This window comes from Ambystoma mexicanum, chromosome 1q, assembly GCF_040938575.1.
Source record: "Ambystoma mexicanum isolate Mex_15411 chromosome 1q, UKY_AmexF1_1, whole genome shotgun sequence".
Classification (NCBI taxonomy): domain Eukaryota; kingdom Metazoa; phylum Chordata; class Amphibia; order Caudata; family Ambystomatidae; genus Ambystoma; species Ambystoma mexicanum.
Window position 1 is genome coordinate 1,440,688,240 of NC_090922.1, and position 1,153,433 is coordinate 1,441,841,672.

Sequence of the window (1,153,433 nt, forward strand, 5' to 3'; positions counted from 1 at the left end):
TCTGAAAAGTATATGTCAAACCCTGAAAGACCCTTTAGTGCTGAGAATGGAAACATGAATATTAGTATTATGGTATTTATTGAGCGCGGACCTAGCTTGGAGAAGCAACGGAGCGCTTTACAGAGGTATATAACAATACTGATAGCCATGCCAGTAGCCTCATCCATGAATGATGGAAGGGGGCCATATTAGGCAGCATGGCAGCAACGTACATGGTATTGATTTGCACTCAAAGATGTACATGCTCAATCCAACACAATGGGTTACTGACACTTGTATGATGGACGAAGGGATTAGCTGTATAAAAGAAATTCAGGCTGAAGCTACCCCAGAAGAAATCAAACAGTGGGCTGAAGGTCCAGCAGGTCTAGATGATGAGGGTTGCTGGGTGGATAATGAGAAGCAAAGATGGATGCTACCCAATGCCTATGTCACTGCTATGGTCACCATGGCTCATGGCCTAACACACATATGTGCCAAAAAGATTTGCCAACAGTTAGATCCCGTCTGGTATAACACTAATATCCAGAAAACTGCTAACCGTTTGGTCCAGAATTGCATGATATGCTTATAACATAACATTGGGAAGGGAACACTGACACCGAAGGGCAGTTATGGTCCCCCCTCCATGCCTTTTGAGGTGATCCATTTTGATTTCATTGAGCTGGAACATTGTCAAAACTATAAATATGTCCTAGTTGTGATCTGTGCCTTTAGCAAATGGGTTGAGGCTTTCCCACTGAAAGATGCCACAGCAATGTCAACGGCAAAGACCATGCTTAAGGAATATTTTCCTAGGTTTGGCTTGCCGAGAGTAATTTGGTCCGATAATGGTCCTCATTTATCGCTGCTGTCATCCTGCATGTATGTGCGGGATCACAGATTGATAAGCGGTTTCACTCGGCCAGACATGCTCAGAGTGCCGTCCTTGTGGAACGCAATAACGGAATTCTAAAGAAAACAATTGCCAAGGCGTGTGCGCACAGCAATCTGAAATGGCCTGACGCTTTGCCAGTAGCCTTATTATCAATGCAGACAACTGCACAATCAAAGACAGGGCTCTCCCCCTATGATACTGTCATGGGGAAACCAGCCAATGTATGGAATGCACCGAGGCCCAAACAGTTGAAAGAAATTGAGTACCCGCTTTTGTCTGACTATTGTGATCAGTTGACTCAAAACTTGCGTTTTATTCACCAACAGGTACGAGCATCCCTCCCTGTAAAATACAAAGGTGCAGGTCATCGACTCTAACCTGGTCAGTGGATCCTGGTGAAGAAGTTTGAGAGGGGCACCTTAATTACACCTTGTTGGAAAGGACCACAGCAGATCCTTTTGGCTACGCAAACGGCAGTACGAGTGATCAGAAAGAAACACTGGATCCACGCGACACATGTGAAGATGATTCCTTTTCCTCTGCCCTATGACGAATGGGAGGAGAAGGGAACTGATGATCCCAATGCTCACAATGAGCCTGCTTTGATCAACACTGAGGGTGTCACGAAAGTTCTTCCTGAGCCCGTGGGCCCTGGGGAGATTGCTACTTCTTCATTTTCTTCTTCACCGTCGATCAATCTTGTTTCTGCTTCTTCATCTTCTTCCGGAAACGACGACGCTTTGTTCACCGATCATGCAGTACCTGGAGTTGTAAGGTATGATCTGCGATCACGGAACAGGATTTAGATTTAGGGCCTGCTGACATTACATTACTGTAATAGAATAGGAAAGTACAGCTAGGATTCTCTGCCCACAAGAAACCACTGTTGAGGCAGTCCCTTGTCATTCCTCTGCTGCATACAATAAGAGGCAGGTACCAGCAAAGTTACCTTCAATCAAAATAGGCCACGTGTTGAAGTGCCACCCATGGATGAACTAAAAAAGCCTAGCAGTGAGGCTTCTTAACGGACACTGAGAAACAATGCCTATTTTAGAGGCCACTCGTACTAAAAAGGATCTTGATCATTTTACTGATGAGTCTGCCCATCGAGGGTCATGGTCCCCGAGGACCAAATGGATACTGATCACAATAACCACTTGTATTATAATTGCATTGACATTGAGGGTTTTGGTATCTGTAGAGTACACATCCGCTTGATGTTTTATTTCCAACTGCAAGTGTTTACACAATGTCTCCACCTTATGTGCATTTGCACACTCTTCATCCCCGAGACCTCCAACATAGAGGAGGTTATCATAACAGCACCCTCTTGATGATCATGAACGCAACCCATGCTATTCTGAATAAGACCAATTGTTGGATATGTTCACATCTGCCACAACATGGAGAAAAGGGATTGGGCTGGTGTATACATCCATTCCCTCTAACTACTGCATGTTATGCTTCGCTTAGGGCATTATTCTTTGGCCGATGGAACAATAGTGTCACTGGGAATTTTAATGGGACTAATCTCAATGAGTTTGCAAACAGGAGCAAGCTAAATGTTGCTTCTATTAGGCCTTCTGATAGATTTTCCCGACCTTTCCAATCAATGATTACCTTTAAAATGGCTCTGATAGGTAATTGGGATGCCATGCCTCCTTCCTATACTGTTAACCATAGTCCAAACTCTGTTCCATTTTGCATATGAAGAGAGGGTCCCCAACCAATGGGTACATTTGAGGGATGTATGAACGTTGTTGTGCTAAAGAGTGAAGATAGACCTCTATATGTAGGAGATCCTGATTACTTTGCGGTAATGAGGCATATCCTTGGTTTCCAAGAGATTCGGAGGGTACTTGTTGTTTAGGTATACTATTACCAGGCGTATATGTTGCCACCACTGCTGAAGATTCGAGAACTTGTCCCAGGCGGGATGGGGATGGTGACACTCCCTCACAGATTCTGGGTGATGTTCCTAAATCTTTGTGCCATTTTGGGGACAGATAATAAACTCCCAAGATATTAGAAAATTGGCAAGGGTTTTAGAAAAAACGATCAATGAAACCACTGACATCCTATACAACATGACACTAGAGGAAAAGGCTATTAGATTAGTGACTCTTCAAAATAGGATGGTGCTAGACATCATTCCAGCTGAGCGTGGTGTGCAAAATGGTGGGATCTGTGTGTTGTGTTTATGTACCCGATTCCTTCCCCACCATATTTGAGGCAATTAAGAAATTGCACACCTTAAGTACTGAAGCACACCTTCCAGAGGGAAACTGGGATACTGGCACATGGTTCTGGGACTTGTTACGATCTTGGGGCTGGAAAATCTTTGCAGTTCTAATGGTCATTCCTTGGCATTGTGCTATTTTGCTGCTGTTGCATACAGTGTCTTCCTGTCATTTGTTCTATGATAGGGGGAAGATGTGCACAAGCAGTTGGTAAACTAGAACCTAAGCCACATATGCCCGGAAAGATTACTAATGCCTTGGTAATGCAGGACATCGCTATAAAGGAGATAATGGCGATCAATGTTATTGAGGAAAGCGAATCAGGATGTTCTGACGATGAGACATGGTTTTCGGATGATGCGAATATTTGAGTAATGCTCTTGGCTTAGGCCAAAAGGAGGGTTTGTAAAAATATATTTTGCACGAATACCGTCTGATAGTAAAAACTGTCCTAAGCACATTCGCATTGCACTGTAAATCACATTTGAATGAACCTGAAATAGGCTGACTACGCCGCCATTTTAAGTTATCCGCCATTTTGATTAACTCCTGTTTTCTGTCCCATGTTAGAAATTGTGTTTTCAGCTCCAACATAGCAAAATTAACTTTGTACTGTGTCTGCGTAGATAAACATGCTGAAGCTGCTAAGGTGGATTGTTTGTCCTGCACTACGGAAACCTTGGAGCTAAACAAGAGCCATGTTAATCAGTAATTTAGATGCCATCTGTACCAACAGTGTCTTCCCCCTTCAAATAGCGAAACAGAATGATGAATAGCTGTACATGTGCTTTTGTAGAAATATTTGTTTTCGCTCCTTGAAACCAAGCTGACTTTAGACTTAAGAACAAATGGTAGACAAATGTAAGTAAATGAAATAAGAACTGTTACCTTTGTGTCCAATTTTTGAAAAACATATGAAGTGTTTGACAGAAAACAACAAACTATTATTTATATGGAAAGGCTATGTACCCTAGGTAAATGAGTTACACAAAGAGGGGCTGGACGATGTGTCCGGGATTGTGAGAGAACTGCATAAATACTCATGTTTTTGAAATGTCCAGCACTCCCTCATCTCACGGTGTCTGCTTGCACACTTTGTGGTGTGTTGAGAGCCAGACAGCTGTTCTGCTAAATAAAGTGTATTTGTACCTTAGTACTTGTGACTGGCGTATTTCTATTATGTGGTATTAAGCCTCGATATTCTTTTAATCTTTCAACTGTAACTATGTCACTTGCTTGCAACAGTGCCTCGATGCCTTTGGGCTGCAGCACGCTTTACAAATTCAAAAAATCAAACATAAAATAAATATAATGTGGGTCACGTGTTCCCAAAACCAATGCACAGTTTCTCTTTCGGTCTACACTGTCATGATGCTTCCTGTCATGACGCACCCTTGTGTCACATGACAACATCACATCCATCCCCAAAATGAATGAAATAACCCATGCTGCCGGAGTTCACCCGTCATTCACTGTTCCCAGAACGTCTGTAAATTCCATGCAGAAAAAACACTCAGAGCCTGGTGGAAAGATACAGCTTACTCGGGAGGGTGGAACAAGGCTGACCATCTCATCACAGCATCACTATTTTTTCGGGTGGTCCGCGATCGCTGTCTTGGTGTTTTCGTGGACGTGTCTCTGTTTCCCCAGAGGTTGTTGCGTTGCTAGTCTGCAATAGCTCGGTTCCTGCAGGGGGGGCTTCCGGTTTTGATGAAGGGGGAGTCCCACTTGTATGGGGATCCCGAACATCAGGGAGGCCGGGGTTACTTGGGTTGACGAGTGGGAGTTCTGCTGGTACAATCGTAGGAACCAGTACACTTAGGGTAACCATGGTCTTTGTTGATCCTTGCCTATCCTGACAACTATATTGATTGAAACACTTGTGTATAGGCGCGTTACAAATGCCATATCATATCATAAATCATTCAGTTTCTCCATTGGACTGAAGCAAGTACAGGGTTTACTCCATGATGACTGATGTTCAAGTCGTCGACGAACCCTTGCAATTCCCGTCCTTTGAAAGGGGGCCATTTGTCACTCTTGATCTTGCTTGGTATCCCATGCACTGCAAACATGGTCTCTAGTGCTGTGATTTCAGACATGGCATCCGTAGATCACACTGGCTCCACCTCTGAGTACCTGGTGAACTCATCCACAGCCACCAGCAGATATGCCTCATTGGCTATCGTACAGAAGTCAATGCTAACAGGATCCCAACGTTACTGACTTTGGGGTGGGCTTGCAAGGGGTCTGGGCAGATGCAGGTGCTGCGACAACTAGCATGCAATGCATGCCCCAATAAGGGCTAGCACTTTCCTCTGGATTTGGGGCATCCAGACATGGGATTTTAGGAATGCCTGCATTTTGACATACCCTTGATATCCTTCATGTGATAGTTGTAGCGCTCTCTCCTCTAGGCTTGTTAGGATTACAATTCTGTGTCCTTTCAGCACTAAGCCTTCCGGTGAGAGCGAGAGCTCATGGCAGATGTCGAACAAAATCTGCAGCATTTCCTGCGGTGGCATTGTGTGATGCAATAGCAAGGTCAGGAAATTTCTCCATACGCCAGTTAGGATGTCTTCCTTGGCAATCTTCAGGCTTGTGTCCTTCTCTGTCTCTTCTATGATGTCTTGCAGTTTCATTGTCTTCGGCCAAGCACATTCAACAATGTGGCAAACATGTTTGTTAGTATTCTGTGCCTGTTCGCGCTATTTGGTGTTGCCGGTCAGGGGTGCCGGGACAGGAAGTCGGTTGGGTTATCGGTCCCAGGTCTGTAGGTAACTTTTCCATTGAACGGTTGCAGTTGCAGGATCCACAGTTCAATCCGCGATGGGGATGTGACACGACCCTTTAAAAATTGCTTTGAGTGGCTTGTGGTTGGTGAATATTTTGATAGGGTGTCCTATGATGTATACATGGTAGTGGCAACACCCCCACAGGATGGCTAGTGCCTCTTTCTCAATGTGGGCATAGTTCTGTTCTGTTGGCGTTAGCACCCTGCTGGCTAATGCAATCAGATAAACTGTTCCATCTGGATTGGTCTGGTTTAGGACTAAGCCTAGTCCCTCAGACTAGCACCCATGAGTAGTTCTATGTTCCTGAAGGTGTCGAAAAACAACATAGTAGTACCCCCTAGTAGGGAGTCTTTTATTTGCTAGAAAGCTGCTTCTTGTGAGCTCCCTATTCCTAGGTAGTGTTTTTCTTCATTAGTTTCCTTAGTTGGGCTGCCACCAAGGCTAGGTCTGGAATGAACCTTCCACAATATGTGGCCATCCCTAGAAAGCTTTGTACTACTGTCGCGGTGGCAGGAGATTTAGCGTTCTTAACATCTGCGACTGTAGGGTCCAAGAACATCCCTTTCTTGTTAAACATGTAATTTAAAAAAGCTAGTTCCTTTTTGCCAAACTAAACTTCCCAGCGAGAGACCCGAATGTTATGTTATGTTCTGTTATTTGGCATTTATATAGTACTCACTTTATATCATTGGTATGACCTCAAAGCGCTGGTAGGTTGCACGCCTCCTGGGACAGTAGTCCAGGTCAGTAGAGAGAGTAGGGTGCTGTAGAGTGCTTGGGTGCACCGGTTATGTGTGCAGCTGATGTAATTCCCTGATGTAAGCTGCATCCTATCACTAGGTGTGGTGGATTGATATTGGTTGAATGTGTGCAGTCAGGCGGATGAACACCGTGACTGGGTTCTGGCTGCATTTTGCCTGTCAGACACTGCAGCTGGGCCGGTTTGTCATGGGGTATAGCTGCGTTTTATTAGAGTGGTGAGGTCTTCATGGGGTAATGTTCGTATGTGAGCAGCTAGGCCGAATTGATCAAGGGGTGTAGCTGTACTCTATGTGAGTGGTGGTGTAATGAATAGAGTATGCATAGTTATATGGGAGGAGAGTGTTTGTGGGAGTTATGATCTAATGATATCAATATTCTAAATTTCAGGCATGCGGTTGCTTCTTAGTGAATTGATAAGCGTATTCAAGGGTGACATTGTTCGGGATCTCATTGAAAATTAGTCATCGGGTTGCTTTGGTTCAATTGCTTCAGAAGGACGTGGTTGGTATTACGGAAAGATCTGTGTTTTTAGAGCTTTGCGGAAAGTCATATCGTCTTGGGTGTGTCGAATATAAGGGGGTAGCGAGTTCCACAGAGTTGGGGCCAAGGATGAAAATGTGGATCCTGTGATCCTGACAGAGTTAGAGGTTGGAATCACTAGAAGGAGGGCAGTGCTCGATCTTAGGGTGCGGGAAGGGAGGTATGGTTAAATCTTATCCTGTAGGTATATTGGGCCAGTCTGGTGCACTGCACGCTGAGTGATGCATAGGGTCTTGAAGGTGGCCCTTCGTCCGACTGGGAGCCAGTTGAGGGTTCGGAGAGAGGGTGAAATGAGGTCTCTTGGGCCTAGGGCGAGGAGCAGTTTTGTAGCAGCGTTTTGGGCTCTTTGAAGTTTGTTGAAATGGTATGCCGGTGCTCCTAGGTATAGGGAGTTGGCATAGTCCAATCTTGACATCACAATAGACATAACTGTGGCAAGTCTGTTAGGGTAGGAGAGGTATGGAAAAATGCATCGGAGAAGTTTGAGGTTATAGTGACAGGATTTTGACACATTGTTGATCTGACGGGAGAGGCTCAGGGCTGAGTCCATATTGCAGCCATAGTGATTCTTCAAGGCGCTGCAGTGTTGCGGTCAACCGGGTGTTGTGTTCATCCTCTCTTTTTTCATAGACGATAATACCATCACTGACATTAGTTATGCCAGGTAGATGCTGGAGCACCTTCCTGATTTCATTTTGGAACACATCGGCAGCAGATGATATTCCGAATGTTGAGCCACAGATACCTCAGCAGGTCTAGGTGCGAGGAAAACGTTGTGATGTATCTTGAGTATTTTGCAAGCTTCATCTGGTGGTAACTAGATCGTTGATCCAGTTTGCTAAAGATCTTGGCCATCGTTAGGTTGCCAATGAGTTTGTCAATTGTGAGGGTGTTGTGTCGGTCCCTGCAAATTGCAACATTGGGCAGGTCCATTCCGATGCATATGCAAACTGCGTGTGGTTGCTTGGGTTTGGCTGTCACAATCATAGGTGATACCCATGGGGTGGGACCAGTCATTTCTTCGATAATGTGAAGGTCGTCCAGTTTCTACAGTTCTTTCTCTACCACTGCTCTCATGTAAAACTGGGCTCTCCTGTGCCTCACCACTCTGGGTTCCACTGTAGGGTTGATGTGTACTTTGATGGTGTGATTCTTTAGTCATCCTATAACTTGGAAAAGTTTAGAGTGATTTTCCATCAGATGTTCTATTTCATTGGGATGGATGCTAAATGCTAAGTGGATCCGCTTTAGACGCTCAGCTGTTTTGCAGCTGAGGAGCGTTTTAATGCCTGAATCTACAATGTAGATTCAGGTGTTGCACTTCTCCCCATTGTACATCAGCTGTGATATGAACAAGCTCTTCCCAGCTAGTGGCTTCTTGTATTTGTGTGCATATAGTTGGACCATCTTCTGCTGCAGCTGTAGGCGAGGGGACAGTCTCTCGAAGCGAGTTGCCGGCATCACATTCGCAGTGGCACTGGTATCAATCATCAATTTTGTTGGGGCTCCATCTGCTAAAATCATGCACATTGACTGCAAATGTTTCCCAGACTTTTTCAACCCATGTGAGGGTTTATTGGTTGAAATTAGATGGGCTCCCTCACTTCTTCTTTTTCAATGACTTAATGGCTGTTCTGTGGAGGAGTCGTCATCGCTGTCTCTCACCTCAGGTTTGCCCCCTGTAGCTACCGCTTGTGCTCCCTCTCTGTTGCCCACTTTTGGCATGATTTTGTGGGGTTCTTGCCTAGATACATGCTACTGTCTTTGTTGTCTCAGTAGTTTTCTGCTTTCTTGTTGTCCCAGATATCAGTTCTCTGGGTACCTTTGTGGTGCTGAGCTAAGGCAGACTGATGCATAGTGGTTCAGTTTGCCACACGTCTGGCAGACGACCCCTAATGTTGGGCATGGCTCATGCTTGTGCCAGTCGCCTCTGCCCCACTTACACAACTCTAGCCATTTTGGTTTACGGAATGCCCTTTCACAACCTTTGTTCTGGGTGCTCACTGCATCTATTGTGCTTTCCATCTGTTCTGAGTCCAAAATTAGCTTGCTCATGGCCGTCTCAATAGCCGCAATATGTCCATCCGTCATTTTCCTTAGGTGTCGCGTGGTCAATATGTGCTCTAGCACCAGATTTCTCTTTGATAATATGGCCCTGTGTAACTTCTCCGGCCAGAGTCCCTGCATCACTTGTTGGCGGACCGCAAATTCCTCATTGGAAAAGTCACATCCTGTTGCCATCACTGTTAGTCGGGTGTGAAAATCACCAATTGTCTCATTGGGCCACTGGCGTGCCTCACTCACCTGGAAACGTTCGAAGTCAGGATTTAGTTGTGGTTTGAATGTGTTGGTCAGGACAGTTTTTGCTGTATAATAGTAATCTTCTGTCCCCCTGTTAGAAAGTGCGTTGAACAATCTGAGCTCTAGTGTCCCCACGTGTAGCTCGAATTGTTGCATTCATAGTTCACACCTGAGTGCTGCACCTGGGCCATAATGATCAAATGGTTCCATGAAGGTCCCCTGTGATGTGTTTAGCCATTGGCACCTTCAAGGGATGGTTCCTGGGCACCCGCCATTGCTGGTGATGCTAGAGGGTCATCTGCCATGTTGACGCTGCTGTGTCCCGCCAGACAGGATCTATACAATGTAGTGTTACCTGCGGGACTATTCGCGCCAAAAAATGGGAGGCTCAGGCTACTCACATCCGATTTTGCTGATGGGCCTCCCCCTGGCTGGCTGCTACAGATGTTGGAGGAGGTACTTTGGAGCGACCTCGTTCCAATGCACGCTGTTCCCTCTCACACAAGGACACGAATTCCTGCATGAAACCTGCGCTGTCTGCTGACTAGTGGGCCATACTGCTTAGCGGCCTACTCCTCCTTTATCAAGCAATGCTTGCTTTATTCTGCAGGATCTCCTTTGTCTCAACTATGATGACTGATTGTTGGTGGGGGCGTGGTGTTCAGCAGCTTGCTTCTGCTCGCCCTCGCAGTTCGGGCCCTGGGAGATGTTCATCTGCAAGTTCCGGACAAGCATCCCAACACTGCAGCATGTGCCATGGTGGGAATTGCAGCGTCGTTGTTGGCATGGTGGACCTCACCATCATGGGGGTTGCAATGTCAGCGTACTACAGGTAGTGCTTCACTCCCATGCCATTCACTGCGGTGTGTACTGTGTTTGAAGCCGAGGCACTGTCACGCTCCACCTTCCAACGGTTGGATTGCTGGGGTGCTTGATCGCACTGCCCCTGGACGCACTCCAGAGCAGACCACAATCGCATGGTGGCAGACCTGTATCCCTGCTACCACCTAGTTGCCAGTGGGATTTGCGTGCAACGTGCCTCGCTGAGCGCAGTGACTAAATAACGGAGGCACACACGTGGTTGGTTCACTGGAAGTCACTTTCACTGGAAGTCACCCTGTGAGCTTGCTGGGCTTTTGCCCAAAAATGTTGCTAGGGGGGCTTGAGGGGGCTGTAGCCCCGGGTCTTTTGGTTGTAGACCTGGATAGAAGCTCAGGGGTTACAGCCAAAAAGGCTAGCTAGCCCCCAGTCCCGACAGTTCCAAAATGAGCATAGCCCCAGATCTCTTCCAGACCTAGCAACACCCCGGCTTTTGTCCTTATTTATTCCCTTTTCGGTCTACACAGTCATGACACTTCCCGTCATGACACTCCCATGTGTCGCATGCAACACCGCATCATCTTGGGATTTCCATGTGCTCTCAGCCTCTCACCCACCAAAAACAAAATCCTACTTCTCCTTCTACAACCTACCTCCACCATCTGATGATAATCCCACCTACTCCTCTCTGATCCACTTTCCCCCTGTACCCTAGTACTCTCCCCTCTCCACACACCGACTAAACTCCCCCCTCCACAGCCCTACCACTTTCGCTTCTCCACGCCACTACTACTCTTTCCTCTCCATGTCAACACTACTTTCCCTTCTCCATGCCACTACTGTCCGTTCACCCCATGAATAGTACTCTCCCATCTCCGCACCACTACTCCACCCCACCTTTTTCTCAGTCGCCATCTTTCACGCTCTCAATCACTTTCCATTCACTCTCTACACTTTCTCTACTATTATTACTTACCCACATTGCATGCACGCTCACCACACAGTACCAGCTGCTGTCAACAACCAATACCTCTTCTACAAATCGCCTCCACCTCCAGTCCACCGGCCTTCCTCCTGCTGGGCCTTTGCTCTGTCACCTCCCCCTTCTCTGACCTCACCCAAATATGTCACTCTTTCCTGTTTCCTGCGCCCCTTCCTGGTGTCCCCTCCTCCACCCACTGGCCTTCTTCCCCTAACCAATATTGGCCTAATGTCCCCACCTGGCAGGAGTTACAAAAATCGAAATGCATATCAAGAGTGTGAAGCACTGCCCCGTTTTGCCATGTGGGTCTGCTATGTCAGAAAGATAGGGCCCGCTTTGAGGAACGTCACTCTACTTCTTCCCCCTTCACCACCTAGTAGGTGGTGGATACTTTGACCCTTCGACCTTTGCTCCTTCTATCTATTATTCCCCACCCTGTGATCTGCTCATCAAGAGCTGTGTATCTCTCCTTGGACTGAGCACTGGGACTTGTTTACCTGGAACATTCTTGGGATTCTTATCTGATTAGCTGGATATTTTTATCTCCCAATGCCATCAGGTCGCCCACGTTTCGTTGGGCTTGGATGGACTGCCGGCTCTGGACTTCGGACCTGAAAAGACAACAAAATCGGTACATAACATTACACTCATACACATATATATATAGAGTATTAAGTTACTGTCAGTCAAGTCTTAGACGGAGTGAACAGCCCCAGAAGCCACGGAAGATAGAGACACTCCTACCCTCAAGGGAAGGCGCACCGTTCACTTAGTGGCTGATACAATCGGGGAGCCCTTCCAAGGAGACAGGAGTGCTACTCGACACACCCCTTCCTCAGAACAATTAAATAAGGGTACAGGAGCTGCAAAAGGTAGATCTCCAAAGGCAATAATAATAGGAAGTACAAGAGAGCTTTACCTGGGTTACTCTGTACAGAGGCTTACCCACAGATAGACTGCACCCAGCCTTGGACCTAGACCGATGAGTAGAACTCGTGGCCTTGATAGGCAGAGGTAAAGGAAAAATAGAAACACTAAATATCTAAGGCTAACTACCTAGAGAAACATAATTACAAAGAAGGTTTAGAAACCGGGATTCATTTAACAGAGCTTAAGTATGTAGGACTGTTGAGAGAACAGTGCCTATATGCAATGTCTTCCTCTTTACACTGAGGAACTGCACAGCAGTGATGGTGGGGGATTTGCTGAATGCACACCACCCACTTTAGAGTAAAGGACCTCACTGTGTTGGCATGCGTTGCTGCGAATCAAGGGAGATCCCGTCCCTCTCTGGAAGAGAGAGCCCTACATGCCAGGAGTACTATGTCACTGGGCCCCCAATCTCCAGGGCAACAGGTGAGTACAGTGGGCGGCGAGTGGGAATCCCACTTGCCGCTGCCAAATACTAACAGCATTCTCCCTCAAGAACCCACCCACAAGGGGGGTACCTGTAGGACCCAGCTTGGAGGGATATCTGCCATGAAATAGTTTGACTAGGCAAGGGGACATAATGCCCTGTGTTGAGCCCCACGACCGCTCCTCCACGCTATACCCTTTCCAATTAACCCAATACTGGAGGGAGCCATGATACTAACGTGAATCAATGAGATGTTGCACTTCGTATTCATCTGGTGACCTACTGCTGGGGGACCAAGTGATCTAGTCTTGGGATAGACGCGAGAATTCACAACGAATTTTAGCAAGGATACGTGGAATACGGGGTGAATTCTATAGGATTTGGGCAGTTTAAGCTCCATAGCAGAGGGGTTGATTATCCTGGATATTTCAAAAGGACCTATAAACCCAGACTTGAATTTCTTGATGCATGCAGGTAACTTGATATGCGTCATGGACAACCAGAGTTGATTGATTATTCTACATAATGGAGCGGGTCACATCTTTTTATCCACTTGTATAGATTCGGTTTGGGCCTTTTGGAGATGTTGTTTGGCAGTATTATAACCTTGCATAACAATCTCATTAGAGCAGTGGCGGCAGGTATAGGACCTGTACTAGGAATGTGTAAGGGAAGGGAAGGGAAGTGGGATGGAAGTCAGTGGATAGATGGAATGGGGTATCTTGGATAAAGCAATGAAAGGAATTGTTATATGCAAATTCTGCTACAGGGAAGAGATTAACCCAATCTTGGTCATGTTCAGTGATGAAACATCTCAAGTACTGTCCAATGGTCTGATTTGCCCTTTCTATTTGTCCATTGCTTTGAGGATGGTAAGCTGTGGAAAAACTATTCTTTATGTTAAATCCTTTGCCTATTGCTCTCCAGTAGGAAGAAATGATTTGGGTACCACAATCAGTGACAATAGCAAGGGGTAAATCATGTAAACGAAAACATTTCTGAATAAAACATGTAGCCAATTGTGGAGCACAGGGGACATCCTCAAGGGCAATGAAATGCACCAGTTTAATAAAGGAATCGATGACAGCGAGTATGACAGGGTTACCTTGTTCCAATGGGAGATCTGTGATGAAATCCATGGAGCAAACCTGCCAAACCTGCCATGGTCTGGCAGGAATAGGTAGAGGTCTAAGGAATCCCATGGGATGTTTGTCTGTGGGTCTTGGAACAGGCACACACATCACATCCTCAGACATAGGGACCCATTACACGGACGGTGGTAACCATGGCGCCATTAGCGCCATGGTTGCTGCCGGTATTTTACCGAGGCCGCCATGGTGAATGGTTGGAATTGCCGCCCTATTCCAAGTTGTGTGGGGGCGGTAATTCCCCATTCACCATGGCCCTTCCCCATTCCCATTTTTGCCCCCATAGGGCTCAATGGGAATGGGGAAGGCAGTAATTATGGTACCGCAAATTGCAGTACCGTAATTACCTCTGAGGTCCCTTTGCGGGTCCAGTCCTTACTGGCTAAAACCAGCCGTTAAGGTAGGGTCCCACAAAGGGACCTCGTAGTAAGGCAGTAAGGGTTTACCGGCACTAATACCCTTACTGGTACCGGTTAACCATTACCACCGTCCATGTAATGAGGCCCATAGTCGTCTAGGTCTTTTCTCATTCCTTCGCACCAGGCATATCGTTGGACTTTTTCTAAGGTTTTACGGATACCTGCTCCTTGTAAAACATGACACCAATTCAATAAGGTGAGTTGACTTTTATGAGTGGGTTACCATAACCTTTTGTATTGGAATAATAACCTGTGCTCCTCAGAATGTAGGAGAGATTGTTGCAGGAATTCCTTCTTGAGCAAAGGGGAGTACGTTTCTTTTACAGCTTTCTTGTATGCAAATAAAGTCGAATGAGCTGTGGATATGATGTGTTCAGCGGGAAGAAAAAGGACACCTTTGATTTCTTCTGTTGTGGTATCTTAGGCCAGAGACAAGGCATCTGCTTTTGTGTTCTGATTTCCCGGTTTGTAGGTGACTATGAATTCAAATCATTAAAAACAATGGATCACATTTGTGTTGTCTTTAATTCATGGCATGAGCAGTCTTGAGGAACCCTAGATTTCGATGATCAGTAAAAACAGTTATGGAGTGTTTCGCACCTTCCAAAAGATGTCGCCAATTTGGAAAAGTATCCTTTATGGCTAATAGTTCTTTTTCGAATATAGTGTAGTTTTTCTCATCTGCGTTAAAGGTGCGCAAATAATACGCCAGAGGACGAGTAAGTTGGGTAGCAGAATCCTTTTGTAACAAAACTGCACCAAGAGAATAATTCGATGCATCTGTCTCTACCAAGTAAGGTAGACCAGGATTATGTATAATAGGTGCAGATGTAAACTTCTCTTTTAGCAATACAAATGCTTGGTCGGTCTCTTGATTCCACCGGATGAAGGCGCCTTTTTTCAATAGCCGAGTCAAAGGAATAAGGATCTGAGAATAGTTGGGGATAAACCGTCTGTAAACTTTTACAAAACATTTGAACCTCTGAATTTGTTTAACAGAATTAGGCCACTCGAGAATGGTGGATATCTTATGAGAGTCAATTTCTGTGCCTTCAGGGGTAATGATGTAACCCAAGTAAGAGATGCGTTGTTGGTGATACTCACATTTAGAAATGTTTGCAAATAAATAATAGGTACGTAGTCGTCCTAAGACTTCTTTGACATGGTGAACGTGTTCTCTGTAAGATTTAGAGAAGATAAGGATATAATTCAGGTATATTACATCAAATATGTCAAGAACGTCTCTAAAAACATTGTTTAAGAAGTACCGAAAACTGCAAGGGCATTACAAAGTCCAAAAGGCATTACAAGGTACTCAAAATGACCATACCTGGTTTTCGAAATGCGGTTTTCCATTTTTCACCATCGGCCATTCAAACCGGATTGTAGGCCCAATTTAGGTCTAGTTTTGTATGGAATGCACTGTTACAGGCTTGATCTAGGAGCACCTGAATAAGGAGCAACGGATAACGATTTTCTTTTTATCATAATGGCATTTAGTTGGTGGTAGTCTATACGAGTACAGAGTTCTGTATCATCTTTCTTAGGGATGAAAAAGATAGGGGTCACAGCTGGGAAAGTAAAATGGCAGATAAAGCCCTTATGCAGGTAATCTGTTATGAACTCGTTTAGTATCCCATTCTCCTTAACAGGTAAAGCATATGTATGTCTGAAAGGTATTTTGGTCATTGGTAGAAGGTCAATACGACAATCATATTCTCGGTGTGGGGGCAATTTATCCACTTCTTTTGGGTCGAATACATCAGAGTATTCGGAATATTCAGCAGGAAGGTTTGTATGGATGACTGAAATACTGGATATGATCGGACCAGGTATAGGTTTGGAAAGGTGTGTACGTGGGGGGGCAGGAATGAACAGTCAGAAGGCCATGTGGTTTCCTGGAAAGTAAGTGTTTGGCTTTTCTAATCAATAAAGGGGTTCTGGTGTCACAACCAATGAGTACCCAATATAACCTGGAAATGAAGGGCTGCAATCGCATCAAACCATAAAACCTCATGGTGATACTGGGCAAAACCATTGACAGGACTTGAGTTTGTAGGGAAATAGGGCCAGATATGAGGGGTGATCCATCCACGGACATTATGGGTTGGGACTTAGGTTTTAATTTCACTTGGATATCGTGTTTATGAGCGAATGCTAAATCAATGCAATTCCCTGTAGCCCCACTGTATATAAGTGCTAGCACATTTTCTCATAGTTGGTCTTTCAAGGAGAGACCCACAAAAATGAAAAAATTAGGAACAACGACATCATGGAGGAACCAAGGAAGGATATACTCGCTGATTGGTTCCCTATTGAGGGCGAGTTCTGGTGTTTCCCAGAAGAGTAAGGGGTTTCTTTGAACATACTCTCACTGAATGACTGGGGTCACCACAATAGAAACAAAAGTGCATTTGTTTCAAGATCATTGGACGAAGGAGCTTCCTTACCCTGTGAACTGTGAATCACCCCAGAAATTGGACACATGAAAATCCTGCAAAGTTTGTATTAAAGGGGATCTGAGCACAGCTGAGGGGGGTCCGAGGTGAATAGTAAATTACCTGAGAAATTGAGTATGTGTGAAATTCTGAGAGGAAAATAACGTATTGTTTGTTTGTCCCATCAGGCCCTCTGCAAGTAGAGACTTTGAAAAGCAACATAAGGTCCTGATGCCAATGTTTGAACTGCATCCTCGTGCTAGAGAAGCCGGAGATTGTGCTAAGCTCGAGTGTAACACCTTGTCCCGTGCTGAAAACGTGGGCAAGGGAGGCCAGCGGCCTGAACATCCTGACATATCATTGTTTAACACTTCTTTCTTTTACATAACCTTGTTTCCCACACCATTTGTATTTAGAGGTAAGAATTTGCAATAGCTTTATTAGTATAGGCCCTTTTATTTTGACAAGACACCACTAGGACTGCGTTATTAATATTTCATGATCGTAGCTTGCTCCCATCTTCAGATTTAGGCTTAGATAGGTGTTTTTCAATCCCTTTTTGAAGTTCAATAAACAGCCTTGAACTGTGGTTACTGTTAACAAAAGATGTGCCAAGTCAATGTCGCTGTTTGTTGAACGCGCACTTGTCCTTGTGCAGCGTCAGATTTGCTCCTTCCAATACCATGAAAATCCATCTGTGTGTCTTTTGGACACCAAAGAAGTCCAAATGAGTGGTGCCAAACACCAAAATGTTGTCATTATAATTGATGGAGTGAGGTAAGTGTCCTATGATTTTGTGGATTTCCTCTTGAAAATTCAGAGCTGCCAAAACTTGCTTTTATCTGAGCATCCCCAGGTGGGTGGCAAACATGGCTATTTAATTTCACGACGGGTGTAATTCCGGTAGATGGTACGATTCCTTCAGATCAAGCTTCAAGACTTTTCTCACTTTATTACGAAGGTGCATTGTGAATGTTGTTCTAGGGGCTTGATGTTGTTCCCTCTGTATTGCTTTATTCGTCATTCACATTTATTTATTTTATTTATTTATTTTGTACATTTATAATGAGCGTACAAAGCTCACAACGATCTAGGCTCTGGCTATGCAGGTTGAAAGGAGGGGTGGTGAAACCCAGACAGGAGAACGTTAGTTGAAGAGGTGGGTTTTGAGGTGTATCCTAAAGTTATTGTATGATGGTGCATCTCATAGGTGGGGGGGGAGCTCATTCCGGAGTGCAGACGCCTGGGCAAGGAAGCTAGCACCACCGGCTCTTTTCCTCTTGAATCTTGGGGTGATGAGGTGGTGTTTGTAGGCTGTTCTCACCGGTCTGGTTGAGGAGTGTTTTGTGATTTCCTCAGCCAAGTATTGGTGTGCATCGTTGGAGATGCAACGGAAGGTGATGTAGAGTGTCTTGAACTTAATTCTGTCCTTTACTGGAAGCCAGTGAGCAGCCGTTCTGGCCTCTAAGATGTGATCTTGTCTGTCTATGTCCAATGCCACCCAGAGGGCATTATTTTGAATTGTCTGAAGTTTGGGAAGGTTTTTCATCTGATGTGCCACAAAGTAGGGAGTTGCAATAGTGTAGCTTGGATCCTATTAAGGCGCAGGCTATTTCAAGCCGGTTTTGGGTGGTGAGGAAGGGTTTGCTGGCATTAATTAGTTTGGTAGCGTAGCATTAGGTAGAAGCAAATATGGTGGACCTGTCGGGTCATGGAGATGGGGGAGTCCAACTATACGCCTAGGGTCTTGACGGAGGAGGCTACCGGTATCAGGTTGCCATCGATGGTGAAGGTTTTGTAGTTTGGCTAGGCGGGCTCAGGGGCCAATGACGAGAAGTTCTGTTTTATCGTCATTAAGGCAGAGGCTGTTGGCGGCCATGTCTATACAGATACGTATTTGCCCCCCAGATATGTTTTTGGGGGCTGATGCAATAGGAGAAACCCACAGTGTAAGCCCTTTTGCAGGATCTTGATGTCTGGATCTAACATAGTATGCAATTCAACCTCAACCTGTTGCTTATGGCTGAGAGGGATGCTACGATAATATTGCCCGGCTCGGCTTACTCATCTCATTTTTATGTGCAGTTTTATTTGACAATTCCTCTGTTTTCCCAGACCCTGAAACAGCACTGGAAATAGTTGCTCTATCAGGTTGTCTTTCCAGTCAGTTGGCATTTCATCAGCCAACATAATATGTGTATGGCTTCCATTTGCATTGCAGTATTGAAGCTGAGAATGCAGCCACTCTTAATATCCTTCCGGAACATATAGATGTCGATCTTGGCAACATAGTCTTCGTATGTCTTTCTAAGCCTGGGTAACACCCCTTCTTAAAAACCAACATTAGACTCCACCATCCACACCAATTACCGCCCAATCACCACAGTTCATTTTCTCCTCAAAGTCATTGATAAAATAGCGTGATTCAAGTGCAATCCCATCCTGAAAATAACCATCTGTTAGGAAACAATCAGGTTTCTGCCCTAGGACATGGTACTGAGACAGCCCTATTGGATTTAAAAGACCAGATGGACGCCATCAGAGACACAGGAAAAATATGCATCCTGCTACTACTTGACCTCGCTGCAGCATTTGACTTAATGGACCATAGCAAACTATGCCTACCCATAGCCAATAATTTCCACTTTTTCAAGGAAGCAACCTCCTGGATTAACTCCTTCTTGTCGGGCCGCACATCCAGGGTAGCCATCGGAAATGAAGCAGCTGACCCTATAACAGTACCACTGGGCGCCGCGCATGGATCTTGTCTTTCCCCCACACTCTATAACGCTAACACTAAGCTACTGTTCGCTGCCCTTGATGCCATGGGAGTTATCTACACCAACTTCATGGACGACACACAGATACTCATCCCCATGACAGGCAACATAGAACAAGACACCATCTGTAGCAACAGAATCTACTCTCTGATCCAGAATTGGATGGCGACTAACAGCCTATGCCTAAATGTCGAAAAAACAGAGTTTCTCATAGTAGGTACTCTTGCCCTTCTCAGTAAACTACCACCGCAGTACACAGCCATAGTTATAGATGGTACCCCTATTACCATCTCACACCAAGTCAAAACCCTAGGGGTATACCTCGACTCCAGCCTCACCATGAGCAAACACATTAATGCACTCGCCTCATACACTGCATATACGGCCAAACTCATTGCATTAAGTTGACAGACCATCATACCCCAAAACTGCATCACACTCACAAGGGCCCTCATTCTGGCCAAGATTGATTACTGTAACATACTCTTACTGGGGACCTCAAAGAAAAACCTAAATAAAATTGAATTACTACAGAATAGGTCCTAGTGACCACATATCACAGCATAGAAGAGAGGCCCACTGGCTACCCATACAAGCGAGAATACTACATAAAACACTCACCATCACACATAAATGTCTCACCTCACAGGCCCCTCCACAGCTCCACCATTGCCTTACACACAAAACAACCACCAGAACACTCAGATCCAATGTCAACACACATCTGCTCATCCACGGTTCAATAACACCAGAACAGGCAACTGCAGTTTCCCCGTAGCAGCCCCTAGAATATGGAACTCCCTCCCACCCAACATCATCAACGAACCCTCCTTCCCACAGTTTAAGAACTGTTAAAGACTTGGCTTTTCAACAAATACTAATCATCACCAAATGTAAATACTCTTAACGCTTGCATGCTATTTATTTGTTGTCTAATGTACAAACTGTAACTAGGCGTTTAATCATTCTGCAACTACCTAATGGTTTAGTTTATTCTTGTAACCAAGAAACTATTAAGCTATCATTTAACCAAGTAACCTTTTGCCTCTCATTATGTAAGTATTCGTGTAACATTCTTGTAACTCGTGAGTATGTAAGTACTCTTGTAAACTACGCCGTGATACCCCAGGGTATGGGCGTATAACCAAATACAATAAATAAAATAAGTATCTACAGGGAGCTGAGAACATGCCAAAACATGGAAAGGCTGAGTTGGAGCCATGTACATAAATGGCAATGGAGGATGAGTAAAGTATAGGCACTCATTTCCAGTATGAATAATCATTGACAGTGCCCCAGTGTCTTCCAGGATTTCCAGTGATTGACCATCAATTTGCAGCAATAATGATGGACTGTTCTACTGCCATTGTATAATTACCTACGGCAATAACGCATATTTTCAAAAGCTGATCCCTGGATGAAGAGGTAATTTTGCTATCATGTGAAGGCTTGCAGTTCAGATAGCGGGCGTGGTGTATGTGCGGTCCTGCGGTCAGCCACATATTGCAAGCAGGCTGTGGTAAGGCAACCGTGCGCTGGTGAGTGCCGGCAATACCTCCTGGGCAATTGTACTGTGACGCACAGAAGGCATGTACCCTACGGGTGTAGGGCTCACCTTTGAAGCCTTACATGCAGATCAAAAGTGGTTTTCTCTGATTCAGGCACCGTGTCATTGTCCATTTGTTAGACAATGTCCATTATGTGGAAAATCATAACCACATTGAACATCTGTTTTTCATTTTGCGGGTCTCTGCGTGTTGTGCACTTGACAAACAGGCGGGGTTGCAGGCTGGGTCCCTTTGAGCTTTTCAATATCCTCTTGTTGTATGTCAGTCACCATGGTGGTCCTGACCATAGCGAATATTTCATCTAAAGTGCCCGATTTCTGGAGTAGCTTTCTGCGAATACGGGTAATTCGCTTCCTGCAATGACTTGTGTGATTTAAGCGCCCCTTGGTTGGAGTTTCTGTCAAAGTCCAAATGTTGGATGCAAGCTCTGAGGCTCTGAGGCTTTGTCATAATCAACGTTTTTATGAGGACCCAAACACTCCTTAAGACTTGTTTTTTAACTATCAGAAGTAGCAGTGATACCTTCCTGTACAGTGGCCTGGGACGGCACACGCTACCACTGGAAACTGATTGGCTGCTCCAGGTGCCAGCCCATGATACTAAGCTATGATCATTATCTGGTGGTACTTTAATTTGAACTGTATGTGCGCTCGTACTTCATGCCACCCCTGCATAGGTCAGTGCCCCACTTGGGCCACCCCAGTCAAAAGAGGATGGACACGCCAGTGACTCACAGATGATGTCACGGACCTCTAACTCTACATGAGTTGGCCTCTCGTGGGTTAGTTGTCCTGTAGACCCATTGCTGCTAAGAATACAACAAAGTTTCTCGTCCATCAAACCCAGCTGGGTCTTAAATTGCTGGAGTTGGAGATGTCAAAATGGAGGTTCATTTGTAGATTTTGCCCATCAATGGCAATGGATGACTTGGTCGAGGAGGAGAAGTCACTAGAGGATATGTTGAAAAAGATGACCACATCTGAACATGGGACTCCAGTGAGGGAGATGATGCACGTGGGTCACCAGTCCATGGTATGGGTCCAGTGGTGGAGGCCTGGAGGAATTAGCAAGCACTTTCACACTGATACCCATAAATGCAGCTGGTGAGACTTGGTAGTTGAATAACGACTTGAATGCACTTCCCTTTCCCACAAACAGTTGATAAACTCTTTGGTAGTGCAGGTTGTGATTGGTAGTGCACACTCCCCCATGCACTGACAGAGTGGGGTGTGGAGGGGCTTCACATATAGTGGATTGGGCGTGTTTTTAGTACTCAAAGAAAACATGGGAACTGCGATACCAGCTGAGCATGTACACTGCTAGATGCAATGAGGAGAGTGCAGGGCAGTCGCGTTTGAGTCCAGCCGCATACACAGACTCCTGGATCTCATAAGGTCTGCAGGCAGGCGGGTGACGATGGTCATTTCAGCCAAGAGTGGGCAGGTGCGGGCAGAGATGTTCCCACTCATCGGCAGTATTGCGTAGGTCTTTGCAACAACAGAGACACGGATATGGGGGAATGCTTGACTTTCTTTACACTGTAAGGAAGGTATGTTATCAATAGTAAAGACAGGCACAAGTGACCACAGTTCAAGGAGTGTTTATTGAACTTCAAAAAGGGTTTGGAAAATGCCTATCCAATCCTAAATCTAAAGATGGGAGCAAGCTACGACCATCAAACAATAATAGCGCAGTCCTCATGGTGTCTTGCCAAAATAAAAGGGCTGATAGTTATAAACCTATTGCTAATCCTTACCTCTAAATACAAATGGTGTGGAAAACAATGTTATGCAAAAGAAAGGTTTTCAAGATATGTCAGGATATTCAAGCCGTTGGCCTCCCTTCCCCACGGTTTCAGCATGGGACAAGACGGCACACTCGAGCTTAGCACACTCTCCGACTTCTCTAGCACGAGGATGCAGTTCAAACATTAGAATCAGGTTCCTCTGTGCCCAAGTCTCTTTGCCTTTCAAAGTCTCTTCTTGCAGAGGGCCTGATGCGACAAACAAACAATATGTTATTTTCCTCTCAGCATTTCACATAAACTCAATTTCTTGGGTAATTCACTATTCATCTCGGACCCCCCTCAGCTGGGCTCAGATCCCCTTTAATACAACCTTCGTAGGATTTTCATGTGTCCAATTTCTCAGGTGATTCACGGTTCACCCTAGACCCCCCTCAACTGGGCTCAGAACCCTTGGAACGCAGTATTCAATCAGTCTCCCTTAACAGGATTCTGACCAACTTTCTTTTCCTTTAACACAAACCTGTTTCTCAGTATCAACATCAAAGACTTTTTGATTGTGAACAGGATTTTGCTTGACCCATCACAGGACCACTTCGATGCACAGTTGTTGTGCCACTCCTTCCTCTTTCTTAACTCTCAGTTGGATACCTTACAAAGACCTACGAATGAGCATGCATGAAGTGGACTGTTAGGGAGAATTCTCATAAATAGCTAATTTCCCTTACCTACTGAGTCCCTCAGCAGCTTTGCTGGATTTCTAGGATTTATTTTTTTCACTTGGTAAGAGTGTGAGGCTTTTATCCCACTCTTACATGTGTTTTGCTGTGTGTGTTTTACCTTTTTGTGTGATCCTGGGCTATGGAGCCTCACCTAGTCCATAGGCATCATCTTTTTAATGTGTGTTACACAGCACCTTCAGTGCAGTGACACAGGGTTGTCTTTCAGACTTCCCACCGACACCATTTTTCTGGGACTGACTACTGTCTCCCAGAAACATGTAAAGTTACCATTAACTTTATGTAGTCTCTTTAAACCATTGACCCAGTACACCCCATCTTCCATGGAGTATTGGAAAGGGTTAATCCTTATCCCTTTTTGTCTGGTGCTCTTGGAGCACTGTTTTGCTCCCTTTCCATTAAGACTTGGCTGGTGGCAGTGGTAACTATCCTATATGTCCTACCGCGGTTATCTTAACTAACATGGTATTGTTTTAGGCTATCTTGGTAGCCTTGAACTTAAACTCGCTTGACCATATTGATTTTAATATTGCTCCGGCTGGGTTTAGTCGCCATTTCTTTTTGGAAAAATCTTTCTTGTGTCCGTCTCTACTGCATAAAAAGCAGGTCTCTGGGTCTGGAAGAGCAGAGTCGCCACTGAAACGAAAGAACCGATGAGGAGCTGACAGAAGAGGACCCCTACAACGACTGAACCACCCGGTGAAGCCCTACTGCAGGTCCGAATCTTCAGACTCCAACGACAGAGGATCTTCCAAGAATCTTCTTCCCTTGAGCTGGTGGTACCAACCAGTTCACCCAAACTCCAAGCCAGGACCCCCTCTTCTGGTCGAATTCGCTGTACAGAGCTACAATGAGTCGGATAGCCAGGAAGGTCAGACCCTGCTTGGGTTTTAAGGATCGCACCTTTTATTTGTTGCTGTGCTCCGATGCTGGTTTCTTCCCTGGGTAGTGTAGGACCCTCCAGTCTTCCTACTTCATGTCAGTCCGACAGTCGCTTCAGGAAACATGAGCCTGCTGGAACTACCAGGAATGTCCGCCGCAGCTACAGCTTCTTCTCCATTTAAGGTACTGTTCAACCTCGGGTTGTTTGTTTCGTTCAGCTGCGGGGAACGTATGTGAAATCTTTCTCCAACCCGAGGGCTTGTCCTCTACTCTTTGAACTAACTTTTCTGCCGACCAACTTCGTCTGGAACTCTTGGCAAAGACTTAACCGCGAACTCCCCTGAACCGTGTGATCTTGAGCAAAAGACTTTTGTCCTATTGACTTTGGGCCTAAGCCTATTTGATTTGATCCTATCACTGGAATTACTCTTTCTAGATTGCCCTGCTTACTTAAATATTGGTACTGCTCCATTTCTTTCTAACTTTGTCTTTCCCTCCCTTTTTAAGTAACAGAGTGCCATTTTGCTCCCACTTCATTTTGTGAGCTTAACTTGTCTGTCAACTATTGGGAGTGGTCTGGTTTATTAAAAGTGTGATATTTGAACTGCTTCACTTTAGTGAAATGTTTTATAACAAAAAAGTAAATAAATGGATATTCTTTTACTTGGAAACCTTGAGTCAGTGTTTGCCTGAATCATAGTAGCTGCTGTCCTTTGTGTAACTATTTGATACTGCTCACTTGCTCTTGAGATAAGTCTGGCTGCTCAGCCATTTCTACCACTTTACTGTGTAGTACAGGCTTGTACCAAAGGTGAATTTGTGCTGCCACTTGTAGTCCTAATTGTGTATAGTGTTCCCAAAGGGTACTGCATATAATTCTGCCTAACATGGACCACTCTGTCAAAGGTATTATATGTTGGTTTCAAAGATCAATCACTCATCTGTTGTTCACATTTACTCTCATTGGTTATCAGAGGCATTTTAACACACTGTTCACTTCAGTGCTCACTATAAAATGTTGCCGCTTGCAACCCTGGCTTCAACACAGACCGGTTGGGTATCTGTCTCCCCAACTCACCCACTGTGTTATTTTCACTGGCGCTGCGTTGTTGTAGGAGCCAAGGACAGTACCATGGCAGCAGGCGATTCTCCCCACTTTGATTATCGCCGTAGGAGGGCCGTGGGTACTCCTAACACAAAATACAGGATTCTTCAATCTGGTTTTCTGGTCTTACGCTTTCTATTCTTGAGGGCTTGTGAAAGTAACGGTCCCTCGTCGAATAGGTCAAGGGCACATCCGTCCTTGTGATCCCCTTCTGTTTTGCCATCTTTCTCCTCATTTTAAACTGGCATCTTGGAACTTCTGCTTCCTCGTGTGTTTTGCATTGCTCAGAGTGTGCTGTCATGCTCCGCCTTTTATCCATGTGGGGAGGTGTAATGGAAGTGAGGTGTGTGTGATGGTCAGTAATTGCCTGACCATTGTATTGGGACATGTCAGGTATACGGCTCAGGTGTTAGTCTGTTTTCTCTCATAATGAGCTATCTGTGTGAAAGTGTTTGTGTTATAAAGTGGGTGGGAGGGCTGAGTTCCTAAATATCCTACCTGGTAGTATGGGGTAAAGGTGTTACAGGGAAGAGGATACCGTGTCTCGCCATCTGGTATCCCACTCCCGTTCCCTGAAGACCCCTCACCCAGGTGATCCTCCCGCACTGGTCCACCCCCAGTAACTGAATCAAAAAGCGATGGTCGTGTCCTGGCCACCTGGATGACATATCCCTGGGGACTAGTGGGTGAGACACCTTCAGATTTCTCACAACACCCTTAAATTATTTAATCTACCCCCATCTTCTGGTGACACATTTTACCCATTTGGCCTCACCCTGAACCCACCCATACAACAACATGGGCCACTCAGGACATTAGACCGTCCTGTCACTTATGAGGTTTTGACTCAATGAGTATGAGTATGTAGAGCAGATGAGTATGTAGAGCGGGTGAGTATGTAGAGGAGATGAGTATGTAGAGCAGATGAGTATGTAGAGCAGATGAGTATGTAGAGCAGATGAGTATGTAGAGCGGGTGAGCATGTAGAGCAGATGAGTATGTAGAGCAGATGAGTATGTAGAGCGGGTGAGTATGTAGAGCGGATGAGCATGTAGAGCGGGTGAGCATGTAGAGCAGATGAGTATGTAGAGCAGATGAGCATGTAGAGCAGATGAGCATGTAGAGCAGATGAGTATGTAGAGGAGATGAGTATGTAGAGCAGATGAGTATGTAGAGCGGGTGAGTATGTAGAGCAGATGAGTATGTAGAGCAGATGAGTATGTAGAGCAGATGAGTATGTAGAGTGGATTAATTTGTTGAGCGGATGAGTATGTTGAGCGAATGAGCATGTAGAGCGGGTGAGCATGTAGAGCGGGTGAGCATGTAGAGCGGATGAGTATGTTGAGCGAATGAGCATGTAGAGCGGGTGAGCATGTAGAGCGGGTGATCATGTAGAGCGGATGAGTATGTAGAGCGGATAAGTGTTTTGAGAGGATGAGTGTGTAGAGCGGATGAGTGTGTAGAGCGGATGAACATATAGAGCAGATGAGTATGTAGAGCAAATGAGAGCATAGAGCAGATGAGTATGTAAAGTGAATGAGTGGGGATAGCAGGTGAGTACGAAAGTGAGGAGAGTGTGTAGATCGCTGAAGCAGATGAATGTGCAAACCGAGTGAATGTATAGAGCGGACGAGTGTATAAAGCGGATGAGTGTATAGAATGGATCAGCAGATAGAGTGGATGAGTGTGGATAGCAGATGAGTACGGAAATCAAGAGAGTGTGTAGATCGCTGGAGCAGATGAATGTGCAGACCTAGCGAATGTATAGAACGGATGAGTCAATAAAGCGGACGAATATATAGAATGGATGAACGTATAGAGTGGATGAGTGTTTAGAGCGGATGAATGCATAGAGCGGATGAGTGCACAGAGCGGAGGAGGGCACAGAGCGGATGAGAGCATTGAGGGGATGAGAGCATTGAGCGGATGAGTGCATAGAGCGGACGAGGGCACAGAGCGGATGAGGGCACAGTGCGGACGAGGGCATAGAGCGGACGAGAGTGTAGAGTGGACGAGCGCATAGAGCTGGGGAGTCCATAGAGCCTACGAGAACATAGAGCGGATGAGTGCATAGAGCAGATGAGTGCATAGAGCGGACGAGTGCGCAGAGCGGACGAGTACACAGAGCGGACAAGTGCATAGAGCAGGCAAGTGCATAGAGCGGACGAGTGCATAGAACGGACGAGTGCAGGAGCTGATGAATGAGGGAGCAGATGAGTACGGGGAGCAGATGAGTGAGGCGAGCGGACGACTGCGAGAAGCGGATGAGTTGAAAGCATAGAGCAGATGAATGAGGGAACAGATGAGTACGGGGAGCGGACGAGTGAAGCGAGCGGATGAGTGAGGCGAGCGGACGTCTGCCAGGAGCTGAGGAGTTGAAAGCATGGAAAAGCATGAGTGCATAGAGCAGATGAGTACATGGAGCGGAGGAGTGCATAGAGCGGAGGAGTGCATAGAGCGGAGGAGTGCATAGAGTGGAGGAGTGCATATAGCAGAGGAGTGCATAGAGGGGAGGAGTGCATAGAGCGGATGAGTGCATAGAGCTGATGAGTGCGGGGAGCGGATTGAGTGCGGGAAGCGGATGAGTATGGGGAGCGTAGAGGGGATGAGTGCGTAGAGGGGATGAGTGCGTAGAGGGGATGAGTGCATAGAGAGGGTGAGTGCGTAGAGAGGGTGAGTGCATAGAGGGGGAACGAATAAGAGTGCATGGAACAGACTGGATCGCATTGAATTGCGTGACATACATAGCATGGTTTGGAATCCTGGGAACGTTTGAAAGAGCATATAACCCATCATATCACACCACCACGCTTACTCTCTTCTTTACACCACCACTCAACTAGAACACAGAGATGCTATGACACCATTCGGTATAACTGTTCTCATACCTACACCTGCGCTCACTCCCCATCATTCTAAGTAAGCACTGCTGGTTACTCACCCCCCAGCCAGGTGTTATCCTCAGGCCTAACGCAGCCACATTCGGTCTGGATAAATCCTGCCAGAACAAACACATACTACAGATCTCTCAACCACCACACCTACAGCTAAAAAGCAGCTATTACATGAATTCCGCATCAGCTGCACACATACCCGGTGCTCACACGCACCTTTGACTCTCTCTACTTTCTCTACTGACCTGAACTTCAGTTCCCAAGGGCGTTCAACTTACCAGCGCCTTCAGACCATACCAATGGTATATAAGGCGCTATATAAATGCAAAATAACATAACATAACATAATATGTGGCCAGGGGAAAGCAGCTGCTACATGATCCTGACTCTGGGGTTGGTATTCTGAGGGGGGATCACATGGGAGGAGATGGCTGTCAGGGCGAGGTGATGGCTCTGACAGAGGAGACACCGTATTCTTCCCTTGACTCTAAAGAAGAAACCCTAAACCCAAAGTTTCTAATGTCCTGCTGTCATTATTCAGAACTCTTTAATTGTGAGGTCTTAAAACCTACTTCTGTTAAACATCTTAAGCAGAACTTTATTCATCCATAACATGTACATAACTCCTCTAAAACGTCTATGACATCTAATATTGATGATGATTGTTATGTAGATAAAAGTGTGCTTAAAATACTATGGTAATCCTTTGGTCTTCAATTCCCAGAAAGCTTTAGGTACTGGTATGAAGAAGAGGAGTAAAGAGTCAATGAGGATCAACAATACTGTCAATAGTAATGTACAGTCTAGTTGCTGCCCATTCAATCAAATACGCTGGACATTTAAACCAGAGAAACACCTGCAGACGGGAGAAAGAGAAGGAGAAGCTAGATCAGGCTGCAGAATATGCATAGCAGGAAGCGTAGCCAAGAGAAAGGCAGATGTGCGGGAGTGGATCAGGCTGAAGGAGTGGCGTGCTCCTGACCTGCCACTTGGCAATCTGACATACCGGAGTGGCAGGGGACTCAGCATATCTGACGGGCTGCGGAGAAGTGCAGCAAGGGAATGACAATTGCAGCAGGGTTGTCCACAACGCTGTCTAAGAAGCTGCACCTGTTTCGGCGAGGAACCACGAAGCCGGCAGAAGACCTGAAAAGGATTTGACAAGCTGTAAAAGTCATACCAGAAGCAAAACTCTGCTGCTAAAACGAACCACAGGTCGGAGACACCAAGAGATACTGGTGAGATGGCCCTTTGATAGTGGTAACACTGGGACATTCCGGCAGGTACATGGACAATGAAATGAACGTTTTGAATATCAAACAAATAGAATTACAGAGAGAACAAGAGGGCAAACATGGAGCAATTCTCTTGATAAGAGATGTCAGTTGGGGGAACCTGGAACCAGCATGGCCATAAGCCAAAAGACATTATAAGAGAAACAAAGAGGCAGAAGTTGTGCAATTCTCTTGACAATAGATGCCAGTTGGGGTTCACCTGGAACAAGCATTGCCAGAGTCAAGAGACATTATAAGAAAAGGTTGCCAGAAGGAGTTTGAGCAACCCCTCCTATAAGGGATACCAGCATGGGGGAAATTGGTGCAAGTGCTAACTGAAGTCAAAGTTGTGCCACTGAGGAGGTGCAATTGTGAGAACATTTAAGAGAAATGTAAATGTGGCGCAGAGGCCTAATAGGAGCATCAAGTAGTGAAACCTTTGCGAAAGAGATACCTGGCAAGGGATCTATATGAGCAAAAAAAGGGGGAGGGGGAATTCCTGGCAGAGTATACCAGGAAAAGTAGTGTTGTGTAGCAAAGGAGTATTTTTGTCCTATTAAACCTTTGTTGACATTTTTGATGTTTCGGTGGAGGAGTTCCTGGCAGGGGAGTACACCAGGAAATCCAATGTTTTGTTCAAAAAGAACTTTGCTATATCAAGTCTTTGTTAAAACTAAATATGTTTGCTTTGGCCATCCTAAAGACTATAAAAGACTGTCGTTCAATACATTTCAACCCATATCGTAAAAAAGAACAGTCGCCTTGTTATCTTAAGGAGAATACCCAGGAAAGAGACGTTTTTATTACCCTTAATGGAACTTTGGTGAAACAAAATCATTTTCATTACCCCTATTGGAAAATTGGTAAAAGAGAGTATTTCAAATGCCTTTTCCTGAAACAGGGGAAAGGAAACTAAACCCAGGAGACAAGGGTTGTTTTGTTGAAACTATATATATATATATATGATATTTTGCAGAACTTTTGATTTTGTAATTCAGTATGAGTGTCAGATGCAATTTGGACTTAGGGTCGACTTATTTTGGTTTTATTTTCATAGGTAGGGACTTAGGGCAAGAAAGGGCTTTTTTTCAACCCCATTTTCTTTCAATAAAAATGGCGAATATTGGGAACAGTACAACTTTGTGGCCGCCTCTCATTGGTGACCCCTCACAGAGGCCAACCCACCCACTCCCTCATGCTTCACTCATATATGTTTCCCTGTAGTGACTCAAAGGAACTGCCCTTGATATAGGATTAACCCTATAACATTGGGTAGTATAACATAGCATGTGCACTTATAGAGCACACATTCAACCCAGTGGGGCATCTTGGTGCTACTAACAGACGCTCATTGTTACCCACCTCAGTGGTACTAAATGTATCAACTTCAGAAGGATGAAAGGCTGAGTGGACCTTCTGGGATTGGAACCTGCGACCATGAGGCCAAACACAGATCCTTTTGGAGGATGCATTAGTCCACTGAGCAGGAGACCCAACTAGTATGTGCTCTAGATAAGAGCTGTGATATTTGGAGGCAACAAGAACCGCTGATAAAAAAGTATACCTAAAAACGTTAGTGATATACAGTGTTGTGGGATTTAATCAGTGATGCCATCAATGGTGTCAGTTATGATATCCCGTGTGATGTCATGAGCAATGGGGAATTTTGAGGAACCTTAATTTTCTTCAATCTAAATGTTGCCTGGAATTACTCAAATATTGTTATTAACATTGGGAGGCCCTGCCACTCAACAGGGAACATTAACATCACACAACTAAATAATTTGAGTTTCATATTTTTTTATCTCATCTTTGAGCTTCTTCTCCCTCAAATAATCTGAGCCTCAACATCAGCCACACTGCACAGCAAACCTTGCCACATCCCCCTCTCCATCGGCCACACTGCACAGCAAACCTTGCCACATCCCCCTCTCCATCGGCAAACCTTGCCACATCCCCCTCTCCATCTGCCACACTGCACAGCAAACCTTGCCACATCCCCCTCTCCATCGGCCACACTGCACAGCAAACCTTCCCACATCCCCCTCTCCATCGGCCACACTGCACAGCAAACCTTGCCACATCCCCCTCTCCATCAGCCACACTGCACAGCAAACCTTGCCACATCCCCCTCTCCATCAGCCACACTGCACAGCAAACCTTCCCACATCCCCCTCTCCATCAGCCACACTGCACAGCAAACCTTCCCACATCCCCTTCTCCATCAGCCACACTGCACAGCAAACCTTCCCACATCCCCCATGCAACCACCTCATATGTCTGAGCGACCAAATCCGTGGAACTTGAATTGTATTAACACTGGGGACAGAGTCAGTGTGGCTCACCTCTGCATAACAGGGTTGATTATCAAAATAGCAGTGCAGCTGGTTCAATGGAAACACAGACAAGTGGCAGGGATGTATAGTCTACGAAATAAGGGCACCCCTAAATCCATCATCTCCCACACTCAACAACAGCTCGGGTTCAGGTTTGGATAATACATATGTATGTGTATGTTCTCTCTCTCTCTCTCTCTCTCTCTCTCTCTCTCTATATATATATATATATATATATATATATATATATATATATATATATATATATATATAAAACTATATCCCTCCTCTCTATCCCCCTCTATTTCTCTCTCGCTCTTTCTCTCTCTCTCTCTCCTTTCTTTCTCTTTCTATCTCTCTCTATATATATAACTATATCCCTCCTCTCTTTCCCCCTCTGTTTCTCTCTCGCTCTTTCTCTCTCTCTCTCTCTCCTTTCTTTCTCTTTCTATCTCTCTCTATATATATAACTATATCCCTCCTCTCTTCCCCCTCTCTTTCTCTCTCGCTCTCTCTCTCTCTCGCTCCTTTCTTTCTCTTTCTATCTCTCTCTATATATATAACTATATCCCTCCTCTCTTTCTCTCTCGCTCTTTCTCTCTCTCTCTCTCCTTTCTTTCTCTTTCTATCCCTCTCTCTAGATATATAACTATATCCCTCCTCTTTCCCCCTCTCTTTATCTCTCTCTCTCTCTCTTTCTACCTCTCTTTCTCGCTCTCCTCTCGTTCGCCCTCTCTTTCACTCTCTCCTCTCTTTCTACCTCTCTTTCTTTCTCTCGCTCTCTCTATATCTCTCTCCCTCCTCTATTTCTCCCTCTCTTTCTCTCTCTACTCGTCTCTAATCTTCCCCTCCTCCACCTCCATCCTTTCAGTGCTGCTCTCTTTCTCCCCCTCCTTCCCAGTTGTCTTCAAACAACTCCTCTCTGTCAACCTTTCTCCAAACTTCTTCTGGGCTTGCAAGGTCCTTTTTTTAGATCCACATTCGGGCTGGCTTGGGACAAGAAAGGTCTTATCAGCGACACCTGACCCTCCACCCATGTGCCCTTAATGGAGTTTGGATTGCTTGCCGTAGGCCTGTAGCTCCACAGGCCGCAACTTGAAATTGAGGACCCGCCATCTTGAAATCATGCAGCCCTGTCATGGTGGCCTCCTGTCTCTACCACGGGTTCCCTGGACGCAGGTGTCGATTTGATTCCTTGAATAACTGTCTCTGATCCGCTCATCTTTCCCTGGCACCCCTTTCTTCCATGTTTGCAAGGTGTTCTCAGTATGTACTATCTGCCCACTCCCAACCCACCTCACGACATGACCTGGAAGTCCAAGGTAATCTTGTCCTTCCTGCCCCCACACCTCCCCGCCGCTGCACAGTTCTCTGGCACGATCCAGCTGCAGCGCAGGAAAGACCCTCGTTGTACTTGCAGCGCAGCGAAGACACGTCACCCCGGAAGTAATCTTCACTACCGCTGGTGATAATCCTGAAAATCTACCCAATTATGCATTTATCACTGCTGCACGGGCGACATTAGTGGCTTTGTTTGAATACCATCAGAGGCATTCCAGAAATAGCCCTCCCCATTTTTATTTCTATCCATTACCAGCCCCATTTTGAGGATGGAATGGATAATATATAGCAGTGGTTCTGACCACTCCTGGCATTTCTGACCGTTTTATGCATCGCATGGGAAACGTGCCTTTACAGAGAGTGGGCATCCCGGGAGCCTACTTCGTCATCCCCTCCCCTTCCAATGTCTGTACCCTAAACGGTATTTCCCTAGGCGCTTGGATTTACCGCCCTGCACTAATTAAAAACATGTATGCGGTTGTTTTACAATTGTGTCCTTAACCTCAGACATGGATGTTAAATGTGGAGGACTTTGAAGGCGCTATTGGAATGCAGTGGTATTTATTTGCCACTGGTGGTATTTACTTGCAAAGCCACGAGCGGTAAATACATCTGCACCTGTAATAAGATGGTCGCTAAAACTGGCAGGATTGAGAAAATACCATTTAGTTTTGCGTCGCCTCCAAACTCGCAAAGTCTTTCATCTGAATTGGCAATTGTCGTTTTGTAAGAATCAGGTTCTTTTAGGTGTTCTGAACCCCCTTTGAGCTGGCCTGCCTGTCTGCAGCAACTCGACTTCTTGGATTCTGTGGGAGATGGTGTACCTATCGCGTGTTATAGTGGCTCAAGTCGTTCTGAAGCGGTGGGAATATGGCCAATTGTCTCAGCTCAAAAAACAGAAAATAAACAAATGCATCCATTCCTATACCCCCTGTTCAGGCACTCCCAATCGGTACTCTCATTCGTGCACCCCTCCCCCCACCCGCGCTCTATCTCTCTCTTTCTCGCCATATTTCAATCGTTTTCCCTATGACCCTTACCGCCCCGACTTTGTTTGGTCGAAGTCTTAATGGTGGCGAGAAGGTGAAATGTTGCTATGACCCATTCATGCATTATGATAAATTAACGGACCCGATTTACAGAAAGAGCGGTGGGGACAAATTACCAACACACTTCAAATAGCCTGAGGCAGACACGGGGGAGTTATCACAATACAAGAGAAAAGACAGAGCTGGGGCTTTTTGGGTTACATCTTATTGATGCGGGTTAAGAATGGACACAAGGCATCTTATTTTCTCAGCCATCAGTAGTTATGAAAAATGGGTTGCAACGTCCTCAAGAAGACACTAGATGGCAGGCCCGACCGTTTAATCATGAGCTGTAGTGTTTCGCTATGAGAATATGTTACATATTGACAGGTACGGTGTTCAATCAGCAAGTGCAAAATCCATTTATTTCACAAAATCAACTCCACATTAGCATTTCAATTTATATCCAGAAAAATGCTCCCTTCATAGATTCCTGCCAGTGGAATACCTATTGCTAAGGAAACTTAATTTGCAAGAAAATAACATGTTTGCTCCTTAAGCCCACTCGAAAAAATGTCTGGGCTAAACGTGGTGCTCGCCCCCTTACGGTACGCACAAATCCTCTCGCAGTCCCTGTTACCTGTGCCCAGCGAACTCACAAGCAGAGTCTGCTTTACAGGTGCCCCCTGTGAACCCATCACCTGCCAGATACAGATAACTATCCTCCTCCTACTAGTTCTTCTGGGACTAAGCCAGTTCCGGCACAACGGTACTTTTATCTCTTTCAGTTCCAATTCGCCCCTACACCTGATGGCTTCATTTGACTATGACAAAGAAAGCTTAATAGCTTTCCTTAAATAGTCATTTGTGGGTTCAGCTACCTGGTGCCTGCCTTTCTTTGTTCTGCTGTGCAGAGGCGTATATACATGCCCTTTGGTAATCAGCAGCCACTCACCCCATCACTCTATTGTTTTATCTACTGATTACGAGTTCGGCAATAAAGACAAAACATTAATTATTTCTCAGTACTGATTGTTTTACCAGTCTGCCAAATGATTGGATTCCTTTTAGGAAATGCTTCTATGCCTCCTGCTTTGGTATAGAGGTGATTACCTCCACCAAAAGCATCAGCAGGTGCAATATTACCGCATGAAGTCATTATGCATGTGGTAATGTGCATTTGCTGACCAAAGACAGCCCTCTCCAAAGAAAAAGTGGATAATCACAGACATGCTTTGCCCTGCTTTAACCCCTTAAGTGCCAGGGACGAGTATGCCCGCACTTTTTGCATAGACTTGCATTATACCCTGGCACTAGCGCCTTAGTGTGGGACAATGAATAAGCTTGGTGATAAACAGTCTAGGAAGCTGTGCACCTTCCATGATAAATGATCGAAACCACACACTGGAATGTGCATTCAGAAACACATTCTCCAATATCAACAATGCACCACACAGCTGCCTCCCCCAATAATTGGTTGTAATAACATCCAATCAGCCATGCTCAACAAACTAAACACCTTGCAAACCAAAATCCAAGCCCACCAAAAGGCCCTCACGCTCCTAATTGCCTCGCAGAATAGCAACCAGGATAAGGACACTAAAATCAACTCCTCCCCGCTATTCAACTTTAAGGACATGACCGAACCCGAAGTCATCGCCCTCCTAAAATCTATCAAACTCTCCAACTGCAAGGGCGACGTCTGCCCTGCTCAGCTCATCAAATATTGTGGCTCGACCTTTGCCCCCTTTCTTACAGCATTCATTAATGCTTCTTTCTAGGCTGGTCATGTCCCAACCGAACTCAAGGAGGCTTTGGTACGACCTCTCCTCAAAAAGCCTTCCCTTGACCCATCGGCACCAGGGAACTACAGACCTATCACCACTGTTCCCTTTCTGCTCAAAAGTCTGGACAAAGCAGCCTACCTGCAAGTCCAAGAATTCCTTGAGGACCACCGCCTACTGGGCCTTCAGAAGTCTGGCTTCAGACCACGACATGGGACCAAAACTGCCCTCCTTGACTTAAAAACCAAATGGATGACATCAGAGACGCTGGCAAAGCTGTGCTCCTTCTGCTCCTTGATTTATCGGCCGCGTTTGACCTCGTGGACCACAAAACCCTCTGCCATCACCTCTTCGTTGCAGCCAACTTCTCTCCCAAAGCCTGTGAGTGGATTGCCTCATTTCTACAGGAAAGGGCCATGAAAGTTTTCTCAGATTCAGCGTGTGCCTCTCAAAGCCACATTACATGTGGAGTGCCGCAGGGCTCCTGCATTGTGCCTACCCTCTACAACCTATTCACTACACCCCTCTTCAACCTTCTTGACTCCCTATGTTGATGACACCCAGGTGCTCATTCCCCTCACAGGTGACAATGAGATAAACAAGACCACCCTTAATACTATCTATAGCACCATCCAAGCATGGATGGCAGAAAACTGGCTGTGCCTCAGCAGTGACAAAACTGAGCTTCTGCTTATCGGATCACCATCCATCTTGGGTAACCTTGACAAGAACTACTGCTCCTTCACCATCGACAATATACCCGTAGCTGTGTCCCATACAGTCAAAACCCTGGGAGTATACCTAGACTCCAATCTCACCATGAATAGGCAGGTCAACGCCATTGCCTCCTCATCGGCCTATTATGCTAAACTGCTCAATGCAGTAAGACCCTTCCTAACTACACAGAACTGCCTCATCATTGCTAGGGCCACCATCGGCTCGAGACTGGACTATTGCAATGCTCTCCTCGGACGGACATCCTGCAAGAACATTGCCAAACTCCAACTTGTCCAGAACAACGCCCTCAGGGCTGCCACAGGATTCGCTAGAAAGGACCACATATGGTCCATTGGCTACCCGTTAAACAGAGAATCATTTTCAAAATCCTTTCCCTCACCCACAAATGCCTCCATGATCTGGCACCCCCCTACCTGGCTCAGCGCACAGCCATTCCCACTTCTACCAACATGATCACTAAGCCCATAACACAGAGAGTGCGTGCAGGGGGCTGTAGCTTCCCTGCCATTGCAGCTACCCATTGGAACGCCCTACCCTCGCACATCAGGAGAATTGACTCACACCTAGCATTCCGCAAAGCTATCAAAACAAGCCTATTTGCCTAAATGCTTCTGTCAACTCCTTAGCTTTCATTCTGTACACTACTGTAACCAAATAACTGTACTTTGTAAACCTTGTACATATGCTGTAACCAAGTAACCACCGTCTGAATTTAATCTTGTCTGCTTACACTTTCTTGTAAAAAGTGCCTCAATGCCTATGGGCTGCAGTGCGCTCTACAAATGTAAAAATAAATTAAATAAATAAATAAAAGGCATGTACCATGGGGTGCACTGAATTCACTCTCTGCACTCTTTATAATATATTGATTGTGTGAAAAATGCACCAACTGAAACTTGCCCGTGCCCCATAAACGAATTTTTCATTTCCCCCTGCTATTTTGCATTTGTAAACCTTAAAGTACACCACAGCAATGCATTTCTGTTGTTAACATATACAAACAGATTTTAACACATGGAGGTAGGTTTTCCCAGTAGGTAGAGGGTCCATGATCATCATCTTGAGAGTCCCCACCCATTTCCTCCCACAGTCCCCCCTGCATCGTCTGCTGGCCCCAGGAAACATCGACCTTCCTCACTCACAAGCTAAATTAGGCGATTAAACAAACCCAGGTTTTAAGTTTATCCTTCATGACGAGTCTATAACTTTTCCCCTCGTTTTAAATTGCCATGTAATGCTCTTCTACAATTCTTGACGACGCGCGCCCCCTGCTGTCTAACTAAATGTAATGTACAGTATGCTCGTCTTGCTACTAAAATTCTGCAGCTGTTCGTGCTGTCTGCCCCCTCCTGCCCAAATAAACCACATGTATAATTGTTTCTTCGGTTACGGTTTGAGCGTATTTTGTATGAATCGTAAAATAATGCTGTATATAGGAGACGTCTTAACATAACCAGCGGTCCATAACAACCCACACCTCCTTTCACTGCTTCTTTCTAACCACCTCTTACAGTGCTGGAAATTGAAACTATTTATTGGGAGAACTGTCACCTCTTTGGCTGGGCGGGGCTGTGGGAAGAAGGGGGTGGGGCCAAAGGGCCACGTGGCCCCCGGCAGATTGTACAACACATTATCTGTTCATAGACCCAATCCTGGTGATTTCTATAAAAGCAAAGAGCATTATGGGAAGAGCATAATGTCCACAATTTTAAATGTTAAACAAGTGTTACAGTGATTCAGTAAGAAACCCTCTTTAAGCAAATAATTGATTCTTCTATTTGATTGTTCACAAGATCCACCCTAATAAAGAGATGTCTGTAAATTGCAAGACAGGTTTATCAGTTTAGACAGCTACAAGTGAAGTGGGTTATGGATGAGTGGCAGGAGAGGTGGGAAAGTGGGGTGAAGGGCAGGTGGATGTTTGGTGTTTGTGAGAAAGTGTCTGTGAAGGTGGATGCAGGGAAACTGGAATGGAGGAGGAGGGAGGAGGTGATGCTGAACCGGTTGAAGATAGGGCATGTGGGGCTGAATGACAGTCTGCCTCGAAGGGGGAAGCGTGAGTCGAGGGACTGTGCGGTGTGTGGGATGCCTGTGACTGTGGGACATTTTTTGCTTGAGTGTGAGAGGCATGTTGAAGAGAGAGAGTTGATGAGGGTTCGGTTGTCTGCGATGGGAGTAGCTGAACTGAGTGGGAAGGCTTTGCTGGGAGGAGTCGAGATGAGAGGCAGGGAGAGGAGCAGTGTGCTGCTAGATTTTGTGGAGCAGACGGGGTGGTGGGAGGAGTTATGAGAATGTGAGGGCTGTTTGTAAGATTGGTGGGGTAGGTGCACATCATCCTTTTGGATGGGGAAGCGCCTGCGTGGGCCCGCTAATGCATTCGATAATTTGAAAGAAAGAAAGACAGCTACAACATTGTATGTGAGTCTTCTGAAAGTTCGTGGAGCCGCGCAAGGTTACTCATTTGTGCAAGAAGTTTTAGTTTAGTTTTGCCTATTTGTATAGTTCGGCCAAACCTTATGTATAAATATTGATACTCTTTGTTTGCGGCCTTGCTCTCGCCTCTAACAGCCCCTGTACATATCTGTATATTTCACTCCTGTATAGATATTGATATTTTTTATGTATGAAGACTTGTATATTTCTCATTCCTGTAATCCTTGAATATCTTTAATTTTACTTCAACTGTATATTTCTGTAACATTGTAAGCCTCGAATTATCTTTTTGCCTGTGCCCTGTTGCCCCTGGGTAAGGTGCCCCATACAAATAAATAAACAAACAAACAAACAAACAAACAAACAAACAATTGGGCGCTTTAAGCTTGAGGAGCAACATGGGTTACAGGGAGTTGCACATACAAGAGACAGCAGAAGATGATACAGTACAATAAATGGCATGAAGGACCACATTACAGAGTGGTCCGTGATAAGACGGTGAAAGTGTCATTGTAGTGAAACAAGCTTACAGGATGGTCCGTCGCAGTGACAGTACAGGTTAGATGCAGGAGTACAGGAATGCGAGATTTAGCTAAGTACGGTTATTAGGCTAATGCTGGGTTGTGAGCAATTCCTTTACCTTAGCTCTGAATGACCAGAATGATGACTCGGCTCTAATTATCATAGGTGGTTCATTCCAGCATTTCGCTGCTAGTACAGGGAAACTTGCTCCCCCTACTGTTTTCAGGTTGAACTTCAGGATGTTAAGATGCTGTAAGTGTGGGGATCTGGTTGGTCTGGTAGTGATATGTCTAGTAAATTTGTCTAATAAGTAACGCAGGGCTGTCATATAGAGGCATTTGTGTGTGATGGCAAGTGCTCATAATTTAATTCTCTCACGGATAGGAAGCCATTGAGACACCTTTCTGAAGGTGGAGATATGGGCTTTGCGGGAGAGATTAAGGGCACATCTGAGGGCATTGTTTTGGAGTATCTTAAGTCTGTTCAAGTTGTGGTTAGTGGATCTGAGGAAAAGTGTGTTGCAATAGTCCAATTTGGACAATGTGAGGGCCCTGGCCAGTGTGAGACAACTGCTGGTGGATAGGAATGATTTACAGGCATTAATCAGTTTATTAGAATAGGCCGTGGATGAGATGGTGGCATTAATTTGTTTTTTGATTCAGAGGGTGGAGTCAAGATACACACGCAGGGTTTTAACTTCTTTTGATACTTTTATGATATTGCCATCAATGATGAAGGATTGGTATCTAGTGTCGAGTTTATTGAGACGAGCCTAGGAGCCGATGATAAGTATTTCCATCTTATCATCATTTAAGCAGAGGCTGTAGGTGGCCATCCATGCTTGGATTTCAAGATAGATTTCGTTTAGTTTTGGAACATCGCCCTCATAGCTCCCCGTGAGTGCAATGAGGACCTGGGTGTCGTCAGCATAATTTGTATATGTGACGCCCAGATCATCAAGGCGGTCGAAGAGAAGATTAGTGAAGATATTGTAAAGCGTAGGGGAGATACACGATCCTTTGGGGACTCCACATTGGATTGGGACAGGGTCCACCGCAGTGCCGCCTGAAAGGGCGAAGTCCCTGGTTGTTCTGTCCGAAAGGAAGGACAAAATCCAATTGGTGGCATTCTGGGAGAATGCAGCAGCAGAGGAAAGGTGTTTGGTAAGTATTTGGTGGTCGACTAGGTCGAAGGCTGCAGACAGATCCAACAAGAGCAGGATGGCCAGATTGCCCTTGTATTTGGCTTCATCCATTTGGATATTTAGGTCCAGGAGGGCCGTTTCAGTCCCATGCCTGGGTCTAAAGCCAGGTTGTCGCAGGCCTAGAAGGTTGTTGTCTTCCAAATATTGTATTTGGAGGTAAGCTACTCTGTCTAGTATTTTTAGGAGAAAGGGGATGGTCGTGTTGGGCCTACCTATAAAGTGTTGGGAGATTTCTGTCTGAGCCATCCTGCCTTTAACGAGGAGCGTCGTGATAAGAAGATAAAAGTTTATTCCTGAGGACATTGCCATGGTGGGTCGGTGGCGACGTACACTGCTATGTTATTGTGATTTATACCACGCACCGCTATCATTTTCGAGGCCGGCACTGAGGCAGATCCGAAATGCATGGAGGGTTAGGAGAGGATTAGTTAGTGGGACTGAGAGCACAAGAGAGCTTTTGCTGTGCAGTTGCCAGCTTCAGTTCAGAAAAAAAACAGTCATTGTGTGTTGGGTCTGCTTCTAAATAGCACGGGTTTGGTTTTGTTTTGGTGTGTTGGTGTGTGAGTCTGCATGGGATTGTTTTGTGTGTCTGTGGTGTAGGGTTGGACAAATGATATTTGAAATGATATTTTATTTATATTGCGCTCGTACACAAGTGTTTCACACTTATGCTGTGATTGAGTGGGATGTTGGAGGGGGTATCCAGTTTGCTGTGCAATTTGAAGTTGTTGCTTTGGTAGGGGTAAATTTGTGTTGAACATGGTGGCTGAGTAGTGTGTTTGTAGGAAAATTGACATTTTTAGTAGGGTTAGTATTGAGAAAGGTCTGTTTGTGTTCTTGTCGGCTACATTTATTCATTTAGTCTTACCTCTGTTATATGGTGGTTGGCAATATTATGCTTTGTTTTTGTTTGGCTTGCCCAGTTTGGTTTAGACGGTTTTCTTGGTACCATGGTTTGTGGTGCCTCTTCTTGTATCAAGGTTGGGTGTTTATCATTTGATAGTATTTCCTGCTTAGGTGGGTAAGTGAAAGAGCCAGGTTTTTAGTAATGTGAATTTTAGGTGTTCTCTGTTGTCCCTGGTTCCTTAGGGAGAGGGTTCCAGAGATTAGCTAAGATGTGAGAGAAGGCTCACCCATCGTATTTCAGTTTTGATTATTGCTTTGGTTTGAGGCAAATGTCATTGCTGGATCTCAGGGTTCATTTCAGTCTGGAGATGGAGATGGAGATTTTGCCTTGCTTGTATTCAGCTCCTTGTCCATGGATTGCTCTGTGGGAAATGCAGAGGGTTTGGAAGTAAATCCTTTTTGGACAGGTAGCCAATGTGCTGGTGTGATGTTTGTTTGTTTGTTTTGATGTGTTATATTTAAGTGAGTCTGATGAACAACATTGTTCTGCGTTCCGTATTTGCTGTAGTTTTTTGGTGAAGTGTTTTCCGGCAGTCCAAGGTACATGCTGTTGGTGTAGTTCATTCTTGACATGACGAGGGAGATGCAGGCGAGTGTTGTGTGGGGGGGTGCAGAAGGGTACTATCAGTTTGATTGTGCGTAGATGGAAGATGCATTTCTTTACTACTGCTTTGACTTGTGGTTCCAGTGTTAGGTCATTGCCCATTAATATTCTGAGATGTGTAACTACCTATGTAGATTCTGGTCGGTTTCCCATTTCGCTAGGCAGTGGGATGGGATGTTGGTTCGATGGGTTGTTGGGCATGATCAGTATTTCTGTTTTGTACAAGTTGAGTTTGAGGCTGTTGGTGCTCATTCACTTGTTTATTTGTGTGAGGCATTTGTAAGAGTACAGGCTAGTTCTCCAGTGGTTTTGATTTTATAGATGATTTGTGTGTCGGAGATGTAATGGCGGGGACTGAGTTGGCAGCGAGGACAAGTTTATGAGAAAGAAACAAACAGTAAGGATGAGCGATCTTCCTAGTGTGAGCTTGCAAGATCCAGCGCCAGAACCACTTAGTGCAGGAGGGTGAAGAAGAACAGAACAACAACAAGCTCGGGTGGTGGGACCACCAGGTAGAAGACACCAAAAGAGCAGATAGACAGTGGACGTGGAAAACGCCAGACCAGGTGGGAGAAAGAGGATGTGCTACTAAGCACCAGAGCATGCCCCCGTCTGGACAAGAAGCCGCGAGGAGAGAAAGGCGCGAAATGCCAAGTTAGCTTAACAACCCTTAAGGTAGAAGAGGGTTGCAAAGAAAGACTCTGAGAAGAGTGGCTAGTGAGAAACACAAGTAAACTGAACAACCCTGGATAAGGAGGTTCAGGAGAAAGAGTACTGTTGCTAGAATACATGCAGTGTTACAGCTGTTTAGTCTTGAAGAAGAAGGGGTTTACAAGATGAATTGTTTTTTGAGAATCAGGAGATCACAACCCTTAAAGGATGGAAGGGTAAAGGAGAGAGAGAGAGAGAGTTAGAGAGAGAGATGTAGAAAGGGGGGTCCTTGAATACCAATTAAAGTCCCCTAATAAAACCTGATGAAAGAGTATCAACTAACAAGAAGTCACGAATCAGAGTATTGAATGCACAAGACACATGCCTGAATACATTTAATCACATATTTGTAATTTCTTCATTATTCCTTGTTAACTCTTTCAAGTATTCCAAATGTTTTTCGGGTTCAAATCCCGCCTCAAAAGTATAGAATTCGTCCCCTTCAAGAAGCCAATGCGACAAGATGAATTCTATACTTTTGAGGTGGGATTTGGACCCGAAAAACGTTTGGAACACTTGAAAGAGTTAACAAGGAAGAATTAAGAAATGACACATATGTGAATATGTGTGAACATGAATATTTGCCCTGATTTGAGAAAGGCACCTGAAGTGCAGAAACACGTGTAATCAAAATGGCTTTTTTCTCCTGTGGGAGATATAACCAATGTTCAAGAACTTATAAAGACTTTGCAACAAAGTAATAAGTGTGGCACAGTTATTCTGTGAATGAAACACTTTTTTTGTAATTGAAAGCGAGGTGGGGATTTTGTTCCTCTGAATCCTTTCACAAACACGTAACACAGATGCACTACAAGCTAAATTAGGCGCAAGGCCGAAGAAGTAGACACTAACAAAACCCCAGAAAACCTTTAGTCTGAATACATTTAAGCTAAGTGTCTGATATCAACTAGAAAAAGTAACAGTGTGTGATGAAGTGAGAAAATGGCATTGTTGGAGTAGTAGTCCAGTGAAAGCCATGAGAGATTCTTAACTAGTGTAAATTGGAACTGATGGCCTGTCTAACTAGGAAAAGACTGGGTAGAAAGCGAGTGCATGTTGGGAATAGTACTTTTGAATAGAGGCGCAACTGACTCTGAAGAGAACAAATTAATCTTTGGTCTTGTGATCCCAATCAAGGGACTCGACATTATAAAAGAACCAGTGATGGAAATACAGAGGATAGTCACAAGTACCCCAAGAAAGCAAAAGACTGGCAACCAAGAATGTAACAACTTAATAGTAGTAGTGGATCTTATCAAGAGAACCTTTGAAAAACAGTTGGAGAGAATAAAGAAAACCCTGAGAATCAGGAGACATATCCATTGAAACCATAGTGAAGACTAACTGCAGAGACTTAATGAGACATATTCCACCCAGAGACATAGCTGACAACTTGATGACCTTTAAGAAAGCGTTAGGTTATCACTTCCGTGTTCAACACCAAACATATCCAACATTCCTTTGACAAATCACATCACCACATGGTCACAGCCACAAACGCACACAGAAACCCCCCACAAACTAAGATCCAAAGTTTGATTCACGTTACTCTATTATGAAGTCATTGATATGTTTATCGGGATCACCTTTTAACTGATTATGTGTTTCTCTTTTGTGCGCACTCACCAGATTCTGCTGTTCACCACCATCTTCTCTGGCCCTGAGCCTGACGGCGGCTCTCATTTTGTATTTGGATTTATTTGGTATTTATTGAGTGCTTTACTCCAAACCGCTGAACATAAAAATGGTTACAGTTTTGGGGTGTAAATCCAGCCCCAGAATGGCATGAACTGAGAGGCCAAGCAAGGCCTCAACTGCGAGATTTAGGCTGTCTCATAAAAAAGACACTTTGGAACCCAATAGCCAGCTATAACCTTGATACAGCACTGAGGCCTAGTGAATGCGAAGAATGGGCCTCACTGAACATTGCCACTGATTTAATGTAAAAGGGAATAACGGCACAATCTGACTGAGGAACAAACAGCAGCATTTTACATTGATTGAATATTATGCAATATAAGGCTATACATATGGAGAATAAAGGATAAACTGTGCCTTATATGAAAAGGCAAAGACAAGCGACAAATTTCATTTGAAATAAATAAACACTCACTTTCCAACATACGAAGTGACATTATGTAAAATGAAAGCACCTACCTTTTCCATGTGGAAACTTATAATGTTAAATGGAACTGCCTGTTGTGAATCACTCTGAATGAACAGCTCTGTCTTTCATGATGGTAGTGGAATAATAAATAATTGGTCTAAGGAATAGAATTACACATGGACAAAAGGATAAGAGGCAATGTGGTGAAATAAATAAAATACTTTACATGAGGAATCCATGTTACCAATTTAAACGATTGTTTCTTTCAGAATGTACATGTAGCTTGCTTTGCAGCATCCCCATTGGACTGCTGAACTGTGTTATCTATCCCTGAACCCAGAGACCATTGGTCGATGCATACAAGTAATACAGCCTGTCTGGAGGGTTACAAAGCTGGCCTACGACTGCAAAATCTAAGACAAATATAGTTTTTAGATCGAATTTGTGGTCAGTGCAGATAGCAGAGGCAGGCCTTATGTTTGAAGACTGTGGCTGATGCATACTAGGTATTTACAACCCCAAAACTAAGCCTTAGCTCCAAACAGAGAGCTCCTAATGGACTTAAATTACTGTTGCATAAACATCAATGCCAGCTTGAGAAGTAGATGTCCCATACATATGTCTTCCAAGAAATGGAATCTAAAGGGTTCATATATTAATGCATTGCTATTGAGTAAAATTGGACAATTCATTATTGTTGAGAAAAAGACAACCGATCATCACAATGAGCTCATCTATGGGTCATTTTGAAGATCACAACAAGCCTGTCAGTTCTATGTAAATATCAACTCCATGTATGGTGTGGAATGTGGGTTATACATACAAATAAGTTTCTTTTTTCCTATAAATTAAATAAATCTGAAAGTTGGAGCATTGATAGAACGTGAAATTAATGTTTGGATTATGAAGCTTCTAAGTTTCAACTATGTAAGTTTTGGTATAAAGGACAAAAAATGATCACGCGATCCAGGAAGTTTGTGTTGAGCCCAAAATAGTTTCTCTGGTTCTGTCATGAATAGCTGAATCAGAAAATATACATATTATTGTGTTAAGTTGTAAATTACAAAACGTTGCCATGTTGTGACTTTTTGAGTTGCATCTTTGCAAGTTTAAAATAGTCTTAATATAGATCTCATAATTCCCTTGTCCTATCGATTGGCAGAGGTTGGCTTTCTGGGATCTGGGATTCATTCATTTCATTTGAATGTGGTGTGTCCAAATGAATTGTCCCATTGATTCCATTCCCATACCCTTGCCTTTCATTTGAATGTGCCCTTGTCCCCAAAATGAAAATCCCCATCCATTCCATGGTCCTGAACATTGCCTTTCAAAATTAAAAGTTGTTTTTATCCCAAACGAAATTCCCAATATATTCCTGCTCCCTAAACTTTGCCTTTAAACCAAATGGGGATCACCTATAACTGGCGCCTGGGTTGGGCGCTTTTGAGAAAAGAGTTTTTTGTGAAGTAAATTAAACAAAGTGTGATTCTCCAGTTAAAGGATATACACTCTCTCCTGAGAGAGATCAATTGACACTTATTGAAGAAAGGTTTGAGACTACTTTGGGGTAAAGAAGGAACCTGGGTGCTGCATACAGGGGGCATTGCAACCAGCCATGTGTGTTAATGTGCAGAGAAACCCCATGTGAAAAGGACTGGAAATGTAATGTGTGAGTGGATTTAAAAGCAAACCTGTGTTTATTGCAAGTGAAATTTTATTTAGGAATATATTGGGAATTTCTTTGGGATAAAAAACAACTTTTAATTTTGAAAGGCAGGGTTCAGGACCATGGAATGGATTCAGAAATACCTGTTAGTTCATCATCCCAAGGCGATTACCCCAGTGCTGAAGTTATTGTGTTGTGGTGGCTTGTGGCATTTTCAGTGTAATTTCTATTAATCCCATAATTTAAATACATCTATATACATTATTCCATACACTAGCCTAGTTCCTGGCTCATTGGTGGCACAGGGGGAGTGAGTTGGGTGGCATAATACAGGACGGAAATCGACCCAAATAGGAATCCATTTGTCTACTTGTTGAGTGACACCTTGATTGGGGAGGGAACAAACTCCCCGTGTTGAGGGTGGTCGTATAATAAATTGTCACAAATTAGGAACTCCTGCCAGGATTTGGTTTGCAATGTTCGACTTGTGACATTTGCATTGGCAGCAGACTATTCATTCTGGTGTAATTGCATCAACATGGATGGAAAGTTGTTTTTGCATTGTTAAGGTGCCGCTCAGACTTGAACTCTAAGTTCCAGGGAGGTGTATAGGGAAAATTTAAGATTGAATAGTACTGATTTTGATTTGGTATTGTGTGTGGAAATTAAGCAGGAATAGGGTGAGATTTTGCCCCTGTATAGAGAAAGTTTACACGGTTGTAGAACACATTCTAAAATGAGCATCATTGAAGTTAGAGATGTACGGGAAGCACCTCCAATCCAAATGATTCCTTAGAGGGGAATGGAAGGAGGAAGAACATGACATTTGGCAAACAAGAATGATGCAGGAGGTTACTTCTGTAAGCACTGACATTTGACAGGATAATGGTCTGCTGAATCAAGTTCTAACAGACTTTTACATGACACAAATGACTCGTGATAAGCAGATAAAAATGGCTCAGTTCACAGCGTATGTGTACTATCATTTACAGTTAGTGGAAGAACGATTCCAAAAGAGAGAAGCCTGTGTGCGGAATAAGACTGGTTTTGAAAGAGACTCAGCAAGAACTCAAACAGAAGATAAAGCACAACAGAGCAACATCTTAGAATTGAAACAAAAATCAAAAATGAGCTCAAAACACGACAAAAAGAAAGAGCAGAGCATGAAATGCATTTTTCTGCACTGCAAGATGCACAGAAAGAGTGTGTGGAAAATTCTAGCACACTGCAACATAAGGTAAACGGTCAAACTATTTATAATAGAGGGCTGTTAGATGACATTATGGCCTTCACATAACAAATCAGGCAATTAGAGAAAGAAAGAAAATAGTCAGTTTATCATCAAACAGATGGACTCTCAACAGGACTTTTATGAAATACATCCGAATGTAAATATTCTGTAGCAACAGAATTTGCAGCTGGTAAAAGACCAAGTTGCACAAAAGCAATCGTCATACTCTCAGAAGCTGACCGAAATTAGAGAGGAAAACAGGGAACCAAGTAGAGGCTGACCTGTCACAAGCAGCTTATTGTAGGGGCGCGTTGGAGAAAGAGATCAGTCGCTTGAAATACAAGCACTCGGAATATGCACGCATCATACAGGATTCTTAGAAAGAAAATGAAGCATTTCAGGAGGAATTACAGTAAAGGAAAGATCGAGTCATGGTTCAGATCAGGGTGCTCAAGACTACACTGGCCTGGGCCTCAGAGATAAAGAGCCATATCTCTTTATACCATCAGGAAATCAAAACAGAGAGAAGCAGATGTGAGAGTTTGATAAAAATGAAATGGAAAAATACAAACAGGTATTGAGGCACCCTGATAAAGGGGTGATGCCCTCTCTACAAGGGACATCAGTTAGCCACAACGTCATATGTCTCGACGACAACTGACCTCTTACACACACCTTACCAAGAACAGGGCAACATGAGGCAGCTGGACTCACCCAGGCCTACCCCAACTGAGCCAGAAGGCCAGTCCTTATTAGATATTGATGAATATTCATCTTTACCATGCAGAAGGGAAGGTGGCTGGACCAGTGCATACTGGGAAATCCAAAATACCATTGGGAGTACTTCTCACCATGAAGACTCCTATGATGTGAAAATCAAGGAGTTGGACTGGCAGAAAATGAATTGACAGAGGGCCTACTTAGTTTGCTTTGTAGAAAGAGAAGATTTAAATCTTTGACCTAGAGAGAGCATTCTTAAAATCTCTGCACATTCAAGGGGATGGGGGATTTCCCCAGCCTATCTGGAAGGAAGGATGAAGCGAATGGGTGCACTCCTGAGCAAAAGGAAGACTACAGGGAATATTGCCCTCAGAGGTCACTGCACCATAGGAGAGAGGAGTGCAGACCCTTTGACTCCGGGAGGCATTTCCAATCTCACTGAGATCGGGTGCGCATAGAGGACAGGGATTGGAGTACAAACAGTAGCAGCTCTGAGTGAGAAGGTGAGTGGACTCAGGTGCAGAGGGAAAGGGAGGTGGCCAAACAGAAGAAGGATCTTGTTAAGGACCCAATCGACAAAAAAATGTCATAAAGAGCTTCATGACTCCCCACCACAAGAATGCAAAATATTCAGTATGGGACCACTAAGAGCTTTATGAGCAAATGATGACATAATTTGGAATAAAAAATTATGTTAATTGTCTGTAGTTTGTCAAGTGGACATCCTCCCCCGAATACTCCAGCTTCTTTGCAGGGCTGGAGGATCAAGATCACTACAAATGGTCCACTTATAGGGCCACCATATTGAAAAAGAATTCCCTCCACCGGAACCCACAAGAGGCCTGTAAGGCAGCGTTTAACTTCAAATGTGGGGAAGACTAGGTGCCTAGGGAGTTTGTGCAGGATTTAAAACAAGAATATGCACAGACTAACCGATGCGTGTACACCAATAGTAGGGAGTTTGTGACCACCTACTTCCATGCACTCCCCAAATGCATCATGCCTCAGCTAGTGCAGAATTTTCATGAGGACCCTGGATTGGTTGATTGAACAGGCCATCAGGATCTACGAGGTCCAGAAGCCCACTGAGAGTAAAAACAACCACAAAACCCATAGGCCCTCGACTACAGCTGCCGCTGCAAAGGTGGTGGAGGTGAAAACTACCCCTCCATTGGATCTGGAGACAGGAGGGCTAAAAATACTCCTTCTGCCAACAGGCAGAATGAAAGGCAGAGGAGACCCTCTGGCCCAGCCCATTCGAATGTTAGTCAGGAGGGGTACCAAAATGTTGACCCATCTGACCCTGCCACCTATGTAAGCCAGAGATACAAGGGTAATAGGGCAATCCTGGGGTATGTATACACTCCGCCGGCACAGAGGGGGGAAACTAGGTAAGTACTGCCCCAGGAAACTTCCCTCCAAACATTCCACAGGAAAGATGCATTACTCTTCTTACCAATCTGAACTTTTTCCCGAGGTACCCCCAAATCATAACTTTGAGAATAATTCCATCTCTCTCCAGACTTCCAGGACAATAGATCCCTGAACATGGGAGAAGGGAGACCCAGGATGGAAAATTACGGGGAAATCTTCCGATACCCAAGCTACTCCGGGAGATGGGACAGTTACCCTTTCGGGGAGCAGCAGAGGTATGATCAGAGACCTCCTTACAACTAAGAAAATATTTCCCAACTGGAGCGACAGGCCCAGCAACTGACCAACGATCTAGGACACATGCTGAGGGCCCAGTCGAAACCTCAACTGGAACCTGCTGCCCAGAACACTGTGAGAAACCTGATGGTGTCTCAGTATCCCTTTCCCTGTAACACCTTTTCCCCATCCTACCCTGTAGTATATTTAGAAGCAACACCATCCCCCTTTCCCGCATGAACACTTTATTACACAGTAACAGACAACGGACTGATACCAGAGCCATTTACCTAACATGTCCCAACACACGGGCCTGGCAGAGTCAGGCACTTAACAATGATCACGCACACCTGACGCCCTTAACCTTCCCCACAGGAATAAAAGGCAGAACACGAAAGCACACTTTGAGCAAGGCACAACGCACGTGGAGACAGCTACACAAAACTGGCAATTCAAACAGAGTAAAAAGGTGGTGAGACCTGGAAGGATGACGAAGGGGGAGTTGCCCTCCCCCTTTTCACGTTGACTCACAAAGCATCTGAAAGGGAAATCATTCAGAAGACTCTGACCGGGACATGTTTAAGAAATTACAAGAACCAAGGCCCTAGGAAAGGGTGGCATGAGGCGCCAGAGTTGTCCTATAAGGGTTACATCAAATCCTTTACACAATCGAAAGTCTCTGACCCGTTGCCAGAGGAAAGCTAGGGCAAGGGAACCCCACTTTCTGGTAAGATTGTGAACTGTGGTATAAGACAAGTGTGAACCCGACAGAAGGAGGCCGAAAGAAAGCTAGGAGAAGGAAATCCCTTCTTTCTGATGAAAATGAATAACTCATGAACTGTGTTAAAAAGGTACATGAACTGTGTTAAAGAAAGGCCATAGTGAAATGCGGAGGGAGGCCCAAGTTGCAAGGAGGATCCAAGCCCGGGGAGTAGATCCTAGGAGTGAAGAGCAATCGCTAGGGGGCAAAACCACAGAAGGAACCTTTGTTTGTTTGTTTGTCATTGTGAATCAGCAGGCCTTCTAAGGAAAGAGACTTTTGCAAGAAGGAGACTTAACCTCTGAAGGTTTGATGTTGTTGAATTGAACTGTGAACCTCATGCTGACAAGGCCAAGGAGTGTGCTGTGCTCGAGAGTACCGCTTTGTCTTGTGCTTAAAACGTGGTGAAGGGAGACCTAGCCATACCTGCCTGAATTTTCATTTTTGAACACTTCTTTCTTATCTGGTGAACATTATCCCACACTCTTTTAGTAATTTAGCAGCAAGGATTGGTAATAGTTTTATTTGTATAGGCCCTCTGTTTTTTTGACAAGATGCCTTTGTAGATTTAGGTTTAGATTAGGCGTTTATCTCATCCATTATAAAGTTCAATAATCACCCTTGAGCTATGATCACTTGTGTCTGTCTTTACTGTTGCCACCATGAGTTCCTTACATATGGTTTCAGGGGTGGGATGTGACTCAATTGAAACAAATTGGGGAACCCTACAATTTCAAAAATGAAGTTCTCAAGCTTCTAGCCCCTCTGTTGCCACATAAGAAACGATAGGTTTCAATATTTGTAGCAGTAGGGAAGCTATCATTCCCCTGGGAAAAGAGGAATGATTCTTACTGATTTGATTCTGATACCCCCTCCAGGGCGTTGCATCAGGTTAGCCCCAAAATCTGGCCTATCATGGAAGTTCAGCATAGATGTTTTAGTAGGCGTCATGGACCCTGACTTCCGAGGAGACGTAAAGGTTCTCTTACAGAATCATGGCGAAGTTCCATTTGTGGTACATCGTGTGGATCAAATTGCTCAAGGAATTTTGGAAAAGGCACTATTGCCTCACTTTCAAGAAAGAAAACCAGATAAAATGGAAAGAGGTGCATTAGGCTTTGGAGAAACTGATGAACCTTCTAACATTGAAGGCAGGAAGGGAGAGGAACCCACCATCTACCCCGATCTAGTCTTCCCCCAGCGAAACGATCCAGCCTTTGATGAGACCTTCTTACAGGCTATTCCAGAAGGAGAAGGTACAGGAAGAGGGAGCCCCTTTTTCTTCTTAAAGCAGGGACTGCTGCATAGAACGGAAACATTGACTGAAGGGTTGATAAAGACACAGTTGGTGATCCCTAGGACCCACCAAAAGGTTGTACTGAAAATCACACACTCACATCTTACCGTAGGTCACTTAGGACAAACGAAAACCTAAGCCCACATCAGTGGGAAGTTTTACTGGCCAGGTATCCAAGCTGATATAAAGTTCTTTATCCAGATATGTGAAATATGTCAAAAAACTTGCACACAAGTCCCCTTGCCTGCCCCTTTGAATCCCTCACCAATCATAGAAATCCCCTTTTTAAGAATCGGAATGGACATTATTGGGCCTCTACAAACATCCAGATTAGGCAACAAGTATGTTCTAGTAATTGTTGATTATGCCACTAGATACCCGAAGCATTCCCAATGTGAAATAATACCACACAGCAAATCCTTAAACACCTCCTACCATATTTTTCCAGGGTTGGCTTTCCCAAGGAAATATTGACCAATCAAGGTTCAAATTTTATTAGCAAGCTCATGGCAGAGGTCAAAGAGCTGCTCCATATTACCACCCTACAAACATCTGTGCACCACCCTCAAACCGATGGTTTGGTAGAAAGATTCAATAAAACCTTGAAATTCATCCTGCAGAAACTAGTAGATAGAGACGGGAAGGACTGGGACCGAATGATCCCGTGGGCACTCTTTGCAGTGAGGAAAATCCCACAAGCCTCTACAGGATTTTCCCCTTTTGAATTATTTAATGGCAGAGAGCCCATAGATGTCCTGGACATGCTCCGGGAAACCCAGGAAGAATGAGAAGATGCACCCATTCCCATCTCGCAAACTACTACCCGAATACGAGAACATATGAGACTTGTCTGAGATCTAGTCAGCACTCATATGGAAAAGGCCCAACGTCAACAGAAATCCAACTACGATAAGAAAGTAAGTCTAAAATCATTTTCTATAGGACAAAAAGTATTGTTCCTATTACCCACCTCAGAAAACAAACCTGTTTCTAAGTGTCATGGGCCCTATGAAATAAGAGAACAAACAGGAACCTGTACTTATAAAGTAGCACACCGGACCGAGAAATAGAAGGTCAATTTATATCACGTGAATCTCCTAAAGGAGTTTACCAAGAACTACTTGACACAAGAGCCCTCAAACGTGCAGTGTTCGCTAAATGGCAAGCTTGCCCATCAGACGCCACACAAGAATAGTATAAATCTATTGCCAAACAATACAGAAAAGCCATTGCATTAGCTAAAGCCTCCTCATACAACCTTAGGATTGACAATGCTAAATCACAGTCTAAAGAACTCTTTGCCATTTTTAAAGAACTCGTCATACCTCCAACCTCTACACAACAAATTGTGAAAGACAAGGAGTGGTGTAACAACATTCAACATGCCATGTTAGACAAAATAAGTACACTTAAAAATGAAGGGCCACCTAAACGCTCTGCTTAAGATCACCAAACCCCACACCATGCCTACAGGCATGGATCAAACACCTAAAGACACTCTGCTGAATAATAACCTCAAGCCCTTTGCCTTCAAAGATGTGACCGAATTAGAAGTCCTACACATCATGAGACACATTAAGTCCTCCCTTTGCAAGGGTGACATTTGCCCAGCCAGCTTGATCAAAGACTGTGCAGAGCCTCTAGTGCCATTTCTCACTGTCTACATCAACGCCTCATTTGACTCGGGCATCGTCCCTCGTTGCCTAAAGGAATCATGGGTCAGACCGTTTTTTTAAAAAACAACCTTAGATCCAGACTCCCCTAACAACTATAGGCCAATCACCACCGTGCCTTCTTGTTAAAAATCTTAGATAAAGCAGCATATCTGCAAATTCAGTCCTATCTGGAATCACACAACATTCTGGGGAAAAGGCAATCTGTCTTGCGTTGATGTCATGTTACAGATTGAGCCTGGCTAGACCTAAAGAATCAGCTACTGGAAACAATGGATAGATGCAAGCCGGCCCTACTCCTTCTCCTGGATCTGTCAGCCACTTTTGACCTGGTCGACCACAAGATCCTAGGGAGACACCTTATAGAGACAGCTAATTTCTCCCAGGAAGCTACAACCTGGATCACCTCCGTCCTGGAAGGTCGAGCCATGGGGGTCTTTTCTGATCAGGCCACGGCCACTCCCTCCCCCATTGACTGTGGTGTCCCCCAAGGCTCATGCACCTCCCCTACCCTTTAAAATCTCTTTACACTACCTCTCTTCAATGACTTAGACGAAAACGGCATTGCCTTTACAAACTATGCCATTGATACGCAAATCGTCCTCCCTCTCTCCGGCTCTTATGTGCAAGACCTCAACAGTCTTAGGGAGATGTATGCACTCATCCAGGCTTGGATGGAGACCAACAGTTTATGTCTCAAAGGGGACAAAACAGAAATGCTATTTGTAGGCCCCAAGGAAATTCTGAATAAACTTCACAGCCAATACAGCACCTTCAGCGTTGAGAATACTATAATCATGGTCTCTGCTGCAGTTAAAACCTTGGGTGTCTACCTTGACTCCACCCTATCAATGAAACGTCAAGTCAGTGCCATCTAATCATCAACAGCTCTCACTATCAAAATCATCAATGCAATATAGCGAGAGCCACCATAGGTGCAAGGCTTCATTATTGCAATGTCCTGCTCCTAGTCACTTCATCCAAAAACCTAAACAAACTGCAGACAACACAAAACGGTATGCAGTAATAAAATCGCGACAGAAATGTTGCATTTACAAAGAAATTCTTCTTGTTTGACCTGGTAACGGTGTACCCCATTATACCATTTAAGGGGAGCGGCGGTTGCGGGGGTGTCCCCGGCTCCCCTTAAATAATATAATGGTCAGGGGTTTGCAGGGGTGTCCCCTGCATCCTTTACATGGATGGCAGTGGCAAAACCATGGCCTTTTTGCCACGATTTTTGAGTAAACACCCATTTTTGCCGCAATTTTAACACATGGAACCCACAAAACAACGTACTCAGAGCGGCCCTCAGCATTTCTAAGAGGGAGCACATCTCTCAGGCCAGACGGACACCCACTGGCTCCCAGTCAAAGAGCGCATACTGTTTAAGACGCTCATCATCACCCAGAGATGCCTCTCTCAAACCGCCACCCTCATGCCCCCGTATCTATCAGACCAAATCCACCTGGTGCCCGGAAACAGACCTAAACAGTCACAATACTCACACCATCTATCAGTACCGACCTCCAAAATAGCCAAAGCTGGTGGAGTCAGCTTCTCAGTGCTTACCCCCAAGAAACTGGAATGCTCTACCTCTCAACCATGGACAAGAAACTTCCTTTTCCATGTTCAGAAAAGCATTTAAAACTAAGCTGTTCAACTAGACTATACATTCTGCAGTTCCTCTGTAACCATGACACATACTCACATGTATTTCTGCATTGAACCTTTGTACTCTGTAGTTCCTCTGTAACCACAGAACATACTCGCCTGTTTTTACTGCGCTGAACCTTTGTATTTATTTGTAATGTATATTCAAGCAAATCTTCTGTAACAGCGCCACAATGCCTAAGGGCCGCTCTGCACTTTATACATTCAAATAAATAAAAATAAGGAGAACCCGTGAACCACCCATGCCAAAATACTTTCTTGTTTGGTTCCAGAAGATATAGACAACTTTGAACTAAGACCTCCTGAGTTGTCTACCCAAAAACAAGAAGATCTGAAAGATGTAATCACATCCTTCCCAGATGCATTCTCAGACAAACCATGTAGAATTAAATGTATTTACCACTATATTGGAACACATAAGAGAAAACTGGCTCATTTAAAACCCTATAGACTCCCGGAGGCCCGTAAACAGATAGTGGTCGAGGAAGTAAACAAAATACTACTAGCTAATATCATCGAGCCCTCATCGAGCATAGGCTCCTCCCCTGTCGTGTTGGTCAATAAACCTGACAATTCCTGGAGGTTCTGTATAGATTTCCGTCAAGTCAATATAATATCCGATTTTGATGCCTATTATTTGCCACGCATCGATGACCTAATAGATAAACTCGGAGCATCCACCTTTCTATCGACCCTAGACTTAACAAAAGGGTACTGGCAAGTACCAGTATATGGGCGAGATAAAGAAAATAAAGTGTTTAAAACACCCTTAGAACTGTTTCAATTCAGAGTTCCCCCTTTTGGCTTACACAGTGAACCAGCCACTTTCATACGCCCCTACTCCGACTTCTGTGGAGCTTACATTGACAATATCGTAATTTATAGTAAAACCTGGGAAGACCACCTGTTCCACCTTTATTCTATTATGCGAGTCCTCAGACAAGCCAGCCTAACTGCTAATCCATCTAAATGCAGATCAGATTGGCACAATCAGCTGTAAAATATCTGGGTATTTTTGTAGGGAACAGGAATGTACAGCCCCAACATGAGAAAGTGAGAGACGTCCTAGATAAACCTACCCCCAAAACTAAAAGGGATTTGAGAGCCTTTCTAGGGTTAATAGGATATTACCGTAGGTTTATCCCTAATTTTTGGGACAAAACAGCAAGCCTGACCGATAAACTTAAGAACGCCAAACCCCAGAAACTTCATTGGTCTGAAGAGGATGATACATGTTATAACACCTTAAAGCAAACTCTGCCAAAACCCAACCCTGAAGGTAGTAAACGTCTCTAAAGACTTTATATTGCAGATGGAAGCCTCCCTTACGGGTTAAGAGCAGTCCTATCTCAAGTATGCAACAGATTAGAACATCCCATTCTCTTTACTAGCTGCAAACTCTTACCACACAAAAGAAATGACTCTGTGCTGGGATTAGTGGCTCTGGCCATCAAGTGGGCCATTATCCACCTGTAATACTACCTCCTAGGAAGACAGTTTACATTAGTCACTGATCATTCTCCCCTAGTTTGGGACGCAAACGCAAAGACTCAAACCCACGTGTCATGCAACGGTTTCTAGACCTGGAGCTCTACTGCTTCACGGTGGAACACCAGAAAGGAAAAGACCAGGGGAATGTTGATTTCCTGTCCCGGGTCCCCTGTGAAGCAGTTGTGGCTACATTGCATGGTGAAAGGGTATGCAAGAAACCTGAACATTTATTACAAATTGTGTTTGCAGTAAATGAAAAATACGTTTTTAACATCCCCATACTCACCAGCAAGGTCGAGTATCATGCAAATGGTACTCGCCCTGCATAAAAACTATTCACCAATGATAGTGGGCTAGTAGATTTTGCGAGCCCTGTTGTGTCTGTACAAACAATACATATTAAAAGCCACAATGCATACAAATCAGAGGTACGTACAGGAAAACTAAAGTAAGGAAGAAAGAAACAACATCACCATAAAATGTCAATAACATCAAAGTTCATCTTCATGTATACAAATTAATTGTGTGTTTGAGGTCTGCTTATTGCCCCGTTTATGTGCTCCATTAGCTGGGACCAAACCCTAAGGAAAGTACTTTATAACCATACAACAAGCTTAACGTCTAGATATATAGCACCTTTTGAATTTTCATATTTGGACTGTCAGTGAACAAAAACACCTGGCCTAGATATGTCAGTGAACAAAACCAAGTGGCCTAGATGTGTGATGTCAGAAGTGATGTTATCAATGGCATTTGTGATGTAGTCTTTGATGTCTTGCGTTTTAGTCTTAGCAGTGCACAGTGGTGGTCCAGGTTATGGTTGCTTAGCTGCTTAGCTTACCATAACTGGCGAATTTCTGTGGTTTTGGGGTTTTATTTGTAACCATAATGTCCCTTTAACAACGTTCTTTCACTGGATTTCATAGGTTTTTATTAGTGCAATTTACCCATAACATCCCTTTAACAATGTTTTATATATATATATATATATATATATATATATATATATATGTATATATATATATATATATATATACATATAGAGACAGAGAGACAGAGAGAGGTTGCCAGAGGGAGCTCCTCCGTTGAGAGGAAAGGTGACATCACAGCAGTATAATGTGAGAAAAAGAGAAGAGAGAGGAAGCTGGATCTCTCCCATTTTGGAGGAAAGGCAGAGCTGCAAGTAAAGTGGAGGTCCGGTATATTAAGGACTTGGGATCCCTCCACTCGGCAAAAGGGTGTGTGAGGAGGGGAAATTCCCTCGTCCTGAAGCAAAGGGACAGAAGAAGAGTCCAAACCATTGTGTAAATAAGTGTGATTTTGTTGTGTAGGTCCATTATATGGCGGGCCTGGGATCCCTTCGTCCGGCATAAGGGGCCATACAGAGATAAATTCCCTCGCCTCAAAGAGGAGGCTAAGGAAGGGTCAAAACCAGTGTATACATAATTGTGTTTTATTGATTTGTGAATTACAGTGTTTATGGAATTGGTATAGTGTGAACTGGTGGGTGTTGAGTTGTTTGGAGAGAGGTGTGGTGTAATAAGTGTGTCAGGCGGTGAGAAGAATGGAGAGAGGGAACGGGGAGTGAGGGCAGTGTTGGGAGGGCGGGGTAGATCGGCTCCACTGGATCGGTGTCTAGAAAATATAAAATGATTACAAGAGGAGAATAAGAAGTAACTATGAGTACCCTTAGCCCACTTCCACAGTACCAGGAAACGATAATGAAGTCCCATCGGGAGTGGGTCACTGACATGAGAAGAAGAATGTATAAAGAAATTACAAGGATTTGTTGGGCCATATGTATACCTATTTACCAGCGAAATATAAATGGAGAAAATTGAAGACTGGCCAGGGCATTCTTGAGCTTTGGAGAATGGTTGCGGATTTGGACTATGTCACCCAAGGACATAGCAGGCATGCAGCCCCACAACAGAGAGCCCCTGCCTCCTATGAAAAAGGCCAGAAGTCCTCAGCAGCGAATGCCAGGCACAACGCATTAATGATGTAGACTGAGAACAGGGCAAAGAGAGACTTAGAAACAGCACTTCGTAGGGCAGAGGCAGAGCTTGCGCGAGTAACGCTACAATGAGGAGAAGGACGAAAAGCGCCAATTAGTACTGATGAATGGAGTGCGGATGATATCTTATTTTGAATTGACAGTACTGCAATTGGGGACACAAATGTTGGGCCGAAGGATGATGGCTGCAACAGTGAGAGGTATTGATAGGCATTACAAAGTGCAGATAGCATATATTACGAGTCAATTAGATCAGATATATACCGAGCAATAGTACAGGAGGAGGAATAGTGAACAGATGCCACCCAGGTAGAGAGTTTGTCAGTCCAAGACTCAGCAACCAAGCCGCATGGCGGTGGTGAAGGGGAAGGGAAAGGGAAAGTGAAAGTCACTAGCTAGACAGGTGGGAACACAGCTTCCATTGTTACTTAAAGGTCCAGCAAGGGATCAGCAAGTACCCTGGTCAAACATGGATAGAAACAATTTCATGAAGGCACTGCCATTATTTACTCCAAAACACAAAAAGAGACTGGAGGGAAATATGGCGCCCAGTTAGACAACCCCTCTGCAGGTTATTAACCATCATTCACAACAGGAGCAGACAAGTGGACATATGCACTTGAAAAACAGACCACATGCATTATACTAGCAGTAGGGGATATGAACAGCTTGTTGCTGCACTATTAGGAGACCAAGCTGATGAGATTTAGAATGAAGCAAGTTGCCTAGGGAGACACTGATAATCATGATGGAGCACATTTTAATTCTTGTCAGGTAAAGCTTTGGGCTGCCTTAAGGGAAGACGAAGACCCAGCACAATATATAATTCAAATTCAGGAGATGTGGAGGGTGGAGACAGAGGAACCATGGAACAAGAATGCAGCACTATAGTAGTGGGGTTTGAAGCTAAGGGATGGGCAAAGATTCAGGCAATTATGGTAGATCATTGTAGGCAACCGCAGGAAAAAGAAAAGGAAGTGTTGGATAATGCGCAGAAGTCTGAAGCAAAGTTAGTGCAGAGGAAAGTAGCAAAGCTGAGTATAGAAGGAGTAGTGATTACAGTCTTGCGTGTAGGGCACCTAGAAATGAAGATGGTGCCGGTAGAAAAAGGAGAATGACACCTTTGATGAATCAGTAGTGATTGCCCTCAAAACCTCGACCTGGGACCTTACACATGTAGCTAGGGAAAGGCAGATGCTTCTTGACCCCGGCCCTGGGGGTGATGTTCTGTGGTATATGATATGATATGATATGACATTTATAACATGCCTATACACAAGTGTTTCAAGGCGCAACAAGGCAAGAGAGGGGGAACAGAGGGAAGACAGAGACAACGATCTTACTAGGCCAGGTGACATTGAGATCACGCAAGTGCAGGGGCAGGGGAAAGGGGAAAAGTGCTGGGGGCAAGGAGGAGGGGTCAGTGCAATACATGAGATCAACAGTAGAAATATGGAATAAATAGAAAGCCATAGGTGAAGGGTGCGGCCAGCTGGTGGCAAGTATGTTTGTTTGTTTGTTTGTTTGTTTATTTATTTGGTGCAAGGGTAAGTGCAGACATCAGGTGTCAAGTGTAGGTAGTAGACTGAAGGGATACATAAACAGCCCACAAGTACGGGGGTTGCCAGGGAGGCAGTGCAGGTGTGCAACTGGCGGGGAGGGGACCTGGGCTCGAAATCCGAGGGCAGCCAGGCAATGAGTGCAGATTCAGTTTCATTCAGGGGTTCAGCAGGGGAGAGGAGGAGAGAAAGCAGGAGCAAACAGGAAGGTTTTAGAGGTGTTTATGGAACTGGAGATGGTTCTCCTCAAGTTCCAGGGGGGCAGGGAGGCTGTTCCAAAGGGAGGCCCCGGCCGAAGACAGAGATCTACCACCAACTCGTTGCTTGGAGAAGCAACTAACCATGAGGAAGTTGGAGACGGAAGAACGAAGAGCTCCAGATGGAAGATATTTAGGAAGAGAGAGTTGAAGGTATTGAGGCCCCAGGCCCCAGTAGGCCTTGTGAACAATGCACAGGGTCTTGAACTTAATCCTTGCACCCACTGAGAACCCACAAAGGATCACATAGGGGAGGAAACAGGTCAGTAGGAAGGGGAAATTCCCATGTTTATCCTCCCCCAACACCCTAGTCTTTTGATGGCTTATTCGAAGGTAGAAAGAGTTAGAAAGACTAATTTTGTTATACAGACTTCAAGTCCCATCATTCCCTCAGTACTGAGGCGAGGAAGAGGGATGCAGAGGAACAAAACTGTAGTGGTCAGCCAATTAACCTAAACGACACTCACCTAAGGGAGACTGAGAATTTTAAATGAACCCATCAGGTGCAAGCTGTAAGCCAGAAAAGCTGAAGCAGCAGTGTGCGCTGTGCGAACCGTTGTGGTTTGAAGCAGGACTGGAGAAGCAAGAAGACACCAGGACCACTATAGTTCCTGAGAGGGTATGTGCCTCTCTGTATCCCCCTTGCAGAGGTTGCAAAGTGGAAAGAGTGACGGAATAAAGCTTCACCCCAGAAAATACGTTGTGCAGAGCTTGTGCAATGGAAGGCAGTAGTGGTGAGAGCAGTCGAGACGTTCCCACTAGGTGGATTGCACCAGGGACACTCAGAGGCAAAGGCAGCTCTAACCTGGTGTGGCGGAAGCGAAGGTGAACTAAGAAAGGTCTGATGTTGAATTGGGAGCAGCCATGACTGTCGAGGTCCTGCAAACTCCACGCACAGCACGGAGAAGCGACTGAATCTGGGACGCTGCGGTGCTGTCTGCGTATGCCGCGCATAACGTTTCACTTGCATATGAGTGAGAGACATGCAGACAAGCTGTATGAATGCCAAACTTTCAAAAACTGGCATGCTATAAACTTAAAAGGCTGCAATCCTGAGCCTGCAAGGTCCTGGAAACTTTAACTACCCATTTCCAGAAGCCTTTTAGAACTCTGAAAGGCACAACCAATACCCAAGCCAAAAGAGTTGCAACAGGCAATATCAATCTATCAACTATTGTTGAAGCCGGCATTGTTTACTGGCATAGCTCTCAACTCACCCGCTTTTGGCGGGTGTCACCCGCCTTGAAAGCTGATGAATCACCCGCCAAGCCCCTCCTACGCCCATTCACTTCTATGGGCCTCTAACCGGCCAAAAAGAAAATCGGGTGTTTTCACCCGCCTTGGTGACAGAAAAGGTTGGGAGCTATGTTACTGAGGAAGGCCTCCGGGAAAGGCTGGAACCTGTCTGTGCCCTGACGTTTGGCCTAACATACTGCCTCTCTGCCAATCCGACCAGCAAGGAGTGGAGGGGTTTGAATCTGCATCACGATAACTCTGCCATCATCCTCAACTGGAAGCCGAGGCCTCCTCTTAAAATGGCCGCCAACAAACCCTGTGTTCAGCACTGTCTTGTGTGCTATGGAGGTGTGCCTCCGACCGACATGCCTGATTGGTCAGTGCTCAGTCTATTTCCCAGGCCTCTCTGAAGCCCGTGAAGCTGACAATGTCCACTGGGAAAGGCTGGAGCCTATCTGTGTCTGTCCGTGCACAGACATGCAGGCATGTACCCCTTGTGAGCCGAGTCTGCAATCCACAGTTACACGTGATCTGGACCACTCCGTTCCTGCCATTGGTAACCTACAGCTTCATCAACAAGATAAGAAGAGTATCATCTCTTCTCTTTCAACCTTTTCTGTTTTTAACCAGTCCCCACTACCACCCCCAACCCACTTCCTACCCCCGTCAGTGGCCACTCCCCCAGGGATCACTATGGTAAGACCATCGAACATTCTCACCTTGACAGCTATGCCTGCTCTCCTGCCTGCCCCAAGCTCACACAGCAAAACATTCTAACGTCCACTCCTGCCCCTGCCTCCAAGCACAACGCACAACCAACCTCTGTCACTAACCAGCACCCCCTTTGAGGATCTTACTCTGTGCACACCATACAACCCCACCCACTCCCCTCCCCAACCCCTTCCTGACACTCTTATCCTGCCTTGCTCAGAGCCTTCCGCCGACCAGCACCTCTACCACTCTGAAGAGCCACCATAAGATTACAGTTACCAAAGTCCCTAGACATTCTCCACTTACTCCCACTAGTCCTTTTCTACCCAGTCTTCATGCCCCCACCGCCACCACCACCAAAGGACTAGAATGCTTGCTCCTCTACAACGGAAGTAACCTGCCCAAGGGCCGTCAAGCACCCCCACGCCCTTCCTCCCCCCTCTGATCATGACTTGTCCCGCATGCAAGCAGTACCCACCCACTCTGACATGCCACCTAGAGCTACCAGCCAATTCTCCACTGCAACAAGCTTCCATGAATAGCGCTTACCTTGGCGCCCCAAGGTGAATACATCAGCCTCCCAATATGCATGCCAGCACCTACCTGCCACTAACCCAATCAAGAAGCAGCTATTTTCTTCCAACCATGCTTCCAGCCCTGTTTTAGCACCCAGAAAACCGCCAGGCACAGCCTCAAACCACCAGATTCAGCCAGGCCCAGCCCCAAACCACCAGGCAGAGCCATGCCCAGACCCAAAACACCAGGCTTACCAGTCCCAACCCCAAAACACCAAGCAAAGCTAGGCCCAGCCCCAAAACACGAGGCAGAGCCATGCCCAGCCCCAAAATACCAGGCGTAGCCAGGCCAAGTCCTAGACCACCAGGCTCAACCAGGCCAGAACACCAGGCTCAACCAGGCCCAGTCTCATAATACCAGGCACAGCCAGGACCAGCCTCAAAACACCATGCACAGCGATGCACAGCCCCAAAACAACAGGTGCAGCAAGGCCCAGCCCCAAAACACTAGGCTCAGTCAGACCCAGCCTCAAAACTCTCTCAGGTCACACCCAAACGCCCTCCCTCTCCCGACAAGCAGGACTCTCAGAATCACCCATAGCAGGACTCCCAGAGCCACCCACAGCAGGTCTCTCAGAGTCACCCACTGCCTCAGCCCAAACTCCATCAGAAGAAACACCCATTGGAAAGCAATCTAGCTCTCAATGGAACCCTGATTAATTGCCAGCTCCCTTTGCTCTCATGCCACTAACATCCACAACCTCCTCGACGATCACTACCTCGAATTTCTGGCAGTAACTGAAACCTGGCTTCACAGCGCAGCAGGACACGCCCTCTCACTTGCCTTACTGCCAAACTTTTCCATCCTCAGAGCAGACAGAACCGACAAATTGGGAGCAAAACGACACTAGCATTTAGGGAGATACCCTTACCCCATCAACCAGGCTACATCCTTGCCAAGCTCCTAATCAACCCTCATACTACTATCAACTTCCTCATTGTCTACCGCCAACCCAATCTCATAAACTGCCCAAAATGTGACATTCCCCTCCTCCTTTCACCTCTCATCAAACCAGCCACCATATTCCTAGTGCTTGGGGATTTTAATCTTGGTTACAACGACACAACAGACTCTAAAGCCAATGACCTAAAGAAAGCTCTCACCGAGTTAAACTTCACCCAACTTGGCCACTCGCCTACCCACTCTAACGGATGCACCCTGGCCTGGGTCCTTACTCTGCACACCACTGTCTCCATCACTGCCTGTGCCTTAGTCTGACCACTCGGTCATCACTTTTGCCTCTGCCACTCCCAAACCACAAACAAACCAGATTTTAGACTCCCGCTTCACCCTCTCTCGCAACTCGCATACACTCACAGAAGCCTGCCTGGCCCCCACACTACCGAAACACCTCTCTATGACCCTCGCACACATCATTGACCAACATGCCGTGTTCAATCAAACCTAGAATACACATACCAGTCAGAAAGGCCAATACTTGGTTTGCAGAAAGTCTCACTGCCCTACACCGGCTTATGCGTGCCCAAGAGCACACTTGGAGAAAAATCGCCACTCCACAACAATAAGCTTAGAAACACACTCATCTCGACAAAAGCCAACTCCTTCAACACAAGGATTACCAATGCCAGCTCCAGCTCTCATGAGCTATTTGCCATACTCAAAGAACTTCAATACCCAGCCCCCAGCCCTTCTCTTGTCCACATAGGCAAAGCTTGGTGCTCCAACATTCAATCAGCCCTTGCAAACAAAATTGATAAACTACTCAACAAAATCAGTTCCAAACAACAACTTCTCCTCTCCAAACCCAATCCCGCCACACGGCCACCTCAGCCCCCCATCCTTCCACAACCACCCCCTCCCTAATTCCAGTTCATAGCCATCTCCATAGAGGATATCACCACCACAGTCCAACACCTCAAACCCTCAAACTGCAGGGGTGATGCCTGCCCTGGCCACATTATCAAATTTTGTACAGCCTTAATCACACCAGCGCTAGCTGATTTTGTCAATGTCTCATTCTCCCCAAACCTTGCACTGACCTGCATGAAAACAGCATGGGTCTCCCACTCATCAAAAAACCTTCCCTCGACCCTACCCTCTCCTCCATTTACTGACCCATCACCACTGTCCCCTTCCTCCTCAGAATACTGGACCATGTAGCGTATTCCAAAACTACCTTGAACAACACCAGCTGTTAGGCGCCAGACAATCTAGATTCATACCCAAACATAGCACTGAAATGGCCAACCTGCATCTTAAAATCCAACTTGACCATACCCGAGATTCAGGCAACTTTGCCATTCTACTCCTCCTAGACCTGTCAGCAGGATTTGACCTCGTAGACCACAAGGTTCTCTGCCATCACCTCCTCACAAACATTCCCTTTCCCCAGCAGGCGGTTCTCTGGATTAAATCTTTCCTCAGTGAGTGCACCTCCACAGTGTTCATAGCAGACTACTCTGCTGACCCCATCCCGTCCCATGCACATTCCCCTAAGGCTCGTGTATCTCCACAGCACTGTATAACACCTACACCAAACCCCTCTTTGATCACCTTGACACCCTGGGGATCCCATACACAAACTTTGCAGATGACACACAAGTACTGCCGATCGCAGTGAACTACGGCCAGGATGTCGAAGTGATCAACCAGACATACAGTGCCATACAGAAATGAATGGCAACCCACAACCTCTGTCACAGTGAAGAGAAGACTAAGATACTCATTGTGGGATCCCCTCTCCGGCCATGTACCCTTGACCCATCTCACTCATCCTTCAAAATTGATGGGACAACCATCCAGGTCTCTAAGCACGTCAAGACACTGGGTGTATACCTTGACACAGAACTTAACATGTCCCACCATATCAATGCAGTGGCCTCTACCACTGCTTACATGACTAAGCTCATCTCCTGGAACAGGAAATTCATCTCGCCCTACAACTGCCTCACTCTTGCATGTGCTATCATTGCCAGCAAGTTTGACTACTGCAACGTGCTGTTTTCTGGCACAGCCTCCAAGAATTTGGCAAAGCTTCAACTCTTACATAATAAGGCTCTAAGAGCAGCATGTGGCCTTAATCTCTCCAACCACATCACAGAAAAAAGAAGGAAAGTTCATTGGCTGCTCATAAAAAAAGAATTGACATCAAAACGATTGTCCTTGCACACTGATGTCTCCACCAGACACCCCTTCCTACCTCATCCACACATTGTGACAAAACCACCCGATGCCTCCGATCTTCAGACAGCCGCTCACTACTCTCTACCAGATTCAACCGCAAGCATGCAGGGGGCGTTAGCTTTTGTGTGTCTGCCCCTACCCTCTGGAACACTCTCCCGACCACATCGGAAACAAACATTCACTATTGGCTTTCAAAAAACGACTAAAAACCTGGCTTTTTGACAGATATGAATCACTAAACTGAACTGAACTATGTACCCTTTATGTACTCCACTGTTATTTCACTGTTTTTGACAGCCTGCCCTCACAATTCCTGTACAATCGCTGTGATAACTCTGGATCTGGTCGCTATACAAATGAAAAAATAAATAGAAATATATTATCAGAGGATACCAGCACGAGGTCCAAAGGTTCTAAACTTGGCTACTTATGCTTTGGGAGATTTATAGATGTGGTTGATACAAACACAAATTGCCAATACAGAGGCATGTAAAACCTTATACATGTCACTGTTTGGGTGTTGATGTAGAAGGGGAAAGAAGGTTTCAAACAGGCAGCCCTCCTGGAAGAATTATCATGAGGGAGATGAGCATGGTTTGAAGAAAAGTCCTGAAATGTGAATATCCTATTCCCTGGAAGCTACTTACATTTTGATACCGGAGAAGACTATTGAAATGGTTGTTATTCTAATTTGAAAGCTACCATTGAAGCACTTTTCTGTTCTGGTCTTAAAGAAGTTAACGGGCATGCGAATATAAAAGTGGAGCAAGAAATGATTGCCCAGAAGAAACCTGGTGAAAGAATAAGCCAGGCAGTGGAAGATGCAAGTGGTAAAGAGTGGTGCTAATAGAAAGCAACATGTTGAGTTGTGATATTTGGGGAAGAATTGTGAAAGCTGGTTGAAGAAAAGTTACAATTCGTTCTGCAGTTAAAAATGTGGAGAACCATCCTGAACAAACTATTTGTTGTTGCTACAAATGTGAGACCATTCTTATTCCAGGACATGTGAGCACCTATGACTTCCTTTTCAAGGTAATGAATTGAAGCAATAGCACTTTGTGAATTTGAGTACAAGAACTTAAAAACTGTTTTGAACTTTGTGTTGAATCGTATTTCCTTATTTTTCCTTTTTCTTGGAGAAAACCCTTTTTTGGATTTGAAGAAGGGAAGTTCATTCTGACCATGACAAGTGCAAGGAACTCATGCTAGCAACATTAAAGACAAACACAAGTGATTGCAGTTCAAGGGTGTTTAAATCTAAGATGGGAGCAAGCTTCGACCATCAAAAAATAATAAGGCATTCCTAGTGGTGTCTTGTCAAATAAATGGCCCTATACTAAAAAACCTATTGCCAATCCTTAAACTAAATACAGAAAGAAGTGTGGGATAATGTTCATAAGAAAGAAGGAAGTGGTGGCGTGGCGACATGGCTGCCGGGTAGGATGCGTTCTCTGTAGGCTCCTGCAGATCCTTTATCGATCCAAGAAAAATCATACGTTAATCCTGTCACGCACGACTGAAAACATGCTCAGGGATGCGTGAACCCCATGCGCACAACACGAGCTATGAGAAGCTGCACTTGGCAAACTACTGAACCCACATTGAGCAGCCGCTCTTCTAAGGTACCGGACCCCAGCAGAAAGGCAAAATGGTGGATATCAGAACAAAGGTAGAGGCCTGGTAACGTTGCCGAGTAACGTGAGGCGCAGCGCAAGTGGAACGAGAATGGTGCGCTGGAAGAGTATGCGTGATCCACAGGAATCACGCCGCACAGCTGATACGGAACACTGAGGGAGAAAGGAAGAGACCTACGGATCTGAGCGCATTGCGGTGAGGACCTGCGTGACCCGCAGCGCCAGTGCACGGGATAAAGGACACAGCGTAGAGGGCTGCACAGGGGTCAGAGGAAGCGCTGAGGGTAACAGTGGGGTGAGGGTGTCATCCAGTCCCTGCAGCAGCATCCGCACAAAGGAGAGTGGGGATCTTGAGTTGCTTAGCACACCGAGCCCCACGGGCACCGTGGAGAACAGACAGGGCAGAGGCACACAGGCGCTGCCCCATGGTGGTGTCCGCATCGGATGGCCATCCTGATTACAGGATTCGAAGTGAGCGTCAGCGGGGCCCGCCGGCCCATGCACCAACAGACAGTGGGAAGGCCACTGTAGGCATATAAGGTGGGGAGGGCGCACTTGGTGGGACGACCTGCATACCCCACCCTTCATCATATCTGAAGCCGAGGATCGGTCCCCACCCCATCCCAAATTTACGGCGGCACCAGAGCCTGCAATGGACTGGGTGGATCAGATAGAGCGTGGCCGCGAAGAGGGCAGAGAGCGAAGAGCCCAGGCTGCGAGGCACGGCAGTGAGCTGACTGCAGCACACAGCAGGATGATGAACAGATGGCCGACAAACAGGAGGTAAGGAGCTGGTGGTGGACAGTGTGGGGACCCATCCTAGACCTGCTACAAGTTATTAATAAAGTTGGCTCCCTCCCTCTACCACTGCTTGGTGCCGTGAAGGCCCCTTTGGGCCTCGGCTGGTGCTATACGGAGAGAGGCCCTATGCAGACCTGTGACCTGGCGTAAGGGGACCCACCTGGCTATGTAGAGGAGGCAGCAGAGTGTGGCTGGGAGGCACCCAAAATTGGCACTGAGTGTGCGCTGCACCAAGCACAGTGGGCGAGAGACCGTGCTCACTACCTAGCATAAGAGCTAAGAGGTCTCCTGGACAGTGGCCTTTTGGGGGCCCACGTGTGCGACACAACACAGTGCAACCAGGGGGCCAGGAACACTGGAGCAAAGCGAAGGGCTGCCATAGGGAGAGGTCTCTGGACAGACAAATACCACAGGCGCACTCCCCCCTGACGGTTCTGTACAGCTTCTAATGAGCCTGACGCCTGCAGGGCGGCAACAGAGAGGGAGCAACAGTAAATAAGGGTACACAATATTAAGGACTGCGTGGCGCTGGTGTCGGAGTAGGACCCTGTGGCACTGTAGGAGGGATGTCATCAAAAGGTGCTAAAACGAAGAACTGACGATGCTGCAAACATTTGCGGCGAGTCAGACACCCCGGACACAGGGTGGAGCTGACAGGGCTACATAGCAGTCCCAACCCCAGGTTAGCTCAGATCCTAGTAATCAGCAAATACTGGACGCGATTGGGGTGCTCCAAACCAAACTGGAGGGAAAGATTGATGCAGTGGCAATTGACCTGGCTCTGCTGCGCCAGGATGTTTGCACAATCGCTGAACGTACGAGTCAGTTAGAGGAACAGGTGATGGAAACACAGAAGTACGGGCACAGACGACGAGAGATGTGGACGTTCTGCTGCAGAGAGTCAAGCTGCTGGACGACAGAGCAGAGGAGGCGGAAGGGAGGGCCCGCAGAAATAACATAAGGATTGTGGGGCTGCCAGAAGGCGCAGAGGGAGCGGACCCTACCAATTATGTGGAAAATGTATTGTTGCAGGAGGTTAGTGCGGGAGCTCTTTCTCAGGTGTTTACAATTGAAAGAGCCCACCGCTCTTTTGTCAGGAGACCGCCCCCGGGTGCGCCACCCAGGCCGGTGATAGCCAAGGTGCTTAACTACAGGGACTGGGAAAATATACTAGCCTTCTCCAGAGTAGGAGGGAGGATCCAAAAAGACTCAGCAAAGGTCGCTGCGTACCCTGACTACACATTTCAAGTCCATAAGATGAGGGCTTCATCACTACGAAGGCCAGGTTGCGGAAAGCAGGTCTCAAGTATATGTTGTTATACCCTTCAAGATTGAAAGTACTTTACAATAGCAGATCTCTGTTCTTAGAAATGCCTGGGGAAGTGCACGGATGGATGGACAGGACGCAGTTACCAGAGGAACCAGACACCGGTCAAGGATCAGGAACCAGAGACGCAGAAATATGAGCCGTAGCGGCGAATGTGATGCCCCTGGGCCCGAGCAGTGAGATGGAACGTTTTTATTGTGACAAGATGTGCAAATGGGACGCTATAACTACACGTAATGATTCAATGGTGCAGGACGGTTATGGGTATCGCAGAGGTCGGGTTGTGGGAACACCAACGTAATTCTACGTCCTCCCCTTTAGAGTAGTTGAGGACCAGTTATTACGGTCCACCCAGAGGGCACCAGGATTCTTGTCTCAAGACAAGGGGAATGGAGCGGGAACGGGATTATCCCAGCATGCTTGGCATAGCAGGTTTAGATATGTTGGTAACAGTTGTGGGGGTTATAGTTGGGTTTGGAACTGGGGGGAGGGAGAGGGAGGTAGGGTAAAGTGGGGCCTCACACGAATAATAGCATGTTGCATTGAACTCACCCCCAGGTCAGCTATAAACTGGAGGCCCCGTAAACTTTCCTGCAAAGTAAATAATAATAATAATAATTTAGCATTTATATAGCGCTACAAACCCTCAGGTATCTGAGCGCTGCTTATTATTACCCATGGTGTGTTATCGACCTCGGAAGGATGAAAGCCTGAGTACGGCCCTGCCGGGATTCGAACCTGCGTCAGCAGCCTCTGCACAGATGTCCAAGCGAGCGCTCTACTCGCTGTGCTACCAGACCGGCTGACGCTGAAATGATGGCTAACACAATCAGAATCATGACTTGGAATGTAAGAGGGTTGAATAACTATGTGAAGCGCAAAGGAGTGAGCATGTATATCCGGTGCCACAAGGTGGGCATAGCGTTACTGCAGGAGACACACCTGGACAGACAGAAGCAACAAAATCTGGGAAAGGTGTGGGGAGTGCACGGATGGATGGACAGGACGCAGTTACCAGAGGAACCAGACACCAGTCAAGGATCAGGAACCAGAGACGCAGAAATATGAGCCGTAGCGGCGAATGTGATGCCCCTGGGCCCGAGCAGCAAGTGGAACTTTTTTATTGTGACAAGATGTGCAAATGGGACGCTATAACTGCACGTAATGATTCAATGGTGCAGGACGGTTATGGGTATCGCAGAGGTCGGGTTGTGGGAACGCCAACGTAATTCCACGTCCTCCCCTTTAGACATATGCGAGAAAGGTCCTTATTTGGATAGCTCCGGATATTCCATTCAAAGTGCTGGAGGTGAAATCTGATAACGAGGGGAGAATGGTGATGGTGAATGGGGTGCTAGAAAATTAGGGGGTTTGAGTGGTGAGCTCCTATGCCCACAACCACAATGCCACAGTCTTCTTTAGATCGCTTCATGTGACACTGGGGCTGTACAGGAGTGGCTCTTTGATATGGGAAGGGGACTTCAATTGTACACTGCAGACATCCTTAGATAGGTCGGACTCCAGGCACAAGAGGCCGCCCCCCCGGCAAAGGTACTGAAATCACTAGTAGAGCACTTCAATTTGCGTGACTTGTGGCGGGTAGAGCATGGTGAAATGAGAGAGTTTTCCCATTACTCTGCGCCACACAAGGTGTATACCAGGATAGATTACATGTTCACAGGGAGGGAGAATGGCCTGTCATTTTCAGGAACAGAATATCTGGGTAGAATATTATCGGACCATTCACCACTTGTAGCGAGTTGGCGAGTATCAGCCCCGAGACCACTGATCCCCATGTGGAGACTGTGGTGTGAAACTCTGCAGGACTCAGCATTTGCTGAACACGTCTGGAAAAAAAACACTGAATACCTAGAAGTGAATGAAGGGAGTGTAGACAAGGTGAGCACAGTATGGGAGGCATACTGTTACGCTCACCTGGTCTCTGCGGAGGCCAAGGCATTGGGGTACGGTTGCAGCCCTCCCTTAACTTGAATCACCCCCTTCAGGCCTCTCCCTCAGTAGAAAAGCTGTGAGCGGTGGTACGTGGTGATAATGCTCCTGTGAATTATGGAAGATAAGCTCTCCGTCCTGCTACTTCTGGCAGGGGTGCGTCGAATTGGATCTAGTTCCTTCACTGATCCCTGATAAGGATTAGTCCAGTCCAGCTGTGATTATGCTTCTCCTTATGATTGGTAAGTCTTTCTTGAGCTCTTGTGATGCTGTTCGTTCTGTTTAATGACTTTATATGTTGCTCCTATTTTTGCCAGCAATAATATCTCTCTTCCGGTTTCTTCCCTTAGATGGAAATGCAGCCTCAATGCAGCTGTTAGACGCGAGACGCGGCTGGAGGGAAGATGGATGCTACCGCAATGTTCGACAGCAGGTAAGTGATGGTTTAAGGAAAGCGCGAATCGCAACCTTAAACTGACTGTTTTTTCGATGTCTAACCTTGTCTTGTGTTTTTCCATGCAGGCACTGATGTCGACGATGGAGCGTGTTGTGCTGCGGTTCCAAGATGAAGATTTCGACGTTCCGGAAAGTGTAAAGATGAATACTTGGTTTGCCAAAGAGATGTACAGGTAAGAACAGCTTCCTCCAGTTGGTAGGTATGCTGGCAGGAAGCAGGATGTGCAGGAAGCAGGATCTTCAAAGGAAAGTCGGACCTCAGGCGACGGTGAGGTTATCTGCTTACAAGTGCAGAATAACGCGAAGCGTCTGTCTTGAGGATCGGGGAAGTTTAAATAGGTGAGATCGTGGGCACGCCCATTAGGGCCGATTTACCAGCCACACCCTGCCACTCCTAGAGAGTCAGCACGTGTGAAGGCAATCCATTAGCAGCCACACCCAAGAATAAACCTGGGGCTGCTTAATGGATGGAATGTTCAAGGTTAATGCATTCTGCTTAATGGATGGAATGTTCAAGGTTAATGCATCCGAAGTGCTATGTCCATAATAAAAGCTTTTGGTGTTAAATGGATGTTCTTGTTTACTTTTGTTCATGAGACTGGTGCCAAAGGCACCAGCACAGTGTCCACCCAGTTCTCCTGTGCATGCGACCCCTGCATGCCTGTGCCCCTGACTTCATGACCATGACACATACAAGGTAGTGATCGGAGGAGTAATGATAGCAGAATCAGGTGGTGTGCAGAATGTACTGGTGAAAGAACTGGAAGCGACAGAGAGGAAACTGAAGGAGATAGAGGGGGATGCCTTGGTGGGACAACAGCAACTGTAAGAGATGATAGCGCTGAGACAATCTGGCCTTTCACAATAGGAACGTCTGTGGAAGTTTAATTACGCCAAATATGTTTAGAGTAGACATGCGCCGGGGGATAAGCCGGGACAGTTGCTAGCATGGTTGTGCAAATGAGACAGTGCCATGTTGCCTATTTGCTCAGTCAAAGATGCGAAGGGCAAAGAAATAGGGACACAGGATGGTATGAATGAGGTATTCGCTGACTACTATAAAGCACTATATGCAGTGCCCTGTAGTGGATCGGTCGAAGACATTCAGGATGTACTAGACCAGATTGACCTACCTAGGCTAGAGGATTCCCAAGCAGTGTCATTGGAGGCCCCAGTTATGCCAGAAGAGGTAGCGGCCATAATCAGGTCCCTCCTGGGGGGCAAGGCTCCAGGAACGGATGGGCTCCCAGGAGAGTTCTACAAGGCATATGTGGACATACTGGCGCTGCTCTTAGCAAGGGTGTATCATTAATCGTTTGAGGACAAGATGCTGCCAGCAAGTATGAGAGAGGCCCTGATAGTGCCCCTTCTCAAACCCGGTAAAGATGGTATGGACTGCAGATCCTACAGGCCACTGTCCCTATTGAATCAGGACAGCAAAATCCTGACGGCAGTCCTGGCAGGCAGACTCCATAAAGTGATACATGTACTGGTCCATCCGGACCAGACGGGGTATGTGCCAGGTAGGAGCATCTCGGAGAACCTGAGATGGCTCCAACACGTCATTTATAGCACGGCAGATAGACCCATTCAGGGCGCGGTTGCCTCATAAGACGCTACAATGGCATTCGATTCAGTTGCCTGAGACTGGTTGTATGCTGCGATGGAATAAGCGGGAATCGGCCCACAGTACATGAGTTGGGTGCGCCTTATATACACAGCGCCGATGGCCAGGGTCAAGACGGGCAGGAATTACTCAGTTGCATGGCAGCTATACAGAGGCACCAGACAGGGGTGTCCACTGTCCCCGATGTTATATATACTGGCGGTGGAACCCATAGCGGCATATTTGAGGAAGGAGTATGCTGATGTGGGCATAGATACAGACGGGTGCAAACACGTGGTGTCGATGTATGCAGATGATGTGCTGCTATAGGTGCGAGACCCTGAGGTGAATCTGCCGTATATGTTGGAAGTGTTGGATAACTCTGGCAAGCTCAAAGGGATAAAAGTGAACAAGAATAAATCGTGTCTGTTCCCGGTTGCAGCAACCACTCTCCTGGAGGACGGAGAACTGCCAATCTTTTCCCTAACCTGGTGCAGAACTACATTTAGATACCTGGGTCTAAACATCCACCAAAACCCTGCCCAGGAGCATGAACTTAACATGTTGCGGGCCAGGGCAAATCTAGATACTTCTATGGGATTCTGGAGCAAGCTGCCCTTATCGGTGATGGGGAGGGTGGCACTGCTCAAAATGGTTGCATTACGGCGTCTTATGCACTGCTTAGGGAACGTCCCATACAACATACCGGGACGATTCTTCAGGGAGTTGGAGAAGCTGTGTAGAGGGTTCCTGTGGCAGGAAGGTAGGCTTAGGGTAGGCCTGAGCACGTTGAATAGGCCATATGACCAGGGAGGGCTGCGGGTGCCGAATTTCAAGCTTTACTTCTTGGCGTGCCAGTCGCTGCATGTGGTGAAATGGATGGCGTATCAACTTATAATGGAGATGACACTATTTCAGCCAACACTAACTGAAGGTCACCTGAGAGATCTTATATGGGCCCGCCCCCGCAGGGGGGAAGGAAGAAGGGCTGTTACCTGGTGGAACTGGGGAAGCGTACATGGAGTAGGGTTTGGAGGGCAATGGGTGTGTCGGACCCGCTCTCGCCGCAGATACCGATAGGGGTGGTAGTAAGGAACAGAGCAATCGACCGGCTGGAGGCAAAATGGGAGACACAGGGTGTGGCAACAGTCGGTCACCTGACGGGAGAGGGGAGGTGGAAGACCTTCGGGGAACTTCAAGAGGACTCCGGGATGCAGGCGTGGCAGTTCTTACTATATATCACGGTAACGGGGCTGCTGCGCAGTAGATGGCATAGCACTGCAGAAGGGGATATTATAAATGAGGATGTTGAGACACTGCTCACGGCTGCAGAAGGGGGACACGAGGTGTCCAGATTTACGAGGTTTTGCTGGGCTGTTCCACACGGGCTGCACTTGAACTGTAAAAGCAAGTGGGAGAAGGAATTGGGGCGGGTGTTGGAGGAGAGGGAGTGGGGGGGATTATGAGATACCACAAAAAGGTGTCCAGGAATGCCAGCATACAATTGATACAGCGATACATTGTGCAGAGGGCATACCTCACCTCGGCTGTAGTCTCCACATTCAGAGGGGCGGGGACGCAAGTGTGCCCAAAATGTAAAGAGAAAGAGGCAGGGCTCATACATATGTTTTGGGGATGCCAGGTCATATTAGAATTTTGGGGGAGGTATCATCCAGGGCAGCTAAGGGTGGCATTGAATTAGATACTGGTACTCCAGAAGGTTACATGCTGGGGAGATATAAAAGGAACGCGAAAGATAAGCCACTGAATAAGTTGAGGGATTTGATATACATCACAGCCAAGCGGGCCATAACAATGGGATTTAAGGATGTGAGAGCCCCGAACATAGGCAGATGGTGGAGAGACCTGGAGAAGTGGTGTACTGCAGAAACAGGTGTATGGCAGAAGGCACTCAGAGCCCAAGCAGAGGAGTCGGGGGTTGACTTGCAAAGATGAATAGCGCTGACAGTAACACTGTTTGCAAGTATGGATACTAATGAAAACGGGATACCGGGAAGTGAGGGCATGGCAATCATAGAGATTGACTAAAAATACCTATGTACAGGCTCGGGGGATGGTGGGGCAGGGAAGGGTGGGGTATAGGAAGGGAGGGGAGTGCAATTAGCGTTTGAGCTTGTTGCTCTGTGTGATGTATGTGTTGTGTTTTTTTGCAAAACCCAATACAATACTTTTTTAAAAAAAGAAAGAAGGAAGTGTTCACAAATAATAAGTCGGGGTCTCCCTTCCCCACGTTTTAAGCACGGGACAAGGTAGGATTCTGGAGCATATCACATGATTCAGCTTTCCCAGCACGAGCCAACAGCTCCGCTCTCAGCAATCAGGACGTACAAAAAGTCTTTTGCCTCTGAGGACCTGATGTGTTTCAAAATAATAAACAAAAGTTCCTTTCTGCTTATACGTTGGGTGATGCCTACGGCTTTCAACAAAATTTCATCTGTGACATTCACGGATCTTAATGTCTTTTTAAACAGTTCACTGAGGACATCCCTCTGCTGGGTTCACTCTTGTCAACACACTGTATATCAGGACTTTAGACTTTGCCCCCTGTTTATCAGCATCCCTCCTTCGGGTTCACTCTGGCCAACTTTTTCAATCGCACATTTTCTCAATCAGCTCTTGCGATGCAGGATTCACTTCCCTTTGCTTCACAATCATCTGTCGGTCAAAGACTTTCGACTGTACAGAGGATTTTACCGGACTCCTGTATGACCACTTTGGCCCCTTTCTTACCTCCCCCAAGGCCTTCTGGTAAAGTTATTTCAACAATCGGGGAATCACCCAGAGTTTCCTGAGTGAGCACCCATGTGGGATGCCCGACTCACCTGTTGCTGGTTTCCCCTCTCGCATTAACAGTTCTTTGTATTTCTTCAATTAGCCGATTGCTACTTTTGTTCAACACAGTTTGGTTTCTTATCAGCTCACCCCTCGACTCACCAGCTGTGATGAACCGCTTGGCCTTTCTTGTTTCTGGAGTCAAGGCTGGTACGACGGTGGCAAGCATCTCTCCCCGGCCTGGCTATCAGTGGAGGAGGGCCCCGTATAACGTTGACATCTGCTGCAACACATGCTGGCTATTGTTCGCAGTCTTACGATTCCTTCCACTGAGGTTTCACAGATCAGGGTCGAAAGTGGCAAGGTTGCTTTTCTACTTGTCACCCCCTCCGTTCTCGCCGTCTTTCTCCTTCTCCTGAACTGCCATGCTGGGTTAGCTTTTTCGTTGTGCGGTCTGCCTTGCTCGTATTGTGCTCTCATGCCCCACCTTTTATCCCTGTGGGGAAGGGAAAGGGCCGTCAGGTGTGTGTGGTTCTGGTCAATATCCTGACTCTTGTGTTGGGACATGTCCGGTAAATGGCTCGAGGGTTAGTCCGTTGTGTTCGTGTAGGAAAAGTGGGGGCTAGAGTGTTTGAGTATCCTATGTGGTAGGTTGGGGAAAAGGTGTTATAAGAAGGGGGATACCGCGTCTCACCCGTCGGTGTCCCACTACCACTCCCCGATGACCCTCCATCCAGGTGGTCCTCTCTCACTGGTCCACCCCCAGGAAATGGATCCAATAGCGATGGCTGTGTCCTGACCACCTGGATGACAGACCTCCGGGGACTAGTCAGGGAGACACCTTCAGGCTTCTCACACAAGAGACATTGATAATACTGTTAATAAAGTAATTTGTTATATATTGTTGTTGATTTGAATTGCCATATATTTCCTTTTTGCTTTGATTGTTGTATAAGTGTGAGGGTTAGATATCCCTTGGGTAGAGTGCTCCCTTTAGTTTATTTCAGGCAGGGAAATCCTCATCAGTGTAGGGACAGTGAGGTGTCTATTCAACCGGTTCATTTAATGAAATGGCGAAAGTTGAAAACTCTCTACAAAGTTGTCCACCTCACATTTCTGACCCCTCACACACCGCAGTGGACAGAAGGGTACCAATGCTATCCTGATAACAGAGGTTATCAGGGAGGTTATCAATGAGGGAGAGGGGGATTTCTGGGAGGACGAGAGGGTAGAGGAGGACGATTTGGTGTGATTTGACTGAGAGTTGGGGGACTGGGACCGTGTTTGTCCTGTGGGAGAGTGGGCATTTCACACAAGAATGTAGGAGCAGGCAAGCGTATTCGTATGATCCTCATGCTTATCCCAGCCAACCGGCGACCCCAATTACATATTGACAACATTATGGAATGAATCGACCCATATGACCCAGCAGGGTCAACAGCCCCAGTATCAATATCAAGCACCAGTACCACAACAGATGCAAACCCCAGTGCCCAAGAGCGCTCCAGTGTATGCAGAGTAAAAGACACAACAGCCAGAACCACAATTATGGGACAAAAATGCTTTGCCACCAGGCACAGTGGTGCAGTACACAGGGGCGAGTGTGGTGGGTGGTACCTCCTTCCTATTCCCAAGGTTGAACACCTATCCAAATTAGGATAGCCCACAGAGAGCCCTGACATGCCCAGTCCTGTCAATCACTGTCAGCCTGGAAGAGGAACCCCTGGTAGGTGTGGAGATAGACAACAAATCCTTTGTTTTTATGGTTGACACAGTTCAACCAAATTTGCAAAAAGGAAGGATGCTTCCCCTGATCAGGAAAGGTAATGATGGGCAGGTTAAACATGACAATCTCATTCACAGAATGAGGGTTAGTGTGTTATACACCAGGAATTTGTTATACTAGGGTTCTGGCTATAACACACGTATGCAGCAACCGTGTTGTTGAGAAGGGTGCTGTGCATCAGGAAGAAACCATGGAGAGAAGTTGTCTGAATGTTTTGGTTAGATCAGCAGTTCCCAAAGATCATGCTTGGTTACCATTATCACACTAGACTTGGAGGGGGTGCTGATTGCTGACAACAAGGTAGTGCTAATAGGGATTGACGAAGAGGGAGATGAGTGGTGTACAGTTTTGTGTATTGACCCGACACAACCACTGAGTGGGGTGTCAGAAGGACAGCTGTTTGAAGATGTTGAATATGATGGTGAGATGATACTGGCGGTTTGTATTCGGTGTCAAATAATGATCCAGCATAGGAATATTACTTTCCCTATACTTATTGCCAAATTTATACCTGCATACCCACCAGAAGACTTAATAAGGGTCCCCAGCACTTTATGGTCTGACAACCCTCATAAGGTAGGGCTGTTGAACAGCATATGAGCAGCATGTGTCAAGTTGAAGCAGGGAGCAGTGTACAACACTGTCCATTGCTGAGAGGAACAGATGAGGGAATACATGAGACAGTTCTGGCATTATGGTAGCAGGTCATCATAGTAACTTCAGATTCCCTGTGTAACACAGGTAAATATCCTGTCAAAAAAGTGAAAGGGTCAGGTTGGAGAATGATACCAGACTTACGCCCATTGAATAATATTATAGAATATTATAGAAGCTCAGGTCCAATAGTGCCACAATCCTTTGCAATATACTGCGATGAATCCTGTGGATCCCTCATTAAAACCGTGCCTAAAGTCTCCTCCCGGGTGATTAGGGGAAGGCAGAAGCTCCTTCATCCCAACCCGGGGGATGGTATACTGCGGGAGAATCGAGGGTGGCGATGAGATTCCGTGGGATGAAACACAGCATTTTTTATCTGACAAGAAGATTCTCACCACTGTACCTAAAAAGGCTATGGCTTGTCATTATAATATCTTTCAACCTCATATGCGATCTAACGTTGTGAACCCTAAGGTTGTTAAATTAGAACAAAATACACAGAAAGAAAGATGCTTTTTGGTATCCTAGACGAAACACCTTTCTAAAACCCAAGAGTACAATATAAAGGATTATGGAGATGTCTTCACTAAATAATCTTCCTCTATGATAGCTAATTCTCAAAGCCCCTCTGTTAAAAGCCTTAAGGGAATGAAATCTACTCTTATAAATAATTTAGAAGTTGAAAAACCCAACTTTGTTGGAACAAACTACAAGTCCCGGAATCCTAGATGGACTGAGACAAGGAAGAGGGCTGAAGAGGTGTGCAGATGTAGCAGTCAGGCAATTAAGCCTAGTAGCCATTGCAGTAGTCAGGCAATTAAGGCTAGTAGCCCAAACCTGAAGCCTATTGTCAAACCTGTGAGGCATAAAAGGCCCCAATAGGAAAGGGGTAGTAGAAGGAGCTGGAACAAGGACTGGACGGCTGGCTGTAGTAGCAGTAGTAGAAGAGAAGCGCAAGGCTGCCAAATCACAACAAAGTGACAGAATAGAAGGGACACAAGAGCATGGAGACAGCAGATTTCACTTGCATGCTCTGAGAGAGTCCTTTTCTGTCAAACTCTCAATTGCATAGGCTGCACAGCGTAAGACGTGCAGGAGGCTGAGTTTTCCCCATGTGAGCCGTGTTTCAGTTATTGCAGCGCCGTGGAAGTGAAGGAGACTGAGGCCAGAAGGAGACGGCCAGCCAAGGGTCTTCGGAGAAAAGGAAACTCCCACATTAAGTGGCCGGACCGGAGACACCTGTGCTGGAGAAGGTTGTGGGTCCCAGATAGCCAGAAGTAGTAGTAGAAGCAGATGAAGTTGAGAAAGCAGAGCAACTTGCAAGACCAGTGTCATTGAAGCCGGTGAGTGAAGCACAGTGTTCAAACACACTGCACAAGCCTCGCCGGTAACAGTAGCCATCTCTAATTGACTTACATATAAGTAAATGCGAGTAAAAGCTGTTTGTTATATCAGATGTCTCTAACAATGGAATTGCAGCACTCGCGTATAATATTGAAGATCATTATTCGTGTGAAAATCTAAAGTACTTTAAAACCATAGTCTAAGCCTTGAAAATTGTTGCTGTATCATGGAGTGGTTACATGTCTCTAATTAAAAGAGGAAACACTTCCTAAAACTTTACAGACTACCGAACATTGGTCCTCATTCCGAGTACGGCGCTAACCAATGGCGCTATTAACGCCTTGGTTGACGCCGTACCCAGACCGGCAGCGCCTTGGTGGATGGCGGAATCACCGCCCCATTCCAAGGTTGGCGGGGCGGTAATTCCCCATTCACCAAGGCTCTTCCCCATTCCCAAATGAGCCCCCATAGGGCTCAATGGGAATGGGGAAGATGCAAATAACGGTGACCGTTCATTATGGTCACCGTTATTGGCTTGGAGGCCCCTTTGCGCCCTCGACTTTAACACCTGCTCAAAGCAGGCGTTAAGGGCGAGGGCGCAGAGGGAACTCGGAGTATGGCGGTAATGACATGTCATCTATCCTATTCCAAAGAAGTAAAGAGTCTAAAATATTGGAGAGAAGAACACGCATTACTGAAGCCAATAGGCATCCATTGTCCTAGTGAAATCAATAGCTAGGAGTTAAAGAGCCATCTAAATCCACTCTAAAGTTGTTAATAATCAAGTGGTATAAGAAGCAAGTACCCCATTGTTACCTGAAGCTGAGAGAGTGGCCCACAAGCCTCTGGTTACTTACTTGGGCTGATACCTGTTGAAAAGGTGGAAGCAAGAATGGGGAAGGGGAAACAAATGCGTGTGAAGAATACTCTGAAATAGAATACAACCTGTGGTAGTTAGACAGACGTAGAAGCAAACAGAGGCTGCCTCTTTTAAGAATGTCATTAATAGGAAGAGTACCTTGCCTACCTGAAGAGGTTGAGTGGCCGGTTAAAATGTACCTAATAATTCACAAGTACCAAAGCAGTAGTAGTCACACTTGAACTGTGAGGGTATATAAAGTTGTCAGCAGATGTTACATTGAAGTGGTTGAAGTAGTAACGTACTGTGGGACAAAGGTGACTGTTCTCATAACACCAACAGTAGAAGTGTGGTTGTTGGAAACAGAAGCAGCAGCACAGAGAGAACATGCTGACAAATGTAAAGTTGTAACAGAGGAAGTCATAAAGAAGTGTGTACTATTGAGATTTGAGGAAATTAAACTTTCTTTTGAACTGTGGCAATTTATCTAGAAGACAACAACATCACTCATCATAACAAGGATTACCATTGTTGCCATTTTCTTTCTGGAAATTGAAAGGGGGTCTTTTCATCCAGGAACTAAGAATTGTTACCAGTGGATTTTTGTTTTGACTTAGAACTTCCAAGAGCTGGTTCAAAATCTTTCTTTCCTTTTGTTGATCATTTTGATGTGACTTTAAAGCCTGGTGAAGGGACCTTACCCAGGACAGGAGAAGGCTATTCAGATACTGTGTTCATATTATTTATTATATTGTGTTGCAATATAGTTTTCTTTGTATATGTATTGTTTTGTGTGAGTTCCAGTTTACCCCTGCTATAGAATTTTCCCTTAACCTTTAGAGTAGGTAGGGATTTCCTCTGTAGAGTAGGGCAAGCAAGGTATTTTCTCATTATATTTTCTTGAGTAAAATTGCATATTTTGAGAAATCTACAAGCAGTTGTCCGCCTAGCATCACTGACCCCTCACAATACCTACTGAGGCCACACATTTCATTTGCATTTAATTGATTTACAAAATGTGTTCTTCTCAATTCCATTGTACCCTGGTTCTCAATACCCCACTGGGTTTACCCATCACGGGCAAAGGTTCCAACACTCCATTTATAACAAAGTACGCCACATGTATGTGGGTAACATACATGTACAGAGTACTGTTATTCAGTATGTAGATGACCTCCTAGTGTGCAACACAACAGAAGACCCATGTAGAGCAGATTCAGTAACACTGCTAACACTGCTTGCAAAGGATACAAAGTGGATATGGAAAAAATGCAATACTGACAGATGGAGGTGGTTTTTTGGGACAGATAATATAATCTGCAGGAAAAAGATTAACGCCGGAAAGAGCAGCTGCAGTACAGAACACACCACAGTCAACCACAGTCAACTACAGTTAGGGAAATGCAACAGATTAGGGTTTTGTGTAACTTTTGTAGGCCATGGCTCTTCAGCTATTCTAGTTACACAAGGCCTCTGCTGCAGGTACTTAAGGAGGCACATAAAAGAAAAGGAACTCTGACATGGACAGGATAAATTATTATGTTTCCAGGAACTTAAAAGGGCCATAAGTAATGCACCAGTACGAGCAATCTCGGATCACACTAAAGAATTGTATTTGTTTTCACATTCTAATGGTAAGGTCATGACCACAGTGTTGGATTAGAATAGATCCATGCGACACAAACCCCTAGCATATTATACAGGGTAATTCATAGAATTTCGCACAAAACTGGCGCATGCGGCTGGCGCACAGTGTGCGTGTGCGAATGTCTGCGCCAGCCGCGTGCGCTAAAATCGATTTCCGCTCACAGCGTATTCATGGATTTTAGCCTCCAAAACCAGCCGTGGCGCAGAGTGGTGCAGCGACCCTGCAGCAGCACTAGTTACGCCCCCAAGTACGCCCTCGCGCAAGGAAAAGCCATCAAAATCCCCAATTCAGCGCAAAGGGCCGCGCTAACCCTGGACCAGTTTACAGGGCTGCCAAACAGCAAAGCCAAGTGGGGTGCGTGTATTGCTGGGGTGCGCGTGAAGTTTCACACGCGAAAGGGCCTGTGCGAGTGGGGTACGTGTATTCCTGGGGTTCGCGTGAAGTTTGACATGCGAAAGGGCTCTGTGCGAGCGGAGTACGTGTGTTATGGGGTTCGCGGGAAGTCTCACACGCCATTTCAGCAGGGTACGTGTATAACTGGGTTCGCAGGAAGTTTGACACACGAAAGGGCCCTGTGCGAGCGGGGTACGTGTATTATGGGGTTCGCGGGAAGTCTCACAAGCCATTTCAGCAGGGTACGTGTATAACTGGGGTTTGCAGGAAGTTTTACACGCGAAAGGGCCATGTGCGAGTGGGGTACGTGTATTCCTGGGGTTCGCGTGAAGTTTGGCACGTGAAAGGGCCCTGTGCGAGTGGGGTACGTGTATTATGGGGTTCGCGGGAAGTCTCACATGCCATTTCAGCAGGGTATGTGTATTATGGGGTTCGCGGGAAGTCTCACACGCGAAAGGGCCCTGTGCGAGCGGGGTACGTGTATTACGGGGTTCGCGGGAAGTCTCACACGTGATTTCAGCAGGTACGTGTATTATGGGGTTCGCGGGAAGTCTCACACGCCATTTCAGCAGGGTACGTGTATAACTGGGGTTCGCGTGAAGTTTGACACGCGAAAGGGCCCTGTGCGAGCGGGGTACGTGTATTATGGGGTTCACGGGAAGTCTCACACGCCATTTCAGCAGGGTATGTGTTTAACTGGGGTTCGCGTGAAGTTTGACACGCGAAAGGTCCCTGTGCAAGTGGGGTACGTGTATTCCTGGGGTTCGCGTGAAGTTTGACACGCGAAAGGGCAAAGCCCGTGCGCGACACATCACAGACGCGCTTACGCGCAAAGGGCCTTTGGTCCAATGAAATCGCGTACATGTGCTGATCCGCTTACGCGCCTTTCCTCGAATTACACGCTGACGTGCACATTTTTCACGTGCCAAATCACTCTGTATCAAGCTGGCCACGCATACACACACGGAAGACCATGCTCCTGCCCTGAAGGCCATTTTCCTGCCCCCCAGAGCCCCGAGCACGCTCCCACCTGCCATCGGCTGCTGCCTGACTGTCTGCTGCCCACATGCCCTGCTATTTGGTGCCTGCACATCAGCCATCTGCAGGGGTCCAGTTGCTGTGTCCACCCATGCTGGAACAGAAGTCTCCCGACTGGGATACCATCGCTCCACAGCCCAGCCCCAGGACCCAGTTGCCCACCCACTCCTGCCTCTGGGGTTGCCATGTCGGGCACATCTCCATCTGGCACCACTGGCAACCCCCAGCCAGAGAGGCAGAGGGCCACCAGCTTCACTGCCACCGAAGTTGGTGTCCTGGTGGAGCATGTCCTGGGGCATTATGATGCCCTCTTTGGAACATCACGCGCCAACAAGGAAGGATGGGAGAGGATCTGGGACGACGTAGTGGTTGCCATCAACGCGGAGGGGGTGCAACCCCGCAACATCAAGCATGTCAAGAAGCGCTGGGATGACTTCAGGTCCAGGACCCTCCACAAGGCCCGGTGCCTCGCGGAGGGCGGCCGGGCACGCATGAGTAACATCCAGATGAGGGTATTGGAACGCGTAGGCCCAGCGCTCCACGCCCAGATCCTTCGGAGGCAGACCCATCTGGAGTTGAGCGGTAAGTGGCCAAGCATTGCTGTGTGAGACAGGGCATGTTGCAGTGTGCTGCTAGTCTGATGCTTGCCTGTATGTGTGACATAGGCCATGTATGCATGTGTGTGTGTGCAGGGACATCATGGTCATGCATGTGAGACCAGTTCTGTGTGAACCACATGGTTGGTGCATGTGTTTAAATGCAACATGGGGAGCTCTATGCGGAATGCACACATGAAAGCATGGCTGTCTCTGTTCCTGGACATGAAGGGGGGGGGGGGTGAGGAATGGGTGCTGATGTCATGTACTTTTATGGTGCACGTGTGTGTGTGTGCCAGAGAAGTGTGTGTGTGTGACTTTGAAACGCCATGGCTGCATGTGACTTTGAAGTCAACATCTTGGTTTACAGGGGCCCTTCTACATGGATGTTGATGTTGATTGCAGGCGCCGGGACTGTTTCTGCATGTGTGTTGTGTGCATTGACCCATGGGTTGTGGAATGACAGGATGGAAATGACATTTGACAGTGCCACTCATGTGTTATTGCTTCCTGTCTAGGGTATTTTGTACTGTACCCTGATGCTTGTGTTCTATGTCTCCCTCTATGCAGCGTCAAGTGAAGAAGAGGGCGGAGACGGCGCTGTGGAGCCAAGCGGCGGGGATGCCTCCACTGGGCGGCGATGCAAGGCCCAGCCACCCTCCCAGGAATTACCATCATCCGGGACCGAGAGGGCTGGTGCTGCGTCTGCCACAACGGCTCCCAACGGCTTCCAATGGCGGAAGACGGTGTGGAGACATCCAGGTTAGGTCTCCACAGAGGAGGAGGAGCCCGCTACTGAGCCGCACATGGGGCCTGGTGGGGGTAGTACCACTGGTGGATGTGGTGCAGTCCAGGGCCATGGGCAGGAGGCAGCGCAGGTCATCGCGGAGGGGCCTGTGCATGTCGCTGTCCCTGACCCTGTGACTGCACCACCATGCACCAGCAGGGAGGCCATGTCCCAGGCCCGTCCGCAGGTAGGGGAGAGTGCCATGTCATCTGCCTCTCCACTACCTGCGGACGAGGGGTCCCACGAACGTATGGGCTCCGACCTGGTTGATGGGTCCCTACATGTGTTGCGCACTCTGGCGGACCTCTCCTCCTCTGTGGCGACTATGCGCCAGTCGTTCTCCACACCGTCTTCCAGCCCAGATTCCACCAGGGCCCCCTGTGGACCTGGCCCGACCAACACAGCCAGCTTGGTGGAGCTCACATCCCTGCCACAGTCGGGAGTCGTTGGCCCAGCAGGGGTGGACACCACAACTGGAGACCAGCTGATGGAGGATGTGCAGGCACCATCAGACATGGCACATGGACAGCAGCAGCAGGAGCAGCCTCTAGGTCGGAGCAATGATGGCTCGGGGCCTTCAACATCGGAGGGGCAGGCATCGGCCAGAGGGCAGGAGGACCCAAGACTGGAAGTGTCTTCCGTGTGGCAGCAGTTAGGCCATGCTATAGATGCGGAGCGGCAGCGGGCAGAAGAGGCACGGCTCACGATGGTCAGGGCGGAGAACTCCATGCGGGGGGCCTGAGGCGGGCCGAGTGCCTCGAGGCAATTCGCAGGGAGTTGGAGGAGAACATGTTGTCGTCCCTGCGAACCCTCGGGGCCATGGAAGAGGACCGCCTCCAGGACATTGAGCAGGAGTTCGATGATGCCCTGGCCCGGGACATCCAAAATTGAGCCGTTGGACTACCCCGCTGCCCTTGTAGATAGTTTTTAGAGTTAGGTTTCCTTTATGTTTTCCTTTTATTTGTGGTCAATGGACAATGCCACCCAAATTTGTATATAGTCATATTTTTAGGTAGGTAGGTATGTAGGCTTCATTAGTTGGTTGGGATCATGGACCCATTACATCCTTGTACAATGGATTGTATATATTTTCATCATGTATCCTTTTTTTTTTTTTTGCATTATGGACATGGAGCAATGGAATTTTTTTTCACGGACAATGGATTGTAAATAATTTGACTATGGATTGATTTTTATCTTTTTTTTGGTTACGAACATGAAGCAATGGATTTCTTTTTTTTTACATTTCCTTTGGATTTGCGTTGTTGGAGGCTGACCTTGGACAGTTTTTCGTTCAATTCATATGGATTAGTTATCATTTTCATTCAATCATCATTTTCATATGCTTTTCTTTTCATGTTTCATATTTTGGTATGCTTTCATTTCATTTTTGATTTCATGTACATAATACATTTTCATTTTTTAGTTCCATGTGTGGGATTCGCTCATTGGCTTGATGCATGTGAAAATGTGGGTTTACACAAGCAATGCCAACCAGTGTATGTATGTGACGGACATGTGTTGATGTACATAGTTTTGACTTTTGGTTTGTGTCATGAGATCAGCATTTCACTGCTGGAGGGTGGGGGTGCAGGGCGACATGAGTGGGGGCCTGCTGGCAGCTGCCCTGCACTGCTGGGGGGTGGGGGTGCAGGGGGACATGAGTGGGACATGAGTGGGGGCCTGCTAGCAGGTGCCCTGCACTGCTGGGGGTTGGGGGTGCAGGGGGACATGAGTGGGGGCCTGCTGGCAGGTGCCTGTCAATGAAGGGGGGCTGGGGGAGCTGGGGGACATGAGTGGGGGCCTGCTGGCAGGTGCCCCTGACTGCTGGGGGGTGGGGGTGCTGGGGGACATGTGTCGGGCCTGCTGGCAGGTGCCTGTCAATGATGGGTGGGTGGGGGGGCTGGGGGACATGAGTGGGGGCCTGCTGGCAGGTTCCCCTGACTGCTGGGGGTGGGGGTGCTAGGGGACATGAGTGGGGGCCTGCTGGCAGGTGCCCCTGACTGCTGGGGGGTGGGGGTGCTGGGGGACATGTGTCAGGGCCTGCTGGCAGGTGCCTGTCAATGATGAGGTGATGGGGGGGCTGGGGGAAATGAGTGGGGGCCTGCTGGCAGGTGCCCCTGACTGCTGGGGGGTGGGGGTGCTGGGGGACATGAGTGGGGGCCTGCTGGCAGGTGCCCCTCACTGCTGGGGGGTGGGGGTGCTGGGAGACATGAGTTGGTGATCATATTGCAACGTGACATGCGGCTTGGCTGGGGGGCATGCCCATGGTGGATGGGCTGCCTGCGGGACATGACCAGGGGTGCAGGGTAGTCCCCTGTGGTGTGGGCTTCCTGCAGGGGCCATGGAGGGGGTAGAGGGGACACCTGGGAGGACCCACACTGCCAATTCACGTGTAGGACTCCCCGCGCACCCCCGAAATATGCGTCCCCCACTCTGACAGCAAAATCACGTGTGAAACTTCATGCAACTCATGTCCCCCAGCACCCCCACCCCCCCATCATTGACAGGCACCTGCCAGCAGGCCCCGACACATGCCCCCCAGCATCCCCACCCCCCAGCATTGACAGGCACCTGCCAGCAGGCCCCGACACATGTCCCTCAGCCAACACGTCATCACAATCCAGATCCCTGGCTCTTATGGCCACCCAAATCCCACCCCAAGCCACCCCAGTCCAAACACCCAACCAAGCTTTACATCCACTCCAAATTGAAATCCCCATTACATGATAGATCACAAATAAGCAGTATGCGCATGAGTACAAGTCTGTCAGACCCACACAATGGCAACACATGACTGAGAAAACCCACATTGAAGTAAGAAACAAAAATGTTTTCAAGTCAAAATGAAGGGAATGAAATCAAAACACACAATAATGCCAATAATAATCAAAATGCAGCATGTCCCAAAAAATGATAAATAAATAAAATGAGAATCCAAATTAATCCAAATGAAAATGTGTCCAAAGTCACCGTCCAACAAAGCAAATCCAAAGGGAAAGAAAAGCGTAATATCCATTGCTCCATGGTGAAAAAAAAAAAAGATGAAGGAGAAATATCCACCATAAAACTATGTACAAATAGCAAATCCAGGGTCCATGAGCCCAACGACATAAATGAAACCTACAATGAAACCTACCTAATTACTAACTATATACAAAAATGTGGGGCATAGTCCATGCGCCCCAAATGAAAGAAAAAAGAAATGAAACTTAACACTAATGAACTATATAAAATGGCGGCGTGCAAGTCCAACGGCTCACTTGTTGATGTCATGGGCCAGGGCATCATCGAACTCCTGTTCAATGTCTTGGTAGAGGGCCTGTTCTCTGGCCCCGAGGTCTTGCAGGGAAAACGCCATGTCCACCTCCAACTCCCTGCGAATTCCCTCGAGGCACTCAGCCCGCCTCAGCGCCCTGCGCATGGAGTTCTCCACCCTGACCATTGTAAACCGTGCCTCCTCCGCCCGCCGCCGCTCCGCACCTATCCGCTGGCCCAACAGCTGACACACGGAAGACACTCCCATTCCAGGGTCCTCCTGCCCTCCGCGACAACAATCAGGACCTTCTCCATACGGCCAGGGGTCCCCTCGTCCACAGGTAGAGCAGTGTCAGATGACATGGACATCCCCCCCTACCTGCGGACGGTCCTGGGATGGGGCATCCCTGCTGGTGCATGGTGGTGCAGTCACAGTGTAGGGACAGTGACATGCACAGGCCCCTCCACGGCGACCTGTGCTGCCTCCTGCCTCTGCCCCTGGACTGCACCACTTGCACCAGTGATACCACCCCCACCAGGCCCCATGTGCGGCACAGTAGCGGCCTCCACCTCCTCTGTGGAAACCACCAACCTGGATGGCTCCACACCGTCTTCCGCCGTTGCAAGCCCCTGTGGGGGCTCACCCACCCCTTCCGCTGCAGCCGCAGTGGCAGACGCAGCACCAGTCCCCTCATTCCCGGACAATGGTAATTTCTGGGAGGGTGACTGGGCCTTGCGTCGCCGGCCGGTGGGGGCATCCCCGCCGCTTTGCTCCACAGTGCCATCCCCTCCCTCTTCATCACTTGCCGCTGTGTAGAGGAAGACATAGAACACAAGCATCAGGGTACTGTACAATGGTCCCCTAGACAGGAAGCAATAGCAGATGAGTGGCACTGTAAAACATCACTTCCATCATGTCCCTCCACAACACATGGGTCAATGCAGGCAAAACACATGCAGTAACAGGCATGGCGCATGCTATGAACATTAGCATACATGTCCAAGGGACTCTTGAAACATACAATGCTGGTTTGAAACTCACATGCATCATGGGTCATGCCTATCACATGCAGACACATCACCGTAGTTTCATCCATCTGGCCTCGGACACCCCAGACACAGTGGATACAAGGATGAGTAGGCTGCATCAGTGAATCTGAACATTGTCACAGACATGTGTCATGCATCCATGGCATTTACAAGTCACAGACACGCAAGTCAGACACACAGACATGGACACCATACATGTCCATGACAGCAGCACCCATCTCTCACACCCCATCCATGTCCAATAACAGAGACAGGCATGCATTAATGTGTGCATTCCGCATGCTGCTCCGCATGTTGCATTGTAACACATGCACCAACCATGTGGTTCACACATTACTGGTCTCACATGCATGACCATGATGTCCCTGCACACACACATACGTACATGGCCTATGTCACACATACAGGCAAGTATCAGACAACCAGCACCCTGCAACATGCCCTGTCTCACACAGCAATCCTTGGCCACTTACCGCTCAACTCCAGACGGGCCTGCCTCCGAAGGATCTGGGCGTGGAGCGCTGGGCCTACACGTTCCAGGACCCTCATCTGGATGGTACTCATGCTGCCCCGGCCTCCCTCCACGAGGTGCCGGGCCTTTATGAGAGTCCTGGACCTCAAGTCGTCCCAGCGCTTCTTGACTTGCTTGATGTTGCGGGTTGCCACCCCCTCTGCGTTGATGGCAGCCACAAAGTGGTCCCAGATCCTATCCCGTCCTTCCTTGTTGGCGCGTGATGTTCCGAAGAGGGCATCATAATGCCCCAGGAAATGCTCCACCAGACACACCAACTTCCTTCTGACTGAAGCTGGTGGCCCTCTGCCCCTTTGGCTTGGGGTCGCCAGTGGTCTCAGATGGTGTTTGCCCTGACATGGCGACCCCCGAGGCAGGTGTGGGTGGGCAACTGTGTCCTGGGGCTGGGCTGTGGAGCGATGGTATCCCAGTCGGGAGCCTTCTGTTCCAGCAGGGGTGGACACAGCAACTGGACCCCTGTAGATGGCTGATGTGCAGGCACCAAATAGCAGGCCACCTGGGCAGCAGGCAGTCAGGCAGCAGCAGATGGCAGGTGGGAGCAAGCTCGGGGCTCTGGGGGGCAGGGAAATGGCCTTCGGGGCAGGAGCGTGGTCTTCCGTGTGTTTTCGCGTGGCCAGCTTGATACGGAGTGATTTGGCGCGTGAAAAACGTGCACTTCAGCATGTAATTTGAGGAAAGGCCCTTAGCGCGTAAGCACGTCAGCACACGCACGCGATTCCATTGGACCAAAGGCCCTTAGCGCATAAGCGCGTAAGTTACATTACGCGCGCGGGCGTTTCCCTCATAGCACATGATGACACACGTGGAAAAACTGCACGTCCGAGTGTCATTGCGTGTAATTGGATGAAAGCGCCTGCGTACACGCGTCTCTGACGTGTACGTGTGGGCCGGTTTAAAAGCTGCGTGTAGGACGCCATTTCCTTGTGCATGCTTTTCGTGGAGAGCGAGTGGGTGAAATCTGTACTTCTTGTCGGTTCACACGCGATTACTTCACAGCGTTTCTAGTTCGTACTCCCTGTTACCTCTGACAGATCTTTTCAGATTTTTTGTTGGGCCTGTTTCCTCAAACAGAGTTCACTTCTCCTTTTGTCCTGTCTCCTCAGACAGCATACAATTCTTCTTTTGGCGGGGGTGTTGCCAACGCCCACACGCGCGTATTTTTCACGTTCTTTTTCCAGGCAGACGGTGAGTTCCGCACGTACTTAGCAACTGTGCTTGCCCTGTATGTCGCGTTCCCCTTCAGAGGTCATCGTAGGCTGCATGTATTACGAGTACGCTTTATTTTGTGTTTCTGGGTGCCACAGCGTAGTGCAGGTTCATTTTTTCACGCGCGTGGTCTACGAGGGGTTGCGTGCACGTTTATTTTTGATTTTGGGCTGCCTGTGCGTTGCGTGACACGTCATCTTCCCCCAGGGGTCACAGACAGCCTTGTTAGAGCACTAGGGTACGAATTCTATCTGGTATCCTACCCCTTTGACCCCCAATTGCCCGGGACAATAGTTTACTGCATCTCCAATATGCACAACAACATCGGTGCCATGGTTGGGAGGCGACCAAGCGGTAAGGGAGGCAAAGGTGGCCGACCCTCAAGAGGTGGCCGTGGTGGGTGCGGTAGGGGACGTGGCCAGGATTTGCAGGGTGCCCCTATGCCCCCATGTGTGGAGGAACAATCAGGGACACCCATGCCCCCCCCATGGTTGAGGGAAACCTGGCTGACACCATCCAAGCTCATCCCCTGTTGGACCAGCCCATTGTGGCACCTGACCTGGCACAGGATGACTCCCTGGCTGACTTCCAGGTCAGCAAGTCTAGGCCACGTGTGGCGGTGCAAGTTGTTGTCACCAATCCACATGGATCTGGGGTAGCTATGTCATCTGCTGCCCCAAGTATGCAGGGTGGGGAGGCTGCAGGGGCAGCTGCAGCTCCATCCGCCCCAGATCTGACTCTCCCAGCCAGGACAGTGTCAGTCCCAGTCCATCAAACTGACGTTCCCCCTGCCAACATTACCCTGCAACCAATGCCTGCATCAAGACCTATGGTCATTGTGCATTCCCACACTCCTACTACCCAGTCCACCGGTGATTCTGCCCCTACTGACCAGAGCGGCGTAAGCCACTCTGGCTCTGCTCCACCTTTAAAGAGGAGGAAGAAGGGTGCTCTGGCACAACAGGCTGAGACCCCAGACACGGCTTCACACTCTGGTACCTCAAGGAAGCCTTGCTTCAATGATCCGCAACTTGATGCACTTGTGGGCTATGTGTCGGCACATAGCCACGAAATGCTGGTGACTGCAGGGTGCAAGACCACACCTGGTCAACGTAAGGCACACTGGCAGACCATCGCCGACCGCATAAGTGCCCTTGGATTTGTGAGGCGCTCAGCTGATTATTGCTACAAGCGGTGGAATGACCTGAAACGCAGAGCAAAGAACAAGCTGGCCTCAAATCATGCCGCTACTCTGGTGACTGGCGATGGGTCTCCACAAGAGGACAACAAACTCACTGAACATGAGTCTGTTGCTGGGGCCTTCGTCACAGAGGAACAGATCCAAGGTGTGGGAGGACTACCTGATTATGATGCATTGTCCGGTGAGTGCCCATGCATGTGTGTGTAATGCATGTGTATGTTGTTTGGTTGAAGTGTTCTGATTGAGTGCCAGGTGAGGGTGTGTGTGCCTGAGTGATATTGGTCACCCATGTGCTTCATCCAAAACATTCAGCGGCCTTGGATTTGGGTGTGACAGTATCCCTTCTGCCCACATTAGTAATTTGGCTCAACATTAGGGCAGTTGCCCTTGAAGTGGCATCTTGCAACAACATTGTTTCAGTGTTCGTTCAGGCTGATTGTTTCAATTGTCCCACTTTTGCTATGCATTCCTCAGCCCTATTGTCACATTTGTGACATGCTTCTGTCATTGATGAACCCCACATTGGACCACATGTGTTACCTTGTTAGATGAATGATTTGACCATTCAGGCTAATTGAGTATTGTCCTGATCACAGGAATTTTTGGGGCCTGTTTGAATGTGGAACATGATAGTTGTTTCCTGTCATGTTGAAGTGACAAACCATTGATGTGTACATCGGCCTGCAGTCACTGTATTTTTGTACACTGGATGTGTTGCAGTGTGTGGCACATGCCTATTTTGTCACACTATGTAGCATTTTTCATCTCATCATGTCCATCTCACATGGATGGCTGACAGTATTCATTCACTGACATATGTATGTACTTGTGGAATGTACCATGGCTATGGTACATGCCATCTGTGTGATGGCATGTGTCATGTATATGTATTGGACATGCCACTCACAGGCCAATGTGTGATGGCAGTGCTACCCAGCATGCTGCAAATGTGTTGCTCTTCCATGTTGGTGTCATCAGTGTCTGCATTTTGCCTCTCCTTCAAACTGAGTGACAGTGCATGCATGGGATGGTTATAGTCATGTGGGACATATGTAAATCATGTACTGGTTCTGTAGCTTGTCAGGCCTATTTGTGTGTTATGGTGCTAATGCCTGTTTCCTTTTTTTGTCTTTCATGTTTTTGCAGGGGATGACGCACTTGATGCTGTTGAGGTTGAGGAGATGGTGCAGACCCAGGAGGAATCTCAGGCACGACCAGGCACCAGTGGGGGACGTGGTGTGGTGGTGGGTGAGAACCCAATCTTGCTGCAGAGCATTCTGTCGACGGGTGCCTCTGGGTGCACCTCCCCAGACCTCTATTCAGGTGCTGATTCAGATGATGAAAGCTATGTGGCGTCGCAGGTAAGTGTTCATGGCAGGGATTCTGTTCTGTCCAACACACCTGTACCAGGGGTAGAACCCTCTATGGGGATGTCAGTGTTGGTAAGTCCGCCTTTGGCGGTTACAGATGCAGGGTCACACTCCACAACATCTGATCCTGTGCCTGGGCCAGCAGATCAGAGGGGGAATGCAGTCCTGCAGCCTCAGGCAGTGCCGGCACAACAAGGCGCAGATCGCCTTGCCCCAAACAGGTGTGGTGCCCGCCGATGCGGTAGCCGTACGCCACCAGGCAATACTGCATGGGAACAATCCATTTACGGTATTGCAACCCAACAGGCAGCATCAGTTGAGATGATGGCTCAAGCAATGGAGAGGGTGGCCACTTCCATTGTCCCCCCTGAAAGGCAGATGGAGCTACTACAGCAGGCAACAGACTCCATTTGCCAATCACACAGGGAGGACATGTTGGCGTCCAACAAGGACAGACGGGCGGCACTGGAAACTCTATGCCAATCGATATCAACAGAGTCCCAGGGCCACAGGGAAGCCCTGAGGGTAGAACTCCATCACCTCAGGGAGACTCTTGTTGACCTTGAGGCTTCCACTAACTTGAGGACAGAACAGCAGCTGGAGCGGCTCACGCGTTCGCTCTCAGCTGAGATGCAGGCAACTCGGGAGGAGATCCGGGCATCACGTCAAGTGCTGCATGGGGATCTCCGCACTATAATCCTCCAGAACGAGACCTTCCACACCCGCATGCTTGCTGCCATGGAGGACCATATCAGGGCTTTGCGTGGGCTACCTCCCATAGCACCACCACCTCCTGTGGCAGCACCACCTCCTGTGGCAGCAGCAGAGGGTGATGAGAGCGACAGCAGCAGTTCTCCCACATTGGCATAGCCGTGCAGGCCATGAGCCCATGGAGGTGTTTTTTTCCCCAACATCCACACAGGTGGGTGTTGGTGCGCACCCTGTCCTCGGACGTCCTGGGTGGCATTTCTGATTTTTGATTTTATTTTTTTTTTGCAGTGTGTTGCCTTGTGTGGCTCCCGTGGGCATCCACTGTATTCCAGCTGGGCACATGCAGGCTTGTCCTGAGTTTGGGTTAGATGCTTGGGTTCGTGAGACACACACCCCTCCTGCTTCCCATTTCCATGGGCTTGCAAAGGGTGTGCCCAAGTGACATTGACTTACACAGTGACGTAGGACTCCCATGAGCTGTGTGGGCAGTCTGTAGTCAATACTATGTATACATTCCCAGTGGATATTGTTGTTGAATTGTACACTGCATGGTGTATTGCTATGTGCTTGTGCATCCATGTCTTTCGCCTAATTTGCAGGTTAATTCCTCATGTCTTCACAAGGCCGTCTACTTTGGAGATGGAGTTCATGTTGTAAGCAGTGCACTTGGACATTTGCGTGGCAGCATCACTGTACAGTTGGAAGTGGCCTATGTGCTGGCATGATCAGGTTGTAAGACTACCACTACTTTAACTTAGTACTGTCATGTTTATGCTATGTTGAGGTTGTGTAGCTGCATTGTATTGTTGGTAAGTATTTGCTCATGTGTGTTGTTAGTTCTACATTACTGGGAGCATATTGTGTGTGGGCAGTTTCCATTAAGGACACTGTACTTTGACTCTTGTGTCATGTTTTGGGGATTGCTTTGTTTGCTCTCACATAGCAAGACATGCCATGGTGTGTTGGGTGGCAGTGCTGGGGAGGGGTTGGGTGACATGGCACTGTTGTCATGTTGTATTTTGCAAGGGGGTAATGATTTTTGCAGCATAGAAGTGTGTCTTTTGATGACACAGCATTGGTTGTCTTTAGGTAGGTAGGGATGCACACAATGTAACACTTCCAGGTGACCAATCTCAGGCTGGTATGGTTGTGACAGTTGACTGTCCCTTATGTCATCATCATTGATTGTCAGCTGGTATGTGCCAGGGCTGTGTAAGCTCCACAGGGGTGTGATTTTAGGTGAAGTAATTAGCCACCAGCTGCGTATGGGCTGCCTCACCCCGTGCCCTTTCCCCTCCCATGCGCAGCGGGCGTACATGTGGTTGGGGATGTCGGGGCACCACCATGTCCACGGGCAGGCCCCGGTGTGTTGCAACGTTGTGCAGGACACATGCTGCCACTATGATCCTGCACACTACTGGGGAGCGTATAGCAGCTGCCCGCCAGAACGGTCAAGGGAGCAAAAGCGTGACTTGAGCACTCCGAATGTGCGCTCCACTATGCCCCGGGTTGCAATGTGGGCTGTGTTGTATTTTACCTCGGGTGGCGTGGTCGGGTTCCGAATTGGCGGCATCATGTGGGTGCTCAGAGGGTAGGCACTGTCCCCTGGGGAGGTGGTGATGGGTATCATTAGTGGAGTTGTGACATTGCTCAGTATCTGACATGCATGCATGTGCTGTGGCATTTATACTCACCGAGCAGCCATGTATCGCCATGCCACCCAGCTTCTAGGTCCCGGTTTAGGGTTGATATTCTGTAAATAAAACTGTTGTGGGTGGACCCTAGATAGTTGGCATATACTGAGGTGATGATTCCCTTGGCATCACATACTACCTGGACGTTGATGGAATGCCAGTGCTTGCGGTTTCTATAGATGTGCTCTAATGCCCTGGGGGGACGTAGAGCCACATGGGTGCAGTCAATGGCACCTAGCACTTAGGGGAAGTGTGCCACCCCGTAAAAATCCTGGACGACAGCCTGCCTTTCTGCAGGTGTTCTGGGCAGGTATACGTGCCTGCGGACTGATGGGCGTGCAGTCATGATGGCCAAGACCTGGTGTAGGCAGCGTGACTGCGTGGCCTGTGACACCCCCCGCCCCCACTATAGCAGTTGTCCTTTGAAATGATCCAGTGGCCAAGAAGTGCAGTACATTGAGGACCTCATGCAGGGGGCTGAGTGCTTGGGAGCATAGGGTGGGTGATGTGTGGTCATCCTCCCACTCACTGACCAGGTCGAGTATTATGTGAGGTGGAAACATGTACCTCCCATACACCTGGTCATCAGGCATCCCAAAAAGGCTGGTTCTGGGTGTAAAAGTAAAAATTCTGGGCCTGACTATCCTCCTCCTCCTCCTCCTCCTGCGGTATCCCACGACCACTGCTGCTAGGAACGGTATATTCATGCTGGCTCTGTGCTTGTTTGTTGTTTGTGCGCACTTTTATGCTGCGCGGGTCCACGTACGCCTGCTTCCTGCTGGCGTACGTGTTTCCTGATTAGCGCGTCTTTTTTGGCGCACGCCTTAGCCCCGTTCGATTCCATGAATACGTGTTTTGAACGTGCGTGTGGGCGTTCGCGCACTTGCCTCCTGTACTTTCCCCGTGACACCCACATTTTCACGAGTTGTTCCCCATTCTGTGTGTCACGCCCCCTGTTCCTCCTACTTTTGTTGTGTGCGCCGCGCTATGTGCCATTTCGCTATGCGCTTAGCGCACGCTGTTTGCATACGTGTGCACCAGCGTGCGCCATGCAGAATTTTGGTGCACATCCTGGAATTTCCTCGTGCACGGACTTCCATGAATCGCTGTGCGCGGATGTCGCTGCGATTTTCGCCCTGGCACTGCGATTCGCACGCTTTCGCACACTTGCGCTGAAAATTTCAGCGCACATTAATTCCATGAATCGGCCTCTTTGTGGCATATTAGATTCAGTGATTCAGGGAAAATATCCTTGTGAACAGGCACCCTTTGCCATTTACAAATCCTGAAGATTCCCTATTGGTTGTTCAGGGACGCTATTTGTAGAGCACCCATTCTTTGCAATTCTTGAGGGATCCAAATCCACTCCAACCACACAAAGGTCCTCTGCATTTGAAGTTATTTTGTCAAGCCCGTCCATTCACATTGAGCGGTGTCGCAAAGTGAACCCTGACATATTTATCGCAATACCTGTCCAGCAAGGTGAGAAAGTGCATGATTATGTTACATACAATAGTCCTGAAGATGATTTAATATGAGCAAGGGAGGGTGCACTTGAAGAAGGGGATGTCTTTTTCATTGGTGGTTCATCGATGATTGATTAGGAGACTGACCAGAGACATACAGGTATAGCAGTGGTGCACCTTGTGGACAGGGAATATGAGGTCGTAGTGCAAAAGAGGTTGCTAACACTATTCGGCATAGGCAGCGGAAGTGATTGCATTAATTGAAGCATTCGAGGCATCCCAAGGATGCTTAGTGACCATATACGCTGACTCTGCATATGTGACTACCACTGTACATTCCAGATTGTCCAGATGGAAAAGGAGAGTATTTAGGAGGTTAGATGGCACGCCTGTGCAGCATACGGCCTTGTTGGAAAGATGCATGTATGCCTTTCACTGCATATCCTGAGGTGGCTAATCAACAGTTGCAGCTAGCAATTCCATACACTGCAGTACCGCTCTCACAAATAATTGAGCTACAAGGTCAGGTGCCCCAGGAAGAGAAAGAGCTGTGGGTTAAAAGGGGGTGCTCAGTGTCACTGACTCATTTCATATGGAGACAAAATGTAAGGTAAAGAAAGTAATTGCACAAAGTTGCTCATGGTTGCTCTTGAGCAACTGCATTACCCAGCTGATATTTTGAAACAACACCTTGCAGCTGACATTCAGGAGGACTGGCTTGTCTCCAACCTGCAAGAATTTTAATTTGTGGCAAATCGTACTACTTGTCATCTTTACAGTACAGGACAAACTCTCAGGATGTTGCACAGCCCGTTCGCCCGTCTAACTGGAACTTTCCGGGAACTCCACTTTGATTACTCGGACATATTAAACAGGTGTAGTAATTACTGTTATATTATTGCTGCGGTTTGCCAATTTTCCCCATTGGATTGATGATGGCCCTTGTGCACAATCAGATGCTGAATCAGGGGCTAAATTTCTAAAATGCAAGGTTTTTCCTCGCTGGAGGGATATGTGAGTTCCTAAAGTCTGATATTGGAACTGACTTTTTTAATGAGTTTTTTAATGAGTTGTTCAAAGACATTGCATCCTTAGTAGGGATACGCCATAAACTGCGCTCGATTTACCACTCTCAGGCCAACAGGATTGATGTAAACATGACGGTTGAAGAGTATATTGTTCAAAATGTGTACTGCGTTAGGGAGGAATTGGATGCATTTTATCCCCCTGGCTTTGTTCAGCCTGAGAACGCAGCCAAACAAAAATCACCACTTGTCCCTGAACAAGATAGTGATGGAGAGAAGAATGCATACACATCTCACACCTACACACACAGCATCAGATGCTCACAGGGCAGCAGGAATGTTGGGGGGAGGAGTTTCAGGGGTATTTGAGGGAGCTAACCAAAAGTATTAAGATCTTGTCTCGACAAATTGCTCCTAGAATAGTTCCACTGAACTCGCCAGCGCTGCAACTGTCTCCCAAGGACCAGATTTTCATACGGAACTTAGTCCGGGGCTGGAACGATCAGTGTTTTTAGGGCCCAAATACGGTGGTCTTTGTCACCCCATTCATGGTTTGTGAAAAGGAGTTGCGGTTCTGGGTCCACTTATCTGATGTTTGGAAAGCACCCGGTACCGCTCCACTTTCTCGCGAGAATGAAGAAGGTAATGAATAATATAAAGGATACGTTGCAGCACGTTTTCTTATGATATTGCACCTGATCAATGCCTATACTGTGATGTAAAGTTTGGATTTTACTGCATGTTTTTCTGCCCCTCTGCGGGGTCAACTCTACAAGCATTGTGCAATCTATATGTTATGTTGCATATGTTGTTTTCTTTTTGTAGTTTCTCTATTGTTTCCTGGTGTTTTTTTTTATATGGTGGGGGCATATAAAGGGTGTGTATGGGAGTTACATAGATTAACAGTTGGGGATGGAACAAATAAGGAGGGAAACTGAGACAGAGACAGAATATAATCAATACAAGGGCATTATACTGGATACCATGGAGCATGTACACCATCCCGAGACCGACATGTGGTATAATCACATGCGCAAGGTGGGAAGGGCGAGGTCAAATTAGAGCTGCTATGTATACTCTCTAATACGTCTGGTGACATGCGCACCCCAGTTGTTTATACCTCAAGAAATGCCATCTCTTATAGCCCAATGTTTAGTTCACCTGGCCCTCCACAGAGTACAAAGACAGAGATGATGAAGAGTGTGTCAAGAAGAAAGAACAAGCCTGTGGCAAAATAAGACAATTACTCAAAATGGAAGGAGCACTGTTTTCCAATTACAGGTGGGTGGCAGGAGTAGTGAGATGTGCAGCGGGGGCTCACTAAGGTTTTCAGAGGACGTAGGGACACGTGTCAATCAGAACTGTTACAGGAAATGGAGAAAAGATGCCAAAATGAACGCAGATCGTGTTAAGTGAGAAGCCAGCAAAAATGCCAGTGGATTATTCCCTTTGCTTCTGAGGAAATGGTGCTATAGATGTAGGAGGCACATTTGTTGAAACAAGACCCTTTTCATCCCTGGCCTGACCAAAAGCACAGCAGTGTTAATGTAAGTCTACTGGATGTGTGGACAATACACATCTACACCTCCCATCATCATGGAGGGGCATATGTTCACTAACCACCTTGAACTCAGAAGTCTGATAGTTCCTGACACCCAGCTGATGGTCATAAATGTGCTGCCCCCAGAAACAACTAAATCCCCACCTAACAACCGTGCCCGCCACTCACAAGGGCTTCATCGCCAGAAAAGATCCAAATACTTGTCCAAGGGCTCATCTGATAAATTGAAGGTAATCCCAAACCAGTTCAAATTGTTTACCAAAAGTGAAACATTTGTAACCTCCCTCCTGGTGCCAAGTATCCAGACTCCAGCAAATGCCAAGTGGATGCAGATCTCCAGGTGGGAGATGCGTCAGTTGGTGAACCAAATGGAGCAGGGCCTTAATTCCATAAAGACTAAATTACAGAAAATCAGGCTCATGACCCTCTAGAACAGATATGTTCTGGGTGTGCTCAAGGTTATGGAAGCAGGTGTGTGCAAAAAATGTGGTTTGTCTTGTAGCACATACACCACCCCAAATGACGCAGACAATGAGTCTTTCACCGATCCGATAGGGGCCCTTCATACTTTCAGGATTGCCATGGAGAAAGAAGCAGGAGTAAATGCTACTGACTGGTTCGATTCAATGTTCTCATGGGCCCGTCCTGGTAGGAAATAATAGTAAAGTTATTGGTTCCTATCAGGGCTTTTATGCTTGTGCTTTTTTGTTCATGTCAGATGATCCTGAGATGTTGAACGAAGACCCCGCTGAAGAGTGTGACTATGATGGTGTCAACAATGTGTAGAGCTCCTCTTCTCACAAAACACAAGTGCACCCAGACTGATAGATGGGATGGGGTTGGAAGACCAAGGATGTTGAGATTAGAACAGGATTTCTGAACCTAGGGTAGCTTGACCACACCCTCACCCAACCCACAGAACTATGTAGAGCACTGGGTTGAGTTAGCAGGAGATGGATGGGGTGTTGCTTTAGGACGTGCACTCCCGAATGAGTATGCCTGATGGGGGTTTACATCATGGGTATAAGTTATGGGTACCCAAAGATAATTACTATAGAAGGAAGAAGGCAGCAGGGTTAGTTAATGGAGTATTAACTAAAGGGGAAATATTGTGATGCACATACAGCATCCCAGCCAGGTAAAATGGTCCAGGCTGAGAAAAACCTATTAGCACGTACCACATGTGAGCAGGGTGAGTTGTATGCAGCAAAAAGAACACATATCACTAGTAGTTAGTTTTGACACATATTAGATGGACACATATAGCAGCATAAAAAGATCAACACATATATTAATGATGAGGTTGCAGAGGTTATACATAGGGCAGTGTTATAGGCCTTGCATTTAGGAGTTGTATACAAAGTTATGTTTTTCAGTGATGTGTGAGGAAATAGCTGAAGCAGGTGGAAGATGGAGTCAGAAAGGTACTGTGGCAGAAGCGAGGTCAGCGTGTTTACATGGCAGGAGTGCCACCATATTGGGTTTTAAGCCATGTACACAATGAACAGAATAGAATGCAGGGTTTGATGTGGAGCTGTGGCTCTGTTTAGCTTAGTCCCAAGACAAATCCCTTTTCCAACCCCCAGGAGAGAAGCCGAGGTTAGAGGCACCCGCGGTGCACTGATAAACACTAATTGTATCCATCTGCAGGACCTGAATGTGGCGGGAGTGTAATGTTAGCTGTGGGAAGGAAAGGAAGGAATGTACGCTTAAAAAGGACAAATTCATGAGAATAGGGTATGAGGTTTTGTGATGCCAATAGGTCGGGTAAAGATTTACAGCACTACTGCCCTCGCCCAAGGATCAGTCATACCATTTGAATTACAAGTAGATGCATAACAAAAAGCAAACAATTCCTCAAATTCATACTCAAGAGTGGTGCCCTGGTCACGTGATTATTGGGCACCATGGGTCTGAAGGAGATAAGGGGCGACCAGTGTCTGGAATGTTCTGTGATTTGGGATAGGATGAGCAGAGGAGACACCAATACATTCAGTACAAGGTCAGGGGTGCAGCTTGTGTGTGCCAAAGCATTTGGTATAATGAGAGGGCCCATTGTCTTATCATGGCAGAGTTGGCCTCGCCAGTTTTACTTTGAACATGTCTGGATCGGAGGAGTGTGCATCAAGTTACGGTCACAATTTATTATTCATAAGACAATCCCGTACCTGGATTTAATGGTGACAAGGCAGCGCAGGGCTCGAAATTAAGATTGGATAAGCAGGAGCTTAAAACAGCTCCTGGATATCCAGCATTAGCCAGTGACCAGGTGCTACCACTGTGGAACGAGGAGCTACTGTTCCCCTTACCTTGCCTTGTCGCACTCTGAAACACTTGTGTATGAGCGCGATAGAAATAAAATATCAATTCAATTCAATACTACATAGCGTTCTGCAAGTCTAATTTCTACATAGGGTGCAAACCTATCATTTTTGTCTATTATTTGTGACCCATTATGATTTCCATGTAGTATAGATGTGGCTTAATGTTTATGTATAGATTGTCCCAAACACACAGAGGTAAATTCCCAAAGGTGTGTTTATTTGGCTCCAGTTGGCCTTGGGAGCCAAAGGTAGCTCCAGGTGGCTGTTGGTTTCAAGTTAACCAGGCTCTTCTAGGCTACAAGCAGGAGCTAAATAGCTCCCTTAATTTCAAACCCTATAGTGGGCCACGTGATTAGGGGAATGGGTTTAGTTACGGTGTGGCCCATCAATCCAGGGAATATAGGGGGGTATTAGCATTCTTCAGTGTTCCCATTTCCGTGGACTCCAAGGGAATGAGAACGTACTGTTCCTCTGCCACCCGTAATATCCTGGTGTTACCGGGATATCGGGTGGCATAAATGGTAATGTGAGACTGCCGGTGACTGTTTACCAGCAGACTTGCAATGAGGGCCATTGTATCTTATGTATACCTATGTATACTGATTTGCGGTTTTCCGCTATATAACCTGTCATTTCTTGGGGCGTGACAAGCTCTGTACCAGTTCGGCTGCATGGGACCTCCTGAGACCTTTTTGCATGTAATAAAACTTGTTTTCCTTCGGAAAACGGTGCAGTGATGATTTGGTCTCTTGGATTCTTTTTACTGCGCAGGTTTTGGGTTACTATTCTCTTTACACATGATTAACAAATGTAAATAGAAATGAATGTTGGGCAACTGGTCACTATTTTATGATGTGGGTTTTTACCTTGTGATTCAAGGAATTCATATTGATTAGCTAATGAATGTGCTTTGTGTATATTCTACTTTCACCTTTTCATTGTCTTTTTTGTGTGTCTTTTTGTGTATTTAAATAATATGTGTGACTTTGTGAAAGGTTTTATATTGAACCACAACACAAGAAAAACATTTTTATAAAAAGAAATGGTATATGTGTGTTCTGATTTTGGTTTAAAGATTTCCCAAACAAAGGGTTACATTGACATATATTTTGTAGCCTACAAGTAGATGGTAAATAGCTCCCATTTCTCTTCAATTTTGAACCCTGGTATGGAATCTGTACAAATAGGTTTATAGTCATTGCATCGAACGCCAAAGCATCGAATGCCTTACCATGGAATAAAAAGCATAGAAAAAAAGCATCAAAGGCATTTTTTCCATTTTTTTAATGGAGGGCAAGCCCCCTTTTATAACCTCAAAACCCCATTATAATTAAAATAAACCCTTTACCATTGAAAAACATGCATTAGATTATTTTATTTGAGGCATTTTGTTCGGTGTGCAGTCATAATGTCGACAGTCAAAATGTCGACAGTCAAAATTTCGAAAAATAAATGTCGAAAAAAATAATGTCGACAAACAATAATGTCGACATTTTCGATATTTTTTCGAAATTTTGAATTTATTGTATAAATATATATATATATATATATATATATATATATAAGATGTGTTGAGTATGAGGGGTGGTTGGGGGGGTGGCAGGGGGGTGTTGGGTGAGGGGGGGTTGGGGGGGACCCCCCCATAGTAAATGATGCTATTTTTATTTATTTAATTATTGACTAAATAAATAATTAAATAAATATATAATTGGTATGTGTTGAGTATGAGGGGTGAAAGGGTGGTTGGGGGGTGTGGGGGGGTGGCAGGGGGGTGTTGGGTGAGGGGGGTTGGGGGGGACCCCCCCATAGTAAATAATCCTTTTTTTGGTTATTTGGTTATTTATTTAATGAATAAATAAATAAATAAATAAATAAATATATAATTGGTATGTGTTGAGTATGAGGGGTGAAAGGGTGGTTGGGGAGTTGTGGGGGGGTGGCAGGGGGGTGTTGGGTGAGGGGGGGTTGGGGGGGACCCCCTCCATAGTAAATGATCCTTTTTTTGGTTATTTATTTATTGAATAAATAAATAAATATATAAATAGAATGTGTTGCATATGAGGGGTGGGAGGGTGGTGGTGGGGGGTGTGGGGGGGTTGCAGGAGGGTGTTGGGTGAGGTGTTGATAGTTTTAAGGGTTTATAGTCATAATGTCTAAAAAAAAAAAGTCGACATTTTTTTTTCGAAAAAATGACTTTTTGCATTATAAGTATAGGATGTCGACATTATTATTTTCGACATTTTTTTTTCGACATCTTTGTCTGTCGACATTTTTTTTCGACATTATGACTATAAACCTTTTGTTCTATGGTAAGGCATTCAATGCTTTGACATTCGATGCAAAGACTAGATACCGTATAAATATATTAATTATCAAGTGCCAATGACAGCAATGTGGAGTTCAACTGCTTGATATCATATGTTACTGATAAGCCAACACACCCGATTGGCAGGTCAAACACGCGACTCTGAGAAAAGCACACGAGGGGCGAAGCCTGAAGTCATTACATTGCCCATAACACTTAACAGTAAGGTACCATGTTCATCTACACAGACTGCTGATTAAGCAGGGAGCCTTAGTTCAAAATGCTGTGTACTGCCCGTCACTGTCTAATGCTACCCCCCCCACCCCCATTTGTTCTGAATTAATCAAAATGTACCTCCAGCTAGAAGCCTCTGCTCTTACATATCTGGCTGTTCCCAGATTTAACTACAGCCATACAGGTTGGTGTTCTTTTTCTGGTTCTTGTCCCATCACTTTGGAACACACACCCCAACGAACTATATATTTGCATGTCCTACTTTTTTGGACACAAACTTAAAACATGGATTTTTACACAAGCATTTGGATGTTAACTATCACCCTCTCTCGGAACCCAGCACCAATGAATCGCAGTGTGAGGTATGATTGCTTTCAAAGAGGCAAAAGGGTCAAATAAAAACATAGAATAGAATCTAATGACTGCCTGCCGTTGGTCGTAGAAAGCAGACTGGTGGGCATTAAGAGCTGGCACTGTATGCAGGTGCCTGGGCAGCTGCAGGGCACCTGTCTCCTCTCAGCACTAAGCAGTTTAAATAGTCGGTACAGTTCAAGCTGACTTCATCCCCAATCACCAGAAAGCCAGCTTTGAAGGGCTGCTGGGTCACAAGATCAACCCTCTCATTGGCATAAACATTGTCCTTCTAACTTCTAACCCTGTAACTTCAGCACACGCCTGCACTGCTTATGGCCCACGGATCTTGGGGACCCCAAGTGCCATTGAAGTCAGGAGGAGCATGTGTGGAGGATCAGAAGAAGGAGGCAGATGCAGTAAAGTTATTTTCACCGTATATTTTATTTCAAGAAACATAAGGCCTGTCTTTCCCTATGTCTGTGGGGTGTTCCCTACCTATTTAACTAAGGTGCTTGTCTGTTAGTTTGAATGTCCAAAACTCATCCATCCACTGCCCAAATCTAACCTATCTGGCCCTACCACGAATATAACTAAGGCTAGGAGAATGGCTCCCTTCTCCGGGTTGCTGTGTTTTGTCACAGGGGATACTTGAGTCTACGGTCTCAATCAGTAAACCATTCATAAATAATCTATGGTTATCCTCTGGATTAAGTTCTGCAATTCTTTTCGGGGACAGGTATGTTCCCCTCCCTCTTTCTGAGAGATTGTCTTAGTTCTATTCAGGTTCCTTCTTTCTCTCTTGTAGGGTTCAAGACACTCTGGAATACTGCTCTCCTCTCGAATATTTTGGTTGTTCAACTTCCCATTATAATCCACCTCTTTCCAGGGCGCTGTTTCTTGTATGAGGCTTATCTTCCTGAGCTCATTAACAAAGTTCTAGTTTATTAGGTTATTTCCATTTCTTTTCGCATTAGTAGAGGGATGAGTTTCATTTCATTTATAATGTGTTCCTCTTGACCTTCCGGTATTCCGATTCACCGTATCACCTTCTGTTTTCAGCGTCGGTACATGTAGGACATTGGACTCTTTCTTGTTTTCTTTGTAGCCCTATGGTTTACTTTCTGTGGCGTCTCTCATCAGGGTCTCGCTTTTGCCTTCTGGATAGCATTGATGCCGTAACAATGATCGGGAATTCCTTCCTCGCGCTGGTGGTATCAGCGTTGTTGTACAAGCGGTTGGCTCACTATGTCTGTTTTGTGGTCATGCCACCACCAAACTCTCTGTTCCGCCATGGTTGGATTTCCTCCAATTTCACACGCTGGTTCCCCTGCCTTTCTCGCTCGGCATCAGAGATGCTCTGATTTACGCGGGCACAGCGTTCCATGACATCCCGCCTCCTTCCACTCTGTTACATACAGGGGGCTTCCCCTACTTCTCTCGGCATCTCGCTCTCTCTGGTCCTTTGGCATATCATCACTTTTCAGTATCCTCGGCACAGTCCACTTGAGACTTTGAGTGGCGGGGGCATTACCGACTCAGGTAATGCCCTGGGGCCCATAGTTATATGGGCCCCAGGCATATACGAAGGCCCCGGGGCAATACCTGAGCCGGTAATGCACCCGCTGCGAGGGGCATATAGCTATTAGTACCCCGGCTCGCAAAATCTGTGTGACCGGGGCACTAAAAGCATTTTTTTTGTCCCGAAACACTGCAGTGTTTCGGGGCAGAAAAAAGAAGATAAAAAAATGACCAAGAAAATGGCCGCCGGGAAAGGGAAAATAGAGCCCGTTTTCCCTTTCCCTTTCCATGGTGGCCATTGGAAACAGACACACCGGGAACAGAAGCGTTCCCAGCGCATCTGCTCCCGAAAAAAAAAGAAGGTAAGTGGGGTTGGGAGGGCGTGAGGGAGGGGGAAAAAAAACACCGTACTGAAGTCAGTTACTAGTGAGCGGGACTTGCAGACTTTGTTTCCAACAAGTCGTTCGGCGCCAGAGAGCAATATCTAACATGGCGCCGAGGCATGTCCGGGTTAGTCAAGATTACGCTCCCCTCCAGCCCTCCTTAGACGGGCAGCCCCATCCAATATGGCACTTAGGCACACCCGGTATTGTCATAGCAACGCTTGCCTCTGATTGATTTCTACACGGGCCACCTGAATCCATAGTGACGGTAGACATGGGAGCCGCTTCAGAAGCAGCCTAACTCGGAGTAGTAAGAGCCTGCAGGTAAGCGATACTTCTGCGTTACATGTACGCTCAAAATTGCTTGACTATGGATTGCTTTTCAAGGTGGGCACTTATGATTAATTTCTCCAACTTTCTCGCAGCGCTGAAGATTCTTGCACGCAGTCGGTAATTAGAATGAGTCCACTGTAGACAGCACGCTGCAGGAGTGACAAGAGAAAAACACACCTCCATGACCCTCGCATTGAACATCTAGGTAAGCACCAATGCGGTGAATTACCCCGTGTTTCAATATAAACATACTCCATCTATTCAGTTAAGCACCCGGTTTTCCATTGTAGACCGGAACGCGGTATGTTGTGTCTAGATGCCATGATGACTGGAAAACTGCCAGCCAACATAAATGCACGGACCAACCCTTGACCGTGGAAGTCTATCTCAATGCGGTTGACGGGTATGGATACGAGCATGCAATATAGTACTGCTTTTTCACTTTGACAGAGACAGCATGGAGTGCACTGCATGCAGAGTGTTATATAAACAGTGCAGTATCACATGGGGAAGTCTATGCGTTATGCCACAGCATGGATGACACAACTCCCTTGCATGCCTTTTTCGATCTTAGGCACATGGGCACACTATTGATATATACCCAAACCCATCACTACCACGTTACGATTGCATGAATATGGGGCCAATATTTGGCATCCACATATTCTGTAGCATTCTGCTATCTCAATTCAGAGAAGCTATAAGTTAACCACACACCATTAACCGGGAGCAAGAATGCATACAGGCTTTCACAGGGGAAATACTCATCGCCTGTCTCTCTGCCTTATGCTTCCTCCCAGGAAGCGGAAGTGCCCTATAGATTACCACACCGATCTTTAGAAGGAAGCATTCCTCATTAAATCAAAGGTCCTGAAGATGATCACAACTACCCAGATCATCGAAACCGGTCGGCCATCAACGGCATGAGTGACCTCATGCAGAAGACGATGTTCAACAGAACAATATTTGGACGCGTCCAGAAAAACGATGTTGTTTTTACACTGGATAGCCATAGTAACCTCTAGCCTTCATTGCTCTCCATTGAAAGTATGTTTTTTATGCCTCTAACAACATATAGGTCTATAGTGGGGGTGACTGCCTCCAGTAAAATGGTGATTAAAACATATATAGAAATCCAGATAAGGGGACAGCCCATCGCCACTAAGATTGAGACAGAAGCATTGTATACTCTGTCATTTTACAATAACTTTCACAACCTATAATTGATTGTTTTTTACTGTATTAATGTCTGTATGAAAGAAGGATGGATAGGGAGAGATACTTTTCTATCCCAGTTAGATAGGCGGTACACCATTTGCAGCCTAGGTAAAGATCCTTTTTGTAGACAGGGACAGGTTGTTCTTCCAATTAGGGACAGCCTGTACGTGTGTGTGTGTTGTAGTTCTTCTAGAAACAGGAGGATTGTGAGACCTTGTTAAGATATATTGCCTATCACTGTTTGATAGTGTTATCAGATATGTTTGTAACGGTTGGAAAGCCTTTTGGACCGCGTGTCCCCCTATGAATTAACCCTAGCTATTTCTGTTAGAAATCATCACTTCACACGCAGATGCTCTTTGTGACATTAATGTACCTTTGGGTTTCTCTAAAATGGTGAATAAGACGTGCTACGCATATAGAGTCATGGAAAAGCTCATGGTAATACTTGTGGACTTCCCAATTGCAAATGGAGCAGCAGCCGCCAAAGATTGTTCACATGGAAAATGTCCTCTCATAACTGGAAAATGTCCTCACATAACTGGATCTAGAATCCTGCTGTAATACGCCAGAGGTTTAAAACCTAGTGCTGTTCTTTGTGCAAGTACTGCTGTCATGACTGACCCATTGGTGTGTGAAAACAAATAGAATTCTTCACTATAGTTGGGAATTCCTAAAACTGGAGGTGTATAAATTGCTCTTTTTAATTCCTCAAATCCTTCCTCCATTTCTTCAGTCCATTATATCTTTTCCTTACCAACTTGTGCTTTCTTAAGTGCTTGCAAAAGTGGTTTTGTATATGTGCCCTAGTCGAACACCCAGGCCCTGTAATAATTACATAAGCCCAGAAATTGCTGAATTTGACTTTGGTGTTTTCATGATAGCCTCAGCTCTTTCAGGTGTCACATTCTTTCATTCATGTGAAATTAATTGACCTATGTACAACACCTCTTCCTGACAATACTGTAATTTTTCACTTATATGCCTTGTATCCTTTGTCTGCCAATATAGTCATTAACTGGATAGCGTCTTGTCTACATTCATCTTCTGTTTCACTGCAGATTAATATGTCAACTATGTACTGAAAAAGCACATTCTGAGTTCAATGTTGCCTAAATCCATCTGTAGGACCTTGTTAAAGATCAACGGGAACTCCCAGTACCCTTGAGACAATTGAGTATGTTTTAGTCTCTTTTGTCTGAACGTAAAAGAAGTAAGGTCTTGTGAGTTTTTGTGCAACGGGGTTGCAATCATCGCGAAATATTTTGCTTCAACTTGGATGCTACACAATATTGTCACAGGATTCAGAACTAATGGAAATTCTGCTTCTACAATCTGATTAAGAGGGCGCAAGTCCTGGATAAATCTTCAGAACCCTCCTTTAGATTTTTTTTATCTTATACACCACAGTATTGCACAGGGACTCCGATGGCACTAGGATTCCCTGATTCATCAACGATGAGATAGTATTAAATATGCCTTCATCAGCTTCTCGAGACATGGGGTACTGTTTTTCTCAGGGTAAAATTGCCCAGGCTTGAGTTTTATTTTAACCTCTCCTATTCCCTTCAATAGGCCTACATCATATGGGCCGTTGTCCAAAGGACACATTGGCACCTTTTTTAGGTCTTCCTGAAAGAACACTGGTCATTGCTGCATATGTCATGAATTACAGAACACGCCCCTTTTGGACTTCGTGGTCCTTGTCTCAACGGGGCTTACACTCCCTTGTACTTCCAACATGGCTGTCCACTGTGAAACACCTTCCTCGCTCTACACCTTGGATGTAGCGTGTTCTATTTATAAACCACGCCTCCTGCGGCTCTGCGCGTCTCAATGCTATTGCGAAGTAGAGACCAGACGTGTGCTCCGTAGTTCGCGGTATTGTTTCCCTTGCTTCTTCCAGCCTAACCCATTCCTAGTCCCTTTCCTTCTTTTCTTGATTCCTGGACTCGTTTGCTAGTAGCGCACTCTGTTAATTTCCCGGATTCCTGGATCCTTGCATCCCGGAACTTTGAACGCACGCTGGAGTCGGAAGAGACTTGTGCAGCCTTGTTCAAGACTTGATCAGTCCACAAGAAGGCATCGATCAAGAAATCCAGCAAAGATCGAGCTCAGGTGAGAAGGGGGGAACTCCTTGACAGTTTGAGACGCCAACCGACCGAACTCGATATGGACATGGAAGGGCAGTCCAGGATCTGATGCGTGGCATGCAAGAGCTATCAACCGAGGTGCAGAATCTAAAGGCGGAAAACGCTGCTCTCAAACAATTAGTTCTATCCCGTGATTCTGCCACAAAAGAAAGTGTGTTGCTGGGCGGCATAGTGGACAAATACGATGGGTCGGCAAAAACCCTTCGCGGATTTGTGGATTCATGTTTGGTCCACTTTACTTTTAAGCCCTACTACTTTTCAACTCCCAGGGCTAAGGTGGGGTTCATAATTTCCCACCTTTCAGGAAACACCTTAACCTGGGCTACGCCACTCATTCATTCCGGTGATGCTCTCCTAGATGACTATGATGGCTTCATACAAGCCCTTAAGACCATGTTTGACCGTCCAGGGCAGGTCTATAGTGCCCAGGAACGCCTGTTAGACTTTCAGCAAGGATCCCAGGATATGCTCACCTATGTTACCCGATTCAAGCAATTAGTCAAGGAAGCTGATTGGTCCCCTGAGGCGAGTTTTACCCTTTTCAGGAGAGGACTGAATGAGGAGATTAAGGATGAGTTGGCCAGAGTGGCTCACCCAAACTCATTCCAGGCCCTAATGGACCTTGCCATGCAAATAGATTTCCGTATCCAAGAAAGGAAGGCAGAGAAGAAGAAATCCAGAGGTAATCCTCCGAAGCTGCCCTTTGAGTACCATCAAGACGGACACAAACCCAGGCTCAGTCTCTGAACCAGAACCCATGCAGATAGGAGCCTTCCGTGGACCTACATCCCCGCAAGAAAGAATGAGAAGGATTCATACAGGGTTGTGCATGTATTGTGCCTCAGACAAACACTTGGTTAGGGAGTTCCTCTAGCCCCTCCTCGACGTTCGGGAAACGCCAGCTCCCGATCCTAGATGGAGCAGAGCTTCGGGAGAGAGATGTTTGCTCCACATCAATTCCATCCTTGAACTCTCCTGGACAAAACAATTTGGTGATACTACAGGCCTTCCTGTCGCCCTCCAAGAATAAGACCTATCCCATTCTGGCCTTGGTAGACTGCGGAGCTATGGGGATTTTCATTGATCAAGACTGGGTTGTTAGTCATCATATTCCGTACGAGACACGAAGCACCATGCAGCCGGTGGAAGCAATCGACGGAAGACACCTCACTTCAGGACCCATAAGCCTGCAGACAAAAGAGATCCAGCTTTCCATAAACCATCACCAAGAGTGGATTACATTCGACATCATTAAGTCAGCTCATTACCCCATGGTATTGGGTATGCCCTGGTTACAGAAGCACAATCCGTATATCAATTGGACAGCAGGATCACTATTCCTAGGCTCTGAGTTTTGTATGTCCCAAAGTCTATTCCTGGATCCCTCCTCGACACCCCCTAAAGAACCACTAAGAGACCAGCAAATACCACTCATGGTTTCCAATATCATACAAGTCCCAGAGACCTATCAGGGATATGCTGATGTATTTTCAACTGCTATAGTCCAGGCCTTACCCCCTCAAAGACCTGAAGACTGTGCCATAGATACAGATCACTCAGCAGTGATTCTCTTCGGCAGAATGTTCATCCTTTCCGAACCAGAGAAAAAGGCCCTCTAAGAATACCTGGATACCAATCTTGAAAACGGCACCATAAGACCCTCAAAAGCTCCAGCGGGTGCTTCGTTGTTCTTTGTTCCCAAGAAGGACATCAAGGAACTCAGACCTTGCCTCAACTATCATGGCTTAAATCAATGCACCCTCAAAGATCGGTACCCACTGCCCCTGATCTTGGATATCCTGGAAGCTGTGAGAGGCGCCGTAATAAGCACAAAGTTGGATCTCCAGGGTGCCTATCATTTGATCCGTGTCCGGGAAGGAGACGAATGGAAAACAGCCTTTAGAACACCCTTTGGTCACTATGAATATCTAGTCATGCCCTTTGGACTAGCTAATGCCCCCGCAGTTTTTCAACGTTTTATGGATAGGGTGTTTTCTGACATGTTATTCCTCTTCGTCATTGTCTATCTGGATGACATATTGATCTTTTCCAAGGATCCTCTAAAGCATGAAGAACATGTAAGGGCAGTATTACAACGACTCTGTGAACACAAACTTTTAGCCAAACCCGAAAAATGCTTGTTTCACGTTACTTCTGTTCACTACCTAGGATTCATCCTTAGCCCAGAAGGGATTGGTATGGACCCTTCAAAGGTAAAGGCTATACTGGCATGGCCCGCTCCCACGTCCGTGAAACGAGTTCAATCCTTCCTGAGGCTTGCCAACTTCTACCGGAAGTTCATTTCTACCTTTTCCGAGATCGTTCAGCCGATCGTTGCCCACTTGAATCGATCAGTCCGCAAGAAGGCATCAATCAAGAAATCCAGCAAAGATCGAACTCAGGTGAGAAGGGGGGAACTCCTTGACAGCATTAGTGCCATTCGCTGTGGGACATCCCTTTTCTCAATTCTTAATGCTTATAAAAAAACACTACCTCATCATCTATACATTCATCTCTGAACATAACGCCATCTGTTATGTCAGTCAATCTGTAACCCTCCTCAAGAGCTATCACTGTCCTCCATGCTCTGCCTTCGTCATCTGCTCCTTCAAGAAGTGTTATATCCTCCCGCACAATAGCTGCTTCCAATTCTATAGGAATAGCCTGCTCTTCTTCCTCATCCATAGGTACTTGTGGTCCAAATAAAAAATCATCAGGTATCCTTACAATTTTCCATACTAATCCAGGTAGCCATGTTAATAAAATGCTCACTCCATACATGAAGACTTCTGGATCTATTGGGACTCCTCGTGGAGACACTTTCCCTTTAAAGGCCATTTTAAACTCTCCTACATTTAAATAGTGTATTCCTGGAGTGGAGCACACTATTCCTTGATAAGTGAATGAGATCATCATTTTACGTTTCATCATCAAATCTCTACACAAAATGTTAATGTTTGTTGCGAATATAACAAGTGGACAGACATGTCACATTCCCTTATGGAAACAGGCAGTTTATCAGTAAAAGGAACTAAATTCGTAGCTCCAGAGGAACCTTGAGCATTCATGGCAATACCTGACATTGGATATTTTCCCTCCCTTCTACAAGAGCGAGTCGCCAAAAGTGTCTACAAGAAAAGAAAAAGATTTGCCTCCTATCATCACATCGACCCTTGGTTCCTCTTGGACGTTTGGTGTTACTGATAGTACTGAACACATCAAGTGACCCTGTGAGCTGTCCTATTGAGTGCAAATTCATCACTGTCTCCGTAAAAGGGTTCCCTCGTACCACAGTGACACCCCATATCCTAGGAGTTCATATTTGCCCTGTGTTCGCATTCTGTTGTGTCTGCATAGGTGCTTGTGTGATTGCCCTTCCGGTAGATGCATTTGCACTGACCTCTGCTGCTGTGCCTGTGGCACCTGTGTCTGATAGGATGTGTGATAATGGGCAAAGACCTCTCATGTTTGTGCACTGTATGGTGGTGAATAAGCTGTCCCTCCTCTTGAAGATTGTCCATTTTGTTGCGTGTTTCCTCAGCTTCTACATACGCAATATGCTCTGTTATCCCACAATTCCAACACACTGGGGGTGGCCCTCTGGCAAAACCGCCATTATATCCTCCCTGAGTATTCTGATTCGCACCAAGGGCATTTTGAAATCCACCTTTGGTGTTCAGAAATCCACCTTGGGGGTTCTGAAATCCACATCCTCTTCCTCTAAATCCTCCACCTCTAATTCATGGCCAAAACCCATACCTGCTTTGATCCACTAGGTGTACATTATTCACATGCGATGTGCCCGTTATTTCCTGCATTCCTACTCCTCCACCTGTCCATACTGCCCCTTCTATAACAAATGTTGACCATTTTTTCTGAACTAACTTAGCTTCCTCGATTTTTCTGTTCTCATCTTTATTTCTGTTCTTCTCTTGTAATAACCAACAACAATGCACGATAGTTAACTGTATCTCAGCCCACGGCTTTGCTTCCATTCGTACTTTTTTTCCATTTGTCTTAGTATCTGTTCTGGCAATCCCTAGCACAAAATATGATAGAATAGCGCCACAGTTTTTTCCCCACGGTTCACAAGACTCAAGCTGCCATCTCTCTTGAATATCCTGAATATAAGATGGGCGCAGGGGCTGTTCTGGTCAGCAATGGAGAAAACAAGGTGGAGGCCTTTTGTGTCTGGAAAGTGTCAACGCCAGAAGGGTAAGTGAAGCCATAAGCATGAATGAATCAGCCAACTTCTTGTGGGCCCTGGTGCCTGGTACAGGGAATGTGTTCTCCATTGCTGACCAGAACAGCCCCTGCTCCTGAGCCCATCCAGTAGCCCACTACAGTTAAAGCGCAGCACCCTAGGATAGGCACCCCTGCCCGGTGCACCGGAGTACAAAAGATTCAAGAGCCTCTGCTTCCCTTTTTCCAGGAAGACGCACTTTAGAGCGAATTAGATCAGAGAGACCTGGTCTTGGCCCAAGATGAAGGCTTACAGACCAACTTGCCGAAACGTCACGGGACGGAACACATTAGGTGTTTCAACAGTCCCCGATTAGAACTACCTATAGTTGATTCACATCGAGACGTAGACCGTTGACTAGGTTACCCCTCAGCCTGGCTTCATCGACCATTTAGTGGCACAAAGAAAAAGATACATATTAATACACGCTTCCAAAACACTTGCTTGTCATTGTATTAACTCTTGTCACATTGAACATAAGAATGTATATGCAGCTCTGGATACAAGCATATAATGTGTATTGAAAGTGACAATACTTCTCTATATGTGTTTTTTGTATTTTTTTTGTTCTCACACTAGTTGTGCACACTGTGTTATGCACTGAAGATGTTTTTGTTCATGAAAAAGAGTATAAGAAAAATACAATATATATTGAGAAAAAAAGACGCAAAAGTATACATGCTTTGAATGAACATTGCATTATTTCAATTTATGAATAGTTGAAATAGAGCAGTGCCCGTAAAAACAATAAACATGACAAAATAAGTATTATTTACAATAAAATGTTTGTAAATACCCAATTGTGTGTGGCAGGACGCCTCCCTCTGTTTCAAATGTAACTAGCTCATAGGTCCTTCCACAAACTTGAGCTGTCCCTAAGGTTACTCAATACATCAACACAGGGACTACCTTGCCCCTATATAATTTAATAAGAGGAACAAGCTAAATCTGCAGTATGAATGTAGTATCTTTTTCATTTGGCTTATTAATTAGGTTACTTTTCCCTCTTCGTCCATTTCTGATTTTTTTAAAGAAGGACTAGACCTTACGATGAAACCTAGGTGTTCTAGGTGTTTAATTTAATTCACTATTTGGAGGGTCTGTGAGTGTAAAACCCACCCAAATCTAGAGGTCTTTTTCCTTTTTGAGTGGTTACATACCATAATAAAGGGTTTCTTTAGGTTATTAACCAAATCATTTGCCAGAACATATTTCCAAATGCTGTGATCACACGTTGTAGGCCCACTGGTGTATGGTTTACCAATACTACATCCACGTAGGCCGGACCATTCATCTTTGTTGTACCTAATGAAGGGGCTATCAACGCATGGGGTATTAGTGATTCCCAGAGGTCTGTCAGAAATAAATTGAAAAGGCAGGGGGCTACTATGCAACCCTGAGTACTTTTTCTGTTATCGGCCGGGACAAATGTCCCACCAAGTCCAATCTCACTTGAATAGATGTTCTCTTAGGAAGATAAATTAGGATCAATAGTAACCCCCACCGGAATTCCCCCATTTTTTAGTTTCCACCATAATTTGCCCCTATTTATCCTGTCTAAAGCTCTAGACAGATCAATCCACACTCCATAAACCGGGAAGCCAGACTTCCGACTCAGATTCCGTGAATTCAGTACCAGGCCACTCAGCGTGGTTGAGAGGCCTTTACGGAAGCCAGTTTGAAATTTGGAGATGATATTGGCCCAGTCTGCCCAGTCTTCCAGTTCTTTCAGAACCAGTCTTGCAAAGATTGTACTCTCAACGTCCATCAGGGCGATCAGACGATAGTTCGAGGGGTCCAACCTGTCCCCCTTTTTATGGATTGGGATAACAATGACCTGATTCAAAGTTATTGGACATTTCTTCATCACCATGATGTTTTTAAAGAGATTAAAGAGGACAGAGTGTAATACTTCGATATCATATATTTATCTTTAATATGGAATGCAACCAAGATACATGCCATCCACTAACCTGTACCAGGTGGAGCTGTCAGCTGAAATGAGAATCCACGTAGTCACCTCTCCAAGCTCCTTTCAATGTAGGAGACGTTTCCAGGGAAACCCTCGCAGGGTAAAAAACCCTGTGTTGCTTGGGTACGGAGGTTTTAGGCGTCAGGTTGTAGACCGGTGTCCAGGGGATTTTCTCCTCTGTCTTCTGGGTGTAACTATAAAGCAAGTCACAAGGTAAGTGTGGGCTAGTGACTATTGTTTCTCATGTGGTACCATTGAGGGGATTACCATTAAGCGTGCATCTTTTCCCCAGACAATCAGAAAAGAAGGATTGAAGTTGTATTACCAATCACAGGTGTCAGAGGGTCGGTAGATCTAAGAGTACAGAGAAGGGTAAGTACATACAAGAGGAGAAAGAGAGAGCCGAAAGAATGTGAGGGAAACCTACCGGATGTGCCGGACTGCACAAGTACAAAGAAGATAACTGTCTCGTACGTAACAAGTGAGAACAGTGCTCTCTGGGGAATGTAATCCTGAAACACTGAATGAGTACTCCACGTTCTTGCGATACAAGCAGGAAGTGCGAGTATGCATAGAATACTGAGAGTGTGGGAAGAGTGTGTCTTGAAGCCCTGATAACCTGCCCGGAACTGCGGGGACGTGACAGCGTGTAAGAAGGACCAGGAATCATGAGTCAGTGATCTGCACTGCAGAGGCTAAGCCGTACCTAATAACTAAAAGGGAAAAGGAGTAAGAATGAAAGATATGTGGAAATAAGTTTCAAAGGTAAATAGTTTCTCTACTGAAGATGAATTCATGAAGCGTGGCAACTTTGAGAGTAGCAACGCAATGCTGCTCTGGTCGGGGACACTGAAGTACTGCCTTCTGTGCCGGGGGCAGGGTCCAAACAGCTGATACCTGTAGAATGAATGCAACATCGCTTCGGGAATGCGCCGAAATATTGGTAGACCCATGGTGTAAGCCTGACGCATGCCACCAACGATGCCACAAGGACCATCGACGATGGCACGCATCACAGTATGCCCCCTGCGATTGGGAGAGAACCCCGGCTTTCCCAGGTGACAGAGATGAAAGGAACGCACAAAACGCGGGGCATGCATCGCATAAGCCGGTTCCCAGGTTCGATCAGCAGGGGAATAGCCCTTCCAGTCCACCATGTATTGAAGTGTACTCCTGTAATATCGAGAATCACAAATCCCTGCCACCTCGAACTCAGGGCCAGAATAAGTCAATACCAGAGGAGGTTTAGCTGCCACAGTCTTATGAAAATGGCTGAGAAGGTCCAGCTTCAACTGGGAGACATGGAACACAGGATGGATACGAACCCCAGACACTGGTAACCAGAGTTTGAATGCGGCAGAGCTGATCTGTTCCAGGACCCGAAATACCTCAGTGATAAGTTGGAAGGGATCAATCGCCGAGGGAGAAACCGTGAAGCCTACCAAACACAATTCCCCACTGCGATAAGCGGAGCCGGGGTCCGGCGATGATCTGCGAAACTCTTAACCCTCTCCTGCGCTTCTTGCAAGCTGACAGATGACCCTGTTTGATGTTGCCAATTAACATATCGATATCAGGAAAGGAAGTGGCCGGAGGAACGAGGGTTGGAAAAACAGCAGGGTGGAAACCAAACGTACAATGGAATGGACTGGTCTTGACAGATGAATGAGTTGCGTTATTATATGCACATTCAGCTAAGGGTAGGAGATCCCTCCAATTGTCCTGTGCTGCAGAAACCTAAAAATGAAGATAACCTTCCAATGTCTGGTTCAAGCGTTCTGTCTGGCCATTCGTTTGTGGATGGTATCCTTAACTAAGCACACGTGGAATGACAAGGATGGTGCATACCTGCTTCCAGTACCGAGAGGTATACTGGGATCTGCGGTCTGAGATGATGGTTTCAGGTAGACCATGAATGGGGAAGATGCGATCTATGAATATCCATGCCATGCGAGCTGCAGATGGAAAGCCAGTCAGTGGGATAAAAATGAGCTAGTTTGGTAAGCGAGTCCACAGTGACCATGATAGCCGTGCAATTACCAGAAGAAGGTAGGTCAACTATAAAATCGGGCGATATGATTTTCCATGGTTTGGTGGGTATTGGCATCTTAACCAGTTCACCGAGAGGAGGAATCCGAGGGGTCTTGGTCTGGAGACATACTGCACACAAGGAAATGTATTCCTGAAGATACTTCCGCAATGTGGGCCAACAGAAGTGTTGTTGAATCAATTCCAAAGTCGTGGTAAACCCTTGATGTCCCGCAACCTGTGGGTCGTGACATAAAAGTAACACTTCTGCCTGTAGAGATTCTGTTGGAATGTACAACTTCTGGTCCCTGAAATAACATCCTCCACGCTTTGTAAGTTGGTGTTTGAGGAAGAATTGGGGGTGATCAGTCTCCAGTAGTTTCGACCGCTCCTCGATATATGGGAGGAAATTGTTCACGACATGGATGAATATGGCTTCTGGGAAGAGGGGTTCTGACTTGAATTTAGTGTACGATACCGGATCCTTACTAGACAAAGCGTTGGCCCGGAAATTTACTCTACCCGGGATAAAGGTGAAAATAATCCCATATGGAGAAAAGAAATGCGCCCAGCGGGCTTGCCTACTATTGCGAGTTTGCGCATACTGTAGAGCACTGAGGTTATGGTGATCTGTTCGCACTTCTTTCGGGTGTTTGGCTCCCAGTAAAAGATGTCGCCATTCTTCAAATGCCTTTTTGATGGCTAAAAGTTCTTTTTCTAGAACTGTATAGTTCATTTCCGCCGGGAATAAGGTATTTGATAAGTAAGCCACTAGGCATTCCCTTCTCCGTGTATCAATTTTAAGAAGAACTGCTACTAGGGCGTGTTGAGAGGCATCTGATTCCACAATACATTTTTGATTCTGATCTGGTGTGACAAGAATGGGAGCTGTAGTGAATAATTCCTTTAACCTTGTGAAAGCCTACTGAGCTTCTTGGGACCATTAGAAAGGAACTCCTTTCTTTAACAGTGTAGTCATAGGTCGGGAGAGAGTAGAAACATTTGGGATAAAACGCCTGTAAAAATTGGCAAACCCAAGAAAGCGCTGAATGTCTTTGATCGAAGCATGGGTTGACTCTGAGATCAGACCGTTCTTAAGATGGGTATGTAGGTACCCCTTAAGAACCTCCTTTTCTTTGGCTGAAAGAATGTACCTCTGTCCAAAAGGCAAAAAGCTGTCTGGGATCAGTTCAATGGAGCAATCATCCCTCCGGTGAGGTGGCAACTCGGAGTACTCTATGAGTGAAAAGACCTCATGATATTGTTGGTAGACTCCAGGAAGACCTGCTATCTGATTGAGCATGGTACTTCCCTTGGGAACTAAGTTCGAAAGGGAGGAAAGGTCTGATTCTTTTGAACAAATAGTCAAACAATGTTGGATACAGTGTTCTGATCCTAAGAAGAGGGTTTCCGCTGACCAATTGATGTGTGGATTGTATTCCCTCAACCAAGGCAGTCCCAATATTACGGGATAATGCGCAGCCTTAATGATGTCTAGTATTATAATCTCTCTGTGTGAAACTACCTTCATTCCCAACGGACAAGTCTGATCCTTAATAGGGCCAGAGACCAAAGGACTCCTGTCTACGCTATCGACTGGGATGGATTTAGTCTTGGCCGAACAAGGGATACCATGGACTGATACCCAATTGTCATTGATGAAATTCCCGGCTGCTCCACTATCTATAAGGGCAGGAATGTTGTGGACTTCTGTATTACCCCAAGGAAAGGATATGCAAAGTACTATCATAGAACTTGAGGCAGGTTTGCTGCCTTTGAATGATTTTGCTAGTGTTGGGGAACCCTTGGAATGTTGATGATCGCGAACCGTGGCTCCCCCTATGGTCGGGAGCTGGTGTTTCCTCTGATGAAGGCATTCGCCCTAGCGAATGTGGCACTTCAGGAGGAAGTCCAGGGTTTCTCCCCTTCCTCCTTTCATGATGTCTTTCTTGTAATGGACAGTCCAATTGTATAACTAATGCAATATATTCAGTTAAATTGTGGGGACGTGGGACTCGTGATACCTCATCTTTTAATTCCTCTGATAATACTCTGTAGAATATAGTAATCAGAGCGTCATCGGGCCTGGCCATCTGCTTAAACTTGGTAATGTAGGTTAATATATCTTGATTTCCTTGCTTAAAGTCAAGTAAATGTTCCAGTGAAGCTATGGTTATTTCCTGCTTCCCAAACATACTCTTTATGCTGTTACAGAAAGCGGGATATGAGCCTAGAATGGGGTTGTTGCTGGAGACTAAAGGCGTGGCCCACGCCAGTGCTGCCCCTGTCATCTTTGCAATCAAATGCCTCACTCTGTCCATGCCCGTATGGAAATATGCCGCCTTGAATGCGAACTGCAATGTGCATGATTCCAGGAATTCTTTCACTTTATGCGGATTACCATCTAAACGGCCGGTGGGTTAGGAGGCCCAGAGGTACTTCGGAACACTGGGGCGAATGTCCCATCTGTTGACGTAAATTAGCATTCTCTTGTTTGAGGTGCTGTACCTCTGCGGTTAGTGACTTTACCCCGGCTACCAGTTGTTACACCTGATGGTCCATGTCAGCGGTTAACAAGTATCTTTGCTGCAAAAACTATTCAGGGCGTTGCTAGATGTAATACTCGATATCATATATTTATCTTTAAGAATATGGAATGCAACCAAGATACATGCATCCACTAACCTGTACCAGTTGGAGCTATCAGCTGAAATGAGAATCCACCTAGTCACCTCTCCAAGCCCCTTTCAATGTACGTGGTAATTGAGGTTTCTACGGAAACCCTCGTAGGGTAGAAAACCCCTGTGTTGCTTGGGTACAGCGGTTTTAGGCGTCAGGGTTACATCTCACTACTGCTGTTGGTCATTATGGCGCCGCAGAGGTTTTCGCTTCACTGCGGTGGCTGGGACTTCCAACATGGCCGCCGGCTCATGACATTTCTTTCCTTGCTGTCTGCTCCCTCCAGCCTTGGTGGGCGTCTCGCTTGCCTTGAGTCAGCTGACCATTTATAACACTGGCTGTTCCAGAATGCACACACGTTGCTTCTCCCCTAGAAGACACTCCGTAAGTTTGGCTAACCCCGATTTGCCCCCCTTCTCCTTGCCCACAGGCAAGTATGATGGAAGTCCTCATAACCTGAAAGAGTTTCTGGACAGCTGTACCATCCAATTCACATTTAAAACCAAATATTTTCCCTCTGATAAGGATAAGGTGGGAATCCTGGTGTCGCATCTCTCTGGGGGCTTTGGCATGGGCCACCCCGTTGGTAACCTCCAGGAACGCCATTCTAGATTCCTACCCAGTGTATGTGAACAGTTTGAAACAGATGCTCAACAGGCAGGAGTTAACGATCTCATCCCAAAAGAAACTGTCGGATCTTAGACCGGGCAATCAAGACTTGCTCACTTACATTACTCGGTTCAAACAACTTGCCTCAGAGACCACATGGCCGGATGACGCCTTGCTGACCCTGTTCCGCCAAGGCCTTACTCAGCAACTGAAGGACGAGGTATCCAGAGTGCCCAGACTCGCTAATCTAGTTGACATGATCACTACCACAATGCAGATGGACTATCGCTTACAGGGTGTGGATGGGAATCCCCTTGTATCCGGTCCTATTAAGGAACAGACAGGCTTATTGAAATGCCAGATAGCCTCCCATTCAGAAGAAATAAGCTTCAATCCTATCAAGGCAGCACATTTTCCCGTAATCTTGGATCTTCCTTGGCTCCGCCTCCATAACCCCTTCATCAACTGGACGGATGGTACCCTGTTTCTGGGCTCTGAATATTGTATCAACAAATGCCTTTCACACCAATCAGTAGGGTTCTACACTTCCCCTTCGGATAACCCCACGGGTACAGTCTCCACAGTCGGCCACCTAAGTAACATCCCCGACTGTTATGACCAGTTCTCTCGGGTATTTGCTAAACCCAAAGTCTCCTCCATTCCTCCTCATCGCCGGGACGGCTGTCACATAGAGCTCCTGCCCGATCAACCCATCCCTTTTGGTCGGATGTACATGTTATCTCAAAAAGAGAATACTGTGCTCAAAGAATACCTCAAAACCAATCTCCAGAATGGGCTCTTTACGAAGTCAAGCTCTCCTGCGGGGGCTTCTCTTTTCTTTGTCCCTAAAAAGATACCGAGGAACACCGTCCCTGCATCGACTACCGGGGTTTGAACAAGATCACAGTAGCCGACAAATACCCCATGCCACTGATACCCGATATATTGGAAGCAGTAGCAGGAGCCACAATTTACACTAAACTGGTTCTGCGGGGGGGCCTACCATCTGATAAAGATTGCCCCCGGAGACAAATGGAAAACGGCTTTTCAGACCCCTTTTAGGCATTGCGAATATCATGTAATGCCTTTTGGTCTTTCCAATGCACCAGCCGTTTTTCAATGCTTTATGGCCCATGTGTTTGCAGATGTACTACTACATTACGTAGTCGTCTACCTGGACGATATTCTTGTCTTTTCATCCAGCCTGCATGATCACGTGCGTCATGTGAACCTGGTTTTACAGCGGCTTCAAGCCAACCAGCTGTACTGTAAGGCGGATAAGTTCGAATTCCACAGCCCTCAAGTCACCTATCTAGGGTTTGTTCTGTCTTCCCAAGGGGTGTTGATGGACCCAAGAAAGGTTTTGGCAGCTGTGGATTGGCCTCCTCCTACCAACGTAAGGGAGATTGCAAGATTTGTGGGTTTTGCTAATTTCTATCAGAAATGTATACCTAAATTCTCTGAACTCACGCTTCCTATCACACGTCTCCTCAAGAAAGGAGCCCCTTTTGTCTGGGATGCCTTGGTCCAGAGCTCCTTCGACCGCCTTAAATAGTTATTCAGCACAGCCCCCATTCTAAGAAACCCAGACCAACAACGCAAATTTATACTAGAGACCGTCGCATCCCACTACGCCTTAGGGCAGCAGTATTCAAACTGTGGGTCGCGACCCCCCAGGGGTCCGTGGGTGCATCCCTGGGGGGCCCTGAGAGCTCAGCAAGAAATATTTTTTATAAAAAAACTTTTTTTTTTTTTTTTTTTAGATTGGAAGAAATGGGCTGGGGTGGCTCACATGGTCGGGTTGAAACATGAAACTGTCTCAGGCAACAATGAAAAAGCGGCCCGCAGTTGTAAATGGATATTCATTCCTTTAGTCACAGACTGGGCATCATTACAACTATGGCGGTACGGTAACAATGGTGCTGTTAAGCTACCGGCACCATGGCTACCGTACCGCCATAGTACGAGTTGTGCTCGCTGGTGTCTGACAGCCCGCCAGGTCTGACCTGGCAGGCCGTGCGGTACCCGTGAGCACAGCTCGTCGGATGCACCGGCACCATTATTAACGGTGCCGGTGCATCCGAGCTCCCCATTCCCATTGAGCCCTATGGGGCTCTGATGGGAATGGGGTTCTACCGGTACCGGCACCCGCGAAAGGGAAATTATCAGGTCTGCCCAACTCGGCATGACCCGGTAATTGCCCATTCGCGGGTGGTGGACCCGGATACAACTCCAGCGGCAGCCGTGCCCGTTTTACCGGCACAGCTACCGCCAGGGTTGTAACGAGGCCCACTGTTTCAATAGTACCCAAGGGGGTGCTTTGTGTTAAAATGTAAGTACATTGTGATATATTCAGCAACAATGGTCAAAATTACTAACTGCATAGTTAAGTAACTCATAAACCTGGTCCACATTGGCCAAAATGGTGGCCCATTTTGACTGGCCCACACTAGCATTTTACATTTCTGGTACAGGCATTGCCCTATAGGCCAGTACGAGCCTGGCGGCTCATCCATAATGGCGAGGGGACGCCCACCCAGTGGCCCCTCACCCATTATGGAGGAGCTAAGGAGCCAGCCCAGTGAAACAGTGAGCACTCCCTCGCTGCTTTTTCCAGCTGATGGAGTGCTCCTGGGCTGGCTGAACTGTCAAAGGGAAACACTGTTTCCCTTTGACAGTTCAGTTTAGTTCCCCAGCCGCACATGCTCACTGAGCCATGCAAGTGCTGGGGTGTTTTGCTTCGCCAGCATTGCATAGCTCATTGGAAATGCTGGCTGGGGCACTGCATGTCTGTATGTCCGAGGGGGAGCTTGTGCGCCTTCTCGCACATACGGACAGTGCAGCCTGGAGCAGGGCGTTTCAGCACCCACACGCAGGCCAATGCAGAAGGTATGTTTATGTTCATTGTTTTTATTTAAACATGTGTATGGATGCGTGTATGCTTATGTTATGAGTGAGTGTATGGTGATGGATGCTCGTGTGAATGATAGAGTGATTGCTGTATGAATGTGCAGCGTCTTGCATACACACATAATCATGTTGATTGTGTTAGGCCCAGTGGGGCCCAGGAGACAGGGATGGTAACTTTTTACTGGACATCTATCATAGATGTCCAGTAAAAAATGTCATGCCTGCCCTCTGGGCCCCCCAGCACCATTTGCAAACTGATTGGTTATTTACCCATGTTTTTGTTAAAAGTATGCTCTACAATGCAACATTTCAACCCATTATTTAACAAAAATTCACAGGGGGAACCCCCCCCGAACCTCCCTTTATTGGTTCGGGCTCCCTCACTATGCTCGGTCGCTATGGCATTTTTGGGGGAAATAGTTGTGCCCCTCCACTTAAAAAAATCACCAGCCGCCACTGGCACTCAGACTGTGTTGGGAACGGGATGGGGGGAACCCAGGGACTATGGTGGGAGCACAATGGGCGGGAACCATGGGATAGTGGTGGGAGCAGAGTGGGGAGAGCCCAGGATGTGTGATGGGGTGGGGAGAGACCAGGGACTGGGTAGGAGTGGGATGAGAGAGCCCAGCAACTGTGATGGGAGCAGGTGACGGCGCGCAATACATACTGTCCATTTGGCATTTCTGGGGGGTCCCGACCTGCCCAAATTTTGCTCAGGGGGGCCCCGGCCAAAAAAGTTTGAAGACCACTGCCTTAGGGGCTGTACTTCTACAAGAAAATATCGAAGGAACTGAGTGTCCGGTGGCTTACCTGTCCAAGACTTTCAGTCCTGCTGAAACTAATTACTCAGTACTAGAAAACAAATTGCTGGCGATCAAACAGGCGTTTGAAGAATGGAGACATCTCCTTGTGGGCTCGTCATTTCCGATTGAGGTCCGTACCGACCATCAGAACCTCAAGGTTCTCCAGTACGCCCAAACAGCCAACAGCCGCCAAGCCCGCTGGGCACATTTATTTTCACCCTATCACATTGTTTTCACCTTCCTTCCTGGCTCTCAGAACCTCAGAGCAGATGCTCTTTCCCAGAAAGACCACCCAAAATCCAGGTTCCATACCGAAGCCATCTTTCCCAAGGCTGTATTCGTACACGTTGTGTCCTACTTTCTCAGTCGTATGGAACAAGACACACTAGATCAACGTGGCTGTTGTCAGGATCTGGCACTTTCCAACGCCCTAACCTATAAGGATGGATTCTACTTCCAAAAGCAGAAGGTGGTGATTTTGTCTGAGAAACTACAGAAGGAGGTCCTGCATATGTGCCACGATTATTGTGCTGCTGGCCATCGTGGAATTAACACAACTCTGGACTTAGTGCAGAGGCACTTTTGGTGGCCTACAGTCGCAACTGATGTACACGACTACGTGTGCTCCTGTGTAACTTGTCTGCAGTTCACATCTTCCTGTCAATTCCCTCTTGGCTTACTGTCTCGGATGCCAATCCCTAAAAGACCTTGGCAAATCATCTCCACCAACTTCATCGTGGACTTGCCCCCTTCTCACGGCCTCACAGCTGTGATGGTCACTATAGACTATTTCACCAAACTTGCTCACTTTACTTCTCTCCCAGGTATCCCTACAGCTACTCGGATGTCACAGGTCTTCCTTTTCGAGATCTTTTCCAGGCATGGTCTACCAGACACCATAGTTTCTGACAGGGTTCCACAGTACACCTCACGCTTCTGGAAGCGGCCGTGTGCTATGCTATATATACAATGGGCCCTGAGCTCTGGGTTCCATCCCCAGACCAACGGCCAGACGGAACGATTGAACCAAACTCTGGAAGGCTATCTGAGATGTTTTGTTTCCGCCGCCCAGGACGATTGGGATGTTCTACTGCCGTTTGCTGAATTTGCCTACAACAATTCTACACACTCGGCCTTGAAATCTAGCCCCTTCTACTGCACCTACTGATACCACCCATCCTTCCTTCCCACAGTGTTTCCCCCGTCTACACGTTTTCCTGGGGTCGATGCTCTGGTGGCGGATGTACAACAGGCGCATCGGCAGGCACAACAGGCACTTACGTGACGCCCAGGAATGGGCAAAGGTATACTTTGACAGGCGGAGGTGACCCGTACCCCTCCTGGCTGTGGGTGATTCTGTCTGGTTTTCCTCCAGATACCTACCTCGTCATCTGGTTCCTTCGAAGTTGTCTCCCAAGTTCTTTGGCCCTTTCTCCATTCGGCAGCTGGTAGGTGAGGCTGCGGTTCACCTCCAGCTTCATCCTTCCTGGTCTCGGATTCACCCGATCTTTCACCTTTCACATTCAAGTTGGCAATTCCTGATCGCTTTTCCAGGGGTACTGCTGGGCGTCTGCCTCCTGTTGGCACCCCCGATGGGGCCGAGTTTGAGGTGGCGGGCATTTGTGATTCACGGTATCATCGGGTCGCCTTCATTTTCTGGTTGACTGGAAGGGCTACTCCCCAGCAGACCGTTCCTGGGAACCTGCTTCAGGGGTTCATGCCCCTCGCCTGGTTTGGGTTTCTTCCGGCTTCACCCGGGTAAGCCGGCTGTCCGCCTCAGCGGGGGAGCATAATGTTACATCTCACTTTGGCCGTTAGTCATTATGGTGCCGCAGCCGTGTTCGCTTCACTGCGGTGGCTGGGACTTCCACCATAGCCGGTGGCTCACACCGTTTCTTTTCTTGCTGTCCGCCTCCTCCAGCCTCGGTGGGTGTCTCGCTTGCCTTGTGTCAGCTGACCAGTTATATGCCGGCTGTTCCGGACTGCACACACGTCGCTTCTCCCCTAGAAGACGCTCCGTACGTTCGTGGTCCAGGGATTCTGGTTACTCACTTACTCTATGTTTCTTACAAACTAATTACCTTTCGTGTTTCCAGATCTGTCTCTGTTGCGGTCACGACCGCCTTTGCTGCACGAAGCAATCGCCACACCTACGTTTCTTTCCTTCTTCCAGCTCTGAAAACGAAGTGCAGCATCAGCCTACTCTCTCCTATTCCGCATACGGAAAAAAGATTAGGATCAGGGTTTCAATCCAGGGGAAACACCTTTGTGGTCTCGATTCCTTTCCTAACTCTCTCCCTCTGCCAGGTCTCTATCTCCGGGAACAACTCTACTCTTGCCGACCTCCACGCCCCCGGCACGGAAGCCTTTGAATCAGGTGGCGGCTTTGCCTCCGTAAGTCAAAGATCTCAAGGACAGGTCTTATTTACAGAATAGGAACTCTTCTCATCCTGTTCTTTGGGTTCCAGGTATCGCCCCTTTTCCTTCAGAACAGCGCCATGTTGTTGTTGATTCCGCTGTCTCTCATTCGGGGAAGAGTTTAAACAGGCTACAGGTGCCGATCCCCTTCTTTCCTTTTTCTCTTTCAATCTGTTTCCGAGTCTTTCACTTACTTACCTTCTGTGCCTTCTTTCTCATAGTCGAAGACTCCCCTCCAACCATCGGAGAACCATCACTCCAACACCCCTCAGCTCGGGAGTCTAGAAGAAGAAGCGCTGTATCCCCAACTCTCTCTACTCCAGTTAAGGGCTTTATTCCCCAGAGGGTTTCCCTGGGGAGGTTGCTCACCTCTGTCCTGTCCCACTACAGGCAGAGGGGAGTAAGGTCCTCAGGGGGATTTTTCCTATCGTCAAGGACTGCATACCTGCAAGGTCAGTGGTTACTTCTGGGTGCTTTGTTACAAGTCATATAGTGAAGCAGATTGTTACAGTCAGGTTGTAGCCTGGCGTCAGGGGATTTTCTCCTGTCTTCTCGGTTTAACTATAAAGCAAGGCGCAAGGTAAGTGTGGGCTAGTGACTATTGTTTCTCATGTGGTACCATTGAGGGGATCACCATTAAGCGTGTATCTTTTCCCCACACAATCGGAAAGGAAGGACTGAAGTCGTACTACCAATTACAGGTGTCAGAGGGTCAGTAGATCTAAGAGTACAGAGAAGGGTAAGTACATACAAGAGGAAAAAGAGAGAACCGAAAGAATGTGAGAGAACCGTACAGCATGTGCCGGACTTCATAAGTACAATGTAGATAAAGGTCTCGTACGTAACGAGCGAGAACAATGCTCTCTGGGGAATGTAGTCCTGAAACACTGAATGATACTCAGCGTTCTGGGAATACAAACAGGAAGTGTGAGTATGCGTAGAATATTGAGAGTGTGGGAAGAGTGTGCCTTGAAGCCCTGATAACCTACCCGGAACTGCAGAGATGTGACAGTGTGTAAGAGGGACCGGGAATCGCGAGTCAGTGATCCGGACTGAGGAGGATAAGCTGTACCTAATAACCAAAAGGGAAAAGGAAGTAAGAATGAAAGATACGTGGAAATAAGTTTCAAAGGTAAATAGTTTCTCTACTGAAGACGAAGTCACGAAGTGCGCCAACTTTGAGAGTAGAAACGCAATGCTGCTCTGGTGGGGGACGCTGAAGTACTGCCTTCTGTGCAGGAAGAGGAGTCCAAACAGCTGGTACCTGTAGAATGCATGCAAAGTCGCTTCGGGAATGCGCCACCACCTTGGTAGACCCATGGTGTAAGTCTAACACATGCCGCCAACGATGCCACAAGGACCATCAACGATGGCACAGCATCACACAAAGGTCCATTCTCTCACCAAAGTTTTCATAAAATCATTAGTGAGGCCATTTGGGCCTGCAGCTCTTGATCTGGATGAGGTACATATGAGACCCTCTATCCTCTCTTCAACAAAGAGAATGTCCCATTTGGCATTTGGCCTTAGCTCACAATCCATGTGGTTCCTTTACTCATAGATCATACTCATAACAATCATAGATATCCCCAAACTATTTTCTCCACTCTTGTTCGGAGGTGTCATTAGACTGAAATGAGACTTGGGCACGACTTGAGGATGAACTAGGCTCCAAAAGTTCTTTGAGTTGCATTCTGAAGCAGCTTTCAGCATGATCAACCCATCCTGATGATTTCTCTCATACGTTTTTTTTTTGTTTGGACCAGTTTCGATAGCTATTAGATAGATTTTTCTTCATCTGCGTAAAAACCTCTATGTTGAGATCTTCGCCTGCCAAGAGACACGTTTTTCTTCTTAATTCTCTCTTACGGTCACAAGTCTTCTGATCAAAATCATGTTGATGGTTCTTAGGCAATTGGCACTTCTTGACACTTGGGTTATCCAATTCCCAGATGAAATCTAAGAAGCCTGTTGGTTTCACTAGGGACCTACCCATTATACGCCTCCAATAAATTGGCCAGTTTGCGATTCAAAACTCCACCACCTTTCTCGAATCTGATCAAATGATTCCATGCATTATTACAATACAAGGCCTGCCTGTACAGCCTTTCATCCTTCGTTCCCGTGCTCAGCACGTAAGCAGCCTGAATAGGAATGTGATCATTCTTCCCCTTGGCTTTAATAAGCATCATATTACATATACTGAGAAGACCAGACCAAATAGTCGATTATGGAGCAGGAGGCGCCACTCCTCCATGTTCTGGCCGCCGAGATAACTCCAGCAACAGTGCCATTTGCAATACATAAATTCCAATCTTTGGAGAATTTCCATCTATTTTCGTGCATGAGGGCCCTTTTGTTGTCTGTAAACCTCTGAGCTAGTTTCAACCAATAGTTCATATCACCAGCATCAAAATATGATCCCCAGGAAAGTAAATCTTAACATTGGTAAGAACATTTGCCAAAACTGCGAGGAATATTTCCAAATTGGAACGCACTGAGCTCCAGCATTCATTAATTACTACACATGAACCTTCACTGGCAAAATCCCTTCCCTCTTCGAAACTAATTGAACGCAGGATTTGATACCGACTTTATTTGCCTGCATTCTATTCACTACTTATAGCTAGCCTATACAATGAGTTGATCTATCTTGCGTTTCACCGCCTGTACATTCATTAAACTTCTTTAAGGTTCACTTGATTCTTCACTTCGTCATTTCTTCTCTAGGATCCATATCATCTTCCCTCAGCATCTCAGGACGTCGTGCACACTTTCTTAAGACGTCATTGTGTAATTTTCTAAGCTTTCTCATATTCCTTCAGGGAGTTCCTCCTGTAGACTGTCATCAACTCGAGGGTACATTCAATATGGTTGTCTTAATAGATACAGTGTTCCATATGCTTGCTGTATTATTGGTACAGTAGCTGAGGTTAGAGAGGGCATGGTCTCAAGGCTCCAATACAGAGGAGGTAGGGGGGTAGGATCTCCTGCGGATATGTACATCTGCTCCTCTATGTCTGTTAAAAAAAAGAGCAGCCATTTTTACGAGTAGCATTCTACTTCCCTCACTATAACCTAGAAACCATGCAAGCAGGTGAGTTGATGCTGTATATGCTATGATGCTGGTGCTAGAACTCCTGCAGCATGGTTATTTGACTGCACTTTTTCAAGTAGCTTACTCATTGAGTTCTTTCACTTGTGTAACTATAATCACAAGAAGTATTTTTATAGGAGGCTTTTTACATAGTTCAAGGATAATAGGTAGTGGTAAATGTACCACGTGAAGAGGGTAAGCTGGAAGAGTCTGTGAAGGGCTGAATAGACTAGGGCAGCGGGCTAGGTGTAAGTGGCGAGGAGTGAGTGGTAAGGTGTAAAGTGGTGAAGGGTAGTAGGTGAGGAGCTTGAATTGAAGGATTGCGGCTGAAGGATTAGGCGCATCAGATTATGGGACTACAGGTTAGAAAAAACATTTGACTCTTGATGGGTAGTGGTCCCAAGGTGAAATAATTTTCAGGAAAATTCTTTAATAAAAGGAAATCTATAGCAACTTGGGGAAATGCGCTCAATGAAAAGGTTACTTGAAATATCACACAAGGAAGTAACAGATCTGTAGCTTGAGGTGGAGGATAACCAGTTAGGATTCTCCTCTCCTCACCCCTCAAACTATTCTGCTTGCCCACTATTCATTGCCCCGAAGGCTGTGGTCGTCCCAGATTCAAACAATTAAAATATGGTAACCTTACTTACCACCAGAGTTCAGCTATATGTCTGTATAATGTACTCCACAACTCTCAGTGTTAATGCAATTATTTGCACTATTAAGGTAAAGACAGATTGTGTTTGTGGTTCTTTGTCCCGGGATCTGGGTTATAGCCATTGCCGCCACGCTTCTTGCTGTGCGCTCTACTCCCGTTGAGTGTTGGGGATGGGCCCCGACGCTTGATCTGCTCCCGACACGTTGGCCCCAAGGATAGGTAGCGTCACATTTGTGGCTTTCTTGCAAAAGCCACTACAGTGTTGGGTCTTGCCAAGCTGCTCTTCTCCTCCAAGACCTCTCCCCCAGGCAAGAGTTGCTTTAGGCAGTGCACCTCTCTCCCCAACGGGAGTGCCTTGTTTGAGGCAGTGTACCTCTCCCTATGGCAGGAGTGCTAATTGTGAATGTGACAGCAGGTGCCACTTCTCCCCACAGGCAAGAGCATGTCTCTTTTTGCTGGGGCAGCATGGGCTGCTTTACTCCCCCAGGCAGGGGTTTCCCAAGGATAGAGCACCGTCATCTGCCCTTCTCCCCCAGTCAGGAGTTCCTCCTTCTGCTGGAGCAGCACTGGCTGCTCTCCTCGCCCAGGAAGGTCTGGCACCTAGCACGCTGCATTCTCTCCTCCCAACGTGTGGGAGAAACATTCCTCATTTTATTTTCCCACAGCACGGTGAGCGGGCCGTCCCGCTCACCACCCCTTTGCCGAGGGTATAATGTTGCTGGCGGCGACCTTTGCTGTCTCATCCTGGCGGGAGTACTCTTTATTGGTTAGCTGCGTGGGAGATTCAAATCATTATAATTTTTTTGGGCGCCATGTGCGCTGCACCCTCCCTGAGGCAGGAGGTCACTACAGCAGACCGCAGTGTCAGTGGGGCCAGTCAGGCTCTAACTCCCATAAGTGAGAGATTCAACATTTCATGGCGGCGGCTCGCTGCTGGTGCTGCTCATGCACCTTTACTCTCCCCACTCCTACCTGCAGGGTGATGGCTTCACTGCGGCTCCAGACTATTCATTCCCTCAGTCAGAGCTTTCCTTTTCCATATCCCGGATGGGGCCTCGGCAGGCGGCGCCGACAGGGCTCTCTAGCCCTCAGTATCCTGCCGGGATCCCCGTGCGGGTGCAGTGTGAGGGACAGGCTGGGTTCTTCCTGGTATCGGCATACAGCCGATCCCATGCTCCTCACCAGATGTTACAGGGGGGCGTTGTCTGCAGCCCCCGCCATGGTGGTGGAGCCCCTCAGTGTGGGGCGACAAGGTGGACCCAATGACGCGTGGGACGCGCCGCCGAAAGAAGCATACATACACAGCTTCAGTGTCTCTCTGTAACTGCATAGCGGGAGAGTGCGGGCCACGTGTCTGCACACTGTGATGTCCACGTAATAAGCATCACCTGGACAAAGGAATAAAGGTGTGGGAAAAGCCTGCAAAGGGCAATTCCGGCTCGGACCACAGAGCTATCATGTTCGGCCTCTTATTGTGCATCTGCCCATGCTGCACTCTACAAGGCCTGCAGGCATGTCCCATCAGCCCAGGGCCAGGTATCACACACACATGGCCCCAACATGTGACTATGCAGGAGCCACGACGCCCGTGCACATGTTAAAACAGCCTTAATTTCCAACTGGGTGGGTTCATTGCTGCTCAAAGAGTGCAAGTCTTGTTGCACGGATAAGGGCGTATATACACTGTACAGTTTTATAGAAAGAACGTGAATACAGCAAAAATCAACTACCATTTGGAGGTGAAAAACATACAAGTACGCTAAAGAAAACAATAAATAAGATTTGCTGGCAGTTTAATTTGAAATTCCTTCGCCGTGCACGTCAGGGCCACAGTTAACTTCTGCTTATGGGCGGGGGCGTGTCGGGATAATACCAACCAAGACACAGAAAGACCCGTTGTTGCTGCAACCACAATGAAAGTAGGAAAGACAAATCCACCAGCACCTAAATAACCCTGGCGCTTCGAAACACTTCATAAATACACAATAAAATAGAAACACGTGCACGATCCTCGTTCCTCCAGGATTCTCTTCCTAAACGCGTAGACGTCCTCGGTGTGAACGTCACGACGCCTTAACGGCATTGCATGGAAAAAACGTCATGTCGCCGTAAAGGCATTTCAGAAAGTGTCGGCATACATTTAAACAAACACTATGCTATCGGGTCTTGTATGGCCTTTAATTGTGTTTCAATTGATAGTGAAAGCACAACAAGCCCTCTCTTTACCAAACGCTGGGCTCGTTTTCATTTTCCAGTCAGCACCAGGTGAGCGTGTGCGGTCCGGATCTTAGTCTTGTAGTGAATTGTACATAATTACACCCGGCAGCCATTGGTTGTCGGTATCGTCGACACAGTAGCTCACTCGAAACTCACGGTACAGTTCAGGTTCTAGAATGCTTGCAGGCGCAGTACCTGCTGTGCAGCTACTACACAGACCGTGCTCTGGCCTAAGTTACTCTATACAGGGCTCGAAATGGAACAAAATATATTGGGGGAACTGTCACCTCTTTGGAGGGGCCAGTGGGTAGGGTCTCCTGACAGGTTGTGCAACACAGTATCCCTTCATAAAACTTAATCCTAGCGATTGCATAAAAGCGAAGCGCATTATAGGAACATCATAATGTCCACAATTTTAGAAGCCCTTTTTATTTTTTTATTTGTGTTAATTAGATTTTTACAAAAGGAAGTAGTACGATGACGTATGTGCCAAAAGAAAGAAGTGAAGAAAATTACAGGGTCACTATAGTTCGGGATACACCGGAGACCGCTAAACATGTCCTTACCGAATGTTATGAATTGAGAGGTGATATAAAATACTACCTTGGAATATATGTACATAACAGGCACATGATAGAGGAGAGGTCGTTTTGGAACCATTGTGTCAACACTGAAAGCATGCGCTTGTTAACTGTGCTTTATAATATTTGGTTGAAGGTGGAAACCAAATTGGGCATTTCATTATGTGGGCATGTATGATATATTTAGGTTAAGCCAGCATAAATTGTCTTATTTTGCTATGAGTGGAAGGTATGAGAATGAAGAATGAGGTTAAATGTGTAATATAGCATATTAAGATTATTAGGTTAAGGTTATTGTTATATGATGATTAATGTTTGGATTTTGATATAATTGTATTTTTATTAATGTATGAATATTGTTTGTTTTTATGCTTTTATATGTTGATGAATATGTGTAAAGTTAATTAACTAAACTAAATTACATTAAAGATATTATTATATTATAGTTCATTTCAACGAAACTCCATGACCAGGAAGTCCGTTGTTGTTGGTTCGTCGTGTAGTCTGAAGATGAAGTACTCACTACTATGGTTTTGGTGTTGGTAGCTTAGTTATGAGGAGCGAAGTATTTGCGTATTGGAGGATTTTGAAAGTTGCCAATAGCCATGAAGTTCTGTCGCCCGCAATCTTTTTGTTCCAACAAGCGTCTTGATCACTTAATGAGTAATCTGAAAAAGTTTGTGTCATGTAGGTGGTTCTAATACCTCTTGTACTTGAACAAGAGAAAAGCAAATGGCGAATGGACTCTTTCACTGTTGGCTGGTTGCAGAAGCGGCACTCGTTTGTTTTTGACAAGCCTCTAATCACCAGAATTTCGTTTCTTTGGAATAGATAAAGTCTTGCTCTCAATAATGTGTCACAAACTTATCTGGATGGGAACTTATTAATGTAAGGCTGCAATTCATTTAATTTTCTGATGTTGTAGGGAAGGTGGCATATAAGTTTGTTGTTTGCCGCTACTTCTTTAGTCCGTATCCAGTCGAGCTCTTTTAGTTTTTTCTAGATCTTCACAGGGTTCGTATGCAGGGTCTCTTCGTCGCTTTCAATTGAAAGTAACCTGTCTAAGTTTGATTTAGTCCAGGAGTTAAGCATCTTGTTGTTTGCCCCGATGCTTTCCTTGAGTATCAGATTGTAAATAGACAGGTCTTTCGACATTCTACACTTGCGAAAGAGAGTGAGGGTGTTTATTTTAACTGTTCCTCCCAAGGACAGCAGGCTGAGTTCCTGTCTTATTGCCACTACCAAGGTAGAATTTGGCAAGCCCAGTACAGATCTCCAAAACAGCACCTTAATTTTCGGCCAAAGTGACACGGGAAGGTTGGGCATGGCATCCGTGTCGTAGGTCAATGTAGGCACCGCCTTTTTTTTGTAGAAATCCAAGACCGGTATCAAAGAGAAGCGGCCAAATTTCCTGTCAATTGCCTTGCGCCACCAGCTTTTTTGTAGTTGTTTTTAAATGTTCTTGCATTGCCATTTCGTGCCTGGAGCTGTCCAAATTCACCCCGAGGTATCTGAACTCATTAACTTTTCCTACGGAGTGACCGGCCAGCTGGAGAGCAACTTTATCCCTTTTCTTTGTAGACGCTGCGATGATCATAGATTTTGTCTTATTTTCATTTATCTCTAAGTTGTTGTTGGATATGTACTCCTGAAGATTAGTCAGTTGGCGTTTTAAGCCTATAGGAGTGTGGTCAAGAAGGATTAGATCATCTGCATATAGAAGTCGATTTATGTGCGCTTTTCCCATTTTTGGAGGGAAACATCGGACAGTTAGACCCGCTTTTTGGAGGTCTCCGATGAAGGCCAAGAACAGCGCTGGGGCCAAGGGGCACCCCTGCTTGACTCCTCTTGCCGTGGGTATTTCAGATGAAAGCAACCCTTGCTGGTTTAACCGCACTCTCATACTGGTACCAGTATAGAGAGCTTTGATTGGGTCAAAAAGAGGTTGCGGCCAATTCCAGGCCTCAAGTTTCGCCCACAGTAGAGATCGATCTACTCGGTCGAAGGCCTGGGTTAGGTCAACAAAGGTGATGAAGAGCCTTGGACCCCCCTCCAGAACCCTGCTCTTTAGGGCACTTATCATCAAGATGTTAGCCGTTGTTCCCAGGTCTTTTTTGAAGCCGGTTTGTAAGTGGTCTTTACATGGAGTGGTTTTGGCCCAGTCATTAAATTCTCGGAGCAGTAAAGACCCGAGTACCTTCCCAATACAGTCAAGCAAGGCAATAGGTCGGTAGTTCTTCGGGTCGGCCTTATTTCCATTCTTGTAAACTGGCATAACTGTGGCAGATTTCCATGAAGGTGGAATTGACTTCAAGTTTGCGCACCTGTGGAAGATTTTGCTGAGGAACATCGCCCACTCTAACGGGAAGGCCTTCAGGTCTACATTTGTTATTCCGTCCGGGCCCGGCGCTCTGGAATTCTTCAATTTCTTAATCTGGACCGTTATGTCTTCAATGTCATCAAGACATGCCCATTTTGAGGATTCGAGACCTGTACTCTCTCGGCACGGACTAGATGTCTTCTAGAATAAAGTCTGGAAGAAATTGACCCATGTTATTTCTCCAATGTTTGAGATAATAGAGGGTTCTGTCGTTAAGGAAGATGATTTTAATAGTGACCAGAACTCTCGACTATTGTGGGAACTTATCGCCTCTAATATTCTCTCGGCGTCCTGTTGGTATAAGGTCAAGCGATGATTTTTAAGCCAGGATTTATATAGGCGAGATGCTTCAATTGCCGCTGAGACTGCACCTGGTGTCCCCACCGCTTTGGCTAATCGTTTTAGTTTTCTCATTTTTTTCTTTTACGACCAGAGTTTAGTCATACGTGTTTTTTTTTTTATTTTATTTTTTTTTTTAGCTCTGGCTACCCTTTTTGTGAGGTTGGTGTTTTTAGGTCATCAGAAGAGGCGGATAGTCTCCCACAGTAACCTCAAGTCCAGCCCCAACCTCAGGCTCAACCTGTTGTGCAGCTAGTGCCCCAACTCATGGCACAGATGCGGGCCCCTGCGGCGCTCCAGCCAATCCCAGAATTTGCTGTCTCGGGCACCCCATACAGCATGGGGCCCAGGTGGAAACGGTGGGTGGACCGTTTGAACATGTATTTCAGGGCCACCATGGAGACGAATGATGACAGTAAGCTGGCGATGCTGCTGGGCCTGCAGTGCAGGAGATCTTTGTCACTTCAGACCACTGATGCCTCGTATGGGGCCGCCAAAATGGCCCCCCGCAATCATTTCATACCACTCACCAACGCAGTTTTGTCATGCTGTCGGCCCGACAGAAGGAAGACGAGACGCTGGACACTTTTTATGGTCGTCTCAAACGCCTCTCCCTGGCGTGTGCGTGAGGTGACCCGGATGACATGATTAGAACACTCCTGATACAGGCCTGTTCGTCAGGAAAACTAAGGCGACAAGTACTGAGGGAACCGGGCACCACCCTTGCTCGCATCCTTGAACTGGGACGCTGCCATGAAGTTTCAGAGGCGAGGGCGTCCAAGATGGAGGCTGTAACACGTACAGTGAAGACGGAAGAAGTGTGTGCGGTGGGGCGTGGTGGCAGAGGTGCCAGGAGACCGGGTACCAGTATCCGTGACAGGGGCGGGAGAGCTGGTGAAGTTTGGCTATGACCTGCCACACCCCGCCGAGTGCCCAGCGGCGGGAAGGACCTGTGGACGGTGTGGCCTTGCTGACCACTATGCCCGTGTGTGCAAGGCGTCCCTGCCTGTAATGGTGCCCAGGGGCCCAGTTCGATCGGGGTTCCTGCATCAAGCCCGCCCACCTAACGTGGCACAGGTAGACTAAGGAGAGGAAGGTGCCCAAGCAGAGGAGGAAGAGGAAGAAGAGGGGGAGAATATCTTCTTCGTGTCAAGTGTGGGGGCTCTAAAGTCGAAAAACAAAGGACAACCGAGGTGCGTGGTGGCTGTGAACAAGTCGTCCATCCCGGTGCTTGTAGACACGGGGGCGTCGGTCAGCCCGAGAGCCCGCATCTTCGCCTTCGGAGGGGCAGAAACGATCCTATTGGATGGCGCATTTGTGGCAAAAGTGGAACATGATGGGTCAAAGATCACAGCAAGATTCTATGTGACAACGGGGAGCACGAATACACTACTGAGCTGTGCTGCGGTAGAGGCCCTAGGCATTGTAAGCTTTGCTTACTCGGTCTATCTGGAGGACATACATGACCTATTGGACAAGTACTGTTCCAAGGAATCGGTCAAATGGCCGGTGATCCAATGAGGCTGCACATAGATGAGTCAATGCAGCCCATAGCTTTGAAACATCGGAGGGTGCCCTTCCCTCTCAGGGTACAAGTAGACAAAGAGCTGGACAATCTAGTGAATTTAGACATTATTGAGAAGGTTGAGGGTCCCACACCAATGGGTATCACCGAAAGTGGTGGCGAGGAAACCGAAACAACCTGACTCAGTAAGGATATGCGTCGACATGAGGCTATCCAACCAGGCCATCAAGAGAGAAAGAAATTTGACGCCAACTATCGATGACATCCTCGCGGAATTGCAGGTGGCCCGCTTCTTCTCAAAGCTAGACCTCTGGGCCGGTTAACACCAAGTCGTCCTGCATCCGGAGTCCAGGTATATAACGACCTTCACAAAACACAGAAGCCTCTACAGGTATAAGAGACTCAGTTTCGGTGTGTCATCAGCAGCTGAGGTGTTTCAAAATATCATCAGGGGTACCCTAGCTGACCTGGATGGAGTCCTAAACATCAGTGACGGCATCCTGGTGTTCGCCAAGACTGAGGTCGACCACTTACGCAAGCTGGCCAGGACTTTCGAGAGGCTGCAGTCGTTGGGCCTGACGCTCCACAGGGAAAAGTGCAAGTTTCTGCGTCTGACGATCAAATTCTTTGTATTCATGTTCAAAGAAGGGGGTGTGTCACCAGATCCAAGAAAAGTAAAAGACATCAAAGAGGCCCGACCACCCGAGAATGTATCGGAGGTGAGGAGTTTTCTTGGGATGGTGACATACTGTGGTCGGTTCATCCAGAATTTAGCATCCAGGTCAGAGCCCTTGAGGGCCCTCACAAAAAAAGAAACAGCATGGCACTGGGGCCCTCTCGAGCAGGCGGCGTTTGAGGATATCAAAAGCGCCCTCACGGCCGAAGACATTATGGCCTTCTTCGACCCAACAAGACGCAAGCCCATTTGGACTGGGGGCCGTATTGACGCAAATTGGCCGGGATGAGAGCGTTTGCCCAGTAGCGTATGCCAGCAAGGCGCTGTCTGACACCGAGCAGCGCTACTCCCAGATCGAGCGGGAGGCTCTCGCTGTATTGTGGGGGTGCAGGCATTTCAGACTGTACATCCTGGGCCGGCCAGTAACGGTCGTGACGGACCACAAGCCCCTGCTATCCATCCTAGCGGGGTCCTCACCCAAGCCCCTGGCGAGAATTGAACAGTGGATGCTCGCACTCTGGAGTACGGTGTCTCCTTAGTGTACAGACCTGGCGCCAACAATGGGGTGGACTACCTGTCCCGTCACCCCGGGGATGGCAGCAATGAATCACCGGACGCTTGTGCTGAGAGCCGGCTATTGAAACTATGCCTAGAGGGACGTGACGGTGGTGCATGCGGACTTCGGGTCCACCACACTAGGCACACACTTCCTGGTGGTGGTGGTGGACGAGTACTCCCGCTACCCGGATGTGGAGTTTGTGGACTCGGTGGCCTTTGAGCATGTGGTTGTGGCCCTCAAAAGTATTCTCCTTTCATGGTTTTCCTCATACACTGTGCTCGGACAATGGGGTGCTTTTTCAGAGTGTTTCTCAGAACTGATGGACGGTATGGGGTTCAACCCCGGAAGATCACCGCGCTCTGGCCAAGAGCCAACGGTGAGGCGGAAAGGCTTATGAGAACTCTGAATAAGACATTCCGGATAGCGCAAGGCCAAGGATGCTGTCTGCAAAGAGCACTATATCAGTTCCTGAGAGTCTACCGCACCACTCCCCACGCATCGACGGGGGTGGCCCCGGCCGAAGCCCTCTTCAAACGGTGCCCTCGAGGGCTGCTGTCCGAAGTTGGCGAGAAGGAGCCTGGAGTGATCGACGACCAGCAGGTGGATCTCGATCGAAGGCTGCGGACGGAGCAGGAGAATGCGAGGAGAGGGCTCCGCCCGCAACGCCTAGAACCGGGGGATGAGGTGCTCATAAGAAATAGGCACCCCCCATGGGAAGCTATCCCTCCCGTATGAACCGGAACCGATGGACGTGGTGGCCGTCAAGGGATCCATGGTGACGGCCTCGGACGGGAGATAGGCAGTCACCAGGAGCGTGAGCTTCTTTAAGAGACTAGGGGACACAAGAACTGACCCACCTCAGGAACAAGAAAGTATGGAAGTACCCGACAAGGGTGGAGGGGCTGCCCCCCTTCCCTCATCCCCAGCCCGGGGATCGCCGCCCAAAGGATCGCCCGTGCCGGAGGCCGGCGGGAGGTACCACCAGAGGACTGGGCGAGGGGAAACCTGCTCGCCTCACCGACTACATGCTGGGACAACTCTCCTGAACTGCCCGTGTCGTGTGTAGTTGTCACGGGGATCCAGGGTGGCTGTGAATAAAGGGGTGCTGTGGGATGTTTTGGTTATTTGCATTGTTTGATGTGTTGTTGTTGTTTGGAACTGTTGATGCACATTTGTTTGTCCTCATGAAAAAGGTGGAGTGTGGTGCTGCCCCCTTAAGAGAAGCTCACACGGCGGCATGATGTTGCACGCCCCCGCGTGCATTATAAATAAATGGGGCGTTCCCGGCCGCGATAGTGCAACCGGGGAGCCTGAAATTAAAAGACGTGTGCAGCTCAGTCTGTGGGGTTGGGGGCTCATGGGGATCGCTACCTAGGTCACAGAGACCCCCCAACAGAGCGGAGCTCGAGCAAGACCTTTTTCTTTATTTGAGCGGCGTTCCAGCTCATTCCCTGCAAAATATATATACCTGCGCTGGCTAATGATCGCAGACGTATAATGCTTCCCCAGGGCTAATGGCTGCATATCCAGTACTTTCTGTAGGTCTAATGACTCTTCTGTGGATAACAACTGCAGGCACAGCGTCTGTTCTAGGTCTAATGGCTGTAGACACAGAAACAACACCCCAACGAATATCACCATACACTACCTGCTCTAGTGCTAAAGTTAAAGGCCCATCCCATCCTCTGGCTGGAGCGAATGAGTGCAAACACAATACCTGCTCTGCAGCTAATGACTTCCGATACAATATGTACCTGCTCATCAGCTACATCTGACAATACCTGCCCTGGGGCAAATAATTACAGGCACAGTACCGGATCTGTGATACCGATTCCAGACACAGTACCTGCCCTGGATCTACTGACGTTTCATACTGTACCTGCTAATCCGTTACATCTGACGGAATACCTGAATGATGGTATGCACAGTACGTATTCTGGGAAGATTCCAGTCACAGTATCTGCTCTGGAGCTAATGGTATTTAACGCAAGACCTGCTCATGAGCAAATCTGGGATTAATGACTGCAGAAACAGTAAAAAACCCATGCACCCTTTCCTTCTTGTGTGTCCTTTCCCATTCCTAATTTCCCTCTGACACCTCAAACCACACTCTCTGAAATGAACATACAGCGTAAAGAAATGATGAGGAGGGATAAACCATCATGCCACGATTTTCAAAACGTGTTTGGTGCAACTGATGGGATGCTTATTCACTTCACTTGCACCAAAAAGGTGATGAACCGTGCACAAAGAACATTTAAATGTGGACCTCATAGTTGTTCACATTGAGGTGCTCTTTTCCCACCAAATGCACAACTGCGCAAGGCAGAGGGTGGAAGGGGATTCTGGGCATTTTCAATTCGACCCCGAAAAGAGGTGCACTTTTCAAAGCACAGGGGAAAAAAAAAACATTTCCCTGTGCCTATTTGGAATAGGCTCAGGGGGATATAAAATGTATAGAAATGCCACTTCTTATCCTCTCATGCAATGAGTAAGTGAATGCTGTGTGTGAATAAGCAAGTGAATGTTAAGTCAAAGAATGTGTGTGCTATGCCAGGGAGCTGATTTTGGTTGGTGAGGGCAGCACAGTAACAATGCACTTAAAATAAAAATAGTATTTTATTGGCATTTTCAACAGTAAGGACACATATAACGCCCATCCCTTTTCGTCCCGCACCTTCTCTCCACCCCCCTCGATCCCAACACTTGTAACCAACAACGCACCCAGCCCTGTCCCCCATCTTGTAGATGGCTCCCAGTCCCACGTTTCCGTGAGTGGCCAGCTCTCTCACCAGCCGGTGTACAGGCCCTTGCACTGTTTGAGAAACCCCACCCCCCCTTTGATAGTCCTTGCCTCCCCTAGAAACTTTGACATATCTTCTCCCAGCTTCCTGTGAAGGCACCCTCATCAAGTGGAGCGAGTACTCACACCAGCCCCAGCAATCTCATTTTCCTCGGGTAACATGCGGCCCGCGAGTCCCGCTGCAGGTGATGCAGGACAATGTCCCAGTCCGAGAGAAACCATTGGTGATCCCCTTGAATCGAATAGGTCACCCACTCCAGTGCCCCAAAGTTCCAGGTTTTACTCACCCATTCGTGTTCTGTGGGGACAGCTTTTTGTTTCCATTTGTGTGCCACCACAAGGGTTGCTGCCACTATCAGGATGACGTGTTTCTTTCTATGAGCTTTCGAGGGTAGATTTTCCCAAACCCTGCCCATTCCCAGGATGGCCATCCCTATGTTGTCTGGCATCTGATCCCCAAAAGTACTATTAATTGCTGCACAAATCATGTCTCAGTAAGGCAGTATGACTGGGCATTCCCACCAGATATGCTTCAACAATCTCAGTTCCTCACATCCCCCCTAGGGGTGTGCTGAAGCAGTTGGGTAGAATTTACGTAGTTTTTCGGGGGTGAGATGCCATTGGACCTTTATCTTGACCAACATCGCTTGAAGCTGGATGGCCTGCGTGTTCATGGGGATATCTGCCCATAATTGAGTCCAAAGTTTCCCCTCTAGAGACTGCTCCACTGCAGTTTCCCACTGCTCCATATAGTGCTATGCCTGGCTCCTTGCCCCTTCTGCTATAATCCCATATACTGCTCCTACCAAATGCCTGCCCCGGTGTCCATCATTATGAATCGTTCAAAGGGCGTGAGATCCCTGGTGGCTGCTGACCTGACCATTGGGTTCGTAAGCCAGTGCCTCAGTTGAGAGTAGCGATACCTCTCCCCCTCATATAGCCTGAAGTCATGCTTGCACTGTGGAAAGGATTTAATGTCCTGACCCGAGAACATGTCACGTAGTTTGTCGCACCTTACCGCCTTCCACCCATTGAAGGTCACCCAATTTCCATAACTGGTGTGAACTGGTGATTCCTGAACAGTGACGTCAGCGGGGAGGGGGAAGGAGGTCAAGTTCACCCTCCGCACCAGCTCATCCCATGAGTCCCCCCACTAGGGTCCTTATCCTGCTGCGGGACATGTTTGCAGGGCTATCCTCCTTGGGTTGCCACAACAACTCATCCAGCAGCAAGCCCACCAGTGCTTTGTCCATTCGACACCAGACCTTCCTGCATTTGCCTTTGAACCAATCCTGGATCACTCTGATTTGAGCCTTGCTTCTGGGAGACATTAGCATCTGCCTAGCTACCCTGGGTCTTTTGCGGTTCCAAATAAATGACCCCACATGTTTTTGAAGGGTTTTGAAGAAACCTTGGGTAATCCCCACTGGCAGGGCCATGAAATAGTACAGGATTCTTGGCAAAACCACCATTTTAAGGACATTTATCCACCCCATCCAGGATATTGATAAATCCACCAGCAGCCGGTGCAGCTTTTGCAGTAAACGCGGGTAGTTAGTTTCCGCCCATCTATAGGGTACTATACCTCGCAATTCCTGACCCTTTTCTGAGAGGGGGTGGTCAAGTTTACTAACTCTGACTTGTGAATATTTATTTTTAACCCGGCAACCCCCCGCCCCAAAGAGAAGAAGTTCCTGCAAGAGCCCTTGGAATGAGATTTCTGGTTCTGTGATCAAGAGGAGCATGCCATCAGCAAACGCCACAACTCTATTACTCCTCACCCCCAAAGGGTATCCCCTAATGTCCGGGGAGGGCCTAATGCTGGGCAAGAGCGGCTCCAGGTGGATGGCGTAAAAGAGCGGGCAAAAGAAACGGTACAACGAAAACCTCGTTGTACAAACTGAGGCACAGCATAAGGCAAAACAAATTTTGCTCCGGGTTCTTTTACAATTACCAAAAACTTAATAGTACATCATTCAATTGGTGCATGTTCATTCAAATTAATCCTTTTTATAGTCATAAAAGACATTTATTTTCATATAATCATTACTGTTTCAAGTTAAACATCACAAAGAAAAATGTTATTCACTCATATATATACATTTCTTCTGACAATACATATTTCTTTCACACATTTTTCACATATTTTTTCATGTGTTACAAACTGTTAATAGTTCACGTGATCCAATAATCTTGATAGGTTTCCAAATCTAGTTGCCTATCTTCTAAACTACGCGTTTCGGGCAATTAATGCCCTTCTTCAGGTTTTAAAGAGTATTGGATTCTTTTCTGTAAGACACAAATTGAAATATATTCAAATTATTTTAATATTATGTTTTCTCTGAAAACTAAGAATGACACTTTTTCTAGCTCAAAACTAATGAACTAACCTTTCGAGTTTGTATCAAGAGAAAAGCTTACTGCCCAGAAAGGGTAAATTTCCAAAGCTGTAATGATAAAAAATTGAAATGTGTGTCACCATAAAGTGATCGTCAGTAAATGGGGCGGTGGTGTGCAGAGGAAACAGTCGCTGTGGTAAGCGCTGGGTTCCTCGGCTCATCACCTAATTTATGCGAGTCTCAAGGGCGATACATGTTTTAAAGAATTGCATTTTTCACTCACCACTCTTAAAGCAGTTGAGTCTGTGGGTCACTGCCACTGTCTCATATGTTGTTTACATATCGGGAAACCCTGAAAAAAACATCAGGGGTAGATCTTAGGAAACGTACTGGATGCGGTTATCAAAGATTCTAATGACTATTCACCTTTCCACATATTTCCTACCTTGATCGTATGTAGGCAGTTGCTTGCTTGCTTCAAGATAACCGAAGTTGGCAAATGACCAGCTTTTTCGAACGGCTTTTGCTGGGTCCTTCCCAATTTCTACTTCTCTCGTAAATCTATAATAATGGATTTTGGGTTAGTACTAAACTAAAAATACTACGTTGGGCATCTACGTTCAATGTTGTGGGCGCGATCATATGCGAGGGACTATTCTTACCTGCTCAGAGCCGGTGTACGTGCTGCTGAACTTTGCTCCCTGTGACTTCCTCGTTCGACGCGCTGCAAAGCTAGTCGCCTAGCAACCGCGGCTGCTTGTCGTAGAGTAAGTTAAATCCGTTCCGACTCGGGCCAATTTTGGTGCCATGTTGGAAGAACTGTGGTGTTGTTTACTTTGTTAATACCTGTCTGTCAATAGGTATAACGCCTAGCATGTACGCTAGAAACTTTTCAGTAGATTAAAACAGTCCAGATGTGACTCATCAACGATGGTCTGTGACTCTCGGCAAAATAATGCTGTCAAGTGTGGAGGCGCTATTGGATTCTCAATTTAGATTTCAAATTATCAGAAAAGGTAATGTATAACCGACCTACCTGTTTTGTTGTTAGTTCGTTCACCCATTATTAATCATATTTTTGGTTATGTTGCTTGATGCAGGTGTATGAACTAATTTAGGATACTTCACGTGACTCTCTAATCTTTAAGATACATAAACCGCTTTTACCGCATTCCCAATACTAATTAATGGCAAGTGAATCACTATGCATTCAAAATACTCATAGCGCTATTTTTTGAGCACTTATGTAGTCTCTAGTTCATGGCTCACAAGATATCTGCGCATAAAAATTTCATCACATTTCATTTAACAATCAATCACTGTCCATTTCACAATTTCAGAAAATGACTATATATAGCAATTCAAATCCCAATCTAAATTCATCCCTCTGGGGTTCATTGTATCAAGTCTCTCGATCCAGAATATTTCCCTCTGTTGTAACAACTTCGTGATGTTACCTCCTCTTTTGGGTAATTTTACATGTTCGAGAATGACAAACTGTATTTGTGCAATAGAGTGCTTGGCAGCATCGAAGTGTTGTGCTACTGGAGATTTCAATGAATGATTCCGAATATTGGATTTGTGTTCACCCCACCGGGTTTTCGCTTTTCTGGTTGTTAATCCAATATAATATAGTCCGCATGGGCATTTTATGCTATATATGACATTCTTAGTGTCACAAGTTGAGGTGTGTTTCAGTAAAATGCTCTGACCGGTGTGAGGATGATTAATCGACTTGCCTTTCATCACATTGTTGCAGGAACTACAATTGTTGCACGGTATAGTCCCTCTGTATATTTCTTTTGTTGCACTGTATCTCTGGCTGAAGTCAGATTTGATCAAATGATCTTTCAACAATCTACTTTTGTTGTAGGCGAATAGTGGAGGAGATGGAAATAGCCAATGTGGCATCCTGGGATAATGTTTCCCAATTCCTCTTGATTATTTTCTTTATCGTACTACTTTGCTGAGAGTACGTGGTCACATATATCAAATCTGTCTTTGTGTTCTTTTGTTTCATGGTAAGTGATTCTTGCCTCGTGATATTCTTAACTGTTGCATGTTTATTCAGTGTTTCCTCATTATATCCTCTCTTGATGAATTTTTGTCTTAGTTCACTTGATTTTAATTCGTACTTATCTTCCTCCGAGATGATACGTCTGTACCTCAAAAACTGACTTAATGGGATACTAGACACTGTATTCCTGGGGTGAAAGCTTGTGGCCAGAAGAAGACTGTTCCTGTCTGTTTCTTTTGTGAAAATTGTTGTTTCCAGTTAGTTGTTTTTCAAGTATATTTGGACATCTAAAAACTCCATAGTGGTCCGGCTATATTTGTGTGTGAATTTAATGCGTGGGGCTAAGTTGTTCATGAAATCAAAGAACTCTAAAAGCTCTGCTTCCTCTCCACTCCAAACTCCAAATAGGTCATCAATGAATCTCGCAAGAAATTTAAGTTTGTCTTTCCATCTCGGGTTGTTGATTACTCGTGTTTCTTCCAAGTAGAACATGTAGATATTTGCATAACTTGGGGCCATCGTGGCCCCCATTGACGTGCCTGATATTTGAACAAAATATCTATCTTCGAAAGAGAAGAAATTGTTGTTGAGTACAATCCTCAGAAGTTTCAAAATAAAAAGATGGTCACTTTTTACTGGTTCTGTTGTATTGAGTAACATCCATTCCACAGCTTCCAGCCCGGCTTGGTGCGTGATGTTGGTATATAAACTCGTTACGTCCATAGAAAATAGAATCTCAGAGTCAGTATTGAAGGTTACTTCTCCCAATTTCTTCAGGAATTGATTGGTATCTTTTATGTATGTTGTACATTTTTGCGCCAGTGGTTGCGCCAGTGGTTGAATAATCTTGTCAATATATTGAGCAATCCGTTCCAATAAACTGTTATTGGCTGCAATTATTGGTCGTCCTGGGGGTTCCATCAAATTTTTGTGAATTTTGGGTAAAATATAAATAACAGGTAGCAATGGGTGTGTATTCGTGAGGAAATTTTTGGTTTTATGAGTAATTAATTCTTCAATTTCAGCTTCTTCTTAATGATTTCGCGTACTTGTTCCGTGTGGTCTTGAAACATTTCTAAGTATGTATCTTGATCATTGAGTTGTTTACCTCAGTTTTGTATTTACTAGTGTCCATTATGACTAGGGCCCCCCCTTTTGTCAGCTGGTTTGAAGATAATCTCTGTGTTCTCCCATAAGCGATCCAATGCCTGATTTTCTCTTGAGGTGAGATTACCTCTTGCTCTGTTTGTAAATCTGATCTTCTTCATATCCTTTAACACTGACTTCTGGAAAGTCTCCAGCGCTGTATTCTGTAGAAGAGCGGGCAACCCTGCTTAGTGCCTCGTGAGACTGTGATCCTCTGGGAAAGTTGCCTGTTGATTGCCAGATGCAAGGAGTTAGCTCTTACTATTGAAAGGAATTTAGAACCAAATCCCAATCCCTCTATGGCATGGAAGAGGAATGGTCATTCGACCCAGTTAAATGCCTTCTCGGCATCCAACGCTAGTTTAAGTGCAGGGGTTCTAGATTTATTTACTTTTTCAATCAGATGACAGACCCGCCAAATGGTCTGCCTATGCCTAATAAATCCTGACTGGCTGGGATCAATTAGTTTGGGGAGGAGCTTATCCGGGCGTGACTCCAGAACCTTGGTGTATATCTCTGTGTCTACATTAATAAGGGCGATCGGCCAGTACGAACTGGATAGTGACATCCTTACCCGGCTCTGGGAGCAGCACAACAGTGGCTTGTTCCATTGTCTGGGTGATATACACCCCCCACTACCCTCAAAATAGTTGATGAGCTTGATTAAGCACAGTGTCAGTGCCTCTCTAAAGGTTTTGTAGAAAAACGCTGGCAAGCCGTCCGGGCTCAGGCCTTTCCTTATAGCAAGGCAGCTATAGCCGCCCTTACTTCTTAGTAATATCTCCCTCAAGTTCTTCTCGTTCTTGAGGAGTGATCTTAGGAAGAGGGTGTACCGGGAAAGGTGTCCCTTTTGGGCTCTCTCCTCAGGGTACTCTGATGTGTACAGGGATGAATAATATTCTGTGAAGACCGAAATTATGTCAGGTAGTGCAGTGCTTTCTTGTCCCCCTGCCTTTATTTTAAGGACTGTTATTGACGCTTCTTTTTTTCCTAATTAACCTCGCTCACAGGTGATCCGCCTTATTGGCTTTGACATAATACAGCTTTTGGAGGTAGAGCAATGAACGCTCTGCAGCTCTAGTCTGCAAAAACATCTAATTGGCCCCTAATCAGCCGATCTTCCCATTGCAGTGTACTCCCCATGTTATTTGCCATTTTAGCCATTATTTGTTTAAGTTTAGCTTCCAATTCCTCCTGTAAGAGTTGTTTGTCCCTCTGGCACTTCATCGCGATGAGCTCCCCCCTGAAAGTAGCTTAAACACGTCCCACGCCAACTGGTCATGTACACCCTCTGTTGCGTAAGTGCAAAGTAATTCAAGATTTGATTCTGTATGTTCTCACATAGGACTCCATCCTTAAGAATGTGGCTAGGAAACTTCCACCGCCATTGGCCTGGTTCGTTCGGCCCCATATGTAAGGTCATTGTTATGGGCGCATGGTGTGACAGGGCGATCACTCCTAGCTCTATCCCCGCGACCCTACTCAATAGGGACCTCAAAATCCAGGAGCAATCTATCCTTGAGAAGGGTCTATGAACATGGGAATAAAATGTGTACCCTGCGCCCCTGAGTTCCCTCCAGCCAACTACCAACGTCAATTGGGCAATGTGTTAGTTCACAGGCAGATGGTGCTACCTGGTTGTGGAACACACTTGCGTTTTTGTCTTCCCTTGGGTCCCACACCAGATTAAAGTTGCCTACCAATATTATCTGCCTTTTGGCAAAAGTCTCCAATTTGGTTGATGTCACCCGCAAGAACCCATCTTGCCCTGTGTTGCGGCATAGAATGCTGCCACAGTAAATGTCCCCCTCTCCCATTGGAACGAGGCCTCCAGATACCTGCTCTGTGTCCCTCTCTGTAGCTATGACCTGGAAGCCTGGGATGTTGCGAATAGCGATTAACAACCCCCGCCCCCTCCGGTCTTCTCTGGGATGTTGAATTGGAACTGATGGCAGTACCCCTTGATTTTTCAGCTTATGCCTTTCTCGCCTCAGAACGTGCATCACTTGGAGGGCTACAATTCCCGACTTCCCCTGCCCCAAGAATTGTTCCACCTACCTTACCTACCTTCTCTTAACGGGGGAATTAAGCCCCCTGACATTTAGGGAGGTCATCCGAGGAACATCCCTCTTTCCCATAGTTGTCTTACTGTGCGGCTCGCACTAATGATGAGTGGCTGCCGTTGAGATCTCCCCCCCCCCCAACCCCCAAAATCCCCTCTCCCTTTACCCTCACCCCTCCTTGCTCTACAGGACAGAATCACATTCAAACCCTAATGATCACCCACAAATGTCTGTCTTACTCTGCCCCTAAGTACCTGGTTGACAAATTCTCTAGAAGACTGTGTCCCAAATTACTTTTGCTGTCCTGGCTCCGTGAAGACTCTCCTAGCCCATTGACTTTGATACTGTTTGTCCCTCATAGGTGGTAGCTTGTTTTATACTGTTACTGCTGGGAAAGGCTTATCTAGATTTCATTGGAAGATTTAGTTGTACTCACATATGCTGTGAACCTGTCTAAAATGTTTCCTTCCTTAACTTTTCTTTTCTACAAACCTCTGAATCTGCAAAGTTTACTAGTGATATATATATATATATATATATATATGCCATTACTGTCCTTGTGATTGAAGTCCCCTCAGGGTGTAGGAATTGTGTAAGGAGCATATCCAAAGATTATCCACAAACTTATTTTGATTTTGAAAAGTAATTTGTAAGTATATTTACATTCTTACAACGAATTGCCTTTTTAAAGAATGCTTATTTAAAAATTGGTGTTAATTAATTGAATAAATAACTTATTATTATTAGAAAATGTATTGAGTGCAAAACTAAGGCCTAAGGGCATCTAGGCGCTTAACACTCATAACCTGCAGAAAGCCAATTTAAAACAAGTGAGTTTTCAAAGCTATCCGAAAAGGGAGATAATCATAAATGGCTCTTAAGGACAACAGAAGTGCATTCCAAAGACTTTGGGCCAGGACTAAGATGGAACGTCCACCCAGTCGCTTCCGCTGATATTTAGGTATCTTGAGGAGTAGGCGAGACGCAGAGCGTAGTTGTCTGGCTGGACAGTACCGCTCTATCTTATTTTTTGGCCAGCGTTATGCACATCCCGGTGAACTACGCAACATGTCTTAAAATCAATGCATGTCGCCACTGGCATCCAGTGCAGACGATGCAGAAGAGCTACGGAAGGGGCCAGCGGTGGCGCCATGAGTACCAATCTTGTTGCTGAGTTTTAGTGTATCTGCATGCGCTGGATCTGGTACTTGGGTTATCCCAGATATATTCCATTGCAATAATCCAGGTACTCCATTATAGTTGCTGTGACCAATGTTGATTGATTGGCTGGGGGAAGCAGAGGAAGAATCTTCCTCAAGATTGTTTTCCAAAACCAGCACTGCATATGGCAGCAATCTGCGCCTCACGCGAGCCAGTGGGCAGAAGTTTATCCCCAAGGCTTTTTACTGAAGCACAGGGACCCAACCAGTCGGCCCAATACTGCGAATTACTAAGGTGATCCGCCTTTTGTGGCCTGAACACCAGCACCTCTGTTTTGCTTCCATTAAGTTTTAACCAGTTTGTGACATCCAGCTGCCAGTTTTCTTCAGACTGTACCAACGTTTTTCCGGTGGGTCTGTATGCAGGGATCCAGCCGAAACACCAACTGGGTGTCATCGGCATAAGTATAAAAAAGGACTCCAGATTCAGCAATCAGGTTGGCCAGTTAATGCACATACATATTAAAGAGAAGAGGGGGCTAAGATGATCCCTGATGAGCTCCACAGGACAATTCCACTGAAGAGGAAAGACGGGTTTGGAAAGAGAAAATCTGAGAACGCCCTTCAAGAAAGGACGCAAACCATGCCCAACGAGGTCCAGTAACCCCTGCTTGCTCCAGCCGAGTCAGTAGGATGTCATGATCCACCGTATCAAACGCTTGAGAAAGGTCAAGGAGGATTAATACTCTGGCCTCTCCATGGTCCTGGAGCAAAGCTAGATTGTCTAGCAAAGAGATCAGAACTGACTCTGTGCCCATTGTAGGTCGGAAACCTGATTGAGAAGGATGTAGACAGTGATTTTCTTCCAAGAATTTGGAAAACTGTGGAGTGATCGCAGCTTCCATCAACTTTATCATGGCTGGGAGAAGAGAGAAAGCAGCAGGGACTTTCCCCCAGGTAAACGAGTGCTGTAAAGCGTATGTGAACATACCAATGGCCCTCTGAGGTAGAGGTTTCAAGATACAGAGAGGAACCGCATCCAAGGGAGATGCTGATTTCAAGCTCTGGAGCGCCTTCAATGTAACGGCATCATTTATAGGCTCCAGACTAAAAGTATGTGCCAGAATAGGTAAAGGAAGTTCCCTTACAGATACATCCGGGGGTTTTTCCACATCCCCCTCCTTTTGGCGGCCTCCGATGCCTGTACGAATCTCTTGGATGTTATCACAGAAATAAGTACTAATTGCGTTACATCGCAATTGTGCAGCTGGCATTTTGGTTTGACTTCCCATGGGGCAAACTGACAGTTCTTTTTCTACTAAGAACAGTTCCTTAGAAGAGCAGGGTGCTTCTGTTACCCGGCTTGCATAGTACTTTGATTTCTCAGCCCAGATCATCTTATGGTAACGGAGCACTGCCTGTTTATTTGCATTGCGTAATGCAGCCATTTCCTTTCGAGGCGGTGACCCAGCTGCTTTTGAGATCTAATCTCTGGGTAAAACCAGGCCTCAGTGGGTTTTATTCTCCCTAAGAGAGGCTTGATAGGTGCCAATACATCGGCCACTTTAACCAGTGATCTGAGGAGCAAGGGTTATCTCCCTAAATCTATTGTTGGCCTCAAGTAATTGGTCGGTCATCACAGACATGACCGCTTTGTGCCATAATCTACAGGTCTGCATGCCATGAGAAACCTTCGGAAGGTAAATTAATCATGAAAGTTACCAGAAAGTGATCGGACCAGATCAGAACAGGGGTAAAACTTGTGACCAATACTGCTTCAGAGAAAATTAGATCCAGCAAATTACCACTTTTATGAGTGGGAAGATGATTACAAAGACCTAAAGGGAGGTCTAGTAGGAGGGTCACTAGGTTACTGGCACAACTATCAGTCCAATAATTTGGGAGGAGATTAAAATATCCTAGCCCAACCAGACTGGGGTGTACCAGGCCCAGATTAGAAGCTAGCTGGGCGAAATGTATGGCAAAGTCTGTCTGGCCCGATGATGGAGCCCTGTTTACCAATAAAAGATGATCTGTCGGGTTGACATTAACCTGTACTCTGACCAGAAACAGTTCACAAAGCAACGAGTGATCCACTGGGATGTGCTGACATTGATAAGACGCACAGTGAATTATTGCCTATCCACTACCTCTACCTGGCGGGGGCCTATCTAGGCGCAGTGCCAAGTAGGATGCTGGGCGCAACTGACTTGGGTCAGGATCAGAGTTAGCCGAACCAAGTCTCTGTAATACACAAAAAGTCAGGAGCTGTGTCCATCAGTGTGGTGTGCAAATTGTAGCAGTGAGCTGACACTGAACTAGCATTAATCAGCAGGCACTTAAGAGTGTCCTTAGGATCACAAGGCTGCCATCCCATCCATAACATTCCCCTATGGGGTATGCAGCCCAGATACATTCACTTCATGGCCAGAGCCTTGAGCCCACTCATAGAATAGCCTCTCCTCTGGTGCCAGTTAGACTAACTCATTTCGTGAGCGCACATAGCCCTTTAAGAGGACCCTCCTGCCTCTGACATTGTGATTGGGTCCAGAGCCCATCCAACGCCCGGACGTGCCCAGACGCGCTTGTCTTTCGCACGCCTTCGACGTGCTCTCGGCGCACTCGCTCCATGTTCGCTCCAGGCTGCCAGTTAAATACTGCCTACGAAGCGGGAAACGCAAGCGGGATAGAGATAGAAAGCGGACTCCCGATTTTTGTCTCCAGCAAGGATCAGTGGAGGAACGAGGAGGCTGCAATCACTCGTAAAAACACAGTGAAATAGGGTTGTAAACCCGTTTTACTAATACTGGTAAAAATTGATTATCTAAAACATTTACAATCCTTAATTAGTGAACACTTAAGTGTAAGTGTTACTTGGCTACTTGTATTTACGGATTCCATTTGTTATGTTATGATGTTTTGCATTTATATAGCGCCTTATATACCATTGGTATGGTCTGAAGGCGCTGGTAGGTTGAACGCCCTTGGGAACCGAAGTTCAGTTCAGTAGAGAGAGTAGAGGGAGTCAAAGGTGCATGTGAGCACCGGGTATGTGTGCAGCTGGTGCGGTATTCGTGTAATAGCTGCTTCTTAGCGGTAGGTGTGGTGGTTGAGAGATCAGGAGTATGTGTTAGTTCTGGCAGGATTTATCCAGACCGAATGTGGCTGCGTTAGGCCTGAGCAGAACGCCTGGCTGGGGGTGTGTGTAACCAGCAGTGCTTACTTAGAGTGATGGGGAGTGAGCGGCGGATGTTGGTATGAGAACAGTTATTCCGAATGGTGTCATAGTATCACTGTGTTCTAGTTGAGTGGTGGTGTAAAGAGGAGAGTAAGCGTGGTGGTGTGATATGATGGGTTATATTCTCTTTCAAACGTTCCCTGCATTCCAAACCATATTATGTACGTCACGCAATTCTATGCGCTCTAGTCCATTCCATGCACCCCAGTCTGCTCCACACACTCTGGTCTGCTCGACACACTCGTGCACTCCAGTCCGCCCGCGCGCTCCATTCCACCCCACATAATCTAGTCTGCCCCATGCATGCACTCTTGTCTGCCCCGCGTATGCATTCCTGTCTGCCCCACGCATGCACTTCTGTCCGCTTCATGCATGCACTTCTGTCTGCTTCGTGCATGCTTTCCTGTCGGCCTCGTGCATGCACTCTTGTCCGCCACTCGCACTCTTTTCCGCCATTCGCACTCAAAACTGCTCTATTTATTCCAATCCGTTTTGTGGACTCTAAGTTGTTTTATGTACTCCATCCACATATTTCGTCTGTACCATTCTGTGTATGCTAAGTTGTTTTATACGGCACCCGTTCTATCCACATATGTCAGCCGTTCGATCAACGTACGTCACCCGTTCGATCAACGTCTGGCACCCGTTCCATCCATATATGTGATTAATTCTATTCACGTTTATCATTTGTTCACGTTTATCATTTGTTCTATCGATATAGAATCCATCTACACACGTCACTCGTTCCGTCCGCTCTACGCATTCAGAAGCTCTACGTACTTATCCAGACTACGTACTCATCCATACTGCATGTACTCTGCACTCATTCGTTCTACATACTCAATTGCTCTACGCAACTCGTCTGCTTTACACAGCACGTCCGTTCCCTCTAAGCACTCGTTCACTCCGCTCTAGGCACTCCTTCGCTCTAGGCACTCATTAGTTTTATGTCCTCACACGCACTATGCATTCACCTGTTCTACGCACACGTCCCCTTCTACGCACACGTCCCCTTCTACGCACTCATCCGCTCCCCGCACTCATCCGCTCCTATCACTCATCTGTTCTATGTACTCATCCGCTCTATGCACTCGTGCTTTCCACGCATTCAACTCATCTAGTCCCCGCACGCATCCGCTCTAGGCACTCGTCTGCTCTAGGCACTCGTCTGCTCTAGGCACTCGTCTGCTCTAGGCACTCGGCTGCTCTAGGCACTCGGCTGCTCTAGGCACTCGGCTGCTCTAGGCACTCGTCCGCTCTAGGCACTCGCCCGCTCTACATACTCGCCCGCTCTACATACTCGCCCGCTCTACATACTCGCCCGCTCTACATACTCGCCCGCTCTACATACTCATCAGGTTTACGCTCATCTGTTCTGTGCATTCATCTGTTCTACGTACTCATGCGTTCTACTCGCTTCTCTGTATTTACGCATTCATCCCCTCTACACGCTCCTCTGTTCTACACACGCAACCGCTCTGCACACTCATCCGCTTAACATGTTCATCCATTCTATGCACTCATCCGATCTACATACTCATTCGATTTACATACTCATTCGATCTATATAGTCATCTGTTCTTCCACTCATGCATTCTTCCACTCTGCGAATTCATCTGTTCCACACGCTTCATCCATTCTAACTATTTCATCCACGCCATTCACTTCGTTCGCTCCTCATGCATTATATCCAGTTTGGCAGTTTATATCTCTTTACCGTTTCCCTATGATATATTCTTTACTCGTTTAATTCTGTTTGTCCTTCTAGTTTATATTCGGGTTATTAGCTGTCAATTTCTTGCATCAGGTAGTTTGTTGGATTGATGTCAAACCAATGCTGTTAGTCTGTTTGGGTTAGTTTTGGTACCGGTTGGTTTTAGGGGAAGAGCCAGGTTTTCAGCAGTTTGCGGAAAGACGTTAAATCCTCAGTTAGGCGGATGTGGGGTGGGAGCGAGTTCCACAGGGTGGGGGCCAAGGCTGAGAATGATGATCTGCCCAACCTGACTGAGTTTGTCTTAGGTATGACTAGGAGGCCGGCTGAGCTTGATCTTAGGGTGCGTGGAGGGTGATAGGGTTTTAGCTTGTCTTGAAGATATTGAGGTCCGTTTTATGCAGTGCTCGATGGGCAATGCATAAGGTTTTGAAAGTCACCCTTCGGGCTACTGGAAGCCAATGAAGCGTCTTAAGGGCTGGGGAGATGTGGTCTCTTGGGCCGAGCGCAAGTAGCATTTTGACTGCTGCGTTTTGTGCCCTTTGAAATTTATTCAGTTGGTACGCGTGGAATCCGAGGTAGAGGGGGTTTGCATAGTCCAGTCTTGATATGATTGATTGGACCGCAGAGAGTCTGTTGGGAAAGTATAGATAAGGAAAGATGCGCCTAAGGGTTTTAAGGTGGTAGTGGCAGGACTTTGAGACGTTGTTGACTTGGAGCGAGAGTGTTAGGTCAGAGTCAAGGGTGCATCCAAGATTTTTTACTGATTTGCAGGGGGTCGGTGAGTTGCCCATGGCGGGTGGCCAGGGTAGTGGGTGCGGAAGAAGATCGGAGTTGCCACATACCATGATTTCCGTTTTGGAGGGGTTTAACAGGAGGTGGCTTTGGGTCATCTAGAGTTCTATGTCGAGGAGGCAGGAGGCCAGCTCAGGTTGGGAGTTGGTTTTGAGTTCATTAGTTTTAGAATTAGTTGAGTGTCGTCAGCGTAGTTGTAACATAGGATGTTGTGTAAACGAATTATTGGTGGGAGGGTGATCAGGTAGAGATTGAATAGGAGGGCGGATAGGCATGCTCCTCGTGGGACTCCCGTGTCGACTGGTCGGGCTTGGGAGGTATAGGTGAAGAGTATCGTTATTTGGTACCTATCTTTGAGCAATGAGGATATCCATTTAAGAGCGGTTCCACGAATTCCTAGGGAGTGGAGGTGGTCTAGGAGGATTGAGTGATTGATTGTGTCAAAGGCGGCAGATAGGTCAAGAAGGATTAGTGCGGCGCATCCCGCGGAGTCTGCCGTCATTTTAAGGTCATCCCAGATTGAGGTTAGGGTGGTTTCAGTTCCGTGACGGGCTCTGAAACCTGATTTGTGCGGGGTCTAGGAGATTGTTGGCTTCGACAAAGGCATTTAGCTGGGAGTAGGCGGTTCGGTCAATGAGTTTGGCAAGGAATCTGGTGTTTGAGATCGGGCTGTAGTTTTTGGGCTCAAGTGGGTCAAGGGAAGGTTTTTTAATTTTAATTTAGCGGTTTGACATAAACCGTTTTGAATGCGTCGGGAAAGATACCAGAGGAAAGGGAGGCATTTATGATGGATCTTGCGTGTTCTCCTGCACAGGTGGAAGCGAAAATCTCTTTGAGGGTTGTGGCTGGGCAAGGGTGCAGCGGAGTGCCAGATGGTTTGCGGGTAGATAGGAGTTTGAGAAATTGCTCTGGTGATATTGGGCTAAAGGATTCGAACGTTGGTTGCGTAGTGGTCGCAGCTGGTGTTCATGCTAGTCTTCATTCAGTCATGCCTGAGGCTTCCAGTTGACAACCACAGAAACAGCCTCAACAGCACAAAACCACTGACTAGCCAGACCCAATCCAGATGCCAAGAGTAACCACTGCACCTACAACCCCTGTAGCCCCCACCCCACTGTCTCACACAACAAACACTCACATTATGTGCAGCCAGTGGATTCAGAAACTACAGGGTTGGTATTGAAGGGCCAAGCTGGCATACGAATTTCTACCCTTCCATATGGTTGTACAGGAATAACGTCCTCACACAAACTCTCCCTTTCCTGACTGCTATTCTTGGAGTTCAGACCAAGGAACTGCGTAGCTTTCCGTGGGGGGGATTGGAAGAACACACCTTAACAACTTGCCTCTTTTCTTGCATTCCTTTAATGATTACACTAACCTGTACGACGACTCCTTACTCTATACAAAGGGTGAACACTGGAACTTGTGGCTTTTAAGGTACAAGGCCCCATTTTCTTACATAGGTAAGAATTCGAAGTGCGATGGGTCTTACTTTAGAAGACAGTATTAATGTTTCTGCTGTTTCTCTTAATACTTGCCGTTGCTTTTACATTTGTACATTTGTACAGCTCTACAGTTCACATTTACCCCTTTTGAGATAGGCCAGGCTGCTCAGTCGCACTATCAACTTGTGTAGTACAGACCTATACCAAAAGGTGGTTTACCTAATACCCAGCAGATAAGTGTTGTGTAGTCTCTCACAGTGTGACTGCACCAATTCTTACCTAACATACTGAGATTGTATGACAAAGCAAACACAATGAGTGGTGTGTCTAGACTGGCATTTAGGGCAGCCAGTCGAGCATTTCTTACTGTGGCGTGGCTTTTTTCACGGTGCTTCAAGGGTAAAGCCAACATGATTAGCGTTATTACGCCTCTAGACTTGCCTGCATTGTGCAGCCAGTTTGGACTTTTCTTGTTGTGACAAGACATTTTCAAACGCAAAGCCAACAGGGGTGTTTTGCAGAGCCATGATGGCCATGTTTTCTTATAGTATCAGTAATGGCATTATGTTATGTTAATTTGATTTGTGCCTCACACCGCTACCACCCTGGGGCAGTCTCCAAGCGCACGCGTGGCTCTCCAAAAAAGGGGAGCGAGGAGGTTTGTGGGGAAAAGGGTGAGAGGATAGGTTCAGAACCACGAGGAACTGCAGTCTGTTAGTGTTTCATGTGGTCATTTGTAAGCAGCCTTACGCATAACAGTATGGGTAAGATTTCATGCCTCGGGTGTGTGGTAGTGTTTTGTGTTGGTGTTAGTGTTGTGTGGTTACGATGGGTTGGCCATGTGCACTGGTTAGATAGTGTCTTTAAGAGATCCAGAGTAACAGGTGGTCGTAGCTGTAAGGAGGTCCAGGATCTTGGTGTGTTGTTGCTTTTTACATGGCATTGGGCTATGTGGGTGATTCACTCTGGATGTCGGCATAGTAATGGTTCCTGTATGTTTACAAGTGTGGCTAGTCCACGATCTGGTGTAGAGGCATTGGCTATATAGGAGTAGGAAGGGAAGAGGGTTAGTAAAGTCTGTCAGTTCGTTGTGCCTCTCTCAGGGCGGCCCTTTGGATGCTGCTTGATGGTATCTAGCCAGGTTCTTGTTTGTGGTTCTTTGGCTTCTCTGGTCTCCTCTCTGGTTGTTTGTTTGCGGTGTTGTAGTTGCCGGTGTCCTTTCTAGGTTGTCATTGTCTGCTGAATAGCCAGGTTTTGAGCCGTTACCTGAAGGTGATGTGGTCTTCTGTGGTTCGAATTACTTTGGGCATGTTGTTCCAGGTCTTGGCAATTAGACGTGAGAACGCTCTTCCACTGAATTTCTTCTTTTCGTAGTGTTTTGCCTCCATTTGTAGGTCGTTGCTGGATCTTAGTTATCTTCCTGGGCGATAGGAATTCCGCTCCTTGTCTTTGCAAGGCTTTGTGGGCAATGCAGAGTGCTTTGAATTTGATGAGACCAATGTTGACTTTTCAGTGCTGGAGTGATATGGTCTCTTCGGATCCTGGCTGCTGTATTTTGCACCCTTTGGAGTTTATTGGTGAGTCTTTCTGTCATTCCTAGGAAGAGGCTATTCTTGTGGGTATCCGGGATATTATGGTGAGGTTTCTGTAGGGGAAAAAGAGGTAGTGAGTAATCCTCTAAGTAGTCGTAGGAGGAAGAAGCATTTTTTGGCGATTCGTTGACTTGCTGTTCCATTGATAGTCCGTTGTCTGAGTATTCCGAGGTTGTTTGTTACATTCCCATGCCGATTGGCCAGCCCAGTTGTGTGTTCTTTCCGTCAAATCCTGCGGGTGAGAGCATTATTTCTGTTTCTTTCTGGGTTTCGTTTGGGGTTGTTTGTTGTCTTCCAGTTATATATGTCTGTAAGGCAGTTGTTGAGGTTATTTTGTTCCTGTGTTTCACAATCAGTTGTGTGTCATCTGCGTAGTGGTAGGCGGTAAGTCCATGGGATCGAATGATTTTCATCAGTGGACACATGTAGATGTTGAAAAGTAGAGGGGAGAGGCTGGCATCCTGTGGGACACCAGCAGGATATATTTTTGGTGTTTGAGGTGAACGTTGTTAGGTAGGTCCTTTCGGTTCAGTTTGTTAGGAATGGGGTAAGCCACTTTAGTGCAGGTTTCTCCATGCCCCATTCTATCATTTTTATCAGTATTGTGTGGCTCAAAAGCCGCTGATCTGTCCAGTAGAATGAGGGCCGATTGGGTGTCGTCGTCTGCGTTTATTTTCAAGTCGTCCCATATCAATAGATGTGCTCATTCTGTTCCTCTCAGCGGTCTGAAGCCAACTTGTGATTGGTCGATGTATTCAGTTTTTTCTGACCTGTTAAATAAGGATTTTCTAGACATGGTTCTTCTGGATCTTAGCTGGGCAGGGCAGGTTGGTTATTAGTCTGTAGTTGCTTGGGTTTTCTGTGCTTTCTGACCTTTTTTATCAGTTGTTTGATGTATGCTGATTTGAAGGAGGATGGTACTATCTTCTTTTGAGTGATACATTCATTAGGTACCGGAAGCGTGTCGCTGGGGTACTGTAGTTGAGGATTCCTTTTGAAGATGTCTGGGGTGTGGGGGTCCCGTGGAGATCCTTCAAGGTTAGTGTCCTTGATCAGTGTGGCAAAATATTCCTCTGTGATTAGTTATAGTCAGATGAGTTTTGTGTAATCTGTGGTCTGGTGGTTGTGGTTGTGTTTGCCTCTGTTCGGTTTATGTTCTCCTGTATTGTCTATTTTTGTTCTCAGATGGTTGGTGATGTCATAAAGTGTTTGTGTAGGGGTGATGGAATTTGTGTAGGAAGAGTTTTATTTTTTTTATCTCTTTGATTTTGAAGAATTATTTCAGTGGATTGTTTGCCGATTCTATTCTTGTGGCATAGTAGAGGTTTTGTTGCTTTTAGGACTGTTGCTTTGTACAGTTTGAGTTGTCTTTGGTATTTTATTTGTCTTGTCTGGTGTATTGTTCTCTCTATTTTGTTTCCATTTTGTGATATATTTATTTATTGGTTTTTTTCAGTTCTTCTGTGAACCTGTTTGGTGTTCCTTTTAAATATTTTAGCTGGTGCTAATTGGTCCAGGGACTTGGTGATTCAATTCTTGTGTATCTTCTGTTGTATCTATGTTTTGTATCTGTAGGATCCCTTTCGCTTGGGACGGTTGCATCTAGAAGGTTTGTCAGGGCCTCTAGGTCCAAGTTCTTGCAGTTTCTTTTCTTGCTGGTGTGGAGTAATCCTTCCCTGCCGGTAGACAGGTTTGCGGTGTGTTGCAGAATGTTATCAAGTAGTTGTCACTCCACGCCATTGGTGTAGGTGGTGCGGATGCGCATAGACCTTACCTGCAGAAAATTTCATCCAGCAACATGGATGGATCAGTTTACTGTTTGCTTGAACTGCAAGGTTTCCAGGAGTGCACAGACTGAGTTTGCTGTGTACTCATTTTCTTTTTTGAACCATATGTTGAAATCTCCCAGTATGACTAGGTTGTCATGGTGGGTTCATAGCATTGCGGCCTCGTCCGCAGTTTTGTTGCAAGGTGGTCTGTAGATCAGGAGGAATGGTATCTTGGATTGGTCGTTGAGTTCTATCTTGATGAGGAGGGGTACATATTGTTCTGCGTTGGTTGTGATGATTGGAGATGCTCGTTCGTGTTCTTTGTGTATAATTGCGATTCCACATCCTCTTCGATTTTCTCTGTTGGCATGTATTAATTTATAATTGTCGGGTATTGCTTTGTTCACGGTGGCTTTATAGTTGTCTGATAGCCAGGTTTCTGTAAGGAAGAGCATGTCTGTGCCTCCTTCGTTTAGGAGGTCATGGATTTCTACTGAGTGTTTTGCCATGGATCTAACGTTGAGGAGGCTGCAGCGTAGTTTACTTGATTTCCCTTTCGGGTGGTTGTTAGCATTGTGTTTTCAGTTGGGTTTCTGTTCCAGGTGAACTTTCCCCAGTTGAGTCTGTTGGGTGGGGTGGTTCTTTGTTGGTCAGTCTCTTCCTCATGTAGATCGATAGGTTTATGGCGGGGCTGGTTGGTTGCTTCCGGTTTGTTCCGGGTGCTAAATAGGGTAGCCGCCCCTCTGTTGTCCCAGTCTTGGTGATGTAGAGGGTGTAGAATGTGATGGATTCCAACTTGTTTGGTTGGGATATTGTCCATGGTGGAGACCGTGTTGGAATGGTTTTAGTTGTCTTGTTCTGTTTGGTGTCCTGGTTGGGTCTGTATTAGTGACACTGGCTGTCGGTTCATTGTTACTGTGCTGTTTATGTTTACCAAGTTGTCGTATGTGGACAAGTAGCGTGCAATGTAGTCTGTCTTTGCTCTGTTATTTGTATGTCTCCTTGTGTCATCTGTGATGTTTATCGGGTTTGTTGAGGTTGTGGGATCATGCTGGTCGGTGCCTTCCCGATTGGTTTGTGTTTTCTTATTATTTCTGTTGTCTGTTCTGGCTTCTTTGTCTTTCTTGTGGCGAGGCATGATGAGTGGGTTGTGTTCCTTTGAATGGGCATGCTCTTTTGATTAGTGTTTTTCCTGGTCTTTTGGGTTTAATCTTTGCTGTTTGTGGTTTGTTGTTGCTTGTATTTGGTCGGTTGTAGGTATTTGAGACCTCAGTTGATGGGATTTTGTGGTTCCGTTTGTTTATTGCTTCTTTTTTTTTGTTTTTCGTTTTTTATTATTTTTTTTATTACGTTTTTTTAATACTGGATTATGCGCAAAGCAAACATGAATACTGTGTGAATAAATATGTGAGTACTGGCATATATTGGTGCAGTCAGCATGGAAATGTGTTGATTGGGAGGGTCCAGGGTTCCTGCTTTCGACTGGGATGGCAAAGGATTCTCACCCAGCGGGTTGCATGCTATGTTTAGTCCTCTGGCTTCCACTTTGGCCCCACATAGTCTCAAGCTTTACCCTTGCCACGTTGGGGATTGTGAGGGTGCAGGGTGCCTGCTTTTGACTGCGATGGCAAAGGATTCTCACTCAGGGGTGCATGCTATGCTTAGGCTTCTGGTTTCCGCTTTGGCCCAATATAGTCTCAAGCTTTACCCTGGCCACATTGGGGGTCATTCAGCACAAGCGCAAAGCAGAAAGCAGAAATGACAAACTTTTTTTATTTGGTTAATTCAAACCTGTACAAAACACATAGGATCAATAACATACAGAGAACCACATAAAAGTCAACAACTACTGTTTCATAACACAGATTAAAAAAATCAGCAACTACTGTTTCATAAAAAAGATAAAAAGAAAAAATGAAATAGGAAGTACCACCATAATAAAAGAAAAAAAGAATAAAAAGTTACACATTTTTCACACATTTCACATTTTAGCAATTATTTTGATCTGGCGGTACAACCAAACGAGATATTCCCTAAAATCAGAGCTCTGTAGTTCAGAGCTCCCAAACAGAGTCCTAGAGCAAACTGATACAGAAAAGGCTTAGTTTAGTGATAACAGAATATAGCATGACTCAACCATTCTGATCCATTCCTACCAACCTATAAATGCAGAGACCTAATGAACCCAACTAAGGCCAGCCCTTCACATATGTTGTAATTGCAAAAGCAATGTTTCCATATTAAGTCTACATCATAAAGATAGGGAGACCTATCCAGTTGCTTTAGGAAATTAGCTCTAAGGCCCTGTAAGCCCTGTAAGGAGGGGCATTCAAGAACCAGGTGCCTAAGAGTTTCCAATTTACCCTGGTAGAACCTACAAGATGCATTCTCCAGAGCGATAAGGGATCACCTGAGTTGGATTTCGCGAGTGGGGAGCAGGTTCCATCTTACCCTCAGGAGAATACCTCGATAGAGTCTGTTGGGGAATTGTATCAAAATCCTAGATAAGGTCCCTCGTCTTCGATGCTCATGTGCCAGATGACTCATTGATGGATAGGAGTGCAATTGGTCGGTGTTCACTGCCCAATCATGATCAAACAGGGCCTGCTTGGTCCTCCCCGGATTATTGATTAAGGTTTCTGCTGTCATCCCAATCTCAGCCAGGATTGAGTCTGCTCGTAATCTTAAAGCCTTTTGTACCTGAGAGTTATCAAGATTTCTCCACATTAGCTGGTAAAGAATGTCGGGTATGGGTGAGATAATTTTGGAATAAAGAACCAGCAAGGCCTATTTCACCCGAGCCCATAATGACACTAGGCCCAACTCAAAACAAATAGCTACGATTGGTACTGCATTCGGGACACCCAGGATGCGCCTCCAGATTTTCCCCTCAATTTTAATCATATTACTGCGGTTATCAGATCTTAACTCTAGTCCATAGATCATTTTAGAGACTATTTTTCCTTCGTAGAACATCCTCGAGGATTTTAAAGAAAATCTACCAAACTTACGATCAATTCGGAAAACCTGGGACTGCATGATTTTTGCCTTGTGTAACAAGATCTCATTCGCAGATTTAATGCATCTAGAGGCAAAAACCTGAAAGCCCAGGTACCGGATCGATTCAACCAGCCTTAGTGGCATAGCTCCCACTGAACACACATAACCTTTAGTTTGGCCTTTCTTTTTTTTTTTTTTTTTTTTTTTTTTAAAAATGCCAGAATCTGTTTTTGTCGGATTGATTACTAGCCCGTTTTCATTAGCAAAAGTTTCTAATTTCTTCAGTGATCTTTGTAGCCCTACCTTAGTGCAGTCAAAGATCAAAATAACGTCTGCATATATTAAGCAAAACATTTTCTCCTTGCCAATTTATGATGCAACTTAGGCCCTCATTAGCCAGGGATAAAGTTACTTCTGAAAAATACTGATTGAAGAGCCAAGGCGCTAAAGACAGCCTTGTCTCACCCCTTGGAAATGACAGTGTGTATTAGTCCACATATCATCCTACAAACTCTCTTCTGAAGTAATTGGTAAGTCCTCCCCAAATCATCAAGAACAAACATGTTTTATGGCGATGCTCCTGAAGTAATCATCGGGTCATCCCAGAATTATCCACAGGGATCGGGGGAGCCTGAGAAACTTGGAAAGAAAAAATGCTGCGTTTTCAAACACAATAACGTTGTATTTATGTGTGTGGTAGCTTCAAAAGCTACCGCAAACATAAATCCAACGTTTTGAAAGCTGCGGTTTTATTTCTAGGTTTTCCGGGCTCCTCCAGCCCGGAAAACTTAGAAAAAAAAACGCAGCTAGTGCTTAAATAAAAAAAAAAAAATAGCACTTACCGAGATGCAGCTGCAGCTTTTCTGCTTGTAGTCTCCGGTCTGCGTCCTCCGAGTCCCGGCACCAATGAAGGAAAAGCCACCCAGTGGTAGCTTTTGTTTACTACAGCTGGCTGGCTTTTCCTTCATTAGTGCTGCAAAAGCAAGCACAGGCGGCCATCCATTTGACAAAATGGATGCCCCCATGTGCTTCCTTTTTAAAATTTTGAGCTTCATTTTCTCACAATTTTCCATAGGGAATAAAAAAAAAGTGGCAATCGATTTTTTAAAAATTTATTTTATTATTGCCCATCATTTTTTGCAATAAACATTTTTGGGCAAACCATTCCTTTTAGGGTAGGAACTCTGAGACTACCTGGATAACATCTACATTAAACTCCATTACATCTAAACAACGCTTTATTTCTGGTTTGTACTAAACTGGCAGAGGATCAGTCGGAAATTAATTTTATTACTGCAATACTCCTCTCCAATATACAGGGATTTTGCAAGTTGGAGGGTGAGAAGTAGACTTGAGTGAAGCAATTGGTGATATGGTATTTAACAAGTTGTGTCCATGGAACCTTCCGAAAGTGTAGGACGGATGGGGCTGGTCTTATCTGCATTGATAACCAGTTCCAGTGGCAGCGTGTGCAGCAGGAAAAGGCCTGTTCTGTCTCTTGCCGTTCTGTGTTTCGCGTTCAGAAATGTTATGGCTTCTGTGCGCTAGCATCTGAAGATCGTATGTTTGACTGGGTTGTCTGTTCAACTCTTTGAGGATGGGGGGGTAGTCAAATTTTCTTCGTCCAGTGACGAGGCATGCTGTAGCATGCTAGACACGTTTCAGAGGCACCCAGGTGGCATTGGGACTCCTACTAGTAGGGCGTTGCTATGACCAGGTGGGGAGGAACCATTCTGAAATTTGGGGCTGGGATGAAGGACTTGTTTGCTGAGGAGCACAAGCTGGTACCATGCAGCTTTGATCTTCTTGGCTTTACCATTAACGGACATGACAAAATATTTTTAACTGGGTAAAATTTGAGGCATGTATCGGTCGAGCTTAATGTCAATCAACCAATTCTGGAATTTGGAATGCTCGGTGGGGTGACATGCATGTTTGAATCAGATACAGACAGTGCTTGAGTCGGTTTAACATTGATGCAATTGATCTTTAGGTAAAGCTGTATCTCATCTGCATAGTGGTGTAACTTGATATCAATGTTGGCGGCAGGTGCCCTTGAGGTTACTTGGTGAGGGCGACCAGATGCAACTTGGTGAGACTGCATGTTATTGGACAGCACTTGGGTCTGTTGGTGCCCGTTTGGATGATTTGATCTCTTTCAGAGAGGGAGGAGGCAAGCCACTGCAGGTGTGTTCCATCGAAACCCATTCCCGTGGGTAGGATTTTGAGAGCTTTGTGCTCCACGGGTAGAAGGCGGCAGAGAGATTGTATAGGACAAGCAAGCACTGTTCACATTTTTCCAGGCTGTCCTGTGTGTCACAATAACTTGGATTGTGTCATTGTCTGTGCTGCATCACAGTCGGAAACCAGACTGGTATGGGATCCTTTTGTGCAACTGGTTGGCAGCAGTCTTCTCACAGTTTGCTGAGGAATAGTAGGTGTGTGTAGTAGGTGTATGATGGGATGATAGTTGACCAGTTCATCCGGGTTCATCCAGGTCGAGTATTGGTTGCTACAGTAGGGAATGATCTGTCATGTTATCATTGTTTCTCGGATCGTGCCTTTGTTGGAGGTGTGAGGTGATGATCTTGTGCAAGTGTTTCACGTGTCATGATCTACACAATGCGGTGGGGCAATGTAGTATGTGTAGGTGGAAGGTTTGACCGCTGCAAGATTGTTGGTCAGTTTTTCTGGCATAAACAATCCTGTATGTCGTCCACCTTTTTATATGTTGAGGGCTGGTATGGGTAGGACATCCGTGGTGTGTTTGGAGCTGTCAATGTGTTGCCTTCTCTTGTCTCTGAAGAAGTTTTTGATGGTGTGTAATTTCTTAGTGGGTTTCTGTATTATAGTGTCTGGCAGGGGGGTTGACGCAGAGCTTGTCTGGGAAGTTTGCTTTGCTCTTGATGAATGTTTCTGTGATGTTTGTTGTGTAGTCGTTTACTTTGGCTGCAGTGCTGAGTGTTCATGCTGAATGGAGGGTTATGTGAGTGAGATTGTCTCTACAATTTTTCCTTTCCGTGAATGGCTCACTTGCTGTTGACAAGTTCCTGTGTGTACCAACGTGTGGAGTGCTTATTTTTTATGAGTTGAAGTTTCAGTGGTGCATGGCTTTGGTGCTCTCAGGATGTGCCTCAGTCTGCTGAGCTGGGCTTTTACGTTCTATGAGGTGTCGGACATGAAGATCCAGGTGATACATTTTCTTTCCAGCGCAGCCATGTGGATGTTTTTGAAGGAGTTGTGTGGTGTCTTGGTTGGTTTGGGTGAGCTCGGGTGGGGGAGAGGTGTGTGTGTGGTGAAGCAGGATGGGTATGGCTGTGTGGTCTGTCCAGACCAAAAGTAGATGGGGAGTACAAACGACGGCTGGTGTGATGATTACTACGTCAGTGTGTTACCTTTGTAGTGGGTTGGTTCTGTGAAAAGTAGCTTGATGTCCATGGTGTAGAGCAGTTCGAGATGAGTGTGTACTTGGTGACTTTGCTCCCGGACAGATTGAGGGTTCAGAGGAAAATGTCCTGTTGATGGATGCTGTTCTGATGAGGCCTGTGATTTCGTTTTGCACTGCCTTGTTTGGGTTGGCATGTGTGGGTAAGGGATGAGAGTGTGTGGTCTGATGCTCATGCTCCTGGTTAATCTGGGATGCATGGAGTAGGGGTTCCTGCCTTTTAAAGGACCAAACGGGAGTTGCCCTTTTCTTTGTCTGCTCTTCACTTTGCACACATGCGAGTGGTGCCCAGGCTTCTAAGAGTTAAGAAGGGAAAGAAAGGGGTAAGGCAGATAAAAGGCATGGGAAAAGTTTAGCAGATGGGTGTGGAAGAGGTCCATTATCTAGATCCAATAGCACAAGATGGCCAACAGTAAAATTAGGAGAAATACTGGGACTTAGGCACACAGTTCAGATTTAGAGGTCTGTTGGCCCTTAGGTATACACTCTTAGTCCTTTCTGTGTGAACACGGACCCAGTGCTACCCGGAATTAATTTCCCGACTCTCAAGGGCCACCAATTGCATGTTATGCAAAGGTTTTTTCACCGGTGGACGCTGGGTGCTGGGTGCTGGTGGTTGCTTCTTTTCAGTACGAATGGTTTTGTTGTGTTTCTTTTTTTTTTTTTTTATAGAACAAAAATATTCTCCTTTTGCCGTCCTCTAGGCATAACTTTGATACTGAAATTTGCATGAAGTTAGCCTGCACCTCGGTTCTCTGGGCATTGAGTAATTAACTCGAATTTCTTATTTATCGTTCATAATCATTTGGGCGTCTTATTCATCACAGAAACTCAGCCCTTGAAGCACTGCAGCATGTGTTTCCCCTTTTCCTGGTCCCTGATATGGCTTCATAGAATATGACGTCGTGGAGTAGTTCTATCCTTAATTATGGGGGATTTTAATATTTGGTTTGACTTGCATGATTATACTGGTACTACTTAACTGATTTCAGTAACCTAAATTCACAATCTATTTCTTATTGCTTCCTCGGGTTCACACTCGAACTCCCTTCCTTTTCATTGGAGCGAGCATTTTGTGATATTCTTAAAATTGAATTTTCCTCTTTGCCCTTTGAATAAAAGCATCATCATTTCCAAGGCTAAAAACATCTTTTGATGAATTCTATTAACCTTGGTTCTAACTACCCATTGTTAGTCTGTGTTATGTGGTGTTTGCGCTTCAAAGGCCCTTTTGTTGAATCGCTAGACCAAAGAAAGCCCCCCTCTGCTATTCACCAACCTTTACCAGAGGAAGGAAGGAAACTGGAAGAAACTACAAGACTCTGACTGTCTTTATAAATGTGAAGATGCTCAAAAAATCCACACAACTGGAATGTTCTATTCCAAGCACATTTGACAATCTTGTAACAGACACAAAGATTTTTTTCATATGGTTCAATCTTTCTCAATTCAGGCTGTGCCTCCAACTAAATCAGTCCATGTATAGAAATGGCTGGCAATATAAACTAGGTCTTCATTTCTAAAATCTCAGCTCTCTGGAAGGAACTACACTCTGGGTACTGCATGCAAGTCTCCTTTTCTATTGTGGGAAGTAGCTCCAGAGAGAGAGTGAGAGATCTCTTTCCCGTCGTCCTTGAAGCCCATTGGACATCAAAAGGATGAGGTACTGACCACTTTCCATGCAAAGGTTATGGTGGATACTACACACCCTCTCTAAAAGAAACCATTTATTACAACCTTTAAAAAAACAAAAAAAGAAATTATGCTTGATACATTTTGCTTGCTAAATTACTGCTATGTTTCGGGCCTGCCTAACCAGCCCAGATGCTACAGAAAGTCGGAACTGCCCAGCTGCAGAATCATGAGTAAAAATCTGCTTCTCCTAAATGGCATCTGCCCTAATCACTGGAATTGGACTGCCCATACAGGTGTATGGGACCATATTCTTGCAAATGCAGACAAACTGGTCCTTCCCCCTGATAGTTTTGTTGGACTTCTCGCTGACAATTGATACCTTTTGCGCACATAATTCTTCTAAGCGACCTCAGTATGTTGGTTGGGGCTTCCAATTCAGCTCTTACCGATTTCCGCACTTATGATTTCAAGACATTAAATTGGGTCCCTCGCTTACTAGGTTTGTTGGCGTTGATTGTGGAGTACCACAGGCTGCATCTCTTTCATCCCTGCTGTTTGGCATTCATATTCGTCAAGTAATCTCCTTTTGGCATACCTGGGCTCCATTACCATTCTCTTTTGGACAACACGCAGGTGTACCTCAAGATCTCAGGACTGGGTGATGACCTCTCTAGTTTTCAAACGGCTTGAGGTTTTCAAACTGTAAATGCACTGGAATTGTAAAATGGTAATATACTGGGCTGGGATAAAATGAGAAAATACTCTGATGGTCAAACTGGGGCTATACTAGGAGTGTTCAATCTGGCAATTTCAAACTAGAAGTATTCTGAGATTGTCCAACTATAAATGGACAGTGAAAACCGTATATAGTGAGCTTGTCAAAATGGAGTATGATGAGTCAAACTGGATGGCTACTGGGTTTGTCAACTTGGGCTAGAGTAGAACTGTGCAAACTGGCAAAATACTTTTCTTTTAGGCATACATTGCTGATTTTAGAACCAGTGCAATAACAAGATGTATGCCAGTCTTCGCACAGGTGCAACATTTATTTGTGCTAATGTTTATGCATTGGCCACATTCCGCAGGTTTGTTGCCACCACTAGAGCAAATGTTTACCAGTGCTAGGGCCAGCTTTATTTGGTTATTGTGCTATGGCGGCATCCAGGCTTCTTTACCATGTTAGGACTTTGCATGCTCTACCACGACTTCTAATGCTTTTTTATGCCTGGCCATGACCCTTATTGCGCTTTGCCAGGCATGTTATGCTTTGCTACATGTGGCTTGATTGTTTATACCCCTCACTAACCTACTCAAGAATCCACTTTCCAGCTCATACTTTACTGCTGCCAGATGCCCCACTCGGATTCTGCCTGCTGAGATTCACCCCATGTGTCCCACTGTAATTGTGCTCCTGTGTCCCACTGTACTTTCCCCCCCTCTGAGGGTATTCTCCGTGTTCCACTGTGATCTGGCTCCAGGGATCCCAATGCAATAAGTGCCCCACTGTGTTTCAGCCATCTGATGTCCAATGTTATTCACGTGACTACTGGATACTTCCTCTTAGCATGCTGAGTTGTTCCTAGGGACTCACAAACTATGCTCCCCCACCGTCTACTTGGTACCCAGTGCTGCATGCACCCTATGGCCTTCATTCCTTCCTGTGCACCCCCGCTCTCATCCAGGAACAGCCGAAGTCCTTTGCCAGAGATTCAAGCTCCCTCAAGTGTACCAGAAAGCCTGTCCTCAGTAGTGCCTTAACCCAAGCGCACACTGAGATGTCAGCCCTAGCGTGACGTCGCTGTAGCCACCCCAGATGAATGCTCCAAATTGGCCACTATACCAGCTTATCACCTTCTTACATGAACACGCTCAACACCTATGGTCAAACACATTATTTCCATACCAACAAAGCCACTCACGGATGATATAATAGAGTAATATTAGTTCATAAAAAATGGATAAGACATCCCCTGTAAATCCTGATCACTTGGAGGTGCTTGGATGCCTCCCTCCCCCTCACCCCCCAACTGACATGTAAGAATAGATGATACATCTCTACAGTCACCCTACAGATCACATTTCCAGTCAATGCCTCTTGATACCTATGGCATGGAAGGCTCCCCTCTGGACATAGATGCCTATGTTCTCTTCACATGTCGCTTATAAACAGACCTGCACGCAGAGCTCATGGTACCTCTGGTCTGCAGGCATCGACACAACAGCTAAACTACAGCAAGCATGTGAAATTACCAAGTTGACATTGTCTTGGCACTGGCACAAAGACCAAAATTGTATGGGTCATAATGAACATATATTTGCAGCTGTTTGCTGCCTCAATGTTGTCATGCTCGTGCTTCCATTTGAACGAAGCTTGACATTGTGCCGATGCAAGCAACCTGCAAATGTAATTGCATTTTCCTAGCCTAAATTGGGTCATCTACCCATTGCAACCGCAAGCAATGTACATGCATCAAAAAGCAGAGGGCCGTCTTGTCAGCAGCCCACATGTGCCTGTCTGCATATCTCTTGCTGGCTGATTGGGGTACAGTCCTCTCTAGACATTTTGTAAGCCTGCAGCTGGGCCAGACATTTCACTGTACTTTGATACGGGCTTCCTGTGCCCTAGAACATTATGGGGCACTTTGACCTCTCATCTTTACTGCATTGGCAGCAGAATATAAGACATTCTAGGGAAGGGCCATCAAGGACAGGCAATAATGTTCACTGATCATAATGGAAACCCCCCTTGATGTGCTACCAAGAAATAACTGAAACAGGCAAGTACGTTTGTTTGTTTATTTATAGCATGCACCAGACCCATCGGGGCGCGAGAACAAGGATATTTTCAGTTTACAAGGTTACAAAATGCAAAAATAAATACAGCGTAGATTACAGTTCGATAGTCAAGACAAGCAGTCAAGCAGAAAGGTAAACAGGACATATGATACAGGGTGTGGGTTTCCAAATACATGGTCAAAGTGACAATACAATTGAGATACAATTGTAGCTATAAACAGTGCATTTATAAAGGGGCAGGCTACATATGACAAAGGCAATGAGGATTGGAAGGGTCGTACTGAAGTTAAAGATTATTTTCTTTAAACCAATTGATAACGTTTAGTCTGAAATTTGAGTATTTTTGGTCCGCCCTTAGGAAGGGGGGGAGGGAGTTCCAAAGTTGGGCAGCTTGGGGACTGTCAGGCAGTTAGTGTAGGCCACTCTAGTGGGTCGGAGAGTAGGTTTTCTAGTGATTCTGTCTGTCAAGTAGCAAGGTGCCACGTTGGTGAGGCCCTTGAAAGTTAGTGACACAGTTTTTAGCCTAATTTGATCAGTAGTGGAGAGCCAGTTACTGTCTCCTTGCCGCCGAGATATGTTCTCTTTTGGTCATTCCTAGCGCTGCTCTCAAGGCATTGTTTTGAAGTGTTTGAATTTTCCTGGTGATGCATTTGTTGGAGCCAAGGTATAGGGCATTGCAGTAGTCCAGTTTGGACCGCACAAGTGCTCTTGCCAGTGTGGTACAGCTGCTTGTTGAGAGTAAGGGTTTGGCTGACCTGATCAATTTACATGTGTAGGCTGTGGAAGACACCATTGCATTCAATTGTTTTGGCAATGTGAGGTTGATCAGGTTGCCATCTATATCAAAGGAGGTATATTTGTGGCCAAGTTTGTTAATGTTAGACGTGGTCCCCAGAATGAGTTCTGTTTTGTCATCATTCAGGCATAGACCATGAAGTGCCATCCATGCCTGGATGATGAGGTATATTCTATTCACCAAGGCCAAATCCTTGTTGTAATCCTCTGTAAGTGGAATGAGAATCTGGGTGTCTTCTGCTTAGTTAGTGTAGGTGACACCGAGAAAATGCATATCATCAAAAAGGGGCTTGATAAATATTATACATGGTTGGGGACACGCAGGTCCCCTGAGGAACACTACATGGGATGGGGTCTGCTGCTGCTGTGCCAGAGAAGACTCATTGTCCTACTACTTAAGAAAGATTGGATCCAGGCTATTGCGTGTTGCAAGAAGTGCACTGCTGACTCTAGATGGTTACAGAGGACCTTGTGGTCCACCAGGTCAAACGCTGCTGAGAGGTTTAGAAGAAGCAGTAAGGCAGATTTGCCTTTGTCTCTCAATTCGACGACCTGGGCTTTAAGGGCAGTTTCGGTACCATGCTGTGGCCTGAATCCTGATTGTCGGGTGCCAAGAAGTTGGTTCTGCTCCAAAAATGTCTGAATTTGTAAGTAAGCCACCCTGTCTAGTATCTTTAGGAAGAATGACACTGTTGTGATAGGCCTATAATTCGTAGGTATGGATGGGTCAAGTGATTGTTTCTTGAGAAGTGGGAGGACCCAGGATTCCTTGAGGTTACTTGGGATAGTGCCAGAAGTAATGATGCGTTGATAAGCCTAGAGATGAAAGGTGCTAGATCTCTAGCTGCGTCTTTTAGGATTTGGTCAGGGTCTTTATCTCCACAACAATTGGAAGGTTTGAGCGAGAGTATGTTTATTTTCAAACTCTAGTATAGAGACTTTAGATAAGTTGAAGCGTTGTGCTGGTTTAGGTAGAGTAGGTGGCGTGCAAATTTGTGAGGTTGTGGTTGGTATATTTAGTTTTTCATTGGAGATTTTGACTTGGAGGGTAGCAATTATGTCCGTGAGGGTCTTCTGTATGTCAGAGCACCAAGTCTTATCTTTAACACAATTATCAGTTACAGTGATCAGATCAAGTTCTTTTAGTATTGCAATCAGTTCCTTGGTGCCTGAATTTGCTTGCAATATCCTGTTGTCGTAACTTTCCTTTTTGTATTGTCGTATTTCAGTTTTGTATTTAGTGGAGATATTGATAAAGTTTGCTTTATTTACCTCAGATGGCGCTAATCTCCACGTAGATTCGCTTTCCTTAGTGTTTTTAAGTATGGTGTAAATCTAGCATTTAGATGTGCTCTAGGTTTACTATTCCTCATTTTTAAGGGGGCAATGGAATGTAGGGCTTCTGTCATTACTTAGTTAAATTCGTTAACTAAGATCGATGGATCGAAGGTGTCTGGTAGTGAATTTATGGTTGGGAGTATCAGAGGTAGAAGTTTGTCGGTAGTTATATTCTTTTTGTTCCTTGTTAAGGTGGGAGGTGCTATGGGGTTATTTTGAGTTGTAGTTTTTTTTTGCATCTATTGTGAAAGCTTTAAGTGAATGGTCCGTCCATAGTTGTGGACTAATGGCGGTAATGGGAGTGTTGCAGTTGTAGTCGGGCACCGAGTCAAGCCTTCTACCCTTCTCATGGGTGGGCTGAGTCACTTTTTGTGTGAAGCCGAGCTCAGAAAGTACATTAGCTACGGATGTTGCTAGTAAGTCTTTAGGGTCGTTGAATCCCAAGTTCATGTCTCCCAGTAGGAGTGCCTGTGATGCATTTTTTAGGTTATCCGAGAGGATTGTAGATAGGTCGTCCTTGAATGATCCAATGGGGCCTGAGGGTCTATATATGAGATGGATGGTAGTGGTTTGGGAGTTTGATAAAGGTAGCTTGGCTGTGAGGGATTCGCAAGAGTTGACATGCAGAGGGGCCACTATTCTCAATGCTAGACTATATTTGGCTATGATAGCTATGTCTCCTCCACGGGTATCAGCTCTGTCTTCTCTAAGAATAATATAGTTAGCAGTGGGTCGTGGCCAACTGAGGACGCTGACGGATGCCTTCTCAGGGCCCAGGGCCGTAATCCCCCTCGGCCCTGTGCCCCAAAACCCCCTTCTAATGTAGAAAGAAATTTACCCCAGGGGCGGACTTCAGGGGCACAGGAACATCTGGTGCATCAGCTCTGGGAGTCCTAAACCCTAGGGTGCCCAATCGGCAGAGCCGAAGCGCACCCTGCGGCGCAGCCGTAATATAGTAAAGATGGCAGCTGGATTACCAAGTAATACAGGGGCAGAGCGTTGGAGGCAATAGGCAAGCTTGCCTACTCTGGAAGACCCTAACAGCCGCCTGACACGGACCGCGGGGGGTGCGACAGGAGGAGAGTGGAATCGGGCGACCCAGAACCAGCCGGGATGTAGGTGTATTTGGGTGCCCCTCCTCCCTCCAACGCGGCCGTGGAAAGGAGCAACGGTGGGAAGAAGGAGGCTGCAGCAACGGCGGCGGAGGGGCCGGGGAGGGTGATGCCCACATAAGTAAGGAGAAGCAGGGGGGTGCTGAGCCGGTGAGCGCTTGTGAGGAGGCGGGATCGGACGGAGGGCCAGCTCACTCCTGGGAACGGAGCTGGCCCAGACCGTTGCCCATGCGCTGCAGTGGCCCCCCAGCTGGGAGCGGACACACTTGTGGCCTCGCAAAGAGTAAGATCAGAATGCAGGCCAATCAAACAATAAAGGCTATGCCCCAAAGATGCAGCACAATCCACGGTCAGCAAAGGAGGGCTGCCTTCAAAAGGCTGAGCCCACAACATGCGCCCAGGCACTGAGGCAGGCTCCAGATTTATGGCCTAACACATTGGAACCCTTATAGAAGCTGAATAATGGAAACTTCAAGATCATGGCAGGATCATAGGGACAGCCCTCTTCATCAGTAGAGCAGGAGCTCTCACGTTTGCAAAGTGGGTAAGGATTGGATGCATGCAGCATGTATGAGCAGGATGTGTTACCCCTCCCCACAAACTGTGGCCCATAGACTTTGTCACCCGCCACCCGCTAGCCGTAAGCCCCTACAGCTACAGATAGTGGATGGTGGACGGCACGCCTCATGAGAAGTTACGGAATGCATCTGCAGGGCAGCAAGTGGCGGTCCCCGGTGGAAATAGAAGGGTCTCTCCTGCACCCCTACAAAGCTGAGAGTAGCGACAGCCAAATTGAAGGGGACACCAAGGCTAGGCAGACCCTACGAGTGGGGACCTGAATTAAGCAAAGACATTGCCACCCGGTATAAAGACCATCATGTCTAAGCAAGCAACGAAAACGAAAGGAGCTGGGTTAGGTGACCTCAAAGCCCTAATGCAGACGGCAGAGGCACAGAAGCGTAGCCAGTAGCAGGCAACGGCACAGATACACTCCCCACCTCCAGGGAGCTCTATTGAACCGGAAGACCATCCGATAAGGAAATCTGACTTGCTTGCAATGCTGCAAGAGCTTAAAAAAGACATTAAAGAAAGTGCCTCAGACCTAGCCAAATCCATCGCGGACCTCAACAGGGGGTTGATGGCAGTGGAAAAAAGAGTTGCTGAAATGGAAACTGCGGTAGCGGAAGAAGGTCAGGAGCATGATGAACTAACCAGAAGAGTGCTGGAACTATAACAGCAGATGGACCGTGTCCAAAATAAACAGGGAGATGCCAAAAACAAGTCCAGGCGCAATAAAATAAGAATTCGGGGGATCCCGAAGACGGTGGCGGACTCTGACTTGCAACAGTATGAAATAGACCTGTTCTGGCAGATCCTGGGGACGGCGGATGACAAAGAAATTGTACTAGATTGCACGTACAGGGTGTATTCCACATTCTAGCTCAGCAAGAACATGACTCCGGATGTGCTGATCCGAATACACCTCTTCCAACTAAAGGAGATCATTATGCGAGCAGCCTGGGAAAAAGAACCGATACATTTCCGATCCACATCCATCTAGCTTTATCAAGATCTGGCCCAGGCCACCCTAGCAAAGAGAAATCGGCTGAGGGTGATCACAGACTGGCTCAGGACCAGGAACGTGCGGTACAGGTGGGCTTTCCCGGCGGATCTCCGCTTTGAGTGGAAGGGGCAATGATACGCAATCACAAAAGAGGAAGAAATGGACAACCTCATAAGGGAGAGCGACGGAACCGAGAGCGGCGACAGAGGCAATTCCCCGCTTGCAAGCAAAGAAAGGGCGGATAGACCAGAAAGAGAGCAATGGCGGCCAGCACGCCCTCAGCCGAGGGGCCGGAACAAAGATACTTAATCTGCTGACACTGGATGGTCACTCGGCGAAGGAATGGCCGAAGGTTCTACCCCGAAGCTAGCAGAGATTAACTGGAAGCTAAGGGGGGCGGGGGGGAATGGGCACCAAGCCTGGAGGGGCATGATAGATCCGAGCTCTAAACACTGAATACTTGAATACTTTAGGGAAACCATAATGGCAGAAGGGAAGGTAACAGCTCTGGGAGGGAAGGGGAGGGGGTTTGGGGTAGGGAGGCAGGGTTCGGACCCCACATTTCCCAGTGGTACACAGAAACCCAGTGATCTACAGTGGCAATCATGGTGGAAGTTAATGTTGAAGTTTTGGAGTTTGGAGGTTAAGGGGGAAGAGGGGGAGAGTTGTGTCACTAAGGGGGAGGTTACACACGGCATACATGCAAAATCTGAAAGGGTGGAAGGGCTTAGGAAACTTAAGATAAGCACAGTATCAAAGCATAAGAATGGCTGGTTTAACATTCGTCACATTAAATGTCCAAGGGCTTAACTCCCCGATCAAACTAAAATCCATGAAGAATAGGCTTGGGGATATGCGGGCCTCTGTGGTATGGATGCAGGAAACGCATCTGCTCCCAGAGGAGGAACACAGGCTAAGGCACAGGGCATTTCCTATGGAATACTTCGCTTCTAGTGGGATGAAAAAACGGGGAGTGGGCATCCTGCTGGCTAAGGGAATCAATTTCGAGAAACAATTTGTAAAGAAAGATCCAGAAGGCCACTATTTGATAGTGGGAGGGAAACTGATAGGGCAACAGGTTACGTTGATATCGATCTACGCCCCAAACGAAGGGCAGGATAGCTTCTTGTTGAAATTGCTACCTATCATCGCACAATGGGGAGTGGGGCAGATCCTGATGGGGGTTGATTTCAATGGGATGATGGACGCCGGGATGGACAAAACTCTTCCAGCTACCTCCAATGACACGTTCAGACAGACCCTAGCAAAATTCATTAGAGATTTAAACTGAGTAGAGACGTGGTGTTTCTTTCGCCCAAAAGAAAAAGCATACACCCACTATACTGCAGTGCACAGGGCCCACTCCCGGACCGATATGGTGGTGATCTTGGACTTGCTAATCCCACATGTCAAGGGACTAGAGATTCGAGTGAGGTGCCTATCGGACCACACCCTGGTGTTCTTAACTTTGGAACCTTCGAGCCCACGGGAACAGCCCCATAAACCATGGCGTCTAAATGAGGTGATCCTGAAAGATGTAGCCCTCAGAGCGGACATAGAACAGGCCTTGAAGAACTACTTTCAGGAAAATGTTACACCCCGAGTAAACTGGGCCACTATTTGAGACGCTAGTAAAGCAGTTGTAAGGGGAGAATTCATCGCACACACAGCAAATTATATCAAGAGACGGGAAAGGGTGAAGCGGGACATGGAAGCCAAAGTGGAACAGAGGCTGAGATGGAGTATAAAAATAGGAGCTCGGAAAGAGCATGGCGGGAATTTTAACAAGTTAGGTCGGCCTTGGAAGCCCATCTGGCGGACGAAGCTGCGCACCTCCTCGTGCTAACTAAACAATTTTACTATATAAATGGGGATAAAGCCAAACGATTCCTCGCAGCCAAATTAAGACGGCAGAAAACCCAGAATCGCATAGGCCAACTTAAAAACCGGGAGGGAGATCTGGTGCGGGGGGAAGAGGAAATGGAGGAGGTGATACATTCATACTATGCCGAAAACCTGAAAGGGGAGTATCTGGAGAAGGAGGCGCAGATAGCATTTCTTAACCGGATAACCCTGTCGCAAATCAGTGATTCGGACAGGCAAATGCTAGAAGCACCCATAACGGAGGAAGAAGTGGGAGAGGTTATAGGGGCTCTGAAAGGGAATAAATCCCCAGGTCCAGATGGGCTAAGCAATGCGTATTACAAAACGTTTAGAACTACCCTAGTGGGCCCCCTAACGAAGTTGTTTAATTCCATCCGGGATTGCGGGAGGATCTCTGGAGATATGAGTCCGGCTACCACAGTATTACTATTAAAGCCGGATAGGGACCTGGTGAACTGTGCAAGTTATCGCCCCATATCGCTACTAAACAGAGATGCGAAAAATCTATTCCACTGTACTGGCCCGTAGACTAGCAGGTGTCCTACCCGGGATAATTCATCCAGATCAAGCTGGCTTTATACAAGGGCGACACACATACGACAGCATTCGTAGAGCTATAGACACAATCGATTGGGGCCGTAGAACGGGACAGCAGTTCTCGGTACTGGCGCTGGCCGCCTCCAGTGCCTTTGACAGCTGACACTGGGGGTTTTTACAGCTGACCCTTGAGAGGTTCGGGTGTGGTCCGATCTTTACCTGCATGGTAATGGCCAACTTTGTACTTCCATCTACACGACTAATGGTTAATGGGCGGCTCACAGATAGCATCCCCATTCGGAAGGGCTTGAGGCAGGGGTGTCCGCTATCACTGCTGATCTTTGTTATGGCCATGGAGCCGCTGGCACAGAGGGCCCGCGATGATCCAGGAATCCAGGGGGTGGAGGTAGGTGCGGGGGGAATCTCAAAAGGTGGCTCTCCACTCCGACAACATCCTCATGTTCCTGAAAAACACAACATACTCACTTCCAAGGGCCATAGATCTGCTAGACGGGTTTGCAAAGGTCTCAGGGTTCAATATCAATTACCCTAAATCTAAGGCACTTCACGTTACTGAGATGGCAGATCAGGTGTCAGAATGGGAGGATAGGTACCCGTTGAAATGTGAACAGAAAGCGGTACAATATCTGGGAATACAGCTGACCCCCAAGTACGAAAGACTATATGGGTCCAATATTCCAGACCTACTGAAAGCACTGGTAGGAGATCTGAAATGCTGGGATATGCAGGAACTGTCATGGCTGGAACGGATAACGGCTGTTAAAATGACTTTGCTCCCTAGGTTCTTATATGTGATAGGTGCTCTCCCAATACGCATCCCATGCCCAGCACAAAAAGGTATTATTTAGGCCGCAAGCTTTATGGGGCTTGGGGGCTCTGGAATTCCGCAGATACTTATGGGCAGCACAGGTAGCTCCCATGTTACAATGGTCACCTAGAGGAAATCGGAACCGTTGAGCAACCCTCGAAGGAGATGCAACTAAGGCTCCCTTGGGAAGCTCGCCTATCATGCAGAACGACAAAGAGGCAAAGAGGGCACATTATTAGAGTCAACCAAGGCCACCCTATGGTATTGCGACAAAGCACTGAGGGGCAGAAAGGTGAAAGCGGGGGGGTCCTCCCGTACTGGTCGCTCACAAACCAGATTTCACCCCTGCAGACTGACTTTTGGGCACATTGGCGGGGAAGGGAGCAAACCCTGACACTGGCAGACCTTTATGAGGAGGGTACACCCCTAACAATCGAGAGTTGCAAAGCCAAATTTGATATACCGGAAAGTGAGAGATTCCATTATATCCAACTCGGACACTGGATCTCCAACAGGAAGGGGTAGGGAAGGGGCAACTCGGGACCCAGTGAGGCTACAACTCAAGATAAACGAAGGCCAACCGCAAAAAGGGGTGTAGAAATTGTATCACTTGATGGGGACTGTGGATCCAGAAGAAACTCTCACGTATATGCAAAGATGGGAGGCCAATCTCTGGGGAGACCTGGAGCCATATATGGCAAAGAGCCGCCAAAAGCTCCAAATGCACTTCAATTAAAGAGGCAGCATACAAAATGTGTCTGAGGTGGTACATGACCCCAGCGCGCATGCACTCCATTAGCCCGGACTATCCCATTTTCTGCTGGAGAGGCTGCGGATAACCTGGGGTTCTAATTCACATGTGGTGGTCCTGCCCAGTGGCAGAGATATAGTGGAAGGAGATTTTGAGCCATATCCGGGAGATAACGGGGGCGCAGCTGCCTTTTGACCCAGTGGTGGTCCTTCCTGCGGGGAGGGGGCAGTTGAGGGGTGTTATGCGCACTCGGGGCCAAACCAAGCCTTATCACCCATATGCTGAGCGCTGTCATGATGTCCCGGGCATCCGGATCAAGCCCATCAGCCCCGGGAGCAGGCATCCAGATATTTAATAAAACCCCAGCAGCCCCGGCTGGGGGGCTGTCTGGGTTCAGTCCTGGCGCCTTAGGCGCCTGGCTCATAGTCTTTACTTGCCTCATGCAGACCATGCTGCAAATGAATCCAAGCCAACGTGAGGCCTGGATGGGACTATTTTACTACAGGGACTATTTTTTACTCGGGTGTGGTTCTAGGGACTTCTTACCTGGAACTACTTTGGAGGCTATTTAAACCACGCCCGAACAGCAGCACATGTTTCGCGTTATTCTGCATCCAGCAGCGTAACGCTCACCGTGCCTGCAGTCAGCATCCAGTCCACGCCCGTCTCGAATCCAGAGCTCCTTGCAATAGAAGAAAGAAGGAGGAAAGGTTAGAAAACAGATATTATTTCAATCCTTACCTGAATTCCGGATCATCATGTCTTCGAACTTGAAAAGGACATTATTCTACACGTGTCGCATTGCCAGTTGCAGCGCTGCGCCATACTCGCCAGTCCTTACAGCATTTTTCGATCCGGCGCAGCCTCCACATTTTCTCCGCCGAATTCCACCATCTAGGGGACAAAAGAAACATAAGGTGAGCCGAAAAAGCCAACAAATACAACCTCTCCACCATAGACTTACCTGATTAACAACCGGAGGCATTATTCTGTAACAAACCGCAACTTCTTACGCTGCACCTGTAAGGAGAGAGAAACCAGCAATTTAAACACACGCATCTTTTGCCGGACAGTGTTGGGTAGTACAGACTCTTACCTGAACACCATCAGCTGCCACAAGACAATCTTCCCTTGAACTCAGCTCCAACACAAGAAAGGAATGTACAAGAGTGAACATCGGACATATTGAACTCTTTGAACTTAATACTTACAGGTTCTCGGCTGGAACCTCGGAGTCAATATTCATCCGGAACTCTTCCAACGCCTTCAAACCAGTGAAGTAACTGGTATCTACGCGCCCCTGCACTCCGCGCAGGATGGAGAGCTCATCATTTACAAACATAAGAATACTTCTACTGGTCAAGCAGACGAGGTTAGGCGGTCCAGTCCAGTCTGTCATCTCTGCACTACGCTTCACGTTGGAGGAGGTCGCAGCTGTCCGGGTCCGATCGACGCCCCTGTGGAGCCAGGTGAGCGTAACAAGCGCTGCCAGAATCACCCTGGCACAAGCAATGAAGAACAAGCAAGGGCCGGTAGTGTCCATGTGGTGGGTGAGACTATTGGGGGTGATGGCCATGGAAAAAGTGACAGCATTAACTCAAGGTTCTTATTCAAAATATTTGAATAATTGGATGCCACTGCATGAATTCACAGACGATAAGGAGCAGATGTACTTCAAGCCTAAATTACTCTGCAAAATATCTGTTATTTGAAAGTGCAAATCTTGGGCCGAAAAGGTGATCCAGCCCAGAGGACACTCAGAAAGCTGAAATATGTAACACTCCACCCAAATGTTTGGAAGTTATGTTACGGGGATGGGGGTTTAACAGTTAAAATCCATGAACTAATGAAACCCAAAGATTGGAGCAAATGATGGGGAAAGGCTAACACTTGCTATTCTATAATGCATTCATGTATGTTTGTAATTAATGCTCTTGAAAACTTAAATAAAGTTTTTTTTAAAAAAAAAAAGAATAATCTAGTTAGCTGGCTTTGCAAGCATCAAGGCAGGGCCTGCTGCCTGATTTAGCCAGGATTCAGTAATGGCCAAGAAGTCCTAGTCTTCTGTTAGTATCAAGTCACCAATCTCTATGGCATGGGCTACTAAGGACCTTACATAAATGAGTGCTCCTTTGAGGAGGGGAACAGGAGTCACTGTCGATAGTGTGGAAGGGGCTTTGCTATTGAGATCAACAGTTGAGGCTGGAAGTTTATTCTGTTTAGGTATTCTAGAATTTGGTTTGGGAATGATGCTTTTGTTGGTGTGGTTCAACTTTTTGGATGTGATATCTTGTTTGTTAATGATGTATTTTCTTTGATGGACAGTAGTAGTTGGGAGGATGGCAGGCGGTTTGAATAACTTGGATAGTCTTAAGCGAAGTCTGTTTCTGTGCCTAAGGTTGCAAAGGATGTTGGTTTTTGTTGGATTCGGGGTGTGACTAAGGTTGATTGGCTCCACTGGGATACATTCCACACCTAGTGTGGTGAGCCTGATGTTGATGTCCATAGTATTTAAAGTAATGGGATATTCAAACGGATCAAGAATTGAGGTCATTGTGGTCCAGAGAACAATTAGCTGAAAAACATTGGCATTCATTCTGTGCAACAACAGTCGAGGTTCCTCTGGTGGCAATTGGTGAAACTAAGGCTGGGTTGCCTAATTGAGTGCAGTGGGTTAGTCTAGTACTACAGATGTAATCACAGTGGCAGAGGTAAAGGTATGGCTAGAGAGAAAGGTGCAAGTCAATGCACTCTGAGCCAAGGGGGAAGTGGTGAAAATTAGTTCAGCTGGCGCATTTACTATAGTGGGTGCAGGAGTGGCGTGCTAAAGCAGGTGAACACCTAAGCATAAGAGCGACCGAAGTTGTGCGTTTCCTAAAATATTGAAAGCATGCCTCAGGCTAAGTCGGGTGACTGTAAGGCGTAGCTAGCATAAGAAATGGCATGCTTCCATGACATAGCAATAAGGTACATGCAATGGGCACAGGTAACACCAGGAGTCACGTTTGGACAAGATAGCAGTAGGTACGTTTGGTGTAGTTGACTAGGTGCATAATTACGGGCAAAAATCAAGATGGTGCGTGATTATAGGCAGAGTCAATTAAATCAGTTGAATCACAATTGCGGGTTTACACGAAGTACCATCACGTGTATGAATGCGGCCGAGATCAAGATTATAGACAGAATCAATTAAAGGGCGATGGTGTATTTACACAAAGAACCCGTGGGTACTTGCGTACAGGCAAGTATAGCGCGAGCTAGGTAGGACGAAAAGTATATGGGTTGAGCTATCATTAGTTCATGTTTTAATATGGTATAGGCCGTGTGGCTTTTCCAACGACTCAAATCACAACAGTTCGGTTGTTGAAGGAACACCTTGTAAGCAGGTCAGGGCGAGTGGATCCTTGCGTACCGTGGCGTAGAGTGAACCGTGTGGATAGTTTGTATAAAGACGATTGTGATAGGCTTACCTATATATTAGTAGTCAACTAAGTTTTTCTGTGGTATAGCTCACACGGCGAACAGCGGCAAACAGTAGCCTTGTCCCTTAGTCTTCTCCCGCTGGCCGGCGCAGGGGATTGGCTAATAAGGGACTCAGTTATTAGGTGATGTGGAGGCAACAGACCCGCGCCAGGCCGGCCATTTTGGGATCAGGCGGCAGTGCATGCGGCCAGTAAGATTATCAAAATCAAGCAATTTCTCTCAATATAGATGAAAGATGAAAACAGCGAAACAGGTTGCAGTGGTCAAGGGAGTGGTGTCACCTCGGGGGGAGCTGGATGGGGCTCTGATGATGATGGGGTCCGCTGGAGCTGATGGTGGGGGGTGGTGGAAGGTTCAGCTTTGCTGCACTGCTCCTGCAGTGGTGGGGGCTCCATCCCTCTCCTCTGCTGGCGCGCAGGTTTTGCTAATAACAGGTGTGTACAAAGTGGGCATAATATAAATTGACAATGGAATTCTAAATGGGTATGATGGAAACACGCCATGTTATGCCAACTTGAACTAATGGATATGAGAAATGATTTGCTTAGTGGGCATTATGTAATTTGATAACTGCAAAACGTCAGTTGGCAATGATATGCTAGGCGGAAACCATCAGTGGAGTGCCTACTACCGTAATATAAACTAACAGTGATGTGCTAAAATACACAATAATGCAAAAGTGAAGATTATTTTGCATCATAATATTTTGTGCCTTTTGATGTGTTTTTTGCTTTAATATCCATAAAAAACAACGAATTTCAAACTGTTTGGTGTTACTATTTTCTTATTTTCTCAGGTTGAAAAAATGACGGCCGGGGCAGATGTTCGCGATATCCTGGACCTTGGGAGTGGGGAGTCTGAGAACACTGGAATCAACAAGAGGGATTTTTTGAACTCTGACAAGGTAAAGTTTCTTTGACCAAGCCAACAAACTAACCTGTTCCTTAAGTTTGCTTCGTGTGTATGTGTTATTTTAGAGATTAACTTGCTATTGAAGAAAATGGCATTCTGCCAAAAGCGGCAGTGAATTTTTCATGTCATTTAGCTTTCAAAGCTTGTATTATTTTGTATATAGTCTGCCCCATTGAACAAAACAAGTTTATGGTGTCTGGGTTGCTTTCGTGGCCGATTACCTTTTTGGTACAGTTGGCATGCCGTCCACAAGTGGCTTTATTTGCTGTCTAATTGTTCCATGCAGGATCGTCATTCCTACTAGTGCCAGTGTGAAAAGGCACTTGGGCGCCACTGTTTGAGCAGACTAGTTTGCCAGGAGCCTTTGGTCGTAGCCCAACACAAACTGTCCCTTCAGTACAGCATTTCTGGATTAGAACTGTTCAAACGTATCATTGAGCCACAACGGATGAACCTTTAGAGACCTCTGAAAGCTGACTTGTTCCAATCCACCAGTGGCCTGTAATCCACTTTTGGAAGTGTCATGAAGGTCCGATATCTGGGTTTTCCGGGGAGCGTTGGTGGGGAAAAAACTGATTTTGAGAAACTGGAAAACGTCTGCTCCTGTTACAATTGAGATGTGGGTGGCTGAAAGGCATGATCTGGCAGAAATAGAGAGAGTGTTGTATCATAGGGAGAAGAAAAGTGCTTTATTCAACAAGATTTGGAGTAAATTTCTTTTATTGTACTGAACTGGATCTTTTGGATATGTTGTGACTCCGGAGTAAGTCCCGGAGTAAGTCCCGCTTTGCCGCTACATGCTGTTGCTGCTCACTCGAACTCCTCGTGTTTGCCGCATCAACATCTGGACTCTTGGACATTTACACTACAGCCTCCAGAAGGTGATTCTGAACAGCAGTATACTAAGTTTGAAATTAGTATATTTGGACTCTATATTCACTGTGTTTTCCTTTTCTAGGCTTTGCTTGCACTTTTGTGGGCGGCGCTATAAAACTGCAACTGCGCGCGCACCGGGGTAAGTCCCGGTTCAAGTCCCGCTTTGCCGCGGCGTCGCGAGTAGGGAGTGGGAAAGGCTATTTTTGTGTTAAACTTTATGGTCTTAGAGTGCGAGTAAACTGAGACTAATAAACCCCAAAATTTTGTTGGGATTGCATGGTCAGCCTTATTATATGCGCTCATTATAAAGAATACACCATTGATTCATGCATTTTTGTCCGTATACTTTAAAGACAAACATGCCGGATACAGGTAACGGCTTAAGCGTTTCAGGTACCACTGATTTAACAACTCCAAAACAAAGGAAATTAGCCCGCATTTCCAAAAGGTCCATTATTCTGACTCCCATTCTTCGAACACCACTTGAGAATAGAGATATTCGCACTTTCTGTGCAAAACGTAAAGAATGTATGTCTGACGAAATTTCTAACGTGCCGCCCTTGCTCACATTGACAACGCCCAAGGCCAACGCCGTAAGCTTTGTATCAAGTGTGCCTGTAGGACATGAGCCTACCAATTGTTTGCCTATTGTTTCAGATAACACCATACTAGCAAACATGCAATCTGAGTCGATATGTCAAGAGGTAAGGAATGGTGTGTCCGTTAGCCACAGTTTTGGAGGTGTCTAGTCATGGGCCTGACCTACCTGATTTCTCTGATGTGTCTAATATATCCTTACAAGTTAGTGATGGAAAAATAAATAAATCTCATGAAGACCTGTCGTCTGGGGTAGCAAATCAAGGTATCATGGGCTCAACTATCAATTCTATACATGACTCTTTTTTATTACCTACGCCCACACGTTGTCTACCAATTAATACTTCTGCAAACCCAACAGAAAATTTGGCTCTAATTGAGATCACGTTAGCAGCCGTGAATACTACACTAGCCAGTTTGTATAAATTGTTTGAATGACTTGATTAAAAAACGTCATCTCAAGCTTCACAAATACAACAGCTGGCTGAAGGAATCGCGAGTTTGTCAGATACTATCCAATCGCTCCCAAAGTCTATTAGCAAGGTTGACATGGCTGTAGGTCCTGATCATCCTATGCTTATCACACAAGAACCTAAAGAGCCTGTCGCCCTTAATTCGGCGTTACCCTATTTTGAAAATATCATTCGACCTGTAATATCCCCTGCCCCTGACTGTTTGTCTATAAATGACTCTTGGATCAACCTTGACAGGAGTCCAAAGCAAACAGCGAAAAAAAATACGGGTATTACCAGACAGCCTTTTGTTTCACTTGCTGACTTGCAGAAAATAGCCAAAGTTCGCAGTGCTCGCTTAGCAAAGGCAAAATCCAAAATTAGACCCAAAAAGAAGGATGTGATAAATAGTCAACGTCAGGTGGTCTTGCAAACCTCATCACCAGGTTGCATGTTCGATGTCCCAAACAATATCCCAGTACCTCCCACCTCTAAATCTACTGTCTCCATTGGTGTGGGCTCAGTGCCCTTTGTGAATTCAATGACACCCCATGCACCAACTGAACATGCCCCTCTGTCAGAAATTATTGATTTAATTAATGATTCAGCCAATAGGAACTTTCCGTCTAACTCCGCCTCTTCTCATCTTTCACAAATTCCGATGAATATTGCCCTGAATACTAAACATGGTCAATCTATTGTAGGATGTCCAATGGGGAGGCAATCAATTAGCCAGTTTGATTTACAAGAACAGATGTCCTCTATAAAGGTGGCAGTAGAGGCATATTTGAATGAACGTGTAGCATTATGCCCCTCTGCCAATACTGCAAATGGGTCTAATTTGAATTTGCAAACACATACACACTTAATACATACTAATTCTAATCCCATGAGTACTGTGCAAAATCCATCAAATGAACACTCGGGTGGTTGGAAAAAAGTAAGTTTTGCAGCTGAGGTTGGCCCCACCAAAAGAAATGAGGAGATTGCTTCCTTCCCCACACCCAGAAAACAAGGTGTGAAAAAACGTAAGCAGACGAATGGCAATACATTTGCAAATTGTCATTCTTTAATCTTAAAATGTAGAGATGTGCCCCATGAACAATACGATCTATGCAGGGCCAGCGTCCTAAACATCTTTGGGGACGTAAGCAATCTCCAGGATATTGCGTCAAGTGATATTGATCAGGTCGAATTTGTTTGCGACCAAAATCTTGCAATTGTGCGACTCTGGATCAAATCTGGGCTAGTTCTAAATTCGATCTGGAAGGAAAAAATGGCACTCTTTAAAATGGGCTTTCTTATTGCCCAAGATCCGGAGCGTTTGATCGAAGAAGCGAAAGAGTCTGAACCATCTGTGCCCACTCCAATTGTGTTGCAAAACTCCTCTGAATGTCTCTGTTCCTATTGTGGTTCAGCACAAATTCCAAGCAAATTCACTTCCAGTAATTTCCAAACATAACCATTAACCGAGCAATCTCAGATAAAATATAGTTTACTTTCATGGAATACGAGAGGCCACTCCCATTTGCAATGGGCAAATTCATCCAACATTAATAAATATGATATTGTAGCCTTGCAGGAAACTTGGCTGGTGATTACTCCTACATGGGATGATCATGATGTTATTCTGCTCCCAGCTTCTACGGCCTCCAAAGGGAGAACTTCTGGCCTTTTGGTGGCGGTAAAAACGAGTAAAGGATTAAGGATCACTCAATGGGCCTCTCCCAACAACTTCATCCAACTAGTTAAAATCACAAGCTCTGTGCAATCTCTGGCCTAAATAAATCTATACCGTAATCCGTTGGGACTGACTGAGAACACCTTTTATAAGGATCTGACTGCAATGCTGGAACTAATAGCTTGTGACAATTTTGTGGGTGACATACTGATGGTTGGGGATCTAAATCTCAATTGTATTAGCCCGAAAACACCTAGTCAGAAGCGTGAGACTAGAAGATGGTTAAAGTTTGTGAAAGATCATAATTTATATTTGGACAATGGTGCTATCTCAGGCGATATTCCGGCCAGTGCGACATGGGAAAGAGGAAAGTCCCAGTCAATTATTGACTATGTGTTCGTATCTGATAGCCTTTTTCATAATGCTACTCAATTGAAAGTTATAACTCAGACCATCAGTGATCACCACATGATAACTTTTGAATGGGAGGGCATTCTTGATTCTACAACATCGTCTCAACAATGGTCAAAACATGTCTTAACTATTAATACTGCGAGAACTCGCTTTAAATGGACCCCTGCATCCCTCTATGATCTTGAGCTTGCTACTCAAGGATTGCTCATCACTAAAAAGGACTTCTATGCAGACATCCTTCCAAGCTTTGGTACAATGTTTGCTGACAAATCACATGATATTCGCGTACATAAACATCATTATGACCAAACTACGCAACAAGCAAAACGTGACTATAGAAAAGCCATAAGAGCTATACGAAAAATGCCTTTGGGTACTCGACAAGTGACTCAACAGAGAATTAAATGTCAGTACAGAAACTGGTGCGTTTTAGAAGGGCCACTTTATATCAGCAGGATGGTGAAGCCTTTCTGGCGGCTGCGAATAACAAAAATTCAGCTCAAATATGGTCCTTACTTAACAGTGCGGTGTCCCCAACTCAACTGAACCTACAATTATGTGGAGTCACTGAATCTCAGTGGCTTGAGCACTTCCTGAAATTGTACTCTGATCCGATGTATGCAGATTTTAAGTATATATCTACTACACCGAATCACTGGGATTTGGAGTGTTCACCCAGTATAGTTGAGGGTTTAATTATAAAGTCATCTTCTTCACGTGCTGCAGGGCCTGATGGGCTAAGCAATTTTATGTTTAAGCAGAACCCCTTGGAATGGGCATTGATTTTGAACAACTTATTCCATCAGATTATCTGTTGTAAAAAAATTCCAACATCATGGCAAAGTTCTATACTGGTTCCTATCTTCAAAAAGGGCGACAGGGAATCCCCGGGGAGCTATCGACCTATTGCCCTTCTCGATGCTCCCGGGAAGATCTTTGCTCGCCTTGTTTTACAGGATTTTTCGCGCTGGACTGAGACCTATCAGCAGCCAGATCCTTGCCAAACGGGGTTTGTAGCCTGTTTGGGTACGTCTGTCAATTTACTAACCCTCAATGCCCTGAAAGCCCAAGCACAGTCTTCAAAACAGTCAATGTATTTTGCATTTGTTGACCTCCACACAGCCTTTGACTCTGTATCTAGAACCAGACTAATGAATAAACTACATTTAGCTAATTGTCCTAAAACCTTATGTGACATTATACATGCCTTACACTCATCAACCTCTGTTATGATTCGTCTGACTGTTTCAGGCCTTCTGTCAAGCGCAATTCCAACCTTTCGGGGGTTGAAACAAGGCTGTGTGTTAGCCTCTGCTATTTTTAACTTCTTTATACAAGTCGTTAAATACATTTTTTCTGATGTGATCTCAGATTCGCCAAAAATGAATGGTACCCCTATTAAAGCCTTGTGGTACGCCGATGATTTAGTGTTGGTATCCAAGACGCCCATAGGCCTTCAAAAACTTCTGTCTGCTCTTCATGAATACCTAACATTGAATGAGTTGATAATCAATCTAAATAAGACGCAAGTGGTTGTTTATGCTCCAAGATCCACTAAAAGAAGACCTTTTGAGTGGAGAATTGATAACAGAATTGTCGAAGTTGTTCCAACATATTTATACCTGGGAATTTTATTTGATGGCTCTTCACCTGTGGATTCGCACTCAATCACGTTGGACCATAAGGTCAAGTCTGCTATTTCACAAACTAAAATTATTCTGCACAAATTTGGAAAATTTACGATTAGCCCGGCCATAACATATTGGAAACAGAAAGTAGTTCCAACTATATTATATGGCCTTGAAACCAAAAAAATCGTCTGTTCAGAAAGTTTGCATAGATTAGAGGCAAAATACTGGCGAGCTGTATTACAACTTCCCAAATCTGGTTAAGATTTGAATTGGGTTTGACATCCTTGAGTGCTGAATACCATTGGAGATTATGTGCCTTGTTTCGGAAATGTCTCATCTGTGATAATTCTAACACTATATTGGCATCTCTATCTCGTTATATGTTAACCTCGGATCATCACTTTGTAAAAACATGGATGGCTCAGATTTTCAACATCTTGGCAAGAATTGATTTGTCCTTAGAAATGCTTATTGGCCAACCAAATAAGGCAAAAGAAAAATTGTTCAGATTTGACTGGATTGAAACAAGAATGGGGTGTTTGTCATATAAAGATTTCAAAATGTTAGCCTATGAACATAAAACTCGAGGAACGCTGGCCCCATATTCAAAACAAGCTCCCTCCCTGCAGTTAAGGTCAACTATCTTACGGCTGCGATTCAATCTCTTTCCAACTAGAGATGTTTTGGTTAGAAGAAAGTTGTTACCGGCTAATAAAAACTGTTGTTCCTTTTGTGAGGTTGAGGGAGTTAAAGAAACACTCCGGCATGTTGTTTCTGCTTGTCCAGCATTAACTGAACTAAGAACGAAATTTTTTGAACCTCATCTGTCCTATCTTGGTGAACTAAGCCCTGAAACGTGTTGGTCGCTACTTTTGTCTACCAATTCAATGAGCCTTCGCATTGCTACCCATAATTTTTTGGAGGCTATTATGTCGAAACTCAAGGGTGTGTCGACCAAGATTTAGAGTTATAAATATGACAACTGCATGCAAGCTTTGGGCAAGTAAATCTGTGAAGGGCCTATTGGAAACTGATAAAAGAATTTTATGTTAAATGATGTTGGGACCTACATATATACAAATGTTAAAATGATTGTGTGAAATACTACAGTATGTTTGATGTCTCTAATCGAAGAATATATTGATTTGCTTAAGTGTTTTATTGGTTTAGGCCCTTTTTCAAAGATTCTCCTTTTTTGAATTGCTTTTTAAAGCTCTTTCCTCTTGAATTAATTTTATATTGTTTTAATTTTTAATATTATGTCCGAATTGTTTTAGATACTATGTTTTACTTATTCGGACTAATTACTGTATGTCATTTGTATCCAAATGTCCAAATGTTCTGTTCTGTTTCTCTTTTTAATGTTAATGTTGAATTTTGCATGTAATTGTAAATGAATTTGTTAAAAGATTGAAAAAGTTGTTCATTCAACTATATTCAATAAAAAAAAAAAATATGTTGTGACTCTGGGGGGGGGGTAAGGGGAGGTATCTTTCACTGTACATAGTTTGTTGTTCCTTACTGTGTGTGTTGGATATTGTTTTGCAATTGTCTGTATCCTGTTATTGTTTACATTTTTGAAAATAAAAATGTAAAAAAAAACACCTTTAACCTGTAGGCCGAATAGGTTTCTTAGGTTCTTTGACTTTGCGCAAAAGTAGAGTGTTGTAGGTCAATGAGCATGACCTACCATAGCGATACAAGATATACAGGGTGTGAGGCTAACGAGTGTATGACTACCTTACAAGTCTTTAGGTTAAGAGAGTTTCTTATTAGCAAATACCGTAGCATATTCAAAGTGAACATATGTGCATTATTTTTTTAGATTAAATTGCTAACTCAGGCATTAATGTTTATTAGTTTTCTCATGCAAGGGAAACAAATAAAAGGAAATTGTTAATGTACTGCTTCCTTCACAGCAACATCATAATGGAGGTATCTAATTTCAGGGATCTATTTTTTTTTTATGCATTCGTGCAAATGTTCGTTTTTTCCGGAATGTCCATAGTTGAAAGATGTCATGACTTAGCTTGCTTTAACGTTATGTTTAGTGTTATATTTTAGAATTTTGAAAACTCTTTTTACTGCTTGTGCTTCCAAGAGCACCTGCTTTACCTTTTCCTTTTCCATGTTGGCTGTTTTGGTGTCTTGTGAACAACAAGGGAGTGTATTTATGTGTGCAGGCATGTAGAGTGTTGACTGTAGGCTGCCTGTGTTTGTAATTTTTGATTGGGGGTGTAAGAAACGTGGTCATGTACCCTTTTGTGTGGTGCGTCTGAGATATTGCATTACCACCCCGGTTTTGTTGCATGATTGATCAGTATGTCATGTAGTGTATGCTTACATGAATGTACCACCTTGGTGTTCCGTGTGAGTGCTGGAGTGGCTGTTGTTTGGTGATGGGTGGCACGGGTGGAGAATGCTTGGACACGTTCTGCGCCCTGTGTTGCCATGCTTGGTTTGTGTGGCACCACCCCTGTTGGTGAGGCAGGGCGCATGTTTTGGTCGCTGTCTCCCGCTCCAATCCCTCGGTCCTCCCCTCCCAGTTCCATTGCATATGTGACCTTGTTCTCCTGTATGGGTGTTTAGTGGGGTATTCCAGTATGACATAGACCCAGTAAGGTCTTAGAGCAATAGACCGTTTATAAAAAAAAAAAAAAGATGATTTTGGAAGACCGCTCTGTGACTGCACAGAACGGTCTTTCTAAATCGAACTGTCATCCCCTGCGATGCACACGACTGTGCGCAGTTGCTGGCGGGCACGCCAGGACCCGGAAGCAGCCACCAGGAAGAACAGGTACGTTTAAGTGTGTGTTCTGTGTACATGTTTGTGTGCCTTTTGGTGGGGGGGTCTTGGGGAGGGAGGAGGGGAGGGCTGAGGGAGGGATTTTTGGGGGAGGGGGAGGGTGAAACCGCTTGATTCTGAGTAAAGCTGGCAAGAGAGGGTGGGGGCTGAAGAAATATCATTATTTCCATTTTTGATGGCTACCTAAATACTGCTGAAAAAAATCTGCCTATTGGTTAGGCGACATACAAAAACTGAAATAATGACATGGAACCGTTTAGTAGTGCCAGGGTGGGGCAGATCCTTTATCCGGGTGTGGCAGCCCCGGATTGAAGGTGATCAGTCTTGGTTGTTGCTAGGGTGTTTGAGGCATGATTGATCCCTTGATTGAGTGATGGTTGGTGTGTATTGTGAAAGGTGTATGTGGGAGATGTTGTAATATTTGTCTAGCTTAATTGTGATATGTCTATATTAATGTCTACTGGCCATTTTGCATCCCGGATGGAATGTTACATGTTTGAGATAGTGAGCGTTCCGTGAGTCAGTTGGGGAAGAGCCTGAGAAGTGTGAGGTTGGCCAGTGCGTGGTCGTAGCTGTGTCTCCTCTGTGAAACACCAGCCTAGACCCTGGGGATCCCTTACTCGGGTGGCCAGGGCACAGCCATTGTCTTTGGATCCAGACCCTGGTGGTGGGCAAGTGCGGGAGGATCACCTGGGTGACGGGTCCTCGGGGAGTGGGGAAGGAAGGCCTGATGGCAAGACATGTTATCCCCCCTTTCCAAATACTCGTTTCTCATCCTATTTTATAGGATATTCCAACTTCCCAGATTCCCCCCAGCCATCTTTCCTACACAAACACTGAGCCGAGGAAGAGGAGGTCTGAGACTAAAAAAGAGTACCACCCATACAATACATTGGACATGTTCCACTTATAAAATCAGGCAGGGTCAGGCACTTGATCTTAATTACATGCACCTGGTACCTATTGGCTCTCCCCACATGGTTAAAAGGTGGAACACTGAGGCACACTCTGAGCAAGGCAGTGCTCAAGAAGGAGCAGAGCGACGGACGAGGTGCGAAGAAACCTTGGACACCCCGGCAAGAGAGCGTAGCCTCCAAAGGGCCTTGAAGGTTGCGCAAGGAAGCTCCGCCAGAGAGAAGAGACAAACTTCTTTTGTGTTTTAAGGATACTAGCCACCCTCGCGGGTGAATGGCAGAGTTGGGGAGGTGCAGCAGCAGTTGTGGTATCCGCCTTGACTTCAGGATCAAAGCCGCGAAAGAGGAAATTGAATTAACACAACTGGTAAATTTATGTTGATGAAGATTGCGCGTGTGCCGATAAGATGCAAGACCAAGCAAAGCATTGTAAAGAACTGTAAATGAAAGCTACAAAGTAACAGAGTGGTCCAGCAAAAGAAGATTGCCCAATCGGGACTCTCTGTGAAATGTCTTATGCCGTAGAAGCGGCGGGAAGAGAGAAAAACTGAGATGTAAGATCTGAACAGATGTTAGGTTTCATCCCGGCAGAGGGAAACCTGGATATGAGAGCTATCTTTGAACTTTGAAATAAGTACTGTGCTTGAAACTACATTTATCAAGATGCCTTGGTGTAGGAGAGAAAAAGTGACGTTGGAGGAAAGAAGGTGGAAGTGGTCATGCCGAGGTAAGAGCAAAACCCTTGCGGTTTGAAAAGTCTTCAACAGCGGAAGGAAAGTGAAAGAAGGTGAGCCCGGCGGAGGGAAGCCTATGGAGGTGTGATTGAAGCTTGTGGAAGGGAACCCCCACACATTGTGATTGAAAGGTTTGAGCCCGGCGGAGGGAAACTTGTACTTAATTGTGGGTACCAGAAGGAAGCAAACATTTGTTGAACTGTATGACAAGATAAACGGTGACCTGGGCTGGAGTGAGAGAACGCCAAGAGGTCCAGAGGATAAACAAGTACATTTTCGTGGAAGGCCAAGTGGGTCCTGGTCCACGAAATAAATTGCATCCTTGTGTCCGAAACCAGAGTGTGTCACAAGGTCCAAGTGTGTCACCTTACCCCATGCTACAAAATGTGGGGAAGGGAGTTTACTCAGCCATACTGACCTTTCTTTTGAGCACTGATTTTCCTTTTTGCATTACAAATTCCCTTTTCACATTTATTGTATTGGAAAGAGGGCAGACATTAGGTTTATTAGTATAGGCCATTTTATTTTGACAATGGACTGACTAGGACTATTTTCTTTTTGTTTGATGGTCGAGAATACTCCAATCTTAGTTATAGGGCAAGATAGGAGTTTTCTAACCCCTTTTAAACCGTCAGTAAAGGTTTTGAAACGTACATCTCTTGTGTCAGTGTCTACTTGTGATACCACACCTCCTTCACACCTCCCAAGCCACAGTCCTGTCTCTTTGTGTATATAACTTTAATAACTGGAACTGCTGTATATAGTTGTAAATTCGGATCTGGGTTGTTTATTCAGAAACGATTTGTTCACGGATGAACTGCCCGCAGTGTAATTGCTCGGGTCCCCGTTTTGAACATTCATTGAACGGAGGCCCAGCAATTTTTGTCCACCACCTCCCCACCAATTGTAAGGATGTGGGGGACACCCCCGCACCCACGAAACCCCAAAATACTGAACCTGGGGAGCGGGGGAATCTCCTGTAGCTCCTGCTCCTCATGTTCGGTATTTTCTGCTGCGCACAAAACAGTAACGCCCAATGCGAACAAAACGTCCATACAGACAGTTTTATTCAATCAAATTGGGTGTTACCGTAAATACTATACCAATGAAGCTTATCCTGGAAACAACTCTGGACTCCATAGGTAGACTGCGTATGGGTCCAACTACAGGAACCCTAATCACGACACCTGCCTATTTTTCTTTTTGCTGTTCCCCAGGGCTAACTACTTATTCACTAAATCTAACACTAAGTAATACAGCCTGCTCAAGGGGGCTCTGTCGTAAGGTTGTTGATCGCTGCTCATGTTAGTGGACCTGAGCCGAAGGCAACCACCTCTAATGAGGGCACAACAATAGGATTTGAAGGTAAGGGATCTAACTTTATTGGAGCTTGTGCAGGGGGAAAAAGAGTAAGAATCCCCTGTGGGGGAGCTTGTCCAGGTCTTCTTATCCAGTGCCCGGTGTGTACACTGCACAAAGAGAAGCTTGGAATTCAGCTTGGAATTCAGCCTTAACAAGCAGTTGGAGCCTTTGTTAACCTGGGTGCAGGGTCCTTGGGGATTGGGTAGAGAGTACCTGAAGGCGAGACATGGTATCCACTCTTTCCTCACACTGACCTATCCTACCCTCCCGCAGTCTTCGTGGGATATTGTCAATCCTATCCCATCTATCCCTACAGTTTTCCACCAAGTACTGAGAAAAGGAAGAAACAGCTAAAAGTAGTGCACACTTCCTATTGCAAACACCACTCTAGTACTGGGTCGAAGAAGAGCGGTCTGAAGGCATCCAGTACTGAAGATCAGGCATGTCACACTAACCGGCATATACAGGGTCAGGCAATTAAGTCATACTCCCTGCACCTGCAGCCTGTTAATAATGAACCAGAGTATAAAAGGTGAAGCCCAAAACCATGCATGTGAGAAAAGGAGATAATCCGTAGTGTTGGGAAGAGACTATACCGGCAAGACGGCGGCAATAATCCCGTGAGACCTGCCATAGGGACTTTGGAGGACCGAGAGCCTTCATCCTGGAAAGTGGGCAGCAGGTGCTGCTGTACAGCAGAGGAACAAGAAAAGACGTCCAGCCCGGGTGCAGCGGTCTGTTTCCCTGCCATGAACCAGCCTAGCGGGAACAGCGGAAGCGAAAGGACCCGGTAAGTAGAGGACACTGGGGAAACCGGAGCGCACCAGTGGACCGCAAAGAAGTAAAGGTCTCCAAGCATAAGCAAGTACTAAGTATACTGAACTAAAAAAAAAGCTGCTATTTGAGTGAGAGCAAGTGAATGCTGAATATATTGAATACAGAACTGAAAGAAAACTGCTGTTTACGTAGATCAAGATATGCAGAATGGGGAACATTTAAATGTTTGTACCCTTTTTACTATGCCATTCAGCACGCTTTGCCTTCACATATCATTATGATGTTTTGTCCAATCAGATATTTTAATATTCAGTCCATATTTATGCATCATGTGCGCGAATTGTGGGCTTTTCCATTCCCTTTTTTCTCTTTTCCTTTTGTGTATACTTTATTGACATCAGGCAATTTTCTGCATCCAAAGACAATTGCAGCACCCTTTTACGCAATGGTGTCCTAACGCGCACATGTGCGATGATGCAGTCGCGTAGGTAAACCAAATGGCGGCCATTTTGATATGCCAATCCCTTCTGCGGGTCGCCATTGCTTGAGACCACGAGGACAACTGTATCCTTGTTTTTGCAGACACTCGGGTAATCAAAAAGGAAAATCCCAGTCTTGATTTATTGTTAACCAAAAATGCATCTCTAGTTTGCACAATACTATAATGTTGTGTTGATAAATAGACAGATCTGTGTTATTTATAGGAAACCCTATATCTAAAACGAAACATCTCTCCAGAGGACAATATAAACGTTAATCTGTTTCTGATGAACCACAACAGAGGGTGAGCAACTACCTGAAATTGTTAACTAACCATTGACTTTCAAGACACAATGTAAGCATACAGTTGTGATCTTAATGTATTTCTTTATTAAAATTCTTAAAATAGTGTTCATTTGCTTTTTGTTTTTTTCCTTTAGATACATGTAAATTAGTAGTTTGACAATACCGCCTGATGACCCACTAGAAGGATAGTGGAGAAGCGTGTGTTGAGGTTATGCAAATTTCTTTGAGGCTGAAAATAATTGTGCCTCACTTTTTCTTTTCTTGATGACACAATCGATTGATGATATACCCAAGAGGTTACAATTAAACTTTCTTTTCATCACCCAGCTGTTTCAAATGTGCATTTCTAAAAGGTTGATAGTTGGCGCAATCCTTTTATGCCCCACCCTTGCTTTACCGTATTTAAAGTTAAACCAACATATTGAAAGGCATACTGCCAGCAAATTGCAGAGTGAAGCTGAAAGACTACAAGTGTGGAAAGTAAAAGCCCAAGGCAGAAGAGACTATGAAGGGCCCAACAGCTTTGGGGAAGACCCGTGGTTGTGCGACCTGTGATGGGTGGACCGTGCGGTCTGACAACACCTATGCCAGGACGTTTCCTACTGAGAAGTCTACAGATATCAGAAAGAATGCCATGGAAAGGTATAGGGTAATGGGTTGCGTGACGTGTGATGGGTGGACCTTGTGGTCTGACAACTGCGCCTAGACCAAGAAACCCTAATTGGTGAATAAGTCGTAAAGAACTGTGAAACAATTGGTGAAGCAAACCAGAAAAGGAGGGGGGCGGGGGAGTCAAAGGGACCTGGTGTTTTCTTTTTGAACATTAAGCCGACAAAACCGACGTGAGTGCTTTGTTGCAGTCTTGGGGAAGGGAACCTTGAGACTCAGACAACAGAAGGACAACAGAAGGACATCGTCTTGGGGAAGGGAATCCCAGGACCTACTTGTTGTGTGCACGCTGCTACATTTTGAACTTGGCGAAAGGATTCCCCAGACTGTTGTGTGAACTGTGGTGCATTTGGACTTGGATAAGGTAATTGCCAAACTATGTATAACATTATTGAAATCAACCTTTATTGGAACTGTGTTGAACTTGTGACAGGGAATGCAAGGAGAACCGAAGTTGAAAACAGCTTCGCCTTTCTTTTGAGCACTTATACATTTGCTAAGAAGATTCCCATACCATGTTCAGTTATAGTTGTGAGGGCAAGCATAGACTTTGATACAGACAGACTTTTATTTTGGACTTGTAGACACAGACTTCCTTTAGTTTATTTAAGCTGGGGAAATCCCACCATTGTTTAGGGCAAGTTAGGCGTTACACCATCCTGATTATAACATTTTTATTAGAACTACACCCCTGTTTGTGTCATCACTCTTGATACCATGCCTGGCTCACACACTGTAGGAAGTTGCAAGTTAGGATGAGTGAAGTTGAGGCAGTGTAGCTGGGAGGGAGACGATCGACAGCAGTGGTGTGTTGAGCACTCCGCTCGCTTTGACTGCATGCTGAGATCATGAGATTTACCTTGCATTTGGAGTGAGCTGATTGGCTTGGAGACCTAACCACAGTGTTAATGTAATCACACATTTTCTCCACCTATACCTTGGTCAGCTTTTTTCTGCCATTCTTATCCTGATGATGTGCAGCTTTACTTGTCTCACACAGTGAATCTAACCCGGTTTAATCGGCACCCACGAGAGTTTCAAGCAATGATGCAACCTATCTGTGACAGTATCACAAACTGGATTTGTGATTTTGTGTCTTACATCTGTAGGTTATGGATCAGACAACCTTTATCACATACCCTTAACCACTGACAAACATCATTAACACAGTGGAAACAAACAGGCTGGGAGTCTGATTAGAGTCCAAAGTGACCGTATGCATCAAAGCTACTAGCAAAGGCCTTTTGCTGCTTCTGCCTGTCAGCTGTAGAATGGTGAATTCCAGACCAGCATATACACATGATTCATAGTTGGGGCTGCCACAGAACCTGATTTGCCACCACTCTTTGGCACAGAATTCAGTGTATTCTATGCATATTGGGCTGAAATGTGGGACTCTATCTCAAATATACTCGGATATTGACTTACTTCTCAAGAAATTACACTGGATTTAGGGCACTCAACATTATTTAAAGGTGCTTCCCTTGTCAAACGTTCAATAATGTGTTCCCTGCATTCTGCTTGAACCATTCTCTTTGATCCACAATGTACCACTTTCTGCAAGTTCCTTCGCACTTAGGCTATTTTAGGTGTCTACCCATTTCAGGCTAAGACATCTTCAAGGTACACTCTTGTGATGAATTTGTATTTTACAATCTGTACCCTTTCCTTTCTATACCTCTTTGTACTGTTGAAGTTGCTTGATCCTCTTGCCTACTTGCCTTCCTGATCAGATGTCTCCTGCAGACTGCATAGTGATGATTCTCTTTGCAGTTAGTGGTAATGATAGTTTACCCGCCCTTTCTTTTTGCAGAAAAGATCAAAGAAATCCTCTGAAACACTGACCTTCAAGAGACCTGAAGGGATGCACAGGGAGGTCTATGCACTACTGTACTCAGACAACAAGTAAGTGGAGCCTATTCAAGTTGTAACCATTTCTAAAGGGGTTCAGTGAACACGTCTTAAAAACTGCTGTGTGCATGTGTCTAAAGTCCCATATTATCCAGCTTTGAGTGGATATTGGGGCCCATGTATACATTTAACAGAGCCACATAAAAGAATGTCTTAATTTAAGCTGACTCCTTAAGATGCAGATTTGTTTTTCAGAGTGACTGCTTAGACAGCTGTTTCAGCTGACATGAAAACTTCTACATACAAGTACATTAGTGTTGAGAAAGTGACCTATTCGCACACACATGGACAAGGTCCCTGTGTGTTAAGACCACACTATGGTGTTGACTCAAGCAGTTCAGATAGCATAACATAACATACCGGGATGAAAAAATAGATCCTTAAAAAGCCTGATAAAAACACAGTTTCACAGAGTACCAAAAAGCAAAGGTTCATATAGATGAGTCGGACAGTATGGAAAGACCACTCGGGTGTCTGAATCTGCTAACACCTATTAACCAGTTAGACTGTCGATCCGAAGGGCACCACTTGAGAGGCGTATAGGTGTGATCAGACAATCTAGATCAAATTTGTGGACTGCATCAGTGAGTAAATAATCATTAGTAAGATTGTGAAATGTGGGCCCTAGGATGGAAATAACCTTGCTGAGCTCTAGTTTTGAAAGTCCATTCGGTTGTGGGTTATCTTGGTTGCAAGATCACAGGTTAGTGTTGAGGCATAGCCCATACCTCAATTTTTTGGTAGAAGAAAAGGGGGTTGGTTTAACCTGGATATCTTGCTTCAATTGTTTTCAAGAAAATGATTTTCCACACAGTCTGTTGCGTTTTGACGCTTGTTTGTGAAAAGGGGTTTGTTTATTGGTTTTAAGGTTTTTAAAGTACACCCTTATTTAAGATACAAATGGAGCTCTTATGTCCCGTGTGGTCAGCTGACACGTATTTCGACCCCTAGGTCCTTCTCAAGGCTAGGGATTGCGGTCTGGCGTCCCCTATGGGGTCCTGGTGGAGATTTAATTGGTTCTGTAGTATGAAAAGTTTGTGCGTCTAGTAAGTTCTGAGTCACAGGACTCAGAACTTACTAGACGTACGTACTTTGCATCCCAGGTCCCAACAGGAGCCACTGTACCTACAGAACCAATTCAATCTCCACCAGGACCCCATAGGGGGTGCCGGACCGCAATCCCTAGCCTTGAGAAGGACCTACGGGTCGAAATATGTGTCGGCTGACCACATGAGGAAATAAGAACCCCGTTTGTTTCTTAAATAAAGATGTACTTTAAAAACCTTAAAACCAATAAACAAACCCCTTTTTCACAAACAAACGCCAAAATGCAACAAACTGCGTGGAAAATCATTTTCTTGAAAACAATTTAAGCAAGATATCCAGGTTAAACCAACCCCCTTTTTTCTACCAATAATCATTGGTAGCCTTGGTACTATGGATCCGAAATGGCATCTGGACGTGGACAAGGAGACCTAGTGTTGCTTAAATGAAACGTTGGACTGCATTCAGAGCTCACGGAGGAAGAATTTTAGTGGCAGCACTTGATTCTTTCTCTAATGATCATTGGTCTTGCAAATGAATGAAGGCCTCCTGGGAATCCAAGAAAAGCGGTTGTTGGACCAATCAAATTTTAAAAGAAATGCAGCAAAGCTAAGAAAATTGGAGGCAGCAAAAGTGTCAGATCCGCCAACCCAGCTGGCATGGGGCAAGGACAGCTGGAGACCGCAATCAGCCGCTTCACATGACAATAGCAAACTGAAGTAACAAGAGCAGATCTTCTGGAAAAACCTTTCAGCAAGCAGATAGATACCAGAACTGTTCCTCACAGGTTCTGAGAAATGCAATGCGCTTGCCAAGGAATTGTACTGCACCAGCGAGCAATATAATCCTTTCTGCAATCATGCAGCTTTTTTATGTTATGGATTTATTTCTCGTTGTTTTTTCTGAATATCTTTGAGTGCCTGGTGCTTTCCCCTGGACCCTGGGGCTAATCCGATCCTAAAAATTACCATTGTCCCGTAAGCGTAGCGGGCACTCCGATATTGTGTGTAAACCACTATAGCATGGATACTGCTGTTTTATTTTCTTATTCTGTCTTTATATTGTCACAGTGCTGATGTAACAATTGCCATTCAATGTTGCATGTAAAATCTGATTGAAGTTGACACAAATCCATGTATCCAGAATGCTTGTGTATCCCGTTATGAATCTGTATAATTTTTACTATTTCTAATAATATCAAAAAACATTCTTGTATTTTTCTTATCCAATGCCACACATTCACACCTTCATGTGTTGTACTCATGAGGTCAAGCTCTATCTAAATAGCCTCTTTCCCACCCCATCCAATCTGTCTAGAGTGTTCCCATTGTTTTAAAACTTCTACTGAATTTTCAATCCTCTTTGCCCAGATCTTCATTCTGGGAATATGTACTGTATCTAATATGTCTTATGTCATTTTCGCCAGCTTGCTCTCTGTTGGTTCTCTGAAAGTCTTGCAACATCCCATTTCTTCTATTTTAGCACTGTCTTGTATTAGACTCCTCAATCTATTTACACATTTCTCATATTGCAACTTAGTCTGTTTCTTTGATTGGCACTTTTTCTCTCAGTGGTTATTAGACTGTCTGTAATACACACACTCTCATGATTCTTAGACCTTGACTTGCGTGACAAACCCTGTTTCAGAACATGCATTCAACTTTACTCTACCAATGGCTATACACCGTGCCTTGAAATGGTTCTGAATGAGTCTTAGACTTTGAATTGAATACTGAGCTTTCTTTCCTAACATGCATTAAAACTTGCAGTTTGAAGAATGGTGAGAATTGATGTCCTCTTTGTAATCTCTGTTACTTTCACACTGGTTATTTGTTTCCCAGCATGCATTTAATAATTCTCCAATGCCTATAATACTTCACCTATGTTTTTGGACTTTGTTTCTCATAACCTTTCTCATCCGCAGCCTTTAGTATGCTTGCGTGGAATTCTGGACTTCATTCCCGTATGGCATCAAATACTTTTGGCTTTCCGTGGGACTCCCTCAAACAGTCCCATGATCGCGCTCATCTCCTTCCAATCCTCAGTTTGTACTTGTTCTTTCCAGTTTCAGCAGCGTTCTCTCTTTGTTAAACACTGGCTTTGTGGCATCGCTCTAATCACCCTCAGACTTGTTGTGGGTATCCCAAGTTTCCTACAGATCCAACGACTCAACTGACTTCGCAACTCCTCTGCACTTCTTGTTTAGCAGTTTGCTATGGTGCTTGCAGGCTCCACCTCCTCTCAGTGTTTTCCATTTGGTGCCTGTAGTCCGCTCCTTAAACCGGCCACGTGGGTCTTGCAGCCCTGTTTCTGTTGGAAGTCTGAAAGCGCATTGTCAGCATGCCTCATCCGTCATCTAAAGGGCTAAAGGGGCTTGCTCTCTTTTCTCTCTCTCGCTCACTCTTTTCTGTCTCTCTCACACACACATTCCTTTTGAACGGCTTGAAGCTCCACCACGTGGTGACTAACAGACTGTATTGCTTCAATTTCTTCATTTTATTTAATTCACTGATTCTTCTTGTAATTGGTTCGAATCTAAAAAAACCCTATATATAATTTTGTTTTTTGTATTTTGGGTTAAATCTTGTTAAAGGCATCAAACAATACAAATGCAGCATAGTCCGGAGTAAAATAACAATGCTCAAACATTTGTATGATAACCAATTTTAGTAACATAGATTGCTGAAATAAAGTATGATGTATTGGTTTTGGACGCAGCATGAGTCAAAACAAAACGAAATGACTAGCCTTCATAAAGTTATGGGAGGACAACATATAACACATTACAAACAAGAAGGTGAGGTAGTGGGAGAGGGCAGGGGGAAACATATGATAAGAGTACTATTTTAGCCCACACTAGAGATCATATGAAATAATATAATCCTTTGACATTAGGAAATCAGAAAACATTCTCCACTTCAATTCTCATTTGTGATATAATAATGGGGTTGAAGCAATACATCCCTCAATTCTGTGTGTATTGCATATGGAATTCCACCATATTTTATGATCTGGTCAAACCTCTTCCAATTAGTCATAATAACTTGAACAGCAATCAAAATGAAAAGATCAAAAAGATGTGATGTGTATGTGCCTAAATGATGTTGAAAAAGAGTACTTCTCTGATATAAAATCTTAAAATGAAAAGGTTCATCTATTTTATAATGTGCCATACATTTTTCAAAGATCTTACAATATAACTGCAGTCCGAGAACTTATATTTGAAAGAACCTTCAGCATTATGACAGTTCCAGCATTTATTATCTAAGGATATCTTACCCTTAAAAAGCACAGCAGGGTTAATTCAAATTCTATGACGAAAAAAAGAAGAGTTCGGGTAATAGCCAACATCGTTTTGGTTGAGGTTGTTTTTCCAGCAAGATGGCCAACCGTAGTCTTCTAAAGTCAGAGAGCACTCTTGTTGCCATTCTTGCTGCGTTTGACAGTGGGTATTTTCCACCATGGCATTGGTAAGTTCTTTATAGAAGAGAGAGGCTGAAAACTGATAATTATACATATGATTCTGTCTGACCATGCATGTTAGTTTGAAGGATTACACCGGGGCTTCCAAATTCTCTATAATAGCATCCATTAATAGAGCGTATTGGTGATTAAAAAAAAACTTGGGAGTGAGGAATTTTTAATAGAATTCACTGAAAGTTAACGATGTCCCTTGATTAAAAAGTTGATTAATTCTTTTAGGCATCCAATTTTTCCAACAAAAACTTTGCCATTAATCTGTATGAGATTATTAAACCATATTAACTTGGTATGAAACACATAACAGATAGAGAAAAAGGTCAAACCATGTTACTTTCTGATCAAACCCGTGATGGGGAAGTAACATTTTCAGCTTCACGAAACCAGCATTGTGCCTGCTTTAATATAAAGGCAGAATGATATTTAGAAAATCTGGGAAGCACGCCCCCTCCCCCACGTGGTTTTCTCCGTCGACTAAGGGAGATCCTATGTTGTTTCTTACCCCACATAAATTTAGCAAGACTTGAATCAACATCTTTTTAAAAACCATATTGGAAATTGGAACAGGGAGCATGAATAAAATAAACAAGATGATTTGGGAAATCATCATTTTAATGGATTGAAGACGACACCACCAGGATAAATATAACGGGGCCCAGGAATCTATTTTTCATTTTGGAAATACATTATTAGAATTTTCTTTAATTATATCCTTGGCAGATACATATATTTGATATTCTTAGGACACCCATCTCATGCCAAATGGTTGAACAAGGTGTTTAGTACAGTGAATATTTAGAGGTAGAATTTCCGTTTTGTCCATATCTAATTTGCAACCTGAGGCTAAAGAGAAATGTTATGCAGTATCAAGTAAAATCCGTAGACTCGTTTTATGGTTCTTAAGGAATAGAAGGATATCGGCATTAACTGCCAGTTTGACATGGAAATCACCAAAAGATATTCCCTGGAAACAAGGAAGTAGTCTAATGGATTCTAAAAATGGTTCAAGGGCTAAAATAAATAACAAAGGAGAAAGAGGACATCCTTGCTGTGTACCTCTGACTAAAGGGAAGAAGGGAGACGTGACCATTCATAAAAATAGAGGTTTTATGGTTAGAGTATAGAACTTTATCGATATGAAAGTCTCGTGACAACCACGCCAGTGCAGCGCATCAAACTAGTCGTCCCACTCCACTCTATGAAACGCTTTTTCTGCATCTAAAGCTACATAGAGATCACATGAGGGGATTTAAACATAAGTCATTAAAAAAAAAGTCTAAACATCGGATGCTGAAAGTCTTCCTTTTACATACCCAACCTGGTGGTGTTTAATTAACTCGGGGGTGGGGGGGAAGAGAGGAGAGGAGGAGATAAGTCTATTTGCTAAGATTTTTGCAAAGATGTTGCAGTCAGTATTGATTAGGGGAATAGGTCTATAGCTTTGTGGCAACTCTGGATCCTTATCAGGTTTAGGAAATGGCAGACGCATAGCTTCAGTAAAAAACTTTCAGCTTTTGAGTTTGACACAAAGTGGGAGAAAGCTTCATATAGTTTTGGGGTAAGTAATGATTTGAAATAAGCATAGAAATCCTTTAAAAATCCATCTGGTCCTGGTGATTTACCTTTTTTAAGCTCTTGTATAGCTTTGATAATTTCATTTTGCTTAATGGGTGAATTAAGTGAGTCAATAGTCTAATCATTTGACTGTGTAATGTTTTATAGTAAGGCAGCAATGTTATTGGGTGTATATTCGGAAGAGAATAATTGATGATAGAATTTGCTGAATACATTTAACAATTTCTTTACCTACACGTTTTCTAGTGCCATTTGAATCCTTATTACCGTAATTTGACTTCTTTGATGTTTGATTTTTAGGCAAGAGGCTAGGGATTTGCTCTTTTTATTAGAGAATTGATAGATTTTAGATTTATATTTAAGCAGGTTAGCGCTCGACTTTTCAGAGTTGAGTTTATTATATTTTATTCTTAGCTGTAGTATATTAAGATGAATCGCTTGAGAAAGATTTGAAATATATTTTTTCTCAAGGATTTTTAATTTTCTTAAGATTTCATCAGATTAATGTTTCATATCAATTTTTTGGGCAACAAAAGAAATTATATCTCCTCTCAGTACTGCTTTATAGCAATCCCAATTATTAGGGACAAATGTATCTTCAGCTTTGATCATTTCATAATAATTATTGTGGACATTTCTTAGAAAAGAAGCACATTTTTCATCTTTTAATAGAGCCGAATTAAATCTCCCTCTGTTTGATTTGAAAGCAGCATTAATATAATTACGTTTAATGTGGCTAGGGGCATGATCTGACAAGGATATACAATCTATAGAAGAATCTATTAGGTTAGCATTAATGAGTTGGCCAGGAAGAGGTAATCAATTCTGGAAAAAATGATCGTAGGGAATGGAGTGAAAGGTGAATTCCTTATCTGACAGATGATGTAAGCGCCAAGCATCAGCAAGGTTTAATTCAGAGATTAACTTTAGAAATGTATTATGGGATTTTGAGTCTTTAAAAGGACATTTAGATTTTCTATCTAGGAATGGATCTACTATCTCTGCATACAATAAGGTTTTGTATATTGGAGCAGAGCAGACGTTCTTTAAGTTGTTTCCAGAAAATAGAATCAGATGCATTAGGACCATAAACATTTCAATTTGAATAATGAATAGAATTGGAGAGAAGGTTTAGAAGAATCCATCTACCTGTCTCATCAGTTTCTGAGCAAATGATTTTGCAATCAAAATATTTATTTACCGGGTTAATAACACCATTTTTCTCATCCTGTGACACACTAGCAAATACTTTACCCACCCAGAGCTTTTTAGGTTTAGCAGCTTCTGGGGCTGAGAGGTGAGTTACTTGAATACAAGCGATTGCAGGTTTGGTTCTGTTGAGATAAGAGAGTACTTTTTGTCTTTTGATGGGGTATGATGCAGACCTTTACTATTCCATGATGATGTATTTATAGACGTAGGGCTTCAAAGGCAAACACTATGAGCTTCAAACAAATATATTTTTGCTATAGTAATCACTTATTATGACTACTATCGTACCCTTACGGGAGAGACAGAAGGATAAGGAAAATCATAAGGCGTGAGGGGTGAAAAACAACATGAACACGAGTAAAAGATTATAACTCTTAATAAGACATAACTGTATGGCTAGAAGGAACGTCCAAAGCATTTGATGTTGAAGAGAAAAAACCAAAATGAGGGCGGGGCGCCCAGCGAGACAAGGTCTTCCAAGGAAGCATTCTCGCACAGTTACATTAGGAGAGTCATAGAAATATTCATTTTGAAGGTTTTAGGAAGCATAATTTGAAGAAGGGCAAGCACTATCCATTTCATCCAATCTTTGAGACTGAATAAATTGTCTTAGATCTCCAGGATTGTCAAATGAAGTTGTATGACCTTTAAAAGTTACTAAAGATTCAGGATGAGCCATGGCATATCTGGAGTCGAGTTGTCTCAATGCTGGTTTTAGCGCAATGAGTTCTTTTATACTCACAGCTGTGGTATTTGGAACATCTTGAGAAAAGAAAATGTTGTTTCCGTTCTAAGCGAGGTGTTTAATTGTCTTGACTTTTTTCATAACAAGTTGCACATGTTTGAAGTCTAAGAGAGCAAAGATAAGGGTTCTTGATATATTTCTTGTACTAACCAACGGGCGTATAGGACCAATTCTGTGAGCTTGTTGAATGTTAAGTTGCAGTGAAGGGGAGCGATCCAATAGCCTGGGTAACCTGTTAGTGAGAAATAGTATGGCATCATCTCCTTCAATACCTTCCGGAAGGCCCACGATGCGAAGATTGTTTCTTCTATTTCTGTTTTTCAAAGTTTTCTGAATGTTATTGAAGCATTGTGACTGAATTTTTGGAATTGGCTACTCTATTTGAAATATCTTCTGTATCACTAATTCTCTGCTCCACCTCGGAAATCCTGGATTTAAACGCTGACCATTTGTCATCTAGAAATTGCAGTTTATTGCTAGTTGCATAAAAGGTTTTGGGGCTCAAATTTCATTTTAAAATAGTAAGCATGGTGGGTCCATACCTTCTTCATTGGGTGTGGGCAATTTGCTTTTTTGCCTTTTTAATGTGGTGGCTGTTGTTGAGGTGTAATCCTTGCCCATGTTTTTCCTGGAAATAGCCATACTTATTTTGTTACAGGTGATAAGCTTTAGGGTTAGGCTTGGATGTCACCTTTTAATATTGTATAGCCTCGAATATTACTAGGATTCTGAAAGTATAGCATTGGTCAATTTGATGAGGAAAAGTGGATTTGCCTTTGGGAGTTGCCAAATTTAGCTTACTGCATTAACTTATGATAAAGGTATGTGCTATAATCTTTTACATACCTGTAGCACTCAGAAACGGAGATGAAATGTAATTTCTGTGCTTTGCCTTTAAAATGGTCTGTGTTGTGCTGGAAATGTGCTTCCACCCACAGGCGGAACGCACGCACTTTGTTAGCCGGAGCAGCTGACAGGAATCTTAGCAGCGTTATTACTTCATCCAGCTGCTTACGGCCTTGAAACACCTCCTCCCACAAACTCCTTAATACCAGCACTCCGCATCTTCAAAACATTGCGTCATGGCTTCCCTAGATTCTTAAATCACCTGAACATTAAACAGGTAAGAAAAGCTGACTTTCACTGCATTATTTATTGTTTGACAGTGTGCAGTGAGCAGAGCACAGGAATCAGCCGGCCATTCAGCTCAGTGCCAAGCCACTCCCCCCTCCCCATATATAATTTTCTAAGGATGTCTGTGCCTTGACCATACACACACACATCCTGAGATCCGGCTTCCCTTCTTAGCACCAACAGAGTAACAGACGTTGCATCCATTTCATCCTCCAATTGACGTCCTGAGGCTGCCTGTATGAATATGCATCTTTCATGATTACAAATACTTTGTTTTTGTGAGTCTGATTAAAAATGTAATTAACAGCATGCCAGTGTGCCTTATGTACTTAGTGATTCAGGCATACAACCCTTTTAACACACACATTTGTCAAATATAAAAATCTAGTATCAAGTGGCACAGTGAGTAGAGCGCTCGCTTTGACATCCGTGCAGAGCCTGCTAATGCAGGTTCGAATCCCGGCGGGGCCAAACTCAGCCTTTCATCCTTCCGAGGTCGATAAATGAGCACCACACACCGTGGGTAATAATAAGCAGCGCTCAGATACCTGAGGGTTTGTAGCGCTATACAAGTGCCAAATTATTATTATTATTCTTGTATTCCCAAATTATCTTTGTTTTTTATGCAGAGCAGACAGGAACCCTCATTGTTGCCATTTGCCCCATCCCCTTTTTCGTAGGGCTATTTCTAAAGAGTACAATAGGTGTGTATGGGACTTTCAATCTTCCAGCATACTATAATTTTTCTTTTTTAGCTATTGATAATGTGTTTTGCTCTGTAAGATAAATGTAGCATTCTTATGACTACATAATTATCTGGAAGTGGTGATTAGAAATGAACATTTTAAAATGTTAAAAAGAAACCGTTCATTACGTTTCCTTTTTATGTTGTAGCTTCTTTTGCTGAGAAACAATACAATTTTCTCTCTCAAAATGATCTTCCTTCTTGGAAAGGGTTGAGGGTGCCCAGATTGTAATCAATGCTGTGTTTTCTGTGAGCACCAAGGCAAAGTTTAATTGTGTTGGTTGGTTGGTAGTGCTGTGGAATCTGCACATTTATAACAGTGTGCAAATGATCAAACAAACTCACATGTAGACCTTGCATTCTAGTCCTCTGGTCATCCCCAAGCGAGTCTACCCACGGCCACCCAACATTTCCCCCCATACAAACATGCAACCTCCGTGTGATGGTGACATTCCTAAAGGACACATGGCGGCCATGTATGTCTCCAAATACCAGGCTGGTCACCATCTTGATGTTTCCTGTTTCACTTCTGCTGTCATTCTACTTTTAACCATAAAAACAAGCACACTCCTTCAAGACCTGTGGTTCTACCGCCGTCGGCAATGTTTGGGGTAGCCCGAGCAAACCTTCACCTGACCATGTGACTCTTGTTGGGGAGATGGAGATCGCAGGAGAGAGAGGGACAGATACAGAGGGACCGAGGGAGACAGAGTCAGAGTGTCCTCTGCAAATTCGTTACATTTTTTAAATAAGTCACTGAATTGGTTCGGTCTTTTAAAATATAATTGTCTGTTTCTTAAGGTGAACGTTTTTGCCAAAAAAAAGAGTAAAACATGCAGTTTGCCTGTATTGAATCACAATTCCATTTTGGGGTTTTAATAATAATTACTACACTTATTTAGCAGACCTTTTACACACTGAATTGTCAAAAAGCTTTCATAAAGGATTTTCTGTTAGCGCTCATGTTGAGCGCTGAGTGGACCCACAGAGTTTCGAATCGGTGATCTTCAGGTTGCACACAGTTCTCCAATTAACTATCTTTCCCTTTTTGTTAACTCTGTGAGCCCCCTAATCTTTTTCCTGGGTCTCTTTTCGATTTTAGACCTTATCTTGGAGTGACGTTGGTGGGTGCTTCTTTTTGATATGATGCCCTTAGTAGCCCATCATTTTTTCAGGACTGGTTGAGTTTTCTCTCCCAGGAAGTGTTGGGGAGTAGATCAATGGCAGCTATGTGTTGTTTTTCTTTTAACGCTACACCACCTTGTAGCCTTTTTGCCATGTTGGTGGCCAAATGCTCATATACAGCGGCCATCGGGTTACCCAGGCATATAAATAATACTGCAACCCAGCCGTTTTGGTGGCCTTTTCTTGTTTGAGTGGACAATGAGGAATGGCCAAATTGTCATTCTGCCTATTTAGGCTCTGGACAGAGACTTCCAAAGCACCCTTTGTGTCAATGGATTCTAGGTTAGACAGGATGAGGAGTCGCCCAGACTCTCAAGGCCACGTTTGTGTGGATGTGGCATTTATCTGGCCAGTCAAGATAGGATGGTCTCATAAATTGGAAAGGAACAGTGTATGTCTGTCTAGGAAACGCCCTGGGCTGTTTGAGACATTAGTTTGCCTGTAGGACTGCGGGAGAGATTCTGACTGTACTATGTTGGTTAGGCCCCTGTCCTTTTGTGGGTGCTGTTCTAAGCTTACTGAAAGATTCTTCTAGCATGGAAGAGGTAGCTTCCTTCCAGCTCCACTCCATGCCTGCAGCCTCCAATGCTTTTCTGAAAGCTTTCTTGTCCCCGTAGCATTTGCTGAACCTAATGTGTGTGCCGCTCTGTAGTCTTGCTGCTGCTCCGCCTAATATATTCTCGCTCGTTGGAGGTGGTTTTAGTTCGCATCCTATAGCTGCTCTTCACAGTTGGGACTATTCCTGCATCCTCTGATGTCCCCGTAGCATTTGCTGAACCTAAGGTGGAAGCCTATGTAGTGTTGCTGCTGCTGCTGCTGCACTCTATATCTGCTCAATCAATCAGCTATTTGTATAGCGCTCTTTCACCGAAGGCATCATGGCGCTTAGACAGACGTCAGCCGAGAAAGATGGAGAAGAATCACAAACTGGATAAGATGGGTTTACGTAAAAAAACGTTTTGAGATTTAGCTTAAAATATAGGAAGTCCTCGATGGTCCTCGGCTGAAAGGACAGAGTTCCAGATCTTGGGCCCCGAATCTCAGAAGGCACGGCCGCCCAAACACTTTCTCCTATATTTGGGTATATGCAACAGCGCTGCATTTATTGATCTCGGGGAGCGTGCCGGAATGTATCTATCCAGTTTTTCCTGGATGTCTAAGCATCCTTTGCCGTTTAAAGCACAGTGCATAATGCACACCGCTTTAAATTTTACACGTGCATCAATCGGCAACCAATGAAGAGATTTACGGGCTCTCATTACTCCTGCTCCTGCTGGAATGTGTGTAACCAAGCGCACTGCTGAGTTTTGTAGCACTTGCAGGCGCTGGATGCGAAAGGATGGCTGTGCCAAGTAGATGGAATTACAGTAGTCCCATTTACACATGCTGCCACTATCTGAGCATGGAACCCATCTGGGATAAAAGGAAGAACTTCCTTTAGCTGTTTGAGTTTGACAAACCCTGCTCCATATACTATGTTAACCTGGGCCTCCATAGACCGGGATTCAGATATCTTAATCCCGAGGTTGCAAACTGTTTTAGTAGGTTTTGGTAAAGGGCCCAGCGATGCCGGCCAGAAGTCATCGGTCCATCCCCGGCCGCCTCTGGCATACCCGAGATCAGGATCTCTGCCTTCCCGCCGTTAAGCTTGAACCTGGTCTACTTACAAGCAATTTTTTGACCTATCGCTTACACCAGCCTGCTTCGGGTCCAGTCTAAACAGAATCTAAATATCATCTGCGTATAAAAAGACCCTAAAGCCAAATAGATGGATAACGACCATCAGGGGGCCGATGTACAAGTTGAAAAATAAGACAGATAAGCTGAGCCCTGCGAGACTCCGCAAGCCACTGCAGCCGGGAGCGAATGATGGGGATGAAGGGAGACTATTTGGGAGAGTGAGATCAGAAAGGCACGGAACCAGTCCAGTACTGCTCCAGAGAACCCTGCCTCCTCTAGCCTTTCTATCAGGATCCCGTGATCGATAGTATCGAAAGCAGCGGACAGGACCGCAGCGGACAGGACCAGAAGAATGAAGCCTACCGTACCGCCCTCGTCCCTGATCCTGGTAAGATCGTCAAGCACCGATAGCAGGACCAATTCGGTTCCCATCAAGGGGCGAAAGCCCATTTGGCAACTGTCTAAAAATATTTTGACCTTCCAGGAACATTCTCAATTGAGGGGTCACCACTGCTTCTAAAACCTTCATAAGGAAGAGCAAGAGTGATATAGGCCGATAGTTTGCCAGGACCGAGGTGTCCAGGGTTGTTTTTTTAATAATGGTATAACCAACGCTTCTTTAAGATTAAGGGTATCTTGGCCCCAGATCAAAGATGAATTTACTGCTGTAGGCAGTGTCATAAAAATCAATTTGCGCCAATTTGAACAAGTACAGTGGGATGGGGTTCCTTGTTGGACATCTTAGAACGCCTCCTGTAGCTGCTTTCCATCTTGGGACCTTTCCTGCAGCCACTGATGCCCTCATAGCATTTGCTTAACCTAAGGTTGAAGCCTCCAAAGTGTTGCTGCTATTCTGCCTGATGTCTGCTCCCTTGTTGGAGGTCTTGGATCTCCTAGTGTATAGCTGCTCTTCACAGTGGTTCCTTGCCTTCTGCTGTGGCTGATCCTTTGTCGGTTGTTGGTTGTTTGAATAGACACCTACACCTTTGGGTTTATCATGTCCTGGCTCTGGAATCTTCTGTGACTCTTCTCACATCGACTAGAGACTCCAAAATCTGCATAGCCAGGGCCAATCCTGGCAACAAGATTGGACATGCTTCTTGGGCTGTTTCCTCCCCATTCGTTACCTTGAGTCACTGACCCAGATTCTTCTTTGTGGGCTCCAGTTGCAGAATGTCTCCTGTGCCCATACAAGCCCTGCTGCCTGCGCCTCACTCTGCAGCCATGGGTCTTCGGGAATATGGTGGCTGAACCTGGGACCTTGAGCGCTTCTAGTGAGCCTCCAATCTCCTCCGCTTGATGTGTCCTGCCTTTCCCATACCGATGACCAGTAAATAACACATACACTGGCCTTTCCCCCAGAACGATGAGAGAAATATTTGGTTTGCCCCATTAAACCCTGTGGACACACTTTCCAGTGTACCATGGCTCAGTTTTTGGCTTGTGGTATTGCTTGTTTTGTAAAACATTACGGAAAATGTGTGATTTCCTACCTGGAAGCGTCGGGGGGGGGGGGGAATGTAGCAGAGCATTGTTTTTCTCAATATTCACAGAAGCCATTGCCTTACCGGGACAACCATGTCCACCACATAACTTTTGTTCTGTAATTTTCCCGATCTTTTTTTTTCCCCCCCCAAACTATGGAATTTTTCCCTACATGCCTGACCTGCGCAAATCACCCCTTTCTAAACTTGGAATTTTGTCTACTTTTCAGAAATGTATGATTTATGATATGATATGGCATTTATTACGCGCCTATACACAAGGGTTTCAAGGCGCGACGAGGCAGGGGGGGGAACAAGGGAGGACAGACAACGGTCCTACTAGGCCAGGTGTCATTCAGATCACGCAAGTGCATGGGAAGGGGGGGACAGGAAAAGTGCATGGGGGAAGGGAGAGGAGAAAGTGCAGTACATGGGAAAGTGGAATAAATAAGATAAAAAAAGACAAACAGCCAGTTAGTGGCAAGTGCAAAGAAGTGCAGACATAAGTGCTGGTAGGGGGACTGAAGGGATACAGAAAAACGATCCCCAAGTGCAGGGGTTGCCAGGGAGGCAGTGCAGGTGGGCAAATGCCTTTCTGTCTTTCCATTCAGCTTTCCTACCCTTCTCTTCCATTCCGTCCACGCATGTCATATTGGAATAAAAAGGCCAAAATCGCCTACCTCGCCCAAAACGGCTGGTAACCATAACAAAATGTTTTTTTTTGGTTTCCACTCAACCTGTTCCTGAAAGCCTGGAAAATGGGGAATTCAGCACAGCAAACCATTTGTTCCGAGCACTTACAAGGAAAAAACCACAGACTTCTTTGTACATCATTTTATTGTCATTTTCTAAAATAAATCCAAATGTTATCCCTTTTTGTTTATATCTCACCCAGCCCCCCCCACCTCCCCTCCCACAAGCAAACTAATCTTCCTTGGAGGCGTTACGACGGCCTACATGTGGGGAAAAAAGGGGCCAAATTTGGCAGAGATATCTCGTGTAACAAAAAAGTTACAAGGGATTGAATGGCGACATACCGAAATCACCAAAAAAGGCCTTGGCAGTGGGGGCGAGGGGGAAGCCTTGGCAGTTAAGGGGTTAAAGGCCAAATCCTCTTTTAATCCTTCACTCCACTCTATTCCAACAGAATTTGTGGCTTTTTAAAATTTTGCAAGCAGCACAATACTGGAGAACATCAAAAAGAAAAACTGCTATCAAGACAACCTCTCCAGAGAATAGTGGCAAGCCGTACTTTCTTTAAACAATAACAAAATGATCACTATAAACCAGCTGATAACGGCAGGGGTATAGTGATCCAAAACACTAATGACTATGACAAAGAATGTATACGGTTTCTGTCTGACACTGAGGTCGACACAAACATGAACCACAACCCGATCGTACGGCTTGGATTTGTGATGATAGGATTTCTCTCAATAAAATACATCCCAGAATTCCAGCCTTCTACATTTTACCGAAGGTTCACAAACACCTGATCAACCCGCCTGGTTACCCGATTATCTCAGCCTGCGATTCACTTCTTGAACCATTGTCTCTATATACAGACGTTTTCCAAAAACCTTTTGTCACTAAAATGACATCATATATTAAGGACACTACCAAGACCTTAAACATCTTAGAGAATCTCACGCTAAGAGAAACTTGCATTCTAGCAACTCTCGATGTGAAGGCTCTGTATACATCTATTCCCTATATATAACACAAAGGACTGATTTGGGTATGCCAACTGTGGGTTGCCCAAAAAGCTAGTCGCACTAGAAACTTACAGTTTTTATTCAAATGAATAGGGATGGATACATCTCTCTTGCTGAGCTCATAATTGCAAGTAGATACTCTTCATCGTGTTTAAAAGACACAAAAAGCCGGCCCCGACTCTGTGTCTCTACCATTATTGGTAGAAATATCTCACATTTTTAATAAAAACTAAAGGCGTCCGCATGGGAGCCACGTTTGCCCCTGACGTAGCCAACCTCTACATGGCTCAATATGAGACAGACTATATCTGTGCGGAATCCAGCCCCTTCAAGATTCACATTTTGATGTGGCGTCGATATATTGATAAAGTGCTCCATATTTTGATAGGGTCTGCAAATGCACTCATGCTCTTCCATCTTTGGTTGAATGCCTGAAGTAGACCTATATCAAGTTCACAATTCACTGGAACCGACACTCCGTCTTACACATCTATAGGGCTGGCAAAGAACTCAAGACCGTACTGTTCCGCAAGAAAACAAATTGAAATAGCCTCCTTCATTTCACCCCTCTGGAGTAATGAACAATCTTCCCTATGGGCAGTTCCTGAGGATTCGAAGAAACTGCACGGACAATAATAAGTTCTCACAACATGCAGAAGGCCTCCAAGAGACTCATCCAAAGGAGCTACCCTAAAAAAGCGGTCAAACAATCTAAAAAGAGAGCAGCCAACACTTGCAGATAAACATGCCTGACTCCAAAAATCAAATAACCATTAGAAAGGTTGGTGTGTGTAACCACCTACAACCCGCTGAGCAAAATGATCAAGAGTACCATAAAATAAAATTGGCACCTGATCAAGAACAAAGGAACACTATCCAAGAAACCTCTTTTCGCATTGAAGAAAAACCTGAACCTCCCCAAACACCTAGTCCACACCTACGTGGAACTAGTCAAATCTTCGACCGCTGAAATACTATGGGGTTTGCCCCCAGTTAAAGGACACTATAAATGCGGCCACTGTGTGGCCTGCAAATTCACAGAAACCAAAAAAACCTTTGAGTATGGCAACATCCGTGGATCCTTCAAACACACACCAATTGCAATAGCAAAATCGTGATTAATATAGAGTGCCCATGTGGCCTACTGTATGTTGGCAAAACAGTCCGACAGTAAAACGGATCTCCGAGCACCAGTCTTGGATCAGAAACAAAGTTCCTCGGAAACCTCTGGTGGAACACTAAATTCAGAAGACACATTCACACAAAAGTGGTTTGTTCTTCAAATGCTGACCCCACAGATAAGAAGGGACGATGCAATAAACAACGAACACACCTTGAACAAAGGTGGATACACCATTTAGACACTGCCAAAAATGGCCTCAATATCATGGAATGGAACCAATTCATACTATCACGATGACTCTTTAACCATTAAGCAAAGCGTTTAATATCACTTGGTTTATAATGACTCTTAGTTATCTGTTTGTGGTATAGGAACATGTTTTCTTGAATATTGTTCTGCTCTTGGTAGACGGCTGTGTATTAACATGATCACACCATGACCATCTCTGATGCCTTAGCAAGCACACACGTTGTAAAATACACACAATTACATCTGGTGCTATTGCTATTTATAAACTGCCTATCCTGTTTTTGAAAACCTACCAAAATTATGCGAGCACCTCAAACTGTGTGGTTTCTGCAAGGTTGTGTTTTTCCTTGAAGACTGTGCCTGAATCCATTGTAGTGACACAACACGTTCAGAGCCCTATACTGTGTCAATATGCATATGATGTTCTTTCCCACACTTGGCTGGGACATAGTTGTGTTTCCTAACTCCATTAAACTCATGACACATGTACCAGAACTTTAATTTGTACAGCTCTATTTAATGATACAAGCTACTTTCTTGTATGCACTGACACATAGACTGCCCCACATCTCACAGGGTTTGGAGGTTTTCCTTCCGTGTGACTATAATATGGGTGGTTGTCCACAGTACATGACCACAAGGTACTCATTTACACCACCATAACATACGGTCTGGTCCTTTCCAAGACGGCTGACCATTTCCACACTCAGACGCACGCTGTCTCCTAGGTAACCGTACTGACATGAATATACACATGGACCAGTGTGACGCCCCAGTAAAGCACGGACACCTACGCTTAGTTCGAGCGTACATCGAGACTATGATTCATCACATCAAGCTCAGGTAAGAAGGGCTGCTGGAACAACAGGGGTCTGCCACAAAATGATGAGACTGGTTTATGCATGCAGACCGGCGATACTAATTTTTCTAGTTTCGGCCCCGGCGTCACTCTGCATGTCCCCCGTATTGAATACTTGCACCCGGCTCCCTTTATGTACCAATCAACATTTATGATGATTCAGCTTGTGTGTACTCATCACTAATATTACTCTTTAGGCAGCACACAAGCTCGATAGATCAAGGCACCCTTCCAGCGCCTCACAGCATCTGCGCTAACAATGGGTCATCGTGGCTCGCATGACCAAGTCACATCATCCTTTACTTATTAATGTTTTGGCTTAATGGTCTACAGGTCTATAAGAACTGCACAAATGTACTACCTTTAAACTTGAGAGCTAGATCTATTGATCTGGTTCCCCCGACTCTCTCCTTCCTTTTCTGGTAGATCACCAAGTATATGGTGTATTTTCTGAACATCGAAACCCACCTCACCAGGTCTCCTACAAACAAGCAGTAGCAGATTTTTCAACAACTATGTCCAGTCACACACGCATGGTAAGCCCTTACTGGATTTTATTTAGAATTATCAAAAGCAGTAAAAGCTTCTTTATCATGTTGTTTAATATACCCGAATACAGACTGCCCTTTGACTCTCACAGAACAATTTCTGATTATTTTACAGACACACACAGGAATTACCATTAATTGAGCATCTATCCATTTTTACCCATCCTGGTGAAGGCCGCCTACTAACAGCATCTTCCAACTGCTATATGTGGTCGGATACAGCCATGTCGACTGCCTTGCACAGTATTGAGTGTTCATACTGTTCATTTAGCTGTTTTGTTCAGCAAATAGAATGCTTTGTGGCTCCCAATAGATGCAATGGGACCCTCCCATTTGTGTAATAATTTATTCTAAAAGCGTTGTCTTTATGTGTTTATTTGCACTATGGTTAAAGTGTATTTTTGTTTTATTATTAATTTTCCCTGTCCTGTGACGGTAAAGGTTCATACCATTGTTAATAAATGTGTATCGCTATGATGACGTTTTGAAATGTGATATCCATTTTTTCACTGTATCTATTAGTAAAAAGTATTCAAATGTCTTTTTCTGGGGTCTTAATGTATTCGGGTACGCCGTGATCATTTTGTGCTTAGTATCCACAAATGGGTAAAGACAATTTAAAATGCAAATTACTGAGTTTAACTTCCGGTGCTGGGAAATTGATTCATGAAGTAGAGAGAATGACAATAGGAATGTTAGCCATAGGTCACCTAAAAGGCATGCTAGCAGACATTCAAGGGGTGGGGGCTGATGACATTTGGAAGCGAGCGGGATACGCAGCTGTGACTGCACAAAGCACGACACATGATGGAGTGCCATTTAATAATTGCAGAACAGAGGTATGGCGGGCGCTCACAGTACAAGATCCCGATACATCAGATATGGGTGTGATTATGACAAGGAAAATGAAAGAGGATGAAGATCCTGTTGCCTTTATTCAAGATATTCAAGAGAAATGGTGCCTTGAGATGAGAGAACCGTGGGATATAACAGTAGCATTATTTTGCCACATTTTGTGTGAGGGAATGCCTGAACCAGTGCAACTGCAAATGAAGAAACAGGTGGAAGTGGAAGCAAATCCATGGCCATAAATACAGTTGACGATCATGCATCAGTGTCGATTGTTCTGGGAGAAGAATGAGAAGAAAGCGGAGAGAAGAAAGCAGGAGGAGGCAAAGTTAGTTCAGAAGAAATGATCAAAATTGGCCATGGAGGGAGCGGTATTGACAAGTAATGAGGGTGTGGTGACTTAGGAGATGCGACCAGTGCAGCAGACTATTGCAGTGTACTCCACGGGTCAGGGTGGGTGCAATTCTTGGCCAAGAGTATGAGGGAATGGGCCTAGAGGAGTCTGTGAGCAGTGCGCCGCCTGTAAATCAGTCGGCAAATATAGATCACTTCTGCCTGCCTGCAATCCCTAAAACCACAACCCAACCCACCACTTACTGCAGCGCACCCGCTGACATCCTTGTACCCCTGTGGCGTCTGCTCCTCCCACTTACGTGGGACAGGGCTGACGGTGCAGGGTCCTTTTATTTATCTTATCCCCCGCAATCCGGGCCCTCGTAACTGAGTCCAAGGAGAGCGAGTGACACCCACGTAACCCCCGCTCTGCTTGGGCATAGTAATGGGGGTTGGGATTTTTGTACTGCGCTCCGGCGCCATTTTGGTACAATTCTGCCTAGAGGAGGAGGATGAGGTGGATTTCAGAACCATCAGGGAGTAGAAGGATATAATGGCGTACAACCGCAGCAAAGTTGGAATTGCAAGAGAATACGACACATAGCTAAAACATGTAGAAGCAGACGAGGCATGCAGATAAATTGGCAAACTCCAAGAGGGGTAATGGGCTATGTTTTATAATATAGAACCACAAGAGTATTATGTACAAGATCACACTCAGACTTAGACACATGCGCCACAATTACAGCAGCCAAAGCAAGTACCATTGTAAATGCAATCGCCACAAGTACATCTTCATCAAAAACCTATGGAAACACAACAAGTACAGACTCAGCAGGCGCAGACACAACAGGCCATGATACCACAATGGAATATGAATACTGGAGTCCATCAAGCACTCGCCCCCAAATTAGGGAGTGTGACCGTGGTAGGAGGAAATTCTTTCACAGGTACAGAAATTAATTTATATCCACAACAGGACAGCCACAGAGTAACCTGATGTGTTCAGTAGTATCTGTGACATCAGACCCCAAAGAGGAACCATGGGTAAAAGTGACGATAGGAGGCAAGGCATTTTCATTTCCTGTAGACACTGGAGCACTTGTTCCTGCATCTGTGAGGGAACATATGTAATGTTAAGTATTGCCATGAATGTGCAGGGATTCTTTGGGGCAACGAGCTTAGTTCTTTTCACAGATGAATTACCAATCTCTATAAGAGAACGCAATGTGTCAATGCCATTATTATAGTTTAGGCAGATGCCAGTTAACCTATTGGAGCGTGATTTAATGACAAAACAGGCTAGAAGACATTACGAGGAGTTCCTTTGGATTCAGAAGTGTTCTTTTATGGAGTGACTGTTTTATTATCATGGTTACCCATGTTTATAGGTAAACTATTAAGGATACCTGATGAGTTTGTTTAGATCCGAAATACCCATGGATGTTGAAGAAGGGCAGAATATCCCCTTAGAGTTAGAAGCTGCAATGGTCAGAGAGGAAAGAGTGGTTCTTCATGGGACAGATGAGGGAAGAGGATGGAGAACAGTGATGGCCATCGGGGAAGGATACAGGTTGACAGATTTGTCAGATGAGCTGTTTAAGGTTGAGTACAGATGTTGAGTTAGTATTTTTCATAATCCTAACTTATTGGATTAAGGTAGAGAATGGAGAAATACCAGAGACAATGGCACTGGTAAAAAAAGACAATGTCATTTCACCAGGAAGATTTAGAGAAAGTGCCAAATACTTTATGGGCCATGAGTCCATACGATGTGGGTTTGTTGAAAGGAGTAGTAGTTAAAATTAAGCTTAGATCAGGAGCCCTTTTGCCACGTGCAAAGCAATACCCCATGTCCAGAGAAGCAGATGAAGGTACATTTGAGACCATTTCCGCTTTAATGAAGCAAGGCATTGTGGTGCCATCAGATTCTTCATGTAACATAGTTATGCATCCAGTGATAAAATCAACGAGGGTAGGGTCGTGGAGATTCATACATGCCCCCTAAAGAATATAGTCGAAGCAGAGTTTCCTTTAGTTCCAAATCCTGTGACAATATTGTGTAACATCCCATCTAAGGCCAAGAATTTCAGAGTCATAGACTTAAAAAACGTGTTCTTTTCAATTCCCCTTCATGAAGACTCACCGTATTCGACTTCCTTTTCGTATATACATCATTTTTGCCTGAAATATACTTGTTTGCCCTACGGGTATTGTGAGTCCCTTCAATCTTTAACAGAGTCCATCAGATGGATCAAGGCAATGTTCAGCTTGAAAGTACAATAGTTCAATACGGGGGTGACATTTTGATGTGTAGTGAGACAAAAGAAAGATGCAAAAGAAGAGTCAGTTAAGTTCATGACCATACTCTCAGAAAGGGTAGAGCGACTACTGCCATTAATTCAACCTATCATCCAACAACTGCCCCCAGCCACAGACCCATCCTCTATGGTAGAGCTATACAACCAGGGCTTACTGAACGCTCTGGATCAATTAGCCCCGCTCAAACTTAGGAAAGCTAAACCAATAGCTCACCTCAATAAATGGTTTACCACTGAGCTAAAAGCATTACGCAAAGCGAAAAGAGAAGCGGAGTCTTCCTGGAAAAAAAAAAACCTTCGATCCAAAACAGATACATTCTCAAAAGCTTCCACTATCTACATATCAGCCTTCTTGGAGACAAAAAAGGAGAATTGCAACACCAGAGTATCTAACGCCAAATCCAGCACTAAGGAGCTCTTTTCCATCCTTAAAGAAATGGAATCTCCCATCTCACCCCCTGACTCCTGCAAGAAAGACACCTTATGGTGCACCAACATCCAAAAAGCCCTACTCAACAAAACTTCTCTACAACAATCCAAAATTGAAGCCAAGAGTCAGCCTATCATCCACCGCCAACCCTAACATCCACACTATGAAACAGACCAATCTGAACCCCCCCATCCACCATACCTACCACCCAAAACAAAGCTTTTGAATTCTCCCTGGTCACTCCAGCGGAGGTTGAAACTATAATTAAAAGCCTCAAAACCTCAAACCACCCAGATGTCAGGGAGACTCCTGACCAGCATCTATCATAAAAGGAGCCAACGAATGTGCCCCTTTTATTTCCTCCTTCATAAATGCCTCCCTGCCCTCATGCTCAGTACCAAAAAACTTAAAAGATGCCTGGGTTATGCCATTCATCAAGAAACCTAACCTGGACCCGAACATACCAACCAACTACAAGCCCATAACCACTGTGCCTTTCCTACTAAGAAATGTAGACAATGCTACATATATACAAATCCAGAATCACCTCGAGTCCAACAATCTCTTAGACCTAAGACAATCGGGATTCATACCTAGACACGGGACAGAAACCGCCGTCCTGGATCTGCAAATCCAAATGGATGAAGCAAGAGATTCTGGCAAGCCCGCTCTTCTCCTCTTATTGGATCTATCGGCCGCGTCCGATCTAGTTGACCACAGCTTCCTCACCAATCACCTCACCACTGCCGCTTCATTTTCCAGTAAGGTTGCCGCTTGGGTCAACTCCTTCCTAGCGACAGATCCATGAGGGTCTCCTCCACCTCTGCCTCAGCCGATCCCTCTTCCATCACATGCGGTGTCCCACAAGGATCTTGCATCTCCCCCACCCTTTACAAAATCTTTACTGAGATCTTGTTCGACTACCTAGATCTTCAAAGCGTCTCATACACAAATTATGCGGCTGATACGCAAATACTGATCTCTCTGTCGGGCAATTACCATGTTGACTCCTCACTCCTAAATAACATATATAGCAAAATACAAACCTGGATGGCCAACCATGGCCTTTGTCTCAACGATGACAAAACCGAGATCCTTCTCATTGGCTCCAAACTAAGACTCAACAAATTAGGCCCGAAATATTAATTTACTATTGATGGTAACCACATCAAAGGTGACAAAGAAGCAAAGTCTAGACTCGGCACTAACTATCCAAAAAGAAATCAATGCCACCTCCTCCTTTACGGCCTACACAACTAAACTAATAAATGCTTGTAGACCCTTCCTGAACACTGACAGCTGTCTTACTCTGGCAAGAACACTCATAAGGTCCAAGTTGGACTACTATAATACTCTCTACCTAGTTACCAGCCAGAGAAACTTGCATAAGTTACAAGTAATGCAAAATAATGCTATGCTAGCAGCCCTCAACATTCCTCGTTCCAATCACATTAGTCAAGCACGTCGTAACGCCAAATGGCTCCCCATCCAAGACAGAATCACATTCAGAACTCTCATGATCACACACAAGTGCCTCAATAACTCGGCTCCCAAGTACCTCATGAATAAATTCTCTAGAAAAGAATCCTCCAGACCCACCAGATCCAACGACTCTCACTGCCTAAACATTCAAAAATTCAAACTTATTAAAGCCGTGGGCACCAGCTTCCCAGTGCTTTGCAGCCAAGACGCCCGGTTTTCCTCTTTTCGGAACAAAACAAAAACTTGGCTCTTCTTACTTTCAAACTGATTATTCTACCTCTGCATACCTCTGATCCTCTATCCTGTGACCTCTGGACAGGATTACTGACTAACTACTCGGCTGAATGTCCTCAGCCTTAGTTTAATCTGCTCAGATACTAGATTATCTGCGCAGCTGTACATTCCTGTATATTACACTATAAATTCTGTTATTTTACTTCCTGCAATCTACTCTAAATTTATGTAATGTTCTCTGCATCTCCCTTCCTGTATATTAATGTTTCACATTCTGTATATTGTAACTATGTACTCAAGAAAAGCGCCCAGTTACCCTTGGGTTTGGCGCGCTATATAAGCAAATAAAACAAAGGTCTATACTAACAAAAACCTAATGCCTGCCCTCGCTCTAATACAAACTAATGTGACATATTGATATTGATATTTTATTTCTATCAAGCTCGTACACAAGTGTGGGATATGTAATCTGAAAAAGTAGGAAAAATCAGTGGTGAAACGAAATGTCAGAATGCAATATAAATCAGTATTAATTTTCGCCCACAGATTGTATAGCACTGGGTTAGATGGAACACTTGATGGATGAACACAGTTAGGCGGCTGGCTCTGCCCTCCAGAGCCTTCTTGGCCATTCAAGTCTGAGTCACAAGTTGACGGGTTTACTCTCTCGGGTTCGCCTCACACAAGTCCAGGTACCCTCAAGCTTCTACACAGTTTCAACAAAAGGTTTCTAAGTATAGTATTTGGTCGCAGTTCACTCTAGGTTCCCCTCAGTTGGGCTCAATCCTTTTCTCCTTGGTGGGGTTCCCTTCCCCAAGCTTTCTTCACATTCCACACTATAGGTTCCCTCAATCGGGCTCAAACCTCCTTTCTTATTTTGATTTCGCAGTCGAAGACTTTTCGAAACTGGGAGGATGTTTGCTCTCAACTCTACATGACCACTTCGACCCCCTCCCTCCCTCCTTTCTTTCTTTCTTTACTTCCACTTTACATATTATCTTTCAGTTCCAATGTCTCTTGGAAAATGTACCTGCTATGTATGCCTTGCTTTCATATCAATTGCTCCTAGATCAGGTCTTTCAAACTTTTCTTTCATGTGGTTTTGTGGTTACTCTTTCTCTGGCTTCCCGCTGCCTCTGCAGCTTTAAGATGTTTTCACAGAGACTTCCGATTGAGCAATCTCACTTCGCCGGACCACTCTGCTACCTTGTATTTCGTATTCACAGTTCTTAACAATGGATACACTTTCTCTTGCAGCATATCGGTGCTCGTGTAGCCTTCACCCCTTGGATATTGTCGCAAGCATTTCATTTAAACACAGACCGGGCTTTTTTTGCTTCCCTCAACTCACCGGTCGTGTTAAGATGCGTTCCGTATTTCACGCCTTTGATGTAGGAGTCAAGGTGAAGCTTCTGTGCCTCCCCAACTCTGCTGTTGACTCGGGAGGGTGGCTGGTAACCTTGTAGCACTTGGAAGACTCTTTCTCCCTTCCAGCTGGGCTGTCGTGCGCACTCCGCAGAGCCTTTCAGAAATAACAATCTCTCACTGGGGGGGTCTCTGGCTTCCTGCCCCTTCAGTTCAAACCCTCGGTTTGTCGCTCTCTTTCATCTGGTTCGCCATCGCCTTGGAGGAACTGCTCCTTCTCGTGCACCGGCTTGCTCAACGTGTGTTTCAGTGTTCTACCTTTTAACCATGTGGAGATAATTAAAAGGTATTCGGTGTGCGTGATCAAAGTCAAGTTGTGACCCTGCCTGATCTCGTTAGAGGGGCATGTTCAGTATATTGCATGGGTGGTAATCCTTTCAGCCTTAGACCTCCTCTTCCTCGGCTCAGTATTTTTGTAAGAAAGTGAAGGGGGGGTAATCTGGGAAGTTGGAATATCCTATAAAATAGGATTGGATAGGGGTATTGGGACAGGGGGGATGTCGTGTCGTGCCATCGGGTGTCTCTCCCCCACTTCCCGAGGACCGCTCACCAAGGTGTTCCTCCCACACTTGTCCACCCCCAAGTTCTGGATCCAAATGTGATGGCCGTGCCCTGGCCACCTGATTAAGGGATCCCGGGGTCTGGGCAGTGAAAAACTCTCTGCCTTTTCACAACTGTCAGGAAGAGGTCTTGTATATAGGACATTTGATTCTTCACGAAGGGCGAAAAGTAACACCTGAGAGAGCAGAAGCAATTATAAAGACTTCAGAACCTAAAACGAGTGCAATGTAACAATTCCTAGGCCTATGTAACTGTTGTAGGGGCTTAGTTTCGATTATAGAACATATATTTGACCACTTTTAAAAGGCCTTTAAAAGGCCAGAAGTGAGCAAGAATAAAATAACATGGACAGATGAGATGACTGAAGGATTTCAAGAATTAAAAAAGGCAATCAGTACAGCCCCAGTGTTTGGAATTCCAGATTATCATGAAAAAAAATGTTTTTCTCATTCAAATGGAGAAGTTATGACAGCAGTTCTTACACAGAAAAAGACATTAGGGCGTGGACATAAAACCATTGGCTTACCATAGTAGGATTTTACATCCAGTTAAGAAGGGGCATTATCCCTGTGAGCAATCTTTAGCTGCTGCTGCATTCACGATTGAAAAGCTTCATGTATAACAATGGGGTGTTCATTAACAATATTTGTATAACACATGCATTATTTGTTATTTTAGAGAAACCCAAATGTACATTAACTACACAGATTATCAGGAAACGAGCACATTTTTTTTTTTAATCCTGCAATTAAAATTGTTAGATGTATGACAATGAACCCTGCAACATTCGTAGCAGAACTGTAGGTGAGGGTGATTATGTACATGACTGAATACTATGTTGATATTCCCAAGCTAGAAAATATGCTTTTGGGAGGGGAGAAGTTCTCTTTATTGATGGTTCTTCAAACATTTACCAAACGATTGTCGAATTACATACTGGATCAGCGGTAGTGAAGCTGAACCAAGAGGGGGAATTTGAGGTAGTGTCAAGCACGAGATTGCCTTTGCATTACTCTGCACAGGCTGCAGAATTAGTGGCCTTTTCGTTGCACTTTAGAGATTTGAAGATGAGGAAGTGATGGTGTACTCTGACTCTGCCTATGTGACATCAACTGTACACACAGGTTTGTCACGATGAAAAGGAGGAACTCTGCACAGACTGCCATCCGGTGCAACATGCGGTCCTAATGGATAAAATTATTGAAGCATTATGACTCCCATTGACGCTCGCAGGTGTACAATGTGCAGCACATTTTAAAAGGGCAGACAAAATTTCCTGTGTAAACAAAGCCTCAGATTTAGAAGCCAAAAAGACAACCTATTTCCCAACCATTTCTAATTTTGAAATACAAAGTGTTAAACAAATGGCAGGACGATTCATGTTCGTAAAGGAGGGCTTTGACATGCTGTCTATTGTTCAGTTAATTCAGATACAAGGTCGATCCCCACAGGATTTATGAAGGAAACAGGGGTGTTCTTTATCCCCCAAAGAGGCTTTTTGGAGGCAGTATAGCACTGGAAAGCCAGCTATACCTCTAGCATTATTGAGGGTAGCGCTGGAGCAGCTTCACTACCTCACGCATGTGACTCGAGAGTCTTGCTGTTACAATTGCAGAAGATTGGTTTTCACCCAATATGTTGGAGAATGTGGCAAAGTTTATTTTAAACTTTGTGTGCCAGAAATGTACTGGAGGGCACACTCTCCTGAGTCTTACAGCCCCAGAAGCCCGACAGCTGAGCAGGAGCTCTGGCTGCACTAGCCGTGCTGCAGGAGCAGCAACAACCACCTCCCCACATCACCGAGATGTCTAGGTAAGTTTTGGGCTAATTACCAACTGCCCCATAGCACCTTTGACACGCGCTGCATTTTGCTGCGAAACCGCATTAATCCTCGTCATCATTTTCACAGAAGCACAAGCAGTGCATGTGCATCATCACCGCTGATGAATTTGTGCCATTACCCATCTGAACAGCATCCGCCATTGATGTCCACGAGGCCATTGCATTTTCAACATGGCCGACATATTCCTTCTTGCCACTAATGCCTGGTGAGCAGCTGAGTCCAGCACTGCTCCGATTGGCTGCTTCTGCTTTCTTCAGCCAATCGGATTTTGCCGGCAGGCGAGCTTGCCCTCGGAAGAAGGCATTCGGAAAAGGGCTCCTGTCCTGAGCCTGTCCAGAGAGTGACCAGAGGCTAAGGCCAGAACTCTTGCTCCTCGGTCCTCACCTCTGCCTATTGGTCCGTGTGTATTGCCTAGGAAGCTGTGAAATCACTCTGATGACCTGGTAAGCGCAACAAATACGCTCCTCAATGCCATTAATGTATACTCGCCCCATGCTCTTCACACTAATCTTTGGCCAACATAAAGACTAGAAAGTATCGCCTATTGCAATGGCTACTGGTGTCAACATCAGTAGCTACCCATGGCTACTTTATACCAAACTGTTCACAAGTAACCCTCCATTACAATCGTCTGTCTCCAGTGCCCCCGCCTCAGAGATATTATAATGAGAAAGAAAACTGTATGTGTTATCCAAACAACCTTTCATGCCTGCTTAGGAGCTTTCTGCACCAACAATTGTCTCGCTACTCAAAGTCAATGCCAGATTCTCGCTGCCCGCCTACCTTAACTGTTTGTGATAATGCCCTGCATTCCAGCCTGATAGAATGCCTAGTGTTGCCACTGCCCATTAGCTACCTGCTGTATTGTGCCAATTACTATCTTAGCCTATACTAAGGAAACGGAACCTAGGTTTAATATAAAGTGACCCACCCCACATTTTGATTTGTACTTATTACACTAGTTTAAATGGTGCTTGGAACTTACGCAAACTTGTTTGCACACTGCATTTTTAGCCTTTACTGTGAATCTTGAACTTAGGTGAACCCTCATTGCTCAACTGCGCCTACCTGTTTGCACATGGCATTTTTAGCCTTTACTGTGAATCTTGAATTCAGGTAAACCCCCTATTGCCACAATTGCACCTACCTGTTTGCACATTGTATTTTTTAGCCTGTACTGTGAGTCTTGAATCTAGGTGAACCCCCCTATTGCTACAATTGCACCTACCTGTTTGCACATTGTATTTTTAGCCTGTACTGTGAATCTTGAATTTAGGTGAACCCCTAGTGCTACAATTGCACCTACCTTCTTGCACATTGCATTTTTAGCCTGTACTGTGATTCTTGAATCTAGGTGAACCCCCTATTGTTACAATTGCACCTACCTGTTTGCACATTGTATTTTTAGCCTGTACTGTGAATTTTGAATTTAGGTGCGCCCCCGTATTGCTACAGTTGCACCTATCTGTTTGCACATTGCATTTTTAGCCTTACTGCGAATTTTGAATTCAGGTGAACCCCTATTACCATGAGTAAAAACATAAATACCCCGAGCTACATACTCACGATTGGACTCTTCACCATCATGGCCTTTGCTACCACCAACACAAGCCCACCTATAGACAGAAACATGAGACTTGGGGCAAGACTATCCCGCATTTATGAACCTAAAAGAAATAACATAAATAATACCACTGGACTCCTCTCTACCCGTGACTACCTAACTAAGCGTGCACAGGCAACCAAACGGACATCCCAAACCCAGTGCCTGCCCAACCTTACACAAAGAAGCACCCGAACCAAAGTAGACACCCAATCAAACCCCCACACAATCCTATCCCTAAGAGTACCCTGCCATTAACTGGGTCACTCATCAACGCCAGACCCATGGTAGCCCATGCCACCGATATCTCTTAAGCAACGGCAACTTGGACCTACTTGTCATAACAAAGACTTGGCTCCACGAGGCGGCAGGACCTACCTTGATGTTAGCTACCATATCCTCAGAGTAGATAGACCTAATGCTAAAGGCGGTGGCCTAGCCATCTCTAAAACTACGTTGCCTATTAGGCTTACCACTTCACCTGCTTGTTCATCCTGTTAAATACTCACAGCTAAATTGCTGTTATCCAATAACCGCACGTTGACCATCCATTTGATTTATAGGCCCCCAGGACCACTAGGAACCTTCGAAGATGACCCTACCAGCCTTATAGCAAATAATACGCAAAAGCACTCCCAAACCTTGCTGATGGGCGATTTCAACATCAGGCTCAATGACCCAGACAACAAGCATGCCCACTCTATAGCAGCCCTACTTGATGATCACGGGCTCACCCAAAAGGTCCTCTCACCTACCCACATCAAAGGCAGAACCCTCGACTGGGTATCCGAACTTGACTGTAACATTGCCATCACCGACATCGTCCCACAACCTTGGACGGACCACTACTTAATCAACTTCACCGCCACACTCGATCTCCTCACCCCCAAAACTATCGGTATGATACCCCCCTACCTACTAGAAGCAAAAAGGATATCGCTGCTGAAACACTTATCCCGCTCCTCCTCCCAGCTATCAATGGCCTGGAGAACAACACTGACCCAGACACCTTAGTGGACACCTTCAACAAAGCTATGACCAGGCACTAGACACCATTGCTCCAACTAAACTGCGCAAAGGCAAACAGGAAGCACACTTGAATGCCTGGTTCACACCCAACTTAATGCTCTAAGAAAGCAGAAAAGAAAGCTACAGGTTATCTGGCGCAGCTCGCCTACCGACAACAACAAAGCCAAATTAGCCCAACTATCCAAACGCTATAAGAAAGAAATTATCAACACAAAAGAAAACCTATTTGACGACAGAATCACAAAAGCCAAATCAAACACGAAGGAACTCTTTTCCATCCTCTGGAAAATGGAATCCCCCCTAAAACCAGTAGACACTGTCCCAAAGGACATGATATGGTGTACCAACATACAAAACCCCCCTATCAAATAAAATCTCCTCCCTCCAACGCAAAATAACCACAAAAAAAGACTATCTGCCTCTCTCTGATCAACAAATACCACCGCCCACTAAACACAATACTATTCCGCCTTTCAGTTTCAAAACTATCTCAATCATTGATACTGAAAAGGTCATTCTTTCCTTGAAACCCTCCAACTGCAAGAGTGACAGTTGCCCAGCGCAAATAATAAAGGATGCAGCCAGAGATTTAGCCCCTTTTATCTCGAAGCTCATAAACTCCTCGTTCAAATCAAACACAGTACCTATCAACCTGAAAGAATCCTGGGTCCCCCCTTACTCAAGAAACAAACACTCGATCCAGCCATCCCCACTAACTATAGACCCATCACTACCGTACCTTTTCTACTCGAAACTATAGACAGAGTAGCCTATTTACAAATTCAAAACTAATTGTAAGCTAATCATCTGCTAAGCTCTCGGCATTCGGGATTCCGCCCTCTCCATGGTACCGAAACAGCCTTGCTAGACCTTAAGACAAAAATTGAGAAGTTAAAGGATAGTGGCAAAACAGCTTCGCTACTGCTACTGGACTTGTCAGCAACCTTTGACTTGGTGGACCATGCAGTTTTATGCAGCCACCTCAGGCTCGCTGCTAACTTCACAGGAGATGCAATAGCCTGGGTCCAATCCTTTCTAGCCAACCGGACTATGAGAGTTTTCTCTACCTCCACTGATCCTATCCAAATAACATTTGGAGTCCCACAGGGATCCTGTGTCTCACCCACCATGTATAACATTTTCACCAAGCCACTATTTGACAAGTTGGACAGACTGGGTGTCACCTACACTAATTATGCAGATGGTCCCCTGATCCTCATACCCCTTTCGGGCAACTATGAAGCGGACCTGGCCTTGGTGAATAAGATATACATCCTCATTCAGGCATGGATGGCGACCCACGGCCTCTGCCTGAACTACGCATCCTTCAATATTGACAACAATGTCATTAAGGCTATGCTCGAGATAAAAACTCTAGGATTCTATCTGGACTCTTCTCTCACCCTGAAAAAACAAGTTAACTCTCTCTCCTCCACAACGGCTTACACTTGTAAACTAATCCGAGCTGCCAGACCATTCCCCTCCAGTGCTAGCTGTATCACCGTGGCTAATGCTCTTATCATGTTTAGACTAGACTACTGCAACCCCCTCTACTCAGGAGCCAACAAGTACGTCACTGACAAACTCGAAAGACTGCAAAACAACGCCCTAAGAGCATCGTTGAACATCCCATATAGAGAGCACATCTCTAAATTCCGGAAAGAGGCCCATTGGCTAAAAATAAAGGACAGAATCCTCCTCAAAACCATATCTATTACTTCCAAATGCCTAAACAATCTAGCACCTCCTTACTTATCGGAGAAAATGTCCAGGAAATCCACAATTCGACCTTTGAGATCTGCCAATACATTCTTGCTCGAAATCCCTAGATTTAAACTGACCACGGCTGGAGGAACTAGCTTCCCAGTCAAAGTCGCGCAAGTATGGAACACACTCCCAATAGACCTCAGACGTCCCCTACCCTATGCCAGACTTAGAATCAATGCTCTCAAATGGCTTCGCTCCAATAACCCATAACCACCGCTCCCCCCATTGCTACTACACCCTAACAACCATCGCACCTAACAGTACTACTGCGATTTACACACCAGACCTGCTTGTCCATAGCCGTAGCCGTAGGCACTCACTAAATTACGCAAGGTTAAGTCTGACCCTTGTTTCTGTATCTGATCAGCTATACCTTTCCATGCTCCACGAATAGCAAATATCTATACTGCCTCACTTACTGCACTCACATGGTATTCACATGTATACACGAATGACAAATATATGTACTGTTTCATTTACTGTACTACACACTGTATCCTCGTGTATGCACTAGCCTGTGTCAGGCACTGTAACTAAGCTTTGAGAATTCTTGTACTGTTGCACCCAGCTGCCTATGGGCTTGGTGCACATTATCAAATTAATAAACAAACAAACTCTGCGAACAGTGAGAGGAGCAATCCCCTTTCAGCACCTACATATAGATAATGTGGATATGCTGCAGACATGCAAGGGTTACAGATGCATGCTGGTCGTGGTATGTCCTTTTTCTAGATGGATCGAGACCGGTCCATGCATACACCCTGATGCCACATGCGCCGCCAAGTTCTTTGTGCATAAGGTGTTTCCAAGATGGGGTGGGTGCAAGGTCTTGCCGTCTGATAATGGACCGCATTTTGTAAATGAATTGTTTAAACAAATAGTTCTTCCATTGAGCATTAAGCGCTAGTTTCCCTGTGAATGGTGTCTGTGAGAGATTAAATGGTCTGTTAAATGAGAGAATTGCAAAAATAAAAATGACTCTAAAGAAGGGATCGCTGCATTGCCTACCCCTTGCCTTGTATGCTCTAAGAAATCAGCCTGGCTCAGATCATCATCTAACTCCTCATGAGATAGTGACTGGACGCCGCATGAGAACCCCTAAACCCCCTTTGCTCCGCCAACTAGGTTAAAAACTGATGCCCATAGTGTAGCGAAGACATTGGGTGACGAGATGCATGATTACCTAACAACAATGATGGCAAGTGTTTCTTTCATGTGTCAACAGGTCAAGAATCGAAGGGAGAGGTCAACGAGCAGTGACAAATACAGTCAACCCATTGATCCAGAGGATTTATTGAAGCAACCCAGTCTATATCCAGGGGACCAGGTGTTGTTACGAAGGTTTGTACGCACTTGGAGTACACCCCATTTTTAAGGACCATACGAGGTGGAAGAAGTTACCCCCACAGCTGCCAGGTTCAAAGGAAGAAGAGCTTGGATGCATTTGCACAACATCAAACCATATAAAGAAGAAACCCAGACCCCTCCTGCAACAACTGATGGTGAGGCAAGAGAAGAAGTTCCACGCATGCAGACTCATTGAATGGCCAAGAGCAAAGACGAGGAGAACAAAGAGCACTTTAAATTAGAGACCAATATATTTCAACATTTGATAAGTAATAAATAGGCTTGCAGTTATCCTGGGACTTTTTTGGATAGGCTCAAGAGACAATGTTTTAATGTACCAGAGCAGAAAGAAAAGAAGCACACTTCATCTCTTATGTTACCCATTGTAATAACAATAAAGCCATTCTTGTATGCTGTTTTCACATATATATTGGTCTTATCCAGCTTCAGTAAGAAGCCATGCGAGTATCATAACCTTTCTCAGTAACCTTAAGAGCAATTACATTATTTTCAGACTACTTATAGCAATTATCTCGGAGTTCTTGATCTAAAGGTGTGATCCATAAAGAATATTACAGTGTTGTATATATTTAGTCAAAACAAGATGAATAGGTTTCAGAATGTAAGAGGCTCATTGCCATCAAGAAAATAGATGACCTTTCATGGAATAATATTGTGATATCATTCTGTATTATAATTTGTGTTATTATGGCATTTAGACATGTTCTAAAAAACAAAACAGATATGGTGGGTGAGAATGAAACATTTCCTATCATCCCCAATAAAAGTACAGACAGCATTTTTATAATCTTTCACAATGCTCCTATTCAGATTTAAAAGGGATGTTGGGGAAGATAAGGAAGATATAAATATATATCTTGATAATTCAGCTCATTTAAAAAATAATGTATGGTATCAGCTCATGAAGGAGGTGGGTGAGAGAACATCAGTTGAAAGCTGCTATGTCTGTTCCTTAATACTGTATGCCATGAACGCAGCAAGGACATCTATTGCTGAAGAAATGCCAGCACATGATGCAAAATGTCTCGGTCATCTAACAGCGTGTACAACCAGAGGGCAATCAAAGGAAAACGGGCAACTTTACAATGGCGATCAAGAGGAACATTTCCATATGAAGATACTTATGTGAAAACGAGGATGGAAAGTGAGATGGGGAGGACAAGCAAAAAACCTATTTATACATCTCAAATTGGAGAACGAATAAAAATCGTTAAGATAAAAGTAATGGACTGATCAGATATGATTGAACGATCAGGAGAAACAGGATGCTGGGAGAGATCTCAGCTATTGGTGTATGGGCGTGTTGCCACCAGTAACAGATGGGAAGAAGGACTATTATCTTGCCCTGTACACTTATTGAAGAGGGAACTAGTAAGCGTAGTGCAAATGAATGATTAATGTCTGGAGTCATGGGTCACTAACATGGGTTGACAACAAAGCAGGACCAGTATCTATAATACCACTAAAGAATGCAACAACATGCTTCAAGAATGAAGGCTTGGTTTTGGTTGGAGAAAACAAAGGATGTGGACAGACAATTAAGGGCCCAGGAATGAATGGAGGAACTGCAATACTGATGGACTGTTAATGGGCCAGTGGATCCAGAGCTTCTATGCAGCTGCCTAGAAATTGGGGAGGTATATGTTCCATCATATTAATACATGTTCCAGCATTGGCGATTCCCCAAATTACCCTCAACGTTTATGGATTTCCAAAAACTAATGAATACCGGAGAAGGAAGCGGTCGCTCATTCTTCGCCGGCTGAAATGGGGGCACTATATCTCATCACAATCGATAAAGGCCTATAAAGCTATTCCAGATGAGCAAAGGCCTAGGAAGATATTCCATATGAGCATAAACTGTTCAGTAAGACAGCAATGATAATGACATCTATATTCATGCCAGGACTCTAGACTGCAGTGAACGCCAAGTGGCCGCAGATCACCAGATGGGAGCTGTTGCACACGATCAATGCCACGATAAAAGGATTCAATACAATCAGAGATGATTCCCCAGAACAGGTATGTCCTGGACCTTATTGCTGCAATGGAAGGAGGCGTGTGCGCCAAGGTCAGGCCTTCTTGCTGTACATTCACACCATCTCATGATGGAGAAAATGGAACCTTGATTGAAGCAATAACAAGATTAATGACCCTGATGGAAGATGAAGATAATGAGACTGCAGGAGATGACTGGTTTTCATTTCTATTATCATGTATTCTAACCTGGCAGGTGAATGCTTTCAAAATACTCAGAGCAATACTAATCTTGGTATTGCTAGGATTTTGTCTTATAAGGATCATCTTGAGACAGTGTCAGAAGACAGCCAAGAAAGCCTTTGGGATGAAGTTAGTGATTGATATAGATGCTGGAGCGGGTATTTCTGGAAAGACAGGATGTGAGGGAGAGGCCGAAACTCCCCTGTCCTTTTTGTCTTTAGGTGTGCCTGATCGAAACCAGTCATGATTGGCCAGCTGGTTGTCCTGAAAGGACAGACACCCTGCTGTGCAATTGACAGCCTAAGCTGTACATGAATGGGAAAATCTGCTTAAAAGGAGAGGGTTTTAGGACTACAGGCAGAGTCGACGGCTGGAAGAAACATCCGACGAAGAAACTGTGAAGAGAGGCCTGCTACAACCTCCTGGACCCTGAATTGCCTGGTGAAGCTGTGCTGCCCTCCTTTTACACCTCAGCAGAGAAGCTCCGGACGGAATGACACTCCCCTTAGGTTATTGGAACCAACTAACCCCGAGATGAACTCCGCTTTGGGGGCAGTCCCTGACTTGCTGTGCCTCTCTGTTGCTGCAGAAGCCCAATGCCAGGGGTCGAGTATCCATAACGGAGTGCAACGTCTGCCGCGGACTGAATCTGGCCAAAAGCTCCACGACACTCCAGAAGCGAGAAATCACGATCCAAAGACCCCTCACCAGAGTGCAGGTCTGAGGGAGCAAGATAACTCCAACCAGAGGTAACCGTTCTGCATCAGTGCTGTTTGCGAAGCACTGAAACCGCAAATTGCCGCCGAATTGAAGAGAGCCCGTAACTGCCAACGACCATCTTGAGTATTGCCGCAGGAGCCCTCCAGACATCCTGCCTCTTGTCCTTATGACTGAGGGTCAGGAACCAGGGTCTGCATAGCTGTAGCAAGGTGACATCCAGCTGGACCACTTCTTCTAACCAGAGATACTGTTTGGGCTTGGGGGTACTTAACCTCTTGCCTTACATCGTGCTGTCTCACTTGAGATTTGCACTTGCTTAACCTACTGAGTTTATTTCAACTCCCCTTTCCGCAGGCCTAACAGCTTGTGTGTCTTCAGTGATTTCCTTTTGAACAATCCGAATTTGTGAAAGACTTTTATCCAAGAAGTGCATCAGACTCTAGACTTTATCCAAATGACTTTGGATGTCCTAACTCTCTAAAGGCTTTCTTCTAAATCCATTGACTTTGCCATTGCTTGTCCCTCTTACGTTGTAGCTTGTTGAATACTGTTACTGCTGGGGAAGGCTTGCCGAGACTTTATTGGAGGATTCCGGTTTCCTCACCTTTTTAAGAAACTGTTCTAACCTTCTTATTTTCCTAAAGTCTTCCTTTCTGCAAATCAGAGTCAAGTATATTGATGTGATATATATAAATGCAAATACTATCCTTGTATTTGAGGTCACTTCAGAGTGTACGAGAAGTGTACTGTACGTATCCCAAGAGTAGTCACCAGCTTTATTGATTCTGAAACGTATTGCTAAAAGTTACTTCAATTGTACAAAGAATTGCCTTTTGAAAGAATGCTTATTTAAAACTGACGTTAAATAGTTATTTATAACTGAAACCTTGCTAGTGTAAATGTTACTTGGTGACTTGTATTGACTGATTTAATCTGTACAACTCACATTTACCTGTCTGGCTGCTCAGTCACACTACCAATTTGTGTAGTACAGACCTATACCAAAAGGTGGGTTACCTAATACCAAGCAGATAAGTCTTGTGTAGTCTCCGTGTGACTGCACCAATTCTTACCTAACAAAAGGGCAGGAGGAATGTTTCTGAATTGTGCGTAGCAGATAGGGCTGAACTAGATGTGAAATTAGTGGACCGCTTCCTCTGAAGTGGGAAGGGGATATTTGGGGCCGGGTCATCATGTGCGCGAAACAAGTGTCTAGGAATGTCCGATTTCAATGGATACAGTATAAGATTGCGAGGAGGGCATATGTCCACCCGGGGAGGGTGGTCAAAATGGTTCCTGGTGTGGGTCCGGCCTGTTAGAGGTGAAAGAGAGCTATAGGAACATATCTCTATATATGGTGGGGTTGTGACCGGGTGAAGGGGTTCTGTGAAGACTTGTTGGAGACGTTTGCGGTGAGGATTCAGCTTCCGATACAGCATTGTCTACTAGAGCTGAGACCCCCTCAGGAAAGGAAGGCGGTGTAGGGCTATCTCCAGAGAGCTAGTGTTGGGGCTTTTACTTGTAAAAAGGGTGATCGCCATGGCCTGGAAGGCGCAAGATGGGCCTACAATGGGTGATTGGCGTAGGGCAATGCGTAAGTGGGTACGGGCTGAAAGGGATGTGGCATCACTGTTGGTTCCACTAGGGGACGGAGTTTCCCGGTACACTGTGGCCAAGGTTTGGGATAAGCTTGGGCATGGTCGGAATTAAGACCGCTTTGGACTACCTTCCAGTCTAGACGGGGGGGTGTTATGGCCTGGAGGTGTGGTGCCGAGAAGCTGTGAGAGGGCTGGGAGGTTGTGGGCATAGGGTTTGGATACTTTTCCACTGACAAGTTGCAATGTTAAAGGATGAAGTTCAGTGATGGTAGTGTATTAATATTAAGATCTGCAATCGTAACCGGATATATGATGAAAATGACAGTGTTTAAAAACATGTAAAACCATACATTAAAAAAATGCAAAGTAGCAAGGTGAGAGAAGGGAATTTCAGGAAAAGAAGAAACCGGTGAAGCAATATTTGGGAGTGAAAGAGCGTAAAAGGCTCACCCAATCCAGGGCCCTTAATTAAACCGGGTATATGTGACAACCCGTGTGTGCACCGAAGGGTGGTATAATATTGACATTTATTTCTACATATCTATACGCCAACCCTTTCTATTAATGCCTCTATAGAGACTGAGTTCACTGATTAGCAATGAAATGCACGTCTCGTTAATAGCACGTGTGCAACTCTTTCTAACCCATGCCATGAGCCTTCAGCAAACCTCAGTCCCAGAGCTGTTTCTTCTTCCTCTGATCGGGAAGGTGCGTTGGAATATATTTGTGAACTTTGCTCGTTTCATTGCTTGATAGACTTTTAGAATTGCATGGTAATGCCACGATTCACCAAAAACTTCAAATCGACATCATGTATAGATTCCTGTATTGTGTTAATCTCCCATCTTGCGGTTCAAACCGGAATAGTTTTTCGTCCTTGCGATCCATTCACTTCAACCATGAGAATTCTGTGTTGCCAGGTCAGGGGCACAAGTCTTGTGACTTGTGCAATTGCAAGTTATTTGCTGTTTTTAATGCCATGGATTCGAAAACCTGTGTGCTAAAGCTTTTAAAAGAAAATAGCTGTTGTGGGTCCAACATTGCCCAGCCCTTTTGCCACTGATGCAAGTGCCTAGTTAGTTTCAGATCTCCTACTGTGGTCAGTACACAGGTGCACCTTGGTTAAACTTTCAGTGGAAAGGGGGGAGAGGGTGCGTAATACTCTTCAAATGTTGGGCGAGGCACTAACTTCAGAGACGGTGTGGGAGGGGAACATTTACGTGTGGAGGCATATAACTTATTTATGCATTTTTTTATATTTTTTTTATATTTAGTTTAAAGTGCAATTTAGTTAATTAAAACCTTATACACTACAAACAAATCACCAAAAACAATTACAATTCAATCCTTGAAACATTATTATAAAAAGGGGAATACAAACATAATATAATCAATTTCATCCAAGTTAAAATCAAGTCATGATAGGCAGAGTAAACACATTATAAACCAATTTCGAGTAGTTCACTAACAGATAGCTCTTTTCCAAATATAAAAGGCTGCCCCCATAAAAACCTTTATCTCACCCTCATAAATAACTGACCAAAAGTGATCTGATTCAATCATTTGGAAATCGCCAACTATATTTACATACCCTTTGTAGTACCATTCCTTTAATTTAGTACACATAGTTAAAATATGTCTTATAGTCTCCACCTCTATTTTACAGTGCCTACATACTCTTTCTGCTCGGGGAATGTTAGTCCAAGCACCAATTAATTCATTACAAGGAAGGGTATTCAACCGTAGTTGCAAGATAAATCTTCTCAATGCCCTATTTCCTGTATTTAGTAAATATTCTCTCGGGATAGCAGGTTTAAAACCTTGGAGAGCATAGGCAACGTATCGTGTCTTAGTATAAAGGTATGTTTGGTTTTCACACAAATCCCAAATATTCGCTTTTTCCTTTAGACTTTTCAGGATCCAGACAGCCTCTTCTTTCACCGTAGGAACCTTCAAACCTAAATCTAAATCTATAAATCTAAAAATAAATGTATTTTGTAAACTCAATATATGAGTATTCTTAAACCTGCCTTCACTTCTATGTTTACCTATTAGGTTAAGCAGATTTCCTTCCTCCCCCTCCCCCAGTATTATTCTAAAATACAGTTTACAACATCCTATTTTCCACAAAGTTAAGAGGGAGATAAGCCCTAGCTCACATCTAATAGCTTCTATAGGCACATCGTTAGGTAATCCTAAAACAGGTCTCCAAAGTTTCCCTTGAAGTTGACTTAATTTACTCAGACATTTACCCTCCACTGTTTCCAAGGCGTACAAAATACCATGTATAATACAACTGTTATATACCTCAAGGAAGCCTTCAATGAGTGGCCTCCTTTACTGGACATATATTTCCGTATAACATTCCACTTCTTTAGTATTTTTGTATCTACCGCCTCTTGGAAAAAATGTATACTGGGATTACTCAAAATGGGCATCCACAAATATGGGTACACATTAACCACCTCCAAGTTAATGAATTAATTTGCCATCTAGACGTCAATTTATTCTTCTTTCTTTGATACTCGAAATACCATTATCTTGGTCTTATTAATGTTGATATTTAGATTTTTGCCTCTGAGTAGGAATGTAGGCCATTCAGCAATCTTTGCAATCCTACCGGAGTTTTATCCATTAGGATGGTATCGTCTGCATACATAAGACCACATATTGCTTTTCCCCCCACCATGGGGTGGGGGTGGGGGGGGGGAGTTATTTATGGCAATAAAACTATCCCACATATCTGATACGTACAAATTGTACAGTATTGGCGATGTAACACAACCCTGCTTAAGGCCCGTGTTTGTGCTAATCTCAGGCGATAACATCCCTCCTTTACCCAGACAAATGAAAACCGTGGTATCCTTATACATTTCTTTAAAAAAATGAAGGATTCTTGGGCAGATCTTATTACCCCTCAATGTTTCCCACAGAGTCTCTATTTATGCATTCTAATGAGACATCTAGTGCAGAGTCAATGTTACAAGCCATTAACCCTCTTTCATGTCTGAAACCATACACCTTAGAACTGCTGCGAGAATGAGCTATCACCTGCCCACTCACCCCATCCACCATTCCAATCACTCCTCTGACATGCCAGTACTAAAGATTTCAATTGCCGAAAAATATATGCATACGAATGCAGTTGCTATCAACAAAACGTTTTACGCTAGGAAATGCTGGGCACTGTTTATTGTCTGCGTCATTGTTCTGTCCTATCACAGCTCTGTAGGGCAGCCAGGGCAAGTTGACATAGCCCAACATTTCGGGGAGGAGGGATAGACTGTTTGCAATTGTGTCCCGAGGAATCCATGGTTCACCGTTGTTACGTCTTCTTGTTAATGCTTCACTTACTTCCACTAGGCTTTCATTGAATGGCGTGCTATTGTACACATATTTTATGCCCAGCGTCATTAATATCCTGTTCCAATGTGTGCTTTTCAGGAAATGATGCTTGCGTAGAATCTGACTTTAATATAGTGGTGGTCCTTTTATTTTTAGGTTGTATAAAAAACACAGTATTGTGCAATCTGTTGAAATATACTCTTTCTCTGGGACATTATTGATCGTCCAGTTGAGTGACACTGACAATTCATCTGTGTCGTTGTCAAGCCGTGCCACATGCACATCTGTTTGGCGCAGCAGCCAGATTTGACCCCTCCTTGGAGGTGCCCTCCTCTGTGAAACAGCCAGATAAGATATTGTGATAGGATATATGATATGATATTTATAATGCGCCTATACACAAGTGTTTCAAGGCGTGGCAAGGGAGGGGGAACAGAGGGAAGACGGAGACAGCGATCCTACTAGGCCAGGTGACAGTGAGATCGCGCAAGTGCAGGGAATGTGGGAAGGGGAGAAGTGCGGAGGGGGAGAGGAAAGGAGAGGGGAGCGGGGGGGATGGTGCAGTACATAAGATAACTGTAAAAAATAAGGATAAATAAACACAAAGATAATAAATTAAAAGTGTGGCCAACTGGTGGCAAGTTCTAGGGTAAGGGCAGACGTCGGGTGTCAAATGCTGGGAGGGGGCTGTAGGGATACAGAAACAGTGACCAAGTGCAAGGGTTGCCAGGGAGGCAGTGCAGGCGTGCAACTGGCGGGGAGGGGACCTGAGCCTGAGATCAGAGGGTAGCAAGGTAACCAGTGCAGTTTCAGTTTCAAACAGGAGATCAGCAAGGGAAAGGAAGAGCGAAAGGCAGAAGTAAAGAGGAAGTTCTTGAGGAGCTTCCGGAACCAGAGATGGTTCTCCTCAAGTTTCAGACAGGCAAGGAGGCTGTTCCAGAGGAAGGCCTCAGCACATAACAGATAGAGGATCTGGTAGTGCGACCAAACTATTGTGCAGGGGAAATGTTGAGGGGTAGGTAATGTATTGCACCTGGCAATTTCACCGATTGCCTTACACTCATGTTCTAATGTCTGCTCTGAATCTAGATGTATTTGCACACAGTGTATGCTCTAAAATCCAGGTGTATTTATTCACAAAGTGAATGTTCCGAACTGTTAGGGAGGATTCTCAGAAATGTGCTAAATCCTCTCTACCTTAGAGACCCCCAGTAAATTTGCTGGATTTTAACACTTTTAATTATTTTATTTTTTAAACTTCTTTTTATTTATTTAGCGTGGCAGCAAAAAAAAAAAACAGGCGAACAACGCCAGGCAAGTACAATATGAATACAAAAATTCACAGTATAGGCAAACAAGGGTTACATCGCAAAGGAACACAGCCATTGGGCACTTTTATAACATGAGCAATATGTCAGAAAACTATGATGGGGCGAGCGCTCGGGTCGGTGGGGGGAGGCAGTTGGTGGAGATGTGGCCGGTGTCGAATTCAGGTCTGACATATAAGAACAGAATCTGAGCCAGATGTTCCTGGGCCTAGAGTGGGTGGGTTGTAGGTGAGACCAGGATTCCTCGGAGTCTGAGGCCCACGTGACCGCTCTTGTGGGCGTGCGTGGGAGGCGAGGGGCGAAGCCAGCACAATAGGATGGATCGTACAGCGAGGAGCATGCAGAGACTAGCTAGTTTTTTGGAGTCCCGGGGGAGGCCCGGAAGGTCATGGAAGAGACATACCACAGGGGAGGGACTGATGAGATGGTCGAGCATAGCAGACACCGTCGAGCAGACTGCCTCCCAAAACTGTGAGAGATGGGGACAGGACCAAATCATATGGATGCAATCGGCAGCATCTAGACCGCACCTAGGGCAACTAGAGGGGTAATCACTGGACATGCGGTGCAATCTGATCGGGGTGTAGTGGAATCTATGTAGGACCTTAAACTGAATCAGTTTGAAGCGGGAGTTGAAGGACACCCGGTGTGTGCGTTCACACAGATGTGCCCAGCGCTCATTGGACATTTCGACACCAAGGTCCACCTCCCACGCCCGCCTCAATTTAGTGAATTCCGGAATAGATCTGGACTGCAGCATAGTGCATAGTCTAGATATTTTACTTCTAGTGGGTGAGGGGGAGGTGAGTTCCTCGATGAGGGGGTCGTCCGGTGGCATGGCCGGGAAGGTCGAATAGTTACGCTTGAGGGTCCTGCGAAGGGATGAGTATTGGAGCCATATACACTGGCATCTCCTTAAGGGCAGTGGGAGGTCGGGCCATTCTACAAATATACCCCGATCAAACACATCGCGCAGCAACTCGTATCCCGCCTCGGCCCAGCGTCGGACCATGGCCGGTGGCACCCGAGGGACCCCCGGCAGGAAGTTCCAGAGAGGGAGGTTACCATGAAAGGTGTGAGCAGTACCGGACAATTTCCATGTTTTTGACAATGCCAGGGATGTGCAGGCGACCGGGCTCTGTGAGTCCAGTGCCAGGGGGGCGGGTTGTATCACCAATGAGCGAATGTCACGGTCGCTGACCGCAAGTTTCTCGAGTCTAACATGTGGGGGGGGTCCGTCGTGTTGAACCAGTGGGATGTATATTGGATTTGGGATACCAGCCAGTATTTAAGGAAATCCGGGGCACCAAAGCCCCCCTAAGCCATAGGGGTAGACAAGGTATCCAGTTTGAGGCGGACCGCACCCGAATGCCAGAGGAAGGAATAGGCCATGCGGGTCAGTTCCCGGAAGAAACCCACCCCTGGCCACAGGGGGATGTTGGTAAACTTGTAGAGTAACTGGGGCAACACTACCATTTTCAGTAGACCTATCCTGCCTGCGAGGGATATTGGGAGTTTGCCCCAGACTAGAACCCTAGAGGACAAATGTGTGAGATACTTTTGGTAGTTCTCATTGAAAGTCAGCCCTTGATGGCGCGTTATCTCAATCCCCAGGTAGGTGAAAGTAGACTGGGCCCATGTGAACCCCTGAGTGTCCGGAGGGGGGGAGGGGAGCGCCTTCTGTAAGAGGGAAGAGTATAGATTTCGAGCAATTCACCTTAAGGCCCGAGATTCGGCCAAAATGTATGACGTCTTCCAGCATTGGGGGTAAGTTGATGGAGGGAGAGCGTATAAACAGCAGAGCATCATTGGTATATAGGGAAACTACGTCTGCCTGGCCTGCCGTACGGAGTCCTCTATGAGCATGAAATTGGCGGAGCATATCAGCGAAGGGCTCTATTGCTATGGCGAAGATCAAGGGAGAGAAGGGGCATCCCTGTCTTGTCCCCCTGGCGATTCTAAAGAGGGGGGAGCAACGGTCGCCGGTGCAGACCCTAGCCACAGGATCAGAGTAGAGCAATTTAACCCGGGAGAGAAAAGAGGGACCGAATTTACAGCTCTCGAGGACCTGCCACAAATACCTCCACGAAACCGAATCAAACACTTTTTGCATGTCAAGTGTGGCCGCCACCGCATGTGTCTCGGGGTTTATTCTATTAATTATATTAGACGCCTGAGGTTCAGAGAGGTAGAGCGACCAGGGATGAAGCCCCCTTGATCCGGATGGATGATGGAAGGCAAGAAGGGAGCCAACCGGAGTGCTAGTGCCTTAGCATATATTTTGACATCGCAATTTATAAGTGAGAGCGGGCGGTACGAACCGCATTGTGAGGAGGGTTTGCCAGATTTAAGTAATACCGTAATTGTGGCTTCGCGGAGTGAAGGGGGAAATACACCGGCTTCAACCGATTCCTCCCAGAGACCCATCAGGTGAGGGAGCAATAGTCATTTATAGCGCTTATAAAATTCAGCTGGGATACCATCCGAGCCAGGGGCCCTCCCCGAGGATAAGGAGTCAATCGCATCAGAGAGCTCCTCAAGCGCAGGTGGGGAATCAAGGGAACCCGCAGCTTCCGGGGTGAGAGTCGACAAAGGAAGGGTATCGAGGAAGGAGTCAATCTCCACCGCCGGCACCTCATCAGAGTTGGAATATAGGGTTTCATAGAACGTGAAGAATTCTGTATTGATGTCCTGTGAGGTGACAGCCATAGAGCCGTCCGATCTCTCAATCCCAAGTATATGCGGGGACCCCATCTCGTGACGAATAAGTCTTGCCAGAAATCGGCCCGGGCGTTCACCCTCCCCGTATTTTCTCGCTATGCCAGGATTATCCAGGAATTTTCGTTCACGCTCGGCAAGGGATCGGAACGTATCCAACTCAACCCCGATGTCCGCCAGGGCTCCCGGAGTGGAGTGGAGTGAAGTGAACATTTAGCCTCAAGGATCAATAATTTAGATTCGCTCTCGGCGACGTCCCTGCGGATCGACCTAAGGACACCGTTCTCCTTCGACAGCGCTATCCCTCTGATGTAGACCTTGAAGGACTCCCACAGAATGGCCTGCGATGCCACCGAGCCTGTGTTTATATCGAAGAACTCCTCGATAGATAGCTCGAGTTCAGAACAAAACTCCGGGTTTAGAAGAGAGAGAGGCTTCAGCCTCCAACGTCGGGTGCGGCCGGGATCTGGTCCCCAGTCTATGGTGATAGTCACGGGAGAGTGGTCAGACAGGGTCCTGGGGAGAATCATTAACTGTATGACATTCTTAACTAGTGCGTTGGAGATCACCCAACTGTCAATACGGGAATAAGAATCGTGGACCAAGGAGTAGAAAGAGTAAATGCGGGAATCCGGGTAAAAGAACCTCCATGCATCAACTATGGCGAGCCAGGGCAGGGATGATAGTGCTGCGTAGGCTGCTCTAGAGAGTTGACGAGGTTTGGACCCCGATCTGTCGAGAGTCACATCGAAGATTGTGTTAAAATTCCCCCCCCCCCTAGAGGATGGGAACAAGGGGAAAGCCATTGAGAAGGGACGAGACCTGTACATAAAAATCCGGATCATCTATATTGGGACCGTAAATGTTCAGCAGGACGATCTCCTTATTTTGAAGCATAGCATGAAGCAGTACATATCTGCCTTGAGGGTCTATGTGTGAAGAGATGAGGGTGAACTTGAGACTCTTATGAATGATAGTCATGACCCCACGGCTTTGGGAGGAGAAATCGGTGAAGAATCTGTGGGGACCCCATGATTTAGCAAATCTTATACATTGTTCTGTGCGGGCATGTGTCTCCTGTAAAAAAAGAAACTTGGATTCATGACGCTCAGCCTGTAGCTGTAGCTGCCTCATCTTTTTATAATTACCCAGCCCCCGAACATTCCAGCTCATAAAAGTCAGGTCACTCCCAGACATCGATACGGGGGTGAGTATATCAGAAAGAATACCAGTAACCAATGGGCCAATAAGGAAGTCCTGCAGAAACAGTCATTGAGTAGCACCTCGCGGTCCGTAGTTGCTGCCAACGCCAAGCTTTTTGTAACATAACCCCCAACATGTCCCACCCCCTCCTATATCCCTCCCCCAAACAGAGGGATGACAATCCCAAAACCCCTCAACCAAAACCAAACCAAAGGCATCAGCGTCTGGGGGCCTGTGGGCCGGATTGGCCGTGTCTCTCCGGGCCGCGGTAGGTCCAAGTGACGTAAAAGGGTGCCAATAGTAAGAGCTTGCACGTAACTTGGGCGGATATGTTGCACATGTTGACGTGGCACCTATTCATAACAGTGAACAGGTTGCAGAGTAGAAATCCAATGTGACTCCAGCGCAGGAAGGTGGCCGGGCATGGGCCCTTCCCGAACGGGCTGAAGGGTAGCTGCAGGGCCTTGAACAAGGGGGGGGATCAGCCTGGGAAATGTTCGTCCAGGAACTTAGAGGCCTCTTCTGGAAGAGTGAAAAAGAACACCCGGTTGGCGTGTTCTATGCGGAGCTTGGCGGGGTAGAGCATGGCGTATTTAATTGAGTGATCACGCAGCCTACGCTTAACCGCCAGGAAGGTTCACGCTGGACGGCCACTGAGAAGTCCGGATAAAGATGGATCCTCGCGCCACCCAGTAAGAGCTCACCCTTGAGTCTCGGGGCTCTGAGGAGGGCATCACGGTCCCGAAAATTCAGCACCCGGGCTATGATGGGCCGAGGAGGAGCGCCAGGCTTGGGTTTAGCCGTTAGGGCTCGGTGTGCACGCTCTATGGAGAATTGCGGGGAGAGTTTGGGTGAATCGAGGAGCGTCAGTAGTGTGTGTTCGACGAAGTCCTCCATTGATTCATGAACCTCGTTCTCGGGGACGCCGATAATACGGAGGTTATTGCGCCTTGATCGGGATTCCAAATCCTCATTCTTCTTCTCCACGTCAAGGACTCGGTTGGAAAGAGCAGTGACTTCCGAGCGCAGGGCACCCAATGCATCCTCAGCGGAGCCCACCCTCGTCTCAACCTCCGCCACCCGGCTATCCGTCCTCTCAATATGGGCTTTGATAGAGGATATAGTGCCGTTCATGTCATCTAGTTTTGAGTGAAGTGCGGTGAAGCCCTCCCGAATAAAGTCCATCAAGTTTTGAGACTCCGGGGCTGTGGCGGATGATGACGCTGTGGGAGCCTGCTCGGTGGTTTCCTCTGGCGATCTCACCGGCGTCTTCGCAAACATATTAATGGAGCTCTGTTTCCTTGCGGCCTCCTTGGTCATCCTGATGATGTTGAAGTTCCAATGGAGTAAGGCGGGAATACCAGCGGCTCAAGAAAGAGAGGTGTGGGCCGTGAGACACACAGGGCAGGATGCAGGGATGATGTGGAGCAGGTAGTTCCCCGGGGGGGGGTCAGCGACTGTGGACCCGCATATGTGTGGCACGTTGCCGCTGACTGAGTCCGCGGAGGTGTAGCCAGCCCACGGCAGCGCGGGAGGCGCAGTCCGGAGAGTTCAGATGTAGCTCAGGGGCTAAAAGTTGTGTTGTGCGGTGTCTGCCGTGTGAACCGTGATCACGATGTATTGGACAGGCTGAGGCTCAAAAGCAGCAATGTGGGGTGACAGACCCCCCGAGACTTCACAGGCCAGGAGGCCCCTCAAGGTAGGTGAGATGTAGGTGGCTGGCGTGGCCCAGAGCACCCCAAGTCAATTCCAGAGCGGGGGGATACCCGGGTGATGTAGCTCCAGGGCAGAGCCGGCTGCGTCGGGGAAGAGTGCCGGCGGCCAAAGTGTGCCTCTGTTACGGAGGCGGGCACCGCCGGCATACGGGTCGCGGAGCCAGGCGGCACCCCCCCTCCATGCACCACGCACCTTATTGGGCCCGGGGTCCTGCGGTGTATGTCGGCGGGGGAGGGGTGTGGGGGAGCGCGGCACCAGGTGTGATGGGGTGCGCCGCAGCTCGACCCCTCCGCCAAGTATCCTTGAGGGGGGGACCCCTAGCAGCAGGCAAACAGGATCATGAACCAGGAAGGGCCGGGCCGCAGCAGCGCCGAGGATGCCTTCCGAGGCGGCGCTGAGTCGTGCCGCAGCAGTATATGCCGCCCCTCTGCGGCTGGAGAAGAACGCCGGATCAGGGCTCCGGGGGAGGCCTCCCCGAGCTGCGAGCCTCGGCAGGGGTGGGTGGGGGCGCGGGGGGAGCGCGGCACCAGGTGTGATGGGGTGCGCCGCAGCTCGACCCCTCCGCCCAGTGTCCGTGAGGGGGGGGACCCCCAGCAGCCGGCAAGCAGGATCCCAAATCAGGAAGAGTCGCGCCGCAGCCGTGTATGCCGCCCCTCCGCGGCTGGTGAACGCCGGATCAGGGCTCCGGGAGAGGCCTCCCCGAGGAATGAGCCCCGGCAGGGGTGGGTGGGGGCCCACGCCAGAGCGAGTAGTGGCACCGGCGAGCAGGGAGGTCCGGCGCGTCCCACAGCCGGAGCAGGGCACTGGCGCGAAGCCGCCTCGCTGGTGGGGGAGGGGCGGAGAGACGTCGGGATCTTAGGGTTCCCGGCCCCGTTTCGTGTCGGGATTCGGGCCGAGTGAAGCCCGGATCAGCAGCTGTAGAGTCGTGCCCTCTGAAGTCGGGTATCGATACAGAAAGGTGCCGCAGATTGGATTCTGTGACCTGCCAGCCGCGGAGAGTCACAATCAAGCGGCCATCTTGTTCGGCGCTCAACAGCGCCCCCCAAGACTTTTAATTTTTAACCTGAAGAGAGTGAGACCCTTTTCCCACTCTCTTGTGTATTTTTAATGTGCTTTGAACTCTGTGTTTCTTTGTTAAGTATGGTGTCTGACAAACTCCATAGGCATCCTCTTTACTTTGTGTCACACAGCACCTTCAGTGCAGTGACACAGGGAAGTCTTTCAGATTTCCCAAAGGTTTTAAATACATTCTCTTGGATAAACTACTGTTTCCAAGTGCAGTGAAGTGAAATTGACTTTGCTTACATTTGTAACTTTCTAGACCTAGCACACACTACGGTTACCTAGTATCCCCTTTTTCGAGGGGATTGGGTCCTCCAACGTATTCCATATCTATGACAGGTAATGTCCACAGCTGTGCTGCTTCGGAAAATCTTCGGCGTCTGCATCCTGCGTCGATGCGCCGTCCCCGAGGGCCTCCTCCGACGGCCGACGTCACCCGATGTGATAAGTAGGACGCACGACGCCCATAGCCTCAGTTCTGTTTTTTCCGCGAACGTGTTCGCTTCGTGAATCTCGGTATGCCTCGAATCTTTGGAGTTTGCTGTTTTCAATTCTCGGTTCGTTGAACCTGTTCGGTTTTTTGTGAAGACCTGTTCGTGGCGATGTCTACTTCGTCTTCAACCCCGCGTCCGGGCTTCAAGAAATGCGAGGACTGTGGGTCCAAGATGTCGGTCACGGACTCGCACGATGCCTGCCTCTGGTGCCTCGGGGAGGCCCACGATATGGACGACTGTGTCGACTGCCAGTCGCTCACGGCAAAGGCCTTGCGGGAATGCAAGAAGAAGCTGTCGGTAGGTCGGGGGTCTAAGCCCCGGAAGTCGAGGTCTGCGGGGCTTTCGACGGATGACTCGAGGGGTGACTCTCTGCGTCATCGTCGGAGGTCCAGTGGGTCTCCTTCCAGGAGTCGGTCTCGCCACTACTCCGCCTCTTCGAGGCATTCCCGGAAGCGCTAGCATCGGTCGCCTTCCCCGTCCTCTTCCGAGGACTTTGCCCGTCGGCGGGTCGCTTATCCCTCCATGCAAGCGACACCGGAGGAATGGGCTTCCTTCGGGAAGCAGATGCTAGCGATTCTTGAATCGCAGGGCACCGGTCCGTCCGCGCCTCCGAGTGGGGTCGGTCGGCACCGGTCGAGAGACACCGCTCGTACGCCTTCGGGCTCGGGTGGTCGGCATGGCTCGCGGGAGAGGTCCCGCTTGGACAAGGGTAGCCGTTCTCGCCATGCCCGTTCCAGGTCCCGGTCCTCGACGCGCTCGAGTCTGCGTGATCCTGTGCCATCTTCAAAGAAGACGTTGACGCCTGTGGCGCCGAGGTCGTCGACGATTTCTCTCGAGGCTCTGCCTCCGAGGGGGTCGTCGACGCTGTCGGCGCCTAGGTCGTCGAGAGACACGCTCAGACCTCCGGCTTCGAGGCCTGTGTCGACGCCGTCGATGCTCGACGTCGACGCCGTTTCTGTCGACGCCGGCGCTGACTCGTTCGGCGCCCTCGACGCCTTTCGAGGCGGTGGTGTCGGAGGGGCCCCGTGGCACGGGGTTAGCCCCTAGAAAGGCTCTGGCTAAGGTCAGGCACTGCTTTGGTCCCCAGAGGTCTTCCTCTCCCCGCCTGGAGTACATTTCAGAGGGTGATGAAGGCTCTGATGACGGCTTGGTTCCGGTTCCAGATGAGCTTATCTCGGGCCATAGCCAGTTTGATGACTTGAGGCAGTCACTGCATGATGCCAGTGGACTGGACACCTCTCCGGAGGTGGAGTTTTGTAGGCCGGAGCCTGGCACTCATGCTGATTCTTCATATCGGCGCCTTATGTCTCGGGTCACCGAGTACTTGGGTTGGTCAGCTCCCCCAGGGGAGTTTGTTCAGGATGATCTCACGGACATCCTTGATCTTGGTCCCCCCACTGACCCGGTTTTGCCGTTTCATATGGCTCTGCAGAGAAGGGTGGCGGCGGACTGCTCCGGAGAGTCTCCCGGCAGTGGGCAAGTCTTTGTCGCGAAAATACCGTCCAGCCAGTAGCGACCCCTGCTACTTGACAAGTCACCCCACTCCGGAGAGTTTGGTGGTGCAGGCGGCTACGGCAAAGCAGGCGTCCTATCCTACCATCCCTCCGGATAGGGACGACAAACGTTTTGACGGCTGGGCGAAGAAAGTGTTTTCTTCAGGGGGTATGGCGCTTCAGGCGGCCAACTCCATATGTGCCTTGTCTCGTTTCACACACACTCTGTGGAACTGTGTTGCTTTAGCGGCTGAACGTATTCCCAAAGGGGACGAACGGGATGGTTTCCTTGCTATGGTTCAGGATGGCAAGGATGCCATGTGTGAGGCCGTTCAGTCGGGTTTGGACATGGCAGATAGTGTCAGCCGGTCCATGGCGGCGAGCACCGCAATACGCAGGTTTGCGTGGTTGAGGAAGTCTGGGTTCGCTCCTGATGTGCAGTCCCGGCTCCTCAACATGCCCTTTGACGGTGAACACCTTTTTGGCAGCAAGACTGACGAGGGCCTTGAGAGGTTGCAGACCTCCAAAGCTGCAGCAAAGTCGTTGGGCGCTGCAGTGCAGCAACCTCTGCCTTTTCGTCCTAGGGGACAGCAATGGAGGGGAGGTTCCTTTCGCTATTACTCGTTCTTCAGTAAAGCGAGAGGAGCTAGCAGTCAAAGAGGCCACCGTAAGAGTGCCAGAGGTGGAAACAAGGGTACTCAAGGTGCCAAGGCCGCTCGAGCAGTTGCCTCTTTGCCTTCAGGCAACGCCACAGCCGCTACCACTCAGTCATGAGGCCAGGTCCCATGGTTCGCCGGTTTTGGGAAGGCTGGCGCAGCATCTTGTAGAGTGGCAAGCCATTACTTCAGATGTGTGTGTTCTGGAGATCATAACCCACGGCTACTGTCTTCCCTTTCGGCAGAGGCCTCACGACAATCCCCCTGGGAACCTCTCTTTGAAGAGTCCGGATCCGCTCCTTGCGCAGGAAATTCAAGCCCTGCTGGAGAAAGGCGCCATAGAACTGGTTCCTGTAGCGGAGAGGAACAAGGGATGGTATTCCCCTTATTTTTTGATTTCGAAGAAAGACGGGAGATTGAGACCCATCATGGACTTGCGCGGTTTGAACAAGTTCAAGATGGTTACTCTCTCAAGTCCTCCAGGCCCTTCAACTTCAGGACTGGTTGGTGTCTCTCGACCTCAAGGATGCTTACTTCCATGTGCCGATCCATCCCAAGCACAAGAAGTACCTGAGGTTCGCGGTTGGCGACACACACTTTCCGTTTCGGGTCCTGCCGTTCGGATTGACCTCCGCCCGAGGGTTTTCACCAAGCTCATGGTGGTGGTGGCAGCGCATCTCAGGAAAGGGGGGATTCACGTCTACCCCTACCTGGACGATTGGTTGATCAGGGGGAGCTCTCCTGAGCAAGTCCTGGATCATCTGTCCGTCACCTGCCACTCCATTCACAAGCTGGGCTTCTCCCTCAATTTAAAGAAGACCCATTTGACACCAACGCAGCGGCTCCAGTACATCAGGGCAGTGTTTTCCTCCCCAGGTGAGGGCTCTTCACATTCAGCAGATGGTGCACAAGTTTCAACTTGCCCAGAATCTCCCAGCGTCTGAGTTCTTGAGACTGCTCGGCCTCATGGCATCCTGCATTCTTCTGGTGCCAGAGGCTCGTCTGCGGATGAGATCTTTGCAGTGGGCACTCAAGCTCCAGTGGTCTCAGTCCTCCAGCAGGCTGTCGGACCTTGTTCAGGTCCCGCCCTCGGTCGCCCAGGACCTTCTGTGGTGGGCCGTCGAAGGCAATCTGATGAAGGGGGCCCCATTTTGCCGCCCTGGCTGGAGGTGAAGATCGTGACGGTCGCATCACTCGCGGGATGGAGAGCTCATGTCAACGAGTTGACAGTCGGCGGTCGTTGGTGTCCGTCAGAGTCCATACTCCATATCAATCTGTTGGAGCTGAGGGCCGTCAGGCTAGCCCTAAAGGCTTTTCTGCCGACTGTGCGAGGAAAGAGTGTCCTGATTCTTACGGACAACACGGTGGCCATGCACTACCTCAACAAAAAGGGGGGGCAGGGTCACTTCCTCTGGGCAGGGAGGCGATGCAGCTCGAGTTCTGGGCCATCCAGCAGGAAGTTTCGATCTCGGCTGTTCATCTGGCCAGAGACGACAACAAGACTGCGGACGCTCTGAGCAGGCAGAGCACGGTCTCTCACGAGTGGGAGCTGGCTCAGGAGATTCTCCTGGAGATCTTCGCCCTTTGGGGGACCCCTCAAGTAGATTGCTTCGCCTCCAGTGTCAACCGGAAGTGCGAAAGGTTTTGCTCATGGGAATTTCCTCCAAAAGGAACCTTAGGAGACGCGTTCGTGGTGGAGTGGTCATTCCCACTGCTGTACGCGTTTCCTCCAGTCCCCGTCATCCCGCAAGTACTGCGGAGGTTACAGAGGTTCGGTTCCCGGATGATCCTCATTGCTCCGGCGTGGACCCGGACCTTCTCGACTTGTCCATCTGCCCTCCACGTCGTCTTCCCTGCCGAGACTATCTGCTCTCGCGGGAGGGGAGGGTCAGGTTCTCCATCCAGAGGTCAGATCCCTCAACCTTCACGCTTGGCTTCTGAAAGGTTGAGGTATAAGGATTGGGACCTCCCTGAACACGTGATGGAGGTGTTGCTCTCGGCCAGGCGGACGGCAACAAAGTCTCTGTACTGTTGCCGTTGGAGAAAGTTCTGCGACTGGTGCAGAGTTAAGAATGTGGATCCTTTTGAATGTGACATTCCCATGGTTCTGTCTTTTTTGCTTTCTTTGGCCCACAGGGGCTTGCAAGTGGGGACCATTAAAGGTTACCTGGCGGCGCTGTCCATATTTAAGCGCTCGTCTGAAGAGTGTTCCTAATTTAAGATTCCTTTAATTTCGCAGTTTTTGAAAGGGCTCACTAATGCGTTCCCTCAGTCACCTTTTCTGGTGCCCGGTTGGGATTTGAACCTTGTTCTTAAGTTTCTTATGGGTGCTCCGTTTGAGCCTTTACATTCTTGCCCTTTGAGACTGCTAACTCTTAAAACTGTGTTTTTGGTTGTGGTTACTTCCGCTCGCAGAGTGAGTGAGTTACAGGCACTTTCAGTTAAGCCACCCTTCACTGTGTTTCATAAGGACAGGGTGCTCCTTGGAGTTCGTCCTTCTTTTCGTCTGAAGGTGGTTTCGGAATTTCATTTGAGCCAGAAGGTTGTTCTTCCGGCGTTCTATCCTCCTCCACATCCTGGTAAGGAAGAGGAGAGGCTCCATAGGCTTGATCCTAGGAGAGCGTGGAGATTTTATATTTCGCGCATGTCCCGGGTCAGAGTTGGACGGTCAACTTTTCATTGGTTATGCTGGAAAGCGTTTGGGACAAGCTGTGATGAAACAGACTTTGTCTCGTTGGATTATTTTAGCTATCTCCGAGTGTTACCGCTTGGCGGGTAAGGACCCTCCGGCTGGCTTGCGGGCCCATTCTACCAGGTGAGTGGCTGCGTCTACTGCCCTTCAGAGGGGTGTTCCTATTCGTCACATCTGTGATGCAGCCACCTGGGCTTCAGTACATACCTTTGTACGTCACTACTCCCTCGATTCCATCAGAGGGCAGGATCTAGCCTTTGGCAAGGCAGTCCTATATTCCGCAATTTGATTGGGCATGCTAAATTTGTGTTCTAAAATCTTTTTCCAACCTCCTTGCTTGGTACTGCTTTGGGAGTCTGTCATAGATATGGAATACGTCGGAGGACCCAATCCCCTCAAAGAACAAGTTACTTTCTTACCTGGTGACGTTCTTTCGATGGGATGGTCCGACGACGTATTCCATATCGCTCCCTCCCTACCTTCCCCACTGCAGAATTTCTTTTGCGATTGCAGCTTGCGTTCCGCAAGGCCTTGTGTGTCTGACTGGCAGAATACTGGTGGCACACGTTCTGGGAAAAAACTATAACTGAGGCTATGGGCGTCGTGCGTCCTACTTATCACATCGGGTGACGTCGGAAGAGGTCCTCGGGGACGACGTCATCGACGCAGGACGCAGACGCCGAAGATTTTCCGAAGCAGCACAGCTGTGGACATTACCTGTCATAGATATGGAATACGTCGTCGGATCATCCCATCGAAATAACATTACCAGGTAAGAAAGTAACTTGTTCGTCTAGCTTTTCATGTAACAATTTTATGTCACCCTTTCCTTGCTGAATGCCTGGTGGCAGTGGTTTACTTTTAACTACCGTGGTGTGCTTTTACCGCGGGCTAGCTTCGCAACCGCAGTAAAGCACCCAAGGGTGCCATTTTTGTCAAAATGGGCCCGGTCTTCTTTTTCCGCCATTTCTTTGTGGAAAGGTCCTTCTGAGATTTACTCTGTGCTCCCAACCAGGTTTGGTCCCTTTGTTCGTTTTGCCTTTGACGGGATTCACGAGTGATGCCCGCCTCTGGCTCCAGGGTGTCTGGCGGGGGCAGGAAGCGAGGGAGGTGCCCGACACTCCGTGTGCTTAGTCTCATAGGAGACAGAAATGCACTCTTAGGTGATTGGCCGGCTGGCTGTCCAGCAAGGAGAGCCACCCAGCTGGGTGACTGACAGCTAGGCTGGAATGAATGGGAGAAACCTGCATAAAAGGCGAGGATTTTTGGCTTGGAAGGCAGAGTCGCCCACTGGACGAAGGAATCCGAAGAAGAACTTGGAAGAGACGCCAGCTGCAACTCCTGGACCGCTGGTTTGACCGGTGAAACCCTGCTGCTGTGCTGAAGCTCCGAATTCATCTCGACTAGAGAAGCCCTGCAAGGACGACTTCTCCCCTTGAGTTGGTGGGACCAATCAACTCCACAGTAAGCCACCTGGACATCCTCTCGAAGCTGGTTGAATTTCCACTGCAGTCGCTGCTGGAACCGAAGATCCAGGGAGAGGAACACCAGATTGTGTGCGTTTTAAGTTGGCCAAGAGCTCCAGGAAGATCCTCCGGACTCCCAGGAAGCAGGAGTGACCAGGCCTGAGCCACCTTAACAGAGTGCTGGACCCCAGATGCTTGGAAAGCCCATCTCAACAGCCAAGACTGCAGTGGTGCTATTTGCTTAGACGCGAGGTGCTGAAAACGCGAAGTGCCACTGAATAGAAGTTGGTCCATTTCTTTCGCCTCCCTTTGCAGTGCAGGAGGAGTCCTTGACGTCCTCCCTCTTGTCCCCACGATTGAGCCCCACGACCACAGGATCTGCATAGCTGCACAGGAACAGAAGCCAGCTGGAACCTATTCTTCTAATAGAAGGTACTGTACAGTCTAAGAGAACATACCTCTTGTTGTGTAGCCTCACTTGTTCTCAGTGGGGACTTGTCTTGGTTGCTTTTGTAGAGTTGCTATCAGCTTCTTTACCTCACAAGCCTAATCAGCTTGTGGCCCTACTTTGATTTCTTCTTTTCTACAAAGACCTCTAAAACATTGTGCAAGACGTTTACCTACCTGCAAGAAGTGCTTCAGCTCACCTAGACTTTTGTCCAATTGACTTCGGCCTGTCCTGGCTCCCTGAATGACTCTTCTTACCTCTGACATTGTTTGGTCTTCCGTTCAGGAGGGAGTTAACTTACTTTGCATTGGAGGTTACCAAAAGTATTTACCTGCTTCAGAATATTTGTGAGAGATCTTGTTTTGTTCTAATGACATACTAAGTATTTCCCTAAATGCAACAGTGATATATTAATGTCCACAGTGCCCTAACTATTGTAGTCACCTGAGGGTGTAGGAAGTGTTTGTGTGCCGTCCCAAATGGGTACTTGCTGATTTAGAGAACCTCAGTGTGTATTTTGGAGTGTATTTGTGTTGTTATTATATTGCCCCCTTCTGAAGAAAGCTTACTCAAACTGACTGTTAAATGAATAATTGTTTAATTAAGAAACCTTGTGTGTAAGAGTTCATTTGAATACTTGTCATTGTGAATGTCTGTGTAACTCCCCTACAGCTCATATTGACCCCTCTTGAGATAAGCCTGGCTGCTCAATACGCTATTAACCTGTGTAGTGTAGTATAGACTTATACCAAGGGTTGGGTTCCTATTGCAAGGTGGTCAGGGTTGTTGTACTGCCAACAATCTTGACTAACACAAACCTGGGGGTACTTTCACACAGTGTATGCGCTAAATCTAGAAGTATTTTTTGACACAGCGAATACGTGTATTTTTCACAAAGCAAATGTTTTGAATCTAGGTGTATTTTCACACAGTGGAGGCTCTAAAATCTAGGTGCATCTCTTCACACAGTGAATGTTTTGAATCTAGGTGTATTTTTCACAGAGCAAAGATTTTGCACCTAGATGTATTTTCACACAGTGGATGCTCTAAACTCCAGCTGGATTTCTTCACACAGTTAATGTTTTGAACCTAGGGTGTTTTCACACAGCGTATGCACTAAATCGTGGCTCGGCGCCACGCGGAATCGCGGGCTACTTCCTCGACTCCGCTCTGCATGTTAAACAGTTATATATTAATGGCAGGTTAAGAGGTGACTTATCTTACCTTTTACTTGGGTGAGATCTTGTGGAATAGGGTGAGCACAAGCACGGTGACAATACAGGCCTAGGACGCTGCATTTCATGAAGAGAAATAACTGTGTGTGAGGCCGTTTGAAGCAGCGAACTGCCTTGAAAGTGAGACGGAGACTCCAGTCAGCTATTCCGGGTAACGTGTGGCGTGCGCACCGCCTGTTGGTGGAAATGTTTGTCTCACAACACAGACCAAATCTACTAAATGCATTGGAAACAACACTAAATTTACACATGTTAGTGTTTTCAGGTACTTTTTGACCCTAAAAAAACCCAAATGTGCTAAATAACTATCCTGCTTTCTTAATCGTTCAACTCACAGATTTATATTTAATATGGCATGAAACTGTCTTTTTCTGCATTTAATCAATTCAGAAAGCTCTAATCTTACGTGCTTACTATCAACAAAAGCTCTATAATATTAAGATGGAGACAGGAACGGTCTAGTCCATCATTTACAAAAGACCTCTTTAAATAAATATGGCAACATCTAAAAAACATGGTTAAAGACACTACCTCCACTACTGCCACTAAGCTAAAAAGGCAAAAACGTGATTCACCCACTCCCAACAAAGAAGGTATGCACCCTGCCATGTATGTTAGCATTTTGACCAAAATTAGAGCTTTAAATCCTTTTAGGGAGGCAACCAAAAATAAATTGGAATATAACTGGATGACAAATGGCCCACGTTTGACTCCAGGATATCTGAAGTAAAGCGCAGAGTACTGCGGTAGACATCTGGAATATAGTTGGCAACTTAGAAAACTCGGTTAAAGCACTTCAAGAGCACTCAGAAAAACTGGAAAACAAAAACGGGAGAAACAATCTTCGCATTGTGGGCCTTCTTGAAGGAATTGAAGGCGAGGATACTATTTGGTTCCTTACTAATATGCCATCTAGACTTTTTGATCTCCCCCTTCACTACAACCTAACATTCAAAGATGCTCACAGGATTGGTCCGATATGACCGCAGTCTAACCCCGCGAAGTCTTCTAAAATAAAACCCTTATTTTTGCTCTTCTGGATTTTAAACATGTGCAGCTTATAATGAAATCTCTTTTAATGGAAATAACATATTCTTCTCTCAAGATGTTGCAAATTCTTCTGCCACAAGAAGAAAAGAGCTTCTGGCATCGAGGCCAGCCCTGAAACAACTTAATGCCAGATATGGAATGGTTAATCTGGCATCCTTAAAAGTAACTTTTAAGGTTCAGACTACCTCTTTTGACCATCCTGGTGACTTAAATTTCCTAAAGAACACTACGTAGAGTTTCCTCAACATTTTTACTCTTCTAAGTGCAATTATGCAGGAGCGATGCCTTGGGTGGCCTGGTGTCTCTCGATGCACCATCCTCATTACTGTTCTCTGCCTTCGACATGAGATGTTTTGGCTGTTTCCAGTTAGCCATTTTATTTCATCATACCATTAACAATTATCTACTTTTACTCATCTTCATCTTTTTGCTTGGCATCCCTTTTCCTTTGTCTTCTTTCCCTGTTGATTTTCCTCCCAAGGGTATTGAACTATTTATAATTGATAGAAATGTCATTAAAACTGTTTGGAAATCCTTATATTCATATTATGCGGCCTCTCTATTAATTTCTATTCTAGGTTCATATTGTTTTACATCTGAATCTATGTCTATAAACATATCATCTTGGAATGTTAAAGGTCTTCACAATCCTATCAAAAGACAAAAAGTACCATCATATCTCAATAGAAATAAGCCTTCCATTGCTTGCATTCAAGAAACGCACCCCTCAACATTAGCAGCTGCGAAGCTTAAACTCTAGGTGGGTAAGGTTTTCGCAAGTGTGGAACAGGGTAAGAAAAATGTAATCATTACTCTTTGATTGCAAGATTATTAGCTCAGAATCCGATGATTCAGGCAGATGGGTTCTTTTGAATATTCACTTCCACTCTACTTATGACTTCATTCCAAATGTATATGGTCCCAATGCATCAGATCCTGATGTCTGGAAACCACTTAGAGAGTGTTTACTTCGCTCAAATGTACAAAATCGTATTGCATGTGGGGACTGTAATGAAATAGTGGATCCATTTCTAGACAAAGTCTAAATCTCCTTTTTGAAAATTCTAAACCCCACAAGCAATACCTAAAGTTTATCTCTGAATTAGGCCTTGCTGACGCCTGGCGCCTGCATTACCCGTCGGACATGGAGTATACTTTTCATTCTAGTCCTCATGACTCTTTTTCTAGAATTGAATACATGTTTCTGGTTAACTCCCTAGCTGCCAACCTAATCGATTCCACCATAGAATGTATATCCCTATCTGATCATGCCCCTGTATATATTAAACATAATGACACCCATCCTACTTCTAAATCAAATAGATGGAGATTTAATTCAGCCTTATTAAAAGGGGAAAAATGTGCTCCCTTCCTCACAAAAGCTCACAATAATTATTTTCAGATTAACAAAGCAACAGATACCTCTATACCTAATGGAACTGCTATAAAGCAGTTCTCTGAGGTAAAATAATCTAATAAAGAAAAATAAGGCTTTGAAACACGAATCCGAAGAGATCTTACGAAAGTTAAAAATCCTTCAGAAACAATGTATCTCTAAACCTTCTAAGGAAATTCATCTCAATATAGTACAGCTAAGAATTAACTATAACAAACTTACTGAATACTCATGTGCTAACCTGCTAAAATATACATACATTTTTTTACCAATTTTCCAATAAAAACAGCAAATCCCTAGCTTCCTACCTCAATGAAAGAAGTAGAATCGCAGTAAAAGAAGACCTTGATGGTACTTGAAAATTTGTAGATACATTATCAATGTATTCAGTACATTCTACCATCAATAATATGCCTCAGAGTCCACTTGCAATAACCCTAACATCTCTGCCTTCCTACAGAATATTACATGCTCAAATCATCCAACCTTTAATGTCGGTTCTCTTAATTCACCTATAACACATAATGAAATGATCATGGCTATAGATGGTCTTAAAAAAGGCAAGGCTCCAGGACCGGATGGATTTTCCATTGACCTTTATGCTCATTTCGATTCATTATCTCAAACTCAAAATCGGAAAGTTCCTTCACAGAAGACCTGCTCTTTGCATTCCCTAAACCTAATAAAGTCCCTGAATTGCCACAAAGCTACAGACCAATTTACCTAATTAATACTGACTGCAAAATCTTTGCAAACATTTTAGCAAATAGACTTCTCCCCTTTCTGCCTAAATTAATCAAACAAGATCAGGTAGGCTGTGTTAAAGGAAGACTCTCTGCATCCAACATCAGGATCTTTTTGGATGCTTCAAATGTCTCTGCACCTTCAAGTGAACCCTCTACAGCTGTTGCCTTAGATGCTGAAAAAGCGTTTGGTATAGTTGAATGGGATTACTTGTTTGATGCATTACGATGGCATGGTCTTCATGAAACCTTTATATCCATGATTCATGTTCTTTATTAAAATCCCAAAACCACTATATTTATAAATGGCCAAATGTCTCCCTTTTTCCTTTAGGTAGAGGCACAAGGCAAGGATGCCCCCTTTCTCCTCTATTATTCTCCTCTATTATTTATTTTAGCCCTTGAACCATTTTAAGAAACTATTAGACTTCACACAGTCATATGGTATGTGACGGTGTTCTAAGAAAATCAAATATCTAGGATTGCAAATGTTTCCATCAGTTAAAAATGTCATTGAAGAAAATACTAATATCATATTAACCAAAGTTAAAAGTCTCTTAGACTACTGGTCCCTGTTATGTGTGTCCTGTTGGGGCCACTTGCAATCCATTAAAATGATGATATCCCCGATTATTTTATACATGTTATTTATGCTCCTCTCCCAATTCCAAGTACATTTTTTAAAGACATTGAGTCATGCCTTGCAAAGTTTGTGTGGGTTAAGAAAAAAGAATTTGAGAAAAGTTAGATTTTGAAAGGAATCAAATTTGTGCATCAACTTTTTACTCGAGGCATACCACTAACTTTAAATGAATTTGGAGTGAAATTCGTCACCCCGAAGTCTTTCTATCACAAATATTCACTACTAATAAATGCTATCATAGATAACCTGCAGCTCCTAATCAACATTTTTAGACAAAATTATATGCACATCTACCAGTTTTCAGCCTCCCTCACTTAAAAAGACCTTACTAATGACTTAGCTGAACACCTCCATTGGAAAATTCAGCAGGAACAGCAACAAGACAATTCAGTAACTATTGAAATCTTTGCCTGGCCGACCTCTTGGAAAAAAATCAACCAGAACTGCTTCAGCCAATCTAACCCAAACACTTTTCTTCTTCCGTCATAGAATTTTGATTACCCCATATGTGCTTTTTAAATGTAAAATATCTTTGGATAATAAGTGTTGGAACTGTCGTGATGGTCTAGGATCGTTCAAACATATGTTTTTGAAATGTAAATATACTGCAATATTTTGGAACAATGTATGGCAAATCATTAAATGCATCTTTAAGCTAGAAGATCCCTTTCCATTTGAAGATCCTATATCTTGTTAGTTCTCTATTTCAACATCTTCTAGGTTCCCTTGCTTCCTATTTATTTATGTATTCTAATTGCAGTTCAAGTTATCACAACCAACTGAAATAAAACTGATCTGAATAAAATATGGTGGAATGCCATATGTAATATACATAGAATGGAGGGTTTCTGAGCTTCAACCCCAATCCTATATCACATACGAATTGAAATCGAGAATGTTTATTAACTTCCTTACTTCAAATGATTACTCGATTTCAATCTAATATAATTATTCTTGTTTCTACGAATATCCTTTTCCTATCCTTTACCTCTTTCCTCCTAATCCTCCCCACTCCCTTACTCTGTTTTATACTGTTCGTTTCATCTTCCCTTCCCCTTTAATCTTTAGAAAAACCGCTCTAGTTCTGACCTATACAAAATCTGAATTCAATGCCTCAAATCTTGATATAACATTTTAAGTTCTCCAAGTATTACCATGGTAAAAGCTGTCCTGCATTGTCATTCCTTAATGTACTATGTGTACACATTGCCCTTATGACTTCAAAAAAATGTTAACCCAAAAAATAAATATCTAGGTGTATTTTTTCACACAGTAAATTTGTCTAATCTAGGTTCATTTTCACACAGCAAATGCTTTTATTCTAGGTGTATTCTGCCACATAGTGAATGTATTGTCTCTGGGTGTATTTTCACACAGTGCATTTTTGAACCTAGATTTATTTTTCTCACAGCGTATGTGTGACTCTGGCTGTTTTTTCACACAGCGTAAATTTTGAATCTGCAAATTAGATCTCACAATGTTTTGTGCTGTGTTCTGATAAGCCACTGGATTATGCCTGCCTGCATGACAAACTCTTTGAGGGCAGCCAATGTGTTGCGTCCAGTGATTTGTTGTGGGTTGACATTCTATATAATACTGATGAAGAGTCTACAAATGTCCCTGAGCCCCCTAACAACCGTCAAATATTCTGCATACTCACCCTAAAACACAGAACAACATACTAAATACCTCTCCCACACAAAACAATAAGGCCTTTACAAACCCACAAAAACCTACACACCACACCGATCAGGAAACTGACCCAACCACGCATGCTGCTCACACATCCACACACCAAAACAAGGACATTACAACCCCAAAATACAAACCAGCACACAGTGATTGGTTTTTCCCAACTGGAGCTACCAACAGCACACTAGAGCTCTTGCGATTTTCCCTCTCAATCCCACTAACAAAGCTCCCCAAGCCCTTCTTCCTTTTCTGATCCTCCAGAGCGCCAAGAGACCACGTAAGTGGCAGCAGTGCGCGGTACAAGACCAAATAACATTATTTATATGAAAATGCAAACAACTGAGTCCTTCCCTTTTCTGTCAAAGCCCTCATTTTAGGAGGGTGAATCTTGTCCATAGAAAGTGGAGTCCATTCTAGTCCTTTTAAATTTGGAAAATGTTTACACCCACTGCTTAGCCCTTAGTATAGCTTGTCTGATCGTTGTGCTGAAGTGCCTGCCATGTGCAATGGCTGTATAACCTGTTTCTTTTCTCTAGTGACAGTCAAGCTGACTGTCTTCCATCCTCAGACCGGTTGCTTGGTCAAGAGATCAACACTCCGATATCTCACCAACCGGTCACTAAATTGGTAGGAATTGTGATGTCTTGTTGTTACCCAGGATCCGGTATGCAATTGGACTCTGGATTGTCCAGTGCTTGGCAGACACTCCTGGGCTCTTCTGCACATCTCCCAGCTGGCAATCCACCTATAGGGCTCAGTGCCTCACTAGCTCTTATATTGAGGAATAAATATGGGAGAGGACATGCTGTTAGGCAGAATTGCATGCAGTACCCTCTGGGAACACCACACACTACAGGTGTAAGCAAAAACCAAACTTTGGTATAAGTCTGTACCACATACTTTTTGGTAGCGAGCTGAGCAGTCGGGCTTATCTCAAGAGGGAATGTGAGCTTTAGATGAAGTTACACAGAAGTATCACAATCACAGTGGTTCAAGTAGACACTTCCTCTCAAGGTTTCTTGGTAAAAAATACTTATACGCTTATTTACATTTAATTCAGAAAACATTCACTAGTAGAAATCAACTTAGTATTAAACACCAATACACTACAGTAACAAACTCTAAGTTGTAGAGACAGTTTGCGCTCCCCTGAAAAAGGAGCCAAATGACACTTCAGTTACTTTCAATGGGAATAGAAAGACATAGGTTTGTACAATGGATTAGAAAACACTTCTGTTAGGCAATGCAAAGGTTCAGTGTACCAGGAAGGTCAGTTCAATTCAATAGGCCAGGCCAAAGTTGATACTGTAGTGTTCTTGGATAGGACAGGTAATTTCTGGTAACAAATGGAGAAGTCTTTGTAAAAGTTATCAGAAGTAGTTTAGACAAAAAAGAATGATATGCTGGGTCATAAGCTGATTAGGCCTGCAAGTTGGGAAAGTTTCACAAACTTTCACCGCGAGAGTTAGGATCTCTCAACCGGATGGCAAAGTACCTTAATGTGAAGCAAACAGATGCAGCTGAAGCAAACAGATGCAGCTGAAGCAAACAGATGTAGCTGAAGACGTTGGTTCCTGGCAGTTCCTGCAGATCTCACTGTTCCTGAGCCTTAGTCATGGGGACAAGAGGGAGGACATCGGCCGACTCCTGCGCTGCACGGGATCATCGTTGAAGCAAACAAAATGGAGTTGCTTCAGTTCGAGTAACTGTAGATTCAAGACACGAACTGGTTTCCCTCTCTCTAGTTAAACCATAACCAGCATTGAGAATGGTATCCAGGTGTCTTCTGAGCTGATTGGTCCCACCAACTCAAAGGAAGAAGCCGTCCTTTAAGGAGCTTCTCTGTCGAATGGAGTTATGGCAATTCGGATTTGCAGCAGGGCTTCACCGGGCAAACCAACGGTCCCTTGGTTGAAGCAGCTGTCCTCTTCCAGCTCGTCTTCGGTTCTTTCGTTCCAGTGGTTGACTCTGCCTTCCAGTCCTGGAGACTCACCTTTTTAAACCGTTTTCTCCCATTCATTCCAGCCTAGCTGTCACTCACTCAGCCGGGTGGCTGTCCTTGCCAGACAGTCAGCCAGCCAATCAGGTCAGAGTGTATTTGGGTCTCCTAGGAGACCAATCACAGGGAGTTTCAGGCACCTCCCTCACTTCCGGCCCACCCCAGACACTCAGACGCCAAGGGCGGACTTCAGTCCTGAAGCCCGCCAAAGGCTCATGAACAAAGGGACCAAACCTGGTTTGGCGCACAAGAGTTAAACACCAGAAGGACCTTTCCACAAAGAAACGGCGAAAAAAGACTACCAGAGTCTGTTTTTACAGAGGGGTCTTGGGTGCCATATTGAAAAACATGGCGGCTCCGATTTTTAGATACCAGTGTTCGCGGTCGGGAAAAATCATGGTAGTTCATTATAAAACCGGTGCCACCAGCCATTTCAATAGGAAAGGGTAGCTTTTGACAGCTACATGAATGTTTGGACACAGGGGATACTAAGTAAACCCTCCAGCACGCTATAGGAAGATAGTGTGTGCTGGGACTATGAATTTAAAAAGACTAGTAAAGTCAATTTACATTCTCTGGGGAACAGTAGTTCATCCCAGAGAAGGTATTACAACCTTGGGAAGTCCAAAGGACATCCCTCTGCCACTGCACTAAATGTGCTGTGTGACACAACAATGAAAAGATGATCCCTTTGGAGTTATCTAAAACGCCACAATCAAAGAACACATTAGTAAAACACACATCAAACTACATGAGAGATTGGGAAAAAAGGCTCAAACTCTCTCCAGGAAAAAGTCCTCAGAATCCAGCAAAGTTGCTGGGGTTCTCTAAGGTAAAGGGAATAAGCACATTTGAGAATTCTCCCTAACAAATGCCAGGAAAGAACAAAATCAGTACGAAGACCAGAGAATGGAGCGAAACCATACAATCTATAGTCTTGCTCTCTTCTCTGCCATGCGCAGTGTGACGCCATCCCAAGAATGGATCTAGAGAGAGGGATGACTACTTGAATGGAGAAACAATGCATTTGGAGACTTGAAGTTGAAGAAGTGGAGTTGAGAATTGCTGAATAGAAAATATGTGCCTTGAGAATTATTGACGGGATCAACATTGCGTGCTGGGAATGGAAGTCTGAATTCCTAGAAACTTCGGAGATGAAAAATGTTTTGTACTGGAAATGGAAGGTCCTGGGACCTCGAAGTGGACACTGTGGCACATTGGGAAGTGAAGCCCAAGATCCCAGATACTTCTACGGAAGACACTTGTCGGGAGAGTCATCGCCTGCACCGGATTGAAGTTCAAGTTCCCGTCCAAATTAAAAAAGATACGGTAAGAACGTTGACCTGTGACCATTTGCAGCTACTAGAAACAGACAAAAACGCTTGTTAAATGCAATATTAAATACAATATTTAAACTTTGGTCAAAAGACGTCTTTTCAAGAAACTGCCACAGATGTTTGACCTGGCAAAACCCCAAACATATCTCATACTCCACAAAACACTTGCTTACAATCTTAAATGCTATTGAACACTTGTCACCGGACACCGAAAAATGTCTTCAGTTAGTTTTTCTGTATTGAAAGTAAAATAAAGTATTGCACGATTCAAAGGCGCAGGAATATATCTTTGCAAGTGAAGCAGCCCTCCGCAAGCACATCAGGGGTGGTGTGCCATCTTAAGGGGCCCCATGGCTGAATATATTAGCATGCATCAGTTCTTGAGTCGGTGATCTGCACTTTAGAACATCCATGGACAGATGACCAGGCCCCTGAAACAATTGGTTACAGCCAGAAGGGAGGAGGAGAGGATGGACAGGGCAGGTTTGGGTTGAACCTGAAGATGGTCGCATTACCACCACCAAAAATGCATAGGCTAAAAGCACTAGAGGTAGACTGGTCTACAGTTCCACCTCCTTTCAAATAGGAATTTAAGAATTATAAAACTGGTTGGTATTGTGGAGATGGAGTGTATATAACTTGTATGGTACTTTTTTCACACACAAACCTAGGGGTTTGGTATATGGCCATAATCCACCCCAGTCCCTCCAGATTAGGCGGAAGGCGGGAATTAACATGTATTGGTTTCTAGATCCAAAAAGGAAGTGCACGAAAGAGCACTTTAGTTACTACAGAGCAGTATCCACCCACGAGCGCGACCTCCGAATTCGCAGCAGCAGAGCGATAGGGCAGGTGCTTTATACCTATACCCAGATGCATTGTATTTCTGCCTGCAGCGGCTTTCACTTTGAGTCTCCTGGGCTCCTTCGGGGTATTCAAAGTGAAAACCGCTGCATGCAGAAACACAACACGGTTGTGTTTCGAAATGCTGCTGTGTTTCACACTACGGCGGCTTTCGCTTGGAGTATCCAAGCGAAAGCTGCCGAAGTGAGAAATGCAACGTTGTTGTATTTGTAAATGCAGCAGTATTTACAAATACAACAACATTGTTATTTTGACTGGGGCGGCTTTCGCTTGGAGTCTCCGCGCGAAAGCCGCCACAGTCAGAAATACAGCGTTGTTGTATTTATGATTTCTGTGGTTTACCAACCACAGCAATCACAAATTCAACAGTGTTGTATTTGTAATTGCTGCACCTTTTGCTTTTTGCCTTCATTTGACGTTTTCTGTGCTTGCCTGGACTTGGGGAGCACCAAAAACGTAAAATGAAAGTGAAGGAAGCCTCCTCAGCTCTGGTTGAGCTCTGCTCTGGCTGCAGTAAGTAGTAGGGGGCTTTTGCTGCTTGTTTAGCGCCACCAGGGCAGAGCTTAACATGAGCTGAGCAGGCTGCCTGAAATGGCAAAATGGATGCTCCCATGTAAACGTTTTGAGCCTCGTTTGCTCAAATGTTTACATAGGAACTTTCATTAAAAATATGTTTGTTTGTTTGTTTTGGATTATTGCCCATCTTTTAAAGCAGTAATATTTTTGAGCGCACTATTCCTTTAAGGACAACCAACATTGGACCTTTCTAAGTGTAGCTAGGCTGTACAGCCAGCTGTGCTTGGTATGTAACCATTATGGGTGAAGTGCTAGAGGGACAAATGTTAGCTAGCAGGCAGATGAGAGGTAGATTAAGAGGGTAACACAGATGCAAGTAGGTAGGCATTTAGTTTGGTTTCGAACAAATCTGTGTGGACTGTTTCTCAGATGTTTGAGGGAAGAGAATTCCATGCTGGTGGACCAAGAAGAGAGAGCGGAAGCGAGAGGAAGCACATGGAGGGTGAGGAGGCAGAGCAGTATTTATGGGAAGGCTTGTACAGTTGGATAGAGAAGGATAGATACAGTGGTGAGTTACCGTGGCTGGATTTGTGAACTAGATCTCCTCTTCCTAGAATAGGAGTCCGACATCCAACATGGATGAAGGTGTTACGCGTGAGAAGAAAGGCAAGTTGTGTACATCTGGAAAATGCTCGAAAGTAGAAATGCAAGCTGAGAGATTGCTTTGCTCGAGTCAACTTTTTCAATACCAGGATCTGGTGCGTTTATGGTTATTCTGAGGTATTCAGTAAATAGTCCAGTGAGGCTGTGTCTCCCTAATTATCATGAGCCTGCCCCTTTTTGTAATGTTTTTAGATGTAGAAGGGATTGGCAATCTGTAGCTCTCCTGATGTTTTGCCCTGCTATTAAATGCCTATTGCCCCTCACCATTGGCTATCCTTGCTAGGGTTGATGGGTAGTAGTTGTAGGGCAACACTTGTCGAGAGCCACATGCCGTCTACCACCCAGGATGATCATAATTCATGATTGAGTGGAAGTTTGGGAGGCTACTGATTATTATGTGGTTCTCTATACAGGTACCTGGCAAGAGGAGAAGAAAGACGTTGTGTGAAGCCATTCTGGTATGATGAACACAAGATAGTGCTTTCCAAAGGCTTGGGTGTGGCTGAAGTTAATTACTGTAAATTCAAAGAAGAGGCTCCAGAGAGCTGGGGATTGGCAGCCACAAAAGTAGCAGGTTCACAAAGGTGCCATAACTGCAGGCACCAGATCTCCCGAGCGGAGAATAGCATGAAATCAGACTATCTGCAAAGAATTGCCCCCACCCCAAGAACAACCCCAGCACTTTTGTAAACCTCTCCTTTGAGATGGGTAAATGTTCAGTGTGCCCTAGCCCCTGTACATCTTAGGGTACATATTTTCTTGTGCCTTGTAAAGTCCTCTGCTGGCACTTGTGCCCAGGTAGCCCAAAGGAAAATATGAGACAGCACTAGAGTACCTGCAGGATTCCAGTGTTCACAGTAGCTTCGCAATGAGAAGATTATTCCAGGGATTTGGAAAGGATTTTTCAGATTGTTATAAGTGGTGAAGGTTAAGGGCGAGTGACGGTTATGGGCTTCCTGGAGTTGAGCAGATCCTTTTACTGTGTTTAGCACACTCCTCTTAAACACACTGAGAAGACTGTGGGGAATCTGACGCGAAGAATTGCCTACGGAACTGCCCAAGTACCTGAAGACATGCCCTTGGCCAATGGAACTCTCTGGAGGGCAATCAGCGAAATGTTTATTCAGTGCTTCCAGCTGTGGCCATGCAGGCAACCAGGAGAAATTAATGCAGCTCTGCAAAAGGTAGGTCTGAAGCAATAGTGAAAATGTAGACTGATTGGGCAAGGACATCGCAACTGAATCAGTCATTGGAGGCTGATTACAGTTTAAGTTGGTCTAAAGAAGAAAGCTAAGGTGTCTAAGTCCAATTTCAATAAAAGCGTTATTAATTTCAAATTAACAATGTAATTTAATATCTTTGAATGCTAGTTAGCATATAACTTTCAGCCACAAAAGCAACCTAAAGTAATATTAAGAGAATAGAGGTTGTCTTGGGATTTCCCCTTGTATACAAATTGTATAAAAGCAGTAGGTAATTTAGATAGTGGTGAATGATGTGTTTTGAAGTCCAGATGGATTTAGAATTTTAGGGAGCGAATAAAGGACGCATGGCAAAAAGAAGTAGGAATTTGAAATTATTGAAAAAGGTTGTTCAACGGTGTAGACGTTGGTGACCACACTGACCAGAAGTATTTGCATCAACAAAAACGAGGTTACTCTTCCACAGATAGAGAAACAATGTTAGCAGAGGTTTTTGGACCGAACACAAAAGTAGCTTGCAGATTTTATTTACCTTTCCAAAAAAATGTTTTGTGCTTTTTGATAATGTGCCTATTAGACGTTATTGTAGTCGAGTTTTATAAGTAACTGTTTATTGGTCTTTTATTGTTTCTTATTTCCTTAAAAAAAAAAATCAAGGGCTGCAGTCGATAAACTATAAATTGGGGACTTGGGAGAAAAATTCGGAAAATCTCCTTCGCTGAAAGTGCAAAAACCACTGAGCTGCCTTCCACCAGGAGTGGCAGAATGCTGTTAAGGGATCAGCGTGATACTGATGGTTCTAAGTGCCCAGGTAGCCGAAAGAGGGATGTACTTGATGGAGTATCCTCCGTCTAGATTTGGGGCCTTTGGAGACTGGTTCTTTCATCCCATAATCCTAATATGCCTGTATTGACACTGGCAAACAAGAACATTTCTTGGTCATGGCGCTACTTTAAGTCCACCCACCACCAGCTATTTGTACATGATTGCTGGAAAGCAGAGCATTTATCCATACCTACTTGGAGTAGCTAGTGTCTCAATTTTGATTTCTATGTGTTCGTTTTATAAATCAAACCACAAGTGATCATTTGCACATATTTCATGCATAGTGTTATTTGGGAGGAATCGGACGTTTTGGATGAATTATTGAAGCGATGGAACGCCACCCCTTTGTCCGAATGCTCTAAAACAATCAGTTCTAAATATTAATTGATGGTGCTTAGTGGTTAAAATACATGCCTGAAATATGTGAATTTTTCAGTTAGGTTTTTCTGCATACGTCTTCGTAGAATCCTTGAATCTCTTGCCTTGTGCTGGTTGCGATGTAGTGTACAGCGAGTGAATACCTTCGATCTTGTCTCTGCTTTTCATTCAGACATCTATGTGCATTTTAAAATACAAAATGGTAAAATGCTTACCTTTTCTAAATGATGTACCATTTTTACATTTTGCCTCTTCCTGAAATGATGGTTTTAAACTGTTAGGGAGAATTTTAATTTCTGTGCTAATTCCCTTCCACCTTCGAGATCCCAAGCTCTTTTGCTGGATTTAGGACCTTTTTAATGTTAACTCCTGAGTGAGTGGGACCTTTTTCTCACTCCCTGTGTTTTTCCCTGACTGGGATTTTGTTTTCACAGAGTCTGACAAACTCCATAGGCATCTGCTTTTTGTATAGTGACACACAACACCCTCTGTGTTGTGTCACTGAGCAATCCATTGGATTACTCTTAAGGTTTAAATATCTTTTCTTGGATAAACTACTGTTTCCAAGAATAGTAAGGGGAAATTGATCTTCCTTTTTTACTTTGTAGGTCCAGAACACACCATTTTATGTGGAGTGCTGGGGGTTACCTAGTAGCCCCTTATCCTACTTTCTCATGTAACCTTTTTTGTTACCCTCACTACTTTAAATGGCTGATGGCAGTGGTTTAATGTGTACTACCAGTGTGCATTTTTACTGCAGGCTGAACCCTCAGCTGCAGTACAGCACCCATGGGTTACCATTTTGTCAAAATGGCCCATGTCGTCTTTTTTTCACCATTTTCTGTTTGGTAGGTCTTTCTTGGCTTTTACTCTGTAAGTTGAGACAGGTTTGAGCCCTTTGTGAATTTTGTCTTTAGCGGGCTTCAGACCTGAAGCCCGCGCCCGGCTCCAGTGTGTCTGAAAAGGACAGGAAGTGAGGGAGGGCCCTGAAACCCCCCTGTTCTTTGTCTCTAGGTGTGCCTGAGTGAAACCTGTCCTGATTGGCCGGCTGGCTGTCCTCAAAGGACAGCCACCCTGCTGAGTGATTGACAGCCTAGGGCTGAGAATGAATGTGAACGAGCTTAAAAGGCGAGATACTTGGGACTACAGGCAGAGTCGACCACTGGAAGAAACATCAGAAGAAGAAACTGTGCAGAGAAGCCTGCTGCAACCACCTGGACCTCAAAGTGCCTGAGGAAGCCCTGCTGCTGTGCTGACCTCCTTTTTCAAATCGACAGAGAAGCTCCGGATGTAACGACTTCTCCCCTTGGGCTGGTGGGACCAACTAGCTCAGAGATGAACTCCGCTTTGGCTCAACCCCCGACTTGCTGTGCCTCTCCAATGCTGCAGCAGCCCAATACCAGGGGTTGAGTGTCCATTATCGAGTGCAATGTCTTCCGAGGAATGAATCTGGCCAATAGCTCCAGGAGCCTCCTAAGGACCTACCAGGAGCTGGAAATCATGCTCCAGAGTCCCTTCACCAGAGTCCAGGACTGAGGCAGCAACGAAAGTCCAACCAGGGATATTCGTTTTCCATCAGTGCTGTTTGAAAGGTGCTGAAACCAAGAAGAGCCGCTGAATCCAAGAAAATCCGTAGCTGACGAAGTCCTCTCCCGAGTGCCAAGTCCTCCCTCTTGTCCCCACAACTGAGGCCCAGGAACAAGGGTCTGCTTGGCTGTAGCAAGGAGGAATCCAGCTGGAACACTTTCTTCAAACCAGAGTTGCTGTGGGGGCTTGGGGTACTTACCTTATTGCCATAAATCGTGCTTTCTCACTCGAAGTGCAATGGCTTAACTTCTGGAGTTGATCTCTACTCGCTTGCACAGTCCTAACAGCTTGTGTTCCACCGGTGATTTTCTTGACCTATCTGACTTTGTGAAATACTTGATTCAAGAAGTGCATCAGAAATATTGACTTGGTCCATTTGACTTTGGCTGTCCTGGCTCCTTAAAAGCACTCTTCTGAATCTATTGGCTTTGGTAATGCTTGTCCCCTCATAGGTTGTAATTTGTTGAACACTTTTACTGCTGGGAAAGGCTTACCTAGAATGTATTAGAGGATTCAGACTGTCTTCACATTATAAGAACGTATGTTCTAACCTTCCTAATTCTCTAACCCTTGCTTCCTGAAACCAAGAGTCTCAAAAGTATATTGGTGTTTCGGATAAATGCAATACTATCCTTGTTAATGAAGTCATTTGAGGGTGTCGGAAAAATGTATTAACATGACCAAAAACTATTCACCAACTTTATTGAGTTTGTAAAGTGAGTCCAAAGTTTGCTTGACTGTTAGAAACAATTGCCTTTTTTATTAAGAATGCTTAACTAAAACTGATGTAAAAATAAATATTTTTAACTGAAGCCTTGAGAGTGCAAATGTTACTTGGTTACTTGTATTGACTGATTTCATCTGTACAGCTCTATAGCTCACATTTACCCCTCTTGAGATAGGCCTGGCTGCTCAGTCACACTACCAACTTGTGTAGTACAGACCTATACCAAAAGGTGGGCTATCTAATACCAAGCAGATATGTCTTGTGCAGTCTCACCCAGTGTGACTGCACCAATTCTTACCTAACATAAACCTGAATTGAATCCTCTTGTTTGCAAGATCTGTTATAGCCACTAGATGGTAACTCGAAGAATGGGGTCGTCCTCAGAGGATCTGGAAAGATTACCCTATGGTCCTTCCTCTTTCCCCCAACCAATGCCCAAATCCGTCATCATCAATGCTTATTGTCTCCTTGATAAACAGGAAATAATACTAGTGCGCTATTTTTAATGCTAGGTTATATAATTTAAAAGGCGTGTGACAGTCCTAATGCTAGTTGAAGAGCAAAGACATCGCTGGAGACTGACTGGGTCGGATTGTGTTAAAACGTGTAGTGTTATTGTTTGTTTGAAATGTGTTCCTGAAATGTACCTTTTAAAATTGAAGGGATGCGCCACCACTGCTGCCAAGTGACACCACACATGGATACCGCACTGTGAAAGCAAAGCTGGGCTGCAAAAAGGTGCGTCCATGGAAGTGGATGCCCTTTGCTAACCCTGCTAGGAAGGATGGGGCTCTGTTCTACCACTGGAGGCGAGCGGCTGAGGAAGGCAAGGACTATCCATTTGCCCGGTTTAATAAGGTAAGGGATGGTTGAGGACAGAGTTTGGATATAAAAGTGATGCATGGAATTGGTCCTCCTGGTTTTACCAACTGTTAAATGCTCTTGAGGTCGGTTAATGCTTTTTTGCTTGTGGTTGCTGCCAGGCATCTAACTCATGGTATTAATATTTCAATTTTTTTACGTATGTAAGATTTTTGACATTTTATGCTTCAGAGCTATGTTAGGGTGCAATGCGATTGGAATTTTGTGTTTTCCTCTTCTGCCAAACACGAAGTTAATTTCATGATGCTCAAACAAGAAAGCGGTAATTCACATTACTAGTATAGTTGAAGATGATTGCAGTGTCACACTGTTGACTATGTTATGGTAGTAGTAATATTTATTCATTCGGATTTCTCCACTAAACCACATACAATAGTGTATACAATATAATCAATGCCATGATTGATTTTTCATTTAGCAGCATACAACTCATTTAAAAGAAAATTCCAAACAATCTGTCCTCGTACAGAGTAAGATGCAACAAACAAGATATTCAAATACACAGAAATTTAATAAAATGGAGAGAACAAGCGGATAGAATTGCAGGGGCCAACTTCTAGCTAAAAAGTCCCAATGAAGAAGTGATTCCCTTACAGTTAGGCAACATTGTATGCAGTACCCTTTGGTAGCACTACAACAGCCCTGACCTCCTGGCAATAGGAACCCACCCTTTGGTATAGGTCTGTGCTACACAGGTTGGTAGCGTGTTGAGCAGCCAGGCTTATCCCAAGAGGGATCAATGTGAGCTGTTTGGGAGTTACACAGAGATTCACAGTGAAATATTCAAATAAACTCTTACACACAAGGTTTCTTGATTTAAACAATGATTACATTATTTAACAGTTTGACTAAGCCTTCTTCAGAAGGGGCAATATAATAGTAACGCACAAATACATTCCAAAATACACACTCTTAGTTTCTCTAAATCAGCAAGTACCCATTTGGAATGGCGCACAGACATTTCCCACACCCTCAGGGGACTTCAATAGCTAGGACACTGTGGACATTAATATATCACTTTTGCATTTTGTCAAAGAAAAAGGTAATTAGAACAAAACAAGAGATCTCATAAATATTCTGAAGCAGGGAAGTACTTTTGGTAACCCCCAGTGCAAAGTAAGTTAACCCCTTCCTGGAAGGAAGACAAAACACAATAACAGAGGGAAGAAGAGTCATTCAGGGAGCCAGGCCAGGCCAAAGTCAATTGGGCAAAGGTCTAGGTGAGCTGAAGCAATTCTTGCAGGTAGGTAAAAGTATTGCACATTGTTTTAGAAGTCTTTGTAGAAAAGAAGAAATCAAAGTAGGGCACCAGGCTGATTAGGCTTGTGGGGTAAAGAGGCTGATAGCAACTCTACAGAAGCAACCAAGGCAAGTCTCAGCTGAGAACAAGTGAGGTTACACAACAAGAGGTAAGTTCTCTTAGACTGTACAGTACCTTCGGTTAGAAGAATGGGTTCCAGCTGGCTTTTGTTCCTGTGAAGCTCTGCATTCCTGTGTTCCTGGGCCTCAGTCGTGGAGACAAGAGGGAGGACGTCTGGAGGACTCCTGCACTGCAACGGGACGGTCGACGACAGAAAAGGACCAACTTCTATTCAGTGGCACTTCGCGGTTTCAGCTCCTCCCATTTAAGCAAATAGCATACTGCAGACTTTTGGCTGTTAGTCTTTCCTTGCAGCACTCTGTTGAGGTGGCTCAGGCTCGGTCAGTCCTGCTTCCTGGGAGTCTGAAGAATTTCCTGGAGCTCTTGGCCAACTTGAAAGCAATGCACACGATCTGGTGATTTTCTCCCTGGCTCTAGGGTTCCAGCAGCAACTGCAGTGGAATTACAACCAGCTTTGAGATGATGTCCAGGCGGCTTACTTTGGAGTTGATTGGTCCCACCAACTCAAGCGAAGAAGTCGTCCTTGCAGGGCTTCTCTAGTCGAGGCGAATTCAGAGCTTCAGCACAGCAACAGGGCTTCACCGGGCAAACTAACGGTCCAGGAGTTGCAGCAGGCATCTCTTCCAAGTTCTTTATCGGATTCCTTCGTCCAGTGGTCGACTCTGCCTTCCAAGCCAAAAAGCCTCGCCGTTTATGCAAGTTTCTCCCATTCATTCGCAGCCTAGCTGTCAGTCACCCAGCAGGGTGGCTGTCCTTGCCGGACAGCCAGCCGGCCAATCACCTAAGAGTGCATTTCTGTCTCCTAGGAGACTAAGCACAGGGATTTTCAGGCACCTCCCTCGCTTCCTGCCCCCGGAGCCAGAGGCGGGCTTCACTCGTGAATCACGCCAAAGGCAAAACAAACAAGGGGAACAAACCTGGCGCGCAGAGTAAATCTCAAGAAGGACCTTTCCACAAAGAAATGGCGAAAAAAGAAGACTGTGGCTGTAAGTCTAGAAACAACCATAAGCAAGTATAGAAGGTATATTATGTTGGCCGAAAGCCAATCGCATCGTATGCCCTACATCGCCAACACAGAGTCGTCAGTATAACCATAGGGCGTCCATCTTGTGTAACATCCGCCATTTGCTTTCTCTTCCTTTCTGTTAAACGCTTTGCAAAATGTATTTTATTCTGAAAGCTCATACATGGTGCAAGGCCACAGTCTACATGTTGAGAGATCGGCCCAGACAGAAATGCCAAACAGTACAGAAATACATTGTTTTCCTCCCTCACAAGTCCTTGAAGGTGAGTAGAGGAGGCATTTAATCAGCGGCCTAGGTGCCGGCTTGTCTCGCTAGAACTGTAGAAACAGGCATTTAAACATGAATTATACTTTCCTAGCGGCCCCCCTTCAGGACTCTTCCTTAGATCAGGCTGACCCCCTGGTTCACGAATAGAAACCAGTAGATAACATGCTGTGGAATGTGTCTATCCCGCAAACTCAGTATCCTTGCCGAACAAGTGCTTTGTTCTTCATGACAAAGAACTATGTCTGCAGACTGCAACTGTTGCTAAAATGAGTATAATAGATTAGTAAGAAGCTTGTCATAATGTGTCTCATTTGTCATAATTGTCAATTACCGAACCCTAGCCCGAGAAGATACATTATGGGCGGTTTTGATGTGTCACAAAAAGATTGTATGATTACATGTTTGTATATATGATACTGTTGTATGATGTTCACTCACTTGCGTCTCAGGAGGTCTGGGTGACCTACGTTGCGAGACGTTAGACCCAGTCGGCCGACTGAGCATATGCTTTCTTTGCAATAAACCCTAGTACTTGGAAATCGAGCCTCGTGTCTGTCGTATCACTAGTATATGGTGATTATGTCTTGTTTCCATATGCGGAGGGTCTTCAGGGCCTAGCATAAAATGGCGCCCGAATAGGGACCCTCCCCCTTTTGCTTCATCGTATACGTTAAGTTTGACGAAGGCGAAAACGAATCGAGGACGAGGCCGTCGAGCCGGGATCGAAAGGTGTTCTGGGCCCCCATGTGAAAGTGATGAGACTCCTTTGCAGATCTGTACACAGCCGATCCCTGATCGACGAGCAACATCCAGAGAGCATGGAGGTGAGGGTCCCAAAACGAGGCAGATTGAGCCAGATCCGCTGTCACGACGATTCTTGGTTGCGTCTGTATACGTACGATTTGCGTCTTGAGTGACGAACTGATTGAGCAGGTGAGTCGTGCCCTGATTCTTAATTACCCTGATATTGATCGAGTGTTGTTCTTGCGAGATCAAACGCCCAGGGTAAGGTACAAGGTTAAGATCAATCATGCCTGGGAAATTGTCTTCCTGTCTAGTGGGAGTTTTCCGCTGTGGTAGACAATCTTTGGAAACTGGCCAAGGTGCGCCGCCCGTAGGGTCGTCAGCGTTTGAAATGTATGTGAAGTATGGAATATGGGCAATAATGTTTAAGGCAATTTGGCATAGGCAGAGCCGACATGTAGAAGACTTGCAGTGGCCTAACGATAGGACTTTTGAATTGGCACGCATAGACCACTTAGAATCAGTATTGCTACGCAAGAAAGCATTCCCAGCAGCATTCAATGTCGTGAGATTGGAGGAAGGAAGCTAATCTCTGTTTAAGAAGTAGGGAGAAACATGCACGAAGACATAAATCAAACACAGAGAAAGCGCTAGAATTAGATGAGCTTAAAGTAACAGAGGATATCAGATGACAGGACAGGAGCTTTCAATTAGGCATACAAAAAATATATCCACAACAGGATTTGCATACATCAGATGAATTGATAAACAAAATTCTGAATGAACGAAGAAATGAACGTCCTCAAGGTAGTACTACGGGCCCTATTGTACCCCTACCCATTGCCCCTTCACCTCCCTTGCCACTACACATTCCTGTTGTTCCATCTGCGCCAGCTCCCCTTGTACACGTAACACAGTTTCCTCCATTACCGACAGAGCGTGAGTTAGCAGCAGCTGCAGGAGGCAGTTCTACAGAGGTGGGGCCTGTGCTAAAAGGAAGCACAAGAGTAACACGTAGTACGGTTAGTAGGGAGAGGAAGGAACAGCTATGAGAGTGGGCAGAAATATATATTGAAGGCAACGATGAGGGATCTGTGCAGAGTTCCATGTTTGACTATAAGAAGCTTGGAGAACAACAGGTATTGTTTTCACAAAAGTGGCACCCTTGGGTGCTTTACTGCAACTGCGAACGCAGCCCGTGGTAAAAGCATACCATGGTAGTTAAAAGTAAGCCACCAGCCATACATCGAGGAATGGGTAACATAAAATTGTTACATGAGAAACTAGACAAAGGGGATACTAGGTAACCCCTCCAGCACCCTATTGTAAGATAGTGTGTGCTGGGTCTAAAAGGTTAAAAGTGTAAGTAAAGTCAATTTCACTTCACTGCTCTTGGAAACAATAGTTTATCCAAGAGAAGCTATGGGAAATTTGGGAAATTTGAAAGACTTCCATGTGTCACTGCACTGAAGGTGCTGTGTGACAAAATGTAAAGATGATGCCTATGGAGTTTATCAGAGTCCATACTTAACAAAGAGACACAGAGTTCAAATCACATAAAAAATACATGAGCCAGTGGGGAAAAAAAGGTCTCGCTCTCTCCAGGTTAGATATTGAGTCCTAAAATCCAGCAAAGTTGCTGGCAGTCTCTAGAGATGAATTAGCACATTTCTGAGAATTCTCCATAACACTTGCATACTAAAGCTAAAAATAAAACTCCTCACTATAATTATTAAAAGTAATGCTTCTTTGGAGATTCTAATTTTGACCATCATAAAGTGGGGTTTCAGCCACTCCCTCTGTAAATCACTAGAATTCTTGCAGATTAGCAGAAAATGCCCCAGATGTTCGTCTGCTCCCACTCCACAATTACATTTTCAGAGCTAAAGCCCCCATTTCCAATGCCCATGTGTATTTAGTTAGACTGTTGAGCCTAAACATCAACATGCTTCTCCTGTAGTCATGTGGTTTAATCTTACATATTTCTCCCCCTACATCAAGGGGCAACTGGGTAGCTTTGTACAAACTGAGTGAGAGTACCGTATCCATTTCCCTATCGTGACAGAGGGCTTTCTGTGCCAACTCCTTTCTAATCTTTCTAAAATCTTGTTGGAGCAATACCTTCACTTTGTGTTGACCCACCTGAATACAAGATTGCAACCTTCATTGAACCCAGTATATTTCCCTTTTAATTCCGAGCTTGCTATCTCAGGCAGAGCGGTTTGTATATTGTTTTTATTTTTCCTTATTCTAGACCATGCCTCTTCAAAAAGAAGTCACAAGTTTGCCAAGGTAGCTATATGTGACACCCCCAGTTCCAACCCAATAGCAGTATTAGGCGCACCAGGTTGCCATTGGCATACCCCCAAATCTCGCTCCCATACAATAGAATTGCCCCCACTTTAGCTCTGTATACTTCCAAGCACTTCCCTAAAATGTGAGTCCAAATTTGCAATACAACCTAAACAATCCTCCCATCCTGGCAGTTGCTCTAATGGCAATAGATTTAATGTGAGTTGAACAATTTTCAGTCCTATCAAACGTAATATCCAGGTCACAAGACAAGCTCACCACCTCTATTTTGTTACCCATCAGATTCCAAATGGAATCGTTTTTCCCTTTACCAAAAACCAGGATTTTTGTTTTTTACATATTCAGGTTTATACAATTTCTGTGAAAAGGACATTCTGCATACTCGAGGCTCATTTCACGCCCCTCCCACCCAGTGTTAGGTCTGTGTCCATAAGACACATTATGGGGGGCAAAAGGGAGTATTTTATGCCCACGCCATATAGGACTAAAATCTGCTATAAATAAATAAAGGGGGGCTAATGAGCATCCTTGTTTGACATCCTTCTTAGCTGCAGAATTTGGTGTAAAACCTCCCCCTAAAGGGTAGCAAAAAGTTACGGTGTGTTCAAGCCACAAGCAAGCGGCTCGCAACAATCCCAAATTGCCCACAGTATTTCTTCTGCCATGACCCAGAAGGGATGGTTCTGAAAAGGAATGGTCCGCTTTACTCTGCATTTATTTTTTCCATGCACAGGATGGGAGGCCTGGCGTGTGAGAGACCCTTTGCCACCAAAGGTGTAACATTCCCCAGTCTTGCAGATAGAATACCACTGTAAAGTTCCACTGGTTGATGAAATCTCCAACAGCCCGCTACTTTCCAGCCAAACATTGGAACGCGTTGCTTACCGCGTATACTATAAAAGGATTGAGCACCAAACGTGGCATATTTTCTGTCTGCACTTTTAGCATCTATGAGCCCCTAAACTGGGAAAGAAGATGAGGCCTCCACAGCGAAGGTAACTGGCTTTGTGAGGACAAAACCTGTGGGATTAGAACCCATTTTAACGCAACCAAGAAGGAAGAAAAGGCCCCACTACGGTGAAAGATGAATTCTTAGGAACACAGTAGAGAAAGCAATGCTAGGATATATCTAACTAATACATGTTACTCCAGAGGCTTCTCTTCACTGCAGCCCTTGCCCCACAGAAGCGGGAAAGAGTACAGAATCAGAAGAGCTTTGTTGAGTAGCGGCCTATGAGGAAGGGAAAACTGACTCCTTTTTCAGATGAAGGAAGCCACAAAATCACCAGCTATTATCTTGGGGTTCATGTACTGTACCTGCATACTTGTCAGCCCCCATCCAAAGGCTGTCATTATCAGATTCGCGTAGCCTCAGTATGGAGAGAGTTGGCCATCTTTGCTAAGTTTCTTGAAACTAGTAGTAGCGAGATGCTACAGGTGACGGAGGATCCAGGACCAACTAAACAGCCCAAGCAGGTGCAGCAGTGCATCGCAGCGCATAAGAGGCACTGTTTCACAGTGATCCCTTAGCACAGAGAAATGCACCAATAAGTCATGCAGGCTGTATGCATGACCAACTGCAAAGAAACTGTGGAATGACAGACATGATCACCTCCAAGCTGAGGCTGAGCAAAATGAAGCGAAGGTCAGCACTGGCCGTGCAGAGTGGGAACCAGAGATTTCTGTACTTTGTAAATTAATCTGAAATAAAAGCAGTGTAAATAGAAAACTGGCAGCACTCGCAGGCGGTCCATTTTGCTGCCACCAAGTGAGAGAAGGCAAGACACGTAAGGCTGTCGCAAGTTGAATTTGGCCCTTTGTTCCCTGATAAGCCATGAGAGTGGAAACTTGCCCATGATTTACTACATTGCCCCTCATTTCCGTTCTTTACGTTCTCCGGTGCTTGCCAACACTGCTATTCGACTACAGCTATGATGCCTATGATTTCAAAACTTTATTCACTGCAAGTTCTTTATATTTACTCCAGTTACGATTCCTCTGTGCCCTCCACTTCGAGATGGGTCCTCTAGGAGGGCAAAGAAGGGTATGAGGGAGGGCACAAGGCTTTTGGAGCTGCACGGTTATTTTGATTAATGTTTAATCGCCTTCATTTTATTTTTTGATTTCTACCTAAAGTGCTATAGAAAGACTGCTGCCTGTGTTTCTATTCTGAATATGTTTACTATTATCTCTTATTAGTTTATTTATATTCTAGTTATTTATTTTATTTATTTATTTGGATTTGTATAGCGCACATCTGCCTGGGGGCATCGTGGCGCTGATAAGGTAGGCTCACTTAGTACATGTCATTCAAGAGTGCATAATTTACAGCAGGTAGGTAGTTTGAGTGCGTTACATACAGTAATTACACGTAGTCGTTGCATATGATCGATACATACAGTTGTTAAATATAAACAATATATACATTTGTTGCATACAATCATTATGAGGAGTATGGAGAGGAGTTAGTTGAAGAGTGTTTTTTAGCAGTTTGCGGAAAGCATGGTATGATGATTTTTCGTTCCTTCATGCCATAGGAAGTGCTTTCCAGGTTTTTGGTGCTAGGTACTGGAAGCTGGACCCCCTGGCTTTGCTTCTTTTGGAGGTGGGTACATAGGTCTGGTTAGTCAGGTGGGATCTGATGGGTCTGAAGGACGCAATGAGGGTGATCCTTTTGGATAGATAGGGCGGGGTGTCAGAGGAGAGGCATCTGTGAGTAATGCCCATGGATTTGAAAAGGATTAGATTTTATTGGTAACCAGTGGGCCTCTTTTCTGGCATGGGAGATGTGTTCCCTTGTCGGAATACTCAGGGCTGCGCTCAGGGCATTGTTCTGGGTGACTTCCATTTTTTAAAAAGTTTTTTGGCAAGGGGCCCAGGAAGAGGGCATTGCAGTAATCCAACTTGGTGCCTACTGTGGCTCTGGCTATTGACAGGCAGTTTTTTGTGGAGAGGAATGGTTTCACAGCATTAATTACCTAAGTGGTAAGCGCAGCTGAGTAAGCTATGGCATTGACCTGCCGCGACATGGACAGTGTTGAGTCAAGGTATACTCCTAGGGTTTTTACAGCCGAGGCGACTGTAATAGTGGAGTTGTCGATGTTAAAGGTTTTGTATTGCGGTGGGAGTTTAAGGTTTCTTTGGTGCCAAAAATAAGGATCTCTGTTTTGTCTCAGTTTAGGCAGAGGCCATTGGCTGCCATCCAGGTTTGGATGGCTGTGTAGATCTTAGTTAGTGCCGCAGCGTCTTGTTCATAGATGCCTGTGACGGGGAATAGAACTTAGTATCGTCGGCATAGTTGGTGTAGGCCTTGTCTTGATGATCCAGGTCATTGAAGAGTGGGAGGGTGAAAATATTGTATAGTGTAGTGCAGGAGCCTTGTGGGACTCCACAGTGGATGGTGGTTGGAGTGGCGCATGCGGAGTCTGAAAAAACTGAGTCGACCCTCGAGGAAGGATGTGACCCAGGAGATGGCTTGCAGAGAGAAGTGGGCTTCGTTGTTTTTGGTTGCTTGCCTAGAATGTGATGGTGCATCAGATCAAAGTCAGCGGATAGGTCCTGCAGGAGTAGGAGTGGTGGTTTGCCTTTGTCCATGATATCGTTGAGTTGTATTTTGAGATCGGGTAGGGCTGACTCGGTCCCGTGTCCTGGGCGGAAACCCGATTCTTTTCCCTAAAATGTGGTTTTCTTCCATGTATTGCTGGATTTGCGTGTAGGCCACCTTGTCCAGGATCTTAAGCAAGAAGGGGACGGTGGTGCTGGGCCTATAGTTGTTGCCGTTTTCAGGATCTAGGGTTGGTTTTTTGAGAAGTGGGTGCACCCAGGCTTCTTTCAAGCTGTCTGGGACTGAGTTAGTGTTGAAGGAGGCATTTATGAATGATTTCAGAAACTGCAAGGGTTTCTACGCAGTCTTTGTCTAATCTGGCGGGGCAGGCGTCGCCTTTGCAGTTGCAGGGCTTGATTTTGTTCACAATTTCTATTATCTCTAAGTCAGAGACCTCTCTAAATTTGAATGGTGGTGTTTCGTTTCTTTTACTTCTTTTACCTCCGACACTATTTCAGCTTGGGAGGCTGATAGGATGTGCTGAGTGAGGTTTTTATGGTGGACTAGAATTTTTTTCTGAGGGAGCTCAATTTTGTTTAGGAGGGAAGACTGTATGGTGTTACACCATGCTTGATCTCTAACAATCTCTTGAGACTTGGTGGCTGGTGTAGATAGTTCCTTGAATATGGTGAGCGTGGGCTTGCTAACAAACTTTGGTAAAGACCGTGAGAAAATCTAGGAATGGCACCTCCTATATTGATGGAGTTAGTAATAGAGAAAGCCTGAATGGATTGCCAGGGGTAGATACAGTAAGTGTGCTGAAAGGCAGAGAGGTTTTGTGGAGTAGTTGAGGAGTGCAATTCGAGGGCAGAAGACGGCCAAGATTCTGAATGTAAGTACAGGTCTTTAATGAGAGAGACCAGGGCGAGTTTAATGGCAGAAGGTGGCCCAAAGGAGGAACACTAGGCAAAAACAAAGGAAGAGGCCTAGAACGTGAGAGGGGCTATTGGCAAATTCCTGGCGCCTTTAAAGACATGGCTAGTCCTGTGAACCAAAGACTAATTGTACTGTGGGAGGAGGAGAGCAATCACCCAAGAGCTACTGCATTGACGCTGATCAAGACAAGCGAAGAAGAGAAACTGCTCCTGCTGGGAGTTGTGGATCAAAGAGCTCAGGGCAAACTAGTGCACTAGTCCTAACAAAGAGGAGTGATCCAGAGAAATGTTGCCTACGGGGAGTGTTGTAATTATGCTAAGGAGTGTATTCAAAACACTCAGCTTTTTGGCGCTGGCAATTGGAGGCAGTTAGTCACTTTAGGCGTAGTCTTTTAGTTGAAGATGTCCATTTTATTGACCAAATGAGTGCAGTAGTATAAATCACCCCATACTTCCTCTTGGTCAGTCCTCACACTGCTCTCTTACTCCCTACTCCCCCCAATACTATACTCCAATTCCCTTACACTGCCATGCTCCTCATTAGCCTACTCTTTCTTCTGTTCTATCTGTGCCCCCAACTACTCAATGCTCCCCATTAATCCCCTCTTACTATCCCCATCCTCCACTCTTCCTCAAAACCGCACCATGACTGCGCCCTTTCACTACACATCACCCGCTCAAACTGCATTTACCCTGTTCGCCTTCCTTCTACTACTCTCCTCCTGCCCCATCACTGACCTTGTCACCTTGTCTTGAGCCTCTGAAATTCCTAGTTTCTCTGTAACAAAACAGCATTCTTTACTGGCCGCTCCTACTGCATCCCCGCCAAACTCAGTGATGGCAATCATTGAAGCCAGGGTCTTCCGCTTGCCACTAGTCCTCTCTTGCTGCTCTCCACAAGGCCACCTTTTCCCACTCTCCTTAACTAACTAAAAAAAGGGTTGTTTTGTTTGGCTAAGTAAAGAACACCATACCAGCCCCTTCCACCATCCTCAGATTTCACCCACTCTTGCTGTCAATACATCTTGATCCAACTTCTAGGCTCGCCCCAATTTTCATTCTCCTCACTGTCAATCTCTTGATCCTGACTACAATCTGCTCTTACAATTCTGGTCAAACTGCACAATGTTCGTAGTGACACCCATGGAAACTCCCTCGATCTCTACTAACCCCTCTGCCTGCCTATTCATTCACCTCACTGCCTCGGTTCCGACCACTTGTATCCACCTTCATTCATCTATCACAAAAAGCCATTTAAAACCTTACTCTATGGCCCTGCACATGGATCATGTCCAACTCACCCCATCAAGCCGCCCTCTCCTTGCACACCCCATTACATTTCACTTATTTATTAACATACTTGCTACCTTCTGTCCCTCTCCTCAATAACTGTTCCTTCAAGGTATGCCCCCCAAAAAAGTGCTGCCTATTGTTTACTCTCTCCGCCAATGCGGTTTGCTTCTTTTCAATAAATACATGACACATTGTCCACTCGGCCATCATTTCCACCTCTCCCTCTTTCCTCCTCCACCTCGTGTCACCCTACCATTTCCTCACTTTCCAATTTCATTCCTACCTGGCCTCTAAACAACCACCCACCCTCTTCTCATCCTCTACGCTAACCTAACCGTTCCTATGCTCCCACTGACCGCTTTGCACTGCAAACTATGGAAGAGCTCACACCTATTGCCTCCTCCTACCTCTCCTCACTCTTCAATCACTCCCTCTCCATTGGTTTCTTCCGTGCCTGCTACAAAAGTAGCCACTGCCATCCCCATAATTAAGAAACCCTTGGCTGATCCCAACAAACCCCCCTTACCCGGTCTCTCTCCTCCCAAACCACTCCAGACACTTGTGTTATTTTCCACTATGTTGTTGACTACCTTATGGTTAACTTACTCTGTGATCCCCTCTAGTCAGTTTCCTGGAGCCAATCGCTTCTACGACACTGAGCTAATCTACATATCCAACGCTCTAATCGCTCTCATTTCTCCTTCCTCACACTACTTGAACTTTGCACAGCCTTAGATTCAGTGGTCCATCCTTCCCTCCCTCCTTCAAACTCTCTCCTCCCTTCGCTTCAGCAGCACTGCTTTTCATAGAGTTGCTTCTCGCTCTATAACAATTACTTTCTTCATCTCCTGGGACCCTAAAACATGTCCCCTCCCCAAAACCGTTCCTTGTGTGGGTCACCAAATATCAGTCCTTCACCCACTTCTTTACCTCCTCCCATGGCAAAAATACATTGCATCCTTCCCTGATAACACCCATATAATCTGTTTGCCCCTTCACCCCTGCTGACTTGGAAAGCATCTTCACAACTGCCCGTCGCTGGATGGCCTTACACTGCCTAATGCCTATTTATTCCAAGGCGCAAGAGCTTTCCCCTGCTCCATTGCTAACCCCACTATCCCATCGTCTTCTCTCCTCATTCCATCACCTGTGGCTCGCCACATTGAGGTCCTCTTTGTCAGTTACCCCTGCTACCAGGATTACACATCAGGAAAATGCTCCCTCTCCCCCTCATGCAAGATTGGTTATTTGGCTAAAACCTTGCTCTGACCATGTCCTCTGAAACTGGACTACAGTTCGAGCCAAATCCTTGGTCTCCTCTATACAAAATTATAAACGTTAGTACCCACAGCCTCGACAAGCTACCGAGATCCCCACCACTGGTACACACTTATACCATGTTCGATGGCTAAAGTTCCTTCTTCTCGTCTCCAGTTCTATCCATGGTATTGGCCCTCTCTACCCCTAACTGCATCGTGCCCTAGCTGTAGTCTCCCTCCTGAACTCTGTGAACCTCCTTTCTCTACAACATTGTGTGACCTCCGTGCCTTCTCCTACTGTTCTCTGTGCCCTACTGTTCTCTGTGCCCTCGTCCTGACATTTAAGTTAGCCCATCAGTGGAATTATTGAACACCAGTGTTCTTCTCCTGCTCACCTCACTGCTGCCCACCAACGGACCCCTGCCCCACATCCCCCTGAGCATAGTGGCACCTTTGTTTGCATAATACTGCATGTATGTGTATCACTTGATTATTCGGTTCTATGTGAAAAGATCTCATTTTAAAGGTCTCAAGAGAGAAAGACCGATTTACGATGCCCGATTTTTATATTCATCAGAAAACGTGTATTGTAAAGGTCTTTTTCTCTTGAGACCGTTAAAATGCGTTTTCTTTTTTTAAAATATTCTGCGGGTTTCACCCCCCCTTGTAACCCATTGTTCCTCCCCAGCCCCCACCCTGTACCGCGGGATTCCCAATCTGAGCCCCAGCCCCCTCCCCCTGACCTACCACTCCCCAAACCAAAGCACATACATACAACGCACACACCAACACACAATGCACCCACACACTTACCTGTTCTCCTCGTCCTGCGCTTCCCGGTCCTGATGGGCCTGTCGGCGCCTGCGCGCACTCTTGTGCGAGAGAGACGGGACAGTTCCATTTAAAAAGTCTGCTACATGCGGTCACCGAGCGGTCTTTCTAAATCGGTTATTAGGTGAAAGATCTTAAGAAAAAGATCTTTTCACCTAGAACGGATTATTCAGGCTCTAGACCTAAACATATGTCTTATATTACCTCTTCATCACCTGGTCTTTCGCTCAGTTGGACATCCACCCTCCTATTGTAAATGCAAAGTGCAAAAGGACTGCCACTGGGACATTCCTAAAGTTCAACAAATATAATCAATTGAAACGGTGGTGCCCCATTACTAGGTATACACGACGACTGCTTCAGGATCAACTGTACTATAGGTTCTGACTAATGTCCTATGACAAGGACAGACAAAGCGCAGGGGTCGAACTAAGGATTTATTTCAGGAGCAGCTAAAAGTATCTTCTGGCTATCCGGCATCAACCAGTAAGCAGGGGCTACCTCTGGGGGATCCAGGAGATGGCACAGAGTGAGTCGCAAAGCTTACTTCCACACTATAATGGTTTGCCGGTTTTTGTATTTAAAAATCTGCTGTAAATGTCTCCTATATGCACATTCCCAAAGACACCGAGTTGATGTCGGGAATACAAGTGTGAAGGGAGTCAGCTAGCCTGGAGAGACAAAAGTAAATCCTGGTAGCTATTTGCTTGAAGCTAGCCAGGCTCTTCTAGGCAACAGTCAAGAACTAAATAGCTGCCAGCTCTTGGCAATTTCGAACCTTGAAATAGCGCATGCCGAGGACTGATGGCCTTTATCTGTGTGTTTTATAGGTAGTCTCTCTGTGCAGAGCACAGATTGGGTTGCGTCACTGAAGCCGGTACTTATAAGGGACGTTTCAGCTGGATTGCGATGTGCTTAGGAGCAAGGTTTGGCCCTTGAAGAATTGAGGTGCTTCGTCTGTATTGGTACACTGTTCAAGAAACCCCGGTGGTAAACACCCTTTATGTCAATCTTCTATTGTGATGGCAGTGGTGCTGTCTTCACACTAGAAGCTTCTAGGACCTGAGCCGAATCACATTCTGGTAGACACCCATATCTTGAGTTTGGTAGCCTGTGCTCTTGTGCTATGGCAATGCCGCCAAGTGTGTCAGACTGCGTTTTCATGGAAGGGGCCTTTCCATGCATATTTATTTTGGGAGAACAGTGAAATAAATGACAGTTGTGCCCTTGAGAACATCAACTCACTGCCAACAACTCAACCACAACATGAAAACGTGGAAGTGCATGTCCTTCTAGCAGGAGTTTCTAAGGCATAGACGTTAATGTTCCCCGTAGTTCAATCCTTAATTTGCTCTAGAAATGACCTCTCCAGTTTGGGTCTATGTGTAGACAGTTCACAGTGCATCTTTTCCGCTCAAGCTTTATGCTTTGCGATTCTGGTTAAACTGGAACCATGTTAGTCCTCACTACAGGAAACCTTCAAGTTTGAAGTGCAGTAATGGAGTTCCAAGGTGAAACATGTGTTGGGTGGTGGCGTCTACCATTGATGCATTGTAGCAGTATCCTGCTGCAAGCCTGTATTTTCTACACCAGGTGTGGCTAAGGTGTGCGCTGTCACTTTCCCACATAGAAACGTACTCAATGGCTCATCATTTTTTTCAGCACGTTAACCCTTTAGGTAGTCCTTATTATGCCCCCCAAACCCATCTCCCAAAAAAAAAACATTTGATCGTTTTAGCCCTCTAGGTAGACGCATTCATCCATATTTGATGTGTCAGGAAAGTCCGAGCCCGCCCGCAAAGCAGGAGCACATTACTTTTTAAAGATAGGCATTCTGGGCTCTGTGGGAGGCTAGGGATTTCAAATGGTTATTTTTACAAGTATGTTGCTTTTCTGTACTTAGCCTCTGGGAATTACTTCAATGTCGTTTTAAACAAATTATGGATGAGGGTATCCTTCTTAAATACTGAGTGAATAATTGACCAGTCCAGGACACTATGGCAGCCATTTATTTATGTATTTAAATTTATGTAGCGCACATGCAGCCCGGGGGCATCGAGGCGCTGTTACGACGGGGTAGCTTAGTTACATGATACAGCATTGCTTACTGGTTACATTAGGCGCAACAATGTTAAAGGATATTTGTACTGCGCGCTATCACCACCAGAGTGGTCCCCTGGCGTTCTGGTGGATCTGAAAAGGGAACAGGGGGTGAGTTAGTGGGAACGAGCGGGATAAGTGCAATAGAAAAGTGATGTACTGTTGGCAGCCTCAGCCCGATTAATGCTGTTCGCTGGGCTTGGGGTGCTTTCCGTTCGGTAGCCGTCGTGTGCTGTTGTGCGAGTCTGTGTGGTTTGTTTTGTTGTTGCGGTGTAGTGAAGTTTGTGCGGTTTGTTCTGCTATAGGGTTGTGGTTGTGTTTGTTTAGAGTTTGAGAGGTTTATGCAGAGGGTTGAATTTGTTAGTGGGTTGGTTATTAGCATTATTGCTTAGAAGTGATGTACTAGATTTCCACATTGCGGCACATGCTATCATTCCCAATTCCATCCAAGTGTGGGGCATGCTAACCTTCACATTTCTGTCTAGATGCTACGCAGGCTAATGTTTACGATTCCATCTGAGTATGGCACATGCTATCATTCCCAATTCCATCCAAGTGTGGGGCATGCTAACCTTCACATTTCTGTCTAGATGCTACGCAGGCTAATGTTTACGATTCCATCTGAGTATGGCACATGCTATCATTCCCAATTCCATCCAAGTGTGGGGCATGCTAACCTTCACATTTCTGTCTAGATGCTACGCAGGCTAATGTTTACGATTCCATCTGAGTATGGCACATGCTATCATTCCCAATTCCATCCAAGTGTGGGGCATGCTAACCTTCACATTTCTGTCTAGATGCTACGCAGGCTAATGTTTACGATTCCATCTGAGTATGGCACATGCCATCATTCCCAATTCCATCCAAGTGTGGGGCATGCTAACCTTCACATTTCTGTCTAGATGCTACGCAGGCTAATGTTTACGATTCCATCTGAGTATGGCACATGCCATCATTCCCAATTCCATCCAAGTGTGGGGCATGCTAACCTTCACATTTCTGTCTAGATGCTACGCAGGCTAATGTTTACGATTCCATCTGAGTATGGCACATGCCATCATTCCCAATTCCATCCAAGTGTGGGGCATGCTAACCTTCACATTTCTGTCTAGATGCTACGCAGGCTAATGTTTACGATTCCATCTGAGTATGGCACATGCCATCATTCCCAATTCCATCCAAGTGTGGGGCATGCTAACCTTCACATTTCTGTCTAGATGCTACGCAGGCTAATGTTTACGATTCCATCTGAGTATGGCACATGCTAGATTCAGAATTCCGTCTAATGTGAAACATTGCATCACTAGGTCTTCTCCGGGATGCTATTATGGTTACCCATTTATTATAATCAATTGCCATGATTATAGAAAGGTAACTATACAGAGTAGTGGGTGTTGAATGCTTTCATTCCTATTAAAGGTCCTGTGCCAAATGATGGGCCTTTTGGTTGTATGACCCATGTCTAGTTTACGCCTCATAGACCACAGCAAATGTAGCTCTAGCGTGATAATTTCCTTGCCACTGGTTCGCTATAGGCAATTCTACAGAATTGACTATTACCGCTACTATCAAAGGGAGCCCATGGTGGAGCGAACGGCAAAACGTACGTTACATTATTGTGTCGGTGGAATGAGCCCCTTGGCATGGATAAACGCTAGGGCATTGGCTTAATGTGGGCATGTGGGCGGTATTACCTCTCTTCTCTGGCCTGCATAGGGCGTGTTAACCATGTCCAGCGTCTGTGTACCACCAAATAATTCTATACTGAGTGCACAAAAATGCTCCGGGCAGTGTGCGCTACTCGTGCCCTCCTGGTCCTGTGCCGCCAGCAGAGGTTTGTGTGCACAGCCTTACTCATGCTATGCTGCTAGAGTGGTTGAACGCTGATCATTTACATGGCTTGGGATGCAGTCTATTGCAGTCGCTCCAATTTGACTCTCAGAAGGGCAATAATGGCGTCTATGCTCTTTTTCATTACATGCCTTTCAGGCAACACTGCTTTCGGCGAGTAAAGAAGGCCAGCAGTCTACCCATTGTTTTCAAGAGCTCGAATCACTTTTTTATTCCCCAACCCACTAGAATCTCCAGCTCGTCCAGGCCCAAGAGAGAACTCCCAGTTCTCCAAGATGGGACAAAATGAAACCACAGAACAGAGAGGTTTTTAGTTTGGGGGATTATGGCAGCAATTGGACACTGCCAGTGGATTCACCGCCTCTGAATATGGAAAGGTTCCGGTCTCGGGGGGGATTTTATACTAAAATCAGGACTGAGGTTTTTGCCCAGACGTTAACTATTTTCGTGCTCATGAAACTATTATTTCTAAATGGAAAATTGAACTGCTCTCACAGGCAGGGCAGTGAACCTCGTTTCAGGCTAACAAAGGGCAGTGAATAAAGCGGCAAAGGCCAAGCCATGGCATCCTAATAGCACTGTTTCACTTGGTGGTGCAGACGCAGCCTCCTTGCCCTACTTATTAATGAATGTATGGGTTCGCTGTAAAACCGAGCTGCTCACACCCGTGTGGCTTCCATTACACAGGGTTAACCAGAAGAAAGATAAAAGCACGAGTGTTAGATTTATATTCGGTTAATCGTTTCGAAAATGCAGTCACCAGTAGGGTAGCATTCCAAACAGTTTTGGCATTCGGATGCCCCGATACAGTTTGTGGTACTTTAAAAGGCAAGAGAAGATGATATCGGAGCAATAGTGATGAAAAGCTGTCGGCACTTGCCCCTTCCCCAATGGGTATGAATTGGGAATGGATTTATCTTGCTGAATCAGCTGAAATGTAAGGAAATGCTTTTGAGAAATATAAGCATGTTTCATTTTCAAGGTTAATTAATCCTTCACAGAAATAAGGAATTATAGAATTGTACATGATTTGTAAATCTGTACAGTGCATCAGTTACATAACATGGTATAATCTGACTTGAAATGCTCTTATTGTTTTGTTTAACAATTCTGGTTATGAGACACTAACAATGACTTAGTATCCTTAAATGATTTTTGTTATGACATAGTATGGAGTTTCAGGCGTCACACTGATGTTATTAGATGTAGGCTATAATTGCTGTTTTCCATGGTGGCAGCCATCTTTGCCTTGTTCTTACAGGGAATTGGGAGCACACAATACGCATCAAGTACATTTCCTAAAAGAAATACTTAGGAGGCAGCCCTGGGGTGCAAATAGTGATCACGCCTGCATTCAGAAGCATATAGGGCCTAGAACGTCCCTGAGCCATGGCTTTCTTGAGTCTACCTTACGCTGAGGCTGGTGGGCTGTTATTGGACCTGTATGACCCCGAGCGTGGGGATGATGGCTATATTAAGACCAGCAGGAAGAGTTATGGGGAACCTACATGGGAGATTTGAAAACAAACTCCTGCCACTGTTAAGTCATGGAGGAGGATTATTTATTTGTTGTACGGCAAAAGGGTTTCCAGGAAAGAGGTTCACCAGTTATTAGATGTGATGCCTCTGGAGCATAGATAGAAACCAATACCTTTCACCAATCGTTTGTGAGGATGACGGTATAAATGCAGAGCTTCAATCTCTCCCTGGCCTCCAGTTCTCCTCTGGAGTCCTCATGAGGCAGACCATTGTGGCTACGGATCCCTTTCATTAGAGTCCCAAACTGCAGGCTTCTCATGATTACAAGTGGTAGTAGCTATGGGTTATAGTGTATGGGGTTGGTGGTTTTGGCAAGGGATTGGTGTGTTTAAGGTGACAGGAAATGAAATGGAGCATCTAGCCCTTTTGAGAGCAGAGAAGAGACACTGGGCCTCATTACGAGTCCGGCGGTGCCGTGCTGGAAATTCCGGCAGGTTACCGCCGGACTCGTATTACCATTCCGCCTCCGTGATTGCTGGAATCACTGGGGCATTACAATCCCGGTGACCCGGTAATTCCGGAGGCGGAATTCGGTAAATCCCCATTCCCATGGATTCCCATAGGACTCCATGGGAATGGCGAAGTGGAAACACCGGCACCATCGTGTAATGGTGCCGATGTTTGCACGTCCGCCTGCAGGCGAGTGGTGTCAAACCTGCCAGGTCAGACTGGGCGGGAATGACACCTGCCGCCTGCAGAACTCGAGATCAGTCAGTCCGGAAAGAACGGTGGTGGCGGATTTACCACCACCATTCTTTCTGGATCGGCTGACTCGTAATGAGGCCCACTGTCTTCCAAATGCGTTACTTCCCTTGACAGCTTATGGATTTCTCTTTCAAAGGCATCGCATTGATGACAGAACTCTTTTGAAGGCAATAGCTCAGCCGAATCGACTTATGCCGAGATCAGTCAATCTATACTGCCCTTTGAGGCCGTATGAAAGAAGAAAAACCTGCAAATGACCAACTCCCATCTTCCCAGAAAAGGCATACCTCTTCTACCTGGAGATCAATTCATCACAGCTGTACATCCCCCCAGTCGTCTGCAAGGTTGACTTTGTTAATGCTACACTCTTTGGTCCTGCAGAATCTCCCTCTATTTCAGCACGCACCTTCTGTAATTCTCCCCTGACCTCTAAACCTAACCCTCCACCCTTGCTTTTTTTCAGGGTGCAAAGTACGTTTTCCATCCACTATTTACTAGGAGATCAACTCCCATCTCTGTGCATTCTAACATGATTTGGTTTTATTCCTCCTTTCCTGGTTCCCTCTGGGACGTTTTTTCATGTCTTAATCCAATATTTAAGTAGCTTAGTGTAAAGGAACAATGTTTACAGTATATCAAATCACAAAGTTCAATAAAACGGTCCTGTTAACCTTGCAAGGATGGACCCTTTAATTAGAAGAAAACATTTCAGGAGCCTTTTAAGTGGAAGACATGTGTACATGAATACACTTGAAACTCTAAGAAAGAACCCAAATTTATTTTGTAAATCAGTTGTGCACGTTTGTTGTTTTCAAAAACACAACCTTAGCGGGCCTGCAAATGTTTCACCTAAAAGCCTAACCAAACTGTTCACTTGCTAACGAGCGGAATAGTCGAGTTTTCACTAACGGGATTAAGGATTTACTGTGCAGTAGGATTACCCAGCACACGTTATTGTCAAACAGTAGATTTTCCACACAAAGATGTATACACATATTTGGCGAGATGTATGCATTAAGTCAAGAATGATAAAAGGTAGGTAAAACTATATACACACAGATATACAATCAGTTTGATGTCCAGAATAGGACATACGCAACACTGTTTAAATGGCTATATTCTAATAATAACCTAAAGTGGCGGAAACTGTTAAACAACATAACTGACTACTTACAATGCTAAAAGAAAATACCAACAATGAATGCGTCAATGCACTATTCAAGGAACAAAGTTCACCAAGTTTTGAATTAAATAGCCACATTTGTCAAACTTGTGGGAAGTTTGCAAGTTCTCCCATAGGAAGCAGTGGGACTCTCAGTTCTTGTAGTACTGTAGTCAGTACAACACATTTCTAATATTTTAAAGCGAGGTTTAATCCCAGGTATCCAGCGAGACTCCAGATAGTAGAACCTGAAACTGGGCATCTTAACAAAAGCCAGGCCCAGGTAGCTGCAGGTGCGGACTTGGTGCCCGTTAGAATGAACGGGAACAGGTGGCCATCAAAGATATGTATCTTCACCCCTTAAGCCTCGATAAGCCAAACCATGACCCAAGGTAAGCTTGGATCATTTGCGAAAACTGCTCTCATTGTTGGTTCCGGCTTTGGAGGTCCAGTGGTAGCAGGAGCAGAGAAGAATTCAGGTGACAACTATCAGCTGGGTCCAGTGATTCAGCGGTTATGGTCTCTGTCAGAAACATTTCAGAAATTGATCACAACATGGCTGCACATGGCTGAAACAGGAAGGCGTCTGCAACAATTCCTGCGACATTGGAGCACTGTCAGGACACCTGAGCCACAACGAGCAGTTGCAGTAACCCTATCCCGGGTCAGGAGGCAGAAGGACCAGGGAGCACAGGAAACAGGCTTCACCAGGACTTACTTTCTTGGTAGAGGGCAGCAGGGAAGCAAGGTTCCATGTTCAAAACAAGGACTCTGTGCGATTTGCAGCACCAGGCGGCACGTGATCGCAGCACAGATAAAGACCCCACTTGGGATTGTGTACTCCAGATATATGATCACAACTCACTCGTCGGAGCTCCAGGAGGACAACCTTAGTGATGCACGACTCGGAACCGGTTAGTCCTAGCAGTTCAAGGCAAGCATGGACCATGGAATGTCTCCCGTGTCGATTGCCTTGCGGGGGATGACTTGACTAGTGGTCATCCCAACCACAGTTCTCTGCCGTCGCTCTGCTGCCTCCTAGTCTTCAGATTCTTGGCAGCAGCTGAATAATTGCCCCATCTCCTCTCCTCTCCTCGCTTGCAACAACCTGAACGGGGGCGGGGGGGTCCTCAGAGTACCTGTAACATTCAAACTGTTGAGCAGCAGTCCAGATTGGGAAAGCCAGCTCAGGTACATACATGACTCCCTCATGGTTTAGCAAGTGTATTATTGGAGCACAAAGACAGGGCTTCAAACATGCCAGACATTTTGCACACTGTAGTACCCCATTTCTTTCATGTGTTAAAAAAGGCACAGTGCACTGGAGTTCACCCATGAAGATAGTAACAAATGAAGGTTTCACTGCTGGAGGTTTTGGTTAGATCGAGACAAACCAAAATCTGGGTGTCATCCGCATAGGAGTAAAAGCGGAACCCATGAGAGGCGATAAGGAGCAGAAGATATCGTATATCGGTATTAAATAAAATGGGGGACAGGGCCGGTCCCGGAGGGACGCCGCAGGATAAATGAACCAGGACCGAAGGGAAGGGAAGGGAAGGGAAGGGAAGGGAGGGACACAGATTGTGATCGGTCTGCCAGGAACCCAGTGAATCATATTAGCAGTAGGCCATCAATCCCTGCCTCCGAGAGCCGGGAGACGAGAAGGGCATGATCGACTGTGTCCAAGGCCGCCGACACATCCAATAACAGAACCGCCCCAACACCGCCCTGATCGGCCAGGCACTGCAGGTCGTCCATGACAGAATTAAGTACTGACTCAGTGCTCTGCCAGGTCGAAATCCGGATTGAAAAGTGTGTGATGCACAGTTGGAACCCTTAATTATATATTTTTGTCTAGAAGTTATTTTATTTCTGAATGATGTACCCTTATATCACGCCCCTCTCTTTGAATCCCCCCCGGTCTCACTGAAGCAAGAAGAAGGTTGTTTTGCAAAGTTAAAATATTTATTTTATGGATTGAACAATATATATATCACACTATTAATATTTATACAAGGATCAACATTGGGGTGATGTCACAGCAATCAACAATCTCCTTAATCAGAAGGAGTATGGATAAGAAAAATAATGTAGCATAGAGTAAAACTTTGTGTGGGTTCAGTCAAATGCAATGCTAGGAAATGAATGCAGCATAGAAACAATACTTTTGTGTGTTCAATCAAATGCAATGTAATCACTCTTTCCCCCTGTACACTACTCAATCCCCCCCAATATGCAATATAGAGATGGAAGGAGAGAAACAGGTTTCAAGAATATACAGTCTCAACCAATACAGTTTCAATCCCAATTACCCCCAGCAAGCATAGAGAGAAACAGGAATGATTTCAAAACTGGTCAAATGCTTTTGAATGTGGTTCTGAATGAATGGGAAAAACACTGAAAAATGACTTTAATTCTCTAAATTGGATTCAAAACTAGCGGGAGCCGCTTTGGATAGGTTCAGGTAAACACTAGCACTGATGATTGAATAACTAGCAGATTGGAAACTGAATTCTGAGGTCGGATGCAAAGAATAGCTATTTTACACGTGTTGAAATTGAGCCAAATGCAAATCCGCGGCAAAAGTTTTCAGTGCGCGAGAAACGCGATTGCGCAAAACTACAAGGAGTTGGAATGCGGTTTTGGGAAAGCTGAGGATGCTGGCTTCAATTTGACAATTACATTTCGTTTGTAGCATGGAGAGTTCAGAAGTTATGAAGGTTTTAGTAGAGGTCGATTTCCTCAGAAAGAGTCAAGATTTTCAAATGAAAGATGCGCTTTTGAAATTACAAACAAGGATTTCTTTACACTAAGGAGGCTATGAAGATGCAAGATACCCAGCGGTCAGCCACCAAAACAGCGGCGCTTCTGCTCTGACTTTTGCCCGCCAAGACATTTGTCTTTCTTCAGCAAATATATTAGCACAAAGATGAATTTATCACTACAATTAACAAAGGACTATATGGATGAGGGAAAGATTCAGAAAAATAAGAAAGGTTCTACAATGCAGTTCTGGATATGATAGAATGGTTTTGGATTGGATTACTTAAGGATAAGAGATTGGCTGGGGACAATTCTATGCTATAGATACTCAGAACTATGGTTTTGGAATAGGCCCGTCAGGATCTGGTCAAAGGGTTCTGGACTGGAATTCGGCTAGCCCACCGGACAGGATTCAAGCACCCAGTTCTGCACTCAGCAGGCTACTCTGGTCTCTGCACGGCCTCTGGACTGGATCGGACGGGTTGGTTCTGGGTTACAGCTATCTGGTTACAGCTCTGCTCTACTGGTTTGGATATCTGGGTTCCAGCCAGAGTTATTGGCAAGAAAGCAGAAACAGCACAGCCAGGCTGTTCAATTTTTGGTGTGCTCCTTGGAAGTCTGGGGTTAAAATCAGGTTGCAAGATTTTAAAGGCCAGCTGAGAAGGGTTTAGCTTTGGAATTGGGCCTTCTGCTTTCAGAGTTCTGGAGTCTTGGCATGGGTTCCTCCTGCAGAGCGCTTCGCCAGTAAGTCAGTTGATGGGTAAATCTGTGTGTTCCTCTAGGTCCTTAATTGTCCCTATTTATGTATTTCCCAGAGGGGTGGGTAGGCTGAATGATACTAAGCACACCCTCTCGGATTCCTATTGGTTAAAGTATTTCCCCTCTCTTGATGATTTGAGAAGGAAATCTAGTGTCGTAGTGATGCTGCATTTTACAATCCAGGGAGTACCTCCCCTTTGTTTCAGTACAGTATATCTATTTTTCACATAAATCATATTTACAATATCAGCAACTTGCTAATAATACATATTCACATTACAGATTTAGCAGAGCATGTATCCGTCCGAGTTCCATTTTAATGAGAGCTTCGGTTCAAATGTGACAGTTTTTCACGCTTTTGGTGGGGTACCCAGTGTCAGATCTATCCACATTTTCTCCATACATGCGCATGACATCTGGGCATAATCCTGTGAAGTTTCATATTTCTAGCATTATCACAATTGCTACAACATCCAAATTTCGGTAGCGCTGTCTCTGAACATCGCACAGAGCTCAGAGTAGTTTCAAACGGTGAGCAGCATTTTCATATTAACCTCTAATTTACAGATTTTTACAAATTGTTCAGAGTTTTCTATGAGTCTTTTTTCAAAAAGATATTTTCTTGTAATCTAAGATACACAAATCTGTCTGGCCCCGCCTCCATGGTTTGCTGGGCCCAGAGCACTCCCAGGCTCCCTTCCTGCTGGCAGTTGTTTTCTGTTGACAGTTGAATCTGCATATATTTTCAATCAAGGTAGTCTTTTTGTCTCTCCTCAGAGCAACAGGCCAAAATCTCCTCCCACCTCTATTAACAACTCAATGACAGTTCCTGAGCAGAGAGCAGGGGGAAGATGCCTTTGTTTGGGGCAAACTGTGGAATGTGCCTTTGAAGTACTGTGGCTAACATTAGTTCACTTTTAAAACCACTTGTTTAAAATTGTCTTTTCTAAATAAACTCACATTTTCAACAAATATACCCACAGATCTCATAATTCCAGTCTTTTTCAAACATAGAGATTGAATTGTAGCCACCTATATTGCTTTTGATGGCAAGTCTCTTTTCCACAAGTTGATTTTAAGATACAAGTTTTAAACTGCAAGTATAAGTAAATGACAGCTCTGACACAGGCGAGCGGCGGTACTGCGCCCATATCTTGACAGATTTTTCCAGGCAAGCACCTTTTTGAATGTGGATTTTCTTATGATGAAATGTGCTTCACCTGACATTGTGCTTAGGTGGATTCTTTAAATAAAGTGATGTTTAACACCCAACAAGGATGTGGGATCTTTTCTGATGTTTGGGAATCATGATTTTGCACATTCAACAGCCAAGGAAAAACGGATTTTAAAGCACTTCAGGGTTTTCCTTGGAATGCAACACTGTCTTTTCAAATAGTTCCATTTCACTCTGTGGGCAGCCCAATGACAGGTTTTGGTAGTGTGGTCTCCGGTTCCACCACTGACACAGGCAAAATGGATTGGTGGCCTATTTTTCAGGTTTCTCTGCGCACTTCTCAGAGATCTTTAGCGCATAAAGCTTTTTGGCGGCCATCCTGTTGTTTCTGATGAAAACAGTACACAGTGATGTTGCAGGGCAGAGCCTAGTGGGTCAGAACATCCCACAACACACACACCAGATAAAAATTCATATTGGGGCAATATATACCGATGTGGCGGGTGCATTACCGGCCAAGTTAAGGGCCTAAGCAAAGCCAGGATCCATTAATGCGGGTGGCAGTGCCGTTACCGACAGCGTCGGCCCGCTGATGAGGTTTATATCGTCATTAGCAAACATGTAGTTCCTTACGCGGGTGTTAATGGTGTTTAATTTAAACAAAAAGAAAACGTACCTTGTGGTGCAGCGACGCTACGTAGTTCCTGAGATCCATTGATTATATGTTGATGACCGCAATGTCATCAACAAGGAAACGGACTTCGGAGACGTGCAGAACAAGGTAAGTTTTGTTTATAAACAAAAATAAAAAATAAAAAAATACTCTAAGCACCTGCATTGGGACTGCAGGGGGGACGGTGGGGCGCTGGCTAGCCTCACCCAGGCTGTTGAGAACGCAGACTTTTTATCAGACAATACAGCCCGTGTTCCAAGCATCCTGATTTACCAACGCCCCCTTCCAGGGCACTAATGAAATCTATGTAGAGTTCAAGTCTCTTAGAAGCATGCTGAATAACGATCAATAAGTAAACATTATAAACGTAACCCAGAGTATGTGTGTGTTTTACTAGTTTGTTTATTTTTCATCTCGGAAGAACACTTGGTGAAAGTATTTCCAACCCATAGAAACCTTTAAAGGGAACTTTTTACTATGAGCCGGATGTATTAAAAAATATGTCATTACGAAGACTGACACATTTGGTAGATGTTTCCCAAAGAATACTGTACTATGCTGTTGGACCTGCACACTAAACTGATACATATTCATTCTTTTGCTCCTACTTTTTCCTCCTCCCTGTTCTTTCTCAAACACACACTCTTTCTCTCACACACTTTCTCTTAAAATCTCACTCTAACCATCTCTGTCTCTCTCCTTGTTTCTCTGCTGTGGCCTCGCAGACTGTGCAGATACCAGTATTTTCTGAGCAGGAGTATCAGATGTACCTTCATGATGATGGCTGGACCAAAGCTGAGACTGATCATCTCTTTGACCTCTGCAGAAGATTTGACCTCCGATTCGTTGTTGTTCATGACCGCTATGACCACCAGCAGTTTAAGGTAAGTGGCCATTGAAGTTCATGCAAGGTGAGACAGTTGGGAGTTTGATTCGTTTTGTTAGCCAGAAAGGCGGTCATTGCAAATAAAATAACATTGAATTAAGAAACTTGCAATATCTTGTTAACGCCTCTAATTTGCTGTAATGTGAGGTTTTTTAAAGTCTTTTTAAGGGCTAGATGAAGACCAACCTAAGTGGGGGTGTCAACCAAATATTCACAATGATAAATGTGGAAGAGCAGCATGGATCAATCCTTAGGAGAGGGCTGGAATAAAGTACAGAACACCCAAGCGCGCACACATGTAAATATATCATCTTTATTTAAATATTGTGCATTAAAGAATTATCTACTGGGCCTTGACAGGATGATGACCTATCAGTATGCGCCTCTGCTGAGCTCAGTCTCGGCCAGGCTAGCTCACAAACACCAGAATCCGAATAGCATAGTGAGAGCACAATGATATTCTGTTATCTAGTATCTGGCTCAGCAATTGTACTCAATAAAGAGGCACCAGGGATATTGTTAATGGAAATATGGTCAGTGCGTGAACTCAAAAGACACCATGCGATGTATTGTAACCCTCAGGCGAGTCAAGGTGCTCCTTGGTCAGGTGAAAGGAGGCCAGAAACATAGAATATCCAGCAGTTAAAATGCCAAGAGAGCTGTTGCTTGCAAGAGGGTGGCTAGGATGGGTAATCAGCTGAAGTTAAAAAGAAACCCAGAAATACAGAAGACTTGGAAAGCTGCTTGTTTGAGCATTGCTGCTAACAGAGAGTGAGTGGCTTGGCGGATGGGTGAGAACCCGCCATCCATTTTAAAACGTTTTGTGGTGACGGGGGGTTGCAGAGGGCTGGGAGGGCAAATGTGTGAGAGGGATAACTAAGATGGGTGAACAACTTCCTGTGCAATGTGTCGGCCAGGGAGGTGCCAGGGCCCTATGACAGAACTCAACATGGGACTCCTTGATAACTTACTGCAACATCTTGGATCTGGGGGTGGGTGAGTCTGATAATCTTGACAGAAGAACAAGAAGTCTGATCAGCTACTTAAGTGTTTACAATCCAATATTCTCCAGCATGTGGTCTGGCATGGATTCACATGCTCATGAATATTCCCTGTCGTCGCGCCGGGAATCCTGGGAATCCTCTGTAAAAGACAAATCAGGTTGTTTCATTTCTGAACTGTCTTTCTCCTAACAACCATTCACTGAGCTCTGGGTCTTACCGCCCCCAGCCAATAACTGCCCTCTACCTAAGCCCCTCCTCCGGCAGCCATCGTCAGATTTTTACCACACGTTCAAGTGTTGGGAGACCTCGTGCTTAGCTCTCGAGCTTTTACTGCAATTTTCCCTTTTGGAAGAGTTATACTATATTTTTCGGTCAATCAGGCCCGTGTCCTCCATCGATCATCCTTCCCTCCCATTAACAGAGAACCTTTTTGAGGATTCTTTAGCACTCCTCAAGGGTGGATTTCATTGAGTTTCTTCGTGGAAGATTCTTCAGGCCTACACCGCGTGTATCATGTCAGACGAGAAGGATTCCCCTTCCCTTTTCAAGCTTTTCTCTGACTGCAGTTTGTGGAATGTTTACATGGACAACAAACATTCCTAGTGCCTGTACTGCCTGTAGCCAACGCATAAGGAGGAGGATTGTGCGTTTTGCTGTGAACTCTCAAAACGCACGTTGAAGGATTGGCGTAAACGGCTGGAAGAGTGGCTGCAGGCCAAGTCCTCTGCACCGGGTGGTTCCCAGCGGCATGCCTTCCCCGGATGTGAGTAAGCTGAGCAGACTTCTAAGTCCTTTGAGGGAGCTCCTCCCACGGGGGTCCAACAAAAGGCCAAGCACCGCGAGTCTGCTACTGTCGAGAGCGCCGCTGTGGCAGGCTCCTCGACGGCCAGGGCGCCTTTGACATCCCCAGCAACATCGGTCTCCAGTCAACGCTCTGGATGTTCATCCAAGATGAAGTCGGATCTCCCGGGCAAGCTAAAGGTGGCCCCGGAGATGACCAAGGAGAAGACCAAACGGGGTACGTCGTCCAGCCTACGCTCCGCATTGAAGGCCTAAGGGGATCGAGGGTCCGACCCGACCCCTAAGGAGAAGGCCAAGTAGGACAAGGTGTCCACAGCGACCATGAAGGCCAAGCAGGCCAGGGCACCTGACCTGGCCATGAAGGCCCAGGTGCACCAGACGAAGTCCGCGCCCTCCATCGAGGTGGTGGTAGCGTCCCTTTCGAAGGCTGCAGGGGCGGACCCGCAGGGCACACTTCCGACTGCAAGGGTGTCCTTTCTTCCCAAGAGGGAGGCTTCGTTTAAGCCCATTGAGAGACCCCGGAGAAGAGAATATTGATCATCTCCCCGAGACCGTCCCCTCTGCATGCGAAGAAAGGGGAGGAGGCGTTGAGTGCCCCCATGGCACAGTTATCTCCTTTGCCTGGGAGGATGAACTTGTTTACCTCCAGACCATCCAGGAGGGCGATGGCGACGAGGGAGATGTCAGAGTTGCGCCATATGACGAGGGCAGCGATGAGGATACCGTTGAGGAAGGCGACGGAGGGCCTCAGGACAACGATGGGCATTGGCTCTACTCCTACACCCCAGCTGCCTATGTCTATGCCTCAGCTGCCACCTAGAGATCTTTCATTGGACATTCTCTCGACCCTTCATACGCAGGTATCCGAGATACAGAGGAGGATGCTGGCGACGCCGCCACCTATGGCGCTGGGGCCAGCCGCCCCACTGACAACGGAGGAACCGCCAGCCAAGAAGAGCAATAGGCACCCGCTGCCTCCTTGCCACCCTCCACCTTCTCTGCCACCCTGCGCAGGTGAGACGACACAGCGATGCGCACGGATGATGACAGCAAAATGGGGGACCTCCCGTTACCTCCGCCGGATGAGATAGGATCGTTCCATGCAATGATCTCCAGAGCATCAGAGCTTTTCCAGCTCAAGCTGGAGGAGAAGGATGGTTTCTTATTTGGCGGCCATGCGAGAGTGAGCAGACTCCGAGGAGCTCCCACCAGATCCGACCAGAGATCCTGAGAAAGGCGTATTTCAGTAAATAAAAAGACAACAAACGCGAGGAAAAGGCGTCGGAAGATCCAAGGCACACACGGGAGAAGACCCGAGGAAAAACGGAGACCAGAAGGGTGAGAACGAGAAGGGAGAGAAGCGCGCGGCACCACCAACAAAATGGCGGACGCGCAGCGTTGAAAAGAGAACCTCGTCCCGAAGCACGAAGAGGGCCGAAGAGCAAGAGCAGAACCGGACGAGACAACTGATCGAAGTCCAGCGCAGGCAAGACCGAAACACCACCGGAGTGGCAGAAACCCGAGACGCCGACTGCAGGGATTGCCGCGTAATACCGACCCGGAGAAGGTGAAGACGGCACGGCTCGAGAACGGGGAGAGGCCCGCGGACCGGAGCTGGAGAACAGCTTTTCCCAGCCGAAGCGGAGACGAGCAGCAGCGGCAGCGGCAGCAGGATCCCGGCGGTACTACGAAGAACCTGAGCGGAGAAGAAGCGAAGGCGAGGCGAGGGGCGACCCACAGATCGAACCCCAGAAGAGCGAAGGTGAGAGATAACGGCGGAGAGTCAACAGGGCGACGTGGGACCCCGAGAGACGAGGTGGTGAAGACCGGGAATCGACCCGAAGACCGGACCGAGAGAGCCCCCCCTTGATGCAGAAGCGGCGGAGGCCTAGCTGAACAATCGGAGAATCGGAAAGCGAGGCAGAACGGATGGAAAGCGGCCCACAGACCGAACCGAGGCAGATTCCCTCGCGTTGAAACGGAGGTGAGCGACAGCGACAGCGGGACAGCGGAGCAACGAGGGAACCCACAACGGCCAGACCATAGAAGAACTTCCCCCGACCGACGCGTAAGAGAGCAGCAACGACAGATTGGAGTGCCGAAGAGGAGCCCTTACCTGCCAGTCCGGAGCGGAACCGAGGGGGACAGCAGATCAACGCCCGGCATAAGCAGGATCGAGGCGTCACCCGACCGAGAGCGAGAGGAGGCACTGACGGCAGCAACGGGAGGGAAAGCCCGAGACAGCACCACGGAAACGGCGCGACATCGAACGAGGAAGGGGGAAGGCGTCGAGACCTACGGTCAGGAAGCAGCCCACAGATCGGACCGAAGAAGAGCCCTTCCCTGTCGCAGAGGTGACTAGCTGATCCTGAGAGGAGAGGCAGCGAAGAGACACAGGAACCAGGCCCAGGGAACAAGAAACATACCGCAGAGCGGGTCAGGGAAGCCGAGACCCAACTCTAAATACCCAAAGAGAGGGGGAAGAGAACACCGGAAAGAGACACGGCAAACGGACAGAAGGGGTAAAGTCACAGGGAGATATCGCTTAATAACAAGGTAACACACACAGGAAGAGCAGAAACGAGTGGGGGAACTGAAAAGGGACCCACTGCAGCGCAAACGGAGCCAAACTGAACAGGACCCAACTACAGGCCAAGAGCAGTGGGCATTAACATGCCAGACAAGCCTAAAAGCGGCAGAGGGAAACAAACAGTCATGGAGACATACACCCGGAAGAACGACGGCCAGCAGCCGGGGGCTGAGGAGAAAGACATGCCGGAGTCATATGCCACGCAAGGAGAGATCAGGCAAGTGGAAAGCAGTATACTGGAAGCCATAGGGGCGTTAAAGACGTCGATAGAAGGAAAGCTAGATGCAGTGATGGTAGATGTGGGACTTCTTAGACAAGACACGAGAAATCTGGCGGAAAGGATGACAACAGTAGAACAACAAGCACAGAGTAACTCAGTGGAAGTGTCCGCCTCGCGAACACAAATGTCGGAAGCACTGGAAAGAATTAATATACTAGAACGCAGAGTGGAAGACGCAGAAGGCAGGGCCCGACGCAACAACGTACGAATAGTGGGGCTGCCAGAGGGAGAGGAAGGAAGGGACCCCACGGACTACATAGAGAACCTCCTGATCCAAGAAGTAGGGGCAGGGACCCTGTCCCAGGGCTTCGTAGTAGAAAGGGCACACCGAGCGCTGACTAGAAGACCGCGCCCAGGAGCACCACCAAGACCAATGATAGCAAAAATTATGAACTTTAAAGATAGGGAGAAAATCCTGACTTTCTCGAGAGAAGGAGGGAACATCACAAGGAACGGGGCCAGGATAACAATATATCCAGACTATACGGTACTGGTGCAAAAGCAGAGGGCCCAGTTCTGGCAGACTAAAGAGCGCCTCCGGGCGGCAGGGGTGAAATTCATGCTGCTGTATCCAGCCAAACTAAAAATACTGCATGACGGGAAAACACAGATCTTCGAGACAGCGACCGATGCCCAGGAGTGGATGGATCAGTGTGGGATTCCACAGCCGGCAGAGAGGAACGAGCGAAACAGAAACCACCCCCAGCAAAACAGAGATTAGAATCGAGCACAACAAACATACCTAACGCTACGGGAGCAAGAACGAGACGGTAGAGATGCCCTACCGGGAAGTTATGAAAAAAGCAACCGACAGCCACCAAGTTGAAAAGCCCATAGCAAAGAGACTCACAACGGGAGCACGAGACTTGGAGAAGGGGAACCGCCAAGACCCACAGAGAGGCCCCAGCAGAAACAATGTTCATAGTGTCAGTTTCAAGACACTACGCCGCGACAGGCAAGGCCGAGGAGGAGAAAACGGCACCTGGAAAGCGACGGAGCCCGAGCAGAGGAGAGGAGGCTGGGCGTTTGTTGACGTTATTTAGGTTAACAGTTATAACAGTTGGGAAGTTAAGGCAAAGCCCACAAAGAGAGGAGGAGAGCAGAACAAGAAATAATAGTTGTCACACACAAAGAATCAGCAAGGAAAACAAATTCAGGGGACAGTACCCGCAAACAAAAAGATGGCGGGAGGCACGAGACAAAAAACTCAACTGCCAGAAGAAGGGACACAGATCCCCGGCAGGAACGCACCGTGAGAATGAGACACCGAGCGAGCCCATGGGAAAGAGCAGGCCGCAGGCGCCAGTCCCCACAAAGACCAAGATGTCTTAAGAATTGTCACGTGGAATGTCAGGGGGATGAACGCATACGTCAAGAGGCTAAGGATCTTTACCTGGCTAAACAAAACAAGGACTCACATTGCACTGCTGCAGGAGACGCACCTGACGGCGGAAAAACAGGCCAAAATAAAGAAAAAATGGGGAGGCCAGATGTATAGTGCAACGTATTCCAACTATGCCAGAGGAGTCATAACCTGGGTCGCCCCGGGCGTCCCATTCCAGCTCATCAACCAAGAGAAAGACACAGAAGGGAGAATCCTGGTAGTCCATGGGATGCTAGAAAACCGGGAGATATGCCTCGTAAATACCTATGCCCCTAATCACGACGCTACAGCCTTCTTCAGAACGCTCCCGCCCCGGCTGGCCCCGTACAGGAATGCAACGATGATTTGGGCAGGTGACCATAATTGCACACTGGATCCCCGGCTGGACAGGTCGGACGATAAGTACAAGAGAGCGGCACCGCCAGCGAGAGCACTACAACAGATACTAGACCAGCTCGGACTCGAGGACGTCTGGAGGAAGGTACATGGGGAAGAGAGGGGATACACACATTACAGTGCCCCACATAGAACATTCACACGGATTGACTACCTGTTCACGGGCAGGGAGACACTGGGAGAATTCACTGAGGCATACATACACGCGCGAACCCTATCTGACCACGCCCCCCAGACGATCACATGGGCGCACACACACAGGAGAGCCCCAATACCAACATGGAGATTGAGGGCAGAGGCTTTACTGGACACGGGCTTCCAGGAACACATCCAAAGCGTGATAGAAGACTATTTTGAACATAATGAGGGTAGTGTGGAGAGCACAGGAACGGTATGGGAAGCCTTCAAAGTGGTAGTCAGAGGAGAGGCGATGGGGAAAATGGGAGGTCTCCGACGAGAAACCCTAGCACAACTAGATGAGATAGAAAGGAAAATTGAGAAAGCGGAGAGACAAGCGGGGGAAAAGGGGGCGGAACAAGAGAACCTCACCACCCTGCGACAACAGTGCGTGGAGACCTGGGAAAGATTGGGACGCCTAGACTACGGGAAATATATACAAAAACTACATGCTGAGGGGGATAAGCCTAGCAGACTCCTAGCCTGGCTAACTAAGCAGGAGACTAAGCGGGAGCCAATTAACGAAATTCAGAACAGGGAAGGAGAGGTGATAAGGTCCCAAGAGGGAATAAACGAGGTGTTCTCGCAGTTCTACGAGGACTTATACTCCAGGGTCCAGGAGGCAGAGGAGGGGGACCTGAGGGAAGCCCTCGCGGAAATCAAACTCCCACAATTGACGGAGGAGCAGGCCCAAACATTAGATGCCCCTCTCACTGTGGAGGAACTAACGGAGGTTATCGCCCAGCTCCCGACAGGGAAATCTCCGGGGCCAGATGGGCTCCCGGGGGAATTTTACAAACAATACAAAAATGATATAGCCCCAAGACTACTAGAAACATTAGAAGAAGCATACGAGATGGGAAGACTCCCGAGCAGTATGTCAGAATCCATAATAGTCCCGATCCTTAAACCGGGCAAGCCCCCCCTCGAATGCGGTTCCTACAGACCGATTTCCCTAATAAACCAGGACTCCAAGATCCTGACGGCGGCACTAGCCAACCGCCTGAAAAGAGTGCTACCCACCCTGATCCACACGGACCAGACAGGGTACGTGCCAGAAAGAAACACGTCCTGGAACCTGCGTAGACTCCATTACGTTATAGAAAAGACAAACCAAGAAGGTGGGGAGTGTGCTGTAGCTTCACTGGATGCAATTAAAGCATTCGATTCGGTGGGATGGGACTGGCTCCTGGGGACGCTCACCCACTATGGGATTGGCCAAGGGTTCACAAGATGGATAGAACTACTTTACAGAGACCCGAGAGCGAGAGTCAAGACGGGTAGACAAATCTCTAGAGAATGGAGCATAGAGCGAGGCACAAAGCAGGGATGCCCCCTGTCCCCAATGTTATATATCCTAGCTCTGGAGCCATTCGCAGTATTCCTAAGAACGGATTATAAAGACACAGGCATAGAGATAGACGGGGAAACACACCAGATATCCATATACGCAGACGACATACTCCTTTACATACAGAACCCACGCACCCACCTGCAGGACCTGCTGGAGGCGCTGCGCGCATTCGGGAGGTTATCTGGAATAGTGGTCAACAGGGAAAAATCAGTGCTGTTTCCCCTGGCAGACCTACGCGCAGTGCCGACAGATCAATTACCACCTCTGGGCATCACGTGGGCCCCGAACACCTTCAAATACCTGGGAGTGGAGATCTATCATGACACCATGGAAACACACACAGGTAACACACAAAAAGCTTTAGACAAAATTGAAAAGGCTATGAAATTCTGGCAGACGCTGCCGTTAGGCATGATAGGCCGGGCGGCACTACTAAAAATGACAGTCCTACCCCGACTCCTATATTACTTCACGAACATCCCATACAACATACCAAAGCCCTTTTTCAAGCGCCTACACACCATAGCGAGAACCTTCCTATGGGGAGGGGGACGGAACAGGGTGGCACTAAGCACACTACAAAGAAGCTATGAGTGGGGGGGCATCAAACTCCCAGATTTCGAGTATTACTATTTGGCAGCACAACTCCAATTTGTGGTGCGATGGCTGGGCGAAGAGACCTCAATAGACGCAATAATTATGGGGCCAGCACTCCGGAAGTATCACCTGAGAGAGCTATTATGGGTCAACGCCGCCCAAGCCAAAGAACTGCCCAAAATAGCCCAACTAGGCCGAATACTATGGAAAAGAGCCTGGAAGACACAGGGCATACGAGACCCCTGCTCTAGACACATCCCACTGGCGGGGCTGGTGGACACCCGAGTGGCCAGCCTGACCACGTACAGGGCACAATGGGAAGACAAAGGCGTGGCCCAAATTGGGGACCTGTGGCGTGACGGACAGTGGGTGGACTTCCAGACCCTGATGGATGAACAAGATGTACACAGGGGCCAATTCATCCTACACAATAGCCTAGTCCAGACAATAAAAAAGAGGTGGAGCGCTATGCCAGAACCCGAGGACACCGAAGGAGAATTAGAGGCATGGTACGATATATCCGAAGGAGGTCACACGGTGTCCAGACTCTACGAGCAAATACTGGGACACACCAACAAAAAGACACTAACAGCACGGATGAGATGGGAAGAGGAACTGCAACAACCCTTCGAAGACGAGGAATGGAACAAAGTCCTCATGTACACAAAAAAGGTGTCCAGAAACGCCAGGTTCAGACAACTGCAGATATACATAGTACATAGAGCATATCTAACCCCCAAGAGAATGTCAAAGATAGGAGAAGGACAATCCCGGAGCTGTCCGCGGTGCGGAGACGAACAGGCCGACATGGTGCACATGTTCTGGTCGTGCCCGCAAATAGCAGACTTCTGGAACACGGTGAGAGAAAAAGCGTTGACAGCAGACATACAGATGCCAGCAAGAACGCCAGCAGCATACCTATTGGGCCTGTTCCCAAGAGGGCACCGGCAGATGACGCATGTGGCAAAAATGAAAGATTTAATGACGATACTAGCGAAACGCCGCATAGCGATGGCATGGAACAAGAGAGAAGGCCCTTCGAAGGAAGGATGGTGGGCCGACCTACAAAAATGGGCAATAGCGGAGACGGCAGTCTGGGCGAGAGCTACACAAAAGGGAGAGAGCAACAGCGGAGCCAGATTACAAGCATGGAACTCCCTGGTGCAAGACCTGCTTGGCAGTGGAGGCGATGACGATACGACTGACAGTAGCGATCCAGGGGACACAGAAAACGACGAAATTGAACCGCCCACGTCGGGAGGCACTACATAACTCACAATGGAGAGAACTAAGGGGAAGGAAAAGAAGAGGTTGTGACCTGTGCGGACTCTGAACAGTGCAACTCCAACTGGGAAAGACCAGCAAACACACGCAAAGACAAGGCCAAGGGAAATTTCCGAGGAAAGGAGTAAGGCCACTGGGAGACTGGCCCCTCAGCCACGAACTTGACAACGACCGGCGCCGGCCCCGAGGCGGCAAAGGACCAAGAACATAATGCGGCTGCCTTTAGGGAGAGGGAGGGGGGAGGGAGGGGGGAAAGACAATGGGAGAGGGACTTTCGTTTCTGTTTTTTGTTTGTTCTCTCCCATCCCTTTTATGTTGTAAAACCAATAAAAAGAAGTTAAAAAAAAAAAAAAGGATGGTTTCTTATATCAGCGCCGCGAGGCAAAGAGGAAGACCATCTTTTCAGTCCCGCTCCTGTATGACATTTGGGATGAAGGACTGACGCTCACGAAGAACCCTTCTACAGCCCCATCGAAGAGGGACCACCTAGAGAAGAAGTACAGGTTGGAAGACTCTGCACCTAAGTGCTTGCGGGCCCAACCATTATCAGACTCTGTGGTTTCTGTGGCGGTCAAGAAGAAATCATTGAGCTCGATGTCTTCTGCACCGTCCACCCCTCCTGATAACGAGGGGCAGAAGTTGGATGCGATGGGTAGGAGAGTTATCTATTCTGCAACAACGACCATCAAGGCTGCCAGCACCCTCGTGGCACGATACTACTGGGAGCTGTGGTTTCTACCAGATGGGGAATGGCATTTGCCTTAGCCGTCATGGCTGGCTGAAGGCCACCAACCTTCGACAGGAGGTCCACACACGGGTTTTAGATATGCCCTTTGACGGTGACAATCTTTTCGGGAAAGCGGTGGGTGAGTCCCTTCAGGCCATCAAGGCGTACACGGAGACGGCACGTGTCCTGGGCATGCTACAGCAGCGACGGCCGTCCTTTCGGTCCTCAGGAGGCAAGTCTACCCGATCTTCGAAGGAGTTTCAGCGGTGGCTCCTTTTTTTACCGTCAACGCTCCCGCTCCTCTGCCCAAGAAACCAACATGGGCTGCTGCAAAGCCTTTGGAGGAGGACGCTGTCGTCGTCGGGACCGCAAGGCGGCACATCGACCTCCAAGCAAGAATGAACGGGCTAGGACGTCGGGTGCCCACCAGTGCACCCTAGTGTGAGGCCGACTGACGAACTTTGTCTACGTATGGAAGACCATCTCCACGGTTTGTTGGGTGCTGGACACTCTAGAGTTCCAACTAAAGTGTCAAATACCACTGGCGGCCCGGCAGGAAAACAGTGTCCCTCAGCTGCTGCTGGAAGTTCAGGCCATGTTAAAGAAAGGGGCGATGGAGCTAGTTCCAAAGTTGCGCCGGGGCTCCGGAGTTTACTCAAGGTACTTCCTCATTCAAAAGAAGACTGCACGCTGGAGGCCCATTCTCGACCTGCGGAAACTGAACAAATACGTAAAGTCCTAGGAGTTCCGAATGGTCACTCTTCAACACGTGCTTGGACAACTGGAAGAGGGAGACTTTCTGTCCTTGTTGGATCTGGAGGATGCTTACTTCCATATCCCCATTCACAAAGGACACCGCAGGTTTCTGCGTTTGTCGTTCAGGGGAGGCATTACCAATTCAAAGCCCTTCCCTTCGGACTGAAGTTGGCCCCCAGAGTCTTCAGCAAATGCCTGGCACTGGTTGCGGCCCATATACGACTACAAGGGATCCACATCTACCCTTACTTGGACGACTGGCTCATCCGGGCCAGATCAAGAGACATCGCCGTCGACCACACGGCAAGGACAATCCGCCTACTGACGGATCAGGGGTTCTCAGTGAATTATGCGAAGTACTGCTTGACTCCATTGTAGGACGTGCTGTTCCTGGGATCCCGGCTCAACACAGTGTCTTGTCTGGCGTTACCGTTGGATGAGAGCGTAGTGGCCATCCTGGGCAAGGTGCAACGGCTGTTAGCTCTGAAGATTGCCATGGTGAGGGCATTCATTCTCTGCTTGGCATGATGTCATACATTTACCTCATCCGGCTCTGCCGGTTTCGGATGCGCCCACTGCAGGAGTTCCTCGACGTCTATTGGATCCAGGTGTCCGGAAGCTTCCAAGACCGGATTGTTCTTGACAAGGGGTTCCTTCGGTCGATAAGTTGGTGGGACGTGCACTCGCATCTGACCGGAGGCGCGGATTTCCAGGACCCACTGCAACAGGAAACGGCCAAGACGGACGCCTCCCTGGAAGGACGGGGAGCCCACACCAGAAGTCTTCATGCCAGAGGCATGTGGCTGCTGGAGGAGATGAAGTTGCACATCAACGTTCTAGAGCTATGGACAGTGTTTTGGGCCCTCAAATCGTTTCTGCCATCTACCACCACAATGTTTTACATCAGGAAACAGGGGGGCATCAGATCCCCAGCGGTCTCCAAAGAGGCGCAGGACTTAAGGCACTGGGTCGTTGCCCAGGGGATGTTTCTCATTCCGATTCATCTAGCAGGAGTAAAGAACACAGTCGCCGACTCTGAGCAGGGAGCTTCGCTCTTGCCATGAATGGGAACTTGGGCAGGGCCTACTGGAGAACCTTTTCCTCATATGGGGCAATCCCCAGATCGACTTGTTTGCGACGGCGACGAACATCAAGTGCCAGAGGTTTGCCAGCAGATTCCCCCAGCAGGGGAGTATGGGGGACGCATTCTCATTCCCTTAGGAAGGCCTCTTTCTGTATGCTTTCCCTCCGTTGCCGTTGTTACTTAGAATCATCAGTCAACTCAGACGGTACCGGTGCCGGATGATCCTCTTCGCACCGGCGTGTCCGAGGCAGATCTGGTACCCGGACTTTCTCAGCATGTCTGCGTCCCCACCAGTCAAGCTGCCGGTGGTCGTGGATCTTCTCGCCAGGGAAGGAGATGCCATTCTACACCGCAAACCAGGGTCTCTGAACCTGAAGGCCTGGCTCCTGCAGCGCTAGAATTCGGTGGCTATGATCTCCCGGCAGACTGCAAGGAAGTTTTCGCCAAGGCTAGAGCATCGTCTACTCTGAAATGCTACGGACACAAATGGAAGCGTTTTGCGATTTGCTGCCGGTCTCAGAAGATTAACCCCTTGCAGGTCACGGCTCCTCAAGTACTTCCATATTTGCTATCATTGGCCAAGTCGGGACTGGCTCATGCCTCCATTAAGGTGCATCTGGCGGCTATCTACTGCTACACCAGATCTCTGTGGCGGTCTTCCTTGTGGTCACACCGTCTGGTGATGGAGTTCATCAAAGGACTGTTCCGCTCGTTCCCGCCGGTGAAGGCTCCAGCCAAGGCGTGGGAACTCAATGTGGTGCTAACCAGACTCATAGGGGCCCCATTCGAACCTATGAATTCTGCTCCGCTTAAGTTTCTGTCTTGGAAGACCGCTTTTCTCATGGCCATCACCTCTGCAAGACAAGTAGGTGAGATCCAGGCCATGTCATGCAAGCAGCCTTACTTGACTTTTCACGACACAAGGGTGGTGCTGCGGATGCACCCATCCTTCATACCCAAGGTTCCATCGAAATTTCACCTTAACAAGCCCTTGGTGTTACCTGTATTTTACCGACGCCTTTGTCGCCCGGCTAAAAGGACTTTGCACTCGCTGGATGTGGCTAGAGGATGTGACTAGAGCGCTGAAGTTTTATGCGGCCCGCATGAAGATTTTCCGGAAAACCTCAACTTTTTGTGAACTTTGGTCCTGTGAACCATGGGAAGGCCCTGTCCAAGGCTTCCATTTCCAGGTGGCTCTCCGGCTGTATCACCTACTGGCAAACCAACTGCTGCCTCGCCGCCCCGAGAGCCCATTCTACCAGAGCGATCACTGCTACAATGACGTTCTTGTCTGGTGTGCCCCTGCTGGACACAAGGAAAATGAAACAAAAAGGGAAGCCGAAGGGATAGCCAACAATACTGAGCAGGAAGTGCTGTGCATGACTCGAAAAATAAAGTTTGGAGAGACACAGAAATAACTCCCATAGCCAGATGTGTTGTAATGGGTCGGACCCACAACTATGGCACACCACTACAGGTAAACATTCTAATAGTGCAGCAACAGTCACTTCGAGGAAGGGTCCAATTACTGTTGCTTTAAGAAATGTGGGAAGACCAGTCTCCAGAAGGGGGTTGGCAGCACAGATTGAGATCTGGGCAATAAGGGGAAATAATTAAGCTAGCTGATTCCCTCCAAACATCCACATGGATGATAGGCTGCACTAGGGGCACTCACAATGGGCTACTGTCCTCAATATTGGGACCCCAGTGCAATTGAAAAAACACATGCAGGATAAACCACCAGCCGCAGGTAGTACAGGAATGGAGCAAGCACTGGAAGCAGCAGGGCCTCTTCTGGGTAGCCATGTAACCTTCCCTGAAGATCTGACAACATGCCTAGATATATCCTAGAAGTTGAGGATCAAATTCATGATGTATAATGGGAGTGGGCTAACTTTGCAACACCAAGAGGTCTAGATTGATTAACTTGCCTGTAGGGGGTGGGGGGCGGGAGGTTGAGATTGTTTTTTATTAAGAAACCCCACTTTTTGAGGCGTGACCAATTCTGTCCACCCTCCCCCCTTAAAACCCTTGCTCTGATAATACAAGCATCAGCTTAGCTGCAACAAGGCAGGGGTAGCCATCTTGCTTATCGAAAATAAACAATTTAAACTGATTACCTTTGTACATGACAAAGAAGAATTATTCATCATTCCCGGGGGACGTTTAGCTGATGGATCAGTTTCACTATAGGCATACCTAATGAAGGTTACAACTCTTTCCTATTGGGATTTCTATGGAAGTTGAAGGCCCAGGGAATGGAGGTTCTGTAATAGGTGGAGACCTAAATTCTCTGTCTACTGGGTTAGATGGTTGGGAAGAAGGATATGCTGGAGGGATATACTGGATAATCCACAGAGATGCTATCACCCTGATGATGGGCATTTTTTTTTTTCACAAGTACAAAAAGATTATTCGAGGGGATTGGGTCCTCCGACGTATTCCATATCTTTGACAGTAATCACCACAGCTGTGCTGCTTCGGAAAATTTTCTGCGTCCTACGTCGATGCACCGTCCCCGAGGACCTCCTCCGACGGCCGACGTCACCCGATGTGATAAGTAGGGCGCACGACACCCGTAGCCTCAGTTGCGTTTTTTCATCGATCGTATTTGCTTTGTGAATCTCGGTACGCCTCGACTCTTTGGAGTTTCTGTTGTAATCTTCTCGGTTCTTTGAACCTGTTCGGTTTTGTGAAAAAGCCCGTTCGTGACAATGTCTACCTCGTCTTCAACCCCACGCCCTGGCTTAAAAAAATGCGGGGACTGTGGGTCCAAGATGTTGGTAACGGACTCGCACGACGCCTGCCTCTGGTGCCTCGGGGAGGCCCACGACACGGACGACTGTCGACTGCCAGTCACTCACGGCCAAGGCCTTGCGGGAGCGCAAGAAGAAGTTGTCGGTAGGTAGGGTGTCTAATCCCCGGAAGTCGTGGTCTACGGGGCTTTCCACGGATGAATCGAGAGGCGACTCTCCGCGTCCTCGTCAGAGGTCCAGTGGGTCTCCTTCCAGGCGTCTGTCTCGACATTCCTCTGCCTCTTCGAGGCATTCCCGGAAGCGCCGGCATCAGTCGCTTTCCCCGTCCTCTTCCGAGTATTCCGCCCGTCGGCGGGTCGCTTATCCCACCATGCAAGCGAGACCGGAGGAATGGGCTTCCTTCGGGAAGAAGATGTTAGCGATTCTCGAATTGCAGGGCACCGGTCCGTCCGCACCTGCGAGTGGGGTCGGTCGTGATCGGTCGAGAGACACCGCTCGCACGCCTTCGGGCTCGGGTGGTCGGCACGGTTCGTGGGAGAGGTCCCGCTCGGAGAAGGGTAACCGTTCTCGCCATGCCAATTCCAGGTCCCGGTCCTCGACACGCCCGAGACCGCGTGATCCTGTGCAGTCTTCGAGGAAGACGTCGACGCTTGTGGCGCCGAGGTCGTCGACGGCCTCTCTCGAGGCTCCGCCTCCGAGGGGGTCGTCGACGCTGTCAGCGCCTAGGTCGTCGAAGGACACGCTCGGAGCTCTGGCTTCGAGGCCTGTGTCGACGCCGTCGATGCTGGCGGCGCTGCGGCTGACGTCGACGCCGATTCACTCGACGCCAATTCTCTTGACGCCGATTCGTTCGGCGCCCTCGACGCCTTTCGAGGCAGTGGTGTTGGAGGGGCTCCGTGGCACGGGGGAAGCCCCTAGAAAAGCTCTGGCTAAGGTCAGGCATAGCTTTGGTCCCCAGGGGCCTTCCTCTCACCGCCTGGAGTACATTTCGGAGGTGGAGTTTTGTAGGCCTCAGCCTGGCACTCATGCCGATTCTTCGTACCAGCGCCTTATATCTTGGGTCACCGAGTACTTGAGATGGTCGGCTCCCCCAGGGGAGTTTGTTCAGGATGATCTTACGGACATCCTCGATCTTGGTCCCCCCACTGACCCGGTACTGCCGTTTCATATGGCTCTGCAGAGAAGGGTGGCGTCGGCTTGGACTGCTCCGGATAGTCTCCCGACAGTGGGCAAGTCTTTGTCGCGAAAATACCGTCCAGCCAGTAGGACCCCCTCTACTTGTCCAGGCAACTAACTCCGGAGAGTTTGGTGGTGCAGGCGGCTACGGACCCGGCAAAGCAGGCGTTGTATCCTACCATCCCTTCGGATAGGGACGACAAACGTTTTGATGGCTGGGCGAAGAAAGTGTTTTCTTCAGGGGGTGTGGCGCTTCAGGCGGCCAACTCTGTATGTGCCTTGTCTCGTTTCACACACACTCTGTGGAACTGTGTTGCATTAGCGGCTGAACATATTCCCGAAGGGGACGAACGGGATGGTTTCCTTGCTATGGTCCAGGATGGCAAGGATGCCATGTGTGAGGCCGTTCAGTCGGGTTTGGACATGGCAGATTGTGTCAGCCGGTCCGTGGCGGCGAGCACCGTAACACTCAGGTTTTCGTAGTTGCAGAAGTCGGGGTTCGCTCCTGATGTACAGTCCTGGCTCCTCAACATGCCCTTTGACGGTGAACATCTTTTCGGCAGCAAGGCTGACGAGAGCCTTGAGAGGTTGCAGACCTCCAAAGCTGCAGCGAAGTTGTTGGGTGCTGCAGTTCGACAACCTCTGCCTTTTCGTCCTACGGGACAACAATGGAGGGGAGGTTCCTTTCGTTATTACTCATCCTTCAGTAAAGCGAGAGGAGCTGTCAGTCAAAGAGGCCACCGTAGGAGTACCAGAGGTGGAAAACAGGGTACTCAAGGTGCCAAAGCCGCTCGGGGAGTTGCCTGTTTGCCCTCAAGCAACGCCGCAGCCGCTACCACTCAGTCATGAGGCCATGTCCCATGGTTCGCCGGTTGGGGAAGGCTGGCGCAGCATCTTGTAGAGTGGCGTGCCATTACTTCAGATGTGTGGGTTCTGGAAATCATACCCCACGGCTTCTTTCTTCCCTTTCGGCAGAGGCCTCACGACAATCCACCTGGGAACCTCTCTTTGAAGAGTCCGGATCCGCTCCTTGCGCAGGAAATTCAAGCCCTGCTGGAGAAAGGCACCATAGAACTGGTGCCTGTAGCGGAGAGGAACAAGGGATGGTATTCCCCTTATTTTTTGATTTCAAAGAAAGACGGGGGATTGAGACCCATCATGGACTTGCACGGTTTGAACAAACTCCTATGGAAGGACAGGTTCAAGATGGTCACTCTCTCTCAAGTCCTCCAGGCCCTTCAACTTCAGGAATGGTTGGTGTCTCTCGACCTCAAGGACGCTGATCCATCCCAAGCAGAAGAAGTACCTGAGGTTCGCGGTTGGCGACTCGCACTTTCAGTTTCAGGGTGGTGGTGGCAGCGCATCTTAGGAAAGGGGGGATTCACGTCTACCCCTACCTGGACGATTGGTTGATCAAGGGGAGCTCTCCCGAGCAAGTCCTGGATCATCTGTCCGTCACCTGCCACTCCCTTCACAAGCTGGCTTCTCCCTCAATTTAAAGAAGTCCCATTTGACGCCAACACAGCGGCTCCAGTACATCGGAGCAGTGCTCGACACATCCCTGGGGCTGTGTTTTCCTCCCCAGGTGAGGGCTCTTCACATTCAGCAGATGGTGCACAAGTTTCAACTTGCCAAGACGCTCCTGGCGTTCGAGTTCTTGAGGTTGCTCGGCCTCATGGCATCCTGCATTCTTCTGGTGCCAGAGGCTCGTCTATGGATGAGATCTTTGCAGTGGGCACTCAAGATGTAGTGGTTGCAATTTTCCGGCAGGATGTCGGACCCTGTTCAGGTGCCGCCCTTGGACGCCAAGGACCTTCTGTGGTGGGCCGTCGAAGGCAATCTGATGAAGGGGGCTCCGTTTTGGCTTCCCTGGCCGGAGGTGACGATTGTGACGGACGCACCCCTCACGGGATGGGGAGCTCATCCCAACGAGTTGACAGTCAGCGGTCGTTGGTCTCCGTCGGAGTCCAGACTCCATATCAATCTGTTGGAGCTGAGGGTCGTCAGGCTAACCCTGAAGGCTTTTCTGCCGACTGTGCGAGGAAAGAGTGTCCTGATCCTGACGGACAACACGGTGGCCATGCACTACCTCAGCAAAAAGGGGGGGGCGCAGAGTCACTTCCTCTGTGCAGGGAGGCGATGCAGCTCGAGTTCTGGGCCATCCAGCAGGAAGTTTCGATCTCGGCTGTTCATCTGGCCGGAGACGACAACGAGACAGCGGACGCTCTGAGCAGGCAGAGCACGATCTCTCGCGAGTGGGAGCTGGCTCAGGAGATTCTCCTGGAGATCTTCGCCCTTTGGGGGACCCCTCAAGTGGATCTCTTTGCCTCCATGTCAACCGGAAGTGCGAAAGGTTCTGCTCGCGGGAATTTCCTCTAAAAGGACCCTTAGCAGACGCGTTTGTGGTGGAGTGGTCATTCCCACTGCTGTACGTGTTTCCGTACGTCCCCCGTCATCCCGCAAGTACTGCAGAGGTTACGGAGGTTCTGTTTCCGGATGATCCTCATTGCTCCGGCGTGGGCCCCGATGACGTGGTACCCGGACCTTCTCGACTTGTCCATCTGCCCTCAACGTCGTCTTCCCTACCGAGACGATCTTCTCTCACGGGAGGGGGGTCAGGTTCTACATCCAGAGGTCAGATCCCTCAACCTTCACGCTTGGCTTCTGAAAGGTTGAGGTATAAGGATTGGGACCTCCCTGAAGACGTGTTGGAGGTGTTGCTCTCGGCCAGACGGCCGGCAACAAAGTCTCTGTACCGTTGCCGTTGGCGTAAATTCTGCGACTGGTGCAGAGTTAAGAATGTGGATCCTTTTGAATGTGACATTCCCATGGTTCTGTCTTTTTTGCTTTCTTTGGCCCACAGGGGCTTGCAAGTGGGTACCATTAAAGGTTACCTGGCGGCGCTGTCCATATTTAAGCGCTCGTCTGAAGAATGTTCCTATTTTAAGATTCCTTTAATTTCTCAGTTTTTGAAAGGGCTCACTAATGTGTTCCATCCGTCACCTTTTCTGGTGCCCGGTTGGGATTTGAACCTTGTTCTTAAGTTTTATATTTCACGCATGTCCCGGTTCAGAGTGGACGATCAACTCTTCATTGGTTACGCTGGAAAGCGTTTGGGACAAGCTGTGACGAAACAGACTTTGTCTTGTTGGATTATTTTGGCTATCTCCGAGTGTTACCGCTTGGCGCGTAAGGACCCACCGGCTGGCTTGCGGGCCCATTCTACCAGGGGTATGGCTGCATCTACTGCCCTACAGTGGGGTCTTCCTATTCGTAACATCAGTGATGCAGCCACCTGGGCTTCTGTACATACTTTTGTACGTCCCTACTCCCTCGATTCCATCCAAGGACAGGATCTGGCCTTTGGCAAGGCAGTCCTTTATTCCGCAATTTGATTGGGCATGCTAAATTTGTGTTCTAAATTCTATTCCCACCTCCTTGCTTTGGTACTGCTTTGGGAGTCTGTCAAAGATATGGAATACGTCGGAGGACCCAATCTCCTCGAAGAACAAGTTACTCTCTTACCGGGTAACATTTTTTCGATAGGATGGTCCGACGAAGTATTCCATATCGCTGCCTCACTACCTTCCCCGCTGCAGAATTTCTTATGCGATTGCAGCTTACGTTTCCGCAAGGCCTTGTGTGTCTGACTGGAAGAAGACTGGTGGCACACGTTCTGGGGGAAAAAACTACAACTGAGGCTACGGGCGTCCTACTTATCACATCGGGTGACGTCGGCCGTCGGAGGAGGTCCTCGGGGACGGCGCATCGACGTCATCGACGTAGGACGCAGGCGCCTTAAATTTTCCGAAGCAGCACAGCTGTGGTGATTACTGTCAAAGATATGGAATACGTCGTCGGACCATCCCATCGAAAGAACGTTACCAGTAAGAGTAACTTGTTCTACTTGAACAGATGATTTTTTTGACAAATGCATTCGTACCTCTATGCCCCGTCCCCTTTCCTCCATTATGTATGGGCATCCCTCGCTAGGGACGGGAAACGGAACATTTTTCACCAGAAAAAATTGTCTTCCTCTTTAAATTTAGTTGCACAAGGGGGCACAGCCCTGGGAGCATATGCTCCCTTGACCCTACTTACTGGCGCCACACCCGAGTCCTCTTTTCTGCGCCGACTGGAGCGGACCGACTTCACCAGCGGTCGTGGTTGAGTCCCTGCGACACACATTTCCACGCGCTTCTCAAGGCTTCTATTTTTTGTAACATTTTATATACTTACTCCACATTTTTACAGCACAGTGTCCACAGGTGCCCTGCCCGTCCCAGGCGCATGTTGGCCCAAGCAGGCTTCAGTAGGTGCCAGTCTTGCGACTTTTCATTTCCCACTTCGGACCTGCATGCCCCACGGCTCCGGTGCCTTGATGAGAACCACAGATGCGAAGGCTGCTCGGTGTGCGACGCGCCTACTCCCTGGTCCATGAAGAATCGGCTGGCGTTGTGGAGGGAGCTGTTTGCCAGGTCTCCACCAGACCACATAAAGGAGTACGTGAGAAGGAAAGCCAAGAAGCCAAGTATATTATTTTCTAAAGCACCCTGCAACAGCAACTCCTTCCCAGGGACGCCTGCCAGTGGGGGGGCCAATCATGCTCTGTTACCAGCGAGAAGGGTGCTGAGGCTGAGGTAGTGACCGGCCTAATGGCTGAGGGATCTAAAAATCCTCCTGGTCCCATCGCCAAGGAGCCAAGCGGCATAAACACCGGGACATATCCTGTGGGGCATTTCTCTGTTACCAGGCCTAGGCATGAAGGGGCGCTTATACACAGCACTTATACACAGCACAGACAGCACTACAGGCATCATGGTCGAAGGCCAACGGGCTATCGGGCCCGCGCCTGAGGTGCAGGGAGTGGCCGAGCCTATGCGTCAAAGCAAACGGACTGAACCCAGGCCCAGTACAACCATGGAAGCACATTGAGCATGGCCAGACAAAACGGCGGCCCACGCAGACAGAATGGCGACCAGACCAGAAGTGCGCCAACCCAGCGAATCCCAAAGGCGTGTAACCACGGCCAGGGCAGAATGGTCTCCGGTATCTACACCACAGATCACATGATGCACCACCTATCCGACCACAGCGGGCAAGTGCGCTACACAGATGCCTCAATCACATACAACAGACAAAGCGGGGGTAGACAACAAGTATATATGACTGCACTTATGCAGGTATGCGCTCAACTAGCCTGTGAGGAGCGATTCTTCAATAAGTTCCTGACGCTCATGCAGTAACCACAAATGGGAAGCATTCTTAAAGGTATCATCCAGGACATGATCCCTCCCATTCCTCCCAACCCCTGCAGCCAGCTCCAGTACAGCCACAGGCTCCAAGTGGAAGCGCATTGCTCCCTCAACCTACTCCGCCACCGACCACTCCTGTTGGCACAGCATTGCCTCTGTCTCCAGCAGCCACTCCTCTGTCCGGTAGCACACCGCCAATGGACCCCGCAGACCCTCCAGACACTGGGGATCAACAGGACACAGACCAACAAGAACAAGACATGCCTTCCTCAGTGAGAGCATTTCACGACCGGTTTGCCGGCTTGGCTGAGTACCTGGGTATTCCCCAGAAGGAGTAGCTGGACGCAGGGGTCTTGGCGGAGGTCCTCAACATCTGCGCATATGCCAGATCCAGTATACCACTGCAGAAAGACGTGGAGACCCTGGCTACAAAGGGATGGACTAAGCCACACTCCACACAACCAGTCAACAAAAAGCTTTAATGCTAAGTATAGGCAAGTGGAGGGTGACTCGCTACTCTTGCCCATGCACCCTCAGCCTCTATCATCGGTCATAGCAGCAGCGTCCATGTATGCCAAACCCAAGCCACCTCGGCCAACACATCGGCATCGGCGGTGTTGGTCTAGAAAGAGAAGGTCCTAGAGGCCTATGGCAAAAAGGTGTACTCTAACGTGGGACTTCAAGTCGGGCAGGCCAATGCTCATGACATTTTGGCTGTGGCAAATTAAAGGTTATGGCGGGAAATCGCTAACTTCCTCCTGGATCTGCCGGCCTACAAACAAGCTTCATTTGAGGCCAAGATAGTGGCACAAGACCTTAGGGCGACAGACATGAGACGGACGGCCTGGCTTAGAGCCATCAGATTCTATCTAGATGTGCAGGTAAGAATTCTTGATCTTCCATTTGAAGGGGTGACTTGTTTCACTCCACCGCAGACGAGTGGCTGGACAAAAAGAAAAGCTGCTCCCAGATGGCTAAATCACTGGCGATTTCTTACGAAGCCAGTAGCCAAAATCTTTAGGCAGAGGCAGGCTCAAGCAGATGGGGTCGAATGTTTGGCAGCCTCGGGGGTTTCCAGGACTGCAGAACCGGGAAGCCAGACCAATCCGTCAGCATCGGCAGAGCAACAGAAATGATCCCTTAAAGGGTTCTTCCAGTCCCCCTCCCAAACCCCAGCCTCAGAGGCAAAGAAACAATGATGGGTTGCTTCAGATACACAGCACCCCAGTGGGAGGCAGGTTCGCCCTCCGCAGTCAGTCCTGGCGGACACTGTTTGTGGACCCGTTGGTGGTATCGGTAGTCTCTCAAGGCTTCCTCCTCCCATTCCGCCCCCTCTACCCCTCATTCCCCAGATCGGGACACTATCACGCCTAGTGGAGCTATGCTCGGTTATCGCGAGCGAGGCGGTGGAGGTCCCAATCCTGCAAAAAGGTTTGGTATTTTACTCTTGCATCTTCGCTATTCAAAAGAAGAACCAGGCAGGCCTGTGAGTGGTCCTTGATCTATCCTTCTTAACCATGTACCTGCCCTTGCAGAAGTTCAAAATGGTTATACCAGCTCTGATAGCGGAGTCTCTGTGTGGGGGAGACTGGACGTGCTCCCTGGATCTGAAGGACGCATACTTACATGTCCCGATTTGGCAGCCTCATCGATCCTCAGATTTCGGGTCATGGGACTGCATTTTCAATACAAGGTACTACCGTTTAGCCTCAACTCGGCACAAAGGGTCTTCACAAGGCTCATGAACGCGGTGGCTACTCTGATCAGGTCAGGGCCACCATGCATATCTGTACCTCGACGACTGGCTAGTCAGAGGGGAGCCGCCGGAGCAGGTCAGGAGCACAACTTGCAAGCTCATGCGTACACTATACAACCTGGGGTTCTTGATTAACTTCCAGAAGTCACTTCTTCAGCCTACAGAAACCCTAGTGTTCTTAGGACTCTTGTGAGACACACCGAGGCAGAGGATATTCCCCACAAAGGAAAAAGTAGCGGCAATCAAGGCGGTGGCAGGGTACTTCCACAGCAGAGCGGTAATCACGGCCTGGTGGTATTGGCACCTGTTAGGGATAATGGCTGCATGTCCCCTGGCGGTTCCTCACACCAGGCTCAAAATGAGGAGGCTGCAGCTGCATTTTCCAGCCTCATGGAGCAAATAAACTAGTGCTCAGAAGGCAGCAGTTACCACACCGGCACACCTGCACCTGAATCTTCGATGGTGGAGGCAGGACACCAACCTCTTGGCAGGCAGACCGTTCAGACAGCCCAAGCAGGAATATTAAATTATACCCGATTCCTCCTCCAAGGGTGGGAAACCACTCTGGGCAGCCACGTGGTGCATGGTCTGTGGTCAAAAAGAAACAGCAGAATCGTATCAACTGGTTGGAGATGATGGCCATCTGGCGCTCAAGGCTTTCCTTCCAATGGTCAAAGGCAGTCCAGTCTGTATTCAGACCGACAACTCCACTTGCATGTACTACTTCAACAAACGGGGGGCACCAGGTATCTGCCTCTGTGCATGCTTGCCATTAACATATGGGAGTGGGCCATTGCACAAAACATATAGATCTCAGCAGTCTATCGCCCCTGAAAATCGAACCTAGAGGTGGACAGACTCGGTAGGCTGGGTTCTTACAATTAAGAGTATGAGTTGAGCAGGAAATTCCTTCTGGATATTTTCAACATTTGGAAGCACCCTCACATAGACCTGTTTGCAGCAGAGCACAACTGGACATGTGAACAGTTTGCGTCCTGTGGGGTGGGGAAGCCGGGGCCAAGCCTCAATGGGAGACACATTTCAGATGGAGTGGGACAGATGGGCTTATGCATTCCCTCCAACCCCCCTGCTTCCTCTTTCACAATTCGCAAAATCGGAGAAGTTCTCAACTGCGACTGATCCTAATAGCGCCGCAGTGGGCAGCCAGGCCTTGGTTCTCGGACCTCCTAAAAATGTCAGATCAGCCAGATGGACCCACTCCAGCAGTGGGGTACGGTGGCTCATCCCTCCCCACATCCCTCAGCCTGGTCCCTGAGCAGATCACGCTACAGCACCGCAATCTGTCCCAGGACAATCTAGAAATCATCCAATGTACCATTGTACCATAAGCAATGCTACGCGCAGGCAATACAAAAGCAAATGGATCAGATTCTGCTTTTGGGCCAGAGAGGCAGGAGTTAATCTCCTATCATGCACTCTGTTAGGCAAGATTGTGTGCAGTATCCTTTGGAAGACTACAGCTCTGCAGATCCTGTTGTTCCTGGGCCTCAGTCGTGGGGACAAGAGGGAGGACGTCTGGGGACTCCTGCACTGCAATGGGAAGGTCGGTGGCAGTAATGGGCAAACTTCAATTCAGCGGCACTTCGCAGTTTCAGCTCCTCGCGTCTATAGCAAATAGCAACACCGCGGTTCTCGGATACCACTTCAGACTTTCCTCGCATCTGGGGTCCAACACTCTGTTGAAGTGGCTCAGGCTTGGTCAGTCCTGCTTTAGGTAAGAAAGTGATGACTCGATCTGGTGTTCCTCTCCCTGGCACTTCGGTTGCAGCAGCAGCAGAAGTACAGCCAGCTCCTAGAGGATGTCCAGACAAGTTCAATTTGGGGTTGATTGGTCCCACCAACCCAAGGGGAGAAGTTGTCCTTGCAGGGCTTCTCTAGTCGAGGAGAATTCGGAGCTTCAGCACAGCAGCTGGGCTTCACTGGGTAAACCAACGGTCCAGGAGTTGCAACAAGCCTCTCTTCCAAGTTGTTCGGATTCCTTCGTCGAGTGGTCGACTCTGTCGTCCAAGCCAAAAAGCCTTGCCTTTTATGCAGGTTTCTCCCATTCATTCCAGCCTAGCTGTCATTCACACAGCAGTGTGGCTGTCCTCCAAGGACAGCCAGCGGCCAGTCACCTTTGGGTGCATTCCTGTAACCAAGGGGATTTAGCACAGGGAGTTGTGGGTACCTCCATCACTTCCTGCCCCTGCCAGACATGCTGGAGCCACTCGTGAATCCTGCCAAAGGCAAAATGAACAAAGGGACCAAACCTGGTTTGGCGCACAGAGTAAATCTCAAGAAGGACCTGGCAAGAAAACAGGACCAGGGCCATTTTGACAAAATGGGCACCCCTGGGTGCCTTACTACAGCTGTGAATGCAGCCCGCGGTAAAAACACACAATGGGGATTCCAAGATGGCGGCCGTCTAGGGTGGACGCACTCCTCCGAGCTCCGTCTGAGTGGGAGTTCCACCGAGACATCAGCACCCCCCACGATGTCCCCCAGCGAGTCCTAAATGAAGAGGAGCTGACCCGCTCGCGACCGTCATTGTGAGAGCCATACTGCGGGCGCTGGAGTGCGGCGGTATCCGGAGAGCGGAGGGGGCCCAGCATCGGAGGGACCATCCAGGCTGTTGCCCGCAAAACCGCTCCCCGACTGCTGCGGGTGGCCGTGCCGAGAGGGAGGAGAGGCATGCTGCCCTGGGAGCGAAGCGAGTGCTGTGGCTTCCTGCAGCCCCATCAGCGGTCCACACGCGGGCTGGACCATTTGGCGGCCGCCCGCCTCGGCATTGCTGCAGGCCTCGGCTCTTCTGGACAACCCCCCACCCCGGGGTAACGGACATGCTCCTGCAGCTGGTCAGCCCCTGGAGGGGCGGTCTCTGCTGTTCCCTGCCGCCGTGGTCTGTCCATTGCGGCCCCTTTGTCCCCCGCCCGCCGGGGGCCTCCACCGTGGGGTGCTGCCTGGGGCGGGGGACACGGTCGGAGGGGGCACGGACCTGCCCTGTGGAGCCGGATGGCTGTGGCTGCAGGAGCGCACATGGCCCTCTGGTGCTGAGGGGAGAGGAGCTTCGCGCTCGGGCCACGACCGGCCGACCAAGTAAGGAGAGGGGTGGGGAGGGACAAGGGGCCTCTATAAAGGGGCGCTGGGGCACATATTGGACCGCCCCGCCCCCACTGCACAAGATATCCTGTGCCCTGGTAGGGTCCCCTCTGATGCGGTTTAGCCCCCGTGGGGCGAACTATGGAAGCTATCATACTTTTGCCCCGGACTGGGCCCTCCTACCCCTCCGTCCATAGTGAATAGTGGGCGGGGGATTAGGGGCCTGATCTGGGGGCCCGCTCTCAGTGCTGTCCACAAAGGGGCTTTAAAAAACACGTGGCCAGTACGGTTTGGCACAACGAGGAACAGGGGTCGGACTGGACACATGTCATCCCTCGGACCCGGGTCGCCTCAGGTGGAGGGTACACTTCGCTACAAATAGGAGGGGAGAGCTAACCTCTTCGGGGGGTACCGCATCCCAGGGCAACTGGAAAGGACCATCAATTGTCTTCCGGGGATTGGTGCTTCCCAGGGCACAAAATAGGCGCAAGGAGCATGGGAGCAGCCAGAGAAGAGCCAGCCCAGGCAGGAGCCCAACACATCTTGCACCTGAGCGCCGTTCTGAGGCGGGGGGTGCGGGGCTGAGGCGAGCAACCTCAGAGGTCCATCAAATAGGTATTTGGACAATTGGGCAACCTCACGTGAGTAGACACCCGCGGTAGGGAGGTGGTAGGGGGGGGGCCTGAAGACCAAGACTGGTACAAATAAGCCAGCATCATCGGCAGGGCAGCGGGTGTGCACAGTGAAATCATCCAAATCTGACAGAACACAACTCAAACCTATAGGCAGTGGGGAGAAGACTCCGGAGCCGGACGCTATCGCCCCCCCCCCCCGGCTAAGGTACCCCATGGGGAGTAGGGGCACAAGGATCCTGGCCCGCGCTGGGAGACGGGGTAAACATATAGATGATACGCCCGCATCGAAACAATCACCTCGATTAATCCTGCAACCCCAATTGAACCGACAAGGCCCCCCCGCGGGGGTCAAACAGATGCCAAGAACCAAGTCCAAAGGCGCCTCACACAGAACCTACAACGTACAGCTGGAACACTGCTGGGGACATTACCGGGTCAAAGAACCCCCACAGCGAGTCAACAGAGGTGCACGACCTTCATCGGCCTGCAGACGCCCCTACGAAGATGGCCCTGAATAAAGAAGATCTCAAAGAACGTCTCCAGGGAATGGAGACTCGGATGATGGAGGCCCTCCAGGAGCATCTAGTCAATAAGGGAAGAGCTCCGATCCTCAATTCAGGAAGTAAAAAAGGACATTACAGACCTAGAAGAGAGGGTTGACGCGGCAGAAGCAGGACTCTCAGAAATGTCCAAAGACTCAAAAAAGTCCAGCGTGCTGCAGGAGCAGATCACCAGGGCCACGCACAATCTAGAACTTCAAGCAGAGGATCTTGAAAACAGATCCTGGAGAGCTAACCTACGAGTCAAGGGCCTACCCGAATCCATCGGCGACAAAGACCTGAAAGAGTCAATGCAGCTATGTTTCAGTAGCCTCCTAAAGGATGTCCAACCAGAGGACATACAGGTCGATAGAGTGCACAGTGTTGCCCCCCCCCCAGGAGGGAGCCGGGAGCCATGCCTAGAGATGTCTTGGTGGCAATGACTTCCTACACCGTGAAGAAGGCAGTCCTCCGAGCGGCTAGAAATCTACAGCCGGTCACAATCAATGGATCCCAGGTCCAGCTGTACCAAGACTTAGCCCTCTCAACCTTACACAAAAGAAGATTAATGGCCCCGGTCACAAAGGTGCTAAGGGGGTCATTTACAGATGGACGTACCCCTTTGGCCTGCAGTTCCCATGGGAGGGCAAACACCAAATCACCACCTGTGAGGAAGGAGTTGCACTCCTGTGCCTGGAGGAGGAGGAACAGCTCCCGGACTCGATAGCTTCCCGCAGCCTCAGAAGTGGAATTCCAAAGCAATGGAAAGCTGCAGAGTAACTCAAATCTAAGGACCGGCGTGGATCAGTACAGTCCAAGGGGAAGTGTTGATCGAGGGGGGACAACAAAATGGAGGGCAAAGGATCACCTGCGTAATTCAAATGGCTGAAATGGATGTGTCTCGCTAAATGTGCAAGGCCTTAATTCGCCAGTCAAACGCCGCTCAAACCTAACGAGACTCAGAGATATGCAGGTTTCAATAGCCTTCTTGCAGGAAACGCACCTCTTTCCAGAAGACGAGGGAAGACTGAAGCACAGAGGGGTCCCCCGGCAATACTTCGCTTCTGGGGGGGAAGGAAGACCAAAGGGGTTGCAATACTGCTCGGGGCCAACCTGATCTTTAAAAGAACGGGTGATGTTCGAGGACCCGGAAGGAAGATTCTTAGTTGTTAAAGGGATGATACAAGATCAATTATACACATTAATTGCAATCTACGCCCCGAACGAGCGACAAGATTTATTCCTGACAGAGGTCTTGAAAACGCTGGGGGGGTGGTGTGAGGGTCAGATAATAATAGGTGCCGACTTTAACTGTGTCATCGACCCCGCCTTGGACAAAACGCTTCCACCCACCCACAGCAGCAGATGCAAGAAACAGACAGGCGTTAGGCAAACTCTTCTGGCAAACTCTTCAGGGATCTGGGAGCATAGAAACATAGAGGTTCTTCCATGGCCAACAGAGAGAATTCACCCATTACTCTGCGGTCCATAAGGGGTACTCAAGAATTGATGCTGGTGTCCTCAACCCTAATCCCGCGCATTACCAAAGTGGAAATAGAAGCCCAATATGTGTCGGACCACGCCCCAGTCCTGGTACAAATGGAGATGGCGCAGTCCATCTATAAGAACCGAAGACCATGGAGACTGAACAAAATTATTTTGAAAGATCTGGCTCTTCGGGTGCACATGGAAGAGACGATACAGAACTACTTCCAGGAGAATGCTAATGGGGAGACAAACTGGGGTGCAGTCTGGGATGCCGGGAAGGCTGTAATACGGGGTGAACCTATCTGACGACCGTCAGCATACCTAAGAGAAAGGGAACTCATCAAAAGGAACCTAGAAGCCACACTAAAGGTAGCAGAAACTCAACACAAAACTAGGCAGTCCCAAAAAGAGTGGTTAGGAGGCCAAGAGCCCAAGTAGAGGCACACGTAGCGGAACGCACAGCGCAAACACTAATTAATACCAAGCAGACATACTATGTCCAAGGGAGGAAAGCAAATGGGTTTCTTGCAGCTAAACTTCGCAAACAAAACTCCCGCAATTACATAGTGCAATTAAAAAACCCAAAAGGGGAACTGTGCAGTTGGAGAGGGATAAACTCGAGATAGTGGAGAAATTCCATCAAGAGCTATTAGAAAGGCAGAAGCTAGACCTTCAGGCCCAAAGAGAGTATGTTTCGAAGATCTCTCTTCCTCAGATTACGCAGGAAGAAAACAACGCATTGCAGGCACCCATAACATCACAAGAAATTAGCGATGCCATTACTGCGTTGCCTCGCAATAAAGCCCTGGGTCCAGATAGTCTGGGAAGTGGATATTACAAAACATTCCGCGCCCAAATGCTAGGCCCCCTAACACTTTTGTTTAACCATATTAGAGAGTGTGGAACACTTACGCCTGATATGGGGGAGTCCACCACTATCCTAATACTTAAACCCGGAAAAGATCCCACATATTGCGGCAGTTATCGACCGATTTCTTTACTTAATACCGACGCTAAGCTTTATGCTAAGGTTCTTGCAACCAGACTTGCGGAGGTCCTGCCCAAAATAATTCACCCTGATCAGTCGGGGTTCATAAAAGGGAGACACACACAAGACAACATAAGGCGGGCAGTAGATATACTGGACCTGGGCGTAGGTCAAAGCAAAGGTTCTCCATCGCTGCTCTAGATGCCAGGAGAGCATTCGATAGCATAGATTTGATATACCTGGAACTGGTGCTGCAGAAGTTTGGATGTGACCCCAGATTTAGCAAAATGGTACCGGCAAATTTTCGACTCCCAAACACGACATTTATGGTTAATGGGAGCCCCACGGCCAAAATTAAAATAAACAGACGGACTAGGCAGGGCTGTCCACTCTTGCCCTTAATTTTCGCTATGGCGATGGAGCCCATAGCCAAAAGAATAAGACAAGACCCCGGCATACAGGGGGTCAAATGTGGGGGGAGCACACACAAAATAGCACTGTATGCGGACGATATAATTTTGTTCCTTGGGGACCCCGGGAATACATTCGCAAGAGCACTAAATGCCTTGCCGGAATTTGCCACGATTTCGGGCTTCAGTATTAACTTCACTAAATCTAAGGCTCTGAACATTACGGAGAGGGAGGAGGTGGCTAAAGATCTGGGGTCCAGATACCCTCTAACATGGGGAAAAGAGTCAATAAACTATCGGGGCATCCATTTGACGAAGAATCATAAAAATCTCTACGGGGCGAATATACCCCCATTGTTAAAACAATTGAGGGAGGACCTACACAGGTGGGACGCTCAGGAGTTACCCTGGTTAGCACGTATTACGGCTCTCAAAATGACCCTGTTACTACGCCTATTATACACTGTAAGCTCGCTCCCAATAGAGGTTCCCTCCAAAACATGCAAAGCACTGCAGTGCGATTTGACTTCCTTCATATGGCACAAGGGGAAAGCAAGAATACAGCGAAACGTTCTAACGAGACCACCACACCTGGGAGGCCTGGGGGCCCCGGATGTCGCGAGATATGCCCTAGCTGCACAAATAGCACCAATGTTGGCCTGGAGGAGAGAGGACACATCACAAGGATGGGTCGGTATTGAACAGGGGGTGACCACGATCCCGTTGGGAGTCCTGCACGGACTGCAGAGAGACGACAGGGAGGCGGAGGGGCGCCTATTAGAAGCAACCAAGATTTTGTTGAAAGGTTGGGACCGGGCATTGAAAAGATGGAACATTGCCCCAGGGTTGGGCTCCTACACCCCAATGACGCTTAATCAAAGCTTTACGCCAGGTAAATGGCCCAGGTTCTGGAAAAACTGGGGACAGGGACAAACACTGTATTTGAAGGACTTCTTCCGGGAAGGGAACCCGCTGCTCTTCGAAGAGTGCAAACAGAAATTTGGTGTAGGAGAAACAGACAGATATACTTACATCCAGATCCGTCACTGGATAACACATAGAGAAATCAAGAAAGCAGCCACAAGGGAACCGGTGGGTCTGGAGCTAACACTACACGAGGGGGGTGAAGCGGGGGCTGTCTCCAAGCTATACAAGCTACTGGATAAAGCTCAAATCAGTGACACCTTCCCGTATATGGACAGTTGGGCGAAAGACGTAGGCGAACCCATTACTGAGGAGGAATGGTCCCAAATATGGTCAAGGGAACGAAAAGTCTCCACATGCACAGCGGTTAGAGAAACCACACATAAGATTTTCTTTAGGTGGTATTTGACTCACCACAGACTGCATAAAATGAACCCCAAGTATCCTCCCACATATTGGAGAAACTGCGGAGGAAACAGAGATTTACATCACATGTGGTGGTCATGCCCGAAGGCGGCAATGTATTGGAAGGAAATCCTGGGCCACATAAAGGATATCACGGGAAGCAGCTGCCGGCAACACCCAAAGCGATACTCTTCGGCACAACGGTGGAAGGCACATATGCGGCATCAGGAAACAGCGCAGCGCTTATCACCCATTTGTTGATGGCAGCGAAGATGACTCTGGCACAGGCATGGAAAACCCCTGTAGGCCCAATAACAGCATGTCGGTGGGTAAAGATCTGGAACGTGATGGCCATGGAGAAGGTGGGGGCCCTGAGGGACGGCAAGTACTTGAAATTCCGAGCTATCTGGGACCCCTTCTTTGATCATGTCAGAGACAGAGAGGCATACTTCTTCAGGCCAAACCTGCTAAGAGCAATCCACAATTGAACATGGACAAATCAAGCACAAGAGCTAAGGCACTACGCAGAGGTCCCCTGCTCAGAACATAACAACCTTAACCGATAGCAGAAGAACTGATCCATGTCGATGGGGAGCTGGGAAGGGGGAGGGAACTAGGGGAGGGGTTGTTGAACGGTTGCAGCTATATCAATATGTAATGTTGAAGACTGTCAGTTGGATGTAATGATCGACTCGTACCAAGATTCATCACTAGAATAGATATCTATATATGAATTCCCCCCCTTTTATTATTTTTGTTCTTCTTTCTCTTTTGTTCTCTCTCCCGTTACCCCGTTCTCCACCATCCCTTCTCCCCCCCTTTTTTTTCTTTTTCTTTTCTTTTTCTTTTTCTCTTCTCTTTCTAATCTATCCCCACCCAGTCTAAAGAGCTATAAGAGCTTGAGCTTCTCCACTTCGGCCGCAGAGGGTGTTTAAAATAGTTAGAAACCTGATGAATTACAAATATTAAATGAAATGTTCATGCTGGATAAAAGATCAATTGCGGTATCATTTATAGGGACAAATGATGCACTGCCCCACTCATGTAAGTTATTTAACCCGCTATGGTTAATGGATTGTGGACAATACCAGGCTATGTTTTTGCTGCAAGAGGTCGAAATGAACAGTGTTGCCACCTATGAAGACAGCGGACGATCTCAGGGTTTAATAATATTGCAACAAATATCAGCGAGGAAAAGGAATGGGGAAAGCAATGAATTGCTAAAATTGCAAAGAGGAAATCTATGTTCGATCCCGTGGATAGGGGCAAAAGTAAAAAAAAAAAAACACACAATGGTAGTAAAAATGAGACCACTGCCATCAGCCATTAATTGTAGAAAGAGTAAAATAAAAATGTTACATGAGAAACTAGACAAAGGGGATACTAAGTAACCCTCCAGTACCCTGTGGTAAGATAGTGTGTGCTGGGTCTGGAAAGTTAGAAAATGTAAGTAAAGTCAATTTCACTTCACTGCTCATGGAAACAGTTGTTTCACCAATAGAAGGTATTTAAACCTTTGGGAAATCCCTTTGCCACTGCACCGAAGGTGCTGTGTGTCACAATGTAAAGATGATGCCTATGGAGTTTGTCAGACTCCAAAATCAAAAGAAACACAGAAAACACATAGAATTAAAAGTACAAAGTCCCAAATGTCAGCAAAAAGAGCTGGGGATCTCTAAGGTGGGAGGAATTTAGCACTAAACTGAACATTCTCCCTAGCACACTCCAGACCAGGTGTTCTCATTCTCAGTGCACCTAGATAGGTCAGGGGTCCAGATAGACACATGCCGGACCTACCTGGCAGCCATAGGTGCCTACAGAAACTTGGACAAGAATTCTTTCTCTACTTCCAACCCAGTGGTGAAAAGACATCTGGTGGATTAAGAAGAATGTTACCGCCTGTCAGGCGCCCACACCCAGTCTGGGACCTCAATGTAGTCTTCGGCGCCCTTGCGCATAAACCTTTCAAGCCCATGACGGCGATAGATATTAGTCACAATAAAGACAATGCTCCTGGTAGGCCTCACCTCAGCATGCATAATTTGCAAGATTCAGGCTCTAGTGGCTACAGAGACGTACATTACATTCCATCGAGACATGGTGGTGCTTTGCACCCATCCTTCCTGTCTCCCAAAGGTGGTCTCATTATTGCATGTCAACGAGGAAATCGTACTTCCCACTTTCTTTCCTAATCCCACAGATGAGGCGGAGAAAGTGCTTCACTGTCTTGACATCAGCAGAGCATTGAAAATCTACCTGGATAGGGCCAAGGATTTCTGCAGATTGGAGGCCCTGTGTGTGTCACCTTTGGTGGGTCGAAACCAGGCAGACAAGCCTCCAAGGCTTCAGTAGCCAGATGGATGGTCTTGGCCATTCATGAACCATATAAGGTGCAGTGTAAAGTGTTTTCATGGAACACACACGCTTGCGCTGTCCGGGCCAAGGTTACACCGGTCGCTTTCGAAGACATGTACCATGGAAAGCAATTAGCAGGGCAGATATATGGGCCACTCCATCAGGTTCTGTTGAAAAAGGTTCTGTTCCTGTCCCTAGTGAGGGATGCCCATACAGCATGCAAAGAAAGGGGACTATGGACTAGGAGTACGTTAATCACTCCAGTGAGTAACTTGTCATTTATAAACCATTACATCTTCAAATGTGCATTGTACAAGAAATGACTGCGCCTAATCCTGTGGTCTTCCCTTTAAATCATCATCTGTATACAACATAAGAAACAACAAATCTGGGGAAAAATACACAATGAAACTTGACAACCCATCTAACTGAGATGGGGTTTTTGAAGTTCTATATAGAGAAATGGGTGCTAGGCAGGCATATAGAAAAATGTAGGGGATTGGGATGCAATTGATTACTTTGCGGAACAACAATGTTGAGTGACAATTCAGAATATTAAAGCAAATCTACTATAACCAAGGAAACAAACCAGGTAGAATGCTAGGAAGTTTTCAAACCCAATGATCATTTCCGTCAACAGAGGGGAAATAGTAATTTAATTAATTGAGGAATAGAGATGTTGCTGCATCTTTTTGAGAATTCTATACAGCTGAACGCTACTTTCCCACATTGCAGGCAGCGTACCTCTATGTCCCCACGCCTACACCTGAATAACGAGAACAGTTTGAGTTCCTCATATCTAAAGAGGAGGTGATTAATACAATGTACTCCCTATGACTAATAAGGCACCTTGACTGAATGGTTTCACCAACCTGTTTTTCAGAACTTTCACAGGGTTATTTGTGCCCATCCGGTTGAGTTTTTAAATACAGTTATTAAAAAATAGGTTTAGTGGGTTTGACTTTCGAGAGGTCTTTGTTAGAAGGACATTTGTGTTACAACAGTACAACTCCTAAGGCCAGGGTGAATAAACTGTTTTCTAGAGTAATTCTATTGCATGAGGGTTAGACCGGAGTTCTGCCTGTTACCACTATTGATTCTGTCTTTATAAACCTTTGCACGCAGAGTAGGGGAGAACACTGACATGGCAGCGATGAAATTCGTCCAAAAGTAAATAAATTGGCACTGTTCGCCAACAATGTTTCAGCAACACTCTTAAACCTGTGGCCTCCCTCAAAAACCTTGCAGCAGAGCTGGAAGTGTTTACCAACATGCCAGGTTTTAAGATTAATGAGTCCAATTCTGAACTACTGGGTCTAAATCTCAGTGAGGCTTATCGTAAGGAAATTTCAGAAAAAGTCTTAGAATTCTGCATAAAGTAGGATAATTCTACAATTCTAATCATCCTGCTTTGTGAGCTAGTATGGAAACCTGAGATAAATTAGCCATATGCTTGTTCAGATGACTTCATGTATTGAATATGAACATTTTCCATAAGTTGTTATACATCTTCAAAGCTCTATCCACATACTTCCCTAAATGGAATTGGATGTGAATAGTCATTTGGAGAGGGAGATAATCCAGATTTCCGAGGAGTGTCATTTTGGCAGGCCCCCCGATAAAGCAGAATTACGATGTCCTGGTGTGTGTATTATACATCAAATTTGCAGGGAAAGGGCTGAACAAAGGCCAACTAAACCGTGGTGAACAATGGACTGCTCTGTTAGTGGGAAATTCTTGTGGGCCTTGATCTGGTTGCCCAAAGCCCATATGCCAAATTCATCCTTTTAGTCCAGTAACCAGATCTGTTTTTGATATATGGTATGTAGGTGCTGTTAAAAGTAACTTCACCAATTTTCCTCCCCCTTACTACACATTTTCCCAGATTTCTCACCGGGAAAGCAAATTGATCGTGGTCACAGATGGCTTTAAGAATCTCCCCAGTCTCATCGATGGTTCAAGGGTTTTTATTAACCACCCTTTAAAACGATTTTTCAATGTTCTCGAGGCTGCCGGTTGATTTGACTAAGGGTGTTTCTGGCTGGTCCTGCCACCTCCTGTTGTCTCCTTCCACCCTAATGCCGGCTTTGGCATCTCAGTGGATTTGGCATCTTGCAGCATTGTCCGTTTGATTTTTAATTAATTGAAATAACCATTGTTTTCTATAATGTATTCCCATGTAAATACTGCGATTTCTCCCCTCCTTTGAAACACATTGTTACAGACCAAGGAGGCTCCATTATCTCCAATAATTTGCAGATGCTTGTTTCTATGGTGAAACCTACCTCCCACCTGACATGCCCTACAGTGAAACTGAGCACGTTACAACAAGATATTGAAAACAGTGGTGCGCAACAAAGTTTTAAATGCAAATAAATACACTTGCAAACAATTGTTTTGTGCAAAAAACCATAAATGGCCATGGCCATAATGCAGATACATATTCAGAAAATTAAAAACAAGTGGAGGCACCCTTACAAATCTGGCTTTGCACACCATAATATGGTCATACAAACCACAACTTTCATGAACCTATAAAAACAAGTTTTATTTATATAATATAAACAATTGTCCATTTTTATAGAGCCCATTCAATTAACGGTGTTCACAAATATTTTCAATCGCTTAAGATGTTAATAATGCTCAACATGTTTCGGAGTAAAGAAAAAAAATGTCAAATGGGTAGATGATAAAACACATTTGTTTGAAAAACCTAGTTTTAGAGTTCAGAAAGTCCACTAGTGCCGAATGTTAGGGAGATGTATCAGTTTTATGCTTAATCCCCTCTCCTAGTGAGATCCCCGGACCTTTTTCAGGTTCTTCTGAATGAGGGGAGCCTTTTAACCCTCATTCATGCTATTATTCTGCTCTAATCATGGGAACTCTGTTCTATATGTTTGACCTTATTTTGTGGAGTCTTGCTTTCCTCCAGATCTTTTAAAGCCATCTGTGTTTCACTTTTGATGCACACAGCACCCGATGTGCAGTGTTGCTGAGGGCCCTTTGGGGTTTCCTCATGTATTATTCAATCTTCCTAGAAAACGACTGTTCTTAAGGATAGGGGATACTTTTTATCCTTCCTAATTTATACTTTTAAGAGATCAGCACACCCCACCTTATGTGGAATGCTGAGTGGATACCTAGTATTCTATGGTTACAGTAACAAGCCTATAATTATGGCTGGTGGCCTTGGATGTGTTCTACCGACTTTTGTGCAATTTTCCACCGCAAGCTGTATTTACAGCTTCGGTTATGCACAAGAGGGTCACCTATCTTCCAACATGGTGGCTCCTTCCTTTTTTTCGCCATTTCTTGTGTGGTTGTTCTTTCTTGGCCCTACTTTTGCCATCCAGTGAGGCGGAGGTCTTGATGTGAGATTTGCCTTTGGCGTGAACCCTTTGCGTAGCCCGCCGAGGCTCCAGTGAACCTGTAAGGACAGGAAGGAGGGTAGGAGTTAGAAACTCCCCTGTCCTTTGCTGATATGCCTGAATTGATGCAGTTCCCACGGTATCAGGTAATATTGTCCCCATAAATAATGTTGCCATACATATAGTCGCTGGGAAACGGCATAGGCAACATTATTTATGGGGACAATATATGGGGTAAATGGGAGCAGGGGTGTCCACTGCTTCATTTAAAAAAATGTGGGGTTTGCGGGCTGTTCCCGTAGGTTGCAAATGGTAATGTCACCTGTAAAAAACTGTGCCATTCTTGCATGGCGAAATTTTTATGGGGACATTATTGCATAGAACCGTTCCCACTTAGGGGGCAAAGTTGAGGTTCCTGAGGCAGAAGGCAAGTTGACCTCTGGAACAGATGATCCAAAGCAGAAGACAACCACAGACGTCGGCAGACCCTTCCAGTAACTGCGAAGAGACCACTTCTGTCCTTGCCCCGTTTTCTAATCCACAGAGGAGCCCGAAGAGGACGACTCCTTCCCTTTTGGCTGGTGAGATCAACTAGCCTTAAGACGACCTGCAGAAGAAACCATCCCCAGACGTGCTGTGACCTTCCAGGGCTGAAAACCGCCAATACCAGGGGACCTCTGACCCAATTGCAGTGCATCTTCTTTGCATGACCAAATCCTCCCCGAACTTCGGTGACCTCCAGAGACCCAGTCCCACTTTTCAAAGTCCCCTCACCAGATTGCAAGACTGAGGTGGTAACCGTTCACTGTTGGAGCTTGTAAAAACGCACCTAAACCGCAGACCAGCGTGGGGACCAAAGAATTCCTTGCTGAGGGTCTGTTCTCAGGATGGCTGCGACATCCCTTCCAGAGTCCCCCCTTTTGTCACCAGACCGAGGAAACGGGAGGCCGGGTCCATCGCCGCTGCACTGCTAAGAATCTAGCTTCATTTTCTTCATTACTCCTAAGGTACTGTGGGGGGTCAAGGTAATACTTACCTCAAGCCACTGTAGCACTCCTGTATCACTAGAGTGCTGTATCCAGAGTTTGAGTGTTGACCCATACCCATTGCCCAGACCTTACAGCTTGTGCACCTATAGGGAGTCCTTTCCAAGATCCCGAGTAACCTTTTTATTGCACTAAAGTATGGAACTTGGCCTTTTCTGCTGCTGCATAAGACTTTGACCCCTCCTCAATGGACATTGAAGAACTCTTAACTAGGTTGGGAATGCACTGCTAAAGTATTAAAATCATTTGGTGAAAGTGCATTTTGTAATTGCTATCAGCGGTGGAGGCGAGTGGCGAGTTCCCCTGCTTGTTCTATACAAGGACTTCATCTGTGCTGGTGGAGTTCGGGCGCAGAGTTCAGTCTGCAGCAGTCTTTTTGGAGAGAGGAGCTGCAGCTACTGGCTACTGGAACTCGAATTTGTTTTCTTGTGCTTTTTGGGTGAGTGAACCTTTAAGGAAAACAACTCCTACAGCCTTTTAAAACTCCTGGCGAGCGCGGAGTGCACGCGGAATTCAGGCGCAGAGTTCAGTCTGCAGCAGTTTGCAGCTGAAAGCAGAGATAAGCCCCAACATATAGCCGAAATTGGCCCACAGACACGCTCAAAGTTAAAGCAATCTTTGCAATTGGGAGAGTGTGCTTTGAATCAAAACATGCTGCGACAACATGGAGATGTGGTAGAACTAACAGGGGCGCTGGGGGGGTATGATTGGTTAAGGGGGGAGCCGGAAGAGTGTGAAAGCCCCCAAAGCACTGAACCCCGACCTTCACCCCAAACATACTCCAAAATATATACCCACCATCTCTTGTGCAAATTGCGACGGAGTGTCTGCATACCGCAAGACAGCAACCGAGGGCAACGAATGCGGCAATGGAAATCAGTGCGGCAGTAGCTTTCAATGTCGATCATGGCGTCGACGTAATCACTAATGCCGCTGCAAGTGCCCCGCGGGCTGAGGCGCAGATCTCGACCAGCGAGGTAGCTGAGGCTGGCGGTGAACTCAACATGAAGGTAGATGCTAATGTGAAGACGAATGCTGAAAAAAATACGGATGCAAGATCAAACGTGATTGAAGTCAACATTACTGCCTTTCAATCTCCATTCGATGTAACCGACACTGAGTTGCTGGAGATGGAAGTGCCTACAATTCACACGGATACAAAACTCCTAAAATTTACTTTTCCGGAGAAAACAAAGGTGAGCAGCATAAACTTTGCAAACAGCTTAAATAGCGCTGCCACTGAGTCATCTGTCACGGGGAGACAGTCTAAAATGGAGACGCAAAAAAATACTAACAAAGCAAACGCTGTGCTTCCTGAGAGAGGCACGAAAGTATTACCGGAGAAAATCGTTATCAATGCGCAGAGCAAGAACTACAAAATTACCCCACAGCCGCCCATAAAAACGGTATTAGTGCAGACAAGAGAACCAAGCACAAACCCTAATGGGCTTGATCTTGCTGGGCGGGAAGCTAGGCTCACAGAGCGTCTCAGAGCAGACTTTGAAACAACGAAGGAGCGACTGGCTGAGAGCTTTGCAAAATCCAGCAAAAAAACACTGGGTTTGGATCCTGAAAAGTCGCAGGTGGCAGAAGCAGGCAGTCTGCTGCATATTTCACACTCAATGTAGCACAAGCCCAACATGCAGATTTGACCCAATGCGAGGAACTGGTGTCCGTCCGATACCTCGCACAGGGTTCAAACAGTAAAGCAGTGCACAATCGAGACAACGGGCCCCTTCAAAACATTAAAGATAAAATCTTACCGGCAAGGCCTCTGTCTCACTGCTCTACCCCGAAGACGCGGTTTGATTTGAACGGTCCCGACCAGCGGTCGCAAGGAATTGTGGGACTCAGAGTTCAAGGCGACCATGAACCGATTAACATGAGCAACAAAAATGAATTGACGCATGTTCTTAAAGAGGTGTCATCTGCTGTGAAATCCAACCTGTCGGCAGCCGCTTCCATACAGATCCACAATAATGTACTAGCAGCGACATCGCTGGCGCTATTCCCTTTTACCAAGCTTTATGAAAATCTACATGAAGCTGTACAAAACAATGGGGCAATGCTGGGGCAATTAAATGAAAAGATAATAAAAATGGAAAGCTTGCACACAACGTTACAAGGCCGTTTAGATAATGAAGCCGCAACCTCAACACTGTGGCACAACAAACTGAATGATATAGCAGTGAAAGACATTCTGGAGAAAAAAAACGCTGATGGACGCTATGATCGAGTGTATGAAACAATTGACTAAAATTCCGAGACACAAATCAACCATGGTCTCAGAGATGAGCTGTAGCGTCTCAAACGCGACAACACAGGTAAACTTGCCTACTGAGGTTCACAATACAAAAATGCAGAATAATGTTGTCCTACCTGCTGGCACCTTACGAGGATTAAGGAACACAATCCCTGAGGAAATTGCCACAACAACAGTTAAGATTCCTAACTCAGCAGAGGCCAGCCACGTCCGCAACACTGAGCGTGTAACCATACCACCTGTGATCTCTGATAAGCCTGTAAAAAAGACAAAGAGTCTTCTGAAAAAGCTCCTATACAACAATCCCCTGTTACCGCACATTGTTCAACAACAACAAATGTCATTTGGAATATTTAGTGGGGCTGCAAAAACCTTGAAGACTGCAAATGTAAAGCAGAAATTACAAGAGGCTGGCTCCGGCCAAACCAAAAAAAAAAGGAGAAAAAGAAAAACTGTGTGCTGAACAAATCGACCAGCAATTCAAGAAAGTTTATAAGAAATCTAACCACACCGGCCAAACCAAGCCTATTTGTACGAGAAAAAAATGGGGAGACGGCCAAATCAAGACATTTGGACGAGATGAAAATCGTAACGACGAAATTGCTTACACCGAATCCAAAAAAAAATCTACAAAGATTGGACTCGGACATACAGTCAATCCACTCAGTGACATCATCTGAAGAGTTATGTAACCTCTCAACCTACTCCGAAGAATTTGAGGAGGAAAATAACCTCCATGGACACGAGGCAAGCTCATCTTGCCTCAATGATTTGGATAGGCAGGACAGAACAGCTGAGATGCTAATGCTAACTTCAAATCCATGGATTGCAAATACTCAAAATGGTTTAAAATCTGATGGTGAGGGTGCACGGAAAGATGGACAAAGACGAGTTGGAATCAGACAAGAAAAGGGTATACCTGCAGCCATCCAAAGAGGGAGCTGAAGAAAGCCAACGCTTGGTTGCTCAAGAAATGAAACCAAAACTGCCACTGAAATTGAATCCTAAATTAACGGCAGCTCAGAGACAGAAGGAGCAAAGTCAAGCTGAACAACAAATTAGGGCAGGCCTCAAGCCATTGACTTCGAAAATTCGTGTTGCGAATGTATTTGAGGACGACAATGATGTCAACCTGAACAGAGGAAACGTAATTCGACTTCTGCATTCAGTACCGGCTCTAAGAACTGTGTCCTCTCGTGACATTTCTATTGTCGAATACATTTCAGAAGACCAAGCTGACAGTCTATCTGCACATAAAATCTCAGGCCGTACGCAAGATCATATTGTCTGCAAAAGTAGAACTGCTGTTGCTGGGTTTTGAGGTGTCAGAAGTGATGCTTGAAACACAAATAAATCAACCCAAAAACAGTGATAATCGCCCGAATGGGATTACCAATGAGCAGCGCAGAGATGAATTAAGGCAACATCTGACCATAGCGCCAAACTCTCAACAATCATCTGGCAAAGGGAAGCCTGGCGGGAGAAATCATTAGCTAAACCAGAGCTTTGTAGAAACACCCTCGACACTGATATCCTGGAACACACGAGGATTCCGACAATTATACGACGACTTTCCTGTGGATCTGAGTAACAACTTTGCAGTATGTCTCCAGGAAACATGGTTGAGAAACTCTCCGGTGAAAGATGGCTTGTTAAATCCAGCAGGGAAAAACTCCCTAGGCCGTCCATTCTCAGGCCTAATAACGATGATAAAGATTGGGACAAATTGGGAAGTGATCGAATCCGAAAACCCAAATATTTTTGTGCAAAGTACGTTGATGCAACATTCCACCGCTAAAACTTCCAAACTGCAGCAGTTACTGCTAATTAATGTGTACTGGAACCCGGCTCAGATAACCTCAGAAAAATGTGTGTCATCCGTAATGGCGATTATAGACAAACGTCAACAAACTCATCGAGACCTTCTCATAATTGTATGCGGTGATATGAACATTACTTGGTTCAATATGGAGACCGTATCAAAGAGACCAGGAAGGAAGGGCAAATTCATCATTCAAGAAGGGCAAAATGGGAAACCGAAATGGAGGCACGCGACATGGCCAATGGACAGGTAGAGGGTGATATACCGCCCAATAACACCTGGCATAATATGGGCTATGAGAAGACCTTGGATTATATCTGGCTATCGAAAAACTTTTGGCACAAAATCGTGAGCCTCAGAACAATTCCGACAACAAACAGCGACCATGATGCACTGGTAATGGACATGACCTTACCTCAAAAAATAGAAATTTCGAGATTAGCCCAAAATTTGGAGGTAAATAATGGGCAAAATAGGCTCAGAATAACCAACAAACAAATAACCTTGCTGACCAATAATTTTCAAAAGTTGGACAAGTCTGACAGAGCTTTGGTAAACTATTTGGCACTTCTTCCTCGCCAAAAAGGGAGATCCTTATTGAAAAAACAAACAACTAAAATACATACTCATGAATGCAGCACGAAAGTAAAAGGGAAAAAAAGAAGGCTTACAAAGAAATACGCAAACTAAAAATGCAAAGGGGAGTGGGTGCCCTCGCTAGGATCAAACAACGGAAGCAAAAATATCGCAACTGGGTCAAAGCCTTTGCCTTTTTGCGCGATCAAGAACGAGGAGAGGTCCTGCTGGGACTAATAAAATCGAACAATTGCAGAGAGATTTAGCGTACCCTGAATAACTGCACCAGAAATCAAGCAGACAGGTTGGCTAGTGGGGTGGCTGAAAGTGATTGGAAAAAACATTACAATAAAGTGTTCTCAAAGGACAATGTAACAGCGTTTCCAGCACATGAGGAAGTGGTGGCTGGATGGGACTGCAATGAGACAGCCGAAGATATAAGGGCTGTAATTGCAAAATTGAAAAACTTGCGCGCAGCTGGGCTGGACGACATTACCAACGTTATGCTGAAATCAAACAAACATGAGTGGTCGAACTTCATTGCAAAATTATTCGCAAGAATTGCAGAGCATAGAAAAATACCGGCCTCATGGACAACGGCTATAATAGTCCCGATTTTCAAGAAGGGCAATCCGGCCGATCCAGCCAACTATCGCCCGATTGCCCTACTTGACACTATCGGCAAGATATTGGCCAATTTTTTGCAGCAGAAATTAGCAGCTTGGGCAATTTTGAAAGGAATTACCGATTGTCATACTGGATTCACAAAGGGCGTCGGGACTGAAATCAACCTGACACTGGTAAATATGCTAAAATTGGACACCCTAGAAAAAAGGTCAAAGCTTTTCCTAGCTTTTATCGATATGCACCAAGCATTTGATACAATCAACCGCGAAATGCTGTGGCAGAAATTAAAAAAACTGGGACTGCCCGGATAGTCTCTGACAACCAATAAAAGCCTTACATAAAATGACATCAATTCAAATAAGAATAAATAAAAAAGGACAACTATCAGAAGCTATGAAGATGCAAAAGGGAGTGAAACAGGGCTGTCCGATTGCTGCATGTTTGTTTAAACTGTTTATTGCCGATGTGCCTGTGGCCCTGAGTGATGTGAAATGTTTCCCTCCAACGATAAATGGTCACCACATCAATTGCATAACCTATGCCGACGATTTAGTTTTGGTTGACACGACCCAGATAGGGTTACAACAATTGCTGACAAAGCTCTATTACATGAACTATAATGATCTAAAAATAAATGTCACCAAAACACAAATCATGAAAATTGGTTCAGTAAAAGGAGCCAAAAACAAAAACTTCCATTGGAGGATCGAAAACACAGCTATCGAAGAAATTGTTGAAATTAGATACCTAGGGGTCCTGGTCAATAAATCAATACGGGAATGGAGCTGGGTGCAAGACATTGAGCGACGCATCAAAACTTTGGCCTTACAAGGTGCACGAATCCATAGCCTGTACGGAAAATTCACCTTAACACCAGTATGGACCTTTTACTTGCCATCACCTTTGGCTCCGAAGCAGGGTGGAACTTGGACCATAGAATTTGGGCAAAACTGGAAGGGCTATTTTGGAAGCGAGTATTAAAATTGCCAAAATACATATCGATTATCATCATCAGACACGAGTTGGCATTAGACGAACTGTACGTAAATGTGATCTGGAAGTCGATGGCACTCCTAAGAAAGATGATTATCCCAAATCCAGAACCGGCGTATGAAATACTCGCCCCTAACAGACGACCATATGCTGGAATACTCTTACAATGGGTCCAAGGACTAAAGGCGATTCTGAAAGCCGCTGACATAAACAGTGATATGTTGACGGCACAACCACAAATTGCAAAATAAAAATTGAAACAATGGGCATGGATACAAAACCTGGCCAAGTTTGAAGGATTAACAACAGCTCCAGAACTCGGGCCTACAATGAATAAATTGAACAAAATGCCGAGGTATCTGATACAATTTCCATCACGATATCATTGTGATGGATTTCTTCGTCTACGACTGAATGCCATCAAAACCAAAGAAATGCTGCTGATGAGACATGATCAGGCTACCAAGGACAATGTATGTAGATACTGTGAGATTAAAACAGAATCGATAAGACACTTAATAACAGAATGTCCTATGCTCAAAGACTTGAGAACTCTGCATCTTGGAAAGTCTGCTCCCCTGAACATGCCTATTAAGTGGTAGTTCTGTGCACTTAACATGTTCAGTCGTAAATTTTGTAAACACAATCATGTGTTAAATCAAAATGGAAAGTCCGATTTGTAAAAGAGTAGAAAACTATTAGTCGCGCAATGTGATATGTGGAATATAGAGTAATTGGAAAATGAAATGAGAGGATTTTTGTAATAAAAGTTTGTAATAAACTATATGTTACAATAAAAAATGTTTAAAAAATAAAGAAAAGAACTCTTAACTAGGTTGGGAATGCACCGCTAGAGTATTAAAATCATTAAAAAGTGTTACTAAGTATAGTATTGCAGTTGCTGAATAAGCCTTTTTCCATAAAACAGAATATTATCTGAGTGACTTTACAAAGTGAGTTGAACTGTCAAATACTGGGCCTCATTACGGGGTTGTCGGTACTGCCCATCAGTAGGCAGTGGGTTACCAGCAACCCGTAACACAGTTGCCGCCACCTGACTTCCCGTTGCTACTGGGATATTATGGCAGGCAGTGGAAACCGTAAATCCCCATTCCCATGGAGTCCCACGGGATTCCACAGGAATGGGGTCACTGATAACCGGCACCGCTGCCAACGGTGCTGGTGCTTCAGTGAAAACACAGCCGGTAGGGGCCTGAACTTCTGGCAGGTCAGGACTGCTGGGAGTTCCGTGCCCCTACCGGAAAATTCTTAGTTTGGCGGTCTGCAAATTGCGCCGGTATGTTGCTACCGGCACCCTTTTTTCCCCGACCACCAAACTCGTAATAAGGCCCACTGTGCTCATTGCTGGTGCAAGCCCTTAGTATTGAAGCATTTGAACTGTCATTGAACAGTGCTCATTGTTGGCGCAGGCCACTACTTTTGAAGTAGTCACCTGAAAAAGTGTTGCTTATGTTTTCCATTTGTGTTGGTTAGTCTAATATAGTATTTACTTACCTTGCCTTATATTCTACTATAACTTCAAGTTTGTAAGAGTTTCTTTGTGCTAATATATTTACTGGGTTCATTTTACTTACCTACAGCTCACATCCTCCTCCTAAAATAAACCTAGCTGCTCTGCCATTCTACCAAACCTTTGGGTTTTACAGACTTATAGTAAGAGTTGGTGCCTGTATACCAAGGGATCTTTGTATAGATTTGCAACTCCAGGTAGACTTTAGGAAAACTCCCCATAACAGCTACCACCAGCCATTCAGGTATCCATGTCACTGTAACAGAAATGTTACAGGAGCAGGGAAAAAGGGGACATTCAGTAACCCCTCGGCTCTCCACATATGGTGGTGTGTGCTGATTTCACAAGATAAAACGTAGAAAGGATCAAAAGTATCCCCCTAACCTTGTAAACTTGTGTTCACACAAGGAAATTACAAAGGGAAGCTCAAAGGGCTCCTAGCAACACTGCACAAAACTGTGTGTTGCAAAAGTAAATTACAGATGTCATAGACACTTGGTGGCAAACAGGACTCCAAGGAGAAAGTATAAAAAGAATTATTAAAAGTTCCCAAAGAAATAGTAAAATAATGAGTGAGTGGGGAAAAGGGTTCATACTCACTCGGGGACCGACCACAAAATCCAGAAGTACAGCAAAAAGTGCTGGTGGCCTCACGGTTGTAGAAGATTTGACATAGAAAGGAAAAATCTACCTAACAACGCCACCATCAGGACTGCATGAAATCACAACCTACTTTACATTAATGTAGGACACCTTTGTGTGCTAGCTGCAAAGTATAGCCTTCACGTCCTATTTTTTTGTGGGCTTATTTCCATCACAGGATTCCACAATGTGATTAACATTTAAACGCTGGACAGAGTGGCTTGGTTCTCACGTGTTGGATGCCATTTCTACATGTTCATGGGATGAGGTAACATTTGGGGTCTCTGTTGTCGAGAGACAGATGAATACTTAATTCATAGCGCCGGCCGCTCCCCCGCCTCTATGCCAAAGGGATGAGAGAAGCACATCACACATGGAGCCCATCTTCTCTCTTTCGCCATACCACAAGCACAAATGATGCTATTCACTGAGACCACCCTACCGGTCATACTTGGTAACCATTGAAGAAGAGATGAATTTGCAAGCTCGAGAAGAAATGAAAACAGTGTAACCTAAGCTGACGAAAACAAGTGACCTTGCTGCCAGACGGATACACGTAGACGCATGAGACATGAAGCAGAAATGCACTCACCATGAAGTTACACGGACACTAGGTCAATCTTGCCTTTAGAGATGATCTGTCTTGGGTTGGTACTTTTGCCTGACATTACACTGTGTTAAATAATTTGACACAGGAATAGTAGGACTGTTGCCTAAAGTTCCTTTTGTCACTTCTTGTAGGTTTGTTCTGACCCGCTTTAATGGATAATGTTGTGCAGACTCGTTGCTGCTTAGTCGTTGGAGGTCATTTATTACCTGCTATATCGGGAGCAGGAAGACATACCAGATAATGTAGAAATGCAGGCAGACAATCCATTTAAGAAGAATAGGGAGAGGGTAGACTATAAGCAGCCGGATGGGGTAAGGGAACCCTTACCTGGGAGAAATTCAGGTATTGAGAATACTTTGACAGGGTGAACATAAGGAATGCACACCGATCAGGTAGAAATATTTGTTGGAACCATAATTGTAGCCAACAAGTTGGGCAAAGGGAATAATCCAGACATAATAAGTGAAGAGGACGACGAGAAACTAGTCAATGATCAGGTAGAGAAATCTGTCGAAATTATAAAAGCAGTCAATAAGAGTGATAAAACGAGCACCCAGGATGAAATAACTTCAGATGACAAACTAGTGAATGCTCGACTCATAACGAGCGGGAAGCAAAGATCTTTAACTATACCAGAGATGGTAGATGTAAGAGCAGAGCCTGATAAACCAGTGGAAGTGAGAGTAACAGTTGGTGGGAAACAAAGAGTTATAAATGTATCTGATTCAGTGGTTCCTCGTGCTATTACGATATCAAACAGAGTCTTGGGATAATAACCCAACATTAGTTGATATTGAATTAGAAAGAACATGTTTATAAAGCCTACAGCATACTCTACCAAGTACGGATGTTCCACTTAGTAGGAGTATAGAGCCTCCGGGGGAACCAGCCATTCAGTCAACATTTTTTGGGGAAATGTATTTCCCTAAACCTGGGCAAAAGGTAGCTGTTGATAGAAATTATAACAACTCCTTTATGCCAAAAGAGCAAAGACTAATGGGCCCTTGAAGAATAGATACTGAGAGTATACTTAGGAGAGCTAAGAGATCTGAAGCACAGTCGGAATCCAGGCAAGACCGGAATGGAGTGTAGGAGGGATACCGAAGGATACATCTGAAAAAAATAGAAGAGATACCGGAAACCCCAAGGTTATGCAAATGAAAAGCCTCTGGGGGAAAAAAATTCCAATCTGTTTGAATCGGGGGAATGTCCTTTAAATATTTTCAAAAGTACCAAATCTGGTGCTTCTCTACATGTGATCTAGATAGGATCCAATTTCCTGGCAAAGAATGTTGGGAGATATGTAATGTATATCTAAGGTCACAGTTAGCAAAAAACCTAGTGATGAGTGAGGCTGATGCACTCCGAGAGTTGGGGTTCGAAATTAAACTGGTAGAGGAGGAGCATAGACAATGTGACGAATTTAGAGCCTCTAAAAAACAATTTAATTATGATAGAAACATGAAGATTATTTATCATCCGAAGAGACGCAGCCCGTGGCAAGGGAGGCAGTACTCCAGAGAAAATAATAAAGAAACCCATGATTGGGTCCAAATTACCTCGGCCTTGTGGAATTGACCTGTTAAATACAATACCATCAAGTTACATAACATCAGGGAATACTGATGAAGTTTTTTTGAAGCTTCTATCGTGGAACACAACGGGGCACCGACACTTGCTCACAAATCCTGTTGCTATCGATATGCTGAAAGAAAATAGTGTTTCCTCCAAGTAACATGGCAATTAGCCAATCTCTCTTTGGATGGCTATGAGGTTTATTCCAAATTAGTAAAACTGAAAAAGGGTGGTAGACCATCGGCAGGCCTAATGATTGCGATTAGGGGGACCCTCAGCCTTCGGGCTAAAGTGATTACAAATCTCCCTCTGGGAATCCTTGCGGTAAGGGCTTGTTCACTAGACGGTGTATTGGAAGCCCTCTTAATTAATGCCTATTGGCACATCAGAATGACAGAGTTAAACATTTTCCTTGAAACTATAACCTGTTTAGCACGAGAATGGCATATTAGCTCCCCTAAAGGAAGAATGATACTTGCAGGGGACCTTAATTCGGATTGCAGAATTGCGCATGACGACCCCTTCTACGACCTAGGAGAAGAAACACCTTGCGGTAGTAGACGAGGTGATAAAATAAAATGGGGCAAAAAGTGGAATTTAGCATTGTAGTCCATTGGACTCAAATGTTTAAATGGAGAACTCAATGAAGTAGAACCCTCTAAACCAACTTGGCAACGAGGTGTAAGCGCATCGACAATAATTACATCTATGTAGATGCTTGGCTATTTAAGCTTAATAGGGGGGTTAAGATAGTGCCTAACCCCTGAAGTGATCACAGTATCCTTACAGTCGAATTTCAGCTAATTATTAAGTCCACCAGGGGAGAGCTGACCAATTTAAGAACTTTTGGACAAGGAAAAGGGATAAGATGGTCCGTAAGAAATATAGAGGCCATAAATGGGGAGATTAATAAAACAATAAATTTAACTGATGCTGCATACCTTGGTGTATTGTCATTGAGCACTTTTCTATGTGTTTAAGGATTTGTACATTGAGTATTTTCTTGTGCAATTGATGACAATATTGGTCCTGAGGGGGGGGGGGGGCCTGGCTCGGCAGCCATGGAGTAGGCTGCATCTCTACTGAGCTCCGTGATCCGGCAATCAATCCTGAGAAGCGTGAGCTGCCTGACAGCAGATCACGACATTAAAATAGCACCATGGGTGCATGAAGGCGTCTGGAAGAATAAGTAAGTATCCGTGAGTAAATCGACCCAGGCGAGCGCAAGATTTTAAACTTTGTTGCACAGACCGAGAGCGGCAACAATAAATACAAGATGGCAGCGTACTCGAGACAAAGGGACCCGTAAGGATGTAAAGAGAGAAAGCAGAACAGACTACCAAATGAAGTACGATATACCAGCAAATGAAAGAAGACGTGCGCCGTGATAATATAAGCATATCCGCACTGGCCAGCAAACAAAAGAAGACGGAAGGTGCGGTGCTCAGTGGTGAGAGGAGACCGCTGAAGACTACGCGACACGGCCGTGCACGACGAGGTGCGCAAAGCTGGAACAAAGATTATAAGGAACCCCGCACATGGAGAGTAACAGGCGACAGCCAAACCTGAGTATAAAGAGCAAGGGGTGACGCTGCACAAGGATCGATGCGCGGGGCTGCCTGCACTCACACAGAGGCTCAGGGATAAGCCGACAAGTAAGGAACAGAGTGAGAATTGCTGGGGTCGGGTGCGGACGGTCGTGTGCCCCCTACCCCCAGAGATTGGCAAGGACGGAGAACTCCTAGGCAGTAGACAAAGCGCTGAGATACCGGCTTGGGACAACAATCACTGGGGAGCATTGGAACTCATATCATCAGATGGAAACATATGATAAGTTGTAGCAGTCAGCCCCGGCGAGGACGGCCCTAGGGCACGAACAGAGTGGAGCAATGTCTGTGAGGGGCGGAAAAGTCAAAAGCAAGCAGCCCACGATGGACATCTTTGCAAAGTCACAACAATCTCCCAACACCACAACGACAGATGTTGCCACTCCTCGGGAGGATAGCGCAATCCTAACGGCCATAACAGAACTGAGAACCTCATGGAGGGCAGCGATGGCAGACATGAGAACTGCACTGGAGAACAAAATAGATGCAGTGGGAATTGAGGTCAACCTGTTGAGACAAGACGTGAGGGCCCTGGCGGAGCGAACGAGTGGCCTAGAAAGTGAGGTGAAGATTAACACGGACACTTTCGCGAAGGACGGGCGAGGCGCAACGACGTACGGGTGGTCGGGCTCCCGGAGGGGGAGGAAGGGCAAGATCCCACAAACTATGTGGAAAACATGATATTGCAGGAGATGAGAGCTGGTGAGCTCTCCCAGAGGTTTGCAATCGAGCGCGCACACAGGGCGCTGATGAGGAGACTGCAACCTGGGGCCCCTCCCAGAGCAATTATAGCAAACATTTTGAACTACAGAGACCGAGAGAAGATATTGGAATTCTTCTGGAAAGGAGGGACGATAAAAAGAGGACCCGCGATCATCACTGCATATCCCGATTACACCATGCAAGTGCAGAGACGGCGGTATAGCTACGTAGCGATCAAGAAGAGACTACGCGCAGCTGGATACAAATACATGCTCCTGCACCCTGCAAAGCTCAAAATTTTCCACAAAGGCAAAGCGTTGTTTTTTGATACCCCGGAGGAGGTGGTAACATGGCTGGACGCAAACGGCTCTCCGGAACGAGACGCGGAGCAAGATGAGCAAAAACACAATAAGTGACTATAATGCCATGTAGGGTGGCTGGAGGGAGGAGGGAGCCAGTAAAGGGGTAACAAAATTGGGAAACAGAATAGTTCCGGGAGAGGTTAAACAAATGACAATTGGACATGTTGGACTAGAACATAACTCGTGAAATGCATGACAGGCAGCGAAGAAGGCGCTTAGACTGATATATTGAAATGGAGCTCTGAGCCGGAGAAGTCTTACCCCCAAGTAGTAGAATAGTTGGATCACCATTAGGGTGATATTTCCCTGCTGAGCCGTAAGGACGGCATTTGCTGGAAAAGGGCTAGATGCGGGGGTGCCTGAGATCCAGGGATGGAGCTGGGCAACAGTTGTGGGAGGGTGGGGATGGGGGATTGCAGTGGAAATTTGGAGTTGGGGATGTTGAGGTGTTTGAAGTTGGGGAGAGTTGGGGAGGGGGGGTTTGGGAAACAGTTTGGGTGTGAGTCTACACCCTGAAAAAACGATATAAGTCATGGGAGACCTTAGAATAGTTACTTGGAACGTTAGGGGGCTCAATAGCTATTTGAAAAGAAATAAGGTTATGATATACCTGCGCAGGCAGAAAATTGACATAGCCTTGCTACAAGAGACTCATTTAACGCAGGAGAAGCTGCAAGTGATATGGAAGAAGTGGAGGGCGACTGTTGTGGGGGCATCATATTCAGCCATATTCAGCCTATGCCAGAGGGGTAAATATTTCGGTGGCACCGCATGTCCATTTCCAGCTATTGCGATCTACGACGGAGCTAGACTGGAGGATGGTGGTAATGAAGGGGCTGGTGGAGAACAGAGAGATATGTATTATAAACACTTATGCCCCAAATCAGGACACAGCGGCATACTTTAGAACCCTATATGGCAAACTCAGTGGGAGCGTGGGGGGGCAGTGATCTGGGGGGAGGAGACTTCAATTGTGTACTGGAGTGAAAGTAGATAGATTGGACACCAAGATAGACAGACCCACTCCAACTGCGAGGATATTGCAAACGCTATTAGCAGATTTTGGGTTGGATGACGCATGGAGATTATGCCATCCGCAGGATAGACCGTATTCACACTATTCAGCCCCTCAGAATCTACATACTAGGCTAGACTATGTGTGTGTTACACATGAACTAATGATAGAAATAGCGCAAGCAGAGTAAAAGGCGAGGGTCCTTCCCGACCACTCGCTGCTTATGCTAGTATGGCAATACCGGCCCATAAGAGCAAGGATACCGACATGGCGCCTGCGAGCAGAGGCGTTGAAAGACAATGTATTTAGGGAGGACATGCGAGAGGAAATAAGTTATTTTGAGATAAACACTGGGAGTGTAGAGACAGCGGGCACACTCGGGAAGCCTTCAAGGTGGTGGTAAGGGGGATAGCCATAGCTAAATCCAAAGGATTACAAGAAGCGGAAACAAAGCTAGAAATAGCGTTGAAAAGGGGAGGTAATACCAATGAAGACACTGAAGTAGTACTTGAATTGCAACAGAAATGCGCAAGATACTGGGAAAGATTATGCAACCTCAACTACAAAAGTATATAGAGAGACAGCATGCAGGAGGGGATAAACCAGGGAGAGTTCTGGCATGGCTATATAAAAAGAGACCCCTACACCCACGATCAGAACGATAGCGAAGGATGATGGGAGCATAGTAGATACTCAAGAGGGGGTTAATCAGGAGTTTGTAGATTATTATAGGCTCCTGTACAGAGACGAGGAAGGAAGCAACAGCAAAGAAATAGGAGAAACGTTAGGAGATATTGGATTACCACAGATTAGTGCAGAAGAGGGAAAGGAGCTAGATGCACCAATTACCCTAGAGAAACTGGAGGAGGTAGTGAGGCAGCTACCCACCAGCAAGACCACAGGGACTGATGGACTCGCATATGAGGTAGGGAAACTACCAGAGTCCCTGCGAGAAGCGGTTATTATACCACTTCCCAAACCTAATAAGCCTGGCCGAGACTGTGGCTCTTACAGGCCCTTGTCAATGTTAAATCAGGACAGTAAAATATTAACGGCGGTCTTGGCAAACAGACTAAGGAGGGTCATTAACAAGCTAATACACCCCGATCAGACTGGCTATGTCCCCAATAGGAATATATCAACCAACCTCCGGCGTCTTCACTGAGTCATTGAATGTGCGAACGGAGATGCGGGTGATATGGCGATAGTATCGCTAGATGCGATAAAGGCGTTTGACTCGGTCAGATGGCCCTGGCTACTGGCGGCCCTGGCCAATTATGGCATAGGACCGGGATATCTCAAGTGGGCTAAGCTATTATACAGCGCACCACTAGCCAGAGTTAAGACAGGAGCTATAATATCAGAGAGATGGCAACTCAGTAGTGGTACTAGGCAGGGATGCCCATGGTCCCCCATGCTGTATATTCTGGCCCTAGAGCCCCAGGCAATATACCCGAGGCAGCAATATGACGTAATAGGCATCACCATAGAAGGGGAACCGCATCTAATTTCATTGTATGCTGATGATATGTTGTTGTACTTTCGCTATCCGGAAGGGAACCTCCAATACATATTAGAAGTGATGGAGCGATTTGCGAAGCTCTCTGGCATAGCTGTGAACCCCGGAAAATCCTGTGTATTTCCACTGGGCAGGTACAGAGGGATCCCGTTAGAGCAGTTGCAGACCCTGCAGATACCATGGGAGGTAAACACATTTAGATATCTTGGGATAGATGTATATCATACGGTAGAAGCAGAACATAAACACAATACGGAGGAAACAGTTAAGAGAATAGTATGAAGTTTTGGGCGGAGCTACCCTTGGCAATGATGGGACGGGGGGCAATGCTTAAAATGGTGGTATTGCCCAGACTGTTGCATTGCTTCGCGAACATCCCATACTTGATATCTAGAAAATATTTTGCCAGGTTAGACATTGTATGTAGAGAATTCCTGTGGCACGGGACAAGGAACATGGTGGCCCTATGGAAGCTACAAAATTCATGAGAAAGAGGGCATTAAACTACCAAACTATAGCAAGCCAACTACAATATGTAGCTAAATAGCTCAGAGGAGGCGACTTTAGAATCTAGATTGTTCCAAAAGGACTGCGCCCCATTCTTAAGAGAGGTGATATGGTTGCCCAAGTCGGAGATGGAAGGACGCCCGAGGATGATGATGCTCGGATGGGAGATATGGCGGAGAGCCTGTCAGTTAATGGAAAATCCGTCCCCATGCTCCTTGCAGATCCCACTGGTCGCTGTGGCAGGAAAAGAAAAGCAACTAAGACTAATGATTAGAAAGCACTGGGAACCGGTTGGGATAGCAACAATGGGGGATGTGTGGTAGGAGGGGAATATATGGGATTTTGAGGGGCTGGTGGAGGAAACGGGGTTGCAAGCGGAGCAATATATCGCGTATCATGGGGTGGTGCAGCGAATCAGAGACCTGGTCTGAAGTGGTAATAACAGAGAAACCGGACGCCACCATAGACACGAAATATGACATAGCAGAGGGAGGACATGAAGTATCCAGATTATATGAGATGATAATAACCAAGGTGAGGAAGGAGGTGGTGCAACTTAGACTGGCCTGGGAGAGAGAAGTAGGGGCCCCGATGAGTGATGGGATGTGGGAGCGAGCTCAAGGATATCACAAAAAAGTGTTGAGAAACACCAGGTTACAACAGATAGAATTATATATAACTCACAGGGCGTATATGACACCCCAAAGAATAGCCAAATTCAAAAACGCAGGACGTCAATTATACCCCAAATGTAATGAAGAAAATGCCTAAATGGTGCACATGTTTTGGTCATGTCTAATAATAGAAAGATTCTGGGGAGAAATGGCACAGAAGATGGATGAAAAAGGGATCAAAATTGGGGTGGATACAGCATGGGCTTGCCTGATAGGAGGGTTTCCCAGACCACGTAAACTTGAGCATGTGAGCAAATTGAAAGATCTAGCGTATATTCTAGCAAAGAGAAGAGTTGCTATGGGATGGAAGGCATGTTATAGACCAAGACTGGACACGTGGTGGAAAGATCTACAAAAATGGGCAGAGGCAGAAACTATGGTGTGGCAGGAAGCGTGTAAAGGTGGTGAGGAGGAAGAGGCTGGAACCTTACTAGGTTGGAGGCACCTGATAGCTGAACTATTTGGGCCCACGCATGAAGAGTCAAGCGACCGAGATTCACCAAATAACGGAAAGGAATCCCTACTGCAGGATGTAGTAACAGAAAATGTGAGGGAGTAGGCTCGGGGGGGGGGGGGGGGGGAAATGGGTGAAACAGTGGACTTTGACGCAGGAATGTATATTTGATTATTATTTTCACGGACCTATGCACAGCATGTGAATCTAAGCAGATACAACCATCAGAAATGCTTTTACGGTAAGTAATGCATTGTCATATATATATTGGTCCTGAGGAAGACAGAGGATTTATTTTATAATCTGTCGAAACTAGCTTTATGGAATGTTTATGTTGTTTTCCTAAGGGAATAAAATGTCATGTGACCTCAGCTAGTCGACCGTTTCCAATTGGGCACGGTTTTCCACAACCATAGACAGCTGTATGATGGTTGTTTATTTGTTCTTTTTTACTGTTGTGTAGCATCTGACATATTTAGTACCTCTTTTTTTCTGTGATGTGTTCAATGTTTCCTGGAAATAGGCAACATTGATTATTGAAAAATGTCTCCTTTGTCCGAATTTATTTTATTGTAGTATGGTACATATATTTGTTTTGTATGAAGCTAATACATCTCAATTTATGTAAACCATATGTGTTTTTGTCATACTAGTGGGCTTTCTGCACTCTAAAACTAAGGTTTTTCAAAAAGATTTTTTTTATACTTTACCCATTTGACATAATTTGTATGCGTTTTTGTTGCTGACACAGGTGTCAACGAGTTACATGGGCATTCCCACCTTACTATTAGTTAAACGTTGACAGTCATTTATCAAGAGCACATATTTGCAAAATGAAATATACAAAGCCTAATCACGTTCTCAATTCCCCATATCAAACAAACTCTAATATATATAAAAAATGTATTTACAAAATCAAATTCAAGTGATGTATGTAAAACAATTGTTACACATGCATTCAATCAATCCATAAAGACACTGAATCTCAATTAATGGTATGTAGATTGAAATTATAAAAAATAAAAAAAAATAATATGAAATCCCACAGAGTTATAAAACTCTCACCTTTCATCACAATATCCTTGCCTTCATCATCATAGTGGTTTCTTCAAGTTTGTTCTTCCCTCTTCCTCCCACCCTTCAAACAGTCACTACTTGGCACCATCTTCTGTGACAGCCTAAGGCTCGGAAGGCATGCAAATGCAATGATTAGTCTACTGGGATTAGAACTGGGAGGGATATGCATTTGAGATCCCAAACAAAGCTTTCATTATTTAGGGGAATGCTTGGTGATATTTCAAGCCCATCACAATTACTAGTACCAATACCCAGCACGCTGCTTTCTGCATTTGTTTTTTTGACGCCATATTTTTGCACTGATACATTGGCTCAACCCTCTACATCTCTCATTTTTCCTGTGTCACCACATTGAAGTCTACGTGCATCCATGGATAAACATATAGTACCATATTGCTGTGTGTTTGATCAGGCTTCACCAATAATGTATGTCTTCATCCACACCCACATTGCCCTCACCCTTTACCCTTATCTTCTCCTCTCACACCGGTCTAGATGCCGTAGGTGGAGGGTACGATCCAATCCACGGAGAAGCTTCAGCACTGGGCGATCACTGTGGTGGTATTCCTAATCCCAAATATGTCAGTCTGCCGTAAAGCTGTTAGGCTAGATTGTATGTAGTAACCCTGTGGGAGTCTAGACCTGCTTGGTCCTCTTGGCAATCGGTAACCCAACCTTTGGTATAGGCCTGTAGTACACAAGTTGGTAGAGTGACTGAACAGCCAGGCTTATCTCAAGAGGGGTCAATGTGAGCTGTAGAGGTGCAACATAGAGCTTCGCAGTGAGATGTATTCAAATAACACTTATACTCAAGATTTATTATTAAATAATTATTTATTAATTTAACAGTCCGTTTTAAAATAAGCTTTCTTTAGAAAGAGCAATATGCAACAATAAAATACACTAGTAGATCACACTTTGACACTCAATGCAATACTGAAGTTATGGAGAAAGGATAAGATTAGGGAAGGAAACAAGGGTTAACCAGTTTCTCTCAACAAGTAAATGCTTTACAGTCCCCCAATGAAGTATAGGTTAATCCTTTCCCAGCTATATTAGTAACTTATGTGTGACTTTTTGGAGGGACCGATAAACACAGTCAGAGGGTAAGAAGAGTCTTCAGGGAGCCAGGACAGCCAATGTCAATTGATCAAACTCTAGGGGAGCTGAGGCACTTCTTGAAGATAGCGCACAAGTGCGCACAAGTCTTGCACAATGTTAAAAGATAGTTTGTAGAAAAGAATCACTGTTGGGCCACAAGTTGTAAGGCTTGCGAAAAAGCAAAGATGCAAGCAGCTCTGCAAAGGGCAGCCAATGCAAGACTCGAGTGAGAACAAGCAAGCTACACACAACAAGATGCAAGTACCGCTAGTTAGTACATTGAGTCTGAAGAAAAGGGTCCAGCTGGCTTCTGTTCCTGTTGTAGTCCTGCAGATCCTGTGTTCCTGGGACTCAGTCGTGGGGACAAGAGGGAGGGCGTCTGGGGACTCCTGCACTACGGTTTGAAGGTTGGCGGCAGCAGTGGCCTTACTCCAGATCAGCTGCACTTTGCGGTTTCAGCTACTTGCAAATAGTACCACTGTGGTTCTTGGACACCTTGTGGGCACCCCTGGCTTCTGGGGTCCAGCACTCAGGCTTGGGTCATCCTGCTTCCAGGGAGTCCTTAGGATCTTCCTGGAGCTCGAGTCCGGTTTAAAGACGATGCACTTGTTTCTGGTGTTCCTTTCCCCTGGCACTCGGTTCCAGCAGTAGCAAAAGAGTACAGCCACCAGGGAGAGGGGTTCCAGGCAAGTTCGTCTTGGGGTCAGTTGGTCACACCAACCCAAGGGAAGAAGTCGTCAGTTCCGGGCTTCTCTAGTCGATTAGAAACTCGGAGCTTCAGCACTGCAGCAGGGCTTCACCGGACAAACCAACGGTTCAGGAGGGAGCAGCAAGCTTCTCTTCCAGTTTTCTTCGGTTCTTTCGTCCAGTGGTCGACTCTGACTTCCTTGAAAAAGACCACGCCTTTTATGCTGGTTTCTCCCATTCATTTGCAGCCTAGCTGTCACTCACACAGCATGGTGGCTGTCCTCTAAGGACAGCCAGCCAATCACCTTTGGGTGCATTCCTGTAACCAAGGAGACTAAGCACATGGGGTTTCGGGAACCTCCCTCACTTGCTGGCCTGCTAAACACGCTGGAGCCAGAGGCGGTCTTCACCAGTGAAGCCCGCCAAAGACAAAACTAACAAAGGGTCCAAACGGGAGGACCTCACAAGCAAGAAATGGCGAAAATAGAAGACCTGAGATGTTTTGACAAAATGGGCACCCATGAGTGCAATACTGCAGCTGAGGATTCAGCCTGCGGTAAAAACACACAATGGTAGGAAAAATAACCCCTGGCACCAGCCATTAATTGTAGTGAGGGTAACATAAAAATGTTACATTAAAAAGTAGACAAAGGGGGATACCAAGTATCCCCCCCAGCACTCCATAAAAGATGGTGTGTGCAGGGTCTACAAAGAGAAAAAGGTAAGTAAAGTCAATTTAACTTTACTGCTCTTGGAAACAGTATTTTATCCAAGAGAAGGTATTTAAACCTTAAGAGACATCCAAAGGACTTCTCTGTGACACTGCACTGCGGGTGCTGTGTGTCACAATACAAAAGGTAATGCCTATGGAGTTTGTCAGACTCCAAAACCAAAAGAAACCGAGTCCAAATCAGAGAAAAATACATGAGACAGTGAGAAAACGGTTTCACTCTCTCTAGGATTGAAAATCAAAAGTCCCAAATATGAGCAAAAGAGAGCTAGGGGTCTCTAAAGTAGAAGGGAATTAGCACAGAAATGAGAATTCTCCCTAACAAACAGCAATACATTTTTTCACATCTGGTCTCTTTTGCTACGATCAGGCTTTTCCACTGCAACATTCACGTGGCAAGGGTAAAGGTTGGGTATTAAAGCATCTGGTTATTCAGTTCAATTAAAGACTCTGTATTGATTGAGCAGGTAAGCACTTGCAATATGGTTCAGTTGATACAGTAGTTCACACACATTGACACGAGTGGTATGCCTTGCTACATCTAAGATTTTTAATGCATGCAATCCTTTCATCTCAAGAATTCCATAGGAAGCGAAGTATCGTCATTTGCTATCAAAAACACACACAAGGTTAAATAAATAGTAATAATGCCCTGCTCAGCAGTTAATTGGGCATTTCACTTGGTGTGCCAGCATTGTATAAAATACTTTATATTTACACAACCTAAATCGATAGCTAAAACTTACCAGATTCTTGGGAAGTCTACCGGCAAACATCTTGTTCGTGGTTAGAACTATAACCTGTTCACAATCTGCTAGTCTGATACTGATACAAATCATGCCTACAGTTTTATAGCACATTTATTTCATATTCAGCCACCACAAAGCACTGCTAACTGATGTTATTACCTAAATCAATGGTGCTCATTATATCAGACTTGGGATGAGAGGCTGAGTGGACCCATCTGGGTTTAAACATGTGGTGCTCAGGTCACACGCAGAGCTCTGCAGTGAATGCATTAATCCATTACCTACCTTGCTGCCATCTTGGCTCTGTTTGGAAGCTACAGCAGGCGAGCCGAGATTAAATCTAAACTTGGCCCACATGCTCTAGATTTTGCTCTACTTCTGACCACTGAAATCTAGGAATTCCCTTTGTTACATTGCCAAGTTATTCTCTCCTGTCCTTCCCCTACCATCCACATTGTCCGAGAGAGACTGCCCGATATGTATATTGTGAGTATAGTGAGTATTTCATTCATTACAAATTGTGTTCATTTTTTTCATTCTCAGAAAAGGTCTACAGAAGACCTGAAAGAGCGATACTATGCGATATGTGCTAAGCTGGGAAACATCCGGGCCACGCCAGGCTCTGACGTGAAGGTGCCAGTGTTTGATGCCGGACACGAGCGGAGGAGGAAGGAGCAATTGGAAAAATTGTACACTAGGACACCAGAGCAGGTAGGCATTCCTAGAGTCATGCAACTGCAGGTAGTGGGCTGGGACACTGTGGTTCCTCATATATGCATGATGCTTTTATAAGTAAGGTTTATTCCAAAACCCTCCGGTGAGAGGTGAAAATGCTGTTGGCTCTGCCAGCAGCTTTTTATGCCCTCGACCATACTGTCCTACTGACTAGTTTAAATGAGATAGATACTGCTTTCAAATGGCTCCACTCCTTTTTAACAGCTTGCATTGCTGGAGTAAAGTGACACCATTTTGAGTACAAAGAACATCATTTAGATTTGGGGGGGTTCATCAGGGGGCCTGCTTGTACCCTCTGTTGTTCAATGTTAATTTAAAACCCTTACATGACTAGCTCCAGGACCAGAACTGTGCTGATGACACCCAGCTATTTTTTTGAGTTATTCTCCTCGAACACTGCTCTAGAACAGTTTGAGATAGAAAGAATTGTTTGCAGTATTGAACGCTGGATGGACTCCTAACTGGTTTAGTCTTAATGCTCTGAAGACGGAATGTCTGATTGCTTCTTTGAATACCATATCATTCTGGTCACCAGTTCAGCTCTATTTAGAGAAAGTAAATATTACATTTCAATCAGTAGTGAAAAACCTTTGAATCTATTTTGACTTCCATCTATCCATTGCCCAGCATGTGAATAAATTGATCGTCTCAGACTATCACACAATGATTCTTGGGAAAATGTGCCCTTTTATTTCAGAACATGCGGCCTCTATCGCCCAAGCCGACATTTGCCCAGAGCTTAATTATGGCAACTCCTTAATGCTTGGTGCCACTAAATTTGTGCTGAAAGTAATCCAATATGATGCTGCACATGCAGTGGTTGGTATTGCAACAAAAGTTCACATTTTCCCAGTCCTAAAGAAGCTCCATTGGTTGCCAATTGCTGCAAGAATTAAATTTAAGTGCCTGGCTTTAAGGCTCTTCAGTAAACTGTCTCCCAATCTCTTCAGAGGAAATGTCCGCTCTACTCCTGATTGCATGCTCTGATTTAGACGATCCAGAGGAATGGAACGTCTTTTCAAGTATTAGCCATTAAACTCTGCAGCACACTTTCCCATGGTCTTTGGACACCTCTACGTGCACTCCCAACGCTCTGGGGCGACGTTCTGGAAGCAGGTAAGGAACACCTTTTTCCCCACAGTACCTTAGGTTTGAAGAAAACGTTTGTGTTGGCTGCTCCGCGATGTTGCAGCTCTGGACCCGACCTACCGATTCCTTGTTTCTGATGATGAAAGGCAGGACAATGGACTGGGTCTCCCAGCAGCAGTCTCGAGGGTGGATCTCGGGCACGCCTTTCAGCAACTTCACTGGTCATTCTGCAGTTTTGGCTTCTTTTCTGCAGAACCAACAAAGGATGCGGTCAATCATCTTTGCTTCCGACAATCCCACACTCTGATGAGGAGGTCTGGGCTAGTTGGATAGGAACTCTGGAGCGTCCTTGAGGGCACCAGCAGAGATTTAGATGGATTTGGCCTTTTCAGGATGTTGCACTCAAAATGGGCAGCAGGTCTCCTGTTGGGTACGCACCTCTAGAAATTCACAGGACCTTGGGAGATGGCTCAATTCAAAATTCGTCTTTGGACTGGTTGTTCCCACCAGTTAAAGGGATGGAGCTGTCCTCTTCAGAGTTCCCTGTCTCCTAGAACGGGGTCAGGACAGCAGTGGTCGCTTCATGGTGTTGCAAAGGGTCTGCAGGCGTCTCTGGTCGTCGTCTTCTTCGGTTACTTCAGCTTCAAGTGGTTGACTTGCTTTTCACTCTAGGAGCCTCACCTTTCCAGCAATCGCTCCTCTGCAATCTTCCCCAACAGTTTCCAGGAAGGGTGGTTTGACTGTCTAATCTGCACAGCCAGTCCCCCTGTGGGAGCTGGTCCCATTCAGGCACTCAGGCAGACAATGGACAGGGGGTTGGAAATCTCCTCCCTCCCTCACTTCCTGCCTGCCCAGACACTCTGGAGCCTAGACGGGGACACTCAAGGGTTCCCGCCAAAGGCAAAACACACGCGCAGGCCTCCCCGTCCCAGAATGTGAGAAGAACATCTAACAAAGAACAACCACGCTTGTAATGGAGAAAAAAGAAGGGAGGCCCCAAATTGGTGCTTGGGTGTTCCTCTTGTGCACTACCGAGGCTATAGACAAAAATCAAACAATCGTTGGTAGGACTACCACTGCCACAAGCCATAACTAGGAGATTGTCCATGTGTCTAAAAAGTAAATGTACAAAATGTACATGTACACATACATTACACAAAATACGTTTATGAAACACACACACACTCTTATGCCATAAACTGTTATTATACCGGACGACATTCATGCACAATATATCTACAAAAGACATTCGTACACCATGCGCATACTCGGTAAGAATTGTCTATTAAAAGGCCTTTTTTATTTTTAAGAGTTAAGGTCAATCTTACAAAAACAAAAGTCTACGAATAGTAACCAAGATAAGTTACAAACATTTGGTGCATATCTCTACAATTACTACATACCACTGCAATTGGTATCATAAAAGCATAGCTATAAACACGCCACACTAGTACACTGTTATGTAGTGACTGTCTGCGTGATGCTGTTTGTGGGTCTGGTAAAGGAAGGAGATGTGTTATGTAGTGACTATGTCAATGATGCTGGGAGTCTCTGATGTCACATGGAGTGTTACTGTGTGAATGATGGAATGCTGATCTGAGGGTTCCAGACTGTGGCAGTTTTGAGCTCCCCTGCCTGGGTGATGGGGCCAGCGCTGATTATACTCCATACTCTCTAGTATTTGTCTTAATGTAACTGTAACTTAAGTGCCTGTAAAAAACCTAAGAAGTTAACCAAAAAAGCCTGGAAGTCACTTTATAACAATGGTGATGAGTTGGTCTTAGAAAGGAGAACTTGCGTGAAGTAACTGTAGGCGCCTGTTGCGGGGGTGCAGGTAGAGGATGGACAAGGACAGCGCTACCCCCGAGACAAGTAAGACCCATCACCCAGGGCATCAAGGGCGAGGAGGAAGAAAGCTAGAAAGCCCCTGTTCAAGAGGGATCAGCTGTCCACAAGTTGGAGGGAGAGCTGGGTCAAGGGGGGCTGAAGAAAGAAGCAGGGCCATTGAGGGAATCTCAGGAAGGGAGCTAGGCCCTCAAGGTGAAGAAGTGTGCAAAATAAGGGGCCACCCTTGAAGTGAGAAGCCAGATGGAGAAGGGAGTGAGAAGTCTGTTGGAGAAGATGGGGACTGTCATTCCATACGCTGCTCCCTAGGTGAAGGAAAACCCCATGGGCAGAAAAGATTAAAGATTGATGTGTATTAAGGAAATGTTGCCCAAGAGGAGTGATGCACTCATACATTTCTGAAGGAATAGAGATGTCCCATGGCAGTGTCTTTCATAATGAAAAAGTAGCTGTCTTTCTAGAACTGCAGTAATTTTGTCTCGTAAAGTGAAGAACGGGACCAGAAATGCCATGGAAAAGCAGAGGCGTTCCCATGAAAATTCGAGAGATGAAAAGGAATTGGTTATGAGCTATGTTGAGAAGTTACTGTCACTCTCTCACCACGTATGTGTGGCGGTTGGGAACGTAGAGCTCCATGAGGTGCTGAGCTCTGTGCAGCAATGATGACGTCATTGGAGGCCCTAGTGTGTTGGCGATTCGGTTGAACACAAGTGTAGCGTTTGAATGGAGAACTGTGGCGAGTTGAACTGTGTGATTTGATGATGCGCGACACCGCGCATACAGTAGAGGTTCTGGGGAAAGCACCTGTAGTTACGTTGCAACGTAATGAGGAAGTGAATCCAAAGCTGTATCATACGTTTACTGCAGAATGCGACGGCGGCTGTCTGCGGTTACGGTGACGAACTTATAAGAGATGCAGGCAGTTGACAAGTTTTAGAACGGGAGGTGTCGTCTACTATCGGTTGCTCTGAGCGCGAGTTGTGGATGGACAAGTGGAGTGCAGGTGCCCTCCGCTGACTTTGGATGTGGATGTCTCGGAGTTCGTGTTCATGCAGAGGGTAAGAAACTACTTTAAAGTGAGGAGGCATGATGTAAAAGCATCGCAGTCAGCGTTAACGAAGAACAGAGACATGAAAGGGAAATTTGTCCAGGTCAGCAAGCAAATTTGTAAGGAGCATTGGGGAATGACTCGGATCTTTGGTGTTTCGTCAATCACAGTAAAGAAATTAAGTGGTACAGTTGAAGTTGCAGAACCCAAGTGAGGAGAAGATGCACTGTATCCTTTTCTATGAAGTGAAATTGTGTGTAAGATAATGTGAGTTATAACAAGTTGGAGGATTTGCATATTAAGGGTGCGGATCACCCAAGGACTTTTAGAAAAGTTAGTGTTATGTTAAGATGCAGATCAAACTAAGTTATGAAGAAGAATTCAAGTGTTTGAAATTAGCCTGTGTTGTATTGAATGGAGTTGCTTGTGGAAGAATGGGCTAGTATAATCTTTTTGAGGATTTTCAGAATTTTACTTGCTAATTGCAACATGGACTTGTAGGAACATGGTCGTTGTCTTAGGGTCAAAAGATGACCATGGACTTGTAGGAAAAACCTGTTTGTCAATTTAATTATACTACAGTTATAACATTGCATTTAAATGATACTACAATTATAACATTGCATTTAGAATCTGTGTAATGCATAATGTTTTGTGCCTGACTCAGTTAATGTTGGCTGTGAAATGTATGCACATAGATGGGCATGAAGATGGTACGAGTCAGGCTGTCACTGCAGAGGTAGCGCCTTTGGAGTGATTGACACTGTGGTAGTAGTGAGAGGTAGCGCCTCTGGTGTGTGTGTGTGTCACGATTGGTATTAGCAAGAGGTAGCACCTCTAATGTGAGTGACACGGTGGTAGTACTTGGGGGTAGCGCCTCTGGTGTGTGTCACGATTGAGAGAGGTAGCACCTCTGGTGAGGGTGACGCAAGGATATTTGAGGGAGGTAGCGCTTCCGGTTTGTGTGGCACAATTGGTGCTTGAGAGAGGTAGCGCCTTTGATGTGCATGTCATTTGGATATTTCAGGGAGGTAGCACCTCCGGTTTATGCGATTTTATTCGAAAAATTGTATTGGAGGGAGGTAGCGCCTCCGGTTTGTGGAATACTGTGACGTGCGAGAGGTAGCGCCTCTGCCAGTATGAAGTACGGCAGGTATCTGAATCTGTGAGTGCCACATCGGATTGACGCCACACTTTTTATAAGGAGGTAGCGCCTTCGTAAGTGAGATTTTCTTATGTTGTTGTGCTGAAGCATGTGCCGTCTCCAGAGTGTGGGGTTTGGCATGGCAGACTCTTGCAATACTGCCATTGGGTCGTCGGTGGTCAAATGCCGGGTACGCAGATGGATTTGGGGATGTCTGGCCAGTGTCTCTGAGTTCTCTGCAGTATTTGAATGTATTGGCTTAGTTGGTTGCACCCGATAGGCTGAGTCTATGTGGTGTTTGAGTGAGTGAGTAGTGTTGTCATTTTTTCTGGTATTGGGATGAAATGAGTGGTTTTGAGACGGGTTCGGAAAAGTGTCAGGTGTGATTGTCTCTGTGTGTGTGATTCTGGTAAAGGAAGGAGATGTGTTATGTAGCGACTGCGTGATGCTGTGTGCGCGGGTCTGGTAAAGGAAGGAGATGTGTTATGTAGTGACTATCTGTGTGATGCTGTGAGTCTGTGATGTCACATGGAGTGTTGCTGTGTGAATGATGGAATGCTGATCTGAGGGTTCGAGACTGAGGCAGTTTGAGCTCCCCTGCCTGGGTGATGGTGCCAGCGCTGATTATACTCCATACACTCATGTATTTATCCTTCTGTAACTGTGTCTTAAGTCCCTGTAATAAACCTAATAAGTAATTCAAGTAAGCCTGGAAGTCACTTCGTAATATACACCTTATCAAATACCACTACAAATCCATCCACAAAACTACAACTAGAAACACAAAGACCCTACCACTACATATATCCAATGTTAATACTCACTTTTGTGTATTAGGCAGCTTGCCACAGCACCATTAGACTGCACAGGATGTGGAATGTTTGCAGACTACCGGAGCCTTGAACAAACCTTCAACCACTTTGCACCCATCTAGCTCCAGCTTGTCAAGAAAGAGTCTTGACTGAGGAGTTGGTACCATACTTCAGGGTACAGGCAGTCTGGTCAAATACTCCTGCTCTTCTAAGATGGCCACTCGTCTTACGTAGAGGTCATGATCACATTCCAAGCGTCTTCCGCATCAGATCATTGTCAGGTTCACTTAGTCATTTTCCGCAGTGTTCTGGGCCATAGCCAGTTGCCTTCTGCTTTGAGGGCTAGGGTCCATTCCCCAAGAAAGGGTGGGGGAGATCAAGCCTGGCTTCTCAGTACAGAACTGCAGTCCTGCACTGCAGGGTTACCAAGAACACCACACCAGTCTCTGTTGCCAGTCTAATACCTAGAAAGATGCTTCAGTGCTGCAGCAGAGGTACACATATTTAGGAAAGTGTGGCATCCCAGCTGGCAGCCACATGACATCTCTCCACCAGCAAGGTCTGCCCCTACTGCCAAAGTTCATTCTCCACCTATTAAAGACCTAATTGACCTTATTGTCTCCATTCTAAGGCATAGGCACATGTGGGAGCAGCCACTAATTCCCAGTCAGCGTGAAATAACTGCCTTCAACTCCACATTGGATTACGCTGTGTCAAAGTCCTGATACCTTTCCAGCTCCAGGGGTGCCCCTGCAGTCGGCTCCAGGGGTGCCCCTGCAGTCGGTGGGTGGATCAGCCTTTCCAGCTCCGGGGGTCCCCCTGTAATCGGCTCCAGGGGACCCCCTGCAGTCGGTGGGTGGATCAGCCTTTCCAGCTCCAGGGGTCCCCCTGCAGTCGGTGGGTGGATGACATTCTTCAGCCTTTCCAGCTCCGGGGTCCCCCTGCAGTCGGCTCCAGGGGTCCCCCTGCAGTCGGCTCCAGGGGTCCCCCTGCAGTCGGTGGGTGGATGTCCAGCAACCCTTAGCTAGGCCTTTGGACCTCGTATGTCAGACTGGTTAAAAGTGGAATTAATATGCCCACTTTTTTACGTTAGCTGTGGGGATACATGACAATATTGGAAACAGCCTTTTCACAGTCCAAAATGGAGGACTGCTAACAAGTGCTGCTTTAATGAAGATGGGTTATTGTAATTATTGCTGCTCTGCAGTAGTACAGGGATGAGTAGTGACTAAACCTCCAGCTCATCCCCCCCACACTACTACTAAACCATTGATGATCCCAATCATAGGTGTGAAACAAACCACCTGAGTGGTAGAACTAATCCTAGGGCCAACAGTGCGGGCCAAGGGAAGGCTATATTCTTTATTGGGTATGTGCGCTTATTCAGAAACAGACCAAACAACAATAATCCTGTGGTACCAAAATAAAACCAAGGTCCCATTTTAAAAAATAGGATGTTTTCGTTGAACTAAAGGCAAGCAACTAATTAAACCATTAAAGACACATCTGTCTAAGGGAAACCCCAGAGAATGCAGACATGGGAATAAAGAAGCATTCTAGGATTGAAAACGGGGGTAAACGAGCAAGCCGTTTATGCAGCAAATGTTGCAGTGCAAGGTATGATTTTAAAAACGTAACAAGTGGGGTATTAAATGTTACTCCGGCCCTGTAAAGCAGACCAGGGGATCAAACCGCCATCAGTCCTGTTTCTCTTGCATTATGGACTTTTTGGCATCAAACCGTTCATCTGAGCACTTTCACCATTAAGTCGTGGAGCACTATTCATAGGATCCAACAACGCAGTGTGGTTCAGCAGCTGAAACTGCTTGATGGTCGAAGACACTGAAAGGGGAATATGTTGGGTCGGCGGTGCTGGAAGACTGCGTTCTGAGATCCTGAAAAGCAAAGACTTGTATTCTCCAGCACACTGGCTCAACATGGCATCATGGTATTGCAATGGCCTGGTGCCCGAAGAAGTTGGTAACCAGGGAGAGGTAGTGTTGTGGACGCTAGAAACCTCTGTGGGTTTCAGATGTGGAGACATCGGTCAAGCGTCAAAGTGCAAAAAGGCTCCGCCGGTTCTCTTGCAACAGCTCGGGAGGCATCAAAGGTGCACAAACCTGCATCAAAGAGGTTTTGAGTTTTAGTGAGAGAGACTCCACAGGCAAGGTATGGCTTATCTTTTAGACCTACCAGCCAGGAAGAATTTAGAAAGCACTTCCAGGGTTATGTCGCCTGCAGTGATCAGGTCCCTGGGTACTGCAGTAAGTCTTTTCCAGCCAGCAGAGCAACCCAAAATGTCCTATGGCATGGCTAGGGAAAAGAAATTGTCACTTACTCTTCTATGGCAAAGGACTTTGGATTGGCTGCCCTCTCAAAAGGAATCCTTCAAATGTCAAATGGCTGCCCTCTTCCAAAGGAATCCTTCAAATGTCCAAAGTGGGGAGAGGCACATGAAGTTCGAAAGGCCTAGGAAATCCCAAAATGGTGGAACACCTCTTGCTCTGCCTACTTTGTAGTAGTTTTGTTTCATTTTGCTTTATTTCAACCAAAAGTCATACAAGCCATACATCATTCAAAATCAAAAACAAGATTAATTACAATCCATCAATGTATTAAAAGAACATACACATAAAATGATTCAAGATAATACTTCCATGTTAATAAAATGAATTAATCCCACTTTTAAAATCTTAAGACTTCTGATCAGTCAATGGCTTCAAACATTAGATAAGAGGCAAAACTAACAGATCAGAGGAGAGCATTACTCGCAGCCTCTATTCCTATTATACATTTTAAATGGAGAGGCTCGGAAAAATCTATCTTCGCAGCCACGCGAGTCAGTACAATACATCATTTTAAAGATTCATTTTTAGGAGGGTTAATCCTAGGGCCAACACAAGGGCCTTTTTTTCTTTGCAGCCAAGCCCTATACAAATGACAACAGAAATGAGCAAGGATTGTCTGAGAAACCGCATTGCATCCCTTACACATTGAGACCGATTTTGCATATTGCAGGGATCCAAATATCTTTTTCTCCGATTTATTGTTCGAGGACAAATCCCCATAGTAGTATCGGGGCCGGGAGGATAGCTCAGGGGCAACAAACTTGTCTTGGAAGCAGGACAACACAGGGCAACACAGGTTCAAATCCTGGTTCCACGCATAGACTGGTCTCGGTGTTAAGCGTGTTATAAAAGATTAATTCATGAATTAATTACTTTAAAGTCTCCAATAATCAGCACCCTGGTGGAAGTTGTCCTTTTTATTGCCTGGGCTTCCTTTGGGGCATTTTTTCCCAGCACACTCCTGTCACGGTTAATTACACAGGCACTCCAAGTCAGAGAGCTCCTTCCCCACAATGACTGTGGCGCACAATGAAAATGCTTTTATTTATATAATTCAGGTCCTTTTTGATAAGGCCTCCACCCTTCTCGCACACAACTCCAACAAATACCCAGTGCCCCAATGGATGAGGAACCAGGCTGGTGTGTATTAAGAAGATATTCATTAAGTGCTATATTAAAGTCAAATTAGAACAAACAGATTACACCAGCCACCAATGTTGTGGCAACACAAAAACAAAATAACCTTTTGTAAAGTATCAACACAGAGATCACACTAGAATATGCAGTTACCAGAGTTTCCCTTTACATCCCCCGCCACCTCCCCAATAGAAGCAAAGAAGAGTTCAAGGTGCACAATGAAAATGAACAGAGTTATACTGTTCTCCCAACAACCCTCACCTTCCAAACATACACTAGGCTTGACTCTTTTGAATGTACGATTTTTTGGTAGTGCTCACAGAAACAATAGGGGAGACTGAAAGGTAATAGGAAAATTTGTTTTGCAGTGCACAATGGTAAAATCGTTTTTTAATTATTTAGCACCACTGTTATGGAAAAGAATAGATGGAAATAGGGAGTTCGTTCTTCTGACACTTAAAAGGACAGGCATGCTTTGGGAGATGTTGGTCATCACACAATGGGAAAATCGGATTTTGGAAGATTTGATCACCAAATCAATAGAGGAGACAGAGATGCATTGTGGAAAATTCATTTTGCTACACCCGACAACACACAGGACTTTAGGGTTGTTTTCAGAACAGAATGGGAAAATCGATTTTGGGATGTTTACCACGCTTGCAATGGGAGAAAGAAAATGCAAATGGGAGTTATGGACAATTTTGTTTTTTTACCTTGCACCTGAGATCAATTCTTTTGGCAAGTCTTTGACTATACTGTCTCACAACACACTGGAAAAAGATTGTTGGTTTTGAATGCCAACAATGGAGATCCCGTGAATTAAATGGGGGGAATGAATTGATTTACTTTGGTAAATATTCTAAGGATCTACACCGGCAAATGGGATTTTCAATGGGGAAATAATTAAAATACACAGGCAAACAGGATTTTTCATGGGGAAATAACTAAGATGATCCTGAAAGAATACAGGGCAAACACAATCTATTGCTTGGGTTATTTCTACTTACAGGAGAGGTCTGGCCTGGGCATCAAGGAGCGTCGGGGCACACCACTGGGATAGCATGGTGTCAGCCAAGGATTTCCGGAGCCCTCCAAGGGTCCCAATCAGTCTCTCTCCTGGGTCCACTGCAAGGTTAGGCCTCTCTCTGCTAGGATGTTCACGCCAGATTTCGGCAGCAGGGCACCTCTTCGATTTAGTGGGAAAAGTCCAGCTCTGAGACAAGTTGGTTTAGTTATAGGGTAGATGACATCACTAACTTGTCATAATTCCCACAGAAGGGATTGCTTAATGTTCACTAGCCCACTCCCACGTGCGTTCTGATAGGACAACGGACTAGAGGTTTGCTTTGGGACAACTAGGGCAGGAGAGAACTTCATCATCTCACTTCGACAGGTGGGCTCAGTCTGCTTCGGGGACATAGAAATCTCACTATATGGCAAGTGCCCTTAATCTCCACAATTTGATATGTAGGAATACATTTTTAGCACCACATTCCAAGGTGCATCAAATGAGACTAGTTTGAGGTCTGCACATCATTCCTGTGCAGAGATACCATTTTCTTCGGAACTATATCAGTGAAAAATAGGGCACTTTACGGGCATCATTCTACTCATATTTGGCATGCTTTAGCAACGTTTTGCATCTCTGAAAATCACGATGAGGGCCACATCACATTTTCCTGAATAAGTTTAGTGTGTTTATCCCCAAAAATTGTTTCAGCCAGGTTAGAAGGGGTTAACTCTCACCTTTCCTAAAAGCCTGGAATGACGGTTGTGTGATGTACATTGTCAATTTTACACAATAAAAAGCATTTCTCCCATTTTAAAAAGCAGTGGGCAACTTCACTTCTTTGTTCCTCTGACACCCACCTTTTCTTCTTTCATTTCTCTGTTCATGCCTGTGACGTCAAGAGAGGGGTCTGTGTTTACATTAGCCTGCCCCTCTAACGGCTAATGACTGAGCTAATGCACTTCTTATGGGGTTTGTGACCCGGAGGTCACAAGGGCTGCAGAACAGACCCAATCTTATCTGGTCCACCCTGTGTTTCCCATTTAAGATCATACTATTTCTTGTATTTTTAAGGAATAGCACTGACAAATTAAGGCAGTTGGGCCTCTATCTCTAAGGCAACAGGGGAGAGCCGGGTTTCACACTTGAAGAAATCAACATCCCAGTCCCTTGCAACAAACAGCCTGTACCTCGTACCTAAATGCATTTAAAATGCATCTTCCAAAATAAAGAGTTTCAAAACTATGCAAGTTGCTTTAACATTGTCCAATTTGTGAGCTGCTGAAAACACAATTCTGACATCCCATTGAGGGTTCTGTGGACTGCTGTTTCATGGAAAGATTAGTACAGCTCTTCATGGATTTGACAAAGGTTGATTTCCACATGTCTTTCACTTTCTTTGTGAAAGGCAGTTTGCATCTCTCCATATTTTTCAATTTAGCACATTTCCTTTCCTTTTGAGTTGAGTTCACAAGGCCTTATGTCGGACCTCATTTCTTTGCTTACTTGGTATTTTGGCAAGTCCTCATAACTGACTCTGGCCTCTTTATTTCTTGCGTCCAGGGGGATAATTCACCCTACACCCCACATGGGAGAGTACTTGTTCTGTGGAGAAAGGGACAGGCCTTCTCAAATTGATCAAAAGCAGTGTTTCCTGCTAGGTCTCTAAATGGTTGTAAGTCAGCCCAGACAACTGAATTAACAAAATGCACCTTTGAGTCACTGTCCACTTTGACAAATCTGAGGATGTCATCCCTTCTCCCCTAGGGTGCGACCTTTGACATGGGGCCAGGGTGGTGCATCCACAATACAGTAGTCCTCCTGGGGGTGATATTCAAGGGGAGACTCACATGGGAGTCTGTTGGGTAAATTGGTGCAGTCACACTGTGTGAGACTACACAAGAATTATCTGCTTGGTATTAGGTAACCCACCTTTTGGTATAGATCTGTACTACACAAGTTGGTAGTGTGAATGAGCAGCCAGGCCTATCTCAAGAGGGGTAAATGTGAGCTGTAGAGCTGTACCAATGAAATGTGTAAATACAAGTGACCAAGTAACACTTACACTCAAGGTTTCAATTATAGATAGTTATTTATTTAATTAACATCCATTTTTAAATAAGCGTTCTTTAAAAGGGCATTTCATATAGCGATGTAAATATACTTTAAAATTTACTTTTCAGAATCTGAGCAAGTTAGTGGATAATCTTTGGATATGATTCTTACACAGTTCCTACACCCGGAGGTGTCTTCAATCACAAAGACAGTAATGGTATTTATATATCACACTAGTTATACTTTGCAGATTCTGAGGTTGCAGAAAGGAAAGGTTTAAGGAAGGGAAAGCTTAAACAGGTTCTCAGTATATGTGAGGACACTTGACTGTTCCAGTGAAATCTAGATGAGCCTTTCCCAGCACTAACAGTCTAAAACAAGTTACCACCTATGTGGTACAAACAATATCAAGGTCAATGGGCTTGAGGAGTCCGCAGGGAGCCAGGACAGCCAAAGTCTATGGAGCTGAGTTACTTCTTAGAATCAAAGTCTTGCACAAAGTTAGAGAGTTGTTAGAAATTCACTTGCAGAGTTACAAGCTGTTAAGCCTGTGGTAACAGTTGGAATCAACTCTAAAAGTAAGCCACTGCAATTCCCAACTGAGAAAGGCAAACCTAAAAGAAAATGAGGTAAGTACCCCAAGTCTAAAACAGTACCTCTGGTTTGAAGAAGTGTTCCAGCTGGAGGATTCTGTCCTGCTACAGCGGTGCAGACCCAGTGTTCCCGAGCCTCAGTCGTGGGGACAAGAGGGAGGACATCTGGATGGCTCCTGTGGCCGTATTCGGGAGTGTGCCGACAGCTACGGGCTCATTTCGGTTCAACAGCACTTTGTGGTTTCAGCGCTTAGCAAACAGCACCGTCGCGAATCTCGGATACCGGTTGGGCTTCCTGCACTCTGGTGAGGGGACTCGAGCTCTGGTTGTCCTGCTTCTGGAGGGTCCTTAGGAGACACCTGGAGCTTCTAGTCGGATTTTAGAGATTTCATTAGACTACGGATTACTTGACCCCCTGGCACTCGGTCCTTACACCAGTGAAGAAGCACAGCCAGTCGGGAAAGATGGTCCAGTGGAGTTCGTCTCATGGTTAGTTGGTCCCACTAAACCAAGGGGAGAAGTCCTCCCTTCCGGAGCGTTTGTCGAATTGTGAAAGGAGTTTCAGCACAGCAGCAGGGCTTCACCGGGCAACTCCAAGGTGCAGGAGGATGCAGAAAGCTTTGTTTACGGTTTCTTCATCGGGTCTTTCTTCCAGTGGTCGACTCTGCCTCTAGTCCCAAAACCATCGCCTTTTAAGCAGGTTTCTCCCATTCATGCACAGCCTAGGCTCTCAATCACACAGCAGGGTGGCTGTGGACTGGTTGCATTCAGGCATTCCTAGAGACAAAGGACAGGGGAGTTTTGGGACCCTCCCTCACATCGTGTCCTTCCAGACACACTGGAGCCAGAGGCGGGCTTCAGGGCTGAAGCTCACCAAAGGCCAGACAAACAAAACAAACCGAGTAAAACCCAAGAAAGACCTCCCAAACAGAAAATGGCAAAGAAAGATGTTGGGGGAATTTTGACAAAATGGTCACCCATGGGTGCTGTACTGCAGCTGAGGGTTGAGCCTGCAATAGAAAAGCACAATGGTAGGAAATTAAACCACTGCCGCCAGCCATTTAAAGTAGGGAGGGTAATATAAAAATGTTACATGAGAATTTTAGGATAAGGGGCTACTAGGTAAGCCCCCAGCACTACACATAAAATGGTGTTCTAAACCTACAAAGAGAGATGGTAAGTAAAGTCAATTTCACTTGGGAACAGTAGTTCACAAAAGAAAAGGTATTTAAACCTTATGCGAAATCTAAATGATTTATCTGTGACACTGCACTAAAGGTGCTGTGTGTCACCATACAAAAAGTAGATGCCTATGGAGTTTGTCAGACTCCAAAAACAGTGGAAACACATCATCCAAATCGGGTCAAAACACATGAGCGCCTGAGAAAAGGTTCTCACTCCAGGATTAAAATTAAAAAGTCCTTAAATCCAGCAAAAGATCTGGGGGTCTCCAAGGTTGAAAGGAATTAGCACAGAAATGAGAATTCTCCCTTACAGTTCGTCATCAGTTAATAGTGTTAGGGTCAGAAGTAGGCTTTTGGGACACGACAGTGATGTACCATATTAGTCTAGGCGCTCTGACACTTTCCCTTAGTTTTCATTGAGGCAGGGAAACCCCTCTTACCTTTAGGGATATATGAGGCCTTTCTCCAACCGCTCCATTATTATGAATTAAAGTTTATAACTTAAACAATGCCACCCGTGTCCGAGCCTTACTCCTGCGCCCTCACACCGCCTCTTGTTGGCCTCTTTAATTGTATTGGCGCAGACGTCTCCATGTCAAACCAGACTTGGTTTATGGTTCTATTATTAATTTGCCCCAAAGCATGGGAGCACACGATCCTATATAGTGGGGGCCAGGGGTGCCCAGGGCTTAAGGCAGACCACTATTGGATGTAGCTAGGGTTCCAGTAGGCTGTTATCTAGGACTGCCCAGTTGCCAAACTACATGGCAGCTGCTGTGTTTGTCAGTAAACAGTTCAAACAGAGATGCACGTTTGCACTTGTCCTTTTCAGCACTATGTATAAGTTCAGGGCGCTGTCCGAATGGGAGACTGTTCAGCAGATCTGACTTTCATGGCAGAACTCGTTACTAAAGCTCCTAAAATGTAACCAAATCTGGAAGCTTACTCTTAAAAGATGGAAACTGTTACTTATCCTAAACGCAGGGAAAGGCCTGTCAAATAGCCTCTCGCCTCGGCACCCTGCTACTACCATTCCCAATACAGCTGAAAAGCGGGCCATGGCTTTCCATTCCTGCTACATCACCACATGGTGAACCCCCCCTGCAAACCCTTAAGCCGAACAAATGCAATCTTTGTAGTCCTCCCACGGAACGGGGCCTGCCCCAGTTCTTGCTGAGACTAGTGCAAAACAGAGCATTAAGACTAATCCATGGCCTCAACAAATACGGCCACCTCTTGCCAGCCCTAAAAATGCTGAACTGGCAACAGTCCAGAGGTGAATCCCTCTGAAAGCGTGATTTCTGACCCACACAAACCTCTGGAAAGTAGCACCCCTCTGTCTTTCCAAACATTTCAAACACTGCAAGCATCTAGAACTCCCGAGATATTGATGCGTCCAGCTGGACCCTCAATAACCCGCGGGCCAGTGCTTGCGAATGGCATTTCACCAGAACTAAGCCACGAAGCTTTCAAACAAGCTCTGAAAAGGACTCGCTCAAAGGCAGCCAGGGGTTCCATTTGAGAAAAAGCGTCATGTGTGCACTTTTGGTTACCTGTACCCCTAAAACCCTTCCCCCACGTATTCTAGAACGGGTAACATGTTCTATTGTAACTCCAGTCCCCAAATATTTGGGTAAAGTGCTTGGTTTTCATGGGAGTGCACATTTGCCGAAATGTCCCCCGCTGGCGACCTTATCGCAGGTGACCTTTTCACTGGGTGCCCACCCCAGTCATAGGTCCTGACAACCCTCTGTGTGTCTGCCCACAAGCAGATGTTCCGTTGCTCACCTGGCAGCCAGGAAAGGACCACCAGGTCCTGTGATGGCTTGCTGTTAGCCTGTATTCTTTTGTCTTTGTCAACCCAATTGCTCCTGTGTAATTGTTCCGTTTTGCTGATGTGGTTGGAAATGTATGTGTAACATGTAAGGGCACTGAAGCAACTCGTCTTGCAGTTACAGAGGCGCATGTATAAATCCGAATGAATGAATCGAGCAAACCATCTTTCGTATTCTCTCATCCAACAGAAAGCGACACACGTAGCTTTCTCCTGCCACCCAGTGGCCAATGTCCGCGCGGCAGATCACATTAAAAAAAAACATAAAAAAATATATTTCTAATGTGTAGTTTTTACCAAGCTTCCAACAGAAAACGACATACGTAGCTTATTTCCGCCACCCAGTGGTTAATGTCAGCACGACAGCTCACATTAAAAAAATCATTAAAATAAAAATACATTTCTAATGTGTAATTTTAAGCAAGGTTTCAGACCAAGGCCGTAAGAGCCTTCGCTGTGCTCTGATTCCACATTTCGGGGTTCATAAAAATCAAAACACACAGGACTGGCCATTAGGCCAAAATCTGACTAACCGTACATAGCCAATTCTCTGATTCCGGATTTGAAAGCCAACTAAGTGGCATCCACGGCTACTTTGCAAAGAGCCAGCTTCTTGTATTGGGCAGAAAGAAATGACATGTTGCTGGCACAGAAGTAATGTGGCATTAGTGTAGTCGCTGAATGTGCGAGGCAGTGCAGGAGTTTGCGTCATTTGCCCGGAGCGTTGGTGGGCTGTGTAGCCTTGCTCCGGAAAGCAGTACGGTACCAGGCAAGATTGGAGGTACTTTGATGTGGCACTCCGTGTTGGGCCACCAGATCAGACGGTCTTTCAACTCGGCTATGCTGGGCTTGGTGGCATCCAGCTGGTAAAATAGCTCCCTGCTGTGATCTGTGTCAGGTCTGCAGGTCGCAGGTTCGAATCGCAGCGAGGCCAACACAGCCTTTCGTCCTTCAGATGTTGATACACGAGTAGCATCTTCGATTGGGTGATACTTGGATGTAAATGCTCTAGAAAGCGCCATATAAATAATGCCGTATCCGCCTCATGCATGGGGTGGATCGTGGATGCGCTGCACCATTTACCCTTGCCACCTAGGGTGCCCATGTAGCGGTGCATTGTGGCTTTGCACTAGATTGTCTGCATTTCTCCGGATAGTGGCTAGTCCATGCCTCAATCTGAGCGATACCTCCTGGTGGAAGGCATAAACCTAGTGCCCGGCCTGCGGCAACTTCCGACCTATGAGGCTTGGGGTGCAATATCGAATCCGTAAAGATTCAAGGTTCTTAGCAATATTTGCACATGTCAAGCCAAAGTGTGACCACGAAGTATAGCCATCTAAACTTAATGCAGATTTGTAGAAAGGTGCAGGCCCCAGTTTACAGCTTAAATTAGGGGCCGATGTGTAGGACTCCCCTTGAATACGAAATGTGGTCCTAGCTGTGTTCCAGAGACTGCCGCCTAGAAGTCTGTTATGGCCCAAATGGAACTACATGAGCGCGTTTTAATGAAGCCAGAGCCTGAGCTCCAGCCATGGTGACTGTGGCCACTGCGCACCGCGAGGAAGCGGCAGAGTTCAAGGAGATGCAGGGGGTTCCAGGCAAGCGGCTTGCTTTTACAGGACACTTTGAGACTACATGCGTTAGTTTAGGAGGAGTGCACTGGGCAGCTACCACAGACCCGTTTATGTCAACCTAGGATTAGCTTTAGATCTCGGACAGCAGATCTATCGTGTTGTAAAAACTGAATGCAAAGAGAAATGTTTAGTCTCATTCATCATGGACATTAAGTAACCGCTTTCATTTGTAAAGACAAGAGCAACTGGCTTGTTTGCTACTGCTTGGTGTGGCCGGCTCTCGCACAGTGGACTGCCGGCATCCTGTCTAGGGATAGACTGGCGACTTCAAAAACGCCCCTCACCCCCACGGACAGCTGGGCACAAATACCAACCTAGTGATGACAATCATCCGGTTTTGGGAAAATATCATGGAGCCTACACAGAAGATCTGATTCCTAAATGCTACATAGACAAACCAAAAGTCTAATCTTAATATGAACGATGGAACGCTGCTATGACACGAAATGTAATGCCTGCAAAAGAAAAGTTTCTTAATAAAACTAAACCATTTGAAGGAAAGAAAAAAGAATGCCGGTATCCACTCATTTTATGGGTAACAAAACAGAGTGGTCAATTTCAGAGTGGACAGAAATCCGGAAGAACACTGAAAAGTTTAAGTAAATATGTAAAGGGATGGAGATAAGGGGTTAAAATGGGTCAAGATTTGTTGGGGTGGCTTTAAAAGGTTGGAAAAAAGGGGGATTAAATGAGGGGCAAATAAAAAGAAAACCCAAAATGTGTTTTTCGATGTTTTATCCACTCTGTTATGTTCCACTCTGTTTTTGTGGTCGGTAAGATCTCTGCTAACCTGGAATGCCCTTTGCTTAGCAGACCTGTATTTCTATTAATTGGCAACGAGCAAAGACTAGATTTAGACCTACTGCAAGGGGGAACAGGCACAACTTTAGACTTACTTCCGCCATCATCCAAAATCTTCCTGTATCGCCTGTGACAGAGGCTGATGCGGTGGACTAGCCATTCTCAGAGAAATAGCCGTGCTTCCTACTCCAAGGGCAGGAGCTGGCCTGCTCATCCGTCCTAGTTATTTGGCATTGTTGTTGTGTCGAGGTGTAGGGGCAGAGCTACAATGACCTGTGGTTGCAGATTTTAAGGGAGACCTTCCACGCTGCATTGCAATGCCTCCTCCCGACGACTGGGACTCCCTTGCAGATTGTGGGGACTTTGTGGCGACATCCGGGCCACGATACTGCACTGAGGAGGATGCAGTGTCTAATCAGCCGGTTCGAGCACTGGCTTGGGTGGAACACGTAGTCCTCACTGCTGCTGGCGCAGCTTTAGCAGCTAGGTAAAGAAGTCGCTCCACCGGTGCATGTCGTTGAGGCCCAGCATGCATGCACCCTCTTGCTGCTCGCACAGCATCATTGGAATGTTTGTTTTGCCGCCATGTTGCGAGGGGCGCTCTGGATTGAGCGGTAACTTCGATTGAGGCGCTAGCGTTCTATCGGCAAGCACCACCAGAATCAGATGGGAACATGTAGCTTACCTGCTGGATCCCTTACCAGCACGGACAAGTAGATCCAAGAAGTTGGCTCCCGACGCCCTAACGACGCCCTAAAGGTGGGACGTTGTTGGGCTCCCACCTTCCATTAGAAAATGGCTCCGTTCTTAGAAAGGAATAATCTGATGTAAGATTGTGAATTTACCTTTGTCTGCCCCGATTTGAAGCAATTCCACTCAAACTAGGTCTCCAATTTTGGTGGTTCCCATACAAGCAAAACAAACTGAGCCTCTGTTTTAAAATTTGTAAAGAAGGGGCCAAAAACCTAATTTCAAAATTAGGGGAGTCCCATGGAACAACGTCTGTTAAGGCCCTGTTCGTTTTTTTGTTGACCTGCAACCAATTTTTTTCCGAGATTTAGACTCCTTGAGTGGGATTCGTTCTCCGCAGAGAAAATATTACGCGATTTGGACGGAATTGAAACTTTGGCTCATCTTAGAAAGGTAATGTTGGATAGGGTCATTTCATTCACCACAACCTTATATAGTAAAGGCACCATCTTGTTGGTTGGGATCCAGGCTTTTAAGATTTAGGCTGAATTGTTATCAGACTCTAGAGATGATGGTCCCTCGAATTGGTTTGGGTTATAATAGGACCTGTAGCCTTTGCAAGTCCGAGGAGATGGAATCACTGCACCACTCGATTCTAAAATGTGATGTTCTGCGGATATTTTATTTGAGTCGTCTTACACATTCTATTGAAGCTGTTTTCTCCAAGAATGTGTGGTGCAGATTGATGAGTACTAACCATATATCATACTCTATTGCCCCATTAGCCTTTCTATCTGAGATCTTTGAACTCCTTGGTGATATCTCGGCTCTTGGAAAGGAATTTTTGAGGCTCAGTGATTGCTGAGGTTAGATCCGTTTTACTGTGTGTAGATCCATTTCATACACTTTTTAAAATTTGCAAATGTCTTGTCGCTCTAATTGTTATGTATGGTTGTTTATTGTTTTTAGTGAAAATCCTGTCTTTTTCTTTTAGCTTTATGATAACATGTGTGAACATTTTATATCTTGTCCTCCCCTGCCTGAGTGATGTGACGTCATTAGAGAATGTTTGTACTTGACTCATTGTGCCGCCCCTGTCATTTGGAACTGTGTAGCTGGGGTGGTGGCAGCCAATGGGCTCTTCTCGCTGTCCTAGCTCCTAATCCTAATGGACTTCTACCTGATGTCATCTGATTACTTCTGTCACTTCATTAAAGTAGCTTACAATCTTACCTGCTGCCTCCAGGAATCTGCTTTATTCCAGAAAACCATAATACAATAAAGTTGAAATTAAGTGAGTGATTGCATGTCCTGCCATGAGCATTCATTCTTGTCTTAATATGATCTGTCTTAATATGTGTATTTGAGGACATATTTCCCGAACTAAACAGTACAGTTCCAGTTGGATGCTCTTTTCTACCATTTAGTAAAATGTGTAACGGATTTACCCCTAATAAAGGGGCCCTTCACCTTGTGGTGAAACAGTTTCTGGTGTTTGTGCTGCTTCTGTTGTCACTGCTTTTACCATATTTGACAGTTACCATCGTGCTCTGGAGACCTCAGCGGTTTCCATGTTGGGCTGTTTCTCTTCCATTCTTGTTTATAGAGATTAGGAGGATTTTCATTTACACTTTGTGTAGAAGGAGGAAAGAACAACCCGCACTTGGGGTGCACGGCTTCTTCTCAGAAGGGACGCACGTAGCAGAGCAGTCCAGGCCTCTGATAGCCAAGAGAGCGATCAACAGACGACTCAAAACAACTGTGCAATCTATGAACATCACAGCAAGGCTTGGGGATTTCAGAGACAACCGTGATGTGGTTGGAATTGGTATAACACCCTAGTACCCAACTTCCCCTTAACTTTCTTATGTGCAGTGGCCTTTCCTTCCCTCTCTCCCAGAGTCTCAAGTCCGCAACCCAGGCGTCCAAACAGTCTCACCTGCTCCGCTTTTTATGGTGTTCTCTGAGCACTAGTCTCTCGCCCTCGCCCTCTCCTGCCTTCTCTTCTCTCTCTCTCACTTCTCCTCTCCCTTTCATCTCTCTCCTCTCCTCTCTACCCCTCTCCTTTCTCTCTCTCTCCCTATTTCTCTCTCCTATCTCTCTCCTCTCTCATCTCCCTCTCTCCTCTCTCTTGACTGGTACAGGCATCGCCAGGCTCTCGCATTGTTCCACCGATCCTCAGCTACCAGGCAAACCCACCCAGCGCCTTCATGCTCTCTGGCAAGGGTAAGGCGTCACACAGAGCACAGACTGATGGACGCCAGATGTGCCTTTCTTTTCTCGCCTGGATTGCTCTAAATTTTTCATGCTGCTCGGTTCTTATTCCAAGAACTGACTAACTTTCACCCATGGTCTGGCCACTCTCCACCAGCATAGGAACACCTTCTTGGCCCAGGTGTTTCCGGGCTTACTCACTCCTTAATTCTCCTCCTTAAGTTCTTTCCCGCTCTCTGTGAGGTGTTGGCCTTCTACCTCCTCCTTTCCCTCTGTCCTTTGGTATTCCTCCTTCCCTGTCTCCTCTCTCCCTTCTTGTTACACTTCTGTCCTAGTCTTCCTCCTCCACACGCTGTCCACTATCGTTCACTCTCGTTCTCGCTCACCCCTCTCATCCCTGGCCGTTTTCTCTGCCTCCCTTCTGATGGTCGTCCTTCTCCTTCCTCGTGCTTTCATCTATTTCCACCTCCTCTGCTCTCTTCCTTTGTTTAATACCCACTGCTTACTCCTCCTTCCTCCAGTGTAATATCTCCCTTTGTTTCTCTTCCTTTGCCCCTCTTTCTCTCTCCATTCCCCTTTTGCACCTCTCTCCATTCCCCTTTTGCACCTCTCTCCATTCCCCTTTGCCCTCTCTCTCCATTCCCCTTTACCCTCTCTCTCCATTCCCCTTTACCCTCTCTCTCCATTCCCCTTTACCCTCTCTCTCCATTCCCCTTTACCGCTCTCTCACCCCCTTGCCTGCTCTCTCACCCCCTTGCTCTCTCTCCCCTTGCCCCCTCTCTACCCCCCCTCTTCCCCCTTGCCCCCTCTCTCGCCCTTGCTCCCGCTCTCCCTCCTTGCCCCCTCTCTCTCTCCCCCGTGTCCCCTCTTTCTCTCCCCCTTGCCCCCTCTCTCTCCCCCCCTTCCCCCCTCTCTCCCCCTTGCCCTCTCTCCTCCATTGCCCTCGCTCTCTCCCCTTGCCCTCTCTCTCTCCCCCCTGCCCCCTCTCTCTCCCCTCTTGCCCCCTCTCTCCCCCTCTTGCCCCCTCTCTCCCCCTCTTGCCCCCTCTCTCTATCTCTCCCCTTTGCCCTGTGCTCTTTTTCCCTTTGCCCCGTGCTCTTTTTCCCTTTGCCCCTGGCTCGCTCTCTCCGGTTATAGGTGAAAGTTTCGAATGCATAGGATGGAATGCCAAAAGGTTTGAATAAAAAGGACCTAAAACCAAAGCGTTGAATTTTTTTATTTTAATTTTTATATATTTTTTTTGTTTTTTTTGGAGGGTTCCCCCCCCAAACTCCCTTAATTTTTGTAAAACCACTTTTTTTTCAAAAACAGAAACCAAAAAAAAAAAAAAATCGACCCTTTTGGTTTTAGGTCAAATTGAGTCGACCCTTTGGCATTCGATCCTTTTGTATTAGGTACTTTAACTGGACACCGCTCTCTCCCTTTGTCCCTGGCTCGCTCTCTCCATTTGCTCCCTGCTCCTTTTGTCCCTGGCTCCCGCTGTCCCTCGTGCTTCCCCCTTTTCCCCTGCTCCCTTTGCCCCCTTTTCTCTCTTTCTCTCCCCACTCCCCCCCCCTTCCCCTCTTTGCCACCTTCTCTCTCGCACCCTTTTCCCTCTTTGCTCTCTCTGGCACACTGTGGTGTGATTAGCCTGCCGGGATCTGAGGGCCCACTGGCCCTGTGTTGCAGGTGTTGTTTTCAAACCACCTCACTTGTATTTTGCAAGGGGTAACACTATACGAACCCTATGGATTATTTTCACATAGAAGGTTATCATTCTAAGGTGGACAGTGTACACTCCTGTCATACTCTCTCAAAATACACCTACGAGATAGAGGGATAAGGGACAAATAGCACCAATGAGTTTTCCTGTCTGCTTTGCATAAAATCACAGAGCATTTCGGGAATAGAACCATGATCAGAGATCGCTATATTTGATAAACAAGCGTGATGAAAGGGCTGCATGTGATCAAGTACAACCATAACAGACACACGTCATGGTGCTGATATCACTCTTCACAACACTCCCCCTAACATTAACTATGAAACCTAAATACTCATTTGGACATCTTACGTTTTTGGATGTGAGGATAACATGGCGTAACATCAGCCGCTCATATGGAGTATAAGCATGGGTGTAATTTTAGGGGGGGACAGGGGTGTTTGTCCCCCCCCCTTCCCCCCCAACTTTCATGGCACACCATTTTGTCCCCATTCATTTGCCTGGGGCACCTTTTCTTCAGATGTCATGTCCCTCTCCCCCAACATTTTCAGCAAAGTTACTCAACTGAGTATAAGGGCTCCTTTGCTTCTCTTTCTGGAGAATTGCAGTGCAGGAGGGGCTGGCTCTCAGTCTGAGCATTCCCAGTCACCAATACCGAAACATCTTTAGGGGATTTTAAAAGTTAATATTGAGGAGGGTTTAGTCGCGTGACACAGAGTTGCAGTTTGGAAGTGGGGGGAGGGGGCATTGTAGTGTTTTTCGCCACGGGCACCAAGTTGGCTAGAAACTGCCCTGGATATGGGAATCATGGCCACTGAATCTAGGAGTACGAATAAACTATCTCTGCTACAGTGCGGAAGACTGCCATATGCTAAAAGCCGAGCAACCTCTCAGGGATGCAGTGACTTCAGCACTCCTGAGTCTAAAAGCAGTGTTCGAGGTTGGATTTTCAAACTGTAGGACACCCAGTCCATAATGAGTGTTGTACACCCGCAAGGAAAACATGACAGTTCCAGGAGAGTGGTCGCCAACTGCTTGCGCTCCGTGTTGACCAATGGCCCAAAAAAATAGGAAGGCGCTGCTTTATAAAGAAAGGGAGATGGTATAGGTTCCAGTGTTAGTGCAAGTCCTGGTTTAAAGAGGGTGCATGTAAAGTAGCCCTCCGCCCACACACCGGGAGGGCAATCCAAGGACACTGGATGAGGTCTGCTAACCACTGATGCTGCGGGGGTGACGGCGCCAACTCGGCAGCTGAGGATGCCCGTACGCCTCTGCCGCCTCGGGCGCCTATAATCTATGAAGAGGGTCTCTCAGCCATGTTACGCCCAGTGGATTCAGTGGGATGCTAAATCGAAAGGGGCGGTGGGTCTCACAGTGGACGGGCGAGCTAGTGAAAGCAGGGGAGCTGGGGCGCACTGGCATTTTTACCTTTGATGCGCCCAGACCCTTGGCGCTGGGCGCACCAAAGGTATAACACCAGTGTGCCCCAGCTCTCCCACACACCAGGCAGCCGTTTCATTCAGGGTGCTGCATGGTTACAACTCACAGGCTCACGTGAAAGGGCTGCCTGCTGCGTGATGGCTCTGTCCTCCGAAACAGAGGAGGAGGGCTGGAGGGTCCAGTCTCTCCCTTTTATTTGCGAATAACGACTCCTTGCGCATCATGCAGCCTCGTTTAAAAGGCTTTGCGCTGCATGATGACTCTTTACTTGGAAACTATTAGGAGAGAGTGGGCATTGCAGCGCTCCTCCTGTTTCAGAGGACGGATCCGTCTGACCGCTGTGTAGCCCATGTTACAGTTACACTGGCTGTCTGCAGATCGTGGTGCAGGCAGTCCGTGTAACTGCAGAGCTTGGTCTGGAGACTGTCGGGGCTCGACACCGGCCCACTTCAAGCCTGGTTAAGTGGATGAGAAGCTGCGGTTGCAGGCTGACCGTAACCATGCTTCAAGAGATGTATGGCTGCGGTGTGTGCCATGGGTGGGCGCATTGTTAATCCACACGGTAGATGCAAGGCATGAACTGACAACAGACACCTTGTAAGACTGGCACATGCAGAGCAGAGGGAGCGTTTAGGGCATGCTGGCTCTGCCCCGTGATGCAGGCTGTGCTGTTAGGCTGCAGGTCACAGTTACGTTCATTTGTACGGACACAGCTTTCCAGAACTGGCAATACTGGCAAACTATGTTTGACAGAAATCGCAAACGAGCCTGAAACGCTGATTCGCAGTGACATCGTTCTTATCGCTCTGGGATTCTATACCACGCTTGGGAGAAATGCCTACATGGTAGCTCTGTGAGGGTATGCACGTGTTGTAGACATCTGGTTGGTCACAGATTTCGTTCCCTCTTGGTGGACGCGTGCCTGTGTGTTATCATGCTAGGGTCTATTAAGCAATTGGGCGCGAGGGGCTCGATCTGACCCTTTATAACTAATATATATACACAGGGCTTTAAGTGGGGTAAGAAATCGAGGGGGTGGGGCCTCATTTGGGGGCGTGGCTTGTGGGAGGGGCGTGGCCTAAAAATACGCTTGAAATGTGTACTTTCAAAGCCATCTTTTATAAACCTCGAAATATGTCGAGGACTCCCCAGGTTCGCCGAGGGTTAAAGACGCCTCGGCGACCTGGGGAAACAAAGGGACAGTAACTGACCCTGGTGACCTCTCGCACGAGGGGTCACCAGAGGCAGTTACTATGACTGACAGAAGTGGCAGCCAGTCACAGCGTTGCTGTGGTTGGCTGCCACTTTCGTCAGATCGCCTGACTTCATGGCAGGCGCATGCATCTCCCGTCGCGGCTGCGGCCGCGACTGGATAATGCATCCTGCCAATGTTGCGGGCGGTGGGACAGGGCCCCGGCTCAGCCCCACTTTTTGGAGACTGCCGGGGCCCGGCCCCGGCCCACTTTACGCACTGTATATACACCATTCCAGGCAACCAGGGGAAAGCGGGGCAACACTAGCTATTAAAAAAAAAAGAGCACATCTCGTGTGTGCGGCTGGCCTGCAGGTTTTGCATTGCAATAGGGGAGGGGTCCAGGGCCTACGATGTGTAATGTTCACTACTACAGGTCTGCTTTCTAAGTTCTCTGATTGTTTACAGCCCTGAGATCCAATGAGTGCGACTATCTATGAAAGATCACTCTGTTCACCTCTAGTGGGCCCAGCCCCTTGGACGTTTCTCTCTTAACTGGGTGGTGTTTCTCCCCCTCCCTTCTCTTGCAGGTGACAGAAGAGGAGTACCTTATCCAAGAACTTCGGAAGATAGAAAGCAGGAAGAAGGAGCGAGAGAAGAAGGCGCAGGACCTGCAAAAGCTCATCACTGCTGCTGACACCACGACGGAAATGCGGCGAGCCGAGAGGAAGGCCTCCAAGAAGAAGCTCCCCCAGAAGAGGGAGATGGAGAGGCCGGTACGTGTCACTCTTAACAGCTTTTGGAGTTTTGGGTGATTGGTGTGGTCTACAGGGTATTCACAACGGTCAAAGGGGAGGGAGTGGGTGTGAGAGAGGGGGAGGGATCGAGAGAAGGAGATCTCCAACGAGAGCTGCTCACTTTCACTTACTAGCTGAAGACCCATTGGCGTTCAAGCTAGTGTTTATTTAGTGTCCTTGGGCCTTCGGGAGCAGCAAAATATTGATGTTTATAATACAATCTGCGTCAACACCAAAGAGTATTACAAGGACAGTGTACTTGTAGATGGACAGGAGACTGCTGCCATTAGAGACACTGGGGCAAGTTTATTTCAAACCTGAGGTTGTAGCTAAGGCAGCGGAATGTCTGACTAAGCTTGCTGGAGGCCCTATCCAAATGTTCTCCATTTTGCCAGCCCTCCTTCGGTGTAATAACATGACTGTAAGAATGCCCGTTAGTGTGCCTAGAAGAGTCCTTTTGGGTGATGATTTGAAAACTCTAGGAAGTAGTCTCCAGTAAAAAGAAACGGGAGCTGACCAGATTGACCAGAGAGGCAACCTTCAGAGACTCGGAGTCTGAGAAAAAGGAGCAATCCAGTATCTGAAATCCACAGGCAGTCAGACCTTCCCCTTCTCACATGAAGAAAGACCAAAATGTACTGGTGGAACTCTCTCTCCCTGCCCCCTTTTGGGGAAGGGGCATTGTCAGAGTGATGTGGGTGTATCCCAAGGCACGCATACATCTCATGGTTTTTGATTTTCAAATGTGGGCAGGTCTGGCCCATGCCCCTCCAACGGCATCCCTTGCTGGCTACTCCTGCTCCTTCAAACAGTCGCCCAGAAAATTGCCCCTCATAAAACAAGAGGGCTGGGACTAGCCCTGGCTTACTCCCGCTAAGCGTGGTAGCCACCAAATGCAACTTGAAAGGAGGTAATGGAAGTCTCCTAAAACAAGCTCATTTTAACTCTGCGGAATTTTAAAAAAATGTAAAAACTGTTAAAAACAGCTTGTTTTAGGAAAGGCTTCCATCGCCTTCTGTTCGGTACGTTTTTCTAAAGTCCAACTGGTGTGGGACTTCATAAGACTTATCTCTTGGTATTAGGGACCCAGCTCTTAATATAGGCCTGTACTACACAAGTCGGTAGAGTGGCTGCACTCTAAGGCTTATCTTAGGAGGGAGTTATGTGAGCTGTAAAGTAGTACAAAGAAATCAGTACAAACATAGACCCAAAAACACTTAATCACTTAGTTATATTAAAATATGTTTATATATGTACAAGGCACACAAGCAAATCGAAAATGCAGCAACTAACAATAACATTACATTTAAAATGGAATCAAATTATAAAAGGAACAATAATGCAGGTGAGTAACTTTTTCTATGCTTTACATATCATCCAGCACACAGTGACGTGAGTTAAGGTCAGTAACAGCACTTATATGTATCACCTTTGCAAAATTTATTTGGAGGAAAAGTTTAAGGTTAGACCGAACACAGCTCGCAACTGTTCATAACAAGTACACTCTCCCAGGAAGGATATTGGCAGTCTGTTTCCTAACTCTAAAAGTGTTCACAATTAAAGTCTATGGAGGAACTAGCATTGCCAAAGCCAGTAGATTCATGATGATGGACCTTTTGGGGGAAAAAGCACAGTCAAATGGACAGTTCCAGTTCTGGAGAAGATCTTCAGAGGAAAGGTTTGTTAACCAGTCAGTGTCTCATGCAGAAAACATAGCAGCTCAAGGGAAGCCTTCCTGATCACATATAGGCTGCTGGGCCTGCATAGAGGATTTGTGGTCAACTCTCACTCGAAGAAAACAGAACTTCCCAAGTCTGGAAACACCGAAAATGGCACAAGGTAATTACAGCCCAAGCCCCACAGTACCTTGAAAATGAAGACGAAATTGTAGCTGACTTCCTTCTAGGTGCAACGTTGCAGAGCCTTATTCCTGCTCCTTGGTTGTGGTGACGAAGGGGGGGGGAGACTCTAGCGGGCTTCTGTGGCAGCACATGGGAACAGGGGTCGGCAGCAATGGCTTCATAGTGGCTCTTTGTGGTTTTGACATCTTTTTCTCTGCGCCAAGAAGAAACGAATCTTGCCGGTTGGATTCTCTTCGATGACTCGGTCCTGATCTTTGGTGAGCGGACATTTGGTCATGAATTCCTGCCTCTGGAGGTTCACACTGAACACTGATGCCTGAAAAGTTTCAACCGGATTCTATCTTCGGAAGATGATGCACTCGATAATGGTCCAGTTACCCCAGTTCTGCAGCCCAGGAAAGTCGCAGGACATCAGGGGATGGCCCAAAATGAAGGTCTTGAGACTAGTTGGTCCAACTAGCCTAAGGGAGGAAGTCATCTTTGGCGGGTCTTCCTTGTCAATTTGAAAACGGGGTCAGCACATCTGCATGGCTTCACCAGTGCTTCTGCGTTCCTGGAAGATGCTGCTGACGTCTCTGCTCGTCTTCTGCTTTCGATTCCTTTTTTCAGTGGTCGACTCTGCCTGTGGTCCCAAAATCCTCGCCTTATATGCTGAATTATATTCATTCACATTCATAGAGCTGTCAATCCCCTGGGGATTGGCTGTCATCCAAGACAGCCAGCTCCCCAGTTAGAACTGGTTTCAGCCAAGCATACCTACAGACAAAGGACATTGAAGTTTCAGGCTGCTCACTCACTTCCTGCCTTCCCAGACACACTGGAGCCTAGGCTGGCTTCAGGGCTGAAACCCCGCCAAAGGAAAATCTCACAAACGACTGAAATCTACTTTAAATGATAGAAGAAAAGCCTAATGGAACTGACGGACAGATAATGGGGAAATAAGAAGACGGGGGCCATTTTGAGAAAATGTTCACCCAGAGGTGCTGTAATGCAGCTGAAAAATCAGTCTGCTTGTAACCTGCACAATACGTAGTAACAATTAACCACTGCCATTTTTAATTAGTCAGTGTAACAAAAAGTTACAGGAGTGCGAGAAGGAATTGCAATGTAACTGTAAGGACAGTTTTTCTGAAGTCCAACTAAGGGCTTAGTAAACCCATTCAACTGAGGCAGTACAAGACTCCCCTCTTAGTGTAAGGCTGTACCATCTGAGTTTATGGTCGCATAGACAGAGCAGCCAGGCTTATCTTACGAGGGAGAGAGGGCTGTAGAATCAGTGCAAATGAAATTGTGATACAAATGATCCAAAGAAACACTGAAACACTTTGTATTGTAAAAATAAAGGATTTATTTAAATACAGGTTGGCCCAGATAAATCTTGGGTAAGTAAGCACTAACACATTATATGAAATCACAATATAAAAACACAACACTATACTTGAAGGTAGACAGACCCAAGTATAGACCTTATTTGAAATACCTAACAGTAGTTCTAGGGAAGTCAAAAACTTTTCATACACATTCAGTATAGGTCACACCTATTTTTGGGGAGTAAAAACCAATGGTTACTTTCACATCTACATTCAGTAGTGCAAGGACAGTAGACCCTACCAGTTATACACTGACTCTTAGTACAAATCACTTAATCAGTCGACTGGACAGTATACATTTGGTGAATAGTGGAACACTTATTCCAGGTGCATTACAAACCTATAACTACTTTTGTGATAATACACAGTACAACCTAAACTAGACGAGTACAACCTAAGGATGTAATATTCTATTACAGGTGCTTTTGAAATCAGGAAACCCTTGATTGAGGTAAGCAGTAACTCTTGTAACCTATTTTCGGATGGCACACAGCTAACACAAGGCAAGTAAAACCCATATACTACTTTAACCTCACAATGAAGGCGAAAGTAAAACCAGATGTCACACTTTACTGAATGAATCAAAGTTATTCTAGGTAGGCAACAACCTCATGCAGACTTATTCTGGACAGGCTAGCAGCAAGTAAGGAGAAGCGAGACCCAGTTGGGGGTCAATTATCCTAATGGGACTAATCTTGTGATACCAACAGTTGGAGGACACTCCTACAATTACCCTGCAGGAATAATCTGGTGAAACCAACACTTTACTTTTGTGAAGAGGCACAACCTAATCACAGGAGAGTAAACTACCTTCGCATCTACTTTCTATTATACTGGCAAAAAAAGTTGCTAAGGAAGAAAAGATGTTAACCATAGTTTTGAGAATAGTGCACCACACATCCAAGGTAAGCAAGAACCTTTGTAACTGTTCACTCTTAGAGTTACAGTTACCAACCAGCTCCTTACAAGTAAGTAACTTTTAAACACTTATTTTCTTTTCTAGGCAAAAGTCCCAATCCCTTGAAAGTCTTTCCCTTATTCTTGGAGCATGAGTGTTTAGGTGTATCGACCCACGTTCAAGTTATTATGCTGCAACATTTGGTGCTGTGGGCTTAGAAAATCTAAGATGGCCGAAAAGCCCACATTGGCGCTAGAATCCAGGAAAACCGTGCAGTTTTTGCGCACACCAATATGGTTGCCTGACCTGCCACCCACCAGTGCGAGCGTGATGGGCCAGAAGCGCCATGAGTGAAACGTGGTGCCAAAGGAAAAACAGCAGTGCCTGTTAGCTCAAAAAGCGCTTTGAAATCACATTTGTTTCTCTGAAATGCAAGCTCAAAATGCCTATTTCAAACATTGCAAGATATTCAAAAATCTCACTGAACACCAGCAGACATTCAGCAGAATGTAGTCTTGTGTGCATACAAAATCTGGAAAGATGAAGAGCCTAAAACAATGTTTATAACAAAACTGGCTGAGCTGTGGATGTCAGCCGCTTAAGAGAAATTGAATTTTAAACCACTAAAATCGAAATGTTTAAAAATGAGTGACCTACTTTTGAGTGTCACATAGGTTGCAACTGTTTAAATGTCATAGTTTTGATCTTAGAATCAGCGTTCTAGCTGCATGTGTAAAAATTGTTTGATTTGAATGAAGAAAACTGGAACAAAAGTGACATTTAGCTGAAGCCTGGCTTGAAGAGATTGAATTCTGCCTGGCAACTACCCCCGACAGGAGTTGAAACTTGCCTAGCAACTGCATTCCCAGGCCTGGCCTTTCTTCTCCTGCCCCCACCAAAAGGAGATTACACCTCTCTGATTGAATTAGGGGAGGGGTACCTGGGGCTGCAGGAAAACAGAACAATGAACTTTCCTTGGCTCAGGCAAATGCTAAATCAGGGGTCGTAAATGGCTTCCTCTTGGAAGGAAATGGGAGAGGCACTGCCTCTGGGAGCCACCTGAGCTGGAGGCGGGGACAGACAGAAATTCCCCCATGTGCTTTGGAACCTAAACCACACCCATCTGGGCCAGAGCATAATTTTAAAAAGATGGATAATGCATAGTACGGAAGTGTCAAAATTATGTAAATATCATTATTCCTGTGATTTTTCTGTGCACATTTTAAGAGGTGTTAGGACTCTGTGGTATGTTCTGGGGGGTAGTAGCGGAAAATAGGGTATTACTCCAAATGTATATATGATAAAAATCTGACACTTCATCATCTGATGCCCATATTCCTTGCGCACTTTTGTGTACATTTTGGAAACGTTTAGAGGTTGTGTTCTGGATGAAAAGGGCAGAATTCTGTCAGAAGTGAACACAACATCTTACAAAGACGGGGATCGGATGGTTTGGCGCTACAGAAAATATGTTAACTGGACATATAATATTAGAGAAATTGTACATAGATAAATATGCATTTGGATCAAAAATAGATTTGTGTGCAAAGTGACAAGGGGAGTGTTCTTTCTGTATGCCATAAAAATTGGGCATGATGACTCACAACTCAGTTCTCCAGTGAGAGCACAGAAAATCCTTTAACCTATCAGGATCCTCAGAGGGTTGGGCATAGAAAGTCAGCCTTCCCACCCATTTTCAAAAGACATAAAAGGAGCCACTGAAACCCAGGTAGGGACTGCTCTTTCCACTTTCTTGCGAAGCACTTTGCCGGACGACTTCAAATCCAGACAATATTCAGAGACCAGAACTTAGAAAACCAGACTCCAGAACCAGAACTTAGAATCCAGACTTCAGAACTTGTAGCAGAGAGACCTTGTCCACAAGCTGAATCCTTCAGAGGCCTCAGAATCCAGCAACCTAACCAAACCATTCAACAGCCAGGCGAGCTGTTTGATTCTGGCTAGAACCCTGTGCCAGAACCCAGAAAGCAGAGCTGTATCCAGACCGCTGTGCAGTGCCGATAGAAGACCAGACCGCTGTGCAGTGCCAGAACATTTGCCAGAACCAGAGATCCTGACCAGCAGAGAAGAGAGAACCGCAGCTAAACCTGTTGACCAGATCTGTGACGAGGCCCATTCCTTCCAAATTTATAGTGCGAGTACCCACAGAACTGTGCATAATCATTTTTTAGTTTAAAATAATCTAATTCAAACCATTTCCACCTATTTAGAACTGCATAGAAATCGTGTCCATTCTGTGATTTCAAACCTGTGAAAGTGTCATTTGCCATTGGAATCTCACTTTATTTCTGAAAATCTACCTCCACAAAATCGGCCGTATCTTTTGAACCGCGTGTGCAAGGAACGAGATTTAACTTTCATTTTAAAGCTAAGATCCTTAGCTTTCCAACAAGCCCGACTTTCTACTCCTCAAATCTCTCCACCTTTCAAAATCAATGTCTTTTGCTGGCAACTGCTGAAATCCGTTTTCAACCTGATAATCCCCCATGAATCACTGATAGTGTTGACCTGAACCAATCTTAAGTAGCTATCACCTACCCTGAATCTCCTATAGGGAATAAAAATCATTTTTAGCATATTTTCACTTCATTGTAAATCACATTAAAAGTATTTCTGCATGTTTTAAAAGCATACCGGTTGCTCTAAGCTTGCTAGGGGGGGAACTGAATTGGTATTGTATTCCTGAAAATTGTGTGCTCACCTTCCATCTCCTTATATTGCATAGGTGTGGGGAGTGAATTGTCAAAAGAAAAAGTGATCATATTATCTCTTGTGGAAACCATCTGTTATTTCTGTGCTGCATTCTTTTCCATCATTGCATTTCCTTGAACCCATAAAAGCATTCTCAGCTACTTTATCCTCTCTATACCAACTCTTAAGTAATTAAAAAAGTGTGCTAGTATAATACTATCCATTGTTGATCACTGTCATATTCATAAGTGTGCTATCAAATATTAATTTATTAGTGATGTATATCTTGTTTAATTTTTCAATAAATCTTTTAATTTGGAAAACAAACCTACTTCTTGGCTCAGTGAGGTCAGGGGGATTCAAAGAGAGGGGAGTTATACAAGGGTTTATCATCCAGATCTATGAACTTGTCATAAAAATATATAAATAAGGGCTTCCCTTGGGCATCCCAGACTAGGCGTTGACTCAGTTGGAGTGCTGAATTGAAGTCGCTTAACAGTGTTCTCAGTGGCAGAAGGGGGGTCAAAAAGATAAGTGACCAACAGGCAGTGTAAGGATAGGTTATTTAGTAGCAAAAGTTCCTTAGGAAAACTGGGCAAACAGGTGAGTACTCTACTTTAGAGTTAGAAGAGGGTCCAGGGGCTTCGCAGAAGACACCCTAGAAGGATTCTAGCAGTGGGACTGGGTGCACTGGATGAGAGGCCTGCTCATCTCCGAAGACACCCCACAGCTACACAGAAATCCTAACAGACTTAAGGTAAGTACATACCCAAGCCAACACAATAACTCAGCATGGAAGAAGATTTTGCAGCAGGAAGACATCGGGATCTGCAGCCAAATACCCGGTCAGTGGATTCCTTGTCGCGCTGACTGAACATAAGACCTCAGAAGGAACTTTGCAGGCGGGATCGATGAAGAAGGCTCTAGGCAAGATTTCCCTCGTGGCTGAATGCGGTTCTGCAGATTTGGCGCCTTTTCAAGGAGCACAGAAGAAGACAGAAAATCGCAGTTGAATTCTCGTCGTTACAAAGGTCAAGCACTCTGGTAAGGGGGCTTTTCCGACTTGATTCGTGTCTCTGGAAATCCACCAGGATGCCCATGAAGTTTCAGCGAGATTCGGAATTCGTAAGACCGTGCACCACACAATGACTCGAGGTCACAGGGTATTGGGGTATTGCAACAACGCAAGGTCGCAGCAACACGGGGGATGGCTCAAAATGCAGGTCATCTTGAGTCTAGTGGGTCTCACCAGGCTCTGGGTCGTCGTTTTCGGAGTCCACAGGTCGATTGGAAGGAAGGCCTACAGCAGGCTCCGGTTACACAGCAGGCTCTCTGGTCACTGGAAATCATTTCAGCCGCATTTCCTTCATCTTCCTCTACGGTTTTGGTTCCAGTGGTCGACTTTTCTTCAGCTTCCAGGTTCGCAGTATTTATCAGGAAGCACAACCTATGTATTCTCTCCCCACATTTTACAAGAAGGGGCGGTCTGGTTGTCCAATCAGGACAGCCAGCCCCCCACTGGGATTTGTCCCCATTCAGGCAAGGCGTAAGACAAAGGGCTGTGGAGTTTTGGACTCCTTCACTTCCTGCCCTCACAGACAGACTGGAGCCTGGGCGGGGAGTCCAGGGGGCTCCCGCCGAAGATAAAAATCACACAAAGGAATTTCCCTCCCTGGATGTCAGGGGAAGGAACAAGAAAAGACAAACACTAAAATGGCGAAAAAAGAAGACGGGGGCCATTTTGGTAAAATGAGCACCCTTAGGTGCTTTTACTGCTGCTGTTAAAACAGCTCGCGGTAAAGGTGCACCAAACTTCTTCCTAGACCTGGTCTCTCTTCTTTACAAACATCCACCATTGTATTGATTGATTGATATTTTATTTCTATCGTGCTCGTATACAAGTGTTTCAGAGCGCGACAAGGCAAGGGAGGGGAACAGGGGACAACAAAACAACGATCTTACTAGGCCCAGTGACATTGAGAACACGCAAGTGCATGGGATAGGGGGAGGGGAAAAGTGCATGGAAGGAGGGAGAAGTGGAAAGTGCGAAGCAGAGGAGAAACAGATAAATAACAATAAATTAATAATAAAGGCAACAAACAGTGGTAATGCAGCCAGCAGTTAGCACGTGCTAGGTTTAAGGCAGCAGACAGGGTAGGTCTGATAAGTGCAGGAAGAAAAAGGGGGGGCTTTATGGGTACAGGTACAGACCCCAGTATAAGGGGTGGCCCGGAGTAAGTGCAGGAGGGTGGTAGGGTGAGCAGGTAACTGGACCCGAAGGGCAGAGGGTGGCCAGGTGCACAGTACCAAGAGCGAACAGATCGTCATGGGAGAGGGGGAGCGAAGGCAGAAGAAAAGAGGAAGGTCTTGAGGTGCTTCCGGAACCAGAGATGGATCTCCTCAAGTTTTAGAGTGGCAGGGAGGCTGTTCCAGAGAGAGGCCCCAGCCGAAGACGGAGATCTACTCCCAGCTCGTTTCTTTGAAAAACAACTGACCTTGGGGGAGTTGGAGGTAGAGGAGCGAAGAGCTCGAGAGGGGAGGTATTTGCGGAGGGATAGCTGAAGGTATTTTGGACCCAGGCCCCAGAAAGCCTTGTGGACAATGCAGAGGGTTTTGAATTTAATCCTTGCATCCACTGGGTGCCAGTGGAGAGATTTCAGAGCTGGAGAGATCCAATCCCAGGGCTTGAGGCCAAGGACAAGTCTCGCAGTCCTGTTCTGGATTAGTTGCAGAGGGCCGAGAGTAGAGACAGGTAGATTTAGAAAGAGGCTGTTACAATAGTCCAAGCTAGAGAGAACCAGAGCTTGGGATACCATGAACTTCTGGGGGAAGGAGAGGAAAAGCAGAGTACCTCCGAGGAGGTGCGGTCGGCAATTTGACTTTTTAGAGACCTCAGAGATGTGGACGGAGAAGGAAAGGGTGGAGTCAAAGATGACCCTGAGGTTCTTAGCCTCGCAGGTGGGGGTAGGAGGAGGTCCAAGGGAGGCCTGTTAGAGAGTGAGGGGAAAGGATGGTGAAGGTGTGCCGATGAGGATATCCGACTTGCTGGCATTCAGACAAAGATCATTGGCGGAACACCTATCTTGAATAGCAGTTAGGCAATCAGATGAGAGATGGAGAGGAGATGACAGAGGGCAGCCCGAAAATGAGTTGAGTGTCGTCATCGTAGCACTGGAAATTTGAGCAGAAAGTGGCAATGCAGTGGGCGAGAGTTGCTAGGTATTGGTTGAAAAGCCAGGGCGAGAGGTTAGACCCCTGGGGAACACCACAGGTAGAGAGGAAGATAGATGAAAGGAAGGACCCAAGTTGGACCTGGGAGGGTCGATCTGTGAGGAAAGAGGTCAGCCAGGCCAGAGCGTGATCAGTGATACCCAGGTTTTCACGAAGACGGTTGAGCAGGATGTTATGGTTAACCGTCTCGAAGGCAGAATAGAGATCGAGGAGGATGAGGACAGGGAATATTAGAGTCAAGGTTGGAGAGCAGATCTTCACGGATTTTCAGGAGAGCAGTTTCCATGCTTCTGGCAGCTCTGAAGCCAGACTGGTGGTCATGGAGACAGCCAACAGAATTGGAATGAAGGTTAAGCTGGGAGATGGCCAACCTTTCCAGGAGTTTGCCAAGAAAGGGAGTAATGGAAATTGGGCGATAATTAGCGGTACAAGAAGGATCAGCTGTGGGTTTCTTGTGAAGAGGATGCACAAAGCAGTGGTTCAGAGGGGAGGGGAAGGATTCTGAGGCAAAGGAGTGGTTGCAAAAATCTGCAAGGGCCGGAGCAAGGGTGTTAATGTGGTCCTTGATGGTTTTAGAGGAACAGGGATGAACCTGTTTTGACTAGGCTTTCATAGATCTGACTTGTCTGGTGACCTCGTCAGGGGTGAAAAGAGGAAAGGATGAGAAGGATGGTGGGAGGGTGGCTAAAGGAGGGTCAGCAAGCACAGGTAGAGAGGGGAGAGGAGGGCCGTGGGTGGAGAGGGTGGACAGGATGTCCTGGGTTTTTTAAATGAAGTGAGAGGCAAGGGCATTGCAAAGAGCCTGGGAGGCAACAGGAGGGGTAGAGACTGCAGCAGGGCTGGCCAGCTCCTTGCAGATTTTAAAGAGTTCGGCCGAGTTGTTAGATGCCGCAGAGACACAAGCTTGAATGTGGACTCTCTTCTTGGTGAGGACAGAGAGTCGGTATTGGCTTTGTAGCAGGCGACAGGCCAGTTTGTCAGAGGATGAACAGGAAGACCTCCATTTCCTCTCAGCTGCCCTACACTTACGTTTAAGTGTAGCTAGTTTAGAGTCATACCAGGAATTGCACTTGGCTTTGGACTTCAAACGGATCCTCATGACCGGGCAAGAGCATCAAGCATATCAGAAATTGAAGAGTAGAGCAGGGACAGGGCTGTGTCAGGATGTGAGACAGCCAAAAGTGGGGGAGGAGGAAAGTGGCGGCATAAAGCCTCAACTGACACACGCTTCATGGGCCGGATGTCCGAGAAGGTAGGTGGCAGTGTTGGGGTAGGCTTGGCTTGGGGGGAAGAGAGGGAGAGATGAGCTTGTACTAGGCAAGACTAAATCTACACACACAGAGCTAATGAGAGGAACCAGACAAGGCTGCCCACTGTCAGCATTGTTATTTGTTCTACCAATGTAACCCTTAGCGGCAGTCCTCAGGGAGAGACATTTAGAAAAAAGGATTGACTTTAGGACCCAACAAACTAATCCGCTCCTTATACGCAGATGACGTGGCCCTCTTTAGCAGTGACCCGATAGTGAACTTGAATCCAGTCATGAGGGAGGTACTCAAGTATGGGGCCTTCTCAGGACTCAAAATTAACCACACAAAATCAGTCATATTCCCCTTAAGCCCAGGGACCGCAACATTTAGAGTTGAATATGACTTTAGATGGGAATACATGGGTGTCAGATACCTGGGAATACAGATGTCCAGCAACTACGACAACCTCCTACATGATAACTATGGGAAGGTGATAGACTCGCGACGTGACAAACTCACCAGGTGGAAACACCTACCACTCATGTTATGGGGCCGTATCTCAATAATAAAAATGGTCATACTGCCTAAATTGCTCTACCTGTTTATACACATACTAATATTACTGTCAGGAAAATTCTTTTGACAACTACGCAGTCTAGTCCTCGAGCTAATATGGGCAGGCAAACCAGCGAGTGTAGCCCACGCAACACTCAGCCAACCAATCGCGAAAGGCAGACTGGCATTGCTTGACCTAGAGCTTTATTATTGGACGGAACAGATGCAATTCCTGGGTCACTGGTATGCTACCAATTCTATAAAACCACACGTCCAAATAGAACGAACACTAATAAACCCCAATTTACTACCATCATAGGGGAAATCTAAGTGCCACCAAAAACCCTGAACATAGTGCTGACCACACACGAGGCGTGGAAGAGGATCGCGAAGAAAAGCAATGTACCAACAAGGTACTCCCCCTTGCTCCCAGCAAGATTCATCACCGGGATATCACTTAAAACAGAAAAAGTATTCCTCCAGTGGACCAATAAACTGCATATAGATGCGTTAAACGACCCATTTATAGACGGACGCTTTTTATCCTCCCAACAAACTCAGCCCTTGACATATTCGTGTATTTCCTACTCAGACACGCACTTCAATCACTGTTCCCGATGGAACCTTCCACGTAGCAACTCCTACACGGAGTGATACAATCACAAGGGAAAGGCAAGCTAGTGTCCACCATCTACAAAGATCTACTGTTAAACACTACAAAGCAGCCAACAGCTCAGAAAGAACAGTAGACGACACAATATCAGAGGGCGATTGGTCATACATACTATGGCAAATGCAAAAAGTGTCCCTAAACTCAAGGTCCAAACTTATCCATTTCAATTTCCTACACCAGGTATACCACACACCAGCCAGAACACAAAAAACCCACCCATCCACACCTGCAGCCTGTGAGAGATGCGGCGCGTCCCTGGCGGGATTCCTACACTTAGCATGTGAATGTCCACCGATAGATCTCTTCTGGAGGGAAGTACTTAGGAAGACATCCTTGATAACGGGGGAACACCTAGAACATGGGTGCACAACATACGGCCCGCGGGCCAGTAGCGGCCCGCCATGCCCTTTTGACCGGCCCGCGAGGCACAAAGACTTTCCTAATGGAGGGCGGCCCGCGGCCGCCCTCCATTAGGAAAGTCTTTGTTGTCTTCCGGGCCGGTGAAAACACTGGCCCTCATTGGCTCAGCACACACACGCATCACGTCGCTCCTACGAGCCACGTAATGCGTGTGTGCTGCACCAATGGAGGCCCAGCACTACGGCTGGCGTGGTCCATAAGGCTTGATGCCGGAAGGCATTTCAGCCTTGGAACACGCCAGTCGTAGTGCGATTCCAGCGTTCCAGCTTACCTGCCGCTTACCTGCCTTCCAGCATGTCTCCGGTAAGTGGTCTGTTTGTGTTTGTGTGTTGGGTCTGTTTTGCTTTATGTTTGTGTGTGTATGTAGCGGGGGGGTGGGGGGGTGTGTGTCGGATGTGTATCGGATGTGTATGAATGTTTGTAATTGAATGTATTTTGTGTGTATGTTTAGATGCGGGGGTGGGGGGGTGTGTCGGATGTGTATGATTGTTTGTGTTTGAATGTATTTTGAATGTATGTTGAGATGCGGGGGTGGGGGGGTGTGTCGGATGTGTATGAATGTTTGTGTTTGAATGTATTTTGTGTGTATGTTGAGATGCGGGGGTGGGGGGGTGTCGGATGTGTATGAATGTTTGTATTTGTATGTTTTTTGTGTGTATGTTGAGATGTGGGGGGGGTGTGAATGTTTGTATTTGAATGTATTTTGTGTGTATGTTGAGATGCGGGGGTCGGGGGTGTCGGATGTGTATGAATGTTTTGATTTGAATGTTTTTTGTGTGCTGAGTTGGGGGTTCGGGTCTGTATGGGTGCATGTTTGTGTGTGTGTTGAGTTGGGGGTGTGGGGGGTTCGGGTCTGTATGGGTGCATGTTTGTGTGTGTGCTGAGTTGGGGGTGGGGGGCTCGGGTGTGTATGGGTGCTTGTTTGAGAGTTTGCTGATTTGGTGGTGTGGGGGGTTTGGGTCTGTATGGGTGCATGTTTGTGTGTGTGCTGAGTTGGGGGTGGGGGTTCGGGTCTGTATGGGTGCATGTTTGTGTGTGTGCTGATTTGGGGGGTGGGGGGTTCAGGTCTGTATGGGTGCATGTTTGTGTGTGTGCTGATTTGGGGGGTGGGGGGTTCAGGTCTGTATGGGTGCATGTTTGTGTGTGTGCTGATTTGGGGGGTGGGGGGTTCAGGTCTGTATGGGTGCATGCTTGAGTGTGTTTGGGGCATAGTGTTTGGTTGGGGTGAGGGGGCCATGGGGCATAGTGTTTGGTTGGGGGTTGGGGGGGTGAGGGGGCCATGGGGCATAGTGTTTGGTTGGGGGTGAGGGGGCCATGGGGCATAGTGTTTGGTTGGGGGTGAGGGGGCCATGTGGCATAGTGTTTGGTTGGGGGTTGGGGGGGTGAGGGACAGGGGGCATAGTGTTTGGTTGAGGGTGGGGGCCATGGGGCATAGTGTTTGGTTGGGGGTGAGGGGGCCATGGGGCATAGTGTTTGTTTGGGGTTGGGAGCCATGGGGCATAGTGTTTGGTTGGCAGTGAGGGACAGGGGGCATAGTGTTTGGTTGGGGGTGGGGGCCATGGGGCATAGTGTTTGGTTGGGGGTAAGTGGGCCATGGGGCATAGTGTTTGGTTGGCGGTGAGAGACAGGGGGCATAGTGTTTGCTTGGGGGTGAGGGACAGGGGGCATAGTGTTTGGTTGGAGGTGGGAGCCATGGGGCATAGTGTTTGGTTGGGGGTTAGGGGGGTGAGGGGGCCATGGGACATAGTGTTTGGTTGGGGGTGAGGGGGCCATGGGGCATAGTGTTTGGTTGGGGGTGAGGGGGCCATGGGGCATAGTGTTTGGTTGGGGGTGAGGGGCCATGGGGCATAGTGTTTTGTTGGGGGTGAGGGACAGGGGGCATAGTGTTTAGCTGGGGGTTAGGGGGCCATGGGGCATAGTGTTGCACTCCAAGAGTGAACTCAATAATAAAGCTAAAACAGGCACAGTTAGGAGATGTACATCCTTTGCTTTTTTGAGGAAACCTGACTCAACGAAGGCCATACTCTTCTTGGGTAACCCAAACAGCAAACTATAGCAGTCCAAAATAACGGAATGTCCAATCAAGGGTCAATAAAATATATATATTTTAATTAAACAGACGATATACAATAACTAAATCAAAATAAATGATAGCAATGGAAAATGTGTAGTACAAAATGTAAGTTTGAAATGCAATAAAAATCGTTTCCCCTCAAAAACATCTTTTTCCATGTGTTTAATACAAATTGGGGGTTGAAAAAGCCTCCTGACATGTCTCGCCTACCGCCCGCCCACTTTTACTTTTCGGCCTACTATAGCCCTCATGTAAGGTATTTTCTGCCCTCTGTCAAAATCAGTTGTGCACCCCTGACCTAGAACATAACCCGAAAGTGGCAATGCTAGGATACACCAAAAACCTACATGCTTCGGCAAGGAAGCTAGCTGGACTACTGCTGATACTCGCAAGACGAAGAGTAGCCATAACCTGGGGGAAGGGGTCACCCTCCAACGGTGCAGTCCTGGCTGCATGATGTGGCATACTGCCAAGATGTGGAAGCAAACTACATCAGGACTCTACCCCTACAGGAAGGCCCCCCGGACATCTGGGGTCCCTACGTCAACTATCTGCTAACTACGGCAGGATGATCTCTGACTTGCCACTGTCAACAACCTCTAAGAAAACTGCAGAACGCTTCCCGTAGCGACCACAGTGCCAAAACAGGCTGTATCGACCACTGACTATCAATGTACCTTAAAGCACAACAATGCGTGGGACGGGGGTCTTGGGCACCACATGGCGCATTGTTGATGTATGTTACTGTTGCGTATGAAAAACCAAAAATAAAGTTTTAAAAAAAAAAAGACTTGTTCGCAACAAGCCTAAACACACATTGCTCAGACTTCGCATCCAGGTTTCCCCAACCTGGATCCAAGGGGAACACCCTGTGGATGAGTTGGGCAGGGAAATTTGCTTATGCTTTTACCTCAACACCGCTACTGAGCAGGATAGTGAACAAGATGCACCAGGAACAAGTAACTCTAATCCTGGTTGCTCCTATGTGGGCGAGACAACCTTGGTTTCTGCATCTGCGCAAACTGGCGATGTGCGAACCAATCAAATTCATGTGCCCCTTCAACATGCTCACCCAACATGGGGGTACAACGTTACACCCACATCCTCAATCTATGAACTTGGCAGATTTGCTCCTGAAGTAATAGTTTGGTCATTTCAAAACTACCTCAAAGGCGTATGGAAATCCTCAGAGGCACGTTACCAAACACCAGGCACTGTTACTTTAACAAATGGAAAAGATGTGTAATATGATGCCGGTCAAAAAATGTAAACCCGATCGAATGTACTCTATCACACATTCTTCATTACATGCTCTACTTAATAGACACAGGTCTAGTATTCAACTCCATCAAGGTTCACCTAGCGTCTCTATCCACGTACACCACTTCTCGAAGCAAGATGTCTTGGTGGAAAGGCTTTACCCCCATTTCAAACCCACCTCAAGGGTGGGATCTAAATGTGGTACTTGCACAGCTCATAGCCCCCCCCCTTGTACCTATGCACAAATTCAGCCTTAAACTCCTAACATATAAAACGGATTTTCTGGTGGCCATCACCTCCATAAGAAGAATCCGTGAACTACAAGCTTTGCCAGTGCAAGACCCTTTCTTTGTTATCCACTAAAAACACACCCTAGGTTTTCACCTAAGTTTGTATCCACGTTCCATGTCAACCAGTCCATTGAACAACCCGCTTTTTTTCAATACCCATCTAGCTCAGCTGAGAAAATCCTCCTAACACAAGTTGTAAGGAGGGTGGTTCTTTACTATGTAAACAAAACAAAACCGCTACAAAAAACAGACCAATTGTTTGTTTCCATCGCACCTGTCAGGGGAGGTGATCGCGTTTAAAAAAAAAATAAAATAAATGCCATTTCCAAATGGATAATGAAAAGCATACAGCTCTGCTACTCTCTATCAAACAAAACTCTGCCTTTCAAACCAAGAGCTCACTCTACCAGGGGTACATGAGCTACTTTGGCCTTTATTGCAAACGTCACACTGGACGCCATTTGCAAAACAATTACTTGTAGCTCTATACATACTTTTACTTAGCACTACTCCATTGACACACATTCTAAATGAGATTCACAGGTGGGACAAGCGGTGCTAAAACATCTATTTGTCACTGTACAGTCTCACAACCCACGACCTTCTCCAGACACTGCTCGCTAATCTATGCATAGCATGTGATCTAAGCAGATTTCACAAGCCTCAAAAGGGATACATTACTCACTGTAATCATATTTCTGATGCGTGTATCTGCTTAGATTCACATGCGTCCACCCTTCCTCTTGAGGTACATGGAGGTTTTCTGGCTTTATTTACTCTTATCTGCTTTTTTATATCTGTACGCATGCTGCACTTCATGCTACCTCATGTCAGAAACAAAACAATCCGAGGGACCTCGATGCGTGAAGGACCATGGGTATAGTGGGTGTCTCACTAGGGATAGTATTACTGGCACGCCCTGTCGACGTACCTTTTCGAGTTTAGAAAACAATGTAATAATGTGCAGCTACCACTAGATGTCGGCCTATGCATATCATGTGAATCTAAGCAGATACAAGCATCAGAAATACAATTACAGTGAGTAATGTATCCCATACACACACACAAGTAATCCAAGTAATCTGAAAGTGAGATTACACAACATTTTGCAATAAATAGCAAAGCAAAACTGTACCAAGCGAAGTGGGAGAAAAAGCAGTTAAAAACAACATAATACTGTCATGATACCTACCTCTAAGGAGCCAGGCCGGGCACAGCAACTCCAGAGGCAGACATCATTTTCCCCAGGGAAGTCTCAGCGGGCCCAAGTCGGAGCCCTTTGGACTCAGTCCTGGCGCCCTAGGCGCCAGGCTCATAGCGGACCCCAGTCCTGGCGCCTTAGGCGCCAGGCTCATAGAAGAGGATATGTGTTTTAAGTGCTTGGGTGCACACTTACCTGATGCAGACCTTGCTGCTTCATCCAGGCCCTCTTGAGGCCTGAATGGGACTACTTCACCTGTAGGACTACTTCACCACCCGGGTGTGGTCGGGGAAGGATACATACCTGATTGGTGGAAGGATACATACCAGGAACTTCTTCCAAGGCCATTTAAACCCCACCCGAACAGCCACACATGCTTCGCGTTGTTCTGCACCTAGCAGCTGGACGCTCACCGTGTCAGCTCCTGCATCCTGACTTCAGCCACGCCTGCCAGCACCCTGGAACACCTGCAAGGGGAGAAAGGAAGAGAATAGGAGAAGAAAAGCCCTTACCTGCTAAATCTGCATCCCGGAGTCATTTCTCCAACGGCCCTGAAAAGGAAGACATTTTAAAGGCATTTCGTTTCGATCGCTGCAGCGCTGCATTTTACTCACCTTTGCAAGGCGCTTCCATCTTCAGCAGCGATCTTCCGGATTCAGCTACGCCCCGGCGCCTAGAGGAAAAAAGACAAGAACAAAGGTGAGAGGGAGAAAAGGAATAAGGAAAGCTCAGTTTCCTTTTAAGTCTTACCTGTTGGATTATTCCCACTGCATTTCGGGTCCTGCCGCTTCCTGGCATCTCCGGACCCCGGCCCCTATGGGGAAAAAAGACAAAGACATTGAATGAGCGAATGCAAAGACATTACCTGAGCGCTCATCCAGAACTGTTTCACTTCGAGTCGGCGCCATATCTCCGGCACTCCGAACCCCGGCCCCTAAGGGGAAAAAGACATAAGCATTAGCGCTTGCTGCAATTAGACAACAAACATTATTATTAAGCTTGAACTTTTGAACAGAACTTTTACAGCGCCTTACCAGAACAGTCAAGCTTACCTGAACTCCCATCAATCCTCAATCCAGTGAAGTAACTGGGTTTCAACGCGCCCCTGCATCAGAAGCAGGATGGAGAGCTCATCCTTCCAAACCCTAAGGAGGGTTTCCAACGAGCCAGGGAAGCCAGAATAGAGGGGCCCTTCCTGTCCATCTTCAGAGTTCTGCGCCTTCGACGCCGCGCCTCTGTGGGAACCAGGTGAGCGTTACAGAACGCGAAGCCTTACCACAATTTCCCACCTGGGCGCTATGGAGACTTCCGAGACAGATCAGCTGGCCCATCTTTTAGGGGAATTACGGGCAGAAGTGCACTCAGCCCGCCAGGAGAGTAATGCTCTCAGAAGGGAACTAATCCTATCCAAGGAAAGAACTGATGATCTGGCCAAAAGGTTATTGCAGGGCCAGGCAGAGCAAACTCCTTTACCTGTTTCCGGAGATATTTCTACAACAATGGGTTCGAATAACCCGGTACAAATCAATCTACCTGGACACATGCCTTTGGCCCCGCCGGAACGTTTTGCGGGGGATCCCAAGAAATATGCCGTTTTTATGAACCAATGCCGTTTACACTTTTTATGCAGGCCCGAGGCCTTCCCCAACGACCAGACCAAAGTAGCCTTTGTACTATCTTACCTCAGTGGCTGTGCTGCCGATTGGTCTATTCCATTGGTAAATCAGGATGATCCCATTCTCCGGGATTTCCAGGGCTTCCAGGCCAGCATGGAAAGATTGTTTGCTCGACACTCGCAGGGACAGGCCCTTAACAACGAACTGCTATCCTTACGACAAGGTAATCAGGATCTTTTGTCCTATATCACCACCTTTAATAGACTAGTTGTGGAAACCGGATGGCCTGAAAATAAAAGGATCACATTGTTTCATCGAGGCCTGCGCGGAGAGCTTAAAGATGTTATAGCTCAGATAGTAGATCCACCCCAGGCCTGCGCAGACTACATAGACTTAGTGGTTCAACTTGATCACAGACTTCAAAATAGAAAAGCTGATCGGCTCAAGTATGAAACCAGAGTACCTATCAAGACCCACGTTAACTCCAAGAGTACTGACGTTTCCGAACCTATGCAAATTGGCAGTGTTAAAGGACCATTAACGCAGAAGGAACGAGAGAGAAGGCGACAAATGCAACTTTGTCTGTATTGCGGAACTTCCGGTCACTTTCTTCAAAGTTGTCCAGTTAAACCACCCAAGAAGGTGGTTGGAGCCACTGATAACGAGTTATTGACACCTGGTTCGGGAAACGACCTAGCCCGACAAGCGTAGGGGTCCGCTTGCCGAGCTTGAAAACAAACTCTTTGACCTCGCGTTTTGTCATGCCAATGGTGCTTGTGAACCCAAAACAGCCTCAGCAGTTGCATGCTATAAAAGCATACGTAGACAGTGGAGCTATTGGAAATTACATAGACCGTGAATTGGCTTCCAGGATTAAGCTTCCTCTCCGCCCGAAAGTAACCCAAGATGTAATTACTACAGTTGATGGAACCGAAATAGCCTCAGGGCCTGTAACGCAATCCACAGTTGAAATCACTCTGGTGGGTCAGGACGGACATCGGGAAGCAATCGTGTTTGATGTGATCAAGGCCCCACAATTTCAAGTACTTCTTGGAATCCCTTGGTTAGAAACACATAATCCGAGAATAGACTGGCGAGCAAAGAAGATAACTTTTCCTGATTGTGAACCAACCTGTTACCCAAGGAATCCAGCTATGGGTCTAGCCTCTGTAACTTCCACCCCTGTACAGCTACCATCTGAATACCAAGAATTCCAAGACGTTTTTCAGAAAGAGCAGGCTAACACCTTACCTCCCCATCGATCTTACGATTGCCAAATCGACTTGGTACCCAATGCACAACTACCTTGTAGTAGGATTTATGCTCTTACTGAACCTGAGAACCTGCATTTGCGCCAGTATTTGGATCAATACCTGGCCAATGGTTTCATTCGCCCATCAAAGTCACCAGTCTCTTCCGCTTTGTTCTTCGTACCTAAAAAGGAAGGAGTCTTTAGGGCCTGTATTGACTACCGCGCCCTAAATCAGATAACGATTAAGAATCGTTACCCTTTGCCCCTGATACCTGAGCTTATCGACCAAGTAAAAGATGCTCGTGTGTACACAAAGCTAGATCTCCGAGGAGCTTACCACCTGGTACGTATAAAAGAGGGTGACGAGTGGAAGACTGCATTCCGCACCAAATTTGGGCTCTTCGAATATCAAGTAATGCCCTTCGGTTCGTGCAACGCACCTGCCGCCTTTCAGTACTTCATGAATGATGTTCTTCGGGAACTTATCGATGTTTGTGTCATTGTTTATATTGACGACATCCTGGTGTATTCCTCCTCAGAATCTGATCACAGAAACCATGTTAGGGCAGTTCTTGAGAAATTGCGCCAGCACAAATTATTTGCCAAGCTCGAAAAATGCGTTTTTCATACCACAGAAGTGGAGTTTCTCGGATTCATCCTGACACCTCAAGGAATCCGAATGGACTCGCGGAAAGTGGACGCCATTCTCAAATGGCCATCTCCTAGCTCTGTGAAGGGAGTGCAAAGCATGCTTGGCTTTGCCAATTTCTATCGAAGGTTCATCCCGGAATTTTCTCGAACTGTTCAACCCATCACAGCTCTCCTAAAGAAAAACAAATGCTATGAATGGACTCTTGAGGCTGGACAAGCCTTTCAGGACCTGAAAACCAAATTCACCTCTGCACCTGTATTGAAGCACCCGCGCCCTGATCTCCCTTACATCGTGGAAACCGATGCATCCATTTCGGCCATGGGAGCTGTCCTGTCGCAAAGAGACCCAGAAACTAACCAACTACACCCTGTAGCCTTTTGGTCCAGAAAATTCTCTCCACCTGAACTCAATTACGCAATTACCGACAAAGAACTACTGGCTATTAAATCAGCTTTCAAGGCTTGGCGTCACTATCTTCTCTGTGCAAGACACACCATCACCGTAATTACGGACCACAGAAATTTGCAGTATTTAAAGACAGCCAAAGCTCAATCTTCGCGACAACTCCGATGGGCTTTATTCTTTGCGGAATTTGATTTTGTAATTACCTATCGCCCTGGCTGCAAGAATGGTAAGGCAGATGCCTTATCCCGGATAGGCATGGAAGAACCCAATTCGAGTTTAGAACCTGTGCCAATCATACCGGAACAAAGAATTCTGGGCTTGACTTCATTGCAAACCATTGAGGACATCCAAGCTCAAGTAAAACAGCTTTTTGACTCTTCTGCCTTACTGGAATGGAGTCAAAAGGGTCCTCATTACACCGTTAAGGATGATTTACCCTACTTCCAAAGCGGTTATTTCGGCCAAGTAAAGAATTGCAGGAACTTGTCATTACCCGTCATCATGAATCATTAATGGAAGGACACCCCGGTATCGCGAAAACAGAAGAAAAGATCAAACGCCACTTCTGGTGGCCTTCTTGGAGAAAAGACATAAAGTCATTTGTGATGTCTTGCGGAATCTGTGCCCAAAATAAGAGTCAAAAGAAAAGGCCAGCCGGCCTACTTCAACCTTTGGACATTCCACCAGCACCTTGGCACACCTTGTCAATGGACTTTATAACTGACCTGCCTCCTTGTGGTGGTTACAACACGATTCTCGTAATAGTGGATCTATTCTCCAAAATGGCCCATTTTATCCCTTTAAAAGGATTGCCATCAGCTTCCACCTTGGCCAAGGAATTTATGGAAAATATAGTGCGGTTACAGGGTTTCTCTTCCATATTAGTCTCAGACCGTGGAAGTCAATTTATCTCCCACTTTTGGAAGAAATGTTGCCAACTAGCACAAATAGACGTGCGGTTATCCACCAGCCACCACCCCCAGACCGACGGACAAACCGAGAGAACCAATCAGACTCTCGAGCAATATCTGCGGTGCATGTTACACCAATCCGAGTTGAATTGGAAGGACATCCTTTGGATTGCAGAATATGCATACAACAATTCAGTGCATTCTGGAACCGGACAGACTCCTTTTTATACCCTGTATGGTCACCATCCTCGGACCTCTGACCTAGATCCACCTCTGACCCTGGAGATGCCTGCAGTAAATCACCTACATTCCACAATAACCCAAGCCTTCAAAGGAGCTACAACCCACTTACAGCAAGCCAAGAAAAAGTATAAAGAAAACGCTGATTTGCACCGAAGTAAAACTCCTCCTTACCAAGTAGGAGATCAGGTATGGCTAGCAACTAAACATCTACCCCTCAAGGGTCAGCGAACTTTTAATCCCAGATTCATTGGGCCTTACCCCATCAAAGCTATTATCAACCCAGTGGCCTTTAAACTCGATTTACCATCCAACATGCGGATTCATCCCGTTTTTCACGCATCTCTTCTAAAACCAGTACAACCTGGAACCAGACTGTCTGAGCCCCCAGGCCCTGTCCAAATTGATGGAGAATTAGAATTCGAAGTGAAAGACATTTTAGATTCCAAGATAGTTAAGTCGAAACTCTTCTATCTTGTTGATTGGAAAGGATATGGACCTCAGGAAAGATCTTGGGAACCCAGTAACTATGTTCACGCACCACGATTAATTCAAAGATTCCATCGAAGATTCCCGCACAAACCAAAACCCCCGGAGGAAAAGACCTTGGGAGGGGCCTTGAGGGGGGGTACTGTCATGATGCCTACCTCTAAGGAGCCAGGCCGGGCCCAGCAACTCCAGAGGCAGACATCATTTTCCCCAGGGAAGTCTCAGCGGGCCCAAGTCGGGGCCCTTTGGACTCAGTCCTGGCGCCTTAGGCGCCAGGCTCATAGCGGACCCCAGTCCTGGCGCCTTAGGCGCCAGGCTCATAGAAGAGGATATGTGTTTAAGTGCTTGGGTGCACACTTACCTGATGCAGACCTTGCTGCTTCATCCAGGCCCTCTTGAGGCCTGAATGGGACTACTTAACCTGTAGGACTACTTCACCACCTGGGTGTGGTCGGGGAAGGATACATACCTGATTGGTGGAAGGATACATACCAGGAACGTCTTCCAAGGCTATTTAAACCCCACCCGAACAGCCACACATGCTTCGCGTTGTTCTGCACCTAGCAGCTGGACGCTCACCGTGTCAGCTCCTGCATCCTGACTTCAGCCACGCCTGCCAGCACCCTGGAACACCTGCAAGGGGAGAAAGGAAGAGAATAGGAGAAGAAAAGCCCTTACCTGCTAAATCTGCATCCCGGAGTCATTTCTCCAACGGCCCTGAAAAGGAAGACATCATTTTAAAGGCATTTCGTTTCGATCGCTGCAGCGCTGCATTTTACTCACCTTTGCAAGGCGCTTCCATCTTCAGCAGCGATCTTCCGGATTCAGCTACGCCCCGGCGCCTAGAGGAAAAAAGACAAGAACAAAGGTGAGAGGGAGAAAAGGAATAAGGAAAGCTCAGTTTCCTTTTAAGTCTTACCTGTTGGATTATTCCCACTGCATTTCGGGTCCTGCCGCTTCCTGGCATCTCCGGACCCCGGCCCCTATGGGGGAAAAAAGACAAAGACATTGAATGAGCGAATGCAAAGACATTACCTGAGCGCTCATCCAGAACTGTTTCACTTCGGGTCGGCGCCATATCTCCGGCACTCCGAACCCCGGCCCATAAGGGGAAAAAGACATAAGCATTAGCGCTTGCTGCAATTAGACAACAAACATTATTATTAAGCTTGAACTTTTGAACAGAACTTTTACAGCGCCTTACCTGAACAGTCAAGCTTACCTGAACTCCCATCAATCCTCAATCCAGTGAAGTAATTGGGTTTCAACGTGCCCCTGCATCAGAAGCAGGATGGAGAGCTCATCCTTCCAAACCCTAAGGAGGGTATCCAACGAGCCAGGGAAGCCAGAATAGAGGGGCCCTTCCTGTCCATCTTCAGAGTTCTGCGCCTTCGACGCCGCGCCTCCGTGGGAACCAGGTGAGCGTTACAAATACACTGTGTTTTACTAATCATAAGCAGACCCCTAACATAAGCAGTTCATCCCTAACAGATAAGTAGTTCGAGTTTCAAAGAGTTTACCACAGGGGAGTGGCTGGATAGTTGGGTAGTAAGTCTCAAAGTTCACATGTACAAGTGTTAGCTTGAGTCAAAGGGTATGTAAAATGCAGTTTAAAAGCACTTTAAAAAAGGGTTTTGTCACAAAATGAATGTTACTCTTAAAATTCTACAACACTACGATATGGGCAGGGAGGACGTGGGGATCTTCGGCGGAAGGCTCCATCAGAAGGAAAGGATAGTGCTAGGGAGCAGACATTAAACACATGCAATCCCAATAGGGTAAAGGGGGTGCAAAGAATGGTGTGTATACACTTGCACCCTCAAGGATAATTTTCAAAGCACCCATGCCTTGAGGTACTCCTAATTGCTGGGGTCATTTAGTTCTCTCACTGATCCCATGGGTGGAGATACAGGATTCCCCTGGCACAGTGGCTGAAGCCTGTGTCCGATTTAGGTCTGGCATCAAGTAAGCGGGTCAAGCTTCCAGCAGTCAAGCAAATGGACGGGCCAGAAAATTTAGGATCGTGGCCATTGTGGCTCCTGTGATGAGGGATCCGGGACACAGCAGACGAAGAGAAGTAGCAAACAAATCCTGGTCGGCGGATCAGCAGTTATGGCTGGAAATAACAGTAGAACACAGGCTGCAGGCAGGCCCTTCTTCAGGATAGAGCACAGCTAATGCAGGTGGTGATGTTTCAGGGATGCAAGCTAAAACACTGCAGTCCCAAGCTCCAACTTAGGACAGTGCCCATTGTAGCAGGGAGGCCCGGTCGGGGAATGGCCAGTCCACGAAACACTTATGATGTCCATTGACTGCAGGACAACGATGCAGGACAGTGAGAGTTCAAAGTTACAGAAAAAAGTATGTTATTCTTAAAATCACATTAAGCAAGTCATCTTGATAAAACATAAAATGATTAAATGCCACCTCCATAAGGTGCTTGGCGGTTCTATCCAAGGAATGGTGGTTGCCACTTGTGTCAGATGCTGCATTTGAAAGCATTCAGGCATTAATAGTAGTAATTCAAAAAAGGATGAAAATATCAGTTTGTAGGGAGATTTGGGAGTTCTTCCACAAGGAATAAATGTTGAAAAAAAAAGCAATCGTTTTGGCAGGGTTGAACAACTTCACAAAGGCATTTTTAGAAAATAGTTGTAATACCATTCCTTTTAAGGCTGTATGGGCCAGTGATGAGCATATTCTGGATTAACTGGCATTACTATGGCCTTTGAGTTTCACAGTACTTTAGGAATGGTATCTATCTTAGCTGGCCTAATAAGAAGCGAGTAGGACACAATATCCCAAGAAGAGTTATCAATAGGCGAGTCAGTAGCTATAACCTGTAATTGGGACTGTTGAGGGACTTTAGGAAGGGGAACCTGTGGGGTACATTTGCCAGCCCCAACAGAAACCCCCCTACCACAAAAAACACATTTCCCCATTTCACACCCCAATATCAGTTGTGCCTTCTTTCCCTGGTGCAGGGGTGGCAAGCTTCAACACTGCCACAACAAAGGATGGCTGCATTTGCTTATTTCATCTACATCAAGCTAAAAATAACCTCTGCTCAGAAAGGCATCACCTTTTTCTGGGCTGTCATGCTGAATACTAAAACTGCACACATGTCTCCCAAGGCGGCTTTGAAATTTGCTCTAGATTCATTTTACACAGATTGTGCCCTTTAAGGAAACCCTTCCTGGCATGTTTAATTTCTACTGAGTAGCAAGAGGTGAGGCAAAAGCATTTCCAGAGCAGCTGATGTTCTAGGAAACCACTTGAAAGGCCAAGAATTCGGATTTCTACTGAAACATGGCTTGAATTTACTGGAAACAAGTTAACTCGCGCAAATTACTCCAAAAGAAGCTCTCTCTCACTTGTTATGTGTCCGTTTCAAAGAACCCATTTGCCAAGCATATCCCTGTGCGCAGAAACTGACTAGAGCTATAAAAAGCTTTCAGAAGTTAATGCCAAAGAAAATGTGTGCTACAGAAACCGCATTTGGGAATTTCAAAATGAACTGAAATAAACACGCGTGTGAAATCTGCTTTGGAAAATGAAAGAAAACTGTTCCTTTGAAAGCTAAATGTGAAATCATACCAATATTCGCACAGAAACAGTATATGTGTGGGACTGGGGTGGTTTAAATGTGTATTATATTATTTACAAAAGGACTTTGGTTCTGGGGAAGAAAGAGAGAAAAAGAAAGAAAATGTTTGAAGACTCCAGATTCAGTTTGGCAAGGCAGGCACTTCAAAGAAATCCAACCCCCTTGGGGAAAGAAAGCCCCTTTACAAATGTGAAAGGGCCAAGGTGTGGAAATGTGCTACCTCGTCAGACTGGCCGACATTTCCCCAGCAAGGGACAATGGACCAAGGGGAATTAGCACTTCACAAAGAAGTGCGAGTTCCCTCCCATTCAAACTGGAGGCTTTAAATGGGGTGTCATGGCAACCCCTGTGCAAGCTGACCAGGGCAAAACATTTGGGTGGGAGGTTGGAAAGACTGCACACATTTGGGGACAAATCCAGCCCATTTGATTTAAAATACTTTTTACATGAAGATATTTATTTCAGTAATCCAAAGAAGCAGTAATGTGAAATATGACCGTTTTAATGTAATTTTTGCAGAAGTAAAATAAGACCATGTGGGTCTTCCTGACATGTGGTGGGCGTGAATTGCAGTAAAAAGGCATTTCTGGGGAAAGCGTAAATGGCACAGATATGAAACTAGAGGGAAATATGTCAGACACTGTTCGACTTGTGTGTAGCTATTTGTAGAATTTTAGATAAAATGTTTTCCATGAGAAATTGCGAAAGGGTGCCAAAAGGGCGAAGCAGCATCACACTAACTGGGCATTTGAACCACCATATTCCATGTGAAATATGGGATTTGCCTATCTGATTTTTATAATGGTGACATTTGTAAATATAAGGGTTTTGTTCCATAACTTATTTTGGTAGAAACAAAGCCAATCATAAAAGACCCACACTATGTCACTTTCTTGGAACCAATTCACCCACAGGGAGGTGATGAAACACATAGCCTGACCTATCCCCTCCAAGGGGTACGTTCATATTACTTCTGCCCACATTGTAAAAATCCTCTGTCATCCTGCCTATATAAGGAGGCATAGGGAGATTCAGGACACTCAAGAATCCAGACGATCAAAAAATCCAGACATTCAAAATTCACCCTGCAAGACTCCAAGACCCAAGAACCAGATCCAGAGGTAACTGATCCAGATCCAGGCAGAACCACTGATCCAGAACTACCCATCTGTCATGGTCATGAAGTCAGGGGCACAGGCATGCAGGGGTCGCATGCACAGGAGACCTGGGTGGACACTCTCCTGGCGCCATTGGCACCAGGCCCATGAACAAAAGTAAACCAGAACCTCCATTTAACAGCAAAAAGCTTTTATTGTGGACATAGCACTTCAGATGCATTAACCTTGAACATTCCATCCATTAAGCAGCCCCAAGTGTATTCTTGGGTGTGGCTGCTAATGGATTGCCTTCGCACATGCTCACTCTCTAGGAGTGGCAGGGTCTGGCTGGTAAGCCGGCCCTAATGGGCGTGCCCACGATCTCAGCTATATAAGCTCCCCCGATCCTCAAGACAGACGCTTTGTGTTATTTTGGACTTGCAAGCAGCATGTAACGCTCACCGTCGCCTGAGGTCAGACTTGCCTTTGAAGATTCTGCTTCCTGGACATCCTCCTACCTGCCAGCATACTTACCAACTGGGGGAAGCTGTTCTTACCTGTACATCTCGTCGGCAAACCAAGTATTCATCTTTACAGTGTTCGGAACACCGAAATCTTCATCTTGGCACAGCAGCACGCCACGCTCCATCGTCGACAGCAGCGCCTGCAAGGAAAAACAGAAGACCAGGTTAGATATCGAGAAAAAGGTAGTTTTAGGTTGCGCTTCGCCATACATCGTGCTTTTCCTTAAACCATCACTTACCTGCTGTCGAGAATTGCGGTAGCATCCATCTTCCATCCTGCCGCGTCTCGCGTCTCACAGCTGCATTGAGGCTGCATTTCCATCTAAGGGAAGAAAACAGGAGAGACATTATTGCGGGCATAAATAGGAGCAACATATAAAGACATTAAACAGAACGAACAGCATCACAAGAGCTCAAGAAAGACTTACCAATCATAAGGAGAAGCATAGTCGCAACTGGACTAATCCTTATCAGGGATCAGTGAAGGAACTAGATCCCATTCGACGTGCCTCTGCCAGAAGTAGCAGGACAGAGAGCTGATCTTCCATAATTCACAGGAGCAGTATCACCACCTACCACCGTTCACCGCTGTTCTACTAAGGGAAAGGCCTGAAGGGGGTGATTCAAGTTCCTGGGAGGGCTGCAACTATGCCCCAACGCCTCCGCAGAGACCAGGTGAGCGCAACACTAACCTGATCTAGATCCAGGCAGAACCACTAATCTAGGGGAGAAACGAGGTGAGGCCACTGATTTCCTTTGGAAGAATCCAGAGACCCGACCGCTTTTGCTCAGCTGTTTCCATAAAGGAGATCCCAGCCGCTGCCCAGTGACCAGACCCTGGCCTCGCTTTCCAGAGAGACTTCAGAACCAGCTCTCCCAATAACCGAACTCCAGTGCATTTTGTAAGCATCACCCTCCCCAGTGCCAAACACTGCAAACACAACCCTCTGTTATCTAGCATTCTGACCAAATCCTATAAGAAACCCTAGTAATCTCCTCAAATTGTCAGCATTCTCTGTTTATCCTGTCCTTATAAGAATCCGTGTTAGTCTCCATCTGTTAATGTAACTCTTTTCAAATCATTTCAGCAATCTGTAATTCCTTAGTTCCATTTTTAGATAAAGTAATGAATTCCAATATAAAGAGGAACACGGCGCAAACTGGTTAAAATTGCAAATTAACCTCCTTGTGTGCCATGTCTTTCTTTAATGATCTAGTCACTAAAATACAGCCTCAGTAGAACAAATCATTTCTGTTAACAAAACCGAGTATGCCTGTGAAATTGTTTTCATTATAAAATCCGATTTTACTTTCCTGTAGCCACCCCATAAAAAGTCATCCTTTCACTTTAGTATCTTACCTGTTATGTGCCTTGGGACCCCATCAGAAAAAACGATTTTCGATTTGACTGTTCAGCTCATTTCCTTATCTGTTTGCTTGTTTAAATCTGTGAAAAAAGAAGAAATTGCAATTCTACCACGTGTGATTTTACTGCATTGCTTTCCTTCCCAAAGTCGATTTTCTGACCCGTTTCCATGTTGTTGTAGTTCCCTGCGTAGTAGTTTGTAAGCTTTTTGCCTTTCACTACAGCCACACAAATTCATGTCCTATCCATTCTACCACACATGTAAACTGACCTCTAATTATCCAGTGATTTCCGAGTGCCATTTTGCTCATTTTTCAAGGGTTTTTCATTTCATTTTGGCCTCCCATTCTGGGGTGGTAGGTCGAATTTCCATACTGATTTTTCCCTCTTATTTGGGACTCCTTTCCACCCACACATAACCTAGTCAGCAGGTGTTTGGGGGATTGTTGTAGGGGGAGTGCTTAATAGTTGTGCCATCTATAAATATGTCCAAAAAATGACTTTGCTTCCACGTCTTCTGTGTCAAATGTCAGAAAGTTATATTAAGTGTATCATAACATTTTGCTGTATATTATCACGACACTGGTGATTGCTGCCCTACCTTTGATTTTGAATTTAAAAATAAATAAATATTGTATTATTACACACTGGTCTGGTACATGGTCCATTGCGACACAGGGTGTTTGTCAAGGGATGTCTGAGACTGGTTGGGTGCCTTCTCAAAGCAGAATCCAAATTCAATAAATTAAAAGCCTTTTTATTGTGTGCCACATCCCTCACCAGTGGAAAGAGTCCTGGTCTGGAGTGTGCTGTATCTTTAAATCTGTTACAAACCTCAGGTAACATCAGTATTCCCATAGTTAGGCTATTCGACAAATCCTGGCCCCATGACAACATCCATTATAGATTCCCCTAGAACTAGATTGTGCAACCTACGGCTGTCTAGATATTTTGGACTCCCATGATCCCTCCCCATTGATTATGCCGACTAAGCATGATGGGGGTTTTAGTCAAAAACGTCTGGAGAGAAAAAAGTTGCACATGGCTACCTATTCATCCTAAAACGTCAATAACAGTGTTGAACTATACCTTGGTCTTGTGTGTTCCGCTGTTCCTTGACCACAGTGTGTTGTTTCCCTGCCCCTCCCCATCTGAACAGCTATGTTCTTTGATATGTCCCACTTTCTCTTATATGCTTGACTTGTGTGACCTTTGCTTGTCCTCAATTCATCCATTAATCTGGAGGTTTGTGGTCTGGCTCCTTCTCATGGATATTGTGAAATTCTATTACATATGCTAGACCCTCCACCCCTTCATGGTTTGAAATGCTACCAGCTGTGGACAGTCCCATCTTCCATTGCATAGCATGTGCTGTACCCAGCCTCTCTGAGCTGCTTCTGAGTTAGTTTGATTTGTGCAGTACCTCGCATTCGATTTCCTGGTTCTGAATTAATTTCAATGGTCCAATTCCTGGTTTTTCTGAATAGTTCTGAATTGGTTGGGAGATTTCTGCATCCCTCCTTCGTCTAGATGGCTCCACATCGGGTTGGAATGTGCTGTACCTGCCTTTACAGATGGTTTGCCATATCGCCACCTGTGCTAGACCTCGCTTTGCAATGGATGATTACCAACACATACACCCTCCAAATACTGCCGGCCTCTCTATCAGAATTCTGAAGGCCTATGAATCTTTTTGGCCCCTCTGGAACGGCCATAGACGATATTTTTTGGGGGGATAATTTTTGGGGTTTTTGGGAGCAGGGATTGCAGATGTGTCCCCTGCTCTTTTAAAAATAATGCAGTGTTGCGGGGGTGTCCCACGCAGGTTCCATTCCTTAATATTGCCGCAAAATGATATTTTTGCGGGGATATTGACACATGGAACCCTCGCCTTCACATCCAATCGTTCTAACAGGTTCTCATGGATCACTGTTTGTTGAGGCGTTCTAGCACACTTTGCTGGCTGGTCAGAAGGGGCTTGCTCCATTTAATCGGGTATCTGTAATTTCGTTATCTGTTTTCCACACCCAACCCTACTGGTAATGAAACATGCATCTGCATTGCATGCTACACATCAATGAAATGTGCATTTACTATGCCTTTATGTTTAACACTGAAAAACCGGCTCCTTGTCAAAATAATTCACATGGGCATTTAACATGGCAGACTTTTTTTTAATGAACTCCCCCAAATTGTTCTGCTCCACGCCCACTCTGCCTACTCGCCTCCTAAATGAGTTTACATTTTGTGGCATCCCCTTTAAATCTCCTCTTCCCTGTACCCATACCACTCTGTCGTGGCAGCCCCCCTCCTCACTAGGCACTTTATCTTCTTGCCTGATACCCCTTTCCCGCCCATACCCCAGGCGCCTCCGGTTCCTTTCGCTTCCCAGGGGTGAGATTTCGGCACCATGTCCTTGGGTGCAGTCTTTCAGCCTGTAACCTGCTGCACGTTTGCTTTCTGGCGGGAAGGATGGAGCGAGAGGAAAGGCTCATGCCATGTACATTAACTTGCCAACTAGTCTGTACCAGCGAGTTGCTGATAATGACAGAAATATGGCAAATAACTTGTTGCTTAAGAACAAAGAAAACAGGTCCACCTATACATTTGTTAATGTATTTTAACCCATATGAGTGGCTTCTCGGCCAGGATGTTTGTGTGACCTTAGTATGGCATGTCCTCCTTCAGTCTTAAATACCTTTTCATCAGACCTGGGACTGAAAAAGGGATGCTTTGTATTCACATCACTTGCAGATTCCAAATCCTGTTCCCCTCATTAGACGTCTGCTATGGAAGCGTTCCCAGATTTGCAAATGCACAGCTTCCGGGTGTCTGTAAGTGATGGCCTGCAGCAGTCGGTCTTTCATTGACTAAGAGTCAGTCCAGTTGCTGCAGAATGCTACCTGCTGCATGCAAAGTACCACTCTGCCAGGCAGCTTCTGCTGCACTCAGTAAAACGGGAATCAATAGAAAGCGACCCCTTTGCTTCCTTCCTCCGTATGCAGAGAAATACACACCCACCAACAGAAACGCACAAGCATAGGCCCTGGGCACATGCAAGCACCAACATGCACACACTTTGTATCCAATTGCGTTGGTACAATTGTGCACCAACACTAATATTTCATGTGAGCTGAAACTAAAGCCTGTTATTTTTGTGGCTCAGTTGCTTGTCACATTTTGTTTTCCACCTCTTCTGTTTCAACCACATGCAGGGACTCTGCTGCATCAGACACTGATGACAACAGGCATGGAGCGGGTGCGGACGTTCCAGGTATGACTGGGAAAGAGATTGCTGTAGCCATGGGAGGTGGCCTGTCCAGGGAGGATGAGCTGGCGGAGGCATTTGGGCTGGTGTTGTTGGCCCGCGGATTGCTAGTGCACACAGCTGCTTGTGCCTCATTGTCCTTGGGTACCTGGCAGCTGAGGCATTGTTCGAGCATGCAGCGCCTCTGCCCATGACGACGTCCGCAGTATGGGAGTGCCTTGCAGCCAACATTTGAGGCAATGTGCCACATTTTGGCACTTCAGCACCTTGGACCGTTCTTAGCGGGAATGGAGAGGCTGGAGCTCAAGAGATCTGTGTCCTTGTACAATAAACAACTTCTGCTGGCAACGTTATGGACTAGAGATGCGGCCTCTGGTGGTGAATTATTGCTCCTGTTAATAGCTTGCAGGAGCTTGGCTGACTTGGTGATGATGGCAACCCAGGGTGGTGTGGGAGGGCCGTCATTTGTCTCAGCCTTATCCTTCCCTGGGCTCGCTCAACCCTAGCCTAGGCATATCTACTCCCCAGCATGGAAATAAAATATGGACAGGTAACCCCTACTGGCTAGGGATAACATGATCTTCCAGTATCTACCGTACTCCTCCCGGGACTTCTTAATGGTTCCCTGTTCTGATGGTTTCCCAGGTGGGGATTTAATGATGTCGAAATGGTGTTTTCTCTGTCTCGCTCTCTCTCTCACTTCCTTCCTAAGTCCCCCCTCCGATTTATTTAACCACTCCCTCTACACAACCACTTTTTCTCCTCTCTCCTCCACGCTGTTCGCTCCTCTTTCTCTTTCCCCCTTCAGATCTTCCCCCTTTCTTCTTCCTCTCTCATCCCTCCTGCTGCCACTTCCTCCCACCTGTCCTATCCTCTAACCTCCCCTACTACACCTACTTTCTCACTCCTAGAAAACGCCTCTATCCTTCTACTTCTCCCACTCTACCCCACTTTCACCCTCCACTATCTACATTCTCCCCTCCTCCTACTTGCACACTGTCTCCCACTCCCTTCTATCCTCACACACTCTAACACCCACTCAACTATCACTAGAGTCTCTCAAGCGTAGCAACACTCTCTCTTCCACACCTTACCTGCACTTTTATCCAACACTCCCACAAATGCCTCAGCATCATTCTGTTTCACGTTCCACTCATTCTCGCCTAGTCCCTCAGTCCCCTTCTTTCCTTCCAACCTCACCCGAACAGCCCTCATTGTTTGCTCTGGTTTGGGGGCTTTTATACACCTTTCTGTTTGACTATAGACCTTCTTCCCATTAGTCCCTAAGGTCACTTATTCTGTTCAGCCAATGTGCCACTGTGCTTTCCCCTCTGGCTGGCACACAGTTTCAAAGACCATGATTGGCACCAACCTCTTTCCCCAGGCTAGCTTTTTCTCTGGCTCAAGGCTGTCAGTGCTTGGCATCTTCCTGTGTCCAGTGAAGGTTGCCTCATTGTGGTTGCAGTTGTGGTCGTCGGTGGAGTGAGACTTGGAGCCGACATCCATCTTTTGTTTGGCATGGACTGCTGTTGAAAAAAAGGAATGAAAAAATATCTCTTGGCAGAAAAAAGGCATGTAGGCACGGCGTAAAAGACAACGGTACCAATATCTGGTGAACCCAAGCCAAGGTGATTGGGGGGTAGGGGGGGAGTTGGGGTGGGTTCATGGACAGTGCCATCCCCCACCCCCAACTCCCTCACCCACCCTTTGAGGGGGGGGGTCAGTTCTGGCATACTTCCTGCCAGGCTGCCTACCATCCTTTTAGAGAGGTCCCTGCTCCCCCTTGACCAGGTCAAGACCTTGACCTTGCCACACATCTTTTTATTTTTGTGTCATTGCCTCGTGCCCCCCATCTTTTGTTATTTGTATCTGTTGTTGGTGTGGTCTGTTTTGTTCTACAGGACACTTCTGTTAGGCAGGGTTTCCGGACTTTTTATTTTATTTTAATGTTTGTATACAGGAGAAACAATGTTCTTATGATCACAAAAGAATGTACAATCGATAAGAAATCATATTTAATGGGAAGCAGTTAGCTTCTTACAATGGGGTGAGTTTGAGGGACATTCTGCCAAGGTTGTGGTAGTTAGCAAATGGAGCAATCGCTGCAAGCAAATAAAAACATTGAACATTTTTAAGTGCAGGTAGGCGGTATGACCAGCTGTGCACGGGATGTGACCATGATGGGTGAAGTGGTAGCGTGTAGGCAGAGGAAGTGAAGGGGGACAGAGGCGGGTTAGAGGCGAGGGAAAAATGTTAGTTAGCTGGCAAAGGAGCGGTATGTTAAGAGGGTAACTTTGAGGCGAGGAAGTAGGCTTTTAGTTTGGTTTTGAATAAATCCGTGTGGACTTTTCCTTGGATGACCGGGGGAAGGGAATTCCATGCAAGTGAAGCAAGAAGAGAGAAAGATCGGAAGCGAGAGGAAGCACTGGGAGAGCGAAGAGCCAGAAGAGTAGTCAAGGAGGCAGAGTGGAAATTATGAGAAGGCTTGTAGAGTTTGAAAGAAGAGAATAGATACAGTGGTGCCTTAACGTGGATAGATTTGTGAACCAGGAGAAGACATTTTAATCTGGCCCCGTTTTGCATCGTCAGCCATCCAGTCTTGTGACGGGATGAGGAAGGTAGGTGTGAAGTGAGGGAGTTCAAAGAGAGTCCGGGTAGCAAAGTTAATGATCTTGTCGCGAGGGCAGAAAGCATAGGTGGATGCTGGAACAATAGTCCAGTTCAGAGAAGACCAGAGTGGTTAAGAGATGCTTAGCGGTGTTGAAAGGAAGGAGGTGCCTGATTTTTTAAAAATATTTAGGCGGTTGTGGCGAGCTGCTGTTACAGTTTTGGAGATGAAAGTAGAGAAGGTGTGAGAAGGGTCATAGATGACACCCAGGTTTCTAGCTGAAGAAGAGTAGGGGAGCATGTCAGATGGGTACTGGATAGGCAGAGGAAGAGATGAGAGAGAACGTTTGACAGGGAAGAAGATCACCTATTTTTTGGTAGAGTTTAACATCAGAGAGTGCAAAGCCATCTAATATTTAATGTCAGTGAAATGGTTTTAAATGTTGATAGAGGGATCAGAGTAGAGTTCAGGAAAAAAGAAGATTTGGGTGTCGTCCGCGAAGCGTTGGTACGAGAACCCAAAGGAGGAGAGTAGTGCTCCAAGAGCAGAGGTGTAGAGTGTAAACAGAAGCGGACCCAAGTCAAACATTGTGGCACACCAACAGTTAGAGCAGTAAGGTGAGCGGTGTTGTTGGTCCAGGAGACCGGGAATTGGTGAGGTGTGAGGTAAAATTCAATCCAGGCAAGGGCTTGATCGCAAATCCCAAGAAGAATGAGAATATTAAGGAGATTCGAGTTATCAAAAAAGTCAAAGGCAGCAGAACAGTCTATTGGTTGATTTGCTTAGCAGAAGCGATGAAGTTGGACACATTCATGAGAGCAGTTTCTGTGGAGTGACGGGAGCTGAAACCTGATTGTAGGGGATCTCGAAGGTTGTGGACGTTTAAGAAATTGGTAAGATGGTTGAACACAAACGTTTCAAGCACTTTACAGTAGTACAGAATGAGAGACACAAGGCGAAAGTTTGTCGGTAGGTTTGGGTCAGCCCCTTGCTTTTTTTTAGGAAAGTGATGAGGTTGGGGAGAAGGCTCAGACATGTGCTAATTCCCTTCTACCTTAGAGACCCCCAGCTCTTTTGCTGTACTTTAGAACTTTTCAATTTTATCCTGGAGAGAGAGAGCCCTTGTTCCCACTCTCTCGACAAACGCCATAGGCATCATCTCATTACATTGTGACACACAGCACCATCAGTGCAGTGGCACAGGGAAGTCTTTCAGATTTCCCTACGGTTTAAATACCCTCTCTTGGTTAAACTACTGTTTCCAAGAGCAGTGAAGTGAAATTGACTTTGCTTACATTTGTAACATTGTAGACCCAGCACACACTCTTACAATAGGGTGCTGGAGGGGTTACTTAGTATTGCCTTGGTCCAGTTTCTCATGTAACATTTTTATGTTAACCTTTCTACAATTAATGGCTGGTGGCAGTGGTTTACTTTTTCCTACCATTGTGTGTTTCTACTGCGGGCTGCAATTGCAGCTGCAGTAAAGGACCCATGTGTGCCCATTTTGTCAAAATGGCCCGGTCTTCTTTTTTCACCATTTCTTGTTGGAAAGATCCTTCTTGAGATTTGCTCTATGTGCAAAACCAGGTTTGGTCCCTTTGTTCATTTTGTCTTAGGCGGGGTTCACTGCTGAAGCCCGCCTCTGGCTCCAGTGTGTTTGGCAGGAAATGAAGTGAGGGAGGAGCCGGAAACTCCCTGTGCTTAATCTCCTTTGTTACAGGAATGCACCCAAAGGTGATTGGCTGGCTGGCTGTCCTCCGAGGACAGCCACCCTGCTGTGCGAGTGACAGCTAGGTTGCAAATGAATGGGAGAAACCTTTATAAAAGGCGAGGTCTTTTGGACAGAAGGCAGAGACGACCACTGGACGAAGGAATCCGAACAAGAACTTGGAAGAGACGCTTGCTGCAACTCCTGCACCGTTGGTTTGTCCGGTGAAACCCTGCTGCAGTGCTGAAGCTCCGAATTCACCTCGACTAGAGAAGCCCTGCAAAGGACGACTTCTCCCCTTGGGTTGGTGGAAGCAATCGACCCCAAGACGAACTCATCTGGAAATTGTCACAACCTCAGCCCCTACAAAGCCCGCCTCCACTAATCCAACCCAATCACATACAAGTGCCCCAGTATCCACTCATTGGGCTCACAGAACTCCACAATGCACCTTAACATGGGGAGTCTGGAAACAACCCAGCTGGACCAGGGCATGGTGCGCCTGGCACCAGGTGCATTACTCAACACTGGGCTGACCACCCAACATGGAGGGATAGCAGTCTAAAGGAACTCATGGCAGCGGTGTAGTCTCTGGGTGTGGCTGGCTATATAAGCCACACCCAGACATGATTCCACGCTTCGCGGTGAATTGCCCGAAGGCAACGGAATGCTCACCGCGGTTCAAGGGATTCCTCGCCATCTGCAGCACCCAATGAGATCTGGGCCTCTCGCAGCTCACTACGTTCCCGCTAAGGCCTCCGATCTTCTCTGAGTTCCCACTTACCTGTTTCTGGCTCCCACGATGTCCCCAGGTGCTCCCAGTATTTACACGAGCCAGCGGCTTCACTCTTCGGCTCCCGCGACGTCCCGGATCCGCCCCCCGGCACTCTGTGACTCTTCACTCTGCAGCTCCCAGCCTCCAGGTCAGCACATGAGCCCTGCTCTATTTCGGCACTCCGGACCCTGCAAAAGTAAAACACATGCGTTAAGAGACAATGTGGGCAATAGACATTGGGTATTTAAAGGCACATGCAGCTGATCAGTGAAGGCAAAACGTGCAACAGATTAAGCCTGCAATTGGGAAGAGGCTGAAGCAAAACAGAAAGAAAAGCACCCATAACAGACAACAGAAGGCTAAAGAGCATTGAGCAATAGAGAAGGCATATTCAACAAACATACATAAGTGCACAAGAAGGGCAGCAAGCAAGGAAAGGACAGTAAGCAAGAAGGTAAAGCAAGGCATACCAGACAGAAGAAGTTACTAAGAAGGATAACACACAAGGGGGGAAAGCAAGGGCATTGGGACTATTCACATGCCCTAATTGCAGCAAGCAGCTATCCAACGCCACAGCAGGCCTGGACGTGGATGCCATCAGTGAAGTAACTGTTGGTGCTGGACTATTGCGCCCCTGCTGAAAAAGAGCAGGACGGAGACCTACCATTTAATTACATAAGGTGAGCGTACACACAAGCGGGAGGTTCACAGGGGGATTGGGAGGGGTTAGTTCTTCACAAGTACCAGACACTCACAGTTGCCCTGTGTTCTTGATCCCCAACCCAGACGCAGTTTTCCCTAAGGAGGCATCAAAAGAATAAACACAGCACGGGGGACCCAGATACTCCCGCAGAGCTAAGGTGAGCGTAACAGAAATCCTCTCAGAGCTGGCTGTACTTTCATTGCTGCCGCAGAAACCGATTGCCAGGGAGAGGAACACCAGAATCAAGTGTATTCTTTTTAAGTCGTACCCGAGCTACAGGAAAATCCTCCGGGCTCCCATGAAGCAGGACTAACCAAGCCTGAGCCACCTCAAGAGTGCTGGACCCCAGAAGCGAGGAAAGCCCATAAGGTATCGGAGAACCGCTGTGGTGCTATTCGCGAGAAGCTGCAACCGCGAAGTGCTGCGGATCTGAAGTTTGCCCATTGCGGCCACCGGCCTTCAATTCGTAGTGCATGAGTCCCCAGACGCCCTGCCTCTTGTCTCCACGACTGAGGCCCAGGAACAACAGGATCTGCCATACTACAACTGGAACAGACGGCAGCTGGAACTAATTTCTTCAGACCTAAGGTACTCTAAACTAAGGGGTACCTTCCTCTTATTGTGTAGCCTTGCTAGCTCTCAGTAGAGACTTGTCTTGGTTACCTGTTGCAGAGTTGCTTGCAGCTTTGCCCTTCACAAGCCTCCCAGCTTGTGGCCCAACAGTGATTTCATTTTCTACAAAGATTTCTAAAACATTGTACAAGACTATTTACTTACCTTCAAGAAGTGCTTCAGCTCCCCTAGACTTTTGCCCAATAGACATTGGCTGTCCTGGCTCACTGGAAGACTCTTCTAACCTCTGACTGTGCTTTAACTATCCCTCCAAAAAGTCACAGATTCTATAACTTGTGTAGCTGGGTATGGGCTAATCTACATTACATTGGTGGGGTTCAAAAGTACTTACCTGCTTAAGAATATTTGTTAACCATGGTTTTCTTCCCTCAAATTTTCCTTTTGACACCAAACTCAGTATTGCTCCAAATGTGCTAGTGATATATCAATGTCCACAGTGTCCTAGTTATCACCTCAGGGTTTAAAAAGTGTCTGTGTGCCATCCCAAATGGGTATGTACTGATTTATTGAACCTGAGTGTGTATTTTTGAAGTATATTTTAAAGTGTTACATATTTGCTCCCTTCTAAGGAAGGCTTATTCAACTGACTGTTAAATTAATAAATAATTGTTTAATCAAGAAACCTTGAGTGTAAGAGTTTATTTGAATCCTTGTCACTATGAAACTCTGTTGCAACACTACAGCTCACATTGAGCAGCCAGCCTTATCTCTAGAGGGGTCAGTCACTCTACCAACTTGTGTAGTACGTGCTTATACCAAAGGTTGGGTTAACTAGTACCAAGAGGACAAGGCTGGTGCAGTCTACCACAGGGTACTGCATACAATCTTGCCTAACAGTAGTTTAGGGCTAGGGTGCGTTATTGTATGAGCTTGTCGGTGTTGCTCAGCAGCTCTGCAAGGTCCTTTGGTATGACATGTATGGAGGGGCTTTCTCTCCCCGTCACAAATCACTGCAGCTTCTGGTGCGTGAACCAGCATCTCGGCTTCAATTTGTGTTGAAGGCTCTCCATCTCTCTGCGGCAGATTACTGCAGTGGTCTGGCGACAAGTTGGATATCTCTGGGTTTTTCAGCTTGTTAGTTTTCCTTGCCTCCTGCTGAAAGACACTGTCAATTAGCTGACATTGGAGGTAAGGCTGTTGATGAGTGGTCTGCATAGAATAATGCTGGCACATGGGAGTGGGGGTGAATTGGGGCCCTCTCATCTGCCACCGTCCACCTCAAAGATATGACTGGTTCTGAATTTCCCTTGTCACACAATGTGTTTGTCTTGCCAGTAGTTGTTAGGTGTTCCAGTCTTCAATTTCAGTTGGACTTGCACATCTAAAAATGATTTGCAAATCTAACGCCCAAGACTGACAGGGCTGCTCCAGGGACCTTGAATCTATTGTCAGCCTACACAAGTGTGTCCTTATTTTTGCACATACCCGCTTCACTTACGTAGACTCAATCAAGAACAAGCAGATTGATTTGATAGCCCAGACATGCAAAAAAGAATGGAATAACTGTCCCAATGTGTGTGCTGGTTTAGAGGCATTGGCTTAACCATGACCATGCCATCTCTTCTTACTAGTAGGACTGGGGAGGGGTGGTGGCCATGTGCAATGCTGCTCTAGCGCATTGACACACGTTATCTTAATTAGTTTGCTGCATATTTTCCTCCATTCGTACATGTGTTTTAGTGATCTGGAGACCAGCTGTTGTTGCTCTCCTAGCATATGTATAAACACTGACGTTCCCCATCTGATCTCTTTCAGGCTGTTCCTGAGACCGCAGGCATCAAGTTCCCAGACTTTAAATCAGCTGGTGTCACACTCCGCAGCCAGAGAGTAAGTCTCTTTATCAAGAGTAAAACTGCACATCTATATCACATGGCTTTTTTATTCTCTTGCCTTTTCCACATTTCTATTTTTAACATGTGGCACACCATAATTTTGCCTGTAGTTAATTGGAATTATGTGGTTTCTTAAATTCATTGGATTTATGTACAGAAGTGGTGCAGCTACTCAAAGGAACAATGGAGAAAATGCCATATCACTTTGCACATTACAGGCATCATTAGTTGGGTGGAGTTCCATATAGAAATATCACTAGTGGGAGTTACTGTGTCCGCTGGCAGAATTTCCCCAATTCCAAGTTGGGACCAGGCCCAGTGCTATCTTAATAATAATCCTTAAATAACGCTGGCGGTGTTCCAGAAATATCACTTGCTTCTATTCCGCAATCAAATTGATGATGGAAATTGATAATGTACAGTAGTGGTTCATGACATGTACCTTTTCCAAAATGCACAAAGTGGTCTATTCTGGCCCTTTTATGCATCAAGTGGCAAGGTGATGAGAAGGGAGCACCACAGATGCTCACCCCTGTAGTATAACCCATTCTAAAAACATATTTTAACTGTATTGAAGGGAAGCACCAGTACATTCCTTCTGTAGAGTAAGAAATACCTAGACTGGCTCCACCAAAATTCCAGTCTAGCCACATAAGATGCTTGCTTTATCATGGATGGGCAAACTACCCCTTATCCCCTCCTCCCCCCGCCTGCCAAAATCAGCTCCTCTGCGCCGGACCAGCACCTTAACATGCATACACTCATTCATGCACCGTTCACTCCCACACGCACCCAGCCACCCCACGGCGTGCACTCTCACATTACATAATACAGAACGCACCCTTGCATGAACGCATACATACATACATACATCAAACATGCAGCACACACACATCTAAAAAAAAATGTTATTACCTGCTCTAAACCCAAATCAGTGTTCTGCAAGGAAGGCTTTGACTGCACTATGGCAGCCGGCACCCACGCTCTTGTGTCCACCTTGCACACAGGAAGCAGGGAGAGCTTACTGGTTCCCGTCATGCGCAGTGTGGCTGGAGCGCCTGGCGCTGCAACTACAACTTTTATTTTTAAACTCTGAGTGCATTGCATGTTTGGCTCTGGCTAGGGAGCTTGAATAGCTCTCCAATAGTGTCAGCCTTAGGGGAGTCGTCTCTTTAAGCGTTTCAGGCCACCCTCTCCTGCCGTGGTGCTCACTGGTGGTTTTGGAGGTTTGTGGGGGCGAGTGCTCCTAGGACTACCCCCTGCCTTTGTGCAGAGACCAAATGACTGGGTTGGGAATCCTTTGTACCGCCTGTAGGCCCAGCCCCCAATAGCTGTGCGTGTCACCTGGCCCCATAGACCACCTTCCTTTTGGCCACAAAGGTTGCTTATTCCTATAGGTCCAAATATCACCACGCAGCATTTTAGTCATTTTGAGGTGGTTGTTATTGTTACTGTTTTTATAATACACTCTGTATTTTTATGCCTGTGTTTTTGTTTGGTTGATAAAATACTTGAGTTCTATATAAGTGTGACCTAATACATGTGTACATGTTTCAGTGTACAAGTGTGGTGTATTTTGTATGGATAAGTGTGTGGACTAATTGCACCTTTGTTTCGGCCTACATCCTCTTCCTAGATTTAAGCCTCTATGCTCTGGCACATTACCAATTTAAGAGAGGTTTGGCTTCCCTTTTGGGCTGGGTGCTGTAACGCTCACCTGATTTCCACAGAGGCGCTGGGCTGGACTGAGCTGTCGCCGTGTCTTCTAGTGTGACTCTTAGATCTCGGCCTTCTCCTAGGGCTGGTCCCCTTCTCACGATGTACCGGACGTGTAGAGTGAGGTGTCTGCAGACGGAAGGACAAGGATTTAGGAACTGGATTGACTGAACTTCTCCTTCCTCAGTCCTCTTATTCGAACCAAGGGCGTGGCTTGCTCACCTTAGATATATTAAGGTCGGGCTCTCCATCCTGCGTCTTTGCAGGGGCGCAAGTACCAGTTACTTCACTGGTTCACTGACAATCCTCTTGATTGCAGAGGTTGATGTTGGAAGATACCGCCGTTTACCGCACAAGCGGTTTCTTGATAGTTATTGGAGCACCCTTAATTTAGTCCCTTGCTCAGTCTCAGGGTGTCAAGATTGAAATTGTAGAGGAATGATGCGGCGAGCAGGTGAGTAGGAAAGATGACCGGTTGCTGTCACCCTTTCTAATGTCTCTCTTTGTCCTGCAGGTTTAGGTGCAATGGACGCTGATGAATAAGTGCCCAGGATCGTGCAAGCGCGTATGTACGAAGAAGATGAAGCGCGGTGCACGTAAGTAAAATGACTGCTGTTTGTTTCAAAAGCACGCCTTAATGTCTCTTTTGTCCTTGCAGATCGTGGATGCAGAGAGCGTTGCTAGATGGATGCCGGCGAACGTGCAAGCGCGTAAGTAGAAAGTTTATGGTTGGTTTAGAATGCGCCTTAAAATGTCTCCCTTCGTTTTGCAGATGCCGGCATGCAGCGCTTCTTGAAGTTCAGAACGTGCGGAGCGCAGGTAAGCAATTCAAGAATGCAATGCTTAATCAAGTCCTTTTCTTTGCAGATGTCGATGGGGAGCCGAAGAAAGCGGCGGAAGGCTTTGGAAGATGCCGCCGTATTTGGTAAGTAAGAGCGCTGCTCTCGAATTGAATTCTGCTAACCTGTTGCTTTGTCTTGGCAGGTGCAGCTGAGGATCGGATCTCTAGCAGGTAAGGAATTCGTTTTCACAGGAACTGGAGCTGAAGAATCTCCGGAAGACTGGAGCTGACACGGTGAGCGTCCTGCTGCAGATCCAGAATAACGCGAAGCACGTTTCATCAATCGGGTGTGGTTTAAATAGCCTTCTGTAGTGCTTAGGCGTCTTCTTCCACAGCCTCACCCAGGTAAGAAAAGAGTTCCTGTGTTCTGATTCCAGGGAGTGGCTCCTGCCCCACCCAGACAGGAAAAGTAGTTCCAGGCAGAGAAGGATCAGAAGACCATCAAGCTGGTAAGTAAGCAGCATGGTCTGCTGCAGGTAGGTCCACCCAAGCACTCTTAAGCATTATGAGCCAGCGCCGGGACCGGTCATCTTTATGAGCCTGGTGCCACTGGCGCCAGGACAAGGTCCGAAAGGTCACGATAGGGACTGGCTGGTACCCAGGATCAAGGTTATGGGCCTGCTTCCAAGGATGTGAGGCAAGTCCTGACCCCTTGGAAGCAGGGATCATGACAGGTGCTCTGCCCCACCTTAAGGACAGTTGTTGACCGACCTCCCGAGAGGCATGTACAAATATTGCCTAAACAATGGGCTGGGAGGAAAAGCCCAAGTGGGAAGTTCTGCTGGGATTCTGAGTCTAGTTGGAGTGAACGAACCACAGTGGACTGAAGAAGGATATTAGGAATATCTTGAAGGAGACCCTTGCTGTGAAACAGCCAGAAGCAAAGGATTGAGGGCTCACACAAGAGGAGAGGAAGGCAGAGGGCCTTTGCTGTTTAGACTATTTTATAGTGTATGGCAGGATATTATAGTAATATGTTATGGGTTTTTTCTTGGCTGAAATCTTTGATTATACATTGCTCAGACAAGGTCTAGAATGGGGGGGGACTAACGTGACTGCTTAAAATTAGGGTTTTGAACATTGTGGTTGGCCAACCTTTGTTTTGGACATCCTAGGATGTCCCTGGAGCGATAAGGCTGTTTAATAACAGGATTGGGTACTCTGAAGACATCATGAAGCAAAACATAGACAATGTATTCGAAATTCAAACAGAAATGTTTTATTAAATTAAATGCCAGAATGATTGAAGGCCTAACTTGCCCTATGCTAAGGTGGCATTTCCAAACCTAACGAAAATAAGGAGAGTCTGAGCCAGGAGGTTCAACTTAAGTCTGTCTCCAAAACCTATACTTGACCTCACAACTAAAGCTAAACAATGTGTAGGGATGGCAATAATAAACGAAATAGTGTTCCAAATAAAGTTCTGAGCTTCTTCCAGCTCCTAGCGTACGTTCCAGCTCCCCTTCCCCAAGATCAATAGAATTCCACAAAGTCTCTCGGGGGTTCCCATTCCCAAGTTCAAGACAGTTCCACAAAGTCTCGGGTTTTCCAAGTTCAAGACAGTTCCACAAAGTCTTGGGGTTCCCTTCCCGAAGTTCAAAAAAAGCCAAAGTTAAAAAAAAAACCGTTCACCAAGGATTGGGACCCTTCCCAACGTCCTTACCAGTGTTACTTTCCATAGTTCACCAATTCACTTTTGTAATAACACAAGTCTCTTTCTGTACATTTTCTTTGACTTGCTCCTCTTGACATCCACATTCTTGCCTTCTATTCTCAGCTACTTTTCTATGTAGAGCACTTGGTCTAGGCACAGCTGACAAACCACATGGTCCACCCATCACAAGTCAGGCAACCGATGCTCCTTTCTTGGCTGTTATTGATCAGTATCTCTTTCATGCAGGGGTCCCCTCGGTCTAGGTGCATTTGACAGACCACACAATCCACCCATCACAGGTCACTCAACCGACACCCCTTCTCATCTGCTTTTTCCAACCACGGTTCACTGCTTTCCCTTAACAGTGAAGAGTAATGCTTGCAGCACGTTTACTTTCTTCCATCATTTTATCGTGGCTAGCTTGGCCACCATTCACTGCTCAGTCCTAGGCACTTGATACTTCTCCGGTTCCTGACAATACAGGTCTCCTTCTAACCTGCAGTTCTTTGACAACTTGACTTGTGTCAGTGATCTTCTCGTACCCTTCTTGGGATTTTACTTGCTTTGCCAATACTTATATTTCAGTCAATTCATTCTGTGGCACTCACCCTTTGCACAACTTTGCTTTTATTCCATTTGGAATATACTCATCTGCTTTTTTCTGTGCGACATTAAAAATAGCTTATTCACTCATACTTGTTACCTATTTTCATTCTGTATACTATTCAGTAAGGCTTTCAGTTCGTTCTATATTCAATATTCACAGGTTTATTATGTCAGTTTGATCAAGTTTGCAAACACTTGCCTCAGTATTCAAAAGTGTTTATAACAGTTTCTGTAACGTTGGTTATTCATGAAAGGCTTACCAAGTGGCACAGGTGGTGGTCACATAGTCAAATTGCCTGACCTTAGAATAGGATCCAAAGGGAGTAGGAGTGAGGATACCTTTAGGTTTCTCGCAGTACTTATTACAGTGTTTGAGGATGGTAACACCTCAACCCCCGTCCAACCCCATCCCCCCCCACACACCTCACTTTGTGTTGAACCATCGTTGACACTTTTTCATAGTCTTTTTTTGTCGTTTCCCCAGCCCCTAAGAGTGTTTGCCAACCCCATCCAGAGACTATGTTCACATAAAGGTTTGGTTAATCATAATTTTTGCATTGCTTCGCTTGGATCTTGGCTTTCCCATGTTAGGCAAGAGAGGTGATAAACTAGGCTGCTTTCTAGAGACTGGGACAAGCAAAACCAGTTGGCTCTTTTATAAAGTAAAGATTAAACTGTAGCTGTTTCTGGAATTTGTGGCAGAGATGTCTACATGATGGGAAGGGTCGCATTCCACCATAACCTAAAGCAAGCCAGATGTCTTTTTAAAGAACCATAGAGACTAGTGAGCTAATTGTTGGTAGCTAACAGCTGGGAATTCTTTTACTGGAGTGGGTCCTGGAGTAGCCCTTTACAGAAAGACCTTCAAGAGTGTGAACCTTTTCTGTTGTTAAACTAGGTCTTTGTAACAGGCCAAAGGACTCTCACGAGGAGGAACGATGGACCAAACTTGTCCTGCAATTGACTAGATTCTCCAGAGTAGGTTAAGAGATCTCCCAGTTCGATCCAAGAACAACAAATACCTATTTTTATTGCAAATGACTAATTGGTGTGGAGAAGCTGTAGAAGGATTATCGGGAGTGAGAATACCCAAGAGGACCTCAGGAGTGGGAAATTAGATTGGAACTCTGTACAATTCCTGCAATTATTAGGCTTCTCAGCCGTGATCTCTTCAAATAAAGAATAAAGCTCCATCAATCCTTACACCATGTTCGGTTTGGGCTGTTGATCAGTGTTTATCATAAACATTTGGACAAGGGGGACATATACCGAGAATAAAACGTGCTAGGGGAAATTGACGTTTTGCAGTGTTAACAGCACATTTTCTGGACAACCTCCCGCTGGAATTGAGGGCGTAAAGGAATGTACTTACCTTCTTGAAGAAGCTGAAGATGTTTCTGTTCATTTAACTAGGTTTTCACCTACTTCCCTGTTAGCAGACTTCTGTCCTGCAATTTTTTTGTGGTGGTCTTTCCACGCCTTTATGCCTGTGGGCTTTCAGCACGTAACAAGTACATACATAACTTTTACAAAATACAAATGCTAATATGGGTTTAAGATCTGCAGAACTTTGTCTGCCTAACCCGCTCCTTAAAAGAAGGGTAAAGGTAGTTTAATATCCTCTGTCATGCAGCTAGTCTGCCTGGGACTACCCAACCCCTTATTATGAATGTATGTATTGCCATGAAAGCTTTACTGTTTGTGTAACCATCCTATACTTTTGGATTGTATGATTCTGATAGGCGAGTAGAAGAGCTTTTTTGCGGTGCTCTGTAATACAAGCTCCACGTTAAATTGTGTACATTTATTAGACTTTGGAATTACAGGTTCTTTGGTTTGAAATAATTATTGTATTAAAGCAGGAGTTTAAATTTAGTTTCTCCAGCATGGGGTCTGGCATGGATTCACATGCTCATGAATATTCCCCGTCATGAGGCCGGGAATCTTCGGTAAAAAAAAAAAATCAGTTTTGTTTCTGATCTGTCTTTCTTCATAGTAACAAATCACTGATCTCTGGGTCATACTGCCCCCAGTCAATGACTGCCCTCTCCCTAAGCCCCTCTCCTGGCAGCCATCCTCAGATTTTTACCGCACGCTCAAGTGTTGGGAGTCCTCGTGTTTAGCTCTCGAGCTTTTGCTGCGTTTTCGCACTTTTTCAAAGAGATTTTCTCATTTTTCGGTCAAATAGAGCCTCAAGCTCCACCATGTCTACATCCGATCAACGGGGACCCGTTTCGGATCTTCTACGCCCCTCAAGGGTGAAGTTTTCGTCGAGTTACGCTTCTTGGAGGAGTCCAGAAGTTTCTGCGGCCTACCCGGACATGGCCCAGGAGAAAGGAAGCTCGACGCCGGAAAGATGTTCAGAGTTTGCCCTGGATGCCAGCTGCAGAATGTGTTCAAGGAGGACGAACACTCGAAATGTCTCTACTGCCTTCATGAGGACAAAACGCACGTGGAGAAGGACTATGCATTTTGCGGGAACATGTCAGAACGGACCATCGGGGACCGACACCTTCGTCTCTCCAACTTGCTGGAAGGAAAGAGCCCATCAAGTGAGAAGAAGTAGTAGTAGTCCGAGCGGTCTTCTAAGTCCTGTGAGGGCGCCCCGGCGACAGGGGCCCAACAGAAGGCAAAGCACCGCAGGTCCGCGGGCACTGGGAGCGCCGAACGGTCGGGCTCCTCTGCTGCCAGGCAGGGCGCATCCTCTCCAGCGCCATCAACCACGAGCCAACGCTCTGGCTCAGGTAAGAGGAAGGGCGAGAACTCGGCAAAGCTTCTGGAGAGGCCCCGGTCGATCTCGAAGGATCCAGCAGAGGGGGACCGAGGCGGTGACCCTCACCCCAAGGTGAAGGCCACAGGCCCGCAGAAGGTGGTGAAGGCCTTGATTCACCCGGCCAAGGCCTCTATCAAGGAAGTCGCGGCAGCCCTGGCGCAGCCTGAAGAGGCTACACCAGTGGAGGCGACCTTGGGGCCAGAGTTTCCTTGCCACCGCAGAGGAAAACCTCTTTCAGGCCCATCGAGAAGACCCCCGTGAAGACCCCGGCGGAAAAAGAGGGGGGGAGCCGGTGGCCATTGTCGGCACAGACACAGCCTCCGAGGAGGAACTGGTTGAAGTCTTGGAGAGCCTTGACGAGGGCGTCGAAGAGGCCCGGTCCCACGGGAGGGATCCCGACGAAGAGGACGACGAGAGCGCCGGCGGCACCGGCGAGGTTCCTAGTTAACTGTCGCTTCTGGAGCCGCAGGACAACTCGGCAGCCATTTTGTTTGCAATACAATCCTTATGTTCGGAGATGAGGACGAGGTTGCCCCTACCACCGACGGAGGAGCCGGAATCCGGCCCGACGGAGGAGCCAGAGCCAGGCCCGTCGGGAAGTTCCCCAAACAAGAGAAGACGGACCCATCCAGCCCCGCCTTTTCAGCCCTCGCGGCCTGCTCAGCCTTTGCCCACGTCCCCGTACCTGGGGATGACACGGTAATGGACACGGCCACGACGGGTACGGATGACGACGGTGGGACGGAGCTCCCATCGCCTCCAGCCCGGGCCTGCCCGCCCCAAGGAGATTGGGTCTTTCCACAATATGAACGCCAGGGCATCTGAGCTTTTTCAGCTTTGCCCTGAAGAGAAGAAGAAGGAAGGTTTCCTTTACCAACGGCACGAGGCCAAGAGGAAGACGGTCCTCGCCGTGCCTCTGCTGGATGTCATCTGGGACGAGGGTCTCACCCTTCTCAAGAACCCGTCTACGACGCCTGCCAAGAGGGATCGGTACAAGAAGAGGTACCGGGTCCCCGATGCGGCACCTTTGTGCCTTAGGGCGCAACCGACCCTTGACTCGGTCGTCTCAGCGGCGGCCAAGAAGAAAGCGGGGGGGGGGGCACCGGCCTCGACATCAACTTCCCCGCCGTACGGCGAAGGTAAGAAGCTGGATGCAATTGGACGAGTTATCTCGTCGGCGGCAACAACGATTAAGGCGGCCAATGCCCTCACGATCGTGGCCCGCTACGACAGGGAGTTATGGTACAAGAACGCCCCCCTGTTGGACTTCCTACCGGACGACAAGAGGGCTGAGGCCCTGGAGATCTTGCAAGAAGGTGAGGTGGCGTCGGACCACGCCATAACGGTGGCAACGGACATTGCCGACATCGGTTTCCGCCAGATAGGCAACGGCGTTTGCCTCAGACGACGAGGGTGGCTCAAGGTGACGGATTTCCACCAGGACATACAAGCCAAGGTTTTGGACATGCCGTTCGACGGGAACAAGCTGTTTGGGAAAACGGTGGATGAGTCCCTCCAAGCCATCCAGACGGACACGGAGACGGCTAAGGCCCTGGGAGTTCTCCAGCAACGAAGGCCGTCCTTTCGGAGCACTGGAGGTAAGCAGGGTGCCTCCAAGGGATTCGGCGGTAGCTCCTCTACGTACCGCCAAGTGGCCTGCTCCTCGTCGCAGGAAGCCTATAGAGGACGAGGTAAGTCGGGTGGATCCCGCCGTCGTCGCCAGGGAGGCCAAGGCAGCAAGGCGTCCTCCAAGCAAGATTGAACCGACCCTGGCGTTGGGCCCCCACCGAAGCACCCCGATGGGAGGCCGGCTGGCGAAGTTAGTCAGCGTGTGGTAATCCATCTCCACCGACCTTTGGGTGCTGGATGCCCTGGCCCAGGGGTACGCCTTCGAATTTCTAAAAAAGTGCCCCCGCATTCCTCCCGTGGCCAGGAAAGAAAACCACGTCCCTCAACTGCTGTTGGAGGTAAGGGCGATGCTCAAGAAAGGTGCCATTGAGCTTGTCCCAAAGAGGCTCCGGGGCTCCGGAGTATACTCAAGGTACTTCCTTGTGAAAAAGAAGCCAGGAGGGTGGCGCCCATCCTAGACCTGCGACGACTAAACAAGTACATCAAGGCACAGAAGTCCCGGATGGTCACCCTCCAGCACGTGCTGGGACAGCTGGAGGAGGGTGATTTCCTGTCGTCGTTGGATTTGGAGGATGCATACTTTAACATTCCCATTCTAAAAGGGCACTGGAAGTTCCTCAGGTTCGTGGTCCAAGGGCGGCACTACCAGTTCAAGGCTCTCCCGTTCGGATTGAAGTCAGCACCCAGGGCTTTCACCAAGTGCCTCGCTCCAGTGGCGGCGCGGCTGCGCCTGCAGGGGATCCATGTCTACCCCTACCTGGACGATTGGCTCATCCGCGCAAGGACAAGGGAGCTCGCCGTAGAACACATAGCGAAGACCGTCCAGCTGCTCACGGCCCTGGGGTTATCCATCAACTTCCCCAAGTCCCACCTGGTCCCCTCTCAAGTCGCACTGTTTCTGGGAGCCAAGCTCGACACAGTGGCGCGTCTGGCCTCGCCGTCAGAGGAAAGGACAAAGGCCATCCTAGGCAAGGTGCAGCTTCTGCTGGCCACGGACGTGGCCAGATTGAGGTCCATCAAGTCCCTCCTCGGGATGATGTCTTCTTGCATTTATCTTGTGCGCCTGTGCAGGCTTCGGAAGCGCCCTCTACAGGAGTTCCTCGACGCTCGCTCGATTCAAGCGACGGGCAGCTTCGAGGACAGGATACTTCTCAACGAGACCTTCCGACGAACGATCAGGGCGTGGGGCACCTGTGCTCATCTAGCGGCAGGGACAGACTTTCAGACCCCGGCCCACCAGGCAACGGTGACGACGGATGCCTCCCTGGAGGGGTGGGGAGCCCACACCGGAGATCTTCATGCGAGTGGCCTTCGGCTCCCGGAGGAGAAGCCGCTCCACATCAACATCCTGGAGCTCCGGGCAGTGTTCTGGGCCCTCAGGTCCTTTCTCCCGTCCCTCAAGGGCAAGGTGGTGAGGATCTTCACCGACAACACCACCAGTATGTTCTACATCCGGAAGCAGGGCGGAACCAGATCCCCGGCCCTATCCAAGGAAGCCCAGGACCTGTGGCATTGGGCCGTTGCTCAAGGGATGTTTCTAGTGGCGTTTCATCTGGCAGGGATAAAAAACACCATTGCCGACTCACTCAGTAGAGAGCTGTGCTCGTGCCACGAGTGGGAACTATGCCAGGATCAGGTGGACCGACTCTTTCAGCGATCGGGCAAACCCCAAATCAACCTGTTCGCGACGGCGACGAACTCCAAGTGCCAGAGGTTCGCCAGCAAGATTCCCCAACCGAGGAGCATGGACGATGCTTTCTCGTTCCCCTGGGACGGCCTGTTCATATATGCATTTCCTCCGTTGCCGCTCCGACTCATCAACCAGCTCAAAAGGTCCCGGTGCAGAATGATCCTCGTCGCACTGGCGTGGCCGAGACAGATCTGGTTCCCGGACCTTCTGGACTTGTCAGTGTCCCCACCAGTCAGGCTGTTGACAGATGCAGATCTTCTCTCCAGAGAAGGAGGTGCCATCCTTCATCACGACCGGAGTCGCTGAACTTGCAGGCCTGGCTCCTACAGCACTACTTTGGAGGGTACGATATCTCGGCTGACAGCAGAGAGGTTCTTGCAAAGGCCAGGGCCTCCTCAACTCTCAAGTGCAACAGCCATAAGTGGAAGAAAGCTTCTCTGTCTGGTGCCGTGCACAGAAGATTAACCCTCTGCGGATTACGGCCCCTCAAGTACTGCCGTACCTACTGTCGCTGGCCAAGGCTGGACTAGCTCACGCTTCCATCAAGATACATCTGGCTGCGATCTCCCGATACACCAGAGCTACGGGACGGGCGTCCTTGTGGTCTCATCGCCTGGTGAAGTAATTTATGAAGGGATTGTTTTCCGATCTTTCCCGCCGGTGAAGGCTCCTGCCCCGGCATGGGAACTCAACGTGGTGCTGTCTTGGCTCATGGGGGCGCCATTCAAGCCTCTGCATTCGGCGCCATTGAAGTTCCTGTCGTGGAAGACAGCATTTCTTGTGGCCATCACCTCCGCACGACGAGTGGGAGAGATCCAGGCCCTATCCTGCAAGCCTCCATACTTGACTTTTCACAACACGAGGGTGGTGCTGAGGACGCACCGCTCCTTTATGCCCAAAGTGCCGTCGGACTTCCACCTCAACGAGCCCTTGGAGTTACCAGTTTTCTTCCCATCGACTTCGTCACCGGCCGAGAGGACTTTGCACTCGCTGGATGTGGCTAGAGCGCTGAATTTCTACGTGGACCGCACGAAGAGTTTTCGGAAGACATCACAGCTATTTGTGAACTTTGGACCTGTGAGCCAAGGGAAGGCTCTCTCGAAGGCTTCCATTTCCAGATGGCTCTCAGGCTGCATCATGCACTGTCACCGGTTGGCAAACAGACCGTTGCCCGGCCGTCTGAGCGCCCATTCGACCAGAGCGATTGCTGCTACCACAGCGTTCTTGTCTGGTGTGCCCCTGCTGGACATCTGCAGGGCTGCTACGTGGAGGTCGACGCACACCTTCACGAGATTCTACTGCGTCGACCGGGATTCCAGGGAGGAGTCCAGAGTCGGCCAAGCAGTGCTGCGCAACCTGTTCGCCTGAAGGTGGGCCTGGTGAGGAGGTAAGAATGTTTAATGTTGAGTTTATGTAATGCTTAATGTTGAGCCTTTGCCATCTCCTGTGGTTGTGCATGTGTGTACTGCTATGTATTCTTATATTCATGAGCATGTGAATCCATGCCAGACCCCATGCTGGAGAAGGAACAAGTTACTTACCTGTAACTGTTGTTCTCCAGCATGGGTCTGGCATGGATTCACATGCGAACCCTCCCTCCTACCCCTCCGCGGCTCTTCACTTGGTCATACTGCCACTTTACGTGCTACCAAATCTGAGGATGGCTGCCAGGGGAAGGGCTTAGGGAGAGGGCAGTCATTGGCTGGGGGCAGTATGACCCAGAGATCAGTGATTGGTTACTACAAAGAAAGACAGATCAGAAATGAAACTGATACTGATTATTTTCTTTACCGAGGATTCCCGGCCTGACGACGGGGAATATTGATGAGCATGTGAATCCATGCCAGACCCATGCTGGAGAACAACAGTTACAGGTAGGTAACTTGTTCCTTGTTTGGTGTATGTGATTTCCGTGAAACCCATGCCGTTGTCAGTTATTGGCAACCATTGTATAACGGTCAGGTTGGAAAAATCTACGTCTCCAGGTGAGAAAAGCAAGCACGTTTGGACATGCCCGATGTTTGATAAATATGCAGTCATAAAAGTAGGGCCCTGGCAGTGAATGGTCAGGATTGATTCCACCAGGGAAAGTGGATGAACACTAATCAGTGGCACACAACTGTCTGAGAAGTTCAGTGGATGAGGGGAGGATGTCAAAGTAACTTTCAGAAGAGTGCTAAAATGGAAAGTAGACATTTTAAAACACATTATGAATCTTATTTTTATTCACCCTCTTCCCGTACACCAAATGTTCTGTGTCATTCCTTTCATGCTGTCAGAAGAAAGGATGGCTGTGAGCGGATATAACAGATTAAGGGACATCTCTTTTTGGTAATAAGGCAAGAACAAAAGAGAAGGATGGGCCCGTAAAATGAAATAGGATATATTAAAAATGAAACATACAGTGAGGATGATCTAGCTCAGTAGTTTGAAATTACTTTTATTTCGCAGCATGGCATTAAATATAGATAAGACTGCACGCTGGCTTCTGTGCTGGAAACCCACCGAGAGGGATCTCTTGCTCTTGTCTAGATCTGAAGATTAATTGCTGCTCTGACTGATGTAAGGACATACATTCAGACAGGGGTCCAGCGCACAAAGCAGTGGGAGGACGGGCACAGGGACTGGGGAATTTGTTTCAGCCTGAAAACCTGTGCATAAATTAAACTACTTTTTTGTGAACCAGTAGGGCAGCCGGGGACCTATTTTAGGTCAAAATATGATTGGGAGTTGCTACACCACTTCAACCTCGCCAGTTGAGACTTTGAGAGAGCGAGCAGCGTGTGTGCGTGTGTGTGTTTGTGTGTGGGGGAGGGTAGGTGGGTGGGTGGAGTTTATATAGCTGTGAGAAACCTGGGGGTACTCTCACTCCTGCTTCCCTTGGGTCCTTCATGCAGGTGGACAGGGAAAGGATATCACTTTTGGATCCTGACCCTGGGGGTGGAAAGGCGAGGGAGGATCACCTAAGTGCCGGGTCCTTGGGCATTAAGAGTGGGATGCCTTCAGATGAGACATGGTATATCCCCTTATCCTAATGTCAACCAATCAAGCCTACCCCCGACCTTATCGGTTATTGTAGGTCAACTCCCCTTGTTTCCTCTCTTGGGGTCACACTCTTCCCACTCTGGAACTGAGACGATGAAGAAGTAACTAAGAGTAATGAACACCATTCACTTTCACCACTTAGGTACTGGGACGAAGAAGAAGCATGAAAGGTATGAAGGTCAGGCAGGGCCTCTTTATCAGAGTCAGGCAAAATTGACTGATGGAATACACCTGCAGCCCATTGAAGGATCACAGGTATATAAAAGGCCAAGAAATATAGGAGTAAGAGAGAGAGACCTGGGGAACTTGGATGGAGATTATTGTGCAACCCAAAGAATCTGGAGGCAGCCATGGTGATACCCAAGGCTAGATACCGGCAGACATTCCCAAGATAAGGGAAGCCTCCATTATGAAGAAGGAAACCTCCTCCATGAAGTGAGAGCAAAAGGAGCTTCTGCAAGGCGCAAACGCCAGGAACGTTGCACCCGGCCTCACAGAGGCCCTGAGCTTGCCGATGCCAACCAAACTCGTGTCCCTACGAGAGCGGGGCTCACAGAACCTGAAGCAGTGGCCAGAGAGGACCGCCGGAGGAAGACGCTTACAAACGTTGAGTGCTAGGGAAACTACCCAGAGATCGGGGACCTCTGGGCAGGCTACACAGGTTGCAAACAATGCCAAGAGAATAAACACTGGCATTACAAGTGGAAAAGTGAAGTTAAATGAAGGAGCGAAAGGTGTCTGGCGCGAAAACGCATAAACTGTTCATATTGAATACCAAACTGAATGAAAATGTCAACACTGATAATATACTATACTAAACTCATCAACAAAGTCAAACCCTAGAGCCACTATCAGAGCAAAACTTGATTACTGCAAGATACTCCTTGCAGGAACATCCTCTAAGAACATAAACCGTCTTCAGGTTCTCGAACAACTCTCTTAGAGCTGCCCTTAGCATACCAAAAAGGGACCACATCTTGCAAGCACGCCGGCCCGCTCTCAGGCTCCCTGTGAAAGACAGGATCACGTTTAAGACTCTCACACACAAGTGTCTATCACTTAACGCCCCCTCCTACCTCTCTGACGCCATTGCACATGAAGTATATTCTCGCCCGAAGATAGCCGTTCACGCCAACAAACTCTGCATCCCAACCATAAAAAGAACCAAAGCAGGCGGCATTGGGTTCCCTCACAACACTCCCAAACTCTGGAACGCCCTCCTTAACTCTCTGAGCAGAACCATCTCTGGCAATCTTCAGAAAAAACTTGAAAACCAGCCTTTTCAACCAATCTACTGCCATTGCTGCCCCCTCTTGACTGTCTTGATTTGTCTGTCTGTAACCAAGTATGTACTTTCTGCATCTCCTTATGTTTTCTCTATGTAACTAAACACGTATCTCTTGTAATAAGCGCCACGATGCCCATGGGCTGCTGTGCGCTCCACAAATGTAAATAAATAATATTGAAATCGCTAATTGAATGAAACCAGCAAATCTGCTAATCTTGCATAATGAACTGAAAAGAATAGCAAAATTGCCAATGTTAAGCTGATGTTTAATCATGTACTGAAAGAAAATAAGAAACTAAAAGTGAATGAAGAACTCTAACTGCTAAGTTGAAATCAAGTCTTAGAAACTCTTTGGCTTTGAAGCTGCCTTTGAGAAACCACTTGTTTATTGAATATTTGAACTGCTCAGAGGGAACTCAAGATTCCTGGTTCCGTGACCTGTACACATACATAGCCTTTTCCTATAGGAAAACTTCCAACACTTTTGTGGCCTATCTACGTCCTTTTAGGACCCGCCTACGCATGCTCCGTAGGCTGTCCCAGTATAAGAGGCCCGCCCCCGCGGCTCCCCTTCAGATTTCAACCGTCTCCAAAGTAGTGGGATCTCCTCGCGTCGTCTTACTATTTTGTACAAGGTTGTGTACCTGGAGTTGGAGTTAGTTGAAAATGTTCCTCCATGTCAGGAAAAGCGCTGTTCCGTCTGTGCGTGACGTGCGGCTTGAAAAAAGTTTACGACGGGGACGGACATATGGATTGTATATACTGTCTCCACCCTCATCATTCGGCTGATAACTGCGACATATGCAAAGGGTTTTCTCAAAAGACCCTCAAAGACCGAAATCGATGGCTGGTGGCATGGTTGAATGATGGAGCAGGGGCCATACCCCCCTTCGGAGGTAGGCTCCACACAATCGGCGAAAACATCACACCGCGCTGCCTCGTCGGAACCACCGGCGAAGAAATCTCGACCGACGTAAAAAGAGTCATCTCGGAGTCATTCAGCTAGAGAATCCTCGTCGAAAAAATCGTCCTCTTCATCAAAAAAGCATGACAAGGAAATGCCGAAATCCTCCTCGGGCGATCACCATAGATCGACCACGAGTCGAGAGTCGAGTAAAGGCAGGCCAAGTGTGGAAAAGTGCCTAAACCACCTGCTAAGCCACCGTCGTCGACGGCGGTCCAGTCATCGGCCTACACCCTGCCACTGACGCATGTGGTATCCACCGTCCCACCGACAACGACTGCGACGGTGGCCTCGTCAGCGGAGGTTCTACAGGAAGCCTGGAGGCCTGAAGTTTTTGATCCGATCCCCCCGGATACTTTACTGCAGGAAGAGGAACGGGCTGTGTCGCTGTCCTCGGGGGAGGACGAGAGCGGGAAAATAGCTGGCCCGGCAGACCTCGGGCTACGAGTGGTTGATAAGTCGTCGACGAGGGGATCCGGAATTCCGGTGTCTGCCCCTCTTCTCAATCCTCAATCTGTTTTGTCGTTGGAGATTCTGTCCACGGTTCAGTCTTTAGTACAGTCGTTGGACCAGAGACTACCTCAGGTAAACCTGCCACAGTCACCCGTTGACGAGCCGGGCCAGTCCCGTCCACCGACGCACTTACGCACGCCAGTCTCAGCACCAATGGCACCCCAAGAGGAAGGTGAGCTGCCAGACTCGGAGTCTGACAGGGGAGCCATGTCGGATATCTCATCATCCCCCTCCAGGGATCCAACCTGGGAGTCAGAGGTGGAGTTAGAAACCCCAAGAAGCCCAGCTCATCCGTCCCCCCCCCCCGGACGACATTGCATCTTTCCATTCTATGATGGAGAAGGCGTGTAAGGAATTTGGTTTGTCCCAGGGAGAACAGAAAAAGGACTGTTTTTTGTTCGACCACATGGGTAAGAGAAGGAGGTCAGTGTTCTCAATACCCATACTAGACCGCGTGTGGAAGGAGGGTTTGCAGACAATGCGTCACCCCTATTCGGAGCCGGCAGTGAAAGGACGCCTTGAGAAAAAGTTTAAGGCTCCAGAGTCTACCCCCAAGTGTTTATCCTCCCAACCAACGCCGGATTCGGTGGTGTCGGCGGCAGCGGCGAGGAAGGCGAAGGCCCAGCACAAGTGCACGACTCCGCCTGATAACGAGGCAAGACGTCAGGATGCCTTTGGCAAAAAGTGCTATCCGTGGGAGCGACTACAGTAAAGGCCGCAAACTCTCTGGCTATTGTAGCCAGATACGACCGAGAAATGTGGCACAGGCTAGCGCCGTTGCTGGATCATCTTCCGGAAGAGCAGAGGAAGGCAGCGATGTTACTTGTCCGAGAGGGTGAGGAAGCCTCCAATCACGCAATAAACATCGCGGTTGACCTCGCTGAGTCGGGCTTCAAGCAAGTCAATAATGGGGTCGTATTACGACGACAGTCATGGCTTAAGTGTACCTACTTCAGACCAGAGGAACAATACAAAGTATTAGATATGCCCTTTGAGGGAGACCTTCTATTTGGAGAGAAGGTAGACGAGGCCCTAAAGGGAATGAAAGAGGACTCGGACACGGCACGTTCATTGGGTGCCCTCCAGAGTGGCCGAAGCTACAAGTCTTTTCGTCCCTTTAGAGGGGCTTCAGGTAATTCAAGATTCTCTGCGTCGGGAGACAGATCCTTTGGTAGGTCAGCTTACCCTTCCCAGGGATACAGGCGTGCTTCCCAAACTGCAAACCGACCCCGGACTTCCAGACGTCCAGGAAGAGACCATCCTATCCGTCGTCGTCGAGAGACGAGCAAAATAAAGATCAGCAATGACGAACAACACACCGTTCTGGGGGGAAGAGTATCAGCCTATGTCGACGAATGGGAACGAATAACGACGGATCAATGGGTGCTGGACACTATAAGGAACAGGCACTCTCTACAATTCAAGCACAGCCCTCCGCACATTCCACCTGCGTTCACCGCTCATTCCCATCTGAGGATACTGCAACAAGAGGTAACACTCATGTTAGCAAAGGGCATGATAGAATTAGTTCCAACATCACAGAAAGGTCAAGGAGGCTACTCAAGATACTTTGTCGTAAAAAAGCCGAACGGCAAATGCCGTCCCATTTTAGACTTACGCAATCTCAACAAGTCTTTAAAGAGCCTAAAATTCAAAATGCTCACGCTGCAAGAAGTGATCCGAGCCGTTCAAGAAGGGGATTTTCTAGCGTCCCTGGATTTACAGGACGCATACTTCCATATTCCAATGTGTCGAAAACACAGGAAGTTCCTGAGGTTTGTAATAGGGTGGACTCACTACCAGTTCACTGTTCTTCCCTTTGGGCTCAAGACCTCCGCCAGAACGTTCACAAAATGCCTGGCCCTAGTAGCGGCCTGGCTAAGGAAGCAATGCCACCACGTATACCCATAACTCGACGACTGGCTGGTAAGGGGATCCTCCCCAGCGTCGACCAACACAAGTTTGCAGGCCACCTTGCAGCTTCTACAACAGCTGGGATTTGCCATAAACTTCGAAAAATCCTCTCTGCGGCCATCAAGAACGTTGGTGTTCCTGGGGGCACAGTCCGAGACCCAGTCGGGGCTGGTGAAGCCTTCCCTCGACAGAAACTCAAAACTCAATCAGCTGGCGAGCCGACTACGACAAACCACCAGGCTCTCAGTGAGGAAATGCGCTTCGGTCCTAGGAGCCATGGCATCCTGCATCCATCTGGTGGCAAACTGTCGCCTATTCATGAGGCCAGTCCAGGAATTCCTCGCGGACCGATGGACACAGGCCCAAGGATCGTGGTCAGACAAGATAACCATCAACGACGACAAGCTACTTCGGACCCTTCAGTGGTGGCAGAGTTTCTACAATCTGAACAACGGTGTACCCCTACAGGAACCGGAGTTCCAGCGAACCATAGTCACGGACGCGTCCCTAACCGGGTGGGGAGCTCACATGGATACTCTTCAAACGCAAGGTCGTTGGTCTCAAACGGAGTCACTCCTACACATAAACGTGTTAGAGCTCAGAGCAGTATGATGGGCCCTGAAGGCATTCCTACCACACATCAAGGGATCGAGAGTACGAGTGTTGACGGACAATACGACGGCCATGTTTTATTTGAGAAAACAAGGAGGGACACGATCAAGGACTCTTTCCATAGAGGCCCAGAAAACATGGCATTGGGCATTTAAGATTTCCATCGTGGCTCACCTTCTCCCGGGAGTGAGAAATTCGCAAGCAGATTCCCTCAGCAGAAGGATGGCCCAGATACACGAATGGGAAATGGACACAGTTTAGCTGATGAAAGGGTTCGAGAAATGGGGTCATCCCCCACTGGACGTTTTCGCAACCAAGGAAAACAAGAAATGCGAGCAATTCGCAAGCAGATGGCCTCAGGAGGGTTCCATGGGGGAGGCATTCTCCTTCCCGTGGACGGACATGTTCCTTTATGCTTTTCCTCTGTATCCCCTCATACGTAGGACAGTACAGAGGATACGCAGATACATTTGCCGGGTAAATCGAGTTGCACCGTACTGGCCGCGGCAACCGTGGTTTTCCAACCTGCTTCACCTGTCGCTGGAACATCCAATAGAGTCCCGAACCTACTGTCCCGGGACAAAGGCACGGTGTGGCATCACGACCCGGACAGTCTCAACCTTACAGCCTGGCTCCTGACTTTGCGGAGTTCGGTGCCTTAGACGTTTCGGAGGATTGTCAGAAAATCCTGCAGGCGGAGCGGGCCCCTTCTACCAACAAATCTTACACCTATAAGTGGCGGAGGTTCTGTGAATGGTGTCGAAGACAACAAGGCCTACATCCGTTGAAGGTGACTCCGGAGCAAGTTCTACCTTACCTGCTTCTCTTGGCGCAGCGGGGTTTATCTTTCACATCGATAAAGGTGCACCTGGCGGCCATCTCTAGGTTCACGAGGAAGAGACGGTCGTCTCCTCTATTCAGCAACAGACTTGTGAAACATTTCATGAGGGGTTTATTTCGAACTTTTCCCCCGGCAAAACGTTTCCCACCAACATGGAGTCTCAACATAGCAGGCTTAATGAAACCACCCTTTGAGCCTATGGCCATGTCGGACATGAAATTCATATCGTGGAAGTTGGCATTCTTAATTACTATCACATCAGCTAGGAGAATCTCGGAACTGCAAGCGTTGGTCGTAGACCCGCCATACCTAAGATTCTTTAAAGACAAGGTGGTCCTGGCAACTAATCCTACGTTCGTCCCAAAAGTTCCTACAGTGTATCACAAACACTCATCCATTGTTCTCCCTACTTTCTTCGCGACCCCATCATCGGCAGCAGAAAAAGCTCTTCATACCTTGGATGTTAAGAGGACCCTGAAATTTTACCTACATCGTACACAGGAACTCGGGTCTATTCGACAACTGTTCATCGCATATGGTCCATCGACGAGAGGAAAAGCAATCTCTAAGCAAGGATTGGCTCGATGGGTCTCATCGACGATTGCGTTTTGCCACTCCAAGGCCGGAAGGCCGCTGCAAGGGCACCCTAGAGCCCATTCTACAAGATCAACGTCCTCCTCAGCAGCATTATGGGCAGGAATTCCGCTAACGGGCATATGCCAGGCTGCGGCATGGTCAGTGCCCCACACGTTTACCCGCCACTACTGCCTTGCCAGGCAGCATGCGGACGAGGTGCAGATGGGAAGAGCAGGCCAGCGCCATCTGTTTCAATAAGGTGAGCTCCACACTGTGCAGAATTTTGTTTTCTACCTTTTGGTGACCGTATGCTTTATGGGGGTACAGTTATGAGTAAACATATTTCTGGTGTACCTATGCATTGTGTATTGTGGTGAGGGTATATTACATTACATTCTCACTGCCGTTTTCAGGTGTTACTGCTATACAATCTATTCTAAGCATGTGAATCCATGAAAGATCCAATGCTGGAGAAGGGAATAGTTTCTTACCTGTAACTCCATTTCGAGGGGATTGGGTCCTCCGACGTATTCCATATCTATGACAGGTAATCACCACAGCTGTGCTGCTTCGGAAACTTTTCCGGCGTCTGCGTCCTGCGTCGATGACGTCGATGCGCCGACGTCGAGGACCTCCTCCGACGTCATCCGATGTGATAAGTAGGACGCACGACGCCTGTAGCCTCAGTTCCGTTTTTTCCGCGAACGTGTTGCTTCGTGTTTCTCGGTTCTAAGCCTCGACTCTTTGGAGTTCTGTTCTTTCTGGTTCTTCGAACCTGTTCGTTTGTGAATTTCCTTCGGTGATGTCTTCCACTTCGTCTTCAACCCCGCGTCCGGGCTTTAAGAAGTGCGGGGAGTGTGGGTCCAAGATGTCGGTGACTGACTCGCACGACGCCTGCCTCTGGTGCCTCGGGGAGGCCCACGACACGGATGACTGTATCGACTGCCAGTCGCTCACGTCCAAGGCCTTACGCGAGCGTAAGAAGAAATTGTCGGTAGGTCGGGTGTCCAAGCCCCGGAAATCGAAGTCGGCGGGGCTTTCGACGGATGATTCGAGGGGTGACTCTCTGCGTCTTCGTCGGAAGTCTCGTCGGTCTTCTTCTAGGAGTCGGTCTCGCCACTCCTCAGCCTCTTCGAGGCATTCTCGGAAACGCCGACACCGGTCGCCTTCCAGGTCCTCTTCAGAGGACTCTGCCCGGCACGTCGGTTACCCCACCAGCCGTGCGACGCCGGAGGAATGGGCTTCCTTCGGGAAGAAGATGTTGGCGATTCTTGAGTCGCAGGGTACTCAACCGTCCGCGCCCCCGAGTGGGGTCGGCCGTGAGAGGTCGAGAGCCACCGCTCGCAAGAGTGGTCGGCACGAGTCACGGGAGGGGTCCCGTTCGGACAAGGAGGCTCGTTCTCGCCGTACCCGTTCCAGGTCCCGGTCCTCGACGCGATCGAGACCGTGTGCACCTGTGATGTCTTCGAGGAAGACATCGACGTCTGAGGCGTCGAGGGCGTCGACAGGTTTTCTCGAGGCTCCGGCTCCGAGGAAGTCGTCAAAGCCGTCGACGGTCAGGTCGTCGAGGGACACGCTCGGGGCTCCGGCTTCGAGGGCTGTGTCGACGCCGCCGATACTGGAGGCGCTGCATCTGACGTCGACGCCGATTTCCTCGACGCCAATCCTATTGGCGCTGTTGCCGGTTTTCTCGACGGCGGCGCCGATTCGCTCGACGCCATCGACGCCTTTCGTGTCGGAGGTGCCCCGTGTCTCGGGTGTACCCCCTAGGAAGGCTCTGGCTAAGAGCAGGCACTCTCGGGTGCCTTCTTTTCGCCACCTGGAATATATTTCAGAGGCGGATGAGGATTCTGATGGCCTGGTTCCTCGTCAGGTGCCAGATGACATTGTCTCGGGCCATAGTCAGTTTGACGATTTGAGGCAGTCTCTGCATGATGCCAGTGGACTGGACACCTCTCCGGAGGTGGAATTTTGTAGGCCTGAGCCTGGCTCCCATGCCGATTCCTCGTACCGGCGCCTTATGGCTAGGGTTTCTGAGTATCTGGGATGGTCTGCTCCCCCAGGGGAGTTTGTGCAGGATGACCTGACGGACATCCTGGATGTTGGTCCCCCAACTGACCCGGTACTGCCGTTCCATATGGCTTTACAGAGAAGGGTGGCGGCGGCTTGGACTGCTCCGGAGAGTCTCCCGGCGGTGGGCAAGTCCTTGTCGCGTAAATACCGTCCAGCCAGTAGCGACCCCTGCTACTTGACCAGGCACCCCACTCCGGAAAGTTTGGTGGTGCAGGCGGCCACGGCCCCGGCAAAGCAGGCGTCGTACCCTACCATCCCTCCTGATAGGGACGACAAGCGTTTTGATGGCTGGGCGAAGAAAGTGTTTTCTTCTGGTGGTATGGCGCTTCAGGCGGCCAACTCCATTTGTGCCTTGTCACGTTTCACGCACACTCTGTGGAACTGTGTTGCGTTAGCGGCTGAACATATTCCCGAAGGGGATGAACGGGATGGTTTCCTTGCTATGGTCCAGGATGGTAAGGATGCCATGTGTGAGTCCGTTCAGTCGGGTCTGGACTTGGCTGAATGCGTCAGTAGGTCCATGGCGGCGAGCACCGTGATACGCATGTTTGCGTGGTTGCGGAAGTCGGGGTTTGCTCCTGATGTGCAGTCCCGGCTCCTCAACATGCCCTTTGACGGTGAACACCTTTTTGGCAGCAAGGCTGACGAGAGCCTTGAGAGGTTGCAGACCTCAAAAGCTGCAGCGAAGTCGTTGGGCGCTGCAGTTCGCCAACCTCCGCCTTTTCGTCCTAGGGGACAGCAGTGGTGGGGTGGTTCCTTTCGCTTTTACTCGTCCTTCAGTAAAGCGAGAGGGGCTGGCAGTCAAAGAGGCCAGCGCAGGGGTACCAGAGGTGGACGACAGGGTACCCGTGGTGCCAAGGCCGCTCGGGCAGTTGCCTCTTTGCCCTCAGGTAACGCCGCAGCCGCTCCTACTCAGTCATGAGGCCATGTCCCATGGTTCGCCGGTTGGGGGAAGGCTGACGCTGCATCTTGTAGAGTGGCAAGCCATTACTTCAGATGTGTGGGTTCTGGAGATCATAGCCCACGGCTACTGTCTTCCCTTTAGGCACAGGCCTCGCGACAATCCACCGGGGAACCTCTCTTTGAAGTGTCCGGATCCGCTCCTTGCGCAGGAAATTCAAGCCCTGCTGGAGAAAGGCGCTATAGAACTGGTGCCTGTAGCGGAGAGGAACAAGGGATGGTATTCCCCTTATTTTTTGATTTCCAAGAAAGACGGGGGATTGACACCCATCATGGACTTGCGCGGTTTGAACAAACTCCTCAGGAAGGACAAGTTCAAGATGGTTACTCTCTCTCAAGTCCTCCAGGCCCTTCAGCTTCATGACTGGTTGGTGTCACTCGACCTCAAGGATGCTTACTTCCATGTGCAGATCCATCCCAAGCACAAGAAGTACCTGAGGTTCGCGGTTGGCGACTCGCACTTTCAGTTTCGGGTCCTGCCGTTCGGATTGACCTCCGCCCCGAGGGTTTTCACCAAGCTCATGGTGGTGGTGGCAGCGCATCTCAGGCAAGGGGGGATTCACGTCTACCCCTACCTGGACGATTGGTTGATCAGGGGGAGCTCTCCCGAGCAAGTCCTGGATCATCTGTCCGTCACCTGCCACTCCCTTCACAGGCTGGGCTTCTCCCTCAATTTAAAGAAGTCCCATTTGACGCCAACGCAGAGGCTCCAGTACATCGGAGCAGTGCTCGACACTTCCCTGGGGCAGTGTTTTCCTCCCCAGGTGAGGGCTCTTCACATTCAGCAGATGGTGCGCAAGTTTCAGCATGCCCAGACGCTCCCAGCGTTCGAGTTCTTGAGGTTGCTCGGCCTCATGGCATCCTGCATTCTTCTGGTGCCAGAGGCTCGCCTGCGAATGAGATCTTTGCAGTGGGCACTCAAGATGCAATGGTCACAGTCCTCCGGCAGGATGTCGGGCCCGATTCAGGTGCCGCCCTCGGTCGCCCGGGACCTTCTGTGGTGGGCCGTCGAAGGCAACTTGATGAAGGGGGCTCCATTTTGGCTTCCCTGGCCGGAGGTGACGATCGTGACGGATGCATCCCTCACGGGATGGGGAGCTCATGCCAACGGGCTGACAGTCAGCGGTCGTTGGTCTCCGTCCGAGTCCAGACTCCATATCAATCTGTTGGAGCTGAGGGCCGTCAGGCTAGCCCTGAGGGCTTTTCTGCCGACTGTGCGAGGAAAGAATGTCCTGATCCTGACGGCCAACACAGTGGCCATGCACTACCTCAACAATAAGGGGGGGGGCAGGGTCACTTCCTCTGTGCAGGGAGGCGATGCAGCTCGAGTTCTGGGCCATCCAGCAGGAAGTTTCGATCTCGGCAGTTCATCTGGCCGGAGTCGAAAACGTGACGGCGGACGCTCTGAGCAGGCAGAGCACGATCTCTCACGAGTGGGAGTTGGCTCAGGAGATTCTCCTGGAGATCTTCGCCCTTTGGGGGACCCCTCAAGTGGATCTCTTCGCCTCCAGTGTCAACCGGAAGTGCGAAAGGTTTTGCTCGCGGGAATTTCCTCCAAAAGGAGCCTTAGGAGACGCGTTCGTGGTGGAGTGGTCGTTCCCGCTGCTGTACGCGTTTCCTCCAGTCCCCGTCATCCCGCAAGTGCTGCGGAGGTTACGGAAGTTCGGTTCCCGGATGATCCTCATTGCTCCGGCGTGGGCTCGGAGGACGTGGTACCCGGACCTTCTCGACTTGTCCATCTGCCCTCCACGTCGTCTTCCCTACCGAGACGATCTGCTCTCACGGGAGGGGGGTCTGGTTCTCCATCCAGAGGTCAGATCCCTCAACCTTCACGCTTGGCTTCTGAAAGGTTGAGGTATAGGGATTGGGACCTCCCTGAAGACGTGATGGAGGTGTTGCTTTCGGCCCGAAGGCCAGCAACTAAGTCTCTGTACCGTTGCCGTTGGCGTAAGTTCTGCGACTAGTGCAGAGTTCGGAATGTGGATCCTTTTGCATGTGACATCCCCATGGTTCTGTCCTTTTTGCTTTCTTTGGCCCACAGGGGCTTGCAAGTGGGTACCATTAAAGGTTACCTGGCGGCGCTGTCCATCTTTAAGCGCTCGTCTGATGAGTGTTCTTACTTTAAGATCCCTTTAATTTCACAGTTTCTGAAAGGGCTCACTAATGTGTTCCCTCCGTCACCTTTCCTGGTGCCTGGTTGGGATTTAAACCTTGTTCTTAGGTTTCTTATGGGTGCTCCGTTTGAGCCTTTACATTCTTGCCCTTTGAGGCTGTTAACTCTGAAAACTGTGTTTTTAGTTGCAGTTACTTCCGCTCGCAGAGTGAGTGAGTTACAGGCACTTTCAGTTAAGCCACCCTTCACTGTTTTCCACAAGGATAGGGTTGTCCTTCGTGTTTGTCCTTCTTTTCTTCCGAAGGTAGTGACGGAATTTCATTTGGCCCAGAAGGTTGTTCTTCCGGCATTCTATCCTCCTCCGCATCCTGGTAAGGAAGAGGAGAGGCTCCATAGGCTTGATCCTAGGAGAGCTTTAAGCTTTTATGTTTCACGCATGTCCCGGGTCAGAGTGGACGATCAACTCTTTATTGGTTACGCTGGTAAGCGTTTGGGGCAAGCTGTGACGAAACAGACTTTGTCCCGCTGGATTATTTTGGCCATCTCGGAGTGTTACCGCTTGGCGGGTAAGGACCCACCGGCTGGCTTGCGGGCCCATTCTACCAGGGGTATGGCTGCGTCTACTGCCCTGCAGAGGGGTGTTCCTATTCGCAACATCTGTGATGCAGCCACCTGGGCTTCAGTACATACATTTGTACGGCATTATTCCCTCGATTCCATCTGAGGGCAGGATCTGGCCTTTGGCAAGGCGGTCCTTTGCTCTGCTGTTTGATTGGCTATTATAAATTTTGTTTATAAATTCTTTCCCTCCTCCTTGCTCTGGTACTGCTTTGGGAGTCTGTCATAGATATGGAATACGTCGGAGGACCCAATCCCCTCGAAGAACAAGTTACTTTCTTACCTGGTAACGTTCTTTCGATGGGATGGTCCTACGACGTATTCCATATCGCTCCCGCCCTGCCTTCCCCGCTGCAGAATTTCTTTTGCGATTGCAGCTTACGTTCCGCAAGGCTTTGTGTCTGACTGGCAGTTGACTTATGTCACACGTTCTGGGGGAAAAAACTACAACTGAGGCTACAGGCGTCGTGCGTCCTACTTCCGACATCGGATGACGTCGGACGTCGGAGGAGGTCCTCGACGTCGGCGCATCGACGTCATCGACGCAGGACGCAGACGCCGGAAAAGTTTCCGAAGCAGCACAGCTGTGGTGATTACCTGTCATAGATATGGAATACGTCGTCGGACCATCCCATCGAAAGAACGTTACCAGGTAAGAAAGTAACTTGTTCTTCTCCAGCATTGGTATCTTTCATGGATTCACATGCGCCCACCAGCCTCCCCGGAATGCAATGTATTTGCTTGATAAGTTTAACCCTTCCTACTTTGGAGGGGCCGAAATCTGAAGGGGAGCCGCGGGGGCGGGCCTCTTATACTGGGACGGCCTACGGAGCATGCGTAGGCGGGTCCTAAAAGAACGTAGATAGGACACAAAAGTGTTGGAAGTTTTCCTATAGGAAAAGGCTATATATGTGTACCGAGGGGTCCGAGTCTGACGACGGGGAATATTCTAAGCATGTGAATCTATGAAAGATACCAATGCTGGAGAAATGGAGTTACAGGTAAGAAACTATTCCCATACTAACAAGGAAACCTCCTATTGTGTCAAGAGGAAGACTACTATTGATGCATAGAAGGCTTGGGGAAGGGAGCCCTGAGTGTGAAGAATTGTTGGAACTGAGCTCAAAGACAAAGCTTCAAGATGCTTCTTTTTGTGACATCTTTTGACATTGAACTTGGGGAAGGGAACACTGAGATTTGCTGCCAAGAAACTATATTAAACTTGGGGAACGGGATCCTGACATTTGAAAAGGTGTGGAACTGTATAACCTTAAAACCAAGAGAAGGTGAAATTGTGGTGCACATTTTTATATTTCAGGAGAAGCTGAAGACTAAGCTTGAGCTGGAAATATCTCAAACCTTTACTTTTGGAACAATGTTTAATTTATGGCTGACATACCTACACATTGTTTTGATATTTGTGAGGGCAATCATAGGTGTTGGACACACAGGCATTTAAGTTGACCATACTGATACAGTATATTCCTAGCTATGTTAGGTATGAAATCCCACCTAAGCATAAGGCAAGTTAGGCCTTACACCATCCTGACATTTAAGTTAATGAAAGTATTTTCGTTATATTGAATGTTGTCTGTGTCTCCTTCCATGATGCCAACCTCACATAGCACACACAGAGTTGCGTCCCCTCTAAGCACTCCCATGGATGTGAGATTAGACTTAAAGCAGCTTTTTAGCCTTTTCTTTAATTAAATTGGTGGGGGCTCTAGGGAGAGAAGCATTTGGAGACGAGGGTCTTGTTGCACGCAATGGTGCGCTGAATGTGGGGAAAAACAGTGGATCTGGCCTATTTTTTATTTCCAAATGTATCATTTCTACTTTTATTTTCCAGTTTTTCCTGCTACATTAATATTTTGTTTGTAAAGTGCTGAGATTTGTATGCAGCATTTAAGCAATAAGCACTAAGAAGGGGAATCATCGACAGACAAACCTGGCCACCCCAAGAATCATTGTACCCTGGGGGAAGGTTCACAGGCCCCTGATGGTACTACTGGGATAGCAGAATTGTCTATACCTGGGACCCTTCATGGGGTTTTGTAAGGTTTCTTCTCCCTGCAATTCTCCTCTGGAGTGTAGGCTTCTCAAATGGTTATGGGGAGGCCAGTTGATTTAATAAACTTGCCGGGTTCACAGGAGGCAGGTTCGGGGGGTGTCAAAAAATCAGAGCAGGAGGCTTGCTTACTACATTGACTGTCAGGCAAGTCATGAGAGTGGGAAAAGAGTGAGGGATTTCTGCGTTGGGAGTAGAATATTAATGTCTATACCCAGTTGGCCACTGAGAGAAACTTTGGTGAACAGTAGTGATTCAACTAATAAAGTGACCAGTGTGAGGAACAAGGATGGGTCATGTTTGGGGCTACAAACTTTTATTATGAAAGAAAAACACTATCTCTCCCTACTTTGGAGGGGCTTGCCCTCCCTGAACCTAGGAAATTGTAGTGGCCTGTCGGAATTTCCACACACAATATTATATGTTTTCCATCCTCTGTCAGAAACCTAACAGTCTAACCCTAACACTTAAACCAAATGTCTATAACCAAAGTGAGAATCACTCCCTTCTCCTGGGGTTTTGCTAAGTGTTATCGTGATAGTAGTTCTTCCAGTGTCCCTTCCAAACAGAGCCAGGGAAATGACTCCCTTCCCCTGGTTCCTTTATTAAAGTTCTCTATGCCGTTTCTTCAGCACCTTTACAGAAAGTTCTCAAAAGTGTTTCTTGAGCACTTTTACAGAAAGCTTGTATAAGTCCCTTTAACTCTTTCCAGGAAGTCGAAAATGTAACATCCTTATTTGGGTTCCCTTTTACATCTGGATGATAAATTATTTTCCAGGCTCTACTGTATGTTTTTTTGTAAACCTTTCCTAAGCCTACTTGAACAGTGTTAGTGGTTGGGCACTGCGAAGAGTGAGATGATTCCTGATGCGCTCTGCTTGAGCAATGGCAGTTGCTTGGGCACTGCGACGACTGAGTTGGCTCCTGAGGTACTCTGCTTGAGCTGTGGTGTGAGTTTGACCCTGCGACGAGAGAGATGACTGCTGATGCACTCTGAGTGTGCTGGGCCTCTTCCCAGACTTCCCGCCATTCCTGTTACCTGTGGTGCCTTGGGGGCACGCTCTGGTTCTTCCCAGCAGGCTCATGGTCACGGTGTAGTTTCTGGACCCAATGGTCCACTTTCCACCGGTCAAGCCAACACCAAGTGAGTGGGCTCTCAGGATGCTCCGGTAACGCCTTGCCCTTCCTCTCTTGCTTCCGTAGAGACGTGGTTTCTCCGGCTGCAACGTTCCACCTTTGAATTTCCCGGGCTTCGTTTGCGTCCTCCTGGCTTCCGTGATCAGATCTCCTTTGTCCGTTCCCACTTTCTGATTTATGCTGTTGATGCCGCCCTCGGGTAACATCAACACCTTCTGTGAACATCGCTTTGGCACTCTTCATGCCTTCGTTAAGACACCTCGGTACCGTTCTTGGCTGACTTCATCTTGTTACTCCATATGCCTCTCACGTCGTTGTTCTTCCTCTCACTATGTCTTATACATGGATTTACAGTAGCACATGGGTTTATAATCAATACTATATGAAAAGGATGACGATGAAGGAAGGGGTTATGTGATGGGGCTTGTGGGACGCGTTCTCCCAGGTGGATGACCTTGCCCCTTGGAGGGGAGTTCTTCCCTATGAGGTCCTCACGCATATTATCACCCCTATGGGGACTGTTGGGTAGCAGTCTAGCATCATAGGTAAGGCCTGACCCCTGGGGAGCAGTGACGAGACCTGGTGAATCATCACACCTGCCAAAGTGGCCTGAAATGGTATATCCTTGTGGCAACAAGAGTAAAGAAACACCCAACAAAATGCAATATGATGTGAGATGCAGTTCAAATCGTTCAAAAAACACATTTCCTCAACACCTCAATTCATAGAAATCCTCACTGTGGCTAAAAATTCCCCACTCTTCATCTTCTCTTCTCATAATCTCATGGTGTACCCTGCTGACATGTTAAAAGGAATTAGGGACTTGTGTGAATCACTGGATACTAACCTAGGCTTAGTCATCACAGTGATTCCTCAGTAACAGACTCCGAAACCAGAATTTAAAAGGCAGAAGTTAAGTTCTGAACAGTAAAAAACAAATAACACCTTATGCAAGCCAGCGTAAAAGACACAGACGGAAAGTCCCACAGGAATAATATCCATGAGGAGAGAGAGAGAGAAGGGCACAAATGTGATAAATGTTACCACAAGATATTAAAACTAATACTGCTCTCTGCATTCTTTTTGATGAATGGGTGCATAGTAGGCCTGGAACATGTTATTTGGTAGAACCTCAAATCACCTAAATTTTGGGTGAATCGACCAGGGCGGCCTTTTCAAGAACGTCAACCCCCTCAAGGACTATAAAGGGGCACACATGGTTGGAATTCATTTTCAATATTAGCCAAGCAGGCTCGGGAAATGTATGAAAGTGTTAATACACTGGAATGGAGAGGGAAAAGTTGAGTCAGAAAAAGGGTGGAGCGAAGTAGTGAGCAACTGTGGGTACTTGGAGTTGGACATAGTGTGTACATTTTGTTTATACTATGTGACACTAGAGAGAGGGAATCTCTGGGAGTGTGAGCTCCTTGGTACCCATTAGAGTCACATGCATGTTGTTTGCTCCTGGGCGACAACCATAGAAGTCTGGCGAAATTGCCATGGATTACTGGCAGCATGAGGAGTATAGAATACAAATGCAGCTGATGCAAGACTCAGACTTGCATGATTTTCTGGGTTAGTGTAGCAGGGATTCAGGGAGGCAGGAGATACCGGTCGGTGTCTATCTCTTGAAATGAGTGAACGAGACACATGCCATTGGGGTGACACTTGGGAGGAGGCGCAAGAGGGGCATAGAATCCCTGAGGGCAGCTTGTGTGAGGCATTCTTGTGAGACTTTTGTAGGGGAAACGTAGCAGAGATTCAGGCAAGTAGGAACCATTCAGTGAATTAATTACACTTTAAAAAAAAAAGAAATTCTATTTTTCTTTATAAGTTTATAACACGCCAACAACCCACAGGTATCAGGTGCACATAGAGACTCAAGATGAAACATAAAACAGGACAAGCAGAGGAATAGGTAAATGCAGAGCATGGAAAATGTATTCAACCAAAAAAGTCTAAAGGTGCTTTCGAAATTGGAGTAGGGTAGAATCTTGCCGAAGAGTCAGAGGCTGGGTATTTCAGGCTGTATGTGCATGGATTGAAAAGGGTCTTCTGTTGCCCAAGGCACGTCTGGCTCTAGGACCTGAGTGCAACCAAGTACCCGTAGACCTTAATGTCCTGTTGGGCTTATATTTGATCAGCCTGTCTGAAAGATAGGTAGGTGCATTACCATGCACACACTTATGAACAAAAATCAGTACCTCAAAATGCACCCGAGGTGCTACTGGAAGCCAGTGCAGCTCTTTCCTTGATTCAGAAATGTGAGACTTGCAAGGCAAATTCTTTGCAATACAGATGGCGTCATTTTGGATGACTTGTAGGATATGAATGCAATTATTATGGGCGCAGCCTAAAGTGTTGCATTAGTGAATTCTGGGAAGAATAATAGCCTTTGTGAGAGAAATTCAGTTTTGCTCTGATAGAAAAGGTCTTATCTCTATCAGTAACTTAGGGTGGTAATGTGATTTTTTTTTTTTAAAAGGAGCTTCTGCAGATAGAGATGTTTCTAAGACGACACCCAATGTTTTAACTGTATAAATAACAGGGATCATACATTCTCAATCATAAAACTAGTGTAATTAGAAGAAGGTTTTGACCTAGATTGAGTGGAGCCAAATATTAACAGCTCTGTTTTGTTACTGTTGAGGCACATCCAGTTGGTCCACATCCAGTGCTTGATAGCGTAATAGACTGCAGCATGTCCATGTCTGTTTTATATGTCCCCTTAAGCGCAAACAGCAGTTGCATATCATCCTCGTAGTTTGTAAATTGTACACCCATTTTCGCAAAAATGTCACAGTGGTTTAATGTAGATGTTGAATAATATCGGTGACCGACTCGCACCTTGGGGGGATGCCGAAAGTTAAGCAAGCTAATCTGGAAGAAGCATTGCACCCACACACAGCAGTCCTCCTGTTGCCTAAGAACGACTGAACCCAGCAGATGAAATTTTCTGAGCAGTGACTCAGGGTTGTTAAAAAGCGATCATGATCAAGGTGGTCAAAATCCACCGAGATCTAGAAATATTAGAAGGCCTGATCTCCCTCTGTCTATTATATTGAGCATATTGGATTGTAGGTCCAACAAGGCACTCTCGGTACCTTGATGCGGACTGAAGCCAGATTGCTTAGGGTGTTAAATCGCAGTGGCTAATAGATGTTCTAAAGTTGCGGGGTGGTAATTTTTTCAATTCTCTTAAGTAGAAATTAGTATTTGTAATAGGCCTGAGATTCACAGAGTCCTTTGGATCAAGCCCTGATTTCTTCACCAAGGGAGTCACTGTAACAACCTTAATTTCGTCCGGCGCACTATTGTGTGAAAATGATGAATTAACAAATCTTGTAAGGAATGAAGACAATATTTTGATATTGTTGAAAATTAAATTTGTAGGAAGTGACATCTCCGAAGCAAGAGGTGGGTTGTAATGTCCTCAGTATGACTTCCATTTCGACCACAGTAATAGGATGAAATGAAAAGGATAAGGCAAATGCTAAACTTCTAGAGATGTTTCAGCAGATGGTTCATGAATATAAATGGCTAAGTAATAGACTGGTCCCTCTTCTGCATTAATTATTTTATCTGCAAAGGCCTGTTGAGCTCTTGTGCAGTCAGTAGTAGACTGGGAAAAAGGCTGAACTTGCGCCTTAGACTTCTCTAGTGATCTCAGAATTCCAAAGAATTGTTCTCTGCATTCATTATTTGAGCATTAAAAATCTTTTGCTTTGTAAATGGCAAACTTATAGATCTTAGCAACACCCTTCCAAGATGTTTTTTATATTTTAGCCAACCCTTTCGGCATGTCATTTGGCTTTTTTAAGGGTTCCCAAGCCTGGCGTAAACAAGCTGTTGCGACAGAGACCATCTCTAACAGTCTTCCATCAAAAAGGTGCTAATTGGTCCAGTTCGTTGGTCATAATCTTTCGGTAGGAGGTGGCAAGAGTGTCTGGGGAATTAGTTCTTGGTAGATTCTTGAACAGCCTTAATCCATTCTCAGAGTTCCCTTGATTTAATTTTGTCAAAGTTCCTACCAGGAACCCTTTTTGTTAAGTTAGATTGTCTCTGTAAAATTCTCCAAATAAGTGGTCCGACCAAACACATTGTATGGAATTAGTGATGGCAGTGTCTAAATTACAAGATACAACCCAGTCCAGTATCTTAACTTCAAAGGGATTGTGTCCTCCGACGTATTCCTTATCTTTGAGAATTCGTCTCCAGCTTGCTGGCCTCGGAAATTTTTTCAGTAGAGGGCGCCGCACGTCGACGTCCGCCGAGTCGATGTCCCTCGACGGCCACCGTATCGGCGTCGACGTCACCATGCCCATAAATAGCCGCGCGCGGCGTCCGTTGCTCAGTTCCACTTTTCCGCGCTTTGGGGGGCCTCGGAACGTCGTTGCTCAGTTCAGTCAGAATAACTTTCTATATCTAGCTCCAATATAACAACTCGTTCTCGATGGCATCTTCATCGGTGTTAGGCAGAAACCTGTGCAGTTCCCGCTGGGACCACTGCAAAAGATTTAAGACTACAGGTGTTGGCAGTAAACCCACTTGGTAGCAGTCTGCACCGCACAGATTCACTGTGGTAGCTGTGGCTGAGCAGCCAGACTTCCCTCAAGAAGAGTTAGGCAGTATACAGAGGATACAGAATAGGTACAGAGGCACAGTAGCACAATCAAACACTAACCAGAGCTAGGTGTAAAAGTATAAACTTATTTATTAAAGGTACACTCATAAATTACACTAGCACACTAGAAAAGATAAGAACGTCACAACACGGTTACTATTACCCATATGTACATCCCTAATCATTTGTTGGACAATTCTAAGTTAACACCACTTATTTCCAAACAGAGGTGAGCGCTTAACGTTAGATGACACTCCAACAAGTATTACCAAAAGGGAGGGAAAAGGCAGAAATAAAGAGAGCAGTAAGGTAAAACACTTTTCACATAAGGTTAGCAAAGGCAGTCAATGGTGGAACCAGGAGAATTAGTTCGGGGCCCGCTTTAGAGGGAGCCAGGCGAAAAAATGTGCCCAAGATCACACAATGTCCTCAGTCTTTGCAGGTGAGAGAAAAAGGTTTTACTACGGTTCTGAAAAGTTTAGTTAGGGTGACCCAGGCTTACCCAGGTTCGAGAGCCGAGGGCTAAATCTACCCCGTACAATCGGTGGCAAGGGAGGCTGGGCGGATCACAGTACCTTTAAACGTGGAAAGATTCCTCCAGCGGTGGTAGTCGTTCCTGGTAGTGGGTGCAAGTCGCGGCGTCGTCCCGAGGAAGAGGTGATCTCGACGGGGAGGAAGGCTGCAGGTCGTTGCACTACCAGGGATGAGGCCAGCCGTGGAGTTCTCCGGTCACAAAGGATTTTTACCCCTCTTTCGCGGTTGAGGTAAAAAGTGGTATCCCGGTTGCCGGGGTGCTTGGCACAGGCAAGGCGGCCACGAGATGCTTCGGGACGGCAAAAAGAAGGCAGCAACTGGTTGTCCCCACCAGTTAAGGGAAGAAGACTCTCCGGCGGGAGATCTCCTCTGTGTGTTTCTTTGGTTTGCCTTGTGTTGAATGGGCTATGGGGTCTTGTACTCCATAGGGCCTCATGTGTTTTTGTGAACTGGGTTACACAGCACCCTCAGTGCCGTAACCCAGGGGTGTTCTAGGGACCCCCCAACATAGACTCCATACCCTGGGACTGACTACTGTCTCCCAGGGTCTGTAAAGTCACCATTGACTTTACTAGTCTCAAATCCTGAACAGAACCAGTACAAACCATCATATTGTGGACGTACTGGCCGGGGCAATTCCATTGCCCCGGGGTCTGTTAGTCGAGGGGGCACGTCTCCGTCCCCCCTCATCGAGTTTTGGCTGGTGGCAGTGGAAACTACTTTTTATATTCGACCGCGAATATTTTCCTATGGGATTTCCCATTGTTTTAGGCTAATACCTTTATTTATTTACGGTAGCCTTGAACATACCGCCGGGTTATTTCTTTATTATTATAACTCCGGTTGGTATTTTTTGCCAAAACTTGATTCTAAAATGGCGTTGGTGTTCACCTTTGTAACTCTGACCCAAAGTGGAGCCCTTTGTTCCACTTTTGGCGGGCTTCTCCACTCTGTCTGGGGTACTTAGGAGGGGTGGAGGGGGATTTAGGCACCCTGGACTGAGTTACCTTGGTAACTCAAGTCGCACTCCGTCCTGATTGGCCCAAGTGGCTCACCACTTAGCATGTTTGAGTGACAGCTAGGCTGGGTGAATGGGGGTTTGCTGCATAAAAGCAGGGCTTTGGGGACTGGAACTTCAGAAGTCGCCACAGGACCTAAGAAGCCGAAGAGGGAGAAGCCGAGCCGACCTGCCAAGACGACACCACCGGTGAAGCCCTGCAGAACCGTCTCACCACTTTTTCCGACGACAGAGGAGATCTCCGCCGGAGAGTCTTCTTTCCTTAACTGGTGGGGACAACCAGTTGCTGCCTTCTTTTCGCCGTCCCGAAGAATCTCGTGGCTGCCTTGCCTGTGCCAAGCACCCCGGCAACCGGGATACCACTTTTTACCTCAACCGCGAAAGAGGGGTAAAAATCCTTTGTGACCGGAGAACTCCACGGCTGGCCTCATCCCTGGTAGTGCAACGACCTGCAGCCTTCCTCCCCGTCGAGATCACCTCTTCCTCGGGACGACGCCGCGACTTGCACCCACTACCAGGAACGACTACCACCGCTGGAGGAATCTTTCCACGTTTAAAGGTACTGTGATCCGCCCGGCCTCCCTTGCCACCGATTGTACGGGGTAGATTTAGCCCTCGGCTCTCGAACCTGGGTAGGCCTGGGTCACCCTAACTAAACTTTTCAGAACCGTAGTAAAACCTTTTTCTCTCACCTGCAAAGGCTGAGGACATTGTGTGATCTTGGGCACATTTTTTCGCCTGGCTCCCTCTAAAGCGGGCCCCGAACTAATTCTCCTGGTTCCACCATTGACTGCCTTTGCTAACCTTATGTGAAAAGTGTTTTACCTTACTGCTCTCTTTATTTCTGCCTTTTCCCTCCCTTTTGGTAATACTTGTTGGAGTGTCATCTAACGTTAAGCGCTCACCTCTGTTTGGAAATAAGTGGTGTTAACTTAGAATTGTCCAACAAATGATTAGGGATGTACCTATGGGTAATAGTAACTGTGTTTTGACGTTCTTATCTTTTCTAGTGTGCTAGTGTAATTTATGAGTGTACCTTTAATAAATAAGTTTATACTTTTACACCTAGCTCTGGTTAGTGTTTGCTTGTGCTACTGTGCCTCTGTACCTATTCTGTATCCTCTGTATACTGCCTAACTCTTCTTGAGGGAAGTCTGGCTGCTCAGCCACAGCTACCACAGTGAATCTGTGCGGTGCAGACTGCTACCAAGTGGGTTTACTGCCAACACCTGTAGTCTTAAATCTTTTGCAGTGGTCCCAGAGGGAACTGCACAGGTTTCTGCCTAACACTCGGAACCGACGACGCCGCGATCCGGCTTCAAGAAATGTCGAGACTGCGTTAAAAAAATGTCGATAGCGGATCCACACAGGATCTGCTTGTGGTGCTTGGGAGCCGAGCACCATTGAGTGTGAGGACTGCATGTCCATGACGGCGAAAGCCTTGAAGGAGTGCAAGGGGAAGCTCGAGAGAGGTAAGTCAGTCAAACCCTCCTCGAAAGTTTCTTCGGTCGAGGCATTCGTCTCCTCGCCGTCAAAAGCATTCCCATACTAGATCTCGAAGTAGCTCCCACCATTCGTCGAGATCAAGACACTCAAAGAAGAGACATCGAAGATACCCTTCCTCGTCGTCTTCTGTTTCCCCAGAAAGGGTCTCCTGTCCCACAAAACACAGCTCTCAGGCTGAGTGGGAGGAATTCAGAAAGAAAATGTTAAGCGTCTTCGAGAAAGCGGCCTCGGCCCCCTCGAAGACAGCTGAGGGTGATACCCCGGGTGAAAAACCCAAAAATTCAAAACACCGCGAGTCGCAGCACCTGGCGAAACATTCCACCCAAGAGCGCCACGAGCCATCGGGTAAGAAGGCACCATCTTCGACGCCGTCGTCGAAGATTCCTTCGACGCATGGATCGGCGCCTTCGACCCCGTTTGTTCAAGGGCTCTTGGACACATCAGTCGATCGACTGGACACCATCGTCGACATCGACATCGATGAAAGAAAAGACCAAGGCTACTCCACAGCCAACAGTGATTCCAAGGGCCTCCGGCACGACGCACGATCCTCTCGAGTTCTTCGAGACCTCTCCCAGTTTTCTCGACGCCGTTCTCGGCACCTTCGAAGCCTTTCACATCGGCGTCAACGGCATCAACGTTTTCTCGCCCAATAATGACGAGTTTGGCTCCTTCTGCCTTAGAGATGGGTTTTACACCATTTCAGAGGTCAAAGTACCCCGGACTATCTTCAATTTATGAAGAGGGGGAAGATTCTGACCAGGAAACCTTTGGTTTGCAGAGGACCACACTACCTGTTTCAGAGGATTTCACGCCGAGGAACCTGCCGAAACACCCTATAGAACCCTTATGGCACGAATTATTGAATTTATGGGTTGGTCTGCGCCTTCCCCTGTTTTTCAACAGGATGACCTGACAGACATATTAGACAAAGGTCCACAGGAGGATCCTGTGGTCCCCTTCCATGCAGCCTTACAAAGGAAAATTACATCTAATTGGGAAACTCCTGAAGTTATCCCTGCGGTCAATTTAAGACTGTCAGCCAAGTACAGGGTAGCGACTGCGGACCCTGAATACTTATCAAAACACCCGACTCCAGAGAGCCTGGTGGTCCAAGCGGCAACTTCATCTAGCAGTAGGACCGCTTACCCTACTGTCCCACAGGATAGAGATGACAAGAGGTACGATTCTATAGTGAAGAAAGTCTTCTCTGCTTGTAGTATGGCGTTAAAGTCCATCAACTCCACTTGTACGCTCGCCAGGTTCAGTCACACACTGTGGGAGTGTGCATAATCAGCGGCTGACTGCATACCCGAAGGAGAGGAAAAGGAAGCCTTCCATAACATTATTAAAGATGGCAAAGATGCCATGTGTGAGTCACTTCAAACTGGCATTGATTCCGCTGACAGTATCAGCAGGGCCATGGCGGCAAGTACAACAATCTGCAGGCATGCGTGGTTTGCTCCAGATGTACAGGCCAGACTTTTGAATATGCCCTTTGACGGCTCTTCATTATTCGGAAAGAAGGCTGATGACAGTCTGGAAAAGTTGCAGACATCTAAAGCAGTGGCAAAATCATTGAGCTGCAATCCGCCAAACTCCTTTTCGCCCCTCAGGAACCTCTGGAAGTGGAAAGTCCTTTCGCTATTATTCTGCATTCGGGAAAGGCAGAGGACAGCCGGCTCAAAGAGGCCAAAGGAGACCTACCCGAGGTGGACGGGTCAAAAGCACTAAAGCCGCAGCAGCAGCAGGTGCCTCTTTACCCTCGCATCTGCATCAGCCGCCCCCAAACCACTCTGAGATCTCTCCACACAAAACATCTGTAGGGGGCAGGTTAACTCACCATCTGACGGAATGGCAGGCTATAACGTCAGATGCTTGGGTATTGGAGACAGTTGCCCAGAGTAACTGCCTACTCTTTCTACTCATTCCTCAGAGTTATCCACCGGGGCACAGTTCTCTAAAAGTTTCAGACCCACTCCTCTTGCAGGAAATTATAGACCTGCTAGAGAAAGGTGCCATAGAACCGGTACCTTTAGCGGACAGGAACAAGGGCTGGTACTCCCCCCCCCTACTTTCTCATACCAAAGAAGGACAGAGGACTGAGACCCATCCTGGGTTTAAGAGAATTGAACAAGTTCCTCAGGAAGGACAAGTTCAAGATGGTAACTCTCTCTCAGATCCTTCAGGCCCCCCAGCTCCAGGACTGGCTGGTATCTCTGGACCTTCAGGATGCTTATTTCCATGTGCCAATCCATCTCAAACACAGGAAATACCTGAGGTTCGCAATTGGCGACTCATTATCAATTTCGAGTTCTGCCATTTGGGCTGACCTCCGCCCCAAGGGTCTTCACCAAGCTAATGTCAGTAGTGGCTGCGAGTCTATGGAGGGAAGGGATCCACGTCTACCCCTACCTGGACGATTGGCTAATCAGGGCTGTATCTTCAAAACAAGCCCAGGTCCAGCTAGATTATGTCTGCCACTTCCTTCACAAACTGGGCTACTCCCTCAATTTAAAGAAGTCACAGATGATGCCATGACAGAGACTCCAGTTCATTGGAGCGGTCCTGGACACTTCCCTGGGAAAAGCCTTGCCACCAGAGGTGAGGGCTCAAGATATTCTGCAGATGGTCAACAAGTTTCAAAATGCCCAACGTCTCCCAGCCTTCGACTTTTTGAGGTTGCTAGGCCTCATGGCATCCTGCATCTTCTTTGTGCCAGGGCTTGCCTGAGAATGAGTGGGCACTGAGAACTCAGTGGTCGCAATTCTCAGGTTAGAATGACAGATCTCCTCCGGATTCCGGACAAGGTAGCCTGCGACCTTCTATGGTGGGCCTATCCAGAGAACATCTTGAAAGGAGAACTGTTTTGGCAACCATGGCCAGAGATAACAGTAGTCACAGACGCCTCACTCACGGGGAGGGGGGCCCATGCCAACGACTTGACCATTAGCGGTCGTTGGTCTCCATCAGAGTCCAGACTACACATCAACCTATTGGAGCTGAGAGCGATCAGACTAGCGCTGAAAGCTTTCCTGCCATCAGCACAGGGAAAAAATGTCCGGATAATGACGGACAACATGGTGGCCATGCACTACCTCAACAAAAGAGGAGGCGGAGGCGTAGGATCACTGCCACTGTGCAGAGAGGCAATGCAGCTCTGGTTTTGGGCAATTCAAGAAGGAATCTCTCTATCGGCAGTCCACCTAGCCGGAGAGAAGAATTTGACAGCGGATGCTCTGAGCAGGCAGAGCACAGTCTCCCACGAGTGGGAGCTAGTTCAGGAAGTCCTTCAAGAGATCTTCGCCCTTTGGGGAACCCCTCAGGTGGATCTGTTCGCCACAAGCACCAACAGGAAGTGCGATCTGTTCTGTTCAAAGGAATTTCCCCCGAGAGGAGCTCTTGGAGGCGCGTTTGTAGTGGACTGGGAGTTTCCACTCCTCTACGCGTTTCCACCAGTCCCTGTTATTCCTCAAATGATCAGGAGGTTGAGAAGATTCCGGAAAACCATGATCCTAATTGCCTCGGAATGGGCCAGGAGAATGTGGTACCCGGACCTTCTAGATATGTCCATCTACCCTCCAATCCGTCTTCCACTCAAAGAGAATCTTCTCTCGCAGAAGGGAGGTCAGGTTCTCCATCCAGACATCAGAACCCTCAACCTTCACGCTTGGCTTCTGAAAGGGTGAGCTACAAGGATTGGGACCTCCCTGATGACGTCATGGAGGTGTTGCTTTCGGCCAGAAGGCCAGCAACAAAGTCTTTATACCGTTGCCGTTGGAACAAATTTTGCAGCTGGTGTAAAGAAGAGAATATCGACCCTTTTTCATGTGGTACACCAACAGTGTTATCGTTTCTACTTTACTTGGCAAACTCGGGCCTTCAAGTTGGCACTGTGAAAGGCTATCTTCAAGCGCACTGCGGAGGAACCATCCTATTTCAAACTACCCCTAGTATTACAATTTCTCAAGGGATTGACTAATGTCTATCCTCCAAAACCATTCCACGTCCCCTTATGGGACTTAAATTTAGTCTTAAACTTCCTAATGGGCACTCCTTTCGAACCACTTCACTCTTGTTCGCTGAGATTTCTCACACTTAAAACTGTCCTATTGGTAGCACTAACATATGCACGGAGGGTGAGCGAGCTACAAGCTCTTTCCTGTAAACCCCCACATACAATTTTCCACAAGGACAAAGTTGTCCTACAGGTTACCTGTATTTACCTGTAAAATTACCTTACCTTCGTTCTACCCTCCTCCCCATCCGGGGAAAGAGGAAGAAAGACTACATAGGCTGGACCCAAGGTGAGCTCTAAGATTTTACATCAGCAGAATGGCTTGGCAGACAAGCAGACCAACTGTTTGTAGGATACGCAGGTCACAAGTTGGGACTACCCATAACAAAACAGACCATTTCCAGGTGGATTATCTTGGCCATTCTGGAATGTTACAAACTGGCAGGGAAAGAGCCACCCCAAAATCTTAGGGCTCATTCAACCCGGGGTATCACAGCCTCTTCGGCCCTCCAAAGAGGGGTACCGGTTAGAGACATATGTGCGGCTGCCACATGGTCGTCCGCACATACATTCACAAAATTTTACAACCTGGATTCCTCCACTAGTCAAGAGACCAGATTTGGCAAAGCCGTATTACATTCGGTTCATCCTTAAGGGGTGCATGACATTCTTACTACCACCTCCAATTACATGGCACTGCTATGGGAGTCTATCAAAGATAAGGAATACGTCGGAGGACACAATCCCTTCGAAGAACGTTACTTCTTACCTTGTAATGTTCTTTCGATGGGCTGTTCCTCCGACGTATTCCTTATCGCCCCTCCCATCCTTCCCCACAGTAATACTTCCCTTGCGGTTGCAGCTTACGCTCCTTCAAGGTCAATAACCAATTCAGGCATGACTTTTCTTATACTACAAAACGGAACTGAGCAATGGACGCCGCGTGCGGCTATTTATGGGCATGGTGACGTCGACGCCGATACGGAGGCTGTCGAGGGACATCGACTCGGTGGACTTCGACACGCGGCGCCCTCTACTGAAAACATTTCCGAGGCCAGCAAGCTGTAGACGAATTATCAAAGATGAGGAATACGTCGGAGGAACATCCCATTGAAAGAACGTTACAAGGTAAGAAGTAACTTGTTCTTTGGAGTCCATGGCTTTGTTGTTGTGGATTATAAATGAAATATTATTCAAGTTTGGTTCTAATGATAGGGCTTCCTTATCCATAATTTCTCCTCGCCATCGATTTAAGTCACCTAATAGGGTGGTTGAACAATTAGGCCTGTTTAGCGGTCCCAGGATCTGAATAATATTGTTGAATTTAAGCTTGTTCTCAAGGGGGCGTTCTCAAGGGGGCACCTCAAAGGGGCACCTCAAACAGATGAAAATCTCTCTTAGCTATAACAGCAGCAGGACCCCATTGAATGTGATTATATGAAAAAAGCACATAGTCTAATGGGACAGATAAGTCAATTGTAGGACCACTGTAATCTTTGAGCCATGTTTCCGTGCGGCAAAGAATGTCAATGTTGTTTCCCAATATGTAGTCATGAATATCCAAAGCATGTTTATTCATAGACCTAGAGTTCAGTAGAGACAGCTTAATGGTGTTACCATCGCACGTGGGTAACGTATGAGTAGGTCTGTGATTAAAAAGAACAGCTGGGATGGATCTACTGTCTCTTGACTTGTAGGTCTCAAAAGAAACACCAAAGGTGGTGTGATCACTAAAACGCCAGCAGTCGCAACTGGATTAGTTAAAAAGTTAATGTCATCCATTCCCAAGATGTAACTTTCATCTAAACGCAGAGAGTAATAAGTGGAACAACAAGTGTCACTTAAGATAGTAATGGGGTCCGTACATTTGTTTGCCCTGCTGAAACCAATTTCTCCTAACAGGGTTGTGGAGACATCTAAGCCCTAAACCAACGGCACAACATTCGTAATGTGTACAGTGTGAGGCAAAAGATTCTTTGTAACTGCCTGTATATCGTTATCAGACAGGCCAGTAGAGTCTGGAAATACCGATTCCGTGATGTTTTGTTCAACTAGGGGCGGGAGACTTCAATAGTAACTGCTGAAGTCTCCTGGTGAGCCATCTTAACATATCTAAGCATGAGCTGCTTTCTGTGCAGCTAGTAAAAGACTAAGGCCGGTATGGTGGTGTTGGGTAAGATTTCATAGTAATGGTAAATCTTCCTGACCTGTGTCAACCCACGAACGTTTTGCTTTACTGGTAGATTATTTTTCTGTATACCTCTGTGAGTGGGAACCTTTTTCCACACTCACATAATCTTTTACTCTTTGTATGGGTGTCATTTTTTTGGCTCTCTATCCTGTTTGACAACTTTTTGGCAGTTATTGCCTGATGTTGCAGGGCTGCCATAATGGCTCCCCTTTTAACTTTCTCTGGTTAACCTTGAGAGAACTACAGTTCTCAAGATTAGAAAGGATCTTTGGATCGCTTTTACATTTTATTTAGTGAAACCAGCACACCTCACCGTATGTGGAGTGCTGGGGAGATAGTGTATCCCCATTCACACTAAAACTTCTAACAATTGTGTTAGAGGGACTAGCTAAACCTTAATGGCTGGTGGCAGTGATACCTTTTACTAATTCAGTGTACTTTTAGCGCGGGCTGTGTTCACAGCTGCAGTAAAGGCACCCATGGGTGCTCATTTTACCAAAATGGCCCCGTCTGGTGTTTTCGCCATTTTAGTGTTCCTTATGCTTCTTTCTTACTTCCCCTGACATCCAAGGCAGGAAATTCCTTTGTGTGGTTTTTATCTTCGGCGGGAGTCCCCTGGACACCCCGCCCAGGCTTCAGTCTGTCTATGAAGACAGGAATAGGGAGAGGAATACAAAACTCCACAGCCCTTTGTCTTCCTCCTTGCCTGAATGGGGACAAATCCCAGTGGGGGCTGGCTTTCCTGATTGGACAACCAGATCGCCCTTGTTGTAAAATGGACGGAGAGAATGCAGAAGCTGTGCTGCAAATTCCTGTTAAATACTACAAACCTGGAAGCTGAAGTCAAGTCGACCACTGGAGCCAAAACAGAAGCGGATGATGAAGGAAAAGCGGCTGTGACGATTTCCAGCAACCATAAAGCCTGCTGTGTAACCTGCGCCTGTTGTAGCCCTTCCTTCCAGTCGACCTGGGGAATCCGGAAACGACGACCCTGAGCCTGGTGATACCCACTAGACTCGAGAAGACCTGCAATTTGAGCCGTCCCATGCCGTGCAGCGATCTTGCGGGGCTGCAATACCCCAATACCCTGGGACCTCGAACCATTGTGCGGTGCATTGGCTTCCGAATCTTAATGAAACTTCGTGGGCTTCCTGCTGGATCTCCAGAGACACAAATCAAGTCCGGAAAGTCCCCTCACACCTTTGTAACGACGAGAATCCAACCCGCAATATTCTGTCTTCTGTGCTCCTGAAAAAGGTGTCAAATCCAGCCGTGAGGAGAACCTTGCCTAGAGCCTTCCCCGGTGATCCCTGCTGCAAAATCTCTTCCAAGGTCCTGTTTTCAGTCATCGCAACAAGGATTTGCCTGCAGATCCTGAAGTAGTCCTGCTGCAAAATCTTCTTTGCTGACGTACCGTGCTGGCTTGGGTATTTACTTACCTTAAGTCTCTTGTGATTCCTGTGTAGTTTTGGGGTGTTTTCTGTGATTGGGAAGCCTCTTGTCCAGTTCACCCAGGCTCACCGCTGGAATCCTCGTAGGGTGTCTTCTGTGTAGCCCCTGGACCCTCAACTTACTGTAAAATAAAATACTCACCTGTTTGAACAGACTTCCTTAGCAACTCTGACTTTTGCTACTTAAGAACCTATCCTGACATTGCCTGTTGGACACTAGACCCTAGTAACCCCCCCCGTCTGCCACTGAGAGCACTCATGCTCCAAAAATAAGGGAGAGACTTTTAAAGGATTTGGCGTTTTGCCAAGAAAAGAGAATGTGTTTAAAAGGTACTTACTTGCAAAAGAAGTTGGTTGGTAACTGTAACTCTAAGAGTGAACAGTTTCTAAGGTTCTTACTTACCTTAGAAATGTTCTGCCATTCTGAAAAGTATATGTAACATCTTTCTTTCCTTAGAAACTGTTTTGCCATTTTAACAGAAAGTAGATGTAAGGGTATATTACTTGCCTGTGATTTGGTTGTGCCTCTTCCCATCTTGTTGGTTTCGCTTCACTATCCCTGTTAGGATACACGTATGAGTGTTCCACAACTGGGTCGTGCTTTCCCTTACTTGCTTGTTAGCCTGTATTGTAAGATTGGGTACTCCCAGTTTTTTGTTTTCGGGGGGGCGGCACTATCAAAGGGAGACTGAAACGTGAAAAACAAGGAGTGATAGGTCGCCTTCCCCTACCTAGAGACCCTGAGTCGCAAAAAGGTTATATCCAAGGTAGCCTCATATAGTTTTTCAGCTACACATTCCACATCTAATTCACATAAATCTGTTGCTTTTCACTTGTCAATTTATTATTCAAAGAATGAGTATAAAAATAACACCTAAACAATATTAAAACAAACTGTGCTAGTCACTTACAATCTAACTGGTGAGGGTTCACCAGGCCTTTCAGAATGCCTGAGACCATAGTGAAAGGTAACGGGAAAGGACAGTGTGTATTACTGTGAGTGTGTGCACATATGTTTGTATAAGGGAGTCAAAGTGTATTGTGGGCTCCCAACTTCTAATGTGTGCCTCAAAGGTTTTAAACCAGAGTGAATGATCCACTATTGTATCTTTAGTTTGTTAATCACTCTGTTTCACATAACTTACATTGATATAAGGTAGCTAAGGGTTATTTAATACACGAAAGCTATCTTTTAATATGAGAGGTAGGAATCGGCAAATACATAGGTTCCCATTAACACGTCGACATATGTTTCGGCCTTTTTGACTCATACGGGACTCTCTCTGGTGCCGTTGGTCTGGATGTGGATAATGGCCGTCTTCAGGACAGGAGCAAATTTGTACTTTTCCGTAATGGATACTTTCCCATTAGTGAGACATCTAAATTAAAAAATATGAGAAAAAGGATACATAAAAGGGTTGTATAGTTTGGGACATATTGTTCACCAATTTCTTAAAAACAGTGTGGGCTGCCAGTCATGAGACTGCAGTGGACTTGGACTAACCTGAGAGTTTCTCAATTTCTTTGGGTCGTATATGATAATTGTCAGCAATTTCAATGGGTTCCTACAGGAATACCATACATTTCATTTCATGCACTGTATCTGTAAAACATACGGACAGTGATCAGTTAGGCACCTATTTTGGCTCTACATTACTTAGTTGCATAGTTATTGATAGAAACCAACTGTTTATAAAAAATATACCTTTCGTGGTTCGATCTTGGCGAACTGGTGAACTCAAGAAATTTTGCTTGGCACAGTTCGCAGTAGTGCTAAATTTAAAGAGGAGACACTTCCATTTGTTGATGTTGATGCGCTGTGGCTGCAAAAGGTAACAGAAGCGATTAGGGCTGATGGCGATAAGTAGGGTCCAGTTGGACATTCTAACTTATTTACTTCGTAAATTACCAGCCATTGAGAAGGCTCTCATCTGACAACATTGTGCCATTATTTCATCTAGTGTAGCAGACATATTAGTCGACCATGTGGGATTGCTTGATGACAATTGCATTTCCACATATATTAAGCATCAGAATCTATTCCGAATCGTGTGTTTTCAAGCCCATAAGCAAACGGTTATATGTTTGGAATACATTTATAAAACACGTAACCATGTATCCAATGTCATTCATTGTGGTCCAGTAGAACCAAAATGACTAAAATATTCTTTTTATCAAACATAGTTCCGTAGTGATTGGGCGAGTCGTCACACGTGTCTCTAATACATCTGTGCATTATTCCGTGCCATATAACCGTTTGCTTATGGGCTTGAAACAACACGATTCGGAATAGATTCTGATGCTTAATATATGTGGAAATGCAATTGTCATCAAGCAATCCCACATGGTCGACTAATATGTCTGCTACACTAGATGAAATAATGGCACAATGTTGTCAGATGAGAGCATTCTCAATGGCTGGTAATTTACGAAGTAAATAAGTTAGAATGTCCAACTGGACCCTACTTATCGCCATCAGCCCTAATCGCTTCTGTTACCTTTTGCAGCCACAGCGCATCAACATCAACAAATGGAAGTGTCTCCTCTTTAAATTTAGCACTACTGCGAACTGTGCCAAGCAAAATTTCTTGAGTTCACCAGTTCGCCAAGATCGAACCACGAAAGGTATATTTTTTATAAACAGTTGGTTTCTATCAATAACTATGCAACTAAGTAATGTAGAGCCAAAATAGGTGCCTAACTGATCACTGTCCGTATGTTTTACAGATACAGTGCATGAAATGAAATGTATGGTATTCCTGTAGGAACCCATTGAAATTGCTGACAATTATCATATACGACCCAAAGAAATTGAGAAACTCTCAGGTTAGTCCAAGTCCACTGCAGTCTCATGACTGGCAGCCCACACTGTTTTTAAGAAATTGGTGAACAATATGTCCCAAACTATACAACCCTTTTATGTATCCTTTTTCTCATATTTTTTAATTTAGATGTCTCACTAATGGGAAAGTATCCATTACGGAAAAGTACAAATTTGCTCCTGTCCTGAAGACGGCCATTATCCACATCCAGACCAACGGCACCAGAGAGAGTCCCGTATGAGTCAAAAAGGCCGAAACATATGTCGACGTGTTAATGGGAACCTATGTATTTGCCGATTCCTACCTCTCATATTAAAAGATAGCTTTCGTGTATTAAATAACCCTTAGCTACCTTATATCAATGTAAGTTATGTGAAACAGAGTGATTAACAAACTAAAGATACAATAGTGGATCATTCACTCTGGTTTAAAACCTTTGAGGCACACATTAGAAGTTGGGAGCCCACAATACACTTTGACTCCCTTATACAAACATATGTGCACACACTCACAGTAATACACACTGTCCTTTCCCGTTACCTTTCACTATGGTCTCAGGCATTCTGAAAGGCCTGGTGAACCCTCACCAGTTAGATTGTAAGTGACTAGCACAGTTTGTTTTAATATTGTTTAGGTGTTATTTTTATACTCATTCTTTGAATAATAAATTGACAAGTGAAAAGCAACAGATTTATGTGAATTAGATGTGGAATGTGTAGCTGAAAAACTATATGAGGCTACCTTGGATATAACCTTTTTGCGACTCAGGGTCTCTAGGTAGGGGAAGGCGACCTATCACTCCTTGTTTTTCACGTTTCTTGCTTGTTAGCCTGTCCAGAATAAGTCTGGATTAGGTTTTACCTACCTAGAATAACTTTGTCATTCGATAAAGTGTAATACAGGGTTTTGCTTTCCCTGCTCTGTTTTAGACATACACAAAAAGAGTCTTAGGTTTATACCTGCCCCAAGTTGCTGATGGCTCCTTGAAAAAGTATATGGGTTTTACTTGCCTTGAGTAAGCTTTGTGCCATCCAAAAATGAATTACAAGAGTTACTGCGTATCTCAATCTGTGTTTCACTGATCTCGTAAGTACCTGTAATTGAATATTACATCCTTAGGTTTTACTCACCTAGGATAACTGTGTGTTATCACAAAAGTAGTTATAGGTTTTTTTTTACTGTACTATTCACAAAACGTATATTGTGCAGTTGACTGATTATGTGATTTGTTACTGAGCGTTACGGTACAACTGGTAGGGTCTACTACCCTTGAATTAGTGAATGTAATCTGAAAGTAACCATTGGTTGTTACTCCCTAAGAATAGGTGTGACCTATACTGAATGTGTATGAAAATGATTGACTTCCCTAGAATTACTGTTAGGTTTTCCAAATAAGGTTTATGCTTTGGTCTGTGTACCTTCAAGCATAGTGTTGTTGTGTTTTTATAATTGTGGCTACGGTTACATATAATGTGATGGTACTTATTTCCCCCAAGATTTATTTGGACCTACTTGTATTTAAATAAAGCATTTATTTTAACAATACATAGAGGGACATTACGACCTTGGCAGTAAGGGGTTAACGGCGCCGGTAAAGGTGCCGGAGCCGTCAACCCCTTACCGCCTCATTACGAGTTCTGCTCGCGGGACCCGCTAAAGGCGGCACGTTGTTAGCATGCTCCCCATTCCCATTGAGCCCTATGGGGGCTGGAATGGGAATGGGGATGGTTCGGGTTCCTTAAATGAGGAATTACCGGGCCCTTCAAGGTCGGAATGGCCCAGTAATTCCTCATTCAAGGAACCCGGACCCGGTAACCGGTAAGGGGGTAGCCATGCCGCTAATAGCGGCATGGTTACCTCCTACCTCGTAATGACCCCCATAGTGTTTCAGTGTCTCTTTCGACCATTTGTATTGCAATTTAATTTGTACTGATTCTACAGCCCTCTCTCCCTCCTAAGATGAGCTTGGCTGCTCTGTCTACGCTACCAATGAACTCGGGTGGTACAGCCTTATACTAAGAGCAGAGTCTTGTACTGTCTCAGTTGAATGGTTTTGATGAAGTTGGGTAGAACTTCAGAAAAACCGTCCTAACCGGTGGCCCATGATAAGTCACGTAGAACAATATGAAGTAAAAACTAAAATAAGCAGTAGTTTTACTCACAGATGACTAGTTGGCAGGATTCATGAGATGCCCCTGGAGGTCCTCTGTCCGACACGTCCAGCGCGAACCGGCTTGAACGTGCCAGGCATGAACGCGCCTGAAGGTAAATTAAATAGCCGGGTGCTGCTGGAAGATGTAGTTTTAAATAAACTCCTGCGGTATAGGCAGCAATCCGGCTAGCCTTTAAAGTGATGTAAAGGTAAATTCCTAAGCAAAACGAAATTGAAAAGCTTGCATCAATGAGTAATGTTTTCCTAGTCTCCAGCACAGCGCTCAAACAATTTTTGAGGATTTTTAACACAGTGCTCAAGGGCAGCCACACGCAAAATGTTGTCTCACACACCAAACGCGTCTGGATCACTGAACTGAGCTGAGATACTGCATGTGGTCATTTCACATTTGCAGCAGCGTTTGCTGTGTGCACTGGGGTTGCTAAAATTGCATGTGATCCAGTCAAGGTATCCTCAAACTGAAATTCCACACTCTGTCACAAGTTACCCTCAGATACCTTCACCAGCACATGTACATGCATGTGTATTGCACCCGGACAAATAAGCAATTTGTGCAGCCTGTGGTACGTATTGCTCACACCAGTAGCGTGGACACAGGCCGCAAGCACGGCCAGACATCCATGCATGATAGAACACGTCTACGGCTAAGCACATCCGGCCTAGTTTCACACATAGCCTTTCAGACTGAAACACCTGACGTACCACATCATCTCTGCCACTAGGATATAGCGACCAACACCCGGTTTTGCTGGCCTCACATAGACTCTCTCAACAACAGCAATCTATCTCTAACCTCAAAAGCGCCCACCCACGTGTCGGACCTCTATTGGGCTGCCTAGTCGAGCCTTGCCAGCCACCCAAGTGTTAGAATGGAAATCATGCACACACACATCTAAGCTATTCCCCTAGAATCTCTAACCACATTGACTAAGGTCAACAATGGCGTTCAACCAAGGAAAAAGCGCATTGAGGCCACACAAGTGGGGAAAGGGTGCAATATAAATAACAAAATACAATACAATACATGTCCATGAACATCCAACGAAAACAGAGGAGGTTTCACCTTCAGTTCCATCCCTTATTTTAGCAGCCAAAGACGGATCGCAGGTTTCATCTACTAAAGATCAGTGAATCTAACAGTGTAGTTGAACAGCAGGAGGAGTTTGGAAATACCAGTTTTCTATGCCTGATAAGTCTGAAAATAATTATTTATTATCAAGATCAATGTTCCCTCTAAGATGTGCGCATGTGCGCTTGCCCAGCTTCCTTCTGAGTGCCGCTCAGAAGATTTTTAGCAGCGCACACAGACAATTCTCACCTATTCAAAATGATTTAATAAGGAACAAGCTACAGCCATTACCTGAAATTCTCCCTCTTAAAATAAGCAACTAGTCTTGATATTCTGCTAATTTGCATTATACTACTATGCAGCGAAAATTCCTAACAGCAAGATACAACACAAGAGGTTAAAAACTAATATGAAAACCTGGCTCCATGAACAGAAGAATCTAACCAGGATATTCCTGCACACATTAACCAAAAGTTTTCCCTCCCCACCCATGACTCCTAAACCTGACTCTAACACACTTTTACTTTATGACTCTAACTTCTGCCCCAGAGTACATTACAATACTACCAGACAACCTTGACTCTTCTTCTCTTTGCTCTGAGAAGGTTAGCAGACGTGTACCTACATCCACTTGTTTTATGTTGGTTGTAACATGAATAACCAGAATTTCTATTACTACTTGTGCCTTACTAAAAGTGTCATCCACACTATATAATCGAACTACCAGCTCAAAAATCGTATACTGACTGTAAGTAAGCAGGCTACTTTGATGTGTAACCAAATCCCATATGTCCTCGTCTTTGAACATATGTCGCGCAAGTGCTTTGAAGCGGCCCCCTTGTAAATTAACACCTTTTAAAACTCAAATATGAATTTGCCCTCTAAAGATTTTGAAAAGACAAATGTGATCCTCCGCGTCTCCTACTTTAGCATTACTAACATTAGCCTATAAGTAGAGAGCACCATTGCAATATCATTTACTTAGCCTACAAGTGATAATAGGGGATGGACTATGCCTGGGATTACTCGTCCATAGTATCAGGGCACCTGATATTCAGACAGAAGAATGCTTTTCACACAGTCTGCATCGTATCCTAGGGTTCAGAGTTCCTTTGGGCATAGACCTTCACACATTATATGGTAACTCGCTTCTATACAAAAACCGTTTCACTGAGCACTTGCGTAATCCTACACAATGATATAAGGTTGGGGTATGTTGCAAACTATCTTGTACTCACTGAAGAAGAATTATGTACATGCAGAGTCATGCCATTCTTAAAATGCACATCATATGTTGCTTGCAAAGTATTGTGTGTCTGCAAATATACCAGTGAGTGTTTACTGCTACAATCCCTCACTTTTTACAGTGTTCTTTCAACTAGTATTGGAGGCAAGCACAGGGACCGAGGAAGGGAATGGATGGAAGCATCACTCCTTGTGGGTGATGAACAAAGCAGCCCATTTCAAAGACCAAGTCGGACGTTTCGCAGTACATTGAAGGAAATGTGTTGCGTGTTTGAAAAAGGATAGGATATTCTAGTGCCCATCTAGACAACAGCACCTTCTTTTTCTTTCTATGCTCAACTGATGAGGGCTTTTCAATATAACCATGTGTTCTGTGTGTTCAGTCTCTAGCATTTCCCGGCATCTTATTTAACTGATCACAAAGAATTACAGAAAAGAGATCCATAATTACAGAAGAAGGCACTCAAACAGTTATATCTCTGATGAACTGATGCAATTAACTTAAAAGGTATATATGTGTGATTTCTTTCAATAGGGATCTATAATAAATCTCAGTAAGGCTCTTGTTTAGTTTCATCTAGGCTGTGGTGTGGAAGGGTAGTCAAAATTATATACACTGTATTATGTGCCCTGTCATTTCACTCCCTATGTCAGGGGTACAAGCAGGGCTCTGGTCAGATTTTGCTCACTACTTGGAGTCAAATTATTTTTCCGGGAGTAAAAAAGTAATTAGTTTTGCCAATAGGGATACTTCCTGCTTATTAAGATATCCTTCCCCCATAAAATTCCTTTTGAGGTTGGGCATTAATATTATTAGTGTTCCTTCCTTCCTATGCCAATGCTCTACTGGGCACTATTTCGAAAAAATATCAGTGGAGCTTTGTGGGTTGAAGCAATGATATGTTCATTGTTTCTCGTTTTTGTTAGGCGCATTTTCCTTTGTTAGGGAGTAAAAATGCATGGTGCATACGTCTCTTAGCTCTAAGGCTGGTGTTATCACTACCCACAGGAGAACGGAATTTTGCATCATATTCTAAGATACAGTTATTTTGATGCAATTATCGTCCTTATACAAATTATTAGAAGCATGTTCTCCTGGCCCCTGAATTACTTCATTAAAGTGGCACTTGAACTCCTTTCAGCATGTTTTTGACACATTGCTCTTAATTGCCATTAATCCATCGACAACATTTATTCTGTCTGAGTTTCTTGACAGCCACATCAGTTAAGACAAGAGATATTTGTTTTTTGTAATACAAATGAGTGATTTTCCAGTGGCATAAAACATACTGGACCTCATTATGACTTGGGGTGGTATCCCGGTGTAAATCCGCCAGAATACCACCCAAATGAATTACTGTTACCGCCACTTGGTCCGGAGGAATTTCCACCGGATTACAAATGGTGGTGGTGGTGTATTTCCCCCATTCATATTGAGTCCATAATGAGTCAATTGGACTCAATATGGCTTTTCTGGCAGAATTGCTGCAGCAGAAATTCCAAAGTTTTTGGCATTGAGTTGGAGCATTTACATCCAGGATTTTCCTGGAGGCAAATCCTCAACCGCAGGCCAGAAATCGTAATTTAGCGTAGTGGTAAAGTTTCCAGTAATGGAGTTACTGCCAACTATACCACTTAGCGCCAAACTCGTAATGAGGCCAACCTTTTTTTAGCCTATGTGTTTGGGAAAAGCTTAATATTTTGAAAGAATTGAAGTGGCTGGGAAGAGGAAATTCTTTTCCCAACCCAATTCCGCGACGGTAGCTCACAAAGGGGCTTACCTCATTAGTCAGTTGCGCACATGGAAATTAATGTTCGCACAACAGCCAACCGGTTCCGCACATAAAGAAAAATAATTAGAGGGAGCATTGTCCCTGACCTCTGTACTATCTATGATATGGCATTTATAACGCGCCTATACACAAGTGTTTCAAGGCTCGACAAGGCAAGGTAGTGGGTACAGAGGGAGGATAGAGACAACAATCTTTCTAGGCCAAGTGACATTGAGATTCGCAAGTGCAGGGGAGGGAGGAGAGGAAAAGTGTGAGGGGAAAGGAGAGCGGGCAGTGCTGTACATGGGATCAAAACAATAACAATAAGTGCGGCCAGCAGGTGGCAAGTGCAAGTAAGTACAGACAGCAAGTGTCCAATAAGTGCAGGTTAAGTGGACTCTAGGATTACAGATACAGACCCAAGAACAAGGGTTGCCAGGAGGCAGTTCAGGTGTGCAACTGGGCAGGCAGGGCCCTGGACCCAGAAATCAGAGGGTAGACAGGTGACCAGTTCAGTATCGGAGAGGAAATCAGCAGGGAAGAGAGAAGCCAGAAGCAAAGAGAAAGGTCTTGAGGTGCTTCCAGAACCGGAGATGGTTCTCATCAAGTTTCAAAGAGGCAGGGAGGCTGTTACAGAGGGAGGCCGAAGAAAGAGATCTACCAGCAACGCGTTGCTTGGAGAAGGGACAGACCCTGAGGGAGTTGGCGGTGGAGGAGTGAAGAGCTTGCGTAGGAAGGTATTTATGAAGGTAGTGTTGGCGGTATTGAGGACCCAGGCCCCAGAAGGCCTTGTGGACAATGCAAAGGGTCTTTAACTTAATCCTTGCAGCCACTGGGAGTCAATGCAGAGACTTCAGTGCTGGAGAGATACGATCCCTGTGCATGAGGCCAAGGACAAGTCTCAGTCCTGTTCGGGGTGAGTTGCAGAGGGCAGAGAGTAGAAGCAGGCAGATTTAGAAAGAGGCTGTTTCAGTAGTCCAGCCTAGAGAGAACCGGAACTCTAGAGACGGTGAGCTTCTGGGGGAAGGAGAGGAAAGGAAGAATATCCCTGGAGAGTTGCAGTTTGACTCTTAGAGACGTCGGAGATGTGAGAAGAAAGGAGAGTGTGGAGTCGAAGATGACCTCTTCGAGAAACTGCCTTCCTGTCAGAGATCAGAAAGTAAATAGCGTTATCACGTGGCAACTAGGACTACCAGCAGCAACCTTGCGCCCAGATGAGCCCAGCCTGTGTGTTAGTCCACAACAAAAATGGGACCCTACTTTATACAAAGTAAATGGCAACCAAAGCTGGTCACTTGGCACACTGTCAGAAAACTGTGGGCGGAGGTAAAGCAGGGTGTAGCTTCGTTGCCACATATATACTGTACCATTTGTTGTACCCCCATGCACAGGAAGAAGTAAAATGATCTGACGTGCAACTCATCCATGCCACCAGTTAAGCAGCATAATACCACCAAACGGCACACTTACGCTCAAATTCTGCAATTGTGTCATTGCTTAGGACACCAACCCCTAACCCTAGTTTTGCAGCAATACCTAGAACTGTTCCCCCCATTGCATCAGGCCAGTGTTGTGCAATTGTTTTATTGGTGACAAAAATATCACTGGACACATGATAGACCGCACTGGCTGAGTCCGATTACATGTCATGAATTTGAATTGCCTTTCAATGGAAAATGGGCTATATTGTCCCTTCATTTCGTTGTTCTTGATTTGAGAGTTTATTCTTATGCCCCTTTTTAAAAAAACAAAATGGGGGTTCAACCAACTCTGCCCTCCTCCCCCTCTTTTTACACTCACCTCTTTTTTTCCCCTTTTTATGCCTCAATCTTCTTGAACATATAGTCAATTTGCAAACATTCTTTTTTTTCCAGTGATGTTTTGGATTGGTGGATCCTCAATGGAATTTTCAAATTGGCGACTACATGCTCAATGCTAACATGGCTGTAATTTTAGCAGTAGACCTCTTGCCCAATTCTTCCCCCAGTTCAGTGCCGGAATTGTAAAGCAAGGTTATGGCTGCAGTGGTGTGGGTAATAAGCAGTCCATAGGCCAGAAAATCCACTTAACCATGGATATGTCAACCCGTTGTCAGTTGCAGTATTGACCATGTGGCCATCATAGCAGAATGGGTGTTCTTTCCTTCCTTGCCAGCCAAGAGCGGTCCCGGAGTGATGTTATGGCGCAACAGATGTGGGTGCAAGGATTTCAGGGTTGAAGCCACAGGGAAGTTGAGATTTGTGAAAAGATGGAGGAGGCACCGTGGCCCTTGTTGTGGCAGCCAATGGATTGAAGGTGCATCACAAGCTTTCACAGCACAATATGTAACCTTAGTTGCCAGTGGTTGGAAACTCTATTTTTAACATGTTGGACAGAATACTTGAGTGGTGCAGTGCCATCACAGGTTACTGCAATTGTAACCGGTCCTTCAACTCTCACATTTGAGAGCGAAGGTACCAGGAATAGGCTGCATTCTTGTAATAAACTCTGAGAGCACTACCAAACCTCTGCACTGGCACAGTATGGAAAACCCAAACAATAAAAATAATTACCCCTCACTATTAAGGGTAATATCCAGCATTCACGCTGTTGCACATGGATGACTCAGAATAAACTGTGTATACACAGGTATAACAGTGGTGATTTCATATAATACTTTGTCCTCTCCTTAGAGGGATAGCACTCTGAGAAACACAAATATGGAGCATGGAAATATCATTCTGACTAAAATAAGTTCACATCTGTAACGGAACAAAACTGTCCTATATAATAAAATGGATTAAAAAGTCGAAGTAGACAAAAAACAAGTAATAATGCCCCAGTTCATGTGATAGACGGTTCTCAGTAAGAAATAATATGCCTTACAGTTAGTTGCTGAAAGCCAAGGAGGAAATAGCTCACTGCCCACTCTCCTGGGTTAAGCACAGATTGAAGTTTCTGGAGCAGCTCGAGTGTTCTCAGATGGGATTCTTGCCACTTGTGCACCAGGATTCTGGATTTGAAGGAACATTCAACATTTAAATAACAGTCTCTTTGAAATTCAGGAATCAGCAGAGCAATGTCTTACTTTGCAGTGCATTACTTCCTATAAAAGGGTCCCTTTCTCAGACTGTTTTAAAAAATCGAAATGCTGGTCCTGCCATATAGTTTGGAAATCAGTCACCATATCACATATTCCCTGGTGCCAGAGGTGAGTCAGGAAATCCATTTAAAAAAACGTATGGGAGACGGTGCAGGCAGCCCCATGAAAATATGAACACTGTTAATGTAGTTTATGAGCTCAAAAGACAAAAACAATTCAAACCCAATTTACACCACAGTGCTGGGGATAGAGGTGCAGTTGCTTTGCAAACATAAATATCCCTTAACTTCCACAAGCATAATCAAAAGTCTCTGGCAGCCTTTTATTTCTAGGAATCCTGAAGAAATGTTCATACCTTGTATAAACAGGGTTTGTACTGAAGTCTGTATTCCTTACATAAATAACTTGGCTGCAGTTTCTGTGTTTACATTTCTTATCTCCCCTGCGACAGAGAGAGGAAGTGAGAGAGCGAGAGAGTCCTCTGAGACCAGCCTTCTCTCTCTCATCACATGACTTGACGGCAAATAAAATGGTGCTTTCCTCGCCAGGAAGTCCAGACAGTCAGAGGTTGGAACACTCTGCGCATTTACAAATCTAAAAAACAACCCTTACCTCTTCACAACTGAAGCCCGATTGAAATGAAGATCTGAATATGAGGCAGGCGAGCCACACACTTTACCCCATGTAAATGTATTATCAGGAACTGGTGAGTGCTGATATAATGAGCAGGGCTAAGTTGATGGCCGAAAACAGGTTTAAAGCAACCTATATTAAGTCATGGTTATGTTTTCTCTCAGCGTGTATATAAATTAAGATATTTGTGTAGAACTGAACCACAGGACAGGCTGTCACAGCTGATCTTTCTCCATCTCCTCTCCAACTGCCTTCAACTGCCACTAACTCAACATTCCATGAGCCCTGATGGGTATGGAGGACATTGTAGTGGCCAAGACCTCCTCAGGAGAACTAAAGTGGATGCCCCCATTGCTAATAATACATAGGTGTACATATAATACATACTGCATCAAACCTAAATCCATAATGCTTATATTTCACATTCAGTTTACATAACTAATAATAAATATAACCTAAAACACTTTAAATGCATTTCATACCTTCAGCCCTAGTGAGCTGAGACACATGTGCTTTTTGATGTACACCAGAAAGGGGCCTCCCCACAACTCAGCCTATGATTAAAGGGAACCCCCACACCCAGCAGAGGGGTTACACAATGCTCACAGGTCACTGGCAACTCCTCCCTAATATCTACTCTGCTACTACCTTCGAAAAGAGGCTACCAAGCGTGTAAGCCATCATTGAGTGGGGGGCAGGTTTCCCCCCTTTGGAACAGCCTCCCTGCCTTTCTCCGACTTGAACCGGACATCCTTAAGTTCCATAAACTTCTCAAAACTCTGCCCTTCTCTACCTCTTTCCCTCTATCTCTTCCCTGCTAATCACCCCACTGCCACTGTGACTGGTGGCCTGATCCTCATGAATCTTACAGGATTCCAGGCTCTTCCTCCCAGTCAATACCAGCACCACTCCTCACACTGCACTGCCCTGTGGGCCCCTCTTGGTAGCACCCCACCCCACCGTGAGAGTCACCTGTACAAGCACTCAGCCTGAAGTTCTCAACTCGGCTCCCCTTAGCATTTCCCTCCCGGGCACTGATCCAGCACTTGTCCACCCCTCTATTACCCGTTCCATCCTTTCCCTACACGTCTCGTCAATGCACTTGCACGGCCGAATGCCACAAGCCTTGTAGGACCATAACTGTATATTACTGTTTGCCATTGATTTTATTTCCCCTGTTCCCTTCCCATTTAGCCTTGTGATGCTTTGAAACACAATTCAAAGGGATTGTGTCCTCCGACATATTCCTTATCTTTGATAATACATTTGCAGCTTGCTGGCCTCGGAAATTTTTTCTGTAGAGGGCGCTGCGTGTCAAAGTCCGCCGAGTCGATGTCCCTCGACGGCCACCGTATCAGCGCCGATGTCACCATGCCCATAAACAGCCATGCGCGGCGTCCGTTGCTCAGTTCTGTTTTTCCGTGCTTCGTGGGGCCTCGGAACATCGTTGCTCAGTTCAGTCAGATAATCTAATCTACATCTACTCGAATACCAACTCGTTCTCGATGTCATCTGCATCGGAACCGACAACGCCGCGATCCGGCTTCAAAAAATGTCGAGACTGAGGTAAAAAAAATGGCGATAATGGATCCACACAGGATCTGCTTGTGGTGCTTGGGAGCCGACCACCATTGTTCGGAGTGTGAAGACTGCATGTCCATGATGACGAAAGCCTTGAAGGAGCGCAAGGGGAAGCTCGAGAGAGGTAAGTCGGTCAAAACCTCCTCGAAAGTTTCTTCGGCCGAGTCTAGGCACTCGTCTCCTCGCCGTCAAACATTCCCATTCTAGATCTCGAAGTAGCTCCCACCATTCGTCGAGATCAAGACACTCAAAGAAGAGACGTTGAAGATCCCCTTCCTCGTCTTCTGTTTCCCCAGAAAGGGTCTCCTGCCCCACAAAACACAGCTCTCAGGCTGAGTGGGAGGAATTCAGGAAGAAAATGTTAAGCGTCTTCGAGAAAGCGGCCTCGTCCCCCTCGAAGACAGCTGAGGGTGATACCCCAGGTGAAAAACCCAAAAAATCAAAACGCTGCGAGTCGCAGCACCCGGCGAAATATTCCACCCGAGAGCGCCACGGTCCATCGGGTAAGAAGGCACCGTCTTCGACGCCGTCGTCGAAGATCCCTTCGACGCCATCGCCGCTGTTTTAGAAGGGTTCTTCCACGCATCGGTCGATCAACTCGACGCCATCGCCAACGTCGACGAAAGAGAAGACCAAGGCTACTCCACAACCAACGGTGATTCCATGAGCCTCCGGCACGACGCTGAGACCGTCGTCGATATCCTCGAGTAGGATCCCAATCCTCGAGTTCTTCGAGGGCTCTTCCGGTTTTCTCGACACTGTTTTCGGCACCTTCGAAGCCTGTCGCATAGGCGTCGACGACATCGACGTTTTCTCGCCCAATAATGACGAATTTGGCTCCTTCTGCCTTAGAAATGGGTTTTATACCATTTCAGAGGTCAGAGTACCCTGGACGATCTTCAATTTATGAAGAAGGGGAAGATTCTGACCAGGAAACCTTCGAGTTGCAGAGGACCACACTACCTGTTTCAGAGGACTTCACCTCTGGGGAAAGAAGATTGAAAGACCTACAGGAGTCATTACATGAGGCAAGTGGATTTTGTTAAGCCAGACCCAGGGGAACATGCCGAAACACCCTATAGAACTCTGATGGCAAGAAATATTGAATTCATGGGTTGGTCTGTGACTTCGCCTGTTTTTCAACAGGATGACCTGACGGACATATTAGACAAAGGTCCACAGGAGAATCCTGTGGTCCCCTTCCATACAGCCTTACAAAGAAAAATTGCATCTAACTGGGAAACTCCTGAAGTCAAAATTACATCCAACTGGGAAACTCCTGAAGTTATCCCTGCTGTCAATAAAAGATTATCAGCCAAGTATAGGGTAGCTGCTGCTGACCCTGAATACTTATTGAAACACCCGACTCCAGAGAGCTTGGTGGTCCAAGCGGCAACTTCATCAAGCAGCAGGACCGCTTATCCTACTGTCCCACAGGATAGAGACGACAAGAGGTACGATTCTATGGCAAAGAAAGTCTTCTCTGCTTGTAGTATGGTGTTGAAGTCCATCAACGCAACCTGTACGCTCGCCAGGTTCAGTCACACACTATGGGAGTGTGCTTCATCAGCGGCTGACTGCATACCCGAAGGAGAGGAAAAGGAAGCCTTCCTTAACATTATTAAAGATGGCAAAGATGCCATGTGCGAGTCACTTCAAACTGGCATCGATTCCGCTGACAGTATCAGCAGGGCCATGGCGGCAAGTACAACAATCCGCAGGCATGCGTGGTTGCGAAAGTCTGGCTTTGCTCCAGATGTGCAGGCCAGACTTTTGACTATGCCCTTTGACTCATTATTCGGAAAAAAGGCTGATGACAGTCTGGAAGAGTTGCAGACATCTAAAGCAGCAGCAAAACTTTAGGAGCTGCTATCCGCCAAACTCCTTTTCGCCCCTCAGGAACCTCTGGGAGAGGAAAGTCCTTTCGCTATTATTCCACATTCGTGAATGGCAGAGGACAGCCGGCTCAAAGAGGCCAAAGGAGATCCACCCGAGGTGGACGGGTCAAAGGTACTAAGGCCGCAGCAGCAGGTGCCTCTTTACCCTCTGCATCTGCATCAGCCGCCCCCAAACCACTTTGAGGTCTTTCTACACAAGACACCGGTAGGGGGCAGGTTAACTCACCATCTGACGGAATGGCAGGCTACAACTTCAGATGCTTGGGCATTGGAGACAGTTGCACAGGGTTACTGCCTGCCTTTTCTACACATCCCTCAGAGTCATCCACCGGGGAACAGCTCTCTAAAAGTTTCAGATCCACTCCTCTTGCAGGAAATTATAGACCTGCTAGAGAAAGGTGCCATAGAACCGGTACCGGTACCTGTAGCGGACAGGAACAAGGGCTGGTACTCCCCCCTACTTCCTAATACCAAAGAAGGACAGAGGACTGAGACCCATCCTGGACTTACTAGAATTGAACAAGTTCCTCAGGAAGGACAAGTTCAAGATGGTAACTCTCTCTCAGATCCTTCAGGCCCTCCAGCTCCAGGACTGGCTGGTATCTCTGGACCTTCAAGATGCTTATTTCCATGTGCCAATCCATCCCAAACACAGGAAATACCTGAGGTTCGCAATTGGCGACTCTCATTATCAATTTCGAGTTCTGCCATTTGGGCTGACCTCCGCCCCGAGGGTCTTCACCAAGCTAATGTCGGTAGTGGCGGCGAGTCTAAGGAGTGAAGGGATCCACATCTACCCCTACCTGGACGATTTGCTGATCAGGGCTGTATCTTCGGATCAAGCTTGGACCCAGCTAGATTATGTCTGCCACTTCCTTCACAAACTGGGCTTCTCCCTCAATTTAATGAAGTCACAGATGATACCATCACAGAGACTCCAGTTCTCATTGGAGCGGTTCTGGACACTTCCCTGGGAAAAGCCTCGCCACCAGAGTTGAGGGCTCAAGATATTCTGCAGATGGTCAACCAGTTTCAAAATGCTCAACGTCTCCCAGCCTTCGACTTTTTGAGGTTGCTAGGCCTCATGGCATCCTGCATCTTCCTTGTGCCAGAGGCTCGCCTGAGAATGAGATCTCTTCAGTGGGCACTGAGAACTCAGTGGTCGCAATTCTCAGGGAGAATGTCAGCAGATCTCCGGATTCCGGACAAAGTAGCCCGCAACCTTCAATGGTGGGTCTATCCAGAGAACATCTTGAAAGGAGAACTGTTTTGGCAACCATGGCCGGAGATAACAGTAGTCACAGACACCTCACTCATGGGGTGGCGAGCCCATGCCAACGACTTGACCATCAGCGATCGTTGGTCTCCATCGGCGTTTAGACTACACATCAACCTATTGGAGCTGAGAGCGATCAGACTAGCGCTGAAAGCTTTCCTGCCATCAGTACAGGGGAGAAATGTCCTGATAATGACGGACAACACGGTGGCCATGCACGTCCTCAACAAAAGAGGAGGCGTAGGGTCACTGCCACTGTGCAGAGAGGCAATGCAGCTCTGGTTTTGGGCAATTCGGGAAGGAATCTCTCTATCGGCAGTCCACCTTGCCGGAGAGAAGAACTTGACAGCGGACGCTCTGAGCAGGCAGAACACAGTCTCCCACGAGTGGGAGCTAGCTCAGGAAGTCCTTCAAGAGATCTTCGCCCTTTGGGGAACCCCTCAGGTGGATCTGTTCGCCACAAGCACCAACAGGAAGTGCGATCTGTTCTGTTCAAGGGAATTTCTCCCAAGAGGAGCTCTAGGAGACGCGTTTGTAGGGGACTGGGAGTTTCCACTCCTTTACGCGTTCCGAACAGTCCCTGTTATTCCTCAAATATTCAAGAGGTTGAGAAGATTCCGGAAAACCATGATCCTAATTGCCCCGGACTGGGCCAGGAGAACGTGGTACCCAGACCTTCTAGATGTGTCCATCTGCCCTCCAATCCGTCTTCCACTCAAAAAGAATCTTCTCTCGCAGAAGGGAGGTCAGGTACTCCATCCAGACACCAGAACTCTCAACCTTCACGCTTGGCTTCTGAAAGGGTGAGGTACAAGGATTGGGATCTCCCTGATGACGACATGGAGGTGTTGCTCTCGGCCAGAAGGCCAGCAACAAAGTCTTTATACCGCTGCCGTTGGAACAAATTTTACAGCTGGTGTAGGGAAGAGAATATCAACCTGTTTTCATGTGGTACACCAACAGTGCTATCGTTTCTACTCTACTTGGCAATCTCAGGCCTTCAAGTTGGCACTGTAAAAGGCTATCTCGCAGCGCTTTCGATCTGCAAGCGCACTGCGAAGGCAGCATCGTATTTCAAACTTCCTCTAGTGATACAATTTCTCAAAGGATTAACTAATGTTTATCCTCCAAAACCATTCCAGGTTCCCTTATGGGAATTTAGTCTTAAACTTCCTAATGGGCACTCCATTCGAACCACTTCACTCTTGTTCACTGAGATTTCTCACGCTTAAAACTGTCCTATTAGTGGCACTAACATCTGCTAGGAGGGTGAGCGAGCTACAAGCTCTCTCCTGTAAACTCCCTCATAAGGTTTCCACAAGGACAAAGTTGTCGTACAGGTGAAGCCTAATTTCCTCCCAAAGGTGGTTTCTGAATTTCATATTACTCAGAAAATGACCTTACCTTCATTCTACCCTCCTCCCTATCCGGGGAAAGAGGAAGAAAGGCTACATAGGCTAGACCCAAGGCGAGCTCTCAGCTTTTACATCAGCAGAATGGCTAGGATCAGGCAAGCAGACCAACTGTTTGTAGGATACTCGGGTCACAAGTTGGGACTACCCATAACAAAACAAACCATTTCCAGGTGGATTATTTTGGCCATTCTGGAATGTTACAAACTGGCAGGGAAAGAGCCACCCCAAAATCTTAGGGCTCATTCAACCAGGGGTATCGCAGCCTCTTCGGCTCTCCAAAGAGGGTTACCGGTCAGAGACATATGTGCGGCTGCCACATGGTCGTCCGCACATACATTCACAAAATTTTGCAACCTGGATTCCTCCACCAGTCAAGAGACCAGATTTGGCAAGGCTGTATTACATTCGGTCCATCCCTAAAGGGATACATAACATTCTTACTCCCACCTCCAATTACATGCCACTGCTATGGGAGTCTATCAAAGATAGGGAATACGTCGGAGGACACAATCCCTTCGAAGAACAAGTTACTTCTTACCTTGTAACGTTCTTTCGACTGGATGTTCCTCCGATGTATTCCTTATCGCCCCTCCCATCCATCCCCGCAGTAATACTTCCCTTGTGGTTGCAGTTTACGCTCCTTCAAGGTCAATAACCAATAAAACAAAACGGAACTGAGCAACGGTCGCTGCGCGTGGCTATTTATGGGCATGGTGACGTCGGCGCCGATACGGTGGCCGTCGAGGTTCATCGACTTGGCGGACATCGACGCGCAGCGCCCTCTACAGAAAACATTTCCGAGGCCAGCAAGCTGGAAACGTATTATCAAGGATAAGGATTACGTCAGAGGAACATCTCGTCGAAAGAACGTTACAAGGTAAGAAGTAACTTGTTCTTCTGTTGTATAAACCGCCTTACAAATGCTCAATGAAATAAAAAATAAAATAAATTGTCTTTGAGGGAGGTTCTCCATTTGGCGGACCTGCTTTAGCTGAGCCGGCATAACATGCATAATATGCTGAGGGCCCATGCCTTGGCAAGTGAAGTGCATGTGGCACAGCTGTTGAGGGAACTGTTTTTAACCTTGCGTAGCGATCCACGGGTAGTTGGATTTAAAGGTAATATTGACTACCTGCTGGTTTCCTTTATGAGCCCTCGTTTTAAGGTAAAAGTGGATGCTTTTCATTGTCATGTGTCAGTGTTTGGGGAGATGATCTTACAGCAAACTTCACAGAGCGGCTTAAGTGCACACATACAAAGATTCTTTGCTGCAGCGCTTGCAACATCATTTGGAGAAAGCATGCAGACAACAGGATGAACCTCAACCAGTCCAACATTTCCCAATTACTCAGCGAATGTCAAGCTCAAAATTGACATCAATGGTTAGTACATAAGTAGCACATGCTGATGGCCTGTTAGGCAGAAACCTGTGCAGTTCCCTTAGGGACCACTGCAAAAGGCTTAAGACTACAGGTCTTGAGAGAAGTCTGGCTGCTCAGACACAGCTACCAGGTAAATCTGGGTGGTACAGGCTGCTACCAATTGGGTTTACTGCCAACACCTGTAGTGTTCAGCCTTTTGCAGTGGTCCCTAAGGGAACTGCACAGGTTTCTGCCTAACAAAGATGGGTACCAAAATACAGTAGCACAAGCAACCACTGACCCGAGCTTTGGTGTCAAGTATATAATTATTTATTTAAAGACACATTTAGAAACACTCTAGCACTATTATTGTAAGCAAGTTCAGAAATACAGTCACTATTAATATATATACATCCCTTATTCCTTATTAGACAAGTCTTAGTTAACATCACTTATTTCCAGACAGAGGTGAGCGCTTAACTAAAGATGGCACTCCAATAAGTTAAGAAAAAGGGAGGGAAAAGGCAGAAATTAGAAACAGCACACAACATAATACTTTAGAAGCACTCAGCAAGGCAGGAAAGTCAAAGTCTACTTGTGAGCAAAAAGTTCAGAGGCCAGGCTCCCTCTTAGAGAGAGTAGAACACCAATGCGCCCAAGATCACACAGTTTAAAAGGCTTGGAAAGTCTTGCAGAGAGTTTAAAAAGGAATCGGTTCAGCTCAGAAAAGTTCAGTTAGCCAGTTTAGGGCCAACCCAAGTGGTAAGATGAGGATTTATGAGACACCCACACAGACCGTTGCGAGGGAGGCCAGGCGGACACAGTACCTTGAAAGTGGAGAGAATCCTCCAGTGGGGGCAGTTGTTCCTGGCAGTGGATGCAAGTCACGGCGTCGTCCAGAGGAGGAGAAGATCTCGACGTGGAGGAAAGCTGAAGGTCGTTGCACTTCCAGGGAAGAAACCAGCCGCGGAGTTCTCCGGTAAAAAGGGACTACCCTTTTATTCGCAGTAGTGGAAAAACGTGGTATCCCGGTTGCCGGGGTGCTTGGAACAGGCAAGGCGGCCACGAGATGATCCGGGAAGGCGAAAAGGCAGGCAAACTGGTTATCCCCACCAGTCAAAGAAAGAAGACTCTTCAGGATGAAGATCTCCTCTGTCGTTGCAAGAAGTGGTGAGTCGGTTCAGCACTGCTCCACCGGTGGTGTTGTTGTTGCAGTTCGGCTCAGCTTCTCCCTCTTCGGATTCTTTGGTCCTGTGGCGACGTCTGAAGTTCCAGTCCGCAAAGCCCTGCTTTTATGCAGAAAACCCCCTTTCTTCAGTCCTAGCTGTCACTCAAACATGCTAAGTGGTGAGCCGGGCGGCTCGCCACTGGGCCAATCACACAAGAGTGCGACTTAAGTTGCCAAGGCAACTCAGTCTAGGGTGCCTAAACCCCCCTCCCACACATCCTGTAGACCCAGACAGTGTGGCACCACTTTTGGAGGCTTCTGTGGAGAAGCCCGCCAAAAAGTGGAACAAAGGGCTCGACTTGGGTTGGAGTTACAGAGGCGAACACAAATGCCATTTTAAAACCGAGTCCTGGCGAAAAGACCCAACCGGGGAATAAATATTAAATAAATAACCCGGCGGTATCTTTAACATTGCACCAAAAAGTGGTACGTTTAAAATGAATGGGAAAATCCCATAGTAAATATTCTGCCACCAGCCAGTAACTCGACGAGGGGGGACTGTACAGTGCCCCCTCGAAAAACAGACCCAGGGGCAATCTAATTACCCCTACCAGTACTTCCACAATATGATTGTTTGTACTGGTTCTGTTCCCAATTTAAGACTAGTAAAGTCAATGGTGACTTTACATGCCCTGGGAGACAGTAGTCAGTCCCAGGGTATGGAGTCTATGTTTGGGGGTCACTATGACACCCCTGTGTTACTGCACTGAGGGTGCTGTGTAACACACTTACCAAAAACCACATGAATCCCTATGGAGTAAAAGACCCCAGAGCCCATAAAACATATCACAAAGTCAAAGGATATCTCAAATCATGTCTAAGAGTGGGATAAAAAGAGTCTCACTCTTAGCAGGAGAGAAAAAATAAACCCCAAAAATCCAGCAAGGCTGCTGGGGGACTCATTAGGTTTGGGAAATTTGCCTTAACAGAGAATTCTCCCTAACATGGCCTTCTGGGCAGTGAGGGTGTAACCTACAGATAGTAGATGCACTAGGACACCCTACGCAGGCATCCTGAATGCAGGCAGGTCAGGAACAGGAAGTCGTCCGTCAGCTGCACAGCTCGTTGATGCCTACTACTGGACATTTCACCTGTGGGAAGAATTGATGACACAATACAGTATTGGCAAATGTGAAACTTTCTATTGGCTTGCTAATCTGCCCCCTCGCCTGTGCAAGTGCGGAGACATAGAGTTGTGGCTGGCGTCATGGTCTCTGACTGCCACATGTTGAACAACGGACACTTATGGAAAACAAATGTCACTTCATTGCACAAAACTGTGGAATGACATACCCATTGTCAACACATCCACTCTTATGACGATGACTTGTTGCAAGATGCATGCCAGACACTTAAAAGTGGAGCAAGGTTGTTTCATGGTGCATGTAATTGAGAAAAGGCTATCTGTGGTAGAGGTTCTCAAGTGAAAATGTCTGTTTTTTTCTTACTTGTTCTTTTTTTAACTATGGAAAGGTCACAGAGCAGACTTTCGCAATCTAACTGTCAAGCCCCTGTCGCACACGCAGTAGCTGTCTGAAAAACCCTGGCTAGTTGCTGACAAGATGCCTTTTGTGAAAAGACATTTTATTGCACTAATTTTGTCACAAATAACTTTCACAGCTGCTACTTGTCAAATGTTCAACTGCTTTCTTAAAAAGCACAGCCCCCTACATTTCACAGGCTCCCCCACAGAGCACAGTCAAATCTAAAGTTCACAGACCCACAGAGAGCAACCATTCTGTGTGTGGAGTCTCCTTGAGAGGACATTTCTTTCCCCTGCACAGCTGCCTACAAGGAGCGGGTGAGGGGGGGGGTTTGGGAGGCGTGCTTCAGCAAATGCCTCTACATTGATGCCTAAATTTGCAAACGAAGAAGTGCCTGCCTCATTATCTGGTCCCATGAATTCTGCCCAAATGCAGCATCTGCTAGCAGTGTGCTGTTTCCAAGCAGTTGAGGTGGCGCCCCCAGCAGGGTCCTTCTGCTGCTTGCAGTCACTGGCACCACTCTCAATGATGGGGCTGGCTTGGTGGGTTCAGGGGTTCCCTACAGCTTGGCACTGCGTGCCCAACTACATTGTGCTGCACTTTCGCTCTGGAAGATAATGGGTATTGCAGCGTCTGCACTTCTTAAGGGAGTTGTGTTGGCAGCTAGGATACTGGTGTGATCACTGCTGGCAGGGAACTCATTTGCCTGGTAAATTGTTTGGCACTACTGGTGAATGTGGTTGAGCCACCCGGTACAGCTGTACCCCTCCTCTGTATCCTATCCGCCACTGGATATATGTTCTGTTGTTGCCACTGAAAAGTATTCCGTTATGCATCTGTGATGTTGTACACCTATGGAATGCTCTGTTATGTGTCTGTATTGGTGTGTACCTCTGTAAAGCGCTCGGTTGCTTCTCAAGACTAGGTATACGCTCAATAAATATCATAATAATAATAATAATAATAAAGTATGGCTATCATACCCATGGCATTTGTTTGTTTATTACTTGTATTGCGCTCCAGACCAATAGGTATCAGGGCGCATTGCAGAAGAAGACTCACGGTTACACAACGTCATTGTGTTATCCAATTTACACTACATTGGCCTTAGTTCTTTGCCCCATGGCATTGGCCTTGGTTCTCTGCCCATACCCTACTTGCCACAGTCCTCCTTCGCACAGAAGGCCTCTGACTCCCCACCTTTCCCTGATGCCAAGTCAAATTACTGGCACATCCCAGACCATGAGGGCTGTGTCGGGACGGGTGTGAAGTATTTGCTCCCTTGAAGTCTTGTGCCTTCCATGATCCTCTGAATTGGCAGGTGGTCCTCCACCACCACCATCTCCTTCGTCCTTTTGCAACCCCTGCTCAGGCAGAGCCACCATCTCCTTGTAAGAGGATTCAATTCAACACTACAGCTAAGTCAATGCCTAGTCTGGGATACTGAATGGAAACCCTTATTGATATATCTTTATGTCCAGTTCATGCGTTCTGGATGACTACCCCTATATAACACCCCTCTCTTGGAATCCCCCTGACCCCGCTGAGCCAAGAAGTAGTTCTGTTTTGCAAGTTTAAACGGTTTATTTGATAATTTAAACAATATATATATATATATATATCACACTTTATAATAATTTAATAATTGAATATGACACTTAATATGAGCAGTAATCAATAATGGATAGTCTGGCACTGGCACACTTGTGAATAGGAACAGTAGAATAAGGTGGTAGAGAATGCTTTATATAAGTTCAGATGGATGTAATGTTGAATGAAAATGCAATACAGAAAATACTCAATATGATTTCAACAAAACAATGTAATCACTTTTCTCTGGCAATCCACCCCCCCCCCCTGCAATGCAAGGAAATGGAAGGAAAGCACACAGTTCTCAGAAATGCAATCAAATGTAATTCAGTTCACCCCAGCAAGCTTAGACTACAGAAGTTGGAAACACAGGCCCACAATGCTTTTATATGTGCTGGCAATGAAGTGAAAAATATGCTAAAGTGCTTTTAATGCCCTCTAGAGGTTCAGGGTGAGTGGTATCTAGTTAATATTAGTCCGGGCTCACTCTAGCAATGATTCAGAGATGGTTCTTAAGAGGCAAACAAATTTTTAGCAAGGAAAGCAAGAACTGCTGTTTTCACACGTGGTAAAATTTGCAAAAGTATCGGGGGTGGGAATGCGGTTCTAGGTTCGTTGGAAAGCTGAGATTCTAAGCTTTCCGAGGAAAGTTACTGCAAGTCTCTAAGACAAACGGTCACAGAGATATGAGCGATATGGTAAAGGTCGTTTTTCAGATTTGAAATTTTAAAGTTCAAAAAGACAAGTGACAGCTAGCAACTAGAAAATGACAGGTGACAGCTTTACAAATGACAGGTGACAGGAGGCAGTTCTACTTAGATTAAAATAGATTGAATTATATTATTTTAACTAAGAGATTGGTTCTGCACAGTCTTGCTAGGTACTCACACTATATTCTTGAATTAGAATGGGCCTCGCCACGGATCTGGTCAGGTTTTAGACTGGACTCTGGTCTGGTCTCTGCACTTCACAGTGATCTGGGTCAGCTCTCTGGTTCTGCTAACAGTGGTGTGGGTACAGCACTGCTTCTGGATCTTTCTGCACAGCTTTCTATGGAGATTGATGGATTTGAAGTCTGGATCTCTGGATGTGGTATGGTCCGGCAAGTCTGGATCTCTGGATGTGGTTTGGTCCGGCAGAGCGCGTTGCAGCAAATGGAATTGAATGTCCCCATCTGTCCTGACTGTCTGCTTTTATGTGTTTTGAAAATGGGTGTGTGTGCAGCATCACTAGGCTCTACCCCTCTCCACTTGTCATTGGCCACTTCCTCCTCTTCCCCTTGATTGGGGGAATGAAATGAAGTGTCATCATGATGAGGTCTGTTTATGGTACAGAGAACCCACCCCTGTCAAATTACACACAATCTATATTTTGATCCAAAAGACATATTTGCACAGGTACACATTTGTTTAAAATTACATGCACATATCACAGGAGGTATACCCTGTCCAGATCTGCTCTTCTTGGGAGCTTGCATTCAGAAATGGCAACATATTTCACTTTTTGGTCAGGTTACCAATATCGGATTCTTACTCAAATTTACCCAAATGTGTGCAAGGCATGCAGACATTAATTGATGAAGTATCAGACTTTTAACATGCATACATTTTAAGTAATACCCTCTTAACTGCTAGTTTGCCCCCAGATCATGCCACCGGTTCTAAAAACCTCTTAAAATGTGGGCAGAAAAATCGCAAGAATTATGGTATCATTTAAATAATTATGACAAGTCCGTACTATGAGTTATTCATCTTTTTCTAAGACCATATTCTGGCTACAGGGGTGTGTCTTTTCAGGTCACATGGTACAGAAACCTGTTTTTCCACTTTCTTCAAGCTCAGCCTCTGTCTCCAGTTTCTCCCCCTCCAAGTTTCTGCCAAGAGGAAGCCATTTTTATTACCCCTGCAATAAACCATCTGCCTGGGCCCTGGAAGGCCCACTGTTCAAGAGGAAGCCATTTATGGCCACGTCCATAAACCCTCTCCCTGGGTCCTATGTTTAGCCTCTAGCAGTCCCTTGGTAATCCAATCAGAGAAGTGTCATATCCCTTTTGGTGGGAACAGCAAAAAGGCAGCTAGGCCTGGCAACACAGCAGTTGTGCAAGTCTCATCTCCTGTCGGTGGTAGCTGGTGGGCAGAATTCAGATCCTTAAGCCAGGCTTCAGCTAATGTCACTTTTAGTTACCCAGTTTAAGTCAAGACAATGTTTACATATGCAGCTAGAATGCTGATTCTAAGTCCAAAACTATGGCATTTAAACACTTGCAACCTATGTGACACTCAAAAGTAGGTCAATCATTTCTTTTAAACATTTAGATTTTTAGTGTCTTTCAGTCCAAATTTACTTAAACTGCTGAAATCCACAACCCAGCCAGTCTTGTTATAAACCTTCAAGTCACTTCAGAATATAACTTTACATTGGATCCACCTCTCAGTAAGTATTTCTTTGGCATGCTTTGGGTTCATCTATTCAGTTTTACACATATAAAAAAAATCTGGTGTTGTTTTAAAACGCCGGCTTTCTGATAGTGGTGAGTACTGGTACTGCACCCATTTTTGGGATTTAAGAAAATGAGTTCCCCACAATTCTAGGTTGCTTTTGGCAATCAGCATTGCCATTCCCAATGGTTTCAGGCTACTGTGTGGGTAGTCCAATGGTGGTTTTAGGCAGTGCCCTTCTGTGCCCATAACATCGGCAAAATGGGTGGCAGCCTATTCTTCATGCACTTCCCTGTGCATTTTCTGGGAAGCTCTGGCCATCATGATGTTTTCCATGTCAGTACTGCACAGTTTTTGAGGTAGGGCTTGGATGTATGGGTAAAAACATCCTACAAGCCCCCCTCTTGCGATGGCCATTCTGTTTCACTGATGGAACTCGCAAGACCTGGGATGTTTCCTCATCTTCTTCCAATAGATGGCACAGTTCAGCATCTTTTTCTCCATCCGGTCGGCTCGATCGGTTCTCCTCGCCGGTCCTGATGGGAGTATTGGGCGGTACTGGGCCCCTTGCGTCTCTGCTCCCGGTCTCCGGATCGTCCTCCTTGGCCCGTCTCCAGGTTTTCTTTCTCCTAGGACGACAAAGGAAGAGCGGCAATACCTATTCATGGACATTTCTTCCCCCACCATTGATATAGTGGGGTGGCATATAAATTTATAGTCAAAACATATGAACATGCACATTTCTTTTTGCATTCAAAACGAAAACACCCACATTGAGAAACTCAGAATTTGATAGGCGATATGTAGGATATTTTAAGTTAGAACTGAATTAATCTGAGACAGTACCCTCTAGGATTCCAGAGGATTCCTCCAGTTGTTGCAGAGTGTGCCTGGGATGGCAACACTTCAACTGGTTAATGTGGACCCACTTGTCTTCCCCCTCTGCCGAACTGCCTTTGGGGATGCGGATCTTGTAGGCCACAGGGGAGATTTTGTCTATAACCTCAAAGGGTCCCTTCCATGTAGGCAAAAATTTTGCTGTTTGGCCTGGTTCCTTTGAAAATTGTATAAATAGACCCGGTCCCCCACCTGATATTCCTTCCTGGAAGTCTTCAGGTCATAGTGGGTCTTCATGCTATCAGCTGATCTTTCTAGATTCCGCTGAGCATAAGCAAAAGCATCTTGAAGGTGTTTCCTTAAATTCTCCACATACTCATGAGTTGTGGAGGCATTTATCAGTGTCTGCTCTTGGGTCCTGTAGAGCAAATGCTGAGGAAGCACCATCTTGCGCCCAGTCATCAACTCAAATGGTGACATTTTGGTTGCAAATGAAGGGGTAGATCTGATGGCCATTAGGACCAGAGGTAATCGGATATCCCAACTTGGCCCAGAATCTGCCACAAACTTCTTTAATATGCTCACAATGGTTCGGTTATATCTCTCTACTGCCCCAGAAGAAGCTGGCCGGTAAGCAATATGCAACTTCCTTTTGATCCCCCAGTATCTCCCACATCTTTGTCATTACTTCACTGGTGAAGTGGCTACCCCTGTCTGACTCAATCCTTTGAGCTAGACCGAAACGGGAAAAGATGTGGTTAATCAGCAGGGCAGCTGCTGTTTCTGCCTTGCAATTTGGGGCTGGGAGACATTCCACCCACTTGGTAAACAAGCATGTCACAGTCAACATGTACTTATTCCCCCTAGCAGAGCGAATCACAGGGCCTACAAAGTCGATTTGTAAATCTGACCATGGCAGTGTCATCCCCCTCTTTTGGAGAGGCGCACGGTACGTGAGGGATGATGGCTGAAATTGTGCACACACAAGACACCCCTTCAAGTATTGGTCAAGGTCCTGCCCCATGTGTGGCCAGTATGCAACCTCTCTTAAGATTTCCAGTGTTGTGTGAAACCCCCTATGACCGGCGGTGGCCGCATCATGGGCGTGACTTATCAGGCTTCGGAATGAGGTAGGAACCACCCACTGATCGTGGCCAGCTTTGGATTTCCTTACCAGCAAACCGTCTTGGATTCGGAACATTTTTGGACATTTCATCAACACTCTCAGGTCCTCTTTCCCAGTGTAATCGGTATCCGTCAGGGGAAAGTTCTCAGGGTCCTCAAGGTGTTGGTAAAACTTACCAATTATTGGATCCCCCTTCTGAGCGGTAATCAAATCAGCATCAGGGGTCTCCTTGCTCCATTGTGCAATTGAAAGGTTGTTGTGAGCATTTGTCTGGGACCTAGTGATAGCAGTGACCTGGATTTCCCCCAACAGGGTCTCAATCTCAATTAGATCCCCTTGGCTGGCCCCGGTTTTGGCCAGCTGATCAGCTAAGTCATTTCCAGTTTTGTCTGGTCCCTCTACTTTGGAATGACCCTTGATCTTTTTTCAATAGATGGTCAACTCATTCGAGGTGACCAGATCATCAATGTTTTGGATCAATGTTTCAAGGGTTTGTTGTTAGCACATAACATGCCTCTGGTTTTCCAATTAACCAGGTGCTCCACAAACCCATTCCGTACATAATCCGAATCTGTGATTATGACCAGTTCGTGGAGTTGATGCTGGACAGCAGTGAGGATGGCCTGATGCACAGCCATCAATTCTGCCACCTGACTACTTCGGGGACCAATTTTGTATCCAGCGGAGGGTTCTGGGGACTCATTCACCCATGCATTCCCTACGCCAGCCACCTGTTCTTTCTCCCCGTCGTTGTCAACGGGGTAAGAGCATCCATCCACATAGACAGTGGGCATTCCCTCACACTTGTCCTCTTCAAAAACTTTGTGTGGGGAATTAAGGTATGCCTCCGTGTTGTCCTTTATCTTTAGACTTTCGTCCTCAAGACAGTTTTCTCTGGCACAATCATGCAAGTCAGCCAGACCTTGCGCGAGGGGACTCTTCTTGTTTTGGCCATATCTGACGTCCACAGGAAAGCCTTGCATTGATAGAATCCAGGAAGTAATTTGGGAATTACTCATATTTCCGGCCCGGATTCTATCACTTTGGAGATATTGCAGAGGCTTGTGTGGAGTCTCCACTATGATGTGTTCCCCCTGGATAAACGGGCGGTAATTCTTCAATGCCCACACGGTTGCCAGGAGTGCCTTCTCACAATCGTTGAATTTTTCCTCCACAGAGGATAAAGTTTTGCTCGCATAGGAGATTACTTTATTGACCTTGTCATGCTTTTGGTAAAATACTGCTGTCAAGCACGTATTCAAGAACCCCGTCTCCAGGAAGAACTCCTTGTTTCTGACAGGGTAAGCTAGGCATGGCGCTCGTGAGAGGCTTCTTTTGAGTTGTCTTACTGCCTCGGCTTGTTCTGGACCCCATTCCCACTTGACCCCCTCCTTCAGGAGATGAATCAGGAGGGGTCTGGTGATCTCTGCGTAGCCCTCAATGAACTTTCTGCTGTAATTAGTCAGTCCAAGAAGGCTCCTTAGTTCCCGCAGAGTTGTGGGGTCTTTCAGTTTCTGAAGTGCTTCCACTTTCTTTTCCTGGGGACAGAGACCCTGAGGAGTAATCTCATGCCCCAAGAAATTAACACGGGTTCTACACCACTGTGCTTTCTGAAAGGAAAGTTTTGCTCCGGCGGCCCTCAACTGCCTCAGAACATAACGGATCTCCGCTATGTGTTCCTCCACAGATGAACTTTTGATGAGGACATCATCTACATAAGCCGGGTTACCCCTCGCACCCAGGTCGGGCATGGCCTTATGTAGGAAAATATTGAACTCATTACCGGAGTTGAGGTATCCGAAGGGAGTCCGGGTCCATGTGTATTGCTGGCCCCCAAAGGTAAAAGCCAGCTTGTATTGGTCCTCCCTACTGACAGGCACAGTCCAGTATCCATTGGTCAGGTCTATTGCAGTGAATACCTGTGACCCCTGGATCTGGGCCAGCCCTTGGTCAATGTAGGGAAGAGGCCATCGGGAAGTATGGACCCGTTTGTTGAGCTCCCTGAGGTCGGCGCAGAGTCTCCACTGGCCGTTTGGCTTTAATATTCCCAGCACCGGATTATTGAAGGTGCTGTGAACTGGACGGATTATTCCCCTGGACTCAAGGTTCTTAATTATTTCAGTAAGGGACTCCATTGATGCGAGAGGCAAGCGATATTGCTTCACAAACACTGGAGTCATGCCAGGGTCCGTGGGGATTGTTGTGTGGATGTCAGTGCGGCCACAGTCATATGAGTCTACTGCAAAGAGATCTTGGAAATCCAAGAAAACTTGTTTCAACTTTTGCTTTTGTTCCAGAGTCACACAGGCATCAGCTAGGTTGACTCTCTCTTCCACCATCTGCCTGAAGCCTGGAAAGACTTCTGGTTTGGCTATCTCAGCGGCCTCCTCCAGCTGGGTGGAGAAGTCCCTGGTCAGAGTGCTGATTTGGACTGGAGGCTTCAGGTGGGAAAGGCAGCCCCCATGGACCTGGAAAATCACCTCATCCCTTCTGAAGTCACAAGTCACATCTTCCTTACCATAAGGGCAAGAAGTGTACACCAGGAAGTTCCCCCCCATGCCGGGTAAAAATCCTGTCTGGTGTTGTATTGTCATCACTGTCACTGTCAAAGCAGTCCTTGGGGATTGGCCCTAACAGTTCATTACCTAAGCTATGGAAAAATGTCGGTCTAGCCTGCGGCTAGAGTAATACTCTTTAAGTCGCTGTTATCCACCTCTATTAGAATGGTGTCATGTTCTATGTTGACTAATGGAGTTGGGTTTACCCCTAACCCTTGCTGTTGGAGAGAAGCATTTAGATGTATGTAAGCATCAGGGTTTTTCAAATGTTGTCCTCTTTTAGCTTTCACTTCCAGGGAGAATTGTCGGGTCCTTTCTGGGATGGTGACTTCCTCTTTGATCTGAATTTCAACTGCATAAGGTAGCAATTGAGCTGACCTAAATGCTTTTTCTGGATCATCAAAGCCCATGGGATTATCCGCTAATCGGGACCAAGCTTTGAAGTTTATTAGGTCCAAACTAATGGCAAAGCGATTGAGAATGTCACTGCCTAAGTAAAAGGCGGCAGTGACATCTCGCACGACCCAACAATTGTGGACTATGCTCTTGTTGCCAATGGAGATTTTGAGCATACACCTGCTTGGCAGGAGATGTTTGGAATTGGGTGCTTCCAGGTCCATTTCCCATTTGTCTATCAGTTTGAATGTGGGAATGGCTGGATCTTTTGGGAGTTGGCGGAACATGGCTTCGCTGATGAAGCTCTTACCGTTGTTCACACACACTCGAGCGAGAACAGAGTCCTTCCCATCATTTAACTGAACAGGGATGAACAACTGCTCTCCAATTTGCTGAATATCAGCCAGGCTCTGAGCTGATTTCACATCTTTCTGGAATATAGGAGTGGGAGTTTCTGATTGTGGATTAGTAAAGAATTTCAGGGTGTTTCCTTCCAGTGTGGAATACCACCTTAAACTGGAAGGAAGGTTGATTTTCAGAAATGGAGAGGACCCCCCATCACCAGTCTGTTGGCCTACTGTTATTACTGTCACGTCTGGAATTTGGTTGTTCTGGAAGTGAAATTCTACTTGGTCAGATTTTTGTTCAACCATGTGGCAGGTGCCGTTTGAGCTAACATGGTTGACACTCTGTTTTAATTTTATTGGTCGGCTAGTCTGGGTCCAGAGGACCTCGTTTACGCAATCTATTAGGGGTGACAACCTTCTCAGGAGGTCATTCCCTAGTAAACAAGGGGTGCCCTCTGGAGTCACAACTATGACCGGGTGTTTCAACTTGTGTCGCCCAATTTTAATGTCCAAGTCCGCCGTCCCCTCGACGGGAATTTCCTTCCCGTCAAAGTTCTGGAGTTGTCCAGGAAGTGAGGTGAGAGGAATTTGGTAATTCCCTCCCCTTCCTGCATTCAGTTCATCAAAGGCCCTTCTGGACAGAAGAGTAGCTTGAGATCCCGTGTCCACCAGTGCCAAAATTGTACCCTGTCCCTGTACTTGTACCGGGGCATAGTATCTTCCCTCCTTCTCCTCAAGGGGGCACAGATAATGCACATTTTTGGACAACTGGTGGGCTAACTTTCTGGTTTTGGACATCGCTAGCGAAGAGATTTGGGCAGAATTCTGTGGAGAGCCTTGGGAATCTGAAAGAAAAAATTGGCAACTGGAGATGAGAGCCATTGTGGGTTCCCCTGGTTCCGGTTCTGGGCCGCCCCCCCCTTTTGGAGGCAGTCACAAGGATGGGTTTGCACCAGGGGATTTTCTTGCTGTTCGTTCTGGGATGAGATGGTGGGCGGCGGTAGCTCAGTCTCCACATCTCCCCAGTCTGAATTGACATCCCTTGGGACCCATTTTTCTTTGGGAGGAGTTCCCCCATCTCTGAAGGAGAAGATCCTTTTCCCCGGATCTTCTGAGGATCCCTCTCCCTCCAATTGGAAGATCTGTACCTCCTCCTCAAACTGAGTCCGTTTGGGTCTTTTGTTTCTCCTACCCCCCCTATGCTCCTTAGGAGGCAGACTTTCAGGGGCAAGAGATTTTGTTTGCGGTTCCTGGGTTTCCAGGGGCTGTTTACAAGTGAGGAAGGAAGCTTCCTCCAAGGCTTTACACCCCCCTTCCCTTTGTGCCTCCTCCCTGGGAACCGGTGAGTTATCGGGGTGCTGCCCCCGTCATTGTTCTGGAGCACCAGGTCCAGAGTTGGGTGCGTTCTGCGCCGGCATGCCGATCTGAGGGTTCTGCTGAGCCCTCAGTATGTGACCCAGATCCCGCGCCATGTTTTGAACCTGGCGCTCTAACTGGGAAACCCGCTCAGGCTGATACGGGGCCCTGTTTTCTCCCCTGGGCTGATCCCGGGAAGGGTAGCTATCCCTTCTTTGGTAGTACCCCTGGTTGGGAAGATTTGGATACCCCTCCACCCTTGGCCTCCCCTCTCCCGGATTCGGTTGTCTGGGCTCAGGGAATTGGGGAAAGAAGGGTGGAGGATTTTGGGGCTGGAAATTGGGTGGATACCTGGGGAAGAAGTTCTGCCCAGGGTTTGGTGAGTTTCTGCCCTCCTGTGAGAAGTTGGGAGGGAAGTTCTCTGGGTTAGGTGCTTGGCTGGATCCCCCCCCTTGGGCTGGAGGAGTCCACACATAACCCAGGATGGGTCTGTTTCCCTTGTACCGGGGGCTTACATAATCAGGAGAGCGAGGGACCCCATTTGTGGGGCTGCCTACCTGGCTCCCTGTCTGTGACTGGCCCGAGGACCTTCTGGGCCTAGCATTATTAGGTACTGGTAGGTTTTTAGGCCCCCCCATCTCCAACTCTAAAACGGGGGTGACCTTTACCTCTGCCACCTTGGTTAGTTTTGGGGTTTTTGGGCTGGTTTTTGTTTTCCACCGGTTTCTGCACCTCGTAGATGCGGGTGGCTTGTTCAATGACCCAGTCTAAAGATCTTTTCTCGTGAAAATCCCTCACAAGCTGGTTAAATATGTATTTGGGCAAGGCATGGAAAAACATATTAATAAATTCTCTGCTGTCTGTGTGCACCCTTCTGGTGGTCTGCGCAAAGGCACGTTTCAGTTCTTGCACAAACTCTTGTGGGGCCTGATCCTCCCCACACTGCAAATTGTAGGCTGCCTTGCGAGCCTCTTGGGATTTCTGTGAACAGAAAAATGTTTTAATATGGCCGCCCTATAGGTGAACCACCTGGAATGATTTTGGTCCTCCAGCCCTGCAAAGAAACTGGAGTACTCTGGGGAGAATGTCCACTTTACATATTGGATACAGCTTTGGCTGTCCTTCAAATGAAAAGTCTCCATCATTTGCTCATAGAGCTCCAAGTGTTCCCAAACAGAGTACTTGGCGTTCTTATGATAAGGCGTGATGACACTCCTGATTGCCTTAATCTGTTTCAATGGGTCCTTAATCAAGGCCCTTTTTGCCTTATTTGCCTTTTTGGTTCGGGTAACCCTTGTCCATTCGTCCTCTGACTCCGAGGCACTGCTCCCAGAGGTTCCTGTCTGATCTTCCAGGTTTTCCCGGATTCTGCGAGCCTGGGAATGGCTGGCAGAATGTGGGGACCTGGTCTCCTGTGTCCTGTACCGTTCAGAGGAGTCTTCAGATTCCTCTTTGCTGCCAGGATTTGATGGGTACCCCCCCACTGACCTAACTGGGCAGAGGTTTTCAGGATGCCCTTAATGGGCCTACTCTCCTGGGGTTCCCCACTAAATTGCACTGTGCTTGGGTGCCCATACCCGGATGCCCGCCCCTCCATTCCCGGGTGGTACTGGCCTATGAGCCCCATGCTTCTGGCTGGATAGTAATCTGCCATCCCTGTGGCCCTGTGCTCATGTGCGCCAGGGGGCATGGGGGTGGCAGAGTCCAGGGACTGAGAGAAATAAAGGCCTCTGGTACTAGGGCTCCTGGGGTTATGCTCAGGAGTTTCTCTTTCCCAGCGAACCTCATCTCTATCCGCCCCTGCTCCCTGTTGCAATGCAAGAGCCTGCGCCTTCAGTTCCTCAGTTAAGGCCTTACTAGACTATCAGTCTCTCCTGCATCGCTACCTGTTGTTGGAGCCTATCATTGTGCTGGCAGAGAGCCTCATTCTCTCTCTGCATTTCCTGATTGGTCCTGGAGCACTGGGCCAGTCTTTGCTGCAGGAGGGTTACCTCCTGAGCTGTGTCCCTATTGCCCTGCTCCTCTCTTGCCAGAGCATCCTCCACCTTCCAGGTGTGCTCTAACAAGTTATGGTGTTCTTTTTGGAGGTCACCCAGTCCCTGGAGGGCCAGGTGATTTTCTTCCATTTTCCTTTTTAAGTGGCAGGCTTCCTGGCCTAAGGTATCCCTTTCCTGACTAAGAGCCTGCATCTGTGCCGCTAGGTCGTCCCTTTGCCTTTGGAAGGCACCCGCTTTCTGGCGCTCCTGGTCAAACTCTGCCTGGGTATCCCGGTCTTTCAAAATCAGTTTATTGCTCTCTGCCTTCTCCCTATCTAGGTGGCTTTGCAGGGTGACTACCTGCTCAGCACATGCCCTATTGAAGTCTAACTGTTGCTCCAGCTTTTTCTGGCTCTGCAGTAGGGAGTCCAAACCTTCTTGGTACTCCTTCTGCAAGGCCAGAAATCTGGTATCCTGGTCAGCCTTTTCCTGTTGCAGGATGTCCATATCCCTCTTTATTTTAATGATGTGCTGTCTAATCTCATTTTCTGACTCCTGGCTCCCCTGCAGCCTCTGCTCAGAAGAGACCAGGTCAGATTGGACCTTCTCTAACGCCATCTGTCGCTTATTCGCCAGATCTTGGCTTTCAGTACATTTATCCTGCATGTCTCCCATATATAGGTACAGGTATGCCGCTATCCTAACCATCTTGTCTTGTTCATCCTTAGCTTTAGGAGCCATGTATAGTTCACTCAGGGCCACATGTAAGGGACCCTGGTCTCTCCATATATCTGACCCTGTTTCCGTGATCTGGGGTGCGATTGCTTGCAACCAGACCGTCTGGTCCTGATGAGTCCACTCACCTCTCACAAATAGCTTATGTAAGAAGTGCTCTCTGGCTATTTTCATATCTACCAAGGTCGTCATTCTGGAATTTGAGTTCCTTCCTGACTTACAGAAGTTTGTGTTTTATTTTTGCAAAACAGACCTTTTCCTTAGAGCGTTCCTTTGAGTGGTGCTTTACAGAGTAACACAGCGTGGTGATCCGACCGGATATGTGTATCTGGTCAGCTGGCACACTGTATTAATCTGCACAAGTGATAGATCTAACCCAAATGTCCCGCTCGAGCCCCCAATTTGTAAGAGGATTCAATTCAACACTACAGCTAAGTCAATGCCTAGTCTGGGATACTGAATGGAAACCCTTATTGATATATCTTTATGTCCAGTTAATGCGTTCTGGATGACTACCCCTATATAACACCCCTCTCTTGGAATCCCCCTGACCCTGCTGAGCCAAGAAGTAGTTCTGTTTTGCAAGTTTAAAAGGTTTATTTGATAATTTAAACAATATATATATATATCACACTTCATAATAATTTAATAATTGAATATGACACTTAATATGAGCAGTAATCAATAATGGATAGTCTGGCACTGGCACACTTGTGAATAGGAACAGTAGAATAAGGTGGTAGAGAATGCTTTATATAAGTTCACATGGATGTAATGTTGAATGAAAATGCAATACAGAAAATACTCAATATGATTTCAACAAAACAATGTAATCACTTTTCTCTGGCAATCCACTCCCCCCTTTATGCAATGCAAGGAAATGGAAGGAAAGCACACAGTTCTCAGAAATGCAATCAAATGTAATTCAGTTCACCCCAGCAAGCTTAGACTACAGAAGTTTGAAACACAGGCCCACAATGCTTTTATATGTGCTGGCAATGAAGTGAAAAATATGCTAAAGTGCTTTTAATTCCCTCTAGAGGTTCAGGGTGAGTGGTATCTAGTTAATATTAGTCCGGGCTCACTCTAGCAATGATTCAGGGATGGTTCTTAAGAGGCAAACGAATTTTTAGCAAGGAAAGCAAGAACTGCTGTTTTCACACGTGGAAAAATTTGCAAATCGCGGCAAATTCGCGAGTGCGTTTTTCGTAGGAATGCGGTTCTAGGTTCGTTGAAAAGCTGAGATACTAAGCTTTCAGAGGAAAGTTACTGCAAGTCTCTAAGACAAACGGTCACGGAGATATGAGCGATATGGTAAAGGTCGTTTTTCAGATTTGAAATTTTAAAGTTCAATAAGACAAGTGACAGCTAGCAACTAGAAAATGACAGGTGACAGCTTTACAAATGACAGGTGACAGTTAGGAGGCAGTTCTACTTAGATTAAAATAGATTGAATTATATTATTTTAACTAAGAGATTGGTTCTGCACAGTCTTGCTAGGTACTCACACTATATTCTTGAATTAGAATGGGCCTCGCCACGGATCTGGTCAGGTTTTAGACTGGACTCTGGTCTGGTCTCTGCACTTCACAGTGATCTGGGTCAGCTCTCTGGTTCTGCTAACAGTGGTCTGGGTCAGCTCTGCTCTCTCTCTGGGTACAGCACTGCTTCTGGATCTTTCTGCACAGCTTTCTCTGGAGATTGATGGATTTGAAGTCTGGATCTCTGGATGTGGTATGGTCCGGCAGAGCGCGTTGCAGCAAATGGAATTGAATGTCCCTATCTGTCCTGACTGTCTGCTTTTATGTGTTTTGAAAATGGGTGTGTGTGCAGCATCACTAGGCTCTACCCCTCTCCACTTGTCATTGGCCACTTCCTCCTCTTCCCCTTGATTGGGGGAATGAAATGAAGTGTCATCATGATGAGGTCTGTTTATGGTACAGAGAACCCACCCCTGACAAATTACACACATTCTATATTTTGATCCAAAAGACATATTTGCACAGGTACACATTTGTTTAAAATTACATGCACCCATCACATATCACAGGAGGTATACCCTGTCCAAATCTGCTCTTCCTGGGAGCTTGCATTCAGAAATGGCAACATATTTCACTTTTTGGTCAGGTTACCAATATCAGATTCTTACTCAAATTTACCCAAATGTGTGCAAGGCATGCAGACATTAATTGATGAAGTATCAGACTTTTAACATGCATACATTTTAAGTAATACCCTCTTAACTGCTAGTTTGCCCGCAGATCATGCCACCGGTTCTAAAAACCTCTTAAAATGTGGGCAGAAAAATCGCAAGAATTATGGTATCATTTAAATAATTATGACAAGTCCATACTATGAGTTATTCATCTTTTTCTAAGACCATATTCTGGCTACAGGGGTGTGTCTTTTCAGGTCACATGGTACAGAAACCTGTTTTTCCACTTTCTTCAAGCTCAGCCTCTGTCTCCAATTTCTCCCCCTCCCAGTTTCTGCCAAGAGCTAAGCCATTTTTATTACCCCTGCAATAAACCATCTGCCTGGGCCCTGGAAGGCCCATTGTTCAAGAGGAAGCCATTTATGGCCACGTCCATAAACCCTCTGCCTGGGTCCTATGTTTAGCCTCTAGCAGTCCCTTGGTAATCCAATCAGAGAAGTGTCATATCCCTTTTGGTGGGAACAGCAAAAAGGCAGCTAGGCCTGGGAACACAGCAGTTGTGCAAGTCTCATCTCCTGTCGGGGGTAGCTGGTGGGCAGAATTCAGATCCTTAAGCCAGGCTTCAGCTAATGTCACTTTTAGTTACCCAGTTTAAGTCAAGACAATGTTTACATATGCAGCTAGAATGCTGATTCTAAGTCCAAAACTATGGCATTTAAACAATTGCAACCTATGTGACACTCAAAAGTAGGTCACTCATTTCTTTTAAACATTTAGATTTTTAGTGTCTTTCAGTCCAAATTTACTTAAACTGCTGAAATCCACAGCCCAGCCAGTCTTGTTATAAACCTTCAAGTCACTTCAGAATATAACTTTACATTGGATCCACCTCTCAGTAAGTCTTTCTTTGGCATGCTTTGGGTTCATCTATTCAGTTTTACACATATAAAAAAAATCTGGTGTTGTTTTAAAACGCCGGCTTTCTGATAGTTGTGAGTACTGGTACTGCACCCATTTTTGGGATTTAAGAAAATGAGTTCCCCACAATTCTAGGTTGCTTTTGGCAATCAGCATTGCCATTCCCAATGGTTTCAGGCTACTGTGTGGGTAGTCCAATGGTGGTTTAAGGCAGTGCCCTTCTGTGCCCATAACATCGGCAGAATGGGTGGCAGCCTATTCTTCATGCATTTCCCTGTGCATTTTCTGGGAAGCTCTGGCCATCATGATGTTTTCCATGTCAGTACTGCACAGTTTTTGAGGTAGGGCTCGGATGTATGGGTAAAAACATCCCACATCCTCCACTGAGGCTCCTCCGCAACATGATGCTCCTCCTCAAGGAACCCTCTCCTACTTTTCACCCTTTGCCTATTGAAGGCCATAGTTAGCTTTTGAGTTTTATCGGGGCAAAAGGGACACGTTGTTTTCTTTTGTATTGGGTATAAACTAATAAAACACTGAACAAACACTAAGCAAAGAAAGGGGCACAACAATGCACCACAAAAACCCAGCAAACACCAAAGTCCAGAAACAGCTCTTGAAATGGAAAAAACACTACTAACACTCGCCAGTTGTGCACCTGTCCCGTATAACTCCTTCCCTCACAGGCTAGCAAAAACCCCACAGAGGAATAGGAAGTGAGCTGGGTCTTTTATAGTTCATCTATGTTCCTTCAGGTAAGTTTGAGGGCTCTGATCATCTATATGAACCCCTCGAATCCGCCTCCGTTTCAGCCCAAGATCTGAGGCTAATGATTGAATTGCGAATCAACTCTACCTGGAATTCCCTAATAACCTCAGTACACTTGTGAGATGGGAATAATTTCACCACAAGGCGACGTGCAAATTAAACATATATGTTGATTTCGCTACTGAACGGTTATCCATGTGAAAGTCTGCAGGAAGGGATTCCACAAGGTCGTCATCCAAGACTAGTGTACAGAGATTCAGGGAAAGAATAGGGGGCTACCCCACAACACTGTCATTCTCACTTGAACCTGTTGGCACTGTGAAGTGGAGAGAGTTGGACTTTTTTCTGAAGCAGCGATGGTGGTTAGTGAACCTATTCCGAGGAGATGCTGATTTTTGATTGAAAAGGATCTTTGGGCACACTTATGTAGCTAAGATGCAATTGCTCTTTAGAGATCGTAAATACAAATAAGAGCAGTATGGTGTGCTGTTCTCACTCGTAAGAGAGTGACCTTGGTGAGGTTATTTCAGTTCACACTCGCCACCTGTTTGGCTACTTGCTACGCATTGGGCACGGATTGTAAAATCGAGTTCAGGTGTGTTGCAAAAGGGCTGCGGTAGTAGGGTTCTTTTGGAAGTGTGGGAGTTTGAGATTTGCAGAGGGATTTTGAGTAAAGATTTAGGTGTACATTACTTGACAGGGTGCTTTGGAGGACAGTATTATGGCACTTTGATGACTTCAAGGGATGATTTACATGCTGCCATGTATGTCATTTATTACCATTGATCTTTCAAATAAGCTGCCAGGAGAAGCAGACTTGTAATGTTCAGGATGTGTCCTTTTGCAATAGATGCACCACTTAGCAATCAGATGTGGTTTTATGGAAATGTCCCTGTGTGACTGGATGGAGCATGCAGCCTTAGGTTTGGGTTCCAGTGGTGTTGCAACCTTTATCAAGTGCTCTATTACTATGAACTTCTAACAGAATCTGTATCTGCTGGCTACTGAGACTTTGGCGCTCTGGAATATTCTCCTTCCCAGAAAATTCAAAAGTGTTTTTATTTACGGTCCAATTCAATCAGCAGGGTGATTGGGGCATGGTCAGAGAGGGTACGGGACAATATTTGTGCTCCCCCAACCCTCCACATCACTTCGCTCGACACTAGGAACAGATCGATTCTGGAGGAGCTATCATGGACAGAGGAATAATGGGTATATTCACGTAGGTGTAGATGTAGTATCCGCCAGGCGTCTTGAATGTTAAGGGTTACGATATGCGCCTGTAGTCTACGTGCCGTGCCAGATAGTGACCTGGGAGCAATCCCAGTCTTGTGTCTAGTATTAAATTCATATCCCCTCCCCAGATGATCTGAACTCCCACATAGCTCAACAGTATAGCCACCACCGTGTCTACAAATTTAGGGGTATCCACATTGGGACCGTATGTGTTTACAAGAAGGTATTCTCTGTTTGCAATTGAGCAGTGTAATACGATGTATCTCCCCATAGGATCGATATGACTCTTGTGTGGTGTGAATTTAATGGATTTATGAATCATCTTCAACACACCTATGGCCCGGGTAGAATAGGAGGTAAAATATCTGTAAGGTCCCCACGATGGCACCATACTCATTGCTAGTGGACCTTTAGAGAGCGTTTCTTGTAGGAGTAATATCTTACAGCCATGTCTGTGAGCATACGCCATGATTTTACGGGCCTTGGTGTGATTACTCAGACCCCGGACTTTCCAGGACATTATGGTGGCGGCATTTTAGTTGTTTAGGGTACATGCTGGCTCCATTTTTGTAGTCTGTGTTTGCAGTTAGTGCTGTCATTCTGGAGGCGCCCCAGTGTAACGCGATGTGCTGGTCTGCCTCCGCCATTTCTAATACAATTCCCCCCACCAACTCCTCCCCCCACCCTCACCACTCTCTCGTGGCTGGTAGTGGTCCCACCCACCCCCCTCCCATGATCAACGATTATCCCTATCAAACAGTTGGTAGAGGGCCAGCCCAAACAGTGTCCGGCTGTACCGTGGGCCCAACGGGGGCCAAAAACTATCAACTCCACTTCCGTGGCAACAATCGAGGAACCCTCTGATATAACTGTTGCCAATGCAGTGGGGTGCGCTGCCACCGTGCAGTCGACTAAGTAGGCGTACATAGGTACCAAGGTGGTACATGAATCAGCAGGGTGCATCACCTTCACCCCATATCCTCACCCACATGCAAACAGACATGGGGTGCAGCTTCAGAACCTTACTTAACGTGATATGATAACATTAATTGCTGCACATATCTAACGGAATGACCCCAAAGGAAAACATCAGCATATGACACATAGTCCAAGAATGGGGCATTCTTAGGGGGGTGGCGAAATGTAGTACCGATTGTAGGGTGTGTTACACTTGACAAACATGTGCATGTATGTTACAGAGCCTCAATATGACAACGTTACCATTGGTCCGATAATGAGCAGAAAATAATAATCAAAATGTTGGCTGTACTAAAGGCAGTCAGGCCATAACTCAGTCACTATCAATATGATCCTCAGCAGGTTTGTGGAGTGGTATCTGCGCCTCTGAATTTCACTGCCTCGTCAGGGACGGTGAAGAAGTAAAGTTTTTCCCCTGAAGGTGAGCTTCAGCCGTGCCGGAAACAGCATCGCATATGGAATGTTCCGTAGTTTTTTCACTCAAGAAATTGACGCCTCTCTTGTTGCACACCTACCGAGAAGTCAGGGAAGATCCTTATTAATTGCGAATCAAGGCAGAGGTCACTCTTCTCGCGGGCCAGCTGAAGGATGAGATCCCTCTCTCTGTAATTGAGGATCCTTGCGATGACAGGTCTAGTGATGTCTCCGGGCTTAGGTCGCGAAGCCAGCTTGCGATGGGCGCGCTCAACCGTGAAAAGACAGGTCAGGGTTGTCCATCAGGTTCTCGTCTGCAAGTCCCATGCAGCCCTTGAGTGCATTCTCCGGAACCCCAATGATCCGTATATTATTCCGGCGTGACCTGGATTCCAAATCTTCACATTTGGCTTTTACGGATTTCATGTCACGAGTAAAGGAGGCAACATTGTCTTGAAGAGGCTGTAGGCTGTCCTCATTAGCACCAACCCTGGTTTCCACCTCGGTGATCTACTCCCGGCCTGGTCCATCTGGGACTTAAGCAATGCAACTTTGGCATTTATGTCATGCAATTTCTCGTGGAACGAGGCAACGTTTTTGCCCATGGATTCCATCATTGTGGCGAGGTATGGGAATCGGGGTCATCCTGAGTGGAGTATGTATGGCCTGGCTCCAGTCTCTGTGCTGCCTTGGTGAACTTATCCATGGCTCCCACTTTGTTGGTGCTCCAGAATTTGTTTGGTATTATTGTACCCTTAAGTATGTGGGAATCCGGAGGCGAGAGCGGTGTGAAGCAAGAGCGGGATATGGCCGTTTGGTCCAAGGCAAGCTGTGTGCTATGTTAGCGGGATGGGGTGTCACCCCCACTGGGTCCGACAGGTGGTACCAAGGCAGAGGTAGCACTATGAGAGAGCTGCAGTGCGACGTTCATTCACCAGAAAAGTAATGGGAAGGTGAAGCAGGCTGTGCTTTTATGCATAAGTAAGCAAACGATGATGAATTGATCTTTATGGCAAGCAGTTCACTACCTTCTGCGCGCGAGCTTTAGCGGTCTAAGAAGATGAGTTGCAGGGCAGTCCTGTAAGCTGGCACCGGGAGCAGGGAGAGACTGGCTGCAATGTCTGGGCTCTGCAGATCAGTTCCAGTGGTATGTTGGAAGAATAGCTTATGCAGGGTTGATGGGCTTCCAGGTCATGAGCACAGCCCGCTATGCAACGTGTCTCAACAAAGCAGTTGAGTGCAGCGGCTTCTTCCTGAGTGGAGAGGACCCTCAGGTGAGTAGCAGGCCACCAGCGGAGCGACACTGGTCCATACGGGTCGGCACCACCGAGCATGCCGAATCTCAAGGGCCGCTCCCTCCTCCTCACCTGTAGCGACTGAGGATTGGTCAACTCCTGGGGCCCAGGGTGACTTCTGGGGCCCAGGGGCTTGGCAAAGGTGGGGCCCAGGTGTGGCACCAGACTGTAGCACCAAGATTCGTAGTAAGGCCTCCGGGGCCAGGGTCAGCACGGTGGGGAGTCCCGCTCCAGGATCGATCTGGCAGGGAGGGAGGTCTGGGGACACAGCCACCCGCTCACAGGACGGAGCCTTGGCAGTGGGGCCAGCACCATGGGCGGAGGGGGCTGCAGCAGCAGGTGACAGGAGCAGCTCAGGCGGTGACACCAGCAAGGGGCCGCCCCACCACACGGCCTCCTGGTAGCAGTCCTAGCCAAGGCGGGGCCCAGGCACGCCGCGCCCAGTGTCAGAGGAGATCACCAAGACCAGCAGCGTCCAGGCACACAGTAGTTGGCGAAGAGTGGGGCAGCGCCTGCGGCCCCAATGAGCAGCGGTACGCCTCAGGTTAAGTTCACAACTCCACAGCAGCCCCAGGCAGAGGGCGCACACAGTGCAGGGTAAAATTGCCGCCCACTGACCTGTCCACACAGCCGAGCGGTGAGCAGCCATATCAGGGCACCAAAAGTCTGATTTTGCCCAGGACGGGGAGAGACTGTTGCCAAGGTGTCGGGGATACGCCAAGGTGTTTATAGTCAAGGAAATCTAGAGCAATCTGTCGATGTATACGGATACGTGCCGACAATGCAAGGAGCTAAAGAGCGAGGCAGCCATTTCCAAAGCTGCTCAACAGCGCCCCCTGGAGCTTCTCTTTTTTTTTCTCATTATTACGGGGAACATCACTTCACAAATTCCCATTGAGCCAAGACGGTGCAAGGCCTAGGACACCAGACTAAAATGTTATTAGGAGAGATACAGATCTATTTTTGGTTTATTTGATAGGCATTTATCGTGATGCAGCATGTCTGATTTTTTTTTTGCTCTTTGCACCTGAAACAAATGATTGTAGAAGTATTACAGAATTTTTAAGTGGGCGTGCTGCGAGATTCACTGATCGCCAAGAGGTTTGGACACATGCCAGTGCTGATCTCTCAATAGAAGATGAAAGTGCATTGGCGAAGAAACCAGTACATGTAATGATACTGATTTGTAACCCAGAACATTCATAATAAGCATGCGATGACCTTTCAGGTGGACCTCTTACTTCACCTTAATATCTACATGGATTAAATATGTACCCCTAAAGGCTACGTTAAACTGACCTATCACCAAAAGTATTGCATTCTTACCCTGAAGTAGATGTGGCCCTGGACAAATCCAGTTTCTTGCATAATTTCACTTTTTCTAAATATTGCATGTTGAAATGACTTCAATGTATGGGTACAGGGCAAACCACGTGGCCCTATGTAGTACAGTTATCCCTTTCTTCCAGCTGCACTTGCCCAGTGTCCAAATCCCCCAAAATCTGCTTTTACTTAAAAAGGATTAACGATTTCTCCAGCATGGGGTCTGGCATGGAGTCACATGCTCATGAATATTCCCCGTCGTCAGGCTGGGAATCCTCGGTAAAGAAAAAAAAACAGTATCAGTTTCGTTTCTGATCTGTCTTTCGTAGTAATAACCAATCACTGGTCTCTGCGTCATACTGACCACAGCCAATGACTGCCCTCTACCTAAGCACCGCCTCTGGCAGCCATCTTCAGATTTCTACCGCACGTTCATGTGTTGGGATCCTCGTGCTATTGCTCTCGAGCGTTAGTGCTATTTTTTCACGTTTTTTCTCAAAAACTTCGTTTTTTTAGGTCAAAAAAGCCTCCAGCTCCACCGACTCTCCATCCGATCAACGGGGACCCGTGTCGGATTCGTCTGCGCCCCTCAAGGGTGAAGATTTCGTCGAGCTACGTTTTGGAGGACTCCAGAAGCTTCTCAGGCCCGGACATGGCCCAGGAGAAGGGAAGCTCGACGCCCGGAAAGCTGTTCAGTTTCTGCCCTGGATGCCAGCTGCAGAACGTCTTTAAGCTTACATGAGGACAAGACGCACGTGGAGAAGGACTGTGCGTTTTGCGGCAATATGTCGGAGCGGACCATGAAGGACCGCCACCAACGCCTCGCCAACTGGCTGGAAGGGAAGAGCCCGTCAGGCGAGAAGAAGAGGAAGAAATCCGAGCGGTCTTCTAAGACCTTTGAGGACGCCCCGGCGACGGGGGTCCAACACAAGGCCAAGCACCGCGAGTCCGCTGGCACCGGGAGCGCCGAACGGTCGGGCTCTACGGGCGCCAGGCAGGGCGCACCCTCCCCGGCACCTTCAACCGCGAGCCAACGCTCTGGGACAGGTAAGAGGAAGGGCGAGCACCCGGCGAAGCTCCTGGAGAGGCCCCGGTCGAGCTCGAAGGCCCCATCGGAGGGGGAGCGAGGCAGTGTCCCCCCCCTCAAGGATAAGGCGGTGAGCGCACCTAAGGTGGTGAAGGCCTTAATCCATCCGGCCAAGCCCTCTATCGATACTGTCGCGGCGGCCTTGGCTCAGCCTGTGGAGGCTACACCAGTGGTGGCGACCTCGGGGCTCAGAGTCTCCCTGCCACCTCGGAGGGAGTCCTCTTTTGTGCCCATCGATAGGACCCCCGTGAAATCCCTGGCGGGGAAGAAAAAAGGGGGGGCAGGGCGTCGTCGTAGATTCGGCCTCAGAGGAAGAGCTGATCAAGGTCTTAAGCCACGGCCTCGGCGTGGAGGAAGACCGGCCCGTCGGGATGGTTCCCGACGCAGGTGACGACGACCGCGTCGAGGGTGACGACGGGGCCCCTGATCGCCCGTCGGATTCCCCTCTGCCAGCGCCGCAAGACAACTCGGCGGCCATTTTGTTGGCTATACAGTCCTTATGCTCAGATATAAGGACGAGACTACCGTTGCCGACGGAGGAACCTCTCCCGTCGGGGGATCCTGAACCGGGACCTTCGGGTGTTCCCCCGCCCAAGAAGAGAAGGATTCACCCTCCACCTCCTTTTCAGCCGTCGCGACCCGTCCAGCCCTCCTCCCCGTCCACCCGAGGGGATGATACGGGGACTGACACGGCAGCGACGGGTACGGACGACGAGGTATATGACGAGGATCTCCCGTCGTCACCTCCCACCAGGGCTTCTCCGCCCGACGAGATTGGATCGTTCCACTCCATGATCGCCAGGGCATCCGAGCTTTTCCAGCTCTGCCCTGAGGAGAAGAAAAAGGAAGGATTCCTTTATCAACGGCGCGAGGCCAAGAGGAAGACGGTCCTCGCGGTGCCTCTACTGGACGACATTTGGGATGAGGGCCTCGCCCTCCTCAAGAACCATTCCACGACGCCAGCTAGAAGAGACCGGTACGAGAAGAAGTACCGGGTCCCGGACGCGGCCCCCCTGTGCCTCCGGGCGCAGCCTACCCCGGACTCCGCCGCCTCCGCGGCGGCCAGGAAGAAAGCGGGGGGGGGTGCGGCCTCCACATCGACTTCCCCACCGGACGGCGAGGGAAAAAATTGGACGCGATGGGACGCAGGGTCATCTCGTCGACAGCGACGACGATTAAAGCGGCCAACGCCTTGGCTATTGTGGCCCGCTACGACAGGGAGCTATGGTACAGACTGGCTCCCCTGCTGGACTTCCTACCGGACGACAAGAGGGCGGATGCCTTGGAGATCCTACAGGAAGGTGAGGTGGCGTCGGACCACGCAATCACTATTGCGACCGACATCGCCGACACGGGGTTTCGCCAGTTGGGCAACGGCGTGTGCCTTAGGCGGCGTGGATGGCTCAAGGCTACGGACTTCCGTCAAGACGTACAGACCAGAGTCCTGGACATGCCGTTCGATGGGAACAACCTGTTTGGGAAAACAGTGGACGATTCCCTCCAGGCCATTAAAGGGGACACTGAGACGGCCCGGGCCCTTGGGGTTCTGCAACGACGGACGCCCTTTCGGAGCAGCGGAGGCAAGGGCGCCTCCATAGGTTCCGGCGGCGGTTTCTCCACCTACCGTCAAGCGGCCCGCTCGTCGTCTCAGGAGGCCTACAGAGGACGAGGCAAGTCTGGCGGACCCCGCCGTCGTCGCCAAGGAGGTCAAGGCGGCAAAGCCTCGTCGAAACAGGATTGAACCGGCCGTGGGGTCGGGCCCCCACCGAAGCACCCCGGTGGGAGGCCGGCTGACTGGCTTCGTCAGCGTGTGGGAGTCCATCTCCACCGACCGTTGGGTCCTGGACGCCTTAGCCCGGGGCCACGCGCTCGAGTTTCAAAGAAGGTGCCCGCGCGTCCCCCCCGTGGCCAGGAAAGAGCTTCACGTCCCTCAGCTTCTCCTGGAGGTAAAGGCGTTGCTCAGGAAGGGCGCCATCGAACTCGTCCCAAAGAGGCTTCGGGGCTCCGGAGTTTACTCGAGATACTTCCTCGTGAAGAAGAAGACGGGAGGATGGCGCCCCATCCTAGACCTGCGACATCTGAACAAGTTCATCAAGGCGCAGAAGTTCCGGATGGTCACCCTCCAGCATGTCCTGGGTCAGCTGGAGGAAGGAGACTTCCTGTCGTCGTTGGATTTGGAGGATGCCTACTTCCATATTCCCATCCTAAGGGGGCACCGAAAATTCCTCAGGTTTGTGGTCCAAGGGCGTCACTACCAGTTCAAAGCCCTCCCCTTCGGACTACGGTCGGCACCCAGGGTATTTACCAAGTGCCTGCGCCGCGAGGGGATCCACGTCTACCCCTACCTGGACGACTGGCTCATCCGAGCCAAGACGAGGGAGCTCGCCGTGGAGCACACGGCAAGGACCGTCCAACTTCTCACGGACCTGGGATTCTCCGTGAATTACGCCAAGTCCCACCTGGTACCCGCGCAAAACGCACTGTTTCTGGGAGCGAAGCTCGACACAGTGTCTCTTCTGGCCGCGCCCGTCGGAGGAAAGGACCAGGTCCATCCTGGGCAAGGTACAGCGGATGTTGGTTTCCGACGCGGCCAAGGTGAGGTCCATCAAGTCCCTCCTCGGAATGATGTCTTCTTGCATCTACCTCATTCCCATGTGCAGGCTCCGGATGCGCCCGTTGCAGGAGTTCCTGGACGCGCGCTGGATCCAAACGACGGGCGGCTTCGAGGAGAGGATCACACTCGACGAGAGTTTCCGCCGAGCGGTCAGGGGGTGGGGCACCCGCGCGCATCTGACGGCGGGCATGGACTTCCAGACCCCAGACCACCAGGAGACAGTGACCACAGATGCCTCCCTGGAAGGGTGGGGAGCGCACACCGAAAATCTGCACGCGAGAGGTCTCTGGCTCCCGACGGAGAAGTCCCTCCATATCAACGTCCTGGAGCTCCGTGCAGTGTTCTGGGCCCTCAGGTCCTTCCTTCCGTCCCTCAAGGGCAAGGTGGTGAGGATCTTCACCGACAGCACCACCACCATGATTTACATCAGGAAACAGGGCGGAACCAGGTCCCCAGCACTGTCCAAGGAGGCGCAGGACCTGTGGCATTGGGCCATCGCCCAAAGGATGTTTCTGGTGCCGTTTCATCTGGCAGGGATAAAAAACACCATCGCCGACTCACTCAGCAGGGAGCTGCGCTCGTGCCACGAGTGGGAACTACGGCAGGATCTAGTGGATCGCCTCTTCCGACGGTGGAGCACACCCCAGATCGACCTGTTCGCGACGGCGACGAACTCCAAGTGCCGGAGGTTCGCCAGCAGGTTTCCCCAGGCGAGGAGCATGGGCGATGCTTTCTCGTTCCCCTGGGAGGGCCTGTTCCTCTACGCGTTCCCTCCTTTGCCACTGCTAATCCGGCTCGCCAACCAGCTCAAGAGGTCACGGTGCAGGATGATCCTCGTCGCACCTGCGTGGCCGAGGCAGATATGGTTCCCGGACCTTCTGGACTTATCAGCGTCCCCGCCAATCAGGCTGCCGGTGGACGCTGATCTACTCTCCAGGGAAGGAGGCGCCATCCTCCACCACGACCCGAAATCGCTGAACTTGCAGGCCTGGCTCCTGCAGCTCTAGAGTTTGGAGGATACGACATACCGGCCGACTGCAGAGAGGTTCTTGCAAAGGCCAGGGCGTCCTCGACTCTTAAATGCTACGGGCACAAATGGAAGAGGTTCTCTGTCTGGTGCCACGCACAGAAGATTAACCCTCTACGGATTACGACCCCCCCAGGTACTGCCGTACCTGCTGACGCTGGCCAAAGCTGGACTGGCACACGCGTCCATCAAGATTCATCTTGCTGCGATCTCCCGATACACCAGGACCACGGGCCGGACGTCCTTGTGGTCTCATCGTCTGGTGAAAGAGTTCATGAAGGGACTGTTCAGATCGTTCCCGCTGGTGAAGGCTCCGGCCCCGGCGTGGGAGCTCAACGTGGTGCTGACCAAGCTCATGGGACCTCCGTTCGAGCCTCTGCACTCGGCCCCGTTGAAGTTTCTGTCGTGGAAAACAGCATTTCTTGTGGCCATCACCTCCGCACGATGGGTGGGAGAGATCCAGGCCCTTTCCTGCAAGGCCCCGTACTTGACTTTTCACGACACGAGGGTAGTGCTCAGGACGCACCCCTCCTTCATGCCCAAGGTACCGTCGGACTTCCATCTCAACGAACCCTTGGTGTTGCCTGTGTTCTTCCCGTCGCCTTCGTCGCCGGCTGAGAGGACTTTGCACTCGCTGGATGTGGCTAGAGCGCTGAAGTTCTACGTGGTCCGCACAAAGTGTTTTCGGAAGACGTCACAACTCTTTGTGAATTTTGGACCTGTCAATCAGGGGAAGGCTCTCTCGAAGGCTTCCATTTCCAGATGGCTCTCCGGCTGTATCATGTACTGTCATCGGTTAGCAAACCGACCGCTGCCTGGCCGTCCGAGAGCCCATTCCACCAGAGCGATCGCAGCTACCACGGCGTTCCTTTCTGGTGTGCCCCTGCTGGACATATGCAGGGCTGCTACGTGGAGGTCGACGCACACCTTCACGAAATTCTACTGCGTCGATCGGGATTCCAGGGAGGAGTCCAGGGTCGGCCAAGCAGTGCTGCGCAACCTGTTCGCCTGAGGTGAGCCTGGTGAGGAGGTAAGATGCTTAATGTTGAGTTTGATGTAATGCTTAATGTTGAGCCTTTGCCACCTCCCGTGGTTGTGCATGTGTGTACTGCTATGTATTCTTTATTCATGAGCATGTGAATCCATGCCAGACCCCATGCTGCAGAAGGAACAAGTTACTTACCTGTAACTGTTGTTCTCCAGCATGGGTCTGGCATGGATTCACATGCGAACCCTCCCGCCTACCCCTCTGCGGCTCTTCACTTGGTCATACTGCCACTTCACGTGCTTCCAAATCTGAAGATGGCTGCCAGAGGCGGTGCTTAGGTAGAGGGCAGTCATTGGCTGTGGTCAGTATGACGCAGAGACCAGTGATTGGTTATTACTACGAAAGACAGATCAGAAACAAAACTGATACTGTTTTTTTTTTCTTTACCGAGGATTCCCAGCCTGACGACGGGGAATATTCATGAGCATGTGAATTCATGCCAGGCCCATGCTGGAGAACAACAGTTACAGGTAAGTAACTTGTTCCTAATGTTCCTATGCCACCGTTCTAGCACCCACCCAACCTCCAGAGATAAGACTTCAGAACTCTATGGTTTGGTATGCAGCGACTAGTAATTATAACAGTGGCCATATTAGACTGCCTATTGTATATTTGTAAGCAGCCTGGAAACTTTGAAGGGATTGGTGTCTGAGGAAACCTTAGAGCTGTAAGCAGATGGAAAAGAATGGATTTCTGAAAAAGGATGGCCTTGTGTCAAAAGCAGAGTACATAATGACAGGTGCCAAGAGTATTAGGTTCATCAAAGAACCTAGGAGGTGTTAATGTGGCAATGGATCTTTACGCAACTTATAGTGAGGGTCACATCGTGCTTGTAGAATTTGCTACAGCGGTGTAAATCAGCATGCATCTATGCTTGAGAAGGAACTGGTGGCAGTGGTGCCCGTGAGGAGGGCTGCAGCAGCGACCCAGTATTGTGCAATGGTCTGGGACAAGGAGAATCTGAAGAGACTTTCCCATGATGGCGGACCAGAAGTCTTGATGGCCCTCTGTCCCGAGCTCGGTGGGCAAAGGTGCGCAGGCGATTTAGGGTGCTGAAGGTCCCCTGTGAAGGGCAAGATCAGGGACACGTCTTAATCATTTACCCCATGGTGGCACATTGCTACCAGCTGTCAATGAGCGTCATCCTACTCCAGGAAGTTGGAATGGCTTCTTTTTGTTCCTCGTGGAAATGCTTCAGCGTGTTTTACACAGCCCACCTTAAACTCTTGGATGTATAATGCAGAACAACCTTGCTTGAAACCTACTTCTGGAGTCCTGAGGATATTCGTTTCTCCCTCAGCCATGACATGTGATGCTGTATTACAACTATGTTGGTAATATACAATTCCTTGTAAAACTGCACTCCACGTCTCATTCGACCACAACAAGCTTGTGACCTGCCCATTCAAGATTAAATATTAGATTTCTCAGTCAAGCAAAACCTTAATAGCCCCCAAACATATTATGGGGGTTGGTGAATCGGTTGCAGACTGGCCTTTAAACGCTTGGCTGCAGTCCCTCCGACCCTGCCCAAATCCGGTGACTTGGGTAGAAACATCCAAGTCCAGTTGCACTTTTCTTTCATTGAGGTTGCTTGCAAGGGCACGACTGCAGCGGATTACGCTGGTTGCCAGTGCAGAAAAGCACTGCTTTTCAGTCATTATGGAAGGTCCATGGAGCATCGTGCAATAATGACCCAGCCTTTATCGGGGATACATTTCAACATTCAATTCCAAATCGCAACCCATGTTCCAAATGGCACTGCGACTGCAGCCGCAGACGTTTTAAACAAGCATTGGCAAAGCATACCCATGGGATAGGCACTGATATAATGGCCAGAAGATCGCAACAGCTGGCAAACGGAGTGATTATCTGGATTTATGACGGCAGTAGCTAGCAAATGCCTATCTAATACTTTAAGCTTAAACTGTTGGCTTTGTCGTTGCTTGTTCTGAACAGGTCTCCGGTACATGGAAGAGCTATATCTCAAGTGGCTGAAGGCATGCTTGGTTAAGGCACTGTTATTGCTCCGGTAGCCATTTGCAGCTGTAATTATACCATTAACTCACAGCAGACTATGTACAAATAATAGTAGAGGCTAAAGTTTAACGTTATCTCCTGATAGAACGAGCTCAATCTCGGAAGATGTGTTCTGGGCGGGGAGGGCAGATAGTGTGTTGGAATGGCCATAGTAAATGGCTTTGCCAGAGGCTGTCACTGAGTGTGTAAATAACCAAACACCCACATGCTGTGTCACTCCTCGCATGTCATCTCCCTCCTACCTGTATTCTGATGCAATAGTTTCGCCTTATAGGTAGGTGGTGCTTAAGCGCCACCTAATAGCCCAGACTAAAAAAGCATATTGCAGATCCAGTATTTACACAACCCATGCCACTCGTCTGTGGATTGACATCGTGCTAGAATCGAAAAGACGGGATGTTTATGTAGCATCTAGGAGTTCCAAAAATGCCCTACTTTTCTTTTAGTTATCAGGTTGTGGTATATTATGGACCTGTTCCTGTTGGTGACTAATGCTGAGAAGCCCTCAAGCAGTGAAACATGTTGGGTCCATCTGCCTATAAAGAAGAGCATCTGGGATCTAATGCAAACACTGTAATGATTGTTGCATTCTTCTATGAAAAACTGAGTTAGGTAAAAGAGCATCAACAAATCTTTGATATTTAACTATGTGAACAGAGCCTTCTATGGTCTTCGCCCATCCAGCTCATCAGAGGGCCATCAAGACTTCTGGTCCGCCATCATAGGTAAGTCTCTTGATGTTTTGCTTGTCCCAGACCATTGCACAATACTGTGTCGCTGCTGGCCCCCTCGCAGGCACCACTGCCACCGTTCATTCTCAACTATAGATGCATAGTGATTTTTAAAGTAAAAAAAATAGTTGGTCATAATTATAAACCGGAGACTCAGAGAAACAGGGCAAGCAATATTGAGGACTGGGGGAGGAGTGCGGGGGTGGCATACCTGTTCCACATCAAGCCCTACATCACATTGCGGGTGGTAGCACCCAGATCCATTGATCATCCCAGCCCCATTTCATAACCTGCAAAGACAACTTCTCCAGCATTGGATCTTTCATGGATTCACATGCTTACAATATTCCCCGTCGTCATAGGAAAAACTCCCGACACTTCTGTGTCCTATCTACATCGTTTTAGGGCTGCTTACGCATGCCCCAATAGGACGTAGCGGTACAAATGCCCCGCCCCCGCGGCTCCCTTCAGATTTCAAGTAGTGGGATCACCTCGCGTCATCTACTATTTTGTCAAGGTTGTGTTGTTGAGCTTCGTCCTGATGTCTGGAAAAGCTCTGTTGCGCTACGTGCGGGTTGAAGAATGTGTATGAGGGGGACATACATATGGATTGCATATATTGTCTACACCCTAACCATTCGGCAGTCAAGTGCAAGATATATGTAAAGGCATGTCCCAAAAGACACTTAAAGACCGAAGTCGGCGGTTAGTGGCATGGTTGAGCGATGGAGCGGGGGCATACCCGCCTTCGGAGGTAGGCTCCATGGGCAATGTGGCCTCAGCATCAAAATCCTCAGGGGGCCGCGCCGCTCGACATCGGCGGAACCCCCAGTGAAGAAACCACGGCCAGCGGAGAAAGGGTTGTCGGGAAGCCATTCCGCAAAGGAGTCATCGTCGAAGAAAACCTCGTCATCATCTTCGTAGAGAAAGGAAAGGTCGAAATCCTCCTCAGGTGATCACCATAGATCAGCCTCGAGTCGAGAATCGGAGAAACGCAGGTCAAGTTCAGAAAAGGCGGGAACGCCTCAGGGACCTACGCGACCGCCACCGTCGTCGATGGCAGAGCAGTCATCGACCCCTTCACTACCATTGACACAGTTGGTCTCGTCTATTCTTGGGCCGCAGGTGGTGACGTCGACGGGCCCAGCTTTAGCCTCGTCGACGGAGATTCCGCAGGAGGCCTGGCGACCAGAAGTATTCGACCCAGTTTTACCGAAGGCATTGCTGCAGCAAGAGGCGGCCTTGTCGGTGTCCTCGGGCGATGAGGAGTGTGAGAGGGTAGCTGGCCCTGCAGAACTCGGGTTACGAGGAATTGGCAAGCCTGTCTCCAGGGGAACCAGCATTCCGGTGTCTACCCCTCTTCTTAATCCGCAGTCAATCTTATCGCTGCAGGTTCTATCCACGTTGCAGACCCTATTGAAAACATTGGACGAGAGACTACCTCAAGTGGCAACTCCGGCCAAATCGACCATCGACGAACCCGTCCCGTCGGCCAACTCCGACAGTGCCTACGACGGTACCAGCAAGTGAGGACATCGCAGGTGCACGCCAGGAGGAGGGAGAACTGCTAGATTCAGACAGATGGACCCTGTTGGATGTTTCATTATCGCCCTCCAGGGATCCAACATGGGAGTCAGAGGCTGAATTAGAAGCCCCAAGGAGTCCAGCTCAGCCGTCTCCCCCGGACGACATTGGGTCATTTCACGCCATGATGAGCAAAGCGTGTACAGAATTCGGATTGGCCCAGGAGGAAGAGAAAAAGGACTGTTTCTTTTCCGACCACATGGGAAAGAGGAGGAGGTCGGTGTTCTCAGTACCCATCCTGGAACATGTGTGGCAGGAGGGTTTACAGACGATGCGTCACCCTTTCTCGGAACCCGCAATAAAAGGTCGGCTGGAGAAGGAATTTAAGGCCCCAGAATCCACCCCAAATGTCTGTCCTCCCAACCAACCCCTGACTCTGTGGTGTCAGCGGCGGCGGCGAGAAAAGCGAGGGCCCAGCACAAATGCACGACTTCCCCGGAAAGCGAGGCCAGAAGACAAGATGCCTTTGGCAAGAAGGTGTTGTCGGTAGGAGAAACTACAGTGAAGGCGGCCAGCTCTCTGGCTATAGTAGCCAGATATGAAAGCGAAATGTGGCACCGGCTGGCACCTATGCTGGGGCATCTTCCAGAAGAACATGGGAAGGCAGCGATGTTACTCGTCCGGGAAGGTGAGGAGGCCTCAAATCATGCTATGAACATCGCGGTGGACCTTGTGGAATCGGGGTTTAAGCAAGTCAACAACTGGGTGGTTCTACGAAGGCAAGCGTGGCTTAAATGCACTAACTTTAGACCAGAGGTGCAATACAAGGTGCTGGATATGCCTTTTGAGGGAGACCTGTTCGGCGAAAAGGTGGAGGAGGCCCTGAAGCGCATGAAGGAGGACTCTGACACGACGCTCCATCGTGGTCGGAATTTTCGGTCTTTTCGTCCCTTTAGGGGAGCATCAGGGAACTCTCTGCGTCGAGAGACAGATCTTTCAACAGGCCGGCGTACTCCTCGCAGGGGTACAGACGGGCTTCTCAGGCGGCAAAACGACGCCTGGACTACCAGACCTCCAGGAAGAGAACAGGCTACTCGTCGACGAGAGATAAGCAGACCAAAGACCAACAATGACGGGCGTTGGAACGTTCTAGGAGGCAGGGTATCGCACTGCGTCGAAGAATGGGAGCAAATAACGGATCAGTGGGTGTTGGACACAGTAAGGTATGGACATTCCCTGCAATTCAAAAGCAACCCTCCGCATGTTCCACCGGCGTTTTTAGCTCAACCCCATCTGAGTGTGTTGCAGCAGGAAGTAGCACTTATGCTACAAAAAGGAGCTATAGAATTGGTTCCGACATCGCAGAGGGGTCAAGGGGTTTATTCTCGATACTTCGTGGTGAAAAAGCCAAACGGAAAATGGCGTCCCATTCTAGACCTGCGCGATCTCAACAAGACATTGAAAAGCCTAAAATTCAAGATGCTCACGCTCCAGGAAGTGATCCGTCCGTTCAAGAAGGGGATTTTCTGGCGTCTTTGGACCTGCAGGACGTGTACTTCCGCATACCAATGCGTCGACGACACAGTTCCTAAGGTTTGTGGTAGGACGGACTCACTACCAGTTCACAGTGCTTCCTTTTGGGCTAAAATCCTCTCCCAGAACGTTCACGAAATGTTTGGCTCCAGTGTCAGCCTGGTTGAGAAGGCAAGGCTATCACGTGTACCCGTATCTCGATGACTGGTTGGTGAGGAGGTCCTCCCCTATGTCAACTCGCACAAGTTTGCAGGCCACCATGAAACTTTTACGGCGGCTGGGTTTGCGGTAAACTTCGAGAAATCTTTGTTGGCGCCGTCGAGAAGCTTAGTGTTCTTGGGCGCACAGTTCGAGACCCAGTCAGGGTTAGTGAGGCCATCCGTCGACAGAATCACCAAACTCAATCGGTTAGCAAGTCGGTGGAGGATCAATAACAGAGTATCAGTGAGAAGATATGTGTCGATTCTGGGCGCTATGGCGTCTTGTATTCCTCTAGTGAGCAACTGCTGCCTTTTCATGAGGCCAGTTCAAGAGTTCCTGGCGGACCGGTGGACGCAGGCCCAAGGGCTCTTGTCGGACAAGCTGACCGTCGACGACGACGAGCTCCTGCGGGCTCTTCATTGGTGGCAGAGCTTTCAGAACCTATCCAGAGGGGTACCCCTACAGGAGCCAGAGTTTTGGCTGACCATAGTGACGGATGCATCCCTGACGGGTTGGGGAGTACACATGGGCACTCTCCAAACGCAAGGTCGATGGTCTCGGAGGGAGTCACTCCTGCACATCAACGTTCTGGAGCTGAGGGCAGTACGCTGGGCCTTGAAGTCTTTCCTACCACACATCAAAGGGTCAGTAGTGGGAATATTGACAGACAACACAACAGCAATGTTTTACTTAAGGAAGCAAGGGGGCATGCAGTCCAGAACCCTTTCCATCGGGGCTCAGAAGGTGTGGCATTGGGCTCTAACCATCGAGCTCACCATCTCTGTGGAGTAAGGAACGAGCAAGTGGACTCCCTCAGCAGGAAAATGGACCAAATACACGAATGGGAGATAGACCGCATTCAGTTATCGAAGGTCTTCGAGAAGTCTGGGCAACCTCCGCTGGATCTCTTCGCAACGGAGGTGAACAAGAAGTGCGAGCTGTACGCCAGCAGGTGGCCACAGGAGGGTTCTCTGGGGGAAGCGTTCTCCTACCCGTGGACGGACAAGTTTCTCTACGCCTTCCCCACCATTCCCTCTTATACAGTGAACCCTTCAACTGTCAATAGAGCAACCGATAACATTTCTGAAGGTCCCGAACCTCCTGTCCCGGGACAAAGGGACAGTGTGTCATCACAATCCGGAAAGTCTCAATCTCACAGCTTGGCTCCTGACTTTTCGGAATTTGCCCTGAGCATTTCGTCGGATTGTCGGAGAATCCTGCAGGCAGCAGGGGCCCCTTCCACCAACAGGTCGTATGCATGTAAGTGGAGAAGGTTCTGTGGGTGGTGTCAAAGTGAGCCGGGAGTGCAACACCTAAGGGTAACTCCGGAGCAACATCTGCCATATCTGCTACACTTGAGCGGATTGTCTTTTTCATTAATAAAGGTACACCTGGCGGCCATCTCTAGGTTCACGAGGAAGAGGCAGTCGTCTCCCTTGTTTAGTGACAGGCTGGTAAAACACTTCATTAGGGGTCTGTTCCGTACATTCCCGCCGATTAAGCACTTTCCACCAACGTGGAGTCTTAACGTGGTGCTAGCAGGGTTAATGAAAGCCCCCTTTGAACCGATGGCTACCTCGTCGATGAAGTTCTTATCATGGAAGTTGGCTTTTCTAATAGCTATGACGTTAGCTAGGCGGCTCTCAGAATTACAAGCATTGGTCGTAGATCCGCCGTACCTAAGGTTCTTTAAGGACAAAGTTGCTGTCGACTAATCCTCGTTTCATCCCAAAGGTTCCTACTGCTTATCATAAACACTCGTCAATTGTCCTGCCTACCTTTTTCGCGACCCCCTCATCGGCTGCGGAGAAAGCCCTCCATACATTGGACGTGAAGAGAGCTCTGAAATGTTATCTTCATCGGACTCAACAACTCAGATCTACGCAGCAACTCTTATTGCATATGGTCCGTCGACGAGGGAAAGGCAATTTCAAAACAAGGACTGGCTCGATGGGTCTCGTCGACGATTGCCTTTTGTCATTCCAAGGCGGTAAAACAGCTACAAGGGCATCCGAGAGCTCATTCCACGAGATCAACTTCGTCTTCTATGGCGTTGTGGGCAGGAATACCGCTGGCGGACATTTGCCAGGCGGCGGCATGGTCGATGCCTCATATATTTACCGCCATTACTGCCTCGAACGGCAGCATGCGGACGATGTACGAGTGGGAAGGGCAGTCTTGCACCATCTGTTTCAATAAGGTAAGCCCTATTCGGGAAGGGTCTTTACTTATTTTATGCAGATATATTGATATATGTGTGTACATTTATATATTTATAGGTTTGCATTTATATGTACTTGTGTATAGGCATGTGTAACGCTCACCTGATTCCCGTAGAGGCGCCGGTCTTGACTGGGCGTATACCGTATCTTCACAGGTGATGTGTGACACACGGCTGGCTCTTTGGGATGGACCTCTGTGCACGGTATATCTGACACGAAGGGTAAGATGTCTTAGGTAAGTGAACGCCGTGCTCTCCATCTGCCTCGGGGCAGGGTGCTGTAACCAGTTTCTTCACTGGATAATGGGAGCAGGCCTCTTGACTTCAGAGGACTGCTGTCCGTTGTTTACTGCACGAACGGTAAGTTTCAAGTAATTCTAATGTCTTTAAAGTCTTTAGTAATGATGTTTCTTGTTTTGCAGGGTTCCGGCGATGGCGGATGACGGGCTGAAGTGAGTTGAAGATGGAGCCCGTGTGATGAATAGAAGCGCCTGGAAGCACGTAAGTAAGCGCTTGTTGCCTGCTTCACGATGCGCTCTAACTGTCTTTTTATTTTGCAGGTATAAGTTTGGAGCGGCTGCAGGGTGCCGGAATACCCACTGGGTTAGATGTGGAAAGGAGTAATGGCACGTGAGTATTAAAGTTCCCCAATTTCTTTAAACGCACCTTGTTTTGTCTTTCAGATGCGGGATGCAGCGCCGAAGGCGTTGGTGACAGCCGATGGACCAGGTAAGTGAAGAGCTGTCACTGAAGACTGTAATGCTAACCTGTTCTTTCTTGTCTTTATAGGTGTTGCTGAAGACTGGATTCAGGATGGTAAGCCTTTTTCCTTAGGCCCAGGATCAGATGCAGAAGACACGATGAGCGTTCTGCTGCAGAGGATGCAGAATAACGCAAAGCAAGATTCATCCATCGGGTGTGGTTTAAATAGCCTCCTGTAGTGCTTAGGTGTCTCCTTCCACAGCCACGCCTAGGTAAAAGAGTTCCTGCTTTCCAGAAGAGTTCCAGTGTTCTGAATCTAGGGAGTGGCTCCTGCCCCACCCAACAGGAAAAGTAGTTCCAAACAGAAGAGGATCAGAGGCTCAACTGGCAGGCAAGTAAGCAGCATGGTCTGCTGCAGGTAAGTCCACCCAAGCATTATGAGCCCGGCGCTTCCAGCGCTGGGACTGGGCATATTTATGAGCCTGGTGCCACTGGCGCCAGGACTGGGTCCAAAAGGTCCCAATTGGGACTGGTTGGCACTCGGAACCTGGGTTATGGATCTGCTTCCAAGGGAGTTGGGAAAACCCTGACCTTTTGGAAGCAGAGATCATGACAGTACCCCCCCTCAAGGCCCCTCCCAAACCGGGCTTCTCCGGGGGTTTTGGTTTGTCAGGAAATGTTCGGTGAAATCTCTTGATTAGGCGAGGAGCGTGGACATATTCAGCAGGTTCCCAGGATCTCTCTTGGGGGCCGTAGCCTTTCCAGTCAATTAGGTAACATAGTTTAGATTTGGAGATCTTGGAGTCCAGAATGCTTTTGACTTCAAACTCGAGTTCTCCATCAACTAGGATAGGTTTTGGAGATTTAGTTAGTCGGGTTTGAGGTTGCACGGGTTTTAATAGAGAGACGTGGAAGACCGGATGTATCTTCATGTGCGGGGGCAAGTCCAACTTGACCGCTACTGGGTTTACTATGGTAGTGATGGAATAGGGACCAAGGTACCTTGGGTTGAATGTGCGTGGCCCTTTTAGAGGTAGATATTTGGTGGATAACCAGACTTGATCCCCAACTTGATATTGAGGGGCTTCCTTCCGATGTTGATCTGCTCCTTTCTTGTATTGTTCTTTAGCCCTTTGAAGGTGAGAAACAGCTTCCTTAAAGGCTTGGGTGATTGTAGAATGCAGGTAGTCTACTGCTGGTGTTTCAAGATCTTGGAGGGGATCCAACTCCGAGGTTCGAGGGTGACTGCCGTACAAAAGAAAAAACGGGGTTTTCCCAGTTCCCGAATGGACAGAGTTATTGTAGGCATATTCGGCTATCCAAAGGATGTCTTTCCAAGTTTTTTCAGTTTGTTGCAGCATGCAGCGTAAATACTGTTCCAGAGTTTGATTGGTCCTCTCGGTTTGTCCGTCGGTCTGAGGGTGGTGACTGGTCGATAGTCTCACATCAATTTGAGCCGACCGACAGCAACTTCGCCAAAAATGAGAAATAAATTGCCTACCTCGATCCGAAATTAGAACCGAAGGAAAACCGTGCAGTCGGACGATGTTTTCGAGAAATTCTCGGGCCAGAGTTGCTGCTGTTGGCAAGCCTTTGAGCGGAATGAAATGCGCCATCTTGGAGAATAAGTCCACGATTACTAGAATCGTATTGTATCCGGAGCATGGAGGTAGATCGGTGATGAAGTCCATAGAAAGCGTATGCCAAGGCCGAGGTGGGATGTCAATAGGGCGTAAGAGGCCTGCTGGTCTTTCCTTTTGACTCTTGTTTTGGGCGCATACTCCACAGGACATTATAAAGTCTCTGATATCTTTTTTCCAAGACGGCCACCAGAAGTAGCGCTTGATCTTTTCTGAGGTCTTGGCCATACCGGGATGTCCTTCCATTAAAGAATCGTGATAACAAGAGATTACTTTTTTCTGTAAATCTGTGCTGGGTAGGTATAATCGTTCTTGGAAATACAATAAGTTGTCCTTTACTGCAAAGTCCTTTCCCTGCAGATGCCAATTCTGTATGTCTGCTGGAGTTACAAGTTGCCTGTCTTTATCTTTAACTTCCTCTATGGATTCTGTGGCGATTACACCCAGAATTCTTTGTTCGGGAATGATTGGTACAGGTTTAGGGTTGATCAAGTGTTCTTCCACTCCCATCCGAGAAAGGGCATCAGCTTTACCGTTCTTTGTACCAGGTCGATAGGTAATTATGAAGTCAAACTCGGCAAAGAATAATGCCCAACGGAGTTGTCTAGAGGATTGGGCTTTTGCGGTTTTCAAATATTGCAGGTTTCAGTGATCCGTAATCACAGTAACGGTGTGTCGGGCCCCCAGCAGATAATGCCGCCAAGCCTTAAAGGCGGACTTGATAGCCAGAAGTTCCTTGTCAGTAATCGTGTAATTGATTTCAGGAGGCGAGAATTTGCGGGACCAAAATGCCACGGGATGCAACTGATTGGTTACCGGGTCCTTTTGTGATAGAACTGCCCCCATGGCAAGGCTTGAAGCATCAGTTTCCACGATGTAGGGGAGTTCGGGGCGAGGGTGTTTTAAGATTGGTGCAGAGATAAATTTAGTCTTCAAATCCTGAAAAGCTTGTTCCGCCTCGGTAGACCATTCAAAACGTTTGTTTTTCTTTAACAAGGCAGTGATGGGCTGGACTATTCGAGAGAATTCGGGGATAAACCTGCGGTAAAAGTTAGCGAAGCCTAACATGCTTTGCACACCTTTTACAGAGGATGGTGATGGCCATTTGAGAACTGCATCGACCTTCTTTGAATCCATACGCACTCCGCCAGGTGATAATATGAATCCCAAGAATTCAACTTCAGTCACGTTGAAAACACATTTTTCCAACTTAGCGAAAAGTTTGTGTTGACGCAATCTTTCGAGGACCATTTTCACGTGTTTCCGATGTTCAGATTCCGATGAAGAATAAAAGAGGATGTCGTCAATGTAAACAACAACACACACATCTATGAGCTCTCTGAGGACATCGTTCATAAAATATTGAAAGGCGGCCGGGGCATTGCAAAGTCCGAAGGGCATGACCTGATATTCAAATAGCCCATACTTGGTGCGGAAGGCCGTCTTCCATTCATCGCCCTCTTTTACTCGTACCAAGTGGTAAGCTCCTCTAAGATCCAGCTTTGTATATATGCATGCTTTTCTGACTTGGTCCAGGAGTTCAGGGATCAAAGGTAACGGATATCTATTCTTAACGGTGATCTGGTTCAGGGAGCGATAATCTATACAAGTTCTAAGGTCTCCTTCCTTTTTTGGAACGAAGAACAAAGCTGAAGAAGCAGGGGACTTGGAAGGACGAATAAACCCATTTGCCAGGTATTGATCCAGGTATTGTCGAAGGTGAAGGTTCTCAGGCTCGGTGAGGGCATAAATTCTACTACAAGGAGGAGTAGATCCAGGTATCAGGTCTATCTGGCAGTCATAAGACCTATGAGGAGGTAGAGAGTTAGCCTGATCCTTCCGGAAAACATCTTGGTATTCTAGGTATTCGGGAGGTAACTGGGGAGTCTCTGAAGAAATTGCTGCCAGTGCAACACCAGGTGGAGGGTGACAAGTAGAGACACATTCTGGAAACTGGACCGTTCTTGCTCGCCAATCGATCAGAGGATTGTGTTTCTCTAACCAAGGTATTCCTAGAATAATCTGAAACTGAGGGGCCTTGATCACATCGAACACGATCTTCTCATGGTGTCCATCTTGACTTACTAGCGTCACCTCTTGAGTGGTATGCGTTACTGGCCCGGAGGCTATCTCCGTACCATCCACTGTAGTAATGACGTCCTTTACAGCCTTGGGACAAAGAGTTAGATTCATCCTCAAAACCATTTCATGATCCACATAATTGCCGATGGCACCGCTGTCGACGTAAGCTTCAATTGCATGTAATCGATCCGGATTATCAGGGCTAATGAGGACCATAGGAATCACGAAATGCGAGGTCACGGAACTGGTTTTCACGCTCGGCAAGAGGACCTCTATTCTTGTCGGGCGAGGTCGTTTCCCTGCTCAGAGTTTGTAACTTTGGTAACTGCAGCTCCTACTGCCTTCTTGGCAGGTTTCACCGGACAGTCTCGAAGAAAGTGTCCTGAGTTTCCGCAATAGAGGCATAATTGCAACTGTTTTCTCCTTTCCCGCTCCTTTTGTGTTAGAGGACCTTTCAGACCCCCTATTTGCATGGGTTCCCCAGAGTCTACTCCTTTGGAAGGATTTGGCGGTTTGGAAAATACTCGTGCATCAAACTTGGAACGATCGGCCTTCCTGTTCTGCAGTCTGTGATCTATTTGAACGACTAAGTCTATATAGTCCGAACAATCTTGTGGGGGATTCACTACTTGGGCTAGCACATCTTTGAGCTCTCCACGTAGACCTCTATAAAACAGCGTAATCCTTTTGTCCTCAGGCCATTGAGTTTCCACTATCAGTCTGTTGAAAGACGCAATATAAGCCAAAAGGTCTTGATTACCTTGTCGCAATGAAAGAAGCTCATTGTCCAAGGCCTGCCCCTGTGAATGTCTTGCGAACAGTTTTTCCATACTGAGCTGAAAAGCTTGAAAATCATGGAGGACTGGATCATCTTGATTTACTAGAGGGATCGACCAGTCTGCCGCATTGCCACTAAGGTACGAAAGCACGAAAGCTACTTTAGCTTGATCAGTTGGAAAGGCTGCTGGCCGGCATAAGAAATGCAACCGGCACTGATTGATGAATACTGCAAACCTCTTTGGGTCACCAGAAAATCGTTCGGGCGGAGCCAGAGGTACATTCCCAGGTAGGTTGATCTGCACTGGATTCATAGAGGATGTAGAAGGAAGATTTCCCCCAGATGCGGGTAACGGGGTCTGTCCGGCTTGTGACTGTAGCAATCGTCTAGCGAGATCATCTGTTCGCTCCTTGGAAATAATCAGTTCCCTTCTTAGAGCGTTCGTTTCCTGACGGGCTGCATGCACTTCTGCCCTTAGTTCCCCAAGTAACTGGGCTAGCTGGTCGGTATCCGAGGTTTCCATAGCGCCTGGACGGGAGTTTTGTGGTAGGCTTTGCGTTCTGTAACGCTCGCCTGATTCCCGTAGAGGCGCCGGTCTTGACTGGGCGTATACCGTATCTTCACAGGTGATGTGTGACACACGGCTGGCTCTTTGGGCTGGACCTCTGTGCACGGTATATCTGACACGAAGGGTAAGATGTCTTAGGTAAGTGAACGCCGTGCTCTCCATCTGCCTCGGGGCAGGGTGCTGTAACCAGTTTCTTCACTGGATAATGGGAGCAGGCCTCTTGACTTCAGAGGACTGCTGTCCGTTGTTTACTGCACGAACGGTAAGTTTCAAGTAATTCTAATGTCTTTAAAGTCTTTAGTAATGATGTTTCTTGTTTTGCAGGGTTCTGGCGATGGCGGATGACGGGCTGAAGTGAGTTGAAGATGGAGCCCGTGTGATGAATAGAAGCGCCTGGAAGCACGTAAGTAAGCGCTTGTTGCCTGCTTCACGATGCGCTCTAACTGTCTTTTTATTTTGCAGGTATAAGTTTGGAGCGGCTGCAGGGTGCCGGAATACCCACTGGGTTAGATGTGGAAAGGAGTAATGGCACGTGAGTATTAAAGTTCCCCAATGTCTTTAAACGCACCTTGTTTTGTCTTTCAGATGCGGGATGCAGCGCCGAAGGCGTTGGTGACAGCCGATGGACCATGTAAGTGAAGAGCTGTCACTGAAGACTGTAATGCTAACCTGTTCTTTCTTGTCTTTATAGGTGTTGCTGAAGACTGGATTCAGGATGGTAAGCCTTTTTCCTTAGGCCCAGGATCAGATGCAGAAGACACGATGAGCGTTCTGCTGCAGAGGATGCAGAATAACGCAAAGCAAGATTCATCCATCGGGTGTGGTTTAAATAGCCTCCTGTAGTGCTTAGGTGTCTCCTTCCACAGCCACGCCTAGGTAAAAGAGTTCCTGCTTTCCAGAAGAGTTCCAGTGTTCTGAATCTAGGGAGTGGCTCCTGCCCCACCCAACAGGAAAAGTAGTTCCAAACAGAAGAGGATCAGAGGCTCAACTGGCAGGCAAGTAAGCAGCATGGTCTGCTGCAGGTAAGTCCACCCAAGCATTATGAGCCCGGCACTTCCAGCGCTGGGACTGGGCATATTTATGAGCCTGGTGCCACTGGCGCCAGGACTGGGTCCAAAAGGTCCCAATTGGGACTGGTTGGCACTCGGAACCTGGGTTATGGATCTGCTTCCAAGGGAGTTGGGAAAACCCTGACCTTTTGGAAGCAGAGATCATGACAGCATGTATACGTAGGTATATACCTGGATGCATAGGTTGGTTTTATATATATATGCATATGCTTAGGAAGGTGTTGGATTGCATTCACACCGCCTTTTTTCAGGATTACTGTTATACAATCTATTCTAAGCATGTGAATCCATGAAAGATCCAATGCTGGAGAAGGGAATAGTTTCTTACCTGTAACTCCATTTCTCCAGCATTGGTATCTTTCATGGATTCACATGCGCCCGCCGGCCTCCTCGGAATGCAATGTATGTACATTTACCCCATTCTACTTTGGAGGAGTTAAAATCTGAAGGGAGCCGCGGGGCGGGGCATTTATACCGCTACGTCCTATTGGGGCATGCGTAAGCGGCCCTAAAACAATGTAGATAGGACACAGAAGTGTCGGGAGTTTTTCCTATGGGAAACGGCTTTATAAGTGTACCGAGGGTTCCCAGTCTGACGACGGGGAATATTCTAAGCATGTTAATCCATGAAAGATACCAATGCTGGAGAAATGGAGTTACAGGTAAGAAACTATTCCCATCCCAATCACAGGTTCCATAGTATGCAGAGGCCATCAAACTGCTTGCTAGTGATAAGTGACTCCTGGGGAGTTATAAATGGTGTGCTGTGATTATGTTTAGAAGTCATGTGGCGAATGACTTTTTAATGGCTGGCTTGTAGCTTTGATATTTTTACCCCTGGCTTTCAGATAAATTTTGCATGTTGTTGTTGTCTAACCACTACTTGTCCCAGCAGGTTTACCACGAAAGGGGGTTGTCTCAAATGGCCAAGATGGCAGGATAATTTTAAAATGTTTTCAGTAGTGGGCTGATTTATTTATTTCATTTATAACACGCACACAACCCGGAGGCATCTTGGCGCGGTTACAGGGTACCAGTTACATTTGGCCATTAGGCCTAGGGTGGAATGGGAGTACAAAACATATAAAGTGCATGATTGCACAATGAACACAGTAAATCACATCAAATCAGTCGGGTCGGGGGCCATAGGCAGTGATCCAGTGGTAGGGAGTGGGTACCCGCTCAGGTGAGGGGGGGGGGATGGAGGAGGGGCAGGTGTATTAGTTGGAACAACCAGGTTTTGAGCACTTTACAGAATGTCCAATACAGTTCTTCCACTCTAAGTGCATGTGGCAGGCTGTTCCATTGTTTGGCTGCATGGGAAACTGGAGTCGCCGCTTTGGACTATTTGACTCTAGGCTGGTCTAGTCGGCGGGAGTATGCCACTCAAGTGGGTCTGGAAGAGGAGGTCTTGGTAAATGTCTGGGACAGGCACGGTGGGGCTGAGTTGGATATGTATTTGTGCGTGATCGAGAGGGACTTGAACTTGATACTTTCTTGGATGGGAAGCCAATGGACAGCTCTACGGGTCGCAGAGCTGTGTTTGTGCTTTTGGATGTTCAGGGCAGCTCTCAGAGAGTTGTTCTAGATGGTCTGCAGTTTCTGCATGTTGTGTGTTGAGGTGCCCGCGAAGAGGGCATTACAGTAATCCAGCCTGGCACCATCCACTGCGCAGGCAATTGTGAGGCAACTTTCGGTGGAGAGGAAGGGTCTAGCCGCATTAATCAGTTTGGTGGTGTGTGCTGCTGAAGAGGAGATGGCGTTGACTTGGCGGGTCATGGATAGGGTAGACTGCCAGAGTTTTTACTGCCGGGGAGACTGAGATCGTGGTACCATCGATGTTGAAAGTGGCATATTGCGGGTCAAGTTTTTTTAGGACCAGTGTTGGGCTGACTATGAGGAGTATGGTCTTTTTGTCATTAAGACAAAGACCATGCATTGCCATCCAGGCTTGGACGGTAGCATAGACTTTGAGTGATTCAGTATCCTTGATGTAGTTGCTGGAGAGGGGGAGGAGTATCTGAGTGTCGTCAGGATAGTTGGTGTAGGCTAAGCCGAGCGAGTCCAGGAGATCGAAGAGGGTCTTCGAGAATATGTTGTAAAGTGTTGGGGGTACACAGGAGCCTTTTGGTACCCTGGAATTTATTAGCATGGGGGAGGCATTTGCTTTGTCAGAGAAGACTCTCATTACTCTACCATCAAGGAAAGAGGTAATCCACATAGTGGCTTCAGGGGAAAAGGGCGCAGATGTGGTCAGATGGTGGCAAAGGAATTTGTGGTAGACGAGGTCGAAAGCGGCAGAGAGGTCCAGGAGGAGGAGAAGTGCACGTTTACCTTCGTCTCTAATCTCATTCATCTGATTTGAGTGTGGACTCAGTGCCATGGCCTAGGGGGAATTTAGATTGTTGTGTTCCTAAGATTAGGTTAGCTTCCAGATGGTGTTGGATTTGTAAATATGTTGTTCGATGTAGAATTTTTAACAGAAAGGGGACTGTAGTTGTTGGGCAGGGCAGGATCAAGATTAGTTTTTTTGCATAATGGAAGAACCCAGGCTTCCTTAAGGCTGGATGGTACGGTGCTTGCCTGAAAGGAGGCATTAATGAAGGTGGTGATGAAGGTCGTGAGCGTTTCTGCGCAGCCTTATGAGTGGGGCTGGGCATACATCACCTTTTGCATCTGGGCGGTTTGAGGCCCTTCAAGATGTCCGTGGTTTCTAGGTCAGTGACCTTGTTGAATAGGAACAGGGGGATGTTGGGGCTGCTGGAGTTAGTTAGGTGAGGTGGGGGAGCAGCGGTCAGGTCAGTGGGTTTTAGGGCCAGTCGTTTGCTCTGGATGTTCTGGTGTAAGGAGTCTATTTTTAGTGACAACGCGGTCTGAATGTCTGTGCACTAAGTTTTATCGTTGATGATGGTAGAGGGATAATGGTAGTAGTGGATGTTTCAAGTTCCTTGAGGGTGGTGAATAGTTCTCTAGAATTGGATTTGGCATTGGCTATTCTGGTGTTTAAGGCTGCAGCTTTTGCGTGCATGAAAGCAAGTTTATACTTTTTGGCGACTCTAGAGAATGCTAGTCTGAGGGAGTCTGAAGGATTTCTTCTCCAGTTGGTTTATGCTAGACGTTTACTGGAGCGGAGGTCAAGTAGGTCCGGGGTGAACCAGGCGTTGGTGTGGCCTGTGGGTTTGGCTTTTTTGGGTAGCAGAGGGGTGATGAGGTTGACCGCGGTGAATGGGGGCAGTAGGGTGGGAGGGGATTTGGTCTTGTGTGATAGCAGGATGGTGAAGGCAATGATGTGGTGGTCAGACCATGGGCATGGAGTGTTAGAGATGGAGACCGGGCACTTAATATCTGAGATCCAATCTAGCGATCGACCCTTGGCATGCGTGAGGGCATTGATGCGGTGGCTGAATCCTAGCGCAATTAAGGAGTTGACAAGTGAGATGGCCTGTAGGTCGTGGGGGTCATTAAGTCCCAAATTCAGGTCTCCAAGGAGGATGATTTTAGAGAACAATTTAAGATTGTCATTGATGGTTAGGAGAAGGTCTCCCTCAAAGGAATGCTTGGGGCCTGGGGTTCGGTAGATGGTGTGAATGGTGATGGTGGTAGTACGGGAGGTCAGCTTCACGGGGGTCTGATGCTTAGGGTGTTTCTGGCTATGATGGCTATTCCGCTGTCTTTGGACTTAGTTCTGTCCTTCCTAAGGATGGCGTATCCATCGGGTAGCGCTAGGGAGAGGGAGATGCCTGGGACACTACCGAGCCATGTTTCCGTGAACGCCAGTATGTCAAGGTTTTTATTGGTGAGGAGGTTGTGAATGTCGAGCATGTGCGGCAATGGAGCAGGTATTGACGAGGGCATGGTATAAGGTGGTTACATTTGTTTTGAGAGTGGGTGGAGTCTCTGGTATGTAGTAAGAGTTAATAGCGGGGCAGTTGTCGGGAGGGAGGGGGTTGGGAGAGCAGGTCTACTGCCCGAGTTAGCCAGCGAGCGATGGGTACTGGAGTTATAATTGGTATTGGTTGAGAGCATAGGCGTGGGGATAGGGCCATCTCTCGGAAGGGCAGCAGAATTGGGTGCGTTACCTAGTGCCTTGTAGGGGTCAGGGTGACTGGGCAAGGTGCAGTCAGTCATAAGGGCACAGAGATCGAGTACATTCTTAGCAGTATTGCGAGCATCATGGTCCATAAGCGCATTACAGTCACTCACAGTGGCATACGTTGTAAAATCGTAATTAGCATCATTGGGAGCATCATGGTGCATAGGCGCAATAGTCAATCACAGTGGCAAACATAGTAAAATCACTAGTAGCATCAATGAGTTTCGTCGTGCGTGGGAAGAGTACTGTCAATCATAGAGGCACGTGGATTGTATACGTTGGTTGTAGCATTAAGAGCAGCATCGTGCTTTGGCCATGGGGTTTCATCTGGGGTGCTGTTGGTAGGGGAGGCTGTGGTCAAGGCAGAGCTGGGCCCGATGAAGGGTATGGTAGGATTTGTTCTGGTGCGCAGACTGCTGTTTCTGAGTATGGTACAGGGTGTGCAGATAGGACAGGCGATGCTTAGTAGCAGGGCAGTGCTTCTACGCGTTAACATAAATTGACATCCTTTTCTTAGACGCTTGTTCGTAGGTGTCTTTGTGGTGTCTGGCGTCGGGGTTGGGTTGCGGGTTACGCATGGGGCTCTCATGCCTCCTTGAATAGAGTCGTCAGACGGCATGAGGGAGGGATGGGCGATGGCAGGGGTAAGGTGGGGCTTCAGAGAGGCTAATAGTCTGCTTTAGCATTATGGGTACTATGGAAGTGTGATATGATTTGATATGTATAATTTTATTTCCCTCTGGTTCCTAAGATAATTCCAGGGTTTCATCGAACTTTGTGTGCATGGCAAAGGTATAACGTTTCAATTGTTATGTGGCTGTCTTGCTTGAATTGTTTTTTTTTTATCCATCTAATATATTCCTGTTCTAAGTGTTGAGTCGTAGGTACATTTCTGATGTCAGTCACAAGGCTTTTTTGTTCAAGTTGTGCAAATTAACTACTGAACCTTTGGGTGACTCAGGATTCTAGGTTTTCGTTTTTTTTTAAAGGAGTTGTTAGAAGGTGAAAATTGGCTGACAAGGAAAGTGACTATCGAATGAATGAAATGCAAACAATGTAGATATGGAACAAATATGAAAGAGTACATCAACTCACGTACGAAGAGCTAAATAACCATCAAAAAACAATATGTCAAAGTAAATTTGTTGTATGTTTTAAAATGCAGTTGTGAAAAATGTTATGTGGGCAGTACTAGACATGTAGCTAACGTTTGAATTTTACAACATGCAATCAAGAACAAGGATTTCTCATATGTTCTTGCAAAGCATGTTGAAATGTATCCTGGTGAATATTCATTGCTAAGATGTTTTGCAATTGGTCATCTCAAAGCGAATCCACGTGGGTGTGATGAGGGATGAGGAAAAAACCCTGTGATAAGGAAAAAACCCCATGGCAGAATGAAGTGAAATATATTGACTCTAGGAGCCCAGGGAGTCTTTATAGCGACATAAAGTGCAAAGAACAGGAACACAGACGGGTATTTCTAATATGTATCTGAGAAATTCTGGTTCCTTATGTATGCCGCTTGTTAATTTTGGTCACATAGGACATTATAAGATAATGGCTATATGTGGCACATGAGTGGATAGATGGGTAGTTTTTGATTAATTGTTAATCGATTTGAATGTTTTAAGAGTTCAAATGTTGGTTTGTAATAATGCATAGATCATATAATTTTCTATATGGAATATTTAGATTTAAAGTGATATGACATTCAGTCCAAGACATACCTACATAGGTATATATATTAAGGAAGAACTATAACATTATAATAAAAGCACGATGGGATTGGAAATCCTAATTGGAATGTGCATATTATTTATTTAGAGCAGTGTACCCTTTCTATGTGGTAGTATAAAACAAATTGGAGACAGTCCATGAATTGAATACCCTACAATAGTTTGTTGGACATACACATGATATATCTGAGTAAGTAAATAACCGTATGACCATTTGAATGAACATATTTAGCAAATTAAATATCATCTAGATAAGAAAGGTTATATTGGAAGGAATTATTGAAATGTAGACACCTTCTATTGTAAGCACTGTGTTCTTTAATCCTGAAACTGGCACTGTAGAATGTATATGGGTCCGTTTTGTACAATGGGGTATCTGCATGCAAATATAACTAATGATGACAGGTTCATATGCACTGCCACTTTAACATTGAAAGTAGAATAATAACAATTTTGATGAATTACATAATTCTAATGTTAGGTTTACGTCTACATTTATTTCTCTCAATTTCCTAAATTCATTCCAGGATGTTCTAGAATTCTTTTTCTCCAGCTAAGGCTATAATGATTATATTGTTCTATGGCTGCCTTGCTTGAATTCTGTTTTTTTTTATCCTTTAAATAGATATCTGATCTGTGTAAGTGCTGGGTCATAGGTGAATCATAAGCCTTTTTTTGTCCATTTGCACAAGTTCACTGCCAAACCATCTATGATGTTGGTGACTCAGGATTCTTGTTTTTAACTGTTTACATCGGTCACACATATTAAGGGTCTGTGTGGTCCATTTTTCAAATGTCCTTCTTACTCTGCTAGTGGTAACGCTTGAGTACGTGAAGGCCATCTGTGTTCCAATATTTTACTAAACACATCCTGTTGAAATTCTAGACATGGGCTCCTCTTAGGGTTGAGTTGCCTTTTGGAGATCATGATAGTTGTTGCAGAGTAATTAAATTGAAAATGGATCATAAAGTGGTCTGATGGATTTGGATGACTGGTAACCAAATTTGGATATTTTATGCCAAAAATCAAATCCTGGATAATCCCATTATCGTGTGTGGGACCCATGATCAGCTGTTACAGTTGTATCCTTTAAAGTTGTGTTGTAATGACTAGCTAAAAGTCAACTGCACTTGTTTTGTCCTGACATTAAAGCCATCACGGTGTGTAAAGGGTTAACTTTTGAGAGTAATCAGTGCAATCTGTTCTAATCTATTAGCAAGAGTGGACTGCCTTTGGTGGCTAGTAAACAATCAAAAAGGTTTCACAACTCTCAACAGTGCGAACTGCCTTCAGTGCTTGTAAACAATCAAACATGTTTAATGTCCCTCAACCAGTGGGGAATGATAAGGTTGCGAATTCCAGAAATCCTTTAAAAACCACTGCAATTCCACCTCTGCTCTTATAAGGACCACTAGACAGAATTGCCTGGTATTCATCTGGAAAACAGTCTGATGATTTAATTACTGCCATATTTAGGCCAGGACTTAGTAATTATTGAGGTTCTGAAGCTCCTAAGAATTGTGAATGATAAATCTGTTCTTATTCGCAGAGCTGACATTTATGTTATACCACATTGTAGTTTGTGGTGTTTTATTCTCTGTATCCTCTTTCGTGTACCTGTCAAGGTGGCATGGTCTTGAGAATACATGCTGAACATGGTGCAGTGTCCATGGGTGACGGGGTAGGGTGGGATTCTAGTAAATGAGGTGTATCTACTTGGGTATTGCTACGGTGTGGAAGGAGGAGACTGGCACACAGGTGGCATGATTATTGCTAAAGACTTTTATATGTGAGAAGGTAAAGGAAAAACTCTACCTGCCCTACTACTAAGAGGGGGTGCCCTGCCTCAACTCAATACTAAGGATATGTCACGATGTTCATAACCAAAAGTCCATCCATTGTCAAAACCCATTGCCTTCCCTTGCACTTCTAACTAAACTAAAAGGTTGGTGAGTCTTCTTAATGCAGAGGAATGGCTCCCTTCTTGTGTAGAGCCGACTACCATGTGAGTAGTCTGGAGGAACTATTTCCAGAGGGGACGGCTCCCTTCCCCAGGTTGCAATCCCTTTCAAAGGCACCACACATTTCCATATTGAAAATGCCTGAGTTCACAGATAAAGCAAGGTTCCAAGGTCCAACTCCAAAACCTTGGTGCCAAGAGAATAACCCCCTTCCCTTTGCTTTTCTCATAATGTTCACAAACATCAGGGCCTTTTTTAGGCTTTTCACAATGTCCACACACTTGAGGGGAAATGCCTCCATTCCCCTGAACTTGTGTTTTTCTCACAGCCCACCTGGTTCACTACCGTGCAAGGTACTGTGACTATGAAGATGACTTAGGTTACTCTTCATAAAAGGGTGCCGGTCCCAGATGGTGATATTCTCTCTTCTTGTTTCTGCAGACCTGGTTCACTACCCTGCCAGATCCTGTAACTATGAGGTGACTTTGGAGGCAGTTTGTTATTAGGTGGGGTCTCAGACACGTTCTTTGTGACATTTCTGCCCTCTAGGATTCCACCCAACTGTCCCGGCTATCCAGACCTCTCCAGGGTTCTTAGCAGTGAACTCCAGTTGTCCGTGGGCATCTCCTCCTCGATCAGGCTTCTCACTGTCTCTCCAGCATCTGTGACGGCCTTCGCAATGTTCCTCTGCTCTTTAGCTGCACGTTTTCAGCTATCCGTGCACGCCAGCTTTTCAAGTCGGCTGGCTGCCTTGGTCTCGGCCTCCTTCTTTGGTCCAACCAGTGCCAACGTCCAAGTGTCTCTGCCTCTGCACTCTCACCGTCTCTGTTCCTCCAGCTCGTTTTGAGTTTCCTGGTTCCTCCACAAAGGGTCCGACAAGATGTGTCCTTCTTCCCTTTTTATCCTCAGATTGGAATTACTTGTTCCAAGTTTTCTAGGCTGGTCATGTTGGTTACACAGGGTACTCTGCATTGCTCTGTGCTTCCTCCTCGTCTTAGTATTGATGTTCTCATCCTCAACTGGGTTACTTGTGCTCTTCTTCGTCCCGGTTTCTGCATATGACTCACATGGGAAGTCCCTACTCTTCCTCGTCGCTGTACCTTGACCAAATCATCTACATGGAAGTATGTGGAATTATGGGACCCTGTATAGGGTAGAAGGGAGGTGGGGATATGTATTGGGCATACCATGTTCTTCCCAGACTGTCAACCTTGGTCCCATAGGAGGATCCCGCCCCATGTGCTCAACCTGCCGTGTACCACCCCCAGGTGGCAGCGGCGACATGGGAAGGGTCTCCCGCCTAACGGAAAAGGGACAACATCCAAGGATTCATCACAGTATCTTCCCAGGTGTTTTTTTGTACAGGATTCCTAATCTGAATATGGCCTCATTGTTCAACTCACCACTGAGATGTTTCGAGACAACTGAATGGAATAACTTCCTTTCCAGTCCCTTCCTTGCGCGGTTTAGTGGCAATGGGCATCCCGCATACATGTTCTTGGCTTCCTTCGCCTCCTGTAGTGGAGCTGGAAAGCAGACTCCATCTTCTGATACCAAAATAGAGGAAATCTAACGTTACAGTGAATGCTTTTTCCCTAACTTGTATTGAAAGTTAGGGGGGGGAGAAAGAACATTAAATGAGTGTTGGCCAAGTGCTCGGTTACCTCAGATTAAAGTGGGGCTGTGTTTGAGGCCGTAGTATGAGTAAGAATCAAAACTGGTAAATGCCACAAATTGCGGCACCAATGTGGGCAGTAATCAAGTCAGTCTTATGAAAGCCCTGAAGGGGGGCGACTACTTTATTTTTAGTTGCATCATTCTGGCACCTTGTTGGAGATCAAAAGTGTATCCTGTTGGCTCACTGAACGTTTACGTTAAAACCGGCATTGCTGATGGTTGCTCAATAAGCGCCCTGGGTTGCTTTGCTTGTCAAGGCATTAAAGTAAGCTCAAATCTCATCAGTTTCTAACGAGCCCCATATCCCTCTCTTTTAATTCTCCTTTTAATCAATACTGTTTCTTAAGCGGCCTCTGCTCTGGCAGCAGTAACATCAAATACAAGTTGCATGTATTAGGTTTGATAAATGTTATTACTTGCTGCAATTAATAATTTATCTTTTTACTATTGATTGTACTCAAGGCATCTTGGTGCAATTACTTGACAATCCGTACATCCTTATCTACCCTAAAGTCGCACTGGCAGCACTTTTAATGTTAAGCTTTCAGGGTAGTGGCCCCAGTGACTGAGCATTTTTAACTTTAATACAGAGATCTCATAGGCCCCTTTTTCAGGGAGCCTTGAGAGTCAGCAGTCTGTTCCACTAAGGCTTATTTTACATCTGCACCCCATAATCTGAGAGTGGAGAGGTTGCTTCTTTTCTTCACCTGTGCTAAATGGCCTTTATTTATTTGCATTTTTAAAGCGCTCACACAGCACAGGGGCATCGAGGCGCTGTTACAGGAATATGTCTTAGTTGTGTATTTATAACGCGCTTAATACCCAGAGGTTTCGAAGCGTGGACCCAGGGATTGAACCTGTGTTGTCTTGTTTCCAAGGCGAGCACGTTGCAGCTGAGCTATCCTGCCGGGCCTTTGCTTTTCTTCCCATCCTGCTACCACCGCAGGCTTCAATTGGTGCTGACTGGTATGTGCACTTGCTCTGCTGTTGGCCTTCAGGGAACGCGTATGTCCGGTTGTTTTGGGCTTTTGCCCACTGATCCCAAAAACAAGTAAACTTGAAACTGGGCAGTTATGACCGCCCAAAAATCCTTCCAGCGTTCAGAATGACCATTGCTGTGTGTTCGGAGAGCTCAGTTGCATCTAAAGGCCAATCCGTCCAATTCAAACTCCGCCAATGGTTACCTCTTTCTAAGGTCCCGAAAGAACAGTGGTTCTGTCAACCCCTCAATGGTTTAGTGCAGCCAGTGGAAATTCCCTACATCTCGTGTTGCTTTATCCCGTACCAGGAGTCTGCAGCCTTTGGCTCTTCAGATGTTTTGGACTACAACTCCCCATCACCACACCTTAGCCAGCATAGTCGATTCTAAGGGATTATGGTAGCTGTAGTCCACAACAACTGAAGAGCTAAAAGTTGCAGGCCCCAGATGTAGCCGATTGTGTGTCTTTATCTTTCTACAGCCCCTGAGACCTAGACTGTTGGAGCAGGGTAAAGGGAACTCTTCAGTAAGGAAGGCTTCTCTTCTCTTGGAATTAGATATTCAGGGCGCTGTTGCACCGAATTATAATTGATAATGATCTATCTTTATTTTGGTAGCCTTTTCCCGCTCACCGTGGTGAAATTAATCCCATTTGCATGCAAATGACCACCATCATTATTTAAATTGAATTCACTATGCAAATGAGCCTCATGGATATGCATGTTTTGAACATGAAGTGCTTGCATCTTGGACACGACTGATATAGTGCATGGAGCAGGGCGCGAGGGGGAGATGCAGAGAAAGATATTGCAATCCCTCGCTAAGCCAGATGGACATGCTCATATAGTCAGAATGTTGCTATAATATTTCCTATTGACAAACACATTAAAAAGACATTCAAGGGACTCTTATAACCTAGGACAACCACCAAAATCAAATCTGGGTCTAGATCTAGTGGCATTATCGGGATGCTAATGTGCGTCATATTTTCATTTGTTAAAACCCATCGGTGGCCTTTCCGGGTTCTTTTGCCTCTGTCCCACGTTGAGAGACTTTGAATTCTGCTATCTTACCAACAAACGTTCCTCAACCACTTAGTCGCTTATGGCCAGACCAAATGAGCACGTTTACAGACAGATAAGTATTTCTTTCTGACATTGGTTGAGTTATGTGGCATGTTTCGCATTTTAGCCAGCGTGTGCAAAGGCAGCGGTGGTAAGGAGGAACATGACGAAAGTGCTTGTCAGTAGAAATCTCTTGAGGCTTGCTCACCCCCCTGATCTAAGGCACCTTTCTCCGGGGTGGATGCGAGGCAAGAGCAATGCAGTGTAATAAGCTGCGGGTCCTGTACTGTATTTACTGTTGCCGGTTACATCATTAGCAGTCATTTGTAGCATCTGCGTGTTCGTGTTGATGCAGTTGAACAGTCTCTGATCGTGCTTATGACACCGACATGTGACGCGAAAGGTTTAGCCCAACTGGGGCTAGACTGTCCCAAGTTCCACTCTGTTGGCAACTGTCACAACATGTTTCCCTTCAACCATGACGGACGGTTCTTTCCAGTAGGAAAGGAAGCTTTCAACGGATTGGTTGTGCGGGTTACTAGTTCTGATTCATTGGCTGTATGATTGTTGAGGATGGGCAAATTTCACTTATGGCAATCAAACCAGTTGAAAGAGAGCACCTACTATGGGTCCTTTTGATTCGTAGTCGTGGATGCAATGGTGTTGAGGGGCTCTAGACACTGCAGAAGGCTCTATGGCCATTGAAGAAGTTTGAAGGAAGAAACCAATTCTGCTGCTGTGTGGGCTGGTTGAGACCATAAGAATGAACACGGCTCGACAGTGCAAAGATCGTACAGCATTAGCAGCTGAAAAACGGATGTTCCTTTTCTCGGTACTAATGTTCTTCTGTAGACCAAATGTCTCCCAAACACAGGCCCGCCAGTCTATCCAGTTACCTATGTGCTTGTGTCTCCGTAGCCTCGCCACTTCGTGCAGGGCCCCACACTGTAGTTAGAGCAGATGAGAGAATAAGGCAATGGCACATGGTCATTGTCGGATTTCAGAGCCTTCAATATCAACAGCAAGACCAGGAATTGCTAGGAGCTACTTATCTCCTGTTTATTGCCCTGGAGAGCCTGGCTTGCTTGATACCAACAGCTACCAGGCGCTACTTTCGGCTCCCCAGGTCAACCAGTGTCATACAAACATACCTACGAGCGTAGTTCTATGGGTAGCTCCTGCCTACTATATGATGCCCAGTGCCTGGGAGCTAGTATTAGCTCCTGAAATCTTCATTTCGACCACTGACTGCACAGATATCGACAGAGTTTCACAGGCAAGGCTGGTCTAGGAAAGGCCGCACATTCAGCAGAGCGTCCGCCCAGACTGCCTTCCGCTGTGCCAGGCGTCCTCTTGGTGCTCGAGCATCGAACAATCAGATGATGGGACTGCCTCTAGTTATGCAAGACTTTCAGCTGATTGGGCAACTCGGACTTCACTCCTAGCCATGCATCCATTCAGATATTGGTCAAGTTGCAGTTTAGAACTTTACACCTCAGACTGCCCGGAACTGTGCGTAACTTCCTGGGAGCTGGAACCTCCTGCTTCTTTCAGTGTCCTAGTACCGGAGAGGTTTGCCAACCACAGCACTGCCCCAGTAGTTGGGCATAAGCCTGCAGCCATTCTTCACTCTCGCCTGCCTTTCTGGAACATTCTCGCCTTTCTTGTACTTCTAGAAAGGAGCCTGTGTGTGTGTCCATGTTAGGCCACCTGCAGTAGCACCAATTCTTATATCGGGCAAAGTCTAACTCGTAAATGCTTATGCTATAACAAGCGTATATGCTGGAGTTTCTCTATAGGTGGCAGCTCTCCTGTGCATCATACACGCACTGTGCGTGCTGGGCGTGACTTGTACTGCTAGTAACAGATGCTAAAGGAGGAGGACCAGAACTTGACGTTTATTTATTTTATGTTTACAACGCGCTTAATAGCAGCGAGTGGTTTCTAAGCGCAGGGTCGGGATTCGAAGCTGTGTTGCCCCACAAGCGTGTTGCCCCTGAGCTACCCTTCCTCCCAACGTTCTCCTTTATTGCAGACGAGACGCGTAGACCTGGTCCTCGCTATGCCAGAGTACATGCTTTCTGTTCAAAAGTGCCGATACTTCTTGGCGTCCTGCTGAAAAGTGCAGGCACTATGACATTTAGACAAAGACCTGTAAGGTCATCGTACTTGCATTTCTGGACAGAAAGCATGTACTCTCGGATCGCGAGTATGCACACTTCTACGTTTCCATTTCAAGCACTGATCTTAGTTCAAACCCACAAAGGTAAATTGTATGTGTTGTACTTACAGTGCCGTTTAACGTTGTGTGTCAATGCTTTTCATGGCGGTTAAGAGAGCATGCAAACAAATGCATTTTCTTGTTTCCTTGTCTGCCTCTGACATCAGAATAATCATTGAATGCATTATTCTGATGGCAGAAGCCGGCAAGGAAACAACAAAAAGCATTTTTTTCAGGCTCTCTCAACCGGTATCAGAAGCATTGACACAAAACATTAATCGGCACTGTGAGTACAACCAATACAACTTACTGTTTGCCTCGCTCAGACAGCCCAACACCCTGACCCCAGCGATATGCAAACTGCAAGAGAGCCTGAAGCCCACGTTTCAGGAAGACATGTGTGCCATTCCCCCCTTCCTGCAAAACAAGGCGCCCCTCTCTCGAATGCACAAGAAGGAATCTAATGTCTCATGTAAAAGCAGAAATGTGTCTTCCAAAAAGGTTCCTCTCCTTCAGGCTTCCGCAGCCCTTGGCTTAGATGTTTTGGACTACAACTCCCATCAACCCTAGCCATCATAGATTGCAGGCTGCTGCTCTATAGAAACCCTTTGTGTTACACCTAATGTATGAGATGATATTTTATTTATAGCGCGACCATACACAAGTGTTTCAAGGTGCGGCGAGGCAGCGGAGGGGAACAGGGGAGGACAAGAACGATCTTACTAGGCCCAGTGACATTCAGATCGCGCAAGTGCTGGGAAGAGCGAAGACAAGTGCCAGGGAAATGGGAGGAGGAGCAGCAAGACATGGAATCGAACATTAAAAACAAAGTGCGGCCAGAAGTTGGCAATGCAGGGTTAAGTGCAGAAAAACAAGTGTTAGATAAGTGCAAGTAGGGGGGGTGGTAGGGTTGCAGATATAGCCACAAGTGCTGGGTTGCCAGGAGGCAGTGCAGGTGTGCAACTGGGAGGGCAGGGGCCTGGGCCCGTGGTGCAGATGGTAGCCAGTGCAGTGTCAGATAGGAGATCAGCAAGGTAGCGGAAGAGAGAAGGCAAAAGCAAAAAGGAAAGTCTCGAGCTGCTTCCGGAACCGAAGATAGTTCTGCTCAGGTTTCAGAGAGGCAGAGAGGCTGTTCCAGAGGGAGGCGCCACCCAAAGAGAGGGATCTGCCCCAACTCGTTTCTTGGAAAGTGACATTCCCTCAAGGAGTTGGAGGTATGTTCATTTTTAAAACGGTTCCATTTCATCCAAGCTCGTGTTGAAAGGCTTTCTATAGAAGCAGACTTATTTTAAAAACTTCATAATGCAACATTTAATAGACTAACTTGTTTTACCTATTTAATTACCGCCCTATTAAGCATTTTATTTAGGATTCATGTGATTGTTAATATGCGGTAATAGCCTTTTAAACTGCAAGGGATCACTATTTCGTAAGAAAATGACCCCTCCAGAACTTCCTGCCCCTGACTCCCCATAGGAATGACTTGAGGGTGGGTCCTTGTCCCAGGATAATGGCCACTCCCTCAGTCTATAAGTCTCTATGGTGCAACATGCAGGGCTAGCTAGCGCATGTCCAAACCAGCTGCTCGATCCTGTGGTGCTCCTGCCCCATCTGGTGTATCCCTCCCGAGCGGACTCATGCATGCTGCGGCCTCTAGAAGAGCTTTGCAGGCTAGTCTAGCATCGCTGGGCCGGCGCGCACTAAACCTGCTGCTGCTCCCAGGGTTGTGTTTGACCGCAAGAGATGCATCCTCGGCTTATGCTCTTGGCCTTATTGCTCGATATCTACCGCATCCCAAACTATGATGCCTGTTTTCTTTTCAGTTGAATAGTGATTACGATGACTAGCTAGTTGCCAAGCCTCCTTTATTATTATTATTATGGTATTTATTGAGCGCTGGCCGAGCTTCGAGAAGCAATGTAGGGCCATGGAAGCTTAGCAACTGCAGTGCATGCTTTGATAATCAGTGTCTATATGTGTCTGCCGCCGCACCACTTGCAGTCACAGCACTCTCTAATCAGTCTATTTATGCTTCTCCCGCTGCACGCACTTCATGTGTTTAGCAGTTGCTTATAGCCAGGACAGCAAGACGATAGTCCTTAAATCAAAAGAGACGTCGGTGTAATTATGACCACGAGCTGGAGTTTGGAGAGGACTATAGGGACAGACTGCCAGGAGCTGGAGCGCATCCAAAATATATTAACCTTAAAAATAAATACCACCCAATCAATTTTCTTAGTAGCTTTATCAGCTTAGCGCCAACTGGTTAGTAAGTGACCTTAGGAAGGTTTGAAGGAGAATGCGACGTGTTAGAAGCTGTGAGATGTACCTGCAGGCAGTGAATCTGCTGCTCGAAGATGGACTGCATGTAAAGATGCAGGAACCTAGGGGTAAGGGCAGATCATATATGGGTTCAGTGCAAGCCCTCCGAGACACACAGGTCACAAGGTATGATATGACATGATGATATGCTAGGTTATTTATAACGCACTTAATACCCAGAGGTTTCCAAGCGCAGACCCGGGGATCGAACTTGTGGTGCTCTGTGTCGTCTTGCATACAAGGCGAGCACGTTGCCCCTGAGCTATCGTCCTACTGTAGCAGTGCTAAACATGTTTCAATATGACAATGAGGCTAGACCATGATGTTGCAGAGATCTTGGTAGAAAGGTAAGGAAATGCTTGGTAGCCACTTCAGCCATCACCAGGCAGGCAGCTGCCAATGTGATCCTGAAGTTAGCCGAAAAGCAGCACTTGCCGACCAATTTGCTGGTTAGCAAAACTGCATGGAATGATGAGACACAAGGGAACAGTAGAGGATTGACGGAAACCTATTGGCTCCTTACACTACCGTGCATGTTATGTACATTTTTAGTCACTCATTTAAAGGGCCAGTATAGTCTACAATTAATGTGACCATGTCCCACTTCATTTTTTACTACTTTTTCGCTTTTTCATAGTGTGATTTTTGCAGGCTCATGTTAAGAAGGACATTGATCAGTCTGCACATCGCAAGTAGTTTGGATCCCAGTAGGGAGGGCTCTGCCTCTCATTGGTCTGCAGTCGGTACATTGAGTAATAAGGAAACCGGTTATGTTATGTTACTATGCTGTTGTACTACACAAAATCACCATCAAAGTAGTTTCAAAGCACTGATCCTTTTCCACTGCGTATTTTGCCCCCACCTGAAGAAGCCAGACCTTGGTCTGCTGGGAAGGAGAGCACGCGTGAAGTAAGAGGGAGAGAATGCAGGGAAGGTGGTTACAGACGCTGGGAGGGAGTCTGGCAAGAATTGGAATGATTTGTTTTGGTGTGGATACCTGTTAGTCCACTAAATATGGACACATAAGAAACAGAAAAGTGTCTACTAGGTTACTACACACATAGGGATTGCAAGGCTCTTTTGGAAGAATTCTAGGCTACAGATGGAGTAGCGTTGGGTGTGTGTGGGGCTCAAGTGCGTGCTCAGGCAATCCTTGTAGATATGTAGACTTAAAATACGTGCAGTGTGCATTTCTGGTACGGTAGGTGTGTTCCAGAATAGTAAGATCTGTCACACCAACTGCAAAAGGTGGAGGATTAGGATGTGTCAGAAGGTGAATGTTCTAGGTAAGAAAAGGCAAGGGAGTGGGATCGACGGAACCAATAAAGTAAGTGTTATTACCGCTGGCCCCTAGATGTAAAGGTAACTAAGGTTCATATATTACTTGTTGTTCTCAGTTGATTTGTGAGCTAAGACCTTATGTTACAGGCCAAATATCTATGGGAAAAGGGGTGCAGGATCAGGCTTGCGTACTGCTTATGGTCCAGGTGATTTTATTTATAAAGCGCTGTACAGTAGTAAAAATCTGTACAAGTAATGTAAAACAAAGTTTCCAAAACAAAGTTAAAAAGCAGTTAACCAGTAAAGAGATTAAATTTATGAGGACGGCGGAAAGAAGGAAGAGCAGACATGGATCGAACAGAAAGAGGAAGTGCGTTTCAGTTCTTCGGGCCAAGAGAGAAATAGAGCATAAGCGAGAATTAGTAAAAGGGGGGTGAGGGACAATAAGAAGAAAATGAGACTGAGAACGGAGTGAGTTCGTTCGGGACATAAAAAAGAGATGAGTGGAGAAGTTGGGGTCGGGCAAGGCCATGGAGGCGTTTGAAAACAAGGCAGAGAAATGTCAACAATAACCGTGAATCAAAGGGGAGCCATTGAAGAGGAGCAAGAGCAGAGGCGATGGAATGACGGGAAGGTAAAGAAAAAAGAAGTATTGCAGAATTGTGAATGGAATGAAGGGGGAAGATGTGTAGCAGGAAGACCCAGTAAAAGAGAGGACTGCAGAAGATTCAGAAGAAACAGGAATTTTTTTGACTCTGAGAAAGAAATGGTCTAGCATTCCCGATAGTAAAGAGATGAAGCTGACAGGAGCTCAGGAGAGCAGAAATATGAAGAGAAAAAGAAAGAGATAGAATCAAGACTAACACCCAGGTCCCGGGCAGAAAGATGCATGTGGAGGAAGAGTTGTAGCAGGAAAGAAAAGCACTTCAGTCTTGGAGCGATTTAGATTAAGAGAATCAGTGACACCCAAGGCTGAATAGCAAGAAGACGGGAAGAGGAGATTGTATAGAAGAAAGAAAATAAGGGAATGATAGAGCTGCGTATTGCCGGCATAAAGATGATTTTAGAGACCAAAAGAAGAAATGAGAGGCAAGTGGAATGGGGTAGAGAAGGAAAAGTAGGGCACCCAGAACCGAGCTCTGGGGCACCCCATACTGGAGAGGATGAGTCCAAGATGAGACCAGCCCAAGACACAGAATAAGTGTGATAAGTGTGATTTGTCAAGTAGGAAGGAATCCATTGCAACAGCAGCGGCTGCTTTTGAAGTGTGACTCCTCTGGAAGCCAAAGCCTTGCAGTTGGCTTCCTGGAACTTCCGGGGGATGTTTATAGTGGAGGTTGGGCTCTTCTGCGAGTTAATCTCTGTGACCCACCCTGGTCTATCCTTCTTGACCTGGGCTGTGGTTACCTTGTCCTGTTAAGAGGGAAGCATGACGATCGTCGGTCCAGCTTAAACGTGTAAGCCTACTACTAGCGCTATGGCACTCTGAATTAACAGCACCTTTTTATTTTTGGGGTGCTGGGAGGCTTGAGGAGCGCTAGACAATAGTAGACATTAATGTGAAACGGCATAAAAAAGATAACATGACCTGAGCAGCTCGTACACCAAACCTGGCATGCTGTCCCAAAATATAAAAAGAAGGGGTGACTAAGTACATTACAAAAATGAAAAGCATGTCAAACTCCCGTACGAACCAAACATTCAAATGTGGTTAGATTACACTTAGGAAGGAAGAATTGGGAAGGAACATTTAAAATAAAAAAAGGAAAAACAAGAGTGGAGCAGGATTAAGTTCAGATGTAGTGTTGGAGGAAGCAATGGTCGAAAACTTTGTGTAAGTTTTTTGTAAGAATGAGATGAGGGGAGGGCTTTCACTTAAAGCTAAATGAAGGTGAAAATCAAAACCATAACTTCACTTAGATTTGGTAGCAAAACGCATAGATCCAAAGATCCTAAAAGACAAACATTACATCATGCCCCTGCAGCTTATTTATCACATGGCTTTGCACAAAAGAACAGTTTCGCATGTTAAACCTGAGAGGGCCTTGCGTTTCAGAGCAAAGCAAAGCGAAGTTGGCTCAGAGTGGCCACATCGCAAAAACATGCCATAGCTTAGCATGACAAAAAAGAACCGTGTAACGCAACAGGACCGCACCACAAATGTAGGATTGCACAATGCTTTTATTGGAGTGCATGTCGCGCACATACACCGCTACCTTCAGAGACGCCCCTTCCAGATGTTGAGTCTGCTGCTATGGAGCTTGACTGCTGAGATGGGAGTGGAAAGCTGTTTTTGAGGACAGGACCCAAATGTCAAAGGCAGGAGGACTCCACGCGTCACATCGTCTCTCTTTCAGTCTGTAGCAAAGTGCTCTCCCTTTCCCGACTACAGGAAACATGTGTCCCCTTTTTGTCAACGAAGTCCTGTCTAATCCTTAGAAAGAGACAGTGGCTGCAATAAACGGCTTTTGATTTGTTTTATGGAGCACTAACATGTTGTTATTCTTTTATAACGCGCTTAACACCAGCGTGTGGTTTCTAAGCGCGGTATCGGGATTGGAACCTTTGTTGCACTGCGTTGACTTGCTTCCAAGACAAACGTGTTACCCCTGCTGCTTCGCATTTGCTTCCGAGCACTTTGAGACTTCAGCATATGTTGTAAAGTCTAGGAAAGAAAATGAATGAATACCATTTTTAAAAATTCACAATTGCTGCACCACACAGAGGCACTAGTGCACCATGGCATAGGTGCCCGATCCCTAGAGCCCTGGGTGGAGGAACCCCAAAAACACTCAAGCAATAGAATGGACTGTGCTGTGACCTATTTTATTCTGCACCAAGTGGTATGTGAATCTACTTTCATGATGAGCACTGTAGTTTCAGAGCCCCTAGGCCTGTCCGTCGAGTGGTGGGCTGTGCCCACACCAGGGGCATCCAGACCTTCGCCTGGTGAGAAAGCGGCTAATCAATGCTGCATACACAAAGGGGGGGTGGGGGGGTCTTTGCTGAATAAGAACCGCGTGCTGCAGATCATGCCAGTGGCATGTATTGGCCTAGGCCTGGCCTGATCTGCTGTTTCACCATCTTATTTGCGTTTGTGGCGAGCCAGTGCTTTGTGGGCATCCGTGCCTGGGTTACCTACTTTGCCATGTTTAGTTTAGAACGTGGACAATATGGGTGTCCCTTAGAATGACTTTATAACCCGAGTTTGAGACGGTCTGACGGCGGCAGGCCTTCATCGCTTGTGAATCGGCTGCCTGCAGCCCGCGTCCTGCTTTATTCCAGCTAATGAGATAATAAACCCCTTTTCTTTCCGTGCAAATTGGTCTTCAAAAAGAAACAAACGCAAAAGAGTGAATTAAAAGCTCTGCCATGTAAAAGTGGTCCCAGTGCATGTAGTGTGTGGGGCATCCGGGCCGCGCCGCCCTGACACTTGTAAATGAGTTTAGCTAACGGAGCCTGGCTAACAGATTATCAGGCGCTCTGAGTAATAGACTCCTCATTTACTTCGAATACATTTTGCATAGGGAGCAATCAGCCACCATCCGTCTTAAAGATGAATCGCAGCACCCCGCTACATTTTAAAGATATTAGCCGGACGGCCGCCACATCAATCACGACACCCTCTTAATGATGGGCAAATTAAAATCTAGTTCTGCTTTTGGGGCGCTGGGTAGTGTTCCGGTGAAGAGGCTATGTACACACGCGCCTTCGCAAATACACAGACACCAGGATTAATTGGCACCCAGGTTGCGCTAGGTTTCTGATAGTCCCATTGCTTGTGCGCCCTTCACATTCCCTGCTCTGGCGGGACGTCTAATGTCTTTAGGCTGGGAGCCGAAGATGAGGTAAATTTAAGGAGGTGGGAGGGTTTCTTTGAGGGTTGGGGCCAGTTAACCTATGTTTCGCTTAGGATCCTGTTCAGGCTTCGGGATTGTTTCTAAACTTCAGAACAAGTGACCATAGCCCTGCATCCTTAACAGAAATTCACTGGTTCCCAGATGAAGCTCACATAAATTAACCTGTATGCAAAGCCTGCTGGGGAAAAGGTCCTGATTACTACTAGAAAGTGGCCACCCCTTGCTTCTGTTATTTCCCATTCGTGTCGCACGCTGCAGGCCACTAGTGGCCTTGGAGGATGATTGCATGAACAGCAAGGAGCCAATGGCGGAAAAGGACATTGCACACAGAAAGGTTTTGAGTGTCTTCCTGGACCTTGGGACGAGTGAGTCTTGGCAGAGTGGAATGGGGAGTTCCACAGCCTAGTACTCGGATAAAGAAAAGGTTCTCCCAACCCGCTCGCTCAGCTCATTGTTAGTGGAACACAGAGCTCGACCTAAACATAAGGTCAAGCACAGCCTGCAGAACCATGGTGAGTAAAACATCCCCCTACTTCTCTCCTGCGTCTGGCACACCATGGAGACCCAGTACAAACCTACCTTATGGGAGAGGCCTGGAAACTCTACTCTCCAAGGCAGTCCTGACAGTAGACCAGGTGGGTATGGATCCCCCACGCTTCAGCACAGACTATGTTGAAGGGCGACAGAGCATGAGTTCAAATGCATGCCCATCACCCCGTAGGGCAGAGAGACCTGTGTGAAAGGCTCCGCACTGCAAAGTCGCTGCAAAGTGACAAGTATATGGTATGTAACTTAGCACTGTAAGGAATGTTGTCTTTTAGGAGACAGTGGATTGGTGGAGCTTTGGGGGCTCACTTTTGAAATAGCATGAGATGCTGCAGATCAAGGAGGAGCTGGCATGTCTCACACACGATTGATTCCTTGGTGCACTGAAGTGCTGCAGATTAGGGAACAGGCACAGTGTAATATGTGTATGGTGATTAACCTCATTGCATGCTTCTACATACAGTACTTGCTCATTCTAATACAGAGTACTGATGAGGTACACCGACGGATGTGGCGTTCGGACGTGAATTAGCTTAAAAGTGCTGTTGATTAGAGACCAGGTGAATAATTGATGCTGTGGCATTCCTTCCTGAAATAGCACAACGTGCTTCAGACTGACAAATATGTGCATTGTCAGAGCTGTGGCATGAAGTAACTAAGTAACTGTAAAATAGGAAACCCCTAAAGCACCAGCCCTCCAGTCCCTGGCGCACCCACCATGCCCCATTATGCAACATAGTACATCTTCTGCACAAAATGCTCAAGAACCAACCATCCAACCCTCAAGCTCCAGCAACTCCAATCCTACTCCATAAGGCACCATGGAAAACCTTCTGCAGAAACGACTAAAGATCCAGCAGCTTCAATCTTGCTCCATAAAACCTTTTGTGGAAACTGCTAATGAGCAAGCCCGCTAATTCCAATCCCTTTCCATAAAGCAACCCAGGGCACCTTCTGTAGAAACTGACAAAGATCGGTCCTCCAGCAGCATCAATCCTCCTTCATAAAGCACAATAGGAGACCTATAAAGCACCAGCCATCCACCCCTCCTGCTGCAGCAGCACCAACCCTGCCCTATAAGGAACCAGGGCACCTTCTGTAGAAACTGACAAAGATCGGTCCTCCAGCAGCATCAATCCTCCTTCATAAAGCACAATAGGAGACCTATAAAGCACCAGCCATCCACCCCTCCTGCTGCAGCAGCACCAACCCTGCCCTATAAGGAACCATAGGGCACCGTCTGTGCTAAATTCCAAAGAACCGGCCATCCACCCCTCCTGCTCCAGCAGCACCAACCTTTCTCCATAAAGACCCATAGGGCACCGTCTGTGCTAAATGCCAGAGAACCAGCCATCCACCCTTCCTGCTCCAGCAACACCAACCCTGCTCCAGAAAGAACCATAGGGAACCTTCTGTGATAAATGCCAAAGAACCAGCCATCCACCCCTCCTGCTCCAGCAGCACCAACCTTTCTCCATAAAGACCCATAGGGCACGTCTGTGCTAAATGCCGGAGAACCGGCCATCCATCCCTCCTGCTTCAGCAACACCAACCTTGCTCCATAAAGAACCATAGGGAATCTTCTGTGATAAATGCCTAAGAACCAGCCATCCACCCCTCCTGCTCCAGCAGCACCAACCTTTCTCCATAAAGACCCATAGGGCACGTCTGTGCTAAATGCCGGAGAACCGGCCATCCATCCCTCCTGCTTCAGCAACACCAACCTTGCTCCATAAAGAACCATAGGGAATCTTCTGTGATAAATGCCTAAGAACCAGCCATCCACCCCTCCTGCTCCAGCAGCACCAACCTTTCTCCATAAAGACCCATAGGGCACCTTCTGTGCTAAATGCCAGAGAACCGGCCATCCATCCCTCCTGCTCCAGCAACACCAACCCTGCTCCAGAAAGAACCATAGGGAACCTTCTGTGATAAATGCCAAAGAACCAGCCATCCACCCCTCCTGCTCCAGCAGCACCAACCTTTCTCCATAAAGACCCATAGGGCACCTTCTGTGCTAAATGCCAGAGAACCGGCCATCCATCCCTCCTGCTCCAGCAGCACCAACCTTTCTCCATAAAGAACCATAGGGAAACTTCTGTGATAAATGCCAAAGAACCAGCCGTCCAACCCTTCCTTCTCCAGCAGCACCAACCCTGCTCCATAAAGAACCATAGGGCACCTTCTGTGAAAAATGCCAAAGAACCAGCCACCCAACCCTCCTGTTCCAGCAGCACCAACCCTGCTCCATAAAGAACCATAGGGCACCTTCTGTGCTAAATACCAAAGAACCAGCCACCCAACCCTCCTGTTCCAGCAGCACCAACCCTGCTCCATAAAGAACCATAGGGCACCTTCTGTGCTAAATACCAAAGAACCAGCCATTCAACCCTTTACCAGCACCAATCGCCCTCCATAAAGCACAGTATGGCACCTTCTTCCGAAACTGCTGGAGGACCAACCATTGTGCCCTCTACCTCCAGAAGCTCCAATACTCCTCCATTCCTTGCAGTATACTGAAGGATATCTACACAGGTTCTGATTAATTTGCCCGCCATCTTAAGGCTCCCAATATTTACCAATGTGAAGACCAATGGAGTAGAAACACCAGAGGTAACATGTACTTCTTTTATCAATTTACATTGCTTCGCCTACGGGCCGTGCCCCCACAACCACACAACAATCTAGCACCCCACTGTACTGTGTTCTCATATTACAAGGTCCATATAGAATTGGGCTTTGCTGTTAACATTTCATTCACAATGAGCACTGTCTCTCAAGTCAAGTGGTGGGCACTGCCCGGGTTCCAGATGCTTGGGAGAAACTCACTTTTACCTGGCCCTATAACCATGCTTCAGTGCAGCATTGCTTGCCCTTTTGTCGACAGAAATGGCAATTTCATCTTTGTTGTTATGCTGGTCAAGTTGATGCTTATTAAATTAAAGAGAGCATTTAACCACTGAAGATTTAACAATGTAAGTTTAACAATAGGGTAATGTTTGAAGGCAGCCTTAGGCCAAGAGCTGCAATAGGTGGGACCAGCAAAGAAAGTCGGTCCGAGAACATGGGCAGCAGAAAGGATTCAACCTAGCTAAGCAGAAGCAGGTTGAGAAACGTGGATCACGTGCAGAGGAGACAGAACTTGGAACATTCCTGATTTATCTAGTGTAAATATCCGCAAAAAAGAAGTTTGCAACATTTAGCGGAGTAAGTGGGTTGCACGGATTTGAATTTCGGTCAGAGCATTCTATATTATAGAAAACACGATTCTGAGATTATTCAGTGGACAATTTACAAGAAAGGTAGGATTTTAAGGAAAATGGTATATTCAGCTGGTTATTTTATGTTTCTCCTTGGTAAAAACATACTTTAGCAATGTGTGTACAAGTGCAGAAATGCAGTGCTGTTGCTGCGATCAATATGAGGACAGCAAAACAAATGTTTGTGAAATATCATTTTTCAGATGCCCATCTACTACATTCCTTTCCACTCCAATCAATAGTTCTTTTCATCGAGATTTAATAAGTAGAGTACCAGTTGTCACTGTGCTTGGGGAAGGGAATTAACAAGTGAACGGACCAATTTATTTTAATTGGCTTCAACACTTGCATCTGTGAGTTGTATGAGAACTCGGGGTCAAGGAGGTGACCCACAGTATGCATAGAGAAGATGTAACAAATTGGCGGAAAAAAACATCGAACCGGCTCCATTTAGCGCGTAGAGTTCAAAACTATCCTCAAAGCAATTAAACTCGGCAGTCAACAGTTTGGATAAGGTCAATTACAACTAAGTACTTGCATGAAGAAATTGGTGCAAAAATTCACCGCAACAGGCTGCTAACCATGTAGATGATATTGTCGCAGTTTTAAGCACATGGAAGCATCCTCATGAAAGTATAAAATGCAGCGGGAGGCAAATGTGATGTCCCCTACACTGCAGTAAAACATCTATCCTTATTAGAACTCGTTTCCTGCTGTCCCACCTGTGTTTTTCACTGCAAATTAATAATTCTCATTGGAAGTGCATACCACAGTATGGCATCACACCAAGGCTCGCAATGTCTACTAGCCCACTCACATTGGAGATTTTATGAAGGACGAGTATCATTTGCATGGTACTCGACCCTGCTGGAGAGTATGGGGATGTTTGAAACATTTGTTTCATATTTACTGCAAACAAACCCCATTTCATCAGCCTAGCTGTTAATCACACATGCCTGGGCCAATCAGAGTAGAGTGCGACTTGGGTTGCCGAGGCAACGCAGTCCAGGGTGCCAATTCCCCCCTCCACCCATCCTGTGGAACCCAGACAGAGTGGCACCATTTGGAGGGCTTCTGTGGAGAAGCCCGCCAAAAAGTGGGACAAAGGGCTCGACCTTGGTCAGAGTTACAGAGACGGACACGAATGCCATTTTAGAAAAGAGTTCTGGCAAAAAGACCCAACCGTTAATTTAATATTAAATAAACAAGCAGTATCTTTAACATTGCACCAAAAAGTGGTGCGTTTAAAATCAATGGGAAAATCCTATAGAGAATATTCCGGTGGAATTTTTTGTGTGGTAACCACTGCCACCAGCCAGAAACTTGAAAAGGGGGGACTGGACAGTGCCCCCTTGAAAACAGACCCAGGGGCAATATAATTAACCCCTTCCAGTACTTACACTATATGATCATTTTTACTGGTTCTGTTCACAGGGTATGGAGTCTATTTTTGGGGGTCACTATGACACCCCTGTGTTACTGCACTGAGGGTGCTGTGTAACACACACATACAAAATAGATGATACCCTATGGAGCAGAAAGAAAAGCCCATAAGCACACAAAAAGTCAAAGACATACCTCAAATCATGCCATGAGTGGGAGGAAAAGAGTCTCACTCTTAGCAGGAGAAAAAAACAAACCCCAAAAATCCAGCAAAGCTGCTGGGGGACTCACTAGGTTTGGGAAATTAGCCTTATAAGAGAATTCTCCCTAACACTGTGGAGTCCCAGTCTGCATCTCATTAGAGACACGACTCTGTGTAGTTTATACTTCTTAGACGCCATTCTCTGCTGTCCTGGCCTGAAAACTGGATTAGCTCTCTAGCATTAACCTGAGGTCTTCATTAGACATGTTGCAACCCCTTCAGCTGTTGTCCTGGGGGATCTGCCTGGTTTGACCATTGGTACTCTCCTGAGCTGCCTGTGACCTTTGCTAGGTCCTTCTGAGTCATCCTTTTGCTTCTGTCTTGTGTACCATCTTCCAGGTGTCTTCCTTGCTGTGATTGCCTTGTCTTTTTCCTGTCCGCAACCAGGGATTCAAGTCAAATCGAGTGAACCCCAACTGCTTTCTAGTGTGATCCAATCCTGGCACCCAAAACTCTTCTGTGTTCTTAACGTTCCTAAAATGAATCCGTCACATGGTGTTACAGAATAATTATATGTACAGCACAAAGCTGAAAAGTCAAAATCAGGTAGGTTGCAGGCAAATTACAAGTGCAGCATGAGGCAGTCGCAACACTGGCAGGATGGTTACAGGCAAGTAGCAAGTTAAGCGTGGAGCTAAACGTCAAGATTAGGCAGGTTGCAGGAATAGCACGAAGCTAAGCCAGTTACAAATGCAGTATGGGTCTGTGCGAGGCAGCTGGGCCAGGTAGGCAGAGAGGTGGTAGGACTCGAGAGGGTAGGGACTGCCAACGGTGTTATAGCTCGGTATGGCGTTGGTAGTGTAACGGGTCATTGCAGGCGTAAAGAGGAGAAAGAGGGGTTGGAAAAAGGAGGGATAAGGCTAGGAAGCGCGTATTTTAGATGTTTGATGGGGAACCTTTGCTGGTGAAAAGTGTTGTGGGGGAGTTGCAAGTGAGGGACGGCCTGTGTGGAGTGATATATGGGGGGCTGGGATTGTTGTTGCGAATGGTACGGTCAGACTTACTGCATAGGCATTGTGGATATTAACTGTAGCAATAGTACTGTTTACAACATAACAATAGTCAGAGGCGTGCTGGGGGGGGGGCTAAGGGGGCTATAGCCCCTGATCTTTTGGGTGTAGCCCCGGATAGAATCTCAGGAGCTACAACCAAAAGGCTAGCTAGCCCCCAGTCCCGACAGTCCCAACATCAGCCTAGCCCCCGCGTCTTTTCCAGACTAGGGATGTAACGGTATTACGGTATACCATTAAAGATACCGTGAACCACTTAATTGAACAATAATAACCGTCACATTGTTTATACCGTTCATACCTTTAAGTGTGCTTTTCAATCTGATTTGGAAAGGCTGCAGTAAGCAAGTGCTGTGCAGTCTTGGTCTTGCACTGTTGGATGTGCTGTCTGCCAAGTAGTTTCAATTGGAGCAGTTTTTAATGCCATTCCATAAACAACACGTGCCTAACACAAAATCAATATATCAGCAATAGGAAGAGTAAATACAGTGCCAAGAAGCAAAAGGGTTTACTTTGGGTTGGCGGCTTTGGGGTTTATATATTTATAATGGATATGGTTTTCTAAACATATGAGAATGGGGGATTTCCCTGGTTCTATCATTGAATTTACATATAAGTCACACTGCGAAATGTACTCATCTCTGTGGGTATTCCCTGCTGCCATATCAAAGGGTAACATGTCTGATTACTGAACACCTTTTGGCCCGCAAGTAAACTAAAGGCTGTAACTTAAAGAGAGTGCGTGTGTGTGCGCACAAGCGTATACTACCATCGGAATCCATTGATCTGTGGCATGCAGGTTATCAAGATGCCAACATGTTCATCTTCACCAGTAGCCAGTGGGGGAGCTAAAAGCCTAAATGACCACTTAAGAGAAGCTATTCAGTTTGCTTTGCCAGTCGCAGCAGGGCTCCACCCCCCCTCCTACTCTCCACACGTGTGTGTTTGGTGGAAGCAAGGGGTGGCATTTCAGTGGAAAGTATGTTGAAAATCCCAATTCTGGCCCTGGGTGCCTGGTTTTGTTTGTGATGATAAATCTGACAATTTATGACCTTTTAGAAAATATTTGTTAAGAGTAGTTAACTCCACCTACTGTACCCCGATAACCATGATATACCGTCATTTCGCAAGAAGGTTATTGTACCGTCATAAAACTAATACCGCAACACCCCTATTCCAGACCTGGCAAACACCCCTGACAATAGTATTGCTTGGTGGAGCGTGTGCAAGAGAATAGATGAAGAATCAGGATTCTTCTTACCTTTGCGGCTGATGACTCCTCCGGAAGAGGATAGCAGCAGAAAAATGCAGTACTGTGTGAAAGTTACAGGAATGCTACATGAAGGGAAAGACAACAGAGTCCGGTTTGGGGGATTAGGCACAGCAGTAGTCGCAGACAGATTCGATGAGCCTTGGAACCGGGCCTTTTAGCTGGGCCTGCTTCGCCCTCTGGCTCGGTGAGCCCCTTTCATTTGTCGTAGAGCTTGTCCAATCAGCCTGCAGGATGGTGGTAAACCCCTCCAGGGCTTGAAGGCTGCATGCAAAAGAAAGAGGTCTGTGGCGGCCATCTTTACACTACACCTCGGCTCATCCGAGGTAACGGGCATCTCATTGCCAGATGTTGGAGCACAGATGGTAAAGTGCTCAGCTGTGTGCAGGAAGTGCAAAGACATCTTCATACTACACGCTTGTGGCCCTTTCGCTCACAATGCATGCAACGAGCACTTTCTGGCCTGCTAGGACTCGAACATCAGGCTGGATTGCACCTGATCATTGGAGGGTTCCTCAGAGTAGTCCGCTTGCTGCTGCTTTGTGCTTAAAGTTATTGACACCAATATCGTAACAGGCCTATTTTGTTTTTCCCAGTTTTGTGCTGGAGAAAGTTTGGAACGTGGACAACTGCTCTGAAGTGACTAAAACAGTACATTGACTCACATGTTTCTCTGGGTTTCCTTGCGGCCCATGAGCTTTCTGGACAGTTGATAAATGGTACCATATTCAAATTAGAATAATAAATCGCTTCTCCCAATGGACTCCTTACTTCCACGGATTCCTCATCTTTGATATCTATCTCCCAGTGCAGCGCTGCATCAGCTCTGCCCGTAGTATCTACGCGCCCTTTTCCAGGGCTAGTCTCTATATAAGCGCTGCGCCCAGTGACCTTAGTTCCACCTTTTTTCATAGTACTCTAATGCCGAAGAACCACAGAACGAATGTGTACTAGCCATCTGCCAAGAGTGTAAGGTCGGTATAGCGATGAGGAATCTTTTGGAGGAACGACCATCAGAAAACACATTACTAAGAGATAATTAAATTGTTCTTCTAAAGAGCCCCTTACGCCAATGGATTCCTCATCTTTGATAGACTCGGAAAGCAGTGCCATGGTCTGGAGGAAGCCAAAATTAAGAACTCTGAAGGACAGCCCTGACACAACGGGTGTCCTGACTGGACAGAAAATGTAAGCAGCTTTGTTTAACTTGTTGCAGGCCTTGCTGGCTTTTGCTTCCTATTTCGGCGATTTCTGAGTGCAAAAATTAACTATTACTTTAACTGGATGCTGCACCCTTAAGTGTATATTGCGCCTGCTGCAATATTTTGTTCAATTTTCCTTTTCAGAAGACACTTATGTGGAATGCGCTTCGGGTAAAAACAATATACGTCACATCAACAGGATTACTTTAGTGATATTTTATTTTTTACATGTAATTTCCTTTTTCATTCACTAATTCAAATACTGATTTTAGTTCCTCTCAACACGCGTTTCCCCACGTTTTGTGCACGTAGTTCATCAGAAGAGATACTGAATAGAAAGAGAATATGAAAGAGAATAAGAAAAAAAAATGTAAGTAAATTTTAGTTGTGTTATGTATATTTAAATCATGAGTAGTGGTGGTGAAATGCGGTGAGCAATTATGATTACATTGCTTACTAGTTATACTCACCTACATTCTTCATTAGGCACTTATATCTCTAATTTATTCATTCCGTTTTCATTTTTGTCTCTCTCGTTTGAGAAGATATTGTTTAGTAAGTTTTCTGGAAATAATGAGAGAAGGTATCATAAGTTTAGCCCAAACTCTGTGGAATTCATGGTTTCCATAAATCTCTCCATGGTACCCAAAGCTAAATATTACCAAAAATATATAAGGTATCTTTCCAGCCCAGAGTCTATTACTTGCTTTCCCTATTCAAAAGAAAATTACCTTCAGTTCAACTGAGTACGATTGCCTCCAGTCTTCCAGGATCCGCGCTGCCTTTCTACTAAATTTTCTGTCCTTTATAAAGACTGCGATCGTGTGACGGACGAGGTCACGCGTCACGTTACACAATGGCGTCACACGTCACGTCACGCCATAGCGTCAAGCGGCCATTTTGATTGACTGTTTTTGCCGTGATACCAGACTAATTCACAATTTTTATTTATTACAAAATTATGATATAGCTATAAAAAATGTATGTTCCTTATTTTAGTGTATCCTTCCTTTGAGGCCTCTTATAGATGGATCAAAGATTTGTATGGGACCAGACAGATGCAGCTTTACAGGTAAAAGGTAAGGAACAAAAAGAAAGTGAGAAAAGGAAAGATGGATAAATCAGTCCATTAAAAAGAAAACCTTTTAAAATACTTAATCGACAATCTATACTTGTCTTAATGCATTCCATAATATTGATACACAGCAAAGGAATAAGCAATTATACTAAAAATCAAGAATTATCGGCATAAAGCATGGAAATAATAAGAAAAGAAATTATATGTTTGAAAGGTCTAGCACTCTATTTTCAAAATGTGGCTTTCTATAGCCAATACGCCATCTCATGCTCAGCGTTCAGGCCAGAGTGACACATATCCAGGGTACATATCCATAATGCTTAGTTGGATGATCAACATATGTTTAAGGGGGTTGTGGGTTGGGGGATAGTGGGATAGGAGTAGTAGAGTGGCAGTGATACTTTGTTGTGGCTACCAAATTTGTAGCAATTTGACAACACAGGAATCTTTTCTAGCTCCCCCATAGAGTCCTAAACCCCACAGAAATGTCAATGTGTGGCTACTGGCCAGTTTGAATGATGCATTAGTATGTAATTGGTGGTTAGGACCCGCACTTGCCTCCAGCTCAGACTCTCAACCAGTATGCAGTAGGTCAGACACTGGGACTCTGATTCAGATTCTCCAGGGTGAAAGAAATAAGAGGACAGAGCTGGAGCAACATCATCTTTGGAACCTTTGCAAACTCGATGGCAAATCCTTTCTACTCCTGCGACCAGGAGATTAACCCTCTGTGGCTCCCCTTGATCTGAAGTTTTTTTTTAAAAAAATTTTTATTTAGTTAGTTGATACAATCAACCTTTCAAATTTACAAAATGTTACAATTCAATTCAGATAAAAAGATTTTTCCTAAAGTATAAATCTTCGATCAACTATACATTAGACACAAAATTAAGACATCCTTTGCCAGATCTCAATCTAATAGAGATTTTTTTTTTGTTTAAAACAAAGGCAATTAGCATCTCAACATGAGAGATTAATTCGACAAATTTCATATTTGACAAAAATAACATAGTTTAACATTGTACAAAATCAAGGAGTGGTTATACTTCAGCCTAAACTAAAACGAAATCAGTTGATTTACACTTATGCATAGTATCTAGTAGTACAAGCTAAATTTGAGGTAGTATGGCATCCAGGAAATGAACAATAGCCACTTTTATGGCCAACCTAGGTGAAGAGAAAATTTGAGGCCAAATGTCAGACTGGAAAAGCGGGTCTATTTCATCAAAAAAACTTCCAAAGTGTGCTTTACGCAAAGAGTCTAGTTGAGAGCAATGGACCAAACAGTGCTCCAAAGTTACCTTTTAGTTGAGGGTCTTACAGAATCGACAGATGTTTAATTCCTTTGCAATTTGTTTCCTCCTTGCCATAACATATAAGGTTGGCCATAGATTTAATCGAAGACGGAGAAACTTATTGCGAAAGATGGATGAAGGGAATTTAACCAAATAGTCTGCCGTAATTCTGTAAGCCTTATGACCAAATAACCTGCGATCAAAATCTTTATACGCTAGGCACTTAGATTGGTTGACACTCCAGTCGTATTGATGGATCTTGGTTTTAGCACGAACTTGGTTGTTTAATAATAATTCTAGGTCTATTGTAGCATCCGCCATGGCATTCAGTGTAAAATTACACCAACTTTTTGAGAACCTAGACTGTCGGGACAATAAATGGATGGCCACCTTGCCGAGAATGTTGGGTTGGGTTAGAGATAAGACATTTTTGAAGGAGGGCACAACATTTCCAAATGACATGTGAATGCATTGAAAGAGAGCCTAACTCATAACGAATTAAAGGAAGGGGGGTGCAGTTTGGAAGATGCAAAACTTCTTTCCAGAATAAAGCTTCCAGTCCATCCCACCATGAAGCATCTCTAGGAGGAGTAGATTCAGAACCATAGGTCAGAATCGGAATTACCTTTTGATGGTAGAAAGTTAGAACATGTTTTATGGTAAACTTTCCAAATTTTCCCATGAGGATTTTAGCTTGGGATATTAGAGAACAAAGTTTACCTCACAGGTTTGGTTCATAGTAGGGGTTTGGTGAGGAAGCTGAAAATATTAAGCCTAAATACTTGTATTGCACAACTTTGTCCAGGGTGATCTTATGTAGTTTCCAATTATATGATTTCAAACTCGCACTAGTTCCATTTGGAAGTCATAGTTTGGGTTTTGCTTATGTTTATGGTAAGATGATTCTCGTTTACATATGTCTCAAGGACATTTAATAGATGCTGCAGGCCTATAGGAGTTTGAGAAATAAGCACAAGATCATCGGCATAAAAGAGATATGCAATATTATGTAAACCCAAAGATGGTGCATCGCTCTGAATGAGGCTTAGGGCCGCTCCTAAATCGTATATAAATAGATTGAAAATTGTGGATGCGAAGTGACGGGTCAGATCGCTTCCCCGGTGAACTCAGTCAGAACTTATTTGTGTCACCTGTGCCAGACTTAAACGCACCTTATCCTTCTCGGGCCAGAATGGCCGTCGCTAACGACAAACACTTTCATCAATGACTGATTCGTTAAGTGGGAATCTAGTACCACTCCTCTGGCATGGGAATCCCAGTGGCTTGTCCAGCTTCTCAGCCTATGACTTTTGACCCAAGCTCGGGTCACTCTTGCATTGCTTTGATCGTGAAGCTACTGTTATACTTGTCTTTGGGTCCCCATGAATTTCTCTGAGTCTTGTATATATCCAACAGGCCATTCGATTTTGTCCAACACTGCCTATCGAGCAGACACTTGCAATCTCGCTTCCAAATCTGGAGGTTAGTGATGCGCTAATATTTCCTCTGGTTCTTTAGATCCATCATCATAGACACTTTGCGACCTACGTTGACTTTAAACTTGAGACGTTTGTTTTCTGAAGGCATTTAAGCTCATGAAATAAAAGTTGAGAGTTAGAGCCAAGGACCTTTGCAACACCATCTTTCTCTGGTTATCTGCAAATCAGCAACATGGAGAGCCTTGCATGTTTGTTTGAAAACTGTGTCGTGTATGTTGGAAGCACCACGATGGATGTTGGCTGAATTCGGTGAAACCTTTTGTGTATGTCATAGGGTCTTTATTCCTTAATTCTTACTATCCATATAGCATAATGGAGATGAATGGTAAGTACAATGTACTCACTCTAGGGAGCCCTGTACAGCCCTGCCCCCTGTATATGCCTCAGCTGCCTTTGATCCCCCAACTCTAGGTTTAACACGCACACAGCAATAGAAGGAGAAATAAACTGATATGGGGTGACGATGAGCAGAGGCGTTGCTGGGGGGGGGCTAAGAGGGCTATAGCCCCTGGTCTTTTGGTTGTAGCCCTGGATAGAATCTCAGGAGCTACAGCCAAAAGGCTAGCTAGCCCCCAGTCCGAACAGTTCCAACATCAGCTTTGCCCCGGGTCTTTTCCAGACCTAGCAACACCCCTGACGATGAGTAGTAAAATTGAAGGCTAGGGCGTGGGAGAAGTCCGGGTATTTGCTGGGTTGCAAAGCTTCTTTGCAAGTGCACTCTCCTCATCTGCTAGATGGGGGGGCGGGGTTCTAAGCCACTCAGACTGTTAGCGTAGGACGTTCAAGAAACAATAGACTACCTTGTACTTGCCCAGTTTACCAACTTTGAATGACTGAATCGGCATTGCCGGTGACCACATCTGTAGTTGTTTACATTTCTGTGTAACTGAGCCACACTGAGGCCACGTTTCAATAAAGGAGATATATGCATCAACGTTCCTCTTGGTTTCTGTGGCTGCTTTTGCACAAGTAATCGAGTCTGGTCCCACTGATTTCCAGTAATACTTGTCCACCCGTGGTGTAACGAGCAAGGATGGTGGGGTTGGCGGGGGGGGGAGTAGCTCCTATCGCCCCCAGCGGCTCTTTCAATAGCCACACTGCGACATTTGGCAGCAGGACACCACTCCTGTTCGGCACCCTTAGGGTACCGAACGGGAAAGGTGTCCTTCTGGCAGTACAATGAGGGTGCCGAGCAGCACAGTGTTCCTGCTTAGCACTCTCATTGGCCTGGCAGTAGGACACCCCTCCCATTCGGCGCCTTCATTGTCAATTAGGGTGCTGGTCGAAAGGGGTGTTCCACTGCCAGGATAATGTCCTGCGGAGCACTGGGCAGCTCTCCGAAGAACCTGACATGTTGCTCTGTGTCAAAAAAGCATTACAATGTGAGCGATTACGCACTGATGGGGGGGGTGCTGTCCCTTAAGAAATGTGAATGGAAGTGGGAAGTGTGCATAATGCTGCATGCTATATGGAATAAGACTATGGTTTTACAACGCAAGGGGGATTTGTTCGGCTCCCGTTAATCTGCATGATACTATTGTGACTTTGCATGCATGATGGGTGTTGGGGGCAAGGATGAGACGCATGGAATCGTGTGCACTGCATTTGAGGGGGGGCGTAGCAGGACTCCGCCACCCCCTCAGTCTTGGAATGCTGGATACTCCCCCGCCATGGCCGCATCTTCTGTTGACTCTTGGTCAGTATCTGCTCGTAGTTGACTTGCAGTTTGCATTTCTGACCACAAGGAGACCACCTGGGAGTGTGTATCGTTCCAGTATCATGGTCCCCATCCTGGTGACTCACAACTCAGTGCCGGTGTCTAGTCCAGAGAAGGGAAACTAGCAGGACACTCCCAGATAAAGGGCCTTGGTAAATAAGAGCCCTAGCGATCACAAGGGGAGTGCTTCAGAGAAGCCATGTCTTGGGCTATCACGCGGGCAGGTGTCTGTGCTGGCAAGCACTCGAGTCTGAGAGTTGAATAGAACAGTGTGCGGCCTGCGACTGCACTATCAAGTTCTGATCTTGTACTGCCAAGTCCAGCAGGTCGCAAGTCAAACGTTAGTCAGCCGCTTCTTTATCCCTTTTTTAATCCTGTTTTTTGTGTTTTTTTTAATGAGCCCCTTAAATCAAGTTTCCATCTCTTCCCCCCCGCGGCTTCATGCTCCGCTCTGCACCCCTTCTTTTGTGCCTCCATCTTTGCGCTCTTGCGCCCGCCAAGTAACTTCTGCTGCCTTTGTCAGAGCCCCTGTTAAGTGAATCCCACAGCTCGGAGGCTCTTCAGGTAGAGACGGAGAGCAAGTGCATTCGCTCTCGCGAACAATGGAGCCGAGGGGGAGCGGATAAAGTAGGGCACCTTCTATTAGGTCTGGCTGCAAAGGGAACCTTTCATGTGCTCTTCGACACGGGGGATGCTTTTTGAAGGGGAAGCATTCCGTGCAGGTAATTTGCAGCCGTTGAGGAACTTGTAAAAGTGAATATTTTGAGGACCCGGGCATGGCATGAAAAGGCAAACCGTTGCAGCCCACATAGCTCGCTCTCTCAGAATGTATGTTCTGTACCTGTCCTCGTTGCTCTTCCCCTTCCCCTCTCCGATGTAAATAAAACCTTGATCCTTTTGAACTGCTGGGCTTGTAAGTGCGGGCTAATACTGAGCCGTGTGGCTCTCTCTTTTTTGTGCCTTTGTGTTTGCAGATGAAGCTGCCGAGCTCCGTAGGACAGAAGAAGATTAAAGCCCTGGAGCAGATGCTGACGGAACTGGGAGTAGGTGAGCAGAAAGGGGCAGAAAGCATTGCGCGTGGCAGGCGAGCGCGCGGCGCCGGCCTTTGTAGTCCTGGTAGGCAGCCTTTTCATGCTCCCAGCAATGCAGCCGGTTTCAGAATAACAGTGGAGGGGGGATTTTTAAAATAGCATCTTATGGTTGCTTAAAGAAAAGTAGAAGCTTCTTTCATGAGCTATTACGAAAGATGGATGTATTTGTTTCCACTGCCGCATGGATGGCGGAAAGAGCCTTCGGCTCTGAAGTCAGAAGAAAGTCGGAGTCTGAGCTGCTAGGAAGCGTAGCGGGGGGCAAATTTAGCTCCCGGGGAAGACATCTTGAAGAAGTCATTGGTTGGTTAACAGTTGGGGATCTCTGTGTGCTTTAATGACCTGCCAAATAAAGCTTTAGGTCTTTGGTGCAGCCAGTTGTAGGGTTAACTTGTTTGGCTGCGATGAGCATCAGGAGAAGCTCCATTTGGTTAATATCCGATAAATGCACACCTGAGCCAACCAAAGTGGCGGTGGTGTGTGGGCAGAAACCCTTCATTAGACTGCGTCTTCCTGTACCGTCAAGCTGGAAGGATGGCATGCCCCTCGAACCCCAGCACAATCCAGCAGCAGAACATATATTCTATATTTGCTGGGGAAACACCTCGGCTTCTGCTTTGTATGTAAGACTACGAAGTACCCTCTGCCACCAGAAGTGCCCCTAACCCCCAGGGGGATTTAAACGGTTGCCGGCCTTACACCCTGCTCTGATCGACTTGTCTTCCTTGACCCTGCTCACTAGCACTGGAAGTTCCTGCTCCTCCCCTGAATAAGTGGTAATAAACTGCTGTGCCAATGGAAAGTAGCCTGCTATTCCCTCACCTGCCCTGCCCAGCCCAATCACCAATAATGATCCACCGCATAGAAATTCCTTGACCGTTAAGTCTTGAGCCTAGGGAAATCTGTCCCTGATGTTGAACCCTAGAAACCCCCTCCCGCCTTCCCTGATATACACGGGAGGAAATGAAGCTCCCCTCCTTGAATAGTCCACATACTTGTCATACATTGTGTATTGCTTCCAGAGAACGCCAAAGTAAGTGGTGTATTACGTGTTCAGTATGTTTCTTAATGAGCTAGGTCCTTTATTAACTGGTTGAACAAACGGAGTGCATTAAGTTGGGGCCTTTAAATGGTCACTGTATGCATGTTGGCATGGTATCAGGCTCTCAGTTGGTAAATCAGACCACTGTTACTTTTCTCTGACTCCAGACTTGAACCCAATGCCCACTGAGGAAATTGTGCAGATGTATAACGAGTTGCGAAGTGACCTGGTGCTGCTGTACGAACTCAAACAGGCCTTCGGCAATTGCGAATATGAGCTGCAGATGCTGCGACACCGTCATGAAGCCCTGGCCAAAGTTGGCCTCCGATCTGTACCTGTAGGGGACGGCCCTGGAATGGACGGGCAAATTGCCATGGAGGAAACAAAGGGAGATTTGAAGGATCAGATTATTGATGTGGTAGGAGCACCGCTGACCCCAAACTCTGTAAGTACACAATGATCCTCATCTCATACAATGGTGCATGGAAATACTGTCCTACTGTTGCCATTTTGAACTAAACTTTCCATCATCCTGCCTCCATCTTCTCTTTCTCCCTCTCCAAGAGTGGCCTTCAAGTTGTATCAGAAATATGACTGTCTTGGATGAGTGTTTACATTTCAGTTATGTCAGGTTTGTGGGGTTCGGTTTAATACAAACCAAGAGCCTGTGGTGCCCATCCATGTGTAGCCACATCATTAATGTACCAGGGCATGGTACTGCATTCTGCCAGCGAGTGAATCTAGAAACAGAGTACATATTGCAAATCACCATATTATTTTATTTATTTGCTATTTATAATGCGCCTATATAGCCAAATGGTGTTTCAAGGTGCATCGAGACAAAGGAGGAGTAGGGGGAGGGGTACCGCTGAAAAAAAAAACAGTAAAGCTCCTACTAGGTCTTGAACATTCGGAACTTGCACGTGCCATACAAGAAAGCTGGATGGGAGAGGAGAACGGGAGGTGAAGTGGGGGTTGGGGTGGACTGGGAAGAAGAAAAACAATAACGTTCCTTCTAGGTCATGAGAATTCGGATCATGCAAGTGCCGTAACAGAAAAGAGGGGAGAGAGGGAGGGAGGGAGGGGAAGTGTAGGGTGGGGATATACAGAGAAGAACAACAAACGATAATGACCTACTAGGTTGTGAGACAATTTGGACCGTGCAAGTGTGGTAACAGAAACTCAGGGAGAGGGGGAGGAGAAGTGCAGGAATGGGAGGAAGTGTAATGCTGAGGTGGTAGAAGGGAGCATAAAGTGCAATTCAACAGGCTCACCTGCACTATAGAGGAGAGGGTGCACAAGGGAGTGCTAGAGGAGAAGCGGGAAGGAGCACAGTGGCAAGGAGTGAACGCAGGGTCCGCCAAGGCTGGAGCGAAGGAGGCAATGTTGTCCTTGAATTACAGGAGGATCAGGGGAACACCTGTTGGATGAGACTCTCGCCAAGCGGATCCATCCATAGACCTCGCCAGATGATGTGGGAGAGAGGAGACTAGGAGGGAAGGGGAGAGGGGTGCCAAGGGAGGCCAGAGAGCAGGTGAGGGAGAAGCATGAAGCAACGTCAACACAATAGCAATACATCTAGAATCGAGTATCCAGGATAAAGGAAAAGGGCTACATTTCATATACCACAGAAAAAGCAAAACACCTAGATACAGATCTATACTCTGTTGCCAGAGGACAGGGGGCCAGAAGTATGTGCAAGAATGCTGAAAGGAGGCTTCTGAATCCTTTAGGAATGTGTAACATATACATGATAACACCTTCAGTTCTCAGCAATTATTTCTGGTCACAGGTTTGCTACTAGATTCCCAGAGAAACCCCAAGAGTAAGCAATTGTATTCTACCACAACTGACAGGATAACACAGAGGGGATACAGTAACATTTTTGAGATACCATTGGTTCATTCTACAAGTTTCTCTTACCCAGACAATGGTGCCACCTCAACCACCGTGTTAATTTCTAAATACCTCGGTAGTTCTCAACAACATTCTTACAAAGACCAGAAAAAACAATGGCAACATATCTCAAAGATTGGACCAACGAGCAAGTGTGAGACTGAAAGCCTACAATCGCTACTCAGCGCTCCAGTTCCTCATCGCCGACTACTTCAGACACATTTCACATGACCCAAGGATACCACACATAGCCTTCCCACCTCCACTGCACAAGCTGACACTAATCACACCTTTCATAAGAAAATTCAGCACGCTACTTAAACCAGATGAACGTTTGCAATCCGATAAGGAACTTTGATGAGGAATCCAACAAACTGTAGAAATCCCTCTCAACACCGCTACACCCGGGCACTAGAATGTCCACACCAATTCTTCAGCATTGCCCCAGCACCACACCAGTAGATATAGTTTCCAGCAACATCCTCCCATCTTAAATCAACCACAAGAATTCTTGACTGGATGCAAAGCATTGATGGGACCTCTCTCATCAATGCGCTCTCGATATCCAAACACTACACAGACCTCGATTATCTGCTTTTTGAAGGCTGTGATGGGTAACTAAACTACAATTCAACACAAAGCCATAACGCCATCTTGCAAAATTAACTTCATCAACCACACAGTAAAGACAGTAGGCATATTTCCCTCTTAATCCATCTAAACCATCTCTGAACACCGTCCAGGAATATGAATCCCTATCCTAACACTGCAAGGGGACCCACTTGCCATGCTTACATTTCTCCTGATCTACTGCCAACCATTCTTCTAATAGATTCTTTCCTCCCACGTGTTCCTCCTCTCAGAAATATCCTTCAGACAAAATTTTGGCTTCAAATTGGCACCTTGCTTCTCTGCTTTGTCACCTATGGTTCTGGGTGTGAGGTCATGGGTGGTGTACTTGTGAAGCCGGCTGCTTCCTATGACCCCAAGTTCCCATTTCCCGTGATCTGAGATGCTCCTTTGGAATGCCTCCCCTTTGCAGATTTGTTGTGCGTCATGTCATTCCCTACCAAATGGTTTCTGGCTTCAAGCCTTGCAAGGATTGTGCAAAGTCCAGGCAATTGTTGGACCCATACGAACGCTGTTTTGTGCCTGGGGCCAGATCACACCAAGGCATAGTGTGTCACCCATACCTATCCTTACACCACAAGGCTAAAGGAAGCAAGTCGCTATGGTCTTAACCACTCTGCACAAGAGTGTGATAGCCATGACAGAGTCCCTGGCTCCATCTGATCCTTTGGCCAGTAAACGAGAGAGGTCCCAGTCCATCGCCAAAGAACAGGAGTAGTGTCTGCTCCAAGGGATGCTTAATGAAAGGGCAAGAAGAAATGATGCAGGTGGTTTTGTTCCCCAAATTATTCTTCCTTAAAGCACCACTCCTTTTCGTTCTCCAAAAAGGTCTGGCTCCAGAGAGTGGGCCTTTGACTCTGAGGAATCCCTGCCTCCCCTGATTCAGGTACTGTTTCCCTCTCGTTCCTCTACCACGGAACAGTCGGAGGAATACAGGCTAAATATGCTAGACATCTTTGCCAAGACCCCAGTGGCGTCACACCATCTGTGGTGGTAGAGACACGGAGCCTCATGATGAGTTCAGCAGTGTGGCGAAAAACAGTGATCGTGTAGTGGTAACATAGCTACCATTGCATTACCACCGCATGACCACACCACCGAACTATGAGTTTGGAGGTAAGGCGTAAGAAAAACCCTCCACAAAATGCTGAAGGTGATTGTGCCACCTTACTGCCAAAAAAAGGCAATTGCGATGAATTACCGTCAGTGGAATTACCGCAGGTGGTAATTCCACCCAAATCCCCATGGAGTCCTATAGCAAGTGGCGGTAACAGTAAATCGTTTTGGTGGTATTTAAGAAAATGTACTGGCGAGATACCACCAAATTCATAATGAGGCCCATGGTCTGCTGCGTCATCTAAAGCCAGTAGAGGATCTCCATTCAGCCCTACAGTGAGTTTGACACATGGTTTGGATCAGGAATTGCAGCTATGCTTCAGCACTGTGTGGGTCTACCTTCCAGCATCTTTGCCTCAGCGCTGGCCTGCCCCACTTCTTGGGTACAGGCAAGGAGCCATAGGTTTTCTGCTGCCTCTTGGAATGCATTTGCTCAAATCCTTTGCAGTCATGAAGGCTTGAGGCCCTTGAGAAAGGAAAACTGGGTGAGTTTCCTGAGGAATTCTTTGACTATCATGGGGGGTCTGGTCACCCTGGCTTAGAACCTTTGTGATGCCATTAGTCTTAACACATGTCCAGAGCTTAACGTTATGTAGGCTGCTCTCAGGAACGTGCCCTTTGAAAGATTAATTCTAGATGCAGTGGAATGCCTATGGATTATTGCTACTTCAGTCTTAAATGACACATTCCATGGCATACTATAGCAGGATTCCCCAAGAAACCGCTCCTCTCACTTATTCCAGGAAATGTTGATCCAGTTCTCTGCTTGGCTGAAGCATGCTTCTGCAGTGACTGTCGTATCCACCAGGTTTGGCAAGGAAGCATCATCTACACCTTTTGAACCTGATATCTACTATAGTCTGCTGCTTCTGTGGTACTATGGGATCCAAGGCAGCAACCTTCCTCAACTTGCCCCTGGAGGGATTGAGTAAAAAACAGGATGATCTCGGAATGAAGATTTCCGATTCCTGTAATTTGGCCCTAAAAGGGAATATATTGCACGCACTCGCTAACTGCTCCCATGCATTGAGGATGTGGTTAAGTAGGCAACTAACATATTGAACACCTGAAATACGAAGAGCATTTACTGAGGTGGTCACTGATGGCAAGGAAGGCACCAATCAGATGATACAGGCAGGCTTGGATACCGCAGATTCTGTAGCGCGCTGCTCAGTGGACTCTGCCGCTGTTTTCTCCGGACATTACTAGATGTGTACTGCATGTTTTGCACCTAATGTTTGGACCAAATGTTTAGATGCTCGCCCAGTTGGGGTAAGAGAAACACTTGGATGGGGGGGGGGGTATTTACGCTTGCTACGCCCCTTCCTCCACCCAAGCCACAACCTTTGTCCTTTCAGAAATCTTCTCTAGTGTGGGGGTAGCTGTCTCCCTTTTCCATTTTTTCTGACCAGTACCACCTATGACACCAGGACCATAACTCCCTTGCTTCCACCACCTTGTCAATCTAGCTAAAACATAGGACTTTGTTTTTAAAATATATTGTATTTGGTTAATTCAAACCTTTACAAAAGAAAATTTTAAATTATCACAAAACACTTAAAATTTCAGAAAGCTAATAAAAGGAGAATAAAACACACAATTATCGAAAAAGATAAAAAGAATAATAATCCATTCAAAACCAATAAGTCAACTAAAATTCACACTGGAGGTAAACCAATTAGTTTAATTCGAAATACTCACAGCAATTGATAATACCCCAAGTAGAACATCGCATAAATAGAAAATCTTACATACTATCATTTAAAAAAAGCAAACAATACACTAAACCCACAAGTATTTCAGATAGAATGGATTCAGAGTACATTCATAAGTTTTCAGATCAAATTGAGTAAAATGCCTCCCCCACTGGGTGTTATCTATTTACCCAATCTACAGATTCAATGATTTGATAAAACCCGACAGAGCCAGCCCTTCCCCGATATCATTTTCAAGACGATGTTTCCATCATCTTCATCAAACACAAATGGGTTCATTTTTAAAGGCCCTAGGTACTTGTAATTGTAGCAGAATCCTAGTCAAGGTACCTCTTCGTCTATGTTCACGTATCAGATGGCTCATAGATGGATAAGAGTGGAATGTATCAGTTTTCTGGGACCCATAGTCAAATAAGGCTCGCTTAACCTTAGTGGGGTTTGAGCTCAATGTCTCCAGAGTGACTCCAATTTCATTTAGGCTATATTCTGATCGCGCTCGAAAGGCCGTTAATACAGAAGAGTGGTTCAAATTTCTACTGATTAGTTGGTATAAGGAGTCGGGTATAGGCGCAATGATTTTTGAGTAGAGTACAAGAGAAGCCCATTGCACCCATGCCCAAAGCAACACTGTTTCCAACTCAAAGCGGATAGCTGACATCGGTACCGGGTTTGAGGGAGAATCTACCAAACTTTTGGTCAATCCTGATAATCTGAGCTTCTAGAAGTTAAGCCTTGTGCATCAAGGCCTCATTGGCTATCTTGGAGCCTTCATAGGCAGAAAAATGTAAGCCCAGATACCGAACTGTATCTGCTAAATTCAGGGGCATACCTCCAACAGTGAATACAGGTTCTTTCGCTTTTCTAAAGGCAAAAATCTTAGTTTTGTTCGGATTAATGATCAGCCCGTTGTTACTGGCATAGTTCTCGAAATTATTCAGAGATTTTTGCAACCCAACTTTGTTGCAATCAAAGACCAGTACGTCATCTGCATAGATTAGACATACAATGTTTTCTTTTCCAATCCTTGGAGCAACCAGCCTCTCTTTAGCTAGCAATAACATTACATCGGAGAAGTACTGATTAAATATCCAAGGGGCCAGGACACACCCGTGCCTAACCACCCGATAAGATCGTACTCTCCTAAATGGTCACCCTTTTGACTTAATAAGACCTGTATACCACAGTTTTCGTAGACCCCACTAACTAATCTCAGCAGCTCATCAGGCAACCCCCATTTGGTAAGTTTAGACCATAATCTACCACGATCGATGCAATCAAATGCAGCAGTTAGATCAATCAAGGCCATATAGGTGCACCCCTTAGTTTGTAACCAAGCCTCTTCCTGCACACACTTGAGAGCCAGGCCATTAATGTTGGTGGCCCTTCCTAAAGCCTGTTTGAAATTGGGCCAGCGGATGGTAAGTAGTAGCCCAGTCCTTCAAGTGTGAGAGCAGGAATGCCGAAAAGATTTTACAAACGGCATCAACAAGTGAGATCGGTCGATAGTTACTAGGGTCAGTCCTGCCCCCACACTTGAAAATAGAGACAACATGTGCCGTATTCCAAGAACTCTGTGAGTAATCCCAGTAGTAGTAATATCCCTAAATTCCAAATACAGGAGATTTGTGCACATATTACAGTCTCCTTTAAAGGTTTTATTCGTGAGACCATTAGGGCCTGGAACATGCAATCTCTTGCACCTTGACATTAGTCCATACATAGTGGACAAATCCAACTGAGGGTCCCAGGTAGCATTTCCCATCAGTTCGGGTGCAGTCGGACTGTTGGTCAAAGTAGGCCCAAATCTGTCCTCATAGAATTGCACCCATTCTTGTTCAGAGAACTGAAATAAGTTGGGTTACTACATAATTGGGATCTTGCCCGTTGACCAGATGCCAAATACAAACTGACTTCAGATTTAATCAATATCCCCAACATCATTTCTGCATCTCGCTGTAAAAGTGAATGTTTCAGAAATTTGCAGTAGTTCTTATAGGACTGTCTGACCTTTCTAGGCAGCTCATTGCAGGTAGCCTGCTCGAGATTGGTATATTTAATCATTCTAATTTCCCTCCTCATAGTCCTTTTTTGCTTTAACCATTAATATGCCTAGGAGGTTGTTTACTCTTGCTACCTGACACTGCCGCAAGTCCAGATACTAGGCCACCAACCAGGTTCTGAAACTCATTAGCATTAAAACGGTTAATTTTCCACTCATAGGTGGACAAATCAAGTTTATTCCTTACATTCGAGTTCAGCAAATGAATATTACAGTCTGTCCATTTGACAGCATTACCAGCCACATTGGTAGTAATTCACGGCTGTATCTGAAATTCCCTCACACACACTGGCAGATCAAGAAATGCTGTCAAGATAGAGTGATCACTCCAATAATTTTTCATCACCTCAAATGACTGGCAGTGATTCATAAGGTAAAGGTCAACAAAGATATAATCGATCAGGGACGAGTTTATCCATCTATGCCACGTATGCCAGTCAAGGGCAGAGAGATGATCAGAACGGCTGCAGACCACGCCCCTCGAGCCTAACCTTCCAAATTCTACCCAACGAACTCGGTCACAGCATTAAAATCGCCTAACACAATGGTTCTCCCGTTAACATTTCTTTCAGTCATCTATATATATGTATGTTACCCTCATTTTCGACAAAAGCATCCTGAGGTGCAATGCCCCTGTGCCAATAGATACCCCAAATGGCAGATTCACATTTTTTTCCCTACTGAGGCCTAATGAGTTTTCAATTGCAATCATCGGACCACCCAAAGGTCTTCTGCCAGTACTTTCTTTCGCTAACTGCACAAATACCCTGAAGCCATCTAAAATAGGGACAGTGGTCAACCACGTCTCTTGGAGACAGATGCGACAAATAGACGGAAGCCATCTAAAATGGGAACAGTGGTCAACGACATCTCTTGGAGACAGATGCAGTTAGCAAGTCTTAGGTTATTCATACATACCCAGTTCGAGAAAAGATGAGTATTACCTCGCATATTCCAAGATTTTACAGTTAGCAAAATCTCCTCCCGCACAGTTGCAGAGCCAATCCGCCTATTACTGGACCAATATTTGCCACAGGGAGGAAATTATGGTTCCCCAATCCACATCCTTCCCTCCCCCATTGTCGGCATTCTTCAGGATAGTACAATAGAGGGAGTAAGCAGAGGATGAAGAAGGAAAGTCAATAAGAAGGGCGAGAGCTTACCGGCTACAGGCCAACAGCCGACAACTGCCATTAACTGCTCTACTCAGCCAAGGACACCGCTTTGCTGAGACGCTGATTTAATAGGTTCCTCCTCAAGGCAAATGCACAGCAAAGAAAGGCTCCTTCACTCGGTACATGCTGCCAGTAACTGCTCGATTCAGCCAACGACTCCGCTTATGCTCCCTAGGAAAGTCCCAAGTTTACAACACCCACTACCAGTTTGCGGTCCTCTGCCCACAGGGTTTTCAACAAGCTTCTGGCTGTGATAGTCGCTCATCCCAGGATGGATTTGATTTGTCTTTCCCTACTTGGACGGCTGGCACATTCAGGCACACCACCTGGAGTCTGTTTTAAGCCATCGATATGGCAGATACTACCTCGGGACAGTTTGTTCTTTTCCATCAAATTGCAACTCACCCTCCCGGAGATGATGGCTATCAGGCTCACCTTTTTTTTACCATTTTACGGTACAAGTGTGTTTAGATTCTGACACAGTACTAGGGTCATATGTTACCTTGACAAGAAAAGTGTTGTTGGTTTGCTGCCTCTGTGCAAGGAGGCAATGAGACTGTGGTTCTTTGCTGTGCAGAACGTCTCCCTATTGCCAGTACATCTTGTCGGGATAAAGAACGTTGTCAATGCTCTGAGCAGGTGTTTGTCGGTCTGACAAGTGGGTACTGTCAGGAAGTTATGGACAAGTGCTTTGCACTTGTGGTACCCCTTCGAAGTGCACCTATTGGCCTCCTGCGTCAACCGGAAGGGCGCGTTGTTCTTCTGCAGTGAATTTCTGGTAGGGGGCTGTTGAGGGGGAACATTGGTTGTAGAATTCCTAATAATAATAATTTAGCATTTATATAGCGCTACAAACACTCAGGTATCTGAGTGCTGCTTATTATTACCCATGGTGTGTGGTGCTCATTTATCAACCTCGGAAGGATGAAAGGCTGAGTTAGGCCCGGCCGGGATTCGAACCTGCATCAGCAGGCTCTGCACGGATACTAAAGCGAGCGCTCTACTCGCTGTGCTATTTGACCGGCATCCAGCTGATTCTCAGGAAAGGGAGAACGTTCTGTTACCCCTTTTCCTTGATGGCTCTGAACTGGGCCTATACAACCTACTACCTGGAACTTTTGGACTTGGCCATCTGTCCACCCTTGCCCTACCCATAGATTGTGACCGCATTGCCTTCGGATTGATGGGTACTTCTTCCGAGCCAGAGCATGGCTAGCCTTCATGCTTAGCTGTAGTTGGCTCTGCCTGCTGAAGTCCTGGATGAGCCCCTTTCATCCAGGAGGTTTGCTTGGTAGTCTCTTCACTCTTGCAGGTGATATATGTTCTTTGGCTATGTGTTGAGAGAAGGCTCTAGATACCTTAACATGTGCAATAACTTCTGTTTAGGATTTTCTTTATTTGACGGAAGCAGTCCGTCATATTGGCACTTTTAAGAGGTTCTTGGCTTCTAGCTTGCTCTTCATGTGAACCCCCCAACAGGGTCCCTTCTTCACTATCCCAGCAGTTGTGCTGTGTTTGAGAGTGTAGCTGGACACTTCAACAAGTCAGTTTATATTGTTCCTATAAGGAGCTTGACCCACTGTCTTACATTTTAAATATTGGTGCTGTTTGAGGCTTCACATTCATGCCTTTTGCATTGGCTCACCCTTCACCCTTAAGTGATTTGCCCTAATTTCTGGGAGGCAGGTGAATGAGCCACCAATTACAAGAATATAATCTTCTACACACAAAGCTAACTCTCAGTTACTGCGTCTCTGACAAGAGACCCCATGAAGTACAACCAGCTCTTTGGCAACACAACTGCTCATCCTGCCATTGGCAAAGTAGACAAACAGACCCTGTCCAGATTGATTGTGTTCTACATTTCTGAAGTGTACAATATGGCCATTACGAAAGTCCCTTTACACCACCAGCTCACTCTAACACAGACCTGCCGACATCTGTGAGGCAGGTATATGGGTGTGATTGCATACTGTTGCCAAACATGATTGCAGAGGCTCCTTATCTGAGCACAATTCACGCCTTGGTGGTGTAGTTTTGCAGTGCATGCTTTCCATCCTTGCACGTCGCAGGGTTTTGTACTACTTTGGGAATCTTTGTACAACTAGTAATCTGTGAGAGGAAAGAATGCATTAGAAGAATGACTTACCTTCTGTAATGTTATTTCAGATGAATTAATCTCCATTCCACAGATTACTAATGACACTCGCACCTATCACTCATTACAGAATGCTTATGTGGCAGTTCTGCGGTTCCTCACCACTGAGTGCGCAGAACTAAGGTCATGGAGCATAGCCAACCCCATATATTCCACCCATGGCATCACCTCCAGAGTCATGGGCACCAGCAATACTGAGCAGAGCTGCAGTGAACCCCTTGGTGGTTGAATGTTTGTAGAAACTGTGGGTGGGATGATAAATCCATCAGAAAGAAAATTGCCAAAGGAATGGTTTCTTTTGTTTCGGTATTTCATAGAAACAGTGGCAAACCTCTGGGTGAGTTCAACACACGACTGGAGCATAAGCCCAAACCCTGCGACCAAAACACACTCTGCAAACCTAGATCCATTCTAACTGAAACAATTGTTAAAAGGGCCCACCAGTACACCAAGACTTGCACCGAGTGGAATATTTTGCAAAGAGAAGCCCACAAGAGAAGTTCCTGTCTCTCTCTCTCTTCCTTGGGGCAATCGCCTTACTATACTGTTCATAATACTAACACCCCCGCTGCTGCTCTACTGAAGAGCACCAATGTCCCATCTAACTTCACAAGATGCTGGAAAATCAACTGGTTGGACCTTCTCGTAGCACAAAGTGCCTCAACACCCTCTTCACCCAAATGATACCCCACGGACCCAGACAAAGGACACTGCATACTTTATGTTGGGATAATGAAAACTCTTGACAACCTTGGTTTGCTGAAACTTTTCGAGTGTTCCCTGAGTGTGCAATGTGCTGGCACAACAGCAAGCGAAAGGATCTTAGGAAAAAAAACAGAAGGATGGAACAAATCTGAAGGAAAATGATGATGCCAAGAAGACCCACTATATACCCCCAACAAAAAAATGTTCAAATCTATCAGCATTCAAACAGCCATCAGCCCATAACACTACATTGATCCCATCTCAACAACTGTGTGACGGAGTAGTCCCCCACAATTTCACAAGTACTAAAATGCACAACGTTGATATTGCCAACCAATCCTAGGACCCTCTGATCTTTTCACAACTTATAGGAATTCGCAAACTTCTTCACACACAGAAAGAAAGCAGCATGACCTCAAGACCCACCATACCACTACAGTAGAAATCTAACATACATCCACAGACCTTCCCCCACCTCTACTGATCACTTCCCAGCTGCTCTCTAGAACAAAGAACCACCCTCAGCCCTTCAAATCTGAATGCATCAAGCCTCAAATTAAATGGTACAGCAAACCCTGATGGCCCATTGAGCTTCTGCCTTATCTGCAACATTCACTTCCAAGCACAACTGCTACGGAAATGAATCTAGCAACAACTACTGGACCAACAGCATCACAAAAGCAGTTAATCAATACTGTTGCCTTACTCGTAATTTAGAGTGAAAATGTTGATCGAATATTGGTCCTCTGTCGAAAACCTCATATTTTTAGACCTCATAACCTGCTTTTTTAATGCAACCATTCATAAGGTTAAAAAAAGTTCATGTGGAATGCAGCGCACATTCAATATTTCCAAAGAAATCTTTCAGATTATTGATTAATTCAATAAGACATCCAATTTGGCCTCATCCATCACTGCGTCTCAATTTCTGGTAGAGGCCCTTTCCTGTCATTTTATTGATAAACTCTCAGATTCGAACCTTTGGCCTAACCAATATAGCAAAAGCGGAAGCTGAGCAATTAAACACTCCTAGTCTGAACATCATCTGCAACTCTTTCAGTCTGCTGTCCTCTGAAAAGCTAATCACCAAACTGAGCCTTGGCTAGGTTTTTTGGCTCTCCTGATGACATTTTACCATCTAAAATTGCCAAATCAGTCCTACCTAGTTATGCTAGTAAGACACTTCATACCCTCAACAGATACTTATTTTCCAGACTGGTCCCGAGTATCCTGAAGGAGGCCATGATATGAACTCTATTAAAAAAAAAATAACCTAGATGCTGCAGATCTAAATATATATCTGCCTATTACCCTCATTCCGTCCCTGGCAAAAGTAATGGAAGGGATAGGTTTATCTCAACTACAGTCTTTTGTTTCAAAACCTCAGCTTCTTCATTCATCTCAAGTGGGTTTCAGACCCTCATTAATTTCTGAGATGGTGACAACTCCAATGCTTGGTGGGCTAAAAAAAATAACGCTGGTGGTGGTGGCGTAGCTCTCATCCTCTTGTACTCATCAGAAACAATTGACACCGTGGAGCATCATAATCTGCTGACCTGACTTAAGGGTCTTGGGATAAGAAGCTTACTACTAGCCTGGATGAAGTCTGTTTTGACAGATCATTTTTAATTTGATAAACTCTAGAAATTTAGGTCTACAAAAGATTGATAACATACAGGGTTCGGCAGAGTCAGACTGGGATGTAAATTTGGTTGGTGGCATTTTCTAAAACTTGTCCAGTAGCTGAAACTGGCCCACCTTGGCCAAAAAAACAGGACCACTTTCAACCAAAAAACAGCCACAAACAAAAATGTTGTCCCAGCCCTTTGGCATTGGCCTTTGGGCCAGTCCGAGCCTGGGGTTCGCCCTAGTCCCCCTTTTCAATCTTTATAGAATATCCTTGGTCAGACATATTGTAAGTTGTAACATATTTTTCCTGATGCAGGAGGACTACCCTCAACTGTTCATAAATTCACCTGGCGGAAGACATTTTTCCAGTAATTCTCCCAGGAATTGTTTAATTGATGTCAAAGGCTGGATTGATGCCAATTTGCCTCTTTCCGATCATATGTCCTCAGTTGCTCAATCCTGTTTCTATCAACTCAGCAAATTAAAGAACCTGATCCCTTTTCCCCTCACTTAATCATAATTTTACATAGTATCTATCTGGGACTCTTCAAACATAATTTTCTAAGACTGCAACCTATACAGAACTTTGCATCCTGAACATTACTGCGCTTGAGGAGGCATAACTGTCTCTCCTGTTCTGGAATCCTTACTTTGGCTTCATGTTGGGTAGTGGATCCTCTTTAAGAGTTTATGCTTTGTTCACAAATCAGTCATTGAAATCGCCTCAATTATCCATCCTCCTCATTCTGTAAGCAACTTCAATTCAACACTACAGCTAAGTCAATGCCTAGTCTGGGATGCTGATGGAAGCCCTTATTGATGTATTTTTATGTCCAGTTAATTTACTCTGGATGACAACCCTTATATAACGCCACTCTCTCAGAATCTCCCCTACCACGCTGAGCCAAGAAGTAGGGTTGTTTTGCAAATTTAAAAGGTTTATTTGAAAATTAAACAATATATAGATATATCACACTTTTATAATAAATTGTTTGATAGCACACTTGTGACGATGATGGTGATCAACAATGGATAATGTTACAGTGGTACACTCTTTTTGATGGCTTAGAAGTGATATAGAGAGGATAAAGTAGCTGAGAATGCTTTTATGGCTTCAAGGACAATGCAATGATGAATGAAAATGCAGTACAGAAAATAAACTTGATATGACTTCAACAAAAGACAATGTAATCACTTTTCTTTGACAATTCACCCCTCTATCCCCCTATGCAAGGTAAAGAGATGGGAGGAAAGCACACAGTTCTCAGGAATGCAATCAACTATAATTCAGTTCCCCCCTAGCAAGCTTAGATGAAAACAGGTAGGAGTTTTAAACACAGGCAAGATACTTTGATGTGGTTGCAATTAAGTGAAAAATATGCTAGAAAGGCTTTTAATTCCCTATAGGAGGTTCAGGGTGAGTGAGAGATACTTAAATTAATTCAGGATCACTTTAGCAATGCTCTGAGTGATTGTCAGGTTGCACACAAATTTCAGCAAGGAAAGCAAGGACAAATATTTTTACACGTGGCTGAAATTAAGCAAAATGTCAAATCGCGGCAATTACGGTGGCACTACTAGGCTCGTTGGAAAGCTTAGAATCTTAGCTTTAAGATGACAGTTAAAACTCGCTCCTAGCCCAAACAGTTCCGGAGATATGGCCGATTTAGTAAAGGTTGTTTTTCGGATTTGAAATTTTAAAGCTCAGAATGACAGATGACAGTTTTCAGTTTTAAAGATGACAGAATGACACGATTCTAGGAGGCAGTTCTAATAGGCTAAAATAGTTTGCATTAGATTATTTTAAACTAAGAGATTGGTTTTGGCACAGTGCTAGCTGGGTACTCACACTAGATTTCGGACAGGAATGCGACTTCGTCACTGATCGGGTCAGGATTGGCTGGACTTCTGCTAGCGGTTCTTCACAGCGATCTGGTCTCTGGTTCTGTTATCGGTTCTGCTAGCGGTTCCGGATACAGCACTGCTTTCTGGATACTGCTACAGGTTCTTGCAAAAGTTCTTGGCAAAGAGTTCAAACAGCTCGCCCGGCTGTTGAATAGTTTGGTTGGTTTTGAGGCCTGCTGAAGAGGATTCAGCTTGTGGATTCAGGCCTCTCTGCTACAAATTCTGGAGTTAATTTCTGGTCTCTGGAGATTGATGGATTTGAAGTCTGGATCTCTGGTCTCTGGAGATTGGTGGATTTGAAGTCTGGAGTCTCCCGGCAAAGCGCCCCGCAAGAAAGTGGAAAGTGAATGTCTCTACCTGGGTTTCAATGTTCCTTTTATGTGTTTTGAAAATGGGTGTGTGCCTGGGCCTAGCTAAGCCTGCCTCTCTCACTTATCATTGGCCAGACTTTCCTCTCTCCCTTGATTGGGGGAAAGAAATGGAGTGTCTGAGTGATGCTGTAGGTTTTATGGTCAGAGGACCCTCCCCTTGTCAAATTGCGCACAAATCTATTTCTGACCCAAATACATATTTATCTATGTACCATTTGTCTAATATTATAGGTCCAGTTAACATATTTTCTGTAGCACCAAACCATCCGATCCCTGCCTTTGTACGATGTCATGTCCACTCATGACAGAATTCTCCCCTTTTCATCCAGATAACGACCTCTAAACCTTTCCAGATTTTACACAAATGTGCACCAGGGATATGGGTTTGAGATGATAAAGTGTCAGATTTTTAACATGCATACATTTGGAGTAACAACCTTTTTTCTGCTACTTATCCCTAAGAACATACCACAGGGTCCTAACACATCTTAAAATGTGCACAGAAAAATCACAAGAATGATTGTTATTTATATAAATTTGACAAGTCCGCACTGTGAATTATCCATCTTTTTAAAATCATGCTCTGGCCTCAAAGGGGTGTGGTTTTCCAAAGCACATGGTGGAATTTCTGGTTTATCCACTTCCCCCAAGCTCAGTGTGCTCTCACAGGCACTGCCCTCCCAGTTTCTCCTAAGAAGAAGCCATTTTACGACCCCCCCCCCAATATAACATTTGCCTGAGCCAGGGACAGTGCTTTGTTTAACTTCCTGCAGTCTGCAGGTACCACTCCCCTAATTCAATCAGAGAGGTGTCACCTCCTTTTGGTGGGCAGAAGGATGCAGCCAGGCCTGGGAAGAGTGGCTGAGCAGGTTTCACTCCTGTCGGGGGTAGTTGTCAGGCAGAATTCAGCTAAATGTCACTTTAGTTCCCAGTTTTCTACATTCAAATCCAACTTACAATTTTTGCACATGCAGCTAGAATGCCGATTCTAAGTTCAAAACTATGACATTTGAACAATTGCAACCTATGTGACACTCACAAGTAGGTCACTCATTTGCTCTAAACATTTCGATTTTAGTGGCTTTAAACCCAAATTCACTTAAGCTGCTGACATCCTCAGCTATTTTTTATATATACATTAAATAATTACTTCCTTCAAGTCATTTCAGAATATAGTTTTACAATATATCCACCTCTTAGCAAGTCTTTCCTTGGCCTGGTTTGGGTTCATTTGTTCAGTTTTACACAAAAGTCTGGTGGTTTTAAAACGCCGGCTTTCTGATAGTGGTGAGCACCAGTATTGCATCCATTCCTAATGGTTTCAGGCTACTGTGTGGGCAGCCCAATGGTGGTTTTAGGCAGTGCCCTCCTGCGCTCACAACATAGGCAAAAATGGGTGGCAGCCTATTCTTCATGTTTTTCCCTGTGCACTCTCTGGGGAGTTCTGGCCATCATGATGTTTTCAATGCCAGTAATGCACAGTTTTATGGTAGGGCTTGGATGCATGGGTAAAACCATCCCACAATTCCACCTGTACCATTCCAGTGGACTTAACAGATTGCTGAACTCTTACACATTGGTTATTGCAAGGCTTAAAAGGGTCGGGTTAGGTGGGCGCACATTTTGTCACCTGGCCTCTAAATTGTTGAACATGCTTCTCTTTGTTCTCAGGAAAACGCAGGATACACTCTTTCAGAAAACAACTGGAAAGGTTTTTATTTTCTGTCATGGACGGTACCACTTGTGAGCCAGGCATGCTATCAGGAGACACAGACTCAAAAGTGGTTGTTTCAAAACCTTTATTACCTAAGGTGCCTGGGATGGCGTAATGCCTGACTGGCCCTAACTCTAAAGGGATGGTTCCTTTAACTGATGTTTCTAAAGGCCGTCAGTCTAATTGTACAAAACAAAAGTCTGTCTGTGTCTAAACCTATGCTTGCCCTCACGCTTAACAAAAATGTGATAGTAAGTCTTTAAAAAGGAAAAATAGTAGTTCGACAGAAAATAGGAAGCCAAGGTTGATCTTGGGTGGTCTTCTCACCAGGTGTAGTTTGGCCAATGTCACAAAATGAGTTCAATCAAAAAGAGCTGTTCGTAAGATCTTCTTCACAGAGCCCTTGCAATATTCTCAAATACCTTAGTCTTTTTTGGGTTCCCTTCTCTAAAGCTTCAACTTGTTCAAGTTCCAAACACCACAAAATAAATATAACAGTTCCTTTCAAGTTCCTCAGGGTTCCCTTCCCCAAGCTGCAATCAAAACAATAAGTGAGGCCTCTCAGGCCCCTTTCAACTTGTCCAATTTTTAAAAAAAGAAATAAACACCACAAAAGAAATATAACACAGTTCTTTGTGAAGCTTTTCTGGTTTCCCCTCCCCGAGCTTCAATCCTCTCAACTCTACAAAACAATATGTTTCCAACTTGGTTATGCCTCTCAGGGTTCCCTTCCCCAAGCTCAGGCCCCTTTCAATTTCAAACACAAATTCAGTTTCGTCAGGATGTACTTTGCTTTATTCGTTAGATCTCTCAAGGTTCCCTTCCCCAAGCATATGCCCCTTTTTGGTTTCAAATACAAGTTCAACTTGTCAGGGTGTACCTTTCATTTTAAACTCCGTTCTTTCATACACACTTCACCTGTGGAGCACAATCAGAGACTTTCGAAACCGCCTAGCTCTTTGCTCCTCCTAGGCCTGACCACTTTGATCTGTAACCCCTCTCTTCATTCCTTCTTCTTTTTAAACCTTTCACTTTCAGGTGCTTCCTGCACCCACTTCTTGTTTTCCTTGGCTTCTTGCTCGTGCATACATGCACCTTTCCTTTGCTGTTCCTTTTGTTCCATAGTGCACTCTCCATTACTTTTTTACTGTGCCTCTTGCCATTCTTTTTCCCTTTGGTTTCACCATGCACGCCTGCACTCGTCTGGTTCTTTCTCGTGCTTCCTGTATGCTTAACACACTGTCCTCTCTTTACAATGCACGCTATGCACTTCTCTTCATCGTGCACGCTTTACCCTCTTTACACTCTTGTCATGCCTTTCTTTCACTTTCTCTTTTCTTCTGCACCGCTTGTACCCCTTTTCTTTCTTTTATTTCTCTTTAAACTGTGTCTTTCTCACGCTCCCCTTCAGTCAAGCCCACGCTCCCGTGTCTCTCTCACTCTTACCGGGTAACGTCACGTTGACAAGCGGTTCCTCTGGATGCATGGGGTTGACGTCAGGGTCCGGGTCTCACAATCTGCCCCTCAGATACACTTGGGACTGGCACACTGGAACAAACATTTTCCAAAACGCCACCAGCAGGATACAGGCTGCCTTACTCTAGCTCCTTGGAAGCACGGCCCCCTAGCCACGCTGCAGCAATCCCTTACAAACACTAGGCCAGAGTCTCGCCCCCGCCATTCTCCTCCAGGCTTTTACTCCTGCTGCTCTCTGCGCTTTAGCGTCTCGGGTCCTGACCGCATTCCCAGCTCGCTCTTTTCCTTGTGAAAAACCACACCTTCTATAATTAAACAGTCCAGTGGAGTCAGGTGTGAGTGATCATTAATAAATGCCTGACCCTGCCTGACTCTATTAGTGGGACAACTGAATTATTTCTACAGTAGGTTTCCCTTACTTCCCCCATATTTTTACTATGGGTAATCTTATTGCTACCAGTTGCTTCTTTCTCGTCTCAGTATTGATTGGAAATGGGGCGGGGTGATGGAAGAGTTTTGGAGGATAGATCTATTTCTTGCTCTTCTATCAGGGAATCGACGCAGACATAGGAAAATCCTGTAGCATGTTTTTCCCTGAAAGGGATGGTTGCCTCTTCCATATTCCTGATGGTTAATTATACAAACATGAGTTTTGATGATATTTCCAGTGATTTAAATTGGTAGACGATGAATGGATATTAACATCAGACTCCTGGCTTTGTTTTAGTTGGTGTTTCTTCCTTCCCCACCTTGGGCAATTGACTCTTTCCTTCCTCCCCCTTGGGTCAGTGATGACGGAATTGGAATTAGGGAAAATGAAACTAGGATTAAGGTGATGGGAATTAGCGTATCCCATGAAGGAACCCGGGACTTCCTCCTCCTCAGTTGTCGCTCCTTCAGAATACTTACCCAGCTCGTCCTCCTTCGCTCGTCAACGCCCAAGGTTGGGATCCAAGAGCGAGGGCCCTTGCCTAGCCACCTAAATAGAGGGCTCTTGCGGTCTTAATGGCAGAATACCCCTGGGTTTCTCACACACTATTAACTTGCACTTTCCGTTATTGGCCAGTCTGCACTTATTACAATGTTAAAGTACAGCATCATCACTCCCAAAGGTGGCCAGGGGAAGTGATAGCGGACGTGCAGGAGGCCCGTTGAATGGAATGGGGACTGGTCTGAGGAGGGAATGGGCACCAGAGAAGTGGAGCACTGGCTGGCGGCAAGACGGGATGGACCTCCTGGAGGGTCAGCTCACATGCCGGAGTACATATTGAAAGAGAATCAGTGTGCTAACCAGGTGCTTGGTAGAGGGGGGCATATCCTGAAGAGGCAAAAGTGGGAGTTTGCCACAGTGCTATAAAGGAGAGGAGGGAGCACCTTGATCAGAGCACAGTAGGAGACTTGATTGGCACAAGGTGGAGGGTGCACATTGGGGTCTACTTGGTGTTCCCATTGGGAACACGAGAGGAGGACAGATGTAGATGGGATTGAATAGAGAAAAGGGCAGGTCACCAAAGGGAAGACACATAAGCTGGTGGAGCAGAACAGCGGCACAAAACAGCCAAAGATTCAATTCCGGGCAACCATTGGTAGAGGAGACTGAACTGTAAGTGATTTCAATCTGGCACTTCAGCTAAATCAACGCCTAGCGTGTAATGCACAACTGAAATCCTTATTTATTTTGTGTGATTACAAGTTCTATTCTGAACGATGTACCATTCATATCACGCCCCTCTCTTGAAATCCCCCCCCCCCCCCCAAACCCCCCGGTCACATTGAACCAGGAATCGGGCTGGTTTGCAAAGTTAAAATATTTATTTATGCATTCACAATATAATTACACTGTTTAATGATGGGTATACAATAATCACCAATGGGGTGAGGTAACACTAAGCAATCTCTTTAAACATAAGGAGTAATAGTGAGCAAAACAATTCAGCGCAGGACTAATACTTTGTGTAGGTTCAGATCAAATAGCAGTATGGTTACTATTTCCCCCTGCACACCCCTCAACCCCCCCAACAGTCAATGCAAAGAGATAGGAGGAGAGATAGCAGGTATTCAGGAATGCAAAATTCAAACAAGATGTCAATCCCAATTCCCCCCCAGCAAACACAAGAGAGAAACAGAATTGATTGGCAAGCTGTTAAAGTTATCTCAGAATGGAATGGCTGAAAACACTAAATATGGTTTAAATCACTGAAATTGTTTAAATTTTAATGGGAGCAGCTTTATATGGTTACAGACCAACACTAGCAATGATTTGATAGTAAGAAGCAATGTGAAAACTTAAAACTGAGGTCGGGTGCAATTGAAAGCTGTTTTACACGTGACAGAATTTTACCTAAAACAAAATTCGAGCCAAACCTTTCTGTGCGCGGTAATCGCGATTGCGGGAAATCTATATGGATTTGGAATGTGGTTTATGGTTCTATGGAAAGCTGAGAATGTTAGCTACAAGCAGACGTTTAAATTGTGTTTCTAGCATGAAATTGAAAGTTATGGACTTTTTAGTGGAAGTCGTTTTTCTGAGATGGGCACAAGAAAGGGAAAACCGGTAAACGCTTTTAAAAAGACATATGATAGATTATGACTATAGAAAAAGAGAATGCCACACATGAATCTCCATCAATCCCGGCCAGGGACCCTTCATGTGGTGGATAATCAATTTCCTTCTGGGATTCAAATTATTTATTTACAACCCTAATGATTTATGAATTTAAATACAAATGAGGGACTTAATGCAAGAAAGTTCTGACAATTCAAAAGTATTCCTAACAAGATCAGGTTCAGAAGACAAAATAGGACGGATTTAGATAGGGATAGACTATGGATAGTACATATGCTAGTGACACAGTCCTATACTATGGATACTCACTATGTATGTTTGAACAGAACCGTCAGGAATTCTGGTCCGTCAAGATTTCTGGACAGGAATTCTGCTGGGCACACCGGACTGGACAGCAAGGCGCTCTGGTCTGCACGGTACAGCACGACTGGACTGGGTCTGAAATGGCTCTGTGGTCACAGCACGGCACAACTGGATTGGGTCTTTTGATTCTGGTAATAATTCTTTTAGCAGGCTAGCAGTTACATCAGAGCCCAGCTGTTTCTTTTGTTCCCTTAGGTTTCTGGGGTGAATTCTGGTTTCTGGAATTTGAAGGCCTCGCTGAGAATGGTTCAGCTATAGAATGGGCCTTTCTTCTTGTCAAGTTTCTAGAGTCTGGAGCAAGGAAGATGTCAAGCTCTCGAACACGGTGCTCTGCCAGCAATCGGTTAGTGGGTGAATCTGTGTGTCTTTCTAAGTCTTCAGCTGTCTCTTTTTATGCATGTGATAAAGGGGGGGTGTGCTGGATTATCCTAAGCGCGCCCCCTAGGTAGGCGAGTGGCTAGAGTCTCTTCTCTCCCTTGATTTGAGGAGAAACCAGGGTGTCACCATGATGATGTGGGTTTATGAGCTAGAGAATCATCCCCCTGTCCCTTTGAACATAAAATCTACTTTACATACATATTTACATGTGTGCAATCTTTATAACAATAACATATATAAATAACATATTTTGTGTGGCAGATACTCTTCCAAACCTTGCCACTGTTGGATCTTGTGTCTGCTTTTGACAGAATTCTGCCCTTTTTGGCCAGAACACAATATCTAGTTTATCCAAAAATTAGTACAATTGTACGCATTGCATATGGGTATGAAGTTTCGTGCTTTTGGCATATACACATTTGGAGTAAAACCATATTTTCTGCTACTACTTCCCAGAACATCTCAGAGTTCTGGCATCTCTTAAACCGTGCATCCAGAAATCACATTAACAAATCTGTTTTTGACATATTTTTCACAATTTTACGCAGTAATTTATCATTCGAGGGGATTGGGTCCTCCGACGTATTCCATATCTATGACAATAATCACCACAGCTGTGCTGCTTCGGAAAATTTCCTGCGTCGATGATGTCGATACTCTGTCCTCGAGGGCCTCCGTCGAGCCAACGTCACCGGATGTTATAAGTAGGACGCACGACGCCCGTAGCCTCAGTTCCGTTTTTCCACGAACATATTCGCTTCGGAGATCTCTGCGTGCCTCGGTTCTACTGAATTCTGTTTTTTCGGTTCTTCGAACCTGTTCGGTTGTGTTTTGACAATGATGTCTTCAGCTTCTTCCACCCGCGGTCGGGTTTTAAGAAGTGTCGGGTTTGCGGGTCCAAGATGTCGTTAACGGACACGCACAACGCTTGCCTCTGGTGCCTCGGGGAGGACCACGATACGGATGACTGTGTCGACTGCCAGTCGCTTACATCGAAGGCCTTGCGAGAGTGTAAGAAGAAGCTGCCGTTGGGTAAGGTGGCCAAGCCCCGGAAGTCGCGATCCACTGGACTTTCGACGGACGATTCGAGGGGCGACTCTCTGCATCGTCGTCGTGAGTCTGGGGGGGAGGAGGGTCCCGGTCCAGGAGTCGGTCTCGCCATTCCTCTGCCTCTTCAAGGCACTCATGTAAGCGACGTCACAGGTCGCCTTCCCCGTCCTCATCCAAGGACTCCTGAGGAATGCGATTCTTTCCGAAAGGAGATGATGGCGATTTTTCAATCGCAGGGCTCCAGTCCGGCCGCGCCATCGAAGGACGCCGGCCCTGACCGTGCTAGTACGCCTTCAGGCTCTAGCGGTCGTCCACCGCGTGAGCCTGTGAAGTCTTCGAGGAAGACATCGGTGCCGAGGTCGTCGAGGGACTCTCTCGAGGCTCTGCCTCCGAGGAAGTCGACACTATCGGCGCCCAGGCTGTCGAAGGACACGCTCGGTGCTCCGCCCTCGAGGCCTGTGTCGACTTCCGTCGAAGTTGTCGGCGCCTCGCTCGACGCCGATTCCGTCGACGCCTTTCGAGGCTGCTTTGTCAGAGGTACCCCGTGACGCGATGTAACCCCCCAGAAAGGCTCTGGCCAAGGCTAAGAATGTCTTTGTCCCTTTTTCTGTGCCCTCTTTCCAACCTCTGGATTATATTTCTGAGGGGATGAGGGATCTCAGGAAGGTTTGGTGCCTGACGAGATTTTGTCTGGTCACAGCCAGATTGAAGACCTGCGTCAGTCACTGCACAACGCCAGTGGTCTGGACACCTCTCCGGAGGTGGAGTTCTGTCGGCCTGAGCCTGGCGCCCATGCCGAGTCCTCGTACCGGCGCCTTATGTCGAGGGTCAGGGAATACTTGGGGTGGTCTGCACCACTTGTGGATTTTCTGCAGGATGACCTGAAGGACATTCTCCAACTGACCCGGTACTGCCATTCCATATGGCTTTGCAAAAAAGGGTGGCTGCAGCTTGAACTGCTCCGGAGAGTCTCCCGGCAGTGAGCAAGTCTTTGCCACAAAAATACCGCCCAGCCAGTAGTGACCCCTGCTACTTGACCACGCACCCCACTCCGGAGAGTTTGGTGGTGCAGGCGGCCATGGCCCCAGCAAAGCAGGCGTCATACCCTACCATCCCTCCTGATGGGGACGACAAGCGTTTTAATGGCAGGGTGAAGAAAGTGTTTTCTTCTGGGGGTATGGCTTTACAGGCAGCCAACTCTGTGTGTGCCTTGTCACGTTTCACGCACACTCTGTGGAACTGTATTTCCTTGGCAGCTGAACATATTCCCGAAGGGGAGAAACGGGATGGTGTTCTTGCTATTGTGCAGGATGGCAAGGATGCCATGTGTGAAGCCGTTCAGTCGGGTTTGGACATGGCAGATTGTGTCAGCCGGTCCATGGCGGCGAACACCATAATACACAGGTTTGCATGGTTGCGGAAGTCGGGGTTTGCTCCTGATGTGCAGGCCCGGCTCCTCAACATACCCTTTGATGGTGAACATCTTTTTGGCAGCAAGGCTGATGAGAGCCTTGAGAGGTTGCAGACCTCCAAAGCTGCAGCGAAGTCGTTGAGCGCTGCAGTTCGCCAACCTCTGCCTTTTCGTCCTAGGGCACAGCAATGGAGGGGAGGTTCCTTTCGATATTACTCATCCTTTAGTAAATCGAGAGGAGCTGCAAGTCAAAGGGGCCACTGTAGGAGTGCCAGAGGTGGAAAACTCCAGGTGTTGGAATTTCATTTAAACCAGAAGGTTATTCTTCCGGCATTTTATCCTCCTCCACATCCTGGTAAGGAAGAGGAAAGGCTCCATAGGTTGGATCCTAGGAGAGCTTTAAGTTTCTACATTTCACGCATGTCACGGGTCAGAGTGGACGATCAGCTTTTTATTGGTTACGCTGGAAGGCGTTTGGGACAAGCTGTTACTAAGCAGACTTTGTGTAGATGGATTATCTTGGCAGTTTCTGAATGTTACCGCCTGGCTTTTAAGGACCCTCCGGTAGGCTTACGAGCCCATTCTACTAGGGGTATGGCTGCCTCTACTGCCCTGCAGAGGGGTGTTCCTATTCGTAACATCTGTGAAGCAGCCACATGGGCTTTGGACCATACTTTTGTACAACACTACTCCCTGGATTCTATCCATGGGCAGGATCTGGCCTTTGGCAAGGCGGTCTGATTGGGCATTCTAAATTTCTATATCTAACTTCTTTTTCCCTCCTCCATACATTGGTACTGCTTTGGGAGTCTGTCATAGATATGAAATACGCGGAGGACCCAATCCCCTCGAAGAACAAGTTACTTACCTGGTAGCGTTCTTTCGATGGGATGGTCCGATGACGTATTCCATATCGCTCCCTCCCTACCTGCCCCGCTACAGAATTTCTTATGCGATTGCAGCTTACGTTTCCGCAAGGCTTTCTGTGGTCATGCTGGCAGTGGTTTGGTGCCACAAGTTCAGGGGAAAAAACTACAACTGAGGCTACGGGCGTCGTGCGTCCTAATTATAACATCCGGTGACGTCGGCTCGACGGAGGCCCTCGAGGACAGCGTATCGACGTCATCAACGCAGGACGCAGATGCCGAATATTTTCCGAAGCAGCACAGCTGTGGTGATTACTGTCATAGATATGGAATACGTCGTCGGACCATTCCATCGAAAGAACGTTACCAGGTAAGAAAGTAACTTGTTCGTCTTTTTAAAAATGTACTTTTGCTTTTGTTAAACAGCAAATGGTGGTTTGTCCCCGCCTCCTTCTCCTTCTGGCAGCTCAGAAGCAATCTCCGCCCCCTTCCTTCTGGGAGAGGCCGTTTATGACTCTTCACACTCTGCATATCCTTTCACCCAGAGGAAGTCCATTGTCCTCTTCCGCTGCAGCCCAAGATATCCTCCCCTGATCTAATCCTCACACAGGTGTGATTTCCTGGCCTTCATGGGGGGAAGCTATCGTACTGGTTGGGTGGCTTTGAGGCAGCTCAAATTCAATGTCATTTTGTTACATTCTTTTTTCTTGGTTTAAAACAAACTTGCAATTTTCAAACAAGCAGCTAGAACACTTATTCCAGCTTCTAAACCATGGGATTTAAATGTTACAACCTATGTTACTCTCAATAACAGGTCACTTAGTTTTCAGACATTAGATTTCAATGGTACAAGTTTAAATCCTTATGATGCGATCTACTGACAGCTGTCATACAGGCGGCCGCTCGTACTGCGCCCAGATTTCGACAGATTTCACAGGCAGGCACATTTGCTGTGAATGTTTTGATGACAAATTCCGCTTTTCATGACACTGTATGTTCATAATGATTTCTTGAATGAAGTGACTAGTAACACCCAGCAAAAATATTGGATGTTTGATGGTGTTTTGGACCGGCATTCTGTATTTTCAGCAACTAAGGAAAATATTTGAAAACAAGATTTTGGATTCTTTTCAGCAAAACAGTGCTTTTCATGCAGTCTCCATTTTGAAGCCCAGTGAAATGTTTCAGCAGTGAGTTCTCTGTTCCACCACTGACAACATGCATGGTAGATTTGGCAGCCATCTTTTCGTGTTGTAAGGCGCGATTTCCATAGGTTTTGGCGTGCATAGGGGTTTTCCGGCCATTTTGATAATTCTGGCACCATCAGCACACAGTGATGCCGCAGGGCAGAGCATAAGTGGGTTAATATATCCCACAGAACAATGTCGCTCACAAAAGAGGAGCGGGACGCGGCACTGAGTAAGTTGAAGAGGGGCATCACAGAAACAGTGAAGCCTGAGGCAGTGAGCATTAAGGAGGAGCTCCCTCAAGCCATAGCGGCCCACAGGAGAAATCTAGATAACTTGGGAAACGGAGTGGCTGACCTGGAAGGAAAACTCACAGATGTAGTGCAGAAGATCCCTGAACTCTCACAGCAGGCATCTGGGATGGAGGAGAGGATAGCCTTGCTGAAAAGAAAATGAAATGCAAAGATTTGGAAAAACGTTCACAAAAAGACACCATCAGGATAAAAGAACATGAAAGAAGGTGTGGAAAGGATGGACTTAGAAGAGTGTATGAGGAAGCTCTTTGCTGGACTGAGAGAGAACGCACAAGATATACAATTAAAGATACCAGTCTGGGGTGTGCTGGCGATATTGAAATTTGACTAACCACACCCATTCACCCTGCACAGGGGTTGAACGGGGTCCGGCCCTGTGCGATCAGTATAGTCAATTTTGAGAGATGACCGATTTAGCAATTTTTCAAAAATAGGTAGTTCTGACACAATAAAACATACACAAGGCTATAGCAGACCCCCACATGCATGTCAGCTACAGACCCGTGCAACGCCGGGTGATACAATTACATGGTTGGTGCCAAAAGAAAAGGGAAAGTGCAGCATAGAGGCAGTGAGGTCCAGCTGTATGAACCCAGGGGACTCTAGCTAAAAGGAAAGCCTTTAAGTCTGTCACGGGGGAACACACTAAGGAATGTGAAATACTGGTGGCTCTTCCCGACCAAATTTCAAGTCCGATGTGGGAATGAGGAGACAGTCATATCCAGCATGGACGAAGGGATTGAAATGCTATGTATGCTATGTTCAGGGAACCAGAGCGCAGTATAGTGAAAAGCAGAATCGGGTACAGCAGAGTCAGACAGCGACTGGCCGCGGGTGGTGTTCCCTAGAGCATAAGGTTAAAACTTGATAGCGCGAGTTGGACAAGGTCACTATGATTGTGTTGAATGGTAGCGGGGGTATGTTATGAGTTGATGGTGAAAAGCCAAAGTTAGCAGCAGTATACAGAGGGCAGGCACGTCGAAGGAACATGCTTTATCAAGCAGAGTAGAGAAGGAGTATGTTGTGCAAGGCCATAAGTCTCGAAAGGAACAATATTCAAGCTTGAATCGTGGAATATGAGAGGGCTGAACAGCCCTAATAATAGAATGAGTGTGTTAAGGGCGCTCCACAGAGGGGGAGCGCAGGTGGTGTGTTTGCAGGAAACACACCTGCAGAGGCTGTATCATGAGCACGCAGGGTCAAAGCATGTGGGAGTGGCGATTCTATTCTACCAAATTGAAAATAAAGTGGAGTAATCCTCTGTTAAATGGGACCTGCAGGTATAATGTCATGATAAAGGGGACCATCGATGGCCGAAAAATACCCCCTTGTGTCGCTATACGCACACAATCAAGGGCAAGAGCATTTTCTGGAGACATTCTTACACGAGGTTGCACAGTTTGAGAGGGAGAATGGGAAGTAGCATGGGATCTTAACCTGACCTTTGACCTGCACTGCGAAAGGTCGGGAGGGGTAAGGGAGCACGCAACGGGAATAATGTCCATAAAACTTAGACTGCGTATTGAGGAGGTGGAACTGATTGATACCTGGAGAGTTCGGCACCCCCAGTAGAAAGATTATACATGTTACTCGTATGTGCACAAGATGTATTTAATTACATTCTTGCACCACAAAGGGTGGTTATGTCGATTCAGGGAGCACAGGTAGTGTCCACAACACTCTGTGACCACACACATCAATATCTCTAGAGTGGATAGGTGCGTACTCCCAGGGCAGAGGGGATGGAGGCTGGAAGACTACCTTTTTTGGGGAAATGTAACCCGGGATATAGTAGAGGGAGAGTTCATAATAATAATAATTCGCATTTATATAGCGCTACAAACCCTCAGGCATCTGAGCACTGCTTATTATTACCCACGGTGTGTGGTGCTCTTTTATCAACCTCAGGCGGATGAAAGGCCGAGTTTGGCCCTTCCGGTAATCGAACCTGCGTCAGCAGGCTCTACACAGATGTCAAAGCAAGCGCTCTACTCACTGTGCTATCTGACCGAAGTGTATGAAGGTAGCGAAGGATCCCAAGATGTTGGAAGGGGGACGATGGGATGACTTTTAACACCATCTCAGGAATCTTTTGATTAGGACTGCTAAGAAACTTGGGGAAGCCAGGACATTGGAAGAGCGGGATTTGGAAATGAAGATGGAGAGACTGGAATCTGCTAATAGGGAAAAGGGGTTCCGTAATGGTGCTGGCAAGCAGGTAGTGGTGACAGAGGGGAGCAAATGTAGGATAATGGCAGAATCTCTTGAGGGCCTCTACTCAAGAGGAATCATATGAGAGAGGGAGCAGGATGAATACTTAGCAGGGTATGGGGTGGTGAGGCTTGGGGGAGAGCAGGTGGAATGTTTAGATGCCCCATTGACAAAGGAAGCAGTACAGCGGATGATCAGCAGGTTGTAGCTCCATAAATGTCTTGCGGCCAATGTCTTTACGGTGATATTTTATAAAATATTTAGTCACCAGTTGAGTATGTACATAGCGGAGCACATTAAAGAATTTAGGAAGGTTGGCAAACTGTCTCTGTCAATGGAAATGGCGCATATAACTCTGATCCCGAAACCGGGAATGAACCCATTCAGCTCCTCGTTCAGACCAATAACGCTGATCAACATAAGACTAGCAGGAATCCGGCCAACCATGATTCACCAGGATCAGTCAGGGTTTATTCACGGGAGGAATACCTTTGACAATATCAGAAAGGTGCTACATCTTGTAGATAAAACTAATTAGGTTGGAGCTGTTAAGCCCCACGGCACTGGTGACGCTGGATGCCAAGAAGTCGTTTTACTGTTTAAACTGGGCGTTCATGTTTAAAGTTCTACGCAGGTTGGGAATGGGTCCACCTTTACTTAGGAGGATGGTACAGCCAAATATATTTTCCCAATGGCGAGGTTACGGGTGAATGGGAGGTTAACTAGGCTGTTTCCTGTAAAAGGGACCAAACGAGGGTACCTGTAATCGCCCCTTCTCGTTGCTGTTGCCATGCAACCATTTGCACACAAACTAGGGGGAATAAAGCTATACAGGGGGTTCAATGGGCAGGCTTACAACCTACTGTTGGACTCTTTGCTGACAATGTGATAATGATGGTGACAGACCCAGAAACATCCTTGCCGGGTATAATGGGATTTCTGATGTTTGTTAATCTGCTTAGAATCACATGCTGTGCATAGGTCCGACATCCAGTGGTCACTGCGGAGTATTGCATTTTGTTTTTCGTAGTCGAAAAGGGGACGTCGACAAGGCGTGTCTGTAACACTATCCCTATAGTGACATGTGTTGTACCCACAATCCCTCACGCGTCGAGGTCCCTCAGATTGTTTTTTTCCGCCCAGATACTGGTCGCCTTTACGCGGAGCTCCTAGAGAGACATTGCAGATTTCATCTCCTCGACCTTTGGTCGTTTTCCTATATTAATATAGAACATATCGATCCTCCCATCGACGCTGTTGTGAAGCTTCTCCGCCGAGCAAGATCTTCGACGGAGGGGACGAGCGGAGGAGATCCTTCGGCGTTGCCGAACACGTGGCCTGGCCTCGCAGGCCAAATACAGTAGGGAGAGCGGGGGTCGTGGGACATCTCTAATTCTTTTCTGAGAATGCCTTTCCTTTTCCCCTTCCTTTCCCTTGGGGTGGTTATCACGTTTTATTGCCTCAGCTATGGAGAGGACACCCTTTAGGTTTTGCCCGCTTTGCAAGGGCAAGTTTACTTGGAAGGACAAGCATTCTCGGTGTAACCGCTGCTTGCCCCTCGATCACAAGGAGGAAGGTTGCACGGCTTGTCGGCTTCTTAAGCCGAAGACTCTAAAAGACCGTAGGGTCAAAAGGTGGGCGGCCTACGCTATGTCGAAGGCCGACGCTCCACCCACCGTCGCTACCTCCGACAGTGACGAGGAACGTGATACCACGACCTCCGCTACGGAAGTCGTAAACCCCCCTAGAGAGCGCACATGCGCTTCGTCGTCTGTCCCCGGCCCCGATGGGCTCGGCTCACGCCCTGCTTATGGGGATGAACACCCCGGCGCACACAAGACCACACATAAGCACACAACCCATGGCTGTTCTTTGCCGAAGGCAAAGAGAGCATCAGCGCCCAAGGAGACGCAGGCTTCACCGGCGGCCTCCTCGGACCGTTCGGGTTCGAAGCCCCTCTCGGAGCCGCGACCAGCGACTGGGCTTTCGGCAAATAAGGGCGCCGCCCCCAAATCATCGGCCGGAGCGCATCAGCAGAAAGCGCATGCCGCCGTAGAGCGTTCGACACCCATAACGTCGAAACCACAGCTCTCCGCTGACAAACGAGTCGCTGAGAGCTTGGCGAGGATCGTGGTAGCCGACGCCCACAAGCGTACGCCGAAAGACACGTCGAGCGCTACGCAAAGGTCGAAAGACGCACCTGAAGGCTTTTCGGAAGGCGACGGGACACTTTCCTCGACGTTATGGGAGAGGTCGAGCCGTGTTCAGCTACAAGACACCAATTTTCCCCCGCTAGACCGCTCAGGGGTACCCCATGAAACCATGGAAAGGCTCCATCTCTGCATGGAAAGAATGGAGAGGTTTATGAATGCCCAAAACCCTCCCACTCCAAAGAGAATAAGAGAAGGACCTCAGGAGGACCCCAGGGCCAAAATTCCAAGATTAGTCAATCCCCACCAGGACACAGCCTCAGACTTCCACAGTGTGTATGACCTCACTGGGGAAGAACATTATTTTGAGGAAGAGGATGATTTTATGGACGAGGAAGACGGACGGAACCAGGAGGAAGGTCGGGAGGACAGCCCAGACTAGGTAGGAGAAGGCTTCGGAGAAAATCCAGAAGAAGGACCTTCTCACCCCTGGCAATCACCATCAATATATTCCGACACTGATGTCCTGAACCTAAATCCTCCTGACATTTCACCTGTTAGAAACACGTCTCCCATTGACGATCAACCCACATTTAATGCCCTGCTGCGCAGAGCAGCAGCACACTTCGAACTGGACACTGGGGAGCTCTCCCCTGAATTAGACTTCGTAGAAAGGGTAATTAAGGAGAAACCCCCGGTCAGTCAGACAATTCCCCTCCTCGCTTCGGTGAAGAGAAGAATCATCCCTTTGCTGTCCACACCCGCACTAATCAGAGGGGTCAATCCTAGAATTGAAAAACTTTTCACTCCTTCACCCTCAGACCCGCTGTACATCAGGGGACATTCCATTCCGGATTCCCTGGTAGTAACCAATACAAGAAAGAGGGCAGGGGTACCACTTTCCACCAGTGAGGCACCACCTGACAAGGAGGGCAAGCGGTTATATGCCCCTGCTAAAAGAATTACATCCTCGGCTGCCTTTTCGGCAAGAATTGCCAACAACAATTCTTTGCTCGCTAGCTGTGCGGATGAGCAGTGGGCCAAACTGCGCAAAGACGCCGAAGAAGCGCCGGAACCATTACGTACACGCCTGCTTTCAACTATTGGCGAAGGAACCCAGGTCAACCAGAGTATTGTGAAGAGCTCTCTGGATGCGGCAGAAACTGCGGGACGTTCCCTAGTTCAGGGAATAGTCCTAAAACGACACGTATGGCTGCGCAACTCAGGGTTCAAACCGGAGACACAGGCGTCTTTAATAAATAAACCTGTTGAAGACTCTAACCTCTTCGGGAAAGCGGTGGATGAGGCTCTGGAGATGGCTAAAAAAGAGTTCGATACAATCAAAACTCTTGACCAAATCTCTAAGCCCGCTACCAGGCGCGGATATGGCAATAAACGCTTTTTTCGTGGCCAACGCCAACAACAAAACCAGCAGCAACAGTACCCTGCCACCAATTTCCAGACCAGTAGTGGCCAGTACAGTCAAAGAGGACAGTGCCGGGGCAAAGGAAGAGGGCGAGGGTCCACCCCCAGAGGTTCCCAAGCCCCTAACAACACCAAGTGACGCGAAGATTCGCGTCCCCTCCCATGCAACACCGGTCGGGGGCCGGATAACATCCTTTCTTCCAGCATGGGAGGGTATAACGTCAGACCGCTGGGTACTTTCCACCGTAGCCCACGGATACTGCATAGAATTCAACAGTTCCCCAACATACAAACCCCCGAGGGGACGACGCATGTCACCGGAACATCTTGCCATCCTTCTACAAGAAGTACAGCAACTGCTGGAAAAGGGAGCCATAGAGGTCGTGCCTCTATCTCAGGTAACGGAAGGTATTTATTCAGTGTACTTCCTTGTACCCAAAAAGGATCTAACCATGTGCCCTGTATTAGATCTGCGCCCAGCGAACAAGTTTATCAAACCCCAAAAGTTTCGTATGGTAACCCTACAGGAAGTGATCCCACTGCTATCACAGGGAGATTACATGACAACATTGGACATGAAAGATGCATACTTTCATATTTCAATGTTGCCAGCGCACAGAAAATACCTCCGGTTCATGATAGAGGGCAAACACTACCAGTTCAGAGTGCTACCCTTCGGCATAGCATCAGCACCGAGAGCATTCACGAAGGTACTGGCAGTGGCAGCGGCCCACCTGCGCAGGTTGTCCATCCCTTTTTACCCTTACCTCGACGACTGGCTCAAAACAGGGGATTCTTACGAAACATGCTTCTCCAATACCCAAAAGACTGTAGACCTTTTGTTCCAGTTGGGCTTCTCCATCAACGAAAAGAAGTCCAGCCTAGACCCCAGCCAAATCAAACAATTCCTAGGGGCTCTAATTCAAACAAAGGACGGCCTCGTCTTCCCCTCCAAAGAGAGGGTTCAAAACATGTTGTTTCAGATCCCTCAATATGTGTCCGGTCGAGAGGTGACGGTACGCAAAGCAATGCGCTTGCTAGGCATGATGGCGTTGTGTATTTATTTGGTACCTCACGCGCGCCTGCGCATGCGCCCAATGCAAGAGTGGCTCAACAGCCAGTGGTGTCAGGCCACCGGACTATGGGACGATCTAGTGGTGGTCTCGCAGGCCTTAGTTCTCTCGCTACGGTGGTGGACAAAAGAAAACCTAGAAAAAGGGAAACCCTTTGCCACACCCGCGGCGGAAGCCACTCTAACCACAGACGCATCCCTCACAGGATGGGGGGCTCACCTATCCCATCAGACTGCTCACGGAGAGTGGACTCCGAACGTAGCATCCAAACACATCAATCTTCTGGAGCTACTAGCAGTGTTCAAGGCGCTAAAAGCCTTCCAGGAACACCTACAAGGCAGGACAGTGATGGTCCTTACAGACAGCACCACAGCCATGTATTACATCAACAAGCAGGGGGGAACCCACTCTCCAGGACTGTCCAAAGTGGCCCAAAACATATGGAAGTGGGCTCTCAAACAGAATATGTTCCTTCTGGCACAACATGTACCAGGGGAACTCAATCTGCTGGCAGACAAACTCAGCAGAGATTTCCCCCTGCCCGAAGAGTACGAATGGCGACTGCACGAAGACATCGTCTTCGACGTCTTCACGCAATGGGGATTCCCAGAAATAGACCTGTTCGCAACCCTGGAGAACTCACAATGCCAAAGTTACGCCTCCAGGTACCCCCAAAACCAATCCAAGGGGAACGGTCTGTCGATTCAATGGTCAGGGAAATTTGTTTACGCTTTTCCCCCGACTCCCCTTCTCAACAAGGTGGTCCACAAGATGCACCAGGAACAAGTAACCATGATACTGGTGGCCCCAATGTGGGCCCGACAGCCATGGTTCGCTCACTTGATGGAGATGTCTCTATCTCCCCCAGTGAAACTCCCCTGCCCGTACAACATGCTGTCACAAGACAGGGGCAGGACTCTGCATCCATGGCCCCAGAACATGAACTTAGCAGCCTGGCTCCTGAGATCGTAGAATTTGGACATCTACAGCTCCCGCAGAGATGCATGGACATCCTCAGGGAAGCCAGAAAACCTAACACTCGCCACTGCTATTCTAGCAAATGGAAGAGATTTGTCATCTGGTGCAGAGGAAAGAGCATCAACCCAATTGACTGCTCTCCCACACATATTGTTCTATACCTGACCCATTTATTGGATTCAGGTCTAGTGTTCAATTCCATTAAAGTCCACCTAGCGGCACTTTCTGCATACACCACTTCCCAACTCAAAGTGTCGTGGTGGAAGATCCCTGTTATAAAGGCCTTCATGGAGGGAGTAAAGAGAATACACCCCCCCGATAGCTGACCCAGCTCCCGGATGGGACCTTAACGTGGTACTTACAAAACTCATGGGCTCACCTTTTGAACCCATGCACAAAGCAACTCTTAAAGACCTCACTCTTAAGACTGCTTTTCTAATAGCTATCACCTCCATCAGAAGAGTAAGTGAACTACAGGCTCTTTCTGTTCTAGACCCCTTTGTTACAGTTCACAAAGATAAAGTGGATCTACGCACTCACCCAAGGTTTGCTCCAAAATTCATCTCAAAATTCCATGTAAACCAGTCTATAGAACTACCAGCGTTCTTTCAAAATCCTTCCAACTTGGGAGAAAGGACTCTGCACACACTAGATGTGCGCAGAGCGGTCATGTTGTACATGGAAAGAACCAGACCACTGAGGAAGACTAATCAGTTCTTCGTCTCGGTGGCAGCAGAAAGAGAAGGGGATGCAGTTTCAAAGTCCACTATTTCTAGATGGATTGTCCAATGCATCACTCTCTGCTATACTCTTGCTAAGAGAGAACTGCCCTTTAGGCCAAGAGCACATTCTACTCGAGGCACGGGGGCGTCCATAGCATTCATTGCAAATGTTCCCCTTGAGTCCATCTGCAAAGCGGCTACCTGGAGTTCTGTGCACACCTTTACAAAACACTACTGTCTAGATGCACACTCTAGATCTGACTCCCAGGTGGGACAGGCAGAATTAAGACATCTTTTCTCTACTGTTCCTTCTCATAACCCACCGCCAACTCCGGGTACTGCTCGCTAGTCTATGCACAGCATGTGATTCTAAGCAGATTAACAAACATCAGAAGATAATGCATTACTTACCGTAAAAGCATTTCTGATGGTTGTATCTGCTTAGATTCACATGCGCCCACCCTTCCTCCCCGCTTGGATGGAAGGAACATAGACATCTTTCTATATTTCTCTCTTTTCTGTACTCACTCACGTCTAGAAGGCTCCCTCAGGGCAGAAAAAATACAAACAGAGGGACCTCGACGCGTGAGGGATTGTGGGTACAACACACGTCACTATAGGGATAGTGTTACAGACACGCCTTGTCGACGTCCCCTTTTCGACTACGAAAAACAAAATGCAATACTCTGCAGTGACCACTGGATGTCGGACCTATGCACAGCATGTGAATCTAAGCAGATACAACCATCAGAAATGCTTTTACGGTAAGTAATGCATTGTCATATAGAGGGATTTTCTTGGGAATCAGGGTTTAAGGTGAATGTTTCGAAGTCTGAGAATATGAACCTGTCCAAGTCCAAGACACCCCTTCAATGGGCACAGGATTCAGTCAGATGCCTGGGGGTGAACCTAACCCCTTACATGCGTTAACTCTATAGGGCAAACTACCCGCCCTTGGTGGAACAAATTAAGAACAATCTGAACATATGGAGGGGGCTGTATGTTTCGTGGCTGTTGAAGATTGCAGTTGTTGAAATTAACATACTTCCCGCCTTTTATATGCTTTCAGGCATTGCTGATACCACTGTCGGGGAAGGTCCTGAACGGAATCCAATGGGATATCGTGCAATTTATCTGGAATAGGAAGAAGTATTGAATTGTACGAGGGGTTTTGTATTGGGTGTGGGGTGCCCAAATATAACAAAATACTTCCAGGCAGCACAGTTGAGGTTTCTGACAGAATGGGGTCGGAGGGATAATGGGAAACACTGGTTCCAGATGGAGCAGGCAATCGCCGGTGAATACATGTAGAAGATACCATGGTTGAGGGCGGAATATGGACCGAGAAGTGTTCTGGGGAAACTCAATAACGAAGGGTGTGTTAGAGATATGGGATAAGGTAGGCGGCAGGCCCTATTTGGCCCTATGGCCTTCGGTACGAAAACCACTTTTCAGAAATCCAACATTCACTACGGGGATGGAGTATAAAAGGTTTCAGAAGTGGATCCTGGAGTGTGGGGGGGGGGTATTTTAGGGAAGGGGGTGTGAGATATTAGGGGCATGTATAACCTATCCAGACTGATTGCTATCAAGAGATCACAGTTTTCGGAAAGATCATCATCATACCAGCAAATTAAACACTGGATGTCAACTGAATCAATAAGGGAGCGGGCAATTAGGCCACTTACGCAGTGGAAAAAGCTGGTAACTGACAGTGAATCGTACAGAGGCTTAATCTCAACCATGTATAGGATATTACTGGGTGAAGGGGAGCAAGGCCAGATGAGAGGAAGGAACGGGGAGCGAGACACGAGTAGGCAGTTTACTGATGCAGAATGGGGATGTGGCAAACCAGGAGACGTTTTGCCATAGACAAGCGCACAAAAGCAGGAATTACAATGTCAACGTTTTCACAGATGGTACTATACACCTAATAACCTGAATAGAATGTATGGAGGGATATACCCAATGTGTTGGAGGGAATGTGGGATGTAGAGACCGACAGGGCATATATGGTGGGGACCCCAAGCTGCAACATTTTTGGCAAGAGGGTAAATCAAAGATAGATGAGATCACAGGGCTGGCTGTTAACCTCAATATGGCAATGGCGTTACTAAATATCCCTGCAACAGACGAAAGCCAGACTGCGGGGGAAGGTGGGTATATTACGGGCCAACCTACTGATATGTGCCAAACAGGTGTATAACACAACTTTGGCGCAAGCAAGAGATTCCTTCCCTAATACAATGGTATTACAAGGTATGGGAGACTGCAAGTATGGAAAAGTTTACGGCAGTTGTACACGATGGTATGAGAAGATTTGAAAAATGTTGACTCCCTTTCTAGAGTATGCGCTTGAAGATATGAATAAACTCTACATTCCACAGTAACTGAGATTGCTAGGCATGTTACCAGAAAGAGGGATGAGATAGGAACAGAATCAGAGGCCTGATGTATAGTGAAGGGGTAGACCTGGTGGAAAGGGGGAATAATATGTGTTGGAATTGTCACTGATGATACTTTGTTTAGCTATATTGTTATGGTTGGGGGAAAAAGGAATGATAATGGGAGGGTAAAGGTGATGATCTTGAGATGTATGGAACTTCTAATGGTGTTTAAGTGATATACCATGAATAACGATTTGGTTAAACAAAACAAATTACAGCATCATTAGGCTATCCCCACCACCACCTGTATGGACAAAGTTGCGCTTTACAAAACTCCATACATATACGCATGCTCACTCAAGACACAAAGTGGCTTCTGCTCACTGAGGGCAACAGAATCTACGTTAATCTGCATATAGGACACCTTAAAGAATGTCTGTTATCTGCAACATGTTGACACCATCAGCTTGGCAATTGCCTAAAAGGGCTTACTGATAGAGGGATACATAACACAGGGCGTACACCACCAACGTGACTCCATTCTTTTCCCATCTCTGGGTTATCACTTGGGCCATACCCTAGGACTGAACCCTATTGTCCCTCCTTTTCAACATCTGCCTGGCCCCACTCATGGAACTCCTCCTCAGTTCAAGTCTTACTGCAATAACGCTGAACAACAAAATTGTATACAAATGTACCAAAGCTTAAACTGCCCACTAACCAGACATTGCTAAAAGCATCTAACTAATAGTCAGAGATAACTGCAAACCAAATGAAACTTAACTTACATAGACTAAAATCATGATATGTCACACTAAAAAAATGCACCCGCCCACTGTTATTCCTTGGGTGGAAGAGATGGGAATCCTGCCCCCCACTACTACTACAGCAGTCAAAGACCTTGGATTTCTCATGTACAATTCCCTCTTCTGCGAGCCTCAAATTGAAAGCAGTAGGCAGAACCTGCTTCTTTAATCTAAAATTGATGATTGGGTATTGGCACTCACTGCTGCCCTTGCCCAATTTGTCTGTCCGTGGGTCCCCCACTGTCACTCGTCCCACTGCTCTGTCTCTACACCACCCTCCATACACCACAACTAGCCCACTCCGAGGCTAGAAAGAGAGGGGGCGCTAATGCACCTGGGTTCAACAAAAGAAAAGATCTTCTTCTGTTTCCAGTACTACGAGTATCTGTTCTACAGCGGCCATTCCTGAAAAGGGGTTTTCTATTTTCCAGATGTCCCCTAGCACACGGCCACGCGGCTGAGTGCTAATAGCCTTGTCATTGTGACTGCAGGCCTTTTATGGTACCTCAGCACTCATTCTGTGTCCTTATTTCACTTAGGCACATAAGTTATGTTACAGGCACTCGGGAGGATAGCTCACAGGCAAAGTGCTCACCTTGGAAGCAAGACGACACAGAGCAACACAGGTTCGATCCCAGAGTCTGCACTTAGAAACCTCTGGGTATTAAGCGTGTTATAAATAACCAATTACAATTACAAAATTGGGCAAGAATGTTTAATTATAGGTTTGGGATGTTGCTGAGCCATTGTAAAGAATGGGTCAGCAGAGTCCTTAACCACACTGTTAGAAAGCTTGACATGTCTCTCTCAACACTCTGCTTCTACGTTCAGTGTCTTCCTTAGCCAACATTCCACCAGGATAGGTCTCACCAAGCATCTGAGCATCTTCTCCAACTGTTTACTTTTGTTTTTAACCTGCTTTTAACTCTCACCCTTGTCTCTGCCTTTTAATGAGGTTATGGCTGATTAGAATCTCATACTGTTGCAGTCTCTACCTCGCCTGTTCCCTCCCAGGCCCTCTGTACGACTGTGGCCTCTCACTTTGCTGTTAAAATTCAGTACCTCCTGTCCTCTATGTCCTCTTCCTCTCCCTCTTTCAGCCCCCTTTGGCCATCTCTCCCTCTCCCTTCTCCTCTTTCTCTATGACAACACCTGACAAGGTTTCTAGACCAGTCCGATCTATGAAAGTGTCCAAACAGGTGCTCCCCTGCTCCTCCAGAACCATCAAGGACCATATTGACACACTCACTCCATCCTTGGCAGATTTGTTATCACTCTTTCACCACTCTAACTTTCATTTCTCCCCTTTAGCACTCCCTTGTGCACCCCCTCAAGAAACCGTCTGCCGATCCTACCTGCCCAGCAAACTATCGCCCAATCTCCATAACGCCTTTCCTGAACAAACTCTTGTAAAAGATGGCCATCTCCCAGCTTACTCTTCACATTGAATCTGTTGGTTGTCTCCATGACCATCAGGCTGGCTTCAGAGCTGCCAGAGGCACGGAAACTGCTCTCCTGAACACCCATGATGATCTGCTCTCTAATCTTGATTGCCACATTCCTTCTGTCCTCATCCTTCTTGTTTTTTCCTCTGCTTTCGACACGGTAAACCATGCCATCCTGATCAATCAACTCTGTGAGAACCTGGGCATCACGGATCAGGCCCTAAAGTGGCTGACCTCCTTCCTCTTGGACCGTCCCTCGTCCCTTTCTCTCTGCCACCTCTCTCTACCTGTGGCGTTACCCTGGGCTCTATCCTCTCACCCTGGTTTTTCAACCTCTACTTGGCCCCTTTTGCCAATCTAATCTCTGCTTTCTCCTCTAACTTTCAGTGAAAGCGGATGACACTCGCCTTCAGGCTCCCCTTCTCTCGCTCATTCCTGACTGTCTATCCGCGATTCAGGGTTGATGTGCCTCCAACGATCTCTGCCTTAATGCCTGTAACACAGAGATCCTTCTCATTGGGACCCCTGCCCTGGCTTTCCCTCTCTCACTCTGGCCGCCCACCTTGGGCCCTCTTCCTGCGAGGCAAACAACCTTGGTGTCATCTTCGGCTCCACTCTCTCTTCCTCTCCTCACATCTCGGACATCGCCAAGAAGTCCCACTACCAGCCTCAAAGGGACTCTTTCCTTTCTCACTTCCCCCAGAAACTCACTGTGTACAGTGGCCTGGTTCTCTCTATGCTGGGCTACTGCAACAGCCTCTTTCTCAATCTGCCTTCCTCTACTCTCTGCCCTTTGCAACTAATCCAGAACAGGACTGAGAGTCTTATCCTTGGCCTCAAGCCCAGGGACTGTATCTCTCCACTGGCCCCCGATGGCTGCAAGGATCAAGTTCAAGACCCTTTGCATTGTCCACAAGGCTTTCACCTCCAACTCTCTAAGGGTATGATGCTTCTACAGGCAGAGAGTGGGTGGGGGGAGTAGATCTCTCTCCTCTGCAGGTGTCTCACTCTGGAATGTCCTCCCTGCCCTCTCAATCCTGAGCCGGACCACCGGAAGATTATCACCTAATATTATCCCCAACAAAAATATCAACTTATATATGGTCGTCAGGAACAGCCATAGACTATATTTTTATTGGGGATCATATCTGTTTTTTTTGGGAGCGGGGGCTGTGGGGGTGTCCCCCGCTTTCTTTACAATAATACAGGGGTTGCAGGGCTGTCCCCTGCAGGTTCCATGCCTTAATATCGCTGCACAAATATGGCAATATTTTTGCGGGGATAATAACACATGGAACCACCTGAAGTTCTGGACGCAACTCAACTTTGCTCTTCGCCATTGCTTTCTCTCTCTCCCTCCCCTGCTGACCTACCTGGCACACCTGTCTGCTGTACCGATGGTTTGCACGGCTACCCTCAGAGTCTCACTCAGTACCAGGCTTTTTAATGAACAGTCACCCTTGCACTGACTCTGGGCCTACCACGCACTTAGGGGCTGTAACAGTAACCCTACAGTCCCATGTTCTCCTTGCATTACCCAGAGCCATAATGCCCTGGCTGCACTTACTCAGAGCATTGCTGCCCTGTTTTCCCCTCCTCTCTCCCTTGCACTCGTCCCCCCCACCCCCTCCGTTTCCCTTTGCATGTCTCGTTTTCACACTTGCACGGTCTGATTGACACAAGGCCTAGTAGGATTGTTTGTCTTGTCCTCCCACTGTCTTCACTCCAATGTCTTGTGGCGCCTAGAAACACTTGTGTACAGGTGCGTTATAAATGACTTGTATCATACATCCGTCCTCCCCTTGGTGGTAATGACGCTCAAGACTTTACTATGCAAACGTGCTTAGGCCTCCCAGATTACCTGTTAAACCATATCCAGAGAGCACAACACTCAGCAGCCAGACTCCTGCTGAGAGTAAAAGATGTGAACACATCATTCTGGTACTCTGGACCTTTCACTGGATCACCGCCCAATGCAGAATTCAATTTAAATCTCTCAGCATCTCGCAGTGGGGTTCACACAGCCAGAACCCATATGCCACCATGAAGAACCTTGACACTATGAGCTATGCATGGTGCTCCAGTAAAAAAAAAGACAGCGTTCATTGCAGTCCAATGCGTTAACAGCAAATGCACAGAAGGAGCTTCCATCTCAGTCCTTAACACTAACTTGTGGAATTCCATACAAAGGGAGCACCCCACGATGGACTACTAGCTTCCCTTCCAGAAAGACCAAACCATGGTTCCACGCTAGGTTGCAAGAAGCAAATTGGCCCTTTTGTCCCTTGCTGACTTTATAACTAACTTGCATGGATTGGACTCACCAGCCCGACCTTCAACGTGGAACTGGGACACTGGACTTAACCTCAAAGTCAAGGTCTACCACTCAAAGCGTTCAGGCCCAACTGACGCCTCTGGCAAGAACCATTTCACCACCACCACACATGCATCTTATACGCTCATCTGCCACACACAAGTGGTTGAGGGACCTTTTGCCTGCTTACAGGCGAACAGCACACCTTCTTTAATTGCAATGTGATTAAACCTAATGATCCGTCAGTTCAGCCCATTTTCTTCAAATATCTCACATGTCACTAACCTTGTTACCTTCCTTATCATCTGGCATCACGCACCGTATACCCATCCTATGCTGTAGTGGAGTGCATGCTAGTAATCCGTAACTCTTCTCACACCAACATCTACACAACTCTTCAACTCTTTCACCAGCCAACTGTACATCCTCAAGCAACCCTTCTACCCATGCACAAACCTGCACATTTGCCTCCACTCTGCCTACACACCCGAAGTCTCCTCAATGTAACTTACTTTAAAACATAGATATACAGAAAGCTGGTTCTTCCAATATGCATGCATCCAAAGCTGAAGTTTCACATCTTGCCTGTAACATCTTACATGACATAGCAGAAGATGCGTTATACAAAGCCATGTTACATCACTGGTCGTTAAGTAAATTAGCAACTTCCTGTGTCCAGGATCCTTTTGAAGATCAGATCCCAAGAGATGTACATTATTATAAGCACAAAATAACTTTGTTTTCACGTTTGTTGGTTAATTTGTAATTTCTCTACTTAAAGAGTCATGATTTATTAACCTCCTTAGCTTATTTCCTTAACTCCCAACACTCAACTTTGAGCTTTCAGACCCCTTCTACCTCTGATCGTCTGAAGAGGTGGCTTCTCAATACCTCTAGGCAGCAATACACAGCCACATGAAAAAGGTATTCCAGTCTACACAAGGACCCCTGAATAAATTATAGGGAAAACAGGATGATAAATCCTTCCCAGTTAGAGATCCAACTGTGATATACCATTACTAGCTGGTGGAGGGCAGTTGCAGTCTGTTTGATGCATCTACCTCACTGATGGTGACACTGGTTGCTTACACTTAAGCATTCAGACCACATTAAGACTGAATTAATTATAGGTTAAGTATTTATAGGCCTTCAGAACTTCAGGAGATCAGTTAAATCAGAGGTGATGCGGAATGGCATTCCAAACAATTTGTCACAAGACATGTAGGAGTCACCTGCCGATCTGTGTGCATCTTGTCTTGTGGAGGTCTGACCTTTGACAAGTAGTTTATATAACGGCAGGATTGTGGGCCTGCATATTGAAGACAATCTGTGCTGACCCTTGTGTACAACATGCAGTGTTGAACTGTGTTCTTTGCTTAATTGGCAGCCAGTGGAACAACAAAGGGGTGGTGTGATGTGGCCCATGCATTACATATTGAGGATGAGGCGGGTGGTGACCTTCTTTACTCTATGGGGCTTGGTTTTGTGAGAGAACTGTAGAATATGTGGAAACTTGCCTATAAATCAGAGATTGTAGACCACATTTGGATGACCAGATTCTGCAATGTAAATGAGATAGTGTAGCCCGACAGAACCCTGAGGTTATATCCTTGGAGTACGAGCAAGGAGGCGAGCTATGTCCAAGCAAAGGAAGGATTGAGCGATGGATCCAAGTGATGGATGAGCAAAATACCACTCTTTGAACCAGATAATTTTTAAAGGGTACAAATATTTAAAATGTTTCATGCAGAAAGTTTTATACAGATCAAATGGGTGACCATAACACTACTCACTTTTTTCTAACATCACACTTAAATGTGTCCTTATGAAGAGCAGTTGCTCGAAACCCTTGTTGGTAAATGTGTAGAAATGCAGATGTGTTGAACACTGAATAATGTCTGTAAGAGATGACGTTTTGGTGTATTTTCAGTAAGGAATTAACTTAATTGGGAAAGGCTTTTTTAACAACATCAATGTGATATGGTGCAATTCTAATGGTCCAAAGGTTGTGCTTTTGCATCTATTCTCATAAATAAATAGATTAGGGAAAGAACCTCCTCTTTGGGTAATGATTGCAAAATTGTCACCATCAAGTACTTTTCAGATATAAAGTGTCTTTATACCCGGCACAGAAGTGAGATACCTACCTTCCCAGATTGTGTTACCTTAATTAAAAAACAAATTGAGAACAAGTTCCATGTAAGTTTGCACTGCTACAGCTGATATAAAATAACGATCTTCATCTTTTGTGTTAATTTTCAGTTGATTTTCTAAGCAGAATACTTAAAAAAAATACAAGTTTCTCTGGAGGCCAATTGTAGTTAAATCTACAATGATGATATTGTCTGCATATAACAGAACTTGACACAGGACATTGGCCATCTTTATTTTCTTTGTTCTATGTCCAGACGAATCTAACTGCACACTGATGTGTTTGTATGTAATTAAATTGTAATGTTTAATACATTGTCGAGGTTACCTCTTTTCTGTAGTTTATTCAAAAGAGATGGTTGAATGCACTAGAAAAATAATTAAAAGCTGTTTGTATGCCCCTTACAGTATCTTTTAGTCAGTCGTTTAAGAGCCTTATGAAAGCCAGATTGCTCTAAAGGGATAAGGTCTGATGTGTTCCATCTTGTAATGCAACAAGGACATGCATAGTGAAAATGTTTCCAAATCCATTTATAATTACATGGGCAGTGTGATGAATCCCAGGATGTCACTGCTTCCGTAGGGAGAGCCCCTTTCCCATGAGGACAGTGAGGTGAGGCAACTACCCGATAGTCCCCCTGGGGGTGGCACTCAGCAGGTGGATCTCATGGGAGGGAAAGCCCCCTATGGGACCTGTGACATCTATTGTGGGAGAACGCGGTATCCAGCCAACACCTACACCTCTCCTTCACCCCCACGCTCTCCATCCCTACCCTACTATCCCATATACTTCTATAAGACTCAAGAGGTACAAAGGACTGAGACGAGGAAGACTAGAGGTAGCTATCATGAAGTTCCAAGTCAACTCTGAGGAGGAAGAGATACGGATCCGCAGAGATCACTCAGATGAACTTGCATGAATGGTCTAGTCTCTAACTACAGAACCTACTGGATACGGACAAAAAAACTGACAACAGACTCTCCCGAGAGTCCAATCCTCCCTGGAGGAACCGGGAGCGTGGTGGACGCTCACCATGGTGGGAGACCAGAACATTACAAGGCAAGAAGCAGTGTCCAGGGGACACGGCCCGAGAACCGAGATGCCGGCTGTGGAGCGCACCAGTGCCACAGCACTGCAGGACCACGTGGTCTGGCTGAAAGAGACACGCTGGACAGGGTGAGAAGCCGGGGACCAGCTGAGGGCGCTCCTTGCCTGTTGCCAGCCGCTACAACGCTAGGCGCGCATCTTACCTGCTGCCAGCCGCTACATCACTGGGCGCGCATCTTACCTGCTGCCAGCTGCTACATCACTGGGCGTGCATCTTACCTGCTGCCAGCCGCTACATCGCTGAGCGCTCATCTTACCCGCTGCCTGACAATATGCGCATCCACCCTGTATTTCACGTTGCCCTCTTAAAGCCTGTGAAGCCTGAGACGAGAATTACATAACCACCGGAACCCGAAATTATCGAAGGAGAACCTGAACATGAGGTTAAGGAAATCTTGGACTCTAAAATAGTGCGGTCAAAATTGTATTACTTAAACGACTGGAAGGGTTATGGACCTCAAGATCGCACTTGGGAGCCTGTGGAGTTTATCCATGTGCCTCGATTAATCAGGTGGTTTTATCGCAATAACTCCACCAAGCCTGGACCAGGGAGAAGATCGCCCGTGAGAGGAGCCTTGCGGGGGAGTGCTATCATTGCCACTAGTCAAGGGGCCAGTCCTTCCTCATCCCCAGGGTCCCACTGGACCCAGTCCTGGCGCCTCTGGCGCCAGGCTCATGTAAAGGTGTGCTCTGCACACTCTATGCCAAGGGCGTGTGCAGCTGGGCCGGGCGTGGCCATGGAACAGAACTGGAAGGCACGTGCTCCAGTCCCAAAGAAGGGCAAGGTGGAGCCAATAGGCGGGGCTAAAGAGAGGGGCCTGAGCTAGCCTACATAAGGCCAGCCCATTCACGTGCCTTTGCTTCGCGTTATTCTGCTTTCAGCAGCGTAACGCTCTCTGCTGTGCTTATCTGCACATCACTAGATTCCTGCAGCCCCATCCTGAAGATATTCCTGAGAGCGCTCCTTACCTGCAGTCTACCACTACATCGCCGCGCATGCCTCCACCCCAACTACTCCATTGCTGAGGGCGCTCCTTACCTGCTACCAGCCGCTACATCACTGGGCGCGCATCTTACCTACTGCCAGCCGCTACATCACTGGGTGCACATCTTACCTGCTGCTAGCCGCTACATCGCTGAGCACGCATCTTACCTGCTGCCAGCCGCTACATCGCTGAGAGCGCTTCTTACCTGCAACTCATCGCGGCTGTAGTCGGACTCTTCCTCTTACCTGCATACCATCACGGTCTAATAGTCAAGGTCTTCTTTCTCACCGGCATTGCATCACGGTCAAAGTCGGAGTCTTCATCCTGCAACCGCAAATCTTCATCAAGAATCCGGACACCATTCTTCTTAGTCAGCCTGTACCTACAAGGAAATAAGAACACAACAGTTTAGAACTCATATGCATATCGAACGCACAGCCACATCATACAAAAGACTAGAGTTCCCTTATAAAGACCAATTTACCTGTCACTGTTGAAACTCCATCAGCCTCTAAGGTCTTCCAGACTCTCTTCAGTCCCGATTTACTTCTCTGTACCTATGGCAATGGAAAGAGACATTGCAAGAATAATTATTAGACGAAATACAAACAGTCTAATCGAACAATAGTTATAACAAAAGACTTAACTTCAAAGTGGATTGGATGCAGCTGGTCTGGATCAAAACTCCCACGGACCAGTGAAGCAACTTGGTCCGTTCTATGCGCCCCAGCTAGGATAAGCAGGACGGATAGCTCAGCATTACAAAACTACAGGTGAGTTTATATGGGAAAGCGCTTGCACATCGTATTTTGGCACAAAAGGGTTGGGGGAGGTCCAGATATCCCCACTCCATTTTCATTGCCTCTCCTCTTTACTCGGGTCCAACGACTATCTGGAGGGAAAGGCGATTCCGAGGAGTCCAGTCAAGGGAGGGCTCCAACCGTGCCCCAACGGAGACCAGTTGAGCGTAACAGGGATATTAAGAGAAACATTATCAAGACACTGTAACAAGGATGTTGGGGTCTGGGACCCTTACAGGAGAAGGGCATATCACATAACGAGGATAGCTAATCTTCTTCATGACAGTACTTGGAGGGAAGGCGACCAAGGGCTGTCAAATAAGAGAGGAGAAGGTGAAGAACACTGTGAGAGTAATTCCTTTGAAAACACAACTTGGCAGGAGAGTAGACCAAGTCTGCATGTGAGATTTCAAGACTGTTACGGGAACTGTGAGAGTAATGCATATGAACACAGAACCTGGCAGGCGAGTAAACCGAGTCTGTGTTTGAGACTAAGAGACCTAGTAGAGAAGGGAGCCAGGTTAGCCAACCCGGGTGAGGAACCCCAGAGACAGAAAAGAAGCCTGTGAAAGGCCAGTTGGGGAAAGGAGACATTCCCCCACCAATAATTTAACTATACCGGAAGGCTGGGGAAAGGATGCATTTGAGAATGAACTTGAGAACTTTCAAACAGAGAACTGCCTTTTTGTCCAAGGGAAGGGAGTCATTCCTCTGGACTAGCAGGAATCAGTTTTTATTTAGTTTAGCATAGAGTGCGAGGGACAGAGCTATGATTCTGACATAGGACTGTGGACTCTTGCTTTTGACCTCCTGACTGTGACATTAGTAATTTTGGTTGAAGCAGGGAAACCTCTCTTGGAGCTATGGCGCAAGATAGGCTTTTCCTTTTATTTTCTCACTTGAATACAAGTTTATACTAACCACAATGACCCCACTTACTTATGCACCCCTGCAGAGGTCTTTCTTTTCCTTTTTAAGAATCCTACCCTTGTTTTACCATGCCAGCTATCCTGTACTGGGCAGTCCGATAAGCAGGCCATAAATGGGCACCCTAAGATTCATGCCTAATGTTTTGGATTTTGTTACAAAGTATGAACTGACAAGCCATCTGTCCCTTGTGCCCACGATGCGCTCCCTGTTTTAATGAAACTCTTTTTGAAAGAGTGATGGGGTTAACCCTATGCTTGGTAGCTTTGAACCATTACACAGGCCAAATAAGACAGATTTGAGCCAATGCAGTTTCTGTGCAGTTCCAAAAAGCTCAAGTTTAGTTTTGAAGGAAGCCACCATATCTTGCCATAATGGTACCTAATCGCATTGCTTTTTCCATAGTATATATCACTTGTAAATGTCTCTTTCAGAGCTTGGCTTTATCATAAGAGACGGAGTTTTACTCAAATTAGGCTTTCTCATTAGTTTGTTTAATGTTATTTTTCTAACTTCTGCAAAACTATGGAAATCAATTAAGGGCTGGTGTCTCATTTTTATTTTCCTGATTTTGCCACTTATTACTGGTCTAATGGTTTTAGTAAAGTCTTGAAGGGCTTTAATTGTATTACATGCATATTCTACAGATGCTCAGCAAGATATTCTTCAATACTCCAACTAAGTACTGCTTAAGCATAATTATTCAAAACACACCTTGCCCAATTTTATTCATATGTCTGGATTGTAAGGAAGGCATGGTATACACAAGTGACCACAGTTCAATGTTATTTATTGAACTACAACAAGGGTATGACAAACGCCTATCTAATCCTAAATCTACAGCTGGGAGCCAGCTACGACCATCAAATAATAACGCAGTCCTAGTGGTGTCTTGTCAAAAGAAAAGGGCCTATACTAAACAAACCTACTGGTAATCCTTACCTCTATATACAAATAGTGTGGGGGTAATGTTTATGAATAAGAAAAGTGTTCACAAATATATGTCAGGATGTTCGGGCCGTTGGCCTCCCTTCCCCACGTTTTCAGCACAGGACAAGGCAGATCACTTGAGCGTAGCACAATCTCTGGCTTCTTCGGCACGAGGATACAGTTCAATTACTAGCATCATGGTCTTCTGTGCCAAAGTTTCTTTATTTATAAAACTCGCTTGATTCAAAGGGCCTGGTGTACCAAAACAAACAGTGATTTGCTCTTACAAGTACTCAATTCAGGTGATTCACTCTTCACCCTGGATTCCCTCAACTGGGCTCCGATTCCTTTGATACAACGGTTGTTAATTTGGATCCCCCTCTTCCAGGCTTATATGCCCTTTTCCAATGTTCAAAGAATATTCTTACTCGGGTGACTCACGGTTCACCACAGGTCCACCTCAGCCGGCCTCGGGTCCTTCCTCTTACACAATAAGTCTCCCTCAGCCTGTTTCGGACCAATTTCAGTTAGTGTTAACTATCGAAGACTTTCGAATATGCACAGGGTTTTGCTTCACCGGTTGCAGGACCACTTGGATTTCACAATTCCTTTTTTTTTAATTTGCCACCTCTCAGTTGGATACCTAACAGAGAACTTCGAATGAGCACCCATGTGACGCCGGACCACTCTGTTTACGGTAGCTGTCTTGGCTACAAGAGTTCAGTCACTCATCTGCTGTTTTAATTATATATGCGTTGCTCGTCCCATACGCTTCACACACTGTTCTCTTCAGATTTCTTCATACAATGTTGCCGCTTGTAACCATGGCTCTAACACAGACCGGTTTGGTATCCGTCTCCCCGACTCACTGGCTGTGCTGACTTTACTGGCGCTGCTTTGTTGTAGGAGCCAAGGACAGTACCCCGGCGGCAAAAGCTCCCCCCCCCCGCCTTGGCTATCGACGCAGGAAGCCTCGGGTACCTCTGACACACAATGCAGGTTTCTTCAGCTTTAATTACAGGTCTTATGTTTCTTATTCTTGAAGGCTCGTGAAAGTAACAGACTTTCTTTGAAAAGGTCAAGGGCACTTCCCTCTTTGCAACCCTCCCTGGTATTGCCGTCTTTCTCCTCGTATTAACTGCCATCTTGGAACTGCTGCTTCCTCGTGTGCTTTGTCTCGTTCAAAGTGTGCATTCGTGCTCCGCCTTTTATCCGTGTGGGAAAGTGTGATGAAGTCAGGTGTGTGTAATGATCAGTAATTCCCTGACTCTGCCTGACCATTGTGTTGGGACATGTCAGGTATACGGCTCGGGTGTTAGTTTTCTCTCACAGTGAGCGGTCTATGAGAAAGTGTTTGTGTCAGGAAAGAGGGGGTGTTTAGTTCCTAAGTATACTACATGGTAGGATGGGGAAAAGGTGTTACAAGGAAGGGGATACTGCGTCCGGTGTCCCTCTTCCAAACCTCGAATCCAGGTGATCCTCGGCACTGGTCCAGCACTAGGAACTCAATCCAAAAGCGATGGTATCCCTTAAAACATAAAATGAATTAGATCTACTGAAATATTGTTCGAAGGGATTGTGTCCTCCGACGTATTCCTTATCTTAGATATCTCCTTCCAGCTTTGCTGGCCTCGGGAACTATATCTCCTTCCAGCTTTGCTGGGCTCGGAAATTTTTTCTCTAGAGGGTGCTGCGCGTCGACGTCCGCCGAGTCGATGTCCCTCGACAGCCGCCGTATTGACGTCGACGTCATCCTGCCTATAAAGGCCGCGCGCAGCGTCCGTTGCTCAGTTCCGTTTTTCCGCGCTTACTTGTCGCTGACTGACCCTCACAGAGTTTGTCTGTGGTGTTTGGGAGCTGAACACCATTGTTCGGAGTGCGAGGACTGTATGTCCATGAAGGCTAAGGCCCTGAAGGAGCGTAGGTGGAAGCTGGAGAAAGGTAAGATTTCAAAAGCTTCTTCTTCTTCGAGGAAGTCGAGACATTCGTCTCCTCGTCACCATTCGTGCTCCAGGTCTCGGAGTGGGTCCCATCACTCCTCGAGATCGAAGCACTCGAAGAGGAGACGTTGAAGATCCCCTTCTCCATCCTCCTCTTCCTCTGTTTCTCCTAAGAGAATCCCTTGCCCCACGAAACATAGTTCCCGGGCTGAATGGGAGGAATTCCACAAAAATATGAGCGTCTTCGAGAAAGCGGCCTCGACCCCCTCAAAGACTGCCGAGAGCGATGCTCTGGTCGAAAGACCCGAAGGTCAAAAACGCCGCGAGACGCAGTACCCGGCGAAGGAAGCTTCTCGAGCGCGTCACGAACCCTCGAGTAAGGCTATGACCTCGAAACCTTCTTCGAAGTTTCCGTCGACGAAGGTTCCGTCGACGCCGAGGTCGGTGTCTTCGACGCCGTTGTCGAAGGGACCTTCGACACACGGGTCTGCTCGACGCCATCTTCGACGCCAAGAAAAGTCACGGTTGCGACGCACCCAGTGGCTATCCCCAGGTCCTCGATGGCGTCGAGATTGTCGACTTCCTCGAGCAGAATCCCAATTCTGTCGAGGACCTCGAGGCCTCCGCCTTTGTTTTCAACGCCATGCCCGAAGCCTTCGGCGTCGATGACATCGATGTTTTCGAGGCCAATTACAAGTTTGGCACCCTCTGCCTTGGAGATGGGTTTCACACCCTTTGTGAGTTCAGAACAATTGAGAACTATGTCCTCAATTATGGAAGAGGGAGAACTATCTGAACAAGAAGACACATTTGAGTTGCAGAGACCTGCAACCCCAGTTCAAGAGGAGTTATCCTCAGAAGAACGCAGGTTAAAGGATCTCCATGATTCCTTACATGAGGCAAGTGGGTTAGACACTTCCCCTGAGGTGGAGTTCGCTAGGCCAGACCCGGGGGAGCATGCTGAAACCCCCTATAGAGCCTTAATGGCCAGGATCACAGAATTTATGGGGTGGTCAACACCTTCACAGGCTTTCCAACAAGATGACCTTACGGATATTCTTGATAAAGGTCCACAGGAGGATCCTGTAGTGCCCTTTCATAAAGCTCTTCAGAGGAAAATCATGACGAACTGGGAAACCCCAAATGTCGTTCCGGCAGTAAATAAAAAACTGTCTACTAAATACACGGTATCTTCTGCAGACCCGGAGTTTTTGTCAAAACACCCATCCCCAGAAAGTCTGGCTGTACAAGCAGCATCTTCTATTGATGGCAAGACTGCTTACCCTACCGTCCCTCAGGACAGGGACGATAAGAAATATGATGCTATGGCAAAGAAAGTTTTTTCGGCATGTAGCATGGCGTTAAAATCTGTTAATGCTACTTGCACCCTTGCTAGATTCAGCCATGCACTTTGGGAGTGTGCTTCTACAGCGGCTGACTGCATCCCGGAGGGATTAGAAAGGAAGGCGTTCCTAAATATCATACAGGACGGTAAAGACGCTATGTGCGAATCCCTCCAGACGGGCATTGATTCGGCTGACAGTATCAGCAGAGCAATGGCAGCAAGTACACACCAGGAGATTCGCTTGGTTGAGAAAGTCTGGTTTTGCCCCAGATGTGCAAGCCAGGCTCTTGAACATGCCATTCGATGCCATTCGATGGCTCTTCTTTGTTTGGGAAAAAGGCGGATGACAGTTTAGAAAAACTGCAAACATCAAAGGCAGCAGCAAAATCCCTAGGCGCTGCGATCCGTCAGACACCTTTTCGTCCCACAGGAACCTCTGTGAGGGGCAAGTCCTTTCGCTTCTACTCCGCATTCGGAAGAGGTAGAGGACGACCGGCTCAAAGGGGACAAAGAAGAACTACCCAAGGTGGACGTGGTAGATATTCAAAAGCCGCAGCAACAGCAGGTGCCTCTTTACCATCGGCATCTGCATCAGCCGCCCCAAAACCACTCTGAGGACTTCCCTCACAAGACACCTGTAGGAGGCAGGTTAACTCAACATCTGGTGGAATGGCAGGCTATCACGTCAGATGCTTGGGCATTGGAGACAGTTGCCCAAGGTTACTGCCTGCCTCTCCTACGCATACCTCAGTCATCCACCGGGGATCAGCTCTCAGAAAGCTCCAGATCCGCTCCTCTTGCAGGAAATTTTAGACCTGCTAGAGAAAGGTGCCATAGAACCGGTACCTGTAGCGGAGAGGAACAAGGGCTGGTACTCCCCTTACTTTCTCATTCCAAAGAAAGACGGAGGGCTGAGACCCATCTTGGACTTGCGAGAATTGAACAAATTCCTCAAAGACAAATTCAAGATGGTAACTCTTTCTCAGATCCTTCAGGCCCTTCAGTTCCAGGACTGGTTGGTATCTCTGGACCTTCAGGGCGCTTATTTCCATGTGCCTATCCATCTCAAACACAGAAAATACCTGAGGTTCGCAATTGGCAACTCTCATTATCAATTTCGAGTGCTGCCATTTGGGCTGACCTCTGCCCCGAGGGTCTTCACCAAGTTAATGTCGGTAGTGGCTGCAAGTCTAAGGAGGGAAGGGATTCACGCCTACCCCTACCTGGACGATTGGTTGATCAGGGCTGTATCTTCGGAACAAGCTCAGATCCAGCTAAATCACGTTTGCCACTCCCTTCACAGACTGGGCTTCTCCCTCAATTTAAAGAAGTCACAAATGATACCATCGTAGAGACTCCAGTTCATCGGAGCGATCTTGGACACTTCCCTGGGAAAAGCCTCGCCACCAGAGGTGAGGGCTCAAGATATTCTACAGATGGTTACCAAGTTCCAAAATGCCCAACGTCTCCCAGCCTTCGACTTTTTTGAGGTTGCTAGGCCTCATGGCATCCTGCATTTTCCTAGTGCCAGAAGCTCGCGTGAGAATGAGATCCCTCCAGTGGGCACTGAGGACTCAGTGGTCACAATTCTCTGGAAGAATGACAGATCTTCTTCAGGTTCCCGACAGGGTGGCTCGAGACCTTCAGTGGTGGGCCTGTCAGGAGAACATTCTGAAAGGAGAACAGTTTTGGCAACCCTGGCCGGAGATAACAGTAGTCACGGATGCCTCACTCACGGGGTGGGCAGCCCACGCCAACGACTTGACCACCAGCGGTCGTTGGTCTCCATCGGAGTCCAGACTACATATCAACCTGTTAGAGCTGAGGGCCATCAGACTTGCGCTGAAGGCGTTCCTGCCAGCTGTACAAGGGAAGAATGTCCTGATAATGACGGACAACACAGTGGCCATGCATTACCTCAACAAAAGAGGAGGCGTAGGATCACTACCCCTGTGCAGAGAGGCGATGCAGCTCTGGTTTTGTGCAATCCAAGAAGGGATCTCTCTATCGGCAGTTCACCTATCCGGAGAGAAGAACTTGACAGCGGACGCTCTGAGCAGGCAGAGCACAGTCTCCCACGAGTGGGAACTAGCTCAGGAAGTCCTTCAAGAGATCTTCGCCCTTTGGGAAACCCCTCAGGTGGATCTGTTCGCCACCAGTGTCAACAGGAAGTGCAATCTGTTCTGTTCAAGGGAATTTCCCCCGAGAGGAGCTCTGGGAGACGCGTTCATAGTGGACTGGGAGTTTCCGCTTCTGTACGCGTTCCCACCGGTCCCCGTCATTCCTCAAATGATCAGGAGGTTGAGAAGATTCCGGAAAACCATGATCCTAATTGCCCCGTATTGGGCCAGGAGAACGTGGTACCCGGACCTTCTGGACTTGTCCATCTGCCCTCCAATTCGACTTCCACTCAGAGTGAATCTACTCTCACAGAAGGGAGGTCAGGTTCTCCATCCAAACATCAAAACCCTCAACCTTCACGCTTGGCTTCTGAAAGGCTGAGGTACAAGGATTGGGACCTCCCTGATGATGTTATGGAGGTGTTGCTTTCGGCAAGGAGTCCAGCAACAAAGTCTTTATACCACTGCCGTTGGAACAGATTTTGCAGCTGGTGTAGAGAAAAGAATATCGACCCTTTTTCATGTGGTACACCAATGGTTTTGTCCTTCCTACTCTATTTGGCGAATTCAGGCCTTCAAGTTGGCACCATTAAGGGCTATCTCGCAGCGCTATCTATCTTTAAGCGCACTGCGGAAGAACCATCCTATTTCAAGTTACCCTTGGTAATACAGTTTCTAAAGGGGTTAACTAACATTTATCCCCCAAGACCATTCCAGGTTCCCCTATGGGATTTAAACTAGTCCTAACTTTCCTGATGGGCACACCTTTCGAACCACTCCATTCTTGTTCGTTAAGATTTCTTACCCTTAAAACTGTTTTATTAATAGCACTTACATCTGTTAGAAGGGTGAGCGAGTTACAAGCTCTTTCTTATAAACCCCCTCATACAATCTTTCACAAAGACAAAGTTGTCCTGCAAGTGAAGCCTAATATCCTCCCAAAGGTGGTTTCTGAATTCCATATCACTCAGAAGATTACCCTGCCATCTTTCTATCCTCCTCCTCATCCGGGAAAAGAGGAAGAGAGGTTACACAGGCTGGACCCTAGAAGGGCTTTAAGTTTTTACATCAGTAGACTGGCCAGGATAAGACAAGCAGACCAGCTGTTTGTAGGCTATGCAGGTCACAAGCTGGGGTTACCGATAACTAAGCAGACCATTTCCAGATGGATCATTCTAGCCATTTTGGAATGTTATAAACTGGCAGGAAAAGAGCCCCCTCAAAATCCTAGGGCTCATTCGACCAGAGGTATTGCAGCTTCATCGGCCCTCAAAAGAGGAGTGCCGATTAAAGACATATGTGCGGCTGCCACATGGTCGTCCGACCATACCTTTACACGATTTTACAACTTGGATTCCTCCTCCAGTCAAGAGACTAGGTTTGGAAGGGCAGTATTGCACTCTATACATCAATAAAAGGAAGCATGAAGTCAGTACTCCAACCTCCATTAACAGAATACTGCTATGGGAGCCTATCTAAGATAAGGAATACGTCGGAGGACACAATCCCTTCGAAGAACAAGTTACTTCTTACCTTGTAACGTTCTTTCGATGGGATGTTCCTCCGACGTATTCCTTATCGACCCTCCCATCCATCCCCGCAGTACTACTTGCCTTATTGTTGCAGCTTACGCTCCTTCAGGGTGATTAGTCTAGTCCAGACAGAAAAACTGTGGGCTACAAAACGGAACTGAGCAACGGACGCTGCGTGCGGCCTTTATAGGCAGGATGATGTCGACGTCGATACGGCGGCTGTCGAGGGACATCGACTCGGCGGACGTCGACACGCAGCGCCCTCTAGAGAAAGATTTTCCGAGGCCAGCAATGCTGGAAGGAGATATAGTTCCCGAGGCCAGCAAAGCTGGAAGGAGATATCTAAGATAAGGAATACGTCGGAGGAACATCCCATCGAAAGAACGTTACAAGGTAAAAAGTAACTTGTTCTTCTCTTCTGTAAATCTGATTAGCAGGAATATCCTACACAATTCTACATAAATAGTATGCGGTTGGAATGTAGAATGTCCATTAAGGTACATCCCCTCTTACTCAAATGCAATACTCTAGCATTGACCCAAGATTATATTGTTTATTTTATCCAGGCTTGTTTCCTTCGATATTCTTTGCATTAAAGTCTCTCACTAAAAGCACAATATGCTCTGAGTAGGCATCTTGATGTCTGTGCATGTCCTTGTTCACCGACAGCATATCTTATCGTTTACCAGGAGTAATATATATGTTTATCATCAGAAGCATCTCCAGTTTAGAAATTACAGTATTTAGTGAAGAAAAACATCATCAGCAATTATTTAGTGTTACTCTTTTTCTGTTCACCATTATAACTTCTGTACCTTTGGCCGGTCTTTTTCAGATTTTGTAGCAGGCCTAGTGGAAGAAGCACGTTTATGAGGTTGTATATTGTTGATCTATGTCTCTTGGATGCAGAGAATCTCTGCTTTTCATAGTTCAGATAAACTTTCCAGCCAAGGCAAATTACCCTCTAGGCTGTCTGCATTCCAGAAGGTCATGGTTATATGAAGGCTAGGTGTCCTTTTCTTGAATTGACTGGGCAATGTGTAAAGCATTTAAAGGTCGACAAGCCATTACAAATCTTTGTTGGCTTCCAGGTCCCGATTGTTCGTGCAACTTGTCTCGGTGGCACCCTGCTCATGTGAGTATTTAGCCTAACACAACTAATTTGGCCATATCCTGGTTACATTCTGGCACCAATTCAACCAGTTGCAGTGCAAATCTGCAGGATATTGGAAGCTCTCAAGGAAGTGATTACCTTGGTTGATTTTGGTTCAACCAATCCCGTTGATTGACCAGATGTAATTTCAACACCACCGTATTTTAAAAGATCTTTATAGTCCAATAGCATTGCAGCAAGTAGGGACATATGACAGATAACTTGTGAAAGGCTATAATTTGCTTATTTCTTTTAGCCATAAATGAAACATGAAATGTGTTCCTGGAAGAAATAACTTGTAGGTTAGAAACTGGGTGTATCGGATCCAATATGAGTGATCTGTTAATTTGATATAAATCTTTTTTTTTTTTCCAAAAGTCACAATTGAAAAACATACCAGTGAGAACAAGGTATAAGCAATTCCATACATATCACTTCCCTCACTTAGCCACAATCCCCGACAAAGTGTGACATTTGGTGGGGAAAAAACAAAAATGTTCACTTTGTCTGGGGTTCTGGGTAATAAATTCTGGCCCACTTCGCGCAAGTCAGACCTCGGGTGTCCTCTTTTGGGAAATGCATGGGGTTCCCTGTTTTCCTTGCTGGCTTCGACACCCTAGGCCCAAATCTGTAGGTTGCCCACATGAACAAAATGGTCAGTGGCGAAAGGCTTGGGGTTACCAGCGGGTTGCCCTTTTCCTTTTACACCCCCGGTAGGTGCACCCACACATATGAAGTACCGTTTTCATCGGGACACGTGTGGGGATGCGGGAATGTAGGCCATGTGTTGTTGGCGGTGTGTTTCGGTGGGTGGCCAGAGCGAAATGTCTGAGAATTGTCTTCATATCCAGGCAATTTTGGAGACATTTCCCTGTGTCCACTCACCGAAACACCTCCCCAACAACAGATGTCATACCTTCTCGCATTACTACAGGTGTCCCGACGAAAAAGGTACCTCACATGTGTGGGTGCACCTACTAGGGGCGCAAAAGAAAAAGGGTAACCCGCTGGTAACCCCAAGCCTTTCGCCACAGCACAATTTGTTCATGTGGGCAACCTACAGATTTGGGCCTAGGGTGTCGAAGCCAGCCAGGAAAACAGGGAACCTTATGCATTTCCCAAAAGAGAACACCAGTGGGAATGCACAGAGGTCTGACTTGTGCGAAGCGGCCCAGTATCTACTACCCAAGACTCCTGGCAAATTCCAAAGTTGGGGGTAAAAAACATAATTTCCAGACATTTCACTCTGCTCAATGTTAGGCAGAAACCTGTGCAGTTCCCTTAGGGACCACTGCAAAAGATTTAAGAGTACAGGTGTTTGGCAGTAAACCCACTTGGTAGCAGTCTGTACCACACAGATTCACTTGGTAGCTGTGGCTGAGCAGTCAGACTTCCCTCAAGAAGAGTTAGGCAGTATATAGAGTATACACAATAGCTACAGAGATACAGTAGCACAAGCAAACACTGACCAGAGCTTTGGTGTAAAAGTATATAGTTTTTTATTAAAAGACACACTTGTAGATTACACTAGCACAAAGAGAAAAGTAAATTCAGCACACAGTCACTATTATATATATACAACCCTAATTACTTATTAGACAAGTCTTAATGAGAAACACCACTTATTTTCAGACAGAGGTGAGCGCTTAACATAAGATGGCACTCTAATAAGTTATTAAAAAGGGTGGGAAAAAGGCAGAGTTATGGAAGCACTCAAATTTCAATACTTTTAAAAGAACCACAGTAAGGCAGGATAGGCAGAGTTCTACTGGAGAATAAGGAAGTCAATTTCAAGGCCCACTCTTGGAGAGAGCAAGCAGAAGGGGTCCAGGTTCACTCAGTGGGGTTATGCCCAAAGAGTCTTGTAGATAGTTTGCACACAAAGAATGAAATTAAAGTCAGGAAAAGTTAGCTAGGTTGTCCCAGGCCAGCCGAGGTTAGAAAGTCGAGGCTTTACTGTCACCCCGAACGATCTGTCGCAAGGGAAACCAGGCGGGACACAGTACCTTAGTGTGAAGGAAGCTCCAGTGGGGGCAGTTGTTCCTGGCAGCGGGTGAAAGTCGGTGTTTCGTCCAGAGGAAGAGGAGGTCTCGCCGTGGAGGAAAGATGAAGGTTGTTGCATTGCCAGGGAAGAAACCAGCCGCGGAGTTCTTCGGTTAAAAGGTACTACCCTTCTCTTCACGGTAGTGGTAAGCCGTGGTATTCCGGTTGCCGGGGTACTTGGCACGGGCAAGGCGGCCACGAGATGCTCCAGGAAGGTGAAAAGAAGGCAAAACTGGTTATCCCCACCAGTCAAAGGAAGAAGACTCTCGGGACTGGAGATCTCCTCTGTCGTCGGAAAAAAGTGGTGAGACGGTTCAGCAGGGCTCCACCGGTGGTGTCGTTGTTGCAGGTCGGCTCAGCTTCTCCCTCTTCGGATTCCTAGGTCCTGTGGCGACTTCTCAAGTTCCAGCCCCCAAAGCCATGCTTTTATGCAGCAAACCCCCATTCATTCAGCCTAGCTGTCAATCAAACATGCTAAGTGGTGAGCCGGCCGGCTCACCACTTGGGCCAATCACACAAGAGTGCGACTTGAGTTGCCAAGGCAACTCAGTCCAGGGTGCCTAGACCCCCTCCCACACCCCCTGTGGTACCCAGACAGAGTGGCGCCACTTTTGGAGGCTTCTGTGGAGAAGCCCGCCAAAAAGTGGAACAAAGGGCTCGACTTGGGTTGGAGTCACAGAAGAGAACACAAATGCCATTTTAGAATCGAGTTCTAGCAAAAAATACCAACTGGTGAATTAATATTAAATAAATAAACCGGCGGTATGTTCGAGGCTATAGGAATTAAATAATTTAAGTTGCTAGCCTCGAACAATGGGAAAATCCCATAGAGAGATATTTGCGGTCGAATATAAAAAGTAGTATCCACTGCCACCAGCCAAAACTCGATCAGGGGGGATGGAGATGTGCCCCCTTGAACAACAGACCCCGGGGCAATCGAATTGCCCCGACCAGTACGTCCACAATATGATGGTTTGTACTGGTTTCTGTTCATAATTTGGGACTAGTAAAGCCAATGGTGACTTTACATGCCCTGGGAGACAGTAGTCAGTCCCAGGGTATGGAGTCTATGTTTGTGGGTCGCTATGACACCCCTGGGTTACGGCACGGAGGGTGCTGTGTAACCCACATCAAAAACACATGAAACCCTATGGAGTAAAACACCCTATAGCCCATAAAACACATGGAAAGACAAAGGAACACCTCAAATCATGTCTAAGAGTGGGAGTAAAAGAGTCTCACTCTTAGCAGGAGAAAAAAATAAACCCCAAAAATCCAGCAAAGTTGCTGGGGGACTCACTAGGTTTGGGAAATCAGCCTTTACAGAGAATTCTCCCTAACACTCAACCACCGAAACACGCTGCCAACGAAAACGGGACCTCATGTGTGGGTTCACCAATCTAGCCACAAAGGGAAAAGGCTAACCCACTGATAACCACAAAAGGGTTTGGGGAGATAACCTACAGATTTGGGCATAGGGTGTCAAAGCCACCAAGGAAAACGGGGAACCCCATGCATTTCCCAAAAGAGGACACCTGTGAGAATGCACAGAGGTCCAACTTGCGCAAAGCTGACCAGAATGTTTTACCCAGTACCCCCGACAAAGTGAAAAATGTGGGTTTTTTCGGCACATTTCAGACTTTGCCGGGGCTTCTTGGTAATAAATTCTGGGCCGTTTTGTGCAAATCATAACTCTGCGTATTCCCACGGGTGTCCTCTTTTTGGAAATGCATGGGGTTCCCTCTTTTCCTTGGTGGCTTGCACACCCGAGGCCCATATCTGAATGTTGTGCTTGTCTGGAGAAAGTGTCAAATTCAGGTGTCGAAACAGACTTGGTGTTACCTCTGTTTTATGCTTTCCCCTTGGCGCCCAGGTAGGTGCACCCACACATGTGAGGTACCGTTTTCATCGGGACACCTGTGGGAACGCAGGATGGTATAACATTTGTTGTGTGTGTGTGGTTTTCATAACGTTTTGACCCATTTGCTGGTGCCCTTTGTTACACAACCCTTTCATTTCCCAAATGTGATCTACGTTTAGTCGCTGCTTTAGGCACCATACACTTTTGTAACCTGCACAAGTCACCTACCGTTGAAAAAGTCTGGCAGTGCTCTTTCGAAAAATGGATGCTTGCCGTTCCTCACCACATTGTTTTTCCCGATTTACACATGCTAAGTGCGTCTGTTCAGGCCGTGAGCACATAAACCTCCTGTGTACCATGGCTCAGTGTTTGGCTTGTGGTATTGCTTGTTTTGTGAATGTAGCGGAGCATTGCTTTTCTCAAAATTCATAGAAGCCATTGCCGTACCAAGCCAACCATGTCCATCACATACATGTGGGAAAAAAGGAGCCAAATTTGGCTGAGATAGCTAATGTAACAAAAAAGTTACAAGGCTTTGAATGGCCACATAACAAAATCACCAAAAAAGGCCCTGGCACTGGGGGGGAAATACCCATGGCACTTAAAGGGTTAAAGAAAGCCCAGTTGAGTTCCAGGTGCAGAGGGGGCCGACGCCACGTGGGCGCTCATTAGAAAGGCTCTGGTATTTTAATTTTCAAGAACCAGAAGGCCCTAGGAAAGGGTGTCGTGAGGTGTCTGTGATCCTACAAGGGTCACGTCAAATCCCTTGTGTCTGACCTGTTGCCAGAGGAAAGCTAGGAGAAAGAAACCCTGCTTTCTGATGAAACTGAGCAAAACATGAACTGTATTAGGAACACCTGAACTGTGTTGAAGAAAGGCTCTAGTGAACCAGACAGAGGGAGGCCCATTTTTTGCAAGGAGGATCTGAGCCTGGCAGAGGAATATCCCAGGGGCAAAGGGCAATCGCCCATAGAAATGTTTATTTTTTTTAGCTGTATTACAAAAAGGGGTGAATAATAATACACCAGAAAACAGTATGTTAACGCGTGTGAACCCAGTGGAGGGTGTCCCACCTTGTTGTTTGTCTAAAAGGATATTAAAGCTCCTAAAGATTACGAGCGATATCTGAGAGGCTGTAGTGAACCCGACGGAGGGAGGTCCAGTAGGCAAAGAGGATCCAAACCCAGCGGCAGGAGGTTCTAGAAACGAAGAGCAATCGCCCAAGGGCCAAGATCACTGAGAGAACTTTTGTTAGTTTACTTTGAAACAGCAAACCTACTAAGGCAAAAGACTTTTGCAGGAAAGACACTGAGTATCTGATATATTTGATTTCGTTGAATTGAACTGTGAACCTCGTGCTGTCAAGGCCCAGGAGTGTGCTGTGCTCGACAGTGCCGCCTTGTCCCGTGCTTCAAACGTGGGGAAGGGAGACCCAGCCATACCACCCTGACTTATCATTTTGTGAACACTTCTTTCTCTTCTGGAGAACATTATCTCACACTCATTTTGTAATTTTGTAGTAAGGATTGGCAATAGTTTATTTTGATTTTATTTTAGTATAGGCCCACTTTATTTGACAAGACACCACTATTTTTATTTGATGGTCGTAGCTTGCTCCCATCTTAGATTTAGGTTTGGATTAGGCGTTTATCTCATAGATTATAAAGTTGAATAAACGCCCTTGAACTGTAATCACTTGTGTCTGTCTTTACTGTTTCCACCATGAGTTCCTTACACGTATTACTTGAAAAAGAATGTTTGCTCAGTCATTCAGTTAGACTCTGAGCTTATATATGCACATTACCTCTTGCACCGATCAATACAATGTTAGGTCTTTAAATGAACGTCTCTCCCCTTGTGCGCAGTAACAATCACTGGCATAACAGTGAACACATTTGAGGATTCTAAAAGGAGAAATCCAAAGTCCCAACTTGGTCCTCAATGGTTTTCAGTTTATAATCTGCATATGCTGTATTCAAGATGCTGTTAATTGCATTCCGTATATATTAAGGATATGTTTAGGCAACAGAGAAACACTTTTATAAAGGTTGATTGTACAACAATTATTATAGAGAGGTAAATGAGCTATGTAACACAACCACCACCCCCCCAATCGAACACTTTGGCACGCAGAGTTACATGAAGCCTTTACACCACCTGCACCGTGGCGAGGTATGCGGACATGCAGTCTGGTTAGTGGGTTTGCACATCCTGACTGCCTGGATTCTAAGAGTCTTCTATCTGACGACTTGGTGGAAGATCAGCCTGACACAGCTCAGATCGGAACTCAGGGGCTTGGGGTTGAGGGCGTGTTGGTCCTCCAAACCCAACCATCCCCTAGATGTCGAGATGCACTATGTGAGACTGCTCAGTCCCCCACTGCGTGCTCTCGCACCTCTCTGCTTAGTAAAACCAATCCATAGAACGCCACTGGAAAAGCCAGGGCTCCAGAATGCATCAGAAATGTATGCTACAGCTGCTTCTCGTCTCCAAGTAATCCGCACCTACTCTACTCACGCATACTGAAAGTGTTCTTCGTCTTATGGACTAAAGAGACCAATCGTTTTCTCTGTCTCTCCATTGAAACGCACCCTTGGTGTCTTTTTGTCTTGCCTTGAATGGATTGCCTACATGTGGCTAATTTATTTGCAGTAGTTTGTATTTGTATTTATTTTATTTATAAAGCGCGGCCAGGCCCAAGGGCATACGGGCGCATAAGTTAGATCTGGCTACAGTTGCAATTGAAAGCAGTCAATAAGGGTTCCGTTACATTGCAGTTACAGGTGGGTACAAACTTAGTCATGCAAATGCATATATACATAGTCTAGTATAAGTACATTAATTACAAAAGTGTACCAGTGACAGTCGATCATGCTGGGATCAGGCAGTTAGGCTGTCATAGAGTCCATGTTGTGAAGCCAACACTTCGTGTTATGTTTAAATAGATTAAATGAAGGTTCTGCTCGCAAAATTGCAGGTATTGTGTTCCATAATTTGTAGGCTTGTACAGGGAAGCTAGCACCACCCGAGTTATGAAGTTTAAATCTCGGTATGGACATAGTGTTAGCTTGTGCTGCTCTAAGTGGTCTTGAAGAAGTGTCAGGTGTAAGTTGGTTGGTGAGGTAGGCTGGTGCAAGGTTGGCCCTGGCTTTATGTGTAAGGGCCAGAGTTTTAAGGGATATTATGTGCTTGACTGGAAGCCAACGTAGTTTGTGTCTGGTCTCCGAGAGGTGCATTTTTTTGGGGATGTTGAGGGCAGCTCTGATGGCATTATTTTGAATTACTTGCAGTTTGTTGATATTTTTGTAGGTAGTGCCTAGGTAAAGGGCATTACAATAGTCTATCTTGGATAGGACTAATGCTCTAGCAAGAGTAATGTAATTGGGTGAGGAGATGAACGGCCTACATGCAGTGATCAGCTTGCAGGTGTAAGCGGCTGATGATGCTACTGCATTAGTTTGTTTGGAGAAGGATAAGGTGGCATCGATGTAAACCCCAAGGGTTTTGGTGTTATTTGACACGGGGATGAGATTGCCATCTATGGTGAAGGATTTAAATGCGGGATTGAGATTTTTGAGTTTGGCGTGAGTGCCAAGGATTATCAACTCGGTTTTTTCGTCATTGAGACAGAGTCCATGATGTGCCATCCATGCTTGAATTACTGAGTAGATTTCATTAAGGGTTTTGCTGTCTGTTTCATAGTTCCCCGAGATAGGAATGAGTATCTGGGTGTCGTCCACGTAATTGGTATACGTGACACCCAGATAGTCAAGGATATCAAAGAGGGGCTTTGTGAATATATTATAGAGTGTCGGGGACACGCAAGAGCCTTGTGGGATTCCGCAGGGTACTTCTGGCTCTATACAGACAAGCATGCGTATTAGCTCGTTTCCCACTGGCGAACACAGTCGAGGTCTCTCTGGCCTCGCTCCTTCTCCGTCGTCGCATTTCATTCTCTGGGTACCTTATGAGCTCTGTGTGTGCCTCGACCACAGTGAAGAGCTCCAGCAAAGCGGCTTGGAGTGTTCATCAAGGCGGCCAGAAAGATCCGATCTGAAATCCCTGCCAACCGTCCTCTATCTGCAGAGGCCGACGAAGAGCGCCAAGTCCACGGCTGGTGGCTTCCTGAGTGCTGTCGCCCTGGGCCCATCGGCTGGCATTCTGTCCTGCTAGATCGCTGGAAAGGCAGCCGCTCCCTTTGGCGAGCGCTGATGGCTGGCGCTCTCTCTGGCCGCTGTTTCCTTTGCATCGAGCTTCCTTGCCTGTAGTTCTCCTTGCATCCCGTATTCACTCTACAGCCCCTTCACCCTGCATCTTTCAGTCCCTTTCCATCATGCGAATTTGCTACAGGCTCCAGGACAAATGCTTCCCATTCCAGGCAGGCAATCTCTCTGATTCTTATTGCTGTGAATCGTGTCTTGATAAAACTTGACCACAGCCCTATCTACGAAAAGTAATCGTCTATCATGGCTGTGTCTAGGGCTTTAAGTGGGCCGGCACCGAGCCCCAGCAGTCTCCAAGAACACTGCTCGAACTGGGACTCCCTCCCCACCAGCAACAAGACACCTGAGCCTGGGAGTCGAACCCGAGCCCTGCTAGTATCAAGCCAGTGCCACGCTGCTATTTCAGGGTCGCTGCACTCTTTTGTTTTATTCAACAGACTGCTTGACATGACGGCTTCATGTGTCAAGCAGTCTATTCAATGAAACAAGAAAGATTCCAGCACCTACGAAACAGCACAGTGCCGTTTCTTAGGTGATGGATTTATTTTGAAGGCCCAAATGCGCTTTGTGTCCAACAGTTTATTAAATGAAATGAAAGAAGTTAAGGACTTATGTATTGTCCTGTGTTGGGAACACTTAAGGCCACGCCCCCTCTCGATTTCACACCCCACTTAAAGCACTGGCTATTTCGCACTGTTTCTGAATATGTACCTGACCCAGGAGGTTCTTGCTTCAAGAGACAATGGTGTTAAAAGGCTTGGTTGCAGATTGGGCAAATCGGAGGAGGAGAAGGAAACTTTAAAGCAACTGGTCTTATTTTGCAAGGCTTTGCATCCTTTCTATTGGGAGGCCTTTTTAAAGAGCTGAAGTCATACACCCAGACACATGGTGGATCAGGCTTTTCAAGGAGAAAGGACAATATTAATTATTCCCAGCCGAACTACTTGGATGGAGTGTTCAAAGAAATGGACACTATGGAAACGAGAATGGTGGGATGATGAGGCTGACGAAGTAGCGGAAAAAAATGGAATACGCACTTACCATGAAATTGAACTTTTAATTGTCTATGAAGCGGTGTATAAAGAAGGTAAAACACTTGTTTTTAAAAGTAATGATACCTTGTAAGTAAAATAAAAAAATCGCACTAAAGGGTCTTCCTTGTCCATTAGCTTTGCCTACCATCTTGTGTCAAGCAGCGTTCATGTGCAGAATTCACCGGGAGCCCTGACTCTAGTTAAGATGCCATTTTCTGTTAAATTGTATTGCAAAGAGATAGTCTGGCAAAGTTAGCGTGGGCTGCATGTTTGCTCTATAGCATCCAAGAAGCAAGTGATCTTGTTGCTCCAAGGCCATGGGTACCAGGCAGTGCGTAACAAGTCAAGATAATGAATCGACCTTTTAGACAGTGTTTTAAAGCTGGATTCCTCCAGTTTCTAACCACGTCAATCATTGCTGCCATTATCACCCAATTGAAATCAGTTTCAACCTTGAAACTATGAAGGGCTGGCGGAGTCTGCCCTTCTGGGACTCTAATCAGTAGATATCCGCAGTGAGCCCCCAGCGATCTGGAAACCCCAGTCTGTACAAGGGCCCACCATCACCCCCAGTGATGGATAAAGCCAAAGAGCTTTGGGGGTTTTCAGGTCCGCACAGTAACTTAGTACAGCCTTATGAGGACAGCAAGTGGGATTAGGGGCATGTACACCCCTTTGCTCTTTGATTGTGTTTCCTCACCTATGTGTTCACCCACAGCTGGAAGGGGCCATCATTGGAAAACCTCGCCATATATTTCCCTTCCACTTTAGAAAGAAGGGTCTGCACGGCAAAACGGCAGCCACAAAAGCCAACATATCTGCCTTTGCTTTATTTCCATGTGTGAATATTAAGCAATTTAGAATGGGCCAATTTCTACACCCGCCACCTCTTGCCTGTGTCGCCCAGACTACTGTGACCGCCTACATATTAAATAAAAGATACACATAGTAAAAAGGACCTTCTGCTATGACTGTGCTTAATATACATGGCAAAACATTGCATATCCTCACAGGTGTCACTGCTGGCATGTTCGAGCAAATCCCTTGCAGGTGTGCTCCTGTCAGAATGCGGCAGTCAGTCGTCGTCTTACATTGCCAGCACTCTTTGAGGCAGGCCTTGCATTGATTGGCTGTTCGTCAAAGAATGCAGTTCAAGGTGCTGGGGTGTGATCTTTACGTGTGCCACGGGATGCACCAGGCCCCCCGCTATCCTTTACATAAGATGCAGTCCTATCAGCCTGCTAGCTCTGCATTCCCAGGAGCTCAGCTGGCCACCTGTTCCACCTTCTCGTTCTAAGACTAGAGGGGCTAGAGGTGTCTCTGGGCTGGGCCCCCGCTATCCTTTTCATAAGATGCAGTCCTATCAGCCTGCTAGCTCTGCATTCCCAGGAGCTCAGCTGGCCACATGTTCCACCTTCTCGTTCTAAGACTAGAGGGGCTAGAGGTGTCTCTGGGCTGGGCCCCCGCTATCCTTTTCATAAGATGCAGTCCTATCAGCCTGCTAGCTCTGCATTCCCAGGAGCTCAGCTGGCCACATGTTCCACCTTCTCGTTCTAAGACTAGAGGGGCTAGAGGTGTCTCTGGGCTGGGCCCCCGCTATCCTTTTCATAAGATGCAGTCCTATCAGCCTGCTAGCTCTGCATTCCCAGGAGCTCAGCTGGCCACCTGTTCCACCTTCTCGTTCTAAGACTAGAGGGGCTAGAGGTGTCTCTGGGCTGGGCCCCCGCTATCCTTTTCATAAAATGCAGTCCTATCAGCCTGCTAGCTCTGCATTCCCAGGAGCTCAGCTGGCCACATGTTCCACCTTCTCGTTCTAAGACTAGAGGGGCTAGAGGTGTCTCTGGGCTGGGCCCCCGCTATCCTTTTCATAAAATGCAGTCCTATCAGCCTGCTAGCTCTGCATTCCCAGGAGCTCAGCTGGCCACATGTTCCACCTTCTCGTTCTAAGACTAGAGGGGCTAGAGGTGTCTCTGGGCTGGGCCCCCGCTATCCTTTTCATAAAATGCAGTCCTATCAGCCAGGTAGCTCTATGAATTCCCAGGAGCTCAGCTGGCCACTCGTTCAACAACTAGAGGCGATGGAGGTTTCGCTGGGCTGGGCCCCCGTCCCTACTTGCTGTCCAGAAAGGTTTGAGAATCCTCCGGGTTGGCTCTTCTTCATTAAGTCCCTGGTCCCTTTGCGCCTGGATGCAGTTCAGTCTGCTCTGTGCTATTATGGTATGTGAGCTACACTTACTCCAAATCAAATGTTGGGGCAAAGCCAGCCCAGGCGTATCCTTTCAGGGTGAAATAATGTCATTTCGGGACAAATTCCTTACAGGTATATATCCTTGCAGGGGCAAATGATGGCAATATTTGGACATAGCCATCACAGCGATGTTCCAATCCGTGCGCAGCCATAATGAGAATTCACCCATGAAGTAATATTGTTCAGAATAAATTACAACGAAGGGATTTACTTTGGCAAAACAATGAAAAGGAAGGGTAGGTGGGTTATCTCCACAAACTCCTTTTAGTTGCTTGCTGTCCTAGTTACCCTTCTGACCCTGTCCCTGCCGCCACGTGGTATGTGCTCTTAACCCTCGGCTGGCCTAAGTTTGTGCACCTCAGAGATACTGGATATTTGCCTTTCCAAGACCACACACATTTCCCTCCCGCGCCTCCCCACAGTGCCACAGCATGGGTATTAGGGTGTTGGTTTCTGTGTGTCCGTCTCGACCAGCCCCTTCCTGGATATTTTTTCAGGGCCTCAGTATGTGCACTGTATGATTTTGAACTGACATTGCCAAACACCCCAAACCAAGGATGATGTTTAACAGGGGAGCACCCGGCTAGTCACATGCATCTTAAAAATGATTGTATCGGACACCAGCAGTGTGGTCAGGTGCTAAACGGTGGCCTAAGGACTTTCAGAGAGACTTTCCCTGAATAGCAGAATTCAGGTGATTGGTCTTAACACGCTCTCTCCTACATCTACCGGGTCACGTATGTGCACAAACACAGGGGTCTGGTTCTAAACTGATAGGTCACGCTGTATAATTATGGGAGAACATTTGGAGGCAATTGGAATTTGTCACTGGTCCGAACACTGACCGCGAACACAATTTAAGTTGATGACCTCCTTCTCCTTCCGAATGCAAAATCCCTGTTCCCCTGTAGAGACCCCCAAAAATGCAGGTGATGATTTTTCTCCAATTCCTCATTGCAACAATGGTTTCCCTGCGATGTGTACTGTATGATTTAGTGAGTGTGTTCCCCTGCACTCAGTATTGCATGCAGCGCACCACCACCCCACCAACGCCCAAGAGTCACCATTGAATGGACTCCCGCTGGGCAGAGAAAGTCCACACACTCTGGGAATTGGTACCTCTAGTATGCCCACAAAGGGCCTTTTACTCCGAGTGAGTTCCCCAGTCCCCCTTACCACCCTTGCTGTATTACTTCACCCCTCCTGCAGCATGTTGTGAGTTCCTTGCCGTGTACTGTGTGCATTGAGTTCTCTCACCCTCTTTACTGATTCCATAAATCGTCTGACGTCATCCAATATAATGCGCCTCCACCTGGCCCTCTGATGCAGAGGGGAAGTTCTAATGCGGGAATTGGGCCCCCTACTTCCAGCCAGACTCCCATCGCAGTCCCACTACACTGAATTTTACAGATCCCTGTATGCATATGCTGATTTCCTTCGAAAGGCTTGCCCTCCCTATTCCCCAAAAGCAGTTGCTTTATGTCCAAATATGCAGAGATGGAAGGCCCTCTGAACCAGTTCTCCCTCCCTTCTCAGTTGAGGCCGACAGTGAGTCCTCAAAAGACCGCTCCCTGATAGCCCTTCCTTATAACACACCTTTCCTACAACCAGCTTCCAGCAAACTACCAGATTTGAAGTACAGGATGAGCAACAGGCTAGCAATAACACCCTCTACAGCCATAGCAAGATTGACAAGGTGACTGACCACGAGACAGGCGATATGTCGTTTCCACAGAACACAGTGGCCTCTTTTAAACAAGGCTACCACGAGGATGTGCGACCAAACCAGGATATCCAGAAGTCTGACATGCAGGGAAGAGAGACAGACTTCAGTCAAAGTAGCAGTGACAGCATTAGGCACATATTCCGGCCGAGGCTTGCCTTCCCTGCTAGAAACACAAGAGCAGCATATGCAAGCCCTAGCTAGCCTGAAGGCCCCCTTCCCAGAGAACACAATCACTGCCACCTTAGGAGGGAGCCATGCATCATATGCCTTGCAAAAGCGTTGGAAGAGTTGGAGTTTAGGGCATGTAAAGTGTTTTTTTCCTTTTGTACTCTAGGAAAGAAAATATTTGCACATGTATTGTATTACTGTCTCATAAAAAGAGACGACGTGTGATGTTTCATATAAAAGTAAAACAAAAAAATAACGCACTACACACCCACGTTGTTCAGTTCAGATGAGAGCCGGGGAGGATCTCATAAGTGGTTAGTGGTGGTACGTAGTGCAGGGCTGGGACGCTAGATTTGACTAACAATGTGGCTGAGGCCCAGACGATGCAGGTCCCGGAAGAGTTGAGTAAATCACCATCTCTAAAGAAGAAAAATGGCCCGATTCCCTGGAAATGGAGGTTCCGGAGACCGAGAACACCTTATGTGTCAGCCACAGAGGTGACCCATTAATCCTGGCCAAAGTATTCTCCTGGTGTTCAACCATGACAAGCCGGCAGCAGAGCACCTGTAAGGCCATCTACTGCAGCCCGAATCCTTCTTGTAGATGGACCAGGCATTGACGTTTGTGTGAGCATGGTGTAGGCCTTTGCCAGGCACTGCCATAATGGCACTAACTGGCTGTAAAATAACTGCTGGAAAATAGTGGCAGTACTTGGGCATATGATAGCAGTGCCTGACAACGGTTTGATACCTATACTCCAGCCAGAACTGTTGAGTTTGTTAGTGCTCATTTTAACAGGACAGTGCAACAAACAGATGTGTTGCCTAACATCCTGTTTAGTGGCTGGCGACACTTGGCTCAAACAGATGTATTACTCCACTAGCACATTTACAGCTGCCATTAAGTGTCAGACGTTTGCTTTTAAATGACACATGCAGTATCTTTACAACACAACGTTTGTTGTCACTGCTTGATAAAGCTATCTCTGAGGTCCCAAGAGGGTGTGTTATTTAAAGTGGGGAGAGGCTCCATATTTATTTATTCATTTTAGGAATGTATACAGCGCTCCTGCCCACCCAATAACCACCTCAGAACTTCTGACATTTGGAATTTGTCGCCGTCTTGAAAAGGTCGATCTGAGGTTGACCCCATTCGTGGAATAGAAGATCTACTCTGTCCTGGCGAAGTTCCCACTCGTGTCAAGAACGTAGCTCCCTGCTGAGCGAGTCTGTGATGGTGTTCTTGGTGCCCGCCAGGTGAAAACTGACGATAAACATGTCCTGACAAATGGCACAGTGCTACAGATCTTGGGCCTCCTTGGCAAGAGTCGGAGAGCACGTCATGGCCTGCTCCTGGGTATGGTGGTGGTGACCGTGAAGATCCTCACCACCTTGCCCCTCAGTGACACCAGGAAGGACTTGGGCCCAGAAGACAGCCCGAAGCTCCAGGACATTGATGTGAAGGGTCTGTTCTTCTGGCAGTCAGAGGCCTCTTGCTTGCAACAGTCTGGTGTGAGCTCCCCAACTTTCCAGAGAAGCATCCGTGGTGACTGTCTCCTGGTAAGGAGGGACTTGGAATGGGGCCTCTTGCATGAGATGAGCGCGCATGCCCCACCACTGTATTGCTCACCAGAACTCCTCTTTGGGGGCGATCTTCTCCGTCCAGGATCCCGAGACTTGCAGCCACCTCGCATCCAGAAACTCATGGAGAGGCCTCTGTTAGGACACCTACCTGGGTTAGCCCCGTGCGACGTTCCCGGGTCTGACAGATGTGCCTGCGGTCTTGCTATTGGGGGAAATGCGATCCCCGATTTGCAGATTCGCGCCCTGTTCACGCATGGGCTTGTGCGCATACGTGGGCCTTGTGGTTCGCGATGAGACGAACTTGCGTTTCAAGCCTCATTCTCACTGCCGCTCGGCCAACGCACATGTGCAGGCAGGGTTTGCGAGCCAAGCCTCGGTTTCAGACCAAGTAATTTAAACAGCGGTCGGGTCCAGAATCAACTGCGTCTCAACAGGGTTGGTTCCTGACCCACCGCAGCGCTCCCGGAAGTTCGGCTTGCAGTTTCCAGTTTTTCTGCCTCCTTGCCATTGCCTGGCCCTGGTTCCCTGTTTCTCCTTCCTACCTTCCCTATTCCTGGGTTGCTCTAAAGCACCTTCTGGGTCCTGGTTCCCTGATTTCTCAGTTGCCCTTGTGGTCCTTGATCCTCCTTTGTTGGTTTTGGAGTGGCGGAGTCCTGTTTCCCGTTTGGCTGGAACCCTTCCCTCTTCTCCAGTCAGGCTTACCTTGGGGTCCTTCCTCCCTTGATCTGCCTCCGGCCTTGCTAGGGTACCAGCACCTGGTGGACTTCCTCTTCTCAGCAGCCCTTTACCTTGCCTGGACCTCTGTGCCTTGGGGACATACCTTCCTACAGCACTGCGAACTTGGACCTTATCACATATCCGGGCCAGAGTACCAACAGCTGCCAACCTTCCCTGTCAGTGCTTGCACTGTCCTGACGTCACGTTAATCCGAGGGGAAGAGTTTATCCGTGGCGTCAGGAGCTGGTCCTCTTTTAACCCTGTATCGTCAGGGCAGAATTAGGGCTGGTTCCTTGCGTTACCCTGCCAAAGGATCCAACAATCTGGCTAACCTGGTACGGACCTCTCCTGGGAACACAGGTACTCAGCGTCCACATGACGCACATCTTAACAGCCTCATCCGTAGTCTGCAAAGAATGACGAGGTTGATGCAGGAGTACATCATGCCCAGCAGCGACTTGATAGCTAACAAAGTAGCCGACGACAAGCGCTGCACCTTCCCTGGGATGGTCCTCATCGCCCTCTCTTCCGAGGGAGACACCATACAAGTTACTGTGTTGAGTTGGGCTCCCAGAAGCATGGCATTCTGCGATGGCTCCAAGCAGGACTTTTGATAATTTATGGAGAATCCCTGATCCGTCAGCAGATGCACGGCCCTCTCTGTGTGCTGGTTCGCCAGAACATGGGCACGGGATCGGATGAGCCAATCGTCCAGGTAAGGGAAGACGTGGATGCCCTCGAGATGCAGATGCGTTGCCAGTGAGCCAAGCACTTTGTAAAGACCCTTGGGGCTGATTTCAGGCCAAAGAGAAGGAGCTTGAACTGATAGTGCCGCCCTCGGACCACGAACCGCAGGAACTTGCAGTGCCTCCGGTGGATGGGGATGTCGAAGTAGGTGTCTTCCAGATCCAGAGACGCCAGGAAGTCCTCTTCCTCCAGTTGGCCGAGCACGTGCTGCAGTGTGACCATCCTGAATTTATGACACTGAAGTACTTCTTGAGGCATCTCAGGTCCAGGATTGGGCTTCACCCTCCTGACTTCTTTTGGAATACAAGTATCTGGATTAAACTCCAGAGGCCCGGAGGGGCTGGGGGCCGGGTTCTATCGCCCCATTCATTAGCATGGCGTAGACATCCTGCAGCAGCTGCACCACGTGGTGTTCTTGTCAAACCACCGGGGGGAATACAAGGACACCTGCTTTGGAACTTCACGGTGTGCCCCTGTTCGAGAGCATCCAGCACCCATCTGGCGGTGGTGGCCGCCTTCCACGCGCTGACGAACCTCGCCAGCTGGCCTCCCACTGGTGTGCAGGGTACCCAGTGAACATGCAGTCTCGGTGTCCGTTTTGATCACCTGCAGAGATTAATCGACTGTCTTGCCTAACAGGTTCTCACCATCAAATGGCATATCCAACACTTTTGACTGGATGTCTGGTGTGAAGTTGGTGGCTTTGAGCCATCCCTGCCACTGAAGGGACACTCAGTTGCCCATTTGCTGGAAACCGCCACTTCCCCTTCCTAGGACAGAGCCATAACTTTCACTTTATTGTCTGGTAAGAAGTCCAGAATAGTGCCCAGTTTATACCAGATCTCCCGATCATAGCGGGACAAAATGGCCAAGTTGTTCAAGGCTTTAATGGTGCTGGGAGCAGTGTTGATAATCCTTTTACCCATCACATCTAGTTTCTTCCCCTCCTGATCAGGCGGCACCATGGACGATGACAGATTCACAGATCACTTCCAGGCAGCGGCTGAAACCACAGAGTCGAGTGAAGGCTGGGACCGCAGGCACTTGGGTGCTGAGTCTGTGGACCCTGTATTTCTTCTCGAGTCAATCCCACTTGGGCGGCGCAGTGCTCAGGGTCTTCATTAGGGCCAAGCCATCCTCCCAGATGTCGTCCAGTAAGGGGACGGACATGGTCTTCCTGCTGGACTCATGTCGTTGGTAAAGGAAACCTTCCTTTTTAGCCTCCTCTGGTACTAGATGAAATAGCTCCCAAGCCCTGGACATCATAAGGTGAAACGAGCTGGCCTCATCTGGTGGAGAGGCCCTGTGGGGTTCATGCACGCCCAATGGCTCCCCGTCTGCTGGTACAAAGTAATCTTCTTCCTCAGTGTCCGTGGCCGGCGTATTCGTACCCGTGCCTGTGTGCATGGCCTGATCCCCAGTCGCAGTCAAATCCCAAGGTCGAAGCGGAGGTGTTGGGTGACGCCTTGGGCCTGACAGGTCCTTTTCCTTGCACTTAAACCAGGGTGGGCTCCCGGGCTGCTGTCCTGGAGGGCCCCAACGGTGCAAGACCCGGAGTGTGAAGCAGTGTCTGCTGGATTTCTGAGACCAGCGTGTGCAGTGTTGTCAGTATGTCGAGGAGCACGCCCTTTGGCGGAGGCGTGATAGGAACAAGTGGTGGTGGTTCTGGACTGACTTGCCTCCCTTGGCGAAGTGGTGATCCGGGCTCCCTCCGGGGAGACCCCTTTCCCCACTAAAACAGGACCCTGGCCCTCTTCGTGGTCTGAATAATCTTCGGGCAGATCGTCCTCATCCAAGCTGGTATAAATCTGCACCGGCTTCTCTGGGACAACCCGCAAGCTCATGCCCTTCTTAGTATCGGCAGGAGCTGTACCCCTTTCCCTCTCCGGAGACTTCTGGGGTGGAGTGGCCAGGGGGGCGCTGTCCCTTTTCCAAGGGCCTTCGTGAGCGCTGCAGCAGCCACCTCACGCCTTGATGGCAGTGATACTCGTAGAGTAGCCGTCATGACCATGGACACCACCTTCATGTCCAATCCCTCCTTCAATGAAGAAGTGATGGCCGTCGACGAGATTGTAGCATTCATCGACGTGGGTACAGCTGATAAGTCGCTCTGGCCGGCTGAACTGCAGATGATGATGGCTTTGCCGATGGGGTCAGCAAAGGGCTACCTTTCGATCTTTCCTTTGGTGTATTTTACACAGATGGAAAGCAGAGTTTAGATTAAGTCAAGGACTTTCTTTTAGAGGGAGCACTCATCACCGTTAGGCTCTTCGTAGAAGTAGTTGCTGATGGCGACCTCGTCATTCCCTCTATATGGCCCGCAGATGCAGCAAATCAACGTCCTGTAGTCTGGCCTTCTTTTGAACCACCGGGAACAGGGTGTCCTCAAAGGACCTTGACTTATTTTCTAAGGGAGTTTGTTCCTGGGACCGAAGGTCCTGGGGGAAGCATGACCATGCCCTGAAGTAGAGTCAGAGGCCTTACCTGATTTCATCCAGGCCGCCAACCTGCTGTAGAGGGTTTTTCGTAGTCTTTTTTGAAAATCCCTGGCATACCTCTTATCTCTCCTCATCATGGACTGGATGCAGGCAATACAGACATTTGTGGCGTCAATCTTTGACATAGACATTCCTCAATCCACACTTAGCACAGAGGCATCTCTTTTCTTAGGTCATGGTCAAAAGTCGTGAAGTAGGCCCAAAACCCGGGCCTTCTTGAAATTTGCTGAAGATCCACAGTGTAGTATTATCTTTGCCGACAGCAGATCCTCGCTGCCGGTAGTCAACCTCCGGTCAAACGATGACACAAAAATCAGTCAAAATGTACTCAACATTTGTCTAAAAACACTCGATATATGAAGCGAATGGCTCAGAGAGCAACAAGAGGACACCCAACACTGAATCGTATGGTAAAAATCTGTAGATAGCCACCTTGGATGGAACTTAGGGAGAGGACTGTCATTGGACGGGGGCAGTATGACCCGAAGGACAGTGATTGGTTTAGAGAAGAAATACAGTTTTCAAGCTAAAGTGAAACCGTTTTTTTCTTTACCGAGGTTTCCCAGCCTGACGGCGGGGAATATTCATGAGCATGTGCATCCATGCCAGACCCATGCTGGAGAACAAGAGTTACAGGTAAGTAACTTAAACCTTCCCCCTGCTTACTGCACAGGGAAGTCTTGATTCTATTATTGATAAGGAGGCAAGCATTATGCTTCAACTTCTTTACTCAACTCATCAGCTGTTTCAGCAAAATAAACCGAAAACAAGCAAACTTTAATTTTCTTTTTTTAAAACTACATTTCCCTTCTTCTCTGACTCTTTTTTTGGAGTACATCTAACTTCCTGTCTCAGGTCCTGCTAGGCTCCTTCCTGCCTTAGCTCCAACTCTTCTTTGGAGGCTCTGAACTGACCCTCAAACTTGCAACTGCAAGCCAGTCCCATAAAGTCTAAAACAGTCCCTGATAACTGCTCAGGCACGGACTTCTCCACACAAAATCTTCCCTGATTCTGTCAGTGCACATTTGCCTCTCTCCAGCTGACTAGAATTGTCTGCTGCTCTTCTGGTCATCTCCTGCGAAAACTAGAAAGATTTGATTAAGGTGAGAAAGCAATACCCTGTGACATCACAATTGCAAAGATCACAGGAAACTTGAACATATACAGCGCATGTGCCAGGCGGGAAAGTAATGGTTGTCTCTGTTCTTTAATAGACTCAAGACTCCCTGTGCAGTAAGCAGGGGTAATCTTCGTTCTATGTCAAGACCGAAGGCGAGCATTATGCTTGTTTAAAGCTTCGCACTACCGCTTCCGCCACTGATGCTACAAGCTTAAAATAGAAAGTCTTGAACGAACTGTCATTCGACCAATCTGCCGATTTCAAGATTCTTCTAAAGGTACGCCAGTAGTGAACCCCTTGGATGCCATGGCACCTCTCACTGAGTGTGCTCCAAATTGGACTGGATCGATGCCCGCTAGCTCCATCACCTCGCTGACCCACCTGGCTATGGTGGCTGTCGCTAATGCCTTGAAAGGCTTCCTGCGCACTATCAGCAACTACAAAACCCCCGCTGGACGCAGTGCCGCCATTCTGAGCTGATAGTCATGGATACAGGGCGCTACGTATAACTGCGGCTGCCCGTGCAGATATGGATACGAGACAGAGTTCATCTTCGTCCTTCTCGCCAGCATGAAGGTAACGCCCTTGGGTCCGAATGTCTTCCTATCTACCTCTAGCGCCTTGACGTCTGAGATTCACCTGCAGGAGACTAGGCAGAGTAGCATCGCCAGTTTCCCGAATAGCTTTGACATCAACAGATACTTGTTCCCTGGCCAACCTGCTAGAAACCACAACAACACGTTCACATCCCATGCGTATCTCGAGGTCAGCGGGGCCCGTAACCTTGCTGCTTTCATGAGCTTAAATACCGCCGGGTGGGTGCCAACGAGTGCTCCGTCTACTGCCACATGTCTGGCCGATATCGCCAATATATACACCCCCACTGTTCAGAAGGCCTTGCCCTCTTCCAACAGGGATGCCAGAAAGTTAAGGACTGCTACTTCAGGGGCATAAATGTGAGGAATACTTCTTTACTGCCAACAGTGTTCCACTTGTCCCATGCTGCATTATAGCTCCTTCGTGTGAAAGGAGCTCAAGATTCTGAGATGAGCTGTGCAGCGTGGCCTGAAATGCCCAGCATAGCCTATCGTCTCCCGACACCGTGCAAGCCACCAGGGGAAGCGTGACCCTCACTCTCGATGGATGAAATGCTCCAGTTGGGTCTGTGAGCACCTGTACCTCTGACGGGAGAATCCGCTGGAGATCAGAGTAAAGTTCCATCAGAGCTAGAAACGAAACTTGCGACTTACATAAGGGCGCCACGATCATCGCCCTCTCTGTGGACTTTCGCTAGGACCCGGCTCAGCATCACAAAAGGCAGAACCGCATAGTGCGCTACGCCGCTCCAGTCCTGCAAGAATGCGTCCGTCCCTGACTCACTCGGGTTCGGGGTCCAGCAGAAGAACTTCTCTTTCTGGGTGGTCAATCTGGTTGCAAAGAAATCCGTGTGCTTCGGACCCCATCTTCTGAAAGGCTGTCCTGTCGAGTTTCCAGTCACTCACGTCCATCGGGTATCGCAAGTTCCAGTCTGCCACTACGTGGCACGCCCCGGGTAGGTATTCCGTTGTCACAGAAATCCCTGACTGTAGGCAGTAGTGTCAGAAGTCTTTCGACAACGCTTCAAGGAGTCTGGACCTCGTTCCCCCCAGGTGGTTTATGTATCTGACTGCCGATATGTTGTCCATCTTTAGGAGGATGCAGCAGTTTGCTGTGTCTTTCGTAAAAGCTTTGATCGCAAAAGTATCCAGCTAGTAATTCTAGACAATTTATATGCAGCCGTAACTCCTCAGGGGCCCTTCTCCCTCCCGTCTCCAGAGCGCATCAGCGGGCTCCCCAGCCTGCTCTGATGGCGTCCAACTCTATACCAAGTCTGACCTGTCTCTGAATATGGCACGCACGTTCCATGCATCGATGTTCTGTAACCAACATCTCAACTCTATGATTGCTTCCTGATCTAACTGGACCGATTGATGGTACTTCAGGCCTTGATGAAGATGCTTTGTCAGTCTCTGATGAGCGGTGTAATGCAAGGGCACTGGAAATATCACTTGAATGGGGGATGCAACAGCCTTACTACGCTAGCCAATGTACATAAGGGCACAACTGCTATGCCGAAGCACGCTTTTATCTCCTTTTGTATGTCCTGTAATTTCCTGTCCCTGGAGTTGTTCTAGTGTGGCTTTTTTTGTGTCTACCACGAAGCCCAAGAAATCTAGTCTCTTTGCTGGGTCCGTATCCACTTCTCCTGGACGATCAGAAATCCGAGAGACGACCGGTGTTTCTTCATCCATCCTGTCTGATATAATAAAGTCTCCCTGCTGTCTGCCAGCAATAGGATGTCGCCAAGGTATACAAATATACGTATGCTCTTCTCCCTGATGGCAGCTGCCACAGGCTTCATGTGCTTCGTAAATGCAGAGGGAGCCAATCCGAGCGGAACGACATTGTCTTGAATTGCCAGAATTGCCCTTCCCAGCTCAATGCCAGGAAGGGGCGAAACTCTGGTGTTACAGGGACCCTGAGGTAAGCATCATTCAGGTCTATTCTGGTTAACCAGTCATTTATCATCAGGATGTCCCACAGCTGGTGGATGCCTTCCATCTCTAAGCGCCTGTATACCACGCAACCATTCAATTCTTTTAGATTAATCAGTCATCACACTTTCTCTTTCCTGTGCACCAGGAACATATTGCTGACGGGGGTAACGCATCTTTCGATCGCTCCTCTCCTGAGGAGCTGAGTAAGCTTGTTGTGGAGGAGTTCTCTTTCTGACTGCGCCATAAATAAGAAGCCTGGCTGCACTACCTGCACGGGGGCCTGTATGCACTCTATGTGCAACCCATGACTGTCTGTAGTACCCAATTCACTACTAGAAGATCCACCTGGCCCAGTCTAGGAATTTTAACCACCAATAAAAAGGGCACCGGTGTTGTCTTGTTTCTCTCTGCCACCTTCTGGTATGAGACAAAGCCATCAACATTGATTTAATCCCGGGACCATGTTTCTTGGAGTAACACTATCTCTCACTGAATATCATCTGTGTCTCTGTGCACGCTAGTCTTGTTCTTATTCCAGCCACATTGCATGACAGTAATGAAATGTTATCTCCCCCATCCATAGTCACCTCACTGGGGATGCCCCGAGCGTACTCAATACCACCTCTGGCAGCTGCCCATGGGCCACCCCCGGGGACTAGCATCATTCGATGTCATCCATATCAGAGTGAGACAGGCAAATTGGTTACGGGGACAATACTAGGTCAGGTACTCTACCGGCCAAGCCAATCGCCCCCAACTCGCTGTGACCCACACCATATGGGAATTGGGCCACTTGGGGCAAGATCCGACATGGGTCTGCGGGCCTATTTAAATGGACACGGCTCAAAACCCTGGATGCTATCCCTCCCTTCTCCCTATCCTGAGGGTAGAAGAAGTTTAACGGCACGATCCAGGCCCTGCTATTATGACTGGGGCTGCCCAGATTGGACTCAGCTAAGTTCCAGGTCACCTGTGCCTTTTTAAAAGTTAGCACCACACAGTCACCGGCTATTGACTTAGCCTTTGTTCCCACCCATGATGTTTTATGGGCCATTAAGATCAAACGGGGGTCTATGGAATCTCCCGCGATGTGGGAGATAACTCTCTGGGCTGAATTGTTGATATGGGCTCCACAGTCTTCGGTACACCTTGGTCCCAGAGTTGGTACATTTAATATTACACACACTAGCGGTAATGCTTCCGACGGCAACTGCAGGGGGTATCGCTTTGTGTCTGCCTTGTCCTGTACCTGCACAGAATCTCTTCTGGTTATGACTTGGTCTGCACCTTGGGTACTTGGAGATTTCGAGCGCAGGGTAATGGCTGGGATCGCTCTGACATCTGGGGGAGCATGCAATGACTGGGAGGATGACCTGAAGGGGGATGTATCTCCACGGGAACCACAAGTCCTTGGCCCGTGACCTGTTCCCCATTTATTCCAACGCTTCTTCCCACAGCTATAAACTGCCCAGCGGGTTGCTTGACTACTCTGTTCAGCCCCCGCTCCCAGATGGGTAACAGGTCAGACTTTGCTTAATCTGATTGCCCAGCACCTCAACCTCACCTGGCCGTCCGGGATCGACAAGGTACTCATGATACCAGTTTTTAAAAGTAATCAGGAAATTCATGATCAGTAACATTAAATCATTGTTTGGGCTCTCAACACCCCATCCTCCTGGCATGCTTTGATATTATGCGAACCCTCGTGGATATCATTATGCTGGTCAGACCGTCCTGGGCACCCATTACAGTAATCGGGGGTGGGATTGTGGGTGCACCATCCAGCCCAGGCGCCAGGCGAGGGGTTGTCACCGGACTTGGGTTATCCACCTCCCTCAGTACTGTTTTTGGTGTCCCTTGTATGCCTACTGGAGCAGATTTGCGCAGGGTGGCCCGTCTGCCTGTGGAGACAATTGCCAGCTCAGCCACCCTGTTCCTATCATCTAAACGAATAACTTTTTGTAGATAGGAGTACAGGGTCCCCCACCCCTTTAGAGCCATGCAGCACCCCAGGTACACCCTCCAATACTGCTGTTTTCTCCGGCAGAGGGTATTTATCTTTATCGTTAGCCTTTCTAACTTTCTTCTGGCCTTGGGTAGCCATGAGGCTTGTGGTTGCCTTGCGTTTCACCATAGTTGGCTTCTCTTATATCACCTTCACAGTTATACTCCTATAACGCTCCTAGGATGGCCTTAGTTTGCCAAATAGTAAGGGTGAAGGGTTAGAAATAATTAATGTTAGTAGTCAAATACAGTTCAAAAATCCGAATTGAAACTGATTAGAATATAAAAAGGACTTAAAAGATGATGTTAAAATAGCATTCATAAAAGGGCATCGAAATGTTAAAACCAAAAGGTATCCTGTAACAAGTTCGCAAAATCAGCAAACGTTGCAGAAAGGGGACCCACCAGGTACAATGCACCACTTGGAGCATACTGACTCGGAGCGTGCGACGGTTAGGACTGTCAAAGGCAACCAGAAGGCAGGGAACGCCGACAGCTTGGAGAGCTGCCTCAGTCAGTCTCTAGTCCCACCCTGCCCTACACGGAAGTGTAATTAATAAGTGCTCTTCCAGTTATACAGTACTATCCCGCTGCACGGCAACGTAGCTAGTCAAACGTCAGGCCAAAGAAAAGCAAGCCCAAATTGTAGCCCTTTGGGTGGGAAACGCTGTGCGGGGGATATGAGGAAGTGTTTCTAGGCCTTATGTCCTAGGCTCACAGTGGTGCAGCAATGCAACAACAGTGCGCTTACCTCGACGGTGCCACGCCGACCAGACACGGACAGCACAGACAGCGGCACCCTTTCCCGCGGCCGGCTTCGCTGCAAGGGTGACTGCAGGAGGGTTTTAACCCTTCCTCCTTCTCCTTCCATTAGCGTGGCGAATTAGGGGGCATGACCTCCCGGCAGCAATGGAAACAGGGCTCGGGCTGCAGCTCACAGCACGCCAGCACAGACAACGCCACCCTTTCCTATGGCATTTATATCACCAAACCAGGGAACCTCTTTAGAGAACAGAACCAAGGTTGATATGATTTCCATTAAGTTAGTTAATATTAAAACGTATTGTGTTGGGGCAAAGTGTGGGAGATCCTTCCTTCAGAGAAAATGACTGCGTTATCACATGGAAAATACTTGTCGTATGTTGCGACCTGGCTTCCTTTTATCAACCGTGTGAACAACGCACTCCCTGTGGTAAACCAGCCGAACCTATACAAATATCTTGCCTTGCTGTAAGGGGGAGTTTGCGGGTTGGGCAGGGGGCTCAGCACCAGGATTAAGACTTATGCAGCAGCCTATAGGACGAGAAGTCGAAGTTACAAAATTTGTTGAAGTACTTTGATGTGGGTGGATCAAAATCAGGGAAGTTCGTATGATCTGATCCGGAACTGGCAACACCTTAAGGAACCTGTATTGGACCTTGGTTCCATGTCTTTATAACGAATACAAAATAACAAAAAACAGTCAAATTGTTTTCTCCTTTTTTAATTTGGGGGTCCCCCCAAAGACTCCCCCCATTCCCCTGCTTTATTACCCAGCCAGCCCACACCCTTTTTTGTCCCCCACCCCCATATATACTTTTTACCAAATATGCAACGTTATTTATGTTTCAGTGAAAAAGAGATTCGTTATTTTTATATCGTTATGAACACTGCATACCTTGAACCATCTGTCTTTCTCTTTTCTAATAAATAAACGTATTTAAAAAATATATTTTTAGCACTCAGAAACTGGACAAATCTGAGATTAAGTGCTATGTAAATGTATGATATTATTAGATAACAATCACGATCAGAGTATTATTTGAGAAAAGGCAGTGCCAATTCTATCTTTAAAAAAAAAAAAATTTTACTGTACATGTTACAAACCTTATATATCGTTAAGAAAAAGTCATACATCGTAAAAGAAAGACAACAGACAAAGTTCATCGTTATGACAAGGTTAAAGTTTCTCATTTTTAGCGCCATTACATTTTACGTCATCTTTGTTCCCCTTTGAATCAACTGTTGAAACAATGCCAATTGTTTCTGTCAAGATCCTTCTAATTGGATTCTAGAACTGTCAGCTCCAGGGATGGCAGCATAACTGCTGTGCTCTTGTCCCCTGTGCTGTATCCCCTGCTTGAAATTAGAAATGTCTACACCCAATACCCTAGAGGCCACACAGCCAGCCAAGAGACAAAAAGGAGTTGAAAAGGAGAACAAAGGGGACATCAGGAATGACAAACTTTTGGATTTGATGATTGAAATGAGGATGGACATTGCAGAGATCAAGTCTGCTTTTTGGAAATCGGAGGAGAGGTTTGAAGCAGTTGTTAAAAGGGTCAACTCTGCTGAAGATCATCTAAATGCTGTGGATAAAAGAACTTTAAAACTTATGGACCAGGTCAGAGATTTGAGGTTGACTAATGAGAACATTTCACTGAAACTATCAGAACAGGAACATTTTTCTAGGAGGAATAACCTTCGCTTTGCCGGGTTTCCTGAAAATGCGGAGAGAGGCAATCCCATTGAATTTCTGCAAAAGACTTTGCCTAAATTGTTGAACCTGGACTCAACAGTGGCACTGGAGATTGAAAGAGCTAATCGTCACTTGGACCCAAGCCAGCACTAGACGAGCGCCCAAGGCACTTGATTTTAAAATTTTCAGGTTTCCAGTGAAGGAACTGGTCTTGAAGAGTGCCCGGGGGCTGAGCGATCTTGCATGGGGTGGACATAAGGTGATGGTGTTTGTGGATCTCAGTTAGGATGTGCTGGACAAAAGAAGGACTTTTGCATCAGCCAAAATGAAAGCTTGTGAAAAGGGTTTGAAATACTACATGATATACCCTGCAAATTTCAGAGTTGTGGTGGAGGGTCGTTTACACTCATTTAATGAAAGTGGATTGGCAGAAGCGTTTTTGGCAGATTTGGATCTAGACCCCATGGAAGGAACGTCCTCAGACTTGGAAGGGAAAAAGAACAGAGTGAAAAAAGGAAGATCCGATTGGCATTGATTGGGTTGCTTAGTATTTGTGATGGACAGCTGCTTGTTGTACTTTGATGCTTTTATTTTTTATTCAGTGTTTTCTTTCTATAGAAAATGCATAGTTTTAAAATGGTAACAAAATGGATGCCTGAGGTCGTAACTGTCAGCAACTGTAATGGAACGTTTGCCTAGGAGGTAAACATGGGCTGACCGCTTCCTTGTTCAGCCAGATGAGGAAAACACCTCTCTGCGTATCCTACATTACGTGGGTAGCGTAACGTGAAAATGATGTGGAACCATTGAAGGATTACGTGGACTGCCTGAACTACGAGATTTGCACTCCTGTCTTGTGATCTTGTGGCTGCGTGAGATGGGGGTGACGCGAGGATATGGCGGCGGGAGACTCGTTTGGACGCTACGGAGCTCATTGTGTTGTGGCCTTGCGGAGGTTGTGCGGTGAGTTTCGTTTGGGAGACGTAACAATGGAGTGACTGCCGTTCATTTACAATGTTGCCCTGTACTGGGCTTCAGTGTTACATGTTCGGCCTGGACTTTGTGAGTGACACGATAATGCCTGGAACAATTAGCAGAACCTAATGCCTCGGACATCAAGGGAGTCGTGTATTCAGGCATTATTGTTATGGATATTAATATGTGGCAGTCGCTGTACGGCGACATTTCAGGTTTGGTAATGCAGAGTCCTTCTGTGATCTGATAACCACTGCCTGGGGCAGGACTCTTAGGTGGCATGCTTGGTTTGCATGGAAGAAACCTGGAAGGGTCACTGTCGTCGCCATGGAACGGATACTTTTCTGGAAGGGTGAAAACATCAGCGGGTTCAAAGTGGGAGTTCAAACTGATGGCACTTCACATGCAGAATGTTCAGACCGTTCGTGGCTGTTGAGCTATGCATACTTTGTTTCTCGCAGCATGTTTACACAACGGATGGAGTTGAACATTGTGGGGTATTTATTTCTTTTTTCAGTAGTTGCTGGTTTCCAGCAGCCATGGCCAGAGCCTGGGGTACTTGTAGGCTATAGCTGTTATTCCCATCTACATGTGGATCTTCTTTAATAGTTTCGATTTCCATAGTGGGGAGGAGGGGTTAGCTAGTTTTGATTGGATCTTTCTCTTGTGATAATACAGTCTATGGGTTGCATGCTAGCTGGTTTTTCACCTTAATAAGATCATGGGGGTGCCAAGTGCTAGAGATGTGTTTCAAATGGGAATGTTTTTTCTTTTTGGAAGTACGTGTGCTGATGACTGATTTGGTGTTTCGTATAGTGGTGTTTGATTGTAATGATAACATGCTACATGGCCTCTCTTGTGTTATAGGTGGGGGCTCTACGCTTTGTCATGCAATTTCTTGGTAATGTTGGGGTAGGATCCTAATGATGCGGGATTGAAGGGAAGAGGGTGCAATGTGTACGTGCCTCACTTTACCTTTCTGTCCTTCCCATGATTGCATGTGCTAGGCATGGATTTCAGGTTGTAGTGACTGATGTTGTTGGCTGATGGAATGGTTTGAGTCGATAGAAGTAGGGGTTGCGGAATGGAATAGTTTGATACTGTATATTAGTTTTTGGCTGGCTGGGATTAAGAATTTATAAGGGGAGGTTGGTGGGGTTGATATTGTGGTGGGGTGGAGGGTGTATGGGGGTTTTTGTTAGATGACCTAATATGATTTCGGGGGTATGCTAAGCTATGACATTATATTTGTGGGGCATAGGATATCTGGTGGGTATGGTTCAGAATACTGTGTTTGATGGATATATTTTAACTAATTTTAAGCCTGCAGTTTATTGGGCTTGTGGAGTTCAACAAAGATTGAGACTTGTTTTTTGTGTGTTTGTAGTTTTTTTTCCTTTTTCCTTTCTTTCCTTTCTATCTTTCTTTGCTTGCTTTTAATTCATTGGTCCTCTTGTGGCTTTGATGATCATTTCAAAATGGAAGTGTTTGGAACTGAGTTATGAATCCGTTATCGTTTGTTTCGTGGAATGTTAAGGGGATCAATAATGCAATTAAAAGACGCAAGGTCCTGGCTAGGTTCTGGAGGAGTAAAGCTGATGTGGTTTTTCTTCAGGAAACCCATTTGACTGAGCAATCTGGCATTTACTTGTCTAGCCCGAAGTATCTGCCGTGTTTTCAAACTATTTTGATTCTAGATCAAGGGGGGTGAGTATACTGTTTAAGAAAGGTCTTCCGGTGAAAGTGGAGAAGACATTGACAGATGTTGATGGGTGAATTTTGTTACTTGATATAGTCTATACTAGGAAGAGGCTGACAGTTGGGGCGATTTATGCTCCCTGCCCCCCAAATGCACAGTTTTTCAACCAATTGGGTGTTTTGTTGGATGAAATGCAGGGTGATATGCTATTGGTGGGAGGAGATTTTAATATAATTATGGACAGTAAAATTGACCGGAAATCTGACTGTAGATATAGTGGTGATAAGGTTAGTGAGGAATTAAGAGACTTTTTGTCTAACTATGGGCTGGCTGATGTGTGGAGGGAGCTTCACGTTGGGGTAGAGGAATTTTCGTTTTACTCTCCTGTCCATGACTCGTATTCTAGAATAGATTATTTTTTTGTCAGTAAAATGGCCAATAATCAGGTAGTGAGCTTGAATATTCAGGAACGGGGCATTTCTGACCATGCTTTGCTTGACATGCAAATTAACTTTGAATTTACAGGGGTGCGATCCAAATGATGGAGGATGCAGGCGAACGTCCTAGAGGATGAGTTAGTCACGAAGGGTTTGGGAGATTTTATTAGAATTTATTTTGAAGAAAATAAAGGCACCACCGGGATTATGACTGTCTGGGACTGTTTTAAGGCGGTACTGCGGAGCGAGTTGATATGTAGAGGTACGCATGTTAGGAAGACAAAACAACGGGAGATTAGTAAATTGGAGGAGGTTACAGTTATGCAAAAGGTATGTGCGATTGATAACCGGGATCAGAAAAGGATTCAATTGTCGAAATTGGAAACTGAATTGCATAACCGTGTACATAGAGTGGCAAATAATTGTGTTTTTTTATTCGAGGCAACGGTTTTGGGAGTCTGGTGATAGGAATGGCAAATTATTGGCTGATAGACTTAGAGGGATGATTACGGACACATGTCTCTCTTCTATTCAGAGGGATGGAGGAGTTACTTTACTTATGACAAAAGACATTTGTGAGGGCTCTAGGGGTTACTATGAGCAGTTATACAAGGAGAAGATATATCCCAGTACGGAGAGCCTGGAAAGATTTTTTGATAACATTTCTCTGTCTAAGTTAGATTTAGGGAAAAGGGACATGTTAGACTCTGTGATTGATGTTGCTGAAGTATATACTGCTATCTCACAGATGAAGGTCGGGAAGTCGCCTGAGCCGGATGGCTTGGTGGCGGAGTTGTATAAGAAGTTTGGCTCTCTAGTGGCGCCAGTTTTATGTGAAGTTTAAAATGATTTTTTGCAAACTGGTATAATGTGTGATTCGATGAGAGGCGTTGATTGTCATTCCAAAACCGAATAGGGGCCATAAAAAATGTGGAAATTATAGACCCATCTCTCTATTGAATGTTGATCTGAAGATTTTTACAAAAATTTGGGCTAATAGGTTGAAATCGTGTATGGGTGATCTGATTGAGGGGTCTCAGGTGGGTTCTACTCCGGGGCGGTTTGGGTATGACAATATACGGGCGTTGTTAAATGTGATTGGCACACATTATGGGAACAACTTGAATTACATTGTTGGTTTGTTTGATGCTGAAAAGGCCTTTGACAGGGTCAACTGGAAATTTATGGAATATGCGTTGCTGAAAATGGGGTTCGGACCACTGTTTATGAAGATGATAGTGTATCCATCGTGATGTGAGGGCACAGGTGCAGGTTAATGGGGAGATTTCGAAGTCATTTCCACTTTTGAGGGGAACACGTCAAGGTTGTCCGCTATCACCATTTTTGTTTAATCTGGCATTGGAGCCTTTGGTGGTATACATCAGACAATGTGAATTGATAAAAGGAATACAGGTGGGGACAACTGAGATCAAGATCTTGTCCTACGCAGATGATGTGATGATTTTGTTGTATAATCCAGAAGAATGTGGGCCTATACTGAAGGGGATGTTAGAGGAAGTGGGAGAATTTACTGGACACAAAGTTAATTGGGAAAAGACTGTGATATTTCCATTATCTAGGACATATGATAGTAGTATCTTAGAATCTTGGAATTGTAAATGGTCACCTGGAGGTGTTACATACTCGGGTATTTTTATTGTGGGGGATCTGAGTAAAATAGTCCAGTGTAATTTGGATATGGTGCTACCTAAAATTGTATTGATTATTAAAAAATGGCAGAGATTAAATTTGAGTCTACGGGCGAAGATCAATGCAATCAAAATGGTTTTGTTACCTAAATTGTTATATATTATTCATCAATACCGTTGCGTATATGTAGAAAACAATTGTCCAGGATAGATAAACTCTTTCAATCCTTTTTGTGGGGAGCTAATAAGAGACCTTGTATTCCGAAATTTATGTTACTGCAGAGAGTAGAGGAAGGTGGGTTTGGATTTCCGGACCTGGTGAAATACTGCAATGCTTTTTTGCTTAAAAAGAGTTTGCATTATTTTAACGAGGGGCACGCTAAAGAACCAATTTGGTTGAGAATGGAAAGGGAGTTGTGTGCTCGGTTTCATTTGGATACCATATATAGTATGGGAAGATAGTGCCAACGATATTGGCAACTAGACAAGCTGTGGGGTTATGGTTTAGGGACAATGAACAGAGTTATGGTTTTAGCTCAGATGCTTCGATTTGGTATAATGAAGCGCTACAAATTGATAATAGATGTCTGTACTGGAGGAGTTGGGTTCGGAGAGGAATTCTGAAGCTGGGTGATATTTTTGATGGAAATAGATTGCTGGATTTTGATGAACTTAAGGGTAAATTTGGTCTGGGGCAGAGAGAATTGCATAGATACTTGGATTTGGTTGCTTTGATTAATCAGAGGAGGTGTATGGCTAATGGTACAATGGGGGTGAAACTTGAGATTAGTAACTTGTTAAAGGGACACAGATATGGTGTACTGACTTATATGCAGTTTATGCCCTTGGAAGGGGGTCATGTTTTGGCTTGGGATGGGTTGAGAGAGGCCTGGGTGAGGGATGTGAGTAGGTTTATATCCGACAATGATTGGAGGGGTATTTTGAGGGTGGGTGTGGATTTGAAGGGAGATACGACTTTGCATTTGATTAGACAGAAAATTATTGGGAGGGTTTATTGGACTCCGGTTAAAATGTTTAAATTAAAACTGAGGTTGGATGACCTGTGTTGGAGCTGTGGTACTGGCAGAGGTACGCTTCTGCATCTACTATGGGAATGTACGAGGGTTCGGTCGTTTTGGGAAGAGGTAATAGACAGGATTGATTTGGTTTTTGGTATAAGCCTGCAACGATTGGCAGCGAACATAATCTTGTTATCATATGAAGATAGGTGTGTGAAGACCAGGAATTATAACTTGTGGATTGACAAGGCTGTGATGGTTGCAATTAAGCTAATCCTCAGAATTTGGAAGATGAGGAAGAAACCTACGGTTGACGACTGGTTGATGGAGTTATAAATCTTGTCACAGTATGAGAGGATCTCATTGAAAAAAAAGGATAAGAAAGAGGTGTACTTGTCTCTGTGGGGACTGTTTGTTGACCTTTATGGATGAAGCTGTGGGTTGTTGGACGGAACAAGTGAAGTGTTTTAAAAAAAAAAAAAATTCTTCTCCATCTTTTTTCTCTTCTTTTCTCTTGTTGTTTGTTGTCTGATGTTTGTCTGTGGTGGTAGTGAGTATATTTGGTGGTGATTACTTATATGTTTCACGTATGGGGGGTTTGATTTCTGAATTTTATTGTTGGTGTTCAAGAAATATGGATTTACATGTTTATTGTGAAAACTTGTTGGTTATATGCGAATTTGTTGTCATTTGATGGAAATTCAATAAAGAAATATGAAAAAAAAGATCCTTCTAATTGATCAAAAGCCAGTTGAATGGTTCAGTAATTACAACCCAAGATTCAGAACCTATCCCAGTACAGATGAAGCAGTGTTTCACTACAGCAAATGGAGGTACTGCTGCTTTCCCATGATGCGATTGAAATGTGCTCAGAGCCAAGTTTGGCAGCAGTCCTGCAGTTTTCCACTGCCTTCCTTGCCTTCTTTTAAGGGACTGTATGGAAAATAGCACCCTATTGCTAAGGGTACATACTTGTTCACCTACTTGTGACTGATTCTCTCAAGCCCGTGGATAGGCTGTGCATGTTACCGCTTTGCCCTTCTTACCTCCTTTGACAGCTTTGGAAACCTGGCTTGTCCTGTAACACTTTACTATCAGACATTGGGTAAAAGGCATTGGGCAGAGTCTGTGCAGTCTGAGGAAATGGTGTTTGGAACAATTCATGATTACTGTACCCACTCTCTATATTGTTTCAAGTCATCTTTTCTAGCTTTCAAAAAAAAGGGACCAATCGGAATATTGTATTTAACCTTCACGTGCGAGTTCCGCCTTAATTTGAGGGAGACTCTGGCATGAATCAGCCTAGCGACAACACAGGGTTGGTGGATGAATAGTGTCCGGCATGCACATTCTTCTAGCATGTCGGGTCACACTCAACCTACCGTGCAGCGCAGTGTTGGCATGCACGTTTGCAACACAGGGCTGGTGGATGAATAGTGTCCAGCATGCACATTCTTCTAGTATGTCGGGTCACACTGAACCTATAGTGCAGCGCAGTGTTGGCGTGCACGTTTGCAACACAGGGCCGGTGGATGAATGGTGTCAGGCATGCACATTCTCCTAGCATGTCGGGTGACACTGAACCTACCGTGCAGCGCAGTGTTGGCGTGCACGTTTGCAACACAAGGCTGGTGGATGAATAGTGTCCGGCATGCACATTCTTCTAGCATGTCGGGTCACACTGAACCTACCGTGCAGCGCAGTGTTGGCATGCACGTTTGCAACACAGGGCTGGTGGATGAATAGTGTCCGGCATGCACATACTTCTAGCATGTCGGGTCACACTGAACCTATAGTGCAGCGCAGTGTTGGCATGCACGTTTGCAACACAGGGCTGGTGGATGAATGGTGTCCGGCATGCACATTCTCCTAGCATGTCGGGTGACACTGAACCTACCGTGCAGCGCAGTGTTGGCTTGCACGTTTGCAACACAAGGCTGGTGGATGAATAGTGTCGGGCATGCACATTCTTCTAGCATGTCGGGTGACACTGATCCTACCGTGCAGCGCAGTGTTGGCATGCACGTTTGCAGCACAGGGCTGGTGGATGAATAGTGTCCGGCATGCACATTCTTCTAGCATGTCTGGTCACACTGAACCTACCGTGCAGCGCAGTGTTGGCATGCACGTTTGCAACAGAGGGCTGGTGGATGAATAGTGTCCGGCATGCACATTCTTCTAGCATGTCTGGTCACACTGAACCTACCGTGCAGCGCAGTGTAGGCATGCACGTTTGCAACACAGGGCTGGTGGATGAATAGTGTCCGGCATGAACATTCTTCTAGCATATCGGGTGACACTGAAACTACCGTGCAGCGCAGTGTTGGCATGCACGTTTGCAACACAGGGCTGGTGGATGAATAGTGTCCGGCATGCACATTCCTCTAGCATGTCGGGTCACACTGAACCTAGCGTGCAGCGCAGTGTTGGCGTGCACGTTTGCAACACAGGGCTGGTGGATGAATAGTGTCCGCCATGCACATTCCTCTAGCATGTCGGGTCACACTGAACCTACAGTGCAGCGCTGTGTTGGCGTGCACGTTTGCAACACAGGGCTGGTGGATGAATAGTGTCCAGCATGCACATTCTTCTAGCATGTCGGGTCACACTGAACCTACAGTGCAGCGCAGTGTTGGCGTGCACGTTTGCAACACAGGGCTGGTGGATGAATAGTGTCCGGCATGCACATTCTTCTAGCATGTCGGGTGACACTGAACCTACCGTGCAGCGCAGTGTTGGCGTGCACATTTGCAACACAGGGCTGGTGGATGAGTAGGTTCCGGCATGCACATTCTTCTAGCATGTCGGGTCCCACTGAACCTACAGTGCAGCGCAGTGTTGGCGTGCACGTTTGCAACACGGGGCTGGTGGATGAATAGTGGCCGGCATGCACATTCTTCTAGCATGTCGGGTCCCACTGAACCTACATTGCAGCGCAGTGTTGGCATGCACGTTTGCAACACAGGGCTGGTGGATGAATAGTGTCCGGCATGCACATTCTTCTAGCATATCGGGTCACACTGAACCTACAGTGCAGCACAGTGTTGGCATGCACGTTTGCAACACAGGGCTGGTGGATGAATAGTGTCCGGCATGCACATTCTTCTAGCATATCGGGTCACACTGAACCTACAGTGCAGCACAGTGTTGGCATGCACGTTTGCAACACAGGGCTGGTGGATGAATAGTGTCCGGCATGCACATTCTTCTAGCATGTCGGGTCACACTGAACCTACAGTGCAGCGGAGTGTTGGCATGCACGTTTGCTCTAAATATTTCTGCAGCTCTTCCAGCTGCACGTCCTCAATCTTCACCCTCTTGTGCTGATTTACGCAACTGCTGTCTCCTAAATACCCATGGATGTGAGGGCCTTCCGTCCACATGGAGGAAAGGCCTCCCAGTCACTTGGACCCCACCCCGCCGCTGCGTGCCACAAATGCTGATTTGCGGCATTGCTTTATGAATCAAGATGAAAGCGAGAGGGAGGATTATGAAGGGGAGCGTTTCTGTTGCACAGAGAAAAAAAGATAATCATAAGTGATGGGAAAGGAAATTCAAATTGCATGACCGTGAAATGGGGTTCCGCTACATTAGATTTTATATTTGGAAAGTTTGCCGGATTGCGGCGGTGCTCCTGGAGGAGCAGCATTGGCTGGCAAAGTATGAATTAAAATCACTTTGGTGATCATAGTTTTATGATAGGACAGCGGGGCCTGCTTACACATGCCTGTCAAAGGATCGGCCTGTCTGGCAAATGCATCTTCTCTGCATCAGAACTGAGGGCTAGCAGAAGAGGTGCAGTTTGCACATCTTTCTCACCACCAAATACGCAAAGAATCGCATCTTGTGTCAGTGAATTGACCTTGCTGGGGTTTTGCCCTTTCTCAGTGTATTCTCTACAGAGATGTGATGCATGTTTCTGAAATCCTACTCGCTTTGCCCCATTCAATGGCATACATCGCATCCTGTGCTGGAGGCAGAAGCATGTGCAACACAGCCTCCTCAGAAATAAAGAATGTGTGACGTCTGCTCGATCCATGTCCCGCTCTGCCCCACAAAACTTTCTCCGGCTCCTGTCCCCGCAAGGAGCAGACCTTGTGTGATGCAGCCTGCATTGACTTGTCCACACCCGCATTTCCTGCAGCCCCTCAGGGCTTCTCGCTCCTGGGGCGAGTCCTGTCCGTAACTATTCATTTTGCTGATCTCCTGCCTAGGGGCTTAGCTTCAAGCTGTGAATTTTCTGCTTGTGGCCCCTCACTGATTTTGGCTTCAGCTCTTGGATGCAGATCCTTTCTGGGATCTTTGCTTCCTCAGTGATGCTCTTGCGGCACACGCTGCGAATCACAGCTCTGACGGTGGACAATGTGTTTTCCCACCAGCCTTCTCCACAGAACCGTGTGGGTTTGTGGGACGCAAGAATAGCAATATGTGAGTTCCATTCTTTATTTCCCATGCTCTAGGACCGAATGATGGCCTTTGACATCATCCTACTGCATGCGGCCCTTCTGGCCCCTGTCATTTCATGAAACCCCAGGGAGATCCTCCGGCCCTACATTATTGGCCTTCCCGCGAGGAGCTTTCAAGGTCTGTGTGTAACAACAAAACAGCCCCATTTGTCTCCTGGATCTGCCATTGTTCATCCAAGGGCTCCTTCAAATCCACAGCACTTACTGATTCTCAAATGATGTTCACCGTTGTTAGGCAAGATTGGATGTAGTAGCCATGGGGCAGACTACACCAGCCTTGTCCTCTTGGCAATAAACACCCAACTATTGGTATAGGTCTGTACTACACACGTTGGTAGAGTGACTGAGCACCCAGACATATCTCAAGGGGGGTATTTGTGAGCTGTAGAAATGCAACATAGAGATTCACAGTTACAAGTATCCAAATAGCACTTATACTCAAGGTTTTCTAGTAAAATAATTATTTATTTAACAGTCAGTTTTAAGTAAGCCTTCTTTAGAAAGGGCAATTTACAACAATATAAAATACACTTCAAAAACACTTCCTAAGATTTAAGGTAAGCAAGTAGATTACACACACACACACACACACACACACTTCCTAGACCCCGAGGTGACTTCAATTGCTAGGACACTGTGGACATTGATATATCACTTTTAACATTTAAATGCAGTACGGAGGTTTGTGGAAAAGGTTAAGGAAGGAACAAATGTTAACAGGTTCTCTGAACAAGTAAGTACTTTACAACCCCCCAATGAAGTCTAGGTTAAACATTTCCCAGCAATACAAGTAATTTATGTACCACCTATGAGGGACAGTTAAACACAACGTCAATGGGTCAGAAGAGTCTGCAGGGAGCCAGGACAGCCAAGTTAATTGAACGAAGTCTAGGAGAGCGGAGGCACTTTTTGTAGATAGCACAAAATCTTGCACAATGTATAGAGAGTTTGTAGAAAGTAATACCTGTTCGGCCACAAGCTGTATGACTTGTGAAAGTAAAGTTGCATGCAACTCTGCAGAAAAAGTAGCTACTACAAGTCTCCAATAAGACAGACAAGCTACAGACCAAAAAGGGAAGTACCCCTTCAGTCAAGACAGTACCTTAGGTTGGAAGAAGAGGGCCCAGCTGGCTTCTGTTCCTGTTGCAGTCCTGCAGATCCTGTGTTCCTGGGCCTCAGTCATGGGGACAAGAGGGAGGACATCTGGGGACTCCTGCACTGCAGTTTGAAGGTCAACGGCAGCAAAAGGCTCTTTCCAAATCAGTGGCACTTCGCGGTTTCAGCTACCGGTCAATAGCACCACCGCGGTTCTTGGACACCTTATGGGCTCCCCGTGCTTCTGGGGTCCAGCACTCTGTTAAGGTGGCTCAGACTTGGCTCGTCCTGCTTTGAGAGGGTCCTGAGGATCTTCCTGGAGCTCGAGTTCGGCGTAAAGACAATGCACTCGTTCCTCGTGTTCCTGGCACTCGGTTCCAGCAGCAGGAAAGAAGTACAGCCAGCAGGGAGAGGGGTTCCAGTCAAGTTCGTCTTGGGGTCGCTTGGTCTCACCAACCCAAGGGAAGAAGTTGTCCGTTCCGGGCTTCTCTAGTCGATGCAAAATTTGGAGCTACAGCACTGCTGCAGGGCTTCACTGGGAAAACCAACGGTCCAGGAGGGTGCAGCAAGCTTCTCTTCCAGTTTCTTTCTTCGGATTCTTTGTCCAGTGGTCGACTCTTCCTTCTGTCTGAAGGAGACCTCACCTTTTATACAGGTTTCTCCCATTCATTTGCAGCATAGCTGTCACTCCCTCAGCACAGTGGCTGTCCTCCAAGGACAGCCCACCATCCAATCTCCTTTGGGTGCATTCAGGTAAGCAAGGAGACTAAGCAAAGAGAGTTTCGGGCACCTCCCTCACTTCTTGCCCTGCCAGACACGCTGTAGCCAGGGGAGGGTTTCAGCAGTGACTCGCTCCAAAGACAAAACAAACAGGGACCAAACCTGGTTTGGCGCACAGAGTAAACCTCAAGAAAGGCCGCACAAGCAAGAAATGGTGTAAAAAGAAGGCTCTGGCATTTTGGCAAAATGGGCACCCCTGGGTGCAATGCTGCAGCTCAGGATACAGTCTGCGGCAAAAACGCACAATGGTAGAAAATGAAACCACTGCCATCAGCCATTAATTGTAGTGAGGGTAACATAACACATGTTACATGAGTAAGTAGACAAAGGGGATAATACGTAACCCCTAGCACTCCACATAAAATGGTGTGTGCTGGGTCTGCAAAGAGGAAAAGGTAAGTAAAGTCAATTTCACTTTAAAAGTAGTTTATCCAAGAGAAGGTTTTTAAACGTTAAGAGAAATCCAAAGGACTGCACTGAGGGTGCTGGGTGTCACAATGCAAAAGGTAACCCCTATGGAGTTTGTCAGACTCCAAAACCAAAAGAAACAAAGGGTCCAGATCAGATCATAAATACATGAGAGAGTGAGAAAAAGGTCTCACTCTAGGATACAAAATTCAAAGTCCAGCAAAAGAGCTGGGGGTCTATAAGGTTGAAGGGAATTAGCACAGAAATGAGAATTCTCCCTAACAGCCATCTATGTTGGGTCATCACACACTACCCCTGAACAGAGTTCCCTGTGCATAAAGCAATTTCCCACAGGTCCCATCACTGGTGCTTCAACTGTGAAAGCCTTCATTGTAAACCCAGACTAGTTGCACCAGTCACTCGATTGAAGTTACTGGAGCTACCAATACTACCACATAAACTGCAGAGATTCCCAAAGTAGACATAGTTTAGTCCTCCTTCACTTTCAGGTCGACAAATGGGAGATGCCCTGGCACACCCCCTCCACTTGAGGCTGCTCAAAATGTCAAAGCACAAAATGACAACCAAGAATAGGAAAAGGAAGGTACAGACGTGTAAGAGTCCATCAACAGCTATACCAGCTTTGGTTACAGTGGAAATGGTTCCTGCCTCCCCCCCCCCCCCACCCTGGAGCCGAATTAGGTAGGGTCCTGGTAGATGCCCTCCACCTGATTCATAAATAGCCACAGGTAAGATTCTCATGCATACTGGCTATGGGGCAGTAGGGCTTTCAACAACTCATCTTTTAACCGTTACTTGGAAACACCTACAGGGGATAGTTTTGCCTGCCCTCCCCCACTGCCCGTTACCCCAAGTGTTTTCCCATGAAATTTGACCCAAGTGTTCTTGCACATAGACTTCACAGGTACGCAGCAAGGTAACAGAACTTCTCATACACCTCTCAGCTGCTTGACACCCCTTCGGTATCCTCATCTTGGACAATGCCATAGCCGCACACTCTAGCTTTGGGGACATAGCTAAAGGCACAGGTCTGCCCACTGCATTGTCTGTACCGAGTCCGCAATCTCCTAATCTGTTGCCTTACTTCATTCCTAGGGCTATGGAAGAAGCAGCACAATTGCCTGTGATAGCTCAGCCAGCAAACGTCCCGATTCGATGTGGAAGAAGGAAACACGAGGGGATGTTCAGGACCAACCTTGTATTCAAGCCTCTTTCAGGTTCCTGTGGGAGCCTTCCTGTCTTGCTATCACCCAGAGTCCCTTTCCTGCAAGACATTACAAATGATCAGCCAGAGACTGACCTCATTCCTAACATCCAAAACAAGGACTTCAACATAGTTGCAGAGGAAGAACATGAGGACCGTACGTCCCCCGTTTAGGCCCAAGGCCTTCCATTCTCTCAACAGCCGACTGTTAGACTGGATTGGCCTTCCGGTTCCAGATGTACCACTGTGGTGGACAAACCGAAAACACTACCTCTTGACGAGTTTGACCAGAGTGAATTCTTGTTAGGATGAGTAGTGAGGTGAACTTATGTAGGTCCTATGAGGTTTCTTTACAAAGGAGAAGTAGGTTCTTTTTTCTGAATAATATAAACAAAAGGTGCAGGGAAGGGAGACACTAAAATGCGTTGGTGTTTTCCTTATCTGATAGGGATACTAGTCTGAATTGGGTTCTCTGTCTAATCTGTCTTGTTTTGTAATTTTAGAATCCAGATTGTTTCTTTATCCTCTAAACACAGTGTCATGGATCTAGCATCCAGCACTCTACTTCTATAAAAACCTTCTCAGGATTACAGCAACCAGCCCGCTATTTGTAACTCCAAGAGATATTTTGCCCAACTCACTATACTTGACAGTCCTAAGAATATAGCGCCCAGCCTTTTGTGCCTAGGGATATGATGTTGTCCACTACACTCTGCCACAGCTTTAGGGTGTGATGGTAGAATCCCTTCACCCTACCCTTAGGGCTGTAAAAGATATCATGGGCATGGTCATTCAATCAGTTTTAAATCTACTAGGTCTGTTCTTGTAGCTCAAGAGCAACTTTCAATAACTTCACTTTGGTAGGTGGAATTGTCTGGTCGGAACTCTTGGCATAAGCCCTTAATGTGTGGTGTTTTATTCTTCAATACATTTAACTAGATGACATGGTAAACATGTATTGTTTTGTCTTTTAGGTTGTACTAGATAGTTCAGGTCTCCCAACAAATTACTGTCAATATAGAGTTGATGCTACGGGCAATAATTATTTTCGGTGGTCGGTAGAAACGCTTTAAGTTGATTTTCTACCTTGATTGACCTTAGCCTGGTATGTTTTTAAAGGTGCTTTGTTGCTTCTCCAGAGCATCTTGGATCTTCTGGACAAACTGAGCGGTTTTCAATGTGTTAATCTACTTCTCCTCACATCCATATCAGAGAATATCAAGGACCACTCTTGAGGTCCTGGCCATAAATAAACTCAAAGGATGAAAACGCAGTTGACTCCCGAGGTGTCTTTCTCACGGTGAACCGAGCCAAGGGAATTTGTGCAACACATGTTTTTTCATCTTAACTGAATAACTTCCTTAAGATAGGTTTCCACAAAGCTGTTGGTTTGAAGGTGATAGAAGTTCTCAAGGTCTTGATTTTTAGAACATTCTTACATGTGTTTACAACATAAAAAGTAATCCTGGTCGGCAAAGATTTCTTTTGTGAAGCCAACTTTTGTGAAATAAGGTAGTAGATACTTTAGGATACAGGGATCAGAATTAAGATGAGTTGAGCATGAGCTAAATGTTGCTCCTGTGAATCGGGCATACACAAGTTACCAGGTGCTCTCTGTGCGGAACAAGGAGCGAATACATAGAATGCAGAAATCTAAATTCCACGTGAGCTGCAAGCATTGAATCTGTTTCCATTATAACTAATTGTGCTTGAAATGTCTTGTAGGTGTGCCCTAATGGTTGTAGATGTGCATTCTCAAACACACAGTTCATGTCTTGTAGGTATGTTTGCTAGGGAAGTAAAAAGTAGCTCCTGGTAGCTGTTTTTTTTTCAAGCTACCCAGGCTGAGCTAGGCTGCAAGCTCCTGCTAATAGCTCTGAGGTCCCAGCAATTTTGAGCCCTCGAATCCTCCAAGTGGTGTTGGCTCTAAGCAGAAAGGCAGACAGGTTGTGGTTGGCATAATCGAATATCCCTAGCATATTATAGTTTCCGATTCTCGAAGAGACTATTGGTCCCATGAAGTCCAAATGGTACATTGGCATCAGATACCTTTGGGTGGAGGGCCCAGGTTGCACAGTACTAATTTAGATAGCCTTATATTCCGGGCCTGAAAAATCGATTGAGGATATGGTCCTCTTTCTCGGCCAATCCAACATGTGCTGCAGTCAGATGTGAATGAGCAAGGTCAGTAACGGGACATTGAAAGGCCCTCATAATATTCGGTACCTTAATTTCCCATCTTCTTTGCCTGAGTCCTACTTTGCCAACCAGGTCTTCAACAAATAAGGGACTTTTCCCCACTGTGGTCACATCCTCAAGGGCACTTTGTGGATTCTGATCATTTCATTGGCCTGCAGTGAATTCTGGTAGAAGGTTCCCCTGGCTTTCAGCCTTCCTGGCGCCAAGTACATGTCACTCGATTGGTGGGGAGGAAGTGGAGCCAAAGCCTTTTTTCATCCTGTTCTGTATGCACCAGTCTGGGCACTACAATCATCTCAGTGATTTCCCTCTGTATACACAATTTATTTGAGCATGTGTTGCCTACCCTTAGCCTGGTGTTGTTGCCAGAGTTTAGGAATAAAATCTTTACATGACTTGTATAGTCCTCATCAACCAACCATTCCACTAAATCTATCAAATGTGTGTAAGAAAGGCCTCCTGTTGGTGTTATTATCCCGTTGTTTCCAAGAGAGGGGCAGAGATTCCAAACTGTCTGGGCCATTGGGACACACGGCATAAGTTTCAAAAAGGGTTTCTGAACAATCTAAGCAAAAGATGCAGGAAAGTGTTAATACATCAATGTTTTCCATATCTGGTAGGGATACTGGTCTCTCTTCCTTATTTTTCAGTCTTGTCCCCAAGTGCTAATGTCCAGTATACCTCTGACCTTCTAAACCGCTTCTGCAATATAACACCAAACGCACTTCTTGGTACCCTAAGCACTGTCTCAAGATTATGGTGGCTAGCACTCTATTTGCACCCCCAGGATATATCGTCTGGCTCACCCACAGGGCTATAGTGCCAACCTCATTCTGCTTGGCAGCCACCGGAATACACAGTAGTGCCCAGCTCACTATGCATCACCAGGATATAGCACCTTGCTTGCTGTGCCATGGCCACTATTCTCTTCGGAATAGAGTGACCTTTACGCAGCCAACACTAGATATTCTCACCCTTGGTTGTGTTCCCGTCCAGGCAAGGTCCTTCGGGTGTTCTGCTGTTTACTGTTCTTTTGTCCTTTCTGACCGGTCTTCTTGGGTCATTGTCAGTTTATTGCTCTCACCTCTTCTTTTCCTCTGAGCTCGCTTGCTCCTCTGGGTCTCCTTCTGTATCTGCTGGTTCCTGGTAACTGCAACACTTGCTCTGGGTTCTCAACGTTATTTATTTCTATTTTGGTCCCATCTCCATAAGGTAGCTTTGTATTGGTTATGCCCTGTTGGCTTCCTTTTAGCCCTTCTGATTGGTTAAATACATAGATTGGTAAACTGGTTCAACTTTAAGCCCAGCCTATTTAAATTGCCATTTTGATGTCTCGCCCCCTGTACATGACTCGTGGTTGGGTCATTGCTCTCCTGCAATGCACTTCCCATCCGATGCTGTCACTAAAGGCGATGAAGCAGTGTAGGGCCAAGGTGCTGAATTGAATGATCTGCTGATGATCTGCTTGAAGCAGGCGAGCAGTATTTGTCCTGGTCCTCCGCGTCCTCATTGGTTCGTGGAATGTTCAAGACTCTGACTTTCTCTTAACCACGTTGGTAATGTGGTGTTTTTGACTCAGTACTGGCTGCCAGGGAAGCAGATAAGACTGGTATATACTCATCCAGCCTAACGGCCTCTCCATAACTCCGGAAATATTGCAGAAGCCTCACTCTGCCCTTCAGAGAAAAGGCATGGTCGAGGGCCAAGGCTAGCCAGTGCATGAAGAAAAGCGGTCTGTCCTCCCACTCTTTCGCTCAGTCTTATGTGGAAGCAGCTGTGCTGACCTAGACCAATCCCTTTGAAGTCCACCGCCAGTCCTCTCAACAAAGAATATACATTCCTAGAGGCCATGAAGGACAGAATTCTACACCAGTGCCACTCTACAGATCCGACAGGTGAGCACAGATGCCCTTTTGGCAAGGGAGCAAGATTTCCGCCCCCTCCAAACTTCAACTGGCGCCCCTGTTGAAACTATTCTCCTTGCTGTTGACACGTGCAAGGCTCTTAAGATTTACCCATCTCGGACAGAGATTTTCAGAAAGTCTTCTGCACTCCTTGTACCTTTTGATGTATTTCTCTTGCTGTTAGGGCTTCTAAAGCATCGCTCTGTAGATGGATTGTTTCATGTATCCTACAGTGCTACTCTGTTAGGCTCGTCCTCACCCAAAGGGATTTAGTGTTCATGATCGTCAAGACAAGAAGCCTTCAGTTGCCTTCCAGTGCCATTTTCCAAGGGAAGTTATTTTTAAGACTGTTTTGTGGTCTTCTTTACATCCATGGACATGCAGTTCCAGGGCTGATGCCGAGCATGGTCAAGCAGTTCGCCACAACCATTCTGGCTGAAATGTTCCTTTTTCAAGGGGTGAGTTTCCCCTTCATCCTCCCATCACACTATTGCTGGGGGTGTCTCCTGTACTATGGACCAAATGGGACTGAACACAGTTGTAAGTTACTCATAGTAGTGGCACACATAGTCCTAGTCCCCTTCCCCCTATGTAACCCTTCTACTCTTGCCTTTACATGAAATAACAGGTCATCTCATTGTTCAATAATAATCTGAGGACTGCGGTGGGGTACCCGACAAGCGCATGTCGGGGCAGGAATGGCCTGTGCATGCAATCACTGGTGCCTACCCCTTAAAGTGGCACATGTTAATTCTGTGAAAGCTCTGCTGCACATGCTCCAATCGCCTGCATGTGACTCTCTAGATATTCCATTATATTGAAGCAAAGGGTCTGGGGTTTAGGAGTACAGTATTCACTCCAGTATGACATTTTAAGATACTTCGTTGACATGCCTGAGAACCAGAAACCATTCTCTTTATGTGCAAACAAGATACACCATTTAAAATCAGTAGCTGTTGACTGGGCAGCCAGACACATAGTATACCATTTTTTTAATTTATATTTTGTTTCACCTGGTCTGGCAAAATTGTGGAGTATGATTTTGATTGGTGTCTCTTGACTGCTAATCAAAGATGTATCTTGTTGTGGATGAGTGTGATTGAGTGAGAACATTTACATATCTCCTAATCGTGCATAAAAGCGGTCAAATTCTAGACTTTCTAATGTAGCACCTCATACTGCCAATGTAGTGGTCCTATGACGGTGACGAGTGAAGCTTTTTCCTTGGCCTATGCTCCAGGATGGGAGAGGGAAGGTGTCCCAGCTACTACTCACACCGTTTGTAGCACGGATGAGCCACCATCATCCTCAAAAGCTATACCGCCAGACCTCTTTGAGCACGCCACATGGTATGCCTCCAGAAACTCCAGATAGGGCAGGAAGAGAAACCCCCTAAACATATTTGTAGGATATATCGAGAATATGTGGTTTATAACTTTATATACATTTGTGAGCATTGACAAAGTAAGTGCATGGTCCAAAAATACTTAAATGAGGCAGTGAATGCAAACATTTAATTTGGTCGAAGGACCCAAAGAAAAATGTAGTCAAGATCTTTAAAGGTACTCCTCGCTCCCCTGCGTTATCCTCCCAACACGCTGAACCTCCCTTTTCTCCCCATAGCAATCGGTTATCTCACGTGAAGGGCCAGTATGGATTGGAACCCTGCAGATGAGGGACACTGGACTTGTGAAGTGTGTGTTACCAAGCAAATGAACAAGTAAGTGAACAAAGTGTGACGCAGCTTTACTCTGCGACACAGCAGGAAACAGATGGAAATGCAATATACTATGTAAGAGGGGCAGCATGTTTTTGCTAACAGTATTTGAAATATTTCCACAAGGAACACCCGATCCAGACATCAAAAGTTAGTTTCTCTGGGAACTAAGGGAAGTAGTCTCGCACTCAGACTGTAGCAGTCTTTGGCCTCTAGCATGCATCTCTCTCCATTATCTTGTTTCTCATCTCCATTCTGGGAGCTTTGCGTCTGCTCAGCCTCAGACTGGAAACTTCCACAGTCTTGGATTCTCCAGTTTGCCTGGGATGATTCTTAGCCTTCACACCGTTGCTATGCAGGCTTCAGTATTTCTATCTGCACTTGGCGACTTCTCTGCACTCTGGGGTCGCTTCTTGAGCTGGCGGCCTCTTTCTATGTCAAGCAGTTCTGAATCTCAGTGGTGGGTTTCAGCTGTAGAAGTAGAATTATGCCTGTTTCTGACTTCTGGTGTCGTCTAATTGATGGCACATTTTTCACCGTGCAGTGTTGTTTCTCTTTTGAGGGGTAGCTTGGAATCTTCAGGCAATGTCACGGGACTCCCAGGCAGAGAGCTCACGAGCAGAACTTGTCATCCCAAACGCAGTTGTTGATGATGGAGATGGTCACCCTAGGGCACTAAGGTTTCAGTGAGTACCGTTTAGTTGAAGACTCAAGGATATTGCGACAGACCACTCGTGATAGACCTAAATGGACTTACACTCTGAGTCCGGTGTTCTTCTGGACAGTTCCGGATAAGGGTCTTCCTCTTCTTCCACACCAGCAGAGAATCGGTCCCCATCTCTGTCTTTGTGGCAGCTTGTGACACCTAGGTTAAAGTGGCATGACACTTGAGTTTCTGTCTGTAGGGCAGAGAGCACTTCTGCTTTAGGCTTTCTTTGTAACAATCCTCACTCCTTTTGTTCGGGATCTCCTAAAAGGGACCTTCCTTTCTACCTGGATGGGGTTTAGAATGTGCTCTCTAGTCTCCATTTCTGGGTATCATTTCTGTTCTTAGTACAGCTACGGGTCTTTATTCAGGCAAATGGTCTTTCGCCCATGACGGACTGTGTGCCTGTCTTTGTTTACATGGTTTTCACACTGACCTCCAGATTCTCTGTGAGTTTACTTCTGGGAACTACTGGCTTTTGTCTGCAGCCAATCATTCGATAGCACTCTGGCTCATTGTGATGGCTCCTGTGGGCTTCCATGTACGTGACATGCACCAGCCTTTTGTGGACATGGACAGGCCAGAAGTCCTTTTTGCAATGGTCCAGAATACCCATTGGACATAACAGAAAGCTTTTTCGAAGGAGCTTCCTGCAGGCGTAGTTATCACATGTTTCCTGGAGCATTCCATGGCGTTTGGGGCCACTGAAGTAAACAAGATGTCTCCATCTCCAGAAGAGTGTTTCACCAGCCACAGGTTGCTTCTGCTTGTTGTAAATTCCCAGCCCTCTGCTATGCCTAACACAAGGTCTATATTAACACGGTCTCCCTGCCTGTAACCTTTACTGATGAAAAGCCCCCCTTTGCCTCCTGATGCTGGATTCATGCTCTGTAAATAGCCACAATAAAATGACTAATAATAAACCTTAAATTTCTTCTAAGCTACAGGCTGAGGTGCAAAATCATTTTGTCATGTTAATGGGTTCCTTCTTCCCACAGATTCCTCATCTTAGAAATATCCCCAAGATGCAAGACTGACTTCAGAAAGGTGTTTTAGCCAACAGGGATCTTATTCTCAAATCTTCACCCTTGTGAAAAAATGAAGCAAATTAATGTAGCTGTTTTCATAATCGGAAACGCAGCCAACAGGTTTTGCCTCAATACGTATTATCTACTCACTTGTGCAGAAATGAAGCCGGTGTTTCTCTTTGCTATGCTTGCTGCATAACATATAACGAAATGTAGGGAACATGCCCTTTTTATGTTCTACTGCAACCATAGTGCAAAAAACAGCCTGATTCATTTTTGTCCTAGTGCAAACATAATACTAATTATACAGATAATACTGATTAGGACAAAACATATTGGCTCCATTCTGTATTTCCCTTGCAGCAACCCTTGTGCGAAATGCATTTGCTAAATTTTTAGCGCTGGTGATAACCTGGCACCAGAGGGCTCCCCGCAGCCTCTCACAGCGTTGTTTTCGACCTTGACTTGGATGTGACAATGTGGACATTGTGCCGCATGACTCCATTTTCTTTTTTCTGCATGCTCCAAACGCTGCTTATTGGAATGCCTTTTCTTTTTGTGACTGAGTCATGCCTCATCCGCAGACCTCCTGGTTCAGACTATGAAAAGACTGTTAAATACTATTGGCTGTGCTGGATCCACACCAGCACTGTTTTTGGTGTATGACCCAGGATCACACCACCAAATAATGCATTTCCAGTCAATTGAAGCACCTGTAGCTTAGTAAGGTATATGTTGTCACAGTCGGTAAAAGCTTGACTAAACGCATCGATGTATTGGAGCCTTCCAACACCAGACAACCAGAGAATACCTGGAACTCTGCTGAGTAGCTACGAAGAATAACAAGAAGCACACAGGTTCTTGTTCCCCCAGCTTGGCTTCCACCAAGCACCACTCTTCTTCGTAGGTATTGCCAAACTGTCAACATCCAGAATCGGAAGAATCGCCACCACAGTTGGTTCATGTCATTTTCACTGCTGCCTCGTCTACACCGAAACAGTGGAAAGAGTTTATACAGAAAGATTTAGGTCATGTTTGCTAAATACCAGTGGCGGAACTCTTTACTCTCCTCATCTGAACCGCTTGAATCCATCTTCTGTCATACTAGGCCTGGAACACTGTGCCTCGCATTCAGTGCTGCTCTGCACCAGATCTTCTCCTGTTAGCTAGAGATGCCCTCCTGGCTTCAACAGCCAGTGCATGAAAATGTTTGGTCAGATCTTTAATAATGTGTGGGGTCCAGTCCACCTATTCCCTGCATTCAATGTAGGAGGGAGTTAAGGGATTTCCCTGAAGAATTTTAAGAAGATGTGGGGCTAATAAACGTTACCACCGACCGTCCAGATTCTAGCAGCAGTGATACTTCCCAAGAGCTTGAGTTTATGAAAGTTGCTCCATATGGATCTGCTTAAGCTAATATGCATTTAAAAAACACAATTGCCAGAGTTGTGGAAAGCTTTGGGCTTACTTCCTCTGCACTATGCCAAAAACAGGCCCAAAAGATATGTTGGTACATGTCCCACCAAGGAAGCCCTCTTTCCCTTTTTCTTTGCCACTTCAGAACCTGTGCTTTCAGTGTGGGAGGAACCTGCTCTGGCCATTCATAAGGACTGTTTGGGTAAACACAGGTTCACACCTACGACCCTGTTCTTTTATTATGCATCCTTCTCTCCAGAGTATGATTTTTCGGGCTTCTGTTTTGCCTCGTGTAGAAAGAGCAAGAAACTAGACTCTCTGTGGAGAAATATCTTTACTCCTGCAGTTTTACAGTGTGCACGATTAATGCCTTGTGCACACTTGCAAGGTACTCATGCACCTCAAGGATACAAAGTTCTGTTAATGAATTGGTTTTAACAATAAGATTGCAAAGTTTGCAGGAGGCATGGACTCTGCATGGCATACTGAATGGGATTGGGTGCCATTGTTCACACACCTGATGTCTAAGCCAAACATTTTATAATGCCCTTTGTTGGGACCGATTTGATTGACTCAACAACGAATTTTAAGGCTTCTTTCCCACTTTTGCTCAGTGTCAGAACACCAATTCCTGCTACACGTTCCCGCTTACCTGACAGGCTTACGGTAGTCAATATAGCTAGGGACAGCAATAAGCGCTTCTATTCCTCTAAAGGCTTGTTTCGAAGGCATTGGAGATTGCCATGGCGACGATGGCCACTGCTACGTCTGCAGTCACGTGTTGCTCCGACTTCCCGGTCACGTGACTCCCGCGTTGTGGTCACGCAATCTTAAGTCCGGCCAGTCCGCTGTTTCGGTGCTTCTGATTGTTTTCTTTTGAATTCTACAGTGGCGCTTGCTATTTTGATCTTGTCTCTTCTCGACCGCTGGCCTGTTTTTCGGATTTTGCTCTTGTCTTGCCCTCGGTACTTCTGCTTCGAACTTCAGCTACGAACCCCTGCTACGACCCGGATTTCCTTTTGACTTCGATTCTTGCCTCATACTTTGTCTTGTCTGGTTACCTGATTCTGACCCGGAACGTTTGGATTCCTTCTTCCTAGGCGTACTCGTGCCGGCGGGAATAGGTTACGCGTGCCGGCGGGAATAGGTCTTGCATCGGACTGAGGATTCCTTCAACTCCGTGAGACTGGGCTCTCTCTTCTTGGATCCTGGGAGATCACCATCATCCTATCTTCATCGTTGCTTCCCGTCTCCCGGATATACAAGTAAGAGTCCTTATTTCCTGCTCATTTTCCGTTATTGGTTCTTTGCCTTTCCTTGTCTTATTTAGTTCCTTCTCTATTAAGTACCGTACCTCACCCTGTTGACAATCACTGAGTGTTCAGTCTGTCTTGTGGAATTCCCAGCTATCGGGAAGAAACTTGCAGTCATCAGGAGTTCCAGAGGGTCCTGTTCATTCTTCAAACATCTTTCAACCAATTGACCGCTCAGACTGTTTTTATATACAACTGAGTGTTACATTGGTAGGAAGAATATACCACTGCACTACGGGTTCAACAGCGTCTCTTCGATCACCAGGCGCTTCACCCTGTTGAGGCTCAGATCTCTGACAGAATCAGAAGCCTAAAAATGGACACAGCCAATGATCCTTTGGCTACCTTGGTTCAGTTAGTGGCTGATTTACGTGCTGACATGCAAACTGCCCATGATGTTACTCATCGCCGTATTGATGATATTCAAGCGGGATTGAGGGCTAGTGCCATTGAACCTCCATCAGTCGCAGTGGCTTCCGGGTCTGGTACGGCTAGTGCTCAGGCCAGGGCAGACCCGGTACCGGTAGTTATGACACAATTCCCGTTGGCTCCTCCTGAACGTTTCTTGGGCGATCCAAAAACCTTTAGAACGTTCATCAATCAATGCAGACTGCATTTTCTTTGTAGACCAGCATCATTTCCCGATGCAACTACTAAGGCCGCTTTTATATTGTCTAACCTAGGGGGTACTGCTGCCGTCTGGGCGAATCCTCTCTTGGAGCAAGGCAGTCATATGTTATTTGACTGTGACGCTCTCATAGAGGCGCTTACCAGAGTTTTTGACACTCGATACAAATCTCAGGCAACTGACTTGGAGTTATTGAATCTGCAGCAGGGCGATTCTACTCTATTGACTTATCTGGCTAAGTTTAACCAATTGGTTGCTGAAACCAACTGGCCGGACGAGAAGAAGGCAGCCTTATTTTATAAGGGTTTGTCGGATTCCCTCAAGGATGTCATTGCTACGGTACCTGTGGTCCCCGTCTCCTTTCCTGACTTTTTGGATCTAGTTCTTCAGATCAATGCCCGTAAAGCGGAAAGGAAGGGGGAAAAGAGGATTTTGCCTCCGGTCCCTGTTAGTCTGACAAGTTCGGCTTCGGGCAATGGGGAACCCATGCAAATAGGGGCGATAAGAGGACCATTATCTAGCGAAGAAAGAGAGAAGCGTAAAAGGAACAAGTTATGTTTTTATTGTGGTTCTTCTGGTCATTTTTTGAATCAATGTCCCAAGAAACCGGCGAAGTCGGGAAACTCCAAAGCCCGACAATAGAGGGAGCCCCTATGTCGAGCATTGATCTTCCGGGCTCCAAATTCTCGGTTTCTTTCACTATTAAGTTAGTTGTTGCTTCTCCGGACGGCGAAACCTGGTCCTCTGAAGCGGTTTTGGATTCAGGGGCTACTGGAAATTATGTTTATCTCCAGTATGTGAAAGACTGGAACATTCCCCTGGTACCAAAGGAACAACCCGAGGTGGTCAACGCAGTTGATGGTACCACACTACTCTCAGGGTTGGTAACGGAGTCGACAGTTCCCCTGGATTTGCTCATAGATGGTTGTCATAGCGAAGTCATTTCATTCGATGTCATTACTGCACCTCAATTCCGACTTATTCTGGGTCTACCTTGGCTTCGGCTCCATAATCCCTTGGTAGATTGGGTTGCTGGGTCTGTCTCGTTTTCCTCAACGTATTGTTCAAGACATTGTGGCCCAACGACTCAAGTGAAGAACAACCCATGTCAAGCCTTATTGGAATCTGTTTCAATGATAGGTGGCGTTGTCAAGACTGTTTTACCCCCGGAATACAAGTCTTTCGCAGATGTCTTCGACAAAGGTGAGGCAGAAAAATTACCGCCTCATCGTATTTATGACTGTCCCATAGACCTTAAGGAGGGAGCTAGGATCCCCTCTGGGAGGATCTACTCTCTTACTTTAAAGGAAGATGCAGTTTTAAAGGAGTATCTGGACAAGGCTTTGGCTTCGGGTTTTATTCGCCACTCCCGTTCTCCTGCTGCATCTCCCCTGTTCTTTGTCCCGAAAAAAGAGGGGGACCTGAGACCATGTATAGATTATCGGGAATTGAATGCAGTCACAATACGGAATCAATATCCCATACCACTGATTTCAGTACTTTTGGATCAGCTAGGCTCTTCAGTGATATACACCAAATTGGACCTCAGGGGTGCCTATAATCTAGTAAGGATAAGAAAGGGGGACGAATGGAAGACAGCATTCAAAACCAGACACGGCCTTTTTGAATATTTGGTCATGCCGTTTGGGCTATGTAATGCCCCTGCCACATTTCAACATTTCATTAATGATGTTTTTCAGGACATGATTGATCGATTTGTGATCGTCTACTTAGACGATATCTTGATTTATTCCCCTTCTCTTGAACTACACCTTCAACATGTTACTGAAGTACTACAACGTCTGCGGAAGAATAAACTATACGCAAAACTAGAGAAGTGCATTTTTCATACTACTTCAGTTGAATTCCTGGGCTATGACATTACTAACCTGGGTGTTCAGATGAGCCAAACCAAGGTCAAGGCTGTATTGGAATGGCCCGTCCCAGGTACACTAAAAGCTTTGCAGTCTTTTTTGGGGTTCGCAAACTTTTATCGGCGGTTCATCAGGCACTTCTCTAGCATTGTGGCTCCACTTACTGCTTTAACAAGCAATAAGCATCCGTTTCAGTGGAATCCTGAAGCACAGAATGCGTTTGAGACTCTTAAGGAAGCCTTTACTTCAGCTCCGGTGCTTCAACATCCCAATGTCAAACAACCGTTTGTTGTAGAGGCCGATGCTTCTGACGTGGCAGTAGGGGCAGTTCTCTCCCAGTTTTGTCCTGACACGGAGATCCTCCATCCTGTCGCGTATCATTCACGCAAGCTTACTCCGTATGAGGTAAACTACACCATCACCGAACGTGAGCTGCTATCTGTCCGGGAGGCTTTTACAGTTTGGAGACATCATCTCTTGGGAGCAGAGACTCCGATTCAAGTGTTTACTGATCACAGAAACCTACTGGCCCTTCAATCATTGAAATGCACGACAGCGCGTCATGCACGTTGGCATGAGTTCTTCTCAATGTACAACTTTGTATTGACCTACCGTCCTGGGACCTTGCACTCCAAGGCAGATGCCCTGTCAAGACTATTTGAAGACCCAGTGCATCGGCCACAGGAGGGTCGACTACTCTTGCCCAACCAGGTCGTGTGTGGATGCACTTTGCAACCATCCCTGAGGACAGCCATTCAACATTGGGTCTCAGAAAAACATCCTGAATTGGAGGATCTTAATCTGGATATTATTCAGTCCTTGCCATACGTCCAAGGCAAAATCTATATACCTAACTCGTATACCCGCAGGATTGCTATGTCTTGGTGTCATGACTCCATGTTGGCCGCACACCCTGGTCATCGTAAGACATTGGAATTACTCAAGCGCTGGTGCTGGTGGCCATTCATGTCAAAAGACATTGTGCTATACATCGCTAATTGCGCGGTTTGCGCTCAATGTAAAACCGTTCCGGCCAAACCAATGGGTCTTCTACAACCCCTGCCAGTACCTGCTAAACCCTGGGCCATGCTTTCCATGGACTTTGTAGTGGAACTACCCTTGATTGGTGGTTTTGACACTATTTGGGTGGTAATCGACAGTTTTACTAAGTTGGCCCTTTTTGTGCCTTGTCGGGGTCTTCCGTCCGCTACTACTCTGGCGGACCTGTTTTTACGCAATGTCTTCCGCTTCTTTGGTCTTCCTGAGATCGTAATAACTGACAGGGGTTCTCAGTTTACCTCTCGTTTTTGGAAACACCTTACACAGTCCATGGGTATTGACGAGAGGTATTCTACGGCCTACCATCCACAAACCGATGGCCAAACCGAGCGACTCAATGCCACCATGGAACAATACTTGAGATGTCTTATCCTACAGCACCAAGAAACCTGGCTCTCCGTTTTGCCTATGGCAGAGTTCGCTTATAATAATTCTGCGCATTCTTCTACGGGGGTTTCTCCTTTCTATGCCATGTATGGACAACACCCACGCTCTCCACCCTTGGATTCGTGTATATCCTCGGATTGTCCAGCTGTCCAATCCTGCCTTAGAGATCTGACATCGTTGCGTAGGAACGTTATGGAAGACTTAATACATGCGCAGGAACAGGCTAAAAAGTATGCCGATCGCCATCGCCAGCCGGCACCGCAGTATACCACAGGTATGCGTGTTTGGCTGTCTACCAAGAATCTCAGTATTCCAGGTCGTAAAACCCTATTACCTCGCTTTGTGGGTCCTTATATTGTTAAGGAGGTGATTAATCCCCTTGTGGTCAAATTGGAATTGCCTCCTACTTGGAAAATACATCCCGTTTTCCACGTGTCTTTGGTCAAACCATGTTCTGAGCAGGTGAGGTTACCTATCCGTCCCCCCCCCCCTGTTGGTACAAGGGGTGGAGGAGTATGAGGTTAATGCTATTTTGGATACTAAAATATCGCGTGGTGTACGTTTGTTTTTGGTGGACTGGAAGGGTTACGGTCCGGAGGATCGCACTTGGGAACCTGAGTCCAACATCCATGCACCCGTGCTGTTGTCCCAGTTTCTCGCATCTCAAGGTCTCGGGGGACCTTTGGGGGAGGATACTGTCAGAACACCAATTCCTGCTACACGTTCCCGCTTACCTGACAGGCTTACGGTAGTCAATATAGCTAGGGACAGCAATAAGCGCTTCTATTCCTCTAAAGGCTTGTTTCGAAGGCATTGGGGATTGCCATGGCGACGATGGCCACTGCTACGTCTGCAGTCACGTGTTGCTCCGACTTCCCGGTCACGTGACTCCCGCGTTGTGGTCACGCAATCTTAAGTCCGGCCAGTCCGCTGTTTCGGTGCTTCTGATTGTTTTCTTTTGAATTCTACAGTGGCGCTTGCTATTTTTATCTTGTCTCTTCTCGACCGCTGGCCTGTTTTTCGGATTTTGCTCTTGTCTTGCCCTCGGTACTTCTGCTTCGAACTTCAGCTACGAACCCCTGCTACGACCCGGATTTCCTTTTGACTTCGATTCTTGCCTCATACTTTGTCTTGTCTGGTTACCTGATTCTGACCCGGAACGTTTGGATTCCTTCTTCCTAGGCGTACTCGTGCCGGCGGGAATAGGTTACGCGTGCCGGCGGGAATAGGTCTTGCCATCGGACTGAGGATTCCTTCAACTCCGTGAGACTGGGCTCTCTCTTCTTGGATCCTGGGAGATCACCATCATCCTATCTTCATCGTTGCTTCCCGTCTCCCGGATATACAAGTAAGAGTCCTTATTTCCTGCTCATTTTCCGTTATTGGTTCTTTGCCTTTCCTTGTCTTATTTAGTTCCTTCTCTATTAAGTACCGTACCTCACCCTGTTGACAATCACTGAGTGTTCAGTCTGTCTTGTGGAATTCCCAGCTATCGGGAAGAAACTTGCAGTCATCAGGAGTTCCAGAGGGTCCTGTTCATTCTTCAAACATCTTTCAACCAATTGACCGCTCAGACTGTTTTTATATACAACTGAGTGTTACATTGGTAGGAAGAATATACCACTGCACTACGGGTTCAACAGCGTCTCTTCGATCACCAGGCGCTTCACCCTGTTGAGGCTCAGATCTCTGACACTCAGAGGTGTAGGGGTACAGTGCTTCATGGCAGGCAGGACCAGGGGCATTTATATTCACTGAGATAAAGGATGCGCTATGCCCAAGGGTGACGTTTCCACCTTTTGTTCCCTCCTCCATCCGAGCCCCAAAAGGCTTAATTTGCTCTTCCATCCTTCAATACCACTTTTGGGGGCAGCTCCTTTTCCTTCAAGAGTGGAAAACACAACCTCTCCCACTTGGGACTTGCATCCCCTTTCTACATAGTTTCACGAACAGACGACCTGCTGGAGGATATTGCTCAACATCTGGAAAAATCCAGTATGAAGCTGGTGTTCTCTTTAGAGAGAGGGGGGGATGTATTCACATTGTTTGGTGCCGCAGGAGAACACGGGTCTACCACCCAGCCTTGATCTGTGGCTACTATACATTTAACTTCTCCAATAGAATTTCAAATGTGCTACCCTTGCTGATATCTTTCTGTCCCTGGACCTTCAGTATTGGTTAGTGTCCATGGATCTTCACAATGCCTAGTGTTCTATGCTGATCCATCCAAAGCACATCAATTTCACAGTCCTGCCCTTCAGCCTCATGTGCCCCCAGGTGTTTCAGACTGCTTGCAGTAAATACTGCTTGTCCCAAGGAGGGTCCTAATTCTCCTCGTTCCCTACCAGGATGACTGACTCTGAGCCTGTCTGTTCACTTGTATGGCCCAACTTCAGCTTTTCTCCTCATGGAGTCTGGCATGGATTCACATGCTTATGAATATTCCCCGTTGTCAGACTGGGAATCCTTGGTAAAAGCAAAAACAGTTTCACTTTAGCTTTAAAACTGTATTTCTCCTCTAAACCAATCACTGTCCTCTGGGTCATACTGACCCGATCCAATGACAGCCCTCTCTCTAACCTCCACACCTGGTGGCCATCTTCAGATCTTTACCGCAAGCTTCAGTTTTGGGAGTCCTCACGTTGCTCACCGAGCAATTTCTGTGCATTTTCAAGTTTTTCCATAGAACATTGAATCATTTTGACCAATTTTTACATAATTTTCGACCAAAGGACAGCTACCAGAAGCCGGGATCAGCTGCCGGCGAAGATCTTCATCCGCCGTGGATCATCCATCGAAGTTTCGAGAAGGCCTGGCCTTAGGCCTACTTTGCGCTTTTCGTCCATGCCCAAGGAGGAGGCCAGGAGCCTCTTCAAACTCTGTACGAAGGGTGGATTAAGTAATGTACTCGTAGAAGATCAACATCATAAATACTTATATCTTCTAAGAGAAAGTCCCTGTCCCTGTCCAAACTTTGTTCATCAGCAGACAAATCGACGAGGGAGAAGTCTGGGGAGGACCCTTCAAAACTAAGAGCTCTCAGCCTTCCAGCTCAACTGTTGACGATGGCCTCTACGAAGTCGATGAATTCCATCATGACAGCATTGAAGGAGAGCGGGGCCATGAAGGTCCTTACCCTGAACCGTGATACAGCTGCAGAGGTAGCAACAAAGGCAAAAGGCACCCCGGGGATGGGAAAAAGCCCTGCCACTGCATCGGCCCAGAAGACTCTGGAGAAGAAAAGAGAGGACGACAAGGCCTCCCCGATGGAAGCTCTATACTACTCCAGAAAAACAAGTGGAAATGTATTCAATCTCTGACAATGGCAACCAATGATTTGCCTGACTACCATACAGACCACTAAGGAGGAGAATCTGAGGGTGGTGAGCCTACGTCCCCTGCACGCAAAAGGAGGTGCATCAATCCGGACCCTACACCACTGGCTCCTGTCACCCCTCAACTCAGGGATGTGTTGCTGGATATTCTAACGATTCTACATACACTGGTCATGGAGATCCAGCAGAGGATGCCCCCTATACCGATGCCTGCACCACTACAGGACCGTCAGGAGCCTCCGAGGTTGAGCCCTCCTCATCGGAAGAGAAAGTCTCTAAGGGGGTGGCTGGTCCTTAGCGGCCCTCACCCCTCCGACACCACCTCTGGCGCCGCTGCGCACACGGACACAGGTACGGACACGTCGACTACGGCTACAGGCACCGACGAGGAAGACTACTTTGTGCCAGCTGACGGGGAAACACTTCATGCGGACGAGCCCCATATGGCCTCCACGCCAGAGAAAGTTGGATCTTTTTCGTTCCATGATGTCCAGAGCCTCCGACCTGTTTCAGTTAGTACCTGAGGAAACTAAGAAGGGTTCCTGTACCAGCATAGCAAGTCAAGAAGAAAGACCATCCTATCCATTCCTTTCTTGGATGATATCTGGAAGGAGGGCCTGGCGCTAATGAAGAACCCAAGTACGGCCTGACCAAGCGTGACAGACTGGAGAAAAAGTGTAGGGTACCAGATTCAGCTCCCTGGTGCCTCCAGACCAGGAGGGGGAAGAAGCTGGTCGCAATGGGCAAGAGAATAATCTATACAGCAGCCTCCACCCTCAAAATGGCTAATGCCCTTGCCATTTTGTCCCGATATAACCGGGAGCTATGGTACATGCTTGGACCTATTCTAGACTTCCTGCCGAGGACAAGAAGGTCGAGGCACTGGAGCTGTTTCGGGAGGGGAAGGTGGCTTTGGACCATGCCATTACAGTGGCGGTGGAAATCGCAGAGACAGGATTCTGCCAGATGGGGAACAACGTGTCCCTTTGTTGACAAGGGTGGTTGAAGGCCACAAACGTCCGCCAGGACGTTCAAGCTAAGGTCCTTCCATTCGTCCAGAGGAAAGCCCAACAGATCCTCTAAGGGATATACTACCCCATACCGACAGCCTTCCCGCTCCTCCACTCATGAAGCATACAGGGGTCGCTCTCAGACATATGGCAGCGGAGGACAGTGTCAGCGCCACCCACTGGGCAGGGCCTCTACCCCCAGGCAGGCCTGAACCGCCTGTGGCCTCAGGCCCCTGCATGCACCCTAGTGGGAGGCTAGCTGGCAAAGTTTGTCAGCGCGTGGAAGATGATCAGCATCGACAAATGGGTGTTGGATGCTCTCAAACAGGGGCACATGTTGGAATTTCAATGCAGGTGTGCTCGTATTCCACCGGTGCTTTGACAAGAACAACACAGACCACGGCTTCTGCAAGAGGTGCGTGCCATGTTTCAGAAGGGGGTGATGGAACCCGTTCCCCAGCACCTCTGGGGCTCCGGAGTATATTCCAGATACTTTAATGTTTGAAAGAAAACAGGGGGTTGGAAGCTGATCCTGGATCTGCGTAGTCTCGAAGTCTGTGTAGTTCCAGGTTGTCATGTTACAGCACGTGCTCGGCCAGCTGGAGGAAGGGCAATTTTTAACGTCTTTGGATCTGGAGGATGCATGCTTCCACATCCCAATTCACCAGAAGTACCGCAAATTTCTACGATTCGTGGTTCAGGGTCTGCTTTACCATTGCACGGCTCTTCCCTTTGGCCTAAAATCGGTTTGAGGGTTTTAACAAAGTGCTTGGACCCGGTGGCAGCACATTTTAGTCTGATGGGCATCCACGTATACCCTTATCTGGACGATTAGCTTGTCCGATCCCGCCCCCACGCTCTGGCGAGCAAACACACGTGGAAGACCCTACCTCTGCTGATGGAGTTGAGGTTCTCCATAAACTGTCCAAAGTCCTGCTTGATGCCATCTTAGAATGCTCTGTTTCGAGGGGATTGTGTCCACCAACGTATTCCACATCTATGACAGGTAATGTCCACAGCTGTGCTGCTTTGGAAAATATTCGGCACACAGCGTCCTGCGTCGATGGTGTCGATCCGTTGTCCCTCAAGGGCCTCCGTCGAGGGTCGACATCACCAGATGTTATATATAGGACGCACGGCACCCGTAGCCTCAGTTCCATTTTTTCTGCAAACGTGTTTGCTTCGAAATCTTGGCGCGCTCGATTTTGTCTTCGTGTACGATGTCTTTATCTTCGACTACCTCGAAGTCGGGCTTTAAAAAATCTCGGGACTGCGGTTCGAAAATGTCCATCACGGACCCGCACGACATCTACCTCTGGTGCCTCTGCAAAAGCCACGCCACCGACGACTGAGAGGATTACCGGTCCATGATGCGTAAGGCCTTGCGGGAACGTAAGGGGAAATTGAAGGTAGGTAGGGTGTCTAAGCCCCGTAAATCGAAGTACGCTGGGGTTTCGACCGATGACTCGAGGGGCGACACTCCCTGTCGGCGAAAATCCTGGGGGTCTCGGTCTAGGAGTGGTCCCGCCATTCCTCTGCCTGATCGAGGCATTCTAGGAAGCGCCTTCACCGGTCGCCTTCCCAGCCCTTGTCGGAGGAGGACTCCGCCAGACAGTTGACTTGTCCCACCAAGTCTTCGTCGCCTGCCGAATGGAATGCATTCCGCCAGCAGATGATAGCGATTTTCGAGTCGCAAGGCACAGTTCTGGCCGTGCCTTCGAAAGGAGCTGGCGGGAAACGGGCTTGGTCCACCACTCTCATGCCTTTGGGCTCGGGCGGTCTTCGCGATCATCGGGAGCCGTCGAGGTCCCGATCGGACAAGGGAGATCGCCATAGCCGTGCTAGGTCCCAGTCCTCAACGCCATCAGGACGTCGGAACCTGTGAAGCCTTCCAAGAAGGCGTCAACACCATCAGCTCTGTATACGTCGAGGGACACTCTCAGGGCTCCGTCCTTGAAGAAGTCTTCGACACCATCTGCGCCTCGACGGCGTTTGTGGAGGATTTGACAGAGGTGCCCCTGAGGGCTGTGGAACCTCCGAGGAAGGCTACCAATAATTCTGTGAGGACTGTTTTTGAGCCCTTTTCTGTTCCTCCTCCTAGATTGGAGTTTTTCCAATCTTTACAGGATATTTCAGAGGTTGAGGAACTGTCTGATGAGGCGATGACTTTGCATGTGCCTCCTGATGTCCCTGATTACCTTTTGTCTGGGCATAGTCGGATAGAGAAACTCTCTCAGTCATTGCATTACGCTAGTGGCCTTGACACCTCTCCGGAGGTAGAATTTGGCCGACCTGAGCCTGGGGCGCATGTGGATTCCTCCTATCGGCGTCTCATGTCAAGGGTGACAGAATACTTTGGGTGGTCTGCTCCACGTGTTGATTTTGCACAGGATAATTTGACGGACATCCTGGATCAAGGTCCGCCCACTGACCCGGTGTTGCCGTTTCACATGGCTTTGCAAAGGAGGGTGGCGGTGGCTTGGACTGCTCCGGAGAGTCTACCGGCATTTAGTAAGTCGCTTCTGAAGAAATAACCCCCATCCAGTAGTGACCCCTGCTACTTACCGACTCACCCCACTCCGGAGACTTTGGTGGTGCAGACGGCTACAGCCTCCTCGAAGCAGAGTATGGCATTGAAGTCTGTCAACTCCACTTGTGCCTTAGCGAGATTCACACACACTCTGTGGAACTGTGCGTCTTTGGCGGCTGAGCATATTCCCGAAGGGGAAGAAAGGGATGGTTTTCTAGCCTTCGTGCAAGACGGCAAGGATGCCATGTGCGAATCCCTTCAGTCGGGTTTCGACATGGCAAGACTGTGTCAGCCGGTCCTTGGCTGCGAGCACTGCGATACGTAGGTTTGCGTGGTTGCGGAAATCGGGGTTTGCTCCTGATGTGCAAGCCCGTCTTCTGAACATGCCGTTTGATGGTGTTCATCTGTTTGGCAGCAAGGCTGACGAGAGCCTTGAGAGGTTGCAGACCTCCAAAGCTGCAGCGAACTCTTTGAGCGCTGCAGTACGTAAATCTCTGCCTTTTCGTCCTAGGAGACAGCAATGGAGGGGAGGTTCCTTTCGGTACTACTCTTCCTTTGGTAGATCGAGAGGAGCTGCCCGTCAAATGGGCCACCGTAGGAGTACCAGGGGTGGAAAGCAAGGTACTCGAGTGCCAAAGCCGCTCGGGCAGTTGCCTCTTTGCCCTCAGGCAATGCCGCAGCCATGTCCGCTCCATCATGAGGCCATGTCCCATGGTTCGCCGGTTGAGGGCAGACTTGCGCAGCATCTTGGAGAATGGCGGGCCATTACTTCAGATGTGTGGGTTCTGGAGATCATAGCCCATGGCTACTGTCTTCCCTTCCAGCAGGGGCCTCGCGGCAATCCACTGGAAAAGCTCTCTTTTGAAGAATCCGGATCCGTTCCTTGCGCAGGAAATCCTATCCCTCTTGGAGAAAGGCGCCATAGAACTGGTGCCTGTAGCGGAGAGGAACAAGGGATGGTATTCCCCTTTTTTTTTTTTTTCCCAAAAAAGACGGGGGATATTGAGACCCATCATGGACTTGCGTTGGTTGAACAAGCTCCTCAGGAAGGACAAGTTCAAGATGGTAACTCTTTCTCAAGTCCTCCAGGCCCTTCAACTCCAGGATTGGTTGGTGTCTCTAGACCTCCAGGATGCTTACTTTCATGTGCCGATCCATCCCAAGCACAGGAAGTACCTGAGGTTCGCGGTTGGCGACTTGCAGTTTCAGTTTCGGGTCCTGCCGTTCGGATTGACCTCCGCCCCAATGGTCTTCACCAAGCTGATGGTGGTGGTGGCAGCGTATCTTAGGAAAGGGGGATTCGCGTCTACCCCTACCTGGATGATTGGTTGATCAGGGCGTGCTCTCCCGAGAAAGCCCTGGATCATCGGTCAGTCACCTGCCACTCCCTTCACAAGCTGGGCTTCTCCCTCAATTTAAAGAAGTCACATTTGACACCTACCCAGCGGCTCCAATACATCGGATCAGTGCTTGACACATCCCTGGGGCAGTGTTCGCCTCCCCAGGTGAGGGCTCATCACATTCTGCAGATGGTGGACAAGTTTCAACGTGCCCAGAGTCTCCCGGCGTTCGAATTCTTGAGGTTGCTCGGTCTCATGGCATCCTGCATTTTCCTGGTGCGAGAGGCCTGGCGGCGGATGAGATCCCTGCAGAGGGCTTTCAAGAAGCAGTGGTCACAGTTCTCCGGCAGGATGTCGGATCCCGTTCAGATTCCGATGGTGGGCCGACGAAGGCAATCTGATGAAGGGAGCACCATTTTGGTAACCATGGCCGGAGGTGACGATCGTGACGGACGCTTCCCTCACAGGTTGGGGCGCTCATGCCAACGAGTTGACAGCCAGCGGACGTTGGTCTCCATCAGAGTCCAGACTCCACATCAATCTGTTAGAGCTGAGGGCCGTCAGGCTAGCCCAGAAGGCTTTTCTGCCATCTGTGCGGGGGAAGAATGTCCTGATTATGACGGACAATACAGTGGCCATGCACTACCTCAACAAAAGAGGGGGACGGGGTCACTCCCGTTGTGCAAGGAGACGATGCAGCTCTGATTCTGGGCCATCCAGCAGGAAATTTCGATCTCGGCAGTTCGGACTTTCTGAGCAAGCAGAGCACGGTCTCTCACGAGTGGGAGCTGACTTAGGAAGTTCTTTTGGAGATCTTTGCCCTTTGGGAAACGCCACAAGTGGATCTCTTCACCACCAGTGTCAACCGAAAGTGCGAGAGATTCTGCTTGCGGGAATTTCCCCCAAAAGGAGCCTTAAGGGAAAAAAATTGTGGTGGAGTGGTCCATCCCACTGCTGTATGCGTTTCCTCCAGTCTCCGTCATTCCGCAAGTGTTGCGGAGGTTACGGAGGTTCAGTTCCCGAATGATCTTCATTGCTCCGGCATGGGCCAGGAGAGCGTGGTACCCGGACCTTCTAGACATGTCCATCTGCCCTCCACGCTGTCTTCCCTACCGAGACGATCTGCTCTCACGGGAGCGGGGTCGGGTTCTCCATTCAGAGGTCAAGTCTCTCAGCCTTCATGCTTGGTATCTGAAAGGTTGAGGTATTGATTGGGACCTCCCCGAAGACGTGATGGAGGTGTTGCTTTCGGCCAGTAGGCCCGCAACGAAATCCCTGTACCGTTGCCGTTGGAGAAAGTTCTGTGACGGGTGGATGGTAAAGAATGTGGATCTTTCCAATGTTCCATTCCTTTGGTTTTGTCTTTTTTGCTTTCTTTAGCCGACAAGGGCCTGCAAGTGGGTACCATTAAGGGTTACCTGGCGGTACTGTCCATATTCAAGTGCTCGTTGGAGGAATGTTCTTATTGTAAAATTCCTTTGATTTCCCAGTTTCTAAAAGGGCTAACTGTGTTTCTACCGTCGCCTTTCCAGGTGCCCACATGGGATTTGAATTTGGTTTTAAAGTTCCTAATGGGAGCTCAGTTTGAGCTCTTACATTCTTGTCTGTTGCGACTGTTGTCCTTTAAAACTGTGTTTTTAGTTGTGGTTACTTCCGCACGCAGAGTGAGTGAGTAGCAGGCACTTTCCGCCAAGCCACCCTTTACTGTTTTCCGTAAGGACAGGGTTGTCCTGCGGGTGCAGCCTTCTTTTCTTCCGAAGGTTGTGTTGGAATTCCATTTGAGCCAGAAGGTGATTCTTCTGGCCTTTTATCCTCCTCCACATCCTGGTAAGGAAGAGGAGAGGCTCCATAGGTTGGATACTAGGAGAGCTTTGAGTTTCTATCACTCACGGATGTCCCGGGTTAGAGTGGACGATCAGCTCTTTGTTGGTTATGCTGGAAGGCGCTTGGGTCAGGCTGTTTCCAAGCAGACCTTGTCCAGATGGATCATTCTGACAATCTGAGTGTTAGGCTTACGGCTCACTCTACTAGGGGTGTGGGTGCCTCCACTGCTCTACAGAGGGCGTTCCTATTTGCAATATTTGCGAAGCAGCTACATGGGCCTCTGTCCATACTTTTGTGAGACACTATTCCTTGGACTCCATCCATGGGCAGGATTTGGCCTTTGGTAAGGCAGTCCTTTATTCAGCCATTTGATTGGGCATTCTAAAATTCTAAATTGTAAATTCTTTTCCCACCTCCTTAAGTTGGTACTGCTTTGGGACTCTGTCATAGATGTGAATACGTCGGAGGACACAATCCCCTCGAAGAACAAGTTGCTTACCATATGTGGGAACGTTCTTTCCATGGGATGTTCCTCCGACGTATTCCACATCACCCTCCCAGCCTGCCCCTCTACTGAATTTCCTATGTGATTGCAGCTTACGTTTCCGGAAGGCTATCTGCAGTCATACTGGCAGGAGATTGGTGCCACACATTCTGGGAAAAAACTACAACTGAGGCTACGGGGGCCTTTAGTCCTACATATAACATCCCGTGACGTCGATCCTCGACGGAGGCCCTGGAGGGACAACGGATTGACGCTATTGACGCAGAATGCCCTCTGCCGAAAATATTCCGAAGCAGCACAGCTGTGGACATTACCTGTCATAGATGTGAAATACGTCGGAGGAACATTCCCATCGAAAGAACGTTACCAGATATGGTAAGTAACTTATTCTTCTGGGTGGCCGTCTCAACACAGTAATGTGGGTTCATATTGATATTTTCGACAGTGATAGTTTGGAAATACAAAGATTTTGACACAAAAATCTCAAACAAAAGTTTTTAATGCATTTTCTTTCTTTTTTTTTTCTTTTTTTTAATGGGGGGTTTCCCCCCAAACCCTGGTTTCTTTTTAAAAAACTTTTTTTCTATACAAAACTAAAATAAAACCCTTAACATGAAGAAAAATGCATTTGAAGCTTTTGTTTTCAAAACTTTGTATTCAGAACTTTTGTATGTCGAAACTAAGTTTTCGAAAGAATGACTGGACACCGTAATGTGGAGGCGAGTAGGAGAGGGTGGTGGGCATACAGGTGAAAGTACATTGCTTGTCATCGGCACAGACGGCCACGGTATGGGCCATGAACTCGCTGCTGGGCATGATGTTCTCCTGCATCAGCCTAGTCTGCCTCTGCAGACTACAGATGAGGCCTCTCGGGAGTTCCTGGATGCGAAGTGGATGCAAATATCGGCGACCTTTGCGTACAATATCACCCTCAACGAGAAGTTCCGTCTGGCCATAAAGTGGTGGGGTGTACGGCCGCAACTCGTCCAGGGGACTCTGTTTCAAATCTCGCCTTACCAGGAGACCGTCACCATGGACGCCTCTCTAGAAGGGTGGGGTGCCCACAACTGACAGTTGCAGACCAGAGGCCTCTGACAGCCGACGAAAAGGATCTCCACATCAACGTCCTGGTACTTTGGGCCGTATTCTGTGCCCTCAATTCTTTTCTGCTGTCACTGAGGGTCAAGGCGGTGAGGATCTTCATGGACAACACCACCACCATGTTCAACATCTGAAAGCAAGTAGGGACCCAGTTGCTGGCCCTCTCCAACGTGGCCAGGATCTGTGGCGCTGGGCCTTGTTCCTTTGTCCCTTTTCGCCAGGCGGGCGTCAAAAACACCATTGTTGACTCACTCAGCAGGGAGTTGCGTTCTTGCCATGAGTGGGAGCTTTGCCAGAACCAGGTGGACTTTCTGTTCGACAAGTGGGGCCAGCCCCAGATCGATCTCTTCACAAAAGCGGCGAACTCTAAGTGCCAGAAGTTCACCAGCAGGTTCCCTCTGCCAAGGAGCATGGAGAGCGCTTTCTCTTTTCTGTGAGATGGACTGTTCCTGTACGCTCTTCCTCTATTTCCACTTGTGCTCCGTGTGATGAACACACTCATACAGTGCCACTGCAGGATACTTGTCGCCCTGCCAGGGACGAGACAAACCTGGTACCCAGACCTGCTGCGTCTATCAGTGGCCTGCCCATCAGGCTGACGCTGCTCCCCGGACCTTCTCACCAGAAAGGGAGGAGTGATTCTGCACCACGACCCAGAGTTGCTGAACCTAAAGGCATGGCTCCTGCAGCCCTAGAATGTGGAGATTATGCTTTACCTGCAGATCACCAATCACCTACCGCAACCTTCAGCAGGTCAGGACACATGTTTAGTTGTGCAGTTTTCCAGAATTTGTGGGTGTGTAGGCTTTGGTTTCTTACTCTTCTCCCACCTCGATAATCTGCACTACTTTGGGAGTATTTCTAAGAAGATGAATATGTGGGTGGAAGGAATTCATTATAATAAAAAATTGCTCATCTCCATCCGAAAGAACATTTCCGAAGGTAAGTAATATTGCTTTGATCCACGGTCTGAGGAGCCAGCCTGTTACTATAATGAGTGTATGAAAACAAATTGGAGGGATCCTTCATTACACAGCACAGTTCATGTTCCCACATGGATCAATATCAATTAAACTAATTTCATGTACCTGTAGACCTTGCCGAGAAGGCTCTCTGCGTGATGCATGGGATCTTAATCTCAAATTGATTAACTGGAATCCAGCTTGGATTTCAAAGGGCTACCTTTCAAAGCCAAGAACAAGGGTGGCCTGTTCAAGTGGATCAGTTTTATCCTGGTAGGCGTCTTCAATCCATACTGTAAATGTTTATTTTGAATCTTATAAAAATCATAAAACGTCATAGAGGTGTGAGTAGGCAATACACAACTCTTGCACATTTTTTCTGCACCCTACTGAATTACCTTTATCATTTGTTTACCTAAAACGGTACATTTAACCTGATAGCAAACTTTTAAAGGGCCAATGGGTCTCTGGCCTGTATCATACCTAGCTCACAAGCATACATGGAGGGTATAAGTCTTTCTATTCAGCCACATTTAAGGTGACCCTCCACTGACCTTCAGAGTTTCTTAAATAAATCTGTCGTATAACGTGGAAGTGAGACTAACAAAAATGCACAGGGCTACAAAATGCCATATGGCAATACATGTAATTCATAAACCAATTACATGATACTATAAAACTATACGTTCATTCAACCACATTACAAAAACTCTTGCAATAGTATACAAGAAGCGTCCTAATGACAATGCTTATGAAGAAAGCCCTCTTTACTATTCAGAACACAACCTGTCTTTGAAACCGGTTATGAAAACGCACTTCTACGCTAAGCAGGTAGCAGGCCAAGGAAGCTATGACTTGCTGTAATTAGTGATATGACGTGACATGAGCTATACGCTAGTGCATTATCTTCCTTTGGTCAATAAGCAAGCAGATCCTTGGTCTCCAGCTGACCAACACCTGCCTTAGTAATTGATCTCCTCATGCGGGCAGGTCTCGGCTCCTCGAGGTACTTTCCTGTCACTGTAATTGAATATTTAAAGTTATAAAATGTTCTTGTGAGCATAATGCTTTTTACAAACATATTTTGTATGCACAGTTAAGATTATGCCTGTTATTGGTTAGACTGAAAGAACCCAACTAGGCTAATGTCCGCGAAATATATATTTTAAGCAGGGTAGATTTGTAGCTATATCCGAAACAAGGAGGCCATCCGGGATAACTTGCGTGAGGCAAATTGCTTATTTATACCATACTGAGACCCACAAAGTGGGAGGGCTACTAACAATTCCTCTCAACTATCTGGTATACCTGTCTCAGGATATGTATACCATCTCATTACTTGTTGATTTTGGCAACATCAGGATATTCTTGAGAAATGTAGTTTCTTGTGCCTTCATTTCATCTCCAGGGTTATCCCCTATATCCCAGATTCTGATCCCACAGCACCTATTGATTTAGTCTCATACAGCAGTTATCAGTGAAAGGTTTTTTCGTGTCTAAAAGGAACCAAGCGATAAAGGGGAGGGTGACAATCTTGAGACACAGGCAACAGTGGGCTAGTGTCAGGTAAAAAAGTAGGAGCACCTGTAGGGTTAACATAGAAGAGGGTACAGTAGCAGTGTGCGGAAGCAGCGTGCAAATGCAGCAGGGAAGCTATACTGGACAGGTGAACGCTTGCCCCAGCCTCACGGTGCAGCCAAGTGGAGGCACAGAAAGGCTTGGTCTACGAGGAGAGCAAGGTTGAAGTCCTAAATGTTAAGGCATAGCAAGTCCTTGAGGAAGGTGGTCTTGGGCTCATGCCTGAATTGCAGATTGATGTTGGCAAGTCTTATGTTCATTGGGCGGATGGTCCAGAATCTGGAGGTGTAGACCAAGAAGGCCTGTCTTCTACAGCTGTATTCTACTGTGTTCAAATGTTGGCTTCTGGTAGAGCGCTAGCCACCGGAGATCCTGACCTTCGCAACAAGGTATCTGAAAGACTTGAGGATGACGGTCTTGTAGATAATGCAGCAAGATTTTGTGTAATGAATACATTTAGCGGGAGCCAGTGCAATTTGATATAAGGGCAGGTGTAATTAAAGTGTTTTACCTGTACAAGTGTAGTGCAATTCAGCAAAATATTCAATTCTTTTGGGTTGTCCTCCCAACTACGTTCTTGCTGCTTTAGACACTGAAACAGACAATCTGCTGGTGGCCATAAATGCAGCGTATCTTGAGACCAGGCTCTGTAATGCTGCCGGAGTGCACCCAATTAGGAGATCGTCATCTGCATAAAGGACAGGGATGTGGCTTGTTAGCACCATTTGCACATTCAGTTGGGCCTGTAATAAATAATTATCAGATTCATTTTATTGAGATATGATAACAGCAGAGGCCAGGATGAAGCCATACAATGCCAGACAGTCGGACAGCTCTTCTTTTAAACCGTAGCGAATACAACTTTTCAGATTCAAATTACAAACAAACCCTGATCACGTTGTACATATTTTTCATAAAGCAAAGATGCATTTAAAAACTACACTGTCATATCCATTCTCCTTCAGAATCGGCAAGGCATTTGGGTTAATATAAATGCATTTTCACGTCACTCTCCAATTCTAACAGAAGGAATTTTCCCTTAACTTTGATGGGAGTATCTTTTAGAGTGATAGACCTCTAACAACACGGTTGTTCTCCAGCATGGGGTCTTGCCTGGATTCACATGCTCATGAATATTTTCTGTCGTCAGGCTGGGAAACCTCCGTAAATTTAAAGCAGTTTAACTTTAAGTTAAAAAAAAAAACTGCTCGTCTCCTCTATAGCCTATTAGTGTCACTTTGGGTCATACTGCCCCAGCCAATGACACTTATCGTCCTATACTTCCCCACTGGTGACCATCTTCAGATTTTTACCGCACGTTTCTTGTGTTGGGAGTCTTCGTGCTTCCTCTTTTTTCCCTATTTTTGAGATCTTTGTTTATCTCCATCATTTACCGCCATGTTACATCTACCGGCCGCACGGACCCACTGCCAGAGAAGAGCCTCAGTCCATAGTCAGATTTTCAGCTCGTGGCATCACAGGCCTTGCTCTAACACTATGGCGGATGCCACGAAGAAAAGTCTGAATATCTTCGAGGATCAGCACCTCGAGTGCATTTACTCTCTCCATCCCGACCACGATGTGGACGGATGGCCAATTTGCCAATTGTTTTCTCCCGGAGACACAGAAGGACTGCCATCGTAGGTGGGGTGGCATGGATCAAAGGGGGGAAGGCCTCTGACGCGGCCACCAGGCGTAGTCCTGCCTCTTCAAGGGCCGGCAGGTCCAAAGAGTGTGCTCCCTCCAGTAAGAAGAGGTTGATGTCCTTTGAGGATGCTTCCTTTGTGAAGTTCCAAAGGAAGGTTAAATCACATGCTCCACAGTCTTCCTCGTTGATGGTAGCCGCGGCTCGGGACCTAGTTTGGGGAGCGGCGGGTATCAGTCACCGGCTCTGTCGACGATTAGCCTACTGACAGGCAGGCTGCCTCCATCCGCGAGAAAGTCGCTGGCGTGGGCAGCCGAACACAGGTCTTCATCGAAGAGCAAGTCATCGAAGGACCCTTCATCGTCGTCGACGATTTCATCCACCAAGACTATCGCCTCGTCCACGACTACGTCTACGAAGTCTGCTCTTCCTTCAACGGCTGTGACGCCAAAGGGTTCTTCCACGACTTCCACCACTGTGACGATTACCACACCCAGTGTTTCCCTGCCGCCTAGACCTCAGTCAGCGGTTCCAACAACTGTCCCGTCAATGACTGCACCTTTTCTGGCTCCAGTCATTGCCACTTTCCCTAGGGGCTCCGATTTACTGAGAGACACTCCTCCAGCTCTGGACCTCCTCGCCAGGCTCACCAAGGATGCACCACCCTTCACGCTGGCATCTTTGGGATCCCCCAGAAGGGCTCCAGCAATCTACACCAGCTCTGAAGAAAAACATCCAAAGGAGTTCTATTCAGAACAGGAACGGAGGCGAAGGGGAGCCAGACCCAATTCTGCTTTTGTCTCATCCTGGGTCATTGGCCCACTGGCCTTCCCTACAGTTTAGCCCTCCAAAGAGCTCTGGCCCAGCTCATGCACCTGCTACACCTGCTCCTACACCGAGGGACATGTCTTTGGACATAATGACCACCTTACACACACTGGTGACTGAAATCCAGCAGCGGCTGCGCACTGCTCCTGTCGTCATAAGGCCCCTGTGACCCTTCTGCCACTGCCAGTGGCGCTGCCCCTGTGGTACAGGAACCAGATCAGACGGACAGTGACATGCACACCATCAGTACTCACACGGATGAATTTGATGATTACGTTCCCTCCGGAGGTCGATGAGCCTGCCAGGACCTCTCACCCAGACAAGATTGTTTCTTTCCACTCTGAAATCGAAGGCTACCAAGCTATTGTATGATTGGTTATATATAATGCACTCAACACCGAAGAGGTTTCTGAGCACAAACCCGGGATTCGAACCTGTGTTGCTCTGCATAGTCTTCCTTCCAAGATGAGCGCGTTGCCACTAAGCTATACTACCCGTGCCTAGCCTTTTCAATCTGGTACCGGAATAGAAGAAAAGGGAAGGTTTCAATTTTGAATGACGGGAGTTCTCCGGATGGGGAATGGTGTGGCCCTTCATCACCAAGGTTGGCTCAAGGACACCGACTGCAGACCAAGGTAGTTGACATGCCTTTTGATGGCGACAATCTTTTTGATAAGGCGGTTGACAAAACTCTTCAGACAATGAAGACTGCAATGAGATGCAGAGTTCTCTGGGCACCATTCACCAGAGGAGAAGGACCTTCTGTTCCTCTAAGGGGAGAGTCTCCAGGTCTTCAGAGTTTCATGACCCCCTATCATCAGCCCTGCCACTCTGCCACCCAGGAGGTTTATAGGGGATGTTCACATGTCTACAGCTGTGGCACCTAGCATTGTCGCCTCCTCGTCCAGGACACAGACGCCGAAGCAAGGCTGAACCAACCCAGGGCCCTCGCCCCCACTTATGCACCCCAGTGGGGGACCGGCTGTCAAACATTGTCAGTCAGTGGCGTAAGGTCTTCACGGACAAATGGATGGTCAATGTCCTTCAGCAGCGGCACGTTTTGGAATTCATGGACAACTGCATGTCACAAGAGAAGAACAGCACGTGGCTCAGCTGCTAAATGAGGTTCAAGCCATGCTAGGCAAAGGAGCAATAGAACCGGTCCCTCAGCGACTTCCGGGCTCTGAAGTGTACTTTCACAAAATGCCTGACACCGCTGGCGGTGCATTTGCGCACGTCTACCCTTACTTGGAAAAAGCCATCCTGGGAAAGGTCCAATGGCTGTCGACAGCCTCTGTTGTAACGGTCCGGTCCATTAATTCCCTGCTGGGATGATGTCTTCCTTCATCCATCTGGTCCCCTTCTGCAGGATACAGATGAGACCCCTTCAAGAATTTCTGGCTGCCAGATGGCAACGAGTCACTTGCGCATGGGCAGACAAGATCACTCTCAATCGGGCATTCCGTCAAGCCCTGCAATGGTGGTCAGTTTGTCCACACCTCACTCGGTGCCGCATTTCAGATCCCTGCGTATCAGGCTACAGTACCAACCAAAGCCTCTCTGGAGGATTTGGGAGCTCAGACAGGGCATTCTCAGGCCAGAGGCCTCTGGCTCCCGGAGGAAAAGGAGTTGCACATCAACGTCCTGGAACTGCGGGCAGTCTTCTGTGCCCTCAAGTCTTTTCAGCCTTGGCTCCAGGGAAAGGTGGTGAAGATCTTCACTGACAACACCACCATGTTTTACATCAGAAAACTGGGCGGGACGCGGGCCCCTGTGTTCCCTCTGGAGACGCAATCTCTGTGGCGCTAGGCCATTCTTATATGCATGTTTCTTGTCCCATTCCACCTGGCAGGTGTCTCTGAACACCATTGCAGACTCTCTCAGCATGAGCTGCAGTCCTGCCACAAATGGGAGCTTCAACAAATGCAAGTGTCACATCTCTTCAGCAAGTGGGGTCTCCCTCAGATCGATCTCTTTGCGACAGCTGCCAACGCCACATGTCAGAGGTTTGCCAAAAGATATCCTCAGCTGAGGAGTCTGCGGGTTGACTTCTTGTTATCTTGGGAGTGCCTCTTCCTGTATGCTTTCCATCCAATTCCGCCATCGATACGAGTGATCAACACACTCAGATGTTGCCACTGCAAGATGATCCTCATTGCACCGGCGTGGCCAAGGCATAGCTAGTACTCAGACCTTCTCCATCTGTCACTGGCCCCAGCCATCAAACAGCCCCCCCTCCCCTCCTCTCCAGTTAAGGAGGGTCTGTCCTGCACCATGACCCAAAGTCTCTCAGCCCCACAGCCTGGCTCCTGCAGCCTTAGAATTTGGAAAATATCTGCTGCCTTTTGGAATGCAGGAAGATCCTAGCCAAAACCAGGGTCCCCTCTACGTTGGGTTGCTACAAGTGGAAGCGCGTTAGTGTGGTGACGGCCGAGGAAGATATCACTGCTGCGCGTGACTACTCCGAAGCTTCTACCGTACCTGCTCTCGCTGGCCAAGGCTGCCCTCTCCCACACCTCGATCGAGGTCCACCTGGCTGATCAACCCCGTTAAGCCCGGCCCTCAAGCAAGCTCTCCCTGAAGTCCCACAACCTCGTTAAGGAGCTCCTCAAGGGCCTCTTTTGAACATTCCTCCGGTGTAGACTTCTGCGCCGACGTGGGAGCTCAACATGGTCCTGTCAAAACTGATGGGGGCCTTTGAAGTTTCTGTCAGGTTAGACCGCCTTCCTGGTGGCAGTCGCCATGACCAGGCGGGTCATGGAAATAAAAGCCCTCTCCTGTAAGCCTCCGTATTTGTACTACCACACCTCTAAAGTATTTTTCCGAACTTTCGAGCCAAAGGTTCCGTCGGTCTTTCATCTCAATGAGCCTTTGGTCCTGCTGTTTTCTTTGTTGCAAATCCTTTGCCTGCTGAAAAAGGCGTTGCATTCGCGGGACATTGCGCGTGCCCTGACGTCCTATATTACGCGCACGAAGGACTTTTGCAAGACGTCTCACCTTTTCATTAATTTTGGACCTGTGGGACATGGGAAGGCCCTTTCTAAGAGTTCCATCTCCAGGTGGCTCTCTGGCCGTTTCTAGCATTGCCATCGTCTGGCCAACAGACTGCTTCCAAGCCGGCTGAGAGCCTGTTACACCAGAGCCACTGCAGCGATGACAGCGTTTCTCTCTGCTGTTCCCCTGCTCGACATCTGCAGGGCTGCTAAGTGGAGGTCTACCCACACCTTCGGAGGCTTAGGTTGTCAGAAAGACACAAGGATAGAGCTATTTTCTTACTAAGACTGCCTACTTGGTAACGAATACTAGAAAGTGTTGATGTGCCGTACAGCGTGGACAGTATTAGAAAAGAAAGATCTTAGAACATCAATTTGCCAAGTGCTTTTCCAAGTGGTCAAAGCACTAGGTAGATATTCAACCGGTCCGTCCTAGGCCACTATCTAACATATATATAAGTATACATGAAGAAAGAAATGTTTAAAAAAAACACCTATGGCATATAATCAGTAATTCATTACGGGTAATTAACAATTTAATAGCCCGTAGACTTACTGAGTTAACCTAGGGTTACTTGGCAAACCTATATGGAACTAAGTTTGAATAAGAAAATATTTATCAAACCACCAACTCTTTTCGTTCACAGATTACATTCTGGACTTGCTACATAGATGATGTCTTGGCTGTTTTTACCGGTGACGCAACATCTTTTGGGGAATTTATGGTTTGGCTCAATCCAAGGAATAGATACTTGAAAGTGGTCTTCTACAGCACTCTTCTGCCAATAATGTTGGCCTCTCTGCGCGTGGCTCTGTAAGAAAGGACGTCATGGCGTGTTAGTTGGATAGAAGGAAGACCGATACAGAAACATTTGTTGTTGATGGATGCAGTTCAGAAGTACCCATTATCTGCATGTCGATATGAAAATCTCTGCTTGTGGTTGGTAATAACTGGGCAGGTTAGCCAAATGGGCAGCCATCGGATTATGGAGTGCTCAATTTAAGAGCATGGTTATTGATAGATGTATAGGGTCTGAATCGGTTAAGTGCACTAGACCTAGGAGGTTGTCTGTAGGAGTGTGGGAGGTAAAAGGATGACATTATTTTAGTAGTGAGGAGTTAGTTGAGGAATGCAGGGGTGGAGAGTGGGAATGATGGTGTTCACACTTTCTGGCTCATGGTAGTAGATTTCACTGAGATTAAAGGTGCAGACCAGTGCCATGCAGGGGAGGTTTTGTGAGTCTGCTTATTTTCCTGAAGATAGGAGTGCAAAGAGTTTTCGAAAAGAAATTCTTGTTGTGAATTAGCTCAGGTTTCTGGTGCATAGTTTTTAGTCGGTTGATATTATTATATTTTCTTAATAAAATGGATGACTGAAAAGTCAAATCTTGAGCTGTTTCCTGAAAGTCGGGTGGTTCTCCGCCATGCAGATAGGTTTGGGTAAGGAGTTCCACAGTTTTGTTACAAGAACTGAAAAAGAGAATCCTCCTTGCCATTTCTTGCTGAATTTGGATACTAGTGCTAGAGCAGCATTGCTAGGCGCAAGTGTTCTAGAAGAAGTATAGTGTTGAAACTTAATTCTGAGAGAAGAAAGTGCCCATGCGTGGTATGAACCTTTTCTTATGTGAAGCCAGTGGAGAGTACATAATGCTGGCGTGATATATTGAAGTCGCTTCCTTCTGGAAAGTAATCCTGCTGTTGCGTTTTTAACTCTTTGGAATTCCCCAATTAGGTGATCTGGGTAGTATTAGAGAAAGTATGGCCATGGGTAAATGTTAAGTAAGTTAAGATGCAGCTTAGCATGCACAGCTGGGAGAAACTGACAATGGCATTGACCTGTGGAACAAGAGTCAGGGTGTTGTCCATTTCAAGATGTCTTACTATGTTTGCCGGGTTTGGGCAGGGTCCCATCTCGTCAGGCCACATATGATTGTGGTGGAGTTAGAACCTATTTGTATTACTGAGGGTCCTCTCTGTTTTGGTAGCGTTGAGATTTAGTCTGTTTGCTGTCATCCATGCGTCCACCTGTGCAAGGCAGTTTTTAATGTATGGAGTGTTTGGTGATCAAATATGTATTTTAAGTGTCATATGTGTATTTGTACCAGGAGATACCATACCTATTGTTGATGTCTAGTAGTGGTGTCCTGTAGGTGTTGAAAAGTAGAAGTGAGTGTGTGGATCCTTGTTGGTACTCTGCAAGTAAGTTGGCGAGGCTGGGAATTCAGGGGGTTCAAGGTTGTAGTTTCTGTGTTACCCATGTGGAAGGAGGTTATTCAGTGTAGAGCTGATTCTTAATACCAATATCTTCCGGTCTTTCCAGGAAGCTCTTATGAAGGATGGTGTCAAAATTATCTGCGATGTCTAGCAGGATGAGTGCACTCTGAATTTTCATCTGCATTGTTTTTAAGTCTATTCAAATGGAGCAAAGAGCAGATTCTGTACTCCTAGAATGTCTAAAACCGTGCTGTGCCTCAATCAGGAGTTGGTTTGTTTGGAAAAAGTCCTGGAGTAGACGAGAGATTAATTTTCCAGAAGTTTCCAGATTAAAGGCGTGTTTGAGATGGGGCGTTAGCTGGTTGGGTCTTATGGTACTGCTCTGGGTTTTTTGAGCATGCTGATTTCAACAGAGCTGGGACTCTTCTGGTGCTGATGGAGTCATTGTGGAGGGGATAGGAAGATGTGTGCCAAGTCTGGGGATTTCATGATAGATTGGGGGAGACATGGATGATATGATATTTATAACGCACCTATACACAAGTGTTGCAAGGCGCGATGAGGCAAGGGGGGGGCAGAGGCAGGACAGAGACAGCGATCCTACTAGGCCAGGTGACATTGAGATCGTGCAAGTGCTGGGGAGTGGGTAAGGGGAGAAGTGTGGGGGGACAATGGTTTGCATGAGTCAATGGTAGCTTGTAGGTCCTCTGTAGACAGAAGTCAGAAAGATGGTAGAGAGGAGGTGCTGGTGGAAGCATCCTTTATTGTCAATGTAACCTTGGATGTCTAGCATCTTTTGTTTGAAATATGCTGCAATCTGGTCACTGAGCTGTGGGTGGGCATAGGTTGCATTACATGTTGTCATGTTTTTGATGATCTTATACATTTCACTTTCGCTGTGATGTGCCCAATCAATGCGTGTGGAGTAGTGTGCTTTCTTTACTTTGAGTACTTTAGCCCTGTAAAGGCGTAACTGTTGGTGGTAGGCGAATTTGCTAGTGTGTAGATTGTTTTCCTACTTATTTTTTCAAGTTTCCAATTTTCCTTTTTTAAATGATTTAGTCTGGGGGTGAACAATTTGGCTTGTTTCTGTTTTAGAGTTTTTTTAATGCAGTCCAACGCAGAAATAATCCAGTTGTGAATGTGGTGGAGTTTTTCATCCAACGTGGTTGTTGGTCAATCTGATGGTACAGTAGATCTGATCGCTTCTAGTCTTTCAGTAGGGAGTTGATGTGTATTTCTTTTCACGGTCTGGCCATGGTCAGTTGTTCTTGTGGGCGGGACAAAGACTGATATGCAAATGGATATTTCCCATCTGGGAAGGTACAGTGAGCAAAAAGCAATGGCTGCGAACTCTCAATGTGGTTAATAACCACTGAACAGGTTATCATGCCTTGTTCTTTCGAGAGAGGGGCGCCTGCTACCTTTTTTGTATTTTTGAAAGGAACTTGGGGTTGGTTGCCCTAGCTTACCTGGGGGCAACCAGACGTGGACTCCATGCTTACTGTGCTTAAAGAGGCTCAGCTTCACCTCACTGATGATGCCCAACAAGGCTGAAACACGTGTATGGGGTTGCTGATGGTACTCTTGTTCAGAGAGGAATTGCCATAGCATTTCGGTGCTGGACTGCCCTTGTGGGCGGGACAAAGACTGATATGCAAATGATTATTTCCCATCTGTGAAGGTACAGTGAGCAAAAAGCAATGGCTGCGAACTCTCAATGTGGTTAATAACCACTGAACAGGTTATCATGCCTTGTTCTTTCGAGAGAGGGGCGCCTGCTACCTTTTTTGTAATCATGGTCAGTTGTTCATTTGAAGTTGCTGCGAGGTGTAGGATAGATAAGTGATATCCCCGCCCCCGGGGATTATGGTTTAAAAAAATGCCATCCTGAGTCTGTCCAGCTATGTGAGTGGGACCCTTAACTTGACCATCTGTTTGAGGTATAATGCAGCAAGGTTCGTTCCAAGTGACTTGGTAATAGTGTTGTCTTCTTTCACGATGTTCAAATCTCCAAGTAGAATTGGTAGTTAGAGATCTATGGACAGGATGGGGTCATCGAGTTTGTCAGCAAAGTGGGGGCAGTAGGAGGGAAGTCTATAAATCAAGAGGCAGTTTAGTGTAGCTGTGGAGAGAGATGTAGAAGGTCAGAGCAAGCGATTCACATTCTGGAATGGTGTCAATGGAGGGTGTTGAGGATAGGTGTATCACAGCTATGCCGCCTCCTCTCCTATTGTTGCGATTAGCACATATGATCTTAAAAACTAATGGCATTCTCTGATGGATACCCATGGACTGATCATCTTAGAGGCTAGTTTCTGTGACGAGTAAATCTATCTGGTCTTTGGACATGAAAAATGGCTGAGGAGTACTTGGGGAGGGGGTGGGGGACGTGCAATGATCTGGAGGCATTGTGTGTCTGTCATTTCTGGAGTGGTTTGGCTGCTACGGGAAACCTTCTCTCGGGAGTTCCCTCCTCCCAACCCCCAATGTCTTCACTCACATCAAGCTTGGTTTCTATCATCATTGAGAACAAGCTATCGTTGCCTATCTTTGCATTAAAGTTCCCAGTAAAATGGTGGGGCTGGGGTGTTGAGGCCCTCTTGCAGCTGCCCCTCTACGAGTGGAGACCGCTCTTTTATACAACACTTTTTGGCAGCAAACCGGTTGTTGTACATATGTATCACATATATTGAGTGTTCCCTTTTTTCCACATATGATCATTTGCATCCTAGTGATAGTAGTTTCTTAGTGGGTCGGCTCGAGCCCAAATTTCAATTATGATATGAGACTCCACCACACATCACCACTAAATTCCTTGTTACTTAGATTTTTGATTCTGAGAGAATACATGCCATAAAGCCATTGATGCACAATAAATCTAATTCCCAGGTGTCTTGCAGCAAAATAAAGTCACATTTTTAATGTAGTCTAAACATCAGCGTCTACACTTTCTGCCCCAAACCAGCGACATCCATCGTATTTGTTTTCCATTGTTGTTAGTAAATTCAGGGAACAAGACAGTTTAGGTTCTCTGCTATTAAAACCCTGAAGAGGAAGAAGTCAGTCTACTACTTCTTAGACGAAAACTGGGCCTTTTAAAGAGGTGACGGACAAGTAGTAGTTGGTATAAGCTGCAGCCCGTGAAAAGCATCTTGGATGTGGAAGGGATCATCCATAAATAAAAGTGAAAGCCCCAACCTTTGTGTAGGTCTTTAATTGTTGAAGCCAATTTACCTTCAATCATGGAGCTGGGTTGCTCCAAAAAGTATTTGATTAATCCCAAGTGGAAAGGAACTACTTTTTTTATTCAACACACTTAATACCCGGAGGTTTCTAAGCGCAGACCCCAGGGATAGAACCTGTGGTGCTCTGTGTCGTCTTGCTTCCAAGCCCAGCACGTTGCCCCCGAGCTATCCTCCCGAGACTTTGCCTTTAACTTATCAGTATTCCTAATACCGGGGCAAACTCAATTGTTAGTCAAATAGTTATATAAGGCACTTTAATATGTAGTGCAGGTTTAAGTGCAATCGCATTGTTCAGTCACCAGGTGAAGCCAGGTAAACCTGAGCCACATTTTATTACTGCAATGCACTCCAACTATAAAACAAAAGTTGAATAGATTTTTATTTTTTTTAATAACTTGCTACATGGTGGTCTCCAGGCTCTACGTGCGGACCAGATATCGAACACGTGCTGCTCGGCGTGGTCTTGTTTCCAAGATGAGCGCGTTGCCCCTAAGCTCTTCCGCTGACCCATATATACATTTGGTGCAAGTATTCAGGCAGCTCACCGTAAATTGGCAGTAGAATTTATCCTTGTGTGATCCTTCGAGGAACATTGTTTTGGTATACAAATGTGAGATTGGAACTGCAGTGACTGCCCTCCCTTATCCAGTCTTGATGCACAGTTTTATTGAGGGCTCAATGCTGACTCCTACAGGTTGCTTGTGCCCCTGGAACTTTAATAGCATTCTTCTTTTGGGTTCCATTCTTCTTTTGGGTCCCAGTGTTGTTGATCTCTGCCCCTGTTCTACAGTGATAAACCCCACTTCTCCCAGAAACCATTGTCTGCATTCACTTCCCCAGATAGTTACCTCGTCATGAATTTACTTGTCCTTGCATTTACCTGGTGTGCATCTTCACATAGTCAAGCTGGTAATAGATGTGGTTAAGGGTAGCTGTAAGATTGGGGCTGGGGCAAAGAGGGCAGGGGAAACAATAGAAAAGAAGGAAGGGTCGTTGGGGTTTCGACCTGTAAGGACTAGGGGTCTGAAAAAAGGGAGAAGTAAAGGTGTGGAGATATAACATTTGCAAAGTAAATGTATGGCAAAGTGATTGAATGTGATCATGGCTTGCATCCTTCGACACGTCAGTTTGAATTTCTCTTTACTCTCTTTATATCTGGTTTATATTCTGCTTTTCATATGACTAGATCTCCACCACTGTAGCTCCCTCCATATCTCTCTCCCTCCCTTTTTCATCTCTCTTGTGCTCATGCCCTTCTTTGTTGCTATCCTTGCTTTACCCTGTCCCTGTTTATATAATCTTCAGGCTGCCTAGAATGTGGAGGATGAGTTGTTTCCAGCAAAATGCAGTTGTGGTGGATATAGAAACAGCCGCTCCATGGGGCTGCCCTTTATGATGTAAATACCTGAATATGCGCATCACTTGTGCCTGGTGCCTATGTTTATCCAGTGTTATTACCATTATAATACCTTTCGCTGATTCGGTCTACACAGTCCAAGACACAAACCTGAACATTGTTCTTCAGTGCCAAAGCACCTGTGTGCCCCAATTCCACAATTGTCAAGTGAATCAAATATGCACCGTAAATGTAGGCGGCAACTAGCAGTCAAGTGAGACCAAGGTACCCTGTTTGGTTTGTACCCCCAACATTAATTTCAGAAGTTCATAGACTAAAGGATGCTCCCAATTTGATGATGACAACAAGGGAATAACACTCCTTTGTCTAGCATGCCCACAGTCCACCCTCATAATTCACTGGATTGTTCCTGCCAGCGATGAAAGTTTCCCCTGGCAATTAACGTGCTAGAACCCTCAAACACTTGCAGTAGCTAGTACTGTCTTCCTCTGTGACACCAAGCCGTGGTAAAAATGTGCAACAGAGTTTCACTCAAATGCACGTCAATAAAAGGAAATTGAATTAATAAAATTAAAGTAGTGCACCATATCTGCTACTGCTCACACCATGAAGAAATTATCTCTTTTGTATACTGAGAAACACTGCAAGAGTCAATCCTCACATAATTGCATTTCAATGGACACACCTTAATTAGAATTAGAGATAGGTAGGTCAAACAAATGCCTCGGTCGGCTCCAGTGCCTTTGTGAAAGAAGAACCGTACTGGTTCCAACCGTCACTTCATCCTAGAAGTGGAGGAGACAGAGGTACTTTCAACAGACTCCTCACTTGACGGGCAGGTACATTGTAAGGCAATTTCTAATCCCTCCTGATAGGGGTGATTAAAGACATGACGCTCTAGCAAAGAATGTTCTTGCCTCCGGTAGTGTGGTTCTAAAGTCTGTAAAATGCTACATATGTGCTCAACAAATATACACACACCTTGTATCACCTTATTACAATTATATCTGAGGCGACAGAGCACAATTCAGAAGGGGAAATGAGAGATGGGTTTCTTAATATAGTGGGGGATGGAAAATAGGCCCTGTGTCAGACCCTCAGTCAGGTCTGGATGCAATAGATTGCCTGGTTAGAGTAATGGAAACAAGCTGCTTTTACACAGATGTGCCTGGTTAAGGAAGTCAGAATTTGTTCAATATGTGAAATCCAAGCTTCTTGACATGCCTCTTGATCCCACTTGTTTGGCCCTAAGGTTGATGATAGCCTTGAAAGGTTGCAGGCATCAACGGCTGCAGCAAAATCTTTGGGAGCGGGTGTGTGCCAGCCCGTTCAGCCCACATCTCAATGTTTTTTATTACAGTTGCACCAGCCAAAGGTGCAAACAACAAACTGCCTGACCGGGTCAGAGAAGTTTTTCAAGACCCATCAAAGGGAAGAAGTGGGCAGCACCAGCTGCAAAATTCTTTTGAAAGCTTCTTACATCCTACTCCAGTAAGGAGACGTCTGTAACATTATTTCAGACCCCTCAAAGCACAGAGGGCAGTCTTTCAAGGGTACTGCCATCCCTTTCTATGGTGTCCACCAGACTGCTCCCCTCCCATATGGCTTCCCTTCGTTCCAGACCCACTCCTCCAGAACGAGATTGCCTCTTTCCTGGTGAAGTTTACCAAGCGAAAAAGAACAAAGGGTGATGCTCCTTCTATTTACGGGTTGCAAATGATGACTGCTGTCTGCAATCCATCTTGGACCTGGGCCACTTCAACAAGTTCATCATGAAGGACAAGTTCAAGATGGCAACACTTTTGCAGATCCTCCAGGCCCCGAAGCTCCAGGATTGGTTGGTGCCACTCGACCGCCAGGATGCTTACCTTCATGTGCTGATCCATCCAAAGCACATAAAATACCTGAAGGATCGTATCAGCAACTCCCACTTCCCCACCTGGACAATAGGCTGATTAGAGCTCAGTCCCCGAGTCAAGCTTTGCACTATCTAGCTCGCACCTGCTATCGTGTCCACAGAATGGCCGTCTCACTCCATTTCAAGAAGTCTCAAGTGACACCAAACAAACGCTCCAGTTCATCTGAGTGGTTCTTGACTCTGGCAAGGCTTTTCCTCCCGAGGACAGGGCTCTTCACATCCAACAGATGATTTCCCGATTTCAAAATGGCAGTACCTGCCATACAGGGGAAAACTGTCCTGATCATGGCGGACAACACAATGGCAATGCACCACATGAACAAGAGAGGTGGTTTGTGGCCACTCCCCCTATGCAGATAGGCGATGCAGATCCTCTGGGCACTGCAGAACAGCATCTTCCTTTCTGCTATTCAAATGGCTGGGATGAAGAACACAATAGCGGATGCCCTGACCAGGCAGGGCATGGTCATTCACGAATGGAAGCTGTGCCAGGAAGTCCTCCTGGAGATCTTCTCTCTCTGAGAAACCCTTCAGGTGAACCTGTTTGCATCTGCTCCATGGAATTTCCTCCAAGAGAGACACTGCGAGATGCAGTCATCATTGACTGGAATTTGCCACTTCTGTTTCCATTTCCACTGATTCCGGTCATTCTCGAAGTGATTAGAAAGTTGAAGAGGTATGGCGCAACTCTGATCCTGATGGATTGGGCCAGGAGGACATGGCACCTTGACCTTCCGGACATGGTCATCCGTCCTCCGCTATGTCTTCCCCAGTGAACAGACCTCCTATCTCAAGAGAGAGGCCTGGTTCCCCACCCCACCCCAGCATGAGTATGCGCAACCTGCTCGCCTGGCTCCTGAAAGACTGAGTTATAGAACCTGGGATCTTCCGGAAGACGTAATGCAGGTGTTGCTCTCAGCCAGAGGGCATGCAACAAAGCCTCTGTATCACTGCCATTGAAAGTAATTAGGAATACAGGTTATGCCTGTCAAGGGCTATCTGACAGCACTGTCCATCTTTAAGCGTACGCCCAAAGAGGGGTCATACTCATACCGCCTGTCCCCTTTCCTCTATCCATGTGGGCCGTCCCCCATCATAGGGTCAGTACTAGAACCTCTGCAGCGCAAAATGAGCCACCCCTTTAAATTTAACGTAGCGTGCGGGGGCCCAAAACCCATGCATGGACACGCCCCCAAGACCTTGCTCTCTGGCACCTCACCTCAGTTCCTTTTTTTTCCGCACAAACGGTGGCAGATCTGGCAGCTAGGCCCAGAAACTTTTTCAACTTTCCTCGTACTCCCCATGCTTTTGTTTTTTCAAATGTTTCACCTCCCTTCAGTATCTTGCCTCCCCGGCGCATGTCAACTGCAGGACGCTTAACAAGATGCGCATCCTGCGATCGGTTGTTCCCTGCCTCTGACCTGCATGCCCTCTGCCTAGAATGCCTGGGGCCTGATCACTGCTGGGAAGCGTGCGCGTCTTGCACCTCTCTTGGTCACTTAGCCTTGAAGAATAGTCTTTCCCACTGGAGAGAGATCTTCCATTATTCACCTCCCAGTCATCTAAAGGATTTCATTGCCAGGAACCTGCATCAAGAAAAGGTAGGTCCTTTGCTCACCAGCGCTCCACAGCACTGAGACTCCTTCCTAGAGCACACTACCGGAAAGGGGACCTTGGACTCTGGATCTGGTAAACCAGAGGCCATTAATGCTACCGTCTCCCAACCCGAAGAGCCCAGATCCCTGGATAGACCCAAGGCTGTTAAGGCTACCGCCTCCCAAGCCAAGGAGCCTAGGGTCTCTTCCGGGCAGTCCACTGCAGGGCAGCTCCTTCGCCTTCAGAGTGGAAACTCAAGTGGGTTCTAGTCCTCTTACTTCGGGGAACAGTGCCGGGCACAGACAGATGGTCTCTGCAGGTTTACATTTATCCCTCTGAGCCTTTTGAATACCCGCCCCAGGCTCCTCGGCACTTCAATCGGAATGAAGATCCAGCGTGGCAGAGAGCTGTGTCTCCACGTTCCGGCGGGCTGTAAGTATTGCTTTTTCGAGCGCTTCCTCTTCCTCATGCACTTGCCCCCCAGATGTCGGTGCTCCTAAAGGGCCTCATCAAGGAGGTGGTTCTGCAGGTCGTTCCTCCTCGGCATCCTCCCCTGGTTCCCCCTCAGGTCCCCACCGGGTGTTAGGCAGAAACCTGTGCAGTTCCCTTGGGGAACACTGCAAAAGATTTAAGACTACAGGTAGAGCAGTAAACCCCTTTGGTAGCAGTCTGTACCACCCAGATTTACCTGGTAGCTGTGGCTGAGCAGTCAGACTTCTCTCAAGAAGAGTTAGGCAGTATGCAAAGTATACACAATATGTACCAAAACACAATAGCACAAGCAAACACTGACCAGAGCTTGGTTTCAAAAGTATATGGTTATTTATTTAAACTACACATAGGTTAAAAACACTCTAGCAAAATATAGTAAACACTTCAAACACAGTTATAATGAAAGTAGATTCAATCCTTTCTCCTATCTAGACAACTCTAGGTTAACACCACTTAATTAAAACAGAGGTGAGTGCTTAACGTTAGATGACACTCTAGTAGTTTCCAAGAAAGGGAGAGAAAAAGCAGAAATGGGTTAAACACACCACTCTAAGGTCCAGAACACTTGCAATAGGCTCAAAGAAGCACAAAGTCACAGGTGAGCAAAAGTCACTAGGCAGGGCCCACTCTTAGAGTAGCCGGAGCGAAAATGTGCCCAAGATCACACTGTTAGTTAGAGATTCAAAGTCTTGCAAGGAGTCAAAAAGAGTTTAGAGTGGCTCAGAAAGTTTAGCCAAAGTGTCCCAGGCACTCCCAGGTTCGAAAGCCGGGGACTAAATCTACCCCGTACAGTCGGTGGCAAGGGAAGCCAGGCGGAACACAGTACCTTAAGCGGAAAGGATCCTCCAGCGGGGGCAGTTGTTCCAGGCAGCGACAGCAAGGCTCGACGTCGGTCAGGGGAGAAGAATATCTCGCTGAAGAGCAGAAGAGAAAGGTCGTAGCACTGCCCGGGAAGAAACCAGCCGCGGAGTCCTCCGGTTAAAGGGTTGGTACCGACTTTCGCGGTATGGGGGTAAAGTGTGGTATTCCGGATGCCGGGGTGCTTGGCACAGGCAAGGCGGCCACGAGATACCTCAAAGAACGGAAAGAAGGCGAAAACTGGTTGTCCCCACCAGTCAAGGGAAGGAGCCACTCCGTTAAGAGTTCTCCTCGGTCGTCGGGAAAAAGTGGTGAGACGGTTCAGCAGGGCTCCACCGGGTGGTGTCGTCGAAGCAGGTCGGCTCAGCTCTTCCCTCGTCGGATTCTTGGTCCTGTGGCGACTTCTGAAGTCCCAGTCCCCAAAGCCCTGCTTTTATGCAGCAAGCCCCCATTCACCCAGCCTAGCTGTCACTCAAACATGCTAAGTGGTGAGCCGGGCGGCTCACCACTTGGGCCAATCAGGACGGAGTGCGACTTGAGTTACCAAGGTAACTCAGTCCAGGGTGCCTAAATCCCCCTCCACCCCTCCTAAGTATCCCAGACAGAGTGGCACCACTTTGGAGGGCTTCTGTGGAGAAGCCCGCCAAAAGTGGAACAAAGGGCTCCACTTTGGGTCAGAGTTACAGAGGCGAACACCAACGCCATTTTAGAATCAAGTTTTGGCAAAAAGTCCCAACCGGAGTTATAAAAATAAATATATAAACCGGCGGTATGTTTAAGGCTACCGTAAATAAATAATTAAATGTGTTAGCCTAAAACAATGGGAAATCCCATAGGGAAATATTCGCGGTCGAATATAAAAAGTAGTTTCCACTGCCACCAGCCAAAACTCGATCAGGGGGGACGGAGACGTGCCCCCTCGACTAACAGACCCTGGGGCAATCGAATTGCCCCAGCCAGTACGTCCACAATATGATGGGTTGTACTGGTTCTGTTCAGGATTCAAGACTAGCAAAGTCTTTGGTGACTTTACATGCCCTGGGAGACAGTAGTCAGTCCCAGGGTATGGAGTCTATGTTGGGGAGTCCCTAGGACACCCCTGGGTCACGGCACAGAGGGTGCTGTGTGACCCACATCACAAAAATACATGAGGCCCTATGGAGTAAAAGACCCCATAGCCCATTCAACACAAGGTTTGTCCAAGCTAACACACTTCAACATGTCCAAGAGTGAGGGTAAAAGAGTCTCACTCTTGGCAGGAGAAAAAAATTAAACCCCAGAAATCCAGCAAAGCTGCTGGGGGACTCACTAGGTAGGGAAATTCAGCCTAAACAGAGAATTCTCCCTAACACTCGCCCCCCCCAGACTAAGGGACAGGAGGATTTAATCCACTCCTGGATGAACCTCATACCTCTAGTCGATGATATACATCCTAGAGAGTCCATCAGCATTTTGATGGTGACACCCTGACCTGTGCTCAATGGTGAAATCAAACCCTTGCAGGCAGATTGACCATCTCAATAGTTTTGGATTTTCCCCTTTCATTTGCATTAACCATCTCAAGGGTTGGTGGTCAGTCTGAATAACAAAAGTAGAACCATACAAGTATGGCCTAAACTTCTTCAGTGCCCACACAATAGCAAAGCATTCTCTTTCGATAGTTGCCCACCTTGTCTCAGGATCCTTCAGTTTCCTACTGATGAAGCAAATGGGGTGCTCCCTACCCTTCTCATCCAGTTGGCTTAGAACTGCACCTATACCTACATTGGAAGCATCAGTTTGTACAATGAAAGGTTGGTGGTAGTCAGGAGCTCTCAATACTGGAGCCTGGCAAAGAGCTCTCTTCAGTTTTTCAAAGGCCTGATTGCACTCCTCATTCCATTTTACCTTTTTAGGGAATTTGGGAGAGGAGATTACATTCAGTGGAGAAGCTATGGTCCCATAGTTCTCAATGAAATTCCTGTAATACCCAGTGAGGCCTAGAAAAGCTCTCACTTGGGTTTGAGTAGTTGGTGTTGTCCAATTTTGCACAGCTTCAATCTTGCTGGGCAAAGGCCTTATTTCTCCACCTCCTACCTCATGTCCAAGGTAGACCACTTTACTTTGACCAATCTGGCACTTACTGGCTTTGATTGTCAAATGGGCCTGTTCCAGAGCCTGCAACACATGTCCTAGGTGGTTCACATGTTCTTCCCAGGAGTGGCTGAAGACTGCAATGTCATCCAAGTATGCCATGCAGAAATCTTCCATCCCAGCCAGAACTTGGTTCACCATCCTTTGGAATGTGGCAGGTGCATTTTTTAGTCCAAAAGGCATGACCTTAAACTGGTACAAGCCAACTGGGGTTGAAAATGCAGTTTTCTCCTTGGCATGGTCTGTCAGGGCTATTTGCCAATAGCCTGACGTCAGGTCAAATGTGCTGAGGTACTTGGCTGCACCAAGTTTATCCACCAACTCATCTGTCCTAGGCAAAGGGTGGGCATCAGTCTTGGTGACTGCATTTAGAGCTCTATAGTCCACACAGAATCTCAAGTCTTTGGATCCTGCCTTTGGTACTAACACAACTGGGCTAGACCATGGACTAGTAGAGGGCTCTATTACCCCGAGATCAAGCATCTTCTTGACCTCTCCTTTGATGTGGGCTCTGATATGTTCTGACATTCTGTATCCTCTGCTTTTGACTGGCAGACAGTCACCAGTGAGTATCTCATGCTGGCCCCAAGGGGTCAAGCCTGGTGACAGTGAGAACAGGGAGGCAAACTGATTTAACATAGATTTGCACTCCTCTTGTTGCTCAGGTGTCAGGTCTGAAGAGAGATTGACTCCTTCAACTTTTTCATCTAAAGGTACACCTCTGAGGAGATCAGGGAGAGATTCACTCTCTTCCTCCTCTGCAGCTGAAGCTAGGAGCAAGGCTCCTACATCAGGTCTGGAGATGTATGCTTTTAGTCGGTTGGTGTGGAAGACTCTAGGAGCTTCCCTGGGTCTGCCCAGATCCACCAGATAGTTGACCTCTCCAAGTTTTCCCACAACCTTGAAGGGTCCCATCCATTTGTCTTGCAAGGCCCTCTGCCTTGTTGGGAGCATAACTAGAACTAGCTGGTCTTGAGTAAACTCAACCATGTTAGCCTTCTGGTCGTGCCAATGTTTGACCAGGGCTTGACCTGCTTTCAAGTTGTCACTTGCTTCTGCCATCATGTGTGACATTCTCCTCCGGAGACCTATCACATAGTCAGTCACTCTGACTGGCTTGAGGGGAGGAGCACCTTCCAACCCCTCCTTAATCAGGGCCAATGGACCTCTGACTGGATGGCCATAGAGAAGCTCAAAGGGAGAATAACCTACTCCCTCCTGAGGGACTTCTCTATAAGCAAAGAGAAGGCATGGCAGTAGAAGGTCCCACTTTTTCTTAAGGGGTTCTTCCAAAGCACCTATCATGCTCTTCATGGTTCTGTTAAACCTTTCAACCAACCCGTTTGTCTGAGGGTGGTAGGCGGTTGAGAACTTGTAGGTAACTCCACAGGTTTTCCACATGGCCTTCATGTAGTGGGACATAAAGTTTGACCCCCTGTCAGAGATTACCTCCTTAGGAAACCCAACCCTGGTAAAAATACCAAGGAGGGCCTTAGCCACAGCCGGAGCTGTAACAGTCCTCATAGGAATGGCCTCAGGGTATCTAGTAGCATGGTCTACTACAACAAGGATAAACCTGTTGCCTGAGGAGGTTGGAGGATCAAGGGGACCAACAATGTCAATCCCTACCCTCTCAAATGGGACTCCCACAACTGGGAGAGGCACTAAAGGTGCCACATTCTTGGAACCAACCTTACCAGAAGTCTGGCAGGTATGGCAGCTCTTACAGTATCTATCTACTTCAGCCCCCATCTTTGGCCAATAAAAGTAGAGTGAGAGCCTTTCCTTGGTCTTCTTGAAACTCAAGTGGCCAGCCAAAGGTATCTCATGGGCTAGTTGTAAGAACTGTTGTCTGTTTTCTTGTGGGACTACAAGGCGTTTGTAGTCTCCAGGTTCAGACTCAGTGGGTTCACTGTAGAAGAGGCCATCTTCCCAGTGCAACCTATACTTCCCAGGCTCTTGCCCATCAGCTTGAGAAGCTGCCTGGTGGCGGAGACCTTCCAGAGTTGGACATTCTCTTTGCCCCTTACGAAAAGCTGCCCTGCTAGGCCCACCTTCTGCCAGTAAAGACTGCAGCTCAGGATGGTCCTCAGGGTCCAAATCTCCAATAAGGTTGGGGCCTCCTTCTAGCTCTTCCTCAGAGTCTAGCTCAACCACACAGGGTTGTACCTCCCTCTCAGCCTCAGCTGGAGGGGGAGTTACAGGTGTAACTTTGGACAACCTAGGGGAAGTCCTTGTTGGAAGCACTGGAGTGCTTGCTGCTGGCTTTTTCCTAGGAGTCTTGGGTTGCCCCTTTGCTCCTGATCTGGTAGTTACTGCAGTAAGTTGCTCCAGTGGTAGAGGAGTGATTTCTGTCATCATCTCCTGAGATAACCCTCTCAGGGTTTTCTCCCTTGCAGGTTTTGTGAGTTCCTGAAACCTTTTGCTAGGAGGTCTGGGGGTATGAGATACAACTCCAAGAGCTTTGAGGTCATTACCCAACAGAACCCTACCTGGCACTTCACATTGTACACTGACAGGTATTTTTACAGCCATATCATTACATTGGATGAGAACTGGTAACTGGGGACACATCTGCACAGGCCCACCAGCTAACTTGGTGAGGCATTTGGGTGCCTTAGCAACATCCTCTGCCTTGAAAAATGATTCATCCACCACAGTTATGCTGGCTCCAGTGTCCCTAATGGCAGGAGTCTCCTGACCATTCACCTGGACACTGTCCTTATAATACTCTTTAGTATTATCTGGGATAGAGTTATAGACATCTAAATTCTGTTGCTCCCACAACCCCAGAGAGACTAAAGAAACACTAGCTGAGACTCCAGTGGGTTCATCAGCTAGTAATAGAAAGTTTCCACTTGCCATATGTACTTCCTCTTCTGGAGCGAAGGCTAAGGAGGCAAGCTGGACCCCTGAAGGTTTACCCTTACATCTGGGATCTCCTTTCACATGGTCAGTAGCCTTACAAACAAAGCATGAGCCAAAGGCTCGCTGGAATGGAGGCTTGTTCTGACCTCCTTCTGGTCTGGGACCAGAAGGTACACTAGCCTGATTTGGTTTCCCTTGTGGCTTACCCTTATAGTTTTGTTTGGGGCCCTCTTTGGAATTGGTAGTATTAGAATTCTCTTTGGAGTCCTTCTTAGACTGTTTTTCCCCATCCTTCTTCTGAGTTACCCCAGAATCCTTGTGAGTGGCCCTGTTGGCAACCCACAAGTCAGCAGCCTTAGCTAGTTTCCGGGAATCTAATTCCCTGGAATCAGCCAAGTGTTGTCTGAGCTCAGGAGAGCAGGCATCATAAATAGTCTCCAACATAAACAAATTCTTCATACCTTCATAAGTGTTCACTTTGTAACCCTTAATCCATCCCTCTAAGTTTTTCAAACATTCATTCACCCAGGTAGCCCAAGGGGTACCATCATGCTTTTTGAGGCTCCTAAACCTCTTAAGATACTGGGAAGGGGTCTTCCCAAACCTAGCTATCAAAGCTAGTTTCACACATTCATAGTCCTTCCTATCCTCCTCCCCCATCTCCATTACCACATCAGTTGCAACAGGGGGAAGCCTAGAGAACAACCAGGTGAGTAAGTCATTTCCTGTGATGTTCTGGAGCCCATGATTATATTCAAACAGAGACAACCAATCCAACACATCCAACTTAGGCTCATACATACCAACCAATTCTTTAGGCATCCGGGGTCTTTTAGGACTGGAACTTCTAGAGGAGCCAGAGAGAGAAACATTCTCAACAGATAATTTCTTCATTTCTAAGTCATACTTGAGCTCCATTTCCCTTAGCCTTAGTTCTTTGTCAGTTTGAGCATTAAGTTTCTTATACTCCAATTCTAGCTTCATTTTCTCCAGTTCAAAGTACTGAGGACTAAATGTGGGACCTGGTAAAGGTCCAGTAGGCACAGCAGGTAGAGCAGGCAGAGGCCTAGGGGGGACAGTTACAACAGCCTCACCCTCCTCTTCTGACTCTTCCTCAGATACATCAACATTTTGCTCCATGTTGACTTCCACACTGTCATCTACAGTTGCTGGAGTGGTAGGTTCCTCTGAATCATCACCCAGACTTTGGTTAGCTAACAATCTTTCAATCAGCTCCATTTTCTTGCCCTTAGTCAGGAGATCCTTATGTTTACAGAGCACTCTTAAACAATCAGCAGTTTTGGCTGCAAGGGACTCTTGACTATAGCTTTCTATAACTGACATGTTAGAGGTTTTACTTTTTCAGTGCTAAGCTTTGTGGTTAGTTGCACTAAGGTATCTAAAGCACAATAAAATGTATACTCAATACAAATCCCACCGCTGTACACCAGTGTTAGGCAGAAACCTGTGCAGTTCCCTTGGGGAACACTGCAAAAGATTTAAGACTACAGGTAGAGCAGTAAACCCCTTTGGTAGCAGTCTGTACCACCCAGATTTACCTGGTAGCTGTGGCTGAGCAGTCAGACTTCTCTCAAGAAGAGTTAGGCAGTATGCAAAGTATACACAATATGTACCAAAACACAATAGCACAAGCAAACACTGACCAGAGCTTGGTTTCAAAAGTATATGGTTATTTATTTAAACTACACATAGGTTAAAAACACTCTAGCAAAATATAGTAAACACTTCAAACACAGTTATAATGAAAGTAGATTCAATCCTTTCTCCTATCTAGACAACTCTAGGTTAACACCACTTAATTAAAACAGAGGTGAGTGCTTAACGTTAGATGACACTCTAGTAGTTTCCAAGAAAGGGAGAGAAAAAGCAGAAATGGGTTAAACACACCACTCTAAGGTCCAGAACACTTGCAATAGGCTCAAAGAAGCACAAAGTCACAGGTGAGCAAAAGTCACTAGGCAGGGCCCACTCTTAGAGTAGCCGGAGCGAAAATGTGCCCAAGATCACACTGTTAGTTAGAGATTCAAAGTCTTGCAAGGAGTCAAAAAGAGTTTAGAGTGGCTCAGAAAGTTTAGCCAAAGTGTCCCAGGCACTCCCAGGTTCGAAAGCCGGGGACTAAATCTACCCCGTACAGTCGGTGGCAAGGGAAGCCAGGCGGAACACAGTACCTTAAGCGGAAAGGATCCTCCAGCGGGGGCAGTTGTTCCAGGCAGCGACAGCAAGGCTCGACGTCGGTCAGGGGAGAAGAATATCTCGCTGAAGAGCAGAAGAGAAAGGTCGTAGCACTGCCCGGGAAGAAACCAGCCGCGGAGTCCTCCGGTTAAAGGGTTGGTACCGACTTTCGCGGTATGGGGGTAAAGTGTGGTATTCCGGATGCCGGGGTGCTTGGCACAGGCAAGGCGGCCACGAGATACCTCAAAGAACGGAAAGAAGGCGAAAACTGGTTGTCCCCACCAGTCAAGGGAAGGAGCCACTCCGTTAAGAGTTCTCCTCGGTCGTCGGGAAAAAGTGGTGAGACGGTTCAGCAGGGCTCCACCGGGTGGTGTCGTCGAAGCAGGTCGGCTCAGCTCTTCCCTCGTCGGATTCTTGGTCCTGTGGCGACTTCTGAAGTCCCAGTCCCCAAAGCCCTGCTTTTATGCAGCAAGCCCCCATTCACCCAGCCTAGCTGTCACTCAAACATGCTAAGTGGTGAGCCGGGCGGCTCACCACTTGGGCCAATCAGGACGGAGTGCGACTTGAGTTACCAAGGTAACTCAGTCCAGGGTGCCTAAATCCCCCTCCACCCCTCCTAAGTATCCCAGACAGAGTGGCACCACTTTGGAGGGCTTCTGTGGAGAAGCCCGCCAAAAGTGGAACAAAGGGCTCCACTTTGGGTCAGAGTTACAGAGGCGAACACCAACGCCATTTTAGAATCAAGTTTTGGCAAAAAGTCCCAACCGGGGTTATAAAAATAAATATATAAACCGGCGGTATGTTTAAGGCTACCGTAAATAAATAATTAAATGTGTTAGCCTAAAACAATGGGAAATCCCATAGGGAAATATTTGCGGTCGAATATAAAAAGTAGTTTCCACTGCCACCAGCCAAAACTCGATCAGGGGGGACGGAGACGTGCCCCCTCGACTAACAGACCCTGGGGCAATCGAATTGCCCCAGCCAGTACGTCCACAATATGATGGGTTGTACTGGTTCTGTTCAGGATTCAAGACTAGCAAAGTCTTTGGTGACTTTACATGCCCTGGGAGACAGTAGTCAGTCCCAGGGTATGGAGTCTATGTTGGGGAGTCCCTAGGACACCCCTGGGTCACGGCACAGAGGGTGCTGTGTGACCCACATCACAAAAATACATGAGGCCCTATGGAGTAAAAGACCCCATAGCCCATTCAACACAAGGTTTGTCCAAGCTAACACACTTCAACATGTCCAAGAGTGAGGGTAAAAGAGTCTCACTCTTGGCAGGAGAAAAAAATTAAACCCCAGAAATCCAGCAAAGCTGCTGGGGGACTCACTAGGTAGGGAAATTCAGCCTAAACAGAGAATTCTCCCTAACACCGGGGAGTCCCAGTACCGCAACCTGTTCCTCCTCTGGTCCAGGCCCTGCCGGTGCCTCCGAGCCTGCTGCCTCCACTACCACCAATGCCTCCTCACCCGCAATCGCCTATCAATGTCCAGCCACTTTTGGGTGGACCGCTCCGGCTCCTCTTGTGTTGGCAGAGGACCTGACCCAGCACGCCACGAACCGCTCGGGCATTCCCCTTCAAAAGGAAGTCCCTAGGGTGGTTAGAATGGTCTGGGAGAAGCCACTGGACAATGCCCAGATGAAAAGGAAAGTGGGCAGCCGTTTAGGCTATTGGATGGGGAACCAGCCCTACTGGCCTCCCACTCGCAACCATTCTTCAGTAGTTGCAGCAGCATCTTTGTATTCCAAGCCATCCTTGTTGTCGTCCACAGCAGGTGCCACCTCCAGCGGTCTATCCAAGGAACACAAGGCCCTTGAGTCTTTTGGCGGGAGATGATATCTCAACGCCGGGCTGTGCCTGTGCCCTCCTTGCAGCGGCGAACCAGAAACTGTGGCGAGAGATTGGAGAGTTCCTGCTTGACCTCCCGCCGGAGAGCCAGGCTTCCTTCAGAGCCGGGCTGGCGGTCGTCGATCATGCTCATTGACACAGCCAGTCAAGGCCTCTGCCTGGGGGTCGAAATGAGAGACAGCGTGGATGTATGTAACAACATTCTCCTCGGATGTGAAGAAGAGGATCCTTGACCTTTAGTTCGAAGGGACGGACCTTTTTCATTCGTTGATTGATGCCGATCTGACAAAAAAGACTCAACGCAGACCGCTAAGTCCTTGACCATCCTGACTAAACCAGGGCAGAAGTCCTGCCCGACGTCACAGGGAAGGCCATACTTCAAACCCTGCTCCTTCAGCTGCTTCAAGGGGTTCAGGGACTACGGTATGCAGTGGCCAGAAAGGTCTCCCAGCGACCCCTGGAGGAAGCAGCAGTGGACCTCGCACAGCTGTTTACTCTCCCCCTCCTCCGCTCCCACGTCTGACGCCAAAAAGCAATGGCATGCAGTCAGGGAACACAGCTTGCCAGTTGGTGGCAGGCTAGCTCTCTTCACGGACAGCTGGAAGCGTTGTTTCAGGAGTCCTTGGATTCTTTCAGTGGTCTCCATGGGCTTCAGTATCCCTCTTCCTTTCTCTCTATCCTCTTCCCCTCCTCTACGTCAGATGGGATCTCCGGCACTGTTGCGAAGATCCTTCTTTTTGGATATACTGGCAGGGGAGCTGGTTCCTCAGTCAGACCGGGGCTCCGGCTTCTGTTCCAGGATTTTTGCGGTACCCAAGAACAACCAGGCTGGCCTGAGAGTAGTCCTGAACCTGTCATTCCTCAACCTATCTTTACCTCTCGAACGCTTCAAGATGATCAACAAAGCACACATACCGTAGTCGCTGTGTGCAGGGGATTGGATGTGTTCCCTAAACCTCTAAGAATCGTACCTTCATGTCCCCATCTACCAGCCACACCGGAAATTCCTCTGGTTCATGCTCATGTCGCACCACTTCCAGTAAAAGGTGCTGCCATTCAGCCCCTCGTGTGTTCACTAAGCTCATGAATGCCCTGGCCGGCCTCCATTGACTGGAGGGCCACCACCTATCTGGATGACTAGCTGGTGAGGGCCAGCTTGTCAGAGTGGGTGGTGCAGCCTGCCAGCGACTGGCGGATGTTCCTCACAGCTAGGGTTCTCCCTCAACCAGCGAGTCACAGTTGACCTCCACCGAGGACCTTATGTTCCTTGGAGTTCGCTGGGACACGGCCGCTCAGAGGGTGTGGCCAAATTCGAACGGGTTCAGTCCCTTCAGAAGGCTATTGGGCACTTCCTGGCCAACTGGACCACCTCAGCGTGGAGGTTCTAGCACCTTCTGGCCCTGGTGGCGTCATGCATGCTCACAGTACAGCATGCCCGCCTCAAGAGGAGACGGCGCCAGCTGCACCTGGCGGCCAATTGGGACCTTGAAGCGGGTGCACAATTGGACAGGCTCCCTATCCCTCTGTCGCTCCTTCTGGATCTTCACTGGTGGCTTTTGGAGTGCAATGTGGCAGTGTGAGCCCCATTTCCCCAGCCGGAGCCCACTCTGGTAGTGACAACGGATTCCTCCCTCTCGGGCTGAGGGGGGGGTACCCTTGATGGCTATTTTGTCGCATGATCCCGGTCGGAGTCCCTCCTTCATATCAATCTGTTAGTCAGGACCGACAATTACACGTACTTGTTCTACCTGAACAAGCAGTGCGACACCCGCTCTCCCCTCCTGTGCATGGGAGTCGGTGATATCCGCACTTGAGGCACGGATTGTTTGTCGCCTGAGGTCTGGAAACCTGCCCACTCGCAGGGCGTCTGAAACCCCTGCCTCTGGCAATCGCGCACACCTCCTCCATCATGCTGGGGCGTGCTCCGGCCTCCATCCGGGTTGCTCGCAGCTCGGCCACCTCTTGGCACCTGCCCAGTTCTAGAATGCGGGCAAGAGAAATGCCAGGCTCTCGAAGGATTTGGCGCCTCAGCTTACCAGATGCACACCCTTGTATAAGCTGGTTCCGAAGCTGGTTCCGAATCATCATATCTGGATCATTCCAAGCACATGGCACCACCAACCTGCGTAGCCTCCCATAGAAAACATCAAGAGTCTCATCGTCCTTTTGTCGGGCAGCACCCATGAGGAAACGTTCATAGTCAGCATTTGCCATCGGCAGAAAGTGGTTGTGGAGGGCATCCTTTGCCGACGCAAACGACCCATCAGCTGGTTGTAGAGACAGAAATATTTCATGGACTGCAGGGCTTGCAGAATACAGGAGTGTAGCCACATTACTGTTATCGCTAGTCTCCATCGTGGCCCTGAAATACATTTCAAGTCTGTCAATCCACATTTTCCACCTTGGGCCCTGACTGGATGGTGTGCCTGAGACATCAAACTCAGGCATTGGGTGAAGAACCCCAGGTGGCTTAAGCAAAGGTCTGGGCGAAATGATGGGTGGAGCCTGAGGCACAGGAGCAGCTGGTTGTTGAGCAGCAGCCGCAGCAGCTTGGCTCATGGTGGCAAGTGCACAGGCACTCCAGGAATATGAAAACAATGGGGCCGCAACTCACCACCAGAAACAGGACGAACTCTCTCCCCGCCGTGGATGTTCACATAGGCCTGTCCTCAGGCATCTCGCAACTGGTATTGCACCTCCACTGCAGTTAGGCACAGGCAGATCCACAGGACTAGATCTTGCATTGGGTGAAGAGTCCAAAAATTGAGCAGGATGGGCCTCCCACGTGTATCCAGCAGGCCTCCTTGGGTGCCACACCCCTATACTCGGACGAAAAATAGTGAAGGAAATGTCACCAAATCACCAAAATAACACGATGTGCTTCCAATGACCATTTGCCACTGGTATTTCCAAAAATTATCTTCGGATGGCTCAGTGACGCCTCATTATGAAGTCACGAACCTTCTGGGCCTATTTCTCAAAATGGCTGCCGATCGCGTGTCTCACCCCCTGTCCGCGGTCCGATTTATCACGGTGCGCTCACATTAGATCATTCGCGCACCCGCGTTCAATCACCGCCCTGCCCGGGGATGATCCTTCGTCGCCACTGTTGACGGTTCACCGTCAGCGTGTCCCGTGAGCCCCCCACCTTCACATGATACGGAGACAGGCTGTTGCTTGTGTGGGCTCCCCGGTGGCTCTGCCTGCCGCCGGGAACACCCCGTTTATTTATAGATGCACGCGACGGAGTGAACGTCACTCCGTCGCGTGCGAGCCCTTAAAGGGGCAACGCCACAAGCATGATCACCTCTTAGCATGATCTCCTGTTAGCATACTGGTATTATTCGACCGACTGTATCCACGGTTGACCTGCACTTATCTCATGTTTGAACTTTATGTATATCTCTCCACTCTCACACACCTTGTTAAGACTCCGTGATCATTTTACTATCTAAACTGTATGTGAGCAACTCTGTATGTAAGCAACTTTGTATAAGCCTTGGGCGCCCAGTTACCTCAGGGCTTGGTGCGTGGTACAAATAAAGAAACTAAACTAACTAAACTAAACAGTCCCTTCGGGCACCCCCAAGCATGGAGATACTTGTCATTCCATGGCAGGGGGCGCCTCGTAATAAGGAATACGATATTCCAATGAATATTCAATACTGAAAGTTCTTATTGTTATTTGTAATGCTTCACTCGTCAGCGGCACAAATGAAAAGAAGGTGGAGAAGGAAACGGATGGGGAGGGCGATACACCTTTCATGTCCTGTGTAGTAGAGGGCCGAGTGGTTGGAGCGTATCTCTGGTGGGGGCCTCTGCTCTGTAATCCTTATGACTGTCCCTGCTGGTACCCCACCATGTTCCAGGATGCATTACAGCAGGTCACCTTACTAGTTAGTCATGTTGATCACATTTGTCAAGGATCTTCTGCAAACCCTCACTCACGTGAGGCAGAACCTTGTGTCCAAGTGATGCTTGTTAACATGGACTCTTGCCAGGCAAGAGTGTTGAACTTTACGCCCATACAATCCCTGGGACATGAGGGTGGCGCTAAAAAAGGTAGCCACACCTGCACCCCTTACAACATGACCACCGCTACAGTACTCAGAATCACTTGGAACACTTACTCTGCCATTGGTTCCTGTGGATTTAGATCCAGGAGTCGCAGGTGCAGTGGCTGAAGTTGGTGCCAGGACTGGATCCCGTAAAGGGGTGGATCAGAGCTCTGGTAGGACGGCTTAGGCACTTCAGGAGAGGAGCCACTACAGGTCCCACAAAGTGAGGAGCTCCCCAAGACACGGCAGAGCAGAGTAAAAGGGAAGCAATCCCTGGTCTGGGGGCATAGCAACGAGGAAGACTTGGCTTCGGGAGGCCTCTCTTCATGCAGGGGAGCAGCAACAACAGGATAGCTGGTCGTAGGCCACAAGTCGACTAGCACCAGCTCAGAGTGGCGACCGGAGCATTGGAGAGGACCTTAGAGGTTGGACAGACCACAGGTCGATCCCGGGACACTTCAGAGGGCAATTGGCAGTGAGCTTATCCTGCAGCAGTCAGGAATGGGTCTTTTTACCAGTCCAAGGACCCACGCAGTGACTAAGGTTTATAGGATCATTGCAAAACAGTAGGGCTTCATAGGGAGATAGCTTTGAGAATGCTAGTGGTCCTCCCCAGCAGTCTTTTGGGTCTTCAGTGCTGCTCTTCTTCGGGTTCCTGGCTCCAGTGGACGATCTGGCAAACAGCTGCAGTACTCCTCTTTTACCAAATTCAGGCTGGGGTCTGCGCCAGTCTATGAATGATAAATAGGAGCTGCCCAATCCTGCATAGCTTCAAATACCACATTCATATCTGCTCAGCAACAGACATGCTCTGGCATGGATGTAGAGTGGGACCACAATGTCACAACTCATTTCTGCCAGGTCACTCACACAATGTTTTTGCCTGGGAATCCAAGCCGGATACCATGGTACTGCAAACGCTATGTGCGTGGACCCAAGAGGTCAGGCAGAATGCCAGTGAACAAATGTCCAAGGACAGGGCCGCATGGTATGGTCAGTTAGAGAATATGTAAGTCGAAATTTTATTATGCAGTAAAAAAAAAAAATGATGGTGCATGGGAGTGCACTGAAAACAACATACAAAACACGGTCTACTGCAACCAGCCTGTCCTAGGCACATTAAAAGGGTAACAATAATTCTAGTAGTAACAACAGAAAACGGGTACACAGAACCACTGACTTCACTTTAATGTGATGTGTTCTACAGTGAAACAAAACAATCACGTAAAGGGGACAGGGTTCCACTGCACCAGTAGCCAAAAGGGCTGACCAGTGCTCCCAAAAAGGATTACCAGAGCAGAGAAGATATAGCAAAAAAGACTTTACCTACCACCAAACGCCAGAACAGGTTTAAAAAAAGTACTGAGAGGATAGCTCGCCTTGGAAGCAAGACGACACAGCGCAACATAGGTTTGAACTCCGAGTCCGTGCTTAGAAACCTCTGGGTATTAAGCGCGTTATAAATACCAATTACAATCCAAAAAAGAGGAATCGCAAAAGGGGGCAAAGTCCCCCTGTACCAGAAAACACGACTGACTGACCAGTGCGTCCAAAATAAATAAGTTCAGCAAGGGAAACAGAGAACCTAATTAGTTTTCCTATTCCCAAGGGAGACTTGGAACAACCACGGTACAGGTTCATGTAACCAAGACCGTGGGCCTCATTACAAGTCCGGCGGCAACCTGCCGGACTAACACCGTTTACGCCGCCTGAGATTATAAGTCCTGGCGGCCCGGGATATCGGGCAGCAGGAAAAGTTAGTCGCCATTCCCATTGTTAAGAAAGGAAGAAGGCAATGTGCACGGAATCTCACAGTGTACAACTTTGAATCTAAATATGTGCATACAAAACCCAAGACTTGTGTATACTAAAACCCAGGAGAAACAATAATACCTATATATGAAAAGGAATGTGGGGTAAGCACTTAGAACCTCCTTATGACTGAAAGGAAAGTCGGCAAACTCCTTACCCACTATGCTATTACAGATACTGACAGCGCTAAACCCACGTAGAGGGCAAGCAAGGACAGGATCTGTGAGCTGACACTCTGGATGATACAGAATAAGGAACTTAGAAACTGTACTCACGAGGACCGGAAAGACCACTTGAATGTCAGTAAACTCACGAACCCAGTTGATCAAACAGGAACCCTGAAGGCTATAACAGCAATGGGTGGAGGAAACTAAATACATAAGACCCTAGTCAAGGGGCGAGTACAAATAGTGATATAAAATAGTGAGGAAACAAAAGGGCATTTACACTGGGACTAGTTACAATAACACCCACACCTAATAATCCATGGGAAATGAATGCAGAAGTGAGATGGAAAACATGGAATGGATCCCAATAGAAAGTAAGGATCAGGAGCAGGGAAAATGATATCACAAAAGGAAACCTTGAGGCAGGAAGCTAAATCTATAAAGGGAAAGACTAAAGCATCAGGTTTTTCAGTAGCAAAGGACAGCAACAAAGAAACAGAAAACACAGGCGAATTGGGAAGCATCAAAGGGTAAAGCACAGAGACAGGCTGCCTGCAGACAGAGGAAGACAGAAAGGGAAATCCAGTGAGCAGAAATCAATTAAGCACAAGAATCCGAAATCCAGGGCAGAGGAACAAGAAACAGGAACTGGGCACTAGGCACAAAAGTTAGGAACAAGGAACAGGAACTAGGAACTCGGCACAAACGCTAGGAATGGAACAGGAACTAGGTACTAGGCACAAACGCTAGGAACAATGAACAGGAACTAGGTACTAGGCACAAAAGTTAGGAACAAGGAACAGGAACTAGGAACTCGGCACAAACGCTAGGAATGGAACAGGAACTAGGTACTAGGCACAAACGCTAGGAACAATGAACAGGAACTAGGTACTAGGCACAAAAGCTAGGAACAAGGAACAAGAACTAGGTACTAAGCACAAAAGCTAGGAACAAGGAACAAGGGACCAGTCACAACAGGAACACAGTAACAATGACCAGCGCTGGACTGAAGCAAACTGAGGCTTTTAAAGCTGCTTAACGAGCACACCCCTCAGGCGTGCCGCCTGCTGCACCTCCAGCCACAGGTGTTGCCTATCCTCCACCCAGCCTTGTCCTGCAAGGGAGGAGGTGAAGCAGTGAGCCAGGCATTCTGGGAAGCATAGTCATTTGATTAAAGTAGCAGTAGCATGCTGGCTGCCAAAAACCTGGAATGGATCCGGAAGGGAAGTAATTTGGGAAATAAGGTTTTAGCGCTCCCAATTCATCAGGACACTGTAGCATAAGGTTCGGAGGAAATGTCCAGTAGGGAATAAACCCCAAAACATGCCCCCAAGTGGCAGGAACGGGAGCGAAGGGAGCAAGCCGTGACACTATACCCCCTCCCACGGCCGACTCCAGGCGGCCGTTACTCGCACAAAACATCTTCTTTCCATGACAGGAGAGCTTTGTCTTCAGAAGTGGCACTGACGGAAACGATGACCCACGGGCAGAAGCAGAAGGACTGGAATGAATAGAATCAGGCCGCAGTCTATAAGAGCCATAGGCAGGTTTTCGGTGAGGAAGAGACTCATGGGTCGAAGAAAGGCATGAAGGACTTGCAGGACCTGAAGCAGATTTGGAAGGTCCAGGAAGCTCAGTCTCTGGGAGCGAACACTCATACATCATTGAGGAGGGAGGCAGGCTGGTGCAACATGCTTTGGACAATGATTGATGCTCTGGTAGCCCCCCTGCTGAGAGCGGACACACAGGAGGTGAGAAATCAGAAGGTTTCAGGAAACGTTTATGTTCAGACAAAGAAGGTGGCGGCCGAGGTAGAGGTTCGGATCTTCTCTCATCATCCATTTGATTAAAGTCCTGTGGTTGAGGGTGACCAAGGTTCGACTGCACCTGTCCCACGCCTTGGAGGCCTGGAAGTCCAATGGGTTGTACGAGGTTGGCACTCCTGGTGTGAGTCATGTAGCCACCTTGTTGCACATGGAATACAACCGCAGGAACGTTTGGCATACCGATAGGAGTGATAGACGCAGTACTTGGCACATCAGGCACATTCGCAGCAGGAGCAATAACGGGCACATTTTGAACTGCAGCAGTCATATCCTTCCTTTGGCTACTAGCACCCGAATGGTGCAGCAGTTGGGGGGCCGTGCCCGTCCCTTCCTTCAGGCTCATGTGGGATCCGGCAACAAAAAGGCAGTCAAGCGGCTGATCCAAACCGGCCCCCAAATGTGAACCGTCCAGCCCGTTATCCTGGTTGGCTACTTGTCCGATGTCTGGGCCATGGCGGATGGTATCCGTCTCCCATTTGTAACACTCCAGGCAAGTCCAACGGCCTTGCATGTAAGGCCCTCCCGAGTCGTGATCCAGCTTGATGTTTCTGGCAGAAGATTCAGACTCAGATGTAGCATATGCGGGAGGTGCTGATTCTACAGTCAAGCAGTTGGGAGAATTAACTTGTGTAAAAGGCAGGCCTTCTGGTGATCCAACTGAAGCATAAGAAGGGCAGATTGGACGTTCATCCTTAATAAATGATTGGTATTTAGGAGGTAGCTCTGAAGTAGATGAATCTGCAACACGATCAAACAGAGCAGACAGGTGCACCTCCGATATTGGCAGCGAGGCTGAGCAGGATACAGGTCTTTCATGAACTGAAGCCAAATTAGCAGTAGGCTCTGGGACCGAAGACAGGCACTCAGGATGTGCTACCGGAGGCTCCATGGCTGAAGGATAATCCGCTGGATGAGTCACTGTAGCCAAAAACAGGCATGCCAGAGGAATTTCAGAGGCTGAGGGCATGTAAGCTGGAGCCGTCTCGTTAGCTGATGACAAACTTGTCAAGGTCTTTGACTCTGACCACGTACATGGTGAAGGCTCTTGAGTGATTGGCAGACATAGCAATTGTTCATTGATTGAAGACACGTTAGACAATAATGACTGCAGAGCCATGGACTGTATAATCGAAGAGTCAATGGTTGTAGGAGGACAAACAGAAGTCCCAGAAGTCGACAGACACATTTGTGGCTCAGGAATGGAATGCACCTTTAGGGCGGTTGACTCCTTGGCACCAGTAACCAAAGACTGAGCTGTAACCATGCCGTCCCTCTCCTTAGTGGATGACACAGAGTCTCTTCCTTTGTAAAAGTCAAAATCAACCAGAGGAATCACCATAGTAAAGTCTCTGTTAATCAGGATTTCGTCAAATGTCCATTCCTCGGACTTAGCTTCTGAAAGTGGCATATTAACAATCAACAGTTCAGGAATTGCCTGCCGGGTCTTTGGTTCAGTATACTGTGGAATGAGACCATCAAAACATGAATCTTGTACTGTCTTTGACTGTTCATTGAGACAAAAATTGGCAGAAGAAGGAGCGAACACAGATGTAGCATCGTTTTCCATATCAGCTTGAATGTCTACTTCAGTCTCATCAGCTAGATCAAGGGCTGAAGCTAAGCCTACAGTAGTGACATGGATTGTGTTTGGGAATCAGAAGCATGTATGTGTTCAAGCTCAGAATTATGACTGACTGCTAAACAGGAAATCTTAGGTAAAGGAGTGGCTTGTAAATCTTCAGTTAACGGCAATTCCTGACAAACGGTAGAACAATTGTCAGAACCTGTGCCTTGAATAAGTGTTGTGCTAGAAAGAGAACTTTCACTCCCAATAGAATCTTCATATTGACAAGTATCATGACCTACAAAAACCTCTGCACTCAGGGATTGAACAGTATTCACTTCATCAACGGATAAAGTTTGAGGTGTATTCAGAAAAGACCGTAAAGTCTTATTCTCCTCTAGTAAAGTAATGTATTCTTGTTTTAACTCCTCAAGTTCAGCTTTTAGCATGCCCCGCCTTAACTGTACATCCCTATCAGTAGGCACAGGGGAAGGCATGGTGGCATCAGGGTCGGATCCTGCCCCAACCATCCGGGTGTGCACTGATTGTACATTGTCATTTGCTGCTTGCAGGTTTTGTGATCTATACTCACTCTTACCGACTTGGTCTGTGTTACCCTTAAGCAGACTACTGACATCGGACCTCTTGACATTAGGGACTACAGTAAGTACTTGTGCAGAGGAGTAAGCAGTTGACTGAGGGCTGAAAACAGAAGATATGCAATGAACCCCTCCATTCTTTATGTTTGAATCATGAAACTGTTCAATCTGAGGTAAAGCACAACCGGAATCATGGGGTTCAACAACAGACGTTCTCGTGTGTAATAAATCTAACAGTGTGTTGTTTTCCGCTGCTAAGGCTTGTGCGGACATATAATCTGGATTAAAATTAAAGACAGAACTAGGATCAGGCAATGTACGATGGGCCATCCTGTGGGTAAAATACTCAGCACGTAAATACCCATTTGTATCAAGGAGTTCTTTTAAGTCAGGATCAATGATTTGATTGTCACAGGTAGACTTAGGGGAAACTTTCTGTACTAACTTGTTAGTTACCTTGCTGCCTTTCTTTCTTAAACTGGCCATATTCAAACGGGAATAACGGCTGGTCATTCATGGAGTCCCCAATACAATTCTTGAACTCGACATAGGTTTGCTCCTTGCCACAGCACTCTTCCCAGTCGTTCTCCATCATACAAAACCTTCCTCGACTTCACACTGTGTTTCATCCTCAGCATCAAATATACTTATTGTCCTTGAGAGCAGTTTGGGACAGAGCATCAGCTACTGTGTTAAATTTACCCCAAATATAATCTCCACTGATGTCATGCCTCGGTAAAGCGGCTATCTACCTAACAAACCTTCTTAACACTCCTCTACCCTTTTGCTGATAAGTATGGCTATTATAGGATTATGATCAATGCACACAGCAAAGGGCCTCCCCCATAATTACATTTCTGAATAAGCAAGCCAGGGCTGTACATTCAACTACGAAGTACCTCTGCGAGTCCCCTGTTGAAACACTTGATTCAGTGGCTATTTCTTTTCACCACATTCACTCTGCTCTATCCTAACAACACCCAACCATTCTTGCTGGCATCTGTGTACAGCAAAGTTAGGAGATTCTTTTATAAAAATGCGCAAGACAGGAGCATTGGCAAGGTCTTCGTTGATCCACTGGAAATCCCCTTCTCACTTATTAGTCTAGTCAAACCCTTAAATTTTGGGAGTAAGCTTCTGAAGGGAAGTGTTCTTTTTTTGCCAGAAACCTCTTCTACAGAGCCCAGGAAGGATGAGAGTTCCACTTTCATCCTGGAGTAGGCATCTCAAGAAGAACAAATTACTTACCTCTTGGTAATGCTCTTTCTGATGGATGCCCCTCCTATGGATTCCTCATCTATGATAATCCTATTCACAGCGCAGTTGCTCTTTGGAAACTCTTCCGCTGAAATAGAATCCAAGCAGTAATACTTAGCAACCTTCTGCAGAGATGCACACATTGCTGCCTGGCTGATGTCCAGCACAGGGAGTCCTCTCTGCAGGGCAGAGGTGGCAGCCACGCCTCTGGTAGAATGGGCTCCGAGACCCTCAGGCACATTCTTCCCAGCCAGATCGTTGCAATCTGAGACCTTCGCCATCAGACTCTGAAAGGAGGCCCGCAGCTTACCAGGCACAAAGGGCTGGTAATATATCCAGTTCAGGGGAGGTGTCTAAGCCACTGGACTCTTGAAGGTCTGAGGCCAGCCACTGGACGTACTGTTCTCTTCGCAGAATTACTCAGAAAAGTCGCTTTCCTCCCTGGAGACCAGGGATTCAAACCCAAAAGGAACCCAGTCCTCCTCCTCTGTGTACATTTCATAAATATCACATATTTGACAGATAAGACAGAAATGGAAAAGAAGCATACACTGAGCCTCTACGGCGCTGAAACTCTCCAACCCATATCAAAGGACGTATTCTTGATTTGGTCCTCTCGACCAACATGGATGTCTCCATCGTCTCGATAACCCCGCTTGACTGGTCGGACCATCATAGTATCCTGTTCGCCATTAATACTCTTGAACCACCTGCATCCGCCCCCAAAATCTCAAACTGCTATGAAACCAGAAACATTTGCAAGCTTATACCAGAAAACCTAGAGCCGCTGCTGTCCAAGGCATTAAACACCCTACCTATCAAAGATGACAGCCCAAGTACTCTAGCAGAGGCCTAACACAACTGTCTTACGCAGTAGCCCCTCTCGCCACTAAAAACCAATCGCTCAGAAAAATGATCGTGCTTCTGGTTTAGTGAGGATCTTGTCGCACTCAAGAGAACAAAATATTCCTATAAACACATCCATAGGAAACACCCATCAACAGCAACTGAAATAGCTTACCAGGAAGCAAACAAAATGAACAAGCCATCATTAATCATAAAGATAATGCCTTCAATACCCGGATCAGTAACTTTTCTCAATCCTAAAAGAATTGCAGAACCCAATACCAAACACCAAATGTAGTAACTGTAGCAAAGAATGGCGTAACACCATCCAAGACACTCTTGCTGCCAAAATTAATCTTTTACAAAACAAAATCTCAGCCAAAAAACAAATTCTCAGCGAGAAACATGTCACTAATACCCACCAACCCACATCTAATGATAACACCAAACCCACGTTTCAGTTCACCCCAGTCTCTCAAGAATTAGTGCTCAATACCATATCGAAGCTTAAAGCATCCAACTGCAAGGGAGACTCCGTCCCTGCTAAAATTGTGAAATCCTGCGCATATACATTGACACCTATTATAACCAAATTCATAAATGCCTCTTTTGACAAAAACGTGGCTCAGCAAGCATTAAGGAAGACTGGGTCACTCCATTGCTAAAAAAAAACCACAACCTCGACCCCACTGCGCCCACCAATTACAGGCCTATAACCATGGTCCCCTTCCTTTTGAAAATCCTCGATAAAATAGCGTACAGTCAAGTTCAAATACACCTGGAACAGAACCAACTCCTTGGCACCAGGCAATCTGGCTTCCGTCCCAATCATAGCACAGAGACAGCCCTCCTGGATCTCAAAATACAAATGGACACCATCAGAGACACAGGAAAACTCTTCATCCTACTCTTACAAGACCTATCGGCAGCGTTCAATTTGGTTGACCATAATAAACTTTGTGCTACTCTAGCCAAAGATTTCAATTTTTCCAAGAATGCCACTACATGGATTAAATCCTTCTGCTGGCCCAATAGCTGTCCCTATAGGGGTACTGCAAGGATCCTGCCTATCACCCACACTGTACAACGCCTATACCAAGCTCCTGTTCTCAGCACTGGACGATATGGATGTTATCTACACTAATTTTGCAGATGGCACCCAGATCCTCATCCTACTATCGGGGAATTACGACCAAGACACACTGACCATAAATAAGATCTATTCCATTTTCCAAAACTGGATGGCCTTAAATAGTCTCTGCCTTAACGATGACAAGACAGAGATTCTCATCGTGGGCCCCCAACATAAAATAAATGCCCTTTCCCTTCATCCTAACTATGCCTCCATCAACATAGACGGCTCCACTATCCCTGTTCTCAAACATTTTAAACACTAGGACTCTACCTGGACTCCGACCTTTCTTTAACCAAACATATCAGCGCACTCTCATCCTCCACATCCAACACCTCAAAACTTATCTCCCTCAGCCGCCAATTCTTGACACCTGCTAATTGCATTACACTGGCCAGGGCCCTGATCCTGTCAAGACTTGATTATTGCAATGTATTAATCTTAAGCAACGCTACCACTAACCTTAATAAGTTGCAACTGATACAAAACAAAGCTTTGAGGGGCAGCCCTCGGAATAAGAAATTCAGATCATATATCCAAGACTAGAAGAGAGCACCACTGGTCACCTATCAAAGCTAGAGTTATCTTCAAAACATTATGCATTACTTTCAAATGCCTCCACGAAAAAGCTCCCATTTACCTAAATCAGACCATTTCCAGGAAAAAGAATTCCAGATCTTTAAGAGCCAACAAACAGTCACTCCTGGCATTGCCGCATTTCAAGAAGTCTAGAGCAGGGGGCACGACCTTCCAATACCTAGCCCCAAAACATTGGAATTCTCTTCCACTCACCATTAAAAAAAATCAGGACACCCTCACAGGTTTTAAAAAGATGCTAAAAACATGGTTATTCAACAAATACTAATAACCTAGATACCACCACTCTCAGAAAACCGGGTCTTCGATCTCTGCCTCTTGTATATATTAGTCTGTTTTGGGTTTATCTGCTTCGATTATTATGTACCTCACTGTCAATCTAACTATGCCGATTGATTGTATGTATTTTGCAAGCTGTCTGTAATCTCGTAGTGATACTCAAGGGTCTGGGCGATTAACAAATGTAATAAATAAATATGTTCGAGGATGAAGTTGGGGCCGAACCCGAGATCTCTACGCGCGAAAGCATAGTGGATGTTCTTCCCTCTTTTTGGCCAGGTCTGTGCCCCTAGGCATGCGAATGCGCATCTCAGCAGGCAGCCTGCCGGTAGCGCAAGATCCAGTGGGTCTCGTCGGCGTCAAACCGGAGCCACCAGCAGTGGAGCCGAAGGCACCTTGGAGATGATGTCAAGCATCTTCTTGCAAAATTGTGGCGGATTGGTTGGGGAAGGGTACCTTATAGTGACTCTTCCTGGAAGGGGAGGAAGAATGCCGGTGTGAAGATCCACTTGGAGAGCTGGATCTCTTGCAATGTGTGAGACAGGCAAGGTATGAAGAGAGAGACACATTTTCAATACCTTTATTTAATTAAACATATTGGGTGAAATACCTATCTGGCCACATTGCTATGGCGGAATTGTCCTGTCTAAATAAACTACGGATCCTCAAAGTCAATGTGTCCAAATCAAAAAGTCTGTGGGTCTCATTACGAGGTGTGCGGAATGGGTTTAACGGCAATGGTAATGGTGCCGTGCCGTTAAACCCACTCTGCCCTATTACGAGGTTCCCTCGCGGGACCCGGAAAGTAGTCTGGTTTTACCAGACGTCCTTTCCGGGTCCCGCGAGGGGACCAGGGAGCTAACAACGGGCCCGTGGGAATGGGAATGGGAATTCATTTTTACCGGGCCCATGGAATGGCCAATTACTGTGCCCGCCAAGGTCGGCATGACACGGTAATGGCCCATGGAATGGGCAATTACTGGGCCCGCCAAGGTCGGCATGACACGGTAATTGCCCATTCCATGGGCCCGGTAAAAAGTCATTACCGCCGGCCTCGTAATGAGGCCTTGTATGTGTCCAAACCTATGCTTGCCCATACAACTAAGAGAAAACTATAGTGAAGGGATGGTTCAACTGAATAAGTTCGGAGCACTGGCTAGCTCCCTTTTCCAAGAAGGGATACAGTTCAAATAGCAGGATCTTGCAAAGCTTGTACACTCTGGGGTTTAGTCTCTGGTTTTAATCCACATAAGGTTCCATTGCAAAAGTTCAGTTCAACACAAAAGTTCATAAGACGTTCAGGCGCCCTTCCCCAAATCTCAGGCACAAGTTCAAGAAATATTCAGTTGTCAAAAGTTCACAAAGTTCACAAGAACCAGTCTTGTTATATTCACTCAGGGTTCCCTTCCTCAATCTCAATACAGTTCTTGCTCACAAAAAGTTCACAGGTTCCTCTCACGTTACAACTCTTTTGTTGGAGCCCCCACCTGGTCGTGGTGAAGTTTTAGACTGCACGGTGCACCCATAACAGGTCCCGCAACCAGTGGATCTCTATCCTTGGCACAATGTTGGGCCTTAGGGCTTTTCTTCATATATTAGGCCTTCCTGGTCTAGGCACTGTTTTAAACCACACAGTTCACCCATTACAGTTCATACAACCAGTCACCCCAGCCCTGCCCAAGGCTCTGTTTGTATCATTAGTTTCTCTGATGTGCTCTTTCTCTCTGACCCATACCTTTGGCTCACGTGCTTAGTTCTGGTTTCTTTAATATTCTTAACACTTTTGCTTCCACTCCGCCAGCTCCCCTCAGCAGCATCACTCCTTTCCATTCAGCGACCGCAGGAGTTTTATTGCGCTACTGTGTTTCACTTGTTTGTCAATAACTGGTTAGGCGTTTTGTTAACTTGTTTATAAATGTGAAATAAATAAAAATAAATAAATAAAAAAACTTCTGTACTTTTTTGTTTTTAAGAGTATGTCGTACGAGACCACTCGGCTACTCTATCACTGCAGATTCGATGCGCATCGGGTTTCTTTTACACTTTCAGACTTAACCACAGTAGCGTTTTGGTTCTTGCCATTCTTCGCTGAATGTAGGGCTCTTCCAGCTGCCCCTTGGAGAACCCTGGGCTGGCGCTCCCATCCAGGGCAACGAGCAGGCTCCCCTTGATCCTTCTTTCTGGCTCCCTGGAGACACGGCTCCTTCGCCACAAACACTGCTGCTTTCCTGCGCAGGCCTCTGGCAATTCGGTACTCTGTTCTCGCTGGGACACTCTCAGACTGGAGGGGCCTTCCTGCTGCTCCTCACACGCTTCTTTCTATGGTGTAGCTTGGACCTTTATACACCTGTACCCTGTTAAGGGTTCTCAGGTGCATCTCCTTTGATTGGCTTGCCTGATTACAATCAAACCAATCACTGGGACATGCATGACCTTCAAAGTCTCTAGGAGTCCTCTTCTTCATCCTAGTACCATAATGGTTTTTTTCACAGGTAATCTTCCTCACTCAAAGATGCATCTCCCTCTTTGCAGTACTTTGCATGTTGTCAAGGGGTAAGGTACCGTCACAGTAGCCTACAAAGGCAGAGGAGGGGTAGGATGCATAGTCATCAGGACAGGGGGAATACCATGTCCTGCTCTCTTTCCCTCTCTCCCCAGTCCCCAGAGACCCTCTACCCAGGTGATTCTCCCTTGCTTGCCCACCTCCAGGGACGGGATCCAAAACCGATGGCCCTTCCCTGGCCACCTGAGCAGAGGATCCCTGGGGAATAGGTGTGAGAATGCATCGAGTTTCTCACAAATGCTACTTTTTCTTCTCCTGTTCCATAACCTCAAACGAGTCAGTGAGACATCGCCCTTCGCCTTGTGGATGAAGGTAACATGTTGAGGGCCTTAGGGAGCATGGACTGACTCAACCCGCAAACCTGTGTGTCGTGTACCTCGTCCAAGCAGTACAAACAAATCCGGTGATGATCCGAAATCGATATCTGCCGGCCATAGTCGGCACATGTTTTGAGTCCTTCCCATGGTTGGGCATGGTGATGACGAAATTGAAAACTTGAAAAGCTTGATCCTGAATCAAGGTGAGTGCGGAAAAAAAGGAACTGAGGTCACAGCGCGTGGTGCCTTACTATATACTGGCCCTGACATCAAGTCTGGCACAGGGCACGTAGAGGCAACAGACAGGCGACACAGAGCCATGCTTAGTCCCCTGGCAGCCGAAAGGTTTCCAAAAAGCAGCGGCCCTATGGATAGGACAATCATGAATGAGAAATAATGGGAGGAAGGAATCCATTAAAAGTGCTTTTACCAGATCTTCCAGAAGGAGCCAAAGATGATCACCTCATATTGGCAGTTACAGGACTGCTCTGAAGTTTAGCAATATCTTGTGAGAAACCCTTCAAGCTTCCAAAACATTCTTCAGAAAACATCAGGGAACCATGCTTTCATCTCTACAAGTTTCTTTGGGATGCCTTGTCTATTACCATAAACTATTCCTCTGATTCTGAGTTTTCATTGGTCCTCCCTGCTCTATACGATCAATCTCACCTAGCATGTTTGTGGGCATCAAAGATTAGGCATTGGTCTGCACATCAGTGTTCCTGAGGGTGCAGCACTGGAAGGTGATCTTCCAGAAGTCCTAGGTGATCATCGTGTAGTCTTACCAAGCTGCCCAGTAGGAACGCCACCTATTAGTATGTTTATTTTATTCAACCAGAGCGTACACTTCACTAATGGACATAACCTCGTTCCCTTCCCTCATCCTGAGGCTTTATTATTAATATATATTTTTACAGCACAAAGCTTGCATGTGAGCAATACAGCATTACACAGAGTCAAACAATGGTGGAGGGAATGTAACAAGTCAATAATGATCTCAGTACAGTATACAAATGAGGGTGTTCACAAGATTTCTGGAATCTAGGTTACACCAAGGTGTTGTTGGAGAAGCCAGGTCTACAGTTCTTTCTGAAATTGTAGAGTCTTGGAGCAGTCTGGATGTAGTTCCAGAGGACTGGAGAAAGAGTGTTTTCCTGCTTTTCTCCTTGCGAGCCAATCTTGTTTCCAATCTGGTAATGGTCTTATTGCAAGATGACGGTCGCCAAATGTTTTTAATTTAGCCATCAGGTAGGTTGGCATTACTCATGTTGCTACGCAACATTAGGACCTGCACGACTGTTTGGATGTGCTGGGGCGGGAGGAAAGGCTCGATCTTGCGGAGTAGAGAGATCCGATACTAGCAGTTTGAGTTTTTGTTGTGATGTGTTGTTGGCAGAGATTGTTATCTACAATGAAGGCTATGGACCTTGCTGGATTGGTGAGGGTTGAATCCGTCCAAGCCTATTTCGTTCAGCCACCATTGAGCAGGTTGCCTGCTTGAGGGGTGTCCCAGGATTACACATTCAGTCTTGGTGGAGTGAAGCTTTAAGTAGCCACTTGTCTTCCATATTTGAATGGTTGCAAGTCATGAGTGAAGGTGATCGATATCTTGTGGGCCCCTTGACCAATAGGTAGAGCTATCACCTGCACACTGTTCGATCACAAATTTGGTGTCGTCTAGGAGTGTGCCCGGTGGTTTCATATAAACGTTAAAGATGACCGGGGAGAGAATGGAACCTTGAGGGACTCCACAGATGGGGGAGAATGTGGACCTGAGGGAGCACATGTTTACAGCCTGTTGTCTGTCAGATAGCGATGGTGTGAACCATTTAATGACTGTGCCAGAGAATCCCATCCGGTGTTCCAATAGGGTGAGAATTTGTTTGATGATTGACCGAGTCAAGCACAGCTGAGAGGTCAAGTGAGGGCAAGCAAACACAAAACCCCTTTGTGAAAAAGCTGAAGGGGCGTCTTTGAACACCTAGATGATGGCTGTATCAGTGCTGCATTTGAGGAAGAAACCAGATTGGTAATCCTAGAGCAGGATGAGTTGCTACATTTTTATAAGACGTTGGTTAGCAAATACTTTCTCAACGACTTTGCTGATAAAATGTATGTTTGTGATCATAGTTTGTTAGCATTCTGGTGCGACGGTGTGAGTTTTTTCAAGAGTGGGTGTATGGAACAAGTTACTTACCTGTAACTGTTGTTCTCCAGCATGGGTCTGGCATGGATTCACATGCTCATGAATATTCCCCGTCATCAGGCTGGGAATCCTCGGTAAAGAAAAAATCAGTATCAGTTTCGTTTCTGATCTGTCTTCCTTAGTAGTAACCAATCACTGGTCTCTGGGTCATACTGCCCCCAGCCAATGACTGCCCTCTCCCAAAGCCCCGCCCCGGGCAGACATCCTCAGATTTGGTAGCACGTAAAGTGGCAGTATGACCAAGTGAAGAGCCGCAGAGGGGCAGGAGCGAGGGTTCGCATGTGAATCCATGCCAGACCCATGCTGGAGAACAACAGTTACAGGTAAGTAACTTGTTCCTTCTCCAGCATGGGGTCTGGCATGGATTCCCATGCTCATGAATATAAGAATACATAGCAGTACACACATGCACAACCACGGGAGGTACCAAGGCTCAACATTAAGCAACTCTTACCTCCTCACCAGGCCACCTTCAGCCGAACAGGATGTGCAGCACTGCTTGGCCGACTCTGGACTCCTCACTGGAATCCCGGTCGACGCAGTAGAATCTCTTGAAGGTGTGCGTCGACCTCCACGTAGCAGCCCTGCAGATGTCCAGCAGGGGCACACCAGACAGGAAAGCCGTCGTAGCAGCGATCGCTCTGGTAGAATGGGCTCTCAGACGACCGGGCAACAGTCGGTTTGCCAACCGATGACAGTGCATGATGCAGCCGGAGAGCCATCTGGAAATGGAAGCCTTCGAGAGAGCCTTCCCTTGGTTCACAAGTCCAAAGTTCACTGACAGCTGTGATGCCTTTCGAAAACTTTTTGCTCGGTCCACTTAGAACTTCAGCGCTCTAGCTACATCCAGCGAGTGCAAAGTCCTCTCGGCCGGCGACGAAGGCAACGGGAAGAAAACTGGTAACACCAAGGGCTCGTTGAGATGGAAGTCCGACGGCACCTTGGGCATGAGGGAGGGGTGCGTCCTCAGCACCACCCTCGTCTCGTGAAAAGTCAAGTATAGAGGCTTGCAGAAAAAGGCCTGACTCTCTCCCACGAGTCGTGCGGAGGTGATGGCCACAAGGAACGCTTTCTTCCACGATAGGAACTTCAACGGAGCCGAATGCAAAGGCTCGAATGGCAGGCCCATGAGCCTGGTCAGCACCACGTTGAGCTCCCACGCCGGGGCTGGAGCCTTCACCGGTGGGAACGATCAGAACATTCCTTTCATGAATTCCTTCACCAGGCGATGAGACCACAGGGATGACGGTCCTGCTCTTCTGGTGTATCAGGAGATCGCTGCCAGATGTATCTTGATGGAAGCATGAGCTAGTCCAGATTTGGCCAGCAACAGTAAGTACGGTAGCACTTGAGGGGCCGTAATCCGTAGAGGGTTAATCTTCTGTGCACGGCACCAGACAGAGAACCTCTCTTCCATTTATGGCTGTTGCACTTGAGAGTTGAGGACGCCCTGGCCTTTGCAAGAACCTCTCTGCAGTCCGCCGGGATATCGTACCCTCCAAACTCTAGTGCTGCAGGTGCCAGGCCTGCAAGTTCAGCGACTCTGGGTCATGATGAAGGATGGCGCCTCCTTCTCTGGAGAGAAGATCTGCGTCCGTCGACAGTTTGACTGGTGGGGACGCTGACAAGTCCAGAAGGTCCGGGAACCAGATCTGCCTCGGCCACGCCGGTCTGACGAGGATCATCCTGCACCGGGACCTCTTCAGCTGGTTGACTAGTCGCAGGAGCAATGGCAACGGAGGGAATGCATACAGGAACAGGCTGTCCCAGGGGAACGAGAAAGGATCGCCCATGCTCCTCGGCTGGGGAAACCTGCTGGCGAACCTCCAGCACTTGGAGTTCATCGCCGTCGCGAACAGTTCGATCGGGGGTTTGTCCCATCGTTGAAAGAGTCGATCCACTTGATTCTGCCGCAGTTCCCACTCGTGGCACGAGCGCAGCTCCCTGCCGAGGGAGTCGGCGATTGTGTTGTTTGTCCCTGCCAGATGAAAGTGTACCAGAAACATCCCCTTAGGCAACGGCCCATTGCCACAGATCCTGGGATTCCTTGGACAGGGCTGGGGATCTTGTTCCTCCCTGCTTCCGGATGTAGAAGATCGTGGTGGTGTTGTCGGTGGAAATCCTCACCACCTTGCCCTTGAGGGACGGGAGAAATGACCTGAGGGCCCTGAACACCGCTCGGAACTCCAATATGTTGATGTGGAGCGTCCTCTCCTCTGGGAGCCAGAGGCCTCTCGCGTGAAGATCTCTGGTGTGTGCTCCCCACCCCTCCAGGGAGGGATCCGTCGTCACCTGGTGTGCTGGGGTCTGATAGTCCGTGCCCGCCGCGAGATGCATGCGGGTGCCCCACCACCGAATCGCTTGGCGGAATACCTCGTTGAGCGAGATCTTGTCTTCGAAGCTGCCCGTCGCTTGCATCCAACGCGCGTTGAGGAACTCCTGCAGGGGGCGCATCCGAAGCCTTCACAGGTGCACCAGGTAGATGCATGAGGACATCATCCCGAGAAGGGACTTGATGGACCTCACCCTGGCCACATCCGTGGCCAGCAGACGCTGCACCTTGCCCAGGAAGGCCTTCGTCCTTTCCTCAGACGACGAGGCCAATCGCGCTACTGTATCGAGCCTGGCTCCCAGAAACAGTGCGACCTGCGACAGAGCCATGTGGGATTTCGGGAAGTTGATGGAGAATCCCAGATCCACAAGCAGCCAGCGGTCTTCGCTGTGTGTTCGACGGGGAGCTCCCTTGTTCTTGCTCGGATGAGCCTATCGTCCAGGTAGGGGTAGAGACGTGGATCCCCTGCAGGCACAGCCGCGCTGCCACTGGCGCTAGACACTTGGTGAATAGCATGGGTGCCGACTTCAATCCGAATGGGAGGGCCTTGAACTGGTAGTGCCGTCCCTGGACCACGAACCTGAGAAACTTTCAGTGTCCTTTTAGTATGGGGATGTGAAAGTACGCATCCTCCAAATCCAACGATGATAGGATGTCGCTTTCCTCCAGCTGGCCCAGCACGTGCTGGAGGGTGACCATCCGGAACGTCTGTGCCTTGATGTATCTGTTTAGTCGACGCAGGTCCAGGATGGGATGCCATCCTCCTGTCTTCTTTCTGACGAGGAAGTATCTTGAGTATACTCTGGAGCCCCGGAGCCTCGGAGCCTCTTTGGGACGAGCTCGATGGCTCCTTTCTTGAGCATCGCCCTTACCTCTAACAGAATTTGAGGGACGTGGTTCTCCTTCCTGGCCATGGGAGGAATTTGGGGGCACTTCTTTAGAAATTCCAGAGGGTGCCCGTGGGCCAGGGCATCCAGCACCCAACGGTCGGTGGAGATGGACTCCCACACGCTGATGAACTTCGTCAGCCGGTCTACCACCGGGGTGCTTCGGTGGGGGCCCCGACGCAACGGCTGGTTCAGTCTTGCTTGGAAGCGGCCTTACCGCCTTGGCCTCCCTGGCGACGACGGCGAGATCCACCTGACTTGCCTTGTCCCCTGTAAGCTTCTTGCGACGAGGAGCGGGCCGCCTGACGGTACGCCGAGGAGCCGCGGCCGAATCCTTTGGAGGCACCTTGCTTGCCTCCGGAGTTCCGAAATGGCGGCCGCCGTTGCTGCAGAACTCCCAAGGCCCGAGCCGTCTCCGTGTCGGCCTTGATGGCCTGAAGGGACTCATCCACTGTCTTCCCAAACAGATTGTTCCCATCAAAGGGCATGTCCAAAGGTTTGGCTTGTACGTCTTGGCGGAAATCTGTCGCCTTGAGCCACCGCTGCCGTTGAAGGCAAACACTGTTGCCCAACTGGCGGAAACCGGTGTCGGCAATGTCCGTGGCCACTGTTATGGCGTGGTCCGACGCCACCTCACCCTCTTGTCATCCGGGAGGAAGTCCAACAGGTGGGCGATCTTACACAACAACTCCCTGTCATAGCGGGCCACAATCGCTAGGGCGTTGGCCGCCTTAATAGTCGTCGCCGCCGCAGACAAGATGACTCGTCATCCCATGGCATCTGGTTTTCTTTCCCTCGCCGTCCGGCGGGGAAGTTGAAGCCGATGCCCCCCCCACTTTGTTCTTGCCCGCTGCCGAGACGACCGGATCTGAGGTGGGTTGAGCCCTAAGGCACAAAGGGGCGCCGTCGGGGACCCGGTACTACTTCTCATACCGGTCCCTCTTGGCAGGCGTCGTGGACAGGTTCTTAAAGAGAGCAAGTCCCCCGTCCCAGATGTCATCCAGCAACGGCACCACGAGGACCGTCTTCCCCTTGGCCTTGCGCCGTTGGTAGAGGAAGCCTTCCTTCTTTTCTTCGGGGCAGAGCTGGAAAAGCTTGGACGACCTGGCAATCATGGCGTGGAAGGAGCCAATCTCGTCGGGCGGGGATGCCCGAGGAATTGACAGGTGGTCAGTCCCGTCGTCATCATCCATCCCGTTGTGGCCGTATCTGTTCCTGTGTCATCCCTCGGGACCGGGGAAGGAGACAAAGGCTGAGAGGGCCGTGAGGGCTGAAAGGGCGGGGCTGGATGAATCCTCCTCTTGTTTGGAGGGCTCCCCGACGGACCCGGTTCAGTTGGATCGTCCATCGGGGGTAGGGGCAATCTCGTCCTCATCTCCGTGCATAGGGCTTGGATTGCCGTCAAAATGGCCGCCGAGTTGTCCTGTGGCTCGGGCTGTGACGGGCGCGACGGTTTCTCCTCCTCCACCGGAGCCTCGTCGTCGCCACCCTCGCTCTCGTCGTCCCCCTCGTCGGTATCCCTCCTGTGGGACAGGGCCTCTTCTAAATTCTTGTCGAGTCCCTCCTCGACTTCGACCCGTTCCTCCTCAGAGGCTGTGTCCGTGTCCGTAACGGCCTCCAGCACCCCCCTCTTTTTCCACCGGGGTCTTCACGGTCTTCTCGATGGGCTTAAAAGAGGATTCCCTCTGCGGAGGCAGGGAATCTCTGGGCCCCGAGGTTGCCTACTCTGGGGTAGCCTCCACAGGCTTCGGCAGGGCCGCAGCGACTCCCTCAATAGATGCCTTGGCCGGTTGAATCCAGGCCTTGACCACCTTGGGCACGCTTGAGGCCTTCACCTTAGGGTGAGGGTCACCGCCTCGCTCCCCTTCGGCCGGTTCCTTCGAGATCATCCGGGGCCTCTCCAGAAGCTTAGCCGGGTTCTCAGATTTTCTCTTGCCCAAGCCAGAGCGTTAGCTCCTGGTTGATGGCGTTGGTGACGGTGCTTCCTGCCTGGCAGCCGAGGAGCCTGACCGTTCGGCGCTCCCGTAGCCCGCAGACTCACGGTGCTTTGCTTTCTGTTGGGCCCCTGTCGCTGGGGCGCCCTCACAGGACTTGGAAGACTGCTCGGACGGCTTCTTCTCACCTGCTGGGCTCTTGCCCTCCAGCCAGTTGGCGAGTCGGGTCCGACAATCCCTCATAGTCCGATCCGACATGTTCATGCAAAACGAACAGTCCTTCTCCAAGTGCATTTTGTTCTCGTGAAGACAGTAGAGGCACCTCCAGTGCTCGTCCTCTTTGAACACATTCTGTAATCCGCATCCAGGACAGTTCCTAAACAGCTTGGATCCGGGTGTCGAGCTTCCTTTCTCCTGGGCCATGTCCACGGGGAAACTTGTGGAATCCTCCAAGAAGCGTAACTCAACGAAAACCTCACCCTTGAGGGGCGTAGAAAATTCAGAAATGGGACCCCGTTGATCAGAAGTAGAAAGGGTGGAGCTTGAGGCTCAATTGACCGAAAAAATGAGATTCAACTCTTTGAAAAATCGCAAAACGCAGTAAAAGCTCGAGAGCTATAGCACGAGGACTCCCAACACTTGAACGTGCGGTAAAAATCTGAGGATGGCTGCCAGGGGCGGGGCTTAGGGAGAGGGCAGTCATTGGCTAGGGGCAGTATGACAGAGAGACCAGTGATTGGTTACTTCTAAGAAAGACAGATCAGAAACGAAACTGATACTGATTTTTTCTTTACCGAGGATTCCCAGCCTGACGACGGGGAATATTCATGAGCATGTGAATCCATGCCAGACCCCATGCTGGAGAAAAGCCTATTTCTAAGATGCCTTGGAATGTACCTGCCACGAGGAAGGTGTTGAATGTCCTAAAAAAAAAAAAAGAGCATTACGAGCAGAATGAACAAATGACTTACCTCCAGTAGTGCTCTCCCGATTACATTTCTCCCACAGATTCCTCATCTTATATACATTCTTCCTGCGGCAGCAGATCTTGGAAATGTTTCACAGCAGGGGGCGCTCTGTACGGATCTGTTTGAGGGTTCTAACTGCTGCCCTCGATGCCCGGACAGGAAATCAGTACAAATAGAGGGTTTGGCGTCCTGTGACCTCAATTATCATTGTTTCCTGTGATCAGCCACATTGGAGGATGACAAAATGTATGTGACGCCTTGCAGCGTTGAAGTACATGGCAACAGGAGAGCGCTCCCTGATTGAGGGTCAGGCTAGGGAACGATGAGGAACCTGTGGGAGGAACATCCATCAGAAAGAACACTACCCAAGGTAAGAAATGTATTCTTCTAATGGATTGTGTCCTTCCATGGATTACTCAATTTACATAGACTCCTATAGCAGTATTATGATGTATGAGGTGGGAGGAGCCAACTCCACAGCAATAAAGTATGTATGTGTTGGAGGACAGTTCTGCCAAAGCGGGTGTCTTGATCTGAAAGTATTTAGGCAGTAGTGTTTTGTAAACGTGTGTATGGAAGTCCATGTTGCAGCCTGACAATAGGGACTCCTTCTTTGGAGTGCCGATACTAAACCCACGCCCTTGGTTGAACGCACTCCGATTACTTCAGAGATATGTTTTCCCCCGCTAGAATGGCATTCAGATGCATCACACAAATGCATTGGATCAAAAGAAAATTGCCATTAGCACTAGAATGAAGACCCCCATGCAGCACCACAAAGAGGTCACTGGGATAGTGTCAGTCAGTCCTTGTAGTAATTGTACCACAATGGGGATCGTGACAAAATTAAAGTTACTCACAGTAGTGACTATAGTACTCGTAGTCTTTACTCCCCTTTCGTCCATCCTTGTGGGGCGACCCCCATCATGGGATGGTACTGGAACCTTTGTTAGTGAAAAATGGGCTACCCCTTTAAATTTAACACAGCGCACGGTGGAACTGTGACAGCCTGCCTCATGCTTAGGAAGAAGCAAGAAGGTTCTTCAGAATCGCCTGACCTAAGTCTGCCACCCGCCTGGAGCTGTTATCCAGGGAATAGTGCTTACAGAACGCAGACGGAGTGGACCACGTAGCCGCTGTGCTAATGACTTACCAGGAAGCGTGTCTCTGAAAGGCAACAGCCGTAGCCTGTGCCCTGACCGTAAGGGCATGAATCCTTGCGGGTACAGTCTTACCCATGGACACGTAAGCCTCCGAAATGGCCTGCACCATTCAACGGACAATGGCAGCCTTGGAAATGTGGGTGCTGGTAGCCGAGACCACGAAAGTGACGAACAATGCATCAGACTTCCAGGAAAGGTCTTGTCCGGGAGAGATAGAACTTGAGCACTCCTCAAATCTAAGGCACGCAACGTCCTTTCAGCCTCCGACAGTGGGTTCGTAAATAACACCGGCAGACAGATTTCCTAATTCAAATGGAACGGGGAAACCACCTTGGGCAAGAGGTTTGGATGATTGCGCAAGGTGACCTTGTTATTGTAGAAGGGCTTGCACAACGACAGAGCCTGCAGCTTGCTGACCCTGCTTGTAGAAGTGAGTGCTACCAACAGTACTGCTTTGAGCATCTCCAGGGTTTTGTCCACCGAGGCCATCAGCTCGAAAGTTTTATGCTGTAAAGCTGCAAGAACCACGTTGAGGTCCCAGACCGGGTGCGGCCAATGTACTGGGGAAAAACACTTGGACAAACCATTGAGGTGAGCCTTAACCATGGGGTTTGCTGCTGAAGAAAATGTGGTTTGGGGAATTCTTGTAAGCCCCAATGGCCTCCAATTAGGCACGACAGTTACCAACCTGGATGCCGGAACGAGCCAGATGTGCAGAAAAGGCCTGCACGCCATCCAGGAAGCAGGTGAAGGGGCCCAGCTGCTTTTTGTGAGCCCAGTGGCAGAACCTGGTCCACCTATTCTTGTACTGACAACACGTGGAGGGTCTCATGGATGATTTCACAGTTGTCATCCAAAAACTGGGAGTGGTGCAGTCTCAGCAGATCAGGAGCCATGCAGAGAGAGCCAGCCTGGCCGGGTCCGGATGCTCCACCGCCCACCCTACTACGTCAGGAAGCCCCTGCTGTGGATTAGGAGATGGACAGGCCCTTGGGAGGACAACTGCAGCAGGTCCGAGAACCAAACCTCGATGGCCAGTGGGGGGCAGTCTGGATGAGGCTGCAGCCCACCGAGGCTCGAAACATGCAGATGGTCCGCTGGAGCAATGGAGGAAGAAAACGCATAGCACCTGCGGCCGTGCCAGCAGAGTTGGAAAACGTCACCCAGAGACCCCTAACTCCATCCCGTTCCTGAAGAGAAGAGGGGCCACTTGGAATTCAGAGGAGATGCGAATAAGTCCAGATCTGCAAACCCCCATTTCTGAAATAGGGTAAACAAACAGTTCATGTGCAATTCCCATTTGTAGATGTTGAACCCCAGGGGGCTGAGCTCGTCCGCTTCCGCGTTGTCTGCCGGGAGATGGACCACAGAGATCCATATCCCCTCTGACAGGGTCCTCTCCCAGATCGATATGATCTCCCGAACTCAGCAGAATGCCCAGCCGTGGATGTGCAGGACTACAGCCCCGAAGGTGGTTCCCAGAGGACCGGTTCGTGCTGGTTTCTTTCGACCCCAGAGGGCCTCCAATGTCGCACAGGTAGAACAGGGCGATGACGGGACCCCTCAGGAGGACATAGATGAGCAAGAAGACGAAGAGAACGTCTTCTTTGTATCCAGTGTTGGCGTCCTGAGGAGTCGCTCCAAGAGACAGCCCAGATGCAAAGTTTTGGTCAATGGGGATTCCATATCTATGCCGGTGGACACTGGGGCATCTGTCAATGTGATGGCCAGGCAGCACTATGAATCAATGCAGGAACCACTGACGCTGGCTGCCCCAAGGGCGCACATTTTCACCTTTGGATGTGACCAGCCAATTCCCCTGGATGGGTGTTTGTGGCTGGGGTTCAATACAGCGACTCGTCTGTCCGAGCGAGATTCTACGTCACGCCTGTGAGTGGTAACACGTTACTGTGCTGTGCAGCGGCTGAGGCTCTGGGCATTGTGACATTTGCTTACTCAGTGTACCTGGACGACATACAGATGCTGTTAGCCAAACACAGTACCTTGTTTGAAGGAATTGGACAGATGGTGGGCAAACCAGTACGGCTACACATCGACGAGTCAATCCAGCCAGTGGGGCTCAAACATCGGCGAGTGCCTTTCCACCTCAGAGACCTGGTGGACAAGGAGCTGGACAGCCTTGTAGGCCTCGACATCATCGAGAAAGTGGAAGGCCCTACCCCGTGGGTTCCCCCCATTGTCATTGCCCGCACGCCCAAGCAACCGGACGCAGTCAGAATCTGCGTGGACATGCGCCTCCCCAACAAGGCCATCAAACGGGAGAGACATCTAACTCCCACCATCGATGATATCATAGCAGAACTGCAGGGGGCCAAATTCTTCTCAAAACTCGACCTGAGAGCGGGTTATCAGGTGGTTCTGCACCCCGAGTCTCGATACATAACGACCTTTACCACCCACCGGGCGTTGTATCGATACAAGAGACTAAGCTTTGGAGTGTCCTCGGCAGCAGAAGTTTTCCAGAACATCATAAGGGGGAGCACTAGCGGATCTTGATGGAGTCTTTAATATCAGTGATGACATCCTGGTATATGCCAAGTCTGAAGCGGAACACCTGGCGTGCCTGTCAGACATTCGAGTGCCGTCGCTCACTGGGACTCACTTTACACAAGGACAAATGTGAATTCCTTAAAACCACCATTGAATTCTTTGGTTTCATCTTCAAGGCGGATGGGGTGTCGCCTGATCCCCGCAAAGTAAAGGACATAAAGGAGGCAAGACCACCAGAGAATGTTGCGGAGATCAGAAGTTTCCTGGGCATGGTCACGTATTGTGGCCGATTCATCTGAAACCTGGCATCCCGCTCGGAACCGCTGAGGACTTTGGCCAAGAAGGACACCCCGTGGCAGTGGGGACCCCTAGAACAGGCGGCATTCGACATCAAGCATGCCCTTGCTGCCGATGATACAATGGCATTTTTCGATCCGAGCCTGCAGACGGAGATCGTTGTGGCTACAAGCCCTTACGGGTTGGGGGCAGTCCTCACCCAAATTGGCAGTGATCAAGAAGTCTGCCCCATTGTGTATGCAAGCAAGGCTCTCTCCGATACTGAGCAGCGCTATTCGCAAATTGAACGGGGGGTGGGGTCCTCATCCAGGCCTCCAGTGAGAATAGAGCGCTGGATGCTCGCACTCCTCGAATACGGAGTGTCCCTGGTGTATTGCCCCGGGGCTAACAATGCCGCGGACTACCTCTCCAGACATCCGAGAGGGGACTCCCAGCTGTCCACGCCGGCCGAGGAAGCAGACGAACATGTCTGTCTCGTCGTTGAGACGGCGACCCCCAACGCTATGCAGGTGGAGGAGCTGGAGCTGGCATCAAGAGAGGACGAGTGTTTCAACATAATGAAGACGGCCATGGAAGTGGGTGCCTGGAAGACTGTGCTGGAGGCTCTCGGCCGAAGAACAAATAAGGCCAGGGTCGTGCTGAAGCAACTCTGGCGGGTATGTGAAGAATTGACCTTCTCGGAATCCGGTCTCCTTCTGAGAGGAGACAGAATCGTGGTTCCTCAGGCCAAGGTTCAGCAAGTGATATCGTTGGCACACCAAGCCCACCAGGGCACCCCGAAGACGAAAGCTCGTCTCCGCCAGAAGGTATGGTTCCCCGAGCTAGAACGGAAAGTGGAGGAGTTCGTAGCATCGTGTGTGTGGTGCCAGGCAGCGTCACCGGCCCAGCGGGAACCTTCCATTGAGATGATGCCGAGAGGAACCAGACCGTGGGAAGTGGTGCACGCTGATTTCGGGTCGACAACCAGAGGCACACACCTCCTGGTGGTGGTCGATGAGTGGTCTCGATACCCGGAGGTCTAGTTTGTGGAGTCGGTGGCTTTTGACAAGGTGGTAATCGCGTTGGAGAAGGTCTTTGCCACTCACGGCCTAGCCATGGTGCTGTGTTCTGATAACGGCGCTCCATTTCAGGGAGAGAGCTTTGCAGACCTCATGAAGGACTATGGCATCCAGCATAGGAAAGTCACGTGCTGTGGCCTCGAGCGAATGGGGAGGCAGAGCGCATGATGCGGACCCTGAACAAGGTGTTCAGAATTGCTCAGGGAAAGGGTGAATGCCTGCAAAGGGCGCTCTACGTGTTCTTGAGAGGTTACCGCACGACACCTCACTCGTCCACGGGTGTGGCACCAGCTGAGGCCCTCTTCCAACGGTGCCCAAGGGACATTATACCAGAAGTGGGAGAGCGAGAGCCTGCTGTCATCGACAATGAGCGAGTGGAGGAGGAGAGAAGGGCAAGGACTGTAATGGAAAACAACAGGAGAGGTCTGAAACCACCAGCGATCGCCCCCAGGGACCAGGTACTTGTGAAAAATCAAAACCCTCAGGGGAAGCTATCCCTCACGTACGAACCCGTCTCTTTGGACGTTGTGGTGGTCAAGGGCTCGATGGTGACCGAGTCAGATGGAACTGCATCAGTGACCAGGAACGCAAGTTTTTTCAAGAGACTGGGGGAGCCCAGGCCGGAGCCCATGGAGGACCGGGGTCCGGACGACGCCCTGGATGAAGGTGGTTGTCAGGACTTCACCGTGAATTCGCCCTCACGTGGGGGGGGCCAGAGAAGGAACACCGGCCAAAGACGTAGGCAGGAGGTACCCCCTGAGAACAGGGCGTGGGAAACCTGCCCGTCTCACAGACTACGTGATGGACTGAGGTGCAAGGTTGGTGTACCGGCGGGTGCGGGGGGGATCCAGGGTGGCTGTTATTAAACGGGGGACCATTTGGGGTGTTAATGTTTGGTGTGCAATGTTTAGTAGTTAGATCTTCCTCTTCCTGTTTGTTATGGAAAAGGAGGAGTGTGGCGTTGCCCCTTTAAGGGCTCGCACGCGACGGAGTGACGTTCAATCCGTCGCGTGCATCTATAAATAAACGGGGCGTTCCCGGCGGCAGGGAGAGCCACCGGGGAGCCCACACAAGCAACAGCCTGTCTCCGTGTCTGTGTCATGTGAAGGTGGGGGGCTCACGGGACAAGCTGACCGTGAACTGTCAACAATGCTGACTTCTTATCGTAGAGCGAGCCCTTTACTTTAGCTCGAAAGGTCCAGAAAGCTGCTTCCATTCTAATGCTGAGGGGTAGGGCATTCCACTGTGAGGCCATGGAGGACTGGAGTGTCCCCCGCCCTCACTTTGAGGCCGCCACGGTCTCCCACTGTGTGCGAAGATCGACCTGCTGTTGCCGGTCAAGCAATGTTCAAGGATTGTCTGCAGCCCTCCACTTAGTGCCACGCGCTACCCTACTGCAGATCTTCATTTAGAAATCTGGCACGTCACTGTCCGCTGCGATGGACCTGTTCCAGTGCTTGCCTGGGCACTTGGCAATGCGTGCTTTCCCCTGCCAGCCTCAGGCAGCAAGAAATGGAGGGGGTTAGGGTGACCTGATCCCTGGCATATTTGAAGGAAATATAATCACGGTAATTCACTGCGAGGCAAATACGGTAGCTACAGGGGCCTCCACGTTAAATACGGCGCTGACCTTTACCGGCTGATTACACAAGGACGACACAATTAGATTAGCCCAAGACAAAAGGTCAAGCGCATTCACACTGTGACCATTTTACACTACCTGCAACGGGATTCTGGGAGACTGGATCGGGGGCTGCTAGTGGCCACTGTGTCTGTTGCAGCAGCACCCCCCGATCTGCTGTAGCGTGCCCACGTGTATACATTCCGCAATGATACCTTTTTGTAGGTAATTGCCCAAAATGTCGCCCTCATAGTCGCAACGGCCGAAATTTCCGACTACTTCTTCTTTTTTTGTTTTTTTTTAACACCCCCATACACCACATGTATATGTTGGGAGGAGGGGGATATGTGTAACCACTACAGATAGATGGTAAGATGGCTCAGCGAGTCTGGTGCTCACTGATGTGATTGTTGTGTGATCTGAAGGTTGCAGGTTCGAATCCTGGCAAGAACAGTTCAACCTTTAATCCTTCTGAGGTTGATAAATCAGTTGCCAGATGAGAGAGTGAGAGAGAACACAACTTCAGCCTTCTGGTGGCTTGTTGCCAGTAATATGTAAATACCCAACTAATCAGGGCAAATCAAGTGTGAAATTGATAAGCAATGGAATATTTCTAAGATGCCCCTCACATATGCACGTGGGCGACTGCTTTCAGCAAAGCACTAAAGGCAGTAATTGCAGTACAAAGCTTAGGGTCCGGCTCATTCATAATGAAAGTTGGCCTTGTAGGCTGCAAAATGCCCCTCATTTGGGATTAACATGCGACTTGTTTTTCAGTTTAAGCCCATCACTGGGGACGCAATATTCTGTTAAGGGAACAGTTCAATGCTATGATCTAGACTAAACAGATATCTGTCCCTCCCTTCCAGATTTTCCTTAATTTATTATTTGCCAATTACCCATTTACGATGGTACAGCCATGTGCCACATGCCATCAACTCACACTTCGATATTATATACTTCGACTCCCCCATCTGCCACCCTATACTGCACTCGGGTAATCTGAAAATATCCACAGTACCCTGGCTTCGCAAAAGGGGAGATCCGCCTTTATAACGAGGCACCCTTTTGTCCCCAAGCGGCGGCGTGAAATTTGGTGACCTGGGCATGTAGCATATGTAAGAGGCAGCACCTGCTGTAGCTACTCACCCGGGTCGCCTCAGAGCAATCACGCCCGCCCCAGGGCAGTAGCGGCCTGCCGGGTCATTCGCAACCCGGGCAGCCGCCCGCTTCGCCCGGGCTGAGAAACGGGCCTGCTAATACACTGTCTACAATCATACTTTTCACCATATGTTAGTCATGTATGCATATATATACCATCCAGTGCACAGCCTCACCACCCCTATGCTACATTCCCACGTCATTAGTCATATGAAGGTCCTATTAGCTGTGGCTGTGTACGCTTTCATGAGATTTCAGCTTGGGATTTCGATCTATATACTGTCCTATTTTTATTTTGGGCTATTAGGTGGCACTAAAGAGCCACCAATAAGCTGCAACTATTGCATTAGCGCACAAATCGGGAAAAATGGCATATGAGGAGGGCCACAAAGCCTGTAATTCTTTGGTTATTCCCCCCTCCCCATTGACTGCACATAGCCATGTTAATCCCTGTGGCCATTTCCACACAGTTCCTTCCCGGCCAAAAACTTCTCCCCATGGGAACTCTTTCAGCTCGCTTTATTCAAGGCTTACTATCAAACGTTGGACTCAAAGGGCCTGCCAGTGTTTTTTCAAAGCAGTCTTCTGAGAGTTAATGACGTAATTGGAGTTGTAAACAGGCTACTGGTGTAATAAAAATGTCTTAACCAGGTCCGCCATCAGCATTCGATTTATGTTATGTTATTTGGCAGTTGTTTAGCTCCTTTAACCATTGTTGGGATTCCAAAGTGCTGTGGGTTGAACGCCCTCGGAGTCCGGAGTCCAGGTCAGTAGAGAGAGTAGTGTAGTTAAACGTGCTTGGGTGCACTCGGTATGTGTGCAGCCAGTGTGCAATAGGTGATGTGTAGCTGCATACTAGTGCTAGGTGTGATGCAGTGGTTGTGTAAGATCAATAGACTGTGTGCAGCAAGAACAAATGGACTATGGTATTTGCATTCTGGCGGCGCCGGTGCTTGAGAATGACGTTATATGTGCAGGTAGGCTGGTTTTGAGGGGGTATAGCTGCGTTCTAAAGACTGTTCAGGTGAATGTGGAGGTGTGTAAGTGTGTGTGCAGCTAGGCCGAATTGAGGGATGTAGCTGCATTCTATTATTTGTTGGTGCAGAGGCAAGAGTTGGCATAGTGGTGTGTTTGAGTGTCTGTGTGTTTTCCAGAGGGACCTTATTCCTGTTCAGCTTCCATTGCCTGTCGAGGGTGTGGTATCTCCCTGTTTCAGATTGTTTTAGCGAAGACACACGGGTGGTGTCAGGCAAATCTGTCCCAAAACCCATATTACTGTACAGGTGCGAGTGACGTTCTAGGAATGCAGTTCTGCTAAATAGAATCCCTGATAGGTAGTTCTACTAGGACATTCCCGGATAGTTGGGATTAGCAAAGAATACGTGCTAGAACGTTCCTTGCTATAGAATTCTCCACCAGGATTTCCAGATGTGTAGGATTAGCAAGCCACGGGCATTTCCTGAATTGATAGCGTAGTGTATATTTGCAGGGAAATGATCATGTTCATAAGTGCTATTAGTGCTTGGGTTACTAGTTCTGCTAGATAGATTTCTGGTGGATAGTTCTATATACATTCAATGGTAGATGTGATTAGCAGAATAGCAACTAGACGGCCCCCGGTATCTAGTTCTGCTCTTGGAATTCCAGGTGCATATAGTTAGCAGGGAATAACCTTCTCGGACTGATTGCGTAGTGCATAATTGCATAGCCTTGGTCAAGCTCATGAGTGTTATTGGTGCTTGGGTTGCAAGTCTAGCTCAATCTCCCTGATTAATGGCAATAGATAACTCTAGGCCTCAGAGCGTATGGAATTCCTGCGGATGAGGTGATGAATACAGTCAGTTACATGGGTGCTGCTACGATTCAGGTTTCAAGTCTATGCAAAGGGTCTAAGTATTGGAGTTAGATATTGTCGGTGCTGATGGTCTATGTCATGGTCTATATTCAGCTGTGTACCACGTCGGTTGTCGGTCGTGGTGGTAGGACGGGTGCTTCACTGCATTCCATTATGTGTTTTTAGGTGAAGAGCCAGGTTTTGAGTGTCTTCCGGAAAGCCATGTGGTCTTCCCTGTGTCTAATGCAGCGAGGAAGTGAGTTCCACAAAGTTGGCGCCAGGTTTGAGTAGGCTGACCTAGCTGATTCTGGCCGAATTGGAGGTGGGGACCACTATGGGGGGAGGGCAGTGCTTGACCTAAGGGTGCAAGTCGCGTGGTAAGGCATGTACTCTTTTCTTGTAGGAATTTGGGGCTTGCATTCTTCCCCGCTTAGTTGGTAATACACAGGAATTTGAAGGTGACACAGCGTCCAATGGGAACCCGTGTAAGGTGCGGAGAGCCGGTGAAATGTGGTCCCTTCGTCACAATGCGAGAAGCAGTCTGGCAGTCGAGTTTTGTACTCTTTGGAGTTTAACTGGTAGGCCTGTGCACACAAGTAGAGGGAGTTTGCGTAGTCAAGTCTGGACATGACTATTGACATAATTGCAGCCAGTCTGTTCGGGTAGGTAAGAGAAGATGTGCTTCAGGAGACTAAGGTGGAAATGACAGGCTTTGGATGTGTCATTGATGTGGTTTGACAGAGTTAGGTCTGAGTCCATTGTACAGCCAATGTTTTTTGACGGTGGTGTTGGTCGCAGGGGCGGCCAGTGAGTCAATTGGGGAAATAGAGCAGGTTTTCTGCATATCATGATCTCTGTTTTACCTGGGTTCAAAAGGAAATGGTTAGTCAACATCCAGCGGTCATTGTCTAAGAGACATGCTGCTAGGTGAGGGCTGGAGTAGATGGTTGCCTTAGGAATTCTCAGGATGATTTGTGTGTCATCTACATTGTTATAGCAAGTGAGGCTGTGTGAGTGGATGGTCCTGGGCAGGGGGGCAACTAAAGGTTGAAAAGGAGAGAGGCAGGTTCCTTGGGGGTACTCCAGTGTTAACTGTTTACTGTGCGTGCAGCGGAAATAAAAGGAGGGAGATGGGTGATTTGATGTCTATTAGAGAGGACTGAGGAGATCCAGGAAAGAGCTGAATCACGTATTCCTAAGGAGTGGTGTCTGTCAAGGAGGATCATGTGGTTGATGGTGTGAAACGCTGCCAAGAGGTCAAGAAGAATAAGAGTCTGCTGTCACTTTGAGCTGATCCCAGATAGAGATCAGCGTGGTTTCTGTTCCGGTGCACGGGCGGAAACCTGATTGTGCAGGGTGTAAGAGATTGTTAGATTCCACTAAACCATTGAGCTTGTGAGTAAGCAGTGCGGTCGTTGAGTTTTGCTAGGAATCTGCTGTTGGATTGGCCTGTAGTTGATTGATTGATATAGTTGATTGTTTATTTATATAGCGCCTATACTCATTGTGTTTCAAAGCACTTAAAAGCAATTGGTAGTAGAGGGTCGAGACATGCTTTTTTAAGCAGAGGTTTGTATTAGGGAGAATTTTCCGTTTACTGGTACATTCCTCCCACCTTAGAGACCCCCAGCTCTTTTGCTGAACTTTGAGACTTTGAACTTTTTATTCTATGTGTTTTCTGTCTGTTTCTTTTGGTTATGGAGCTTGGCAAACTCCATAGGTGGCATCTTTTTACATTGTGTCACACAGCACCTTCAGTGCAGTGGCACAGGGAAGTTTTTTTAGATTTCCCAAGGTTTGAATACCTTCTCTTGGATAAACTACTGTTTCCAAGAGCAGTGAAGTGAAATTGACTTCACTTACATTGTAAACTGTCTAGACCTAGCACACACCATCTTACAATAGGGTTCTGGAGGGGTTACTTAGTATCCCCTTTGTCTTGCTTCTCATGTAACAATTTTATGTTAACCCTTTCCTCGATGAATGGCTGGTGGCAGTGGTTTACATTTAACTACTGTGGTGTGCATTTACCGTGGGCTTTGTACCCAGCTGCAGTAAAGCACCCAAGGGTGCAATTTTTGTCAAAATGTCCCGGTCTTCCTTTTTTTGCCATTTCTTTGTAGAAAGGTCCTTCTTGAGATTTACTCAGCGCGCCAAACGAGGTTTGGTCCCTTTGTTCATTTCGCCTTTGGCGGGATTCACAAGTGAAGCCCGCCTCTGGCTCCAGGGTGAAAGCGAGGGAGGTGCTTGAAACTCCCTGTGCTTAGTCTCCTTGGAGACAAGAATGCACTCTTAGGTGATTTGCCCGGCTGGCTGTCCGGTAAGGGCCGCCACTCTGCTGGGTGACTGACATCTAGGCTGGAATGAATGGGAGAAACCTGCATAAAAGGCGAGGCTTTTTGGCTTAGAAGGCAGAGTCGACCACTGGAAGAAGGAATCCGAAGAAGAACTTGAAGAGGACGTCTGCTGCAACTCCCAGACCGTTGGTTTGCCTGGTGAAGCCCTGCTGCTGTGCTGAAACTCCAATTTCATTTCGACTAGAGAAGCCCTGCAAGGACGACTTCTACCCTTGAGTTGGTGGGACCAATCAACTCCAAAGTAAGCTACCTGGACATCCTCTCGGAGCTGGTTGAAATTCCACTGCAGTTGCTGCTGGAATCGAATAGCCAGGGAGAGGAACACCAGTTCGTGTGCGTTGCTTTTAAGCTGCCCAAGAGCTCCAGGAAGATCCTCCGGACTCCAAGGAAGCAGGACTGACTGAGCCTGAGCCACCTCAACAGAGTGCTGGACCCTAGATGCAAGGAAAGTCCATCTCGACAGCCAGGAATCGCAGTGTTGCTATTTGCGGTAGACGCGAGGAGCTGAAACACCGAAGTGCCACTTGTTTGAAGATTGCCGGTTGTGGTCAGTGATCGTCCCATTGCAGTGCAGGAGTCACCAGACGTCCTCCCTCTTGTCCCCACGACTGTTCCCCAGGAACACCAGGATCTGCAGAGCTGCACAGGAACAGAAGCCATCTGCTGTACTTTTCTTCGAATCTAAAAGTATTGTACAGTCTAAGAGACCTTGCCTCTTGTCATGTAACTGCACTTGTTCTCTGTTGGTGAGACTTGTTGTGGTTGCTCTGTAGAGTTTCTGGTATCTTCTTTACTTCACAAGCCTAATCAGCTTGTGGCATGCTTTGAATTCTCCTTTTCTATAAAGACTACTAAAACATTGTGCAAGACTTTTACTTACCTGCAAGAAGTGCTTCAGCTCACCTAGACTTTTGGCCAAATGTCTTTGGCCTAGCCTGGATCCCTGAATGACTCTTTTTCCCTCTGACATTGTGTTTTGTCTTCCTTCCAGGAAACGTTTAACTCACTTTGCATTGGGGGTTACCAAAAGTACTTACCTACTTCAGAATATTTGTGTGATCCCTTGTTCTGTTCCAACTACCTTTTTCCAATGACTCACTCCTAAGTCTGATTCTAAATGCAAACAGTGGTAGATGAATGTCCAGTGTTCTAGTTACTAAAGTCACCTGAGGGTGTAGGAAGTGCCTGTGTGCCATCCCAAAAGGGTACTTATTGATTTAGAACTATTAAGAGTGTGCATTCTGTTGTGTATTTGTGTTACTATTATATTGCCCCCTTCTGAAGAAGGCTTACTCTGACTGTTAAATACATTAATAATTGTTTAATCAAGAAACCTTGTGTGTAAGAGTTTATTTGGTCACTGTGAATCTCTGTGTAACTCCCCTACAGCTCACATTGACTCCTCTTGGGATAAGCCTGGCTGCTCAACACGCTACCAACCTGTGTAATACAGACTTATACCAAAGGTTGGGTTTCTATTGCTAGGAGATCAGGGTTGTTGTAGTGCACCCAAAAGGTACTGCATACAATCTTGCCTAACAGTTTGACATGCACAGTTTTGAAGGAAGTCTGGGAAGTTATTGCTGGAGGTGAGGGAGTCGTTAAGAATTAACCTCGCCATTTCTACTGCACATGTGGAGGTGAAGATTTCTTTGAGGAGAGAAGGCGGGACATGGTTTAATGGGTGAGCTGGAGGGTTGGCTGATGGATAGTAGTTTAGCATACTCCTTGCTTGAGGTAGGGTAAAAAGAGCAGAAAGAAGGATTCTCAGGGGCAGATGGAGGAAGAGTCTAGTAGGGCTGGTCTAGAGCGGGTCGACGAGGGGAGAGTTTGGCGTTGAGGGTGACCATCTGAAGGGAAGGCATGGTATCAACAGTAAGACAAGTGGTATGATAAACACCTATCTAACCCTAAATCTACAGATGGGAGCAAGCTGCAACCATCAAATAATAATAATGCAGTCCTAGTGGTGTCTCGTCAAATGAAAACGGGCCTATATTAAAAAATAAGACTATTGCCAATCCTTACCTCTAAATACAAATAGTGTGGGGGTAATATTTATAAAAAACAAAAGTGTTTACAAAAATTATATGTCGAGATGTTCGGGCCGTTGTCCTCACTTAACCACGTTTCCAGCATGGGACAAGGCGGTTCACTCGAGCGTAGCACCATCGCTGGCTTCTTCGGCACGAGCTTACAGTTCAATTACTAGCACCAGGGCCTTCTGTGGCCAAGTCTCTTTATTTATCAAAGTCTCTTGATTCAGAGGGCCTGATGTCCCAAAACAAATAATGTTCTTTTGCTCTTACAAGTACTCAATTCCGGTGATTCACTCTTGACCCTGGATCCCCCTCAGCCAGGCTCTGATCCCTTTTATACAACGGTTGTTAACTTTAGATCCTGCCCTCTTCCGGGCTCAGATCCCATTTTACAGTGTTCAGAGAATATTCTTTCTCTGATGACACGGTTCTTTCCGGATTTCCCTCAGCTGGGCTCAGATCCTTCTTCTTACACATTTAGTTTCTCTCAGCCGGGTTCGGACCAATTTCAGTTAGTGTTAACTATCGAAGACTTTCGAATGTGCACAGGGTTTAGCTTGACCCGTTGCAGGACCACTTCGATTTCACAATTCCTTTTTACATTTGCCATCTCTCAGTTGGATACCTAACGGGGACTTTCGAATGAGCACCTATGTTCTGCCTGTCCCACTCTGTTTACGGTATCTGTTTTGGCTTCAAATTTTCAGTCACTCATCTGCTGTTAAATTATATTTGCGTCGTTCATCACATATGCTTCACACATTGTTCTCTTCAGATTTCTCCATGCAATGTTGCCGCTTGCAACCTTGGTTCTAACACAGACCTGTCTGGTATCAGTCTCCCCGACTCACCTGCTATGCTGACTTTGCTTGCGCTGCTTTTTTGTAGGAGCCAAAGACAGTACCACAGCAGCAATCGCTCCTCCCCATGTTGCCTATCGACGCGGGAGAGCCTCGGGTACCTCCGACACACAATTCAGGTGTCTTCAGCTTTAATTCCAGGTCTTATGTTTCTTATTCTCGCAGGCTCATGAAAGTAACCGTCTTTCTCTGAAAAGGTCAAGGGCACTTCCCTCCTTGCAACCCTGTCCAGTCGTGCCGTCTTTCTCCTAGTATTAAACTGCCAACTTGAAACTGTTGCTTCCTTATGTGTTTTGCCTTGTTCAAAGTGTGCTTTCGTGCTCCGCCCTTTATCCATGTGGGGAAGTTGATGGATGTCAGGTGTGTGTGTGTAATGATCAGTAATTGCCTGACTCTGCCTGACCGTTGTTTTGAGACATGTCAGGTATACGGCTTGGGCATTAGTCCATTTTCACTGACAGGGAGCTGTCTGTGAGAAAGTGTTTGTGTCGGGAAAGGGGGCGGGGGTTGAGTTCATAAGTATCGTATCTGGTAGGATGGGGAAAAGGTGTTACAGGGAAGGGGGATACCGCACCTCGCCGTCCGGTGTCACACTTCCCGAAGACCCCTCATCCAGGTGATCCTCCCACACTGATCCACCCCCAGGAACTGGATCCAATTGAGATGGCCATGTTCTGACCACCTGGATGACAGATCCCCGGGGACTAGCGGGTGAGACACCTTCAGGTTTCTCACACCGTCCTGTCTAGGGCGGTTTTGTGAAAGTGTTCACACAGGGAGTTGCAGAGTGTTTATAAGGAGGCAGTCAGGGATGCTGTGCAGGGCGGTTACAGGAATTCAGTGATGATCTTGTGGATCTCTCTGCTGCCGCTAGTGCAGTTCAGGATCATTTTATTATAATATGCTTCTTTGGCCTTTCAGATCTTTGATTTATAGTTTCTGTGTTGGTGGGTGACTACTGATGTGCTTTGTGGGTTTCTGGAAGCTCACCTTTTGGGTTCAATGGAGCGGTTATAGGTTTTTAGAGTCTTTAGGAGGGGGTGAACCATTTGGGGGTAGGTCCTTTGCGGTAGGGAGCAGACTTTGAGGGCGTTAGGGGAATGAGGGAGTTGTTTAGCCAGGAGTTGAGAGGTCTATTGGCAACGGTCTAGCTGTGGTCGGGAGTGACGAGAGGGTTCTTAGCAGAGCTTCGGCCAGGCCTGGTAGTACTTTGACCTTGTTCCAGCACAAGAACTGAGGTGTAGGGAAGAGGATAGCTTGAGGGAGTGTCAGTGGTGTGAGGATGGAGAAAGGTATAGCAGAGTGGTCTGTCCAGATGGGGGTTTGGGTGGCTGGGTGTCGCGATGAGGTTGGACGAGCAGAAAATGGCATATAGGGGGTGGCCAGCAGTATGTGTTGGTCCTCTAATATACTGGGTGAGGTTGAGTGCCTCTAGGCTGTCGAGCAGGGATCTATGTGATCAGTGCAACCACACACAATTGCGATGGCCGAAAATGCTGATTTGATTTTTTCCTCCATGAAACCCCCTTTACACCACATAGTTATGCGAAGGAAAACCCCCCGCACATATTAATATAATATCCCATACCCCCCACATATATATGTGGTGTAAAGGGTGTTTTAAAAAAAACTGGCATTTCGGCCGTCGCAATTGTGAGGGTGACATTTTGGGCCATTTCCGTCGACCAGAGACAGAGTCATGGAGTTGTTGGGGAGGTTGAACAAGATGTTAAAGTCTCCCAGTAGGGTGAGTGCCGGGTGGTTGACTAGAAGGACTGCTATTGAGTCACATAGGTTGTTGGCGAATTGCCTGTCGCAGCCTGGGGGCATGTAGATGAGTAGGCAGCTGTGTGAGAGAGTAGACAAGAGAGAGCGTTTGACTAGGAGGGATTTGCAGTTAGCTGTGCTGGGTTGTGTTTCAGTGGAGGTGATAGAGGTGTGAGGTTTGTGCAGGATGGCTAATCCACCTCATCTGGAAGGTCTGTTGTGGATGAGTGAGTAGGCAGGTGCGATTGCTTTGTGAGCGATAGGCTGGAGGATGTCTGAGAACCATGTTTCAGTGATGAATATAACGGAGGTAAGGAGATCAAAGATTCTGTGTTTGTTCTAGGCCACCAAGCGGGCATTGAAAAGGAGGCAGGTGACTTTGTGAGAGGTAGAGGGGGCTGCGTATACCCAGGAGTCCATGGTTGGCTGGGCTGGGGTCGTCGGAGGGTTGGTGATGGTGGTGGGGAGAAGGTTGATTTTGAAGGGAAGTTTAGTAGGATGGACAGAGGTGGTCAGGGGGAATACTGTAGATACGGTAGAGGCCAGCGGGTGGCTAGGTACTGGGAAGAGGATGTGGGCAATAGCATTTTTTTGACTCAGTAGTGGCGTGGGATGGGCGGTTCGGATAGTAGCAACGGGCACGGAGGGTTGAGGCGTGGTGGGTGGTACAGAGGCGTCTGGATAGGTATTGTTACGGGACGGTGCATGTGGGTTTGGAAAGAGGGGATAATGGGGGTTGAAGGAGAGAGGACGATGCCATCTGCAAGGAGGGGGTAGGGAGGCAGGGGTGGTAGAGATGTGGTACCTGTGGTAGGGGAGAGGGAAGTGGATCGAGAGGTGTAGGGCGGCAGGTGAGGTATGCAGACTTGAGGGCGAGGGTCATAATCTACCTTGATTTCTGTGTGTGTGGGTGCTCAGCAGGAAAGGGGTAGAGGCGATTGTTCAGGAAAGGGGTTGTCAGGGTAGGCCATTTGGGGGTGGTCCTGTGATAGAGGTGGTGGTAGGTAGGTGGGCAATACTTGCAGATGAAGGTGTGGTCAGGATGAGGGCGGTGGAGGTACCGTCGGACATGGGAGGGATTGGGCGTAAGCTGTCACAGCACCCCAAGGATTCCTCGAGGTTGGTTGTGGCGCAAGTGTGGGACAAGTTGATTGTGTGTGTGTGAGGGAGGGTGTCTGTTTGGAGGGTGTTGGTGGACAGGGGGCCGTTGAGTTGAGACGAGCCACCTTTTTTGTGAGAGATGGGCAGAGGCCGCTGTGTGGTGGTCTCTTGCTTTGTAGCTGTGGGGCGAGGGACGGGGTGGCGAGAAGGGTGCAGGGTATGTTTCCGCAAGGCATACAGGGTTGAACTGACAGAGGGCTCTTGTTTTTTGGAGTGCCAGAGAGCTCCTCTAGTCTGGAAGTTGGACGCCGGGACGCTTTGGGAGGGGCCTGGACTTCTGCTTGGGGAAGTGGAGAGAGAAAACCGGACAGGGAGGGAATGGGCCAGGGTAGAAGAGAGCGGTGCTGGGATCAGTTAACTCCCTGGCAGGCCATGCCCCTAAGAGATCGGGCTCGAGTCTGCAGGCTGCTTAAGACACTGATCCTGGGTCTCACAGCACCGTCTTACTTGTCCTCTTAAAATGCGTCCCAAGGCCCTTAAGTTGGTTCCGAACAGTAGAAATGTCTTTTGTACATGTTTAATCCTACCTCTCAGCTCACCAAAGGGACATGCCAACACGCTAGGTAGCTTTTTATAGAGATCCATGCGATTTACCTTCCAGAAAACCGTTCATCTGTACTGACTTCGATTTGAACAGCCTGCAGAACCATCTGGCTTCACCCACAAGCTGTGTAGCTTACGTGCGGAATGTGAACTACTGCCTCTTGCGGCATCATATTCCTACAATGTATACTCATGGAGCCATTGGTGGTCACTCTCAGGCTATGACACGCTGAGCTCCCGTTAGGCAGTGACCGCGTGGGCACTTTACTCCAGGCCTGCGGGTAAAGGCGAGACGTGGGGGTGAGAGGTGAGCCCCCAACCCTGTGCAAATTAGTTCCTGGCAGAAGTTGTGCAACTTCCTCTAGATTAGAAGCACTTTTGATTGCTGAACCTGGCGATCCGCTCAGCGTAGCCTAACGAGAGGGCTCTCCCAGAATGCCTCACACCGCAGCCCTTTGTTCTGGCGTGCACAAGGCAGCCCGCTAATGGGTTGGAAAGGACCTCCAGCCTTAGAAGTCTCAGGTTCAGAGTCAGCACCGTCTTGTCTCTCCAGCCGCCTTCATCTGAACTCCTGCTGGCTCCCCCCGCTTTCTAAGCCTTTCTGAAACCCACAAGTTAACATTGTGAAGATCAAAAGTTCTTTCTTTTCCAGATCGAGTTAGAATATCTTTCGTCATATATAGATATTTAAAAAGAAAATCCTGCCCATTAAAAGAAACCAGACTTGGCAGGTCTTGCAAATTGCAATGTAAAACATTTTCTTTTCAACGCCAGGCATAGCTCTGTAATTTTGCCTTGGGCAAGCATGGTGCCTCAACCACGAGACAATAATGTAAACGGGTGACATTTGAAAAATGTATATTCTCCCTCTTCCTCCGTCCCTCTCTGTTCTTTTCATTAGTACATATTATCAAGCATTTGACAGGTAAGGCATCTCTAATAAAAAAAAATGCTCCCCATTATTACCAGAGACAGCACACATCTAGGCTTATCCGGTAAGGCCAATTGTTATGTATATAGTGCAACACTGTAAATTGAATCTTTCAAGCTGCTTTTAAATTCTATCTGATATAGCAACGGCTGTTTAACAGCACTTCAACAAACCATTTGATACACAGACAGTCGTAGTACATGGTTATCCAAACCTATAGGGAGGGTTGTGAGATCTTTTTAAATGCAGGTGGTTCTCGGTTTTTTTTTTAACTTAATTGGCCTTTATAAAGTGCACGATCGCTTGTACTGTACTGATACCGGTGCTAGAAAGTAAGCTGCAGCCAAGAAATAGGAAACTTGGACCTAGAATTTAATCGGTAGGGCCATGTTTTGTTTCCCTAAACGGTAAAAGCTCTGGCTCCAAGGCTTTTCCAAAGTTTACAGCCTCCTACAGTAGAATGCTTAACATGGGGAACTCGAGCAACGTGATGTCGCTGTGTACCCCTTTGTCCCCCGTGTTATCGCTGTGTACCGCCTGCCCTCTGGTTACCTGTGATGTCGCTGTATACCCCTCTGGTCCCCCATGCTGTCGCTGTATGCCCAGCCCCCTCTAGTCCCTGAATTATTGCTGCGTACCGCCAGCTCCCTCCGGTCGCCCGTGATATCGCTGCTGCCCCCCAGCCTCTCGTTTCCCCTTGATGTCGCTGTGTACCTACAACCTTCAGGCCCCCATGATTCACTGTCTGTCCAGACCCTCTGGATCCCGTCTCGTCACTGCGCCCCCATCCCCCCTGGTCCCTGTGATGTCACTGTGCACCCCAGGACCCTTAATTCCCGCGATGTCGCTGTGTCCCTAGCTCCCCTAAAATATCACTGTATGCCCCGTGCCCCCCTCATGTCCTATGTTGTCGCTGTGTGCCCCTAGCCCCTTCTGGCCTCCCTTGATGTCACTGTGTACGCACAGCCCCTCTGATCCCCGTCATGTCTCACTTTGCCCCTAACCCCTCGATAATGTTGCTGTATGCCCCAAAACCATTGGTCCCCTGCGATGTCGCTGTGTGCTCTAGCCCCTTCGGTCCCCGTGTACCATTCCCTCCTGCCTGTGACTTGACACTTGCTTGGTCTGGGTGTTGCTAGGCGGAATGCAGTGGCTAGTCTTAACATTCTTGCTGTTCATAGCCTGTGGGAGTTTCTTTTTGTGTTTCCCTTGTTCCCTCCCTTGTCTTCAAGCGCTTCTGAAGCGCGTTATGTGTGGGCACTGTGTGGATGAACCATCATATCATATCACTATGCTTACTCTCTACTGTACACCATCACGCAATTAGAGTGCAGCTACACCCCTCAATCAATTCGGCCTAGCTGCTCACATACGAACACTATCCAATGAATACCTCATCAATCTAATAAAGCACAGCTATATCCCATTAAAAAAGGCCTAGCTGCACACATAAGCGTCCCACAGGCCTAACTCAGCCAGAACCCAGTCTTGGTGTCCACCCGCCAGATTGCAGACATTGAACCAATACCACCACACCTGATGCTAGAATGCAGCCACCATCAAGCAATTACATCAGCTGCCCACTTAACTGGTGCACCCAAGCACCCTTCAACACCCTACTCTTTCAACTGACCTGGACTACAGTCCCAGAGGGCGTTCAACCTACCAGAGCTTTGAGGTAATTCCAATGATTTATAGAGTGTTATATAAAGGCCAAATAACATAACATAACAAAGCAACGACGTCCTTCGGGTCCAACCCGAAGCACAGTTGCAGTTTGGTTGACAGCAACGTTGGGTGAGAGGTGCAACTAGCCTTATGCACAATGCAGAATGCCTGGTCCTACATTTGTTCCTCGACTAGCAGTCTATGGAAGTGTCAGAAGAATGGATCATCTATCTCTGGCTATTGAAAGTTTAATAGGGCTAATAGAGCAGTCTTATTCACAGTAAGACCATTACCAGACTGGCAACTAGACTCCCATGCAAGGAGAAAACTAGGAAGCAGTCCTTCTCATGCTATACTCCGATTCGCTGGAACTCCATTGAAGTGGTGTCTAGACTGCCCAAAGTCCCCTTCAGTTAAGGAAAGAACTGAAGACCTGGTGGTCCAACAATCTTTGGCCGGATGGCCAGATTCTGGCTATCTTGTGCACACCCCATCCATACGTTTTACTTTCATAATGATTACTAATGTGTACTTGATGACTTGGTACATTTTCATTACCAATGTTGTGCTATTTGACATGTACAGCGCTCATTTGTTCCCGAGCTAGATTTGTGCTATAAACATACATAAAAATGTAATAGTAATGTACGCAGTGGAATTTTGTGGATTCTGATGCAAAGAATTACAACAGTGAAGATGCGAAGAGATAAAACAGTTCATAATCACAGCTCAATCCAAGAATGCAAAGAAATGCAAGAAAGAACTGGCACTGTTGAAAAACCCAGTCTGAAGCATAGTTCAAATCTATGGGGCAAGAGTCGATCTTAATTATCACCACAGGGACTGAAGGAGGGCAAATAAGCATATGGGTCGGTGTCATGGCCCGGAATCGGACACTTGACACACAAAAATGTTCATCCAATGCTTGGATTGGGCGAGATTGTCAAATTTTAATTTAAATTTTGTATTGTTTAAAGCACGGGCCGAGCTGCAGGGCAGCGGAGTGCTGTACAGAGTGGCATCTTGGACAAAGGCTTGTTTCCCTGGATTAATTTCTGCTGGTTGACAAATGGCTGAGAGCAGTCCACCACATTGCAGCACTTATTATTACAGGAGCATGAAAATCTGTCCAAATTAGACACATCCTACGCGAACTGCAGTGGCTTTCACCCCAAGCCAGGATACTGTTCAAGACTACATGTATCCTCTAGAAAGCAGCCATGATAAGCACACCAGCGTACCTGGCGGCTAATCTCCACATATCTGGTGGCACACACTTCTCGCGCCGCAAATAGGCCAACCAGCTTGAATCACAACTCGTCTGAAAGAGAACCCGCAAACAATATTTCTCTTGTCATGCACCCGCCCTCTGGAACTCAATCCCGGTGTTGGCTCGGAATCCCCCACAATTCTCCAATTTCGCGACTCTTTCAAAACATGGCTCTTTCAACAACACCTGACCAAGGACTAATTCCATTGGACGTACATACTGATGCACAGACCTCACCATACTGTGCTACTGTTAAAAGATGGCAGTCCAAATTGTAACCCCACTCCGTGCCCCCACTCCGTCATGTCAATCTGCAAAAGTGAATACCCTTCATTTGAATGACGTACGTAACTTGATTGCCGTAGGCCAACCATCTTATGCACCGAATTATAGAAATATAGACTGTTATGCTTGACCAACAAGCAGCCATTTTAAATGTAGCAAGAATTGCCATTTTGCTTGCTAACCATTGCTCATTGCTTTCTGTCTAAAACTGCTTTGCAGCTTGCAATTCTTGCGGATTCTGCTTACTCTGTTCAACTGTTAACATTGTTGTCTGAATATGAAAGGGCAAGGTCGCGGGACTGAGGAGTTTGTTGAAAACTCCTCATGAGTAGCCCAGAAAGGAATGCCCAAGCTCCCTCTCTGTAGCCTTGAGGGAGAGCTGCAGGGCATTTAATCACTTCACAGCTGCCAGCCAGTCTCGTACGATGGTAGAATATGTTAGAATAAAACAGGTAAAGGCTTGAATTATGCTCTTCCTACGGCCCCCCTTCGCAAAACCCTTTAGAGCGTGTCGGCTCCCAGGACACGAATAGTACCTCATAGATAGCAAAGCATGGAATGTGGCTCTTCCCCCGTGTGCAGCTTGCTTCCAAGAACAGAACCACCGTGTTCTGTTCAACAACTAAAAGATGCCTCCACACTTTCTAAATTGCACATTGTTACTAGAATAGACATCAAAGTGTTAATTGTCATACCCGTCGGAAATGTCCATCGTCATCCCGAGTTCAAAGAAACTTAATAAAGGAGGGTGTTAAACATGACATAGCTGATTTGTATTATATGCATTTTGTATATATGTAACTGATGTACGTAATTCGCTCTCTTGTGTCCCTCGACGTCTAGGAAACTCACGTCGCGGGGCGTGAGACCAGAATTGGCCAATTGGGACTATTTTTGCTTGCAATAAACCCTAGCATTGGGAATTTGAACCTTGTGTCTGGCGCATCTTTTCATGTATGGTTATTGCCTTGTTTCCATATCACGAGGGACCCCTAGTGGCCCCTTTCAGTCACCCTGGGTGCAGCCTAATGGTAACCATGGAATCTGACAATCCCAGGGTTTTATTTCCATTTTCAATACTGGGTTTAAAACTTAAAAATCAGAGTTCGGGAGGATATCTCGCGCTCACACCAACAAGTTGTTGGTGTGAGCGCGAGATATCCTCCCGAACTCTGATTTTTTTGTCTACTTTGTACAAACTTTGTGGGAAGTTTGAGGGAGTGATATCACTTGCTGCCGACCCCTCCGTATTTTTATTATATATATTTTTTTTGAAATTTGAGAGTGGAAAAGAGCGCACGCAATTTGTTAGCGATCCCACAACTTTTTGTATTTCTGGGTTTAAAACTTAACTGCTCTCGCAGGGACATTTTGGATGACAGCAGACAGGATCTATAGGGAAATTGCTGCAACACAAAAAGGTGGAACAGCTACTGTAGAATAGTGTCAGGCTAGAGTGCTACAAGAATAAGTGCAAACATTTAATATTAGCTGTCTTAGTCAAAATCCACGCCCCTGTCTAGCCAGAAGAGAAACCATTCCAGGGGTACAGCCCTCTGCTAGCAATTTTCAAAATCACTCAATCACAGAGTATATATAGTGCACCACTCCACTTTCTTGGCTTTTTCTATGGTTTTGGCTTGGCTCCAGTGTTCTCCTAGTTAATGTCTGGGTTCAGATATTCTCCAACTCTCTGACTATGGGTCGCCTTCCTAGGTTCGGGAACGGTAGGCACAGCAAAAGCACCTAAAAGGTAAGAACTCAATGCTGGACGTCTTTCCGTATGAGTATAGATTGAAACTAATATTTAAAATGATCACAACAAGAATTGAGATTTATCGAATGACACTTGAAAACAGAGACAATATTTGAAACTTGTGTAAAAGATATAAAACTAGACAACCGAAAATTACATTTATTAAAGTAAGGAGCACAACGAGAAGGCCATATGGCACTGAAGAAGCTAATTAATATAGGTGATAAATATTAATGACATCCATTTTGTGAAACACACGTTGGTCGTAGTTTCAAGAATGCAAATTGTAATGACAGATACTTGCATGAGTGAACATTGTAATACATAAACCAATATTTAGAATTGTCCTCAAAGAAATACTTGTATGGGTTCTGGCATGAATTCACATGCTCATGAATATTCCCAGCCGGGAATCCTCAGTAAAAGAAAAACACTTGACTTACAAACTGTATTTCTCCTCTAAACCAATCACTGAGCTCTGGGTCATGCTGCCCCAGCCAATAACTGCCCTCTCGCTAAGCCCATCCTCTGGCAGCTATCTTCAGATTTTTACTGCACGTTCAAGTGTTGGGAGTCCTTGTGTTTTGCTCTTCAAGCTGATCTACATTTCTTTGCGCTTTTTCGGCAAAAAGCTTGATTTTCTTTTTCTCAATTAGAGACTGTATGCTCTTTTCTACATCAGCCGACAAGCGGGGACCCATTTGTTGGTGAATTTCAACTCCCCTCAAGGGCAGAATCGTTTAAGTTTCATTGAAGCCATCGGGCCTACTCCGTACTCCAGACCATGTCGGAGAAGGAGGGTAGCTCCCCTATCAAGCTCTGCTTCAGCTGCGGACTGCGGAATGTGTTTGTGGAGGACAAACACCTTCAATGCCTCTACTGTCTCCATCGGATCACAAAGAAGCGGATTGCGAAATCTGCTTCAGGTTCTCCAAGCGAGCCGTGAAGCACCGTCACAGTAGGCTGGCAGTGTGGCTCAACTCTAAGGCCTCTACGCTGTGTGGTAAGCCGGGGCATGCCTCACCCAGGACTGGCTGGTCCCAAAAGTGGGCTTCTATGTCCTTTGAGGGTGCTCCATCTGTGGGGGCCCAAGACGAGGCCAAGTACCGCAAGTCTGTTTCCGTCGGGGGCGCCGCGCAGGCGTGTTCCGCAACGGGCAGGGTGCTCTCATCTTCATTGTCTGCCTCCATCTCCAGCCATTGCTCCAGCTCCTCCTCGAAGAGGAAATCGGCTAACCCGGCGAAACTGCGGGAAAAGCCAGAGAATACGAAGGCGCAGGAAAAGACGACCGACCTGCCCCAGCAGGCCCAGGTGAAGTCGTCGTCGAACGAGTTGGTGGAGGCTACCCTCTCGAAGGCCAAGGGGGCTGACCCAGACAAGGTATCTCCGGCAGTGGCCAGTGTATCCCTGCCCCCGAGATGGGAGGCATCAGCCAAGCCGGTGAAGAGGACACCGGAGAAGAGGATGCCATCCCTGAGCCTGAATTCCCTGGTATGCAAAAAAGGGGTTGGGGCCTCAACCGTACTCCAGGTCACCAATATTTCTTCCTCGAACGAAGAGGACCAGGCTTACATCCACACAATCCAGGAGGATGTGCGGAATAACAATGGCGAGATTTCCGATGGGGATAATGACTGCAACAACGGTGGTGACGATGGCGAACCTGCCAACAGAGCAGGGCCCAGTAGGCCTACCGCTGGACATCCTTTCATCCCTGCACACGCTGATGTTGGAGATTCAGAGACAGATGCCGAGACACCTCCGGCACTGGTGGCCTCGGACCAACCTCTGGTAAAGAAGAGAAAGCGGTACCCTACGCCGCCACATCAACACCCCTCACTTGCCTCCCCCTCCAGAGAGACAGGGACAGACACAATGATGGACACGGGAGACGTGGGGTCCATCCATGCCATGGTCACCAGGGCATCAGAACTTTTCCAACTGACACCGGAGGAGACCAGGAAGAAAGGGTCCCTATATAAACTGTGAGGCCAAGAGGAAGACTATCTTGGCAATGCCACTCCTGGATGACTTTGGGAGGAAGGCCTGGCTTTGATGAGGAATCCAGCCACGGCCAAGAGGGATCGGCTGGAGAAGAAATACTGGGTGCCTGAGACCGCACACAAGTGCCTACACTCGCAGCCTTCCCCGGACTCCGTGATCTCTGCGGCAGCAAGGAAGAAGTAGTCTAACCCCTCGTCTTCATCCTCTGGATCTCCCGATAGCGAGGGGAAGAAGTTGGATGTCTTGCGAAGGACAGTAATCTTACGTCAGGAGGTCCAGACAAGGGTTCTAAACATGCCCTTCAACAGGGACAACCTTTTTGGGAAGGCTGTCGACGAGTCATTGCAGGCCATTAAGACCGACACTGAGCCTGTGTCTTGAGCACTCTTCAACACCGCCCGTACTTTCGTGCCTCCGGCAGAAAATCGGCCAAATCGTCAAAGGGTTTAGGCGGAGGGTCCTCTTAATACCGTCAACCCTCCCGATCCACAACCCTGGAGGCCTACAGAGGCTGTTTCAAGGCTTTCGGTGGAGGTGGCCAATATAGTAGTCGCTCCCAATGCGGCACGCAGGCCCGATGCAAGATTGAACTGGCCAGGACATCGGGCCCCCACCCTTGCACCTCGGTGGGCAGCCGTCTGGTGGGCTTAGTCAGCAGTGGGTGCTGGTCGCTCGCACCCACGGACACACCCCAGAGTTCCAACAGAAGTGTCCGCGGATACCTGCGGTAGCCCGGCATGAGCAGCACATCCCTCAGCTCCTGCAGGAAGTTTGGGCTATGCTAAGAAAAGGGGCGATGGAGCTTGTTCCAAAGCGGCTCCAGGGCTCCGGAGTCTACTCCAGATACTTCTTTTTAAAGAAGTAGTCCGGGGGCTGGAGGCCCATTCTAGACCTGCAGCATCTCAACAAATACCTTAAGTCCCAAAAATTCAGGATGGTCACGTTGCAGCATGTGCTCTGCCAACTCGAGGAAGGAGGCATCTTGACGTTGCTGGATCTGGAGGACACATACTTCCATGTTCACGAGAAGCATCGGAAAGTTTCTGCGCTTCGTAGTACGGGGAAGGCACTACCAATTTGGGTTGAAGTCGGCACCCAGTGTGTTTACGAAGTGCCTGGCACCAATGGCGGCCCATCTGCGTCTACAAAGGGATACATGTGTAGCCGTACCTCGTCGACTAGTTAATCCGGGCCAAGTCAAGGGAAGTAGCCGTCAAACACACGGAGAGGACCATCCGGCTACTGACAAATCTGGGGTTCTCCATCAACTATCCAAAGTTGTGCTTGATACCATTGCAGAATGTGCTGTTCCTGGGGGCCAGGCTCAACATGGTTTATCCTGCTTGGAGCCCCTTCGGAAGAGAGCATAGCTCCGTGGATCCAGGTGTCTGGAAGTTTTGCAGACACGATTGCTCTCGACGAGTTGTTCAGTCGAGCGATAAGGTGGTGGGGGGCGCGCTCCAACATGGCCGGGGGCATGGATTTCCAGTCACCACAAACGCTTCCCTGGAGGGCTGGGGAGCCCACACCAGACTTCTCCACGCCAGAGGTCTGTGGCTGCCGGAGGAGAGGGATTTCCACATCAATGTCCTGGAGCTGCAAGCAGTGTTCTGGGCCCTTTTGTCGTTCCTTCCGTCCCTCAAGGGCAAGGTGATGGGGTCTTCATGGACATTACCACCACAATGTTCTACATCAGGAAGCAGGGGGGCACCAGGTCTCCAGCGCTCTCCAGAGAGGCGCAGAACTTGTGGCACTCTGCCGTCGCCCAAGAGATGTTCCTCATCCCTTTTCGCCTGGCAGGAGTCGAGAACGCCATCACCGACTCCCTCAGCAGGGAGCTGCGCTCATGTCACGAGTGGGAACTTCGACAAGATCAAATGGGCCGCCTCTTCCGCAAGTGGGGCAGACCCCAGATCGATCTGTTTGCAACGGCGATGAATTCCAAATGCCAGAGATTCGCCAGCAGGTTCTACCAGCCGAGGAGCATAGGGGACGTGTTTTACGCATTCCCTCTGTTGCCTCTCCTGCTGCGAGTCATCAATCAACTCAAACAGTGCCAATGCAGGATGATCCTCTTCGCACTGGCGTGGCCGAGGCAGATTTGATACCCGGATCTTCTCAGCCTGTCAACATCGCCCCGGTCAAGCTGCCAGTGACCGTGGATCTGCTTGCCAGAAAAGGAGGCGCAATCCTACATCATGACCCAGGACCACTGAACCTGAAGGCTTGGCTCCTGCAGCCTTAGAGTTCGGAGGGTACGAGCTACCAGCAGACTGCAGAGGTCCGTCATTGACTCTAAAGGGCTACGGGCACAAGTGGAAACGTTTGACGCAGTGTGCCGGACGCAGAAGATCAGCCCTCTTGGGGTCACAGCCCTGTAGATTATTCCATATCTGTTGTCCTTGGTCAAGGCGGGGCTGGCACACGCCTCAATGAAGGTGCATCTGGTGGCTTTTTCCCACTACACCAGTTCTCCAGGACGGTCTTCTCTTTGGTCCCACCGTCTCGTCAAGGAGTTCCTCAAAGGACTGGTTTTATCGTTTCCGCTGGTGAAAGTACTGGCCCCGGCATGGGAACTCAACTGGGTGCTGACGAGGCTCATTGGGGCTCCCTTCGGGCCTATGCATCAGGCCTCTCTCAAGTTCCTTCTGTGGAAAACGACTTTCCTTGTAGCCATCACCTCTGGCAAGAGGGTAGGTGAGATCCAGGCCCTATCCTGCAAACAAACTTATTTGACTTTTCACGACACAAGGATGGTGCTGCGGACCCACCCCTCTTTCATGCCAAAGGTGCTGTCGGAAATCCACCTCAACAAGCTTTTGGGATTGCCTATGTCCTTTCCGAAACCTTTGTCGATGTCTGAAAGGGCCTTGCACTTGTTGGATGTGGCTCCTGCTCTGAATTTCTATATAGCACGCACACAAAGAGTTTCCGGAAGACGTTGCAACTATTTGTGTACTTGGGTCCTGTGAACCATGGGAGGGCATTGCCCAAGGCTTCCATCTCCAGGTGGCTCTCGGGCTGTATCACACACTGTCACCAATTGGCAAACCGACTGCTGCCCGGCCGTCCGAGAGCCCATTCAACTAGAGCGGTCGATGCAACGACAGCGTTCCTGTCTATTGTACCCCTGCTGGACATCTGCAGAGCTGCTAAGTGGAGGTCCACCCACACCTTCATAAGATTCTACTGTGTCGACGGGGCTACCAGAGAAGCGTCCAGGGGGCCAAACAGTGCTAAGCAACCTGTTCACTTGAAGGTGAGCCTGTTGAGTAATTGCTTCTTTTGAGCCTTGCCACCTCCCATGGTTGTGTAATGTTGTACTGCCATGTATTCTTTATTCACGAGCATGTGAATCCATGCCAGACCCCATGCTGGAGAAGAAACAAGTTACTTACCTGTAACTATCTCCACCTGGGTCTGGCATGGATTCACTTGTGAATCCTGCCCCTCTACGACTCGTCTTGATCATAGTGCCACTTTACGTGCTACCAAATCTGAAGATGGCTGCCAGAAGAGGGGCTTAGGGAGAGGGCAGTCATTGGCTGGGGGCAGTATGACCCAGAACTCGGTGATTGGTTTGGAGGAGGAATACAGTTTGTAAGTGAAAGTGAAACTGTTTTTTCTTTTACCGAGGATTCCCGGCCTGACAACTGGGAAGATTTATGAGCATTTGAATCCATGCCAGACCGATGCTGGAGAACATTAGTTACAGGTAAGTAACTTGTTCCTTCTTCCTTGGATAAGGAACCCTTAAATCAGATTGTACAGAAATTAACTATGTTTTAAGGTACAACAGCAGAATAAGCAGCGCAGATATCCAACTTAATAGTGTGCTATGTTTATGATGATGTATTGTCTGAAGGATCACTGGGGAGATGTTCTGATTGAGACTTTGCAACCTCACATGGATGACTGAAAGGGCAGATCATTTATATTTTACTGCAAACTCAATGTATGATACAAGTGCCCCTTGAACCTGTAATTCTGGTCCACTGATCTCTCCCGTGGCTAGCTACCTTCAGGAACCAGATGGTGCCATGCAGGTCACCATCACCTCTGCGCAACTTGATGCACAGCCATTTCACTGGACAGTGTATAAGGAGCCGTTGGTGCCCCATGACCTTCATTCTTTTTCCCACACTCAGTGCACTGCTTTGGAGCCTCAGTATATTTTTCAAAAACTGCTGCATCATTCCAAGGTGGTTTTCAGGCTGAATGCACTGTCCGAGGTAGATATCAGTCCCTGACACCCCACATGGTTGGTGATTACTGCCCAACGGAGGAACATAACAGAAGACTGTGGTTCGTGCCAGTTAGTGCCTTGAAAGGCCCCCTGGGAGTGTGCCATTAATTGCTATACTTTTCTCCTCAAGGGCAGGAACTGCACCCCCTCCATGTCTTCTACATTCAAGCCATCTTCTCTGTGAAGGACACAAATTGAGAGAATTTCAGTTCACATGAGGGTGACTGGAACAGAACAAGTGCCACAAGAGATCTTTGATAAAGGGTGATCCAATCCCTCATAGTTTGGACCCCTGGATTCAGGAAAGGTAGAGTTCAGAGGAATTCCTTAACTCAGAGAATGCCCTTCCTGAGCTGACTTCAGACCTTTGGGATGCTAGTGAGCTGGACTTTGTGCAGGCCTCAGCGTAAGGGAAGCGCATGCTTCTTTCCAGCAGACTGTTGTGGAAGTCGTTAACACCCTAGTCCTGACGGCTTCAGCGAAGGTGGTGTTCCAATTTGACCGTACATGGACGTTCTTGACCAGTGTCCACCAAAGTGACCCTTCTTCCCTTTAATCCTGCAGTGGCTGTCACAGTGTTGGCCACATAGCTGAGTGGCATTCACACCGGCTGTGGAATGTGATCTTGAAAAAAGAAATGTCTACCATTTCAGGTCTAAGTCGGCCAGATTCCCATCCCTGCCACTAGTTAGTGAAAGCAAGAAGTCTGATGCCTTTGGACATTTGCATGAGGCTGTACTGGCCTTAGAGAGGTGAACACCAACTGTGCCCTGTACAAATTGCACCCAATCTTAATGGAATGGTGTTTCTGAGTCTCCCATGCCTGAGGTAGAAGTTGGTTTCAAATCCCTTGTTAATGTTGAAAAGGAAGCAGCCTGACTGTCAGGCCTGGACATGAGCAGGCTGTGTGGCTAGGGCCATGGGAACAGGCTGTCATCTGCAGACATTTGTGGATGGAGACGTTTTGTTTTGTTCTTAGCTGCCAGGCTAAACTCCTGGATATGGTAGGACGATTTTCCCAAAATATAAATGGTCGCAATGACCAAAAGTTCTAAAAATGCCACCACCAATGGTTCGAACAACAAAAGTTTCAATCTTTGGCGGAAAAACAAAAGCGGGGTCTGCGGGGGTGACCTCCGCATCGCTCCGCTCACTACACCTCCTGGTATAGTGAGCCAGGGTTGCGGGGGGTGTCCCCCGCATCGCCCCACTCACTATACTTTATGGTATTGTGAGCAGGGGGTGTGGGGGACACCCCCGCAGCCTTCAGTTAAAAAAAAGAAAAGAAAAGGACCTTGTGGCGCCGGTGCCCGATCATGGAAGTGAAAGGGAACTGGCGCTGCAGGAACCCAGCGTGAAGATGAAGGTAAATGGGGTTTGTTTATGTTGGGGAGGGGGTAGTGAGGGGTGTGGTGAGGGTGTGGGTGGGGGGTATTATGGGTGTGTTGTGTGTGGGTGTGAATATGTATGTATTCGCATGAGAAAGGTGCAAACTTTTGGTAGTTAGCACCTTTCTAATGCGAACGTTGTTAGGGAGAATTCTCTTATAAGGCTAATTTCCCAAACCTAGTGAGTCGCCCAGCAGCTTTGCTGGCTTTTTGGGGTTTGTTTTTTTCTCCTGCTAAGAGTGAGACTCTTTTCCTCCCACTCTTAGGCATGATTTGAGGTATGTCTTTGACTTTTTGTGTGCTTATGGGCTATGGGGTCTTTTACTCCACAGGGTATCATCTGTTTTTGTGTATGTGTTACACAGCACCCTCAGTGCAGTAACACAGGGGTGTCATAGTGAACCCCAAACATAGACTCCATACCCTGGGACTGACTACTGTCTCCCAGGTCATGTAAAGACACCATTGACTTTACTAGTCCAAAATTGTGAACAAAACCAGTACAAACCATCATATTGTGGAAGTACTGGAAGGAGTTAATTCGATTGCCCCTGGGACTGTTTCCAAGGGGGACACTGTCCAGTCCCCCCTTGTCGAGTTTCTGGCTGGTGGCAGTGGTTACCACGCAAAATATTCCACCGGAATATTTCCTATGGGATTTTCCCATTGATTTTAAATGCACCACTTTTTGGTGCAATGTTAAAGATACCGCCGGTTTATTTATTTAATGTTAAATCAACGGTTGGGTCTTTTTGCCAGAACTCTTTTATAAAATGGCGTTTGTGTCCGTCTCTGTAACTCTAACCAAGGTAGAGTCCTTGGTTCCACTTTTTGGCGGGCTTCTCCACAGAAGCCCTCCAAATGGTGCCACTCTGTCTGGGTTCCACAGGATATGTGGGGAGGGGAATTGGCACCCTGGACTGCGTTGCCTTAGCAACCCAAGTCGCACTCTATTCTGATTGGCCCGGTGGTGAGTGGGAGCATGTGTGAGTGACAGCTAGGATGTTGAATGGGGTTTTTTTCTGCATAAAAGCAGGGCCTTTGGGACTAGAACTTCAGAAGTCACCACAGGACCTAAGATTCTGAAGAGGGAAGAAGCAGAGCCATCTGCAACGACGACACCACCGGTGGAGCTCTGCTGCAACGAATTCACCACTTTCCCAACGACAAGAGAAGATCTTCTGCTGGACGAGTCTTCTTCCTTTGAGCTGGTGGGATCAACCAGTTCGCCCCTTTCGCCTTCCAAAGACGTCTCTTGGTCAAATCGCCCGTGCCAAGCACCCCGGCGGCCGGATAGCCAAGATTCACCACTTTGACCGCGAATAAAAGGAACGCTCCTTTTAACCGACCAACTCCGCGGCTGGTTTCATCCCTGGGCAGTGCAACAACTCCAAGTTTCCTCCTCAACGAGATCCTCTCTTCCCCTGGTCGAAACAACGAACTGCAACCACTGCCAGGAACAACTGCTACCGCTGGAGCTTCCTCTCTCTTTAAGATACTGTGTTCTGCCTGGCCGCCCCTTTCTTCGGTTTGCCCAAGGTGACCCTTAAATCCTTGACTTTCCAACTGGGTTGGCCCCCGACCTTCTAACTTTACTTCTTGAATCACCCCAACCTCTTTTGAACATTCTGCAAAGACCTTTAGTGCATTTTAAACTGTGTGATCTTGGGCACGTTTCGCTTTGCTCCATTTAAAGTGGGCTTTGCCTATGAACTTTGGCTCTACAGTGTATACTGCCTTTACTCCCTTGCTTTGAACTTCTAAAAGTGTTGGGAACTGTTTTATTTTTATGCCCTGCCTTTTTCCCTCCCTTTAACTTAACTATTGGAGTGCCATCTAGGTTACGCGCTCACATCTGTTTTAACAAATAGTGGTGTTTTAACTCTGACTCGTCTAATAGCTATCAAGGGAGGTGTCTATACTTTACCTGACTGTGTTTTAACTTGCTTTTGATTTAGAGTGCTAGTGTATTTCCTTAAGTGTGTTTTAAATAAATAATTATATACTTTTGATACAAAGCTCTGGTCAGTGTTTGTTTGCTCTACTGTGTTTTTATTCCTATTGTGTATACTCTATATACTGCCCTACTCTTCTTGAGAGAAGTCTGACTGCTCAGCCACAGCTACCAGGTACTTCTGGGTGGTATAGACTGCTACCAATCGGGTTTACTGCTTACTCCTGTAGTCTTAATCTTCTTGCAGTGGTCCCCAAGAGAACTGCACAGGGTTCTGCCTAACAAACGGTTCGCCCACAGTAGTTTCAGCCGCGGGCAAATCACTTAGATTCCCTGGATATGCCCTTCGCCGGTGGCACTCTTTTCGTAACAAAAGCTGACGAGTCTGGAGAAATTTAAAGCATCCAAAGCCACCGCAAAATTTTTCATGGTTATCAGTTCAACAGACCGTCTCCACTCCCTCCTGGGGTTGCTTCTTTTTAAATGTTTCCTCCTTCATGCACCAATCCAGGGGTCAGACGTCCTCTGACAAGGAAGGCCAGCTGTGTTTTCCCCTTCAACGTAGTAGCAGAGAAGTGCAGGGAAGCAAAATTGCCTCAGCCTCCGTCCCCTCTGGGACCTCAGGCCTAAAACTCATCTGGTATTGCATTTGTAAATCGCACTAATCGCCTTGGAGGAGGCATTAAGGCACTAACACATGGTGGACAATACCAACTATCGGATCCATATCAGGCACATAACTCTGGAACAGCAAGGTCTTAAGCTTACATCGAAATTCCATATGGCCGAAGATCGCTCGAAGAAAAGGGTGTGGGGTGATCTTGTTCCCTATTTTAGGAGCAAGAAAGCTAAACGATCTACAAACCCACCGCTGATATTTTATTTTCGGCACTATAAGCAAATTGCTTTAATATCTTAAATGTTGGCCTGGAATAGAACTAATCAGAAGGTTGTGATGGCCACAGGTAGTGGAAATCTTTAAGGACTGAATATGTGCACGTTTGTTTAGATAGATAAGGTGTGCAGCCGCTTTCTCAATAAGTTGAAGTTTCAGGATCTTTTTCTTTGAGAGACCCAGGTAAACAGTGTTGCAATAATGGAGGCAGCTTAAGATGAAGCTATTCATCAGTTCAAATCCGCTTTGGAGTGTTAAAATAATCAAGGACCCGTTGAAAAGGATTTTAGCCGGAAAAAGCAGCATATGGTCACTTTATTAATCTGGGCTGAAAAAGAAAGATCTGAATCAAACCAGACACCAAGGTTCTGGACAGATCTAACTGGACAGGGCAGGCACCCAGTGAACCGGGCCAAGAAACAAAACCCATCTGTTGCTCCATAATCTGTGGCGATTGATATCCCCAGAGACTGAGCGGGGTTATGTTTGCAAACCAGGACCTCAGTTTTATGTGCGCTGAGCAAAAAAGCAGTTCAACAACCTTCAGAACTCCATTTGTTCAATGCCTTCTATAGGGTCTGATTCATAGCCGTCCAAATGGAGAACAAGTTAAGTGTTTTGAGCATGCATATAAAGACAAAGCCCGGTCGCAAAAATGAGATCTGCCAAAGGTTTCATGTACAAATTAACAAGAAGCAGACTCAAAGCTGAACCTTGCAGGACACTGCAAATTATAGGTTTCAGAGAGGATTTGAAAGGAGATAATGATACGACTATTTAACCCACTTCCAAAGTGTTTCCATCAAGCCCATTCTGAATTGGTCTTCACCACCCATCTCTGGTGGAAAGGAGGTTGTCATTGCATAGTGGAGAGAGGCAACTCCCCACTTCCCATGCCTGGGCCTTCCAAGTGTTCTCACAGGTATATTAGCTTCTGTTCCTTCAGCACCCTTTGGACTGCTCACTTTGCTGCTACCCCTCTCTGAAGGCCCTCCTTTTGAAGGTCGTTTGCCACCTGCTTGGGAACAGTGCCCTCAACAGAGATGTAAGGGGGCTGCTACCCCTTTTACTTTCTTGTGCTGATGAAGGATGCAGACCTTTGTCAAATATGTGATCTAAGGCTTCTCAACTTGTACCAGCATAAGGACAAGTTGAATATGGTACCCCTATCCCAGATCTTCTAGGTCCTCGGGTTGCATGACTGGCTGATGTCACTAGACCTACTTCCACGTCGCAATCCATCTGAAGCATAGGAAGTACCCGAGGCTTGTGGTTAACACCCATTTCCAGTTAAATGGCATATTCTTCGGTCGGTCGGTCGGTCTGTCTTCTCGCAGGGTCTTTACCAAGCTGTGCATTGTGATGACTCTGGGGTAAAGGCTCATGTCTTACCCTACCTGGACAGTTACAGCGAGCCCACACTCCAGATCTGGTGCTGGCCAACTGCACCACACCTGCCATTTGCTACACACCTTGGACAGCTTCCTGGACTTCAAGAAATCTCATGTAACCCCATCCCAGTCACTCGGTTTCAGCAGCATCATTCTGGACACCCGCTCAGTCGTTGCTTTGTCCTCTCCTCCCTGAAGACAGGGTGACAGACATACTTCAGAGGGTTTTCTCTTACAATCATATTTTTGTTCCATTCTCGGCTTTCCTCCGTCTTCTGGGTCACAAGGCATCCTTCATCTTAATGTTGCCCAATGTTTGGTTGGCCATGTTCCCTACAGCAGATGCTTCATTGTCAGTAATCTTAGTATCAGGGTCACATGACATTGTATGAAAAGTAAATCAAAACAATAATTTGCGCCAATTATCACTTTTTTAACGTGTTCTTGCTGTGTACAAATTGTTGTTTTTATAAATTCCATGTAGTCATGATAGTCTTTTCGAGCAATGTTTTCAGGTCCTTTTTAATTCAAACAATGATTCAGAATTTCTTCAATTCAAACAGTACTTTCAATTCCTCAATGTTTTCAATTACTCTTTAGTTAAAACAATACTTTGAATTCCTCAACACGTGTTTCCCTACCTTATGTCAGGTTAATCGGGAGGAAAGTAACAGATTAAAACCAAAATTCTATTTAAAAATGAAGTCAACCTGTTCTAGGCTCACATACTACTAAACACAAAACATCATGCATCTCAAACTGACACAAACTCGTGTTGAGGAATTAGAAGGTATTGGTTGAACTGACGAGTAATTGACATTTAGGAATTGAAAGTACTGTTTGAATTGAAGAATATTTGAAATCATTGTTTGAATTAAAAAGGACCCGAAAACATTGCTCGAATTGACAACATGACTACAAGGAATTTATAAAAACAACAATTTGTACATAGCAAGAAGAAATTAAAACACCTTGAAAATTGGCACAAATTATGGATTGCATTTACTTTTCATATCTTCAATCATTTATTGGGCAACCTAAATAGCAGGAATCAATTTTTGCAGTCCTTTTACTCTTTCATCTATTTTGAATCCTAAAAACAGCTATCAACAAGCTCTCGCCAACCGTTGCTACAAGACTACAATTATTCACCCCACATTGACATGACATTGTATTAGGACTTCCTCAGGTGGGTGGGGCTAGCACCTCACAAACTGGGGGCTATCATGCTGACCCTTGTGCCATTCCTTCCCTTTGTGGCAGGCAAGTGTGTCCTGACCCTGCTAAAAACATTGGCCATGCATTACCTCAGCAAGCAAAGTGGTGTGGGGATCACTACTTCTGGGCAGGGTAGCTATAAAGTTGTAGTTCTGGGCTCTGCAGAACAACATGTGTGTTGGCTGCCAACCTTGGCAGCAGTCTTGGTGGAAGTCCTGGATGAGATAATCGCCCTTTGGGAAAACACTCCAGTTTCCCTCTTCACCTCTGGTCTCAACAGTATGTGCATGTTGTGCTACTCCTGCATGATCGCCGGTGGACCCATTGATGGGTGAATGCAACTTCGCTCTCTTTAAGGGGTTCCCATGGATTAGTAATTTCGTTTCGCTGTTTTTACAGACACTGCAGAATTTGGGTCCACCATGATCCTGAGAATTCCGGTCTGGTCTCAGAATACATGGTACCTGTGATGGTGCTAAAATGGAAGTCTGGAACCCTTGAATTGTCCTGCCTTTTCTGTTCTAGGCTTTCAGCTCTCTTTGACCCCGCTGGGTGTGCAGATCGGAACTATGAAAGTCTACCGGGCCACCATTTTGGACTTGAGGGTCCCATGAGAAGTGCTCATTTTATACCATCACCACTGCTGTGCATTTCTTTCTGCACGTTATTGCTCTAAAGATGGAAAAGGAGATGCAGGGAAAAAGTGAAAACAAGGTTTTGAATAATATTTTGATACTGGCGTTAAGCAACCTCGGTTTTCCAGGTCTTGCATATTTCAATGAAGCGCCCATACCTGGTATTCTCTAAGCAGAAAGTGACTCTGAGGGTGCGGCCAACCTCCCTTCCCACTGTCGTGCCAAATTTCCATCTTTCTCAGAAGATGCATCTTCTGTTTTTTTTTTTTTTTTACCCTCAACTACTTCCAACCAAGGTGGAGAAGTTTCATTGGCTGAACCCCAAGCGTGCTTTCAGGTACTATGTCTCTCTGGTGGAGAACAACCAGAAGTATGGCCAGCTGTCCGTTGGTTACACTGGCACTCGTACGGATAGAGCTGTTGCAAAGCAGATTCTGTCCAGTGGATCGTTCTCTGCATTTCATCGTGCTATGATCTGCCTAGGAAAGATGTGCCCGCACTTCTCAATGCTTACACCACTAGAGGTCTGACAGCCGTTTCTGCCCAGCATAGAGGTGTTCCATTTTGGTCAACAGTCAATACTTCCAGGTTTCTTTGTCTGCTAAGAGTCCCTATTTTGGGTCAGACGGTGCTGCAGATGTTTTCTGATGTAGGTGGTGATTCTCACTATCCTCCCTCTGCCGGGTTCTATACCACTATGGGAGTGTATATAAAATAAGGAATCCGTGGCAGGAAGGAATCTGTTAAAACTACAAATTACTAACCGCTCGGTAATGTTCTTTCTGGTGCATTTGTCCTTCCTCCAACAGATTTTTCATGGCCCTCCCATCGTACTCCTCTTGTTGGATAGCTTGTTTACCTCTTGCTGTTCTGAGGTCCCTTAGCTGATGAATGCTGAGGTTGTGATGTGCTAATGGTTCCATATATACTGCCCCTCACATCATGTCCGGCATCATGGATGTGATCAGAGCCTTGTAGAATTTACATAGAGCCACATGGCATCCCTTGTGGCTGAAGCTTCTAAATGCAGCGGGTTCAGGAAGAGATCTATGGGGATCTGTGCGACATTACCAATAGGAAAGTAAATTGTTCATTAATCTTATATTCCAAGTAAGAAAAATGCTGTGCGATAATGTTAAAATCCTAGTTATATCCTGGATAAATACCACCCCTGACACCGTGCCTATAGGCACTTCAGTTTGCTTTGCACAGTGGCTTTCATATGTGCTTGACCAGGAGTGGTTCAAGTGATACATGCAGAAGAAAAACTTGCAGTCCAAATATGACTCCAAATGTAGGGCAAGGAATGGTAAAGCGTTCTTCTCATCTCATAGTGTCAAGGCTAATAATTGTACGGGAAAAAGGTGCAAGATTGTAAAATACACATTACACCTGGGGCGTTCTGTTAAATCGTGGCTGTTTGTTTCCCCCAGTAAAATTAATGGCACCGCTCAGTGTAAATAATGAATTCCTTTGGCTCAGTTATGTATCGCGTCCAAGACTACTTTGAAAACATTGGCATTTTGCCCTCTACTTTATTACAGCAAAATGATTTATATTTTTCTAATCGCATTCTGATAGCAAGTAAGTGTCACATGGTGCCTTTTTCTCTGTAGGTCTGGTTATCTAAGCACTTTCAGTTGGTCTATTTTGTTTTTTTAAAGCAGGAAAAAAAACCTCTCTTGATCCTGCTTTTACAGACTTTTTTCCACCTATTATTTTTCGATTACCTTATTTATGTGTGAGTAAGATCCTGGAGTGAGCCGTAGCAGATTCACTCCAGTAGTTTGAGGAAAATGGGCACATTGCTTGACTTTCAGATCGGTTGTCGACCACTGATGGGAACTAAGAATGTGCTTGTCAGTGGTGGCGATGTCGAGGCACTGAATATTTTGGACTTATCTACACTCTTTGAAACAGTCAACCACACACACTTGTTGATCATATCAACTCACTTGGATTTTCTGATCTGGCCTTTTCAGTGAATTATTTCCTCTGCTTAGTATCACTGGTCCCTCTATGAATCGTCACCTGAACGTTTCTCAGGGATCTGTGCTCTTTCCTTTACATGTAATCTTTACCTGTTGGCACATCTTATTGGCTATTTGGGAATACTTATTTATTTATTAATGCTTCTCATGCACTTATACAAGAAATCCATTCTGTTTGAAATTGCCTGCAGGGCAGCAGGGAGGGAACACGGGAAGCATTACAATTAAATAATAAAATTGAGAAGGGAAGGGACAGCCGAGCCTACTATGCCTTGTGAGTATTCAGAACATGCACGTGCAAGAAGGAAGAGGGCAGTGGAGTAGGTGCTATGGGGTCCGTGCTAGAGGGTGAGCCACAGATGGAAGTGCAAGGAATGGTAAGTGCGGCCAGGAACAGCGTTGGGAGGAAAGTGCAAATCTCCAGTGTGGAGGGTGTGCCGAGGCAAGTGCTGATGAATACGGATACTGGGGAGATTGTGTGTGAATAGTCAGAGGCCCAGTGGGTGTATAAGGATCCAAGACACCAATCAAAGCAACTGTGGGATCAGCAGAGGACGGAAGAAGGGGAGGAGAAGGAAAAGAGGAGAGTCTTGAGGTGCTTTCGGAACTTCAGAAGGTCCTGTTCAAGACTCAAAGGGGGGGGGGGGCCTGTTCCAGAGGAGCTGAGGAAAGCAAGCAGCCTCCTGCTCTGTTTTGTGAAACGATTTACTCAGAGTTGCTGCCAGAGGAGCGTAGAGGTCTAGAAGGAGAGTATTTGGTAAGAGAGAGTTGCAGATAGTGTGGTCCTAGGCCCCAGACAGCCTTGTGGATGATGCAGAGGGTTTTGAATTTGATCCGTGCAGCAACCGTGATCAATTTTACATCTGCATATCCGACACTCTGTGTGACGAATCAGGCAGGCAACTTCTGTGCTTGTCAGAGTGGCATTGACGCTTGGATCTCAGTATGTTTTTATTTATGGTCACCCTCTCTTCCCACATATATTTTTGGTCTGTTGAAATTCCTATTAACATTGTTCCTTTTCTTTCCCACTGCATCATGGGAGGCAAATCAATGCAATTGAAAGTGGTCTTTTGTAACGTGCACCTGCCATTTATTTTGGTGGCTTTGTTGGGCGTGTCCAGATGAAACTGCTTGACAAGGCTTCAGGTGGTACCTTCACTCCATGAATGACATCGAAGTGGCTCAGCCACCAAGGCACAATTGTACAAGCTTGTGCCATCTAAGAACTGCTATGACACATTCCATATCCCGTCTAAGGGCTTGAAATATTTCTATAGGCGTGACCTTCAGGGATATAGAGTATCCAACAGAAAAAGCATTGCAGATTATACGTTAAGTCTTAGAGTTAGATTACCAGACATGGTGGCTGTTGCCAGTTGAAGGAATATGGTAAGACAAAGAAAAATGTCCTGACAGGAAAGTGATTTCTAGAAGGAGATAGGAGATACGTTCCTATTAGTTATTCAGTGTACGTAGTAGTTGGAGTGCTCCAAGGTTTACACCTCTTCCTAGTAGATTGAATCAAAATCTAGGGTACTTGCATTCCTGCTGGAGGTTTCACACAAGGATCTAAAGGAGCAGGCCAGTGTCTAAGGACATAATCCAAATTAGCGTTGGACAATGTTAAGATGAAGTGCCGGTGGGGAATTTACCCAATAATGGGTTTGTAGTAGCGAACAGACATGTCGGTGTTCCGGTAATCAGGGAAACCAATCGTCTTCTTGTCCGTGAGGTCTACAAGTGAGCTCGCAAGACTACGTGGCAGGGATTACAACCTCCATGAGAGCACAAATTACTAGGGTGCCATCTTTACCTCCTGACCTTCATGGCTCCTTCTCACAATTCGTTCAGAATGGCATGGGTGTGGCCAGGCATATTTTGCAATATGATTTGGATTTCACAGTATGAATCTGTCGGTCTTTAGCCACTGGCATGGTTTGTAGACAGCATTCATGAATACAGGCAGCTAACCTTGCCATGGATGTCCACGTGAAGCTGCTGGGCATGTCTTTTGTTGGGTGTAGCCAGTTTTGAATCACTTGAAAAATCCAAACCCTCTAGACAGACTACAAAGTCATAATAGCTACTATCCACAGGGATAGCAGCAAAAATGAGGACCACTTATTGACCCTCCACAGGCAGAAGCGCAAGCAAGACTGAAGCTTCGGCCTTGGATCCCGCGGCCACCCCAAAATTGATCTGATTTATTTGTTCTCTAAAATGCCTGTCGAGGACAGGCTTTGACTCCATGCAAGAGCCTGGCTGGAGGTCACATCTGGCAGTTGGATCAATCACATTATAGATGATGGTTATTGTCTGCCATTTTCTCCATATCATCATAAAATTCCCCTCACTTTGCCCTTGCCTGCTCTGCAACTGCTGCTACTTCAAAGGATCTCTCCGATTTTGCTGAAGGGGGTGGTGGAGCTTTTTCAGCAGAAGTCTGGAAGGGCTGAGGTTTGTTAATTCTCACTACCCAAGAAACACTGGGACTCAGACCCTTCCTAGGAGATTCCTCAACAAGCTTCTCTGAAAGGAACGATTCAAGATGGTCACGCTGGCCTATATCCTCCAGGTGTTTGATTTGTGCTACTCGCTTTTATTTTGCTAAAACTCATCACAGTTTAAGTGCCGTTGCGAGCCTTTTTTCCATCAGTCAGAGATTTAATTTTCCAGCTCTACCTAGATAACGCCACCACCATGCACTACATCAACAAGATGGACACGGTGGGTGGGTCTCTTAATCTGTGCAGTGAAGCCATGCCCCTTCGTTCTTGGTATCGAGAACAAAGTGAACAAGACCGCTTTCACCTCACCAGAATTCTGAACATTCAGGGGAGCACTCCCAAGTCTGCTCTCTGGAGTTTCCTACAAGTGGGAGCTGAACCCGAGATAGAGAGGAGTTCTTTATCATGTTGGTACTACCCCAGATCAATCTGTTCACTTGCAACTTAAAAAGGTAGTGAGCGATCTTCTGCTCCAGGTAGTGTCGTGTGGGGAGCTTCTTGGCCGATGCACTGGGAGTTTATCACTGTCTGTGCATTCCTCCATTTCCACTGATTCCTTTGCTGCTGGCAAAGATAAAGTCGAGTATACAATGGTCTTGATCCCTCCAGCCTGGGCACGAAGGACCGGTTTCCCGGTCATTCTGAATATGCTGCAGTGTCTTCTTTGGAGGCTCCCTTGGAGGGAGGATCGTCTGATAGAAGCTTGCAGCAGAGTGCTTCACCCCAATGCATTGATGCTGAGCCTTCATGTATGGCTACTTAGAGTTTAAGGACCAGGGATTGGAATCTCTACGAGGAAGTTCTAGATGTGATTTTATTTTTGTGGCGTCCATCCACCAAGTCCATTTATGTGTGTCGCTGGCAGATGTTCTGAAGTTGATGTCGTGATAGGGGGGATGACACGTTTGTGTACATCACGGCACAGTTCCCAAATGTGTTATCTTTGGCCAGCGCATGTTTGAACCATGGCACAGTTTCTGGTTGTTTGGCAGCGCTGTCATGTTCAAAATGACATGTGAGCCAAGTGTCCTACACTGTGGCAATGGTATTGCAGTTTTTGAAATACTTAAACAATGCTTTCCTTCACAAACCATAGTTTACGACCTCACCATGGTACTGCCATTTCTTATGGCCAGTCAGTTTGAGCCTCTTCCTTCTAATCCTATGAGATTGTTATATTTTACGGCTTCCTTTCTGGTGGCCTTATTTTAGCCAGAGGGGTTTAAGAACTAGAGTCCCTCTACCATTCATGAAAAAGATCCTCAGAGTGGTCAAACCATCATTCTTGCCTAAAGCACTTTCTGAATTTCATTTACAACAAAAGCGCCACCTACCAGTGTTTTTTCCACCACCTCATCCATGTAGGACCGAGGACAATCTCACTGGATGGACCCTAATGGGGCTCTTAGGTTATTTGTTTCCAAGACCCATTACTTCTGACTAGCTGATCATGTACTTTGTTGGCTTTTCCAGCCACACGAAGGAGATTAACTATTACAAAATGTACAATCACCAGTTGCTCTGCTCTAAAACCTGTAATGAGCTAGCCCACAAGGAAGTGCTGGTAGGCCCACATGCACGTTCTACCAGCGGTCAGGCAGCTTAATAGGCTCCTCAGAGGGGTGGCTCCTTGGCAGAAATCTGATTTGTCATGCAGCAAGTTTGACTTCAGTCTATACATTAGCGAAACATTATCATTTGGATTCATTGGCTAGTGAGGATAGGAAGGTCTGTTCTGCAAAACATCCTAGTGTAACAGGGCATTTGCTTTCTTCTCCAACCGCCAGATTTCTTGTAGTATTGTTTTGGAAGTCTTTCATAGATGGAGAATCTGTGGGAGAAACAGATTTATGAGGGGAACAAATTACTTCCCTCTGGTAATGTTCGTTCTGGGGGATACTCTGATTCCTCATTGCCCTTCCCGCCTAGCCCACTAAATTAAGTACTCCACAGTTTCATTGGAATTTTTGCAAGATTTATCTCACGTTCAAATCATCAGTTCAAATGTTGACACTGGGACAAAAAGGTGGAAATGAGAAAGATGTTGCAGGCAGCGTCAGCAGTTCCAAGCTGTAAATGAAGATGACATCATGTCTTAGGCAAAAGGACGTCAAGGGGCTATGATGGAAGCATCCCAGAACCGCATGGAAAATCTTTAAAGGCATGACTGCATCTGAAAGGTTTTTCATCGATGACGAAATAGTGTAAGGAATTATTCTATTTTGTCTTTATTTTTGGGTATATTGGGATTTATGAAGTGCTTTCGCCAAACCTCTGCACATTAATTTACATAATATGGTACAAAAACAATGCAATGATTAGCGAGACAGTAACTGGAGTCAATGGGTAAAGAGGGTGACGAAGATGCGAGAGGACAAGCTTTCAGGTGAGAGCGAAAGATGTGAAGAAAAGAGAACAAGCGTATTTGAGGGGGTAGTTATAGGGAGTTCCATAGTTTTGGGACAAGCAGATAAAATGAGCGGAAATGAGAGGGGGCACATGGAGGCTTAGGAGTAGTTATGGGGTGAAGATGATGTAACCGAAGAAGTCGGAACATAGTGTAAGAGGACATGAAAGCAGCAAGATGAGGGTTAGCTAGTCCATGATAACACTTGAAAACAATCGAAAGAAAATGGAAACGAAGCAGATAGTCAAATGGCATAGTTATACACTGAACGTAGTGGGGTGAGATGCAAAGACAAAAGGCCCATAAGGAGAGCCGAGCAGTAATAGATGAGGGAGAACATGTTGGAGGTGATGAGGTTTTAATAACTGGTAAAGAAGGAAAAGGACGAATATGGTGGATATTGGCAGACATTTGCTGGCAGTGGAAGAAATATGGGAAGAAAAGGAGACTGAATAGTCAAAAGATAAACTGTGATTCTGAGCAGAGGATGAGAATGAGTAAAGTGAGGGAGGGAACTAGAGGGCAGGGGTAGAAAGTTGACTAGAAGAGGAAGGAAAGGAAAGAACTTTAGTCTTATATGGGTTAAGAGATGAGAAGCAAGAGGTCATCCAGGATTGTAAAGCAGACATCTTCTAATGAAGAGTCAGAGAGAATGTGAAAGGAAAGATCTGTGTGTCATCCCAATAGAAATTAGATAATAGATTAAAGGACTCAATGCGAAAAAAGTGGAATGGAATAGCTTGAGAAGAGCAATGGGCCAAGCACAGCGCCTTGTGGGACACCTTAGAGGAGAGAATGAATAGAAGAGGGTTGGCCAGCCCAGGAAACAGAGTAAGAGCGATTAGAGAGATGGGAGTGGAACCAGTGAATAATGTCGACTGAAAAACCAAGGGAAGTGAGAGCAGAGAAAAGTGTGGGGTGATAACCTGTGTCGAACGCAGCCGAAAGATCAAGCAGGATGAAGACCTACTGTGTCGAGAGGAAAGAAAGGAGTTAGTAACTTGAAGAAGAGCAGTTTCAGTGGGGTGACCTTGCCGGAAGCCAGATTGAGTCCGAGGAAGTAACGAATGTAGATTGAGAAATCTGAGATCCGAGCAGACGGATGCACGTAGAGAAGAGACTTTAGAAGTTAAAAAGCCAGCAAAGTCAGAGGAAGAAAGACTAGAAGTGATAAACTGGCAGGGCAGGGGGAGAGAGAGCATGCGAGTTATGACATGGAAAAAGCAGGAATGGTGAGAAAGAGAGGACGTTGGTGAAGAAAAGTAAAGTATTTGTAGTGGTGAATATCCAGTATTGTCTCCAATGGAAAGAGCATTACCTAGCTAAGTAATTTGTTATTTAATCACAAAGCCAAAAAGGTAGGGATTAAATAACTCCCACTTCAAAATCACACCTGGCACTCTTAACTCCTCAAATCAAACAAGTCTCCCAGAAAACAGACTAACAACCTCATGTATTAAATAATGTCCTATCTTGAGATGCAGTCAAAATTGTAGTAACCAGAGAGCTGTTTTTATCAAGACTTGAGTGCTATAAAGGCATCTACGTGGGTCTGAGCCCAAACCTAATACTCCAACTTGAACTGATACAAATTAAAGCGGAAAACCTTGTCCCCAAAATTCCTCCACTCACTACAAATTGAACAAATAATCTGAACGTTGCAACTTTAAAGAAACTCCAACGCGGGTAGAAAACTAACAGGGCTAGGGGTTTAGTCTATAGCACACTACCTGCAGAACTCAGAGTGGAATCGAGCTTTTCAAAATTCAGAAAAGGTCAAAGACTAGGGATATTTGACGCTGTTTCAAAGGCAATACAATATGATCTTCTCGTCATGTGATCCCTTGTCTATGGTTCCTATCGATCCTTTGTGACTATTACATCCGGTGACACTTGTCAACCTATGATATAACCCTACTCCAATTGACCACTGTTTATTCTCCATGCAATTTGGCACTGGCCCCTTATGCTGATTTCTAGCTGAACTAGAAACGTTCATCTTTCTGTTGTGAATGATTAGCAAATAATCCTTCCCTTTCAGCCCCTTTTCTCCACTTCACCCCATTCAGTCTTGCGCTCCCTTTCCAACCATTGTTGTTTACTGCAGTTTTCATGTTACAAAACCTTAGAGTGAATACAATGTGGTTGATAAGTGAGTACCGTTAATCTTGGTAATAGATTTTAGCACATGGAAATCGTTATTGTCCTCCTCTCAGCCAATCAGAATGTTGAGTGTCGTCAACAACTACTGGTATTGAGTGCACTCTGAAGATTCGGTCTTCAGAAGCAGATAGGAAATAACAATGCAATTTCCAGGGAAAACTTTGGTTGAGCAAGACACTTCCGCTCTGGCTTGACCTGTTTTGGCTGCAACATATTGGAAAATGCTTTCACTTTGTAGTAGAGAAACAGTTTACTTTTATGTGACGCTTAACGTATGCTCATTTGAAACCTGTTCCAGTTCAGCTTAGTTGCATTTAAATGCTTAACGTATGAAGACAAACTAGCTATTTCAATACTACAAAAAAAATATTTTCATTTACTAATTTTAACTATTTACTTTGCTCATTCTAAATGCCCCATTTTTTACTTCACCACTAAAACTCCAAAAATGTATTGCTGCTGCCACCATGTCTTATTAGCCTTATAAACATCGGAAGGGGACATTATCACCTGTATGATGGACCCTTCCCCAACTTATGGCCCTCGGCTTTGCCTCAGCCCATAACTTGGTTGTGGGTCATTATCCTGTGATGACTACCCATCCCTCAGTCTATAACCCTATATTATTGCATCACTATGAAGATAGAGAAATCAAATGTGAAGTATTATAAGAAAACCTTGTGGGATTATCCATTTCCAAGCCAACGATTGGGAGAGTGTTGTTGGACCAACCGGTCACAATATAAAATTGGAAGGTTACAAGAACATAGTCTTAAAATAAGGGGTGTAGGCAAAATCAGGAAGGACTGAAGTGGGAACACTAGCCCTTAATGATCAATGTTAAATCTAGAAGGGTTTATGTGTAAGGTGGAACATTAGCTGGTAGACTTGTTGAGCTAGCTCTATGTGCCATCATATTCTTTGTCTCTGTGTATGCTTACTTTGTCCTTTTCTTCCCCATTCTAGAGAAAACGAAGGGAATCTGCTTCCAGTTCATCCTCTGTTAAGAAGATCAAGAAACCTTGACATCCAGCACTGAGTCATGAGTAACTGCTACGGAGTGAGCCTGACCAGTACAACGCCTGAGAACCACTGGATTGCCATTGCGTTTCAGCTGACAACTGGTGATCCTCCCTCTCGGGTGCAGCCTTTGGGTGGGAGTCAAACAGGATGGAGCTATAAGAAAATAGTAGATAACCTGTGTTTCTTGTTTGACCTGCAAAGAACACGTGCCTATGCAGAGGCATTTTTTTCCCACTACTTGCAGCTATCTTTCCAGCTAGGAAAACTATGGTCTGTTGCTTAGTTTACCTTGTGCTGGATAAGACTTGACATCATTGACTTTCATTGTAACAAAGATGATACAAAAGAGTTGTGTGAGAAGCAGCAAATGGTGGTACCAGCTTTTCCTTGAAATCCTGTGGCAAGCACACTGATGAACTTCAACATGCTTCAATGGTTGCGGCATGAATAGTACCCATTTCTAAAAACCAGCTGTCAAAGCTGGTGTTTAGCTTATAATATTTAGGTCTACCTGTGAATAACAGCAGGATTGTCAAGGACAGTAGTTGTGTTTTGAATTAAAAAAATTCAATTTCTTGTATTTTTCTATGAGTTTTGATTATTTTATTTAAACTGCGTTTCCCGCCCTAAAAAGCCTTGAATTGGTGCACGAGGGGCAGGCTACCAAGTTGATACATTCACTGTTCCATTTTGGAGGTGGAGAGTTTGTCTGAATTATTGCAGTCTTTATTGAAGTGATTGGAGGGAGGAAGGAGGATTGCTGTCCTATCAGTGGACAATCATGTGAATGTAAGGCTCAGAAATGTTATCATGCAATGTCAGGATTCCCAAGTCCATGGTAGGCATGTTCTGTGTTAAGGTGAGATGGAGGCTGGATCCAGCTGCGATCTCCCAGTACATTTGAATTGGTAAAGAACCCCTCTCTTCTGAAGGTCTGTTACTGGAGGTGTAGCGAGGATATTGTAGAGCTTCTCAAAATGAGGTGAGCACTTACAAGTGAACAATATTTTATTTAATGAAAGCAAGGACTAGGCCATTAGGCATTAACACACTGTCCATGTGTGCAAAATTACAAAACAGTTGAACGTTGAATGCATAACTATTTAAAGGAAACCATGCATTAGCAACTGACGATGTAGACCGTGCCTATTCTGTTTAGAGAGGGAGGAATCCGAAACACACTGCAGGTCTCTTGACACCAATCCGGGGCTGCAGCAGTGGACAGTTCAAGAAGAGAACAGCAGAGATCTACTACTACAATAGAACGCAAAGTTGTCTCATTTCTGAAGGGAAGCAATGCCTGAGATTAGTGCTCCATGAGCTGTAGGCCAGGCCACCTCAGAAGGTAGACATTAAGAAGATTTTAGATCATAGATCTTTAAGTGTAAAGCATGGTATGAATGGGATTTTGTTGGAGATAAAGTAGGTATGTGGTGAACACTCTTTTGGAGGATTGTGAGCATATCCCATCTGAACTGTGCTGCTGCTGGAAGCCAGTATAAGGACCAGAATTTTATGGGGTCAGAGCAACTTTTTTATCACTCATGCAAATACTGTATGACAGTGCTAGGAGGTCTGCCATTTGCATTGCCCAAATATGAATTGTTGAAAGTGTCAACACTAAGATATCCAGTCTATAAGTGGTTTTCTGGTTAATAAAAGATAGTTGTTAGAAGCCAGATGGGGGAGTGAAGAAGTGCTATGAACAGTGTTAATAGTGGATAATGTTACTTTGTTGATCTTTTCGGCAACGCATGATGACTGATTGTAGCAGAGTAGTTTAGCAAGGGTGATATACTTTTCTGGGGGATTATCGGAGGATCTGAGCATAAATGTCCCTGAACACTTCATTTGCTCTTATTTGAGAGAGCTGTGTTTGAATCTGTGTTAGTTGATGGAGCGGATGGTCTAAGGCATCGAGGATAGGTTTGGAAGCTAATCTGTTTTAGTCAAACCAAGACTTCTTGAGTGTGTGTTGATGTGCTATGATTGTGGGTGCCTTAGTTTCACAAGGAAACAAAGTGTAGCAACTTGTCTTAGTTTGGCTGCACTTGAAACCAGCAACCGTATTGTATATTCGGGTCATGTTAGATTAGTGGTGGCCTAGACGTTGTCACAATTGTCCAGCTTGTAGCTAGCAGATTGAAGTTGCGTCATGGAGGAGTGCCTGATGGGTGAAAGGAAGTTTTTCCTTGAATATTTGTGGATTCCCCTAACAGAGGATTTGATAGACAGAAAGGTGTGAGGGAAAACTGTGTCGTCGGAGGTGAGCAAAAGAATTGTTGTGTGAGTGTGGATATTTAATATTGCAGTAGAAAAGATCTCTTGGACAAGCACTCCTCGATTGAACAAATTCTAAACAAGTTGGAAAAACTGTTATTTGTTGTGTTTTACTTCCAAAAGTTCAAACATATTTGTATGCACATGAGAAACAAAATTCTTGCATAGAAGATGTGTAAGTTAATAGTAACAAAAAATGAAAGCAAACAAAATACATGAAAAGATAATAAAATTCCAAATTGCAGAATGTATGGCCATCAGTTTCACCCTTCTTCAGGCTTTTTCAAGGCAAAATACACAAACATCCTTTCTAAATAGCTTTGCATTCAATAACTCTGTAAAGACCTATACTTGGGCTTCATTATATTAAGTCCATTGTCGTAGTGTGATTTCTATAGAAATATCATTTGCATGCTTGATTACCCTTCATACAGGCTGATATGTTCACGCGATTTCGCTCAGCAAAGTAATAACCATTGTACCGATATTTCAATAGTTCATGTTGGTTGTGAGTCAACCTTAAAAGTTAAGGGTGGAATCCTACCGCAGTGTAAGGGCTTTTACGTTCATAAGTCAACCTTCCATGTTGGCGTGATCCAATATGTACGGGATGAATCCCCTCTGTGCTACTGATAAAATGTCTGCGTTCTTCACAGATATTTAATATATTTTCTTCTTATGGTAGGATCCACTGAAGGTCTAGAGTAGATTCTGATAATCACAGTATGCCGGTGTTTCACAGTTGATCATTTGATGGTCAACAATTTGGTTCATTCAATTTCAGCTAGTCAACCAAATACACACATATACCTATATTTCTCCAGCATTGGATCTTTCATAGATTCAGATGCTTGAATATTCCCTGTCATCAGACTGGGAATCCTCAGGCAGCCATATTCAGATTTTTCACCACACTCTAATTGACACGGAATCCTCAAGCTCTCTGATATATCCTTGTATTTTCATAGTAGTTTATATTTCTATATACTCTACCACATTCCCCTGGCTAGGGGCTATCTGTTTTTGGGATCTCAAAACACTTTATTTTGACCCATGATATGTCGAGTGAACTTTTTCTTCAGATGGCTGAACTTCAGCCAACCAAGAAACCTTCCCTGTTCAGGGATTGCACGAGGTGCAGGAGAAAGGTGGTTTACATGAAAGATCCCCATGATCACTGTATATACTGTCTATATCCTCATGACATCCAGAAATGTCACATTTGTAAGTCTTTTTCAACTAAGTCCCTACAAGACAGGCATAGAAGACTTCTTCTGCATCTGGAAGCCAAGGAACTTTCTTCAGATGAGGAATCTGCAAAGACGGCTCCTGTTCACTCCAGCAAATCATCTCAGAAGCAAACTTCTAAAAGAAGGGCTTCTTCAGTGGAAAGGGGTACCTCTCCCACTCCCAAGAGTAAAAGGAAGCTGGAAATTATACTTTCCTACCTCCCCTGGACTCTACAAGCCATAAGATGAAGCATTCTATGGCAAAAACCACCTCCAGAGGTAAGGAGGAGTTTGCAAAAAAGGGGGGGTCGTCCACGGAGAAGCAGTTTATGAGCGGCGGTAAAGATAGAGGCCCGTTGTCCACCAAGCCGTCGACGAGACCCTCATCGGCGACCACCACGCAGCTATTCGCTTCGTCCACGACTAAGTCCTTGTCGGCGAGTTTATCATCCACGAAGCAATCGTCGACGAAGGAAGCTAATCATTCGTCCACGAAGCACTCGTCGACGGATAAGGTACCGTCCACGAAATGTTCGTCCACGACCCGCCGTCGACGAGGCCATCATCAACAAAATCTTCAACCACGGCTCCGTCGACAGCAGCGCAAGCTCATTTACCTACAGAGGATTTGGGGCCCAAAACGCCCCTCGCTGACGCCACTGTTACACCATCCAATGAAGACAGTCTTTGTGAGTCGCCGCCTCAGTTTGTAGACGCTCTCGAACCTCAGTGAACACAGTTTTCTCCCTTAGGAGAAATGCCAGAGCTACCTGACGTCATCCTGCAGGAGGAGTTTTCAGACACTGAGTTTGTTGAAGAACAGCATTGTCTTACACCTAAGGAACACAGTCCTCCTTGGCAACCTACTACAGAGGTGCCTGCTGATCCTTATGATCCTGTTTGTTTGTTTGTTTATTTGTATTGCGCACCAGACCCGGGGGTATTCGGGCGCGAAGGCAGAAAGAGGGTTGTTCGACCTAGGTTACATGTTGCAAATAAACAGGGAATACAGCTGCGGTTACAGTGCTGTAGACATGGTTACATGTTGCAAAAAAAAAACAGGGAATACAGCTGCGGTTACAGTGCTGTAGACCTGTGGTGTAAGAGGATCCTATAAATATGTACAATAGGCTTACAAGAATACAGAATTGACAGATTAATAGAACAGAGCACATATACAGAATATACATGAGATCCCATATGGCAGTAGCGCGAGGTTAAACGTCATTAACTTTTAGCCCTTGGATCAGGTTGGATCTGAATTGCTGGTAGGGGAGATCTTCCCTTAAATCAGTTGGGAGGGAGTTCCATAGTTGTGCCGCTTTGACAGCGAAGCTGCTCCCGCCAGATTTGCTGAGTTTAAATCTGGGTACTAACAGGAGGTTAGAGTTGGCTTTTCAGAAGGGACGGGAGGCTGTTTGTCTGGTAAATCTATAGCCAGTTGGTGGATCTCCTAAGGTCTGATATGTGGGCATTTTTAGGGAAGTTTAGGGCGGCTCTGAGGGCATTGTTTTGCAATGTTTGAATTTTAGAGGTGATGTATTTATTGCTGCCTTTGTAGGGGGCGTTGCAATAATCTAGTTTCGACAGGATAAGTGCTCTTGCTAGAGTGACACAATTGTTAGGTGAGAGGAAGGGCTTGGCTGCTCTAATTAGCTTGCAGGTATAGGAGGTGGCTGAGGCCATCGAATTCACCTGTTTATCAAAAGTAAGCGTAGAGTCTATGTAAAAAACGAGGGTTTTGACTACTTTGGCTACAATGATGGTGGTGTTATCAATTATGAAGGAGTCATAGTTGGTGCCTAGTTTTTTGATGTTGGAGGAGGTGCCTAGAATGAGGAGTTCAGTTTTGTCATCATTCAGGCATAAACCGTGAGCAGCCATCCATGCCTGGATGATGAGGTAGACTCTGTTCACAAAGGCCAAATCCATGTCATAATCTCCTGTCAGCGGGATGAGGATCTGTGTATCGTCTGCATAGTTGGTGTAGGTGATACCAAGACCGTCTAGATCATCGAAAAGGGGCTTTGTGAAGATATTGTAGAGGGTGGGTGATACGCAGGATCCTTGGGGCACTCCGCAAGTAATGGGTGCGGGATCAGCAGCAGCTATGGGAGAGAAAACTCGCATTGTCCTATTGTCTAGGAAAGACTGGATCCATGCGACTGCTTCTTGGGAGAAACAAGCTGCCGTGACCAGATGATTGCATAGTATTGCATGGTCTACCAGATCGAACGCGGCAGAGAGGTCAAGGAGTAGTAGGAGTGAGGTCGTGCTATTGTCTCTTAGTAAGTCTATTTGTACCTTAAGGTCTAGGAGTGCAGTCTCGGTGCCGTGCTGTGGTCTGAAACCGGACTGTCGGGCTCCTAGGAGGTGGTTTAATTCCAGGTGGTGTTCAATTTGTTGGTAGGCCACTTTGTCTAGAATTTTCAATAGGAACGGCACAGTGGTAATGGGGCGGTAATTGGTTGGGATGGAGGGGTCCAGATTTTGCTTTTTGAGGAGGGGGAGGACCCAGGAATGTTTCAGGTTGCTGGGTATGGTGCCTGATGTGAAAGAGACGTTTATAAGTTTAGTTATGAAAGGTGAGAGTTCGCGGGCGGCATCTTTTATGATTTGGGCTGGACATGAGTCACCCTGGCAGTTAGACGGTTTAAGGGTGAGGATGACTTTCTCCACTTGTTTGGTGGAGACTTTGGAAAGTAGAAGGAGGGTGTGTCAACGTAGGAGGTGGGATAATGGCAGGGCCTGTGCTAATCGCGTTTGGGGCAGTAATGGACACTTTTTTATTGTTAATCTTTGCCTGAAGCATGGTTATCTTGTTGGCTAGGGCGTTTTGGATGCCTGTGCACCAATTTTTGTCCTTGAGGCAGGAGTCAGGCGCTTGTGTGGGAGATTCTACTTCCTTCAGGATGGCAAACAGTTCTTTCGTGTTAGATTTGGCTTGAGTGATACGGGTGTTGTAAGAAGTTTGCTTCGCTAAGATAATTTCTTTTCCCGTAATAATCCCGTGCTCATGTTATCAATGCAAAGGATAATTGAGGAGTTCAACAGACGTCAAAATGAAAAAAGCAAGTCAGCTGTACAGAGGGAGCCAATACCCCCGCAGAGGGATTTTTTACCTCAACAAAGCACGCCAAGACATTCGCCTTCCAGGAGTAGGCCACAGAAAAGGGTGCATTCACTGGAACCACCGCACAGATCTAGGAGCAGGATACTCAGTGCTTCACCAACAAGGGTCCCTTCTCCAGCATCGTCACATAGAACAAGATCTCAAGTTAGAGATCCAACGATTGTACCATCCTCTGTTTCCGTCTCAGACTAGCAGGAAGATCCTTTCAGAAAATTCTCTGAAACGGAAGAAGGCGAGATCACGCAGGTGCCTGATACTAGCGAATGGGACGATTACATTGTCGAAAAGCCCAGAAAGAAAGATTCTCCCGGTGGCTCTTCACCACCAGATGATCTAGTCTCCTTTCATACTATCACCGGCAATGCTGCAGAATTGTTTCAGTTACAGGTTACATCGGAGGAGAAGAAGTCGGTGCTCTATGAGCACAGGAACAAAAGTAGGAGAACTGTTACTACCATTCCTCTCCTCGACACCATTTGGGAGTCCGGATCCAAGATACCGGCCACACCCCTATCCACTCCGGCTCTAGTTTCCAGGCCTGAGGAAAAAATACAAGGCCTGAGTCTGCACCTCTTTGTCTACGAGGTCATACAAAACAGGACTCGGTCATCACAGTAGCAGCTAGGTAAAAGCTGGCCAGTCCAGCATCACCTCCATCAGCCCCACCGGACAAGGATGGTCACAAACTAGAGGCGATGGGCAGGAAAGTATCCGCATCAGTATCGCTTACCATCAGAACGGGCAATGCGCTGGCCATGACGGCGAGGTTTGACCGCAAGCTTTGGCTCTGCATGTCCAAGCTTACCAAACAGCTACCTGTAGAACTCCAGGAGGAAGCTAGGTCGATTATCGCCGATGCGGAAGCAGCTTCGGATCACATGATTGACGCAGCAGTCGATGTGGCGGAGTCTGGTTTCCGGCAGATGGCCCACGGCACTGTGCTGAGAAGGCAGGCCTGGATGAAGGCTACCAATTTCAGACCTGAGGTCCAAGCTCAGATATTAGACATGCCCTTCGATGGTCAAGAACTCTTCGGGAAAAAGATCGATGAGAACCTCAAAGAAATCAAGACGGACACAGCAAGTGCCATCAGCTCTTTGAAAGATAAAGCCAAAGATCGCCGGTCTTTTTGTCCTTTTTGAGCTTCATCCTCGAAGTACAGAAGTTTTAACAGTCTTTCCTATGGTCAGAATTCGCATGATAGTTATTACCAGGACACCAAGTAACAGTCTTCCAATAAATACAGCTAGAGAGGGAGGTGGGGCTCCGCTCAAGGGAAGTCACAGAGCAAGCAAAACTGACAGTCCAGCTCCTCCCCCTCAACGTCACACCCCGGTGGGGGGAAGGATGAGCCAGTTCTACCAACACTGGCAGTCAATAACACCAGACGAATGGGTGTTGCAGGTGGTCCGCCAGGGGGGGACACCTTGGAATTTTTAGACCAGCCTCCTTCCTTGCCTCTGACTCCGCGCAAGGTGCATATGTTAAAACAAGTCATGGCCGAAATTCAGAAGTTGCTGCACAAAGCAGCAATAGAGCCAGTACCTTACTCTCTAAGGGGAAAGGGTTTCTACTCCCGCTTCTTCCTCATCAACAGAAGAATGGTCAATGGTGACCCATCTTGAACCTGAGAGCGCTAAACAAATGTATCAAGCGCATCAAATTCAAGATGATACCTTGCAAGGCGTGCTTCCTTGGTTAAGCAGGCAGGATTTCTTGGGCACTCTAGATTTGGAGGACGCATACTTCTACGTACCAATGCACCCAGCACACAGAAAATTCCTCAGGTTCATGGTGGGTGATCTTCATTTTCAATTTTGAGTGCTCCGGTTCGGTCTGAGATCGGCGCCAAGAGTTTTTACAAAATGCCTGGCACCAGTGGCTGCAAAACTCAGGAGGTCAGGAACAGAAGTCTTTCCATATTTGAACGACTGGTTGATAATAGCAAGTTCCGCCTCAAGCGCATGCTTGGCAGTCTCAAAGACAAATCTCTTAAGAGGGTGTGGAAGTATGGCGCGGGAGTCAGGTGTGTTGCTGAAAGTATATTTATTACTAGTATAATTCAAGTGCAAAAGTCATTAACTAAAAAGTTCAAACGGTTTCCTCCACCGTAGGCTCTTCTTTCCTTGTGGGTTCCTGAGAAAGGGGACTGTCTCCTAATGCGTGAGGTCCGGATAGGCCCACCACTCTGGGTCGGCTCCACTCTCGGTCTCGGCGTCCTGTGGAAATGACAGACAGAGCTGGTTAGAATTTGCGGGCTTTTATCCTTCCCTGAGGTTTCAAAGCCCCACCAATCAGCAGGGTATAGGACCTTCCCGGTTGTGATTGGCTGGGAAGCCGTTGGCCCGCCTCCCTTAAAGCCAGAACCCGCCCCGTCACTTCCGCCTGCCCTTGTAGCATAGTGGGAGGCCCTGTGGTGCCCTTGCCCACGCCGATGAAGTGCCGCCGGGACCCGAGCACATATGGGCAGGTTCGGGTGTTTGTGGCTCCTCCTGACCTTTCCCGCAGGCTGTGTCGGCTTTGCGCAGTCTCCCGCTCCTGCACCCCGGCTCCGCTTGACCTCCGCCACTGGTCATGTTGGTCGCAGGGACTTCCCTGGCACTGCTTCCGCCCCTCGCCTGGGCTGGCGAATCCGGAATGTCGGCTGCACCGCACTGGAACTCCTATACGGTAAGCAACCATCCATGCTGCAGCTCACCACTGCTGCTCCTTCGCTGGTCTTGCCTCCGTGTTGTTCCCCGTGCCACCCGTTTCCCGGGAGTTGTTGGTTCCACCCCCCCTGTCCGTTGTAGGCACCTCCTCACACATACCCACCCCGGGTACAGGCCGATCAGGCCAGTGAGAACATCTGGACAGGTAGTCTGCTACCAACTGGAACCTGGCCGGTTTATGCAAAGTCAGGAAGTCAAAGGGTTGTAGGGATAGAAACCAGCGGAGGACCTTCTGGTTAGTATCCTTGTGACGGGCCAGCCATTGGAGGGGTGCATGGTCGGAGAACAACGTGAATCGGCGTCCCATCAGATAGTACTTGAGCGATTCAACGGCCCATTTGATGGCCAGGCACTCCTTCTCCACCGTGGAGTAGGCGGACTCGTGTGGCAGTAGTTTCCGAATGATGAAACATATGGGTCGTAGCTCTGCTCCTTGTTCTTGAGAGAGAACGTCGCCCAGGCCCTGGTCTGATGCGTCAGTTTGAAGGAAGAAAGGTTTCTGGAAGTCCGGGCAACACAGTACGGGATCTGACGTGATCCTATGTTTTAGCAGGGCGATGGCCTCTATGGCAGCATCATTGTTTGTCAAGTCTGGGTTTCCCTTGAGCCTCAGCGCGTCGGTGAGCGGGGCGGCTATAGGGGAAAAATCGGGAATGAACCTTCTATAATAGCCGACGAGTCCCAGGAAGGCTCGTATCTGCTTCCTGCTCGTTGGCGTTGGGATCCTGTGGATGGCGTCCGTTTTGGACATCTGCGGTTTTAGAACCCCACCCCCCACTGGATGTCCGAGTTACTTAGTTTCGTGAGCTCCCATTGTGGTCTTTCGGGGATTTATGTGTAATCCCGCCCTATGTAGGTCGGCTATGACCGCCTTTAGGTGGGTTAGGTGGTCTTCCCAGGACTTGCTATAGATAATTATATCATCCAGGTAGGCCGCTGCATACCCCTCATGAGGTCGTAGTATGATGTCCATGAGCTTCTGGGAGGTGGCTGGTGCACCATGTAGGCCGAACGGGAAGGACCTTGAAATGGTACAGTCCTTGTGGAGTAGAGAAGGCAGTCTTTTCCTTGTCCTGGGGTCGTAAAGGGATCTGCCAGTATCCCTTAGTTAGATCTAGGGTGCTCAGGAATAGGGCGGCGCCAAGTCCCTCCAGTAACTCGTCCATCGGTGGCATCGGGTAAGCCTCGTACCGGGAAACGGCATTCAGTTGTCTGTAGTCCATACAGAAGGGTATGGAGCCGTCTGGTTTAGGGACAAGTGCTATAGGTGAGGACCAGGTGCTGGTTGATGGTTCGATGATGTCTAGTTGCAGCATTTCATCCACTTCGGTATTTATGACGCGCCTCCCGGCTTCAGGTATACGATAGGTTCTGAGACGTACTATCTTCTAGGGCTCTGTCCTTATTTCGTGTTCGATTAATTCGGTATGCCCTGGTAAGGTGGAAAAGGCTTCTCGGTGGGGCAGCAGTTTGTCCAGTAGTTCTGCTTTCATAGCAGGGGTTAATGCATTCCCCCACTGGACGTGATCCAAAGAATCGGGGTCCGTTGTTTCGACGGTTTCTATGTCGACGGTGGTTCCCAGGGCCACCATTAGAAGTTCGTTCCACTTTTTCAGTAGATTGATGTGATATATCTGATCCGGGCTACTTCGGTCGGGTTGGTGGACTCTATATGTCACAGGACTGAGAATGTCGGTGATCTTGAAGGGTCCTCTCCATCTGGCCAGTAACTTATTGGTGCTGGTAGGCAAAATAATGAGTACCTGGTCACCTGGCTTGAAAGTCCTCATCCTGCTCCCCTTGTTGTAGTTCCTTTCTTGAGTTGTCTGTGCCCGAGAGAGGTTGGCTTCCGCTAGAGTTCTCAGCGCAGTTAAATGTTCTTTCAACTCTTCGGTATATTCGGTCAAGGACATTTCATCAGTGGCTTCCCATTCCTCCTTAACCAAGTCTAGTATCGTACGGGGTTGCCTTCCAAACAACAGCTCAAAGGGGGAAAACCCGGTAGAGGACTGGGGGGTGTCTCTTAGGACCATCAGGACAAGGGGTATCACCCTATCCCAGTTCTTGGCGTCTGGTCCTGTCACTCTCCTCATCATTTTCTTTATTGTTTTATTATAACGTTCGACCAAGCCGTCGGTCTGGGGATGGTACACAGATGTTCTGAGTTGTTTGATCTGTAGGCGTTCACATACCTGCCGGAGTAGGGCTGACATGAAGTTTGTTCCTTGGTTAGTGATGATTTCCGAGGGTAGACCGACTCGGGCAAAGAAAGGTATGAGCTGATCACACAAATGTCTGGCCGACGTACCCTTGAGGGGAAAGGCCTCTGGATAGCGGGTGGCGTAGTCTACGATGACGAGCATATACTTATACCCTCTACTGGCTGGTTCTAATGGTCCGACGATATCCATACCGATCCTTTGGAATGGCACTGCTATAAGGGGCATCTTTTGTAGAGGAGCCTTAGCTGGCTTTACCCCGCTGGTTAGCTGACAGGTGGGGCATCTCTTACAGAACTGGGCTACCTCACCATAGAGTCCTGGCCAGTAAAACCGTTTGAGTATGTTCTGTTGCGTCTTTAGGGAAGCCATGTGGCCACCGCAGGGGTGGTTGTGGGCCAACTGCATGACCACGCTACGTTGGGTTTTCGGTAGCATCAACTGTTCTTTAACCGACCCATCGTCCCCCTTGTATCTGCGGTATAGCAAACCCTGCCGTAGAACAAAGCCTGGGCCCTTGGAAACATCTGGATCCCCTTCTTGGGCTGCCCTTTCTCGGGCTATCTTGAGGGTGTTGTCTGTTAGGGTCTCTCCCCTAATGCTTCCCTCATTGTCTTCTATTTTCCAGTCAATGGGTCTAGTCATATAACTAGCCTGACACCACTCTATACGGGTTCGTCTCTTTTTGTTAACCGGGGTTCCTGGGGTAGTCGTAGCTTCTCCTATGTCCGACTTGGATCCTGCTTCCCTCCTTCCCTCCCGACCCGTTAGTGCCTGGTCAAAGTTAGGTAAATCAGTACCTATGACTACTGGGGCAGGCAGAAAAGGCAAAACAGCAGCCCTTAGGGGCGACATTTCCCTGTTTACTTCAATAGCTACCTTTTTCATTGGATATAGTGTTATATCACCATGGATACACTTAATAGGTATAGACACATTAAGCAAGATGGGTTTATTACTTACAGTGGGTGATATGGCGGTTTGCTTGCTGCCGCTGTCGAGTAGAGCGCGTGTGGGTCGGCCGTCGACTCGTATATCCACCACATAGGGACCGGGCAGGCCTTCTGCTGGTAGCGGGTTTAGATATCCGATGTCCATGGGCTCAGCTGCTCTTCTCCTGGGACAGAATCGGGCTATATGCCCCCATTCGCTACATTCGAAGCATTGAGGCTGCCGATATCCTGGACTGGTCCCTACGGGCTTATCTTCAATCCCGTATTTCTTATCATCTGGTTTCCGGATGCTCTCGTCCGGTGGTCGCCATCTCAGCTGTTGGGGTCTGGTTCCCCGGGTCAAGTGGGGGTCAGTTATGGGAACTGCTATGCAAGCTGTTATGCCAGGGGTTTGTGCTCTGTAATATCCGGCCTTTTGGTATGCCGAGGCGATATCCACGGCTTCCGTCAGAGATGGTCGGTGATGTTGCCTCACCCATCTCTGCATCTGTCCAGGGAGAGCGTCCACAAACTGCTCGAGGATGATTTTGTCAAGGATCGGCTGAGTAGCGGGAGTCGGGGTCAACAGCCATTTTTCCGCCAAGTCCTTTATGCGGTAATACAACTGCCGTGGGCTCTCGCCGGTCCTCAGCTTGGTGTCTCTTAATTGGATGCGATAGGCCTCCTCATCGAGGCCAAGGTGATCCAACACCGCTGCCTTAATGTCACCATAGGGAGTGTTGCCGGTGGGGTTCACTGCCTGGTAGGCTCCCTGCATGCGGCCGGATAGAAGGGGGGCGACATATTGTCCCCAACGCTCTGGTGGCCACTGTGCGTTTCTCGCTATTCTTTCAAAACTGGTAAAGAAGACCGGGTCCTCGCCATCCTTGTATTTCTGGAGTAAGGCGGACGGGACCATTGGTTGAGTTCTGGAACTAGCTACCACCTCCATGAGCCTAGAGATGGTTTCATGATGCTTGTCCTGGGCAGTTGTTTGTACAGTGCTTTGCAACTGCATGGCCTGTTGAAAGGCTTGCCGGTCGGCAGCTGCTTGTTGGGTTTGTATCTGCACCAACTGTTGCAGCTGTTGCTGTCCTTCCGACAGGGTTTTTATCAATGCCTCCATCGCGCCGCCGAATATCCCACCTTCATCGCCACTTGTGGAAGTATGACGCGGGAGTCAGGTGTGTTGCAGAAAGTATATTTATTACTAGTATAATTCAAGTGCAAAAGTCATTAACTGAAAAGTTCAAACGGTTTCCTCCACCGTAGGCTCTTCTTTCCTTGTGGGTTCCTGAGAAAGGGGACTGTCTCCTTATGCGTGAGATCCGGATAGGCCCACCACTCTGGGTCGGCTTCACTCTCCGTCTCGGCATCCTGTGGAAATGATAGACAGAGCTGGTTAGAATTCGCAGGCTTTTATCCTTCCCTGAGGTTTCAAAGCCCCACTAATCAGCAAGGTATAGGACCTTCCCGGTTGTGATTGGCTGGAAAGCCGTTGGCCCGCCTCCCTTAAAGCCAGAACCCGCCCCCGTCACTTCCGCCTACCCTTGTAGCATAGTGGGAGGCCCTGTGGTGCCCTTGCCCACGCCGATGAAGTGCCGCCGGGACCCGAGCACATATGGGCAGGTTCGGGTGTTCGTGGCTCCTCCCGACCATTCCCGCAGGCTGTGTCGGCTAGGCGCAGTCTCCCGCTCCTGCACCCCGGCTCCGCTTGACCTCCGCCACTGGTCATGTTGGTCGCAGGGACTTCCCTGGCACTGCTTCCGCCCCTCTCCTGGCCCGGGCTGGCGAATCCAGAACGTTGGCTGCACCGCGCTGGAACTCCTAAATGGTAAGCAACCATCCATGCTGCAGCTCACCACTGCTGCTCCTTCGCTGGTCTTGCCTCCGTGTTGTTCCCCATGTCCACCCGTTTCCCGGGAGTCGTTGGTTCCACCCCCCCTGTCCGTTGTAGGCACCTCCTCACAGACGGTTAGGTTTCGCAGTAAAACAACACAACATCCTGCCCAGTTCCCAGCAAGACAGTCTCTTTTCTGGGAGCCAAGCTCAACACCAACATTCCCAGGTTGAGACCGTCGGCAGAAAGAGCAACAGCAATTCTCTGCTTGACCTCGTGGTTCTTAGGGAGAGAAACGACATTGGTGCACTCTTACAAATCCCTCCTGGGCATGATGTCCTCATGTATATTCCTCATACCAAATTGTAGGCTTTGCATGAGGCCTGGCGAGGAGGCATTGGACCACCAATGGAAACAAACTCTCGGCTCTTGGGAGGACATAGTCCAGATTCCAACAACACTGCACAAAGCTCTTCGATGGTGGAATGCTCTGCAGAATCTTTTACAAGGGATGACATTTCAGGCACCAACATCGACCCTTCTTTTGCGGATGGACACGTCTCTCAGGCTGGGGCACTCATCTTGCGGACCAACAAACCAAGGGCTCCTGGTCAACCCAGGAGTCCCAACTCTACATCAATGTGTTGGAACTCAGGGCCATACGGTGGGCACTGAAAGCTTTCTTTCCGGTAGTAGCAGGACAGGTACTCATTGTACAGACAGACAACAGGACCTCCATGCACTACACAAACAAGCAAGGAGGCACGGGGTCAGAGATCGTATCTTAAGAAGCTCAACTACTATGGGCACAGTCCAAATCAAGGCGGAACACCTTCCGGGGGTGGACAATGTCCTAGTGGACAAACTAAGCAGGGATTACACGTCCTCCCACAAGTGGGAGCTGGACGAGAAGGAGGCCCAACGGATCTTTGCCTTATGGGGCCATCCACATCTCAATCGTTTTGCCAACAGGGCCAACAGGAAATGCAAAATGTTTTCCTCCAGATACCCACAGAGCCAGTCAGTAGGAGACGCGTTCTCAGTGGATTGGACGGGGAAATTCCTATATGCCCCCCCCCCTTTCTTCTCATTCCCAGGATACTACACAGACTGAAAGAACAGAGGCGTACTATGATCCTAATTGCACTGGACTGGGCACGGCAGGTCTGGTACTCTACCCTACAGCACCTGTCCCGATGGCCCCCGAATTGCCTCAAAGCGCATCAGTATCTATTGACGCAACTGAACCGCAGGGTCCTCCATCATGATCCAGCAAGCCTGTCTCTCAAGGCCTGGTTCCTGAGCAGCGTAAACTGATGAATCTCAATCTGCCTATGGAGTGCTGGGACATAATCAGAGCCTCAAGGGCTCCTTCTACATGCATCACTTAGACTAGGAAATTGACCCGTTTTTCCAAGTGGTGTGAGACATATGCTATTGATCCTCTCATCGCCTCGGTTGAGCAAGTTCTTCCCTACTTATTGCACTTAGCCAAAGCAGGTCTTTCACTGTTTTCGATCAAGGTCCACCTATCAGTTTTTGCGGCATACACGACGGCCCCGGAGACACAGTCCTTACTCTCCCTTCCGGCCATTAAGGTCTTCCTTAAAGAACTTTTGGGTACATACCCGCCTATGCCCGCGTCGGTTCCAACCCGAGAGCCCTCCTGGAGCCTCCTTACGAGCCCATTCACAGGTGCGACATAAAATTCTTGTCATGGAAAACTGCATTCTTGATAGCCATTACTTCGGCCAGGAGGATCAGTGAGTTACAAGTCTCATCATGTGAACCTCCCTTCACCTTGTTCCATAAGGACCGTGCCATTTTGAGACCACACCTTATGTTCCTCCCGAAAGTAGTCTCGGAAATGACGCTCACAGAACGCATTGTCTTACCACCTTTCTTGCAGAATCATTCTTCGGAAGCAGAGCGAGCATTACATTCTCTGGACATAGCAAGAGTTTTAAAGTTTTATTTGCAAAGGACTAGCGAGTTCCGTTCTTCAAATAGACTATTCATCGCTTTCTCTGGCCATACAAAGGGCCAGCATATTTCCAAACAAGGTCTGGTGTGCTGGATCGCTTCTTGCATCACCCACAGCCATCTAACGAAAGGCGTCCCCCTTCTCAAACCGCCCTCAGCACACTCCACCAGAGGGAGAGCGGCGTCAACAGCATTCCATGCAGGGGTGGCCTTGAAGGACATATGCAGAGCCGCCACGTGGAGCACTCTGCACACGTTTGCTAAACACTATTGCCTGGCTGAAGATATCAACAAAGAAACTGCAGTTGGACAGGCGGTGCTCTGCCACCTCTTTGCATAAGGTAGGACCAACCTCCTTTTCCCACCTTTCCCTGAGTATGTAACCGTTGTGATGCTGCATGGTAAAGGTTTGATCAGAAATATGTTTTTTCTGTATTTATGCATATATGTATATTGATGGTGGCATATTTTTTAACTGCTTGGTATTCTATTCAAGCATCTGAATCTATGAAAGATTCAATGCTGGAGAAGTCTTAGTTACCTGTAACTGTATTTTGAAGGGATTGTGTCCTCCGACGTATTCCTTATCTTTGATAATACGTTTCCAGCTTGCTGGCCTCGGAAATTTTTCTGTAGAGAGCGCTGCGCGTCGACGTCCGCCGAGTCGACGGCCACCGTATCGGCGCCGACGTCACCATGCCCATAAATAGCCACGCGCTGCGTCCGTTGCTCAGTTCCGTTTTTCCATGCTTCGTGGGGCCTCAGAACGTTGTTGCTCAGTTCAGTCAGGATAACTCTATATCTACTCGAATAATACCTACTCGTTCTCGATGGCATCTTCATCGGAACCGACGACGCCGTGATCCGGCTTCAAGAAATGTTGAGACTGCAGTAAAAGAATGTCGATAACGGATCCACACAGGACCTGCTTGTGGTGCTTGGGAGCCGAGCACCATTGTTCGGAGTGTGAGGACTACATGTCCATGACGGCGAAAGCCTTGAAGGAGCGCAAGGGGAAGCTCGAGGGAGGTAAGTCAGTCAAAACCTCCTCGAAGGTTTCTTCACTGAGTCGAGGCATTCGTCTCCTCGCTGTCAAAAACATTCCCAATTTAGATCTCGAAGTAGCTCCCACCATTCGTCGAGATCAAGACACTCAAAAAAGAGACGTCGAAGATCCCCTTCCTCGTCGTCTTCTGTTTCCCCAGAAAGGGTCTCCTGTCCCACAAAACACAGCTCTCAGGCTGAGTGGGAGGAATTCAGAAAGAAAATGTTAAGCGTCTTCGAGAACGCGGCCTCGACCCCCTCGAAGACAGCTGAGGGTGATACCCTGGGTGTAAAACCCAAAAAATCAAAGCGCTGCGAGTCGCAGCACCCGGCGAAACATTCCACCCGAAAGCGCCACGAGCCATTGGGTAAGAAGGCACCATCTTCGACGCCGTCGTGGAAGATTACTTCGACGCATGGATCGGCACCATCGACGCCGTTGTCGAAGGGTTCCTCGACGCATCGGTCGATCGACTCGACGCCGATGAAAGAGAAGACCAAGGCTACTCCACAGCCAACGGTGATTCCAAGGGCCTCCGGCACGACACCGAGACCGTTGTCGATGTCCTCGAGTAGGATCCCGATCCTCTTGAGTTCTTTGAGACCCCTTCCAGTTTTTTCGGCGCCTTCGAAGACTATCACATCGGCGTCGACGACATAAACGTTTTCTCGCCCAATAATGACGAGTTTGGCTCCTTCTGCCTTAGAGATGGGTTGTACACCATTTCAGAGGTCAGAGTACCCTGGACTTTCTTCAATGTATGAAGAGGGGGAAGATTCTGACCAGGAAACATTTGGGTTACAGAGGACCACACTGCCTATTTCAGAGGATTTCACCTCTGAGGAAAGAAGGCTGAAGGACCTACAGGAGTCACTACATGAGGCAAGTGGGCTGGACACTTCCCCAGAAGCGGAATTTGTTAAGCCAGACCCAGGGGAACATGCCGAAACACCCTATAGAACCCTTATGGCAAGAATTATTGAATTTATGGGTTGGTCTGCGCCTTCCCCTGTTTTTCAACAGGATGACCTAACGGACATATTAGACAAAGGTCCACAGGAGAACCCTGTGGTCCCCTTCCATGCAGCCTTACAAAGGAAAATTACATCTAATTAGGAAACTCCTGAAGTTATCCCTGCAGTCAATAAAAGATTGTCGGCCAAGTATAGGGTAGCGGCTGCTGACCCTGAATACTTATCAAAACACCCGACTCCAGAGAGCCTGGTGGTTCAAGCGGCAACTTCATCTAGCAGTAGGACCGCTTACCCTACTGTCCCACAGGATAGAGATGACAAGAGGTACGATTCTATGGCGAAGAAAGTCTTCTCTGCTTGTAGTATGGCGTTGAGGTCCATCAACGCCACCTGTACGCTCGCCAGGTTCAGTCACACACTATGGGAGTGTGATTCATCAGCGGCTGGCTGCATACCCGATGGAGAGGAAAAGGAAGCCTTCCTTAACATCATTAAAGATGGCAAAGATGCCATGTTCGAATCACTTCAAACTGGCATCGATCCCGCTGACAGTATCAGCAGGGCCATGGCGGCAAGTACAATAATCCGCAGGCATGCGTGGTTGCGATAGTCTAGCTTTGCTCCAGATGTACAGGCCAGACTTTTGAAAAAGCCCTTCACTATTCGGAAAAAAGGCTCATGACAGTCTGGAAAAGTTGCAGACTTCTAAAGCAGCAGCAAAATCTTTAGGAGCTGCTATCCACCAAACTCCTTTTCGCCCCTCAGGAACCTCTGGGAGAGGAAAGTCCTTTTGCTATTATTCCGCATTCGGGAAAGGCAGAGGACAGCTGGCTCAAAGAGGCCAAAGGAGATCCACCCGAGGTGGACGGGACAAAGGTACTAAGGCCGCAGCAGCAGCAGGTGCCTCTTTACACTCGGCATCTGCATCAGCCGCCCCCAAACCACTCTGAGGCCTTTCCACACAATACACCTGTAGGGGGCAGGTTAACTCACCATCTGACGGAATGGCAGGCTATAACGTCAGATGCTTGGGCATTGGATACAGTTGCCCAGGGTTACTGCCTACCCTTTCGGCACATCCCTCAGAGTCATCCACCGGGGAACAGCTCTCTAAAAGTTCCAGATCCGCTCCTCTTGCAGGAAATTATAGACCTGCTAGAGAAAGGTGCCATAGAACCGGTACCTGTAGCGGACAGGAACAAGGGCAGGTACTCCCCCTACTTTCTCATACCAAAGAAGGACGGAGGACTGAGACCCATCCTGGACTTACGAGAATTGAACAAGTTCCTCAGGAAGGACAAGTTCAAGATGGTAACTCTCTCAGATCCTTCAGGCCCTCCAGCTCCAGGATTGGCTGGTATCTCTGGACCTTCAGGATGCTTATTTCCATGTGCCAATCCATCTCAAACACAGGAAATACCTGAGGTTCGCAATTGGCGACTCTCATTATCAATTTTGAGTTCTGCCATTTGGGCTGGCCTCCGCCCCGAGGGTCTTCACCAAGCTGATGTCGGTAGTGACGGCGAGTGTAAGGAGCGAAGGGATCCACGTCTACCCCTACCTGGACGATTGGCTGATCTGGGCTGTATCTTTGAAACAGGCCCAGGCCCAGCTAGATTATGTCTGCCACTTCCTTCACAAACTGGGCTTCTCCCTCAATTTAAAGAAGTCACAGATGAGACCATCACAGAGACTCCAGTTCATTGGAGCGGTCCTGGGAAAAGCCTCGCCACCAGAGGTGAGGGCTCAAGATATTCTACAGATGGTCACCAAGTTTCAAAATGCCCAACGTCTCCCAGCCTTCGACTTTTTGATGTTGCTAGGCCTCATGGCATCCTGCATCTTCCTTGTGCCAGAGGCTCGCCTGAGAATGAGATCTCTTCAGTGGGCACTGAGAAGTCAGTGGTCGCGATTGTCAGGGAGAATGACAGATCGCCTCCGGATTCCGGACAAGGTAGCCCGCGACCTTCAATGGTGGGCCTATCCAGAGAACATCTTGAAAGGAGAACTGTTTTGGCAACCATGGCCGGAGATAACAGTAGTCACAAACGCCTCACTCACGGGGTGGGGAGCCCATGCCAACGACTTGACCATCAGCGGTCGTTGGTCTCCATCGGAGTCCGGACTACACATCAACCTATTGGAGCTGAGAGCGATGAGACTAGCGCTGAAAGCTTTCCTGCCATCAGTACAGGGGAGAAATGTCCTGATAATGACGGACAACACAGTGGCCATGCACTACCTCAACAAAAGAGGAGGCGTAGGATCACTGCCACTGTGCAGAGAGGCGATGCAGCTCTGGTTTTGGGCAATCCAAGAAGAAATCTCTCTATCGGCAGTCCACCTAGCCGGAGAGAAGAACTTGACAGCAGACGCTCTGAGCAGGCAGAGCAGTCTCCCACAAGTGGGAGCTAGCTCAGGAAGTCCTTCAAGAGATCTCCGCCCTTTGGGGAACCCCTCAGGTGGATCTGTTTGCCACAAGCACCAACAGGAAGTGCGATCTGTTCTGTTCAAGGGAATTTCCCCCGAGAGGAGCTCTAGGAGACTCGTTCGTAGTGGACTGGGAGTTTCCACTCCTTTACGCGTTCCCACCAGTCCCTGTTATTCCTCAAATGATCAGGAGGTTGAGAAGATTCCGGAAAACCATGATCCTAATTGCCCCTGATTGGGCCAGCAGAACGTGGTACCCGGACCTTCTAGATATGTCCATCTGTCCTCCAATCCATCTTCCACTGAAAGAGAATCTTCTCTCGCAGAAGGGAGGTCAGGTTCTCCATCCAGACACCAGAACCCTCAACCTTCACGCTTGGCTTCTGAAGGGGTAAGGTACAAGGATTGGATCTCACTGATGACGTCATGGAGGTGTTGCTTTCGGCCAGAAGGCCAGCAACAAAGTCTTTATACCGCTGCCGTTGGAACAAATTTTGCAGCTGGTGTAGGGAAGAGAATATCGACCCTTTTTCATGTGGTACACCAACGGTGTTATCGTTTCTACTCTACTCTACTTGGCAAACTCAGGCCTTCAAGTTGGCACTGTAAAAGGCTATCTCGCAGCGCTTTCTATCTTCAAGCGCACTGCGGAGGAACCATCGTATTTCAAACTTCCTCTAGTGATACAATTTCTCAAGGGATTAACTAATGTTTATCCTCCAAAACCATTCCAGGTTCCCTTATGGGACTTACATTTAGTCTTAAACTTCCTAATGGGCACTCCATTTGAACCACTTCACTCTTGTTCGCTGAGAATTCTCACGCTTAAAACTGTCCTATTGGTAGTACCTCGATGAACCCCCTATACAGATAATACAGCCAGAGAATGTGCTGGTTTGCTGTAATCGCAGACTCTGCAACTAGAAGACCAGAAGGAACAACACAGTTGTCCCCTATAACAAAAATGGCGAAATTGCCAGACATCCTGCAGGAAGAGCTTTCAGAGGGGGAGGAGCTGACTAATGAGAGTTTCAGAGGAGACCAAGAGCAAGGCTGCTTGCTACTCAACCAAGTCAATGAGAGGGCAGACCCTCACAAAACAGGTCTCCGCCAGCACGCATAAAAGCAGGTCCTCCAGGGCCTACATCTCACTCCATTCACCACCTAGGCAGCGATCACAGTCTGCCAGCAACCACCAGAGGCAGCAATCGCAGTACAGTGGGTCGCCCAGGCCTCAGAGAAGGAGGCATTCTCCCTTCCCACCACGGTCTTCACCGCAAAGGACCCAAAAACCTTATATCATCATGGTCTCTGAATGGCATGACGACCCACGGAAGACCCGTACGAACCTTTCATCAGGCCTGGATGAAGGCCACTAGTTTTAGACCGGAGGTGCAGGCTCAAATTTAAGACCTGCCGTTTGAAGGCCAGGAACTATTTGGGAAGAAAGTAGACGACCACTTCAAAGGTATCAAGTAACATAAGGATACAGCAAGGGCAATCAGCTTCCTAAGAGACAAAGTTAAAGAATGTCGTCCCTTTCACTCCTTTTGAGGTTCCCGCTCCAGATACAGAGGTACAACAGGTCTTTTCAAGGGCAGGCACCATCTTCAGGCTCCTACGAAACAGGAGGCAGATATCAACAGGCCTCCACAAGATACCATATCCAAAGAGGCAAAAGCGGATCTATCTGGGGCAGTGCCCGGGCCAAGAAAAACTGACTACAGGACCACGTGCCCCCTGCATTGCACCCCGGTGGAAGGACGCATCACCCAGCACCTACGACATTGGAACAACATCACTTCAGACAGATGGGTGTTGCAGGTGGTAAAAGTGGGCCTCACTATAGATTTCATACAGCAATCTTAGTCACAACCTTCTCGGCCTAGAAAAACATACCGATTGGAACAACTATGAGCAGAGGTCGTCATTCTAATGAAGAAAACTGCAATAGAGTGTGTCCCTCTCCAACAAAAAGGGAAGGGCTTTTACTTGCATTTGTTCCTGATAAATTAAAAGAACAGGCAGTGACATCCAATACTGGATCTAGGTGCCCTCAACAAGTTTGTGCGTCACCTCAAGTTCAAAATGACGATTTTCTAGCGTCAGTGTCAGAGGCAGTGGAAAAGACGACAGTTCTGCTTCAAGATCTAAGTTTCTCGATCAACAAGGACAAGTCCTCTCCCGGACCAGCACAAACATCCATCTGATGTCCTCCTGCATTTTCCTCGTGCCCAACTGCAGACTAAAGATGAGACCGCTTTAGGAGGAGCTGCACAAACAATTGGCCCAACACAGCGGATCATGGGAGGACGTTGTCTACCTCACGCTGACATTTCACGAAGCCTTAAGATGGTGGGCCAAGAACATCAATCAGCTAGGGGGCATACCTTTTCAAACACCCACGTCCACTCTACTTCTAAGGATGGACCCCTCGCTGTCGGGGTGGGGCACACACTTGGACGATCTACACGCCAGCGGAGTGTGGTCAGAGGCAGAATTCTGCCTACACATAAATGTGCTAGAACTCAGAGCCATACAATGGGAAACTGAGATCTTTCTCACCAGTCAAATTGTGTCAGTGCAGACAGACCAGAAAATACAAGTATTCCATAGGTTAAGGTTAGGTATTGTAGGTCCAATCAGTAGGTAAATTAGTGTCTGTGTTCAGACTTTTACTACATCTGGTCCACTGTGTATGTTTATCATTAAACCTTCATACACTGCTTGTTATAAACATAGAAAACTATTTATTGCTTCATAATATAATACAGCTATTACAATCTAAAATATACTCATTATCATTTTCATTATTGTGGAAAAGTCAGGCACAGTGAAACACTTGTGTACGAGAATTAAAATATCAATAGTATTCTTACAGCTGGTAGCTCCAATTTTCTAATACCACGGTTTACTTTTCATTAGTTTTACTAAAAATCACATTCTACTTTAAATGCTCTCATTCACTTCTATTCATCATACATCACCCAACATGTTTCAATCCTTCACACTCTAATTAAGAACAATGTGCCTGGAATTTCATCAGGGGTTCACTATTACTCAATTCCACTTTCTTTATGCTAGAACTATGAACTTAGAATCATAATTCTGCTGAGAGGTACTCTTTGTTTCGTATCCTTTCTATTTCTTATTACACACAGCTCTTTTTCTGGCTTCCATCGCTCACTTAATTTTGCATCTTGTCACTAGAGGCACAGAGTCTCTGGAATTGGGCATTGCAGCACAGGATCCACATTAGAGCACAGCAGCTTCTTGGGAAGGACAAAATTCTGGTGGACAAGCTCAGCAGACAATTCCTACAATCCCACAAGTGGGAACTCCGCGATCCGGAGCTGAACAAGCAGTTCTGCAGATGGGGGAAGCCTGAGATTTTGCCAAATTCAGAAAAGGCACTCAGTTTGCTTCCAGGTAACCAGAGTAACACTCCGTGGGGCGGGGGGGTTGTGTGGGGGCGCCTTCTCGATGGATTGGAGGGGGGGGAGTTCCTCTACAGCTTTACGCCAGCACCTCTGATACCACTTGTGCTCCGCAGGATGAACGAACAACAATGCACCATGATCATGATAGCCCTAGCATGGGCACATCATATATGGTACACTGCTCTCCTTCAACTAGCATGGGGGACCTCCATCAGTCTCCAACCGCATCCACACCTACTGTCGCAGCATAAGGGTGCTCCACCATGACCCCGCCAGTCTATCTCTGAGTGGCTGGTTCCTCAGTAGCAAAGATTCCACAACCTTGCACTAGACCCAGAGTTCTAGAACATACGCCGAGCAGCCAGAGCTCCGTCCACACAGCAGACATATACCAAGAAGTGGAAGCACTTCAAGGTGTCGTGTGCAAGAGCTAGTACAGATCCACTATCCGCATTGTTTGAGCAGATATTGCCTTATCTACTGCAGCTAGCAAGGAGTGGATTTGCGCTTTCATCCATCAAGGTTCACCTTTTGGCCATATCCGCATATACTACAAAGCCTCAGCAGGAGTCTCTAGTCTCGGATCCCACAGTTAAAGCCTTCCTGAAAAGTTTGATGTGCACCTTTCCCAGAGAAAGAAAAGCTGTCCCTTTTTGAGCTTTAACACTTGGAGCCAGAAGGCAGCGCTGATGAGAGCGCCCTACGAACCTATTTTCAGGTGCAACATAAATTTGCTATCTTGGAATACAGCCTTTTTAGTAGCCATCATGTCAGCCAGACGCATTGGGGAGCTGCAAGCACTTACGTCGAACCACCATTTACGATCTTTCTAAAAGACAAAGTCATCCTCCGACCTCACCCTAGATTCATCACCAAGGTTATGTCTAAGTCTACACTGTTGGAACGTATCATATTACCTACCTTCTTCAGCAATCATACAACAGTAGCTGAGCAAACACTGCATTCACTGGATGTAGCTAGAACACTAAAGTTCAATATGCAAAGGACAAAAGACTTCACAGCCTTTAAGAGGTTTTTGTCACGTTTGCGGGATGCAGCAAGGGAAGTGTCTGGTGCGTTGGGTCTCCAGCTGCATCACCCACTGCCACCAAACAAGGGTTGACCCACTGCCGTCCATGCCGACAGCACACTCCACCAGGGTGAGAGCAGCTTACGCAGCGTTCCAAGCGGGGGTGTCTCTAAGAGAGAAGTGGCATGCGGCCACATGGAGTATGCTACACACATTCGCCCGACATTACTGCTTGGAGGACGACGGCAAAAGGAAACAACAGTAGGACAGGCAGTGCTCCAACACCTAGTTGCTTAAAGAGCACCCTAAGGTACTGTTAATGTTATCCTTATCCCGCCTTCCCGTTGCTGGTGTAGCTGTTATGTGTTCTGTGTTAGACTCAATACCTTGAAGGGGGTCTTCTACTGTTGTGTGTGATATTTATAGCTTTAGACGGAATCGGTGTGTACATTCACATATATATGTGCAACCGTCTTGCTATCGGGCACATTCTTACTTCTTTTGGGTTGCTTGGTATTCTATTGAAGCATGTGAATCTATGAAAGATTCAATGCTGAAAAAGTCTGTTACCTGTAACTATTTCTCCAGCATTGCTATCCTTTATAGATTCACAGGCGCCTGCCCTCCTCCCTGTCATGGTCATGAAAGCAGGGGCACAGGCATGCAGGGGTCGCATGCACAGGAGACCTGGGTGGACACTGTCCTGGCGCCTTTGGCACCAGGCTCATGAACAAAAGTAAACCAGAACATCCGTTTAACAGCAAAAAGCATTTATTATGGACATAGCTCTTCAGATGCATTAACCTTGAACATTCCATCCATTAAGCAGCCCCAAGTGTATTCTTGGGTGTGGCTGCTAATGTATTGCCTTTGCACATGCTCACTCTTTAGGAGTGGCAGGGTGTGGCTGGTAAGCCGCCCCTAATGGGCATGCCCACGATCTCTGCTATATAAGCTGCCCCGATCCTCAAGACAGACGCTTCGCGTTATTCTGCACTTGCAAGCAGCGTAATGCTCACCGTCGCCTGAGGTCAGACTACCTTTGAAGTTCCTGCTTCCTGGACATCCTGTTTTCTGCCAGTATACTTACCAACTGGGGGAAGCTGTTCTTACCTGTACATCTCTTCGGCAAACCAAGTATTCAACTTTACACTTTCCGAAACGCGTAAATCTTCATCTTGGCACTGCAGCATGACATGCTCCATCGTCGACCGCAGCGCCTGCAAGGAAAAACGAAAGACAAGGTTAGACACTGAAAAAACAGTCAGTGTAAGGTTGCGCTTCGCCATACTTCGCTCTTTTCCTTAAACCATCACTTACCTGCTGTCGACCATTGTGGTAGCATCCATCTTCCATCCGGCCGCGCCTCACGTCTCACAGCTGCATTGGGGCCATCTAAGGGAAGAAAACAGAAGAGAAACATTATTGCGGGCATAAATAGGAGCAACATATAAAGACATTAAACAAAACAAACAGCATCAAGAAAGACTTACCAATCATAAGGAGAAGCATAGTCGCAGCTGGACTGGACTAATCCTCATCAGGGATCAGAGAAGGGACTAGGTCCCATTCAACGTGCCCCTGCCAGAAGTAGCAAGACGGAGAGCTGATCTTCCATAATTCACAGGTGAGCTTTATGGGCCGGCGTATGCTCACAGAAACCGTACTTTGGGGTGAAGGGTTGGAGAGGTACAACAATCACAGATTGGCTCACTCACACACTCTTATCTCCACGCAGGAGCAGTATCACCACGTACCACCACTCGCAGCTTTTCCACTGATGGAGAGGCCTGAAGGGGGTGAATGAAGTTCAGGAAGGGCTGCAACCGTGCCCCAACGCCTCTGCAGAGACCAGGTGAGTGTAACACTCCCCTGGGGGAGTAGATGCTCCTCTCTTCAGTCAGTCATCACCTGTCAGCCTACACAGTTCAAAATCCGAAGATGACTGGCTGGGGTGGAGCTTAATCCCTGCCACCTCATTGGTTAGGGTCAAAAAGTACCAAAGGAGGTGGAGGGACTACACGAGTGAGAGGCAACATGTGCCCTATGTGGCTTTTTTTCTCAAGGGCAAATCTTTTGATGTTTAAATTACTGAGTATTCCAAGTCTGACAACAGTGAATATTCAAGCATGTGAATCTAAGAAAGATACCAATGCTGGGGAATTATAGTTACAGGTAAGTAACGAAGACATCCACCATTAGAAGAAAACACTGAGTGGTAACGTAGCAGAGCAGTCGGGCTTTTAGGAGGGGCGAGACAAAGTAAACTTAATCCTAGACACATGTGCAGCAAAAATGCACCAGACAGCATTACATAAGGTATCTGGTTTCCAGATACCGGATACAATCACCACTTACTTGCTAACAATATGGCCCCTGGAACAAACGCAACTCCCCAAGGCAGCCAGGAAAGCTGCAGAGATTCTTCCTGCTGCTGCTTGGCTTGGAACAGTAACCACATTACACACACGATTTTACTATTGAATCATGATTCAAAACAATGTAAAATAAGTACTTGGGAACATGCACCACAATGCACTCGTTTAAAAGTAGAAACAATTAGGGAATGCAGGGGGTATGGAGTTTTGTGTCAGGACAAGCTGGTCCCCTGCACAACAAATTGTCGGTGGTCAGTGTTAGGCCTGCAGCCTAGCACATGGTTTTGTCGGGGAGCCAAACTCCAAGGTTCCCAGGAGGTTTGAAAATTCTTGTTGGGGTGACAAAACCTTGTTAGTTACCGGCACAGGCAGGGAGTTGGTACTCCAGTACTGTCAGTAGGTATTCACACTTTAGTCCTGAGTGATTGTTGTGCATTATTTATTGGTTCCGGTGTAGCATAACACTTGTGGCACACTGTGCCCGGATGGTGAAACAAAAATCACAGCCGGCGTGCGTTTCAACCGCAGTCTTTCTCAAGCCAAGCGAGTTGTAGTGGGGCTCGGGTTCGAGCGTGTGTTGGAATGACCCTGAATAAGGTGTTGGCTGATGGCTTAGTGGCTCATCTGTGGATGAGGCTGGAAGCCAGATCCATTCGGACCTCACGGGCCTCATCCACAGATGATCCCAAAAAATAGGTCTGTCTCAGTTTATGTTAAGTACATTTAATTCATACAATTCACTTAGGTGTTTAAAAAGGTTCTGCCATTGGACTATGATGCCAAATACCAAAGGACTGCAGCAGAAATGGGATAAAGTAAGGTAAGTTCTCTTTTTGCCCCACAGATGTAGAGGAGGGGACAATGAGTCAGAGGGGACTCCTGGGTAGACCCCTAAGAGGAGTTTCAGCCCATGGTTCGAGAACCAGAAGGCTGGGAAGAGCTGGTTGCAGATGGAGCAGAACACCTACTCCAAGCAATCAGTAGAAAACGATGGTAAAGGGGTACCTCGAATCCCCATTACTCCCTAACTTAGAGGGTCTCAGATGAGGAAATAGGACAACTCAGAACCCTGGGACAACTACTCCCTTTGTGCAATCCGATTAAATCAGTCCAGGAACAGTCGGTGCGCAGGTGAGTTTGGTTGTCGTGGTTAGATCTGGCTATTCATGGTTGGAGATTACAAGGAGTAGGAGCTCAAACCCATGACTCAGAAAGTATCCATACAACTGAAAGAGGAAACAAACTGGACTACTGAGCCACAAGATAAGCATCAGCAGCCACAAGAACGGCAACTGTACCATGGAAGAATGCAAAAAAGTACCTGGACAATTCAGAGGAACTTGAAGTGGCAGGCAGCCACCAAGAAGCAATTCCACAATGTGGGACACCGCAGGAGGCAACCCAAGTGTTCCTGAAAAAAAGGCTGAGATGAGGCAAGCCACCTACCACACCGGTCAGGAAGACTCCATGCCAGGAAGACACTTGGATGAGAAGGATTTACTAGGGAGGTGGCACTGCACAGAACAGTAAAACTGTCTTGCAAAGGAAGAGCCGGTCCAGCCAGTTAGGAGAAAGGTCAGTAGCCAAGGAAGAGCACAGAATGGGATTCCTCAAGTAAAGGCGTGTTAGGGAGTTTTACACAAGTTGCTATCTGTGACAGAACTTGGAAAGGCCCATCTTAGGTGACAGGGTTATACCTCTTAGTTTAGGCCTGCACTACACAAAGGTTTGGTAGCTATGGCTGAGCAGCCAGGCTTAGTCCAAGGAGGACTGTAGGGTGGCACACAGTACTTGGAGCATACACATAGTTAAAGGAAACACTGACACACTAGAAGTACTATAAAAATAGTGATTTATTTTATATACACTAAGGTTGTAAAATTACGGTAAGTAAGCCCTATTCACTCATTAATATTACACCAGAATGAAAAGTATCACACTTTAAATCAAAAATGTAAAGCAAAACAAAGTTAGAGAAACTATTGATACTTAATAGCAAACAGTAGATGAATTCCGATCACATTTACCCTGCTTAACAAATCTTTTAATGTCCATCCCTCTACTAAGCGAGTCTCACAGATTCCAGGGCGGGTGAGGGGGCGGAGCACTGGGGATCCTTTGACCAAGGGCTGAGCAGGTAAGAAGTAGACAGTGCAGAGTCCATGAAGGTTTCTTTGGTCTTGCAGGTAATAGTTATGCAATGGGACATAGGGTGCCCTGGAGTGGGGGTGCAAGTAACGGCTTAACTGCAGCCCTCCAAGTACCCAAGAACAACACTGCCTGATCAAGTTAAGTACCTAGGCTCGAGTCAGTACCTTTTCAATAAAGAACTTGATGCAGCAGGTTGGGCCCCAAGGTGAGACAGTTGTCCCCGGTTCGGATTTCCAGGACTGGATGGTTGAAGAAGGAACTCTGAAGGGAACAGACGGATGCACTCGATCAGTGGGACACCAGGCAGTGGATATTCCCGTCACTGGTGCGTTGGAGCCCTTCACAGGCTTCAGGTTCATCGATGGTTGTCGTCGGGTAGACTTTTATTTCGTTCTCAGTCCATGACTCAGCTGAGGGGACGTCTAGGAGTGGGAAAGAGTCACTGCAGGCCCAGAAGGATGCCCTCAAGGTTACAGCCAAAACCGCACTTCGCAAAACATTGCACTGCAAAATGACACCGGTCCCAGTGTTGGGAGTTTGCAGCCTGGGAAGGTTGCAGCTCTTTGTGGGATGGCGCACAATGCAGGTGGTCTTGCGACTGGTTAGGCCCACCAGTCAATGGAAGGAACTAGTCTTCAAGAGATCTACCATGCCGCTCGGATTTCTGGGTCGGGTAGTCAGCGGTCACTCAGTGGCTTTGGTGGTGGCTTTCAAGTTGCTGGTACTACCTTCTATGAATTCCTCTTCCAGTGGTCGACACTGAGGTTCAGCTCCAGGACCCTCGCCTTTTATGCAAGAAAACTGGCTCAGCCTTTTATGCAAGAAAACTGGCTCAGCCCACCAATCGTCAGACAAGCCACTCATGCAAATCTGGGGCATGGCTGTCCAAGGGGACAGCCAGCCTCCCAGTTCAAACTGGTTCCAGGGAGGCACACTACAGGACAAAGACCAGTGAGGTTTCGAGTACCTCCCCCCACTTTCTGCCCTTTCAGGCACTCTGAGAGCCTCAGTGGGCTTTCCAAGTGAAGCCCGCCAAAGACAAAACACCCGTTAATACCTCCCCCCGTCAAATTCCTACCCCAGGCAGGTAAAAGGCTCAAGTAACAAGTCATCATGAACAGGGCTTAAGAAAGTACAACTACCATTTTAGGAAAATTGTGACCCTAGTGTTCCTGCCGCAGCTGCAAAGCCAGTGAGTGACAAATGTCCACCAAATGTTGTGGAAAAAGTTACAATGCCACCAGCCTGTGAGATGAACTTGTAAAGGTTACTGGAACAGTAAGAAAAGGGAGATAATGGCCCTCATTATGAATCCGGCGGAAACCGTGCCGGAAAAACCGTCAGGTAGCCGCAAGACCCGTAATGAATTTCTGCCTCCTGACTTGCCGGAATAACCAGGGCATTACAGCCCTGGTGGTCCGGTAAGTCAGGCTGCGGCAATTGTTAATCCCCATTCCCATTTCAGTCCCATAAGACTCAATGGGAATGGGGACCATGGAAGCACAGGCACCGTTAATAACAGTGCTGTTGCTTCCATGAACGTCTGTGGCCAGGTGCAGTTCCGCCCACCAGGTCAGACCTGGCAGGCGGCACGGTACCTGGCCGCAGAATTGTACTTTACTGGTCCAGAAACAACGGTGGCGGTGAGCTTACCCCCACCGTTGTTTCCGGACCGGCAAACTTGTAATGAGGGCATATGTTTCCCCTCAGCACTCCACATAAGGTGTGGGGGGCCGGTGCTGATATCACAAAAGGTTGTCCCTCTATCATCTGGGTTAACACATGTTACCAGGGCAAAGTAAAAAGGAAAGGTCAAGAAGCTTCCAGCAACACTGCACAGAAAGTGATGTAATAGTAATAGGTAGATGCCAGAAAACATGGAGGAAAGCATAACTCCATTACAAATTACCCCAAAATAGGTAAAAAATGTTTCCAAGGTTAGGTGTAAAAGAATGATTAAGTGTGGGAAAAGGTTCCCACACACTCGGGAGAAATAGACCAAAAATCTAATAGCAAAAAGACTGGGAGGCTCACAAAGTGGGAAGAATCACACTCAAAAAGGAAACCTGACAAGAAGGAACCGGGTGCAGAGACAAAGGAGAAGATTAAACCAATATGGCAACACCAGGGTCCTTGGCAGCAACCTTTCAGGAAATCTGGTACAGATCTGAGTAATATATATAGCCTCACGCTGACCATGTAGTTACACAGTGGCTGGCCAAAGCCAGGCATCCAATCACATCACTGGACAGCCCACAAAGGTTTTGGCAGCCAGTCAATCGGGGTGGCCAAATGCATTGGCCTGCCGTCAGAAGGTATATTCGGTAGTCTCAGGAATCCAACTCAGTCTACACCAGTTTAAACCACAACGAAGGGTGCAAGGGCGACCTCCAGATGAGCCTAAATCAGCACAACAGACATTTTTAACCTACCTCATGTTCCACACAAACTAGGGGATGACAAAAGAAAAATGACCAGTTGTAAGACTTTAGCAAATGCATTACTACCCCAAATGTATACTGAGGGGGAAAAGGACTTCAGGTATGGTGTAACAAAATGACAGCTGCCACCTGCCTTCGCACAGCACAAGTTTCATGATGACAGGTCATCCTGGGACCAGAACGGCGTGCTTTAAAAGTTGCCACATTGGCTTCCAAGAGCATTATACCAGATAAAATGGCCTCAGTGGCAGGGCAACTTTAGCATAAGTTCTCCGGACTACAAATGAAATGTGGAAACCCGAATAAAGCCATAATTCTGGGGAGCCAGAGATGAAATTCTGCCCTATCACTCGTCCCTCCCAGGCTTTAACCAGGGGTAACTAGTCCATTTTGGGATATGGCACATGGCCAAAGTTAGACATCCTCACCAACTTTACATTTTTGTTGAAGTTCAGTGTTTGCAACAACCCATAGTTTTCTTTGTGAGAGAAGTGGTCTTTTTCCAAAATACCCTCAGGGGGAATTAGTTAATTTGATCGTAATGTTAGCTTTTTAACAGGGTCTTCAGTAGAGGGTCTTAATGATCTAGAGGCGCCTCCAATGCAGGAGTCTCTAGCCTTTTTGAAATCCAAGCATCCCCCACTCCCAGTAGAAGCAGGAGTCCCCACAGATTTGGACACAGATGCTTAGAGGAAGAATGTTTCTTCCTCTCTTCCCTGGTCACTTTACAAGGTTGGGGGTTTCCCCGCTTACAACTTGACCCTTGCAAAAGTAGAGTTTAAACCTGTATCTCCAGAAATCAGTGGCACCTCTAAAGGTGCCTCTCCTCTCCAAGTCGCTCCCAACCAAAACCTTGCCTGGGACATTTTCTTGGACACTGAGATGTAGTTGTATCTGTCTGCCGCTTGAAGAGTTATAGCTGCCACAGTGAAAGTCTTAGGTGGAAGACTTGGTTGATTTCAGAGGACTGTTTACTAGAACCTCAGTCCATAAGAAAGCCCTGTCTACAAGAATCATACTGGCCGCAGTTTTGCTCATTCCAGTGCTACTTGGCATTTGTATGAATGGGATGAAGGCACTGCTGAATAGTCACAGTGTAGAATTACAAGTTCCCTTAAGACTCTGAGGATAATGACATTTCTGGGAGGTCTATCCTCATGGAGGCCATGCTTAAAGCACTCACCTGTGCTGCCTTCTTGGGAAGCAATGTGTCCTCTGGGTCAGACTTTCCACAGTCTCAGCAAATACCAGGGAGTGGCTGAGGATCCACCACTTATGTCTGGTGGCCACCGAATCTATGGGACCCACCCTCAGGTGGGCTTACCTACCTCTAATGTGTGTACCAGTGAGGAGGTGTACATTATATGCTGTCATTACTGACTTCATTGAGGACAGGGGCTGTGGTAACTCGGATGACTTGGTGAGCTCTAGTGACAGCGCACTGTCAGGGGTAAGGCACCCAGCAAGCCAAGAGCAGAGACAGGAATTCAGAATTTAAATAGTCTGCATAGATGTATTTACAACAAGGCCGACTAGTCCGGGCACAGCAGATTGCAGAGGAGCAGCATTTTATTGCAGTTTATTTTCAATGTATTAGTTGTCATTTTTTTAAAATAAAAAGCCAATTTTGTTTCCCCCATTCTGGCTGGTCCACAACACTGCGAGTAATGTTGAGCCAGTCATTCCACTCTGACAGCTAAAGTATTTAATGGGCAAACTTGTATATATGCTTGATATTTGCAAAAGCTTTTAGGGTGACATTTATTTTATTTTTTTGTTAAAATGGGGGGAAACGCATACCAAACCCAGTGCGCTTCAGATACTTAATGATTCAGTCATACAACTCTCACAGACATACATGACAAATATAAACCTCTTTGGTCATTCCTATCTTCTCAATATGCTATTTAATATGCAAAACAGCCAAAACCTCATTGGTGCCACTTCACGTTATCGTTGTAGTTCTTTCTAATCAATACACACATACACTGTGTTAAGCCTAAGCAATCACTTTTACATTCAAATACATGACATGCATTTTTTAAAACCGCTGCGAAAATGAGGGTTTTCCCTTCAGAAAAGCACAGAGTTCCCACAAGTGCCACTAAAATGATGATCAGAAGCAAGCACTCATTTCCCTCCCCGGCCCCACATTTCAGAGGTCTGTCTGCCCAAAAGGTGCAAGCATGAAATAGATCATAGAGAAGTTAAAATGGCGAAGAGTAAATCTGAATGTGCCAAGTGCATCAAACCTGTGAAAGGAAAGGATACCCAAAGCCATAGAAGGGTGGGAACAAAAACTCTGTGCCAAGGGTACTCACTGTTTCACAGCTGTAACAGTGTCCCGTAAAGATATCCACTCAGCCATCTTTACAGAAGCCTCTTGGTGCTAAGCAGGCAAATGGCATCCCTGCTGGGTTTATTATGTGCCTTCGATGATGTGCTGCTGCACACTCAGTACTACCAGGAGAACCAACTGCAAAGTATGACACACAATGCATAACTGTGATGCCTAGAGGTAATCTTTGCATTAATATTTTAAATACAAGATAGGATTTCTACTGTGAAACAGTACTTCAAATGACAGCAGGACATCTAAATCAATACCTACACAACCAGAATGTTCCTATGTACAGTCCATCCAACTCTACAGAGTTAACTAACATTTTAAATTACCTAAATGCAAGCTGGAAAGACCCATAGCCTAAACCACACCCATAAAGGTTATATTGTGCTGGAACGCCGATCCATTGCTCAATTTTACTCTTGGAGTGTTGGGTATTTTGGGTATTTTGAACAATTGCACAAACAGCAATGATGAAAACAGTATGTACCACTTAATTTGTTAGGAAACGTTCCCTTATTGTGCAGCTACGAGGAATGCTGTTGCTTCCCACACATGCATGTTAGCCATTAGTCCACCGTGAGAATGCACAGCCAAAGATTACTAGTTCCTTATTTCTATCTTGTGCCTCTGCTAACACCAGAGCTGGAACCATGAGAAGGGGGTTGGTTTTTTTATTCAACATTTTTAAAGATGTGCCTGTACCACTTGCATATATTTCATATGTAAACTTTACTATTTGACAAGACCGGATGTAGACATTTTGTTATGTTGCATTAATATTACAGACGCTTCTAGGTGCTTCTCCTAGAGTGACAGCAGGCAATCTGTGAGGAACAACATATTAGCACTGAAACCAAAATTCCTCAGTCCAACCTTCTCTCACTTGTGTCCACTTAGCAGACAGCTATGTTCGTATCACTTCCCTTAAAAGATTGATTTGGACTTCAACGAAAGTAGACAATTAGCTGTAACAATTACCTTTAGTGCACTCAGCTGTAGAACACGCTGCCTTCTCCAAATCTTGGGCAGCAGAGATCTGAAAACAATCTTTTGACTAACAAAAAGGAAGATGGCAGGCTTGAATTAATAGAGTGGAAGCAATAGGTTTCTAATCCCTGCAACCTTAAAAACAGCCTAATAATGTTATGGAGCCAAAATGGGGTTCCAAATGGAGGTGAATGAGAGTAGTTTGGACAATGTGGACAGTTTGTTGTAGGGGTGGAATCTGGTGAAGGTACAGAGTCTGGCAGAAGTAGAATAAAGTTGATGGGGGCATGCACCGATTTGGGAATACGACAGCAGAAAGCCTAAATACGCCACTGGTTGTCTGACGGGTCAGTCTACTTGCCAGTGCATGCAGTGTTGCAAACTAATGATGACAGTTGCCTCCTCCATCAAATCGGACATGAAGGAGCTGTGATCTGCATTGGGTGCCATCATCATTCTGCTGTGGGAAGAGGAATCACACAATTTGCACCTGGAACAGTCTCTCAGAATTGCTTAAACAGGTTTCAAGGGTTTTTGGATGATTACTAATCAAGGGAGATGAGAAACATTGTGAAGGTGGTATCAATTCTGGAAGGTGCGAAGCATCAAACATCAGATGCTTTGTTATTACCCTTCCTGATTGACATTAGTGATCATTAAGAAAATGATCATACCCTTGGATCTCATCAACTCTGCAGAGACCGTGGGGGGAGACCCATTCCAAGTGTGCAAATTTCTCTCTACGATTTCGATGGTGCGACAAGAACTCTGAAGCAACCTTCCAAGCTGTAAGTTATCCTGTGCCACCTTGTAATGAAGGACGGGATACAGTCTACTGGAGATGCGACTAAAACACATTCCAGATTTGTTAGGAAGCTGAAACAAACTTGAAAAACCACAAGGCTATGAACATCAAAGAGAGGTCCTCGTGTCAGAGTGCCTGTATATAGCGCACCAGAATGCCACAAATGATGAGTATTCGTGACAACCCTCTATGAATCCTGACATGGAATGTGAATGGAATACATTATCTAATTAAAAGAGCAAAGGTCATCTCATACCTCCAAAAGAATGAAGTTGTGTTGCTTCAAGAGACGCGCTTGAATAAAGGGAACTGCCCCATCTCTTTGAAAAATGTTCCTTGTGAAGGCACGCCACTGTACCCTCACACCAGAAAAAATACGAATCGCTAGCGGAAAAAGGCCCAAGAAACACTTGCAAGGATAACACGTGTCTATTTCCATCCAAAAAGGAAAAGAGCCAACAAAGAACTCTGCTGCAGCAGAACATTCTGCCTCCTGTTCGCTTGTGTGGCAGGTTATAAGCACAAACAGCGTCACTGATGGCGCAATTACTGATAAGATAATCTCCAATCCCTATTGGATGGTACATATGCATGTAGGGTCTGGTACATATGGGATACCGAGCCATTGGCCCATCTTCATCTGTCTGTCTTCGCCCGTGTGGGCACTGCTGAGATCCAAATCCGATGCGAGGTTGGCCTAACAATCAATTCTACCCTAGTGATGACAACGTTATTCTATCATGGCTACACTACACTTGGCAGATATATAGATGGGCTTGGGGGAGGACAGCTGAGTATATCCTAACTCATTCACTTCACTCGTTACCAGACATATCGGCAACTCCCATGGTCCTCCACCTTCAGTTTATGGTATAATTTAGACGCCATCTTGCACCTCGATGCACAAATCACACGACCGACTTGTGAACAAGCGATAGCCTTGCCTTCTGATGTTAGTGTTCGGTTGTGGGTATAAAGCTTTTATGGTCATTAGTCTGGGCTTGGATGGTCCTGTGACATGCAGGTGTCTCAGAATGAAAGTGCTTCCAAGCTACATTTCTTGTGCAGGGATCGTTGGGGGCAGGCGGTTCTTGCTATCCGTTCTGTGGGATAGTATAGGGAGAGGCACACTGCTCCCTTCTCATGTCCTTGCTGGATACATTCCTCGCAGGGAGTGAGGGCCTGCATTCCTTTGGAACAATGGAGGATTTCATGAAATGCGTGGGACCTGGCCAGGGTAAGTGTGGTGTTTGCTCTCATGCTAGGAACCGGATGGTCGAGCATCTAATATTATTTGCCACGCTTGGGCCTACATTTTAGGATAGCTGCCATTTGTCTAAAATGATGTTCACATTCTTGTGTCTTCTATAGCTCCTAATGCATGTCTTACAGTGATTGTTCATCCCCCTTGTTAGTACCCTCCTCCCCCTGTTTCCCGAATGTGTCTTCTAACGTTTGTGCCTTATTCTGTATCACTTGCGGGGAGTGGGAAGACCCTGTCTCCTCCACAACATTTGCCAGGCCGCTTTCACCGAACAGCGGCCTGTCGGGGAACATCGGGAGCAGGAACTGCAGCAGCAGAAAGGTAAGGAGGGAAATTGGGCAGGGGGCAATGTATGTTTATAGGTATGTACATGTGTGTGTGTTTGGGGAGGGGCTGCATGTGTGTGTGTATAAATGTCTTGAAACGGGGTGGGCGGGTCATGGGGTGTGCTGGTGAGTGAGCAGGGGATGTCGGTCCCCCCCCCACCTCATTCAGAGCAGTGTGGACAGAGCCTTGGCAAGGGGATGTGAATTCCCTGCAGCGTCGTAACTGGGCCGGTGAACCTGGCTTCGGTGAATGGGGCCTTCAGGGAAATCGCATATAACCGATAAAAGAAGATTGACTCAAGTTGGAGAAAAGATGTAGAATGAGAACATTATTTAATCCAGCAGTTGAGAATAGAAATGCTTAGTAGTGGCAACGTCCCTTTTATGAATGAGGGAGATGCTGACTGACAAAGTAAATGGCGGTGGCCACAGACTCCAAAGCAGGACAGGATGTCATCATAATGTCAGCCTCCTGCCCCAATGAAGATCAAGATTCTTTCGAAAACCACCAACAAACCTTGATCAAGTTTACCAAACATGGGCTAAGGAAGAGAGGAGAATGAATGAGCTCTGTGAGCCAACTCTCAATAGAGCTGATAACCCTAAACAGCTCACAATAGCAGCAAGGTTGGCATTCCAAGATATTTATGTATTTATGTGTAAGGCGCCGTAAGCCTGCAGGCATCGGAGCACCTAAACATTGGCACAAAAGATCGACCATCACGGGACAGGTCAGAGGAAAGGGGTGGAAGTAGAGGAGGGTGAGTTACTCAAAGAGGAACGTTTTTAGGAATGTTCTGAAAGTTCCTAGGTCAGGTTCCATTCTCACAGTATTAGGAAGTGGATTCCAGAAGAAGGTGGCTGCTTTTACTGGAAAAGATCTTCCAGGTCCCTTTGCACATCTGTCATCTGGGCAAGTAATCTGCCTTTTGTTTGTAGAGGGCAGAGTAATGGGTGGACGATATGGTGGAATTCATGTTTTTAAATAAGCAGGGGCTTGTCCAAAAATAAATTTATGACCCATAGTTCCTGCTTTGAAATGTATTCTTTCCTTAATGGGGAGCGAGCAAAGGTTTTGTCAGTGCTTTGAGATATTTATACATCTTGAGACATTTTTAACGATGCGTACTGCATCATTTTGTAATACTTGGCATTTATTTAGGCTAGAACTTGAAGCTCCAATCAGTAGGAAATTACAATAGTCAAGCTTTGAGATAATAGTAGCTCGAGCAATAGTGGCACTATTTATTTCAGAGATATAAGGGCGAATATGTCTAAGGAGATGAAGGTGCTAAATACAATTTTGGCTCAGTTGGTTGACATGTGCCTCGGAGTTCAGAGAGGCCTCCAACTGGATACCCTGTGTTTTCACCTTAGTCTTGACAGGGATGATGCTTCTAAAGCTCTTAATGGCAGGACTCTCTGTTTTGTTGCCATTCAAATAGAGCCAATTGGAGGACATCCAAAGTTCTATCTGATGGTTAGTAAGAGTCCCATTGTCAGTTAAATGGTCTCCGGTGGGTTCTATAACTAACTGGGTGTCTTCCGCATAGTTGGTAAAGAAAATACACCCAAATCGTCTAGTAGGCAACAGAGTGGCCTAGTGTATAGGTTGAACAAAATGGGAGATAGGCTAGCCTCTTGAGGGACTCAACACCAGATAGTGGCCGTTGGAGAGCAAGCCAATCCCCACTGAATCTTGGATTCACGTTCAGATAGAAAAGAGGGGAACCAGTCAACTGCTCCCTCAGAACAAAGTCCTATGTGACAGAGGGAATGTAGGAGGCCTTTGTGATCCACCAAATCGAATGCCACTGACAAATCCAAGAGAACCAACAGTCTTGTTTTCCCCTTTTCAGTGATGCCCAGCATGTGTGACTGAAGGTCTAGTAACGCTGTCTCTGTACTATAACAATGTCGAAAGTCGGATTGTCTATCGTGGAGGATGTTGTGGGATTCCAGATAGGCTTGAAATTGCAGACAGGCAAGTTTATCAAGGATCTTATGGAGAAAGTGGCAATGTGTTATAGGCCTGAGTTTGCCAGGGTCCTTTGGGTTTAAATTGGGCCTTTTTAGCAATGTAGTAAACAAAACGGTTTTAATTGATCTGGGAATCCTGCCATCTCTAAAAGATGTGTTAACAAATATGGTCAAGAATACAGCAAATAGATCTTTGTGTTCTAAGATTAAGTTCGGAGGAGGAGTATTTTCTGAGCAGGAAGCTGGATGCATAGAAGATAAGAGTTTCTGCATATCGGATACAGTTATTGATGAAGATGCAAAAAGAGCAGGACTTTAATTTTTAAGTTCATGGAACTGTAGCTCATTTGAGTTGGCAGCATTGGGTAGTGCATCTTTGATTTTCTCTCTAGCATTTACTATTTTATCTTCAAAGGCTTTTGTACTGTTATAGAGTTCTGTGTGGAAGGAACGAATGTGGTTTGGCATGCCTTAGGCTTTTCAAGAAGTCTAAGGGTCTCAGAGTTTTTAGGGCAGTTGGAGGCTTGGCTTATCTCGAGGTTGTAGTAATCCTTTTTGGTTTCTATGATTTGGTTTTTATATGTTTTATCTACTTCCTTCCTGGCCTTTTTATTTTCTTCAGTTTGATGTTTTAACCACAGTAGTTCCAGTTTACGTTTTTCCTGGTGGGGAGTGACCCATTTATGGTGGCCAGAATTATCGCTTATAGTTCTTAATCAAAGGACGAGGCCAGGTGCGCAATGGAATCCCAGCTCGAGGTCCCAGTCATGAAAGTTGTAAGACATGAGGATAGGTCCTGGACCTGTATCCTATCGACAATATAATGATCCAATCAAATACAGGGACGAGTTTGATCGATGTTGATTGGAATGTCTTTGGAAACTACCCAGTACAACATATGATTTCTGTCTGTAGTGGGATCCAAGCATACAACAGACTTGATCGCACCACTTCTAGAGGTGGAGGTCTTGCCATCATAGCCAAAACTAAATTTACTATCAGAATTGAATCTCCTATCAATGCTAGCTCCTGTGAATCTCTTACAGCCAAGTTAACACTCTCTAGTACTCAATCCATCTCCATTCACCTTATCTACCGACCACCGGGCCCTTTAGGATCATTCGAAGAAGACCTCACAGACATCTTATCAAACAATCTCAAAATCTCAAACTCCTCACAACGCATCCTACTAGGAGACTTTAACCTTGGTTTTAGCGACCCTGAAGACGCCAATACTAGTACAATCAACAATACCCTAGAGGAACTGGGCTTCACCCAGAAGATTACCGAACCTACCCATATCAAAGGGAGAACTCTGGACTGGCTAGCTGTGCAGAACTGCCCAGTCCTGGTCTCTGCCATACTCCCACAGCCCTGGACAGACCACTATTTGATCTTGTTTACCCTAAAGGCAACACCAGCACAAGCTAGTATTATAGCTCCAGCTGTCCAATCCCGAAATAAAAAAAAACATCACCCCGGAAAACCTGATCCCGCTTATCACACCAACCTTGAATGCCATCCTGGACCACACTGATCCACTCACGATGGTGGATATCTACAATAAAATCATGCTCTCATCCCTCGACGCTATAGCCCCTTTGAAGCTAAAAAAGAGCAAGCCCCGGAAACACATTAACTCCTGGTTCTCGCCTCATCTCAAAGCCCTCAGACAAGAAAAGCGACGCTGTGAAAAAATCTGGTGAGCTTCCCCCTCAGAAAAAAACAAAAAAAACTTGAGTAGCCTAGCCTCCCAATATAAAAAAGAAATTATACTGGCTAACCAATCGTCCTTCAGCATGCGGATCTTACAAGCCAAATCCAACATTAGAGAGCTTTTCACAAAACTTAAAGAGATTGAAAACCCGATTCAAGTACCTGATTCGTGTATCAAAGATAAAAATTGGTGCACGGGCATTCAATATGCCCTAGCAAACAAAATCTCATCCCTTAAGACTAAAATAAGCACTAAAAAAGAATCTTTACTCTCCTCCACCAAGCAGAGTACCGCCTCCCACAAAAAGGTTCACCCGACTCAATCCTCCCCCCCAGCGCTTAACCCATCCTTTAACTTCCACAAAGTATCCACCAACGAGGTAGAGAATACTATTCTCACCCTCAAACTGCCATGGAGACTTATGCCCCGCTCAACTGATTAAGGATGCAGCCAGTGATCTTGCCCCATTTATTACCAAACTAATAAATGCGTCCTTCACATCAGGCACCATACCTAATAATTTAAAACAGTCCTGGGTCCTCCCTCTGCTTAAAAAATCGAATCTGGACCCATCCACCCCTACTAACTACTGCCCTATTACCACAGTACCTTTCCTCCTTAAAATCATCGATAAAATAGCATACCAACAGATCCAACACCCCTTGAGCACTTCCAGCTCCTAGGCGTCCGTCAATCAGGCTTCAGGCCACAACACGGAACAGAAACCGCACTCATAGACCTCAAGGCACAGATAGATGAGTTGAGAGACCAGGGGAAGACAGCACTATTGCTTCTCCTTGATCTCTCTGCGGCCTTCGATCTGGTCGACCATGAGATCTTGTGCAACCACCTACAAATAGCTGCCCACTTCTCTCAAGATGCAACTAACTGGATCCAATCCTTCCTTAATAACCGTACGATGAGAGTCTTCTCATTAACAGCAGCAGCCGACCCTATCCCGATCACGTGCGGCGTACCGCAAGGATCGTGCGTCTCCCCTACACTTTATAACATTTTCACAAAGCCCCTTTTTGATGATCTAGACGATCTGGGTATCACCTACACTAATTACGCCGATGATACCCAGATCTTCATCCCGTTGTCGGGGGATTATGACAAGGATTTGGCCTTCGTTAATAAAGTGTACCTCATCATCCAGGCATGGATGGCCTCATACGGACTATGCCTGAATGATGACAAGACGGAACTTCTCATTCTAGGCTCCACACACTACCTCAACAAACTGGGCCACAAATACTCCTCATTCATAATTGACGACAACAAAATCATGGTAGCTAAGGAGGTTAAAACCCTCGGATTCTATCTAGATTGCACCCTTACCTTCAACAAACAAGTGAACGCAATGGCCTCCGCCACCTCTTACACTTGCAAACTTATCAGGGCAGCCAAACCCTTTCTCTCCCCCACCAACTGCACCACCTTGGCCAGGGCGCTGATCCTGTCCAAGTTGGACTATTGCAATGCCTTATATGTAGGCTGCAACAAATATATCTCTAACAAAATCCAAATCCTCCAGAACAATGCCCTCAGAGCGGCCCATAGTATCCCGAAGAAAGCCCATATCTCAGATTCCAGAAGATCTGTTAATTGGCTATCCACCAAGGACAAGATATTTCTTAAATCAGTGTCTTTGATTCATAAATGCCTCCACCAAGCAGCCCCCAATACCTCACCGCCAGATTTACTAGACCTACCCTCTCCCGCCCCGCGAGAACGGCCAATTCCAACCTTCTTCTGGTGCCCAGGTTTAAACGTACTACATCTGGAGGAAACAGCTTTTCAGTAAAAGCAGCACAATACTGGAACTCCCTCCCTCCGTCGTGCAGGGAGGACCTACCCTACCACCAGTTCAGAGCTAGGACCATCCACTGGCTAAAATCTCTCGACTTATAATGACTCTTAGAGATCCAGATTCGCCACTACCATGTGGTGCCTCACTGAATGTAAATATGTTTATAGTATTGCCCTAATGTACATGTTATGTTCTACCCCTACTCATTAATTGTAAATATGTTTATAGTACTGCCTTTAATGCACATGTTCTACCCTCGTATTTGGCGTGATACGTCCGGCAATGTAACCCTAGCTGGACCTCGCCACACGTATGTAACGAAGCTTTGCAACCCTCTTGCTGCCTTTGCGCCTGGCTACCTTCGGGTTAGGTGCGCATTACAAATAAATAAATACAATACAATACAATACAATACAACTTAAAAGCTTAAGTTGTTTAAGGTTCTCTCAAGTTCGGTATTTACCTTGTCATCTTTTCACCCCTTCAGTAATTCATATAACCTAAGAAAAGGGAGGCTCGGTTACGGGCCTTAAGGGAGCCTAGGATCTGGGATATTTCATTACTAAAGTCTGGCATGGCCGATGGGGGCGATATATGAGAACAGAATGTACACATTTGTTCGGATTAGTGGTCATTTTAACATGTAGGATCTTGCAACCCTGACAAGAGATGGGGTACGCAAAAAAAGTCCCAGTTCAGATTTTGCAATAATTTCCACCCCTCTTCCATAGCCCTTTTCTCTGTTTTTACAGGGAACTGCAAGATTGATAGATTGGACACTGGTGTCTCTAATCCACGTCTCGGTAAGGAACAAAATGTCAAGGTAACTGTCCAAAATCATGTCGTGAATATGCTTGGCATGACTGACCAGTGATCTAGTGTTCAAAAGACTATTGACTAAGACTGCTTTCATGTTTGTCCTTTTCCCACCTGTGATAAGTGGAATTTGTTTGTTGGCTGTCGCTTGTGGTGAAGCCTTGAAGTCCTCTGGAAGAGTGGTTATGTGGCTGTGCTCATGGGTTATGAAACTATCCTTTATCTGGCTATGGTCTGTAGTTTGACCCTGGTAGGTTAATAAGGGGCGATTTCTCAGTCTTGTGAAATGTCTGTCTCCTTAGTGGTATCAGAAAGAGATGTATGGTGCACAGCCGGAGCTTTGGTAGTAGGAGAGGCCTCACTGAATTTGTAGCAACTAATATTAGTGTTTTGCTGATGCTTGTCTATGTCATCCAGTTTAGATTGTTTGAGTTTATCAGTGCGATCCGGTTTGCACGCAGGAGGGCAAGTGATAATGTTTCTCTTTTCAGTAAATGAAAAGTATGATATCTGCTATACTGCTGCTCGATCAGAGTGGGACGCCAGAACGCTGTGATCGTCGATGACCGGCGAAGACCTGCTGGTCATAGAAGCTCCTGACGTTTCTTCAAAAGCGTCCCTCAGAATCCTGGGAAATGTAGTTTTTAATCCAGAGTGAAGCTCCAGTAAAGTTAAAACGTCAGTGCTTTATCTCTCTGCATACACAATGTTTCAGAACAATTCATGCACGCATACACAAATGAGTTAATACACGGATCAGTGTGTGAGAATCCAGTTAACCACACGTGTCAAAATTATACAATTTTCAACTGCGTCATGCACACAAGTAGTGAAGGACCACATTGTCAGGACCTCGATTGAATAGATGCTTGAAGTTAACTACACCAAAATGGTGTACACTACACTTTGTCCCATGCTCCACTTAACCTTATTATTGTGTGTAGGTGGCCTCTTTATCTCTGTAGTGCACTCACAGGATGTTATGATAGCCAAAATAAGTGTGGGAACAATCTTCTCATGCTCCAGTCTCAAAACACTTTGGGCCTGATTCATGGAACGTTTTCCTATGGGATTGTGCCATTATAAAACACTTCCATGAATCAGGCCCTTTAAGTGCTCGTGATAGTGAACCCTCCAAGATGCTGGAGGTACATCTCTTCCAGAATGGTGATGAGGCAGAGAGTCTGGGGCAACAGAGGTGAGCGGACGAATGCTCTTGGACGCCACAAAGGTGTTTTTTCCCTAGAGGCAGCAATAGACTAGTCTTACTTCCGGAGTGCCTGGAACCGCTGATCTGACCTGCAGCAACAATAACAATAATCAAAAAGTCAAAATGGGAGACAGAACCAAATCGGAGTAAACCCCATCTTCAAACTCAGGGAACCAATTCCCATGCTTTGCTGGCACAAGCATAAAGTGGTGCACAATTCGGCACGTATAGGCTGTCCCGATGGTACGCCGAAAAAAACTGTGGATCGGGTGTTAAGGGAAGTAGAGGTTCAGTGAGAGGGTGGTGCGGTCTGGTGCGGTAAGGAGCTGGGAGATGCAGAGCAAGAAGGAGCAGGGCGGGCAAGAAGAGAGAGAAGAGTTGGTGGTGGAGCAAAAAAAGGAGAAGGCAGCAGAGCAGGATAGGGTAGAGGGAGAGTTCACAAAAGGTTGGAACGGTCAGGAGGCAATGGAGGGGGAGAGGGGACCAATCCGCTGCTGGCAGAAACTGTTGTCTGCCAATGACCCCTAGGTGTCAGAGCTTTGCCTATCCTGGGACCAGGGTGGCCTGTCTAGCATCATTAAGGCCTGGAGGCTATGGCCATAACCCTCAGGCTACAGGATCAAAAGATTGGTGTAATCTGCTACTGGAGAGAGTGACGTCATGACAAGTGCAAGGAAGGAGTGACCAACAACTGAAAGCGAAGAAAAATGTGTTGCTTCACCTAAAGCACCAAAGGCTACGAGTGACTTTGTTTTATGGGTGGCTTGCAGCGTTATAGAGAATACTGAGATGTGCTGACGAACTACAGTCCTTCAGCTAGTATTAAAGGCTCATCACTGTTTCCTTAGAGTTACCATAACCTTGATTTCAGTCCACATTTTGGCACAATTACTTTGTAAAATGTACCCTTTTATCCTTGTATATAAAGCTGAATGTATGTATGTTTGGCCGGCTATACAAATCCACACCGTGAACCCACGTCTACCAAATTCTGCATGGATTCCACTTTTGTCTGCAGCAAAATTGTAGTCTGTTTGGATGCAAAAAATGTACTCTGTAGACACCCTCATTTATTGATGGTCACCCCAATTTCTGCAGTAGGTACTAGCAGGAGGCAAAATTCAGAAAAGTGTCTGAAGCAAAATGCTAGATATGTCAGTCATTTCTATACATTTCTTTACTACTGTGTACAGTTTGAAGGTGTTTATTGAAGCATTTCTAAAGGAAAATGAAAATATTTTCCAATTTTCAATGCGAAAATCAATATCAATTGCTTCTGAAAGACATCAACAAACAGCAGCACGACTTGCCGACCCGAGAACAAGAGCAACTTGCCCCAGGGCAAATGAGATGCCAAAGCAAATTGAAGCAAGACCTGCTGACATGAGGACAAAAGCAACATCCTCCAGGGCACTTGAGCCACCAGAGCAAACTGAAGCAAGACTTGCCCACAAAAGGCCAAGAGCATCATCCTCCATGGCACGTGAGACACCACTTCATCAAGACATGGGCAACGCCGGATACCCAATATAGTACTCCATATGCTGCGCTCTGATTCTTCTGTTGGCCCATCCACCAGTCAGTGGGATCACACACACCAATCCAGAAAAGCGTAACTCACTTTTATTAGAGAGCCCACACTATTGCCTATGTTACCCTTCTGTTGTGACTGGGGGTGTGCCTATTACCAAAAGCAAATTAGACCCCCTCAACTGCCCACAGCTAGTCCCAGGCATCACTTTTAACCCAAAGCGCAGCACCAGGCCAGGTAACTGAAGGAGAGGCCATGGTTGCTTCGAATCAACCGCAGTGGCTTACACAGTAGCTTAGCCTTTTAGAGCTGGCAATGTGCTCCAAGCAAGTCAAGCATCTTGGGCCAAGGAAGAAAGCAATTATGCATAGGTCTAATCAAAAAGGCTGCCATAAGCCAGGCAGAACAGGTCAGTAGTAAAGGTGGAGGATGTCTTATCTTCAGCCCCTGCCGTGAAGGAGAGGGATCAGGAAGGAAATCTTTACCTCGCTAGCACAGAGTGTACCTTGTCCATAGAAACACTAGCGTCTGAACCTAATCAACTGGCAACACCCAGCCAAGATGAGAAGTCTGTAGAGATAGTGTGAGACAGGCAGAGAGAGACACTGTGTATGCAACGAGTGGCTAGGCATGAATTTCCAGCCTGGGCTCATCCTCAGTGCTGCCAGCCCTCCTCGAGGCTAGTCGAGACGATAAGACCAGTGGGAGAGGGTGGCCTGTAAGCACATGGTGGGCAGCGATGTCAAGAAACCCACTCTGGGCCAGACCAGACAGGCAGGCCCAGAAGATCGATGAGCGGGCCACGTGTGTAATGCGGCCTGAGGGGTGTCAGGGCCCACCTCGGGGCCAGTCGAGGCGGGATGGAAGAGATACAAGCACTGGACCACATGGGGATTGCAGCCCAGAAGCAGGCGGCTCGGCCTGGAAGACATGCATCCTGTCCTGGGCCAAGACCGAGTGGGCCAGAGAAGAACAAAGCCCTAGTCCATGCGCATTGGGTGGCGTTGGTGAAGAGGCCGGTATAAGCAGCCCCGGTGCACAGGTAGCCCATATATGCCATAGTGAAGAGAAGGAATGGGGCGAACCGCACTGTGCTGTTGGGAGGATGTGCCCTGCCCCCTACATCCCTGAAGGGAGTGGAAAAAAGTGGGTGGGCCCGTGGTGGTGACAGCTCCACTATTGGGCACAGGGTGCTGCGCACTAGGATAGACTGCCAGATACCCAGTGGTGGTAATTTCATCCCATATGGGCAAAGGACGCTGGAGATGAAGGACACATCTAGTGGCCCCACTATGGCACGGATATAGAAGAGGACAGCATGTGGTGTGGGCCAGCCCTCCAGATCAGCAGAGAGGGGCAGGCTCCACCCGCAGAGAGGGAAGGACTGCTGCTGCCACCCCCATGTCATTATGCAGGTGTGTATTTATAGAGACAAGGTTTGTATAGGTTTATTATTTATAATGGGCATGCTTTTAAGGGCCAATGTGAGGGTTGAGGTGAGGGGTGTAAATGAGTGAGGTGGTCTGCCTTTAGGCCCTACGGATGGTAGATGTCCCACACAGAGCTATCCTCTAGCTCTGAATAGCTGGGGGCTGGTGGGGCATAGGACAGTAAGGTGGTCCTGCATGGCCTGTCCACCTCAGCCTTCACACTTTGAGGGTGAGGTGGGTGGGTTAGGCAGGGTCCTCTAGGGAAGGTGGACATATATTGTGGACAAAGGAGGTCATAAGAGTAGAAAGTACATTTTGATGATTTGTTTAATAGAGCTCCCCAGTTGGAGGCTAAAAGCTTTCCTTGTAATCTCTGTGTTTGAATATAGGAACTCAGGTAGTAGCCCATGGTATGTCCTGTTTAGTTGTTTAACGTCGTTTGTTGCTGGTTTCCTATCATCCTTCCTTCAGGCTGGACTGTAGGGAAAGGGGAGTTCAGCTGTCCCCACTCTAGCATAGTGGTGATGACTATGCTTGTGGGCAAGGGCCCAAATGTTATCCACTCTACATAAAAGATGTCCTGACCCAACCTTAATGGGCACCCCACTGTCCTACAGCGATAAGTCACCGGAGCAGAGTTGGGGACTGTTTCTTTACAAGCTTTGTTTGAATTGTGGAAACCAACAAGTGGTACAAGCCGCACTGTGGCGAATTCGTAGCCCCATTCCTAACTGGAGAACTCCAAGAGAAATATCACGTTCTCAGCGTCCACTGTTGGACCTAATATTAGGAACTTACATGGGGAATCCTGGAGACACTACGGATGGATAATGAAAATAATTGACACCTCCTCTGTGATCTGCAGCTACAAAGAGTTTCTTACCAAGCTCAAAACACGTCTGGCAAGTGGATAGGAGGGCTAACTCAAGGAGAGAGGGATCACGGATCTGTTGACCCCTCTTCACGACCATTTATTCTGCATCCAGTGAAGCACCTCCATCAGCCCACAATCAAATAGACCACGACAGGGTACAATAGCACTCATTAGCCTAGGTCAAGTCAATCCTAAGAGAGCATTAGCATCAGTAAGGAGGAACCTGGTCCAATTGTCCTTCCACGCAGAATTTTTAGTGAAATTGGACTACAAAGAGAATTATGTGTAAGCCATTTTACATGACCAGGGGGAGCGATATTATGCAAGCGAAGTATGGGATCTTCTGAAAGACCGCCAATGGAGTGCTATACCTGTGACAAGCTAGGCCAAAAAGTCCAAGTATGCACTGAAAAAACCTGTGGAGGAGCCAATGTACACCAGGTGTTGTTCCCAGCAATGTCTCAAGATAATCTGAGAATGTAGAGGATTGGTGGTTTAATACAGATACAGAGCTCCCAAGTATCCTATGACGATATGTAAGAAGTCCATCCAGTCCTGTTTTTGCTTGAAATTCTGGGACTTGTAGTTTTCCCAAATTTCAAATGGGAAAGAAAAAAAATAAGCCCCAGAATCCAAAGGGGTAAAAACAGGAATAGATGGCCTTCTCGCGCATGACCATGGGATACTTGAGTGCTCTGAAGATCCCCAAGATCGGGGGTCAGCAACCTTTGGCTCACCTGATGTTTTGGAATACCACTCCCACTACCCATAGCCAACATAGTCCATGATGAAGAATCATGATATAGTATGTCATTTGTAATGCACCTGTACACAAGTGTTTATAGGCGTGACAAGACAAGGGAAGGAAACAGGGAGGACAAGACAACGATCTTACTAGGCCTTGTGTCATTCAGATCGTGCAAGACTGACAGCGCAAGGTGCAGGGGGTATGGAGTGTGGGGAGTGCAATGGAGAGGGAAAGGGGAAGTGCAATCGGGGCAGAATTGCTCTGAGTAAGTGCAGCCAGGGCAGCGCAGGTCTGGATAAGTGCAAGGAGGCATGGGACTGTAGAGGTTAGTTACAACACCTAAACGCGTGGTATGCCTGAAGGCAGTGCAGGGAAGACTGGTCATGAAGGAGGATGGTACCCAGTGAGACTCTGAGGGTAGCCAAGCAACCAGATGGCACAGCAGACTGGTAGGTCAGCAGGGGAGGGTGAGAGAAAGAAAGAGGAGAAAAGGAAGGTCTTAGCTGCTTCCAGAACCTCAGGTGGTCTGCCTCAAGTTTGTGAGGGAAAGGGAGGCCATTCCAGAGGGAGGCACCTGCAGAGGATAGAGATCTACCCCTCCACTCTTTGCCTGGAGAAGCGTCTGACCCTTAGAGAGTTGCAGGTAGCTGAGCGAAGTGCTCGAGAAGGAATGTATTTTGGAAGAGAGTTGGATGTAATGTGGGTCCACAGCATCATGGGAGTTGTAGGGTAACACATTTGGAGAGCCACAGGTTGCAGACCCCTGACTCCCAAGGCCAAGTGCAGATGTTTACTCAAGGCTTTGGGTGTTTATATTATTTTTTTCTTTTTTGGGGGGGTTTGGTTTGAGAATTAAACCTTTCACAGAATTTGATCAAACACTTTATGCATTATTGAACAGATAATAAAACAAAAAACCAAGACAAATATAAAACATCATAGAACATAAAAACATCATAAGACATTGAGACAGCCTGTGCTTGAGATAAAAAAGGAAACTGAATATTTGAGAAAGTATAAAAACATCTGTCAAATCAGGTATTTAGCAATGGCTATGGTCTCTCTGTAAAGATATCCAAGACTTGTATTAGCAACCTATACAATGTCAAAATCGAAGAGACATTCTCACCCGACATCAAACTGGCCCAAAACATCTCTCCCAGCAAATTGGTGCCCTAAGGAATAACTGTCCTGAAGTGATGCGTGCTAGTGTCAGTCAGTTTAGGACAAAGGAGGACTAGGAGATTAAGAGTTTCTAAAATTGTAATATTCTCACACAAACTACAATAGAGGGGAGGTGACCCCTCACCGAACCAATGCCCTATCCGTTCTAAGGTCGTCAGTTGGTTTAGCCGGAAGCGCAGATATAGGCTACGTTCCTTGTTGCAGGAAAAGAGGTAGAAATATTTTAGTGTCTTCTCTTTTTTCTCAGGAATTTAGCATATTCTTTGTAGGTCCTATAAGAGTGCAACTGATCTATGGTATTCGACCAATCCAACCTAAACAATTTGAACTTCGCTGTAGCTGGCCCAGAGGCGAGTTCCTCTTCCGTTGACTGAATGTCACTCCGGAGGCCATCATTTTAGCCCTGAAGACACTTCTAGAAGCCAGAGATTTAGCTAGCAATATTTCACCAAGATCAATTTATAATGAATTAGCTGGAGTTGGGAGTGGGAAGGGGAGCATGATATCTTTCAATAAAATGAAAGCTGTTTCCAAGAGACCCTGTGTTGTAAAGAAATCAGCCCCAGTTGATGTCGTATGACAGCATTAGGGTTTGACTTCGATAACCCAAGGGCCTCCTTCCAAATCAATCACTGTAGCATGCTTAAATATGGGCCCAAGTCTGCCATCGTCACAGCCAACCCATATAGTATGGTTGGTTGCACCCTTGACAAATAAAGCAAAGAAGTGGGAGAAACGAGAATGTACACAATTTGTTGTCGATCATTTTCAACGTAGATGTTAAGTGCCCGATTCATGGAATTATTTGCACGGTTCAAAGTGACATTGCTCTACTGAAAAGTGACTTTGCACTGGCGACACAAACCCTGATTCATGGAACTGTGCAAAGTGTATTTTAGCAATGCAAAGTCATTTTTGCAGTACAAAATGACTGAGTACTGACCTTACACTGCAAAAATGCATTTTGCAAAGTTTCATGAATCAGGGTTTGTGTCAGCAGTGCAAAGTCCCTTCGAACCGATTAGCCTGGGGTTTAGCAGTGAATGGAAGGTTTACGTCTAATACTTCGGGTAAGAACACTTTAGTAAATATGAAATATCATTCGATAATTGATTAGATCATTCTAGGTGTAGAGGGCTAACATTGGATAAAGTATTTTCGGGTGGCACCCAGGGTTGAAAGCGGCCATGGCCCTCTTGTTCTAGTATTATGGTCTGGGAAGGAGGGGTCTTTAACAGGGGTGAAACAGCTTGACAACCCTATGTATAAAACATTGCGGTGGAGTCTGGTAAATCCCAATTCTTTACTATCTAGGGTGATGTGTATAGCCATAGATAACTTGGCGAGATGCTTGAACCCAGAGGCTCCCACAAATATTAAATGGAAAGCTCGGGCAGACATAATGACTTGCATATCTCAGAAGTACAGGACTGCCGTGCCCCGCCAACCGGATCCAAAAAGGTCAGCGTGGTTTAACGCACAATGTAGCTTGGCAAAGCATTCCTACAGTTACTTAGGTCCCAAAATAGATCCCAGGCACATATCATTGCAGCCAGGACATTGGATAAGCATGCTTTAAAGTCCAGCAAGTCCGAACGGATGGAATTTGCCTGGTATAAACTGTAGAGGGCTGCCCTGTTGGGCAATTCAAAGGATTATTGGAGAGTAATTGCAGATGGATTACTTGCTGATAACAGGCATGCTGAGCAGCTAGGTGAGGCAAGGTGGATTAAGCATTGCTCAGTACGATACGGAAACCGTGACCTTAATGGCAGATGAGCGGTTACAGACCTTAGTTCATATGCACGCCAACTTGACGGCAAAAGTAAAGTTGGGGCACCAAGGCCCAGAAACACAGGCTTTTAAGATCACTCGTGGAGTGTGACTGGGATGTATTTTGGGCCGGATCTATATGAACACTACGACCCCCAGAATCCCGACAGCTGAAAATGGCGTTTTTTTACTTCTTTTTAAACACCATTTACACCACAGACATATGCAGGGGGAGACCCCCCCTCAGCGCTCCCATACTACTATTTTATCCCATACCCCACCACATATACATGTGGTGTAAGGGGGTGGGAAAAACAAAATCGGAATTTTGGGAGTCGGAATTCTGAAGGCGACATTTTGGACCATTACCCTTTGGCCCCACTGCTCTTTAATCTCTATATAAATTCAGTGCCAAACGTCTTAGTTCAGTGATGTCCCGAGGATACCTAAGCAAAAGGCATGTGCATTGATGTGCACTGATGGCTAGGACAAAACATGCCCTCCAAAGATTGGCAAATGGATTTCATGATCATATGAAAGAGAAAGCCTGGCAATTAATGCAGGAGAATCAAAGGTCATGTGTGTCAGTAATAGCAAACCGAGAGGGAATGTCATATCATTAGCAGAGAAAAATCTTGAATGGGTTAAATCGTTTTGTTACATTGCGGTGACAGTTTCTAGTGACCTGGGCTCGCCTTCACGTGTAAAGCACCAAGTTGTAAAGGTATCTCAATCTAACGGCTCAATCCTTAGATTCGGGGTAAAATTGGGTGGTTTGCCCATACATCATACCCTTCGAATGTATGCGTCCAAATCTGTACCTTTGCTGACTTCGCGGCTGCATGGTGTCATTATCAAACATTAAAAAATAAAAAAAATTGCCAAAAATTAGTTTCTCAGGAACATTATGGGTTTGCGGCGCGCCTTCCCAGGTTATTTGTTACATAAAGAACTCAGATTGACTTATGTGGAGGATCACATAGCAATGCAACCTTTAATTTATTGGTTATACCTTTGGGAGAGGCCCCAATTGTCAGTAACGAGGGCCTTGGTGAGGGACCTAATCACCTTGAAATCTTGCGCTGCTTCCCCTTGGTTCAAATATATAAAATTATCTCTTCAAGAGCTTGGCCTCTGGCATTTATTCGGTGGTGAGATGTTGGCAGGTATCAACGTCAGAGGGGAGTTAATAGATGTCTTTTCTTCTCACAGAGCGAGAATAAGCAGTGAGAATGAATTGTGGAAGCAAAGTGAGCAATTCTATCAATGTAACCTTGCTCTCAAAACCGACAGGCCAAGTTATGTCCAATGGTTTGTCACCTGTAGGAAAAGGGCAGTTATAATAGCTTTTAGAGCAAATCTTCTGTTCCCAGGGGAAGAGGGCATTTTCTTCATTAGTAATTTGTACTGAGAGGAGGTGCTGCCCTTGTTGTGAAGGTGACCGGGATGATTTGCTATTTTTTTGCCCTTCCTACTTCCGATACTAAAAGCGCGTAGGTTTAGACACGGCCAATCAGCATTAAGGCTGTTGTACTGTATTGCCAAGTGTGTTCTTTGATGGGAATTTATATTTCTGAATAAATATATTATCTCTCTCACTTCGAACCGTGCAAATAATTCCATGAAGGAACATTTGTTGGTAAGGTTTTAACCAAGATACCTAATGAAGGAAACCCTTTTGAGCTTTTCTTATCCCACTTTCCAATACATTGTCATGGGTTTATTCTTAGTAGTAAAAATGAAAATTTCGGACTTGTTGCCATTTACCAGGAGGTTGTTCTCCATTGTGTATCTGAAGAACTGGTCAAGCTTTCTCTGGAGTCCGATTGGCGTCTTGTCAAAGAAGTCTAGGTCATCGGCAGTTAATCTAGCCAGTTAAGCCTCAGACGGCACAAATTGATAGGGTTGGAAGTGTTCGGTTTCCATATGGTGTTGCTATCACTAATATATGTGTTGAAGAGGGCAGGGGCCAGGACACAACCTTGTCTTAAACCCACAAAGGTCTCCACTTATCCAAATACCGTACCCTCTCTATTAAGCCTGACTTTGATCAATGTGCCAGTGTGGATGATCGACAGCAATTGGACCAACTTTAACGACAAATGCCAGGCCAACAATGCAATGCGTGATGATAATACTATTTACACCTACTAACCAGCAACAAGGGAAAGAATGTAACCACCCTCCAAGGAAACTGACATACCACCATCAGTGCTGACTTGTTCTTTGCAGACAAATTTCTAACATATAATACTATGCCCATTAGGTGCATGCATGAGGTCTATCTGAAGGCTTGCATAGAAATGCAGGTTAATAATACCAAGTTCTCTTAGAGGCCATTGTGATGTCATCTCCTGGAGGATGCATTTTGGCAACTATGACGAAAGGGGGGGTGCATGCTGCATGCTGATATCCACTAAGTGATTCTACGGTACAGGGAGGGTTCCCGGTCTTGCCCCACCACATCCCAGTCACATGGCAGGGACTTGTCATATAAGGCAGATAATCCTGTCACTTTAAGGGATTTTTGTGATACACAGATACCTGGTGATAGTCCCATCTCCACTGCAGGTATTGAACATAAAATCACACTTTGTTTGAAGCAGAAGAAATTCGGAGTCTGCAGAAACACCCAATACAACTTGTGGAACCAATCATTATGCTCTGCTAGGACATTGAAATAGCTGATCAAAATTCCTTTATTATGGGCCCCCAGACTATAAAAGACACTGAGCCCCATTAGGAGTTTGCCGTTCTGGAAACAAGGGTGCCAGTAAGCTCACCGGCACCCTTGTTTCCGGATCGGCAAACTCTGTGTCTGCCTGCCGTGGCAGCTGTGCCCGACAGGGCTGTCTCTGCTGGGTGCAACGGCCACAGTAGGCACTCTTCACGGGAGCGCAGGCAATGTTGCTAACCTCAGCAAGATCTGATTTTCCTCACCAGAAGTGACAGAAGGGGCCTGAATGAAGCGGTGGAGTGGTATATGATCTAATTGATCACCTGTTTTGGTCAACCACTACCAATCATTTTAATGTAGTTGTACTTTGGAGTACTCAGTAAAAAAATGTTATTGTCACGGGAATCAAGTGTATGATCAGCCCGAAAGGAATATATCTGGTCCTGATGGGGCAATACATTGAAAGATGGCCACTGGATTTTGCACAGAGACCATAGAGACTAGATTTGAGCCAAAAATCTATGGAGCACGAAAACATGGGTTACGGGAGGCTGAATAGATAAAAGGGTCAACGAATGGAAACTACTATCTTGAAACTTTCTGGAAGCTGCTGTGCATACCATTAGGACATAGAACCTGCAGGATGTATACCTTAACAGGGTCGGAAGAGCAGTTAGAAGATGGCCGCCAAGTTTGCGCAAAGACCACGGAGACGAGATGCGGGTAAGAAAGCACAAGAGAGCATGCGATTAAGGAAGAAAAAGAGATCCACGGGACCTGTTAACACGTGCTTGCCAAGAAAAGGTAACGCAAGGAGGACTGGACAAGGAGGTTCGCAGTAAGTAAATGGGGGAAACACGCTCTGATACATGAGAAGGGTGGTAGAAAAAAGGTAGCGCCTTCCAGTTAGAAGAACTCAGACTTCGGGATTGAAATTCATAAGCATCTCTTTTGGGCAATAATATATAGTGCACGTGGCTAACCATGACCTGCACTTGATGGCATTGAAAATAGTAACTTCTATGAGTCCCTTAGACCAGTTGCAATCACTAAACGCGTGAAAGCCTAATATTTCCTTTCCCCATAATAAGGAAATTTTGTTTCCATTGCTTTTTATTGATAGCGTTGCCTGAATTTCACATTAATCAGGAAATGGCACTTCCTCGCTTTGATTCCCCCCCACATTCTTGTTGTCTCAAATTTTGCTTGTAATGGACGAAGACTTTAGGGATATTGAAAACGGTCAGGGCAATCTGTGGTAGTCTGAGGCACAGCAAGCTGGATTCTAAAGGCATTGGTTTTGGCATTGTGCATTTTTCTACCAATGGCTTGCTTGGAAGCATGTGGGGCCTACAGTCGCCATGTTTCTATATGTGTTATCTGTAGAGTGGCAACGTGCACACCATGGAAGCAAGATGACACAGAGCAATACACCTGTGTGTATTAAGCGCGTTATAAATATCGTATCATATCATACAGATGTTGTGAGCAGTCAAGCTACAACCTCTAGTGGCCATCTTTTTTAAATATCACCGCCAAACACTTTTCAATCATTTAACCACAGCCACTGCAGCCAGTTGGATGTCAAGTCACCTTAGACTCAGTCTAATGTCCCAACTGTGTACAACAAAGGGTCATCAGTGAGGCTGGACTCAGGAGGTTGGCTATACCCTGCTGTCTAACCAATCTCCTCCTAAGCCGATTCTGTCCAGCGGGTGATGTCCGAAACAAAATCTAGTCTTCCTCACTCATACCAAGCACCAGACTGATCATGCTAGTGACGTGTCTAGCGTGGCAGCTGGAACACATTGAGAAGGCAAGCAAGGGAAACCATAGAGGTCTGCAACCTAAAGCTCTCTGAACGTTTTGCAATAGACTCCCATGATCTTCCACGGTTGACTATTGTGGATAGGGCTGATGGGAGTTGTAGTCCAAAACATCTTGAGAGACAAAGGTTGCAGGCCCATGCCATAGATGCTACAATAGGCCCTCAAACCAAAGTCATTTGAATGAATGACAAAACTGCGCTGCTTAGGTTTCATTACAAGCCAAGAGCACTGCTTAAAATCTGAGTAATAGAGGCTGATGTGAGATGTCTGGCAAGTTTTGATTTCCCCCTAGTCCTAGAGGACGGTGAGAAACTCTGTTAGGCTCCTACAGTAAGTGAAAACAACATCAACTGAAGATTGACTCCAAACTGAGTCCCATGTATGATGAATCTTTGTATAATGGAACGATTGCCAAGTGGGGCCTGGTCAAGAACCTCAGAACTGTTCCATAGCATTCACTCATCCCTTAGTCACATAGAAGTGCTCAGGTGCAAGGCGCTGCAAGATCCTTGCTGGCTGGGGTTGGTCTGCCCAGGTATCATGGTGTGTACCTTGATGTCAAATGTTTTTAAGATTTCGATTTGTTTTTATCTATGTATAATGTGGGTTTGGAATTTGCATGGTTTGTCTCATGCTAAATGACATCTGCGCCTTGCTACCGTGTAGGCGGTGATGAGTTGCGGCCTACAAATAAATGATAGTACTGCTACAAAGTCCAGCACTGCCACCATTGCCATCTTCTGATCTTTCCAATTGAATCTCTTTACCTCCCTGCCTGCATAGCCACGCGTCCTGTTGGCCACGTGCCCGGGCTGATGCACGGTTTATGTTGAATAGAGAGGAATCCTCTCCTTCCACGCACCCCCTTATCCCGCAGTACCCCGACCGCACATTCACGCCATCAGATCTGCCGCCTTGATAGCCATCGCTACCCAAGTCAACTCTTCCTCCTTACTTGTTTTAGATTTTGCATTTTGTATGCTCCAAACAATGCAGCAGTGCGCCGATGACATAGTGATTAATGCGCGCAGCACCGCTCCATGTCTAGCGCTAACCTTTGTGGAACAGAATGACAAGTCTTTTGTTCGTGGAGAGAATGCAAAGCAAAAAGCACATGTCAAAGAATTAAGCTCCTTCCTAACAACCTGACGTACAGGCCCCATGCTACAGAGAGCGCCACGCTACAGAAGTCCCTGCATAATCTGGACTTCCGGTCTTTTTTTACGGTCTAGCCCCCTGTTTAGATTGGGTCTGTGAGCAGCTTGCACGTTGTCTCTCGTTCATGTCTTTGGCCTGCTTCCGGGTATGCCGAGTGTTAGTCTTTTTCTTTCCTGCTTGGGGTGACATCACAGCCAGTGGTGTCAGTTTGCTTGGTCTTCTGAGGTAACGGCTGTGAAGCAAACTCCCCAAGGGAGGAGGATACAGCTGCACATTACATTGGGTAGCCTGGGAGGGCTAGGCTGATAGACAGGTGTGGTGACCAATCTAAGAGCAGTTTTTGATATTTGGGTCTGAGAGGACTTCGTTTTAGATGAAAGTGCGGAGAAGGCTGAGAGAGCATTATTGTGAAAAAGGGTCAGACTCCCATGACTCTGTGTCTGGTCTAGGAGTTTTAAATTCCTAAATTCCAGGGCCTTGCTGCAGGCCGGAGATGGTGTGTAGGGCAATGCCCGAAGAAATGGCCAAACACGCTAATACAGGCCAGTTCTCAGAGCCAATGTGAGTGATTTTTTTATTAAATACTGCACAGTGCAGCTGGAAGTTTTGACAAATGATACTGAACAAATGTTCATGAAAAGGCACCATTTGTAACGGTTTTGTTTAATAACCAAATTCATCTTCAATGCCACTGAAAAACGTTGGTACAAAAAGACTTGAGGGATTATGGCCCGCTTTCTTTTGGGTGTGGGCATATTTTATGTCCCAGCCCAACCCTGACTCCCTTTTCTTTGATTATGGGAGGAGCTCCCCCAAGTGTCCATACAACGGTTGTATGGCAGCAAATTGGACATAAGATTAGTTCCTTCAAGAGGTGGAGTCTCCTTGAACTAAGCAGGACATAGGCCCAGGCAGACTTTGGACATTTCAGTTATCAAGGTGGGTTGAGGTTCTCGGTCTGGGAGCTGCATATGAAAAACACATGAGAAGGTCTCATCATGAGGTGGGAGGTAACCTAAATAATTGTGGGATTTTTCAAATGCCGCTATCTTTGCCACACTATTTTGAGTAGTGTCGGGATGTGCCGCTGGCGGTATTATGGTGGACTTCCGCCCGTGGTGCTATGAGTCTGATTTGCAAAAGGAAGATCCATGCTTTTACCTCTTACCCACAGTTTGAGATAAAAATTGTAACTGTTCCCCAGAAATGTTTTAACGTTTTTTTTTCCTGCAGATGCACGTTAAAATATATATATATATTACTGCCCCATAGTTAAGGTGAAACCTATCATCCATAGGAAAAGTGAAGATTATATGGTCAATAACTTTTGAGTTGTAGGACGGATCAGCACAGACACCGCAAAGCCCTAACCTCCACCCGGGACTGGAACGTTTCGTGCAAATTCGTACCATGGTTTAAAAGATATAAAGGGCCAAAAAAAAGGATCCACTTTTCCATTCATTTTCCCATTAGGAAAGTGTCCAATTTGTCCTCGTGCGCATAGCCCAATCCGCTGAACTGATTCGCGACAAACAAGAAACAAGTCGGGCAGGAAGCGCTTTAAGGAACTCCTTTGCTGGTGAGATGGAAATCCATCCAGTGTTTTATTTGTTTTATTTGCCGCATTGCCTGGTGACCCTGTGGTCAAAAGGTTAGTCAGATCTCCCATGATGTATTGCTGGTGGAAATGTTTTCCGGTTCTGGAAGTCTGCCATTATGCGATTCGAGAATCAAGTTCTGAATCGACATTGGGAACTGCCCTAAAATGATATAAAGGGGTGTACATTGGGTAGTTTTGAGGACAGGGAGCATGTGTGCAGGGTAACGAGTGATGGTTGGTGAAGGTTTGGAGTTTGGGTATAGTATAGTATTCTTTTATCGCCGATCAATTTACAGAGAACAAGAACCGACTTGAATGGCAAAAAAAATAAGTAAATACTCAGATTACATTGACATGTGGCAATCACGGTGGTTGCTAGTTAGGGGAAGATGTTATATATATATATATATTTATATATTTTTTTTTTTTTTAAACTTCTGTTTTTATTGAATTTTCAGTAAAGCCAACAGAGGAATGTAACAACATTAAATCTGAACACGGAGAGTACACAACAGAAGACCTCTGAATGTGTAATTTATACTTTACCCCCCTCACGGCTCCCCAACATAGCCCCACCCCCACCCTAATACACTTAACAATGAAACAGCTCTACAATGTTCACTTAAACTACGTAACATTTCCTGAGGGGCTCTAGGGTCACTACGATTAGTGTAGAGTTCAGTTTGTACGTGGTGACCCATTAAATAGAATGGTGTGAGGTCATGGCTCCCCTCCCCACCAGTGAGCGTAGCAGTCACAAGGCCCACCCATTGCATGTACTTTTCACAGAAGCCAGCCCATTCAGTTTACACAGACCCAGAGTCACTGTTGATTGTCGCCATTCCATCAGATATAAATTCTTAGCCATATTGATCCATTCTTTCTCAGACGGGGTAGTTCTCTCTGTGTGGCCAGGCATGCCCACCCTGCAAGAAGCAGAGTGAACCTGTGTACCCAACACTAGGCCCTTTAAGACGAGGTAGCAATACTTTGAGATAGATGGGGATTCAGAATATACTCAAACAACAATAATCAGACTGACTCAGGAAGTTGGCAAAGCACATCTGTTTTAATATCAATTATCTAAAACAGGGAGTACAACGAACATCAACGAACATCCGCTCGATCTTCTCACTCAGCGAATTTCATCAAAAATGCAGGTTATATAACAAAACCTCGTCATCATTGATGTCAATCTATGTGGCAAACTACAAAAACCTACTTGAGAAAGGCATTGGCTTAAAGGGAACATCTAGGTATACGCTCCATACTTGTTTGGGAAAATGATTGGGTGTCTGTCAGGTGGGCAACCAAACCCTCCTCTAGTGCAAGTCACTACGAACGTCATCAAATACATGACATCCTATTGGTTTTGCAAACTATAGGGCTCTCTATTACGTAGGCCTCTACAATTGTTTGGCACCCTTGTACCCCTCTATAATATTCCACACACGCTAGCTGCATGCAGACTGGCACCCAGGTGCTGGTGGGCTGGTCATGACCATAGCTTCCCACATAATTAGCCTGCCATCTATCATCACTCTTGCTGTCTGCCAGTAAATTAGCCTTTGAAATGTTCTTTGTGCCTGAGAATAAAAGGGAGTATAGGCATACTTTGTGTCTTGGTTTTGATACAGCTCCACACTGTATCTATTTTCATCCGACCATGTGGATAGAGACCATGTTTCAGAGCTTTTATATATTTGAAATACTATTAAATGTTGAACCTGTGATGTCTTCAATGTTCTTGCTCCCCACCTCAGACAAGAGTTTGTTCTTTTCACACCTTCTGTAGCTACTGCATTAATATCCAAGCTCACGGTGGCCCTGACTTCCTGGGGCTGGGCCAGCCAAGCCTTTCTTGAATCCACCTCCGTCATTCAGTCGTTTTCCAACTGCACACACTGAAAAAGCCTTTCTATTCAAGGGTCCAAACTCTGCTAAAGCGCGTTGTGGAACATCCATAGTCTATACATTCCTATGTATATACGTTAGCACATCGCCGCAATCTATTCACTACGTAGACAGCCTTAAGAATACTTTGCTTGCTTTACTGAGTCTGTACAATTAGAAAATGATTTTGCGTTTTTCTTCATCGTTTCTTTAGCATGAGCATCTTCATCTGGAGCCCGAAATGTTGTTCATCTTTAACACCTCCTCCTTTGATCTAATAGAATGTTTATGGTCTAGACTATTTTCTGTATGCGTCAGCTCTGCTTCGCATGATGTCATCAATCTTCTTTATTGCTCGTTTTCATACTTCCTCTGGGATTTCATTCAAATGACCATCATATTGTCGCGAGTGCATATATGGCTTCCTCAACGTATATCTCACTCCCAGGATTATTTTCGGTATAGGTATTCTCACTGGTACTGCACGTGTCTCACAAACTGGCTCCCAACATATAGGCATCGTGGCGGCTGAGCTTTGAGATGGGGCGCTTGGTTGGCCACGTCGTGACGCCTCCCAATCCCGCTCCTTGGCACCAGACACTCCATATAGTACCCAAATTTGGATGTTCTGTTATCCTCTTCAATAACTTTCCCCTCGGGACCCACAGTCATTCTCCAACCATTGCCGGTCTTAAGTGATAGTTATGTAGGCCCACCCATTGCAAATCTTCACTTGTCTGAGGTGTGGAATCAGGATCCTCAGCTGGGAGGCCTTATAGTATAGTTGTATGTCCAGGAGACCCACTACCCCCAATCCTTAGAAAGACTCACTGTCACGCTAGAGACCCTTGGTTGCTTCCCTTGCCAGAGGAACTGTGTGAGAGTACCCTTGGTCATTCTAAAGAAGGCATCGGGGATCTCTATTGGGAGTGTTTGGAATAAATATAAGAAATTGGAGAGTACAAGCATTTTAATTGCACTCCGCCTACCCATCCACGATACAGTCCACTTATTCTATTTTGCTAGGTCTTTCTCCACTTTCATTGTCAGAACGGGGAAGTTTGCCTGATTGAGGCCATTTAGCTATCTCCTGGCGTTAATGCCCAAATACCTTAGTGTTCCCAAGCTTACCTTCATGCTCAGGGGGGGAAAAAAGCCCCCCGTCGCCATCCCTGCTTCTATTCAACGGGAAGAGGACTGACTTTCCTGTATTTATTTTGAACCCTGCCAAACGGCTGTAACCTTAATTCATGTCCACCGCTGCTGGGACTGAGGTCAGTGGGTTCACCACATGTACTAGCATGTCATCTGCGTAGAGACCCAATTTGTAGGTCAAACCTCCCACGGTAAGCCCCGCAATTTGCGGGTCCTGTCTTAGTCTCTGGGCCAGGGGCTCCAGTGAAAGCACAAAGAGAGCGGGGGGAAAGTGGGAAACCCTACCTTGTTCCCCTCCCCAGATGAAACCACCTCGACTATACCCCATTCACTGCTATGCAGGCCCTCGGGGAGGAATAGATTGCCATGACACATTTTAGAAATCTGTTGCCCAACTCTATTTTGGTAATAACTGCCTCCAAGAAGTCCCACTCAACCCTATTGAGGGCCTTCTCTGCAGCCACAGAAAGAAGTGTGGGGTCACCCTGCATTGCCTGGTCCTCATTGATAAAATGGAATGTTTTTCTCATAGTATCCAGCCACAAACCCCACTTGGTCTGAGTGTACAGAACTCGGCAGATGCCTCTTCAATCTGGCAGCCAGGGCCCTAGCATAAATCTTGGCGTGTATGTTAAGGAGAGAGATTGGGCGGTAGGAACCACAGGATCTGGAGTCCCTGCCTTCCTTTGGTATCACCAAGATAAGGGTCTGGACAAATGAGTCTAGTGCTCTGCCCGTCTCCAGGATATCATTGAAAAGTAGTGTCAGAAAAGGAATGAGGACCAGTGAGAAGGTCTTATAAATGTCTGACGTGAAACCGTCATCTCCAGGTGCTTTTCCTAGCCTGTGGCGTCCTATGGCATTGAGAATTTCCTCACCTGTGATTGGGGCATCCATGTTCCCTGAGTCAACCCCAGATAGAGACGTGTCGGAGGCTCCATCAAGGTATGCATTGATCTCTCTGATAGTGGCCCTTCATTCGCTTCTATATAGGACCTCTCAATGAGCCAAATTCCTCCTGAATACCTTCCGCTGTACTCTCACTAGCCACCCCCATACCCTCAACCTCTGGGACCCATCTATCTGTCCGTTGTCCCCGTAGCCTTGCGCCGAGAAGGGCATCTGCCTTATCTCCCTTCTCATAGAATTTTTGTTTAGGAACTGGAGATTACGAAGCACCTTTCATTCCTCCAGCAATTTCAACTCTTCCCTCGGACACCTTGCTTCATGAATATGGTTTTCCCTATCCATGGGGGAAGACTGAGCACGTCTCTCAAGAGTACCTATTTTGTCCCTGAGTCCTTTCTCTATTATTGTACGTTCCATCTTCTTGCAGGCCCCATCGCTGATCAGCAAACCCTTCCATTTGGCTTTAGCTGCTTCCCATACCGTCCCCCTTCCCACTTCACTGGTGTCATTGATGGTAAAGAATTCTTTAATGCTATTCTCAAGGTCCTATTTGCGGACAGGATCCTTCATCAGTGAGTCATTACACCTCCACTTGGAGTTCCTCAGGCACAGGACTCCCCAGTTAATGTCTACAGACACCATATCATGGTTGGACCATGAGATCGGGTGAATCCCTGAGTCCCTAGACACCTCTGAGATCCTGGTGACATACAGTCTATTCTCGTGAAAGTGCCATGAGGTGCTGAATAGAAAGTGAATCCCCTCTCCTGTGGGTGGAAGTGCCGCCATATGTACCATAACCCATACAATTCCATGGGCAATTCCCAACTCCGCATCTCCCTGTTTCTGTGGTTCCTGGTCCCCTGCTTGTCTGGTCTGTCTGTCCAGACTTGTGTCCATCCACACATTAAAGTCCCCTCCAAGGAAAAGGTAAGTCCCCTCCAAGGAAAAGGTGTCCCTGGCATTCGCTCATTATTTTCTCTAGAGTTCTTTGAAGGAATCTCTTCTGGCCTTGATTTGGGCCATAGATAGTTGCGAAGGTGACACTTCTTTTCTTGATCAGGCCAGAGATCAACACCAGTCTCCCTTCTGCGTCAGAACAGACCTTTATTACTTCTATGTGTAGCCCTTTCTGAACCAGAATCCCCACCCCTGCCAGACACCCAGTGTTTGCTTCCAGTTTGCCTACATGGGATACTCTGTTCATCACCTCTCTGGTATCTGGGTTCTTGAAGGAACATGACATCGATGCCTGACATTTTGAATTCCCTGGCGACCAGAGACCTCTTAGTAGGGGAGTTGAGCCCCTTGACTTTCAATGTATACAAACACAAACTGTCCCCCATCACTGCCCTGCCTCATCAGCCGTATTCAAATCCTATGTCCCGCACAATCCTCAGAACAAACGCACCCCCCCTTTTAACAGGAGACGCAACTCTATGGGTGAACATAACATGAGCCTCTATGTATAAACTGAGTTCCCCAAACCCCCAGTTCCCATCCCCTCTTCCCTTTTGCCTCCCCCCAAGGCACCCGGCGCCACCGGTTACGATCACCAGGCGAGTCCGAACCACAAAACAGGCCCGAAAATCCAGGCCTCTCTACAAGACAACTCAAACTCGATTGCCCTCATCCCAACCCCCAAACTCTGATAAATCCCTGGAAAAATCAACACTTTAAACATTTCTTAAACCCCACAATTCAGCTACAGCTCGATTCCCATCGTTAAGGCCTTGTCACCCCTCAGGTGTTCCCCAGGGGGTAGCCCCCATTCCCTCTTTCAGCCGACCCTCTCCGAGCCACCTCCAAGGGTATACTCAAGACGTAGTAGGAGGGGTGTAGTCAGCTTCATGAATTTCCTAGAGCATGGGATCCTTTTCCTCCTTGGTCCCTTAATGCACCAGCCTCTATCGCTATCATTCTCTACCTGCGGGCCCGAGGCTGTTACTTCTTTCGCTAGTAGTTCTTTCATGTCTCTGTGTATTTCCTCTTCTGTCACAAGCCTGTGTCTCTGCCCCTCAAGCTCGAAGGAGATGGAGAATAGGAATCTCCATCGATATCACACTCCTTTAAGGTTTAGCCACTTTATCGGGGGTAGGCATAGCTGCCTCCTCTTCGTGAGGGTTAGTTATGACAGGTCCTGGAAGATGGTGACTCTCGCCCTACCCATCATCACCGCTCCCCTGCTCTTTAACTTGTTAAAAATTTTAAGCCTGTCCGGGTAATTGTGGAATCGTGCCAGCACTGATTTTGGGCCTCCGGAGAACCGCCAGCTCTGTGGTCCCTCTCGGTTTTTGTCTTATCATTCGAGTAGTCCCAGAAGAGGAGTTTTGTAATGTCATGTATTGTTCGCCTGAAATCTTTTTCAGTTCCCCCCCTCTTTCTCTGGGATCCCGAAGAACCGGAGGTTGTTCCTCCTTTCGCAATTCTCAAAATCATCAATCTTTAGCACCATATCCACCTATCTTCTTTCTCTCCATTTCGCTCATCCTAACATCTATTTGAGTTTCAGAGTGTCTAGGGAGGATTGGTTATGCTCCAACTCTTGCAACCTCTCCTCAAAATTGTCGAGTCTGACATTGATCTTGTCGACTTTGCCCACGATATCGGCTCTCATGCTCCTGATTTCCACCAGCAGTGCTACGACATCCTTCTTTGTGGCCATAGAGTCTTCGCCTTCAGCCACCATTGTCCCTCCTGCCTCACTATGCTCTCCTGCACCCGAAGATGAGTATTTTAAGTTAATTTAGGAAGCATTAAAAAAATATTTTTTAAAATGCTTTCTAAACTAAATTAAATGTGTAGGGGGTTGTATTAAGGTGATTTAACGTTCTGCATTTCTGTATTGCGATCAAGATCTGTTCATTGCCAAGCCGTGGTTACATTGTGGTACGTTTTGATTGGATGAGGTTTTCAGATGATCTGAAGCAACGCTTCTCGATTCAATGTTCTCTTCCGCGTGTTTTCCGAAGTCCTGTTTTGCACAGGAGTTTTAAAAGTTGATTTGATTTTAGAATTGTTTAATGTTTGATTTGTTTGAAGGGACGATGTGAGGGTTATAAATGAGGTAGATTAGTGTTGTCAGTTTTGGGAAAGAGTCAGTGGGCACGGAGATAAATCTGCACTATTTTACATGATTTCTCGATTCTTAAGACGTTACTAATGAAGTGTATACAAGGTATAAATGTGAATTATCAAATGTAAAAAATTAGATTGAGATCTGTTTCATAAAAATGTATTTTTCGAAAATAAAAGATGTATTGGTTCAAGAATTGTGATTCTCGATTCAGATTGCATACTTGTTTGTTAGAAGTTGATGGTGTTGTGTTAACTTTCTTATGTTTATATTTATATGAAAAAGAGTTCAAGAGGATTTGGCAGTGGTGCGTCATAACTCAAAGGTAACTTTTTAATTTATTTTCATAAGCTTCCAGGCAGGGGTGCTAGCCAATCGGGATGTTCGGAACGCGGGCTGTATTCTCCGATATAAGCCTGTGTTCGAGCAGCCTAATTGGTGATGGCCAGCTCCCACTTCCCTGCTCATCCTTCTCCTCCTCGCTCCCCCCTCACCTCTTAGAACCCGTGTATATTCCTTTGTGGTTGTTAATGGTGTCTCAATAAAAAATTTAAAAAATATGACCTTGCCGTGTGGTGCCATTGCGTATTTTCCGAAGTCTCTTTTCCTTTTGATGGCATCATGGTCATCAGCCGAGGTGCGCATCAAGGTAAGTGTAGGACACTACACTAGCTGGTCTGATAGCACAGCGACTAGAGCGCTCACTTTGACATCTGTGCAGAGCCTGAAGATGCAGGTTCAAATCCCGGCATGGACAAACTCTGCCTTTCATCCTTCCGAGGTCTATAAATGAGGATCACACACCGTGGGTAATAATAAGCAGCTCTCAGATACCTGAGGCAGTGGCATCGCTAGGGTGGGCCCCCCTTGTGAAACCCTGTGCCCCCGCTAATGCCCCCCCCACCTAAGACGAGCAGTGACCATGTTCTCCTCCTACTTTTGTCTGTGCCCCCCCTACTTTTGTCTTTGGCCCCCTCTATGCCCCTTCTAAATTTGATTCCTGGCGACGCCACTGACCTGAGGGTCCGTAGCGCTGTATGAATGCTAACTTATTATTATTATTACATGTGTGCTAATGGTGATATAATCTGCAGCTGCAGGCTGAGACTGCCGGTAATGTTACCACTGCCTGTGTTAAAGAACTCTTGTTTCATTTGGCTTTTAACTTGGGAAGTGGGCGGTTACCAATAGGGCCAGCCTGTTGCTGTGGTGCTTAATGTTAAACCCACCACCCCCCAGTTTAGATCTTTTTTTAAACGTTTATAGTGGTTCTGAAAAGAACCGTTGTGGGGTTAAGGAGTGGAATGAAGGGGGGTGGAGTAGATGTCGAAAAGATAGGTGGAGGGAAGAATTTTCATATGACAAATTTTACTTTTATTTTTAATTTTATAGTCGGGTAAAAAGAAATCCGGAAAAGGGAGTAAAAAAACATTTTTTTAAAAACCACAAAAAAAACAAACCCACTGCCAATTTCACCCATGCTCCACCCAGGCATCCTCAATTTCTTCAAACCTGGTTGCATTCAGTGGTATCGGCAGGTAACATTTCCTGCAGGTGAAAATGTCACCTTCTAGATACCTGCGTTGGTGTGGTGGTTCCAACGCATGAGCGGCAGAGGAGATACTCCCATCATTGGCAGCAGAGGTCTAGGGGATGATACATTTGGTGGTGGTGTTCCTGCATCCTCTGTTGAAGGGCATTGTCATCAAGAACATTGCCCATTGGCAGCATCTACTCCTGAAACGTTTGTCTACTTGCTGCCAGTGGTAACAAATCAGGTGGCTGGCAAACCTTGTCGTGCCCAAGCACTGCACAGGAACCGTAGAGAATCTTGTCCTGCGCACTTTACCACAAAATGTGCACTGTCCCTTTTTCGACATCAGAAAGTGGAGTGTTTTAGGAGAGCTTGAAGTATTGCCAACACTGGGAATGTGTAAAACTCCTGCGGCGGTCCTTCTTGGGTGGAGCTGGCTGCTCTACCCATTCAACGCCCTCTCCATTCTACTTCATCTCGACAAAAAATCAAACCATTTTTTAAAAAAGTATACACAATCCTTAAAAAGAGAATACAAAAAACTGATATCAAACAACCAAATGAACAGAAAAAAAGTATAACACAGGGAAAAGTTTTGGGTTGGAAATAGTGCTCTTTGGACAAATAAGACAGTCAAAGTTTTTATTGACACTATCTGAATTTGTCTCCAAAGCAGTGAGAAAGTATAAGGTTTTCTGGAGTATTTATATGGATTCGAGATCTGTGTGTGTATGAACCAATAAGTTCTTGAATTTCATACTGTTCACGTGCCCTTAGGCCAAACCGTTTACAGTTTTTTGTTCTACGCATGGTTCACTGTTCGAAAAGAAATTAGTCTGTTTTTATTCTTTTTATATTACTAATTTTTTAATGTTAAGTGACAATTTTGTTGTTGATTAGGTTGTGTGACAAATACATATTTCTAAAAATGCTATATGTATGCTTTTTCCTTCTGAGTATTCTGACAAATCTAAATTTGAGAATAACATCTCCAATTTTAGTGCTACCCAAATTATGTTTCAATCGTGAAGTTAAGCAAAATAATACATATTGTTCTCCTTTTTTATTGAACTTTTTACAAAAGAGAGTAGGATGATCTTTTTTTGTCGTGTTTGCATTCTCCCGTCACATAAAATAAAGTTATTGGAAGATTAAGATGCAGTTTTTATTTCATTGGGTATAAAAGTGGTTCTCAAACTACGAGAATGGTACAGCATTTTGAGTAAAACATTTTGTAGCATTGTTGGTCAATCTACTCTTCCTCGGTTCCGTATTGTCTGAATAATTTGTAACAGTATAAATTCTCAATTTGTTTTTGTTGGGGTAAAAACAAGGTCAACTTTAAAAACATTATATTATCTTGTTCTCGATTCAGAGTGTCTTCATATCGCACCTTTTTTTGTTAATTCTCAATATCAATACTCAAGTCAGATAAAATCTAAACAATATATAAAACTCATGTGCTTGTGATTGGAGATAAATGACGAATGAAAAGAGACAAGGTTTTAAAATGTGTATGTAATTTGGATGTGCTGAGAAAGTATTTTGTTTCTATATTGAATTCTAGATTTGTGATGTTTGGTTAAAGTAGAAATAAAAAACAAAGCAAGGCTTTCACGTGTTATCAGTAGGGTTTTCACTATATGTGAATAATGTTCAATGTATACAGTGTTTACTCATTTTTATGCATACTGTTCATGAATCTAGATCTCATATCAGCACATTCCACTTCCTCGTCCCAGTGCTTTCAAAGATCACAATCTGAGTATTAATTAAAAATAAAAATGTATAGCTAGTCCTTAAAAGGACATTTGGGGTCAAAATAGGTATGCTATATTTTACTGAAGTGAAATGGGCATGATTTAATCGCTGAACAAAACACAGGTTCCTTATCAATGTATCTCCCCGCACCTTGCACAGTACAGATTGGTGTATAGTAATCTTACATAATCATGTTAAATGGACAATGGGGCTGCAAAAAGTGAAAAGGGTCCTGACATGTTAGGACTAATTATGTAAAGGTAAAAACTCAAAATTCACTAACACCTATCATTGCGCCACACACAATAGGATTTCATGCAATAATATATTCTAGCAATATGGTAATAACAGGCTTAAGTCTCCTACTGGTTCTTTTTAACAAATTACACAACAATTGAATGTGAAACAGATGTATTTTACAACATTATGAGACATTTTATTGTGAATCCATTTGAAATTCATCCAAAGATGTCATCCTCAAGAGAGCCGGCACGTGTCTTTCATAGCCCCTTCTTGTACTTCAGTGGAGGCCAGGGAGCTTCTTCATGGCTACTGCATAAACTTAATGTCTACAAAAAATATGATACGATATACAATTAATCACACAAATAGTTATGTAGCCTATATAACACATGTGCACATCTGATGTGTACATAAGCATCAAATTACATTATTCCATTCTGAATATACCTTCTCATACTATGCCTCAAAATTGATATCAACCTTCCATAACTCCAATATATTTCATAAACTTCCATGTTAGATAGCCTCAACACAAACAGCCCATTGTGGTGTGCCGTGAGCATACTATAGGCTCAATCAGATTTGAAAAGAATTAGCAGTAACAGTGACTCAACCAATTAATTAGCTCTTAGCTTACCCAAACTGATTCTTATTAGGTGTCAATCACATTGTTATCCGATGCCTCTTGATTTATTTTCCAATCTTTTCAAACATCATAATCCAAACATTTTCAACAGCCAAAACCTTCTGGTCATTCCAACTGCAACTTCTACAAAATGAAAGCAAATATCATCCACTGCTTCTAATATTCATGTACTAGCTGTTGCAATATCAGTCTTAATATTTCTTAAACCTACCGCTCACATACCTGCCCACAGGATGTATCCTATCTGCACCAGCAGCCTTTCGGCATCAATCAGTGTTTTTGTTTCCCAAAATGCTGTGAAACTGATCATGCTATTTATATCCAAATAGGTGTCCACCATCTTGGAAAGGTGTACCTGAATGCAAGCTTAAAGGGCTTGGTTATAGTTAACTTACTTAAGTGTCTCTTGCCATGCATTTATTCTGGGCAGGAGTTTCTTTTTTTGTTTAATATGGTATTTCCATTTCAGTTTACGCTCTTCTGGTTGCGGGTTCCCGAAACAACATCTGCATCTTATGCCTTAGAAAAAAGAATCAGTAGGAGACTTTAGTGTGTTATTGCCATTTTGCTAGAATATATTATTGCTTGAAATCTTAAGGCACGGTTTAAAGTTCCGTAGATTACAGAACCCCACTATCACCACGTCACTCTTCCTCATTTCAGTACCACACTACCACCCTTCAATGTTCCTCATCGCTATTCTTCGTCACAGTCCCCAAATACCCCACCTCACTCTTCCTCGTCAGAGTTCCTAACTACCCCACATCACCCTTTTTCGTCAATGTCTGCAGTTACAGAACTTCAGTCTTCCTCATCAAAGTCACCATTACCTTGGTTTCGGTAGGACATCAGCCGGTTAGGATTTATCAGGCTTCCATAACCCTTGTGGCCTTCCCAGTCTCGAACATCACTGTTCGACCCTCTCAAGGGCATTACTTCTTTGGGAGCATTCGCTTACCTTCTTCTGCCCAGCTTGGCAGCTAATGCACTTGTAAAGCAGCGCTCTAAGATCCAGTCTCTCTGTTGCATTATGGTCTCAGCGTCAGTTAATCAGCCCCGGGTCCACCACGGCTTGCATGTGGGCCTGCCACCAGGCGAGACGTTCACTTTACTGTCTCCGTCTCTATCTTGGCTCTGGCTTCTTTGTGAGTCTGGACGTCAGCCTTCGAATGTCTTGCGAGCGATTGATTCACTCCACACTACCGCTGGGTCCACGATCTAGCTTGGCTCCACCCCTCCAGGATGTCTTCCGTCACAGGCTGGCCTCTGCTTAGGATTCGCTCTTCTCGCTTCCAAGTTCCTTGTGGCAAATGCTGCCAGCATCCATGGAGGTTTGGGTGGATCAGTGTGTTGTCAGGTTTGGGCCAGTGTTTCTGTGCTTGTATCGACAGAATAGAGTATGAGAAGATTTCGAGAGGAGCGATGAAAGAGCCAGGTTTTGAGTGCCTCTCTGAATACCAAGTGATTGTCAATGTTGCAGATGTGCAGCGGTAGAGAGTTCCAGATGATCGGCACTTGGACGGAGAAGGAGGATCTACCCAGTCTAGTGAAGTTGTAGGGTGGGACATCTAGGAGAGATGCTCTGCTAGATCTGAGTTTCCTTGAGGGGTGGTAGCGAGGGACTTTGTCCTGGAGGATTCCGGGCCGGTGTTGTGTATGGCCCGGTGAGTGATGTACATGGCTTTAAACTGTTACTTGTGCATAAGCAAATACAGTGTTCTGTCCATGGAGTTCCTAGCAGGAATGGGGGTCCTTGTCCCCAACAGGGGAGTCACTCCTACTGAGGTCCCACTTGCCCAGAACCCTAGGGAGGGTCTTGGTGAGTGGGCTCCCCTCCCTAGCCTCAAAGTGGGTGGATCCCGTTTGGAGAGAAGGGACAAATAGTCCAGATTTGTCACATACCCCTCTTTTTAAAGGAGAGGCTCCCCCTAGATTGGGAAGTGGGAAATAGCTCAAGAAGTCCTCATTGCCTTATTCTTTCCCTTTGCTATGTTCCACTGAGAAACAAAAAGTTGAAAGATCTAAAAACCATCTCATGAATCTGGCATTGGAATCCTTCCTGAGACTCATCAAGGTCAGAGAGAGGGGTGTGCTCTGGCACAAGCTGGAATCTTCCTCCTGTTAGATAGCACAGGTTTAAGATTGCCCATTTGATGGCCAGGGCTTCCATCTCAACGCTTGCATATCATTTCTCTCTTGGGAACAACCTCCAACTTGCATACAAGACAGGGTGTTCCAGGCTGTCATGCTCTTGTGACAATACGGCTCCCAACCCGACCTTAGAGGCATGGTTTTGAAGTATGAATTCCAGATTGAAATCAGGCCTTTTGAAAACAGCTTCTTTGCGTAAAGCTTTGTTGATCTTATTGTCCCCACAGCTTTTGTGGGTGAGCGTTCTTTAGCTTGTCTGTAAGATTGGTAGTCAAGGTGGAATAGTTAGGTATAAAATGCTTATAATTGCTTATAATAGCCTGTCAATCCTAGAATCAAAGGAGGTCTTACTTGGTTTTAGGTACAGGTGTTGGTTGTGCTGCTTTGACTTTGTCAGCCTGAGTTTTAATCAGTCAATTTACCATGAAGTATCCCAGATACTTTACAGCTGCCTGGGCCAGCTGGCATTTCTTGGCTTCGCCGTTAAACCTGCCCTCCTGAGGGCTCTTCCGAACACAGTAGAGATGGTTTATGTGTTCGGGCCAGGTCCAGAAAAGCTTGACTATGGACTTAATATTTTATCCATTAGTCTCTGGAATGTAGCAGGAGCACAGTGCAACCAAAGGGTGGGTACTTTGGTTGGAAGAGCCCCTATGGGGTGCAAAAGGTGGTTTTATCCCTATCAGTGGCAATTATGGGTGCCTGCCAGTATCCTTTCGTTAAATCCAGAGTGGATATATATTTAACTGACCATAACTTCTCAATGAGCTCATAGCATTGGGTAATTATCGAACATAGAAATGGAATAGAATTTCCTGAAATCTATACATGGCCTCTAAGTCTTGTCCAGTTTTAGACTTACTGCTTGCCCGCTGGAGTCCATATGTAATGGAAAAAGTTCTGCACTCTACCTGGTTGTTCAGAGAAGACCTATGGGAATTGGTTTAATAAGTCATGAAGATCTTCTTGTTGGGAGAGTGGTAGATGGTTAGGGTCCAACTGGTGTTCTAGGTCTTGGTCGGTAAGGAAGGTGGCCATGGTTACAGTCGTCTCCTCTACTGGATTGACTTTTCACACTTTCAAAAGTTCACATAATATATTTGTGTCTTCTAACATCTATCTAGTTGGGCTATTACATAATTCAAGGGACCTTTTCTCTCAAGAATGTTATACGTACCGTACTATTTAGAGATCATTTTGTTCTCTGAAGTAGAAAGAAGAACTAAGACAGATTCCCCAATGAAGAAAGATTGGGCTACAGCTTGTCTGTCATGTAGGGTCTTTTGATGGTCTTGTGTCCTACCTAACTGATGTGTATAATGGGCTCTTATCTCTCTTCCAGGTGTCTTTTAGCATATCCAGTACGCCTCGAGGTTCTCAGCCATATAATAACTCAAAATGGGAATACCCTAGAGAGCCTGAAGTGGTTTCCTAACTGCAAAGAGGGCCCAGGGAATCATAACATACAATTTCTACCATCAGCCTCTACAAACTGTGGAGTATTCTTTTTAAGGTTTGGTTAAAATTTTCCAAAAGGCCATCCATCAGTGGATGATACAGAGTGGTACATAGGGTTTTATGTGCAGTATTTCTTTTACATCCTGCATAATTTTAGACATAAAAGTGGTATCTTGATCTGTGAGGATGTCCTTTGGGAATCCGACTTGTGAAAGGAAGGGAAGTAGATGTTTAAGTCGACTCTTATTATTTCTAAGGGGAAATTTTGGATACTGTGTAGCAAAGACAAAAATCATGAGTATGAATTTGTGTCCCAATTTATATGTTTCTAGAGTGCCCACTTTGGCCATCGCTATGCAGGAAAGGGTACTTTAATGATGGGAAGAGTTTGTAAATGGGTTTGGGGAACCGGAGTGGCTGCTGTCTTCTGACAAATCTCTCCGGTAGAAATGTAGTTCTTCGTATCTGCGAGCACTCTGGGCCAGTAGAAGCTGGGTATTGTTTTTTGGGTTTTTCACTATTTTTTCTGTTCCCTGATGGGCGGCCGTTAGATCGAAATGGGCCAGCTCCAACATTATCCTCTGATGACTACAGGGTATTACCAATTATGTTTGGTTAAGACCATCTTTTCAAATATCCTCTCGATAGAGTAACCCTTTTTAATAAAGAAGAATGGACCAGCTTGACTAGGCCTTTGTTCATCCGAGGTTACCCTCCCTAAGGCTTTGGTTAGTGCTAGGTTGTTCCTTTGGACAAAGGCAAGATCGGGTAAAGGGGCAATGTCCTCGCCTTCTCTAACCCTGCTTTCCTTTCTAGCAAGTTCAGCTTCTCCAAATCCCAGTGATCCTCTTTCGGTTTTGGCTAAGATGTCTCCCTCTTGGGGTACTGGGGTGAGGATCCTTTTTCCTACGGCTTCCCCCTCTGTAACCATATAGGAGGTAGACCCATGGTTATGGAGGATCACCTTCACCTCCCCTATTGCCGGGGTCTATCACTCCCACTGCAACCTCTAATGCAGCATGTGTGCCAGGCAAGTCCAGACTTAGTCTCTCCAGTGGAAGGGAAAGGCCTAGACCTATTGATATTAACCACCTTTCATTTGGTGGTATGGAAATGTTCTCTGTACTATATACACAGGGGCAGACTGAGCTATCTGTTGTTCGGCCATGGGCCGAACGGCTGGAGGCCCTACGGCCGGTTTCATTAGCCACCCCTGGGGCTGGTTTTGAGGTTTACACATTATTTTTGGTACAGAGTAACTTTGCTTGTCTACGGGCTGCAGCCAGCTCGTACAGTGAATGCATTCATCAAAGAAAGTTAACACCTAAGGGTTACCTTTGCTTTGATGAATGCATCATAATAGCTAGGCCGTGCTGGCAGTGCTCCAGCCATCCACCGGTGTCAGCGTGGCACCTGTCAGGAGGCCAAGGCAGCTGCTCCTACAGTATTGTTGCGATTTAAAACACATACACATTGCATTTGCAGCTACAAATTGTTTTGGGCCTGTGGCAGGGGGTGGGCACTGTGCCAGTCATGTGTGAGCTGATAGAGCGAGGGCTGCTGAGAGGCTGAGCTCTTGCCTCTCTCTCTCGGCCCGTGTTGTGTTCAAACAGTAGTATCAAGTTTGCTTTGGGAGAGGGCTGGCAGGGGTCTGTGGCTTGGCTGGCTCGGGGCTGTGCAAGCCCTCCTCCAGTTCTCCTGACCCTCAGAGGGCCGGGGCAGCAGGGGGGCAGGGACCTGGTTTGCTGCCTCATGCCTGTTGTTGCCATGTCAGGCAGCAGGCATGTAGGCTGCAGCAGCAGCCAATAATGTGCGTGCATGGCTTTGACACAGCATTACGTGTCCCGTGACCGTCACGTACATCGTGTGTGCTGGGTTAGTCTGTGTCTGGCTGCGGCCACAAGTCACACCCCAGCACGAAGCAGGCATCACTTGTGGATTGGACCAAGAAGGCTCTCTGGATAAAAAAAGCACATACCGTGCAACGCCAACGCAGCCTATGACTGCATGAAGGTCCTCTCCTGGCATTCAGCTTCTCCTCGTCTGTGGCCAAAGCCTTGGTCCCTCTCCTCCACCTCCTGCTTCCTGTAATTGGATCTACCTGCAGGTCACGGGCACTGCCAGCGGGGCAGCCCAGCAGCCAGGTCCAGAACCTGTGTGGGCTGCGGGGTGTGCTGTGTGTCATTGAGGCAAGTACATCGGAGGCATCACCTCCTGGAAGCTGGACCACATCGCAGCATCTCTGCCTGCTTGCACAACATAATCCGGACAGCTATCTCATGGGAGACGGCACAGTGACAGTTCATATTGGGCCTTGTGTTACATGATGCAGGACCCAGTCAGGGAACTGAGTGTCCACTCCTACTCCCAGGGATGTGTAAGGAGCTCATGGTGGCAACAATAAAGACAGACAGAAGTGATCACAGTTCAACAGTGTTTAATAAACTGTATAAATGGGTGAGAAAAAAACCTAATCTAAACCTAAATCTAAGATGGGAGCACGATACGACCATTAAATAATAATAAGGCAGTCCTAGTGGTGTCTTGTCAAATAAAAAGGGCCTATACTAAAATGAATCTATTGCTAATCCTTACCGCTAAGTTACAAAATAGTGTGGGATAATAATAAAATAATAAGTCAGGATGGTATAGCTGGGGTCTCCCTTCCTCACGATTTTAGCATGGGACAATGCGGGACTCCTGAGCACAACACACACCTGTCATCTCCAACACGAAGTTAGTTCTTTTCAGTGATATCAGGACCTTCTGTGGCCGACTCTCTTTCATACATCTGAGGCTCTGATGTGTCAACAATAACAAAACAAAAGTTTCTTTCTGTAATCTTTTACGTTGGGTGATGACTCTTCACCTCTGCATCCCCCTCAATCGGGCTATGATCCTTTTTTAATGTTAGCCTGTGTGAAGGACTGGAGGGGGGTATCTGTACTCCTGCTCTCTATATGGCAGAGTAGAGGCACAGAGCACCCCAGCCAAGATTCTCTACATGGTAATCGTGGACGAGCAATCACGGCTTAAGCTCTCAGGAGGTGATACAGGCTGGTTCTTAAGTACAGTGTAGTCCCCAAGCACCCACAAAGGAATGTCCACAAATTATGTTAGTGAAAACACGGTCTTTATATAAATAAGGCACAAGTTATATACACAATCACAATAACATACATTGTACTATGGCAATACTGGAATGGCAAATATATACATATACAAATCTACGTGGTACCACTCTTATATATCGACTCGTTTGAAATGCATCGACTGCTAACAGTTCAAATGGCGTACGAATCAGATTGTAAGATGAATCAATGATAGACGACAGAAAGAAGGCAAGGTAAATTAAGCAATGGAAGAATACAGACTCCTGTCTACCTAGAGACAGTTCTGTGTGAGGATCCCCCCACCTGGGTAACCTGTAAATAAAGTGTAATGACAAGCCCAGTCCAGTTATGCTTAATATAGTCTTAGTTCCTTCTAAAGGTTCCACAACCCCAATGTAACTGGATTTGAAGAGTTCTTTGACGAGTCGTTGACAGGTCCTTGATTGAACTCGCTTTAAGGCAGGAGCCACGTGTTGTCGAGATTCCTTGATGAAGAAAAGGTGAACGCTGTTGTCAGGGAATCAGCTTCAATGCTCGTGGTGCTCGTTGACAAAAGCTTGTGAACATCCTGTGAAGATAAGGAGTGCGGTGCACCTTGACGACGATAGTTCATTGCCGCAAAGAGTCAATGAAGAACTTTGACACAGCAAGGACGTCTGGCGTCGGCGATCGGGGGTCGACCACTGCTGGTTGTCGCAGCTGTGGTGGCGTCTTTGAGGACTTGGGTGGCGGGAAACCCAGCGGTGAATGCTCCTCGGTCGTCAACGAACTTGACTTTCTCCAGCTGGACAAAGTGGTTGACGGTGATGAGCATGGGGAGTCCTTGATTCGAATGTCTTAGGCAATGGAGCGCTGTGGCTCCAGTCATTGACGGCAGTCGTCGTTGGGCGCTTCACTTCAGATTCCGCGGTGGTCCCCTTCTCCGGTCGGCAGCCTTTCGAGAGTCTGACTTCCAGGGAGCTTTGGCAAAGATCAGCTGGTGCACAATGGTCCCTCGTAATTCGGGACGAGGTCTGCTAGCCATGTCCTCTCTTGGATCAGTTCTTGAAGACACAACAGCTTTCAGTTGGTTTAGGAATGCGGCAGCAGATCTTCTCGTCAGGCTGGGCTAAAAGGTTAAGCATAAAGTTTTGACTTCAGATTCTGAATGATTTCCATCAGTGAGAGGTCCCTAGATATACTGTTCGGTCTCTCATTCACTCTGCTGGTTCACACTCAGGCAACCAATCATTCGGAAGGTCATTCAGGCAGGCATCAAATCAGGCTCACAGTGCATTCAGGCTATTCTTCTCCATCCGGAGATTTCATTTTAAAACATCACAAAGTTGTGCCCTTCTAGGAAACATACCCTGACATGCTTCAGCTCTGCTGATTACCAAGAAGTGAGGCAATACATTTCCAGAACAGCTGATGTACTGGGAAATCACTTGAAAGGCAAAGCATTCTGTTTTCCACTTGACACAGCTTTTGTTTTCTTTTGCTATAAACCATTGCACACAAACTGCAGTAAATGAAGGAAATGACGCTGTTTTTTATTCTCATGTCAATATCAAAGGAAATCCTGTGCAGAATTCTTTTGTGTCCATAATGCAGCTGTGTATGTAAAACCCCCAGAAGATTAAGTGAAGTGAAACTATGTTCTGCAGAAACCACATTGGTAAACTCAAAATGAACTGAAATAAACACGTGTGAATTTGCTCTTCTGAAAATCAGGAACATGCCATTTGAAAGTGAAATGTCAAATGACAGCTGTGGCTCACACAGAAAGATTATTGTAAATGTGGGTTGGGGGGCTACAAAGCCATGTACATTATGCTCTTTTCCCCCCCACAAATGCTTCAATCAGCCTGGCTGAGGCCCAGGAATTCCACTCAAACCAGTTTGGCAGGAAGGCTTGCCTCCCACTTTTCGCACCTACCAGTGAACTGATGTTGCAAGGACATGTGCTGGGACTGACAGTGTGATAATTACTAGTTCTGCTAGACTGGCAGGCAGGACTGCCCAAAAAGACAAAGGAAGGGAGTGAAGACAAGTGCTGATGCAGAGGTGCTATTTCCTTCAGCACCCCTTTCCCCAGATTCCCAAGATGTCCTTTGTGCAATCTGACCCAGGAGGAAGATAATTTGGCTGTGGGGGTTGCAGGACCGCCCACACTGTGACTAATCCAGCCCATTGACTTTAAAAACTGTTGTACATTAAGACATTTTTCCCAGCTCCCTAATTAAGCAGTCATGTTATATTATGCCAGCATTGGTGTGTGTTAGGGACAAAACCAAAGGGACTAAGCACATGTTCCTCGCACTTGGGGAACTGGAATAGCAGGAAAAGCATATTTTGGTGTGGATTATAAATGGCACAGGCATGAAACTTGGTGAAAAGATGCAAAATATTAATGGGCATATGTGTAGTCATTTGCATATTTTTAAGGTTTATGCTTTTCGTAAAAATGACATCCCACACAGTTGGCGATCTGACTGTCCATTTCCTTGTGACATATGGAATATGCATATCTGTTTCTTATGATGGTGACTACTATAGATTTGAAGTTTTGCTCCGTAAATGTATTTTTGTAAAAAGTAACTTTTGGGAGACAAAGGAAGTCATAAATGCACACCCATAAAATCAGGTCATTTCCCGGAACCAATCATCCCGGAGGAGGTAGGGAACACCAGTAGACTGGCCTATGCCAGTAGAGGGGTAAGTCCAAAGTACTTCCCACAGGTTGTAAAATTCTATGATGTCACTTTGGCTTTATAAGCAGGAGACGGAGAAACACAAGGGATATATTCAAAACTCAAAAACCAGATCCAGAGGCAGCCGATTACATCCAGGCAGGACCATCCAAATCAAGGCAGGACCCTCCAGATCCAGGCAGAACCACCCATCCAGATCCAGCCATACCCCAGCATCCAGAGAGAAAGGAGGAAAGGCAGCTGATTCCATTTATCAGAGCCCAGTGACCAGACCTTGCTCAGCTGATCCCATTCAGTAGAGCCCAGCTGTCCCAGTGACCAGATCTCTTGGCACGCTGTCTCAGTGATCAGATTCCTTAGCCCCGCTGTCCAGAGACCTCACTGGCTGTCCAGTACCCAAACCTGCATATCCCGCTCTTTTTACCCTTACATCCTATTCAAATGCTATTAAAATTGCCTCCAAAATCCCAAATTGCCAGTATCATCTGTTCACCTTTCCTTAGAAGAATCTGTGTTAGTCCATATCTTTTAGTGTATTCCTTTTATAATTATTTCAGTTATCTGTGTAAGTCCTTAGTACCATTTTTTAAATAAATTTATTAATTCCCATATAAGGAGGTACGCAGTGCAAGCTGGTTAAAATTCAAAATGAACCCCCTTGTGCGCAGTGTCTTCCTTTAATGATATAGTCATTAAAATATAGCCTCAATAGAACCTGTCATTGTGCAACCAAACCGAATTTGACCATGTATTGTGTTTTTCTCTAAATTCCGATTTGCTGATTCCCATAAAAAAAAAACATAATCCCATTAAGAATATTCCCTTTCGCTCAGAATCATGTCTGTTATGTGCCTCTGTTTCTCATCCAAAAACCGATTTCCGATTTTGACAGCTAAGCCCCTTTCCTTAGCTGCTTGTCATTTTAAAGCCTGTGTAAAATAAGAGTTGTAATTCTGCCACGTTTGTTTTCTTCTGCAATGTTTTCCACCCAAAGTCGATTTTCTTACCTGTGTCACGTTGCTTTGGTGCCAAGTTCAGTAGTCTGCAGACTTCTTTATCATTTAAGGGCAGCCACACAAATTTCTGTCCTAGCTATCGTACCGCAATTGTAAACTGATATACAAGTAACGAGTATGCCAATTTGCACCTTTTGAAGGTTTTCATTTTCATTTCTGGCCTCCCATCTTGGGGTGGTGGGCTGAAGTTTAAATCTGATTATTCCCTCTTCTTTCTGACTCCTTGCCACTGCTTTCCCTCCACAAAGAACTTAATCAGCAGATGTTTGGGGGAAGTGTTGCAGGGGAAGTGCTTAACCTGTGTGCTACTGTCATTTTGAAGAAAAGTTATTTTGTTTCCGTTTCTATTAAAGGTTTATGTATTTTATGATAGGGGTTTGAAGTAACTGTATGGTGGGATTTGTACACATATACTGCCCCACAGTTGTTGCAGCTGCCCAATGTTTGATTTGCTTGATTTTCTTTCAATTCTAAAATGTAATAAACATTTAATTGCTACACACCAGCCTGGTTCATAGTCCATTGCGACACAGGATATTTGTTAAGGTGGGTGTGAGACGGGTTAGGCGCCCATTCAAACCAAAAACCCAGGGATCAAATAAAAATGTTTTTATTGTGCGCACATTCATTGTCAGTGGAAGAAGTCCCTGGCTGGAGTGTGCCGTGTCATAAAACCGTCACACAGAGCCCCAGTCAAATTCTGCATGGAGCTGCCACCAGCCCATACACTGCTCTGTGAGCCACGCCCATGTGCCCAAAAACTTACACTAGGGGTACAGGGTGTTAACCCCACCCATGGGTGCCATAAAGGTATCCCAAGTCCCACATGGACTCCTGTGCAGAAAATAACACAGGACACACATGATAAAAGGACTAAAGACAAGAACATGGAGGCCTTGTCCCTCCAATGCATTTTGAGCATCACAGCCTCCCTCATTCGGGTTCACTACGACCAGATACACAGTTCACTTTGCTTTATTGCAATGCAGGACTAACTTCCCTTAGCCTTACTCCTGGCATCCCTCATTATGGGTTCACTCTTGCTACAGTTTACAAGAAAATCACTCTAGACACCTAGGTTCACTTCTTACCTAGGTCCAGGTCTCAGCCCCCAGTCAGGCTTTCCTTAAAGCCCTCATTCAGGCTTCATGCTGTTCTATTATCACAATGTTCTCAGGGTTATTACTGGTCACCCTAATTCATAGACATCCCTGAGTCGGGTTCACATTTGCCCCCATTAACACAGTTCACTTTGTTCCCTCAGCGTGTCAGACTTTCAATTGTACAAGGGGTTTTGCTTGCCCTTGTATGACCACTTTGACCTCTTACGATGGCCTCTCCTAGAGCCTCTTGGTATTTGTAGATTCAACAAAGGGGACCAGCCAGAGTCCTTCGAATGAGCGCCCAAGTGGTGCCGGACTTCTCTGCTGCTGGTTCTTCACTGGGTTTTCTTAAAGTTCAGGTGCCCCTATTCCGGGCTCAGACCTTCTCGCTCTCAGGGGTCAGGCTCTCAGGGTCTCCTTCTGCCAGATGTGGACCCCCAGCTCCACCTGTTCTGGGCTCAGACCTTCTCACCTTGCTTTAAGAGTTTCCCTCTGCCATGTGTGGATCTTTCTTCGGTTTTCCCCCAAAAACAGTTTAGGACTTCCAGTCCCAGAATGCATTGCATTGCAGTGTATTTTGCTCCTACTTCAAAGCTCCCCAAAATGGCAGTCCATGGCTTTGGGAGCTGCAGGAGTTTCAATGGGGATGTGTCCTGAGGTCAGGGCCTCATCCCCCGCCCCTCACAGGCCTGGGCTTGCCAGCTGGGCTGAGGGGATGAGCGCTGAAGTGGCACCACCAGGAGATCCCCGCTGCCCCTGTTTTTCCCTCCTGGAGGTACTGGTCTCTCCCCTCACTGCCGCCTCTCCTGCATTGAAATGTCCAGTATGGTGGTTCCCTCCTCCTCCAGGTCTCCCAGGGTTTCTGCAGTTCAACTAATCTTCCCCTGTCATCTCAACACCTTCCAACATCCCCAGCTCGCTCCAAGTGTGCTCTCCAGCTCTGCCTTTTATGCTTTAACAGTTTATTGAGAATCCACCCTCAACACGGGGAGTCCCTTCCCTCCCGACTCAAGTGGTTATTCAACAAACTGTTTAACAGATTATTTTTTTAGCCCTATCTCAGACACATATCATGCCCCCTGGATCTCTCGCCCCTGAGCTAACAATGAGCCAAAAACCAGGCCGGGTACGTGAAATATGTTGGTATTTATTTACATTAAAAGTAATAGAAATTAGCATGAATTGTAAAAAAAAAAACATTTTATCCATAGAACAACACAATCAACTTAACTTCTATCAGCATAAATAACTCACAAAAGTGAGTTAAAAGAACACATTAACAATTGTGCACTTTCTGCCAATTTCACTCCATGAATTAATTACACTGATCAATGATATAATTTCGCCAAAACTTTTGTTTTAAAATAAACAAAGGGTTATTTATTGCTTTTTTTTTAGACCCTTTCTTGCTTTGGTCTATGTTGGGAAGTCAGACAGAAACATTTGAATGCTTTGGGGAATTCTGGATTTCAGATCCCCACCCCTTACTGAAAGTCCTGTGTTGGGGTAGTTGGATAAAAAGGTTGGACTGAATTAAAACCAAAGACACCGGGGTCAGCTGCACAGCAAGGATTACCCAATTAAATTATAGGCTATAGTTTTCAGCGCACACTGGGAAGTGAACTTTGTTCATTTTAAATTTTAACAAAATTCACCCAATTTAGTGTTCTGCCAAATGGGGATTTAATTAAATATTTGTGGTTACATAGGCTAAGGATCTACACAGTTTTGCCCCTCCACCCACTATAAAGGGAAACAATTCAAGGCAAACAGACCCCCGCCCCGACCTTTTGGTTTTCCAGGGCTTAGTTCAACTTACATTGCAAGCCTCTGTTTAAGGTTCAGGAAAGCCAGCTGCATCTCAGGACACTCTTGAAAGATAGGGCAGGGGTCTGGTAACTCCACTCTCAAAGATGGCTTCCCACTCTCCACCACAGAACCCAGTCAGGTTTGAGGCCTTCCTAGAAATAAACAGTGCCACCCAGATGCAATCTCATCAATCTCCTCTGTTGTCTACTTACACCTGTCAAATGGTAAGTTTCAGCAGCCTACCTGATGGTCTGTTTATTCTCTCTGTTCTCCTGTCTGTCTCCTTTTTCTGTCTCTACAGTTTTTGTGTCCCCTGTTCTAGTGCAGTCCCCCTTATATAGCAGAAATGACATCACCAATTTTACAATCTTGGGGAAGTACCCTGCAAATAATCCCTGCCACTAGGATTGGACAGTTACCCCTCTCTCTCCTCCCAACCCCGCATCCAAGGCAGAGTTGGTTTAGGAGACTGGAGCAACATATGGCAATTGCTATTTGTAATCGTCCCTTTTTTCTCCTTTCAACTTCTTGACAAAGACTAGTTATGTATCACAATTTCCTAATTTTACTAGCAACTGCCATACCAAACATATTTTTTGTTTTCGCTGATCATGGAGAATTAGATAAGCCGACCACCAAATCTGTACGAGGTAGCATTACCTTGTGGCACATTTCTGCAGTTTCCATAAAAAGCACAACAGTTATGAATATGTAAGTTATTAAGCATATCCCTAATTTCATTGTCCACCCACTAACCAACTCTCACAGTTGGAACATGCTCAGCCATAAACCTAGTCTAACTGGCCATTACAGTTCCCAGAGTCACAGGTAGATGTATTTTATATCCCCAAAATAGCCTAAAAATTATATAAAAAATGGTACAAAAATTAAATCAATCCACATTATGGTTGCTGAGAAAAAGGCCTAAATGATAATAGTCAGTTTAAATTAATTGTGAATGTTAATGTGGGACAAATGGTAGTTTCTGCCTTCTGGCCATTTCTTTTTACTGGGTCAGCCTGTGACAAGATGTTTTTCATGGGTCTCTCTGAAGTTGGTAGTTTGCTCTTTGAAGTTGCAGCCCCCAGTCGTCACACCTTTTAGTCATGCTCCAGCCAAGGATGACTTCCCTTGAAGTCCCTGCTTTCAGAGCCAGCAGGTATGGAGAACATTGGGCTTTCGACACCTTCATCAGGAAATTCTATTGCGGGTGGTCATTAAATGGGAGATGTGACATCCATGCTGGAAGTGGGAGATTTACTTTGTGCCATTTTGACCACAGCCAGAAACGGGGCCTGCCTTGGGCTGACACTTTCCATGAAGACAAAGTGGCTCTTCAAATGTCACTGGAGTTTTCAAATGTCACTGGAGTTTTGTAGGTGAAACCTAATATACATTGCTTTTGTCAACCCACACATCATGTTTTGTTTTCCTGACACTGTTCTGTGAGTAGTGATACTTTCGAGGGGATTGGGTCCTCCGACGTATTCCATATCTATGACAGTAATCACCACAGTTGTGCTGCTTCGGAAAATCTTTCGGCGTCTGCGTCCTGCGTGAATGACGTCGATACGCTGTCCTCGAGGACCTCCTCTGACGGCCGACATCACCAGATGTTATAAGTAGGACGCACGACACCCGTAGCCTCAGTTCAGTTTTTTCCGCGAACGTGTTCGCTTCGGAGATCTCGGCGCGCCTCGACTCTTTGGAGTTTCTGTTCTTTCGGTTCTTCGAAGCTGTTCGTTTGTGAAGTATTGTCGGGATGTCTTCCTCTTCTTCCACCTCGCATCCGGGCTTCAAGAAGTGTGGGGACTGCGGGTCCAAGATGTCGGTGACAGACTCACACAATGCCTGCCTCTGGGGCCCGGGGAGGCCCACGACACAGATGATTGTGTCGACTGCCAGTCGCTTACATCCAAGGCCTTGCGGGAACGTAAGAAGAAGCTGTCAGTCGGTAAGGTGTCCAAGCCCCGGAAGGCGAGGTCCACTGGGCTTTCGACGAACGATTCAAGGGGCGACTCTCTGCATCGTAGTCGTTATTCTAGGGGGTCTCGGTCCCGGAGTGGGTCCCGCCACTCCTCTGCCTCTTTGAGGCCCTCCCGGAAGTGCCGTCATCGGTCGCCTTCCCCGCCCTCGTCCGAGGACTCTGCCCGTCGGCGGGTTTCTTATCCCACCAAGCGTTCCTCTACGGAGGAAGGGGCTTCCTTCGGGAAGAAAATGTTGGCGATTCTTGAATCGCAGGGCTCCGGTCCGTCCGCGCCTCCGAGAGGGGTCAGTCGTGACCGTACTGGAGACACCGCTCGTACACCTTCGGGCTCGGGTGGTCGGCATGATTCGCGGGAGAGGTCCCGCTCGGACAAGGGGAATTGTTCCAGTCGTGCCCGTTCCAGGTCCCGGTCCTCGACGCGCTTGAGCCCGTGTGCACCTGTGAAGTCTTCGAAGTCTTTGGCGCCGAGGTCATCGACGGACTCTGCCTCTGAGGAAGTCGTCGACGCCATCGGCGCCCAGGCTGTCGAAGGACACGCTCGGGGATCCACCCTCGAGGCCGGTGTCGAAGCCGTTGATGTTGTCGGCGCTGTGCTCGACGTCGACGCCGTTTCACTCAACACCCTCGATGCCTTTCGAGGCTGTGGTGTCGGAGGTACCCCGTGGCATGGGGGAACCCCCTAGAAAGGCCCTGGCCAAGGCAAAACATGTCTTTCTCTTGTATTCTTTGCCCCCTTTCCAGCCTATGGAGTATATTTCCGAGGTGGAAGAGAGTTCTGAAGATGGGTTGGTTCCGGACACGGTGCCAGATGAGATTCTTTCTGGTCATAGCCAGAGTGAGGACTTGCGTCAGTCACTGCATGACGCTAGTGGTCTGGACACTTCTTCGGAGGTGGAGTTCTGTAGGCCTGAGCCTGGCACCCATGCCGAGTCATCGTACCGGCGCCTTATGTCGAGGGTCACAGACTACTTGGGGTGGTCTGCGCCCCCAGTTGAGTTTGTGCAGGATGACCTGATGGATATCCTCGACCAAGCTCCACCCACTGACCCGGTACTGCCATTCCATATGGCTCTGCAAAGAAGGGTGGCAGCGTCTTGGACTGCTCCGGAGAGTCTCCCGGCAGTGGGCAAGTCTTTGCTGTGAAAATACCGCCCAGCCAGTAGTACCCCTGCAACTTGACCACGCACCCCACTCCGGAGAGTTTGGTGGTGTAGGCGGCTATGGCCCAAGCAAAGCAGGAGTCGTATCCTACATCGCTCCTGATAGGGATGACAAGTGTTTTGATGGCTGGGCGAAGAAAGTGTTTTCTTCAGGGGGTATGGCTCTTCAGGCGGCCAACTCCGTATGTGCCTTGTCACGTTTCACGCACACTCTGTGGAACTGTATTTCATTAGCGGCTGAACATATTCCCGAAGGGGATGTACTGGATGGTTTTCTTGCTATTATTCAGGATGGCAAGGATGCCATGTGTGAGTCCGTTCAGTCAGGTTTGGACATGGCAGACTGTGTCAGCCGGTCCATGGCGGCGAGCACCGTGATACGCAGGTTTGCGTGGTTGAGGAAATCGGGGTTTGCTCCTGATGTGCAAGCCAGGCTCCTCAACATGCCCTTTGATGGTGAACATCTTTTTTGGCAGCAAGGCTGACGAGAGCCTTGAGTGGTTGCAGACCTCCAAAGCTGCAGCAAAGTCGTTGGGCGCTGCAGTCCGCCAAGGCGGAGGCCTTTTCATCCTAGGGGACAGTAGTGGAGGGGAGGTTCCTTTTGTTATTACTCATCCTTTAGTAAAGCGAGAGGAGCTGCAAGTCAAAGGGGCAACCGTAGGAGTGCCAGAGGTGGAAAACAAGGTACTCAAGGTGCCAGGGCCGCGCAAGCAGTTGCCTCTTTGCCCTCAAGCAACGCCGCAGCCGCTTCTGCTCAGTCATGAGGCCCATGCTTCGCCGGTTGGGGGAAGGCTGGCGCCGCATCTTGTAGAATGGCATGCCATTACTTCAAATGTGTGGGTTCTGGAGATCATAGCCCATGGCTACTGCCTTCCTTTCCAGCAGAGGCCTCACACAATCCACCTGGGAATCTCTCTTTGAAGAGTCCGGATCCGCTCCTTGCGCTGGAAATTCAATCCCTGCTGGAGAAAGGCGCCATAGAACTGGTGCCTGTAGCGGAGAGGAACAAGGAATGGTATTCCCCTTTTTTTTTGATTTCGAAGAAAGACTGGGGATTGAGACCCATCATGGACTTGCGCGGTTTGAACAAACTCCTCAAGAAGGACAAGTTCAAGATGGTTTTTCTCTCTCAAGTCCTCCAGGCCCTTCAACTTCAGGACTGGTTCGTGTCTCTCGACCTCAAGGACGCTTATTTTCATGTGCCGATCCATCCCAAGCACAAGAAGTACCTGAGGTTCGCGGTTGGCGTCTCGCATTTTCAGTTTCGGGTCCTGCCATTCGGATTGACCTCCGTCCGAGGGTTTTCACCAAGCTCATGGTGGTGGTGGCAGTGTATCTCAGAAAAGGGGGGATTCACATCTACCCCTACCTGGACGATTGGTTGATCAGGGCGCGCTCTCCCGAGCAAGTCCTGGATCATCTGTCCGTCACCTGCCACTCCCTTCACAGGCTGGGCTTCTCCCTCATCTTAAAGAAGTCCCACTTGACGCCAACTCAGCGGCTCCAGTACATTGGAGCAGTGCTCGACATGTTCCTGGGGCAGTGGTTTCCTCCCCAGGTGAGGGCTCATCACATTCAGCAGATGATGCACAAGTTCCAACATGCCCAGAGTCTCCCTGCGTTCGAGTTCTTGAGATTGCTCGGCCTCATGGCATCCTGCATTGTTCTGGTGCCAGAGGTCAGGTTGCGGATGAGATCTTTGCAATGTGGACTCAAGCTCCAGTGGTCTCAGTCCTCTGGCAGGATGTCGGCCCCTGTTCTGGTGCCGTCCTCGGTTGCCCAGGACCTTCTGTGGTGGGCCGTCGAAGGAAATCTGATGAAGGGGGCTCCTTTTTGGCTACCCTGGCCGGAGGTGACGATCGTGACGGACCCATCCCTCACGGGATGGGGAGCTCATGCCAACGAGTTGACAGCGGTCGTTTGTCTCTGTCGGAGTCAAGACTCCATATCAATCTGTTGGAGCTGAGGGCCATCAGGCTTGCCCTGAAGGCTTTTCTGCCGACTGTGCGAGGAAAGAATGGCCTGATTCTGACGGAAAACACTGTGGCCATGCACTACCTCAACAAAAAGGGGGGGGGGGGCGATGCAGCTCTGGTTCTGGGCCATCCAGCAGGAAATTTCGATCTTGGCAGTTCATCTGGCTGGAGACGAAAACGAGACGGCGGACGCTCTGAGCAAGGCAGAGCACAATCTCTCACAAGTGGAAGCTGGCTCAGGAGATTCTCCTGGAGATCTTCACCCTTTGGGGGACCACTCAAGTGGATCTCCTCGCCTCCAGTGTCAACCGGAAGTGCGAAAGGTTCTGATCGTGGGAATTTCCGCCAAACGGAGCCTTGGGGGACGCGTTTGTGGTGAAGTGGTCCTTCCCGCTGCTGTACGCGTTTCCTCCAGTCCCCGTCATTCCACAAGTGCTGAGGAGGTTACGGAGGTTCGGTTCCGGGATGATCCTCATTGCTCCAGCATGGGCCCGGAGGACGTGGTACCCAGACCTTCTGGACTTGTCCATCTGCCCTCCACATCATCTTCCCTACCGAGACGATCGGCTCTCACTGGAGGGGGGTCAGGTTCTCCATCCAAAGGTCAGATCCCTCAACCTTCACGCTTGGCTTCTGAAAGGTTGAGTTATAAGGATTGGGACCTCCCAGAAGACGTGATGGAGGTGTTGCTTTCGGCCAGACGGTCGGCAACAATGTCCCTGTACCGTTGCCGTTGGAGGAAGTTCTGCGACTGGTGCAGGGTTCAGAATGTGGATCCTTTTTCATGTGACATTCCTGTCGTTCTGTCCTTTTTGCTTTCTTTGGCCCACAAGGGCCTACAAGTGGGTACCATTAAAGGTTACCTGGCGGCGCTGTCTATATTTAAGCGCTCGTCTGAGGAGTGTTCTTATTTTAAAATCCCTTTGATTTCTCAGTTTCTGAAAGGGCTCACTAATGTGTTCCCACCGTCACCTTTCCAGGTGCCCAGTTGGGATCTGAACCTTGTTCTCAAGTTTCTAATGGTTACTCCCTTTGAGCCTTTGCATTCTTGTCCTTTGAGACTGTTAACACTTAAAACTGAGTTTTTAGTTGTGGTCACTACCGCTCTGAGTGAGTGAGTTACAGGCACTTTCAGTTAAGCCACCCTTCACTGTGTTTCATAAGGACAGGGTTGTCCTTGGAGTTAGTCATTCCTTTCTTCCGAAGGTGGTGTCGGAATTTCATTTAAGCCAGAAGGTTATTCTTCCGGCATTTTATCCTCCTCCACATCCTGGTAAGGAAGAGGAGAGGCTCCATAGGCTGGATCCTAGGAGAACTTTAAGCTTCTACATTTCCCGGGTCAGGGTGGATGATCAACTCTTTATTGGTTATGCTGGAAAGCGTTTGGGACAAGCTGTTACTAAGCAGACTTTGTCTCGATGGATCATCTTGACAATTTCCGAATATTATCGCTTGGCGGATAAGGACCCTCCGGTAGGCTTACGGGTCCATTCTACCAGGGGTATGGCTGCCTCTACTGCCCTGCAGAGGGGTGTTCCCATTCGTAACATCTGTGATGCAGCCACCTGGGCTTCGGTCCATAATTTTGTCCGTCACTACTCCCTCGATTCTATCCGGGGGCAGGATCTGGCCTTTGGCAAGGCGGTCCTTTACTCTGCAATTTGATTGGGCATTCTAAATTTGTATATTCTAAATTCTTTTCCCTCCTCCTTACGTTGGTACTGCTTTGGGAGTCTGTCATAGAAATGGAATACGTCGGAGGACGCAATCCCCTTGAAGAACAAGTTACTCTCTTACCTGGTAACGTTCTTTCGATGGGATGGTCCGACGACGTATTCCATATCGCTCCCTCCCTGCCTACCCCGCTACAGAATTTCTTATGTGATTGCAGCTTACGTTTCCGCAAGGCTTTCTGTGGTCATACTGGCAGAAGATTGGTGGCACAAGTTCTGGGAAAAAACTAAAACTGAGGCTATGGGCGTTGTGCGTCCTACTTATAACATCTGGTGACGTCGGCTGTCGGAGGAGGTCCTCGAGGACGACGTATCGACGTCATCGACGCAGGACGCAGAAAGATTTAACAAAGCAGCACAGCTGTGGTGTTTACTGTCATAGATATGGAATACATCGTCGGACCATCCCATCGAAAGAACGTTACCAGGTAAGAGAATAACTTGTTCTTTTTTTTCTTCACTTTTACTTTTTTTTAAAGCCATTTTTATTTGCACACACATGTGCAGGCCATTTTTGTTTTCAATATTTAAAAATACTGTTTTCCATGTGACAGGGATCTTTGATTCCTCCTTCTTTAGTAAATTAAAATGCTGTTTGTCCATTGGTAATGACAGGTAGGCCCCTTTCCACATGGCTCTTTAACTTTACTTGAAAAACAAAAATAAAAGCCAGGCCGTTTTTGTTTCATTGTTAAAAATCTTGCTATTCATGTGAAAGGGACTTCAGTTTGGGGCCTTTAAATGTACCCACAATACTTCCTGGGGGTCTCAAGTGGAGTCAGGTGGGAGTAGTTAGAAAAGAAGGCCTGACCTTGCCTGGCCTCATTAGTGGGACAGTCCAGTCTTAGTATGGCTAAGTCTTTCTTCTGTCTCTCAGTGGTGTTGTGAGAGATCTTTATTCTTTCAGCTCCCCTTTTCCTCGTCTCAGTGATTGTAGAGAAAGCTAGTGTGGAGGAATTGTGGGAGTTGTTTTTCTGATTAATTAGGGAAAAACTGTGTAGGGTGTTGTCCAAATAAATAGGGTAAGTGTGTGATGGTAAATAAATGTGTTGGTGTGGTTTTACAGAAAGTTATAGGGGCATATCTGAGACAGGGGGAGAATTCTCCTGGTTCTCCTGCGCCGCCTTTCTGAGTTGGTACTTGTTGGAATTAGGGTGCCGGGGTTCCCGGGACAGGATTTAGAATAACCTGTAAAGGTGGAGGAAGTGTCAAAAGGGGGCTTGGGGGATACTGTGTCTTGCCATCAGATGTCTCACCCCATTCCCTGAGGACCCCTCTCCCCGGTGATCCCTCAAACTTGTCCACCCCCAGGGTCTGGATCCCAGGGCAATGGCTGTGCCCTCGCCACCTGAGAAAGAGATCCCCAGGGTTCAGACAGTGAGATACCTTCAGGTTTCTCACAGGTGGGAAGTGGAAAAAGGACCTAGTGATGTGGTGGTAGTCTGGCTGGCGTCTGTGGCCCCCTGTAGATGCTCCTTTGCTTCCTGCCCTCCCCTGGCCCCCTCTGGCGTCTTCCACCACAATGCTCTGGAGGATGGACCTTCTGTAAAAATTCAGCAGACTATAGGGTTACAAACAGAAATGTCTCGTATAGTGCTTAAATAAACGTAGTATTTACCAGTAGCCGAATAATGATTATGATTGGTTATTTACAATGCGCTTAACACCCAGAGGTTTCTAAGCACAGACTCGGGGATCGAATCTGTGTTGTTCTGAATTGTCTTGCTTCCAAGGCGAGTGCGTTGCCCCTGAGCTATCCTCCAGAGACAAGTCAGTGGGCACTGCACAGGTAAAAGGCGATGGTAGGTCCACTCCTGTGATCTTTAGTTCATGCATAAAGAAGGTGTCTACACTCAACCCAGTCTGCCACAGGGTTGCTCGTTGTAGCTCCATGCACATATGCACCCTAACGGGGCAGGGCAATCATTTGCACATCTTTCTGGGTGAATACGGTGACTGATAAGGTGGCAGACATACATGCCAACATGCCCTTTTCCATTCGGGAGATGCTTATCAAATACTGCTTTTAACTTTGCATTCTGGAACCTGTAGTCCCGAATGCCTCCATTATAAACCCAGAACTGTAAATCCCAGAATGCAAAGCCAAAGCTGGTCAGCATCTTCAGACTGGAATTGAGGCTTATTGGCATAATGTTCTAGGTGCATGCTTTATCACAAAGAAAAATAGAAAGAAAATGTGCATTTTGTAAAAGATTTGTATATGGTTCGGAATGTATTACAAAAGCATCTCCTGTCTAATCAACAGCCCCTCATTCTAAACCAAATTTTGTAAGCAATACTCAAAAGTGAATGTTTGTGATCAAAATGAACGATTAGTGCTTAGAAAGCCAGAAAGCAAACATATTAGTGATATCAAGAATCGGTTTCCACATCGAAAGCCCTAGGAAATTAATTGCTGATTTCCAGTTGGAAACTGGCGAATTGTCATGAACTTGATTGAAAATTGTATTCGTGGAAAAAAATCCCCTGTTATCAGGTGGCACTGCCACAGGTGTGGCCGCCACCAGGGCCTGCCACAGTGAGTGACCCATCAATGGAACCAGCCTAAATACCGGCCAAGCACGCAGGGGTCCCCGCCTCTCCGTCGGCACTCGGCAGCAGAATCTGGGCAGAGATGTCTGGGGCTTCCCTGAACAAGGAGTGAAAAACACGCAGAACAGTTTTCCTGCCCTTGTTCCTTCACCAGGCAGAGATGTTGTTCCAGACAAAGGCGGGCTGCGTGCATCCAGGGAGTCGAGTGGGACACGCGGCTCGCCTCTGGCAGAGGGTGGGCCATAGAGAAAGATGTTACAGCAACAAGTAAAACGCCAGGGGCCTCCGGATTTCACAAAGTGTTTTTCAATTGCACTCACCCTTTGAAAAACGCTTTGCGAACCCAGACCCAGGTTGTAGTGCTTTCATAAGTCAAAAGATGGAACTGATTCAATAAAGGTGAACAAACGAGAATCAGGTGACGGAAGGAGTGAAATCAGGACACACGCCAAAGAGCAAGAGCAGTGTAATCACCCTCAAACAGCCAGCAATTCAGCTGACAGCTTTAGTGATGCCCACCGCATAAATAGAATGCATTGAAAACCGCTGAGAGCTGCTAATCACAGCCAGCCGAGATAGCTGTCAGACTGTGGGCGGCCACAGGACATTTGAAAAGGATTATTCTCAAGTCAAATGAACAATGTTCCCTACCCACACAAACATCATTTCTGTGATGGGTACGCATTGGGTATGTGTTCATCTCGGCTAACAGGCCTGCAATGTTATTCTCCAAAATGATGTTTTGAACTGTGAGAGCACAATGCATGCATTCGTGATGAAGCCGAGGTTTTAGTTCACCCACTGATCCTGGAGGGGAGCCGGGCGGTCAACTCTCCACGACATCACTGGGAGGGCACCTGAAGCCCCTCACAGGTTCTTCCCAAGATTGCACATAAACTCATTGGAGAACCTGGACCCCGTCCCCCACCCCGTCAGAGACAGATCATAGTGGACAGTGCACTGAAAGGATGTGCCCATGCCAGATGACACTAGTCCCTGTGATGACGGTATCGGGTAATAATGTCCCCTTACATAATAGTGAACAGTGCACAGACAGGATGTGCCCATGCCAGATGCTACTAGTCCCTGTGATGACGGTATCGGGTAATAATGTCCCCTTACATAATAGTGAACAGTGCACTGACAGGATGTGCCCATGCCAGATGCTACTAGTCCCTGTGATGACGGTATCGGGTAATAATGTCCCCTTACATAATAGTGAACAGTGCACTGACAGGATGTGCCCATGCCAGATGCTACTAGTCCCTGTGATGACGGTATCGGGTAATAATGTCCCCTTACATAATAGTGAACAGTGCACTGACAGGATGTGCCCATGCCAGATGCCACTAGTCCCTGTGATGACGGTATCGGGTAATAATGTCCCCTTACATAATAGTGAACAGTGCACTGACAGGATGTGCCCATGCCAGATGCCACTAGTCCCTGTGATGACGGTAGCGGGTAATAATGTCCCCTTACATAATAGTGAACAGTGCACTGACAGGATGTGCCCATGCCAGATGGCACTAGTCCCTGTGATGACGGTAGCGGGTAATAATGTCCCCTTACATAATTGTGAACAGTGCACTGACAGGATGTGCCCATGCCAGATGACACTAGTCCCTGTGATGACGGTATCGGGTAGTAATGTCCCCTTACATAATAGTGAACAGTGCACTGACAGGATGTGCCCATGCCAGATGACACTAGTCCCTGTGATGACGGTATCGGGTAGTAATGTCCCCTTACATAATAGTGAACAGTGCACTGACAGGATGTGCCCATGCCAGATGACACTAGTCCCTGTGATGACGGTATCGGGTAGTAATGTCCCCTTACATAATAGTGAACAGTGCACAGACAGGATGTGCCCATGCCAGATGCCACTAGTCCCTGTGATGACAGTATCGGGTAATAATGTCCCCTTACATAATGTCGCCGGGAAAAGCCATTGGCAACATTATATATGGTGACATATGTGGTGACGGGTTGCAGGGATGTCCCCCGCACACCTTGAAATAATTTGGAGGGTGTGGGTGTGTCCCCCGCATGTTTAATGTAATAATGTCTCCACAAAAACTGCGACTTTTTTGTCAGGAGACATTTTTGCAGGGACATTATTACATGGAACGATGATGACCAACCCAGTGACACATGCATGCACTCCTCTAAAGGGAGGAGGAGACATCGCCAACTTCCATAGACCCCGGCAGGTTAAGGGGTGCGGGGGTGGGAGGGACTTTAACCAGGAATACAAACTTTGGTGCAAATTGTCGGTTTTTAAGGTCTACAGTAATGTCTTATAGTGTACTTACAAGTAAAAAAAAACACATTGCATAAAACTCTAGTTAACTTCACTGAACTTTCAGTAAGACATGCAATAAAATTAAGTTGTGGAATAAACATAGATAGATCTGCAGATTCTTTATCACAAACTTCCCGGTCGTTGTCATTCATGATCTTGAAAACATTTGATTAGTGACTTAAAGCAACTTTGTTTTGCATATCAAGACAGTAGACATCATGGATATAGCAAATCTTTAAATGGGCGCTTTGTGTTGCTTACTTTAACTAGCACAGCTTTGCAAGGTAACGTGTTTGGTGAGCTCTTTGAGTTGGAAATGTTATTGCATATATGAAAAGCTCTGCCAGTGCCACTGATCAAAGAAATGTGTTTGCAACCTGAGCACCTTAATGACCTGCAGAGCCACGGACGCTGTACGTGTGTGTCTGCCTGGCTGAGACCCGGGAAACGGGCAGTGCTTGAATGCCCAGCCTGAGCCGATTCTATATTTGGCTCAGGAGAAAGACAAAGCGTCCAGGACTTGTTTCTTAATCCTTTGAACTAAAGGTAACATCTGTAAAAATTAAAAGAACTAGTATGGCGTACCAATGATTTATATTACACTTCCATCTGTGCCTAGTTACTCCTACCTCTCTCTCGGGGGCTGGACTGTCATTGCTGTCTTTTCTTTGATTTTGCAAAATGAGCGTCCAGAAAAGTCTGGTAGACAAGCTACTTGGGTCCTGTCCCTGCTCTATTGGTTGTCCCACAGTAATAGTGTTATACGCTCCTCTGCACACCAGAACACTGCTAGCACCTCCACAACAACTTCCCTGGGTTCCCACACTACTCCCTCCAGGTTTCGAGACTCACGTGATGTGGTTGCCCCAAAGGACCGAAAGCTCTGTACCGGTTACAATGTACGTGCCCGGTTTCAGCCCTTCCTGCATTGGCAGTTGCCATGGAGAGCATACAGCAGAAGGGGCGGCGGAACGCTTCCGCATTGAACAATCATCCGCTCACGTGATTCAGAGCGGCGTTTCCCACGTGACGATGGAAGGCGTCACATGACTCGGAAGCGCACAGTGCATAACGCTTGATGCACGGAGCACTCACCGCTTCTCAGCTGTCTTTCGACTCTGGCGCTACGTTTGGACTTGTTCTATTGGTTTACCTTGACTTTGGATCACTCACCTGGACTCCCTCGGATTATCCTTTTGTACCTTTGCTTGGAACTGTTTACTCATTGCTGAACCTCGGTCCGTCCCTCACCTGCCTTCGGATCATCCCTTGGAACTTTGTTTGACTTCTACGCCATTGCCCTTTGGGGACTCACGCTACGCCTCCAGCCCTCGATTCAGGTGGGCTCTCCTGTGTCCACGTGTGACTCTGGTCCCTGTTGTTCTGGGGACTGCCTCTCATCTGAGTCTCGAACCTCCCTCACTAGGTCTCCCGGGTTTTCCAACCACCGGATAGGTAAGATTATTCAGATCCTGTGATTCGTGTATTCTATTGTATTTGCCTGGTACTTAACCCCGTTCTTTCTGCAGCAGCATCGGTGTTCCTGAGGTTCTGTGGATCCGGGAAGCAACATCTCCCACCTGTGGCTCCAAAGGTCGCACAGCGGGGTTCTTTTGGTTCCCCTGTGCGTCACTTGGGGACGGAGGTCTCAACGGTCTACACGACACTCAAGTCAGAACAGACTGAGAAGCCGTATAGTCGTGTTGAACAATGCAGGGGTCCACGGAAGAACCCATAGCTGCTTTAGTACAGGCAATTACAATATTAAGGGCTGATATGGCCGCCGCATACACTGTGGTTCACCAAAGGCTAGATTCCATACAGAGTGTCCAGCATTCCCTCCCTGCAGACTCTGAATTCGGGGATGCTGCCACTCCAGCCACGCCTCCTCCAGTGGCAAGTACCCCAGCTCCAACCCCGGTGGTCCTTCCATCCCCTTCTCCACTGGCTGCTCCTGAACGTTACCAAGGCGACCCCAAGAAGTTCAGGACCTTCATCAATCAGTGCACGTTACACTTCCTGTGCAGACCTCAGGCCTTCCCTAACTCCACTGCTAAAGCGGCCTTTACCCTGTCTCACCTGGCCGGAACAGCTGCCGCTTGGGCTAATCCTTTACTGGAGAACAATAGCCCGGTTCTCTATGATTTTGACCTGCTAGTTACCGAGATGTCCTGAGTCTTCGACACCCGACACAAGGCACAATCCAGGGATCTGGAGCTGTTAGAACTAACCCAGGGTAGAGGGGCCTTGATAGACTACATCACCCGCTTCAACCAATTGGTCGCTGAGACATCATGGCCAGAAAGCAAGCGGGCAGTCGTCTTCTATCGAGGGTTGAGTAATCCAATGAAGGATGCCTTATCAGTGGTCCCCTCCGTGCCCTCTCAGTATCAAGAACTAGTGGATCTTGCCCTGCAGGTAGACTCACGTCGCTCAGAGCGCAGGGCTGAGTTGGGCTTTTCCCACCCTACAGCGGTCAATACTCCCGCCTCCAGCACTGAGGAACCCATGCAAGTGGGAGGGTTACGTAGTCCCATCACGACATCCGAGAGAGAACATAGGAGGGTGGATAATGCATGCTTTTATTGTGGCACCACGGGACATTATGTTAAGGAATGCCCCCGACGTCCCAAGAAGTCCCAGGTTTTTCAGACAGCTCGACCCTAGACCCGGAGACCAGGTCGAGCTTCCAGTCCTCATCTCCGGGTGCCTCTCCTGCTTTCGCTCGTGTCCAGCCCATCTCTGTACAGGCCACTCTTTGTCCCTCTGCGGGTATCTCCCATGCAGTCACGATCATCATTGACTCTGATGCCACGGGGAACTACGTAGACATTGCTTTAGCCCATTCTCTCAATCTGCCTTTAGTGGTAAAAACCCGACCCGAACCGGTTCAGGCTGTAGACGGCACTGCCCTAGTCTCTGGTCCCGTTAGGCACCAAACTGCCCCCCTCTTATTGACTATACAAGACATTCACACAGAGACTCTAGGTTTTGACCTGATTACCACACCCCAGTTCGGTATCATATTCGGAATACCCTGGTTGAGTGAGCACAATCCTCTCATTAATTGGCAAACAGGCACGGTCCTCTTTGAGTCGGATATCTGTCAGAACTATTGTCTCCCAACCCATCAGGAAACAGATACTCTGTCACGGGCCTAGGGAGCTCTCGCTCATCTCACATTGAATGACGGTGGATCAATGGTTGTGAATTCCCATACTGTTGGAGGGGTAGTTAGCGGAATTCCCCCTCAGTACAAGGCATTTGAATCAGTGTTCGATCGCGGTTCATCCGAGGTGCTTCCTCCACACCGACCATATGACTGCCCGATTGAACTAATCCCGGGTTCTACCGTTCCTTCGGGCAGGATCTATTCTCTGTCCCCCTCGGAAGAACAGGCTCTGAAGCAGTATGTCCAGAACGCCCTACGACTAGGCCACATCCGCCCCTCTACTTCACCAGCCGCAAGCCCTATTTTTTTTGTTCCCAAGAAAGAGGGGGATCTACGTCCTTGCGTGGATTACCGGCGCCTTAATGCCATCACGAAAAAGGACAGGTACCCAATCCCTTTGATCACCCCCCTCCTGGACCGTTTATCCCATGCCTCCGTTTTTACCAAGCTGGACCTTCGGGGCGCGTACAATCTAGTGCGCGTCCACGAGGGCGATGAGTGGAAAACTGCCTTTTGTACCCGTTACTGGTGTACGAATACCTGGTCATGCCCTTCGGCCTATGCAACGCCCCGGCCACATTCCAGCGTTTTATGAATTACATATTCAGGGACATTCTGGACGTGTACATGGTTGTTTATCTGGACGACATCCTGATCTTTTCGCGAGATCTTGATGACCACGTGCGGCATGTCCGGGAGGTCTTATGCCGTCTAAGGAAACATTCGCTGTTTGCCAAACCCAAGAAATGTCAGTTCCATAAAACATCTGTTGAGTTTCTGGGCTTTCACATCACCCCTGGAGCCCAATCCATGAACGAATCCAAGGTGAGGGCGGTCCTAGAATGGCCGATTCCTCAGACACTCAAGGCCTTGCAGGCCTTTTTGGGTTTCGCCAACTTCTACAGGTGCTTTATTTCGTCCTTTTCCACAATTGTGGCCCCGCTCACGGCTCTGACTAGCCCTCAGGTACCCTATCAGTGGCAGAAGGAACATCAGGAATCCTTCGAGGCTCTGAAGACCGCTTTCACCACCGCACCGATCCTTCAGCACCCCAATCCCGAACTTCCATTCATAGTCGAGGCGGATGCCTCTTCCTTCGCCCTCGGTGCGGTGTTGTCTCAGACCTGTCCGACCACGGGCAAGTTGCACCCGGTGGCATACCACTCCCGCAAGTTTTCCAGTACTGAGGCCCATTATACTGTAACTGAGAAGGAACTTCTGGCTGTCATGGACGCCTTTTGTGTCTGGCGCCATCATCTCCTGGGGGCTAAGCATCCAATCACTGTCTACTCCGATCATCAGAACCTGCAGGACTTGGCCTCCCTGAAGTGCATCAACAGCAGACAGGTCCGGTGGCATCTCTTCTTTTCCGCCTTTGACTTTCACATCACTCATCGTCCTGGGGTCACTCATGGAAAAGCGGACGCCTTGTCACGCTCTCCGGGTGGGGTCTCATTGCCAACCTTCCCTGATACTGTTCTAGGCAAGAGTCACGTGATCTGTCTCTGTACTCCCTCTCTCTCATTGTTGGATTCTGTGCGAGCATGGACGAGCAGTCACTCTGACCAACTGCGAGATTGGGATCCGGTGTATTGACGGCTTGCCTTTCGTGCATGATCGTTTGTTTCTTACCACGCCCGAAACCCGTAACCTGGCCCTTGAATGGTCTCATGATGCTCCCTTTAACGCCCACGGATCTCCTAAAGAGCTGGTGCTGGTGGCCCTCTATGAAACGCGATGTGGAATGTTATGTCAACTCCTGCTCTGTTTGCGCTCAAGCCAAACACCGAAGAGGCCGCCCAATCGGCCTGCTGCTTCCGCTACCGGTACCCCCAAGACCTTGGCACACACTGACTATGGATTTCGTGACCGATCTCCCCAGGGTGCGGGGTTTTGATACCATCTGGGTGGTGGTGGATACATTTACCAAAATGGCTCGCTTTGTCCCCTGTAAGGGGATCCTTTCGGCCCCGATCCTGGCTGACTTGTTTTTCGAATCTGTTTTCACGTTGTTTGGGCTCCCTTCTGTCCTTATCTGCGACCGAGGGTCACAATTCACGTCTCGTTTTTGGAGAGCTTTGACTAAGCTGCTTGGCATCGATACCAGGTACTCCTCGGCCTATCACCCCGAGACTGATGGGCAGACTGAAAGGACGAACCAATCTATGGAGCAGTATCTCCGGTGTCTTATCTTGCAGCAGCAGTCCTCCTGGTTGAGTGTTTTACGGCTTGCCGAGTTCGCCTACAATAACGCGGCTCACTCTGCTACAGGTCTCTCTCCTTTCTACGCCCTCTATGGCCAACACCCCAAGCTCTTGCCCATCCCTGACGCTTCTGTCTCTTTGAATCCTGCGGCCACGGGTTGTCTTAAGGATCTGTCTGCTGTTCAGGCTCGTACTCTGGTCCACCTTACTGAAGCAAAGGCCTCCATGAAGTCTCGTGCTGATGGCAAGCACTTGGCTGCTCCTCCCCTTGCGGTGGGTTCACGGGTGTGGTTGTCTTCCCGTCACCTTCGCCTGGTTGGTTGTCGGAAACTTCTGCCTCGCTTTGTTGGGCTGTATGTGATCTCCCAGGTTGTGAATCCAGTGGCTTTTCGTCTGGTTCTCCCGAGCTCTTGGCAAATCCATCCTGTTTTTCATGTCTCCCTTCTCAAGCCTTGCCCTGATTCCTCCTGTCTCCATGCCCCAGTGGCCCTGGTGTCCCCGGTGTCCCTGGCCTCCCTGGCCTCCCCTGATGTCTTTGAAGTGTCAGCTATTCTGGGTTCCCGTTGGTTTAGGGGTGGGCTCCAGTATTTGGTGGACTGGACAGGTTATGGCCCGGAGGAGCGCTCTTGGGTTTCCGCCCTGGACGTTAGCGCTCCTCGGTTGGTGGCCCAGTTCCATCGGGATCACCCGTCCTGCCCACAGGGTCGTGGGCCGTTGGGGGGGGCTATGTTAGGCGCTCCTCTACACACCAGAACACTGCTAGCACCTCCACAACACCTTCCCCAGGTTCCCACACTACTCCCTCCAGGTTTCGAGACTCACGTGATGTGGTTGCCCCAAAGGACCGAAAGCTCCGTACCGGTTACAATGTACGTGCCCGGTTGCAGCCCTTCCTGCATTGGCAGTTGCCATGGAGAGCATACAGCAGAAGGGGCGGCGGAACACTTCCGCATCGAACAATCATCCGCTCACGTGATTCAGAGCGGCGTTTCCCACGTGACGATGGAAGGCGTCACATGACTCGGAAGCGCACAGTACATAACACTTGATGCACGGTGCACTCACCGCTTCTCAGCTGTCTTTCGACTCTGTTTGGCGCTACGTTTGGACTTGTTCTATTGGTTTACCTTGACTTTGGATCACTCACCTGGACTCCCTCGGATTATCCTTTTGTACCTTTGCTTGGAACTGTTTACTCATTGCTGAACCTCGGTCCGTCCCTCACCTGCCTTCGGATCATCCCTTGGAACTTTGTTTGACTTCTATGCCATTGCCCTTTGGGGACTCACGCTACGCCTCCAGCCCTAGGTTCAGGTGGGCTGTCCTGTGTCCACGTGTGACTCCGGTCCCTGTTGTTCTGGGGACTGCCTCTCATCTGAGTCTCGAACCTCCCTCACTAGGTCTCCCGGGTTTTCCAACCACCGGATAGGTAAGATTATTCAGATCCTGTGATTCGTGTATTCTATTGTATTTGCCAGGTACTTAACCCCGTTCTTTCTGCAGCAGCATCAGTGTTCCTGAGGTTCTGTGGATCCGGGAAGCAACATCTCCCACCTGTGGCTCCACGACACTCAAGTCAGAACAAATAGCCCCTGGAGAAGTAATTAATTATAAGTTTGCAGGATCTCCAGGTGCTGCCGGCACTGCTGCGCTGGTCTTTCACTCACATGGGTTGGCAGAGACTGGCCCTGAACCTCTACACTGAAGTGGTCTTCAAAGCGTGGGTATTCTTTCCCTACTCTCTTGTAGGTCACAGGGTTTGGGGGGAGTATAGGATGGTGAGGGTTTTGGGCAGGAATTGGGACTAGCTAGGGTTCACCTGACTCAGTCACTTCAAAAATGCCTGGGAAAACACATTTTGTGCATATGGATGATGGAGTGCAGAGGACGGCCAATGGTGTTGGGTTGGCTCAGGGTGCCCAGAATTCGTATGCACATGGGTGGGTGCACATAGGATGATTGACAGTGTGCAGATCATGCATGAGTGAAGCCATGGGTGTGCTAGGATGTTCTATGTACAGTGGTTTGGCGATAACGCTATATAATGAGCAAATCATTATCAAATGCCAGGCAGGGCCATGGATACAGCCTGGAGTACCTAGTGGGTCCCTCAAAAATGAAGTACTTACCCGCTGTTGTCGCTCACAGTGGAGCCAGTCTGCACTTCACAAGTTCGAATCCTGCACAAGCCCATTTGGCCTTTCCTCTTTCTGAGGTGGTTCATACACTGGCCACTGTTCATTGGAATAATAACACCTGCTATAATGCTATGACAGCACTTAAAGGCAGGAGTAATCAAGTGCGATTATAAAGCGCACTATATAAGAATGCAAATTATATGATGGGTGGAAGTGGGAGCCTGAATGCAGCTGTGTGGTGTGGTCAGATGTATGCATTCTGCTTGCTGTGTGTTGTTTTTTTTACTGCCCTGTGGAATAGTTATAGTTTACATGTTGTGTAGATTTCTGGAATGTTATGCTGTGTACTAGTAGCTCTTCACTCTGCAGCCACAGGGATAGCACTTGTTTTTTTGGATGATGCCCGATATCCAGAGGCTTCTTTTACCTCCTGCTTATCATATCTATGTTACAATCATCGCTGACACTGAGCTATTTGTAAATGTATGTATACAATATATATAGTGAGTGTTACTATATTTGTATTCTTTTTTGTTTTTCTCAGCCAGACAAAAACTCAATTATTCACTCCAGGCACCAACAGCCAGAGAAGCCCAGAATTGAGGTGGGTAAGTAACCACTCGTAGTTACTTGTGTAGCTGTAATGCAGTGTGATGTAAAGTGGTCCTGTCTTGTTCACCTCTGCTATTTTGGCAGCGTCTTTGCCCAACTGCTGTCACCCCAGGGGAGTGTAAATGCACCAGTGACCAGGCAGAATTCCTATCCCGATCTTCTAGGCCTAGATTAGAGTTGGGCAATCAATCACAATGTTTGCACATAACTACAACTGGCAAGGTACTTTCTGGTGTCATCATATGTCTGTAATGCTCATTAAATGCAAATCTATTTACATTCATGTTGGCAGCTAGTAGACACACCTTGATTCTGGTTCTGCCAAATAAGTATAGGATTTAGCAATGTGATAATGATGTTGTCTTTTTTAAAAAGAACAAAAGGAATGTTATCACTGGTTTTCTCAAGCGTTTACACAAAACATTCCATATAACAAACAACATAAACCCTCATAAGTAGCATTTTCTGTAAAGTCGTGAATTGACGCAATTCACGTGTGAAGGTTTGAGGGGCATTTTGTCTTAGGTGATCTGTGGGCCACTTTTTTGACCATAGGAGTGGACCACTTTTCTTAGGTGCCTGGGTCTATTTCTTGTCCCGGTCTGACCCTGTATACACATCAAATCCAATGGACTTGGGAGTTGCCAGAGATGGGGCTTTGGCCTTCTCTGTCAACTTCGTCAATAGAAGGAGCCCCCGCTTATATCAGCGGTCCTACATCGCACTCTGACAACATATGTGGTGAACCAGAAGGAGGAGTCGGCCTAAGGTGTGCCATGTTCTTGGATATTTATTTAAAGAAAAGTGAAAACGGCTATCTAGCCATACCGCTACGTTCCCTCCTTAACAAAATAAACGTAGGGGTGCTTGTCAAAGTCCAAAACAAATAGTCCTTAGTCCAGATCCTATTTAGTTAACTGCCCTACCACTTAAGAAAATATTTTTTAAAAGGAGGCCAGAGCAGTAGACTCTGTCCTTGCCTTCTGCCTGGCCCAGTCACTTGGATCCATTGTCGAGAGGTTTGAAAAGTTCATCAGTTTCTCACAATACAGTACGCAACCTCTCTGCAGGTTTTGTATTCCAAATCTTAAGTCCACACGGTTCCCACTTTCCATAAAGAAAAAGGTTTTCTTAATACAATTCCACCTTTTCCGACTTGCTGCTTGACAGTGATCTTGTTTGGCGCTCAACGACTGGACCCTCCAGGTTCTCTTTCCAGTTTGGCTCATGTTTTTACGTGTTTCCTGTGCTCATCAAAGTCCTCAGGCCCTGTGACAGGCTGGCTTGAGCAGGGCCTCTGTGGGTGTCTGCCTGTTAGGGTTTTCTTGGCTCCTGTAACCTTTGTGGCTTTCCCTGCCTCGACTATTAATGTCTCTCGTTTTCTCAGGGCTCTCCAAAAGCCCTATGATATGCTTGCTTTAGCTCGTTATCGGTAGGGCGTCAGCCCACCCGGGTTTATCAGACTACTGTAACCCTTGTAGCTTTCCCAGCCTCGAATATCACTGTTCGCCCCTTTCAACGCATTACTTTTTTTTATTCCCTTTTCTTCAGTTTTCATCAAACGTTAGATAACATAACCAGATATCGTGAAGACTCCCAACTTCCTAAGCCTATTCCCTCCCCACCACCCCATTTTCCACAAATATTATGCTGTGCTTAAACAAGTACTCCACGGTCCATATTGCCCCCAGGTTCACTTCTGATCGCAAGTTAGTATCTCCTTTCTCTTTACCACCCTCCATCCACCCTCCATTTCTCTTCCACTACGTCACGGAGGCTTTAGATCAAGTGTGGATGCCAGTTAATTCAGCAGCTGCCCCCCCCAGTCCATTGCCAGATAGTCTCCCCCCCTCCCCCCGGATGTCTATGCCTCTTCAGGTGTTCCACCTCTACCCATCCCCATCTATGTACATCCTGCAACATTACCTCAACAACGGACCTTCCAATCTTTTCCAGGAAACTGGGATGCTCCTTTTGGATAGGATCAACAATAAGACGGCGATCTTATTCCACAGCAATATAGCTCTTTTTCCCCTGTAAGAGACCCCATAAACATATCTCATTTGTGCGTTCATAACTACTCACCAACGCCTAATTGATATGTTCCATCACTCTCTGCCAGTATCAAGCGATGACTGGCCAGATCCAAATCATGTGCCAGAGACCAGCATGCTCCTCCCCACACCGTGGGAATTCATGTTGTATTGACCGGTCTGTTACGTGTAAGCGCTCCGGTGTTGAATACACCCTGTGTAGATAATAGAACTGAGTAAGCTGGAACATCATGTTCCTGGATACTTTCCTGACATGTTCCCACATTTTCACCCACATTGTTTCTGTAATAAGCGATCCCGCGTCCCTCTCCCATTTTTCCTTGACCGCCAATCCCTTGTCCGGTCTCACAGTCTGCAGGGCTTGGTGCACCCTGGATATCCTCCCCTGGCCTGCCCCTTGTTCTAGTAATGTGTGCATAAGAGAACTGGGCTCCGTCTCTTCTGGGATACCCTCCCACAGCTACACCAATATTCACACCACCTTGGCATACGTGGGAGATTGGCCGATTGCCACCTTGTTTCGACCATTCCTCAAACGTCAGCAACGTACCGCCCACAAATAGGTACCCCAAGGTAGTGCACTGCCCCTCCTGCAATACCCCTAGTCCTATGCTCTGCAACGCCGTCCTAATGACTAAATCAAATCCTAGTGGTAACCCCCCCCCCACTGTACAAACCTTCCACCTTCAATCTCCCTAACAGCTTTTTCCATATTTCCCATGCCACCTTCAAACCGTTTGCGACCTCCCTCTCCCCCATCAGACTTCCCAATAACTCCACAGCCTGTCTCCCTTCCGCTATCCTACCCAGAAACCCCCCCGTCCTCCCTCCTGAAACCCCCTTCCAGCTCCGCTGCTATGTAGTATAGTTCAAAATCTGACATGTTTAATCCCCGCTCCGCACGCCTGCCTTGTAGCGTCTGCATAGCCACACAGCACCGCCCTGTGTTCCATAGCAGCTCTCTTAATGACCTATCCAGCATTTTAAAGAATACCTTCTTAATGACATATGGTACATTGGTAAAATAATACAAGAGCATTGGAAGTACCACCATCTTAATGACGGGGTAACCTCCTCCAGATTCGTACCGCCTCTCCTATACCAGAGAGTGCCCTTGCAGTGATGTAGACAAATGTTTCTGCGATGTTATGTGATACCCGTAACCCTAAATACTTAAACGATTCTGTCACCCATCGGTTACCCCTGTAAGAGGATTCAATTCAGCACTACAGCCAAGTTAACGCCTAGTCTAGAATACTGAATGAAAACCCTTATTGATATATCTTTAGGTCCAGTTCATGCGTTCTGGATGACTACCCTTGTATAACACCCCTCTCTTGGAATCCCCCTGACCCCACTGAGCCAAGAAGTAGTTCTGTTTTGCAAGTTTAAAAGGTTTATTTGATAAATTAAAATATATATATCACACTTTATAATAAATTAATAATTGAATATCACACTTAATCTGATATGGTAAATATTAACAACGGAGAATCTGGCACTAGCACACTTCTTTATAATGACTAATGAGTTGACCTGAAATGGATAAGGTAGCACACTGGTAAATAGGAACAAAAGTATAATGTGGTAGAGGATGCTTTATGTAGCTCAGGTGGATGCAATATTCAATGAATGCAGTACAGAAAATACGCAATATGATTCAACCAGACAATGTAATCACTTTTCTCGGGCTATTCCCTCCCCCCCTCTTTATGCAATGCAAGGAAATGGAAGGAAAACACACAGTCCTCAGAAATGCAATCAACTGTAATTCAGTTCAATCCCAGCAAGCTTACAGAAAACAGATAGGAGTTTTGAAAACACAGGCAATGCTTGGATATGTGCTGGCAATGAATGAGAAATATGCTAAATTTGCTTTTAATTCCCTTATAGAGGTTCAGGGTGAGTGGTATCTAGTTAATATTAGTCCAGGCTCACACTAGCAATGATGCAGGGATAGTTAGCAGGTTAAACGAATTTCTGGCCAATGGAAAGCAAACAGCAGCAGTTTTTACATGTGAAGAAATTGCAAATCGCGGTAAAATTCGCGGATGCGTGTTCCGCGATTGCGGTAAAACTATAAGGGGTAGGAATGCGGTTCTTGGTTCGTAGGAAAGCCACGATTCTAAGCTATCAAATAAAAGTTATTGCAAGTCTCTAGCCCAAACGGTCGCGGAGATATGAGCGATTTAATAAAGGTCGTTTTTCAGATTTGAAATTTTAAGGTTTCAAAAAGACAAGTGCAGCTTGCAACTAGAAATGACAGGTGACAGCTAGGAGGCAGTTCTACTTAGATTAAATAGATTGAATTAGATGAATTTAAACTAAGAGATTGGTTCTACACAGTTCTGCTGGGTACTCACACTATATTCTTGAGTGAAATGGGCCTCGCCATGGATCTGGTCAGGGTTTTGGACTGGGCTCTGGTCTGGTCTGGTCTGGCCTCTGCACTTCACAGTGATCTGGGTCAGCTCTCTCTGCTGGTCTGGGTCTCTCTCTTTCTGGATCTCTGGTCTCTAGTTCTGGATAGATTGAAGTCTCTAGTTTGGCTTTCTGGAGTTTGATGGAGGTAAGTATGGATTTTTCCGGCAGGGCTTCCAGCGGCAGATGGATTTTGAAGGTCTCTATCTGTCCTGTCTGTCTGCTTTTATGTGTTTAGAATGTGGGTGTGTTCTAGCATCACTGACCCTACCTCTCTCTCAGCTTCTAATTGGTCAGCTTTCATTCGTCCCCTTGATTGGGGGAATGAAATGAAGTGTCATCATGATGAGGTCTGTTTATGATACAGAGAACCCACCCCTGTCAACTTTACACACAATCTATATCTGACCTAAAAACATATTTGCACAGGTACACATTTGTTTAAACTTACATATACATGGTGTGGCTGAATTTAGCCATGTCTATGTCCAAATCTGCTCATTCTCGGAGCTTGCATTCAAAGAGTGTACATAATTGACTTTTTAACTGCTTTTTCAATTTCCGACATGGACCCAACTTTACATACATGTGTGCAGGGGGTAGGGACATTAACTGATGAAGTTTCAGATTTTTAACATGCACACATTTAGAGTAATATCCACTTTTCCGCTAAAACCCCCCTGAACATACCACCGGTTCCTACCACGTCTTAAACTGTGGGCAGAAAAATCACAAGAATTATGGTATCATTTATAAAATTTTCACATGTCCGCTCTATGAATTATCCCCCTTTTTATAAAACCATATCCTTGCTGCAGGGGTGTGTCTTTTCAGGTCACATGGTACAGAAACCAGTCTTTCCAGTTTCTGCCAAGCCAGCTTGCTTCTCACAGGCAGTGCTCCTCCCAGCTTCTCCAGGAGGAAGCCACTTTTTACGACGTCTGTAATAAAAAACCTTTGCCTGAGTGGAGAGGGCTTTGTTCACTCTCTGGCAGAGCACAGGAAATTCAATTATCAGATAGATGGCATATCCTTAGCCTGGGCAGCAAAAGGAAGGTTGGCCTGGGAACACAGTGGTGACTCAAGTTTCACTGCTGATGGGTAGTTGCTAGGCAAAATCAAGTTCCTTAAGCCAGACCTTCAGCTAACTTTTTGTTGCTTTTAAAATAACTTGTAATTTTACACATGCAGCTAGAATGCTGATTCTAAGCGCAAAACTATGACATTTCAACAGTTACAAAGGCATGTGACACCAAACATAGGTCACTCATTTAATTTAACATTTTCGATTTTGGTGGTTTTAAATCCAGTTGCAGTTAGGCTTAAGCTGCTGACTCCATAGCATTTTTGTTATAAGCATTGTTTTTGGGCTCTTCATTTCCCAGATTTTGTAGGCACACAAAACTCCATTCTGCCAAATGTCTGCTGGTGTTCAGTGAATATTTTGCACATGTTGCAAGGTTTGAAATAGGCATTTTGCTTGCCTTCAGAAAAACACACAGAGTGGTTTTAAAACGCCGGCTTTTGGATAGTGGTGAGTACTGGTACTGCACCCATTTTTGGGATTTAAGAAATGAATTCCCCACAATTCTAGGTTGCATTTGGCAATCAGCATTGCCATTCCCAATGGTTTCAGACTACTGTGCGGGTAGTCCAATGGTGGTTTTAAAGCGCTTTGAAGCTAACCGGCGCTACTGTTTTTCCTTTGGCAACCCATTTCCCTCATGGCAACCCGGCCTTTCATTCTCGCACTGGTGGGTGGCAAGTGAGGCAACCATTTTGGTGGGCGCACAAACTGCGCAGCTTTCCTGGATTTCAGCGCACATGTGGGTTTTCCGCCATCTTGAATTTTCTAAGCCCACAGCACCAAATGTTGTAGCAGGATAGCTTAAACGTGGGTCAGGACACCCAACACCCCAGTCCGGGAGTAACCTAATAAGCAACCCTCAGCAGCAGAGGTAGAGACAGGTTTTATTTCCACACACTGTGCAGAAATTGACAGAAAATGGCAGAGTATCCCTGTCCCAAAAATGTGATCCCCGAGCACAGAAACCTCATGTTTTGTATAGAGTTTAACACAATGAGCCTCATACAGAAAAGTCAGTATGACACATCATGTCACTTAACAATGAACTTCCTAGCACAAAATCCTCTGACCTTTTAAGGGAATGGTTTTACAGCACAATATGTGACCTGTACCTGTACCATGCTGTTCGGCCTACCCATGTGATCATGGATCACGGCCTTCAATGGATCTTTCTTTTACACATGATAAGAAATGACCCGGCTTCTACCCCCCCCCACCCCCGACCTCCTTGTGTGATCCCTGTTCCATTTCCCAATCAGAAAATCACACTTTTATTGGTGGTGTTTAATGCATCACTGGAGGCGCCTGCAACCTTTCCAGTTCTGTGCCACCAATAAGATTACTCATTGCATCACCTACCCAAAGATGGCTGCGGTCACCACAACATCCTCCCAAACATGGCTGTGCTTTTGCTCTGCCCATGTCTCATGTACGTCGAGGGCCTCTCAGAAATAAAATACTTTCAATGTCAACAGTGGCCTTAGGGTAACCACCAGGATCTGGGATGTAGCCACCAGCATGCTATTCTCTACAACCGAAACAGCGTTCTATGCTTCATACCAACTTCTGAACTGGGTGTCTTGGTTCCACCTTCACGCCAAGCGGTTCCCCTATCTTTCTCATTGCAATCAGGTAGTCTGCATTCCCCAATTTCAAGGATTTGTTGATGATTCTGTCTCTGCGGTCCAAGGGAGTAAAGAAGCTGGTCGCCATCTTAGAGTCAGCCCAAAGCATAATGGCTCCTGGACATTCTTGCGTTCCAGCGCCCTCTCTCCACATCAGCTGTACCACCAATATCTTTTCTGCACTGGTCTCACATTTCCCAATGGGGCGACTGTGGATTCTGCTTTGTCTCAGGTGGGGGAGAAATGGGTGAGCTCTGGGGATCCCCATATACTGTCTTCAGGCATCGCCTCACGAAACGTGCGGCATGCCCTGGCCTCAGACTTTCCCAGATACCAGGTTGACCAGCAGGGACTCCGCCATAGCTGATATAATGTGGAGGACTATGTTCAAACGGTCTTGTTTGCACTTTAAGGACGATCAGCAAAGTCTTCAGCGCAGTAAGGGGGATCGAGTAGTAAGGAAATTCCACCATAGAGTGCCGGGTGGATAGCTCAGGGGCAATGCGCTCACCTTGGTAATAAGACGACGCGGAGCCGCTTAGAAACCTCTGGGTACTAAGCGCGTTATAAATAACCAATTACAAATGAGCCGCAGCCAGTAGGGCTTTTAAACCTTTATACTTTATGAACCCCCAGACACCTAGATGTGCACGCGCATACTGTTCTGTATTACTGCGTGCAGTTACAAGTTTTAAGTATAATGCATGCACGGCTAGGAATGATTGTGCTCAATTGTGTGGCTGTGTGTATCCATGTGTGATTTGTACTGTATAAAAACCTTCAAATGATTTGCGGGCATTTCCATAACAATACTGCCTGATGAGCCGAGCTTTCATGAAATCGCCATTTGAAAACAGTTGACATTTGCCCACACAGGATAGCCTGAATTCGGCGTCCTGTGCATTGTCTGTAGAGCCAGAGGGGGGGCGAGGTCAGGGCAGATGAAACAGACACTAGCTGTACTGTGGTGCAACGCCAGCTGGGCTTGTCTGTCCCCCCCCCCCCCTTGCACATTCGATGTTTTTCCAAAATGGAACTTCCCAGCACTCCGTAATTGAAAGCCAGCAGGAGCTGATGGCCCCGGGGCCAGCTTTCAACTGCAGCAGAAGTCTACAAGAGTCGGGAGAAAAGCCATGCAACGGGGCAGCTCCAGGCCAGGGAGCTGCTTCAGGCAGGAGGTGACATCTCTCAGGAGGGGTCTAACCCCCCACCACGCCCGGTTGCCTATCAAGCCAGTACTGCCTTCTAACAAGGCGTGCGACAAGGCACCCATGGCTTTCAAAAGCCGCAGAGTGAGAGGCGCCCCTTTGATGACGAGGAGGGCCACCTTGCGCTTGAAAGCGACGCAGGCCTTTTCAGGCAAGGCCCCCACGGGCCATTAGGGCCCGGCGCTCTGCTTCCAAGCGGAAGACACAGGCCGGCTTTTGAGGCACTGATTGGCAATTCATGCGCCGCCGCAGCTGCGGCCGTCCCTCTGATCCGCAAGGCACAAAGCACAGGGTTGCGGGCAGGCGCTGTGGTAATAGGATTCAGACAGGCAGGGTGGCAGAGCCGTGTGGGTGCCACCCTCGCAGCTTCCCGTGCCCTTCAGCTTGAAAAATAAGTCAGAAAAAAATAAAGTTTGGGGGATTTTTTTAAAGAGTCACAGGCGGCAAACTTCATTCAATGGCTTGCAGTGAGTAGAAATAGATAGTTCTGGCAGTGTGACGAATGGCATCTAATGCGCGTTACTGTAGCACACGAGGCCGCAAAGGTGACTACTTATTTGTTATATTTCAACAGGCACACAACGCTATTTCAGAGACTTTTGATTCCCAAATTAAACGAAAAGGGGAAGTAAAGCCATGAACACGACGTTCCAAGAGTTGTGCTCATTTGGCAGTGCTGCACTACCTTCAAAAGAATCCAGCCTGTGCCTGCCCCAGACTCTGCCCTTGGGGGTGGCATACAGTGAAATTGAATGGGGTTGTGGGCACTTGGATTGAGGTGTTTGAAAGACAATCGTTAAGAGCGCCTGGAACAGACTCCCCTGCGGAGGCCACCATGGTCTGAGTCTTTCCTCCTTGTTTAGCCTTTTGCTTATTGGGTGGGATATCTGAATCCCTGAAGCTGTCACAAGTTTTTGGAGCGATTGAGTAAGTATAAGGCAAGGTCCTTCCAGCGGGGTGAGCTCTCATGCAACAGCCGGAGATTGGGCATTGCTTAAGGTATGTGGTCTTACACGTCTTGCAGCTGCTCTTTCAGACTTCTATCAGATGACATTTTCCTTCACACCATCTTCTAACTTATAACACATTGGCTGAAGAGATCCTGCTTGGAGGCGTTGGGGCCCGGGTCCCCCAAAGGGCGGGTCCTCCAAGACAAAATCCCACCATTACTAACTACACATAAACAACTGCTAAAGAAGCACAACTCAATCACCTCAGAATTAATTGGCTAAGTAAGAGTGCCTTTCTCCTCCATCTAACAGTGGTCACCTGGTAGTTTACCTCCCCATGGTCATATAGTTTACAATATACTATTTGGAATGACCCTGCCCAGAGGTGTGACAATCTCCCACGGCCTCTTCCTGCAAGACAAAAACACACAATAGCTAACTTTACAACTTTGCAAGAACAAAACAAACGGAGGGAGGGGTTTCCTAGAACCGAAATGCCTTTGTGGAAATCAGGTCTTAATTAGTAGTACCCAAGACCAAACTAAGCCCCTAACTAGTCCAGGACTATGTAAATGTTCCTTTCCATGCTTTATCATGCAAGCCTCATTCCATCAGAAACGCATCACAGTGAGAAAGAGCCCTCTGCCTAGAGAGGCAAACCTTCCACCTATCACCTCTTTTGTTTTGCATAGGTCACCCCGAGTGGGATGGGTATGCCCAGACGTGGGTCCCGTGCCTGCTGGGCCTAGAGACCCAAGCTACTCCTCACTGATGAGATGCAATGAAGCTTCAAGATGTCTGTGGAGGCTTGCGGTCTCGTGCAGAAGGGATGTGACCTAGCAGTTCGGGCTGGACTGCCCTTTTGGTGGTGGAGCCAGGCCTGATTTGCATATGGTCTTTCCCCTTCTGTAATGGCTTGGCAGGCAGATGACCGATGGCCTGGAGGGTTACCCAGAGCAATGCCAGAGGTTAGGATTAATTCCAAACCTTCCAGCCATCACCTCTTTGTTTTGCATAAGTCACCTCGAGTGGGAGGGGTATGCCCAGACGTGGGTCCTGATCCACCAAAACGTGAGGTACTCCACAACTTATCATTTACTGGCATAGAACTACGCAGAGAGCCCAAAAACACCACGAAATAGAGAACTCCTATGCCACTTTGTATTAGCTATTATTTAAGTGTCAATCAAGACCATTCAATAATTCATTACAAAAATATTTATTTTCCAATGTTCATATTTCATAATTGGTTAGTCAAAAATAAAGCAACACAGCATATTAATCACAGATGTGGCCACAATAGCTAAAGTCATACAGCTTGACTTGTCATATCATTGTCCACAGAACCATACTCCCACAGTCAAACACATACACTCAGTTTGTCAGACACTCAAATATGCAAAAGGGAAAAAATATCTTTTAGAAAAAAACTAGCTGGGGTACCCGGCGTTGCCCGTGTCCTGATAGAGTGGTGTCTCGTGTGCCCTGGGGGATGTTGCTCTTGTCAGCATGTCTTGTTTCAGTTTGCTCTGGTGGCTCATGTGTCCTAGAGGATGTTGCTCTTGTCCTCATGTCAGCAAGCCTTGCTTCAGTTTGCTCTGGCATCTCATTTGCCCTGGAGAAAGTTGCTCTTGTCCACTGGTCGGCAAATTGTGCTGCTGTTTGTTGTTGTGTTTCAGAAGCTCTTGATATTGATTTTCACTTGGCATCAGATGGAGCTTTTCCAAGTGATGTTCGTTTTTTATGCAGCATGTTTCAGTCACTCAATGGCTTCATTGCATTTGAGAAAATGTCCAAGAAAGATTGATTGATTGTGCTCTCTTCTCGTGAATGAACTTACATAAACTGTAACCTTGCCATTTCCCATATTTGGAGTGGTGTGAAATTTTCATTTTTTAAAAAATTCCCTCTAAAAATGGCTTAAACACTTTTTAACTGTATATAGTAGTAATACATTTCAAAGGAATAACCAACACATCGAACTTTTTGCTTCAGATACTTCCAAATGCTGCCTCCTTCTAGTACCTACTGTAGTGAATCAGGGAGAGCATCAGTAAATGGGGTGTCTACAGAGTGAATTTCTGGCATCCATACATTGGGCCTCATTCCAAGTTTGGAGGTATTAGCACCATGGCTGCCTCCAAACCCGGGTCTGTGTCCGGTCTGGCTGAATGGGGACTTACTGGGTCATCCCGACCTTGGAGGACCTGGTAAATCCCCATTCAGTAAACCATTCCCCATTCCCATTTGAGCCCCAATAGGGCTCAATGGGAATGGGGAAGGCGCTAATTATGGGCCCGCAAATAGCAGGCCCGTTATTAGCGCCCTGGTCCCTTAGCGGGACCCGCAAAGGACGTGTGGTCAGACAACACGTCCTTTGCGGGGCCCGCTAAGGGACCTCGGAATAGGGCGGTAAGGGTTTACTGGCACCCTTACCGCCCAACTCGGAATGAGGCCCATAGATTACAATCTACGGTGTGGATTTGTATAGCCGGACAAACATACATACACACACATACACATACATACGTACATTCAGCTTCATATGTAAAGATGGTATAAACGGATGAATGTCAGCACTTAATCGAACTGTCGTATATCAGTGCAAAAGTTGCCTGCTAAAAATCAAAAAGCCCCCTGGGCTGAACAAACCTGCATCGTTCATTTCCATTTGGTAAAAAGCCTACTGGAGTTTCGACTGCTTGTGGCTCTGTCTTAGTCAGTGAGCCCAGCCCTCTTCAGGGCAGAAAGAAAGTCTTTTTATGGTGGTTGTGGTTGTGACAGGCTGAAGAACAATGGTCTGAAGAGTTACCAAAAGCAATGCTAGAGGTTAGGATTAATTCCACACCTTCCAGCCATTACCTCTTTTGTTTTGCCTAGCGAGGCAATAACACTCATTAATTGGAAGTAACATAGGACAATTGGAAGTAACATAGGACAATTGAAATGTCATAGGACATGACCTAAAATTACTTCAAGAGATCATTGTATGAGCCTCTGGTTCAGAGGAACTTTAGGAGATCATTGCTTGACCTTTGACCTGGAACAACTTCATGAATTCAGTATCTGAGCCTCTGACCCAGAGATCCTTCATGAGATCACTGGGTGAACCTTCGACCTGGAGGAGGTTCATGAGATCACTGTCTTTGCCTCTGACCCAACGGAACTTCATGAGATTATTGTTTGAACTTCTGGCCTGGACCATCTTCATGAGATAATTGCATAACCTTTGACCTGGAAGAACTTCACAAATGTAGTATCTGAGCCACTGGCCCAGAGGTCCTTCATGAGATCATTGTCTGTGCCTCTGCCTTGGAGGAACTCCACAAAATCATTACCTGAACATCTGCCCTGGAGCCCACCAAATGTTTTAAAGGTTCATGACATTTGATTGGGAGGTTGGTATCACTCCCAGCCCTGTGTGTGTGGTTAACTGTGGAAAGCCCAAGCTTTTCACTATAATACTTCCTGTAGCTATGCCCACCTAGCTGAGAGAAGCTGATGATGGCCCTCTGCCTCTCCCAACCAGTGAGTCCTTCTTAGGTGCTTCCTCTTCTTGCTCCGGCGGGAGCCGTCAGATCTGCAATGCCTGCAACCTTTGCGCGCTCCCATCAAGTTCCCCGACCATGTGCCCTTAGTAGGAGACCCTGCTGTACTGCCGCAGACTGGAGAGCCGTGTTGCTGATCTTCTCTAGGGCTACTCCAACCCTACAAATCTCAGGAAAGGCTCCTACAGCTTATCTCCCTCAAAGGAACCTCCTTTGTCCTAGCCAGATGTGCTGAGTGTGGACTTGAGAATCCACTGATCTGCTTCCACAAGGTCAGTATTGGGCTACTCGGCTGCTGAGATACAGTCCACCGACGTGAGAGTCCTTTCCTGTAGGACCTCTAAACTCATTCTTACTGTTTGTTCTCTCCTTTCCTGTCCAGGGCTCTCTTTGGAATCCTCCCTCCTGGGACTTTAACCGTGACCTGCAGAAAACCGATGTCTCACCTCCGCTATAAAGGTAGAATCGGCTTTAGCAGTGCTATGACGTCACAATTAAAGGCCATGTATTGCCTTACAATTTTTGCCGGATAATGTTGGGCAAAAAGACTCCTTGCAAAATATGGGGTGGCGGTGGGTAGGGGCATATAAGGGGTTGGAGGGCTGGGAGGATAGGGAATTAATAATAGGGTATGGGATTTGGGGGATCCCCCTTCCCCCAAATAAAAACAATGTGGTTCGTTTTTTCGGCCAAATATTTTCTGGAGAAAATGGCGATGAATGAACATAGAACCAAATTTCTATCTGTCGAGTTATTTTTGCTTTTATTTTTGATGAATGTTTGTTTTGCAAATTGATCTACATAGTAATTCTTGGAATACAAGTGTCTAATCTAGTACTTTAAAAAATAATTCGGTGAACATTCTTGACAGAAGCTCATGGTCATTAAAAGTTAAAAGGTACCGGTTTTGGGGTCCTGTGTGGAGGTCGCCTGCCTGCTGAACTCCAGAGAAGGTACCGGTTTTGGGGTCCTGTGTGGAGGTCGCCTGCCTGCTGAACTCCAGAGCAGGTTCCGGTTTTGGGGTCCTGTGTGGTGGTCGCCTGTCTGCTGAACTCCAGAGAAGGTACCGGTTTTGCTAAACTCCAGAGCCCGCTCCTGTTTGGGGGTTCTGTTTCTCCCCCCAGGGAGCAGATAGACACTTTGGAAATATCAAAAGGTGGAGGACCAGGTTCTCATCTGATATCATTTCACTTCTCTTTACTTAGCGCTTGGAAACAACAATGGTGCTGATTTGGTCCAGTATAAAAGATGTCTAAAATAGCACAACATCGTCTCCTTTCTCTTCACTTCTGTTATCTTCTGCTACCTTTTTCCTTTTCTCGTACCTTCTCTTGAATCCTACTGTCTTCTTCTAACTCATCTTCTTTTCTCTCCTCTTTGATTCTCTTCTGCTCACTTCTATTCTCTTCCTTTCTCTTCCCCTCTATCCGGCTTTCTTCTGCTCACTTCTTTCTTTCTCTTCCCTTGTGTTTATTCATCTCTCTTCTGCTCACTTAGCCCCTTTCTCTTCTATTCTGCTCTCTTCTGCTCGCGTCTATTCTCTTCCTTTCTCCTCCATTCCATTCTGTTGTCTTCTGCTAATTTCTCTTTCTTTCTCTTCCCATCCTTCTATTCTGCTCTCACTTGTTCACTTATCTCCCTTTGTGTACTATTCTCATATATTCGGCTCTCTTCTACTCACTTCTATTATCTTCCTTTCTCTTCCCTTCCCTTCTGTTCTGCTGTCTTCTGCTCACTTCTGTTTTTCTTTCTATTCTGCTCTCTTCTGCTCACTTCTATTCTCTTCCTTTCTCTTCCCCTCTATCCGGCTTTCTTCTGCTCACTTCTTTCTTTCTCTTCCCTTGTTTATTCATCTCTCTTCTGCTCACTTAGCCCCTTTCTCTTCTATTCTGCTCTCTTCTGCTCACTTCTATTCTCTTCCTTTCTCTTCCCCTCTATCCGGCTTTCTTCTGCTCACTTCTTTCTTTCTCTTCCCTTGTGTTTATTCATCTCTCTTCTGCTCACATAGCCCCTTTCTCTTCTATTCTGCTCTCTTCTGCTCGCGTCTACTCTCTTCCATTCTCCTCCATTCCATTCTGTTGTCTTCTGCTAATTTCTCTTTCTTTCTCTTCCCATCCTTCTATTCTGCTCTCACTTGTTCACTCATCTCCCTTTGTGTACTATTCTCATATATTCGGCTCTCTTCTACTCACTTCTATTATCTTCCTTTCTCTTCCCTTCCCTTCTGTTCTGCTGTCTTCTGCTCACTTCTGTTTTTCTTTCTATTCTGCTCTTGTCTGCTCACTTATCATCTTTTCTCTCCCGTTTTCTGCTTTTCTGCTCTCTTCGGCGCACTTAACTCCCTTTCTCTTCTATCCTGCTCACTTCTGTTCTCATCTCTTCTCTTCCCTTATAGTCTGCTGTCTTCTGCTCACTTCTCTTCCTTCGTCTTCCCTTCCTTCTAGTCTGCTCTCTTCTGCTGACTTTTTCCTTTCTCGTAACTTCTCTTGTATCCTGCTTTCTTCTGCTCACTTACCTCCTGTTCTCTTTCATTCAGCTTCCTTTTATTATCTTCCTTTCTGTACCCTTCCCTTCTGCTAACTTCTGCACACTACACCCCCTTTCTCTTTCCTTCCTTCTATTCTACCCTCTTCTGCTCAGTTTTACTGTCTTCCTTTCTCTTCCCCTCCCTTTTCTTTGCCTTCTTCTTTTCCCTTCCCTTCTCTTCTCTTCTATTCTCTTGTCTTCTCTCCTGTGCCCTCTGGACAAGTCTTGGGGCCTGGAGTGGGATCTAGGCCTTATTAACAGGGAACTCAGAAGAGAGCGGCATTCATTATAACATGTTGTTGTGGCGTGGACACAGGAAGCCATGACAAGAAGCTTGGATGCAACGGAAGAGCATGGGAAGACCTGAGAATTGTGCCACTTTGTGGTGTTGGCAACGCACCCCAATTACTTTGCTGTGTATCCAGCTTTTAGTACAACAGGCATGTTAAAATGTGTCCTAATCCCCGAAAGCCGGTGTCCATCTCATGGAAACTAATAAAAGGACATATACAAAATAAAATGTTCTTTGCTACTATTGAACATTGACAGTGGTTGGGACCCCCCCCCAAATGAAACACTAAAGAGCTTCAGAGCTCCACTGTGCATCATCACCATTTGTGTCTTTCTGACAGTGAAGCCTATCCTAACTTCATATGGCATCATCCAGCATTGTAACTCCCAAGTAAGCCTGCTAGATGTGCACCAGTGTATCCTTTAGCTAGAATACAGATAGATAATAAGCATAGCTTGGCTACTTTGCTATGTTAGAAAGATGTTTGAAGTAGCAGTGGCCGGATCTATTGGTATTATTTACAATTCACTAATTGAGGGTGGGGTGCAATAACCTCTCAGTCACTTTCATCTGCTACATTGTTTCCACGAAAGCCCATGAAACTGAATTAGAGCCTTGTCTGTAACATTTGGTGAGTGTTTTTTTTAAATCTTGACAAATGTAACCTTAACAAAAAAACAGTTCCCCAACTTTTGCGAAACGAGTTTATAATTACTAGCAGGTGTGTGCAGTCCTTAAGCAATAGTTGCTCAAAGGCAGGGACCGTCTAATACTTTCATGCTGAGCCCCCCTGGAGTACAAATATTGAGTCCGGCCCCCACATAATCCATGACTGCGTTTCCATTAAAATCAATCACCCTTATCCTTTTTAAAGAGTTTCCTTCCAACACCCCCCACCCCGCCGCCCCCGGACATCCTTTGGGCCTCACTAAGGGGTCCACTGTTTTAAGACCACAGGCGAAGGGCACTACAATGTCAGACATGCAGATGTTTTCCTTTCCCCTGGAAAACATATAGGACCCGATTCATGGACTTTTTTGCACGGTTCAAAGTGATTTTGCAGCGCTGAAAAGTGACTTTGCACTGCCAACACAAAACCTGATTCATGGAACTGTGCCAAGGGTATTTTTGCAGTGCAAAGTCATTGTGCACTGCAAAAATGACTTTGTACTGACTTCGCACTGTAAAAATTCACTTTGCACAGTTCCATGTATCGGGGTTTGTGTCTGCAGTGCAAAGTCACTTTGAACTGTGCAAACAATTCCATGAATCGGGCCCATGATGTTAAAAACCGGTTCCTCCTACTTTATGGTCTTTATGCTGGCGACAGCATTTAATGTGGTGAGGGGCAGGAACGTGGTACAGATGGTATGGCGAGGGAGAAATAAAGAGCGGACGCAGGAGATATGCTATAAGTAAATAAATAAATAAATAAAGGCCCTCCCTTACCTCTCCATTACCAGGTGAACCTTGTTCACCAAACAATTTCTATAAACTGATATCAGAGCTTGAATGTGATGATATGAATATTTATTGGACGACCACCCTCAACCCTGGGAATTCCTCCCCTGCCCAATCAAGGGTCTCGCTCAACAACCCGCCGCACGGATCCCTATTTGGGTCGATTCCTGACATGTATAATCCCACCCAGCTCCCTCCCCCGTGCCACCAAAGAGCCAGGAACCAGGCCGGTGTATAGCAAAATAGATAGAGATTTATTTAAATAATTGAATTAATAAAAATGACACTGAAAACGGCATAAGGCACCAAACTCTTGGCACAACATGATCACTTCAGCACATGGGTAACTTTCTTGTGATAATAAACTAGCAGGTATTTTCTAATAACATTTAATTTGCAATGAGCAAGAGTTTGCTTGTAATCCAAATCACACATTGCATTTCCACTGCATTACCCTGGGAAATTTTGAAAACACACAGGGCCTGATTCATGGAATAGTGTGCATATATCCCGCAAATTAACAAGGGGGGTCCTGGGAGTCCCTCTGCCAGACATTAGTCCTGGTTACGAGCGACTTACCCAGAGTCTTTAGCTCACTATCTTTCACAGAGAAGAAATATCCCACAAAGGCTGTGCACCAAGAACGACAATGCGCGAGCCTGCGCACATAATTTATTCTGCGAGCTCCACGTATTCATGGAATTGTTTGCGCAAAGTAACCATATATGCATTTCGCAGCCGCAACGCCCCCGACACGCCCTCACGCAAAGCTAAACAGCCAGAACAGCTACCTTTGCGTGCTCTCCCGGGCACAAATACACACACCCTTCAAACAGTGCATGGGGTCCCCCACAAGCAGGCATGCATCTCGGGGAGCCTGCGCGGGGTCCTCTGTAACCGTCATCGGCACCACAACAACATGCGCACGATTTATCGTAACTCGATTAAAACTCAGACAATCTGCGTGTGCACCTCCATAAACCATTCCTGCAACCCACTACACTGCATATGTGGAACAATAAGTCAGATCAGAACCACGGTTGCATACACGCTCTCCTAAATCCGACACCCGATCTTACCTCTGGGCGGTAAATCCTATGCGCAAGTGTCTGTACACCCACCTTTGGGAGGTGGATAGTATGGGGCTTTGCATGGCCATTTCCCCCCACCCCCCGAGAGGTTTCACACTCGGATCTATGAATAAGTGTTGTTCCATGCAATAGTGGTCGTGCAATGGACTGCCTGCAGGCCATCTCTCGCAACGCCCACTTTTTGCCTTGCTCTTCCTCATTTTATGTGTTTGGCCCCTACCCTGCCCACCATGCAAGCTACGCTCTGCATGGTGTTTCACGCAAGACATTCCGCCTCTCACAGTGATGTGCCGAGCCTGCGTGAAGTTCTCCATAAAGTACGAAAAAGTGCTGCACAGTCAATTCCATGAATCAGAAAACAGGATTTTGCATGCAGTTTGGCACACAAAGTCCTGAATTTCTGCACCGATAATTCCATGAATCGGGTCCACAGTCCTTTAAAATGCCCCCTGTATACAGCACCCTTGTTCCTTCTTTACTCCACAGCAGTCTCAAATGTTTCTGCTATGAGTGTCACTTGATCACTCCCAGCGGAGAGTGTGTATCCTTTAGCTGGAGAATCACGTTTTGTTTAAGTACTTGGCAAAATACTTATTTCTCCTAGCACCCACCCCAGGCATCCGTTATCTGTGACAACCCTTGGTTTAAAGGGAACATTTAGGGAGCAGGAATATTTTGTGAATTTTGTGTGGGATGAAAACACTTTTTATTTTGAAAGGCAGAGATTGGATAGGGATTTTCATTTTGGAGCAATGGCACATTCCATGAAATGCAAGATTTGGGACCATGGAGAGGATAAAAATTTTTGTTTGGGACAACGGATACCCCTCTTCTGTAGAGAAGCCTGGCGTTACAGGAAAATAGGGTTACCCAATTACGTTATAAGCTACAGTGGTTAAAGTACACTGGAAATGAGATTTGTTAATTTCAAATTTTAACATGGATTATCCCATGAGCTTTTCTATAGGGGAATTAATTGTTTTTAATCAAGTATGCTAAGGGTCTACACAGTTTGCCGCCCACCCACAATTAGAGGAAAGGATTAAGGCAGGTTGTTGCCCCACACATTTAATAGCATTGGCATCCATCTACTTACATGGGAGATCTCTGTTATTGGCTCAGGATGCCAGCCAGGTATTAGGACCCTCTTTTGGGAACAGGTAGGAGTCAGCTCACACCTCAGGCAAGGATAGCACAGCTATTCACAGCAGGGCCCAGTCAGGTTTTAGGCTGCCTCCCTCAGATGATACTTCCAGTCTTACATGCGAAAGTCTCCAGCAAAATCCTTCAGCAAATCTAGCCCCCCTCCCAGTGTCCTAGGGTATTGTATGTATATAGGACTTATGACACCATCCACATTATGAATATTCAGGTGGTGCCAACACATTTTCAACACATTGGATTGGGCATTCATTTTACTCATCCCCCTGAAGTCCGACCTCTGTCAACCGAGAGGGAAAGGGATTTATGAGATCTATATTATGGATAATGATGTGAGGAGAGAAAAACGGTCTTAAATAGCTGTTTTAAATATACACAGTCGCAACTCAAAAAGTCACAACATGGCAACTTTTTATATTTCACAACTAAGCACAATAACATACATATTTTCTGATTCAGCTACTCGAGCCGGACCTAGAGAAATTGGTATGATCTCTGCAGGACCTTCCTGGAGCGTGCCATAATTCTTTCCTTTTATTCAAAAATGAACATAGTTAGCAATAGGGAACATCACAATCCACACATTAATTTTAAGCTTACACAGCTGCAACTTAAAAAGTCATAACATGACAACGTTTTGTAATTCACAATTTAACACAGAAATATACATATATTCTGATTCAGCTACTCATGCCGGACCTACTTTCCTTTTATTCAAAAATTAACATAGTTGGAAATACAAAACTTCAAACTCCACACATTAAGTCCACATGCCATTAGAGCCCCAACTTTCAGATTTCTACCATTTATAGGGAGGCCAGAATCATATTTTTCCCCATAGCTCAAATTACAAACATCGCATTTATACAAGCTCGACATGAACATGACCGGCACATTCCGAGCTTCAAAATGATACATGTCTCGGCTCTGTTTATTAAGGCAAAACAAATTGTCCAATATTACTCAAAAGCACTGCATTAATATATGAACCCTTTAGTTCCCATTACTTAGCAAGCCATCCACTTTATCTCTGCAAGTTTCCATATTTTGGAAGTCACATGGTATGGAATATCTGCTTCTCTAGCTGGTATTGATGTATATGTAACAGTAGGAGCTCTCTGTTTGCAGCTAAGGTTAGTCTTTAAGGGGCCATAGACAACTTGAGAGGTCCAGCTGGTATTCCTTTTATGCCCACACCATGAATTCGATCTCAAATGTATTTTTCTTTCATTACATTTGTTCCTTACATTTGTTCCAACAGTGCCTGCATTCGTAGTATGCACTGACCCAAAGGTCTCTTGGGTCATGGATACAGATAACACAGTCCATCAGAGTTCAATGGGGGGAGGTTGCAAGCCATTTGCATGTACAGTCTGGAAGAAATGACATTTTAAAGTGCAAGCATAAAAAAATATCAATACATGTAACTTTTCATTTATTTCAATACCAGGCATCAGGGTCTTTCTGTCCACGTGTATTTCTATTTCTTTCATCTGACAGGTGAAATGGCCGGAAAGTTCATTCTGAGCTATTCACAAATGTATTTATGTTTAACATGAAGGCAGAGCCCATATTGAAGAATTAGGCCTTTTCTTTTCACATAATGTCAGTTTGTGTGTTGGAAAACAAGTTTTTATTTATTTTAAATGAACGCTGTCACTTGGCTTTGCTTTACATACAAGGCACAGTTCTATTTTTATTTTCTAGATGCACAGCATTTCCAAGTATGGCTGTTTCAAAGGTTAATTGTACTGTTTTGTTTCTCAGTCATAATGTGTAATTTGCAGAACACATGTCTTTGGAATCCATTGGACACACTCGGCTGTGTTATGTTCAGTAAGGCCCACTTTTCACTTTCGCTAGGCCTCAGTGCTGTATCAAAGTTAGAGCTGGCATATAGGTTCCAATGTGTCTTTTCCACTAGCCAGCTTCAATCTCGCAGTGGAGGCCTTGCTTGGCCTTTCAGTACATGCCATTCTGGGGCTGAGATTACAACCTACAGCGACTCAAATTTAAAAGGTAATTTTTCATATAAAACATTACATAAACCGGTGCTGAAGCTGCAGAAAATAAGCATTTCAGTAAAACAGTTTTTTTGTGTGTGCCAAATGTTGAAACTGTACTCTGTTTGCAAACATATATAACATTCAAAATGGAGGCTCTATACAAGGCCAGTGCATAGTCTGAGGCATATATAGTCAAATACTACATTTAGTTTTTAATTTGTCTTTATATAGTATTCAGTGACTATAGCTAGTTTTGGTTAGCATTCCATAGTATTTATTTTAAGCAGCATACCATATGAAGACTATTCAGTGTGCTGTATACTAGTCACTAACAGAATACTAAACAAATACTTGGCATTACCACTATTGACCACTACTATTGACCACTACTGAGAAAACCAAAAAAAGATGAAAATAAGATCTTCCATTTTGGGAGGCTCACTTCTTCATTTGAATTCACTTACTTTTTGGAATTCCCTTGCATTTAAACTTACTCTCTTTCTAAGCCTTCATTTCATACTACTACATTTTTTCTCCCCATAAATAAATGATTCGATCGCTCGTCAAACATTTGGGAAGAATTTATTAACAAGACATTGATAAGTACATGCTATTTAATATTCTGTGGTTCTTACGAAGAAGAACGGGTGATACGGGAACAACAATTTATTTTTTGTTCGAAGAAAGACAATGGACCTCATTACGAGCATGCCGGTCTGGATACAACGGGACCGGCAAACTCTGATCTGTGCTCACGGGTAGCTTTCATTCTGCCAGGTCTGCCCTGGCAGAATGAAAGGCACCTGCGAGCACAGCATTTCGGATGCACCGGCACCGTTATAAACTCACTATATGGGGTTATAATATATAAACTCATTATATGGGGCTCAAATGGGAATGGGGAAGAATTATTTCTGGCGCCCAGGAATGGCCAAATACCGGGTCCGGCAAGGCCATAATGTCCCGGTAATTGCCCATTTCTGGGCGCCGGAAATAAATGAATACCGGTGGCAGCCCCGTAATGAGGCCCAATTATCTCACTTTTTTCAGGGGCATGTGAAGTTCCAATATTCTGAAGTTTTTAAAACCAAAATATATTTACAATTGTACTGGAATAAAACGTATATAACAAAAAATGGCATTAGTGTTTCTCAATGGGTATCTTCCTAATTACTATGTATTTCCCATCATATATATACAATTTAATAACCATTGTTTTGTGATTGCAGATTACAATCAGCTCCTATGTCATTTTCAAATGCCCATGTTATGATTCTGTACCCTGTATTTAAAATTCAGAAGATAGTTTTGAAGTTGTTAAGATTCACCTGCGCTATATTCTTAAGTTTTGCAAATCCCTTAAAACTCCAGGAATCATTTACGCCAGAGCAATTTGAGCTCCTCTATAAGAAGCAGGTACTATCTGCACGACATGTTACAATTTTACAAAGTGAAGGACCAGCTGAACAAAAAGAAAATGTGCGTTTTTTCAGAATCCATACATTGATGGCTTATCCCTTCGAAAGCGATTAATGTCTAAAGGTTCCAAGTACATCAAGAGTCAACGATGATGTAGATCAATTATCTTCAAATACACTTCCAATGCATTTTCTGCCTGCAAGTTGCCTTCCCAATGTTTCCATAGCTACCACTTCAGCTAAAGAGGAGTTTTGCAGTGGGGATTAACATAGATATTGAATTATTGTGCCCAAATTCCAACCACAAATCACTGCCTTTCCGGATGCGCAATCAAATGATGTTTTTATAATTTGCATGTTTTCAGAGATGTAGCTGTATGCAGATTAGCTAAAGAACATGATGACAGTCTATCATTATATAGGTTTAAAGCTGAATTTCATCAACTATCCTATTGCAGAGTCATTATTCAGTCAGTATAAGAACTTTCTAGATATGATAGCTTAAGCTCAAATCAATGCACATACTACAATGACACAATTTGACCTAATAGAAGCTCCAGAATTCATGATCATAACTGTAATGATGGGGTTAATGAAAACCGGTGAATAGTTTAACACTATTATTTTTTAAATGTCACTTTTGCAAGTTGTATGTTTTCTTTACTAAATATATTCCTCAACAGCTGTGCAGTTTTAACAAATGAATTGCAACATTTCGTTGTTGTCCACAACGAGAGAAAATAGATTACTGAGACCCATCAGTATGGCAGATTAATAGAAGGTCAGGACACTCCCGGGGAGGAGTGGGGGGGGGGACGGAATACCATAGAGCCCCGCACGCACCCCATTAATGACTTGTGGATTGCATAAGAGTTCAAGTGACCATACAATTGATGTATTCTAAAACTTTGTTGAACAGTCTTGATATGTTTATATGTTGCAAATTCTTCTGCTGTGTCTGAACAAAATAAGGCAATCGTCAATTTAAGAAACAATAAATGCATTTGAAAAAGTCACCAGAATGTGATTAGAATGTGATTAGACAAATATTGAATATTGGAAAGTAGAAGAAAATTATAAATTCTGAGAAGGCAACATTTGATATTCATGAAACCTGACTTTGTTCTAAAAGTTGTCATCAATTAATTTGTTTTGAAACCGCAATAAAATGATAAGCATTTTCCAGGTCTAGTTTGTTAGATCCTTTAGCTGTCTTACTTTATTTAATAGGCCCTAAATTAAGGGCATGTGATTGTTTTATTCATTGTTGCTTCGTTCACAGCCTGATGGTCAATACCGATTTTAAACTACCCGTTTTTCTGAAGAACAAAAATGTCTTGAGGAGGCAGTGGGGACATAGAATGACTGTTATGCCCCTAATTCTTTAACAAATCAGATAATAGTGGCAAAGCAACTGGTGACTTTATTTAGAAGGTTTCTGTTCTATGCACTTACTAAATGTAGTATTATCATTTTTGTTCAATGCTATATTCAGCTAATATAAGGATGCAATTAACGAAGTTATTGAAAGTGGATCGAGGCATCTCAATGAAATGGCTGAGATATGTAAATGTGGACTTTGACGAACCTGAGTCTCCAAAATCGGTGGCTGAAGCCTGAGGTCATTAGCAAGGAGGATGTTTCTGTTCTGAAGGTCAATTACCAGGAAAGCAGCAATGAGGCATGGCTCGAAGAGGCGGTAAAGCTCCAAATTGTGGAAATTATTAGGGGCTGAAACGTCTCAGAAGGTATGTGACCGTACCTCTAATGAAATCTGGAAATACAAAGAATGACAGGCTGGTCATCGCTTGTTCCCTGTTTGCCTGAAAGCTATTTCCTGAACGGCCAGTATTGATAAACAAGCCATTGCACTTTTGCTGCATACCACTTCCTTTGCATGTTGACTAAGGTTGGCATCGTGTGGCATGCAACCCCTAAGCTTGAATTGGGTGCTGTGAAATGGGGCCATTTGAGTAAAGGAGGCACAGACTCTTGAACTGAAAAATGTGGGTGGTGCTCCAGAAGAGGAAGTTTGCGGGGGAACTCCTCACACATGCAGAGGTAGTTGGAGAAGGAGATGGGGGTTGTGCAGGGGTCTTTAACATTTAGGAGATAGGGAGGAAGAAACCTTACACAGCAGATGTGTCAGTCAACATGGAAGTTGGCACTTGAGGAATAGATTTCAAACCAAGATGGGATTGCATTTATTTGAGCACCCTTGGAAAGATGCTGGAACTAACCACCACTATACTTCAGAAAAAGTGGCTTGCACAAAGTATAGATAGCAAAGAAAGCTCCTTCAAAATGGCTGATGGGGCACTGACCCACCACCCATAATGGAGGAGCCACAAAAGCAGGAGTAACGGTTTCCTTTTACATTTTCAGTTCCCCAGTGTTGGGGTGGTCAGGAAAGGTCCTGATGAGAAAGCGGAGTTCACGTTGAGCGCTTCTTATCGGTGAATGGGGAAGCAGCGAAGTTGGTGCAATGTCACAATATTATATGTATCTAGCATAGTTCATGAGAATGGGATATGTGTTACTTAAGTGTTACTTTGTGTTTAAGTTGATATATTTATATTTACATGTGTGCAGCAAGATACATTTCAAAACTTGCCAATGAAATATAAACAGAATATAAGTGTGCCACGTAAGGTGTGCCACGTAAGCGCCTAGGAATTGGGCAATGAGGAGCTTCCCAATGCTGATCCGAGAAAGGAGATTTGTCATGTAGAAACCATTGTTAAGAGGATACAGTAAATTTAAACATGCATGCACTGATATACATACATGGGGAAATGCACAAATCTGTATGCCGTGTGATCTTTCATAATTTGGTTAGACTCTGCAGCCAGGGTACATGAGGTGAACTTTGTGTGATTGGGAAAAACTGGTTTGGCAAGGATTGAAGGACTGAGTAGGGGCAGCTGCAACAATAAACAGATGGTCGCACACATGCAGGTCCAGAGTTTTGATGGTTTGTCAGTATCACAGAAAGGAGATACAATCTTTCAAGTGAATGGGAGCTGGTTATTTATTGTTCAGGGTGATCCGGCCATTTGCTTTTGACCAGCAATAACTCTGAGGTGAAAGGCCAGAGTTTACCGATACATATGGGTTTAAATTATCTTCTCAAATTGTGCTTGGAGATCATGCATGTTGAATTGGTAGTCGTTTTAATTAGAGTATTCCAGGGACGCCAGCAAGTCTGGGTGGGTGAGATAGATATCACCAGTTCAAAGGAAACGTATTTACACTTTCTCTGCTTATATTGTTTGCAAGTGTCCTTGCAAACCATGTGCAAATCACGTCTGGGGTTGGAAGGTCCGAGGCCAGATGGAACCTGTAATGAATTATGTTTGTTTAAATCTGTAACTATGTGATGGTGTCACAACCTACAGTGGACAAAGCCTAAAAGGGGTGTGCTGTACACATGAGCTGAAGATGGTAGTTAAGATAATTGTAACCAATGAGAAGACTGGATTCCTTTTGCATTGGTTTTGACCAATCATGTGTGGGGGGTGGTTTGTAATAAAAAAAAGGAGTGTTTTAAATGTTGCAAAAATGTATATAATGTTTCAACTTGTGTTGTTCAGGGAGACTTGGGTTAGTTTGACTCTATAGAATCATCTAGTCCCTCCCGGCCGATTGTACAATTAACCTGCTTTATGTACAAATGTGTACTTGGTTCTTAAGTGGTGGGCCTGCTTTGGGTTAAGGTGATTAGAGGCCCATTCGCACACCAGAAAGGATACCCAATGGCCCATGAAAGGCTGGGGTGTTTTTCTTCCACAGCATTGCATTTACCATTGGACAAACAGGCTGGGGAACTGTTGGCCCCATGCCTTTACGCACTTATGGGTATTTTTAGTCAACGAGATGGAGGTGATGTGGCCCCATCATGCACATGCAGGAACCTGTAAGCTTTCCTTGGAGAGCGATTTAGGAGGCAGTGTTGTGTAAGTAGTTGTAGCACAGCAGGTAAGAAAGGAACATTGTTATGTGTGCAAGCATTTATTTGTATATATATATATATATATATATATATATATATATATATGAATGGATACATGTGAGGGGGTGTCTCTGTAAGTGCGGGTATAAATGAGACTTTAGTGTGTATGAGTACAAGTTTGAATGAGAATGCAGCCTGAAGGTTCTGGGTGTGCATGAGAATGATTAAATGTGAAGCTGTATAAGACGCGTGTGTGTATGAATGGGTAAGAATGTGTGTGTACGTGTGGGGCTGGCATCATGTTTGATTCTATTGCCATTGCATGTTTTAATGCCATTATGGGCATGGCCAACTTGATGAGTGTTATTACATGGAAGAGGGGTTGAGCTGGGGCAGAAGATGCTACATTGAGGCAGTGAGCACAGGCGTTTTCTTATTGTGGCATGGCATGTTATGTTTGCGTTAAATGCAAATCCAACAGTATCAGTGGTCTTTTAATGGGAGAGGGCTTTGCTTGTGCAGCCTCCAAGGGCACGTTTTCTTTTTATTGTGCATTGGCTTCATGTACTGGCATTATGGGAAAAGACAACATGATCAGTGTTCTTACATTGGGGATAGATCTGGGCAGCCTGCCAGGATATGGTTTCTCTGTAGCATGGCATGGCTTACTGGCATTAATGACAAAGCCAACATCATGAGTATTGTTATGCAAGCGACATTTGTGCATCCAGCAAGGGTATGTTTTCTTACTGTGCAAGGCATTTTTACTGGCATTGGGGGCAAAGCAAACATGAGTGATCTTACATGGGGAAGTGATGCTTTTGTATAGCCAGCATCAGCATGTTTTTTTTTAATGTGGCATGTCATTATTTACTGGTGTTAAAACCAGAGCCAACATGGTGTATGTTTTTACATGTCTCCTACATGAAACATGTGTGCAGCCAGTAAAGTCATGTTTTATCACTGTAGCGTGGCATTTTTTCTGGTATTGAGTGAAGCCAAGTATGTTCTTACGCAGGCATACTGGCATATATTTGCAAAGGCAGCATGGACAAGTTTTCTTATAGTATAATTACTGACAATATGGACAGAGCAAACAGGAGTGAGTATAGTCTACTGGTGGATTACTGCCATATATTGGTTCAGCTAGAATAGAGCTGTATAAGCACAGCCTGCATGAATTTGTTTTTAACACTGGCAGAATACTGCCATATAGTGGCATACAGTGGGCAAAGCCATCATGAAAATGCTTCTGTGCACTGTTGGTGACTTGGCACGTAATGGATTTCTCACATCTTAGTTCTAGAAAAAGGTAAGCACCACCTTCTAATTGAAAGTAATACATAAAAAAAGCTGTAATAATAGGTACAGAATATTTGTTGGTGCAAACCTGTAACCATGTGTATACAACGAGGAAAAGCTGAGGGCCTACATTGGTTCACTAACTATACACTTAACCCAAAGAAGCTGGCTTTAGGGTAAACTGCATAATGCGCTTGGCGGATGGAAGCTTAACCTGTGTAGAAGGTTATTCCTGGCCATAGACTTACGGAATAAGAGAGTAGAGCCAACTAGTGTAATTTCCACATCTAACAAATGTACCTTGGGATCTCCAATGTTTATTGTGAATTGCAACTGGTCGTTAATAACATTCAGATACACAAAAAAGTCTCATTACGTGTGTGTTGTGCAATATGCAAAGATTGTTATATAATATAATTGTTGTCAATTAGGGATTGTAGCCAGTATTTATCATCTTTTCAAGATTAGTGGAAGGGAAGAAGTGATGTTGGAGACCTAGATCTACAAAAGGAGAGTTACTAATTGGGTTTATGTGAGTGTAATGTAAAGTAATTGTATATTCCAGCAGATCATTTAATTTTTTAAATTATTTCTGATACAGGGATGTATCTTGCGTGCGGCCACATTACATCGAATATCTGTCCATGACCTACATATGATGTTTTCTGATCCCTTCATTGGTTCCAGGATTGTTACATATGTTTGCACTTAATTCCTTACAGACACAGACTTTAATATGATTGCATGTACATTTCTTACATGTGCGATTACTATACTTTTTTTTGCAAGTGTTAGATCATGTGATATACATTTAAATAGTTACATGTGCACTAGATACTTTTTTGACTTTCCTTTTTCCACAGTTCTCCTTTTTTGCATATGTTAATAGCTTCGCATTCCGGATCTTGCCATTATGTCATTGCACAGCCTGTGTCTCGCCATGTCGTCATTGCGCAGCCTGCGTGGTGATGTCACAGCGTAATACATGCGAGTGGTCATTTAGTTTGATGTGCAGCCACAGGCTGGTTTAACGTTTGACTGCAAATGCCACCCACTTTCGGTGAGCGAACTACGTTTTGTTATTGGTGAACCTTTCAAGTGCCAACAAAATGTAGTATGTTTCTAGTCCCTTAATTACTTTCCGATCCATTATGTTGTGAGAGCTGAGCAGTCACTGCTCGTTTGACAGAGATTTTCAAATTGTTCTCTTGATCACAAATGGACCATATGAATTTACTCATTGTTATAGTGGAAACCTATGTTTTGTCTACAATTCTTTTTTCTTCCTTATTTGATTTTATTTTTCTCATTTATATATAATTCGGATTTCATTTGTTCCATATCTTTCACACAGCTATGTGTGTATCTTGTGACACATGTTTTATGTATGTTCTTTACAGTTTGCCCTGACGAAGCCCCACCAGGTCCAAAATGCATTGGCCATGTTAATGATATTGATTTGTTATTTATATAGCGCTTTCATCAGCGCGTTGTGCATTGCACATTTTTACATACATCTATCATCCAAACCGAAGTTGGTATTCATTTATCGACCATGGAAGGATGAAAGGCTGGGTTGGCCTTGCCGGGATTCAAACCTGGGACCTGCAGATCACACATGATATGATGAGTCATTTATAACAGTATACACGCATTTCACTGCGGTATTTTTCATCGCCTGTTTTTTTGTTTTTTTTGGAGGGGGTTAAAAAATTTAATATATGGTTGTGGGTGTAAGGGAATAAAAAAAAGGGGGGGTTTAGGGTGATAACCCCCCCCAAAAAAAAGTTTTTTGAGAAAAAAAAAACAATAAAAAAACCCGCGATGAAAAATACTGCGGCGAAATAACGTAGAACCATTTATAACGCGCTTGTACTCAAGGGTTTCCAGGTGCCACAAGACAAGGTAGGGAAGACAGAGGGAGGGCAAAACAAAAGTTTTTACTAGGCCTTGTGTCAATCGGATCATGCAAGTGCAGGGGTGAGAGAGGAGAAGTGCAGGGGACACAGAGGGGGGGTGCAATCAGGACAGCATTGTTCTGAGTAAGGGCAGCCAGGGCAGCGTGACTTTGGGTAAGTGCAAGGAGGCAGGGGACTCTAGGGTTACAGATACAGCCCCAAGTGTGCAGTAGGCCCAGAGGCAGTGCAGGGGCTACTGGTCATGGAGGAGCCTGGTACCGTGAGATTCTGAGGGTAACCAGGCAACTAATCAGCCTAGCAAACAGGTGGGTCAGCAAGAGAGGGAGAGAGAAAGCAGAAGCAAAAAGGAAGGTCTTGAGCTGTTTCCATAACCTCAGGTGTTCTGGCCCAAGTTAGAGATGGGCAGGGAGGCCATTCCAGAGGGAGGCACCTGCAGAGGCGAGATCGATCTACCACCCACTCTCTGCCTGGAGAAGTGTCTGATCCTCAGAGAGTTGGAGGTGGTTGAACGAAGGACTTGAGAAGGAAGGTGTTTAGGAAGAGAGAGTTGGATGTAGTGCAGGTCCCTGCCCCAGAAAGCCTTGTGGACGATGCAGGGGGTCTTCAACTTGATCTTTGAAGCCACCGGGAGCCAGTGGAAAGATTTCAGGGCTGGAGAGACAAGATCCCTGGGCTTAAGGCCAAGGACATTCTCGCTGTCCTGTTCTGGGTTAGTTGCAGAGGGCGGAGAGTAGAGGAAGGCAGATTGAGAAAGAGGTTGTTGCTGTAGTCCAGCCTAGAGAGAACCAGGGCTTTGGAGAAAATGAGCGTTTGGGGGACAGTGAGAAAAGGACGAATACCTCTGAGGAGGTGCAGCTTGTAGTAGGACTTCTTAGCAAGGTCTGTGATGTGACGGAAGAAGGAGATGGTAAAGTCGAAAATTACCTCAAGGTTTTTTGCCTCACAGGAAGATGTAGGAAGAGGGCCCAAGGAGGGCGGCCAGGAGGAAAGCGGGAGCAGGGGTCCCAATGAGAAGGATCTCAGTCTTACTGGCATTAATGCAGAGATCGTTGAAGGTGCACCACTCTGAATCACGGATAGACAGTCAGGAATGAGTGAGAGAGGAGAGTACAGTCAGGAATGGAGTGAGAGAGGAGAGGAGAGGCTGAGGGGAGCCTGAAGGAGAGCCGAGTGGCATCCGCATAACACTGAAAGTTAGAGAAGGAAGAGATCAGGTGGGCCAAAGGGGCCAAGTAGACGTTGAAAAGCCAGGGTGAGAGGCTAGAGCCCTGGGGAACACCACATGTGGAGAGAGAGGTGGTGGAGAGCTAGGACCCAAGTTGGACCTGGGAGGGTCGATCCAGGAGGAAGGTGGTCAGCCATGCCAAGGCCTGATCCGTGATGCCCAGGTTCTCACAGAGGCGATTAAACAGGATGGCATGGTTGACTGTGTCGAAAGATCAAGGAGCAAAGTGCAAAGATCAAGGAGGATAAGGACAGACATTGCAGCAGCGAGTGCTTAACCGCTGAGTCATCTTACCGGTTCTGTTTCCTATGTCTCTGTGCATTAAGGATGGTGGCCAACAATAAGAAGGTATCAATAGTGAACAATGTTTTAAATCTTTTTCTAGCAGTGTAAAATTACTTTAAAGTATTTTCTGTATAATTTTCAGCATTTTCTATGCTTTGTGTGCAACCACTTCTGTGAATATTCCGCCACCCGCTTTAGAGGTTGTTTTCTGTCTGTGAATGTTTCTACATTTTGGATGTACCTCACTGTGGTACTTCACTGGTACCTGATAAGTTGGAGTCTCTCCCCCTACATCGCGCCTTTCCTCAAAGCCCCCTACATGCCAGGCACGTCTGCTGCCAGGGTCCACACTGTGTACTGTGTGGTTAGAACAACTAAGAACGCTCTTCATAACAGAGAGGATAATGATGTGCAAATATCCTAGGATATTTATTACTTAAAAACCGTTGGACGGCTATTATTTTGTTGCCAAAACCTTCCCTTCTTCATATTTCACTCATCTGGTCAACATTGACTATAACTGTTCCTAGTTATGTCAAGCAGGTCAGGAAGCACACAAACCGTGCACGTCTACAACACCTGGCACGTGCTCTACCAAAAGTGGAGGATGAAATTAGGGCGATGCTTGCTCAGAACCTCCTCTGCGAGGCCAAGGCACGGATAGCGTGCAATCCTGCTTTTTTGCTGCATCGCATCCTGGAACTAGGTCGCTTTCGTGGACTCACAGATATAAGGGCTGGTCATATGGAGGGTGCCCTCGACTCGCTACTTCGGGAAGTGGACAAATCCATCCACACAAATCCCAGTGACAGAGGAAGGCCAAGAGCGCATATAGTCCCCAGACAGAGGCAGCCACAACCAGACAACTGGTTGTGGTGGTTCTCTACTGCACAATGGGAATTGTCCAGCAGCAGATCCCAAAAGCCAAACCATTTCTCCTAAGCAAGTAAGGCCATTTCTCCAGTACTTTCAACACTGCCATGAGCACCTCCAAAACCCAACTCCTCCTAGGATACAGCTATGGATGCTTTGATCCATAGCAAGTCACACGTAGACCTGACTACTGGACAGGTAGGTGTCAAAGAGGTATTTTCATCACTGGTATCTGTTGTTCCTTGATAGGCTGCAGCCATAAACCATGCAGCCAGGTGACACATAAGTCACGGATACTTACATACTTGCCAATACAGGAGCTTCACTTAATGTGATTGGAAAGTCTCTAAGCCAAGAGTTAACCTCTATACTTATGGTGGTATGGAGCCTTTACCAGCGGATGGTGTGTTGAGCAGAGGTAGGACGTGTTCAACGTTTATGCAAAATTTGTTTTACGAGCGAAGCCAAGGAGACATTGTTGAGCTGTGACACTGGTGAGGTATTGAATCTAGTGGAGTTTGCATACAGTCTTTATATGAAAGATATTGACAAATTACTAGGTCATGATGGTACACACTGCTTTCCTTTCCGACTCGTGGATGGCGTTCCCAAGCCCACAGAGCTTCCTAGGCCCCCCCCCCAGCCTGTCCTTCAGAGGTGACTTTAGCACAGACGGCCCCTTATTACTGCCACCTAGTGGAATAAAGTGTGCAGACATTGCTTAAGCCCATTGTATGTGCATAATCCCCAGAGTAAGACTGACCCACATTTACTGTATTGACACTAGTTGCCTTTTTCCATGTCCACTGGTTCAAATCTTTCCCAAGAACATATGAAGCCATCTAGAGGCCTACAATCCACCTGAAGTAAGGACACGTGCCGGCTTGAACTCGGGCGGTGCAGGAAGGAAAGAAGCAGAAGACAGCCTTTCTCTGTCTATGCCCCCAGACTCTGGAACCTTCACCACGTTAACACCAGACCCCACCCCCCTTTGCTTCTACTTTTCAGGAAGGACCTGAAGAACCTTTTCTTTAAGGAATGGCTCTGCCCTAACACCCAGCGGCTACACACCCTCCACTCCTCACCAAACGTAAGACCACATGATCTGCTTCCCCCTGGATTCCGTAATGTCCTTGCTGCCAAGTTGCTCGCTCTCCCCCTCTTGTCATATTGCTGCTCCCTTGTATCTCTTCTTCCCCCACTGTGTACTTTCCTATGTGCAGGGACGTCATTTAGGGGTCGCCAGAGGTCGCAACTGCGACCTCTGAGTTCTCCCTTGTGACCTCTGTGGTCTCCCTTGTGACCTCTAAACAAAAATATTGTTGTAATGCAAGCTCCTGGGCTGTGGCCAGCACCATATGGCTCTTTACTTCTGGAGTGGCTGGCTTTCTGGTTCAGGCCCTTAAACTGACCCTAAGTAAGAAAGAACAGGAATACCAAATAATGTGTCTTTCTGGAATTCTATACAATAATTGCTAGACTCATTAAAGGTTTATTTCAGGCACACTTCAGGGGGTGAGTCACTGATTTAGTCTGTTCTTAAACACCTCAACTCAGCCTTTCATCCTTCTGAGGTGGATAAATGAGTACCAACCCAGGTTGGATGATATTGGGTGTATATTATTTCTATATAAAACGCTTAGGCATAATTGCTATATAATAACACATCATTATCATATGGTGATATGGGCCTATACACACTGATTTGAACTATACACATGGCGATCCATTCTTGTATGAAGTGTACATCACATCATAGTGATATCGTAACCATATTTTTCATAGTGTACAATGCTGTGCAATACCACTTCCTGTTTTGTCAACGGAAGAAAGGTTGTGTTCCATCGCTACCCGTGATATCACTTCGGGGTGGGGTCAAATGACATCACTTCCTGTGATGTCATCAGGGGGTCAAGGGTCGTGTGATGTCACTTCCACTACCCCAGGCATTTTGGTGAAATGACATCGCTGCCTCACTGTCCCTATACTTTTATTTTAAAAAGAAACCGTTCTGAAATGGTTTAGTTTTAAAATAACAGTGTAGGAAGAAGTTGAAGCTTTCACCTCAGTGCACTGTACTGCACATTCCCATAAAGAGCCGGTGTGTTTGTTTGGGGGTTTGGATTGCTCGTGGAAGGGGGTGCAGTGATGGGGTTTGTGGGGAACGGGGGCAGGCCAGCAGGGAACATACTTCCACCACTTCTTTTCGTACACTTGGACCACTGTCTAAAGATAATAATAAAAGCACTCCAAATGCTTAAGTAACAGTTCCCAAGGAGCGATATGCATTAATCTTCTAAAAGAAGTTCATTTATTCTCTAAGCATTGAGTGAAGCGCTTAGAAAATGCTCACCGACGACTTCTTTAGCTACTGTAAATTTTCCGGGCCCTACACATCCCTGTAAATGCTTACAAAAGGCATTTTAGAAGCAATTTGCATGCTCTGGCAATGCATAACGAGTGCATTTCATTCTGAATAGAGAAACCTCCTGGGGGAAGGATTTGGGAGGTGCACCGTTATATTGATTCAAGCTCTTTACATTTGTTTTGCATTTACTTGCACGCATGCAGTGAAGTGGCTTACAAGGAGTACCGTGTGCTTATCTTTAGTGTTTGCTCCTGATTAGTGCCCAGTGTAATCCTTGTTTACAAGTCTTTGCAATGCATGTATTTATTGATGCAAGGTTTTCCTAATCCCACCATGAAAGGATTAGGTGGCAGCATAGTCTGCCACTCCTTTTCACAGGTCCCTAACAGATTGGGTGGTAAGTCCTGGGTGGCATTTTGCAGCCTCCTACCTGCGTGTCGCCGGGTACCCGCCATACCTGGGGACCTTCCCTACACCAAACGGAGAGAGGTGGACAAAGAGAGGGATGATGAAGGACCCGGCTGAGATTGCAAGTAGAGTTATTTCATGTAAGGTAATGCAAGTGGTCTTGTATAGCGCCCAGCTGACACTATTGGGGGCCTCGCTGCGCTTGGCTCTGTAGGGTAAAAGGGGAGGGGATTCATTAGTGGCACAGTGGGAAAGGCAGATGCAAAGCCTGTGGTGTTGATGGGTGCAGGTCAGAGATACCCAGTGCCTGAGTCCTAATCTGCTTTCTATGGGTTTGGAAGAGAAACCTGGGAGTATGTTATCCACAGGGAAGCCCAAGATCTGATAGACTACAATGCTATTGGCTCTGGTTAGCTGCTGATGTGGGAGGGGGTTTATAGTGATAATTTCGAATTCAATAATTTCAAATGCATTGATTTCGAATCAATAAAGTTGAGAAAAGAAATTGAATTTATTTATTTATTCTTTTTTTTTTAATGGGGGGGTTCCCCCAACCCTGCTTTTTAATAACCCTTTTTTTATTAGCCAAACCCTAAAAAAACATATAAAATAAAAAAATAAATATTCGACATTTCTTTTCTTCTCTAAATTAATGCATTCGAAATTATTGATTCGACATTTTAACTGCACACCGTGGGAGGGTGTGATAGAGCTAAGGAAGAGAGCTTACTCATAGCTGTATTGGGCAAATGGCTATGCCCATGGCAGCTCTCTGTGGGGGAACTGTGTGCATAGTGTAAGGTGGTGAATCCTTAGAGGGAAGTAGCTTAGTCAGGGTAACAGTGAAGTATGCCTTACAAAGCAGAACAACCTGCAACCTTGAACTCCTACCACTGGCCTCTTGCAGATAAGTCCATTTTCACTACCTCACATTCCCACCATCACAGCCCCTCTCTCTCTACTTCTCTCCCTCTCTCTTTCCCTCAGTGTCTTATATACATACATAGCGCCCCATGTGCAGCAAGGCAAGCACCTGCAAATTGGCAGATGATGGAACGAGGCCAGACAGGAAATTCCACTCATTACCAAAGGTTATGGGAAGCAAGAACGTTTGGTTCATAGAATGGGCTGCCTGAGACTTGAGGACCAGTGATTTTACTGAAATAATTCGGATGTATTTTTAACCGAAGAGGTGGAGGGATGTAACCTCGTGCTTCAAAAACCCAAGCAGCCAATCAGGTGCACTTCTGCATTGACCTGTGCCTACCGAACAAGACTGTAAAACATGATAGGCACCCAATGCCTCAACGACTAACTGGTTACAAGTGTCTTAGCTTGGGCCTGCCGTCAGCCGCTAAGGTTTTTCCGGATACCATGCAAGCAGTTATAGCTCGGATCCCCGGGAACGATCAATGAGAGTGTCGATATCCTCATATTTGTAAAACCCTGATGAACACCACCGCCAGTTAAAGCCAGACTTCCAAAAGCTGCAAGACCATGGCTACACCCCCAATCAGAGGAGGTGTAGGTTTAACAGAGACGGGCTGAAGTTTTTTGGATTTGTGTTTCAGAAAGACTGTCTCCGAAGGCCCTTGAAAGGTTAGTGACATTAAATCTGTGCCTGCTCCCCAGAACCATTCAGAGACTCAAAGCTCCCCGTGCATGGTTAATGGCTGCAGAAGGTTTATCTCCAATCTTGCGTCCAAGCAGAGCCATTATGAGAACTAACCAGACTAGCAGAGCCCTGGTAGTAGGAAGGATGGGATCAACAGGCTGCGGCATTCAAGTTGACTAAAGATGCTCTAGATGCAAAACTGCGATGGCCTACTTTGACTCTAAAATGATGACTGATCTGGTTGTGGACTCCATTCCCCATGGCCTTAGGGCGATGCTTAATCAACTCACTCCCTGTTGCCTTTGAAAGCAGAGCTTTGACTCTCCCCTAAACCAAATACTGCCAGATAGAGAAGGAGGCTGTTGCAGCAGTGTGGGAATGTTGAAAGGTCCACCTCTATCTATACAGCCACTCATGCCAGTAAATACCACCACAAACCCTTCATTCCAATAATGAATGGCTCTGCCCTCAATCCACCTCAAACTGTTGTAGTCAAAGAATCCATTTCTCAGTCATGGGAGGTGGATCCTATAACTACAAGAGTTTGAATCCAGCATAGGTAGCACCTTGGCACCAACAATGCAGCTGATTTCTTCTTGCGCCACTCCGAGAAGCCAGAGCCTAAGGAAATGAAAGCTCTCCAGCCAGAACACACATGAACATGGCGGTCGCTGGGGGGTGCTCCAAAAGCTGTGTCAGTGGAAGAGATAGAGACAGCTAGTGCCTGGGATTGGTGAAACAAGCATTAGCCACAGGTAAAATGGAAAGGATTCCTGCAAGCTAAACCCCCCAATTGTGGGCCTGATCTCTGATGCCAAGGAAAGATAATGAAGAGAGGAGGTCAGAATGGTTGACAGTATTAAAGGCAGCAGAGAGGTCGGGGAGAATGTTATGTTATGTTAAGTTACACTGTTACCATTAGCATGGTCTCCAGATGCTCACAAGGCTCTGTAAGAAAGAGGGTGGGTGGGTTATTGAGGGAAGAGGGATAGGATAGTGGTTCTTCTCTTCTGTTGATGCTTGCAGAACCAGAAATAACTGGCATCTGTGTGTGTCGGCTCTCTACGTGAATGTTGATTGTGTGCACTGGCTTGTATCCAGAGGGGTTTGGACCACTGACTGGGATTGTTTGTTGTATGCTAATGTTTGTTATGTTAGATGAGTGTTTCGTGTGTAGCTTGACTGGCCCTTAGGGCTTGTGTAGTACTTGGTGGTTACGCAGGAGGGGGCAGGAGCAGGGGTGGTTAGTACATTGGCTATCCTCACAATTCATCTAAATGCAATACATTGGCTACCTTCACTATTCTTCTAATTGCAATACAATGGCTACCCTCATAAATGTATCTAAATGCAGCACATTGGCTACCTTCATACATTCTTTAAAATGCCATACATGACTACCCTCAAAATTCATCTAAATGCAATATATTGGCTACCTTCACAATTCATCAAAGTGCAATACATTGGCTACCCTCATATGTGTATCTAAATGCAATACACTAGCTACCTTCGTAAATTCTTCTAAATGCCAGACGTTGGTTACCCTCATGCATGTATCTAAATGCAATAGATTGGCTACCATCATAAATTATTCTAAAATACCTTACATTGGCTACCCTCAAAATTAATTGAAATGTAATATGCTGGCTACCCTCAAATTTAATCTGAATGCATTATATTGGCTACCTTCATAAATTCTTCTAAATGCAATACATTGGTCACCTTCTCAATTCTTCTAAGTGCAAAACATTGGCTAGCTTTGACGGGCAGCAAGAATAGTGGCTGTGCTTTATTTATGCAATAAATTCAATCAGTGGCTATAGACAGGATGGGTGCTGTAAGGAAAGGCTTGGTATCATCAATGAAGACCAACACAAATGAGACACAGTTCAGGGGTGTTTATTGAAGTTCCAAGGGTGGTTAAATGCATTAAACCTAAATCTAAGGATGGGAGCAAGCTACAACCATCAAATAATATTTACGCAGTCCTAGTCGGGTCTGTGAACACAAAAGGGCCTATGCAAATAAACATATTGCCAATCCTTACTTCTAAATACAAAATTACAAAATGGTGTGGGACAGTAGTGTATGCAAAAAGAAAAGTGTTCAAAAAACAATATGTCAGGAAAGTTGAGCAGTAGGCTCAAGCACGGAACAAGGCAGCACACTCTGGCTTACTCGGCACTAAGAGAAAGTTTTTTTTGTTGTAAATATTTTTATTGTTTTATTACAACCAAACAAAATGCAGCCAACCTACAACATGTATTGTGACATTTCAATATTTACATTTATGCTTCCAATTCTGCTGCCCCACTCTCCCTCCCCCCATCCGAGCCTACTTCGCCTCTCGCTTCTCGCGCTGCACCTGGTTCCGGTGAGGGGATTTCTCTTTCTGTGACCTCCTCTGAGTCCTGGTCACTTGACCAGTCTTTGGTAGGTCCATATAACGTGGCTATTAGGTGCTTCCGGCACTAAGACACAGTTCAATAGTTCTGCTGGTCTCACATCACTCTGGCAAAGTTTTTAAGAAACAAAAATGAATTCTCAAAAGAAACATCTCTTGTCAAAACACAGGCTTCCTCTGCCTTGAAACAAATTTCCGTTTGCTTCTCAAACACAGACTTCCTTTGTCAGAATACAGGCTTCCTCGTTCTTGAAACAAAAGTTAACTTTACTTGTCAAAACACACACACGCTTGTCTTACTTGTCACTTTGGGCTTTCCCTTCTACAAGTTTTTTTTCGTCAAAGACTTTAGAAATGGCATGGGGTTTTACTTAAACCATACCTGACCACTTCGACTTTCACACTATTATCTTCTTTACAAGTGACTGCTGGTACTTGTAGTTCCTTTTGTTACTTGTACAGTTAACTATCTCAGTATCAGGACCTTCTGTGCCCAAAGTCTCTTTGCCATTCAAAGTCTCTTAATTTAGAGGGCATGATGCGACAAACAAACATTCAAAGTTGCTTTCTCCTCAGGATTTTCCTATGCACAACTTCTCTGGTGATTCACTGTTCACCTAGGGATCCCATCTGCCGGGCTCAGACCCACTCTAACATAAAACCTTGAATTATCTCCGCCAGGCTCGGACCAATTTATCTCATTTTCCATACTTTCTTTACTATATGAAGACTTTCGATTGTGCGCAGGATTTTGCTTTCCAATTTACAATTGTTTAAAACTCTTTAGCTTTCACTTTTGCCACCTCTCAGCTGGATAATTTACAGAGACCTTCGATTGGGCACACACGCAGTGCCAGACCACTCTGTCTCACAGCTTTGCTGTTTTGGACTATAACTCTCAGAATACACATTCAAGGTGTTGTTCCCACTTCGCCAGTTATAGGCACTTTTGGGATTTACACAAAGTTCTTGACATAACAGGTTATCCCTCCTGAGCTTCCCTTGAGTCACAGGGTCTCGATATTTACCCTCAGTGATGAGGTGTTAGCGGGTCCTCAATGGGGATTCACTTGAGGTCAGGGTCCCAGCACATACCCCTCAACTACCTGGGTTTCTGGAACTTCCCCAGATAGCAAGCACTGATTTAAACACTACCAGAAAAGTGTAGCTGGAGTTTTGGTTCCCTGGGGCACGGACCCCCTGCCACACTGTAGCCCCTTTGTACTGACAGGCTTCAGTGTCTAGGCAGTCCGTCCCTCCTTCTGGCTTCCCAAGGTTCTCCCAACTGCTGACTTTTCCTTCTCGTCTTCACGGTTCCTAGCCTGTCCCAGCCCGACTCTCTCTATCCCTCTGAAGGAGCAGGAGCTCCCCTTCTCACACTGCTGGAGCAGTGCCTGCAAATGGAGAAGCTGTGCAGCCACATGCTGATGAAAGGTAAGCCTTAAGGCTTAATGTGCTGCCCAACTGCACGAAAATCGACAACAGCCGCTTGAAGCTGAATTTTTGACGAATTGTGCCGCCATATTCAGTCTATTTGCCAACAAGAGCTAAATAGATCTTGACTTCAGCTTTTACTGCCCTCTACAACCTTTGATAACCACAAGGTTTCACTATTCCAAGATGGCCATCCGCCGAAGTCTCTGAGAAGCAGAACCTTTGTTTCCTGTGCTGAGCTCCATGCGGCCACTGATTGGCTGCTGCCCTGCTTGTAAGGGCCAATAGAAACCGGGAGGCGAGAGCCGGCACTCCACGAAGGCAGGACCACAAAGGCTTCCTGTCCCTAGCCTGTCCACAGCCTTCCTCGTCGTTCGCCAGGTCCTTATGCCCAATTCGCCCTGCTACTGCCGACTACACCTCACCCACGAAGCACGGAGCCTAGTCCTAACCTGGTTTCCTACGACTTGCAATTTGCTCTTCAGACAGTAAGACTGCCCGGCGCTATTACCATTTCTAATTGCCAGCCACTTGTATCTGTATTATAATCCTCTGTGCACCGTGAGTATGTATACAATGAGATGCCACGCATTCCCATTATGTTAAAATGTACATATCTTTGACCATGAGCACCACGTCGTCTGCTGTACTAGCGTCCATAACACCTTTTATTTCCCCCGTGTGCTAGCCTTGCCCCCTTCCCTACGCCAACTGGTACGCCCACACTACTAGTCTGGCCGCTGTCGTGCGTACTCAACCTTACAATACACTATTTCCAGCCTGGTACTTGGTCCGTCATTGTATGCGCTCCCGCTCGAAGTTGGAATGCTTAACGTTCTGCACTGCCGCCGACTTTGTTTTGGCATCGCATTATGATCTGCTATCGGAATGTTTATTGAGGGTCTTCCCTGCTGCCCATAACTGTTATGCGACCCCTCGCACTGCCTGCCTTTTGATGTTGATATTGCATCGCTGCGTTACTTGCCTGCAGATCGCACACTGAGTGATTGCCCCGCCCACCAGAACGATGGTTACCAATTTTGCATTACCTGTGAACGCCTTTACTGCATCGTAGGGTTATTTGCTTACAGAACTTATACAGCGTGATTAGCCTGCCGTCTAGAACTGCCATGTTGCCCATTGCATTGCCTCTTTGTATTGATACTTGCCTGTAGAATGTACACTGACTGAATGCCCATAACTGCTATGTTGCCCATTGCATCGCCTTTCTGAACTTGACACTGCACCGCACTCTTATCTGCCGGGTGTACATTTACTGAGTGACTGATAACCTGCTGCCTACTCCCCTGCTATTATGCATCTGCAGAGTGCAGCATTCACTCACCGTCAATTTGCCTTGTGCCTCTTAATCAATCTTATAGCACATATAGACTCAGCATTACCTTGCCTCAACACCCCCATAGTAGCAACACTACAAAACTACACGCACGTCTCCCTGTCACCCTACTGTGCCTCACAACACATACTTAACACGCACCCTACCATGCACGTACATCACCTCAGGGGTACCTCTGACCACCAACAACTCCCCTCTTATTCAACTATGGATGTCCCTCTGGCTAACCCTTACCTCAACTATCCAGCTCTCAGGCTACATCACTTCGCCAGGAAACCTACACCTAACCAACCTTGCACTGTCTCATTGAGAAACTATAGACTAGGGTGCAGGTTTCCTCACACCTCTTACCACCGCTCGATCAGTGCCCAGTCAGCCAAACCATCTAACATCAAGCTTACAGCAGCCACCCATCACCATACTCCCCTCCCCTCTATGGACACACCCTCTATGAACACACCTTCGCTGGTCCCCAACCCCGATTCTTGCACCTTGCCAGCCACTACTCAACCTTCAACAAGTATTAAAGCAGCATTGATCAATTCCTGGTCTCTCACGGCCCATGCCCTTGACATGGCTGATCTTATCACCAGTCATGACCTTGACCTTATAGCCATCACTGAAACCTGGCTCCATGCGGCCCCAGGACCCCTGCTATCCTTTGCCCTCCCTGAAGGCTACACGATCATCAGAAATGACCGCAACACTGCTCTAACTAAAGGCAGAGGTATAGCTATTATTTACAAAACCGCGATAGATCTCCGGCTTTCCACTCCATGCCAATTCAAATCAGCAGAATCCCTCACAGCGATGCTTGCCATCTCCCCCAACCAGACCATCACTGTCCACATTATATAAAGGCCCCCTGGCCCCATATCCACCTTTACTGAGGATCTCGCCCACACCTTGTCTGAAAACACCAAGACTACTTCTCAAATCATCGTATTAGGTGATTTCAATTTAGGCCTCCTTGACCCTAACGATGCATCCGCCCGTGATGTCAATAGCTTACCACTCAACGTGGGCTTCACACAAGGTGTTATTGCACCTGCGCACTCTAAAGGCAGAATCCTAAATTGGATAGCTGACCTTAACTGCGACTATAACTTACCAAGTCGATTCAAACTTACCATGCGCCTGGACGGACCATCTTCTTATCACCTTTAGCATCCCCACTAAAACCATCCAGTCCATCCCTAACATCGCACCTGCCACATCCACCAGGAAGAAGCGTAACATAACTTGCGCCAAATTTATCCCACTCATCCTCCCTGCCCTCAATGATCTTGCCTCTGCATGCTCGGATCCTACTGTCTTGGTTGACACTTACAATTAGGCTATGCGAAAGGCACTTGATCTTATCGCTCCTTCCAAACTACGTAAACCTAAACCCCGGGCTCACCTTAACTCCTTTCACGCCTCAGCTGAGAACCTTACGTAAGGAAAAAAGGACCCTTGAAACTCGCTGGAGAAGCCACCCTACGGAATCTAATAAAGCAAGCATGGCACTAGCTACTTTAAACTACAAAGAAGCCATACTGTCTGCTAAAAAAGAGACATATAATAAACGTATTGAACAAGCCCAATCCAATACCAAGGAGTTATTCAAAATCTTAAAGGAACTGGAATCCCCTGCCACTCCTCCAGACACCTGCTCCAAAGACAGCACTTGGTGCACAAACATACAAAAGGCTCTCTTGGGAAAAATCACCATGCTTCAAACTTAAATTAATGAGAAAAAAAACAGCCTGCACTCATTTATATCACAGCTTTCCCCTCAGGCTAACTACAAACCCAATACTGTATTCTTGCAACCATTCTGTTTCTCACCTCTCTCTACCGCTGAAGTTGAACACATCATTAACAGCCTTAAACCCTCTAACTGTCAGGAAGACCCTTGCCCGGCCACTATTATCAAGGAGGCCTCACATCACTTGGCGCCTTTCATTACCACACTCATAAACTCCTCCTTCAGGTCAGGGATCGTCCCTGACAACCTCAAGGATGCCTGGGTTATTCCTCTTCTGAAACAACCTACCTTGGACGCTAACACTCCCACCAACTACAGACCAATTACCACAGTGCCATTTCTTTTAAAAATTATTGATCGAACAGCATACCTGCAGATCCAAGATTATCTTGAATCTAACAACCTTCTGGGTCTAAGGCAATTGAGCTTCCGCCCTCGCCATGTCACAGAAACTACGCTATTAGACTTAAAAACGCAAATTGAATACTTAAAAGACAAGGTAGAATTGGCTCTCTTACTCCTATTAGACCTATGCGCAGCATTCGACTTAGTCAATCATCAAATCCTTTGTCACCACCTCAAAACGGCAGCCAACTTCTCGGAGAAAGGTACAGCTTGGATTACGTCCTTTCTGGATAATAGATCCATGAGGGTCTTTTCCCTCCTCTGCCAATGCCGAACCTTCCCCTATCACATGTGGAGTCCCCCAAGGTTCATGTGTGTCCCCGACACTTTACAACATCTTCACAAAACCTCTATTTGACATACTGGACCGCATGGGTGTCACGTACACCAATTAAGCTGACAACACCAAAATACTTATTCCTATTACAGATGACCACAAAACTGACTCCCTAGCTATCAACGCTATTTATCAAGTCATCCAGGCCTGGATGGCGCAGCATGAACTGTGCTTAAACGACGAGAAGACTAAGCTCCTCATCTTAGGTTCACCCCAAAAACTCAGCAAACTTGACTCTTCATTCAAGTCCTTCACCATCGATGGTAATTCCATCAAAATGGCCAAGGACACCAAGACATTAGGTATTTACCTTGATTCCACTCTCTCCTTATCTAGACAAACTAATGCAGTCTCTTCAGCCGCATCTTACACGTGCAAGCTTATCACAGCTTGCCGCCCTTTTTTGTCTCCAGCCAACTGTACAACTCTAGCCAGGACTCTAATCCTCTCTAAAATTGATTACTGCAATGCCCTCTATCTGGGTACCAACCAATACAATATCAGAAAACTTCAAATTATCCAAAACAACGCTATTAGAGTGGCCTTGAACATTCCTAGAACTGCACATATCTCCGAATACAGACGGAGCCTTCGCTGGCTCTCAGTTACCCAAAGAGTCTCTCTTAAAGCCTTGGCACTCACACATAAAAGTATAGCTAACCTAGCCCCCAGCTACCTGTCCAACAGGTTCACATCTCACTCAGCTGCGAGACCTCTCAGAAGTGCACATACTAACTGCCTTGTCATCCCACGATTCAACCTCCAAAAATCGGGAGGTCGCAGTTTCCCTGTCCTCGCAGCCAAGTTGTAGAACACATTACCCAACCCACTGAGAGCTGAACCCTCTTTCCCTGCCTTCAAGCGTAATGCCAAAGCTTGGCTGTCCACCCACGACTATGTATGACCTTGACTGTAACACTATTCTTGGCATTATAGGCCTTTTGCATTATATATTGTCTTTGCATTTTGCTCAGCGTGTGTAACCTGCATAGCTTCGATTATGTCACATGTATATTTTGTGTATCTTTATGTAAATACTTTAATGTAAGCTGACTGTAACTAAATAATGCGCCCGGTTGCCCTCGGGCCTTGTGCGCTATACAAATAAATAAAATACAAAAATACAAATTCAGTTTCCCCAGCTCGCTCAGAGTGTGCCTGGGTGGATGACCTTTTATACTCTTTGAAAGAGTTGATTGGAGTCACGTGTGAGTAGTTGGCCCTCCCTGCCTGACTCTGCTTGACCTCATTATCGGGACAACATGGAGACTGCCCATAGGAATCCATTGCCCATTGATTCCTATGGGTAATCCTCATGACTCCCATCTGCCTCTTCTTCGGTCCAGTAGTTGGACTTCTAGAATGGAAATATGGATTGTTGGAGTTGTAGGTTTTCCTGGAGATCATGGAAAAACCATGTAGGTTTTTGTCAGGATGAAGGTGGTAAATGTATTGTGATGGGTAAATGGATTTTCCATTTGGTTTTAATTTCCGTGGTCATTTTCTCCTTTTTCTTACCGAAAGGTACTGAGGTATGATGGGATTCTGCTGATAATATCCCATGACAACTGAGGAGATGTCGGGTAGGGGTGTATCGGAATGGGAGGAATATCATGTCTCACCCGAGGGCGTGTCTCCCATAGCCCCCCGAGGATCCCCTGCCCAGGTGATCCTCCCTTGCTCGTCCACCCCCAGGTTTGGGATCGAAGAGCGATGACCCTCCCCAGGCCACCTGAGCAAAGGATCCCTGGGAATCGCGTGGGAGAAACGCCTCAGGTTTCTCACAGTGCCTATGTTCAGAGCAGTGGCTATCCTCTTCATGTGCACCTAACTTCAATACGAGGGTATACTTTAAACATGCACTGAGCTTCAAAACACCTAACGTCAGCTATTTAATTGTTTGTTTGTTTGTTGGTTTTCATCACTTGTAATGCGCACCAGACCCAGAGGTTACCGGGCGCAGCAGTACAGAAAATGCAAGACTTAAGTTGCAGGTTACAGATAATGTACAGTGACGAAGATAAATATACAATTATGACACGTTACAATAATGTACAATAATATACATGTCTATACAAATATATACAGGTTATGCGATGACTGGAGGGCAGAGATTATGTAGGGCAGGTTGGCTAGGTGTAAGTGAAGCTGTAATGCAATGGAGTGCGGTATGGGGTAATATAATGGCCGGTTGTAGCCAAGCTAAATATACGTAGACCGTAGGGTCAACTAGGGGCCGGATGAACTGGCGAGGAATAGGTCCTGGCAAGCTTACTAACACTAATCAGGGGGGGGGTGCAAATGTAGTGGCGTCGCAGTAGCCAGGTGGGAGCTGGCATGGATGCTGGTGAGAGAGGCAGGTCTGCACTGGAGGTAAAGCATTGGGTGGTTGCAGGTTGACTAGCTGTCGGCAGCTTTTAGGAGATTGATGTAATTCGATCTAAATTTCAGAAAGGGCTGCTCTTCACGTAGGGTAGGTGGCAGTGAGTTCCAGAGTTGGGCTGATTGTACCTGGAAGTTGCTTCCTCCGGCCTTGGACAATCTGAATCTCGGTATGATGAGGCTGTTGACATTGGAGGTTCTTGTTGGTCTAGTAGAGCATCTTTTAGTGAATGTATCTGTGAGATAGCTAGGAGCGCCATTATGCAGGGCTTTATGAACCAATGATGCCGACTTTAGGTGGATTTTATTCAGAGTGGAGAGCCAGTTATTTTGGCGGCTAATATGCGATATGTGTAGTCTTTTGGGTACACCAGGAGCAGCTCGCAAGGCGTTGTTTTGAAGGGTTTGTAGTCTGTGTATGATAGATTTATTGGCACCAATGTAAAGGGCATTGCAGTAATCCAGCCGAGATAGGATTAGGGCTCTTGCTAGGATGATGCAGTTCTTATTAGATAGAAAGTGTTTGCCAGCTCTAATGAGTTTGCAGGTGTAGGCAGTGGCTGATGCCAGGGACTTCACCTGTTTATCGAATGAAAGGGTGGAGTCCAGGTAGAAGCCGAGCGTCTTCACTTCCTTGGACACCTTGATGGAGTTTCCATCAATCACGAATGTGGCATAGTTATGGCCTAATTATTTTAAGTTGGCATGAGTCCCCAGGATGATAAGTTCTGTTTTATCATCATTCAGGCATAGACCGTGTCAGGCCATCCATGCCTGATGATGATATATACCCTATTCACCAAGGCCAAATCCTTGTTGTAATCCCCAGAAAGAGGGAGGAGAATCTGGGTATTGTCTGCATAGTTTGTGTAGGTGATACCAAGATAGTCCAGATCATCAAAAAAGGGCTTAGTGAATATGTTGTATAGGGTGGGGGAGACACAGGAGCCCTGTGGGACTCCACATGAGATGGGGATCGGGTCGGCTGCTGCTGAGGGGAGAACACTCTCATCGTCCTATCGCTGAGGAAGGACTCTATCCAGGTTATGGCCACTTTAGAAAAGTGAGCGGCCGAATCCAGGTGGCTGCAAAGGACCCCGTGGTCCACGAGGTCGAATGCAGCCGAGAGGTCCAGCAACAGGAGGAGAGCCATTTTGCCTTTGTCTCGCAGGATGTCAATCTGAGCCTTCAGATCGATAAGGGCTGTCTCAGTGCCGTGTTGTGGCCGGAATCCAGATTTGTGTACTCCTAGGAGCGTGTGAAATTCCAGGAATTTTTTAATCTGATTGTAGGCAATCTTGTCCAGGATTTTGAGCAAAAATTGGACTGTTGTGATGGGGCGATAGTTTGTGGGAATAAGTGGGTCTAGGGTTTGCTTCTTAAGCAGAGGGAGTACCCAGGATTGTTTTAGATTAGTCGGTACAATACCTGTCGCAAAGGAGGAGTTGACAAGTTTTTAGATAAATGGGGAGAGGTCTCTGGCTGCGTCTTTTATGAGCTGGGCAGGGCAGGGGTCACCCTGGCAGTTAGATGGCTTAAGGGCCAGGATGACCTTCTCGACCTCAAGGATGGTGACTCTAGAGAACGTGAAGCCTGCAATAGTGCCATGTTCCTTAGGAGGTAGTACTGTATTGATGTTGCTGGACTGGAGTGGTAGACTGAGGGTAGCCTTTTTCTTAGATATTTTGTTTTGGAGCATCGTTATTTTATTAGAAAGTGCTTGTTGGATATTCGAGCACCATGTTTTATCTTTAGAACATATGTCTGGGATGGGGATGGGGGACTCTAGTTCCTTGAGGATAGAGAACAGTTCTTTTATGTTTGATTTGGCATTCGCTATGCGCGTGTTATATGAGTTTTGTTTGGCCAGATAGATTTCTTTTTTGTATCGGGAGGAGATTTCCGTGAGTCTGTTTTTATGGTCCTTCGAAGGGGATAATCTCCAAGCTGATTCACAGCTTCTTTTGAGGAGTCGTAGGCCTTTTAATTCCAGGTAAACCATTTATTTAAGTGGGCTTTGGGTTTACTTGGTCTAAGTTTTAGAGGGCCGATGTTGTCCAAAGTGGTTAACATAATTCTATTGTATTCATCGACCAATGTTTCTGGGTCTGAGTGATCTGCTAGTTGGTTGAGAGTAGGTAGGATAGCAGGAATCACGTTCTCCTTCGTGATGCACTTTTTGTTTCTTGTAGGGCAGGGCCATGATGGGTGCTGGCTTGATAGATCTGGAGGTCGATAATTCGAAGGACACCAGGAAGTGGTCTGTCCAAGGTTGTTGTGAGATGGATTTGATGTTGACTGTGCAGTTGAAGTCTGCTAGCCAGTCAAGGGTTCTGCCTTTGATATGGGTATGTTCGAGCGTTCTTTGAGTTAAACCCAAATCGGATAGTGAATTAGCAATGATGCTTGCATTTTTATCTAATGGGTCATTGTAGCCCAGATTGAAATCGCCCAAGACCAGTAATTGTGATGTAGTTTTCAGGTTGTTGGCGAGTAAGCTATGGAGATCCTCCTCGAAAGTCCCGGTGGGTACAGGAGGTCTGTAAATGAGGTGGATAGACAGTGTCTGAGAGTTCACGAGGGGGAGTTTAATGGAGAGCGCTTCGCAAGGGTCTAAGCCTGAGGTAAGTGTAGTTCTCATATCTAGGCTAATCTTAGCAATGATGGCAATGCTGCTGCCTCGCGTGTTGGTTCTGGCCAGTCTCAATATAGTATAACCAGCTTGGATTGCTAATGATTGGAGGGGGCCTGCAGCGTCGTGTAACCAGAACTCTGTAATGGCGAGAAAGTCCAAATTCTCAGCTAAGATCAGGTCATGAATATCGGAAGCATGTGCGGTTATGGATCTAGTATTGATTAGTCCGCCTGTAATAGGGGGAGAAGTAATCGTGGGAAGGTTGGGTGCTGAAATGGTAGACCTGGATGTAGATTGTAACATTAATGTTACATACAAGAAACAAAGTCGTTGTCTCTTATTTGAAGGTTGCTGCAGAGAGTTTTGGGACTTGGCTGGGGTGCCACAGGCAAACAGGGGATGAGAGCTGCCCTTTGCCTCTGACCCTTGGCCGGCTGCCCAGGAAAGGTTGCCCTGGGAGGGACTCTAAAGAAGGGAGGTTCTGGTCACGTGATAGGAATCACAAACCGATGTAAAGAAATGTTGCTGCAGACAGTTTTGGGGCTTGTCTGGACCTCCCCGAGTGAACAGGGCAAGCAGAGGATCGGAGCGGCCCATTGCTTCTAGCACTGAGCCAGATGTCCGGGCAAAGCTACGCTGGTAGGGACTCTAAAGAGGGAAGGTTCTGGTCGCGCAATAGGCATCACTGACCAATATGAAACAGGAGACTTGCATGGAGGAGTGGAGAGAAGGGGGATTGCGAGGAGCTGACTACAGTGGGGAGAATGAAGACACGCCCCTAAATGCGCACACCAGAAAAAATACATCCCGCTAGGAAAAAAAAGGCCAAGAGATTCTTGCAAGGATAACAAGTTTTAATGATACAAAAAATAGGTGTGCCAACAAAGAACTCTGCTTCTCAGGAATGCTCTGAGCAAAAAAAGTGCAAGCAAGAGCTTAAAAAGGGGCACAGCGTCATCAGTATAGAGTAAAAACCCATGCGGCTGGTTGGTGCAACCCTATGGGTGGTCAGCCTACTCCAAAGGGGATACCAGCCATTGGCCACAGCCCCGTCCATCCGTCTTCCATCACGTGAGGTCAGCTGGGCTCATCGTCTCCAGGAACCATGGTCAAAAATACAATTAAAAGTGTTATTATACAAATGCTACTCTATTAATAAATAGGGCACCTGGCATGATCATGGGCTGGTACAGGAGAAGGCTCGAGGTCACTGTGACCCGCACACATTTCACCCATGCCAGCTGCGTTGTCTGTCGTCCAAGGCTTCGACCCTCGCTTTTGAACTATATTGTATCTCTCCTCGTACCCCACCTTACAAATCATGCCATTGTAAAGTACAGATAGGGTGACTATTCTAATCTGTTAGATCTTTTAGGGTTGTCTGGTTTATGGTCAGTGGCCTGGGGCCAGCTGGTATATTGGAATTCAGGGGTCTTGGGGCTTGGACAGGTGTAGGGGCTATAACTTGTAGTTGGCTGGGTGGGGGTCGGACGTTTGCTTTGGCCTGGTTGAGATAGCACGTGCAGTGAGGTGCCTAGCACTGTCTCATGGCCTTGCCGGATACATTCTTTCTCGGAATAAAGCGTATTAGAACAAAGGAAGGTTTCTGTGGTACTTAACAGTGCGTGCCTCTATCTCATCGGAGCATTAGCCTACTCAGGTTTCTTCATCATGTTTGTGGCCTTCGTCTACCGCGCTGCCATGCAGGCCCTATGTTTCTGCCATCGCTACAACATGGCACCTGTTTATATGCGCGCACTACATCTAAACATCTACAATTCGCATAATATTATGTTTGTGCAGGGTCTCTTCGCACGACCCCGAGGAGTGGAGGGAAAGGGGATTGTGAGGTCTGGCTACAATGGGGAGAGGGAGGGAAATATTGGTGTGCAGGTAAAAGGCACCTGGGTTGGTGCACTCGTCATGCAGATGCACCTCCTAGAAGGCAGTAAGCGAAATGGAACTAAATTTGTTGTTCCATCAAAGGAAAACTCTGAAGTGTTACAGAGTTTCCGGTCACGTGATAGACATCACGGGCGCATGGAAAGCAGGAGGCGTGCAGGGGGGAAGTGGCAGGAGGAGGGACTGTGAGGAGCTGGCTACGGGTGGGGAGATAGAAGGAAAGATTAAAAAAGAATTGAGCCCCGGGCTTTGGAGCACAGGTAAAAGGCACCCATAAGGCATGCAGGGGGAAGTGGAGGGAGGCCGGACTGCAAGGAGCTGGCTATGGGTGGAGATAGGGAGGGAAAGATTCTTTTTTAATTGAGCCCTGTGCCTTGGAGCACAGGTAAAAGGCACCTGGGTTGGAGCACTCTGGGTTGGGCCCCTTTGGCCCACCTGATCTCTACCTTCTCCTCTAACCTTCAGTGTTATGCGGATGACACTCAGCTTTCCTTCAGGCTCCCCTCAGCCTGCTCTCCTCTCTCGCTCATTCCTGACTGTCTAGCCGTGATTCAGGATTGGGGCACTTCCAATGATCTCTGACTCAATGCCAGTAAGCCGGAGATCCTTCTCATTGGGACCCCTACCTCTGCTTTCCCTCTCTCACTCTACCCGCTCACCTTGGGCCCTCTTCCTTTGCCTTCTTGCGAGGCTAAAAACCTTTGTCATCTTCCACTCCACTCTCTCTTTCTCTCCTCACATCTCGGACGTCGCCGAGAAGTCACACTACCAGCTGCACCTCCTCAAATGGACTCTTCTCTTTCTCACTTTCCCCTAAAGGTTCACTGTCTCCAGAGCCCTGGTTCTCTTTAGGCTGGACTACTGCAACTGCCTCTTTCTCAATCTGCCTTCATCTACTCTCCGCTTTCTGCAACTCATCCAAAACAGGACTGTGAGACTTGTTCTTGGCCTCAAGCCCAGGGATCTAATCTCTCCAGGACTGAAATCTCTGCACTGGCTTCCAGTGGCTGCAAGGATTAAGTCCAAGACCCTTTGCATTGTCCACAAGGCTTTCTGTGGGTTGGGCCTGCACTACATCCAATGCTCTCTTCCAAAATACCTTCCTTCACTCAGCGACCTCCAACTCAAGGGTTAGACGCTTCTCCAGGCAGAGGGTGGGGGTATATTGCTCTCCTCTGCAGGTGCCTCCCTCTGGAATGACCTCCCTGCCCCTCTAGAACCTGAGCCATACCACCTGATGCTCCGGAAGGAGCTCAAAACGTTCCTCTTCTACTCTGCTTTCTATCTATCCCTCCCCTGCTGACCTACCTTTCTGCTGTATTTATTGGTTGCTTGGCATCCCTGAGTCTCACTGGGTTCCAGGCTCTTTCTTAATCAATCACCCTTGCACTGACTCCGGGCCTACCAATCACTTAAAGGCTGTAACTGTAACCCTACAGGTTCTTGTTCTCTGTGCACTACACAGAGCTGTGCTACCCTGGCTGCACTTGCTTAGAGCATTGCTGCCCTGTTTCTCCTCCCCACTCCCTTGCACCCCCCCTTTCCACTTGCACGATCTGAGAGACACAAGTCCTAGTAAGATTGGTTGTCTTGTCCTCCCTCTGTCTCCACTCCCTGTCTTGTTGCACCTGGAAACACTTGTAGACAGGCGCGTTATAAATGACATATCACTCACTGTGCAGGTGCACCTCCCAGATGGCGGTAAGCGGAATGGAACTTGGCATTATAGACCAATGGAATGCAGGAGGCTTGCAGGGGGGGGCGTGGAGGGAGGGGGACTGCAAAGAGCTGGATACAGGTGGGTAGAGGGAGGGAAAAATCCAATAGGAATTGAGCATTGGGCTGTGTAGCGCAGGTAAGAGGCATCTGGGTTGGAGCACTCCCTGTGCAGACTCACCTCCCAGAAAGTGGTAAGCAAAATGGAACTACAGTAGTTGTTCTGACAAAGGAAACCTCTCCGTAGTGTTACAGAGGTTCTGGTCACGGGATAGGCATCAGGACCAATGGAGAGCAGGAGGCGTGCAGGAGGGAGTGGAGAAAGGGGGCCTGTGAGGAGCTGGCTACGGGTGGGAAAAGGGAGGGAAAGATTTAAAAAATGAAACTAAGCCCCGAGCCTTGGAGCGTTGGTAAAAGGCACCTGTGTTGGAGCACTCGCCATGCAAATGCACCTCCTAGAAACAGACAAAGAATCAGTGAAAGGTTTGCATGCAAGCGAAAGAGATGAAGTTGCTGATATTGAGGAGAGCTGTCTCAGTAGAATGCAGAGGACAGAAGCCAGATTGAAGAGGTCCCGGAGATTGTGAGTATCAAGGAACTCAGCGAGTCAATTGAATACTACTCACTCTAGGGTATTAGAATAGTGTGGTAGAAGAGAGAAAGGGTGAAAAGTGGCAGGATCTAGAGCAGGTTTCTTAAGGAGAGGAATGACATTAGCTTTCTTATAGGATAAGGGAAATGTAACATTGTCAAGAGAGGAGTTGAAGAGGGAAGTAAGATATGGAGCAACAGTGGGAGCTTTGTGCTTCCCAATGTGTGGGGACAGTGGGGGCATAGTGCGAAAACAATACCTGCAGACCATCTGGATTCTTGCTCTTATGTCAATACATATAGTAGAAATCACTCGAACACTGATATCATTAGCCTCTGCACTTTTTTAATTGCTGATATATTGATTTCATCTCAAACCGCATGTTGGTGTAAAATTGATTCTTCTTACATCCAAATGATTATAATTGCCTCGCCTGTTTCCCTTTGAATTGTGTACATTCAAGAAGGTATAGTTCTTGGTGAGTAAATCTGTATCATTCAATTATCATGTCTCTGTTATTCATTGAATTGGTGTCATCCAAACAAATTCCAGTGCTTAACAAACATTTGTGCAAGAAAAAAAGATTATAAACAACTTCTTGTTTTGCAGATTCCTCTTGGTGTCATCCAAATAGATTTAAATTGCCTATCCCTTTCCTGACACGTTTCCCTGTTCTAGTTTTGACGGTTCATCAGGGGTGTTGGTGGCTAATTACGCTTCTGGATGTGTGGTTGCATCCTATATGAGTTCATTTTTATCACTTCTGCATTTTTGTGGCCTCAGGTGATGCGATTCTATAGTGCTGAGAAAGATAACAAAAAATGTGTTTGGAACACGGATTAGGGTCATGATTAAGACAAATTCCAAATTTACTGATTTAGCGCCAGCTCAAAAAATACTTACATATATGCCAGTTTATTTTCCTAAACGAATACCAAAAAACACCCCACCAATCGACAGGTATGTCCCCAGCAAGCCTTCTCCTGGGTCGAATAACCCAAACAACAATTCCCACGCTTCCAGGATGAATGACACCTGAATATGATACAGAAAAAGTCATTAAGCACTGTGTGGAGCGCAGTCTGGCAGAGAATGAGCCTACATTTCAGATTGGGGATACTCCTAAAGAACCAGCAAACCCATGAGGAATTCCACATGCCATATGAATCCTAGCTGTTCATGGTCACCATTCCAGGAGGGCAGCAAGGTCAGGCTTTCAGGGTACCCCTGGCGACAGCTGATGATGAGCACTGTACAAGCAGACGAGACAACCACAGCAAAGGTAATGCAAAAGGCAATCCAGTCTTGGACGAGTTGGCACCAGAAAGTATGAAGCGATGTAGTGGCCCTTCTCCTCTGACTGGGGTTGCTAGAGACACCAGGAGGCCATGTCTATCACCTGTCCTCAAAGCATCACCAAGGGCCAGTAGTACAGCAGATAGGTGAAATATTTGGAAGAATTGTGCTATTGATGATAGAAGCATGAAACTTGGGGCACATATACTACATATGGAAAGGTTTTATTTTGGCTGCGAGGGCATCCAAATATTCCCCCCTAACAATAATGGCAGACATTCAAAATGGCGGCATCAGAAAATTGTTAATCTGCACTTTCGTATGTTATTTGATGCTATAACTTCTATATTAAATGTGATTGTCAGTGAATTTATGTTATACATGTGTGCAAAACAAGGGTGTGAAAACAAAGTACTTTAATATTATCATTTTATGTTCACTGATTAAAGAGTTTGTATGACAATTTAAGAAGAAAAAGAACATAACAATATGGAGAAAGTACATACACTGATGGATCCTCTCAAGCCTGATAGTTCTAGACAAATTACAGAAACAGAGTGGAACAGTTGTTTCATCTGCCAAGAAGATAATTCAGAGGTTCTTCGGTGTCCATTAGAGACTGCACCTGATACTAAGGGAGCTTGTTATAAGACGCTATCCAATCTGCTTGTAGGGTTTAGTAGTGTTGAGTGTTTACCAAGAACAATTAATCTGTCGCATCTGGATGAAGGTGGAGGCATCAAGGCAACATTGATACGACGCAAAAAGCTCAGTTTCACGAATCATGTAGATTGCAAAACTGCAAAGAGCAGAAAAAAGGAAGATAGCAGCGGATAATGCTGATAGTTCAATGAAATTCGCCCATCAGAGATTTGAAGAAACATTTTCTGTGAACACAAAACCAATATGCTTTATTTGTGACATGCCTACCCCAGCTGGAAGATCTTTGTCTACAACATCTACATCCGGCCTTGATAATCGAGTTCATCACTGTGATATGATATATGATATTTTATTTGCATCGCGCTCATACACAGGTGTTTCAGAGCGCGACTAGGCAAGGGAGCGGAATAGGGGAGAACACAACACAGCAACAACAACGATCTTACTAGCCCCAGTGACATTGAGAACGCGCAAGTGCATAGGAATAGGAAAAGGGAAAAAGTGCATGGAGGGGGGAGAGCGGAAAGTGCAGAGCAGAGCAGAGGAGAGCAGATAAATAATAATAAATACAAAAATAAATAGAAAATGGGGGCAATAAACAGTGGTAGTGCAGCCAGCAAGTGGCAAGTGCTGTGTTTAAGGCAGCAGACTGGGTAAGTCTGATACCTGCAGAAAAAGAAGAGAAAATGGGGGCTGTAAAGGTACAGCTACAGTCCCCAGTGCAAGGGGTGGCCAGGAAGCAGTGCGGGGGGAGAGGCGGGTGGCAGGGTGAGCAGGTACCTGGGCCCAGGGGACAGAGGGTGGCCAGGTGCACAGTGCCAAGAGAGAGCAGATCAGCAGGGGAGAGGAGGAGCGAAGGCAGAAGCAAAGAGGAAGGTCTTGAGGTTCTTCCGGAACCAGAGATGGTTTTCCTCAGGTTTTAGATTGGCAGGGAGGCTGGTCCAGAGGGAGGCCCCAGTCGAAGATAGAGATCTATCCCCAGCTCGTTTCTTTAAAAATCGATTGACCCGAAAGGAGTTAGAGTGAGAGGAGTGAAGAGCTTGGGAGGGGAGGTATTTGCGGAGAGATAGCTGAAGGTATTTTGTACCCAGGCCCCAGAAAGCCTTGTGGACAATGCAGAGGGTTTTGAATTTAATCCTTGCATCCACTGGGAGCCAATGGAGAGATTTCAGGGCTGGATAGATATGAACCTAGGGCTTGAGGCCAAGCACAAGTCTCGCAGTCCTGTTCTGGATAAGTTGCAGAGGGCGGAGAGTAGAAACAGGTAGATTTAGAAAGAAGCTGTTACAATAGTCCAACCTAGAGAGAACCAGAGTTTGGAAGACAGTGGGAGACAGTGAGCTTCTGAGGGAAGGAGAGGAAAGGCAGAGTACCTCTGAGGAGGTGTAGTAGGAAGTTTGACTTTTTAGAGACCTCAGAGATATGGGCGGAGAAGGAAAGTGTGGAGTCAAAGATGACCCCGAGGTTCTTAGCCTCGCAGGTAGGGGTAGGAGGAGGGCCAAGGGAGGCTGGCCAGAGGGTGAGGGGAAAGGATGGAGATGGTGTGCCGATGAGGTGGATCTCCGTCTTGCTGGAATTCAGACAAAGATCATTGGCGGCACACCAATCTTGGATGGCAGTAAGGCAGTCAGAGATGAGAGACGGAGAGGAGTTGGCCGAGGGCAGCCGGAAAATGAGTTGAGTGTCATCAGCGTAGCACTGGAAAATTGAGCAGAAAATGGCAATGCAGTGGGCGAGAGTTGCCACGTATTGGTTGAAGAGCCAGGGTGAGAGGATAGACCCCTGGGGAACCCCACAGGTAGAGAGGAAGATAGATGATAGGAAGGACCCCAGTTGGACTGGGAGGGTCGATCAGAGAGGAAAGAGGTCAGCCAGGCCAGAGCCTGATCAGTGATTCCCAGGTTATCATGTAGATGGTTGAGCAGGATGGTGTGGTTGACCGTGTCGAAGGCAGAAGAGAGATCAATAAGGATGAGGAAAGAAGGAATGTTGGAGTACAGGTTGGAGAGCAGATCTTCATGGATATTCAGGAGAGAAGTTTCCGTGCTTCTGGCCACTCTAAAGCCAGACTGGTGGTCATGGAGACAACCAACAGAGTCTGAATGAAGGTTAAGCTGAGAGATCGCCTGCTTTTCCAAGAGTTTGCCCAGAAAGGGTGTAATGGAAATTGGGCGATAGTTAGCCGGACAGGAAGGACTGTGCCCTTAAACTAGAAGGCAAACCCCTGCTTGCTAAACTGAGTGTAGGCATTCTTCTTCCACAAGATGGTATTTACCATATTAATTGCCTCATATTATTATATAATAGAGCAAGACACAACATTTTTTATCAACGGAGATGGACCAAATTAACCATGGTATTGCATTTGCAGAACTTTTATCATACGTTCGAAGATGCTTGAATGAACAATTAAATTGCACCCATATTTAAACTCGATAGCCTATGCAATCTGTACAGCATGAGGATGAAACACATTGGCAGTGATCTTTCAGGACGCATACATTCAACTATACTGAAAAATAGTATAAGTGCTTACTTTCCTGACATGGAAGCACATGAACCGTCATGTGATGCTTATATTTAATGATGATATTGAACCTGCACTGATCAAAGCATGTGACTACGATGCAGACAGTCACGCTGCTCATCTTTCTAAAGCAGCAAATATAGTGAGAAGAGACATCCTTAAAATGAAAAATCACTTCAACAGATCTTTTGGAAACAAGTATCAGGAAGACTCTGTGCCAGCATCTATGTTAGCACTGGTTGCTTTGGTTATCAACGGCTCAAAAATTAAAGCACAGTGCAGTTCTTCAGCAATACCACAACCAATCCTCACTGTTGCACAGTTACTAATGTATAACAGTTTGGTGAGACGTCAGGAGTATGAGTCTGAAAGAGCCTTTGGGCACAACCGAGAACGGGAAGCACCTTTGCCTATCTACTTAGGTATTTTAATTCATATAAGAACTTGCAAGCGGGAACTTTTTGAAACCCTGACCGAGCTTGGGCTAAGCATATCATAAGACGGTGTGCTACAGATCTCATAAGAACTTGGCAATGAAGTATGTCATCACTATCACACGGAAAATTCCTCTTCGGTTAAAAAGGACAAGTGTGGTCGACAATATAGACCACAATACAAGCTCTACCGAAGCTCATGACTCTTTCCATGGTACAGGAATAGCAATATCTCAACATACAGATGATAGATTTATGGGGACTGATCGGACTATGACTTGAAATCCTTGTGTCTAGAAAGTGACTAACCATCTTCCTAAGTGCTACACCAGAGGGCCCCCTGTTCCTTCATTGAACACTGATTGTCCTCTGCCAACAGTAGAAGAGAACTTAGTTGACTGCCAAGTTACGCTGCAAGCTATGGTGAAAGAGTACACTTGGCTGTAGAATGTAACACCGGTTCTGGCTAGTGGCAACCTACAAGGGGATAAAATAATCACCTGGGCAGAATACCACGCAAGTCAAAAAGAATCAACTCCAAATGATTGTGAACTAACACTTTCATCCCTGGTCTATTTCCAGACAATGCTATTTCAGTGCCCATGATTCGCCATCCAACTGATATTAAGAAGACAGCAGTTAAATGGCTTAATCCTGGGCAGATTCCAATCATTGCATTTCATGAGCCACTCTAGGAATTGACAAAACAAATCCAGTGGAACTGGCCAACAACTCATGGCTGAAGATCAGTTCATTGTAATATTTGGTGGGCTGCATATCAAGATAGCATTTCTCAAGGTTCTTGGAAATCTCTTGGATGAAAGTGGGTGGATTGGGGCACTTGTTCAGGCTGATATTACCACAGCTGGAAAAGCAGATTTGTTTATAAAAAAAAAGGTTCCCATGTGACAACCATTAGTATCTATTTTCCTCTGCAGCAGGCCTGCAATGACTATAGCCAAGACATCAAGGATAGCAGTCAAGTTAAGTCACTTGAAGGCTGGTGTAAAGAATGAAGTGATGTATGTACCCCATTTAGATTCTGGTACATCGTTCTTAAGCTAGAACTCCTTTTGATGTCTTTTGTAAGAGCAATACGAAGGAGATTTCCAGCTCTCTTTAGAGGCGCTGTCCAAGACAGTTCCCTGGTTATTTTCCTTGGACCATACTCACTATGCACAAGGGATTCCTGTTCACTTACGTGATATGGTTTCACTTAAAAAGCATCACCCTAACACCTATGCAGAATTCATGAAAGGAAGATTTGTCACAAAAAGGTCAATTGCCATTGATCAGGCCCATGAACCACATAACATATCCATCAAAGGTGATGGAGGGGCTGTAGGTCTGACAGAAAACCCAGCAGCTCTTCATCATTTGATGGTTTCAGGTCCTGAGATGGCCCACTTAGTTGAGGAATTTAATTCTACAAAGATGAAGAAATGGTAAAAAGATGAGCGTCACCACACGGCCAACAAGCATTCACAGATTACTCTTATTCAAACAATACAAGATATGGGAAGCCCGTTTAGTGAACCCAGCTCTGATCTAATGGTACTTGACAGCAGAAATCTAATACATCCAGCAGTTGCAGACACATCGCTAAATATTGAAGGAATTGGAGTTGACTATTATGAGTTGTATGGGAGACAGGCGTATTGATCTGGTAGATCACAGCCTACTAGTGACAGGGCTCAGAGAGGTCGCAAATTGTTCCTCGATGGCATCTAACTGGGTCGCCTCCTTTCTGGGCCCTCGCATAGTTAGGGTTTGTGTAGGGAGTCGCCACTCGACTCCTATCTCTCAAACCTGTGGTGTCCCACAATGCTCCTGCCTGTCGCCACTGCTTTTTAATTTGTACATTCACCCTCTCTTGGACCTCTTAAACAAACTTGGTATTCAGTATACCAACTACGCAGACGACACACAGGTGGTCATACAGCTTAGTGGTCAGTACAGAAATGATGTTGAGGGCATCAATAACATCTACAAAGCCATCCAGGATTGGATGGCTTGTAACTCTCTAGCCTTAAACAACAATAAAACTGAACTAATGATAGTATCCTCCAAGAACACCCGGAGCAAACTAGATACTGATTACACCAACTTCTTTATTGCAGGCAACATCCTCACAGTCCAGAGGAAGGTAAACACTCTGGGAGTTGTCTTAGATGACAAATTATCCATGAAGCTGCATGTCTCTTACATCAGGTCTAGCTGCGGACTTATCAATAAGTGAATCAATTACATCCGTCCATTTCTAACAGTCGAAAACTGTGCTCTTCTATCCACGGTGTTGATAAACTCCAGGCTGGTCTATTGCAATAGCCTATTGTCTGGTACTACGGCCGCAAATATCCAATCCTTACAAGTGGCCCAGAAAAATGCTGTGCGGACCATCTTCACTCAATCTGGTCGCTCCCATATCTCCATCTTCAGGAAGAAGCTTCATTGGCTACCAGTCAAACATCGCATTACACATAAAATGCTTACTACGACACATAAATGCCTCTCCTTCAGCAGTCCCATCTACTTGTCTGAATGCATTAACATCAAGAGAAATGGAAGAAATCTTCGTTCATCCTCGGCCACAGTCCTTGCTTCCCCCAGATTTAAGACTGCAAAATTTGGAGCCACCACGCTTGACGTTCAGGGCCCTCTAGTTTGGAATGCTCTGCCGGCAGGGCTACGACAAATCAAAAACTACCTCCTATTTTAAAAAGCCATAAAAACCTACCTTTTAACATGGAGTAATCCTTATGACCCCTTTCTGATCCTGCTTGCTCTCTCTTGTTGTCCTTTCTATGTTTTTTGTGCGCCCTGAGGCCTACGGGCATGCGGCGCGTTATAAGAATTAAATAAAATAAATAAATCAAACTAAACGTATTGCAGACCCTATTGGGCGGAATAACCTTGGCCTCTTCAGCCATCCTCGAGGTCATGAAAAGTAAAGTAAACTGTTGCAACTGACATCGCTGAAGAATGACTGCTCACTATTTTCTAGACTCTACCTTGCATGACAGATACTCAATGGAGAAATGGATGATTTCTTTAGACACGTAAACTAAGCCTAACCTCCAGCGCTGTTGAGGTTAGGGAGTCCAAGAACCGGAACAAAGTCTGATTCACTGATTTGCCTGGAAGAATTCACACCCGAATAAACACTACTTCCAAACCAACAGTCCAAATGACCATCCTTGACTGTGCTTCAATTGTCAACATGCTGCGACCAGGATTTGTAAAAAAAAAAACATTCAGTGATTATACCAGTACTGTGTTCCTACCCTACATCAAATATCAGCTTAGATATGTTACAGAGCTAGATATCATCTGGGATGTGGACAGGCCCGACAGCTTGAAGAGTGACACACCCAATAAAATGGGAAAAGGTGTTCAGAAACGTGCTGAACCAAGAAACGCATTTCCTCAAAATTGGCAGAATTTTCTCCGGGTTGATGAAAATAAGACTGAATTGCTCTCCTTCTTGGCAAAAATCTTAACAGCTATTGATACGAACAAGCAAGTAATTACCACAAATAGTACCAATGTTCTTTCTATAAATCATCAAGATATCTTGGGACTGACTCTACGCTCACACGAAGAAGCAGACACTTGCAGCCTACTCCATTTATGTGATGCTGTACAGCAAGGATATAACAAAGCCGAAACACGCACTGTGGACACCAACGTTGTAGTTCCCGCCATCACATCTGCACAACGTCTAAAGACTGGGAAACCAAGGGTTGCATTTGGAGTTGGGAAGAACTTCTGGTTCTTTTCCACACATGAGTTAGTCAGAGCTTTGGGTCCTGATCGTTATACTGCCTTAGCAATGTTTTACGCAATAACCGGATGAGGACTGCATCAGAGACCTGGAATGCATAAAGATGTCACCTCAGCTTTTTGTATATAGGCTAACAGGCCTAGTCAGCAGGCAGCAGATGAAATGCCAAAGTCATTAGAGAGAATTGTGGTTTTGCTATGTGACCGTTCTAGCAGAGACGAACATGTCTCGGGAGGATAGCTCCGGGGCAACGTGCTTGCCTTTGGAAGCAAGACGGCACGGAGCAACACAGGTTCGATCCCCGGGTCCGTGCTTAGAAACCTCTGGGTATTAAGCGCGTTATAAATAACCAATCCTATCATATCATATCATGTTCATGAGGCAAGAAAACACCTATTTACTCAGAAAGGTAGAGCAATTGACAATCTACCTCCCACGCAATGTATGCTCATTCAGCATATAAAAAGGGTTGTCTGAAAGGCTGGTTACTGCTGGGCACAAACGATGGTCGCAGCACCACAGCTTCCATCACCAAGTCATTGAGGGTGGAAGCAGAAGGATGAAGGTGGATGTGATCTATCATGGACAACCCTACCAGAGGCTACGCAGGCTTGCAGGGAACTCTTACGATGTGGCTGCAAGAAAGGTTGCACACTACAGTGCAAGTCTAGGGAGGCTGCCCTACAGTGTACTGACTGAAATAAGGGGTTGGTGCTATCACCAATCATCTGTTTGAGGAATAGTGTCAATATTCATTCAATAATGAACAATAACATGAACATCAGTAATACAGACACTGTATTTGCATTACATAACCATCAATCAATAATTGTTAATGGTTTTGTTTTTCTTCCCTTGACTAAATCAAGGAATTCATATATTCTGCTATAAATTGTGAAGACTTTTTTTTAAATTAAAATTCAGTTTATTACAAACTTTTTTAAAGGCAGACAATAAAATAAAAAAGAAAAGAGAAGGAAGAAAAAAAAGAAAAAGAAATATTCATAATCACTGAGAAGTCCATCTCAGTACTTAATATACAATGTCCATTCCTGAAAGTCCTAATTAAAATCCAACAAAAGAACAGAAAAACCAAAGGGCAAAAGTATGTATAACCAATAGCGGTTAGTCTTTTTTTTTTCCTAAATGCAAAAAACTCTTATGTTTGCTTAGTCAATAGCAAGTTCATTGTGAAGAAATTATGAAGAAAACAACCCATTATTATTTACTATTGTGCTTCATTGATACTTCTACAGTGTGTAATAATGACCACAAGCAAATGATTGAACAATGAATGTCTACAGAACTCAAGATATCTAAATAACAACTAGTCCCCATTTTTTTTTTAAAGGGCTGCCAACTTTGTTACAGGAAAAATCTGAGATGGCCTCCTAGCCAAAAATGCATGGTTCTATCATCAAAGGCACAATTGTTTCACCAAACTGCAGTACCTGGTGCAAATACAGAAAAGAATGCCAGGCATGTTTAGAGACTATCCACTGGAATGAATGAGGGGGGGGTGCCGCATGTTGAAGCCAGATGAACATTAATGTTCGAGACGTTATTGTAATGGAAAGATATGCGAGGACGACAAGATTGATGACACCCGAGGCTGCCGTACAGAACAGATTACAGCGAGCGTGCATAGTGACACGCATGTGTGCACCAATGCATGCAGTGACGACAAGGCTTGTCGAAGAAAAGGAAGAGGCTTCCCATGCGCAGGTGGGAAAGTCACACAGATTACAAGGGTGTCAGTCTGCTCTTATTTCTGCAGCACACACTGGATGTAGGGCCTACTGGAATCCTAACCTGCAGGCCCCCAACTAAAGAGGTGCCTACATATAGCAAAGGCAGACGTACAACACCACCAGCACTACGACGAGTGGCGTCGGGTGAACTTCTGAACTGGTGGGGCGCAAATGTATGTGATTAATATGTGTGAGCAACCGAGTGCAGTGAGGTTGCCCGAACCAAACCAAGGCGGTTCGGGGGTGGTCCCCCCGACAGGAATTTTTTCAAAATAATGTGTGAAAATGGTGTGATTTACTGAAAAACTGCATAAAAAGCCACACACTTTGCAATCGATTTTGTATGGAGCACATGAAAAACCCCAAAGATGCAAGTTACCAACAGTGCCCAGGACCATTTCCCAATGCATTTTCATTACTTAATTGCCCACACCATATGCTGGAATATACAATATTGTCATGTTGGCGGTGCACATACATTTCTGGTTCTATGCCATATTTCTGCTTTTTAGAGCCCAGACACACAAAATAATATTTTTGGCCGTTTTTGTGTTGGCTTTAAAATGCGGAAATATGACATACTACACCCCTCCTTCCATACCCCCAACTTCTCCCACTGATTCTCTCATTAATCGGGGGGTTTAAACCCCACAGCCCCCCATTTCCCCACCCACCACCCCCTTCCCACCAAAAGACACGTATCCTTGACACACATACACACACACACGCACGCACACGTACGCACACGTACGAACAAAAACTCACCTCTCACTCCTGCGACGACTCCACTGGGACTCACAGAGCCTGTCAGCCCTTGTGCGTACTTGTGTGCTGCAGGAGTGTGGCGAATCAACTTCCGGGGCACCAGTGGTTCAAGGATAAATATTGGTGTTTAAAACATCAATCAAGCCCACACCTATAGTACACTAGAAGGGATCCGAACAGATTTGAAACAAAAACAAAATATAAACCTCCTTGCCCAATGTTGGTAACGTGGAAAGAATGGCAGGCTTATCTCCACAAGGTCGTGGATCGTTCATTAGTTGCAACACAGCGAAAATGCAACTATTGGCCAATGATAAAAGGGACAGTCCAGGCAAGGTTGTATAAAAATATTAACTTTATTATAATCACAACAGACAGTTCTAGCACACTACAAAATACAACCCACCATGTAAAGGAATGGGAGGACAGACAGCTTCATGAAGGAACGGGATGCACGCTGGATACTGACAGGAGGATAGTTGGTAAAGTAATTAATCGCAGTAGTTCAAGGATACTTGATTTCAGCTCAAAGGGATCAATGGGTCGTAAAATGTCACTAGGGGCCTTTGGAGAAGGACCAGGGGGACAGAACCACAAGGTGCCTTGTGCTTGTAGAGATTCTTGGTGCTCGACAGGGTTGAGTCCATTTCAGGGCACTTTGCAGCTTCTGCGACAGAGTTCAAGACAGGAGACAGCTGCTGGTATCAGGAGGCAGGCAGTTCGGTGAGCGAGGCTGGATAGATGGCTGCAGGCTGGCCCACACGTCAGGAATCTTTGTCTCAGTGCTGGTTGCTGGGTCTGAAGCACTGGACGAGGTGTCTCAGATGGGGTCAGCGACTGAGGCGTGACAACAGTCAGTCGGTTGCAGCTCAAGGGACTCGACTGGCTCGAAAACTTATTTTAAGGCGGCTGCTCGTTAATGCTTGTCGATGTATTCATCCTAGCTTTTTCACTGAGCTCATGTCGTCCTTTAAGGTGGAACACCCAAAGCTGAGGAGAGTTTTGCAGGCAATGGCCTTGTCCTTGGCTTGATACAGAGACTCTCTAGCACTTCCCACCTAGAATGCTTGCTGCAGAGCCTGTGTGCTGGCGGGGTACTGTTTCTGGAGCTGCGTGGAGAGTCCTCTGGATTCAGTATCTCCCTCTGTTCCCTGGGAAATGTTTATGGGAGGGATCTTGCTTCCCTCTTTGGAAATCCTGGCCTTCCTTCACTGGAAGAAGCTGTAAGGCAGAGTTTACCTTCAACCAGGGTCCAACTTGGTTCTTCTTGTTACTCGTTACAAAGTAAAGTCTTCAGATGAACTGCCAAAATAGGGGCTCAGCCCTCTTTTAAAGCCAAATGGGCAACAGTGATTGGTGTAGGCTAAGCCTACCTTGATGAAACAATCCTGGGTCCCCACCAACAATCTCCTGTATGCATGAGGTCATAACCAGAGTGCTTTGCAACAGGAAAGGAAAAGGGGTGAAAACATGTACTACTAAGTCCCACCCATCTTCCTGTCTGTTGTGGATCAAAGGGTCTCTCTGGTTATTTGAGCTCTATGTGGTTCCTGATTAAAGGCAGGTCTCCCTTGAAGTTTTGGCGAGAACAGACTTTGTGTCTACACCAAATCACATACTCCTACCCTCTGAATGGGGTCCCCCTGCGGCGGTTGCCTACTGTAACCACATGTACCAGACATGACACTTCACTGCCCTTGATACTGAGGGGCGGGCGCTGGCTTCAGGTTGACATAGGGCATATTAAAGGTTGTTGGGGATTTCCTGTGTTTTGTCAGCCTCTATAGCTAGGCCCCATGTGGGCCTGTTTGAAGTATACTCTACTAGTATGCTTATTATGTTGAATTACTGCCACCATCCTGGAGGGCCAACAAATGATCAGGCATATAGGTGGAGCCTTTGTTATTTAATTAGGCTGGCCATGGCAGGAGGAAGGTTTGCCTTCCCCCTTTTGAAATGCCTTGATGTACTCCTGGGTGTCACATTCCAAATAAATGTGACAGGGGGGACTACACCTGTAGCCTGTGTTCACCCAGAGTATACAGGTCTATGGGTTTGTTGTGCGGTGAGCATAGGATTTTGTGTGTGGATTAGCCCCACACATTTTCTGGAGGTTGATCTACCATCATTCAAATTCATATAACATTTCAAAAAAAGCCCAGGCGAGTGCACACCCACTGTGTGGATGGTCGAATTCCTCACAAGGGCTATGACAGTCCGATTTAGAAGCCCACTCTGTGCAGTCACAGAGCGGTCTTTCTTAATCGATCTTTTTTTTGTTCACTTTTTAAAAAAGGGTCTTTTGACCTAATACGACATTTGCATGCATGCTGCACCAATATGTTAGTATTACCATCTCCCAGCCAGAAGGAAAATGCCATTCCACAGAAGGAAAGCATATCCAGCTGGCTAGGCTGGCCTACATTTGATGTAGGCCAGTGACAGCACTTGTCATGTTTGCTTTACCCTTGATGCACAGTTAAAATGCACAGTAACTTTGCATCAAGGGTAAAGCAAGCTGCAGTGTAATTATGTGGGTAGACTGGGCTACATTCACTGTAGGACAGGTCTAGCCAAGAAACAACCAGAGGTGTCAACTGACCCACTACTCCTGGTTTTGACCTGCAAATAAAAAAATACTCTGAGGCTGTAATCATGTCAGAAAACCTACAAGCAGGGTACATTGAGAAAAACAGTCATCACTTACTAAAGTGATTACTATTTTACATGCAAAGCAAGACATTCATCTCTGTACAATGGCTTTACTGAGGTTTGCTAGTGTCAGTTTTCAGAGTTTTGACCTCCTGTGATCTCCTAAAGTTGGCAGATTTCACAGCCCTTAACTGTATAGCCTTGCTGTCACACCTCCCAGAAAAATGAGTCAGGCCGACAAGTTACTGCGTTGAAAAAAATGCAAAATTCTGAAAGTAAACCATGCACTGATATACAAGGGATTACAATTGGGTAAATTGTAAATCCAGATACTTGTGTTTGCCCTCTTACTACATATATTCATTACTGATGTTTAAATGTGTCAATAAAGTCACTGCTAGTAAACACACATGAACAGAACAGTTTTGCCCAAGACCACAAGGCACTCCAGTGCAATCCTCTCACTTCTAAGGGTACTTAATTCAAAAGGGTAATTCAAAGTACAATGCGGTACACACTTCAGATGAGCGATGCAAATAAGCTGATGTGTTTGTCTTATCAATATAATCATAAATCATATCTATTGGGGTAAATACATTTATCTATGCTTCTAAATACTATTACAAAAATGCAAACAAAAGGAAACTTCTAGTTTCAAATTCTAATGGAATTGTCCTCGATGTTGTGGGTTTACAGTGCATTTTGCCTTTTTAGTGAGGTGGGCAGAGATCTATAAATTATGAAAATGTTTTAAGTGTGAGCCATGGGGGTGTGAGCAACACATAAGTGATCCTTGAGCCCACTGTGAAAAGTTGGCATCTATGAGTACTAAGACTTGCCATGTTTGCTTTACCCTTGATGCACAGTAACTGTATGTGCATCATGTGTAAAGCAACAACAAGTCCTATTACTTGGAAAGACTGGCATGCATTCAATGTAGGCAGGGATGGCCCAAGCGCTGACGGGTTCCCGGGTGAAACAAATGTTGGTGCCCACTGTACCAGCACAGGAGCAGGGGTCTTTTCACTCACATAGGGTGGCACCACCGTCTGATTTGGGAGGGTTTAAGCCTCCCACATTGAGGAGAATGCAGGAAGAAGGCAGCACTCTGCCGTGATGTCTGAGTGCTACGCCCTGTGCTATGCTGGGATGGGAATGGGGTGCTACCAAGATCCTGTCAGATTTCTCAGACTATTTACATTTAGACATTCATTAACATGGCCACAGCAGCAGACATGCAGTGGCAGAGGACAGAAGCCCGCCCAGGCGATATCAATACTCTATCCCTATAATGAAGAGCTTTCAGAACTGTCATCCAGCGACCCTTCAAAAAATAAATTGCGGCTGGCTCCACCACCGAACAAGCTTAGGGCGGCGCCCTGTGTAAAAGAAAAGCTCACGGCACCAGCAAGCAAAGCTTTCCTGTCCTGCGAACCAGGGCTGACCCAGGAAACTTCCAGATCTGCTTCCGAAGACTTGGCATGAGACGGAATGCAGAAACAACCAGCCTCACATCCTGTTCAAAAAATGTCCAGATGGGTATATATGTCTTGGCATACTCCTTTTTGTTAGGGTGAGTATTGTGACCAATCAAAAAACAGCAGGGTACACATTCCATTACTCAATCAAAAGGATTTCTTGCTGAATCACTATCACAGACGTGTTTCAAAATTAAAATTGTGGGCAATTTTAAATTTGAAACATGCATTTTGCATGAACGAAAAAAGTATTTTGGGAACATAAGAAATTCTTATGTTCCGTCATTTCTATTTGCTTTTATGCAAAATTCCAGGTGCCATGACCCTCGGCCCTGCCCTCCTCCTACCCCAAGGAGAAGGGGGAGTGCAGAGATTTTTATTTTTTAGCAGTGGCGCGCCATTTCAGTGAAAATCTCCCCTCTCCAACACAGGAGCGGGGAGCTTTTCACTTAAATAGGGCGCCCCGAGCTGGTGGAGCAGCGGTCCTCAATACATATGAAAAGCTTCCGCTCCAGCACTGGAGATTTTCACTTAAATGGGACGCCACCACCACACCACCTCGGGGTAGCCTTTCAAAGGTTGACCCGTGCTAGCCTGGCAGGAGTGCCCTATTCAGATGAAAAGCTCCCTGCACAAATTCTAGAGTGTCTTGCACCAGCACGAGAGCAAGGCACTTTTCATTTAAACAGGGTGCCTCCACCACAACAGCTCAGGGAAGCCCATGAAAAGCTCCCCCGAGATGACATGGCACCCGGCGCGCGTTTTAATAGAAAGGCTGTCTCACAATACTGAGGTGGCAGTGACACCAAAAGTAAGTGAAAAGTTCCTCCCACTGGCGGTGGGGGCAGAGCTGTTTACCTATTTTGTTTGCTTTATTTGTTTGTTTTATTCGTATTTATATAGCGCACAACAGCCCGAGGACATTGTGGCACTTACAGTACAAAGCTTAGTTACTTAGTTACATGGTCATTAGCAATATATATACAGGTTGCAATATAGTTACATAGTCATTAGCAGTATATATATACAGGTTACAATACAGTTATATTACATTTGTGTTATATTACAATATACATGGCAGAAGTGGAGGAGGCAGCCCCCCACTTGCTAGTTGAGGAGAGTGGCTTTGAGGTTGTTGCGGAAGACAGAGATGGAAGTTACAGCTTTAAGAGTGGCAGGGAGTGAGTTCCAGAGTTTCAGTGCAATATAGGAGAAGCCTAGACCTCCCGCTGTGGCTCTCTTTATGCATGGAATGTGTAGCTGGTTGGTGTACTGAGCTCTGGTGGGGCAAGTGGATGTGGTCCTTGATATTGCTTCAGATAGGTATGCTGGAGCGGTTTTGTTGATGCACCCGTGAGTGATGGTGAGGATTTTCAGAGTAATATGGTCTTTGACCTGGGGCCACCGTGCTTCACGTCTGGCGTGGGATATATGGTCTCTTCTAGGGATGCTCATGGCAGCTATGAGGGCATTGTTTTGTGTGGTTTGTAGTCTGTGAATGTGTTTGGCAGAGGTGCCAGCTAGAAGGGCATTGCAATAATCGAGTTTGGCTCCTATAGTTGCTCTAGCTGTGGCCAAGCGGTTGGGGGTGGATAAGTAGGGTTTAATGGCATTGATGAGTTTGGTGCTGAACGCTGATGCAGCGGCTATGGCGCTGACTTGTTTGTTCATCGATAGATTTGCATCAATGTGAACACCTAGAGTCTTGACAGAGGATGATACGGAGATGGTTGAGTTGTCTATGTTGAAGTTGTTGTATTGGGGGCTTCGTTTCGATAATGTGTTTGTCTGGCCCAGGATGAGAATGTCAGTCTTCTCCCCGTTAAGACAGAGGCCATTGATTGCCATCTAAGCTTAGATAGTGGCATAGATGTTGTAGGGCACCACTGGAACGCCAGCAGGGGTGCTTTGTTATAATATATAGGGCGCCACGGCTGCAGCCACACCAACAGAAAGGAACTTTTTAAAGACTCCTCCATGCTGTCGTGACAGAGGCTAGGGTGCAATGGGTGTCCATGCCTAAAGCCGGATCAGAATGTAGGCCAATCTAGCCAAATCTTGTTTGCCTTACCCTTAAGGGACAGTAACTGTTCATCACGTGTAAATCAAAGATAGGTGTTGTTGCGTGGATGGACTGGCCTACAGTTCAATGTGGGCCAGGATTGAGGTTCCTGGCCTACATTCAATGTGGACCAGGAACCTCAATTTACCCACTAGAGAGGTTTACAATTTTATCCGTGTGGCTGGAGGTCAATTGCTATTGTCTTTAAATCCATGTGCACTGTTGGTAATGCAGTGATTTCGAGCACAATCAGGGGGTATGCAGTAATACAATTGCAGCAAAAATATTGTCTTCACAAAAAATCGTGGCAAAAATGCTGTGGTTTGTCCCGATAAAGGTGTACCCCATTATACCATTTAATGGGAGCGGGGGATGCGGGGAAAAAACCACAGCCTTTTTGCCGCGATTTTTTGTGTAAACAGCCATTTTTGCTGCTATTTTAACACATGGAACCAATCAGGGACCCATATGTAATATTTAATTCTTTGAATACAGAATGACACGTCCTAACGTAGAAAGCTGTGCAGGTTAAGTGACTGTTTCTGAGACTTTGTTTAAGTCAGGCTCTACATCTTAAAGCTTTTTGAATTCCTTATAGAAAAATGTACTGTAAACCACACTGTTTTAGCCAGAGAATGGGGTTTCGGCTTGACATTTGCTCATTTTCAGGGTAGGGTCTGGTGGAATTTCTGCCAACATAGTGAAAATCCAAAGTTGGCACCCATGAACACACAGCTCAGTTTCCTAATAACTGCTGTCAACATAGCATCTATTTTTGATTGAGCAGTTTTACCAGCAAAGAACGTCTTTAAGGATACACCCTTTAATAAAACAAATCACTGGGTATTTGTGGGAGTAGTCCAACACAAATAACTAAGCAGAGGTTAAAGCAAACTACATTTTAAAGAAAACTGGTTGATTTAAGTTTAACAAGTATGTTTCAAATTGATATGCATGGCCATCTATTTCCACGGTGCCAGCTTCAGGCCAGAAGAAAGGACAGGCTCAGCAAACAGAGCGACTGTAAACGAGTGATTGGCTGCTGGTTGAAGGAGCACCTTTAAGACTCCTGAAAATGTTCTTTTCCAGGGTGCAAGGCAGAAATTTGGGTTTTGGGACAATGCAGCAATTAGGGGGGCGATTTCCCATCTTTTCCACACCTTGGCACACTTTTGTCGCTCCTTGACGAATAACGAAATCAATTGAATGACACCCATCATGAATAAAGACCACCTACCAAGACAAAAACTCAGTATGCCGGGATGGTGTCAAGGCCTTCAACCTTTTTACTAAAAATGGGCCCGAGCCTCACAGGGGCACCCAGCGGCTGCCTCATGTTGGCTTTAGATAAGCCCAGGAAACTCTAACATAGTCCTTAACTTCGGGACTTTCAAAGTCTGCATTACAGTGCACATTATTCAGGCCTCATTTGCTAGAGGACTTCAGGCCGTCATCTCTCTCAAACCTCTACAGTATCCAGAAACACTCATCACCGCTCTCATCAGCTCCCTGCCTTTTTACTCCAATTAGGTCTACTTTAGCCTCTTGCCGACAAAGACAGAACAATAGCTTTTCAGTGAACATCCAGGGTTTCAGCTTCCCCCTGGTTGCCCGTGATAATCTGCAGCTATTCGCCCCTGACTGTATTTCTTTGTCTTCATTATAATGTACGCACCCCACGGGTGCCTGAAACAGTTTTTTCCCCACTGGAGAGAAAGGAGTCTCCAAACACGTTGAAATAGGTCCCCCACAATGCGTGACTTATCTTTAACCAGCCCTACTAGTATGACTAGAAACGTAATATAGAGGAAAGATTGCATGGAATGGCTTGACAAAAAGGGGCGGGGAGATGAAAGTGTAGGGACAAAAACTAAATGGAAGTGTAATGTATCTGGTGGGGGTGCACACAACACGGACACCAGGATGAGTAGCAGTAACTCACTTTATTTGCGGTGCGGAGCGCGTGCATCATTTTCGGGTCCATGACCCTAGATTTCCATTGGTCCGTCATTATGGCAGTGGCATCTCGTAATGCTACATCTCCCCCCGAAATAATTACAGTCCTATCCCATTTCTTCGACCCAGTATTGAGGCTTTTAGATGATGCAACAGGATCTTCCTTGTTGAGGAGACGAGGCTGTCCCATCCACGTGATCTTCCATGCTGTTGTGTTCGTCTCTGTCTGGCTCCTCTTTGTCTGCTGAGTATCCTGACCTTCTCCTTCTCCTTTTCCTTTGGATTTTAGCATTTTTTCTATGAGTCTGTCCATTCCTGGGAACCATACCTTGCTTCGCAGCATGCGTTTGGTGGAGACCATTCCACGATGACCCTCATGTGCTATTTCTATCACTTTCTGATGGAGGCTATCTGGAATTATTATTCGGTCTCCATTTAATAGCAGAGATGACGGTGATATAGATAGTTCTTCTTTCAACTTTGCCAGTGTTTTGATCAGCTTCTCATCCAGCCGCGGACTTGCCTGAAGCGCCTCTTCCCCCGACTTCCATCTTACGTTCCAATGCAGAACGTCCCTAATGCTACCGTGGCATCTTCGGCTGTGTGCTTGGCGAGTTATGTCATTGTGATCACGGGTGGCATTGCGTGGTAAATTATGTGGTTGCTATATCCATCTGCCTTATCACATGTAACGTGAGGATGTACCTCCAGTGAGCGGGTGTCGAGAGAAGAAGTCTTCTAGATTTTCGTCTTTTCCAGGTTTGTGTATTATTGAGTATTTGTATTCCTGGAGACGGAGTACCCATCGTGCAATTATTGGTGTCATTTGTGTCGTTGGTTTGTCGTATATCGTGACAAGTGCCTGGTGGTCCGTAATTATCATGAATGGCTTTCCCTACACGAACAAATAGAAATGTTTGCAGGCCCACGCCACCGCTAGGGCCACCTTTTTAGCTTGCAAGTACCTCTGCTGTGTCCGTTAGGCTCTTGCTGGCAGAGGACACTATCTTTCTTTTGGCATGCTCGCTCCCGGAGTGCTGGGCTAGGATTGCCCCCAGTCCCACGAGGCTAGCGTCTACGGTCAGCTCCGTCTGCAAATTTGGATCAAAATAGGACATACATACGGCCATAGCCATGTCCCTCTGTATGCCATCGAAACTTTCTTGCTGCGCCGGTCCCCATTCAAATTCGGCATCCTGTTTCGTAAGTGCGCTGGTGGTGGCGAAAGCTGGGAGATATCAGGTGCAATAACTTGCTAGACCCAGGAAGGATCGCACTTGCTCTACAGTTCCAGGTCTCAGAGCCTAAATCAGTGCTTTTATTTTGTCAGGGTCAGGTTGGATTCCCTTTTGTGAGAAAATATGTCAGAAGAATTTTAGTGTACCTTTGTTGAAATCACATTTCTCTTTGTTTAGCATATGGTTGGTGTCACTCAGGGCGATGCATACCTTCATTAATATGACATCGTGCGTTTCTTGCGAATGTCTGAAAACCTGAATGTCATCACTATAATTGATGCTATGCTGTATATGTCTGATGAGTCTGCATATTCCTTCTTGACCGGTTTCGGCCGCTGATGAGATTCCGAAACTCAGGCGTTTATATCTAAAGAGTCCCAGGTGCGTAGTGAATGTTGTTATATAACACAACTCCTCACTGAGCTCGAACTGGTGATAGCCCCTGTTTCAATCAAGGCAGGAAAATACAGTGGCACTGTTGAGAAGGTGCATCATATCAGTGATGCAGGGTGCTTGGTGGTGTTCTTAGAATCGATTGGTTTGGCACCCTCATGTTGACACACAATCTGATCTGACCATCTGCACTTTTCTTCGCCACCGGGACAACTCGTGAGACCCATAGAGTGGGTCCACTCGTATTCTCTATGATGTCTCCTTCCAACAGCGACAGTAGTCCCTTCTAAACTTGGTGCTGAATGTTGAATGGAATCCCCCTAAAATGCTGCGCTATTGGTTTCACGGTGGTGTCGATGTGTAAAGATATTTTTCGTCCTTTCAATTTTTGAATACCCTTGAAGAGACTGGGACCATTTTCCACCACTTTCGCTGCCGGAGGCATGTATTTCTCCTGCCATAAATCGTACAGAATATGAATGAGGCCCATTTCAACTGCAGATTTAAAAGTTAATATGCAGCCGCTTTCTACTTCTGTGGCTAGGACGTGAATCGTTATATTGTCTTTCTTGTCTTTGTGGTGGCACAATGTTCTGAAAGCACTGTGACAGGGCAGTGGTTCTTTGACTCCATTTGCCTAGATGTCCACTTGAGCTTTGCGTAGCCTTGGCTTGCTCTTGAGATTCAGGTACTCTTTCTCTGGCATGACGTTGATGGTTGCTCCTGAATACACTAAGAATTCGAACTCCTGATTTTGCATGGTCAATGTCAGGTTAGGACTATGCTCTGACGTGGTGGGATTCCCTAGGGCATACAGGTATCCCTTTTTGCGTCTTTTTGTGCTGGATTGTGACTCCGATTCACTGGTGGAAGGTGTGGGCGTGTATATTCTGTGTATTCTTTTTCTCCCTTTTCGGCAACCCTCTGGGGATTTTGAGTGCTTTCCTCATGTGTGTCGTCTTCCATGTGGTAGTCCCATGCTCTTTCTCCCTGTGATATCAGGGTGGTGTGGGATACATTTACCCACTCAGCAGAATTCCCCTCCATCTCCAAGCTGCATTTCAGCAGTTACCAGCAGAATGGCTGTGCTGGCTCCTTTGAGCACCATTGCCTCGCATAAAAACTGCGTTTTGCAGCCTCAAAATGATGGCTGCACTGTCTTGCAAAACACCTATTGGGCAGGATGGCACAGGGAGCACACTGAGAAAGGCTGCCAGTGTGTTTCTTACATGCACCAAGGAAGAGAATCGAAAAGCAGCACTGCTTTGCTGCTAGCTCCACATTTCCCCTTGAAAAAGGAAATATTTGGTGTTTAAAATGATGGCGCCCTGATGCTCTTTTTCATCTATTCAAATTTTACATAGTTCTGATCCAGGGAGATCCAGCTGGGCCCATCCTCATTCAGATGGTGCTACAGCCAAAGAAAGCATTATCTTTGAGTGACAGGCTGTGTCAGGCAAGATCTGGGAAATCACCGGAAACTTTACTCTCAGCTGTACAGGAGTGGCCTCCCCCCAAAAGAAGCCACAAAGGGCTTCTGGGACACATACGTGTTACTTTCTGCCCTTGGAAACTTTGAATGGCCAAGAGGAAGAAATATCACACCCCATCAGACTTCTGTCTGGGCTTCAGCTTGACACAATAGAGTTACAGGATACCTACGTGTTACTTTTGGAAGTGACACCGACCAGTCACTTAAACTGGGGAAACTCCATGACATCACTGGGCTAAACTAACATTTGGTGGTAGCCTGGAATAAAATGGTCGCAGTTGGAGGACAAAGGCCAGCCTATCTTGCTCAAAAGACTATTTAATGAATAAACGTTCAAGTCTGTTAATTCTATAACCGGACAATGCAGTAATATAAAGGTTTTACAGTTTAAAGGTAATTTTCGTGGCTTTCAAACAAGATAGCGTGGCTGTCCATAGCATGTATGGGACGTAAACGCCAGGAGAATGTAAATCATGTGAAAAGTACATACGGTGGAAAGTTAAAAATTAATGGAAATGTGCCTTATGATAATATGTATACATGCTTAAAATTGTGGGATTTTGGGTGAATCGTTCCCACTGAAAACTGCGAAAAACTATTAGAAGGGTGAAATAATGTCGTACAGACCTGGGAGTGGAGACACCATGCTCTGTATGAAATATGCAATTTGCCTATGTAATTTGCAAAAGTGCCATAACTGTATAAATGTGTGATTTATGTTAAGATTCATTTTAGGCAAAAATGACAGTGGGATGGCTTTGCACCTCATAAAAACACAACCCCATAAACGACCACATAGGCTGAACTATCCGGTTCTTCGGGGTAGACCTAGCTTAGTCCTGCCCAACAATAAATCCTGTGAGTCATCACCTTATAAAAAGGGGAAGCTGACAGAGACAGGGACTCTTCTGAATTTTCCAGCTCCTGTGTACCCCGATAGTCCACATCCACTTTGCAAGATCCCAGACTCTACTGCCAGGCCAGAACATAAGCTGACCCTATGCAGGCAGGACCATTGATCCAGAAACCCCACTAAAAATCCCAATAACTAGGGGAGAAAGCTGTGGTACCCTTGTGGGAGTGTCCTGTGACCAGACCGGCTTTTCCCCACTACCTGCATGCCAGCTGTGCCATTGTCGTCCAGTGACCAAACTTGCCTAGCTGTTTGCTGTTAGGAGAGTCCGCCGCTGTGACCGTGACCAGATATTGCCTCGCTGTCCAGAAACCTGGTTGGCTGTCCCAAATCCCAAACTCAAGTGCAGAATGTGAGTATTTCCCCATCCCATAGCCACACATCGCCTACCCCATCTTGATACCTTATCTTTGTCCTTCTCTAAGTAATCCTAATCATACCCTGATAACTTGTTCAAACTGTCAGAATTCTTTGTGCATCCTGTCCGTAATGTCATAGCATTAGGGTCATTCTTCCATTCACTTCTGTCTTGTAAGTCCTGAGCAATATTTGATTAAATAAATTAATTCTCCCTAAAGAAAAGGGGCACACTGCCTAAAGGGTTACAACTGCAGCGTAACTCTTCTATTCATTGGTGGTGTTCCTCTTTTCTAGCCATTAAATCTAGTGTAAGTGAAATTTGTCTTTTCTTTCCAAACCGATTTTCTTTCCTAACTGCTTTAATTTACCAAAACCGAATTTCTTTCAGCTTGAAAATCTCATCCAGTTGTTCAGCTATAGTCACTCTTTCACCTTCCTATTGTCCCTGTGATGTGCATCTACAATCCAGCCTAAAAACCACATTCCGATTGATATTTTATTTCTATTGCGCTCGTACACAAGTGTTTCAGAATACGACAAGGACAGGGAGGGGTTCAGGGGAGAACAAAACGGCGATCTTATTAGGCCCAGTGACATTGAGAATGCGCAAATGCATGGGAGAGGGGGAGTAGAAAAGTGAGAAGCAGAGGAGAAACAGATAAATAATAATAAATAAATAAATAATAAAGGCAGCAAGCAGTGGTAGTGCAGCCAGCAATTTGTAAGTGCTAGGTTTAAGGCAGCAGACAGGGTAGGTCTGATAAGTGCAGGAAGAAAAAGGGAGGGGCTGTATGGATACAGGTGCAGACCACAGTGCAAGGGGTGGCCCAGAGGCAGTGCAAGAGGGTGGCAGGATGACCAGGTACCTGGGCTCAGAGGACAGAGGGTGGCCAGGTGCATGGTGCCAAGAGAGAAAAGATCAGCAGGGGGAGGGGGAGTGAAGGCAGAAGAAAAAAGGAAGCTCTTGAGGTGCTTTCCGGAACCAGAGATGGTTCTCCTCAAGTTTTAGAGTGGCAGGGAGGCTGTTCCAGAGGGAGGCCCAAGCTGAAGACAGAGATCTACCCCCAACTCGTTTCTTTGAAAAACGACTGACCCTGGGGGAGTTAGAGGTAGAGGAGCGAAGAGCTCAAGAGGGGAGGGATAGCTGAAGGTATTTTGGACCCAGGCCCCAGAAAGCCTTGTGGACAATGCAGAGGGTTTTGAGTTTAATCCTTGCATCAACTGGGAGCCAATGGAGAGATTTCAGAGCTGGAGAGATACGCTCTCAGGGCTTGAGGCCAAGGACAAGTCTTGCAGTCCTGTTCTGGATTATTTGCAGAGGGCAGAGAGTAGAGGCAGGTAGGTTTAGAAAGAGGCTATTACAATAGTCCAACATAGAGAGAACCAGAGCTTGGGATACCATGAGCTTCTGGGGGAAAGAGAGGAAAGGCAGAGTACCTCTGAGGAGGTGCAGTAGGAAGTTTGACTTTTTAGAGACCTCAGAGATGTGGGCGGAGAAGGAAAGGGTGGAGGCAAAGATAACCCTGAGGTTCTTAGCCTCGCCGGTGGGGGCAGGAGGAGGGCCAAAAGAAGCCGGACAGAGAGTGAGGGGAAAGGATGGTGACGGTGTGCCGATGAAGAGGATCTCCGTCTTGCTGGCATTCAGACTACGATCATTGGCAGCACACCAATCTTGAAAGGCAGATAGGCAATAAGAAATGAGAGAGGGAGAGAAGGTGGCCAAGGGCAGCCTGAAAATGAGTTGAGTGTCGTCAGTGTAGCACTGGAAATTTGAGCAGAAAATGGCAATGCAGTGGGCGAGAGTTGCCAGGTATTGGTTGAAAAGCCAGGGCGAGAGGTTAGACCCCTGGGGAACACCACAGGTAGAGAGAAAGATAGATGATAGGAAGGACCCAAGTTGGGCCTGGGGGGGTCGATCAAAGAGGAAAGAGGTCAGCCAGACCAGAGCCTAATCAGTGATACCCAGGTTTCACCGGAGAGGGTTGAGCAGGATGGTATGGTTGACCGTGTTGAAGGCAGCAGAGAGATCGAGGAGGATGAGGACAGAGGGAATGTTAGAGCCAAGGTTGGAGAGCAGATCTTCACAGATGTTCAGCAGAGCAGTTTCCGTGCTTCTGGCAGCTCTGAAGCCAGACTGGTGGTCATGGAGACAGCCAACAGAATTGGAATGAAGGTTAAGCTGAGAGATGGCCAACTTTTCCAGGAGTTTGCCCAGAAAGGGAGTAATGGAAATTGGGCGATAGTTAGCCGGACAATAAGGATCAGCAGTGGGTTTCTTGAGAAGAGGATGCGCAAGGGAGTGCTTCAGAGGGGAGGGGAAGGATCCTGAGGCAAATGAGTAGTTGCAAAAATCAGCAAGGAGCAAGGGTGTCGGTGTGGTCCTTGATGGTTTTAGAGGAACAGGGATGAACCTGTTTTGACGAGGCTTTCATAGATCGGACTTGTCTAGCGACCTTGTCAGAGGAGAAAAGAGGAAAGGACAAGAAAGATGGTGGGGGGGTGGCTAAAGGAGGGTCAGCAAGCACAGATGGAGAGGGGAGAGAAAGGGTGGGAGTGGAGAGGGTGGACAGGATGTCCTAGGTTTTTTAAATGAAGTGAGAGGCAAGGGCATTGCAAAGAGCCTGGGAGGCAACAGGAGGGGTAGAGAATGCAGCATGGTTGGCCAGCTCCTTGCAGATTTTAAAGAGTTTGGCCGAGTTGTTAGATGCCGCAGAGACACAAGCTTGAATGTGGACTCTCTTCTTGGTGAGGACAGAGAGTCGGTATTGTCTTTGTAGCAGGCGACAGGCCAGTTTGTCAGAGGATGAACAGGAAGCCCTCCATTTCCTCTAAGCCGCCCTACACTTACGTTTAAGTGTGATAGGTCAGTCATACCAGGAATTGCACTTGGATTTGGACTTCAAACAGATCCTCATGACAGGGGCAAGAACATGAAGAGTATCAGAAATTGAAGAGTAGAGCAGAGACAGGGCTGTGTCAGGATGTGAGACAGCCAGGGGTGGAGGGGGGGAGAAAGTGGCAGCAAAAGCCTCAACTGACACACGCTTCATGGGATGAATGTCCGAGAAGATAGGTGGCAGTGTTGGGGTAGGCTTGGTTTGGGGGGAAGAGAGGGAGAGATGAGAGGAGGGAGTGATCGCTCCAGGAGAGAAGAGTGGTCAGAGGGATGGAGAGGGGGAGGTCAGAGGAGATCAAGACATCGAGTGTGCGCCCTGCAGAGTGAGTCAGGCAAGAGGGGAGGATGGCCAGGGAGAGGGAGTCGCAGAGGTCACGGAAGAGTACAGAGGAGGAGCAAGGAGAGTCTAAATGTATATTGAGGTCACTGAGGAGGAGGAGTTGAGTGGTAGAGGCCAGGAGGGAGGAGGAGAGGTCTGCCCACTCAGTGAGAAATGAGGTGGTTTGACCAGGAGGCCAGTAGATGGTAGCCAGAGTAAGAGAATGGGTAGCCAAGAGAGAGAGCCTACAGACAAGGCATTCCAAAGAGGAGTAGGTCTGAGTGGGAATGCTAGAGGCAGGAATCCACTCAGGAAAGATCAGGGCTACCCCCCCACCGGACCGGGAGGGTCTGGATGCGGAGAGGATCTTGTAGCCATCACGGAAGCGAGTGTCAAAGCTCGTGACAGAGCTGGCCGTGATCCATGTCTCAGTAAGACCAAGGACATCAAGGTCTAGTTCTTCAAGGAGGTGGCAGATGTCAGAGGAGTGTTTGACAGCAGAGCGAGAGTTGAGATTGGCAATATGAAGAAGGTTGCAAGCCTTAAAGGCCTTCCGGGAAGGGGTACAGATCAGAGGTACCCCCTGCGGAGGCGAAAGTGCCGTAGGAGGTGCATAGGAGGAGGAGGAGAGAGAGGGCAGGGTAGCCAAAGGAGGGAGGGGACAGCAGGAGTTGAGAGGAAATTGATGAGGCGAGGGAAGCGCCTATCAAAGAGGAGGAGATTGGCCTGAGGGCCTTGGACCATGACAGTGCCATTTAGGTAGACATTAATGATGACTTTAGAGGAGTCAAGATCTGGTGAAGAAACGACAAAGAGGATGTCGGTGAGGGTCTGTCTGGAGGAAGATTTGGAGTTGGAGTCAGCGATAGGAAGCCCAGGGTTAGAGGCCAGGATATCCTTTTTGAACTTCTTCCTACCAGACTGAGTGAGAAGGGAAGGATAGTCAATGGAGAAGCAGTTGGAAAAGATAGGAGAAACAGAAAGCGCCTTGGGGGTGGAAGTGAGGAGAGGATGGAGAAACTGGGGGGCTAAGGCAGGTAGGTGTGGGACAAAACAGAGTGGTGAGGGCACTGGGCTGGCAAGTTACAGAGAAGCATCAGTATTCAAGCAAAATACAGAGAATTTTGCAATGTGCAGCAAGATTTGACTTTGTAGCACAAAGCAAAAACAGCAAGATTTGACTTTTTAGCACAAAGCAAACACAGCAAGATTTGACTTTTTAGCACAAGGCAAACACAGCAAGATTTGACTTTTTAGCACAAAGCAAAAACAGCAGTATTGGACTTTGTAGCACAAAGCAAACACAGCAAAATTGGACTTTTCAATCTTGGATTCAGATGTTAGCAAAGGGTTTTAGCAAGCACTGCGCATCAGGATGACAACATGGGAGTAACAAGCAGAAAGAACAGTGATAGTCAAAGGTGGTAGGGGGGTGTCCATAAGGAGGGAACTAACCCATAGTTCTGGAGCAGGCAAAGTTAAGGCAGTCTGGATTTCTTAGCGGAGTGAGGTGGCAGCATCATTGTGGTTAAGGTGCAGGAAGGTCCCCAATTAGGGTTCCGGAAGCGGACAGGGGCCTTAGAAGTGGGCCTTTGCTGAGAGGGCCATGGCTAGGAATGTCCTTGGCTAATTATCGAGTGCTCCAGCCCTTCCACAGAGCTTCAAGTCAACAAGCTTCTGCCCAATAGCCACCCACGACCGCACAGCAAACAGCATCCAACAAAACGACCGCCATTGCCTCTATCCTTGTATTTCACCTGTTTTTCTTAAAAAACGTTTTGACATTTAAAACTGCAAAAAGTGTAAAATGAAACTTTTCAACGTGTGATTTTGGCTGCACTGTGTTCTTGCTTTCAAATTGCTTTTTGAACTGTATGCCCTTTGTTCATACCTTGCCTTGTAGTTGCTAGTGATATTCCATCTCCGATACTGTGATAAGTTATATTTATCTCATTTATTAAACCGCACGTAAATTACTTATTTACCAATTGCGCCTGTCATTTTATGCAATTGCAAAGGGTTTTTGCCTCTTATTTTGTGAGGGAAGGTCGAATTTTAATTATGTTTGCTGCCTAATATCCCTGACTCCTTACTGCTCCTTTCGATCCACTCAAAATCCGAGTAATTGGGGTTTGAGGGAACATTGCAGGGAGAAATCTTAACTCAGGTGCTATGTACACAAACGGTCTCATGTCTGAACGATGGCAGAGCATGATCCGTCCTGAGGAAGGTCGTGCCTGCATCGAAAACACTGCAGTTTTTCCTGTCTGGTGTCATGAGACGCTGTCAGCTGTGACGTTATCTTGTTAATTCCCTCTTCTTTGATGACAGGTGCTCTGATGAGTGTCTTGCTCAATGTGGAGATTTATAGGTCTATGTCCGATGATGTTCTCGCCAACATGAGTTTTTACGCCAAAGAATGCAGTATTTGCAGCAATTTCTTTTTCAACACCAGCGACTCACAGCCTGTGATCACTTGGGATTTTATAGCCTCCTCGTTATTGTATAATTGGAATTTGCAGAGTCTTACTCTGGCTCTTAATCGTGGGATAAATTTGTCCAGTCTCTCCCCTTTTAGTTGTGTGTTGGTGTGAAAGATGTGCCTTTCATAGTACACATTTCGTTGCGCGGCAAAATGTTTTTTTAATATCTTTTTGAGTTCGTCATACTTGTATTCTACATCTTCAGGTAATTCAAAAATGATGTCACGCACCTCCGGACCTGCAGTAACAGTGAGTAAACCAATGATACGTTCGTCCTCATGAAGGCCTACTGCATCCAGATAAGCGTTGAACTCCTTCATCCACTAGTCCATCGTGGACCTAGGCTTGTGGTATCTACTGTGTCAAAAAGCTGTAGTCACGGGACTGGGAATGCATCTCTCCCATTCTGCTCCTGTGCATGGGTAGATGCGGCCGCATTCTGATCCTGGTCTGACATGGTGTCTTCTGGCCTTCGTCACTATGCTTGGGGGTCTATGTCAAAATGGCCCTTCTGTGGTGCTGCTGGCAGGCTGATGCGCCTTCCTGTGTCTGTCTTACCTGCTGCGCACTGTTGCTCTCTTCCTTTGGTGCTCCCCAGTCACTCTGTGCCATTAGTGGGTGTTTTAGGCCGTGTGGAGTGCTATTGCGAGCTCTGTGCACTCACCCGTGGACCACAAAGCCTTCCTGTCCCTTCCTTCTCTCCTGTGCAGCATCTGCTTCCTTTTCGGAATGCTGTGAAACTCTGCGTGTGAAACCGCTCATTACTAGCGGGTTGGTTTCATATCTCGTCGCCAGTGTAATTTATCTGGTGAAGGTGGGGGGGGGCACGGAGGGCCAAGCGCGACTGTAGCACACAACACAAACCATCAGACACCAGGATGTGCAGTAACTCACTTTATTCGCACGCGATACGCGTGCATTTTTTTTCGGGTCCATGACCCTTTATTTCCATTGGTCTGTCATTATGACGGTGGTATCTCGCGATGCTATAGGAAGTACAGGGTAGAAGGGAAGGGACGTGAATTCCAGATGGGCAGGGTAAAAAATAAGGGGAAAGCAATGGGCAACGGAAATGCACGTAAGGAGAGGATAAAAGAGATAGGTCAAAAAAGAAAAAGCAGGGGATTAACATAGTTTCCCCCACAGAGAAGGAAGAACAAAGCAGGAAACGAAAGATGCCACAAGTTAAAGAAGTAGTCTAAAAAATTAAAACCACAATTGATTGAAAAGGACTGGACAGTATTGGTTGCCGAAAATTCAGCACCCAAAACTAGTCGGCTGGGGGGCAATCCAGTTGTGGGGACATCACGTGATCGCGGGAGCGAGGTCTCACGAGATCTCGTTCCGATGTGATCTCGCGGACCCGCACCCCATGAAAAGAACGTTGCCGTCAGTGGCAGGCGGGCAGAGCGCCAGACAGCCGGCGTGACAAGCGCTGCTCCTGATAGTGAGCCTACGCACCTGGGGCCCTGACAGCTTGCACACCAAACTTCCAGGGCATACATCCAATGCCACAGGAGGCCTCATGGGGGCCCTGGAAGTCTACAGTATGCAGAACCACTGCACACCCTGCCTCCAGTGAAGTAACTGGGAGGCCCAGCCTGACATTGTGAGTACCTGCTCCTGACCAGCCTATGGACCATTGAGCTCACCTGTTCTGTTATATATAATAAAGCCAGTTAGAACTGTCCAAGCATCCTGTCGTCCTTGGAGGCCACAACATAACTGGCGACGAGGATATCAGAGTACCCACAGACCCATCATGCAAGGTGCCACACCGCCCCCTGCATTTCTCCCCTCACCAGGAACCCCGGCAATCCCGTGGATGCAATGGGAGCCTCTGTTCTCCACGTATCTGGAGGCCGTAGGCGGCACAGGATATGCCCCCGCCAGGAAGAAGGCTATGCTGCTGATCGCAATGGGCGTCGATGGACAGTGCATTTTTGCCAGTTTAACGGCTATACCAGTGGACGACAACGACAACGTCTACAAAGAGGCAACCCGTTGCATCGTAAAGCAGTTCACAAATAAAGAGAACGTGGTGCTACACAGGCTGAGATTCTACACCCGTAAGCAAAAGGGGAGCGAACCCGTGGACGACTACATCACCAGGATGAGGGAGCTGGCATCCTGATGCGCCGTCGGCGATAACGCGGAACAAGTCATCTGCGACATGCTGGTCGTTCACACAAATTCCAGGAAAGTGCAGGACAAGTTCATACAAGAAAAAGAAGTGACCCTCGACAAGGCCATCCAAATCGCCATGGCCGAGGAAGAAACCTCCAGCAGGCGCAAAGAGGCGGGAAGTCATCTACCTGTACCCGAGCTTACGGCGCTACAATGGAGAGGGCGCAGAAACAAGCAGTCCCGTGACAGCCCCAGAGACAAAGGCCCCAGGCAGATGGATGTGCCGAAATGCTACAGATGTGCCAGCACCAAACACATGGTGAACGACCGTGACTGCCCCGCCAGAAACAAGGAATGCTCCAAGTGCGGACGCATTGGTCACTTGGCCCCGGCTTGCACGTGGCGGGAAAAAAACGTTTCCCACGTCGATGGCGACAGCGCCTCAAGCGACGAGGACGAGCTACAGGACAGACCCATGGTCATCATGGTCAACGCCCTCCATGCCAGGTGAGAGAAGCCCCACTGCACCATTAAAGTGGACGGCATGGAAATCACTATCCTTCCAATCGACAAGTACAAGGAGATGATGGGACAAGCAAAAGTAGAGATTAGAGCAACCAGGCAAAAGCCGACGGTCTTTGGAGGTGCAACTGTCGACCTTCTGGGTTACATCAGAGCCCAAATTGAATTCAAAGGGAGGTCTACCACCACCAAGGTGTACTTCTCACCCAAAGGTCCAGCCGTGCTCGGGTGGGACGATCAACACAGACTCAGCATTAAACTAGACCACCGCACTCCGAAACAGGTACTCATGGTCTCCTCAGGAGCAGCGCTAAATTTCAAGGAGTTTTTCCCAAGCCTGTTTTCCGAGAAACCAGGGAAAGTGAGAGACACAAGATTTGTTTGAAACCCAATGCCGTGCCTGTGAAACACAAAGTTAGACCAGTGCCTGCCACGGCGAGGCCTGCGTTAGATGCTCATCTCCGGAAGATGGTCGAAGAAGGGACCATTGAGACAGTGGAATCCTCAGAGTGGCTGAGTCCGGTGGTTCTAGTCAAGAAGAAATCCAGCAACGACCTCAGAATATGCATCGACCTGAGAAGTCTGAATCTAGAGGTTGTCACTGATAGCTTTCCGCTCCCCAGCATCAGCGAAATTGTCCTAATGATGAAAGAGGCAGCAATCTTCTCGAAGCTGGACATGCGTGACGCCTATCTCCAGATTCCACTACACAAGTCTTCGCGCCCTCTTACGGCGTTCATCACTCCTTTCGGCAACTTTCAATACACCCGCATGCCGTTTGGGCTGTCCTCGACAGCGTCCGCATTTCAGAGAATGATGAATTCCCTACTCAAAGGACTCATAAACGTCTCATTCTTTCAGGACAACATCCTTGTGTATGCCAAGGACAACGAGACGCATGACAAAGCACTCAGGGCAGCCCTGAGCAAGCTTCAGGAGGCAGGCGTTCATCTTCGCCACGAGAAATGTCTTTCGAGTGAGCAAGGTAGAATACCTTGGGTACTGCATCTCAAGCAAAGGAGTGAGCCCCAAGAAGAACCTTATGGAGGACATAGCAGACGCCCCGGCCCCGATGTCCAGAGATGAACTACGCTCGTTCCTGGGCCTAGCAGAGTACCACGCAAAATTTGTCCCAAGGTTCTCCGAAACCACGTCCCCCATGAGGGAACTTCTGAAGAAAGGGGCGACCTACTCCTGGGGGCCAGTGCAAGATGAAGCCTTCACTGAAATCAAAAGTAGGATTCTGCACGCACAATGCCTAAAACCCTTCAACCCTGAATGGGACACCTGCATCACTACGGATGCCAGCGCGTACGGACTTGGGGCCACCCTGACCCAGAAGAAGGGCGACACTGAAAATATCGTGGCATTCACATCTAAAGCACTATCGTCAGTGGAGAAGAATTACTCCACCGTAGAGAAAGAAATGTTGGCTTGTGCCTGGGCCGTCGACTACTTCAGATCGTACGTTTGGGGCACGAAATTTAGATTGGTCACGGACCACAAACCCGTCATCCACATGTTGAGCCCAGGCGGCACCAAGACTGCCACCCCGAGACTGGCCAGGATCGCCGCAAAACTTCAAGAGTACATGTACGAGATAGCCCACATTGCCGGCTGGAAAAACGCACAAGCGGACTGCATGTCCAGGCTCCTGAACCAAAGCGCCCCTGGGACCACATTCTTAGAAGACGAATGTGTCGTAGCCTCTATAGGCGACTTGAGGAACGGCGAGTACATGGACCTGAGTGAGCGCCACTGGCAGGAGGAGTTCGAGCAGGAAGATGCCCTACGGCGTGTAGCAGCCTGGGTCCGCGAAGGGTGGCCTAATGAAAGAGCGATTCCCGGAGGCCTACGTCCTTACTGGAAGGTGAACGACGAAATCACTGCCATGAACAGTCTCATTCTGAGAGGCGACCAAGTGATCCCGCCCAGCGGCATTCGCAAAGTAATACTGTGCAGAGCGCACTCAGGCCATTTGGGGTGCAACATGACCAGGCGCAGGATACGCAACGCCTACTGGTGGCCAGGCATGGATCAGGACATACGACAAATGGTTGAAAGGTGTCATGAGTGCACTAACAGCAACAAGCGCCTGTCTGTGAGACAAGCCCCCATGCTGCCCACCGAAATCCCCAAAGGAGTGTGGCGCAAACTAGGGTTGGACTTCATCGGGCCGCTGGACAGCATGCCCCCAGAACATAAATATGGGATAGTCACGGTCGATTACTTCTCAAAATGGGTCAAAGTTGACTTCACTTCGGACATCACCACAAACACAGTCATTGAAGCACTCACCGCCATATTCCAGCGCGAAGGCCTCCCGGAGGAAATTGTGACGGACAATGGTGTCCAGTTAGTCTCTCGAGAAATGGAGAAATTCCTCAAACTCAACAATATTCAACAGCGAAGAGCAAGTCTCTACCACCCACAGGCCAAAGGCCTCGTCGAGCGGGCGAACCGCTTCATCAAAGGGGCGCTGCAACTAGCGCATGCCTCAGGCCTAAACCCGTACAAGACTGTCAAGGAGGCCGTCGCAGCCCACCGCATCACTCCCAACGCTGTCACCAGTATGTCACCATTCCATCTGCTAAGGGGGAGAAGGGCAGCATCCGCACTGGTACCACCGTGGCTCCATCAAGTGAGGGCTGACGAAGATGTGGACATGGAAGACGTAGTCTTTCGCATGCAGCGGAACAAAGAAGCCATGAAGGCTCGAGGGGACATGCGTCGGGCCGCTCGCCACAGAAGCGGTCAACAGAGGCGACCTGGTTAAGATACGCCTCCCCCACAAAGAAACCTCAACCGGCTCCAGATACAGCAGTCCCATAGAAGTTGTTGCCAAAGGGTCAAACCACATCTGCACCAGCGACGGAAGGAAATGGAATCTAGAAAGGGTGGCCATGTACCGCAGGAAAGAAGCTATTGAACAGCCACACTGGGAAACCGGAGAAGATGAAGGCCAGCAAGAGCCATCCAAAAACCCTTGCCAGTCAGGAAGAGATACCTCGGAGATACCCTACGGCGACAAGCTCTCGAACACCAACTCCCCAACCCCACTCAGGGAGTTACACTGCAGGGCAAGACAAGGAGAACCTGAATCACCCGCATCTCCCCAAGAGTACTCCGCAACCCTGCCCCGCTTCTAGATCAGGGCAGACCACAGAGAGAAAAGGAAACCCAGCAAGTTTGCAGACTTCGTCATGGAATGACCATCCATCCTTTTCCCAGCAAAGGAGGTGTGTGGGGACATCACGTGATCGCGGGAGCGAGGTCTTGCGAGATCTCGTTCCGACGTGATCTCGCGGACCCACGCCCCGCGAAAGGAACGTTGTCGCCAGTGGCAGGCGGGCAGAGCGCCAGACAGCCGGCGTGACAAGCGCTGCTCCTGATAGTGAGCCTACGCACCTGGGGCCCTGACAGCTTGCACACCAAACTTCCAGGGCATAAGTCCAATGCCACAGGAGGCCTCATGGGGGCCCTGGAAGTCTATAGCGTGCAGTACCACTGCACACCCTGCCTCCAGTGAAGTAACTGGGAGGCCCAGCCTGACATTGTGAGTACCTGCTCCTGACCAGCATTTGGACCATTGAGCTCACCTGTTCTGTTATATATAATAAAGCCAGTTAGAACTGTCCAAGCGTCCTGTCGGCCACAACACCAGTCCTTTGTTTCCATTTGCATTCTGGGACTTGTATGCCTTCCTTTCACTATTATTAATCCAGGAATAGAAAGTATAGAATTAATTGAAAAATAACAGTACTGGAATACCATCTACCTAAAGTAATGGGGCATGTTGGTGCATGGTCACAGAGGCGGAAGTTATCAAGCCACCGAGGCGGGCGTTATTCGTGCACGATGGCACGTGTCGTTTCGGTGGCTTTCGACGAGTCCCAGCATGCAACGCGTTGTTTATTACACTGCCAGGACTGGGTAAAGGTGCTTTTGGTGGCATCGGGCCGGCTCCTCTTTTCTCACAAAGCGCCAGTCCCGCGCTGCATAGATACTGCGTCACAGATTGCCTTCCCATTATTACCACACTTTCTCACAAGCTTAACTGATTATCAATAGTGCGGGCGCGTGTCCTTTGATTTACATCGTTGACCTGCCTCGTGAAGGTCACAGGCCAAGTTCTTAAGTTTCCTGCCCCCCCTCACATCTCCCTTCGGCCTTTATTCCATTTTATCAGGCCTCTAATTAGATGGCTCCCGTCACAAATTGGTCAATAAAAGCCATCTGTGATTAGACATCGGAAGTATGAAAATCCCCCTGACCTTTGCTCCTTCTCATAACGAGCAACGTGAGCCGCATTGCAATTGGCAGGCGAGCATCGCCTTCTCTGATGAGGCTGGGAAGAGGGGATTGGGGGGGATAGGGCCAGCCCTGTATTTGCTGTCATCTGCCTCCACAGCTCTCAGGGGCATAGTACCATCATGACCCGTTCCAATCTGTAGGTGATTATCCAATCCTGGTTTTTAATTTGCATTCTGGGACTTGTAGTTTGCGTTTTTTAATGTAAAAAGCGGAACTCCAAATCCCAGAATGCAAAGCAAAAAAAGAGGACTGGATAAATACATACAGATTGTAATGGGGCATGCTGGCAAGTATGCAGGGGCATGGACTCATTTAATAACAAATGGTGGCGTATACACCCTAGAAGCTACGGCAGAAGTTTGAACAATAGGGAAAAACAGTACAGCAGAAAAGACGTGCTTCACCACGAAGCCCCGCGGCCAAGCACATCCCCTTTATCACTGGCGAGCAGCTCTTGGCATTCTGGTACTTGTAGTCGCATTCTGACATAAGTGTGAAAGCCCGTTTACAAGTGTGTTTTTGAAGGCAACAGCTCCCTCTAGTAGTGATAACAGACACTGCTATGCAAATTGACATTATCTCTATATATCATTAGGCAACAGCTCCCTCTTGGGAGAAGCTACTGAAACAGACAAACATACGACAAATACACATCTGGCCTCGTATGGCAGCAGGCAAGCAGATGTTGGCTGGGGTTAAAGAACTCATCCTGGTGGCATAGAGGGGGTGGGGGAGGGAGGAGGGAAGAGAGATGGGGTACTTGATTTTCACTCTTGGCCGGAAATTCCCCAACGAGGAGCAGACCCCAACCAGTGGGGCGTGGGTCAAAATAGATTAAGGGGAATGCTCTGATTACTTACTGGTAATCTTCATTACTCCTAGTCCTAATCTTCCTCGCCACAGTACTTGCATCATGAGGCATACCATAGAAGCAACAGGAAGAGGTTCCAATGAGACACAGAGACAAAAAGTACAGAACAAAAAGTCTGACCTTTAATCACTCCAACATCACATCCCAACAGAAAAAACCCCAACCCCGAAGGAACTATCCCCAGAGTGGGAGACATTCAACCGATAGTGGTTGACAAAAGTGCTCTGATCAGCCCAGGTGGCCGCCCTACAAATCTCCTGTAGAGAAACCCCCCTAGCATCCACCCAGGAATCAGCCAAACCCCTGGTAGAGCATCCCTGAACATGGGCAGGCACTGGCAGGCCAGAAGCCATGGAGACAACAGCACAGATCCACCGGATAATAGTAACCATAGAGGCCTTCCATCCTGCACCTTCCCAGCCAAAAGTAACCAAGAGACTATCAGACTGCCGGAAAGGGGCAGCCCGAGCCAAATACTCCAGAACCGCCTGCCACACATCAATGGCATGCCAAGCCACCTCGTCCAGCGCCTGTGGATCCTGGAAAAACACAGGGAGAACCAGATCCTGAGAGGCGTGAAACCGAGACACCACCTTAGGCAGTAACTTCGGATCACACTGCAAAAACTCAGAGTCCGGTAGAACCCTCAAGAAAGGGGGGGTGACACAAAAGAGCCCCAATCTCCCGCAGCCTACGGGCAGATGTGATAGCGATCAGGAAAGCAGTCTTAAGTGTAACAGGGGCTCAAAGGAAGGCCCATGATGGAACCTCAAGACAAGAGGGAGATCCCAAGGGAGAAGGCCCTTGTAAGTACAAGGATGGGAAAAAGAGAGACCCTGCAGCAACTTCCCCACCAAGAACGCCATCCAGGTGGCAATCAGATTCCCCCAAGAAGAATTTAATGGAAGCCCATTGGGAGCGAAGCATGGAGATCGCTAGGCCCTTGTCAAAACCCTCCTGGAGGAACTGGAGAATAGCAGGCAGACTGGAACTCGGGGGGGGGGGCGGCCTGGACCGCCCACACCAATCCCAAAAGTGACCCCAGTGTCTGTCATACACCTTCAGAGGGAAGGTTCTCGAAAGGAGTGAAATTGGTGATATATTACATGGAACATCTATTCAAAATGTCTATATACTTACAAACAGAGGCATATCCCGCCCCTCGTTCACTCCTTTCGAGAACTATCACGTGTCATGATTCCATAAGTGTACAGTGATAATTCAGCTTATAGCGTGCGCTACAGAAATGCGCAATATTATAATTATATATGGAGGAACTCAATAAAGTGAGTTCCCTTACACACGGAACTAAATGACTGTTCTGTGATCCCAAGATTGACAGCAAAGGAAAATACGGCACAGTAAGGAAAAGTGATTCGCACAGGATCATATGACGTGTCAAGTGGGGAGCTGGGATTTGGTCAATTTTCCTGCTTCAATTATATACACTATATCATATGAAAGGGGAGGACTCCTGGGGATCCAGGTTGGGGTTCCTGTGAGGGTCTGTACCCGTGGATGTCCCTCCCACTGCTGTCACTGGTTGCTCTTGCCATTAATTGCTGCTAGCATTGTTTGTGGTACCCGAATTTTTTTGGCTCCTATTGATTAGTGCTACCTGATTGCATTGACTGTTGATTACATTGATGGTTTATGCTACCCACCGATTGCTCCTGTCATTGTCCCCCGCTACTGCTGATTGACATTCTCATTGGCTGTTGCCACCATGACCTGCTGCTTCCATTGCTTGTCATTCACTATTACCTTTGATCGTTGCTCTCGTTGTCCGTGGTGCCCACTGTCTGCTGCTGCCATGATAGCTGTGATCAGTGACTTGTGATCTCATTGTCTTTGGTGCTAATTGGTTGTTGTTCCCATTGATCATAGCTCACCTTGATCCATTCTACAGAAGTCTGCTTCCAATGATTATTGCTGCCATTGACTGTTGCCAGTGATTATTGTTCCAATTGATTACACAATCCAAGGCGTGTAACCCCCTTGGGTGGTCATCCTCTCGGTGGACAGTCCCAATTCCCCCTTCCTTAATTGCCAATGTCAGTATTTTCACCAAGCCCTCCTTCTTTTAGCTGTATTGCCTAAAAATCTGACCCGCCATTTTGGATTTTTCTCTCCCCTCTGCAGCGTAGGTTCTTTGGGGTGTCCGTGTGGTGCAGAACGATTATGGATCGGCCCTGCAGGTGTTTTACATGAATGTATGCACAGTGCTGCAGTTAAAGGGTTAAAGGGACAGCATCATTACAGGATCACATGCGATTAGAGTGGGGACTAAGTGTGTGTGGGTGAGCAGCGAATCATCGCCATACAACACCCGGGCCCATCATCCACTAGCACGGGGAGACACACGGTTGCCACCCAGCTAGATGTCCCCAGCCTCATAGAGGGGTCTTCGTCACAGCTCATAGACGCAAAGAGGCTTCACCTCCAAGGTTTCATTCCTCCAGACTTTAGTCTGTTAAATATCAGAGCTGTGCAACAACTGCAATTTCCTAAGTCGATAAACATATTGAAACAGAGAGGTTTCCTCTTCCCAAGATTGACGAGATGATTACAGATTTGGCTAGTATGAAGGTTTATTCTCTTCTGGACCTGAGGTCGGCATACCATCAAATTGACGTTCTCACCTTCATCATACATGCAGGCATTTTTATGTGTATTGGGTTGCTGTTCAGGCTCGTGTCAGCGGTTAGTGTTGTCCAGAAGGTGATGCACAACTAGTCGGGTGATTTAAATAGGGTGGAGGTTCTATCAAGACCTTATCCTTGTGTGGAGATGTGACAGAGAGGAGCATGATTCTAGGTTCAAAACAGTGCTGAGGAGGTTGGGGGCTGCTGGCCTTCTGCGGACTCTGGAAAAGTGTACATTTGGAAACTCCACAGTAGGCTAACTAGGCGGCCACCTGTCTGGGGAAGGGGTGCAACCCAAGCTCAGGACCGTTAAGCCCATTGTGGATATGGCTCTGCCCAAGAATGAGGTGAGGTTTCCTCTTTTTGGGTCTAATTGAGTATTATTCGAAGTTTGTGTAAGGTTTCGCCAGTAAGACTGTGGCTTTGAGGAAGTTGACTAGCAAGGGGGTACAGTTTGTTTGCTCCATGGATTGTGGGGGAGAATTTACAGCAGTGAAACAGGACATTTTAGCTGCTCCTGTCTTGCATGGATTTAGAGAAGGTTTGAGAACAGTAGTGTATGCAGATGCCTTGTAGTTTGGTTTGGGAGCAGTGCTCAGGCAAGAACATGGTACAGGTGAACATACCATAGCGTTTGCATCTGGCATGCTGAAAGAGATTGAAATTAGGTACTCAGTTATTGAGCAGGAACCTTTGGCAGTTGTTTGGGCCATCATGAAATTGCGAGTGTACTTGATTTGCAGGCCATTTGTGATTCACACCGATTGTTAGGAAATATTCCCATTTATGTGTAATTTTCCCTCCAGTTGTGAACCCTCCAACATTTTGCTGATGTTTAACACCATAGTCTGACTTTACCAGAGGAGCCCACCCTTCGGCTGAACTCCTCTGGGCTTTTCGCTCACTTCTTATGGGGAAACTGACATGCCCTTAAGACAGTCAGTACTGGGAGATTTTGTTTCCCTTAGTCCTTTCCAATGTTGCAACTTTTCTGCAACATGTAACAAGTGTATAATGTACCTTCCAGTACAGTACACTTGGGTCTATTAGTCATTTCCAAAGGCCCTAGATACTATCAAAGGAATTTTTAGTAGAAGTGCAGATGTGCCTTGGACAGGGCTGGTTGCAGCTTATCATTTCATATATTTTTAACCCTTTCCTGGCAGGTAAACCGTGATTACTGCGTTTGGCACAAATAGGTGGCCTGACTCCAAAATGGCCATGCCATGAGGTTCTCTGTCCTGTCCTTTGGCCATCTTGCCCCTTCACCTTACCCAGGTCATGCCGACCCAGGTCAGTCCTTATTTGGGCATGCATTCTCCCGTGAAAATCCAAGCTTTCTCAGGCTTCTGCTTGCCTTGTGTGTGTGCCTCCAAGATGTGGGCTGGAACATCTGGTTCCAATACACATCCTGGGTGCTAGAGATTCTGGAGTGTTGTGAATGCCTGGGTCCACTGTGGTCTGTGATTGGTCCATGTATGGTATGCCTGTATGTGAGCAGATCTCCCATTGGGTCCTCTTCGTTTTTGGCGCGAAGGAGATTCTGGAAAAGACCATGTCGATCTCTGGAGTTCTCACTGAACGTAGGATAGGATCCAAGTATCCTGAAACTAAGAAGCTGAGTCGAGGTACCGCTGGTGACCCGCTGGAAGGTTTGGCACCCTGAGTCCGCTGTCGTCCCATGGGACCCCTCTGCCTCTGGTCATCCTAGAAGACGCTTCGACTCATTGGAATAGTGGCACCAACTATTCTCAGCACCTTCAACAAAACCCTGCAAGTGAGCCTTCTCGGAAGTGTCCCTGGGCCAACCAGTGGGCTGACCAGATTATGCAGACTCGTTGCCCTGATACCACCGCCGTTTTAAGGAGGCCCTCGAAACTTGGTACGTTGCTAGCTGTGTTCACGGCACTCTCACACCAAATTTCATACACTTGGCGTACCCAGGTCTGGAGTAAAGTGAGTGTGCCCGCAGAGCCGCCACATTGCCGCACTTGAACCTGCAACCGAAGTGGACTCGACTGCCGAAGTTTGGTCTGGAGTGCACCAGGGGTCAGTGAGTAATCGCAACCCTAACCAGTGGCCCCTAGTGCCTCCATCCATTTTTAGGCATGAGTGCGAACACTGCTAGTTCGCACTGCTAGTGCGAACTAGCAAACTATTCCCAACTCTTGGAATCGACTCTGCCCTCAAGTGGAGACCCTCCTCGAATAGTGGGAACCTATTCTTTATCGCCTCACCCACCTTCCTGAGTTGCTACAGACCCTTGAAGAGACCCCGTTTTGCCCATTTGAACTACCGCGTGCGCTGGCATTGCATGTAAATTTCAGCATTAAGCTCCACTCTTCTTAGGGATTGGACTGACTCTTAGTTAGGAGTGTGTTGGATGCAGAAGGGACTAAAGACTATTTGCACTGCCTGTTTCCTTCCCCTTTTAGTTTGTGGACCCATTTTATGCATTAACCTTTTAGACCTCATTGGTCTCGTATATATGTATTTAGATAGGATTGTGTTGGCTTAATAGTATTACTGTGATTTGATTTGTGTGTTGAAACTCAAAGGCCTTGAAATAAATGTATTTGTATTTTTAATATATATACACCTGACTGGGGGTGATTTGTAAGTGTCCTTTACTCTGTGTGCTCATTGAGGTCTTTCAGTCACCCTCACCGCTCCTGAGACCTAATCTTGACCTCCACCAAACTACCTTGATTGGTCTGGCATGTCCAGAAGGTTACCCTGATCCAAGAAACTAGGCTCAATAAGAAAGGGTTGGGTGCTGTCTCGAGGAGGATATCAAAGTGGATTACCAAACTCCAAGGTTTAGATTTTACCGTTGAACATATTCGAGGGAGAATGTTGTGGTGGATTCCCTTTCCAGAAATCCTGTAGAAGGAGAGGATGAGAATGAAGTTATTGTGGAGAATGCTATCTGTGGAAGATAGCCTTCAGGAGACTGAATGATTGGCAGCGTGTGTGGACGATGAGGAAAATAAATCAAAATGTTGATTAGGGACAAATGGAGGGTTAACGATCAAGTGCTGGGTGAGGGTGTCAGTGATTACAGGAGGGTGAAAGATGAATTGAACATGAGAGGGGAATTTGTGTGCAGGGGGCAAAAGCTATTGGTTCCACGCGGCATGAAAGAACACAGTTTTTGAGTTGGGTCATAGAGGTTACATGGGCATTTGTAGGACAAAGGCTGTTATACGGTTGGATTTTTGGTGTCCTTATATGGGTCATTTCATTGAGATGCGTATGAAGGAGTGTGAGGAATGTCACACTAGTGATAAAGTCCTGGAGACCTGGGTTCCTCCCATCGTAGTTCCTCAAGTGCCTAAGGTGCCTTGGAGCACAGTAGTGATAGATATACTTGGGCCTTTACATTTTACATTGTAGTCATAATGGATCTTCTGTCCAAGTGGCCTGAGGTGGGTATTCTCAAGGATGTCACCTCTAGGAACATAATAACATTTCTAGAAAATGTGTTCCCAGAGAAAAGGGTTGCCTGAGCCATTCAAGGTCATGAGGGGTCACAAGTCCAATACGCTGTTGACGCTTGACTGGTTAGGTCGATCCAGGATATTTGGCACTGATGTCAGATGTGTTGGGGGTAGGATAAGAGGGTGTGGAGAAGCCTCCAAACTGATGTGTGATTTCAGGCATGGCTACAAGAGTAGTGAATTGCTAGCTGGCAATCGGGTCAAAATCCACCTCCCCAGGAAGAGCTGAAAAAGTGATTCCAGGTTTTCTGGACTCAAGATTGTTGCGAGGGACTATGGAAGTTCTGCATGGTTAGAAGGTTGTGGTGTTCAGACTAAGAGGAGAGTTGCAAAAGTTCATCAAAACAACTGTTAATTTCCCATCTGTTTCTTCCCTGTTCCACATGCAAAACTTGTCTTGTCTCAGTCTCTTCGCCCTTCTCTCTCCCCGTTTCCCTACAGGTTTCAATGTTTTCCACATCGCTCAGAGGAAGGGAGGTGTATTGTATTGTCCATTTTATTTATTTTTTCATTTATAAAGTGCACAAAACTTGAGTGTATTGAGGCGCTGTTACAGGTACCAGTTACATGTAGCCAGTTAGTGATTGGCAGTTGTATAGAATAAATTAAACAGCAACATACATATTGATGTGGGCGAAAATTGTGGGTTACATACAGGCAGACAGTTCTGCCCCCCCCTGGGATTGTCAGTTACCTTCAACAGATAGTAAAGCCCAAGGGGGGAAGGTCAGGCATAGTCTGACCAGGTTATGCAAAGAGCCAGGTTTTGGGAGCTCTTCAAAAGAACCAGTAAGAATCTTCGGCCCTGAGCACAGGTGGGAGGGAGTTCCATTGTTTGGCTGCTATGGATGGAAAATTTGATCCTCCCTCTTACGAGCGTTTAAACTTGGGCTGAGCCAACCGATGGACGTAGGGTATTCTAGTAGTGTTCTAGGGTGTTCGACGAGCATGTCTTGGTGATTTTGTGGGACAGATAGGGAGGGGCAGACCTGGAGATGCACCTGTGTGTGACCAATAGCATTTTGAAAATAATCCTCTCTAGAATTGGGATCCAGTGAACATCTCTTTGAGCAGCTAAGTTGTATTCTGATTTAGGGATGTTCAAGGCTTCTGAAAGAGCTTTATTGTGGATGGTCTGAAGTTTCTGTATGTTGAGTGCGGAAGGGCCGCAAAGATTACATTACGGTAGTCTATCTTGGCGCTGACAACTGCACACGCAATGGTTAGACAGCTATCTGTGGATGGGAATATATCAATTTGGTTGTATATGCAGTCGAGGAAGAGATGGCGTTTACTTGGCGAGTCAGTGATAGGGTGGCATCTAGGTAAACCCCCAATTATTTCAGCACAGGTGAGAGTTTAATCTGGGTGCCATCGATGTTGAAGGCTGTGTACTTAGGGTCGAGTTTTTTAACACTGTTTAGGGTCCGATGTAACGGTTTATTAAGAAGCCACCTTCAACACGGGGAGTTCCTTCTCTCCCCACTCAAGTGGTTATGCAACAAACTATTTAACAGATTCTTTTTTTTAGCCCTATCTCCGACATATCATGCCCCTTGGATCCCTCTCCCCTGAGCTAACAATAAGCCAAGAACCAGGCAGTTGTACGGGAAATATATTGGTATTTATTTAAATTAACAGTAATAGAAATGAGCGCAAAAATGACAAAAACCACTTTCTCCGTGGCATAACACAATCAACTTCTCTCAGCATAAATAAATCACAAAAGTGACTTTAAAAAGAACACAATAACAATTCTTAACTTTCTGCAAATTCACTCCATTAAATTACACTGATCAATAACAAAGGCTCTCATGTTATGTTGTGTGATTTTGATTTTTCCTGCAGGCTTAAAAGGGTAGCAGTAGGATTTCAAGATTGGTAAAAATACATACAACAATTATAATTTTGCCCACACTTTTGGTTTAAAATAAACACAGGGTGATACATTGCTTTGTTATTCACCCCCCCCCCCCACTTTCTTTGGTCTATGTTGGGAAGTCAGACAGAAAAATTGGAATGCTTCGAGAAATTCTGGATTTCAGATCCCCCTTACTGAAAGGTCTGTGTTGAGGAAGCTGGATAAAAAGGTTGGACTGATTTAAGAACAATGACACCCCTCTTCCTTAAAGAAGTCGGGGTCAGCTGGATAACAAGGATTACCCAATTAATTTATAGGCTACAGTTTTCAGCGAACACAGCTTTGTTAATTTCGAATTTTAACAAAATTCCCCTCACAGTGTTCTGCCAAATGGGGAATTAATTAAATAAATATTTTTGGTTAAATAGACTAAGGATCTACACAGTTTTTCTCCACTATAAAGGGAGGGATTCAAGGCAAGCAGACGCTCCCATATTTTGCTTTCTCAGGGCTCAGTTTACTTACAAGGTAAGCCTCTGTTTAAGGTTCAGGAAAGCCAGCTGCATCTCAGGACACACTCAAAGATGGCCTCCTGTTCTCCACCATAGGACCCAGTCAGCTTTGAGGCCTTCATAGAGATAGACATCTCCTCCCAGGTACTCTGTCCGTAATCTCCTCTGGTGTCTCCTTGCAGCTGTCAGTTGGTAAGTTTCAGCAGCCTTCCTGATGGTCTGTCTCTTCTCTCTGTCCTCCTGTCTTTCTCCTTTTGTTTTGTCCTAGTGCAGACCCCTTTATTTAGCAGCGGTGACACCACCAATTTTACAATCTTGGGGAAGATCCCTGCAATAATCCCTGCCACCAGGATTGGACAGTTACCCTTCTCTCTACTCCCAAACCCAGCCTCCACGTCAGGATTGGTTTAGGGGTCTGGAGCAATATATGCCAATTCCCATTTGTAATCACCACTTTGTTCTCCTTTCAACTTTTTGGCTAAAACTAGTCATGTATTACAACTTTATAATTTGCTAGCAACTTCTATACTAAACATATTTTCTGATTCCGCTAATCATGGAGAATTAGAAAAGCCGACCCCCAAATCCATACAATGTAACACGACCATGTGGCACATTTCTGCCATTTCCATGAAAAGTACAACAGTCATGAATATTTAAGTTATTAAGCATATCCCTAATTTAATTTTCCACCCGCTCACAAACTCTCACATTTGGAACATGTTCAGATAAATCAGAAACACATCTTAGATAGCCATTACAGTTCCACGAGTCGCACGTGGATGAATCTTATAGCCACATAATCGCCTGGAAATTACATTAAAAATGGTAGATAGATGAAATCCATCCACCTTATGATGGCTGAGAAAAAGGCCTAAATGATAATAGTCCTTTTCAATTAATTGTGAATCTTCATGTGGGACAAATGGCCCTGACTCCTGCCTTTCCGGCCATTTGTCACTGGGTCAGCCTGTGCTCAGAGTTGTTTTAATCAGTCTCCTTTGTGCTGGGAGCTTGCTCTTTGGAGTGAGTTCCCCCTATTTTCACACATATTAGCCGTGCTCCAGTCAAGGCTAACCTTTCTTGAAGTCCATGCTTTCAGAACCAGCAGGTCTGGAGAACACTGAATTTTGACACCTTCAAGAGCACATTTTTGTTGCGTTGGGTCATTAGATGTCAGCTGTGACATCCAGGCTGGAAGTGGGAGATGTCCTTGTGAAGTTTTTCCCACAGGCAGCAAAAGGGACTGCCTTGGGCCGACATTTTCCATGAAGACAAAGAGGCTCTTCAAGTGTAACTGGAGTTTTGTAGGTGAAACATAATATACATTGCTTTTGGTCATCCCGCAAATCATGTTTTGTTTTCCTGACATTTTTCTGTGAGCAGTGATATTTTTTTCACTTTTACTTTTTTTGTTAAACCGTTTTTATTTGCACACACATGTGAAGGCCTTGTTGTTTTCAATGTGTAAAAATGCTGTTTTCCATGTAACAGTGATCTTTGATTCCTACTTCTGTTGTAAATTAAAATGCTGCTTGTACATTGGTAATGACACATGGCTGTTAATTTTGCTTGGAACACAAAAACAAAGGCCAGGCCGTTTTTGTTTCAGTGTTTAAAATGCCTGCCGTTCATTTGAAAGGGACTTTGTTTGGGGCCTTTAAAAGCACCCCACACTGACAAGAAGGACCTTGGTCTACTCACCATTCAGACGGAGGCCGTGCATTGCCATCCAGGCTTGGATGGTCACATAGGCTTCACTTTGCGTGTTGTCATTGTTAGTGTAGTTTCCAGAGAGGCGCATGAGAATTTGCATGTGGTCAGCATAGTTGGTGTAGGTTATGCTGAGGGAGTCCAGAAGGTTGAACAGTGGCTTCATAAAGATATTATAGTGTGGGAGAGATGCATGAGCCCTGTGGTACTCTGCATTTAATTGAAGCTGGACGAGCACTAGCGTTCTCAGCTAATACTCTCATAACTCTACCCTCTAGGAAGGAGGCGATCCAGGCCGTAGCTTCTGCTGAGAAGAAAGCTGACATGGAAAGATGATGGCAGAGGATTTTACGGTCCATAAGATCAAATGCAGCAGATAGATCTAGGAAGAGCAATAAGGCAGGTCTTCCCTGGTCCCATATCTCATCAGACTGGTCTTTGAGGTCAAAGAGTGCAGATTCTGTGCCATGGCCTGGGCGGAAACCCGACTGGCGAACTCCTAGGATCTGGTTAGCTTTCAGGTGGTGGTGTATCTGGACATAGGCTGCTCTGTCCAGAATTCTGAGTAGGAAGGGGACCATGGTATTGGGCTGGTAATTGTTAGGTAGGGTGGGGTTGAGGGAATTTATTTTAGTAGTGGGAGAACCCATGCTTTTTTTAGTCCAGTCGGCACTGAGCCTGCCGTAAAGGAGGCATTAATGAAAGCAGTGAAGAAGGGTATCGGTGCTTCAGAACAATCTTTTATAAGGGTGGCCAGGCAAGCACCACCTTTACATCTCAAGGGTTTTAGGCTCTGTAGAATGTGCAGGGTTTCCAGTCCTGAGATTTTGTGGAAGCGAAACAATGGGACCCCTAAGCTGTTGGAGTAGTAGTGGTAGCGATAGCCAGTGAGAAGGTTTCAGAGTGGATCCTTTGGTGAGGATTTTTTTGTGTAGCGTGTCCATTTTTATGAGCATGGCATTCTGAATGTTGCTACACCACGCTTTCTCTTTGGTGATGGTGGGAGGTGGGAGGTGAGAGGTGGGCTGGTGGGGGATTCCAATTCCCTGTAGATAGTGAATAATTCTTTGGTGATGAATTTGGCATTGGCTATTCTGGCATTGAAGGTGGTAGCTTTGGCATGAATGATAGCTTGTTTGTACTGCCTGGTGGCCATCGCAAACGCCAGCCTTAGGACGTCTGAATATGTTTTCTTCCAGCATGATTCCGCAAGTTGTTTTTTAGTACAGAGTTCTAGTAGGTCAGGGGTGAACCATGGGTTGAAATGACCAGCAGGTTTGCTTTTTTGAGCGCTAAGCAGGCGATGGTATCTACTGCAGTAGTTAGGGTGGTGGCATAAAGGTCTGCTAGAGTATTAGGATCTAGTGCGCCTAGGTGCTCCTGTTTGAGGGCATCGGGAAACAATAGGATGCGATCCTTAGTTAGTTTACGAGAGCTGCATGCCCAGGACAGCGAAAGCTGTGTGGTAGCAGGTTAGCTTTGTTGGGAGAGGGATAGTGAAGGCAATGATGTTGTGGTCAGACCTTGGGCAAGGAGAGTTTGATCTAATCGTGACTAGGCAGTGGAGGTCTGCGATCCAATCCAAGGTGCAACCTTTGGTGTGGCTGAACCCCAGGGCATTGAGGGGGTGGACCATGGAGTCTAAAGGAAGTTGTATAGATATGATTCTGAGCTTGGAACGTGGACTGGATAACATGCACAGCCCTGCATGCAACGTTAGCTCTTGAATCTGACAAGGCTGATGGAATGTGAGAAGTCACTTGGAGCCAAGGAGTTGAAGTGAAAAGACATTCCCATAGTCAGTTGTATATGCACTTGAAGACAATAAAGTGAAGACATTTTACTTACCTATATGTCCCTTGTCTTCATTTCAGGGTGTGAGGTGGGAGACACGCCACTAAGGTAGGACTGCAATTTGACATTAGCTCCCAACACATAAATAGGACTACACTTGAGTAGCATGTATGAGGTGGGGTCAGCCATAATTTGTCAGCATATCATAGAACTTTGAATGCTAATTGAAGCCTTCTGAATTACTAAAACCAGTTGCCCAACAGCATTGCTGTATTGAACTGAACTTAAATGGTAAAAGAGAATATCTTTTTTGTCATGTTATTCAGGGAGGTATGCAGGCAGTCCCCCTAACCCCCAAAGTAGTAATCCAAAGTGACTTTTCTTATCAGTCCTCCATGTGAGGAAGGGGTGGTTTCTGTGGATCCATTGCACCCTATTGCCCCTGCCTACCCTAAGGAGCATGACTGTGTTTTTGGTGTTTCAAGGTATAATCAGAGCAGCAGTGACAGAGGCATCACCGGAAGTAGGGAATGGCCTGGTATTTACATGTACTTACTAGTATTTGTCATCACGTGTGTCCTGCAGGAATATTGCCATCTGCCCTTTTTCTACTATGCACCCTATTGCTGGAACAAGTTGCTAACGCACATTAGACTGGCTCCCTCCGTTCTACACTTCAGCGAGGTCCAGAAGACCCTACTCTTCAAAGAACATCTCGGCAATCGTGGATTGCTACTCTCAACCCCCTTTGTACACCTCTGGAGTTCCTCCCCATCCCTGCTTTCCCAAACCATCCCTGCTACCTTTCCAGCCATGTAACCTTCTTGAAACCCACTGAGATGCACCCCTTTTGTGCAGCTCTTTGTTTCTAGCTAGGTTTAAACTGTATACTGCGGGTGCATGTCTGTGCAGTGGTCGGGATGGGGGGGTTAAGGGGATTGCTGATAGGCTCTGCAGAGAGCAGTGAGGCTCTGATAGACATTTTAGGTGACCAGAGAACCAGGCTGCAGCCACTATAACTGAATATGCTGTTTTCCTTTTTTTCATTCATTATTAATGTTTATTTTTTTATTTTTTTATTTATTGCATTTGTTAATACGCCCAAACCCAGAGGTATTGCGGCGTTACGGGATTATACGAAAGCTTTCTGGTTACAAATAAGGAAGTCAATACATAAGCAAAGGAAATAGCATTATAGTTACATAGAGGTCAGGTTGGCAGAGTTTGACCATTTACAATTGCACTGTTTACATCAGAGTTAATCACAAAACACTTACAACAAACCTATGGATGTAGGTGGATCCTATACAGGTAGGTTAGAATTTGTTGAACAACAGGGCCAGTGAGGGGGCTCACAGAAGAAGCAGATCATTCGTTTTAATCTGAGCATTTCCAAGAAGACAGGACATTTTGAGCTGCAATATAAAATAATAAAAGATGGAATTTATTTATTTGTACTAACATTGTCAAATCTTAAAAAGAGATCCATTTTAATGTTCATTTCTAATGCCCACTTCCAGTAATTACAGTAGTCATAATAAGAAAACTAGTCTTATTAAGTAAAGCACATTATCAAAACCTAGTACAGACATATACATTTTTTCCTATTGTAGTCTTTCAAAATACCCCTACAAGAAAGGAGAAGTAGATAACGGCACCACTGAGGGTTATTGGCTGATTTACATAAACACAAAGAGCGTTTTGGGAGCATAAAAAGGCACACATAACTTTATATTTGGCATGTACATCTGTGATAAAAGGGCTGCATGCTTGAATCACTAAGTATATAATGCACACTTGGATTGGTGTTTATTTAATCTTTCAGAATACTGACACTAAAATACAAATATTTGTAATTACGAACCGTATAAACTCATTTGGCCAGCCACGAGATTTGGAACCGAGAATAAAATGGCTGCAGCATCTGTCTGTCCATTGGGGTGCCAGAGTCTGCCTTCTTGCAGGAGACTTGCTGTATTTTAGGGAAGAAGGGCTCAGAGCACAAGCAGTGTCTGTGCAAATTCAGGACCATGATGTTTTGCTACGGGTTTTCTCAAGGTTTAATAGCGAGAACAAGTGACGATGGGTCTTTTTTTATGTGTCCATATTTCACCCTCTCAATTGTTGCCTGAGGATTTAGACTATTGATCTGACATTGCAGCTAAACGCCCTCTTTCTCCACCACATATTGAGTCTCTGAACCCCAAATGTCATAAACAGCCACATTATGAATGAATTATTCAGGTCCCCAGGCTGCAGGAGTTCGGGAGATGGTCTATACTGGCACAGGCGGTAATATACGACTCAGCACGCCTGGGTTTAAGCACTCGCTCTGCAGCCTCCTAAAATCCTCTTCACCGCCAATGCCGCTTTCATCTACTCTTCTCTTCGCCTCCAAAGAGATCACAAAAAGAAGCATCGGAGCTGGTACTTGGTGTCCTGGCCCGGGTCGAGGTAAGGCCAGTAAACGATAGGGAGATATCCTTAATGGCACATAAACTATGCAGCAGAGGTAGAATGTGGGAGGGTAGGATATGATCCTTGGTATATAACCGGAGCTGATGAAAGGGAATTTAAGGATAGCTTGCCCAGCACACAGAGATTAGGGTATTGTCTCTTGAATAACACCCAGTGGAAATAGGCTTCAATACAGAACTGTGTATGTAGCCCACACTTTTGGGGTCCTTAGTGCATACGCCATACCAAGGACATAAGAAGGCAAGCCCCTCAATGTAGCCCTGATCCCGGTAGGTAGAATATTAGCTTGGTGCCTAGGCAGAGATAAGCTGTACCCCTGCAAATATAGCAATAGGGGGTTCGGGAGAGGCAATGCAGACATGATATACAGACTGGGATGGTAGGTATAGACTTTAAACTCTGATATTCGTCAACGTAAGGACCGCCCCCTTTTAGGATTTGGCTCTTAGGTGTCACTTAAGCAGGACCTAGATCACCAAAAGGTACTGGTTTCCAAGGTGGTATGTGTTATGTTATTTGGCATCGAACTTACTGCCAATGGTATGGCCTCAAAACGCTGTGGTGTGAACGCCCTTGGAAGGCCGGGGTCCTAGGTGTGAGATTTGAAGGAGGATTCTAGAAAGCGTGTGGTGCATTTTTAGCCAGTACGAAGGTAGGTAGTGGGTGGGTAAGACCCCCGACAGCGACCCATGAAGATTTGGATAGTGGATTGGTGCTGTGATACTTTCAGAAGAGCATGCGAGTCAAGGAGACTGATTATGTGGACATCTTGACTGAATATTTTCGTGGGACTTGGCTGCATTCTATTGGCAGTGGTGATGGGTGTTGTGAAGTTGAGTAGTGATTGCTGCAGATGTCTGCAGGTGGGTGGCTGTCACCGGGAAGGATACAGCTATGTTCCATTGTGATGGTCTGCTATACGTACCAGCGATCAAAGCTAATATCTAGTTACCATGAGGCTATACAGATTGTATCATACGGACTGACTATAATACATTTTGTGATGGGCTAGGTACCGCCTTGTTGTCTCCTCAGGTGACATGTCGGGTGCCCCATCTCCCTATTTGGGGGTGATAGTTCACCAAGGGCGTGGACTAGGTCAGTCTGGATGGGACCGATCCTGGGCCACTCATTTAATCGTGTGGTTGCTAACATGTCAAAATTGCCAGTCTCTTAAAAATTCAAAATTGTCAGCCCATAAGAATGATTTAGTTCTCAAAGTATGATCTTCATAAAAGCCAAAGCATGGCTCTCTTCTAATGGCAGTCTGTTAGCATGCATGCACCCGCCTAGTAGCCGCTGATATAAACATATATAGACTATTCTATGCAATGATATGTGTATCTTTCTCATTGCTTGCAATCTGTCTCCATGCTTCCCCACTTTTGCATTCTGTGAGAGTGCTAATGTGAGCCCTCTGTCTACATTGGGGAATGTGTTCCTTTTTCATACGGCTACTGATCTGTAGCCTGCGTCTAAGGCTACACCCTCCTCATGGCTTCATGGTCCTGTCCCTCGTTGTGGCCTGCTGTTGTTGCCACTAAACTGCCAGTTCTTTATTATTCTGATTCCAGCAAGTGTGAAGCGGGTAAGGGGACTGGACGGGGGCACCCATGCATATTTTGATTGCTGCGTAAAAGCATATCAAGCTATTGGTTGCGATTGCATTGGTGGGGCGGAGGCACAATAAGGGATTCAAGATCCCTTCATTTATTTGGTTTAGGGGGGCTCAAACTCCTATGTGCCCCATGCCTCCAAATTCCTTAAGCCGGACCTGGGCTTAGTCCTAGGATGTTATGCCCCTGCCATTGGCTGGCATAACGTGGCGCTGCCATTGCCATCCTTTAGGGTTGGTTTGTCGGGGGCATTGCCTGCTCACTTTGCTCCATCAGACATAATTATCAGTACTATAGACGTCCAAGAAGGAAGGGCAACACTTCCCCTTGCCCCCTTAGTCTACAAACCATTGTATTCTCACTTTTGTTTGTTGTCTGCCGTGCTTTCGTTGGCATTCGGCGCTTGCTGCTTCCTGACAGCAGGACGGAGGCAGCTGGAGGGAGGGGGGTCAGGTGAGGGGGCAGTGGCCGCCGCGCTAGTAAGGGGGTGTGGGACTGCAGGGGCCCTAAAGGCACCAGGAGAGGGCTGTTTACAAAATGCCGAACCTGCAAAACGTGGCCTTTCGATCTGGAAGCCACGGTTTCGCCATTTTGTAAACGGCATTCAGAAATAGATCGCCTTTGTTCCTTTTTTCTCTTTCCTCAGTTATCAATACCGGATGAGATAACAAAGCAGCTGCTCTGGAGATTGTGCGCCTTTACAGCAGATGTTTAAGTATCAGTGGCTGCCGGAATATGGACTATTGCATGCAATGGTCTATGGCTATTGGGCCTGGTGACAGGGGCACAGCTTTTCAGACCTGTCTTTCTGCTGCAGGGGTTTCTGAGCTAAAGAAGAAGGAAGAGCGACTGATTATGCCGGCTTTTATGGTTTGTGTCCTGCTGTAATTGGCTGTTGCAGGGGTCATGGCCCCATTTCATTAGGGTGTGCCAATTCATGTTCTCCCTCAAGATTTTGTATATTATTTTAAAGAATTCTTAAGTGCAATTTATTTTTTTGCTGCTGTATTGGGAGGGGAACTAATGCAGGAACAGAGTTTGGTACAAACAAACCTTTTGGGGAGAAAGGTCCGTTGCGTCACCTCCTGTTTTCCCAGTTCTGCGAGTTTTCCTCTGACCCAACTATAGTTATTTTCTCAATGTGGAAAACTGTGACCAAGCCTCCCTCACCGCCCCTCTAATTAATCTGTGCTTTCTCGTCAACCTATCCGTACCCTGCTGCTGCCTCCCACCTTCAGGGAATACTTCAAGCCCGGGAGCACGCGCAAGGCCCACTGGCCAACTGTCAACATTACCACAGCCACGCGTCATTAGGCCTCGACGCAGCTGAATGTTCGTTACGTGACAAAGAACTACTACGCTGAAGCCTCAGCCCGGCAGCTTAGGCCGCGAAGATGCTAATGAGCTCTCCGCGGACGACACCACCGGGGAAAGCGTTGTTTGAGGTGCACGAGAACGCAGAGGAATGGCAGCTACCTCCAGTGATAAAACACATGCAACATTAGTGTTAACAGCGGGGGAAGATGCTGGGGGCTGTGAGCCACAATGACTTGCGGGGCGCTGAAAAGGTCCTGTGGGCTCTGCGGAACGATAGCAGTCACCTGCTGCAATTAACTGGCCCCTTTGTCAGTGGGGAAAGACGCATGTCTTCATCCTGTCATCTACAACGAGGAGTCAACATGCATTCTTTTGTAGTCTCTTGAGTTGCTGGCGGCATCAGGCATGTGCAGAGCCAATCTGGAGCACATGGTCCCCAGGTCCCTAACTCTAGCCCCGTTTTCCCTACTAGTGTGATCATCATGAGAAGTATCTGACTTCCAGGTCCACAGAATCACAAACTCCCAGCGCCTTCCAACTATTGGAGACAACACACGCGTGTTAGGTGGCGACTTGCTGGCGCTCCAGCCCGCAGTGGAGAGGGGCATGGAGCCAGCATATGAGGAGAGCGCGCTCCACTTACAAACAGGCATCCACTCAGCATGATTCCTTGCCCGTGACTGCCCTTCCATACACGGAGGTACGCTGCTGTGTTTATTGCAAGTCACTGCATTGGAGCGGTGACGTGTACATAACATCCATCTTCTTTCCCCTGGATAACACAAATGCAAAATGATATATAGTTTTATTAATCACACCAACAGTTCCATGTTCGGGCACATAGTCACTTAGCTTTCCAGGTGGCCTCGATGCCGCCCTCATGTGATACCGACTAGGCTGCCGATCTTCCGGGTCAAGGGTGGAGGCTTGTTGGCTGTGCCCCTTCTGGCTGTCGGGCTGTGTTGACTGCGTCGGCTGCACTGAGGGTCTAGTGCCACCCTCCTTCTCAGGCTGGGCTGCCTACTTCGGCTGGGCTCGTGGTCTGGTGCCACCTTCCCTCTTGGTTCTGTCCGTCACCGTCATCTCTCCCTCCGCTGTCTCTCCATCCGTCCAGGGGGTGGCCTTGAATAGGCTCATCAGCTTGGTCCTCGATGGGTTCCGGAGGGCCAACACCTGATCTCCAACCTTGGTGTGTGACTTCTTGGCTTGCTCTTTACTGCTCATGTGCTCGTTAGCTCTGACCCTCTTGTTTGTTTGTTTGTTTATTTATTTGATATGGCGCAGCGAGACCTTTAGGTAGTTGGGCGCAAGCATTACAAGGATATTTAACAGCTTGGTTGCAGAGTAGTTATATACATACATAGTTATATACAAGCATAGATATATCACACTTGTCGTGTGTCCTCTGTTTGTTCGCGATTTTGCTTTATGGCGGTGGTGAGGTATGGAGGATTGTAGCACGCTCTCAACATGAAGTCAGCCGGGTGGGAGGGGGGGCCTATCGGTTGACGTGTGGGGCATCACCTGGTAGTTTTGGAGAAACCTGTATAGTTCGAACTCCAATGGGGCTCCCTGGACCTTTGCGATCCTAAGCACCCTGTTAATCGTTCTCATAAACCACTCTGCGCCGCTGTCCGCCTGTTACCACTGCGGTGTGATGAGGTGGTGTGTTATGCAGAGATCATCCATGTACTTGCCGAAATCGGCCCCTTGGAATGGGGGCCCATAGTCAATTTTTAGGTACCTGGGTAGGCCATGTGTCACATACATCTTTTACAGGGCAAGCAACACTGCTTCGGCCACGGTCGGACCGACCACTTCATACTCCGGGCATCATGAGTGTTCATCGATGGCGACTAGGAGGTAGGTCTCGTCTTGTGTTGTGCAGAAGTCGACACTCACTGATTCCCAGCGTGACGTGCCTCTTGATGCTGATTGAAGTGCCTCTTGATGCTGATTGAATTGGTTCTGGTAGCGGCAGTGCCCAGTGGTCAGGCACGGGAGGCATGTGGAGATGATTGCTTCGACCTTTGCGTTGATCAGTAGAACCCACACTCGATCTCTTATCCGTGCCTTGGTCCTCACCATGCCCTGATGGCCTTCATGCGCTAAGGCCACTATTCGGTCCTGCAGCCTTAATGGTACCAGGATGCATGTCCCTCTCAGGATAAGGCCTTCCACCCTGATAGATAGCTTGTGGTGGACGGTGAACACTCCTGCTAGGAAGTTCTTCGCATCCGGGGTGCGGTTGTGTTTCTTTTGAAAGAAAGAGTTACACTCCCCTGCCGGGATGGCGTTCTTTGTCAGGGTGCAACATGGGGTCACTGTTAGTGCCTTCCATCAGTTCTGATGTACTCATGACCTTTGGTTTTGTTCCTTCCACAACTAGGCATATGTTTTCCTCTGTTTCTGCAGACTCCGAGATGTCAACCGCAGTGGTGGCACGAGGGTGTCTTGACAGAAAATATGCAGGATTTTCCACCCCCGGTCAGTATACGAGGTCAAAATCATACTGTTGCAATTGCAGCAACCATTTTCCGATTTGTGACAGAGGGTGGGGTGCAGAGCCCGTGTAAAAAGGGATTAACGGTTTGAGATCTGTGAAAGTCTTGAATTTCTGTCCATACAAATATAAATGGAAGTGCCTTCACACCGACAGGACGGCAATGGCATCCTTCTCCATGTGTGAATAAAGTTGTTCCGTGGGGGTCAGAGCCCTGGACACATAAGCCACTAGTCTTATATATCCTGATGGGATGCTTTCTACTAGTACAGATCCGAAGCCCACGGGGCTCGCATCCATCTACAGTTCTGTATGTAGGCGGGTGTCGTAGTAGGCCCGATTTAGTATGGGCTTGCAGTGGTTCTGAAAATATGGGCAAGTTGTTGATTAACCTCCTGCAGAACGTGGCCATTCCCAAGAAGCTGTGGACTTCCGTGCGCTTTGTTGGTGGTGTCAGCTACCTTGAGGGGGTCCACCGACACGCCCCTGCCATTGAACACATAGCCGAAAAAAGGTCAGTTCCTCCTTGAGAAACTTCCATTTGTTCTTGTAGATGGTCAACCAGCCTCCTCCAACCTGTGAAGGACCGCAGCCAACCTAGCCATGTGTTCTGCTTTTTCTCTGTCGTGTTAGGCGTAATGCACATTATTTTTGCCTGTTGCATAACTTTTCATTTAGTTCTTATTGTGAAAAAGACTAACATTGATTTGTCAACTTATTTCACAAAGTATAGCCCTGAGCTAGTAAGGGCCAGTTCAAGTACTGAGCTAGTAAGGGCCAGTTCAAGTACTGAGCTAGTAAGGGCCAGTTCAAGTACTGAGCTAGTAAGGGCCAGTTCAAGTACTGAGCTAGTAAGGGCCAGTTCAAGTACTGAGCTAGTAAGGGCCAGTTAGTTATGGTTTGGCCTCTTTTTCAACTTATCCACAGACAATTGCATGCATAGACTAAGTCCTTTACCAGAACCAATGTTCTCTGTGTAACTTGGAAGGATAAAGACCTTTAACAGAATAAGTGTTTTTTGCTTTGCTAATTGTTTTTGCTGCTTTCTTCTTCTTTGTCTTATTTTCTTTCTCCCTTATATATTTTTTGTTATCCTTCCTAACTAAACTGAATGTATTTTGGTTTATATTTATAGATTTTGCTTATACATGTTTACTTATTTATGTAAATATTTCCCATGTATGAAGCCAACAAGTGGCTATATTCGTGTTCTCTTTTCTAAAATAAAAAAAAAATATTTTTCTTTACATATCTTTTTGAATGTTGCATTATATGTGCTACCAACAATAGGTACAATTGAGGTTTGTCTGACTGGTGACATAAAAATATATATGCTTCACTGTATGATTCGTTCTTTTTAAACTATCAGTTGAATATGCACTGACAGTTCTCTAAATCACACTACAACTTGAGCCCTTTGGGAACATCTTTTGTCATATGTTGTCTTTGGCGTGTACCAGGATGTCATCACTGACATTTAGGACTCCGGGAGGTCCTGCAGGACAGTAGGCCTCTTTACGAGGTTGCCGGTCCGGTAACAACGGTACCGGTATGCTTGCCGGTACCGTTGTTACTGGACTGGCAAACTCTGAGTTGTGCTTACGGGTGCCTTTTATTCCGCCAGGCCTGGTCTGGCGGAATGAAAGGCACCTGCGAGCACAGCAAGCCTGTAGCACCGGCACCGTTATGAACGGTGCCGGTGCTACAAGCATCCCAATTCCCATTCTATGGGGCTCAATGGGAATGGGGATATACCGGCACCCGCGAAAGGGCAATTACCGTGTCCGGCGAGGCTGGAATAACCCCCTAATTGCCCATTCGCTGGTGCCAGATTTTCTTGCCGGTATGGAGGTAGCCTTGCCAGTAAAACCAGCAAGGCTACCTCCAACCTCGTAATGAGGCCCAAGTGTGTATGGTTTGTTGGAAGACTCAGCTGCGGACGATATTCCGAAGTTAAAACGTCTGTATCTCCTCAGCCCCAGGTCCGTCGAGAATGTTAGTATCTCGAGTCCCTGTGCAGTTAGACCTGGTGATATCCTGCCTTTGGGTCTATTTTGGAGAAAAACTTGGACCTTGTGAGGTCTGCAATTGTTTAATCGAGTGTTGGGGTGATGTGTCTCTCCCAGATAATGGCCGCATTGGGGCGATGCATGTCAATGTATATTCTGATCTTCCCTGGTTGCTTGGGTTTCTTTGTCACTACCATCGGGGAGACGCATGGCATTGGTCCTGTCACCTCCTCAATTATTCTGTGATAGGCGTCGAGTGTTTCCGCATCGCATTGTACCGTCGTGCAGAAATTGAAGACCTCATAATCTGGGTTTGATTATGATTGGTCATTTATAACATGCTTAATACCCAGAGGTTTCTAAGCACGGACCTGGGGATCGAACCTGTCTTGCTCTGCATCCTCTTGCTTCCAAGGTGAGTGCCTTGCCCCTGAGATATCCTCCCGAGACAAGGTTGAGTTGGGGCATGAAATGTTGAGCATGAGTTATAGATGTGTAGTGTCCCATCCCCAACATTCAAAAACAGGAGAGACCGCATTTTCTTTGGCGTGGTAATGCCCTTGCAGTCCATGGCCATTTCGAACTTCTGAATCCATAGGGCCCATCTGGGGCCAACTGATGATGGTTCTAAATAAGGGTTGAAAATGTGTATGGCCGTGGTCGTGGTGGGAGATTTGGGCTGAACGTTGGTGCCAATCTGGCAGGAGTGGATGGACCAGTTGTGGCAGACATTGTTGGGGGGGGGGGCATGTTGGCCAGTCAGCCACCTCTTGCTATTTGCAGATCTTGTCCTGGACCCACCAGGTTGATGGCGCCCTTTTTTTTAAAGTGCTTCTTTTCTGTGGTATTTTCTCTGTAGCTGGAGACACTTGCTCTGTAGTAGTCAAGTGAAGCCACACTGCTGGTGGGCCCCATGTGAGGATGCACGTGCGTGGTCACTCCTGTTTTGGGCCCTAGCTCGCGTCCGTTCTGTGATGCTTGTTAATAAAAAATAAAAAAATCTTTGTGTGCCTTCGTGCCTGGGCCGCGATCCCGCTCATTGCCAGTGTTATATGGAGGCCCGCTGGCCTGTCGGCACTCCAGCCCGCAGTGGAGAGGGGCCTGGAGCACGTGCTGCTCGCATGCACAAGCACCCACACAGCGTGATTCCTTGCCCGCGACTTCCCCTCCGTACAGAGAGGCACGCTGTAGCGTTTATTGCAGTTCACGGCGCTCGCGCGATGACGTGTACATAACAACGTGAAGAGATTTCAGAGGTCTCAGGTAGCAGAATGAAAGCAGGTCCATGCGGAGTGAAATGCAGCCCTCAGCAATTTTACTACCCTATGGCTGATTGGAAAAGTCTCTTTCAGTCCAGAGTTGACATCAGAGTTGGTCATTCGGAGGTGGAATGATTCTGACTTCGCGCTGAAACGCCCTGCGTCTCCACTGGGACAGCACATTGTAGCGTCATACGTCCGCTTTCGATTTCTACTCTCTTCGCCCCACCTCTATAAATAAAGAAACGAAAGCGTGGGTTCAAATCTTCACAAAGGACTGTACAAAGCGTGTCAGTAATCGTAGTCCTCTTCACACATCATCACACACAGCGCTTTTATCTGCACCATTGGTGTATGCAATTCTTGAATATTTACAGCTTGCTAGGTGTGTGTTACAAATGACTGTTTAAAGGCATGGTCTAGTAAAAAATGTTATTGTCCCTACGGGTCGGCCATGTTTTTTTAAGCCTAAGTGGCTCGATTTTAGAAAACTTTCCTATGGACCTAACCCGAGTTTTCGTCCATTAAACGCACGCGAAAACAAGCACCAGGGAGCCGCCATTTTCTGATAATCCTATCTTTTCCCCCATCGCCCTCGCTGACTTGCTTTTGCGCCACTAAATCAATTCCCCTGAGCCTGTCATCAGCAGACTCGTACCGCCCATTTCCCAACGCCAAAGCACGTCTCGTGTCAACATTCGCTGTGCTTCAGCTAATGATGTGTCGCCATGGAAATGGCAGGACACCTCTTTCCTCAGTAAGTATAAACAGACCGTTTCACAACACACAGCAGCAGATTTTCGATTCCATTCCTCTCTCTGTGTTACTTTGAGTATTCTGTGACTCGTTTCAGTGCTCTGGTCAGCTACCTTCGCCGCTTGTAGCCCGTGTGAACAGATACCAGTACCACTGCTATAAATTATTTTAGTTTGTTTAACACACAATGGCTACAATAATGCCCTACATGTACGAGCCCGAGTATACCGAGGAGGAACTACTGGAAAGGGAAGCACGCGAAAATGATGGGGATTCGGACGGCAGTTGGCAGGACGAATCAACAGATGAAGAGCCTGGGCCTAGTCGAATGGACGGCGTCTCCACCTGGTGCACATGCAATCGGTGCGAGCTAATGCCGACCGAGGAGGAGAACTGCTGCTGCCGAGAAAACTCGGGATGCATGGCCTACATTTCGCAAGGCGAGCCACGACCGCAATGCATCACCGAGCTGCCAGACTTCAGGGCAGCCTGCCTCACACGGGCTGTGTTGAGAATAATGATGGTGCTTATGCACGAACTTCGCACAACTGTTCGTCTTCGTAATCAGAGTAACGAGTAAGTATACTCTGCTTGTCATGCCACTCCTATTTCATGTTCTTCTACTATATCCAAAATTACATCTACATATCATTGTAACGCATGTAAGTCCTTCAATAGTGTGCATTGTCTAGATAGCATTTGTCCGTGCAGAATGCCATTAGTTACAAGAATTGTCATTGACAACAAACATTTATTAAACGTATCTTGGTCATTTAAAAACAGTTTGTTTCATTCCTTTTCACAGGTGGTACAGGCTGGTGGCCTATCGTTCCTTTACATGGTGGCTCCACGGGAGGCTTGGGCACCGCGCTGTGATACCCGCCTGTGCCGTTCGTGCCATTAGAGAAACGTTCCCGAGTGACAGCGGTCAGTACAGGGGATTTTCTCTCGCTGTGCTGCAACCTGAACTGTACAATGTTTAAAGTCTTGTATTTTTGTGTCATCAAAATAAGATACAAAAATAAAACACCAAGTATATTTTAATAACGGTTGTTTCGATTTTTTTAAATGAATCAAGTGTGTCTCCATTCAAGGATGGACGTCAGACATCTGTGCTCCGAATGGGTGAAGGTCTGGTCCCTGTGAAGCAGGGTGGTCACTATCTATCTAAGCTAACATAACATGTTCTCGATAATGCACGCACTAAATAACACTTGTTCAAAGTCTTCCAGTGGGTTATGTCTCTATAAAAGTCATACATATGTCTATACTAACAATTACCATTGGATTATACAGGCCTTGGGTCTTGACCACTATAATACACGGGTTGAAGTGTGGGTCTGTGCTCACAAGAATCTCCGGTATGTGGCATTTGTTATTGATAAGCAACGATATACTATCATTGATTTAAAGACAATATACTATATATTGATATAAAGGCGGTTCGCGCCGGTGGATGCGCGCTGGCATGGGGGGCTGTCAGGGGCGCGAAAGGCCAAGGTGACAAACTACATGTACACTTCAAAAGGTGTCCCACGCCAAGGGGCCATCGGTCACATGGCCTCCTCAGACCCCGTGTCTCCAGCCAGGCCTCCCCTTGAAGCAGGCCGCCCCCCTGCAATCCACATAAGTGTGTCTCCATTCAGCAGTCTTCCTGTGCCTTATCTGCATGCCCCAGGCCCATCCATCCCACCCCCCTCTATCAAAGGCGGTTCGCACCCGAGGATGAGCGCTGGCATGGGGGGCTGTGACGGGCGCAAACGGCCAAGGTGCCAAACTGCATGTACACTTCAAAAGGTGTCCCACGCCAAGGGGCCATCGGTCACATGGCCTCCTCAGACCCCGTGTGTCCAGCCAGGCCTCCCCTTGAAGCAGGTCGCCCCCCTGCAATCCACATAAGTGTGTCTCCATTCAGCAGTCTTCCTGTGCCTTATCTGCACGCCCCAGGCCCATCCATCCCACCCCCCTCTATCAAAGGCGGTTCGCGCAGGTGGATGAGCGCTGGCATGGGGGGCTGCCAGGGGCGCGAAAGGCCAAGGTGCCAAACTACATGTACACTTCAAAAGGTATCCCACGCCAAGGGGCCATCGGTCACATGGTCTCCTCAGACCCCGTGTCTCCAGCCAGGCCTCCCCTTGAAGCAGGCCGCCCCCCTAAAACCACGACATACATACGTCATTCATTCACAAACACACCCCTGTTTATAATACTTTATAAACCACTTGATATGTCTCATGAGAACTTCTTTGTGCTTTGCAAGTCAACTCCTGAACGTGTTACCTGGCAACCACTGAGATCTACGCTAATCTGCTCGTCGTCGTGCTATCCGTGAACTTCTTTGACCGCTTAGAGCAAACCCATCAGTGTGCTACCTGTGGCCACCCACCTATTCTCCTGCAACATACTGCTCTTCTTGCTGAATCCAACTGTTTGTTGGTCAAGGTAAGGCCATGTATCGTAGTCATATTTCGCAGATTTTTAAATTTCTATCTATTTGCGAGTAGAGTACACAATAGTGTTATGTTCATTGGTCTCATTGTTATTGACTTGAGTTTCCATTGCTATGCTATGAATAGATCTATTTATTTTCATCTGTCTATTGTCATCGAATTGCATCCTTCGGGGGTCCAGTCTATAATGTAAGCATGTTTCCTTCTCGTGCAAGACAGAACATCCAAGGGACGAGTCACATGTTCAGATTTTAGACACATCATTTATACATTTCTGCAATTTATGCAAATACTAAGCCGCACATAATGAACTGGTATAGTTCCTGCGACCAAAACAAACCTTGCATTGATCATTGTATGATTCATTTACTTTTGTATCAAATCTTTATTCTTGAAGATTGTATAATAATGTCGATATTTACTTTTCAGATTTAGCAACAATGCCTGCCTGTTCGATTAGCGGTTGCCCTTCGAAGACCCATGCGAAATCTGAAGGCACTACAATGCATGTATTCCCGAAAACTGTTGATCGAATAAGAGAATGGGTCAGACATTGCGGGTATCCACTGGATGAGCTGGAAAGTAGAGTCCAACAAGTCTTACAGGACAAGAGGGGTGATCGATACCGCATCTTCAGCCGGCACTTTTCCTTGGACATGTACACAACATCTTGGTCAACAAAGAAGAATAAACGGCGAACGACACGGAAATTGCTCGAAAACGCTATTCCCACTCTATTCGTCCACATTCCGCCACCGGTGAGTCAAGTGTCCGGATTTTGCTTTAGGCCTTGCGGTAGTGTGTAGGTATCCGAACGGATTAATTGATATTGTATGTGTTCCATCCCTTGTAATAATTTCGATATTGATATGAGTGTATAGTTTTTTGAATAATGACATTTACCAATATTTTCTTTTTCGATTTCATAACCCACAAACGCAATGTATATATATATATATATATGGGAACAGGGAACTGTGCTGTATTGAGCATTTTATAAGTATTCTGTCGCCTTACATGGCTATTTTTAATATTGGCATTTCATTATCAATCATTAATTTACCTTTACAACTTCTTGACTATCCCTTGAATCTGAAGCAAGAACATTCCACCTCCTTGACGTGGTCGCAGTTATCAACCACTTCTTGTGCGTATCAGGTAATCTTACTAGGCTAATCCGCTACAGGCCTGTTTTATGCATGTCAAGTAATATTTTTATTTTATCGTGTAATCATTTTACTGAATGTTTGGTTAGTGCTTTCCAATTGATATACACCTTAGTTATCGTCCACTGGTGTTTGTTTTCAGTTATAATTAGTGTTATCTTTTTTATTTTTTATTTTGATACAGCTGAGTTTAATCAACTTTTCAAAAAAGAGAAATAATAACAGATGAAATAAAAATACAAGAGAGATTCATTAAAATGAATAATAAAAGAGAACCAACAATACAAATGAATTAGGAAAGTTAACTATACAATCTCATTTCTCAGATGTACAATTAGTTCTGTTCGCTTTAAAATTAGTAACAATAAATGATTACATATTGATTTCAGAAGGTAAAATTGCATCAAGGAAATTAACTATTGCTTTGATGATGGAGAACTTAGTTCCAGCTAAAATTAAATTCCAAATCTGATTTTCATCATATTGATTATACAGATTTAGTACATGAGCAAAATGTTTAGTTTGTAACTCTTGCAAATTGGTACAGGAGATGATTAGATGTTGCAAGGTCTCCTTTTCTGTAGACAACTCGCAGAAGCGACAATAATTCAAATTTATGAGGAATTATATGACGCCTACTAAGCACTTCTCTAGTTAAATACAGATTTAATCTAAAACGTAGGAAGTTATTTCTTATAACTGGTGCAGGACATTTCAGCAAATAGTTTGCCACTTGGCCGAGCTTTTTATGACCAAAGTTATCTCTAGTGAAGTCTTTACATTTCAGACAGATTTCAGAGTGTTTGTGTTATCCATACTAATGCAAGTACTGTCTTTCAGGGAGATGCTGAAGCGTCCGCCACATCTACAACATTTCTAGATGTTCTTCAACAGCAGGAGGTATGGATACTGACAGCTCCATCGAGCGTCATCATCAGAGCTGGAATTCTTGTCGTTTATTCTACACAATGTTTCATTCGTGGTTAGCCGTTGATATGGACCTGTGCTGTCGACCCCAGGTGTGTGTTATGTTTTCACTATTGTAATCCTCACTAATGCAAGTACTATGTTTCAGGCAGTTGATGGAGCGTCAACCCCTGCACTTGATGCAGAGCCTGACATTCAAGTAATTCCAGGGGAAGTGGAAGCGAACCATGCGTATACGAATCGGCGCAACAGCTTTCGGAAGTGCGCACTACATTTGCAACATCCATAGATATTCTTCCGCAGCACGAGGTATGGATAATGACAGCTCCATCATGCGTGATCATATAACGTGATTCCATTTGCTATACTTTCTTCCCTATTAACGCAAGTGCTGTGTTTCAGGGAGACGACGAAGCTTCCACTACAATCACAACATTTCATTTAGATGATGCAGATGTAAATAAATCGGAGAAATAAGACGATGAAATGTGATCATATTTGGATTTTCCTTGATTCTTTTGGACAATGCATCATTTGCAGTTATCTCTTTATATGTACCTGTGCCGTCGACCCCAAGTGTGTGTTGTGTTTCCAATATTGAAAAGCATACTAATGCAAGTACGGTGTTTCAGGGAGATGCGGATGCCTCCTCTCCAATACAACCATTCATGGCAGTCCATGCAGAGCCAGAGGTATGGATACTGACAGTTCCATCGAAATAGATCATCACTGGTCGAATACTTGTCGTTTGATTGTTGCACACAATGTTTAAATCGTGTTTGGCTATTGAGATGTACCTGTGTGTTCGTCCTCACGTGTGTTTTATGCTAACAATATTTTGATACATAGTAATGAAAGTACTATGTTTCAGGGAGACGATGGAGCCTCATTCCGTGCTGTCTATGCGGATACAGAAAATATAGTTGTTGCAGCGCAAGAGGAAGGGAGGACATGCGGAAACGAATCGGAGCTACAGCGTGCAGATGTTGAAGGTCGAGTCAAAAAAGTTGCAAAGAAAAAAAAACAAAAAAAGGTTAGTTACAAACAGTTCATAACTTTAAAAAAATGTTTGTGCTGGGGACTATTTTATGTTTTTTTCCAGTCAATTCTACTACACTCCATCTTGTGTTTAAACTGAACATCCCTTTTCCAATCTCTCCTCCAGTTACCCGTGGGTGTCAGAACTATACACACACAGACAGTGAAGCGAATGAGAGATGTGGCTTGCCAGACCGTGTACACTATGGAGGAACTATTAATTGAGGCGAGGCGTGTTCAGGCTCGAGATGCTCATGTCCAATGGCCAGAACATGAATTAACTGTGTTTGGAGACTACAGCAAAGTTGCATTGGACCATAGCTACAGTGCGACCGCACCACCACAAGAAGATGTTATTGAATGTATTGAAGATAGCTCTGAAGTAGTTGCAGATCAATTTACACAATCTACACCTGCCAAAAATTTGCCACCAAAAAACCTGTCGACATTGTTGTGTTCTCCCATCAATGTTGAAGTAATAGATGTCGAAATGACAGAGAATGAACCAGCCGCAGCATCCATAGACGCATCAGAACTTGATATCAGCAATATTACTTTCCAATGTGTAGAAATCTCCACAACGTCACAGGCCAAAACAACGTTGACGCAGGATGACAGTCTAATGAAAGAGAGCAAATACATTGTATTTGACAGTTGTTTGATGGAAATTATAAGTATGCTGAAATGTGTGCATTCCATTAGAGGGAAAGTATGTGGGAAGCCATTGATTAATGTGACTCGTCAAATAAAAGGCAGTAACGTCAAAATAAATGCCGCCTGTAGATTAAATCATAGGTTCTCATGGTCTGCACAACCGATGCTGGGGAAACTGCCAGCAGGCAATCTACTGTGTGCAGCTGCATCACTTTTTAGTGGCTCCAGTTTTAGAAAGTTAGAGGCTTTCTTTCAGTTTGTGGGACTCCATTTCATTTCTAAAGCGCTGTACTACATATACCAACGTGATTATCTGTTTCCGGCCATTAGTGATGCTTGGAAAATTGAACAATTGTCTCTAGCAAGTACATTCGAAGGCAAACGATTCAGGCTAGCCGGCGATGGACAGTGCGACAGCCCTGGATTTTCTGCCAAGTACTGCACCTACCACTTTCAGGACATGGATAGTAAGAAAATTGTGAGTTCGGTGGTCGTGCAGGTAACACAATGTACATCGTCAGTGGCCCTGGAGAAACTAGGATTTATAAAATCAGTGGAATATCTACAATCAAGGGGAATGCACATCAACCTCATAGCCACGGATAGACACGTTTCAATTGCCAAGACAATGAGAGAGCAGTTCCCACATATTAAACATCAATTTGACGTATGGCATCTTGCTAAATCAATCAATAAGAAAATCTCGGCTGCAGGAAAAAAAAAAAGGTTTTGAAAGTATTTTGCAGTGGTCACATTCTATCACCAACCATCTTTGGTGGAGCTCAAAATCTTGTGAGGGGTCAGTGGAAATACTACTTGAAAAATGGCGGTCACTGATGCACCACTGTACCAACGTTCACCGCTGGACAGCAAATGAACATTTCCACCAATGTGAACATGGCCCTTTGTCCCCAGAGGAGGCACGGAAGAAGAAGTGGTTGATTCCATCTTCAACGACACACAAAGCCATTGATTTGTTTTCGACAAAACTCTATCAAGAGATTTGAGAGGACTGACAGAATTCTGTCACACAGGAGATTTGGAGGTGTTCCACAATATGTGCCTAAAGTACAGGCCAAAGCGCTTGCATTTTAGCTTTCGGGGCATAAAACCTCGCACTCTACTAGCGGTCTTGGCCCATAACAGCAATGTCTGACGTGAACAATCTAGGACTAGGGGTAAAGTAAGGAAGCCTTGCTACACTAAGGTGTTTTCAAAACGAAGTAAGCAATGGGTGATCAAACCAGTCTATGATGAAATGCAGTTCGACTTTGTGAAAGGCCTTATTGTTGCTGTGTTAGAGAAGCACAGATATGGAATTTTGGACGTTTCTGTGCAGAGCAGTGATCCATTGCCACCGAACATTGTGACTGTGCCATGCCCACCCGAAGCACATCTGATTGTGAAGTACAAATCCCGGTTTAAATAATTGCAATTCGATTGTCTTTTTGTAAATAAATGTTATTGTATAGTGTACCTGTAAACCTAACCCCTACCTTCACCATCATGGGTGGCGAACAAGCTGGGTGTCATCTTTGAATTCTCTCTATTCACCTCACATATGTGTATGTATATATTTTTCTCATGTCTCATCTCATGTAAATGTAAATGCAGAGCACTGTTAGCGGAGGGGAGGCTTGCGTATTGCAAATAATAAAACAAACAAACAAACAATAAATCTCACTTTTAACTCAACTCCTGTGGTACTTTATACTTTCCCTGACCTTCCGCAAAAAATTAAATGTCTCAATTTGGGCTGCAAAGCTCGCAGACAACGGGGACAAAATTGGGGCACTTAGAACGCGCCAGCCAAGCGGGCCGTGGCATTTGGGAGAGAAGCCAGTTCGCATTTGCACATTGAGGCGCACTACATAGACGGATTCTAAACTTCAAGTTCTCACAGATGCCTATACTACGTGATGTTGCAAATAAAGAATGCGAAGGACAGCGCCCAGATGAGGCCCACAAGTCGCACTGGAAGTATAAGGGTCTATTGTTTTTTGACCTTGAGACAGGGACCATGCCGAAAGAACTACATTTGAAGGGAGTGCGCAATAACGTAAGAGACGATAAGGCAGAAAATTCAGAAACTAGACCGAGTTTCATTTTAGTTCAGTATACGAAAAATCGTTGTCAAGAGCACGGTCTGTTTTACAGACTGCATTACGAAGAGACACAATGGAAATTTCAAATATAATGTAAGTAAATCTTTACACGCTTTTATACCGGAATGAAGATTTAATGAATGGATGCATGAATAAATGAATGAATGAAGAGCTAGGAAAAGCAGGTAAAACGTGTTCGTAGTGGGCACATGGGCATGCAGGTCCACTGGTCTCACTGATCTCGGTCCTTGGCCCAGCCACTTTTCCCTGCACTGCCTACCTGCACTACGGGACTGTCTCTGTATCCTTCAGCCCCTTCTCCGGGCATTTACCTTGCACTTGCCACCAGCTGGCCCTATTATTTCATTTGTATTCAACTAACCATGTACAGCCCTTCCCCATGTGCGATCAGAAAGACACCTGGCCTAGTAGGATCGTTGTCTGTCTGCCCTTGTTCCCCACCTGCCTCGTCACGCCTAGAAACACTTGAGTATAGGCGCGTTACAAATGCCATATCATATATCATATCATTCCTCACGCATGTAGACTAACTGTCATTTATCATTGTGTGTTTGCCTCAATTTATCTCGTTACTTTTCGCATTGATTTTAGAGACAAACATACTCCATTGAACTATCCTTGCAAGCAAATAGTTTCTGATCGGCCGTAATAAATAAAATGAGTAATATTAATGAAGTTCGGCTAGCGAGACTAATTATAATTTTTTTGTTTTCATAACAGGTATTTGATCCCATTCTGCCACTGCCATCTGTTTGAGACACCGGCGGATGGATTCTTCAGCAGACACCTGCAGCTTCATGTCAACAACTGGAGCACGATCACCATATTATGGGATGATCGCCAAGGGCCCACATGCCCTTACGCTGTACTAGTGGCTAGAAGCAACATATCAACCTTTAGGCTGGACTAGTGCCTAGTTGATGGAACAGCCTTGCGGTTCACCGTGCTTCCAAAGTGATTCTTTTTACGAAAATGAACACCCTGTGTACCATAAAGGAACAGCACGTGACTCAAGATGAAACGGAACAGTTATTGCGGATACAGATAAAAGAAAATAAATGGCTTTCGGAGTCATATGGCAATGGCTGAACATTCTCTAAACATTGAATGTCAAATAAATGTACTTTACCAAATGTACCGTGTTGCTGTTTCATTTTAAAGTACAGTTTCATATTCCGAATTGTGGCGCGCTGTGTTGTGAGTTGATCTGTGTTGGTTTCCGGGTTCTGTGTGGAGTCGCGCAGAAGACGACTGGGCGCGTTTGCCTACTCAGCACAGTAACGTCACGGAGAGAGGCGGGGAATATGAATGTTTTGATAATGTCAGGCTCAGGGGTGGGGGAATTGATTTAGTGCCGCAAAAGCAGGTCAGCCAGGGCGATGTGGGAAAAGATAGGATTATCAGAAAATGGCGGCTCCCTGGTGCTTGTTTTCGTGTGCGTTTAATGGACGAAAACTCGGGTAAGGTCCATAGGAAAGTTTTCTAAAATCGAGCCACTTAGGGTTAAAAAAACATGGCCGACCCGTAGGGACAATAACATTTTTTACTAGACCATGCCTTAAATATCAATAAAAAACATTTGCGGCACATGTGTATCAAGGCTGTTTTTTTGTGTTGCATTGCTGTGCATTCTAGGAGTCAGAGGGACTCATAAAATGTTCGGAGGTAATAGAAAATACCGATAAACTGAATAACCGTTACCATCATTGATAACAGTGGAGAATGGCAGTCCTGGCACTGGTGGTTTCACCAATGGTTCAAAATCATAATGGGGCCCTTAGTCCTAGAATGGCAAGTGTGCACTACTGCTTCTTGTTTTAAAAAAGCTTTACATCTGTGCTGTACACTGCATTACTGCATATAGCAGGGGTCTGCAACCTGGGGCTCTCCTGATGGTTTGGACCATGGCCCCCATGATCCCCCACTTCTGATTATGCTGGCTGCAGCTTATGGGAGTTGTAGTCCAAATCAAAACATCTGCGGGTGCCGAAGGTTGCGCACCCCTGGCATCCAGCAATGTGCCATAATCCCATGTAATTATATGGGCAGCATTCTGAGCCAGCGAAGTCCAATAGCACATATTATCCAATGGGGAAGGCACAGAAACACACAAGCCAAAAGCACCAGCTCGGTTAGCGTCTCCTAGGGGTTATGCGAGGGCCTATGGGGGTATGTGCAGGCCTGCTCGTAGCTTTCCAAAGGCTTGTGATGCCTATTTAAAGTTTATTTTGGAGTATTCCAGGGGCTGCAACCTTTGGCTCTCCAGATGTTTTGAACTACTAATCCCATTAGACCTAGCCAGTACAGTCAATGGCGAGGGATCAAAGGGCGTCGTAGCCCAAAACAAGCGCAGAGCCGCAGGTTGCAGAATGGGAGGCTCTGCGGCATGTGTGTGGGTGTCAGATCTTTGGGAGGGGCTGTTGTATTCTTTTATGATCTCTTAGCTACCATGCAAGGGTCTGGGGAGGCAATGCAATGGTCTGTTGATGTCTACATGTGCTTCATCGGAGGGTGCTTTGTGACAATATGAAGGTATTTTGTGGCAACATGAGGGTGACACAGGAGCTCCATGAGGGTCTATTGATGCTCTAACATAAATAGTAATTTCTGTATTACAATATAGTCCACAGTGCATTGCAGTGCACTTTAGCGTGGTGCAGAACAAGCGAGTGCAGATGAAGTGCAGAAATGTAGGAAGCACAAATGCTGGTGGTGTGAATGCTGGATTTGCTGGAAATTGAAAGATTAGGATTGTGGCTGAAGGAACAAAGACAACAGAAAAGTTGTACAATCATGAAGAATCTGCAGTGTCCCATGCAGTAATATTTCCATGATGCATATGTTGTATGAGTGTTACTGTAAGACTCAGGTTAGCTGTTGGCCAGTGTATATTGGAGGTCGGTAGGTCAGGGCCCCCACCGGCAAGCTTTTGTTTCCCCGGTATGGAAAAAATACGGGTGCCAGATTTAACGGCATTTATTCTGGACCGGTGGACTTGTAATGAGCACCATTGTGTATATTTGTTGTATTAGAATATATGAAAACCCTACCTACTTAGGAGGGAGACTCGCGAAGGTTTAGCAAATATTTTATAATTCAATCATTTTTAATTTCTCACTCTTAAAATAGAACGCACCCCAGTGCAAGTCAATGGGCAAATTCAGTTCTCTCAATTTCCGTCTCTAACGCTCTCTCCTGGGTAATCTAAAAACTTGCATGTCTGGCTTTAGAGTCCTAAGTGTATACATGAGGTCCATTATCCTGAAGAAATCAGATACATGTGTGTCCGACTTCATTGCACAAGAGTCCAGAAGTACAGTGGACTGTATAATTAATGGTCACCTGCCTTCGGTCACGTGTTGCTAAGCAAAGGTATTTGCCCTACTCTTTGAGTTAGAATTAGTTATTTACCTGTAACTCCTGTTCTCCATCATTGGTGTCTTTCATAGCTTCAAATGCTGTGAATATTCGCTGTCGTTAGGCTGAGAATCCTCAGTAACATAGAGCAGTTTTATTTTTAAACTGTAACTTCAGTCACTTCAGTGCTCTATTGTCATCGTTTTGGGTCATACTTCCGACCACCAATGGAAAGGGCTCCTTGGCTGTTCCCCTGGAAGTCATCTTCAGGTTTTGGTCTAGCACACGTAGAGTGGCAGTATGAAACAAGAAGAGCCATAAGCGGGGTAGGCAGGAGGGTCCCATGTGATTCAATGAAAGATACCAATAGTGGAGAACGGGAGTTACAGGTAAGTAACTAACTCCTTCTCCAGCATTGGATCTTTCATAGATAGATTACAAAACAGTACCATATAACCATAATGGGCAGAAGTAAGCTCCTTGCAGCAAACTTGCCACCGGAACACTGACCTCACGCAAACAGGTTACAGAGTACCTCCCGGCCAACGTTGGACTCTGCAGCTGCATCTCCGTCGAAGCAGTAGAACTTTGTGAAGGTGTGCAAAGATCTCCATGTTGCTGCTCTGTAGATGTCCAGAAGTGGGACACCAGAGAGGAGGGCCGTTGTAGCGGTCACAGATCTGGTGGAGGGAGCCCTGAAACTGCCAGGCAGAGCTCTGCCCCCTGCTGATGGCAGAAGGAGATGAAGGATGAAATCGATCTGGCAATAGAAGGTTTCAGCAGTGCTTTTCTGCTTGCAGATGGTCCAAATGTCACAAAAAGCTGTGAAGTCTGCTGCAAGCGCTTGGTGCGGAAGACGTAGTATTTTAATGCTCACACAACGTCTAAAGTGTGCACAGAGCGTTCTGCCTGGGAACCTGGTGAAACAAAGAATGTTGGCAGCTAATCGAGATGAAATGCGGATGGCACCTTGTGAACAAATGAGGGATTGTATGCAGAACCACCTTGGTATTTTGGAAGGTTAGGAAAGGTGCTTTGCAGAAAAAAGCTTGTATTTTGCCTACCCGTCTGGCAGAGGTGATGGCCACCAGGAAAGCGGTCTTCCAAGGCTGGAATTTTAATGGGGCCTTGAGCATAGGCCCAAATGGTGGCTTCATTAGGACAGAGAGGGCTACGTTTAGCTCCCATGCAGGTGCTCGCCGCTTGATTGGAGGGTACGAACGAAGTCTTTGTGATCAAAGAAAAGGTGTGGCCAGAGAATGGTAATACAACATGCCTGCCAAATGCACCCAAATGGAAAAGTGAGCCAGCCCAGCCTATGCTAGAGACAAGAGGTAAGGCAGCGGGGCTGCTGGTTGAATGGTGAAAGGGTTTAGCTTCTTGGCTTTGCACCACATCTTAAACCATCTCCATTTGCTGCTGTAACAAGCAAGTGTAGAAGGAGTGCGGCCCGTGCTAGAATGTCTTTGCAGTCTTGAGGTAGAAGGATAGCGCCGAATTCTAGGAACCAAGGAGCTAAGCTGTCAGGTTGAGGGAGGCTGGGTCGTGGTGGAGAATGTCTCCTTTGTTCCTGGACAGCAAGTCGTGAAGAGGGAAAAGTCTTATTGGGGTGGCCGAGGAGAGTTCCAGTAGGTTGGAGTACCAGAACAGCCTCGGCTATGCAGGAGCGACTAAGATCAGTTTGCACTGATGTTGTCTGAGGACAGCACCTGAGCCACCAGCAGAATTGGAGGGAAAGCATAGAGGTATTTTCCTGTCCATGAGAACATAAATGTATCCCCCAGGCTCTCAGGGTGGGGGAAACTTCTGCCGAAAGCTGTGTGCCGTTTGTTCGGGTAGGTGGCAAATAGGCTTATGTCCGGCGTTCCCCAGGAGCGGAAGACATGCTGGAGCTGATTCTCCTGTAACTCCCACTCGTGACAAGAGCAGAGCTAACTGCTGAGGGAATCTGACCTGCTTTTCTGCAGTCCCTGGTGGTGAAGGGGGACGAGGAACATGTGCCGTTTCAGCGTCCAATGCCACAGGGACTGTGCCTCCAACCACAGGGTGGAAAACCTTGTTCCCCCCTGCTTGCAGATGTAGTACATTGTAGTGTTGTTGTCTGTAAAGTTTCGTAACTGTCATGCGTCAGGGGCTCTGATGTTCACTATGGCACTGTTGGAAGAGTATCGCTTTGGTGTCTCTGTTCCACCCCAAGATGGCGGCTATCAGCGTTGCAGTCAGCCGACTGCCTTATTTCCATTGGGCTCCGCCCTCTAGGGCTGCAGGACTACATACAGAGCCGTATACTGGGAGCCAGCGCGTAGCTACTCCTTCTAGCAAGCGCACCATTTCTCCCGCTCGTACCTGAACCTGCCTGTGCTCTCAGCTGATATCCAACTGATATCCACAGACGCCGTAGTTCCAGCCGCATGCCCGTTCTTACGAGCAACTTATTTAATCGAGCCCGAGTCCAACACCAGAAGGGCAACTCGCCAGTCCTGCATCCTTCTCAGGTCAGGTAGATGACTTAGACGAGCAGCCGCCAGCTACCTCAAGGAACAGCACCAAAGAAGAAGTCAAACCCTGCAAACTGCAAGAGAGTCTTAATCAAGCACTGACAATGCCTCTCTCTCAGCCCCTAGTACAGTAACAGCCAAAAGGAGGCCCGCTGGTGGAAGAGCCACCGTCATAGATACCTCCAGCAGACACTGCAAGCACCCCACTCTCAGCCCCCAGGCCAGCAAGAGCAAACAAGAGGTCATCTGGAGACACAGCCACAGTCGCCAATGCAGTGATCACAATGCCAGCAGCGGTCGCACAGAGCCGCCGACGAGTAAGGAGGGAGCAAGAATAACAATGCCTGAGCGCCAAACGGTCCTGCTGCACTACCATCGCCTCACAACATGTCCCCAACCACTGTGCAGACACTGCTAGCAGAAAGCAAATCCATGATCCACCAAGCCGGCCAAGAGCCTTCCCGGCAGCGCTCTTAACTGCCATCTTGCTTCAAGGTTGTAGAATGTGGCTCTCCCCAATCTTCTGGGATGGGTTTCTGAGTCCTCCAAGTAAAGCAAAGATCGTGGGTTATCGGAAGCTTTTAGACAGTTTCTTACAGTTGCTCAGGTCTGCAACTCTAGGCCAAGGTTATTGCGCTCGGCTTGCCTGCTAACGTTTCTTTTCACAGGTTGGCAAGTGCTCTTTTGTATAGTTGGTGGTCTTGCCAATTTCATCAGAACTAGCCTGTCCCTTATCTTACCTACCACCTTCTCTAGGGTTTGTAGGCTTTAGCCCTACCAGTCTCCATCTACAGGATCGCAAAGCTCTTAACGGAAGTAGCCTGGGGTAGCTGGACTTCTTCCCACATTGGGCGCCACTGATTTTGACTTCCACCTCCAGGCACCCGTCTCTATCCTCTGGCTGTCCTGGCTTGGCCAATACTGTTCTTTTTTACTGGACATCACTGTACTCCAGACTCTGATGGTGTTGGCCCTTGCCCTCTTCTCCCACTTTTCCTATTTCTCCTGCTTTTCTACTCCTATCTTTCCTTCCTCTTTCCCTCCTGATTGGTTTATCCTCTTTCCTTTTGGTCTTTCCCTTTTGGCATGCCTTGCTTTCCCAGCTTCTCTTCTATCATCCAGTCTCCTTTCAGTCTGAACTACACTCTCCAACCATCTTCAAACTCAGGTACTATGGGTAATGCCGGTGATAACGGTTTAAGCTGGAATACGAGTGGACTGATCAGAGTCAGGGAGTGGTTCCTCTTGTGTAGCTGCTCGTCTCTTAATGCTAGGTGTCAGCTCAGAGTTCCTGGGTCCGACAAAGGTGGCGTTGCCATATTGGAATCAGGCAGCCCTCCCATAGCGGCCATCTTATTCTGCCCTGACCACCTCCTTTCTCTCTTTCACCTGAGCTGCCACTGCTATGTCTGCACATCGTTATTAATTGGTGTACAGCACTGGCCAATGGGCCGGATCTTTAATGGTCAGACTAGCATGGCTCCAAGCCCACAGGTTTGCCTAGGGTCAAAGACATCTCAGGCTCAAATCTGCTTTGTGCGAGCGCAGGCAGCAGAGCAGCTTGCATTAATTAGTCCCCCAGCTTCGCCAAGGGGTCACAGAGCTACGGGCTCTATGAAATAAGCCAGCAAAGATTCTGGTATTTGTAGTCTTTCACTTGAGATGGGGGAATGTCACAATGGTACACGTTTTGCCTACCATATTTCTCCTTATGTTTATAAAAGATGGCTTGAAAAGTACACAAACCTTGGTAAGGTACTCACACACACACACATATATATATATATATAAAATCCTTAAATATATATGTGTGTGCCAACCTTACTGTGGTTTGTGTACTTTTCAGGCCATCTTTTATAAAGCATAGCATTGTTGAAAGCCAAACAGGTGGGCGAGGAGGGGAGATGGGAGTACAAGTGAGTCCTGAATATTTTCCCAGGATGTCATGTGTCAAGAGAGTTTACAATCCTGAAGCAGTTATTTCCCCGATTGTGGCCCTGTGCTGCTTTTCAGAGAACCAGCAAAGAATACATGTGTGTGGACAATGTTGCTTTTTTCCAAAGGGCAAACACAGTAACTCTTGGGTGTTTTTGAGGCTGGAAATCTTGCTCGAGGGTTTGGCTACCAGGATTTCACCCAGGTTGTACGTTCGCTGTGTTGACGCTTACCCACAAGACCACATAAAATTGTCATCAAAGCACATGTCTCATATGTGAATATTTTGTTTTCCAGGGAATATTGCACTATAGATTGCTGGGTTTAAAACGTGAGCCCTTTTCATATTTTGTCAGCATATTCATTGGAAAGAAGCAGCATGAAAGAAGTTGCACCATTTTAAAACTATTATTGTTTGTTTGTTTATTTATTTATAATGCGCAGCAGACCCGAAGGTATCAATGCGCGGAAGTACAAGAAGCCTTTAAGCTTAGGTTACAACAAGGCAGAAAAGTACAAGTCGGTATATACAGTTAGAAAATACAAGAATAGTCAGTGCATAGATACATGAAGTGGTGAAGTTACATAGAATATAGGAAAAGAGAATTTACAAGCAGGATACAATTATATACAGTACAAGTATAAACAGGGTAAATACAACACAGGGGTTATTGCCAAGCGGGCAATGCATAATGGAAAAAGGACTCCCTAGGGTTAGATTACAATGCCGGCTAGTAAGGTGACCCCTGTCTCTCACCTTACTACCCAGTGCACCACTGGATGCCCAACCCTGTCTGCCATAAATGTGTTTACCTCCACTGTATGAGTACATTGCTCCCCCAGTAAATCTGCCCAATATGCCCAACACCACCATCCACTGTGCCTACTTGGAACTGCGCTATTGCAGTCCACTGTACTCAATTGTGATTTGAGCCTATTATAGCCTGTTGTGCCTATTATGAACTACGCTATTGCAGTCCACTGTGCCTAATTGTGATTTGAGCCTATTATAGCCTATTATGCCTATTTTGAACTACGCTACTGCAGTCCACAGTGCCTATTTGGAACTGCGCTATTGCAGTCCACTGTATCCAATTGTGATTTGAGCCTATTATAGCCTGTTGTGCCTATTGTGAACTACGCTATTGCAGTCCACTGTGCCTAATTGTGATTTGAGCACTATTGTGCCTATTTTGAACTACGCTATTGCAGCCCAGTGTACCTAATTGTGATTTGAGCCTATTATAGCCGATTGTGTCTATTTTGAACTACGCTACTGCAGTCCACAGTGCCTATTTGGAACTGCGCTATTGCTGTCCACTGTACCCAATTGTGATTTGAGCCTATTATAGCCTGTTGTGCCTATTTTGAACTATGCTATTACAGCCCAGTGTACCTAATTGTGATTTGAGCCTATTATAGCCGATTGTGTCTATTTTGAACTACACTATTGCAGTCCACTGTGCCTAATTGTGATGTGAGCCTATTATAGCCTATTGTGCCTATTTTAAACTACGCTATTGCAGTCCACTGTGCCTATTCCTGAATTAGCCTATTATAAGCCCACTGTGCCTATTTTGAACTACACTATTGCAGCCCACTATGCCTAACCTGAGATGCCCCGCCTATTATGAACCATCCCTATTCCCAATTCAAGCTAGCCCATTGTGTCCAGCCAACTGTGACTATACGCCTGGTCACAAACCGATTGTTGATGGCAAACTTTTACTTAACCACTCTTACTCTGTCAGAAACTCTCTCCCTACTCCACCCCAACAACACTACCCTCCTCCCCTCAACCCCACTACCTCAATCACCCCCACCTTAACATCCCACATACTCCATAACTATGGGGTATCTCAATACTAAACAAATCGACCAGCCAAACTGCACCATCAGCCCATTAGAATGGATCAGCCAATTTGCTGCTCCTCCCACACCGTCTGGAACCCTTGCTCAGTGAAGGACAGAAACCTGAGACTCGGCACACGGTTCCTACCCCCCCAGATCGCTCATCAAAAATCACCTTCCTCACTCATCATAACCCAGCGCAAGGCAGCGCCACACAAACTTTGGACAACTCCCAAAAAAAAACAAACAGAACTGAACTTCCCATGATCAAAGGTGCTCTCATCAATGCCCGTTCACTGGTCGCCCATGCGCTAGACATTTCAGACCTCATATCCGCTAACAACCTGCATTTCCTGGCTATCACTGAAACTTGGCTGCATCAGGCAGCAGGCCCACCTCTATCCCTCGCCATCCCAGAAGGCTACTCAATTCTAAGGAACGACAGGGATTCAGGTAAAGGAGGAGGAGTAGCCTTTATCGCCAAAACATCCCTTGGCCTTAGAATGACCCCTCCATCCAGCTTCCGGTCTGTTGAGCTCCTGTCTGCTAAGCTCCAACTCTCGGCCACACAAACCGTCCTTCTGCATCTCATTTACAGACCCCTTGGCCCCATCTCCTCATTCGAGGAAGAGATATCCGACCTCTTGTCCACCAATAGCAAAATAGGATCTCAAATCATCCTACTAGGAGACCTTAACCTAGGCCTTGGGGATCCCAATGACGCCAATGCGCTCTCCCTGGAAAATACCATCTCCCAACTAGGGTTCAAGCTCAGGGTCACAGCTCCAACACACAACAAGGGCAAAACCCTGGACTGGTTAGCGGACCACAACTGCTCCACAGCCATCCTTAAAAATGAGCCAATTGCATGGTCAGACCACCACGCCATCTACTTCTCCATCCAATAGAAGACACAACCAAACACGCCTCCAGCTACTATTCCGCAAACCCTCACCAGGAATAAGCGCAACATCACCCTGCAGAGCCTTCGCCCGCTAATCCAAAACATCCTCACGCCCGCAAACTACGGCAACCGAGATGCCGATAAACTTGCTGACCTCTATAATAAAACACTCAAATCAGCAGTAGAGATCATCGCTCCTATCAAACTCACAAAAGCTAAACCAGCAGCCCACTTGAACAAATGGTTCACCCCGGAGCTAAAAATCCCCTGGAACACCAAACGAGCGTCAGAAGCTACTTGGAGAAAAACTCCCAACCAGACCAACAAAACACTGCTCACGATGGCAGCCACCACCTACAAAACATCTATACTCAGAGCCAAAAAAGAGACCTATGACAATAGAATTGAAAGTGCCAAATCTAAAACAAAAGAGCACTTCACCATCCTCAGAGAACTTGAGTCCCCCTCCAGACCCTCAGAAACTTGTGTGAAAGATGCAGACTGGTGCGAGAGGATCCAAAAAGCTTTGGCAGACAAAATCGCCATGCTTCAATCCAGAACCGAACAGAAAAAACTCAGTCTAGCCAAAAAAGACAACCCTCCACCCCCACCCACCTCTGAAGCCCCAACATGCCCTCCATTCTCCTTTACTCCGGTGTCAACAAAAGAAGTGGAAGGCATCCTCAAAGGCCTCAAGCCTTCTAGATGCCAAGGGGACTGCTGCCCAGCTCCCATCATCCAGGAAGGTGCCAACAATCTGGCCCCTTTCATAACAGCACTTATCAACGCCTCCTTCAAATCAAGCTCAGTCCCTAGCAGCCTCAAGGACGACCGACACATGCCCCTTCTAAAAAAAACCTAACCTAAACCCTAATAACCCAACCAACTACAGGCCAATTACCACTGACCCCTACATCCTAAAGATCTTAGAGAGAGTGGCCTACTTACAAATCCGGAAGCACCTGGAAGAGAACAACCTCCTGGGCCGTAGACAATCTGGCTTTAGACCAAGGCACAGAACAGAGACAGCTCTCCTGGACTTAAAAATCCAGATGGACGAGGCAAAGGATAGGGACAATTTAGCCATTCTCCTGCTGCTTGACCTCTCGGCAGCCTTTGATCTTGTCGACCATCAGATCCTCACAGAACATCTGACAGGCTCAGATTCTTTCTCTAACCAGGCCACTGCCTGGGTTCAATCCTTCCTATCTGACCAAACCACCCAGGTCTTCTCTCCGGGGGCTTCAGCCCACCCCATCCCCATCCTCTGTGGTACCCCACAAGGGTCGTGAGTTTCACCGACCCTATACAATATCCTCACCAAGCTATTGTTTGACCGCCTTCATAACTTGGGTGTCACATACACAAATTATGCTGACGATACCAAGGTTCTCATCACTCTATCAGGCTGCTATGAAGAGGATTCCACGCGGATCAACATCCTTTATCTGGAGATCCAAGCCTGGATGGCAGAACACGGCCTATACCTCAACGACAAGAAAACTGAGCTCCTTCTTGTCGGCTCCCAACCACAGCTAAACAAACTTGACCCCCATTACGCATCTATCAACATAGACGGTAACCTAATCACTGCGGCCAAAGAAATTAAAACTCTAGGGTTCTATCTAGGTTCCACACTATCGCTCAAAAAACAGGTAAACACCACAGCCTCTTGCACAGCTTATACAAATAAGCTCATCAATGCCTGCAAACCCTTCCTCTCGCCCTCCAGCTGTATTACACTAGCCAGAGCGCTAGTGCTTTCAAAAAGTGCAATGCTCTCTTTCTTGGCTCCTCAGAATGCAATTTGAATAAACTACAGGTGCTACAGAATAATGTCTCAGAGCCGCTCTGAGTATCCCGCGACCCTCACACATCTTCACCTTTAGACAAGAAGCCCATTGGCTCCTTGTACGAGGTAGAATCACCCTCAGATCCCTCGTCATCGTCCACAAATATCTCTCCAATGACGCCCCCAAATACCTCGCAGACCTCGCAGACAAGTTCATCAAACACACTTCTTCCAGACCAACTAGAACGGTGTGCTCTCACTGTCTCTCCATCCCCAAATTCTCCCTAAAAAAAGCGGGCGGCTCCAGCTTCCCAGTCCTAGCCGCCAAACAATGGAACGCTATACCGCTGAACCTTAAAGCAGAACCCTCCCTCTGGACCTTCAGAGCAAAAACAAAGTCCTGGCTTGCCAACAATAATTCCACTGCTATCTGACACTCTACTTAATCTACTCGTTTTCTCTGCCGACCACATTGTAACCCGGTCAACTGCACTTACTGTTATCATCTTGTATGTATATACTCTGGAGTAACTTCTTCTATGTCTCCGGCGCCCGGTTACCCCAGTGTTCGGCGCACGGTATTAATAAAGAAACTAAACTAAACATAACATTACTGGTCGGTATCTTTGAACCATTTGAGGAGATTCTGTCTAAAGTTGGGGTATGTTTGGTCAGGTCATAAGGGAGAGGGTACAGAGTTCGAAAGCAGTGCTGCCTTAACTGGGAAACTGCTACCCTCGACTTTAGATCATTTGAATCTTGGCACGGATACGCAGTTGGTGTTGGCTGTTCTAGTGAGCCTACTTGAGGATTTTCTGTCAATTGTCTCGTTAAGATAACATGGTGCAGCATTGTTTAAGCATTTATGGGTGAGAGAGGCCGTTTTCAACCGGATTTTGTCGCTAGTTGATAGCCAGTTGCATTGTCTTATCAGCACTGAGATGTGCTCTTGTTTTGCTATATTTAGAGCAGCTCTAAGGGCGTTGTTCTGGAGTGTCTGTATTTTCTTGACGATGTATTTGTTGGCACCAGTGTAGGGGAAGATACAATAATCCAGTTTGGACAGGGTTAGAGCTCTGGCCAAGATAATACGGCTATTTATGGCTAAGAAAGGTTTACCAGCTCTGATTAGTTTGCATGCATATGCAGTGGCAGAGGCCATGGAGTCTACTTACTTGTTTAGTAAATGTGAGGGTGGAGTCGAGGTAAAAACCTAAAGTTTTTACCTCTTTGGCAACTTTGATGAGGTTCCTGTTCTTGAACATTTCCTTTGAGTGTAGTTCAACTGTCAGCTCTGCCCCCTCAGAACTCTGCCTCCTCGGAACCCCGCCCCCTCCCCCAAATTCCACCCCCACCCCAGCCCTTGTGGATCCCCTTTACATTTTTTCCATTTCCACCACAGTTGGTGTCATGGTATCTGAGCTAAGACAGAGGACTGTAATTTTATTTATTTATTTAGATTTATATAGCGCGCAAGCAGCCCACGGGCATTGAGGCGCTGTTACTTGTGAGAGCTTAGATACAGAGGTACAGGAATGGTAGCAGTTGTTGGTACATTATAAGTATTACAGACATAATACAATACTTACAGCTTCTGCGATTGGTCATTACATTCCAGCTTATGCAGTGGGTCAAAATGTATAGTATTCATGCTGATGTGAGGGACCTTATGTGAAGAGGATGCTTTTCATAGCTTTACGGAAGGCGATGAGGGAGGCCTCACCTCGGATAGTGGGAGGTAGGGCATTCCAGTGTGTGGGTGCAAGATATGGGAAGCTGGAACCCCCCGCTCTGGCTCTTTTTACTAGTGGCACATAGAGCATGTTGGTATAGGGTGATCTGGTTGGCCTTGTGGAGGAGACAGGGTGGATCCTTTCGGAGAGGTAAGCGGGAGCAGTGAGGTGAATGCACTTGTGGGTCAGTGTAAGAGCTTTGAAGACGATTCTTTCCTTAATTGGGAGCCAGTGGGCTAGTTTTCTGGCCTCCGAGATGTGTTCTCTTTTAGCAATGCCTTGGGCTGCACGGAGAGCACTGTTCTGTATGACTTGTAACCTTTCCAGATTTTTGTTGGAGGTTCCTAGGAAGAGTACGTTGCAGTAGTCTAGCCTGGAGCCAGTGATGGCTCTGGCTATGTTTGTGCAGTTCTCTTTGGAGAGAAAGGGCCTGACTGCGTTGATTAGTTTAGCGTGATATGCAGCTGAGGAGGCTATTGCATTGACTTGTCTCTCCATGGATAGGTTGGAATCCAAATAGACTCCAAGGGTTTTGACTGAGTCAGAGACAGGTATTTTGATGGTGTCGATGGTGAAGTGACTGAATTGGGAGTCTAGATTTCTTAGTGTGTCGGTGGAGCCTACCAGGAGGAGTTCAGTCTTATCGGAATTGAGGCATAGTCCATTGTCTGCCATCCAGGCTTGAATGGTGTTGTAGAGGTTGTTAAGGGTCAAGGAGTCAGTGTCGTAGTTGCCAGTGAGGGTAAGGAGGATCTGGGTATCGTCAGCATAGTTAGTGTATGAGATACCCATAGCGTCGAGGATGAGGAAGAGGGGCCGTGTGAAGATGTTGTACAGGGTGGGAGAAAGGCAGGAGCCTTGGGGCACACCGCAGAGTATGAAGGAGGGTGAGGCGGAGGCTAGGTCAGAGAATACTTGCATGGTTCTGTCTTGTCGGAAGGAAGTGATCCATGCAGTGGCGTCAGGGGAGAACTTGGCAGTGGAGGGGAGGTGGTGGCAAAGGACGTCGTGATCAACAAGATCGAAAGCCGCGGATAAGTCAAGAAGTAGGAGAAGTGTTGGTTTGCCCATGTCTCTGGCATCGTCCATCTGGTTTTTCAGGTCAAGTAAGGCGGTTTCCGTCCCGTGTCTGGGGCGGAAGCCAGATTGACGGAGTCCCAGGAGTTTGTTCTCTTCAATGAAGTGCTGGACCTGCATGTAGGCTGCTTTGTCCAATATTTTGAGGAGGAAAGGGACAGTGGTGATAGGTCTGTAGTTGTTAGGGGATGTTGGGTCAAGAGTTGGTTTTTTTAAGAGAGGGCGGACCCAGGCTTCCTTGAGGGAAGCGGGGACTTTCCCTGTGGCAAAGGACGCATTGACAAAGGCTGTCAGGAAGGGAGCAAGCGCTTCAGTACAGTCCTTGATGATGGTGGCTGGGCAAGCATCACCTTTACAGTTAGAGGGTTTGATATTCCTCATTATGTTGATGATATCTTTTTCCTGTATGGGTTTGAAGGAAAAAGGTTGGGGGGGGTCCGAGGCTGGTGGTGGGACAGGGATGTGTGTATTAGGTAGGGCTAGTTTGGTAGCCAGTATTTTGCTTTGGAGAGTCTTCAATTTGGTCTGCATGGCCGTTTGTATTTCGTCGCACCAGGCTTTGTCTTTGGTGAAGTTCTGGGGGGCGGGGGTGGGTGTCTCCAGCTCCCTGAAGATGGCGAAGATTTCTTTTGAGCTAGATTGGGCTTCTGAGATTCTGGATTCAAAGGATTTGGACTTTGCTAGGGTGATTGCCTTTTTGTATATGGTGGAGCGGGTTTTAAAGATCAGCTTATCTTCGTCGGAGTGGGATGTTTGCCATTGCGTAAGTGCAGCCTTTTTCTCATTGCGGAGTATGAGAAGGTCCGGGGTGAACCAGGAGTTAGAGTGGGTAGTTGGTTTGGATTTCCGGGGTTTGAGTGGTGCAATGGAGTTGATAGCTGCTTTGATGGCAACATCATAGGCTGTTGCGAGGGTTTCTGGGTCTGTGGAAAAAGGTGGTCTGAAGGCTGGGCCTTGGAGGAAGGGCAGTATCCTTTCCTTAGTGAGCTGACGGGAGCTTCTTGCGAGGCAAGGAGGCAGGGGTTGTGGTGCGGGAGTGGAGGGGCTGGTGGTAGGGATGCTGAAAGTGATGATGTGGTGGTCGGACCAGGGGGTGGGAGAGTTTCCAGTGATGATGAGTGGGCAGTTATGCTGTGCAATCCAGTCGAGAGTTCTGCCCTGGGTGTGAGTTGGGCAGAAGATGGTGTTTTTGTATCCTAGTGCCCTGAGGGCTGAGTCAAGGGATTTGGCTGCTGAGTCCTTGCTGTCCAGGAGGCCTAGGTTGACGTCCCCAAGGAGAATGGCTTTTGTGTGTTTTTTGAGGTTGTCGGAGAGGAGGTGGGTGAGAGAGGCTTGAAAGTCTCCTGTTGGGCCTGGAGGGCGGTAGACAGTGTGAATGGTAATGGTACAATGGGGAGAGATGTTGATTTTGACTTGGAGGTAGTCGCTGTTGTTGTGTAGGGATTTCTCTACCTTTCTAATTGAGAGGGCGTCTTTGGCAATGATTGCTACACCTCCCCCTTTAGAGAGTCGATCCTGCCTAGTGATGGAATACCCAGAGGGCAGTGCAAGTGAGAGCGCGGGGCCGGAGGCCTCGTGAAGCCAGGTTTCTGAGATCATGAGTAGATTAAGGTCATGGGTGGTGATGAGGTCATGGATGTCCAGAGCATGGGGATTGATTGACCTAGCGTTGATCATGGCGCATTTGAGATGGGGTTCTGTAACGGCTAGGGGGGGGTCCACGGGGAGAGTGGGTGCAGGGGTGGGCGTGGTTACGCTGGGGGTGGTAGAAGAGTTGCACAGTGCTGATTTTCCCGTGGTGGTGGACACATGTGGAATCACATTTGGCACAATAGCATTCAAGGTGGGGTCAGAAGAATTGCATATCACAGATTTTGCATTGGGGACATCATTTTCGGTAGTGGTGGGCACATGTGGAATAACATTTGGCACAATAGCATTCAAGGTGGGGTCAGAAGAATTGCATATCACAGATTTTGCATTGGGGACATCATTTTCGGTAGTGGTGGGCACATGTGGAATAACATTTGGCACAATAGCATTCAAGGTGGGGTCAGAGGAATTGCATATCACAGATTTTGCACTGGGGACCTCATTTACGGTAGTGGTGGACACATGTGGAATCACATTTGGCATAATAGCATTCAAGGTAATGGGGGAGGGGTCATAGGGACTCCTATCGAATGTAATCTATTGTCACACAAAGGACTTGGGTAAGGATTTCATAAAAGAGCTTACTCCGGATTGCACAATTCTGAATATCAGGCAACCTCCATGATATGATATGATAGTTTATTTATATAGCGCCTTTACATGCAGTTGACGTGAGAGGATCAAAGCTACTAACGAGAGCTTGACACTTGACGATTCGGTGGCGACCCACCTACCCAGCGTCATTGATATACACAGCTTGAAACTTCTGTTTTTTTTAAAAATCGCTTTGACCATGGCCCCATTAGAATCCGAAAGCGCGCCCACCTTTTTGAGGGACTGGAATTTCAGTCTCCGATAGAGTGATGTGGTCCGAGCATAAGGAATACTTCTATAGGAATGAAAAGAAGGAGCAGAGACATTATGAAAATAGTAGGCACTTCACATCATTTTAAAAAAGAATCCTTAATTGGCAAGCAGTGCAATTTGGTGAGCAAATGAGAAACATTTCAAAAAAGGGCAAAGGTCAAACACAAGATTATTTGGAGGAGGGTGATCTGAAAATTAGGAAGGCCAAGTTAGGGTTTGAATGATCAGGCCTGGGTTGAAAAGGGGAGGAGGAATCAGGGTTGAGTGGAATGGGAAGGTTTTAGGCACAAGTCTACAGAGAAAGCTGGAGTTGAAACCAGCAGGAGGGTGACGCCTGATTAAAATGGGGGAGAGAGCAAAGAATTGCATCCAAATAAATCCTAGATTTCTTATGATAGGACCAGCCCCACTCCTAAGGGAAGGACAAAACTAAGGGTTCTAAAGGTTACAAAGCGCCAACATATCTCTCACATCCATGTTGTCAGCGTTAAGCTCAGGGGTGGATTTGGAACCAAAAGTGGCCCTGGATATGTTTTGTAAAGAGGCCCAATTTACTCCGTGCAAGAAAGACCAACTTCTCTAAGTATGGCTTATAACAAATTATTTGCTTCAAATGGGTGTGGGGCAGGAAGGGAGATGTGGAATGTGGACGGGGAGGAGGAGCAGAAAAGCAGGGGCTTCTCACAAAAGAGGCCCATGGTGCAGAAGCCTACCAGGAAATCTCCAGAGTTCCCTGCAAGCCAGTCCATACCCGGCTAAGCCAAAGAGAGTTAACATTTATCCAAGAGGATATGGCACACACGCAGGACGGAAACCATGAGGAGGTGGCACTGAGAGCCAGATGGATGAGGAGGTCAGTAACATCATCCTAAATCTAGAAGGGAAAATTATATGATATATGATATGGCATTTATAACGCGCCTGTACACAAGTGTATCTAGGTGCGAAATCAAGCCAGACATTCAGAGAAGCTGGAGGGTGGAGACAGATTAAAGATTATGGGTGAATTAGTAGAACCCTGAGGGACACCACAGGTGAGTGGGAGGGAAAAAAAGTGGAAAACAGCAGCAGAGAGAGAGATTGGGGGTGATAAGCCAGGAAAATACGCTGTGCCAGTAAAGACTTGGGAACAAAGCCCCCTCAGTAGGATGCTTTGGTTCACAGTAGCCAAAGCGGTATAGAGGTCTAACATCACAAGCCCTACAAGCCCTCCCGAGTCAGCTGCCATCCTGAAGTCATTGAGTGCGGCAAGCGAGCCTGTCTCCTTACCATGTCCAGGATGAAACCTGGTCTAAAAAGGATGCAAAATGGCCTGAACTTCAATAAAAGTTTGAATGTGGGGTGCAACACGGCGCTCCAAAGGTTTTGTGGGGGAAAGGAAGAAACGAAATAGGACCATAGTTAGAAGGAACATCTGTACCAAGGGTAGGCCTTTCCAACGCGAGAGGAACGACTGCCTTTTTGTCCGGGGAGCGAGAGGCACTCATCGCAGGGATGAGGTGCTTTGCAGATTAGGACAGGGATTAGGAATTTTTAACAGGACAGGGATGAAGACGGGACACATATTTAGTTTTGGTGAAAATATCCAGAAACCATCAATTAGAGAACCAAAATCAGAAAACAGAGTGTCCGGGTACTGAAGCGAGGGCGGAAACGATGGTGAACCAGACGGAGGAAGAGGCTGCACATATTATCAATGGTATTCAGAAATAAAGAGTTCAAGTGGTCCGGGGTTAGGTTTTGCAAGCTCTATTAACTTGCCCCATTCTGTCTTCTTGTACAGAATTTGTAGTTATAGTTTTCCACTTTCAATATATGACTACAAGCAACCACATGCAATGTGATGGTAGGCCTATACACCATGAGGGACTGGCTGTCCTCCACTTGAAAATACAGGCAGTACGAGAGACGCATGCTCAACATCGCAAGCGTGTGTTGACAACACTACACACAGATGTAGACAACAGTGCGACCAGTATCCTGGAGTTCCAAATGGATAAATAGCAAACGTCTTGCCCGTGAAGGTCTGCCAAAACTCAAACCTGGAAGTACCATTCTATGTGAACGTCCGGGTTGGGAACACCAGCAGCTGGCCGGCTCATTTAAAAATACTCCCTAGAGGGCAAGGTGCTGAAGATCCTTTTGTAGGGCATGCCTGAAGAACTAATAACTTTAGAAGAGACCCTGCCTCAGAAAGAAGTAACATATTTGGCTCTGACGACTACTGGGAAACCTACGTTGCTGCCTCATCTAGGAATCACATCCCGAGGGAAGGCTGGGACACATTTTCTGTTCAAAGTGGGACCTACACAGATAAAACTCAAGTAGCTTGAGTCAACGTTTATGTTTGGATTCTCTATTATGATTATTTTATGTTTTTGTTCACCTTGTTTCTTGATTTCAATATTTCATTCAGCCACACTTCAGTCTTGAGTGTTTTTTTAATCTGTTATACATGTTTGACTCATGAGTTTGCTACTACCATCCAGCCTTGAAATGTAAAATATGTTAACAAATATTTTCATGATTGAGCCATGTCAAGCTAGAGCTTTCTTTGTTCCACTAGCAGTTCCCGGTGTAACATACGCCATTCTATCAGATCTTAAAGGTCGAAATAGGTGGGAAATTAATAGGGTCACTTCTGTCCCCCTTCTTATATATCAGATTTACCACCTATCACTTCCAGGAAGGGGGCGTAGGTCCCTGTGACTTAATAATGGTCATTGAAAATGCTACGCGTATGGGTAACTGTTTTCTTTTGAATTTGAAAGGCATATGTGTATCAGATGGAATGAGAGGCACGCGCGGTATAAGAACAGTATCCAAGTTCCATTGATCACACGGGCCTCTATGATGTGTCTTTGTAGACGCGTAACTGTCAAGCTTGTTCCATTGCAGAGTCCCCATGAGGGCATAAGATTGTGTAGCAGCATAATTACAGCACCTACTTTCAGTTGTAGCTCGCGAGAAGACATTCATTTTACAGTGTTTCGCTCTTTAGAGACTGAAACATTGAGCCGGTAATTCACTGTTCATTGACACTGGAACTGCCATGCCCTGTGTGAAGAGAAGTGGGGGTGGAAAGAAGTATCTTCCAAATGTTTGCGATAGTGGAAGGTGAAGGTAATTGCGCAGCACTGTGCTCATTCTGTTTGTTGAAATAGTAGCTGGTGTTGAAGTGGCTGCACTTTGCCATTTGGACAGCAGAGGGCAACCTAACAATGATAAATTGCATCTGTATGTTGAAATGATAGCTGTTGTTGCAATGGGTGCACTTTGCTATTTGGACAGCAGAGGGTAATCTAACACTGATAAATTGCACCAGCTGAGTACGTAAACATACCTAAGTGTTTTGTATACATATAGATAGAGTCTTTGTTAGATGTCCTGTGACAGTTCAGATGTCATTGGTTATGTATTAAAGTCCTGTGGATATTAAAACAGTATGTAGGAAGTAGTTTTATTTTTTAATGTTGTCTTTAATCCGTAGCAGACACATGTTTTCTTTTCGAATATTTTTTTGAACTGTTCTACAACAGCGGTTTCTCCCTTGCAACCTAGTATTTTACTCTCAAGCCTCTCACAGTGCCTGTAAGCTCACTTCTGGGTTACACGTGTTATAAAATGACATGTTCTTAGTTCTTGTTTGATACAGTCATGCATCTATTGTTATGTATGATGTGGATATGGATTGCATATCACAAATTAACATACATTAATTTATGGAAGTCTACTTTATACAGAGCCTGGGCGAGGAGCAGAGACTCTGGCAGCGATAATACCTTTTATACACTGTGCTGAGCAGCTGCACATTTCACTTAGAGGTGTAAACTGCTCCCATCCTTACTTCTTACATGGACTTTGGAGCTTCATCACGAGTTGGGCGATATCCCGACCTCTTTTGAAAAAACAACCCATGGGTCCAGATAATCTGGACAACTACCGGCCCAGTACAAACCTCCCCTTTATTGATAAAATCTTGCAACTGCACAACTACACGCCAGAATCAAACAACTTCATCTTCTAAATGGTATTAGCCTACTTGTTGGAAAAACATTTGACAGTTTAGTTTTAACCAAATTTTTTAATTGTTTTTTTTGGGTCGAAATTCAGTGAAATGTAATTAAATAAATACATGGGGTGGGGTAAGGGAATAGAAGGGATGCGGGGAGGCTAAGTGGGGGGGGGGGGTGGGTGCAACCAGAAAAGATTTGCTCAAATGTAAAAAGGTCAAATATTTTTGACCTATAGACCTAAACCTTCTAAATGACTATCAGTCAGGGTTCCACCCGAACTGTTGCATTGAGACAACCTCCATCCAGGCGATGGATGAAGCCCTACAAATCATGGATAAGAGACTCATGCCTCCTCGTCCTCCTTGATCTTTTGGCTGCGTTTGACACCATCGACCACTGCATCCTCCTCTCCCTCCTTGCCAAGAGGATGGGATTCTCTGGCACTGTCTTGAATTGGTTTACCTCCTACATCTCGGGCAGACACCAGGCCATCCAGATAAACTTGTTACACACAAACTGACTCCAGGTCTCCTGAACAGTCCCCAAGAGTCCATCACCTCACCAATCCTGTTTAACCTTTACATTGAGCCTCTTGGCACTCTCCTCAAAGATCCTAATATAGCCATCCACCAAAAATATAAATAGCGTGCAGGACATCACTTGTCTCTGCGATCATCTAGCCATCATCCATTCCTTAATGTCGACTACCTACCTCAAACTAAACTCATCCAAGACTGAATTTGTCTTCATCGGCCCGCCCGCTAAACAACTTGTCCCACAATGACTCAATGATATGCACTTAGAAGGATTTGATCCACCACTCTCGGACTCAGCAAAATCCCTAGGCTTCCCCATTGACGACAATCTGTCCTCCCAGAACCACATAGCCAAGGAGGCACAAACCTGGTTCAGAATCTCCACCCTTCACAAAATCAAACCCATCATCACACCACAGGAAGTCCAGACCATAGAGCGGCCGCTTCCCACTTGACCCCAAGGTACCAACCACTCAGGAAAATGAGACGGAGTCTACACAGAGAGACCATCGAAAAAACCACAGCATTAGCGCCCCCTGAACCCTGACACGCAGACTGCCCTTCTGGACTGAATTCTCTCCTCTCTCTCCCCGGTACTCCTAAAATGGATTGCCACCCTCAAACCTACTTCTTACTAAGACAATGTCATCCCAGCCTCCAGGGTCGGATTGGTCCCTCGGCCCTTCAACCAGTGGCCGATCCGAAATCGTCCCTTGGGAGTGGGGGCCGGTTTCTCGCCTTGTTAGGAAGAAAAGAAAATGAATTTCTTTTTTTATTATTTTCACATTTTCTTTCTTTTCAAAAAGCCTTTCATCCTTCTTAGGTCGATAAATGAGTACCAACACAGGTTGGGTGATATTGTATGCATATTTGTTCTATAAAAAAGAGCTTAAGCGTAAGTGCTATACCATAACATATTATCATTTGGCCTTGGATGTCTGCTTGGATTCACAGTAATTTAGTGTACTTAGGAACAATGCTATTTGCTTCCACTTCCTGTTTTGTCTAGGGGTGAAAGGTCGTGTTTCATCGCTTCCTGGGATGTCACTTTGGGGTGCGGTCAAATGTCATCAGAGGTCAAGGGCCACTTTTTTGAGGCGAGGAGTGGGCCACTTTTTTTGGGGTGACTGGGCCTATTTCTTGTCCCAGTCCAACCCTACCAGCCTCCATCATTAAACAAGTGACGGGCTCAGTGCTCAATGCGCTCATCAGCATCATTAATGCCTCCCTCACGGAAGGGTCATTTTCAGGCACTCTCACGACTGGTCTCATACGATGTGGTCTCGACATCAATGGGGGAAAATGCCCTCCTGATGGGGCTCCCAGCTGCTCATATGGCTCCCCTAAAAGTAGACACCCATGCTGCAGCACATCTTACTACAGGTGCATGGAAATTTGACTGAATCCCCCCCCCCATCCTATGCAAACTGCATTGGCTTCCTCTCCAGCCAGAATACTGTTCAAGATTGCATGTACTAGCTACAAAGCAGTCACAGTCATTCACCAGAGTGATTGGCTTCCTCTCCAGCCAGAATACTGTTCAAGATTGCATGTACTAGCTACAAAGCAGTCACAGTCATTCACCAGAGTGCCTGGTGGCTTAGTTCTGCATAACTCGGGGTACATGCTCCTCACGCTGATAATTGACCAACCGTCTTGAATCGCAACTCGTCTGCAAAGAGAGGACCCACAAACAGTCCTTCTCTAGTCATGCACCCACCACCTGGAACTCGATCCCAGTGCTGGCTCAGAATGCCCCCATAATTCTCCAATTTTGTAATTCTCTCAAAACATGGCTTTTTCAACAACTTCTGACACCATGGACTAATTCCAATGGACGGACACACATACCGATTCTCAAACCTCAACTCATAGTACTCCGCAAGTCCAAACGCTGGCTTCTCAGAATCTGTACAGCGCTCTGCTGCTCTCGAGTTAGGGCCGCGCTTTAAACAATAAAAAAAAAGTTTTCATAATGACATATAGTTGCACAGCATACTGTGTGCTTCAAAACTTTCACATCACTAAAGATTCCTCTCCTTCAATATCAGCTGATCCTGAAGTATCAGACAGCACAGTACCAGCTGTTCGTGTGTCTTCTCCAGACTCTGACAAGGCTGAGGTGGCCTCTCTTGGGTACAGCAGCCAGCCTCTATGCAAGCCTCCCATTGCTCACCTCTTGGAAGATTTAGTCAAGCAAACTAGGGCAAGCTCTCGAGAGTGGAGCAGAGCATTCAAGATACCGGATAAAATGTCATCACATTGAGAAAATGGCTGTCCAGGCAGTGGTATGTTTTACATAATTGTAATCTTAATAATTCGCAATAATGTGGACATACAGTGAAAACAAGAGTTCTTTCCTGAAAACCCCATGCATTGATCAAAGCATTAAAAAGTGACTAACCAAGCAAAGGCTTGCATCTTTTGGCTTTCCAGGTGTGTTGGACTACAGCTCCCATTAGACTAGACGGCATATTCAAAGATGAGAGAACATTAGAGTTGTAGTCTAACACATCAGGAGAGCTGTAGTTTACAGACCTCTGCGTTAGGACGAACCCTAGGTCTAGCGGCTTACTGGGACTAAAAAATGTCATCCACGATAGCGTTGATTTCTCATCTAGAAGACAGTAAGACAACCGGTCTATATGGCTTAGAGGATACATTATGATAGCTTGTTCATGATGCTTCGAAGACCTACTACGGCGATCTGGATAGTGGGCCTAGCGGACTCCAGTACCCGGACATCCCGACCAAACAGGGCAGCTAATAACAAAGCTCCATCTTAGCCGCAAGGTACGTATAAACACACCACTTTGGTGGACATCTGCCACAGGCATGGCTATACACACACACATGCACCAGAATGCAACGAAGACCTACGACAAAGTCGGTCTAGCTGGGCACATAACGCTTTCGCCCCTTAGACCAGACTAAACCTCAACAAATCTGCCACCAGAATACAGTGATGGCCTACGACAAAATTGGGTCTAGCTGAACACATAATGAGTATCTTGCACTCACACACTCTCCTGACCTCCCTCAGCACCCGGCCAGCCCACCTAATTCTTTCTCTTGGCCAAAAATGCACATACTCATGCTAAGACATTATGAGAATGTTCCCATACTATTGACTACGGTCCCCGAGGGCGTTCCCACCACAAGTGCATTGAGACCATAGTAATGGGAAAAGGCGCTATATAAATGACAATGCAATACATGAATGCAGGCTCAGGCTTTAAGCCCAGGCATAGTCCTAGGTGTAACCACAGCTATGGGCTAGATCAGGTTTCTTGGTTGAAGCCACCCGCAGGCTCGTTGAGCAGCGCTATAGGCGACCCTGGTGCTGAACCTCTTTAACATGCCAGTTTCGGGCACAGTTTGTACTTTGCAGTCCACAACTTTTCGCCCCGTGAACCCTCCATGATGAACTGAAGCGAAAAGTTAAAACATTAGTATCAAAGCAAAGAGCGATGTGTATGCTAACACGTGGTCATAATCCTTCGGCTGTGGTAGACCCTTGTATGAGTAATCTTCGGCTCTATTAATTATGAGACTATTCCAGACGTCCAGACGTGTGTATCAGGTTTTGCGGCTTGTTTTAGCGTTCATACATGGATTGAGCTGATGAATTCTGGGAGGTTCCCGAGCAATTAAGGTCCAGAGTTAAGGGTCCATAAGGGTGATGTTTACTGAGGCTGCGTGTGGCATAGACCTTCTAGTCCAAGCCGGATGCTGTCTCCCACGACTGGAACTGGAAGGAGTACATACGACTCTCCGCTATGATGAACAGGGCTAGAAACACTATGCTGACGCGTGGACGCCATAGGGTGGATGCGGGAAGTGACAATCTTAGCGTACCGTAGCAGGGGAGGGGAAGCAAAGTATGCCGGTGTCTTAGCTTGCGCGGCTGCAGGCCTCTCTAGCTCTCAACAAGCTGTGGAGAACCACAGTTCCTGGACATCATCTCTGTCTGGGGTTGGCCAATATCGTAGAGTAAGATGCTCAAGACTGCGTCCTGGATCGCCCCCAGCGCATAAAGAGAAGTGAGCACTGTGGAGGCTAGGAAGCCTGGTTGTCCAAAATAGCAGATGGAGCTTAGTCTTCAGAGTGACTTAGTCCACAAGGCAGCATGTAAACAGATCCAAACCTCAACATCTATGGGAACTTGGAATCTGAGTCTCCAGTCCCAATCACAGGATTGTATTATTTCAAATATTTCAACAGCCACGCAGTCAGTGGTGATTGCCACACTCAAGCTTTGTTGGTTTTTCCAGTGAGGAGTGGTAAAGGGGAGGATCTGCAAATTCCAGAAGGTTCAGTCAGAATTGGCCATGGCTTGCTCTGCCTCGGGGGTTCCGGGACAGGCGATCTATGGCCGCATGCGTATCTCACACATCTCCATGTGAAAACGTCAGGATTGAGGACCTCATCGCTTGATTTTAGGAAGAGATCCAGTAGCCGCACCCCAGAGTGAAGCTGCACTGCACTCCTCGGACACTAGGTGGTGCTAACATGCTACCTATGAGCCTAAACTAATAGAAGGGGCCCACTAGAAGTCAGAAGAAAATGTTTGGGGCCAAGGCACCACTTGATGGGCAGATCTATGTAGCATTGCGAAACAGTGATACAGCCACATTTGGCAAAACTAATGCTAGTGCTTAGCACCACCTACAGGCAAAACTAATAGTGGCGCTAAACTGCTTCATGAGCCAAACTAAATGGTGGTCCTGAAGCACTATCTAGGAGTTAAAACGTATGGTAGCGCCAAAGCCCCAGGTGAGAAAAAACAAAGCACCTCGAGGGCACCTGTGGACCTTTCTACCAACACAATGCCACCCCACTCTCTAATCAATGTATTGGTAGAAGATAAAATTGAAAAGAAGAAAACCATCTCTGCACAGAACCCATGTTTCATTAATAACACCCCCTGGCTTTAATCACCCCCTGTACCTCCAACGAGTATGAGAGGGGATTCAACCCTATCACTACAGGGGGTACCAGTCTCAACTGCACTTTCCCAAGCCACCTCTCCCCCTGAACCACTGCTCCATACATTTCCAGCAACCCCATCTTTGCTTGTGCACCCCTCAATGATTTCCTATAGAATGAATGTCACAGCTGGCCTCACAAACTCCCAGACCAGGCATTGTGCCAGAGCTGAGGTTCACAAGTGAGGTCCCACCTCCCTAGCCCAGACTCTCTCACTTCTAGCGTAGTTCCTAGCAATATGTGGCCTCCTACTATCTACATATCTGGCTATGGGGAGGGCCTAAAGGCTGTAGCCTTCTCTAGCTGTCTCCCTCCCGGGTTCTTCCAAGGGGTTCTGGTCTCCACCCGCTCCCCTTCTCTGTCCCTCCGATGTTGAAACACTCTCCTCTCCCTACTCTCCAATCTCTCCTCACTACCTTGAACAGAGTGTACCGTGTTCAAACGTGGCATAAAAACTCACTTCTTAAACTTGGAATAATCCTCTGACTCTTTCCTCCTTCTGCCTTATATGCCTGTTTGTCTTTGTCTTGTCTCTGTGTGCGCCCTGAGGCCCACAGGCATGTTGGCGCATTACAAAAATTAAAATAAAAAATAAAATATATAATATCCTCTTCTCTCTCTCCTCTCACACTACATCTAGCCTCTCTCATCCGTCCTCCTCACTAGTCCCTCTCAGCCTACCAAACACTCACACATTCACTCTCCCCATCTAGGACCACTCACTTTCACTACCACCACCTCACCTTTAACGATCTTCACCAAGATCTCAACGCTCCACTCCACCGTCCATCTTGTACCTGGTCTCTTGGTCCAACTCCTCTCCTCCTGACCTCACCCGAACACCCCCACCCTGTCTTTCTTTGATCAGTCTTTTATACCTCTCCTGTCTTGGTTTGAGCTTTCCTTCACCCATCAATTGGTCAGGTGCCTCACCTCCCCCTAGGGGCTAATCTTTGTATGTACTTTTCCCCAGGGTTGGGTTTTCATGTTGTAAATGGTGATAAACCCCTGTTGGCCATGGCCCCTTTTCCAGTGTGATATTCCAAGTTGGCTCTGGGCAAGTTGATGTTTGTTCTGCCGGCGCATCTTTGGGGGCCACAATGAGTCCATTTGCTTCTGCATTTAGTGTGGTTTCTTGAGTGCTGGAGCTACAGAGACGTAGCCACAGCCGCTGGTTTTCTCTATCCAACTCCCTGCGGTCTTGGGCGACTGAAGGACATGCTAGTATGTGTTGTTATGAAATAAAGCAGAGTATGGACCAGCATCGGCTTGGCAATGTATGGAGTGATCGACAGTGGTACCATATTCCCTCAACACGGAACATATGTGTGTTGGGGTTGAGACTGGGGTCCTACCAACTCCCTCACCTCACCACTGGGCCAAAATTGGGTCTGGTCAAAACCTGTATAGGCCTCTTATCCCTGGCTGGAAGGGGTCCCTGCCCCCCATACCAAACCCCTTCTCCCCAAGTGCTGTCAAGCCTCTGGTCCTGTCGCAACAGACTTAGCTGTAACATGCAAGATCTTTGCTCCTATAGGGTCAATTGGAGTTAAAAGACAACAGTACAATGACAACAACAATAAAACCTCCAATTGCGTTCTTTTTAGTGTTGAGTCATCTGTTTGAGGTCCTCTGCATTTTTGCCTTGGAACTGGATTAGTTATGGTGATATGCTGCGCTTAATCATTTATTTGTACTACTAATGTATATATATATAAATGTATACTTATTGAAGGGTGGCAGTCTTCGCCCTAGAGTTAAGATGAAACCTATTTGCATTTATTTTTCCCAATAGTCTATTGCTAGTATCTTTTGACTCTCTGGGTGGATTTGGATGAAATTTCCCAAAACAAAAAGGTCTACCATGGACCCATTAAACTGGAAGTTCCGAGGAAAATGTGTTAAATGGTTCAAAGGTTATTGAGAAAACAAAATAAATCCGTTTTTGGTGTACTCACAATCATTTTCCATAGAGAAAAAGGGGCTTCGATTGAACACCCGTAGTTATGTAAAAGGTTTTATTTTTCCGCGCACTATCACCACCTGCGTGGTCCTGTGCCGCTCTGATGGATCCGTAAATTAAGTGTGATTTACACCAGACATGAAAGAACTTGTGCACAAAGCGCTGTACACGTGGCTTTTGTTGGTTTGGCAGTAAAACCCTGCAGCAGTTTGAAATAATTCGACTGGGAATCAGAAACCATTAAAATATCTCCCATGGTGCATTGCATCAGTGTAGGGTCACCGGACTTCCCGGTTTGGCCGAGATTGTCTGGGTATTTGCACCTCCATCCCATGGCCCTAAGATTTTTTTAAAGTTTAAAAATCCTGTTTTTGGATTTTGGGATCGGGTGGATACCATCCCACTTTTTGCCTGGATATCATGATTTTTGCATCAGTTCGGGATGGTATCCACACAATGCCCAAATCCCAGACAGGGTTTTAAAACTTAAAATAGCCTCGGAATTCCTGGCACTTCACAATGACACGGCACAGGCCACCCACATAGAAGCAGCACTGCAGTTTCGCCGTGATGAAGCTGTAGTCCTACCTCTATGTCAGTGGCCTGCCCCGGTTTTTTCAAAACCTGGTCACCCTACATCAGTGTGGCTTTTTAGAAATGAAACACTGCCATTTTATTTTTCTTTGATGCGTGCGAATTCTTTCTGAGGGAAGATGAAAAAGGAAAGTGCTCAAAATGATATTTTGATGAGGGAAAGAGGTGGTATCATATCAAGGTAGAGAGGGGGAAGAGTGAAGAGAAACACGTGCAGTGCGAGAGTTGCGGGTGGGCTACGCAGCCCATTTATACCAGACCCTTTAGTTTTACCAGCGAAATCTCGTGCGATTCCTGTGGCTAGACCCAATTTCAGAAAAAATGTCTGCGTACTCTAGAGCTTATGAATGGAATCGCTGTCGTAGAGAAACAGTATATGTGGCAAGATACGCTCGGAAATAAATTGCAGTAAACAAACCAGCGAGAGAAAAGGGCTTATAGGGTAGGGTCAGGGAGGTGTGACCTGGGCCGGGGGCGACTTAGAAAGGGGGAGGAGGCATACAAAGAAGGGATGGGGACGATTTTGAAACTGTCAAGCGTTTTCCTAGTCTAGTGCAGGGACGTCATTTCACCAAAATGCCAGGGGTAGCGGAAGTGACATCACACGACCCTTGACCCTCTGATGACATCACAGGAAGTGATGTCATTTGACCCCACCCCAACGTGATATCGCGGAAAGGATGGAACACGACCTTTCACCGGTTGACAAAACAGGAAGTGGCATCACATAGCATTGTACACTACCAAAAATATGGTTACGATATCACTATAATGTGATGTACATTTCATACCTGAATGGATCGCCATATGTATCGTTAAGATCAGTGTGTATTCGCCCATATTACTAAGTTACTGTGATTGCAAGCAGACGTCCATGACCAAATGATAATGATGTGTTATTATATAGCACTTAAGCTTAAGCGCTTTACATAGAAGAAATATACACCCAATATCACCCAACCTGTGTTGGTACCCATTTATCGACCTCAGAAGGATGAAAGGCTGAGTTGAGGCGTTTGAGAACAGACTAAATCAGTGACTCGCCCCCTGAAGTGTGCCTGAAATAAACCTTTAATGAGTCTAGCAATTATTGTATAGAATTCCAGAAAGACACATTTTTTGCCATTCCTATTCTTTCTTATGTAGGTTCAGTGCTGAAAGTGTTAGACTTGTGGCCCTCGTGTTCTTATTTTTCTTCTTTTTTTAAGGGGCCTGAACAAGAAAGCCAGCCACTCCAGAACTAAAAGAGAGCCACAGCCCAGGAGCTTGCGTTGCAAAAAAAATATATATATATTTTTTTTTTAGAGGTCGCAAGGGAGACCCCAGAGGCCGCACTATCGACCTCTGGCGACCCCCAAATGACGTCCCTGGTCTAGTGGTAATGTGATAAATCGGACGATTCTTTTAAGTTTGATAATCTTTATTGAGATTTAAAAAAGGGAAAGAACAATACAATAGTAGCAATGCAGAATATCATAAAAACAATAAAGTTCGCAATTTCAGTTGAGGCAACAAAATAACACATTGAACGATCTGAAAAAACAGATAAGTGACACCATAAAGCAGACTGGCGATAATTCATATTCAAGTAAATCTGCAAATCAGCAATGAAGTTTGTAAATGAAAGACAGACAGGGGAACGAACCAGGCGACAGACAAGGAAACAGTAGGAAAGAGGAAGGGGTAGGGAGCGCACAACAATATACATCCTGAAATCATTGATTAACAAAGTGAAGAGAACTGATGATCAAATATAGAGAAAAAGAGGATTCACTGAAAAATTAAGCAGATAAACAATAAGCATCTCAAGAACCATGAGTACCCAATGAAAAGGATCCATTTGGCGGTGTACTTGGGCAATAAGTTTAGGTAAGCAGCCATACAATGTTCAATCCTTTGCACATGGCAAATGTTACTCCACCATCCTTGAGTGGAGATATTTCGTAGGTGTTTCCAGTTGGCAGTGATGAGCTTCATGGCAAGAGCAATAAAAAGATCATAGAGCTTGGCGGAGGCCTGTAACTTGACATCTTTGACAGCAAAGCTACTAAGGAAAACATTTCTAAACGATAAAGGGATATCAACAGAAAAGATTCATTCAAGAAATCTCCACACCTCTTGCAGGAACTTGAAAACAAAGGGAATATCGAAAAACATATGTTTGTAGGAAGCAGAGGCACCTCCACAGGACCAACACTTGTCATCTGCTCCAATCTTGCAATTGAATAATTTCAGGTGAGTAATGAAGGCTCTATGAATAAAGAAGTACCAGTGTTGTGTAATGTTTGTGGAGGTAGAGATGCCCCTGATTCTAGAATACAATAGCGACCAAGTATGATCAACTAGAGCACAACCAAGATCGCACTCCCATTTAGAGCGCACAGGCGTATTGGTGGCAGGAAGCCCTACATTAGTCAGTCCATTGTAGAATTTGGTAGCGCTGATATCGGAAGTCCTGCTCAAGAGCAGAAGTCTCAAGGCATCAGGCATGAGAGTGCTATTAGAAAAACACTGAAGTGCGTCTAAGCATGCATTGACCAAGTTATTGTAAAATTGAAGGTCCGAAACAGGGATGGGGAACAGACTTCTAAGCTGTTGGAATGAGAGAAGGGAGCAGCCATTAATTATCTGATGGATAAATGTGATGCCTTTATTTAACCAAGACCTGCGATATAGAGCCCTACCATTAATGGTAAGAGATTGGTTATGCTACAGAAATGGGGAAAGTTCCTTGGACGGGTTTTGCAGTGGGGGAAGAGAAACCACCTAAGAGCAGAAATAGAGGCCTTGATGGGGTCCGAATGTGACACAGAAAAGTGGCTAAATACGTAAATAAGGTCCGTCATTTCAGAAGGATATGCTCATTGTTTTTCCAACACAAACCGGGGGGGCAGGTGTTAAAGGATTTGGGAGGGGCAAACCAGCAACAGGACTGTTTGATAAGAAATGCAGAGTGATACATCTTGAAGTCCGGGACCCTGACACCCCTGCAGTCCCTATCATATGGGGCTTTCAACTTTCAACTGCATATCTCTTACATTTCCCTGTTCCCCATAAGAAGTTGAGAAGGATTGAGTTGATGGACTTAAAAAATGAAGGAGGTAGAGGGACGGGGAGCAATTGCAAATAATACAAAACAATGGGGAACAACATCATTTTAATGGTGTCAACACGACCCCACCAGGATAGATAGAGAGGAGGCCACATTGACGTTAGTTCTTTGAGTCTGTTGACCAGAAGAACTGCATTGCGTTTGACAGTATCAATCACAGAGGAATCAAAACGAAGACCCAAGTATTTAATTGAGTCATGACACCATTTAAACCCAAACGCATCTAAATCATGTTTAATACAGAAGGAGTTAAGGGGTAATATCTCAGATGTTTCCTTGTTAAGCTTATAATCAGATACTGGAGAAAACTGATGGAGTCTATCCAATAGATAAGGGAGATGGAGTTTGGGATTCTTTACGAGGATTAGAATATCATCAGCATACGCAGCTATTTTAGTACTGAATTTCCCACTAGGGATCCCAGGGATGTTCTTATCGGATCTAATGATTTCTAATAAAGGCTCTAGAAAAAGAATGTAAAGCATAGGAGACAAAGGACAGCCCTGCCTAGTGCCCCGCCGCAAAGGAAAGAAGGATGAGGACTGGCCATGTATACAAATAGAAGATTTGGGACATGAATAGAGATGCTTAGTGAAAGATATAAAATGTTCACCACAGCCATGCCATCGTAGAGATTGAAACATGAAATCCCAGTTGACCCGATCAAAGGCTTTCTCAGCGTCCAGCACAATGGCTGCATAGCCTTGTATGTATTTTTGTATCTTTTGGAACAATATGCAGAGCGTCTAATAGAAGTCTTGCGTTCGCTGATATGGTCTTACCCTTGACGTAGCCAACTTGATCGAATTTAACTAAAGCGGGCAGGGATGATTCAATTCTGTTAGCAAGAACCTTAGTGACGATCTTGCTTTCGGCATTAATGAGGGAGATTGGTCTATCGTTGTTGGGAAGATCAGGGTCTTTATCCACTTTGGGGAATAAGATGAGTATTGCCGCAGAAAATAATCCAGAAGAGCTTTTCTGGGAGGTAAAATGGAGAATAATGTCTTGAGCCTATGAGTAAGGAAACAGGCAAAATGATTAAAACACTGAGAAGAGAATCCATCAGGACCAGGGGCCTTCCCTTTTCCCAACCCTTTGATAGCGCAATTAATATCATGCAGCGAGATATCGTTGTGCAAATGAGAAAGATCAATCTGGGGGTGTGATAGCCTACTAATGTTAAGAAAGGAGTCAATACTGGCAGGGGAGACTTCAGTTTCAGGGGTATATAAGCCACTATAGAATTGCTTGAAGCAGCTCAAAATATCATCTTGAATTTTAAGGGTGGTACCAGATTTATCTTTAATGCGAGAGATTAAAGATTTTTCCTTTTTGGTCTTAAAGTATGTGGCGAGCGATTTACCAGCTTTATTGGAAGTCTGATAGATCTTGGTTTTCTATTTTAATAAGGCACCAGAAGCCATCCCAGTAAGTTCAGTATTAATTTGAAAGCACAAGGATAAGACAGAGCAAAGATTTGTTTCAGAGGATGACTAATAGAACTGTTTTTTGGCGTCAAGATGTTGTTTATGCTGCTTCCTTTTCCTACTAGAATGAGCAATAATATGACCCCTAAGTGTGGGTTCAAAGGCATCCCAATTGGTGACCACTGAAGTGTCATGATCTAGATTATCAGCAGTACTGTTGTTGGAAAGATTTGAAGGACTGGATAAACTGTTGATCTTGTAATGGACAGTTATTGAAGCTCCATCTGTTGGACAGCTTGTTGATGTCAGCAAAGTTAAAGGAGGTACTTGATCAGAGATGATAATGTCGAATCGATAATAGTCCCAGGAAGGGATTTAGATGAAAAAATATAGTCAAGGCGAGAAAGTGTGCCATGTGGAGGTGAGTAAAAGATATACTTTAAATGAGTCGGTGAGAAAGTCTCAAGGTGTCAACGAGGCCAATCTTAATTACTTAATGGAAACCCAAAACCCAGGCTCAGGTAGGGTGGGACCATAGACGTTCACTATAGAAATAGATTCAGAACCAACCAAGAGCTTGACCCATACCCAACGCCCATTAGTGTCTGCATCTTGATCCAGAAATTTGAAAGACAATGTTTTACTAAGCAGAACAGCAACCCCATTTGTCCTACCCACTGCGGGACTGGCAATGACATCTATGTCCCAAAAGGATTTGAATGGCATGGCTTCAGGCTGGGATATCGGAGGGGAAAAAGGAAAAAGTACTGGGAGTAGGTGACACCTACAGAGCCATCAAAAAAGAAAAGAGAAGACGGCTCACTGAAGGAGGAGGACGTCAGAACTGCGCCCGATCCACCAAAAATATAGGACACCATCGGTAGCAACACAAGTGTAACAAGATCCTGAAGAAGAGGAAGAATTTAAGGGAAGTGACATGCCCTCAATTTTTATGGAGCGAATAAAGGACTTCAGGTCAGCAGGATCATCAAAAATAGCAGTACACCCATCATGAGTGACTTTGAAGGAGCAAGGATGATATAGCCCAATTCTCACACTGAGCTGTTTCAACGCAGGACGGAAAGACAGAAATTATTTTCTACGTTCAGAGGTAATCTTCGCCACATCTTGCGAAACATGAATTTTGCTTCTGTGCCAACAAAGGGAGTTTTTCTCTTTGAGCTTAGACTCTATGAGCTGAAGCTGTGTGTATTCAAGTAGATAGAATATGACCGTGTGAGGGGGGTGGTGAGAGGATGAAGAATTTCTCACAGGGCCAATACGATGAGCGCGCTCGATGTTGAAAGATCTGTCCGATGGAAGCTGTAGTTGGGCTGGCAGCATCTTCTGTAGGAACGCTATAGGGTGAGACCATCCGCAGCCCTCTGGCAGGCCAGGGACGTGCAAATTATTGTGAGATCTTTAACCTTTTTTTTCCAGCACCACCACCCTTGGAGACACATCCTCAACAAAACCAACCCTCCTCTCCAATACATCGGTTCTACTTTCAAATCCCTTCCACCTGTCGTCAAGTTGCTGTAATTTTTGGTTTGTAGTTTCAATAGGGGGTTTTAAATCTCTTATTTCTTGTAAAATCACCTCAATAGCAGGGTCCGCAGGTGGGAGCGGTGGAGGTGAATCGCTTTTTGGTCTTTTAAGGTTGGCTGGGAAGGGGTTGTTTCTTTGTTGACCATCAGCGTTTTTTGGTTGCCCTTACCAGTGGTCGTAGTAGCGGATAGTATAAGGTAAGTAGCCAAGACAAAGAGATGGGACGTCCAAAATGCACAAGGCCACGTTGAATTTCAAAAATATCAAGGAGCAGCAAAAGAAAAATACGCAAGATGCCAAATTGAGGAAAACGTCTCCTTGATATTCCGAATATGTATGAAAGCCGGTGTAATTTCTTTTACCGGAGCAAGCACTCCTAAGAGGCACAGTACATCATTTAAGTGTAAGAAGTATCCATGCGTAGCAACAAAACATGTCCATCATAAGCCAAGCTTAAAATCACTTAACATAGGAAGTTAATTCCAAGAACGCACCATATGAAAGGGGGCAGCAACAGAAATAGCCATAGTTTTCCCAAAAGAAAAGGACATATATCTTAATAATGCTGGTTTATTTGAGAGCTGGTGCAATATCCTGCGAGAGCATGTGGTGGCGCCAAAAAGCAGAAAGAAGCCGACAAGGCCCGAGCCTACATGTCGTGTCACGAACACGCCGGAAATGACCTAAGGAGAGGCGGCCGTTATAATGATGTGTTATTTATATAGTGCCTTAACCCAAAGCGCTTTACAGGGCACATATTTACATACAATATCACCCAACCGGAAATGGTACTCATTTATCAACCTCAGAAGGATGAAAGGCTGAGTTGGCCTTGCCGAGATTCGAACCTGCGACCTGCAGATCACGCTCAGATCGCAGCAGCGAGCGCTCAACCCGCTGAGCTATCTTACTGGCGTTATAAGAGCAGCAAGCGCTCGGTGGCCACGGCTTGCAGGAAAACGGGCGTTGACATGGCGGGCACCCGTTTAGAGGCGGCACACAAGAAGCATTGGATCTTGGAGGAAGTAGGCGGTAAGTGCAGAAATAAAGTTATTTGAATGTTAGTGGTTCGGAGTGACGGAGTAAAGTGGCCATCATCCTCGGCACCTAAGCCACGCCCCAATCGGCCCATCTTAACTCAGTAATAACGAACGTGTTTCACTGAATGCATAACTCTGCCCTACGGCCCTCTTACGGGATCTCACTGCCTATTGTAAGGAATGATGCCACAGCAGTAGTGTTTGTGCCCATGCCCGCTTCCTAGTGTCCCCTTGCTGTGCTGCTGCCACGCTAGAGGGGCATGAGCACATCTCAAATCACGCCAGCACCTCTATTATGTGCCTTTAAACTCCTTGTTGCTGCACTCCGTCGCCCTCTCTAATTGAATGCCCACAATGCATAATTCGCAACCCATGCCTCGTAAAAGACTTCTTCATTCTGATAATATGGCACGCACGAGACTAGTATGTGCAGGTACTGTGCCCTGCCCTAGGTCTGAATCCCTAAAACAAAAAAGAGGCGAATGCTAGAGTAGTCAGATAGGGAAGGTAATCAGAAAGTTGGAACAAAAAGAGAGCTGGAGACTAAGGTGAGCTGACTGAGGCTGTTGGAGAATTGGACATTCTAGTTGGACCTTGCGGTAATCCATCGTCCATCGATTTCTGTTTGCAGGAACCACGGAGGCCGTTAATTTTCCTTTTGGGAAGTGTTATGTTATGTTAAGTTAAAGGTATTTGTACCGCGCACCATCACCAACAGAATTGGTCCCCAGGCGCTCTGGCGGATCTGTAAATGAGAAGGTGGGATGGGTTAGTAAGGTGAAGAGGGAGTAAGATAGTGAGAGGAGTGGTGTACTGTTGGCAGCTTCAACTCGGTAGACACCGGGTGCTGAGCTTTGGTGCGAGTATTGGATCGGTGTCAGTCTGCGTGTTCTGTTGGTGCGGCTTATGTGTTGTTGCGGTCTGGTGAAGTGCGTGCAGCTTGTTGCGCGAGAGATGGTTGCGTGAGTTTTTTGAGTGAGATAAGTATGCAGAGAGTTTGAGTTTATATTGGTTAGTGGGTTATATGACATGTAACATGCTAACATTCACAGTTCTGTTTAAGTGTAGAACTTGCTGACCTACATAATTCCGTCTAAGTGTGGCACTCGCTAACCTTCACACTATTATCTAGATACGGCGCAAGCTAATGTTCTCAATTCTAAGTGTGGCATATGCTAACATTATAGTTCCATCTAGGCGTGGCAGGTGCTAACATTCACAATCCTATCAAGGTGTGGCGCAGGCTAATGTTCACAATTCTATGTAAGTGTGGGACATGCTAACATTCTCAATTCCTTTTAAGTGTTGCGCTTGGTAATCTTCATAATTCCATCTAAGTGTAGCACCTGCTAACCTTCACAATATTATCTAGATACGGCGCGGGCTAATGTTTTCAATTCTAAGTGTGGCATGTCCTAACATTCAAGTTCCATCTACGTGTGGCACTGGCTAACATTCACAATCCTATCTAGATGTGGCGCAGGCTAATGTTCTCAATTCTAAGTGTGGCATGTCCTAACATTCAAGTTCCATCTAAGTGTGGCGGATGCTAACATTCACAATCCTATCTAGATGTGGCGCAGGCTAATGTTCTCAATTCTAAGTGTGGCATGTCCTAACATTCAAGTTCCATCTAAGTGTGGCGGATGCCAACATTCACAATCCTATCTAGATGTGGCGCAGGCTAATGTTCTCAATTCGAAGAGGACTGAAGGAGTAACACAGTTTGCTCTGCATGCTTTGTCAGAACGCCCTCCGCACCCCCGGAAACCCACCCCCGCCCCACCAGTCCTCGGCTATTTTCTCCAGTTTGCATTAGCATGATTTTGTGCTAGGCAGCACCTCGTGCTACAATACTCTGAAAACCAGGGGCAAAACGCGTCTTTGATTGCTGAATAACTTTGAGAGACAGCTGTCTTTGGCGCTGGGGTCCTTTTTATAGAGACCCTGCCTAGAAGATGCTAATATTCAGAACTTCAGCTGTGTTGAAACCACTGATGTTTAAAAGGAGGCATTGTTCTTGTCAGCTAATTTGACAGCACGGAATCTTGATAAATAGTTGTGTTTGTGGTGCACAAGTACTTTTTGTAAATGTCTCTTTTCAGACTCTTACTTGTATTTGAAGGTGAATCGGCGTGATACTGAAACTGACTGGGGCGCCGCCCACCTGGAGCAAAGTAGCCAGGGTGTAGAGCCGCAGGGCGCCTCTCACTGCCCCTTCTCTACAGATCCGTCACTGGGCAACCCCGTGGAATTGAAAGCAAGGGAGACAGCCAATTCTCCACGGCTTGTGCCCCGCCTTTCCACTTCGCTAGCCCTGTCCATGAGTCCCGGAGATGGAGTGAGGTGCCAGATCTGCAGCCCCTTCCCCTTCCTCCCGGCTGACCTCTGACCCGGATGTCATGATGATATACAAGTTACTTTTGTCCGAGTCATTTTCCCTCCTGCTGCTCCTGGCCAAAGGCAGTCAGGTGTGGAGGCTGAGCTCAGGTGCAGGCCCGGGGGTCGCACTGATGCACTGCCAGGCCATCCCTACAAAGTGTGGGGCGGCCTAATGCGATAATATTAACTTGTTATTTACGTAGCGTCTGGTGCTCCTGCCTCGAGACTTCAAACTGCTGTAAATAACAGGCGTTACCAGGTGTCAAATAGCAATCATTATACGGACCTCGTATGGATAAACAAAGTAGCACTGGCAATGCCAACGGTCTGGGCTTTTGTGTAGAAATTGAAAACGGCATTTGCCAGGCACAGCCGTAGTGGTATTAACTGGCCATTCATGGTAGCAGGTGCAAAATGGTGCGAGCACCTTGGTATCTAATAGCAGTGTCTGGCAAATGCTTAATATTTATACACAAGCCAAAACTGTTGGCTTTTCCATTGCTTGTTGTTAACAGAACTTCAGTGCTTATAAATCTAGTGGCTAAAGGCAGACCTGGTTAAGACATTTTTATTGCACTACAAGCGTGTGTTTTCAAAACCAGTTAATGCATTTACTTTCAGGCGACAACTTTGTGAAAACTCTGGCAGGCACTTTGAGTACACAGTTTGATAGTAGGACTTGATTAATGCAAGTTCAAAGAGTCCCATGAGGAGGTGTTTTGGTTGGGATGGGCAGGAACTGGTTGGGAATGGCCATGGACGGTCAATGGGTGGGTAAATAGCCAAACAACAGCTACACTACAAACTTGATATCCCTCCTCATGTCCCATTTCTCACTATGTGTACTCTACTGCAATGGTTTCGGCTTATAGGTGGCGCCAAAGCTCCAGTTAATGGCCCAAACTAAAAAGGCTGATTCTGGGGAATACAGGGTACACGGGGGAATGCAGGGGCAGGGGTTCTGCAGGACAAGCGGAGTCAACGGTGCTGAACGTATCAAAATAGTTTTGCGTGTTGTGCCCACGATACGTCAACAAGCCACTTCAGAGCGCATGGGATCTTACTGGGGTAGTCCAGGGTGCACACGGATTAGATTTCTAGCCACGAGGGAAAGAAAGAGAATATGCCCCCCAACCCCGGTTCTCCCCTAGGTCCCAGTGTGCCCCCAGCCTCCCGCTGGCAACCTATTGCCCTCCCTCCACCCGGCACCAAAAGCTGCCACCACTACTGGGCAATAACAGAGAGCAGAGGCTGTCCCTTTGTAGAGTGCCTTCACATAAGAGCCTTGTTGGATTGAGTGACGTATACAGAGTGGCGAAGGGGCAAGAGTGGGAGTGAGTGCATACCAGGAGCAGGGACTGAAGGACAGCATGGGCCTCATTACAAATCGCCCGGTATGGAAACAACGGTGGCGGTAAACCCGCTGCTACCATTGTTTCCATGCCGGGCGATCAGAACTGATGTTCCCGCCAGGTCTGCAGGCTGACGAGGAAACACCGGCAGCATTACAAGATGCTGCCGGTGTTTCCACTTCCCCATTCCCATCGAGTCCCATAGGACTCGATGGGAATGGGGATTAACCCCATTCCGCCTCCGTGATTCCCAGAAAACCGGGGCTGTAATGCCCCGGTAATTCCGGGAATCACGGAGGCGGAATGGTAATACGAGTACGGAAGTAACCAGGCGGTTTTATCGCCGGACTCGTAATGAGGCCCCATGTTTTTGTTTAACATGGAGCAAATTAGAGTAGTCCTGAGAGCAGAATGCAGGAGGGGGGCGGGTGAATAGAGTTGAGGGCGGTGGGGAGGGGAGTATGGTTGGTGGGCTCCTGGCATCGCCAGCAGGGGGAGATTGAAATGCGTTTTGAAGAGTTTCTTGAAGAGATGGGGTGGTAAAGATTGTGTACGCCTCTCTATTAGCTTTTCATCCTTCTAGAAGTTTCTACAAAGAGTACCACGTTTTACTAGATAGGTACCACTCCCCGCCCAAGGGTGCTTCTAGCCATCCAGTTAAGGACAGGGCAGATTAGATCTCTGAGCCCCCACCTTGGTGGGCTTGGAGATTAATCTGCCCCACGGTGCAAGCGAACTGTGCACCCTGCACAGAGCCTTTTTGTTATTTTGTACTCTCCCCTCGGGTGCTTTCATTTTCATTGTGCACATGTTTCCTTTGTCTCGCTGGTGTTTATTCTTAGTTAGTTATACTTATTTGTATAACCAACTAACAGTAAACACCAGAGAGACACACCGAGCCAGCACACATTCAAATCTGACCTCTATAAAATGCAGCACATCAGATACGTAACATAGTATGTGATGCGCTGCATTTTTTAGAGGCCAGATTTTAATGTGTGCTGACTCCGGTGACCCTGTGTAATTTGTCTTGTTTAGGTTCGTGCACGAAGTAAAAGTGTGGTTTGTGAGTGATGCTGTGGGCAAATGTTATGCGTCTGCATACTGGCTGCCAGGGTTGGACTGGGGCATTAAATTGCCTCGGCTCCAATGCAGAAAGTGACCCACAGTTGCACATGGCCATTCATTCCTTTTGTGCCAGAATGTCTGATATTGCTGTTTTAAACTATAATTTTGGACATTTCCTTTGATCGGAGGTCAACTGCCAGCTCTGCCCCCTCTAAGCCCTGCCTATTCAGGCACCGCCCCCACACCAAACTCCACCCCCAACCCGGCCTTGTGGGATCCCCCACCAACTTTTTTCCATTTCCACCACTGGAGTAGTATCCCACCCTGGGATTGCACATACTCATCTCAGGTGTCGCCAAATGGTGTACGGGGTCAACATTTTACTATGCAAGTATCCAACCACGGGGTTGCTTCTACCCATCCCAGCGTTAGACAAGTGGGTTTAGGGTTTACTGTCTTCGCCGTTTGCTGCCATGAGTGTTGACTCTCCCCAGGGACCTCCTTTTCTTTCTTTTAAAGTCCACTCCACACCCCCAAATCCTACAAGAGATACAAATGTCCTCCAAAACTGGGCTGCGAGGATTGCTGTAGGAGCCTCTCGACTGTCCTCATCCTCTCAGGTTCGGAATACTCTGCACTGACTGCCAGTAGCTAAGCGCGTTAAGTTTAAGGCCCTGTGCATGGTTCATCGAGCTTTCTACGGAACAGGGACTGAATATCTACAGGCCAAATTTAGTAATTATGTTCCTTCTCGCCCTCTTCGCTCCTCCACCTCTTTGAGGATTGTTGTGCCCCACTTTAAATATGCCCTTGTGGGTGGTCGGCTGTTTTCGGTCGCAGCGGCCCTACTTTGGAACTCTTCTCCTCTGTGTTTTCGTGAGACGACCGACCATCTTTCTTTTGGGAGGGCGTTGAAGACCTTTCTGTTTTCAATCTGAACTTGTTTCGTCTCTTTGCTTGGCTATGTGGCAGTTCTTGCCCCTCATAGCTCCATGATGCCCACGAGGGTGAAGGGGCGCTCTGCAAATGCAGGTAACATAACATACACTTGCTGCTCCTGATTTTAATAATGTGTTCAATAACAAAGATCATTAATATGTATATTCCCTTTAGCTGTCCATTACATTGTTTTATCTTCGTGAACTGGGATGGTAGCTCAACTAATGCATTCTCTGCTGAAATCTATGTGTGACCTAAAGGTTGCAGGTTTCTGGGGACCTCTGCCCCTATACCTAAACAAAGACAATTTTGATCACATCATCCAGTTTCCTGAACCGATGAAGTGAGCAGAACATAACCAAAAAAATCTGAGGTGATTAACAAACAAAAATCAACGATGAGGGGCCAGCGATCTGCAGACATAACAAACAGAAAGCAATGATGAGCGGCCAGAGACCTGCGGACACAGCAAACAGAAAGCAACGATGAGGGGTTAGGCATCTGCAGGCATAACAAACAGAAAGCAACACTGAGGGGCCATTGATCTGCAGGCATAACAAATAGAAAGCAACACTGAGGGGCCATTGATCTGCAGGCATAACAAACAGACAGCAACAATGATGGGCCAGCGATCTGCAGGCATAACAAACAGAAAGCAACGATGAGGGGCCATTGATCTCCAGGCATAACAAACAGAAAGCAACAATGAGGGGCAAGCGATCTGCAGGCATAACAAACAGAAAGCAACGATGAGGGGCCATTCATCTGCAGGCATAACAAACAGAAAGCAACGATGAGGGGACAGCGATCTGCAGGCATAATAAATAGAAAGCAACAATGAGGGGCCAGAGATCTGCAGGCATAACAAACAGAAAGCAATGATGAGGGGCCAGCGATCTGCAGGCATAACAAACAGAAAGCAATGATGAGGGGCCAGCGATCTGCAGGCATAACAAACAGAAAGCAACGATGAGGGGCCAGCGATCGACAGATAAAGCAAACAAAAAGCGATGAGGGGCCAGCGATCTGCAGACAGTACAAACAAAAAGCAATGATCAAGGGCCATGGATCTGCAGACATAGCAAACAGAAAACAATGATGAGGTGCCAGAGATCTGCAGAAATAACAAACAGAAAGCAACGATGAAGGGTCAGCAATCTGCAGACATAACAAACCGAAAGCAATGATGAGGAGCCAGAGATCTGCAGGCATAACAAACAGAAAGCAACAATGAGAGGCCAGAGATCTGCAGGCATAACAAACAGAAAGCAACAATGAGAGGCCAGAGATCTGCAGACATAACAAGCAAAAAGCAATGACGAGGAGCCAGAGATCTGTAAGCATAACAAACAGAAAGCAACAATGAGAGGCCAGAGATCTGCAGACGTAGCAAACAGAAAGTAACGATTAGGGGCCAGACATCTGCAGGCATAACAAACAGAAAGCAACAATGAAGGGCCAGAGATCTGCAGGCATAACAAACAGAAAGCAACAATGAGGGGCCAGCGATCTGCAGACATGACATAAACAGAAAGCAACGATGAACGACCAGCGATCTACAGGCATAACAAACAGAAAGCAATGATGAGTGGCCAGCGATCTGCAGACATAAACAGAAAGCAACAATGAGCTGCCAGCGATCTGCAGACGTAGCAAACAGAAAGTAACGATTAGGGGCCAGACATCTGCAGGCATAACAAACAGAAAGCAACAATGAAGGGCCAGAGATCTGCAGGCATAACAAACAGAAAGCAACAATGAGGGGCCAGCGATCTGCAGACATGACATAAACAGAAAGCAACGATGAACGACCAGCGATCTACAGGCATAACAAACAGTAAGCAATGATGAGGGGGCAGCAATCTGCAGACATAACAAACAGAAAGCAACAATGTGGGCCCAGCGATCTACAGACATAACAAACAGAAAGCAACACCGAGGGGCCAGAGATCTGCAGACATAACAAGCAGAAAGCAACAGTGAGGGGCCAGAGATCTGTAGGCATAACAAACAGAAAGCAACAATGAGGGGCCAGCGATCTACAGACATAACAAACAGAAAGCAACAATGATCGAGCAGCGATCTGCAGACATAACAAACTGAAAGCAACGATGAGCTGCCAGCGATCTGCAGGCATAACAAACAGTAAGCAATGATGAGGGGGCAGCAATGTGCAGACATAACAAACACAAAGCAACAATGTGGGCCCAGCGGTCTGCAGACATAACAAACAGAAAGCAATGATGAGTGGCCAGAGACCTGCAGACACAGCAACAGAAAGCAACGATGAGGGGCCAGAGATCTGCTGGCATAACAAACAGAAAGCAATGATGAGTGGCCAGAGACCTGCAGACACAGCAACAGAAAGCAACGATGAGGGGCCAGAGATCTGCAGGCATAACAAACAGAAAGCAATGATGGCCTGCAGGAAAGATGTACATGGGAATGGGGCTGCAGGGGGGTATTTTATATTCTTGTGGAGACCTTTGAAAACTCACTATAGTCAGGAGTGTTTTCAGAGGGGGGCATGTCTAGGTACCACTCGTAAAAGTGTAAGCTGCCCATGGCAATCAGCCCGATGTCAGTGGCAGTGGGGGCATTCATGGAATAAGTCTTCAAGGAAAGTCCAGCAAAAACTAAGACGAAATTAGTGGTTTTCACGCTCTGAAGGTAGCCTGGATTCAGGAAGAGGACACCTCCCAGACATGTTGAATTTAATTCTATGGAGAGAGAAAGAGAGAAAGAGAGAGAAAGAGAGAGAGAGAGAAAGAGAGAGAGAAAGAGAGGCAGAGAGAAAGAGAGAGGGGGAGAGGGAGAGAGAGAGAAAGAGACAGAGAGCGAGAGAAAGAGAGAGAGAGAGAGGGGGAGATTGAGAGAGAGAGAGAGAAAGAGAGAGAAAGGGAGAGAAAGAGAGAGAAAGAGAGAGAGAAAGAGAGAAAGAGAGAGGGGAGAGGGAGAGAGAGAGAGAGAGAGAGAGAGAGAGATAGAATACATACCCCCTTCACATGTATTTTTAGTAATGTTTGCAAACCTCTGAAAGCCAGGATGCTTAGGTTTCATTGGCACTGATTGCCCCGCTTATGTCTGGACTAAACTCTACACATCTATAAGATTTGGCTTGGAATAGCCACTTCTTATGTCACTGTACTTGTTTGTGGCTCTACACCAGTCAATGACTTTTTCAGAATGCACATCTGCAATGACTGACTGCACACAGTAGGGGATAAGTACATATCCCTACAACACACCGAGCAAGTAAATCATGGCACTCTTAAAACAAATTAGAAGGAAAGAGCCTGGTCTCAGAAGCTACCAAGACGAATGCAGAAATGATGGCCTGGATGCCGGATCAATACAAAACGCTTCGGAACGTCACTCCTGACCGGGTGACCTCCCCCATGAGGGGAAAGGTCCTAAGGACAGCTCTGGCCTGGCAGGTGCGGGCCAGAGGGGCATGCTGCTTCCCCGGGGCCTTTAATTATGAAACTGAAATCAGTGAAGCCGGAAAGCGGTGCATAAGCAGCAATGAGGAAAGACTGTGGGATGGTGGGTTCCCACAGCAGGGAAGAAAGACTGCAGCATTCTGATACTTCCCAACGAGGGGGAAACACTGCAGGATTCTGGGATCCCCCAACGAGGGAGAAACACTGCAGGATTCTGGGATTTCCCAACAAGGGGGAAACACTGCAGCATTCTGATACTTCCCAACGAGGGGGAAACCCTGCAGGATTCTGTTATTTCCCAACGAGGGGGAAAGCCTGCAGGATTCTGATATCTCCCAACGAGGGGGAAACACTGCAGGATTCTGATATTTCCCAACAAGGGGGACACACCCAACAAGGGGGACACACTGCAGGATTCTGGGATCTCCCAACGAGGGGGAAAGAGTTCTGAATTCTGATATTTCCCAAGAAGGGGGAAACATTGCAGGATTCTGGGATTTCCCAACAAGGGTGAAACACTGCAGGATTCTGGGCTTTCCAAACGAGGGTAAAAGACTGCAGGAGTCTGATATTTCCCAACAAGGGGAAAACACTGCAGGTGTTTGGGATTTCCCAACGAGGGGGAAAGACTCCAGGATTTTGGGATTTCCGAAGCAAAGAAAAAAGACTGCAGAATTTTAGGATCTCCCAGCAAGGGGGAAACGTCTGCAGGATTCTGGGATTTCCCAGCGAGGGGGAAAGACTCCAGGATTTTGGGATTTCCCAACGGGGGAAAGACTCCAGGATTTTGGGATTTCCCCAGCAAGGGAAAAAAGACTGCAGAATTTTGGGATCTCCCAGCAAGGGGGAAACGTCTGCAGGATTCTGGAATTTCCCAACAAGTGGGAAAGAGTGAAGGATTTTGGGATGTCCCAGCAAAGGGGGGAAAGTAGGATTTGAGGTGTCCTGTGCTTCAGTTGACATCAGCATGGATGTGAGCTACCTCACACTTAAAGTGAATGGTGTTAAGTAATGGTATAGTGTAATTTTAGGTTTAATTTGCAGTGCAATGGATTTATTATTAGGGTCATCTGGCGGGTCAGATATAGGAGACAGGCAAGAAGTCACAGTCAAATATAGGACTTTTTTATTAAAGGAAAGAAGGCCTCACCTATCCCTGCAACTAAGATGATGGGTTTGCCTACGCTTAAGAAAAATAACAACCTGGTGCCCATAAGCATGTCGTACACAACTCAGTCCTCCGTCCAAACCTCTTCTACCCTAGTATCTAATCCTACTACTAATAACTTAGCCTGGGAAAACATGACTTCCCCCTTTTCTTGGCCTCTGGTGCCTGACCCCCAAACACTTGCATCCTTGGTTCTCTATTTCCCTTGCAGACCTCAGCCTGCTGGTACGGTTCAAAATAAGTCCTTCATCCTTCCTATCTGTATAGAAAGGAGCACTGCCACACAAATGTCCTTGTCAGCTCAAAGAGTTTGTTCCTCAATTGGAGTAACGGGTGCTGTAAACTGGCTACTTGCTTCGTACCACAGTCTTGGGTCTTATGTTTAGAACCTGTTTCTGATTCGCACCTCGAGGGTATTGTACCTGTTAGCCCGGCATGGCCCTTTTAGCTCTTCTGCCTGCCTCAGCTTGGCACGGTCTCAGCCCTCTGTGGAGTACCTTCCGTCTCAGCCCGGTGTGGGCTACCTGGAAACTCAGGCCATCTGGCTTTTGTATTGCACTCACCCCTGTACATTTATATGTATATGAGAGGGAAGGAATAAGAGTGAGATGAGAGAGATTATTCTGAGCACTTGGCCTGTCGTGGTGTCCCAGTGCATACCTCTTGCATCTCCTTGCTCTACTTCTGCCAGCACCATGCCACGTCCTCTACTTGGTTACTGTAAGCGAGTCTGGTTTACCTTTGTGCAGGCTTTGGCTTCAATGCACTGCCACCTGCGGCAGTGTGTACCACACATTGGGACCGCCAGCTCCAGGCTTAAGGAGCAACCCTGCAGCATGGTCACATCGGCACTATCTTGCAATACTCCTGTGATCAGCGGGGAGTCAGGACGATTCCGGATATTGGCGGCCACATGGTTGGGAAGAGCCGATCATCACTTTTGCATACCTCCAGCATGAGCTCCACGCCCTGCTGTAACCTTGCAATGTGCTGGGATGGAAGCAGGCCTACGGTTCCTCTGTACACGTGTTATGCTCTTCAACATGTTTCTTTCTCATTTCAGTATGAGAAATTCATCAGAACACAATTAATTTCATAGTATTATTCCAAAGGGTTTAACTAACTCGACTGTGCTCAAACTAGTTTTGTTTGGTTCTGATTTATGTCCCTTTTACTTCAAATATCTTGGTGCATACTTCCTTTCATTAGTTCACATGGCTCACTTATGCTTGCATCTCGGGAACTCCTTGTTTTAGCGAAATTCTCGTCCTTGTTGAGATTGAGAATGATACAATGTTCACCGGAATGGTAAAGTACTTTGCACTTTATGGCATTTCGCACTTCTTTTACCATCCTTCTTGCTTGATCTAATCCGGGATGGCGTGCTCTCCTTTGTGGTCTTCTCAGCTTCTCGTGCTTAGTGTTAGACCCACATATTTTTCTTCACTCCCTCTTTCGCTGTTGTCACCTTTGGGCTAGACATAGTCGCCTAAGTATGGAAAGGTACCCTATGCATTCTATAAGCATGTGGCCAAGCATGACGCGATTTAGGCCTCATTTTAATGGACATTTGTCATTACTGCCCTCGGTAAGTAGCCACTCCCAATCTTGTCTGTCTTCCTATTCCTTCATGGAGTGTAATTTGTACTAAAAAAGGAAATTGCAGATGAATGTGTTGTATCGCTTTGTTGTTTGCACTGCACTTGGATTTTGTCAATGAAGGCACATAGGATATTTGTCATTAATGCTATGGGTGATATTTAGTAACTTCGAGATAGCCTTATGCATTATCTTACTGGAGCCAATGGTTTGTTTCAATACCATTCTATGGGGACCATTACTAGCTCGGTGGTGCAGTACATTTGTGGCTCCAATTAATACTTATTTTGGCAATAACAGAATTACCACCAGTTTTACTGCACCCCTCCAAATTCTGCATTTGGGGTAAAGTGGGGGATTTACCCCAACTTTTCCTCCACAAAAAAGGTGGATTTACTGCAGGCTTGAACTACCATCTTTGGTAAATATCCAATGAGTTTTACCACCACCATATCCAGCACTTATTCTGCTGGCCAATCATGTTCCAGTGCTAATTCTGCTGGCCTATCACGTTGCAGTGCTAATTCTGCTGACCTATCATGTTCCAGTGCTAATTCTGCTGGCCAATCATGTTCAAGTGCTAATTCTGCTGGCCTTTCATGTTCCAGGGCTAATTCTGCTAGTCCAAGTGACAGCCACACATTTTGGGAACATTTCTGCAGAATTACCAGGGGAAGACCACCAAACTTGGAATGACCCTCTATCTTGAACAAGAAAACATACCATACTTTCTATAACTTTTCTTTCAAGCATATGCGCTCCTTACAGGAGCAGTAGGCTCACTCACGCACTGCTTCATAATAATAACCATTCCAAGTTTGGCGCTATTCCCCTAGTAATTCTGCAGAAATACTGCTCCCAGTGCTCAGTGTTTGCGACCAGCATTGCTGCCATCAAGATTAGGAAGAACATCTATGCTTAGAGGTAGAGGACTCACTGTGTGATCTTGGACAGTTCTAATTTGTCTTTGCTTTCTCCCTGTAACCTGGAGAGTGTTCAGGTTCTGGGGGAACCTTCTGCTCTGACTGCGCCTTGTCTTAGCCCTGCCTGCCTAAGACCACAAACACGTTGGCCGTGCATTTCCTCGCCTTCTTCGTGTGCGTAGGTGGAGACAGCCATTTCTCTGACCCACTCCTGGACAGGCTTAAACCTGGACTTGCACGTGACATTTTGCTAAATTAAAAAGTGGCTTTTCCAAGAGTTTTCCAGCAGAAGAAATAATGGAGGCCATAAGGCTCGTGCAGCTCCATATCCACACTGGATATGCAATTTCTGGAGCTGATTGGGCCACCTGCTTCATGTTAGTACCAGTTCAGGGATGCCCTCTAATGGCTATACAAAGTTCCCAGAGTCTCCTACGCCTGGGGGATATTTGAGAAGGTGATAAATCTGTGGGTTGATGCCATCCTTTGGAAGAGCATGTCTTGCAATGCCAACCGTAGGCACCAGTTAGCGACACATCCTAATGATGGGCCATGCAAGGCTTTGTAGGCAAAGCAGACTGCCTGTAAATTAATGTAGGACTTCTGAATGAGAGGTGTTCAGTTAAAAGGGCTTTGTGGGGTATCTAGTATCTGGATGGCTAAAGCATGACCCCTGCGGTAGCTTTGACTGAGCTGGTTCTGGTTTGTGTACATGTTTAGTTAAATGTTCTTGTGTGTGATAATGTGAGAAAGGGCATGTTGTGAAGGATCTGTGACAGGCAGGCCCTTGGAGGACTCTGCATGCGCCTAAAGCGTTGTTGTGATTCAGAGTCTATGGTTGGTGTTTCTGTGAAGTAAGATCCGGCGGTCGCCCGCATCGGATCCTGCCTGGGATTCTTGACAGGGAGCAGATTTCTCCCCTAACATCCATGAGGGTGAGTTCAGCCTCCGCTCCCTAAGGTTGAGCTCGGGCTTTGCACATCCAGTTTCTACTTTGCTCTCAGACTTGGAATACAGAAGGCTGGACAATTTCACCCATTTTCCTACCTAAATATTGGCCTCCGTTATTTTGGCCACAAAGTCATGAACTATTTTAAACCTTAATCATGGAACTCTCGACTTTCAAAGCAATGAAATAACATTTTTAGGCATAGAAATTGACGACGTCCTCTCCTAAAAAGTTAACTGAAGCCCCGTGTGGCCGGATCGATCCCCACTCCAGAGGGTCTCCATCTCAGTGGAGTATTGTGAGACTGGATGGCCCATGAGTGTTGGGGATGCACCCAAGATGCGATCTACCCATGTCAGCTGCCATTGACTTTTTTGGAGTGCCCGCCACCTTTTCAGGATGGCCAGTGGTGATGCTGATAGGGAGACAATCCAAATTAAATGGGGGAGCCAACAGTCGCTCACTTACTGGAAACCTCCAAGTGGCCACCAACATTGACTCACCGTGCAACTGTTTTGGAATGTCGGGTCCATTCCTCCACCCGGCCCGCGAAACCCAAGAAGTTGTATTGCATTTACCACGGTCTGCTAGTAACTATTAAACAGAGACCCCCCTGGATTACCCACTATGCCCCCAACACTTGGATGCAGCCAGATCATGATACACCCACTTAATTGGGCAGCAGGCTACTATCCAACAAATAATTCTGCTTCGACTGTGTTCCTCCTTCTCCCGACAGGCAATGGTGATTTCCTTTAGCGATCGCTGGTGCATTGATCGCATGCCTCCCTAGGATGCCCGCTACTTGAAAAGCCCACAGTGGCCCGCTTCTCTTTTTTCCAGGTGATTCTATGGACATAACCAGTCCTCGAACTGCTTCAATTGCCGCTACTAGCCTGCTTATGGTAGTTCGTAAGTCACAGGGTAGGCATAACGGGCAATTTAATTAGCAAAGATTCAGGCTCAGCAAAATGTCATGGACAGAGTCAATTACCTGCATCTGATCCCCACGAGACGCCCATGGACGGCGATGCCCTGCCAGTGAAGCACGCATTACAATGTATTTGTCTGATTAATGAAGGTCACGAGGCATTGAACAGAGAGACAGACATGACATGACAAGCGATAGGTCTAGCATGAGAAACGAGCAACACAATGTTACAGATAACTTCACATGGCCTGCCAAACATCTGAAATGTATACTGCAGACAAACACATTACCGAACTACCCACAAGCGCCGTGACAACGGCAAACCACTTCCTTCTAATTCCCGACTGCCCAGGATTGGTGGTTACACGGTTTGGTTAATTAATTGTTAAAGGAGTAGATCACTTATTGCAGTGAAAGACTGATTGTTGCAAGGCTAGAATAATTGTTGGATTGTGTAATTTTTTGCATTGCTATATTAGCTGTTGGCCATCTTCACTCCTGATTGCCCCGAACTAGTTTTGCATTGGTCGTTTGACTGTTGTATTGTTAGATTGCTGCATTGCGATATATGTTTGCACTTCTAGATTAGCTTTTGCTAAACTGTTCTTCGCTCCTTCACTACCCCAGATTAGTAGTTGAATTGCCAAGGAAGGGGTATGCAACCTTCATCTCTCCTGATCTTTTTGGTTGCGACTACCATGATCCCTCAATGGACCCTGCAGAGTAGGGCTGTTGGGAGTTGAAGTCCAAACGTTTGAAGATCCCTGTGCTACATAACTGCTGCCTGTCTGCACTTCACTTCTGGAATGTCCTAAAATAGTAGTTGTGTTGCTAGATCATTTTTGCATTGTTAGATTAATTGCTGCATTCTAGATTTATTGTTGCATAGCCAGTTAACAGTTACATTGCTAGATACATTATTTACATTGCTAGATTAACTGTGGTGCTGCTAGATTGTCCCTTGATTGCATGAGGCTAGTTCTTGTGCTGCTAGATCAATTGTTGTGTATTTGTAGATTAATTATTAAATTGCAAGATCAATTTGCACAGCTAGATTCTTTGATTACACCAATGTAATTATTGCACTACATGTTTAGTTGTCGAAATGCTAGATTAGTTGTTCCATTGCTAGATTTAACTCCTTCCCAGCTCTACTTCTCAGCTTTATTGCCTCAGGCTAGTAATTGCTCACTACTTTTTCTGCAGAGGCCCCCAACAGGGTCGAAGCCCATGGGGGCAAAGTACGCGGTTTGTTTAGCTGCCGCAGTGTGTTCTGCGAGAGAAGGGTGTCGACAAAGAGACCGCTCTCCTGAGCCCGAGCACCGGATCACACCTGAGGACTTCCAAGAGAAGCACGTCATGAAGTGATGAGAGAGTGGAACACCTGAAATCTGCAGCCCACTTTTCAGATGCAGCCACGGCATGGATCAGCTCCTTCCTGGCGAACAGAACTATGAGGTCTTCTCTCCCACAGATTCCGCCGAGCCGGCCCAAGTACCTTGTGGTGTCCCGCAAGGCTCATGCGTGTCCCCAACACTTTATAATATATTCACGAAACCCCTTTTCGATATCGTAGACTATCTGGGTGTCACGTATACCAACTACGCGGACGACACCCAGATACTCTTTCCTATCACGGGTGACTACGAAATAGACAGCACGACCCTCAATGAAATATACTCCGTTATACAAGCATGGATGGCACACCATGGCTTGTGTCTTAATGACGATAAAACCGAGCTGATTATCTTGGGCACTCATGCCAAACTTAAAAACCTCAATCCTTCTTTCAAAGCATTTACCATAGATGGCAATCTCATCTCAGTCTCTAATAACACTAAAACTCTTGGTATTTACATCGATGCTACCTTATCCCTCTCTAAACAAACTAACGCAGTAGCGTCATCAGCTGCCTACACCTGCAAGCTTATCACTGCATGCAGACCATTCATCTCCGCACCTAACTGTATCACTCTAGCAAGAGCTCTAATCCTCTCCAAAATAGACTACTGCAACGCCCTTTACTTGGGCACCAGCCATAAAAATATGAATAAACTACAAGTAGTCCAAAACAATGCAATCAGAGCTGCCCTGAACATCCCCAAAAAAGCACACATATCTGAGACCAGACGTAACCTACGCTGGCTCCCTGTCAAGCACAGAATATCACTGAAAACGCTTGCCCTCACACACAAAGTCAGGGCTAACCTTGCTCCAGCATACCTCACTAACCACTTCACACCACACTCCGCCTTGAGTCCTCTTAGAGCAGCCCAAACTAACACCTTGACCATACCAAGATTTAAACTCCTCAACTCGGGTGGAGCTAGCTTCCCAGTACAAGCTTCCAAACTATGGAACACCATCCCCCCACATCTACGCGCAGAACCTTCATTCAACCGGTTCAAACATAGCACGAAGTGTTGGCTCCATAACACGGACTCCTGACAGCTTAACTTCTGCACATGCACTTGCTTATTATGCCAGTTCCTACCTGTAACCATTTTGGAACCTGGCCGACCGCATTGTTTTGATTGCACACTTATGTAACTGTAACCCTCCTGTAACTGTAACTGTAACGTAACTCTGTTTAACTGCTCCCCTGTAACCAGCTCTACCTTACGCGCCCATATGCCCCAGGGCCTGGCTGCGCTTTATAAATAAACTAAATACAAATACAAATACAAATAGGGGTGGGGGTCTGCAGTGTGAGGCCGTTTTCTCACCAACTTCCACTGATTCCTGTGTGTGGTCTTCACTGAAAAAACAAACATGGAGGCGCTGGTCCTCCACCCATGCCCTTCCTCCCCACACTTTCTGCCCCCTCACTATGCACAGTTGACATCCCCGTCCATCATGGAAAACAGTGCGGAGCCCAGGTCCAGACGCAAGATCTTAACTGGAAGGCGGAAAATGGGAACCCGCACCTCCCCCTCAAATCTGGTGGGCCGGCCGACATTGATTCCAACATTGACACTGACCTTGCTAACACACCCCGTAGAGTCCCATTAAGCTAACTGGAGAGGCCTTATTCCTGATTAAAGAAATTGATCAGTTGCTGCATGCTAACCAGGATGTGGGGAAACTTACAAACCGGGAGTTCAGTACGGAGGAGACGTAAATATCAGCTTAGGGGGGCCTGACTGAAGAAAACCCCACATTCCAAAGCCAAGCCAAAAATCAAGCCAATCCGGACTCAAACAAAGGTCAGCCAATCTCTTTGTGTTACCCAAACACTTATTTTGCCAAGGATAAGGACAGTGACAAAGTCATCAGCTGTGGCAATGGTTTCCTACCATTACCCTTGGGTGAGTTTCCCTCGTTCCAAATCTCACCAGATACCCGGTTTCTAATGAGACTACTTTCCATTATCTCACAGAGCTACCAAGCCATGAGATGGAGTCATGCTCCGGGCCAGTGATAGAAGACGCCAAACCCGGCTGTGCCTGAACCAAGCCAGTTGGTCAATATTTAGCCTTTGGTTGCGGAGCCAGCCAGCCCTCGGGTTCTAATGGCCGGAAGGATCTCAGAGTCCGATGATGTGCCCGAATAAAAGTCCTCGTCAATCTCCCTATCCAGGAGAGACTGGAGTGAGAATATCATGAACCTGTGCTTAGGGAAGAGCTCCTTCCTCCACTTAACTCTAAGGTTCTCAAGTTTATCAGCCAACCCATTTGACCTAGCTCCGTCACAGATGCCACGGAGAACTGCAGCGCTGAGGGATGTAGCTGCAGATTAGTTCTTTCCGAATTGGCAGACATCCAAAAACTGCTGCTGGTTCTGTTTGAAGCTCATGCATAGGAGGGGAGATAACAGGAGGCCGGGGGGGGGGTGTTGCACACGGACCCATTGGCTGTTAAGGGGCCTCATAATCTCCTCTCGGAATGTCCCAAAAAGCTAATTAAACCTGGTATATTGACTCTGGCAGATGTGGCTATTCCTCACAAAGCTGATATCACAAGACAACCCCCAGGTAATTTCCTTTGTTAGTCCAAAGAGCATACCCTGATGAGACTGCCCTGTTCTGAGCAATTCTCTCAGCAATCCATCCAGCAAACCATAGCCAGGGATGCCATTAAAGCTCCTGTTGGCAATATTATGCGCAATGCACAGGAGGATAGAGGCTCAACTAGCTGGTCAGATGCTAGTTACTCGAATCCCTTCTGGAGAGACTAATGTTTTGTTTGGTCAATTCCAGAATATCAGTACCTCTGTAATTGATACGCTTGCACCTATGGTGACGAAGAAAGTAAAAAGTGAAACACTGGGTAAAACCTAGTTCTCGTCAGATATCATTGAAAGTAGGAAAGCCAAAAGGCTAAGTGAGAGGGTCTGGAGGAAACAAGCCTGTCAGGCCAACTAAGAAGTCTATCAAAAGGCAGCAGCCAGATATAAATATGATATATTCAAGGCCAAAAGAGACAATTTCGAAAATATAATAAAGAATGATAGGTCCGTACAAAAATAACTTTTTAGCATCCTGAGAGAACTGGAGGCTAAGACAACTGTAGGCCCTGTGGACTATAAATGTGACTCATGGTGTGTTATGATCCAGAATGGTTTTCAAATAAAATCAACCCACACCTGCCAACTATTGAGGCAGACAGACAGACAGACCCCATCCCATCTTAATTCTAATAATAAGTCATTGACTAACCATCCACTTCACCCTCCAGAATGTAAGCTTAATGCTGTCCCTGAAGCTGAATTGATGGACATTGTGAAAGGCCTGAAACCTTCGGTTTGTGCAGGTGATACATGCCCAGCCAATATAATAAACTCATCTATTGACTGCTTAGCAACTCTTTTTTTAAACATCTCTTTATTGAATTTATAACATGAACATAGAAAGAGAAAGAAGAACGCAAAGTAAAGCACAAAAGAAGAACACCACCCGACCCGACCCTCCCCCACCCCTGGACGTTTTTCCCATTGCCTCCAGGATCGCTCCCACTTGGGCAAAGTCATTAAGGTTACTGCAAGTCTAGAAGCTTGAGGCGTTGGGGGCACCAGATTACTCTATAATTGTCCCTCAGGAAGGCCAGCGTCTCTCCCCAATGCCCAGCAAATTTCGCCAACTCCCCGTTCGCTGCATAAGTCGCCCTCTCTAGAGCGACTATGTCCCAGAGCCTCCGCAGCCAGTCATGAAAAGTCGGGACATTACCACTCCTCCACCTCTGAGCAATTAGTCCCATAGCTGCAAGTGTCAAAATCACTCTAGCTCTTTCCCTGTTGCAGGGTTCTCCCGTTGTCCCACCAATCTGCAAACCCAATAGCACCTGTTTCAGGGATCTGCTCCCTCCATCTCCAAATGCCTGATCTTGCCCCTTCTGTATTTCCTCCCAGAATGGAACGATTTTCGGACACCTCCACCAGATGTGCTCAGCTGTGCCCTCGAGCCCGCATCCTCTCCAGCACTCCCCTGATACCTCTGGGTACATCTTGTGAAGAGTTGCTGGCGTAGCATGCCACCCATATAATATTTTATACCAGCCTTCTTGTGTTTGCGGTGCCCTGGCCAGCTTGGGGATTTTCTTCCATAGCCTGGACCATTCCGCCATTTCCATCCCTCTCCCTATTACCCTCTCCCATCTAGTCATGAAGGGCCATCGTTTATTGGGGGCGGTTTTCTTTAGAATCTTATAGAGATTACCAATAAGACACTTGGCCCTGTCATTTGTGAGTAAAAATGTCTCAAAGGCGGTGACCTCTCTAGTAGCCGCTCGTTTATTTGGCGGGTGTAGCAGCCAGTGGCGTATCTGGGCATACCTGAGCCTTTCCCCTTCTCCGATTCCAAAGGTCTCTTTGCACTCTCTGAATGATATGATTTTGCCTTTTAGAAACATGTCTCGAAATCTTCAGCATCCCCCTTCCTCCCATTTCGTGAATGCTCCCTTTTCAATCCCGGGGGTAAAATCGGCATTGTTAAAGATCGGTGTAAAGGTGGACGGGAAAGATGTAATTCCCTTCGTCTTAGCCAGTCTATCCCAGTTATTTGCCATTAAGCTTGTGATGGAGTTTTCATACATGTGTGGAGTTCTAAGTTCCTTCCTCAACCATAGTACCACCCCCAGCTTGTGTTTTGTCACCGCCCTGTCCATCCCAACCCATAGTTGCCCTGCTCCCTCTCGTAACCACTCCCTAATGATCCGCAGCTGTGTTGCTTCATAGTATTGTCTAAAATTTGGAAGGCCTAATCCCGCCTCCCTCCTGGGGGCCTCTAACATGCGTCTGCTAAGTCTGGCTTGTTTCCCTTCCCATATGAACTCCCTCGTTAGAGATTGAATCTCCTTTAAGAATTTCTCCGGTATCGCCAGCGGGATGGCTTAAAAGAGGTAAAGCATACGTGGCAGTGTGACCATTTTAATTGCCGCTATACACCACAACCAAGAAATGGGGAGAAACCACCATTTACGAAGATCCTTTTTAATCCCTTCCAGAAGAGGGAGATAATTCGCTGCGTACCACCCCTTGAGCGAGAGGGAGATCCGAACCCCTAGATATTTAATTCCTCCCGGACACCAAACAAGCAGAGTCTCAGTTTGTAGCCTAGTGGTCATCTCCTTATCTAAAGATAGGCCCAATAGTTCTGACTTTTCCATATTAATACGTAGGCCCGAGGCCCCGCCAGATTCCTCAAAGACCTTCTTGCTGGCATTGATGGACTCTACTGGGTTGATTACCGAGAGCAACATATCATCGGCGAAGGTTGTGATCCTATGTTGCTTGCCCCCAAACCGAATGTCCCGCACCCCATCCTCATCCCGTATCAGCTGTAGGAGTGGCTCTATGTATATAGCGTAGAGCAACGGGGAGAAGGGGCAGCCCTGTTTGGTGCCCCTATGTAGTCCAAAGAAGCGAGAAAAAGACCCATTTACCAAGATCCGAGTTTTCCACACCTGGTAATTAGCCTTCACCATATTTTAAAAATTACCCCCCAACCCCATCGCCTCCAGGGTGCGAAACATATACGACCACTTCATGCGGTCAAAAGCCTTTTCAGCATCCAAAGAAAGTAAGACCGCGGGAGTGTTAGTTTTCTGTATTTTTTCTACCAAATGCGCTACTCGCCTTAAGTTATCTGCCGTCTGCCTCTCCTGGATGAACCCAGATTGGTCCTGATGAATTAAATCCAGTAGCAATCCCTCTAATCTGTTAGCCAAAATCTTTGTGTAGATTTTCGCATCGATGTTAATCAACGCAATCGGCCTATAAGATGACCGTTCTAGAGGATACTTGTTGGGTTTTAAGATCAGGGTCATTTTAGCCTCCTCCATGGACGGGGTTATACGTCCAGTGGTTTTGAACATGTTAAGTAAATGGGTCAAGTGGGATACGAGAAACCCAGCAAATATTTTATAAAACGCACCTGTACACCTGCCTGGGCCCGGGGCTTTTCCCGGAGAGAGGTTGGCTATCACCTGCCTCACTTCATTCTCCGAGATCTCATGACCTAAAACCTCTTGGGACTCCTCGCTGAGTCTGCACAGGTTTACTTTTCTTAGAAGCTCCTCCTGGGATTGAGCCGTAGGGCCCTGTGATGTATAGAGTTTCTCATCAAAAGCCACTAGGTGTTCCTGGATCTCCTCATTGCACGTTAACCTTTCTCCCGCCTCCATCCTAAGAGCCCCTATTACATTTTTTGCTGCCTCCCCTCTTAGTAGACGGGCTAGAAGGGTGTCCGTCTTGTTCGCCTTTGCGTAGAACCTTTGCCGTATTGATAGCAAAGCCCCCTCTGCTTTTTTAGTACGGAGGATTTGGAGCTGCCCCTCCGCGCTCCTGTACTCCCTCAGAGAGGCTCTATTTGGCGTTACTTCTGCTTTTAGTCGGGCTGTTTCTACTTCACCTTCCAGCTCTTTCTCAAGCTCTCTCATTTGCCTATCCCGGTTGGCCTGGACAATTATGAGCTCGCCTCTAATTGTGGCTTTAAACGCATCCCATCTTATATCCTCGGGTGTGTTGCCCCTCTTATTTACTTCCATGAATTTCATCATTTTCCCTTCTACTTCCTCCCTTAGCACCGGATCTCTCATGAGAGCTCCCGGGTATTTCCACCTCCATCTCCCCCTCTTTCTCTCCCCCAGGTCTAAATGCATAGTAATAATTTTGTGATCTGCTATGCCTAGGGGGCCCACTTCTACTTCCTTTACTCATCCCAAAAGGGACGCCGAAACACAGATGTAATCTATCCTAGATTGAGTACCGTGTACGCTCGAGAGGAATGTGTATCCCGCCGCATCCCCTTTCATTCCACGCCATACGTCCCTCAGGCCTAGCCCCACCATTCAATCTCGTAAGCCCGCCGAAGCCGCTCTCTCCAGACTCGTTGCACTCTTGCCAGATCTATCCCGAATCCCATCCCAAGCCAAGTTAAAGTCACCCATTAATACCACAGGGCCTCTCGCTGTTTTGCCTAAGATATGAAGGAATTGACTCAAAAATGTTTCCTTCCCTGTATTCGAGGCATATATAACCCCAATTGTATAAACAATGTCTAGACACGTGCCACGTACAATGATATATCTACCCCCTTTGTCCCGAACTGTACACTCTTCCCTGAAGTGCACCGAGTTTTTAAATGCCAGAGCCTCCCCTGCCGTTTTCGTATTCGCCGAGGCCTGGAATATTTGATCAAAGCCCCTGAGTCTCAGTTTCTTTTGGTCTTTATGTAATAAATGAGTTTCCTCCAAGCCCAATATATCCGGCCCCACCGTCCTTGTGAACCTCTTTAATTTTTTCCTACTCAGGGGAGAATTGAGCCCCCTTACGTTATGCGTTATCCACTTGAATTGAACAGTTTGTTCCTAAGCTCAGCATTATCGCTCGCTCATAGGGCTACTTTTCTTGGATCCTGCCATCCTTTGCACCACAAACCCCACATCAGTCTAGAAGACTCTCGCCCTTTCCCTTTTTTGAACTCGGTTGTCCCCCTTGTTGGGTCTTGGAAATTATCGCCCATGTCCCCCCCTTGGCCCCAACTCCCTCCACCCCCCTTCTCCCCATTGAAATTTACCCCCTCCCCTTATACCTTCCCGAATCACCCCTTCTCTTGCCAACCTCAAGATGTTTGCTCCTCGTTGCTCCCTACCCTGAGAATTGCTACTGAGCCCACCACCCCTTTAAGATAGCACTTTATCGTCGGGGATTCAGCCCGACGGCAGCATCCCCCGCCCCGTTCTGCTTATCTCCTCCCCCCCAGGGGGGCCCCTCGGGGGAGATTTCTTCCACTTTTTCTCCCCTGCCATAGACCATTCCCAAGCCCTAAGACTCTGGCCATGATCCACTCCTGGTGATTCTCCCGACCCCTCCCCTGGCTCATCTTGGTCCAAATCCAGTTGCAGCAGGTTTGCCCCTTCCTGCACAGACGTTATCCTCTTTTGTGCTCCTTGCCAGTCAAAGAGGAGGCCGAAGGGAAAGGTCCATTTATACTTAATCCCCTTGTCCCTGAGGAATGTCTGGATGGGGTTCATTTGTCACCTCTTCACCAATGTACTGAAGGCCAAATCTTGATAGAACTCTATTCTGTGGCCGCCCTGAGTTACAGGATCTTTCTGTCTGGCTGCTCTCAAAACTGCCTCTTTCTGTGCATACCTGGCCAAGGCCGCTAGTACGTCCCTCAGTCTCGCATTCGGTCCTTTGTTGATGCGGCCCACTCTATGGACTCTGTCCAATTCGACAGATTCCGGGGAGGAGTCTCCCAGCAGCCCTGCAAAGATGACTTGTAGCGGCCCCTTCAGGTCCTTGTCCTGGATTGTTTCCGGTAACCATTTCAGCCGGATGTTAACTCTCCTGGATCTATTCTCCAAATCTTCCATCCTCAGTTCCAAAATCCTTGTTGCTATGTCCAGTCTTTCAATCACCTCACTATTCTCTGTGGCCTTCTCTCTCCTAGCTGCCCCACCTCCTGCTTCATCTCTGCCAGGACCTGGCTAATGTCCAATCGGAGCAGCTGAATTTGATCTTAAAAGGTTTTAGCCAAATTATTTTGTGGTGTCAGCATCTCTCCATTAAGATCTTGACACGACATCGGGATCTACGAGCTATCTTCTACCTGTAGCCCCAGACTTTTCGCAAGGGTGATGGACTAATCATCACCCCCCCTCCCTGTGTTGCCACAGGATTGGGAGGGTACCTGGAGTCTCTAGTTGCGACAGACCCCCCTTGACTTGTCTACCTTTGTTCTTCGAAGACATTCTCGGGTTGGGGGTGAAGGGTTAGCGATCCCCTCATTCTGTAGAGGCAGCAAACCACGTAACACTGCAGTGCTCCTTGAACCGTAGCTTCCTCTCACCCGTCACTTTCCTCGCCGCCTTATCTCCACTGGACTCTCGGTGTGTGGGGGGAACAATCTCCCTCGTGGTTGTAGCTCCTGCCTTACTCTCGGTCCCAGCCGTGCCCCCTGCTCTCTGCACCGTCACTACACACCCTCCTCCAGGCGGTTTCCTTTCCGTGGGTCGTGAGTTCAGCCTAGGTATCCCACCCCTGTCCAGTAAGGTGGGCAAAAAAGTAGACCCTGTTGCTTCCTCACCTTTTACCTTGTCCTCCTCTCACCAGGGCCTCTCTGCCGACGCTTTCCTCAAATGCAGTTTCCAAATAAATGTCCTCTCCGTGACAAGCGTCTGGCACAGTACCTCCTTACACTGTTTGAACAGACAGCCCACTCGTCACTGATAAGCAAGATGATAGCTATCTTTACCATGAGGCACTTAGTTTGTGGCCATGCTGCTTCGTTCCGTCTTAACCATGAACCAAAGTTGGGAGGGGGACCACCATCCAAGTATATCCCTGTGGCAGTCCCGAAGTACAGCCCGTGTGGCCCGGATAAGTCTCTTGGGGATCCACTCCCCCGGCTCCCTCTCACCTGCCTTCACTGGCCCCTGGGTTGGGATGCGAGGGGGGGCACCCAGCTCCCCACTCTGATCTTACACCCCCCTCACCTTATCCCACCCCGCTTGGGCCCTGTTCCTCCCGAAGGCGTGGCTGGTCTCCGGCGCCTTTATCCCTCCTCTGCTGACAGATAGGCACGGCCTGCACCAGCCGCCTACTCCGCCAAGCTACCACCGCTGCTTGTGACGTCCTCGATGGCAGTATTCTCTCGCTCGTTCACAGGCGCCAGAGGCACTAAGCCCCCCTTGGTGCGTCCGCGCCTCTCTTGACCAGGCACCTGTGGCCAGACCTCCACCGCAGGACCGCTGCACCTCCTACCGAGGCGGCTGGCTCTCGTCTCTCGCCACCTACTGCCCAGGAGTGTCCTCCAATCTTCCCGCAGCTCCGGTTCCACACCGCCACGCGGCTGGGCTCAGGCCCCTTTGTCAAGTCCCTCCATGGTGTCCGGGGTGCCTCCTCCTTCTGCCGCGCAGTGAACATTTCCCAGCCCCGGCCGCCCAGCCCCCTCTGCTAACCACGGCGTCTTCCCTGGTAGTTGCCGCTGACGCACTCTCTCATCCGCTCTCAGGCGCCAGATCCACTGAACCCCCCCAGGGGGCGTGCACCTTCCTTGTCCTATTGCTGCGGGCAAATCCTTCTCCATATGTCCGCTCGCTCTCTGGGCCAGCTCTGCCCGCAGCCAGGGCACCTTTAGCCGCCGCTGCTCCTCCCCCTTTATCGGCCTTCTTCACCCGACGTACTCTGCCTGGGTGTCCCTCTATTCACGGAGGGTGCTTCACTGCTCCTCTGCTCCCAATCGCTCGCAACTCACACCCGGTTGTCTCCTTCAGCCGGGACGAGCAAGCCGCTGACGCGGTTAATCAAACAGGGTGATGGGACTGCTTCATTTCGCTGGTGGGCTCTGGATCGCCGCCGACACGTCTATCTCATGTAGACGGCCATCTTGAAGTCCCCTGCCTAGCAACTCTTGTTACAGAAATAGTGAACTCCCCCTTTAGCACGTCTACCATACCTGTGTTTAAAAAAGGTGTAGATTCCTCCCATCCTTAAAAAAGACACTGCTAACCCTGAGAAGGGAGATAGTTACCGCCCTATAACGAAGGTTCCATTTTTATTGAAGAGCCAAATCGGGCGCCCTATTTACAGCTACAGACACACATTGAAAAATATAATGTGTTGAGTGTCTGACAGTCTGGTTTCCGATCCTCTCATGGGACGGAAACAGCTATATTGGATTTTAAAGCAAATCTTGAAAAAATTGTAGATGGAGGCTGAATCGCAGTACTGATTCTTCTCAACCTCTCGGCAGAATTTGACCTCATTAATCATAAACTGCTGTTCAAGAGGTTGAAAGATCTGGCGAATTGTTCTGACACTATTGTCTCCTGGATGACTTATTTTCTCGGCCCACACACTGCCAGAGTGGTTTTAGAGGGTTTTCAGGCACCCCCGGAGCAACTCACATGTGGTGTATCCCAAGATGCATGCCTGCCCACACATTATTCAGTGTTTTACAAGGCCACTTTTTGAACTACTGGATATGGTCGCCATTAGTTATACTAACTATGCTGATGATACCTTGGTGGTCTTGGAATTTAACTGGGGACTAAGACGAGCATGCAGTAAAAATAAATAGAGTGTACGTTTTAATACAGGAAGGGATGACTGCTAACTCATTGGCCTTGAATAAGAGTAGGACCGAGTGTCGCAATTCGGTGTTCAAAGGCACCTGTGCCCCATAATGTAGTGGGAGCCTCTAACTATTCCCTGGGCCCCGCTCTCAACAGATCTCGTGGTGCACCAAAAGGAGTCAACTGGACTCAGTCCTGGCACCATTGGCACCAGATTCATATGGAACTGGAAGTGCCTGTCCCTTATTCCAAGAAGGTGGGTTTGTTGAGTCTCTGCTGCTGCCTGCATGCAGGTTAGTCTTTTAGGAGTGGCAGGGTGTGGTCGAGTATTTAAGCTCCACCCCTGCTGAAATCCATGCTTCGCGTTACACTGCTTCCAAGCAGCGTGACGCTCAACGTGACCAGCTCCCTGCTTTCCGCAGCATCGGGACCTGTTTGACTCCAGCTAAATCCCAGCTCCAGCTGCAAGAAAGAAGACAAAACAAACACGATTAGGACAACAATTACCTGTTACCTGACACCGGCGAAGAAATTCAGCAGAGGTCTTTGTCATCGATCATCAGAACTACAGCTACTCGACACCTGGAAGAAAAAAGCAAGAAAGACAACAGGTCAGAACAGAATCAAAAAGACTCATGCGCTCTCTGCAACTTAAAACCCCCGCGTAGCCACACTTACCGGGTACTCCTGCAGACTATGCTCAGTGCTCCTCCTCTGCGCGTAGCTCATACATGCCAGAGTAGGTCTGCGCATGTTGTCCCACGGACACCAGCTTTCCCTCGGCACCTGCGGAGGAAAGGAAAAACACGTGAGGAAAATGCTCAAACACGTTTAGAAAGAGCTAGCAAAAAGGCAAGAGAGAAGACAGAGCAAACAACAGAAAAAAGTAAAGAGAAAGCCAGACAACAAGCAGAAGACAAGGGAAGATTTACCCTGGCAAGACAGGGCAGGCTAGTCTTAGCCACAGTCGGACTGGGCAAGCGGACCAGTGATGTAACTTGGTCCATCAGAGCCTACGCCCTGCAACAGCGCCCCTGCAACAAATAGCAGGATGGATAGCCCACCAAACATAATCATTAGGTGAGGAGCATTGAAGGGAAGAATTCAGTACCCATGGAAGGGGTAGAACAACAAGGGAGGGAGGTGTGGGTGGACACATGTACTGGTAGCCCACAGTTGACCTCGCTTTCCCATCCTAGGAGCAGAACCAGAGCAGACTATACCTCCCAAGCTACCAAGCCCAGCAGTCCTGCAGATGACCGTTCTCCCAGCAACGCCCGACATTCCCGCGGAGACAAGGTGAGCGTAACACTGAGCTACTGATTGAAGGTATGAACCAGAGAATAAAAAGATTGGATGACAGGAGTGTCCAATTCGAAATATCGAATTGTACTATACAGGCCAGTTCATGGGTGAAAACCTTGGGGGTCTGTTTGGACTCAGGACTCACCATGACAAAGCACATACTAAAACCTAAACTGCATGCGCTTACACAACTAAATTACTCAGACAGATCAAACCCTATTTATATCCCAAATATATCTCTTCAGTAGCAGTAGCATTGGTCATTTCAAGATTCTACTTAGATCTTAGTTCAGCTAGACCTTCTCCATCATGTCCAGGCCACTCAGCTGAGAGAGTGCCTCCAGGCCGTGGGGGGGCTGCATGAGCGACAGTTGGCTTAAGTTGAATGGGGACAAGTCTGTGGTTCTGGTTGTGGTTTCTACTTCTGTCACTTCTCCTTGGACTCAGTCTTTGTGGCCTCCTTCCTTTGGTTATTTTCCTGCAGCCGTCCCTGTTGTTAAGAATCTCAGGGTTAAAATCTCTGCTTCTCTTTCTATGTCCCCTCAGATCAACTTAGTCTGTCAAACTGGCCACTTCCAGCTAAAGATCCTTAGAAAGGTTTTGCAGTACATCCCTGATCATCTTCACGCTCTGGTGTTTTCAGCTCTAGTATTTAGTCGGATTGACTATTGCAACTCTTTATATCTTGCGCAACCTGACTATTTGATATAACGTCTCAAAATGCTGCAGAACTCGGCTGCCCGGCTTGCCACTGGTTCTTCTTTCTGGGATCACATCTCTCCTGTTCTGAGTGCTTTACATTTGTTGCCAGTGGTCAAACGTGTGTACTGTAAAGCTCTTTGTCTTGTACACAAGGCCTTTCATGCAGTTGGACCGGAGTATCTACCGCTTAAGTTCCAGCCTTACGTTCCTGGCCGACTGCTGTGCTCCAAGGACCGCTTTTTATTGCTGTGCCTAGATTTTGCTTTGCGTGAATTGGCAGCAGCTCATTTTCCGTGAGGGCTGCCAAGTTGTTGAATGCCTTGCCTATTGCGCTTTGCTCTGCGGCTGTCCATCTACAATTCAGGAGGCCTCTAAAAACTTTGCTCTTCTGACTTCTCTGCTCGATTGCGGCATTCTTCTCAGCCTGTTAGCGCCAGGTTGCCTTTTGTGTCAGTTGCACTGTATTTCAGTAAAAAAATGGATAACATAACATACTATTCTAAAAGTCGGAACTTCCAAAGGCAACGTAAAAACTCTCCAAATAGTGCAGAACGGTGCTGTTAGGGCTGCATGTGGGCTAGCCAGGACTGAACATGTGGCACAAGCAAGAGAATCCTTGCATTTGCTGCCAGTGCACCAGTATATTAGCTGCAAAATCCTTTCACTCACGCATAAATGTGTGCATGGTATAGCAACCATATACCTACAGCAGCGTCTGAAGAGGATTGTAAACCTGCCTTCTTTGATCCAATACACATGGAAATCTAAGGGTACCCCGTTTCAACCTGAAAACATTCAGAGGCGCTTTCTTTGATACTTGTATGCCTAGCCTCTGGAATTCTGTCCAGCCAGAATTAAAGAATATCCCAAATCTTATTACTTTTATAAAAAGCTATAAAATCCCCCCTGTTCAATTCTAAGTCCTAGATATACATTTATATGTTGAAAGCTACTGACTTTGCTTCCATACCGATACGTTTTTTCCTATCCCTTGTCTAATAATAATTAGTACTAAGGACCTACACCTGAGGTCAGTAACCCACCAGAAGGGGAGAAAAGGCTGCAGCGGAAAGGAGCAGTCGAATGAAGCTGGAATGTCTGCAGCAGTAGCAGGATAAGAATCAGAGCATGCAGCTGGCAGTTCACTAGGAAGTGTGACCACAGAAGGGGCGTCAGAGCGAAGGAAGGGCAGATTCCACATGCAGGCTCTGAATTGGTCCTGTGCTCATAAACACTGTTTGGCTGTGGCTGCATTGGAAGAGACTGGGAGAAACTGACAGTCTTTCCAGGTGTACCTAATTGCTGTGAATGCAGAGCTGAAGTAATGCATTTACCCGAGGCCTGTGTGCAGAAGCAAGCTGGGGAAGCTGAGATACCCGTATTGCAGAGGCGCGTGGGTCTAAAGCGAGCATGTAGCAGAAATAAGAAAGTTGTGAAGTGGAAGACGCCCGCAACCGTTGTGACTTTGGAGCTGGTGATTGAAGCTCGGTACTCAAAATCACATAGAACTCCTTGCCGGTAACTGTAGCCAGCTGAATTCACACTTGCGTATAAGCTAAAGCGAGTGAAGTTGTTCACAGCCTTGGATAGTCTTAGATAATAATGGGAATTGCATAACATGCCTATTCAGCATCAGTTAAAGTGCTTGCGTAAGACGGACATCCTTCTTTTCACATTGTTGCATAAAAACCATTACCAGAGAGGCCGCGTGTCTCATATTAAGAGGGGAACGTTGTCGGTAATTGTTCAAGAAAGTAGCAGCTGACTTTTCTAAAGTGTTACAAAAATAGTTCACATCAATGAAAGGTTGCGTTTCCCGATCCACGTTAAAGCAGAACGCTACCTGAATAAAAGGGAATGCAAGGTTGAAAGTTGAAGTTCATCATCAAAGAGGGATCACGTGTACCTACATTTGTTTCTGAAGTGAAACCTGACTCTTGTAACATTCAGAACAAATACTTAATAGTTGTAGAAGTTGTTGAAGTCACGAGAAGAACAAGCATTATCCAAGCCAATAGTTAGATCCTTTATAAGGTGAAACCAGCCCATTTAAGATCTGAACACTAAGGCTTTGAAGTTGTTGCAGCCATTATAAACCCACAGTCCTCTGATATAAGGGTGGCAAGGTTATCCAAGGCTGGAAGAGTGGCAATGCAGCTTTGGGGTAACTACTGGGAACCAGAAGGTGTACCTAAAGCTGGGGAAGGAAGATGGGTGCTTGTTAAAAAGAACTAATCAAGAAGCTGTGAAGCTGAGACTGGTGACACAGAGCTAGAGAAGCAGTCTAGAAGCCATGACAGATTCTTGTGGTAGCTAAAAGACAGACAGAAGAGGCAAAGAGGCTGCCCTTTCTCATGGTACAGGAAAGAAGAGAGCTTTGCCTATCTGTAGAGGTCGAAGATTCTTGTCTAAGTTGCTTACTATGTTTCCAAAATATCAAGTTGCAGCAGAAGCTGTAGAACTGTGGTTGCCTATCATTTTGTCAGAACATTTGTATTTGAATGTAGATGAAGCTGTAGTGGACTTTGAGGCAAAGGAGCCTGCTTTCACAGTATCATTTGCAGAAGAGAGCTGCCAAGGAGAAAGCAATCCCCTTAGAAGAAGCATCCTGACAAATTGTATTCAAGATACAACAGAAGTTACAAAAGCAGAAGTGGTATTTCTTCTGTTTGAAACTCTATTCATTAGGATTACCATTGGTACTGTTTTCTTTGTGGAAATCGGAAAGGGAATCTTTTCATCAAACGAAGAATGAACTGTTACCAGAGGATTTGTGTTTGAGTGAACATTTGTTTCTTTGGAACTTTTCAAGAACTGATTTAAGAATGTATTTTCTTTTGGAGAAATTGACTTTGGACACTCCTGGAGGAACGAGATCTACCAAGAACAAGTAGAAGTCATCCAAGACAATGGTTATTTGGTAATCTTTTATGTATGTTGTTTATGCTTTGTTTTGATTGTTCTTTTAGGTGTGAGTGCCAGTTGTGTGTATGCTAGAAGATTTTCCTTTAGGTTCTATTCTAGACAGGGAATCCCTGGTAGAGTAGGCTTAGGTGGGTTTTATTTGTAATTTTCTTTTAAAATAAAATGTCAAATACTGAGAAAACTACAAGCAGTGGTCTGCCTTGCATTACCGACCCCTTACAACTCCTAACACTGAATGTGTGGTAAAAACTCTGAAGATGTCCTCTGGGGTGGAACTGAGGGAGACCTATCTATTGGCAGTGGGGTAATATGACCCAATATGACCAATAGACCAGTGACAGTAGTTCAAAAATCTAAATGTAAACTGTTTTAATGTTACTGAGGATCCCCAGACTGGCGGGGGAATATTTAAACAGAATGTGAATCTATGGAAGATCCATTGCCGCGGAAATATCCATTTTAAAACAATAAACTAAACAAATTCTCACTTAATTTCATAAACTGACTTTGCTTTAATTTGCAGTGTATTTTGATCAAAGCATGTAAAATAATGACAAATATTGAAATGGTGCAACTGTAAATAGAGAGAAACATGCTAAATGTATCAAAGGTCCATAATTACATTTTACACTATTATAAATCATACAGGGAATAATCTCCATGGCCAGATAGCAGCTCTTACTTTGGCTTGCCCAATGCTGGTTTTTGCTATTTCTCCAGTTAGTCTGATATAAGCAAACTGTCTTTTCAACCTACATGCAAACACATTCCTAATGGGGGAAGGCACACGGCAACAGGAATTAGTTCAGCCAGCTGGAGAATAAACTTGTTTATCTTTCATCAAATAAACACAGTGAGTTCAATAGAAGCCCAAGGCCTTTGATTAATGGGCTGCCCCTATCCACATGAGCTCATGTAAAGACAATTACTCTTAAATATACATTGAAATGCATTACTGTGAATTTCCAAAATGGTAATCCAGCTAATACAAATTGAAGTTTTCTGATAGAGAACACGCGTGTCTCCAGGACCAGAGCTTCGATTTAAAGTTATTACACTTAGAAATTTTAAATCAGAACTCTTCCTCACCATAAACTCACCATCTGTATTTAATGGAAAACGACACAAATAGACCTGTCAGACCCTCCTATTAATCATTGGCTTCGCAAAGGACCTGTGAGAACTGCTTGCATGGTTCAATAAGCTGCACAATACTTAACATTCCTAGTTCAAGAGGAGCAAAGCTAACCATTTGAAACTAGAATTATTTGATACATTTAAAAACCATTTTGGCTCAGACTTTCCCACGCCAATGTTTAGAATCAATATAACAAGTGTTTTGAAACCGTGAAAGTCTCCTATATAAAATAAGACCAAACACGAACTATACATATTATTCGAGAAGTGGCCCTGAATTTGGCTTGAACACACTTAACTAGAAATGCATATGCCACTGATGTGTAATATTGCTACTAGGAGACATAAAAGAAAATGATTCTGAGTCAAAAGTGTCCAGTCCCCATGTGTCACATGTGCACACATATGACCAACCCATGGAATGAAGGGTAGTACTCTTTAGCAGTTTTAACCTGTTAAGCAGGCCAATAGAAATATTTCACCAATTAAAAATGGTGATGTCAATATGACAGTGTGGTAAAATGAGAGGGTATTTAACTTGAAACCCACATGAAGTGGGAAGGAGCTCTGTGATTGTGAAGGCTGAAGTAAGGTAAACCTGTGTTCAAATATCAAATGGTTGAGTGCTGAGCTGAGATAAGATCTGGAAATGAGAAAGATCATGGGCCTTTTCCAAGAAGAATCCTGAAGCTGATTTTACCTGATGCAGACCTAATTCACTAGAGGACGATGAAACAGAGATCAGAGAGTTCTGGAAGACTGGGAGATTACCTGAAAGCCTCAAGGGGCCCATGCTCAGTGTATGTGCCTTGAAAGAATTTTCTAAATGGAGTATGAAACAGTCCCCAAAGCAATTATATAGAAGTTATGTAGAATGATTACCCTGCTAAAACCATGGAATGGGAGAAACTGGGGGGGTGCCAATAGGAGTGGCTGATTCCAAATAGAATGCTTTAGTATTTATTGTGCATTGCATCTAGTCTTCTCCCTATATTCAAACACACGTGAGATTTCATTTACTGTAGAACAAATAGCATTTTCCTGTGCAGTGTCTGATAATTCATAACATATTGTATGCAAGTAGAATGTTGTAACATGTATGTGTGAAATGAACCCTGCTTTCTGGGCATATTTAAAGCCAAAAGAAAGAAAGTTAAACTGGAACCCAATAGCAGTTCTGACCAGGAGGCGAAGTCCCTTGCACCCAAAGTCAAATAAAATGAACTCAGAGTGTTTTCCACAGGCACAGTCAATAACAGAGACTATGAAATGAACACCTGTGATAGTGTGGTAATTTAAAATGAGACATTGACATGAAAGGGAGCTTAGCAGAATCACTTCCATTTCCATAATGAATAATGCAATTATAAAAATAGCTTTACAATCTCACTAATTACAATGTGTTGAAGTGAGAGGACCCAAATTAGAATCACCCAAATCATCCAAGAATATTGGGGGATAGTTGTTGCCTTTTTGATACATAGTGTAGATAATTCTCCTAAATTGGTAACAGCTTCCTGAAAATCAAGCCAGTAGATTGTGAAGTAATCCACCAGAGCTTGCATTTTATTTACATGCATATGCCAGAAACCAATCACACCACATTGTGTATGGGAATATGTTGCTAATTGCATTGTATTGTACTTGTCATTTGTATAGCGCCAATTTTACCATTGTTATAGTTTCAATGCGCTGTTAGTGGGAACACCCTCGGAGGATCGAAGTCCAGAGTGTTGGAGGTACTGGGGCACGATAATGATGTGTGTGTGCATTTGGCCAAAAAGGCTTAGCAGGGTTGGCCAGGCTCTGGTAGAAAAGCAACCCATGTAGTCAGGCATGTGGATGGGTGCCGAGAAGAATGGGGTTGGTATCAGTGCTAGTGACTTGCTATGTGTGCAGCGTGCCCAGAAGTATCACAGGACTGCGCCACATTCTGCTGTCAAGAGGCGGTGAGGCATAGTCAGTTGTTGGTAGGTGGAGCATGTATGCGAACAGCACAACCAAATTTGTTGTTGTATGCGTTGCTGTATACATATGTGTGTGTGGTTAGTTGTGCCTGTGGCCAGTGCAGTGGTGTATTATACATACCATTGTCTCCAATTGGAGGCGCTTTGATGTGAGAGCGCCCGCTCATGTATTTGGCTTCTTCTGTTGATTCTTGTGGCTGTGAAAGAAACGGTTGGCAGCAAACAACAGTCTATGTTCCAACTAATCGCCACAGGTGGTCAGATTCTTCTATGTGGGTTAGGTGTTCAAATGCGGTGGAGGAGTCGATGGTTCTATCTCAACCGCTGTGCTTCTAGCACTATTGTTGTGATTATCCAATTTTTCTGTCCATTTACCAGCTACATTTGTTCCTGAATTCTGTGACATTATATGTCAGAATGCTGTGAATTAAGTAGTGGCGCTTTGAGGGAAGACAGGGTTGTGATAGGTGTGTGAGTGTGTGTGTGTGTGGTGCGGGCTGCGACAAATACAGTCAGCACCGTCAGGTGTTTAGCGCAAGAAAGGTTGGAGATGCCGCAAACGCAGCCGGGCCAGCCTGGGGAGAGAGTTCATATACTTCTGGTTAATGGGGTTTTCAGGCTAGACCGTTAAAGAGCCAGGTTCTATGGGCTTTTTATGATCTAGGGGTAGTTTTCAGTGCAGCGGATGTGTAGAGGAAGAGAGTTCGGAATGTGTGGCACTAGGTTTTACTGTGATGTGACTGAAGAAAAACAAATTGATCTCAAATGACCAATTGTTTTCCCTCCCATTTTGAACGTATATATATATATATATATATATATATATATATATATATATATATATATATATATATATATATGCACATATATATGTGGTCAAATTAGGCATACCAAATTCAGTCTTTTGAGATTCAGTCATTTCTACTTCAGGCTTTTTTGGTGTTTCTGGCACTAGGATAGAGAAAGCTGAGCTGCAAACTCTAGTAGAGTTGTGCGGTGGGATAGATAGGAGCAGAGTTGAGCCCGGTTTCTGGGGGGACGGTTAGTGGATGATTCTTTCTGAATGTACTCAGGTCTCGAGTGATGGAGAGCTCCGTGTGTGATGCACATGGCTTTGAAGGTTGCTCTTAGGCTAACTGGGAGCCAGTGCAGGATTCTGAGTGTGAGGGTGATGTGTTCTCTTGACGAGAGGGTGAGGAACTGTCTGGCTGATGAATTCTAAATACATTGAAGTTTCTTTAGCTTGCATGCTGGTTCCCCGAGAGGGAGTTTGCGTAGAGCAGGCGGGACATGACAATAGCCAGTATAGTGGAAACTCTTTGAGGGTAAGTGAGGTATGGAAAGATTTGTTTTAAGATGCGTAGGTTGAAGTGGCAGGTTCTGGACACAGAGTTGATGTGCTTGGAGAGGGAAAGAACTGTGTCCATCATGCATCTGAGATTTTTGAGGTCGGTGGAGGGGGCAGGTGGGGCTCCAAGGGCAGGCACCCATGGTAGAGGCTGTGGGATAGGAGCGGATTTCTGATTTGAACAGATTGAGGATTAGGCGTTGTTAATCATCCAGTCGATCTCTAAGAGACAAAAGGTGAAGTCCGGGAATAATAGGAAATATGTAGCAAATACATTTGTTCTGCAAAGTATTTACACACACTGGCTGATAATCGGTGATGTAAATGCTGAATTAGACTGAACTGCTTGGGCATGATCTTGTCCTATTAGAATTAGATATTCAGAAAAACCATTAGTTGGTTCATTGAATGACTGTGTATCGGACCTTGATGAGAATTTCATAGACAGGTAGATTTTCTTCTGTAGAAAAGCTGCCTATGGGGGAAGGGAAGAGAGAGAGAGAGAGTGTATATATATATATATATATATATATATATACACATATATAATGCTGTGGTTACTTCCTCAGTATAAAGTTAGGGGACCACTTTTGAATGGTCTATTTAAATAAAACAAAATAGCGGTTTCTAATACAGCCTGTTTCTTGTCCCCGAGATGTGTGGTGGAATTGTATGCCACATGGGTGTTAAATCAGAGGGTGACACTTAGCTAGCATAAAATAATATTCACAGTAATTGAGACAGAGTCCAATGTGTTCCCACATGCTTATCATACTCCTCCTTAGATCTCCTTTGAGCTCTCACATCCACTCTTTTATTTCCTTTTGTGGAATGGAAATTCACCACCAGAGCTGACATTCGCCCTTACAGGATTTAGCTTGGACTTCAACTCACATCCACGTAAAGGTTAAAAAGGGGGCACACAGACGTCACCACATTAGGAGCTAACCACACACTACACAATGTCTAATGTACAACATTGCGCACATCCAACCTGTCCCTATTGGCCTCCTTACTAGCACCCATAACCACCTGGTTGAACCTTGCACCAAACCATTCCCTTACAGATGATAAGATGTAAACCTCAATTTAATTCCTTTACCGCACACATAATTGAGAACTTTCATGCATCTAAACTGAGTCTGGTTGTCACTCATTGGTTCTTCTGGATATCCAATGTCCGAACACTCGATCCAACAATATCTATTACCTGTTTGCCCGTCACTCTTACTACATTCTGTCTTCTGGTCATTTAGAAAAATAATCTATCAAGACCAGGAGATACTTCTTCCTGCTGCTTTAAGCATTGTATGTCTATAATCAAACATTATAATGCTCCTTTCGGGATAGGCATGCAGCAAAGTGGTGTCTATGTAGTTGCACTCCTACTGGAATTTAAAAAAAAACCCATTATCTCACTACTTTATGCTTCTATGTACACATCCACTCCAGGCCTCAAATCTTTTATACACTTGATGCTTGGTCCCCATAATGCTTGGAGGACCCTCAAACTCATTGTGGGCAAATCTCTCTCGCAACATTTCTGGAGTTACTAACATATGACTTCTCAATACTATTTATCTCTCTGTAGACTTCACTTTGTTTACCTCCCAAAAAGCCCACAAATTCTCAACCACCTCGATGTTCACCAGCCATACGGTCTTTATCCATCCTATCACCGGTGGAAATAGGTGTTCCCCACTCCATCGCTTCAATCGATTCATACTCACCACAACTCTACTTCTTTCCTCTAAACTTCTTAGCACCCCCCCTCTTCTATTTCCCTCTTCTGCATTGCCAAAGGTATACATGAGCAAATAGATAGTTTTGTACCCCTGGGCCATATACTACTTCATTGTCATAGGGCCTCATTACGGGTCTGGCGGTAACCGTGCCAGTGATACTATCTGGTTGCCGTTGGTCCCGTTAACAGTTACCGACACCTGACTTGCCGGTACCACTGGGGTATGACAACCCCGGCGGCCAGGAAGTCAGGCGCCGGTAAAATGTTGTTCCCCATTCTCATAGAGTCCCATGGACCACAGAAACACTGGCACCTGTAAAAACGGTGCCAGTGCTTCTGTGAAACTCTGCAAGCAGGTGCCGATCTGCCTGGAAGGTCAGACCTGCCGGGCGTGAGAGCACCCGCCCGCCAGAGTTGTAAGCTTACCGGCACCCTTGTTTTTGGACAGGCAAGGTTATAATGAGGCCCACAGTCTTTCAGCCTTAAACTCAGTTGTTCAATACTAAACGTAGCCTTGGACAATCCTTTCATAAAGAACCCTTTGATACTTGCATGTACAGTGGATTCCTCTAGTAACTCTACATAAACTCCTCCCATGTTCAGGGTTCAACACATTTCTCCTTGGTGGTTTTCCTTTGAACAGTCTCACATTCCTCATCCCACTTAAACACTGCACTTTTCTTGGTAGAAAGTCTATGGGGATGGGACACGCCTGCAAAGCTTCTCACAGATTTGCTATAAAAAATTTTGTGGGTGTAGGTGCTTCGCTTATAGCATAAATCACATTTTCCTACAGCCAATACCATTTCCAGCAAATATATGGCTTGGATGCTCAACTTGAGGAACTCTGGAACTGTGCTTGCTCGCTTCCGTGGTTTAGCCCTTTGAATGGATCCGGTCTGAAACCTTGTTCCGCCTGGTATCATGCTCTTTCCTACTATTGGATCGGGTTTATAGTGATAATTTCGAATAACAATGTCGAAAATCAAAATGTGGAAAAAAATGGCTGAAAAAATAAATTTCAAATGTCTTTTTTAAAATATTTTCTGTTCGAAATGGGGGGTTCCCCCCCCAAGCCCGGCTTTTTTTTAACCCTTTTTTTAATGCACGAAAGCAAAAAAAAAACATGTAAATTAAATGACATATTCTAAAGAAAAACATTTCGGCCAATTTGTTTTGACATTTTTGTCATTCGACATTATGGATTCGACATTTTAACTGGACACCATTGGATCGTATTACTACATCATCTTGGTTTACTAATGTGCCTTTGATCCCGTTGTGCAAATGGGTCATTACCCTTTGAACAACTGCTGTTGAAGAATCAAGGCCGAAAGGTGTTGTGCTATAATGAAATAACCAGAATTGGAATATGAACAATCTCAGGTGTCTACACTCTTCGATTAAGGGTGTCTAGTGGTAAGCAGCTGAAAGGTCCAAGGTAGTGAACAGATCCCTTCCACACAGTTTAAAATTTCCAAAGTAACAGCCATTGGGCATTTGTCCATTATACCGCTCTTGCTTATGTCCCTCCTGCCTTGCTGTTACGCTTGTGGACTACCACTGTGGTGCTCAGCCATTTTATGGAATCAGAGAGAAGAGACTGGGCCCTAGTTTGGTAACACTCCCGCGCTAAGCTCTAGTTAGTTTGTGTTGCCGTAGTTATATATCCAAGGTCACAGGTTTTGGTTGTGGTGAAGCCCACACCTCTTTCTCTAATCCTATGGAATCGATTGACTCAAGGATTCCCTCTTCTACCAGCTCTTTGTCAACCTCTTTTCACATGGTGAAAAGGATACATTTAGCTCTATGGCTATTGGATGTCCACCTCCTGTCAGGTGTATTGACCCATGTTTGAGTTATTATGCTGCAACATTTGGTGTTGTGGGCTTAGAAAATCCAAGATGGCCAAAAAGCCCACATTGGCGCCATAATCCAGGAAAACCGTGCAGTTTTTGCGCACACCAAAATGGTTGCCTGACCTGCCACCCACCAGTGGGAGCATGATGGGCCAGAAGCACCATGAGTGAAACGTGGTGCCAAAGGAAAAACAGCAGTGCCCGTTAGCTCAAAAAGCACTTTGAAATCACCTTTGTTTCTCTGAATGCAAGCTCAAAATGCATATTTCAAACATTGCAAGATAGTTAATACAGGAGACCATTGCCAGACCCTATCCTTTGGCTGCGCACAGAGCGAAATCAGTGCAAAGGAATATGGTGCTGTTCAAAATCTGTTTTAATTAATGTCAGAAATTGCTAAAATCATGGGCACAAAATTATTCTACTGCAAATTCCACATCAATACAATGTTAGTAAGGATCATATGCCATCCCCTTTTTGAAAATGCATTAATTCAAGACAGCTGCCAAAATAATGGGTGCAGTACCGGTGCTTGACACTAACCGGCGCTAGCGATCTAAACTCTGACAGGAGACCGGTATTTCAGGAGCTGAAAAGGAAACTAAGCCAGCTGGGACTTCAAAGCCTTTCTGGTTAATGAGAATTCTTAACACCTACTGTTCCCGGGCCCTATACTAGAAGGCAGTCTGATTTAATTAAAAGTTCAAGAGGCCTTCTGTCCATGGGAAGCCTTCACACCTCAGAACTCCACTCAAGAAGGCAGGAAATCACAGGTTTCTGTTAACCAAATGCAGAGTGGCACCCTGGACTGATGCCTTGCTAGCAGGAAAAACCAGATAAAGGATGCCTTCAGCTGAATGGGATATGCTGATTTGAGGTGTAATTGTCAACAGTTGCTCTGGGAAAGACAAGACACATGATCTCTGAGTCAAGCCAAGTTCCCGGAGGTGGGGGAAAACAAATGGGTGTACTGAATTGAGAGCAAATGTATGTTTTATTGTATGTTTTATTAAATTGCTTATAAAATATTATATTAAGCTGACAGAAATGTACAATTTGGGGATTCTTAATATGAGAAATGTACCCACAATTTGAGACGAAGCTCAACTCTGCGTGATGTTCTGAGACCGAACCCCGTGATTATTAATATAACAGACACTGTGGTTATCTCAGAAAATTGAAAACTTGTAATGTGCCCAGAGAGGGGGTGTACCTCCGGGGAAGATTTGATGCCGAACCGACCAGGGCAAAATCCACTAAAAGCGCAAAATGTTGGCGTTTCTGAACCCAAGCTCACATGAACATGGGGCATGAACAGAGAGACCTGTCTTAATTCATCTGTTATGTGTATATGTATTATGAACCACGTGTGTATCTGGGAAACCTGTTTGTTATGAAAAATTCATTTTCTAAGTAAAAGCAAAGGGGCGTTTCTTCAATAGATTGTAAAAGGGTAGCATCACTCTGACTCACAACTCAGTTATCCAGTTAAAGGACAGAAAAACCTCTAGCCTATCAGGATCCTTAGTGGGTTGGGATAGAAAGTTAGCCTTCCCACCCATTTTCAAAAGACATACAAAGAGCCAATGAGACCTAGGTAGGGACGGCTCTTTCCACTTTCTTGAGAAGCACTTTGACGGACAACTTCAAATTCAGGCAATATTCAGAGACCAGAACTTAGAAAACCAGACTCCAGAACTTTGAAGCAGAAGGTCTACTGCAAGCTAAAAGTATTCTCAGCTGGCCTTAAAATTTTGCAAACTGATTTACCCCAGACTTCCAAGGGGCGCATCAGAATAAAACAGCCGGAATGTGCTGTTTGATTCTAGCCAAGAACTTTTGCTAGAACCAGAACCAGACCCAGAAAGCAGAGCTGTATCCAGAACCGCAGACCACACCGCTGTGCAGTGCCAAGAACTTTTGCCAGAACCAGAGACCCAGAGCAGCAGAGCAGAGTTGACCCAGATAGCTGTGACTTCAGAACCACCCGCTAGAAGTCCAGTCTAAACCTGTTGACCAGATCTTGACGGCTGAGTTCAAATTTATCGTGTGAGTGTCCAGCCAGAACTGTGCAAACCAATCTCTTAATTTAACATAATCTAATTCAAACCATTTCCACATATCTAGAACTGCATAAGAAATCGTGTGTCCATTCTGTGATTTCAAACCTGTGAAAGTGTCATTTGTCATTTGAATCTTACTTTATTTCTGAGAATCTACCTCCACTAAATCGTCCGTGTCTTTTGAACCGCATGTCCTAGAAGCGAGATTTAACTTTTATTTTAAAGCTAGGAACATAAGCTTTCCAACAAGCCCTTTCTACTCCTTATAGTTTTTCCTTAATCACGATCGACGCACTCAGAAAAAGTGCAGCGAATTGCAATTTGACTAAATTTCTCCACCTGTCACAAATAGCTGTCTTTTGCTTGCAACTGCTGAAATTCGTTTTCAATCTGATAATCATTCCTGATTAATTGCTACTGTTGACCTGAACTACTTCAAAGTAGCTGTCACCTACCCTGAATCTCCTATAGGGAATTAAAATAATTTTTAGCATATTTTTCACTTCATTGCAAATCACATTTAAAAGTATTTCTGCCTGTTTTAAAGCATACCGGATGCTCTAAGGTTGCATGGGGGGAACTGGAATTTGTATTGCATTTTGTTTGCATTTCTGAAAACTGTGTGCTCTCTTTTCCATCTCTTTATATTGCATAGGGGGAATGGATTGTCACAAGGAAAAGTGATCATATTATCTCTTGTTTAAACCATATCAGTTTATTTCTGTTCTGCATTCTTTCCATCATTGCTTTTCCTTGAAACCATAAAAGTATTCTCTGCTACCTTATCCTTTCTATACTAACTCCTCACTGATTGAAAAGAGAGTGTGCAATTGTAACATTACCCATTGTTGATCAACATTATAATCATAAGTGTTTATCAAATATTAATTTATTCATAAAAGTGTGATATATATATTGTTTAATTTTTCAAATACATTTTTTAACTTGCAAAACAAACCTACTTCTTGGCTCAGTGAGGTCAGGGGAATTCAAAGAGAGGGGCGTTATACAAGGGTTTATCATGCAGATCTATGAACTTGTCATAAAAATATATAAATAAGGGCTTCCCTTGGGCATCCCAGACTAGGCATTGACTTAGTTGGAGTGCTGAATTGAAGTCACTTAACAGAGTGGGGGCTGGAGCCGGGACGTCTGGATTAGATCTACCAGTTGTGCAGCTTAACTGACAGAATACATAAATCCTGTTGGATCACCACGCCGTGTTACACTGTAAAAGCACCCCTCAAAAGAAGGATGCTCTAAGGAGACGGTCTGTTTTGCAAAATAAAATACTAACTTCTGTAAGTCAGGAAGGAAATCAATTTCCAGAATGACGACCTCGGTAGATATCAAAATAGCCAGAGAGCACTTACATAAGCTATTTGTGAGAGGCGAATGGACGGAACAGGACCAGACGGTGTGGTTGCAGGCAATCGCACCCCAGATCACTGCAACAGGGTCAGACATATGGAGAGATCAGGGTCCATTACATGTGGCCCTGAGTGAACTATATATGGCCCCTAAAGCCAAAGATGAGCACGACAAGATTGTCAGGATAGCGGCATATTTATATTTATATATGGGAGCCATACAGGACAAATGTGCTGAAGGCCAAGATCTGGAAAAAAAAGCGAACAGATGGCATTAGAGAAGGCTCAATCTGACCTGGTCTCTTCTCAACAGAGGCTGCACAGGAGCCAGGAGTCAGAAAATGAGAGTAGACAGTATCTCATTAAAATCAAAGAGGATATGGGTATCCTGCAACAGGAAAAGTCTGACCAGGATACCAGATATCTGGCCTTGCAGAAGGAGTACCAAGACGGTTTGGACTCCCTACTGCAGAGCCAGAAAAAGCTGGAGCAACAACTGGACTTCAATAGGGCATGCGCAGAGCAGGTAGTCACCCTGCAAAGCCACGTACATAGGGAGAAGGCAGAGAGCAACAAACTGATTCTGAAAGACCTGGATACCCAGACAGAATTTGAGGAAGAGCGCCAGAAAGCTGGTGCCCTTCAAAGGCAGAGGGACGAACTGGCGGCACAGAGGCAGGCTCTTAGTCAGGAAAGGGACACCTTAGGCCAGGAAGTCTGCCACTTAAAAGGAAAAATGGAAGAAAATCACTTGGCCCTCCAGGGACTGGGTGACCTCCAAAAAGAGCATCAAAACCTGTTAGAGCACACCAGGAGGGTGGAAGAAGCTCTGGCAAGAAAGGAGCAGGCCAGTAGGGATGGGACACAGGAGGTAACCCTCCTGCAGCAAAGACTGGCCCAGTACTCCAAGACTAACCAGGAGGCACAGAGAGAGAATGAGGCTCTCTGCCAGGACAATGATAGGATCCAGCAACAGGTAGCCATGCAGGAGAGACTGATAGAGTCTAGTAAGGCCTTGACTGAGAAACTGAAAGCACAGGCTCTTGCATGGCAACAGGGAGCAGGGGCTAATAGAGATGAGGTTCGCTGGGAAAGGGAAACACCTGAGCATAACCTCAGGAGCCCTAGTACCAGAGGCCTTCATCTCTCCCAGTCCCTGGACTCTGCCACCCCCATGTCCCCTGGCGCACATGAGCACAGGTCCACAGGGATGGCAGATTACTATCCAGCCAAAAGTATGGGGCTCATAGGCCAGTACCACCCAGGAATGGATGGGCGGGCATCTGGGTATGGGCACTTAAGTACAGTGCAATTTAGTGGGGAACCCCAGGAGAGTAGGCCCAATAAGGGCATCCTGAAAACCCCTGCCCAGTTAGGTCAGTGGAGGGAGGAGGTACTCATCAAATCCTGGCAGCAAGGAGGAATCTGAAGACTCCTCTGAACGTCACAGGACACAGGAGACCAGGTCCCCACATTCTGCCAGCCATTCCCAGGCTCGCAGAATGCGGGAAAACCTGGAAGATCAGACGGGCACCTCTGGGAGCAGTGCTTCTAAGTCAGAGGATGAATGGACCAGGGTTTCCCGGATCAAAAAGGCCAATAAGGCAAAAAGGGCCTTGCTTAAGGACCCCTTAAAACAGATTAAGGAAATAAGGAGTGTCATCACCCCTTATCACAAGAACGCCAGGTATTCTGTTTGGGAACACTTGGAGCTTTACAAGCAAATGATGGAGACTTTCCATTTGAAAGACAGCAGGAGCTGCATTCAGTATGTAAAATGGACATTCTCACCAGAATACTCCAGTTTCTTTGCAGGGCTGGAGGACCAAAACCATTCAAGATGGTCCACATATGGGGCAGCCATCTTGAAACATTTTTCTGTTCACAGAAATCCCCAAGAGGCTCGCAAGGCAGCCTACTATTTGCAATGTGGGGAGGATCAGGCCCCACAAGAATTTGTGCATGAATAGAAGCGTGCCTTTGCGCAGATTACCAGAAGGGTGCGCACGGACAGCAAAGAATTTGTTAACACTTTTTTCCATGCCTTGTCCAAATACATCATGACCCAGCTAGTGAGAGATTTTCATGAAAAAAGGTCACTAGACTGGGTCACTGAACAGGCTACCCGGATCTATGAGGTGCAGAAGTCGATAGAAAATAAAAATAACACCCAGAAAAGCCAAAAATCAACCAGCACCCCTGCTGCTGCTAAGGTTGCAGAGGTAAAGGTTGCCCCCATTTTAGATTTGGAGATGGGGGGGCCTATAAACTTGCCTGCGCTGAATAACTATAAGCCCAGAAGGCCCTCGGGCCAGTCACAAACAGGGAGTCAAGGAGGTAGTCCCACAAATGGGATCCCTCATTCCCCATATTATGTAAGTCCCCGTTACAAGGGAAATCGACCCATCCTGGGTTATGTGTGGACTCCTCCGGCCCAAGGGGGGGGATCCAGCCAAGCACCTAACACAGGGAACTCCCCTCCTAACTTCCCACAGGAGGGCAGAAATTCCCCAAATACCTGGCAGAACCTTTTTCCCAGGTATCCACCCAATTTCCAACCCGAAAATCATCCATCCTTCTTTCCCCAATTCCCTGAGCCCAAACCACTTAATCCGGGAGAGGGGAGGCCAAGGGTGGAGGGGTACCCAAATCTTCCCAACCCCGGGTACTACCAGAGAAGGGATAGCTACCCTTTCCGGGATCAGCCCATGAGAGAAAACCGAACCCCGTATCAGCCTGAGCAGGTTTCACAGTTAGAGCGCCAGGTCCAAAATATGGCATGGGATCTGGGTCACATGGGCTCAACAGAACCCTCAGATGAGCATGCTGGCGCAGATTGCCCCAAACTCTGGGCCTTGTGCTCCAGAACAATGACAGGGGCAGCAACCCGATAACCCACCGGTTCCCAGGGAGGAGGCACAAAGGGAAGGGGGGGTGTAAAGCCTTTTGAGGAAGCTTCCTTCCCCACTTGTAAATAGCCCCTGGAAACCCAGGAACTGGAAACAAAATCTCCTACCCCTGAAAGTCTGCCACCCAAGGAGCAGAAAGGAGGTAGAAGAAACAAAGGACCCAAACAGACCCATTTTGTGGAGGAGGTACAGATCTTCCAATTTGAGGGAGTGGGATCCTCAGAGGATCCTGGGAAAAGGATCTTCTCCTTCAGAGATGGTGGAACTCCTCCCAAAGAAAAATAGGTCCCAAGGGATCCAAATGCAGACTGGGTAGATGTGGGGACTGAGCTAGCGCCGCCCATCATCTCATCCCAGAACCAACAGCAAGAAAATCCCCTGGTTCGAACCCATTCTGGTGACTGCCTCCAAAAAGGGGTTGAGGGGGCAGCCCAGAACTGGAACCAGGGGAACCCACAACGGCTCTGATTTCCAGTTGCCAACTTTTTCTTGCAGATTCCCATGACTCTCCACAGAATTCTGCCCAGATCTCTTCTCTCGCAATGTGTAAAACTAAAGAATTAGCCCACCAGTTGTCCAAAAATGTGCATGATCTGTGCCCCCTGGAGGAGAAGGAGGGAAGATACTATGCCCCGGTTCAAGTACAGGGGCAGGGTACAGTTTTGGCACTGGTGGACACTGGATCCCAAGCTACCCTTTTGTCCAAAAGGGCCTTTGATGAACTAAATGCAGGAAGGGGGAGAATTACCGTATTCCTCTCACCTCTCTTCCTGGACAACTTCAGAACTTTGACGGGAAGCAAATTCCCGTTGAGGGGACTGCATATTTGGACATCAAAATTGGGCGACACAAGGTGAAACACCCGGTCATAGTAGTGACTCCAGAGGGCACCCCTTGTTTACTAGGGATGACCTCCTGAGAAGGTTGTCAGCCCTAATAGATTGCGTAAACAAGGTCCTCTGGACCCAGACTAGCCAACCAATAAAATTAAAACAGAGTGTCAACCATGTTATTTTAAACGGCACATGCCACATGGTTGAACAACAATCTGACCAAGTAGAATTTCACTTCCAGAACAACCAAATTCCAGACGTGACCGCAATAGAAGTAGGACAACAGACTGGTGATGGGGGGTCCTCTCTATTTCTGAAAATCAACCTTCCTTCCAGTTTAAGGAGGAATTCCACACTGGAAGGAAACACTCTGCAATTATTTCCTAAACCACAATCACACATTCCAACTCAATAGTCCAGAAAGATGGGAAATCAGCTCAGAACCTGGCTGATATTCAGCAAATTGGAGAGAAGTTGTTCATCCCTGTTCAGTTAAATGATGGGAAGGACTCTGTTCTCGCCCGAGATTGTGTGAACAACAGTAAGAGCTTCATCAGCGAAGCCATGTTCCGCCAACTCCCAAAAGATCCAGCAATTCCCACATTCAAACTGATAGACAAATGGGAAATGGATCTGGAAACACCCAATTCCAAGCATCTCCTGACAAGCAGGTGTATGCTCAAAATCTCCATTGGCAACAAGAGCATAGTCCATAATTGTTGGGTCGTGCGAGACGTCACTGCTGCCTTTTACTTAGGCAGTGAGATTCTCAATCGCTTTGCCATTTGTTTGGACCTAATAAACTTCAAAGCTTGGTCCCGATTAGCGGATAATCCCATGGGCTTTGATGATCCAGAAAAAGCATTTAGGTCAGCTCCATTGCTACCTTATGCAGTTGAAATTCAGATTAAAGAGGAAGTCACCATCCCAGAACGGACCCGACAATTCTCCTTGGAAGTGAAAGTTAAAAGAGGACAAAAATTGAAAAACCTTGATGCTTGTATTCATCTAAATGCTTCTCTCCAACAGCAAGGGTTGGGGAAAAACCGAACACCATTAGTCAACATAGAACATGACACCATTCCAATAGAGGTGGATAACAGTGACTTAAAGAGTATTACTCTAGCCGCAGGCACCATCATTGGAATGGTGGTTGATGACCGACATTTTTCCATTGATTTAGGAAATGAACTGTTAGGACCAATCCCCAAGGACTATCTTGACAGTGACAGTGATGACAATAAAACACCAGACAGGATCTTTACCCGGCATGGGGGGAACTTCCTGGTGTACACTTCCTGCCCTTATGGTAAGGAAGATGTGACTTGTGACTTCAGAGGGGATGAGGTGATTTTCCAGGTTCATGAGGGCTGCCTTTCCCACCTGAAGCCTGCAGTCCAAATCAGCACTCTGACCAGGGACTTCTCCACCCAGCTGGAGGAGGCCGCTGAGATAGCAAAACCAGAAGTCTTTCCAGGCTTCAGGCAGATTGTGGAAGAGAGAGTCAACCTAGCTGATGCCTGTGTGACTCTGGAACAGAAGTAAAAGTTGAAACAAGTTTTCTTGGATTTCCAAGATCTCTTTGTGGTAGACTCATATGACTGTGGTCGCACCGACATCCACACAACACCAATTCCCACGGACCCTGGAATGACTCCAGTGTTTGTGAAGCAATATCGCTTGCCTCTCGCATCCATGGAGTCCCTTACTGAAATAATTAAGAACCTTGAGTCCCGGGGAATAATCCATCCAGTCCACAGCACTTTCAATAATCCGGTGCTGGGAATATTGAAGCCAAACGGCCAGTGGAGACTCTGCGCCGACCTTAGGGAGCTCAACAAACGGGTCCATACTTCCCGATGGCCTCTGCCCTACATTGACCAAGGGCTGGCCCAGATTCAGGGGTCACAGGTATTCACAGCAATAGACCTGACCAATGGATACTGGACCGTGCCTGTCAGTAGGGAGGACCAATACGAACTGGCTTTTACCTTTGTGGGCCAGCAGTACACATGGACCCGGACTCCCTTTGGATACCTTAACTCCGGCAATGAATTCAACATTTTCCTACATAAGGCCATGCCCGACCTGGGTACGAGGGGTAACCTGGCTTATGTAGATGATGTCCTCATCAAAAGTTCATCTGTGGAGGAACACATAGCGGAGATCCGTTATGTTCTGACACAGTTGAGGGCCGCCGGAGCAAAACTTTCCTTTCAGAAAGCACAGTGGTGTAGAACCCGTGTTAATTTCTTGGGGCATGAGATTACTCCTTGGGGTCTCTGTCCCCAGGAAAAGAAAGTGGAAGCACTTCAGAAACTGAAAGACCACACAACTCTGCGGGAACTAAGGAGCCTCCTTGGACTGACTAATTACAGCAGAAAGTTCATTGAAGGCTACGCAGAGATCACTAGACCCCTGATTCATCTCTTGAAGGGGGGGGTCAAGTGGGAATGGGGTCCAGAACAATCCGAGGCAGTAAAACAACTCAAGAGAAGCCTCTCACAAGCGTCTTGCCTAGCTTACCCTGTCAGAAACAAGGAGTTCTTCCTGGAGACAGGGTTCTCTAATACGTGCTTTACGGCAGTATTATACCAAAAGCATGACAAGGTCAATAAAGTAATCTCCTATGCGGGGAAAACTTTATCCTCTGTGGAGGAAAAATTCAACAATTGTGAGAAGGCACTCCTGGCAACGGTGTGGGCATTGAAGAATTACCGCCCGTTTATCCAGGGGGAACACATCATAGTTGGGACTCCACACCAGCCTCTGCAATATCTCCAAAGTGACAGAATCCGGGCCGGAAATGTGAGTAATTCCCGAATGACTTCCTGGATTCTGTCAATGCAAGGCTTTCCTGTGGAGGTCAGATATGGCCAAAACAAGAAGAGTCCCCTCGCGCAAGGTCTGGCTGACTTGCATGATTGTGCCAGAGAAAACTGTCTCGAGGACGAAAGTCTAAAAATCAAGGACAACAGGGAGGCATACCTTAATTCCCCACACAAAGTCTTTGAAGAAGACAAGTGTGAGGGAAAGCCCACTGTCTATGTGGATGGATGCTCGTACCATATTGACAACCACGGGGAGAAAGAACTGGTGGCCGGCGTAGGGAATGCCTGGGTGAAGGAGTTTCCAGAACCCTCCGCTGGATACAAAATTGGTCCCCGAAGTAGTCAGGTGGCAGAGTTGATGGCTGTGCATCAGGCCATCCTCACTGCTGTCCAACATCAACTCCACGAACTGGTCATAATCACCGATTCGGATTATGTACGGAACGGGTTTGTGGAGCACCTGGTTAATTGGAAAACCAGAGGCATGTTATGTGCTAATAACAAACCCCTGAAACATGGGAAGTTAATCCAAAACATTGATGACCTGGTCACCTCGAATGGGATGACCATCTACTGGAAGAAGATCAAGGGTCATTCCAAAGTAGAGGGACCAGACAAAACTGGAAATGACTTAGCTGATCAGCTGGCCAAAACCGGGGCCATCCAAGGGGATCTAATCGAAATAGAGTCCTTGTTGGGGGAAATCTAGGTCACTGCTATCACTAGGTCCCAGACAAATGCTCACAATGATCTTTCAACTGCCCAATGGAGTAAGGAGACCCCTGATGCTGATTTAATTACAGCTCAGAAGGGGGATCCAATTATTGGTAAGTTTTACCAACACCTTGAGGACCCTGAGAACTTTCCCCTGACGGATACCGATTATATTGGGAAAGAGGACCTAAGAGTGTTGATGAAATGTCCAAAAATGTTCCGAATCCAAGACGGTTTGCTGGTAAGGAAATCCAAAGCTGGCCACGATCAGTGGGTGGTACCTACCTCATTCAGAAGCCTGATGTTAAGTCACGCCCATGATGCGGCCACTGCCGGTCATAGGGGGTTTCACACAACACTGGAAATCTTAAGAGAGGTTGCATACTGGCCACACATGGGGCAGGACCTCGACCAATACTTGAAGGGGTGTCTTGTGTGTGCACAATTTCAGCCATCATCCCTCACACACCGTGCGCCTCTACAAAAGAGGGGGATGACACTGCCATGGTCAGATTTGCAAATCGACTTTGTAGGCCCTGTGATTCGCTCGTCTAGAGGAAACAACTACATGTTGACCGTTACATGCTTGTTTACCAAGTGGGTGGAATGTCTCCCGGCCCCAAATTGCAAGGCAGAAACAGCAGCTGCCCTGATGATTAACCACATCTTTTCCCGTTTTGGTCTACCTCAAGTGATTGAGTCAGACAGAGGTAGCCACTTCACCAGTGAAGTAATGACAAAGATGTGGGAGATACTGGGGGTCAAAAGAAAGCTACACATTGTTTACCGGCCAGCTTCTTCTGGAGCAGTAGAGAGATACAACCGAACCATTGTGAGCATATTAAAAAAGTTTGTGGCAGATTCTGGGCTAAGTTGGGATATCCGATTACCTCAGGTCCTAATGGCCATCAGATCTACCCCTTCATCTGCAACCAAAATGTCACCATTTGAGTTGATAACGGGGCGCAAGATGGTGCTTCCCCAGCATTTGCTCTACAGGACCCAAGAGCAGACACTGATAAATGCCTCCACAACTCATGAGTATGTGGAGAATTTAAGGAAACACCTTCAGCATGCTTTTGCCTATGCTCAGTGGAATCTAGAAAGATCAGCCGAGAGCATGAAGACCCACTATGATTTAAAAACTACCCGAAAGGAATATAAGGTGGGTGATCAGGTCTATCTATACAATTTCCAAAGGAACCAGGCCAAACAGCGAAAATTCTTGCCTACATGGAAGGGACTGTTTGAAATTATAGACAAGATCTCCCCTGTTGCCTATAAGATCTGCATCCCCAAAGGCAGTCTGGCGGAAGGGGAAGACAAGTGGGTACATATAAATCAGCTAAAGTGTTGCCATCCCAGGCACACACTGCAACAACTGGAGGAATCCACTGGAATCCCAGAGGGGGCCGCTCCAGTGTAATTCAATTCCAACCCTAAAATATCCCACATATAGTCTCTAAAATATTATGATTTGGAAAAAAAATGTCCTATAATTGTATCTTGTTTTGGTTAAAATAAGAACGCAAATGTTTTGACTATGAAATGTAGATGCCACCCCACCATATCAATGGTGGGGAAGAAATGTCTAGGAATGTGTATTGCCGCTTTGCTTTATCATCCTAGGAGAGATGAAACCATGGAGACTGACCAAGGAGGACGACCAGGGACCGGGAGCAGAGAACCGGGGGGCCCGGGGTACCGCCCAATCCTCCCATCAGGACCAGCAAGGAGAACTGATTGATCGACTGGAGGGAGGAAAAGATGCTGAACTGTGCCATCTATGGAATTGGAAGAAGAGGAGGCGAACATCCCAGATCTTGCGAGTTACATCAGTGAAAGGACAGAATGGCCATCGCAAGAGGGGGGGCTTGTGGGATGTTTTTACACATGCATCCAAGCCCTACCATAAAACTGTGCAGTACTGGCATGGAAAACATCATGATGGCCAGAACTCCCCAGAGAGTGCACAGGGAAAACGAAGAATAGGCTGCCACCCATTTTTGCCTATGTTGTGAGCACAGGAGGGCACTGCCTAAAACCACCATTGGGCTACACACACAGTAGCCTGAAACCATTAGGAATGGCAATGCTGATTGCCAAAAAGCAACTCAGAACTGTGGGGAATTCATTTTCTTAATCCCAAAAATGGTTGCAATACCGGTACTCACCACTATCAGAAAGCCAGCGTTTTAAAACCACCAGACTTTTGTGTAAAACTGAACAAATGAAACAAAACCAGGCAAAGGAAAGACTTGCTAAGAGGTGGACACAATGTAAAACTATATTCTGAATTGACTTGAAGGAAGTAATTATTTAATGTATAGGTAATAATTGTCAGTTTGATTTGAATGTAGAAAACTCGGAACAAAAAGTGACATTTAGCTGAAACCTGGCTTAATGAAACTGAATTCTGCCTGACAACTACCCCCGACAGGAGTTGAAACTGGATCAACAGCCACTCTTCCCAGGCCTAGCTGCATCCTGCTGCCCCTTGCCAAAAGGAGTTCACCTCTCTGATTAGATTAGGGGTGGATCACCTGGGAACTGGAAGGGACAGAACAATGCAACTTCCTTGACTCAGGCAAATGTTATATTGGGGGTGTCGTAAAATAGCTTCCTCTTGGGAGAAACTGGGATGGGCAGTGCCTCTGCTAGCAGCTGAGCTTGGGGGAAGTGGATAAACCAGTTCTTCCACCATGTGATGTGGGAAGCCACACCCCTTTTTGACCAGAGCATAATTTTAAAAAGATAGATAACTCATAGTGCGGACTTGTCAGAATTATATAAGTAATATCATTATTTTTGTGATTTTTCTGTGACCATTTAAGAGGTGTTAGGACTGCGAAAACCCTGTGATCAAGAATTTGGGCCCTCCACACCCACCAGGATTCTTGATTTCAGATTTCGTGAGCGGTCTCTTTAACTCTCTACTTTTCTTTTTCCCTATGGCTTCCCTGTGATGATGGTGTAAGGAGACCATGAGTCTATCGTCACTCACTGGCAACCCTACTGGCAAGCCTTTTAGCAACAGTGTGCACTTAGTAAACAAGATGGCCATTTCTAATGCACTCATTACCACTCGTGGGCCGAAATGATAACTGTCCTGGACATGAGACAACAGAAAAAAGAAGAAGGTGCTTCTAACTCCACAACGCGAACAGCTACGGCAAAGCGCAGGGAAAGACAGTGAATTTGCAAAGTAGCTGGTCTTTCCGCACCATTCACAATTTACCAAGCGCACCTTCACTGATGCTTTTTCTTCCACCTCATCACTTTGCAGCAATATTTGGGGTGCCACCTCGTAATGGGTTCCCCATAAGAAGGTTGCCATACATCCATAGCTGTTCTTGAATGGTGCTGTTATTGGCATACCTGATAATCTGATCTTTTAACTCATCTGGATCTATTCCAGCTCCTAACCAGAAAAAGATTGCCATTGACTTGGTGCATACACATTCTCTTTACCCCTTTATTTCTTCCAATAGAGGACTTGTAAATTGATGGCTTAGTTAGTTTTTTAAAGTAATAGTTTTCTAATTGTTTCATGGCCATATCTGTCATTTATTTCTCCGGCGCCAAAGTCACCCTGCTCAGGGGTCGGATCATCAGATAATTAATTTGCCCACCTGTCCCCAACACATGAAGGAAGAGCAGCTCTTTTTCTCTGCTGTAAGGCCCTCATGGTCAACAGCATTGAATGTATCCAGTATTCACGCCAGTCAGGCCAGAATTGCCTGTTCACCAGGCACAACCAAGAAGCTCCCTGGGAAGTGAAAAGTCACACTCAGGGTTGTATGTGTAGGTTAGGTACTGTTCAGTATTGAACAAGGAATGGAAGACAGTAGGATAGGTCTCTTCACCAATGAAGTAAACCAAAATTGAATAGTCGGGTGGAATGTTCAGTCCCCTCCCGCAAGATGCAATGACCTTTGTTATGCTGCTCCAGAACAGTGAACTGTGCAGCAATGACAGAGTGGGCTCTATGATGTGGGCTTGTCATAGGCGTTCCAGAAAAGACTGATGCCCTGGAGCATGTAAACACTCCCCATGACTGCACCCCTATTATTTACCAGCAAGTTGTTACAACCAGACGGGGGTTGGCTGACATCCTAAGAAATGCCCAGCCACCCAGTATCACAGAAAAATGAAAATCCCTCTGTGGCGTGGTAGAGCAGTATGCAAAGTTTATCATCAGTTATGCAGAAAAATAGTAAGCATGCATGTGTGAGGAAGACGCATGCCGGATGTGTGCAGTTGGAGAAATGCCACAGTGAAATGTAGGACGAGTATGCTTGTCTTTTTTGCATAGATTTTGTGGGATGTTTTTACCCATGCATCCAAGCCCTACCATAAAACTGTGCAATACTGGCATGGAAAACATCATGATGGCCAGAACTCCCCAGAGAGTGCACAGGGAAAACATGAAGAATAGGCTGCCACCCATTTTTGCCTATGTTGTGAGCACAGGAGGGCACTGCCTAAAACCACCATTGGGCTACACACACAGTAGCCTGAAACCATTGGGAATGGCAATGCTGATTGCCAAAAAGCAACTCAGAACTGTGGGGAATTCATTTTCTTAATCCCAAAAATGGTTGCAATACCGGTACTCACCACTATCAGAAAGCCGGCGTTTTAAAACCACCAGACTTTTGTGTAAAACTGAACAAATGAAACAAAACCAGGCCAAGGAAAGACTTGCTAAGAGGTGGACACAATGTAAAACTATATTCTGAAATGACTTGAAGGAAGTAATTATTTAATGTATAGGTAAAAATTGTCAGTTTGATTTGAATGTAGAAAACTGGGAACAAAAAGTGACATTCAGCTGAAACCTGGCTTAATGAAACTGAATTCTGCCTGACAACTACCCCCGACAGGAGTTGAAACTGGATCAACAGCCACTCTTCCCAGGCCTAGATGCATCCTGCTGCCCCTTGCCAAAAGGAGTTCACCTCTCTGATTAGATTAGGGGTGGATCACCTGGGAACTGGAAGGGACAGAACAATGCAACTTCCTTGACTCAGGCAAATGTTATATTGGGGGCGTCGTAAAATAGCTTCCTCTTGGGAGAAACTGGGAGGGGCAGTGCCTCTGCTAGCAGCTGAGCTTGGGGGAAGTGGTTAAACCAGTTCTTCCACCATGTGATGTGGGAAGACACACCCCTTTTTGACCAGAGCATAATTTAAAAAAGATAGATAACTCATAGTGCGGGCTTGTCAGAATTATATAAGTAATATCATTATTTTTGTGATTTTTCTGTGAACATTTAAGAGGTGTTAGGACCCTGTGGTATGTTCCTGGGGATAGTAGCGAAAAAAAGGTTCTTACTCCAAATGTATGCATGTTAAAAATCTGACACTTTATCATCTGTAACCCATATCCCTGGTGCACATTTGTGTAAAATCTGGAAAGGTTTAGAGGTCGTTATCTGGATTAAAAGGGGAGAATTCTGTCATCAGTGGACACGACATGGTACAAAGACAGAAACAGATGGTTTGGTGCTACAGAAAATATGTTAACTGGACCTATAATATTAGAAAAATGGTACATAGATAAATATGTATTTGGGTCAGAAATAGATTTGTGTGCAATCTGACAAGGGGAGGTTCCTCTGACCATAAATCCTACAGCATCACTCTGACTCACATTTCCTTCCCCCAATCAAGGGAGAGAGGAGGAATTGGCTAATGATAAGTGAGAGGGGCAGGTTTAGTTATGACCAACGCACACACCCACTTTCCAAACACATAAAAAGAGACTGCTGGGACAGGTAGAGACAGTCAATTCCATTTGCTGCGGAGCATGCTGACCGACGACTTCACATCCAGAGATCCAGACTTCAAATCCATCAATCTCCAGAACCTGTAGCAGAAATTAACTCCAGAATTTGTAGCAGAGAGGCCTGAATCCACCAGCTGAATCCTCTTCAGCAGGCCTCAAAACTAACCAAACTATTCAACAGCCGGGCGAGCTGTTTGAATTTTGCCGAGAATTTTTGCAAGAACCTGTAGCAGTACCCAGAAAGCAGTGTTACATCCAGAATCCAGAGAGGCTAGACCAGCAGAGCAGAGCTGACCCAGATCGCTGTGAGCAGAACTGGTGCCTGATTGACCCGCCGAGCAGACAGAACCGCAGCCGGACGTGTTGACCAGATCCGTGACGAAGCCTAGTTCAAATTTATATTGTGAGTACCTAGCATAACTGTGCAGAACCAATCTCTTAGTTAAAATAATCTAATCCAAACTATTTTAACCTAAGTAGAACAGCCTCCTAGAAATCGTGTCATCTGTCATTTTTAAAGCTGCACAACTGTCACCTGTCAATTCTGCAGCTGCAAGCTGTCACCTGTCATTTTGAGTTTACTTTAAATCCGAAAAACGGCCTTTATTAAATCGACCGTATCTCTGGAACCGTTTGGGCTAGGAACGAGATTTAACTTTCCTCTGAAAGCTTAGAATCTAAGCTTTCCAACAAGACTAGAACCGACTTCCTACTGCTCACGCACTCGCGAAATTCACCGCGATTTGCGATTTTGGCTCAATTTCTCCACTTGTCAAAATAGCAGCTCCATTCTTTCTTTTGTTAAAATCCGTTTGCAACTTGGTAATAACTCATAGAGCATTGCTAAAGTGAGTCTGAACTAATACCAACACGCATCTCCCACTCACCCTGAATCTCTAGAGGGAATTAAAATCAGTTGGCATATTTTCCCATCCATTGCCATCACATTTAAAAGCATTTTGGGCCTGTGTTTCAAACCTCTACCTGTTTTCCTCTACGCTTGCTGGGGGGAACTGCATTTCGTATTGCATTTTGTTGGGATTCTTGAAGACTGTGTGCTCTCCTTCCATTTCTTACATTGCATAGGGGGGGAGTGAATTGTCAAGGAAAAGTGATTACATTGTCTTTTGTTGAAGCCATATCAAGTTATCTTCTGTACTGCATTTCATTCACCTTGCGTTTCCTTGAACCAAATAAAGCATTCTTTCCCACCTTGTTCTTTTGTTCCTATTCATAGTTACCTCTTGCTGATTACTGCTCATATTCACAAGTGTAATATCCATTATCAATTTATTTATAGAAGTGTGATATATATATATATTGTTTACATTTTAAAATAAACCTTTTAATTTGCAAAACAAACCTACTTCTTGGCTCAGTGGGGTCAGGGGGATTCTAAGAGGGGGGTGTTATACAAGGGTTGTCATCCAGAGTACTGAACTGGATATAAAAATACATCAATAAGGGTTTTCCTCAGCATCCCAGACTAGGCATTGACTTAGCTGTAGTGTTGATTGAATATCGCTTACAATTTACATAACAGCCAATGAGGCTGTCAACAAGGCCCCAGCCTTGGGTACTTCAGATGTGAAATGCAAAAGGTGTTAAGGCTGTAGATGCATTGAGACTGACCTGCATGCAGTGTTGTCCCACTACCAACATGGTGGTTTGGTTCACATGGTCTTTGCGTCAAGGACGTGAAAGGATGAAGAGTTTCGGTACTCAGACATTGAGAAGGTAACTTTGCCTGTGAATAGGGCCTCAAACAATTTCCTTACACTTATGGGGCCTACCCTGGATGGTGACGACCAGCCACAAACCCTCATTTATTTGCTAACTACCAAGGACCTAGGATTGCCCAATGAATAGTTGATATAATACTCTACACTGTGGAATAATTCCTGGAGAGGCAAAACCTAGAAACAGACTGCCATGACTGGCACATGTGAGAGCAAATTATTGGATCAGGGAAGAGAAGACACCACATAATGACTGGTAGTACATGAATCTTATAATATCCAGGTAGCGACAGCAGTAGCGGGCAGTGCCTGCAGTGTACAAGAGCGAGTGAGCAGCGAGACAGCAAGATAGCGATAATTCCTTGGTGCTTGTTTTCATCCAGAAAAGTGAGGAGGCGGAGGAGGAGCCCAGCTGCGTGCTGGGCTCCTCCTCCGCCTGGAGGCCAAGCACCAGAAGGTCTGGAGGCCAAGCACCAGAGAAGCGGCAGCAGTAGCGGGCAGTTCCTGCACTGTACAAGAGAGAGTCTGCTGCGATACAGTAAGCGTTCCCTGGTGCTAGTTTTCATCCAGGAAAGCAAGGAGGCTGAGTAGGAGGAGCCCAGGTGTGCGCCGTCGTACAAAAGTCTGGAGGCAAGGGGGGGCGCTGTTGCGCGACTGGCTGAATGGACGCCATTGCGTGAGCTCCATGTGTGGGGAGAGTTTACCAGCACTATACCATCAGTAAATGGAAAGGGCTTGCCACAAAATTAGCAGAGCAGAGATAAACAAAGGGCAGGCACACACTGTCCTGAAAGCAGACTATTTCCTGCAGTTACGGCGGAGATACTCAGCAAAGTTTGGCAGACACAGGCGAGGCTTGTCTGCTGCGATGGACTGCGGTTGCTGGGGAGACTCCTTAATGGGGCTGGACCAGACAGCTGCTGGCCAGGGTGAAGCCTAGTAATTGTGGAGGCTGGGCGTGGAGACCACACGTGTGCACAGAGAGCTGGCCATCTGATCACCGCCTCTGCTGACTGGGTCCGCCACGGGCTGTGACAGTGCTGTCGCATCCATTCCACACTGGAGCGAAAAGGAGGAGCGATGTGCGACGCCAGCCCAGTTGGCATCCAAAGTTGGCGGTGCTGACTGCAGGGGCAGGCAATGGTGGCCTACATCCCGCTGCTGCATTGAGGTGGTGGGCGGCGGGCGCAGAGCAGCTGGAGGCTGCGAAGTGGTGAATTGCGCAACAGACTCTCCATATGTGTTGGACCCTGGCGGCCGTCACATTTGGGTTTTGAATACATTGCCACATAGGCGGGGAGCCCGTTCTTGGAGCTGGCAGGATTTGCCAAAGTGAGAGGGAATGCTGACCTGGATCTGAGACGCGTGAGTCTTGTTGCCCACAGCCTGTCAAGACTTCCTAGGGATCTCGTGATCGTCCCCAACACGTGAACAGGCACTTTGTGATGAAAGGTGCCTGAAGCCAGTAAAGAAGGCGGGTCATAGAATGTAGGCACGGGTGGTATTTATCCTTTGATCAGCCATGGTATACGTTGCACCTCGCTGAAGGTGTGCTGTGTTGGTTGCTGAATTAAGTACTAATCCACACTACATCCATCAGCTGGAGAGTGCCAGAGCGCTCCACTTCTGGGCACTGCTGCTGGGTATAAATAAAGCAGAATGACTGGCTCCTTCCTGCTGGTGCACATTTACAGGTACTGTGAGATAGCTATCGGCCTCTCCTTGCAGCCACCAAGATACTACTGCCCTCTTCCCTACAGGAGGGGTGGCCCTGGATTTGGGCTCTGGCTGTGGGAGAGGGAAAACACGTGTAGAACCTTCGCCTGGTCAGTGGGCAGAGGAGGGCCCCATTCAGCGAGCTGAGGGCGTGCTTTTAGCTACACATTTGGGACAGGACTGGGGGCGAGGCTCAACGGTGCAGGTGATTCGTGATATCGGTGCCTGCTTATGAACTCAGGAGGTGCCTTCCTGTGTAGGTGACGCTCTGCTTCCACCTCGGGTGGTGGGGACTTTTTTCTCCACATAGGAGGCGCGAATATTGAGGGGCAGCAAAACCTAAGCACTTGACTGGCTCGGCTTCTGTACCCCTCTACACCTCCCCCCTGACAGGAAGTGCGCTGCCTGACTTGTGGCACTGCCCTGTGAACGCATAAATTGTAGACAGTAGTACGTCCTTTGAAACAGCTTGGGCACACAGTGTGAGAGAGGCACCCTGGGGGCCTGTTGGGTCCTTGTGTTCACGGTACTGGAAATATTTCTTAGTAGATAACTGTCCATGGCATGGTGGGCTGCTGACAAGCGGAAATCATAGTAGCCTGACCTATTTGAAGCATACAGCTCACTGTATTGACACTGCAAATTTTAACAAGGAGTGAAGCAATATGCCTAAAGGGGCCACCCCCAAAAAAGAGTGGTACAATGGACACATTTGCTAAACCTACCTCTAGACTGGGAGCAAAGGGGCAAGCAGTCATGAACCGACAGAGGCAACCCTGCTGCCTCCTCCCGTGGACCTACAGGGAGTCATGGAAATCATGCAGTCGGGGTTCACCTCCATTAATGACAAGCTAGACTGTATCACTGTAAATGTCGCCATGATCCGGGCCCAGCTAGAAAAGGCCACGCAATGAATCACAGAGACAGAAACACGGATTGGCACAGCAGAGGATGCCATAATGACATTGCAAGAAATGGTTACATCCATGGCGAAAGATCTTGGCAGTATTAACATGAAGTGCGAGGATTTGGAGGCGAGATTGTGACGAAACAACGTCCGCATCATAGGATGCCCTGAAGGGCCCCATGGAAACAGAGGTGGAGGAGTTATTGAAAGACCTATTGGGGGACACTGGTTGGTCGCAAATGTTTGTAATGGGGCACGTACACATAGCACTGACGGCAAGACTGAAACCTGGTGCATTTCCCCGGCCAATAATTGCACAGTTAATGAACTACAGAGACAGAGATTTGGTTTTGAAGGCTGCACGAGAGAATAGAGATCTGAGGATGGGTTCCAGCGTGGTTCGCATTTTCCCAGACTATACGCTGGTGGTGCAGCAGGAAAGGCACTCATTCGTCGGGGTCAAAAAGCTCCTGAGAGAGCATAAAACTCCCTATGCTATGCTATGCTATGCTATACCCAGCTAGACTGTGTATGCAATTTAAGAACAAGACCTACTTTTTCACGTTTCCAGAGGAGGCAGCATCATTCGTGGAGGCCAACATCCCCCTACCGGAGAAGCAATCGCCAGAAGATACTTAGTGTCTGCAAGGGTTGTATATTACACCTGTGATAATGCTTAATGTGTGGAGTGTTTATGAATCTCACCAGTGACTATGAAATTTATAATGTGTTTTTGGTAACATATGTTTGGAAGGTTCATTATGGTCCAAGACCTGCTAAGGTTAAGATACTGCGCAAGCTGGGATCACTAGTCACTACGGTAGCAGTTGCCCCCCAATGCAAGTGCACATTTTTGTTGAACAGGGTAGGGCAGGGAGGAGGGGTGTTTGTATGGGGTGGTACATAGTCAAAGTTTGGGGCTCTATGAGGGTGGGGGGGGTATTTCTAGGGAAAGTTGGAGTGAAACAGTTATACAAATGCACAGGTTGAGGACGACACATTACGGTCTAGTTCAGAGATGGTACAGAGTTGTGGGGAATGTCCAGATGCATGCGAGAGCTGATGGCTAGAGGCAGCTTGACTGAGGTGAAGTTATCGAGTTGGAATGTGATGGTTTGGGCATCCCCATGAAGATGCGTAAGGTGTTGGCATATGTTAATAAACTGGAGACCAAGCTCCTGTTCTTGCAGGAAACACACCTGCTGGAACACCAGGTACGTAAGGTTGCCTCGGGCTGGGGAGAGCAGCGTTATTATACTTCTTACTCAACCAGAACCCGGGGGTCATGATCACTACCATTTACACATTATGGGACAGAAAGTGATGACTGAGGCAGGTATGTGATTGTACATGGGAAATTGGGAAGTGCGGACGTCCTACTGATGAACATATACGGCCCAAACGTGGATGATTCAGAATATTATGATGACGTATTTCGAAAATGTGCTAGGTGCCCTACTGCACTCTGTCTGATCATTCTCACGTGCTTCTCTCACTGAGCATTCCAGAGGGGGCTCTCCCAGAGGTCACAGTGGCGATTCAAGGCTGCATCTCTATTAGACCCTATCTTCCACACAAGTATGGCGCAATAAGTAACTGATTTCTTCAAAAACAATGAGGGTTCAGGCAGGCAGGCGTTCAAAGTATATATGAGGGGTGTTGCAATGTCGACCGAATTTGGGGTACTCTGCGACATCAGGAGTAAATTAAAAAGACGTGAGACCTCGCTAGCGCAATTGCAAATAGAATATGCTGAGAACCTGTTGCCACATATTAGCAAAGCAATTAAAATGCAACCAGATGAATATCGCAGGGCAGCAGACAGAGAGCTGCGTTATTTTTATAGGCCGGCAGTGGCACACAGGTATGGGGAGCAGGAGAGGCCGGGGAGCTTCTAGCACGACCATTCCATGTATAACCAGAAAAGATGGAGTGGTGACTAATAAAGTGGAAGGTGTGTGTGAGGTGTTCTATGATTTCTATGAGAGCCTCTACTCACCCCAGAGTGTGGTGACGAGTAGCGAGATTGATGACTATCTAGCTAAGATACCTACGACATTTCTGTCAGCTGAAGCTCGTAATGCAGTGGAAGTGCCCATAACGCTGAGTGAGATAAGGGAAGCGATTAAGAGCCTACCGGGAGGGAAGGCCCAGGCTCGAATGGTTTGGGGGCAGAGTTTTATAAGGAGTCCATAGATGCCTTGGCCCCCCGTCTCTTATCAGTGTGGGCTGAGGCACTTGAGTCTGGCACTAAGGGGTCCGAAGGCGATGGTTTGAAGATTTTCTCAACTCTCATTTTCACTGCTCTTGTGAGTTAAGGTGTGGAAAGAGATGGTATCCTCTTTTAATGAAGGGACCAACTTGACTAATGGGATTCTTCTCATTAAGAATTACCTCCACAAAATCAGTTCCATCAGGGACTGTCTCCTCCTTGTGGATGTTGAAATGTTGAGCAGCTTTTTAAAGCAGGGTGTTGTATACCAATTGGTCATCAATAGGTGATGTATGACCACTACCTGCTGCTGTAACATCTGGGTCGTCAATGATAGTGACATCTGGTCATCTAAGTATAAATCATCAGGGTCTTGACTGGGGTCATTCTGGTCCACATAGCAGATGTCTTGATCTGCCTGATCAGGCTGAATGTGCCATATATCGCCCATGGAAAGTATGGAGCTGATGGGCGATGTGGAAGAAGGGCTAGACTCAGAGTCACTGCAATGTGCGGTCTAGTCTTTCTGTTGTAGTACCTACAAGTACCTGGGAATGGAGAGCACCTGTGCTTTGCAACTTTCTTGCTGCTTACGTGAGTTTCCCAACGCTTGTTTTCTGCCTCCCGTTGATCCTCTGTGTTCCCTTGCCTTCCTTCCTTGTTCGTCTGCCTGTGTCTCTCCGTTACCGCTGTTCGCGGTTTCCCCTCTCCCGCTCTGTTTGCTTACCTGTCTGTTTCAGCTTCCCGCTGTTTTGCCGCACCCCGAGCTGCCTTCTTGGACGCGTTCCTTCCACGGCGTCTCACCTGCCATCAGACGCTCTATGCTGGGAGCGCTGCTTTTTTTTAGTGCATCGGAATACTGAACTGTTTGTACTGTTCCGCACTGGATTATTATTCTTCAATCTACTACGAATACTTAACAGTGCGTGCTGGTTATTGTGGTCCGGTACTCTATGACTCTGAGTACGCTGGAACCGGACATTGCTACTCTGCTTTCCAGTGCATGCTGGTTAGTGTAGTCCATTACCCTCAGAAACTGATTACGTAGAAACCATATATTACTACGTACCCTACCCATGCGTGCTCGGTATTGAAGTCCAGATACCAGTGCATGCCAACAACTACCTCTCTGGATAACTACAACTCACCACTGCCTACTACAGCTACAAGATCTTCGAGGGTTTTTGGGCAAGGCTTTTTCCTGGTTTGGAGTGGGCTCCCCGGTGTCCCCGCTGCCGGGCTAATAGCTTTATAGTCAAGGTGGCCTCCGAGGGAGCTCGCCCCCATCTCTTCAAACAGAAGAAAAATACCATCAGGACACAGACAAGGACAGCCTGGAGGGAAAAGAAGCTGGAAAGTTCATCTGACGAATCCATAAAGACACACACAGAATCATCAGGTGAGGAGTGGGCTAGTGGTAAGGAAAGTGTGAGTGATAAACCTGCTGAATCTGAGAGAATGTCCTTGCGCTGAGAGACAGAGGAGGCATCCATTGATGTAAGGGTAGGAGTGGGTGACAGAAGACATAGTGGCTGACCTGACTCAAGTGGTTGAGACATTTCGAGGTCTAAAGTCTTTTGGCGAAGAGGATACTTATTCATAAAGTCGAAAAAGGAGGAACTTTTGCCCATAGTGTCTTCAAAGCACTCCTTTGTCCAGATCCCTGTGTTAGGTCAGTCAGCCAAAGGGAACACAACTGCTTCGGGGTCTTTCCTTTTAAAGAGATAGGGACAGGGGAGAATGAGCCTCTTTATACTCTTCAGAGGCAGCAGGAGTGTGTGTCTTATGGCTATGGGCCTTTTAATGGTTCTTTTCTGTTGAAAAGTGAGTCTTGTGCTTTTCAGCTGATGTTTGGGCATCTCCGATTCATCCATCGAATGAGATTTATGCATGCCTATAGCTGGTACTTTGTCTTTATCCCCTTGCAGTAAGCGCTGATTCGCAACCACAGCAGGCTTTTTCAACTGTGGTTCAGTAGGCGACGAGGTGCCTACCCTGGGTGTGGCCTTCCTTCAACAGTTCCACCGAGCACCTGCCCTGCAGTATGTGTTTGGCTGTGGGCATGTGTGTCCTTGTCACCAGTCACCAGACGCTTTCCCGATAGCAGCGTGCTGCCACTGCCTTACGAGTGTGGGGACTGACGCATGGGAGCCTGATGGTTCCCTTGTGGTGTCTTCGGTCTCTGGACCAGAGAATTTGCTGCCCTGGCCTTACGGATCCGACTCAAAGAGACCCGCAGCGGTTTCCGACTCTGCCATCATAGCATGTGCCACCCACCATTTTGTTTGATGCTCTCTTAGGTTCTTGCACCTAAAAAGCTTAAAGGATGCACAACGGGTCTCCTGGTGCACCAGCAATCTGCCCTAGGGGCAGATTGCTGGTGCAATCTTCCCCTAGGAAGGGGAAAATGTGTTTTTATTTTGGGGGTGAGGGTTCGTAGACCACCAGTGATGGCTTGAAAAGGGGGGGCCATGATCGGAGAGTAATAGTTAGGATTTGTTTTTGCTGGGCTGTCCATAGGTAACAACATTTTTTAGTTTTTTCCATGCGAGCAGCTGCAACATTATGTGGGTACTGTTTTTTTTATTATTCTACGGTAGCCCATTGTCAATGGGATGGGTAGGACTGGGGTTGGATTGGCCTTGGGCGGCTGTCTCCCATGTGGGTTGACCATCCCCAAGTGCTGCGGCAGTCCCAGGGAGCCCCGGCAGAGTCCCCGACCTTTCCCGGAGGGAGAAGCTGCAACGCAGGTCAGCCAGAGATCCAAGATAGTTGGGGGTAATGTCTATGGCCTTGGTGGGCTGTCTCCCATATGGGGTGACCATACCCAAGTGCAGCGGCTGTCCCAGGGAGCCCCGGGCATGGTCCGCATCCCTTCCCCGAGGAAGGAAAATCCTGTAACACAGCCAAGCCAGAGCTCCAGGATTTATCAGGGGTGATGTCCCTGACCTTGGGTGGCTGTCTCCCATGTGGATCGACTGCCCCGAAGTCCAGTGGTAGTTCCGGCAGGGTGCCCATTCTTCCCCGGAAGTAAAGGCTATAACACAGCCCAGCCAGAGCTCCAGGCTGTGCTTGGGGATAATCGACACACATGGGAGACGGGTGCCAAGGCCAGGTACATGATCCCCAACCATCCTGGTATTCTGGCTGGCCTGCGTTACAGCTTCTCCTTCTGGGAAAGGAAGGGGAATGTCCCGGGCCTCCCTGGAACCATTGCTGGGCTTTGGGGCGTACAGCCCACATGGGATTCAGCCACCCAAAGCCAGGGATATGACCCCCCCTACCACCCTGGAGCTCTGGCTGGGATGCATTACAGCTTCTCCCTCTGGGATGGGACAGGGACACTGCGCTGCTCCCTGGCGCTGCTGCTGTGCTTGGGGAAGGTACACCCACATGGGAAATGGAGGCTCACGGCCGGGAACATTACCCCTGATCATCCTGGAGGTCTGGCTGGGATGTGTTACAGAATTTACCACTGGGGAGGAATGGGGATCCTGACAGGGATCCCCGGATCTGCCGCTGGACTTGGGGACGGTTGACCCACATGGGAGTCAAGGCGCCCAAGGCTGGAGGCATCACCTCCGACCATCCTGTAGTTCTGGCTGACCTGCGTTACACCTCTTCCCTGTGGGAAAGGACAGGGACCCGGTTGGTGTTCCCTGGAACTGCCGCTGGGTTTGGAGACGGTCAACTCACATAGGAGATGTTTGCCAAAGGCCAGGTACATGATCCCCAACCATCCTGGTATTCTGGCTGGCCTGCGTTTCAGTTTCTCCCTCCAGGAAAGGACATAGAATGTCCCTGGCCTCGCTGGAACCACCGCTGGGCTTGGAGATGCTCAACCCACATGGGAGTCAGCCGTCCAAGGCCAGGGATATGACCCCCCTACTACTCTGGAGTTCTGCCTGGGTTGCTTTACAGCTTCTCCCACCCTCCCCCCCGGGAAAGGTAGGGTACTCTGCCGGGGCTCCCTGGAACCTCGGCTGGGCTTGGGGATGGTCAAACCACATAGGAGACAGCCACTTAATGCCAGGAACATCACCCCGACCATCCTGGAGCGCTGGTTGGGCTGCATTACAGAATTTCCCTTGCGGGAAGGAAGGGGACCCTGCCGGGGGTCCCTGGAGCTGCAACTGTGCTTGGGGACAGTACACCCACATTGTGAATGGATGTCCAAGGCCGGGGATATCACCTCCAACCATCCTGGAGTTCTGGCTGGGCTGCGTTACAGCTTTTCCCTTTGGGAGGTATTGGCACACTGCCGGGACTCCCTGGTGGGGAAAAGCTGGAACACAGGCCAGCAAGAACCCCAGGACATTTGGAGATGATGTCACCGGCCATGGGCTTCCATTTGCCATGTGGGTGTACCATCCTCAAGCACAGTGGCAGCGCCAAGAAGCCACTGGCAGGGTCCTCTTCCCTCCCCAGGGGGAATTCTGTAATGCAGCCCGCCCTGCAATCCAGGATGGGCAGGGGTGATGTCCCTGACCTTGGGTGGCTGTATCCCATGTAGTTCGACCATCTCCAAGCCCAGCAGGGGTTCCAGGCAGCCCCAGCACGGTCCCCGACATTTCCTGGAGGGAGAAGCTGTAACGCAGGCCAGCCAGAGCTCCAGGAAAGTCGGAGGTAATGTCCCTGGCCTTGGGTGGCTGACTCCCATGTGGGTTGACCAGCCCCAAGTGCAGCGACAGTCCCAGGGAGCCCTGGCAGAGTCCCCATCCCTTAACCGAGGGAAATTCTGTAACGCACCCGAGCCAGAGCACCAGGACTTGTCAGGGGTGATGGGATGTGTTCCAGAAATTACCTCCAGGAAGTGAGGGGGGACACTTCCAGGGCTCCCTGGGACTGCAGCGGCACTTGCGGATGATCAACCCACTTGGGAGACGGTTGCCCAAGGCCAGGTACATGATCCCAACCATCCTAGTATTCTGGCTGGCCTGCGTTACAGCTTCTCCCTCCGGGAAAGCATGGAGAATGTCCCGGGTCTCCCGGGAACTACCGCTGGGCTTGGGGACGTTCAACCCACATGGGAGACAGCTGCCCAAGGCCAGCATCATCCCCTCCCATCCTGGAGCTCTGGCTGGCCTGCGTTACAGCTTCTCCCTCTGGGAAAGGTTGGGGACCCTGCCCGGGCTCGCTGGAAGTGCTGCTGGGCTTGGGGACATTGAAACCACATGGGAGACAGCCGCCCAAGTCCAGGGTCATCACCCACTCCCATCCTGGAGCTCTGGCTGGGCTGCGTTACAGAATTTCCCCCAGGGAAAGGAAGGGGACCCTGCCAGGGGTTCCCGGGCGCTGCTGCTGTGCTTGGGGATGGTACACCCACATGGGAAATGGATGCCCATGGCCACAGACATCACCTCCAACCATCCTGGAGGTCTTGCTGGACTCTGTTACAGATTTTCCCCACCAGGGACCCAGGGAGTCCCGGCAGTGTGCTAATACCTCCCCGAAGGGGAAAGCTGTAACGCAGTCCAGCCAGAACTCCAGGATGGTCGGGGGTGATATCCCTGGCCTTGGGTGGCTGTCTCCCATGTGGTTTAACCATGCCAGAGCCCGCTCTGGCTAGGCAGCATTACATAATCCCTCTCAGGGAACAGACAGGGACCCTGCCGGGGGCCCCTGGGACTGCCATTGGACTTGTGGACGGTCAACACTTTTTCTTTTCCACCCAGGTAGGTGCACCCACACATGTGAGGTACTGTTTTCATCTGGACACCTGCGGGAAAGTGGGAAGCTAGGATATGTGTTGTTGGCGGCGCGCTTCAGTAGTTTCCAAGTTGGAAATATCTGAAAATTGTGTTTTGTTTCCAAAAGTTTGGACATTGCCGGGACTTGTGGGTAATAAATTCGAAGGCGATTCGCGCAAATCAGACATTTGTGGATTCACACGAGTGTCTTGATTTCAGAAATGCATGGGGTTCCCTGTTTTCCTTGGTGGCTGCAACCTCACTCGCCCAAATCTGTAATTTGTCCACAAAAGCAAAATCTGCTCTGCTGAAACACTTAGGGTTATCATTGGTTTAGCCTTTTCCCTTTGCGCGCAGGTAGGTGCACCCACACATGTGTCGTACCGTTTCCGTTTGGACACCTGTAGGAACGCGGGAAGGTAGGACATGTGTAGTTGGCCACGTGTTTCGGTGGGTTGGTGGTGTGAAATGTCTGAATATTGTGTTTTTTAAGCCAAATTTCGGACTTTGCCAGGGCTTGTGGGTAACACATTCTGGGGTGCTTTACGCAAGTCAGACCTCTGTGGATTCCCACAGGCGTCTTCTTTTCGGAAATGCATGGGGCTCCCTGTTTTCCTGTGACACCCTAGGCCCAAATCTGTAGGCTATCCCCAAGAGCAGAATCCCGCAAGATCTGATCTGCCGAAAGACTTGGGGCTACCAGTGGTTTAGCCTTTTACCTTTGCGCCCAGGTAGGTGCACCCACACATTTGTGTTACCATTTTCGTCAGGACACCTGTGGGAACGCGGGCAGGTAGCACATGTGGTGTTGACGGTGTGTTTCGTTGGGTGGTGGCGGTGGGAAACATCTGATAATTGTGTTTTTTTTGTAAAATATCAGACTTTGACGGGGCTTGTGGATAATACATTCTGGGACGATTCGTGCAAGTCAGACCTCTGGATTCCCACGGGTGTTTTCTTTACCCAAATCTGTAGGTTGTCCTCAAGAGCAAAATCTGCTCTGCCGAAACACTTGGGGTTACCATTGGTTTAGTCTTTTCCCATTGCTCCCAGGTAGGTGCACGCACACAAGAGGTACCGTTTTCGTCGGGACACCTTCGGGAAGGTAGGACATGTGTTGTTGGTGGCGTGTTTCAGTGGTTTGGTGATGGGAAATGTCTGAAAATGTATTTCCCCCCCCCCCCAAGTTTTGGACTTTGCTGGGGCATGTGGGTAATACATTCTGGGGCGATTCACGGGGGTCAGACCTCTGCGGATTCCCACGGGTGTCTTTTCAGAAATGCATGTGGTTCCCTGTGTTCCTTGGTGGCTGCGACACCCCTTGCCCAAATCTGTAGATTGTCCACAAGAGCAAATTCCTGCAAAATCTGCTCTGCCGAAAGAAAGACTTGGGGTTAACAATGGTTTAGCTTTTTCCCTTTGCGCCCAGGTAGGTGCCCCCACACGTGAGGTACCATTTTCGTCGGGTCACCTGTGGGAAACATGGGAAGGTAGGACATTTGTTGTGTTCTCTTGGTTTTCATAATGTTTTCATACATTTGCTGCTGCACTTTGTCACCCAACCCTTTAATTTCCCAATTTTGACCTACATTTAGTCGCTGCTTTAGGCACTATACGCTTTTGTAACCTGCACAAGTCACCTACCCTTCAAAAGGTCAGCCTGTGTTCTTTCAAAAAATGTATGCTTGCCATTCCTCACCACATTTGTTTTCCTTATTTACACATGCTAAATACGTCTGTTTAGGCTGTAACCATAGAAATCCTGTGTACCATGGCTGTCTTTGGCTTGTGGTATTGCTTGTTTTATGAAACATAACGAAAAATGTGTGATTTCCTAACTGGAAGAATCGGAGGAATGTAGCGGGGCATTTCTTTTCTCAAAATTCACAGAAGCCATTGCCTTATAGCTCAACCATGTCCACCACATACCTTTTTTATCTGTAATTTGTCCCTAAACTTTGGGAATTGTCCCTACAAAGTTGTTGCCTGACCTGCACAAATCACCTCTTCTTAAACTTGGAATTTTGCCCTCCTCTTCAAGCTCTTACAAGGAAAAAACACAGGCTTCTTTGTACATCATTTTATTGCAATTTTCTGTGACACAAAATGTGATCCCTTTCTGGTTATTTTCTCTCACCCCCATACAGCAAACTTACAGCAAACTAGGATTCCTTGGTGGCGTTATGGCCACCTACATGTGGGAAGAAAAAGGCCAAATTTGGTCAAGATATCGCATGTAACAAAACGGATACAAGGGATTGAATGGCAACATACCGAAATCACCAAAAAAGGCCTTGGCACTGGGGAGGGACCTTTGGCAGTTAAGGGGACAACTCCTCCGCCGATGGTACCATTGCCGCTCTGCAAGACCATGTCGCTCCTGGTCCTGCTGCACACAGTTCACCTTCTTCGATCCCTGCAGGCCACCCGCTGCGACTTCACCAGAGTTCCTCTTCTCCGGTCCTGAATATCTCCAGTCTGTTACCAGCAAGGTTTCCTTCTCTTATTACGGCTCTTCTCTGTGAGTCTGCCTCTGGACTCGCTTCCCGCTCCACGCACTCGGCAGCCTTTCTCCCCTCTCCTTCTCTGATCTAATACCTGCAGGTCATTTCCAAGTTTAAATGCCACTTAGGGAATTGTAATGGCCAGCTAAAAAGTGTTCCTGGCGGCGCTGAACATGTCTGAATTTAAGAATTGTCATGCTGGTGGAGAGTGCAATTGGGAATATGGCGGGTAAAATACATGTTCTCAACTATTATGCCTTTTTGGAAAAACGGCAGAAAATTGCCAAAGAGCCGTGCAACATGGTGCTGACCCAGCTGTTTTATGAAATTCTCCATGATTAGCTGAAGCATAAAATATATACATTATAGCAGTTACTAGTAAAGCACAAAGTCTCTGCCACATAACTAATTTTTACCATCAAGTTGACATGGGAACAAAAGGGGATCGCAAATGGGAATTGACATATGTCTGCTCCAGACTCCTAAACCAATCCTTAGAGGGAGGCTGGACTTGGGGGTAATAATGGATAACTGGATTCCTAAAGGGGTAATGATGGATAACAATGAGTAATAATTCCACAATGATAACAAATCAGGCTTATCCATTCTATCAGGTTCTACAGAGAGAAGGGTAACTGTCCAATCCGGGTTGCGAGAAATCTTGCAGGACATCGCCCCAGTATTGAAATGTTGATGGTGTCATCACTGGTATATAAAGTGGATGCACTATGAGAAAAAGAGAGATCTGCTGAACATTACCATCTGACAGCCACAAGAAAACACCAGAAGAACAAGTTACTTTCTTACCTGGTAACGTTCTTTCGATGGGATGGTCCGACGACGTATTCGATATCTATGACAGGTAATGTCCACAGCTGTGCGGCTTCGGAAAATCTTTGGCGTCTGCGTCCTGCGTCGATGACGTCGATGAGCTGTCCCCGAGGACCTCCTCCGACGGCCGACGTCACCCGATGTGATAAGTAGGACGCACGACGCCCTTAGACTCAGTTATAGTTTTTTCCCAGAACGTGTGCCACCAGTTTTCTGCCAGTCAGACACACAAGGCCTTGCAGAACGCAAGCTGCAATCGCAAAAGAAATTGTGCAGCGGGGAAGGCAGGCAGGGAGCGATATGGAATACGTCGTCAGACCATCCCATCGAAAGAACGTTACCAGGTAAGAAAGTAACTTGTTTTCGAGGGGATTGGGTCCCCCGACGTATTCCATATCTATGACAGACTCACAAAGCAGTACCAAGCAAGGAGGTGGGAAAGAATTTAGAATACAAATTTAGCATACCCAATCAAATTGCGGAATAGAGAACTGCCTTGCCAAAGGCCAGATCTTGCCCTCTGATGGAATCGAGGGAGTAGTGAAGTACAAAAGTATGTACTGAAGCCCAGGTGGCTGCATCACAGATGTGACGAATAGGAACTCCCCTCTGCAGAGCAGTAGACGCAGCCACTCCCCTGGTAGAATGGGCCCCCAAGCCAGCCGGAGGATCCTTACCCGCCAAGCGGTAACACTCGGAGATAGCTAAAATAATCCAACGAGACAAAGTCTGTTTCATCACAGCTTGTCCCAAACGCTTTCCAGCGTAACCAATGAAAAGTTGATCGTCCGCTCTGACCCGGGACATGCGCGAAATATAAAAGCTCAACGTTCTCCTAGGATCAAGCCTATGGAGCCTCTCCTCTTCCTTACCAGGATGTGGAGGAGGATAGAAAGCCGGAAGAACAACCTTCTGGCTCAAATGAAATTCCGAAACCACCTTCGGAAGAAAAGAAGGACGAACTCTAAGGACAACCCTGTTCTTATGAAACACAGTGAAGGGTGGTTTAACTGAAAGTGCCTGTAACTCACTCACTCTGCGAGCGGAAGTAACCGCAAGCAAAAACACAGTTTTCAGAGTTAACAGCCTCAAAGGGCAAGAATGCAAAGGCTCAAATGGAGCACACATAAGAAACTTAAGAACAAGGTTCAAATCCCAACCTGGCACCAGAAAAGGTGACGGAGGGAACACATTAGTGAGCCCTTTCAAAAACTGCGAAATTAAAGGGATTTTAAAATAGGATCACTCTTCAGACGAGCGCTTAAATATGGACAGCGCCGCCAGGTAACCTTTAATGGTCCCCACTTGCAAGCCCCTGTGGGCCAAAGAAAGCAAAAAAGACAGAACCATGGGAATGTCACATTCAAAAGGATCCACATTCTGAGCACCAGTTGCAGAACTTTCTCCCACGGCAACGGTACAGAGACTTAGTTGCCGGCCGCCTGGCCGAGAGCAACACCTCCATCACGTCTTCCGGGAGGTCCCAATCCTTATACCTCAACCTTTCAGAAGCCAAGCTTGAAGATTGAGAGATCCGACCTCTGGATGAAGAACATGACCCCCCCCCCCGTGAGAGCAGATCGTCTCGGTAGGGAAGACGACGTGGAGGGCAGATGGACAAGTCGAGAAGGTCCGGCACCACGTCCTCTGGGCCCACGCCGGAGCAATGAGGATCATCTGGGAACCAAACCTCCGTAACCTCTGCAGCACTTGCGGGATGACGGGGACTGGAGGAAACGCATACAGCAGTGGGAATGACCACTCCACCACGAACGCGTCTCCTAAGGTTCCTTTTGGAGGAAATTCCCGCGAGCAAAACCTTTCGCACTTCCGGTTGACACTGGAGGCGAAGAGATCCACTTGAGGGGTCCCCCAAAGGGCGAAGATCTCCAGGAGAATCTCCTGAGCCAGCTCCCACTCGTGAGAGATCGAGCTCTGCCTGCTCAGAGCGTCCGCCGTCTCGTTGTCGTCTCCGGCCACATGAACAGCCGAGATCGAAACTTCCTGCTGGATGGCCCAGAATTCGAGCTGCATCGCCTCGCTGCACAACGGAAGTGACCCTGCCCCCCTTTTTGTTGAGGTAGTGCATGGCCACCGTGTTGTCTGTTAGAATCAGGACACTCTTTCCGCGCACAGTCGGCAGAAAAGCCTTCAGGGCTAGCCTGACGGCCCTCCGCTCCAACAGATTGATATGGAGTCTGGACTCCGACGGAGACCAACGACCACTGACTGTCAACTCGTTGGCATGAGCTCCCCATCCCGTGAGGGATGCGTCCGTCACGATCGTCACCTCCGGCCAGGGCAGCCGAAAATGGGGCCCCCTTCATCAGATTGCCCTCGACGGCCCACCACAGAAGGTCCCGGGCCACCGAGGGCGGCACCTGAACAGGGTCCGACAGCCTGACGGAGGACTGAGACCACTGGAGCTTGAGTGCCCACTGCAAAGATCTCATCCGCAGACAAGCCTCTGGCACCAGAAGAATGCAGGATGCTATGAGGCCGAGCAGTCTCAAGAACTCGGACGCTGGGAGATCCTGGGCAAAATGAAACTTGTGCACCATCTGATGAATGTGAAGAGCCCTCACCTGAGGAGGAAACCACTGCCCCAGGGACGTGTCGAGCAGTGCTCCGATGTACTGGAGCCGCTGCGTTGGTGTCAAATGGGGCTTCTTTAAATTGAGGGAAAAGTCCAGCCTGTGAAGGGAGTGGCAGGTGATGGACAGATGATCCAGGACTTGCTCAGGAGAGCGCCCCCTAATCAACCAATCGTCCAGGTAGGGGTAGACATGAATCCACCCTTTCCTGAGATGCGCTGCCACCACCACCATGAGCTTGGTGAAAACCCTTGGGGCGGAGGTCAATCCGAACGGCAGGACCCGAAACTGAAAGTGCGAGTCGCCAACCGCGAACCTCAGGTACTTCTTGTGCTTGGGATGGATCGGCACATGGAAGTAAGCATCGTTGAGGTCGAGAGACACCAACCAGTTCTGAAGTTGAAGGGCCTGGAGGAATCGAGAAAGAGTCACCATCTTGAACGTGTCCTTCCTGAGGAGTTTGTTCAAACCGCGCACGTCCATGATGGGTCTCAATCCCCCGTCTTTCTTCGATATCAAAAAATAAGGGGAATACCATCCCTTGTTCCTCTCCGCTACAGGCACCAGTTCTATGGTGCCTTTCTCCAGCAGGGCTTGAATTTCCTGCGTAAGGAGCAGATCCTGACTCTTCAAAGAGGCTCCCTGGTGGATTGTCGTGAGGCCTCTGCCGAAAAGGAAGACAGTAGCCATGGGTTATGATCTCCAGAACCCACACATCCAAAGTAATGGCTTGCCACTCTACAAGATGCTGCGCCAGCCTTCCCCCAACCGGCGAACCATGGGACCTGGCCTCATGACCGAGTGGTAGCTGCTGCGGCGTTGCCCGAGGGCAAAGAGGCAACTGCCCGAGCGGCCTTGGCACCTCGAGTACCTTTATTTCCACCTCTGGCACTCTTACGATGGCCTCTTTGACTGCTAGCTCCTCTCGCTTTACCGAAGGACGAGTAATAGCGAAAGGAACCTGACCTCCATTGCTGTCCCCTAGGACGAAAAGGCGGAGGTTGGCGAACTGCAGCACCCAACGACTTCGCTGCAGCTTTGGAGGTCTGCAACCTCTCAAGTCTCTCGTCAGCCTTGCTGCCAAAAAGGTGTTCACCATCAAAGGGCATGTTGAGGAGCCGCGACTGCACATCAGGAGCGAACCCAGACTTCCGCAACCACGCAAACCTGCGCATTACGGTGCTCGCCGCCATGAACCGGCTGACACAATCCGCCAAGTCCAAACCTGAGAGCGGCCTCACACATGGCATCCTTGCCATCCTGAACCATAGCAAGGAAACCATCCCGTTCGTCCCCTTCGGGAATATGTTCAGCCGCTAATGCAACACAGTTCCACAGAGTGTGTGTGAAACGAGACAAGGCACATATGGAGTTGGCCGCCTGAAGCGCCATACCTCCCGAAGAAAACACTTACTTCGCCCAGCCGTCAAAAAGTTTGTCGTCCCTATCCGGAGGGATGGTCGGATACGACACCTGCTTTGCCAGGGCCGTAGCCGCCTGCACCACCAAACTCTCCGTAGTGGGGTGCCTAGACAAGTAGCAGGGGTCGCTACTGGCTGGACGGTATTTTCGCGACCCAGTGCCACGGGGCCCCTCCGACACCACCGCCTCGAAAGGCGTGGAGGGCATCGAAGGAGTTGGCGCCGGCGTCCACAGAAAAGGCGTCGACGTTGAGCGAGTCGACGTCAGCTGTGGCGGCGTCGACACAGGCCTCAAAGCCGGAGCTCCGAGCGTGTTTCTCGACGACCTAGGCGCCGACGACCCCCTCGGAGGCGGAGCCTCGAGAGAAATAGTCGACGACCTCGGCGCCACAGGCGTCGATGTCTTCTTCGAAGACGGTACAGGATCACACGGTCTCGAGCGCGTCGAGGACCGGGACCTGGACCTGGAACGGGCATGGTGAGAATGGCTACCCTTGTCCAAGCGGGACCTCTCCCGCGAGCCGTGCCAACCACTCGAGCCCGAAGGCGTACGAGCGGTGTCTCTCGACCGGTGCCGACCGACCCCACTCAGAGGCGCAGACGGACCGGTGCCCTGCGATTCAAGAATCGCTAGCATCTGCTTCCCGAAGGAAGCCCATTCCTCCGGTGTCGCTTGCATGGATGGATAAGCGACCTGCCGACGGGCGGAGTCCTCGGAAGAGGACGGGGAAGGCGACCTATGCCGGCACTTCCGGGAATGCCTCGAAGAGGCGGAGGAGTGGAAGGAGACCCACTGGACTTCCGACGATGACGCGGAGAGTCGCCCTTCGAGTCATCCGTCGAAAGCCCTGCAGACCTCGACTTCCGGGGCTTAGACACCCGACCTACCGACAGCTTCTTCTTGCGTTTCCGCACGGCCTTTGCCGTGAGCGACTGGCAGTCGACACAGCGAGGCACCAGAGGCAGGCGTCGTGCGAGTCCGTGACTGACATCTTGGACCCACAGTCCCGGCATTTCTTGAAACCCGGACGCGGGGTTGAAGACAAAGAAGACATCGCCACGAACAGGTTTTCACAACAAACCAAACAGGTTCAACGAACCGAGAATTGAAAACAGCAAACTCCAACGAGTCGAGGCGTACCGAGATTCACGAAGCGAACACGTTCGGGGAAAAAACGGAACTGAAGCTATGGGCATCGTGCGTCCTACTTATCACATCGGGTGACGTCGGCCGTCGGAGGAGGTCCTCGGGGACGGCGCATCGACGTCATCGACGCAGGACACAGACGCCAAAGATTCTCCGAAGCAGCACAGCTGTGGACATTACCTGTCATAGATATGGAATACGTCGGAGGACCCAATGCCCTCAAAGAGATAGTATTTGGGTGGAGCGGTCTATTGCTGGTAAGGCCTAAAAGATGACTGGGTCCTATGGTGATAAGCTGGGGGCCACCCTTGAGAGTGGAGTGACCAGATCCCTGTTCTCCAAGTGGGTCCTGAAATGCAGCTATCTTTCCTGAACTTTAAACAGAGACTT

General features: G+C 46.7%; 1 protein-coding gene across 2 annotated transcripts; it reads left to right on the top strand.

Annotated features, from left to right (window-relative positions):
- The first annotated feature begins 136,211 nt into the window (after positions 1 to 136,211).
- DMAP1 (DNA methyltransferase 1 associated protein 1) lies at positions 136,212 to 811,180 on the top strand. 2 transcript variants are annotated; one of them, XM_069642317.1, is made up of 12 exons: positions 136,212 to 136,297; positions 188,356 to 188,463; positions 203,984 to 204,075; positions 278,783 to 278,978; positions 306,049 to 306,207; positions 367,210 to 367,377; positions 393,763 to 393,948; positions 435,378 to 435,449; positions 583,473 to 583,545; positions 584,796 to 585,073; positions 688,261 to 688,357; positions 810,544 to 811,180. In XM_069642317.1, exons 2-11 carry the CDS (start codon positions 188,365 to 188,367, stop codon positions 688,351 to 688,353), a joined length of 1,416 nt encoding a protein of 471 aa, XP_069498418.1. In that variant the 5' UTR covers positions 136,212 to 136,297; positions 188,356 to 188,364; the 3' UTR covers positions 688,354 to 688,357; positions 810,544 to 811,180. The 2 variants fall into 2 exon arrangements, with proteins under 2 accessions (XP_069498418.1, XP_069498419.1); XM_069642318.1 differs by lacking the exon at positions 688,261 to 688,357.
- Positions 811,181 to 1,153,433: the final 342,253 nt, after the last annotated feature.

Excerpts from the sequence above, each read along its gene's own strand:
- DMAP1 (XM_069642317.1), top strand. The coding sequence starts at position 188,365 with ATGACGGCCGGGGCAGATGTTCGCGATATCCTGGACCTTGGGAGTGGG. Across the intron at positions 306,208-367,209 it reads ATGACCACCAGCAGTTTAAG|AAAAGGTCTACAGAAGACCT; the intron begins GTAAGTGGCCAT and ends TTTCATTCTCAG. Across the intron at positions 435,450-583,472 it reads TCACACTCCGCAGCCAGAGA|ATGAAGCTGCCGAGCTCCGT; the intron begins GTAAGTCTCTTT and ends TTGTGTTTGCAG.